Raw genomic sequence first — 1153433 nt, 5'->3', positions numbered from 1 at the left:
AAACAATAGTTAAATAAATTGTGAAATATCATAAAATGTAATATACTCCTGGTTTTAAGAATCGTGGAACAAAAGAGCTTTGTACAATTTTATTAAAGCATTCTACAACGCAGGATGTCTGCATTAGATGGAAACAACATTTAGGAAACCAATAGCAACTTTCATTGCTGTGAGGTGGGATTATGAGGGATTTTTATTTTTTATACTATCTGTATGTTCTCAATATTTGTCTAGAACATATACTTCTTAAGAAAAGAAAACCTGAAAAGTTAACAGATAAAATGTAACCGTTGCCTCTACCTCCTAAAATTAGACTGGATTTTTTTATCTTTATATAGTGAAATAATAGGATCCCTATATGTCAGAACTGGGCTCAAGATCATTTTAAAATAGTTTCTAACAACTTGGAGGGTCTGTATTTTTCTGTAAGAATTAAATGTAACTCACACATTAGTCAGCTGTGCGAGGATATTTTATTCATATTGATTTTCCCTTTTTTTTTGGACTATTTCAGATCTCTCAGTGCTCTACCTTATAGCAGAGAGGCAGGAAGCTGGCCTTTGGACTGAAACAAACTGGGCTGAAACCTTGTCCCTGCCAGGTACCATTTCATTGCCTATAGGAAAGTTACTTATTCTCACCAAGCTTTTGTTTTCTCATAAGAAGAATTGGGATAATAACACCTACCACATGGGATTATTTTAAGGATAACGTGAGATAATATATGTGAAGAACAGATTGCAAGTGTTCAACAAATATTAACCATCATTTTCACTTTTAAGGGTACTGTGAAAACTGAACAGCTCAGAACTGTGTAATTACACTACATTCAGCTTCGGTTATAATTACTACGTCATATAAATGTATTCATTGGGCCTTTGGCTGCGCCCCAGCGTTAGGTGCAGCAGCTGTTTGGGCTGCATGAGTTTCATAGTTTATGGCGCCACCTCAGGTGGAAACTTTTTTTGGTTTTTCTTCAAGATATTTGAAGTGAGCCCAGTCCAAGCTGGTGGGAATCATGGATGGGGCAGGGCACCTTATCCCGTAGACCACACATTGGATGTGGAATCTTGGGAACTTCATGTTGCATATGGGGTGCTGATGAGTTGAGTTGGGCCATCACTATTGGGAGGAAAAATACTGTAGTGAGCAATACGGTGTAAGATCAAGTACTTTTGAAAAAACAGCTTTGTTGAGGTATAATTGATATACAAAGAACTGCACACGTTTAATGTATACAATTTGATAAGTTTGGATACATGCAAACACCCATGATACCATCACCACAATCAAGGGAGTAGACATATCAAAAATAATTGAAATCAGGATCTAGAAGGAATAGCTGAACTCCCACGTTCAGTGCAGCATTATTCACAATAGCCAAGATATGGAAACAATCCAAGTGTCCATTGACAGATGAATGGATAAAGGATGGATAAATATATACATAATGGAATATTAAGCAGCCTTTAAAAAAAAAAGAAGGAAGTCCTGTCATTTGTGACAACATGATGGAAGCTGGAGGACGTAAAGCTGGTCGCAGAAGGATAAATGCTGCCTGATTCCACTTATATGAGGCATTTAAACCAGTCAGACTCACAGAAGCAGAGAATCCAAGAGTGGTTGCCAGGGCCTGGGAGATGAGAGAAATGTGGAGTTGTTCACTGGGTTTAAGGCTCCAGCTATGGTAGATGAGTAAGTTCTAGAGAGCTGCTGTACAACAGAGTACCTACATCTAACAACACCCTATCACGTGGTATGGTGATCTTCAAGATCAAGTACTTTCTAAGAGCAAAATTCCATTGCTTAAGGAAGAGGATTTCTTGGTGCACTTGAAGGCTGGGTTCAAAGGAAAACTCTAAGCGGGGAAGCAGCAGCACGTGTTCCCTCCACAGTGAGGCAGCCCGTAGAGCGCTGTGCTTGGGGCAGCAGAAGAGAGAAGGGGAAAAGGAACCTCAGGGAAAGAGGAGTTGCTGTCTTTCTTTAAGATGGAGTGTAACTGGAAACAGCCTCCAGCCAAGGTCAGGGTCAAGAGTAATTGAATCCTGGCAAAATGTGCTAGTTTATCTTCCCCCAATGAACGCCTGCCAAACAATATACACAGTGTCGCACAGCGCCGGAGAGTGTCTGATGCATCTCCAGAGTATTTATGGGGACTTCTGTTTTGAAGATAGTTTCTTAGGTAACAGAGTGAAAACATGTATGGATGAGCTCTCATTTATCAGTGCCGTGGCTTCCTGTAAAAATTAAACAGCAAGAATTGTGACATTTTCTCCTGAGCAAAGCAAGTGTTTCAAAGGGACGAATGGGTTGGGAGTCCTTTGAAGATGGTGTATGCCTGAACGACTCAGCAGAAAGCCTGGCATCTGCATAAGTTACTCAGAGGTCCCGACCCCATGCTTCTAAGAGAGAAGAGACAACAGTAGCTGTAGGCCTGGGTGAAGCTGCTTGCTGTGGTACTTGGAGCCCCTCTTGCTGGGGAGAACGCTGTCTTACTTTGCTTATTCCAGTCACCTTCCAATGTCCCTGTGTTTCTCAGACTCATTCAGCTGCTCTGATAGCTGGAAGCTGTTAGACTAGAAATTCTAGATGGTAGTGAGGCTTGAAATCATGTGCTTTTTACAACAGTCCCTTTAGTTCTATAGCATGAGAGCATGAGCTGGTCCTCTGTTTCCAGAGAATGATTTTTGTCAGCAGAGAACAATCAATAAATGACCTAGGAACCAAGGAGAATGCTGACGGAGAGCAATCCAGAACACAGGGGACTCTGACGTAGGCATACAGGAGGCAGAACCAGGAGGCAGAACCAGAACCAAAGGAGGCACTTCCTGGGTAATTTAAAATAATTATTTAATACAACAAAATGTTTTCTCTTCTATTAGAATGCCCCCCTCAAAATACTGATGAGCAATATTCCATTGTTTGGATATACAAGTAGTTTGTTATCCATTCACCATGAAGGACATTTGGGCTAGTTCCAGCTTTCTGGGATGATGAAGAGAGCTACTGTAAACATTATATGCAGGTCTCTGTGTGACATAAGTTGTCAGTTGTCCAGTGTGAATGCCCTGGATTAAGATTGCGAGTTTGTACAAGTGCCTGTTCATAAGAGACTGCCAAACTGTTGTCCAGAGTACATGAACAATTTTGTGTTCCCATGAGCAAGATATAAAATTCTAGCTGCTCCCATACTTGCCACCACTTTGGTGTGGTTGAGGTCTTTTTAATACTATTTCAGACACTCTCATAGATATGTTTCTCACCTCAGTTTTTTTTTTTTTTTTTAAAAATATGGAACGCTTCACGAATTTGCGTGTCATCCTTGCGCAGAGGCCATGCTAATCTTCTCTGTATCGTTCCAATTTTAGTATATGTGCTGCCGAAGCGAGCACTCACCTCAGTTTTAATTTGCATTTTATCAATACTAATGGCTGGTGATGATAAGTAGCATTTCATTCACATGTTTATTTCCCATTGATATAATCTACTTTGTGAAGTGTTTTGCCCATTTTTTAGTTGGATTGTTGGTTAGTATTGAGTTTTGAGAGTTCTTTATGTAATCTGGATATAAGTCATTGGTTGGATATATGATTTCCAAGTATTTTCTCCTAGTCTGTAGCTTCATATTTCATTCTAACAGTCTTTCCCAGAACAAAAGTTTTAATTTTTATGAAGTCCAATTTGATCAGTTGTCTATTTTCTAGATTTTTTTTTTTATCACGTCTAAAAGATCTTCACCCAACTCCAGGTCTCTAAAATTTTTGCTTATATTTTATCTAAAAGTTTCATAGCTGCATATTTTATATTTATCCATGGTTCATTTTGAGTTAATTTTTATATAAAAATGATGTTGAGGTATTTTTTTTTGTATATGGATGTTAATTGTTCCAACACCATTTGCTGAAAAGATAATCTTGTTCCATTTAATTGAGCTTTTATTGTTTTCTCTTGGGCAAAAATTGACTAAACATTATTGGTGTGGGTCTATTTCTGGACTCTTTATTCTATTCTATTGATTTATAAGTCTATACTTTTACAAGTTTAGATTATTATAGCATTAGAGTCAATCTTATAATTGAATAACGTGAATACTCCAACTTTCTTCTTTTTTTGTTTTGACTATTCTAATTATTGTGCCTTACCATATAAATTTTAGAATCAGCTTTTCTATACAAAAAAAAAAATCTTTCTCATTTGCTTGAAATAGTTGTAAAACTATTGCTAAATTTGACGAGAATTGACATCTTAACAATACTGAGTCTTCCAATCCATGAATACTTAAGTCTTACAATTATTTTGATCTTTGATTTCTTTCATCAGTGTTCTGCAGTTCTCAGCATGTACATCATATACATGTTAAAGTTCTTTTAAAGTTATACCTACTTTTTTTGGAGGGGGGCTGTTATAAATGGTATTATATTTTTGATGTTGAATCCCAATTATCCACTGCTAGTATATAGAAACAAGATCGATTTTTGTGTGCTGTCCTTTGCTCCGTGACTTGTCGTAGCAACCTGTTAGTTCTAGAAACCAGTATTTTTTGGGTATATTCCTTGGGTTTTTCTTTGTGGAAAATTGTATTTCTTTTTTCTTGACTTACTACACTAGCTAAGACTTCCAGGACTATTTTCAATACAAATGGTGAGAGTAAGCATCCTTGACTTGCTTCCTTTCAATTTTAGTGGGGAAATCTTTCAGTCTTTCACACTAAGTGAGTTTTGTTGCTAGCACCATTTTGTTATAAGGAGATTATATAAGAATTTCAAGCAACAACTAGGATTTTTATTTCTTCTGAATGTTGTCCTTAAATGGTTTCATGAGTAAAAAAATGAGGAGTGGCAGTTGTCCAGACATTTCAATAGGAGTAACAGCTAAGTTCATACGTGAGCCAGTAAGGACAGCTGCCATCACTGCTACCCAACCTACAACAAGTATAAGACACCATAAATTTTAAGATGCATTCTGATTTTACAAGTGTTAACAAATGTTAAAAGGTGAAAAATACGTATCTTGGAGCTGGTAACATGTAACTTTTTTTATAACAGGCTTTTACAAAAATAATCCTATTTCATGAGCAATTTCCCAGGTCATAAAAAATATTTATAGGCATATTATTTTAAAGGTGTCTAATATTTCATCATAAGGGTCTATCAAAACTTATTTAATCAGTATTGCCTATTAAAATTTTATTTTGTTTTCAATTTTTACTATTATATATGATACACTGATAAGCATTTTTAGCATTGGCTTTTGCATTTATAATTATATGCTTAGAAGTGGACTTGATCAAAAGATAATTTATCTAATTTTTAAGCTAATTGTCCTTCCAAAGGTATGATTTTATACCAGGAGAAAGCCAAATGATTCCTGAGAAAATGCATCAGTGCTGATAATATATACTTGTATTCTAAGGAGAACTTTGGTTACCAGATGATGAAATATGATTTAAATGATCAGATTTTTCTTGTTCATCTGCACAAGAGTAGAGTACAGGCAGGGGATTATTCTTTGTTTTCTCATAAAATTTACTGGTAAAATGAGAAAAAAATCAATTTCATAACAATCCTCTTTTAACATATTTCCATGGAGGAACTGTTGCTACAAATTGTAGGTTAAAAGGGAATGTTTACTGGATGAAGCATAAGGATTTTTATATCTGACACAGAGCAAAGTAATTTAATAGGAAAAAAATGCAAATTTTGAGTTGTAAAAAAATTGTAAAAATTTTATTTCTACTCAAATTTGTGAACCAAAATACTCCATTAACTCCATTCCATCACTATATGGGTAACTACGGGAAAGTTTGTTAACATGTCTTGGATAAGAATATCAGTTGTATTGGAGTTAAAACAAATATGTGTTGCAATACAATTTGCTCCAATGTTTAGCTTAGCTTAGAAACGGAAAATGTTAACACAGTAATTTCAAACTGTTGATACTGGTTTGTATTTTGGGGGCCAGCACTGAAATTGATATAAACAGAAAGTACTTACATTGGATTTTTAATTCATTCTATCTTGTGGTTCAAGCTGCTGGCTGTTTAAATGAGGAAGTAAGAGGGAAGAGATTAGGAATAAGTGACAGCCACATGTATGCATTTCTTAGTAAGTGTAATTATAAATTACATAGAAATCGAATAAAGAGAGGTACACAGTTTTAGAAAGGGAAACATATACAGATGCAACATGCTATTGTAGAGAAAACCTTGGATTGAGTTAGGAATCTGACAGTTACAAACTGTATGACCTCACATTATTTCATCTGTGATTCAGGGATCTCTGACTACAAATCGGTAGATAGTTGATGGGGAAGTATCTACTTTGAAATTTTTTATAACATCATAGACAAGTATTATTATTAATGAAGGGCAAAATACTCATCTTTACTACTTAACAATGTGACCTTGAGCAAATAATTTAACCTTTATAAGTTTTGTCCTTTTACCTGGAATATTAATATCTACCACCCTAAAGTTATTTTAAGGGTGAAATGAAATTATTTTGTGACAGGTGTGACATAAGGAAACAAGATTAGGACACTTTCAGACGCATTTTCATTATAGGTTCCCTTTATTTTGTTGACTTGCAAATGTTGGCCAAGCTCCTCTCCATAACATTCATCAGCTTAGATTTTCCAAAGATCACCAAAGGATGATTCACGAAGATCCAGAACCCTGTTGTGGAATGTGTCCCAAGAATCGTGGAAGCAATCTCTATAGGAAAAAAAGGTGTATATACCACACTTAGAGATATTATTCAGCTATCTCTAGGCCACGGGGTGATGTTAACAACCAACCCCTCACACCAAACAGAAATGAAGTTTTTAGGAAAAAAGGCTTCAGTTGTGTTAATGTCCTAATTCTCATGCCGATTTTCATTTTCTATTACTGAGTACTTCTTTAACACTTAGAGATATTAATACTTTTCCATGCTAGTTACTTTATTGTTCATGACTATTCCTATCAATCTGGATGATTTTATTTGAACTGATTGATCAATTAGCCGTTGTCCATAATTTTGTTTGTAATTGCGCCGCGTCGATTCTTTCAAGTGTAGCCTCATTACCTATATTTCTAAAAATTTTTTTCTTCCCTTTCTGGTACATCACCCTCATAGAACCTACAATGCAGGTTTGTGGTGCTAGGGTTAAGGTTACATTTAGGGTTATACTTCACTCATGCAGCAGTGCTGCAGCGGTATTTGAATGCGTAGCCTGGCTAATGGGGCCGGGGTTTTATTGGCCTCCATGCATTTTGATTAGAAGGAAAGAAGAGGTCTCAAGAACCCCTAGGACCCTCTCAACTCAAAAGCCTTCCATTCTAGAGTTACATCTAATGTCACAGAATCAGATGAATACTCCTTCCATTATATCTCCTTGTTGCCTCATTTAACCTTTTAACCTCCATGTGTACTTAGCCTTCAGAAGCACATTGTAAGTTAAAATTCAGTAGACAAGTATGAACTGCATTGTTAGTATAATTTAAAATTAGACCCTGTCTCTGTTGCAGCCAAGACCTTAAGACAAAAGGTGCCACCCCCATTCTGAAAGAAGGTGTGAAGCCACCTAAGCAGGACTCCCTGTGGGGTACATGAGTGTTACCCTGGCCTTGTCTTAAGTCCGCCCCAAGAGGCCACCTGGGGAGTGAAGAGGCTCAGCCCACAGAGACTGGAGGTTTTCTTACAGGTGCCCTCAGGCCGAAGGGCATTCTTAGTGACCAGCCAGAGTGAACGGCAAGGAGAGATCACCAGTGATGGGGGATGCTTCTCCAGGGAACCCACAGAAGCACCCAGAAGAGAAAGAACCAGAGAGTACTGACAGCGCCTGCACGAGGGCCAGTCAAATAAGGCCTGTCCCGCCATTTACCTCATGTCCCTCTCCACTCTCCATTTCTGAAGGGATCAAAAGCCTTGCTCAAGCTGGGGGAGGAACGGTGCAAACACAAAATAGAGAAGTAGAGGAGGAGCCCACCATACCTCCCTTTTTTCACTGCAAGGCCCAGCCTGGAACAGGCCCAAGCTGGGGAAGGGAGAGATTTAATTTTAAGTGAAATGAAAGGAAGAGTTGTTGGGTTTTTTTTTTTTTTTTTTTTTGCGGTACACGGGCCTCTCACTGTTGTGGCCTCTCCCGTTGTGGAGCACAGGCTCCGGACGCGCAGGCTCAGCAGCCATGGCTCACGGGCCCAGCCGCTCCGCGGCATGTGAGATCTTCCCAGACCGGGGCACGAACCTGCGTCCCCTGCATCAGCAGGCGGACTCTAAACCACTGTGCCACCAGGGAGGCCCAAAAGAAAGAGTTTTGACTACTATATATGATTGGACACTTTAATTAATGAAATATTACAGTTTTGTGACAAGCAGAAAACTAAGGAAATTTCACTCATAGCAAGTGACCAGAAAAGTCATGAGCTGTGTCATATTTCACAAATGTATGAAGAAGAATTAACCCTGCAGAGCAGGTGTGACAGGGCAGTGAGAAACAGGGTGGTTTTCTGATTGTACGCTGCCGTCCCACTGGTGCAAAGCAATGCTTTAAGCACCAAGGGCTGTAAATGGCGACCAGCACCAAGGATATTGACGCAAATGCTCCTGTCTTATTTCCCCCCCGTGGTGCAGCTCACACAACCTGAAGCACAGTGGTTAACAGCAAGCAAGATGGGTTAGCAGCATCGTGAAGAAGGTATCTGCTGACTGTCCTTCAGCAAATGCGGGGCAGGAAATAAACCCATCGCAGGCACCTTCAGGAATGCCTCCTTTACACGGCTGTTCTCATGTGATTTTTTTAAAAACTATGTGTTGGTCTCAGAGAAATGATTTCTTTTGAAATGATTTCACAAATACCAAGGGCAAGACCTCATTTAGACAGAGCAAAAACTTCCCAAAGCCCAACGGAACATTCTTCTCAGGGCTGTGATTTCTGCTGGAGAAAAGGAGGTGTCTGAGATAAGCAGAGCAGACTGTGCTGGAAGAAAACAAACGTGTTTGTTGCTCTCCTGGTGCATATATTTCCTAATATAGTCCTGGACCTTGAGAACTCTGGCTGCCCCTGCCCTGGCAGAGAAACTCAGAGTGCTGTCCTGTGGAACCCAGAGACCTGTGCCCAGTGAGAACTTTGTGCGGCCACAAGTCCTCCCTGAGAAGGATGCTCCCGGGTGGCCTGGAACAGAGGAGGCGCTTCTTGGGTTCTAGAGGGTGAGGGCTATACACTCTCACATCCCTGCAGAGGCTGAACTGAATCATCGAAGACCAACTCACTTCTGACCCCACCTCCTGGGCCTCTAAAGAGGAAAAGTTCACTGCATTGAGGTGCATTCCTAAAGACTGCTCTCCACTTAAATTCGCTGTAGGCAGTGGGATGTGTTCAGTATTCATGGACCACCTGCCAAATAGGAGGCTCTGCTGGGCACTGGGAATAAACGACAAGTCAAAAGGACCAGTGATGTAACAAGAGCAGGGAGGTGACGGCAATAAAAGCGGTCATTGTCTGTCGAGAATTTGTTTTTATTGAAATACACTTCCTTTACAATGTTGTGTTAGTTTCTGGTATATAGCAAACTGATTCAGTTATACATGTATATATATATACATATTCTTTTTATATTCCTTTCCATTAGAGTTTATTACACAATATTGAATACAGTTCCCTGTGCTATACAGCAGGACCTTGTTGCTTATCTATTGTAGAGAATTTAAATACGATAGTAAAATAGATTAAAATTGGGTCCACTATTTATTATCACCATGTACCAGTAATTCTAAGTAACATTGGTGACAAAATACCCTTCCCTGAAAAAAATCTTTTGTTGCTTTAAATTTCAAACAATTTTTGCAACTACTGTAGGATTTTAATTATATCTTTATATGGGACATATGAAAGTATATATTTATAGTGATTTATTATTCATTTATTCATAAATATATTATTGTATTTATATATTTATACAATTCTATATACTTATGTAACTTTACATTATATATAATATATAAGTAAATGTTTGTTATAACAAATTTTTAAGTATACAGTTAATATATAATATAAAATATTATATTTAATATATAAAATATATATAATTTGAAATCCCACATATGTGAGCTTCAGATGTGTACATTTTTATTACTTTTCCTTTATTAAACATTCTACATAGTTAATTCAGAGGAAACCCTTGACACACATACATTCACCTACACGTCTTTATTTTGAAAACACATGCTTAATGGTTCAGAATTGTTGGAGCTCATTTGTGTCCAGCCTCTGTGATAATAGATATTCTTGTGTTTAACAGTAGATTTGAAATAAACAATGATTACATCATGATTTTTGAAGACAAAGAAAGAATTTGAGTGATTTCTGTGACTCCAAGTTTTATTTATTTTAAAAATGTAAATCAGAATATCAGAGTGCAGACTATAAGGTGAGGTATGATCTTTTCATTAGTAAGTGCACATTTTGGTTCACTCAAACATTTTACTGAATCTGAATAATTCAGATTGAAATTTATTTTTTAAAATAGTTAAGTCTTTCAAAACTAAAGAATAAATCAATAAAATAAAACATTACAACAGTGGTATGACATAGTAATTATGCCTTTTGAGATCTTTTTTGTTAAAATTCATTTACTAGTTACTGGACAGTTATTTACACAAAATTGTTTTTCATGCTATAATCAAAGAATCAAAATTCAAATGGTTAGGTAAACTTAATAACTATTAAGTAGTTGCATTTTTTCATTTTTGAACTATATTATTAACTTTTTTTTTCTGAATATGATTATATACATGAATAAGATTTGTCACTGGTATTTTTCGGTCCTTATTATTATTTGTTTTATTATCTGGCTATAAATGAAAATAATTTTGTGATGTAGAGATAACGGGTGTAAAATGTTATCTTCTGTATCAAATACAGAAGGTATGCCACTGACCACAATATTCCTGACAATGACAAATGGTAAGCAGCTACTATGTGCCAGGCACTGTTTTAGGGCTACAGTATACAGCAGTGAGCAAAACAGACAAAATGTCTGTCTTACTTAAGCTTATTATTTAGCAAAGAAAAGTAAACAATAAATAAAATAGCAAAGCAAATTATATAATATGTTAGGAAGTGATAACTGCTCTGGAAAACGAATAAAGCAGAGAAAGTGAATCAGAAACTGCTTTGGGAGGGGCTATGATTTTAAATAAGGTGGTCAGAGTAGACCTCAATGAGAAGCTGTCATTTGAGCAAAGACTTGAAGGACGTGAAATACATTCTTACCCTCAAGGATTTCATAGGACAGAGTCATATGTCAGATCATTTAACAATCTCACCACTGTTTGCAGTGAAAACAAAATAATCGAGGTCCATGGAAATGACTTAGTTGAACAAAATTTAGTTCTATGTAGTATCATTTAGCTTTTTTTAAAAACATTTAAAAATGTTTATATTTGAGAAAGTTTCAATAATCTGGATCTGTAGTGATGAATAACAGTAGATATTTTATTAGAAAAATCTTCAGTGAATACCTACTCTATACAATACATTTGGATAAGTATTGTTTGCATCTAATATGAACAGAATTCAATCTTTATTTCCAAACAGTCAAGCAAAGGGATAAATTTATTATGCTGAGAAGGAAGTGCTATAAACTGTACAAAAGCGTTAAAGTACTGTGAGAAGTTGAGGGAAGGTGGGAAATCCTTGGCAGTTCAGTGGTTAGGACTCTGTGCTCTCACTGCTGAGGGCCCAGGTTCAATCCTTGATGGGGGAACTAAGATCCCACAAGCCATGTGGTGCAGCTAATATTAAAAAAAGAAGAAGAAGTTGAAGTTGAGGGAAGGCAAGGTTAAACCTGGCAGCATGATGTCAGAGAAGGCTTTACAAAGCAATGACATTTAAATTGATTTTGAAACACACATTGATCTCTTTCCCCCTTCTCCTGCATTAAGACATGTCACGTAAGTGTATTGTTCTCAGTAGAAGCAAAAATGGTTTTGGAAATCTAATAGGGTGCCTCAAAACCTTTTCAACATTTTTGCTCTTTGATGTTGGGATTAACACTCCAAATATCAGAGGTGTAACTTCTTCACTAATGCTAGTTCAGAATTCAGAACAGCAAGAACAAGTTCCCTAGAGAAGTCCTACAGATCCATTTTTGGAAGAGAATGTCTGTGTTTATATTTCCAGTTTATAAAACATGTACCAATCACTTGGCTTCAGGTCGTGTTTACAGAAGAGAAAAACACCCACAAAACAAATAAACTGCTGCTTGCAGTTTGGACTGACAATCCTTGGCTCTCCCCCTGCAGGGGCACTAGTTTTCCTTGCCTGATAGAAGCCCCCATCAAGGGGTTTCTGTGGAACATCCATTCTTATAACCAAAGTTTAGTTCAGATTCCCTCCTGTCTGATGTGCTGACAACTGGTTGAAATTAGACCAAAAGAAGGTTCTCACTGAGTAGGTCCACTCACTAACTAACAAACCCCAGGTACTTCACCCTGGGGCAGCATCTTGCATCCTGGGCAGTGAGAACAATTTCTTGAGTCTGTCCGCCAGAGGGAGGTTCAGATTAATGGAGACTTTAAATAGCAGTTCCTATTCTGATGCAGTTTCTCAAGAGGAGCGTGGCCTTTGGAAACCAGTTTGTCTATTTTGTCAATAAATCAAGTCTTGCTTTGTGAGTCCTAGGAAACAGATCATGGGGAGATGCATTAGCTGGTTCCTTTCAGCAGTTAGTTTGTTCATGAAAAACAAAACAAATTGAAGTCATGAATATTGGCATTAAATCTGGATAGAAAGAGATCAGGAGCTAATGATACTGAAAGTAGAAATGTAAGAAAGGAAGTCTGAAGGAAGAAGTGTGAGGACTAACTGCACAGGTCTCTGAGTCAGACACAGGAAAAGATGAGGAAGCCTGTTCTCTGGGTAGCTCCCGAGTCTTTACTGTCAGACCGAGCAGCTCTGACCTTTTCATTAACTAGAGTTAGCTTTTTAAGCTCCTAAAATGCAGCCATCAGCAACTCCCCAAATAAATTTCAAGGAGTCATGTTTTGTGAAACCCTGTCACTTTCATGAGTCATTACGAAAATGTTGTGTGTCGATTGTGCCAGCTGTAGGGTTTCATGTGAACCCACAGTTCTGCAGCATTCGAGAACCAATCTCTGCTCTAGTCATTGCTGCTGGGCATGTAGTTAATTTTGAGTAATGGCCATTTAGGACCATTCAGAATCAAGCACAAGTGATTCATATGTAGCAGGGACCCAAGAAGTATTAATTGAATGAATTCATCAATTAAAATAATTTTCTTGTGCTAGAAGAGGAGCCATGTGTATGTGTTGTAAGGTAGTCACTAGTGTCTTTATGTATTTTTCTTTCTATTTTCTTCCTATAATGGCCCTAAAATTGTTGGGCCTCCTACCCTCAGGTGTCTGTGAATTTATAATCATTTACTGACAACTTGGACTTGCATTATAGATGGTCCTCAACTTACAGGTTACCTACAGGAAGAAATTCTGGAAGTCTCTTCCTTTCCATTTCCATGGATGAGTCATCTTTCTAATTCAGATGGAAAAAGATTCTAAATCTTGGCCTCTAGGACTCTTCTCCCATTAGAATGTAAGGCCTATGAAAGCAAGAGTTATGTCTGTGTTTTCCATTATTCTGTCATGTACTTATCCTAGTGCTTTGCACCAAATAAGTACCTGATAATTTTTATAATTTAACAGCAATTAATATATATTTAATATAATTTGTTGAATGAATAAGGAATAAAAGAATCAACACCTTTGTCAAGCACATCTCAAGTGAGTATTTGAGACTACTTCCCTACACATTAAGAAATTGTCATCCTAAATCCTATGTTCATCATTTCCTTAATATATTTTTATGGTGTCTCTATATATTCTTTGAAAGTATTTATTTAGTTTAATAATTGTTAACTTTAAATAAATGTCTATAGTTTAAATAGTTTATAGTTTAAATAAGTGTGTATAGCACAGGGAACTATATTCAATATCTTGCAATAAACTACAATGGAAAAGAATATGAAAAAGAATATATATATAAATATAAAATAATATATATTTATAATCACTTTGCTGTATACCCCAACCTATATAACATTGTAAATTAGCTATACTTTATTTTTTTAACATCTTTACTGGAGTATAATTGCTTTACAATGGTGTGTTAGTTTCTGCTGTATCACAAAGTGAATCAGCTAACATATACATACATCCCCATAGCCCCTCCCTCTTGCGTCTGCCTCCCACCCTCTCTATCCCACCCCTCTAGGTGGTCACAAAGCACTGAGCTCATCTCCCTGTGCTATGTGGCTGCTTCCCACTAGCTATCTATTTTATATTTGGTAGTGTATATATAAAAAAAAAAAAATAAGTCCATGCTACTCTCTCACTTCATCCCAGCTTACCCTTCCCACTCCGTGTGTCCTCAAGTCCGTTCCCTATGTCTGCGTCTTTATTCCTGTCCTGCCCCTAGGTTCATCAGAACCATTTTTTTTTTTTAGATTCCATATATATGTGTCAGCATACGGTATTTGTTTTTCTCTTTTTGACTTACTTCACTCTGTGTGACAGACTCTAGGTCCATCCACCTCACTACAAATAACATTTCGTTACTTTTATGGCTAATATTCCATTGTATGTATGTGCCACATCTTCTTTATGGATTAATCTGTGTATGGAAACTTAGGTTGCTTCCATGTCTTGGCTATTGTAAATAGAGCTGCAATGAACATTGTGGTATATGACTCTTTCTGAATTATGGTTTTCTCAGGGTATATGCCCAGTAGTGGGATTGCTGGGTCATATGGTAGTTCTATTTTTAGTTTTTTAAGGGACCGCCAAATTGTTCTCCATAGTGGCTGTATCAATTTACATTCCCACCAACAGTGCAAGAGGGTTCCCTTTTCTCCACACCTTCTCCAGCATTTATTGTTTGTACATTTTTTGATGATGGCCATTCTGACCCGTCTGAGGTAATACCTCATTGTAGCTTTGATTTGCATTTCTCTAATGATTAGTGATGTTAAGTATCCTTTCATGTGTTTGTTGGCAGTCTGTATATCTTCTTTGGAGAAATGCAAATTTAGGTCTTCTGCCCATTTTTGGATTGGATCGTTTGTTTTTTTGATATTGACCTGCATGAGCTGCTTGTATATTATGGAGATTAATCCTTTGTCAGTTGCTTCATTTGCAAATATTTTCTCCCATTCTGAGGGCTTTTGGTCTTGTTTATGGTTTCTTTTGCTGTGCAAAAGCTTTGAAGTTTCATTAGGTCCCATTTGTTTATTTTTGTTTTTATTTCCATTTCTCTAGGAGATGGGTCAAAAAGGATCTTGCTGTAATTTATGTCATAGAGTGTTCTACCTATATTTGCCTTTAAGAGCTTTATAGTGTCTGGCCTTACATTTAGGTCTTTATTCTATTCTGAGTATACTTTTATATATGGTGTTAGGAAGTGCTCTAATTTCATTATTTTACATGTACCTGTCCAGTTTTCCCAGCACTACTTATTGAAGAGGCTGTCTTTTCTCCATTGTATACTCTTGCCTCCTTTATCAAAGATAAGGTGACCATATGTGCGTGGGTTTATCTCTGGGCTTTCTATCCTGTTGCATTGATCTATATCTGTTTTTGTGCCAGTACCATACTGTCTTGATTACTATAGCTTTGTAGTATAGTCTGAAGTCCAGGGGCCTGATTCCTCCAGCTCTGTTTTTCTTTCTCAAGATTGCTTTGGCTATTCGGGGTCTTTTGTGTTTCCATACAAATTGTGAAATTTTTTGTTCTAGTTCTGTGAAAAATGCCATTGGTAGTTTGATAGGGATTGCACTGAATCTGTAGATTGCTTTGGGCAGTATAGTCATTTTCACAATGTTGATTCTTCCAATTCAAGAACATGGTTTATCTCTCCATCTGTTTGTATCATCTGTAATTTCTTTCATCTGTGCCTTATAGTTTTCTGCATACAGTTCTTTTTTCTCCTTAGGTAGGCTTATTCCTAGTGATTTTATTCTTTGTGTTGAAATGGTAAATGGGAGTGTTTCCTTAATTTCACTTTCAGATTTTTCATCATTATTGTACAGGAATGCAAGAGATTACTGTGCATTCATTTTGTATCCTGCTACTTTAACAAATTTATTGATTAGCTCTAGTAGTTTTCTGGTAGTGTTATTAGGATTCTCTATGTATAGTACCATGTCATCAGCAAACAGTGACAGTTTTGCTTCCTTTCCAATTTGGACTCCTTTTATTTCTTTTTCTTCTCTGATTGCTGTGGCTAGAACTTCCAAAACTATGTTGAATAATAGTGGTGAGAGTGGACAACCTTGTCTTGTTCCTGATCTTAGTGGAAATGGTTTCAGTGTTTCACCATTGAGAATGATGTTGGCTGTGGGTTTGTCATATATGACCTTTATTATGTTGAGGTAAGTCCCCTCTATGCCTACTTTCTCAAGGGTTTTTATCATAAATGGGTGTTGAATTTTGTTGATAGCTTCTTCTGCACCTATTGAGATGATCATATAGTTTTTCTCTTTCAATTTGTTAATATGGTGTATCACATTGTTTGATTTGCGTATATTGAAGAATCCTTGCATTCCTGGGATAAACCCCACTTGATCATGGTGTATGATCCTTTTAATGTGCTGTTGGATTCTGTTTGCTAGTATTTTGTTGAGGATTTTTGCATCTATGTTCATCAGTGATATTGGCCTGTAGTTTTCTTTCTTTGTGACATCTTTGTCTGGTTTTGGTATCAGGGTGATGGTGGCCTCATAGAATGAGTGTGAGAATGTTCCTCCCTCTGCTATATTTTGGAAGAGTACGAGAAGGATAGGTGTTAGTTCTTCTCTAAATGTTTCATAGAATTTGCCTGTGAAGCCATCTGGTCCTGGGCTTTTGTTTGTTGGAAGATTTTTAATCACAGTTTCAATTTCAGTGCTGGTAACTGGTCTGTTTATATTTTCTATTTCTTCCTGGTTCAGTCTTGGAAGGTTGTGCTTTTTGGTATACAGTTGCTTGTAGTAATCTCTCATGATCCTTTGTATTTCTGCAGGGTCAGTTGTTACTTCTTCTTTTTCATTCCTAATTCTGTTGATTTGAGTTTTCTCCCTTTTTTCCTTCATCAGTCTGGCTAATGGTTTATTTTTTTATGTCAAAGAACCAGCTTTTAGTTTTATTGATCTTTGCTATAATTTTCTTCATTTCTTTTTCATTTATTTCTGATCTAATCTTTATGATTTTTTTCTTTCTGCTACCTTTGGGTTTTTTTTGTTCTTCTTTCTCTAACTGCTTTAGTGTAAGGTTAGGTTGGTTATTTGAGATTTTTCTTGTTTCTTGAGGTAGGATTGTATTGCTATAAACTTCCCTTTTAGAACTGCTTTTGCTGCATCCCATAGGTTTGGGTCATCATGTTTTCACTGTCATTTGTTTCTAGGTATTTTTTGATTTCCTCTTTGATTTCTACAGTGAGCTCTTGGTTATTTAGTAGTGTATTGTTCAGCCTCCATGTGTTTGTATTTTTTACAGTTTTTTTCTTGTAATTGATATCTAGTCTCATAGTGTTGTGGTCAGAAAAGATACTTGATATGATTTCAATTTTCTTAAATTTACCAAGGCTTGATTTGTGACCTAAGATATGGTCTATCCTCGAGAATATTTCAGGCATACTTGAGAAGAAAGTGCATTCTGTTGTTTTGGATGGAATGTCCTATAAATATCAATTAAGTCCTTCTTGTTTAATGTGTCTTTTAAAGCTCTGTTTCCTTATTTATTTTCATTTTGGATAATCTGTCCATTGGTGAAAATGGGGTGTTAAAGTCCCCTACTATTATTGTGTTACTTTCAATTTCCCCTTTTATGGTTGTTAGCATTTGCCTTATGTATTGAGGTGCTCCTATGTTGGGTGCATAAATATTTACAATTGTTATATCTTCTTCTTAGATTGATCCCTTGATCATTATGTAGAGTCCTTTGTCTATTTATTTTAAAGTGTATTTGGTCTGATATGATAATTGCTACTCCAGATTCTTTAAATTTCCATTCGCATGGAACATCTTTTTCCATCCCCTCACTTTCAGCCTGTATGTGTCCCTAGGTCTGAAGTGGGTCTCTTGTAGACAACATATATACGGATCTTGTTTTTGTATCCATTCAGACAGTCTATGTCTTTTGGTTGGAGCATTTAATCCATTTACATTTAAGGTAATTATCAATATGTATGTTCCTGTTACCATTTTCTTAGTTGTTTTGGGTTTGTTTTTGTAGGTCTTTTCCTTCTCTTGTGTTTTCTGCCTAGAGAAGTTCCTTTAGCATTTGTTGTAAAGCTGGTTTGGTGGTGCTGAATTCTCTTAGCTTTTGCTTGTCTGTAAAGGTTTTAGTTTCTCCATCGAATCTGAATGAGATCCTTGCTGGGTAGAGTAATCTTGGTTGTAGGTTTTTCTCTTTCATCACTTTAAATATGTCCTGCCACTCCCTTCTGGCTTGCAGGGTTTCTGCTGAAAGATCAGCTGTTAACCTTATGGGGATTCCCTTGTATGTTAGTTGTTATTTTTCCCTTGCAGCTTTTAATATTTTTTCTTTGTATTTAATTTTTGATAGTTTGATTAATATGTGTCTTGGAGTGTTTCTCCTTGGATTTATCCTGTATGGGACTCCCTGTGCTTCCTGGACTTGATTGACTATTTCCTTTCCCATATTAGGGAAGTTTTCAACTATTATCTCTTCAAATATTTTCTCAGTCCCTTTCTTTTTCTCTTCTTCTGGGACCCATATAATTCGAATGTTGGTGCATTTAATGTTGTCCCTGAGGTCTCTGAGACTGTCCTCAATTCTTTTCATTCTTTTTTCTTTATTGTGCTCTGCAGTAGTTATTTCCCGTATTTTATCTTCCACGGCACTTGTCCATTCTTCTGCCTCACTTATTCTGCTATTGATTCCTTCTAGAGAATTTTTAATTTCATTTATTGTGTTGTTCATCATTGTTTGCTCTTTAGTTTTTCTAGGTCCTTGTTAAATGTTTCTTGTATTTTCTGCATTCTATTTCCAAGATTTTGGATCATCTTTACTATCATTACTCTGATTTCTTTTTCAGGTAGACTGCCTATTTCCTCTTCATTTGTTTGGTCTGGTGGGATTTTACTTTGCTCCTTAATCTGCTGCATATCTCTCTGTCTTCTCATTTTGCTTAACTTACTATGTTTGGGGTCTCTTTCTTTCAGGCTGCAGGTTTGTAGTTCCTGTTGTTTTTGTTGTCTGCCCCCAGTGGGTAAGGTTGGTTCAGTGGGCTGTGTAGGCTTCCTGGTGTAGTGGACTGGTGCCTGTGTTCTGGTGGATGAGGCTGGACCTTGGCTTTCTGGTGGGCAGGATCACATCCAGTAGTGTGTTTTGGGGTGTCTGTGACCTTATTATGATTTCAGGCAGCCTCTCTGCTAATGGGTGATATTGTGTTCCTGTCTTGCTAGTTGTTTGGCATGGGGTGTCCAGCCCTGGAGCTTGCTGGTCATTGAGTGGAGCTGGGTCTTAGCATTGACACGAAGACCTCTGGGAGAGCTCTCACTGATTGATATTACATGGGGCCGGGAGGTCTCTGGTGGTCCAATGTCCTGAACTCAGTCTCCCACCTCAGGGGCTCAGGCCTGACACCCGGCCAGAGCACCAAGACCCTGTCGGCCACATGGCTTACATGTAAATGTGTTAAATTCTCCCATCCAAAGGCACAGGGTGGCTGGCCTTCTGTGCCCTGCTCAGTCTTCCAGCCGGGCATTGTCCCTGGGCCTTGTCGATATGGAGAGCCTGCTTTGGATCCAGGTCCAGCTGCATTCCCTAGCCTCTAGAAGAAACTAGCTATACTTTAATTTTAAAAAATGGTCAAGGGACTTGCCTGTTGGCACAGTGGTTAAGAATCTACCTGCCAACGCAGGGGACACAGGTTCGAGCCCTGGTCTGGGAAGACAAATGAACAAGCATTTGATGCCTTACATTTCTCACCTGTAAAATGGGCATGATAATAAAACAATCATAGTGTATATCCAATAGAATTTCTATAAGTTCTTTGTCTGCTTTGTCGTTTGCTTCTCAATGTCAGGTTCTTAGATTATGCTCCTCCCATCCCTGTGCCTGCCTCTAACGTGGTGTGTATCAAATTCATGCTGGCTTGCTATTTAATATTTTTGACTGTTAGAAAATAATTCTAATATTATGATAATGATAATAATACCTAACAATTACTAGACAGTGTGTCAAAGACTGTGATAAGCATGTTACAGATGTTACCTCATTTAATCCTCATAACCATTTTATGTAGTAGATACTATTATTATTTATGTGTGTCCTCTAGAAGAGTGATCAGCAAACTTTACCTGTAAAGAGCCAAACAGTAAATATTTTAGGTCTTAAGAATTATCAGTCTCTGCAATTACTCAACTCTTTGCCATTGTAGAGTGCAAGCAGAAAGAAAATGTGAGAATGAATAGTCCAGTAAAGCTATTTACAGAAACAGGTCATGGCACACATTTGGCTTGTGGGCTGTACAGTGCCTACCCTAGAGCATGGCCACATATGCAAGACTGGGAGCCACATCTCAAAATGCTATCATGTCTATAGGTTTACCATAAGAATTGACATGATTTTCTAGAACCTCTTACTGCAGCACATGCTCTTCATTTAAATTTAGCAAATATTTATTGAGTACCCAGGGTATGCTAAGCACTACCCCAGGGGCCAAGGACTCAAATAAATCAGGTCATATCCTCTGCCCTCTAGTCTCAAAGACTAGCAATAGGAAGATCAGGTAGACAAACAATGGAACTCAGCAAATGCTATGATAGAAATATACAGCCAGTGCCACGAGACACAGACAGGTGACTCCATCAGTTCACAGATCTCACCAGCACCAGGTACTTACTATGTTAGGCTCAGGGATGGATATACGATACAGCGGAACAGACACAACCCGCACCCTCATGTACTGACAGCCAAATGGGAAAACTCTCGTTTCAACTAATAATTTAGTAAATATTTACAGTTGTGCAAAATGCTGAGAAGTACCAAGTACGAGGAGAGCATATGAACATATGGAATCTGGGAACAGGGAATTTGACTTGATTATGAGGTGGGGGGACATGAACTGAAAGGTGAATTAAGGCCAGACCAGAAGAGCTTGAACACCAAGTTAAGGAATTTGGACTTTATTCTGGAGACACCTGGTAGGCATCAAAGATTATTGAACAGGTGAATGACAAGACTAGTCCTTTTGAAAGAAAACTCTGGCAACCATATGCAGAGTATATTGAAAGGAGAGAGAGCCGAGGCCAACAGCCTCAGCCTCATCATGGCCTTGTGGGAAACCATGTAATGAATGCATGAAGATGGCAGGAGGGAAGACTATTGAATAAACCCTACATGAGATGCAGATACTCCCTGTACAGGCTTTAAATATTTTTTAATTAATAGCATATTAACTTTCTGTATAATTTTTGATATGGCAGTGGGATGTCAGTTATCTGTAAATTATATCATCGTTTGCTAAAATGCACTGGGCTAAACCTTGAGTCTTTCAAGTATTTAAACACAATACCTGCTATTTATTTGCCTGTTAATTTTCTTAGAATCTGCTTTCTACATGTATAGTTCAAAAGCAAAATGATCATTATCAGTCAGTGTGATTACAGACTGCAAGGTCGTGGCATTCACGTATGTGAGATTTCTCCCATGACCTGCTTATTTGTTACTTTATAAAAAGTATTCCAATCATGTATTCCCCCTGCTCTGTAAGAATTCTAAAGGCAGTTTTCCCATTCAGTGGCTTCACCATAGAATGGATCCCTCAAATTCAACTCTAGGAGTTGACATTGGACCCTTCTCTTTCTATATCTAGTTACCAAGTCCAGTTGAGGCTCTGTTCAAACTTATCTCAGATTTAGTCTTTGTTTTCCATTGTCACTTCTGCCATGCTAAAGGATTAATAAATTTTGTTTGTCTGAAAAAAGAGATGGTGAGAGACAATGAGAGTGTTGACAAGGGCAGTGGATAAAAGGTCTTGGCCCAAGCAGTGCCAAAGCTGGCATCTTCCTGGTGGCACCAAAGGCTTCACTGCTGGTCTGTAGCAAAGCGGGAATCCCCTTTGGGAGTCAAAATATCTCAAAGACAGAAAAACAGACACAGGAGCTGTGAATAATGGAAAGTCTTGCAGGGCTGAATCCAGAAAAGAGATGATGCCTGTGAGTGAGGAAGGGGCTACAGGTCCCCTGGGGCTCTCTTCATGCGCACATACGTGAACTGGGCATCCGCAGAAGCACCCTCCTAACGGGAGGGCAGCTGATCACTTCTGCAGCAGTCGTTGGTTTTAATATCTATGTCCTAATTTATTGGACATCTGCAGAACCAGCAAAGAAAATATTCACGTACGGCATGGGCAATCTGGCTGCTTTCTGAGTTCATCAAATATCTCACACTCCTTTTTCAAATGTTTTCAGTTTTGCAAAACTCCAAATGCATTTTGCCAAACATGTTCTCTGTTAATGTTTATTTAGAAGGGAATTTAATCCGTATGCTGCTGATGCATTTACACTTAACTCATCAAAATGTTTTACTAGAGTCATTTGATGTCCAAGAAACCTTTTGAGTCTTTTTTATAAGCCTCTTCAAGCCCATTTTGCTTCGAAACAGGAAGTCGCCTGTTACTAACCATAAACGAATGCAATCCCCAGAGGATTTGGTTTCATTTAAGACACCGAGAGACCACAAGTTCTCAGCCTACCCTGAACTCCACAGAAAAGATTTTCTCCTGAATCTACTGAGAATGGGCCATGCACAGATGAGGTGCTGTTATTATTTTCCAAAACAAAATCCGTTATGAAGAGGCATCTTTCATACAACTCCTGGGAAAGACAGTTACCAAAGCAGAGTGCTAAATCATTGGCTTTGCGGGCTGCACCTGGTCAATGTAACTGTCTCCCACGATCCACTTACCATTCAGAGCTCGTTTGCTAGTATTAATAGAACAAATAAAATGGAATGGGAGATAAAGATACCAGGATAGTGATTTCTTGCTTCAGGAAAACCGTCCTGGGTTACAGACCAATACAATGTTCCCAGCCATGAGCCAGGGAACCAAAGCTGATATAAACACAGCATCCAAGCCACAGAACATGACTTGTTTAAGGCTTAATTCTGTGAAGTAAGGCAGGAAACAAGATTTATCCTTCTGGGAAACTTTTGGCATTTGCCTCGAGCTGGGCCTGATTACTCTCTGCCGTCCTCACCACCCATTACAGCTATCTGAAGGAAATCAATTTTTTTGCCCAAACTAAGGCAAAAGAGAAACATCTCCATCTGAGTCCCATAGAAGTCCTTCTGTTTGACGTGGCATTAAACAATGGGGAGCGAGCGGCCCTGTTCTGTGAGGATGGGCCGCTGCTATCTTAGGCCTTTTGGCTGTGAAGGGGAGTGAAACGAGTTGGGCGAAAGCCATTTTACAAACATAGTAAAAATAAATTTACTACACTCAATAATTGAATCTTAAACTTGTCACTATGGCAGACTCTAAATTATTCCAAGAGCCTTCACTGGGACTTGGCAAAAGCCGTGGGTGCTGGAGGTCAGTTTTCATGTATGAAATCCAGCTTAGGTTATAACTGCACAGGGCTACAGAGTAAACGTTCAAAGGATGAATGGGCCATTGAGAAGTAAATCTGACTCCCCAGACACTTAAATAAGTCCTGGAAGGGTTTAAGCCATCAGTTTGGTGGGCTACCAACAAAATTGGGCTATTAATACGAGAGAATTTGAGGTTGTTAATACCAGGCTTTTTTTTTTTTTTTTTTCTGTGTGTGTGTGTGTGTTTGTGTGTGTGTCTGTAAGAGTTTGTTTTTTAACGTGTCTTTATTTTCATGTCGCTTTAGTTGTATTAAGTGCACTCTGATTGGGCAGTGAAAGCTGTGTGACTTGGTCGTTGGCCCACGCTCTGACTCCTGGGCACAGGACTGGAGTGTTTACACTGGAGGGGAATGTTCAGACTCTGACCCAACCAGGAGACATTTCGGTTAACATCTGGCTTTGCTTACTTGTCCTAAATATTAAATTATTAATGGACAATTAATATTAGACCGTTTCATTGGTTCATTTTTTTTCCTCCTTATAATCATATTTAGAGACCACTTCCCTTAGAATAAGGTTTAAAACTCTCTCCTAGTTTCTTTCGGAATTTGGCATCTGTAAAAATCTTCAGGGGACTCAAGCAAAAGAATTACCAAAGTAACAAAGACCCAAAACTAACCCATTCTTTTTAAGTTAGTTTGGGAAAAATGAATTTGTTCATTACTCAAAGTGAAGTGGTAAAAAACTTTTGTATTCAAATACTAGCATTACTGCTGATCGTTCATAAGGCCCTGAGAAGCCACCTGCTTTGGTAGCATATGTACCTGAATATACTGCCCAGAAATAAATATTTTACGTTTTTATTCATTTTAGTATCATGAGTTATTTTTTGAATGAGGTCTAGACAGTCACAATTGCCTAATTAATTTAGGTGAGATCACCTGTGCTTCAGAGCGAGACATATATGTAGTCATTGATTCAATGCCAGTCTTCTCTTGCCAGAGTAGGTCATGGAAACATCATGCCTAATGATAGAAATGGCCTCAACTGGGAGACCATTTTACTGAATTTACCCAGTTCATCACCACACACATGCTTATAATATTTAAATGGAACAGTTTCAGAAAGTACCTAAGTGCTTTGTATCATGGCATATGTGGTATATATTTCACTACTTGGGTATAAATTCTTAGGAAATGGTCCCCTTAGTTTTGAAGTGCTTTCTGTTTTCCAGAGGAATCCACAGTCTCCCATGGGTTCCACTGGGAATTCAAACTTGAATGGGTCATTTTGTCCCCATATCCGCCGTTCCTCCTGAGTCCTCAGTTTTTTGTTAACGGTACAAAGATACTACTAACTTCCATATTTCCCAATTTGAAAGTGAATAAATTGTCTCTATTGCCTTGAATCCAAATATACTTTCAATATTCTGCTTTCCTTATTGGCTGGAACAACTCAGGAGGAATTAATCCCTCACTAGCATTGTGAGGTAGGCAATGCATGTGCAGGAACTTTAACATATATTATGATTGTATGTGTACATACAGAGATATACATGTATGGAATTCCATACTTTAACAATTGCTGTGAATTATAAACACGCTCATAAAAGCAAACCAAGATCATTATTAACAAAAAAAAAGTAAAAATAATGACTAAGTTGTATTTATTTAGGGCTTTGTGTTTTTACATATTTATTTCTAATCAGTTCTCATGAAATATTTATGATTATTCTCCTTTTTTCTTCCCTTCTCCTTCTCCTCCTTTTCTTCCTTTTTCTTCTCCTCTTTCTTCTCATTCTTATTATCTTACAATTTTGCCAAATAATATTTAGAGGTTAAAATTACTTAGGTGGTGAAGAGTGAATTTAGGCCTTGAATCAGGTAGGTCTGATTCACTCAAGCTCTTTTCACCAAAACCCTACCTCTCTGAGGTTTAACCCGTAATGTTTTTGTAGCTATTGTAGGGAAGGCATTCTGGTGGAATTAACCCCTTTGTATGCATACAAACATGTGGGTCCTGTTTATGAAGAGCTATGAGGAAAAAGAAAGTCAGTATCTACTTTTACTATATAAAGACAGATCCTGCAAAAATACTTCATTATACCATACAATCAGGGCAGCTTCTAGGGTGAGGCAAGAAAAGCATCTAGGGCACAAAGTTTAAGGAGGCATGCACTCTTGGGGTGCTACAAGTGCAAGACTCACACCTGAGAGCAAACGCCTCCTTAAAGATTTTCCCCCGGCACCTCACTTGCTCCCTCCTAGTCCTGGCCCTTCCTCTAGTTCCACAGAAATTAAAACCAATCAATGAGTGGTTTATTAAATATTTATTATGTGCTATAGGTTGAGGAAAAACTCAAAAACTTTTCCAATAATATTGCATCAGCTTGTACTGGAAGAAAATGTTATCCAACTGGAAAGATAAGACTTACACATGGGAAACAGTCAAATCAGATATATTGTTGACTCTGTAAAATACCGTGGTCCCGTGTGAGGTCACAGGTGTCAGATTCAGGACGGTGGAAAATGGGAGACGTTATTGACCATGCTCTCAAGGATAAGCCCTTGTGCTGTAACTCACATATGGGTGGGTGAGGCAGGACCCTGCTGGGGAGACTATGGAACTCCAAGAAAGGCTGACTGACGTTGGCCGTAGGAAGCCATTTGTGTTTGAACAGGGGAGCAGTGTGCAGAAAGCTCTGTGATGGATTATGCGTCCTTTTGCAGGAGTGGCCAGGGTGATGGACGGACGGTAGGTCCATCCAAAATAAGAATATTGTGTTAAAGTGGTTTAAATTTATTTTCAAGTGATTACTACTACAAAGAGGTTTTGATCTGTTGCAGGGAAACTGGAGTTGGAAGAAAGGAAACAGTAGAGGTTGAAATGTCCAAATCAGCCATCTTATTTATACTATTTTGTCACGTTCCCATTTCTCCTGAAGTTGGTTCCACAATGCACTTAGCCGTTGTTGTTGGCTCTGAACTCCTTATTGTCTGACCCACATGGCTGGCTGCTGGATCATGGGCTGCCTAATTCACGGAGCAGTTTCTGTGGGTGGCTCTGGTATTCCAGACTAGATCACCAAGCCCTTCAAGGTCAGGGCTCATTCTGGAATGTTCTATCTCTGTAGACTTTAGCAGCAACTGGGTCCATGAAAAACAGTTAATAAGGGTTTCACAGCTGTCTGCTTGGGAGAAAAGACATGGAGAGAAATTGAACTTGATTACCCAATGAGGAAAGGTCTGCGTTTGTTGTACTTTGCAATGTTTGGACTGATCTGAATGAAATTTCCAATGGCTAATTTCATTTCTAATCCTTACATGAGCCAGAAAACTCCACCTGCAAGGGAACCGTTTTTCATTGCCTTTCTTTTGAAAAGGCATTTCCTGTCAACAGGAGCTGCAGTAACAGGCAGGAACTGGTTACTTCTATGACACTGGTGGTTGCTTGGGAAGGAGGCCCAGGACTCAGGCTTCTGCAAAAGTTTTTGGCTTAGGGTCAAACCAGAATGAACAATTCAAGACCCACATGTCTCCTGATAGACAGATATCTGAGCTGGGGGCGCTGAGGCCCAAAACAGTTTACCAAGAAGGTAGAATTATGTAACCCTGTCACTCAACAGGGCTTCTTTCCAGTTCAAGGTATCCTGGGACTAAACAGTACACATAGCAACAGAACAAACTGAATGTGTACCCTCTTTGCATTGCTAAATGGAGCACACTCCCCGTGTCGATGCATAAATCAACAAAAGCGCAATGGAGCAATGCCTCATTTATTTACCAACGCTGGGGAATGGACTATTTATTATAGATAAATATTCCAAATAACTAAAGCCTATGACTTTAAGTGCCAAAACTTTTAAAAATGTTAACCAAGTATGATGAAAATCCTCTGAACATTCCCTACTGTCTTAAAGACTGTACTCAGAATATAGTTCGACCTTAGAAATGTTTGGAGAAAAAAAAATGGAAGAAGGAATGGACAGACGCACCATTAGACCCGATGTTTAATGCTGATGACTAATCAGGGAGAAACAAAGGCTTCTGTACTTAGTCTTTGCATTTTGAGAGGAGTCATTGGTGGACTGAAGGGGTAGTTTGGACACTGCTGGGGAGAAACTGCAGCCTTATTGTGGAGGGGGCAGCAGCAGGAGAATGCCGGCGCTGCTGAATATATACACACATCACCTCACCTGATTCAGATCGGTTATGTCTCCTAGTAATAAAACAATATGAAACTGAGATGTCTTTAAGGAGATTGTGGAAGTCAAGAGAAGTACCAAAATACTAGAAATAGAGCAAGTGAGCTAAATATCAATCTAAAGTAAAATTCTAGAAAAAGACATTTCTGGGCACGTGGATAAGGAATGTCATCCTCAAGGTCTCCTTGTCTCTCTGACCTCATGTCTGATATACTTACAAATCCTGTGAGCTTTATGTGCACAATTTATGCACAACTTGACCACTCCCCGCCTCTTCTCTGTTCCTTTCGTAGCCCAAGCCAAGTGATACAGTAGATGAAATCATTGGCCTTGTCATCACTTCTGTGTACACACTTTCGCCATGGTGTTCTGATGGGCAAAGTCTACTTCCCTGCCCCTTGACTTTGAGCTCCATTGTGTGCCCTCCAAGAAAGGAAGCACGAGCTTGAAATGCACCTGTCAGTGGGCTTTCTTTCTGGCCTTTGCTGCCACATCAAGAAGAGTTTCCTCAGGCTCATTGGTACACTCTTACCTGAGGTGCAGAACAGCATCATGGAGCAGACCTGAGGGAGATGCCCATCACAGTCAGACCCTGCAGCTTGAACGGGGCCCAGCCCAGCTTGGGTCAGCAAACCCCTAGATGACCCGCGGGTCCTTAAGAACCAAAGCTATTGTTTCAAGCCATTGCATTTTTGAATCGTTTCTTATACAGCCATAGCTTACTGACTCAAGGCGATTATTATTGCATTATCCCTCAGCATCTCACCTTCCTTGTCCTGCTCTGCTGCAGAGACCCTGGTCTCATTGCTCTTCCTCCAGCGTGCCAGGCTTTAGTAGAGATCATCTCCACCGTAATGCTATAAATCAGTTTTTCTAAACTATTGTTAGTGCAGCCAAATTGAAAAAACATAATTAAAAAGTATGGGATATTAACTTAGAACAAAGATTAAAAATATCTTAGACACATAAAGGCAATTTTAGTGACTCGTTAGAAGGGACAAATTCATCCTATGAAGGTTTTTGAGGCAGCTTAATGATCTTTAGAAGCAAGGGTTCTGAAGCTGTGTGGCCTGAGGTCAAAACATGGTTCCATCAACTTACTGCTGAGTGACCATGGGCAATTATGTAACTTTTCTTTGCCTCAACTGGATTCTTTGTAAAATGGCCATAAAAATAGCACATGCTTCATAAGGTTGTTATATGGATTAAATTAATGTGAACAGTAAATGCAAGACCTGGCAGATAGCAGGCACTTGAAGAGCTGTAAGTAGAGTTTTGTTTGTCATTAGGACCGCTACTGATGTTGTTACAACAATTATTCCAAACTTTGTGTATAGACTTTATACAGTCCTATGCAAAACGCTAGCAGGATTTTTCAAGAAATTTTACTGAAAATTTTATAAAATATCTACTTAAATTCTGAAATCATTGACTACATCATAATCGTTGACAAAAAGAGTAGATAATCAAACTATAAAAATTTAAATGAAAATGAGTTAAATAGTTTTCCCTGAAGATTAATAATTGTGTACTTAGGACACAGAATTTACAATAAATGTACAACTAGGAAAAATATTTGCAATCAAATATGACAGATAAATAATTAAATTTCTTTATAAAGAACTCATTCAGCTTATCTTAAAATGTAAAAAGATAATTCACAGAAGAAAAAATACCAACGACTGAAAAGTATTTTTAACTGTACCAGTTTTATGAACAAGCAAAGAAATGTAAATTAACAAATAATCCTATTTCCTTTCTTGCAAATCAAAATAATTGTAATAATAATAACAATAATAATAGTGAATAAGAGGAGAAAGATGAGGGGACTCAGTGTAGACGAGGGTGTGATAAATTAGAGGCACTCGTGTCCTGCTTCTACGAATAGATATTGGAGCAATACTAAATTTTTAACAACATATAATTTTTATACGTTTATTATTTTATATAATTTTTAAACAATTTAAAAATATTTTTAAATGTCCACTCTACTAATTTTACTTCTGAGACTCTAAGGGAAGAATCAGAAATGTAGATGACAAGGAATGTACAAAAATAGAAAAGAAAGCATTATTTACAGACATGAAAAGAATATGAATGAGGGATATTGTTAAATAAACTGTGGTTTTTTTATATAAATGGATCTTATGCAGCCTTTCAAATGGTATCGAGAGAGTTTTAGAAATACGTTTGTCATATTCTGTTGTAACAATAAGGTGTCATATCATTTAGACAGTACTGCGTATAAATATTATAGAAAAAAACAACTAAATGTGTTAACCTTAACACCTCTTCTACTGTTACATATATTCAAAATATCTGTTTCTGGAATTTTCTGGCAGTTCAGTGATTAGGACTCCACACTTCCACTTCAGGGGGCACGAGTTCATTGCCTGGTTGGGGAACTAAGATCCCTGCATGCCATGCAGCGTGGCCAAAATAATAAATAAATAAAAATTCTGTTTCTTTATGTATTTTTAAATTTTTAACTGTGACCAAAAAACCCATGTAATATGAAATTCATCAGCTTAAGCATTTTTACATGAACAGGTCAAAAATGTTAAGTATATTTACATTGTTGTGTAACAGATCACCAGAACTAATTCATTTTTCAAAACTGAAACGCTATACCCATTTAACAACTCCTCACTTCCCTCTCCGCCCAGCCTCTGATAACCAGCATTCTACTTTCTGTTTGACTACTTTAGATACCTCATTTTGGAATCATACAGTATTTGTCTTTTGGTGACTGACTTATTTCACTTATATAATGTCCTCAAGGTCCATCCATGTTGAGTATGTGACAGGATTTCCTTCATTTATAAGGTTGAATATTATTGCATTGTACATATAGACCATGTTTTATTTGTCCGCCCATCAAGGGACATTTGGGTTGCTTCCACTTATTGGCCACTGTGAATAATGCTTTCATGAACATGGGTGTTCAAGTGTCTCTTCAAGACTCTGCTTTCAATTCTTTTGGATATATACACCCAGAAGTGGGATTGATGGATCACATGGTAGTTCTATTTTGAATTTTTTTTAAGGTACCAGTTGTACCATTTCACAGCCCCACCAACAATGAACAAGGGTTCAAATTTCTCCACATCTTTGCCAGCACTTGTTCTTTTCTTTTCTCTCATCCTAACAGATGTGAGATGGTATCTCATTGTGGTCTTGATTTGCATTTCTCTAACAACTTCTGATGTTAAGTATCTTTTCATACACTTGTTGGCTCTTTATGTATTTTTGAACATGTTGAAGTGTTTATCGTTAACATGTATTACTTTTGTATCAAACAAACAAAACACTATGAACACAATTAGGATCAGTTTTGCCTCCAGTTTTGTGACATTAGCAAGAGCAAAAAAGCTTTCTTTTCCTAGGTCCCCAAATCCCCACTTGTGAAATAAGGAGACTAGACTAGCTAATCCCACATATGACTTCTTTTGTTGTTGTTGTTGTTGTACACAGGCCTCTCACTGTTGTGGCCTCTCCCGTTGCGGAGCACAGGCTCCGGACGCGCAGGCTCAGCGGCCATGGCTCATGGGCCTAGCCGCTCCGCGGCATGTGGGATCTTCCCGGATCGGGGCACGAACCCGTGTCCCCTGCATCGGCAGGCGGACTCTCAACCACTGCGCCACCAGGGAAGCCCATGACTTCTTTTTAATAAAGGAAATAATCTTTCCTCATTTTCTTCAGTGTTGTGAAAGTAGTTACATTTATAAATCTCCTAAATTTTGAAATGATTCTGAGAACAGGTGAATGGGTAAACTGATGATTTGGTCGTAGTTTTTTCAGAATTTCTTCTTCATTTAACATTTTCAGTGCTCCAGCTCTGTAGAAAGCGTTAGACCAGGGGCCAAGAATACAGAGATAATGCAGTCTGGACCCTGCCTTGTTAAGTTACAAGTCTATTTGGAGAGGCAAGCTTATAAGTAAATAATTACAATGCAACTTTTGAAGCTGATATAATACATGTAAAAATAAGGTTCACTGGTGTTACAAAGCAGACATCTGCTTCTAAGATGCTAAAAACGTGAAGACTCATCTCATAGTGGGAAAAAACTCGTAATAGCTGTCCCCCAGACCTTGGTGTTTACAAAATCCATGGCATTCAATTTAGTGAAAAGAAATGTAATATTTACCCAGCAAAGACAAAGCAGAATTTCCATGAGTATTTAACCATTACATTTTTTTTAAACTAACAAATGGCTAAAATGTTTTCCATTCAATCAAATGGTATTTTAGAAATTGTGGTCTACACAAAGGATGTCTCTTGCTGGGCAGAGTAATATAATACATTCTGTGTGGAGTAGGAAACTTTAATGATATATGCAGTTTTGTTATTAAAACTGAGTTATATATTTTGCTCTGCTCTGGAAAATTGTGACCCAGTATAACATATCTTCACATTGTTTATAACTTGAGGAAAATCAACATTTTGGGTTCCCAGTTCACACAGTAGGAATTACATTTGTTTTGGCCAAATATAATTTATATAACTGCAAGGAACAATAAAACATGAACTCTACAGTGTTTTCTTACCTAAAAATAATATAGACCTTGTAAAATTGAAGAGATTATTATTATAAAGGAAAAGACAGTAACTTAAAAGGCTGAAGCTCATTTTACAACACTCTTTAATGCCTGTGCAAATAGGCAGACACCTGTGTCCTCATTTTCCTTGACCCTAGCCACAGGACTGAGATTCCACATAGTAATAAATAACCTTGCAAATAAAACTTTGAAATATAATTTGCTTGAACAAGCCCAGTTCTTCTATGTTGAAAAGTCATTTTCAAAGTGACTTCTTAAAATGACTCAGTATTCTTTATTCCCATGCCTACAAAGATCTTTTGTATGTGATGAAACATCTGGTCCATCTTGTTAATAAGGCCTCAGGTAGTAAAGGGACTATTCTGAATTTGGAGTTGGGAATTGAATGAATGAATGAAAGAATTGATTAATCAATCATCATCCAATCAATAATTAGGCATTTATCTTTAAGGTCAACTAGCCTATGCAAAATTGACTCTCCTACTTCAGTACCATAATATAAAATGTGATCCTATTCTCAAAAATGTGGGAGTGATAAGGGAGAAGAGTGAAACTTCCTTTGAGGGGATATGTGCAAGAGTCATACTGAACACATATTGTAAAACTGCTGAATACAAAATCGATCAGACAACTAGAAAAAATATTGACATTTTGTTGGCAAGTACTGTGTTCAAGGAACTGGTCAGTGGTATCTTATTTAATATGTAAAGTCTAGACAATTCCATGAAGTTGGCAGAATTATCTTACATGTGAAGAAACTAGGGTCATAAATTTTAAGTGACGTCTTCCAAATCACATAGCCAAGTATGTGGTAGAGTTGACCCTGGACCACAAGTCTTCTGATTCTACATACTGCACTCCTGCCACTACAGCACTTGAGAATCTGCTGAGTGAAGACGATAGGCTAGTACAGTCACAGCATAATCAGATGGCAGATGGGCCTAGCATTCCTACTAGATGACACCTATCTATTCATGCAATTCTTACCTTTCCTCAGGCTCAAAACTTTTTCACTTACAGAGCAGATTTTTCTGCTCTGTGATTTATTTAGATTTCAAATTCTTCAGATTCCCAGTGTAATTTTTGACTTGGTCTTTTAAGTCTTAATGTCTATTTTAAACTGGGATTTGAATTATATTTAATAGTATTAGGGTTTCTAACTGCATTGATTTTCTTCTGAAGCAATCCATTCTTAATACTTATTTAGAGAGAGAATCCTAAGGAATCGTAAATGGTGCAGACTTGTTTTTCAGGAGCCAACATGAGAGTCCATTTTCCTTTAAAAAAAAAAAAAAGTTTGCAGCCTCTCCAGGCACTGAATCATCTGGCTTGGGGCCAGGCACTAGAGGGTGCTTTAGAAATATTATTTGATGATGAACTCGGATGTTGTCCACTTGCTTTTCAGAAATCATTCCTGTAAATCACGGCTTTGAAAACTTGTCAGCATTTTGCTCTTTCTTTTGTGGATTCCTTCAAAGGGAGAAGGAATGCCTGAAAAGTAAACATTAAACAGCCATAACTGCATCCCAAGGAGTGCGGAATAAAAAAAATTATAGATACTTATAGATATATAAATATTTCTGTGAGATAAAAAGAGAACCCTGTGGATAACTCACAAAGAGCCTACTGGAACTTTATCAGTCGACTGGGCTTTGTCAGCGTAAAGCAGGTTTGTGAGGGGGGCCAGGGCAACATGTGTTTCTCCCTATTCCATACCCTGCTTTTCTGGAAGCTTGCTGTAAGCATAACACCTCACATTTGTATGAGACTTCTTTTTTTGGTCACACTTTTACATATATTATCTCTCAAGTGATATTCACAAAACCTGTATAGTAAGCATTAGTATTCCTATTCTCTAGATGAAAAAAACAAAACAAAACTGAGGTTTAATGAGGATAACTACTTCACTCAGATCTATAAGGTTAAGTGGCAGAATCAGATTTTAATTATAAGACTTTTTCATAGGGCAGCAACCCCATTCTTCATTTTTTATACAGTTAACATAACCATATTTCTTCCCTTCTTCCTTCAGACTTTGTCACCATATGTATCTTTCCTTGTTAATGTCTTCAAATAAAATCCATAAACACCAAAAACCAGAGGGCATGAAATATAAAATAAGGAAACACACACCTCCTTTGCTGTTGGAAAAAGAAAAAGCATAACCTGGTAGGGGAGCTAAAAATGTCCTGTAGAGACGATAGTATGAAGCGCCACGAAGCAGAGCCGTGAGTAAGGCGTGGTGTGTGGAAGAACCTTTCCAATTAGGAAGGACTCTAATTGGAAAGATAAGGAAGGGTTTCTTAGGAGAACAATACCTTTCTTTAGGTCTTGAAAGACAGCAAGATTCCAAAAGAGCACCTAAGCTTTGGAAATAGTAAAGACAAAGTTGGCAAAGCTCAGGGCATTTGCAGAAAACAATATTCAGCTTATTGGAGGATCACTTCCTGAGAAGAGGCTGGCAAACAAGGTTTTAACCAGGTCTAGAGCAGCTCTGTCCGAGATCAGGGAAATGTTTTCTTTACTTTTTTTTTCTTTAAAGTCTTTATTGAATTTGTTACAATACTGCTTCTGTTTTATGTTTTGTCTTTTTGGCTGTAAGGCATGGGGGAGCTCAGCTCCCCGACCAGGGATTGAACCCGCACCTCCTGAACTGGAAGGCGAAGTCTTAACCACTGGACCTCCAAGGAAGTTCCAGGGAAATGTTTCCTAATAGGCACTGTCCGAAGCAGTAGCCATGGGCCACATGTGGCTACTGAGCGCTTGAAAAGTGGCTGGTGTGACTAAGAAACTGAAAACTTTGTTTAATTTACTTTTATTTTTAATATAAAATCACATGTGACTAGAGCCCACCATTTTAGACAGAGCCATTCTAGGGACCTTGGATGATTGATAGACTGAGGCAATCACAGAATTCTACGGTTACCCGGGGGGAAACAGATACTTGCTGACTGAGGAGAGAAATGAACTGAGAGACTTGGGAGAGGCTGGGATAAGAAAAATAAGGGCTGGAAGAATGGCAAGTTGGGATAAAAGGAGACATCCGGTTATAATCGCTGAGTCTGTGAACCACGGGATTCAAAATGCAAGTGCTTGCACTCATTTGTGTAAGAAAAGTTTGTTCTTCACCAAATTTATGAACTCCTCCAATGTCAGAATGATGTCCATTCTTTCATCTCTCAATATCTAGTAGCCAGCCCCATGTCTTCCACAAAATATGTTGTGCATATGACTGTTCTGACAAATTCAACCACAGTTGTGCATTTGTATGTTACAGTTAAATTAAAATGTCCATTATCTAAACCGGACGGAACTAATGAGTGGAGATAGTTAATTTTCAGTCATTTAAACACAACATATATAACCAGGTAAGTCTCAAAAAAATGTATTGGCTTGTGTGTGTGTTAGTTTCACCCAAATCTTTCTCTCTCTCTAAAGTACTTGGAATTTAAAAACTCCAATGTGGTTTATCAGACACATTATCTGTATTCTTTTAAACCCAGAAGAAATAATATTCTTGTTTCAGCTTTATCAGATTCTTAAATTATGGATAAGGTATTCTGTAAACTAGCTAGTGCCCACTCCTCATTCTAAGGCTGAAAGGATTATTAAAACCAAAACAGAAAGTTGGGTTCCCCCAGACCGTAAGGAATTGATCTCCCAAGATTTAAGATCATGGTATCAAAACCACCAGTAAACACTGGTACTGAACTCAGTAAATGGTTTTCCTGCAATACTTCGCAGAAAAGCATAAAGCCCCAGCAGTAACAGCAGTGCGACACCTTATCCCCACTCCCACAAGCTGAGCTGCTAATTATTTTTTTTTACCTGCAAATGGACTCATCATCTGGATTCCTTCTGAAATAAGTCTTAAACATCTTTGTACTGGTGAATTCTCACGTGTGGGTGTCTTGGGGATGAATGGGCACCAAGCAGCCTTCCATGAACTGTGTTACAGGCCAACGTTTACCAGATGACCTGGCCTCTCTTCTTTTACCTAAGGATATGAGAAAAATATGCAGGATTTAGGAAAGAAGGATTGGGACGTTTGTTAGTTTTTCCTTAACATTTATTCAAATTGTACCTTGGCTAACCACACCTAATGCAGATGGAGTGGGTTTATCCATTTCTCCAAGCAAAAGCTATCTGTGTTCTAACTCCCCAAAGGTCTTACTTTGGAGATATTTTTTGCAATTCATCAATAACCTCCGTGGCTCTTGCCAAAATCATCCCCTCTCCCCGTTTTTTAGACCTGAAGGGAAAGTGAAGATAAGCTCAACAGCCACTGGCGTATCTTGGAGATGGAACTCTAGAGATCTGTACTCCTATGTCTTCTTTGCTCACAACAGTGAAAATCTTCAAATTTCTAGAGATACTGTTTTCTAACATCTTAATCTCATCCAAATTGTATAACATTTCTTTGAAATAATGGCAGCAGGACTTTGAAGGGGTTTTAGTTCTGAATCCTCAGTTATGATTTTATTGTTTGAGTTTCCTCACCAAAAAAAATAAATAAAAGCCATGATGTGGAATTGTATCTTTTTCTATGTATTACCTGAATTCAGGCAACTGACTATATAAACCTAAGGAAAACAGTGAAGTTATCAATAGCAATGTTAGTCAATGCTGAAATTGTTCCTCCAGTCACAGAATCCTGAGATCTTAAAACTGAAAACTGTAAAGAAGCCACTTTAAATCATTCTTACAAATGACTGTACTATTGCAAGTATTAAATGCCTGGGAGCAGAAATGGGAAGAATGCTCGTTCATGTTCTGCTCTTCTTTTTTTCTTTCTTTCCAAATGTCCAAGTAGCCAAGTCTCTGGTATGTATCAGAGGAACAGGCAATTTTCAGAGTGAAGTCAACTGAAAAGTATGTAGATGGCAGTGTAAATGTTAGGAGAGTTTGGAGGAAAGTATGCCAACTATGTGCTGTTTTTTGCTACAGTAAGTATAGAACCATCTCTTCAATGCCATGGGGAAGATCCTTGCCAAGTGGAATACCCTATTTATAACCCTATCAAGAAGAGGAAATAGTGCCAGGAACAAGATAAAACTATTAGCTGTATTAACAAAAATACTTAAAAGCATGTTTGTATTTGAAAATAAATGTTAGTGGTTAAGCAAAAAAATATAAGTAGTTGTAGATCTGGGTGTTGAAACCTGTTGCAAGACCATTAATTAGTCATCATCTTATCTTCACTGCCATATCTCTGCCAACTTGCCTGTTTGAAGTCATAAAATGGAGCTCATAAATGGACTCTTTGGGAGATATGGGGAAATAAACAATTCCCCCTATTCGGTAAATAGTTAAGAAATCTCCCTGGGCTCACATGTTTTTTTCCCTCTTGTTGGCACTGTTGATTCAGTGCCCATCTGGGACGTCCTCCCAATCTGACTTGAAGCTGCCAATCTTTCCAATGCCAAGTATGTAGGCTGCAATCCCAGAAGTGGGAAAAACAGACCAAGTCCAAGGGCGTGCCATCGAGTGTGCAGACTCTGGTCACAAGGGTGTCACACTGGGAGGGGCCTGGCAGCTAGCCTGTGCCGGCCAGCATCAAGACACAGGCCAGGAGCTGCCACCCCATGTCCTTCCCTCCTCCCCATTACCCTGGGGAGCAGCGTGTTGAATAAGCAAGTGGCTGAGGGAATGGCTGGATTGGTGCCAGGGTCAGCTTCTTCGGCCTTCCTGTTGTATCAGTGAAACTTGGTATATGCCATACTGTCCTCCCCTATAAGGCAAGCATCAAGATACAGTTTCCTTTTCCTTCCTTTGTTCTTTCACTTTCTCTTCTCCACCTACTCATCTAACCTGGTAGAGTGCAAAGACCATAGGATATGGGATCAGACAAAATCAGGGTTATATCTAGCTCTTTTACTAGCTCTGTGTCTCTGAAGGTAAAACAAAACAAAACATTTAACTCATCTAAGCCTCAACTTATTTTCCACTAATGGTGCCTACCTTGCTGGTTTGCTGTGAGGTTTAGCAGAGGTGATGTAAGAGCCTAGCACCGGTTCTGAAACATGATAGGCAATAAATATTAACTTGCCATAGCTAGAGGCACTACATTAGACTACGGCTATGCCAATTGATTAATTTATTCATCTTGTTATTTACTAATCTAATTCATTTATCATTATATTAGATAGTGATACAGAATACTACCCTACATGTCTACTTATTAAAATAATTATTAACCCTCTATCGAGTTATATGATAATTTTATAAACAATTATATATACTTATTTAAGATATAATTGCCGGACTTCCCTGGTGGCGCAGCAGTTAAGTATCTGCCTGCCAATACAGGGGACACGGGTTCGAGCCCTGGTCCGGGAAGATCCCACATGCCGCAGGGAAACTAAGCCTGTGCGCGACAACTACTGAGCCTGCACTCTAGGGCCCATGCTCCGCAACAAGAGAAGCCACTGCAATGAGAAGCCCTCACACCGCAACGAAGAGCAGCCCCCGCTCGCTGCAACTAGAGAAAGCCCGCGCAGAGAGACAAGGACCCAACGCAGCCAAAAAAAAAGATATAATTGCCACACTTATGTATTATTATATTTTATATTATATATTATAATATATAATACATTATATATTATTATATGAGTCTGTATCATGTATATGCCCTATATCATTACATGATATATAAATTTATATAAACATTACATATATCACACATATTGTGTATTATGTTTTATAGATCATTACAATTATTATATTATGGTTCATATTATATGAGTGTATCATTTATATGCCCTGTATCATGTTTTATATATCATATTTATACATATTATGTTTATATAAATTGTATATATTTATAAGAATGATACAATAATTATATTAGTATATTATACATAGTATAATGTGTATTATGTTGTAATATAGATAATTTGATTATATGATTATTAACATTTAAAAATCAAATTTTAATAATATTCTATTTATGCTATTACATAAGCATAAATATAAACATACATACACGCATGTAATTATTTAATCATCCCTAGTGTACTTGAGCCACAGTTCTCATGGTTAAGAACCGCCACAAGGAGAGGTAGTAAAATACCAGGGAAAGACCATGTGTCTCAGACTAAAAAAAGCTTAAATCCAGTCCATACGAGGTGTGCGAATCTGGGCATGCCAGTTAACCTCCCTGAGTCCCTAGTTCCTTACTCTATTAGAAAGAAGGGGGCGGGAAACTTGCAGACTTAAATCGAAATAATATATGAACAGTGAACAACACAACTACCAGCACATAAGTAATCAATAAATGAAGGATATCATTATTCATATTATTGTTCAAGTTAATAATTATCATTGTTTTCAATGTAAGTCTTGGAAATACACTCAAGAAGCAGCCCTTTACCTATGGGGACTTCTTGCAGAGCTGGCTACTGCGATGTCTGTTTTGCTGGGGCCTCATTTGGAGAGCAGGGCCAGTTATCCTCACTTTCTAGTCGTTGGAGAATATTCAAACTGATATCCCTTGTGGGATAAGATCTTGGGGACAAATATTTCTTCTATTTCAAGGTTTCTTAAATTTCACATGTGATTTAAAAAGCAAATAAGCCCCTTAATTGCTTCGTTAAGCTAGTCAACACTAATTAAGAAAAGTCAGGAGGAAAAATATTAGAAACTGCTGTGCTTGATTTTTAGCCTTCTCTCCTTCTTCCAGAATATGTCTTGCTCTGCTGAGGAAGGGGAGTTGATGATTTTCCATGATAGGACCCACTCTGACCTCCTCAGTTCTGAGTTTGAAATTAAGCTCTAGTCTTTTGGGCTTCAACTCTGTTTATTACTGGTGAAACATGATTTCCCAACGCCATGAAAAAATGCCTAAAATGCCTTGCAAAGTAGCGCAGGGGGTAATCTGAACCATTTTGTTGAGCTAGACTTCAACAAGCTTGAAACATCAGTTTCTTCTCCTTCAGCACAGTCCAGGAGCTTAAGAACAGGGGCGCAGGGGTCACAGGAGGGGGCTTAGAGTGGGAGATGATTTGCATGTGAATGTGTGAGTGTGTGCACATGTGTCCTCACACGTGTGCATTCGCAAGCACTGTGCACCTTTGTGCACATATGTGGTGGGGATGGGTGGGAAGGAGATTTACTTGTCTGCAAGACAACTAGAACCTGAATTCTGCCTTTTGCTCTTGTTCAAACTTTGGGAGAGTTATTCCTCGTAGCTCTGCTGAAGTTTATGAGAAAAGTAAGTTTTTGTTGTAGCTTTTCCTAGAGCTAACTAGGCCATCTCCCTGGTTACATCAGCTCCCTTGGAATCTCTCAGATCCAGAGAGAATGATAAAGTAAATCCGGCAACCTGCCTTAACTCTCCTTTATGGTAGTGAATAGCTTCTATGTATTGAGCACTTCCTGTGTACCAGACTCGGTTTAGGTATGTTATAACCATGGCCATAATTCTCTCAGTAACTCCTTGAGGTACATCTGTTATTCCCATTTAATTGATGAAGCTACCAGGGGTAAGAGAAATAAAGAAAAGGGCTCATGGCCTCAGAGTTGGTAGGTGGCTGAGCAGGAATTAGAGCCCCAAGCTGCCTACTGCAAAACCAATGTGATTTACTCCTCACCCGGTCATTCAAAAGGCTCTATTATCGTGATCCTCTGAGTTAAACCAGCAATTCTTCTGGTCCCAAATGAGAAGAATCAGAGTCCCTCCTTACTCTGAAAATGCTACTTAGAACAGTGCCTCTGCTCAGTGTATGAACAACCCCTACAGCTCCAAAGCTGGCTTTCCCCAAAGCCTTCAGGACCTCGGTGCATGTGGAACCCTTCAGAGGAATTTGGGCTGCTTATGGGAATCTTCTAGAAGAGCAGAAAGTGTGAAGGACTCAAGGATTAGAAGCAGAAAGCATTTTGCCCACCTTCTCACTTGTATGAAGGAGATCAGGCCTGAATTATTTAGGGTTGTAGGTGATTTCCCCCAGATGCAGCAGCTCTCATGGACAGCCTCTCTCATTGGACTGTGAATGAATGGGAAGGCTGAGACCCTCACCTTGATCATAACAAACTCAACAAGAAACCCAAAACTGTCTCAATCAGCTATTTTTCAGCCATTGAAAGCATTCTAGGACACTGTTGCATGGGCCCACTGGAGGAACAAAAGCAGGGTGTGTCTTGAGTGAAGATATAATGTGGAGGCCCTCAATGGATGTGGTCCGGAGTCCGGTTCATAGGTTTCAAAGGGGTTCCATTAACTCAGTACTGACTAGTTCAGTGATATCAAGAGGATCCACTTTGCTTGGCAAGGCATGGCAGCTGGCCTCTGTCTGTGACTGGCACAGTTCTGGGGGTTGAAAGGCCTACCATTCAATAGACTCCTAGATACTTAAGATCTACTGCAGTTCCCTTGGGGCCCGGGACTTGTAGGCAAGGATAGATTCCAGGTTCCATGCATGGTGGGTCTGAGCCAGCTGACAGTTCCCTTGCCTTGGACTGAGAAGGACAAAGTCTGAAGGGTGTGGGGGGTTTGGGGGGGCAGGAAGGGCATAGCCTGTAGCTCTGATGCTTCAGACACGTGGACATTCTCTTTAGAAAACAAATTACCTCTGGCCAGGGACTGCATGTAGATAAACTAAGGCACAAAGTGTGCACAATTCAGAAGACTACATTTGTGCAAATACTGACTTTAATGAAAACAAGCATCTAAAGGGACAAACAAACCTTACATATTTCCTTTCATTTCTCAGTGTTCTGAAGATCCACAGCAACTGATTATAAGCCTAAGAAGTTTTATCAGGTTAGTTATCAAATATTTCCCATAAAGAATATGGGTTAGCATCAGAAGATTCTTTCTCAAGAAGATCTTTAATGAGAGTAAAATGAGGTCTTAATAATAACAAACAGTTTCTGGTGTTTCTGTGTGGCCACTATTGCTATAACCCTTTGCAAATCAAGGGCCAGAAATCAAGTTCAAGCAGGAAGAATGTGTGATGAATTCTGCGGGGGGAGGAGCCTGCACCATGAGCGGACCTAAGAAAATAGGTGTGAGAGGCTGTCCGAGAGCCCTGGTCGTCATTCAGAAGGTGATCTCTGCTACAGCATCTATCAGTCAGGCAGAGAATCCAGGCTCTGTATATGTAACGCAGGATACACTCAGATAAATGGGCTGAATTCTTCACAGAGCTGTGATCCTGGGGGTGCCCTGGACACTGAACAAAGTAGGGGTTCATGACTATGAAATATGTGAGGGTAGATCTCTGTCCTCTGAACAAGACCGGGGGGAGTAGAGATATCAGCAGGGTCACCTGGGGAGCACCAAGCGTCAGCCCTCCTTGTGGCCTAAGTGATTAGAAGCTAATGAGAGTGTCTGGCCATCAAACCCAGTCAATGCATCTCAACAAGGATGTGTGATATTCTAAGCTCCACTGGCCGGAAGACAGAAGTGGTTCAAGGCTCCTGATAACCTTTGTCATGAGCAGGACTGCTTTGGGTCCTGGGTACTCTTAGGCCCCCTAGAGGTTCAGAGGATTGAGCCCTAATGATCTGAAGAGGGTAGCCAACTAGAGGGTGAAAGACTTCCTACACCAGCGCCCTGGAAAGTCAGCAATCCCAGATCCTTTCATCGGAGGCTCTCCTGAAAGGAGAGGGACCCCATTCTGCAAGCAGAAGGTGAGCATCACACGGGCCTGTGAAGAAGCTAGAGTGAAAAGAACTAACGTAAGGACATGGGCCAATGGAGTGAGAGGGTCAAATCTCAGCTCTAATGCACTCATGGGCAGGCAAGACTGATGGGCCCCTCGTCAGAAAGGGTCTAGACCGGCCATGGATTTTGACCTTCCAAGTCCACAAAGGCTTCCACACACTACAGGGAAGCATGTCCCTGCAGTTGCCCCCAGAGACAGCCTCAGAAGACGCCTCCCTTCCCACACGAAGTCCTGGAAAAGCCACGGTGGTTCTCTTCTTGTGTTTCAGTCTGCTCCAACTACTTCACTCTCCCCACTGACTCAACTCAGTGGCCGTTCCTCCACACTCCAGGCCTTTACCCAGAGCCTTCTCTGCCTGAAATGCCCTCTTTCCTCTGTAGTCATTCTACTCCTCTTGGGGCTTTGAACTAAAGCCCACCTTCCTCCCTATCAGCCTTACTTTAGTTTACATTGACTTTTGCTGGCTCTAATATCTGAATTATGTATTAAGTCATCATTATTTAGTAGGTTTTCCTAGAAAGCCCATGGAAAAAGGTCAGATTCACATTAAACGATAGATTAAAGCGTAGGAAGAGCCCCTGCAGAGCACCTAGCCCCACCATTTCCCTGTTCAGGTGAGCAGGCAGAGGTCCAGAAGGGAGAAGTGACTTTCTCCAGGTCACAGGAGAATCAACAGCAGGGCAAAGAAAAATTCCTGTCCCCTGACTCTCAACCCAGGACGTCTTCCATGACTTTCTCCTGCCTCAGCAATTCAACTGGAGAGCCAGATTCAGCACATTTATAATTTATATTTCACGTTTTCAGAGAATGTATAAGGGATGGGTCAGAGCTCTCTCCTGATGTTCCAGTAGCTATGAGTTTTGTGAAGGTCCCTGCTTTTGCAGCTCTGGCTGAATCATGAGGTTCTTGAATAAGCAGGAAGAAGCCAGGCCTGGGTGAGGCCACCTCTAAGGTACTGCACCCCTCCCAGGAGGGAAGAGAAGGAGATCCATTACATTAGGCTTGAGATTTCCCCCTATGCTCCCTTTACGGCCTCCTCCTTCACCTCCCGTCAAGTTCTGGGATATGAATGTGCTCATGGGTAGGGAAGGCTGTAATCCCCAGGGGCCTTGCACTATAAACTTCACTTCCTCCCTTTATTGCAGTTAACTGCCCATGAACTCTATTAATATTTTGCAAATTGAGATCCCTAAAACACATGTTAGAGTTAATTTTAACTTCATGCTCACTAGGAGGTGGTCAAATTTTCACAACAAATTCCAAGGATATTTTGATAAGCCTTGGAGAAAAGCGTTTAAAGGTGGCTATGGGGTGTTTTGGTTTTTTTTTCTGAATCCACACATTTCCTTGCAACTCCTGTTTTTAAGGAGCAGGCAGGAGGAAACTGTTTTAGACGAGGCGGAGCCAAAATACTAAGTGCCTCAATTGTGATGCAAGAGTGGCAGAAGGAAGCATCCCCCCCCAGGCTCAGAGAGGCAGAGAATCCCCTTTTTCTGAACATGCCATAGTAGGTCTTATTCCCCTTAGTCAACAAATGCGTGCTTGCTTTTGCACATGGGATCATTTTTCCTTAGAAACACTTTACCATTCCATAAACACAACTCGTACGGTAAATGCTTTGGGTTTTATAAGCTTAGTGGGAAAAATAGATTTTTCTCCTCTCCAGTTAGGCCAAATGCTTGTTCATGGAATAGCATCACAAGTATAACTTCTAAAACCGATAAGTCAGGATGAAGAAATGCTTCCTTCCTCCCTTCCTTCCTTCTTTCCTTTCTTCCTTCCCTCCTTCCTTCCCTTCTTAACTGCTTTCCACTCTACAAGTATTTTCTGAGTACCTACATGTGCCAGGAATTGCTCTAGCCTTTGCAGATACGGTGGTAAATATATCCCTGAAAAACACTAACCACATGATTCCAAATTTAATCATTTAATTCTCCTTCTAAGTATGCAGCCATTGAGGTGGACACTCTTCCCCAAGATCACCAATCTATTCAAGGTATTCATCTCAACAGAAAGATTTGAGAAAATGTTCAGCTACAGAAAAAAAATTTCAAAACACCCCTTCTATTAATCAGTGGGTCAAATCACTTTTCTTAAAGGGTTTTTGTTTCCCCAAATGATTCCCTGTTTTCTCTCAACCGTGATCTTGCGTTGAGGTTCACCTAAATCTTGGTTACTTTAAAAGAGGAGATGGTGTGGTGTAGTGACAGCATTTTTCCCCCACAACTAATTCTGAGACAGATGAGGGGAGCAGGGCTATTCTGGACTAGAATGTCCAGCTTCCTCTGCTTCCTGCCCTTAGAGTAGCCAAGGTCACCCCTGAGCCGACAAGGGAGAGACCCTTCTTGTCCGTATGTAGCCCACTGAGTTCACTGTCCAACCTCTCCTCCTCTCACTCCTATTTTCCCCCAGTGTCTGATTCCAGTACAGCAGGTAGCATCCTTAACATGTACGTGCCAACTTCCCTTGATACCTTCAATAAGTATTTAGGGTATTTAGTCATTTAGTAAGTATTTAGTCATAAATAATAAGTATTTAGTAAGTATTTAGTCATAAATAAGTATTTAGTAAGTATTTAGTCATAAATAATAAGTATTTAGTCATTTAGGGAGGAGGGCATCTCCAGAGGCAAAAGGAAATATTATTTGTGAAGGACCAGTGACCAGTGAGATAATTAATAAACAGGACAAAACTGTAGTTACATTTGACGGAGCAGCAGTGAACATGCCACAGATTTTATTCATCAAATTTCATTTTGCCAAGATGAAAGCGTGGGAGGTATTCTGGATTAAAGAATGGAATCAGTTAAAGGTTCTCAAACTTTTTGGTGTCAGAACCCCTTTACACTCTTAGAACTATAGAGAAACTCAGAACTTTATGTACAGATTATATCTTTCAGTATTTAGCATATTAGAGCCTAAACTAAGGACAATTTTTAAATATTTATTAGTTCCTTTAAAAATAACAGGAATGAACTCATTACATTTTGATATAAATAACAATTTTATGAAAGTATAATTTTTTAAAAAGCATATATGTGGAATCTAAAAAAATGGGTACAAATGAACTTATCTACAAAACAGAAATAGAGTCACAGATGCAGAAAACAAACTTATGGTTACCAGGGGCTAAGAGGGGGAGAGGGATAAATTGGGAGATTGGGACTGACATATACACACTACTAAGTATAAAACAGATAACTAATAAGGACCTACTGTCAAGCACAGGGAACTCTACTCAATACTCTGTAATGGCCTATATGGGAAAAAAATCTAAAAAAGAGTGGATATAGGTATATGTATAACTGATTCACTTTGCTATACACCTGAAACTAACACAGCATGGTAAAGCAACTCTACTCCTATTCAAATTTTTAAAAAAACTAGAAAAAAAACTAACAGAAAAAATACAATTAAAAGTTAATAAAAAATAAAAAGCAGTTAGAAAAAATAAATTCATTTAATGTTTGGTTTAACGGAAGAAGGCTGATTCTCATGTCTGCTTCTGCATTCAATCTATTATAATATCACACATCATGTAGCCTCTGGAAAACTCTACTGTACATTCATGAAAGACCATGCATCACTTAACCTATCTGTGCCTCAGTTTCTTCACTGTTAAAATGGATATAATAATAGTAACTACATATCTGAGAGAAGAATTCAACGAGTTTGTCACGTAAGGTGCTTGGAACAATACCTGGCACACGGTAGTAAGAACGTTATTCTCATCAACACCATGGTTACTAGCATTTACTCTGCTGAGCCACTCCCTGAATGAGGCAGGACTTGTGGGGTCACCCTCCAAGTCTAGATGGAAGAACACTCAACACCTACAGGCACGGGCACCTAAAGGGAAGCCACATTCCTCTCCCTCTGTTTTCTGTGATCTCCCACTGAGACAGAGCACTTGGGGCCTTTCATTTGTAAACGCTGGCCTAGGTTTGGACAAGTGGTCCTGGGGTTACTCAGACTCAAGGCTGTCAGACCGATCCACATGGGATTAAGCAATACAGGCATAGCCATAGAGTTCCTTGCACGATCATCAAGGTGTTGGGTCGGAGAGAAACTCAAGGATCATTTTGTGCTACTCGCCTACAGCTGTAGGAACTTTCCGTGCTCCGTCTCGGTGTTTATGCTCCGGCCTCGGTGTGGGTACTTTCAGGGATTAGAAGTTTACCTAACTGAGATGTTCTCTTAATTGAGAGCATACCAGGGGTTTACAGACCTTAGTCTTGCCTCTCTGGAGCTTCTCCAGAGCCTTTTCTTCTCTAAATCTCCTTATCCAATTTCCTTATCCAGTCCATTCCCTCAGTGACAGGGTTTACTACTATTTCTATTTCTAGTTTATTCTACTATTTCTATTTCTTCTGCAGGAAAGAATAAGGGTGAGAGGCAGGGGCTTTGGCGATGGACTCAGACTTGAATATGAACTGTGCAACTTTAACCAAGTTACTTCACTACTCTGAGCCTTGGTTCCCTCAGCTTAATAATAAAGATAAAGGGAATATTATCTCACAGGTTTAACTGAAGACCGTGTGAGATAATGCACATAAAGGGCCTGGCAGGAAGCTCAGCCTGGCAAGGATGGGGTTGACCTAAGGCTGGTACCTAGAAACAGAGACAGAAATGGGGATTAGATTCCTTTTAGGAGAAAAGGAATGAGGTGAATGGGATCTGACAAGAGAGGAGCTGAGCCAGTCTGTGGTCTTCAGCCTGAGCCCACCTTCAGCCTGAGCCCACAGTGGACTCTGGAGCGTGAACCACACCCTTGATTCCTACCTTAACAGTGGAGCTTGATGCTTTTACAATTCTGCATCGGGGAGTCACTGACTGAGGTAGGACAAGTGGAGGAAAGGGCATGGGGTAGGGGAGAGGGGGGCTGGGGGAGGTGCATAACATCCCTGATGATGCGGTTCTCAATCAATAGAACATAATTCTCTAGAGAAGGGAGAAGCTGCGAGAAACGGGACAGGCCCAGCAAAGAGGATGCTGGGGGCACTAACAGCATCTGTAACCTGCACACTGCGTCCTGCTGAGACGCCCAGGCTTCTCACAAGGTCAGTTCATCCAGGCACAGCTTCTCCGAGATTCTGGTTGATCACAACTCCAGGGGAAACATGCTAGAGAGGTTTCGTGGGACTCACCCCAGGTCTGACACTGCAGTTGGTCCTGAAAGTATGAGACTCATCATCTCCTGGTCCTGCACGCTTCCAGACCCATCTCCCCCTTCTCTCGGTCGGCATCTCACTAGATGGCTTGCTTTGTGTGTTAACCCATCTCTGAGGGTCTGAGTCCCGGGTCACCACACCTTTAAGCCTGTACATTTAGTAAGTGCTGGGCAGACCAGAATAGGTGAGTGGATGACCTGAGGCCACACACACTCTGCTTCTTCGCTGGGAAAGAGCAGCCCTTCCTCCTTTACGATCAGAGTTAATTACAGCTGCTGGTGCGGCAACTCCTTTCTTTGCCTGACGGTCTGGTGGTGCAGTGGGCCCCAAGTGACCTGGGACCTGTCATAGCTTTAAGTTATTACAAGTCCTATGTTTCCTGGTGGAAACAGCACCCGGAATCTAAAGTTTCAGGGACTAGAAGCCTATATTCCCCAGGTAGTTCACTGGCAATCAGAGTAAGCAGGCACCCAAAGAAATTCACGACAGGGCTCAATACTCAGAGTTCCTTTCTCTTTTGAGAGACTGCACCTTCCAGTGCAGTCCAGTGATTTCCAGGGCTGCCTGGGCTGGTCGACAAGGTGCAGAAGGCTCTACTCCCAGCTGAGAGAGCCCGCGTCCGCGCTGGCATCTGGGCCCTGGGCCCCCTCAGCTCAAGTCAGCAGCCCCCGAGCGTCCCAAACCTGCTGCTGGCCTCAAAGTTCAACCCGCTTGGCTCAGGCCCTACATCACTGGAGGACACCCAGGGCTTCAAAGGAGGGCCCCTCAGAGCGGCCCCCTCCTCCAAACACTTCTTGCCAAAGCCCAGCTGAGGCAGGCTCGAAGCTAAATATTTGGATTGAATGGGAGGGAGAGTCCAGTCCCTCCGAGGGGTATTTTACCCAGGCCATGAGGAGAGAAGCAGCTCACAGCACAGGCATGCTGGGCCCTACGGCACTGGAAAGCAACGGGATTGCCGTGTGACCAGCTGGCTGGCAGAAGGGGCGGCCTCGCGTGTGCCCAGAGCTTCCCAGCCTGCCTCCCCATCTCAGTTCGTCCCCTTCACCAGCCTGTGAATCTCCAGGATGGGATGGCTCGCCCCTTGTGCGTGCCAAAGTGGAGCACCTCCCCCAAAAAGGGGAGACGGCCTTCTCGCGTTTGTACCCCACAGACAGCTTGAGCCTCTAACTCGGGCGGGTTCCACCCCCTTCCTTAGCAGTCGAGGGTTTCTGCCTAATAATGACCTTGCCCAGTGTAAGCACACGATGCTATGGGCGGGTAGGAAGAGCATGGATTTTGGAGACAAGAGAGCTTGCCCTGTCAGTTCTGTGACCTCAGACCTGTCACAGTCGGCCTTTTGGAAGCTCGGTGTCCTCTGAAAACCACAGGCAATAATGGAATCCCTCCCCCAGCCCCACCGCTGCACTACACTGAGGACTAACTGAGCCAGCGTGTATTTTAAGCTCTTTCCACGCTGCATGCACCCTGCAGCAGGCAGAGGACAGCGGTGACTGTGCTGAAGAGCTGAGCATCACAGCCTGGAAGAAATTGAAGGTGGCTGTGACCTTAGACCTCCTCTTGTCTGTCGCCTGCATTTTGTAACAAACTAGCTTGCTTAAGCTGACCTAGTAAAATGGTAGCAAAGCCAGGCTGAGGTCTCCCAGGCCTGAGCTGTTCCATTACCCAGCTCTTTCTCTGAATGTTCCCAAACGCTTAACAAGCGCAACATTTGTTCTCTGTGAAGTAGATGGGCTAGATTAGTTTTAGATGAAGAAATGTGACACAGGGTTACAGGAATTACCTCAAACAGCGTGGTGAGTAAGAGGTGGCCTGGGCTCTCACTATCCATTTGCCCAATTTCATTTTAAAATTTAAAGGAAAACAAAAGCTAAAACTGCTCACCCCAAGTACTTGCCATCCAAATGTTAGACGGTCCCTCTTTGCACAGATCTCCCATCCACTGCACATTCCCCTTTATAACATCCCTGTCTGGTAGGCGGCCCACCTCTGCCCGACGAGCTCCCGTGTAGCCCCCATCAGACAAATAATTCTGTTGTTAAACATCCCTGACTTTAACGTTTACGAACAGCCTACTGTGTGCAGGGCACTATGTGTATTGATGGTTGGGAAGCTCTCCCATGGGCTGGAACACGATCTGACACCCTGTGGCTGGCGGCCATCTTGCAGTCAGACTTGACTCCAACTGCCCAGTGTGATTTCTTTGCTAAGGAATTTGGCAAAGTTAACCATTCCCTTCTTCTTCTTGATACTCCGTCTTCCCTGTCTCCTGGCAGGCAGGCTCCAGGTTCTTCTCCTATACCTCTGGCTGATTCTTTTCAGTCTCTTTCACTGGCTAGTCTTCTACTTTCCCACCCCTTAAATATTACTGTTCAGGACAGTGTTGATTCACACCAGAGAAACGATTCCCAAATAATAAATCAGCCCAGGCCTCTCCACTGAGCTTCGCATCAAACAGCACAAAGACGTCTCCATTTGGATGTCCCACAGGCATCTCAAATTTGCCATATCTAAAGCTGAATTTCTCTTCTCTAATCCCCTGGAAACCTCCTCTCTCTCCTGTACGCTTATTGTTCTGCATCCAACCCCAAAACTTGGACATCATCTTCTCCCCGCTTTCATTTGTACATAGTCTAATTCCTCCCTTCTGCACCCACACAACCTTTTGAAGCTTCCCTTCCCCCCAGCCCCATTCCTACTGGTTTAGTTCTGACCCCATATTAGTTTCCCTAGAGTATGTACCAGGCTTCCAGCTTGCACCCTGGCCTCCTCATACTTAAGACAATAATACAGGAGTGATCTTTCTAAAATGTGATGAGTTTGGTCCCTCTTTCCCTGCTAAAACCATTCAGTGACTTGCATCTTCAAAGAATAATGTCCTGGGACTTCCCTGGCAGTCCATTGGTTAAGACTCTGGCTTCCACTGCAGGGGGCCTGGGTTCGATCCCTGGTCGAGACACTAAGATCCCAAGTGCCGCATGGTGCGGCCAAAAACAAAAAATGTCCAAATTTTACATCACGAGCTAAGGAGGCTTGTGACCTGGCCCCTGCCTGCTTCCAGACTCATTCTTATTTTCTCCGCCCAAGTCCTCTTACACTTAAGTCTGGTTGTTTCTTAAACATGCTGTGCTTTCTCTGGCTCTGGTCCTTATCAAACTCTGTTTTCATTTTCTGGGATGCTCTTCCTTTCAAAGGATATATTTGATGATCTCTTGATTCCTGAAGAAGCATCTCCTTTGTGAAGCCACCCGCAACCTCCCCAGGTAAAGCTGGTCTTCTCCCACGATACGCCTCAGCCATGGCACCCAACCCGTATCATATGGCCAGTCACCATGCACCTCCTCTACCTCACGGTGACATCCTGATGTCATATACTGATTTGTATTCATCTCTCTGCATTCTGTTGCTTAACACAGGCCTCAAACAACGTAGAGGCTCAAAAAGTATTTGCCACATGAATTAGTTAGTAAACTGAGTACATGAATGATTGTGTCTCATGCCTCTGCACTATTTCAGGCTCTCTAAGCTTAATGCAAAATGCTTAGACGTGACATTGTTCATAACTCCTCAGCCAATGGAACCATCTCTTTATCATTTAAATTTTTGGACTGAAAGCAAATTAACTAGAATGACCTTTCTATTTACAGCACACAGTTCAATGGAAACATGAGTGACATGGAGACAACATTTTAAAATAGACTTGCATCTCCTCTTCACTGACTCACAGCTCCCCAAGGCGTCGTGTGCAGAAGGAGTTGTCACTCCTGCTCTGTCCATCCCTACTGCAAACCTGGAAACTGGTGGCAGCATATTTCCCATCTCCTCCCTCTGCCTCCTGATGGCTGCTCCTCTGTGTTGCCCTAATTCATTATTAGCACATACTGCCTGCCTGCTTGAGCTGGTATTGTCCTTTCTTGCTATTGAAGGCTTCAGATTTATTCCCAACCTGGATAATGATCAGCTCCAGGTTAGGAAAATACGTCTTTCTACACTACTCTGCCCTCTGACCTACAGCAATTTTCAGAAGTTACGCTAAGAAAAAAAAAAAAAAGGGCTTGAATTAGATTTGATGTAGTTTGGGCTGATTTTCCAGTTGAATTCTTTTTATGTTGCCTCTGCTATACCTGCTGACTTATCCTAATGCAAGATATTCACCAACATATTTTTTCTTCCTATCCCCTCCTGCACCATCCACTTGCCCAGTTAAAGCTATTTGCCACAGGGACTATTTGTCAGACTAGAATCAGAGACTAGAGGAGCTAATTCTGAACAGTTAAATTTAACACTCTTGATGTTATGATTAAGACAGAAAGATTTAGAAACCAAATGTGTTTACAACTATTGGGATCTCCTCCACACTTAACCTCAGACAATCTGGAAGCCCACCAGTTGGGAGAGTAAAGGAGAGTTAGGGGAAGTCAACAGTTCAGATATTGGTCTATGGCTGGGCCCCGTCCACTCCCCGTGGGTTAGCTCTTAAGGGAGGATTATTAGGGAGACTAGAGCTTCCCATATAAGTCTGAGCATCAAAGCTGTCTTCTTCACCTTCCTCCCAGAGATGTGGGCATGCCTTGCTACCAAGAGGCTGACTGGGCTCAGGCTGCCTCTTAGTGGGCCTCCAGTGGGAAAGGTCTGTGCTGTGATGACTATTTGTACTAGTAATGCTTTTAGGCATTGGAAAAAATCCTGAAGATATTTATTTTTTAGATAATCCATAAAAAAAGTAAAGGAGAGCAACTTTTGAGAAATAGATGCAGGGAGAGAGACAGAGAGATAACTAACAAAGGACACAGATGGAGAGACAGAAAAAGAGATACGGGGGCAAAAAAGGGTGAGAGGGCTTCTCTGCAATTCAGGTTCCCCAGAAATACATCCTGAGCAGAATCCCTGGGTGAGTGATTTAATAAGGAAGGGCTCCTAGGGGGACTGGTAAAGGAGAAGGGGGACATTTTTACATTTACAAAAACCGTAAAGAGGAAATCTGAAGGGATTTGAATGCAGGGTTGCCAGATTTAGCAGCTAAACTACAAGATGCCCAGCTGACTCAGATTTTCAGATGAACAGGGAATAATTTTTTAATGTAAGTATATCCCATACCATATTTGTTGTTTATCTAAGCTTCGAATTTAACTGGGTGTCCTGTATTTTACCTGACAGTCCTATATGGGTGGAGCCCTGACACTGTCCACTAGAAGACAGAGTGCGGGGAAGGCCCTGCTGCTCTCACTCCCTGGGTGCTGAGTTCTGGAACGCAATTTGGGGGCCAAAGCATTGGGATCAAAATGGATGGTAGAAATACCCCATTTTAAGGCCATTGCCCTTCTCCCAAGTCTTCAAATCCAACTCTAGCTGGAGGTGATTCTTGGACACATTTGATCTTAAAAAAAAAAAATACACACACACACACACACACAGAGGATGACAATCTATAACCTCTGATTTCAACAGTAATGAACTCCCATTTTAGAAAATTTGGAAAATATATAGGGTATTTAGAAGAAGAGACGAAAGATAATCCATTATTAGTAGAATGGCACATTTCTTCCTGCTCTTTTTCTGGGTATACATAATTATGAGGTTTTGTTTTCTTCTCACATATTTTTTCAAAATTGAGACTATACTCTACTTTTTAAAAATGAGCATTATTAAATTAATGCACAGAAATCCCTTGCATTCCTATACACTAATCATGAAAAATCTTAAAGAGAAATTAAGAAAACACTTCCATTTACCATTGCAACAAAAAGAATAAAATACCTAGGAATAAACCTACCTAAGGAGACAAAAGACCTGTATGCAGAAAATTATAAGACACTGATGAAAGAAATTAAAGATGATACAAACAGATGGAGAGATATACAATATTTGTGGATTGGAAGAATCAACATTGTGAAAATAAGTATACTACCCAAAGCAATCTACAGATTCAATGCAATCTCTATCAAACTACCACTGGCATTTTTCACAGAACTAGAACAAAAAAATTCACAATTTGTATGGAAACACAAAAGACTCCAAATAGCCAAAGCAATATTGAGAAAGAAAAATGGAGCTGGAAGAATCAGGCTCCCGGACTTCAGACTATACTACAAAGCTACAGTAATCAAGATAGTATGGTACTGGCACAAAAACAGCAACAGAGATCAATGGAACAGGATAGAAAGCCCAGAGATAAACCCACGCACATATGGTCACCTTATCTTTGATAAAGGAGGCAAGAATATACAATGGAGAAAAGACAGCCTCTTCAGTAAGTGGTGCTGGGAAAACTGGACAGCTACATGTAAAAGAATGAAATTAGAACACTCCCTAACACCATACACAAAAATAAACTCAAAATGGATTAAAGACCTAAATGTAAGGCCAGACACTATCAAACTCTTAGAGGAAACATAGGCAGAACACTCTATGACATAAATCACAGCAAGATCCTTTTTGAACCACCTCCTAGAGAAATGGAAATAAAAACAAAAATAAACAAATGGGACCTAATGAAACTTAAAAGCTTTTGCACAGCAAAGGAAACCATAAACAAGACGAAAAGACAGCCCTCAGAATGGGAGAAAATATTTGCAAATGAAACAACTGACAAAGGATTAATCTCCAAAATTTACAAGCAGCTCATGCAGCTCAATAACAAAAAAAACAAACAACCCAGTCCAAAAATGGGCAGGAGACCTAAATAGACATTTCTCCAAAGAAGATATACAGATTGCCAACAAACACATGCAAGAATGCTCAACATCATTAATCATTAGAGAAATGCAAATCAAAACTACAATGCGATATCATCTCACACTGGTCAGAATGGCCATCTTCAAAATATCTAGAAACAATAAATGCTGGAGAGGGTGTGGAGAAAAGGGAACCCTCATACACTTTTGGTGGGAATGTAACTTGATACAGCCACTATGGAGAACAGTATGGAGGTTCCTTAAAAAACTAAAAATAGAACTAGCATAGACCCAGCAATCCCACTACTGGGCATATACCCTGAGAAAACCATAATTCAAAGAGAGTCATGTACCACAATGTTCATTGCAGCTCTATTTACAATAGCCAGGACATGGAAGCTACCTAGTGTCCATTGACAGATCAATGGATAAATAAGATGTGGCACGTATATACAATGGAATATTACTCAGCCATAAAAAGAAATGAAACTGAGTTATTTGTAGTGAGGTGGGTGGACCTAGAGTCTGTCACACAGAGTGAAGTAAGTCAGAAAGAGAAAAACAAATACCATATGCTAACACATATATATGGAATCTAAAAAAAAATGGTCATGAAGAACCTAGGGGCAAGATAGGAATAAAGATGCAGACCTACTACGGAATGGACTTGAGGATATGGGGAGGGGGAAGGGTAAGCTGGGACAAAGTGAGAGAGTGGTAGTGCATATATGGACATATATACACTACGAAGTGTAAAATCGATAGCTAGTGGGAAGCAGCCGCATAGCACAGGGAGATCAGCTCGGTGCTTTGTGACCACCTAGAAGGGTGGGATAGGGAGGGTGGGAGGGAGGGAGATGCAAGAGGGAAGAGATATGGGGATATATGTATATGTATAACTGATTCACTTTGTTATAAAGCAGAAACTAACACACCATTGTAAAGCATTTATACTCTGATAAAAATGTTAAAAAAAAAAACTAACTCAAACTATAAAAAATGTCAGTAAAGTAGCAGAATAAAAAGACTAAAATACAGAAATGAAAAGTCTTCATAAACACAGACATAACCAGTTAGAAGAAAAATCCCATTTTCAACACTAACGAACATACAATCCTTGGGAAAAATATAACAAATTTAACAAAACCTTAAAAAAAAAAAAGAGCATTATTATGAGTATTTCCTATCCTTATTATTTGAAAACATTACCTTTAATGAATGCATGTTATGTCACCTGGTTAATTTATACTTCATTAATTCCCTTATCTTAGACTCTTAGGTTATTTCTAATTTGCTGATACTATAAATGACATGGATAGCTACATAAATATACATATTTGTCAGCATATCTTACTATTCCCTTGAGATTGTTCCTAATGCTCTTTATACCCAACTTTAGACTTACTTATGCTTTCTACTAGAGCCTGGAGAGGTGGGGAGTTATTTAATTATCCAATGCTACAGTTTTTCTATTAGGATAGGATTGCTTCTGCTCACCATGAACATGATATTCAGGTGCAGTGGATAGGATCAATTGATGGCTTCAATTCTCTGGAGGCGATTAGGAGGAAAAAAGGATACAAAATCATGTTCTGGATGGCTCTGAAGGTGGAAAGAAGATTAAAGTAAGGAGTGAGGGACAGACAGATTCAGCTCCACGTGAGGAAAAGTGTCCTGAGGTCTAGGAGGAAACAGAAATAGCTCCCTCGAGTAACAGCGAGCGCTGGCTTGCCGAGGGCATTTGTGGGCAGCAGCATGAGCGCCTATCCTGGGAGAAGCGGCAGAGCACAGCAGCTGAGAGCGGGGGCTCTGCAGCCAGAGGGTTGCGGTTTTAATCCCAGCTTTGCCATGTTCTGGTTGTATGATCTGGGGCAAGTGGTACAACCTCTCTGTGCTACAGCATCCTCATCTGAAAAATGGACCAGGTCCTAATGGCTGTTGTGAGAATTAGATTAATAACTCACGTATAGCACTAGAATCATACTAAACATCTACTACATGTTCGATAAATGTTAGCACTTGTTTCCCCTGTTGTTACTTACTGTAGACAGGCTTGATTATGCAATATAATTGGCCAATAACTCTTAGCACTTGGGAATCTATACTTGGTCTCCGAAGGTCACTGTTCCATTACAGTGACACCAGTCCAATGGACGCCACTAGCATTCTGCAGGGTACACTCTGGTTCTGTTTGTTTTCATATCTGTGTGTCATTGATTACCTTTTTATGAGCAAAACTAACTTTAGCCCTCTGTCCCTTTGCAGCCATGATGGAGGCCAACTGCAGCTTTGTAGCTTATCCATTTTGGAATCAAATAGCTGCCTTGTAAAAGTAGTGTTGCAATCTTTAAATGCCCATAAAGAGGGATTTGAACATTTATCTCACATCATGTGATTTGGTAAAAGTAAACAGAAAGTCTTTCAGTTGAAGAGTGGAAGTGATGACTGAGTGAAATGATATAAAACAGGAGAGTTAGGTTGAGAAAGTGTGTTCACTGTAAATACATGAAGGGGCAAAGTGGGGCTGGTACAAGGAAAGTCAGGCTTTTGTATGGCAAGCAAGACAAGGAGAGGGGCAAGTAGGTGTTGCCAGCAGAAGGTGAGAACCCCTCCTCCCCGTTTATTTCTCATTTCTTGCCTCCCTCCCATAAATAATCTGGGAGGATACACTACCACAGAAGGTATCTTCTCCTTGGAAAACCAAAGCACCATCATTTCTAGGACTGAAGTCCATGAAATCCTGCAGACCACAGCGAGTATGATCACACGCTAACTCACTAAGGCTGGATTAGGGAAAGCCAAACACTACAACCAGTGATCCCTTTAAACTGCCTAAGACTGAAGCCAGCTAGAGGACCCACTTCGTATAGTAGAGAGTGAATGTTAGGAAACCATTTTAAAGGACAGCCCATTGTTAGAAGTAAAAATGAAATTGTTAAAATTAAAAGCTCAGAGGATGCATTAGACAGCAAATTATTGTAGCGGGAAAGGGATGAGAATTGGAGAGACTGAGGGAATGGGGGTGATAAAGACAGGGAGAAGACACATCGGTGTGACGGGGACTCTCCTCACGCACCATGTACCCAGTAACGCTTAGAATCAAGAAAAAAAGGATCAAATTGGCTTCCAATGACTCACAACCCACCGGAGCTTCTGGAATGCAGACCTCTTTTGTCCAAAATCCTAGAAATATCCAGCCCGATAACAAGGCATGTTCACAAGGAAACTTGTAGCCTCTCACTTTGTTAGTGTTTAAAATATTGAAATGTCTGAGGATTTACAGCTGCTTTGCCTTCTTTTCAGAATGTCCCCCATGGATAGACTGGCACGATGGCTAGAGAGGAGACACCATCCCTGGACGCTTAGACCATCGGCTCCCGTGACCTAGCACCAACTCACGACAAAGACTCTAAAAGCTTATCTTACCCTATATTGTGGTCACAAACATTTGTTATTTGAAAAGGCTTGTAAATTTTTTAAAAATGTCGACTCTGGAACAACATGGGAATTGTAAGCCTAAAATCCAAGCTGCTTTTAGAGAATGGCTCCTGGGGGACACCTAAGGGTTAGACTGTGGACTCTGATGTCTTCAGTTAAGGACAGTCCCCAATTCCAGGGGAGACAGAGAAAGCCCAGCGGGCATGGATACCCATGGAGAGACTGAGAGGTGGGCGGCAGGAAACCCCGCAGAGAGGGTCTTGGTGGAGGGGACCAGGTCAACCGAGTGGTTGAAGAGCTGTTTGCTGGGGGTGGTATAAATATAGGGAAGATGTAAGTGGTTTTCTTGGTGACATGTGAGCGTTCCCAGAGAAGAGGAGGAAAAAGTGGCAGTAGTAGCCGTGTGTTTGTTATCGGTGGGAGTGATGGTGGTGGTTTTAACCTCAGATTCCCAGCCTGCTGAGCCAGGCTTGTCTAAAGCACGTCAGTAACTGCACGCGCTCTCCTCTTCTTGATAAGGCTGATTTTACACCTCTGATAGGCCCTGTTAGCCTCCCTCCAACCCCCCAGAATATCAGGGACACATTTCGTGGATACCTTTCTTCTTTAGAGGTGACTCTGAGCACTTCACCCACCAGCTGGAGGATGTTGGCAATAAATGTTAGAGGGGACAGAGAAGGTTCCTAGAGGGTGAGGGTATTAGGCTTAAGACTGTGCCACTAGTATGAACTCTTTTCAATTTAATTCAACCAACACTCACTGCATACCCACCAGTATCCCCAGACCATGCCAGCCTCAAGATGATACTGACATGAGTAACAAGAACAGTCTTTCCTTCCGTGCCTCCATGCTCTGAAAGTTCCTGGAACACCTGTCCTTCCAAGTATGCCCACTTTCGAGAGGCATCAGGATGTGGCAGGAAGACCACGGGCTTCGGAGGCAAATCCGGATTCTGCTACTACCTAGCAGTATAACTGTGAGAAAGCTACCCCATCACTCTGAGCCTCAGTGTTTACATTTGCAAAATGTGGATGGGATCTATTTTAGATCACAACTGTGAAGGTTAACTATCGTGCAGATAAAGCAACTGGCAACCTGCCAGGTTCAGAGTAGGTGCTCAATCAATGGTGCCTATTACTGCCGTCAGTTTCCCTGTGGGGCCTCACCCCTGCTTCTCACTGCTCTCGCTGTCCCTGAAACTGTCCTTGTCATCAGGACTACCATTATTCCTGTTTCTTTTGCCACCATCCAAAGGTCCCCCAATTACGGGAACAGTTTCCCCAGTAATTATAGCTGTTCACAAGACTTTTCAAAAGCTAATCTGGACTTTGGGGTATTGTCATCCTGTAAGAGAAGAACTTGAAACGAGTTACGAGGAAGCTACTTGAAAGGCAGGCAAGTGAAATTGCTTTGTTTCATCTCAAGCATATTTCTTCCAAAAATTTGGCCTCTGGAACTTATTCTCTTCCTGTTCAAAGCCAGTATATTATTTACCCAAGATTTTTTCTCACTTTTTGTATTTCTTTTATTACTCCCAATAAGCCTAGTCCAATGCCAAGCACATAGTAAGCACTCAGGTACTTGATGGAACATGTAACAAACCTTACACACTGGACATGCTTAAGGTAAGATACAAAATGAAACTAAGAATGACATGTATTCATTTCTCTCTTATTTTCATATAGCACCCTGTTCAGATGCCCTTACAAGCCCTTAACCACACTTTATTTGGATTGCCAGTTGGGATTAGGCCTTTAATAGTTGTTCCAGGAACAAAATGATATATTGCAACTTAGAAAATGAAAAAAGTAAGATAAAATATGATGAAATATCTAAAAATGAAGACAGCTCTGACAAAATTTTGACAATTCACCAACATAAGGATATTTTTTTTATCATTTGCCTGGAAATGCAACTCAATATTATATTCAGTTTATTTTAGAATAGCTATCTTTACCTGAGAGTCAATACTCACATGTCACCAAATTATTGTTTTAAAATTAATTTTTTCTCAATCAAATTTGCATATATGAAGAGAAGTAACACACTGGACACCAAGTTATAGAATGTAGTCTGAGGCTTATGTGGAATTATAATTGCTTTCAACTATTACTGAAATCTCTTTTCAAAGACCCTAAAGCAGACTTTCTCTCTTTTACGTTTTAAGCGACCTCGATTTCCAACCTTTAATCCTCAGACACCTCCACTTCTTCCAGAATATTCCCTCTTCCCTGATACTATGACCCTCAGTGCTTGTGGGAGGTGCTAGACGTAGAAACACAAGTCTTCCTCAGGCTCTGTCCTTCTGCTCACTATTTGGTCGGGGCATCAAATACTCACCAAACTATACTACAATTGGCTGGTGACACGTACCATAGAACAGGTTATTACAGGTTCTCAAGAGGTACTGGGATGAGAAAGGCCAATCATGGTTCAGGAAAGACCTCACAGGATAGAAGACATTTGAGAAGGCTTCAGGTGAGATTTTGATTGGCCAAAGAGGTGTGCGGACATTTTCAGGCTTAGGGGTCCGCATGATGGAAACCGCAGTCTGTTCTAGGATGCGGCAAGTGGTCCTTATAATGAAAGAACACAGGATGTTTGCAGAGAAGTTAATGGGATAAGCCTACAAAGCATCACTGAAGACACACTGAAGAGCCTTGAAAGCCTTGGATGTATAATAATGAGGTAGTCTTTTTCTTATAAGCAGTAGGAAATTAATCAATAGGTTTTAAGCAAGACAGCGGACATAAGGAATATGTAATTGAGAAGGGCATTTTGTAGAGGCTAACGATTGTCGAGGATGAAATGAGAGAGCATTTGGATGGGACAAGTAGAAGAAAGATTCTTAGATAATGCAGTTTTGAGCTTGCTCTGGAAGGAAGATAAAAAGTTTGAATTCAAGAGAAAGGAGGGATCGGGGAAGGGAAGTTTTGCTGTGGCAGGAATAATAATCACAGCTAGCATTTTAAGTGACTACTCTGTGCCAGCACTCTGAGATCTCGATGCATGCCCTGTACAAGCCTAGGGCATGGGAGTGTGCACTCTGTGCCCCAAGTTCCCAGTTTGCACACCTGGCTCGTGGAGGTCCATACAGTTATCACAAGAAATTACCAAAGGAAATTCTCTTCCAGAATTGCGGGAGAAATCATCTTCAAAACCATCTTAAGAACCATCCAAGTCAGCACATAGCCTTCCTTCATAGTCATTCCTGGCTTTCGAGCACAACAAGCTATCTTGTATTTTATATCTTGACCATGGTGACAGAAGCAGATCGTGCATGTGATAAAATTGCAGAGAACCTAACACACACACACACACACGTGTAAACCTGAGAAATCTGAATAAGACCAGAGGATTGTACTAACATCTATAAAACCTAGTTGCGATGTTCTACGATGGTTTTGCAAGACATTGCCATTTGGGGAAACTGAGTAAAGAGTGCACAGGGTCTCTGTTTTATTGCTTACAACTGAATGTGGATCTACAATGATTTCAAAATGTTTCATTTTTTAAAAAAATGGGTCCATGGATCATGACTGAGAAATGTCTGAAAGCTATCTTTCTCATATGCTTTCCTATACAGTAGAGACTGGAGAGTGGAAGGCATAGTCCCTTGAGACTATAGATTGTAGATGCACTCCGGGGATGCTAAAAGGTATTGAATAGAATATGGTGAATATGGTTATGGAGGCATCTGCTTAGGCCCGCCCCCCTCCCCTCCCCCCCACCCCTGGTTAGGGCAGGTATTCCGGTACCCAATCACTAGCTTTGCAGTATCAAGAGGCACTGCATGAGCATCAGTCATTTTTGTCAGTGCACAGGGAGCACACATGGTGTCCCTCTAAACGCAGCAGTTCTGAAGATAGTTTCTGGATTCTTGAATTATGATTAAGACTAGGTGTTCCTAGGGCCATACTCCAGTGTATTTTGCCAATTCTCTGTTTTCTCGATGGTGAGAGAGGTGGCAATGACTCTGATGGCCCACTTCAGTGGTGGTGTTCTGGGATTCATGCCTGGAGACCTACCTGAAGGCTTCCAAGGGTTCCCTAAGCATGCACTTCTCTTCAGGACATCTTTTATGTATAGAGAAGCTAGAGGTGGGGTTTTGGTTTGCCTTTTTTGTTTTTGTTTTTTACCTTCAGCTGAACTCTGATGCTGATGCCCTGGGACTTTATAAGCCCAACCTTCTACCACTGGATTCCCTTCCAAATGAGATAGCCTCAGTCTACCAGTCTAAAAATGTATACAGACCGTTAGCTAAAGTCATAGAACAGTTAATGGGACTTTCTAACGGCTAGAATTCTCTGGGGTGTTATCTGAAAGTGAGAAGAAAAAGCAGGAGGAAACAATGGGGTCTTGGTTCTGGGGAATTTTTGATGTTTTCACCTCTACGGTGATGGGGGTATCGTGGATGGTAGCACAGGTGAAAAGTCCCAGAGAGACCTTAGGGAACACTGGATGCTGTTTCAATAAAATTACAATAATATAGAATGAATAAATCTTCATATCTAATGTACAGCATGATGACTACAGTTAGTAACACGGTATTATACACAGGGAATTTGCTTAGATAGATTTTTAGGTGCTCTTACCCACACACAAAAAAAAGATAAAAGTGAGAGGAGACAGATATGTTAATTAGCTTGACTGTAGCAATCATTTCACTGTGTATCTCAAACCATGATGCTTTACTACTTCAATATATAATACAATTATTATTAAAATTATAAATTAAAAAATTTTTGAATACATTCAAACTCTTCAGGGTTTTAGAAATTTGTTTGTTCTCTTGGTGAAAATCTTAGTGCGATTGTGTCGTGCATCCCACAGGAAATTAAAAGCAGCTGAGAGGGTTTTTAAGCTCCTATCTATGGCCCTCGTGATAGCCCTTCTCTCCATCCCTTAAAATTTTAAGAATCTCCGCTCCACAGTAAATAGAACAAAATGGACGTGTGCTTGCAGGCCAGGTGAATGGACCACCTGGAACGGATGAGATTGGGTGCTATTGCTGTGGCTTCAGTGGGGCTCTGTGGCTTTCATGTTTAGAAAGGGGAGGCTGGGAGCAGCTGGGCCCTGGAGGAGGGCCGCCTCCTCTATGGCCTTAGCTTCCCCGTGTGTTTCCTCCTTTCCCCTTTCTCCCCACCCACCTTTCATCATCCTCAGAAGCCCATGTGTGTGAAAAGCAACAGAGGAATGTGGGTGGGTTGACTTGTATAATTAAATCCATGTTGTATCGTGTTCTTTAGAATTAATAAGGAATTCATCCCATTGAAACTCACCATGACATCTTCCCTCTGACTCAGATTTCTTTTGCTTTTCTCTCCTTTCCTTGGCTAAAAGCATTAGACATGGGGCTATGGTTCAAATTAGTATCTTACATTTCTCTCCTCCTTTTTTTTTTTAATTGAACTTTTCTGTTCAGTGAAGAGTTTAGTTTAGATTTCATTTTTCTTCCATTCTACTCATCTGCCATTGTCTTCTTTTCTTCCTTCCCTTGGAAAACTTACTCAGCAAAGGAGCAAATGGGAGAGCTCTTCATTTCGCTTGTGACTGCAGAGCTGGAGAAAGTGCACTGCTGGCTAAAGCTTGATAATCCAGGCACTGTCATTTGAGGCTCTTCATTCCCTGGACTTTCATATCCTGACACCATGAAAAGCATGCTCTCACAGATGTCCACTGAGGCCAGAGGGAGCTGTTTCTGTGAGGCCATGAGACAGGGAGAAACAGGGAATAAGCCGTACTTCTAAATTCCTGGGTCATGTTGTGAAACACCTTTTTATTGGGGGTAGTAATCTGACTTCATTTCCTTATAAAAGTGGATTTATGTGATGGATACGTGATATATATTTTTCTGCCACTGTTCTTGTGGGATAGTGGTTGTATCAGTTAGGATTAGATTCAACTGTGAGTAACATAAACCTGAAATAACAGTGGCTTAAACCTGATAAAAGTTTTTCCTTGTTCATGTAGAAGACCGGCTGTAGCCGTCCGGGGCTGGGATGCTGGCTCAGTTCCATGAAGTCTTCCTCGTAATCCCTGCCCCTGTACAGCTGAGGGTGTGGCCCTCAGCTTCATGGTCCAAGTAGGTATACTGTCATCTCAAGAACATTCATATGAACCAACGAAAAGAGCTCATCTGCCTCCTTTATAAGCTTCTGATCACAACAGGGGGCCTCAGTTCAACTGCAGACAGGAGATTTGGGGCTCTGGGGTGAGACCAACACAGGCTTACGTCTGGCTGTGCTCGCCTACCGGATGTGCACGTGTGAACAAATCCCTTAACCTCTCTGAGGTTATGTATAATGTATGTATGTTTTCTCATACGCATAATGGAAATTATATATCTTAGAGCAGTGTGAGTATAAAAGAAGATAACGTATGTAAAAGAACTGGCCCACTGATTAGCACGATAACAGATACCATTTTACAGAGCTTTTAAATTTCTTGCTGAGAGGTTTTTCTGTTTTCGAAGAAAACTAATCCCCTGTTTAGAGACTGGTGATTCTGTCCTGGTGAGACCGTCCCCCAGAGTGGGCTGCACGTTCTTTACAAGCCCTTCTCCCGACTAGAGAAGAAAGCGACCTCGAGGTGGGCAACGCCACTGGCCATTCTACCTCCAGTGAACCAGGTTTCACTCCCCCTGTACTTTTCCTCTGCGGGGGATACTGTGGATTAGTGGTAAATATCCATTTCCCATTCCCTTCTATTGCCGTATGTTTTTAACCTGCAAGTTGAGAGATCCATTGGTGGGTTGTGAAATCAATTTAGTGGGTCATGACCAGCACATTTTAATGAAAGGATAAAAGAGAATAGGTTAGGGAAAATCAGGGTGCATCATAAATAATTAATATGTACTTTCATGAAATGGATTTCATATATGTGGGTGTGTTCATGTATGTGTATTCTATGTTATAACGTAAAAAGTATTTCTTAAAATGAGTTGTGAATCCTGAAAAGGAAGAATAATGTAGGAGGAATCACTCTACCTGACATCAAAGCTTACTATGTAGATACAGTAATTAACACAGCGTGGTATTTGCAGAGAGTTAGATGCATATATCAGTGGAACAAAACAGAGACTCCTGAAATGGACCTCCGTAAGTGTGCCCAACCGATTTTTTTACAAAAGTGGGGAAGCAATTCAAATGGAGGAAAATCCAATTGGCCTTTTAAATTCAAATGACCTTTTTAAAAAAGCCCAAGAAGCTTGTTATCACATCAACATTCGAAGCAGCAGCAAGAAGACACGAGAAGCTACCATGCGCGCCCACTGTCTTTGAAGAAAAATACCTAGGAGCTTCCCTTGGGTCTTCATCTATGCCCCACTGGCCAGAACTTAGCCACATGGCCATACCAACGGTAAGGAAACTCGAGAAATGCCATCTTCATTCTGAGCATCACACACCCAGTTAACATTTCTATTATTCTGTAGAAGTAGAGAAAAATAGATATTGGTCAGCAATTTACTATCTGTGCTACACAAAGACACAGTGCAAGTATGGAATTCGATCTCTCTTGGGCATCAAAATAAAATTTCCACAACACATATTTGACCTCTGATTAAAAACCTTAGATGTCTCCTTAACACACAAAGTCCAAACTCCTTCATAAGGATAGTTAGGTTCTTGAACGTTTGGCCCAAGCCCAGATTTCCATCCATTCTCTGCCCACCACATTCTCCCAAATGCTAAGACTCCACCACCTCAAGCCCAGATTTCCATCCATTCTCTGCCCACCACATTCTCCCAAATGCTAAGACTCTACCTCCTCAGTGTTCCTGCTCAAACTCTCCCCTCACCCAGATTGTACCCCTGCAGCCACTCCCTCCTGTATCTGACAAACAATGCCTCATCCTTGTAGACCTAGTGAAGTCGTCATTTCCTCTCGCTGATGCCCTTCCTGTGACTCCTCCGGCCCAGCCGAAGTAACTGTTCCCTTCTCTAAGCTTTCATTAACCTGCACGTATGTCGATCATGGCACTTAACCTCATGTCTTAACTGAGACTTATCTGGTTTTTGTTGTTGCTGTTTTGGTTTTGTTTTGCTAGGGACTGGAAGCCCCTCCAGTACAGGGCCTATTTTCCTGATATTCTGTTTTCACAGATCTTGGAATCTCTCCACAACCTTAAAATTATTTGTTGAATTATTGAGAGGTTTCTCAGGGCCAAAAAGTAGAAAGAAAGAAAAAGTATCTATATACAACAGGTGTGCTTTGAATGGACAAAGCTGGTATTTCACAGGTTCAGTTGTGAAGAAATAACCCGTGCTTAGAGAGTGGCATGGACATACGTACACTACCAAACGTAAAATAGATAGCTAGTGGGAAGCGGCCGCATAGCACAGGGAGGTCAGCTCGGTGCTTTGTGACCACCTAGAGGGGTGGGATAGGGAGGGTGGGAGGGAGACGCAAGAGGGAGGGGATATGGGGATATATGTAAATGTATAGCTGATTCACTATGTTATAAAGCAGAAACTAACACACCATTGTAAAGCAATTATACTCCAATTAAGATGTTAAGAAAAGAAAAAAGACTAAGGTGAAAAGGATGATTCTCTGACATCCTGAGACTCCTATTTTACTGCAGTGGGCAAGTCAAGTTCAAAGTGGATCACGGGCAAGTCCTCCTGGACCCCATGTTCCCTTCGTGGACACACTTGTCTGCTTGAGGGAGGGGTTTTCTTCAGATTCAGCATGTAAGGACAGAGCAGCAAGGACAGCTTCAAAAAGAATCATTTCTCTGGGCTTCCCTGGTGGCGCAGTGGTTGAGAGTCCGCCTGCCGATGCAGGGGACACGGGTTCGTGCCCCGGTCCAGGAAGATCCCACATGCCGCAGAGCGGCTGGGCCCGTGAGCCATGGCCGCTGAGCCTGCGCATCCGGAGCCTGTGCTCCGCATTGGGAGAGGCCACAGCAGTGAGAGGCCCGCGTACAGAAAAAAAAAAAAAAAAAAAAGAATCATTTCTCTAGGTACATATTTGGAAGAAAATCCTCTTCTCTCTAAGCGAAAACATAAGTTTTATTCTTGGCAGTCATGCTTTTTTGTATAGAAGAGTATTTTATTTGTAAATTTGTGCTTGACATCCTTTACATCAGTAAAATTAATTTTATGGTTTTTTTTGGGGGGGGCATTTAAATAGAAGAACTTTATACCCATTGAATAACACCTCCCGATATCCCCCTTCCCCCAGCCCCTGGCAACTACCATTCTACTCTCTTCTATGAGTCTATCTTAGATTCCTCAGGTAAGTGGAATCACGCACTATTTGTTCTACTGTGAGTGGCTTATTTCATGTAGCATGATGCCCTCTAGGTTCCTCCACGCAGTCACATATGGCAAGATTTCCTTTTATTTTTTTTAAGGCTGAGTAATATCCATTGTATGTATATACCACATTTTCTTCATTGAGGGACATTTAGGTTGTTGCCACATCTTGGCTGCTGTGAATAATGCATGCCTCCTTTTTCTGAATGAAATACCAGGTGACGTTCTTCACCAGTGACGTTCTTCAAATGCTCCCCCCCTGTTGCTTGGCCTTCAAGAGCCTCAGTCTCTTAAAGTTGTAACATTTAGATTCCCTACTACGGCAGAGAGTGTTTTATTTATTAGACCTGTGTGTGCTCCTTTACATTTCTGTCTTCTAATTAGATCAGCACCATGTGACTTATTTTAACCAACAGGCTCTGTACAGAAGTGACATGAGTCATCTCCTGTCATGATAGGTAAGATACAGTGTCTCATATCTTTGTCTTCCCATGAGGGACACCTGTTCCAGGTGACATAGTTACAAAATGGAGGAAGATTTTACATGAGTGTGAAATAAAGGGTTAAGCCACTGAGACTGAGGAGTTTGTTGTAGCCAGTAGGATTAATAACCATGTCTAATACGCTGACAGTGTAAGGCTACTAGGAGGATTAAACAGAACATTTAAACACAAGCTTGAGCACAGTGTTGGAGAGAAATATACATTAGCCATATGGTAAAGTGAGGTTGCCATTATGCAATAAAATAGTTACATTGAAAGAAAAGTCGCTGGAGGACAGGAAACCTTGGCTCCAGAGTTGTAGAACTTTAGACCTGGACTTAGAAGCCATTTAATTTAGTGCTTTTCAAACCTGTTTGATTATAAACCTCAGGTTCTTAGGAGAAATACAGATTTCTAGGTCTTGCCCCCGGTTATAATGAATCATAATCTCTAGGGGAGGTTTTGATCGCGATTGTTTTGTTGGTTTTTATACAGAAGGAAAGTGAGTCATAAGAGGTTAATGACATTCCTGAAGCCACAGCACTGATTATTCAGCGTGCTGGGACTAGAACCCAGCTTCCACAAAGCCGGATGCTTTACTTCTGGGCTCACATAATAATGTTCTAATAGAGTGAGGCCGAGACTGACCTCTCGTCCCCCTTTTTCTGATAAATCATGTCAAGACCTGCAAATGATTTTCCCCCTTAACAATGAAAAGAAGATGTAATTTTAAAATTACCTTGGATGTACAGTAAAAGCAGCATTCCCATAATCAATCATCTAAAATCATGGGGTTATTTGGAGCTATTTGAAGGAAAGTAAATTGAAAACATGTTTTTAAACAATGCACCAAAGAGTTATCAAATCATAAACATCTAGATTACTTTAACATGTTGATTATTCCACATTTAGGGTCTCCTTACAATGTAACTCTGGCCATGAAGAGACTTGGAAAATTCAATGAATCCCTTCCTAAGTTGTTAACTGTATTGGGTTCAATCACTTGGCATGTGGGAACATATGTTAAACGTAAAAAAATATATATATATATACACACACACACACACACACACACACACACACACACTCTCTCACATACATACGTACATACTTAATTTTTGGAGCTATTATTCACACTTTTCACTAAGCAGAAGACACAGAGGCCTGTTATTAGGACATGTCTCCGAGGATACAGAAATAGGTTAGGGAACGCAGTGGTATAACACTGAACACATTAAAACCTATCTGGAACTTTAGAAATCAAATACACAGACATTCCATAATAACCCTTGGGTTTTAGCATAATTCCTGAACCTGAAAATTCATAACTAAATAATGGCAGCACATTTACGGCATAAAATGCCTTAAACCATTTGTTTATTATTATATGTGGATTTTAAGTTTCATGTTTAAGAAAACTGAAAGCCTACACTTTTTCCCCCTTTGAGGGGTGATACACCAACTACCTTTGAGAGTCTTTGTTTTTCTCACTGGAAGAGAGCTAAACCAAGACTCAAATTTATGTTAAGACATCTGTTCGGTTATCAAATCTATGATCATACACTCTTGTTAAACCAAATTAAATTAATCTTTGTTGAAAAATAAATGATGTAATTCCTGGAAGATCTGTTTTACTCCCAGGATGGTGTCCTGGTTTTTCTAAGTAGCTTATAAGAAAGCAAGTCTGAAATTGTTCTTGAAACTGAAAAGAGGAAATTGCTTTGAGTGTGGCAGGTGTCTAGAAGGAGCCACTACCCATGAGTGATCTGTGATCTAAGGGGTCATCATTATAAGGCTAAATTATATGAGCATTCTTCCTGAGACCGGATTCAAAGGCTGAACTCTAAAATTAATCTAGATGTTATTTCTTCTTTGAGTTCTAAAACAAGCCCAGGGAAGATTAGAAGTCATTCATCTGACTGAGAATAACAGTGCATCCTCTGACTTTTCTTGGAATGGATTCCTTATGTGGATGCAATGTGAGTTGAATTGCATCTGGTTATTGTTTTTAGAGAACTTTGCTGAAATTCAAACTGAGCCTGTGTACTGTGAGCCGATTTAGCAGTGCCTGCCCATATGAGAACCAGGATGGAACTGGGAGCCGTGACAACTAAGAATTTGCGCCGCAGGCCAGGTACATATTAAAGTGGCATGGCTCCGGGGCCAGAAGGGGCGAATGCAGTGCACTCCTGGAAAGAGAAGCCTTCTCCTAGGGCCCTGACAACAGCCAGGAGGGAGACAGAACGATAGCAGCATGGTGGGAAGAAGACAGAATTTGAAATCATAGCTGAATCTTAATCATGGCTCCACTGTGGAGGAGACAGATGATTTCTGAGTAAGTTTTGTGACCACTCGGGGCCTCAGCGTTCCTCCTGGTGAAACAGTAACGATAGTGCTTGCGTTATGGAGTTGTGCGAAATAATGGGAGGCTTTACGCGTAGGACCTGGCATTTGGTAGGTCAACGAGAAGTAGAAAAATGGTAAGTCTTCAGTAACCTCAGCAGCCACTAACACATCCTGAACATTTACGATGCGTCCAGCGCTTTACCACCCCTGATGCCGAGCACACACCTGGCATCAGTGGATACGCAGTAACTCAGCTGTGGAATGACAAAATGAAGACTGAATCTCTCTCAATGTTGACTGTCCTTGGCCATGAAAAGAAAGACGGCAAGAACAGAGGGGAAGCGCCCACACGCTGGTGCTGGGGGTCCCCGGTGCAGGCCAAGCTGTGGGTTTCTAGGGGGGCCTCTCATCGCCTCGGCTCCCTGCCCTTCTGTGGATGGCCATACCCCGGCTGCTGGGGTGGTAGGCCTCATTGAGTGTTTTGTGGTCTTGCTTCTTCTGAGTCCAGAGGGTAAAAGCTGAAACACAAACTAAAAATGTCAAGTTCGATTCTGCTCCAAGAGCTCCCGAGGGCTGGGCAGAGGGTTTGCAGTTTCACCACAAGCATTTACAAGGGCCGCGCACTTTGGCAGGACTGAGTCTCCAGATAGCCTAACCTCTACAGACCCAGAGTGCCGCTGAATTTCAGGGGTCGTGAAAGGGGAAGGTTCTGGGGGGTCCTGGAAAAGACTCATTCCACCTCGGTTCATCATCCTGCTATACTCAAACCCCCGTAGCCAGGGCACACTTGGTTTCTGGTTTCAAAATGAAATTTTCACACGGCCCAAATCTCAACCCACCCTAATTTAAAGAAACAGGCACTTGGCATGTGATCCAGATAGATCAGCAGTTGCTCACATACAGCTGTGCACATCTGGCACACAGGTATGTGATTTTGCATGAAGATAAATTGTGTGGGGACCAAATGCACAGTTGTTAAACTAAAAATGAATCGCTTCTTGGAAGCAATCTTCCTGCACAGCAGGGCCTCTGCATAAGCTTGATCTTTTTCATTAGGCCCTTCTCAGAAACCATAGCTTTCCCCAGAAGGTCTGTGGGTGAAGGAAGGGCCATGCCCACACCTGCAGTTGGCTGTCTGCTGCTCTCTCAGATCAGAACTTGGGTACCACCTCTGACAGCCCTGGTCAGGCAGGCTTCCCAGGGGAGTTACTCCGAGCCCAGGATCCAGGAAGAGGCCAGGTCCTTCCCTGGTATTGCTTCGCTTTCCATAAATTATATATTGCCCAGGGGCTGCTTCTTCAGGGGCAGTCCTTTTGTGGACAGTTTCTGACAGACTAGGGTCCTTCACCAAACTCCATGGACCATGAAGTTCACCTCCCATGGGAACCTTATGGAGTTAATGGCATCCACCCCTGAGGGAGCATCTTGTAACTCTGGGAAAAACATGACGCTCAAATGCTCTTCAGATCAGAGGGCTACACTTCAAGATGCTTCACTGGCCTGGAGGCAATAAAAGAATGAATCCTGAGCTAAGCAGTGCTGGATTCCATAAAGCACTATTTTTCTGATTCAGTGGGCTCAGTGACTAAGGTGTGGCATAGAATGTTCCATTCCTGGCTCAATTTCACTGGTTATTGGCACAAATGAATCAATAATTTTGAAAAAGATTCTTCCCATCTTTTTTCCATGTGATGCTAACAGACGCAATGGTTTACCAAACTGACCTTTATTCTTGTTTCTCAATATCTTCCTCTCTCCCTCTCTCTCCCTCTCTCCCCACACACCCATATTTATTTATTTCTCTCTCTTAGAGGGAAATACAATCTACATCTTATTGTGTTTGAGTCAGAGTATCAGATTAGCCACAATATCCGTTTCTGCAATGTTGTATATGCTGTTTTTTTGTTTGTTTTTGCGGTACGCGGGCCTCTCACTGTTGTGGCCTCTCCCATTGCGGAGCACAGGCTCCGGACGTGCAGGCTCAGCGGCCATGGCTCACGGGCCCAGCCGCTCCGCGGCACATGGGATCTTCCCGGACTGGGGGCACGAACTCGCCTTCCCTGCATCGGCAGGCGGACTCTCAACCACTGTGCCACCAGGAAAGCCCCGTACGTGCTGTTTTTTGTCTAAAGTTTTGTATCCCTTTCCCATCTTGGTGAACCCTGGATCATTCTTTGTAGCTCAACTCAAGGTCTCACCTGTTTTATGACTCCTTCTCACACAGGAATGACTTTATCCTCTGTGCTACCATTATCTTCATGCTTCACTATCTATTAACACACATCAGCTTTATGGTTATCTGTTTATATGTCTGCTTTCCCACCACACTGTGGGCCTCTCTCCACAGCAAGGACTGTCTAGTTCTTTCTATTTCCAACACCTACCCCTATTCCAGTAAATAAATAGTTGGCCAATGAATACCAACACAGTTCCTCCTTTCCTCGACATGACTTTGTTAGAACCCAGGCATTCCCAGTTTGTGAACTCCACAATAGCCCAGGATGAAGAAGCAAAGTGTCCTCCATAAAGGTAACCCAGTTGTGACCCGGAAACCAAACAGAAAACAGCCACATTCTGAGGTAGGCTGCAATGGCCAGAACTAGCTGGACGCCTTGACAAGGGATCAAATAAGAAGGAACACGTGAGTGAGTGAGAGCAGGACAGGTTTTCTTTGTTCTGATTGCAGAGAGTCCTAGAAAATGTCAGTATTTTTAGACCTCACTGCTGGGACCAGGGTGAGTGCAGAGATGTAAGTCACTGTGGGAGCCGCTGAGGGTATTCAAGACCAACTGCTGCCAGAGCTCCCCAAAGGGCTTCCAACCCGAGAACCATCCACAGCAACGCCTCCCGACACACTGTCCGTATTAGCACATTCCATTTTGCCCCGTTTGTCCAGGCTGGCCTTGGATTGGTAGTTTATAGCTCTATTAAACCTCAGAGTGAGCAAAAGCCTTGAGGGGGAAGGTCTGTCTTTTGCAGATCTCAACATAAATTCTACACTGATGTGGGGACAGAAAACTGAGAAGAACTGGCAGCGTATATGAGTCTGCCGATTAAAAAAAAATCTAACTATCTATCTATCTGTCATCGATCTACCTATCTGCCGACTTACCAGCTGTTTTTCCATTCAGTTTTTAGAAATACAACCCAAAAGTACTCACCAAAATTAATGACTGATAAATTTGTCAATCGCGCCCTTCCTGATAGAAGAGTTTTTACTCAGGGTCCAACATGATAATAAAATCCCATGACTCTGACAGCTCAGGAAAGAGGGTTACGAAGAGGAGTTTCCCATGATTTCTCGGCCTGACACCGAAAAACCTGGCACAGCCCAAGGTTGCCCCTTTATCCCTGCCCTTCACCTTGCACTTCCTGGTCTCTTCTGCCAGGCCTCTCTCCCAGGATTCCCTGAGGCAGCATGGCCTCTCTGCCTGGGCGCCAGGTACCAGTACATCACAGGGTGCCCCGTTCCCTACGGCGTGTCAGGAGAGACGTAGCCACCTGGAGTGGGGGGAGATCAAACCGCAGCTCTCTTATTGCTTCTGCGGAACAATCCATGTTGGAAATGTAACCTTCAGAGGAGGTGACCAGATTCGACCAGAAGTTTTTAGTCATCTAGAAACTCTTTGTTCTTGCTATCATGCATGTCACCCAATCAATAACAGCCCGCGTTTCCAGCTGAGGGAATAAGAAGCCAGGTTGCCTGTGTGCAGCCAGATGATAACTTCCTATATGCTTTATCCTGGCCTCTTCAGAGGTTTTTCACAATAAATTAAAAATTGTTAAGGGTCGCTCTGGAAGGTGATGGGAAGGAAGTGAAGTTTGTAGGGGAAGGAAAGAAGCACTAGACTTAGAATTAAGAAGTTGGGAACTCACCCAATTTTTCACTCTGCTACTTCAAAAAAGTCCCTTACCTTCTCTGAGCCTACGTTTCTTTCATTACAAAATAAAGAAAATCGGGCATACAAATCCAGTTTGGTTTATTTTTTCTTTTCGCACCTTCTCGGATCTTTACAAAAATGATTTCTTTATAGAACCTAAAATTTTTGTTTCCATCACTCATATTCCGGCTTATTTCCTCTTATTTCTTTTCAGGGATTTTGTTCAGAAGGATACTGTTGTGCTGGATTTCCTTTCAGTCCAATTACCAGTTTTGCTCTCTAGAAGCCATTGAACCTGGGTGGGCCTGGCCCTCAAAGCGAAGTCTGTTTTCGTGTTTGGGTTACTGATCCGTTTAGAGTAGGTATTCATTAAACACTTGCTAACTAAAATAATCGCCCTTCTCTTAAAACCAACATTGAGCAGTGTTCTCTCCAAAAGTTCAGTCTATACCGAAAACCCCTCCGTATCTTGTGGTTAAACGCAACTGGTCCACTATGAACTGTTTTCTGAATTAGTTCCAGGAAGACCTCCACTGTTGATAAGGAGATACCAGTTATCAACGAGCTTTGCTGGGCTGGGAGATCTTTAGTATCGATGGTAAAAGTCTCATCTTCCATGTATTCCCGGCATTTGTGACATTCTTCAATCACATCTTTTCATCCAAACCACATCATTCCAGACCTCCAAGACCAGTCTCCTTCTTAGAAAATTGGGTAAATCTTGTAAGCTCCTTTCCTCTGTTTCTGGGAGTGCAGCGATCCCAGGAGTGTATCACGTACAGGGTATATTTGAAATCAAGGTATTGTGAAATCTAGCCTTAGATAGGAGGGGAGTCAGTTCCTAATGCCTTTGATTAGCAGCTAAAAGAGCAAGACACCTTCCCAGAGACGCCCATGTTGTGAAGTGCCACTGGCTTGCAGCACTCATTTCCAACTCCAGTCGTGTATGTGTGGGCCTAGTATCTTCTCACACCGGGAACTCAACTCCCAACAGACAAGTAGGGAGGCCTGTTTATAAATTTTAAAGTAGGCTGATGCAGAGAGATTTCTTCTTCATTTCCCATTGTTCTGCCTCACCTTGGCAGGATAACCTTCTCTCTCTTCTCATCAGCAAATACCCAAGATGATGCCCTACATAGCACTGTCAAAACTACTTTCTGGAAAACATTCTGTAAACCCAGTTATGAGAAATGATGGATGACTGAAGGCATCTTAAAATGAGATATGGGATTGGGTGGCACCAGAGTAGAGAAAACAGCCTTCAATTAAAGGGACCGTGAAGTTACAGACGGTGGCCTTCGGCAGAGGGAAGGGCAGAGAGCACGCAGCCTACAGTAACTCTGGGAGGACGTGAAACGCTGGGGGATCAGACTGTGCCAAGCCTGGCTGAGGAGAAGGGCCGGTGTACCTGAGCCATTCGGTTCTGTCAACAAGCCTCAGCAAAATCTCCATGTGTTCCTCCGGTGAGGTTACTCTCCTGTAACAGAGCGCAAAGAGCTCCCGCCTGTGCTGGCTTCCAGGGGACAATCCTTCCGGCAAAAGCAAGCCCACAGCCTTCACGAGGAGATGTGACGTGTTCCTCCTAGGGGAGGACTAGGGCCGCGGGTCCATCTGCCCCTGAGATACTCAGGCAGAAGGAGGCCCTCAGGGGTCTGCGTGCTGACCGGGGTGCCTGTCTGTAGATGTCTAAACAAACAGCACTGAGTGGAAAGGTCTTGGGGGGCGGGGCAGGGGGTGTTCCTTAAGAATCTGGCTACTCATGGGAGCACAATTCATCATCTCCTAAAACACAGTTTAAAGTACAGTGTGTGGTCCCGTCCCCTTGGGTCTTTCTTGGCCTAGAATTTAATCAAGGTCTTTAGGAAGAAAACCAGGAAGTGAAACAACTGGTGTGTCCCAAAGCATACGTTTTAAATGTTCATAACTGTACAATCCCAAGTTAGTTTTTATTTATGAAAAGCCCCAATGAACATAAACTGTGCAGAGGGCATAATAAATGGGAGCTTCATTTTAAGTAAACCAGGCCAACCGCACTGGCTCTTTGTTTCCTTCTGGGACCTTGGATGAGATGGCGTGTCTGCCGCTCTGATCCGATCAACCCCTGGACACCTTCCCATCAGAGTACATAGTTTTACCAATTGTCCCCAATTTTGATGAAGGCACTGTAACCCTAACCCATTTGCCCAATGATGAGCCCGATATTCCTAGGAAAGTCCGTACCTACACCCTGCCATCCTAAAAGTCAGAAACCCAGTGCTTCCTAAGTAGCAGCGGCCTCAGTTGAGGGTGCTGGGCAGAATCAGGGATCCTCATGTCGGATGGGGAGCCTTCACTTGAGAAATGGCAACAGCTTACCTTGATTTGGGGAATAGAGAAAGCATCTGAAGCTTTTTTTTTTTTCTTTTGCGGTACGCGGGCCTCTCGCTGCTGTGGCCTCTCCCGCTGTGGAGCGCAGGCTCCGGACACGCAGGCTCAGCGGCCATGGCTCACGGGCCCAGCCGCTCCGCGGCATGTGGGATCCTCCCGGACCGGGGCACGAACCCGTGTCCCCTGCATTGGCAGGCAGACTCTCAACCACTGCGCCACCAGGGAAGCCCTGAAGCAATATTTTTATTAAAGACATATCAATTTGAACTTATTTCATTTCTCAGGATTGCCAAACCAGGTAAATGCAGCAGAGGTGCTTCAATGGTCCATACTTTCGTGAGTGTGAGGGGGGCTCCTTGAAGCATCAAAATATTTCAAAGCTTACAACCTCAATCGCAGTTGTTGTACTTTTTGTGCTTTGCTTCAAATGAATGAATTTTAGATAAATTAGCATTTTGTTTAGCCCAACAGTGTCCACACATATTTTAAGGTGCTCGTACATACATGGAAAACATAATTTATTTAGTCTACAGATGATGTTTGGTTCGTGTGAGAATGCACAGACATCTGTGTTAATTCTACAGTTCCTAGTGGCCACTGGGAATCGTGAAGACCAGACGTTAGCTCTGGTCTTCAATCAGGCATAACAAGGTGTCTCATGATACACTGTAAAGACCGGAGAAATAAAGGTTGATTTTGACATGACAGGTGACTCTTAGGCGAACCACTGACTTCCAAAGGTGCTGATCATAACTGGGGCAAACGGGATAGGGTCTCTAATGAGTAACTGTAAGCTCTACCCTGGTTTCCTTCTCTTCCATCCTTGATCTGCCACTGACTCAAGGCATGACCAAGGAAATGTCTTTTTTTCCAGTTTTATTAAGAAATATTTGGCATACATCACTGTGTGAGTTTAGGAGGTACAGCATGATGGTTTGATCTATATTTATTGTGAAATGATTACCACAGTGTCTTCAGCTAACACGCATCTTCTCATACAGATACAATAAAAAAAGAAAGAAAGAAGAAAGGAAAAAAATTCTCCTTATGATGAGAGCTCTTAGGATTTATTCTCCTAAAAACTATCCTATGTATCATACAGCAGTGTTGGTTATAGTCATCATGTGGTACATTCCAACCCTTATTCGTACTTATTTGTCTTGTAACTGGAAATCTGTACATTTTGACCATCTTCCTCCAATTCCCTCTTCCTCTGCCCTCCACCTCTAGTAACCACAAGTCTGATCTCTTTTCCTGTGAGTTTGGGGGTTTTGTGTTGTTTGTTTTCGGTTTTGTTTTGCTCTTAGATTCCACATATGAGATCATACAGTATTTGTCTTGCTCTTATTTCACTTAGCATAAAATTCTCCTAGCATAATGCCTTCAAGGTCCATCCATGTGGTTGTAAATGGTAGGATTTCCTTGTTTTTTTATGGCTGAACAATATTCCATTTGTATATATACCACAACTGCTTTATCCATTCATCCACTGGACACTTAGGCTGTATCTATGTCTTGGCTATTATAAATAAAGCTGCTATGAACACGGGGGAGCAGATATCTTTTCAAGTTAGTGTTTTCATTTCCTTTGGATATGTTTCCAGAAGTGGAATTGCTGGATCATACGGTAGTTCTATTTTCAGTTTTTTGAGGCTCTTCCACTCTGCTTTCCACAGTGGCTGTATCAGTTTACAACCTCACCAGCAGGACAAGGGTTCACCTTTCTCCACATCCACACCAACTTTTGTTACCTCTTATTTTTTTGATGACAGCCTTTCTAACAGGTATGAGGCGATATCTTGTTGTGGCTTTAATTTGCATGGGAAATGCCACTTTTGCTCTCTGAGCGTCGGTTCTTCATATGGGACATGGTAGAGGAGATGTGAAATAGAATAGCAGTTCTGAATCCTTTTTGACTTATACATATCATTGAAATTTTTATGAACACTAAGAGCCGTCTTTCTGGAAGACACTTATATGCACAATGTTTACCTATAATTCAGGGGACACGTAGATCTTCTGGAGACTGGAATACACCCGCTCCGCAGGGACACTGCAGTTCTAGAGAGTCCTGGCTACACGGTCATGGAGCTGTGATGATCTCACTTTTATTTCAAGCACCTCCTTTGCAGAGATATAATAGGAACCGGTTCCAGGGAGGCATCTGGAAAGCATGTAGCATGACCTCCGGCTGTGTTTGGTTTCAGTTTGTTCCAACTGGTGACCCTGCAGTGCTCTTTTTTCTCCCTGACCCAGACATGCTCTGTCTCCATGGCTGCCCTGTACCTTCCCTGGCCTTATAAAAATGATTGTGCCAAAGGCAAAGATGACTCCACCCAGGAGAGGGGCCTTACAGCATTGTCTCCTACTAGGACAGCTCCTTCAGCTGACTCTAAGACGTCCCTTCCCTCCTCCTGGATTGGATCCTCTTCCTAAAGGACTCTCATATTTTTGAGAAAGGATTCTTTTTGCGGGCATGGGTCAACCACTCAGGTGGGGAGGCGAGTCAGAGAGAGAGCACATCGCGTATGGATGCCGTGCCTTCAAGCTTGCAAGCCGGTTATGGAACCATATGACCAACATTGCGTAACAGGAGATTGCGGGTATCGGGCAAGATGTCCTTTCTCATCCCAAGTCTCACTCCTTCAGGTTTATAGCAGCTCCCTCAGCATGGAACCTGAGAACTTTTTCTTAGAATCACTTGTGGCCATTCTCCCATCATTATGTGTATCTGCGCTGTCCAATGCAGCAGCCACTATTCACATTCACTGCTTAAATTAAAAAGTAGAGCTCCTCAGTGGCACTAGCCACCTTTCAAGTGCTCAGTCACTACATATGGCTCATAGCTATTGGACTGGGTGGCACAGACATAGAACATGTCCATCATCACGGTAAGTTCTATCGGACACCAGCCATCTATACAATGTGTTCAGGAGATACACACTCTGCGCCAGCACATGAGTAAGTTTTGAAAATCTAGAGATGAACAAGTTCTTGCTCTCAAGGGGCGCACAGGTTGTGGAAGAGGCAGGCATAGAATACCATCACAGTAGTCTGAGCTCATGAGGTGGAGACAGGGGGAGCTATTCCAAGCAGAGACAACAGCATGTAAAAAGGCAAAGAGACCTAAAAACACTGCACGTTCAGAGAAGGGGGAAACTTTATGTTTTTCACATATAGAGTAAATGTGTCCAGTGAGTAAAAACAAATGGTGAGAATGACTGATCAACTAAAGAGAGAAGACAGGCAAGGGCAAGAGTGGATGGGCTCTTGTATGCCATGCCTATTTGGTAGTTGTTTTAGAAAGGATAATTCTTCTACAACTTGATCTTTAACTAGTTTTGATTTCCTCAGATGTTTTTTCTTGAAATCAAGTACCATTTGCCCTATCTTTCTCAGAACCTTATTATACAGTCTTATTATAAAATTTAGAATCCAGAGTTGCCGTCCTCTCTGTAGCTTAGCTTGTCATTCTTCCAGGCACTTCCCCCGGGGGTTCACATCTCCCATCGGCACGTCGTCTGGTTGCTGGAAGACGCAATATATGGTTCATGTTTGGGTTTAGCTAAGCATCTGGTAGCTCAGAGATGCACCTTGAATTGACAATGAGGATGACGATCACAAGTGAGATGAAACAGGGCAATGTCCAAAGAGAAAGCCTTAGCTGGTCACGATAAGAGGATCAAGGAAAACCAGTGGGAGAGCAAGTAGAAGAATACACTTGGAGAGGACTCTGCAAGAGGTATTCCAGCTGCTCTTCATCTCAAAGACTGGGCACTTCCTTTCAAACTACTTAAATCCCCCCATTTGTGGTTGAGATGCATTTGTGTGTGCCTGTCCTACAGGCATCATGATGACCATTAGAGATGCACCCCATGAAACCATGGCTGCATTCCAGCAAACATTTATTGAGCACCTTGATGTGTCCAGACCTTGCTGCATTCAGTGGAGACAAACCTCATGGGTCCAGGGAGAGAAGAAGCCTCCTGTTATCATGATCCTGACATCTGGAATATTCATTACAGATTTCAAAACCCTTCCACTGCTGTCACCTCCTGCGCTTTCAAAATGTCTCTGCTAGGTAGATAAGATCAGGTTTGTTATCCCAGTTTTACAGATGGCAAAACTAAGGTCCAGAGATATGAAGTCACCTCCTGATATCACTTCAAACTAGGGAGTTAGAGCCAGTTCTCTTATTCCCAAACCTAAGCTTTGAAACTGTTCTCAGAAAGCAAGTTATGTAATTATAGCAAATCCCCCTAAAATCAAATTTTCGTAGTTCATTGGGATGAAACATCCAGTCTGAGGAAAGAATACCATGAGATCCTTGACAATTGCAGGTGGTTAAAAACAGACAGACATACACTGCAGCTCATAAGCCCTAAACATGCCTCTTAATTACCAACAGAATTTGGAAACTGATTTCTTCTGAAAGTCATCAAGATTAAAATGTTCAGGTGGCCATAACCATCACTGACCTTCCTGTTACATAAGAGTAAGGAAGAGTTTGCTGAGTTTAAAAATATTCTTTTAAAATAATGCAAATAAAAGTACATCTATATTCCTACTCACCATTTCAGGGAATCTGAAAAGTTCATGACAAAAATCAAAGTGGCCCACGTTGAGCTGGGGCTGCAGAGCAAACACTAAATAAAGAAGTCTGTTTTGAGCCTTCATCAAATTGCAACTTCATAATTGCAAATGAATCCCAACACATGCAGTTTTACTTAATGGAAAATAATATGATAACAGTCACAGGCATGAGGCTTAACCAACCATACAGTTAAGCATACATTTGTTTTCAATTACAGTTAAAATGTATTCAGCTGAATACAGCTTAAGTGGTAATTGCATTCTTTACAAGTTGCTAATAGCCTCTGGAATGGTCACTCTAATAAAAGTTTGCCTCTAATGGGTACATGTCCTGCTTACTCACATGTCAAGGCCAGTGAAGTCATTAGGAGCACTTGCAGTCCAATAGCCTATCTGAACTTTAGACTTCTGTCCAAAGCCCACACATAAACCACTCACTGTGTACCTAACATGGGACACGGTGTGGTCATTTGGTTGTGGTTTTATGCTCTTTCCCAGGAATGCTTCTCAGGGGCAATTCTTCTATTGCAGAGTGGCTGTTAATCATTTCCTATCAGATGAGGCCTCCAACAGATGCTATAGTAGGATGCAAAGGGCTTTGCTCAGCCATCCTGGCTACAGGGACTTCATTTTGAGATAGTCACTGACCTCCACCCAAATTTCCAGGACACTAATCTGTGTTCAGTGGGTGCGTGGCTGTAGGACTGGTCTTTTTGCCACAGCATTCCAATCCAGGGAGACATGTCTGGGGGTGCTCACACAGTTTGGTAAATTGTTTTAATGTTCTGAGTCAGGGAAAAATGTTAGGTCTGACATTATATGTTCCCTTTCTAGTCTCTTCTCCTGATACTTTTTTGTTATTTTTCTTGAAGTTTTATTGAGTTGTAATTGACATACTGCACTATATAAGTTTAAAGTGTACAACATAATGGTTTGACTTACATACATCATGAAAGGATTACCATAGTAAGTTTAGTGAACATTCATCATCTCATATAGATACAAAATTCAAGAAATCGAAAAAGCTTTTTCCTTGTGATGAGGACTCAGGATTTGCTCTCTTACTTTCATATGGAAACATTCAGCAGGTGCTAATTATATTTACCGTGTTGTGCATGACGTGCCTGGTATTTATCTTATACCTGGAAGTACGTACCTTCGGAATGCCTTCACCTCTTCCTTCTGTTGATTAATGTATGTTCCCTTTTATCAGGAAGAAGGAAATTAGAATGGAACAGGGTGCTAGGGTGGAAGCAGATGTCTCTCACCAGAGATGACTCTCCAAAACTAAAACTGAGGGGCTCAATACGTGTGGAAGTAAAACTACAAGCTATAGGTTCGATATTGTCTTTCTTTCATGTCTTTGTGAAAGCTTTCAACTATATTTGTGGATCTATAGTGCTATACCTAATGTCTGGCCCAACTTTTGCATCTTAGAGAGTAGAGTCAGTCACTAAATATAAAATTTTCATTCTTCTTCTACCAATACTTTTATCATCTGTGTCTCTCTTCCTCAGTGTCTCCTTTTCTATCCTGCTTCTCTTTCTTCTCTCCTCCTTCTTCCTTCCTCCCTGTTCTCCCTATGGAAGAATTTCAGAGCAAGTTACAGAGAGAGCTTGTCTTAGAGTTAGTGCCTATGTGTCACTTCCACAATTGCCATCTCAAATATTTGTCACTCTGGCAATACTGCTCTGCATTTCTGCCTCTGGAGAGCTATTATAATCCAGGTGCTTGGAAGATTATTGTTTCCAACATCTACTTGAACTCGAGAGGAAGACCACAGGAGCTGTGTGCGCTCAGAGAGAAGAGCAGGCTTGATGGAGAAAAAGGGGTGGCGCCTCCCAATCTTAACAGAGTCCAACCCCTAGAAGGAAATGTGAGCCTGTAGTTAGCAACGCTTTTCTAAAGGGAAAGGTACAAAGTTATGTAATAAACTCACATTCAACAAACAAATGGGAGCAGAAGTAGTCAAGCAGCAGAGACGGCAGATAAATGACTGTACGTACTATACGAGGAGGAATCTCTAGCAGCCGAGGCAATGCTTGGGCAATTATGAGGTTTGTTTATAAATTCAAAAGGCACTCAGCCACTCTACATTCCTAATAGTTGACACCTTTAAACGAATCCTTCCTCCTTTATTTGTCTGTCCCAGACCTAAGAGGCTGCAGTAGAAGGGGTGCAGGTCCTACCTGGCCTGTCATGGTGTGACTATGGGAGCTTGAACAGTTACCTTCCCATCATGGGGTCTTTGTTTTCTCATCTTTTAAAATGATAATTTTAAAGGTCCTTCTCATCTCTGACAATTGTGATCCCACGAAATTCCAGCTCATATTAAGAAAGTCTTCTCATGGTTGACAAGGTCTGAACATCCAGTCTTTCCATGGTAGTGAACCATCTACTAGTAGAGTTAGGAGAACGCACACTATTATCTCCTACTTCCAGGATTCCGTGGCAGTTCTGTCTCGTGCCTTCTAATAACACTTGCCCAGCCTTTAACAACTTTGATGGGAGTGGCGTAGCCCCAGAGGTAACCATCACAATAGCTGCAAACTGGCAGCCACACTTCTAGGCAAGTGCTAGAAAGATAGTATGGTGCTGATGGCTATGGTGCTGATTCTGTAGAGTCACTCCTTCTCTTAATCCCCAAACCACACCCCTGCCATTACCACAGAACACGGCAGCTCTTGTGGTGTCCCCCAATATTGTCCCACCCGCTGGAATTTTATTTAGTTCTAATATGAACTAGACTCCATTTATTACATAGATTTTACATTGGACTGGACTAAGTCGTCTCACCCCAAGCAATATTTCGAGCTTATCTCCCACTGACCTTCAACATGTACTCAGAGCTTCAGCCAGACTTGATAGCTTGTAGTATTACTTTTCTATTGCCGTGTAACAAATTACCACACACTGAGTAGCTTAAAAATCATCCCTTCATTATCTCATTGTTTTTGTTGGTCTGGAGTCCAGGCATGCTTTAGCTGGACCCTCTGCTCAGGGTCTCGTAAGACTACAGTGTGGGTGTCCTCCACATTACTCTCCTTTCTGGGTCCTTTCCCAGCTCACCTGTTTGTTGGTGGGATGCAGTCTCTTGCAATTGTAGGACCGAGGTCCTGGTTTCTTACTGGCTGTCAACTGGGGAATGCTCTCAGCTCCTAGAAGCCCCACAGTTCCTTGCCAAGTAGAAATGGCAACTCACTTCTAATGCACTGTTATCACGTTACCTTTACCATCTAACATAATCTAATCAGTGGAGTGGCATCCACCACCTCTGACATCGTCCATCAGCTAGAAAAAGTCACAGGTCCCACCTGCACTCAAGGAGGGGGAGTTATACAAGGGCGTGAATCACTGGGGATCATCTTAGAATTCTGCCTCCAAAATTATCATTCTCAGAGCACTCTTCTTACCCTTTTTTGACATTCCTCTGCCTGGTAAGGGTCATCATCTTTCTCTGCCTACCGCTAAAACCATCACATTCCTAGATGACTTTTTTTTTTTGCGGTACGCGGGGCTCTCACTGTTGTGGCCTCTCCCGTTGTGGAGCACAGGCTCCGGACGCGCAGGCTCAGCAGCCATGGCTCACGGGCCTAGCCGCTCCGTGGCATGTGGGATCTTCCCAGACCGGGGCACGAACCCGAGTCCCCTGCAACGGCAGGCGGACTCTCTACCACTGTGTCACCAGGGAAGCCCCCCTAGATGACTTTTAAGCATGCCCACCCTCCCTTCTAGGCTTCCATTGCACGTATAATTCTCTAAAGTCATTTACTCATTCTGGAATGCATTCGAATTTGCAAGATCTTCCTCCCAGAATGCACAGATCTTCAGAGCAGGGAACTAGATGATATCCAGATACACACCCCTTCCCACCCCCTCACTCCACCACAGCACCCTGCATCATGTTTTCTACATAGGTGGTAGTGGGCAAATAAATGCTTCTAGTGGAATTCAATACATTGAACCAGAGCAGAGAATTACAGAATCTGCAAGGTTGGAACAAAGCTTCGAAGGTCATCTAGAACAAACTTTCCCTTATTGCTCTTGGCTAGAGACTATTGGCATCTCTTCACATTTCTATGTCCCATCTGCTATCAAACATTTTTATGACATTTATTTCCTCATTATAGTCCTTATTGTGCTTTATTTATATATCTGTGAGGCACATGAGAGTTGGAAGTTCTCCCTTCCCTTGCAATCTTTTCTTCTCCAAAGCCCCAGCCAGCCAGACTCCCTGTGCCCGTGACAGGCCTCCAGGGCTCCCATGACAGCATTACTCCTCACTTCCCTGTATGTCTCTCTTGTCTCCTCCATGCCTCCACCATCAATTTCAAACTTCCTGTCCTGACATTCAAGGCCTCCTTACACTTTGAGTCTGTCTTTATCGCCTCCCTTATTTGCCCTGTGTCTCCCTCCCTAGCTCCCACTCCAAATTCTGGGCATTCCTCCAAGTTTCTCCATATTCCTGGAACCATCAGCCCTCACTCTCCCCTTCCCCCATTTCCCCCATCATCTGTCAAGCTTTCTCTTATTCCTCTTATCTTCTCTAACCCTAAAAAAAATTTGAAGAAACTCTCCTTTGACACAATCAACAGATGTATATTTAATCTTCTGTTAGCAAATGCTGGCCCATGGCTGTTTGACCAGTGAAATACACACAGGACAGATGTGCTAATACCTTGATCTTTACCGCAGCAAAAATCAAAGGCAGCTTCCATTGCTGGACATGGTGATGTGGGAAGGAAGCCTTCAGTGGAACAGAATTAAGTTGTCTTGATTTGCCCATGTGTAGAACTAAGTCAGGAGGATAAGAATTATTGGGGGCTTGCTCTAATCACCCTAATAGGCCTTCCATCATTTCAGGTAAAGGGCGGGCTAGGCAATGGAGATATTTTAGGGTTAGTTATCACAGTGGAGTGATTTTGGATAAATTATGTAAATTCTCTGACATTCAGTTTCTTCCAAATGGAGATGATCCTAATGATAATACCTAATAAATGTCAATTAAATAAGTTTTAAAAAATGCAAGTAAAAATGCAAACTAATTGTAAAATGGGTGCAAATGACACTTAGAATCTTTCCTAGCAACATTTCTGACTGCAGCTGTGTCAGATCAGTAGCTGTCACTAGCTGAGGGAGAGCTACTTCATTCGCGCAGGACCTCGAGTTCTTCACCTTTAACACCGGGTAATAAATTCCTGTCGTGTATATCCCAGCAAGCTGTTTAAAGATACCTTAAGAGATATGAACACTGTAACTATGAAATGTGTGAAAATGTAAGGTACCGTTTTCATTGTAGTTGGCAATATGGCCAACCGGGAAAGAAGTTACCGTGAGCTGTCAACAACCCCTCTCTGTTTTCTCTACCTGGAACGCTCTCTTCCCCCGCACCTTCCCACCTCACCTAACTCACTAGTATTCATATTTCAGGTCTCAGTTACTGCACTCACCCCCTCCCTGAGCCACTAGTCCATGTCAGCCTTCTCCCTCCTCTCATTCATTGTAAACCCCATGAATTGACATGAAACTGACACAGCCCACCTGGGGACGCCTAGCCAGAGATTTCCTTTAGGAGGAGTTTAGGAACAGTCACAACTTGACTCTGCCCAATAGCAGGGAACTTTGGGAAATTTTTGAACACAATCTTTCTGCTCTCTCACAGTCTGAGATTTTCAAGTCCCTGGTTTCTGATACGGCTTCTACTCTTATTGGTATTTGCTAGACATGGGCCACAGATATTGCTAGACTAGCACATTATTATATTTTTATTTCTATAAAAACAAGTTTGTTTACATAATGACAAGTTTGGATATGCAAGTGATATGCAATTCTGAGGCCTACAGAAATGAAGACACTTAGGTAAAGATCTCCAGATTTTGCTAAATTTAAACCTTGATTTCTGACATCTTTAGATTTTCTTTTTCACAGAAGATGCTTCCCGAATTGAACATTTTCAACTTTATTCATAAACAGGGATTTCGAACTTATATTTTATTGACTTCTTTTAAGGTGAAATCCCTTTTGAGAGTTTCAAAGCTTCGGAGCCATTGGCTGTGGAATTCTCTTACAACTATCTTTAATCTTATTTTTCTGTTAACTTGCATTTAATATTCAGATTCATATTATCAGAGTAAAAATACAATTTTTCTACAGTTCTACAGTTCCTTAGTTGATTCTTTACTTTGTAGTGAGGCAGAAAGAAAAGACACAACTAAGAAGAGGCCTGGAGTTTGCCCAAATATTTAATTTTTTTTCTTTCACACCCAATTTCCCTTACCTCTACAAGCAATGGTTATTTTGTAAGTAGTTTGATCAATTCTCAGAATCTACCCATCAACTTGTCTACAATATTTTTGATCCCATTCTACTCTAGTCTCTTTTTACCTTTGCAAATTGTTCTTACTCTTTTTTTATTTACTTTTAAAATCGCATTAACCCACGTTTGTCACATGATTGGTCCAACATCATTCACACCCACTTTCCATACTCCCCCCACTGCCCACCCCCTACTGTGTCATTGAATTGAGGGTATAATTTGCTAGTTCAGAGATTTCAGCTGCTGGTACCTAAGTAGGGGTGACTCTGCCAGGCTGTTCCCCGTTCTCTTCAAATAAAGCAATATTGCAATTCTAAATTAGATTTATTTAAAACATTAGCTGGAAGCTCCTCCTAACCTCAGTATCTGGGAGATCCTGTGATCCAAAAGCACTTTAACTCAATGAACCCAGAGATCCCCCTTCTGTAGGTACCGAATCCAGAGGCAGGAGGACAGAAGCACCAAAAGAGCACAACAGCTGGGACTATTAGTTGCTTACAGTTGTGTAACAAATCACCACAAACTTACCAGCCTGAAAGAACACTAAAGTATTATGTCACAGTTTCAGCAGGTCAGAGACCTGGGCCCCGTGTAACTGGGTTCTCTGCCTAGGATCCCACAGGACAAAGTCAAGGTGAGGCTCATATCTGCAGGCTCTGGGGAAGAATCTGAACTCATTCAGACTGTTGACTAAATTTACTTTCTCCTGACTGGTTGCTGCATGAAGGTCCCCACTTCCTTGCTGGCTGTTGGCCAGAGGTTGCTGTCTGTCCCATGGCCACCCTCATTCCTCCTCCTGCTTTCCAAACGGACCCCTCCATCTTCACAGCAGCAGCGGTGTGTCCAGTCCTCACGCTTCAAATCTCTCTGACTTTCCCTTTGGCTTTTACGTGATTATGTCAAGCCCACTTGGATTATCTTCCTATTTTAAGGGCAACTGTGCCATATAGCAAAACACAAAATCACAAGTGTGAGACATCATCATATTCACAAGTTTGGAGAATTAGGTCAGAACACCTCAAGGAGGAGGGGGTCATTTTAGAAATTCTGCTTACCACACCAAGGCATTTATTTTTCCATTTTATGAGGAAGCTTCAGAAACAAAGAGATATGATATAGACGATGACACCTCCTGAGAATAAGAAGACCTCGAGTAGGAAGGAAGTTTCCAGTAAACAAATGCGAAATTTTTAAACTGCATTGATAAATTCTCTGCAATTGCCAGCAGAATGAAACTGTGGGACAAATGATCTAACAAGGAGAGAAGGAAGAAAGGAAAAAATAAACAGAGTTTTGTTAGAAAGGATCCAGAAATACCAGGCCTGAGCTTAAATATACTGACATGAACAACATGAAACAAATGAAAAAAGATGAGCCATGAAGGGAAACCGTGCAATCGAATAATCAGCGAGGAGGCCGAGAACACAGAGACCAGGGAGCCAATGAACACAGAACAGAGAGTCCCAAGTGAGAACTCCCAGATGATGAAAAACACCAAGTAAACAGATACCCAGCTCAGAGCCAACAAGCTGCTTCAAGGCTGAGAATTTCCAAGATTTAGAAAACGGAGATGGTGGTGGTAGAGAGGAACCCGGACATTTCAGGGTAGGTGGATCCAGTAGATTGCAAGAAGGGGTTCATATATTAACTATGAGTAGTACAGCCAAACGATCCACTAAAGGGAAATAGAGGCAGCAGGCTGAACATTAGAAAATATGTAGACTAGGTATCTTTTACTCTTCAGAGATTCCGGTACTATTACAACAATTATATGTCTTTACCTTCTACCTAATTCTAGGAAAATGAATTGTAAACTATTAAAGATCACGCGAATCCTTAGGGATCGTACAGTCTAACCTTTTTTTACAACCTGGTAAATCTAGGACAAGAGAGGAAACTAACTAAACATGTCTGGGTGAAAGAATGAACCTCAAGAATAGTTGATTCTAGGGATACTAGCCCTCTGCTTCCCAGCCCATTGTTCTGGCGCAGGGAGCTGTTCTCTCTTTTAATAGATAAGCTAGCATCCAAAGATAAATATTATGCTGTTTAGTAAATAGCAGCTAAAATGTATGTTTTGCCCAAGGTTGGATACTCTAAATAATCATTGTGGGTCTCCTTTCAGGACTTTTTAAAAAGCCTTTATGTATTTCTTTGTTCCATGCAACCCCCATTTGTAGAATAGTTTTTTTGTTGTTTTTTTTTTGCGGTACGCGGGCCTCTCACTGTCGTGGCCTCTCCCGTTGCGGAGCACAGGCTCCGGACGCGCAGGCTCAGCGGCCATGGCTCACAGGCCCAGCCGCTCCGCGGCATGTGGAATCTTCCCAGACCGGGGCACGAACCCGTGTCCCCTGCATTGGCAGGCGGACTCTCAACCACTGCGCCACCAGGGAAGCCCAAGCATGTATTTTTTCATGCAAGGAATTGGGAAATTAAATTTTGGTTTTACTTCTACTGTCAATGGCTTTTTCTTTTTTAACATTTTTATTGGAGTATAATTGCTTTACAATGGTGTGTTAGTTTCTGCTTTATAACAAAGTGAATCAGTTATACATATACATATATCCCCATATCTCTTCCCTCTTGCGTCTCCCTCCCTCCCACCCTCGCAGCCTTCTAGCTGGACACAAAGCACCGAACTGACCTCCCTGTACCATGCGACTGCCTCCCACCAGCTATGCATCCCACATTTGGTAGTGTATATATGTCCATATATACACTACCACTCTCTCACTTTGTCCCAGCTTACCCTTCCCCCTCCCCGTGTCCTCAAGTCCATTCTCTAGCAGGTCTGCATCTTTATTCCCGTCTTGCCCCTAGGTTCTTTAATTGATGAAGATTTCTGTGTTGGTCAAGGTAGGTCTCATAATTTTATCAAACAAACAAAAGTACTTTATATAATTTTAAAGAAAAGTTTCTTTTCCATCAAGTGCTATTGGCATGAAATGTGGATAATAGGAAGGAGATGTGGGTTCTTTACGTGAATTCACACAGCCGCTCAATAAACACCTAGCCATATGAAAATACATAAGACCTTTCATTGTTGGACCTCAGTTCCTCATCTGTGAAAGGCAGAAGTAGGAGTAGATTATTTATACTCTCCCTTTTAGTGCGGACAGAAAATGAGTCTAAGCATCTAAGTGCCACATGGATGGTTGCTGGGCTGTGCGTGGCAGGCTTTAGGAAGTGCCAATCTCACCCCATTCTGTTTGACCGGCGCCCCCTGCAATTTCAGAAATCTGTGATGTTACAGAGGGTGCTATACAGGAAGAATGCATCTCAAAAGGAAACATTATAAAAAATGGAAGATAGTATTAGTATTAGTGCGCGCAGCCTGATAAAGAATCATCTCACTTTTGGCTACGACTCTCCATTAATCTCGTAGTGTTGGCTGAGAAGGCTAGAAGATACTCATTCTGTTCTGACTGAGAAGAACCCGCTTGCTATTGAGATACCATCTTAATTTAGTGAGAATACTGCTGGATAGCTGTCCAGCTTGCAGTCAGGGGCATGGGAAAGAGCCCAACAACAGTTGGGGAAAGCAGAATGTAGTGATGAGCTCAGATGTCTAAACATAGATAGAAGAGAAGCCAAAAACTGAGGAGGAGATTACGCAGGGAGCAGGCCGTGGAAAGGCTGTATATCCTGTAGGCATGGTGACAGAAACCAAGAATTAAAAATGCTCAAAATTAATCCTGCCAATTCTATGAAGAATAACATTTTCCAACTGAAAACGACTTGAGTTAAAGGCACATCCCCACATGTGCATGTCCTTTAATATTGATTCCTATAATGACTAACACTGCTTTGAGTTATGATCTCTGAGACAGATTTTTTTTTCACTTTTTGAACTTACCTTGGGCAATCAAACTAGTAGTGGCAGATATTTGAGGTCTCTATTTCAAGACAGGAAAGGATATTAATACAGGAAGTATGGATTAAGAGAAAGAAAGAGAAATCCAGATCAAACGTTTCAAGAATCCTTTTGCAGATTTATTTTTTTAACATTCTCTAGTTTTAGAAGAAGTAATCAAATAGGAAACTTTAGTAATTTTCAAGTTAGGGAATCAGCTTTAGCTTGACTCTCAGACCAAGATGATCCATACATTTCAGCCCCTATAGCTACACAGATGTCAAAAATCTGCCTAGACAAGTTCTAACCTGGGACACCAGAGGGGAAGGCATCATTCCCACTCTAAAACTACTGACCACTGACCAACAAAAATGGCCCCCGTTGCATTCCTGTACATGGGTGTAAAGGAGAACACAGCACAGCTGCCACATGTAAGTAGGAAGATCTTGCTTTGGTCTTGAGAAAGATCCTTTCTATGGCTCTTTGAGATCATAAAACCATTATCAGAAATTAAGCTGAATTTATACATTTTTCCTTCTAAGTTTCTCAGAATCTCTAAAGGGACAATGAGTCCTTCATTCATTATCATTTATTCATCCCAAAGTGCATATAATCAAAAATGCATATATTATGAGCCAGATGCTGGGAATAAACACAATATTAGACGATAGAACCATTCTGCTCATAAAAGTATTAAAACAAAGGATGAAATTTAGTGATGTTTTTAGGAACCTCAATAAATGAGAAACGATACAAGATCTCTGATGCCATGGATCCCTGCCTACTACAGTGGGAATGATGTTTTTGTGAAATAAGAGCTCCAAGGTGCAGAGCACCGTGGCTCTCGCTATCAAATGGATGTGCTTTGGCATACCACAAACGCCTGATGTCCATTAATTCATGGACTCACGTATTTCAATTGCCCGATCCCTTTCCTTTACGATAATATTATTCTTACATGAGTCATATTTGCTTATGTCAAGCTATGTATTTTGGGGATGCACATGAAATGTCCTGAAACAGATCTCATTTCATTGAGGATACCCCTTCCCCGCTTCAGCCACCAAGATCTAAATCCAGAAGATGATGCCTAAAGTCCCAATGCAGGGACCAAACAGCACCAGCATCCAAGCAACAAGTCAGTCATTAAGTGTCTGCTGTTGTTTTCTCACCCAGTTATCTTGCCTGTGCCTCCCTGCCCAAGTCCTCCACCACTGCCCCTACGTGGTTAAAAATGTCAGCGTTCGGGGGCATATTTACTTAGCCACATACTTCCTGGCTCTGGGATTCTGTTTTGTTAGCTTCTGTCGTCACTACCAGGCTAGAGGCCAATGTTTGTACTGGGTGGGAGTTACAGGGAGGCATAAACAGAATCAACCCTCTTGTGCTTTAAAAAATCAGGCTAGGATTATATACATATTTCATGTCAGAAAAATGAAATGTGTCTTGGCGGTGGATGGGAAGTTGGAGCGCTTGGAGGGGGAGTGGAGATCTGGCAGAATTGCTCCCCTGTTCCTTGGCCCCCTGCCTGACAATCATTCAACCTTTTACTCTTGGAGTCAGCTTCTTCCCTCTCTTCTGAGGCCTTCTAAGTGCTACAACTTCCTTGCCGTCACCCCTAGTATGTTGTCAGGACCCAGAATGGCTTGAAAAGGAAGAGCACTTTGACAAAAAGGGGCATATTCTCGAAATTAGGCAAGGCTTGGGTTCGAGTCGCTAGCGTGAACCTCCTCAGCTTTGCTTTGAGGTTCAGATGGCAGGACCGATTCACCCAAGGATTAATGATCTAAACGAGGACACATGTAAGAATCTACCTCTTCATCAGAAATGGAAATCTCACTTCTCGTGTTTGTACAGCACTAAGATTATTACCTGCTAAAAGTGTTTGCTAAATTTGTCTAAATCCCATTGTTTCTGTCCAGCTCCCATGGTTCTGCTTCTCTAATTCCTGGTGTTTTCTAGCACCACTCAGAGTTGCAGTCCCTTCTGAATTGTTATCTGCTCAGAATGTGGACCTTGCCATGCTCCTTTAGACTCACCCTTTCACTAACTAGCTCCCAATACCTCCCCCTGTGCTCCCAGGAAATACCACTCCATTTTATTCTGTCTTCCCCCGAAGTCCTCAAACTCCTCACAAAGTGTCCTTCCTGCCACCCGTGGTCTCAGAAACCCTGAAGACCCCTGGTGATGGTGCTGCTTGTGTGCATGTGGCCCCTCGATGCTGGTTCTAGGGGGTCTAGATACATTTTCATAGGCCTACACGACAGCTTTTAGGCCTCTGCTTTCCCCCACTCCTTGAGAAAACCCTCTCCTTTGAGACTCAGGCCACTAGCCTGCTCTCCTCACATGTCTGTCTGTCATCTGCCAGCCTCTGTGTAGGTCATTTCTTCATATTTATCACCTCTTTGTAACCAGGCAGGACATCTTCCTGTCCACCTTACATCCTGAAATGCAGTGATGACTTCACCAACCACACTTCTAAACCTTTGTTAATTTGAATGGCCTCGAACTGTCCTCACCATCTAACCAATTCACTGCAAATGCCACAAGCAAGACCCTGGAACTCTTCATCTTTTTAAGCGCCCTGACTCCCACCAAAATATCACCTTTGGAACCCGCCACCCTAGCTTTGTTCAAAGATACGGTTTAAAAGAGAACGAGATCTTCCAAATTCAGGTGGTATATCCAGACATCAAAATGGAAACAAAGACTGTAGTTAGCCCCAAACAAAACTTTCTGGGAAGGACAGAAGAAGAAAAAGAGTGTTGACGACCTTTCCTCTTATAAGAAATGCCTACATCCTCTGTACTGGGGAGACTAATTCAATAGCAAATAAATTGGATACATTTCACTTCTTCTTCAGGAGAAGACAGCATTTTTGCTAGCCCTCCATAAAGTTGCAAGGATGGAGAAAATGAAATATTCCTATGTCATGATTTCTTGGTTTGTTCGTGGTGAAGAATCCACCTTGTACCAGGCTGTCAGGGACTAGTCTACTCAGCCCCTGCTTTGTGGCCGCCCACCAAAGGCCAACTAAAGGTGAAGTGTTCCATCCTACTGAAAATGTGTGTGCACTGTTCCAGATTCTGACATGTCTAAAATAGGAGGCTGGGAAACTTGCCTTATCTAGAGTCGAGCCCCAGATCTTGGCATTGTCCAAAGCAATCCAGGAATTCAAGTTACACTAATGTAATCTTCCTTCCTGTGCCAAAAACAACTTTTGATTGGGTCTTCTACATGTACTTTGTAGGTCATACATTCTCCTCCAAATGTGAACACTGATGAACTAGCATCAACCGATTTCCGAGAATTTTCAAGGCGAGGGAATAACCCCCAAACACTTCTGAATTTTGCTGACTTTCTGTTGAATGGCTACGCCTCCCTCAACTCTGTGTTGTCAGCAGAATTAACCAGTCTATACCATTTTTTTTTTTTAGAGATTTTGAACAGGGAGGATCTCAAATCTGACCCCTGTCGGACCCCAGTAAATCTCACAGCACACAATTAAAGACACTCCTCGGGCTTTGTTTTCCTACCAGTCCATCATCTCCTCCCATGCACTCTGGATACTAGCAAAATTTCTTTTCATCTGAAATTCACAGTAGGATTTTTTTTAACATCTGCTCAAGATCCAAATAGGTTATTACATAGGGTCCAATTTGTCATGTGACCTCCAGGAACATCTCACGGTCCTCCATTAAAATAGGGTCCTTTTCTCATGTGAAAGACTCTCATTTCTTTCCTGCATATGCCCCTTAGCATCTTCCTTCTTAAACACTAATCCTCTGGGACTGCTTCTCCTAGAATACTTCTTTCCATGGAAAGTGCACATACTTCACTTGCTCTTTTATTTCAGTTTAAAATAAAGTCATTCAAGGTAGGAAATAATGCAATTGCCAGTTCTGCCTTTATTTGAGGACCGCTTAAGTTTGTTACCACTTGGGTTTAGAGACTCTCAGATTATTAACTTGGAAATCTTTTGAGATCTTTGTTTCTTAAAGTGGTCTGTTTCTGGGGTCTGCACAACAGTATTATTCTTATATTAAGACCAATATTAATCTTAGAGAATAGAATAAGTTCACGTTCATTTTGCAGCTAGGCCAAGACTTCAAAAATATCTTCGAGACATAGATTATCTACTTCAGTCTCTCACCCCAGCAGCTCTGGAGTTGTTTGCTCTGTCTTCTCTTTAGGAAACAAAGTATGAGAAGTGCCCTTTTCCAAGTCCCTCACAGCAAACATGTGGAAGCCAAGGAGACAGAAAGGGCCTTGGCAACAATCATACGGTAGTCTGGGGCCCCTTGGACTTAAGCTCAGAGCTCCTCCCCCTTATGGTAGAAAACACAACAGAGTGGAAAACATTAGAAAATATAGAGAAAATGATAATGGTAACTCATAATTCACACCATGGATAAGTATTGTTCATGTCTTGGGGAATGTCAATTTTTATTATGAAAACTGTATTTTACATAATTTGAATCATATATAATTTGGTATTGCTTCTTTTTTACACATAACGATAAAACACAAGTATTTTCCAGCATGAGTAAAAACTCTAGTATATTTTTGAAGATCATCTGATGTATTAACAAATATATCATATTTCAACTAACTGCCTAGATTTTCTAGAGTTTTTAATATTTTAAACAATGTAACAGTGAGTATCTCTCTACAAATGTTTTTCCCCTCTATTCCATGATTAACTCTTAGGATAAATTCCCAAAGGTCTGGATTAAGAGTACGGATATTCTAAGGCCTTGGTATTTATTGACAATTGTTTTACTGATAGCTTGTGCCAATTTATATTTCCTCCAGGGACACATGAAAGCACCTAGCTCATTAGACAGGCATGAGCATTAGTTATTCTAATTTTTTAGAATTTTCATTATGAAAAAATTCAGATCTACAGAAAAGATACAAGAATAGCACAATAAACTCCTATTTGTTCTTTGTCTATATTCACCAATTATTAATATTTTGTCATGTTTGCTTGCATGAATAATCTCACTAACTATATATTCTTATCATCAATACTAACTATACATTATTATTATTAATGCAATCATTATTATTTGCTGAATGACTTGAGAATAAGTTGCAGACCCTTTATCCCTAAATATTTCAATTTTTATACTCTAAGAACACTCTCTTATATTATATTTTCAAATTAAGCACATTTAACATTGATAAAACATTATTATTCAATGCACGGTCCTATACTTAAATTGTCCTAATACTGTCCTTTATAGCATTTTGTTTTCTGATCTAGAATCTAATCCAAGATGACATATTGTGTTTTGCTGTTATGTCTTTTTAATCTCTTTAATCTGGAACAGTTTCTCCATCTTTATTTTTCATGACATTGACACATTTAAAGAATACAGACAGGTTGTTTTGTAAAATGTCCCTCCATCTGGGTTTTTCTGAGTTTCTTCATAATTAGATTCAGGTTATACATTTTTGAAAAGAATGTCACAGAAGCGATGTTGTGTTGTTCTCAGTGGGTTACATCAGGATGTAATTTTGTCCTACTTTTGGTGACGTTAACTTTGATCACTTGGTTAAAGTGGTCCTACCATGTTTCTCTGCTGTGAAGGTAACTTTTCCCTTTTGTAATTAGTAAGTAATCTATGGGAAGATACTTGAGACTGTGTAAATACTCTGTCCCTCAAACAAACTATCCCTCTTGGGTTTTAGCATCCATTTTGATATGTGTCTGAAATCACTATTACTATGATTGTTGCAAAATAATGATTTTTCTAACTCTACAATTTCTTCTGCATTTATTGTCATTTTACTGTTACAGAAAGCTTTCTCTTTTTCTTGCTATTTTGTATGTATGAATGTATTTGTAACAGTTATTTGTTCATTTGTATTTATTAATAACAGTATAGATACATGGATTCTTTTTATATTCAGTATGTTATAATCCATTACAGATATTATTCATTTTGATACTGTAACAGTCCCTGATTTGGTTAATAGAATCTCATGAAAGATTGTCTCTGAATTCTTTAAACATATCTCCAACATATTCTTTTAGTCCTTCCTTATATTCTGTACCTCCTCCCCCCAAAAAGACATTCAAGAGTTGTTCTCACTGTTACCCTGCTCCCATTCTGGGACTGGCCATTTATACACTGGAACTCTTTCAGCGGAAAATAGAAATAATTCTACTTTTTTAATACAAATGTTTTGTTTTTAATTTATGCTTCTCTGGTTATTCATGAAGTCGTTTTTTCAAATATTTCTTTTTTGCTTTATGTTTCCTCTTTTGTTATGCTCTTTTTAATTTGTATAGTGTTTTCTTTAGGATACCTAGAATACACACTTAATTCTAACATTTAGAATTAAACCACTTGTTTCTAAGGGTAAAATACGTTTTTAATATTGTTTTAAATGGTGGTTGAAGCCCCCCAAAGACTTCATAAAACTATGACAGACAGGTTATAGAATTCAGTCATGCTTTAGAACACATCTCTATAGTCACATTCAGAACTTCAGCTTATGGGAGCTGAAACCAATCTCCTCTGCTTTCTGCATGACAGTGGCCACAGCAAGATTTCCTAGGTGGTGAGGTATGTAAAACCTTTATGGGTAAAAGCATCAAGGGAGTTTGGGAAGAGGAAAAGATGTTTGAAGACAAACAGTGGACAGTGGAAAGAGGCAGCTATGAAAAGGAAAAGGAAGAGTTATTCCAGGAGCAGTTTTATAGAGAAAGGAAATGTTTTCTCTCAAGTGGTACCAGTTAAAAAAGAAATCATGAAGCAGAGTGGAAATTTATTAAAAACTTTACTTTTATGAAGAACTACCATGAGGTTGAAACATTCTACAAACATATGGAAGGAGATTATCCCTCTGTTTGTTATAAAATAAGCAGACATGCCTAGAAATATCTAAATTACACAGTGATCACTCTTAAAATGAAACGATAATGAGAAAATTAAATAGCAGATTCTATTTTGGGCAAGTATATCAACCATAAATTCACATATTGAACTGTAGATGTCAGATCTGAGATGGTTTTGATGTCAGAAACTCTTTCATCTCATTCACAAACACTGCTGGCCTTTCAGGATGCCACTGCTTGCCCTGAGATGCAGAAGTGATAGGAAAACTCTGTGTTCCGTCTCAGTCAACCTGTCATCTGGGCTTTCCAGCGCCACTGGCCCTTCCATGGCTGCTGAAACGGCAGTCTCTTGACTTTCCGTTTCCTGTGAGATCACAGGATTTGTTGTCCATTTAGGCAGCCAGAGACACACATGCCATCCAAACACTCACCAAAGTTTTCAGAGGGGAAGGAAATTACTTGATGTTGTCACTGTCACTACCTTGCTTCTCATTTTCTCTCTGGCGCTTTTCCTTTCCTGACTAGAGTCACTTCCTATTGCTCACTGGAGCCTCCAGGGGCCTTTCTTCTCACAGCCTCCTCTGGAGGACATTTCCATGCTAGAGTCTCTTTTCAACAAAATGATAAAACTAATTTGGCTTTTTTCTTAATAGTACAATTATTTTAGAAACTTTGGAAGTACAAAAAAAGAAAAAAAGGGAACTAGAAGCTACATATAATTCCAGCATCCAGAACTGACCAGAACTGACCACTGTCCACTTGTTAATGTGCATCTTTCCATTCACTCTCTCTCAATCATGTGTCTTCTTTACATGTCTTTATATAATTCTCTCTCTCTGGGTCTCTCTCTGTCTCTCTGTATCTCTCTCTCAGTATACATATATATAATATATTATATATATATATATATATATATATATATATATAGATGGAGAGAGAGAGAGAGAGAACAAGAGAGACAGTGAGGTAGTCCCTCCAATGTGCACACACACACACACACACACACACACACACACAAACAAGAAATAAACTTATTTTTTTGTTAAGTCACTGAGATTTCAGGTTTATGAGATAAACAGAGATACCCTAACTAATGCAGATATTCCAGATAAGGTAGTTGATGACAGATGGGTGCAGGCAACTGTAAATGGAGGGATGGAGGGTGAAGGAGAAGACAATAAGATGTAATTAAATAAGAGGGGGCCATGGACACACCTGTGATAAGCAGGCGTGCTTCAGATCCAAATAGATTTAAAATAATTAGCTGAGGATTGAGAAATCTAGGTCAGCCTGTTGGTCCTTTCATTCATTCAGAAAGCATTTGTTAATTGCCTGCCAGGTGTTAGACGACAGGATGGGTACCAGAGATCTATCAGGGATTAAGATGCGGTCCCTTCTTTCAGGGTTGAAGTGTCAGGAGAAAGATCAGCTGCTTTATAACTTGGTCAGCAAAAAGAGCTATTTTCTATATAGACCTTCCGGGAAAAAGAAAGAATTAGATGACAGACTTGAATAGTCTCACATTTCATTAAAACCGAGTCTGGTTGTTTTTCTCTTTCCCTGATAAACCGAGATTTTAAATGGATTTTGGCCTCAGGCTTTTGCCATCTGTTTACTTCTGGCTTCTAAGAAGATTCTAAGATCCATAATCTGATCAAAGTTCTCAGGTAGGGGGAAAAAACGCAAGTTAAGAGCCCTGATAAAACAGTGATGGGAAAATCTACACTTGCTTGGCTCGTGTTGGCTAATTGTAGTTAATTAGATTCTTTAGAATTTGGAGGAAATTGGGATTTGAATCTCAGAAGCTCCAGGTCATTTACTGTGTGACTGGCCTCAGTTTGTCTCCCTGAGCTGCTGAGGCAGGCTAGTGTGTGTGGTGCAAAGACAAACGAGGACATCTGAGGAGGGAGCTCAGCATCTTATGAGAGACAGGACTGAAGGGGTTTACTCTGTGCTGCATCACAGAGGGAGGTAGAGCAGGGATGCAGAGCAGAGCCGCTTGCCTGAACAAGAGGAGGCATGTTCACTGGAGGACTGAACAAAGAGCAGTGATTGATGGATAATCTTCCTCTTCATGGTTCCTGGGAGTGTCTCCTCCATTTCCTATGTGATGGAAATGATCCTTCTGCATAAATTCAAGTATGTGGAACAGGAAACCCTGCTTCTTTTCTTAAAAATTTTTTAAAACTTATTTTCCATTACGGTTTATTACAGGGTATTGAATATATTTCCCTGTGCTATACAGTAGGACCTTGTTGTTTATCCATTCTATATATAATAGTTGGCCTATGCTAATGCCAATCTCCCAATCCATCCCTCCCCTGCCCCTCTCTACCTTGGCAACCACAAGTCTGTTCTCTATGTCTGTGAGTCTGTTTCTCTTTTGTAAATAAGTATATTTGTGTCATATTTTAGATTCCACATGTAAGTGATATATGGTATTTGACTTTTTCTGACTTACTTTGCTAAGTATGATAATCTTTAGATCCATCCATGTTGCTGCAAACGGCACTATTTCCTTCTTTCTTATGGCTGAGTAATATTCCATTGTATGTATGTACAATATCTTCTTTATCCATCTGTCGATGGACATTCAGGTTGTTCAGGAAACCCTGCTTCTGCCCCTCTAAAACAGGCCACATAACACACATCCCTGACCATGTCATCACTCAGAAAGCCTGACCCTTATGTCACTTTTTGCAGTTTTGGTCTCTTTTCTCTGGAATCTTGTATCATAACCGAGCACTTCCCAACTGTATCATTATCTTCCTATGATTCAACTTTCATCTGTATTGGAAAGTTAATGAAGATAAGATTCAGAAAATAATAATTTATTGCCTTCAAATCTAGAAAACTTTCAGATGGCTGTATCCTCAAAAGGAAAGTGATGTTTTAGAAAGAGGGGTGAAGTGTTGGTAATATTAAATGGTATCCTCCTGGGGATAGGGGGCCAGGAACATTTGAATCCTGCCCTAATCTCACAGCTCCTTCCCTTAAAGTCCCTAAAGGGATTATAAAAACAAGGGGCTAGAGCAAATGGGAAATTAAAGTACACTTTATTATTAGCCTGGCCAATGCCAAATAAACAAATGCAGAACTTTCTGGTAACATGTATAGGACACATGGCATACTCTCAGTTCCCAATTCAGATGCCCAAACTCTAAGCTGAATATTTTATCTTGGAATCTTAACATCCTTGGGCTGCTCCCATGGAACAGGAGACACAAGTCATAAATGAGGAAAGTACTGCATGGACAAGGAAATAAAATTAACCTGGAGAAGTTTCAGAAATTGAATCTTTTATTAAACAAAACAACAAACAAATGAAAAGTACTCAACCATTAAAAACAGCTCTGTCTTAAAAAGCAAGTTCTCATCATCAGGCAGATAGGTATCCTGGATCTAATTCGTAAGTTATAGACATAGAGGGATTGTGGGTCATTTCAACATCAACCCTGAAAATAAGAAAAAGAGAAGAGAAGGGTGACCTCAGCCCCCTTCACTAATCCCGCTATGTGACTGGAGGAGAAAGAAAATTGTAGTATATGATGATCTGTCCGCTAGTGAATGTGGCCCAAATAGCAGCAGGGCATCTGGCAGAGTTAGTTTAGTACCTTCTTCTGTTAGAAACAGTGAGAACTGGGACAAGAGAATGAAGGGACAGCTTTGCCAAGCACCCACAAATCTGGGATTGGTTGGGAAAGAAAGAAAGAAAGGCTGTTACTTACGTTAAGATTGTTGTTTTATTGTTATGGTCAACACTTCTATTATAAGCCTCTTGCTCTTTGCAGGGGGATTTATGTAGGAACTCCTGCAAACTCAGTTACCTACCGATGAAGCTAGATAATCCAATTCTCACTATGTAGTTGAGGAAAATGGGCCTCCGAAAGATTATTTTGGCCAAGATCTCATAGCTAGTGTGATATTTAGTTATCTGAATCCAGAGCCTATGCTATCGTTATTTTCTTTTCATCTGAGGTTATTATGCATGATTTGCAGTATTAACAGGTTTTGGAAATCACTTGATTTTTTTTTCTTATTAGTCATTGCAATTTGGCCTGTATGAAAATATTCCAAGTAGATACTGAGTTATATTTTCTGTGCACAAGGGATACAAAGCAGGCATTGCTCACCATGCCCTTTGCAGTGTTCTCTAAATGGGGTCTTGATATTGTCAAGAACAGACTGACAGAGCTTCTTCACACTGAGCACTTCTACATCCTTCAAAAGAAAACATTCTTTCTTCAAAGTATTCATAATCACTTATTCCTATGCTACTCACCCCCAAGTATCTAGAAACCTGAGTTAGAACAATTACTTAGTAGAAACAACTGTAGGAATATGTACACATATTTTGCATTAAATGTATAACATATTTACTTCCCACTAAGGGAGGTATGACTGGCTTCATTAACAGGTTGCAGAGACATGAGAGTTCTCCTGATCTATGCACAAATGTATATGAACGTGCTTTCTAGCTTTTACATAATTTCACCATCTAAATATTCACATATATAAGTGCATATATATACATCCACATTCACATAGCACACACTATATGGGTATTATTGTGTTTATTATTGAGAAACAGGTAGAGACATCCGGTTTCTGCTTGGAATGTAAAGAGCTGTAAGGAATGTCACTCCCATCTTTACAACAACAAAAAAAGCCAGACAATCGCCCTGTTCACAACTTTTCTTGACTGCATCAGAGAACTGAGGTTGCAGGGAGAGATGGGACAGGAACTGTGGCTTAGCTGGGGCAGATGCAGTCAGACCCCAGTTAGGAAATACCATACAGTATAGTCAGGGGATTGGTGGCAGCAAGTGTGAGATGGCAAGAGAGTGTGGCGCTTTTTAGACCTGCAGAGACACACAGGGTATTGGCCAAATGATTGGGCAGTATCCTGAGAAAGTACCCCTCATGGTGCAGCCTGGACCCTTTTCTCTTCCTGCTGACAAAGGGGCACAATCCTTAATCTGTAAGGCAGGAAGGGCAGTTCTGCAACAAACACTATCCCCCTTAGGGCACTGATGAAAACCCGTTGCACCTGGACAAAAGAACTCACAAGAAAACCTCTGCTCCTGGGGCAGGAACAAATATTACTTTCAGGACTCAGAACTACAGCTGAGGGAGGATCTGGGGCACCGACGTACAAACGATGACTGGCCCTCTCCACCAGGTGAGAACACAGCAAGGCGGCCATCTGCACGCCAGGAAGAGAGCTTTTATCAGAAACTGACCCCGATGGCCCCTTGATTTGGGAATTGCAGCCTCCACAACTGACCCTTTCCACGAGTCCACATTACAGTGGATCATCCTGTCCCCTTGGGCTTCTCTTGGCTGTGACAGTTTCTAAGGCTTTCCTTGTTTTTCGAGACCTTGACAATTTGGAGGACGACTGGTCAGAAATTCTACTTGACGAGCAACCAGAGACCACTACCAAGCACTTCAAACCCGCAGTTATTCGGGAACGCGTTAAAAAAAAAACAAAACGAACGCGAGACCTTCAACATGGCGGACGAGTAAGACGCGAAGATCACCTTCCTCCCCACAAATACATCAGAAATACATCTATATGTAGAACAACTCCTACAAAACACCTACTGAACACTGGCAGAACACCTCAGACCTCCCAAAAGGCAAGAAACCCCCACGTACCTGGGTAGGGCAAAAGAAAAAACAGAGACAAAAGAATAGGGACTGTACCTGCACCAGTGGGAGGGAGCCGTGGAGGAGGAAACGTTTCCACACACTAGGAGCCCCTTCGCGGGCGGAGACTGCGGCTGGCGGAGGCGGGAAGCTTCAGAGCCGCGGAGGAGAGCGCAGCAACAGGGGTGCGGAGGGCAAAGCGGAGAAATTCCCGCACAGAGGACCAGGGCCGACCAGCACTCACCAGCCCGAGAGCCTTCTCTGCTCCCACGCCGGGGTGGGCGGGACTGGGAGCTGAGGCTCGGGCTTCCGGCGGAGCGCAGGGAGAGGACTGGCGGCGGGAACACAGCCTGCAGGGGGTTGGTGCGCCACGGCTGGCCGGGAGGGAGTCCGGGAAAAAGTGTGGCGCCGCCAAAGAGGCAAGAGACCATTGTTTCGGGCTGCACGAGGAGAGGGGATACAGAGCACCGCCTAAAAGAGCTCCAGAAACGGGCGCAAGCCACGGCTATCAGCGCGGACCTCGGAGATGGGCATGAAATGCTAAGGCTGCTGCTGCGGCCACCAAGAAGCCTGTGTGCAAGCACGGGTTACTCTCTACACCTCCCCTCCCGGGAGCCTGTGCAGCCCGCCACTGCCAGGGTCCCGGGATCCAGGGACAACTTCCCCGGGAGAACGCACGGCGCGCCTCAGGCTGGGGCAACGTCACGCCGGCCTCTGCCGCCGCAGGCTCGCCCGGCACCCGTACCCCTCCCTATCCCCGGCCTGAGTGAGCTAGAGCCCCCGAAGCAGCTGCTCCTTTAACCCCGTCCTGTCTGGGCGGGGAACAGACGCCCTCAGGCGACCTATACGCTGAGGCGGGGCCAAATCCAAAGCTGAACCTCCGGAGCTGTGGGAACTAAGAAGAGAAGGGGAAATCTCTCCCAGCAGCCTCAGGAGCAGCGGATTAAAGCTCCACAATCAACTTGATGTACCTGCATCTGTGGAATACATGAATAGACAACGAACCATCCCAAATTGAGGTTGTGGACACTGGGGGCAACTGTAGACTTGGGGTTTGCTTTCTGCATCTAATTAGTTTCTAGTCTCGTGTTTAGCTTAGCTTAGCATTTAGACTTTATTATCATTGGTAGATTTGTTTATGCATTTGGTTGCTCTCTTCCTTTGTTTATATATATAGATACATATTTTTTTTCCTTTTTCTCTTTTTGTGAGTGTGTATGTGTATGTTTCTTTGTCTGATTTTGTCTGTATATCTTTGCTTTTACCACTTCTCCTACGGTCCTTTTTTTTTTTTTTTTTTTAGTACAATTTTTTGCACTTTTTATCATGGGAGAATTTGTTTGTTGGTTTGGTTGCTCTCTGCTTTCTTTCTTTTTCTAAATACTTTTTAGTTTTTTTATTCTTAATATTTTTTTTAATTTATTTTATTTTTTCTTTCTTTCTTTTCTTCTCCCTTTTCTTCTGAGCCATGTGGCTAACAGGGGCTTGGTGCTCCAGCCAGGTGTGAGGCCTATGCCTCTGAGTTGGGATAGCCAAGCTCAGGACATTGGTTCCCCAGAGATCTCCTGGCTCCATGTAATATCAAACAGCAAAAGCTCTCCCAGAGGTCTCTATCTCAACGCTAAGACCCAGCTCCACTTAATAACCAGCAAGCTGCAGTGCTGGACACGCTATGCAAAACAACTAGCAAGACAGGAACACAACCCCACCCATTAGCAGAGAGGCTGCATAAAATCATAATAAGGTCACAGACACCCCAAAACACACCACCAGACGTGGACCTGCCCACCAGAAAGACAAGATCCAGCCTCATCCACCAGAACACAGGCACTAGTACCCTCCACCAGGAAGCCTACACAACCCACTGAACCAACCTCAGCCACTGGAGACAGACATCAAAAACAGCAGGAACTACGAACCTGCAGCCTGTGAAAAGGAGACCCCGAACACAGTAAGTTAAGCAAAATGAGAAGACAGAGAAACACACAGCAGATGAAAGAGCAAGGTAAAAACCCACCAGGCCAAACAAATGAGGATATAGGCAGCCTTCCTGAAAAAGCATTCAGAGAAATGACAGTAAAGGTGATCCAAAATCTTGGAAATAGAATGGAGAAAATACAAGAAATGTTTAACAAGGACCTAGAAGAAATAAAGAGCAAACAAGCAATGATGAACAACACAATAAATGAAATTAAAAATTCTCTAGAAGGAATCAATAGCAGAACAACTGAGGCAGAAGAACGGATAGGTGACCTGAATGATAAAATAGTGGAAATAACTACTGCAGAGCAGAATAAAGAAAAAAGAATGAAAAGAATTGCGGACAGTCTCAGAGACCTCTGGGACAACATTAAACACACCAACATTCGAATTATAGTGGTCTCAGAAGAAGAAGAGTAAAAGAAAGGGACTGAGAAAATATTTGAAGAGATAATAGGTGAAAACTTCCCTAATATGGAAAAGGAAATAGTCAATCAAGTCCAGGAAGTGCAGAGAGTCCCACACAGGATAAATCCAAGGAGAAACACGCCAAGACACATATTAATCAAACTATCAAAAATTAAATACAAAGAAAACATATTAAAAGCTGCAAGGGAAAAATAACAACTAACATACAAGGGAATCCCCATAAGGTTAACAGCTGATTTTTCAGCAGAAACTCTGGAAGCCAGAAGGGAGTGGCAGGACATATTTAAAGTGATGAAAGGGAAAAGCCTAAAACCAAGATTACTGTTACGCAGCAAGGATCTTATTCAGATTCGATGGAGAAAGTAAAACCTCTACAAACAAGCAAAAGCTAAGAGAATTCAGCACCACAAAACCAGCTTTACAACAAATGCTAAAGGAACTTCTCTAGGCAGGAAACACAAGAGAAGGAAAAGACCTACAATAACAAACCCAAAACAATTAAGAAAATGGTAATAGGAACATACATATGGATAACTACCTTAAATGTAAATGGATTAAATGCTCCCACCAAAAGACATAGACTGGCTGAATGGATACAGAAACAAGACCCATATATATGCTGTCTACAAGAGACCCACTTCAGACCTAGGGACACATACAGACTGAAAGTGAGGGGATGGAAAAAGTTATTTCATGCAAATGGAAATCAAAAGAAAGCTGGCGTAGCAATTCTCATATTAGACAAAATAGACTTTAAACTAAATACTATTACAAGAGACAAAGAAGGACACTACATAATGATCAAGGGATCAATCCAAGAAGAAGATGTAACAATTTTAAATATTTATGCACCCAACATAGGAGCACCTCAATACATAAGGCAAATGCTAACAGCCAGAAACAGGGGAATCAAGAGTAACACAATCATAGTAGGGGATTTTAACACCCCACCTTCACCTATAGACAGATCATCCAAAATGAAAATAAGTACGGAAACACAAGCTTTAAATGATACATTAAAAAAGATAGACTTAATTGATATTTATAGGACATTCCATCCCAAAACAACAGAATACAATTTCTTCTCAAGGGCTCATGGAACATTCTCCAGGATAGATCATATCTTGGGTCACAGATCAAGCTTTGATAAATTTAAGAAAACTGAAATTGTATCACGTATCTTTTCCAACCACAACACTATGAGACTACATATCAATTACAGGAAGAAAATCTGGAAAAAATACAAACACATGGAGGCTAAACAATACACTACTAAATAACCAAGAGGAAATCAAAAAATACCTAGAATCTAATGACAATGAAACCATGATGACCCAAACCTATGGGATGCAGCAAAAGCAGTCTAAAAGGGAAGTTTATAGCATTACAATACTACCACAAGTAACAAGAAACTTCTCAAATAAACAACCTAACCTTACACCTAAAGCAATTAGAGAAAGAAGAACAACCCACCCCCAAAGTTAGCAGAAGGAAAGAAATCATAAAACTCAGATCGTAAATAAATGAAAAAGAAATGAAGGAAACAATAGCAAACATCAATAAAACTAAAAGCTGGGTCTTTGAGAGGATAAAAAAAATTGATAAACCACTAGCCAGACTCATCAAGAAAAAAAGGGAGAAGACTCAAATCAACAGAATTAGAAATGAAAAATGAGAAGTAACTACTGATACTGCAGAAATACAAAGGATCATGAGAGATTACTACAAGGAACTGTATGCCAATAAAATGGACAACCTGGAAGAAATGGACAAATTCTTCAAAAAGCACAACATTCTGAGGCTGAACCAGGAAGAAATGGAAAATATAAACAGACCAGTCACAAGCACTGAAATTGAAACTGTGATTAAAAATCTTCCACAAAACAAAAGCCCAGGATCAGATGGCTTCACAGGATCAAACATTTAGAGAAGAGCTAACACCTATCCTTCTCAAACTCTTCCAAAATATAGCAGAGGGAAGAACACTCCCAAACTCATTCTACAAGGCCACCATCACCCTGATACCAAAACCAGACAAAGATGTCACAAAGAAAGAAAACTACAGGCCAATATCACTGATGAACATAGATGCAAAAATCCTCAACAAAATACTAGCAAACAGAATCCAACAGCACATTGAAAGGATCATACACCATGATCAACTGGGGTTTATCCCAGGAATGCAAGGATTTTTCAGTATATGCAAATCAATCAATGTGATACACTGTATTAACAAATACAAGGAGAAAAACCACATGATCACCTCAATAGATGCAGAAAAAGCTTTTGACAAAATTCAACACCAATTTATGATAAAAAACTCTCCAGAAAGTAGGCATAGAGGGAACTTAACCTAACATAATAAAGGCCATATATGACAAACCCACAGTCAACATCATTCTCAATGGTGAACAACTGAAAACATTTCCTCTAAGATCAGGAACAAGACAAGGTTGTCCACTCTCACCACTATTATTCAACATAGTTTTGGAAGTTTTAGCCACAGCAGTCCGAGAAGAAAAAGAAATAAAAGGAATCCAACTTGGAAAAGATGAAGTAAAGCTGTCTCTCTTGCAGAATACATGATACTATACATAGAGAATCCTAAAGACGCTAACAGAAAACTAATAGAGCTAATCAATGAATTTGGTAAAGTACCAGGATACAAAATTAATGCACAGAAATCTCTTGTGTTCCTATACACTAATGATGAAAATTCTGAAAGAGAAATTAAGGAAACACTCCCATTTACCATTGAAACAAAAAGAATAAAATACCTAGGAATAAACCTACCTAGGGAGACAAAAGACCTGTATGCAGAGAACTATAAGACACTGATGAAAGAAATTAACGATGATACAAACAGATGGAGAGATATACAATATTTGTGAATTAGAAGAATCAACATTGTGAAAATGACTATACTACCCAAAGCAATCTACAGATTCAATACAATCCCTATCAAACTACCAATGGCATTTTTCACAGAACTAGAACAAAAAATTTCACAATTTGTATGGAAACACAAAAGTCCCCAAATAACCAAAGCAGTCCTGAAAAAGAAAAATGGAGCTGGAGGAATCAGGCTCTCTGACTTCAGACTATACTACAAAACTACAGTAATCAAGACAGTATGGTAGTGGTACAAAAACAGAAATATAGATAAATGGAACAGGATAGAAAGCCCAGAGATAAACCCATGCACATATGGTCACCTTATCTTTGATAAAGGAGGCAAGAATATACAATGGAGAAAAGACAGCCTCTTCAATAAGTGGTGCTGGGAAAACTGGACAGCTACATGTAAAAGAATGAAATTAGAACACTCCCTAGCACCATACGAAAAATAAACTCAAATTGGATTGAAGACCTAAATGTAAGGCCAGAAACTATCAAACTTTTAGAGGAAAATATAGGCAGAACATGCTATGACATAAATTACAGCAAGATCCTTTTGACCCACCTCCTAGAGAAATGGAAATAAAAACATAAACAAATGGGACCTAAGGAAAGTTAAAAGCTTTTGCACAGCAAAGGAAAACATAAACAAGATGAAAAGACAACCCTCAGAATGGGAGAAAATATTTGCAAATGAAGCAACTGACAAAGGATTAATCTCCAAAATTTACAAGCAGCTCATGCAGCTCAATATCAAAGAAACAAACAACCCAATCCAAAAATGGGCAGAACACCTAAATATGCATTTCTCCAAAGAAGATATACAGATTGCCAACAAGCACATGAAAGGATGCTCAACATCACTAATCATTAGAGAAATGCAAATCAAATCTACAATGAGGTATCACCTCACACCAGTCAGAATGGCCATCATAAAAAAAAACTACAAACAATAAATGCTGGAGAGGGTGTAGAGAAAAGGGAACCCTCTTGCACTGTTGGTGGGAATGTAGTTTGATACAGCTACTATGGAGAACAGTATGGAGGTTCCTTAAAAAACTAAAAATAGAACTACCATATGACCCAGCAATCCTACTACTAGGCATACACCCTGAGAAAACCATAATTCAAAAAGACTCATATACCACAATGTTCATTGCAGCTCTATTTACAATAGCCAGGACATGGAAACAACCTAAGTGTCCATTGACAGATCAATGGATAAAGAAGATGTGGCACATATATACAATGGAATATTACTCGCAATAAAAAGAAACGAAATTGAGTTATTTGTAGTGAGGTGGGTGGACATAGAGTCTGTCATGCCAAGTGAAGTAAGTCAGAAAGAGAAAAATAAATACCGTATGCTAACACATATACATGGAATCTAAAAAAAAAAAAAAAGGTTCTGACGAAACTCGGCCCAGGACAGGAATAAAGACGAAGACATACAGAATGGATTTGAGGACCCAGGGAGGGGAAGGGAAAGCTGGGATGAAGCGAGAGAGTGGCATGGACATATATACACTACCAATTGTAAAACAGATAGCTAGTGGGAAGCAGCCACATAGCACAGGGAGATCAGCTCGGTGCTTTGTGACCACATAGAGGGATGGGATAGGGAGGGTGGGAGGGAGATGCAAGAGGGAAGAAATATGAGGATATATGTATATGTATAGCTGATTCACTTTGTTATAAAGCAGAAACTAACATACCATTGTAAAGCAATTATACTCCAATAAAGATGTTAAAAAAAAAATGACAAGGAATTTGAAGTCTCTGGTGCACTGATGGTAACCATAGCAACAATAAATCTCAAACCCAGCCTTACTCCTGACTGGATTAACTCAAACTCTCACATTAAAAACATGGCACAGGGAGGGAAGGGTAAGCTGGAACAAAGTAAGAGAGTAGCAATGACATATATACATTACCAAATGTAAAACATATAGCTAGCGGGAAGCTGCTGCATAGCACAGGGAGATCAGCTCAGTGGTTTGTGATGACCTATAGGGGAGGGATAGGGAGGGTGGGAGGGAGACACCAGATGGAGGGGGTATGGGGATATATGTATGCATACAGCTGATTCATTTTGTTGTACAGCAGAAAGTAACACAACATTGTAAAGCAATTATACTCTAATAAAGATGTAAAAAATTTTTTAAAAAAAGCCTTTATTGAGATGACCAAAAAAGAAAAAAAAGCAGTGGAAAGAAATGTACATTCACTCCTATGATTAATAAAAAAATTAGTTACCTCAGCATCTACTGTCCTACACAAGGTGTTTGGCTTTAAACAAAAATTTACAGAGTATTTGAAAAAGTAAGAGAAAACAACATGATGCTAAGAGATAAATCAGTCAATAGAAGCAGACTCAGATATGACACAGATGTTGAGACCATCTGAAAGGGAATTTAAGAAATAGCTAGAGGTCCCTATTGATGATTTTCAAGCTGCCAAACTGTGATGTTTCTATAGGATATTGCAGTCTGTAAAACTAGGAAAGTACAAGTCAAACTAAAGCATCCTTTACTCAATAAAGTTCCTAAAAACTATTAAGGGTCTTCCAAGAATACCAGTATCCATTTCTTTCACATGTACTTATTCATTATTTATTGTAAACCCAATCCCAAGCATTTTCTTAAAGACAAGGACTGTCTTCTTAAAATGAATAAAGTTATACGTTAGATCCCACTATTCCAAACCCTTTTGGACCTCAGGATTATATTGAGTTATACCATAACTCTTCTTGGCTTCATAGCATCATTTGATGGCCTTTCTTGGCCATCTGCTCATGCACCTTGATTCCATTTAGTATGTGCAGTGGGACATGCTGTCACCACAGCATCATTTGCACACTTAGAAATGTGCATCTGGACCCATGAATGTTTCCTGATGAAACAACTCCTTTATGAGACCAATGTGAGGTGAAGACCATCACTGTCTGTTGACATTTAATTTGGTCTAGAGTTTAGTTGCTGAGTTATCATCTGTTCTGCTCTTACAATTCTGTATAAGCACAGATTTCAGTCATTCCCTCATTCATTCAATAAACCAGTCTCTAGGGCAAAAAAATGAACAAATGCCTGTATCATAAAATGTGCGAACAATCACTTTGCCAACATCCAATATTGTCAGGAACTGTTCCATCCATTTTCCCATGTATCGTGTACTACTCACAACAATGCTCTTAAGTATTATTAAACTCATTTTACACTTGAGGAAAATGGACAGAGTTTGAACAACATTACCCAAGTTGTTATGTCATTACACATGGCTAATGACAGAGCTGGCTTTTTAATAGCCTTTTCAAGTTAGTATCCAGTAGGTCACAGCTGAGTTCATATTGATTTTCAACAAATCTCTTTCATATTGGGATGACTTCTAAGGATGGTCATCTTATTCTTTTTGCCTCCTCTGTTGTACTTTTGGAAATGGATCATAACGTAAATGGAAAGTGCTACAAAATAAGAAGTTAGAATATCTGGTCTCAATAACAGCTTCCATCTGTGACAAACTTTTGAAAGCTCCTAAATTTAAGAAGCTTTACTTTTTATCATCGTAGTCAGGCATCCTGGCTCATGGAACACAAATCCATCTCTTAAATGAGCACAAAATCTCATGAGGCACTGAAAAAGAGACCAGTGGGAATAAGCCTGCATAGAATCACAACTTCTAAAAGCTGTGAAATTAAACACCAGAAGAAAATCTTCCTCCTTTACATTCCCATCGGTACCTTTCCTGTGATACTTGTTATTCTAATGTGTAATATCATCATCCTGCTAATCCAGGAAACATTATTCATCTTCCCCTGTCCTGTCAGGTGCTAGGCCCTGTATCTTTACCCATCAACCTTTTTCATTTTCTTCACAGCACTAATCATATTCCCTGATGTTTTCCCTTTGTTTCCTCATGGTTTTTCTTCCCCCACTAGAACATAAATTCCACAAGAGCAGAAAGGTTGTCTATCTCGTTCATTCTTGTCAGCATCCAATAAATATTTGCTGAATGCCTGAATCATGTCTAGTATGTGGTTAAGTATGCTTTTTGCAATGTCTATTCCATTAGGGTCAAACCATCGCTTGTGAGTGGGGAGCAGGGTTTCCCCTGGGGAAGCAGCCCTACAGCCAACCTGGAATAGGACTGAGAAGGAGGGTGGATGCTTCCATATAGGGCCAGGGAGGTGTTTGGCTTAGAGTCTTGGATGTGAAGATTCAATCCTGCCTCAGGTAGGCCTATCAGGGCAAGGTTTGTGTTTGGGCACAGACATTGCTCTGTGGGTTCCCCTCAGGCCTTTGGTAAAGTCTTGCTAACGTCTTAGCCTGCTATCAACTGCAAGGATCAGAGGAGGACTCATTCTCTGAGCCTGGAGTGGAGGAGGGGTCTGACCAGGGTGGACATGCAAGAAGACAACAGTGTCAGCAGAACAAAGATCTCATTGGGGGATTCCTAGCAGGAAAGACACTAAGAACCTACCAGCAAGACAGAGGGTTGGAGCAGAAGGAAGAAAAGTGTTTTAGAGAAGGTGAGAGTCTGAGAAATGCCTGGGGCTATGTGGAGGGGAGGGGGCAGTCTCTGACAGATGGGCCAGTCAGGGGGTCATGCTTTAATAACATGAGTATTGAGGAAATATTACCTTACTTTGCATCCACGTTTTGTGAGGCTGCTGCCATATGACCCACAGCACATCTGTTTAAATCCACCCTACAGTGTCTCCTCCATGTTAACAAGTGCCAACTACTAAACTTTTTTTTGCAATGGATAATCATTCCTTTCTTTTTTGAAGCACATGCTTTGAAAGTCCATGTCACATGGTTTCCTTGGATAGCTACATCACACACATATTCCCTCCATCAATAATGAACTGATTTTGGTAATTGCCTGGTGGTACACTTGTTAGAGCTCCACACTTCCACTGCCTGGGGCACGGGTTCGATCCGTGACCCCTGGTTGGAGCATAAGCTCCCACAAGCCTCTGATTTTTTTTTTTTTTTTTTTTTGTGGTACGCGGGCCTTTCACTGTTGTGGCCTCTCCCGTTGCGGAGCACAGGCTCCGGACGCGCAGGCTCAGCGGCCATGGCTCACAGGCCCAGCTGCTCCGCGGCATGTGGGATCTTCCCGGACGGGGGCACGAACCCACGTCCCCTGCATCAGCAGGCGGACTCTTAACCACTGCGCCACCAGGGAAGCCCAAGCCTCTGATTTTGATTCCTGATGAAGCACTTATTTGAGCTCTACAGACTCTACAATCTAAAATCCTTTCAGGTTTATTGCCATAAAATCAATTTTCATTCGAAAAGTACCATATAGTCAGGCATGGACTGGAGTCATCTTATGCAGCTCAGAACCATCTGGAGTGCCATTACTCTGGGCTGTTTCATGTATATTTCCAGTCTATCTTAAATTCTCCCCCATCAGTCAGACGTCCTACTCTCATGCCCTTTCCCTTCTTCCCATCTAAGGCTGCTTCAAAGCTGATTCCATAATCCAGCACCATATTAGTTTTCTGGGGCTGCGTAACAAAGTACTACAAACTGAGTGGGTCAAACAACAGAAATCTATTCTCTCCCAGTTCTGGAGGCCAGACATGTGAAATCAAGGTGTCAGCATATTTGGTTCTGAGGGCTGTGAAAGAGAATCTGTCCCATGCCTCTCTCCTAGCTTGTGGTGGTTGCTGGCAATCTTTGGCATTTTTTGGTTCGTAGACACATCACCCCAATCTCTGCCTTCATGTTCACATGGTGTTCTCACTGTGTGCATATCTGTTTAGAAATTTTCCCCTTTTATGTCAAGGTCATATTGGACTAGGGGACATCCTAACGACCTCATCTTAACTTGATCATCTGTAAAGACTCTACTTCCAAATACGGTCACATCCACAGGTTCTGGAAGTTAGGACTATAATACCTTTTGGAGGGATACAATTCAACCCATAAGAGGTGGAGTGAGGGGGATGAGTAGCATGGGGAGAAGATTATGCCTGAGTGTACCACTGCCCCTTCCTACCACCCTCTCATAACGTTTCTGAAGTTAATTTCTCAGGCTACTGGTCATGCCTGAGACGTCCTCCTTCCTTCTCAAACTCTCTCTCTCCTACCTCAAAACCCAGAATTTTAACTGTGTAGATAAAACACCTCAGATAATCTTAGTTTGACTTTCCTCTGAAAATGAAATCAATCTTCCCTCAACAAACATTTCGTTAGAAATTCTGGGTGACTTTGTCTCTTTCAAAAACTTTCAACAGGGCTTCCCTGGTGGCGCAGTGGTTGAGAGTCCGCCTGCCAATGCAGGGGACACGGGTTTGTGCCCCGGTCTGGGAAGATCCCACATGCCGCGGAGTGGCTGGACCCGTGAGCCATGGCCGCTGAGCCTGCGCGTCCAGAGCCTGTGCTCCGCAATGGGAGAGGCCACAACAGTGAGAGGCCTGTGTACCACAAAAAAAAAAAAAAAAAAAAAAAACTTTCAACAAAAGGCAGTGTTAAAGCACAGATGAAAGACTAAGGTGGGAATTTATTTTGTTTTCAATGTTGCTGCTTTGTTTTCTCTTTTACCAATTACAGTAAGTCCCCTACGTACGAACAAGTTCTGTTCCGAGAGCGTGTTTGTAGTCCAATTTGTTCATAAGTCCAACAAAGTTAGCCTAGGTACCCAACTAACACAATTGGCTATAGAGTACTGTACTGTAATAGGTTTATAATACCTTTCACACAAATAATGCATAAAAACAAACAAAACATAAAGAAAACATTTTTAATCTTATAGTCCAGTACCTTGAAAAGTACAGTAGTACAGTATAACAGCTGGCATACGGGGGCTGGCATCGAGTGAACAGGCAAGAAGAGTGACTGACTGGAGGAGGGAGAGGAGGTGGAAGATGGTAGAGCTGAAGGACCGTCAGCAATAGGGGACGGAGGGCAAGCTGCAATTTCACTCACGCCTGACGTTGATGGAAAGCACGTTCGCATCTTTGAAAGTTCAAAACTTAAAGGTTTGTATGTACAGGACTTATTCAATCTTTATAAAATTTACAATCATCCTATTCAACCTTCAGCCAGCATCCCTTGTAAGTCACGCTCAGCCACACAGAGCTACTCAGCAATTCTCCAACCAGGACATGCTTTGTCTTTTAACCTGCTGTTTCCTCTGCCTAGAGTAACCTGGCCTCACTTGCTCATCTGGAAAATGCCTACTGAACATTCAAGACCTGGATTAAGTGTCGTCTTCTCCAACTTCCTCAGGGATTTGAACTCTACCTATCTTTCCCCTTCTCGATAATTTATACAAGCTTCCATCCCCAGAGTTTGGCCATTTTTTGAGGTGAACTGTTGACATAACAGTCCTTCCTAATTACACCATACCGCTGCCAGTATGGTCACACTTGCCATTGTATCTGGACCCTGGCCGGCTCTTCATAAATATTTGAGAGACATATACAGAGAAGGGATGCATAAGTCACAGAAGAGCTCTTTACAGATCCTCACAAGCCTTGTGTGCAAGAATGGAGTGGATTCATTCTCTGAAACTTGCCCCCAATGCAGTCATTTTTGCTATGAGTGAGCTCCAGGGCGGAGGAAGACATTGCAGTTTAGTAAAATAAACACTGAAGACTCAGAAGAGCTAATGTTTTAAATGGATACACATTCAGAGAGGAGTTTGGGGAGAAACTGTTAAGGACACTGGTTACCCTCAAAGGTTTCTGGTCTTTTGTTCATGTGAACCAAGCTCTAAGCTGCAATTTAAAAGTCAACACCCAAGCAAAGTTATCTTGCTTTCTTGCAAAGCAAAGAACCCAGCTCATTTATCCATTTGGCCCTTCAGTATAATACTCTATTATGCCTCGTCATGTGACAAACGTGTCAGAAGTCTCAGCTGATCCATGGGCTGAGTCTTGAAGGGTGTTATGAGTCGGTGGTGCCTGTTCACTGGGCAGAGACTCACTCAGAATGGGCTTCATGCCTTCACAGTTCCCAGTCTGGGTGGCTGCTATCTCTTGCCTCAAACACTGACATCTAAACAACCAGCAACTTCTACCAATAACACTTTAACAAACTCCTTCCCATTCTAAATGTAGCATCTGAAACTCCATAAACAGGAGGGAACTAGTAGCAGTCTGAAGTTGTCATCATTGACAGCTGATGATTTATCTTAACTCTCCCTCGCCATTTGGCCACGACTTTAAGTAAACACTTTCTGTCTTCCTCATGTTCTCGTTACTGCCACCTCCCACTAATAAGAGAGACTGCCAAGAAAAGCATCCAGACAGTTCATTTACCTCCCAAACTTGCCTGAAAGTAGCCGCCCCAGTTTAGACAAGGGGCAAAGCAACTACTGCACATTTTCAACAGATGGAACAATGCTTCCCCAATTATTTACATTAACGTTATTGGCTTTCAGGATGTGTGTAACGAATGGGTCGTTGAATGAAATATTATGGCACAGACTGAAGACACCAGCCGTTCAGGCCAGCCATTTGTGGTGATAGATGGAGATGGGCGCTTTGCTTTCTAAGAAGCTAGGGAGCTTCACGCAGTCCATCTTTGCTAAGTTCTTCGCACCATCTTGTTCCATCGAGTGGCTGGAGGCTTGGTCTACATTCTCAGGGAAGTTCCTGTGTAAAGCATGATATGGCCAGAGGACCCCAAGACTGTCTTTGCCTCACTCATCAGGCAGGGAATGAGATTGGTCAAGTGAGTTGGTTGCTCTGCAGCTGATCCCAAGAATAAGTGTTCCCTGGATTTTCTCTGAGTGTCATGTAGCCATCCCTAGTAAATGAGAGACCTTTCCTCACCAAACCAATGGAGCCCACATGAGATTCAGCCTTCCTGAAATGTTTAATGGCCTGCCCACGCCAAATCCAAGGTGGCACTGGGTATCATAAGACCCTCACGAGGACCCTATGCCCAGCTGTATTCCCTTTATACCTTTTAAAACAAACTGAGAGTAGAATAGAATGGCCTTGGGCAGATCACCAACTACAGTATGGGAAAGGGTGAGCAGAGTCCCTCTGTTTCTTCAGGCACCCATTCCCTAAACACACACCCTGAAGCTTATATCAGGTACATTAGTGATGTGATAGTCAGAAGGATGCCAGCGTGAGGCCCCCTCCATGCCAGAGTCAATCTCGTGGCAAAACCTTCTGAGTTTTATTGGAGACTCACATAACAATTCCCCATGTGGAATGACTTAAGTGGCCAGGTACTTATTAAGTATTTATTGAGTACATTCAATATCCAAGGCTCTGTGTCTGGTAGGGAAACCCAGCAGGGGGACTCCTTCTCCAGAAGCTCTCTCAGCAGTGGCAAGTGAAATGCCAGCCAAATGCTAAGTGGTAGACCCGGAGGGCGTTTCTCAAATTTTCTTGACCTGGCGGCTAAGCTCATAGGCACAGGCCTGACACGGGTATTTGTCAGAGGACAACAGAGGGTGCGTGGGCGCAGGCTGGGGCTGCCCCATTATTGCATTTACGTTAGTGGGTTGTGTGCTATACAAGGGATGAGCCACCATGGGTTGTGCAAGCCGATTTTGTTAAGGAGCCCACAGAGCAACTTGAAATGTGAGGAGAAGCTCCAAGCATTGTCTCTGGATTTGTCATCAGGGTATTTATCTCCTGTTTTGTTCTCTCCCTCTCCCTCCCTCTTCTTTCTCTCCCTCTCCCTTTCTCTCTCTCTCTTCTCTTTAAGGAATCCTCACAAATATCTCATTTTCTCCTCTAGCGTCCTGTTAAATCCTCAGAGACTCCCAGCCTCAGAGCCCTGAGTTTCTCATTCACGGTTGAGTTGCTTCCTCTTAAATGGAATGTCCCCCTTTTCCAGACCAGTGATGGCTTAGCCCAACTGGATTCCCTTTGCAGCATCTCCGCCTGACTCCACGGCACCTTTAGTCCAAGCACCATGATCAGACACCAGCAATCATCACCTCAGGAGGAGGAGACCCCAGGTTGGGCTATGGTGACCATGGAGTCTGGATGGCTCTGGAGAAACGAAGCCAGAAAGTGGCATTTTGCCCTTATCATTTTGATAAATATTTTGAATTTTGAAATCATGAAGAAAAAGACACAAAGTTTCTGTATTTATCTGAGAGGTGAAATATTTGAAGAAAGCGGCAGGCCCTGCCGCACAACTCTTGTGCACCCCGCGCCTGCCCGACGCCGAGGTCTCAGGACACCACGCTGCAGGGACCACGGCGCCTCTGCGCCCGTCCCAGGTGCCCCACAAATACTCCTGGGCCGCAAGCTCGGCTCTCACGGGAAAGCGTGTTCTCCTGGCTGACCGCACACTCCCTGAGTTTAAAGGCTGGTTCCGTTCAGTGTCCTAAATCCCTTCAGCCCGTAGCACGAGGCCTTGCACATAAGGGGAATTTTTTAAACCCCTAAGGATCGCTGCTCTTTGACCAAACAAATTTTACAACGAAGTCAATTATGTTTTCATTTTCCAGGGACAACATCCCAAGACACACGAGCCAACAAAACACACAGGCATTAACACAGACATATACATAGGTACCCAGAACATAGTGCTCAGACAGTCACCGGGTAACACACCCAAGGCAGCTGATCACACTCAGATGCAGGGATGCAGGAGCAGATGCTGCCTGGGGCTGGGCCCACACCACACCCACCTCTGACGTCACTCCCTCGCTCAGAGGTCCTGGCTCTGCAGTTTGGGCTCAATTCCTTTGGGCTGGAACCCAATGGGGCCTTGCCTGGCTGGGCTGAGCCGGGCTGGACAAGGAAGGGCAGGGCCAGCCAGGGCGAAGCCTCAGGTGGGTTCAGGTGTCGGTCTCCACCTGAGAGGGAGCTCCCCGAGTTCAGGGTGACTCGGGCCCGGCCATACTTGGGTTACTTAAGCTTAACTGCCCTGAAGTGGCCTTGCACCCCTGCTGACCACACCAGCCTGCCCCCCTCCCCACCAGCAGGAGCAGGCATTGCGCTTCCCTCTGGGCTTCAGAGAAGGGGCCTCAGTGTTCCTGCCTTGGACAGAGGCTCCTGGGAATATACCTCAAGGTTCTGTCAGGCCTGACCCTGAGGGCAGGCTCCGTCTGTTTCACTTCCGGGAGTCCCGGAAGCTGGGGCTGCTCACTTCCGAGCCGGTGCTCCGGGGACGATTGTGGCTCCCGGTTACTTTAGCACCGTTTGTCTCCTCAGCAAACAGATCAGCTTCCACCCGTGTAAATCCCGGTAACACCCTCAGGCATCCGCGTCTTGGCTCCGGCGGGTTATTCATCAACGGTGTGAGCTATTTTCACAGGCTCACGTCACAAGCACTTAGAGGCCCCTTGCCACGTGGCTGGCTCCGTGCTAGGTGCCGGCGGCACCAGAAGAGTCAAACCGGGACTTCTTCCTGGGGTTCACGGTTGGCTTGGGGAGTCCAGAAGTGAGAGTAGTAAAACATCAAAATTAACAAGTAGTCCTAGTCTGGACTTCAGACTAGGCATCAACTTCTGCCTCCATCTCTGACTACATGAGGGACTTCGGAAAGTTACCCTAAGGCTCGTTAAGCCTCTATTTTTTTCACAGCTCTAAAACAGGAAAATCTATTTAACACAGGTTCTGTGAGAACTGTACTAGATTCTGTACATGACAGCAATATGGCTAATGACAAAAACAGTGCTGGTTACTTAGTGCTTAAAACGTAAAGAAACTTTAACCTCATTTAGGCTTTACAACTGCCTTCTTATTTTTATCCTGCTTTATTTACTATAGCTAAATTATAAAATTTGCCAATAAAGTGTAGGAAGATAAATACAGAACCCCCATGAGGTATTAAATTTTAAGAGGGTCTCTTGAACATGAAAATGCTTATAAATCCCAAGGAATGGATCTCATATGCTGGAATTTTACACAAGTGGCAGGAAGTAGGAAGGACAATTTTTGATAAGAGATCTTACTAGTTCTCATTATTTATAGCACAGAGGCAGTTTTCCCTAACACTTTTCTTTAACTTCGGCCAAGATCAAAGGATTAGATAATGTGATGGTTGACTGTATCTGTCAGATACAATGCTGCCCAAATATTTAATCAAACATTATTCTGGCTGTTACTGCAAGAGTAGTTTCTGGATGAGATTAACATTTAAATGGGTGGCCTTTGATTAAAGCAGATTACCCTCCATAATGTGGTGGGCCTCATCTAATCAGGTGAAGGCCTGACTAGAACAAAGACTGACCTAGCCTTGAGCAAGAAGGAATCCTGCTTGCAGACAGCCTTCAAACTTGAACTGCAACATGGACTAGTTCCTAAGTCACCATGTGGATGATCCAGCCTCCATAATCACGTGAGCCAATTCATTAAAATGAATCTCCTCTCTGTCTCTCTCTACACACACACACACGCACACACCCCATTGGTTCTGTTTCTCTGGAGAACATTGACTGATACAGACAAGGTGATTTTTGTTGGCTCTGTCCCCGACAGAACTCCAGAGCAAATGGGAAGTGTTTGGGGATCCTAGACTAGGACAGGGTTCTGCAGATTGACTTGAAGAGGAAGAGCCATTCTTATGGGTCCTGGCCAGAATACGCTTGGGAGTCCCAAGACCTGAAGGTGGCTAATCCCAGCCTGTCACTAGAAGTTTCACAGGGATTTAGTCACAGAAAGAAGGAATGGGGGCTTCAGCCATGATGGCTGCACTGTGTGCCCACCTTAATATCTATTGTCCTTCACTTCTTAATGCTCTGTACCTTTCTGTGAATCCCTCACACCCAGGTTCATTGGCTTTTCCACGGTGTTAAGCTCCTTTTCTGCTCTGCTGCGCCATCTTTTCAGGATCACAGTGTCCCTCCTTATCCAGCCATCTACTTCTGTCTCCCCACTTCCTTCCGGTCACCTCAGGAAGCTCCAACAGACTAGCTGTTTAACATTGCCCCGTTTTACCAAGCTTCCTCCCAGGGGAGAAAAGAGGGCACTAGATATGTGGTCAGAAGACTTAGCCCTGACCTAGCAGTCACTTACCATCTCCATGATATAGGACAAGATGCCTGGATTCACTCATTCACTCAAATTATTCACAGAGCATCACTTCCGTGTCATCACTGTGATTGTCACTGGGGGCACAATGGTGAGTAAAACAGACGATGCCATTGTGAGCCTCAGCTTTGCGTTGGCCACCCATTTTCAATTACAATTACAATCTGTGGTCAGGGATTTGAGAATATAGAGCAGAGGGAACTTACATATAGCAGGGCCTCAGGAAAGTCTTCCCCAAAAACATGACATATGAACTGATTCCTTACACTAACAGGAGAAAGCATGGGGAAATAGCATTTCAGATTGATCAAACAATAGCTTATTGAGGCCCAGAGAGAGAAGAGGTGCAGTTCATAGAAACTGGCCATGCATTAGCAGTGGGAGACAGGAAGCACAAGGGAGGTGTCAAGGATGACTCCTGGGTTTCAGGCTGTGGAAAGGATGGATCATGGAAAGGGAAAAGTGGGGAAAAGACCAGGCTTAGGAAGAACAGTGTGATTTTCTGTGGTGGTAACATGTTGCTTTACCATCCAGAGTCGATTCAACCTTCCTCTAGTAACACGATAACCTGCATTTTCTTTGGGGAAATGGATTTCTTCCCCTCCGGTGCATGTGTTTTGGGAAATGGCCTCAAATACTCCAGGGGCAGGTACCAATTGGTTGAAGCTGAGCAGAATAACTGATCTCACTGGGAAAAGTGACTGGTTCTGGACTTGGATGCATCCTCCTGCCTGGAAATTAGGTCCTGGACTATGGATGGTTATGAGGGACACTTTCTCCTTGTGCTGGACTTAAAAGTGAGAGTGTATACATTTAGAAGATACTGATCTTACAATCGCTAGAGGAGAGTCTAACCCATAGCTCACAGGGAGTTATGCTGAATGGGGCAAAAGAAACTTGAGTCATAGAGACATCAATCAAGCCCATGGTCCAACCGTGCCTGAAGTCGGACTTTTCAGTTACCTTAAGCAATAAATTCTCTTCGTGTATTTGGAGCAGGTTTTCTACTCCTTGAAACCCCAAATTTCCAACTGATACAATTCTTGGAGGTTTAACATGGACTAAAACTTATCTTGACTTGTCATACAGATTAGATGGATGGATGGATGAATAAAAAAGTGAATGAATGAATAGAAGGCAGGTATTTTTATTGAACACTTTCTATATGATAAGTGCCATGCTAGATCTTTTATATAAAATTGCCATTAGATCAAAAATATACCTAGATAGTTATTAGCATTATTATCAAGGATAAAGAAATTGCAGTTTGAAGAGGATGAAAGAAAAAGTCAAATGACCGGTGCATGGGCAACCTAAGATTGGTACAAGATCTGCCTCATTTTGAAGCCCATGAACTCCCTACAGTACTTCCTGCCTTCTCTGAGCCTCAGCTTTCAAATCTATAAAAATGGAAATAATAATACTTCTTTCCCAAGATTGTTGATTGAACAAAAGGAGGTGTGTGTGTGTGCGTGCACGTGGGTGCGGTATATGTCTCTCTAATTCCTTGGCCTGTGTCTCTAGCAATATCACGTGATGTGAACTTAGCATTCAAGACAGATGGTTTTGGTTTTTCTGTCCTTGAAAAACTGTTTTTTCAGTTTTCCTGATGTCACAAGATTATATGCACACTTAAATCTCATGTATCCAAAACTGATTTCACTTTTCACTTTGCATGTTAAATTTGCACCATTGTTCAAGACTTACTCACCTAGAAAATTAAAGAAAATCTGTTTTCAGTTAGCCTATGCTAACTGAAATTGTTGTCAAACTCTCCCTGGAAGTTTGGGGTTCCTCTATGTGTGACTTAGGGACTTCAAAACCACTACCGCTCTGCTAACACCACCACCTCGATCACTTTAACCGTCACTACCACGAACAAGTTCACCACCGACACCTCCACCCTCACCTCCACCACCACCATCACCTGCACCATCACCAATCCACCAACTCTAACTACCAATAATACCTCCATCTTCACTTCCTCCATCCCATCTTCACCATGCCCACAACCTCCACAATCACCATCACCACCAGTTACCAACAACTCCATTAACACCATCTCCAATGACAATTCCACCACCATAACCATCAGGGCTATGACTACAACAGCACCTACACTAAACAAGACACCTGACACTTACAACCCCTCATCTTCACTAGAACCCTATGAAGAAGGTATTTTAATCTTGTTTTGCCTATGTGGAGCCTAAGTCCCAGAAAAATTAAATCACCTCTCCAAAGTCTCACAACTTCTAATAGTTGGGCAAGGATTTGACACCAGAAACAGTTGAATGGGAAAACATGTCATCTTTTCACTGTAGTAATGTTTCCTTCTCCCATGCATTCATCTTCATTCTGAAAGGCCAGACTCTGTTTTTCTTTTCTGGAACATAGAATGGGATTTCCTCTTTCAGCCTTTGCTGAGTGCAGATATGGTGAAGTAATCTTGCCTGGGAGCAATTGTCTTAATTACCGAAATGATAACAGGAGGTCAAAGTCTACAGAAAGGTAGAGAAGGGAAGCTTGGGGCGGTGGGGGGCACGGGGAGGGTTGGTAAATGTGTAAGAATCATATGTGAGATTTAAAATGTCACAACCATGGGCTCTGACTATTGTCTGAAAGACAACAAAGTCTTTCCAGCTGGTGAGGAAAGTCCAGCTGAGGTGAGGGAGGAAGACGGACCTGGCGGTGAGGCCATCTCCCTGTCAAGACTGGGGTGTAGGGTTGCTGTCACATCGGAAATGAGGGCAGGCTGAAGACTGAGGTTAGCATTCGATGGGAGGATTGAAAGGAGACTTTGAAGTCTAGATAGCATTTCTAAAGAATGCCTGACGAGAATTCCAGACTTTTATAGAGGGATATGGAGATTGGATATGTTTTGCTTCTGAACGCTTTTTATTTGCAACTTTATAGTTCTTTCTGCCATAAATTTGAACCGAAATGGATATTAAATTGCAAAAACAACACTGTCCATGCCTATTTTTCACACACACACAAAAGAAGACTTGGAGTAAACTTTGTCTTGACGAGCATGTAGAAGGGAGTTTGGATAATGCCTTTACCCAGGTTTTACTACTCCACCGGAACTATTACCTCCTCAATCCCTTTAAAGAGAAAATTGATTTATTAACTGTTGATATTTGCACTTGGGAAATTCATCAGGCCCCTTGATCTGTAGAACTAGGAATCCTGGACAGCATCCCTATAGTACAGGAGAAGGTACCAATAAGATACAGGCAATGTACCTAAAGTTAAGAGTGTTTTAGTGCTTGAAATATTAACACCTCCACCTTGGTTGTTCATCATGGAAAGCATCTTATTTTCTAAACCAAGCATGAGCAGACTATTTCACTCTAAATATTGTAAGCCATATACTGGCATTTTTATCAGGGCTCCTATAAGACTGTTTTACAAGTGCCCTGCAAACTTACTGTCAGTGAAAAGACATGCAGCAAATGCAGATACTTGCATGTTGTTTCTATATGACTGTCCATAGAAAGGTGCTCATAAACTCTGTCCCATAAGAATAATTGGGTGAGAAATCCTGATTAGCTACCTCATTGGATCCACTAAGATAACAACAGGAATGGTGGGATTTGCACGCTCTTAAAACTCTTCCAAGCATTTGTTCTTCCTAACATTTTTTAAAATAAACAAATAAATAGCTTCATCAGAGAGTTAATAGACCTCTTTGAACCTATCATACAAATATGTCCTCTACAAGAGCTTCCATTTGAGTCTATTTAACATTTAAACTGTACATATATAGATAGGGCTCACGAACTAGTCCCTGGGAAATAGTTCTTGCGGCGCTGATAACTGCTAAGTCGGATGTTTTAGAAATCACATTCTGCTGATGAATGAGATAAACTGTCTTATGTGAATACTGCGAAGGCCCCGAAGTGCCGATAGGAAGCCTCCTGGCTGGGTGAGGGTCTCTAGGAAGGGAGAAGGCTGACCTTCCTCCATGGAACGCAAGCCTCCTGCTGCAGCCTGAGCTACACAGTGGGCATTTGTGGCTATACTGGCTGCTTTTAATCCCTCTGGGTAATAATCTGAAGGTTGCATTCATAGTGTTAATGATTATTAATGCCAGTGCCCACAGTTGGCACCAAATATGGCATGTTGATAATTATCTTTGGTCCTAAAGAATGAGGAGCACAGGAGGCCTGTGTCCCACTCTATATGAGGCCTTCTCTCCCCTGCAGAGTAAGTTGGCATCTTTCTTTGGCTTATTGCAGAGAACAGGTTTCCAAGCCAGCCATGAACAGCCTCTGGAGCATTTTCTGAGCCAGCTTCTGGTGGGGTATCGGGCTCTGGTGTATTCTGAAAAAAGCAGTTGGCACACTCAAAGAATGAGCATATTTGTAAATCACAATCACATCAATGTGAAGGGAAACACAATGTCTGCCAGCAGTGTCTCTGGCCTGTGTATGGCATAGACTAGTGAGCAGTGGAATAGACTAAGCTGTGGGTGTCAGAGCTGGAAGGGACTTCAGCATCACAAGGGCCAAAGTCACAAGGATGACAGAGAATAAGCAGCTTTTCCAAGACCACTCAACCATGAAGTGGCAGATCTGGGACTAAGGACCTGGCCTACTAGCTCTGGCCCAAGGGTTCTTCTATTGCACCAAGGTCCCTTGGCTCCCTCATTTATTAAAAAAAGGAACAGCAATACTTGTCCGGCCAAATACCTGTCATGATTAAATGGGTCAACATCTATGTAACAGAGATTGGCCAACAGAGATTGGCCCCCAATAAATGTTGAGTAATTTCGTTCTTACCAGGTTATTACCCCTTGGAGCCACATCTCTAAGCATCATTCATTCTTGCCATGCTCAATGCTGATGCTACACCACCTTCCCATATATGTAAAACCTGCTGCGGTGTTGAACCGTCACACATGCCAGGTATGAGTTTCTGCCACAAAACTTACCTCTTGGCAGTATAAAAGATGAATTAGGGCTTCCCTGGTGGCGCAGTGGTTGAGAGTCCACCTGCCAATGCAGGGGACACGGGTTCGTGCCCCAGTCCAGGAAGATCCCACATGCCGTGGAGCGGCTGGGCCCGTGAGCCATGGCCGCTGAGCCTGCGTGTCCGGAGCCTGTGCTCCGCAATGGGAGAGGCCACAACAGGGAGAGGTCCGCTTACAGCAAAACAAAAAAAAAAAAAAAGAAAAAAAAAGAAAATACCTGGGAAGAGGGATAAATTAGGAGCTCAGGATTAACAGATATACACTACTATATATAAAATAGATAAACAATGTGGTCCTACTGTACAGCACAGGGAACTATATCCAATACCTTATAATAAGCTATAATGGAAAAGAATCTGAATATATATATATATATATATATATATAAAAATATATAAATATACCTGAATCACTTTGCTGTACATCAGAAACTAACACAACATTGTAAACCAACTACACTTTAAAAAAGAAAAAAAGAAAGAATCTAGATCTGAGGAAACCTCTCAGAATGCCACCAAAAATCTACTAGAGCACATCAATAAATTGGGTAAAGTTGCAGGATACAAAACTAATATACAGAAATGTGTTGCATCTCTATACAGTAACAACAAACTAACAGGAATAAAAATTAGGAAAAGAATTCCATTTACCCATCACAGTGAGACACAAGAAGCAAAGGTGAGAAAAAATGAAAAAGTAATTCTCTCAATATTGTGTTAGGAACAAATCTAATTAAGGAGGTAAAGACCTGTACTTGGAAAATAAAGTTAACCATAAAATGTACAAATTAAAAAAAGAAAGAGTTAATAATACAATAGTTCTCTGAAACTAACCAATTAATTGTATAAACTTTCAGAAAATTAGGCAAATATGACAAAATTAGAGCTAAGATGGAGAGACAAAGGACGAAATTATAAAAAATAGTAAGTATATATACATATTTTTCTAATACATATGAAATCCTGATTAAAAAAAAAAACACTGTTTATTAACAAGATAAGATCAACTTGGAATAGACTGCCTAAGGAGAAAAATTTACACTATCCCAAAACATGCAAATAATCATAACAAACTCTAAGCTTGAATGGTTTTATTGGAAAAGTATTTCACTTATTTAGAGAGAAAGATTACGTCTCATACTGCATAAGCTATTCCAACAACATACTCCAAGCCTTTAGTCTAAACTATTATTTTATCTCCATACTTCATAGGTTGGAAAGAGACCTTGACGTCCTCTCAACTTGTGAGGAAACTCTTGCAGAGTGAAACAGAAGTCATGCCCAGCACCAGGGCTGGAAGACACCTCTCCTTTTCCAAACAGATTTGGGAAAACCAAACAGATTTTCCCTGCTCCAGCTTCAATATTGCTTTGTCCTTGAAAGGTCTTTTCCCAGTGTGATCCCTTTCCTCCACCCCCTGTCAGTACTGCCAGGCCAGCCCAACTCTGAGAATATGCGGACAATCTTTGTTTAAAGGAACTCTGTCCTTACGAGTGGGAGATAATGGACGTTTTACCAGAATGATTATTCAAAACAAAATCCAGGCTTCTGGTTTAAATGAAAAAACAAATTCACATTTATCTCTGCTGCATCTTGAAAATACATCTAAACCCAATACAAACTACAGAATGAGAATAAGTGCATAAATACACTGGCAATTTAGAAAAGGAAACAGCAGCAGATCAAAGATATTGTTCTTTCAGATTCTCCTCTATTTTCTCTGCACTGCAAAATAACACAAACTCATTGCAACTGACAGAAAAAAAAATGAGATAACCAGCTTCCTTCCTCCTCCTTAAATTTTTCTTATAAACTTAAGGTAACCAATATCAACCTGTTAGGTAGAATCGTTTTAGGATTATATACCTCTTAAATATAATCTTTTAGGTATAATGTCCATCCTTCCTTATGGACAAGGAAGACAAATATAGAACATTCATTCACACATAAAAGGATTCAGAATGGTCGTTACGGTGTCTTTGACTTTTATAAAAATATTTACGATATTACTGGGCAACTTCCTTATTTCATTAAACAATGCATTACAGGCATCCCTTCAGGACTATGGTATCTAACTCACTCTTTTGGATAACTGCATAATGTTCTACATGATCGGTATTACATAATTTGTGCAAGCGTAACTACTGATGGGTGTTCATTTCATTTCCAATATTTTGCTACTAAAACAATGCGGCAATGAACCTCCTTCAATATGATGCTTCTATTTTTATAAAAGACAGTGTCAATGTAGGGTTGCTAAATCAAAAAAATTTGATTTTTTAATAGCTGTTACCAGATTACTTTATAAAAAGCTACAGCAATTCACTTGCTGAGCAGCTACATATGAAAGTGTCCGTTTCTCATAAATACCACCACTGGGTATTATCACTTTAATTTGTGACAATCTAATGAGTGAAAAATATGATCTTTGTTACTGCATTCATCTGCCTTTCTCTGAATACTAGTGAGGTGGACATCGTTTAATATGAGTATGATCGGGCCTCCCTGGTGGCGCAGTGGTTGGGAGTCTGCCTGCCGAGGCAGGGGACTTGGGTTCGTGCCCCGGTCTGGGAAGATCCCACATACCGCGGAGCTGCTGGGCCCGTGAGCCATGGCCGCTGAGCCTGCGCGTCCGGAGCCTGTGCTCCGCAATGGGAGAGGCCACAGCGGTGAGAGGCCCGCGTACCGCAAAAAAAAAAAAATAATAATAATAATATGAGTATGATCTGCTTAGATTTCTCTTCTTTGACTTTTCTGTTCACATCTGCCCATTTTTCTGTGAGTTTGTGTCCTTTCCTGATCAATTTGTAAAACTCTAAGGACTGCAGGGGTATTAACTCCTCCCATTCTTGAGTTTGAGAAATCTTTTCCCTATCTATCATCTATCTATTTTTTAAACACACACATTCATATGTAAACTGTTATAAATATTATATATGTACATTAAGTTTATATATAACTAAGTATATATACTATATATATTATATACTATATAACATATTACATATATGTGTGTATACTTAATGTATACTGTCACCATATGGTAGTTATTGCACATATCTCTCATGATATATATTTAACCTATTGTGGTTAGAAGTATCTGCTATTGTTTTTACTTCTGAGTTTTTCTTTCCTTGAGTAAGGAAAGATATTTCCTTAAGGAAATAAGATATTTCCCCCAGCTTTTCTAAGCATCCTCTTGATTTCTTTCCTGATATACTTAATCTACCAGCTAAGGATATGTATGTGAGGTAAAGGGCCTAGATTTGCTTCAGTATTGCCTGTATATCAGAATCATTTCCAAAGTGCATGTTCTTTATCTACCGAAACAAAATACCATATTAACTTCTCATATTTACTTGGATCTATTTCCCAAGCCTTTTAATTCTGCTCCACTGATTCATTTTCCTATTTCTGGGTCAAGACCACATTCTTTTATTTAAGGATGACTTTTTTTTTTCAGTTTTACTATATGGGAAGATATTCTTTATTGTAATTTTCCTATTTTTAGACATTGATTCTTCCATGCAAGCTTTAAAAACATTTATTTAGTATGATTATTATGTTACATTATACGTTACTTTTAGACATACTGATATTTGATGCCATTCTTCCTTCTAGTATTCTTCACTGATTCCCTCCATATCTTTCTTGTTTAACTGATTCCTATGTAATTAAAATTTTTGTTGCTATTGTGAATACAATTTACCCTTATTTCTAATTGGTTATTGCTATTACAGAAAAAAATTTTTGTATATATGTACTTTATGTAAGAATGTGCAAGGTTTAGAGTATTTTTTAAATTGAGATAGAATTCATACAACGTAACACTTACCATTTTAAGATGTACAAACAATTCAGTGGTTTTTAAGCATTTTCACTACATTGTACCACCACCAATACTACTTCCAGAACATTCCCATCACCCCAAAAAGAAACTCCATACCTATTAGCAGTCAGGAAAGTTCGCCCTGTCCCTCTTGATGGCTAATATAGTTCCCATCTCTACAGGTTTGCCTATTCTGGACATTTCATAGAAATGGGCTCATCCAATATATGGCCTTTTGTGATTGGATTCTTAGCATAATGTTTTTAAGGTTCATTTGTGTATGTAACAGTATACTTCAAACTTTTTTAGGTTGAATACTATTTCAATTGTATAGACATACCATATTTTGTTTGTCTAATCATCAGTTAATGGACATTTCGGTATCTCCACATTTGGTCAATTTGAATAATGTTGCTGTGAATATTCACTTCCAAGTTTTTACCTGGATATATTTTTTCTTATGATAGACATAGCTGGCATCTCTGTTTTATTTTTGATTTTATGGAAAATAACTTTGGCATTTCAATATTTGATAAGTTATGACTAATTAACTAATATATAGTTTATATATAACTGTATATATTTATATATATAACTTTATCTGTAATTAATCTTCATCCTTTATTCCTACTTTACTTAGAATTCTTATTAGGAATTGCTCCCCGTAAATTTTACAAAGGACTTTTCTGCACCTATAGATATAATCATGGGCATTTTCTCTTGTAATTTTTTGATATGAGGTATTAATGCTAATAGACATCCTGATGTTGAACTATCCCTACATCTCTCTAGATGAACTCTACTTGGAAATGGTGCAAGATGTTTCTGATGCCCTGTTGATCTTGTCTTCCTAAAACTTATCAAAATCTGGACAGAGATTAAAATTACATCAACTTGAGAGTGTCTCCCTGATTCCCAATCTCTCCCACCATCCTCTCCGGAGGATGGAGGGACAGCTAAATGTAGAGGTTGCCAATTTCCCCGGGATGGGAGCAGGCCTGACTGGTCCTCCCTCCTCAGGAATGACTCTGTTGGTCTGAGACTGGCTTTCAGGAGCTTGCCCGGCATTGGCACAGGATTGAACACTATTGTGCCCTTCATCCCTCCCTTGCTCTCCGCTGTTCTACAGACCTTCTGCCTGACAGACACCTTTGCTGAAGTTACAGAAAAAGAAGAAGCAGGCAAAACACCTATAACAACACACTTCAGAATTCTCAGGGAGAAGGATATGCATCTCAAAGAAACAACTCCTGTTGTCTGAATAGATGAAAGAGCTCGAAGAGAACTATAAAAATAATAAATAATAAATATTATAGTAAGTCATTAAGAGACCAATAAAAGGCTTTCTGGAACTGAAAAAAAATACACGATTTAAGCTTTTGAGTAGCTATACTGAAAAGGACACAGGCATAGCTAAGTACCAGTTTAGATCTGAAAGATCCAATGGAAGAATTAGTCACAATACAGAGCAAACACTCAAAGAAATTGAAAACCTTAACTCCATTTGCCAATCTCTGTATTATTGCTGCTTGTAAAACTGAGGCAACCATGACTAAGACTCACAATCCCATGTCATGTCTCAAAGGATATCAAACCCCATGTAAGATTCTTCAGGTACATCCCAGCTTCAGATGCCTAATGAGGTATTCACAAATAACATACTTTAGTCAAATATTTTAAAATCCATTAATGTGATATAAAATGACAAAAATGAACATTGAAGTATGAGTTAGTAGTTTGTTGGTGGTTGTTTGTGTATAGATGTGTGTGTGTGTGTGTGTGTGTGTGTGTGTGTGTGTACGTGTGTGTGTGTGTGTGTGTGTGTTCCCCCGATTTTGGATTCCTCCTATTGGGAGAAATGACAACTGTCTTCTCCAAAGACTGTAAGCACAAACAGAACTTTCTGCCACTTCTTTGTTGTTCGTCATACAAAGGAGATGCTTTGGTATTTTTTGCAATTGAATTTTTAAGGCTGAATTTCCTTCAAAGTAAATATCTGACTCAAAGGAATGAATAGTTCCATGCTGTAAGCAGGGTTAAACCACTATTTTCAAAAGCTCTGGTCAACATAGAGGGGGAAGCTTGGAGGTCAGGCTAGCAAGGTAACCTAGGAATGCTTGGGGCAACCCCCCTGAGAGGATCATGACGGACAATGGCTTCAGGAGTTGGGGCAGAAGCCGCAGCAATGACACTGGAAGTCCGTCTTTCTGCTCCATCAAAGTGCGTCCTACATCTCTCCAGAGAGACTGTGAAGCAACTGGGCCGAGATACATGAAGACCATGGGAAGAAAGCAGAGAAACTGAAACAGGAAACCAGGGCCAACCAAGAAGCAGAAATAAACAAGGAGCCCAAGACTGAGCATCACGTGTGGCTCTGAGATTTCTGGCAATTCAAGTAAACAGTGAAACAGTGAATTATGTGGTTCTTATTATTTGAAAGGAACGAGTGGACCTATGTTTTGCTTGATACTTAACCATAATCAAAATCTCTCAAATGAGTCCTTACACAGGGGGCAATGAATAGCAAACATATCAACATGCAGAAATAAGTTATTTAAGGTGGTACTTCCGAAGAGCTGGAGTTACAGTCTTCGTCAGAGCTTTGAAGATTCTTCTATTCTTGAGTTTCTAAAGAAAATTCAATTTACAAGAACTCCTTTCCTCCTGGTTTTGGAAATCAGGTTGTTTTTGGTTAAACGGTACCCTCCCCTGCCAAATTCATGTATTGAAATGCTAATCCTCAGGGCTTCAGAATGTGACCTTATTTGGAGATAGGGTTTTTCCAGAGTTAATCGAGTTAACATAAGGTCATTAGTGTGGGCCTTAATCCAACATGACAGCATCCTGAGAAGGAGAAGAAATTGAACCTAGGCACACACAGGGAGAATGCCATGCGAAGATGAAGCCGGAGACCAGAATGATACTCCTATAAGCCAAGGAGTGGATGCCAAAGACGGCCAGCAAACCACCAGAAGAGAACAGATCCTCCCTGGTACCCCTCAGGAGGAACCAAGCCTAGTGACGCCTTGATCTCAGACTTCCAGCATCCAGACCTGTTAGATGATACATTTCTGTTGTTTAAGCCACTCGGCTTGTGGCACTTTGTTAAGGCAGCCCCAGCAAACTAATACACCTGTTGTTATATTTTTTCAGGCCAGGGGATCCTCCAATTCAACTTCACCCGGTGATGAACATTTCTGATCAGGGCCTGCATAGAAGATTCTAGTGATTTAATTAAAAATAAAATCATTGAGAGAAGAATGCAGTCAGGATAATTCCAAGCAGAGTCCATGACTGGGAACATTTTCTCAGTCACCAACTTCCCCAGCAGCAATGTGGGTCACATCAGGCCTCCTTCTCCCTTAAAAAGTCCACATGTTTTCTCTGGTCTTGTCCTACTTTATATTGGTTCCCCTTTATGACAAGAGTCCCAAGACCAGGAAGAACTGGCCTAGAACCAAATGTAAATAAAACTCGAAATCTCTGTCGCTTACCTGTTCCCTAATTAGGAGTGGTGAAGCGCTGCACCCTAGCTTTTGCCAGCACAGGTAACAGTGCTGCATGGTCCCAGCAACTCCGTTTATGATTTAGCTGAATTTTGCCAAGTATTTGCTTGGTGTCACATTTATGAGCTGACTTGAGAATCTTTCGTGCAAACTTTCTGAAGGCTTACTTTATAGACTTGCTCCGGAACTAGATTCCTGGGGCCCACTGCACAGTATTTCGAGGAGGCCAAAAGGTAAACTTTGCCTTCCGGTTATTTTCTCCTCTTTTCTCCTGCCCCTCCTCTGCCTGCTGAGATGTCTCCTTTCCTCCAGGGGTTCCCACTTTTCTAACACACAAGTCAGCTACTTACCTATAAGCAAAATTCTCTTGAGCGCCTACCATTGTCCTCTACTTTCTTGAGCACGGACCTGATCTCTATGGGGACGCTTGCAGTTTTAGAACACCTATGAATGCTTACGTGTCTGCGTGTGTGTGTGTGTGTGTGTGTGTGTGTGTGTGTGTGTGTGTGTGTGTGTGTGTGTGTGTGTGTGTGTGTGTGTTCAGGGAGAACTACTTCACTGGCCATGGATTTATAGAATCCAAATATCTTAGCATTGCAAGCAACTTTCTAAATGTCTGACCCAACTGTACTCCACCAATCTCTACCCCGATGAAAATTTACGTTTGCCAGCTGGTCATATAGTTCTGATTGAATTCTCCCAATGGAAAAGTGAGCTCTGCCTTTCATGTAGCCCATGAAGTTTCACAGAGTTCTCACTGTTGGTAGTTCTTTCACCTTCAAGATAAAGCTTCCTTCTTGGCTCTGTCCCACTGTATCTCCTCTCCTAGATGCTCTCACTCACATGGGCAGGCACTTACAACAAAGTGAAAGAGAGGGCCAGTAGAAATTCAGATATAAAACACTTTGTGATTCTCAGTCATTCAGACAGAAAACACTCCTGATTCTTTCGTCAGATGCACAGGCTATCTTGGTCAAAGTATACCCTCAAATACCTGTAGAACTTGTGGCAGGATGTCGTCTTCTCCTTTACTCTCCAGATTAGTATGAAATCCCCTGGCACAGAGCTGGACTGGGCTGGGCAGCTCCTACCCAGTCATATGGCTGTGAAGGGCAGAGTCAGAGGAAACAAAAAGTCTATCATCCTCGTGATAGAAACTATAAACACTACCCGCAGATCCCAGAAGTTCTAGATATGGTGTCCACTTGTGAGGCTGTGGAAGACCCAAGTCAGGATCACCAGGCATGAAGGCATGCCTCACAGGACGAGGAAAATCTTAGCGAAGAAGACTCCCGTGTCAACCCCGGGAGCGACACAGGAAGAGGGACCTTCAGAGACTGGTCTTTTGGTACATCGGGGGAATTTCATGGGACTTACTGACTATAACTATTCTGTATTCCATTTTCAGTTATTTTAACTTATGTACCCATAACATTCTGAGAGAGTTCCTGGTAAGAGGTGCCTGTTCCTTAAATGTGTCAGACATGGCAAGAGTGGTCGGGAGAGGAGCTGTGGATGGGGTTAAGAGAGCAAAGGTAGTGCTTTGTGATCCCAACTGCAGAGGAATTGTGGGAAAGGTCTGCTGACTCAGGGAGAGGTTCCAGAGACATCGGGCCCAGAGTCTAATGATGCTCTGCAGAACTCTGGTTGTCCACAGAACGCACACTGTTTTACACAATTCCATCACTCTGCAAAGTGTTTCACTGCTCCCTTCAACTTTAACAGAATCATTTTATTTGAAAAACTTGGAAGAAAACAATATTGGGTGTCCTAAGCTTTTTTTTTTTTTTTTGTCCTAAGCTTTTTGATAGGTGAGAGAATTGAGAAGTTAAGTGATTTCTTCCAAGCTACGTAGGGAGTTAATAGTGGAGGGAAGAATTTAACCCCTGATCCCTTGATCTTTCTGATTTTGCTTATACACGTGAATGAGGGTGGTAGTTTAACCTCCTGAATTGTCCTGGCAACTGTCCCATTTACCCCCTTTGCTCAATACCGTGTGGCTGTGACCAAGGGGACCGCATGTGACCTGCCAGTTCTTGTCCAAAGTGCCTTAGTTTCCCAGCTCCATCCTAGGCCTTTTGAAAGACTGAACCAGAGTTCCATTCATTGAATAATTTGGTCAGGATATTTTTATATTCTCTTCATGAGAGTGAAAATAGACTTTAGAGTTTAGAAAATAAAATAAAATTGACTTTAGACGTTAGAGAATAGTATCTTGTATTCATGCAAAGGTAAAGGCAGTGTCCAGAATAAGAGATGAGTCCTCCTTGTTCTATTTATATGGGTAAATTATTTAACCACACAGGTTACATTACCAGTTGGGAATGCCTCCACCTGACTAAATATATATTAGTACACGTTGGCATCAATCACCATCAACATAATATTAGCCATTATGGGAGCATTACAACATCATCCTACTCACAAATGTGACACAGCGCAGAGTGTCACAGACACCTCAATGCACTGGGCCCTTAAGTCAAAACGGAAAGTTAAAAACACCTTCTGCAGGCAGCCACTGGCATTACTTCATATTTACATTAGTTTTGCTAATCTAGTCGAATGAACTTTTTCCCTAAGAAAATGTAATAGGAATATTTTATTTGAAAATTTCATGTGGTCAGCAGCTGTCTAAAGTCTTAATTCCTGTTTTCAGTAGGGTAAGTGGCAAATGCAACCAGGAAGAAAAAAAAAAAGTTTCCCAAGTGCTAGTGAGGGCAGTAGGCAGTGGAAAAATCCGTGAAAACCCTTTCCAGGAGAACATTCCTACAGATCACTGTGTAAGTACTTAAAGGCTGGTGTAAAAAAATAGATCCATACATTTCTTAATGAGCTTGAGCAAAGGAGCTGGAAAAGCCTCCCAGAAATCAGGAAACAGAGGCAGAGAGACGGAAAGCAACTTGAGAAAGTTACACAGCAGGAGAGTGATGACATTCAAGGAGCCAGGTCCTGCATCCACTGTCTACTCACCGCCCTACCTTGTACTGCTCCCTGGGGGCCACTGCACCCATGGAGGTGGGGAGAGCTCCATTATTCCCCTGCTACCGCTACCCCCGCGGAGATTCATCACAAGCCGAACGTCATCCTCTGTTGACCTGCGGTTCCTCTCACCGATACCTGTCTGACCCATCACAAAAGCAAACGTAGGGCTGTGTCGCAGCTTCTGCCTTTTTTAGTCATAGAAATTCAAGCAGAAGCAGAAGCATAATTTGTATTTACATCCTCCATGATTTAGAGAAGGTGAACTGGCGTAGTAGAAAGAAAAAGTTTGGGGATGGTTGAATGAGGGTTCCTGTCTTCGTTCAGCTATAACTTGGAAAAATCACACAATCCTTGAGCCTCTTAAACCAGGATAATGATATTTTCCTGACAATTTTTGTAAGAACTAAATGGTAAACTGTATGGAAAGTTTATCCTGACAGAGTTACTCAGTAATTTGGAGCCAGCAGTATATATAGCAGTATAGCCACCACTATATAAGCAGTATATAACAATATGCAATAATTCCTTTGGTTGCAATGTTTTGAGGCAACATGCACTTTGAGCCAGAAGAAGTGATGGCTCCAGGAGCAGATACAGGACTTAAAAAGAAGTACAACATGCATAGAACACCCATGTCCTTGGTGGGCAGCAGTGCCCACCATCCATCTTTGTTGCAGCTGGGTAAAGGATCTAGCTGAGTCTGGTACAGAAGAGTCTAGAACCCCCTTCATTGGAGGGCTTTACTTTCCTGCTCCTAGTTTACTCCTTTTTAAAACTATGTGTAAGACCAACGCTTACCTCAAGGGAGCGTTTCCTGTATTAAACAGAATAACATACGTAGAAGTTCTCTAAATGTAAGGTAGCGCTATTCATAATAAACAGATGGTACGTGACTATCTGATGGATAAGATGGCACCTGAAGGTGTTGAAAGAGCAGTAAAAAGAGAATAATGTTGAGGAAGATGACTCTAGAGAGAATGTAATAATAAAATGGTTCCAGAAAATTACTAAAATCAAATCGTTGGAAAAGTATGACTGTGGAAGTCAGAAAATCAACTACAGGGGTGTGTTCTCAAAACTAGTCCAGCTCGGGCTTCCCTGGTGGCGCAGTGGTTGAGAGTCTGCCTGCCGATGCAGGGGACGTGGGTTCGTGCCCCGGTCCGGGAAGATCCCACGTGCCGCGGAGCAGCTGGGCCCGTGAGCCATGGCCGCTGAGCCTGTGTGTCCGGAGCCTGTGCTCCGCAACGGAAGAGGCCACAACGGTGAGACGCCCGCGTACCGCAAAAAAAAAAACCCAAAAAACTAGTCCAGCTGTCTGCCTGGAGCTGGATGGAAGGGATCGTAGAGGATGGCATGTGATGGGCTCCTCCCCCTGAACAGAGCAACTGGAAGATTCCCACATTGCCAGACTGACTTAGGGTGCCAGCATAAATTGGTGTTGGGAGGCTACATGGAGAACTGAGGTGAAGTGTGGGAATGCCCTGGCTTTCCCAGACCATGTCCCTACAGCACCACGCAGCAGAGAGAAAGTCGTCAGGAAGTCCCCCACCAGGCAGATCATGGTTTGGTTTTGTTTTGCAGGACAGTTTTTTGTTTGTTTTAAGATGCAAGCGTAGGTTAATCTCTTGGGAGGAGAGCAGTAAGAGAGGTCTAATATTTGGGGATGTTTTGTATTCTTCAAGAGGTGGTCGGTGAGCCGCAAGAGGGGTCGCAGGAGAGGCGCGTGAAAACGAAGTTCATCGTTACTCACGGGCCCTAGAGAGACAGAGTCACCGCAAGCCACGGGGGAAACAGACAGCAGGGAACATCAAGGGAGGGGCTTAGCCAAGCAGGTGGGGAGCTGAGAGAGAGAGTGAGGGCCATGGATCAGTGCCTTTATGGGGGTCAGGGTGGAGTACACCAGTAAAAGGCATGAGGGGACTTTACTTGTGTATACTAGGTCACAGTCAGGGGAGGGCAAGAAGGGGACCTTGTGGCAAGGACCAGCCTTATCACACTGGTGCACCTGGTCACCTGAGCAGGGTGCTCACAGCGTGTTTGTGGGGATATTAGGGTAGCAGTAAAATATGAAGCGGTAACATTTACGATGCAGGGGTCAGTGATTTAATCAACATTGTGGTTCTAGCAGCAAGAGAACTGTGCACAGCCTCCACTGAAACATCCAAGTTAGAGGACAGAAGAGGTGAGCCTGAAAGGAAAAGTCCTTCCCAGGTTAAACTGCATTGTGGGCAGATTATGGGAAAGTTGTAGAGAAATCTGGAACCAAAGATATCCTTAGGAAATGTTTTTCTTTTACACCTTTGTTTGGTCTAAGAGGCATCAAAACTGAGAATTTGTGTATATGAATTATAGTAGTGATATAGGTGGCTCAGTTCACAATAAGCATCCACATAATATCTGCACATACCCATCCCCGACACACACAAACACACACACACACACACACCCCACACATCCAAGCAGTGGGTCTTTTGCTTACTGATGAATCCCTAAGGGACTGCTACAGCACTTGGCACAGAACTGTACTCAATACATACTCAGAAAACTCATGGAATAAGTTAATAGATGAATGAATGGGAGAAAGAGAGACAGAGGGAAGGAGGAAAAGACAGAGAGAGACACACACACAGAGACACAGAGAGAGAAATATTAATCACTGACTCTAGAACTAGGAGGCAGAGGTGTGGGACGTGAGCCAAGCTTCCCCTTCAATGGGTCTTTAGTTTGGCTCAAGAGGAAACTTCAATTCTTTGGAGAGAGGGCGATGTGTATGTATGAAAGGAGCAACCTGGAGTCAGCATGACCTTAAACTAGCGACTCCAAGTAAAATCAAAAGGCTACAGAGCCAAAATGTCTATAACATCTTTGTGATGTATTCAATTTTCCTTTAAAAAAAAAAAAAAGCTCTCTTTTGCAAAACCTACATGTAACAAATGTACCAAGAAATCTGCCTGTGGAGCTATGGAATGTTGCATGTGGTTTTAAGCAAGTCGTTTTATGTCCCTATGACACAATTTAGCCATCTGTAAAATACAGTAAAATCCCCCACTCACACGCCTTACGCACATCCTTGAAATGTTGAGAAACGCAGGCAGTAGCTCTGAAGAAAACGTGCGTTGGGAGAAACCTGCAGGACTGTCACTGGGCTACACGTGGTAATAAGGGGCTTTCCCATCATAGACACAATCCAGGTACGCCAGTTAGTGGGCTGAAGCCACCTCTCCTCCGAGGAATATTTTAATGAGATAAACAAAAACCACCACCACCATCATTAAATCGGGGGCCCACCTATTAACCCCAAATGAGCTAAATGCCAATAACAAGGGGAGTGGGAAGTGTAGCTCGTTGGTAAAGTCTGTGACTGTGAGTCAGAAGACCTGGGTTTAAGTCCAAGTTGTGTCTCTTAGAAGTTGTACGATCCTGGTCAAGTTAATCTCACTTCCCAGTTAATCTGACAAGCACAGCGCGTCACATACTAGGCCGTTAATGAATGAGAAAATGAAGGGTATCAGATCAAAGAAGACAGTGCATGTGCATTTCTCTGTAACACTTAAAGCACCACATAAATGTATGACTATTACGATTACTAATATAGTAATCGTAATAAGTAATCAAGTTACGGGCATCCCATAACTTGATTTGTATCCTTGACGATGGATTGATTGTTTTAAGAGGGCCATGTGGGCAGGCACTGAAATTTAACTTGGGGTGCAAGTTGGCTTTTCCTGTTATGCAGATCTGCCCAGCTAGGAGCTCCAGCAATTGAAGCCAAAGGGACAATTGCTTGGAGTCCTTCTGTTGTACACCTGTGCGTGTGTCTGTGTGTGAGATGAATCTGAAGTGGGGTTATCAATCGGACATAATGGTAGCACAACTCTTCCCACTGCTCAAGTACATTAAAAAATGAAATCTTTCTTCTTAATGCCTGCTTGGTTTTAACTTTCCCCCCAACCAACTCACTGAGCCAAAAGAAAGGCAGGCATTTTCCACCTTGCTGCCTAACTGGCAGGCTCACATTGGCCTCTCGCAACTTCTCACAAGTTTGGCCACAATGACTAGCCTTCTTCATGCCAAGCAACATCAGTGCTGTTAACACCAGGCAGCAACACAAGCAAAAAGTCTTCTTGTGGTTACAATGTGACTTCATTTCGCTGACATCTGAGCAAAGAAAACACCAGAGAAGTCTGGACAGTTTCTTTATGAGCAAACAGGAAGCAAAGCGAGAGCTGTGGCATGGTCTAGTTTAAGAAGAAGTTGGTGAGTTGCTGTGGATGCCTCGCTGATAGAATTTGCAGAGACCATAAGGATGTACACAAGGTAAAAATATCAACAGAGCGCGTGTGGGAGGGGGCGTGTGGTGTTGGTTGATGGGGGAAAGATAAAGCCTGCAAAATAACGTACCACCCTTTCAACACTTTCCCTCCATGTCTCACAGTCTCGATTTCCACAGCTTTCACTAATGTCTTTTATTCTAGTCTAATAAAAAGCTGTCAGGCGAAGCTTTTGTTGAAAATTACTGAATATGCACCCCTTTTGGAGACTGTGCCTGGGGACATGGCTGCTCTCCACGCTTTGTCCACCGTCACTTTTTGGAGAGGCCTGTCTGTGAACTTATGAGGGTTTCGAATCTATCATCCACAAACCAGGAAGGAGAGGGACCAACTGCTTTCTGCTGGTTTGGAATTTCACATACAACTGACTCCATAATCCTGATAATTATGTCTGCCACGAAGACAGGAAACCCAACTGATCAGGGGAAGCTGCTTAGCGTGTCCATCTTTCTCCATGGAATCTGCCAGAGCCCCCCTGAGGTTGGTACAGGCTGTTCACCTGGGTCCCATGTTCTATCTTCTAGGGAGCCTCCTCTTTTCATGTTTTTTCCACCAACCAAGAGTAAGGCCTGAGGACACTCTACTTCTTTGTTGCATTTTATCCTTTCTGAGCTTTTAACAAAACAAAATTACTGGAAACCATGCTTTTCTAGCATTCAGGGCTAACCCTCAACAAAATAAGAAGGAGTTTTCCATTACATGGCCTTCTCTGTGCTTATGGTTCCTAACTTCCCACACAAGGGGCCAGATTGTCCACACTGCTTCCTCTCCCGCTTTAGTGAAGCCCCTTTTATTCACACCAAGACAGGGTTTCTCCATCTCGGCACTACTGACATTTGGGGCTGGATAATTCTTGTTGTGGGAGGTTGCCCTGGGCACTGTGAGATGCTTGGCAACATCCCTGGCCTCAACCCATTAGACGACAGAAGCACCTTCTCTTTCTATATAACAACTAAAAATATCTTCAGACTTTGACAAATGTCCCTTTGGAGACACCATCCCCCTAGGTTGATAACTGTTGCCTTAAGAGGGACTTCAGCAACGATCCCTTCCCAGAGATTGCCGATATGCTACAGAGACTGTCTAATAATGATGGAAGTTCAGGCATTCACCAGCTTAATGATCTTCTTGGTGGACCCTAAAGTCACTCAATGAAGGCAGCCCCTTCCTGCTATCAAAGTAGCCCATACAGTCATTAGCTAGTTAATCAGAATTATAGAATCGAGACCTGTAATAAACCAATCGCAAGCTTTTGGCCCCAAGCAGTAGCAGTTTCAGGTGTAAAACCTCCTATTCATTGGACTACTGAGCCAGTGCACTCCCTGAAGATTCTGGAATGACACTCAGCAAGGCAGACGGGATGCTCTCCATTCTTCAAATGATGTATTTTCAAGCTCAGAATATACAGCTATAAAACCCAGCACTTGGGAGCCAGTATCTGTATGCACAGTCTCACACAATTTACAGCCCTAAGCAGAAGGGGATGTCATCAACCGAGGCACATATTCCACACCTCATTTTCCTGTGGTAGGATTTACACTTTCTTGGAGAATGTTGAGTTGGCAACGAGTGTCAAAAGTAAAGCAACAAAGACCCTGGGCAGAGGCACAAACTATCCTTGAAGAGTAAAGCCCTATTCCTGTGTGGTTTGCGAATGCTTCAGCACATTCTGTGCAGTGTAAAATCATTTACCACAGTAGGAGGGAGGGTTGCTTTAAATAGAGGGAGAAAAAATTACTGTTGCAGTAGGGAAGCCGGCTAACGAGCGTTAGCTTGTAGCAGAGTCCTTTTGGCGATCTGGCAAACTCAGGCAACTGACTGAAACTTAATATTAGATCTACCGATTGGGTTGGGTGACTCCAATCACAGCAAACCAGCGAGGTGAGCACAGATCCTGCATCGAGGCACTCTTGTGGAGTTAAGTCAAAGATCCTAGGGCTTCCCTGGTGGCGCAGTGGTTGAGAGTCCGCCTGCCAATGCAGGGGACATGGGTTCGTGCCCCGATCCGGGAAGATCCCACATGTCGCGGAGCGGCTGGGCCCGTGAGCCATGGCCGCTGAGCCTGCACGTCCAGAGCCTGTGCTCCGCAACGGGAGAGGCCACAACAGTGAGAGGCCCGCGTACCGCAAAAAAAAAAAAAAAAAAAAAAATTGCCTTCTAATGAAAATGAGAAGGACTTTACCACAAATTTTTAAGGAGAATTAAATTTATATATTTGGCCAATTGTTTGTGTTAACAGAACATTTACAATCCATTCATCTGGAATTTTTAATTTCCAAGTCTATTAAATTTGTATAGCAAATCTCCTGATATTTACATTGGTTCCATTGCTAATGATGAAATTTAAAATGTTGAATGATGTGTCCTAAATCTTCAGAGGTTATTAATTTCCAATATGGATTTTAATTTTTTTTAACTCAACAGTACCCACCACCACTTATTAATATCTGTAAAGGCTCATTTTTTCCCCCACTTTGAGGACAGCTCATAGAATCACAAAACTAACCTTGAACCTGACAGTTGACAACGGCAAAGGCACTTCATTCTTCTGGCAACGTGATCTTCCTTCTAAAAATAATTAACTCGTGGTACAATTCTTGCAAATCTATGGCTTTGGGATTAGTGCCTAGGCAACTGAGGTAGAGGCAGCACATTCTTTCTTGGCCATGTGAGCTGCATATTAATCATACAGACTGGAGTTTACAAGACCCAAACACGATGCCAAAGCCCGACACTTCTTACCAAGAAGGAGAGAAGTACATCACGGAAGACGTAACATATGATGTTGCTTGAATTAAAAAAAAAAAAAAAGGTAATGTGTTACGTCTGAGAGGAAATGGGTCTCTAACTTGAGTCTCTGAGGCACGACCATCAGACAGTCCTGCATGTACCCAGCACACAGCACTATGCTTCCATTCGCTCTTCTCTCAGCAATCCAACTGTGTCAGAGCCTCAATGAATGCAAACGGAAGAAGGTTTGGTCCATAAAACTCCCTCTCAAAATTTCAACAAGTCATGTATTTAGGGCATTTTTTCTTTTGAAGTGTAATAACCAGCGTCATGAATTCTTAACTGGTTTGTGGGTGAGGTAGTCTGATCAACTTTGTTCTGAGCCTCTCAAATTTTCTTTGTTGCTCAAACATACCCTCCACTTTTGTTCACTACTATGTCATTAATATAGTTTTCTCTCCATTAGTAATCTCCTTCCATGCGAACTCCTTGAGGGATCCCTGTCAGGACTGGAATCAAGCATCAGCTCCACCGGGAATCCATCCATAGCTTCCCAGACAGTGATTATGGCTCTCCCTCCTCTTGCCCCACCACATTGAACATATCTCTGTTACAATGCTTCCCATGTTGTGCTGTGATTGCCTGTGGACATTTTTGTCTCCCCCTTTGATCCACAAATTCTTCTGGGGCAGCACTGTGTCTTACCCACCTCTGTGTCTGCAGGGCCAGGAACATAGTGATCATCTATACATTTCTAATAAAAGGATGAATGAATGAGTGACAAATGAATGGGCATAATTATCTCACTGACTACTTTCTGCCTGAAGTTGACAAGAATTCCAGGAACATTGGTAAGATTTTTCCACCTGTTACGTCAGAGGGCAACGGAAAGCACTTGGCTTTCTTTGTCTTGTGAAAAAAGGAGCATAATACGGAGAAGGATCTCAGTCAGTTAAGAAATGTAATATCTTGGAGCAGGACCTTATGTCCCCACCTCCGCAACTGTAGTTCAACTCTTTTATTTTTCTAGTTTTAAAAAGTTATTATTTTTGGTAATTTTCCAGGAACACTTTGAATCAAGCATCGCATATCAGAGAAATGATTATCTAACTAGGGAGACAATAGGCAAATACCCTCAGAAGGTCACAGAAATGAAAACTCAAGGCAAATACTAGACATGGTGCCTCTTGATTTAAAGCAGCCTATTTCATGACTGTCCTGACCATTTTATAGATGTCATGGGAATAGTAGTAATTAAATTACAGTGCTCTCTCTTTGAGAGAATCTCAGGAAGATGATTTGGTATCACACATGCATTTGGTTTTGCTTTTCTTGAAGACACAGTATATCATATAACCATCAGCTTTTCTTCTGCCATTGGCTCCTGTCAGGTTTGGAATCCAACAAGCACCTCATTTCCAGCAAGTCTTTTGACTAACAATTTACACTTCTGTTTTGGTCTCAGTCCTGCCCAAATTTATCTTTCTACCCTTGTATTCCTTTTCGCTTTTTTACCTACTTCTAATGTATGTTATTAGTTTGTGGCATTTTTTACAAACTGCCATACATGTTTTGAAGTAATGGGGAGAGACCTTCAAGATGACAGAGGAAGACATGGAGATCACCTTCCTCCCCACAAATACATCAGAAATACATCTACACGTGGAGCAACAGCTAGCCGGGAGGGAGTCCAGGAAAAAGTCTGGACCTTCCTAAGAGGCAAGAGACCGTTGTTTCCTGGTGTGCGAGGAGAGGGGATTCACAGCACCGCCTAACTGAGCTCCACAGAAGGGCTCGACCTGAGGCTATCAGCGCGGACCTCAGAGATGGCCATGAAATGCTAAGGCTGCTGCTGCAGCCACCAAGAAGCCTGTGTGCAAGCACGGGTCACTCTCCACACCTCCCCTCCCGGGAGCCTGTGCAGCCCGCCACTGCCAGGGTCCTGTGATCCAGGGACAACTTCCCCGGGAGAACACACGGCACGCATCAGGCTGTTGCAACATCACGCCGGCCTCTGCCGCCGCAGGCTTGCCCCGCATCCGTACCCCTCCCTCCCCCCCCCGGCCTGAGTGAGCTAGAGCCCCCGAAGCAGTGGCTCCTTTAACCCCGTCCTGTCTGAGCGAAGAACAGACGCCCTCAGGCGGCCTACACGCAGAGGCAGGGCCAAATCCAAAGCTGAGACCCTGGGAGCTGTGCGAACAAAGAAGAGAAAGGGAAATCTCCCCCAGCAGCCTCAGAAGCAGCGGATTAAATCTCCACAATCAACTTGATGTACCTGCATCGGTGGAACACATGAATAGACAACGAATCATCCCAAATTGGGGTGGTGGACATTGGGGGCAACTGTAGACTTGGGGTTTGCTTTCTGCATCTAATTTGTTTCTGGTTTTATGTTTATCTTAATTTAGTATTTAAAGTTTATTATCATTGGTAGATTTATTGATTTGCTGCTCTCTTCCTTTATAGGAAGATCTCCTGGCTCCACGTAATATCAAATGGCGAAGGCTCTCCTGAAGATCTCCATCTCAATGCTAAGACCCAGCTCCACTCAACGACCAGCAAGCTACAGTGCTGGATACCCTATGCCAAACAACTAGCAAGACAGGAACACAACCCCACCCATTAGCAAAGAGGCTGCCTAAAATCATAATAAGGTCACAGACACCAGACGTGATCCTGCCCACCAGAAAGACAAGATCCAGACTCATCTACCGGAACACAGGCACCAGTCCCCTCCACCAGGAAGCCTACACAACCCACTGAACCAACCTTAGCCATTGAGGTCAGACACCAAAAACAACAGGAACTACGAACCTGCAACCTGTGAAAAGAAGACCCCAAACACAGTAAGTTAAGCAAAATGAGAAGACAGAGAAACACGCAGCAGATGAAGGAGCAAGGTAAAAACCCACCAGGCCAAACAAATGAAGAGGAAATAGGCAGTCTACCTGAAAAAGAATTCAGAATAATGACAGTAAAGGTGATCCAAAATCTTGGAAATAGAATGGAGAAAATACAAGAAACGTTTAACAAGGACCTAGAAGAACTAAAGAGCAAACAAACAATGATGAACAACACAATAAATGAAATTAAAAATTCTCTAGAAGGAATCAATAGCAGAATAACTGAGGCAGAAGAACGGATAAGTGACCTGGAAGATAAAATAGTGGAAATAACTACTGCAGAGCAGAATAAAGAAAAAAGAATGAAAAGAATTGCAGACAGTCTCAGAGACCTCTGGGACAACATTAAACACACCAACATTTGAATTATAGGGGTCTCAGAAGAAGAGAAAAAGAAAGGGACTGAGAAAATATTTGAAGAGATTATAGTTGAAAACTTCCCTAATATAGAAAGGAAATAGTCAATCAAGTCCAGGAAGTGCAGAGAGTCCCATGCAGGATAAATCCAAGGAGAAATATGCCAAGACACATATTAATCAAACTATCAAAATTAAATACAAAGAAAACATGTTAAAAGCTGCAAGGGAAAAATAACAACCAACATACAAGGGAATCCCTGTAAGGTTAACAGGTGATCTTTCAGCAGAAACTCTGCAAGCCAGAAGGGAGTGGCAGGACATATTTAAAGGGATGGAAGGGAAAAACCGAGAACGATTACTTTACCCAGCAAGGATCTCATTCAGATTCGATGGAGAAAGTAAAACCTTTACAGACAAGCAAAAGCTAAGAGAATTCAGCACCACCGAACCAGCTTTACAACAAATGCTAAAGGAACTTCTCTAGGCAGGAAACACAAGAGAAGGAAAAGACCTACAATAACAAACCCAAAACAATTAAGAAAATGGTAATAGGAACATGCATATGGATAACTACCTTAAATGTAAATGGATTAAATGCTCCAACCAAAACACATAGACTGGCTGAATGGATACAAAAACAAAACCTGTATATATGCTGTCTACAAGAGACCCACTTCAGACCTAGGGACACATACAGACTGAAAGTGAGGGGATGGAAAAAGGTATTCCATGCAAATGGAAATCAAAAGAAAGCTGGAGTAGCAATTCTCGTATCAGACAAAGTAGACTTTAAAATAAATACTATTACAAGAGACCAAGGAGGACACTACATAACGATCAAGGGATCAATCCAAGAAGAAGATATAACAATTGTAAATATTTATGCACCCAACATAGGAGCACCTCAATACATAAGGAAAATGCTAACAGCCATAAAAGAGGAAGTCGACTGTAACACAATCATAGTAGGGGACTTTAACACCCCACTTTCACCAATGGACAGATCATCCAAAATGAAAATAAATGAAGTAATGTAGCAGCAATATTAAATATTTATATAAAAACAGCAGCAATAATCAAAATATTTAAAAACTACTAGGGCAGGGCCATTGACCAGTCAGAGAGGTGCTATCCATTAACAAAAAGAAATGCCAACCTGGCGCAAGCAGGTTTTATCACCTTTGTTGGCAAATAAATTAAAGAGCATAGGCTCAGGTGGAAGAGAGAGCACTTGACTGTGATTCAGGGAACCGGGAAAAGCAGCATTAATGAGGATAAGAAGTACTGAAACAAAAGTCAAAAAGATCCGACTTAGAAAGCTTGGCTCTGCCTCTTCTTCACTCTCTAAGTTTCAGGTTTCTCATATGCGAAAAAGTAAAACAATACTTGCCTCGTTCATGGGGCTGGTAGAAAAAAAGGCGGCATATGAGTTTTCTGCACAAAATCCGTTACTGTATTGAGGTGGAAATGCCGCACTTCATGTGATTATTTGGGCATTTCAGTGCAAATTTTCAGTGCGTCACACCATTTTCTTCCGGTTTTTTTCATAGCAAGGAAACATGGTCACACATTATAAATGTCTCTACCTTGGTCTCCTTGGATAATCTTGCAGATCGCTACTGAAATTGTTGAGTTCCTCCATGGAGCAAAGTAGATACACAGGGCTGCCAGGAGCTGCAACCCTGTGCACAGAAGCCTACTCTACAGCAGCCTTGGGATCAGGCCACATGGCCACAAGAGCAGCCAGAAAGGAGGAGAGGGTGGGTGAGGCCAAAATTCAAGCCAGGCATTTCAACTTCAGCCCTTAGCCGGTGAGGTCATTTTCCATTTATTCTTTGTTTCCACTAGATTCAATGTCTCAAAAATGTTGAACACACAAAATCTGAACCCATATGATGAGCCATCCAGGCCCATGCAATGGCGCTTGCCATCCTGACAGGGTCATCTGGAGCTGGGATTATTGTGTGCGCGTCCAAGAAGCAAGGCTGGCTTGAGATTATACTTTGTCCTCTACATCCGTGAGCTGTTTGTCCTCAGAGAGAGTAGCCCCCGTCTCCAGAGAGATCACTCTATCATGTCCGTGGTGGCTCAGAGACTATCTGGCCTCCAGTCCCAGGTCTGACCTGGACTATCTGTGTGCCTTTGGACTTCAGTTTCTTGATATATCAGCTGGGAATAATAAGAGTACCGAACTCAGAGCTGTAGCAAAGATTTAATGAGATCATTCACTAAAGCACTTAGCTGCTGCTCACAGAAGCTTCTACATGTGTAAAGTATAACTATTATCTGGGCTCCCACATGAGAATAATACAGTTTCAAACTTGTTAACATTTCAAAGCTGCTACTAGTTTTTCAGGCTTATTCCCACCTTCTCACAAAAATTCTTTGTTACAGGCACCCCTCACGCTTGTGTTTTCATACTTGCTCTGCTTTAATTGCTCCGTTTCCTCTGTGTGGAACGCTGTGATGTTGTGACATTAATAAGAAATAAGAAATAGACTTCATTCCCACTTCCTGGCGCAGAGCTTCCTAAACCCTAAGAATTTCCTGGGTTATAGGGGTGAGAGGAGTATCTTTTATTATTCATAAGTCGTTTTCAAACATACTATTTATACTATTGAGGTGATTTTTGGAAAGTTCCTAAGGATGAAGAGCTGGTTTCAAGGAAACCAACCACGTGATCAGAGGATTGTATCTTTCAGTCTCACCTCCCCCAACTTCCTCAGGCAAGGGAGAGGGTCTGGAAACTGGGTTCAATCACCACTGTATGGCCAATGACTTAATCAATCATGCCTATGTAATGAAGCCTCCATAAATACCCTGAACAACAGGGTCTGGAGAGGTTCTGGCTTGGTGACCACATCGAGGTGCTTGGAGGGTGGTGAGCCCAGAGAGGAAGTTCCGAGTCCCTTCCCACCTTGTCCTATGCATCTCTTCCAACTGGTTGTTCCTGAGTTGTATCCTTTTGTAATAAACTGGTAATCTAGTAAGTAAACTGTTTTCTTGAGTTTTATGACCTATTTTAGCAAATTATCCAACCAGACGATGGGTTGTGGGAACCCCCAATTTGTAGCCAGTCGGTCAGAAGTACAAGCAACAATCTAAGTCTTAAAATTGGCACCTGAAGTGGGGGGCGGACTCGTGGGACTGAGCCCTTAACCTGCATAGTCTGCACTAACCCAGGCAGTTAGTGTCAGAACTGAGTTAAACTGTAGGACACCCAGTTGCTCTCTGCTGAGAATTGAAGAATCACTTGCTGTGGAAAACCCCACACATCTCGTATCAGAAGTATTGGTGTGAGTGTACAGAAAAACAGTGTGTTTTCTTTGAAATGCCTTTACCAATTTTTACTTCTTACTAGATTCTTCAAGTACGAGTTCAAAGCCATCTCATTCAGGAAATCTTCTCAGGTGTATTTCTCAGAATGAGATAGGTGTCCATTCCTTCCTGTCTCATTTTTCACATGAAAATCAAGTCTGTCTCCCACCCGGACTGTGAGCCCTTTGAGGGTAGGGCCTAAGTTCCTCCACTTTACTATCTCCCCCAGCATAACCTAACAGAGAATTGGTGCTCAGTAATTACTGAATGAAATTATAGATAGAAAATGAACTTAACGTAGTGGGATACTGGCATTGTGCACAAGCTTATGAGGTGTCTGCTAACATGGTATGATTTCACAGATGCAAGGAAAAATGTCTGATATTCTCAAAAGCTCTTCCACCAGTGAGCTAATACCTAGAGCTCCACTCATCTATTTGTCTGTGTATGAGTCCAACTCTATGCTGGGTTCCAGGATTTTAAAACAAATCAGACCTGACCCCTTTAGGACTGTCAGCTTTCCTCTGGGCTGACAGTCCTAAACCCCTACTGAGTTCACATGGTGCCTGCACAGGAGACCCTTCTCTAAGTATCCTTTAAGCCTTTGTAACGTGAATGAAAGACCTCAGATACTTTTTGGCCGGGGAACTGAGGGAGAAAAGAGGAAAAACCGGGGGCATCTGTGGAGGGCAGAGGAAATGATACATCACCCATGAGGAAAGGAAACTGCTAGAGGAGGTCAAATCAGAATAAGACTGCCCAAGACACATGTCTCAAGGAGCTGACCAAAGGAAAAGGCTTATCAATAATTGGACTCAGTGGGAAAGGGATGTGAAAATAAGCATGTTCGAAAAGCAAGAGCCCAGCTTGGGGTCAAAGAGACATGAGTTTGAATCTCATCTCTCCACTTAGTAACTATAAAAACGTGGGCAAATCCTCACAGCCTCTGATCTTCAGTTTTCTCCTTTATACAATGGAGATGGCCTCACAGTATTTTTTGTGACGATTAAATGAAATGAAATATCAAATAACCAGTTAGATTGCATGTACTCGATAAATGTTGTCACCCTTCTCTCCTAAGGTACAAAGCAATCCCAGGGTTCAGATGCACTTCTAATCCACACCTCTCTGTAGGTGGATACTTGCTCAGGAAGCTATTCACACACAAATCAGGAGAACAGGAGCCACTGGCAAGGCAGAGTCGATCTGCACACCTGCCTCCGGGCAGGACATGACTGGGGCTACTTGGGTCTATACTAGGGAAAGCGGCCTCTTTTGTGAACCAGGATGCAGAGGAGACTTGGATGGATTCTTTTCAAGATGAGCCCAGCCTCTCCTTGCAGACAGAGCTCCTGGGAGCACCGGCCTGGGCAGCTGCGGGAGGACCAAATGGCAGGGCTGTGCCAGCCCCCTCACTCCGGCAACTACCACTTGGTAGCCAGAAGCTGGTACCGCTGCTCTCCTGGAGCCCGGGCTGATGCTGCGGGTAGGCACAGGGGGCAAGAGGTGTGCGTGGGGCAACTGTGCAACTTCAACGTCTCTGAGAATGTCGTTGGGCATAGAGGAGAGTCAGGGGCAACTGGAACTGTGGGATTTCCAGTTATAAATGGTCCCATTCAGAGCTGTGTGCCCTGTTGCACAACAAGGGAACAAGGAGACATTTGATGGCATTAAAAGGCCTTGAGCTCAGAACAAAGGGACACAACTTTTCCTGCCTTGTCTTCTAAACTTTAAGGCCTCTCCTGTGTGACGGCGGGTTATGAAAACACGCCACAGCTTATCCCACTCTGCCTTGGCAGAAGGCTTGCTTCTGGACACAGACCCGGAGGCAGTGGCCTCCGACCTGGGTTTACTTAAAGGCTCAAGCATACATTTAATCTGCACAGTGAAGGATCTGGATTAAAGAGCCAGTGGCCCTAGAGGGATGGGATCGGGAGGGTGGGAGGGAGGGAGATGCAAGAGGAAGGAAATATGGGGATATATGTATACGTATGGCTGATTCACTTTGTGATACAGCAGAAACTAACACACCCTTGTAAAGCAATTATACTCCAATAAAGATGTTAAAAAAAAAGAAAAGAAAAGAAATAAAAGACCCAGTGGCCCAACACAGACATAAGAACTTTCCGAGACTGATCTCTCTCCCTTGTTCTGATAACCAATCCATTAAAAAATCCCCAGTTACTTTGGTACGCAGGCCTTTCACTGCTGTGGCCTCTCCCATTGCGGAGCACAGGCTCCAGACACACAGGCTGAGCGGCCATGGCTCACGGGCCCAGCCGGACCGGGGCACGAACCCGCGTCCCCTGCATCGGCAGGCGGACTACCAACCACTGCGCCACCAGGGAAGCCCCCCAGTTACTTTTTACACCACTTCCATCTCCATCCCCACTGAGCTGTCTGTCAGTTTACTCCCTGGGTTCTGAAGGGACCTGAGAGGCACAGTCACTGAGACCGTGTCTGGAAGAATTTCACAATGGCCGAAATCAAAATGCCATCCTGAACTGAATTTATATTTAACAAGTTATTCCAAGAAGCTGGATGAGTAAGAGTATCTTATATGGACACCTTAGGATTTCTTTCTCAAACTTACCTGTCCAAGGAAACAGAAACTCAGAGAAGTTGTTTAAGGTCAAGTACCAGGAAGTGGCAGCGCTGTGGATTCTGGTCCATCAGCACCACCACGCTATCCTGCTTCAGCCCTTCCCATGGGGTGCTTGCCTTTGTGATAGCCTTTTGTGAACGTCCTCCTCCTCCAGTGGTGACCACGTGGAAGGCAGGAGCTGTGGTGGATATTGTTAGAATCTCCTGGCGTGGATTTAAAATATCTTAAAACAGAGCCTTTGAAAAACTGATTCTAAAAATAACTCATGTATTGATACCAAATATATACATATTGATCAATATATGAATGTGTTAATTTCTCCAGGCACCAGCTGCTCCATCTCCCATTTCTAACTGAGAAGTGTCATAAAGCTCAGTAAGTGCACACCTGCAGAAGCACAAGTCTAAGCTGCCACAAAACGCATTTTAAAGTGTGAAACATATAAGTTGCAGGAACACAGTATCCCTGTGCAGAGAGAAAAGGTAGTTACTCGAACGCCAACCCCAAACTGGGAAAATGAAATCTTCACAATGGAAATTTTGTGTTGCTGGTGCACATGTTTGGTCAGAGATATGAAATTTTAAGGAATCTTCGTCTACAGGAATGATGCCAGCTCCTCTCTCCTGTACATCCTCTCGGTGGATTAATCCGCAGGCCCCCGGGAACCACAACGTGACCACTATGTGAGGCGCCTTCTTCCCTGAAACAATGAAGTTCTGTCCGATCGTCTTTGGGAGGCGTTTACAGCTTCAGGACACTCCTCTGTTTTATTGAAAGTACTCAGCGCTGGCTTCTTGGGACATGGCTCAAAGGGGTGTTGAGCTGGATTGGGCAATAACAGATGTTCCAGCGGGCCACTGAGACATCCTGGGGGGCAGGATGTCAGCGTGAGGGGTACCCAGCAGGGACACATTTTGAAAGGTGAAGAAGGCATGAGTGTGTTTCACAAAGCCGAGGGTAAGTGAGCTGACCCATTGCTCTGAGGAAGCTGCGTGTCCCGATCTCAAGTTCTTAGTGGGGTCTTCCCCACCTACAGGTTACATGACAGAGAGGAACACAACTGCCAAAGCCGCGACTCTTTGTGTTCATAATGATGAGATGAAATCGTTTCTATTCGTCTGGCTGGGTAGAGCCTGGAATGCAGTAGCTGTGCCCGGGGCACCATGTGGAGAATACAGAGCAACGCTGTCATTCCCAGAAGAACGTGACAGCCGCCTTGCATAGTAGGCTGGCTCCTCTCCACCCCCAATGTCTAAGGGCAGCAACCAAGAGTTCTTAAAATAATAAACAGCTGGCCGTGGGCTCCCTACACAATCCCCAGAATTCCAGTACAATTAGACTTGATTGAACAGGTTTTAGACCGCAGCACCGGAAACCCAGAGTCTGAAGGTTTCCCACCCGCACCCACTGGCTTGGGCACCCACTTAGAATGATTGCCCTGAAGCTTTGTGTCTGGGAGAGGATCTCCTACGAAGCAGACAAGGGCAGGGGGGTTCAAAGGGCTTGAGTTGAGCAATCTTGTTTTCCATCTTTGGAATATGCAAATGCAAAGGTGACTGGGGCTCTGAATCCTGTGTGGACATGATTTCATTTCCCCATGTCGGAGGGGGCCCCTCTACCTAGGAGGTAACTCACCAACCCCGCTCCCCTACCTCAGACCTGGAAGTGGGGAGAGCATAGGGTGGAAGATGAGGAAAGGCAAGAATCTCGATGAGGTTCCTAACAAAGACATTTTTAGTAACCCCGTTCTGAACTTCCAGAGTGACTTTGGTGCAGTGGTGACAGTTGTAACTTATCTGTAGCCTGGAAAAGTGGATACAACTGAGGACTGGGAATCAAAGAGACCGAGTTTTGTTTCTGGTTCTGCTACCTGCAGGTCGTGTGACTCTGATATATTATTTAACTTTTCTGGGCCTCACTTTCCCCATCTCTAAAATGGGGAGAATAAGAAACCTGTCCTGGAGTCATGGCCATAGTAGGTAACTCATAATGACTAATTTTTAACTGACTACTGGTGCACGACTAGTACCTACCTCCAGGTTGCTGTGAGGATTCACTGAAATGATATCTGTGACCCTTGCCTCATAAACGATAAACATGCACAATTTATGGTGGTGGTGGGATGAATTGGGAGATTGGGATTGACATATATGCAATAATATGTATAAAATAATAAGAACCTGCTGTATAAAAATAAATTAAAAACAAACAAACAAAAATATTCAGTCTACACCTCTCCAAGAAGCCCTGAGAAGGCTCCACAAAAATGTGAGGTTTCACAGAACGCGAGGTGCGGAATACTGATTATGTGACATGGTAACAGGTATTCTGTGGGGAAAAGTTTTCATGCGGAAATATTCAGGAAATTGAGTTAAACTAATTTAAATAGGTTTCTGTCCTGTGGGATCTCTCAGGGTGTGTTGTAAATTTCCAAGAGACATAAAAGGCAGCTCTTTTTAAGCTCACCTGACCATTGAACCCCTTTTCACAAGGTTCTCCAAAGTCTTGAGTTCTCAAGTGATATATTAAGGAATGCAGTTGGGGAAACAGCTGCTTTAGACATGTCCCCAGGAAGAAGGAGATTTCATGGACCCCATTCCCCCTCACCCCCACCAAGAAATAAACTCTTTGGTTTCAGGAGCTGTACACATTTTCTTCCCTTTGCCAGGCATTTCAAAAGCCTGCAACCACTGCGAATTATTTTTATGCTGAATTGTTTTTTATCTGTAAAATGGAAATAAATATCTGTAAAGAGGACATACCAACCCAAGATTTGAGCTCCTAACTCACCAATATCTAGAGTAGCTTCTGGTGATGGAGATTAGCCATACACTTTACCCCAGAGTAGGAGCTATATCCACAGAGGTAAAGGGAAGGATCTGGGGATCTGGCGGGCAAAAACAGCCCCCCAACCTCCAGACCAAAAGGATGAGGGGAATGAGCCCTATCATTCTCTCAGGGTCTGAGAAACTCGGGGAGCCACCGAAGGCCCCGCAGGAGTCATGGTTATGGACCACAGCAGAAAACAGGAGAGTCCAGAAGACAAAGGACTATCTTCTCCGAAACAGCCCATACCTCCGGGTCAATCCAACGGTACCTAGAACCAGGAGCTGGTGAGAGAACTTCATTCCTGCTTATCTTCAATTTGAACGACCAGAGATTTACATTAGCCCAGAACAGAGTTTTGGGACCACTCTGTTAGTGCCAAATGATATCTGGTATTGGTGTTTCCTCAGCACCCTGGAAAATGAAAACTGGGGAGATGAACTGACTTGTCTGGGTGTTGGGGGGATGTCAGAAAACGAGTCCACTACCTCAAAGAGTGGAGCTTCTTTGCCAGGTTGCTAGGTCAACTCAGTGACAGGTTCATGGAAAACCCCAGAATATTCCCAGCCACACCTGCGTCTGCTCATCGTTCTGCAGCCACCTGACCTGGAAGAGATGCCAGGAAGTTGACCCATCTACACTTGGAGCAAAGAGAAGTCAAAAGATGATCCCCTTTCTTGCTGTCTTAAAAATCCTGTTCTAGGGCTTTCCTGGTGACGCAGTGGTTGAGAGTCCGCCTGCCGATGCAGGGGACGCAGGTTCGTGCCCCGGTCCGGGAAGCTCCCACATGCCGTGGAGCCGCTGGGCCCGTGAGCCATGGCCGCTGAGCCTGTGCGTCCGGAGCCTGTGCTCCACAATGGGAGAGGCCACAACAGTGAGAGGCCCGCGTACTGAAAAAAAAAAAAAAAATCCTGTTCTAAAAGTCCTCCGGTCTCTAGGATAAACGACCTCTTTCTGTATTATAATCCAGTTCATTTTTAATTACTCTCCCACCAAATTCATTTGAGTTAATTAAAATCCTACACAAATCATTAGAGTAAAAGTGAGAATAAATTAAAACTTAAGGTGCGAAACGAGACTGAGTTAGCAATTGTTTTCACTGGAAAGATGCCTAATTTCCATTGGTCATGGGAGAGGATTAAATGGGAGAGAGAAATAGCACGGCCTGGTGAGGAAACAGAAATAAAAACCCTTAAGTGAGGGTCTGAGACTTTGGATACAAAAGTTGGCCCCTACGTTATACAATCACTGTAAGTCCCTCTCTTTTCATTGGGTTGGGGCCCTTTGGGTTCAGCATTCCAGAACCAGGATGGGGGAGGATGTTTCCTAACAGTGATTTTTGGATGCGTTTTTCTTTCTGTTTCTGTAGGCCAGGAAGAAACCAGTGATGTGAACTCCCCAGTGAACTCCTGATAAATAGTGTCTGCATCTACACAAGTCTAAGATATAATCAGTACAGAACTTTCCACCTTTACTGACATTTCTTATCTTCTGTCATCTGCATGGTGACTGTGAAAAATGCTCTCAGTGGGTGTCTCTGATTCATTTTTGTGATGGTCCCACGATGTCTGAAGAAGTTAAAGTTTAAACTCTCTCCCTTCCCATTCTGCCAGTAACTGGGCTGATTCCTAAGGCTTGAGCTTTCTAGAAAGGAAAATGGCCTGACCAGGGTAAATGGCTGTATTTGCTGAGGAGAAAACTCACGGAGCTTTTAAATGGTTCTCTTCTACAGCAGCAATAAATGCGAACCAGTCTATCAATGCCTCCATTTTCAGAGGGTGTTATGAAGATCTCTATCTAAGAATAAACTTCCTCAAAGATAAAACAACAGGCTCAAGCTTCCGAGACAATAGTAATATTGTCTTGGGAGTTTGAGAAGCTGCTCCTTAAGGCACTTAGAGAACTCTTCCCATTGATCTGACAATTATTGTATTGTTCAGGAACTAGCCCCGAGCAAAGTCGGAGAAGAGTCAGTATTTGAGGGCCTTTAAAACATTAAAGTCGAACAGCAGCCTCCAGAGGATAGAGTGAATTTTTTTTTTTTTTTTAATGTGACGCGTTGTGACTGCCACACAGGCCAGGATGCAGGGTGCTTCCTGACTCTCAGTCCCAGTTTCAAAGGTATCTGGAGCGCATGCAAGTGTGTGTCTGTGTGCAGCACACGTGTACAGGCACTGTCCTGTAGTGGTTCATGTGTCTGTGCCGGTGTGTGTGTGTCTGTGTGCAGCGTGCCTGGCTGTGAGCATGGACTGGGGGGCGGGGGGCTGGCAGTGCTAGTTTTTGGTGCAAAAGAGGTGAATGTCAGCACTTAAGGGTACTGGGATGCACACACAGGCACAGCTGTGAGTGTGCAGGTACCTACGTGCAAGCTCACTTACAGCAAATGTGTCTTGTGGGTGATGAAGTGGGCTTTTGTGGAAATGTGTGACTGTGGCCTAGCCCACAGAGTCATCATCAGCCTTCACATTCAACTCAGTGAAGACACCTCTGGTCCAGCCCAAACCCCAGTGGCTCTCAGATTTGTCCATTCACTGCAGAGTTTTCCCAAATGCCTACTGTACGCCAAGTCCTACGTCAGACACTGTAATAAAGGTGAAAAAAAGGAGAGAACACGAGGCTTATGTCCTCAAAGAAGTCACCACATAATATGAAAGATGAGGTGTGTATACTTGAAAGGTAGAACACCCCTGAGCAGAAGGGAGCCTGGTCCAGCCAGTGTTACCTGACTGTGGTGCTCAAATACCTGTCTGTTACCTCATCCAAGGGTGTCTTTTTTTTTTTTTTAATTTTTATTGGAGTATAGCTGCTTTACAGTGTTGTGTTAGTTTTTACTCTACAGCAAAGTGAATCAGCTATACGTATACATATATCCCCCTTTTTTTTGGATTTCCTTCCCATCTAGGTCACCACAGAGCACTGAGTAGAGTTCCCTGTGCTATACAGCAGGTTCTCATTAGTTATCTATTCTATACATAGTATCAATAGTGTATGGATGTCAATCCCAATCTCCCAATTGTCTTTAACTATGAAATTTATGAAGGCAACAAACAGGAATATTTCCAACACACTGAGTGAATTCTCTGAAAGGTAACTGAGGTTCTTTTTTATATACAGTTACTTTAGACTTCGTCTTGTAAGACAAACTATAAATAATATGTTTACCAGTTAGAAGCGTGAGAGGGGCTTCTGATTTTTTCTCAGTAAGGAACTGACAAGGATGTTGTAAGAATTAAATAAATGATGACGGGGATAATGATGATGATGAGGTTAGTACAACAAGATTAATGATAGATGTTAAGTTCTTAAATAATCTGGGTGTTGTGGGAAGTGATTTATGTAGATTTACAAGATGAATTTGGATCACATCTAAGTGCCTTGGGGAGCTCTGACAAGAGCTCTGATGAAGGAGAAGTCTGAAAGGAGAGCCCGCGGAGAACTGGCAGAAGGAGCAGTGGGTGTGTGCACGCGGACGCGGCTTTTTCCCACAGGAACTTGGAGCCCTCCAGGGAGTCTAAGCCTTTCCTTGAGCCTTAGTGCTCTGTTCTTAATCGTGTGTGACTGAAGAGGAGGTCACTCCTCAAGGATTGTTAGTCATCCTCGTGGCCAAGATAGCTATTCAATCACCAGCCGTCCTACTCCCAGACCACTGCTTTAGAAAACCTTGTCCTGAAACACAAACCCCACTGTCTTATATAGGCTTCCCTAGGGGACAGCTTTCAGAGGAAGCACGGATTATAAGTTGGCCACAGCATCTCTATCAGTATCCACGCTGATAATCACACTAATAGCCACACTGTGTTTCCTCAGATTTGTAGGGGTCTCTCTAGTTGGTGTGGAGCATTTTCACATCCACAGTTTGATTAATCTGAACAACAATCACCCTTGGGAGTGGGCAGAATTAGTCGATCCAAGGGCATCACAGGGCAGATTAACCTAGGTGAAAAGGTGAAAAGAGTAAAATTACTTACTAGTAATTGCCAAAACATCTAGGTATTAGAAGTCATCTACTGTTTAGGACTGGCCCCAAAGCCAACACGTGATAACACATTGTTATCGTCTCCATTACAGAGCACTCAGCCCCCTGACAGTTGGGCACATAGCCTCCGGAGCAGACCACCACTCTGAACTGCCTTTGCTCGAGCAGAGAGTAGCTAAGCTGGGGGATAGAGATGCTTGTGCCAAGGCCATGGGAGGGCCTATTCTAATACTCAGTCAAGGGAGCGGTCACTAAGAACCGAACTGTAATAACAGTAACCTTCGGTTACTTTCATCAAGATATTTATATATCGTTAATGTCCTGAAATTACTAGACTTATTTTTATATCACTTCTGGATAAAATGAGGCGAAAAGAGTTGTGGTTTTTGTTGTTTGTTTTTAACAATTCCAGGCTTTCCTGTATCCCAGGGACATGTTTCTGAGTATGAGTGTGAATGCTCAAGGACCTAGACTTGTGACCTAGGAAGGAATTTAAGATGAATCCAGAGCGTCCCAGGTACACTAAGCTGCATTTCGGAGGTTGTCAATGATGCTGTGCGGGCCTCTGGACTGAAGGTGCTGCTGGCTGTTGTGTGTTATACGTAGTTGGTTTCTAGTGAGTTGAAATTGTGCTGGGCAAATAAATTAAATCAAGTTGATGCTCACTTCTTTGACTATCTAGATACTTTAAAAAAATGTAATCCTGGCTGATTTCTTAGGGAATGTCATATAGGGAAAAATAATTAAGCCGCTTCCATTTCTACCCACTAAATATTAATACATTTCCCTTCTTTCGGAGGTCATTTTTTTTTAAGAAAGCAGCCTATTTCTGCTTTGCAATCCTCTCACCATCTTCCTGGCACAAGCTGATTTTCAGCTTGTCCTTTGTTTTGGCCAACCAAGGACAAGATTACCCTCATCCCAAGTTGCTGGATCTCCTCTGCAGTGGAAAGCCACTGGATTTTCGTGAGCAAGGGAGGGGCATGGAGGAGGAGATATTTAACTCTGTAACTCTAAGCTGCTGGGTGCAGAATGAGAATATTACCTATTAAAAAATACCTCTAAATAATAATTATGGAGGAGGGAGGGTGATGTGTACAAAGAACTTTGGCTAAGAGTCAGCAGATAAAGAATATCTGACCTTCTAAATCTCATTTCTCTAGCACCGATTCACTGAGTTACTCTGGGCAGGTTACAACCTCTCTCTGGGCCTCTTAAGTTTTCCATTTATAAAATAAAGCTTTCTAAATATCCATCCAGGCTTGGAATACTGTGGTGTTCACATTCTATTCCCAATTTGTAGTGTATGATAAAATGACTTTTCTGTTTCGTGGTTTCGTCCACTGTCTATTGTCAAAGAAGAGACAAGGCATTGTGGGAAGCCCCAGGAAGCTCGTGGAACTTCTCGCTAAAAGAAGAAGCAACATCCAATGCAAACAGAAATCTGCATCTTAGGATCTTTCATGTTAAATGGGATGAGAGAACCTGACCAAAGTAGGAAGGGAGGTCATTGAGTCCATGGTCAGGAGGAAAACAATGAAGCAGTTCCAAATGTATCCACTCTCTACCACAACCCTCCCCCTAAAATCAATCATTGAACTAAAGCAATACACATGCAACTTTTAAAACTTAGGCACCATAAATGATGCCCATAACTTAAAGGATACATCATATATATTCCATTTGGGACATTAGAAATCATTAAGATAAATCTTCTTGTTTTATAAGGTTTTGAATATCCTTAAGGGAAAACTTCTTGTTTGCCTTGGTGAAGCACTGCTGAGGTTTATTCACGGCTCAGAGATGAGGAAGGATATCTCTATCCCATCCAATGATTTACAAGGCTGACTTGAACATTTCCAAATGAGATTTTTTTTTTTAAGAAATTTTGCCAGTTTATTTTTTTTCATCTCCCTCTTGGTAGCAACCGAGGTTCTGAATTCAGTGACTATATGTTAGACACTGTTTACTTGAACTTTCTAAAACAAACTGTTCATCTTGGGTGTAACAGAAATGCTCTCTTTTTTATATTACTGTTCCCATGCCTTTCTGCAGAGACTCGCCAATACAAACACCCACTTACAGGGCTGCGCTCCACCACTGTACGCTCTTTGGTGAGTCTGCCATTGGACTTCAGTCAATAAATTTGCATTTAGTGCTTAATTTGTTCAGTATGCCTTACTAATTTGGCAATATTTATTTTGGCCCAGAAAGCATAAGGCAGCTAAATTCTTTTGGTTTGTTTGGTGTGGAGTTTTTTTTCATTTTCATAAAAGGATTTGAGATATGAAAAAGTTCCAATGTCATGGACAGGACTGGTTTCCTGTTTATGAGTCACCATAAATATGAAAGGTGCTGGGTGACATTTCTCAGCTGAGAGAGTCCATACAGCCCTGTGTGGAGAGCAAATCCTCAAGCAGGGTGGTCTTGAGGTGACTTGCTGACCTTGTATAATGTCAAGAGGAATTATTGTTAAACTACAGTAGCCAGATCTCACACACACACACACACATACACAGAACTTTAATGGTTTTCTCACCCTTATTATTATAGGGACAAGAGTTTCATTGTAATATCTTGCGTTCTCAAAATCAACCTTCATCTTTCAGAAAAAAACTGGCAGAAAGTGCATTCATGTCTGTCTCTTTTTTGTTTGTTTGTTTGGCCTGTGTGTCCTTGCACAAGGCTCCTCCGCAGAAACAAATCCTCCTACACAGCACCGCGCCCAGAAAATTCTTCCATTAGTTATGGGACTGCAGCCCTGTGGCCCCTTCTTTTTCCCTCACAGGAATGCTGCAGCTTGCTGGGCCCTTACACAGGCCTTGAAGCGTCCATATTAAATAATCTCTGAGAACACAGTAGTTACCAGACTCTGACCTTCCTAAGATCAATGCGATCAGGGAAAACTGGCCCCCACGGTCTGAGTTTGACATTGTTTGCTGGAACATAGCGGGCAAATAGAATGCTCCCTAGAGAGGAGGCTGTTCTCACTCAAAGAGAGGTAGCTTTAATGACTGACATCTTGTGAAAGTCTCGGAAGAATTGGGCTTACGGCATCAGACTACGTATCCATCCATCTCAGCTCTGGTCTCTTCCGAGTCCCAACCCACAAACACTCAGAAGTTGGTCTGAGATATTAAGACTGTACTTTTTGCGAAATGAATCAACTTGAGTCATGAATAGCAGTGCTATCAAGGATGATATTTCTTTTCACACAAATAAGACACTGCCCATGAAATTCTGAAACCCTTTCCAGATCGTTCAACCCACTTCCTGAACACGTCATGGTTTTTGTTTTTAGTATAGCTGATACATTTGCCAAGCTATTCCATCAGCTCTGAATGCCCTCTCTAGCCTTCACATAAAAACTCATATGTACCCTCCAGGAGTCAGTTTCAATGTAACCACTTCAGTGATGTTTTTGCCAACTTCCCAGGCAGAAAGTTCTTTCCTCCGTTTCCCTTGGTCTTTGTACTTTCATTTGTTCTTTTTCTCCTGCATGCCTTATTTCATTTATTCAAATAGTATATATTTTAATGCCATCTGTATGCCAAACACCATGCAAGCCACTTTTCCCAGAATATTGCAATGTTCGTCTATGAAAATTGTCTCTCTAACAAAACAGTAGGGCTTATGAAGTCAGGAAATTTGTCATTTAGATCTTAAAACCCCAAATGCCCAAAGCAGGTTAAATGGTTACCTTACTCAGACACTGTATTTACAATGAACAAATTAATATACTGCACTCCGTAGGTTCAACCCAAACTGATCATTGTTTATTTGATAGTTGTTTACCTACCTACTAGATAACTAGCCATAGTAAGCCTGAGTAGTTGTGCTTCCAAGTACCAGCCTTGAATGCAGGAAGCATTGGATATTTCAAGTTATATGCCTGGGAAAAGTCAGTATCTCAGTTTCTTTATTTGTAAACAGAAAAAAAAAATGCTTACACTGTTACTATGAGAAGTAAATAAAATAAAATGTGAAATGTATTTTGCACTGATGCCAATGTTCTATGAGTAGTAGCCATCAGCCTTAATGATCAGGATAGTCAGGAATCATGTCAAAAATAGCATTATTAACTTTTAGAACAACACACAGGGAAAAATGTAGAAACACTGCCAAGGCTGAGTTGAGTGTCTCAAATGTAACACGTGACGTCCACCCTGTGTGTCAACAAAGACGACTGTAGAGTCAGCTCAAAGAATCAAGAGGATGTCACTATCATTCAGCTACTCAGATACAAAACCTCTTGCAAATGTGAGGCTGAAAAGTGACCAAGATACCCAAAAGGAGTTCTAGGGTATACAGTGCCCTAATCAACTCTAATTCACTCATGTCAATAACAAGCACATGTGAAGTGGCCAAGTCCTTGCAGTTTTTTTTCGTTTTTTTGGGGTTTTTTGCAGTACGCGGGCCTCTCACTGTTGTGGCCTCTCCCGTTGCGGAGCACAGGCTCCGGACGCGCAGGCTCAGCGGCCATGGCTCACGGGCCCAGCCGCTCCGCGGCATGTGGGATCTTCCCGGACGGGGCACGAACCCGTGTCCCCTGCATCAGCAGGCGGACTCTCAACCACTGCGCCACCAGGGAAGCCCCTTGCAGTTTTTAAGGCACTGTTTTAGGATGACTTCAAGGACTGGCCATCTTCCCCCAGAGGCATGGACTGGCATCTTGGCAGTAGGAGTGATATTTTTGCTGGGACAGTATACATAAATAGAACTGTCCTAGGCAAAGTGAAATGTATGTTTACCCCCTTATAAATTAATTTAAAGATATATATTTTATTAAAGAAGTATTTTAAACATAGTGGTGAAATGGTGTGGTGTAAGCTTCTAGAATTTCACTCTAACTGCTGTGTAGGGAATGGAGTGGAGGTTAGTGAAATCAGGATGCAGGGAAAGCACTAAGGAGCAGGTCTATCGCAATAGACCAGGTAAGCGAGGGTGATGCTGTAGTCTAGGATGACTGCGTCAGCTGAGAGATTCTATAGACTAGTGGGGAAAACAGAGCCACACTGACATTTTAAGTATAATTTAATGAAAGCTTTGCTTCATAGTAAATACTTATAAATGTTTATATATTCATCGATTTCTTTATTTAACAAATATTTGAGCTGTATTATGAACCAAGAACTGTCTTGAATACTAAAACACCTACCTTCCCCAATCTTCACACCTAACCATGAGCAGTATAATATAAAGAAGGCAGATATAAAGATTTACATATATATGGAGATATATATACACACACACACACACACACACACACACACACACACACACACACACACACAATATTGTGAGAGCTTATTATGGGAATATTTAATGAATGAACGAAGTAAGTATTAACCACAATAAATGAAAGAACTGTAAGATAATGCTGTTTGAGGAGTCAGGAATTACATGCGAAGATAACTGAAGAGGATCTTAAAGAATGCTTTAGAGCTTTTGAAGTGAGGAATGGAACTGGTAAGACAACACGCTTTCCATGCCAGAGGAGAGTATTAGCAAACAACAGAGGCATGGATAACCTGCTGTGTCTGCAGAATGAAAAAGAGTTTCCTCTGGCTAAGTTCTTAGATACTGAGTAGAAAAATTAAAATCAGTAGAGTAAAACATTGTTAGTCCGTCTTGTGGATGATGAAATCTTAAATGACCCTACTTTCCTAAGTCTTAAAGTTCACTACTTGAATTACACCATGTTTACAAATGTCAAGCTACTAACGAACACTGATCTGGATGCCTTGAAACCTACACAATTAGTAAAGATATAGTAGATCTGAAGAATCTGAAGAGCCTAATAATTAGTAAGTTTAATCAAACAGGGATATATAGAATACTGAACACACCAAACAGTAATATATATTCTTTTCAAGCACATATACTTAACAGGTATATGTGGCAGGCAGACTTTTAAGATGGCTCCCAAGAGCCTGGCACCTGGCATACACACTGCTTCTCCCAGTTATTCAATCAAACATTGATCGATGTACTACTGTAAAAGGATTTTACAGATGTAATTAAGATCTCAAATCAGTTGACCTTAAGATAGGGAAATTCTCCAGTTGGATTTAACCTAATTCCATGAGCCCTTTTAATCTGAGTCTAGAGGTCAGAGACAAAGAAGATCTAGAGGTTCAAAAGCATGAGGAAGATTTGATCCAAGAGATATTTTCTGTTGCTGGCTCTGAAGATGGGGGAAGTAACAAGTACAGGTGGCCTCTAGGAGCTGAGAACTGGCAAAGTAATGGGAACCTCAGTTCTATACCCACAAGAAACTGAATGCTACCAACAAGAAGAATGACCTCAGAAGCATATTCTGCCCCAGTTCCTCCAGACAAGAACTCAACTCAGCTATTTTGAGTTATTTCTACATTGTGAGAACCTGAGCAGAGTACCCAGACTTCTGAGCTAAAGAACTGTGGCTTTAGAACTGGCTTTAGGCTAAAGAACTGATGGCTGCCATTTTAAGTCTCTAAATTTGAGATGACTTGCTATGAAGCAATGGAAAACTAATACAGTATCAGTTCATCAGGAAATCCCAACAGATCTCAAATAATTTATAAAACATAGACCACTATCTCTGACTAAAATTTAATAAAATTAGAAATGATAAAACATGCTACTCAAAGTCCCATAAATCTGGAATTTTTTTAAAAAAGCAATTCTAAATAGTCCATGAATCAAAGGACAAGTCATAATAGATATCACAAATATTGAGAAATAAATAATAAAGCTATACTGTGTCCATGGATAAGAAAACTCAATAAAACATATGTCAATTCTCTGTAAATTGAATCCAATGATTACATACAATTCCTTTAATACATCCAAAAAAATTTTGGTGAAAAAAAGCAAGTGAACCCAAATATTCCCATAGAAAATTGGTTTTCAGGTTTCTTTTAAAAAACAAGTTGTAATAAACAATCTTGTCCACAGAAATTTTAGAACTTTTATGAGAACATTAAAAGACAAATGACAAGTGAGATGCTGGAGTAGGAGGACCCTGAGCTCACCCACTCCCATGGGCACAACAAAACTACAACTATTTACAGAGCAACTATCTATGAGAACCACCCGAAGACTAGCAGAGAAGATTTTTCACAACTAAGAGTATAAAGAAGGAACCACAGTGAGATGAGTTGGAGGAGCAGAGACACAATAGAGTGAAGACCCCCACCACCAAGTTGGTGACCCACAAACAGGAGGATAATCACAGTTCCAGAGGTCCTCCCTAAGGAGTGAAGGGTCCAAGCCCCACACAGGGCTCCCCAGCCCAGGGGTCCTGCACTAGGAACATGAGCCCCAGAACATCTGGCTTTGAAGGCCAATGAAGCTTGCTTGCATACAGTGGAGCTGGAGAGACTCTGCTCTCAGAGGGTGCACATAAAATTTCAGATTCTCCAAGACATTGCACAGAAACAGCCATTTGAAAGAAGCTTGGGTCACATCCACTTGATGATCTTGGACAGCCTCCTGGAGAGGCAAGAGGCAACCGGGACTCCACTGGGGACACAGACACTGGTGGCAGCCGTTTCGGGGAGCTCACTGCACCATGAGGCCACTAGTGCTGGCAAGTACCATTCTGGATCCTCCCTCTCACCTGTTAGTGTTAGAGGCTTATCAGCCCACCAGCAGGCAGGCACCCGTCCCAGGACCGCCCATCAGCTACCGCAGCACCTGGCCTTGCCCACCAGCAGGCCAGTGAGGCCAGACTCAGGCCCCCACAGGCCCTGCAGACAGGTGCCCTGGGACCTGGACCCGCCCATGAGTGGGCCAGCACCAGCCCCAGGCCACAGAACAAGTTTCAATACATTTAAGAAGACTGAAATTATATCAAGTATTTTTTCTGACAACAATTCTATGAGACTAGAAATCAACTACAAAAAGGAAACTGGAAAAAACACAAACAAGTGGAGGCTAAACAATATGCTACTGAACAACAGTTGTGTCACTGAAGAAATCAAAGAGGAAATAAAAAACACCCAGAGACATGAAAATGGAAGCACAACAATCGAAAATCTCTGGGACACAACAAAAGCAGCTCTAGGAGGGAAGTTAATAGTGATACAATCCTACATTAGGAAACAAACAAAAAATCTCAAATAAACAACTTAACTTTACACCTAAAGGAACTAGAAAAATAAGAACAAAACCTAAAATTAGTAGAAGGAAAGAAATAATAAAGATCAGACCAGAAATAAATGATATAGAGACTAAAAAAAAAAACAGTAGAAAAGATAAATGAAACTAAGAGCTGGTTCTTTGGAAAGATAAACAAAATCAATAAACCTTTAGCCAGACTCATCAAGAAAAAAAAAAAGAAGAGAGAGAGAGGGCCCAAGTTAATAAAATCAGAAATTCAGAAATGAAAGTGGAGAAGTTACAAATGACACATCAGAAATACAAAGAGTCGTAAACAATTACAAACAATTACACGTCAATAAAATGGACAACCTAGAAGAAATGAATAAACGAGAAACATAAATCTCCCATCACTGAATCAGGAAGAAATATAAAATATGAACAGACCAATTACCAGTAATGAAATTGAATCAGTTATTTAAAAAATCTCCCAACAAACAAAACTCCAGGACCAGATGCGGTGGGGGAGGTGCAAAATAGGTGAAGGGGATTAAGAGGTACAAACTTCCAGTTATATAATAAATAAGTCACAGGGATGTAACATACAGCATAAGGAATATGGTCAATAATAGTGTAATAACTTTTTAAGGGGACAGATAGTTACTAGACTTATCATAATGAACATTTCATAACGTCTGCAAATGTCAAATCTTTATGTGGTACACCTGAAACTAACATATTGTACATCAACTATTTTCAATAAAAAAAGTATGAGATTATTAATTCAGCCAACATGAAAAAGTTTTAAAATATCTACTTGGTAAATATATGGAGGAATAGAGTCTCATAAAAACTGTTGATGAGTGGGAATTCCCTTGAGGTCCAGTGGTTAGGACTCTGTGCTTTCATTGTGGAGGGCGCAGGTTCAATCCCTGATTGGGAACTAAGATCCCGCAAGCCAGGCGGCACGGCCCCCCCGACCCCGAAAAAAAAAAAAACACAACTGTTGATGAGTAATTTCTGTAACCATTATAATTTAAAATGGCATAACTTTTAACACAGCAAGTCAACTTCTAAAAATATGTATTATTTAATACATGATGAGAAATTTTCCCTTGATATTCCTCTACTTTTCTATATTTTCTTAATAATTTTGCCTGCTTATACTTTCAGGTAATTTAAAAAATATTTTCTCCTAATTTAGATTTATTTTATTATGATATATTTTAATTCTTCAATTCAAATTTTTATGTTCATCATTATTAACAATTATGAAAAATGAAACTTATGTAGTTTTCCATGAGTATAGATCTTGATATGTAATAATCTAAATTTCTTTATTTTCCAAAGTTATTTTAGAGTAAACTATTATCTGATAAGTGTTTTATTTTTGTTTTAATTGAAAAACTTATTTGCAATTAAATAATTGTAGGACAATGATAATTACAGTTTTATTGCACGGTCTGAGAATTACCCCTATAAAATTTCTTTTGTATGTTTTGGAATTTATTGAGATTTTTTTTTTTTGATTAGCTAGTTTATGATTACGTGTGTCCCTTTGCACTCCCATTTTTCTTTGTATTTCTAATTGATTTTCCTTTATATATCCAATATTGTATTATTGAATAAAGATTAACAACTATTACTACATATATTGTGGATTTTTTTTGTAAGGATATTATATTAGTCATGTTTCTTATTTTTTGTATATTATGATGTTTTGACAGCTTATGGCTGGGAAGAGACTGCCCTTCCTGGGTGCTAGCCAAATTTTTAAACATAGCAAAGAATTCAGCCAGAAACATGCCTTTTGTTTTTTTGTTTTTTCCCAAACACTAACCTTGGAGGTAATATAAAACATGATGACTATAGTTAACACTGCTGTACAGTATATTTGAAAGTCGTTAAGAGAGTAGATCCTAAGAGTTCTGTTCACAAGAAAAAAAATACATTTTTTCTATGTTTTTTGTATCTATATGAGATGATGGATATTAACTAAACTTATTGAGGGAAGCATTTTACAATATATTTGTCAAGTCACTATGCTGTACACCTTAAACTTAGTGCAGTCTGTCAATTACATCTCGATGAAACTGAAAGGAAAAAAAAAAATCCTGTAAAGCAAAGGAGCCTGAGTCCTCCTAAAAATCTGACAATTCTGAATTGGATTGGCAGACAGTGGAAGAAGGAAATACAATTTCTCCCTGATTTAGTGGGAGCAGGTTTCCGCTGTTCTTGGCGACATCACATGAGCAGGGCTAGATGAGGTTTCCCCATACAGACTAATGGTTTCGTGGTTGTTGAGTGACTCTCAGTTTTAGATAAAGTATGGATGTTAGTCCTAAATGTTGGTGGAGGTGTGAGATTTCATCTTCTATTGTGTCTCCGTGAGAATTTTAGAGGAAATTTGAAAGATCCAATTGGATCTTGATTTTCAGATGCTTGGCATTAAAAAAAAAAAAAAAGTTTCTAGCTAAATCCATTGAGTCAAATCTAGGCTCTGAGGTCATAAAACTTAAAAGGTTAAAATTATGTCAGTCACTTTTACAGAGGCAGAACGTTAATAGTCTAATAGCAAGAGCAAACGTATTGGCCCCCCAAATACATGGGTTTGAATGCTGGCTTCACCAACTAGTAAGTAGGAGGCCTTGGGCACTTCACTCAACCTTTCTGTACCTCACTTAACTCATCTGTAAAACGGGGACAAGTATAATAAAGATAATCAAAAGTTACCAGCACATTACAAATATCCAAAGAATGGTAGTTGCTACTGGGATAAGATATCGGTTTTTTTTGTTATCACTCTCATATGATTTGCTTTTCCTTCTGGGCAACTGTGGTGATTGGCTAGCAAAAGCAAACTTATATCAAGTCCCATGGCATTGGTCAGCATGAGCTCTGTTAACTGTATAAATAGATTATGAAGTACTTAGTTGATTTACACATTTCTGCAGCTGAAGAAAAATATTTACTGGGCAGATTCAACTGAATTTAAATAATCAGATTAAAAGCAGCCTGGAGGCTGCCCCTCAACTCAACAAGGGACAAGTTGCCTTGCTCTGGGTAGCAGACTAATGCCAGCTGCTTGTCTAATTTTAGCAGTAACCTGGGGAGGTGTGATTAGAACTGCAAAAGGGACAGAAATGCTTGAGAAGGAGGGCTTTTCTCTTCACACTATATCCACATCACAGCTCCGGGGATGGACTCTAATTCACTAATTCAAAGCAACACAGATAAGGACTGAAAAGTGAATGAGAGAACATGGGCTTAAACTTGGATGAGATAGGAAGTTTAAGTTTCCACGACAGGTTAGTGTCATCTAATAAATAAGTCATTTTTTCAAAGGCGAAGTGGTAAGTTAGCCCTTTATAATTCAGAGCAGATTTCCTTATAAATGTAAATTTATATTCAGTGATCAGGTGATCAGCTTCCCAGGGGGGCCACACAATATTTCTAATCCAAAGAGCATAGTGTGACAAGTGCCACAGGCAAACAACGTTAAACCCAATAAAGCCATGTTCTATAGCCTGACTGTTCTTTTTTTTTTTTTGCTTGCTTGCTTGCTTTTTAGATGGTCCATATAAAGTTGAATTCGCTTCAGGTACTGTTTTTAAAACAGTACTTAATGGCCATAAAGAATATTATTAAAACAACGTAGGTTGCTTCTATGGATCTTCTAGGTTATATTGGCTGCATTTGCTTAGTTGTATCACAGGAAATACTGCTTAACCCCAAATTTACCAAACTGTGTTCCATAGCTCCAAATTTACCAAACTGTGTTCCATAGCTCAGTGAATAGCAAACTAAAGAAAAGGTACTTTGTAAAATAAATCTGGGCAATGTAGTACACTAAAACCCCCTCTTGAAGATTCACCACGCACGTTCAGTTATTAAAGATTCTAAGCTAAGGAAACCTTTGAAACTTCATGTCATCAGCTGTCATTAAACTTAATTTCAATAAATAACAAGTTTTTGTTTTATATTACCCCAATTAAAATTCTGAGAATAGTGTTCAGTAAGACACTAGCTTGGAAAATACCAGTCTACTTATTTCCACCCAATAGTGTATGTGTTGCATAAAACTCACAGGAGAATAACAGCCCATTGCACACACAGTCCGTTACATTCAGTACTGTCATGATGAAAACAATATAGTCTAGCTGTATCACAGAGAACTTGAATTTTTACAGACTGTCTGTCTTTAGAAGGTAATGATTCCATCTAACAGAATATTCAGGGGAAAATAAAATTCACTGTTCTGTTGAAAGAGACCGTAACCCTTCTTCCTTCTATCTCTGAAGTTTAAACCGTGACTTTCAGGTTAACATCTTCCCCAAGGACTAGGTGCCCCCAGGAGAATTTGCTCACAGGGGAGCTTGGGCTCAGGGTTCGCTTGTAAGCAGGGGTGTTATCGATTTATACCGACAGTCTTGCTGCTGAAAAATACTTTCTCCAATACATAGATAAATTGTCTGCTTCCAGGGTTTTCAATGTTATTTTCTTCTTCTTTCCCCAAGGAAGTAATTGGTCTAGGCTCTTCACAGTCTTCCTTATTCTGAAAATGTATATGAAAAGCCCTGTCCTGGGCTTCCCTGGTGGCGCAGTGGTTGAGAGTCCGCCTGCCGATGCAGGGGACGCGGGTTCGTGTCCTGGTCCGGGAAGATCCCACATGCCGCGGAGCGGCTGGGCCCGTGAGCCACGGCCACTGGGCCTGCGCGTCCAGAGCCTGTGCTCCGCAACAGGAGAGGCCACAGCAGTGAGAGGCCCGCGTACCGCAAAAAAAAAAAAAAAAAAAAAAGGCCCTGTCCCTATGCAAGAGTATAAAAATAAACTTGAGTTAGGGTCCCAAGCTCTGAGGGAGAGGGTCCTGAATTGAGATTTCATAGTCTGCTGACGGTAAAACACATGAGGCAGTGAAAAGTCCAGTCCCTTCTGGTGCTAGAAATTTGTATTTCGGCTGAGCAAGGCCAGGAAATTTGGGGGGGCTTTCAGCAGAGGCATTGCTGATCTGACCCAGAAAGGCCCAGGCCCAGCTCCCATCTGCAGTTCCGGCAGCCCTGCTGGAGGCCAGCAGCTTGCTTTGGCTAATGTAACTACCTCCCTAGCTGGTGACATTCGTGCTGCTTTCTACGGCACTTGAGAACTGCCGACACCAAAGGGTTTGGTTTCATGTTCTTGAACTTGGGTGACACAAATATTTCAGTGGTGAATCAGTCCTGAAAATGGGAGGTGGGGTAAGGTAGGGAGTGTTTATAGAAGACATTTCATCACTACTAGTCAAACATGTCTCATTGTTGGTTCAGGAGGGCCTGGTATTTTCCTCTTTGAAGGGGATACTCAGGGAGCCAAGAGCTTCCAGCTTGGAGCTCAACTCCAGGGTAGGGTAATAGCCATTTGCACACAGGAAACCTGCAGGACTAGTTGCTTTGGAATGTTGACAGTCTTAGGGAAATGGTTTTATGTCTTTCCTCAGGGGAGAAAAAAATACTTCGTAGATCTATGTAAAGAAAGCCTGGGCTGCTGCAGAGAAACTGTCCTTCTGCCTGACATTTTTTTCTTTTTAATTGAAGTATTTCTTTTAAAGGTTTCCCGGTTGCAGAACCCCAAAGGTGAGGTCAAGAAACTTGTAATTTCAGAAAAGCAGTACTGCTGATATCAATGGTATAAGAGCTTGGTTGGAAGATGAAAATATGGGATTTCTTTGGCTTGGGTACATGACTTGGACTGTAAGTGATAGAAACCCACACCCTACACAGCAGTCTCACGAGCCCTCAGCCTTCAGGTGAATCAGAGCTGGCACCATGGTCCTGAGTGCCCTGCCAGCCTCGGGAGGTGGAGGTCACCTAAACAGCTTGCCGTCCTTCTGGGGATGTGGCACTGTGCGAGGCAAAGGGGTCTGAAGAGGACTGCGTTTAGAAAACCCATGACCAAGCCATGCCAAGAAACACAAACCAAAAGGAAATATTTTAAGAAAATAAACAAAGCTACTGAGTCAAACATACAAAGCAGGAAAGCGGAACAAAAGATTATTTGAGGCCTGAGTTTTGAACATTTTGAAGCCACACATGTAACGGGCCAGCCCAAGAACATGAGGAGCCTTACAGCTGTGTAAGCGTTGAGGCAGCCTGCTCCCACCAGGGGCTCCCCAGCCGGTGAGGCTCCGAGCAAGCCCACCAAGCTAGCCGACTGTGCACTTGAGCTCAGCCTTGAGCTATGCAGAAACAGAGCTCCACCATCGCGCGGGCCACACAGATACAGATATGGCTGACAGGACTGATCCCACGGACTGAGTAGCTCTTGTTATATACATTTAAGTGTCCTCCAGGTCTAAATTTGTTGTTCAGGAACCCCAAAGAATACCCGTGTTATAATATAAAACAGTACTAACGATGTATGCATGTTGAGTTTTACAAGTTTGGCTCTCAGAGTTTCTAACCAAGTACCTGTCACATCAATATGACACTGTCCTCAGAATCCCAAAATTCTGGAACTGAATTTGTTGGGCTGAATCATCTCACGGCCCAAGGATTTTAACTTTGTAAAATAAGCCACGCGTTGGATACGTATGTTCTAGTGAGTAGAATGAGGCTGCAGTGCCCAACAGCCTCTATCAGAGAGTAATGTCTCAGCGGTACTAAATTTGAATCCATGTTCACCTTCTTTGGTGTACCCAGAGGGCTTTTTGAACCAATTACCTTAAACACAACAGAATACCTTTCACTAAGATGTGCTATAATGCCATGCCTTTGGCTTTCATGAGGGGTTCAATAAAGCACAAGCTATACGAAAACCACTCTGAATTTGTTGTAAAACTATTGTCAAGAACATAACCATATCTGATTGCAAGTTATTTTTGTGAATAAAGGTCAGAATGAGTGTATTTCCTCTATTCTGTTGAGGGGTTATATCAGGTTTTCCTTACTGCTGTGGTTGCCAGGAAACTGACGTATAAATGTCATGATTGTAACTCCATAACTTCTCACAATCAGTATAGGAAAGAAAGAGGAGGTCAAAACTGTACCGATCATGAGAAATTATGGAGTTACGATTATGACATTTACCTTTACATATATATACATATATGTATAATACACGTATATGTATATACACACACGTGTGTATATACACACACACACACATACATATATATATATATATACACACACACCTGGAATTAGGACACGAAGATCAGGAAGTGTCGCTCCAGTATGCGAAGCAAGAAGTCTCTTAAGTATATGGTCCTGACCATCTGCAGATACTATTGCAGAAGGAACATCCACTTTCTGCCCATCTCCCAGTTTGGGAGAGAGACTCTGTTTTGCTAAAGGAGAAGCAGCATAATTCGTATTGTGGCGGCAATAACCCTTCTCTCTGGTCCTTGCCCCTGGGAGAGGTTGGTCAGGAAAGGAGAAAAAGCATAACCCTTACAGATGTAGAGCTGAGCACGTGAATGCTCAATACAGAGAGGTCAGGAACTGAGGCCAGGTGGCAGGGAGGGGAATGCCGAATGGGCCCTGAATGATGGAGGGGAAAGTGTCTGGAGAGGTGCTGGAGGGTTGTGATGGTGGGTAAGGGGTGGAGAAAGGACAGAAGAATTTAGCAGGAAGCTGGAGTCTAAGTTGGCAGAAAGGATCAAGGGAATTTTTTTGGAATAGGAACGTTTATATTCCTTTGAAATTATCTAATCAACGAAAGTGTAAGAAAATCTAGTTCATCATTATATTATTACCAAAATCATGTCTTTCAGTTTGTATATAAGGAGGATGCTGATGGAGAGGCAGACAGGTGACAGGATTTAGAGAATGTTATCAGGGGGAAAGGACTGGGGTCCCTGTTTAGTTGAATACTAACATGAAATAAAAAGAAAAAACCAGGGCAGAAAAGTAAAACATGGAAAAAGAGAATTGAGTATCAGCAGGTAACTGGAGTGAGAGGTCACTGGCAGAAACCCGAGGGCTTGAGCACCTGCAAACCCATGTGGACAGGCCACTCCCCATGGGACACGGACTGCAGGAAGAAGGCTCATAGCGACAGTGTCTAAGTCTCAGAGGCAGTAGGGAGAACTTGCTAGTCTATATTTGCAAATATATTGATATTTCAGGTCTCTCAGGAAGGCCTCAACCTGAGATTTTCAAGCTTCCTTTTTACCAGTCGATGTGGGTCACAGCACATGAGTGTGGAAATTGCCTAGTAACACAGGAAAGGGCATAGGATGGATGTGCTCAGTGCCCAAGGAGACACATCAGGTATCAAAAGAGAGGTTTCTGTCAGTTAGACTGTCCAGAACAGGCTTTATGTAGGATGCAGATTAGACACAGACCTTGAAGGATAACAACTGCTCTATGCTTATTTGTTGACCTACTGGATGAATGCATGAATATTTAGACTGCTGGTACTCTAAAAATGTACTTCGTACATCTCTTAATAAAAGCTATGAAGCCATGAGAAATGCCATCTGAAGTCCTTAATAACTTGGGCCCAGATCTAGGAACAGAGCAGAATAGATAGATATTTTATTTTATTCTATATATGTGATTTATTTGTGAGTTACTGTCAAGGAAGCAAATTACCAGTGTATTACTATATTGGAAATGGTAAGTCCACATCTGACTTTGGAGAGAATAAATTCTAAGCAACAAAAAAGACTAATTAGCTGTCATAACTTGGATCACCATGTGAAAGGAATTCAGTTTTAAGATGCTTTATCACTACAACTTTGAACTCAAGAAGCAAAGATAGTTATAATTTAGAATATGGTTAAAACACCTAATATCTGGTGATATGTTTCTCAGTTTAAGAAGAAAAATTTTTTAAGTCTACATTCCATTATTCTACGTGTATATATGTTGGGTTTTATTAAAAATTTTATGAATCATTTATAACCTGCCTATTTCCAAGGAAAACAATTATTTGATATAATAGTTAAAAAGACAATAAATTGAATACCAGAAAGCACATACAAAGAAGGGTGTGGTAGAGTCTTTAAAAAGTGGTGCCTTCAAACAATACTTAGATAGAAGGGATAAGATTGAAACTTCATAGCTGCCTTTCACTCACCAAGCTCTTTATTCCCTTCTACCTGAATGCATTCACAGGTATTTACCCTTTGTTGTCACCTAACTGAGTATTTGATTTGCTCAGCACATGGTACAAATGTGTTACTTTAGATTATAAAAGCCTAGAGGATTTATATAATTTTCCTATAAATAAGTACTTAAAAATAATAGTGATGTGTATGTAGTGCTGTAAGGTCTACAAAACACATTCACATACATCCCATGATATCAGTCTCCAAACACTTGGAAACTAGAACTTTCATATGCTGTGCTCTAACACCGTGTCTACTTTAAAGTGTTTCCCTCACTATTCTCATTTTACCCTCAGACTGTGAAGTAGTAAAGACTTTCTTATTCTGAGTTTATAGATGAAGAAACTAAAATGCTACCACCAAGTTGAATTATTACTTAGAATGAGCCTTAAGAAAACATATACATACCCCTGCTTATAAATTCATTTACTTTTACTCTTTGACTTACAGATCTTATTTTTACTTTTTCAGAAATTTCAATATTAGTGTTGCATTATTTCTCCCATCTTAGTAAAAAACAAAAAATCATTATCAGCTCCAAGAGGTATATTTGTCTTCCAATTCCAGCAACATGGTAGACTGACCTAAAGTGGAGTCCCTTTTTCCACAAATAAAATATTACCAACAGAAAACTGTTGAAAATACATAAAAGGGCTCACAAGAAAGAGAAATGCCCAGCTATCAGAAATAAAAAGCTAATTGAAAGACAGAGGCTGAAATAATAATGTATAAAACTTGCGGAAGGCAACTACACCAGTACTTACAGGGGTATATACATCGGCAAACATACATACATATGGAAACCTATAAGCTAAATGTGTAACTTAAGGTACTCTAAAGAAAGTTGGAGGAAGGAAATATTAAAAAGCAAGATAAAATAGAGAAAAACAACAAATTCAAAACTTATTCTTTGAAAGATAATAAAATAGTCCAATTCATCACAAAACTAGTCAAGAAAAAAATTTTAAATGGGATATAACTACAGGTACAGTGGAGACTTTTTCCATTCTTTACAGAATGTTGGAAATCGCTTTATGTCAGTAAATTTGAAAACAAGGATGAGAAAAAATTTTACAGAAAAAAAGTGGTAAATTATCAATACTGATCTAAGAAAAATAGATAAACTGAGTATCTATTAAAGAAATTAAATTGAGAGTTAAAAAAAATTCATCACATTACCCCCACCTTTTCATAACCCTTGCCTTCCCACAAACTCAAACATCAACACCATCAGACTCAGACAGTTTTACAGACAACTTTTACTAAACCTTCAAGGAACACAAAAGCTCTGTCTTATACAAACTGTTCCAGAGAATAATAAAAGAAAGAATTCTCCCAAACTCATTTTATGAGGCTAGGATGACCTTGACTCCAATACACGACAACTGAGGAAAATTGTAGACAGATTTCACGTACTAACATAAATGCTAATATCCTCCACATAGAATAAACAAAATCTTTCCACCTTCTTCTTCCCACAGTTATCAGAGACCAAGAGGAGATACTTAGAATAGCTGTAAACCAGCCTTCCCCAGTCATCCTTTATCATCAGTCAAGAATGTGGAGAACTGGCTGCGCTCCCCCGAAGAGATGAAGTGGGAGTCCCTCGCTGGATCTATGACCACACCCTCCACCCTCAGGGCTTCAACCTCCTCCTGTATGCTCAGGAATCAGGAGAGGGCTTACCAGCACTGAAGAAGGATTCCTAGTGGAACTAAGTCCATACCCCCCAGACCTTTGGGCCTCTTTGAATAGGGGTCAAAAGGGAACCCATAGGGTTCTACATGTAATAAGCTCGGAAGTCACCACTCCATCTCAACAACAAGTAAAAACTGAACAGACTGAATCAACATTTCTTGGATCCGTAAGAGAGAGAAGGACACGGGGCAGAGTATGGCCCCCCAAACTGGAGAGACAGACAGGAAAATGCAAGAGGTCATGGCTCACCAGAAGAGAGACTCATGAGCAGAAACTGCAGTGGGAACCAATGTAAGGTAGGAAAACTTGAACCGTAACTGATGACCCGCTGTAAGCTCAGTGTAGACAACTCTGAGAGTTAAAAACTCCACAGAGAACCACTCACTGGGGGGGGTTTCAAGAATTTTTGAGATTTACCTTCAGGAGCTCAACCAGGTTTTCCCAGTAAATGTTGGAGAAAAATCCCCTTGTGCTTCTGGCAGGAGAAGGGAAAAGAAACCATTTTGAAATACACCAGATCACTCTGTTCTTAATAAAACCTGTCCACAGGAAAAATCAGTTAACCAGAGGTAACCTGATGAGGTATTATCAGAGCCTAACTGATCTGGGGGAAGGGAAATACCCAACTCCAGTCCTCTTTAGCCTTCTACGTGGGAGAACTGAGCTACCCAACTCCAGTCACTCTAGCCATCCTGTACCACATAAGGGGGGAGAGGAAAACTGAGAGACAGTTGTGAAGTTCACAGCCCAGAGTCTTTTGTTAAAAGACTGAGACCTAATTGTAGGACTATGGAACACTTCCTCTCCTCCCACATCCTACCACCATATTGTTAAAGGCCTATTAACAGTAGTTCCTTTGACCTGGTATATCATGTCTGGTTATCAAGAAAAAAAAAAAAATTACATGGCATACCAAACAGCAAAAAAACACAATTTGAAGAGAGAGAACAAGTATCAGGAATAGACATGGTAGAAATGCTGAAACTGTCAGTCTGGGGATTTAAAAAGACTGATTAATATGCTAAGGGCTCTAATGAATAAACTAGACAACATGCAAGAACAGGTAGGCAATCTAAGTAGAGAAATGGAAATCCTAAGAAAGAAAGAAAGAAAGAAAGAAATGCTAGAGATCAAGAACAGTATATCATAAATGAAGAATGCCTTTGATGGGCTTATTAGTAGACTAGACAAGTCTGAGAAAAGAATTTCTAAGTTAGAGGCTATATCAATAGAAACCTTCAACTCTGAAAAGCAAAGAAACAAAGACTGAAAAAATAGAACAGAATATTCAAGGACTATGGGACAACTACAAAAAGTATAGCATATACATAATGGGAATGCCAGAAAGGAAAGAAAGAAAGGAACAGAAGAAATATTTGAAACAATAAAGACTAAGAATTTCCCCCCAAATAATGTCAGACATCAAGTCACAGATCTAGGAATCTCAGAAAACACCAAGCAGGATAAATGCCAAGAAAAAAATTCACCTAGGGACTTCCCTGGTGGTCCAGTAGTTAAGACTTCACCTTCCAATGCAGGGGGTGCAAGTTCAATCCCTGGTCGGGGAGCTAAGATCCCACATGCCTTAGGGCCAAAACACCAAAACACAAAACAGAAGCAATACTTTAACAAATTCAGTAAAGACTTTAAAAATGGTCCACATCAAAAAATAACTTAAAAAAAAATTCACCTAGTCATATCATTTTCAAATAACAAAAAAGCAAAGAGAAAGAAAAAGATGCTGAAAGAAGCCAGAGGAGGAAAACACCTTAGAGGTACAAAGATAAGAATCACATCTGCCTTCTCCTCAGAAACCACGCAAGCAAGAAGAGAGTGGTGTGGAATATTTAAAGTGTTGGAAAAAAAAACAACAAAAGAAAGCATCAACCTAGAATTCTGAGAAATTATCTTTTTAAAATAAAGGAGAAATACTTTCTCAGACAAACAAAGATTGAGGGAGTTTGCTTCTTGTAGACCTGTCTTGCAAGAAATGTTAAAAGAATATTTTTTAGAGAGAAGAAAATAACATGGATAAGCTACTCAGATCTACATAAAAAAGAAAAAGCATCAAAGAAGGAATAAGTGAACGTAAAATTAAAATGTTTTTCCTTATTCTTAATTGATCTAACAGATATAACAGATATTATTTGTTCCAAATAATAGAAACAATGTATTCAATTATATATGCTTAGGTATCAATATATATCATGCATCTATACGTATATGTACTTGTGTATATACATATGTATATGTATACATATGTATGCACATGCATACTAAATATATGTGCTTAGGTATGCTTATGTATATGTAAAACAAATGACAGCAATGACACAAGGGACAGAAGAGGGAGGAATTAGGATTATTTTGTTATTATAAGGCACTCACACTACCCATGAAGTAATATAGTATTACTTGAAAGTGGAAGTGGACTTGGATTTGTTGTAAATGTATATTATAAACTCTAGGGCAAACATTTAAAAAGTAATAAAAGAAGTATAACTGATATGCTAAGAGAGAAGATAGAATTATACAAAATGCTAAAGTAAAGCCACAAAAGGCAGAATAAGAGTGGAAGGCAAAAATACGACAAAAAACAAAGGCAACATAAAGAAAACGCTAACAAACATGGTACATAGTAATCTGATTATCAGTAATCACTTCGAATATCAATATTCTAATGGCACCAATTAAAACACAGAAATTGACAGAGGGAACCAAAAAATTAGGTCCAACTCTATGCTGTCCACAAGAATGTCATTTTAGATATAAAGGCGCATATACATTGGAAGTAAGAGGAAGGGGGCAGGATCAAGATGGCAGGGTAGGAAGACCCTGAGCTCACCTCCCCCCACAAACACATCAAAACTACAACTACACATAGAGCAGCTCTTACTGAGAACAACCTGAAGACTAGTAGAACGGCTTTTCTTCAACCAAGGCTATAAAGAACGAACCACATAGAGTCTGGTAGGAGGGGAGAAGAAGTAGGGATTCACACCCCTAGTGGGTCACTCAAAAGAGGATTAGGATACCACAGGCCTGGGAATACTTCCTAAGGAGAGAAGAGTTAAAGTCCCCCCCACACACACACACACATATGCACACACTGAAGAAAAAGAAGAGACAGCTCAAAAGTGTGGCTCCAACCCCTTGGGCCAGATCCTGCCTGTAACCAAGGCAGATACCATTCATAGAAGCATTATTTACAATAGCCAAGGTATGGAAGCAACCTAAGTGTCCACCAACAGATGAATGGATAAAGAAGATGTGGTATATATATATATATCATATATATATATATATATATATCATATATATATATATATCATATATATATATCATATATATAAATATAATTATATATATATATTTAATGGAATATCAACCATAAAAAGAATGAAATTTTGCCATTTGCAACAACATGGATGGACCTGGAGGGAATTATGCTTAGTGAAATAAGTCAGACAGAAAAAAACAAATACTGTATGCTTTTACTTATATGTGATATCTAAAAAATAAAACAAATTAATAAATCTAACAAAACAGAAACAGAGAACAAACTAGTGGTTACCAGTGGACAGCCAGGAAGTTCCTTAAACAACACACTTGTAAACAAGGAAGGAATCTTAAGATAAATTTTAAAACATTTTGAACTAAATAAAGGTGAAAGCACAACTTGTAAAAATCCGTGAGATAGAGCCAAAGCAGTGCTTAGCGGGAAACTTATAACGTTGGATGCATATATTAGAAACGAAAAAGATCTAAAATCACTAATCTAAGTTTTCACCTTGGGAAACTAAAAACAGAAGAGCAAATTAAATACAAAGTAAGTAGAAGAAAGGAAATAATAAGAATTAGAACAAAAATCAATAAAATTAAAAATAGGAAATCAATAAAGAAGCCAAAAGCTGGTTCTTTGGAAAAAAAATCAATAAAATTAATAAGTTCCTAGACAAGCTAAGAAAAAACAAGAGAGGACACAAGTTACTAATATCAGAAATGAAAGAGGGCATTTCACTACAGATACCAAGAACGTTGAAAGAATAATTAAGGAATACTATGAACAATTCCATGCCCACAAATTTGGTCACCTAAATGAAATGGACCAATTCTTTGAAGACACAATTTCCCAAAACTTACACAAGAAGAAATAGACAATGTGAATAAGTCTACATCTATTAAAGAAACGGAATCAGTAATTAATGGTCTTCTAAAACATAAAGCATCAGGCCCAGATGGGCTCACTGGTGAATTCTACCAAACATTAAAGGTATAAATTATGACAATTCTTTACAATCTCTTTCAGAGGAGAGAAGCAGAAGGAATACTTCTTAACTTGTTCTGTGAGGCCAATATTAACCTTTATACCAAAACCAAGCAAAGAGATTACAAGTAAAGAAAAATACAGATCAATCTTTCTTATGAACATAAATGTAAAACTCCTCAACAAAATATTAAAACATCAAATCCAACAATGTATAAAATGAATTATATACCATGACCAAGTGGGATATATCCCAGGTATAGAAGGCTGTTTCAACATTTGAAAATCAATTAATATAAGTCATCATATCAACAAGCTAAAAAAGAAAAATCTACATGATCGTATCAATAGATTAATAAAAAGGGATTTGGCAAAATCCAACATCCATTCATGATAAAAAGAAAAATTCTCAGTAAACTAGGAATAAAGGGAGACTGCCTCAAACTGATAAGACATATGTACCAAAAACCCCAAAACAAACAAACAAAAACCCCTACAGCTAACATCATAATTAATGACGTATGAAACTCTACTTTTCTAGTAGAGAACAAGAAGCTCTCCTACTAAGATCAGAAACAAGGCAAGGGTGACCCTCTCACCACTCATTTTCAACATCATACTGGAAGTACTAGCTAATGTAACAAGACAAATCAAGGAAATAAAAGGTATACAAATTGGGAAGGAAGAAATAAAACTGTCTTTTCACAGGTGAAATGGTCATCTATGTATAAAATCCAAAAGAAATGACAGAAAATCTCCTGGAACTAATAAGTGATTATCACAAGGTTGCAGGATACAAGATTAGTTTATAAAAATTAAGTGCTTTCTTACATTCAGCAATGAACAAAAGGGGATTTGAAATTAAAAACACAGTATTATTTATATTAGCACCTAGGTATAAATCTAACAAAATATGTACATGACCTATATGAAGAAAATTACAAGATTCTGATGAATGAAATTAAAGAAATAAATAGATGGAGAGAGATTTCATGTTCATGGATAAAAAGACTCAATATTGTCAAGATGTCATTTCTTCTCAACATGATCTATAGATTCAGTGAAATTCCAATCAAAATCTCAGCATGTTATTTGGTGGATATTGACAAACTGATTCTGAGGTTTATATGGCGAGGCAAAAGTTTCAAAATAGCTAAAATATTATTGCAAGTAGGAAAATAAAGTTGAATAACTGACATTACCAGACATCAAGACTTACTGTAAATCTCCAGTAATCAAGACAGTGCGGCATTGTCAAAATAACAAATAGATCAGTGGAACAGACTAGAGAGCCCAGAAATAGACCCATATAAATACAATCAACTGATCTTTGACAAAGGAGCAAAGGCAATACAATGGAGAAGCTGGTAATTCATATGCAAAACAAAAAAAAAGAATCTAGATACAGACCTTACACATTTCACAAAAATTAACTCAAAATGGACCATAGTTTTAAATGTAAAACACAAAACTATAAGACTCTTAGAAAATAACATAGGAGAAAACATAAACAACCTTGCATATGGCAATGACCTTTAGATGCAAAACAAAAGCACAATCCACTAAAAAAAAAATAATGGATAACCTGGACTTCATTAAAATTAGAAACTTCTGCTCTGTAAAAACAGTGCCAAGAGAATGAAAAGGCAAGCCACAGACTGGGAGAAAATATTTGCAAACAATACATCTGATAAAGGAATGTTATTCAAAATATACAAAGAACTTTTAAAACTCAACAGTAGAAAAGCAAACAACTCGATTTAAAAATGGGCACAAGAGGGCTTCCCTGGTGGCGCAGTGGATGAGAGTCCGCCTGCCGATGCAGGGGACACGGGTTCGTGCCCCGGTCCAGGAAGATCCCACGTGCCGCGGAGCGGCTGGGCCCGTGAGCCATGGCGGCTGAGCCTGCGCGTCCGGAGCCTGTGCTCCGCAACGGGAGAGGCCACAACAGTGAGAGGCCCGAGTACCGCAAAAAAAAAAAAAAAAAGGGCACAAGACCTTAACAGACACCTTAGCAAATAAGATATATAAATGGCAGATAGGATGTGAAAAAATGCTCCACATCACGTGTCATCAGGGCAATGCAAATTATAAAAACAATGAAATATCACTACACACCTGTTAGAATGGCCAAAATCCGACAACACCAAATTCTGGAGAGCATGTGGAGTAACTAGAACTCTTGCTCATCGCTGGTGGGAAGGCAAAATGGCACAGTCATTTTGGAAGACAGTATGATGGTTTCTTACAAAACTTGGTATTTATCCAAAGGAGCTGAAAACTTAGGTCCACGTAAAAATCTGCACACAGATGTTTATAGCAGCTTTCTTTTTCCATAATTGCCAAAACTTGGAAGCAACCAAGATTTCCTCCAGTAGGTGAATAAACTGTGGTATATACAGACAATGGAATATTAATCAGCAGTAAAAATAAATGATCTATCAAGCCACAGAAATACAAAGAGGAACTTTAATGCACATTACTAAGTGAAAGAAGTTAACCTGAAAAGGTTACACACTGTATGAGTCTAATTACACGACATTCTGCAAAAGGCAACACTAGGAAGACAGTAATAAGATCAATGGTTGCTAGGGGGCTGGACGGGGTGAAGAGGGAAAAATAGGTAGAGCACAGAGGACTTTAGGGCAGTGAAACTACTCTGTATGGTACTATAATGATGGAGACATGTCATTATACATCTGTCTAAACTCACAGAACGTACTACACCAAGAGTGAATCATAATGTGAAATATGGACTTTGGGTGATTATGGTATTTCAGTATAGGCTTATCAAATGTAACTAATATAGCACTCTGATGGCGGATGTTGATAATTAGGGAGGCTATGCATGTGTGGGGTCAGGAGGTATATAGGAAATCTGTACCTTCTTTCAATGTTGCCGTGTACCTAAAACTGCTCTAAAAAATTAACTCTTAAAAAAATAGAACCCAGACATCCCCTCCCTACCCCACTAGTTCACACAGCCTCATCCCTATTATCCACGCTGTTATCTATGGAGTCTAATTTTACTATGTTCATTATACCCAGTTATCACTGCAAGACACAGACTTTTGAGTTACCTCTCAACTCCATCATTCTAACCTTAAATTTCTATGAATATGCTTTATTCCATTCTCATCTCCTAACACCACCTCAATTTTTAAATTTGGTCTACCATGATCTCTGGGGCTCATTGTCAATTAATTGTAATATTTACTGTGTATTCAAAATCATCTCTAAACATCCTTTATCCTCTTGTTCTTACAGCTATGTGACTCTCCTCTGAAATGCTGCTTCTACACAGCTAGCGCTCTTAATTGCAAAAGGGGCAAGTATCCTCCGTGCCCCTAATTGCCGCTTCTAAATCATTCTCCCTTACTCCTCACTTAAAACCCCAGCTTTAAATTGCATGGCATCAGATTATATCTCTGCTACCACTGCTTGTTGGTATCATCCACCTGTTGCCCTTCAAGTCTCAATGTTCATAAATCTTGGCTCACTGCTGGTACCATTATTCCTATCTTCATTCTTGGTGATTTCACAGTGCATAAAGATCATTCTTCCAACACCTATTAATTTCTCAAACACCCCTCTTCAGATAATCTTGTTCTAGGCACTCATTCTCATGGTTATATACCAGAACTTACATTTCTATAACATTTCTATAACTGCAGTCTCTATATAATTTCAGTTGCATGCATTCCATTCTCTGACCATCATTTCTATTTTCCTAGTTCTTTCTTCCTAATACCGTGATTCCAACCATAGACATTCAACGTTTATGGACAATCTGAATGTAATTCATTTCATTATCAGGTAAAAATATTATTGATTACTGAAACACATGCAAAAAATAAGTATTTGAAAAGTTAACACCTGACTTTTAGTACAAATGTTTTAGCGAACTAGGAACAGAACAAATTACCTTCATTTGATCAGTGTTTCTAACAAAACCTATGAAACTAGTACATTTTAGAAGTACTCTTTTTTATCAAGAGAAAAAGGCTTGTTGTCACTCCTTCTATCCAACATTGTACTGGTGGTCCTAGCAAACACTACATTTAAAAAATAAAGATTATTGAATTAAAAACATCATTGTTGACCGATATTATGATTGCAAAGAGAAATGTAGAGTATTAGAACTCACTGATGAAAGCGTAAATCAAGTTAGCTAGTTATAAGAGAAATACATAAAAATTGATTTATTTCTTGTATGCCAGAAACAATTAATTTAGAAGTGACATTAAAAATATACTTGGGCTTCCCTGGTGGCACAGTGGTTGAGAGTCCGCCTGCCGATGCAGGGGACACGGGTTCGTGCCCCGGTACGGGAAGATCCCACATGCCACGGAACGGCTGGGCCCGTGAGCCATGGCCGCTGAGCCTGCGCGTCCGGAGCCTGTGCTCTGCAACGGGAGAGGCCACAACAGTAAGAGGCCCGCGTATCGCAAAAAAAATTTTTTAAATAAATAAATATATATATATATACACACACACATATATATATATATATATATACAGATACCATTCATAACAGCAACAAGCTTTATCAGATACCCAGGAATCGACTTAACAAAGTACATGCTAAATTTCACAGAAAGAAAAAAGAATTATTAAGGAATATTAAAATTTCAAAATATACGGGTAGATATACCAAATTTATCGGCAATAATATTCAAAATATAAAATATGGCAATTCTACCCAAATTAACTTATAGATTCAATGCAATTCTAAAAACATTCTAACATGATTTTTAATAGAATTTGATAAGCAAAAATCAATATGGGATTTTAAAATACCAAGAAGAGCTAAGACAAATTTGAAGAAAAATAAGTAGAAATTCACCCTACTAAGCTTTCAAAATTTGAACTTAATATAAACACAAGGTTAGTTTATTGGTGAAAGGATAGACAAATAGGCCAAAGAAACAGAAAAGAAATCCTAAACACATATAGAGGAACTTCATATACATCAGAGATGACAAAATAAATCAGTAAGAAAGTCAGGAACTAGGTAATAAATGCTTCGGGGACAAATGCTTACTCATATGGAAAAAAACTGAACTGTATCTCTGTCTCATATTTAGAAATAAATTTATGTGTAATAATATTCTAAATTTAAGTTCAAAAATTTTAATTTAGGAGATAATAGAATAAAATATATATATAAATATATATTTTTTCTCAAAATAGGAAAGAATTTTACAAACAAAATAAAAGTCTAACCATAATGGAAAAGATTGATAGTTTGTCAGCTCAAAAATTAAACTTCATTTTGTGTGTGTGTGTGCAGGGTTACCATGTTCAATAAACAATGTGAATGTCTGAAGTTATGTATATGAATAGTACTGTGGTAATGTATATATTCAATAAAGAAACCAAGAAAAAACTTCAAAGCAAGCCACAGACCATAGGTTGGGAGAATATATTTATAAAATATGTAACTGATAAAAGAACACTACTGAGAATATATCAAGAACTCTTTCATTCAACAATATGAAGTCAAATAACTCAAAAGAAAAATGGAAAACTGGATGGCTTTTTAAAATCACAGAGCAGAGACTTCCCTGGTGGTCCAGTGGTTAAGAATCTGCCTTCCAATGCAGGGGATGTGGGTTCAATCCCTGGTTGGGCAACTAAGATCCCACAAGAAGCAGGGCAACTAAGCCCACATGCTCTAGAGCCCATGCCACAACTAGAGAGAAGCCTGCATGATGCAATGAAAGATCCCACATGCCACAACAAAGATCCCGCGTGTGGCAACTGAGACCCAATGCAGCCAAATAAATAAATTTTAAAAAATCACAGAGCAAGAAAAGAATACATAAATCTAGACACACATCTTACACTTTACACAAAAATTAACTCAAAATTGATCATTGGCCAAATGTAAAAATGCAAAACTATAAAACTTCTAAAACATTTTAGAAAATCTATGTGCCTTTGGGATCAGTGATGAGATACAACACCAAAATCATAATTCATGAAAGAAAAAATAGATGTTCAACTTTATTAAAATTAAAACCTACTCTGCATAAGATGATGTTAAAAGAATCAAAAGCCACACACTGGAAGAAAGTATCACATATCTGATAAAAGACTTGCACCTAAAATATACAAAGAACACTTAAACTTCAACAATTAAAAAACAATTTTAATTTTTAAAAATAAGCAAAAGAGGGGCTTCCCTGGTGGTGCAATGGTTAAGAATCCACCTGCCAAAGCAGGGGACACGGGTTCAAGCCCTGGTCCAGGAAGATCCTACATGCTGTGGAGCAACTAAGCCCATTGCTCCACAACTACTGAGCCTGCACTCTAGAGCCCGTGTGCCACAACTAATGAGCCCATGTGTCACAACTAATGAGCCCATGTGTCACAACTACTGAAGCCTGTGCGCTAGAGCCTGTGGTCCGCAACAAGAGAAGCCACAGCAATGAGAAGCCCTCACACCACAACAAAGAGTAGCCCCTGCTCAAAGCAACTAAAGAAAGCCCATGTGCAGCACTGATGACCCAACGCAGCCAAAAAGAAATTAATTAATTATTTTTTAAAAATAAGCAAAAGATTTGAACAGACAGCTCACAGAAGAATATAGTATATATATCAAATAAACGTGAAAAGATGCTCAACATAATTTGTTATCAGTGAAATTGAAAAAAAATTAAAACAATGAGTAACTCTACACATCTATTGGATGACTACAATACAAAAAACTGACAACACTAATTTCTGGTGAGCATTCAGAGCAATACAAACTCTTATTCATTGCTAGCGGGAATGAAAATGATAAGACACTTTGGAAAATAGCTTGACAGTTTCTCACAAAGCTAAGCATAGTCTTTCCATACAATCCAGCAATCAAGGTACTAGGTATTTACCAAAGTGATTTAAAACTTATGTCTACACAAAAAAATCTTCATATAATTGGTTACAGCAGCTTTATGCATAATCATCAAACCTGGAAGTAACCAAGACGTCCTTCAATAGATGAATGGGCAAACCGCACATCTATGCAGTGGAATGCTCTTCAGCGATGAAAGAGAATGAGATATCAAGCAATGCAAAAGCACAGATGCATATTGCTACGTGAAAGAAACCAATCTAAAGATTACTTCCTGCATGATTCCAATTATATGACATTCTGGAAAAGACAAACCTATAAAGATGGTAAACAGATCAGTGGTGGCCAGGTGTTTGGGAAGGAACAACATAAGAGATTTTTTTAGAGCAGTGAAACTAATCTGTATGATAGTTGCAATGGTGGATACAGGACATTATGCATTTTTCAAAACCCACAGAAATTTACAGCACAAACAGTGAGCCTGAATGCATGTAAATTAAAAAACATGTATTGGGGGGTCAGAGGTGATACCAGGTCAGGATGCAGACTGAGACAAAAGATGTAACTTTATCTCACTGAAGAGAGTGTGAGAAAAAAAGGTGCTAACCTCAGTAACTATGGAAATGAGTGGCATCTATAGGATTAAAGCAAAAAGAACTGCACACAAGCACTGTACTCTAGCTGACAAAGTTGTTTCCCACAGGAATATGAGTTAAACAACTCTGACACCACTAGACATCTATACTGGAACTGAACAACTAAGGAATGGATGGCAATGGTGGGAACCAGACTTCTCACTTCTGGAGTGGGAGGTTACAGACAAGCAAGGGGAGAGGGCTGGAATGATTCACATAGTAATGGATTAGAGTTGGAAAGATCTTGGCTTAATATAGATGTAGATGGACACACATGGAAATATTTATAGATATGTTTATATATATGGGTTAGTAGTCCTTCATATATTTTCTTGCTCTGTCAGCTGAAAGGGCCTAGAAGCAATGACACCCTAGTAGCAATGAGCACATCCAGCACCTAGATCTTGGTTTCTAATACCCTTCTGCAATAAAAGGAACCAGGGCCCCTTGGAGAAATGGCTGGGCATTCCAGGGCAGGGATGGAGAAATATAAAATGAGCCTGGAACATCTTGTACTGTCAGAAAGTGAGGAAGTACTAAAAAACAAACAAACAAAAAGACCCATAATGATGAGAGTATGTCAAAGAGGCACAGGAGCTAACTGAAAGAGTCCCCAATGCCAAAGCTGGAAAAATTTGAGCAGCAAAAAAATAAAGTGGTTTTGGTTATAACCCAAAGTACAAAATTAGTAAATGAATAAATTAATAACTATAATAAATAGGGGGAATAGAAAAATATCCCATGAAGAAGAACTCCAAATAATGTATTTATGTAGATATTCTGTCTTCAAGGAGGTGAGGCATAACTCCTCACTCCTGCATCTAGTCACTTAATTCCAAAAAGTACAGAATGGAAAGAGGAAAAAAGAGTACAACGAAAGAACCTAACGAACACCACCTCAGCCAGGTGATCAACAGGAACCTCAACTGTGATGAGTCATGTTCGTAGCATGTGCCCTTGATCTGATGTGATGAGAATGGCAATTACCTCTGTGGGTCTTCCTCCTCAAAGTCCATAAACAGTCTAATCTTAAGAAAAAATTCAGCCAAATCCCAGTTGAGGACATTCCACAAAAACTTAACCAGGACTCCCTAAAACTCAAGGTTAATAAAAAATAAGTAAAACCTGAGGAAACTCTCATAGCCAAGAGGACCATAAGAAGACCTGATGGAAGTCTGATGTAGTCTCCTGGGTAGGATTCTAGAACAGGAGAAAAGTATATTAGGTAAAAAGGAAATCTGAATAAAGTGTGGACTTTAGTTAATAATAATGTATCAATACTGATTTATTTATTGTGACGTATGTACCATATTAATATAAAATGTTAATTATAGGGATACTGTATAGGGGTATATATGGGAACTCTCTGTACTACATTCATAAATGTTTTGCAAATTTAATACTACTCTAAAATTAATAGTTTATTTTTAAAATCAGAAAAGAAGTTAATAGATTTTCCAGTAAATTATTAATAAAAATTAATTCAACTTCACTAATAAACATGAATATAAATTTAAAAGGGAAAAGTGAAAAGACATGTTTCTGATGGATTATCTTGTATCAAATTAATCCTGCCAAGAACACCTATAAAAGATGAATCATTTTTTTTTTAATTGTTTAAACCTATTACAACAAGAGCATTCACTCTCCCTCTACCTATCTGAAGGCAGCCAAGGACTTGTGGAACTTTGGTCAACATCCCTGTTCAATAAATTTTGACAAAAGTATACAGTGGTGTGACTACCCACAAACTATATGGAACATTTCCATCAAGTCAGCAAGTTTTCTCAATCCCCTTGATAGGTAATCCTCCTTTCAAACCCAGAAAGGCAATTGCTGTCTTTCTGCCACTATACTTGCCTCTTCTGGCACTTCACACAAATAGACTACAGTACGCAGTATTTTGTGTCTGCCTTTTGTCACTAAGCTTAATGCTTCTGAGATTCAATCATGAATGCATGGAGCAACACTTTGCTCCTTTTCATTGATAAGTAGTTTTCCTTTATAGGTATATACCACAAAAATTTTAATCTATTCACCAGTTGATGGACATTTGGGTTGTTTCCCATTTAGTCTGATTATGAGTAAAGGTACTATGAGCATTCCCAAACCAAATTGTGTACGCATATGTTTTCATCTCTCTTGGATAAATTTTAGAGTAGGAATATTGGGACATATGGTAAGTGTATGATAACTTTATAAGAAAATACCAAAATGTTTTCCAAAGTGGCTACAACATTTTCATTTCCACTTGCAATATATGAGAGTTCCAGTTTCAATACCACTTGGTATTTTTTTTAATTTAGCCATTCTAATAGGTGTGCGGTATATCTCATTGTGGTTTTAATTTGCATTCCTTTGATAACAATGACATTGAACATGTTTTCAGGTGTTATTGGCCATTCATACATCTTCTTTGATGTAATGTCTGCTTAGAGTCTTTGTCCTTTTAAAAAAAATTGAGATTTTCTTTTCCTTTTTCTTTTTTTTGTTGTATGAGTTCTTTATATCTTACAGGTACAAGTTCTCTCTCAAATTTTTTCTCCCAGTCTGTGGCTTATCATTTAATTTTCTTAACAGTGTCTTTTCTTACAGTATATTTTGAAGAACAGAGGTTTTTATTTTATCTGTGCTTTTGGTGTATTAAGAAATGTTTGCCTAAGAAGGAGCAGTCCTAATGTTAATGAAATACACATCATCTCTTTTCAAAAGGAGACAGTCTGGGTGGCTGACTAGTAGGAAGGCAGCAAGTTAGGCTGGGTGATAAATGGAGTGTGTGGGTGTCTAGGGGTTCAGGACTTTTGGACAAATACACTGTTCTCACCATAGGCCCTTGCAGTGAAACCAGACCCATGTAACCTACACTGATCTGAGTCTTCATGTTCTCTGCTCTTCGGCTAGATAGAATCTTTTTTGTCCTTAAGTCCTCTATGGCCCTTTGGATATTTTAAAGTGTTTTAAAATATTTTAATGTATTTGATCACTACAGCCCTGTGAAGTAGGAACTAAACGTCTATTGCTCTGTTTTGCTTTGTTTTGTTTTGTTTTGTTTGACGCACAAACTTCTACTATCCCATATTCATAGTTGAGAATTTAAGTGACTTGCCTAACGCCACATAAATATTGAGCAACAAAGTTAGGACTGGAGCCCAAGTCTCCTGACACGAAACATGGTGTCTCCTGCTTTCCTTACTTAAATGCTTGAGCAACTACGGCTAAACCCAAGTCCTCTCTGTGGATATGGTAGAGCCAGGGTAGAGAGGTTGGGTTAGGGAGAGAGGCTATTCATAAAGAAGGTTTGGGAGAACCTGATAACACATTACCATCCCATGTCAAAACAAAAGGCATTGTGGTACAGTAGGAAATTAGATAAATGTGAGTTCTGAATCCAGTTTGGCTAGCTTTAAAAAATTTTGTCTTCTGAGTCAATGTGTTCCCCTAAAGTATTTGAGAAGACTAGTCTCTCACTCGTTAGCTATGTATTTCTTAACTCTGATTAATCAGTGTCCTTTTAATTATATGAGCTAAGGTTTTTTGAGCATCTATGTATCAGACCCTGCAATCCCTTTTATTTACTGCATTTAAACCTCAAAACATCTCTATGAAGTAATCTCATCCCAATTCATCAAAAAATGAAACAGAGATTATGTTTTGCCTGAGCCCCCATAGAGCATATGCTAGAGATTTAAGATTTTCTGACTCCAAACCCATGCTCTCAGGCACTTAATCTATAGTGCCTCTTGTATTTAAAATGAGCACATTCATTCTTACTGCATACAGTTGCTTTGCAAATTTGGAACAATTCATGTTAAAAGTAGATTGTAAATATTTGTCTTTATTCAATTTCCTCCCCTTCTCATTGTATGAGAGGATTAAATTTCCTAACCCAACTTGCAGTTGCGGGGTGGGGGGTGTCTTATGATTAGTCCTTTCTAATGGGTTATGGACAGAACAGGCTTGTGTCGCTTGGGGGATGGAAAATTTAATCGTCAGTATAAGATCATTCGGTTCTCATTCTGCCTGGGAGATTATAGAAGTGTGTGCATACAAGTGCCACGATTTTCGAGTACCCTGGAATGCTGAGCCGACACGTGGAGGACAGCTGCCTTGGCAAGTTTTGCAGAGTGAACTTTGTATGAGAGAGATAAACTTGTCTTCAACCACTGATACTTGGGGGCTGTTTGTTACCGTAGCAAAACCTAATGCATCCTCACCTACACAACATAGCATCTAGGGTTGTAGTGACAGTGGTCATATTTTAGTGGTGGTTGGTCTTGATGTTATTGTCCATAAAGACCATCAGGCCATTTCCAAAAACAACCCCTTTATGGTCCTTGGCCTCTCTTTCGTAGACAGGCAAAATATTTTCATTATCAAAGTAGCAAAATTAAAATGATGTCTTTGTAAAACATAATTCAATGACATAGACAAGGAATGGATATATTGTCTGGAGTGTTCAGCAGAAGTTTAAGCATCAGATAAACAGTCTTTTCCCTTGAGTTGATTCTCTCAATCTACTTACAAGTAATTATAAAGGCATTAAACTCATAAGCATGAATGGATTACAAACCATTCTACCACTAAGTAAATTTAAGCAGTCTTCTTGATCTCTATCAGGAAGACCTTCCCCCCTTAACAAGTTCCACATTGCAGACAAACCTTTCTGCCATCTGCTCGAAGGGAAACATGTGCCAGGATCTTGCACTTGAACATTTTGCCCTTGGTAAGGAAAAAGACCTTAGGGACTTTTTCTGGAAAACCACCCTCTTGGCACACAAGTTGTAGCCAAGGTTTGCCCTTTGTCCCTTGTGAGAAATGATCTATTTTGATATGAATGTCACTTTGAATAAATGTGTATGAGGTCATATTTACATATGCTAACCACTCGTGTGGTTTCTGGTGGTGATGGTGATGGTGGATCCCCATACTGCCAGACTGAGGATTTGAACTGGGTGATGATATCAATGTCTCCTAAGCCACAGAAGGAAACGAGCCATCTTTTAAAAGCTCCGTAGCCGTTCTCTCCACTGTAGTTGCTGCATGTTGCACTGCTTTCCTCCTCTTTCTTCTTCATCGAGCTCATGCTTACTGACTCTTCTTAGATGCTTTCTTTGGCCATGCCATGTGGGTTAAGTAACTCTTCTCTTTGTTCCTTTTACCCTGTTCTTATCCCTCTCCTAGTATAATATGAAGGATATTCGGATATGATGTGGCTAGAGCTTTCTTGCTGACTGGAGGAAGTGTAATGATGTTTCAAAGCTGTATCATCATGTGTATTTTTTCCCTGCCATGGGCATCAATTTTCATAGGAAACTTCAAGCAAGAATTGGAACATCCCGCGATAGGTGATTTGAAGCATTCTCCTCCCCAAGACAGCACACATGAGATCAATTCTCCAGAAGCCACCAAAAAGAATTCAAATAGTTTCAAGAACTCTGAGATTAGAGAGGAGAAAAGATAGAGAGGATCATAGTCATCGAACTAAGAAAGAAGGCAACTTGCATTTCACAGAGCATACTTGATGTAATCAAAGCCATCTGTATGGATGCCTGCTACATACTCAGACTCTACAATTTGATCAAGTGTATTGGCAAAACCTAAGGATTCAGTGTGACTAGTAACAAGGGTCCCAAGATGAGGCAAGAAGTAGACATCCAAACACACATTTAACTGGAACGAGAGCAAACATGGCAAATACCAAAGATGGTCCAGTTTGGATCATAATCAGTTGCAGCTTTGTATTAAAACATTGCAGTTTTATAATTCGCACTAGAATCTTAGTGGGAGGTAAGGGTGAGGATTTTCAAACTCACACACAAAAAACTGACACATAAAATTTGTTTTATAATCAGCCGTATATGACTCATTCTTAACAAATTCTTCTATGGTCTTCAAATATTCTTATAGATAAATGAGACTAGATGTTCCTGCCTGTTTCAATCAAGTTTTAAGGGTAGATGTGAACAAAATTATGTAAGTTTTCCACTTTACAGAATCCTGTCTTAAGGAAGTGTTTTTCTGCCCAAGTGTACTAAATGCTGTAGTAGCACTTACCATGTTCTACGTATCTGTCCATGGGCTTATTTCTCGTGAGAACTGTGTCTCACACATTTTTTTACGGCTCACGTGTGTAACATAACAATTAATGAATTAAGACATTAGTTAATATAACTGGCATGGCAGAAAACGATCATCCTAATCACTGGGTAGACAAGGATTTCTTGAAATGACAAAGGAACTAGGAATATAAAAACTGAAAACTTGTTCATACTAAAATCAAAATATCTGTTATGACAAAACACTCTTAAAAAATCAAATCGTTAAGGTAGAGGCTGTGTGATATGTTGTCACATGTGCAACTGACATCAGCAAAAGCATAAAAAATATAATACTTCTACAAATCAAAAAGAAGACAAATAGACAAAAGACATAAATAGGTATTTTATAAAAGAGGAATTATAGGGACTTCCCTGGTGGCCCAGTGGGTAAGACTCCACTCCCCCAATGCAGGGGGCCCGGGTTCCATCCCTGGTTGGGGAACTAGATCCCGCATGCATGCCGCAACTAAGAGTTCGCATGCTGCAACTAAAGATCCCGCATGCCGCAATGAAGATCCTGTGTGCTGCAATGAAGACCCAGCACAGACAAAATAAATAAATAAATAAATATTATAAATAAATAAAGAAAAGAAAAAAAGAGGAATTACATATGACCAATTAATATATGAAAAACCATTTGATTTCATTAGAGATGAAAGAAATGCAAATCAAGATCACAGTGAGGTAACATTTTAGAACCATTCGATGGCAAAAACCAATGGTAAGTTAGAAGGACCATGTTCTGCCTCTCAAAACTGGCATAATTTCACCGTGTGCAGTACAAACAGGAAGACTTACTTACACATGAAACTCATTATTAACTCTGTACTCTGTAACACTTGCTAGTTACCACATTTCTCGATGACAAATGACATAGTGTTCTTATTTGCCAGAAGGTTCCTCATGTAATATGTAGAACTGCTTTTAGAGTGTCATAAAATTTGATTTGTGCTATTCCTTGTCGAACATTAAATTGTAGTATTTAAACAAAAAAACAAGGACTAACATCTCCTCCAATCTGAGTTTTGTTTTACATTACATTGAATGTTTCTGAAAGTATCACCTGTTCCTAAGAGATAGAGACTGATTTCCTAACCTCTTTGTGTAAGTTCAAAAAAAATATGAAGGTTTAATAAATTTCTAGAAAAGGTATAGTAAACACAGTATTAAGGATGACTGCCACCTTAACTGGGGGGAGAAAAGGAGATATAATGGGAAAATCACATAGCATGCTTTTGTCAATATTCTAGTTTCCACATTGGATGATGGGTGCATTGGTAGAAAAAAATTCTAGTTTAATTCCTAAAAGGCTTCTCTAAAACCAAACTAAAATCCTTAAACTATGAAGTTGGAAAGTAATAAGATTTGTAAATGCTTCTCCAATTTGAAGAAACTGCTTTTTGATCATATAAAAACAGCTGTGAAAAATACATTTTAAAATTTTCTGGTATCACTCATCTTTTCAAAAAGAAGAACAAAAATACCCAAGGAGAAAAAAAATGTCCATTATAAAGGACTGAATCAGAAAAAATCAAAAATACGATGAGTAGTTTCTTAGGGATAAACATCAACACTTTGGGTCATGTTTTCATTTTATCACTGTAGCATGAGATAATGGGGATTATTCAGCCAATTTAGAAATATATCTTTTCAATCATGAACCTCATTTTTAGCGCAACCTATAGGAACTGGGTCAAGGATTTTAGTGTGCTTCTTTTCCCTGCCCGAAACCCACGCATATCCAACCACCATGAACCTGAACTTCGCAAACTGCCTTTACCATTTAAGGCACCTAAAGTACATCAGTCAATGTCCTGCCCCTTAATTATGAGCACTATTTACATAAGGTTACCGAAGGTCTAATTAATAAAATATATAAGAGCATAAAGTATGTATTAAGTGTGTACTCAAGGTCATTACTCACGGTTAAGGGCATAACATGGTATATTTCTTTCCTGGTTCTTCATCTCAAGTCCTTTCATGTGTGCCGCATCCAACCTCCAAGTGCCACCCTCTTCTGCTGTTCAGCAACTCAGCTCGAACAGGAACACCTATCATGCAAACATCCAGCGCATGTGAATGCCTGACCCGTCCCCTGCGAGATGGAAGGTACTTACCCTCAAACCCTGATGAGGAAGAAATTTGACCTGAGCTAATAGCTACTGTATTCACAGCATGGAAACTGAGATACATTTCTCCTCCTGAGTTCTATTAGGTTGGAAGCAAGAATCATCACAGAGGAACACCGTGGCTATATCAAGGACGTCCACGGATGTCAACTGGACTCATTATATTCCTGAAATGTCATCCTAAAATCTGTCTTAATAACAGAGCTGGTTAACGAGACTGATTTTTCAACCGGGGACTGCTTATATAAGTTAACTTCTAAGTCAAGTTATCAAGAGAAGACCTTTTCCCCAGATTATTACTACCTCTATCCCTCAACATAAGAAGATGAGTTCAGGGAAAAAGCAAATTTGACAAGTGTTTCTTACATGTTTACTCCGCTAAGCATTACCATAGAAGCTACAGAATAAAAGCCACAAACTATTGAATCCCAGCTACGTGCCAGATATTTTGCATCCATTTTCACTAAAGTTCACAACTCTCCACATTAGTTGTGAAATTCTACATTTTACAGATGAGGAAACTAAGTTGCCCAAGGTCACAAAACTAGTAAAACCTGAGGCTGGCATTTGAATCTAGATCTGTCTCAGTCTGAAGGCTGCAGGCTTTTATTATAAGATGGATGATTTTAAAGAAATTTACCAGCATACTGGATAGTTCAAAAAGCCACAAGTTCTCTACAACTAAAGGTACACTGCCTTTCATGAACATTTGGAAACTATAAAAGGTCAAATCAAGCCCCTCTTCACCCCCTTCTGTTTATTATAACAATGTTACATGACAAACTGAAATCCTCAACCAAGACCCCCCAATGGCTTGATAGGTTTGTTCATTTCTCCCATATTCCCCTTTTCCCAGTGTACAGACCAGCTCACCTCAGCCTACTGTATGTTACACTTTGCTCTGCAGGGGTCTGCAGGGGGGAGTGAGTGGAGGGGACTCCTATTCTAATCTTTTTGGTTACAAACTAACTCACCAACAGACCCATAGGTGTTTTGTGACCAGCCTAATATCACAAATATTAGCATTGATGGTGTTTGGGAAGGTGCTTTCTTAACATCAAAGATCAAAACTATAATTTCATCTAACACATTCAACTTCAAGAAGACATGCAAACGATTCTTTAACAACTTATAGCTTCAGGAAATCAGAAACTGACTGTCTTTAAGAAAATAAAAACAAGCCACGTGTATCCTATGTGGAATTAAGTGGACAGAGAAATTAAACTGACCTGAGGCTATTTCCTTTTTCCTCTCTCTTTGAATACACACGGCCTTGAAAGGCTCATCTCCAGGTAGTAAAGCAGCATCTGTCAGCAGCGGGCCTGGAAAAACCATCTCTCAGATGGAAAAAAAAAAGAAAGTTTGATGACCAGATGTAGGAACGTAATTTGAGACAGAATAGGCTGAATTTAGGAGACTAGAATGTCCCTTATAAAGAAGCAGACCAGTGAAGGGTGTTATAGGGCAGTGCTTCCAAATTGTAAAAGTGCATATAAATCACTGGGGAATCTTGTTAAATTCAAATTCTGACTTGTGAGTTCTGGATGAAGCCTGAGATTCCCAGGTGACGCCAGGCCGCTGGTCCTCAGACCACACTTGGAAAACCAAGGTTATAGGGCAGTGGGTTGTTTAATGGTGTCAACTGATATTCTGTGATGGTAAAAGACAATGCTTCAGGGAGAACAGTCATGCCAGATGAGACTAGCGCAGGATGGACAGGCTGGTAGGGTCTAAATGTGTATGGCCCACCTGCCAGGAGGCCACGGGAAGAACCCGAGTCCTGGGTCTCACCCTCGTGTGCTCCTGACTTGCAGTATACAGCGGATAGATATCCTCCAGGACTAACATTATGAATTCATTCTCGTATAGCCAAAGGGACAAACACATTTTGGAGTGCCATGATTTCTACCATCATTTATAAATTTACTCAAGAATAGTGTTGTGTTGCCATACATCCGTTCTGCTATGATCTGAATGTTTACGTTTCCCCAAAATGCATATGTTGAAATCCTAATCCCCAAGGTGACAGTATTAGGAGGTGGGGCCTCTGAGATGTGATTAGATCATGAAGGGAAAGCCCTCACACATGGAATCGGTACCCTTATAAAAGAGACCTGAGAAAGCTTCTTTGCCCTTTTCAACACGTGAGGACACAGCAAAAATACTACCATCTTAGCAGTGGGCCCTCCCCAGGTGCCATGGTCTTGGACTTCCCTGCCTCCAGAACTGTGAGAAATAAATTGATGTTGTTTATAAGCCACCAGTTTGTGGTATTTTATCATAGCAGCTCACACAGACTAAGACACTCTACGTCCCTCCTCCATCTCCCAAATCACTTTTCCCACCGCTTCTGGAAATATCTGAATATGGGATAGGAACACTGGAATCAAAAGTCTGCGAAAAGTTTTAAATGACAGTAAGCACAAACATCAGGCTCCTGATTGGACGCCACTTGTAAAAGTCATCCTCATTCACACCCGTCATTACGATATTTCTCTCAGGAGGGCATGTGTTGCTCACGCTTCTCTGTTCTGCTTTCTACCATCTCTCAGTTCTCCATTGTGTGCACTAAATTCAAAGGGACGGGAAATTCCATTTCTACTCTATGGTTATATCATCTCTCTAATCACTTTATTATGAAGCCTGGGGGTAATTGTGCCATTTGACATACTTTCCATCAAAGGCATGGAAATCCTGGAGGCAGGACAGGCATGGAATGTTCACTGTTGATCAAATGAGAGGAGCACTTGTCTCTTCTTGTAGGCAATTACCATCTAGCTGTCCCTTTGCCACCCCATGATCCCTTCTCAGAAAGACCTCCAAAGACTCCTCTTCTTCCCAGCTCTCAATGGCCCTCAACAGCTGGCCCCATATCCAAGTCTAATCGCATGTTGTACCAAAGCATAGAGCTACTTTAAAACACATCCCCATATAAAATATCCAATACAGAACAGCTCACTCTAATAATGTGTGTGTAAAGAAAGTTGAGCTCGTTGGTAATTCTATCAAATATCCCAACTCTCCATCGTCATCCCCACGCATCCATCCAACCTTCCACAGATACCAAATGAGCATGAGTCACGGGCACGAAGGAAACACAAGGGCAAGGATAGCACGTACTGTCCTCAAAATATTGACGGTCTCTTAAGGTAAAACACACCAATTTTCTTTCATTTAAACATTCATTGATTTACTGAATCCTCAGTGAGCCCTAATCATACGCCAGGCACTATGGCAAATTCTGGGAATAAGCCATAAACAAGATGGACATGAGTCGTACTTTCTCAAACCTCATGGTCTAGCAGAGGAGACAGAAGAGAGTGACAGAGCACATAATAAGCAGCTAAGGACAAAGCAGGAGATAAAGGCAGATGCTGCAACTGCAACTCAGTGAAATGAGACCCAGTGTCCTGCCTGCATGGGCAGAGGTGGTGCAAGGAAGCAGTGAAATTTGAATACAGCTGCAGTAAGTACAAGGACTTCAGCTACATAGGATCTTCTGAAAGATTAAGTAGTTCCTAGGGGCCAGAGAAAGTCGAGAAAAATTTCCTAACTTAAGTAGAAGGTTTCTGTTGTATATTTTTTCTTAAACTGAGGAATATTTACCCTTGGGAGTACGTGGTGGAGGTGCCAGGAGTATAAGAATCCATGGTAAAATAATAAAACATCTTCCTGGGGTAACAATTTTACTAAATGGTGATTTAAGACATACGCGTGTGTGTGTGTGTGTGTGTGTGTGTGTGTGTGTGTGTGTGTGGAATAGAAAGTAAAATTTATATGAATATTTTCTAACAGAAAACTTCAAAGCCATGCCTTGTTTGTGTCGGATCACTTAGGCCTCCAGAGCCACACCTTCTCCATGACTGCCAACACATCACATTCTCATTTCTGTATGTTGAAGAATGTGCTTACAGGAAGGAAGAAACCCTGCTCTGCCGAGAAAAAGAGATACGCATCAGGAAAGCTGGCGTGAGTCATTACATGAAAAATTAAATGCCGGACTGAGGATATTAGGTTTCATTGATGATACTGGAGGAGGAGGTATGGGACTGCGTAGCTGTGAGCTGAGCAGGGACTCATGGGACCAGGCAGACGGCTGCATTTCTGAGTCTCACGTGTGGATGATAGTATGTGGATCTTTACCTGAAGGCCAGGGGTGACTATGACAACAAAACAAAGGCCACCTTGGAACAGGTATGGGCAAGATATATGCACAGGGTGCTGTCCCTGTAGTCAGTCAGAGCTACCAGGTGTATTGTCTTGGAGACTGCACAGTAGAGGTGCTTGGAGAAAAAGGTCAAAAAATGTCAGAGTCCGAGGAGAGGTAGGAACAAGTTGGGGCTCAGGCTCAACTCCCCCTGAGCGGGGAGGGTTTCCTCTCTACACTGGTGTCAGTCTTGCATCAAGAGGACATGGTGATCACCTGTCACGGTTTTCTCGCTGCCACGTCACAGGGCAGGATGAGGTTGGGAGATGCTGTCCCCTGGGTCAGGTCCAGATTTAAATCGCTAATCATTGCTCGAAGGCAGAGGAAGAGAGAACCTATTAGGGATCACTCTGGTCTTGGGGAAGGAGCGATCCCCAATACCTGGTCTTCTCACATAGATATTATGATGAATTTCAAGCAGGGTTTTTGCTTGGATGTATCTCCCCAGGTTACACCCACAAGGGCTTGGTGTAAATGACTCCTAGAAAGACACAGGTTGTGTGGACATGACCCCAGGAATCTTGCCTGACTCCTATGCCTTGCTCTACCCCACTTGCGTCCTGGAGTGGGGCATGGATCTGTGTGGGCAGGGACTATTTTTTCGGTCAGGTTTAGATGGTTCTGAACACAAAGCATTCGGTGAAGCTCAAGACCAGCGCTGCCCAATAGATATACGTGAGCCACATATGAAATCTTAAATTTTCTAGTTGCCACATTAAAAAAATGTAAAATGAAACAGGTGAAATTCAAATACATAATCAGTATAAAAACTATTAATACTATTTTACACTTTTTATTTCCTAAGTCTTTTGTAGTCAATTTTACACAAACCGCACATCTCGGTTTGGGCTAATCACACTTCTAGTGGGTAACAGGCACAACTGCCGAATGGCTAACATATCGGACAGCACACTTCTGGACTGATCTCAAGCCTGTGCATCACAGTAATGCCTCCTGGGCATTCCTGCAGTAATCAAGGTCCAGAAATACCAAGCCACTTGCCAGAGGTCACAGGAAGTGCTGGAGTCAGAGCCAAGACGAAATCAGAGTCTCTCAGAGCTAATCAAGTCTTCTTTCCAGCACAATCGACACTGATTTCTCTCTTCATCGTCACAGCTACATCATCAGCGGGCTCTCTTCCTTCAGCGCACTCTCACACTCTTCCTCTCTGCTCTGGCTGCCACCACCCGACTCTGGCCTTGATTGCAGTAACCTCCTAATCAATGTGCTGGCTTTTGGTCTCCCCTTCCAGCCTCTGGCAAAACCTGAACTTAGCACAGCTCTGATTAAAACAAGTCCGCTGCTGAAAACAATGAGTCCCTATCTTTTTGAACAGATTTTAATTTTTAGACCAGTTGTAGGTTACAGAAAAAAATAAGTAGAAAGTACAAAGAGTTCCCATATACCCTCTCCACCCACCTCCTGGTTACCCCCGTTAACATCTTGCATTGGTGGGGCACAGCTGTTACAATTATGAGCCACTATTGATAGTACAATATTATATAGTTTACACAAGGGCTCACTCTTTGTGTTGTACAGTTCTACAGGTTTTGGCAAATGCATAATGCAATGTGTCTACCATTACGGTATCATAGAAAATAGTTTCACTACCCTAAAATCACTTGTTCTCTACCTATTTATTCCAACCTCTCTTTTCCTGAAACGCTTGGCAACCAGTCATCTTTTTACTGTCTCCATAGTTGTGCTTTTTCCAGAATGTCAAACGGTTGGATTCATACAGTATGCAGTGTTTTCACACTTGCTTCATTCACTTAATAATATGCATTTAAGGTTCTTCCATGTATTATTGGCTGGATAGCTAATTTCTTTTTATCATTAAATGGTATTTTGTTGTCTGCATGTACTTCAATTTGTTTATCCATATCCTTCAGATGTACTGAAGGATATCTTGGTTGCTTCCAAGGTTTGATAATTATGAATAAAGCTGCTACAAACATTTGTGTGCAAGTTTTTGTGTTGATTTCCTATTTTTAAATGATTCAAATACTTTCCACGGTCTGGTATTAACAAATATCTCTATTTTTTTTCTATAAAAAATGCTTTCTCCCTCAAACTTTGTTCTTCTTTTTCAAAACCCGTTTTGGCTATTTGAAGTCCTTTGCACTGTCACATAAATTTTAGAATCTACTTGTCAATTTCTATAGAAACACCTGATGTTTTGATTGAGATTGCATTAAATCAGTAGATCAATTCACAGATAATTTGTATCTTAACAATACCGAGTTTTCTGACCAATCAACAGATATTTCTATTTATTGAGGTCTTCTCTAATTTTTCTCGCAGTGTTTTATAGTTTTCAGTGTATAGATCTTGCACTTTTGTCAGATTTATCCCTATGCATTTCATATTTTTATGCTCTTATAGATTTTTAATTAAATTTATGATTGCTGCTAGGATATAGAAATACAACTGACTTTTGTATATTGATCTTTTCTCCTGCAAACTTAGTAAACTCAGTTCTACTAGCTTTTTTGTACATTACATCAAATTTTCTACATAGATGATCATGTCATCTGAGAATAATAACAGAATTGCTTTTTCCTTTCTAATCTGTATGACATACATACATACATTTATCTCTCTATATATTTATTTATGCCTTATTGCATTGACTAGAATCTCTAGTACAGAGTTTAATTGAAATGATTAGAGCAGTCACCCTTATTTTCTTCCTGATGTTAAAGAGAAAGCATTCAGTCTTTCACAAGTACGATGTTAGCTGTAGGTTATTTCATTAATGCCCTTTATCAAAATGAAAAAGTTCCTTCCTGTTCCTAGTTTACTAAGAGAGTTTTTAATCAGGAATGGAGTTTGAGTTTCATTTTTAAATGCTTTTTCGGTTTTTATTGAGATTATCATGTTTTTATCTTTTCTAGTTTGTTAATGAGATAAATTACACTGATTGATTTTTTTTTATTGTTAAGCCAACCCTACATTTCTTGGGTAAATTAATTTAGTCGTGATGTATTCAATCAATTATATTTTTGTTTAGAATTCTTACACGTGTTTATGATTGGTCTACAGTTTTATTTTCTTGTAATGTCTCTGTCTAGTTGTGATATCAAGGTAATGCTGGCTCATAGAATGAGTTGGGTAATAGTCTCACCTTTTCAATTTTCTAGAAGAGCATATGCCGAATTGGTAATAGTTTTTTCTCTAAATGTTTGGTAGAATTCACAAGTGAAACCAACCTGTCCTGGAGTTTTCTCTGAGGGAATATTTTTAACTATGAATTCAATTTTAAAAAATAGATATGGGGCTATTTAGGTATCAAATCTTCCTCGAGTGAGCTATGGTAGTTTGTGTCTTTATAAGAATTTGTTCATTTCATTGAAGTGGTTGAATTTATTGACATAAACCTGTTCATATTACTCCTTAATTATCTTTTTAATAACTGTAGAATCTATAGTGATACTTTTTTCATTCCTTATATTTGTAATTTGTGTCTTTTTTTCCTCCCTTATCAGTCTGACTAGAGGTTTATTTATTTAATTAACCTTCACAAAAAGAATCAATTTCTGGTCTTACTGATTTTCTCTATTTTTTTTCTGATATTAATATCATTGACTTCTGCTCTTTACTATTTCCTTTGTTCTACTTACTTGGACTTAATTTTTTCTTCTTTTTCTGGTTTCTTAGAAACTGAGGTCATTCAAGACCCTTCTTCTCTTTGATATAGGCACTTACTGCTATAAATTTTCCCCTAATTACTGCTTACACAGCCTCTCACAAATTTTAATATGTTTTATATACATTTTGATTCAGTTCAAAATACTTCCTTTTCCCTTTCGATTGCTTCTTTGATTCACAAGTTATTTATAAATCTGTTACGTAATTTCCAAATATTTTGGGATTTTCCTGAGATCTTTTCATTATTGATTTCTAATTTAGTTCCACTGTGGAATCATTTACTCTTGCTTTTTATTACCGACCCTGGCATTTATTTTTAAAAACTGTGATTTCTTACTTGCAACTTTATACCTCTTCCCACTTCTCTAGCCAGCAAACTCCTATGCATTCTTCAAGGTCCAACTCAGATATGATGTCCTCTGTAAAACCTTCCCAAATTCTCCAGCTTTTTCTCTCTTGCGCCTGCAAAGTCCTTTCTGTGAACTCACCTAAAAATTCTTGTCATACTGGGTTGCAATTATGAGTTAACAAATTTGTCTCTCTCCACCAGACTTCGAGGTCTTCAAGTACAGTGGTAAAGTTCTCTGCAGGTTTGTCTCCACAGATCCTGGCACACAGCAGTTTCTTGAATGAAGGAAGGAAGGAAGGAATGAAAGAAATCAGTGACAGAGCCACTAAGTTTTGAGCCCTCCTCAGCTCATGCCTTCAGTTTCCAGAATGACTCAGCTACTGAAAACAAAGAGAAGATGTGAATATCAAGAAAGAGAGAGGGAAGCATAAATAAGTATCTGTGTGAAAGAACCAGGGACACGAAACAGGCCCCTCAGGTATGGCAGGATGCCTGCTTTATGTCCAGGTTTACTCTATGCCTGCAGGAGCTGGGCTGGTGGCTCACGCTAGGCCGGCGCCTTACCTATGCAGATGGTAACCAGGCCTGCCTGTGAGTGAGTGCAACAGACACAAAGCAGAGCCACGCAGGTGCTCCCCACTCCAGCTGTGGGAAACCTCTGGGCTGGACACGGGGAAATAATGTCTGCACCAGGCTTGGGCCCAAGTGTGCACAGCAGTGTGTGTGCACATGTGTGTGTGGAGGCGGGGCGGGAGAAGGGGGAATGGAAGGAGGTGAATGACTACTAAATCTGTACTCACCAGGAAAGGAGAACAAGCAGAATCCTTATTTCCATCCCTGGCTGAACTCAAACCGTATACTTTCTCAGTGATCTCATCTAAAAATGTCTCACCTTCCCTAAAACCAATCTGTGCCTGTCAGTGACTAATACTGATCTAGAAATTGGTACTTTTATAGCATTCCATAGCAGCAAAGGAGGCTTCCCCTGTAATAGTACATGCCCGTCTAGGAAATTTTCTTTATAAAAAGAGATCAGAATACCAGTTTTCACTGGGAGATTTCAGACATCAGCCAGCATATAGGGCAGATACACAATAGCCTTTCCACAGAAATGAATAACTTGGCTGGAGAGTAACTTTTGTATGCCTCTCTCTGCAGCCCTGTGCCCCATTGTTTCTACATAAGCCCCCTACGTTCCTAAAATACTGGACCTCTTAGCAATCGGGAAAAACAGACAAACAAACAAAAAAACAAGCTCTCTATATTCCCAAGTCTTTGATCAATATGTAAGGCACTCAGGCAGCATTCTGCAAAAAGAGCTGCTTATGTGGCTTGGTCTCCTCAGTAAACTGATGGACTCCATTCAGTCCATATCTGGAAAAGCTTTTAGCTCTTTAATTCAAGGATCAGTTGAGAATAATTGGGCCTATGCTCTTGCATGAGAACTTGATAATTTACCCTGGGTCCTTATGGGTGACAGAGGGTGAAAGTCACACTGTACCTACAGCCTCAGTCCCTAGCAGCCCCTCTCTAAGGAACTGGTGAGGACTTTTAACCAGGGTGGCTGGAGGTCCAGGTGTGTGCAGTCCTCTTGTGTGTGGTCTGTGCTGGAGTTTCACAACGTCAGCCTGGAGTTGTTTGCTCCTTTCTCCGAGCTCAGTATTTGAAAACTCAGACCACATCTGTTGATTCCATAGGGGTATAGCTTTCCTCCAACGTGCTCTGCAAAGTTATGGCTGTAGTTCTAAGCCAGCACGCCAAGACCAGATCTGTTGCCTGCTCCTCTCCCAGAAAAAAATGAGACCTAGATTTGGAAACAGCCCTAACCCAGCCAGTGGGCAGCAGTCATTTACCCTCAGAGGTGGCTGTTAGTTTGCATTGAAAGAGCTCACTCTAGGCTCTGAAACATGAGAGAAGCCAGCCTTTTTGAGTCTGACCCTAGTGGACTGACTACCTGTTCTTTAAGATCCTAACCTTGAACTTGCACCCTCCTTCTGCATCACTATTCCCGAAGAGAACCTTCTGTTTTCTTCTGCTGATACTTTTATTTCTTGACTGTTTTACAAGAAAATGGATTTGACATCTACATCTAACGACAGATTCAAATCCTATTATGCGACACGTTTTTCCACACAGGGGCAGAAATTACCAGGAAAGCAACAATAAAGGGTCTTTGGCAAAGCAGCTCCTTCTTAAATGTTTGTTTCATTTACTTATTCATTTGTTCATCATACATTTCCTGTGTCCTTACTTTGTACCAGATACCATGCTAGGCACTGGGGATACAGAGATGAACAGACTCCTGCCTTCTTGGAGTTCACAGCCCAGTGGGGTGACAGACAGCTAAGCAAGGATTATGTACTGTCAGATGAGCTATGCCAATCGTCTGTGTAGGGTGCCCTGGGATCCTGGGAGAGTGGCCGGGTTAGAGCTGAGCCTGGGAGGGGGGAAGAAGGACTGAAGAGAACGCATTGTCATCAGATACAACTAAGCTTGAATCATAGCCCTGCCTCTGCCCTTTATTAGCTGTGAGATGTTAAGAAAATTACTTAACCTGTCTGAGCTTTAGCTTTATTATCTGTGAAATCAAAATAATTTTAATGGACTGTTTCAGAAGATGAAATAAGATCGTATTTATAAAGCACTTAGCGCAGTTGCTGGCATCTGGTAAGCGTTCAATAAATGTGACCTCTTCGTTCATTTCATCATTATTATTTTCTCTGCAGTCCGAGTCAACTTCTGACATACCAGGAGAGGATCGGTGCTAAAGACAAGATACGGGGAAATCAGACAGCGACTTCCTATCCAGTTCACAGAGAATACCTATGTTCTGTTTATTGGGAGCTGTCAGCCTGCCTCATTTTGCTATAAAACCCACTTCTTTTCCAGTTGCTGGTTGGGAAATTCTACCCCGAGTTATCAGTTTACGAGGTGTGTGGCAGAGGCAAGGTTGGGAATTGGTCCTGCCACCTTATCTGGTTCTCTGCCTTGGCAATGTCCTCTTCCTCTATCCCCTTTTCATTATGCATTCAGAGTTTAAAGCAGAGAGGACTGCATTTCCTCTTGTCACTGGCATGACTGTGTCTGTCTCCTGGACATGTGCCCGCTGTAAATGGCTCCTACTTTTCTCCCATTAATACTGCGTCTGCATGTATAGCTGTCTAGGCCTTTGTTTAAATATTAAGAATGAGTGCGTTCAGACAGTCAGCACACAGAAATGCAGACGCATGGCCAAGAAAAAGAGTGTGGCTGACATAAAATACAGTGGTGAATAAATACGCAGAATCTGAGAAACTGTAAAGATTCGATCAATTTTTTTCATCCACAGGTTTATTCAGTGTAATGGGGTGGGAAATGGCATGTGATGCCCAGACACAGAAGTAAGGAGAGGTTTTTTTAACATATATTCTGTTTATAAATTCATTCGACAAGCAAATTTGCCACCAACCTTTCTTTTACTTGACTAATCCTAGCAAGGATGGAGAGAATGGGAAGGCAGGTGCCTTTGCAGGTCTGCTCTGGGTCACCTGTGATGCTGGGAACCACCTGCAGTAATTGTCCCACAAGCACACCTTCCATCATCCCTAGATCCTGAGACAAAGTACCAGGGTTACAAAGGACAACAGTGCCCATTCATTCCTTCACCTAATGGCATTCCCACTGCCTAGAAAACCCTGTGTAAGATTCTATAAGAAATACAGAAATGAATAAAATCAATCTTTGTCTCCAGGGAGCTCATGATCTAAAGGGTGACACATATTACTCTAACATCAGCTACAAAGGGATGTAAAAGATGAGTCAAGGTTATTAAAAGAGCCCAATGTTTCCTATGTAATCTGTATTAAATGCACTATCAATGGGTCATTTCTGAAGGAGCAGCCAGAGTATTCATTATATAACTGTACCAATTATACAAAAACGGCAACTTGAATGAAAACCTGAAAGTTTAAATCAGATATTCTGCCTGCTGTTCAACAGAAATATTATCACATGACCATATATGCTCAGATCATCATAACTAATATTTCTAGAACATTTTGCAGTAAAGTGCTTTTTGTGTTAACTTCTGTGTATAGAGCTAGCATTAAACCCATGGTCCTATACATTAACATATATACTTAGATTTGGAGATGTATTGAATTATAAGGTCACCACTTCCAAATTATTCAGATATTGGAGTGTCAGTAAAACCCATTGTTGTCAAAATCAAACTTCAGAATGTTTCTCTTTTTCCTCAAATTAGAGGTACAACATATCTGAAGCACAGTATGTTAAAAGGACTGCTCAATATTGAGGGAAATAGAGATGCCTAATGCCAAAAAAAAAAAAAAATTAAAATGGCTGATGTATTAGGTTTGAATGTGAAAAATACGAAAATCCTCAAATTGATTGCCAGCTTACACCACACATCAAATCTGATCCTGAAAAGTGAAAAACGCCAATATCTGCGGCAAGAGTCAAAAGGAAAAAAAGCTTCAAACAACTTAGAAGCAGCATGTTTACTCAGTGTATAGTATTTGCATATCATTCTTCTTACTTCTGTTAAATCCTGAGGCTTCTACTGGCAGACATTTGATGTCATACCAGGAGCAAAAGAAGGGGGCATGAGGACTTGAAAGGTAACAGAATGATATTGCTTTCCTAAATGGAATGTAATTCTGATGGACTTTTCCAAAGTTATTTGGGATTTTTGAGGTTTGACACTGATTGAGCAGACATGTGTAAGACAAACACATGTTTTGTAAGCTAACTTGCCCCACTGCATTCTGTGTGATAAAAGTAGTTTTGGGGCTTCCCTGGTGGCGCAGTGGTTGAGAGTCTGCCTGCCGATGCAGGGGACACGGGTTCGTGCCCCGGTCCGGGAAGATCCCACATGCCGCAGAGCGGCTGTGCCCGTGAGCCATGGCCGCTGAGTCTGCGCGTCCGGAGCCTGTGCTCCGCAACAGGAGAGGCCACAACAGTGAGAGGCCCGCGTAACGCAAAAAAAAAAAAAAAAAAAAAAGTAGTTTTAAAAGGAATGTGTATATGTACAGCTGATGCATTTTGCTGTACAGTAGAAACTAACACAACATTGTAAAGCAACTATACTCCAATAAAAATTAATTTAAAAAAATAAAAGGAATATCAAGTACAAGTGTAAAATTCTGCACACTCCTCCAGAAATCAACCTTTTAACCTTATTTGATGTGATATATTTAAAACACCTGGTATAAAGTCAGTGGAGGAGAAAGAACAATTTTGATAAATTTAAATTAGCATTAACTGTTAAAAATACCAAAAAAATAATAATCTATTTGGGGAATTATTTAAAATCAAGTAGATTAAATGACTAAATACTGATAACAAGAAAGATGTTTAGAAGGAAGACAAGGATATTGGGCTGACATGGACTATGTTAACTGAAGCGTGAATGGTAAAAAAAAAAAAATTAGAGTAACCACTGAAAGAATAATGTATAATTTTCAACATACTAGAGGAAGAAATAGAAAAAAATAAAATAACCTATCCAATAAAAGGAGAAAAGGAAGAAAATGTGAACAGAAAATAGTATGGCAAATTGAAAACACAATATTGATGAAAAATATCAAATTAGAAATTTACATATTTAGGACCAAATTACAATAAAAGCAATTTATTTCTACACATACCACACATTGTAGTTATGGTTGTAGTCATGATTATATGACTGTTTCTATTGGACATTTGGCATCTAAAGAGTTCTCAAAGGAAAATTTAAGATCTTACATTTATACATCAGAAAAAACTAAAGATTGTAAATTAATAAAATAGGGTTTTTAAGCTGAAAAAGAAAGTAGTAAATCGAGAGATAGTGTTGGGAAGTCAATAATAGAGATAAGAGAAAAATTTATAAAATAAAACAAAGAAAATCATAGGGATGATAGACAAACCTAAAAGATAATTAATTGCAATAGCAGAAAGAAAGAAAGATAGAAAGAAGGAATGAGTGAATAAACAAATGAATGAACCCCTGGCATGGTTAAGAGTGTCCCAGGAAGGTTGAAAGTAGAGAGGATCTTGTTTCTCAGACAGGGAAAACACATGCCAACCGTGAATTTTCCTGCCACATCAGAGAAGAGACCCCTGACATGAAGACCGGAATCCTTCCACCCTGGATTCTTTCTCTAATTGGGACCCCAAGAAGTCCATCTGGAGGAAAACTGAATTAAGGCCAGATCCCTGAACATAACAGCTTCCTTCTTAACATATAATGGACGCATAGTCTCTGAATCAATTCAAAATTCTTTTGGACTCAGCTCTGTAACACCAGTTTTTCAAACTTTATTCCCCGTTATGTGAGGTAGTACCTCTTTGTCTGCCACAATACTCTCTTTGACCTTTAAACTTCAAGGTTTTCAAGCTCTGGGATATGCAAACTAGGTTGAACACAGAGCATCAAGGCTCCTAATTATTTGATCATCTCTTCCTACTTACAGGCCTGGTCTCTAAGTTCTAGCATGTTCCATGCCTAGGAATCCCATCATTCTATGGTACCCGCCTAATTGTGGCAGAGCATCCCAGCTGTAGCTGAGCACCTGTTTCTGAGGGTAAGCATAAGAGATAAGTCTCACTCTGTGACCTGGCAGCGCTAGGACACGTCCCATGGTTACTTTAGCTGGAAAAACATGAAGGAGGGGAGGGTTGGTGGAGATCTTGAACAAAGCCAGGATCCAAGCCTGTAGTTCCCGATTTCTTGCAGGTGTGTTTGATCACTTTGTACCTACTATCAGGAACTGTGAAACATGGCTACCAATTTGTTTTCATTCTTTGTTTGGCTGTGTCTAATGATGTCAAAACAACCTGTCAGCTCAACACAAAGATATGAGCTGGTTCATTGGAGACACTCACTTACTGCTTGACACTGTGGAGGTTGAAAAACTGGGAGCTGGACTGCCCTCTCCCATCCCTGGCCTCCCTCCAGCCACTTCTAATGCATTTGTTGTTCTATGTTACTTGATTGCAAGGTGTGAGAGATGTAGCCAATGTGAGACCTGATGAAAGTAGAGTGGCTTTATCCTTAATGGTTATTTGATCAGCATTATCACCCACAATGAGCCCTACTGCAGTTGAAGTACATACAATACTTCATGAAATTCAATGTACTCAAAGAGACCTACTGTTGGTTTATGGTTGGATGAGGATAATTATTAAAGTAATTATTAGATCATTTCCAATAATAGGAATTTGCTCATTGTCTTCACCTTTATCTTCAAAGCATTAGACAAACACTGACTTGATCCTTTAAACACCCTCTGCTTGGCCTATTTACATCAGCCAATTGCTATACATGTTAATCTTAGAACATAGCAAGGGAAATACCCCCTTCCTATAGGTATGATCAGTAACGACAATCTTCTGAGACTGTGGCTGCCCTTTATCTGCAGCTACCTTCCTTCCGGCATTCAGCGTACTGAATAACAATTTATAGCACTGCTGGGTGGTGAGAGATGCTGAAGGGTCGTATGCACAGAGCTTAACAAATCACCTTCCAATGCAAATTTTGTGCAAGTAAAAGTACCTTGCTGAGTGTATATTTTTTCATTTGGAACTCTGAATTACAGAGATCAGGGAAAAAGTGGTCGATACGTAACAAGCCACATAGCTGCAGAAATAAGAGAGGTCTCAGTGCATTAAGGTAGTCCAGCTGGAGCATGAAGAAAATCTAACATCATTATCAGCCTGCAGTGTGTTTGCTACGGCTACAGAGAAAAGTATTTTTAGCTACTTTTTTTAAGTAATCAAAAGGGAGAAAAATATCTACCTTCACATTTTAGTTTTTTAAATCTTGATTTATTTCAATGAGCAATTTGCTTTATAATTTTATCTTTACAGACTTTCAAGCAATTAAATAGTTTAGTCCGGTAGCCCTTAATTGCATAGTTATGCAATATTATGAGTAATGGATGTTTGATCAGGTGACAGTTCTCAGCAACCAGAAATTGTTAAAAATTGTTTTCTTGCACATCCACATACCACATGGAACATTTTTTCCTTAAGCTGAGTGACACTTCTTGACAATTGTATCAGACTTATTTGTACAACATACAATGGAATGTTTCCCTATTTCAAATTGAAAATCAACTTTCCTCCTTTATCTCTTCTCTATAAAGAAGCTACATTACCTCCAAGGGTAATGCTTCTAGAGCGTCAATTGTTGTGGTGAACATAAAGGTCATTGGCTGCATGTGGCACCATACACTGTGGGGTGAGGTGCTTCACTCAGACTGCGACAGCTTGCTGAAAGAAAGGATTTTGAATCAGACATGAATTTGGCAGGGCTGAAATCTGTTAAACATCTTCTACCTTATCAGGAAACATCAGGTGATTCTCCCCAGCAGCTGTCTCTGTCTCCTAGTTCATTCCTGCAAGAAAGCAGGAAGCAGCTCAATGCTGAGACCTGCCCTTCGGGTCAGTTTCTGAGCACCTGGGGACGATGAAAACTCCTAAGGCTTAGAGTCTGGAGACCTGAGTATCTGCTCAGGCTCTGGTATAAGCTCACTCTAAGGCCTTAGACAAGACACTTCCACTTTCTGAGCCTCAGCTCACCATTTATAAAATGAGAAGAGTTCTGGTAAAGATGACATGTTAAGTTTGTGTCTGGTACGCTCTGTCAGCTTTAAACATATAGCAATGATAAATTAAATATAAAAAGAGAAATCCAAAAGACAGAGTTGGGCACAAAGTCATAACAAATGTCACCATGGACTGAAATAGAAGTTAAATGCAAAGCAGTGAATAGAGCTGAAGCCGCAAGGCTCCTGGGTCACAGTCCAAACCAAAGCAGTGGTAGCCAGTAACCCAATTCCCATGGGGTAAAATGGACAAAAAGTCCTCCCTGAAAACTGGCAGATTAAAGCTAGATTCAGTACCTGAATTAAAGTGCTGTAGGGGAAATTCCCAGCTATGACACAAAGGCCAAAAGCAGCTGTTGTTGCTTCTAACTAGAGTTTTTGCTATGGGAGATTGTGGTCAAAGGGGAGCAGGAGAGCACAGAGGTCAGAAATAGAACCAAGCTACCTGCTGGCCTAATAACAGGATTTGACATTTCCACAAAACTGCCACAGGAAAGGAGAGCTAAAATGCCATTAGAAGATGTGGGCTAGGCTACAAGTTCAGGAGAGTTACAAGGTGGCATCTACAAACTTTATAAAATAAGAAGAATACATACAGAGGGGAAAATGTGGAAAAGAAACTTTAAAATCAATGAGAATAAAATTGAAAATGCACACCTAAGTCTTAGGGTAAAGAAGGCAGACAAAAATTGTTAATGATTGAAAAGCTGCTCTTTTAAGATGAAATTAATTTTACAGGACAGTGTGAGAAAAACTACAAAATAAATTTGTGTAGGAACATCTGAGAGATAAAGAATTTCTATGAAAATGAACAAAAAAATATGAAACAAAAGTTGGCAGAAATTGGACAAGAACAGGAATTGGAAAACAGAGTCATTAAAAGGAGAAAAAATATAAGAATATCCAGACAGGACACAGTAGAAGAGGAATTAGTGGATTGGAAAACAGTGCAGAGGAATTTAATTAGGATATCAGTTAAGAGATATAAAAGCTAGAGGTAGAAAAAAATGCATCAAGTATGTATTTTTAAATAAAGAGAATGGAAAAGTAAGAAAATGGAAAGAACCAACAATTTTACAGAATTGGAGGAAGACATGAGTTTGCAGGTAGAAATACACATCAACTACTGAATAATACAGTCATGTGTGAATATCACATAAAATAAGAATAAGGAGAAAAATTATAAAAACAGCTGGAGAAAGAAGATAGGCTACCACAAAGTTTTAACAATAGGACTTAAAGCAGACTTCTCAATAGAAAGCAGAAAATAATGGGTTAATATATTCAAAGTGCTGCAGGAAAATATCCAAAATCTACAATTTTACATACAGCTCAAAAATTGGGGGGAACAGGAACAAAATAAAGACATGTACACATATACCAAAAATAGAAGAGTTTAACATCCATAGGCCCTCACTATGAGAATTTTTGAAGGATTAAATTATACACAGAGAGAGAAAGCAAAAATAGATGAAATGTTAATGTCACAAAAACAAAGCAATGCAGATTATCAATGAAATTGAAATCTGCTTTGTTGAAATAATCAATGAAATTCAAAAATCTCTAGCCAGATTAAACAAGGAAAAAAACCAAATTACCAATGTCAGTAATGAAGAGAGACATCACTAAAGAGTCTATAGATTAAAAGGATAAAAAGATAATAATATAATTATATGTATGTATTATTTATATACATATAAATTCCACACATTATAGAAAGATTCCTTGAAAAATTCCTTGAAAAATATCTACTACTAGATAAAAAATAAATAATACTTAAAAATCACTTAGTAATATTATAGTAAGATTGATAAAACTAAAGAATATTAAAAAATACCTGGGTGAAAAAAATGCAATACAGTACAATAGTAATAAGAATGACAACAAGTTACACAACAGAAACCATGCAAGTCAAATGACAAAGTAACAATATCTTGAAAGTACTGAAATTTTTAAAAGATATCCTTTTAATCAACACATATATAATAAAAATATCCTTCCAAAATGAAAGTAGGGTTTTTGCTGTCAGTATAGTTTAGTATCTCCTAGTACACTGGTCTCTCATGCAAATAAAAACTACAAATTCTGGGCAACACACACAGCAACAATAACAACAACCACCTAACATTGCTGGAGCCAAGCAAAAGTAGCAAGATTCTGGAGACAGATTAACACTTAGAAGAAGGAATGACACTGTACACATTCCCTGTTACTACAGCTTTTAGCCACAGGGTAAACCCTAGTGAAAAATCTAAAGTCTTCCTGGCCTGAAGAACTAGAGGAAAGAATTTGGGCAACTATAGAGTTAAGAAGTAAAGGGAAATTTCCAAAAAGGAAATAACCAAAGAGGACGTATATTATCATTTTAACAAAGGATGAACAGGACAGCTACATTGAAAGCAGCAAAGAAAATGCTTAAATAAATTGAAGACAATCTAAATAAATGAAAAAGCATACCATATATGTCTCAGTCCATTTGGGCTGCTGTAACAAAATACCATAAACTGAGTAGCTTATAAACACCAGAAATTTCTTTCTCACAGCTCTGGAGGCTGGAAGTCCAAGATCAGGGTACCAGCATGGTCAGGAGAGGTTCCCTCCTCTGGATTGCATTTCTACTTCTGTCCTTACACAGTGGAAGGGGGCAAGCAAATTCTCTGGGGTCTGTTTCATAAAAGCACTAATCATATTCATGAGGGCTCCAATATTATAACCTAATCATTTCCCAAAGGCCCTATCTCTTAATAATATCACCTTGAGGGTTAGGATTTCAACATATGAATTTGAGGAGGATACAAATATTCAGCTCATAGCAATATTCATGGATTGAAAGACTCAATATTGTCAAAATATCAGTGTTTCCCAAACCTATCTATATATTTAATGCACTCCAATCAAAATCTCAAGAAATTGACTAGATGACTCTAAAACTTTTATTAAAGTGCAAAGAATTTTGAATATCCAAAGCAATCTTGAAACAAAGGCCAAAGGTTCAGTAATTGAGGTATGTGGTATTGACAAAGGAATCAAAAAATAGACCAGAATAGTTCCAGAAGAAAAATTCCCAATTACAGAGTTACTCGATTTTTGACAAAAGTGCCAAAACAATTGAACAGGAGAGGAGATCCTTTCAATAAATGATGCTGGAATAATTAAATATTCACACAGGGAAAAATTAACTTTGAACCCTACCTTACACTATAAACAAAAATTAATTTAATATAGATCATTGACCTCAATATAAAAGCTAAAACCATAAACTTTCAGAAAAAATCATAGAATATATTATTCACTTTGGGCTAGGCAAAGAGTTCTTAGGTCACAGAAAGCAGTAAACCATAAAGAAAAAAATAAATGATGATTTAACGACAAACAAACTTTAAAACTTCAGTTCATTGAAAGACACCACCATGAAGAAAATAAATAAGCAAGCACAGACTTGAAAAAATTTACAGAACTTACGTCTGACTAAAGACTGGTCTCCAGAATATATGAAGTTATCCAACAATTCAACAATGAAAAGAAACAACCCAAAGAAAAATAGGCAAAAGGTTGATAAAAACAAAATTTGGGGACGTTATAAAATTGAAATTCCCACGTTGTTAGTGAGAATATGAAATGGTTCAAACACTTTGGAAAAAAATCTTAGCAGTTTCTTTTAAAATTAAACATACACCATGCTATGAAACAGAAATTCCACTTCTAAGTATTTACCAAGATATCTGAAAACATAAATTCACAAAAAAATTTGTAAAATGTCAACATTATTATATTATTATATTCATAATAGTACAAACTGAATAAACGAAAGATTCATTAATAAAAGAATGGATGAACAAACTATTGTATATCCATACAATGGAATAGTATTCCACAAGAAAGCGACTGAACTACTGATACATGTAACAGCATGGATGAATCTGAAAAAATTTATACTAAGTAAAAAGCCTTACACAAAAGAATGCACAATGTATAATCCCATTTGTATGAATATTAAAACAAGCAAAATTACTCTGTGGTGGAAAAAAATGAGAATAGTGATTGCTTCTGGAAACTTTGGAAAAAGTTTGTATGTGAGGGAAACGAGGGAATTTTTTGGAATAATGATCATGTTTCATAACTTGATAGAGGTTTTGTTTATATAGGCTTGTGAATTAAACTCAAAAAATTTATTCTTATGATTTGTGCACTTTACTGAATTTACATTTCACATCAAAATAAAAGATTTTAAATAAACATTAACTTTAGTTAGGAACATGGAGGCTAAAGTATTTGGTGGGAGGTGTATTGATCTTTTTAACATCTTTATTGGGAGTATAATTGCATTACAATGTTGTGTTAGTTTTTGCTGTATAACAAAGTGAATCAGCTATATGCATACTTATATCCCCATATCCCCTCCCTCTTCCGTCTCCCTCCTCCTATCCCTCCCACCCTTCTAGGTGGTCACAAGGCACCTAGCTGACCTCCCTGCGAGATGCAGCTGCTTCCCATTAGCTATCTATTTTACATTTGGTAGTGTATATATGTCAATGCTACTTTCTCACTTCGTCCCAGCTTACCCTTCCTCATCCCCGTCTCCTCAAGTCCATTATCTATGATTGCAATGTTTGTTCCTGTCCTGCCCCCCTAGGATCATCAAAACCTTTTTTTTTTTTCACATTCCATATGTATGTGATAGCATATGGTATTTGTCTTTCTCTTTCTGACTTACTTCACTCTGTATGACAGACTCTAGGTCCATCAAACTCACTACAAATAGTTCAATTTCGTTCCTTTTTATGGCTGAGTAATACTCCACTGTATATATGTGCCACATCTTCTTTATCCATTCATCTGTCGATGGACAGTTAGCTTGCTTCCATGTCCTGGCTATTGTAACTAGTACTGCAGTGAACACTGTGATACATGACTCTTTTTGAATTATGGTTTTCTCAACATATATGCCCAGTAGGGGGATTGCTGGGTCACATGGTAGTTCTATTTTTAGTTTTAAGGAACCTCCATACAGTTCTCCATAGTGGCTGTATCAATTTACATTCCCACCAACAGTGCAAGAGGGTTCCCTTTTCTCCACACCCTCTCCAGCATTTATTGTTTGTAGATGTTTGATGATGCCCATTCTGACTGGTGTGACGTGATACCTCATTGTAGTTTTGACTTGCATTTCTCTGATAATTAGTGATGTTGAGCATCTTTTCATGTGTTTATTGGCAATCTATATATCTTCTATGGAGAAAAGTCTGTTTAGGTCTTCTGCCCACTTTTGGATTGGGTTGTTTGTTGTTTTGATATTGAGTTGCTTGTAGATTTTGCAGATTAATCCTTTGTAAGTTGCATCGTTTGCAAATATTTTCTCCCATTCAGGGGGCTGTTGTTTTGTCTTGTTTATGGTTTCATTTGCTGTGCAAGAGCTTTTAAGTTTCATTAGGTGCCATTTGTTTACTTTTGTTTTTATTTCTATTTCTCTAGGAGATGGGCCAAAAAGGATCTTGCTGTGATTTATGTCATAGCATGTTCTGCCTATGTTTTCCTCTAAGAGTTTTATAGTGTCTGGCCTTAGATTTAGGTCTTTAATCCATTCTGAGCTTACTTTTCTGCATGGTGTTAGGAAGTGTCTTAATTTCATGCTTTTACGTGTAGTTGGCTAGTTTTCCCAGCACCACTTATTGAAGAGGATGTCTTTTCTCCATTGTATACTCTTGCCTCCTTTATCAAAGATAAGGTGACCATATGTGCGTGGGTTTATATCTGGGCTTTCTATCCTGTTCCATTGACCTATATTTCTGTTTTTGTGCCAGTACTCTACTGTCTTGATTATAGTAGCATTGTAGTATAGTCCGAAGTCAGAGAGCCTGATTCCTCCAGCTCGGGTTTTCTTTCCCAAGATTGCTTTGGCTATTTGGGGTCATTTGTATTTCCATACAAATTGTGAAACTTTTTGTTCTAGGTCTGTGAAAAATGCCATTGGTAGTTTTATAGGGATTGCACTGAATCTGTAGATTGCTTTGGGTAGTATAGTCATTTTCACAATGTTGATTCTTCTAATCCAGGAACATGGTATATCTCTCCATCTGTTTGTATCATCTTTCATTTCTTTCATCAGTGTCTTATAGTTTCCTGCATACAGGTCTTTTGTCTCCTTAGGTAGGTTAATTCCTAGGTATTTTATCCTTTTTGTTGCTTGGGTAAATGGGACTGTGTCCTTAATTTCTCTTTCAGATTTTTCATCATCAGTGTATAGGAATGCAAGAGATTTCTGTCCATTAATTTTGTATCCTGCTACTCTACCAAATTCATTGATTAGCTCTAGTAGTTTTCTGGTAGCATCATTAGGATTCTCTTGTATAGTATCATGTCATCTGCAAACACTGACAGTTTTACTTCTTTTCCAACTTGGATTCCTTTTATTTCTTTTTCTTCTCTGATTGCTGTGGCTAAAACTTACAAAACTATGTTGAATAAGAGTGGTGAGAGTAGGCAACCTTGTCTTCTTCCTGATCTTAGAAGAAATGGTTTCAGTTTTTCACCATTGAGAACTATGTTGTCTGTGGGTTTGTCATATATGGCCTCTATTATGTTGAGGTAGGTTCACTCTATGCCTACTTTCTGGAGAGTTTTTATTATAAATGGGTGTTGAATTTTGTCAAAAGCTTTTTCTGCATCTATTGAGATGGTCATATGGATTTTATCCTTCCGTTTGTTCATGTGGTGTATCACACTGATTGATTTGCATATATTGAAGAATCCTTGCATTCCTGGGATAAACCCCACTTGATCATGGTGTATGATCCTTTTAATGTGCTGTTGTATTCTGTTTGCTAGTATTTTGTTGAGAATTTTTGCATCTATGTTCATCAGAGTTATTGGCCTGTAGCTTTCTTTTTTTGACATCTTTGCCTGGTTTCAGTATCAGGGTGATAATGGCCTCGTAGAATGAGTTTGGGAGCGTCCCTCCTTCTGCTATATTTTGGAAGAGTTTGAGAAGGATAGGCGTTAGCTCTTCTCTAAATGTTTGATAATTTGCCTGTGAAGCCATCTGGTCCTGGGCTTTTGTTTGTTGGAAGATTTTTAATCACGGTTTCAACTTCAGTGCTCGTGATTGGTCTGCTTATATTTTCTATATCTTCCTGGTTCAGTCTCAGAAGGTTGTGCTTTTCTAAGAATTTGTCCATTTCTTCCAGGTTGTCCATTTTATTGGCATATAGTTGCTTGTAGTAATCTCTCATAATCCTTTGTATTTCTGCAGTATCAGTGCTTCTTCTCCTCTTCCATTTCAAATTCTGTTGATTTGAGTCTTCTCCCTTTTTTTCTTGATGAGTCTGGCTAATAGTTTATCAATTTTGTTATCTTCTCAAAGAACCTGCTTTTAGCTTTATTAATCTTTGCTATCATTTCCTTCATTTCTTTTTCATTTATTTCTGATCTGATCTTTATGATTTCTTTCCTTCTGCCAACTTTGGGTTTTGTTTGTTTTTTCTCTAGTTCCTTTAGGTGTAAGGTTAGATTGTTTGAGATTTTTTTTGTTTCTTGAGGTAGGATTGTATTGCTATAAACTTCCCTCTTAGAACTGCTTTTGCTGCATCCTATAGGTTTCAGATCATCGTGTTTTCATTGTCATTTGTTTCTAGGTATTTTTTTATTTCCTCTTTGATTTCTTTGGTGATCTCTTGGTTCTTTAGTAGCGTATTGTTTAACCTCCATGTGTTTGTATTTTTTACTGTGTTTTTTCCCTGTAATTGATATCTAGTCTCATAACGCTGTGGTCAGAAAAGATACTTGACACAATTTCAATTTTCTTAAATTTACCAGAGCTTGATTTGTAAATGAAGATATGGTCTATCTTGGAGAATTCCATAAGCACTTGAGAAGAAAGTGTATTTTGTTTTTGGATGGAATGTCCTATAAATTTCAATGAAGTCCATCTTCTTTAATGTGTCATTTAAAGCTTGTGTTTCCTTATTTATTTTCATTTTGGATGATCTATCCATTGGTGAAAGTGGAGTGTTAAACTCCCCTACTGTTATTGTGTTACTGTCGATTTCCCCTTTTATGTCTGTTAGCATTTGCCTTACGTATTGAGGTGCTCCTGTGTTGGATGCATAAATATTTAAAATTGTTATATCTTCTTCTTGGATTGATTCCTTGATTGTTATGTAGTGTCCTGCTTTGTCTCTTGTAACAGTCTTTATTTAAAAGTGTATTTTGTCTGATATGAGAATTCCTACGCCAGGTTCTTCAGATTTCCATTCGCATGGAATATCTTTTTCCATCCCCTCACTTTCAGTCTGTATGTGTCCCTAGGTCTGAAGTAGATGTCTTGTAGACAGAATATATGTGGGTCTTGTTTCTGTACCCATTCAGCCAGTCTAAGTCTTTTGGTTGGAGCATTTAATCCATTTACATTTAAGGTGATTATCGATATGTATGTTCCTATTACTATTGTCTTAACTGTTTTGGGTTTGTTACTGTAGGTCTTTTCCTTCTCTTGTGTTTCGTGCCTAGAGAAGTTCCTTTAGAATTTGTTGTAAAGCTGGTTTGGTGGTGCTGAATTCCCTTAACTTTTGCTTTGTAAAGATTTTAATTTCTCTGTCAAATCTGAATGCGATCCTTGCTGGGTAGAGTAATTTTGGTTACAGATTTTTCCCTTTCATCACTTTAAATATGTCCTGCCACTCCCTTCTGGCTTGCAGGGTTTCTGCTGAAAGATCAGCTGTTAACTTTATGGGTATTCCCTTTTATGTTATTTGTTGCTTTTCCCTTGCTGCTTTTAATATTTTTTCTTTGTATTTAATTTTTGATAGTTTGATTAATATGGGTCTCGGCATGTTGGGTTTACCCTGTATGGGACTCTCTGTGCTTCCTAGACTTGATTGACCATTTCATTTCCCACGTTAGGGAAGTTTTTGACTATAATCCCTTCAAATATTTTCTCAGACTGTTTCTTTTTCTCGTCTTCTTCTGGGGCCCCTATAATTCGAATGTTGGTGTGTTTAATGTTGTCCCAGAGGTCTCTGAGACTGTCCTCAATTCTTTTCTTTTTTCTTTATTCTGCTCCCTTGTAGTTATTTTCACCTTTTTATCTTCCAGCTCACTTATATGTTCTTCTTCCTCAGTTATTCTGCTATTGATTCCTTCTGGAGTATTTTTAATTTCAGTTATTATGTTGACATCACTGTTTGTTTGCTCTTTAGTTCTCCTAGATCCTTGTTAAATGTTTCTTGTATATTTTTCATTCTGTTTCTGAGATCTTGGATCATCTTTACTATCATTACTCTGAATTCTTTTTCAGGTAGGTTGCCTATTCGTCTTCATTTACTTGGTCTTGTAGGTTTTTACCTTGCTTCTTCATCTGTAACATTTTTTTGTCATTTCATTTTTTTTTTTTTTTTTGACAGGTGAAGCTATATTCCTGTCTTACTAGTTGTTTGGCCTGAGGCGCCCAGCACTGGAGTTTGCAGGCCGTTGGATAGAACTGGGTCTTGGTGCTGGGATTAGGACCTCTGGGAGGACTGACTCCAATTAATATTCCCTGGGGTCTGAGGTTCTCTGTTAGCCCAGTGGTTTGGACTCAGAGCTCCCACCACAGGAACTTGGGCCTGCCCCAGCCTGGGAACCCGCAAGCTGCATGGCATGGCAAAAAAAAAAAAGAAAAGAAGAAGAAAAGGAGCAGTACAATATCAAAGAATAAAAAACAAAATACAATTAGAAAGATAAAAACTTGGGCTTCCCTGGTGGTGCAATAGTTGAGAATCTGCCTGCCAACGCAGGGGACAAGGGTTCGAGCTCTGGTCTGGGAAGATCCCACATGCTGTGGAGCAACTAGGCCCGTGAGCCACAACTACTGAGCCTGCACGTCTGGAGCCTGTGCTCCCAGCAAGAGAGGCCGTGACAGTGAGACGCCTGCACACCGCGATGAAGAGTGGCCCCCGCTTGCCGCAACTAGAGAAAGTCCTTGCACAGAAACGAAGACCCAACACAGCCAAAAATTAATTAATTAAAAATAAAAAGAAAAAAAAGAAACTGCCAAAGTGTAAAAAAAAAGAAAAAGAAAAAGAAAGAAAGATAAAAAATGTACTAGGAAAAATAAAAATATAATTGAAACAATTGGTCACTGGGGGTTCCTCCCTTCCCCTTAGGTGTCCGTGGTCCCCCACTGGTGCCTGGTAGGTGCCCTGGTTGTGTGGAGAACGAATTCCATGTCCTCCCAGTCCACCATCTTGACTCTGCCCACTGTATTAGTCTTGATATCTGTAATTTACCTTGCTTTTCATTAAACAAGTGGGATAGCTCACAAATGGATACAGATAGATGTACAGATAATAAAGCCAGAATAGTAAAATGTGAATAATAAAATCTAGTTAGTGAGTATATTGGTAGGTGTAGACTGATTTATAACCCTCAGATTCCTTGGAGTTTCACTATGGAACATGATGAAGCAGAGAAAGTCAGTCCCTGGCTCTAGACGTGCATCCCATGGATCCCATGCCCCCTTCTACAACCCCTTCTTGTTTCACACACAGATTTATATCACATTCTCCTTCTTGTTTCACACCCTTTCTTATCCCACAGAGAAGATCTTCATGTTGATAGACATCCAAGCTATGTCCAATACCCCACCATTCCGTCACATCTCCAGCTTAGGGATGTACAGTCTAGTGTGCATGTACCTGTGGTGCCATCCAACCCACAAGAGACCTGACTCAGGGAACAGTCCCACACTATCTTTGGATGTAGGTTCATTACTATCTTTTTGAATAGGTAATCTGAGTTCTGAGTACTAAGCATATGCTCTAGAAGTGGAGGTAGAGAGACCACATGTTCTAGGCTGCACACTCTTCACATTGTGGTAAGGAACATGGCAGCAGTAAGCCCAGAGCAGGGCTCTCTAGAAACATGGGACTGAGGACAGGGACTTTGTAACAGATTGTACATATATATTTTAAGAAGCTACAATAATATCTCCCATCCACATATTTTTATTATGTGACTGACAATTGTCCCATCTTTCACTGGGGTTTATATTCCCTTCCCTTGAAATTGGGAAGGTCCTCTGATAGCTTTGATTAATAAAGTACAGTGGAAGAAATTATGCAACTCGCAAGGCTAGGTCATAAAAATGTCCTTCACTTTTGCCTTATTCTCTGGGAAACCATGCTTGAAACCCAGCAACCATGCTGTAAGGAAGCCCAAGCAGCCTGTGGAGAGGTCCACAGTGAGGAACCAAGGATCCCAGCTTACAGCCATGGCTGAGCTCTTAACCAACAGTCACCACCAAACTGTCATCCATTTGGGTGAACCATCTTGGAAATGGATCCTCCAGCTCCTAGTTGAACTTTCCCAGCTGATGGCATATGGAACAGAGATGAGCCACCCCTGCTGAGTCCTGTCCAATTTGCAGATTCGTTATCAAAATAAATGATTACTGTTGTTTTCAGAAGAATTAAACCATTAAGTTTGAGGGTGGCTGGATTACTGATACTCAGTAATAGCATCTGAGACAGGCTCTGCATGCCCAGAACTCTGGACAGTACACTTTACTCATTTTCCTTCCTGACCACTGTAAATTTTTCCTTTAACACCTTATCCTTTGTGAAGTTGTACCAAAACCCCATTTGGTTTAACTATATTCTGTGCTTCCATAACACAGAATATTGTGTATTCTCTATCCTAGCATACACGACACATATTCAATTTATACATTTACGTATTTGTCCTACTAGACTGTTAGGACAAAGACTACACCTTATCCCCTCTGCAGCTTCAGTATCTGGCACTAGACCTTACATACAGGAAGGATTCCAAAATATTCACTGAAGTAAAATTAAAGTTACAGCCTGCTTCAGAGTTTTCCATTAATGATTTAACTAAGGGTATTGTAGATATGGCCATAAACAAAAACTGATTGCTAACAGAGAGCAATGTCAGGGAGAAGGAAAGTCAAAGTCTGCCACTCAAGGGAAGACCAAGGAGGGCCAAGAAGATTTAGTGCTAGTGTTACCTGCTGCCTGCAAAGGAGTAAACATTACCCTCAGATGTGGTAATGGTGCTTTTATAGGACAAGCACAAAAGGTTTTCTTTCAATATATTTGCCTCCTTTCTTGAGAGCTGAGTCCATTGTGAGCATTTTCACTCCTCAAGAAATTTCGGGATTCCCTGGTGGCGCAGTGGTTAAGAATCCGCCAGCCAATGCAGGGGACACGGGTTTGAGCCCTGGCCCAGGAAGATCCCATATGCCACGGAGCAACTAAGCCCATGCGCCACAACTACTGAACTGCACTCTAGAGCCCATGAGCCACAACTACTGAAGCCCACTCGCCTAGAGCCTGTGCTCCAAAACGAGAAGCCACCGCAATGAGAAGCCCACACACCATAATCAAGAGTAGCCCCTGTTCACCGCAACTAGAGAAAACCCGCACACAACTACGAAGACCCAACGCAGTCAAAATTAAATAAATAAATTTATTTTTAAAAAAATGAAAGAAAGAAATTTGGATGGGCTAGAATGAGTCCAGAATAACCCATTACTCTGAAAATCAGAAGTTTCAAGAGTGCATTTTCTTTGACAATTGTAAAGAAAATGGACACAATGAAGTATTCCAGTCTTTGGTATTTTGAGAACTACTCCAAACAAAGAAAGGAAATGATCAACTATCACCATTACTATAAGAGGAGAATGTGAGAAAAATAAACTGTACCATGGTCTATTTCAACCCAGATAAGATTTACAATTTTGAAAATACATTAAGGTTTCAGCACTATGGAAGTTTTTTGATTGGTTTCCTCTTACAAGAAAATTCTTTTCTATTTCCTAGGAGACTGCTCAGGAGAATTCTAGACAGGAGTTTAAAAAGAATTTTGTCTGGGGGAGACAACCTTTTTTTTTTCTTTTAATGATTCTGGGCCTCTCATTCCCATTCCCAGGTTAAAACCTGATTTGTACTGCATTTGACATTATTCCCAGCCCTAATATCTCTGTCTGGGCATAGGCTGGAAGTGTCAACAATCTGTGAGATACCCCAATTCTCACAGTACTCAAAAGGCTCACCTTAGAACTTGAACTTACCAAGGGAAAATAAATTAACCCAGTCCCTCTAGGAGGTAACCAAAAACCAATTCATTTTTCACCCCAGTTCTCCCTTCCAAAGATTGAGTTTTATCTTAAGGCTGGTTCCTTTTGCCATCATAGGATACCTACCAATAGGTATCTTTCTTCATTCTTGCCAACAGGTGAGATAGACCATCTCTTGAGGTTTTTCTTCTAATCAAAAAAATTTTACCAAAAACCTGTAAAAAAAAAGAACTGGAACTCCTGGCTCGGGGTCCCTCCCCTCCGCCATCACCAAGCTGCCCTGGAGATTCAGGGCAGAGCAGCCCCACACCTGGCACCCAGAACAGAGCCCACTTTTGGGCAGAGCTGGAACTCCTGGCTTGGGGTCCCTCCCATCCACCGTCACCGAGCTGTCCTGCAGCCCCAGGGCAGGGCGGCCTCACTGAGCTGCCAGCTCTGGAGGGGCCCCACCAGCTGAAGCCGTGACCCTCTTGGGGACCACAGGCCAGTTGTTTCAATAAGTAGCTTAAAGACAAAACAGAAACACAAGGTTTGTGCCTGAGATCATGTTGATGTGAAACCAGGGATGGCCACCTTGGGCCAGCTTGCGGGATCTTGGTTCCCAAGCTGGAGGTTGGGTCTGAGCTCCTGTGGTGGGAACTCCGAGTCCAAACCGCTGGACTAACAGAGAATCTCAGACCCCAGGGAATATCAGTTGCCCACCAGAGGGCCACATCTCAGCACCAAGACACAGCTCTATCCAACTACCTGCAAACTTAAGTGTTGGCAAACTCAGGCTGAACAACCAGTAAGACAGGAATATAGCACCACCAATCAAAAAAAAAGAAACGACAAAGAAATATGTTACAGATGAAGGAACAAGGTAAAAACCTAAAAGACCAAATAAATGAAGACGAAATAGGCAATCTACCTGAAAAAGAATTCAGAGTAATGATAGTAAAGATGACCCAAACTCTTGGAAACAGAATGGCGAAAATACAAGAAACATTTAACAAGGACCTAGAAGAACTAAAGAGCAAACAAAAAGTGATGAACAACACAATAACTGAAATTAAAAATAGTCTAGAAGGAATCAATAGCAGAATAACTGAGGAAGAAGAACGTATAAGTGAGCTGGAAGATAAAAAGGTGGAAATAACTGCGAGGGAGCAGAATAAAGAAAAATGAATGAAAAGAATTGAGGACAGTCTCAGAGACCACTGAGATACCATTAAACACACCAGCATTCGAATTATAGGGGTTCCAGAAGAAGAAGAGAAAAAGAAACGGTCTGAGAAAATATTTGAAGAGATTATAGCCAAAAACTTCTCTAACATGGGAAAGGAAATAGTCAATTAAGTCCAGTAAGCACAGAGAGTACCATAAAGGATAAACCCAAAGACAAACATGCCAAGACATATATTAATCAAACTTTCAGAAATTAAATACAAACAAAAAATATTAAAAGCAGCAAGGGAAAAATAACAACTAACATACAAAGGAATGCCCATAAGGTTAACAGCTGATCTTTCAGCAGAAACTCTGCAAGCCAGAAGGGAGTGGCAGGACATATTTAAAGGGATGAAAGGGAATAACCTACAACCAAGATTACTTTACCCAGCAAGGATCTCATTCAGATTCGACAGAGAAGTTAAAACCTTTACAGACAAGCAAAAGTTAAGGGAATTCAGCACCACCAAACCAGCTTTACAACAAATGCTAAAGGAACTTCTCTAGGCAGGAAACACAAGAGAAGGAAAAGACCTACAATAACAAACCCAAAACAATTAGGACAATGGTAATAGGAACATACATATCAATAATTACCTTAAATGTAAATGGGTTAAATGCTCCAACTAAAAGACATAGACTGGCTGAATGGATACAAACACAAGACCTGTACATATTCTGTCTACAAGAAACCCACTTCAGACCTAGGGACACATACAGATTAAAAGTGAGGGCATGGAAAAAGAGATTCCATGCAAATGGAAATCAAAAGAAAGCTGGAGTAGCAATTCTCATATCAGACAAAATAGATAGAAATAAAGACTATTACAAGAGACAAAGAGGATACTACATAATGATCAAGGGATCAATCCAAGAAGAAGATATAACAACTTTAAATATTTATGCACCCAACATAGGAGCACCTCAATACATAAGGCAAGTGCTAACAGCCATAAAAGGGGAAATCGACAGTAACACAATAATAGTAGGGGAGTTTAACACCCCACTTTCGCCAATGGATGGATCATCCAAAGTGAAAATAAATAAGGAAACACAAGCTTTAAATGACACATTAAACAAGACGGACTTCACTGATATTTATAGGACATCCCATCCAAAAGCAACAGAATACAATTTCTTCTCAAGTGCTCATGGAACATTCTCCAGGATAGACCATATCTTGGGTCACAAATCAAGCCTCGGTAAATTTAAGAAAATTGAAAACATATCAAGTATCTTTTCCAACTACAACGCTATGAGACTACGTATCAATTACAGGAAAAAAAACTGTAAGAAATACAAAAACATGGAGGCTAAACAATACACTACTAAATAACCCAGAGATCACTGAAGAAATCAAAGAGGAAATAAAAAAATACCTAGAAACAAATGACAATGAAAACACGACGACCCCAAACCTATGGGATGCAGCAAAAGTAGTTCTAAGTGGGAAGTATATAGCAATACAATCTTACCTCAACACAAGAAAAAATCTCAAATAAACAACCTAACCTTACACCTAAAGCAATTAGTGAAAGAAGAATTAAAAAAACCCCAATGTTAGCAGGAGGAAAGAAATCATAAAGGTCAGATCAGAAATAACTGAAGGAAATGATGGCAAAAATCAATAAAACTAAAATCTGGTTCTTTGAGAAGATAAAATTGATAAACCATTAGCCAGACTCATCACGAAAAAATGGGAGATGACTCAAATCAACAGAATTAGAAATGAAAAAGGAGAAGTAACAACTGACACTGCAGAAATACAAAGAATCATGAGAGATTACTACAAGTAACTCTATGCCAATAAAATGGACAATCTGGAAGAAATGGACAAATTCTTAGAAAAGCACAACCTTCTGAGACTGAACCAGGAAGATATAGAAAATATAAACAGAACAATCACAAGCACTGAAATTGAAACCATGATTAAAACCTTCCAACAAACAAAAGCCCAGGACCAGATGGCTTCACAGGCGAATTCTATCGAACATTTAGAGAAGACATAACACCTATCCTTCTCTAACTCTTCTAAAACATAGCAGAGGGAAGAACACTTCCAAACTCATTCTAGGAGGCCACCACCAACCTGATACCAAAACCAGACAAAGTTGTCATAAAAAAAGAAAACTACAGGGCAATATCTCTCATGAACATATATGCAAAAATCTTCAACAAAATACTAGCAAACAGAATCCAACAGCACATTAAAAGGATCATACATCATGATCAAGTGGGTTTTATCCCAGGAACGCAAGGATTCTTCAATATATGCAAATCAATCAATGTGATACACCATATTAACAAACTGAAGGATAAAAACCATATGATCCTCTCAATAGATGCAGAAAAAGCTTCTGACAAAATTCAACACCGATTTATGATTAAATTCTCTCCAGAAAGTAGGCACAGAGTGAACCTACCTCAACATAATAAAGGCCATATATGACAAACCCACAGCCAACATCGCTCTCAACGGTGAAACACTGAAACCATTTCCTCTAAGATCAGGAAGAAGACAAGGTTGCCCACTCTCACCACTATTATTCAACATAGTTTTGGAAGTTTTAGCCACAGTAATCAGAGAAGAAAAAGAAATAAAAGGAATCCAAATTGGAAAAGAAGTAAAACTGTCACTGTTTGCAGGTGACATGATACTATACACAGAAAATCCTAATGATGCTACCAGAAAACTACTAGAGCTAATCAATGAATCTGGTAGAGTAGCAGGATACAAAATTAATGGACAGAAATCTCTTGCATTCCTATACACTAATGATGAAAAATCTGAAAGAGAAATTAAGGACACAGTCCCATTTACCCAAGCAACAAAAAGGATAAAAAATATAGGAATAAACCTACCTAAGGTGACAAAAGACCTGTATGCAGAACACTGTAAGACACTGATGAAAGAAATGAAAGATGATACAAACAGATGGAGAGGTATACCATGTTCCTGGATTAGAAGAATCAACATTGTGAAAATGACTATACTACCCAAAGCAATCTACAGATTCAGTGCAATCCCTATCAAACTACCAATGGCATTTTTCACAGAACTAGAACAAAAAATTTCACAATTTGTATGGAAACACAAAAGACCCCAAGTAGCCAAAGCAATCTTGAGAAAGAAAAACGGAGCTGGAGGAATCAGGCTCTCTGACTTCAGACTATACTACAAAGCTACAGTAATCAAGACAGTAGGGTACTGGCACAAGAACAGAAATATAGATCAATGGAACAGGATAGAAAGCCCAGAGATAAACCCATGCACATATGGTCACCTTATCTTTGATAAAGGAGGCAAGAGTATACAATGGAGAAAAGACAGCCTCTTCAATAAGTGGTGCTGGGAAAAATGGTCAACTACATGTAAACGAATGAAATTAGAACACTACCTAATACCATGCATAAAACTAAACTCAGAATTGATTAAAGACCTAAATCTAAGGCCAGACACTATAAATCTCTTAGAGGAAAACATAGGCAGAACATGCTATGACATAAATCACAGCAAGATCCTTTTTGACCCATCTCCTAGAGAAATAGAAATAAAAACAAAAATAAACAAATGGCACCTAATGAAACTTAAAAGCTTTTTGCACAGCAAAGGAAACCATAAACAAGACGAAAAGACAACCCTCAGAATGGGAGAAAACTTTTGCTAATGAAGCAACTGACAAAGGATTAATCTCCAAAATATACAAGCAGCTCGTGCAGCTCAATATCAAAAAACAAATAACCCAACCCAAAAATGGGCAGAGGACCTAAATAGACATTTCTCCAAAGATATACAGATTGCCAACAAACATATGAAAAGATGCTCAACATCACTAATTATCAGAGAAATGCAAGTCAAAACTACAATGAGGTATCACGTCACACCAGTCAGAATGGCCATCATCAAAAATCTACAAACAATAAATGCTGGAGAGGGTGTGGAGAAAAGGGAACCCTCTTGCACTGCTGGTGGGAATGTAAATTGATACAGCCACTATGGAGAACTGTATGGAGGTTCCTAAAAAACTAAAAGTAGAACTACCATATGACCTAGCAATCCCCCTACTGGGGATATATGTTGAGAAAACCATAATTCAAAAAGAGTCATGTATCACAGTGTTCACTGCAGTACTAGTTACAATAGGCAGGACATGGAAGCAACGTAAATGTCCGTCGAAGATGAATGTATCAAGAAGATGTGGCACATATATGCAATGGCATATTACCCAGTCATAAAAAGAAATGAAACTGAACTATTTGTAGTGAGTTTGATGGACCTAGAGTCTGTCATACAGAGTGAAGTAAGGCAGAAAGAGAAAAACAAACACTGTATGCTAACATATATATATGGAATCTAAAAAAAAAAAAAAGTTTCTGATGAACCTATGGACAGGACAGGAATAAAGACACAGATGTAGAGAATGGACTTGAGGACACAGGGATGGGGAGGGTAAGCTGGGACAAAGTGAGAGAGTAACACTGACATATATACACTACCAAATGTAAAATAGCTAGCTAGTGGGAAGCAGCCACATAGCACAGGGAGATCAGCTTGGTGCTTTGTGTACACCTAGAGGGCTGGGATAGGGAGGGTGGGAGGGAGACACAAGAGGGAGGGGATATGGGGATATATGAATATGTATAGCTGATTCACTTTGTTATACAGCAGAAACTAACACACCATTGTAAAGCAATTATACTCCAATAAAGATGTTAAAAAAAAACCCTAAAAAATATCATCTTATATTTCATTGCTTGAATGTATAATTCCTGCTCATTTATAAACAGTTTTTTTTCCCAGCAGGGAATGCCACATGGTGATTAGCTTAGGCCTGAGCTCCTACATTATTCTTTGGCAACTAGAGAAGGAATGGCCATGACTGATTTGATGTCACCAAGAGCCCAAACCTGGAGCAGAGAAGCTCCACAAAGGAAGCGCTAGGATGCTTGCTGGAGAAACAAACAGTGCTCACAGAGTATTGCTGTCTACTCTAAAAGAAATGCTGTCAAGCATTTGCTGGGCTGGTTAGTTTTTTGATGTGTGCCTTCCATTTTATATTTTGTTTTCCACTGGTGTCTTGCAAGGATTTTTTTAGTAGCAACAAAACTAACCAAAAGCAGAAAGTGGCACTGGCCTATTCTGCCTTTCAAGGGAAGACAACCTGGCAGGGACATTTGCTTGTGAAGGTGAATAAATGAAGCATGGTGCTTCAGAATCTGAGAGGAAATTCCAGATTCAGATCTTCTTAAGGAATGAGATACCTCAGAATCTGTCAGATTCTCTGAGGGGTGGGGAAAGAGCCCTGGGGACTTTTGGGCCCTTGTTGCCCTTGGCTAAGATCAGGAGGATCCTGGTGTTTGAAGAGCTGGGGAGGAAGGTTGTGTGGCACTGACTGACTCAGCAAAAGGACTTCTAAAGACATGTTCTCAGCTTTATCCTCTCAGTACAGGTTACACAGCACTTTAAAAACTTCTGCCTCTGTGGCCCGATGAGATTGGGAAATACATTTTCTGTTCCAGATATTTATTTAAAAGTTTCACTTTCACTTAATAAATCCATAGCCATGGCATACATGAAAGGTTTCCCCAAATGGTAATTTATGCTTATTGAAGAATTACTTTTCAAAGTGCATGGGCCACCTGTCACTGAGGGCAATTGCGGCCACTCAGTTTTTAGACTTATTGGCTGTTATAGATTTGGGAGTTGATACATTTTTGAAATGTTTATGCTTTCTTTTTCTTGTTAATTATCGATCTAAAACTTTATGGATTCTGAGAGATTTGTGAACAAGGCTTTCATTAATCCCCAAGGCCGCTGAGGAGTCCAGGCAATAGAATTCCCAGGTCACAGATATGCAGGAAACTTGGGAACCAACAGGCTAATTCCCAGGGTCACACAGTGGGTCAGTGCTGGCCAAACTCACAGAGTTTATAACAGGGATACCAGCCATCCTGCTGCTCACCAAAGACGACCCTTTAGCTGTACCTAGAGCGCATGGTCAAGGGTGGCCCAGAAGCAATGGGACGTAGACACATCCCTTCCCAACCCTCGGGGGACCTCCTCTACAACCGGGACGCCTATCCTGTGCCGTGTGCCTACCCCTGCCTGAGTGTACACCACCTTCCAGTGGATTTGTCCCCTTAGCCTAAAGCGTGCATGGAAGACTTCCAGACGCTAAATCCCTCCTCTTATCTAACACTCTCTCCCTTCTCTTCCCTCCTATCTCCTACCTTCCCACCATCTAAGGCAACGGAAGGTCTTAAAAATAGAAACATTGGCTAGAGTCTCTCAGAACACGATGCTCCCCAGAGCATCAGAGTGTGGGGAGTCCAAGGTGACGGGCTTTCTTGATTCTCCTCATTGGTGCGAGCCAGTGGGGGGCCTTAGACCAGCCACAAGCCCTGCCACAGACGGGGCAGGTACAGGAGCCACAGAGCCCACACAAGGATGCCACCTGCTCAGGCCCACAGAAGGAAGAAGGGAGGAGGGTGGCGCTTGGTTTTCCCACTGTGTGTCCTTAAGGGACCTGAGGAGAGCCTCCAGGGCCTCGCTCGCTCCCAGTGATTTCCTCAGAGGATATCTGCTAAAGAGAAAACTCAGAGCCGTTTTCCGTTCTGTATAGAAGCCTGCCTTCACCTGTCCAGCCTTCCAGAAGTATTTTAGTATTGATAGCTCTGAGCCGCCCTGGCACTTCCTTACCTCTTACTTCCTTGGAAGTTCTGGCTTTGAAGTAAACACAATGCAGTTTGATGGGGATAATGCAAAAGCAGATCCTGGAGACCTTAAACGCTAAGGTGAAGGTAGACGTTACCCAGCGGGCTGTAGAGAGCCCTTCTTCAAAGTGTCCGCTTCCCCCTTTGGGAGCTAGAGAAGACCCAGCCTCCTTCCTTCTTGGGCCGGAGACACCACGAGTCCTACTCCGTTCCAAGCCTGCATGAGAACGGGCGGGCTCTCACAGCTAGACCGCCGACCCTGTCGCTGCTGGACACAGGATGTCCGTGCTGGGGAGGCCCTGAGAACCCTCCCTGCCCAAGCCCCTCATATGTCAGAAACGAGGACATGACACGGAGGCCCTCTGGGTAGATATAAAGGCACCAATCCTTCCATCACATGCTCCTGATTACAAATTCAGCCATGAGGGGGCCCGGATGGGGTGCCTGCCTCCAGGAGGCCTGTGGTTTTACGTGTGTGCGCAAACACATTTTGTTTAAGTAGACCTTCTTCCTGCTCTCCGCCTCCAGCCCCGCCTCCGACACCCCGTCTTTATTCATTGCTAACAGATGCGGCCAGGATACAGCCAGGCAAAGCAGGAGCACACGGGCTCCCTCGCGGGTGAGAAGAGGGAAAACTGATGAGCTGCCACAGAGCAGTGTGTGTAGGGCCTTGGCTTTGAATTTTGATTCCTCCCCACCTCCTCCCCCCACCGCCCAGCCCCCAGCTCACCAGGCTTTCCAACGATTTCTGTTCTGTGTCCTTCACATCTGACGATGGCCAGATGAAAGGAGCCTATGCGAGCAGCTAAGGAGTGGGTGCTCATCCTGACAACCGCATTGAGGCCCAGGATCTGGTCGACAGCCTCCTCCCAAGGTGCCCAGCTGGAAGGCTCGTGCTGAGAGCCCTGGAAGGAGAAGTTCCCTGTGGAGCCCACAGCCACCTCCCCTGGCGCTGCAAATGTGCCTGGTCCGCAGCACAAACCACCTCGAGCCAGAGACAGAGAAGGTCAAGGCTGAGAAGGAGGCTGAGAAGGGGGCCAAGAAGGGGCAGGGGTGAGACTTGAGTAAGAGCCCATGACCACAGCTCTCTCGAACCTCCTCATCCATTTGAACGTCTTAGCCTGCCGGCAACTTACAGCGTCACATGCAAGATTCCCCTGTAGTAACGAGCTTGCCTAAATGTCCTGCTAGGTAATAACCACTATGACCATCCTCAGGGCGTGGGTCCAGGGACGCCTCTCCTTGGAAGCCTACTCTGATACCCACTGCAAGGTGGTCACCGCTGCCTCTGGGCTCCACAGCTGGGCTTGCACGCATGGTACTCTGTGCCTGAGGAACTCGTGAATGCCCCTGCCTCCCTCTCAGGGATCCTCTCTCCCGTGCCCCAACCCAGGGCCCACGGCACAGCCGTTGCTCAATAAATGTGAGTCTGATCAATTACAAGCTAGAAGCATTAACGGGCTTGGTGTCAGAGACCTGAATTGGAACCCTGGCTCTGCCGTTCACACCAGCTGTGTGACCCTGACTGTGTCCCACAGCCCCAGGAAAACTTGGCCTCGTCACTGAAAAATGGAATCGCTGGTCTCATTCCTGCCCTCCACACCATCCCTTTTATGGGCTCAAATAAGAAATCAGATGTTAAAGGGCTGTATCAGTTGTACAACACAGCACACAAGTACACTGACATTACAATCGCTGTGCTTTTACTACTGCCATCATTATTACTCCAAGGTTTATTACTATTAATAATGGATACTGGAAGGAGGACCCTTCTGAAGAAGTTCATTTCAATTACTCAATAATTTTTTCTAAAAGGAATTAATTTCATTTATTCTCCTCGAGGTCAGTTTCAGCACAGAGTAGAGGAAGGGACAGGAGACCCCTCAGGTGGAAAACTGAAGAGTTTGGGTCAACCCCTCCCACCCATCCACCCCAAATGTACTGACCCACTGGTCCAATCTGTGTGCTCTCATAACCTCAGGAGCTCCTGATCTCTCAAAGTGGGCAGAGACCACCTTCCTGGGACCTAACATGGTACGCACAGAAGTTTAAAAACTGAATGTGGGGCTTCCCTGGTGGCGCAGTGGTTGAGAGTCTGCCTGCTGATCCAGGGGACACGGGTTCGTTCCCCGATCAAGGAAGATCCCACATGCCACGGAGCAGCTAGGCCCGTGAGCCATGGCCGCTGAGCCTGCGTGTCTGGAGACTGTGCTCCGCAACGGGAGAGGACACAACAGTGAGAGGCCCGCGTACCACACACACACACACAAAAAGAATCTGCCTGCCAATGCAGGGGACACGGGTTTGAGTCCTGGTCCGGGAAGATCCCAAATGCCATGGAGCAACTAAGCCCATGTGACACAACTACTGAGCCTGTGCTCTAGAGCCCATGAGCCACGACTGCTGAGCCTATGCGCCACATCTACTGATGCCCGCGCGCCTAGAGCCCGTGCTCTGCAACAAGAGAAGCCACCGCAATGAGAAGCCCGCACACAGCAACGAAGAGCAGCCCCCGCTCACTGCAACTAGAGAAAAGCCCGCGAGCAGCAACAAAGACCCAACACAGCCAAAAATAATAAATAAAAAAATATAAATTTATAGAAAAAGATGTAAACCTAAATTTAAAGAAAAAACTGAATGTGCCATGAAAAGACATGGGGGAGACATGAACGCATATTATCACCAAGTGAAGGAAGCCAGCCTGAAAAGGCAACATACTCTATGAGCCCAACATTATGACATTCTGGAAAAGGCAGAACTATGGAGACAGTAAAAAGATCAGCGGCTGCCAGGGCTTAAGGGGGAGGGATGAATGGCCAGAGCCCAGGGGATTTTTAGAGCAGTGGAAAGACTGTGTATGATATAATGATAGAGACATGTCATTACACATATGTCCAGATCCATAGACTGTACACCACCACGAGTGAACGGTAATGCAGACTGTGAATTTTGGGTGATTATGATGTGTCAACATAGGTTTATCCACTGTACAAATGGACCACTCTGGTGTGGGATGTTGACAATGAGAGAGGCTGTGCCTGTGTGGGGACAAGGGATTTAAGGGGAAATTCTGTACATTTCAATTTTGCTGTGAACCTAAAACTGCTCTAAAAGAATCTTTTTGAAAAAGGGAATATGTGCCTCATAAAAGAAACTGCTATTTGCTTCTTTGGGAATCCTGAAAGCTGACCTAGCTTTTTGGCTAGGTCATACGATTTGGCTTTTCATAAGATTTGGGGCCACTTTCAGGGCTTCCTGAGGGAGAGCAAAGTGGGACAGGAAATTAACAAGGACGTTAAGGACCAGAGGAGGACACACTAGGAGGGAATGGACATGAGAAATACAGCCCAGGGCATGCCCAGATCCCAGCTCAGCCACAGGCCCTCCAGTAATGGAGGACCATGGACTTTCTGTATCTTTGGTTATCACTTCCTGCCCAGTGCTTCATGAACTTTCTTGCCCTCATCACCTTTGGCATGAGACTTGCCGTTTTGTCTCTCCATGGCTGGAAGCAAGAGCAGCAGATGGACATTAGGGAGGAGGGTGGTCTTGGGCTCTTTCCCTTGTGAGTCTTCCTGTGAGCACTGTCTCTGCATTTATGATGTGCTTCCTGGCCCTGCCTGGCTAGGTTTTCCTCAAGCCACTCTGGGGACACCACTGTTGGGCGGGCGGGGGGCGACAGGGGAGACCTACTACAGAAAACCCTGCGGAGGCCGTGGGAACAGGCACAGGTGCTCAGAAAGTGCCGCTCTGGGGTCAAGGGGAGAAAGAAGGTTCTGCTTCTGCCCCCGGGGATGAAACTCCCCCAGAAGTCCCAACCCACTGTGCTGCCTTTCAAGCGGGTCTAGTGGCAGAATTTAGACGTTCTGGTTACTAGCTGTGGGCCGTGACGCTTCAAGGACACAGATGTGAGTAGTAATTCTCAGGTCGTGAGAACTGGGGACACTTGTCCTTCAACATGCAGTTGCTGAGCTGCCCCTGCCATGGTCCCTGGCCACCCTCTCACCAGCCCCACAGCAGGGCACATGGCCTACTCCCACTCCAGGTTGACCTCTGCCCCTGTGTTTAGTACACGATATTGAAATGATGTGCCTACTTCTCTGGCTTCCTCAACAAACCATACACTGTTAGAGGCCAGGGATGCTGCCTGTACGACCAGTTTTGGTGACCCAACCTGCCTTTGTGACCCACGGACTTGGCAAACTATCTGGCAATTAGCAGGTGCTCAGTAAATGTTTCTGGAATGAATGAAGGGATAGCCAAACTTCAAGGATCCAGGAGGTCACAACAGAAGTGGAGAGGGGCCACTGGATTTCCAGAATCCAAGAGGTTTCAAGCCAAGAAAATAAACAGTAATGACAAAATAAATTCATAGATAGATATCGATAGATAGATGATAGATAGTAGATAGATAGATAATAACATTGCATGACATATATGAGTCAATAAATATGTGTTAAGCATTTTTCAGACATTATTTCATTTAATTCCCCTATGACCATATGAAGTCCACAGTATAACCCAGCTGCTTCAATGCAGGAATGTGGTCCTGAGAAGGAAATCTTCATCAAAGATGCTCTCTACAGATCTCCTGCCCCTGCCTGGAGTGATTCCCGGACTGGTGTTTCTGATCACTTGGAGAAACGGGAGGAGGACAAGACACTGCATTCACTGAGCGCCCACCACATACCAGGCCACAGGCTAGGTACGCTACACAAACATTCTTATTTAAGCTCACAGGAATCCACAGGGAATGGTATAATCATCTATAACAATTTAACAAATGAAGAAACCAGGACTTAGAAAGGGGATGAGAAAAGGTAGAAATGAGCCCAGGCTCCGGGGGGGGGGTCCACAGAACCTGGTTTATAATTGACATTCAATGACTATGTATTGAATTAAATGGAATTCAGTTGAATACCGTCTATCCACAAAGGCAAATTTTATTTTAGGGTGCCTCCTTTCAGCAGACCGGGCAGACTGCCACCCTCACTCCCTCCTTAAAAGGCTGCAGTGAGGCCCCTGGAGCCATTTGGAAGAGTGAGAGCAAGGAGTGGCACCTCCCACATTCACAAAAGTGTGCGACGGATTTGAGCTGAGGCTGTGGCTTGTGGGCCACACAATCTCATCAGCCTCGTAAACGGAGGTGTAGTTACGCAGAAGCCTTGCCAGTTGGACTGCACGGGGCTCCTTCTCCCAGAATACCTTAGGAAGGCAGCTCTGGTGGTAGCAAGGGTGGCTGTGAGCCAAGTTGGAGCTGTGTGCAGCCCTCCTAGAACACAATTACAATGCTATTTATTATATTTGACATAGAAGCCTATGGCGCTTGGATGCCTGTGTCTCCAGCAGCGATCCAGAGAGGAACAGGGTAATCATTTTAAATAACTGCAAATAATTTGCTTTAAAAAATGTGTGTATTGGTTGTCTCTTACCTAGAAATATCTCTCGGTGAGGGAATGTTAATTTCACTTCTGCAGCTCGCTTGAAAACTAGTACTTACAACATATTCAGCTGGTGGCACCAAAAGTCTATGTAGTTTAATATCACCAGATTTAATATTTTAATTGGAATGTGAGCTAGACATTCCAGCACACGAATCCTCCTGAGAACCTCACCATCCCCTTGTTCACACAAGTCATCCAGTCATGGAGTTGGTTGATGGTCAACAAGAAGGTCAGCTGGAGGCCCCACCCTTTGGACTGCTTTTTTCTTTTCTCTTGAATATGTCAAAATATTAGAAATGTCAGTTACTCCCAGCCTCGTGGCTCAGACGGGCTCAATAATCAGTTACTTCCCCAGCTGCGCAACAAAGGCTGGGGGAGGGGGATGCAGGGAAAAAGGAGAGCTGAAGAATTTGAAAGCAATGACAGTCAAAACAGGTCATCTCTTTTGTTTCTGCAACTCTAGTGCAAAAAGTCCTTCCCTGCTACTGTTCCTCGGGCGCCAGAGTCTGTTTCCCCCTTAGAAAGCAAGCAACAGCTTGCAGCAAGCTTTTGTTGACATGAATTCCATGTTGCCTGGTGCTTTTGTTTGTTTCACACATAATTCACATTTTTCTATCTTACATGCATTTTTCATAGTCTGTACTAAAGCAATGTCCTGACTTCCATCCGGGACTCCCCGTCTGGGGTCAAAGTCCCTGCAGATAACTGGGTTAAGGGTGTTGATAGAACACTCTGCGGGATGGAGCTGACATATTAGGAAGTAAATTCCTACAATACAGAGATTAAAAATCACTTTGGATCAGATCCTAAACCAAGCACGAAAATGAGCAATGGCTCAGGTACCACAGTCTTAAGGACAAAGAGTTAAATTTACTTCTATTCTTTTCTGAAGGAGTTTTCACAAAAATTCACGTGGGGAGCAGGAGAAAAGGGTCAGCTTTGAAAGAGTCTCATGTGGGGCCCCAAAGGGAGAAGAAAGGGGGGACAGAGAGCAGAAGTAGGGGACGCACTGGGTATCATCAGTACGACCAATGGCATTCATAAGCTCTGTGACTTGTCACAACTCCTTAAACCTTCAAGGAAATGTCCTGAAAGTGAAGATCACTTTTCTATCTCCCAGCTCCAGGACATGAGTATGGAGCTTCTAAACATGACTTCTCTACTTATGGCAAATTCCATGGTAAGCACTGACTTTATGGAACTTTAAAAGACCAAGACTAGAAGAGTCCTCAGAAGCTACCGTTCCAACTTCCTACATAATGCGGGACGCTGCTCTGCGGTATCTCCAACAACCTAGGCACCGATTAATTGGGTGCCCACTGTCTGACAAGGTTACCCATTTCCTTATTCAAAACTCCTCTATGACCAAGCTCCTCCTTCCACTGAGATGAAGCACAACGCCCTCTGTCTTCCACTGACACGTGTCAATTCTGCCTCAGAGTCATAAAGAACAATTCCCTTCCTTTGCCCATGGCTGGATTACATGATGGTTCTATCAGCGTGGGTTTTGCACTCACCTGAGGCAGTTCCACCTCCACCACTTACTTAACTTTGGGTAAGTTACGTAAGTTCTCCAGCCCTCAATTCATCTGCAATATGAGCACGGTAGCAGGTTCTCTCCCAAAAGTCAGGTTTGCCTTTAGGAGGTACAGTGGTGGTGGGGTCACACGGCAGAGAAGGAGTGCTGAGCCATGCGTCAGAAGACTCAGTGCTTTGTCCTGGCTTTGCCATCGCGAGTGTGAATCATATAAGTCACTAAACCTCCCTGCAGCTCACTCCTCCCTCTGGTAAACGTCACAGCACATGCCCTGCCTATTAGCATCCAGGTGCTGTTGTAGAGATCAAATGCCAACACGTGACTTTCACATCTGTGCAGCTGTAGGTCTATGGCGCAGTCCCAGTGCAGGCCTAGGCAAACACTCGGTGCTCAGTAAAAGCCTGTGGACTAAACTGCGTCTGTGCTTTCTGAGAGGAAGATTAGGAATTGTGGGCTGAGAAGGGAAGCGGCTTATTAGATGAGGTTTACAATTTGGCAGGCTCCCTGGGAGGAGAAAGTCCACAGAAAGCAGAAGGTGTGTGTTTGGGCTACCGCAGAAAGATCTGGGATCTAGGAAGGGCTTTAGGTGTTACCTGCTGCAAAAGAACTGGAAGAGCAGGAGTGATGAAAAAAGCAGACCTCTGGGCTCCAGAAGATGCTCAGTGGTTGTCTCTGCGGTGCCGATGAAAGGGAGCTTCAAGGAGAGGTGAGCAAAGAGGGGCCTGATGTGCAGAGGGGATTGTGAGAGGATACCAGCTGGGCTGACAAGGGCCCAGAGGGTGGGGAGACGGGTACGGTCCCCACCCAGGAGGTTTCTCAGCTGAGCAGCTGTCAATGGAAACTCCGTGCTGCAGCGTTTAGGAAAACAAGCCCCGGGGAGGGGGTTGCCTGAGGGTGGAATGCAGCGCCTGGCAGCCAGCTTTCTCTCTAATTCTCCAAGTCTCACTCCTCTTTCAAGACCAAGTTCAAATTTAACCTTTCCCGGAAAGCCTTCCCTCAACTCTGGAACAATGAGAAACCTACCCCCTTTCTAAAATTTCTATAAGAATTTTGGTCTGTATAAATCATATAGTAATTATGAGTATAAAAATACAACTTCCGGATGATTTATCTATTGCTGTCTTAAAATAAGGTTACTTAACATTTTACAAGTAAAATATATTACGTTCTCCATTCAGCCACCTAGCATCCCCCTGGAACATACATCAAGCATGACACAGAAGGGATTTCTAGCTCATTTCATCCTCGCCTTCGCGCTCCGGAGCTTGTTGCCAGCTCCTCCTGTCTTGGTCTTGCTTCCATGTCTGAAACAGTGGCCAGCATTCTTTTTCTGGCCATGACTTCGCCTCTTCTCTTGTTTTCTTTTCCAGTTTCCTCCTTGGTAGTCCCTCTGCCCTGACTCCACCTCATGGAACAACGTGTTTCCACGAAGCTGGCTCAGAAAGGGCCCGGACACCTGCAGGGAGACCACGGGGTCCCGTGGAGGAAGCTGAGCCCAGCTCGGGGCCTCCTCTTCACCCCGACCCTGCTGATAGCAGAGCTGTCCACAAGCTGGCCACGTAATAAAAGAGGGTAAGACTAATTAGCCTTTAAAGAAAGTGGCAAAATGATCAGCGGAAGCAGCAGCGTGTGTGAGAACCGGTATCAGAAATGAACAATGGATGGATTTCCCTCAGTTAGAACAATGGGTCTTGCACACAGAAGGTGGTCAATAAATACCTGTTGAATAAAATCTATAGACCCGAGGCAAAAGGAATAAATATTGAACCCCCCAAATGGAAAAGCGGGTAGGGCGGAACCAAGAAAAGAAGCACTTACTGACAAGGGAAAGGTTGGCATGAGGCAGAGCCCCTGCTCTTAAATATCGGCCTCAGCTCACAGGGCAACACAGAGCGGGTGCTGCCGTCCTCTGACCCCCGTGGGCCTCAGTCGTACAGGACAAAGGTGCTCCTGGCACTGTGCTGCGCATGGCACGTTAGGAAGGTTACTAACGGGAGGCCAAGAAGGGAGACCGTGGCTGCCCATCACATCCACCGCACCTTTCCACATTCCCTTTGCCTATGTCCAGATACCCCCATGAGAATACGTTCAAAACGGACTCCAACCCCACTGACAAGTCGTTCTGCTTGAACTCAGGTATGTGCTGGCTTTGGAAGCCGCCTACGCAATGAGGTGGGGTGAGTCATCTGTTTATCACAATGCGGACTGGGATGGAGAACAGCCCATAAGGACAAGATGACAGGAGAAGTGGTTATAATCTCCACCCTCAAAAACTACAGCCCTAGGGCTTCCCTGGTGGCGCAGTGGTTGAGAGTCCGCCTGCCGATGCAGGGGACGCGGGATCGTGCCCCGGTCCGGGAAGATCCCACATGCCGCGGGACGGCTGGGCCCGTGAGCCATGGCCACTGAGCCTGTGTGTCCGGAGCCTGTGCTCCGCAACGGGTGAGGCCACAGCAGTGAGAGGCCCGCGTACCGCAAAAACAAAACAAAAAAAACCTACAGCCCTAGCAATTATACTCCAATAAAGATGTAAATAAATAAATAAATAAAAACTACAGCCCTTCTGAGAAGCCAAGTGCCTCGTTTACCTTCAGCCATCATTGTGCCCACATCCCCAACCCTAACATGCCTCTTTCAAATCTGTTCTTTTATCATTTGTGTGTACGTAGCACATAGATACCTCATATGTAAATGCCAAGTTCATGTTGTTGTTCCTTCATATAACAATCATTTATTAAGTGCCTTCTATGTGCCTGGCACGGTGCTAAATGCTTTCTCATATTCTGTACCATTTAGCACTATCCTTATCTTTATAAAGATAACTATCTTTATCTCCATTTTACCCTGAAGAAACTTAAACACAGAGAAGTTAAGTCACTTACCCAAGTCACACAGCAAGTAACGAAGTTAGATTAAAATCCATATTTACTGAAGCTAAGACCAGTGTTCCTTTCATTGGACCACACTTGCCTTTAAAAAGTGTATAATAATGCTTATGAATTCAAAATTATGAATAATACTTATGAACTATAAATCCCATGGGAGGGAAGACCTCTATGGTTTTATGTATTACATTTAATTTATTAATATACATGTAATGACTTTAGTGTTTAGAGTATATATGGAACTTTGTTGTTGTTTCCGTTTTGTACTTTGCCAGTTACTCATTTGTCCTAGCAGCATCTCTGACACTGCTTCTTCTTAGACATCTAGAGTCAGGTGCTTTCCATGAGTTGTAACCCCTCCTCCCACGGCAGGTATGGACCCTACCATTTCCTCCTCCCAGGTGCAGCCCACAGGACAGGTTTGCAGCCTCAGTAGTGGTGAGCCACACATATTTGGGGTGCAGTGGGATGTCTTTAAGTTCTAAATAACACAAATTTGGGACATAGTCAAAATGGAGCCTACAGTCATAAGCAACCATCATCATCTTGGGACAGAGTGGAGTTTCTGGGGAGTTAAGAGTGAAGATGATGCAGGTGGAATGTCTGGATCTCCACTTCAATCAGTTTTGACATAAATCTGAGAAGAAGTGGCTATTCCCTGGACCAGTCATCTCGCCTACAATCTAGTGGGTTTTGGACATGTGCAATTTGGGCTGAAAAATCCAGTGTCCAATAAAAACAAAAGCTTAAAATGGGAGACATTGACATAAAGTAGTGTGAAAACATGCTCTGTTCCAATAAAGACAGCTGAAAGAATTCCCCCTTTTGTAACACTGAGGAAAAGTGATGACATATTTGGTCTCACGCTGAATTCATGAAAACAGAGACTTTTTTTGCAGAGGGTGAAAACATATTATTTGGTGTCCTTTTCCCACAATAAATTCTAGCATTTCACAACAGGTGAACTTTGGAAATCGGAGAAAGAAGCCGGAAAGGGCAGCCTTTCTAAGAACAGGGCTTTGGGTTCCTTCTCGATGTTCACACCAGAAATTTCTGGAGGCCAGTTTATTCTTCTACATTGTTTCTGCCTGTTGTGAATTAAGTTTGAAATACCTTCTCCTGACATGTGGCATTTCACCTTGGTGCTCTTTCTTCATGGAAAATCTTGCCCATCTGTTTTGAGGCAACTTGGCATCAGAATCTGATTCCTCTTGGAAACTTTAGGATAGGACTGGTCATCAAAGCACATTAATCTCAACTAAACCTGCAGCTGGACACATGCATCAAAAGCCCCACTGCCTGGTGTGCAAGTGTTCTCACCCTGCACACTGCAATCCTACAACTTACTCCACTCCACGGGGCTCCCCCTTTCCTGCACACCCCAAGCTCCCCATCCTGCTGCTGGGATAAGATCCCTAGGCTTGTTTGCATATTTCAGCCTGCTCAGGCTTCTGTTTAGCTTTTGTTTTTCTTGGCATTTCAAAGCATTATGTCCATTTTTATTATACCCTTGACAGACCACAATGAAACAAACACTTATAATTTATAGAAAAAATTCAGAATATATTTTCCATGGAGCCTAGAAGTTTCGTCACCTGGTAAAATACTGCAGGCAGGACAGTGGGCTTCTACTGCACTTCTGTGAACTTCAGAACTGCCTCTGATATTTGAATCTCTCTCTCTCCCCCCCACACACAACTAATTAAATTCTGGTATAGATGTCTATTAACTTTCATAATGCTGCCACAGCCTAGCTGAACTTTTTAGCATGGAAAAACAGCTGTTATTTTAAAACTATGAAAGACTCAGAGTCCCAATTATTTCAACTCTGTCTATATGAGATAGAGAGCTTAAGCTGGCTACTCTCAGCTCTTTCTTTACCGATCAACAATTTTTCCCTAAAGACTAAAGGCTACAAGGAAGGCTTGGGCTCCACTAGTCATGTACTTTCTCATCCAAACATCTTACCTCTTGACAAGTTCCATCTGAGTATTGAGGCTGCTCCTATTGTCTACTTGTCAAATAGCCAGAAGTGGGTACCACCATAGCAACTATGAGGTGATCGTTCCTGGGCTTAAAGCTATGAGTCCCCAAGAGGAGTGTAAGACAAGACCCCTGCTCTTAAGAGAATTAATCTAGTTGAGAAGGAAAATCTTAATATACCTTGAGCAATCAGTACATATTCTGTGTTCCGCTGATATATTCATAAGTTTAGTTAACATTTTCCAAATTTCTTTAATTATGGAATATATAATAAAAACTTATGGAGGATAGAGAGTTATGACCCAGTGGGGCCCCACTGGGATTTCAGGGACACCAGTATTGTGCTCTTTTGTAATCTAGGTGGGCACCACATGGGTATTTGCTCTCTAACAATTGGTTACAATGTACATGTAATTAACTGTTCCCAAATCCTCAAAATTATCTACCACAGCTGGAGAGCTGAGATCTAACTAAATTTATGACTGAGAGGAGAACTGAGTGACCTGAATCTTGTCACTCCTCAGATAGTGTCCAACAGGGCTGGGGAGACTCTTCTTAGAGTAGCCATAGGACCATAGCTCCTCAAATGCTAGGGTCAGAGGCTTCACCCCACCATGCCAGACTTTCCCAAAATGCTATTTCTTTCATACTACATCCTGCTAAAGAGCTCTCTCTTGCCCACGATATTGATTCTAACTTTTCTAAAAGGCATCTTTAAGATGTGGCTTCACATCTGTGATGGTTAATTTTCTGTGTCAACTTAAGAGTGTTTTTAGATGAGATTACCATTTAAATCAGTGAACTCTGAATCAGCAGACTATCCTCCATCATGTGGGTGGGCCTCATCCAATCAGTTGAAGACCTGAATAGAACAAACAGACTAGCCTTCCCAACAGGAGGAAATTCTCTAGCAGACAGTCTTCAGACTTCATCTGAACCATCCGTTCTCTTGGGTCTCTATCCGCCAGCCTTTGGAGTAGAACTGCGTCACTGACTCTCCTGAGTCTCCAGCCTACTGGCCCACTGAAGAGTTTGGACTCACCAGCTTCCATAATCATGTGAATAGTCAAGAGAGACAGATAGATAGGTAGGTAGGTAGGTAGATAGATAGACAGACAGATAGACATACAGATAGACAGATAGATAAATGATATAGATATATAAATAGGTTCTGTTTCTCTGGAGAACCCTAACTAATACAACATCTATTGCTGCATAACAAGTTACACCAAACCTCAGAGGCTTAAGAAACAATACACATTTAACCTCTCACAGTTTCTATGGGTCAGAAATCTGGGCACAGTTTATCTGGGTCTTCTGCTTCAGAGTCTCTCATAGGCTTAAATCAAGGCATCTGCTGAGGCTGCAGTCTCATCTGAAGGCCTGCATGGGGAAGGATCTGCTTCCAAGTTCATTTATATGCTTGTCTGTAGAATGTGGCAGGGGGTGGGGTGGGGAGGGTTTGTGCCCTGTGGTGATGAAAGACTCAGTTATTCACTGGCTATTGGATAGAGACAGCCCTCATTTCCTAGCCATATAGTCCTTTCTATAGGGCAGGCCGTGACATGGCAGCTTGCTTCATCAGAACAAGAAAAGCCAGGGAAAGAGGGCTAGCAAAAAGGAAGTCACACTCTCTTACAGCCTAATCATGAATGTGATATCCCATCACTTTCGCCATATTCTATTGTCTAAAAGCAAGTCACCAGGTTCAATTCAGCCCAGCCTCAAGGGCAGGGGACTGCACAAAGGCACTAATACCAGAAGCTGGGGACCACTGGGAGCCACGGAGAAGCTGCCTACCCCACCCATCCAACCTGCCTTCTCTGTTTTTCCAACATGAACACTCAGTGCAGCCCTGAGATCTCTTAACTGGCACCCAGCATAACTTGTACCTCTGCCAGACTGTTTGTCCTACCTACAGGGATCTTCCTTGTTTCTGCTTCCTGTCAAATTCTACCCACAACTCTGGATGTGTGTTTCAAAAGCCGTCAGTTATCGTATACATGTAAACACTTTAACTTGGAGTGGGGGGTAGAATTTATATCTAGAGTTGTGCTATTTAACCTCAGGAGATGTACAGGTTCAGTCTGAACAAGCCATCATTTGTGTCGCTAGAAGAAATGAACCTAATTTTATTAGAGAATTACTACTCAGAACTTGGGCAGTTTGCTTGGGAAGCATCCCGGTCTATCTGGAAATAGAGAAATGGCCATCCTTATCAAGTTTCCATTGCTAAAAACCATAATGGTAGAAACACAAGTCTAATTTAATTTGAAGGGAAACAGTTTCAACCCTCAAGAGAATGACTGGTTTTAGATCCTCGGTTCTGTTTCAGGGAGGCATTTTTTGTTTTCTTATTGCCTTCCTTCTACTCCATGGAGGTCTGTTCCATTTCAAAGAGAATAGTATTTAAGGTTGGTTTTCTGTCTGGTGAAGGATTTGCATGCCACCTCATCACAAAGGTATTTATCTTTCTGAGTAAAAAATAAAATGATACCAACGTACAGTTGCCAAACAAAGCTTAAAAATCCAAATGAAGGGTCAGATATATATGATTGCTATAATCAACAGGTTTCTCTCAATCCAATAGAGAGACAGAGAGAGAGAGAGCGAGCGAGCGAGCGAGCGCGAGCGAGAGAAGAATATACAGAGAGAGGTAAATTTTTACCTTCCCAATCATGGGTTTTTAAAATTAGTCCAGGGATTAAACAGTTTAATATGGGAAAGTTAATTTTATTACTGTTATACATAACATCCTCCTTCCCTTTGTTTTCTCAGGTGTATCTATTGGTCTACTGTTACTTCATTTTTCCAGACCAACAGTGGTTACAAAAAATAGCATTAGCAATCACTTTGAATAAAAAGCGTGAACACCAGATTCCAAATGAAAATGAGAATGAAATGGCACACGTGTGGGTACACACTCAGAATTTTTCAACATGAAGGTATAAAGGTATGTATGGAGGAGTGAGAAGGATTCATGAATGCTGACAGAATTAAGAAAGCTGCTGAGGTGGTTTCTTTGGCTTCAGCAAAGCCTAAGACGAATTTTTTTGGCAAGAATTACATCTTTAGGGACGCTAAGAAAACAATAAGATCGCTACAGAAAGAATTAACTCTTCCAGTGCTTTGGAAGCTCCTCTGAGTGGTGGACTAATACGGCACATCCCAGGATTAGGAATGGGGGGAGACTGCAGAGGTGAGGAATCCAGCTCCTCCAGTCGATGTGGAGAAAGGCACAGTCATCAGTGTAAATAAGGCCCCATGATGACCGTTTGCAGCAGTGACAATAGTGACAATTGTTCTTTATTCTCTCTCTCAAATGGAGGTCTGTGGCATTTCCTACTCAACCCAGTGGTGGAAAGGGGTGTGTGCAAAAAACAACGTTTTTAAAAAATACTAAACCAACCATCCAGCAATCAACCGTCTTATACCGAGTACTTACTAGGAGCCTGGCGTAGCATCAAGCACTTTACAATTTCATTTAAGACTCGCAAAAATATAATGAAAAGTGTTACTACTATGTCATTTTACAGACGGGAAACTCAAGTTTGGCCAAGTAAATGGTTTAATCAAGGATTCCCAGCTGGTGACTTCAGTGCCAAGGTAAGAGCCATGTCCCCTGAGGGTCAACTCCTCCTACCCGCAGTCCAGATAAGACCAGAGCCAGGTCACTAAGCCTCGATGTTACGCCACTGAACTAGAGATGCATGCAGTCTTTGATATTTTAACAAATTAAATACGGGACCCACTGGGGCCAGATCTTTCAGATAATATTTCACTGCTTTACTTCAACTCACCTGCAGGTAAGATGTGTCTGGAAAGCAGATTCACACTGAAGGCTATGTAAAGCCATAAACGAGGAGCTGTTTCCCACCCTGCCACTAGCGTAAACCCTCTCCAGGCCAGAGGTTCCTGAATCCCACCACAGGGAGCACTGCCCCTCTTGATGAAGTCTTCATCAGCCAGCGGCAATGTAAGAACCAGTACAAAAAATCAGGCACATAGAATAGCAGCATAAGATGGCCATTCCTTTAGTCTGAGATTTTTATTCTTCCTATACTTTTTGGTGGTAAACCATGCTATTTATATATACAGAATAATGAGGATAGCATTTGGTTTTAAACGTTCTTACTTATTACAAGCAAAAATTGCCAATTTTTGGATATTTATGCGTACTTTCCAAACTATTTAATATTACTTTTTTAACTGGTTCATGAAATCCAAAAGTCTTAGCATCACTGATTCATGGAGCACATAGTGTTCTAACTAACAAGAGTTAAGCACTATAGCAGATTGCAAAAATGGCTAAAATTCTCCATTCATCTCTGCATCCATGTCACTTTGACTTTGCACTGTGATTTTGCAACTCCTCCCACAGAGGGACAGAGGCTATTGCCCCTCCCCCATGAATCTGCTTGGCCTTATGACTTGGCAACACAATGCCATGGAAATGATGGTGTGCCAGTTCCAAGTCTAAGCCTCAAGGGATTTGATCACTTCTACTCAGTCTCCTGGAACCTGCAACCACCATACGAACAATCCCAGGCTAGCCTGCAGGGAAAGAGGAACGATGTACCCCGATGTTCCTAGCACCCCAGCAACCAGCAGCCAGTTAATCCCCGAAAGCAGTCATCCAGCACACATGTAAGGGGGCCCAGCCCAAATCACCAACCCAAAGAGTCTCTGGCTAGATAGATGCCTATTGCTTTAAGCCTCTACGTTTTGGGGTGGTTTGTTACACAGGAAGACCTAACTAATACAGTCACATCTATAGGCATTGGATAGAATTTGGAACAGATATTGGCAAATCTTGTCACTTAAAGCTCTGAAACCAACCTCGGAATAATTCCTTAACATATTCTTTTATCTAAAAGGAAGCTTCGATATCACAGTTTCTGATTTTATTTTAAAGTTGAAGAGGTTACAAAGACATAGCTGTTGTGAGAATACGCAAGCTCATATATCTAATTACTAGAAGAAATAAATCTAGAAACCTAGAATGGTAGAATTATTTCTCTATGTGCCCTGAGTGCACCAAAATTACCTTTGTTTACTATTTCATAGAGATTAAGTGGTGTTTTTATGACACCGTGTGTGGCGCTATCAATTACCTCTGTGGAATAAATGAGACTCTAGGAGATGTTTTTTGATGAACTGATTAAAGGAACAGAAACCCCACTCCTCACATACCAAGCTGCCCCTATTTTAAGTTAGAAATATATTCAATGCTTGTCAATCTACTGGAGTAGGTAGGAGTCAGGAGACCTAAGTCTAGCAGACGTGGGTCCCAGTGCTGTCTGTGCTGGTTACTGGCCCTTGGACAAGTCCCCATCCCATTCTTCTCTTCAGATTCTTCTTCTGTGAGGTAAGGGGGCTGGACTCAGTGAACTTTATGGTCCTCACCATTCCCACAGCATCTCAAGGCCTTAATCTGGTCACTCATATTCTTGGAAACAAGGTCCCAAAGATAAATGCATGAAAACTCTCTGGAGACTGAAAACCTGGCATCTACTTTAGTAGAGTCTACCCTGCTGATTTTCCAAAATCCAAACAAAAGAAAATTTGGTTTACAGGTGTTATCGTTATGGGTGATTGTAGGGTTTTTTTCCAAAGGTTGCTTTTGTGCACATTAAGATTGTGCTTTTCCATGGTCATTAACCGTACTCTGTGACTTGAGTTAAAGTATATGCAAGGATCCACATGAAAATAAAACCAGGCACATTGCAGCTTCTCTTGTGATATTTATCACTGATGGCGCTCATGTGACTGCAGAGCTCCATAAAACTCTGGAGGGGTTACCTTCCCTTAATGGCGTCCTTCCCTTTCACTCACCAGCCACGTCTTATTGCAAACAGCTGCTTGGAAACGAAAAAACATTTTCTATTTCCAAGGGACATTGCTGGCTCTCAAAGTACTTTGCCCATTTTATTTAACAAATGTTTAAGTTTAATCAAATTTCTAATTCCAAAAAAGAGCCAACCTTGCATTTTGAATCACTAGCTTGTGAGACTTCTACATTTAAAAGAATGTAGAAGGAATCAAATTCAAGAGCCAGAAAAAGAGTGAAGTATGTGGCTCCCATGGCTTCAGCTTACTCCTATGATGTTCTGCCACCCCCTGACCAGCTGGCTTCTGCCCATGCCATGATTCTAAGGGGACCGACCATCTCAGCTTATAATGAAGGCTTCCTTGAGTTCTGATAGAAAGCTCATTCCCAATAACCCAGTGAAACTGCATCAGCACCAAAGTAAGGGGGGAAAACAAGCATCATATAAACTTTATTAGGACTTTATTATGAAATAAACTAGGCTTACACTTCTTTTGGAGGGGAAAAGGATGAATACAAAAAAATACCGTATTTTTACTTACTAACGTGCACTTGTAAAATGCATGGCGTGCTGTTTTATAGGCAGTAGCATATAAAATACTTTTTCCAGATGTGGATTCATAATTCTCGAAAGGCTATAATAGTTATCATAAGATTTATGGAGGATAACTTATTAATCACATTTTTTTTCTTTTAGAGATCTGTTTAGTAAGATGAAAGAGAACTTTAAAATGTCATTTTAACCAAATGTAGATGGCCTAATATCAAGTTACTCCTTTTGTTCACATTATTTTTAATGACTTTATTTGTTTTATTGCCTCCACAAGTCAGTGCCAACTTGGTGGTAATGATCTATTTAGGAAATCTCTTAAGATTTTTAAAGTAAAACAGAGTGGAGCTCTTTTAAAAACTAAATGAACTGAACTATGTGAGTTGATTAGTGCTCATTTGAGAGACACAGGAGCTACTAAAGCTTATTTTTGATAAGATTTGGAGGAGACAAATCTTGTGAAAACTGTTGCTCCCTGAACATTCGTGTGGCTTCTTCAACAGAAACTTAGAAGCCCACGTGTGTCTGAAGTGCTACAAGTAACACACTGTTAAATAACACACATTTTGAACATGGATCACTTTAATCTGGCTTAGATCATTAAAAACACAGCTGTGTCAAATCCATATTGTGGACCCAAGTCACATGATGAGTAAAAAAGCCCAAATGACCCTCTTTTTGTCAGTCACTTGATTTGAAGTAAGTTTTGTCTAAAGCGTAACACTGACAAAGTAAAAAAAAGATAACTTTGCAATTCAGGGGGACTCATCAGTCCTAAGATTACTGTCTTCTCACACTCACACACCATCCCCTCTTCTCCAATCCATGGCTTCACGGGCAGAGGAGTTAACACTGTACTATGGGTAGAGATCGTTACTGAATTAAAGGTCAGCACAGAGACTCACCATCCGTCTTCCCTCCAGACTCTTACAACAGTCATCAGAGTTCCCTCATCTCTAACACAAGCATAACAACATTTACTTTGCAAAGTTATCACGAGGATTAAAATAAAGTGGTGCATACAAATCATCTACAGCCTGGTGCACAGCCCGTACTCAATAAATAGAAGCACTATAGTTACCATGTGCACAAGTGCATGAGAAATTTTTTTTTTACTTTTGAAAGAGCAATACAGTCAAGTAGTATTTACTGACAGATTTGAAAATAAAAGTATGAAAGACAGAAACATACTGAATAACTACCATGTATAATCCACTATTCTAGGTTTTGTAAGGGACAACTGAGGGAATCTAGGATCCAAAGCATTTATAATCAATGAGGGAGCTCCAAAGCATGTGTTAACAATCCCAGCATCATTTTAAATCAATGGCCATGTGAAAGCACAACACCGGAGCTACACCTGGAGTACAAGTGGCAGTTTCCACGTGAAGGGTGTTGGCAGTGATTCCTGAAAGTCAAGAAAAGGTTGAGAATGGTTGCGTAGGTTATGAAGACTTCATGCAAGTTGGGCTTGAGTGACTATAAGAAAGTGGGGTGGGAGGGTCGGGAGAAGGAAACTCAGGAGCATCTGATATTTAAGTCAACCAGGTAGTTGACGCGACTGAACAGCTTGAGCAATGAGGCCATGATGCCAGAAGAAAGGACCTGAGAAATTGAGAACCAGGTTCAGTTTCTGTATAGAGACACAAGGCCTCTCCAAAGCTCTCTGGACGTCTGAGAGAATGCTGTGATTAATACCAGTATTAGTCCCCGAAGGAGAAAATGTTCTACCTGTGATGAGATCTGTGCTCAACGTGGCCCTGACCATGGCTGTTTTCTATGAGAAAGGAAGAATGCACGAAGTAGCGATCAAGGACACAGCCCTCCAGCCGCACACCTCACAGATCCCTTCACGGCCACAGTCTCTGCACTCCTGGCAATTCTCTCTCGATCTACAGACCCGCTGCCCCAAGGCTATGAGCTCCTTGAGCACAGGAATTATTTTCTCTCTGTTTCCCTAAGGTCATGGACAGAGTCAGCAGTCCAGGGATGTCTGTTGAATGGTCTGTTCTTGGCTGCGAGGCCGGTGGTAATGACAATTGTCAAAATGAAGTGTTTACAAGATTCTCATCTGTGTTGAAACTGCCATAAGAAAAGAGGAAAAGAAAGAGGACAGAAGGGGAGTCCTAAAGGCCACTTGGGATGATGAAGTCTCCCACACTTCCTTCAATAGTCTAAGAGCGCAGCCTGGTTTTTTTTTTCCCCAAAAGATTTTCTTTAATTTCATAAAATATTTTCATGGACACATGAGCTAGCAAATACACATGCATCTGTGTGTATTTTGACAAGATTATCCCCTGTCCCTACCCCCCTACTCCCACAGCAAGGTGGACATAAGACTGGAGAAATGAATACAGAAGATGGAACAGATAGAAAAAAAAGGATTAGAAGGATGGAATATAATATTGTGCTTGGTTATTTTCCTATGTCACAACCGAACAAAACATTTTGGTGCAAATAGTTGATGTTTCCTCTTTTCCATTTAAGTCTGGTGGAGAAAAAAATACTTTTTATATAAGAAAATATGTGGGGTTTTGTTTTCTCTAGGGATACTTTTAACCAGTAGCCAACTAGCGATCTACTTAATATCAAACCAGACTCCATCTGGATCCTTTCTCCTCTAAAGGAGGGACCGGACAGGACCAGGTCATGAGGAAGAGGCAAAGGGTCTTGAGCACCCCACCCAGGAGCCCCATGCCCTGACAGTGAGTGGAGGCCTGATCTCTGCCTGAACCTCAAAGCCCCACAGCAGGAAACAAAGCAGCATCCTTGGACCATGGGGAAATATGCTTACCTGCTAGCTCAGCTGTCACCAATCTGGGAAGCAAAGGGGTGTTCTGTCCACGTGAGATAACACACCTTGCCTTGCCTGTATGGGGAAGCTCTCCCCAGGTCTACTGTTCTACGCACCTAGCCAGTGTTCTGCTCACCTGGAAGGCACTGTCTAAAGTCTGGGGGAGACGCCCTGGAATGAACTCCACATCTCTTCCAAGCCATGGTGACTCTTAACCTTTACTAATGCTTCTTGGCTGGGACCGTGAATACAAACCAGAGGTTGACAGATGTGCACAACAACAGAGAAGCCATGTGGGTAGCAGTAAAGAGAGCCTCATAGAATAAGTCCAAAACACACCACCTTTGTCATCAGTCAGGACCAAGTTCCATAGCCCAGAATACATGCATTGGAGCATTTCAGAGAGAGCAGAGCGAGCAATGATTAGGTAGATCTTCTCTTGGAAGTGGCTTTTCCAGAGTAAAGTAGCCAAGAATGAGAACCACTGGATATATCTCCTTTTGCTAAGTTGGGGCCGGATCAGGGTGGGCCTTGAAGGGCTGCCAGAGGAGTTTATACTAGACGGTAGGTGGTTATTGACTGAAAAGTCAGCATGTAGACTCACTTTCCCTTTTCCAGCCTCCTCCATATCTGTTTCTTCAGGGAAACAAGAGCTCACACATCTATAACAATTTGTCTCAGGCAATATTCTTAGTGCTTTGCTCATAGTAACTCAATTATTGCTCACAACCACCCTATGAGTTACATACTGTCTTTATCCCCACTGTTACAAGTGGAAGCACAAGTGGAAGGTTGACAGACACCCTGGTAGGGAAGATGGAATCTCAAATGGTGTTTAATCTTCTAATGGGCAAATGTTTTTCAGGGCCCAGAGTCTATAAAAAAGTAAAGTCTCCTCTCCTCTCTGTTGAAATCCAGAAGTCGGTAAAGTCTGAGAGAATAAGTGGCATTTAACTCATTAGTCTGCAAATAACACCACTGTATGTTCTCTTCACCGGTTTAGAGAACAGAAGTCAAACCAAAGGTGGGAGCTCAGGGCATAAATTTACCATCTGCGACGAAACGTAATCAGATCCGAAGAGTTTCCACTTTGAAGTCTTCCTGAATCTGTGTGGGTTACAGGTCTGAACACATCACCAGCTTTGACAGGTGGCTTTATTTTTCATTTCAAAGAGGGAGAAAGCAAGCCGGGAAACCAAGCGAACACGTGCACAGCGGAGCTTTGAACGCTGCCCCCCGAGCATTCACAGAGGCGCTTTTCTAAGTTCGGGGTCACACGTTCAGAGGAGTGAAAGCAGCTGGGCTCTGGTCCGCCCTGGACTCCGTCCTTCCAGTCACAGCTCTGTGAAAGCTGCCTTTCTCCAGCTTCGGTGTCCACCGTCTTCTCAGCCCCCACACTAGCTGCAAACTGGGCCTGAGCTTCAACCAGTGCTGCTGAGGCCGGGTGACGACTCCAGGCAAGAAAGGGCTCAACTAGGGGAGCAGCAGTTGCCATGTCATAGTGGAATGACAGCACTTCTAAAGGCTGAAACCCAGCTGCCCTTCAGAATTATTCAGCCCCTAGCCTGCTTGGCAACGCTGAACCCGTCTAACGGATACCTTTAACATCCTGAGCAAAGCAGGGCAGAGAGCCGTGAGGTGGCCGACAGCTCACGCAAGGTATGAGGTCATTAACGTGTGATTTGAATCCAAAAGCATCACCTGCTATTTATTCATGAAAATGGCGCAGTTTGTGCCTGGTGTTACCCAGCACAAACCCAGACAAGTGCAAGCATGTCACGGCCTGCTGGGAGCCTCCTGCATGAGGTCCCAAGGAAGAAGCCCCTGGAAAGGCCAGTGCTGACATTCACCACACCCCACTGCAGGAGAGCCCCTCAGCCTGGACACCCCTCCAGAAGGCAGTACACTGGGTGGGGGAAGAACTTTCTTCAGGAGGAAGGAAGGGGGCTGGTGTGTGAGATCAGGTCAGGTGCTTGGCCTCGTAAGGAAGAGTAACTACACGTATCCTGGCGAGGTGACACTCATTGTTTTCCAGCCCAGCTTCCTCTGGGCCAGTACGAGTGTCCTCGGGAGAGGGGCTGAGAGTTAGTCCCTTAAACAGGTGTATGGCCAGAGCTCCTGGATGAGACTGAGGGCACAAAAGCAGCATAACTCATGGGCATCCTGGGCTGAGTACTGGACGGCAGGATTTGTCTTTTTATTTTTAATAAATAACATTTATTAGACTTTTTTTTTCTGATTATAAAAGTAATACAGGCTCATTATAGAATGACTAGAAAAACTGGGGAAGCACAAAGAGGAAAACAAACATTACCTGTAATCCCACCATTCTGGTCACTGTGAACATTTTCTTTACTCAAGTCTTTTTCATACTGTGAATATACTTTTTAAAAATAAATACTGCTTTGTAAGCTGCCTTTTCCCTTAGTAATACTGCAAGAAACCTTTCCCCCATCAGTATATATTCTTCCACCACACAGATTTAGTGGCTAAGGTCCTGTAATCTACTCAAACTTCTTGTAGACCATTAGTTTAATGCCATCATTTTTATATAATATATAACACTAAAGTGAAATCTTGCAGGTACAACTTTGTGTACATCTCTGACTGTATCCCTAGGATACATTTTAAAAAATATGACCATGGAAATGAAAGGTTTGTATTTCCTATTATTAAGATTTTTGTTATGTATGTATGTATGCTAAGGGACTGCAAAATCCATTCAGATTGTTCAGTGGATGCCCTTGGCTTCGTGCTTACTGGAGGTGGCTCTGTCCCCTGTGTTCTGATGGCAGCACTTCAGGTTGTTCTTCAGTCGCTGTCATGAAGTAAATGATGGATGATGCCATCACTGGGAGTAGCCCCTTATCACATAATTGACCTTCACCAATGCTCTTCTCCACTTAATAGTATTGCAAAGTGTTTCCAAGATTGGATTTGGGGGTCAGGTAAGCCTGGGTTTGGATCTCTGCTTCTCTTCTTATTATTTTGTGACCTTGGCCAAGTTAACTTAATCGCTTTCAGTTTCCTCTTAAACTTGCTGCTATTGCTATGGCCACCTACCCCCTACAACCATTCCAAACCCTGCCCCGGATTTAGCTTATGATGATGGTCTCATTTTCTGACTGAGTTAAAAGATGTGAGAAAATTTTACTATATCAGAATTTTCTGGGTGTCAATAAAGCAGAAACCAATTAAAAGTCATGAAGAGTTACAGAAAGCATCTTAGGAATCAATTAACCCCGCTCTCCCATGCCGCTTTTCAATGAGAAAAGGCAAGGGAGGAAAGGGGAGGATCAGCCCTGCTTGCGAGTTTCCAGTATAGTCTTTGTACTCCAGCTTTTTTCTCACTGCCTCCCTCTCCACTGTCACATAAGTCTCTGAAGCAACAGAGGGGAACAGAGAAGGTAAATCGCATTTCCTGCAGAACTTTTGGCATGGAAGAATTGGAGGTATTTGACCTGCCAAAGGTCTTATAGAAATGGTGGGAGAATGTGAACTCTCCCCCGGGACAAGAGGGATGCAGTCCAAGTCCTGCCACTGGCTGGAACTGGCATTCTGTGAACCCTACCTTCAAACAAAGGCAGAGATGGGGTTCCAGTAATAAATGGTGAGCATGAGCTAGACAGCGACTCTTTGGTATCTCTTGCTTCAACTTTACTAGTCACTACAGGCTTGTGCGTCCTGGGAATTGGCAAATAAATTAAAACTAGTTAAACCTGGTTTAACTCTGTGAAATTTGTGAACAATCATATTTCCATTGGAGGAAAAATCTATGCCCTCTCTCCTCAGAAATCGAAATACAAAGAAATTGTTGACAATATATAGAAGTTTCATGAAAAACTGTCCTATGATCCCAAGACAGAGAAAGTTAGAACAAGAATGGAATTACGAGGCACTGAGGTGGGTGTAGCAAAAAGGTTGGACTCTATTTAACTTTTAAGCACTCTGATTGCCAAGAGTAAAGGGGAAGTACGTTGATTTAATAATGGTTATTAGTTACAAAGCCAAAGCGTTTAAATCCATCTTTAGAGACACATTTATTTCTAAACTTAAATTCAAGGGAAAAATTACCACATGGATCTCGATAGCACACAACCCAAAGTCTTTAACTTTGATCCCCTTCAAGGATCTAGGAAACTGAGATCATCCTCACAATAATCTAATTAACTACCTTTCAAGGGTAAGTAAGGACCCATGGTGCCCACAACCCCTTCTCCCGGGGTAACAAGGACCCTGTGGCTCGTCATCATTAACAATCCCTTTCCTAGGACACCATGGCTAGGACATGCCTCAAGGCCCAGTATACTTACCCATTCATTCATTCACAGACATTTTTTCTAAGGGCCTGTTTTATGCCCGAAGTTGGATTAGGCACTGGCCAACAGGAACTAATACATAACAGATGAGAGAATGAGCTATGGCCAGAAAGAGGCAATTTAATGAGATGTAATCATTTTCACCTGTGCATCTCCATATGCCTAGCAGCAATTCTGCGTTATAGAAATGAGTTCCCCTCTCCTGTATGCAATACTGTCTTTTACACCAGCCAGAAGCTCCCTTAGGGTCAGGGGCTCTACGTTGCGTCTGTGTCACCTGCAGTTTTGATGGTGCCACTGGGTGTTTAGTAAATACTAGCAGAGAGGTGGGCTCATATCCTCTCCTGCGCCCTTAGGACTCTCCCTAAGCCTATGGATGTCTGCCTCATCAGGTTTTCGCTAAGCCTGCGTATAATCTGTCTGACCCCATCTGGGGCCTGGAAAGTTGTCCTTCCCTTAGTACCAAACCTGTTCCTCCTAGTGGGGCTAAGACAACACTTCCTTTCCAAGCCGGACTCTCAGGACCCCACGTGGCTTTCCTGTCCTTGTGCACCATCCGTGTCCTTCATAAAAGACTCCCAGACCAGCCCCATTCATGCCTCAAGCTTCCGGCACTGGAAGCAAGAAAGACGCAGCAAAATTTGCCTTTCTTTTTTTTACTTTTAGCTTCACAAGAGAGTTACAAAAGTCATCTTTGGTCACACTGAACAAAGCAGAAAGCTGGCCTGTGGTCGTCAGGAGTCAGGTCATGGTGATGCCACACTCTTAGTGCTTTTTAAAATAAATACTGAAATTACCAATTTAAAATAATATTTAAGATGGCGGAAGAGTAAGACGCGGAGATCACCTTCCTCCCCACAGATGCACCAGAAATACATCTACACGTGGAACAACTCCTACAGAACACCTACTGAACGCTGGCAGGAGACCTCAGACCTCCCAAAAGGCAAGAAAACCCCAAGTACCTGGGTAGGGCAAAAGAAAAAAGAATAAACAGAGACAAAAGGATAGGGACGGTACCTGCACCAGTGGGAGGGAGCCGTGAAGGAGGAAACGTTTCCACACACTAGGAGCCCCTTCGCGGGCGGAGACTGCGGCTGGCGGAGGCGAGAAGCTTCGGAGCCCCGGAGGAGAGCGCAGCAACAGAGGTGCGGAGGGAAAAGCGGAGAGATTCCCGCACAGAGGATCGGTGCCGACCGGCACTCACCAGCCCGAGAGGCTTGTCTGCTCACCCGCCGGGGCGGGCGGGGCTGGGAGCTGAGGCTCGGGCTTCGGTCGGAGCGCAGGGAGAGGACGGGGGTTGGCGGCGTTAACACAGCCTGCAGGGGGTTGGTGCGCCACGGCTGGCCAGGAGGGAGTCCAGGAAATGGTCTGCAGCTGCCGAAGAGACGAGACTTTTTCTTGCCCCTTTGTTTCCTGGTGCGCGAGAAGAGGGGATTAAGACCGCCTCTTAAAGGAGCCCCAGAGACGGGCGCAAGCCGCGGCTAAAAGCGCTGACCCCAGAGACGGGCATGAGACCCTAAGGCTGCTGCTGCCGCCGCCAAGAAGCCTATGCGCGAGCACCCCCCTTCCGGGGAGCCTGTGCAGCCCGCCACTGCCAGGGTCCCGGGATGCAGGGTCAACTCCTCCAGGAAAACGCACGGCGCGCCTCAGGCTGATGTAACGTCACGCCGGCCTCTGCCGCCCGCAGGCCCGCCCCTCACGCCGTGCACCTCCCTCCGCCCACCCCCACCCCGGCCTGAGTGAGCCAGAGCCCTCGAATCAGCGGCTCCTTTAACCCCGTCCTGTCTGAGCGAAGAACAGACGCCCTCCGGCAACCTACACGCAGACGCCGGGCCAAATCCAAAGCTGAGCCCCTGGGAGCTGTGAGAACAAAGAAGAGAAAGGGAAATCTCCCCCAGCAGCCTCAGAAGCAGCGGATTAAAGCTCCACAATCAACTTGATGTACCCTGCACCTGTGGAATACATGAACGGACAACGCATCATCCCAAATTAAGGAGGTGGACTTTGAGAGCAAGATTTATGATTTTTTTCCCTTTTCCTCTTTTTGTGTGTGTATGTGTATGCTTCTGTGTGAGATTTTGTCTGTATAGCTTTGTTTCCACCATTTGTTCTAGGGTTCTATACGCCCGTTTTGTTTAGTTTTCATTTTTTTTCGTAATTATTTTTTATTTTAATTATTTTATTTTACTTTTTCTTTCTTTTTTTCCTTCCTTCCCTCCTTCCTTCCTTCCTCCCTCCCTCCCTCCTTTCTTTCTTTCTACTTATACTAATGCTTTCTTTCTACTTTTCCTCCCTTTTATTCTGAGCCATGTGGATGAAAGGCTCTTGGTGCTGCAGCCAGGATTCAGTGCTGTGCCTCTGAGGTGGGAGAGCCAACTTCAGGACACTGGTCCACAAGAGACCTCCCAGCTCCACATAATATCAAACAGCGAAAATCTCCAAGAGATCTCCATCTCAACACCAGCACCCAGCTTCACTCAACGACCAGCAAGCTACAGTGCTGGACATCCTATGCCAAAAAACTAGCAAGACAGGAACACAACACCACCCATTAGCAGAGAGGCTGCCTAAAATCATAACAAGTCCACAGACACCCCAAAACACACCAGCAGACGTGGACCTGCCCACCAGAAAGACAAGATCCAGCCTCATCCACCAGAACACAGGCAACAGTCCCCTCCACCAGGAAGCCTACAGAACCCACTGAACCAACCTTAGCCACTGGGGACAGATACCAAAAACAACGGGAACTACGAACCCTCAGCCTGCAAAAAGGAGACCCCAAACACAGTAAGATAAGCAAAATCAGAAGACAGAAAAACACAAAGCAGATGAAGGAGCAAAACCCACCCACCAGACCTGAAGAGGAAATAGGCAGTCTACCTGAAAAAGAATTCAGAATAATGAGAGTAAGGATGATCCAAAATCTTGGAAACAGAATAGACAAAATGCAAGAAACATTTCACAAGGACCTAGAAGAACTAAAGATGAAACAAACAATGATGAACAACACAATAAATGAAATGAAAAATACTCTAGATGGGATCAATAGCAGAATAACTGAGGCAGAAGAACGGATAAGTGGCCTGAAAGATAAAAGAGTGGAAATAACTACTGCAGAGCAGAATAAAGAAAAAAGAATGAAAAGAACTGAGGACAGTCTCAGAGACCTCTGGGACAACATTAAACGCACCAACATTCGAATTATAGGGGTTCCAGAAGAAGAAGAGAAAAAGAAAGGAATTGAGAAAATCTCTGAAGAGATTATAGTTGAAAACTCACCTAATATGGGAAAGGAAATAGTTAATCAAGTCCAGGAAGCACAGAGAGCCCCATACAGGATAAATCCAAGGAGAAACACGCCAAGACACATATTGATCAAACTATCAAAAATTAAATACAAAGAAAACATATTAAAAGCAGCAAGGGAAAAACAACAAATAACACACAAGGGAATCCCCATAAGGTTAACAGCTAATCTTTCAGCAGAAACTCTGCAAGCCAGAAGGGAGTGGCAGGACATATTTAAAGTGCTGAAGGAGAAAAACCTGCAACCAAGATTACTCTACCCAGCAAGGATCTCATTCAGATTTGATGGAGAAATTAAAACCTTTACAGACAAGCAAAAGCTGAGAGAGTTCAACACCACCAAACCAGCTTTACAACAACTTTCTCTAGGCAAGAAACACAAGAGAAGGAAAAGACCTACAATAATGAACCCAAAACAATTAAGAAAATGGGAATAGGAACATACATATTGATAATTACCTTAAATGTAAATGGACTAAATGCTCCCACCAGACACAGATTGGCTGAATGGATACAAAAACAAGACCCATATATTTGCTGTCTACAACAGACCCACTTCAGACCTAGAGACACATACAGACTGAAAGTAAGGGGATGGAAAAAGGTATTTCATGCAAATGGAAACCAAAAGAAAGCTGGAGTAGCAATTCTCATATCAGACAAAATAAACTTTAAAATAAAGACTATTCGAAGAGACAAAGAAGGACACTACATAATGATCAAGGGATCAATCCAAGAAGAAGATATAACAATTGTAAATATTTATGCACCCAACATAGGAGCACCTCAATACATAAGGCAAATACTAACAGCCATAAAAGAGGAAATCGACAGTAACACATTCATAGTAGGAGACTTTAACACCCCACTTTCACCAATGGACAGATCATCCAAAATGAAAATAAATAAGGAAACACAAGCTTTAAATGATACATTAAACAAGATGGATGTAATTGATATTTATAGGACATTCCATCCATAAACAACAGAATACACATTTTTCTCAAGTGCTCATGGAACATTCTCCAGGATAGATCATATCTTGGGTCACAAATCAAGCCTTGGTAAATTTAAGAAAATTGAAATTGTATCAAGTATCTTCCGACCACAACACTATGAGACTAGATATCAATTACAGGAATAGATCTGTAAAAAATACAAACACATGGAGGCTAAACAATACACTAAAAAGTGACCTCTGAAGAAATCAAAGAGGAAATAAAAGAATACCTAGAAACAAATGACAATGGAGACACGATGACCCAAAAATCTATGGGATGCAGCAAAAGCAGTTCTAAGAGGGAAGTTTATAGCAATACAATCCTACCTTAAGAAACAGGAAACATCTCGAATAAACAACCTAACCTTGCACCTAAAGCAATTAGAGAAAGTAGAACAAAAAAACCCCAAAGTTAGCAGAAGGAAAGAAATCATAAAACTCAGATCAGAAATAAATGAAAAAGAAATGAAGGAAACGACTACAAAGATCAATAAAACTAAAAGCTGGTTCTTTGAGAAGATAAAATTGATAAACCATTAGCCAGACTCATCAAGAAAAAAAGGGAGAAGACTCAAATCAATACAATTAGAAACGAAAAAGGAGAAGTAACAACTGACACTGCAGAAATACAAAAGATTATGAGAGATTACTACAAGCAACTCTATGCCAATAAAATGGACAACCTGGAAGAAGTGGACAAATTCTTAGAAATGCACAACCTGCCAAGACTGAATCAGGAAGAAATAGAAAATATGAGCACACCAATCACAAGCACTGAAGTTGAAACTGTGAATAAAAATCTTCCAACAAACAAAAGCCCAGGACCAGATAGCTTCACAGGCGAATTCTATCAAACATTTAGAGAAGAGCTAACACCTATCCTTCTCAAACTCTTCCAAAATATAGCAGAAGGAGGAACACTCCCAAACTCATTCTACGAGGCCACCATCACCCTGATACCAAAACCAGACAAGGATGTCACAAAGAAAGAAAACTACAGGCCAATATCACTGGTGAACACAGATGCAAAAATCCTCAACAAAATATTAGCAAACAGAATCCAACAGCACATTAAATGGATCATACACCATGATCAAGTGGGGTTTATTCCAGGAATGCAAGGATTCTTCAAAAACGCAAATCAATCAATGTGATACACCATATTAACAAACTGAAGGAGAAAAACCATATGATCATCTCAATAGATGCAGAGAAAGCTTTCGACAAAATTCAACACCCATTTATGATAAAAACCCTGCAGAAGGTAGGCAAAGAGGGAACTTTCCTCAACATAATAAAGGCCATATATAACAAACCCACAGCCAACATCGTCCTCAATGGTGAAAAACTGAAAGCATTTCCACTAAGATCAGGAACAAGACAAGGTTGCCCACTCTCACCACTCTTATTCAACATAGTTTTGGAAGTTTTAGCCACAGCAATCAGAGAAGAAAAGGAAATAAAAGGAATCCAAATCGGAAAAGAAGAAGTAAAGCTGTCACTGTTTGCAGAAGACATGATACTATACATAGAAAATCCTAAAGATGCTACCAGAAAACTACTAGAGCTAATCAATGAATTTGGTAAAGTAGCAGGATACAAAATTAATGCACAGAAATCTCTGGCATTCCTATACACTAATGATGAAAAATCTGAAAGTGAAATCAAGAAAACACTCCCATTTACCATTGCAACAAAAAGAATAAAATACCTAGGAATAAACCTACCTAAGGAGACAAAAGACCTGTATGCAGAAAATTATAAGACACTGATGAAAGAAATTAAAGATGATACAAATAGATGGAGAGATATACCATGTACTTGGATTGGAAGAATCAACATTGTGAAAATGACTCTACTACGCAAAGCAATCTACAGACTCAATGCAATCCCTATCAAACTACCACTGGCATTTTTCACAGAACTAGAACAAAAAATTTCACAATTTACATGGAAACACAAAAGACCCCGAATAGCCAAAGCAATCTTGAGAACGAAAAACGGAGCTAGAGGAATCAGACTCCCTGACTTCAGACTATACTACAAAGCTACAGTAATCAAGAAAGTATGGTACTGGCACAAAAACAGAACGATAAATCAATGGAACAGGATAGAAAGCCCAGAGATAAACCCATGCACATACGGTCACCTTATCTTTGATAAAGGAGGCAGGAATGTACAGTGAAGAAAGGACAGCCTCTTCAATAAGGGGTGCTGGGAAAACTGGACAGGTACATGTAAAAGTATGAGATTAGATCACTCCCTAACACCATACACAAAAATAAGCTCAAAATGGATTAAAGACCTAAATTTAAGGCCAGAAACTATCAAATTCTTAGAGGAAAACATAGGCAGAACACTCTATGACATAAATCACAGCAAGATCCTTTTTGACCCACCTCCTAGAGAAATGGAAATAAAAACAAAAATAAACAAATGGGATCTAATGAAACTTAAAAGCTTTTGCACAGCAACAGAAACCATAAACAAGACCAAAAGACAGCCCTCCGAATGGGAGAAAATATTTGCTAATGAAGCAACTGACAAAGGATTAATCTCCAAAACTTATAAGCAGCTCATGCAGCTCAATAACAAAAAAACAAACAACCCAATCCAAAAATGGGCAGAAGACCTAAGTAGACATTTCTCCAAAGAAGATATACAGACTGCCAACAAACACATGAAAGAATGCTCAACATCACTAATCATTAGAGAAATGCAAATCAAAACTACAATGAGATATCATCTCACACCAGTCAGAATGGCCATCATCAAAAAATCTAGAAACAATAAATGCTGAAGAGGGTGTGGGGAAAAGGGAACCCTCTTGCACTGTTGGTGGGAATGTAAATTGATACAGCCACTGTGGAGAACAGTATGGAGGTTCCTTAAAAAACTACAAATAGAACTACCATATGACTCAGCAATCCCACTACTGGGCATATACCCTGAGAAAACCATAATTCAAAAAGAGTCATGTACCAAAATGTTCATTGCAGCTCTATTTACAATAGCCCGGAGATGGAAACAACCTAAGTGTCCATCATCGGATGAATGTATCAAGAAGATGTGGCACATATATACAATGGAATATTACTCAGCCATAAAAAGAAACGAAATTGAGCTATTTGTAATGAGGTGGATGGACCTAGAGTCTGTCATACAGAGTGAAGTATGTCAGAAAGAGAAAGACAAATACCGTATGCTAACACATATATATGGAATTTAAGAAAAAAATGTCATGAAGAACCTAAGGGTAAGACAGGAATAAAGACACAGACCTACTAGAGAATGGAATTGAGGATATGAGAAGGGGGAAGGGTAAGCTGTGACAAAGCGAGAGAGAGGCATGGACATGTATACACTACCAATCGTAAGGTAGATAGCTAGTGGGAAGCAGCCACATAGCACAGGGAGATCAGCTCGGTGCTTTGTGTCCGCCTGGAGGGGTGGGATAGGGAGGGTGGGAGGGAGGGAGACACAAGAGGGAACAGATATGGGAACATATGTATATGTATAACTGATTCACTTTGTTATAAAGCAGAAACTAACACACCATTGTAAAGCAATTATACTCCAATAAAGATGTAAAAAAAAATAATAATAAAATAAAATAATATTTAAGGTAGACAGTGAAATCACTAAAATAAGAAGATAAAACCCTGACTCCATTAATGTTCTAGGTCCTAATTTTAAGAAAAAGTTCAAATCTTTAGTTTCGGGCACTTGACACCATAGCTATAATTCTCGATAAACTTAGGAAAGAAGGAAACAATGTTTAGTGTCATTATTTCTAAAAGTAAGCCTGTAGGAAAAGACCTCCCTGTGATTTCGAGTTGTGTAATATGATCTCAGCTAAGAAAACTGGAAAAGGCGAAGTATCGCAGGAGAAACTCTGGTCTGTAGCATCAACCGTTCTGCTGCTGCCCCCATGTAACAAAAGCAGCTCACCTCTACGCCATGTTCTCTAAGTGCCTGCAATATGATGAGTGTGTTACACACATTATCTCATTTAATCCTCAATAACAACCCTATGAATCCGTTATTATTATTCCCTTTTTACAAATAAGGAAACTGAGACTTCAGAGGTGAGCTTAGACATTTGCAGGTGACAGCTGGGATTAAAATCCAAGTGTGTCTGAGTCCACAGTATCTTGCTATACTTAACTACTGTATTATATTTAAGCGCTGCCTCTTATAAAGCATAGGACCAGATCGTTTGATTTCTATATTCCACTTCCAATACAATGTATTGCATTTACCACAAATTCTGTTTTGATTATGGTAATTAGTAATGTCACTGTGGTTAATGAGAAAGGTCATAAACAATTGTTATTATTGCTACTGATAAAACCAACATGTATTTATATGTCATTTATAGCTTATAAGGCACTTTTGCAATTATATTAATTTTGATTAATTTTTCAACAACTCTATGAGGTGGGCATGTCCCTGTTTTACAGACAGGAAACTGAAGCTCAGAGAGTTTAAATGATTGGTACAAATCTGTTAACCTGTCGATGTTACATAGACCCCACTGGCACAACCCTGAGAGGGATGCCTCCTTAAATCCTGTGCCCCAGGCATCCCCCTAGGTCCCGTCCTGAGACCAAGCCTCAACTTGAACTCAATTCTCCTAGTTATGCCTGTGATCAGTTTCTGTCAGCTTGTAAGATACTGATGTTCCTGATCTACTGGAAAAGACAGACGCGGTAAGTTAACGATGAGTAAGGCAGACTAAATACAAATGAATCAAGATTTCTAAGACTCTTGGCGAGATGCAGCTTCTTCTTGGGCCCTTTGACTGGGGAGCCTCTGGGAGACTGCAATTATGAATCATTTATCTCTGCACCTGCAGCCTTGGCCTTGGGCTTGATGCACAGTGGGTACTTAATACTTCTGGAATGATGAAAGAATGAGTGAACCAGTCAACAGATACTTCTGAGTTTGAAGTTCTCCAGTATCTTCTTAACCTAGTGCTTCCTCTTTTGACTTGTTCTTAGGATTTGGAGAAGATAGAAGGAAAAGCAGGGAGCCTTGCTGAGCCTCAGGCAAGGTAGGACATAAGGGAAGGGGGTCGTGCAGTACAAGCCTGTTGTGTCTTCCCGCTTCTCACTGACTCAGATCCCTGACCCCCAGATATCTCCCTCTGTGGTCTTGGAGGTGGCAGGGGAGTCCTTACCCTTATGGGAGGAGACATTTCACCTCAACGTCCCTGTTCCAGATTATTCTCTAGGAAAACTGGGCTCTTTTCATATGCAATCCAGAAGCCGCCACCACTTTGTAGAATGTTGCAATTTTATATTAAGATTCTTTCTTTCTATTTTAGCAAGAAAGAGAAGCAAGACATCCCAGTTTTTAACATGGATTGAAAATGGAGTTTTGCCAGCTTTCTGGGTTTTACCCTGCCATGCCCTGTCAGCCACGGTAGGAGAGGAAGAAGCAGTCTGTGTTCCTAGAGCATTTTTTTCAGAATAGGAAAATGTCAGTGATTTAGATAATTGAGTGTCTGGATGAAAATTTACCTGTGCCATAACTTTAAATAAAAAGGGTTTTGATTAAATAATATCAGCAAAACAAACAGGATGAGGAAGTAGAATTTCTGTCTGATTTAATGAAATACCTATTTCTATTGACTGTGTATATAAGTAATGGTAATTGTGATCCAATTCCATCTACTTATTAAAACATACGGCCTTCTACTAATCAGGAAACATTTATTAGTCTAGTTTGGTTACATAAATGCCTTTCTTGGGTTTTGTTACTGTTGACAACAGATTTTAGCCTCCCTCTTGACAGAGATTATCTGTGTCCATGAGGTTTTACCTGGGAAAATGTCTCAGGGGAAGGGCCTGCTGGAGAAGTGTTTGTCAAGACCAACCCTGGCCTGAGAAAGGTGATAAAACTGTGCAAGGAAAAACAAAACAAAAAAAACTGTGCAAGGAAATGGAATGTATACAGAAAGGTCTTTGGATGCAATTCCAAAAGCGGATGAACCTCCACTCTGGTCCTACGATATTCAGTAGCGTTGAGATCTTTCAGCATGCTCCTTTACATGATAAAACTGTTAAAAGAGGTGAAGAAATTGGCCTGTGAGGCAGTAATTCCATCCGTGCCCAAATATCTTGTAAATAAGGAAAGGTTTTAAGTGCAGAGTGACTCCCTGCTTTCAGGAGCTTCCAGGGTGAGGCGGTGCTGAAGGAAGATGTTGACAAAGAGCAAAGGGAAGCTGACAAGGGCCCTTTTCCTTCCTGGCCTGGGAAACAAGCCTGGTCTCAGAGCTGAAAGGACCTCCAGACGTTACCTGGGCAACGACAGTACCACTGGCGTAAATATAAATATCTGCCTAATAAGAGTTCACTGATGAGACCAGCAGAAAGTTAGTGATGCTGGGAAGGTGAGAACTCAGGTTTTCTGCCACTTCAGCTGAAGGAATCTGTGTAACTCTGCTCTGCTTTCCCTGGCCTGGCCAGCCCTCCATGTTTGTGGAAGAAACATCAGCACAGAACATCACAATCTATCATGCATCTTTACACATCACAAATAGGAGTTGTACCATGATGTAGCAAAGCACCAGCCTCCGAGTGCCTGGGGGACTCTCCTCTCATCTCCTCTCTCCTCCTTACACACACACACACACACACACACACACACACACACACACACATGCAGGTTTGTATTGTCCGAACTCTTCTTCAAAACCTTCCTGGACCAAGCCCACCATAGCGGTCCCTCCATCAACTAAAATACCAAGGAACTCATTATCAACTACAATACCAGGGAACTCATTATTTCCTCTGCCAGAGATTTCTTGTCACTCCCAAAAGAATTAGCAGCTCTCAATCAAACATTTCACTGTCTTTCACAATGCCTGTACTTAGTCGGCACTTAGTTAAGATTTTCTGGTCAAGTGAATAACTTCAGTTCAATAAATAAACACCCAGAAGTTACTCCTCCTTCCCTCTCATCTCCACGTTTGTCCCCCATCCCGTAGCCCTTCAGGACCCCTGGGTAGCACGAGGCCTGCTGGGTCAGTCGTGTGATTAGGGGTCAGTCCCCTCCCTGTAAGCTGAAGGGGCTGGGCTTACAGTCTGTAGGGGCCTTTCTGGTTTAACCTGATGGACTGATGTGATGCCAGACTTTTCAAACGGTCATTCGTTCGTGCCTCAGGCAGCAGTTTCATAGTTTCACTTTCAACCTTTGAATAAAGATTTAAAATTAAATTTTTTCGGTCTCAGTCTCTGTGGCTCCTTGTTTTCCTCTTGATTCTCCAAGTTCATTTCTGCCCCTGGAAAAAATGGAGACTACTGTCCTAAGTGCTATCCTGTGGCCACTCGGAAGCACTCCCCAATCCCCATCCTGCCCCAACCCTTTCCGCCATGATTCATGCAGAGCTCCCCTCTCCCTGGACTGTCACCCCCAGCCAAGCCCTCTGCCCTTCGCCTTACCTGACCTTCTCCGGGGCACCCTCCCCCACATCTCCCCCAACTACCGTGCTGACAGCTGTGGGATGAAGGCTCTGAGCGCCCTCCTACCAAATAGGCCCTGCTGTCCCATCCCCTCAAGACTGGGACCTTTCGTTTGAAAGTCTTACGGTCCTTGTTATTTGATTTTGTTTGTTTGTTTTCTATTGGTGGGCTTCTATTACCTTCCTCTCCACACACTACCCACCCAACCCCTGCTCTCCCTGACATGCCCCGCTGGCTCCCCCTCGTCCTCCAGATCTTGGGAGACCCTCGTGTAGAGACGAGGAACCACAGCTGCCTTCCAGGCTTCCACTCACCCACAAACGCAAACAATCAAGTGTGCAATTATAACTGCATCCTCCCTCCTAAATCAAATTTCCTTCCGACTGGGAGCTGGAAAGGCAGCTGGCGTAGCAGCTAGAGCCCCATCAACCTAGCCAAGAAGGCCCGGTGTCCTCCCAAGGGGAGTAGCACCTGCCCAGACACACCTGCCCCGGGCTCCGACCCCAGGCCACGCCCTCTGTGTTACCAAGCCCAGAGCGTTACCATTCCGTGCCCGGGCTTCCTAGACTACAGCTCTCAGAAAATCAAAACTATATCTCAGTCACTTTACGGCCCCCCCGCACATTCAGGCCTGGCACATAGCTGTGGTCAGCAAGTCTTGTTGAATGAACAAATGAATGAGTAGCCATCTGGCCACGCTCCTTCCTCTACACGCAGATTTCTCATGCTGGTGAGCCCTCCAAGCTCACGCTCTGCGTCCCATGACTGGCTCTGTGTCTCCTCCTCTACGCTCTGTTCTCACTACCTACTGTACCAATGCTTGTGAACTGCAAGTTACCCCCCTAGGATTTAAACTAAGCGGGACCAATTCTTTTGCCTTTCTTCACAAAACTTGCCTTTTCACCATTATCTTCCTTGGATTTGGACTCTCTCCAGATGGTCCGCCTCCCTCCTGAGTTGTCAAGCTGAGAAAGAGGTTAGGTTTGTAAGACCAAACCCTTAGGTTTTATCTATTCAGATGGGAGTCTCTGAGAAGTTTGGCTTTTTGCTCTCGGAGAGGATCCTAAGTTTCAATGAGCCAGAATGACAAAATGACGCCAAAAGCAGCCACTTCCCCTATGCACTGGTCATAGCTGCAGTGGGGTGTGACCACTGCTCGTCACCCTATGAGCACATTTTAGGAGGTCTGTACTGCAGAGAAGACAGTCTTTACAATCAAGGTGGGAATTAATTGGCAAGAGCATGGTGGTCCAGGATACTACTGTGGTCTCTGCACTTCCACTGGGAGGCCCATCATCCTCTTCTGTTTACCAAGGTCTTTTAAAAATTATTATTGCTGAACACCTAGGATTGTAGGGTTCATGAGCTGCATGATAGGAAGGCTTAAGCTCAAGTCGTCTGAGTCCTGGAAGAGGATCAAAACCCAAGCTGAAGCTCCTTCCCGCCTGACTCCCAAGGCCATTGTTATTGTGTTTAGCTTTGGATAAACTTTCCTATGGAACGGGACTGCTCACAGCAGTTCATTTTAAACGTGCTGGCTTAGCTCTGGCTTCATGTGTGAGCGCAGGCCTGTCATCATGCATTCCAGGTCACTCTCTGAAATGAATTTGTCTTTCCTCAGTGTTTCTCTGAGCCGGGGAGCAGACATTCCTCCAGCTCTGCATTAATCCAATTACTAAACACCTGCAGACATGCAATAACAGTTTGGGTGCCAAGAACCTTAGAAATGGTTTTAGAGCCGAATGTAATCTGCTGTCCTGCTATCAGGAGTCACGTTACACACCTGCCAAGACCCAAGCCAAAAAAATAACATTCCCGGTTCTCACTCCAGGCAGGAATGCTCCGTGCACGTTACAGAGACAGAGTGACAGGCACTTTAGCTTGACTACCACAGAGCCCATTAAACATTTTGAACTGCTCAGTAATTGTATCCAAAGTCACTTTAGCACTAAAATATTTACAAGGAAAGTGTGACAAAACAGGATTTTTCTTCCAGGGACAGGTAAGGCAAAATCCTCCCCCACCAAAACCAACTCAGTGAACGTGATGACGCGTGCTGATTCCCTGTGCTTCCGAACATGTCAGAGGGGGCTTCTTACAGGATAATCTCCAGGATGTCTCATGGCCACAAGGATGCCCGAAGGGAGAAAATAATCCCAGCCCATCGTCTCATTCTACCTCACTGCAGAGCGTCTGAGTAATTTAGAAATTCAGAAGCCAAAGACACTTAATGTTCCTGAAGATCCTGCACTCGAGCCTAAGACCAGTGATGCGTGGAGGACAGTAATGATACCTTTTTCCAACACAGCCACCTCTAAAAGAAATGAAAGAAGGCCTCGGCGAGTTTGTCGAACAACCCAAAACAAGCCTCGATTGAGAACTGTTCTTTTTTTTTTTCTAGGCTGGTTTTGGAAAAATTCTACTGCTGCCTATGGTAAGAGTTAAATAAATCATTCACAGAAATCCCTTACTTCCATGCTTTTTACAAGAAGTTTCTCTACAACCGGAGATGCCATGTTATTTCATCTTCACCGACTTAAGCTCTTAAGGCTGGGGACAGTGTCTGCTCATTTCCACAGACTCGGGACCTGCAGAGAGCGGGCGTGGATTACAGTGGCAAGTGTTCGCTGAATGTATTCTTGGGTCAAGGGTCCTTTCCCATGATATGCACCACCCTGGGCTAAGCAGGCATCCAAGTGAACACGAGGACGTCCTTTCCTTCCCTCGGTCACTTAGTCTACATAAAGAAACCACTGGAAAGATCAGCGACCAGGCTATGAGAGTAGCAAGTATCCAGGGGAAGGAGGCGGAAAAGGGCGCATCCTGTACACGGCCTCCTTTGAATTAGCCGCCCTCGCCTCTGAACAAACCTCACTCTGAACCGAGATTTGCAGACTCCCCCAGGCAGCCTGCCACCTCCCACCTCAGAGCACTTAGAGTCCACACCCCTCATCTGGCACTCCTGCAGCACTAAAATAGGACATGTGATTGGTCGCTGCATGTGTGAGTCTTGTCTTCCCAATGCGGGCCTGAGCCCCCAGGGGCAGGAAGGGACATGTTTCTCACCTCTCTGGTTTGGCCTCTCCTAGCTCCTATAGTCCAGGCACTTAACAAAGAGAGGGCCCCTCACGGTTTACTCTCCTTGGATTTTCTTTCTACAAAAATACACAGCTGAGACCCTCAGCTAACTTGGTTTCCAGCTGTAGTCTAAGTCTTTGCCAGTCAAAGTGTGGTCCATGGGCCAGTAGCATCGGAACCACCTGGAAGCTTGTTAAAAATGCAGAATCTTAAGCCCCACACTAAACCCACTGTATCAGTCTCTGCATTTCAGCAAGATTCTCAGGAGATTCATATGCATGTGAAAGGCTGGGGAGCCTAGTGAAGCTATCACCCCCTCTCAGAATGGGACCCTGCTGAACCCTGGGAATTCATTATCTCTGGCAGAGTTGTCTGTGTGCTCCACGAGCTGCACGGCTCGATACGGCTCCCATGGTGGAGAAAGACACTGAGAATCCAAGGGGTCTGAGTTGGAAGAGAAGCAGCAAACAACAGCATCTCCATCGTGGGCCTGAGAGGACCATTCGGTGTCCAGAGAGCACGAGTGCACAGCCAGAGGCAAGGAGGCCAGAAGCTGGCTCCCGAGGAGCATTCTGAGACGAGACGGGGGGCTCGATCTGCCAGCCCCTCCCATGCAGCCCAGCGCTCCCAGCCCACATGTAACCTTCAGCCCCTGCCCAGAGCAGTCAGCGTGACAGTAATAATAGTAGTCACGAGAAAATGCAACCTCGATCATGCTAACAACTTTTGAAAAGTAAAATGCTCGGGATATGATTTCAATTAAAACTCACATTGTCTGACTTGTCTCTCTGCATAGCAAGAGTTCACCTCCTCTTGCCCCCTTACCTCCTCTTTTCAAAACGAAGGCGGACAGGAGGAACTGTGTTGACGCCTGCTCCCACCTTGAGGTGTGGGGCTCCGGATGCCCGACATCACTTCCTACGCCCTGTCTGCTGAGCCCCCATAGCAAAAAAAAAAATGGCCTTCATGCTGACCTCACCCCAAATAAATCCCCCAAGTTGTGGGCAGAGTCAGAGTCCCTTTCTCTCTACCCCGCCCCACTCCCCTTTGTGTGTGTGTGTGTGTGTGTGTGTGTGTGTGTGTGTGTGTGTCTCAGTTTATGAATAAACAATTCTGAACTTAAAAGGAACTGCTCTTGCACAAATGGAAAGAGCCTAAATTCCTTGCCAGGGCTTGTCTCATGCAGAGCCCCAGTGAGCTCCAGTGATCTACCTCATTTGTGTTGAAGGTGGCTTTTTCTAAGTCAATTCTGATCACCCAGCAGGTGAGTGCCAGACAGCCAGACGTGGATGGGGAGGCAAAGGCCTCGTCAGAACCCTGGTACATACCCTCCCCGAGGAAACACACTTGCTGTCACCCTGGAGATCTCTAATGCCCCCTTTCAACAAGATGCTAAACAGAATACAATATACAAGGCCGGCATCAGAGCCATTAGGTTATGTGTAAACAATCATCTTATGCTTCTTAAGAAATTTATGAACTAATGCCGCAGACACTTGTTGAGTGTTTGACCCTCTTTCTGAATCTTCTCATCCTTTCTTACCCAAGTAATACCTATTCGTTCTTTACAATCAGCTCAAATGTTATCTACAACAAAACTTTTCTACATTTGGTAGTATACAATAAAGATGTTAAAAAATAAATAAATAAATATTATTGTTTAAGTGGGAAATTCCAAAAAAAAAAAACTTTTCTAAATGCTCCCAAATTTCCCAAATGCTCTCCCATTCTGCTTGGGGTAAGTATCCTCCTTTGATGGGGGTTTTCAGGAAAAACAAAATTAGCAATTGTTGCTCAGATGGTTTCTGTCTATTACTGTGAGGGGAATTAACGGTGACTTTGAAATTCAAATGAAGTAACTTCTGTTATAATGCCATATATATGTTCCTGATAAACTTCACATTTTGTAAAACCACACATTAAAAGCAGCAGGGCTTTGGGGAAAATAAAGTTAAGAACAGACCCCCTCAAAATTTTAACCAAAGCACTAACAAAAATAGTAACAATTAGTAATACAAATAACAAAGTAGTTAAATCACCACGGATCTTTACTCCCGGCATCAAAGCCACCCCATTCTTTACATCTTTAAGTTCTTTAATTTTTAATTTAATTCCTTTAATTTCTGCCTTTGAGACACATGTCCTATAGGGCGTTTCATCTAATAGAAATCAGTTTCATCAAGATGAAACATAAAATCCAAGGTGTAAACCCTCTTCAGCAGTTAATTTTTTTTAACGCTAAGGGAAATGTATTTGCAGCACCTCCCTTTGCATTTATAGCTTCCCCAAACAGTTTAAAACAGAAGAACGTGTACTGGTACTTAAACCCACCACATTAGTCACTTCTCGCTCTAAAGTAAAGTACGTGCAGGATTTTCAGCTTTTTTCTTAAGGTCTTTATATATCACAAAGGCTTTCTCTTTACTTGAGAACAAATGGGCCCTCCTTTCTAAAAACATTACAATGTTTCATGAAAAATCACCATTATACTGATACCATTTTTCCTATTAAAAGAAACATGTAACAGAATGGACTGTATAGGCACTTGCAACTAATACTATGTGAGTGTTTCAAATATCAATTGTGTGGTAGACATAATAGGAAAGAGCAAAAGGGACTTAACCTTGAAGAGGTGATTAAGCTAAGGATATTAAGATGGGAAGACTATCTTGGATTATCTATGTGGGTTCAACCTAATCACAAGGGTCCTTATAAGAGGGAGACAGAGTGCCAGAGTCATAGAGAGAGACACGGTGACAGCATCAGATGTGGGAGTCACGTGGGACCACAAACCAAGGGATGCAGTCAGTCTCTACCAGCTGAAAAAGCCAAAGAAACGGATTCTTCTCAAGGGTCTCCAATGGAAAGCTGGAACGCAACTGCTGGCCCACTTTAGACATCTGACCTCCAGAACTGTACGAGAATAAATCTGTGTTGTTTTAAGCCATGAACTTAGTGGTAATTTGTTACAGAAGCAATAGGAAACTAATACAGACAGTAAAACCACCACAGTAAGGTCAACATCAATCTTTATTACCTCATCTATCCTATTTACCATCACCACCTCCCAGTTTTCAACTGAAGAAGCATAAAACTTTTTCACTGTGGGCATGCCACCTTAAGGGTTTTGCCAGGATGGTCTCATAGCAGATGCTCATGTACTCAAAGACTGAGACAATAGAGTGATAAATACAATCAAAAAGGACTTTGTTAAATATTTAACATAAACTGAATAAATCCTTATACTTACTATATAAAGCCCCAAGTGAAATAATTCCTCAAGGTACGGCACTGAGTAGTATTTAGATCAAAGGAGTCCATCTAGATACTGACTTCAGGTCTTAGCATCAATTATGTGCATAATAGGTATAACGGGGCCCCAAACTCAGTTTTATCCAATCTGGGAGAACTACTCATTACACTTGCAAAACTGTGCATTGCTACTACCACCAAAGACTGCCAAGCAGGCAGCAAATAGAGCCTCGTCCCCAGACTGAGTAAACAGGGAGAACCCATGTCTGGAGCCACCAGCCAGTGGGCAGGGCCTCAACCTCACCTCCTTACTCCAAGCTAAGCCCACAGCTTCAGATGCCTTTTCTTTCCAGGATCAGAAGCAAGCAGCTAGAAGAAGTATGTACAACACAATACACACGACAAAGTATTACTCTCAAGCCAACTCTATCAACTTCCTACTGAACCTCTTTCCAACGAAAAACAGAAAACAGAAAGAGAAATGGCCAGAGACCTTTAGCACCTCCTCAGGGAAGCTGCCGAGGCCATTCTGACTGATCTCAGACTTCACGTAATTCGCTGTCACGCCGCTGCAGGGGTGTTTTAATGCGGGGTTTCCTCTCCTATCTTTCTACCACTCTTACCAGTTAAAGTATCATGTCCATATTCTCGCCTTTCAGTATGAGACAGCAAAGCCTCAATGATTCACTTCTGTGTTGGGTAACCAACACATTTCCAGATCAAAAACAGATTTAGTGAGGTGATGTAAAGTAGTCACTCGACAAACATAAAAAGCAGCCCTGGAGGGTTTATGCAAAGTCCAAACAGAAACAGGAACTTGGCTTACTTGATAGATCTGAGCTGTGGTTGGCAGAGCTCAAAATACACAGCCCTTTCTTATCTCACTCCGATTTCTCACCATGACTGCTCCTCTCACGCCCTAATATTTTCAGATGAGTCTAAGAGGGAAATTCAATTCTTTCCTCAAAGGTAGGAAAAGTGAGTTCTTTTCTCTTGGGAATCAAGAGCACCCCAACCATGCCGCCAATGCTTTGGGTCACTCAGTGTTGCGGGGGCCCAACTGCAGCTCTCTGAAAAACATGGGGTGTGGTGGAACGTCTGCAAAGATGGTTGAAGAACATGGAGTGTGGTGGATCGTCTGCAAAGATGGTGCCAAAAGTCCCTCCCAGTCCTGGGAGCTCACGTCTTCCCTCTACTTCCTCTCCTCTAAATGCCGGGCTGCCCTGTGACTTACTTTGACCAATGGAATGTGGTGGACACCAGTTCTGGGCCAGGCCCTAGGAGGCCAGGTAGCTTCTGCTTTCTACCTCTCGGAAGCCAATTTCCGAGTGAAGACACTCAGGTTGACAACTGAATGATGAACGGCTGCATGGAGAGAAAATGGCCACACAGAGGAGAACCAGAAAGAGATGACTCTGCCAGCTCCCGCATCATGACACCATCGCCGAGTCAGAAGCAAAGAATTGGTGGTGGTTGTTTAGCCAGTACATTTTGGGGAGATTTGTCATGTGACAATAGAAAAACGAAACAGAGAGGCTGTAGTGGGTGATTGCTGAGACCACTTCTTGTCCTAAAATTCTTTTTTTTTTAATTTATTTTTTTAATTTATTTATTTTTGGCTCTGTTGGTTCTTCGTTGCTGTGCATGGGCTTTCTCTAGTTGCGGCGAGCAGGGGCTACGCTTCGTTGTGGCGCGCAGGCTTCTCATTGTGGTGGCTTCTCTTGTTGCAGAGCACAGGCTCTAGGCACACGGGCTTCAGTAGCTGTGGCATGTGGGCTCTAGAGCGCAGGCTCTGTAGTTGTGGTGCACTGGCTTAGTTGCTCCGCGGCATGTGGGATCTTCCTGGACCAGGGCTCAAACCCGTGTCCCCTGCATTGGCAGGTGGATTCTTAACCTCTGCGCCACCAAGGAAGCCCTTGCCCTAAAATTCGTGGCTTCTCATTGTTTCTCAGCACAAAGTGCTCATCTGAAAGTGCAAAACTAAGATGTGATAAGTTGAGAGGACAATATTTCCAGAGACACCCTCCTACCTCCCCCCAGAGGGGCTCTGCCCTTATCCCACCAGGCATGACGGAGAGTTCAGTGGCTGAGCCGGCTTCCACCAAGCTTCGGCCCCTGGCATCCTCCCAGGAAGAGAGGGTCAGGAGGTGGGTATCCTAAACCTCAATGCCCAGAGCCCCAGACAGGGAAAGGAAGGAAGAAAGTAAAATGGTTACAGAGAAATTGGGTGGATAACTGAAAGCGGATTACGCTGTAATAACAATGAGGATTGGATTTCATAAAATCTTCGGTTCATAAGTTCATGGCCGGAAACAAGGTCCCCCCGAAGCAGCAAGTTCAGCAGTCTTGAAAAGCCAGCGCAACTTTCACATCTCTGCTTTCTCCGCCCTGTGAATAAGACCTGATGTGTGACTGCAGCTCAGCCGGACGACAGTCAAGAACACAAAACTTGGCCCAGCGATGTGGGAAAGCAGTGCCCACCTGGTGTGACTCAGAGACACCATCCAAAGAAAGGAGGCACAGGGTGTGCCCCATCCCGGGCGCCAGGGATGGAGGAGAGATGGGGGGAGACCAGCCACATCCCAGGGAAAAATAAAAACAAAATGAGCCTCGACAAAAAGAGGTCAGAAGGGCGTTCCAGAAAACACCCCCCAGCACACGTTTACAGTTTAGTGATTTCAGCGTTTAATGATGTCAGAGGTTGTTTCACAGGTTACCTGGCAGAGGTGGAAAGCCCGTCATTTGGGTAATAACAACCACATTGCCCAGGCTCTCCTTGTAGAGGAGCAGACTCTGGCTGCCAAGGAGTCCCTGGAGAGCAGCCAGCCTCTGCTCTGCCAGGCAAATGAGCCCACCGCAATCTTTCAAATCTGGACACCAGCTCGTGATCCAAATGTGCAATGTAGGCACCGGTTCTTGATTCGGGATAAAGTCCTAGAGCAGCGGAAAGGCATGGAACTGGGACCCCACCAGGAGACGCGGGCACCAGCCAGATTTTGTCTGCTACATGACCTGGGACAAATCCTCTCTCCTCCATTGGTCTTCATCCCTTCCTCTGTAAGATGAGAGCGTCGGGCAGGATGACGGCTTAAGGAACCTTTCTAACACCATAATTCTGTTTCTTTAAAATCATTTGATATATTTCTTTCTTTTTAAAAACTAACATGAGGTTGCCTGCAGTAAATTTCTGTGCTCCCCTCCTGGGGGAGATTATTTCATACTGTTCCCCTTGTTGTGAACATTGTAACAGCAAAGAGTACAAAATACCTGTCCTTAAAGGCAGAACTGTGATGGTCGAAACAGAGGGACCAGGAATTCATGTAGGGCCTCACTAATGACTGAATGCGTTAGTAGTTACTTTGTATTAAGGCTTTTTGGTCAGACACTGTGGTCAATGCACTTTCTTTTCGGGACCTGAGAGGTGTTTTTTATTGAGATGTTCCTTGTGGCATAGAATATGAATAATTCAATGTTGTAAGTGTCCCAAGGACACTTGAAAAGAAGGAAGCTTATCCGTAAGGACATATAGTGGATCACTAATGTAAAAATTCAAGCTTGTTTACCCCAGAACTCTAGGTCCTTATTCATGTTTTTCCTGTTTCATTCTTATTATCGCCTACTTAAACTATTATACATTATATAGTATTAGAATTCAACTATGTTAAAATTTAGCACGATGGTACTGTTGATGATTTTTCCTCAGACTCCTAAGTTTTAGCACTACCTGTGGAGACGCTGTATTATGCTTAACATACAAATTTATCCCATATTTTCATTATTAATCCATTCTTTGATCAATATGGAACGACCCTTTGAGCCCCCTTATTGCATTAATTTCTGCTTTATCTGATATCAGTGTCAGCCACCTGATTTCTTCTGTTTTTTCCTTCCCCCTAATACACTATTGCTCATCATTTTATCTGTAATCCTTTGGTGTTATTTTGCCTCGACTGGTCTCTTACTACCCTTCAATTTAATTTAAACCAATCTGAGTGCTTTTTTTTCCTTGCAATATCAATCTTATATTTGATCTTGCTTCTGTCATGTAACTTATTTTGTACTTTTTTTTTTTCTGTTTTCTTGCCATTTCTTTCAACCAGGGAGTTTCTTCTGTTGGTCGTTTATTTTTATCTTGCTGCGTCTTTACTGTTTCCTCTTTTAGAAATTCTCACTGTGTGTTGTTTGGTCTCCAAGATCTATTTCCCACACCTCTTCATCAATCTCTTGTCATTTTCCTTTTAGTTTTTCCTTAGAGTTCAGGAAGACTTTTTCACGCTCCTGTCTCCTCATTTCTTCTACAATATCCAGCCAGCCATTCACTGTTCCAAACATGATTTTAAATTTTTTAATAAAATACTTCTTCCGGATGAGGTATGGACTCACCTTAATTTTCTCCTTGTCAATGACGTGGTCCACAGGCCCTGCTCCCTACGGAGTTTATGAATATGCATCAAATACTTCCTCAAATGCTCTTGTGTTCTGACAGTAAAGTGATTCCAGAGAAGTGGTTCTGAATTGTCAGGGTCTTTGGCAGCCAAGCCGCTTCCTGACACGGAGGACGCTCTCGGGGGCCTGCAGTGCTGCCCTGTCCGGTTGCCTCACAGAACCTCCCCTCTTCCTGTAGTGAGCGCTCAGTCTCCTACGTAAGTACTCGCAGAGGTCTTCTAGGGTCTCCTCCTACTCACTCCTTAGTCAAGACTTCTTGGTTGAAAGTGGAAAGTGGCCAAAAATCCACCTCAAACCAGATTAAGGAGGGTCATGGGGGATGCAGCAGAATGACCAGGTTAGAACGGAGACTTCTGGGATCACTGAGCTCCAGAACCAGGGCTCTCCGGGGACCACAGTCTAGTCCCTTATTCATAGGGTGGCACACAGTTAGGAGTCAGACTGCCTGGGTTCAAATTATTTCTCCACCACTTGTTAGCTCTGTGACCTTTGCTTACCTTGGTTTCTCTACCTATAGAATAGTTGGAATACAGTACCTCATAAAACTGTTGTATGGATTTAATGAGGCAACGTAAGCCCATTACAGCATCTAGCACAGAATAAGCGTGATAATGTCACCTCACATTGGCTCACATTCAGGTAGGATTGAAGGTGGCATTTGGGAGAACCCCGCATGCATCCTCGTGGCGGAAACTTTAACAAAAGAAGCTCCATGCACATTAAAGACACCATAACAGGGAAAACAACTCAACCCAGCAATGGAGTGACGATTGGGAGAACTAGCATCCCGAGCAGATGGTGTCAGGAAGCAGAAAGCGTCACACCCGAGTGACAGTTGGGAGCTTCATCTCAGCACAGACACGGACACAGGATCCCTTGGCTGGGACCCAGGTGGGTGTTACCACTTCTACCAGGAACGAAGCTCTGGGCCTCCTTCTGTCGCTGATGGGGACAGCACTGCTGTGCCCCCTCCACCTGGATTAGCTCTCATTTACATCTTGTCTTAATCAAGGCTCTTTGGTTGAAAGTAACAATAATCCAACTCACACTCTATGAAGGGGACAGTAAAGAGTGGAAAGGATGGGAATAGACTGCGGGCTTCATAAGCAATTAGACCTCGGGACTCAGTATCCTGAGGACTTCCGCAGCATCTCTCTCTGCCCCTCTTGAGTGTGCCTTTCTTTTTTAGACAAGCTCCCCCAGGTGGCAGAGGCATTGTTGTGGCAACATCCTCTACTCTGTAACCTAAGAGTGGCAGCTCCCATTAACAAATAATAAACAGACCTTTTTTTTTAAACTTTTTGGCCACGCCACGCGGCAGGTGGGATCTTAGTTCCCCAACCAGGGATCGAATCCGTGCCCCCTGCAGTGGAAGGGTGGAGTCTTACCCACTGGACCGCCCGGGAAGACCATTTTCTTTTTTTCCTTTTTTTTTTTTTTTTTTACTTAGAAGGACCTACTATATAACACAGCCAACTCTGCTCAATATTATGTAACAACCTAAATGGGAAAAGAATTTGAAAAAGAATAGATACATGTATATGCATAACTGAATCACTTTGCTGTACACCTGAAACTATCGCAACATCGTTAATCAACTATTCTCCAATATAAAATAAAAAGTTAAAAGAAAATAAAAATGGTAACAATAAACAGAAGAGCCTTCTGTGCTGGCCCTTCCCGCGTCCTGCGGGCCCATGCCTGGAGACCAGGCCTCCAAATATGGGTGCCTCAAGTGCTCCCAACCTGGCTGACTGGTGCTGCTACTAAGCTGGGACAGTCGTCTTCCCACCCACTCTCTCTGTCTGCTCCCTCTAGGGCTTGTCACCATTCTCCCAGGGTGCTTGGACAGAGCCCTGGGGCCTGCCTGCAGTGACAGCAGGGTCCTGGTCTCCCCAGTCCCTTCTGATCTGATGCCTGGCTCATCTGCCTCCTGCATTTATTATAAAAATAATAATAACAAACAGAGGAAATAAGAGGTACTAACTACCAGTTATAAAATAAATAACAGGAATGTAATATACAGCACAGGGAATATAGTCAATATTTCATAATAACTTTATATGGTATATAATCTATAAAAATATCAAATCGTCATGTTGTATACCTAAAACTAATATTGTAAGTCAACTATATGTCAATAAATTTAAAAAATAATAAAGATGATAATAATAAACAAATGAGCTGACTGACCTTGAACCAACCACAATAGCCAAGGCAATGGGGAGCTGTGTTTGTCATCCCCCCTTCAGGACCACAGGTTTGGTGTAAGGAAGAAGCAGTTCCCACAAAGAAGGGGATGCTCTTTTAAGAGGATAAACAGTAAACAGCAATACCTCCCTCATACTCCAGTTCAGCAGGTGAGTCAACAGCACTAACGTTCAAAACATTTAACGAGTAATACAGCTTGGCCAATCACAGTGGCCACTGACACCAGATTCTGGAGACCTCTCTATACTGTATCACGTATTATCCTGTTATTTGCTGGACTGCAGGGAGACTAAAGGGTTTCCAGAGGAGGGAACCATCTAGATGACAAGGACAGCACGAGAGCACTCAAGAGGCTCCGGGAAGTGGCTGTCTACAAGTCAATATGAAAGTATTTCAACATTTCACCATCAGTGGTCATTTCACCATATACTGGCCACAGCTGGTCCCACAGACATCGCCTCTAACCAAATTCCCCCGAGCGTCTAGCAGGTGGATGGCACGAGTCACTGTTCACTCACGTCGATAAAGATTTCTTTTCCCTTTTTGGCACATTCTGTTGATTGTTCCAAGGTGAATCTGAGAGGGAATAAACATTGGCTTCTCATATTAACAGCTTGCCTGGAAATCTCTGGAATTTTTTTTTTTTTTTTTTTTTTTTGCGGTACGCGGGCCTCTCACTGTTGTGGCCTCTCCCATTGCAGAGCACAGGCTCCGGACGCGCAGGCTCAGCGGCCATGGCTCACGGGCCGAGCCGCTCCGCGGCACGTGGGATCTTCCCAGACCGGGGCACGAACCCGCGTCCCCTGCATCGGCAGGCGGACTCTCAACCACTGCGCCACCAGGGAAGCCCTGGAATTTTTAAGATAAACTTTTTCATTAAAAACCAAACTTCATGGATGCCTAGAAACTCAGGAGCTGGTCTGGTCCCTGAATCTGAACGTGTATCTGCTCTCAGGATGCCCAGGGACACCGGGAAGAAATCTGAAGTCAGTATTTCAGGGCGAGTGTCCTTTGCATCATTGCCCATCCAGAGAAGTGAGTCCCAACCACCTGAGGTCACTGCCTCTAAAATCTAGGGAAAACACAGATCTGGGTCTTTTAAGGATTTGCTATGTTTATTTTGTCATTATTAATTCATTATTTTGCTTGAGATTTACCAAAACTAAAAAGCAGAACTGAGTATTCCTCATAACCCACTAATTGTTCTACAGACAAACCTTTCTGTTCCTTCTTAATCTCAGCTGGACTCAGCCCAACTGGAATGAAGTAATGAACTTTATCAAGCTGATTAAACTTTCCTGCCACACACATCCATTCCCTCCTCATTCCCCAAATGACCACATACTTTACAGAAAAAAAGGCCACAACTGATATCTCTAAGATATTTCAACTCATTTAAAAAAATATAATGTCTTTCCAGGGGCCATTATTTCTCTGTTTTTCTGTCTCTTTCAGAACTCTCAGAATTCTCTGAATTTTTTCCCATAAAGACACCTTCAGCATGAATGGGCTATTTTATTTTCACTGTGTTATAGGCTATAGAATCAGTTTTAAAAACAATAAAAAGTTTTATTTGTTAGCAAAACATTGAAGTGCTTGGAGGTTATTTCAGGCATGTATAAAATTCCTATTTAAAAATAGAGGAGGGCACGAATAAAGTGGGAAAGAATACCACATCTTCTGAGAAGCATTACCCAGCTTTTCCCTTGTCCGTGATGCACTGGCCATCCTCTGTCAATGATGTCCGCTGGGCCCTCGCCAAATCCATCTTTCCTGTAGCCATCAAAAGCCTGGGTTCAAGGTCTTTCCCTCAGAAACCTCAGATGAAAGTTCTGCTGCAGACCATGCAATTCCAGAGAGCATTTTCCAGGGTTTTGGAGGACAGATGCACACACCACAAGACCATCCTGCTTAGCCTACTGGGGTCAGCTTCCCACACAAGTATCCAGAGGAAGCTAGGTATGACTCATGTAATTCACAGTATTAGGAGCTTTTTGCTGATCTGGTCACTATTCCTCTTCCAATCTTATTTCATCTTACACCCTCCATGTTGGACCTTGAACACATCAAATGTCTATTTCACACACCCCAACATACCACATGTTTCTCCTCGTTCTCTTTTGTCTTCTGAAATCCCCTTCTTCCACTTTACCTTTTGAAACATTAACACAGAATCCGTCCAGTAAATAATATAGAGCTGGGTAAACGCTTACCATCCAGCTGATTAGCAGGTGCTCTCTTCGGCCTCATCACCACCACCACGACCCACCATAATGCTCACAATCATTATCCTCAAAGGTGCAGTTCAAATGCCCCACCTTCTGCGAAGACTTTCCTGATCTTCTAGCCAGAATTAAGTGTACCACCCACCCATACCCAGTGCTTCTTTGTCTCATGGCATCAGTGACTTCACTTGCATTTTAGTCATTTTATTGTTGTCATTGCAATTGTTGTTATCGTTGTTATAAATAAGCTCCCCCACTTGTGTCTACTCTCCCTGAGAACAGGAAGCACATCTGACGTTTTAGAATGCCCACCCACATCCTGCTCACGCTTTATTCTTTCCCCTAACAGGCACCTGATAAACATCAGTTGAATCAGATTGGTTGTCAATAAGACTTTCTCACTTTGTTGATGCTTTAATACTTGATCTGGGCTCTTGGTTTTGCTGTACTGCATCTCATATTCTGTGACTACTTTTGCAAAGTTAAACATGCTTATCCTTTCTTTTTATTTCAGAAATTTTCATTTTGTTTTATTTCAGGAATTTTTATTTCAGATTTTTATTTCAGAAATTGATTCTGATGTTGATACATTAATGTTCTCCATCCACAGCAGAATGTGGCCAGTCTGAAATGAACTGCTTGCTGTTCAAATGTGCTTTTCTTTTGGATCCACATAGAAATAAAAGGCTAGGTTGCTCTTGATACTGTCACCGGATATCCTCTGACCCCTAAATTAATTTAAGTTTACTGTAGGAAGCAGTGGAAGGTTTGTTTGGGCTTCAAGTCCCAAAACCTGACCCCCTAACTCTCAGCCCCAAACTACACCGGAAATTTCTAACAGTGAATCAAGAGGCAAAAGTACATTTATGACAGAGCCAAAGACAAGACAAGACTGGGAATGACCAATAGGATCATTTTTATTATAACTTAAAGATAATCTGTCAACACAGCAAAAACCTAGTTATTGGCTGCACACTGTAGTGGTGTAATTCTTTACAAGAAAACTCAGTTGTCCCATCTTTACTCTCAGCTACTTCAGCAAGAGCTATACTCCCTGGAAATGGAGGTACAGAGAACACACAGACCTCCCTGGGCCAATTTCTAAACCATAGGATTCATCACCCAAGGTTCAGCTTAAATCATTTGCCTTTATCTACTCTCTACCAATCCTCACGCTCAGATCTTACCTCTATACAGTTGACTCAAATTTGTAATTTAAATCCAGCTTCATGAAGCTCAAGACCATATACCAACTCAACATCTCCAACTGCACAATCCACAAGGACTCACAATCAATGTCCAAAACCACGTCCAAAACTCAGTCTTCAAAGTAGTTCCCCCACACCAGACTGACCTTATTATGATTATTCCAAGTCTCCCAGGCCGGAAGTCTCAGAGGCCCTCTCGAGACTTTGTTTTTTTTCTTCACATCCAGTCAACTGTCATAGTTTATAATTCCTGAACCATACTTTTCATTCAAACTATGCAGCAGTTCCCTAACTATCTCTTCAAATTACTACTTGTATGGCTACTCTTAAAAGATAGCTCTGGTCGTGTTAGTCCCCTGCTCAAAAACTTTCCATGGCTCCCCATTACCCCCTCAGTTTAGCATCCAAGGCTGGCCAAATCACCCTAATCTCCCATTGCTTCTACGCTAATCACAGATGCCTTGTATTACACAGTTACACATATTCTCTATGAAGGCTTGGTCTATGTTTTCTTCATTTCTGCACCCCCCCCATAGGCTGACACTGAGCTATCAGTAAGCATTTGATTTGAATCTCATATGCTTATCTTGATTCCAGAGCCCTATGTCTGGACCCACTCAAATGAAACGCTCCTTTCTTCATACACCATATTGTACTCGATCCAGATTCCCCTAACAGGAATTTCTGATAATCTGGGCAGAAGCCAGCCTAGAGTTTATCTTTAAATTAGCTACCTGTAAAGTAAATTAATAGTATAAGTTAGCTAGCAGGACATACGTTTTATCTACTTAAAAATAAACGTTTTAAAGCAATGAGAAGGACTTTTCACACTCAATTAGTTTACTTTTTAATATATACTTTTCTTATACCTATCCAACCCTGAATGCACCTTAAGTGAATCAAGATGCACTTCTTGTTAGACATTTTATAATCAGACCGATCCCGCTCTATGGATTCAAATCACTGAGCTTTACTGTGTGTATAATGGTTATCTAACGATTCCTCTTTCTTTGACCTTCTACTTTTCAGTGATAAATGCAAAGTGAGTCTCCTCTGCTTGACATCGAAATCGACTACGCTTTTCTACTTTAAATCCATGTAAAACTATCACTGCACAACTGAGATATCCTCCTAGAGGCAAGAGCAGCAGCTGCAGGATCTTGGCCCCAGCGCTTAGACAGCTGGTATCATGTCCCCGTGCCTTGTGGGTTCCTGGTCTCTGGAAGAGAAGTGATTGATGATTGGTGCTGTTGGCTCTAGGCTCCCACACCGCCCGGCCATATGAACCCAGAAGCATTCGTTTGTCCAAGCCATGAGGACCGGTTAGCTGAGTTGCAAACAGTAAATTCTTACTCCCTGGTTATTGCCAGGTGGGCTCTGCAACCAGCCTGGGATCAGAGTTTACCTTTTTACCTCAATCTGCTGTCCACATCCCCTCAGCTGACTGATGAGGTTCCTATTACCCCAACTGCCCCCAGGAGATAGTCCTCAATCTAGCACAACATGGGAGTAATTTGGAGAATTCTAGGCTACAATGCCTACAGACATCATCGAACTGGGGGTGAATGCTGTGGGCAGATGCTTGATGTGGCGTTAATTAAAAACAACCTGCGCTTTTACAAATGCAGCTGTTCCGCCCCCTTACACTCCTCTACATTTCCAGTTAACAACCATGAATAACAGTCTCTGTCCCTTTAACTTCATAGAAACCACCCATAATTCACTCTAAGGCACAGGATTCCAAAGGATTGGTTCTTAATTAATCTGTGCAGGGGAGACATTTTCCCATGCAAGTTACCAAGTGAGTGATAACCCAGTGTTGCAATATCCACTCAATTTGCCTTAATATTCACACAAGTAAGGAACTTGAGACCTAGGGAAACCAGCAACTCCTTGGAAGACTGCCATCTGCTATCGAGTTACTTCAGCCTGGAGGCTGCCCTTCAGGATATATCATATTAGGAAGTACTTCTTGGGAAGGGGGTGCTTCAGGACAAATTATTCAGCCAGTGAATCATGCCTACAACTGATATATAGGCAAGACCTTGATGTGTCCATTTAACCCTCTAAGCCTCTCTTTTCTCATCTGTTCAAGATGGATAATGATCTCTACTCACTGTACAAGATAGTTGTAAAATAAACGGACATCATTGGCAAATAGCAACTCAATATGTGATACAAGGGAAGCAAATGTAATGCCTTCTTTGCAAAAATGAGCACCACACTGATCATATCTCCCATCAGACCCAAATGCCCCTTTCTCCCTTCCTCAGACACAAGCACGCAACATAAAATGATAGGTGAAGACCACTGCCATAAAAAGAAGAAAAAATAATTAAAAGTGATTGTTAGCCATGTACCCAATATGCTTGGCATCTTTTAAGAGAGGGATAAAGTGGGTCAACCCATGGATGGCAAGCATATTGCCCTAAATCATACCACTGAGAGGGAAATGATATTATATTTGAACAAACAATTCAACATTGCCTAGGAAAAAGAGATATAGAGATAGGAAGACACATACACGCACAATGGTAAATTGTTATTACTAAGAAAAGATTGGCTGTAGTAAAGACCCTTGGAAACTAAAACAATCAGAAAATGGAAACCTGAAGGCTGGGCATGAAAGAGCATGGCACAACTCAGTCTTTATGGTTTGGCATGGGAGTTATCAGAGGATATAGGATTATTGTAGGGATAGAGTTTTTGTTATTTTTAGTACCTTAATTACAGGGCCACCTCTCTGGCTTCCAATCAGAAGCCTCTCTGTGTCCTGTCCAGAATCCTGACTGTCACTTTTGGTGGCTTGGGCATTAGTGGTTTCATGATTAAAATGATCCTTGACTGATCCAAATGAGGGAAGGGAACACAGTCAAACAAGGTTATGTCTTGGGGAAGTATTTTGGGATCTATGGTGCACAGTTGTATTTGAACTCAGAAATGGTAAGAATTAGAAGAGTCCCGCAGAATGCACGGTGCAAATCCTTCATTCCTAATTGTTAGATAGAGGCATTAGAGTTCAGAAAGCCCCAGGTCAAAGTAAGTGAAGGAGAAAGCTGGTAGGAGTTCACTGAGTCAGGCTGGCCTTACATCTCATGTGAACAGAAGGAATCACAGCTATTTTCCCAAAGACTGACTGGGGCGTAGGAAGTGTAACATCACTGTTACTCCCTTGAGTGGTTACTCAGCAGTTCCACTGAAAATTACTAATAATTTCATTGAAAATAAGTAGTTCAAAAGGAAAATTGGTAGAAAATAATCCTTATCACTAGTTTTTCCCTTCTTGGAAGTTTTTGTACATCATATAGGCAATTTCCCCAAATTTCAACTTTTGAACACAGTATTATATATTTTACATGTAATATATTTGGTTTGAGGTGATAAGGTTGTCCTACTTTTTTCCTTTTATTTTCTAAATTTTTTAAACATTTATTCCTACTCTTCTTGCTTAGCATTGTTTGCACACTTTTAAATTTAGCTTCCCTCTCCAAATGCATCATCTGAAACAAATTTGTCAAAATGAATGTTTGCAATCATCACTTCACGTTCTTTAAACCTGTGTGAAATCAAGAGTAAAGTGCCAATTCTGTCATAAATATCTGGCAACTTTACTTACTCCCTCAGTAACTTTGCCTTTTTCCTAAATTTACTTCTATCAGTACTGCCTACTCTCTATCTTTAGCTATCTTACCACCCTTTCAATTGCACATTGCCTTTATGCTTTAGAAACTCTGTGTAACCGCTCTACAACATTATATTGCAATCATTTAATGATATACGGGTGTTTTGTTTTTTTTTCCTGAAACTCAAGGCTATGGCGAAAAGTATGAAAAGCATCAGTAAAGATTTAGGGACAATCTATGCCTGAGCTTTTAGATTTTGGCATTCAGGGCACAAATGCAGAGTAGTGAGATGTGATGTAAGGTGTGGCCTGTGGCCTGTCCCTGAGGGAAGGACAGGCCAACAGCTGGGTACCCTAGAGATGGCATTGCTGCCAGCCTGGGCACAGATACCTAAATCAGACATTTGTGGAAGAGTCAGGAGTTGAAATTTGAATATAAATCATGATCTATATCAATCCTGGGATGGCAGAGGTAAATTCCATATATGTAAATTCCAGTATATGTTTAATGTAATAAAAAAATAAGCTTCTCTATACAAAAACGAGCACACAGATGTTTATAGCATCTTTATGCATAATTGTCAAAACATGGAAGAAACCAAGATGTCTGCCAGTAAGTGAATGGATAAATAAACTGTGGTACATACAGACAATGGAATATAATTTAGCAATAAAAAGAAATGAGCTATCAAGCCATGGAAGGACATGGAGGAAACTTAAATGCATTTACTACATGTGAAAAGCCAATATGAAAAGGCTATATATACACTGTTTGATTCTAACTATATGACATCCTGGAAAAGGCAAGTAACATGGATACAGTAAAAGGATGGGTAGTTGCCAGGGGTTAGGGGAAAGGAGAGGGGCTTCCCTGGAGGTACAATGGTTAAGACTCCGCACTTCCACTGCAGGGGGCGCAGGTTTGATCCCTGGTCATGGAACTAAGAGGTCCTTGTATGCTGTGCAGGGCGGCAAAAAAAAACTAATGCTGAGGGGAAAGGAGAGATGAGTAGGCGAAGCACAGAGGATTTTTAGGGCAGTGAAACTACTCTGTATGATACTGTAAGCGTGGATAGCTGTCATTACACATTTGTCCAAATCCACAGAATATACAATGCCAAGAGTGAACCCTAACGTAAAGTATAGACTGGGTGACAACGGTGTGTCAGTGCAACTTCATCGGTCATTAACAGAAGCACCACTGTGTTGTGGGACGTTGATTGGAGGAGGCTGTGCATGGGTGGAGTCACAGGTATGTGAGAAATCTCTGTACCTCCCGCTCAATTCTCCTGTGAACCTAAAACTTCTCTTAAAAAAAACCTAAAACCTAGTAAAAAGATCTTGAACATCTTTATTAATAATAATAACAGCCAATGCTGAGTGTTTAATCAGTGCCAGACCTTACTCTAAGTCCTTTATATGTATCGATTCACTTAACCCTCAAAAGAGCCCTATACGGTAAGCACTGGTGTGACCTGCACTTCACCGTTGAAGAGGTGAAGATGCAGAGCAGCTTAGTGACAGGCATAAAGTCACGTGGCTGGAGCTTCCACATGCAGGCAGTCAGGCTCCACACTTCAGTTCCTTCCACTGTCTCCAAGGCTCTACGCTGAACCCTCACATCTGAACTGCAGTCCTAATATGAAAGGGAAGGAGGGAATCATTCGAAGCCCGGATCGTCAAGAGTGTTTCCTCAGCAAAGATGAGCAGACCTCCCAGTTGTAGCTGCACTTTGACCTGCGCTGGGGCCCTGACCCCTCACCCCACATCAGCACGGCCACGGCAGGGGGCCTGTGCGAGTGCCATGCCCGTGGGGCTCTGCCCCGCTGCCCAGGCTGTGCTCGGGATGGGTGTGCGGGTCCTCACCCCGCAGAAGGATCTGATTGAAGCCGTGCCGCGCAGGGGAAGCTCACGGGGATTTCACAGCCTCCTCTTCCGACTTGGGCAAAGGGCACCATTGTTTGTTTTTATGAGAACTGAGCTGGAGAAGCAGGAGGTGTTTCCAATGAAGGCCCACCTGTATCATGTTAAGGACACACAGGAACCATGGCTTTGAACTTCAGCACTAATGACTGTCTTTCATGCAATAATGGAAAAGCAGCCTGCGAGTATCTGTAGGGCTCACAGCGGGCTGAGGATCGCTGCCCTGCCCCGCAGACACCGCAGACACCCACCGCGCTGGCTCTGGGCTGAACTTGCCACGCCGAGGGTCCGTCACTGCAGCACGGAAGGCTGCCCTATTTCCAAAATCAAAAGCCCATGACTGCTTCCCACAAAGTAACCATGCACCATGCCGCCCAGCTTCCTTCTCTCCAGAACACGCCCAGGCTGGACGCTCTCGCCTGCCTGACGCCCTCCTCACCCTTCTCAGGAGGGTTAACAGGAAGGAGGTCCCTGCTTTGCTTCCTCCCAGGGCAGCCTCAGAAATGTGCAGGTGATGTCTGAGGGATGCCCCGAGGAACAGCTGCCCAGGACCAGATGGAATTCACACGTCCTGGCCAGGAGCGCAAGGATCTAAGAGGGAGAAGCTCCTCTGTGCTCTCCCCAGTACCTTCTCCCCACAGTGTGGCCCACTGATCTACTCTGCTGAATCACACAGTAGGCTCCAAAGTCTTCCTAAAACAAGCAAGCAAACACAACAAATTTATATCACTTTAGGGTTGGGTCCTTTCCCAAGTAATGGATAACCCAAGTAATTGATAACCCAGCCGACACTGCAGTGATATTCACTGATGGCTTCAACCTCGTATCTTCCTCTCCTACAGGCATCTCTGGTTTACACCAGAAGACTGAGGCGAGCCACGTTTAACCCAACAGACGGCTTTGCTAATAGTGGGATTTCTGGCACTGTGACCCCAGACTGGTATGCGGTGTCAGAGCCATCCGTCCCTTCCAGGTCTCCTCAAACTGCAGTGAAGCCTAGCTCCCCGGAGATGACAGGCTGAGTCCTACAAGTTTAAGGGGCTCTGTACCAAATCAGGGCCATGAGAGATGCCTCAATCTCTGGGCCACCTCTGTGTAAGTTAGCAAGTCACAGTGGGCAGAACAAGCTTGAGTCCTCGGTCCTTCCAGGGGCAGCTTTGCTGTCTCGAAGAATTAAAAGCTTAAACTTCAGGTGTGTCTGCACTAATGTAAAACTGGATTACTAACAAAGACGTCTGCCTCCAAGTTCATTCTGAAGATCCAGTGAAGTACTGGACAATGTTTTGTGAACTACAAATACTGCACAAATGTAGGCATTTTTGTTATTAGAAGCTAGGATGTTAAAATACATTTAAAAGCTCACTGGAGACGTAGTTTCATGTGTAAGTGTTCATTCACAATTTTATTTTTACTCCTCTGGTCCCGCAGCACTGCATTTACATGAATGCCTCCGAGGCCTGAGTGTGGAGCAGGGTGTGAGCTGCTCCAAAGGCTGTCCTGCCTGTCCCCAGGCAGTTTCCAGGTCCCAGCCCACGGCCCTGGTGGCTCAGCGGACAGGTGCTGGGTGGCGGTCCTCCCACCAGCGCCCCCGACAAAACCTAGGATCCCGCCTCCACCCCACTGCCCAGACCGTCCACCAGATGTTCACTGAGTGCCTACCGCATGCCAGACATGTTCCAGGTGCTGGGAAGCCAGCAGTGACAAGATAGACAAAACCCTGTCCACAGAAAGTTTACACGTGGAAGGGGAAGACAGCTCATGTATGAGTAGAATGTATAGTGTTTCAGATTGTGAGAAATGCTACAGAGAAAACTAGAGGATAAGGGGGATTGAGAGGGCAGAGTAGGGGGCACACTTTTTGAGAGGACGTCCTGGGACAGCCTCTCTGAGGAGGTGACATTTGAGTACAGACCAAATCTGGCTCACCACCTCTTAGCCAAATAGATTCTGCAGAAGAGCATTTGCAATCATTTCCAAGATAGGGAACACTAATTTTGACGTTATCCCCCTAAAAGAATTCCATTCTTCTCAGTAGACCTGTACTACCCAAAACCAAAACCAAAATCACAGTACTCAATAACATTTCGTGGTAATTCATTTTCTATCTTGTTATAAAAACAAATAAAGTAAAATAAAAATAAATTAATGCCTCCGTGACCAGCCTTGTGTTCTGTGCACAGGTAAAGCATAAGAAATGTGAGACACTGTTGTGCTCTCTGTGCATTTATAGGCTGGTTGGAAGGCCAGGTCACACGTGGTAAGTAACCACACGAGCAAGGCGTCATCCTTATTACCGGTGCCTCAGTTACAAATACAGACTTGTAGACAACTCACATGCAACAGCCGTTGCGCATCCAACCAACCTCTTTCACCTCCACAGCTGTCCAAGATCCCCTGGGCAGGACCTCCTCCATTGCCCCGCCCACTGCAGGAGAGCCCCACTATTTCTGTCCCCGCTCCCCCTGCCCCCGTGCCAGAGCTCCTTCCCACCCCAAGCTGGGTTTTGAATCATCCCAAAGTGGGATATAGAACATGCTCTCCCAGACACGCAGTGAGCCCAGGGGTCTTCACAGGGTCTGCTCCCTCCAGGCTATTCTAGATGCCCCTCTCTGTTCTCCTCTAATAGCACTAACTCCCTGAGGTCAGGGTCTGTATCCAGTTCACGTTTCTATCTGCAATGCCCAGCACAGGACTTCGCATAGCATTACCCCCCCCCCAAAAAAAAACAAAAAAAGAAAACAAAGAGAAACACGATTGTGGGAAAAACAAATGAAGAAATAAACCATATCATAGGCTACCTGTGTTTGAGGAGGCTACCCTGGGAACTACTGTTAAACCAGAAGTAGAAAGAAAGGAGGGTTAAAAATGACACCAAAAAATGAAAATATGTATGTGTTTGTATATAAGTACGCAAGCATGCAGGAAAAAAGGAAAGAAAACATGCCAGGTTGTTAACACAGATTGGTGGGGGGCAAAGGGTGAGGGGCAGAGAAGAGAAAAGAAGAGAAAGCCAAAGAGAAAAAGGGAGAATGACAAGAAAAAACTCTATTATTTATAATAGAACCACGTATATGTATCTAAGTAAAACTAGAAAAGGGGAATGATAATTCTTTGAAATAATCCTAATAAGAAACCAGGTCTAACCCAAGTGAGGAGCTGAATGTTCCCAAACACACATGCAAAGAAATGAGGGCTGAGGCCAGGAACCCAAACGGCACCTTCATAGCAGCAATTCCTGGGCCTGGGTGCTCCCTAAACAATCCGGGGCCCCCAGACTGTGGGTTCTCCAGACTCCAGGCTTCCCACCAGCATGTCCAACTCCAGCCGAGGATGGGTCCAAATAAAATGGTTCACACAGTTCTGCCTGCATCATATGAGCTGAACTAACATCAACAATTACATCAGGAAAAATGTGTTTACCTTGGTTTCCCGCCACAGAAAACGGGTCCAAAATGATGTTGAACATACGCCTTTCATTCCCGCTTCTATTAGAAGGACAAATAATTTAACAGGTGGAACTCAGAATTCCACGATTCTTTTTCTTTTCTTTTTTTTAAATTTTACTGTGGAGTATGAAACATTCCACTTTTGGTCAACAGAATCTGGAACCCTTCTTAGCAGACCTCAGAGAGCTCTATTTATTTTGCAAAAGCCCTTCTAACGCTCACAAGAGCAGTGAGTTGGAAAGACCTGGGGAGCCCAATCAGACTGTGCTCTCGCCTGTTATCAGTACAATATGTTGCTTCAACTGAGAGACCAAATCCTCTGACTAACTCCTCCAAGAATTGATCCAGACAGCAAAAAGAGGAAATCCATTCGACTTTAGCAAGGCAATTGGTCCAGACTTCATACAATATCGTTTCAGTCTAGAATTTTCATCATCACTGCCAAAAACATCAAACAGAAACATTACAGGACTTGCACTCAGTTTTCACTCTCCAAAGAATAGCCATCTTGTTCCAGGCCTGAGCAGCAAGAAAGGAACTAAAGGGAGCCGGGGCGGGGGATCGTCACATGGAGCATTTAACTGTTTCTCACTGTCTCATTTCTAAGCTTCGTGACAATTATTAATGAAAAGTTAATGAAGTTTTGAAATTAAGGACAATCGGAAGTTTCCCTATAGGTCAAATGCTCCACCTCGCAAAGACTCTCCAACCATAATCATCAGCTTGTGGCACTTACCTCTTCTCTTCTACTTATTTGTCCTGTGTAATCACTAATGTTTATGCTAGATATTGATTGAAAAGTATCTCAATGATCTATGTGAATTAGAGTGCATTAGTACAGGTAACTCTAACTACTACTATGAACAAGCCCCATAACGTATTATGTGTCAAACACCATAAATAAATAACTTGCTCACATAAAGTCCGAAACAGATGGTACAGACTGGGGGCAGGCCTTCCACGTGAGGTTCAGGGGCCCATGATCTCTCTGTCATATGCTCAGCCCTCTGCTAGGACCATGGAATCCCCTGCGTTCAGCCAGCAGACAGAGCATCAGAGTGTGGAAAAGCTAAATCCACTTCTTAAAAACCTCAACCCAGAATGACACAGGTGATTCCCACTCCTGATACACTAATCACCTAACTGCAAAGAAGGCAGTCAGAGCACTGTCTAGCTGTGTCTTAAGAAGAAGAGAAAGCACTTCTGATAAAAAGCTAGCCACTGTCTGCCATAGACAGCCAACTGGAACAACCCGTACTTAATAACCCACACTTTACTGTACTGCATTTGTGTTATATTATACATATATTGTATTCTAATTACCATGGTAACTTGGGAATTATATTTTGGCTCAGGGTGTGTGTGTGTGTGTGTGTGTGTGTGCGTGCGCGCACACACGTGTGTGACCCAGATAACTGGACTATGATGGCCTAGAGCCAAATTCAAAACCTGACACTTGCCACAGACAAACATTCAGGGAATCCTAAAATGGTTCCCTACTGAAAACTTGGAGTCCAAAGGGATTCAGATACACTTACGATGATCCAAACTCTAAGGTAGAGAGCTTGTCTACGTAAGAATTTGGGGAGCGATACAAAAGTTTGCCGACGGGGGCACAGTCAAGATGGAGTACTAGGAGGTCGCGTAATTCGCCGCTCTGCACAACTAGGGCACCTACCTGGCACCCGTGGGGGGACCACGGACACCTAAGGGGATGGGAGGAACCTCCAGCGACGGGGTAGGATGTGGGGCGTGGGGGGAGTGAAGGGGGAGGAGAAGTGGAGGTGGGACGGGACTGGCGCCCCCCAGGGGCAGCTGGGGGAGGGGAAGGGATCCCACACCTGAAGGGTTGGAAATTGGGGAACCACTGGGAGGGCAGAGAATCAAAAGGGAGCGTAGCCAGGTTTCCCCTGCCCACTTGGGCCCCCAGCAACCTGCTGACATCCCGGGTCTAATCCTCTGCCCACCAAGGCCCCCTCCAGCCATGAGGGTCCTGAGGGACTGGGAGGGAAGGGGGAGCAAAAGTAAAGGCCGGACCTAGGGGACCAGCACCCCTGAGGGGCGGCTGGGGGAGGGGAGGAGTTCCTACATCCAGTGGGACCCACCCACGGTTAGGGATCCAGCGGGGACAGGAGAGGCCCTGGGGGAGATGGTGGGGGAGGGGCGCACAGGAACGGAAGGGAAGGTGGCCAGCCTTTCCCTGTCCACTTAGGCACCAGGAAGCCTGTTGGGCTCCCCTGTCTAATCCTCTGCCCTCAGAGCCTTCCTCCTGCCGCGTAGAGGCCAAGCCCCACCCCTACACCCCTACCCAGGGCCCCGCCTCTACACTCGGAGACCCCCTCCAACTTGCCGGGCCTAAACCCCATCCACACGCCCTCACGCAGGGCCCTACCTCCCAACTCTGGAACTCCATGCTCCAGAAGGCTCCCTTTCCACGTGCTGCCTCCCCGCTTCTGCGCAGGACCTAAGCAGAGGCCCTGCCCCACGCTTGAACGTCCGCCTAGGCCCACCCCGCCAGGGCCTTTTCCGGCTACATGGGTTCGAAGCCTAGGCCCCGCCCCACGCTCAAACGTCACGCCCACCACCGCCTAGGCTCCACCCCACCCTAAAGCCCACCCCTGCCTAAGTTCCACCTGTGCCTAAACTCCGCCCCCATAGCCAAGGCTTTTTTTTTTTTCTTTTTTCCTCTTTTAGATTGGGATTCTGTTTTACCTTCTTGATTCGTTGTGAATTCTTTTATATTTGTACTTTTCCTAATAAATCTTTTCTTTTCTAATTTTATTCTTTATACTTTGTTATTGTTCTCTTCTTTTGGCTTGTTGCCCATCCCCCCCTGTTTTTTTTCTTTTTTCTGTTGTGGTTTTATTTTACCTTGCTGCAGTTGTTTCAATTATAGTTTTATTTTTCATAATACATTTTTTTATCTTTCGGATTTTATTCTGTTTTTTATTCTTTGATATTGTACTGCTCCTTTTTTTCTTTCTTTTTTCCTTTCATTCTCTTTTTTTTTTTTTAACCATGCCACGAAGCTTTCAGGATTTGGTTCCCAGGCCAGAATCCAGCCTAAGCTCCTATGGTGGGAGCTCCAAGTCCAAACCACTGGACTGACAGAGAACCTCAGACCCCAGGTAATATTAATCAGAGTGAGGCATCCCGGAGGTCCTCATCTCAGCACCAAGACCCGGCCCTATCCAACTGCCTGCAAATTCCAGTGCTGGATGCCACAGGCCAAACAACCTATGAGACAGGAATACAGCACCATGCATCAAAAAAAATAAATAAAAACTGAACTGACAAAAAAATGTTACAGATGAAGGAGCAAGGTAAACACCTACAAGACCAAATAAATGAAGACGAAATAGGCAACCTACCTGAAAACAATTCAGAGTAATGATAGTAAAGATGATCCAAAATCTCAGAAACAGAATGGAGAAAACACAAGAAACATTTAACAAGGATCTAGAAGAAGTAAAGAGCAAACAAAAAGTGATGAACAACACAATAATTCAAATTAAAAATACTCTAGAGGAATCAGTAGCAGAATAACTGAGGCAGAAGAACAGATAAGTGAGCTGGAAGATAAAATGGTGGAAATAACTGCCGGGGAGCAGAATAAAGAAAAAAGAATGAAAAGAACTGAGGACAGTCTCAGAGACCTCTGGGAAAACACTAAATGCACCAACATTCAAATTATAGGGGTCTCAGAAGAAGAAGAGAAAAAGAAAGGGTCTGAGACAATATTTGAAGAGATTATCGTCGAAAACTTCCCTAACATGAGAAAGGAAATAGTCAATCAAGTCCAGGAAGCACAGAGAGTACCATACAGTATAAACCCAAAGAGAAAATGCCAAGATACATATTAATCAAACTATCAAAAATTAAATACAATGAAAAAAAATTAAAAGCAGCAAGGGAAAAGCAACAAACATAAAAGGGAATCCCCATAAGGTTAACAGCTATCTTTCAGCAGAAACTCTGCAAGCCAGAAGGGAGTGGCAGGACATATTTAAAGGGATGAAAGGGAATAACCTACAACCAAGATTACTCTCCACAGCAAGGATCTCATTCAGATTCCATGGAGAAATTAAAACCTTTACAGATAAGCAAAAGATAAGAGAATTCAGCACCACAAAACCAGCTTTACAACAAATGCTAAAGGAACTTCTCTAGGCAGGAAACACAAGAGAAGGAAAAGACCTACAATAACAAACCCAAAACAATTAGGACAATGGTAATAGGAACATACATATTGATAATTACCTTGAATGTAAATGGATTAAATGCTCCAACCAAAAGACACAGACTGGCTGAATGGATACAAAAACAAGACCTGTACATATGCTGTCTACAAGAGACCCACTTAGACCTAGGGACACATACAGATTGAAAGTGAGGGGATGGAAAAAGATACTCTATGCAAATGGAAATCAAAAGAAAGCTGGAGTAGCAATTCTCATATCAGACAAAATAGACTTCAAAATAAAGACTATTAAAGAGACAAAGAGGGACACTACATAACGATCAAGGGATCAATCCAAGAAGAAGATATAACAATTGTAAACATTTATGCACCCAACACAGGAGCAACTCAATACATAAGGCAAATGCTAACAGCCATAAAAGGGGAAATTGACAGAAACACAATAATAGTAGAGGACTTTAACACCCCACTTTCACCAATGAACAGATCATCCAAAATGAAAATAAATAAGGAAACACAAGCTTTAAATGACATATTAAACAAGATGGACTTAATTGAAATTTATAGGACATTCCATCCAAAAACAACAGAATACATTTTCTTCTCAAGTGTTCATAGAACATTCTCCAGGATAGACCATATCTTGGGTCACAAATCAAGCTTTGGTAAATTTAAGAAAATTGAAATTGTAACATATATCTTTTCTGACCACAATGCTAAGAGACTAGATATCAATTACAGGAAAACAACTGTAGAAAACTACAAACACACAGAGGCTAAACAATACGCTACTAACTAACCAAGAGATCACTGAGGAAATCAAAAAATACCTAGAAATAAAAGACAATGAAAACATGACAACTCAAAAGCTATGGTACGAAGCAAAAGCATTTCTAACAGGGAAGTTTATAGCAATATAATCCTACCTCAAGAAAAAAGAAAAATCCCAAATAAACAACCTTACCTTACACCTAAAGCAATTAGAGAAAGAAGAATAAAAAAAAACCCCAAAGTTAGCAGAAGGAAAGAAATCATAAAGATCAGATCAGAATAAAGGAAAAAGAAATGAAGGAAACAAAAAAAAAAACCTAAAACCTCGTTCTTTGAGAATATAACAAAATTGACAAACCATTAGCCAGACTCATCAAGAACAAAAGGGAGAAGACTCAAATATCAGCATTAGAAATGAAAAAGGAGAAGTAACAACTGACACCACAGAAATACAAATCTCATGAGAGAATACTACAAGCAGCTATATGCCAAAAAAATGGACAACCTGGAAGAAATGGACAAATTCTTCCAAAGCACAACCTTCCAAGGCTGAACCAGGAAGAAATGGAAAATATAAACAGACCAGTCACAAGCAATGAAATTGAAACTGTGATTAAAAATCTTCCAACAGGGCTTCCCTGGTGGCACAGTGGTTGAGAGTCCGCCTGCCGATGTAGGGGACACGGGTTCGTGCCCCGGTCCGGGAAGATCCCACGTGCCGCGGAGCGGCTGGGCCCGTGAGCCATGGCCGCTGAGCCTGCGCGTCCGGAGCCTGTGCTCCGCAACGGGAGAGGCCACAGCGGTGAGAGGCCTGCGTACCGCAAAAAAAAAAAAAAAAAAATCTTCCAACAAACAAAAGCCCAGTACCTGATGGCTTCACAGGATCAAACATTTAGAGAAAAGCTAACACCTATCCTTCTCAAACTCTTCCAAAATATAGCAGAGGGAGGAACACTCCCAAACTCATTCCACAAGGCCACCATCACTCTGATACCAAAACCAGACAAAGATGTCACAAAGAAAGAAAACTATAGGCCAATATCACTGATGAACATAGATGCAAAAATCCTCAACAAAATACTAGCAAACAGAATCCAACAGCACATTAAAAGGATCATACACCATGATCAACTGGGGTTTATCCCAGGAATGCAAGTTTTCTTCAATATACGCAAATCAATGTGATACACCATATTAACAAATTGAAGGATTAAAACCATATGATCCTCTCAATAGATGCAGAAAAAGCTTTCAACAAAATTCAACACCCATTTATGATAAAAACTCTCCAGAGGGTAGGCATAGAGGGAACTTTCCTCAACATAATAAAGGCCATATATGACAAACCCACAGCCAACATCATTCTCAGTGGTGAAAAACTGAAACCATTTCCTCTAAGACCAGGAACAAGACAGGGTTGCCCACTCTCACCATTATTTTTTTTTCACCATTATTATTCAACATAGTTTTGTAAGTTTTAGCCACAGCAATCAGAGAAGAAAAAGAAAAAAAAAGAATCCAAATCGGAAAAGAAGTAAAGCTGTCACTGTTTGCAGAAGACTTGATGCTACACATAGAGAATCCTAAAGATGCTACCAGAAAACTACTAGAGATAATCAATGAATTTGGTAGAGTAGAGGGATACAAAATTAATGCACAGAAATCTTTTGCATTCCTATACACTAATGATGAAAAATCTGAAAGAGAAATCAAGGAAACACTCCCATTTACCACTGCAACAAAAAGAATAAAATACCTAGGAATAAACATACCTAAGGAGACAAAAGACCTGTATGCAGAAAATTATAAGACACTGATGAAAGAAATTAAAGATGATACAAACAGATGGAGAGATACACCATGTTCTTGAATTGGAAGAATCAACATTGTGGAAATGACTATACTACCCAAAGCAATCTACATATTCAGTGCAATCCCTATCAAACTACCAATGGCATTTTTCACAGACCTAGAACAAAAAATTTCACAATTTGTATGGAAACACAAAAGACCCCAAGTAGCCAAAGCAATCTTGAGAAAGAAAAACGGAGCTGGAGGAGTCAGGCTCTCTGATTAAGACTATACTACAAAGCTACAGTAATCAAGACAGTGTGGTACTGACCCCAAAACAGAAATATAGATCAATGGAACAGGATAGAAAGCCCAGAGATAATCCCATGCACATATGGTCACCTTATCTTTGATAAAGGAGGCAAGAGTATACAATGGAGAAAAGACAGCCTCTTCAATAAGTGGTGCTGGGAAAACTGGACAGCTACATGTAAAAGAATGAAATTAGAACACTTCCTAACACCATACAGAAAAATAAACTCAAAATGGATTAAAGACCTAAATATAAGGCCAGACACTATCAAACTCTTAGAGGAAAACATAGGCAGAACATGCTACGACATAAATCACAGCAAGATCTTTTTTGACCAACCTCCTAGAGAAAGGGAAACAAAAATAAACAAATGGGACCTAATGAAACTTAAAAGCTTTTGCACAGGAAAGGAAACCATAAAAAAAGACGAAAAGACAGCCCTCAGAATGGGAGAAAATATTTGCAAATGAAGCAACTGACAGAGGATTAATCTCCAAAATATACAAGCAGCTCATGTAGCTCAATATCAAAAAAACAAACAACCCAACCCAAAAATGGGCAGAAGACCTAAAAAGACATTTCTCCAAAGAAGGAATACAGATTGCCAAGAAACACATGAAAGGATGCTCAACATCACTAATCATTAGAGAAATGCAAATCAAAAGTACAATGAGGTATCACCTCACACTGTTCAGAATGGCCATTATCAAAATATCTACAAATAATAAATGCTGGAGAGGGTGTGGAGAAAAGGGAACCCTCTTGCACTGCTGGTGGGAATGTAAATTGATACAGCCACTATGGAGAACAGTATGGAGGTTCCTTAAAAAACTAAAAATAGAACTACCATACCACCCAGCAATCCCACTACTGGGCATATACTCTGAGAAAACCATAATTCAAAGAGTCAGGTACCACAGTGTTCACTGCAGTACTAGTTACAATAGCCAGGACATGGAAGCAACCTAAGTTTCCATTGACAGATGAATGGGTAAAGAAGTTATGGCATATGTATACAATAGAATATTACTCAGGCATAAAAAGAAATGAAATTGAGTTATTTGTAGTGAGGTGGATGGACCTAGAGTCTGTCATACAGAGTGAAGTAAGTCAGAAAGATTAACACATATATATGGAATCTTAAAAAAGAAAAATTGTTCTGACGAACCTAGGGGCAGGACAGGAATAAAGACACAGACGTAGAGAATGGACTTGAGGACACGGGGAGGGGGAAGGGTAAGCTGGGAGGAAGTGAGAGTGTAACACTGACATATATACACTACCAAATGTAAAATGGATAGCTAGTGGGAAGCAGCTGCATAGCACAGGGAGATCAGCTCGGTGCTTTGAGACCACCTAGAGGGGTGGGATAGGGAGGATGGAGGGAGATGCAAGAGGGAGGAGATATGGGGATATACGTATGTATATAGCTGATTCACTTTGTTATACAGCAGAAACTAACACAACATTGTAAAGCAATTATACTCCAATAAAGATGTTAAAAAAAAAAAAAAAAAAAGCTTTGCCAAGCACTCTGCCTTCACTGTAGACACTGTCCAGACTAGATGCTCATGTGCTCCCAGAGGCTGTGCCTGGACAGGTACAATGCCTACTACGTTCTAGCTTGTTACAGGTCACAAAGCATATCAATATTTCTCCTTTGAACTTCAAAACAGCTCTGTATAATAATCTGAGCAGGGATTACTGTCTTTTTTAATTCTCAGTGTAGAATCAGAAAGCCAACTGGCCTACATGTAAGTAGAGGTGGGCCTTAAAGGCCAACCTCCCACCACATCAGCACCCATCACCTCCCTAGAAAGGCTATGACGCCAATCATTTCCACAATTACAGTTGCCTTCTTTCCACACTGATCATTTTCATTAGATCATTCCTAGTGCTTTTATTTAACAAAAGAAAAACCTACCACACATTGTTCCTTGAGTATGATGGACTCTTACCCCACCCAAAAAAACCCTCATAAACCTGAAGACTTTGTTACTCAAAGTATGGTATGTAGACCAGCAGCATTGGAAGCCCCTGGGAGTTTGTTAGGAATGCACGTTCTCAGGCCAATTCACTGACCCTCTGAATCAGACTCAATTTAAGCAAGATCCCCAAGTGATGCTTCAGCACACTAAACTTTGAGCAACATTGCTCTAGAATACACTTTAACATGTTAACTTGAGTGCTTAGTAGGGGAAAAAAAGACCTAATATAAAGAGTTCCTACAAATCAATATGAAAAAGAAAAACAGGTAAAAAAAAAAGACAAAATATAAGAACAGTGAATTCACAGATGAAATGCAAATAAACATAAACATAAAATGCTCATCTTCTCCAGCAATTTAGGAAATGCAAATTAAAACAGTAACATATTATTATTGTTCATCTATCCGATTGTTGAAATTTGTAACGTGTGATAATCTTCAAATCGAGAACACTTTGGAAAAGGGGCATTTTCTTACCCTATGGGAGCTTAAATTGTAATACAGGCACACCTCGTTTTATTGCATTTTGCTTTACTGCATTTCTCAAATACTACATTTTTTTACAAATTGAAGGTTTGTGGCAACCCTGAATCGAACAAGTCTATAGGTGCCATTTTTCCAAACAGCATTTGCTCGCTTCATGTCTCTGTGTCACATTTTGGTAATTCTCACAATATTTCAAACTTTTTCATTATTATAATTGTTATGGTGACTTGTGATCACTGATCTTTGATGTTATTATTGCAAAAAGATTGCAATTCACTGAAGGTTAAGATGATGGTTAGTATTTTTTAGAAATAAAGTATTTTTTAATTAATATATGTACTTTTTTCGACATAATGCTATAGTCTACTTAATAGACTATATTTTAAACATAACTTTTATATGCACTAGGAAGCCAAAAACTTTGTGTGACTCACTTTATTGCAATATTTGCTATAGTGCAGTGGTCTGGAACTGAACCCTCAATATCTCCAAGGATGCTTGCGATCTCTCTCTCTTTTTTTTTTTCAGTTTTAAAGGTTTTGCCCCAAAATTTCCACTTCTAGGAATCCGGTCTATAGAAATACCTGTTAATGTATCAAAGACAAGTGTAAAAAGATCTCATTACTCCATTTGAATTGTGAAATATGAAGGAAATATAAATATCAATCTCTAAGGAAATAGTTCAATAAATTAAAGGTATCCATACCAGAGGACTGTGCAATAATTTAAAAAGAAGTCAGTGTCATGAAGAAAATGTTCATGACACTGCCGAACGCCTCAACAAGTTGCAGGAGAGTATGTACAGTATGATCTCATTCATATAGAAGAGAGGTATATATATTTGTTAAAACTCATAAGAAACACTAAACTTAAATTTGGTACATTTTATTTTATGGAAATTATACCTCAATAAAATTTATTAAAAGGACTATATGTGTATATGATAGTGGATGCTATGTACTTTCAGGCCAACGAAATGGTCCATAAGGAAGACAAGAAGGCTTTCAAAGTGGCAGAAGCCTAGAAGAAGAGAGCATGAGTGGGAACTTTCTGTAGTGTTAGTATTTTTTTCAACCAGCATGTACACTTCTCGTATTCTAGAAAGCAAGATAAAAATCTAAATGAAATAAACGGAGTCATTTGCAGTGAGCCCGAATCAATGTGGAAACGCAAATCCAACTTGGCCTCTTAGTTCCTTCCATTGGCTGAGTTCAGTCATTTGGTGTCTGGTGTGAAGGTCTACATTTGAAAGGGTTGTCAACATCACACACATCTTTGCCAGACTGACTTTCCATAGACACCTGTTTATTACTTCACAGATAACTACTGAGCATCCTTAAACATCAAGCCCTTTGCTAAACATTTTATGGAAATTTGATACAAAAAAGAAGACAGTTCCAGCCTCCAGTCCTAATCACTCTTCTACTGAAAAAGCTTACAGCATTCTGTGCCAGGTAGTGTAATAGACCTAAATGTGTTAACTTCTCTTGCTGCCTCACCCACTGAGCACTGTTTATCATTATTTTCCTTATTTCCTATCTAGTCTGTTCAGGGTAGTCTTTATGCTGTCCTGCAAACATCCCAGCCTTTCCTTCTGCTGTCCCTCTCACCTGGAATCCCTGTCTCCCTCATTATTCCATGCTCTCATCCACCCAACAAGATCCACCTCCACCTTGTCCATGAAGTTCTTGCTAAGCCCAGAAACCCTCAATCACCTCCCCTCCCCACACCTTGCCTTATTTGTTGGATAGTCTTGTCTCTCTAAGGAGAAAGGGGACCATGTCGCCCTCTTTCCTACCCCTCCTATTGTCTTGTACAATGTCAAGTACCTAGGAATAATTAACTGGCAACTATCAGTGATTTGTCACTTCATAGTTTTTAAATGTTAGACAAAGGAGAGGAAATTCATAGGAAATATGTGCTTTTCCAAAAGCCTAATGAGGTAGGTATTTTCCCCATTTTATAGATGGATAAACTGAGGCTTAGTGAGGTTGGGTGATTTGGTCTGGCTTATATAGCTCATAAAATACAGGGCCAGTCTTCAGACCTACTTCTGAATTTCTCTAAAGCCCATGTCTTTGCTCTGTACAATGCTACCCTCCTAACTTGTCACTTAGGTGATCTCATTGAATTCTCACATTGCTGTCTCAAGAAATATTTGTTGATTGATTGATGACACGTTCAGTAGCAATGTGGTCCAGTTCAAGGGTTTCCTGCAGCTGAATTTGATGAAAAGCTCCTGCTGTGCTCAGAGAGGTTTAACCTGCTTCAAACTCTGGCTTTCCCACAATATCATTAGTCTCAGTCCCAAGACCTGTGCAATACATAGCACAATGTTTTATGTACTTACAGAGCTTAAAAGCAACGTCTGAGATGACAGAGTTCAAACTTAAGCCCTGGCATCTGGCGCCAGGGTTCAATGCTGGGGACCCCCATCCTCTGCTTCCCAAGGTTCTCCCTGATGGTCGCTTGGCCATGTGTGGGCTGGGCTTAGACAAGCTGCTTTGACTTTACCTCCTGAGAAATGTACTGTTGGCACATCAATATAGAACACTTGGAGTCCCCAGGAGCCCGGCCATAGTGATGGCACAAAGCCAGAAATGTACACTCAAAGAGTCAACAAGGTGGGTACAGTTCTCCATTAACTTGGGAAAAATACTCAACATTTCTAAGCCTGTTCTCTCAGTTATACTATGGGAATTATAGAACCTTTCCTGCCTACCCTTCAGGAGATTAAGAGAATCAGAGAGATCCTGTTTATGGAAAAACTGTATATACCACAAATCCCTGCCTGTACTATATTGCCATATGGTGAACAGTCATTGTCACTAGAGGAGGTGGCAGCCGCCATGGACAGAGCACTGGGAAAAAGTCAGGAGACCTGGGGTCCACTCCTGGTTGAGCTGCCAAACCTCTTCATGTCATAACAGCCAAGAGGCTCTGGACTCACAGTTCTGTGGGTCAGAAAGACAGATTTCCAAGTCTGCTTCGTCTGAAAATAACATACACTTACTAGCAGAATGCTCTGCAGGAGAAACTTAAGAAGCCGGGATGTATGCAGATAAGCTACAGTCTCTTGAGTTAATTTCAGCAGCAACATCCTTGGATTATGGGACTCCAGACATAACATTGACCCTCAGGGACTCACTCAGTCTTGGTGCCTGAAGCAACTCTTTTGCATCGCTTTTTATTATTTTCAATTCTCTTGTTATTTTTAACCATCCTGGTTTAAGTGCATTTTAATCCTATAAGCCACCTCAACTCCTTTTTTGAACCATGTCATCTATAAAACACATCAATTAACAAGCAACTTGCTTTGATCTTAGTAAGTCATAGAATTTCAGAAATGGAAAAGAACTCAGAAATCATATTTAGCCTCATATATAATAAGTGGTAAGAGGAGACCCAGAGAGAGAAAAGGACATGTCCAAAGTCACACATCAAGGTGGAGGCAGAGTCAAGAAGGGACCTGGGGGCTCGCAGTGCATTGCTGTCCATATCATTGTAGAATGAGCCTGGGTCTCTGTTTCTCCAGCTATAAAATGTAAATAAGAACACTGTGGTCTTGCAACATTGTACATTAATGCTGTGTGAGAAAAAACTTTGCTATAATTATTATCTGTGGTTTTTCAAAACTTTAATAATAACAAAATAATGTTCTTCCTAAAAACTCATGGAAAGATTCTTGGAAATCTAAGAACACTGAGTAATCTTTACTTGTGCCACTGAACCAGAATACTTTGAACTGGGCTGTTCAGACACACAGTTTGTTCCCGCATAAGGCTGTCCAGTTCGGGGGTCAGAGAAAGCCGGTATATTGGCTTGGAAGCCTTTTAGGTAGAGACTGCTGTGGCATCATGAATACTCAGTCATAAGTAATGCAACAACTTATTCCGGTTGTTTTTTGAAGCAGGCAGAAATACTTGAGGCTCTGCAATGGAAGGTCCTCAGAAAACAAACCACATCTCATGGATGTAGCAGTGGTGATATTAAAAAAGAAAGGCTCTATAGCTCCCTGGTCAAGAATACGGGCAGAGCGGTCAAAACACTGAGATTTAAATTCTGTTGTGGCCACTGACTGACTCTGACCTTGAGCGAGTCACATGACCTCTGAGCTCCGCCTCCTTATCTAAAAATAGGAATAGAAAGAGTATCTACCTCATGGGATCTTCGTAAAAACTAAATTAGTTAATAATGTAAATTGCTTAAAACAATGACCCGTTCGTGGTAAGTACCCACTAAATGTTAGCTCTTATTTCAGTGTTGCAAGCAAAGAATCCTAGTTTGGTGGCAGAGTTCATAAATCTCGCAGCAGCATGACTAACTAGGCATGAATCTCAGGCCCTCGTGTCCCAAGCTCTGCACATTTTAAGGGTTTAAAAACTGTATCATTTTCCAACACCGATTTCTACACTATATGAGAGAAGCTTTCTGTTCTTTCTGAGTATTCACAGAGAAGGATACAGGCAAAGGAAAGCCTCAAAACCTGTGAGAATAGCACAAGCAACTGCTTTGGCTGCTTGCGTTAGGGAAGCCTCACCTGCCAGTGAGAATGTCCCAGGAAGCGGGGCAGGAGCCCCCAAGAGGATGCTGCTGAGCCTTTGGCCATGGCCCGCCTGCTTCTCAGCTGCGCCTGACCCACCCCCTTGTATCCCTGGCTCTGTCCCTGTCTTCATGGTATGACCCTGAGTACATCCCCAGCCCTCTGGGGTCCTCAGTTTCTCCACCTATAAAAAGAGAGAGTGGTTGAAATAATCCCTTTGTCTCTTCCAGCTTAACCTTTTTTTTTTGATTATCCTACTTGGCTAATCTCTCTCCAATGTGAAGAAATCTTCACCAATTACTACAGAAACTTATGCACAGCACTGGAGAAATGTTAAGCAGTTTCTGTGAAATACCCAGTAACTGCATCAAAATTATTTAACCTAAAATGACAAACACCCAAAGCAGACACACAATATGGGACATGGAATCTTCAAAATTCTCAGTCAGTTCCTTGGAGCTGGTCAAGCAGCCCCACCCAGGCCACGGGTGGGCTTAGAAACATTCTAGCAAGACCTTTCCCTAGCTCTCCACTCACCCAATTTTGTGTCACAGAAATTACACATGATTCCCCAGTTAGAGAATAGAGGTCTCTACAGATGACCAAAGACTGGCCCAACTGAGTGCAAATCCAGCCAGTACTCAAGACCCGGTTGGATGTAGCAAGACTTCGGTCACTCACCAAAACAACGCTCAGATCTGGCCCAAGCTGAGGTGTAGGAAGAAGTTAAAAAACAGTCCTCAAACCTGGGGCCAGACTTTTTAAAAGAAATCCCAGAAGACTCACTGACTGTTATTTTTGTCAATTATCCAGGGTGGCTCTATAGGGAAGTACCTCGCTTGAGGAAAACTCAAAGTAAAATCGCCAGCACCAAATCTAGAGCTTAACCACAGAGGACATTTGATGCCTGTTTCCTGAAAGAAGACATTTATCTATTTAGATATTTGGGACTCTTCACTTTAGAAAGGAACTCACTGCCAGATTCTGGGAAGAAGAACCTTCTGGGTATGTTTATGTCTGTTCATGTTCTATGCTGATGAGCCTGTTTGCCACCATCTTCCAAGAGTCTCCTGCCCTTCCCTCTCCTCTATGCCTCAGAGCTTCCATTTTATTTTGGTCAATGGGAGGCACCAGCAGGAAAGCAAAGGGCAGGAAGAAAGAGAGGTTGGGGTGTGTACTTACTCCCCATCAGATTCCCAGCTGCATCCCATCTCAGTTCTGGCTTTAGCTGCTTTCTAGTTAGTCCCAGCTGCTGTGCTGCAGGCTGACTCTCAGGGACCCAGGTCTCACCAGGGTCCAGTAACACTCTTGGCCCCTTCCCTTGCCTTGCCCCTCAGGCCTAACGGCTTCTCATGGTGGCTAGACCCTGGGTGCACAGTCCCTTTGCTCACCTCTCCCTGCCCCTGCATCTGGGACTGATGCGTAAGCCATCAGCTATTTGGCCAGACGGAAGTGGAGTCAATATTAGGCTCTAGTATCTGACTTTAAGAGTCATTAGGGCCAGAGAAAATGCATGTCTGGCATTTTTGAATAAAAACGTCAGTAGAAAAATGAGGATTCAGTTAACAGGTGTTGCAGGAATACGGTTGTTATAAAAGGCATGTACAGTCTGAATCTGGTGCTCTCAACAAGAGTATGTGCAACCAACTTTCTCAGAGCAGTAAAGATGCCCAATGCTTCCTCTTCTTATCTCATCACTACTTGACAATTTAGGAGGAGTCAGAGATCATAAATGGCCTCAGGAGTTCTTCAGAAAATCTTTTCTCAAGGGAAACATAGAAGAGACAGGAGCAGCTACTGTGAATGATCACGGAAATGAGCTTAATTGGGGTGCATTTTATGAAGCCACATTGACCCAATACATCATGCATTTTACAGTGTGGCAGAGTAGCCGAGGGGGTGTCAAACCTCAGAACATACCAGGAGCCCAAAGCAGACGTCTATCCTATGACCAAGATCATAAAGGCTTCCGCATCTGGGGCAGAAACGTGGAGGCGACGTATCCCTTCTTGCTATTCCTGGGCATCTCTGAGTCGGCCACTGCCTCTCTTCTCTGCAGAAACCAGAAGGGGCACAGACACTCATTCCATCCTTCCCAAATAATGGGAGGCATGTCCAGTTTCCCAGCCTCAGAGGACTTTGCCGCCCAGAAGGTGACCTCTTCCTTTCCTCACCCACAGAATCGGCCCCGTCCCTTAGGGCGTCTCTTGGATTCTGTGAGGCAGGCTGCTGCTAATTCTGTCTTCAGACGCGTTTAATCATCTGCTGTTTACTCATCCTTTGAAAAAATATTTATTGTGTCTAGTTTGCGCCAACTATATGTATCAACACTGAAGACAGAGTAGTTAAGAATTTAATTTAAATTAAAAGTTAAATTTTAAAGTGGACAAAGAATTACAGATAGTGAGAACTGCTCTGAAGAAAAGAAAGCAGAGAAGTGGGCTAGAGAGTGGCTGAGGGCAGGACCACAGCACTATTTCAGAAAAGCCAGTCGTGAGAGAGGCCACTAAGAAGACACTCATTCCATCCAAAGTGTCAGACCTGCCTCCATGGTGTGGATCTCGTCGGCACGCTCTCTCCGCTCAGCCAGCCCACCCCCGGCGCAGGCCACAGGCTTCAGTCCCACCCAGTCGTGACTCCCAGCCCGTGGGCCGCCTCCACATTTCCGTGCCCTCGCTCAGACAGAATCGTCTATTTAAGGCTGCCCTTGCCCCACCCACTCATGCTTCCCTGGCTCCCACCCTCCAGTCTCAGGTCAAATATCCAGTCACACAGCACTTCCTGACCCATTACCTCTGCCTCCACCGCCCTTTTCTCTCAGCCTTCACTGACCTCTGCACACACATTCACCTATTACATCACTTTTAACACGCTGTCACACTTTTCATGTCATATTAGAATTATTGCTTTGATCATCTGTCTTCGCATTAAGCTGCAAGCCTTACGTTATACGCCCAGCATCTCTCACTGCACTCGGCCTGCAATACTCTCCCATAAAGCAAATAAGCCTCCCCAAACCTATGTGATTTTAGAATGGAATTGTCCTGATTTTACAAATAAGGCTCAGAGAGGTGAACTCACTTACCTAAGGTCACACAGCCAGTAAATGGTTGAAGCTGGAATTTAAAACTCAGTGTCCTGAAGCCAAATCCTACACATAGAGGGTTAGCATCCAGATAATTAGGGGAAAAGAAGGAAATCTGGGCCTGAAATACCAGAGTCACTGGCAGCCCCTGCACAGGTGTCATTTTGAGCCTCCACAGATCTCTGCATGAGCCCCTTTCCTCCTAGCCAGAAACTGAAGCTTATCTGTGGTATTTAAAGGTCCAAGAAATTGGGCAAAATTTCATGGTGGGGATGGAAAACGTCATCTGCTTCTGTCAAATTTCAAAATCTTGCAGTAGTTGTCTTATTTTTTTAAATGCCCTTCATTCTAAAAATATCTCCCCACTCCCCCTCCAAGAAATTCCCTTTTGTCACTTAAATGGTCAAAAAAACCCTGAGGAGATCAAAAAGTGGCCATTCAGGGCGAGCAGCCCAGAGTGGCCCCTGTGTCTTAGATCTCTGAGAATCCTCCAGGCCCAGAGGCAGAGCACCCAGCTGAAGCAGCGGACGTTTACTTTAAACTCTATCCTTCTGCCACTGCAGGGAGGTAGCCTTGAGCTGAACACTCTCCCTGGAAATCTGGTTGCCTGTGGGGATTTCAGGTGAGAACCCCAGCCCCCCTCCATGTCCCTTCATCACCTGTCCACACGGGAAGGCGGGAACCACCACCCTTATTTCGTATCTTTACCACCCGCAGACCCAGTTTCCGCCTGAAACCTCCTCTGACAACTGCTGTCTCCACTGATCCATCCCGTCAGTCGCCACATCACTGCTTCACTTGTGTCCTCTCCAGACTGATCCATTGGAGGGCAGACCCGGGCCTCACACCGATGTGCCCCCCACAGTGTTTCACCCACTGCTCTGTGTACAGCAGGTGATGAATAAGCGAGGTCACTGAGGTCATCCTCCACGCCTGCAAGTCCAGAGCGATGAGTACTTTCCACACAGCACACACTGCTCTGATCCCAAGAGGCTCAACTGTGCAGATGCAGCGCCTTCTGCTTCCTAACGTCCTAGTCCGAGGGAAGAGAAGACGTACTTTCCCAAAACTCCTGCTGGGGTCAGGAGTGAGGAAGGGTCCAGTTATTTGGAACGTGAGTCCACAAGGCATCCCCCGTGCACGTGTGTGTGGGTGTGTGTTAACACTGACACAGCCACAGCCTTCGCTCCTGCCCCCCCTTTCAACCAGTGCACACGGTAGACTCAGCTCTGGTGGAATGGGTAGGGCAGGGCTGGGCCCCATGAGAACTGGGCCCCATTTCTCCCCCACGGGCACCTGGGCAGAAGACGGGCAAGGAGGGTGCTTTTCCTAAGCACAACTTTGTTCAAATAAGAAGTTGACCTATAATTTGGAGGTTGACTTCCTGAAGCTCGGCCTGTGTTGCAGGCAGTATCTGTTCAAAAGGGACAGAACACTTGAACAATGAACGAGGCAACCATGCTGGAAGAGCTTGCCCATGATATATGCAAAAAGATTCTTTCAAGAAAAACTAGAAACTATACACTGGGCCACTGGCAGTCTCTAGTGGGTCTTAATCATGCCAACTGTGACAGCAAATGCAGAATGGAGAGGTTCCAGAACTGCAATTAAACTATAAAAGTGGCCTTTCCACTTAACCCTCTGGGGTCTTCCTACGTAATATGCCCAAGAAGGTCACAGGTAGGTCAGGAAAGAAGGGGGAAAAGAGTTAGTTCACACACCTGTGTCATCCAAAGTGGCCTAGTGTCCACTGGTCCCTTCTCATTCTCCCCAGTGGATTACAAAGGACCGTGGACATAAAAGTCGAGAAGCCCAGGCCTCCTAATACTAAGATAACACTACACCCTTCCCATTGCCTTTAGAGTGAGCACTGAGAGCTATGTCTTCAGGCCCGGGGTTCATCACACTGGTTCACCATGCTTCTTCAGGGACTTCCTGCCTAGCCAGCACTGCCTGCTGAGTCCCAGCTGAGGAGCTAAGTAAGTGACCTACTGGACCCCAGGTGAACACAATTGTACTAATGAGGCAGGTTAACTGGGACTCAAGAGTTAAAGGCAACATGTGTCCTCAGGGTGACAAGAAACTTTCAGACCTTCTTTTTGGGCTACCTAGTGATGGACGCCCCAAGAGTGCACACTGATGACATCCATGCATGTGTATGTGCACAGATGCCCAGGAGACAAACTGGGGTTGCCTGTGAGGCCAAGCTCTTCCAGACAATGCCTTACCTCTGCTCCCTCATAATGTTCTTCCCTTCTCCTGTGGCCTCAGCTAAGCCAGATGGTAAAGCTACTTAAAAACACACACAAACACAGACATAGAGAGCGAGCGCGAGAGTAAACATACATCTGGTACAAGCAAATCCCGAGAGTCTTCATTCTGAATGTGTGTGATTTACAGGCCTGTCGCTGAGACAGATGAGGAGGAGAAGGCAATGGATTCACAGCAGGATCTATGAGGTCATATCAGAAAGAATGAGCCCAGAGCCTTCAGGGGATTCCCCTGTGCTAAGATTCTGGGCAATGGGAACACCAATTAATGAGGAGGCTTCCACATGCCAAGTGTAATTCTTAAGTAATACCACTGTCAATGTGGCTATGCACCCTGGTCTCAAAAGGATGTGGGCATGATTGTTATTTTTTAGAAGATGATAAAAATTTATAATCAGCTACAGAAGAATGGCTGCAAAGTAAGTCATACTGAAAAGGTCTGAGCTAAGGACATTGACTCTTTAGTGCACAGCATGTGATTTAGTTTGGAAAAATGAGGCAAGTTTATTATACATATGTATCAAGCCATTATAGTGAGGCATGGCCGGCACTATTCCATCATCCACTGTGCCCCTAGAAGGCCTGGCCCATGCCAAGTCAATGCATATTCCATGATCGTGAGCCACCCTTCAACCTCTTCTCCAGGGCACCCAGCTTTGGACCGTAGAACTGCCTTGACTAGGGACACATGCCATGCCAACTTCTCATCTGTCCCCTATTCCTTCTTCAGTGCCAACAGCCAACTGCATCCTTTTGCAGATCTCTACTATCTATCAGTTCTTTCCACCGACCTCAATTCAGTGCAGCCGTTAGACCACCACCCTCTTGTCTCCTGGAAAAATCGGACCTTCAGTGACTGCTCCATCAACAAGAAATGTTTCATCTTTAAAATGCTGCTTTGTGGTGCATTTTGTGAAAGATTTTGGCAAGAAGCTGGTTGTGGTTGGGTGATGTCATTTTCTCAACCCAAGATGATGCCTGAGAGCATGTCCACAATGCTGAGTAACATTTGGAAAAGCAGAAGCCAGAGGCCTGCTTCTTAGGCAGACTTCCATTCTGTCCTCCACATAAAGAGGTCTAATTCACGCAGGACACCTAGGAGACTCAAACGCTAACTAGCACCATATCCTGCTGAAGACTGAACTAGTTCTGGCAGTATGAGAACTAAGGCCTCTCATCTCAGGAAAAACCAAGGCAAAGTTAGACCCTGGAAGCAGACTTGCTCGCTTCACTGATAGAAGTTTCCAACGGACCTGGGCTCCATTTTGGTAGGTATTAATCTGCAGTGCTTGCCAAAACCTTAGCAACTGGACTGATAAAGTCATGTATGTTGAGTTATTCCTTTGGGAGATGTGATTGGAGAGACTAAGTCTTCACACCCTCCCCGTATCTTCTAATAATCATATGATTAGCGTTGGCAGCTGGCATTATGTGGCAGCCACAGGCAAAGAAGAATCCCCTTTTCTTTCCTGTGAAGGTGATTGATGTCTAACTGGGAATCAGAACAGCAACCCAGTCCCATTGGCCCTAGACTCCCATCAACTGAGTTAATTTCTCCAGATCCATTGGCAACCCTACTACAGAATGAAGTGTAACCACTTTGTTTTATCTTGCCAAAAGAATGCTATGATAAGTGCTGTTGCCAGTGGTGGAATCTGCAATATTATAGTAAAATAAAAATCAGTGCCTCTTGGTCCTAGACACAACCACAATACCTTTATGGGTCCAAATTCTGAAAGCTATGAGAGTGAACATCTCGTTCGTGTTGATTTTAGCAACTTCCAAAGATGTTATGTGGATCTCTCTGCCACCCACTAAATCTCCCACTCTTGCCACTTCATCAATGACTACAAATTTATAAAGAAAATCTGCCTAAGAAAAATCCCCACTCCTCATAAAACTATGATCTCTACACACAAGAATCCTTTATGGAAAAAGCACTTTCAAATTAAAGTTCTAAAACGTATTTAAACAAGGATTGTCTCATTGTTTGCGTACCACATAAAGAATAAAGGTGTATCACAGTGAATAATTTTCAAGCTCTGTGCTCCACATACTGCAGTGAAAGAGTTCCAACTCCAAAGTGAGCACCTTGAGGGAACAGGGTTTAATTAACTGTGTACCCCCAGAAACTATCAGAGTTCCTGGAACATGGGAGATAATAAATACTTGTTGAAAGACTAAATGTCAGACTTAGCCAACACTGGGGGCTACATAATAAATCCTGGGTGCCAACTTTCGAATAGAAGTAAACCCCATACCCCATGCTCTCGCCCCCTCTCTCAATATCCATACACACACAAACACACACACATACACTTAGACACACTCGTGATCAGCTCATCTAGGCTAATATATGCAAAGATAAAGAAATAAAAGATGTGGTATTATATCTGGAAATTATAATTTAGTAAGGTCAGGAAAGACCCAAGTTCTGATTCTGTTTTTCACTCCTCCTGAGAGATTATACCTCTGGGATAGGTAAAAGTGAAAGTACACAGTGCTATGATTCATCCTTTGGTTACAAATTCAAATAAACTTTAAAAATTGGGGATTGGAGGGCTTCCCTGGTGGCGCAGTGGTTGACAGTCCGCCTGCCGATGCAGGGGACACGGGTTCGTGCCCTGGTCCGGGAAGATCCCACATGCCGCTCCGCGGCTGGGCCCGTGAGCCATGGCTGCTGAGCCTGCGCATCCGGAGCCTGTGCTCCGCAAGGGGAGAGGCCACAACAGTGAGAGGCCCGCGTATCGCAAAAAAACAAAACAAAACAAAACAAAAAAAATTGGGGATTGGAAACATACATTCAATTCTCTGCTTTTGCTCTACCTAGTTTTTGTTTGCTTGTTTACTGGCTGTAGTTGTTGTTCAGCATATGAAAACATAAAATAAACCTGTTGAAACACTCATGTTCTTCCATAGAGAAAGCATACAGAAAGACAAGATGCCTTCAGGAGAAATCCCGCTCACCCCCCGCACCACACTCTCAGCTCGAAAGCCCTGGTTGCTCATATGTGTTTCCCAAACTGATTAGCAGACACTGGCTTGTTGAAGACTGGACCCAGGGATCATTTTCGAATATATGGCTCGTTGGTTTTATGAGTTCTTGGTAACCATAAAGGTCTTGAATTCCTTTGCAAACAGCAAAAACATATTTCCTCTTTGTGGGGTACCAAGAGTTCATACCAAAGGCTACAGTGACATCTTCTTGGTCTGTGCCTCTGAGTAACCAAAGGCCACCACTCCACTGACATGAGGACAGTCAGGCATTAATAAAGGTAGTTTCTCCTTTAAAGAGAGAGACACGTGGTTTGAACCTGGCTGATCTTGGATAGCACTGTTTGCTAATGAATCACCTCAGTGACCAAACATGCCAGTCAGTATCACTAAAGATTCAACACATTTACCTGAAAGGATCGAAACATGATTTATCTACTCATTTGGATTTTCTGATTTACATTAAAAAGGATCATGTTAAGAGTAACGCCTAACATTTCTACAGGATATAGTTTGCAAAGCTTCTTTCTTTCCGTGACCACTTTTGAAATCCCTCAAACCTGCCCTCAAGGCAGACAAGGCAGGCTCCAGTGTGATTTGCCTGCACCTCAGGTGGAAGGGTAACAGGAGTTAAAATGAGATTCTTCCTAATAACACATTATAAGATGAGATGCTAACCCACTAATGCAGGACTTGCAAAGGAAATGTTTCAGAAATCACATTTGCAACCATTAGTCCAAAATCCACTCTGAAAAACTTTGAGGTTGAAGAGACCAAGAAGAAAGGATTTTTTTGGCAAGAATGCTAAGAATTACACCACCCCTACACACATTCCACAAGGAAAAGAAAGGGAAGGCATCACTTTTACCTGTGGGAGCCTTCAGGATTACAGTTTGGAGAGCTCGACCTGGGGTCTAAAGGCACAGAGACTAGTGCTGGATCCAAGCTTGGAGAAAGCCACAAGGCGGGGCAGTGATGGGCCACCCTAAAAGCAGAGGGAGGAGACAGGCTGCACTGGAAACAGCCTGGGTTTGGAGTTTCCCCTGGGTTCCATAAGGATCCTGTATAAAGATACCAGAATATATCATGCTATGAAAAATTCTGCCCAGGAATCCTCCTGGGAGCTGGGCAGCTAGATAACCCCAAGCAAGGCTAGATAGTGATATCTAGAGTCGGAAGTGGCCAGTCTGAAGGGGCATTGACTGTGTTAAAGGAGCAGCAGTTGATCCCCAGTATGAGGGTGGAGCTACCACCAAACCCACAGGGCAACAATAACTGATCATGATAGTCCCCATCAAGCCGCACCTTTCTTGCTCCCTAACTCTCTCCCACAAACCCTCTGCAGCCCTAAAGGCCCTGAGCTGACTAGGGACAGGTATTAGGGGGGGAGAGACGTTTCCCACCTCCAATGGAAGGCTTCCCTGCCTGAGGTATCAGTGAGTTGAGGAAGGGGAGAAGCTTCAGTGTAAAGTGAAATTTAAAGCATCAAAAATTCAAAATTATCTAATGGCTACCCCGTAGAAGCTCGACTGCCCGGTAACTGTTGATTACATTTCATAGGAAGTCTGAATCTGGGACTCTCGGGCTGGGGCTGGCCTACCCCACAATCCATTATGAATAACAGAATCTGGGGTGAAAGGAAGGGCAATCAATAGAAAATTGTCCCACCTCTGCTCTTCAGAGGCCTTGCTATTGTGGAAAAAGACATAATATGTACACTAGCCCTCCTGGGCTAGGACCCTCACCTAGAAAGCCGGTCCTTCCTCGTGTGCTGACCTGACCTCAGTCATACTCCCTTCTCCCAAACAAAGAGGTAAGACATGCACCTGTCTACAAGTGACCAGGTGACCAGCTGTGTGCTGACAGTCCCCAAACCTTACAGTCACGTGTGAGTTTAGAAGATGGAAAAAGGAAACGTGAAGAGTGTTATTCCCTAAGGGGACAGAGCTTATAATGATCTGGAGACAAAGCCACGAAAGGCAGCATGGCCTCACCATTGCTTCTCTTGACACCCCACCTGATTCTCCTTGAATTTCATTGCTTCATAACACCCAAAGTTGTTTCATTTGAACGTAACCATTATTGATTATGTGCCTTCTCTAGAAGAGACGCTGCTTTTAAAGGAGCATCTAAAGGGAAACAGATCTCCTAGCTCCAGCTTCAGCCCTGGCACTAACATACCATATTATGTGGGGAGCAAGTCCCTTCCTCTCTGCCTCTCTCCTTCAGTTTCCTATATGTAAAATCAGAGCACTCAAGGAGCTGACCTCTAAGACCATCATTGCTCTAACACATTATACCACATCTGGAGTCTGGAAGGATTTAAATGTGGCTAAATTATGCAGAATGAATTAGCCCTTGAATTTGTACAGCATATTGTAATCTCTGCAAAATTCTTGTACAATTCATTATCTAGATGGTTTATATCTTCTTCACCTTTGATTCTATGGAATTGGTGTTATTAGCCTTACAAAACAAATGAGGAACCAGACTGAGAGAATTATCCCAAGTCACACAAGTAGCAGGACCAGGAGCTCGGCATCCTGATCCCCAGTCTGGTCTCCTTTCTTTGCCCTACGAACGCTGGTGTTTGCAGTTAACAACAACACGGGCAGCTCCTGGGACCCAGTGGGGGTCCTTTCTCACTCATGTCAGGTAACAACATTACACTGGTCTTTCTCAGAGTCCCAAAGGCTGGTCTGTTTAAGTGGGCTCTTCCCAGAGGGTCTTGTGAACCTTAAATAACCTTCTTTCTAAGTTTCTTTCAGTAACTCTGACCATTTGGAGAGAAAACAAACCCATACACAGAGGAATTTAAGGTGTTATTTTAACTTTGTATACCATGCATAAAAAGTTACCCTTTCACTTGAATTTTTGAATATAAGTTGGGAAAAAGAAAAGTTTTGGCACATGTTCTCCAGGTGAATGCCCCAGGGCCTGAAGTTTAACTCCAGGACAGCCAACAAAACACCAGGGTAACCGGTTCCCTACTCCCTCCCCCTCTCCCACAAACTCCCCTCCCCTTCACTGTATCTCACCAGCCACCTGTGAGGTTCCAGACTTTCTTCAGGCACTCTGCATTTAAAGCAAGAACTTGGCCCCGACACTCAGAATCTCTCCTGACTTACTGTCTTTGTCTCGTTCACTGAAAAAAGAGAATTATTATTATATTATTTAAGGAGAAATAAAAATCAAGAACATATTCAGTCATTACAAGAGCACAGAACATCCTTATGATACAAAGACCCAACACACACACACACACAAGTGGCCATAAACATGAATTACTGGATAGCTATTCAGAATGTCAGGAATCCCAAACCATCCAGGGCACAGCTATTGATCTAACAGAGGAAAATTCTCCTGAAAAAGGACTTAAAATATCAAATGCCCAGTTGCACCAGGCATTTTTCTGGGTGCCTAACCTGCAAAATATAGACCTCACAAAACTTTCGTTATACTCATTGTTATTCCTACTTTACAGAATAGAAATGTAAGCTCGGGAATGTTAAGTAATACTGCCGGGGGACACATAACTTATAAAGGATGGACCTAGGATTTGAACTCAGGATTCTCTGGATAAAAATTCCACGCTCTTTTCTCTGTTTCATGCAATGTCTCCAGTGATAGGTAGCGGTCTAAAATCTGTATAAATCACTCTGATTGGAGTCCTCAACTCTTCCCCTAAATTATGTAGCATAAAATAAACAAGCAGCTGGGCTTCCCTGGTGGCGCAGTGGTTGAGAGTCCGCCTGCCGATGCAGGGGACGCGGGTTCGTGCCCCGGTCCGGGAAGATCCCACATGCCGCGGAGCGGCTGGGCCCGTGAGCCATGGCCGCTGAGCCTGCGCGTCCGGAGCCTGTGCTCCGCAACGGGAGAGGCCACAACAGTGAGAGGCCCGCCTACAGCCAAAAAAAAAAAAAAAAGCAAGCAGCTACGGGCAGCAGCCAAAGCATCTGCATAGAAGCAACTAAAATACACAAGACAGAAAAAATATAGATAGCTAGTATTGCATATTCTATTCTTTAATTTCTTTTCACATGTATCGTGTCTGTTAATCATCATGACACCACAAAGCAGTTATAACTGCCCCAGCTTTGCATTTAAGAGATGAAGCGATTGTCATGATGTTTCAGTGCATGGGCACAAGAGCCAGGAGTCTTTCAGTAATTTCTGCGTGTTTCGGTGTATTACAGCATGGCATCATCAGGACTGATCAGGCATAGGCAATCTGTATTCAATATCTGCGGATGCATAAGAACAAGTTTTAAAGATTTCTACCAAAAATGTTTAAAATATAAAAAATTTTTTTGAGAAATAATCAACAATATATGGGAAAAGTCACTTTTGAGGAAGAGTTCACTCCTTGACAATGTGTATCTCCCCAGATTTCTTTCCTTCCATACACAGATTCAACTCTCATGTTTGTTCATTAATCTTTTACATGGATACTTCTACCTATTCCACTTGACATAAAATAACTGGCTATAATCACATAAAGAGAGAGAAGAATTATCCAGAAGCATTAAGACGATCATGTTTCCTAAACAGTTATTAAGAAAACTAATTTAAGGACTCCAGAATGTATTGTCACAATGACCCACTGGCTCCCTGCTCAGAATTCTCTTCTACTTTGCCTAGTCCTGGAACCCTGCTACCTAGAAACAAATGCAGGTCTTCTGGGAGCTTTGACTACCACCCCAAGTAACCCTTGGATGGCCTGTAAATGGTACTGATAACATCCGATAATTCTTTCACTCATCAATCCCCTAAATTTGCCACTGCAGAAAGACGGAGTGTTACTGGCAAGTAAGTAGCATCCCACAGGGCGGAGGGTGTGCCCTGCTCAACGTCAGGCTTTTCAGCTGAGTGGACAATGTGGTGTAACAGTGGGATGCTGGGAGCAGGGACACCGGACACCAAAGCTCTCCTGGTCCTGTTGGTAACTTCATTTCCCAAACGTTCATAATTAAACAGCTTTTATTGAAGTAATCAGCATGAGCTCCTTAGCTTTGTTTTTGCAACCGGTATCGTGTTTATGGAGCCAAATATTAGAGACTTTGATACTGAATACCTCCTCGGATGTGTTAACGTTGGCAGGGTCTCTAGATTCTGAAGATGCCGGGCTGCCTCAGCACAGCCTCCGCTCCAGCCTCCAGCTCATCACCCCCCCTCCCAGACCACAGAGCAGCAGTTCTCCTGTAAGACTCACTTACAGTATTTCTCCTGAAAGTCCCAGGGAATGGTGTGCAATTGAAACAGGGTGAAATATGATCTCAAAGTGTCTGTCCGACCAGAAGTTTTCAAAGAAAACATTTCTTAAATCTTGTGTTCACTGCTGTTTCAGCAGGCCAATTAGATTGGATGGGACTTGGGGGGGAGCTGTCGCCAGTCACTGCAGCAGGAATAGCAAACAAGACTTAGAGCAAATAAACGAGCCCCAAACTGGCATCCCAGGGGCCCCTGGCCAATGACCTCCTTCATTCCCCAGGCGGGATGACCAGCCCACCCTCTGGGACCCCGGGCCACACTACAGGTTAATCAGATGAGACATTAGTTAGCAGCCTCGATTACTAGAAAGTAATTAATCAGGGAAAGTCTCCAAACAGGAGGAGGATAAATAAACAGCGGGCGCATGCGGTCCCATTTGGGCTCTAGATAAGGCTGCCATCCAGGTGTCCCGCTGGGCAGAGCCCATCTATCTTGTTCCATTCCTCTTAGGAAATGTGGTGACATTTCTCACATCTGCCTAGAAAATGCAAAGCCAAGAGGGCTCTGAATGGGAAGAAGATGAGGGACTTTGGAAAAACTATTAGAGGAAAGGCTCCCGGGGGACGGGGCGGGGGACAGGGGTGGTTGTGGGGAGCTTTGCCCTCCCTGTACATCCTTTTTCATTGTATGTAAATTCCACCTTATTTCCACATTTAAAAAAAAAAAGAAGAAAAGGTTCTCTGGGGGTTTCCAAACTCCTATTCATTTGGAGAAAACCAGGGGCTCAAGTGCCTTTCTTATGTCTGGGCATAAGAAGCCCACAGGGTCATTAGCCCCCGAGACTCTGTTCAGCTTCAGGGACTCTCAGTACAAGCCATGAAGGATTCAGACCATCGGAAATTACTGGTTTCTTCTTCAATATTGATTTGGGGATGAGGAAGATTTGAAAGTATGGGAAGAAAATGTAGTTAAATAAATGCAAGTGGAAAGTATCAACCATTGGTCCAGCATGACCCGATGCATTACATCAAATAAGGTCATTTGTTTATGCTGCATCTTTTTTCTTCTGGAGGAACAAAAAATGTCAGCAACTAGAGAATGTGTGTAATGTAAACACGGCTGTGTTAGCTCAGCTTCAGGGAAAGCACACCCAAACGTAAGCCAGTGCAGGACATCCTCCGCTCAGAGGACAGGCACAATGATTTTAACCTAATGACCCACTCTTAAACGGCTCTACAGCAAATCGCAATTAAATAAATACCACTTAACAGAAGAGATTTGTTTTACAGCTAGACTATTTGTGGGGAGAGAAAGAGAAGGCTGAATGAGCCACTTAATCTTTAATTATAAAATTAAGGTAGTTTCCAAATATTTTTATGAATTCAACCTCAAGCTAAATTTATAAAATGTCACAGCGATGAGTTATAGGCATTCCGGAACAAAACAGAGAGATGGGAGGTGTGGAGGTCGACCAAAAACTGAGGTTGCTTTAGTTTGTTGTCTTAAACTGAAGTTGAGTCTAGTGGCCTTTCTTTGGCCCAATGATTAGGAAGACCTGATTAGAGCTGTATAAAATCATGGCATAGACACCAGTGAATGAGTGAAAACTGTGGCCACGCGTGTTGCTGTGGGAAACTACAGGACTGAGGGTCAGGAGAGCTGAAGTCCAGGCCTGGCTCTGCTGGTGTCTGGAGCACCAGGGAGGAATTGGCTGGAATGGAGGAGGGAGAGCTATTACAGCTTGTAGCTGACACTGAGAAATCATGACAGCACTTGCGGGATCCAGTGACCTGGTCAGCCTTCCCCAAGGAGGGCCGGCAGGCAGCGCTGACGCCTCCTTCACTCAAGGGCTGATCTTCCCTCCCTCCTTCCTCCCTTCTCTGCAAAGTCTCAGCCTCTATGCTTCTCCTGTCTCATTATTTCATTCTGATATTTTTGATGTGTTTTAGTTTTTCACGCGTTTTTAATTTTTTCAAGTAGGCGCCCACACAGATATCTTTGAGCAGGTGACCTGGACCAGGCTTTGTGGCCTCCAAGAAAGACCAACCACACTTTCCTCTTGCCCCCCACAGACCTTTACAACCTCAAAAAACTGATACTGGTGTCCCTAGGAATACTGGGGCTCAATCAGAAGCTGAGTCCTGCCAAGTCTTTTCCTCTTACAGCCTCGAATGATCCCTAAAAATCCAGACTTGCCAGGAACAGCTACAAGGTTGCCTCCCCTGCTTGTGTGTCATTGTTGAGATCAAAAAGGGCACTCATGCTGCTGAGAAGCCAAAGCCTTCCACTGGGGCACAGCAAAGCCCATGAGACGGTGAGCCGACTCAGAGCACGGTCTCCCGCAAAGGCAGCTCCGCAAAAGGCACCGCTTAGTCGGCCACTGATGATGTCGAACCCTCTGTGAGACCAGAAGCCATGCTTTCTCTGTCAGGACACCTAGCATGAGGCCTGAACACAGCAGCTGTCACCTGTTCCACTCTACCAAGCAGCTGCCTGGGCCCAGCACTCTGCTGTCCCTAAAGATGCAGAACAATAAAATGTAGCCCCTCCTATAAAGAAACTAATAAGGGAGACAAATATATGAAGAGATAATTAAAATCCTAATTTGTAGGATTTTAATGGCACGTGTTAATGCTCGATGTGGAGGAAAAATAGATATATCTCTTTCTTTCATCCATGTCAAATGATCTCTAAGTCTTACTGACCTCTAGAAATCACTCGCTAAAGCAAAACCTTAAACAAATAGTTCTTCCTGAGTTCAAAGTCCAAACTGCAGGTGATAGTCCTACAACACTCTGATACGATCAGGCTATACTTGGAGGCCCCGCACTAGCAGAAGGACCCTGACAGATGAGAACGTATTCAGGAGACGAAGAACAAGGTGGCAGATAAACTCAAAGTCATGATTAAGAGGGAAGCATTGAAAGAAAGCCAAGGAGGGTCATCTGGGCAAAGAGGACTTGGCAGACCCCTGTGAGGGTCTCAAGGGCAAGAAGCATGCAGTGGCCATGCAGGACAGCCCCCTATGACCGTGCAGGTGATGGTGGACTGCGTGCATGGAGCTCCCTGGAGCTGCGCGGGTCACGGCTGCACAATCGCACATGGAAGCCCTGTGCTCATCTCTCCTCTACGGTGCCCAGAAGAGCAGCCTCTTGATAAATGTTTGGTGAATGAGACCCATTGCTATCTACAGAAGTAGCATTTTTGGGCGAAAAACTGCTGTCTAAAAGACGAAGCAGATGTTTTTACTAATTTAGTTGTTGCCCCAAATGGCAGATCAATGGATGCAAAAAATAAGAGGTTCGGTGAAACGTTTTTTAAGTTTTGAAGATCTTTCTATGAAGCAAAGTGGTCAAACTATGATAGGGGTGATAGGAGGCAGCCGTGGGGCCCCCTGCCTCACAGACACTCTACTAGCAAGAGGGCAGATGAGCGGCTTTCAGGACTTGGGGAGAATGTTCCATTCTTGGAAGAGAAAGTGGAGTTTGGGCTCAAGCTGGGGGCTGCCGCAGGGTCCTGGTAAAGAGCAAACCGCGGTGAGCGGACCCCTGGGAGATCCCAGAGCCTGGCAGGAGGTTGCACCAGTGGGGCCCCAAAGAGTTAAATTTCTCTTCAGCTCCCGAACATTTTTAAAGTTATTTCTTGTCAAATCAAAACGTTTCCAAATGACACCTCAGGTCGGAAAATGCCAAGCATTACCGTGTAGGTTTGCTCGGCAGGCAGAGGGGCCTGCAATGCCGTCCAACCGCATTCTGCACGCAGTGGGTGAAGTCCCGTGTCCCCGTCCCTCCTAATCTGATGAATACTTGTCATAAATTCTGCCCAGGCCGTCGGCAGGGCGGCCGCTGGCACGGGGCGAAGGGGAGGGGGCTGCTTTATGAGGGCCAGAGGAGACAGCAGGCCGCCAAGCCCTCTGCAAGAAGCTAGTAAATCAGCAGCCAGGAGAGGCTCTGCGCACAAGGGACTGCCCCGCCCCCCAGAGTCTCAGGGAACCGGGAGGGAGAGGAGGGAGGGCTCCGAGTCGCTTGTAGCTGTGGGATCCTGAGGACCAAGGTAACGAGGTGCAGTGAAGCAGGATTCCACCAACTTCCCAGAGCCTCCAGCGGGCCGCGCTTTCCCTCAATAAGCACCAGACCGGATGCTGGGAATACAGGGACACTGACAGAGAGGACCCCTGCCAATTAGTAGCTTGCTTTCCAGAAGGGAGACCCAATCAGGGAAGAAAGCTTCTATTAGTTTGCTCGAGGTACCATAACAAAATACCTACCATACACTGGAGGCTTAAACAACAGAAATGAATTTCCCCACAGTTCTGGAGGCTGGAAGGCTCAGATCAAGATCCCACAGGGGCACTTTCTTACAAGGGCTCTTGTGGAGAACTGAGCTAAGTTACTCCATGGAACTGCTGCCTCGGCATCCGTTTCGCTTGGCCAAGCAGACCTCGGGGACCTTAAACTGACACTAGCCCTCTCATGCAAGCACATGCCCTAGATAGCAGCCCAGAGTCACAAGCAAATGTAAGTTCCCAGTAGGACTTCCCCAGCAACCCTTGTGATCTACAGTCCCCCTGCCTTCCAGTGCCTGTTTGCCTTATTGCACCCCCGTGGGGCTCACCCAAACCTTGCTCTTTCCATTTGAATCAGCCAATCCAGCCCTAGCTTGGGAATCCCAAAGCCCTGTGCCCCACAGTCCCTAATAAAGGATTTGCCCAAGGTGGTCCTCCCCCCACCCTCTGTCTGCATTCTGCTTCACCTCCCCATATGGCCACTTGAGGTGTGCTGGGTAATTCCTCCAGGACCGATAAGGAATAAATTTCTCCATTTCACTTTCCCTTGTGGATGACTGTTGAACTGTGGCTCACCACCCAGGACTCTGTGCTCCACTTAAGAAAAGTTAATTTAACAAAGTCATAACAATTCTCATCCTGGCTTGCAGATGGCTGCCTTCTCATTGTATCCTCACATGGCAGAGAAAAAGAGAGTGACCTCTCTGGTGTCTCTTCTTATAAGGACACTAATCCTATTGGATCAGGGCCCCACTCTTATGATCTCATTTAAGCTTAATTACCTCCATAAAGGCCCTATCTCCAAATACAGTCACATTGAGGGTTGGGGCTTCAATGTATGAATTTTGGGAGGGACACAAACATTCAGTCCATCACAGAGCTCTAAAAAATAACTCTAATAAGAGGTGATAAATGCTGTTATAGAACTGTGGAGTGACTCATCTGACAGAGGGGGTTTGGGGTGAGGGAGTGATAAAGGAAAATGCCATAGAAGAGGCATCTGATCTGATCCAGGTAGAATAAGAAATAATCCACCCAGTGAAAAAATAGAGGAGGGAGACCATATAAGATGGTGGGAAGAGTACAATCTGCCAGATTGAAATCCTGCTTCTGATCCTACTAGTTCTATGACCCTGGACAAGCATTTTAACCTCTCTGAATCTGTTTACTCATCTATAGAATGGAATTAAGAGTCTACTTGACAGGGTTGCCGTGGAGGTTAACAAATGAGTTCCTGTTAAGGAGCTTAGCAGACAATGCTAGCTAGTAAGAGATGGCATTCCAGGCAGAACAGGGGTGAGAGCCTGTCAATCACATGGAGTCTTCAAAACAGATGGGCTGTTTAGAGAAGGGTGAGCAGTTCAATGTAGCAGCTTCAGGAACATCAAGAAGAGGACAAGGATGTGGGATGAGTCCAGACTGGGAGTTTACAGAATGAGGGACTAAGGAGTTGAACTTTGTTCTGAGAGCTCCATGGAGCCATTGGAGGATGTAGAGCAAAAAAATGACGTGAAGAGGCCTAGATTTTAGGAAGATCACTCTGGTGTCCACGTGAAGCAGGAGCTAAAGAGAAAAGGAAAGCAGGACCGAGGAACAAGGCTTGGGTATCCAAGATGGAAGACAAGAAAATGTCCCAATAACCATTCTGCCTGGCAGTTAAGTCCCTTTCCACTTCAAAGAGCATCTGCTGAACTTCCGCAACATGCAAGCCCCAGGCCAACGGCTGCAACTGAGACTCTGGTCCCGACCCCCATCTACTCAGTATTCAGGACCCGCCACAGTCTTTTCACAACACACCTTTCCAGTCTTTCCCCAACACTCCCCTGCAGGCACGCTGAACTCCAGCCAAACAGACTGAAGGGCCTTTCCTGACAGAATGAGCTTAAACTATTTCTTACCCTTGTGCCCTTGTTCTTGTTGTGGGAACCTCCATGCCTGGGTCTGAATCACCCCTTTTCCAATGCTTTTACGAGCACTGTATGACCTACAGTAGATTACTTAAACTGTCCGCACATCTGTTCTTAATATGTGTAATTTAAATAGTGATAGTACTCGTAGGAACACCGTAAAGACTAACTAAAGCATTTAGCACCAGACCTGGCATATTTGCTACCATTTGCCTGCACGACTCCCGAAGTCCTCACCCAGGATCACTTTTCTCACCACTGACCTCTACAGCCTGTCCCCTCACTCTGCTCTCAGAAGCTGACATACATTACAGTCTTCTGGGCACTTTAGTTTTCTTCACCCCAAACCACGCCCCAGTGGAGAGATCTCACAAGGACTATATATTCCTCATCTGTGTGTCCTCTCAGCACTGGGCATATGAGATTGTGTATAGATCTGAACGGGACAGATATCTGTACAGAGTTAGGCTCTGCAGGATAAACAGCACAACGCCAAGACCCACCCACCCAACATGCCATGTCCATACTCCCTTCTGAGTATGTTTTCTTCCTGCCAGGAGTCCCTGATGATTGGACCAGAAGAGGACACAGACTTAATGGAAGCCTGCTAATAAAATGGCCAGGCACACATGACATGGCCCAACCGAAAAACAGGAGCTAAGACAGTCAGAGTCTCTGTTAAGAACATTGTTGGAAACAAGAAAATCCAGCAAGGCCAATAAGAGGAGAAACTGAAAGGAGTTTGAAAGTCCTGAAATCAAGACAGAGTGATTGAAGGGAGTATAGAATTGGAGCACGGGAGCCCACAGCACGTAAGAGTTCTGAGAAGCCAGAAATTATCCGTGATCATAAAAATTACATATAGTGAAGATCTACTAAGTGCCACCCACTGAGCTAAGCAATACATGGATTATCTAATTTATGTTTTTACAAAAACCCAATGAGTGGTCACTATTATTAGTCCCATTAGAAGAAATTGAGTCACAGAACGGTTAAATGCTATAAGCTCCCATTGCCTCTTGGCCCCTCAATCCCTTATAAGAAACCCTCACTCTAACCCCTATGCCCACCGCCCATTACTTGAAGTAACACGGGTAGATCTCCTCTCTGTGTAAGTACAGGAGCAGAAAGTACTGTGGCGACAAAGACTGCACATGAGACATGGAAAAGGAGAGGATATGAGGAAGCATCCCGTCAAACGTGGCCCAGTTCAGCCTAGTCCCAGGTGGCTGCCTAGACCCCTGGGTTGTCCGAATCACTCATTCTCCCAGACCCTGAAGGTTTGTGTCATGCATGACTACATGCTATTAATATCTTTAATGACTTTGTACATATCATGCCTTTTCTTCCCAGCCAGCTTATGAGCTCCTTGAAAACAAAGATCATGCCTTCCCATGCTGTTTGCCCTTTGGCAAATGAGGGTGTCCTGAACGTTTTCAGAAATCATCCCTCTGGCTCTGTTCAAAGTGCCAATGCTCCCACCCACGTACACAGGATCCTTCAGTGCTCTCTAAAGGCATCGGAGCCCTTGGGTGTAATCTGAGAACCACCAGCAGAATAAATAAATCCCTGCCCTGGTGGCAAATACTTCCCTTTACTTCTTCCCCTATAAAACCAAACTTCTCCAACCCAATCTCACGAGTGCTCCTAATGGGTTCTTTGTTTTGTTTATTCCACTTAGTTCAAGCCAGAAGCAAACAAGAGAAAATGCACAAGGAACCGCCTAGCATATCGCATGGCATGGACTCAGGAACTCTGTGTTTCCTCCAATACTGCTTAATTGGAAGAGTGCAAACTTTTGGGTTTTAAATGGCCCCCGAAATGATTGGGCAGTGAGTGGTAGGTCCCATTGCCAAGAATCCTGCTTCTCATCCCATGTGCAGACTTGCCGTGTGGGCAGGAACAATGTAAACTTCAGGCTCTCATCTCTGGGACTCCCAGATGGCCCCTCTGATAGTAATGAGCAGAGAGCTAGACAAGTCTACACCTCCAAATGGGGGGCCAGCTCAGGACCCATGTGTAGGAATCAGCCTCGGACGAAGCTGCTTCTGCAGGGCTGGACTGAAAAGCAGAGTCCCGACCTGAGAAAATGGCAGATGCTGAGCCTTGCAAAGTTGAAAACCTCATGCAAGTTTCAAAATAGCAAGAAGGGAATCAAAGAAATCCCCAAACCCAGGGCTCAAAGCTAAACTATGAAGACTGGAGCACACACAAGCAGGTAGGGGGTGTGTACAAAGATGGGCTTAGTGAAGTGAAGTAGAAATGAGGGCTAGCAGAGCAACTGTCTATGCAGTGGTTTTCAAACATTTTTAACGGATGAACTCTCTTTTTAAAATGAAAGCTATGCAACCCTAACACATAAACCATTTTTTAAAAACCAGTTAGTAAATTAATACATTTACTAACTATAAGAACAATGGAATTAATTTTATTGGAATGGAAATTTGAAACAGAGGATGACAGTGGCAGTTTTATTTCACCTGCAGCATCTAATTTATTTCAGTATTTTGTCTTGGTTCTACAGTTTCCAAGGAAAATATAATTCCCTGTCACAGAGACAAGTTGCTGGAAATGATAAATAATTGCATTGCAACAGGATAATCTTCAATTAGGCAGAAAAAGGAAAAGCTTTATTCTGGAATTTGCAAAAAATGCCCAAACATCTTGAAGAACAATTCAAATTTGCATAATCACTAAAGGTGAGATTCCGTTGGTTTAAAAATCCCCAGCCAAGAATATCTACTAACATTGGCCCCTTGATTTCATGGACTGGAAACAGGGCCCGGTTGGCCTGGTTTAAAAGTGTCTTTCTGTGTGGAGTGGACATAGAAGCCAAAGAGGCCCCTGGTGGGGAACTGATGAACAACCCAAGAATGCAAGAAGGAAACTACCTATAGTCCATAGCATCAAATAGCTTAGAAGCAGAAAAAAAAAAAAAGTAGAGTTTGACAGGCTCAAGACAAAACCCCAGATGTATCATTTATTAGCTGTGTGACTTTGGGGAAATTATTTAAAATTTCTGAGCCTAAATGTTCTTATCTATAAAACTGGGATACTAATTATCTTTCACTGGATTGTTACAAATATTAAATGAGATGCCGTGTGTACAAGCCTGGCCGTTTAGTCACTCAGTAACTAGGAACAAGAATGGAGCAAGAATGACCTGAGGCAGGGGGACACAGAAGCCTGGTGGTTGTCTTGGGAACCTGATCCAGACCTGGGAGGGTCTCAGGAGCAGGCCTTCATCAGGTGGAGAGGGGAGGGAGGGAAGGGGGGCTCACTTGCTTCCTCCCGCCTCCATGGGGATTGTTACAGGGGACAGAATAGAGCCCAAATGAAGAACCATAGAAGGTAAAGGCTGAGGGCCACAAAGACCAGGAGATGCTAACTATAAACACGGCCAATGCAAGGAGGACCCTTGTGCCCCAGTGATCACTCTTCTGGGATTCCTCTGCATGCAGACTTCTGCAAATAGACATCCCCTATTCACTTTCCTCCCAAAAGTCTGTAGAGGAGAGATGGCAGCACCCATGCCAGACTCTACAGCAGATCAAGCAGAAAGGGGGCACACCAGGGCAATGCTACTTGGAGATGCCAACGCCAACCCTGTGCCCTGAATACACATATACCGTGAGCTCACCACTTCATTAATGGAAGCTCTGGGCATCAAAGGCCCGAGTTCTTTGATCCCTTCCCAAAATAGCTGCCTGCCCCCATTCACAAATATAATTTCTAGAGAACTTTCTTCCTATATTCAACCCCACTGGGGTCTCTTTAAACAGAATCCTAATGTTTCCTTTGCCCTGGGTGATTTACCACCACCATAGCTAGCCAACTCCCTTAGTCACCCTCCAGCTCTATCAGTCTATCTAATCCCTGATTAGATAGGGGCCAAGATGAGATAAGAGGGTAGATTCTTCAGGAAGACGAAGAAAGTAAAGCCCCAAACACTGCAGCCTTCCCTACAATGTGCAAGAAAGCAATATCCTTAAACGTAGGCTGATACCTTCTCTTAGGCAGAATTTGTTGAATCCCAAAGGTCCTCTTAATTCCCACACTGCCAATCTATGACTCAAAGGTTCAAGTCCTGTGAGTGAAGTGCCTCCCAGGCATGTGGCTTCTTGTTGGAACAATATATCAAAGAGGAGAGAGAGTCCACACCCCCTCCTAATGGATCTCTTAACAAGCATAGGTAAAGATCACCGATTCACAGAGATCATTGTCCTGGTGACAGGGAACGGTAACTGATTATTGTGACTTAGATGCTTAGAGAGTGATTCATTAGCGCCCCATCATCTCTGTCATTTTTAATGGGAAGGGTTGGGTGGTACGTAAACATGGTTATGACAGGCAAGGAGAGAACAAACAGACCAGAGAGAAAAAGAACCACAGAGGTCTCTGCGAGGTGAAGCCTTTCTTTCCCAGAAGGTTAAGATAATTCTGTCAGAGATGCTCTTCCAACAACTGCCCTGACCCAGTGCTACAGCAGGACCTAAGCAGTGCCCGTCCACATGACCTTCCTAGGCATCTCAGAACGTCAAGCACAGAGCTCCACAACAGCCACAATTAAATGAGAGGCTGGGGTATAATGGCTGTGCTATTTCTAAAGTGTTCTTGATTTGCCTATAGGATATCCACAGCGCAATGCATGGTCATGCTAACCCCTCTTGAGGGTCAGGAAACTACAGGTAAATACACTCCTTATCCTTACTTGGCAAATAACATCACAATGAACCCCAAGGAGCTTGACTGCTTGCTATATGAAAAAAAATCATTTCATTATGATCTCAAGGAAAGTCATGTGTGAGTCATAGTGAATCCATCTCATTTTCTAGGATGAAGCCTCGCACGTAATGGGTATTCTAAATTGTTTACTGAAGTACTAGAACCTGGTTGTGAAACTGGCATTACCCACTTCACCAAAACACTGTCACCTTTCTTCCTAACATTCAAATTAACCATTTACATTTCTATCCAAATTATCAGGATATCCAGTTTCTCTACCTTGGCCTAGAATTGCCTATGAGTCCAATGTTTATTCAAACCAAAGGGGCTAGTCTAACTTTCAAACTCCAAGTAAAGTGAGAAGTAGAGAATCAGGTTTGTCCAAAACTAAAACCCCAGGTCTTTGCCACATCGATTTCTGTCAGAAATAGATATATTTGGGTACACAGCGGTGATAACACACTTCCTGGTCCGGAACCCTGGTCCGGAAAACAGTAGCATTTTCTTCCAGAGAAACAACCCCACATAACGTACTCAAGAATTGGGTTTGGCCAAGGATGTCCCCAGCCTGACTTCCCAAGGTCTCTGCTTTCCCCTCACATGCTCAGCTATTGTTCCCTGGACAGAAGCGGCTGGTTAAGGGAAGGAGCTCCTAGCCTTATCCACGAGTTCCGGGAGAGACTGACTTGGTGAAGCCACGAGGTTGGCCTCACATTTACGTAAAGTCGTCACTCAAATGTTGTTTTTTATTGTGGTGTTTTTTCTGAAAAGAATAAGATCTGCTCCAAACTGTTTTCTTGATATCACCTAGAAAGACAGAAAAGCAGAGAAGTTGGCATCTTTAAATGGAAACTTTTTTACTTTTTCCTTCTTCATTTTTTAAGATTGAAACTTTTAAATTAATCATGCTTCTCAGTGTAGGGCACATTATCATCATTATTCTGTACACCCTTTCCTTTTATTGTTTCTCCCCTTTAAAGCCCATTTCTGACTCACTGCCCTTCTAATGCTCACCCTAACCCTAATCATGCTCGTGTGTTTAATCAACATCTTTTTGTTTCTCTCTGTCCCTATAAAATATGCATTGCTTTGTGTAATCGCATTCTATTTCCTGATTTTTAATTATGCACTATATCTTAAGGTCCATCATATGTAGTCCATTGCTTCTGACTTATAGCACAGTACCCCATAAAATGCTGCCCCACGTTTTAAGGATCCACTCCCCAAGGGATGGACACTGGCTCGCATCCAATGCCTTCGACCACAAACAGCATTGTAATGTCCACCCTCATTCAGGTTGCCTATGGACCTATGTGAGCATTTTTGTGCTGAATCATAGAGTATGAGTATACTTAATTTAGCCAAATACTACCAGATTGCCCTCCAGAATGTCTGCGCCAGTCTACACTACCCCAGCAGAGCATGAGACTTACACAAATATCACTCTTTGTAACATGTCTTAATAGCTGGCAAGAAAAATATTCCCTCTTTATTTTTTTAAAATTCACTTAGCTATTCGTGGATCTTAATCCTTCCATATATTTTTAGAATATCTTTATCAAGTCCTTCAAGATATCTCACTGGAATTTTAAATGAAATTGTATTGAATTTGTAAATTAATTTGGGTAGAAAGAGCTTGATAAGATTGACTCATTCCATACAAGAACAAGGAATGTCTCTCCATTTAAATAAACCATCTTCCATGTACTCCAATAAAATTTAACATTTTCCCATAGAAATCTTGTGCACTCTTAAGTTAACTCCTAGATACCTTATAGGTTTTATTGATATTATGAAGGTTACCTTCTTTTCTTACTATGTTTTTAGTTGATAGGTGATTATTGCTGATGAAAAATAGTGTTATATATATGTAAGCTGATCTGACAGCAAACTTACTGAACTTTCTTATTGCTTCTAATGGTTTTCTTTTTTTCTTTTTACAGAAGCTTCTTTTAATTTTATATTACCAATTACCTCACTGAGCTACAGTTACAGCAAATATTCCTGCTTGGAATCTTTTTGTTTGTTTGTTTTAGCTATATGGAGACTATAGATTTAAAAAGCTGAGCAAGTTACTTTTTTAAAGAAATAACAACACGGTGAATAATGGGAACCAAGAAGGAAGATCTAACTCTATTTTAATATGGAACATGTTCTACATAAAAGTTAGAACTGGAAGTAAATACTCCTCTTGGTTCTTAGAAGATTTGAGAATACTGTTTAGTGTAAACTTTTTTTTTTTAACAGTTGTATAGATAATGTGATAAATTAAGACATAAAGGTTATACGAGGGTTTATAAAAACACATCTTTCAACAGCTGTGTTAAGAAAGTGTCTTGTGAAAAGAAACGGAAGAACATTTGTTACATAGCAACACTGACAGCTATAAGCACAAGGATAGTCACTTAGCCTGAGTTACCGGGGCAGGAAGCTAACTACTGCATGTGGTCTTCCCAAGAAATGTCCGTTTCCTCTTCCTAGGTCTCCAGTTCTACATCCTTCGTCCCCTGTCCTCTTTACACCTTTGGCTACAGTATGAGGAGGTTAAAGTTATCCCAACTGGAAACAATCGTGAAGAATGCTCCCAGTTCATTGAACTTTTGTCAGTTTTGCTGGGTACATTTCAAGCAGTGGCAGATGCTTTCCCTGTGTTATTCATAGCCTTCTTCATGTTTCCACAAGCAGGAAGAACCTGAAGCAAATGAGAGCTATCTCTAATTAAAAGCAGGAACACTATATGCTAAAAGCAAATTCAGTTTGGAAGGAATATGTCACAAGTTTCAAAATCTTTCTGTGGATTTTAAAATGAGGGAAGTGATCATTTGGAAGCGTCATATTCCTTCATGCCATCAAAGCCTTTTCCTGATTCTTTGCTTACAGCCTATCAAAGAGCAGCTGGAAGGCCTCTGGGGCTCCACCCAACATCAAACATGAGATTCCACTTCCATCTTGGACAAGGGGCTGAGAACCACCCCACTTTGCAGTGCGCAGAGAGATCTGCCATCACCAAAGCCAGCTCCCTGAGGAACGAGTGACTAAGACTGGGACATGAATCTCGCTCAGCTCTTTTAAGGCAGATACATGCTGCCACCTGGTTCCCATTACGGCCTCAATACAGTGAGACTCGCCTACTGAGGCACCCAGGTGGAAGAACGAAGCTGAGGCCCTGTGTGCCTGGAGCCCGGAGAATGTTCCCAGCATATCACAATTACAGAAACATCTGTGCCCAACAGCTTCCAGCTGAACTGCTGTGAAAATTTACAGTGTTCGATGCTTTCAGAATTTCTCACTTCTCAGCCTGAGGCAGGGTGGTCTCAGGGCTGCCAGTGAGTTGCTGCAGGAAGTGAGAGAGATCACAATTTCCAGGGTCTGCATGAAATGCAGTATAAGCGTGTGAGGGGTGAGCCTGGAGCCCTGCGTGCTGTGGACCTCCATCAACTGATCATTTCCTCCTTCTCTTTCAATTCAATCAACATATACCTGTTGAGCGCGGTATGAACTGACTTTACGATGGATCAAAATCTGAGTAAGACGTGGTCTTCAAAGAGTCAACGACTTAGTGAGAAGTAACCAATGATTAAAAATGATTCAAATAATAAAAAATGATGTATTTGGAAACCAAAAGACACCAATGAAATGGCTATCATGCATTACACTAAATGTAAACAATTTTGCTGGTTTTGCAAGTACCATCTGGAACAGCACCACCATAATTAAGGTCCTCAAACCAGCAACAATAGCATTACCTGGTATCTTGCTAGAAATGTCAATTCTATGACCCCTGCGCCTGATCTATCATCTGGGAATAGGGCCCAGGAGTCCGTGTATTAAAAGCTTTCCAGGTGGTACGTTAAGAAGCAATGATCTAGCATATAGACAAAACCAAAAACCAATTCTAGGCAAATAAATTCCCCAAAACAACTCAACCTGATTTTTCCATGGGGCCAGGGAAGAAAGGCAAAAAGGACAGACTTGCCAGTGCAGTGTAGCAAAGGGTCATGACATTCAGCGGTAGAAGTGGGGTAGGATTTGCGAGTAGCAGTTAAGAACCAGCAAAGGGAAGAATTGATATAAAGTCTTGGAAAATCACAGAGATTATGCGTGAGGATATTTTCCTAAAACATTAGACATTGTTAATATATAAAGTTATGCAAAGACCTCTCACCAATTAGAGGGTAAACTATCACTGTGTGGTTGGGAAAACTGGCCAACAAGGCCTCGGTCACAATTTACACAACACCCACACAACCTTCACTACCATCTGACTATGCTGCGAACCATGGATTTTCACTTTTTCCTGCTTTTAAATGTTGGAACGCTTTTGTGACGTTTAATTTTACATGGCAGCTTGATTGCATTACAGGGCACCCAGATATTTGGTTAAACATTATTCTAGATATATCTATAAGGGTATTTCTGGATATTTCTGGAGAAGATTAACAGTTGGATTGGTAGGCTGAGTAAAGCATACGGCCCTCCCCAATGTGGCTGAGTCTCATCCAATCTGTTGAAGACCTGAACAGAAAAAAAAGGCAGAGTAAGATACAATTCTCTCTGCTCGTCTTTGAGCTAGAATATCAGTGTCTTCTGCTGCTTTCAGACTCAGACTCAGAACTTAAACCATCAGTTCTCCTGGGTCTCCAGCTTGCAGACTGCAAATCTTGGGACTTCTCAGCCTCCATAATCACTTAAGCCAATTACCTATAGTAAATCTCTTTTTATATGTAAATACACACACACACACACACACACACACACACATCCTATTGGTTCTGCGTCTCTGGAGAACCCAGACTAACATAATTTTGTTAAGAAAAATGCATAGTAGACAGGTAAGCAAGCTGCTTGAGAAATGCCCTAGGCCTCCAAACCCTTCTATTTCCAGATTTGACAGGATTCAACAAAACTTTCAGGGATTTTAAACAATGAAGTTAATGAAACCTGTGCATGCTCTTCAAACATTCTAGTTCACTGTCTTCAACCAACGGACACATACTCCCTGCCCATCCCAGCTCCATGCTGCTCAGCCCTGTGGAAATAAAATAGAGGCTACTAGTTCCCAAGTCATTTTAACCATCTCTTATAACTTCCTTAGGAAAGCCAGGTACCCTCACAAGTACTGCCATCATTTTCAGTGCATTCACATCCCTCCTTGGGACAGAGAGTTCAATAATCCAGTCATCTGAAGATTGGGCCCAATTTTCTGCTCTGATCCTGAGCTCTGTTCCAAGGCTTACAAGAGGCAGAGGCAAGACACTCCGCACCATGGACCTGATGTCTGATGGGAACTCCAGGAAGGCAACATGATTTCAAGAGACTTCTATAACTACCACCACCTGCCACCCAATCAGGCAATATTCTCTATTATTCACCTATGATGCAAAAGTTCTCATCCCAGCCACTTGGCAATTTTATACTGAGTTGAGCCTCTGATAATATGAGAGCAATGCTGATGCTTAATAAGTGGCCAAATGTTGAACCTTCTGATTTCCCATTACATCACATTTTTCCTTCTTGGTTTTTTTCCCCAGCTCTATGGAGGTATAATTATTATAATGTAAAATAATTTTATTTTACAAATAAAATTGTATATATTTAAAGTGCACAATGTATTATACAGAAGACTTATTGGGCTATTCTACAGAAGACTTATTCTATACTGTCCTTGACCTAGGAGACAGGGCCATGAGCTGGTATCAATCCCTAAGACATACAATACAAGCATGTTTCAAAGAGGAGAGTGCAACATGTGAAAACAGAGAGTTAGCAGCAACAAACTATCAGTCTTTGAATCACAGCAGAGAGCTGTAAGGGCTATTAAAGAGCTTCCAGAATAGTCCTCCCATTACATAAATGGGGAAGATGAGACTAAGAGGAGAAATGGGCAAAAAGCACAAACAAACAAGCAAACATAAACAGGCACTTGACCTAAGAGAAAATGCAAATAATTATAAATATATGTAAAGTTGCTCCATTTCATTGGAAATAAAAGTTGCTAATGTTAAAACAACATTAAGATATATTTTGCACTCACCATATTGGCAAAAGATTTAAAATCTTACAATACCAAGGGCTGGTGAAGAAGTAGAGAAATGGAAAATCTCCACTCTGAGAGTCAGTAAATGGCTTTAGAACAAATGTAGAAAGCAGTTGAGCATAACGTTGAACATACATGACTTTGGTCACCCCATTCTTAGGTTTACTCCCTAAAGAGACTTCAGCAGATGTGTCCCAGAAAAAAAAGTCTAATAATGTGTGTAACAGACTTGTCTGTTAATACCGAAAAGCTGCAACAACCCAAATACCCACTGAGAAGAGAATGACTAAATAGAGATGAAGTCGTATAACGGCTTTCCACATAGGACTGAAAATAAATGAACTATAACTACATGATTAAATCTCATAAATATAGTTAAAAGTGTAAAAAGCAAGTCAAAGAAAAATACATCACAGTATTTCTCAGTTTAATGAAGTACAAAAACAAGCAACACTAATCAATATATTGTTTATTGATTGGGGCATGTGTGTGTGTATATATATAGTACCTGTAGAGAAAAACAAAAGTAAAATCCAAGATCATGGTTAGCTCTGGAGGTTAAGTGAGGATGCGGGTTGCACAGGGGACGAACACATGGAAGACTTCAAAAGTATGGATGATGCTCTATTTCTTAATCTAGTTGAAAGGTATCCAGGTATTTGTTTTATTAGCCTATAAACTATACATATGCCCTTTTGTATGTTTAACTGTCATCATTAAAAATAAAATTAAACTTGTAAATTTAAGACAATCAACATAAATTGGTAGTTAAAAGGTTAAGTAATTTTCCCAAGTAACTACAAATAAACAGCCAAGCCTGGACTTGAACCCGGAGGATCTAGTTTCAGTATCCGAGCTTGTAATGACTATGTTATTCAGCCTATCATCCTACTACACCATGTATTCCAGACTCCTTACTTAACCTTGCTGAGTCTCAGTTTCTTCATCTGTAAAATAGAAATTGAATATATATTTGTAAAGCTCTAAGCATATTGCTTAGCCCATGCTAAGTGTTCAATCAAAGATAACTCTAAGGAGGAGGAGAAGGAGCAGAAGGGAGAGAGGAAGGAAGGAAGGAAGGATGGGAAGAGAAAAAAGAAGATAGAGAGAGAGAAATGGAGACAGGGGGAAAGTGAGAAAGAAAGAAAGAAAAAGAAGGAAAAAAGAATGAAAAAAAGAAAGAAAGAAAGAAAGAAAGAAAGAAAGAAAGAAAGAAAGAAAAAGAAAGAAAGAAAAGAAAAGAAAGAAAGAAAGAAAGAAAAGAAAGAAAGAAAGAAGGCCCAGTGAGGAGGGGCACCCTTAAGGGAACTGTACATGCCCAATTTAGAAAAGCTCAGAGTGGAAGTGTAAACTAGAAAGTGTGTTTTCTCTTCATGGCTGCAGGCCCCAGAGCATCTGGTCTCATTAAAGGTGCGAAAGTCAAATATCCTATTGAAAATTCTCTTTGGTGTAGGAAATTAAGTTAAATTAAAAACATGACCTTTCTCTCAAACTGGCACAAGTGATCTCCTTTTCTGAGCATGATCATATCCATCAGCAACACATCAAAACCAGACGTCGCTGGGGGACTTCTACGGCTGAGCCATCAATCTCCTTGGAGACGCCCGTTTATTTGGCTCCATCCAGGCAAAGAGGATCAGGTTCTTCACAAAATCCAAAGGAAGAAGGTGATATCCACCCAGGGAGGAGGGTTTCAGGTATTCTCTAACATTTCACAAGCCATTCGCTCAAAGGCAGAGCTGCTAGCAGCCTGGAGGCTTTTCCCCACGCCCCTCACTGTGGATACCACATTGTGAGGGTGAGGGGTTGCTGCAGACAGCATTGCTCTCTCTGGCAGAGACTGAGCTGTGAATTCAGTTGTAATCCTATAAAGCCCAGCTGGGAGAGCATTGGGGACCCAACAGGGGCTCTAGGCAGGAACATGCACCCAGGGCCTGACCTGATGTGCCCTCGCTCTCCTTGTTCTCTGCGGTGCCCACCCTGTCTCCAGGCAGAGCCTACTCTTTCCCAGCACCAAGATCCCCCAGCGTAAAGGAACATCATTAGTCCAGCCTCGGCATCCAACAAACAACCACAGAGCCCATCCTTTAGCAACCCTACTCTTGTCCAGGCCTTTCTGGAGTCGCTCCTAGGATCCAGAGAGAACACAAGGGAAAGGGAACTCTCCAAAGAGCAGAGCAGCAGTGTTGACAAGACAGAAGACCAGAGCAATGGCGGCCCTGCGAGAAAGTGACTGGCCTTCTGGAGCCGAACTCCAAAGCAATATTCAAAAGTGGAGATAAATAATTTGTGCATAAGCATGGCAAATGTAGTGTTCTTTATAGGCCCAAATAGTATGAAACAATTTAATTGCCCAATTTAGAAGATGGTTATGTAAAGTGTGGTCTAACTATACCATACCACTTAAAATAGTCTGTGTCATGGTAAAAAAAAAAACCTCTAGTCTTCAACTCTAGTCCCTAATTTTTTCCAATTAAATTATTACTATAACTAATTTATATATTAATATTAAATAGAACTTCACAGTTTACAATGAGCTTTTCTCCTGTCAAATTTATCCCATTTGATCAGCACCAATATATGAGGGAGATATTATTATCCCTATTTTATAGATAAGGAAATAGATGCTCAGAAAGATTAAATGATTTACCCAAGTTCAAATACCTAATAAGTAGCAGAGAAGAGATTCAAATCCACGTTCCTAATGGGAATTGGGCAGGGAGACACACAGACATGCACACACACACACACACACACACACACACACACACACACAGAATAGTAAGCCTTACTTGAAGGGGCTTCAGATAGTTGTGAAATGCAGTGGAAAATGTGTTTGATCAATATCAAGGGCCAAAAAACACTTCTGACACTAACCTGCTGAAAGAGCGAAGACATTCACAACTCTGGAGAGACTTTCACCCAAGACCCTTTGAAGTCAGAGGCCTGCTAAATAAATCTTAAAAAGTGGGATAGCTGTATCTAAAATAAGTTAATTAAATAATAATGATGATGCCAATGATGAAGAGGAGGAGGAAGAGAGGAAAAGGAAAAGAAGAGGAGGAAAGAATGAGGAGTAGAAAATAATGGTGCTAAAATAAAATGTATTTCATAATTTTCATAACAAACATCTAACAACCCCTGAAAATCCCTTAAGGATTACATAATGGGGAACCAGAATCACACACAGCTTGTTTATTTCCTTGATGCTTTTCATTGTTTTAATCTCCAAAAACTTCAAAGTGAAAGAAAGTAAACAAAATCCTCCTTAAATATCTTACTTAACTTCCGATTTGTTCCTATGGGGTTAGTAAGGGTTGTGAAGTCTGAGAAGACCATTTGGAGGAGTGTTAACACACAGTAGCATTCATTATTCACAACAGCCAAGATATGCAAACAGTCTAAGTGTCCATAAAGAGATGAATGGATAAAGAATGTGGTATGTGTGAAATGTGATGTGTGTGACAACATACATATATATACACACAATACACGTATATATATATACACACACTACGCACACATACAATGGAATATTATTCAGCCATAAAAAGAAGGAAATCCTACCATTTGCAACAACATGGATGAAACTGTAATACATTATACTGAAATAAGCCAGACACAGAAAGACAAACACTGTTTGATATCACTTATATATGGAATCTAAAAAAGTCGAACTCATAGAAGCAGAGGGTAGAATGGTGGTTACCAGAGGCTGGGGGGTGGGTAAATGGGGAGATGTTAGTCAAAGGGTACAAACTTTCAGTTATAAGATGAATAAATCCTGGAGATCTAATGTACAGCATGACTATAGTTATTGCATACTTGAAATCTGCTAAAAGAGTAGATCTTAAGTGTTCTTACAGCAAAAAAACAAAAACGTAACTAAGTGAGGTAATGGATGTGTTAATTAGCTGGAATGTGATAATCATTTCACAATGTATGTGTATATCAAATCATCACACTGTACACTTTAAATATATACACTTAGCTATACCTCAGTAAAGCTGGGGAAAAATGCACAATATCTACAAATGCATTTCCATTAATAATAATATAATATTATTATTAATATATAAAATTATGTATTAATAATACATTCATATATAATTATAATATAAATATATTATTATTATTGCAGGATAAAATCATGCAAACAAAAACATACATTGAAATACGAGTAAAGAGAAAATTATACTTTGGGAATACAATATGAAATTGTGTAATTGTGTGTGCAAGTAAACTAAGGAGGAAGAGGTAGTAAAAAAGAAAAAGGAAAAACTGAGTACTTAATTCTATCCAAGGAGAAAAAGATTAAAGCTACTGTACAAAACTCTGCTACACTAATAGGTTCCAAACAGACTCCTAATTTCTGGAGGTCATGGTCAATTCGTATTTGTTCATGGAAACCTACAGGTGCTGTTAATGAATCTAATGTTCTCTAAGTTTTTCATAAAAGGTTCTTTTAAATAAATGGAACTTGAGTAGCTACACTGTTTTTAAAAAAATAGACCATAGATTGTGCAATGTTACTCTCCCCACACTCCACCATGCACTGAAATCTTAATTAGAGCCATAGCTATCTGAACTATTTTGGCCTTTAATTTTATAGCACAACATTTAATTCCTATCGGTATAGTAAACCAGTAACTTCAGTATTTGTTAAAACTAAATAAAGTTTATAAGCCTATCAAAATACCTCTTGTTTCTTGTAAATGTTTAGGAAACATTTCTGAAATGTTTCTGAAAGTTAAGGTCTTAGGAGTTAGCGGGAACCAGTGACCTCACTTTGCACTCTGCTTCCTTCTGAGTGAAGCAAACCCCTCACTCTACATGGGGCGAGAAGAGGCACAGGCATCAGAAAGGGGGAATCAGAGAGGAGATGGACCAGAGCAAGAAGGACAGGCCGCTTTCACAGTCACACAAGGCCCCTGAAGACGGCACGTTTTGTCTATTAATGGCCGGGCAGCATCCATTAAAAAAGGCACCTTTATTTCCAAAAGACGTGAGTAAGAAATGAAGTAGGAATCCACATAGTAGTCTTTGAGGAATACCATCTTTACTTATTCCCTACATCGCTTCTGAAAAAGTCATTTCACATCATTGCTCTTTGGCAAAGTCTTGCAATAATGCCTATATTTTAAAAAGTAATAAAAATCAGGGTCTTACTAAATATTCCAAAGGACTACAGCTCTGCCTATAAGCCACTAAGTCTGTGAGAGAGAAATAACAGCAATACCGACCTCACTGGGTTGTGAGCATTAAACAAGATAATCCATGACACATACTTAGTATTATGCTTAGCACAGAATAAGAACTCTAATGTACTATTACAAGTTGTTGCTATTATTATTATTTTTATTTTTTGCGGTACGCGGGCCTCTCACTTTTGTGGCCTCTCCCGTTGAGGAGCACAGGCTCCGGACGCGCAGGCTCAGCGGCCACGGCTCACGGGCCCAGCCGCTCCGCGGCATGTGGGATCTTCCCGGACCAGGGCACGAACCCGTGTCCCCTGCATCGGCTGGCGGACTTTCAACCACTGCGCCACCAGGGAAACCCAAGTTGTTGCTATTATTGCTGGTGCTGTTGTTATTGCTTTAAGTGACTCTGTATGACAAGGCTTGAGTGACTTCTAGAGAAGGTATAGGTGGTGCGGCCTTTTGCTGACTCAGCACTTTCCCAGCTATTTTTCAGAGATACTCACAGCTTGATGCCTCCTCACTTTAGACCAATGCAGTATTTGGAAACGTTAGTACAACACAGCAACGACAAAGCTACTCAAGGTTTATTCGTGTTTAGCCCTCTGAAAATCATGAGATACCTTGACATATTTCAAGTTATTTTAAGAGTTGTCATTACTTTTTCTCATGTCCTCTCTTCTTATTCTCTTGTGAACACAACTTAGTCAGGCTTTGTTCTCCACTATTCCGCCAAAACAGCTCTTATCAAGACCTCCTGTGATTTCCAGAAGTCAATGTTTAGCCCTCACCCCACCCTCCTTATTGAAGTATATTTTCCCTTGATACAACTCACTTCCAAATTGAGTTTCCTTCCAAATTCTTCACCTTTCCCTACTCAGTCTCCATCCTGTCTCTCCTCATCTTCCCACCTTCTAAATGATGAGTGCTCCAGAACTCAGTCCTGTGAACTTTTCTCTGTACTGTGAGTCTCACGTAGACTTGTGCCTTTAAATGCCCTTTACATGCTAATGACTCCAGAATATGTATCTCCAGCTTGAACTCCATCCATGCTCGTTCTCCATTTAAACGTCAAATAGGTACATCAAACTTCCCGTGTCCAAACCATGACTTGGAATTTTCACTTGCAAATCTGCTCCTGTCACTCTTCTCTAGCTCAGTAACGGGTAGCTCTCTCTTCCCATTTGCTAAGGATGGAGATGTTCTTAACTTCACTCTTCAGCTCATACCCAATTTCTGATCTGTCAGTGAGTCCTATAGGCTCTGCCTTCAAAACAGAGAGAGAGAATACAAATTCTTCTCATCACCTCTACCACTACCCCCCAGCTAAACGAGATGAGAAGCTATTGGGAGACTCTGAGCAGAGAAACGATGACAAAAGTTAGTTTTAAAAGGACCTCTGGCTGTACTGACAGTGAACTGCAGGAGGTTGATGGCAAAAATGGACTCAATCAAAAGCCCATTTCAGTAATCCAGTCCTTGGATCGCACTATTTTTTGCTGTATCCCCACTACCTAGAACAGTAGCTAGCTAATAATAAGTGCTTAGTGAGTGTTGTTGAATGAAAGAATAAACACAGTACCAGTGGATTCTGGAGGGGCTGGGTCCAAGGTCAGGGTTTGCCATGATAACAAGCAGATTAGTTGAGCTACTTTCTTGGTGCAAAATACACAACAAAGCACCAGCATATGTAACATGCGGTAGATGTTCAACAGTTGCATATCTTACTATCTGGAAGTGGATGAATGGATGAAAGGATAAATTGACTAGCGGGTAGACATTAGGAGGCAGGTTAACTGTTGACTGTTGTGAGAAGCGGAGGGAAATGGAAAAAGAGGCCCCAGAGAAAACAATACACCCAGAATCATCACCAGAGTACCCCAGGGAAGGAATGTGAGGGAGACACCTGCCCTTCAAAACTTCCCATTCTCCAAGAAAATGTACTACACCCAGAAGCATGCTTAAATTTTCAACATTACATGAAATTGACAAGGTACATTATAAAATATTGGTTTTATTTGTTCTGTGACATTGTGAAAATTACAAATATTTTACTGAGCCAAAATTTTTAAATGTCTGTTAAAATGTTGTTTTAACGCAGTTGTTAACGATGCCTCACTTAAACAATCTCCACCCCTCTCGGATTCTGCTAACTACCCAAACTCACTGTTCACATTAACACGTGCACAGCTTTCCATCACATAGTACGCATGTCTTACTAGTAGCAGCATTTTCGGCTATGTCAGTTTAGGGTGATGGGTTTTTCTTTTTTTTGGTCATATAAGTACCTAAAAGGGATTAAAATGTCTCTTTTTCTCTCCATAGAAATTTCTCAGTGACTTATCCAAAAGCCACTGCTAGTTTGCTTCTCTACCATCTGGGTCTCTTCATTCAGCGTTACTGGCTCAGAATTCCTGGGAGAGACTATGCAGCATCCACAGTGGCCTGGGGTTGGGAGCCACAGCCATGCCCTAGGCAAGGATGGTTCAGCACTATGGACAGCAATGTGTCTGCCTGTGCCCACACCCCCACCGAAACGACTGTTAAGTCTGCTCTAACGATACCCAGAATGTACCCATATTATAGCACCGTGTACCCCCCAAAATAGCAATAGCAACAGGTGAGATTTACTGAGTACCTAATATGTGCCACGCATTGTACTAACCTATTTGATTTGTTACTATATTTAGTCCTCTCAAGAGCTCGTCAAGATAGGTATTATTATTTCCATTTACTGAAGAAGAATCTAAGATTCAGAAGGCTTAGGTAACTTTCCAGATGTCAACAATAGGTCTCCAGAGTGGGTCCTTCATCCCTTTGTTTTACACACACACACACACACACACACACACACACACACACACACACACACAGAGATTTCCTCCTGAGAGTCTGATGAAGCCCGAGTTTAGTGGGTTATCAGTTCACTTCCTGGTAACAATCAGTGAGAGGAAGGTCCTACCTCAGAAAAGAAACTATGATAGACGTTCAGGTGCCATCCAAGGAGAGCCATCAGTGTACAAGGGAGAAAGAGGGGGCCTCCGCAGACATGTCTTCCCCAGCGGCATCTACAGGTTGCTCACCAGGTCTTTGGGTGCGTAAACCACAAAGATAGGCACATTCCATTTGCAACTGCTTGTATGTTTTCATTTTCATGTCTCTGACGTCTACATTTTTTTTCCCGAGCACAGCAGTTTTCTAATCAGTCCCGCATGTCTGTTCTCAACCATGTTACTGAGAGCCAGCCAGACAAGCTGCAGAGTCCTTGGCCACAGAAGCACCTGGCTCCCCAAGGATGTGTGCCTCATTGCCTTAAATCTAGTAAAGGCCCTTTGATCTCCCTGCTTAGACAAGACTGCAGCCAGGCCTTTTTACAGCATCCTTCCAGACCTAGCACTCCCTCTTCTCCCGGAGCCCTTTGACGCTCACTGACACTAAACTCTCTCCCTCTCCTTCCTCATCTCCCATAGCTCTGAGGAGCCATGGGTCCCTCTGGGTCCTCCTCTTGCCTCTATGACACATCTCACCGAGCTGCACTCCCTTTTATCCAGGGATGTGCAGGTGACTGTCTCTCTAACTAGACTGTATATTTATTGAGAACAAGAACTACCTCTTAAGGAGGCAGCCTTATTCTGGGACTACTTCAACGTTAAGCCTTATTCCTTTGACTTTCTATGGACCTATGTTCTTATCAGACGATGGATCCTAATTGTGATGTATAAAACATGGTCCCCACACTCACAACTTTGAATCTCTCACATTGAGTGCTTCCCCTTACTTTAGAACACTACCTCCCAAAATACTCACCACACACACACACACACACACACACACACACACAAGCACATATATATATGTATGCATGAATGTGTGTCTGTGTGTGTATCTGTCTGTATAGTACTCTCTCTGCTACTTAATCATTGACTTCCTAAGGGCAGGGGCTATCTAGTTCTTCCCTGAATTTGCAAACTCTGGTACTGTTCCAGGTGCACAGAATGTGACCAGGTATTTGAAAGGCAGATTTAAAGGCAGGGCGTATGTATTACAGAGCTCAAATATGGAGACAGGAATAACTCTCCCATGAGCTTTACCTGGAAAGAGCCTAACCAGCTACGTCTAACCTGTCTGTGTGGGCTGCTCAAGAGCTGGGAGACAGAACCGCATCTCCAAACCCTCCCCTATTGCTGCCAACAAGGGACCTGGACAGGAAACACCTTTACACCAAATACCACAAACAACTCGCCCCACAAACTCCCACTGATCCCTTCTGTGTGTCAGATCCTCCAGCTAGGAATAAGAAATTAATGTGGGTTAATTTATAACTGCTTTGAAAAAATACACAAGAAAACTGAATTCATAAAGCAGAAGATTACAAAAAAGGAGAGTAAACTGTGTTTGCTGAATGCCCACAGTGGATGAGGTTTATTGTACATACTATCTCATATAAGCATCACAACCAACCTGAGAGACAGACGTCACTTTCTCCCTCTCAGGGGGCTCTAGAAAGACCTGAGCCCTGCTCTGTGGGCCCGACATGCGTGCTGCAGACCTATAACCCTTGTGGGAGGCAACCCTTGTGGGTTGATCATGCAAGCATCTCCTCTCCACTCACTATCTGTTTCCACTTTGTCTACAGTTCACTAGAGATGGCAAGCCAGTTTGAGCACATAATACAGTATAGTCTAGTAATGTTTCTTTATCATAGAAAAACAGTAAAGATTTCCTGCTGTAATATTAAATGCTACTTAAAGGAATACAGATGCTGAACCTGAGCAGATTAGCTAAATTATAGTATAAACTCCAACTCTCAGAGTTGTATCCCCAAGGCAAAGTAAAATGTCCGGTAGTGGTTACCCCATTCCTCAACAAAAAACAGCTTTTTAAAATGTGATGCATATAAAATATTACATTTCTTAAACTGTGTTAGCTTTGGGCGGGTTGCATGTTTTCTACTGGAGTTAATACCACATACTGAGGTGTAGGAATTTAAGACAGGCATCTAATAATACAGTGGGCCACTTAGGCAAAACAAAATGTAAGACCAGCAATGCACTCTACACAATGTGACTGCTGTCGCATCGCTTTTGGTCCTCACTGATTCTCCCTTTGCAGCGTGGAATCCTTCACCTCTGGCCACAGCTCTGAGCAACTGGGGTGGAGAAGCATATGTTGAATGAGTAGATGAACTTGGTGCATGTCTCCCAAACCTTGCTCTTTGGGAGGCCCTGCCACTGCCGTCAAGACAACACTGTATTCCAGCTTCGTGTTTCAATCCTAGATCTGGAAAAGGTGTGCTTTCCGAGGATGCAAACTTCCACCTTCCCCCAGATTACTCAGTGTGCCCACACCACGTGCGCTGAAGTTCCCAAAGAGTCAAGACTCAGACCCACCTCCCACTGTGTGTGATCTCTGTATAAATAGCTGACACTTACTGAAAATTATGATGTGCCTGGCACTGGGATAAACTCATTACATGAATGATTTTCTTCACAACTTAAGTAGGCATATAATTGTTTTTACCCCCACTTTCCAAATAATGAAACTGATGCAATTCTAGAAGACAAACTCCTCAAGCGTTTTATCTTATGTTGCTATAATTCCAGGGCCTAGAATACAGCCTGGCATATAAGTGCTCAAGAAATAAATGTTAAAAGAGTGACAGCATCAGCACAGTGGAATAAGAGTTTTCTACCACCTTCCTCTCAGAGAATTCTATTTAAATCATCACCTACAGATGAGGGTGCCTTTGTGGAAGTCCAGAAGTCTAGTAGAGAAGTTCTACCACGTGGCTGGAGGAAAAAAATATTCCAAGATTGGATGCAATCAAGAGGGTAAGGGGATCAGTTTCATTTTACCGACATCACCCCTCCCCAAGACAGCACAGCTCAGTGCCAAGAGAGACCTCCTCAGCCTGTGATTCTTCTGATGAGGGAAAATGGGAACATGTGAGTGAGCACCCAGCTTCCCCAGCTATGCGCAACACCACCAAAGACACCCAATTCTTTCCCACCCCACCCAGAATACTGAGGCGTGCTGCATGACTGGGGAGTGGGCTTGGAGAACAGCAGCTAGGGGTCTAGGGCAGCATCAAGAGAACGTGGATCTTGGGCTTCCCTGGTGGCGCAGTGGTTGAGAGTCCGCCTGCCAATGCAGGGGACACGGGTTCGTGCCCCGTTCCAGGAAGATCCCACATGCCGCCGAGCGGCTGGGCCCGTGAGCCACGGCCGCTGGGCCTGCGCGTCCGGAGCCTGTGCTCTGCAACGGGAGAGGCTACGGCAGTGAGAGGCCCGCGTACGGGAAAATAAATAAATAAATAAATAACATGGATCCTACCAACTGTGTTGTACGTTCCATCAGGAAGCCCACCAATGAGCCACTGGGCTCACCCACAGATCCCCCCAACTGGTACAGACACCCCCAGTGCTCCACAGCCTCGCCCCACCCTGTGGTCAGCTCCCCCTATGGCAGCAAGAGCAAGCCCTTGCAGAAAGCCAGCCCAAATCTTCACAACTGTGAGGAAACACACAACTGTGAGCACTCAGTAGGGTCCTACGGAAAGCAAAATGGAGTGCGCTAACACCAAGTGTGGCTTTTCAGGATTGAGAGAAGGTGTGCAATCTTCAGAATTCCCCCACCAAGAGGGAACAAGAACTGTGGAACAGGAGTTCCATCAGAAAAGATGGAGAAAAGCTCAGAATTCCTAACACAGATGATATTTAGAGAAACGGAAGGTATTTCTCTCTGAAAGTCAGTTAGTAAAGACTGGAGGAGGTGACTGCTTCTTCAAATATATACAAAACCTCAAGGAAAATTTTAAATTAAGGGAACATGACACCACCAAAGAAACACAATAATTTTCCAGTAACCAACCTCAAAGAAATGAAGATCTGAGATCTGCCCAATAAAAAATATGAAATAGTCATTTTAAGGAAGCTCAGTGACTACAAGAAAACACAGACAGTTCAATGAAATCAGGAAAACAATTAAAAAATGAGAAGTTTATCAGGGAGACAGAAACCATTATCAAAAACAACAACAACACAGAAATTCTGGAGTTGAAGAATACAATGAATGAAATGAAAAATGTAATAGACAGCATCAACGTCAGAGTGGATCAAGTAGAAGAAAGAATCTGTGAGGTAGAAGACAGATTTTTTTACATTATCCAGTAAGAGGAGAACAAAGAAAACAGAATGAAAAGATTGAAGAAAGCCTATATGAACTATAAGATAAAAAATCATGTATTATTGGAGTCCCAGAAGTAGAAGAGAGGGAGAAAGGGGCAAAAGCTTATTTAAAGAAATAATGGCTGAAACTTCCCAACACTGCGGAGAGATTTGGACATCCAAGTTCATGAAGTTCGCACATCTCCAAATAATTTCAACCCCAAAGACCTTCTCTAAGACACATTATAATGAAACTGTCTAAAATCAAAGACAAAGAAAGAATTTTAAAAGAAGCAAGAGAAAAAAATTCTTCACATACAAGGGAACCCCCATAAGGCTAATCAGAGGATTTCTCAGCAGAAACTTTGCACGTCAGGAGAGAGTGAGATGATTGCTAAAATAATTTGTTAATGGACACACGGTATAAAAAGACATAAATCGTGACATCAAAAAGAAAAAATGTCAGGGATGAAGGGGAGTAACTCATACAACTCAATAGCAGAAAAACAAATAGTCTGATTAAAAATATGGGCAGAGGACCTGAATAGACATTTTTCCAAAGAAGACATACAAATTGTCAACAAGTTCATGAAAAGGCGCTCAACATCACTAATCAACAGAGAAATGCAAATCAAAACCACAATGAGATATCACCTCACACCTGTTAGAACAACTATTATCAAAAGACAAGAGATAACAATTGTAGGTTAGGATGTGGAGAAAAGGGAACCCTTGTGCACTGTTAGTGAAAATGTAAATTGGTACAACCACTATGGAAAACAATAGTAGTTTCCTTGAAAAATTAAAAATAGAACTACCATATGATCCAGCAATCCCACTTCTGGATATGTATCTGAAGGAAATGAAAGTAGTATCTTGAAGAGGTACCTACACTTCCATGTTCACTGCAACATTATGCACAATAATCAAATATGGAAACAACCAAAGTGATCATCAATGGACAAATGGATAAATAAAATGTCACTTTATATATACCTACATTAGATAGATAGATAAAAATGTAAATATATGAATATTATTTAGCCATTAAAAAAAGGAAATCTTGGGACTTCCCCGGTGGTGCAGTGGTTGGGAATCCGCCTGCCGATGCAGGGGACACGGACTCAAGCCCTGGTCTGGGAAGATCCCACATGCCGCGGAGCAACTAAGCCCGTGTGCCACAACTGCTGAGCCTGTGCTCCGTAGCCTGTGAGCCACAACTACTGAGCCCGTGTGCCACGGCTGCTGAGGCCCGTGCACCTAGAGCCCGTGCTCCACCGCCAGAGAGGCCACCGCAATGAGAAGCCTGCACACCGCAACCAAGAGTAGCCCCCGCTCACCACAGCTGGGGAAGGCCCGCGTGCAGCAACGAAGACCCAACGCAGCCAAAAATAAATAAATAATCAAATTTATAAATTTAAAAAAAAAAAAGGAAATCTTGCCATTTGTGAAAACGTAGATGGAACTTGAGAGCATTACGCTAAGTGAAATAAGCAAAGAAATTATACAAAGAAAGGAATAGCGTATGATCCCACTTACTTGTGGGATGTAAAAAAGCTGAACTCGTAGAAGCAGAGTAGAATGGTTAGGCGCTGGCGGTGGGGGAAGTGGGGAGATGTTGGTCAAAGGTACAAACTTTAGTTCTATGATAAGTTCTGGGGGTCTAATGCACAGCATGGTGACTATAGTTAACAATATTGTGTTGTATAGTCGAAAGATGCTAAAAGAGTAAGTTAAATCTTCTCACCACACACACACAAAAGCTAATTATGCCAGTTGATGGAGGTGTTAACCAATCTTTCTGTAGTAATCATTTTCACGATACATACATGTGTCAAATAATCACATTGCACACCTTAAACTTACAAAATGTTATATTTCAATTTTATCTCAATAAAGCTGGGAAAAAAAAAAAGAAACGGTAAGAAAAAATTGTTGAATGAATGAAGCCAAGGAAAATTAACCTAAGCTTCCAAGGTCACACAGTGTTGAGTCTAGAGAATACTTTTGAAAGTGGGACTTCTGGCATCCCTGTGCTATGCTGGTGCTGACATTCTCTAGGCAGGTCCAAGTTAGTGGTCAGCTTGGTAGCACAGTGTGGGGACAATGCACAAGCCTAGGAAGGACACAGACATGAGTCCCGGTCCCAGTTCTACAGCTTACAAGTGCCACGAGACAAGTCCCTTAACCTTTCTTAGCTTCTCATCTGTAAAATTAAACAGCAATATCTACTTTTCATTGTGTTGGCAGTTATCGTATAATTTCACTACTTAATTTCACTATACCTAAAAAGAAATAGTCATTTCAACTTCACAGGGTGGATGTGAAAATTACAAAAGATAATAAACTGTGAAATCACATTCCAAACTAAAAAGATCTGTGCAAACTTAAGTCAACAGCAAAAGCAAAAGAGAGGTGGAAATACATTTTCCAACATTATACATAGTCACTGCTTCCAGGACCATTTCTCAGAGAAGCCTTAGCTGTATCTGCCCTTTGTCTACAGCGCTCAGCTCACTGAACCTCGGGGCCACTAGTCAAAACTTGGGCAAAGGATTTTACAACAGGAAATTTCAGGCATGGCCTTAACCCCAGGATATTGATATCACTATATTCCTATCTGCAGGAATTAGTAGTCAAACCTGGCCCAGCACCACCTGCTAGCATGCTACCCCACAGCCTAGCCAGCTTACCCAATCTTTGCTGCAATAACTACACCTGTGGCATCTGCTTCTGATTCAAGACCTACCACTCGAGGTGTCCATTCAGTTTCTAGTAAGCTAGTCACCTAACATTCTATACCAATTGTTAAATGTTGAATTGTATCCACCCCCCAAAATATACTGAAGTCCTAATACCCAAAGCTCAGAATGTGAGCTTTTCTTAAAATGGGATTGTTTACAGATGTAATTAGTTAAGTTAAAATGAAATTATACTGGGGTAGGGTGGGCCCCTAATCCAATGTGACTGGTGTCCCTCTATGAAGATGTCCACGTGGAGACACAGACTCACAGAAACAATGGCACTGATGGGGGAGGCAGACACTGCAGTTATGCAGCTACAAAGCAAGGAAACCCAAGGATTGCCGGCTAACTACCAGGGACCAAGAAGAGGCAAGAAGGAATTCTTCTGCAGATTTCAGAGAGACTATAGCTCTACTGACGCCTTGACTTCAGGCTTCTAGCCTCCAGAACTGTGAAACAATAAACTTCTACTGTTTTAAGCCACTCAGTTCATGATACTTCGTTACGGCGATCCTAGAAAACTAATACACCAACTGTACAGCAAAAGACTGCAATAGCCCCACTCTCACACCTGATTCACCAAAAGCAGGATTCCCAAACAAAGCTCCAAAGAGGCAATGTATCTCATTTCTTATCCAGGAAGCAGTGCTTTGGCAGACGTAACTATGAAATTGTGGCCATATGACTCAGTTTTTTAAAACAGGGAGACTATTAAGTAAATTATAATATTGTGGTAGTAGAGATATATGCCCTGCATAATCCTGGCAATTATCAATATGATGAAGTTGACTCCCCTGATTAGGTCTTGTTATAGGACACAGTCAACCTTGAGACAGAGTATTCCGGTGGGCCTGACCTAATCAGATGGGTCCTTGAAAAGCAAAGCGTTTTCTCAGTTGATCAGAGAAGAAGCCAGAGATGCAAAACACAATATGGAGTCAATGCACCATTGCTGGCTTGCAGATCAAGGGAGCCGCATGTCAAAGGAAGACAGGGGCTTCCCTGGTGGCGCAGTGGTTGAGAATCTGCCTGCTAATGCAGGGGACACGGGTTTGAGCCCTGGTCTGGGAGGATCCCACATGCCGCAGAGCAACTAGGCCCGTGAGCCACAACTACTGAGCCTGTGCGTCTGGAGCCGGTGCTCCGCAACAAGAGAGGCCGCGACAGTGAGAGGCCCGTGCACCGTGATGAAGAGTGGCCCCCGCTTGCCACAACTAGAGAAAGCCCTCGCACAGAAATAAAGACCCAACATGGCAAAAATTAATTAATTAATAAACTCCTACCCCCAACATCTTCTTAAAAAAAAAAAAAAAAAAAAGACAGGTGGCCTCCAGCTGCTAAGAGCAGTCCCCAGCTAACAACCAGCAAGGACATGAGGACTTCAGCCGTACCATCTCGAAGAACTGAAACCTGATGACAAGAATGAGCTTGTAAGTGATTCTCCCCAGAGCCTCCAGAGGAGAACTTAGCCCAGCTGACACTTTGATTTTGACCTTCTGAGACCTGTGCAGAGACCCCAACTTCTGATCTACAGAACTGTGTGCTAATAAATGGGTATTACTTTAAGTTGCTGAGTGTGTGGTAATTTGTTACACATCAATAGAGAACTGCAAATATATTCACATAAAATATTTCACAGGCGTTTTCATTAAAAGTGGAAGAAAACTGGCAGAAGTTGATGATATAATATTTGTTTTTTTGAAACAGGAAACCAAATCCAATATACAATATAATTGCAATTTTGATTAATATCTATGCATAGATGAAAAACTTCATGAAGACACAAGATGGCATCAGAGGTAATATCTGGTGAAAGGACTGAATACTTTAAATGTCTCCCTTATACTTTTCTGATCCAATTTTTCCACAATGAGGGTATATTACTTTGACAAGCAAAAATAACATCAGTCATACTTCAATCCCTACCAAGAACAAAGCATCTGGTTTTGCGGGGCTGCTGAAGTATTTCAGCTGGCTTATCGGTAAGAAGGAAAAGAAATCTCAGATAGCATTCTATGCTAATATTATAAATTAAACTGTGTTGTGGAATGAAAATACAGAGACGCTGAGCAGGCCAGTCTCAGAGGCTGTGAATGAACTTTAGAAAGGCTGGAATACTCGCCTTCACCGCTAATCCTGCTAGTGCACTCACAATCTATTTGACAGGCTGCCCATCACATCCCCTCTGTCAGGGTGAGCAGCCTTTGGAGGTGCGGTGACATGGGGATTACTGAGAGGACAGACAGGCCTCCCTCCCCTGCATTCTGACTAGCTTTGTAGACAGGCTGCGTGCCTCGGAGGGCACCGGACAGAGGCTTGTCTTCAGGACGGACCCCTTGGCTCAGAGAGGCCAGAGGGAGACATTCACCAACCCAGAGGGATGAGGGTTTTCTGACAGCCATGTCACTCCTCCCATCTCATCGTGGAGAGACAAAACAAGGCAAGTGGAAGGGAAAATTCACAGGGCTGAGGTTTCTGGATGGTTCCTTCATAGCAGAGCTCCCCACGCCCCCTTCAGAGACCCTACGTGCTAAAAGGAAACTAGAGAAAGCCCTGGCCTCGTGGGATGAGTCACAGCACACCCGTGCCCCTCCTTCCCTCTGGCCGCCAGGCTCCTCAGTGAGCGGTTGACACTCTTACAGCTTCATCTTCATTAAACTGGCAGGATTGCTTTACTTGCCTTCTGAATTTTCAAGGGTTTCTTTTTAAATACCAGGTAAAATGGAAATAATAGGTACAGCCTTCATGCTAGCAGATTACACTTACCTGAGAAAGCACTATAGGGGGCTTCCCTGCTGGCGCAGTGGTTGAGAGTCCGCCTGCCGATGCAGGGGACGCGGGTTCGTGCCCGGTCCGGGAAGATCCCACATGCCGTGGAGCGGCTGGGCCCGTGAGCCATGGCCGCTGAGCCTGCACGTCCGGAGCCTGTGCTCCGCAACTGGAGAGGCCACAGCAGTGAGAGGCCCGCGTACCGCAAAAAAAAAAAAAAAAAAAAAAAAAAAAAAAAAATACTATGGACAAATGTATATTTAAAATTATGATCTGAAATCCAGACAAGGGAGTAGGGCAAAAAACAAATCCATGTTCCCAGCCACTATATACATTAGATTTTTTTTTTCATAAACAATGTAATAAAACACAGTCTTACTGGATCAAAACTCAAGAGGTTACAACTAATCTAAAAATATCAATTGTTCTTTTTATCCACAGAGACCCTACATACCAACATTTGAGAGCAGGCAAAGTTTTGTAATTTTATAATAAAGTACCACTCCAGAGCATTTTATGTCAAAACATAGGGTGATAATTTTGCATTAGGAAGTGTAAAACACCACAATATATTAGAGTGGCAACCCAGGATCACCTTAGAACAATAAATGGAGAAGCAATCCCAGGAAGTGGAAATTTGTGAAGAAATCTGTCACTTAGTGTATACTTCTGTAAGGCCAATATTGGTTCACTTAAGCAACAAGATAGCCAAAAAGCCACCGATTACCAGGCAGCAAAGACTGAGTGGGGAGCCTGGACTTCCGTCTTTGCCTGGCTGTAAAAAGGTGCTCCCCCCTGCCCCACCCGGGTGTATCAGAGAAGGCTGAGAGGGAAGCCAAACTTACACATTACCCAGAGGTAACGAGGCCTTCTACCTACCCCCAGCAGAAGCAACAAGAAGGGACTTGGGCCTCGCTCCCCCCAGCCTAGGAGGCGTCAGCGGAGGCCTAGCAGGGAGCCTGAAATCCCACCTCCACCAAGTCGTAAGGACCTTCACCCCCACGGGATGGTAGCAAAGCATAACCTCCCTCTTCCCGAACCAGCGCAGCAAGTCAGAGGAGACTTGCTGAAATAGATTTTGATAAGATCCAGAGTCTCATGACATAATACCAGAAATTTCAAGGGTACAATTGGAAATTACATGTCAGACCAAGAACCAGGAAAATCTTCACTTGAAAGAGAAAAGATAATCGACAGACATCAACCTCAAGGTGACACAGATGCTGGAATTAGGCAAGAATTTTAAAGCAGCCATCATAAAAATACTTCAGTGGGCAATTATGAACCCCTGAAACAACTGAAAGTCTCAGTAAAATAATAGAATAGATGAAGAAAACCCATATGGAAACTTTAGAATTTTTTAAAATATAATCATTGAACGTTTTAAAAACAGCAGAACAGCGGGGACACAGGAATCAGTGAAGTGGAAGAGACGATAGGAGCTACCTGAGCTGAACAACAGAGAGAAAATGGCTGAAAAAAAGTGAACAGAACCACAAAAAGCTGTGAGATGATAACAAAAGACGTATATTTGTGTCATTGGAGTCTAAGAAATAGAGGAGAAAGAGAACGGTGTTGAAAAAAGTATCTGGAGAAATTATGGCTGAACATTTTTCAAATATGGAAAAGAAAGAATAACTGAAATTCTTTCAAATATGGAAAAAGCTGTAAACCTGTAGATTTAAAAATCTGGGCAAAACCCCGAATGGATAAACCCAAAGAAATCCATACCATGAACCATCATAATCAAACTTCAGACAATTAAAAAATTAAAGACCAAGAAAATCTCTTGAAAGCAGCAAGAGAGAAATGGCACCTTACATAAAGGGCAGAAATAATTCAACCGACAGCAGATTTCTCATCAGAACCATGGAAGCTGAGCGGTTCTAGCACAACCTTTTGCAAGTGCTGAAAAGAAAGACGTGTTAACCCAGAATTCTGTACCTTGCGAAATTATTTTTCAGGAATGAAGGAGAAATTAAAAAGTTCTCAGATACAGGAAAAGTAAGAGGATTTTCCACACCAGACCTACTCTAAAATAATGGCTTTAAAACGTTCTCAAAACAGAATGGAAATGATTTTTTAAAAAAAGGAAACTTGGAACATCAGGAAGAAAGAAAGAACAATGGTAAAAGCAAAAACGTGGCTACATAGGATAAACCTTCCCTCTCCTCTTGAGTTGTCTAAGTTACGCTTGATGGCCGAAGCAAAAAGCATAGCATTGTTTGGCCTGCATCTCAATGTAGATAGAGTAAATATTTAAGACTATTATGACATAAACAGGGAGCCTAAAAGGAGGTGTCTTAGTTAGTTTGGGCTGCTATAACAGAATACCATCGACTTGTTGGCTTAAACAACAGGCTGGAGGTCCAAGATCAAGGAGCCAGCAAATCCAGTGTCTGGTGACAGTTATCTTCCTGTTTTACAGATGGCCGTCTTGTCTTCTTGCTGTGTCATCACACGGTGGAGAACAGGCAGGAAGGAAGCAAGCTCTCTCATGACTCTTCTTGAAAGGGCACCAATACCATCCATGAGGGCTCTAGCCTCATGACCTAATTACCTCCCAAAGGCCCCATTTCCTAATACCATCTCACTGGGGATTAGGATTTCAACCCAGGGATTTGGGGGTGACACATTCAGTCCATAACAGGGGGTAAGGTTTCTACATTCACTCAAAGTGGTAAAATGATGACACCAGTAGATCTTTGTGGTGATGATATAAATCTATATCTTGATTGTGGTGGTGGTTGCAGGAATCGACCCATTACTATTGCTATGTCTGTGAAAAAACAGCATAAGAATATACACACATTGTACCAACATTGATTTTTCTGGTTATGATACTGCATTAATCATTACATAAGACATAACCATTGAGAGAAAATGGGTGAAGGATGCATGGAACCTCTCTGTACTATCTTTGCAATACCTGTATATCTATAATTATTTCAAAATAAAAAGGTTTTTTAAAATGGGAAATGGTTCTAGATTAAAAGATGCTACAGACATATATGCAACAAAATCTACTTTGATCGGATTATGATTTTTTTTTAATTCAAAAGGTTGGAAAGTTTGGGGAAATTTTAACATAGATGGGATATTTTTGATGATTTTTAGATAAAATTATTGTTAGTTTTCTTCAGTGTGATAGCAATGTTGTGGTTATACAGAATAATGCCTTTATTCCTAAAAGATGTGTGCTGAAGTATTTAGGGATGAAATATAATCAAACTAACTTTCAAATGGTTCAAGGAGAAAGACAGCGAGAAACAAATAAAACATTGTCAATTGTTGACCCTATGAGGAAGGTATGAGGTGCTCCTTGTACTCTTCTTTCAATTATTTGGTATGTTTGTAGATTTTCATTTTTAAGAAGTTGGAGGGATGGATTGATGGATAGATATGTGAAAGAGCAAGTATAGTAAAATGTTAATTGTGAAATTTAGGTGATGAGTAACTGGGTGTTCATTATAAATTTATTTCAATTTCTCTGTATGCCTGGAAATGTTTAACTTAAAATGCTGGGAGGGGGAAGCTGAGGGAACATATCAAAACCCAATGCCCTCCCCCAGCACGCCCAATCCTCCCTGGCCCAGTTAAATACATACTTATCATAATTAAACTAAAACTTATCATTTGTCATGGGAAAAAGCTTGCCTGGCTTCCTGGTTGGAGAAACCCTACCAATGCCTTACACTTTTCCCATAGTGGTAAAGCCCCAGGCAGTGCCATTGTCCACACCATCAAACTGAGAAGTCTCCTCTGAGTATTGCTGATTGTCAAGGAGAGACAAACCTGGACAAGACCAGCCTGGGCTTATAGATAATCTGGTTTTCCCAGAAGGTACCCCAAATTTAAAGGAGTTAATGCCCCTTATGTGAGCAGCTGAGGAGTACTGTGAAGCATATTGGTGGTGGTGAAGACCCAAACAAATTTTGGGTTATATATGTATGTTGAAAATATACTTATATTGGGGGTATATTTACTTTTAGGAGAAATATATATATTAGAACTACAATAAGAAAACAACTCCCATCATGGTGGGAGTTTATAACACATTAAGTACCAGAGTTAGGAATTAATAGACAAGAAATGGAAAAATTAAAAAGAATATAGAAGATATGAACCTTATCATTAAAAAAGATGGATTTTATGATACATAGATCGCTATAACAGTTGACAAGAACTCTTCAAGCCGTCCCACCCGCCTTAGAGTAACTGCTCAAGTATTTCAGTGTCACCTGAAACTAACACAACATTGTAAATACCCCAATAAAAATTAAAAACAAAAATTTCAGTGTCAGTTGATCTCTCCAAATGACAAGACCATGGAGACTGTTCCTGACAGCGACAGCATCACACCTGCTCTGGTTCTTGGCCTACTGCAGACCTACAGGAGGAGCTACGTACGCTGTGACATACTGAAGATATTCTGAACTCTGACTGCACAAAGACGCTCAGCTTCTGACCCAGGTCAATAAGAAGTGAACCAATCTTCCAAGTAAATCTCATTATTTAAGGCAAGGCTCGTATTCTCTGGAAGCTCATTTTCCCTCTCTGGTCCTTGGAGTGGCAAAGAATCTAGCCATTCCTACCCCATTTCCTCTAGTTTTCTTTCATGTCCCCTGTAAAGTTTCTCATCTCATGCCACCACCTACCTACAGGCTCCAAGTGGTACCCACTGCTGTGAATGACAAAAAGCAATCCATCCCTGCACCTGTCATGACAAAACTCCTTATCTTATCTCCCCAGCAAAAGAGTTCAATCAAACCCATCATTAAAAATAAATTAATTATGCTTTATACCTCCCCAGAGATTGCTGAGCTAAATGAGCCAGCTAAGTGTTTGGAAAGGAAAAACAAAACTCTCAGCCAATTCATCCCATCTTTCATCCATCTCAAACCATCCCACTTTCCTGGGTTAGTCCTTCTATATTCTTATTGCTGGAGCTGGAACCAGCACTGGCCAGGAAAAATGGCCAAGAATGGAAGAACAGATGAATGGATGAAGAAGATGTGGCACATATATACAACGGAATACTACTCAGCCATAAAAAAGAAAGAAAAAATGCCATTTGCAGCAACATGGATGCAACTAGAGATTGTCATACTATGTGAAGTAAGTCAGAAAGAGAAAGGCAAATACCATATGATAACAAGCATATGTGGAATCTAAAATATGACACAAAACGAACCTATCTATGAAAGAGAAACAGACTCACATATACAGAGAACAGACTTGTGGTTGCCAAGGGGGAGAGGGTTGGGGGAGGGATGGAGTGGGAGCGTGGGGGTAGCAGATGTAAGCTATTATATACAGGATGGATAAACAACAGGGTCCTATTGTATAGCACAGGGAACTAACTATATCAATATCCTATGACAAACCATAGTGGAAAAGAATATTTTTTAAAATGTATACATATGTATAACTGAATCACTTTGCTGTACAGCAGAAATTAACACAACATTGTAAATCAACTATAGTTCAGTTTTTTAAAATGTAAAAAAAAAAAAAGGCAGCAGATGCCAGGGCTTAGGCGGCTGGGGGGTGACACAAACATTCCTGCAAATATGTCCACGTGATAGTATTGTGTGACCAGCTTTTCTGTGGGCTAGGACACTCTACCACAAGTCAGAGGAAGCAGAGATCCAAAGGAGACTACAGAGGGAGGTGTCTGCAGAGTGAAAGACCCCCTGCTACTTATTCAGTGACACCTGCCACATACATAGGCCCCTGCCCTGCCCCACACCTCAGTCTGCCCCCGGGGTGATTTTTTTCTCCCTAAGCACATGCCTCAAAGGAGTGGTGTGAATGGGGCACTTACATTTTGTCACCAGACTTCCTCTCTCAACCAAACATAATGATAATCTGTGAACTGATTAATCCATTTGTCTCCATGGAGTTAAAAAAAAAAGTCTCCTTTCCAGTTTTCCAGAAGGTCTCAAGACCACCAGTCCAGGTCAGATACCCTTCTTCCATCCCACTTCAGGATCCCTGGGCTATGATAAAGTGAAGATGAAGATTCTCCTAGGAATAAGGCAGCTTGGGAGGCAGGTTACTTCAGGAGGCTGAGAGAAGCTTTTCTAATAATACTTTTACACGGTGCTTCCAAAATGCCCAAGTTGTTCTGCAACACATTAGGGTCCAGTTTTTAGTTCAAGCAGTTAATAAATGACTGAGAAAACATGTATGACTTTGACCTTTACATTAACTGAATGAGGTAAGTGGGAAGAGTATTATCACCATTAAGAAAAGTGTAGTTACTTTGCCCAAAGCTTGGGAGCAGCAGGAAAACCTAGAACTGGATCTTCAGGTCTCAAAGGAAACACAGCTTCTAATTCCTCCTGTGCCACTGACATGAGGTTTGATCCCCATGAGATATGAATCTCATGTCCCTTGTGAATTTTTCATCTGAAACACACAAACTGGGCCCAACCATCAGTGTGGCCCTAGAGGCGGCCCCAAAAGCCGGGCTGGACGCGTAGGGTGGGTGACCAAGCCTGCGCCTCTAGGAGCTCCGCCCCGCCGGGGGCTCGAGACCTCTGCCTCAGAGACCCTGCCCGAAAAGGCTGGCTACGCACGGGACTTTCTGATCTAGGGCAGGGTCCGGCCGCACCATCCCTGACAGGTCGAATCCCAGGGATCTCCGTCGGACCACGGCTGCGCTGGATTCGAGACGCCAAAGGAACTCCAAGGGTCTCCAGCCCGCATTAAACCCGGAGCTGCCCTCTTCTCGTCGGCATCTCTGGCGCTCACATACGCCAACAGCTGGATGTGCCCGCCGGGCCACTGTTACCCCGAGTTTGTGATCCCTGAAAGTGGGAAACAGAAGTCGGAAGCGACAGCCCGCGACCGCCTGGAGACACCGCGCCCGCGCGCCCACTGCTCGGGCTGCTGAGCTCCGGCTGCGCCTGCGCGCCGGGCCTGCGCAATGGGCGGGGAGGCGGACGGGTGGGGCCAGGTGGGCGGGGCGAGTACCCAACGGCAGCTGGTGCTTTGAAACCCTAGGGCATGGAGACTGTTCTAAACCACCAGATCCCGGAGGCGGAAGCTGCTGGGCACCCTCCTTCACTAACGGCATCTGCCAAAGCTTCGGTTCTGCGGATTCTGTCGGTGGGGACGAACCGGTTCTTGGCTCACCTGTGGGCAGGATTTGAGGGGCGGGACCGGGAAATGTGGGAGCAATAGTGTCACTGCTCCAGGTGTGGCCCATCTGTGACGTCATGGAAGTACGTAAATGAGATACCGATGTAGACGTCGCGGATCCCTTGCGCTCTTGCCAGAGGCCTGTGTGACATCACTGTGTCACCGGGAGGATGCCCTGACGTCACAGTGCCATAATGTTCTGGGAGGTGGGATGGGACGCCTTTGAGCCCGTTCTACGGACGCCAAGGTTCCAGGGGAGGGGGTGGGGATGATATCACAGGTCCCACGTTCTTGCAGATGAGGTGCCGTCCGGGAGCCCTAGACCATCTTACTGCGTTTCTCCCTCCCCCCAGGACCCTATACTAGCCCTGAATCCCGAGACAAGGAAGTAAGCGGGGGGAAAGGCCCTTCGTGCGCCCCAAACCCCTAGCTACATTCCGGAAGGACGGGGTAGAACCTGAACTCTTCCTCTAGGAAGAGGCCCCTGCGGGCTGTTCTTTCCCCCAGGGCGCTCCTGTTCTCCTCCCAGAGCGAGCGCTAGGAAGCTCCAGGTTGCGCCGAGGGTCTCTCGCGCCTTCTACCCGCCTATTAGAGAAGTCCAGCCGGGTAGCTGACCCACCTCCTGCGCTACAGACGAATCGCAGGCCTAGCAACTTTGGGAAGGGCCCCAGCCGGACTCTCATCTCCTTTCCTCTCGAAAACCGGCCTGAGCCACGCTGGGCATGTGAGGCCAAAGGAAACTTAATGTCTGAAAACGGGGGTTGCGGGGTGGTTCAGAATCTTCCAGAGGTGTAGCAGGAAAAAATTGGCCACCTATATAGAGTGGACAGGCAATAAAACACACCCAGCATTTCTGACCATCTCGTTGCCTTTTCATGCGACCCACAGAGTAGGATCAGGGAATTGTAGCCTGTGTGGGGTCTGGTGGTCCGTGACCCAGGCTTGCCCTTCCATTTGCAGTCGCTGTGACTGCAGTCTATGAAATCACTGCCATGAGGATAGACTGCAGCCAGCTACGCTGCTAAGTGGTTTCTGCATCCACCAAGATGATAGAGGCATTGAGAACAGGCTGGAGGTCTCTGGGCAGCAAGCACCCTGTCTCACTCCCACCCCATCCCCCAAACCTCTGCGCTTAGGAATTCATTCTTCCAAGGACGCACACTCGGTACTGAAAGTCTCTCCGTGGCAGGGCCTGGGGATGGAGGGGCGGGGATTCATGGTATCAGAGGTGGGTGGGCCAGAAAGGAAAACCCTCCTTGGCAAACCTACCCATTTCACAGTCCTTACTAAGTCCTTGAGTTGGGGCAGAGGTTCTTTGTGTCCTGGGGAGGTGGGAGGTGGTGCAATGTGAGGGACACGGGGCAGCAGCAATCCCTGAGAGAAATGGACTCCCTCCAAGAGTAAAGGAACCGAGTGAGGCACTCTCTCAGGTCCTCAGAGGTGATCAAAGCTCTCGGTAGTGGAGTGTGTGTGTGTGTGTGTGTGTGTGTGTGTGTGTGTACCCACGTCCTGTCCTCATCTTGGAACAATCACTTAACCGGGCGAGTAAAGGAACAGATGTGGCTTCTCCCCTGGGGTGCTAACACAAGTCGCGGCGAAGCGCGACATACCACAGCCTGCGCTGCCTGGGCCCAAGCCGTCGAAGCCCAAAACTCACTGACTAACCCTCCCTCCAGATGCCCAGAGGTCACAGTTCTCTGGGATACGGGCTCCGCTCTCTCCTGGGGCGAGTCCTTTTGGACCCGAGGAGTAAGAAGGCTTGGGCTCTTGCTTGACTAGCGGAGATCCCATAGGCCGGTCCAGAACCGGCAGCGCCCCGCCCCTCGCTCTCAGTGGGTCCTGGGACCGGTCAAGAAGGTTTGGAGGGCAAGACCAGATGCAGACAGGACCTGCGGCGGAAGTTACTCGGGGTTGCGGGCAGGACACAGCGAGGTGCCCCGATTCCTGGGCCGCCCCTCCAGGCCTGTCCAGCAGGGGGCAGCGTGGCTCCGAATGCTGAGGGCAGGACTCGTCCACGCCGTCCCGGCCAAGGCCACAGAGGTAAGTTGGGTTCCCGCACCGCCGAGTTCAAGCCCGCCGAGAGCGGGGAGGCATTCCCAGAGGAGGTGAGGATGGCGCAGCGAAAGGCTAGAGCGTTTTAACTCCTGCAACCCCGGCACACTTTTTCAGACCGAGCATTGGGGGTCCCTGTTGCAGGTAAGCTCGGCCCAGCTGTCTCCGCGGTCGCTGAGCGCCGGACACAGAAGCCCGAGAGGCTGCGCTCGGCTCGGGAAGGGCCGCGGGCGCCACCGCCTGAGCCGCCGCGCGGTCAGGATGCTGGAGCTGGGGGAGCCCCGCCCCGCCCCAAGCTGGAGAGCCCCCTGCTGCCTGGCCTCTAATTGTGGGAAAACTAGGCGCCCCAGGGAAGGTTCAACTTGTGGAGGGCGGACTCAGATTTCTCCTCCGAAACTCCCCGGGCCTCCCAGGGCGCCCGCCCCCGCCATTCCTGACAAGGCTTTAAAACGGCAGGAATCTTTGCGGGCGTGGAGCCGGGATCCGGGCAGGGGACAGGCCCCAGCCAGAGAATTGTGTCGGGGGCTCCTAACAGAGGGAGGGATGTAGTTTGGGGGCTTTGGGGAGGCAGCGGTGATTATGTATTTGTAGCCGCGTATGGGGGCCCGGGGGACGGTACTGGCGTGAGGCAGTCCGTGAGGGCGCTTCCTTCCCTCCCCAGTTCAGCAGCAAGAGACCAGGAGGGAGGCTTTTCGTTGGGGAGGTGGGTGACGTTCTCTTCCCTTGGTGGACCCTAAGCGACCCCGACACCCGGAGATGTTGGGATTTCTCACGGCCGATGTACTGGCCGCAGGCTCGGCTTCTTTGTAAACTCGGAGCCCTTCGGAGATGAGGACTGGGGATACTGAGACCCTAAGGCCAAAGTGGAGGAGAAAAGTAAGAAAATATATGCGGGCGGGGTCCGCGGTTGCCCAGCACCGGGAGAGAGGAGCGCTGCTCCACCCATCCCAAACCGCTGACGCTAATTAGGGGAAAGTTGCTGAAGTGGGACAGGTCGGCTTGGGCAGCGAAACCCCGCTCCTCTCAAAGAAAGCAGCCGCCCAGTTTCCTACATTTGGGAGGGAAATTACCCATCCTTCAATGCCTGTAAAATAACCGTTTATTTAATATTTTTAAAAACTCCAGTGATAAATGTCCGTTACCGATGGTCAGCATAAAGTGCCAATCGCAATACATCGTCCTGCTCCTAGCCTTCTGCTCGCTCGCGGTGATGGGGCAGCGGAGCCGGGGAGCCGGAGGCCGGGCCCCCTCCAGCCCCAGGGCCCGAGGCCCTCGCCCCGCCGTCGGAGTCCGGGAGCCCACGACCCGCTGCGCGGCAGGAGCTGGGAGGGGCGCTCCCCGGCCCCGCGATCCTGGGGCCCGGCGGCTGAAGCAGATACAGGGATTACACTTTTGCAGGCTCCCAGGGGTGGGGTTGGATGCGGGAGGAGGGGTTGGAGGCTGCGAGAGAGCACAGAACTTCTTTTCCTCTCCCCTCTCTCTCCGCAGTCAGAGTTACAAGCTTATATGTTCAAAGAAAAAAAAAATAAAGAATAAAGAAAACGTATAAAATAACAATAGAAAAAGTAATACTTCTGGGAGAGGCGCCGCTGCGGCTCCGCGAAGCTTTCGTTCTTTTTTTTTTAATGCAGTTTCCCTTCCGCCACGTGAGTACCTCCTTTTGGCCAAGAGTTTAGCCGCGTCCTGGGGGAGCCGCCCGGGCGGCCGGGGTCACGGCCCGGGGCGGGGCTCTGGAGTTCCGCGTGCGCCCGGGCCCCGGGGGACGCGTTTGGGATGGGGGAAGGTCCCGGGAGGCCCTCCCGCTGCCCGCCAGAGTCGCCTTCGGCTTCTGGTCCCTCTGGAAGAGGGGGCGGCGTGACCCAGGGTCCGGGTGCCCCGGAGGCTCTGTTTAGCATTTGATCTTGGAGGTTTTGAGCTCCTTCACCTGTGAGTGTAGCGTCTTGTGGACAGCGAGAGTCCTGGACTGGCAGAATCCTTTCCCGCACTCTTGACACTTGAAAGGCTTCTCTTTGGAGTGAATATATCTGAGGGCAAAAACAGACCGAGAATTAATCCTTGCAAAATGACACAATGTTATAAATATTATAAATAGTTATCCAAGATCCCCTCCCACTGCAATGAGGAGCTTGCCCTCAGAAGAAAGGAGGTTTGGGAGTACCTAGTGTGGAGCAGGGCAGTGCCGAGTTTGGGGATGGAGTAGGGAGGTGAAGGAGACACCTCCGTCTGAGCCGTGCACAGATCCAGCTAGGCCGACCCCTGCCTTCCTAACCAGGGCCCAGCACGGCCTCCTTATAAGGCCTGAGTCAACACCGAAGGTGAGTGAAGGGACCTGGGTGGGAATATTTGCTGGAGCTGTGCTGTCCCAAACAGTAATCACGAGCCACATGTGGTTATTAAAATTCAAATTAGGTGAAGCTGCAAAGTTAGCTTCTCAGCTACACTAAGTTGCCCATTTCGAGCGCTTGATTGTCATTTGTGCCACGTATCACTTTTCATCATCGCAGAAACGTCTACTGCACAGCGCTGCAGATGGAGGAAGCTGTGCATGCCTGTCTGGAGCCTGGGTCCTATTCCTCGCATGTTCTCTCCACCCATGCTCCAGGAACCCATCCCTGAGCTTTGTTGGTTTCCTTCCCCATCTGGGGGAATCCCAGAAACTTAGGAGGCTTGGACTTGGTAGGGGGTGGGTCTCGTGAAACTCGGCATTAGGGAGGAGGCTGGTGGGACAGAAGCAGACAGCCAGCTCTCTGCTGGGCCACCCTCAGTACCGCACCTGTGGTCTCGTAGGTGGTCTTGCCTCCGGAAGGCTTTGTGGCAGATGTCGCAGGTGTAGGGCCGCTCGTCCGTGTGCGTCCGCTCATGGATGAGGAGGTTGTAGGACTTAGTGAAGTGGCGGCCACAGAATTTGCAGACGAACTCCTTCTTGGTTTTGGAAGGCAGGCGTCCCCTCGTGGGCTTCTTTTCTGGGGACAGCTTGGTCACATCCAGGAGGGCGCCCAGCCCACTGGCAGGGGACCCGGGACCCTCTCCCCGGCCAAGCTTGGACGGATCTTCTTGCGTGGCCGCCAAGGCCAGGTTGGCAAAATCAAAGCGCGGCTTGGTCTTGAGCGCCGCGGGGCCGCTGCCTCCAGCGGTGATCTCAGGCTTGGGCTGGATGACGTGAGGGAACCAGGGGAAGGCAGGCAGCTGGAAGCGCGCGTCCACCAGGCTGGACACGGCGCCGGGCACTTTGGAGAAAGAGGACCGCGGCAAATGCATCGCGGGGTAGCCCAGCGTCCACTGGTGCAGGTGCACGGCATGCAGCGCACTGAAACCATACAGATTGGGCAGGTGGTCCGAGGGCACTGTGGGCAGGCCATTCACTGCCTGAAGAAAGGAGTAGTTGGTGAGCTGCAGAGATGGGTGGATGGGCACCGGTGCTGGCAAGGTTTTGCTGCCCATGGCCGTAGTTGCAGTATGTTCTCAATCTCGATCTGCAAGGAAAAGAAGAGGGGAGGGGAGAGGAACAGACAAGTTCAAGGTAAGTGCCCTCCTTCTGAGTTCCAGCCCAGCCACACCTTCTCTGTCCCCCAGAGCCAGAGCTGGGAACCTAAGACCCCACCCATGGAGCTCACTGCCCTCACCGAGAAGACAGGAACCCTCAAAATTGCAGGACTCCTTCCCAATGGCCTCCAGCAGAGACACACAACTTGATACAGAAACCAAACTAAATCCTATGCAATGCGACCAACTTAAAATGAGTCCACAGTGTACATGACACTGAGAAAGGCATAAGCACAGGGAAACTGTCCTGTAAAGACTTACATCCAGGCAAGCCTGAGTCAACAGAGAATTACACTCTCCTGTAAAGATAACAGAAACTTGGAAGCACACTTACACATTCATGTGCAGATAAACAAATACAGAAATGCATGCTGACAGATAAACACAGACTCACACATTCTGAAGCAGAGTTGACAACAAGGTGCAAAGATAAACTGCGACAAGCAGTACTGTGCTACTAAACAAAATACAGGGAGGAGCGCTCACGCACACACACACACACGGGATCACACCGCACCTACAAAGAGCTCCACAGACAGCACACGTACAAACGCCCACGAATCTGCACATCTCCCAGCTCCTGTGCATTAAGCTGTACCAGCTGACCATCAACTTGGCTTCTAGAAGCCATGTCATGTTTCTCCTTACAACTCTCAACGTTGACCTCAAATTTGCTTTTCTGTATCGCTATTAACGAGCCCTTTTGACACCACCCTCTCTGCAGCTCCTTGCGGACTGACTCCCTTCCGCAGCCCTTGGGGATCACCTTTGTTTCAGCAAGGACGCTAACAGCCACATTTATTTACTCACTCAAACATCTGCAGTCATGTACAAGGGGGCTTCAGTGCCCTCCCTACCCCATAGGAAAGGGGGGCAGGGTCTTGGGGCTCTCGGGATGTTTGTGCGTGTGGTGAGCACCCCCTCCCCAGCGGATGGGTTTGCCTATGAGTAAGAGCATTGAGGCTGGGCCTCAGCTGCTGTGGCCTACGCACCCTCCAAATGCAAGGCCAGGGAGCTTGAGCAAAGCCAAAGGGGAGTCATGCTGATGTGACAAGCAGTCACCTAGCCTTCTTGACTCTTGGTCAGGGTCCCTAGCCTCCGTGGACAGGTCTAGACTCGGCAGACAGACCTTTTAGGTCTGTGCCTCCCAGACACTCCTAACTCGGGTCTGTCCAGTGGAGGCAAAAACAGGGAGAAAAAAAGGTGGAATTACACAGAAGACCCTGGGAGGCTCAAGTGCCGAAGTCCATCTCAAGAAGTCACTGGGGAGCAGGTGCTTGGGACCCGCTTCTCCTTGCCTGTCTCAGTCCCCTGCCTCCCCCTTCTCCCTTTACTCCTTATGTCCCCTCTCCTCTTCCTCAGGTCTTTCCAACCTGCAGCAGGTCCGCATCCCTGGTCTTCCCAGGCCCCTGCTCTGTTCCCTCCTTCACAGCACACACTGACACCACCCAGACAGCTTCTGAAGCCTAGCTTACCCTCAGCCCAGGCCCCTCAGGCTCAGGCTGCCTTTCACTACAGGGAAGCTTTTAATGTGAGGGCAGTGCCGTGCTGTTCCCAGGAGAACTGAGGACAATATTGACCTAGAAGCCCTTCCCCCCTCGAAGCTGTTGGGGAAGGTCACTCTCGGTGTGGTGGGCCCTAAGGAAAGAAGCTCTGCTGGGGGTGGAGGGAGCAAAACACCGAGAGCCAGCAGCGATGTCCTCGCGCAGGTTAAATCGAATGAAAACCAAGTCGGACCGCAGCAATTTATTTGGCCTGGAGCTCAGGGAGGCACAAATCTGGGTGGGAGTGCGGAGCGAGGACCCCGGCGGCGGAGCCCTGGCCTCCGCAGCAGTGTTCTCCATTGCGTCGATCACGGGTCGCGCCAGGGACAACCCGAGACCCTCCTACAGCGTTGAGACACGGCGAAGCAAAATACGAATTGGGCCAGAGAGAAAGCTGGAGCCTGTTTGGGTTGGGAAGGGGGAGGGGGGAGAGAGGAGACGACTCGCCGACTTCAAAGGTCTGCCCAGAGTTAGGCGAGGTGAGCGCTCTTTGATTTGCTGTCACCTCTCCTTCCCCTCCCTGCGCTGGAAATCAGATCCTTATCTCTGGCTCCCCGGGGCCCGCAGGGCGCCGCCCCGGCCTCCACTTGCTCCCCTAGTGCTCGGCCTACCCCCGGCGATGGCGACAGAGCGCTGGGCTGCACCCGAGCCCGGACCGGCTCCGTGCAGGGTCGGGGATCCCACCAATCCCTCGCGTACTAACCTGGCCTCTCCTCGCCCACCCCCAGGAGCAGAGCCCTTGGGCTCGGTAAGGGGAGCGGGCGCCTGCAGCCGACACTGCTCTTGGGAGCCAACCTTAACGGGCTATCTGCCCAATCTCGCTTCCCCCGACACTCAATTTCTTTTTCTCAGGGGCGCAGTCAGTTTATTTTCTGCCACATTCCGAGGGCAGGGTTCCCCAGGCCCTCGTCAACGATTTTCCCGGGGACGAAATTCGTTCGAAACGTGGCTCTCTACACTAGTAGTCCCAAGAATGGGCCGAATTCACTATTCGGTTTCAGGCAGTCAGCTAAGAGAAAAACACAGTCTCACACTCCCCTGTCCCGCCAGAGAGGATGAGCAAACGCCCGGCCCCGCTGGCTCCCGTTGCCCTGACACCGGAACCCCAGCGTGAAGGCTTTAGATCTTTAAAAGCGAGAGAAAACACCTCTCCCCAGGCCCGAGGCCAGGCATCCACTCGGCAAGGAGCTAGGACCTCGGGACCTTGGAGGTGCGGGTAAGGGTGCTGACCACGCGCATCAAACGCCATTCGCGCTTCCCAGCCCGGATCCCCGCGCTGTGCAGACACTGTTTCCCCCGTGCGACAGAGCGCCAGTCCCGGGTCTGCAGCCAACCCTATGCTGGGCATTAATGAAGTGTGCAGAGTCTATTAAAGTAGTTTATTCGGGGCTAATTGAGCGTGAGCAAGTTAACTGCTTGCATTAATGAGGACAGAGCGAGCTCCATGAGCTTGCGCCTGGAGGAGTCTAGCATCAGCCCCAGAAAATCATCCTTGACACAGAATCCCCATCACGTGTGGTGACCGGCGTCCGGACCCCTGGCGAAAGGACTGACCAGCACGGGACACTTCTGTTTAATTCTCGCAACGAACGAGATCGAACGAACCCTTCGGCTACGCGGCCATCACCCCTGCATTTAAACGCCTGCTGCATCCTCAGCGATCTGCTCCCCAGTCTTATTGAAATCGCAATTACTTCTTGGAACCTCGGATAGAACATCTACTCACTGGTCGCCCTCCATCCGTTCCCCCCGCCCCCCGCGTCCTTGCCAGCCCCTCTCTTCTCTAGGAGGCCATGAACCTGAGAGATTAACTAGCCTTGCACGTGGTTTCTGTTCCCAAGAGCCAGCGCGCAGCTCTTAACCCGGGTGAAATTTACCAAATTGTGGCAACAAAGAAACCCTCAGAAGCTACACTATACTCCAAGAGCCTACCCCGCTACTGGCCGAGATGCTGAAAAACGACTGGATGTGGGTTTTCATTCCTCTTATCAGATAAATTTTGGGGGAGAAATTAGTTCAGCAGGCAGTCCGTCACATCTTTCCCTCTCTTCTCCGGCTCCCACCTTCTCTCCTGAAGGGAGACAGGCACGGGAGCAAACGAATCCTTCCCTTCCAAGCCCGAAACTGAGGACACCCGCGGCTCCACAGTGTTTCCGCTACTGCGGCGTGCGGGTCTCTGATTGGGAAGTAGTGTTCGCGCCCCCTGCGTGCTCCCCTGCACGGGGACAGTCGCGGGTTACGCTCCAGGCCTTGACCACACAGAGCAATCATCGGATAGAGAACACCCCGAAAGCAGAGCGCAAGTGCGAGGCGGCGTCAGGCACGCGGCCCTGCGCTCCCGGGTCGGGCCGGCCTCGTACCTGAGCGCAACTCGGCAAAAGACAAATGCTCACGAAAGCGCGACCCGGCGGGGGCATGCACCTGTCCCTGGCGCGGGCGCCTGCGGCTGTAGCCATCCATCCGCTCCCTCTTCCTTCTTCGTCAGCTAAGGTAGGTCAGGTTGGGCTCGGCGCGCGTCTCGGGAGAGTCTGTGCCCGCTTTAGTTGCTTCGGTTTCTTAGAGGGGGGGCCACAGGCTGACTTCCGAAGTCCGCGAGCACCTCGCCTGGGATTCCGCGAAGCCCGGCCGCGCTGGGGGCAGTAGTGGGGACCCGCCCCCTCATTTCCCCGGGGTCAGAGGCCGAGGACCTCTCACGCGAAGCCCCTGAGCCAGCACCCACAACCGCCCAGGACTGCAGCTGCTCTCTCGCTTTCACAATGGTCCTGCAGCCTTCGCTTGGCGAGAGGAGCTTCTTTCTGGGACATAGAGAGAGAGGAGACACCCGCAGATCGGTGACAGGGGACCCGGGAGTCCTGCCCGCATTCCCCTCGCCGAGCCCGGGCGCCCAGGGCTGCAGTTACCTTATTCCGCTGCGGTCCCGGCGCTGCGCGCGTCTCTGGGGCTCCCGCTGCGGGGGACCCGGGAAGCCAGAAGCGCTAGATTCCACAGCGTCCTGGCCCCTCTCCGGCTGCGGGGACTCCGAGCGCCCGACACGCGGGAGCGCTCAGCGGCCCCGGAGTCCTGTCCGCCCAGGGATGGTGAACTTCTCTCGGGGCTCCTACGTTGGGTCTGAACCCGGTGCGGCTGAGAACGTACTGGGGAGAGACCGAGCTCCGACTCACTCACCCCTTAGCACCGAGCCGCCTACTTATTTTAATCCACCACCCTCCCTCCTCCCTCCCTCCCCCCTCCTCCTCCCCTCTCCCCCTCCCCCCTCCCCTTGCCTCAGGATTCCTCCCCTCCCTCCCCTGCCCCCTAACCATCCTGCCCTGCGCATGCGCACTGAGAGAGAAAGTTTTGCTGACCCGGGCAGCCGACTGTGGCAGAGGCGCTCGCTTGGCCCCGGCCTCCCGGGAGCTGCGTCCCCCGTTCTTCAGTCCTGTGCGACCCTTTCTGCGTTGTTAGGCCCACGAGATCCCCCCCCAGGCGCGCTAGAGGAAAAACAACCTCTAGCTGATGAAACCGGGCTGAAACCGCGCATTTCGCAGTCCCCTGCCTTGGAGCCTAGGACACAGCCTGTGCAAGGTCGGGGTAGGCGGGGGCGGTGCGTCGGGATCCTGGCGCCTTTGTTTGGGCTCCAGCGCACCTCGGCCCCTGCTGACTAGCCTCTTCTCCCAGAAGCCCTTCTGGCGTGGAGCATCTCCTGGACATCCGAGAGTGCTCAGCGCCAGAGCGGTAACCCGGACCCCAATGCCTATGGGTGACCCCAAACCCTGTGTTACGGAGGCGGAGGATGGGAAAAGGAGTCAAAAAAGTTATTTCCCGAGGACCCCAAACCTTCCGGGATTCACACCCTCTAATCATGTATGCATTTATTTTAGGAGGATGGGTGAGAGTTTGGAGGATGAGCTGCACAGGCACGCAATTCAAGCTGAAAAGTTCTTCAGCTCCAGGACCTTTGAGTCCAAGGAATTGGTTCAGGTGGAGTTTGTGATCTAAGTGAGGGTCAGGGTTCTGGCTGCAAGAAATTCTGTCTTCACTGCTTATGCTTTAAGAAGGAGAGTACTTGTACCTTCTTCACTGCCTGGCTCTAAGAGCTGACCTCCAGCTGACCCCAGCCCAGATCCCTCCCCGCCATCTCTCTAGAACAGCCAGCCCTGGGTCCGGAGGAGGGGCTGATTTCTGGGGCTTGGGTGAGTCCAGATTCACACCCCTACACTCCTGGGGTTTGCCCCAAGACTGCTGCTGAATGACCCCTCTGAGGTCTGGAGACTGGATCCTGGCCTCAGTGGGTCTCTAGCATATTGGTATTGTGTGTCTGGAAGAAGCTGCCACTCTGTCCAGATTCAGTCTGCAAGTCTGAGCTGACTTTTTTTTTAAGACTCTTGGTTCCCTGACCTAGGAAAACGGTAGTGGAAATGCTCCCCAAAAAGGAATAATTGGAGGACACCCTGGTCTTACCCCCAGGCCTTTAGAACAGAACCTGGCCTCCAGCCCCTAGGTAACTTTGTCTTGGGCAGGGAGGAGGAAAAAGGGATGCAGTCTTTGCCCCAGGGGACTGCATTCACCCCCTGCAGGTTAGTGCTAGAGTAAGGGACCCATGTAAGTTTGTCTGTGCAGCTGGAATCCTAGCAACTTCCAGCATGGAGCGACATTCTGGCACTTGGGGGGCCCCCTGGGAGGCCCCTTGGGAACAGAAGGAGCTGAGATCACTCCCTCCCCTGAGATTCCAAGGCAGCAAGTGCCAAGAGCAAGGAAGGCTGGGAGGGCAAGTCCAGCAGGGCATTCCTGGACTGTACCGGCTTCCACCTCGGGCCAGGGAATCTGTGTGCGCAAGGCTCAGGCTCTCCTAGGAGACCAAGCTTGGCACCTTTTATTACCAGCAGTGAAAGAATCCACAGAGGCCTCCGCAGCGGGCCATCTGGCTGCCCAGACCACTTAGGAAACGGCCCCTAGGAAGAGGACATTCAGGTAGGATGGAGCCTCCTGGGGTGTACCTCTCTTGCTCAGAACTCCACCCAGTGCAACTGTGCTTCCTCCATCTTTCACTTGCCTTTTTCTCCTGAATCAGGGCCCCTGGCCAACCTGCCTCAAAGACTTCTAGAAAATCTCCAGGTAGTAGGATCCCTAAAGAGCTCTTGGAGAAAGTTTTTAGGAATCCTAAAGAAAGGGCCATGCAACCCGGTTGTTTAATGCTGCTTTTGCCAGGTTATCTGGAAAACTGACCCCACTCAGGTCAAATCCTGTAACTTAGCTGGTGTGGGGCAAGATGGAGCTGCCCAGCATCTCAGGTTTTGCCTCTCCAGCTGCTTCCTAGGACAGGACAAGGCGCGAGAGAGGTGCAGGACACTGGCACTGCCCAGCCTCAGATCTGTTTCAGACACCTGGCTTCAACGCCATTCTTTCTAGGTCTTGGCCAATGAACACCCCCAGAAAGCTGGAATAATGAAATTCAAGATTTGCTAGCTGCCGCTGAGTCCTCCAAGTCAATCTGAGCACCCAAGGGGATGACCCCCAAACCCTGGCCTCAGTCTCCAGTGGAGACCAACCAGATCCTAGTTCCCTCTGGACCCACCGCAGGAAGAAACCCTGGAAGCTAAGAACCCCTCGGCTTCTCTATGCAACGGGAACAAAGGGGGCTCCCCCCGCCCCATTTAAGAGAAATTGATCCCACTAAGCTAGGTCTAGGTCGCCACGCTGCGCCTGGACTGCAGCTTGGATAGACTGAGCAGAGCAGGACTCAGGACACGTAAGGGGTACCAAGTTACTTTACGGCGAAGCCAAATTCGTTTAAAACTTGTAAGGACATCATGGTTCAAACATGGTCAACGGCCTCACTATAGGGTACCCAACCACCCTATGGCCCCAGAGCTCAGCGAAGGTGGAGAAACTCCTGTCTGGACACCCATGCCATTCCTGGGCGTCCCGCACACTCCGCCCCCGTGTCTGCAAGCTTTGATCGCTTAGAGCCTGCGGGCACCAGCGGGGGACCAGACCCCGCGCAAACCCCGCCGCTGGTCCTTCTGGTTCGCCCACCCACCGCCCGCCCGGCGCAACCGCGGGCACCCGAGTCTGGGACGGAGCAGTCTCGGGGAAATGGTCCCACAGTAGCGACCAGGCCTCCAGGTCCGGGTTACTCCCCGCCAGTGCCGCTGGGGTCCAGCAGGAAGCGATACCCAAGGCAGCCCGTGGCGCCGGGTCGTAGACCGCCCTGAGCCCAGTCCCGCAGAGAGCCCCCGCCCGCCCTCCGCCGCCTTTCCTGGGCACGATGGGGTGGTGACAGCCTCTGCTGGTCTCCCCACCCCATCCGCAGACCCTCTCCGGACCCCTGCTCACTCGGAAGGAACAGTGCCCCAGCCTGCCTTCGGAGTGAAAATTGAGCAGCTTCCAGAAAATTAACTAGAACGTGGCTTACTTTGCTTTGGGGGGTTTTGGATAAAAAATGAACCCCACCTCTCCTCACTTCCCAACCACACAAAAGTGACCTCATTTTTTTAGAAAATGAAATTTACTTAGTACTAGGTGAGCTTTTGCTTCCAACGCAAGCTTTCCTGTAACTACTTTGTGGACAATTGGGGGTCTGCTCATTTGACCCCCCTTTAAGCATGTACAGAGCTTTCAAATAACCGGGAGATTTAGGTATCCCTCTGTAATCATTTAGATGATGGATTGTAATGGCTCAATAGTTCCTCTGGAACCATTACGATCAATCAGGTCAAAATCCAGCTTTGGGGAAAAGTTTTTAAGCACGGGAGGTAGGCAACACGACATCCACACACATTGCGCAGATAACAGGCTCTGATAAGGTACAAGCAACGCCAGGGTCTTAGGAGAATAGATCACAGGTGAACCCAAGAGCCGGTGTTTATTGTGACAGCGACAGGCAAGTTACAGTATCAAAACTGAAAGGGAAACTGAACTGTTTTTCCAGGCAGTTCCCGTTTCCTAAGTGCTTTATGAGCACATAAGTATCTTGTAACTTTCTGTCACCTTAATAAACAAAACAATTCATGCATGCATATATCTAGCCTTGGTTTATGAGATGTGTGAAGCACGAATATCATGTGGAATTGCATAAACTCCGGGCAAACTAGCACCGGCAAAACGGAACGAAAATCGCGTCTTAAATTGTGAAGATAAAATGTAAAATGTGCGCAGAAATTGTGGGGAGTTTTTACTTTTTGTACAACTATGAGTTGTCAAAATTATTTTCGACGGATCTACGTTCTAAGATTACTGAATTTTCCTTTTATTCAAAGGTGGAAATAAATGTATTAGAAACGACGCAGTGTCTAATCAAACTGTGGATGGTGAAAAAAAAAAGTTATTTTAACTGAATCGCGTATAGTCAGGGGGAAGCCCTGCGGACAGAATTACCTTACTACACCCGCGGCGCTACGTCGTTGACGGGCTACACAGGCGGCGGTCGGCGCTGGAGGAATGAGCGTTGGAGGTAATTAATTTCCAGACACTGGAGGGTTATTATCTGCATAGCGATTTCCGGCGAGGGAACTCGGAGCAAGTCTGGCTGCGATGTTTTATCGACAGGCTTGGGGACGCAATCCTAAAGAAAACGCGCCACCTGCTGGTGAGCAAGTGACATCTCCCGGTGCCCCTTCCTCGAAAAGTCTCACATCCAGTTGTCTCCGGGGAGGGTTTTTTTTTTTTTTTTTTCCTTTAAATGTTCTTTTCTGAGTCACGAAATTCGCCTTTACTCATGTAAAACTACACACTGCCCTTCCAAAGAACAAACACGGATTCTGTTTTCCCTGCTCCAGATTTGTGAGGGTAGTTTTGGTTTTGTTTTGTTTTTCAGAATCCGAAATCCTTGGCAACTTTCTACCACCATTAGTTTCTGGTCCTGGGAAAAAACAATGAACCAGGATCTACTGCGAACGTTTTCTGCGTTCTCCGAGCTGGGTTAGCGCTACCTCCTAGGTAGCTCCTTGGAGATGAGGATGCTCTGGCTCTTGCGTCCACTTCCTCCCTCCCTCCCCAGCTTGGAGGAGCATCTGGACCCGGGCCCCTCCCAGGATTCCCAGTCGGGCTTTCTGAAGAACCAAAGGAATGGAGAGGGAGAGCCTGCTTCTTCGAATCGGATTCTCTGAAACACGCCATGCCTCCTCCTACCCTCACCTTCCTCCCAGGCAGGCCACTGGATTCCAGGTCCTTTGCTGCTCCCTTCCCTTCCTGGAATTCCCTACAGGATATTTTAGCTGGACCCTCTCTACTCCTTGGCATCAAAGCTGCAACTTAAAAAAGAAAAAAAAAAGTTGCTTTAAATTTTATTGAGATGTAATTGACATTGGTTTGATACATTTATATATTGCAATATGATTACCACCGCCATAGTGCTAGCTAGCTCACACCTCTGTCACTTCACATGATTATAATTGCTTTTTTTGTGGTGAGAACAATCATCATCTAGTTTCTTAGCAACTTTGAAGTTTATAATACAGTATTGCTGACTATAATCACGATGCTGTGCATCCAGAACTTACCTACGAGTTGCAAGTGTGTGCCCTCACCATCTCCACAACTCCCCCAATCCCCCGCGCCCAGCCCCTGGTGACTACCATTCTACTTTCTGTTTTACAGGTTCAGCAAAGCTGGGTCTTTGATGCTCTCTCTTCCTTGTTATCAAAGCTCTGGCTTTTGGGATAGAGACCTGAAGGGAGAAGTCCTAAAAATATACCTGTTAACATGCTCTTTGGTCTGTCTTTTGCAGACAGAAGAAAACAGGGTGTAGGAGATCCTTGGGGGCTTCGGCTGTGCTGCTCTCACAGGCCTCTATCCAACTTCCTTACAAAACTCCTTGCAGGCACCCTGGGAAGTTTAGAGCTGCAATTGCACAATTTCTAATAAGGAAGAAAACAGAGGCTGAAATTGCTTTCCAAGACCAATTATTCCAAGACTCTTACAGCACTCTTTGCAGCAAAGGCTTGAGATCATGTGCAGAGGAAACAAGCTAGGGCCCAGGGAAAGACAGGCTCCCTGCCCGTGCTCCAGGCTGTCGGAGGAGGGCTCTGCTTCCTGCCACCCATCACTCTCTGCTCCAGCAAGAGGTAGGGTTTCCCAGTTCCTTATTCTGCGCTTGCAATGAGGAGTGGAAAAGGGAAGGGACCTGACTTAGACATTCCAAAGAACTACTAAGGCCACCAAAGCTCCCTATGTGATGTGAAGCCCTGGGGTGCCTCCCGCATGCATGAACAACGATACTGACTGGATGGAAGGGGATGGGGGCTTCTGCCTCTTTAGTGTTTATGATTGGGGTCTTCCTGCATTCAGACTGTCACACTGAAGAAGTCCTGGGTCCCCAAAGTGGTGGCCCAACCGGGAGAGAAGCAACCACCCGTGGAACTTGGAAGGCATCCAGATGCAGCTCTAAGAGTGGTGTCCATCCAGCAGATGTGACTGCAACCCAAGCACTGGCACTGAGGAGGTAGGTGTGAGGTGGGCGGAGAGATTGGAATTGAAGATGCTCCATAATATTTGCCCCTTGGGAAAATCCAGAGTAACCAGCAAGCTAGGAGAGGACCAACCCCTCTGCTAGAAGAACCTTCATTCCTGTGATTTCTGTGAAGTTCGGCTCAGGAGGAGGAGTGGTATTCGTGGATCTGAGCCATGTCATAGTATAGCTGAACATCTGCACAGAGCAGGAAACCACACTCCCTATTTCAGCCGCCATCAAGGGCCAGGTGCCCTTCCTCCCTGGTCTCAGCTGGCACTTAAAATGCGAGTCTCACCATAGCTCCCTTATTCCCAGGTGACTCCAGGCAAATCCATTTGCTGGTCATGTCTCCAATCCCCCACATGAGAACCTCTCCTCTGAAGAGAAAAGCATTTGCTGAAACACTCTGAGCAAATACAAAATTAAAAAAAGGGACATATATTAGCACAGGATTTTTCACTTCAAAATGACTAATGGTTGGGTCCTTTCGGTATATTTGGGTATTCGTTTGCATATCACATGTCAACGATAAGGGAATGGAGAGAAAACTTAAAACTAGAGCATGATTATCAATGTCTTCCAGATAAAGAATTTCTGGAATCATGGCTTGGTTTGCCAAAAATTCTGTCTGTCACAAACATTTCAGGAGATTTATCTTAAAAAGGATAAGCCATGTAGGGTAGAGGGGCTTGTGCTTTCTTAATATTGTGAGAAGATAGCCAGGGGGAGCTGCAGAAGGCCACGGGGCCCATATGAATGGAAAAAGCTGGGTTCTCAATGCCCAGGGTCCTGCATGGGCAGCAAAGTGCAGGGGATCGTGGAGAACCTCAGGGCATTTCCATCTCAAGCCACTGGGTACAAAGGCCACCCACTGAGGAAAGGGAGGGCCCACAAACACCCCTCAGCTCAGCTTAAGAGCTGGTCCTCAGCTAATTCTTGCTGGAGTGGTAACTGACAGTTAGCAGGTTAATGGTTTAAGAAAGTGCTTTCCAAAATCCCAGCCACAGCATCACCCCGAGGGTTTTCACAATGCAGATTCCCAGGCCCTGTCCTCAGAGTTTCTGATTTAGGAGGTTGGCAGGGGGCCCTGAGAGTCTGCTTGTTTTAAAAGCTCCACAGATGATTCAGATGCCGGTGGTCTTTCGAGCCCATGCAGAGTGAGAGCTGTTGGTAAAGAATGATTCTGCCCCGTGGTATCTGGGTTTTGCTAAGGAGGATTCTGAGGATTGAAAATTTATCCAAAGTCAAAGAAAAGGCTCTTCATTAAAGCAGTTTATACCCTCGAGTAGGTGTTTTATCTTTTCCTTTTCTGTAAGAGAAGAGGTCTGGACTGGATAATCATCAAAAGCCTCTCAGTTCCAGAACTGTAGGATCCACCTTGTGCCATGGGACGATGAGTGACATGGGGGCGGGGCTTGGGTTTCCCTCCACCCACATCACGTAGGAGCCTGCCGGCAGAGGAAAAAAAGTCATTTCTGCAGAACTCCCTTGGGAATACAGAGGCCCTGGAGGGAACCAGCCAGCAAAGCTGCCCTCGGAAGTTAGGTCACACAGAGGCCACAGGGATGTGTAGGTTCAGGCACGTGGAAATTAGCTTCTGTGTTGGGAAGCTGATCCCATTTGGGGTAAAGGGAGGGAACAGAGGCCTCTAACATCACCTGGTGGACCTCTCTTGTCTTTCAATCCATAGTTCATTATATGAGTGTCACTGGAAGCTTCGAGAAGGAGGAAGGTGCTAAATGGGCTACACGGTGAGACTGGGTTTGCCCACACACCCTGCGCATTCCGGATCTTTAATAGGTTGGCCGGGTGGTTATTCACGCAGAAGCAGTGTAGACAGCTGACCGGAAACCCCAGGATGGCTGATTATTCCCCGAGTTACTGGGGTCATGACATTTGGTGCCGGCCAACAGGGAATTTTTTATGTTTTTACTTTGACAGCACTTTCCAATTTTGTTTTGGTAAAAACATGTCTATTTACATGCCTCTTAATAAACATGCCACTTTACATGTCTTACTAATTTTAAAAGCAGTGTAAAGGGTTCCAGCTGAGTACAATCAATTTTAGTCACCTATGGTGTACAGATGAGGGAACGTAAACGTCTCTTTGAAAGTGTCTATACTGATTTCCTTGCGTCAGGTGCACCCAGAGCCCCTGGCTTGATGGAAAGGACAGTGATTTCAATCACTAACACCCTCCGAGTGATTTAAGGAGCTGTTGTGTGACGCCTCCAGGAGAGCGGCATTATTCCTGTCACCCCTGTTTTATTAACAGAGACGTGAGGTCAGGGGCCTCCCTGTGGCTGGGCCGAGGCTCACGAGTGCAGTCCTGGAAGTGGAAATGGGCTGAAACCTCTGAGGGCAGAGCCACACACAGTTCTTCCCAGGGTCCCCTCGTCTCCTGAGCGCGCGGGCCCTGCACTCCTGCGTGATCGGCCTGAATGCTCACACCAAACCCAAGAGGTCAGCAAGATGATGACCACTTTCTGTCTGAGCAGATGTGGCTTAGAAATATCACGTTACTTGTCCCAAAGTCACGTAGCTAGGTAAGTCTGGAGCCACGACTTAACCCCACATGCATCTGATTCCAAAGCCCAAGTTCATAATGAAGGCAGCCTCCCTCGGCAGTACTCAAAGTGTGTCTGCTGGTGGCATCGGCCTCACCTGGAACTTGTTAGAAATGCAGAAGCTCAGGCCCTGCCTCAGACCTACTGACTTGGAAGCTGCAGACCCCATTCTGATCCCCAGGCCCAGGCTCTAGCCCTGCTCAGGGTCTTAGCCCTAAACATAGGATTTAATCTCAGCTTCTAGAAGAGACATCTAGAAGCTGCTAGATGTACAAAATCAAAGGCCCACAGACTAAAGCCTAGAAAAACCGCATCACCCAACTCTAATGAGCCCCAGGGACCCACAAACTCTGCTTTGGCCCAAGAGTGAGCACTGTGGACTGGCCAGCAACCTGACCCTGGCCTTTCCTTTCTTCTCCTCTCCTGGCTCCAGAGGTGAGACTGACTGAGCAGAGAATCCACTGAGAAGAGTACGCAGGGCACAGCCGCTCCATAAGAAAGGGTAGGCTTCAGAGTCTGCTTTAGGAGATGGGGGATGAGCGATGTACAAGAGCCTAACGGTGTTTGGGGAGCAGTAGTACCTGCCTCCCTCCTCCTAGTAGAAGAGAAAATAAGAAGGGGCTCCTGGGATCTTCTCTGGTGAGGCACGAGCTTACACAGTGACGTACATATTAATCGGGATATTTGTACATTAATAGTGCATTGCTCTTGGGTCAGTCTGGCACAGGTAACATTTTTGAATTCAAAAGGCATCCGTGATAAGTGACTGACTGCATGTTAAAGTTATGTAAAGGGCTGACCGCTCACCAATCACCAAGTTCTTAAATATGCCTTCTTGTTTGATTATCCCAATCTCTGCCAAACTCAGTGTAGTTATTGTACCATCCTCATCAACACTCTGCCAACAAAAAGGAACCTGGTCTCAGCAAGTGTGCTTCATCTTCTCTTCAACTCCCCTCTTTGAAATCCAACACAGAGGACGCCGGAGTTGAGGCGCGGTGGCCCGGGGCCAGCTGCGCTGGGAGCATGCGCAGGGCCACATGCGGACGTCGGGCCGTGCTGGCGGTCTGGTCTCCCACTCCACGTGCTGTCTTCTTCCCCAGGAGCCCAGGGCTTTCACACTGGCCCTGTTCGACTTTCTCTCTTCTTCTGAGATTGGAGGGGTTGCAAGCATCACCACATCAAGGGAACTGTGCATTTTAAGAGCAGGGTCTGGAAAGAATCATGTTTAACCTACGGGATTGGCATAGAAATGGTAGAATTGCCTCTATTCCAAAAAGCACAGAGTATAAACTCTTGGAGGAACCTTAAACATATCATCTTTGACACCTCCATTTCACAGACGAGAAATCTGAACCTCCAAATACGATTTACCCAGTGACACAACTGCAACCCGGAGCTAGATTTCCTGACATCTGGAGGGGGGCTCCTTACACTTTGCTCCCTGCTCCCCCTTCCTGTGAGTTAAGTCTTGAAAGGAAGGGGTCTTACGAGGGTCTCCCTTTGTCCTACGTCTTCAGAGGACAAAGCCCGTATGAGGGAATGATGTTCTGGGTAAGAGGCCCTCTACAAACCCCGCAGGCACACTGCGGTATAAAGATGCCCCCGTGGATGCCTGGGCCTGGGGTTTGGATGACTGCTGCTCATGATGTAGCAGCCTTATGAAAACATTAAATGTCATTACTTATTTCTTCATGTCCAAAATGTATACTTCAACATTTTCTCTCTGTAGACAAGTGTCACTTTTACTGCAATCTTCAGGCCAGATGTTCCTGGTATAAGTGGTAACAGCTGCCATGCTGGCAGACGTGTGGCTCCAGCTAAGTCACTTTCCAAAAGACCCCAAAGCTCTCTCTGCAAAAACACTGGCGTGACAGGAGAAACCCATACCTGGCCCTCCTGAGCTGCTCAGGAAAGCACAGTGGAGGCTGGCACCGGGGCGTTTGGGCAGGCAGGATGCCAAACCGCCGCCGCACCTCCCTCCTCCTCGGGGATGAGCTGGAATCCCTGGGTGGGGAGAGCTGACTCTGCCTCCTTCCCTTCCGGCTTCCTTTCAAAGCAGCGTTTGTAGTGCCATCACCCATTATCCACGTCCTCGTTTGTCTCAGGACCAAGTCGTTTCCCCTGTTTTCTGTCACCCTCGCCATAGCCTTCTATGATCTTAAGTTGACATGCTATTGTTTTTGAACTTCGCTCAAGTTGCAGCCGCCTGGTAGCATTTATCTTCTCAGTTCCCTTGGGCCTTGGTGAATTCCTCAACAAGGTCCCATCTCGGCATCAGCGTTTCCAGAAAATACAGGCCCAATTTGCTTCCATCTTGAGCGAAGACTGGGGACTTGACTCAGCCAGAAAAATAACGCTTGCCTTTGCAATTTTTGGCTCTCGAGCTGAACAGCCTATTATCCAAGAATGTCATCCTGTTGGGTAAAGTTGAATTTATATGACAGGCACATACGTGGACAGGCACACAGACACTCTCCGGGCATCACACAAGGGAGCTAAGGGTGGCTGCAACGTGAGGCTTCCTCCAAGAGGTGGCGAGCTCATTCAGAGTTCTGGCTCCTCCAGATGGGAGTGAGGCCAGCTCTGGGCAAGAGGAAATCATGTTGGTGTTGCTAGAATCCGGCGAGATGTGCACTCAAAGGATGGACGACCTCCTGGGCCTGAGCTTTCAGGAGGTCAGTGGTGGCAGAGTTCATTTGGTCCACAGTCTCCAGGAGTGGTCCAGCCACTGGCCCCCAGCCAGGATCCTGGGCCTAAGCCCTGTGAAGGAACAGCTCCCACCACAGAAAGAACTGGGCTTTGGGATCACACAGAACTGATTTCTAGTCCTGACCTTGCCTCTTACAAGTTATTTGCTCTGGGCAAAGCTGCTTAATCGCTTGACACTTCATCTGTAAAAACAGGATGAACACCTGTTCTATGGGATTGCTGTGATTAATGAACCAATATTTGCAAAGCTCCTGGTACAAAGGGAATAACAATTGTTCTCTCCTTCTTCTGCTGGGACCAGATTATGATTTCATCACTTCTTGAGCTGAGATGTCTTTTAGGAGAATTCCCACCTCAAAAATCAGGACTGTTTCCAAGCCTGTGCCAGTTATTACACCACTTGTGCTCAGTTCCAGCCCACCTTTCCACGCTCTGCTCTGTGAAGCTGGGGCTGGGACCCTGTGAACTACATCTTCCCTCTCCCAGCTGTTCGATGCTGTGAATAGGTAGGGGCGGGGCGAGGGTGGGTACTGGAAGGCAGTTTGCTCACTGCTTTCAGTGTTGCTCTAGGGCTGCACCTCACTCAGCATCACGGGTGGTTCCGGTTTCCAGCTTCGTCCAGCGCTCCCAGCACCAGCCCCGTTGGGCCCCGTGGAGTGCCCTCCCCTCAGATAGCTGAGCCCCTGCCCCATGGACTTCCTCTTCTGAGCTCCTGAGCCTTCCAGAAGCAGGAGGGAAGTGCTGCTTCCCCAGAGGGCTGAGCCCCAGCTCTACAGGGTCCGTCCTCCTGAGAACCCCAACCTTTGCCTTTGTATCCTCCCCCTTTTCCCTTGGCGTCCCTGCGCTGCTCCCACTGTGCTTTCTTAGACACCCCTGCCCACTGAACCCATTTTCTCTATTAAATTCTCTCTGTTGAAATGCCTCACAGGATTTCTGTTTTCCCTGCAAGACTGATCGTTACAGGGACCCCATGTCCCAGTTTGCCTAGATTATCCTGATTTATACTAGTTTCCCTGCCATCTTGTCTTGTTTAGCATTTGTCCCAAACACAACTGTCTTGGTTTCCGTGAGATCACTGGAGACATAGTTGTCCCCTTTCACAGGCCACATGGCAAGGGCTTGAAGCACATGCATATATTAGGCTTCTAATGCAGATTTCTATTGTTTCTCTTTGATCTAGAGCCATATTTGTCATCTCTACTTTGGAACAGAGCATTCCCATTGACTTTAAAAAGGGGGCTTCCGGAACACAGCTTAGTATTGGAGCTACAAAAGCATTGCTCATGCTACCTCTATCTTGTAATTCTACGAATTAGCCCATGAGTGACTGTCTCCGTGCGCCCTTCCTAGCCCAATCTAGGGAAGTGACCTGTCCCACTTAAAAGGCTTTACATACAAAGACTTCATTTTGAAATTTTTTTCACACCGTGGTCTCATTTCCTATGCAATCCTAAAATGACTGGAATCAGCGCTGTTTCTGAGTCTGATGAAGGTATTCTCTTCGCTTGGAATAACATTCTCCTTCTTTTCAAACTCCTCATGGATTATCCTCTCTTGCTCAAGTATCACCATCTCCTTGAACCCTTCCCCCACAGCGGGTGTCTCTGCTCTCTTACAAACCCATTCCACGTAATTCTCTGACTCACTTTTGGCACTTGATCCCTTCTTATTGGGCTTGGTATCTCTTACATTGGGATCTTATATTGCTATAACTTTAAATGCATCCTTAACATGTCAATTTGATCAAATGCTAAGTTCCTTGATAGAACTGCCTATACTTCATCTTTGAATCCCTCACAGCACAGATCAGTCTTTTTATTTCCACTCTAGTAACATGAAACTTCTTCTACCGAGTCCCTTTACATCCATCCCTCGCGCCTTCCAAACTCAGACATGTCACCGGATATTTCTGTTCACGTTTTCCTCTGCTTGGAGTTCTTGCCCCCTTCACCCAACTTATCCCTCCAGCCTCCTCCTGCAGAAGCTTCCTCTAACACTGCAGGCTGAGCTAAGTCCCCTCCTTCTCTACTACCATCGTGCCCTGTCCCAGCCCCTAGCGCTGCACCTACCACATTATACTGAAATCACTTCTTAGATGCCTGTCTCTTCTGATGGTCTTCTCTATAAGCTCCAAGGATAAATGATGTGTCTTGTGCACCTCTGTACTCACAGGACGTAACATAATGCCTGTCACATAGGAGGGACTTGATAAATGTGTGTTGACCTAAACTTAATACATTTTTGCTGAATGATTGAATGACATCGATGCAGCAAATCCGTGAGCTGCCATTTTTCTCCCCTGGACACATGTTTATCTCCTTCTTCCCCTGCCAAAACCCCAACGATTGCTTCACTGTGCTGTATAATCTTTCTGTCAGGTCTCTGACACACAAAACACATGTAATCATTCCATTATGAGGCCTGGCACTAAGTTTAAGCTGAGTGTACAGATTTATTAGATCTTGTACCAGGAAACCAGTGAGGCAGAGAGTTTAGGAGGATTTCCAAAGGGGATGTAAAATGTTCATGAGCCCTTGTACTTCGAGGCAATTCTATGCTCCCGTGGGGGCCTCAACTGTCCTTGCAGATTGTGTTTCTCCATCTTCCTTTAAAACATGCAGGCAGGCGACTGCTGTGGACTGACATGTAAAGGAAAGCGAGGGTCAAGGGCAACGAGCAACCTGCATATTCATCGCTCGTCATAGCCCCACTTCATGACTAGCATGCCCTGCACTATTACTCACTGTTTCTGTGCAAAGACAAGTCACACACAGTTCAGACAACCTGTTACTCCAAAGTGCACTTTGCATACTGGCTAGTCTGCTCTGCTGATATGATTGTGAGCACTGGGTGCAGACGACACCCAGTGGGCGCTCTGACGGTCCCCAAGTGTTTGCTGTCCCTGCTTCCCCAGGAATGTGTCCCTCTCTAAATTTTAAGGCTCAATTTAAATCCCACCTCCTCTAAAAAGCTTCATCAACCATTCTGGCTTCTAGGACTCTCTCTTAAAGCTCCAAAGACGAATGGCTCCCAGTGTAGTGCTTCATGGCATTGTCTTAAAAAAGAGTTTAGTGTCAAGAGCCCTGGACTGGGGTTTACAAAGCTCACATACCGGTTCCAGGTCCCTTTGTGACGTTGGCTAAATCACTTCACAGTTCTGAGTTTTTCTCCCCTAACCTCCCCTCGTCTCCCTCCTCCCCCGCTTCTCCTTCTTCTTCCTCCTCCTTCTATATTTTCTTTCCCTCATCCTTTTCCTTCTCCCCTTTATTCTTTTCCTCCTCCTGCTTCCTCCTTTTCTAGGAGATGGGACAGAATAACACCTGTCATGGGGAGGATCTCTTTGACATGTATGTGAAAACATGGTGGAGACTACAGAGTGTATGAGAGCTAAGGTGGTGACTGGAAAGGAAGGGATGTAGATGCCTTTATTTCATAGACCCTGGCTGCCTTCAGGAGGAAGGTGGCAGCAGGAGGCAAAGTCCGGTTGCAAAAGGCCAAACAAATTTGGGAAGAATGAATTCCAGAGATGGAGGCCAAGTTTGAATTGAATGAGTATCACTGATAAAGCATTCATTAAGGGGGCCTGAAACCAAAGGACGGATCATCCGTACGGTGGCCAAACCCTAGGAACAACCACAGCAATTGCTGATTCCAATACCGTTAACTTAACAAGCATCACTGAGTACCATATACTGGGAAAGGCACCAGAGAGGCAGTGGTGGAGAAGGCACAGTCCTTGTCCTTACTAGAGTTTCCAATCTACCGGGGAAGACAGACAGGTGGACAGGCATGGAAATGCAGAGTGGAAGGTATTATAAAAAGGGGGAGTACAGGGTGCTATTGGAGGATACAGGGGAGCACCAGGCTTGGTCTTGGGAGTTCAAGGAGGTGACATCAGACTCAGGGATGCAGATGGCAAATAAGGAATAAATAATAAGAAGCCTGAGAGCAAGGACCTGAGGCCTCACTTCACTGGAGGGCTTTGCTGTGAAACTGACAAAGCTAAGCTTCAGATCCCCTTACTTGTCCGGGTCCTTTCCAAGACCCTGGCAGGCCTCTAACAATGCAAAATATTGTTATGTGATTTTGTACATTTTGAAAAAGTAAGATATTAACTGAGATTACTTAAGACTGCCTTTTCTTTCTACTCTGACTTTCCTTCATGCAAGCATGGCTTCCAGGAAGACTCCCACACTCACCTTGCAAAATGACCTTGAAGGTGAAGACCGGAGGCGATACAGGGATATGCATGTGTTCCGAGATGCCCCCACCAGAAGTATGTGAGTAGAGGGGGGGGAAAAAAAAACATGGATGGAGCTAGCAGGTAGTCTATAGGAAATTCTTTCAACTTTACTCACTCTTATATGAGACACCTGATAGAGGTTTTCCTAAATCTTAAAAAATTTACATTACCAATAACAAATTACAAAATTGAAATAAAGTTCCCAAAACTAAAAATGGTAAAAAATAAATTTCGATCAATCATACTGGAGGAAAGACTAAGTTATCTTTTAAATCTCTCTATACCAAATTTTATTTTTACATGAAATGGTCATCAAAGAGATTATAGCCAAAAGTGTAGGGACAATCCATTACAGAGGTGTATTAGGCAATTAATTATTAAAAATATTAAGTTAGGATTTAGGATTTTGTGATGTACACGATATTTGTCAGTTCTTTAAAATATATGATTTTTTATGATTTCTTTTCTCTTTCTAAACAGATATTCACTTTCATACCTAATTTTGTTTTTGTAATTTTGAATTCTTCCTTTTAAGGAGGGCAACCCAAATCCCATAAGCTTCAGGCTTTTCCAAACCTAGATCCACCCTGGTTGACCAGGTATATTCTTGGAACTGGTGGGGACTCAGTTCTGTTGTCATTGACAGTTTCTCCATAAGCGGTTGTACTTCTTGATCGTTGTGCAAAACCAGTGCCCGAGGCTCGCATCTCTTCTGGAGGCTGTACCCCACTGGCTGAGAGCCCCTGGCTTCCTGAACCCATGAACTGAGCCCTGAGGGAAATCCTCAAAGGCCTGAGGAGCCTAGGGTCCCCAGGAAGGATGTTATCTACTGGAAGGGGTTTGTTGGTGAAGATACCAAAAGGCTGGTTGGGGTGCCAGCTGGCGTAGCCAGGAGAACTGTTTGGGCAAAGTGTCTCAAGTGACATGGAGAACATAGAGGGAACCTAGGATAGAATGGGGACAGTATGGGACCTCAAAGGGTGGGAGAAGAGCAAATGCTTGTCAAAATCAGGCAGAGGATGCCTTTGAAGAACTTCAGACCACTCCCAGATGGCAGAGAAATGGGGTCTGCGCAGCATTTGGAGAGGGTGCAGACAACACCTGACACCAGCCTGTGCGCTCACAAAGGGAGGAACAGTCACATTCTCTAGGAGATTAGAGTTGGAGACCCAGGGTAGCAACAGCTCAGGAAAGAATGAGGGAGACAGAGCCGGTAAAGCTCAGTTCACACTGGGATTGGCTGGCTGTTTGCAGAGAAAGATACTCTTCTGTCGCTCTAATTTTGTTCTTTTTGGGCAAATACCTAAAATGAGCTTTGGACATTAATAAACTTAACCCCTGTGTTAGGGTTCTCCAGACTATCTATCTCTATGTATCTATGTACGTATCCACCTATCTACCTAGCTGTTTATCATCATCATCATCATCTTTATCATCTATTTATCTGAAAAGAGGTTTATTATAAGAAATTGACTCACAGGATTATGGAGGCTGAGAAGTCCCAAGATCTGCAGTTGGCAAGCTGAAGGCTCAAGACACCTGATGTATAGTTTTAGTCTGAGAACCAGAGCACACGTGGCATAAGTGCCAGTCTGAAAGCTGGCAGGCTGGAGACCCAAGAAGAGTCAATGTTTCAGTTCAAGTTTGAAGGCAGGAAAAGACCAATGTCCCAACTCAAATAGTCAAAGCAGGAGGAGTTCCCTCTTACTCAGCCTTTCTCTTCTAGTCAAGTCTTCACCTAACCGGATGAGGCCTACCCACACTGGGGAGGGCACTCTGCTTTACTCAGCCTAAGGATTCAAACGTTAATCTCATCCAGAAACAGCCTCACAGATACACCAGAATATTGTTTGGTCAAATGTCTGGGCATCCTGCAGCCCAGTCACATTCACACATAAAATTAACTGTCACAACTCCAGCCCCTGTTTGTTTTATCTCCTGGAAAGTGTGAACAGGTAGAAGAAAAGGAGGGAAAATGTAAAACTGGTCTTTTAGGGCCTGGAGAAACAGAGAATACCCTGTCTCACCCTTTAACAAGAATGATATCAATCAGTGTAGGTATAGTGAAGACTGGGTAGGAGCAGGGGTTACTTCTGGGGATGTTTTGTATCCCAAACACAAGTAATTCTTCTAATTTTTACTATTTCTTGATTGATTCTTATTTTCTCAATTGGACTTAAAGTTCTCTTAGGGCAAGAACTGCCCCCCGCAACCATACCTTCCCCGCCCCACCCCCCCGAACGCACACACCCCATCCACCCAAGGCTGAGCTGACTAAATGCTGAATAATTCACAGACAATGCCCCTAGGTCTCAAGAGCGTTGTTACCTGAAACATCTGTTGTGCTCTTTAAGGAAGAATAGTTTCCTTCTTTTAGAATAGTCTAGAACTCTATTCTATCGAGGGTGTATAAAATATTTAAAGACCCTAAAACAGCTAATTTCTAAAATAAGGAATAAAATTAAATCCACAAATGCATCGCAAAAGCAATCCTTCCTTAAATGAGGTCTCACATCTCATCACAGTGATTCATACAGAATAGTATCTAAACCTGGATCGCTACACCAGGAGCAGAAATTCAAACAAGCTCATAAGAAATTCAAATACATAATTTGTGAGATAAGTATTACCTATTTTAGCAAAGGAAGAAGAGTTTAACCAAAATACATGATTACACTTGATTATATTGAATATTAATCTAAACAAACCCTAATTTTAATAATTTTACATTTTTCTTGCTGAAGTAAGGAAAAATGTGTAGATACATGGCATATATGCCATTTTAAAAATTATCATGACCATATATCTTTAATTTTTTCATCTTATTTTTGACATGGCTATATTTTTAAATCCCTAATCAAAACAAGGACATTGAGATGACACTTCTATTCCATGCCTTTTAGATATTATACATTGAAAAAGTTAAGTATTGAAGCTACTCTACAGGTGACTCTGCTCTGTATTTAGCAGAAGAAAAATTATTTGGAAAAATGAAGTTGAGGGCCCTCAGCTTGGGAAGTTACCAAGTGAAATCTTTATGTTCATGTTCAAAAACAGAAAATCAAAGACTTTGGATTCTGTGTGAAGCATAAGTCTCAGAGTAACTCAGTGCCTCCAAAATCACATCTGGGCACTTAAATTTTAAGAGCTTAAAGGGAAGTCATGTGGAAATTCTTCTGAATGGAGTCATAGACACTTGGTTTCCGAGGAGTGATCTTTGATCAGCGCAGGTAGACGTTACTAAGAACTTGGAACGATGGGGTATAAACATCATGTTCTGACCCCCTTCTGGGAGCAGGATCATGTCTACACTGTATCACTGGGCAGTGGGATGACATGCATGGGGAAGAATGGGACTCTGATCCCAAATGGCCAATGTTAGAAAGTGTCCCTCTATTCTGACTCAGGCTGTCCCTTGACCATCAGCCCTGACTGGTCTCCTACAGTCCTGACCTCACTCTCTATTGGCCGCCCTCTGTCCACCCAGAGCTGACCTCAGTGAGTCCATCCTGAAGCTGGCCTGCATACACTCTTCTTGCTGGACAGTCTGCTCTTAGGAGGCTCTGATGACCTCAGCAGCAGTCCTCTGCTGGAGGGTCCTAGCCCTTCCTGACAGTGCAGTGCCCCACTATGGATGGGAATTTGGAGTACTGTTTTGTCAAGAAAAAGGCTGAATTAAAGGCCTTCCTTGCTTCCCTATTTTCCCCACATAATGACATGGATACTGCCCCACAGCAGCCTGAGAGTGCCCACATCAGTGCACTTGGGCATTTCCTGGCCCCTTCTTGATGTGGCTGAGTTTGTGGTCACAGGAAAACAAAAAGAAATGAAATAACACTCTACAGCACTCCCTGTGGTTGGTTCCCTTCTTGCTGCTCGCATCCAAAGAGCTTTGCTAAATGAAAAATCCCAGAACATTAGGCTTTGATGGGACTCTTGAGATTTTATTAACTCTCTAAGTTTATAATTTAGAATACTGAAACCAAGAGAGAGAAATTTTCTAAAGTTGGAATGCTAGCGACCGGCTGAGCTGGCCCTGGAATCCTGGTCTGGGTGATTCCCTGCCCAGTGTTCCCTCTACTCCAAAGGCTGCACCTTCAAAGAGTTGTTGCCTTAAAAGCATCATCAAACCAACTTTGAACATTCACATTCTTAATGAGCAAGGTACTGGCCGAAATGTCCCTTTGCTCAAGGACTTGAGAACTGTTCTGTGGTCTCTCCACTAGGTAATTTGCTCAGAGGAATGCTTTGTCTTCCAACAGATGGAGAGATGGATGACTGATGTCCAGGCTGGGGGCGAAGCATCTACAGGTACTGCTTATGCAAAACCACAGTAGGCAGAAACCTCTAGCTTATTTTTCACCTCCTCCCCCTTTCAAATAACTATATTTGTATTTCTAATACATGAAACAGTTAACTCTGTAGAAGGAGAGTTAGAGACGGTACCTAATCCCAGCTTGATGCAATTACTTTAACATGAATTTAAAATAAAATTAAAGTTAACAGTTTAAACTGATGTTTGAGGGTTTTAAAAAGATTTAGTTTCCTTTGGAACCACTGTGTTATTTGATCCAGTACAATCTTTTTGAGCATAACATCTTTACCCAAGTACCATTACTACTAGATTATGCCCATAGGTTGAGTTACAAATGTCTAAAAATCTTAAAATTATTAAGCTCAGATTAGAGTGTTCAAAGACTACAGTGTTATTTTAGTCTCCTGCCATATCCTCCATTTACTATAAACTTGTTATATTGGCATTCAAATAAAATGTCATAAAGCAAGTATGTAAGGAGGTGTTTGGGGTTTGTTTCAGGCTTCTGCGAGCCAAGTTTGCATGGCAACCAAGATGTATAACAGAAACATTCAAATGGTCTTCATAAAAAGAAATGCTGAGCAGAGCTCAAGAGTGGGGCAACTTCTAAGTTGGGGCAGACTATCAAAGCTGGTCAGAGCAATGACTGAGGGTCTAGGTAGGGACAGCATGTCACCCAATATTGTCTCAACAGTAGGTATCCCAAGTCCCTCTTTGCTGTGGCTGCCAAGTGCTAATGCATTGGAGGCAAGCCTCTAGAGATGCAGCTGCATGGAATTTGCCGATGTTACAGTTGAAAGGACCCTTAGACGCCATGTTAACCAAACGCCTTGCTTTACAGGAGATAAAATGGAGATCCACAGCTGTGATTTGTTCCCAATCACAGAGGTCTGCTTGCTACTCGTAGCAGAGGCGCATAAATATGCTCTTACCCATTTTCTCTGTTTTAGTGGATTCTCTTTTGTTTTCCTTATAACTGAATTTGCATTAAAAAGGCAAGTATGGGGACTTCCCTGCTGGCGCAGTGGTTAAGAATCCGCCTGCCAATGCAGGGGACACAGGTTCACGCCCTGGTCCGGGAAGATCCCACGTGCTGCGGAGCGACTAAGCCCGTGCACCACAACTACTGAGCCTGTGCTCTAGAGCCCGTGAGCCACAACTACTGAAGCCCGCGTGCCTAGAGCCCGTGCTCTGCAACAAGAGAAGCCACCGCAATGAGAAGCCCGCGCACCGCAACGAAGAGTAGCCCCCGCTCGCCGCAACTAGAGAAAAGCCCGCGAGCAGCAACGAAGACCCAACGCAGCCAAAAATAAACAAAAACTTAAAAAGCCAGTGTGGATGCAAAAGGCTTGCATTTGGACATTGCCTAGATGGTTTTGGTGACAGAGCCAGCAGGATCTCTTCTACCCACCAAACTGGCCTGCTCCTTCTTCAACTGCAGACACTGATATCCACCACCCTAGTTTCTATTCCAGTAATCAAAAGTACATATTGGCGTCCCTCTTTACTCTTAGCTTGTTAAGAACCCTGGCAAAGTATATTTGTCATGAAGCTGCAAATCCAGATGGCTCTGCAGTACAATGGAGTAGAAGGTCTCGTAACTGACGTCCTTTTAACCACTTGACCAGTTTAATGAACACCCTTCATTTCCTGTTTTCATTTGTAATTTTCACCAATCTTTAATTACGGAAAATGTTAAAGGCATTCAAAAGCAAACCGAAAAGTATAACGAACTCCCAAGTGTCCCTAGAAGTAGGATTGCTGAATCAAAGGTTTCATGCACATGTAATCATGCTGGATATCACCAATTCCTCCTCTCCGTGGGGCTAATTTATATCCCCATCAACAACGACATGAGAGTGCCAATCTCCCCAGCCTCAACAACTGCGTATGTTGTCAGTAATTGGGATTTTGGCCAATATAATACGTGAGAAATGGCATATTTCCCTGTAGCTTGAGTATGCATTTTCTTACAATGAGTGAGGTTAAACATTTTTCCGTATGGGTTACGAACCATTTGTATTTCTTTTCTGTGAACTGTGTGCTCATACTTCTAGACGATTTTTCTATAGGGTTGTTAAAATTTTTATTTTCTCTTTCAGCTGTTCTTTCTATATTATGTTAATCAATATAAAATTGCTATTTTTGAACACTGACAAGTGAAGATTTTTGCGTGGTTGAACCCTAGCATTAGGTATATAATCCTTGTGTGATATGTGGCCAATATTTGTTTACTGTCTTTTTTACTTTTCTTATTATTGTCAAGCAAATTATTTTTAAAAATTTTAAGTAATCAAACTAATTTTTTTTCCTTGTTGCTTATTGCTGTTGGATTTTGAGTCATCTCTAGCAAAGTTTTCCCCATGGACATAATATAAGGAATTTACCCTCTCTCCTTTTAGTGCTTATCATGGTTTCATTTTTAAAATTTTTACATTTTAAATACCTGGTCATTTTAAATATTATCCTGATAATTTATCCTAGCATACGGGGTAAGGAATATATCCAATTTTATCTCTAACCATGTCACTATCCAGTTATCTCACCACCACTTATTAAAGAGTCCATCCTTCCCCTCCCCAATTTGAGATGCCACCTCTATCATATACTAAATTAAAAAAAAATATTTCTGGAGTTTTAATGTCTTTCTACTGGTCTGCCTATTCATGCACCAGTGTTATACTGCATAATATGTTTCAAATATTTAGTAGGCTAACTTCCTGCATTGCTTCTTTTTTTTAGGGGTTTCCTTACATTCTTCCTTATTTATTCCCCCAAATGAATTTTATAATCAACTCATCTAGTTCTAGGAAAAAATTTAGTGATTCTCATTTTTCCAGGTTTATTGAGGAATAATTGACAAATAAAATTGTATAAAGTGTATAACAGGATGATGTGATATACACATACATTGTGAAATGATTTCCACAATCAAGCTAATTGACACATCCATCACCTAACACAGTTAACTCTTTTGTCTAAGTTGAAATCTTAGGCCATGCATTGGCATGGTTTATCTAAGTGAAACAATAGGAATTCCAATTAGTGAACCCATATTTTAACTAAAAAGATTTGGCCCTCTATTAAAAGACTGATGACTAAATATATTGTGTCAGCTTGTGTTTTCCAAAGATGGCCACAAAAATATCTCCCAGCCCACACGCTCTTTTGTACAATAGGACCTTGTCACTTCTCCATCAAGAAGTGGAGCCTGTGTCCCCTCCCACTGAACTTGGGTGGACCTTTGCAACTGCCTCATGGACCTCCACTGAAGGATTTTCATTCTGTAATTGAAGTATCACTGCAATTGTTCCCTACTTCATACATAAAGATTGCTAATTTGGGGACTTCTCCGGCGGCGCAGTGGTTAAGAATCTGCCTGCCAATGCAAGGGACATGGGCTCTACCCCTGGTTTGGAAGGATCCCACATGCCACAGAGCAACTAGGCCCGTGCGCCACAATTACTGAGCCTGCGTCCTAGAGCCTGTGAGCCACAACTACTGAGCCCATGTGCCGCAACTACTGAAGCCTACGCGCCGCAACAAAGAGTAGCCCCCGCTCGCCGCAACTAGAGAAAGCCCATGCGCAGCAACGAAGACCCAACGCAGCCAAAAATAAATAAATAAATAAATTTATTTTTTAAAAAAAAGATTGCTAATTTTATAGAAAGGAAGTTTTCTTGAGAAAATATTCTGATTGATAGTAACTAGTCACTTTTTGTAAGTTAACTGCACATTTTCTCTAACATAATTTTTTTCAGCCCTACATACAGTAACACTGAGGAATATGGAGATGCAGAAAAAAGATGAGTATGCTTAAACCAGATATTTTCAGAGAATTACAACAATCATAGAAAGGAAGACTAGAGGCCACTGAAAGATTAAGACGTAAGTTTCCAAGCATCTACATGGTTTTGTTTGGTGCAGCTAAGAGCCTGACATTTAAAAAAAAAACATAAAAACTAAATAAAACATTTTCTGGGGTTTGCCATTGTGGTGATCCTTACCTGAAGTGGAGAGGAAAGCAAGGACATCATCATCTACAATAGGCTTGCCACAGAAAATACAGGACACCAGTTAAATGGGAATTTCAGATAAACACAAAATGTTTTTAGTGTATTCCAAATCTTATATAGGACATACTAAAAATATTTTGTGTTTATCTGAAATTCAAATTTAACTAGGTGCCTTAAATGTTTTTATTTTTTTATTGAGTAATAATTCATATGACATGAAATTCACCAATTAAAGTATAAAATTTAAGGGTTTTTAGTATATTCACAGAGTTATACAATTATTACCATAGTCCCTGTTTTGACCACTGTCATCGCTCCAAAAGGAAACGAGTACCTATTAGCAGTTACCTGACATCCGTGCACGCAGCCCGAGGCAAAAACTCATCTACGTTTTGTACCATTGATCTATGTTTTGTCTCTATACACTTGCCTAGCTGGACATTTCATATAATTGAATCATATAATCCACGGTGCATCCTGTATTTTTATTTTCTACATCTGACAGCCCTCGCCCAGATCCAACTGCCTAGAGCAATGAAGAGTAATTTTAACCAAAGAGAATATAAAGGGAAAGTAGATTCGTGGCAGCCGATAGGGAAAGTGGGACATGGAGAACCTGGAGGTGCTTCTCCTCACCACACTGGGTCTCTTATCATAGGCACCAAAGCCAAGTGCAGCCAGTCACTCTGGCTAGTTTAAGGACAAACATTCTTTCCTAAAGGAAACCCATAGCAACTCTAGGAGAGCCAGAGAATCAGACCAGCTGCTTTGTAGCCTAGAACGACACCCAGGCACATCACAGAACAGCTTGCGATGGGAATCTCATCACCTCTGTGTCCAGGTGCTGTGGGGCACCCCACAGACCCTGTACCAGGGATGCTGTTGCTAGGACCTCTGCCATCACTGCATCTGAAAGCCTTGTGTCTCCACTGGGCTCTACTAGCCTCCCAGTCCAGGAAGAGATTCCACACTGGACTTCCTCTTCATCAGCATGCAAAAGATGGGGCAAAAACGGATTTCAAGAACAAGTCCATCTCTAATTCTTGCAGCCTGGGTGGTGAGTACAATCGACGGCAACTGGGGTCCCATTCCTGTGCCCTGGCTGCATGAAGACTAGAAAAATTAGTTTTTAGCTCCTACCTTGGGGAGGCAGGACCCATAATGTGGGAAAAATACCAAACTACGAGAGAGACTTTCTAAAGATTCAGGGCCACCATAAATATGACATGGATCCACCACAACCACATTGACCATCTCTTTTCCCTGCTTTGCTTGGGAAGATGTTGAAATGACTGCTGGCACCAGAAAGGTGAAGTTGGGTAAGAGAATGATGCCAGGCAACTCTCTGAAGCAGAGGATCCAGGGCCCTTGGAAGTGAGAAAACATCTGCGGCCCAAGAATACTGGGACATTTATGATGCCTATAGGTCCTAGACGCTCTTATTTTTGGAATCTCCACCTCAGTATAACAAATGTATTAAAATTCACCCACATGCCCTATTAAATAAATGTTGCCCATACATTTTTTGGAAATTCCTTCATAATTTTCCTTTTAAAACTGTTTTTGTTTCAGGTAGTTTATTACATTTAAAAATTATAATGATTAATTCACAAGCATCACACAAGCTCAGGAATTCTTACAAAATAAGAAAATTGAACATACAATTCCTTTCAAGGATTATTTTTACTAATATCAAATTTAACAATGAAAACATTTGCCATCATGTGACATTTTCCAGACATCCATTAACAAACCATTACTTTTGATCTTTCAGTTTTCTATTTGTCCTTTGGATACAAATAATAATTTCATGCTTCAACCTTTTACAAGGAGCATTGAAACGCCTAATGGCTAAAACAACACTGGGAGGATATTCCTATATAAAATTATCTGTGGGATGTGTTGGATAGTTTAACAAAATCCAAGATGAGAGAATAGCATCAACTGCAAACCAAGGCTACAGATAGTCCTGGATGAGGCGTTTCTCAAACGGCTGACCCCCTTTCTCCCTCCTCTGGTCTTTGGATACAGGAAACCCCATCTGGACTGTACCTTCAAGGGCAAAGACAATTCTCAACCAAGATGGAAAGGGACTTGAATAGAGTTTACTCACATTGAATCAATAAAAAGGGAAAAAAGGGCTAGAAAGAGATGCCCACTTTAAGCCTGAGAAAGGTTGGAAGAAGCTTGCAAATACACTGTAGAAATAGATGAGGATAAGTTGATGATAATAGATGAGAGGAAAAAGGGACACCACACACAAAAGAAAGACAAAAGATACAGTCAAGATGATCTCAGAGATGAGATGTTCAAACAACAGAATGAGATGAAAAGGGAGTTTTTAGAGCTAAAACAAACCAAGGACCAAAACATCACTTAACACTAATTAATTATATAGTCTATATCACAGAAAATATAATTAATTAGAAACAGATTGTAACAGAGTTGACTACTTAAAACTGAATTGCTGGCACACAGGAAAGGATTGAAATAATCTTAATGAATATGGAGGGGGAAAAGGATTAAGATACTAAAGCAATTAGTAATGGGGTGGTACGGTCTGACCTAAAGATGACTGGAGTCTCTGAAGTGAAGAATCCCATAAATAAAACAATATACTGAAGTCCTAATACATAAAAAATTCAAAGGATTGAGGAAATATTGAGTCTATGGACTGGAAGTCACATTATCTGTGAAGAAAAACAAATACAGAACAACTGAATCTATGCCATTGCCAACTGAGGTAATGGATTTCATGGAAGCATCAAAAACTAGAAACATAAGATAACAGAATTCAAACAAACAAATATATGTGTGTGTATGTATATTATATTTATATTATACTAATACATGTAAATAAAACAATCTATTAAAGTTTTATAGATTGGGTCACAAAAACTAAACCCAAACATACATTGCATACAAAAGAAGCCTCTAAAACAGATTACAGAAATATTAAAAGTAAAAGGATAAACGAAAGCCCAGTATGGAAACACTACACCCAAGTTATAAAGGAATTCTCCCATGTTTTTGTCTATACTTGTATAGTTTCATTTTTTTACATTTAGATTTCTGATTCATTTGAAACTACTCGTGTATATGGTGAAAATGGATCTGGTTTTATGTTTTTATAAATGACTCTCCAATTTTCCCAACAACATGATATAAAAAGTTCACCTTTGCCCCAGTGATCCCAGGAACCACCATTATCATATTCTAGATTACAATACGTAGCATACGTGGTTCTATTTATTTCTGGACTTTCTATTCTTGCCATTGATTTTTATGTCTATTCATGCACAATTACCATACTGCTTTAATTATCAAGGTTTTGTAATATGTTTAGATATCTGGAGGGCTAGTCCCCTCTCATAGCTCTTCCTTTTCACTGCTTTCCTAGGTGTTTTGCATGTGTGTTTTTTCACACAAATTTTGGTATCAACTTGCCTAGTTCTAGACAAGGCTGATTGGGATTACATCCATTTTATAGATTAATTTAGAAAGAACTAAAATCTTGATGCCATTGAGATGTTCTGAGCAAAAACAAGCAATATCTTTCGATTTACTCAAGACTACTTTTGTACCTTTCAGGCGCTATTACAGCTTTTTAAATACATGATTTGAACACTTCTTCCCAAATCTATTTCTAAGTATTTCATAATTTTTGCTGTTATTATAGATGGGTTTTCTCCTTCATTATATCTTGTAGCTGGTTATTATTTATACGTGTGAAATTTACTGAATTCTTTAGATAACAAAGCATCTCAGAACACAGTGTGCTGAGTTCTATCCTACACCTACACCATCCCCATTACTTCATGAGTTGGTAATTATCATCACTGAGTCCACGTGGGGAAAGAGTTGATTGAGCTAGAGTTCCAGGTTAGGGCACAGGACTGGCTCAGCACTCATTTATTTGTCCTGGTCACATCAATCTCTACAACCCAGAGGAAGGCACATGTGGCGATGGTAAGCTATGATCTTTGATTGTATACTATCTGACCTGCTTCTCAGAGGATATGAAGTCCAAGAGTATTCTTCTCAGTGCATCAGTACTAAAATGTCATTAGCATAAACTTAGCCTGGACTTTGTTCTATGGAACTCTTTGACATTTTAACATCAGTGAAGTTTCCTGTGTTGGCTTCCTATTGCTGGTGTAACTACCATCAATTTAGAGGTTTACAGCCACACACATTCATTCCTGTATTCTATATATAGATTAGAAAGTTCAACATGGGTCTCACTGGCCTAAGATCAAAGTGTCCATAGGGCTGCATTCCTTCTGGAGGTTTCAGGAGAGAACCCACTTCTTTCCCTTTTTCAGATCCTAGAGGCCACCTATATTCCTTAGCTCATGGCCCCTTCCTCTGTCTTCAAAGCCATCACTCCAGCCGTTGGTTTTGTGTTTACATTTCCTATTTCTGACTTTGAAGCTTTTGCTTCCCTGTTATAAAGACCCTGGTAATTACACTGGGTCCACCCAGATAATACAGCATAATCTCCTCATATCAAGATCCTTAATTTAGTTACACCTGCAAAGTTCCTTTTGCCACGTAAGGAAGCATATTCACAGGTTCTGGGAATTAGAATGTGGATATCTTTGGGGACCATCATTCTGTCCACCATATTTTTTGTATGAATTTTTTCTATAATTTCATGGTTGTTGGACTATCTAGGTAAACTGTTTAGATCCCTACTGGGAAGCAAAGGAGTGTAGGAAAGAACCCAGACTTGAGTCTGATAGACCTAGATTTGAGCCCTGACTCTGCCTGACTAGCTGTGTGACCTTGTGGAAGTTAATTTTTTTAAGCCTCATTTTCTTCATCTACAAAATTAAATACATAATAACAGTGTCTACTTCTTAAGGTTGATGAAAGAAATAAATGAATTGAAAATGTAAAATATTTAACTCAATGCCTGGCACATAGTAAGCACTCAAAATCTGTTAGCTGTGGCCTACTGACACTTCAAGAAACAAAATGACTTTTAATGGTGCTGCACTGATAGCCTATTTAACTTATTTGGCCTTTTTTGGATTTCAAATAAGTAAACCAATTTTTCGATAACCCAAACTGGTCCCTGGCTTTACCAGTCAAAAAAGGGCATACCATCCAAGAATCGGTTTATCGACACCGGCACACACGCATCCCCCCACCTCCCTGCCCTCAGGAGTGTCATAAATTATTCCAGCAGGTTGGTGAGCTCTGCTGTCCTAAGGCAGCACATGAATAACTAAGCTGCATGGCACTGACTTATTGAAATTGCTGTACTCAGCATTTCAAGTATTTGTTATGCACTCCTTTAACTATACAAGGAATCATTTAATCGTTACATCTAACCATATTCTAATCTGTTCTAGACCCTGTCCACCTCCCAATAACTATTCTCCTGGGGCAGCACGCTATCAAATAGAGAGACTTTTCATGGTGTGGTCCCAGCTTTTGTTACTCTGTTTTGCAAGTTGAGCTTAGCAAGTCTGTCTGCCAAGGTACCGGCTCCTACATCTGCAATTATAATTGAATCCACACAGTTAGATTTAATCACACAACCTCATATAATACATTGGTTGTCATAGCTTTCCGCTACTTTAAGCATATTTAGTTTACAAGCTACTGTATTTCTAGTGACTATTTGGGGCAGAGGATTTTATTGGTATCTACTACAATGTCTTCCTTCCAATTTGATTTAGTTGATGTGTATGCACATTTGCAAACCCAAGCAAAAGAGACAAGTTAGAGTGGTTTTATCTTCATAGCATTTAAACTCTTCCTGGTTCATTTTTTTTAATTCAGTAAGAGACTTTGAAGGGATTAGTCATAACCTAATCCCTTCTTGACTTACACATAAGACAGACTTGTCCATTATCCGACTCTTAGTGATTCCAGAATTAAATTAGAATGTGGATATCTATTATCTATTAATACAGATGAACTCTATTAATACAGATGACATATCAGATAGAAGATCTGTTAATTCTGTGTACCATCATAATTATTATAAATTCTTTTTAGACATATATTTTTGTCCTGATCAGCATTCTCCCAGGATATTTTATTTGGTTAGAACTTAGTAATGGAGTAAAACTCAATTAAGCAAATAGTTATTGAAGGCCATTTCATGGTACCATGATCCTCTAGTTTGCCTAAGGATTCCCAACAAACCATCCTGATAATTTTTCTCATTGAGTTGGGTTGGCATACAGTGAAGATGCTAGCTTGGTACAATGGACTCAGTTGGTCAGAAGACCATTTCAGTGTAGCAGCAGAGCTAATTCCTAGCCTGCCTCACTCGTCTTCCTAAGCCATAGCCCCCACTGTATATCTCATCTCCCTTTTCATCTTCCGTAAGCCACTCAGTTTAGTGGTTTGGACCTGCTTCCTGGATGAGCCTCCATTTCTGCCTCCTGCTCCCATTCGAATCCAATGTCCACTTGTCCAGTAAGGGCTTTCCTCCACTGGAACAGGAACTCCCAGCTCAGAGATGTTACTATTTGCTCCCTCTTCCTCATTTGGATTGTTTTCCATGCATCTAGTCAGCAAGTTTGACAGCGGCATTTATTTTGATGTCCCCAGAAACCCAATAAAACTCAGATAACATCCTGTGCAGACTGCAAACCTGGTCTTATTTCCAGTGAGGATAGATGAACCCTGCAGAGACTCTTATGAGCAGTAGGGACTTAAAGTGACCCCAGAGCCTCCAAAGGCTCAGTACAGACCTTGAATATATTCTTTTATTTTCATCTTGGTTTTTTCTACATTCTGTATCCTGACTTGGAGGCAAGCAAGGTGCTATACATCCCCTTAATAGCACTTCAAAACTGACTTAACCTTTCAGTATGACTCAATAGAAGAAATGCTTAAAGCATCTGTGTTAAAGTGTTAATGCTAAAGATATTTTAAAAATACAAAAATAAAGGAAGGTCATATTCATACCTGATTTCAATTGAACTGGAAAGTGTAAAAGTTACTATGGATACTATTTAGGTAAAAAGAGAAATATAATAATCATGCCATACACAAATACAGAACATTGAAAGATGAAAACCATCATTCAAATTCAATAGCAAATATAATTGGGACAAGACTTCTGTAAGAAAAAGGAAGTTGCTGGTTGTATTTAAAACGCACAAGCAACTATCTATTGCTTATGTGAGATACAGTTAAAGTTCTGGGACCTACAAAGAATCCAAGTGAATGTGTGGCCAGAGATCAGTTATAACTGTGTGCATGTAGACGATGTCGATCTGGTAGATGTGGAAGTAGATACAGTTACACATAAAGATCCAGCTATTCACATAGACAGAGAAGCTGATGGTTTTCTCTGGGAATGAATAAAATCCATAGCAAAATACTTGCAGAGAGACAATCATGGCCAAAGACATGCTAAGAACATGCGCACTCAGTGTTTGTCCTCTTACTGCCACAAGGAAATGAAACTGAGGAGGAATGTGACAAGTAAGCCTTCCTGAAGTTTGTTGTCAGGCAAGAGTGATGCCTGTTCACCAGTAACTACGGTACTAATCTATGCACTTTGGGTTAACATAGGTAACAAGAAGCAGAGACCTGCTAGTAATTTCCCAGTGGTTCAGATTCCAGGATTTTCTGTGATGGAAAGAGATGTTTGGTGATCCGGGGTATCAAGCAAAGATACACAAACAGCCTCTGACGGCAGATATAGCCACCAGAACTTCCCTAAATCGTTACTAAACAGTATTTTAAAGATTTCACAGAAAACATTGTAAACGCTATTACTAACTTCTATAACACTGACTACATTGTCAAAAATACAGGATTGTTTTTCCACCAGGTAATAAATCACACAACAAAATTATAAAACTTCACTGTCTAAAAACTTCATTTTGGTTTGACAAAGCAATTAGTATTCTTTCTGAAGTTGAGGTCAACATGTGAAAATGTTGTCTGATTCTGTAAACCAAGATGACAGACTGAATATACTGTGCATACCTTACAAAAACCTAGAAGAGAGAGAGGGCACATCACGTGGAGTTGCTCAGAGGTTGTTCAGAACGGACTGCCAGCCTCTATTGTAGTCATAGGTGGGGATCCGTTTTCAAAGGAAGTAAAGGATGGTCTGCTGACATGACTATCTTCAATATTTTAACTGGAGACGCGTTCGTATGGGTCTAGACATGTAACTATGTCTTCATTGTCTACTAAAGCCAGTTTTGCTTTAGTGCAGCTAGGATATTGAAGAGATGTCTTTGAATCAATAAAAGTGTCTAAAGGTGAGCATGGGGAAAATGAAACCATTTGCACCAGTTAACAAAAATACTTGATCCAACTGCCAACCTCTCACTTAGCATTAAGCATTTGGACCACGAAGCCTTTGCCCATTGTTTCTTTTTCCGGCATTCTTCCCCAAGGTTTGCACAGGCTCTCTGATATATCATATGCATGTCTACACAGGTCCCTGGGTGAGCTATCATGAGGAATTTGGGGTATGGGTACAAAGTGGACAAATTCTGCCTGTCCATCAGCTGAGACCAAATGTGATGGTTTGCCATTTTCACACGTGTTGAACTTAGCATTTCTGACAGCTGAAGAAACCTTGGTACCTGTGCAACTGTAATATCCTAGCAATTCCATAATGAAATTCACATGGAATCTCCCAACCCAGCCAGATTTGTGTCAGCTTTCTTAACATGTTCCAGTTGCATGAAATACTAATTAAAGGCACTCATTGTTAACTGATATAAATAGTCCCCACTTAGCCCATTATAGGTATGGGCTGTAAAACAAACAATTACGTGACAGATGATACATGTGAACATACAGAAATTCTGTAATGACATTTCTATAACACTGTAACCTCTTCAACCACCAGATGGTCCACATTAGAAGCTAAAAGGGTGCTGATTGCGAAGGTGACGCACCCTCCAGCTTGAGACTTTTCTTCTAAGAATAGAAAGCACCTCTGAAGGATTTACATTACAAATGGAGTTGAGGCAATGAAATCATTAATGGGAGTTAGTTTTTAACTGTTCCATGTGTTTGGGATTCTGTACCCTGGTGCCAAGCGATAGCATCAGGCTACTTACAAAACTGTGATCTGAGGAGGGGACAAAGCAAGGGAAGCAATTGTGTACCGCAGAGCATGTCTCTCTTCAGAAGTAGATAATTTGTCCCTGTGCACCCAGGTTTGAAAGAGGTTTTGACACAGTGGGAAATTAAGTTTGAAATGTATTCTTTTTCTCCAAAAGGTAAGTCAACTACGTGTCAAAATAATCAATTAATACAATCAGTGATGAATGGCCATGAAAACAATGCTCCTGGCAATCAAATAAATACACAAATTAATTAAATTGTGCCATGGAAAACCATCTCCTACTCTCCTGTCTCTATCTTATTCTCCTAACACAAATTACAGGTATTTCTTCTGAAACACTGACCAAAGAAAGAGTGTGTGACAGCTGAGCCTATCAAACAAAAGACACTGAAATACACATTTTAGTTGAAGGGAAACTTTGAGTAAGAGATTGTAAACATTCTATTAAATTACAAATTGTTCATGTACACAAGGAAATGATATCTACATATTCAACCTCTAGTAATTCTGAAAAATGGCATTTTTTCAGAATTACTAAATTCATTATCATGAATTTCTGTTCCTTGCCTCTTTTGATTTGCCAGGTACTGAGTTAAAGGCTTTACAGGATTTATCTTACTTGTTGCTTAAAAGCCTGTAATGCAAATATTGTTATTATTATTCACGTTTTACAGGCAAAGTAACTTAGGCATAGAGAGAGTAAAAACTTGCTCGTATTTTTGATTAGCTACTACGAGCTAAGCTCAGTGATGAATGTTGAGGTTACAAAGGTAATGAGCTAGGAATAGCCCTGGTCGCATATACAGTCTGGTGAGGGAGATAGTCGTGAAATCATTAGTAACATAAAATTAAATGAAACTGGGCTAAGTGCCACTGAGGGAAACTTCTGAGATTTCTAAGAACACGTAAAAAGGAAGGTGTATCCTCATCTGGTGGGTCAAAACGGATTTGTCTGAAGAAGTACTATTTAATTTGGGACCCAAAGTATGAATAGAATCCAAGCAGGTAAAAGGTGGTAAGAGTTTTCTAGGCAGAGAAATGAGGTTTGGTTTAGTGAGGATGGAAGGACATGCACATTTGCCAAAAAAGAGAGAGGAAGCCAGAGGGCCTGGAAAAGAATAAACAGGAAGAGAGGGGAACAAGGCCAGGGTGGGGGTTGGGATGGGGGAGGAAGAAGGCCTGAGCCAGGTCACTGTGGGTTCTGCAGACTTCACCAAGTTTGAGGACTTCCTCTTGAGAGAAATTGGGAACCACTGGAGCGAGAGTGCTGCAGATGGAATTTGCATTAAAAAATCATCCCCATGAGGAAACAGGAAAATCTAGAATGTGGAACATTATACTACACAACTGGTCTATTTTCTTTAGAAATTCAACATCACAGAAAAGGTGTATGTGGGGTGTGGGGGGGAAATGGGGGAAAGCATTCTAGATTGTTTTAGAATGTTAAGAGACATAATAATCAAATGCAAAGTATGAGCCTTGATCTGTTCCTTGGCTTCATAAGGAGCAGCTATAACAGAAATTTTAGAGACCATATGGGAAATTTTACTATAGACTTGTGACTAAATTATATTAGGGTATTATTTTTCATCTTCTTAGGTATGAAAATAGCATTGTGGTTATGTAAGAGCATATCCTTATTTTTTTGGAGATGTTATGTGGAGATGTAATTAGAGACCAAACAGCATGATGTCTGTAATTTTTCTTCTGGAAATTTCAAAGTATGACATACATATACACCTGTGTGTTGTATATATGGTTTTAATTTTATTTTCTTATTCTGTTTGATTTTCTCCATATTTAATTTTTTGGTAATAAGAAGTTAAGGAAAACCACCTAGGTTCTGGGTAAATAGTAGTTGCAGTTGGGTGGCAAGAGGAGATACTGAGATACGAAATAGTGGCTACAGCAGAAACATGGGCAAAGGATGTGGAAATCTTTGACTAAAGGTTTTGCAATAAGGAGGGGGATATATGGATACGTGCAAAAGATAATTAGAAAGTAGAATCAACAGCATTTGGTGAACTGATTAGTTATGAAGGAAAAGGGAGGTGTCAAGGTAACTAACTCCCAGGTGTCTAGATAAACAATTGGGTGGACTGTTGTACCGGTTACTAATATAGGAAACAATAGCAGAGAAGCAGGTCTGTGGGATACATATTCAAATTCAATTTGGGCATTTTGAGTATGAGTTACCTGGAGACATCGAAGTGGAGATGTTACAGTGGTAGATAGATACGCAGCTCGGGACCACAGAAATGGGCACACACACAAACACACACACACACACACACACACACACACACACCCCACACCCCGATCTGTTAAGGTATGATTTTTTTCTCTAGCTACGTTCTGGAGCCCCAGATCAAACAGGGAAGTTTGGACTCAGCAATGGTTGGGGTTTTACCAAGGAATAACAAAGAAAATAATGGCAAAAAGTTAAGATATTGTGAGGCGGTTAAGAAGTCTGTATGTTGAAGTAAAGCTGTATAGAAAGGGAAGTAAAGAAAGAACAGGCCTGTGGATGGGGGAAAAGTTAATTATTCAGTGGACTGGAAGTCACACTGCAGTTGAATAACAGGTGTAGTGTCATAAGTTGAATAGACAAAACTGGAATAACACGAGAGTGCACGGAGAGTGCAATTTTTGAGAGTTTGAATGGAAGATGATGCTAAGTCTCAGAGCATGACTGTAGAGTCGGTGATACAGTGGGTTGGATTGGAGAAGGAGGCCACTGTTCAGTTAGGATTAGCTTTAGTTGTTTGACACAGAGTATCCTAAATGCCAGTGGCTCAAAACAGTTAGAAGATGATTTCTCTCTCCTGTAAAAGAAGTCCAGGGTTAGGTGGTCTAGGGAAGACTGTCCTCAGGGTCCTGGGCTCCTATCTTACTGCAATGGACTCTTATTGCTGCCCTAACAAATTATCAAAAACTTAGTGGCATAGAAGAGTACAGTTCTTATTCTACAGTGCTTGCTGTATCTTGGAAGTCCAGCAAGGGCTCACTGGGATAAAAGCGAGGTGTCAGCAGGGCTGTGTTCCTTTCTGAAGGATTTAGGGAAGAATCTGTTTCTTCCAGAGGCCACCTGCATTTCTTTTTTTTTTTTTTTTTTTTTTTGCGGTATGCGGGCCTCTCACTGCTGCGGCCACCCCACCGCGGAGCACAGGCTCCGGACGCGCAGGCTCAGCGGCCATGGCTCACGGGCCCAGCTGCTCCGCGGCACGTGGGACCCTCCCGGACCAGGGCACGAACCTGCGTCCCCTGCATCGGCAGGTGGACTCCCACCACTGCGCCACCAGGGAAGCCCGCCACCTGCATTTCTTAGCTCATGGCCGTCTTCCTCATCTTCAAAGCCAACAATGGTGGGTTGAGTATGTCTCAGATCTTATCACCCCGACCTCCTCTTCTGCCTCCCTCTTCCACGATTAAGGATACTTGTGATTACATTGGACCCACTCAAGTAATCTAGAATAATCTCCCATCTCAAGGTACTTAATCACATCTGCAAAATCTCTTGCCATGTAACTTAATGTGTACACAGGTTGCAGGGATAGGGATAACGGTTTTGCTTATGGGGAGGGGTGACACTCTTTTGCCTCCCACACTTTCTATTTTTCCAAGCTCATCATACGATTTCCACTCTCGAAGCCACTTAAAATGCAAGACAGGGGGCTTGCACTTTAGGTTAGTATGTAGAAAGCAGTGACAAATCATTGCTCACCTCATAAAAGCAAGGACAATCACATAAATTACAAAAGTGACATCCTTAAAAGACATAAAAGAGGGATTTCCCTGGTGGCCTAGTGGCCTGGGTTCAATTCCTGGTCAGAAAACTGAGATCCCACAAGCTGCGTGGCATGGCCAAAAAAAAAAAAAAAAAAAGAGTTGTGAAAGCAAAGACGTTTACAAAAATTAAATTCCAGTGAGGGTTTCTTAGGTGAGCAGAGATTGGGGGATGTTTTCCACGTTGAGGAAATTTACTGAGTCAGAGCACAGGGTGAAGATCACGCTTGATAGAAGAATTCTGCTGGATAAAAAGAGACCAGCAGAGCTTCTTATGTCTGCATGGGCTGGACATATGAGCTGGAATCTGCAGGAGTTTCAAACATAGAGCCACTTTCACCCATGAAAATCTTTCTAAGGGCTAGGCTAGTGAGGAAGATTGAAGGACTGAACTGAAAAGGCAAAATAAAATTTTCTATAGTCTCTTGAAGCTTAGAAGCCCAAATCATGGAAGATGCCCAAAGTAAACTCTGACACGTCTAACACTCATGAAATTTGAAATGAAAAAAAAAAAAATCGATAGTAATTAAAACTCCAAACCAGCCCTGACCCAGATCAATTATTTATTGAATAATCAGTCCCCCACTTTATCTGCATAACAAAGAATGGGTAAGCCCCCTCTGAGACAAAAATAACACTAACTCAGGTTTCATAGTTCTTTCACACACCTGTCCAAAATATGCTTAAAAATTGAGAGATATGAAGGATCAAAATGTGACAAATAAAAATGTGACTGATAATCAAGGAAAAAAACTAAAAGAAGTAGACCTACAGATGATTCACTTGTTGGAAGTAGCAGACATGGATTTGAAAATAACTGCTATAAACATGCATATAAATTAGAGGATTAATAATAAATTAGCAGACAGTGAAATAATGTAAAGAGCTAAAAGATTGCCAACCTAGAATCCAACAATTAGCAGGAAAAAATCCTTCAAAAATAAATGAGGGGAATCGAGGAGAAGACGGCGGAAGAGTAAGACACAGAGATCACCTTCCTCCCCACAGATACATCAGAAATACATCTACACGTGGAACTGCTCCTATAGAACACCCATTGAACGCTGGCAGAAGACCTCAGACCTCACAAAAGGCAAGAAACTCCCCACATACCTGGGTAGGGCAAAAGAAAAAAGTAAAAACAGAGACAAAAGAATAGGGACGGGACCTGCACCAGTGGGAGGGAGCCGTGAAGGAGGAAAGGTTTATACACACTAGAAGCCCCTTCACGGGCAGAGACTGCGTGTGGCGGAGGCGGGAAGCTTCGGAGCCGCGGAGGAGATCACAGCAACAGGGGTGCAGAGGGAAAAGCGGAGAGATTCCCGCACAGAGGATCGGTGTCGATCGACACTGACCAGCCCGAGAGGCTTGTCTGCTCACCCGCCGGGGCGGGCGGGGCTGGGAGCTGAGGCTCGGGCTTCGGTCGGAGCGCCGGGAGAGGACTGGGGTTGGCGGCGTGAACACAGCCTGCAGGGGGTTGGTGCGCGACGGCTAGCCAGGAGGGAGTCCAGGGAAAAGGTCTGCAGCTGCCGAAGAGGCAAGAGACTTTTTCTTCCCTCTTTATTTCCTGGTGCGCGAGGAGAGGGGATTAAGAACGCTGCTCAAAGGAGCTCCAGAAACGGGCGCGAGCCGCGGCTAACGGCGCGGACCCCAGAGACGGGCATGAGACCCTAAGGCTGCTGCTGCGGCCACCAAGAAGCCTCTGTGCGAGCACAGGTCACTATCCACACCTCCCCTCCCGTGACTCTGTGCAGCCCGCCACTGCCAGGGTCCTGTGATCCAGGGACAACTTCCCCGGGAGAATGCACGGCACGCCTCAGGCTGGTGCAACGTCACGGTGGCCTCTGCCGCCGCAGGCTCGCCCCGCACTCCGTGCCCCTCCCCCTCCCCGGCCTGAGTGAGCCAGAGGCAACGAATCAGCTGCTCCTTTAACCCCGTCCTGTCTGAGTGAAGAACAGGGGCCCTCCAGCGACCTACACGCAGAGGCGGGGCCAAATCCAAAGCTGAACCCTAGGAGCTGTGCGAACAAAGAAGAGAAAGAGAAATTTCTCCCAGCAGCCTCAGGAGCAGCAGATTAAATCTCCACAATCAACTGGATGTACCCTGCATCTGTGGAATACATGAATAGACAACGAATCATCCCAAATTAAGGAGGTGGACTTTGGGAGCAAGATATATTATTTTTTCCCCTTTTCCTCTTTTTGTGAGTGTGTATATGTATGCTTCTATGTGAGATTTTGTCTGTATAGCTTTGCTTTCACCATTTGTCCTACGGTTCTGTCTGTCCATTTTTTTTTTAACTTTAAAAAATATTTTTCTTAATAATTATTTTTTATTTTAATTATTTTATTTTATCCTCTTCCTTTCTTTCTATTTTTTCTCCCTTTTATTCTGAACCATGTGGATGAAAGGCTCTTGGTGCTCCAGCCAGGCATCAGGGCTGTGCCTCTGAGGTGGGAGAGCAAACTTCAGGACACTGGTCCACAAGAGACCTCCCAGCTCCATGTAATATCAAACGGCGAACATCTACCAGAGATCTCCATCTCAACACCAAGACCAAACTTCACTCAACAACCAGCAAGCTACAGTGCTGGACACCCTATGCCAAACAATTAGCAAGACAGGAACACAGCCCCATGCATTAGCAGAGAGGCTGCCTAAAATCATAATAAGGCCACAGACACCCCAAAACACACCACCAGACGTGGACCTGCCCACCAGAAAGACAAGATCCAGCCTCATCCACCAGAACACAGGAACTAGTCCCCTCCACCAGGAAGCCTACACAACCCACTGAACCAACCTTAGCCACTGAGGACAGACACCAAAAACAACGGGAACTACGAACCTGCAGCCTGTGAAAAGGAGACCCCAAATACAGTAAGATAAGCAAAATAAGAAGACAGAAAAACACACAGCAGATGAAGGAGCAAGATAAAAATTCACCAGACCTAACAAATGAAGAGGAAATAGGCAGTCTACGTGAAAAAGAATTCAGAATAATGATAGTAACGATGATCCAAAATCTTGGAAATAGAATAGAGAAAATGCAAGAAACATTTAACAAGGACCTAGAAGAACTAAAGAGGAAACAAGCAATGATGAACAACACAATAAATGAAATTAAAAATACTCTAGAAGGGATCAATAGCAGAATAACTGAGGCAGAAGAACAGATAAGTGACCTGGAAGATAAAATAGTGGAAATAACTACTGCAGAGCAGAATAAAGAAAAAAGGATGAAAAGAACTGAGGACAGTCTCAGCGACCTCTGGGACAACATAAACGCACCAACATTCGAATTATAGGGGTCCCAGAAGAAGAAGATAAAAAGAAAGGGACTGAGAAAATATTTGAAGAGATTATAGTTGAAAATTTCCCTAATATGGGAAAGGAAATAGTTAATCAAGTCCAGAAAGCACAGAGTCCCATACAGGATAAATCCAAGGAGAAACACGCCAAGACACATATTAACCAACTATCAAAAATTAAATACAAAGAAAACATATTAAAAGCAGCAAGGGAAAAACTACAAATAACACACAAGGGAATCCCCATAAGGTTAACAGCTGATCTTTCAGCAGAAACTCTGCAAGCCAGAAGGGAGTGGCAGGACATATTTAAAGTGATGAAGGAGAAAAACCTACAACCAAGACTACTCTACCCGGCAAGGATCTCACTCAGATTTGATGGAGAAAGTAAAACCTTTACAAACAAGCAAAAGCTGAGACAATTCAGCACCACCAAACCAGCTTTACAACAAATGCTGAAGGAACTTCCCTAGGCAAGAAACACAAGAGAAGGAAAAGACCTACAATAACAAACCCAAAACAATTAAGAAAATGGGTATAGGAACATACATATCGATAATTACCTTAAATGTAAATGGAATAAATGCTCCCACCAAAAGACACAGACTGGCTAAATGGATACAAAAACAAGACCCGTATATAAGTTCTCTACAAGAGACCCACTTCAGACCTAGGGACACATACAGACTGAAAGAGAGCGGATGGAAAAAGATATTCCATGCAAATGGAAATCAGCAGAAAGTTGGAGTAGCAATTCTCATATCAGACAAAATAGACTTTAAAATAAAAACTATTGGGCTTCCCTGGTGGTGCAGTGGTTGAGAGTCCGCCTGCCGATACAGGGGGCACGGATTCGTGCCCTGGACTGGGAAGATCCCACATGCCGCGGAGCGGCTGGGCCCATGAGCCATGGCCGCTAAGCCTGCACGTCCGGAGCCTGTGCTCCGCAACAGTAGAGGCCACAACAGTGAGAGGCCCGCGTACCACAAAAAAAAAAAACACATGGAGGCTAAACAATACACTACTTAATAACGAAGTGATCACTGAAGAACTCAAAGAGGAACACGTAGAAACAAATGACAATGGAGACACGACGACCCAAAACCTATGGGATGCAGCAAAAGCAGTTCTAAGAGGGAAGTTTTTAGCAATACAATCCTACCTTAAGAAACAGGAAATATCTCAAATAAACAACCTAACCTTGCACCTAAAGCATTTAGAGAAAGAACAACAAAAAAACCCCAAAGTTAGCAGAAGGAAAGAAATCATAAAGCTCAGATCAGAAATAAATGAAAAAGAAATGAAGGCAACGATAGCAAAGATCAATAAAACTAAAAGCTGGTTCTTTGAGAAGATAAACAAAACTGATAAACCATTAGTCAGACTCATTGAGAAACAAAGGGAGAAGACTCAAATCAATAGAATTAGAAATGAAAAAGGAGAAGTAACAACTGACACTGCAGAAATACAAAGGATCATGAGAGATTACTACAAGCAACTCTATGCCAATAAAATGGACAACCTGGAAGAAATGGACAAATTCTTAGAAATGCACAACCTGCCGAGACTGAACCAGGAAAAAATAGAAAATGTGAACAGACCAATTACAAGCACTGAAATTGAAACTGTGATTTAAAATCTTCCAAAAAACAAAAGCCCAGGACCAGATGGGTTTACAGGCGAATTCTACCACACATTTAGAGAAGAGCTAACACCTATCCTTCTCAAACTCTTCCAAAATATAGCAGAGGGAGGAACACTCCCAAACTCATTCTACGAGGCCACCATCACCCTGATACCAAAACCAGACAAAGATGTCACAAAGAAAGAAAACTATAGGCCAATATCACTGATGAACATAGATGCAAAAATCCTCAACAAAATACTAGCAAACAGAATCCAACAGCATATTAAAAGGATCATATACCATGATCAAAAGGGGTTTATCCCAGGAATGCAAGTATTCTTCAATATATGCAAATCAATCAAAGTGATATACCATATTAACAAATTGAAGGAGAAAAACCATATGATCATCTCAATAGATGCAGAGAAAGCTTCTGACAAAATTCAACACCCACTTATGATAAAAACCCTGTAGAAAGTAGGCAAAGAAGGAACTTTCCTCAACATAATAAAGGCCATATATGACAAACCCACAGCCAACATCATCCTCAATGGTGAAAAACAGAAACCATTTCCTCTAAGATCAGGAACAATACAAGGTTGTCCACTCTCACCACTATTATTCAACATAGTTTTGGAAGTTTTAGCCACAACAATCAGAGAAGAAAAAGAAATAAAAGGAATCCAAATCGGAAAAGAAGAAGTAAAGCTGTCACTGTTTGCAGATGACATGATACTATACATAGAGAATCCTAAAAATGCCACCAGAAAACTACTAGAGCTTATCAATGAATTTGGTAAAGTAGCAGGATACAAAATTAATGCACAGAAATCTCTGGCATTCCTGTACACTAATGATGAAAAGTCTGAAAGTGAAATTCAGAGAACACTCCCATTTACCATTGCAAGAAGAAGAATAAAATATCTAGGAATAAACCTACCCAAGGAGACAAAAGACCTGTATGCAGAAAATTATAAGACACTGATGAAAGAAATTAAAGATGATACAAATAGATAGAGAGATATACCATGTTCTTGGATTGGAAGAATCAATATTGTGAACATGACTATACTACCCAAAGCAATCTACAGATTCAATGTAATCCCTATCAAACTACCACTGGCATTTTTCACAGAACTAGAACAAAAAATTTCACAATCTGTATGGAAACACAAAAGACCCCGAATAGCCAAAGCAATCTTGAGAACAAAAAATCAAGCTGGAGTAAGCAGGCTCCCTGACTTCAGACTATACTACAAAGCTACAGTAATCCAGACAGTAGGGTACTGGCACGAAAACAGAAATATATATCAATGCAACAGGATAGAAAGCCCAGAGATAAACCCACGCACATATGGTCACCTTATCTTTGATAAAGGAGGCAGGAATGTACAGTGGAGAAAGGACAGCCTCTTCAATAAGTGGTGCTGGGAAAACTGGACAGCTACATGTAAAAGAATGAAATTAGAACACTCCCTAACACCATACACAAAAATAAACTCAAAATGGATTAAAGACCTAAATGTAAGGCCAGACACTATAAAACTCTTAGAGGAAAACATAGGCAGAACACTCTATGACATAAATCACAGCAAGATTCTTTTTGACCCACCTCCTACAGAAATGGAAATAAAAACAAAAATAAACAAATGGGACCTAATGAAACTTAAAAGCTTTTGCACAGCAAAGGAAACCATAAACAAGACCAAAAGACAACCCTCAGAATGGGAGAAAATATTTGCAAATGAAGCAACTGACAAAGGATTAATCTCCAAAATTTACAAGTAGCTCATGTAGCTCAATAACAAAAAAAACAAACAACCCAATCCAAAAATGGGCAGAATACCTAAATAGACATTTCTCCAAAGAAGATATACAGATTGCCAACAAACACATGAATGAATGCTCAACATCACTAATCATTAGAGAAATGCAAATCAAAACTACAATGAGATATCATCTCCCACCAGTCAGAATGGCCATCATCAAATAATCTAGAAACAATTAATGCTGGAGAGGGTGTGGAGAAAAGGGAACCCTCTTGCACTGTTGGTGGGAATGCAATTTGATACAGCAACTATGGAGGACAGTATCAAGGTTCCTTAAAAAACTACAACTAGAACTAGCATACGACCCAGCAATTCCACTACTGGGCATATACCCTGAGAAAACCATAATTCAAAAAGAGTCATGTACCACAATGTTCATTGCAGCTCTATTTACAATAGCCAGGACATGGAAGCTACCTAAGTGTCCATCAACAGATGAATGGATAAAGAAGATGTGGCACATACATACTATGGAATACTACTCAGCCATAAAAAGAAACGAAATTGAGTTATTTGTAGTGAAGTGGATGGACCTAGAGTCTGTCATACAGAGTGAAGTAAGTCAGAAAGAGAAATACAAATACCATATGCTAACACATATATATGGAATCTAAGAAATAATAATAAAAAAAAAGGTCATGAAGAACTTAGGGGTAAGACGGGAATAAAGACGGAGACCTACTAGAGAACGGACTTGAGGATATGGGGACGGAGAAGGGTAAGCTGTGACAAAGTGAGAGACTGGCATGGACATATATACACTACCAAAATTAAAATAGATAGCTAGTGGGAAGCAGCCGCATAGCACAGGGAGATCAGCTCGGTGGTTTTTGACCACCCAGAGGGGTGGGATAGGGAGGGTGGGAGGGAAGGAGACGCAAGAGGCAAGAGATATGGGAACATATGTATATGTATAACTGATTCACTTTGTTATAAAGCAGAAACTAACACACCATTTAAAGCAATTATACTCCAATAAAGATGTTTAAAAAAAAAATCATTGCCATACCCAAGGTCAATAAATAAATAAATAAATGAGAAATCAGATATTTTCAGTCAAACGGAGGTCACAAAATTTTCTGCCAACAGATCCAAAGTATACGACATTAAAGGAAGCTTTTATGGCAGCAGGAAAAATGATCCTAGAAGGTAGCACAGAATGGTAAGAAGCAGTGAAAATCTCCACAAGGGGTCCCAACCTGGGTATAAATAAAGGACTTTTAACTCTTCAATGCCACAAGGTTAACAATGTCTTGCGGTTTTTAAAATATATGTAGAAATACAGTATTTGACCACCACAGGACAAAAGTGAAGAAAGGGGTAAGTAGAGTTGCACTGTTGTAAAGTTTTTGTGTTGTGTAGGAAGCAATAAAGAACAAATTTAAATTATAATGGATTAAGTTAGGGAGGTAAATTGTAAACTCCAAAGTTGCTATTAAATAACACAGTGACACAATGAAAGTGTTAATAAAGGAAATAAAGTGGAACATCAGGCAAAAAAATAGGAACAAAGAACAAAGATGGAAAAAGGGGGAAAATGGCAAGGTGGCAGACTTGAACCCAAATATATCAGTAGTTACATTAAAAGTAAATGTATTAAACACTCTAATTCAATGGCAATATTGTCATACTGAATAAAAATTTAAAAGACCCAAGTTATATACTGTTACATATATATGGAGACATACTGTAGATATAAGAATACAGATAGGTTGAACACAAAAGAATGGAAAAAGATGTTCTCTGCAGACACTAGGCGAAAGCAAGCTAGAATGACTAAAATGATTTAAAGGCAAGAAGCATTAATAGGGCTACAAATGGCTTTTATATAATGATTAAAGGGTTGATTTAAGACAGAGACCTAACTATTCTAAATATACATTCATTTAACATATGGCTTAATACTATATAAGACAAAATTGCCAGAATGAAAAAGAAAAAATTCACAATCATAATTTCAGATGTAAACATACTTCTCTAAGTAAATGATAGAATAAGCCCACAAAAATAAGTGAGTATGGAAGATTTGAACAACACTACTAATCAGTATGACCCAAGTGACATTTATAGAACACTGCACTCAAGCACTATGAAATAAACATTCTCCAAACTATGCAAGTCTCACCAAAAAATACACAGTATGCACTCTCACACTGAAATTAAATTAGAAATAAATAACCAAAAAAATCTAGAAAATATACAAACGTTTGTAAATTAATTAAGACAATTCTAAGCAGTCCATGGGTTGAAGAAGGTTAGGAAATATGTTGACACAGTAATGTTGAAAATACAATATATTCAAATTTGTGGGACACACCTAAGGCAGTGCTTAGGAAGAGTTATAGTTTTAAAGCATATATTAGAAAAGGAGAAAGGTTTATAATTAATGATCTAATATTTCATCTCAAGAAGCTAGAAAGAGGTGAACAAATTTAATCCCCAAAAGTATAAAAAGTGAAATGATAAAGATAAGTGCAGAAATTGATGAAATAGAAAATAATGGAGAAAATCAACCAATCAAGAAATCAGGTCTTTTGAAAAGACTGATAAAATTGGAAAACCCTAGCAAGACATTTTAAAAAGATAAAATGTGAATACTCTATGTCAGAAATGAAAAGGGAAATATTAGTACAGATCCTAAGTTATTAAAAGGATAATCAGAGGATACTATGAAAAACTTCATACTTTAAAATAGCTTCAATAGCCCCAAACATCATTAGTTCATTGCAGGATAGCAGAAGTAGGAGGGAAAGAAAGGTGTACTTCTCCATTTCATGGAGACTTTCTGGCTGACCACACGTGTACTTCTGCTCACCATTTTTTGGACAGAATGCAGTCAAATGGCACATGTTTTCTGCTATTCTTCACAAAAATGGAGAGGATACACTGGTCCAGCATAGCCCGTGACTGGATGGGTAAATCATTAGTAAATCCAATGGAGTCTCACACTAAATCATATCTTTCCACTTAATTTCTCTTTTTTTTTTAAATAGATCTTTATTGGAGTATAATTGCTTCACAATACCGTGTTAGTTTCCGTTTTACAACAAAGTGAATCAGCCATATGCATACATATGTCCCCATATCCCCTCCCTCTTGAGCCTCCCTCCCATCCTCCTTATCCCACCCCTCTAGGTCATCGCAAAGCACAGAGCTCATCTCCCTGTGCTATGCTGCTGTTTCCCACTAGCGAACTATTTTACATTTGGTGATGTATTTATGTCGACGCTACTCTCACTTCGCCCCAGCTTCCCCCTCCCAGCCCTGCCCTCAAGTCCATTTTCTATGTCTACCTCCTTATTCCTGCCCTGCAACTAGGTTCATCAGTACCACTTTTTTTTTTTTTTTAGATTCCATACATATGCGCTATTTGTTTTTTAGATTCCATACATATGCGCTATTTGTTTTTCTCTTTCTGACTTACTTCACTCTGTATGACAGACTCTAGGTCCATCCATGTCCACTTAATCTTTATTAGTTTTACAGGTAATGTTTTGTTTCTATAGCTGCTGATTCTTTTTGTTTCACTTTGTTTTCTTGATTCTTTTGTTTCACTTAAATCCGGACATGGAAGAAAGGTGTCTACTGGTTGCCCCCACAGAGGACTCCACATCTGTATGCCAGAGAATACATTCAGAGGCCATTCAATCTAAGCCTTGCATCTGGTCCTCAGCCACCAAGTTCATACACTGAGACTGACAAAACTAGAGTCAAAATCGAACTCAGGCTACCTAATGCCACATGTCGTGCTTTATCCAGTACCTATTCCTGGCTCTTTGGCACTTTTATGAGAAGGAGAGGAGAAGAAAACAAAAGCGAAGGGGAAGAGGAAGGGAAGAGGGTTAGGGAAGAAGAAAGCTGAAACCAAGGCACAGAGAGGTTAATTAATTTTCCCAAGGCCACACAGAGCCAGAAATTGCCAACATTTGGCAGTTAGTCTCCAAAGCTCATACTTATGCCCAAAATGCTATGTTCTGAACAGCTATACCAAGAATCATCTCTCAGTGGAAATTCATTGGAATTTTTAATAGGTGCTTCTATTTCTTAACCATAAAGAAGTATTTTTTTAACTTTATATTACGGAAATTTTCAAACAGAAACAAAAGTACAGAGAATTAGTATACTGGATTTTCTGTAATCATCATCCAGCTTAGACAATTACCAACATTTTTCTAAGGGAGAAAATAAGAGAGTCTAATGGAGCAACTTCAGTATAAGGAAGATATTACTGAGAAGGAAAATTGAATTTTTTCACATAGAAGTAGTGTCTTCTGCCGAGGACTGTCACCTCTAAGTCCCATATTGAAGGGTCACAAATAAATCCTCTTGATAAATCACAAAAGCAGTGAACTGACATGGGGACAGTCTTTTCTTCCACTCAGTTAGGTATGACAGTGAAGTGTTTGGAGGTATCCTCTGCAAGTTAAAATGACTTAGGTGTCACCTCTCTGGTGCATAATTGACATTTAGAAGTTGAATGTCATAAGCTGAATTTCCAAAAATTGAAAGCAAATCTGCCTTTGTGTATGAACTCCTTCATGATTTTAAAGAAAGTCTCTTGGGCTTATTTGAGGAAAAGTTTTTGACATTTGGAGAATGTAGTTTACCTTAAAGTTGGTTTTGACATAAATACTAGAAAGTCCTGTATAATCTTCAATGATGATAGCAACACAAATGGCTTTTTAAAATTATAACTACACACAAACACACACGCAGTGGAGTCATATCATAAACCTATCTAATTGACATGAATTTGATTATATCTACTTAGAGGGGAAATTCCTCTTACCATCTCCCTATGAATGTATAGCCTTAGGGGAGCCCAAGATGAGAGCTGTAAATATGTTCTACTTTCACATGATCTCAAAGTTGCATGCCATTCAAAATATAAGCATCATGTTTAAAATCTAACATACAAGGAACCAAAAAAAATGGAATACATTCTCAAGAGAAAAGAAAATCAATTGAGTTCTACTCTGAGATAAACCAGATGTTGGAACTAACAAACAAGGATTTTAATGTCGTTATTATAACTATGCTCAATGAAAAAAAAAAAAGCTTTCCTTGAATAAAAATCTCAGCAGAGAAATAATCACAAAACAAAAAAGGAAATTCTAGGCCTGAAAAGTACGGTTTCAGAAATTAAGAAAAAAAATCACTAGATGGATTTAACAGCTGAAAGGACAGGGCAAGGAAGTGTAAGTAAAGTTGAAGACAGAGCAATAGAAATTATCCAAGGTGAAGAACAGAGAGAAAAAAGAAATTTAAAGAACAGAACCCTGGGGACCTCCTAGATAATATGAAACAGTGCAACATACAAACTTGATGAAAGACAGAAATTTGCAGAAACAAGAGGCTAAATGAACACCAAGAATCATAAACCTGAAGAAGCCCATGTTAAGGCACACCAATGTCAAACCATCTAAATTGTTCAGAACAGCTGATTTTAACATATCTCTTTCAGACTCAGACAAATCAATTGGATACAAGATTAGTGAAAACATAGGAAATGTAAACAATAAAATGAAAAACTTCATCTGATAGATACATATAGAATCCTGCCTACCAGCAAATAAAGAATAGACATTCTTATTGTCTTCATCTTTCTTTCTCAATATCTAGCATAATGCCTAGCTCATACTAAGTAATTTATCTTTCTCAAGAAGAGTAAGAGAAAGAACTTGCACAGAAATAATGTTTTCTAGAGAAACAGAATAGACATTATTTTTATGTACACTCAAAATATTTATAAAGATTGAGCACATAGTATGCCAAAAGGACTCCAAATACATAAAAATTTAAGATCATAAAGGATCACATTCTCTATTCATAATTCTGTTGAATTTGAAACTATTTAAAAGATAATTCTAAAATTTATACGCATTAAAATTTTAAAAACACACTATTAAATAATTCATGGGTTTAAGGGGAAAATAATAGTGTAAATAATGAAATATTTAGAACTAAATAACTAAATATCAAAACTTGTGGGTTGCAGTAAAGTTTTACTTAGATGTAAATTTATACAGTCAAATGAGTTATTAAAACAAAATAAAAATTATAGATGCTCAAAAGTGGAATCTATAAAAAAGAACAGGAAACTCAAAGAAACTAGAAATAAAGCAATATTAAAATAAGAGAGAATTTAACAAATAGAAAGCAAATTCAGTATAACAGAAATAATCAACAAGAGAAAATGCTTTCATCTTTAAAAGACAAAGATGGCACGTGCTAACAAAATGGAATATGGAAAAAAGAAAGAAGGGACAAATAAACAGCATTTAGAACAACAAAAAAACATTTCTACAGAATCAGGGGAGATATAATAGTCTTAGAGAATTTGTAGGAATAACTTTGTAACATTAATTTGAAAATTTAGATGAAATTAACAACTTTCAAAAAATATGAATGAAAATAATTTACTAAAGACACAACAAACATTTCAACAGACTAATAACTTACTAAAGAAAATGAACAGTAGTAAGAAATCTCTCTTCCATTGAAACATCAAGCTAAGGCTATTTTAAAAGTAAGACCACCAAATATTCAAGAAAAGGATAATTATTATATTATACAAATTGTTTCAGAATATAGAAAAAGAAAGATATTTCTCCAAGACCTGTTTTGAGCCTAGCATAACCAAGACACAAAACTCTGACAAGAACAGTACCAGAAAATGAAATTATAGACCAGTCTAACTTATGAATTTGAACATAACGGTCCTGAATTAAATATTAAGTCAAATGCACCAATATGAAAAAATAATACATTATAAACAAATAGAGTTTTTCCCAGAAATACAAGATGATTCAGCGTTAGAAAATCCACTGATATAAATGATCCCATTAAGGGATTAAAGAGAAAAATTACATGACCGTCTCATAAGTATAGACAAATCATTTGATAAAGTTTAATATTCAAGAAAATGTTGGTCTAACAGAATGTGAAATTAGATCTTTCCTCTTGTCCCTGGATTAGGGATGAGGTCTTAAAGGCATAGAAAAGAGCTATGTTTTAAGTATCTTCACATCCTAAAGCAAGCTGCTCAATCAACCACTCACAAAGGACTTAGAAAGGGGATAGTCGAATTCCTATTCTGTCAGCATTAGCATCATCCATCTCAAGGCAATATAAAAGAACATTAAAACCGGAGCCTGTGCTCCGCAACGGGAGAGGCCACAACAGTGAGAGGCCTGCGTACCACAAAAAAAAAAAAAAAAAAAAAAAAAAGAACATTAAAATGTCACTGAGAAGGCTGAAAAGTCAGAGAGTTGTACTGGGCAAAATCTCATACACATGCACTTGGGAGAAATGAAGGTGCTCATCTCCACCTCAACCCAAATGAGAGGGCCTTCAAAAGAGCCACTTGGAAATTCTAATGTGTCCCTAGATTTGGGGAGTTAGGATTGGTACCTGTCTTGGGAGCTTGTCTTGGGAAATCTAAAAGCAAGAAGCTTTATCTGGAGGCATCTTGGGGAGGCAGAGACAGTGCTCCATAGGGGGAGGTCCCGCTCCCCCAGTTTGGTGAGAGCAGGGATGAGTGTGTGCTTCTTATAGGCCATCTCACAGTTCCACAGAAGGGAACGCAGCATGGGCCACCTTAAAAGGAACCCTGTCCAGAAGGACCAATGGAAGTGATGAGGATACCTCTCCTGAGTGGTGGGTCACTGTAAGCCAGCATCCTGAGGGTGGAGTCATAAAAGACTGGGTGGAGAAGGCCTTGCCTGAGTGAAGGAAACTAAACGCAAGAAATCCCACTGACAGTGCCACGTCAAAGAGTCACAAAAGCACCGCAAGAAAGTGGAGTCAGCTTTTCAACATCCATCGTATCCACAGATTAGCAATGACAGGGAAGACATTTCCTACCATTACGTCTTCTTTCTCCCACCCTACACTAATCCTGGAAAGGCTAAAACACCAACTAGCGGGTCTGAGGAAAGGAGCAATGAGGAAATAGTGAGGAAGCAGCTATGCCCCTTTCTCTCACTGCAATGTCTGCAGCCTGAGATGGTCCCCATGTGAAGCAGGAGAGTTTTAAGTCTGGAGTTTTATTATGGAACTGGACTTGAATATTTATAACCTTAAAGTAGCTGCAGAACATTTTATTACTTGAGGCAACTGGCAAAACTAAGGATTCTGACCATGAATTCATCCCAGGTAGGAAAGAACTATTTAACAGAGCTAAATTAATCAAGAGTGATGAGGGGAGAAAAAAGAAAATTTATTTCTGCCTGCAGAGTACTGAATCCAGCCTGTTCAGTAAACTGGTTACCCTAGGAAAAGAAAGTAACTGCCTCAACTTGATGAAAAGTATCTATTCCAAAGCACAGTGAACACATTTAATGTGAGACTTTAGAATTGCCCTTATGAAAGCCAAAGAAAAGATCGAGATGATCACCTTCACTGGTTGTATTCATCACTGCCCTGGAACATGTAGCGAATGCAATAAGGCTAGAAACTTTTTTACATAAGGAATAATAAGTGGAAAGGAAGAGAGAAAGTGTTATTTTCAGACGATGTGATGGTCCATTTAAAAAGCTAACAGAAATACAAACTAAAGTTTAATAAGAGAGGCTAACATACAGAAATAAATAATAATCTTTGTTATGGGCTGATTCCATGTTTATATAACAGTCATTAGGTGTATATCTTTTTCTCTACTACTAGAAAGTACTGTTATAGCTGAATTGTATCTACCTACCCCCCAACTCAGGCATTGAAGCTTGAACCTCCAGTAACCCAGAATGTGACTGTATTTGGAGGTAGGACCTTTAAAGAGGCAATCAAGTTAAAATGAGGCTGTTATAATGCGCCCTACTCCAATAGGACCAGTGTCCTAAGAAAAAGAGGAGATTAGGACACACACAAAGAGACACCGGGGAGATGCACACACAGATCAAAGACCACATGAGGACACAGGGAAAGGTGACCATCTCTAAGCCAGGGAGAGAGGCCTCAGAAGAAACCAACCCTGCCAACGCTTTGTTCTTGGACTTCCAGCCTCCAGAACTGTGAGAAAATAAATTTCTGTTGCTTAATCCACCCAGTATGTGGTTTTTTGTTATGGCAGTCCTAGCAAACTCATAGAGTTTTATATATTAGCACTGCCTAATTAAAATATAACAGGAAATAAAATACCCCATTTAGAGTTGCAACAAAATTACAAAGCACTTAGGAATAAATCTTACAGTACATGTTTAAGAAATTTATGGGGGAAATTGCAAAGCTTCTTGAAAGAAATAAATACCTCAGTAAATGGGAAAATATATAATTTCAGTCATAGGAAGATAATGTAAATATTTCCATTCTTCCCCAAATTAGTCTATACATTTAGTGCAATAACATCAAATTCAACTCAAATAGAGTTTTCATGAAAGAGGAAAGACAATAATAACCAAAAAAAAAGCATGGAGAAAGAACACAGAAGAAAGTACATGACTTACTAAATAACTATAATTTAAATGCCTTAGTAATTAAGACATGGTGGTAATTATGAGTTTAAGATGCATTATTTTAATGTTCATTATAAAATATAGTAATTCCTATTGCTTTTAGACTTTTAAAAATCGTGTTAAGGAAGCACTCTACCATTCATTTCTCTAAAAGATTTCTTTTTATGGAAATAGAAATTTTGACAAATGCCTTTTCAACATCTCAAGAAATGATCACATGGCTTTTCTTCTTTCACCTGATAACACATTGTATTATATCAATTGATTTCTTATGTGCAAACATCCTTTCATTTCTGGAATAAATTTAACCTAGTGATGGTAGGTAGTTCTTTTAACATGTAGTTGAATTTAATTAGCTAATATTGTATTTGTTATTTGTGAGTCTACATTCACAAGTAAGGTTGATCTATAGCTTTTTTTTTCTATTTAGATTTTAGTATCAAGGTTTTCTGGCTTTAAAAATGTGTTAAGAACTTCATTTTTATCCTTTGGAACAGTTTAGATAGGCTATGAAAAATCTATTCTTGAAGGTTTGATATTAGAATTCACTCGGGGCCTCTGGCCATTTTCCTTTTAGGTGGTATAGTTTGTTAACAACTTTTTATGTTAATTACAATGCTACTGCCTATTTCAGTTTTCTACTTCACCTGGAGTTAGTTTTAATAAATTAATTTTAAAATAGTTTCAAGTTTTTTTGCAAGGAGCTATATATTAAAACACCAAGAACAACAAAACGACTCTGTATATCAGGTTCAGGTAGGGGAGGAACAGCTGCCCCTTAAATCATTAGCACAGACCTCAGTCTCTGAGTTTGGGAACAGAGCAAGGTTGTAATAGAAAATCTCTCTTTAACTTTCATCTGTAAATTTTTTCATGAAGTGAACTGAGAATGTCATATGCTGAAGACTAAGCACATTTTCTCTGTCTAGTTTAGGAGGATACAGGGGAACTACAGCTCTAACCCTTTCTCCGAAAGGGCTCATCTTCTGGTTACAATTTTCTTATATAATGAAGAACACAATGCCCGAAAGTATCCAACAACTGAGTAGCGAGTACTGTGGGTACAGAGAATGCCCCTAGCAGGATGAATTCTTCATCATCTCTCTCCACTAATGCAGCATATCAGCCACACCAGACCAGTCAGACCTCTGGCTAATACTGGTACATTCAACTCGGTTTCAGGAAGCTCTAGTTAATTTCCATCTCTCTGCACACCTGTCACCACAACCCCTGCCACCCCATGCCATCTCCAACCTACCATCGACATCAGAAATGTGTGTGTTTTAAATTCCCAGCTCTAGATCCCCAAAGAGAATTCTGTTTCTGCTCCTGAGGAACAGCACAGAAGCTGCTGCCAGGTTTAAATTATGGCAGGGCCCTTAGTTTGGGTGCAGACACTGTTGGGTCAATGTCACTATTAGGACACTCAGCAGCTAAGAACCTGGGCTTCTTGGGAGGCTGGCATCTCAGGACCAAGATCTGAATGCAGTGCTTTTTTTTTTTTAATCAACTTTGCACCCTCTTTCCATTCCTTCTTTAAAGAATTTCACATCCCCGAATGCAGGTAACGCTTGAGGGAGAGAAAAGAGAGAGGCAGAAATAAAGAGGATAGAGATACAGGACAGGGGAGGAGAAATTATATGCATGAAAACCTTTTTCGCTTCTAAGTGGAAAAAAATGGTTTGCAATTTTTTTAGCCTTTGAATTTAAAAACAGAGCAGAGGAGGATACCTTTGAAGCCCATGGGAAAAGTTCCAAAGCAGAACTGCTAGGAAACAGCAGTTGTGAGAGGAAAGTTCAAGGGCCATCTGTATGTCACCAGTGCCCTCTGAAGGCCCTAGGAGGGGCTGAAGGGAGGTGGCATCCTGAGGCAGTTTATTTTATGGTGAGTCTAAAAATGTCAGAGAGAGGACCCTGGAGACCACATTTCATCACAGCCTTAAGCGGCCCTGCAGTCTGCTGGCTGCTGGCCACCAGGAGGTGGAAGGCCAGTGAACAACTGTGGCTGCTCTGGCCTGTGCCTGGTGTTTTGGGTATTACAGTAACTTTATTTTTGGAAACAGCCCCAGAAGTGGAAGAGGCTTTGCCTGTGGGACCCTCATTTCCTCCTTCAGTACAAATAGAAGTCATACAGGAAGTTGGTCAGTGGCCATCGAGGTGGACGCAGCCAAGATTGGACGAAGCCAAACACGAGCCTTGAGGGGTTAGTGCGCAAAGGTAGACACGGGCAGCACCCCATCCCTGGGGGGGAGACAGGTCCCAGCCCCTCCCTGTTGACAGAGGAAGAGAAAAGCAACTTTCTAAGTCAAGAAATTTGCTGACTAGCTTAAAAAGTAGCCAACTGACTATGCTTCCTCAACTGTCCATCTCGAGGATTGGAGACTGAAAGGCCAGGACTAGCATTGCCAGAGGAGTAGGTGGGATTACAGGGCGTCACACATTTGTTTTCCCTTTTGTAATGGAGAGCTCAGTGGAGGATCCACTAGCACACTCCAGAGCCTCATCTGAGACGGCAGAGAAAGCAGAACATACAAGGTAAAGAGGATGTCAATCGGAGGGTAAAAGTAGGATGAGGGCTTGGAAGAGTCACTGGGATCTGATTTTGAGATCTATAAGGCAGGACTGACAGAACTAACACGGAGAGAGAAAGGATTCTTAGAGATTATTTGGGTTTAAAAAAAAAAGCTCAAAAAATGAGAAGACTGCCGGAGCTCACTCGAAGTTAGTGGCCCAGATGGCAGTGAAGGCAGGTCCTCTTATTCTTGGTTTAGTATCCCTCTGGTCTCATCACGCCATCTCTAAATAGTCCCTCGGCACCCACACTTTTATTGAGCATCCTCTCTGTGCCTAGTGCCATCATGGGTGTGGGGGAATGCACAGGGGTGAGGGGAAAATGCTGTCGGGGGATGCAGAAAATAATAATATCTTACACTTTCATAATCCTTTACAGATTGTCAAAGCACTGAGCATATACTAGCTCATTTAAATTTAGGTCCCCAAACAAATCTGAGAAGTATACATCCTCAGTATATATGTGAGAAAACCAAACATTGCTCAAGGGGACACAGGAGTGACAAAGCCAGGATACAACCCAGGTATGTGACTTCGAAATTTTTCAGTGTAGCTAGAGAGACAAAACATAAACATGTGAAACAATTAGTAAATTATATGAAATAGCACTGTAGTTAATGTAATTCATTCTTGCATGGTTTAATGTGTTCCATCCATTTGAAATGCTCTTTAGCAAAGATGTCCAAGAGATACTTGAATCTGGGTGGTAAGAATACAAGATTTGGGAACCATCACATATAGATGACAACAGAGGTCAGAGGAGTGGAAGTATTTGAAATTGGCCCTTTCACCAATGGTCGCCATTTTATTAACAGTATACAAGAACAAAGGAGAGGTAGTGGAACCTTTGTAATTATGCAAGTTGTAAGTGTAAGCTACTTTATATAAAGTTATTATTCATGAAACAAAAATGTACTGAGGAGTTGGGTTATCAGTCTGATCTCTCCTCTCTGGCTGGTTGAAACTTGAAATTCTCCCAAATCCAAATCCATGTGAGCTCTGGGAATTATTCAACTGACACCTCTCCAACAGTTGTTCTTTGCCTGTCCTCATGGCATCTTACTCTATCTATGCAGCTTAGTATGTTGAGGAAAATATTTAAGAGAACCCCTATGCAGATTTATGCAACTCTTCCCATCTGTGGTTTCATCTTTTGCTGTACTCTTCCCATCAAATTCCAGCTGCATCACCTTCCAGTACTCCAGTCCCCATGTCCTCGATTCAGTAAAACCACCATGCTCTGCTTGGGTTCCTCTCCTGTGCTTCAGGAGAGAAAATGTCTCCAGGGAGAGGGCCAAGATGCTCATTGCTTTCATTTTGTTTCTTTCGTTTCTCTCAGGGAACACAGTCCTGTTCTGAAAGCAGTTATTTCATGTAGGTTATCCAGTTTTCTAGTTGTTTATGATGTGAAGGAAAGTTTGCTACCACTTAAGCTTCCAACATGGCTGGAGGGGTAAGTGTTCCCATGTATCTTTGAAGTGATGCAAATCTTCTATGGATGTAGAGATGACACTACTTGGATTTCAAAATTAATCATGTATGTTAAAAATTTAAGTATAACCATCTCAAAAATAAAAATGTAATATAAAACTTCCAACCCAAGGGAGCATGAGACACTGTTAAAGAAAACTTGATCATTCCAATAGTAGATGGGAAGGGAGGAAAAATGAAGAAAAGTATATGAGGATTCCAGTGCCAAGAAAGGAAGTCAAGAGAACCAACAGATGGGACTGTTTACTCCTGACAATATAGAGATGATTGAGGTATTTGGAAAAGACTTTAAAATAAATACTGGATGTTTAAAATTCTCAAAGAGCCAAAGGAGGAACTAACAGCATGGAAGAATTAGAAGCATCGAAAGATTAAAGGTAGACATTAAAAACCATTAGAAAATTAGAACTGAAATAAAAGCATTAGAAAAATAATAGGATATTCTGAAGAAAGAATAGTTTCTTGGAAGATAGAACTGAGAAAATCTACCAGGGCATAACACAGAGGGATAAAGAAATGCACAATTATGAACTAATATATTCCTATCCAAAGGTCTCCAAAATATATAAAACTCAATATGACCTAATTATAAAGAATACCAAAAACACTATCAGAGAGGGTGGTTTTAATATACTTCTCTCAGAAACTATTTTGATCAAAAAAGCAAGCATCTAGGATTCTTGAATAACATGATTTCCGAGCTTGATCTAACAAACACATTTAGAATCTTGGATAGAACAAAAAAAACGGGTTATGTATCAGGTGACCATATGTAAAAATCTAGAATATTCTAGAATATTCTCCAGTCTGTTTCATTGTTGAATGTGAAAGACAAAAGGTTAATATGTAGCTTCTTTCCCCCACTCTATGCTTCAAAATTTTACAAATATATTGAAGCGTGATGAACCATGTGCTGAAAGCTCGTCTCCAAATTTTGACACTCCAACAGCAGGTGACCACCAAAAGCTTTGTTGCCTTTTCTGTCCCCTGTAGCAGGTTTCTGCCAGAAGCCAAGCCTGGATTTCAAACCTCTCTTTAGGCCCAGAATTGACGAAAGTTACCAAAGAGAAAAGCACCTATGGATACTTAATTTACTGCTCCTTCTAGGGGGTTCACTCTTGCTGATTTTGTTTTCCAGCGAACTCCGTTTAATAGCTCTTTGCTTTTAAGAACTAGAGATTGCAATTCATTTCTTTCTAATTTCCAGAATCTTTAAAAATTGAAAAAAAAACTTTCCACATGGCCTGAAATTCATCCAGTGTGTTATGGGGGAAAATGGCCATATATTTAAAGCCTCTAAAGATGTCACTTTAGCCCTATGAGACCACTAAAAGCTATGCTGGTTTTTCTTTGCCCCAGAAGTGGTACCCTGATCCTTAGCCTCTAGCCAACACCAAGAATGGATACATTCTCCATGGGAACAAAGCAACCACTGAACCTCAGCTCCCCCTGAATGGTTCTCCACTGCCTGAAAATTCAGTCCATCTAGTCCTCATTGCTTCCAGAGCTTTCCAATGTCTTTAAAATATGATGCTTGTATTTTATCTGGCTTTTCTCAGTGTTGTCAGTCAGAGCATAGGCCTGCCATGACCGATTACATCCCCCTTCAAATGACAGTTTGTGAAAAAGTATCATAATAGAAGAAAACATAGTGACATTTAGTAGTTACTAATTTGGGGTTGAACGGAGTTGCCAGTCTTTTTATTTTTCTGATTTTGTAAATTCCTAAAAAGGAATGAACTAAAGATAAAAAAATAAATCAATGAAATTGTTAAAAATCAAAGCAACCTGAGCCATTTAAGTTCATTAAGGACAACAAGAGACAATGCGAGGAGTCAATATGCGTATAAGACTAGAATCTACTTATCACAAGAGACAAGCAAGGAGTCAGATATGCGTAGAAGACTAGAAACTACTTATCACAAGAGACAACGCAAGGAGTCAATATGCGTATAAGACTAGAATCTACTTATCACAAGAAAAAAGTGGCATTTTTCACTCGGATTAAAAAAGTGGAAGTAGGTTTGCGAAGACCTACCATATCTTAAAAAGAAAAATGAGAAAAACTGTATGGTACTTCTACGTGACTAGATTGTGAGTTACATGGTGTGACTGGAGAAACCCAAGGAGTTTCTGACCCTGATACCCTTCTCCCCTTGTCTGCCATGAGAGTGATCTCTTTTACTACTTCCAAATCTTTTACCTATAGAGTCAGTACTCTGGGTTATGGACCATAAGCATGTTAATTGGCTCTGATAAAACAGGGAGACCTCAACTAAAACACCCATCACTTCCTTGGTTTAGCACAAAGGCCTCAGTTGGTAGGGAAAGCAGCCTTTTCCAGTTTGACCTAATTAACACAGGATATAAAACATTGGCAATATCATCTACTACACTGTGAAAAACATGAGAAGTCTATTAACAAGGATCATAGACTAGAAGTTTACACATGTAAGTGCGTGTGGGATACACTCAGTTAATAAGTCGCTACCAGTCTCTGTGTATCCAGTCTTATGGAACAAACTGGATACATGGTAGACATGTCTAGTAGCCTACTGAGTATTCATTCTCCTCCTTATTTACAGAACCCGACTTTTGTTTGGGGAGGTGGCAAACAATAAACACAGAAAAAATGCTTTGTTTCTCAGGCTCACTTGCAGCTAGGGGTCGACCAAGTGACACAACTGTGGTTGAAATTTACGGGGAAGAGATAGCCACAGCTGACATATGCCTTTTTTCCTTCCCGCTTTACCCTTCTTCCACCTAGAACACAGTTCTGATGTCTGGAGGTGAAATAGCCATTTTGAAAAAATACTGTAAGGATGGGAAAGACAGGGATATTTCCTTGAGAAGCTGCACTATCCCCAAACCATCAATCTTCAGACTGCCTGTTATGTGGGGAAAAAATAAACCCACTGAAGATTATTATCAAGCAGTTATCATGATTATCATTATTACATGCAGCCAAATGCAATCCTAATTGATGAGAATGGGAAATTGTTACAGATTTTCATGAACTTGCAATCAGAGTTTCTGGAAATCCAAGGACAGATAATTCAAAAATGAGGACTGATCAATGATGCCATAGGAAAACATGGAAAGAAAAGGGTTTCATAAGAAAAACAAGAAAGAATAGTGCTTCGTTATTGGGGGTTCACTGGAAGCACTGAGTGAGTCTTTCTAAAACCAATTTATAACACACTACGGAATTATTTGTAATTCCCTTGGCTATCTATACCTCAAGGTCTTTCTCATCCTAGCATGACTTCTTCCAGTCTTTCTCCTTCTCTTTCAAAATACACCCCCAAAACTGTCCCAAAATTTGTCCTGAGCTAGACCTTGTCATTCTTGCCCACCTCCTCATACCTTCCTAATCTATTCATTTTCGCAAGTCCTTCTTTGTCCTTTCCAAAGCAAATCAGACAAATCGGTTTGGTCCTTTCACTTCTCCTTCTCACCCATTTATCCATATCTGTGCCAGGAACAGTACTGGCAAAGACAAAATTATCCTTAGTGTGAAAAGGAAGATGGAAGCCATTAACATCACCTTCTATTATTTTTTAATTACACACAGATATGCATGATAAAAATACACTCATAGACACATACTTGCATCCATCTGCCTTCATTAACACCCAGAATCCAGAAGAATCTTGTTCAAACAACGCTTGTTATAATAAGGACCAATGTCAACTGCCACCTTGGCCCACCATTTAACTTGGCTAAACTACTGCTTGTGTCATTCAGTCCCCTAAACAGGAGCTTAATCAGTACCTTTCATGACATTCAAGGCAATTCAGAAAACTACTTTTGAAAAGTAACATAAAGCACCACACATGCCATAAAGCATCTCTCCTCCCTGCAAATCCGGAAGATGGGAATGCCTTTTCCTCGCCCTGGCATGTCCAGCTCTCTGACACAGGAAGTCCCAGTCTCTATCTCCTCCAAGCTTTGAAGCCCACATCCCAAGAAACATTTCTGTCTTATAAATAGTGCCCTTGCTTCTCCAGCCACATCTCACATTTTATTTTTGGTTTTTGATGCTCTTTTTATTGTCATCTGTCTTTCATCAATCTCCCATGGAGAATTCCAGCTACCAGTACTAACGACATTATACACAGTACCACCATTGATGCCAACATGAAATGGAAATACATATTTTTTTTGTTAGGGTGTATAAACTTCCTGGTTTAATAAAGCAGAACTACACTGAAAGTTTATCTAACTCACTTTATAATAAGAAAAGGCCTTGGTGAGTGTGTTTGCATTATAAAGAAAAGCTAAAATTAACACTTTTAAGACCACCTCCAACACAGAGTAAACCTTGTTATAAGCACAAAAGAAAATCAAGGTAAAAGTTGATTAAAACACTGAACCAAATTAAATTTGATCTAATGGTGTTTACTTGTCTTAACATCTGGAAAAGTTTGGGCATACACTGCAAACATTTTTAACCTAATTTTAAAATATATTATGCTTAGTTTCCACAGATGTATTTAAGTTGGGTCCTTTTAAAGAAACAATTCTTTCGGTTTTTTTTTTGTATTTAACAGGCAAGAATTTGGATCATAAGGTGCCAGTGGAAAGAATATCTAAATATCTCCCCTATTGGGTCCTCAAAAAGACACCCTAGTATTTAAAAAACACAATTTAAAAAGATCTTGTATCCTTCATGGGTGAAAAACAAATACGGAGGAACTCCTAAATAGGGGTTGCATGGGAGTGTTTTCACCTGCAGAGAAAAGCAAGCGAGGTAGCTGAAGGGGACCAGTCCCAATTCCACGGACATGCAGTAAACTCCAAGAAAGTCAGACTCTTGCACGGTTGAGGGATTTAGTTATACTCATAACTACTCTAAGCTAAATTCTGCTTCTCCTGTAGTCCTTATGGGCTCTGCCCTTCCCCTCCCCACCCAACATACATTTTTTTTCCAGTGGCTGCATGGGTGGGGCTGGCTAAGGTGTAGAAACCATTCTCCCAAACAAAGTCCACGGCTGCTTGGTGTTAAAGCTTGAAGCCCTTTTCCACCCCATCTTATGCTACCACTGGGTAGGAAAGGGTGGGATAGATATTTATGGGGATCAGCTTGGGAAGAAAAAAACAGGAAAGGGAATTGAAGACTCAGTCCAACCTTGTAAAATCCTGAGATTTTACAAGAACTCTAGAGTTACTAGAACTCTCAAGATTTATCTGATTTTCTGGTTGGTGTCAACTTAACTGTTTACTCTGCACAGGAATCAGATTCCCCAACACCCTACTTCTCTCTCCTCCTCTCCCTTAGTGTTGTATTAGCATTTGGTTTGTCAGCTCTGTCTTTCCTGAATTCACAAAATAGTCTGTAGCTTCTTGATGGATAGGGTCAACTCTTGGACATATTTTTTATTTTCTCCATCACAGCCTAACACAGGATTTCCTGAGTACACAGCAGGTGTTGAGTTCTGCGGGGGTATTGAGAAAACACAGGGTTGATTAATCTTTTGTCTTTGGGCTTTTTCAGTATCCATTTAATATCCTAAAAGAGAGTTATGACTTGATACAAACAGCAGATAAAAATGTAAATTTTAAATCAGAGAAACAACAACTTATTTTTTTCTTCTCTGTTCTCCCTTCTTATCACTGTACTGATCCTTCTAGAGGCAGTTAAAAGCTTGCCCTGCTAGAGATTCAGGCAAAGGCTGTGAGCTTTGTGTGTTTGGCAAGTGTCATGGTCAGCAAAGTTGCTTTTCTTGTTAGAATAGTCTATTTTCTACTGTGATAGAGCTTCACACTTATGATTTAAAAAAAAAAAAAAAATTTCTGTGGCAGAGACATAACCTCCCTCTAAATTCTCATCTTATGGTGTAACTTCATCCACATACTCATAACTCAGAGCAGCCTGTTATTGAAATTATGTACACATTTCCTCCTTATTTCTTGTTGCTAGAGGATAACATAGGTTAGCCACAGGATAATACTTAAAACATCAAGAATCACAGCCATTCCCCTCTCTTCTTGGCCTTTATAAAATAATTTATAACCTTAATCCGTACCACTTGAAAAACCTAATCAATTCTATTTTTTTCAACTCCCTTTATGATTACCTTTTTGGTTGTCTACCTAGAACAGTGGTTCTCAAAGTATGGTCCCCAGACCAGAAGCACTGCTAGCACCTGGGAATTTAGGAGTGTTAATTCTACAGGTTTTATCCCAAACCCACTGAATCAGAAACTCTGGGGGTGGAGCCCAGTAATGTGTGTTTTAACAAGCCCTCCAGGTGATTCTGCTCAAATCTGAGAACCACTGACCTAGTACCGGCAGCCTCACTTTTCAGGAACTAAGCAACCTGGCGTCTCAGAGAAACAGCTCTCACCTTAGCCATTACACTTGTAAAGACAGGACAGGGAGCAACTCAGGAGAGCCTGGGGCGTGCCTCCAGAGAACACCATTGCATAAAAGGGGTAGCCTGGCCAATCCACATGTTAGCACCTCAGACCTGATTGAGGCAAACACCCCCAGGAGACGACTGACTTGGAATTTGAGAGGAAGTGATTGCACATCATAATCAGTAAATTGCACGGAGGGATAAACAGAAGCATCTGCTACTAACATTTTCAAAGCTACATTTTTCACAGGTACATTCCAGAGTGTAACAAACCATTTCCACATGTGGGGCTGACCTCTCAACTATATATCTTACCTGCCTTTTGTGTCATCGCAGATTTCTTTTGGAAGTTAAAGTTCACTTCAAAGTCATAGTGAAGCCAAAAATTTTTCCAGGTGCACTGATGAGCCTTCAGAGATGTTGGTGATCTAGGCGAAACTGTGGATTAGGGAGGGCTGCCCTGCCTTCTGTGATACTCCTGCCCACATCAGTTACACGGATGCAGCTTAGAAGAGCTGAAGGAATGCTCAATGTCGCTAATTATCAGAGAAATGCAAATCAAAACTACAGTGAGGTACCACCTCACAGTGGTCAGAATGGCCATCATTGAAAAATCTACAAATAACAAATGCTAGAGACAGTGTGGAGAAAAGGGAACCCTCCTACACTGTTGGTGGGAATGCAAATGGATGCAGCCACTATGGAGAACAGTATGGAGGTTCCTTAAATAAACTAAAAATAGAGTTGTCATAGATCCAGCAAACCCACTCCTGGGCATAAATCCAGACAAAACTATAATTCAAAAAGATACATGCACCCCTATGTGCACAGCAGCACTATTTACAATAGCCAAGACATGGAAACAACCTAGATGTCTATAGACAGATGAATGGATAAAGAAGATGTGGTACATATATACAGTGGAATACTATTCAGGCATAAAAAGAATGAAATAATGTCATTTGCAGCAACATGGATAGACCTAGAGATTATCATACTAAGTGAAGTAAGTCAGAAAGAGAAAGACAAATACCATATGATATCACTTATATGTGGAATCTAAAATATGGCACAAGTGAATTTATCTATGAAACAGAACCAGACTCAGACATAGAGAACAGACTTGTGGTTGCCAAGGGGGGGTGAGAGGAGGGATGGATTGGGAGTTTGGGATTAGCAGATGCAAACTATTATATATAGAGAATGGATAAACAACAAAGTCCTACTGTATAGCACAGGGAACTATATTCAATATCCTGTAATAAACCATAATGGAAAAGAATATGAAAAAGACTGTGTATATATGTATATATATATATATATATATATAAAACTGAATCACTTTGCTGTACAGCAGAAATTAACACATTGTAAATCAACTACACTTCAATGTAATAAATTTTTTAGAAAAAGAATAGCTGGAAGAAACTTATTAGCATATCAGTGCTTGGACCCCACTCCTCAAAGTTCTGATTTCATTACTCTGGGTGGGGTCTATGAATTTTTTAAAAACACCCCATGTTCTTCTGTGCATTCCAATTCTAGAACCACGGAGTTAAACAAATGTTTCTTGAGTACTTACATGTGTGAGTCTTTTGGTAAGGCAACGGAAGATTCAAAAGAGCAAAGGTAGAAGGGTATGTCTTCAAGAAGCATGGAATGAGGAGCAAGACATACACACCTAGCTGGAGCCCGCAGCAGACTATAGGTGCCACGTTAGGGCTACACACAATTTATCTTTGCCAAAAACAGGGTAGAGTTAATTCCAAATAGGTACAAATGGATGTACCTCTACAGAGGAAATTGGCTTTGAATTTGGTTTTGGAGGATTTTTAACAGACAAGTGAGAAAGAATGTTTGGGACAGAGAAAATAAAGATGAACAAACGTGTAGAGGCAAGAAAGTTCTAGCATGGTGGAGGGGTCAGTAAATACTGTATAGTCACTGTATATAGGAAATGATGTTGGCAAGGTCATCAGGGCTAAATGTTAAAGGATTTTTGAATGCCCTGGTAACAATTTGGATCTATTCTCAATGAAAAGTAACATTATGATACATATTTAGAAAGATGTACCATTTGGAAGCTAGCTACTATTTCTACTAAGGAAAGTGTTGTGAACTGTATTTAGCCAATTAAATAAACAGTTATTGATCATTTAATTTACTTTGGTATACATTCCTGTGTTAGACACCATGAGGAATTTTAAAATACCCAAGGCAACAATTTATAATGAACAGATTGTTGAACCTTACACTACTCTCTTGTAATTCTATTAAATGAAATAGAATTCTGTGGGTTAAGTGACCAATTTCTGTTGTTACTGTTAATAATTTTTGTTTTTGTTTTTCTTTTTAAAGTAGTTTATATATGGTAAAAGTAGCTTACTGGAGCCACTTAGAACATTAGCCCAGCAGCTGGCTATATGAAACATGCACTAACACACTCTGGACTTGGAGGAGATGCTTATGCCCTGAAGACCATTCAGAAGCAGGGCTGCAACCCAGGGCAAGTGCCCTACTCAGAAGGGCTTCTGCCTTTCAGGCATCTTCCAGTGACAGTAAATGGGATGCATGTCACCATGTGTGAGTGTTTTGTATGCAGGCATATTTGTTTGGTTTTCTTTTATCCAGGAAAGAAGGCTCATTCTCTCTTCCTGTGCCATTAACAAAAGCAATAACTCTACCTCTCTCCAAAATGCACTGAATTTTCTAATAGTTGACATCTCTTATGGTGGTGAAGGGAAGCCCTGGCACTGACATGACTCTGAGATCTGAGAGCACCACTCAGGCAAGCCTCAGCACCACTAATTGCTTGCACAGTGACCTTGGGTAGGTCATTTTCCCTCTCTAAGTCTAAATTTCTTCATTTGTGAAGCAGAAAAAGTAATAGTGCCTAAGACACAGGAATTTGGGGGGATTAAATGAAATGACATGCTAAAAACGTGAGCTACAATTACTAAAATAGCATGCAGGGCCTTGTGCCAGATGCTGGGGATGGAGAGGCAAATGAGGCAGGACATCTGCTCTCTTTGGCAAACCAGCAGCATACTGTGTCAGTACTTGCCTTCCCCAACCTTGTCCATGTAGGAGACCTCCAACCTGCAGGCTCGGATCTGCTGAGTCCTGAACCAAAGGGTATGAACCAAACTTGCCCCTTCCCAGCAGCAAGTTTTGTCTTGATGTGGTCTTGCCAGAGACTCAGGGCATCCATGCAACCCCTGAGCTGGAGGAAGGGGCCACAAGCCAAGGAATATATGGGGCCTCTAGAAGCTGGAAAAGCAAGGAAACAGATTCTTCCCTAGAGAACCCAGCCCCGCTGACACCTTGACAATAGCCCAGTGAAACTGATTTTAGACTTCAGACTTCCAGAACCATAAGAGAATAAATCTGTACTGTTTTAAGCAACCAAGTTTGTGGTAATTTGCTATAGCAGCCATAGGGAATGAACACAAGAAGATTAGAAAAAGAAATTAGAACTAGTCCTTGAATACCCAGTTGGGAACATTGTCTGTATTCCCTGTGTCCTCTGAAAAGATGTAACAGAGATGGGTGGGTTCCTGCTTCAACCTGGACAGTCACCTCCAAGCAAGGCAGTCATCATAATTAAAAACTCCCTCTTCCATACTCCTGCTGCCATACCATTCCTACATGCCACCACCTTCCTTCCCCAGAGGGAACCCCTTGCAATATGGATATCAGACCAGATGGGATTCATGTTCATTACACCCATTCAGATCCTGTGATGGGCTACTGGCTGCCTCTGGGCAGCCCCACAGCCAGGAAGTTTGACTTATCCTCTTCTTCCTGCTCCTCTGATACACCTGGTGGCCAAGACCAAGGCTGTTGTAACTGCAGGGTTATGCAGTCAGCTTCCTGGGCTTCACACATGTAAGCGTAAGAAGGTAACATGCCCCCGAGGATGACTGAACCCATCTCCGCCTCCCCAGCGACCCTTAAACAAAGTCACTGCCAATTTGGAATGGCTCTGGAGAAGCCAACAATGCTACCAAAAATCCAGGGCAGGAACATTTCTGATATTTGAGCTAACTTCAAAGATGAGAACTAATTCATTTAAAGAAATGAAACCCTTTAGGCTGAAACATCCTCACCTGAAAGAATCAAAACAAGTAGCTCATTACCTTTCTTGGATACTTCTAACACAATCTGATCTTATGAGGATGCCAGTCTAACTTTGGAGAGAGAAGACTGTGTCTGCCAAAGGAGTAAGGAGACTGTGATAGACATTTCACATGGAGAGCTGCAGTTACCTGTACTCTATATCACCGCAGTCACTTTCTGCATCACAATTGGCTCACAGAGAGCAAAAGCAGGATCCAAAGTACGAATAATTCATCTTAACTAAGTTCTTTTCCTTTTTCCCATTTAATTTTAATTATATGTGTAATAAACGAATACATGTGCTTTATTTGCAAAACAAATAACTACGTATAATAATAGTGAAGGGCTTCCCTGGTGGTGCAGTGGTTGAGAGTCCGCCTGCCGATGCAGGGGACACGGGTTGGTGCCCCGGTCCGGGAAGATCCCACATGCCGCAGAGCGGCTGGGCCCGTGAGCCATGGCCGCTGAGCCTGCGCATCTGGAGCCTGTGCTCCGCAACGGGAGAGGCCACAACAGTGAGAGACCCGCGTACCACAAAAAAAAAAAAAAAAGTGAAAAACCCATTAGTTGTTCCTCTCCAAAATCTCATTCCCCTCCTCTAGAACTAACCTAGACAATAATTTAATGTTCATTTTTCAAATGTTTCTAAATGTCTATATCAACATGTATTATATACAGTATGTGCAGAGTTTGAAATTAGTTTAACATAAGGGCAGGAACAATAAATCTTTTTCTGTGACTTGCTTTTTTAAAAAATATATATACTTTTTACTTTAAAACACTTTTAGATTTACAGGAAAACTGAAAAAATGGTAATAGAGTTCCCATATACCCCACATCCAGTTTTCTTATTAACATCTTACATTACTATGGTACATTTGCTACAATTAATGAACCAATACTGATAAATCATTATAAACTAAAGTCTATACTTTATTCATATCTCCTTAGTTTTCACCTACTGCCCTTTTTCTGTTCCAGGACCCCAACAAGGACACTACATTGTATTCAGTTGTCATGTCTCCTTAGGCTCCTCTTGGTTGTGACAGTTCCTCAGACTTTCCTTGTTCTGATGATACTGGTTAGATACTTTGTAAGAGGTCCCTCTATGGGGATTTGTCTGATGTCCTTTTCCAAGATTAAACTGAGTTCTGGGTTGTTGGGAGGAAGATCACAGAAGTAAAGTGCCAATTTCACCATGTCATATCAAGGGCATATACTATAACATGCTTTATGACTGTCGATGTTGACCGTGACCACCTGGCTGAGGCAGTGTTTGTCAGGTCTCTCCACTATAAAGTTATCCTTTTTCCTCCCTTTCTATTCTATGCTCTTTGAAAGGAAGTTACTATACATACCCCCTTGAGGGCAGAGTATCTACATAAATTATTTGGAATTCTTCATGGGAGGTTTGTCTACTCTCCCCTATGTGTTTTACTCAATCATTAATTTCTATCTGTATAAACTCATGGATATTTATTTTATACTTTGCATTAGAATCTAATACTACATTATTGTGACTTGCTTTTTTTTACTTATCTGGGCAATTTTCCATTCCTTTAAACCATAATTCTGAAACCATGGTTGTATAATTATGTACTTAGAATGTTATTTTTTAATTGAGCTCTTGCTACATGAACTATGGTGTAGAGATATCTGTGATTGCCAAGAACATAGCTGACATCATTTCCATACTTCAAAACTGATTTGGGTGGGAGGGAGCAGTTAAATAGGGCACTAATGCCTGCCATTACAAGCAGTTGTTTGGAAATCCAGGAGAATCTGGACATGCTAGAAAATTAGACATTCAGAAAATGATCCTCTTCACCCATTCCACTCCACCTCACAAATGTTCTTGGGATGCCTTTAACAAGAAAAGAGCACCCAATTCTCTCTCCTTTTGCCATTGATATAAAACATTAATTACACCCTCCTCTAAAGTATGTGGAATATTTAAATTGTTAATAACTCACGATTACAAGGGGAGTCCTGTCACTGACGTGGTGAAATCTGAGATGTTGGGCAGGATAAGTTCTAGGGTTTCAGGCTAAGTTTTGGGAGGGATCACAGGTAAATGCAGGTATCTGGTCTACCAAGTGCAACCAGAAGTTTCTTCCTTGATTTTCAGCAGACCTCTGCAAAGAAAGCAACTTGCTCAAAGCTGTAGTCTGAGAAGATGAAAAATAATACAACTCTTGGGACTTCCCTGGTGGCACAGTGGTTAAGAGTCTGCCTGCCAGCACAGGGGACACGGGTTCAATCCCTGGCCCGGAGAGATCCCACATGCCACAGAGCACCTAAGACTGTGTGCCACAACTACTGAGCCTGCTCTCCAGAGCCCACAAGCCACAACTACTGAGCCCACCTGCCACAACTACTGAAGCCCGCGTGCCTAGAGCCCGTGCTCCACAACAAGAGAAGCCACCGCAACGAGAGGCCCACGCACCGCAACGAAGAGTAGCCCCTGCTCGCCACAACTAGGGAAAGCTCACGTGCAGCAACAAAGACCCAAAGCAGCCCAAAATTAATTAATTAATTTTTTAAAAAACCCAAAACTCTTAAGGCATATACTGCCAAACTATCATCATACCAACAACTCAGTGAGGGCACAGAAGAGCATCTCATCCTCTCTGACCGACACCTGTACTGCTCATTGATCTTCTTTCAGTCCTACTAGGCTTCCCTTCACTCAGTCTCTCCGGAGCCCACAAAGGGCCCCTCTGCTCACCTCCAGTAGGAGTCCCCACACGTCACTGGATTTTCCTGACAAGTGACCTTTCTCTCCTGGGATAAATAAGCCCATGACAATGAACCCACCTCAGTCCATCCAGAAAGGCCAGCAGGAAGTAACAGCAGCTGGGGCAACTGCTTCTTCTTGACTCCAGGCTTTTGACGGAATTACTGAAATCTCCCAACTTCTGGAGTTGAAGCAGTGAGAAAATGTAAGTGGCTCCTTCACCTCCTTACCAAACTGAAAAGACCACGCCTCTAAACTTAAGTCTATACTTGCTCTTCTGGCATAAAAGCTTCTTTGCCATCTGTTTCAAATTGCTCTTTTTCTTGTCTTATCTCCCAAGCAGGCTCACAAGAGACCTCTGCTCTAGCCAGGCTGACCTCCGCCCTACTTCTCTATTGTCGTGTGAATTCTTGCCCCAAGTGTTTGCTGAGCTCTCCTACCCCTTACAATACTCTACTCACCTCTTCACCTACAAACCCCATCTTTAACTTCAGGCTATGTCTCAAAATCTATCTACTCTGTGACCCCTCATCACCTCTCTTCCTAGAACTTTCCCCTCTCCTGCCCATGTGGTGTGTCTGCTATTCTTCTGTTCCGCAAGAGTGGTCCTGCAGGTCTGATCTTCCTCCACCGAGGGCAGAAGCTGGGTCCTATACATCCTTTACAACACCCAAAGCTCTGAACATCAGGGATCATTTTCCAATGAACACGTGCATGAGTCACCACAGTGAGGCACAGAAATGATCCCCCATGGGCAATGGGGCTGACATTTTCAGCCATTTTAGACGTAGCAACAAGTGGATGAAGAGATTTGCTAAAAGTCAAGTAGGTACTTATCTTCATTCCCTCATCCAACATCATTAAAATAAAGGACTATAAAAGATAGGAACCCCAAATGACAAGGAGAGGATTACAGCAGATGAGAGATGCTCAACGAAATTTAGGAAACAAAAAGCAGACAAAAAGCAGACTGTTAACCACTGTGCCGCCAGGGAAGCCCCCAGAAAATATTATTTTAAAGAATGAATGCTCTCAGATATAAGAAAAGATATTAAGAGATATCAAATCTAGGGTCTTCCCTGGTGGAGCAGTGGTCAAGAATCCACCTGCTAATGCAGGAGACACAGGTTCGAGCCCTGGTCCAGGAAGATCCCATATGCCGCGGAGCAACTAAGTCCATGTGCCACAACTACTGAGCCTGTGCTCTAGAGCCCGTGAGCCACAACTACTGAGCCCACGTGCTGCAACTACTGAAGCCTGTGCTTCTAGAGCCTGTGCTCCGCAAGCCCCCGCTTGCCACAACTAGAGAAAGCCCACACACAGCAACGAAGACCCAATGCAGCCAAAAAATTAATAAATAAATATAAAAAAAGAGAGATATCAAATCTATGCAGAAAAGAATAAGTGCTAATAAAAACAGTGAACAAGAAAAACCCTTAAACACTGAAAATATTACAGCACTTAAAATTAGCATTTAAAAATTCAGTAGATGACTAAATTGAAGGAACTCTCCTAGAAAGTATAACAAAAAAATGGATAGAAAGGGAAAACAATAAAATTAGAAAATTAAAAGATAAATTCATGAAAACTGGCATTCAACTGATGAGATGACCTGAAGAAATGATCAGAGAAAGAAACTGTAAAAAAAATAATAATATAAGAAAATATTTTTGAGCCAAGGGATATGGCTTTCTAGATCAAAAGAGAATATTGCATGCCCAGCATGCTGAATTCAGAGAAGACCCATCATGGCTTATCATCGTGAAATCTGGGATAAAGAGAAGCTCCTAAAAGTTTCCCGAGAGAAAAATCATCGAATTTTTCTCATGAAAAGAATTAGGAATATAAAGAATTGCTTCATACTCTTCAAAACGTAGCATTGGGAGCCACCTGACCATAGAGAAACGCCTTAAAATTCTAACAGAAAACTATGACTACAAATCTATACCCAAACTACTATCCAATACGAGAGGAGAATAAAGATATTTTCAGACATGCTAGGTCTTATAAACTTTTTCTTCTTTGTATTTTTTCTCAGGAAGCTTTTGGAAAATATGATCTCCCAATATGAGGGTCTAAACTCAGAAAGAAGACATGAGGTCCAGGAAACCAGGGATCTAACTTAGGAGACAGATGAAGGAAATTCCCAGGAGGATGATCAAGACAAATCCTAGGATACCAGGATGCATCAGCCCGAGATCATCAACCATCTTGACTGGCGGAGAAGGACAGGACAGATGGCTCTAGGAGGAATAACTCTAAGAAAAAAACAAAACCTGAAAGATTGCCTGAAGTTTCCGTTCATATTGAGAAGTGCTTTATAGCTCTGTTAGAAGAGCTGGCGAAGAATTAGTTATACAAATAACAGTATGAAACGAAAGAAGGAATATTGACTACAAAAAGTTGTAGAGAAAGAGAGTAATGGTATAATTGCATGGCTCATCTTTGAATAATATTTACATAATTATACAATGCTTGACACTAAATATCGATTTGAGTAGAAAAGGCACCGTAACTATAAAGTGGGGATGGGGAGAAGAGCTGTGTATGTGTTTGGGGCAGCGGCAGAGGGGTGGTATAAAGAGAATGAAATCCACATTTTCCATAGAATAAAGTCAATAGATAATGTCTAAAATTGAAAAGTGGAGAAAAAGTATAAACATGATACTTAGAAATATAGAAGTAAATGCCAGAGGAAACAACAATAAGGATTAAAAGCGGCTACTTCTGAAGAATAAAAATCAGGGATAGAAGAGGGTAGAACAAGAAACTGCTGTTTTATATCATACGATTTATGATGTCATTTGACTTTTGCTTTTCAGAGAAGCAGTGTGGTACAGTGCTCACAAGCCCAGACCTGGGTTTGGATTTCAGCTCTGACACTTGCTGTGTAAACTTGGACAAGATCCTTAAGCTCTCTGTGCCTCGATGACCCCTTTCAAATTGGAATAATAATGCTTGCCTCATGTTATTGTAAGGCTTGAGTCAGTTCATAAAGCACTTAGAAAAGTAGTACTTAGTGTTTTCAACCATTTACTATTACTGTTATTACTAGATTATATATATATATATAATTTTTTAAATTAAAATTAAAATAGAAAAAAGGAAGGAGTATGCAATTATGCCTTAAGCTCTGCTTCTGAAGGCTCTGTCCTTTCTTTCTTCATAGACAGTAATGGTCAGCATTTTATATTCAGTTTTGCCCTAAATATACCAATTTCTGTCCCCTCCTTTCCCTACAGAAAATGTCAGTGAACACAGGAACTCCTGAGAGGGCGTGCGACCTCAGCACTCCTCCCCATGCCCCCGAGTGGGTGTCTAGGGAGTGGTCTACACCAGCGGTCCCCAGCCTTTTTGGCACCAGGGAGCGGTTTCAGGGAAGACAATTTTTCCACGGCCGGGGGGTATGGTTCAGGGGGTAATGCGAGCGATGGGCAGCGGCAGATGAAGCTTTGCTCCCTTGTCTGCCGCTCACCTCCTGCCGTGCGGCCCACTTCCTAACAGGTACCCGGGGACCCCAGGTCTACACCATCGCTTAAGCCCTCCCTAGGATGGAGACCACGTTATCAGAGTCCAGAATGCACCCAGCCTGACTCTGTGCGTGTGCTTTTCAAGGCAACAGGTCGTAAAGCATCCTAGATCACTGTGGTTATTGTGAAAAGACTTGCTGTCCTACCAGGGTCCCAGACAGAGCTCTCTGTGATTCAAAAGTGAATGAAAGAAGCGTGCAGACACATCCTAGGAATCAACACTTCACTGGCTCTTCAAGGGCAAAAGAAGACTCCCTCTTATGGTCCCCTCTGCTCTGCCCTGTGCCTTCTTCTCCTGACCATAACCCTGTGATACAGTACACGGTGGAAAACGCTAGAAGGCTGCTGCTTTATTCCCCAGTACTTCTCTGTCCTGTTCAGCTACACCCCGGCCTCAACTCAGCATCCTCATGAGAGGGGAAACCATGGTGACCTGTGACCCGGGTGTGACCACTCCCACTGCCCCACGGCAGAGCGCACCTGCAGGCCGTGGTGGACTGAAGTGCTTTCATTACAAAATGTGGGGAATGAGCTTGCTCACAGCTCTGACACCTACTGACCGTGAGACCTGTATTGTCAGTTCTCCAGGCCTCGCGTTGTAAAATCTGAGAGTCAGGATGCCTGGCAGGATCAGCGCCCTCATCTCACCCAGGGTGAGCAAAAGGCCCGAGGAAGTGAAGGGATCTGAACGAGGTAACACACTGAATTAGAACAGGGGCTCGAACCCCAGCCTACCGAGCCCGGGACGGTGCTCTTTCCACGGTGCCTGATCACTGCCAGCTGTCTAAATCATCACCTCCCAATCACAGACTCCTCCACGTGAAGCCCCAGAACACCGTCCAGAAATCCACAGGAAGACAGCATCATTCTTTCACAATACGGTCATTCCCTTCCAAGGCTTCAGCGCTGGATATTCATCTTACCAAGAAATTCCCAACTAAAATAACAAATGGAAGATGAAAAGCTCCAAATCAGTTTAAACAACCTTTACCTGCATAGGCAGTCAAATCGGCATATCTGACAGCAAGTTCTCATACAGAGTCAAAGACTCACCCTGCTGTATGTAGACCAGCGGTAACGGAGCCTCGGGGGAAGGGAGCTGCTTCCGAACCAGTCGTTAAGATGAGCCAACTGCTCCCTTCCCTTCCCCCTCCCCTGCCCACACCCACCCAAAGGCCAGTCTCTCCCAAGCTGTTTGGCAACTCTGTTGAAGACAGCTTAAGGTCCAGGAGTGGATTGGGAACAGCTAACACTCTGGCAATCATTTCCTTTTCCTTGAGCCCAGACTTCAGTGGGCGTACGATGTGGCATTTTGCTTCTGATTTCAATCATTTCCCCAGCAATTCAGCATGAGAAAAATAAGAGCTTGCACCAGCTCAGGAGCGGCCAGCCCCCAGGTTCCCTGCCTCCTTGGAGTGGACTTGGTGACCTAAGAAGCCGGCCACACATTGCCTGTAGGACAACGCAGGAAGGTTCATCGTGCATTGCTCTCTTCTCTTTAAGTCAAAGAAGCAGATGGGCCTCCAATCCTGCCGAAACAAGCCTGGAAACTACGAGGATGGACAAGCGATTTCACTTTTAAGCTGTTTATGGCAGTTGTTGGAAATTAACATAACTGATTCTGGTGTCTATGTCATTGCTAGGGATGTCTAGAATACGAGCTAAGGAAACGCTGGGGCATATTTTCTTCATCCTCTGGTTCCCCCTGGTTTTTTGGGCTAGCCTCCTTCACCCATCCTCCACTTGACTGACAAGTGATATAAAACATGTCTCGGAGCCTATCATGCCCTTACAAAGAATTATCCAGGGCTCCTGGGAATCTTCAGCATAAAGGTCCCCACGGACTTTCAGAAGGCCCCACCAGCTTCTTCCTGCCCCTTCCCCACTCCATCCTCTGCTTCAGCCGTGCAAAGCCATGCACAACCCAGGTTCTCTCTCACCTCTGTATTATTGAACATGCATTTCCCTGTTCTCAGAAAACCTCTTCCCCCTTTCAAATAGCCTACGTCTCAGCAGAAATGCTATGTCCTTCAGAAAACCCTCCTAGGCCCCTCCAAACCCTGAGTATTGAATGTCCCTCCATGGAAGATTCACTGGGTTCTTAAAATGACCTCTAGCAACATACTTTTTTTTTTTTAATCTGTCTCTCCGGCTAGTTAGTGAGCAGTTTATCAGGAACAGTAACTTTCCACTCTGAGTCCCGCCACCCTGCACCTAGTGAATAGAATGTGTTCAGTGACGCAATGTATTCAATTGATTCAATGGTTCTTACAGGCAGGAAATATGCTATATTCTTTTTTTCAATCCTCCAGGTAACAGATGCTCAAAAGCAGTTTGTGAAGGAAAGAATAAATTTAAAAAGCTGTATTTCCCCAACTCACAGAACCTGTACTTTGTCCCCAGACATATGCGCATCTGAAGAACAATGATGTCAACCTGGGCTTTGGTCTTCAAGTCGTTCATCACGCCCTGCGTCCCAGGCGGCATCTGCTACTTGAGTGCCCTCCCTCCTGGCCTAAGGCACTGCTGCCACCTGTTCCACCTCCTCCATCCGTCCCACCTTGCTTGCTCCAAGTGCCTGACACTGCCTCTCCTCCCCGGGGACCTACAGATTGGAGGCACTCGCTTACGGTTTCAGCTGGACAGCTGCGCCCGCGACCCACGGACAGAAAGTGTAGGCCTCTGGAGGCCCTGCATGTTTTTCACACAGTTCTGTGAAAACCGTCCTCGTTACTCTGATCAAGGTGGCCCCAGCAGTGAGGGGGAGAAAACGAGGTCTGACGGTGGGGTTTATAAAGAATTGTTACTTCACTGTCTTATTCCAGTTTCGCCTCCTCCGACCCAGAACATTCACTCTGCAATAGACAGGATAGGCTGACATGCATGTAAGCTTGGGGATCGGAGCCTGAGGCTTCTCTGAAATGATCAATAATCACCTTCCAGAAGGCAGCGGGCTCTGGCCAGATGTGACATGGCCTCCACATTCTGGATGAGCCGTTTCCAAGGAAGTCTGTTTTTGTCAAGGAGCCACTGGTACACCCAGTAGACACTCTCTGGCAAGTCCGTGAATTGCTACAACATGAAAAGGCAGGCCCGGTTTGAATTACCAGGCTCCGATTCCTCCGTGGAGCTCTGGTCACACTCAGTACACGAACCACCTGGAGCCTCACTCTGGCACTCCGTTATTTACTCACAGTCCCAGGTGCAGTTAGAGCCCATAACTCAGGCACGTCCGGCCCTCTTCTCCATGGACAGCATCATACCTCATCTCAGCAGTCGCTCCCTCACCATCCATCAGCCATTTCAATTTGGGAATCACGTGCCAAAGTGGATGTTGTCCTTCGGGGATTATCATTATAAATTAACGTTTTCAATTTGGGGGTCTAGTCAACCATTTTGCAGAGCGTTTTGCCTTTTTTTCTCTTAATCTCACATGCCTCAAATGTCCAAAGGGCCCACTAATTCCTCCCCAGTTTTTCCTTCCTCCTTTTGTAAAGAATTCTGGTAACCAACAGACCACATGCTCTATCTAACCCCTCTTATTTCTCTGGGGAGTCATCGCCAAACCAACCAACCGACATTGGAAAACTCCCAACAGCTCAAGGTCTTCAGTGAGAAAGGCCACCTCCCATCAGTTAGGAGCGAGCGTGCTACTGAATCTCTGTGCGCTTCAGTTTATCAGAGGATGAGGCATGAAGAAGCTTAGCCATAAAACACGGGCTGGGAGACACTGGGCTGTTGCAAAGGAAGGACCCTCTAGGTGCACAAGGATCAAAAGAGAGGGAGAGGTATGATGTGTCAGAGAAGAACTATAAGGAATCCGCCTCTGGATAAAATCTAGGGAACACGTGGAAGAGCAGAAAAGGATGAAACTGAACAGGCACGAAGAGTCATGACCAGAGCCTGTGAATACCACGTAAAAGAAGTTTGGATATTTTTTTCAAAGTAATAGGAAGTCATTGAAGGTTTTCAGAAGGGAAGTCACGTGTTTAGGTCTTCTTTTTAGAGAGATCATTGTCAGAAATGTGGAGATTGGTTTGAAGAGATGCAGAACTAAAGAGGAAGAATCCAGTTGGGGACTGCATCCTTAGGGCAGCTAAGAATGTATGCTAAGGCAGCAAAGTGGAGAGAGGAGAGGAGAGGAGAGGAGAGGATAGATTAAGGGATTTTTAACACCATCACAGGATGTGAGGGAAGCAATGGCCAGAGTAAACCCTCAGGATTCTGGCTCAGACAACTGGATGAATGGCAATCCTGTTCACCAAGGTAGGGACTAGAGGGAGTTTTACAGAGAAGTGGAATGAGAGAAAAGAAATTAGTCTGGGGATACTTTGAGTGAGTGCCTGTGGGACAGTTGTAGGAGTTTCTAGTAGGCAGGAGAATTTTCAGGAAAAAGAAGAGCCACTGGTATACACAGTGTGTGGAAACTGAAGACACAGGGAAGGTGAGATCATGCAGGGAGCAGGGCTAGGATGAGCGGACAGCAGGGTCGGCCGTGAGACCCTAGGGACTCACCAACCAAAGGAGGACAGAGCTTCACGGGGAGAAAGTGGTCAGCTGTGTCAGCTATGCCACAGAGCGTGGCATCCTGTAGAGAGAAGCAGAAAGAAGAGGGTTGGGGAGGGACAGTACATGTGAATGTGGTATTTCAGGAGGCTCAGCTAGGAAAGGAGAGAGAGAGGGCCAAAAGACATTATTGGCTGGTGGGTGGGTTATTGTTTTATTTTTAATAACCTTATTGTTTTGCAATAATTTTAGAATTACAGAGAAGTTGCAAAACCAGTCCAGTTCTCCACATGGCTAACATCTTCCGTTACCATGGTACGTTCCTCAAAACTCAGAAACCAACATTGGTGTACTACTATTACCTAGCTTCCAGAATTTATTTGGACTTCATCAGCTTTTCCACCAAAGTCCTTTTCAATCCCAAGATTCAACCCTGGGTAACACATTGCATTTAGTTGCCATATCTTCCCGATATATTATGGTCAGTCTTTGTTTTTTGTTTTTGTTTTTTTTTGCGGTGCGCGGGCCTCTCACTGTTGTGGCCTCTCCCGTCGCGGAGCACAGGCTCCGGACGCGCAGGCTCAGCGGCCATGGCTCACGGGCCCAGCCGCTCCGTGGCACGTGGGATCCTCCCGGACTGGGGCACGAACCCGCGCCCCCTGCATCGGCAGGCGGACGCTCAACCGCTGCGCCACCAGAGAAGCCCCAGTCTTTGTTTTTTTTAATGACCTTGCCACTGTTGAGGAGTAGGCCAGGTAACCTGTAGAACGTCTGCCAGTCTGAGTTTTTCTCATGCTTAGACTGGGGTTATGTAATTTGGGGAAATAATACCACAGAGGTACTTTCCTCATCACTTCATATCGGGGGGTACATGAAATCCATATGGCAACACTGATGATATTAACCTTGATCACCTGGTTAGTGTAGCGTCTCCACTGCAAAGCTTCTGCTTTCCCCTTACCTGACTCTATTCTTTGGAAGTGACTCACTAAGTCCAGCCCACACTGGGGTGTGAGGGTGGGAGTGGAGGGTGGGAATTAAGCCCCATCTCTTGTTTTCCTTCTACAGTGAGAAAGACCTTTCCAGTTCAGCCTCTAATCTTTATTATCTCCTTTATCTTAAAACTACAACATTTCTAGTCTCTGGCACACAATAGAGCACTTAATCCTATGAGATTTTATTTTGTTCACTTGTTATTTCAGACGTCTTACTCAAGACTTAGGCAAAAGGGCTCAATGTCTAATCTGGGATGCACACTGTACTTCTCCCTTTCCTCAACTCACTCAATTACTATGTCCTGTCATCTTTACCTACTAAACATCTCTTAAATTCGGTCACAGGTGATCACTGACAAAACTCTGTCAGATCAACTGACTCCTAAGTTCCGTATCTTTCCCTCCAGGTAGAAACCTATCCTCATCCCTGACACCTGATATAAACAGAAGGGCAGCAAAGGGAACAAAACTTTCTCTGTACCACTGCCAGATTCTAGAGTGTTCAACAGGAATGTGGGGTGAAAGCACAGTGCAGCACGTGGACCTACGGTATGCCTTCCTCAACTGCTGCTCAACCTTGGAGCCCAGAAGCCTCTGCTTTGGCTTGAAAGCTTAGAGCTCAGCCTGAAGAAACGGCTCATAAAAAGTCCCTTTCCTGGCATTTATCCAGAAACTCCCCCCAGGAAGATGTGTTCAAACAAGAATCCTCTCTTTCCTCTATGACTCTGCTTGTAGGAGGCTTGCAGGATGGGTCCAGTCTCAGGAAAGGACAAGCAAGAGATCTGGACTTTGGGATCTGTTCCACCACTAATGGAGTGAACCGTTCTGACTTCCATACCCTGAGTTCACATTGGTGAAATGAAGGGCTTGGGCTGATGAGAATGGATTCAGTTCAACCCCAGCAGCCCTAGGAAGCAGCTACCACTTGATCTCATTTCTGGGGCTTCTCTGTTACGGTCACAGAACAGTGTGACTGGCTTTGGGAATGTTATGTGGGAGCCCTATCTCCAAAGAGTCACATGGAAAAGGAATTAGGACAGCACAGGTCAAATTCTAGCTTGGTGAGTAAAGCCCAGTGGAAAGAAGAGGCTCCCAACCTCTCTAGAGACAGTGCATACTTTCTCCCCAGGGGACTGGAGGCTTGGCTGTCCTCAGTGGCCTCCAGCCCCATCCTATCAAGTGGAGCTGGCTTGCTGTTGAGCTCACATGACAGATGGCTCTTTGGGCCTCCAGAGGGCTCTCCAGCTGTCACTGGGCTGTCAACTGCAAACAGAAGCCATTCTTTGTCCTCACCTCCTCTCCAGAATTTTTCCTGGCTTCGTAACCTCCAAGGCACAAGATGTGCCCTTAACCAACCGAGGGCTCCCCACTCCCTATGTATGGGAATCATCTTTTTTGGAAACCGAAACAATCAGGGCACATAACCTGACATAGAGTATTTTTGCTATTCCTGACTGTAAAGACAGTTCAGGAAATGCAGTTTTGGTACTAAGATATTATCATTTCTACAGTGTTATATCTCCTGATACTTAAAATCCAGCCAGCAGAAATTCATAACTTGGACTCAAATTTATATCCATAATTAAAGGAAATCCCCAAGAGTGTCTAGACACAATCGTTGCTGTTTTCAATCACTGACACCTTTAGGAGAAGGGTTTGATGTCAGGAGAGAGCTTGCTGGAAGGTGGCAAATCATCATGCAGCTGAGATGAGACAGTGGGTATAGGACCCTTGCTTGCTGCCTGCCACACGTTCTTTAAGAAATGGCCAGATGGGCTCTCCTGGTGGCGCAGTGGTTGAGAGTCCGCCTGCCGATGCAGGGGACACGGGTTCGTGCCCCGGTCCGGGAAGATCCCATATGCCGCGGAGCGGCTGGGCCCGTGAGCCATGGCCGCTGAGCCTGCGCGTCCAGAGCCTGTGCTCCGCGACGGGAGAGGCCACGGCAGTGAGAGGCCCGCGTACCGTGAAAAAAAAAGAAATGGCCAGCTGCTCCCTAGTGGAGCCTTGGAATGTAAGAGCCTCTGGCTTCCCACGATCCCAGACAGAGAGCAAGGGACACGAGGGGAACATGGCCAGTGTCAGGGTGGGAGCATCCTTGTCCACAGCAGTGGGAGTAATTGGGCACCTCCACCACTATTCAGAAGATCCTGGCCTGGGAATCCAGGGACCTGAGTTCTAAGCTTGGAATTTCCCAATGTAACATTAGAAGGCAGAGAGCATCATCTCTAACACCCTGCCCAGCTTGAAGGGCCTATGGTTAGTTTAGATTAGGCAAATATTTCTCCAGAGTGACAGGAAACATAGGACAGACATGGTAGCATGAGTGTCTGGGATGTGAGAAAAATGAGGAGAAAAAAGGAATCGAAGACATGTAGGTCTGGTGAGACTCTCCATATGCGATCCGTACAACTTCTCGAAATGGTTTCAGGAAAAATCTCTTTCCTCTGGGCCTTATACTTCTGATACAGTAGCGCATGTTTTACGTCATCTTAGACCCTCTGAATGGCTTTAATTTAATAGCAGGATAATTTAAAATTCATCATTTTATTTGATTCCCCACTTCCATCAAACAAACAAACAAAACCTCTGAACCTGGCAGGAATTCCCATCCCTATTTCCCCAGAAAAAATCCTGGGGCTCAGGAACTTACAAAAGGTTCACACACAAAAACCTTTACAGGGTCAGCTGGGACCAGAACCCCAGTCTCCACCAGTTCTTTGGAGCTTAAAGCTTTCTTGAAGGTTATCTTCAAGCAAAGCCTGCTAAACACTTATTTTACCTCCTGTGATCAACTGGCCAAACTTCTGCTCCGAAAAATGAACATATCAAAATAAAGCTTAGAGTTAGGTTACCTGCTATTATCATTGGCAGGACAGCAGGGTTCCAACTATGCTTCTCACAGCCTTTGAGATTCCACCAGGCCTCTCCCAGGCTTCTGAGTATCTTTGAGCTGAGTCAGGTGGACGCTCTAGGCTCTCCCAGTAATTCAATCTGAGCAGCTCCACTTCTATCTGCTTTATTTATTGGTCTCTCTGTAGGTATTAAAAAGTGTTTGGAAACCATGGTAGGGCAAGTTCTAGTCTGTAGTGTCATTCCCAGCCTGAAGCCAAGTTCCAGTTTCTTTACAGGACATGCAAATAAATCTCTGCTTCAGCCTCCCAATAGAAGAAGAGGAACAGAAAGCAGCCCATTGGTTTTCAAGACACACTGTCATGTGTCACATGAGGACACCTCCAGGTGGTCTTAAATCCAGAGAAACACGAGAGCAGTCATTTCAGTTCTTAAGGCCCCTCTGATGAGAGAAGCCTCATTACCACGCATGCACGGTAGCTAGTATTTCACGTGGACTAACTGGCCTGTTGTCATTCCTTTTAAATACCCAAAGGTATCCTACCTACATGAGGAGCTGAAGGTCTACAAACCATGATCGTAAAGCTGTTTGCACACTACGCAAGTGCTAAAGAGCACCTGAAACCACTTTGCTTCTATTTGTTTTGCCCCCTAACATGCGCACTGGTATATTAGTGTTTCTGTTGAATGCCCCTGGGTTTGGATATTAGACACCCACGTTTCAGTTCAAATTGAGTTTTCACAGCTGGATTATAAACCAATGGAAATGTTGACCCAGCACCAACTATATCATTCCAAACAGGTGTTGCTTTAATTAGCCTTATCATAAAACAAAAATTAAAGGAAAACATTTTAATGGATCCGAAGAGTTTCTTAAGGTCTTAAAGGGAGCAGGCAAATTGGTGGAGACTTTTAAGCCTTATCTCCTTTTCTGAGATGTTCTCTTAAAAATTCAGCCACACTTCCAAAACTGCAATAATACTCCAATGTCTTAAGAGGAAAAGGAAAGCTGGCTTCCCCGGCATGTTTGCCAGTGAAGGAGAGAATTTTTAAGTGTCGGGAGAGAGGCCTCCAAGGTCCATTCACTAAGGGCTTAGATGTCCACATCTCAGGCAGGAAGAAGATGAAAGGCCAGTCTTATCTTGGGATGTTACTCCTGACTTTAAAGGGGATTATCGTTGTTTGCAAAGATAAAGGAGTTTTGTGTGATTTCAATTCAGTGCAGAAAATGACTGTATATTTACTAAAGGGGTGGAAGCGAGGTTTCAAAACTCCTACCCTCAAGGGACATTCCCGCTCATTGTCTCACGTGCATGAAACCATTTAGAGAACAACTTAAAACTGGATATGAATTAGCTTAGGTGTGTTGATATTTCCACAAGACAGCACAACTTCCTTGGCCTTTGGGAAGTTTAGGATGACTTCCTAGAGAAAGCAGAGTGAGAGGCTGGCTTCAGACATTGAATATGGAGAGAGAAGCCAGTGGAGCATCTCAAGCTGGGGAAATTGCATTAGTAAAGGGATAGAGCAGTGGTTCCCCAGTCTGAGTGTACACCAGTGACCTGCAGGGCTGGTTAAAACTGATTCCTGGGCTGCCAGGGATGCTAATTCAGTGAGTCTGGGATGAGGTTCCAAGAATTTCCATCTCTGACAAGTTCCCAGTTGATGTACATCCTGCTGGTCCACGGACCACACTTTGAGAACCACTGACGTAGAGGAAGGATTGTGCGAGGCTATTAGGAGTCCAGTGCAGGCGCTGACTTAGCTGTAATAGAGGATTTGTACCAAAGAGTGGAGAATGCAGTTCCTTAAAAAGATGCCCGTTTTTTGACTGTGTGAACTGTATCACTTTTTAAGCTAGAAAATAAATATTATTCATTCTCAATTTAACCCTTTCTAGCCAACTTATGAGTCTTGTTCACCTTCTTTCTCAAAGGAAAGAGGAAAAGAAATCTCCAGTGAATATCATGAATAGTGCTGTACCTGTGTTAACTCATTCAGTCCTCATAAAAAATAAACGCAATAAAAGTATTAAAACAATACAGGGACTTCCCTGGTGGCGCAGTGGATAAGACTCTGTGCTCCCAGTGCAGGGGGCCCGGGTTCAATCCCTGGTCAGGGAACTAGATCCCACATGCATGCCACAACTAAGAGTTTGCAGGCCCCAACTAAGGAGTCTGCGTGACGCAACTAAGGAGCTCACAGGCTGCAACTAAAGAGCCAGCATGCCACAACTAAGAATTCCTGGAGCCGCAACTAAGGAGCCTGCTTGCTACAACTAAAGAGCCCACCTGCCACAACGAAGACCTGGTGCAACAAACAAACAAACAAACAAACAAACAAATATTTTTTTTAAAAAAACAGTACAGATGATGATGGCCACTATGTACTTTGTATTAACTCACATGCCTCTGAAGGTACCCGCCCAGGCATGGGCGGCATTCTTAATGTGACAGAGAGGCTCTGCTGATCTTAAAACCTCCATCTTCTCAGAGAGATAGAATCTTCTTTCCTCCTCCTTCCCAGGAAAATACCAACTTCACTAGTCCTTTCCATTACTTGGCTTAAGGGTTAAGCTCTTTTGAGTTTCAGTGGTTATTTTGAAGACTACAATGCACATTCTTAATTTATTAGAAACGAATACAAATTTGTACATTTACAATCTCCCTACCATTGAAAGAGCCTTGGAAATCTTGAAACTTTGAACCTTGAAGGTTAATAGATCCTCTGTCTGGGGTCCCTAAGGCCATCCTCAGTTTTAGTGATTCACCAGGAGGACTCACAGGACCCCACATATTGTTATACTCATAGCTTTGATTGACAGAGCGAAAGGATACAAAACAAAATCAGCAAGGGAAAAGGCACATGTCGCAGAGTCTGGAAGGAACCAGGTGCAAACTTCCAAGAGTCCTCTCCTAGTGGAATCACACAGGATGTGCTGAATTCCCACAGCAACGAGTTGTGACAACATGTATCAAACGCTTGTCTACTAGGGAAGTTCATTAGAGACTCAGCATCCATGATATTGATTGGGTACTAGTCATATAGACACCCTCTGTCTCATACATACCAACAATCCAGACTTCCAGAAGGAAAGCAGGTGTTCAGCACAAACCATATTGCTTTGCGCACACAATCTGGGCACAGAGAGCCACTCTTCTCAGTTCAGGGAATGGGGGGAAAGTTCAGGAAATTCAATTTCCCAGATGGGTGGTCAACCTTGCAAGCAGGCCTTTCTAATGAGAGCAGTTTCAGGCCTCCTCTGTTAGTTCTCTCCTGTACAACTCCTCCTTACCTTGAGTTACTGTTACCATAGATATTTATTTATACATAACCTTTAAATCTCATAAGAAATAATTGTTAGTTCTTTAGAGTCAATATTCATTTAGATTTACCCACTGTTCTTTCTTGCTTCCTACATTTCCCTTTAGTATTTTCTGTCAGTTATTCTCTGCTGGAAATGAGATCTCTTAGCTTTTGTCAGAAATGTCTTTATTTCTTCTTCATTTTTGAATGATATTTTTGCTGACTATAGAATTCAAAGTTGACATGTTTTTTTTTTTCAGCACTTTAGAGATACCATGCTGTTGTCACATAGTTTTCTTCATTTCTTTTGAGCAGTGAGCTGATAGTCTTAAAGTTACTCTTTCAAAAGTAATGGATCTTTTTTCCTCTGGCTACTTTTATGATTTTCTCCTTATTTTTGGTTGTGAGCAGTTTTACTGTGATATGCCTAGGTGTTTGATTTGTAGCACTTCTTCAATTAATTCTCTGCCATTTCTCTCCAAGTATTGCCTCTGCCTCATTCTCTCTCTGACATTATACTTACGTTAGACCAGTGACTCTCAACTGGGGATGATTTACTTATTTGCCCCAAGGCAAATGTGCCCCACAACAAGTAATTATTTGACTCAAAATGTCAATCGTGCAGAAGTTTAGAAACCCTGAATTGGACTTTTTACCGTATCTGTGTCTTCTATATTCTTCCCTATAATTCTTACCTCGTTTTGTCTCCATGCCTCACTCTAAATATTTTTTTACTAACTACCTTCAAGCTTACTGAGCTCTTCTTCAGCTCTGCCTAGTCTGCTGCTAAATTCATCTATTCACTTTTTAATATCAGATATTAGAATTTCCAGTTCTAGATTTTCCATTTGATTATTTTATATGGATCCAAGTTCTATGATAAAATTCTCTACCTTGCCATCTATTGTTTTGAACGTATTAATCACAATTATTTTAAAACCATATCTAATAATTCTAATATCTGGGTTACCTGTTTCTCTTGTCTATTTATTTACTGATTCTGTTTCTCTACATGCTTGATCATTTTTAACTGAATGTCAGTTATTGTGTATTAAAAATGTTCATGCTTTGGATGATGTAATCTTTCAGAGAGGATTCAACCTCTCTTTTGGAAAGCAGGAGACAGATGGCCTCAATCCAATCTGAGACTGAAATGATTTGAGACTGGATTGTATCATTGAAAGGCTTGGTCTATCTCTGGTTGGCCTCCACTTGTAGAATATCACCCTCCAGTGGTCCCGACTGAGAGCAATGGGTCCCTCCTCTCTTCCAAGTTCTAAACTCTATTCTTTTATTTCTTGGCATCACATAATCTGTTCTTCTTTTCAGTTGCTTTCTGTTTAGCCTCGCAGTCTCTTGCCTCACACGGCTTAATTGTCAAATGCCTGGAGGAAAAACTGGAAGTTTTTCAGTGAGCCAGACATCAGGCTCACTTCTCTGCACCTTCCCTCTCTTCTTGGCCCTCAAGCTGTAGCTTCCTTAAAGGTCCAGAGTTCCAATTTTTTGCTCTCTATACCTTAATATTTCCTAACACTCTATCACCTCCCTATCCATGAGAACTGGTTCTCTGACTGGCTTCTCAAGCTCTTACCCCACACCCAAGACTGCCAAGTGCCCTGAGTAGGAAATCAGTGTGTTCACCTCACTGAACTTCCTTCCCCTCGAGGATCTGTTCCCTCAACTCCTTGTTGTGTCAGAAGCTCCCTCATGCCTTTGGAGACGTTTTTAAAATCAAGCTTCTAGTTGTTCTCACAGGAGGTTAAGTCCATCACAAGCTACAGCATCACAGCCAGAAGCGGGAATCTGTACTTAGAAATTAGGCTAGACGTAAGGAAGATACTTCTGTATCTTTCTGTATTATTGGATTCTCTCCTGGGTTATCAAAAGCAAGAGTAGTCTCCTGTCCCCTGTAAAAGCCAGAAGAAATTTCCAAGGACCTTCAATAATTGAAGAGGCATAACAGGGACGGGGTGCAGGAGGAGAGGCGATTATACAAAATGACTTTTCATGATTTCCTGCGACTCCCTCAACCTCTAATTCCTGCCAGTACTCAAACACTCAGAACTTGAACAAAGCCATGCATTTTCTTCCCACAGTCCTCACTTTGGTTTACACATAACTCAGAGATGGAAGATTGCAATTTAAACCAGAAGAACTAAAATATAAGAGCTACATGTTTACATGATGTTATTACCAGTTTGATTATAGTCAGGAAATATAGTATATTTGTACTTTTTCTTTCAAATTCCATGAGTGAAGCTCTTCTCACTGAACCTAGAAAACAAATGTTTAGGAATAGGAAGAAGATTTTAAAAAGATTTCACGTAGTCTAAGAATTTCGAGCTACGGTTTTCCAGCCACATTACGTTCATGTCATCTCAAGCCTTTGCCAATCTGTTATAAGAAGGAAAATGGAATCCCATGTGTCATCACATGTAGTCACTGAAAGAGCCTTAAGCCTACTTCCTGCCTAATGCTGAGTGTGCATATGAAGCAGAAGTGAACGCTACAGGTGTGAAATCTCAGTTTAACAGCCAGGGAGATTATGCACATAATTGTGCAGGCCCCTTGTAGGACAGTCAGGGATGGCCATCTCCAAAAGACGGATTCATCAAGCGGAGGAAGCCTTCCCAGCAGGAGGCCCATGCGCTGCATCCTGAAGCAAGTGCTTACTGCTGCTGGCGCAGGGGAGGGTCCCGGTGGACAACACAGCAGGCACTTCTGTCACGTGGTTCCAGTGTGTGGCAAGACTATTTTCTCTCCGTCACCCAGCCCTCTGGGGCATCTCTTTGAGAAGAGTCCTGAGCCTGTGTATCTTTATGACGATCCTTTGCAGGAAAGCATGATGTGGTCCCAAGAACACTGAACTGTGGGATCAGATGCCTCCAGCTAATCATCTGTCCTTGGGTCAGTCCTTCAAAGCCAGTTTATGCATGAATGTTCTCTATATGAAATGAGGAGATAGGAGCAGATGATCCCAACAATCTCATCCAGTTGGAAGAGACCAGGGGTTCAGGACTCCCTGTAGACGGTTAAAGATGCAGCGCAGCAGAAAAGGTGTCTGATTACTTGTGTAGAGGGTCTGCACTGTGATGAGGAACTTAGTGAAGTAAGTCAGAAAGAGAAAAACAAATACCGTATGCTAACACATATATATGGAACCAAAAAAAAAACCGTACTGATGAACCTAGTGGCAGGGCCGGAATAAAGATGCAGAGGTAGAGAATGGACTTGAGGACACGGGGAGGGGGAAGGGTAAGCTGGGACAAAGTGAGAGAGTGTCATGGACACATATATACTACCAAATGTAAAATAGCTAGCTAGTGGGAAGCAGCCACATAGCACAGGGAGATCAGCTGGGTGCTTTGTGACCACCTAGAGGGATGGGATAGGGAGAGTGGGAGGGAGGCTCAAGAGGGAGAGAATATGGGGATATACGTATGCATATGGCTGATTCACTTTGTTGTACAGCAGAAGTAACACAGCATTGTAAAGCAATTATACTCCAATAAAGATATTTTAAAAAATAAAGATGTATGTATCCCTCTAAAAAAAATTTTTTTAAGTCTATTGCCATCTAATATATGAGGCACAAGGGTAAGAAAAAAACAAAAGAACTTCTCAATAGAGTTTTTGGCTTTCTCTCATTCTTCTGTCATTCCACATTTTGCTATGAAGATACAGATAGATTCATACATGTCTTGTGCATTTGTTTTTCCTCACTTTACCACATATTCCTCAACAAAATATGCCAGCATCTTTTCGTAACTGAAAATATAACTTATAATCTATTCAGCATCAAAATAAATGTTAAAATTCTTATAATGGTCATTTTAAAATTATCCTTATGTAACCCACATAAAGCTGAGCTACCTAGTGTTCCAGCTCAACATACAATTGAATTCAGAAGAGATCTAAGACTGGCATTCAAGAGAAATTGCAAAGAACTTTATTTCCTGAAGTCTGAGAAAAGGGCAAAGTGGGGGGCGGCAATGCATACTGTACAGGAAAAAAAAATCTTCAAAACCGTTTCTTTAAACCGTTATCTTTCCAAACTATCACTCATCACAGCAAGGCAGTCTTCGCGAAATCCCTTTTCTTACTATCTCAAAACTGCCCCAAGTGTTCCAAAACTCAACTCCCAAAGGCTCTCACCTTTTTCTAATGTCACCTTCCTCCCACGTTTCTAGATCTCTGCCTTTCCTCTGGCTTTTCTATAAGGCAAGTCAGGTCAGCTTTCTGGCTCATTTCGGTCCTCTTCTCACCAGTTATCCCGATCAGCACCATGAACCCCAGGGCCCAGGGGAGACCATAGAACCCCCCTTTAGAAGTCTGCACTTGTCAGCAGCAGTGGAAAGGGGGGTAGAGGCAGAAAAGGGGTGCAAACACTAATATTTTAAAACTCTTTAAAGATAATATGTCATATCTGTACTAAAAAAGCTAAGTTTAAAAAACAATGTACAAGCACATATTCCATCAATTTACCTTTGATTCTCCAACTCTCAAAAGAAATTTAAATGTCTGCAGTGCCTTTACTAGGAGAAAACCCAAAAGAGGTTACCTAAAGGTGAAGTGTTCTGCTCAGATTCCAATCTCCAGATATGTGTGAACCCTATTTATGTTGACACATCTGATAGAGTTATACTCATGTGTGAGACTTTTAGCAGCAAGAAATTCTTTCTAATAATAATGACCCATATTTAGTTAGCGATATACCATATTCAAGGCTTTCTCACACAAAGTACCTCATTTGATCCTGACAGCTACCTGTGGGATAAGTATGGCTTTAAGCATCATCCCTATTTTACACATGAGGGAACAGAGGCTCAGAAAGGTGAAGTGACTTGCCCAGGTACTTACAGGGTTAGGGTGGTAACTGACTCTAGGTATTGTGATTTCAACTTCCACCTCATTGAACTTTTCCTAACTTTATTTTTTTGTTGGTTTTCACATGCATGTGCATGCACAAATACATACACACAGAAGCTAATTGAAACACGGCCAAATATTACATATGTGCAGAATGTTCTATATATATATATATATATATATATATATATATATATATATATATACACACACACACACAATCGTATTAAATCAACAAGATCCACATAGCCACTCAGTTTCTGTTTCCAGAAGAAGCCCTGACCTTGTAACAGAATAAACACTACTGCTGGGCCAGAGCTATGGGGCCAGTTCCATGCTTCCTCCTGCACTGACGTGCTTTGTTTTCAAAAGCACTTGCCATTTACATTACTATTATTTTCATTTTCTTGATCATCCAAACCTCAAAGGAAAGAGGCTAATGATATTCCCCAAGCCTCTCCCTCACCACACTCATGCTGGGAATGGAAGCAGCTCAGATTGATTGAATGGCCTCTGCAAACCCTTCAGGAACATTGATGGAGTTGCTACTATAAGCAGCTGGAGTTGCCATTTGCATCTCACCCTGTCTTACTTTTTTTCCTCAAAAAAAAAATAAAAATAAAAAAGCATCCACAATGCCCTGGGGGAATTTTCCGGGACAAGCTGCAGGTGCTATGGATATTTTCATTTAATAATCATTCTTGCAATTCAGCACATTTGTAATCCATGTGGTAAACTATGACTTACATTTCTCCCAGTGGACGCTGGCCAGATGCAGAAACCAAAGAGCTCGGTGCCGGCACTGCCTCTTCCTTCTTTTATAGTTCATGCATTTGGATGTGTTTAGCCTGATCTGCTAGTGCAGGGGAAGGAATGTGCTGTGTTTAAAAGACCCTTTTGTTGACATTAAGTAATCATAAATATACTCAGAAATTATACTCCTTGCATTTATTGTCGAGTGCTTTAATTGGATGGTCTCCTCATGTGATATCATAAAGAACATATGCATATTTTTGGCAATCCCATCGGATCGTGAAGTGGAGAGGCACATACAAAGCAGCACATTCCTAACATCTATGGATTGTCTCATATATGTCACCACATCTTCCCACCAGGATTGTTTTCCCCACACACTCCAAGATGGTAACTTCCCAATCTGTCCAAATTCTATTTGGAATTCTCCTGGATTGTGTAAATGTCAAGGCCGGTTTCCTCTCCATGTGAAGAGCTTTGAAAGGAGAACAGCATGCCTAACTCCCTCATAAATACAAGCCAGAGCGTCATCTTTTTTTTTTTTTTTTAGGTGTGTGTATTGGAGGGGAGGGAGGGAAGGAATGCTTGGCCCAAAGTAAAAAAAGAAATCCCTTTTCAAGAATGACGTTCTCCTTATTTTCATCACATAAACAAAATGTTTAAGCCTGCACAGAGCCAGGTTCCAGAAGGTGGATTCTTCTGGCTCAGACTTTGTGCTGCTGCACGGAGACACAGTCTCTTAAGCAGCAAACTACATCAGGGGCAAACACCACCACCTGCAGGCCTGGGAGAGGGCAGCACGCAGGGCCCTGGAGGAAAACCAACGGCACCCTTAAAGGAGTAGCTCAGAAGATTGTAACAAAGGGACTGTGTTCTTATACCTTTGAACACAGTATGAGCAGAGGTAAAGGAACCCGCCAAGAATGGGAGCTCTCAGGGACTAAATGTAGTAGGAAGCCATTACGACTTCTAGACCACAAGGGATCCAGCCGTAGCTGAAGGGGAAGGATTCCAGGGGAATAAGAACCCAAACTTCCGTTTCCTCCCTGACCCCAATCCCTCACTTCGGCGGAAACCAACCTGCAGCTAGAGGTCAAGGAAGATAGCCTGGGTGATGCAGAACGAAGAAGTCAAAACTTCTGGGAGGTGCAGTGGGTGGAGAAGGGGGGAGGGTCTAGAGCAGGAAACAGGGACAAGCCAGAAACAAGAGTGTGGCCCACCCAAAGTCCTGAGGACGCTTGAGCTTCTACATACAATCAATCCCATGTATCCCTCACAACTCGGATGCACGCAGCTACAATTCCATCCTACAGAAAGGGCAACTAAGGGTTGGGAAAGCACAGTAACTTACTCCAAGTTGCATGGTTAGACCACGGAGCTTTCCAGTTACAGAACTGCCAGTCTCCTTTATTGGAAGGTGATGGGTAGAGCTTAAATAAGCACAGACCTAAACAGAAGCTTGGCAATTCTGTCACTGGGAAGTTCCATTTAGGTTTGGAAATTTTTAATCTCATTGTGAAACTCAGTATCTAAATCAGAGTGTTCCTGGGTCTCTGATAGACAGGAATTAGAGTTGAGATATTAAGAGATGTCGAACCATCTCAAAAAAAAAAAAAAAGTATATGCATCTATCCAGTCCCTGTGTTTAGACAGCAAGAGTTCAGATAATGAGAATTTGGGCAGCAAAGGCCATCAGACAACCTAAAACAAAGAAATATCATTCAGGGACTTCCCTGGTGGTCCAGTGGTAAAGAATCCACCTTCCAATGCAGGGGACACGGGTTCGATCCCTGGTCCGGGAACTAAGATCCCACATGCTGCACCACAACTACTGAGCCCAAGCTCAGGCGCCTCAACTAGAGAGCCCACATGCCGCAACTACACAGCCCACGTGCTCTGGAGCCCGCACACCACAACTAGAGAGAGAAAAACCCGCACGCCAAAACTAGAGAGAGAAAAACCCGCATGCCACAACTAGAGAGAAGCCCTCACGCCACAATGAAGATCCCACGTGCCGCAGCTAAAACCCAACACAGCCAAAAATAAAAAAATAAATAAATACTTTAAAAAAGAAAATATCATTCAGGAAAAAAGCAGAGCCTCTGTAAACAGTCTCAAACACAATAATTACAAGTTTAGATATTCATGAAAATCCCTGGGACAGAAATCACCTGTTAAATTCATGCCTCCATTACCACATCCTGGGAAACTACATGTGGTAATTAGTTGTAGATTTCAATGCTAGCTTAGGAAAATTTACTTATTTCTTGAGGAGTAGAGGAAAAATACTGCCAATTAAAAATCACAGCAGAAAATCATATGTCTGCAAAAAGACTTGGATGAGAATATTCATTGTGGCCTTATTCATGATAGCAACAGAGAGAAAACAACCCAAACGCTCATCAATAGGAGAAAAGAAACAAATAGTGCTATATTCATGGAACAGAACCATACTCGGCAATAAAAATGAATGAACTACTAATACGTGCCAGACAGGAATGAATTTCAAAAGCACGTTAAGCAAAAGGGTTCAGACACAAAAGACCACACAATGATTCCACTTATGTGAAGTTCAATATTAGACAAAATTAATCTATGGTGATAGAAATCAGGAAGTGGTTACTGGCAGGGAGGAGGGCTGTTAATTAACTGGAAAGGGACACAGGGGACTTTCTGAGTGATGGAACTACTCTAAATTTTGTTTAATGTGGTTGTCACATGACTATACACAATTGTCAAAAACTTAAGATTTGTGCCTTTTACTGTCTATTATACCAAACAAACAACAACAACAAACACAAGGGAATGTGCCTCCTTTTGCCTCCAAGGGGGAGTACCATAATTTCTTTTTGGGGCAAATATATTGACAAGCTGCTTTAGATTTTAAAAAAGCATAAACTCCCTGAAGCAGACAGGGAGTTAAAGAGAGAGCAAGATTGGAGGGTGTATAAGAACGGAGGAGAGGAGAGGAGCTGAAGAGAAAATGGAACTAATGGATGAGGGATAAAATAAGGAAATATCAGCTGGAAGGAAATTCTTTGTGTTACGAGACAAAAGACTTTGCAGTTCTGCACTATTCACCACCTCTGTTGCCACAAACCTCCAATAAAATTGGATACACACAAATAAAATGCAAGAAACATTTTAAAATATGGAGGAAAAGAGGCCATGGTCAGTTTGGGACACAGAAAAGAGAATAGCTATGGGGCATGAGATGCAAATGGGAAGCAGAAGAACAGGGTGGGCAGTTAGCATGGGGATGGAAGTACCCCTGAAGTCCCAGAAATTTGGAGGAGAACATTAAACATCCTGGCCCTTACCCATACCCCCATATTTGGAGTATGAGTGAATGTATTATAAACTTAAAGGGCAGCGTGATTTCAGCAGACCTCAGGTGGTTACCACGCTTTGCAATATGTTTTTTTTTTAAGTTCGATCATTATTTTAAGTGATGTCATTTTCGTGTTTATATATCTCATGTCATTCACTTTAAGACAAAACATTTTTTTGACTTTTGAACTACTCTGTAATTTAAGGCATCTTACAGTTGATAGTGTGTTTTTAGAGTTTGTCAGTATTTAATCTTTTTTATTGGTATATAAAATAATATTGTGTGTTCCAATTGATGGTGTCCTAGATTTGATGGAATATGGTATTATTGGTGCAAGTTAACTAACTAGAGCTCTGCTCCCCTTTGCAATGAAATCCTGGTGAATTGAACCAATGGGGCAGTGTCTGCACTGGGGCTCACTCCAGTTTCCTCTCCCCCACTCAGGCAGACCCAGAGCTCTAGCCTAGCCTGGGGTTCAGTAAGTTGGAGTTGGCTGTGGGAGCAGCTGGAATTGGCTCACAGCTATGATGTCAGGGGAAGGTCGGCTGGGGGATCAAAGGGACATTGTGAAACACAAGATATGGTGGAGGTGGAAACAGGCAGTGATTGAATAGGGCAGAGTGATAAAAGCTAAATGCAGGATGAAGGGACCACATCTAAGGTCAAGTGGTGGTGCGTTAGAGCAAGAACACTGATTGAGGGACCCCTCCCCAGAATGCAAGCACGGGGGAGGAGCCACAGTCTGCTACGACCTGGATGAGTCTTCCTTTTTAACAATCTCCATTCCATCTCAACTTTGATACAAGTGTTCAAATGGAAAGAGACTGAAAACATCTTCTCCTTTGGGTCTTTTCAACCTCTAGTGTATCACCATTGACCCCTCTGATAAAAGTGAGATAGACCCTGGAAATCCCTATGCCTGTAGGTTTTCGCTGGTGGGTCTGGGATGCTGTCAGCGATGAAGGTGGTAGCTCCATTCACACCACAAGTACTACTACTTAGGTCCTGTGCTGCAGATGGTGGTATGAGACCTGCCTGAGCCCTTAGACTTCCCCTTGGCCTGGAGCACTGGACTAGACTGCTAGGGCTGCCCTAATAAAGTACCACAGAATGGGAGGCTTACACAACAGAAATCACAATTATCACAATTCTGGAGGCTGGAAGTCCAAGACCAAGGTGTCGGCAGGTTTGATTTCCCCTGAGATCTCTCTCCTTGGCCTGCAGACGGCCACCTTCTCCCTGTGTCCTCTCATGGTCATTCCTCTCTCTGCATGCATCCCTGGTGTTTCTCTGTGTGTCTACATTTCTTCTTCTTATACATTCTTCTTCTATTATATTGGATTATAACCTATCCAAACAGACTCACTTTAACTTAATCACATCTGTAAAGGTCCTACCTCCCATATACAGTTATATTCTGAGGTACTGGGGGCGAGAGTTTCAACATATGAATTTTGGGGAAACACAGTTCAGCCCGTAACAGGCACCGTAGAGATCATAGTAGGTAAATTTAAGTTCTTCTCAAGATTAATTTGCATTTTAGTCTTTTTTTCTTTTCTTGGTTAAGTTTAATGTGAATTTATTAAACCAATACATTTTTGAGACAGATAATCATTTTTCTTCCTCTGATGTTTTTCATTTAAAAGGACACAATAGCACAGGGAGATCAGCTCAGTGCTTTGTGACCGCCTGGAGGGGTGGGATAGGGAGGGTAGGAGGGAGGGAGACGCAAGAGGGAAGAGATATGGGAACATATGTATATGTATAACTGATTCACTTTATTATAAAGCAGAAACTAACACACCATTGTAAAGCAACTATACCCCAATAAAGATGTTAAAAAAAAAAAGGACACAGCATTTCTTTTCTCTTCTTTTAATTTATGTCCCTTTATACAGAAGAGCTAAGAATACCTGTTTCTACCTATGCAAGGATTCACATGAAAGGCCAGTAACATGCCAAACATTTGAGCCTTTTCCTAAATAGGGACAATGTGTTCAAAAGCGAGGTGATTCCAACGAGAAGTCACGAGGCTTCTTCTCGCTCCTCTAAAGGGACTCCTTTGTGAGATCTGGAGACCTGGATAATCAGAGTCCATTAAGTCTATGAGAATAGGCTGTGGGGCAGTGGGAAGGGTCTGCACAGAAAAGATTATCAGAGAGGAAATGTATCAGAAAAGCATTCCCTGACTTCTCAAGAGAATCAAGGAACAGAATCCAAAGTTTCAGAAACTGGAGCTCCAATCAATAATCAAAAAGTTTAAAGTAATTACTATAAGCCTGCTTTCATGCAGTGTACTGGGCAGATACAAAAATTCAACAGCTTCCACCGTTCCTGGCAAAGAATCAGTTGCATCCAGAGTTGAGACACTCTTAAGCATCCTGCGGTCCAGAGGCCTCAACGGTCCTAACGTACTTTTTTTCTTAAAATAATGGCAGCAAATACTATCCCATACATTGAAACACAATGTATTTTAACCAAAAGGCAAAAACTTGGGTCAGGAGTGTTGAAGGGTTTACTGAGACTGTCTTCAGTGGGAGGCAAGGTCAAAGTAAGACACATTACAAGAACTAAAGTAAAACAGACAAGAGTGAGTGAGATTAGAAGTTCACCCATGCTTTCCTTTCCAGCCCTGCCGTAGCTACTCCTAAAGTTTATGCTTTAATTACTTTGTAATTAAATTACAGAAATGGGAAATTATAGGTAGCACCTAATTACTTTCTCTGCCTCTGATCTCTTCCTTCCCAATCCATATTCTACACACCACAGATCACTGTTCTTGAAGCACCGCAATGATCTGTTACTTCATTACTCAAGGGTCTCTCCTGGCATCCCACTAACTAATGAATAAAGCCCACATGCATTCTGGAAGTCAATGCCCTTCGGTATTTGGCACCAACCAACGTTCGCAACTTCATCTCCAACATTCCCCATTGTGAACCCTGCGCTTCAGCCCAGAGATCCCCAAATCCAGCCACAAAGAGAGTCCCAAGAGGAGCCTGTTAAAAACATGACTGCCCAGGTCTGCCCCTATGGAGGTTGGGTCTCTAAGTCTGGTGAAAGGTCCAGGGATCTCCTCTTTTAGAAGATCAACTGGTATATGTCTAGTTTGGGTGCTCTAGCCAAACTGAAGCTTCACTGTTCACTCGAACAAATCCTTTGTGGGCTTTTAAAGCCTACCTCCACCATGAAACCACCTTTCTCTGCCTCCTCTTTCCCTTACCCCACCATCCTGCTTCCTCACCACCAACTGCAAGACTTCTCTCCCTCTTCCTAACTCTCAGTATGTCTCTGCCTTCCATACGGTCCATCTCACTTTCTACCTTATATTTTAATTGTTTTTTAAAAAGAGCCACCTCCCTATTAGACTGTAAGCTTTTTGAAGGCACATTCCATGTCTAATTAACTTGACTTTGTCTCTCCAGAACCAATCAAAAGCCTAGCAAAAAATGACATACAGTAAGTATTTTCTGAATCCATAGGGTTTTGCCAGTGATTCGGTAACCCTAAATCTCTTTGGGAGGAGAGACGCTGATAAAGATTTTTTATTCCTATAAATATTTGGAATCCTCTTTTTATAACAAGCACAAACTGGAAACAATATTCTTTCAAATGAAAAATGTCACATCAGATGAGTGAGCCATGGAACTTCAGAATCTCTTTCACACCTTTTATAAACTACATAAGCATGGTTTTACCTTTCTGCCGTTCATTTGGAGGAAAGACATCTATTTTCCTTACAAGGAAATTTTGTTCTCACCTGATGAAAATAATTGATATGATGGTTGCAGGATACGCTGTCATTCATCATAAGGATAGAAGGTAATAAATTAACAATCACGTGGAATTAACATATTTTAGAAAATCGCTTAATCTTTGGGGGTTAATCTTCCATTTCTGAATTTCTAAGATTAACTACTCCATAGAGCCTAAGATCTATTTTAAGACAAAAACAGAGCTGACTGAAGAGCGAGCCCTCAGAGAAGGAATCCTCAGATTTCTCGCACCTGTGGTTTTTCATTGCTCCTATGGAGAGCTTAGGCTGGTGGACACTGGGAGCTTGAAGTGCTCCTTGGGGAGGTTTCGTTGGAACAGCAGAGTTCTTAAATAGCTAAAATGTCATGGGTAATAGATCTAGGTTACAGAGACAATACAAAGAGAGGTTTCCAAAATAACGTCCCCACCTGTAACTGAATGCAGCAGTGCTGAATATAATCCTAAACAGCAGGCAATATGAATAAAGTTGCTGAGCTCTGGAATGTATTATAAGTAGTCTTTGAATTCCTATTCAGCCTATTCAAAACTTTCTCTTCATTTTACAAAATCCTGAAACTTATTATTCTTGTAATGAGCTCATGCCTCATCCTCTATGGTTTTTTTTTTAATCAAAGAGAAAAGAAAATAGTTTAAAATTCCACAAAAGCTTTTAAGAGAATTACGGATATACGGAGTACTGTACCCATCTACTGTCCATCATAATCTGATCTCCTGCTCCTCACATACACACACACACACAATTCTTTTAACTTCCAAGATGGCAAATTGCTTCTTCTAAGGATCTTGAAATGTTTAGGGAAGACGACCGCCAAAATAATTAAAGTTTAAACTGTTGAGTTAATGCTTATTCCAGTTACTAATGACTTTATAACAAATTAGTCCAAAGCATAGTGATCTAAAACAACCATTTGTTATGTTCATGGATTCTGCGGGTCAGGAATTTAGACTGAGCAGAGCAAGGTTGGCCTTTCTGCTTCACACTGACAGAGGCCTCCGCGGAAAGGTTCCAAGGCCAGGGGCTGGAATCTATCACTCACGAGTCTTGTGGTTGATGTTAGCTATTGGCTGAGGGCCTCATCCTCTTCAGTGGGCCTCTCCACATAGGCTAGTTTGGTCTTCCTCACAGCATGATGGCAGGGTTCTCAGGGCAAGAACCCAGAGAAAGGGCCAGGCAGAAGCTGTACCACCTTTTACGACCTAGCCTAAAAAATCATACAGCACAGTCCATTTATTGAAGGAGTCACAAAATCTCACCCAGTCTCAAGAAGAGGAGAACTAGATACTGCCTGTTAGTGGGGAGTTGCAAGGTTCTGGGATTGCCTGTGGGACTGGGAATCTTGTTGGAGCCGTTTGTGAAGAGGCTTTATGACTCTGAGCTTCCATGTAGGGCGATCGGCTTGGCTGTATTGTGGGGAAGCCTTGGCTTTGGTCTTTCCATTTGGGATAATCAGATTCCTTAACGTATATTCTTTGGATTTCCTGTTTGGGACAATTGTATTCGAAGGGACTAGGTCTGGAGGTTAATAGGACTGGAGAACCCAGCATTGGACATTTAATACATACAGAGTTTGATTATCTCCTTGTTTTCAGCAGGATACCTTCATCTTCAATTACACCAACATCTGTGCCAGCCAACACCCAACCCAAAGTTCTGTTTTACTCTCTTTAGAGAATAAACCTCTAGTCCTATGTGGAGTTGGGAGGGTCAGTTACCCAGTGGCATAGATATTGGGAGATCCAGAGCTCTGACTGCTTTGCCAGCAGCTTTTACCCTATTTATTTTTGTTGCCACCTCTGTGACCAGTTTTGAGAGAAACTAGTTCTGTCCACCTGTGCGTTCTGAGGAGTCTGCGATGGGTAACATGTTGACACCCTGCTTTCTTGCTCCCCTTTGGTTTTGGATTCAGCTGTTTGGTTTCCACTAACTCATTTACCATTGGTCTGCAGGCTTTCCAGCTTCGCAATAGGACTGCTGTCTTCCCTCTTTATTTCCCGGTCCTTTGAAACTCTTTCCCATGGCTTTCATGGGGCTTTGACAGGGAGTGAGTTGAGATGTGTGTATTTGAGCTGCCATCTTAGCCTGGGAGGCTCTCTAGTCTCTTTCAACCATTGTTCAGGTGAGACGATTGCAAACCCATAAAGGCCCTATCTGCTTTTCCTTCAACATGCTCTAGGTTTTTCAGCAACTCTCTTAAACTGTAATAGCACTTCAAGCTGAATTTCAGGTGTGTTCTAATCAGTACAGATTATAATTGTTACTTCTTTTTTGTAGACACTCAACTCAGCACTTTCCAAACGGGGTTAGACAGGGAGTAGTGTCTCTCAGGTGATCAACAGATATTCTGAAAAAATAGTTGGAAAATACCACGTATCCTCCTCTCAAACATTTATACTGCTATAAATCAAAAATGAAATGTGCTTTTTTTTTTTTTTTTCGCGGTACGTGGGCCTCTCACTGTTGTGGCCTCTCCCGTTGCGGAGCACAGGCTCCGGACTCGCAGGCTCAGCAGCCATGGCTCACGGGCCCAGCCGCTCCCCGGCATGTGGGATCTTCCCGGACCGGGGCACGAACTCGTGTCCCCTGCATCGGCAGGCGGACTCTCAACCACTGCGCCACCAGGGAAGCCCGAAATGTGCTTCATTTTTAAAACCCAGTTTTTCCAAAACATTTGACTACTTAATGCCTTTTTTGGAGAACATCTTACAAGACTTTAGTACAGTGTTATGACTCAAAGTGGGGTTCATGCGCCAGAATCATTTGGGGTTCTTTTATGTATTTGGATACCTCTGACCCAATCCCAGACCTTGAATCAGACTGAGCCTTGGGAATCTGCATTTTAAAACAAACAACTAATTCTCATGCAACCTAACATTACTGGAGAGCCTATTCCCCACAATTTGAACTTCCATACAGAGGAACTGTTCTCTTGGTCCCTCCTCCCATGCCTTATACATTTACTTTGTAAGGAGGAATGACTTTCCTGAGTGATGGACTTGGAAAAGTAACATAGGTGTGTTTGCCTCAGACCCTGCATCTCTCTCTTCTCTTTGGGAACTGCCTGCCTGCCAAGAGAGTCCATTTGACTCTGTCCAGTGGGCTCTACCCTGAGGAAGGAAGCTTGTGATTATCCAACTCCTCCACAGACTGGGTGGAAAGAGTATCTAGTATAGGATTAAAACAACAGAAAACCCCCTTACTCAAAGGGTTAAAGGTGATGGTTTATTCTTCACGTACCTATGCCCTTTCTCAACTGGTTCTAAATTCAGGCTTGTTACATATTGAAAGGAGTATTATATATTGAGCCACCTCAAATCCCAAGTTCATATTTAAGGATAACTGACTTAGAGGCAAGCTTCAAAAAAAATAGGGTATAAGTATATCATACAAAGCAGTAGAAAACACATGGCTATTCATTTTACCTTTTTTTTTTTTTTTTAATTTGCAATCGTGGGAAGAGCAGATGAGGTAAAGAGGCAGTAACTGCAATTCATGCATTAGGAAGTAATTCCCAAGGATTTGAAAATAGCCAGAGCCATCCTTCATATTTCTTTTAAGATCCCTCTTAAGACAAGCAGGGAGATAGGAGATCAGCATCGTAACATCTGGTTTGTTTAGGGATAGAAGGGGTGTAGAGTAGAGGAGTTCTGGGAAACATTCTTAAAAGATTTGGTAGGAGAACACCTGGGAAAGCCCACTTTATTGAAGGAAGGCTGCAAGGACCCAGGCCGAGGAAGTCATGTTCAACAAATCGGATGGAGTTCTTGAAGATATCCCTGTCATGAAAGATGAAGGAGATTTAGTGGCTGTACAAAGAGGACTTTGATTTTAAATAAGATTTGACAAGATTCCACATCTGAGATTAATGGTCAAGGAGAAGAGCCATTGAATGTGGGTGATGTAGCACAGAAGATAAAAAAACTGGCTCGAGAAAGGGAGATGGATGAAAGGCAGGGAAGGGATCTGCGACTTGGAAAGGGATTACCTGAATGGACGAGGGGACAGTAGTAAGAGAAAATGGTCAGCCAACTTTGGGATAGTTTTTTTTTTTTTTTTTTTTGCAGTACACGGGCCTCTCACTGTTGTGGCCTCTCCCATCACGGAGCACAGGCTCCGGACGTGCAGGCTCAGCAGCCATGGCTCACGGGCGCAGCCGCTCCGCGGCATGTGGGATCTTCCCGGACCAGGGCACGAACCCGTGTCCCCTGTATCGGCAGGCGGATTCTCAACCACTGAGCCACCAGGGAAGCCCTGGGATAGTTTGTTTTTTTTTTAAATAATAAGTACTGAAGTGGAGCCAAACAACAGAACACATGCACCAAGTCTTGAGATGATTCAGAAACTTGGACGCAGCAATCCTAGCAAATCATATTGCCCAGGGGGTACACGTGCTTGGCTATGACATGGTGGATTGAGCAGAGAGATGGAAACCAACAATACAAACCAAAGAGACCAGGATTAATAAACCAAAGAATGGAACAGGTAGCCCAGTGATACTTCCTGAGGCCAGAGCTATAGATGATTGTGAAGTCAGCCAATCATGTCTTTGGTGTTTCTAGCCCTTCTTTTTGAGTCTTCTCCCTCAAATCTTCCCTTCCCCACCACCAAAAACTAGCTGCAACATCAACCCTAGCTTCCTGAGTTTCAGGCATCCCAGTGATCTCACTCTCCCTCCTACACAAACCTCAGGTCAGTTAAGTGTCTATCTCCCCCTAAGGGACAAATACTTAGAGTTTAGGGCACTACTCTTCCTCTGGGCATTTACTTTTAATGGGAGACAAAAACGTTAAATCTAAGTATTGTAACTGTTGTGATGGAATTTCAAGGAAGGGTTTGGGGAGGATGCAGCAGCGTTATTATGTGTCCCAGAGGTCACTGGTGGTGGCTGTCGCCTGCACCTGGTGGTAAAATCAATGTTGGTCCTGACAAACAGTATTCTGGTCTGGTGTTTCCGAAAAAATAAAATCAGTGGAAACACAGCTTTAAAACCTAGGTTTGTCCAGGAAAAAAACCCCAGTATTGACAAGCTCTGGCCAAAGGACCCCACAGTATGACAACATAGTACAAGAATATGAGGGAGAAAAGCACGACAAAGAAGTAACCAAGGCCCAGAAACATTCAGGATCAGACTAGGGGTTGTGTGCCTTTAGCCTTTAACACCTTGCTCATCATCCTGATTGAAAACCTGCCCTGTTCAAATGTTAACTTCTTCCATAGAGATAGGAGCGGAAGTGATTTTGTTCGTCTTCTTGTCACCAACAACAGTAGAAGGAGTAGAGAGAAAAGATGCTATCTATAACTAATTCTCATATGAACTCACGGAGAAAAAGAGGAGAGGCAAGTCGAAAAACATGGACTGGCCAGTGTTAGGCCATAGCAAAGGAAGAGTGACATGGACATTAAATTCTGCATTCGGTCACCACCGTCTTTCCTGCTGATTTGGAATTCTGGAAAGGCAAAATTATTAGAAAGTGACCAGTATTTTCCTTTAGAAACCTACTAGATTTCTTTCTAAAGATACAGGATGTGGAGATAAGATGATAAAGGAAGGAGACTCTTCCTAGAGCATCTCCACTCTCTTCCAGAAGTCGGCCATGAAGCTGCCTCCACTAGCAAGACACAGCTGAGAGTTCAGTATGAAAAAGGCATGTGAGCTTTTAAAAGGCTATAAAACAGCCCATGCATTTTATCACAGAAGAGTCTTTTGTGTCCTCATTTGGCATTCAACTTGATCGTATACATTAAGTTTTTTTTTTCTTTTTTTACAATGCTAAGTCTTCCAGTCCATGAACACAGATGTCTTTCTAATTGATGTTTTTTTTTTGGTCGTGCTGCCCAGTTTGTGGGATCTTAGTTCCCCAACCAAGGATTGTACCTGAGCCCCCGTAGTAAAAGCGTAGAGTCCTAACTACTGGACCGCCAGGGAATTCCCTACATTAAATTTTAATAAGAGTAATTATCTAGTTTCTCATCCCAGAGATTAGAAGCAGAGCATTAAAAGAGTGGGCAAAAGCTAAGAAAACTTAAGAGAAAAGGAAAGGACAAAATCATGTTAAAATGGGACCTAGTTAAACTTAAAAGCTTTTGCACAGCAAAGGAAACCATAAACAAGATGAAAAGACAACCCTCAGAATGGGAGAAAATATTTGCAAATGAAGCAACTGACAAAGGATTAATCTCCAAGATATACAAACAGCTCTTGGAGCTCAATATCAAAAAAACAAACAACCCTATCAAAAAATGGGCAGAAGACCTAAATAGACACTTCTCCAAAGAAGACACACAGATGGCCAAGAGGCACATGAAATGATGCTCAACATCAGTAATTATCAGAGAAATGCAATCAAAACTACAATGAGGTATCACCTCACACCAGTCAGAACAGCCATCATTAAAAAATCTACAAACAGTAAATGCTGGAGAGGGTGTGGAGAAAAGGGAACACTCTTGCACTGTTGGTAGGAATGTAAATTGATACAGCCACTATGGAGGACAGTATGGAGGTTCCTTAAAAAACTAAAAATAGAACTACTATATGACCCAGCAATCCCACTACTGGGCATATACCCTGAGAAAACCATAATTCAAAAAGACACATGTACCCCAGTGTTCACTGCAGCACTATTCATAACAGCCAGGACATGGAAACAACCTAAATGTCCAGCAACAGATGAATGGATAAAGAAGATGTGATACATATATACAATGGAATATTACTTAGCCATAAAAAAGAAAGGATTTGGGTCATTTGTAGAGATGTGGATGGACCTAGAGTCTTTCATTACAGAGTGAAGTAAGTCAAAGAGAAAAATAAATATCATATATTAACGCATATATGTGGAAGCTAGAAAAAAAGTGCAGTTGAACCTATTTTCAGGGCAGGAATAGAGACACAGACATAGAGAACGGACGTGTTGACACAGCGTGGGAAGGGGAGGGTGGGATGAATTGCGAGATTAGGTTTGACATAAATACACTACTGCGTGTAAAATAGATAGCTAGTGGGAAGCTGCTGTACAGCACTGGGAGCTCAGCTCGGTGCTCTGTGATGACCTAGATGGGTGGGATGGGGGAGGGGGGTGGGAGGGAGGTCAAAGAGGGAGGGGATATATGTATACATATAGCTGATTCACTTCGCTGTACAGCAGAAACTAACACAACATTGTAAAGCATTATACTCCAACTTAAAAAAAAAAATAAAAAAGACATGAGAACTTTAAAGAGTGCGGCAGTGTGAGGCTATTTGGATCTGGGACAAAGAGTCTTATACTCCTCAGTGTGTCCCAGGCCCTCACTGTCTCCTAGAGGATCTCCAACCTCATTTTCTACTGCTCCCCACCCCTGCCCCCAGTTCATTCCACCCCGGCCCCACTGGCCTTGCTGTAGTGTGACCACACCAAGTCCGTTCTCACCGCAGAGCTTCTCCCTCGCTCTAGCCTCTGCCTGTAATACTCAAGGCAGCTCATCACACACCCCTTCTCTGTTCAAATCCCTTCTCCATTTCTTAAATAGCCACCCTCAATCTGCATCCCATTACCCTGTTTTATTTTCTTTATAAATGATAATTACTATTTGAGACGATATGATTTATATACCTTTCTACTTGTTTATTTTCTGTCTTCTCCCCCTTAAATGAAAGCTCCATGAGGAAAGGAATCTTGCCTTGCCTGGTTACCATTCTACCTTCAGTCCTTGAAAGGTGCAAAACAGCCACTCTGTAAATACTACTGCATAGCACAGGGAACTCTGCTCAATAATCTGTAATCACTGAAATGGGAAAAGAATTTGAAAAAGAATAGATACGTGTATACGTATAACTGAATCACTTTGCTGTACGCCTGAAACTAACACAATATTGTTAATCAACTGTACTCCAGTATAAAATAAAAATTTAAAAAAAAAAAAGAAAAAAAAGGAACTAACAGGAGAGGGGTCCCCAGTGATACCACTGAGTCCTCACTAGGAAGCTGCAGTATCGTCAGTTTCCTCCTTATGAAAGAAAGACAGGACTGATTACGTACATTTAGTGTATCTCCTACCCACCATGGATTGTTTGTATTTGCTGGAAATTCTCAGTCATCTAGAAAGATCTGATATTGTGAAAGAGCCCTTTCTCCAACAGGGCTACCGAGAAGGTTGTGGAAAGAGAGGTGGTTGCTTGCCCTCGTTGGATGAAAGGGGGCCACGAGTCTTTTTGCAGTTCCATTAAAGAGCCAATAAAATAGAAACAAGACACACATGTGCCAAGAGCCAAACAACAAGGCGGAAGTGGCTTAGGTTTGTGGTCTGTTACCACATGACAACACTGAGTTGAAGCCAAGGCATTTTCTCTTCTCTCCAGTCTCTGGATGCTGGAAGGCTCTACTTTGGAACAGACGGGATCCGCGTGTCAGAGAAGAGGAACTCTGTGCCCGGCGCACAGGTGTGAAAGTACCAGGGAATATAAGTTTTAGAAAATTTAAAGTTTCCTCTATGTAAAGGTAAGCAAATTATGGCCCAGGGCTAAATCCAGCCTGTGGTCTTTTTTGAGGGGTGGGGGTGGGGAGCAGTTTTTAAAGTTTTTATTTTCCCAAACGGACTTTTTTTCTAATTAAAAAGAAAAAAGAAAAAAACTTCTACTATGCACTTAGAGACTTCCCAGTGACTAGGAAATAAAATTAGCATGGCAAAGAGGAAAGGACATTAGTTTGGAAGTCAGGGTACTTGAATTATTGCCCTGAGTCTGCTACTAACATGTCTGCTGCCTATTTTTGTAAATAAAGTTTTATTTAAACACTCATTTGTTTACATATTTTCTATAAATGTTTGCCCACTACAATAGCAGAGTTGAGTAGCTATGAAGGAGACCACATAGCCCACAAAGCCTAAAACATTTACCATCTGGCTCTTTATAGAAAAATATGCCAGCCCCTGCCCTATACCAGAAGTCGGAAAAGAAACAGGTTGTTATACAACATGAAATTGCTGACATTTGACTGTTTTGATTTTAAAAATCACAATTTCATAATTCAATTTAAATAGTTCAGTTTTTGAAGTCTTCAATATCCATCTCAAAACCATTTCATCATAAAGGTTTCCCCAGTTCTTGCAAACAGACGTAAATGTTACTCTCTTCTCTCAGACCTGATTCCTGGAACTTTGCTCCTACATTTGGCTGATTCTATGTTTGTATAAGAGTCATTATGTGTATATAGCTTCTCTACTATTGAAAAGTACTGTTATAGGCTAAACTGTGTCCCCTCCCAAAAGCCATATGTTGAAGCCTGACCCCCAGTACCTCAGAATGTGACTGTATTTGGAGACAGGGCATTTAAAGAGGTAAGTCAGTCCACTGGGTGGGCCCTCATCCAACATGACTGGTGTCTTTATAAGAGGAGGTGATGGGGACAAACAGAGGGACACCAGAGACATACCCACACAAAGGAAAGACCAGAGGACACAGCAAGAAGTGATCTGCAAGCCAAGGAAAGAGGCTTAGAAAAAAACTAACCAACCCAGCCAACACCTTGATCTTGGACTTGTAGCCTCCAAAACTGCAAGAAAATAAATTTCTGTTGTTTAAGCCACCCAATCTGTGGTATTTTCTTATGGCAGCCCTAGCAAATATTACAGTCACTCAAGTAGAAGGTATTCCTTCTTTTTCTTTGTATTCTCAATAGCATCTGGAGACATATGTAGTATTGGTTGATTAAACTTCACAGAATTGAGTGCAACAAGGTACATAACATGATGTGTTTGGGGTTTAGAGTGTTTGATTCTCCAAAATTCCTAGAGTGTGATAAGAATTTTTTCTACAAAGGTATGTTCTAGAAGACTCTAGAATGGCTCATTCAACAAACATTTATGAACTGCTCAGCACAAATATCAACGTACACAGCTCTGATGATTTACTGTTTTCAAGGAAAATTGAAAAAGTGCACTATCCCTTTCTTGGTCTACTTAGGGAGAGAGAGGAGTAACAAGAATGCTGGATTAGAACCCTGTCAAATAGAATAGCAGACCCTGGGCAGCCAATTCTGAATAACAATCTTCAGGGAAGACCGATAATGAACGTTAAACAGGAATATTAAATGTGTAATTCTAATTTACCTTCCAGATGTCAGAATCTGCAGGACTGGGCAATGCAACAAAGATCAAACAATTTGAGGAGCGCAGCTCTCTTGGTTTACTCAAAATCTTTTGAGTAAGAAGTGTGACTGCTTCACACGGGACCGTAGCCAAACCCAACCTGAAAGAACTTGTTTTGCAAACATCCCCCAAATGCAGAAGTCTTCCTGATTGTTCATTTCTAATGAGCAAATAAAAGGTTTCAGTATGAACGATGTCCAGATGCCCCAGAAGCCTGCTCTGTTTGCCAATTCCATTGACCAAATACACATTCTATTCCTTTCAGATTTCAATGACAGCCCATAGTGAGAAGCACTGATTTATCTACTAAGAACTTTACCAACTTAAAGCTTAATGAGGAGCTATCCAGCACAGACCACTGGGCATTCTGATGGGTTAGAAAATCAGAAGTCATTGAGCATTGTCATTTCTGATCTTTTCCAGACCCATACATTTCACCCAGGGCATTTTCATACAATTATGGGAAAACCTGAACTGCATTATCCCTAACCAAGTCCTAGCCTTAGTGGCATAAGGAAATCTCCTTCCTGAATAAAGTAAAGGCTTATAAAACACGTGGCTGCTGTGGTCTAAATTCTCAATAGAAGGCTGATTAATTTTTAAATGATAAGTTTCTTAATCATCTCTGGAAAATAATGTCTGGTCACCAATTTGCCCTTGGCCACTGGATCAAGAAAAAGAAGTGTTCCTAATCAATACCATAAGCCCTTTTTCTCTCTGTGTGGTAGGACTGTTCCGAAGAAGTTGAAATTCCTATTGTTAGTTCCTGATGTTTCATAGAAACATGACTTGGTAACTCCAAGAAAACAAATCATAAATCATTTCATTAAATCCACATCAACTGCCCCATATATAAATGTCATGCAGGTGGACGTACAAAGCTACATGTACATGTACGAACTAGACAGAGACTAACACAATATGATGTGCTACTTAATTAAATAATCTGGATTTGAGGGGATTTTTTTTTATCCAGACTTATCACCATTATACGAATAAACAATTGTCCTGGTAATTTCCAATCCTCCTCATGGTGTGTAGATCTTTGGAAATGAAAACTCATGCTCCATCCTTTCTGTGGCCTGAATCTTGAGTGCACCAAACCCACACCCGTTAAAGACAATGTTCGTCATATCACACACCCTTACATCCCCAACCCCTACTGCTGCCCCACCCAAAATTTCCCATGGCCCTTAAATCTCAATCCGATTGAAACTAAACTCCTTTGTCTAGTCGTCACAGTCTTCCACATTTCTGCTCTAGTCCAATTCCCCAGTTCTCTCCAAAATACACGTGCCATTCAAGTCAAGCAAGACCCCTCCGTGTCTACAAAATAACCATGTTTACTCTTGAGTCTTTTCCTTTTATTTCTTCCTTGCCTACCATTTGATGGATTTCTTCCAAACTTCAAGCTTCAGCTCAAAATGTAATTCCTTGAAGTTTGCATTCTGCAAACAACACACCGACATTCATTCCTACAGCATTAATCCTCTGGACCACATGACCTAGCAATTAATTATATTGCAAAATACTCTTGTTTTATGCATTTTGGTAAAGTTTCACTGGAATGCAAGCCCCAGTTGTTTGTTTGTTTGTTTGTTTGTTCAGTGCTATAATCTTAGCACTTAGCATAGTGCCTGGCACGTGAGAGGACTGGATCAATATTTGTTAGATGAATAAATGTTGAACAATGTTCAACAAAATTGAACAATGTTTCTCCAGTAGAACTTGGAATCTCTCAAGGCCAGGGACTATATTATTATCCTTTTCTTTCACTCGCCACAAACCACTGTGGGGTACATACTATTTACCAAGTACTCACACTTCTCCAATGCCCAGTGACTGGTAAGTCACCCCAAAGTCCAACCACAGACTACAGTTCTGTGTGGAATTTGGAGGCAAATACAGTGAAATGACTATGCTACAGTAGGCACTGCCTAAATTCTTCCTGGGAAAAGAGGGAAAGGAAGAAAGAGAAAGGAAGAGATCTATTATTAAGTTTGGAAAGAATATAACTATCCTTAAATTTGAAAATGAGATCACCTATCACTTAAGGAACATGGGTCTTCCTTAATCATCATGTTTTATACAACCATTGTTAGGCATAGTTATGTCTGCTCTACAGAGAATAAAGCTTATTAAAAAATAATGTCTCTTGTTAAAAAATTTTTAAAAATGGGGAAAAAAATGTCTCTTCAGATTTCTATGTGGACACATACCTCTAAGTAGACAAGGCAGGCATTATTATACTTAGTTCATGGATGAAGAAACCAGTAAGTTCGTCTTGTCAAGTGTTATATGGCTACTAAATGGTAGAGTTCAGACTAAAAGGAATTTATTCTTTAGTTTTCCTCCCATTTTTTTTCATAATGCCTTTTACAAAGGTGCATAGTGGTAAAGATAAATTCAATGTCTTCTCGCTTTTCATTTTCTGGAACATTCCTTTTTTGTCTCCTTGGTACTCCTAATGGGCTCTACCTTCTCTCTCCCGATTGTCATATGAATCTGATCATTGCAAAATGGGCAAAGCACATTGTAATAATTCTGTGTATAGCAGGGTAATTCTCTGAAATAACAATTAATGCACTGTTTTATGTTTCTTCATAGCACTGTTGCCTAAAAACCTATATTTTTGTTTTTGGACTGGGCTTACCACTTTAGGGAAAGGATAGAATGCAGAGAGTAGAAGAACCAAATCTTGACTTTTTATTTCTAAAATATACTCTAGAAATGCAGAGCATACCTTCAGGAGCCAAGGCTTTCATGGTGAGAGCCAGGCTTTTATTATAGAGAAAAGGATTTTTGAGTCTCCAACAACTTGGATGGAATCAGAACACAAATCTTATACTATAAATAGTAGTGTTAGGCAGAAAGCAGATTTTCCTCCAAAAATTACACAAATTCAATCTGCTGGAGAAAGAAGAGAGCTGAGATGGAAAAGGGGGCAAGATTTAGCAGTTGCTACATAGGTCCCAGAGAAGGGACCTCACGCCCCCATCTTCCCTGCTTCTACAGTCAGGCCCAGCCCGAGAGGAAGGTGACACAAACTGTAGTGGGGGGAATCAGTTCCTGGAAGAAAGAGGGCTGGCATCTCACTTCCTGTCCAGCAGGCGAGTCGAGAGCCTCTCAGATGTGCTCTGCACCTCAGCACAGTGAACTGGGAGAGAAAGCTGGGACGGATTAGGAAGAAAGAGACTGAGACAATCTTCTGAGTGTCCTACAGCCCTAGGGATACAGGAGCGCATCCAAACATACCCTACAGCCTTGAGGAAGGTTTTGGATCAGAAGAGGCCTGACAAGAGGCTACTATCAGCAGTGACAGCACAGGTGGGACTAACCTGAGGCCATAAATGGACCTGGACACCAGCAGGAGAGACACAGGTCAGTGTCACTGTGAATGAGGTAAACCCCATTGGGGGCAAGGAAAACGACACCAGTCCCTTGCCCTAAAGCCATCACATGCATACCACCCCCCCAAAAAAAACATTTAGATGCCACTCTGGGCTGAAGAAGGGTGAGGGGAAGAACACTGATCGACTGGGTTTCCATTTAAGCCTGCCTAGAAGTAGCTAAAGTTCCTGCTATCAGGCAGAAAGGGGCTCAAGAGAGTAAGTGTTTAGTTATAGAAAACTAGAGAACATCACAGCTTTGCATACCTGCGTTTCTCCAAGTGAAAGCTGTAGACAATACACATGCAAAAGGTGACGGGCTGCGAAGCATGCATACTACTGTAGGACGCCGAGCCAGCAGGGGGATGCCAGATCCATTTCAGAAGCTGGGTCTGTCTTCAAAGGGTTTTGACTCGCCGACCTCTGGCTGGCCTACGCCCTCTTCTCAGACACACCAGGCAGACGAGTAAACACAGATCACAAGTGGACCACATGTTCTTATTCTTCTTCCAAGTGCTCTGTGGCTGCGGGCCTCCCCCATTCCAGACTTTTCAAATAGGCCCTCCTGACGGATGCTCAGGCCCCATAGAAGCTTCCTCCCTCTTCTCTCAGCCAAGCAATGGCTTACAAGACGATGATCAAACTGATGGGTGAGTCCCAACATTGGCGGACATCTTCACCTGCAGCTTTTCTCAGGTTCATGGGCTGCAGCGCCTAAAACCCTGATTTTATTTACTCCCTTGAACAAAACATTTCTCTCACTGGTTTATCCCTTTAAAAGCCGATGTTTCTGGGTAAGGACCCTGGTAAGCCCCTAACACTTCACTATGAAGAAATTGTTGTATTCTTCCCCTCTACGACATGGGTGACCTTGAGAAGCTGAAAAACAGCGAGGTAAGAAAGAAGGTGAGGACCCTAAAAGGAGGAAAGAGGGTTCAGAAGGGGGAGTTTGGAGGAGCTGAAGAAAATTTTTCCCATCGTATTTCTTGAGGGGAGGCCCAAGTGTGCAGTGAACTATCTTTCCATGCTGCTAAAAGAAATGGAAATCCATGTCACAGACAAGGATGCCTGACAGAGGCCAGAGGAAGGGGAATGCTGACATAAATGCTTTCTGATACACTGGCATTCCATGGTTCCAAGTCATCCAAGCTACGCATCCATTGTTTTGAAATGACAGCCCAGCAATCTCCATCTTACATTGAGTTTTCTAGCTTTCAGCTCTTTAGCTGAAGCTTAAACTCTTCTGCAAATACGGAACTGACGCCCTTACACCAGTGCAGCACAGAAGCTAACACAGAACTCTCATAACTATCTCTTCTGATATTTTCTGCATCACAACCCAATAAAGGAGCCCACGTATCCCAGTCTCAGAAGTTTTTATTTTTACTTATGGCGGAGAAAGAGAGGGTGGGGACAGTGAAGGGGATCCCTGAAAAATCCCCAGAAGCAACATCAGATGCAATGGTGAGGATGGGCAGCAACTGACGTGAGTGCCCCGGGGCTGGGAGCTGCTGATGAAGAAAGCTCAGCCTCCTTCCTGAGAACATCCTTGGGGACCATCTTAGCTCTCCTTTCACACCTGGCGTGTATTTATATGGCACCAGAGAAGGAATTTTTATTTTTAAATTATGCACGTGGATTTGCACCTTTATTCCATGAGAATCAAGCTAAATGTTATTCCACAGCACTCCATAAGTTGATGATACACTGTGACTAGAGCTCTTTCCTGAAATAGGACATTCTTCAGGGACCCTGACAGTATTAAAGGGACTGGATGTCAGAGCCAAATCATACCCCTGGAGTGACAGAGAAGCTCCACAAGCACTTATGTACCATGATGTCTATATTCCTGGGTTTCTGTGAATTCAATCAGAAGGTTTATATGCAAAGCCTCTGCAAAACCAGAGGTACCATGGCACAGGGTCTGGGAGCCGCCCAGATCCGGGCAGAGCAGTCCAGAACCACACCTGACTGCAGGGAACTGATGACCTGGTCAAAGAAGAGAGAAAAAGGAAAGACTTAAAATGAGAAGGGAAGTTAAACTTCTACCACTGTGATTCCAAAATGCGGCACAATTTATGAAATTTAAAAATCTATTTTGTGTTGCTCTCAAGGAATATTTTAAATTCACTATTGATCAACAGCTATTTTTAAAAATGAATTGTATCTTCTTGACCCAGTGTAAGAGATCTGCAAAAGTAACAATTCAGAATTGTGAAAATTACAAATATTTTCTCTTCATTTCCCAGATATAATTCACATTCGGTCTGATCATGATACAACTGCGTTCATTTGGGGCGTAACACTCTAAACAGAAACAGTAAATATGTCTGTATTTCCACGTGTATCTGTAGAATATTTTGGAGAAGACATTGAAATAGAATTCTATAGGCCTGGCTGGCTCTACCACTTATGATGGCAGGCTAGCTGCCACTGGTAGTCTGTGTGGCCTTGGATAAATTATCCAGCCTCTCTGGGCCTCACCTTATAAATTTATTAAATAGGCATACTCCACTCTCTCAGTATAATGGTAAGCAGTAAATGACACAGCAAATATGAGAGCAGTTCATTCTTACACACTTATTTATTTTATATATTTGATAACACAGAGGCATATATCCTGCTTGTTTGCCTTTTTTTAAAATTTTTTTTAAATAATCTGAGTCCTTCAGAGCTGGGATGGCTTCTATGTGATTTAGTTACTCAAACTTTTGGGGGCTCCTATGGAAAATCAGCAACTAGCACCTGGCAGAAGTTCACCACATTCAATCCTTACTTAATAAACATTTCTAATGGTCCAGCAGCACTGTTCCTTAGCACTTTCTGTGATGATGGAAAGGTTCTCTATTTTTCACTCACCAAAATGGTAGCCACTAGACACAAGGGTCTATTGAGCTTCTGAAATGAGACTGGTGCAACTAACAAATGAATTTTCAATTTTATTTCATTTTAATTAATTCAAATTTAAATAGCCACATGTGGGTAGTGGCTACCACAATGAACAGTGCCAGCAGGCAGGCTAGAATTTTGGAAGAGGTGTATTTTAGAGCTTATATTTCCCTAAGTACCTCACGGCAGCAGGAACATGCAGTGTCTGTCTCCACAGTGACTTCCAACCCTATAAAGGAGGGAAGTATGTAATGATCTAAAGAACACCGAGACATCACAAACATCCAGTGCAGCCCCGCACGGCAGCCTCTCACTCCCAAAGAGGAGCCTTGAGAAGGCAACCTTAATCAAAAAGAAGGAGGCCAGTGGTGGCAATTCCAGAACTGAGGCAAGAGTATGGTATTAGCAAAAGGATCCTCCTCTAAGGACTCCCTACAGACTACTGCCCTCTCCACCTGCCTTCATGGCTCTGACATCCTCCTACCTCCCACCCCTCCCACTCACCACATACCCAACGTCCTGCTTACACAGGGCAGGAGAGGCACCGCCGTGACAGAGATCTGGGCCACTTTGAAGATGTGGATTTCTCCAAAGAAGGAGCAGAAATCGCAGTAGCTGCAGAATATTCTGGGGTGTGTGTGTGTGTGTGTGTGTGTGTGTGTGTGTGTGTGTTTCTTCCCCCCCTTTTTTAACAACTCTAATTCCAGCATTGAACTTGAGACTGATCATTATTTCCTCCTCTCATCATCTCACAATATAATCATACCAGCACAGACAAGACTCCCAATGTCAACATTGTTTGCTTTCCTTTCAGGGCAAGACACGTTCAGTCCTACACTATCACACATTTAGAGCAGATGTTCCTAAAAAGGATAAACCAGGTGCTTAACATATTTTATTCCAAGGGGTAATTTTAGAAATTATTGCAATCAATGAGCTAATAATAATGGTGGTAATGATGAGGCCAAGTTATTATTACCTATTACCTTTAATCATCGACAGCAATTCAATTGGACATAATTAGAGGCATCATCATAAATAACGTGGAGCAGATGGAAGATGCTGGGCTTTGCGTTTCCAGGACTGAGTGGGAGGGTTAATGATGGAGCAATGGGCATTAAAAATCGGCCACTTATGTCCAAAATTCACCGTGCACTTGAATCTTCCCTGTCCAATACCCACAAAAACAGAGCTGCAATTGACAGAAGATATGAGGAGCCAACCCCATCGCTTTCAAAGTCTACTCACTAATTGTGCAACAGCCTTCTCCCTATCGCTCATGGCAAGGCCCCAGTTCTGCCCCATTTCCATCCTTATGGGTTAAACAGTGGCCTTGTTTTTGTTTTTGTTTTCTCCTTTCAATTTCACTGGCACAAGAAAAATAGAGCAATAGTCTGTCTTGACCTTCTCCCAACCTCCCTCGTCCCAGAAGAGCATGCCTCCAGGGTGATTTTTACCTTTTGAAAACATGCAAATGCTTTAGTGAGTCATTTAGCATTAATTTAATATTTGGCATGAAATACAATGAGAAACGACATCACCTCCTATTCAGTAACACCACAGAACAACCATTTCCTATGTGGTGATGACTGCCTTATATGGGCACAGTACAAAAACATGTAAGACACAGATGTGTAAAGGGTTATAAGCTGATATAAAGAAAGAAGCCTGGGACCTGGGGTCTTAGAATTGGGGTTCAATTCCTGCAATGGCCATTTATTGCGCCGTTACATGGGGCAAGTTACTCTGTGAGGCTCTGTTCCACGAACTATAAACAGTCAGCTTGTTTTAGCAGCCTCCTTTCTGCAAGCCAATGACACGCTACGCTTTTCTCCATAAAAGCACTCTTCCCACCCCACCCCCAGACTGCAGGTACGGATTTACCTTCCTGTGTTGGCCACAGACTTTGAGAAGGTACTGTACTGGATTATTCCTTTCTCTAACCCTGGTACCTGGCACATACTAAGTGCTCAATAAACGTGAGTTTTCATACCCCTAAAGAACTTGCAGTCTAGATAGATAGGCAAGACGAACACCCACAAAACAGACAGTGACACAGAGCCATAGATGCAGTACAGTTTAGAGGATCAATGTGGCTCAGAATGGCCAGACTAACACATTGGGAGGCTGAAGTAGGCTTTGAAGGCTGTGCTAAAATCTTTACAAAGACAGTCCCCCAGACTACCTGAATCAATTAGCTTCACTTCTTCATCCTTTGGAATCATATAAGTTAAGTGGCAATAACATCCATCCTCAAGAACCATGTAGAGATGAAAGGCTTCTTTTGTATTTTTCTAATAGATACACTAATTGCTGCTCAAAGACAAACACCATATAAATATTATAACGATAATCATACTGAGAAGTAAAATAGTAATGATGCAAATATTCATGTAATGTATCATGTCTGTGGTCTTTGAGGGGAGTTTTTACTCAAATATCCCTGAATGAATAAATACATATGGTCCATAAAGATGTCCAAAAGCACTTTTTTCTACTTGTATCCACACAGACCTCACTATAGAACTAAAAACAAATTCACTTAGAACTTTTATGGAATCATAGTCCTTAAGAAAAAAAAAATCAGAGTTCTCATGAAAGCCAATAGGAATTTGTTATAAAAATTAATAACAGGATATAGGGGCTTCCTGGTGGCGCAGTGGTTGAGAATCCCCCTGCCAATGCAGGGGACACGGGTTCGAGCCCTGGTCTGGGAAGATCTCACATGCCGTGGAGCAACTAGGCCCGTGAGCCACAACTACTGAGCCTGCACGTCTGGAGCCTGTGCTCCGCAAAGAGAGAGGCCGCGATAGTGAGAGGCCCACGCACTGCGATGAACAGTGGCCCCCGCTTGCCGCAACTAGCGAAAGCCCTAGCACAGAAACGAAGACCCAACACAGCCAAAAATAAATGAAAAAATAAATAAATATTTTTAAAAAATTAATAACAGGATATAAGCTTATAGGATCTTATCAATAATATCTTTACAATCTGTTGGTCTCTTTGAGATGTGCCAAACATAACCAAGGTTTATTGACGGAATCGATGTTTGAGGGCACAAAACTTTACATGTGTTTTCCTTTGCTCAATCAGTAAATCTCATCTAAGTTAATACTGTCATGAGATTTCACTGAGCCATGGCCACATATCATGCTCAAAGTAGATATTTTCATTTGGATTATCTGCCTAAATGTCCTAATTCTTCACTTTACTTCATGTAATTAGGGAAATTCAGCCAAAGTAAAAATCTTTAACTTGAAAAAATTTACTTTGTAACTACAATGGACGATGATATGTGAGGTATGAAAGGGGATTAAAAACACGAATAAGAGAATCTCAGATTATATCTTAGTCGATAAAGGAAGTGGAAGGGAGGGAAGACCAGCAAACAAATACAAAGGACTATTGAAATAAGGGAAATGAAAGAAATAAACTGAGGGTCCTTTGAAATCTCTGAGAGGGGAGAGACTCGATTCAATCGGAGAGATGACAAAGGAGCATGGATTCGTTGGCCCATTGGCTTTGGACCAGAAGAGTTCAAAGGGTTGTCAGCGCAGAGAGAAAAGCTTGAGCCATGACAGGGAATCAAGAAGACACAGGGAAAGCAATTAGCATTCCTCTACTTTTTCTCCCAACAGAGGAATATTGGGAAATCAAGTCAGAAAGATAGATTGGATCCAAATTCTTGAGGGTATTGAATATCAGACTGAAAATTTTCAGCTTAATTTGGTAAGTCATGAAGAGACCACTGTAGTGGTTTTTTTTTTTTAAGCAAGTTAATGGCCTACATTAATTTATTGTTGATCGTTATTCATCCTCTCACATCCATGGCTCTCCAATCCCCATCAGCTCTACCTTGTACTCTCACTGCAGCACTCTCTTCCCAGAGTCCATGTTACTGTCTATCCATTCCAGGACAGCCCCCATCGTGCTCCCCTACCCTCAAGTCATCCTTCCTAAGGAGAAGTATGACTGCATCATCCCCCAGCTTAAAATCTATCAGTAGGCTCCTCTTTCCTGGAGGATGACATCCAAACCTTCAGCATGGTATATAAGGCCTGTCGTCCTCTAAACTTCACCTACCTGTCTATCTAGTAACCCCCTCAAACACACATGTCCCATGCCCCCCATGCTTTGGCCTGGAATTTGTCACTGTTCCATTAAACACCATGATTTCTCACACCTCCATACCTCTGTGTGAGTAACCTCCCTGTCTGTCTGGGAAAATACTACTGATCCTTGAAAATTCAGCTCAGATGTTACCTCCTCCAAGAAGCCTTCCCTGATAATCCCCAGCCTCGCCCCTTCTTTTCTTCTTCTCCATAGCACCATGTAAGAGCTCTGTGACTCCACTTCTCACATTTCACTGTATTCATTTACATGACCATCGTCCCGCTACACCGGGCACCACCATTTCTTATTGCTCTCTGCAGTCTTAAGGCAGGCATTCAATACATAATGGTTGGATAAACTAATTCATATATTTTTATCACACCAACTTCCTAAAAATATCTAAGGCAGTCGAGAGTAAAGAGCTTTAGAAGAATGACTATGACGGTGATGTATTAGGTAAATTGGATGAGAGACTACAGGTTTGGAAGGACGGGGAGAAGATGATGGATTCTTCTTTGAACATGGAAAATATGCCTTTGGCGTCCACCGCAATCAGGACCTGCTTTTGAGGCAGAGAGTGATCCTGATTAGACAGGAACAGAGAATTAAGTTGTTCTGTTCACTTCCCAAGCCTAACACTACCATCTCTTTTGATAACTTCCTCCAAGATGATCTGAATTTCTTTAGTCCTGTCTCTCTTATCCAACTATTTCCTTGAACAAGAACTCACATGGGCACGTTTTCAGATCCTGTGTCTCTGAATGTGTGTGAGCTCAGGGAGAAGGAAACAGAAAGTGATTTGCAACCTGGCTCTGGAAGGAGAGCAACTGTCAAGGGAGCCGGGATTGTTTTTGTTATTACTGCCTCGCTTTCAACCCATGTCTGTTTATTGTTATTGTCTTGTCCCATTACTGATGCTCAATCCATTTCCTCATCGCAAGTGTGAAAGGGAACCTGGCAAAAGTTACCATAGCGAGAGTTCCGAATCAATAATGGATTCGTCCTGAGATACAGCACGACATCTGTTAGATATTTGGAGACGCTGTCCATCCTGCCTTGAGGGATACTTAAGCAGTCAGGCTCCTTTCTCCCTGGAAGGCTATAAAACATGGAGAGTTGAGAAGTGGCGGGAAAGCGCTAGTGACGCCTGCTTACAAGAGCAAGTGTTGGGATACATAGTTTGCAAAGGGGAGACTGGCGTTTAAATTTAGCACATGTGCTTGAATTCACATTTACACAGAACTTGAATCAACAACAGAGAGAAGTAACATGTATTACACTGAAATTAGTTGTGTAATGGAAACTTTCATTTGCATAAGCAATTTTTACATGCTTCTGTTAAGAATTTCAGATACTTCTCTTTTATTGTAAGGGGTTTTTTTTTTAAGTCATATTAAATGAATTTTAAAAGAAGCTTCCTAGAAACCCTTATTGCTTCTAGAAATAGCTGGTCTAATGGAGGTTCCAATGAAATATCAGAACCTTTTTTTCCTCCCATAATATTAAAACTTACCAATGAGAAAATCAACACCGGAGAGAGAGGAAGGGAAATTGGAGAGAAACAGAAGAGAAGGGAGGGCAGGGGAAGCTGCTGGATAAATGAGATGTAGTACAGAGAAAGGGGTGAGAGAAGTGATAAGAAAGCTTAGGAAAGGAAAAAAGGATGAATAAGAAGGAGCAAATGGATTTTAAAAACAGCCTCAAAGAAAAAAATTATAAAGTATAAAATCCCCTTTAACTCGATGATAAAAGAAATCCTGAAGCAAAGCCACAACAGTTGCAACCAAGACAAGTCATTTTTTTAAAAAAATCCCATTTGGAAATTCTAAGAGGTTATCGAAGTAGGAATTAGCAAGCTGTATACTTGGAACAACATTTTAAAAATCAAAACCAAACTTAGAACTATGCAGGGAGTTTGAGAAAAGACAGATCCAAGAAGAGGAGAAAGAAAAATTAGGAGAAAGAAAAAGAGAAGGGATGAGAGTAAGAGAAAGCCAGGAAATTAAACAAAAGTTGGAATATTTGTTTTATGAAGTATTAATAACTTGCAAAGGGTTATTTGTCATTGCTGAATTTAGAAATTTATTATCCTATATGAACAAGAGACCAAATCGTCTAGAGTCACTGGCTCGGAGTGTTTTTAAAATGCACCTTCATCCAGAGGACAGTGACCCAAGTTGACAGGCGGTCTCATTCTGAAAGGGGAGAGGACAGGACCCTGAGTCGGCCAGTTCCCAGACTCACTTCCCTGCTCACGGCCAGAGAACTCCTCTGGGGGCCGAGGGAGACTTTGAAGTCCAGAGGAGTTTGGGATGGGGAAAGGGGATGACTGTGGAAAAGAGAATGAGAATTTATTATCAGGACCTTTGGGGGGTTTCATATAAAAGCCCTAAATTAACTCTTAATACTTATGAAATTCTGTGCTGTCACCCACTTTCTTAACTTTATTGCTTTGGTGTTTGTGGAGTCCTTTCCATATCATGAGGGACTAATCTTTGATCTTTGCAATTTCATTAAAATAACATGGGGCGGTAGCAGGTGGCGGTGGGAATATGTGCTTCAAACTTCAGGATGAGTCTTAAGGAGGCAGGAAAGAGGGCACCCATCACCCACTCTCCATGCAGTGAAGAGAGAGAGAATACAGAATTGTTTGGGAATTTTGTGAACCATCTACAATGCCCACCGTTAAGGAAGTTCCCTACCTTCAGAGATGTCCCTCCCAAATGTCCTCTACCTAGTCTTGGCGCCACAGTGAGCTCCCCTGCCCTGCCCGTTCTATGCCCCCAGCTGGCACCATCAGCCATGCCTCCCAATGCACCCCAGTCTCACTGAACTGCTCTTCAACTGACCTCCTCCACTGGGTCTCAGTTTAACCCTCACTTCCCCAGGAAGCCTTCCGGACCACCCAGATGAGGTTAGGTATCATTCCAACACTGTATCCCCAGAGCACCCCTTGCTTACCCTTCTCATAACACATGTCCAGTGTTTTACAACTGCCTGCTCACCTGTTCCTCCCTCACCAGAATATCAAGTTCTTGAAGACAGAAACAATTTGAGACAGTCTGCTGCTGTCTCTTTAGCATCCAGTATAGTGTCTGGCACTCAAAATACTTTTTGAATGAATAAATGAATGGGATTTAAAATCAGGTCTTGACTCCAAGACACACGTTCTCTCCACTTTACCATGGCACCCAAGGTACTGTCTGCCAGCATGGTCCAAAATGTAATGTTAAAAAGGCAGATTCCTAGACTCCAAACTCAAACTCTCTCCCAGTCATCTCTTTGAGCACTAATATCTGAGTTGCTCCAGGTTCCAGGAGTAAAATATACTATTTAAGAAACCTATGAGCTTTTCATTCACTATGGAGTATACAAATCATAGCATTTGTCACAGGGGATACAATGGTGAAAATGACAGAAAAGAAACTTCCAGCCTTCAAGGAGCTTACCTTCCAGCAGGTGGGCAAACATTAAACCATTAATTACACAGGTGCTATGAGAGTGTGCAGTGGGGGAATAAGGGCAGTTGGAGCTGAACTTTAGAAAATTAATAGAAATTAGTAAGGCAAAGAGCAAAGGTGAGAAGGAATTTAGGGAGAGAGGAGAGGGAGAAGCATGTGCAAGAGCCCTGGGGCAGCAAGGAATGTGACATGTTTGAGGGACTGGAAGAATGTCAGTGTGACTGAAGTCCAAAGAGAGGGGAAGAGAATGGCATTCGATGAGGCTGGGAAGAAGTGCTGAGGATTCTATGCTCAGGCCTCCCATGCCCACTGCTTTAAGACACCCACAGAATGGTTTTCCTTATGTCTAGTTAAGAAATATACATAAAGCTATGTCTTTATTTTCAACAGGAGTATAGTAGACATAATGTGCATATACTTTTATTTATTTAAGATTATGTAATGGGTTTTGTTTGTGTGGTTTTGGTTTTGCTATTATTTTAAAAAATGCTGTAATGCTCTTCTTTATCAACAGTGGTACATCCTTGAGTTGTTGGCTGAATTTAACTGGAGGGTAGCAAATCACTGGGGTAAAGAAATCAGCATAACATAGAAATAAACAATAAGCTGATGGTAAAGGGGGAAAGTACCTTATGAGATGAATGAATTAGAACAATTAAGGATTTATGAATAATGTGTGTTTGTACTACAGATTGGTGTTTGCTACTTTCTAAATCATATTTTCCAGCCCTAGTCTACGGGGTGGATTTCAAATTACAGCAGGTCTCCTTCTCCAACCCTGGATATAGCCCTGTGTTCTACCTTGATATGGCAGTTGGAAGGAGGAAGCAGTTGATGGAGGTTGAAAACTCCTACTCTGATGTCCAGAGAGTGGCTTTAGTTTCCAGATCTGCCACTTACTGGCCATATGCTTTGGAGCCAGTTTCTTAAGCCTTGGTCTCCTTGTCTACGAAAGAGATAAAAATATTACCTCCCATGCAGGGTTGTAAGGGTTGATTGAGATGATGCAGTAACGCATGTAGTACCTGCCTAGACGGGGGGCACTCAGTAAACTTTAGCTGTTGTTGTTGTCAGAGTGAAGAGAAGGCTGATATGCAATACTAGCTTTCATATTTAATGCTTTCTACGTCCCACACCCGGATCTCAGTGTTTCGTCTGTGTTAACTTATTTAAGCTCATAACTCTATGAGGTAGGTTCTATTATTGCATTTTTATATATAAAGAAACTGAGGCCAATGAGACTAAATCATTTAGAGCCCATAGGTGGCAGAGCCAGAGCCGGAAACCAGGCAGTCTCATTGTGCTTGTGTGCCAGAAATAGCCACAAGGCCAGAACCACATAATGTCATGGTGAGGAACGAACACAGAGATGATCTAGTAAACCCCAGTCTATAGATGAGAACACTGAGGCCCAGAGAATTAAAACAACTTGCTTCCAGATCACACATTTAATTTGAGAAAGTCCATGATCATTAAGAATTTACATAGTGCTTAAACATTCTGGAGTTGTGTCTTACAAGTGAACTTTCATTTAGAAGACCAAAGGCATGCAGACACTTGGACATCAAGTAGCTCTTATGCAATGCTGTTTTCTGATTTAAACGTTGTTAATCTCAAAGCACATAGATTAGATTTTTCTTTAAATGTTCATAAGTTTAGAAATGAAGGGAATAGAGAAGAATCCTGCAGAAGGAAGTCTGAGGTTTTTGGAAATCCAAAAGGATTTCTTTATTTTATTTTATTTACTTTTTTATACAGTAGGTTCTTATTAGTCATCAATTTTATACACATCAGTGTATACATGTCAATCCCAATCACCCAATTCATCACACCACCATCCCCACCACCCCGCGGCTTTCCCCCCTTGGTGTCCATACGTTTGTTCTCTACATTTGTGTCTTAACTTCTGCCCTGCAAACCGGTTCATCTGTAGCATTTTTCTAGGTTCCACATATATGCGTTAATATACGATATTTCTTTTTCTCTTTCTGACTTACTTCACTCTGTATGACAGTCTCTAGATCCATCCACGTCTCAACAAATGACCCAATTTCGTTCCTTTTTTATGGCTGAGTAATATTCCATTGTATTTATGTACCACATCTTCTTTATCCATTCACATCTGTTAATGGGCATTTAGGTTGCTTCCATGACCTGGCTATTGTAAATAGTGCTGCAATGAACATTGGGGTGCATGTGTCTTTTTGAATTATGGTTTTCTCTGGGTATATGTCCTGTAGTGGGATTCCTGGATCATATGGTAATTCTATTTTTAGTTTTTTAAGGAACTTCCATACTGTTCTCCATAGTGGCTGTATCAATTTACATTCCCACCAACAGTGCAAGAGGATTCCCTTTTCTCCACACCCTCTCCAGCAATTGTTGTTTGTAGATTTTCTGATGATGCCCATTCTAACCAGTGTGAGGTGATACCTCACTGTACTTTTGATTTGCATTTCTCTAATAATTAGTGATGCTGAGCAGCTTTCATGTGCTTCTTGGACATCTGTATGTCTTCTTTGGAGAAATGCCTATTTAGGTCTTCTGCCCATTTTTGGATTGGGTTGTTTGTTTGTTTAATATTGACCTGCATGAGCTGTTTATATATTTTGGAGATTAATCCTTTGTACGTTGATTCGTTTGCAAATATTTTCTCCCATTCTGAGGGTTGTCTTTTCGTCTTATTTAGGGTTCCCTTTGCTGTGCAAAAGCTATGAAGTTTCATTAGGTCCCATTTGTTTATTTTTGGGTTTATTTCCATTACTCTAGGAGGTGGATCAAAAAAGATTTTGCTGTGATTTATGTCAAAGAGTGTTCTTCCTATGTTTTATAGTGTCTGGTCTTACATTTAGGTCTCTAATCCATTTTGAGTTTATTTTTGTGTTTGGTGTTAGGGAGTGTTCTAATTTCATTCTTTTACATGTAGCTGCCCAGTTTTCCCAGCACCACTTAGTGAAGAGACTGTCTTTTCTCCATTGTATATCCTTGCCTGCTTTGTCATAGATTAGTTCACCATAGGTGCGTGGGTTTATCTCTGGGCTTTCTATCTTGTTCCACTGATCTGTTTCTGGTTTTGTGCCAGTACCATACTGTCCTGATTACTGTAGCTTTGTAGTATAGTCTGAAGTCAGGGAGTCTGATCCCTCCAGCTCCATTTTTTTCCCTCAAGACCGCTTTGGCTATTTGGGGTCTTTTGTGTCTCCATACAAATTTTAAGATTTTTTGTTCTAGTTCCTTAAAAAAATGCCATTGGTAATTTGATAGGGATTGCATTGAATCTGTAGATTGCTTTGGGTACTATACTCCTTTTCACAATATTGATTCTTCCAATCCAAGAACATGGTATATCTCTCCATCTGTTTGTATCATCTTTAATTTCTTTCATCAGTGTCTTATAGTTTTCTGCATGCAGGTCTTCTGTCTCCCTAAGTAGGTTTATTCCCAGGTATTTTACTCTTTTTGTTGCAGTGGTAAATGGGAGTGTTTCCTTAATTTCTCTTTCAGATTTTTCATGATTAGTGTATAGGAATGCAAGAGATTTCTGTGCATTAATTTTGTATCCTGCTACTTTACCAAATTCATTGATTAGCTCTAGTAGTTTTCTGGTGGCATTTTTAGGATTCTCTATGTATAGCATCATGTCATCTGCAGTGACAGTTTTACTTCTTCTTTTCCCATTTGTATTCCTTTTATTTCTTTTTCTTCTCTGATTGCCATGGCTAGGACTTCCAAAACTATGTTGAATAATAGTGGTGAGAGTGGACATCCTTGTCTTGTTCCTGATCTTAGAGGAAATGCTTTCAGTTTTTCACCATTGAAAATGATGTTTGCTGTGAGTTTGCCATATATGGACTTTATTATGTTGAGGTAAGTTCCCTCTATGCCCACTTTCTGGAGAGTTTTTATCATAAATGGGAGTTGAATTTTGTCAAAAGCTTTTTCTGCATCTATTGAGATGATCATATGGTTTTTATTCTTCAATTTGTTAATATGGTGTATCACACTGATTGATTTGCACATACTGAAGAATCCTTGCATCCCTGGGATACACCCCACTTGATCATGGTGTATGATCCTTTTAATGTGTTGCTGGATTCTGTTTGCTAGTATTTTGTTGAGGATTTTTGCATCTATGTTCATGAGTGATATTGGCCTGTAATTTTCTTTTCTTGTAGTATCTTTATCTGGTTTTGGCATCAGGGGGATGGTGGCCTCATAAAATGAGTTTGGGAGTGTTCCTTCCTCTGCAATTTTTTGGAAGAGTTTGAGAAGTATGGGTGTTAGCTCTTCTCTAAATGTTTGATAGAATTCACCTGTGAAGCCATCTGGTCCTGGACTTTTGTTTGTTGGAAGATTTTTAATCACTGTTTCAATTTCATTACTTGTGATTGGTCTGTTCATATTTTCTATTTCTTCCTGGTTGAGTCTTGGAAGGTTATACCTTTCTAAGAATTTGTCCATTTCCTCCAGGTTGTCCATTTTATTGGCATAGAGTTGCTTGTAGTAGTCTCTTAGGATGCTTTGTATTTCTGCAGTGTCTGTTGTAACTTCTCCTTTTTCATATCTAATTTTTTTGATTTGAGTCCTCTCCCTCTTTTTCTTGATGATCTGGCTAATGGTTTATCAATTTTGTTTATCTTCTCAAACAACCAGCTTTTAGTTTTATTGATCTTTGCGACTGTTTTCTTTGTTTCTATTTCATCTATTTCTGATCTGATCTTTATGATTTCTTTCCTTCTGCTAACCTTGGGTTTTGTTTGTTCTTCTTTCTCTAGTTCCTTTATGTGTAAGGTTAGATTGTTTATCTGAGATTTTTCTTCTTTCTTGAGGTAGGCTTGTATAGCTATAAAATTCCCTCTTAGAACTGCTTTTGCAGGTTTTGGATCGTCGTGTTTTCATTGTCATTTTTCTCTAGGTATTTTTTTATTTCCTCTTTGATTTCTTCAGTGATCTCTTGGTTATTTAGTAACGAATTGTTTAGCCTCCTTGTGTTTGTGTTTTTTATGTTTTTTCCCCTGTGATTCATTTCTAATCTCATAGCGTTGTGGTCAGAAAAGATGCTTGATATGATTTCAATTTTCTTAAATTTACTGAGGCTTGATTTGTGACCCAAGATGTGATCTACCCTGGAGAATGTTCCATGCACACTTGAGAACAAAGTGTAATCTGCTGTTTTTGGATGGAATGTCCTATAAATATCAATTAAATCTATCTGGTCTATTGTGTCATTTAAAGCTTCTGTTTCCTTATTTATTTTCATTTTGGATTATCTGTCCATTGGTGTAAGTGAGATGTTAAAGTCCCCCACTATTATTGTGTTACTGTCAGTTTCCTTTTTTATGGCTGTTAGCAGTTGCCTTATGTATTGAGGTGCTCCTATGTTGGGCGCATATATATTTATAATTGTATCTTCTTCTTGGATTGATCCCTTGATCATTATGTAGTGTCCTTCCTTGCCTCTTGTAACATTCTTTATTTTAAAGTCTATTTTATCTGATATGAGTATAGCTACTCCAGCTTTCTTTTGATTTCCATTTGCATGTAATATCTTTTACCATCCCCTCACTTTAGTCTGTATGTGTCCCTAAGTCTGAAGTGGGTCTCTTGTAGACAGCATATATATGGGTCTTGTTTTTCTATCCATTCAGCAAGCCTGTGTCTTCTGGTTGGAGCTTTTAATCCATTTACAGTCAATGTAATTATCGGTATGTATGTTCCTATGACCATTTTCTTAATTGTTTTGGGTTTGTTTGTGTAAGTCCGTTTCTCTTCTTGTGTTTCCCACTTAGAGAAGTTCCTTTAGCATTTGTTGTAGAGCTGGTTTGGTGGTGCTGAATTCTCTTAGCTTTCGCTTGTCTGCAAAGCTTTTGATTTCTCCATTGAATCTGAATGAGATCCTTGCCGGGTAGAGTAATCTTGGTTGTAGGTTCTTCCCTTTCATCACTTTAAGTATATCATGTCACTCTCTTCTGGCTTGTAGAGTTTCTGCTGAGATATCAGCTGTTAACCTTATGAGAGTTCTCTTATATGTTATTTGTCATTTTTCCCTTGCTGCTTTCAATAACTTTTCTTTGTCTTTAATTTTTGCCAATTTGATTACTATGTTTCTCGGTGTGTTTCTCCTTGGGTTTATCCTGTATGGCACTCACTGTGCTTCCTGGACTTGGGTGGCTATTTCCTTTCCCATGTTAGGGAAGTTTTCGACTATAATCTCTTCAAATATTTTCTCTGGTCCTTTCTCTCTCTCTTCTCCTTCTGGGACCCCTGTAATGCGAATGTTGCTGTATTTAATGTTGTCCCAGAGGCCTCTTAGGCTGTCTTCATTTCTTTTCATTCTTTCTTCTTTATTCTGTTCCACAGCAGTGAATTCCACCATTCTGTCTTCCAGGTCACGTATCCATTCTTCTGCCTCAGTTATTCTGCTATTGATTCCTTCTAGTGTAGTTTTCATTTCAGTTATTGTACTGTTCACCTCTGTTTGTTTGTTCTTTAATTCTTCTAGGTCTTTGTTAAACATTTCTTGCATCTTCTTGATCTTTGCCTCCATTCTTTTTCTGAGGTCCTGGATCATCTTCACTATCATTATTCTGAATTCTTTTTCTGGAAAGTTGCCTATCTCCACTTCATTTAGTTGTTTTTCTGGGGTTTTATCTTGTTCCTTTATCTGGTACATAGCCCTCTGCCTTTTCATCTTGTCTATCTTTCTGTGAATGTGCTTCTTGTTCCACAGGCTGCAGGACTGTAGTTATTCTTGTTTCTCAACTGAATCTCTTTTAAGGCTAAATGCGCATATGCCAACATTAGCAGCCTGAATCTTACAATACCTGCTAGTGTTGGGGGGTCTCCTGCAGAGGCTGGGGGGTGGGTGGGTGGCTGTGGCTCACCGTGGGGACAAGGACACTGGCAGCAGAAGTTCTGAGAAGTACTCCTTGGCGTGAGCCCTCCCAGAGTGTGCCATTAGCCCCACCAAAAGGGGATTTCTTTTTCTTAAGTGTCAAATATTGGACAACAGTTGGTAGATTCAGATCTGCTCTCTATACCCACTCAGCTTGTTAATGTCACTGTGAACTGAACTCTTTTGTCTTTACTACCCTTGAGGTCTACATTGTAAGCAATGGATTCCATTTTTTTGTAAATAAAACACCAGCTACCAAATAAATCTCTCCATTCCAAACTCTGATAAACAGTTCATTTTTCTACCCAGTTTATAATGACTTCCAGAAACTCCTTCAGATTCACTGTTAGGTACACTCAAAGGAACCATTTGGGATGCAGAGTTGAAGTTTTCCCACTAGCACATAAAGCAGTGTGTTCTAGTGTAAAGAGCGAAAAAAAAAAAAAAGTTAAGAGAATTCTAATTCTGCCTTTCCCTCCAACCTGTGTGTGACTTTAGTCAAGTCCTTTTAGTCATTTGGGGTTTGGTTTCCTGATATATGAATGTGGCCCTAAGGATTACCCTGTTCACATCTGAATTTCTGTGAGAATTGAGACAATGGATGCCAAAGCACCTTGAAATAGTTAAGCATCTTCAGCATGTAACATTACAGACTCTTCCAAACCATCATTTCCTCTGTTCTTCCCCTGGCCTCATTCTCCTTCAAGATGCAGTTCAAGTGTCATCTTCCCAAAGAAGCCTTCTCTGAAGCCTCTATTCTCACACGTACCATATCACTTAGTAATGATCTGGTCACAGCTCTGTCACTCTGCAAAACCACAAACCTTGTCTTAGCCATCATTTTCTTTTCTTTTTCATTTTAGTCCTCCAAATAGTCACAAAAGCTTTTTTTTTTCCCCCCTCTTTTCTGAGCACATACTCTGCACTTGCAGGTCTCAAGATCTGGAAATTAAAAGATGACTAAAAGTCATCCCTGCCCTCAAGGAATTCGCAGCCAATTAGGAGGAGCAGAAAAGGAAGCCAACCATCACAATAAAGAATGGCAAAGTCAGGCCTGCATGGGTGCTTTGGGAGTGGAGTAGTCCCTTTGCTGCAGGCTGTGAGTCGTTTTTCTCCACGGCTGTTGAATGCATGCTGTAACTTTCACTCATTCACTTTCAGTAGGTTCTCTGATAGATATTAGCATCAAATCTACCCTCCTAGTCCTTCAGAAGGAAGTTTACTGTCACCATCCACCAAGCACTAGTGATATGCTCCAGGCATTTCTCTGAAATTCCTGTGACCAAATAACTTTGGCACCGCTGACCACACACCCAGGTGGTGCTACGTATATAGGCCTCACAGCTACAACTCATGAATCATTCCGTTTGGCTACATAAAGAGCAAAGCCAAAGTCGCCTCTGGCACCCACTGTGAGTTACAGGTCCAGCTCAGAGGAGCTGCAACTTAAAATCTTAGCTACTTCAGCCCGTGTTTCTTTGCATATTCGTATTTAGACATCTGTAGAATACTTTACATTATACCAAATACTTCCACACCTGTTTGATTTTAGCAAATACTCATTGCAATGGATAAACAGGGATTATTTTCTACGTTTTATAAATGGGCAAACTGAAACTAGGTGACTCAGACTAAAACCCGAGTTTGCTGACCCATGGTCCAGCAAATACTCTGGCAAGTATTGCTCTGGCAAATACACCGCACTGTACACGTGTACAGACCAGGTGAAGAGGAAAACTCCAGCCCTTACTTTGCCCCTACTTTTCATGAGTCAGTTGAAGTCAGCAAACATTACATTAGACTGGGCCACCACAAGGCACTGTGCTGGGTGCCGGAAGAGTGCAAGAGTAAGACCACCCATCTTCTCAGAAACACCTGTCTAGTAAGAGACAGGCATACAATTAACCACAAGGAAGGTAAAAATGATGCAAGAGCCATAAAAACACCTGAATGTTGTGTGTGTGTGTTTGTATAAATAAATTGACATATGGATAAAGTACAGGTAGAAGTCAAAGGCTCAGGGAGCACAGAGCAATGGGAGATTACATCTCTCCAGCAGAGTACGAAACGCTTTCAGAGGACAAGGGCTCTAAAGCTGACAGTTCATTGCCACCACTTGGCTTGCCTTCAAGGCACTAGTCAGCTAAGATACAGCTCATGCACTCATGGCATGTGTAGTAAGCTGGAGCAGGGATTACCAAGGCAACACCAGAGAGCTGACCATCAATGAAGGTCCTAGGAGCTTAGAGGAGAATAAGAGCCTTACACTCTGGTTATCAACAGAGATGACTTCGGCTAGGAGGAGGAATCACACTGGTCCTTTGTGGCTGACTGCATTACCTAGAGAGGTTCAAGACCAGATTCAACTGTGGTTGTATAAGAATGTCTTAGTATCCCTGAATTTCCTCTTATACTATACATTTTACAGTCATTCATTCATTCATTCATTTCTCAAATATTTATTGATTGCTCAATATATGTCAGTCATGGGGTTAAGTAATAGGAATCTAGTAATGAACAAAAAAAGACACAATCAGGTACCTCCATGAAGCTTACAGTCTGGTCAAAGAGATAGATGTGATCTAAATAGCTTCTTCCCAGTAAACACCAAATCACAATTATAATAAAGTCTGTAAAGGAGGGGTGCTTATTGCTATAAAAAAGTAAAACAGGGATATTCAAACTAGTCATGGGTTCAGGGTAATATGAAGTTGTGATCTGCATGTTGAGTTGAATTAAATTAAATCAGGTAAAGGGAAGGGAGGGATATGGGAAGACATTAGAGGCAGAGAAAACAGCATGCAAAAAGCCTTGTGGTGAACAAGGGCATGGAACATTAAAGAAGTGCAAGGCAGTGTGAGAGAAGAGGCTGATAGACTTGTGGAGATCAGTATGAGGGGTTTTTAAAGGGTGGGCAGAGTGGCAAGATTAGACCTAGAATTGTCCCCAGATTAGACCCCACAGTGGCTAAAATATGTAGAAAAGATTAGAAAGGGACAGGTGTGGATGTGGGGAGTACAGTTTGGAGTTTATTGCATAATCTAGTCAAGAGTTAATAGGAAACTAGACTAGAGTGGTGAAGGGAGATAGGAAAACAGGTGGATGAATTGGAGAAATTTAGGGTGTATGCTCAACAGAGTTTTGCCATATATCCGGGGGGTGAGGTGAGGGTGCCATTAAGGATGGTTTTTATTATATTCACTCACTCACTATATATACAGTGAGCTTCTGATAAGTTTCCATCAAAAGCTCACTATATATAGATCACTTTATACAGATCACTAGCTACAACTCTTATTACATTCACTCAATAAAGTGAGTGTAACTAGATGGATGCTGAAGACAATCCCCGAGGCAGAGGACACTGAAGGAAGACTTGGTCAGTCTGGACCTGTTGAGTGTGCGATGCATTTGAGATCTCCAAGTGGAGACATAAAGTAAACAAACCCAGGGGAGAGATCTGACTGGGAATGATGACTAGGCTTTTTTTAATACAGAGCCATGGAATAACTTAAATAAAGACAGAATCCATTTATTTGATATGTATTGTGCCAACCCAAATAATGTATGCAGAAAACATAAAAATGGTGTGGCGTTCTGTCAATTATGTTAAAGCACGGCCTCTAATCACTCTTGGAAGAAAACGTATATCACTTCTGCAGCCTTTATTACACACTATGGTTATTTTCATGCCTGCCTCATCCACTAGAGAGAAAGCTACCTGAGGTAGATGTTGTATATTTTAAATCAGTCCAGCATCTCCTATAATGCCTAAAGAGTCTTTCTGGTTTGGGGTCCAAGCTCTTCTGTAGTTCATTTCCATGCCTGGATTTTCAAGACCTGATGTGGTTCAGTGACTCACAGCTGACAGAGGCCTTAAAGATCTTATCATCCAATCACCTTACTTTAAAAGTGCATAAGCGTAGCAAATAATAATTACTTTCCCCACTGCCGCACAACTAGTTAATGGAAAAATTGGAATGCCTAACCTCACCACTCCTCCAATGACCACTGCCCAAGATTATCCCACTACTCTGGGATATTTGGGTCCAGCACCATATTTCTCCATACGTAATGTGGAAAATGTTGAAGGAAGAATAATAGGACTAAAACCTCCAAGTAAATGTTATACTTTAAAAAATACTATATATTTAGCTATTTCACTCTGCATAATTATGTTCTGCTTCATTTACATTGTTGTGTGTTTCAATGGTTCATTATTATTGTTAAATAGTATTCCATTATATAGATATACTACAATTTATTTACTCATATCACCTATTGATGGACACTTGGTATGTTTCCAGTTTTCAGATATTTTTATTATTCAATTCTATTTCCTTTGTTAGTTCATTAGCTATAACTTTTTTTTTTCCTAATTTCGTTGGTTGCTTTAGGTTTTAAAGCATGCATATCAGGGCTTCCCTGGTGGCGCAGTGGTTGAGAGTCCGCCTGCCGATGCAGGGGACGCAGGTTCGTGTCCCGGTCCGGGAAGATCCCACATGCCGTGAAGTGGCTGGGCCCGTGAGCCATGGCTGCTGAGCCTGCGCGTCCGGAGCCTGTGCTGCGCAATGGGAGAGGCCACAACGGTGAGAGGCCCACGTACCGCAAAAAAAAAAAAAAAAAAAACCATGCATATCATCTTATCACAGTTTATCTTCAAGAGTTTTGATACCATTTCACATATGCTATAAGAACCTTATGATAGTATTCTTCCATTTCTGCCTTCCTGGTCTCTGTGCTATTGTTGTCATGCATTTTATTTTTACACATATTATAAATGCCACATTAAATTTTTATTATTTTTTAACAGTTATCATTTAAAGATATTTAAATAATAGGAAAATTTTTAGTTATTATTTTATAGGCTTTTCATTCCTTTGTGCAGTCTCCTACTTCTATCTAGTACCACTTTCCTTAGGTCTGAATTATTTTGTTCAACATTTCTTGTAGTGCAAATCTTCTGATAATTAAGTGTTTTGGCTTTTGTGTATTTGAAAAAGGGTGTTTTTGCCTTTATTTTTAAAGATATTTTTACTAGATATAAAATTCTAGGTTGAGAGTTTTTTTTTCCTTCTATATTGCTTTCAATATGTTTCTCCATTGACTTCTTTCTTGTATAGTTTCTGATGAGAAATCTGCTGTCATCTTTGACTTTGTTCTTATGTTTCTCCTTTTCTCTGGATGACTTTAAAATTTTTTCTTTATCATTGCTTTTGAAAAATACTATTATAGTGTGCCTTCCTATAGTTTTCTTTATGCTTCTCATGCTTGGAGTTTTTTGAGCTTCTTAGATCTATAGCTTTAAAGTTTGCATCAAGTTTGGGAATTATTTAGCCATTATTTTTTCAAATATGTGTATGCTCCCTTCTACTTCAGAGCTCCTATTACATTTATTACGTTAAGTTGCTTGAAGTTGTCTCACAGCTCACTGATAATCCTTTTTTTTGCTGTTTGTTTCCTGTGTGTTTGATTTTGATCATTTCTATGACTATGTCTTTGAGTTCATCAATCTATTTTTCTGCAATTCTAATCTGACATTAACTAAATACAGTGTATTTTTATCACAGACATTACAGTTTTAACTTCTAAAAGTCTGTTTTTTTTTTTAATAATTTTCATGTCCAAGTAACATGAGTTATCTAGCCTCTAGCTTTTTTGAGCACATGAAATACAACTATAATAACTTTTTAATGTGTTTGGTGATTCTAACATCTGTGTCAGTCAGGGTCAATTTCAATTGATTTATTTTTCTCCTCATTATGAGTGCTATTTATATGGTTTTGGTTTTTTCTGTTTGTCTCACTGTGTTTTTTACTAGATGACACACATTGTGACTTTTACTTTGTTAGGTGCTGGATTATTCCTATAAATATTTTGATCATTGTTCTGAGATTCGGTTGATTATTTGTAAACACCATGAGTCTTCTAGGTCTGCTTTTGAGGTTGTTAGGTGGGACCAGAGCTGCATCTAACTTAAGGCTAATTGATCCCCACTTCTGAGGCAAGACTCTTCTGAGAATTTTAGTTAATCCCCTATGAATTATTAGGATTTTCCAGTCTTGCTGATGAGAACAGGCTCAGTACTCTGCTTAATATTCAAGGAGCACCCTCTGCAAATCGGTCGGTTCTCTCTCCACGCAGTTCTCCTTTCCTTGGTACTCTGCTCTGTGAACTCTAATTGCACTGGTGTCTCGCCTCTGTCTCTTCAACTCGGGGAGACCAACAAACTGTGCCTGGGTCCTGCCTCCCTTCACTGTGGCTAATCATAAGGCTTACCCCCGCTTATTTCCCATATCTAAGAGATCACTGTCTTTCATTACCTGGTACCTAATTTCTTGAAAACTGTTGTCTCCTTTATTTGGTCTGTTTTTTAAATTTTTTTAAAACATTTTTGGTTGTTTCAAGTGGAATGGCAAATCCACTCCTTGTTTTTCCACCTTACCCAGAAACAGATGACCTTTGGTAGATGTTTAAGTCTATTCCTTTCCGTTGTTTTGGATCAATCCAGCATTGAAAATCCTAGTTTATACACTGTATGTCATTGTGATTGTGAATGGTAATTATAAATATATACTTTTTCTATTAAGCAATAGAAATTCTCCTGTAATTGTAACCAACAATAATGGTAAATTCTATGTTATAAATAGTCTTTGGTATAAATGAAGAGTTGAGATACAATAAAAGTTTTTGGTTGACCAAGTTTAAATAAATCATCAATTCAAGATTTGCAAAGAAAACATTTTTCTTTAATGTTTTAAATTTCTCTTCTGGAAAGTAATGATTAAAAGTTTGAGACACAGAAGTAAAAAGTAACAATACCTCTAAATTTATTTCATTCATATTGGCTTCTTTTCAATATGTTACAGCAATGTTGGGAAAACATAGCAACTACAGTGACTATTTTTGAGTTTTGCTTGCCATAACAACATCTTTTGGAATGTCTCAGATACATTTGACATGTTGAAATACAGCATTGGTTTTCCATGCAGTTTTAAATTAAATTTGTTAAGAATGCTAAAAATATCAGTTAAGTAGCCAAACTTGTTACCCATATGACATCTGTAGAAATATTTTCCAAGAGAGATTCTTTTATAACTGAAAATGTGAATCTCATTTGTGAGTTTCTCTGCCCTGCTTAGTACTTTCTATTACAAAATCTAGGAATTTCAGAATGATATAGTAAATGTCAATGGTTAACTACAATTTCTGAACAAAATATGTCCCAAAACCAGTTACCTAGTAAAATTATTTCAATAAATTAAAAATAATTCAAAGTATTTTAAAATATATTCATGATAATTAGCAGAAATTATTGAGATTCCCAAGATTTATGCATTTTAAGTGTTTTTAAATGGAACCATTATTAATAGACTGTAACCATTTTATTAACTCCTATATACTTTCCAATATATTTTCAGCTTTATCACCTGCAATTATTTTTTATAACTTTTTCATATTAATTTACATTGACTAACAACTTTTCTTCCTGAGTCTAGAAAGAAATTAAAATCTAGGTTAAATTAATCTAATCTAGGTAAAATTAATACAAATGAACAAATCAAATCATCTATAAAATTGTCTTGCCACAATTATCTCACATAAATTGTAAGTGTTACAAATATCAGGACATTCATCAGATTGGATTGCAGAATCCAAACTTGAGTATAATAATGTAATAAACATTGCTGTGGAATATTCATCAACAATAAAGTTTATATAAGATAAAATAAAGGTACACACATCATCAATATATAATGGAAAAAACTATTTTTCTAGCAACTATATGAGCAATTTTCTCTTTGCCACACTACATATCAATACTATAGACTATTAAATATAATAATAACAAGGCTTACTCAATGGTTGCAGAATGTTGTAGAAATGTTGCAATAACTTTGTTTCTTTTTCTTTTTCCAATGAAAATATTTGAGAATTTTTATCAACAAATTTGGCAGGCATACTATGTTGCCAAGTAGATTTTTATCTCTTAATTTTGAAGGTTTGAAATGTCATTAAAAACTACACCAGATTCTGTTATTCTCATGGTATTTTCAGCATTTGATAAAACTATATTTTTAATAAACTTCACTATAGAATAGGGTGAATGATTTTCTCAATATCATTACAATTTACAACCAGGAGTTAAAACTGCACATGCATATTATTTTTTTCTCCTGATGAGAAACCAATATATTTTATTGAGCAATCTACACTAGTTGGAATTAAATACCACAATTGTTGCAAACTCAGAAACTGTCATATTCTAAACTTCCTTTCTGAAAAATGCACTGAAAGTTCATAACTGAAATTTGGCAGTAAGTCCCACACTCTTGCTAAGAGCAGAGAAAAAAATTTCTCATTTTGCTTCAAAACTATGGACTATAGTAATAAAAAGATTAAACAATACACTTTAACCTTCCTGTTACATTGATAATCAAACTGGCTGTCTTATATTACAAAATCAAATGAGAAAACAGTAAGCAATAAATTTAAAACTCATTTCTACCCAATGTGTATATTTGTCATGTCTCCTTCAAACAAATGTGTCTCCCACATGGCTCAAAGCAGCTGGCTTAATATTCCTTGCTATATGTGCAGTTCCTACTTAGAATCCTTGCAGTGCGCTCATATTTTCTATCTTATTCTTTTCTGTTATACATTTCCCTGTAAGTACTGCCATAGCTGCATCACACACATTTTTATATACTGTTTTCATTTTCATTTAATTCAAAATATTTTCTAATTTCCCTTGTGATTTCTTGACACACTGATTGCTTGGAGGTATGTTATTTAAGTTTAGAATGTTTGAGTATTTTACAATACTCTCTCCAATAACTTTCTGTTATTGATTCTAGTTTAAATCCATTCTTTTCAAAAGAACATACTCTGAATAATTTCAGTTCTTTGAAATTTGTTTTGTTTTATGGCCCAGAAGGTAGTGCATCTTAGTGAATGTTCCACGTGCACTTGAAAAGAATGTGTATTCTGTTACTGGTGGGTGAAGTGTTGTAAGCGTCAGTCTGCTGAAGCTGGTTGATGATATAGTTCAGGTCTTCTATATCCTCACTAATTGAGAGTATTAAGTTCTCCACCTATAACTGTGGACTTGTTTATTTCTCCATTAAGTTCCATAAGTTCTTGCTTCATGTACTTCAAAATTCTGCTAAGTGTATACACATTATGAATTATTACATCTTTCTGATAAACTGACTACCTTATAATAATGTAATATCTCTCTGAAGTCAATTTTTTTTTTTTTTTTTTTTTACGCAGGTCTCTCACTGTTGTGGCCTCTCCCGTTGCAGAGCACAGGCTCCGGATGCGCAGGCTCAGCGGCCATGGCTCATGCGCCCAGCCGCTCCATGCATGTGGGATCTTCCCGGACCAGGGCACGAACCCGCGTCCCCTGCATTAGCAGGAGGACTCTCAACCACTGCACCACGGGGGAAGACCTGAAGTCAATTTTATCTGATATAAATAAAGCTACTCTGTCTTTCTTTTGATTAAAGTTTGAATAGTATATCTTTTTCCACCCTTACACTCTTACCTAACTATATCTCTATTTAAAGTAGATTTCTTATAAACAGTATATAGATTTATCTTGCTTTTTATCCAAACTGACAATCGCTGCTTTTCTTTTTATTCCCCCAGCGTTATTGAAATATAATTGATATAGAACATTGTGTAAGTTTACGGTATACAACACGATGATTTGGCATACGTATATATTGAACCATTGCTTTTCACCTGGAGTGTGTAGACCATTTATATTTGATCTAATTATTCTCATGGTTGGACACAAATCTATCATCGTGCTAGTTGTTTCCTATTTGTCTCCTCTGTTCTTTTTTTTGTGTGTGCGGGGAGGGGGGCCTGTGCTGCACGGCTTGTGGGATACTAGTTCCCCAACCAGGGATTGAACCCAGGCCCTTGGCAGTGAAAGCATGGAGTCCTAACCACTGGACCACCAGGGAGTTCCCAGTCTCCTCTGTTCTTGTTCGCTTTTCTCCCTCTTTTCTTGGTTCCTTTTTGATCAATTATTTTTGTGCTCATTTTATCTCCACTACTGAGTCATTAGTTATACCTCTGTTTTAATTTTACTTTTAGTGGTTGTTTTATGGCTTATGACATCTTCAACTTATAAAAGTGTATTCTTTCTCTAGCTGCCTACAAGATATTCTCTTCATCTTTTGTTTTCAGCAATTTGAATACGATGTGTCTAGATGTGTTAGGGAGGGATTAATCCTGCTTAGGGATTTGCTAATTAAGCTTTTGGGATCTTTGGTTTATTACGTTTTCATTAATCTTAAAAAGTTTGGGCCATGATCTTCTCAAATATTTCATCCGCTCTGTTCATTTCTTCTCCATCTGGGTCTCCAGTTATACATATGTCAGACTTTTGATACTATCCCACGATTCTCAGATGCTCTGTTCTCCCACTTCTGCCCCTGCTTGTTTTCCTTCTTTGTGTTTCAGTTTGGATGATTTCTATTGTCCAAATCTCAAGTTCACTCATTTTATTTCTTTAGCTATATCCAATCTGCTTATAAACTCCTTTTTTTATATAGTTTTCAACACTTTACTCAAAGTCTCAATCTATTCTTGCATATTGTCTACATTCTCCAGTGGCTAATATAATTAATAAATATTAACCACAGCTATTTTAAAATACACGTTTGATGGTTCCAACATCTAATAAATATTAACCACAGCTATTTTAAAATACACATTTGATGGTTCCAACATCTAAATCATCTCTATTGATTGTTCCATCTCCTCACAACAAGTTATTTTTTTCCCTGCTTTTTGGGGTCTTCAAAATTTTTTATTATTTACAACAATATAGGTGGAGTTTTAAAATATCTGCATGCAGAAATGGGCATGTTTCTTCTTCCATCAGGCTGTTAGGATGGGGAGTTGATTCAATCTAATTGATTTGGGTTATCTTACTGCATAGTTACCTCTGGTGTGCCACAGACTCAAATCCTTCTGGCGATGGGCTGCTGTTACCTTGTGCTTAGTGTGGGTATGGAGTACTGAGGAGTTTTCCTCAATGTACTTGCTCCACTCTCAGCTTCCAGCAGCCCCTGCCACTCTACACCACAGAAGCATCTGTCATGCTCCTGACCAACTCCAGCAGAAGACAGCTATTGCTGTCTTATTTGGGGCTAGACTCATAGTGGGGGTTCCTGGTTCTCCTGATCTAGACTCAGTCTTAGACAGATCCTGTGCGCCAGAGCCTTGGGGACTGAGCATTTTTGGTGCTCCTTCCCTTCTCCTCACCATGGTAGCCAAACTCTGCCTTGCATCCATGTAGCGGTGGTGAGAGGCAGGGCACTGGTGGTAGAGAGTTTCTTGTCTCCCTCTCAGTGATAGAAGACATCTGCTTTGTATCAGTGCCGAATCCCGGATCCAAGAAGGTTTCAAGCCCTCTGTCCAACATCTTGAGACCTTTGCTTAGGTATGAGGAAGATCTAGGGGGCTTCCCTGGTAGCACAGTGGTTAAGAATCCGCCTGCCAATGCAGGGGACACAGGTTCGAGCCCTGGTCTGGGAAGATGCTAAATGCTGCGGAGCAACTAATTCCGGGTACCACAACTACTGAGCTTGCACTCTACAGCCTGCGAGTCACAACTACTGAAGTCCGCGAGCCACAACTACTGAAGCCCGCACACCTAAAGCTCGTGCTCTGCCACAAGAGAAGCCACCGCAATGAGAAGCCTGCACACCGCAAGGAAGAGTAGCCCCCACGCACGCAACTAGAGAAAGCCCCCAAGCAGCAACAAACACCCAACGCAGCCAAAAATAATAAATAAATAAATTTATTAAAAAAAGATCTAGGGAAGTTAGCAGTGCTTTATTTCTGTGTACCAGCAGCAACTGATCCCTACCACTTAGCACCCATCCCCTGGCTCCTGCCCTGTCCCCAGTCTTTCTTTTGAGGACCCACTGGAGACCAGCAGAAAAGTGCAAATTCTCTTGTGTCCGGGGCTCCCAGTTATTCTAAGCTATCACAGGAATCCATGCTTAGCCTATAAAAATCCATCAAAATGTTAGCTGCCTTCATCTTCTCGCCTTTTACGGCAACCACTTCTTCCCATGTTATGCCAGAGACGGAACAGTCCATGTGCTGCTGCTTCTCCTTGGAGAGACCAGCACTTCTGAAATTCAGGTTACCTAGTTCCTTTGTTACCTCAATTCTGTTATGGATCTAAGAAAATTGTTACTTTGTTGATTATTCAGTCATTAATAGAGTAGGAGCAATGTTATCTTGTAGCTTTCATCATCCTAAGCAGAAGCAGAATCCTATTGTATTCAATACTATTCTACTCTCTTCTATTTCAATTATATCTCAGTAATGCTAGAAAAAATATTATGTACATTCTCTTCTATTTTACTCCATGCCATTTAAAACAAACAATCACAGAAAGTGACCACCAAATTTAAAATTTCACAATCCATGAATTAGTCCTGACCTGACAAAATCCATGAAAATGGATATAATGGATTGTTAGAATCAAGGAACCAAAAATTTCCTCCACACCAAGCATTTATTTCAATAACAGTATCTGTGTATCATTCATCTCAACAGCAACTCTTCTGTAGTTCTGAAAACCAAGTAGCCACTCAATTATACAAAGGAACAAACTGCATAAGAAAATAAATTTTAGCTGGACAGAAGTAAGATTTGTATAAGGGCTAGAACTATCTAAATCTGTAAGGGCTAATTTACCACCAGATTTACTGAATCTAAACCAGATAACTTTGACTCTTTTAAAAAATCAGGTTCCAGAGTCAAAGGACAAATTTACGACCAATGAGGCCTACACACAGAAGTTCCAAAAGTGTTTTGAGAAATACATGCAAAATGAGTATTTCCCCAAAGTTTCTATTTTGATTGGAATGACACTTTACAGAGATTGTTTTATGGAACAATCTCTCTATTTTGCAACCAGGTCTCATAACACAGGAATTTCTGCTAAAGACTAAACTTACAGTGTAACTGTAACCATAAAGAAGAAAGCAACCAGACACAGGGCAAAGAGTTAGGATAAAAGTTAGGGTGGGATCTATAGATTCGGAAATCACCTGTACACAGAACCAATCAGTGTAGCTGACCTCCCTAAGAAAATGGCTGCTTAGGGAAGCAAGCAGAGGATCCAGTGAGAAGCTTAAAGGGAGGAGCCCAAACTACTCTGTTCGTGGATGGAGTCAAAACTAACAAAGAAGGGGAGGAAAACGGAAAGATAACGAGAAGACTAAAAAGAAAAAGGAAGAAAGGAAATACATGAGATCTGAGGAGAAGGTTCCTATAAACTAGTGTGAGTTCTTGCAAGGCTCTGATAATTTTTGTATTATCCGTAGCCTTATATTTTAAACACTCTCCGGCTCTACAAAAGTCACAGATCATGGAGTGGGGCTGACAAATATTCCAGGTATCAGGGGTTATGTAAACAATCTTTGGTGCATTCCATAGCCTAATTTACTGTCATAAACACTGTGGGAAGCAGGAATTGCAATGGCAGCTGGGTGTGGACATTCTCACTGTCAGCAGGGAAGATTCATTGCCTCCTCACGATGCTGGGACCCCAATAGCATTTACCAAGACAGATGACTTGGTGACAGACACTTCAGGCTGAAAGTTAATATTCAGCCCAGGAAGATGAAACTTGAGAACATCAGAAATGAGCCTCTGGGCCAGTCCCTTGGTTCCTGCAGTCTGGGAGAGTGTCTGTAATGACGACTCCAAGAGTGAGTCCTGGAGGGTTGTGGTGTCACATTCGACAACAGCCTGGTCGGTCAGGGAAGGGACCAGTCACCCTGGCCTCCCTGAATAATTGTACTATACCTGTCATTCATGAATGAACCGAACCTCTTGGCAGTCTACTTGTACTTTTGCCAGTACCACCTCTTAGGCTAATGGGTTCCAGAAATGTATTCACTTCCCTCTGTTGAAATTATAATTCCCTTTTATTTATTCTAAATGTACCACTTTTGAATATCTAGTATTTGTGTTTGTTAAACAAGCTTCAGCTTATCCTCTCTAGCCCATCACGACTTAACTGTGATTTTATCCAAACACAGCCTTACCTTTCCAAATGAAAGGTCTTTTTGTTTGAGACTGAGTTTTTACAGCTATCTCTTCTCCCACCACTTCCTCAACCTGTTAAACTGTCTGTCTGGATTAAAAAAAAAAGGGTGGGGGGGCAGATTTTAATGACATAAGCTAATACTCTCTTGACAGCCACAGCTACCCCACCCTTTTCTATTTCTCTCTGGAATTGAACTGTGCTCACCTTCAGAACAGAAGGTATCTGATTACAACAATGACTTTCTCCTAAACTGAGAGGGAGAAAAACTGTTACTCTCTCATCAAATTAAATCCTCCTTTAATCTCGAATAACGAGATTCAGATTGAACCAATGCCTTCAGTGTGATCTAGTGCTTTAAGAAAGTAGTATTACCTCAGGATATTTAGGTAACAAAACTAGCAGGTCCAATGAGTATTATCTTTCAGAGTGGTCCCTCTGAAGGAGGCTACATGCTTACGCCAAGTGACCTTGCCTTAGTACAGAACACATTTGTAATCACACTTTTGGAAATCCCTTTAGAGCCATTGTGTAAATTAAGCTAGCAGGAAATCTCACTGCCCCATCATTGTACTTCACTTTTGACTAAGAAGTAGAAAGCACTTAGATTTCAGAATTCATTTTTCATCTGGTTTCCAAATGAATTGGACATTTTTTAAAAAATCCATCTTCAGAGTAGGTCACCACGGAGGACTAGCCCTTCTTAGCAAGCTTACCACCACTATGTCCATCAGCAGCCACCCCTGGGAACCTACAGTAAATAGGCTCTGCACTGCCAGGGATGCAGTGATCTGTAGGATACGGTCCCTACTCTTAAAGAGCTTGTAGTCCAAGTAGAAGCAAAACCCAGGTACAATATGAAAAGTGCTGGATGAAGAATAAGATATATGTGAGTCGGGATGAGTCTGGGCTGAAGCTGTCTGAGAAGTTGTAACAAAAAGAATGGGACTTATGCTCAGCCCAGAGGAAGTGGCAGAGCTGGACGTGTGTGCATATTCTTCACAGGCTAAGTACTTGCACAAAGCGCAAAGACCATTTTGGCTAAAAGTAATGGGAGTGGGAGACAGGTTCCACTACTGACATCCATTGCTTTTGAAAAGTCATTTAACCTCTTGATTTAAACTTTTGATCATAGTACCTATGCTTCCGGTTCAAAATGGCAGCCTAAACACATGGGCTTACTGCCTTCTTTCCTCTAACCCCGCGAGATGACATAAAACACTGGCATGCATAGTGTTATTTGACACCTGGAATGGGTTGTCTTTTCATACTCCCTTTTCCTTTATGACAAAATTACTTTCAGCAACAATCACTATTTCCTTGGCTTGTTCCATAGCTTAAAACAAAGAATTAATTTATAAACAAGAAACTTCCATTTCAAGATACTATTGTAATTTCATAAAAGATTTCATGCATAAACTACAACTTGCACTTACCATCAAAGATGTTATGCCTCACAGTTTGTGTATCATTGTTTTATTATTAAGCACAGGTAAAACTCTGAATGGTCACATAGAATGAGACAATGGAGGTTACTCAAGTTCTGTTTCTTTATCTTCACAATACTGTCCTGTCAATGCTTATTTCCAATTTACTGTTTAAATGCAGGAATATGTAGTACCACAGGAATTGGAAACACAAATGACGCCAAAATCAAGCCTGAATGATTCCAAAACTTTACAAACTTAGTCTTGAAACAAACATGTGTAGCAGAGTCCATTTGTGTTGGAACCAACTGTATAATTGGGAGGTTTCCAAATTAACTTCCCTGTAGAATCTAATGTCTGTTAGACAATAGTAGTAAAAATGTGCTTATTTGAAACATACATATATTTTATTAAAACTCTACAGTAACCAAAGCAATTGTTTAGAACTTATATTTTTTTAAAAGATACTTTTGGGGGAGGGGGGGAGGGAGAACATTTTATCATTGATCTTGGTGATAATAAAAACCAGACTTTCTTTTGGTTGGTTTTATTACTGTTTATAAATTCTCTACGGCAATGTACCCACTACTGCCTACACCCTGAATGGAGCTTTCCAACTGCCCCATCTTTAGTGTGCCACTGCAGTAAATTACAAAAGGGAAAAAGTCATTGAAAGCACTGATAATGGAGTAACAGTCATTAAAAAAAAAAATCCTAGACAATAGGATCATACTGCCCAACAAACTAGGAGGTAGGAGCACACAGCTCAGAGCACGTATCAGAGGAAGGCTGCCGCATGGGTAATTCTTCACTGCAGTGTTCTGGAATGAACAAGTGTGGAGGGAATGAAAGGGGGGGAGAAGGCAGTGAATGAAGAACCTGTGGGATTCTGCTGAGTCAGTCGGATCCCACCCCCTCTCCAATCACCCTGCCCCACACGGCAACAGTGTCTTCCCCTGGGACAAAGACCTAAGGAAAGTTCCCAAAGGAATTCAGCCATCTGCCTGGGAGGACTTTGTGTGCCCACATAAGAGTGGGTACCCCAGAGCTGACTCTCTTCATCTAGGTCCAGCAGAGGTGGAGGTAAGAAGCCTGACAGTCAACACCCCCAGAATTTGAATTGCCATCTCCTTCTGCAGGGGGGCCCAAAGCCACAGAGGAAACCACAGATCTCCTTTTATTAACCAGCCCGGTTATGCCTTCTTAAATATGAACTGCAGTCAAGGCTTCTGGGAAACTTGCAAAGATCCAGCTCTTCAAAAGACAAGGAATAGAATGGAAGCAAAAACTGAGAAACAAACAGAAGGTAATCTAGAAAAGAGAAACAGACACCCAAAGAACTCTAATGAATCAAATCAGAGAGGCTCAAGGAAAGGGAGCATTCATAAAACAAGAGCAGTTATTATTTTTTAAAAAAGACATCATCAGAGAACAAGAACGAGTTCTTGGAAATAAAAACATTATTTAACACACAGCTGAAAGTTCAAGAAAACTTTCAGAACATAAGTTTTTTAAAAAGATGGAGAAAATATAAATGAAAATTGTATGTTTAACATGTCAGTGTTCCATTTTTCTCAAAATAGTTGCTATTGAACCAGTGAAAATATTAATTTTGATGAATGGCATGTAAGAACTTAAGAAATAAGGCATTGCAATACGATTCTCTAGATGGCTGTACTTTATCATAGAATCAGAGAAGATAAATCCTACAAAAAAAACCGTGAAAATCACCTAGGTCAGTAGTTTCTAAACAGTATTCCACTGCGGACTAGAATTTGACAGCGTTTTCTCAGCAGGTTTAAAGGGAAGCTGAGTGAACGAAGGGCCATGTCCTTACATCTAATTTAAACAGGGTGGGTTTTCTTTCATCTTCTTTCCATGTACTGGGGTTCTATGTAAAATTTCATTCGTAAAGGAGTTATTTGCTGCAGAGCTAGGTAAGGCATGCAGCATTAATACTTGTGTGTCCCACTCAGGCTATATTTTTAAAATATCTGTTCATTTATGTAGAAATACTAAACACTGCGTGAGGGGGGCAGGAAAACAGCACTACTGGTGGTGAGGTTCAACCTCCTCTGTCATGCCAGGCATCTTGGATGGGGCCCAAGCTTGCAGTGTAACAGAACAAAAGCCCTGTGGCAAACCAGATTCCCCCTCATTACAAGGGTTTATCCTCTGTTGTTTCTTAAGCACGCTCCTTGGGAATCTCACCCAATATCCCAAATGGCTTAGTCTAAGATCGCATATGGTACTCTTCCCGAGAGGAGCTCTGATCATTCCGTTTTCTCCATTCTATTTTATTTCCATTGCTGTTTTAACACCTCATATAGATGGATATCCTGGGCAGCTACTCAGCTGGCCAGCTCTATTATGTGGCTCAGTGCATTTAACATAAATGTTTGATAACCACTAATCACAATCACACCTCTCATTTGCAACTGAGGAGACTGAGACCTGGAAGAGACAGAATCACTGAATCAAGGTTACATGTGTCCCCGTTATAGTCAACATCACTGTCAGGATTTTTAAGAGTTTTGTGCAGGTATGTTTTTTCTTCTTAAATGGATGTCAGCTACCTTGGTTAAAGATCATAGCTTAGATTCTTTTTCTAACTCCTTCAGCACAATGTTAAGAATAAAACAGGTGTCCAATAAGTACTTGTCGGCAATTTTTAAAATAGCTTTTAGAGAGAAAACAGACTTCCACTTTCAAGTAGCGTACAGCAGGATGTGGTAGCCCAACATTTTTGTTACAACAAGTAGGGAAAAAATAGAAAAATAATTTAAAATAATGTTTTTGAAGACATCAGATAACGAAGAACCAAAAATGGCTAAATCATCTAAATTTCCAGAGAAGAAAATGTCCTTTCTGGGGCTAGCTGACAAATGCTGGCTATTTTCTATGCTGGTGGCATTTGCCAATCCTGTATTCTAGGAGAGGCAGAGGTATTTTACTATGGGAAAGACAAACCAGATGAATTTTGATAGTCAGGCAGACTATGCTGAAGGACTGAAATCCAGTCAAGCCCCAAATTTCCCACCACTTTTCCCAATAAGACATCTGACAAGGTTTGGGGAAGCACAAAGGCTGGTAACAGAAATCAAAAAGTAGTCACCTCTGCTGGCAGGTATTGAGGGAGGGGGTTGGTTGAAAACAGACTTAAGGGAACTTTTGGGGGTGAAGAATATATTCTAGAACTCGTTTTGAGGGTGATTACACAGATGTGTCTGTGCAGATGAAGCCAGCAGTTCTCCTCCTGTAATGGGAAAGACCCAGGTCTTTCCTCCTGCTGTGAGTATTTCCTCTGCAAGTCTCCTTTATCTCTCTCAAAAAACACTCACATGGGACACTTCACTTCCGACACAGAAGACAGAGTAATGAGGGGCAGAGGGGCCAGAGGAGCTTACTCTGGGCATGTGGCATTTGAGTCGAGTCATTAAAGATAAGAGTGGAGAAGCTGGGACTTCCTTGGCGGTCCAGTGGTTAAGAATCCACCTTCCAATGTAGGAGACACGGGTTCAATCCCTGATCAGGCAGACAAAGACGTCACAAAGAAAGAAAACTACAGGCCAATATCACTGATGAACATAGATGCAACAATCCTCAACAAAATACTAGCAAACAGAATCCAACAGCACATTAAAAGGATCATACACCATGATCAAGTGGGGTTTATCCAAGGAATGCAAGGTTTCTTCAATATATGCAAATCAATCAATGTGATAAACCATATGAACAAATTGAAGGATAAAAACCATATGATCATCTCACTAGATGCAGAAAAAGCTTTCAACAAAATTCAACACCCATTTATGATAAAAACCCTCCAGAAAGTAGGCAGAGAGCGAACTTACATCAACATAATAAAGGCCATATATGACAAACCCACAGCCAACATCATTCTCAACGGTGAAAAACTAAAACCATTTCCTCTAAGATCAGGAACAAGAGAAGGTTTTTCACTCTCACCACTACTATTCAACACAGTTTTGGAAGTTTTAGCCACAGCAATCAGAGAAGAAAAAGAAATAAAAGGAATCCAAATCGGAAAAGAAGAAGTAAAACTGTCGCTGTTTGCAGATGACATGATACTATACATAGAGAATCCTAAAGATGCTACCAGAAAACTACTAGAGCTAATCAATGAATTTGGTAAAGTAGCAGGATACAAAATTAATGCACAGAAATCTCTTGCATTCCTATACACTAATCATGAAAAATCTTAAAGAGAAATTAACGAAACACTCCCATTTACCATTGCAACAAAAATAACAAAATATCTAGGAATAAACCTACCTAAGGAGACAAAAGACCTGTATGCAAAAAACTATGACACTGATGAAAGAAATTAAACATGATACAAATAGATGGAGAGATATACCATGTTCTTGGACTGGAAGAACCAACATTGTGAAAATAACTATACTACCCAAAGCAATCTGCAGATTCAGTGCAATTCCTATCAAACTACCAATGGCATTTTTCACAGACCTAGAACAAAAAATTTCAAAATTTGTATGGAAACACAAAAGACCCCGAGTAGCCAAAGCAATCTTGAGAAAGAAAAACAGATCTGGAGGAATAAGGCTCCCAGACCTCAGACTATACTACAAAGCTACAGTAATCAAGACAGTATGGTGCTGGCACAAAAACAGAAATATAGATCAATGCAACAGGATAGAAAGCCCAGAGATAAACCCATGCACACATGGTCACCTTATCTTTGATAAAGGAGGCAAGAGTACACAATGGAGAAAAGACAGCCTCTTCAATAAGTGGTGCTGGGAAAACTGGACAGTTACATGTAAAAGAATGAAATTAGAACACTTCCTAACACCATACAGAAAAATAAACTCAAAATGGATTAAAGACCTAAATGTAAGGCCAGGTACTATAACACTCTAAGAGGAAAACATAGGCAGAACACTCTATGACATAAATCACAGCAAGATCCTTTTTGACCCACCTCCTAGAGAAATGGAAATAAAAACAAAAATAAACAAATGGGACCTAATGAAACTTAAAAGCTTTTGCACAGCAAAAGAAGCCATAAACAAGACAAAAAGACAACCCTCAGAATGGGAGAAAATATTTGCAAATGAAGCAACTGACAAAGGATTAATCTCCAAAACACACAAGCAGCTCATGCAGCTCAATATCAAAAAAACAAACAACCCAATCAAAAAATGGGCAGAAGACCTAAATAGACATTTCTCCAAGGAAGATATACAGATTGCCAACAAACACATGAAAGGATGGTCAACATCACTAATCATTAGAGAAATGCAAATCAAAACTACAATGAGGTATCACCTCACACCGGTCAGAATGGCCATCATCAAAAAATCTACAAACAGGGCTTCCCTGGTGGCGCAGTGGTTAAGAATCCGCCTGCCAATGCAGGAGACATGGGTTCAAGCCCTGGTCCAGGAAGATCCCACATGCCGTGGAGCAACTAAGCCCATGCGCCACAACTACCGAAGCCTGCACTCTAGAGCCCGCGAGCTACAACTACTGAGCTTGTGTGCCACAACTACGGAAGCCCATGTGCCTAGAGCCCGTGCTCTGCAACAAGAGATGCCACCACAACGAGAAGCCCGCACACTGCAACAAAGAGTAGCCCCAACTCACCGCAACTAGAGAAAGCCCACATGCAGCAACGAAGACCCAACGCAGCCATAAATAAATAAATTTATTTTTAAAAAGAACTACAAACAACAAATGCTGGAGAGGGTGTGGAGAAAAGGGAACCCTCATGCACTGTTGGTGGGAATGTCAATTGATACAGCCACTATGGAGAACAGTATGGAGGTTCCTTAAAAAACTAAAAATAGAACTACCATATGACCCAGCAATCCCACTACTGGGCATATACCCTGAGAAAACCATAATTCAAAAAGAGTCATGTACCAAAATGTTCATTGCAGCTCTATTTACAATAGCCCGGAGATGGAAACAACCTAAGTGTCCATTATTGGATGAATGTATCAAGAAGATGTGGCACATATATACAATGGAATATTACTCAGCCATAAAAAGAAACGAAATTGAGCTATTTGTAATGAGGTGGATGGAGCTAGAGACTGTCATACAGACTGAAGTAAGTCAGAAAGAGAAAAACAAATACCATATGCTAACACATATATACGGAACCTAAAAAAAAAAAAGGTTCTGAAGAACCTAGGGGCAGGACAGGAATAAAGACGCAGAGATAGAGAAGGGACTTGAGGGAATGGGGAGGGGGAAGGGTAAGCTGGGACAAAGTGAGAGAGTGGCATGGACATATATACACTACCAAATGTAAAATAGATAGCTAGTGGGAAGCGGCCACATAGCACAGGGAGATCAGCTCGGTGCTCTGTGACCACCTAGAGGGGTGGCATAGTGAGGGTGAGGTGGTAGATGCAAGAGGGAGGAGATATGGGGATATATATATATGTAGAGTTAATTCATTTTGTTATAAAGCAGAAACTAGCACACCATTGTAAAGCAATTATACTCCAATAAGATGTTAAAAAAAATGAATGAAGTAAAAATTATAAAACTGAAAACCAAAAAAAAATCCCTGGTCAGGGAACTAAGATCCCACGTGCCGTGGGGCCCATTCTAGAGCCCGCGCACCACAGCTAGAAAGCAGCCTGCGTGCCGCAACAAAAGATCTCGCGTGATCCCGCACGTCACAACTAAGACCTGATGCAGCCAAATAAATAAATAAATATATTTTGTAAAAAACTGTTTTAAAAAAAATAGAATGGAGAAGCCGCACTAACCTCTGGGGAAAGAAAAGGCGGAGGGCCAGGGATTTGTTGTCTCTTAGGAACAGAATAGAGATCAATGGAGGGAGGTCAAGGGAGGAAGCAGCAGAAGATGGGCTGGAGACACCAGCAGGGGGCAGATTTTGCAGGTGCTTGTAGTCCATGGTAAAGTACGAATTTCTTTTCTATTTATAAGGGGAAGTGATTGAAGGTTTATAAGCAGAGAAGCGACATGATATAATTTATGTTTTAAATAAAGTACTCTGGTTAAATGTAAGATTAGAGTGGAGGCGAGGGAACAGTTATGAGGGGATCACAGTGGAGAACTGATGGTGGCATGGTCTTGGTTGACAGTGATGGCGCTGGGGAACAGTGGAGATGTGAGCGCCAGGAATGTCATCCGCAGGGCTTGCTAATGGAAAGATATGCATAACACAAGAAAGCCTTTCCCTCTTCATTCATCAAGTACTCAATTCCCTAGACTTCCAATACACCACCTTCTCCTAGTTTTCCTTATATTTTGCAGATTTCTTCTCTTCCTCTCATTCTTCTTTTATATCCTAAATACCTTCTTTTACTCCTTCTTTCCTCTACACATTCCCTCCCTCCCTCCCTCCAAAATGTTTGGTCCTTTTTTCTCTTCCTTCTACATTTTTCCCCTGAGTTTCTGAAACAGGGGCAGCAGCTCTTCCACTGCCTCAATTCCCAAATTTGTATCTCTAGCTGAGATCACTTTCCTGAAAACAGATCTAATTACCTACTAGATATCACTGCTTGAATGGCTCCACAAGTGCTTCAAATTCAACATGTACTAAGCTGAACTAAGTCTACTCCTCCATTGTCTCCTAAATTCCCTCCTTTGTTTAACAACATGACTTTTCATCCAATCATCCAAGCCAGAAACTTGGGGGCTAATCTAAATTTTTTTTCTCTCACCTCATAATATCTAGTCAGCCACAATGTCTTATCATTTTTCCCCCTTAATACCTTCCAACATCTTTTCCTAGCATCCATCCTCACTGTCCCTTCCTTAATTCAGACACTTGTCTTCTCTTATATAGGTTGCTTCAAATATTCCACCTAATTTTTCTCTCTCAGTTCTATCTCTTCAAACCAGTCTGTACCCTGCCTCTTGAGTGGTCTATTACTCAATCCATTCTTTTCTTTTCTCTGCTTAAAAGTTCCATTAGTTCCATTTCCTCTGGGATCAAATACAAGTTGCTTACATGGTGTACCAGACCATATGTGATCTCCACCCTGCTTGTAGCACTCACCTCACCTCCCGCAACTTTTCAATGCATATTGTATGCTACAGTTACGCTGAATTATTGACCTTCTCCAAACTGTCCATATTGTTCTATGCCTGAAGAGCCAGCCCAAGTATTTCCTTCTCTGAGAAGTCTCCATCCATCCTCACAGATTTGATCAATTTCTTCATTTCAAAATTTTACTTTGGACATTTCTCCTACATACCACTAGCTTTACACTTCACAATAACTAATTGTTGATTGTTGTCTTTATTCTCTTTTATTCCCATTTCCCAGTTCCTAACCTTGCATGCCTCCCATAGACAACCATGTGTTAACTCTATGTCTTTACAACACATCCATGTCGCTGTGTTGCAGTGAGCATGTTGCTTCTAACAGTTTACTCATCGTATGCCAAGGCGAACACACCCACCACATTTTATCCATGTACTCTCCAAGTGATGCACAACCAGAATGCCTTCAGCTCTTCGCTACCATACTAAGGCAGCAATGAATATACCTGTCAATGTTTTTCTCTTCTGTAAATTGACTGTAATTTGGCCTGCTAAGGATACATACACCCCAGAGAGACTGATTTTTTAGAAATCTCATTTTTCAAATCAGACGTGCCACCTTTTTCTTCATTCTGATTAATAAATCGTTATCTGCTTGATGCACCCATCTTTTTTAGGTTTGTTATTATGCTAAATCTCCCAAGCTGATTAACTGGTTAACTCAAGTTTTTGCACCTGCAGAGCAGTGACCCCTGCAAGATATCTGTTCTCTGTTTGACATCTTTTTAATTTTATTAGTGGCTTATGGACAAAATCACTTGGCTGAAACTTTTTTCAAGTTTAAGTTATTTGGATTCACAAGAGCATTTTTCCCCCTGTTATAAATCAGTGAACCCAGTCAAGATTAACTGCCTACACGTGAGCTTCAAAAGATCTCTGTGGCCAGACAGAGTTGAAAGAAACACATAATTCCATAACACACTAAATATAAGCTGATCAAAGTTATTGGACCTGGTTACTTAGTGCTGTACTTCCTCATTGTCATACAATCTGATTTCAAGTAGTTTGAATATAAAACATGTATTACTAGATCTCAAAAACTCTTCCTTTGGAAAAAAATCATCATTTCTGTATCCTGACTGGTCAACATGTGTATTTAGACAACTCAAAACTAAACTCTGGGCTAAAAATTTCTAAACCTAATTTGTAAAACTCCATATGTTTTAGGAATTAAAGCAAAAAGAAAAGAAACATAGCTGACGAACCATTTCAAACAAGAACAATTTATATACAGCATAATCATGGAATCCTGGAAGCAAAAGGAGCCATAAATCCTTAGATATTATGGAGTGAGGAGGGGGTGCTGAAGCTCTTGGAATTCAGAGGAGATGCCAAGGGCCAGTTATGTTGAGGAGACCGAGAGGGTGGGACTCACCGAAGCAGCCCTCTTACTTCGTTGTTTATTTTTAAATTTTCTGCTTTTATGTAAGAGATGATTTGGAAAAAAGTTCCAATCCTTAAAAAGACGTTGAAAGTCGCTGATCTAGCCCAGTCTTTCACACAAATCAGTTCCTTCTACGACATCCTTGACAGGCAGTAATCCAATACCCGCTTGAACACTGCTGCCATTGTGAGTTCACTAACCTGAAGCCGCTCATTTCCATGTTAGATTGCTCAAGTTCTTGAGAAGTTCCTCCCTTGTGGAGTGCCAAGTTTTACCTCTCTATAAATTCTAAGCCTGGGTTATGTCCTCCGGGATAACACAGAATTCCTATTGGCTACCTTCACCACCCACGTTCCTTCAGAACTTGAAGTATGCTATTTTCTTTTCACATTACACATTTTATTTATTTAAGACTCACTTCAATCTCAGAATCACATATCCATGCATCTATTTCCTTTTTGTTGATTTCACTTCATCTTAAATGCCTGTTTCATTAAACATAGACTGTAAACAAATATTTACTATGTATGTTACACATGTAACACACATGAACAGCTTTCAACAGAAATTCATCCACCCCTGCCTCCAGGTATTTATTATAAATACAGGCATCGGTATAAGCGAAAATCATCTGAAAAAGTATATATATATGTCTGTATATTTATAAATGAATCGCTGTACCGTACACCTGAAACTAACACAATATTGTAAATCAACTATACTCCAATTTTAAAATATCTTTAAAAAAAAACCCTAGTTTTTGGAACAACAACCACAAAAAGTACAGGTATCAAAAACAATCCTGGATATATTTTGATACTACTTGTAGCTGGCATTCACACTATTTTAACAATTAACACCATCTGTGACAGCATTTGCTGTACCTGCTACTTTAGACAACTTACGCTGCAGCTCTTCCACTAAGCAAATGGATAGAGCAAAGCCATCTCGGCTTTTCCTTCTTGAGATTTCTACTTTTCAGAGAGACACATTTTCCACAGCCACCTGACATTTCTCTCCATGCTTTCATCTTGTAAACCTAAACTCTATTTCAAGTACTCCAGGTTTAAGCTTAAATGACAGTGCCTTAACAAGAGGAAAAAACTGTAGTGCATTTTTCTCCTGTTATCTGAAAACATAATGGGTGTACAAATATTGAGTATATTCTTACAAATATCTGGGTCATGTTTACCAGCTAGGATTTTTCTATTTAATGTAGGGGTAAATTTCGTTATGATATTTAATGAAGACATGAACATGAGTAAAAGGTTGTTAATTTAAGACAGGTCTGAGATCCACTAAAATTAATTGTTGTATGTTTGTCCTCTGGTAGCTGTGGAAGCCTCATATTTTCTTTAGATATTAATCATTAGACAGCTCTGGAAGTCCAGCTTCAACGCTGCACTAATTTTGCTAACACTGGTGTGCTCTGTGCAGCCATCATCCTCTGGAATTACTTATTCCATTAATATTAATTTTTGTTACAAATCTAACTGGCAAAGAAGCTTCTGCATATTTAAGTCCACATTCTACCTTCACGATATATAAATATTCTGTTTTCATAATTTGTCTGGGGAGACTGCCATCTTTTCCTGTGAGATGAACTATTAATATGCCTGTCTTTTGCAGGCTAACCAGATCCACTTCCTTTAAACATATAGCTTTTAAAATCACCAGTGGAATGTTTTATTCTCTCCATGTTAGTTGCTTTGTCATCATAACCAGCTTTTAGAGTTTGGTCATTTTCGGTCTGTCCCCTCTACTATACAAATATGCATCTTGAGAGTGTGGATTATGGCTTATCTTTCTTATTTTGGTATCCCCAGGGCATGAGTCCAGCAGATTATACTACACACTCACCCCGAATTCATCGGCAATTAAATTCAAAGCAAGAGATATGTTTTTCCACACTAGAACTAAAAGATGATAGGCCACAAAAACAGACTATAAAATCTTAGCCTTACATAAGCCTATGAGCCACAAGCAGAAACCCTCGCCTTTCCAAAATGCACACTCTGGCCCCTTCAAAACTACCTTTTCTTCAAGACATGTAGAACAGTCAGGAAGGCCACCCGATTGTTTTTCAAATGTGTTCCCCATCAATACAAACCCAACCGAGGAACTAAAGGTCAATGAAAATCCGGCCATACAATTCCATTGGCAAGATCGAGACCTCTGACAGAACCCTCTCAGAGGAACGGAATGTTTGGGCACCTGTGGGGATGGAAAGCCAGCACCACGTAGTGCTGTAACCAGTAGATTCATTTGAGGAATTAGGTTCAGATGCCAAGACAGGTGGGAAAATAAAGAGGAGGTGTTCGACTCCTAGTAAACCTTGCTGGATGAAGGAAAATATAGCTATCCAGTTAATTGTGGGTGGTGAAATTATGAGAAAATTAGAAACCAGATCAGACTGTTTAAAGTCTCAAGCAGTAGGGAATCTTGGAGAAAGAAGGTGTGAGCTTCATAAAAAGCCAAAGGTAAACGAAATAAATTATACCCCGGAAAACGCCACTCTACTCCTTCCATTTTGCAAACATTGGCAGACTAGAGTGTTAGAGAATGAAACTCAAACACAGTCCATGGTGACTTTCCAACCCCAGATCCACAGAATAAACCTTCACCTACACACACACACACACACACACACTCTCTCTCTCTCTCTCTCTCTCTCTCTCTCTCTCCTGTTTAATTTGAAGAGAAGCCTGCCGAGACTGGATGAAAAGCATCCTCAATAGCCTCGAGGAGGCAGTGATGCGGACCTAGCACTTGGTAGCAGGTGTTGAGCAGGACCATCGACAGCAACATCATCCTTCACTTCACTGACTGTCATTCGTGTCTATGGCTTCAGTTCCCACCGGTGTAGCAATGACTGTCAAGGTCACATGTTCAGCCATGACCTCTCCTGTGAGCTTTAGTCTCATGTATCCAAATGCCTACTCTATGTCCCCACAGAAATGGCACAACGGTATCTCAATATCCACATGTGCAAAGCGGGCCTGTAATCTTTCCTTACACCTGGTCCTCTTCCAGGAGTCCTTATCTCAGGAAATGGTACCCACGTCTGTTCGACTGTACAAGCAGAAAAATCCAAGAGTTACTTGGGATGCATCTATTATCACACAAATATCGAATCTAGCGTCAAGCATGGTTAGTCCTCACTGAGTTCTCCATTCTGTCCACTTATCTTCATTCTTTTTCCACCACCACCTTAGTCTCTCTCAGCTCCCATCTTGTTTCATCTTGACTACTATTCTAGCCTCCTAACAGGTGTCCCACACTCACTCTTACCACTCCGAACTGTCCCTTAAACTGAGCTTTTCAAATCCTTTCATGATTTCCCATGGTTTTTAGGCTGAGGATCAGAATTCTTATCCTGACCACAAAGCCTGTAATAGTCTGGTCCCTACTACCCAACAGCAGCAGGTAACACTCTACTTCTTAGTCTAAATCCACACCGCATAATTTCCATCAACTCTCAGAAAACACTGCATTCCTCCTGGAAATCAGAATCTTTGCTGGAGCAACTGCTGCTTCTTGGAATTATTTCCTGAGCCGACTCAATCTCACTCTTCAAACATCACCTCAACTATCACTTCCTTAGGGAAGCCTTCGTGATACTCAGACTGGATTGGATCCCCCTTTTTATACCGTCATAGCACTTGGTATATTTCCTTCCTTGCACTTATCACAGCGGGGGTTTTAGATTGGAACATGTGTCCTTCTGTCTCAAGTTTATCTCCCCTTCCAGACAGACTATAACAAGTTCCATAGGTGCACAAACCATTGTGCTTCTGTCCCCATTGTGTCCCCAAGACCCAGATACTGCCCAAGTCACAGGCATTCAATCAACATTTTTCTACTGTGTTAAGGAATAAATGGCAACTGATAGCCAAGGGCTCAGTGTGTAAGAAAGCCAGTGGGTTGCTATCCCCTCGTTCATTCATGTAGCAGCTCCTGTCTGAATACTGAACACTGACAGACTACTTGATTATTTGTAGACTGAGACTATACTTGGTGGACTGAGCGGCCGTTTGATCTGTGCACATCAATTCTATATGCCACCCATTTAGGCCAGGGGTTACACCAGCTAGGTAGTTAATAACCTAACTTTCTTCAGCTTACTCTTCTTAAAAGCATCTGCGTCAATGCAGTCAAGCTGCAGAGTGAAACAGACTGACCCAGCTCCTCATGCCTGGGCTCAGGGAGGTCATGGTGGCCTTGGCCTGGAGGAGAGGAAGGGGGACTCGAACTCCACACCTGCCTCAACAGCCAGGTTGATCGCACCTGAGCCTTGGAGTGTCCTTGCTTGCAAAGACGTGAGGGAGAGACCTGGTCATGTGAGTCAGAAATCAGCCTTGAGCGGGCACAAGAGCTAGTTGAGCCAATAAGGGCAGGACTCATGACTGCTCGCTTGGAGTCTCACATGATGAGCCACCTCCCCAGTGAGGTTTTCTCCCTTCCACACCATGATAGGAAGCTACCTGAACAACTCTGGCCACCACCTTTCCATTATAAAGGAGTTTGGACTAGTACAGACTCAAGAAACTTCTTAAGCTGGATATAAAGTCGGTTCCCCTGATAACTACATCATCTTGTACATGAGGAATATCTAAAGACTCAAGTGTCTAGGCTGGGCTGAGATAAGAACCCACAAAATGCATGAAAAGATCCAAGTGACTAGTGTCTGCAAATGAATCCCAAAAATATTTTTTACACTCTTTTGGTATGTCTAGGTCTGATTGAATCAGGGAAACCAGATGTTAAGAGAGAGAAAAAAAGAAAGAAACACAAAACAAATTGTCTGACGATTTTACAAAAACAAAAATGAAATTAGATCATTCATTTTTCAAAATTCCAGAGTGCCAATTCTGATCTAAGTGAGGCTGCTTATCTGAAATTATACAATGATCATGGTTAATGCCAAATCCCCTTTCTGCAGAAGATATGGAGAACTTTGTTTCATCTTTGCTATAATAACAACTAATATACTGGAGCACTTTAGAATTTATAAATCATGGTCACATGCATTATATCACTGGAGTCATTCAAAATCCTGAGAGGTTGTGGGGGTATAATTTATTGCCATATTAATAGGGCAACTGAGGAAACTAGGACTCAGAGAAGTTTACAAAGGATAGTGTATTATTTTCATACCTGAGACTTAAAAGCCAAATCCAGTCCTCTTTCCATTACTCTGCACCACTGTTTTCTATCTTTTTTTGTACCATTTAAAAATAGTAATATCCTGATACAAAAAAGATTTGTCAAATATGTACATTTGTGTTGTGAAGATAAATAATGGTTTATCAATGTCATCCCCAAATAAAGGTTATTAATTTTCTGCATTTTTCACTGTTTTACAATTTAGTGTTGATCTGGTCTACATAGAGCTTATAATAAAAACAACAACTCTTGATAAAGAAATGTGAACTATGAAACCTAAATCTGGTATGTTTCTACTTCTGTGTGTTTGGGAGATAAGTTAATAGTTCCTGGCCAGTAAGTTTCCATTTTGGTACGTTCAAAAAGGTTACATCACTGTTTTCTTTTTAAGCTGAGTTTTTGCATTTTCATTTTTTAAAATATTTTTATTTATCAAGCAACTGATCAAAAAATATTTACTATCAGTCCTATGCTGGTATCTGAGGCAGACATGGGTGGGTAAGATCCATTGTACTCACCAGTTGTTTAGAATGGCATGGGAGGCTGGGTACACCAGAAGCCAGCAGCACAAAGCAGGTCCCGGGTACCAACATTTCAGGCCATCAGTGCTGAGTACAGGGAAGGGAGAAAAGAGTGGAGAGTCAGCAAAAGCTGCAGGAGAGAGGAACTAAGGGCTATTTATGGAAGTCAGAATCTCAGCCACTTGCTGACAGAGAACAGAAGTACACAGCAAGTACATAACCCCGACACTGGAACTTGGGCCATCAGGGCAGTTTTGTCCTTGTTGTTACTTCTGTTGTTTTCCTTTCCTATCTGGAGGACTGCTGTGGGCTAATGTCCTTGGACATGATTCTTTTTAATTGGCTGATTATAAAACATCTTATTTTACAACACCTCTATTTCCAAAATACATAGATATTTATCTTCTCATTCATTCTCCCCATCATGCCCAAAAGGTGAGGCAAAGCAGGCTGAATGCTCCCTCTCCTCATATGGGGAAACTGACCTCCTGGGGGGTATGCACCTGCATGCTGTCACTGAGGGAACAAGTCCCCTTTTTGCTTTCTTTCTACTCTGGGCTTCTGCTCCATTGCCCAGTGTATGTGTGTGTGTGTGTGTGAGTGTGTGTGTGTGTGTGTGTGTGTGTGTATGCACGCATACGCATGTGCACACACCTGTGTGTTTTGTTTTGGCTTATTTTGTTAAAATGTTGTTATTCATTATAATGTTCTTTTACACACTTTTAAATGGTGGAAATAGAACACAGGGACCTGGACAAACATCACAGAAAACTGACCGTAGAATCTTGAGATTCAGTGCAAAAAGCCTAGCGGTTTCTCCCAGATTCATGTGCAAAACCAAAAATCTTTTGTTCTTAACTACGTGACACCTTATCCAAAATCTTAATTCCAGAGCAGTTTCAACACAGCTGGACTGTTTCAAGACTGCAAAGAATTACTAATAGCACCTCTCATTGCTAGATTTGGGTCATCTCTCAGGGGTAAGGTAAGTGCAAGTTGATATGTGAAGGGGAGACCTTCCCTCAGAGCCACCCAGTTTCATAGGCTATCTGGATCCCAATTTAGCTTAAGGCTAAATCCCTGCAATATCTTTTATTCTCCTCTTTTCTCCAGCAAACATCTTCCAGGGTCATGCCTGGGGGAGAAAATTATGAACCTAGCTCATCAGGGATTCCACCCCAAGAAACAACCCCTGGTTAAAGGCCAGCCTGAGTGGGAGGGCACTATTTTCTATCTGGATCCCCTTTATTTCCACCGAACCCATTAATCTGAATCTTTTTCCACCACCAGAAGTTTGGCTTTCCAGTAAATGGTCCCATATACCCCAGGCAATTGTCTTCACTTAGTTGGCCTCTTAGCTGGTTACTCAATGACTTCCGCCTCTAACCAGCACAAACCCTCTCCTCTACCCCACGAAATTCTGCCCACCTCCCACTAGGGAACTAATGAAGGTCTCTACAACATTGCCTTGCTTCCCCTTGCCTAAGCATTTGGGGGAAATCACTCTAAGAGTTTTGCATTTCTTGCTCCACAGTAATGTACCGCTGCTGATTCCTCTCTGCTTTCTGCCCTCTTAGCTCCCGAGGCTTACTAGATGAGACAGCAACGCTCCATGTGCAGATTTCACTTACTTCCACAGGGAATATGACACACACACCCCCGCCCCACCAAAGGAACCTGCTGTGGGAATTGGCAATGACACCAACCGGGTATCATTTTCCTCATTTTAAGCCTAGACTAGCACTCTTCATCTTCTCTTCTAAGAACTGCCCTCTAGGTCAAGGAAATCACCACCACAATCTAGAATACTCACTCTCCTTTTAAAGGAGATCCTGATTCCATGTTTTCTCAACCAGCTCCTGAAGTACATGTGTAAATAACCTCCCATTACCCTTTCCTCCCAGATGGCAGAGTCAAACACACAATTTAAACTTAATGTGCATAATGAGTTTTGTGTGCTCAAGGGACCATCAAACTGTGCCTTTATAATGGGTAAAACAACTTCCCTGAATCTATGTATCTATAAGTGTGTGTGTGTGGGGGGGGTGTATGTGTATACGTGCACTCATGTGTAAGACAGGCTCTTAACTGGCTCAGTCCTCCCTATTGCTAAAGTCCAAATATCTTATCAGAGTTAACAGGTCCGGGCTTCCCTGGTGGCGCAGTGGTTGAGAGTCTGCCTGCTGATGCAGGGGGCGCGGGTTCGTGCCCCGGTCCGGGAGGATCCCATGTGCTGCGGAGCAGCTGGGCCCGTGAGCCATGGCCGCTGAGCCTGCGCGTCCGGAGCCTGTGCTCCGCAACGGGAGAGGCCACAGCAGTGAGAGGCCCGCGTACCGCAAAAAAAAAAAACCAGAGTTAACAGGTCCTACAGGATCCAGTTTCTGCTTATCATCTCCATACTCAAATTCCCACTCTCCCTCCCCAACTGTGATTCTCAATCCCAACCATATTGAACAACCAATCATTTCCTGATACCCTCAATACCTGGATCGTTGCACATGCTATTTATCCACCCAGAATGCTCCCCACCCCCATCCCACCCAACCGCCTCTGCCTCATCTGCCTTTTAATCATCCCTTAGGTCTCAGCTGGAAATAACAGATCTCTGATCTCTGGATCAGCCACTGGCCTCTCCTCTGTTCTCTTGTAACTCCTGGACTGAGCCCCAGAGAAGTACTTATCACGTTCTATTAACACAGTGTGTTTACTTACCTGTCTCTCCTTGGGGGAAGGAACTATGACTTGCTATTACTATATCTGCAGTGTCTTGCACAGTTCCTGCCTGGCACACAACAAAAATTCAATAAATGTTTATTGAATGAAGGAATAACTGAATTGAATAATTAACCAACAGGTTTTACGCAGAGAACCCGAATAGAGAGCACTGTTCTTACTCTTCTATTGTAATGTCTATACTACATTTTAATCCCTGCTGGGATCATGCTATTTTTGCAAAGAATGAAGATCAGAAGTGCTCACCTAAGCATTGTCCGTTTCCTTAGGAGCAGTACAACAATCTTCCTTTTATTTCTCTCATCTTCAACTGTAAAACTTTTTGAATTTAACATGTATAGCATGTAATGAGCATGAGAATAAAGGCTGACCCCAAAGCCACAGACTTGCCCTTTCAAGTACTCCAAGTTTTCCACTGCACTTTCCTCCATTCTTCTTTTTCCCAGGATGAAAACCAGACTGTCATCTTCACTCCTTCACCCAGTTCAGCTATGTTTCTCCTCTTCAGATATCTAGTAACCTCTCCTCCCTGCGTTTTTCTAAAGCCACCATTCTAGATAGATTCCTAATAGGTTTTTTTTTTTTTTTTTTTTTGTAGTATGCGGGCCTCTCACTGTTGTGGCCTCTCCCGTTGTGGAGCACAGGCTCCGGACGCGCAGGCTCAGCGGCCATGGCCCACGGGCCCAGCCGCTCCGCGGCATGTGGGATCTTCCCGGACTGGGGCACGAACCCGCGTCCCCTGCATCGGCAGGCGGACTCGCCAACCACTGCGCCACCAGGGAAGCCCCCTAATAGGTTTTTAACTGGATATCCACAATTAATTAATTGATTCAGTCATTCCTTCTTTAAATAAATATTTACTGAATATCTGCTATATCCCAGGAAGTCACTGCGCAAGCACTCCACTTGTTTCCAATCTTGGTCCTTCCACACTTCTGACACACACTATGAGACCAAGCTACCAAAATGCCAATTTCATAATATCCAACCCCTTCTAAAGAGCTTAAGTTGCCCACAATTAATATAATAATATGAATTATCCTATATAATTAATTATGTAGGATAATAATTATAAGCCAAAATAAAAGTTTGATTAATTACTTAAAAGAAACCAGAAAGGGGTAATTAGTTAAATGGTATGGGCTGCTTTTTGAGGTGATTAAATGTTCTAAAACTGACTGTGGTGATGGTTGTACACATATATGAATATATTAAAAATTACTGAACTGCACAGTTTAAATGGGTAAATTGAATGGCATGTGAACTGTATCTCAATAAAACTTTAAATAATGAAGAAGAAATTAAGACATTCCCAGGTAAATGAAACTTGAGAGGTTTCATTTTCAGTAGATGTGCTCTACAAGAAATGCTGAAGGGAGTCCTTCAGGCTGAAATGAAAAGACAATAGACAGTAACTTGAATTCTTATGGAGAAATAAAGAACAGAACAGTAGTAAAATAACTACACAGGAAAATATAAAAGTTAGTACTAATGTACTTTTGGTACTCTTTTTTTTTGCAGTACGCGGGCCTCTCACTGTTGTGGCCTCTCCCGTTGCGGAGCACAGGCTCCGGACACACAGGCTCAGCGGCCATGGCCCACGGGCCCAGCCGCTCCGCAGCATGTGGGATCTTCCCGGACCGGGGCACAAACCCGCGTCCCCTGCATCAGCAGGCGGACTCCCAACCACTGCACCACCAGGGAAGCCCTGGTACCCTTTTTTACTTGTGTGATTTAAAATACAATTGCATAAGACAATAATTATAAATCTACGTTGGTGGGCACACAGTGTACACAGATGTAATTAAATAGGGGGAACCAAGTGACATGAGAGCAGTTTTTATATACTATTGAAATTACATTGGTACTTATTTGAACTAGATTGCTATAAATTAAGATATTAATTGTAATCCTGGTGACAACCACTGAGACAACAACAATACATAGTAAAAGACATAAAGAGGCAATCAAAATGGTATGCTGGTAAATATCAATTTAACACAAAAGAAGGCAGGAGGACTTAAGAAACAAATAAGATAAATGATCTAAAGAAAAAATACAGTGACTTGGCTGAAATCCTACATTTACAATAATCACATTAAATGTAAATGATTCAAATCCTCTTATTAAAAGGCAGAGATTGGCAGGATGGATTTTAAAAACATTATCCAACATTATGCTATCTCCAAGAACCTCACTTTAGATCCAAAGCACAAATAATTTGAAAGTAAAAGGGCAGGAAAAGATATTTCATGCAAACAAGAACTAAAAGAAACCCTGAGAGGCCATATGAATATCAAACAAAATAGACTTCAAGCCAAAAATTAGAAAGACATTAGATAATAACAAAAGGGTCAGTATACTATGAAGATATAAAAATAATAAACACATACACACCTAACTACAGAGCCCCAAAATATATAAAGCGTACATTCAGAGAATTGAAGAAGAAAAATAGACAATCCTACAATGATAGTTGGAAACTTCAGTACCGTGTTTTCAATAATAAATAAAACAACTAGACAGAAAATCTGTTAATGAATAGAGGACTTGAACTACATTGTAAATGAACTAGATCTAACAGATATGTACAGAACACTCGACCCAACCACAATAGAATACACATTTTATTAAATGCACATGAAATATTCTCCAGGATAGACCATATATTTAGTCACAAAACAAGTCTCAATAAACTTAAAATACTGGAATCATACAAACTGTCTTCTCTGGCTGCACTGGAATGAAACTAGAAATCAGTAACAGAAGGAAAACTGTAAATTCCAAAAAAATGTGGCAATTAAACAACATATCTTTAAACAACCAATGGACCAAAAAAGAAATCACAAGGGAAATTATAAAATACTTTCATACAAATGTATATGAAAATGCAACGTATCAAAACTGATGGGATACAGAAAATGTATTGTGGAGAGGGAAATTTATACCTGCAAATGTCTACATTTAAAAAGAAAGAAGATCTGAAGTCAATGACCTAACTTTACACCTTACAAAACTAGAGAAAAAAAAAAGAGCAATCTAAACCCAAAGCTAGCAAAAGGAAGGAAATTATAAAGACAAGGGTGAAGATATATGAAATAAAGAATAGAAAAAAAAAGGAATTGATGAAAACAGAAGTTGGTTCTTAAAAACAAAATGACAAACCTTTAGTTTGATAAACCAAGAAAAAAGAGAGAAGACTCAAATTATTAAAATCAGGAGTGAAAGTAGGGACTTTACTACCAACCATATAGAAATAAGAATTATGAGAAAATACTAGGAACAGTTGTATGACAGCAAATAAAATAACCTAGATGAAGTGAATAAATTCCTAGAAACACACAAATTACCAAAACTGACCCAAGAAGACATAGAAAATTTCAACAGACTTAAAGAGATTGCATCAGCAATCAAAAAACTTTCAAAAAGAAAATCCCAGGACCAAATGGTTTCATTGGTGGATTCTACCAAAGATTTAAAAAAGAATGAACACCAATCCTACTCAAAGTCTTCCAAAAATTAGAAGAGGATGGAACACTTCTTAACTCATTCTATGAGGCCAGTATTACCCTGATACCAAAACCAAACAAAGACATGACAAGAAGAGAAAACTACAGACCAAAATCCTTTATGAATATAGGTGCAAAAACCCTCAGCAAATGCTAGCAAACTGAACCCACTGAAAGGATTTTATACCATGACCAAGTAGTATTTATTCTAGGAATGCAAGGCTGGTTCAACATATGAAAAGCAATTAAGTTACTCCACCATATTAATAGAAAGAAGCAGCAGGGAAACCCACATGATTATCCTAAGGATGCAGGAAAAGCATTCTATGAAATCCAGCACCCTTCCATGATAAAAATCACTCAACAAACTAGGAGGAATACAAGGGAACTTCACCAACATAATAAGAGGCATTGATCAAAAACCCACAGCTAACACCATGTTTAATAGTAAAAGAGTAGAAGCCTTTCCTCTAAGATTAGAAACAACAAAAGGATTTCTGCCTTCACAACTTCTATTCAACATTATACTGGAGGTTCTAGCAGGGGTAATTAGGTAAGAAAAAGAAAAGTCATCCCAACTGAAAAGACAAATGTAAAACTGTCTCTATTCACAGATAACATGACTTTATATATAGAACATCCTAAAAATACACACACACACACACACACACAATCAGGCCTAATAAATAAGTTCAGCACAGTTGTAGAATATATAATCAGCATACAAAAATCAGTTGTATTTCTATATACCAGAAATGAACAATCCAAAATTGAAATGAAGAAAACAATCCCATTTACAATATTATAAAAAATAATAAAATGTCCACGAATAAATTTAACCAAGGAGGTACAAGACTTGTACACTGAAAAAAATTGAAACATTGTTGAAAGAAATTTATTTAAAAGACCTAAAAATAAATGGAAAGACATCCTGTGTTCGTGGATTAAAAGACTTGATATTGTTAAGATGGCAATATTTCCCAAATCTATCTACAGATTCAGTGCAATCTCTACCAAAATTCCAATGACCTTTCATGCAGAAATGGACAAGCTGATTCCAAAATTCACAGAAGTTGCAAGAGACCCTGAATAGCCAAAATGATCTTAAGAAAAGAAGGATAAAGTTAGAGGACTCACACTTTTCAATTTCAAAATTACTATCAAGCTTTAGTAATTAAACAATGTGGCACTGGAATAAGGGATACAGATCAACAGAACAGAATTGAGAGTCCAGAAGTAAACTCATAAACCTATGATTAATTAATTTTTGACAAATGTAAGAAAAAATACCAACATTCAGTGGTGAAAGTATAGTGTTTTCAACAAATGGTGCAGGGACAACTGGCCACATGGAAAAGAATGAATTTGGACCACTATCTTACACCATATGTAAAAAATTTATTCAAAGTGAACGGAAGGCCCAAAACTAAGAGCTAAAGCTATTAATATCTTAGAAGAATATATAGCTGTAAATCTTTATGACCTTGGATTAGACAATAGTTTCTTAAATATAACACCAAAATCACAAGGAACGAAAGAAAAAAATAAACTGAACTTACAATTTAAAACTTTTGTGCAAAGGACACTATCAGGAAAGTGAAAAGACATCCCACAGAACAGGAGGAAATATTTGCAAATAACATATCTGGTAAGGGTCTAGCATCCAGAACATATAAAGAAATCTTACAACTGAACAACAAAAAGAAAACAATCCAATCAAGAAATGGTCAAATGGTTTGAATAGACATTTCTCTAAAGAAGGTATAAAAATGACCAATAAGCAAATGAAAAGATGCTCAACATCGTTAGGGAAATACAAATCAAAACCACAATGAGATACTACTTTACACCCACTAGAATGGATCTAATAAAAAAACAAACAAACAAAAAACAGAAATTACCAAGTGCCTATGCGAATGTGGAGAAACTGGAACCTTCATACATTGCTGGTAAGAATGTAAAATGGTGCAGCAGCTCTGGAAAACAGTTTGGTGGATCCTCAAAAAGTGAAACATAAAATTTCTATATGATCCAGAGATTCTACTCCTGCGTAAATCCAAGAGAACTGAAAACAAACGAACAAAAATTCAAACAAAAACTTGTACATGAGTGTTCATAGCAGCATTATTCATTAATAGCCAAAAACTGGAAACCCCAATATCCATCAACTGACAGAATAAAACATAGTGTATACATACAATGGGATACTATTCAAACATAAAAAGGAATTAAGTACTGATACATACTATAACGTGGATGAGCTTTGAAAACAACATGCTAAGTAAAAGCAGCCGGTCACAAAAGACCTCACTGCGTAAGATTTGTTGATATGAAATATCTACAACAGACACATCCGAAGAGACAGAAAGTAGATTACTGGTTGCCAGGGACTCAGAAAAGAAGAGACTAGGGAGTGAATGCTTGATGGGTACAGGGTTTCTTTTCAAGGTGACAAAAATGTTCTGGAATTAAATAGTGGTCACAGTACACAACACCATAAATGTATTAAAAGCCACTGAATTGTACACTTTACAATGGTTAAAATGGCGTATTTTATCTAATCTCAATAAATGTTTTTTTAAAGAAAGAATCCCAAAGGAGTACAATAAAAATCAGATAGACTAAAAGTGCTTACTCATTCTCCTACTTGTTTTCATAGAAACCACCATATGTAGGGAAAACTATGCTTTGACTGCAAATTCAGGCATGTGATGAGCTAAAAAAAAAAACCCCAGAGATTTCAGAGTTAGGTCTAGCTGTGGATATTTAAGAGCCGTATCACCCCGGGGAAGTCTCTTCATCTCTCTGGGCTCTGGTTACCTCAGATGACATGCTGGTATCCACCTGCCCAACGTACGGGTGAGGCCTCGTCTGGATCCAAGGACTACATAGAAAGGCCATGAGTCAGTTCCGAGCCTGACTCATCACAAGATGGGTTAATGGTAAAGTGTGAGGAGAGGGGAAACAATCCACAGTTTTTCCTAAGATTTCCCCTGAATGATCCTCATTTGTGGGCAAAATGCTCAAGAATGCTATTTTTAAAGGGTGACGATATTTGGTTAAAATGTCCTCAGAGAAAGGGGAGGTAAGGAGTGGGAGAAGTTTGCCCAAACCACAGGGCCTCTGAACTACAGTGCACATCAGCAGCAACAGCTCTAATGAGCTCCGCGCTGGACTCTCCAAATTGAATTACATAATACATTTCCGTTTCATTTCATGAATCACAACTTGGGATACAATGTTCCTGGGTTGCAGTTGATATATTTCAGAGATTACCAAAGATTTCAAAAAGAAAAATCTATTTTATTAAATTCATATGTAAAATGTCTGTATGTCAGCCAACTTATTTATTTCAAATTTGGGATTTTCTTAAATGCCGTAGTTAGAGCTCAATGTCAAGAGAGTTCCCGATAAACTCACTTATGAATGGTAAGGCGGCAGTTGCCCCTGGATTTTTCATTTCTTTTGACAGCTCAGTTCCTCGCTGATGATGATAGGTTTCACTTCAGCTGCCCCTGTTGGAGTCCCTTTGTGGTTGAGAGTGAGAATGAACAGTTAAAGCCTCAGAACATGGACGAGGGGAAGTGAAACTCATATGGAGAACTAGGTTAACAGTGAGTTTAGTTCACTATGACCCTAAGCCCCATATTCAAACATTAACTCCTTTGTGAGTGGCAGTGTCGATGGCAGCGTCATTGGCATCTGTGGTGCTTACTCCCCTTTGCTCAGTACAACATAGGAGTTAGAGCACAGGTTCTGGAATCAGAAAGACACGTCCAAATCCTAACTTAGCCATCATTAGCTCTGCAGCCTTGGAAATGTTATTTAATCTCTCCAAGCTTCAGTGTATTAAGCTGTAACATGGGAAAAATAACAGCACATATGTCGTAGAGCTGTTACAAGGACTAATGATATAAGGAACGTGGAGCGATTAGCACAGTGCCCAGCACACAGTAAGTAGTCAATAAACATCAGTCGTGTATTAATGTTATTTTCCAACCTTAGAAGCAGCAATTTTGAATTATAAATTGAGTTTTGGCTCATCCAGCATCTCCTGAGTCGCCACTCGTTTTCAAAACTTATGATCAAGTTCACTTTTGCAAAAGCTCATACAAACTCTTTGAGCTGTGACCTGCTGTACATCATTAATTCATGTATTCATTCATCATTTATTTAATATTTACTGACTATCTTCCATATGCCAGACAGAAAGTTATACATTAGGGGAACAAGGCTGAGAAGAACAAAAGTTTCTTCCCTCTAGGTTCTAACTGAGGAGAAAGGATTGAGATGAACACAAGCTGGTTTGGAGAGTGCTGAATGTGATGAAGTTGCTGCAGAGCAGAGGGGAAGGCCATCTGAGACAGAGCGGGTGCTGGGCGAGCAACGTCTTCCCTACCAGGCTGCTGTGTGGGTGAAACAAGAGCCAGGGGGAAACGGAAAAGGACTGTGAGTGGGGGAGATAGACTCATTGGGCAGATGGAGACTAATTACCATGAAACAGCTGATCGGGTGGAGAGAACTTCAGTTTTAAACGTCACTCCAACAATTGTAACCCCATTTTACAGATGAGGAAACAGAGGCCCAGAAAGATTTTGTACCTGGTCCAAGGCCATACAGCCAGTAGTTAATGGCAGAGACATGACTCAAGCCCAAAGCTGTCTGACTCTTTCCACAGGACCACACCCCACCCTTCTCTATCACACATTCTATAAAGAATCCTAAGTGACTGGTATTGATTAGGAGTCCAAAGAGGCTTCTTGGTCTTCTGGACTAACATACATTACACCAACCATCATTGAATAGTATATGGATGCTCTAATCCCAATTTCTTCCAGAGCAATAATGAGCAGGTGATAAGTCACTTGAACTGTACCGGCAATTCCTTTTGGCCTACGTTCTCACACCCCAGCTTGATTTTCTCTAACACAATGCAGGTGTGGTGGGCTCGTTGCCAACTCTTACTATGAGAGACAAAAAGCAATCCTTAGTTTATGAAAATAATCCTATAGCTCTATTAGAATGCTTGGTTTTTTCTCTGCTTAACCCCTAAACACCTACCAACAGAGTAAGATCTTTTATTTATCCACACACACTGTTATTAACAACCATGATGATGGATCTTGCCAAAGACAGAGTTCACAGTGCTGAGGGGTTGGTGTGCGTATGCCTTGCAGTCTCTGCCCCTCAGGCTGACACCCTGCTTTACACTGGCACTGCATTTGTAGTTTATAAAGCCCTGTGCTTCCGCTTCTTTCTTTGACGCTCACAGCAACTCTGGAAGGAAAACAGGATCAATTTTTTCCACCTCCACTGCGTTGAGTGCTTAAGGGACATTCACAGTGAGACAAGGGCCGGCACTGACCCCATGGCGTGCATTCCAGCCCAGGTCTGCTCCCTACACCACGCTCTCTCCTAATTGCTCTGTTCATTTTGTATCTGTGAGGGTTAACTGGGAACACAGGAGTTCTGTTAAATATCACAGTAGTTAGTACATTTTAATCCTGATCCCCTAGCCTACTGTAGCTGCTATAAAATATATGGCAATAATTTCCTGAGGCAGGGTAATGTATAAGGAATGTCAGGCCAGCCTCTGGGCATATTTGCCTTAGCTCAGTTTTATTAAAGTGAAACTTTTATTAAGGCATGTGGTGAATTGAGCAATCGGCAATGATTCATGCTGTTATAAACCCATTGCTACACTCACAATAAATCAATGAGCCATTGTCGTACATTTGCTGTGGAGTTTGTAGAAACGAGGAAAAAATCAATATGGGGATATTATTCAGACCATATGAAAGTATTAAAGTGTATTCTGTGTGTATTAAACCTGGCCAAACCATATTTCATGTGTACTTTTTTTTTCTGTAAATATCTCTGTTAGTATCCTCTACCTTATACTATTTGCTAATCCACGTACTATTGTGAAACAATTATAAGAAATATTTAAAATTCCACAGAAGTCTTTATGATTTTTAAAGTGCATTTCATAATGATTAATTTGCACAATAAAACTGTCCTGAGGACAAAGCATTCACAATATTAACAATGAGACTCGTCCTTTACAAACACACTATAGCCATAACTGTATAATTTAAAAAAAAGAAAAAATCAACCAACAGGAGGAAGTGATTTGAGCCAGAGAAAGGGCACTTTTCATGATCTCCTAGCTTGATGGGGACAATCACGGAGCCAGCAGAAATCTCCACGTATCTGGAAACGATTACTGTATCTCCGTTTACGTGGAACCTTCTCCGATTGTTGAAATACGTATTGGTGACGGACATCTCCCTTTAGGGCTGCAGTGTGTGATCACCTGCATTTCTGCATTAGGAAGTTTCAGGTTCCTCTGGAGGCTGAGGTGAGTTGGTCACAAAAAAAGGTGTAGCCACATCTGGCTTCAAACTCAAGCTGCAATACCACTGAGATCATTCTGTGGTCTAGGTGGTGAGGAGTTGGGTTATTCAGGGCCATCTTACTTACTTACAGCAGTCTCTGTGGTGCGCTAACGCTCTCTGAAGCAAAGGTTGGATTTCACAAAACACCTATGCCAGTACCCATGGGGTTCAAGGCCCTCTCTTAGGAGCGAAGGGAAAGGCATGTGAGTGGCGCTCTGTTCAGTGGGTCTGGGCCATCTCTGACAAGTGCTCTAAGTAGAGAGGACCGTGAGAACCGAGGGGAGACAGAGACAGTTCCAAGTGGAGAGTCTGAGGTTCTGAAGGATGCTTTTAACTTCAATAGGCTTAACATGTGAACCAATAAGAGTTTCCTTGTCCTGGAGTTGTTGGCTGTCGGCAGCTTGCTACCCAAGGGCTATCTTTCGGAGAAAGAAAATCAGTGACTCTACGTAGTGGCAAGTCAGTTGGGAATCTCCTTACTGACATCACTGTACATTTTCCAGCAGAAGAAGAGATCCAAATGCATAATCCAGGCATCAGGGACATCAAGGGAATTTGGTGACAAGCCTCATGATCTAAAGGTTTATGCTCATTCTCTGGTGGAAACGTTTCTGCCCCACTTTGTTCTGTTTTGCTTTTTATGTATGACAGGTTTAATAAAAATAATATTCCTTACTTAACTAAAACTCCTTAAGACTAAGTGATTTAATTTTGCTTGATTTCAAAGGAAATAGGAGATAGAGCAAAACTAAGCAGGAAAGCTGAGTGAGTCAGTCAACCCCACAGAAAGCACAGGTCAAGGAGGTGGGAACTAAGCATTCCTTTGCCAACTCACTCCTGGCCCTGCTGACTAGCGCAGTAACTCCACTGCTCCCAGTATAGAGGCTGAACATGCTGGTTTTCTGCTGCCTTCCATGCTTTCATCTGGAGCCCAAGCTATTGATGACAGGAACTCCAATGGAGAGACCAGAGAGCATGTGACATAATCTTTGGCTTTACTATGGTATGTGTGTCTTTCAGGGCATATGGTCTGAGATGATCCATCACGGCCTATGATGTCAGATTATCCACTGAGACTGAGGTCTCTCTGCAGAAATGCAATTATATGCAGATAATGGTATTTCCAGTTGTCATGACAGACCAGACTGATGCTGAGAAGGAGTGACGGGTTGCACGCTGGATGATGTATGTTCGGGCAAGCACAAGAGTGAGGCACCACGAATGCAGCGGTCAGTGAGTTTTTCAGTTCTTTCCTTCCCTATATGTTTTTCAGCAGTCAGCACTGGTCACCATCCAAAAGCCTACGGTCAGCCACTCCGCAGAGCTCAGCTCCGTAGCCCGGTGAGTCCCAGGCCACCACAGTGATTCCCGGGGCCTCCACCAGCTCCTCCAGCCGTGCATCCTCTTCTTGCTACACCCCTGCTCTCTCCATAAACCAAAGGACCATTTAGAGGGCTGCCTTCAGCTCTGTTGTCTCCATGTTAATTCCCCCAATCATTTTACTCTTCCTCTAAATCTTTCTTTCGTTTCACTTTTTCTACCTTTCATTCATTCTCCTTTGTTTTTCAATTTTTTTTTTTCCCCAGACTCTTCCTCTGAATCATCTATATTCTGCTTGGACTCTTCTGGCCTCCAGCACTGGGTTGAGAACACACAGGAACCTAACACTGCGGGAAATTCCCTCAGTCATTTAACCAGCATTTGCTGAGTATCCACATGCTCCTGACCCTGGCTAGGTACTGGGTGTACAAAGAAGCAGTACGGCACAATAGAAAGACGGTCTTCAAAACCAATCGGATGTGAGTTCAAATAGCTGCTTTGCCACTTACTAAGCTGTGTGGCCTCTGTTTCTCCATCTGCACTAAAACCAAGTATAAAGCACTTAGCACAGCGCCTGACACATAGGCACCCAATGCATGGAGCGCATCGTATCGACTATTATTTCTAAGCTGTAATCAAGACCCTCACAGAGTACATGTTTCTTGGCCTCATGATCTTTCTGTGAATACTGGCTCCACATTGCTGAATTATCTTGAAATTTGTTTAAATAATTGAAAGAAGATTTTTGAAGGGATTTTGAGAGCCCAAAGCCATGGGTACAACAGACTCAGTGTTGATTAACAATCAGTGAAGTTCTCTTCTTGTCCTTAGACCTTGTCTCTCAGAGACCACCCCGACCTTGATCTTTATTCCCAGTCCCACCCCAGTTCCCCTTCTCTGCCCTGCGCCAGCGGTGAAGGACTAAAGGCTGAGGGTGTTGGTCAGTAAGCCTTGTTTGAATGGACATTCTCCTCCCAATTGCGTGCGTATTTTAATAGAGGACATTATAAGACCACACTGCACTTCAGACACTAAGGAAGGAAGGTTGTGGCCCACCCTAGGCCAAGTGAATCAGAATCTCCAGGGAGAGGCACAGGAATCTGCTGTTAAACAAGTCATCAGGCAAGTTGTAAATCTGATCTAAATCATTTACAAAACAATGACTGTGCATCCCCATGTCTTTAAAAAGTGTTGTTTGGGGCAAAAGAAATGTGAAGTGGGATACATGCCCTCAGGGAGTTTATAACTCTATTTGCACATTATACCTAATATATGCTTGTAATGTATACATATGTGTGTGTATATATGCACATGGGTGCGTACACACACGTACATAAAAAGATGTCACCAAGCAAGGTTGTCATTAAAAGTGAGATCAGCGTGAGTAAAATGCACAGAAACAATATGCCCAAAAAGACAGGACTAGGGTAGCGTCCTGAAAGAAGGATATGCAGGAATTTTCCGCTCTTGTTATCATGGAAATAGTCAAATACCCACCCAGGTAAAATAAATATAGTGCGGTGAACCCCTCTGGACTTATCACTTGACTTTCAATCCTTTTGTTTTTGTTTTGCGGTACGCGGGCCTCTCACTGTTGTGGCCTCTCCTGTTGCGGAGCACAGGCTCCGGACACGCAGGTTCAGCGGCCATGGCTCACGGGCCCAGCCGCTCCTCCGCATGTGGGATCTTCCCGGACTGGGTCACGAACCCGTGTCCCCTGCATCGGCAGGCGGACTCTCAACCACTGCACCACAAGGGAAGCCCTGACTTTCAGTCATTTTGCCCAACTTTTGGTCTATCTTCCTCACCGTTTCTCCCCAGTCTCCTTCCCCCGCAGAGCACTCAAGCCCTGTCCTGGGCCCTGAACTGACTCTCCCCATGGTGACAAGATCACAGTAATGTTTACTCTATTGCTACACCTCTTCTGCGGAGAACAAGTCCGCAGACCACTCTTGGAGCCGCAGTGCTTTAAAGCACACGCCAGACATCAGCTCACACGACCTCACAAAGAGAAGAGCGCAAGGATTCCAGGCAACGGTAGTTTGCAGATGGGACTGAACCATAACATTTATCATTATGCAAGATTAAATTTTTAGATATTAGGAAAATAATGTACGGCTGTTGCACAAATTTTGGATAACAGAAAAAGAATCCCGTATAACAGTTATTTGAATTTTGTTAGCGTCTTTTTCCCCCATGTGTATTTCTCAGATTGTTGTCACCACACTCTACATATATTTTTATATCCTCCTTTTTTATTTAACATTATATCTTATGTCTCATGTTATTTCACAGTTTTTATTTCATAACTTATAACATTTACTAAATATATCACGATTTATTCAAAAACCCCTTTAATGGTAAACATTTAGGTCCTCTCCGGTTTTGTGTTATTATAAATAATGCTGCGATGAATACCTTTAGGCGTACAGGTTTTTCTGTACTAAGTGATATTCCCTTAGGAAGGGGTATAGAAATAGAATTACCAGCCAACGAGCATGTTTATGCTTCTTGATGTATACTGCTAACTGCTTTCCAAAAGGTTTATGCCAATTTACATTATCACCAGCAATGCAGGAGAGTGCCAGCCACCGGGGGATTCTGAGTGGGGAAAGAGGGTCATGTTGTGGACGACTGCTATACACATAAGAAATTTAACCTTCCTCTTAGGGTAGTAGGGAGCCACTGAAGGTTCCTGGATAGGAGAGTGAAGTGGGAAAAGCTTTATAAGATTCACCTGAGGTTAGCACTTGTGATACCTAAGGAGTACACTGGATGAGTAGTCAGGGGCCTGGTTCTTGTCTTTCTACTGTTAAAACCAACCATGGCCCCTTGAACAAGTGACTTGTCTTTAGGCCTTGGTTTTTGCTAAGTTAAATGAGGGTATGTAGTAGATGATTCTCTATAGTTTCATAGCACTAAAGTTGTAATGACTCATCTGAATTCTGAACATTTATTTATAGAAACAAATTCCACTTTAATTGTTCATTCCTCCAAGTTACAGTGTCTAGTAAAATCCTAGTTCTTTGGGGAATAAATAATGCCTGGCACCTATGCCACTATTTCCTCTCCTGAAGTCATGGCGCATACAGCCCACTGATCATGCCTCTCTTTCTGGCTCAGAATCACCACCCTCCACAGTGCTCAGGCAGCCCCTCACGAATGATCAGTGGTAAGTGACACACAGGGGAGAGCCATCCACCATCCAGGTCCTGGGCTGATCTCATCCCTGACTCCTCAGTGTCTAAAAGGGCCGGAGAACAGATGTAGAGAAAGAAAAGTGAGAAGGAACAAAGAGACATGTGATGTGAACACTCAGATCGTGCTCACTCGGACCCATTACTGTTCTAAGAGCTTCACAGACAGCCACCTCATTTCACCCTCAAGCAACTCTATTAGGAGGTTACTACACCCACATCACAATGAGGACGCCAAGGTGCAGAGGCTCGGGGGCAACCCCCAGGTGCACAGTGCGGGGAGATGCCAGAGCCTGGGTTCAAACCCTGGCAGCCTGGCTTCAAAGACTATGGACTCTGCTCTCTCCACCCTGTCCTGCATGAGGGGAGGAAGGAGGCTTGTGGGAGGAGCAGGCAGGAAGGATAAGGAGACAAAAAGAGGAGGCCAGGATGCTGGAAGACAGACTACTGGTTCTATAATTTCGCCACAGGAGTGCCCTACACTTACTATGCATTTATTCCTTCAGTTGTTAATCTATAAAAACCAGGTGACTTTAAATACAAGGAGTTGGGTTGGGGGACCACTCAGAGCCATGGTGCCATGGGGATAACAAAGGGAAAAGAAACGTGGTCTCCCCCACTTCCCAAGAACTATTATAAGTTAGCAGGGAAATGAGATACATAAACCACTGACTGAAGTACACAGCGAAGAGAGATGAGCGGAACAAGAGAGGAACAGATAAAGGATCTGAGGCCCAAGTGAGGGAGCTCCCCCTGCGGTGGCCAAGGGAAGCTGAATGGAGCGGGGGCATTTCACCTGCATCCTGAGCCATGGGCAGGATGACACGTGGATCCAGACAGGTGAGGATAAAGGCACCCAAGCAGAGAAGGCAGGTGCGCACAGGTGCATATGAGGAACGGCAAGTTTGGTCTCAAGATGAGGGGATAAATGAGAGTAACGGAAAATCAAGCTGGAAAGGCGATCAAAGCCTGTAATAGTCAAGAGAGCATTAGCTGAAACAAAAATAAACCCCAAACATCCAATGGCTTACGACAACATGTGGCTACCTTTACCCCACAAAACAGACAAAATGGTTGACTCCAAACAGCGTTTCTGGGACCCACACTCCTTCCATCGTGTGGTTTCTCGACCCCCAAGGGCATAAAATCCTGTTTCTACTGAGAACGAGAAAGCGAGGGTAGGAAAGGAGCACCCTCTTCTGAACAACCTGGGCCCTGAAGTGACACACACATCACTTCTGCTTACGTTTCATTTGAAAAAGTAAATTCAGGGCGGGGGGGGGGGGGCGGGGAGCAGTGGTGGGAGCGGGTGGGAAATGTCACCACAGTCTGGGCAGCCAATTCCCAGAAGCATCTGCACACCAGGCGTGGGGAGCTTAAGTTTTAGTGACTGACTCAGCCACAGGGCCTTGAGCAGCGGCGGCCTTAACGCCAGGATAATGTATCAGGGCATCAAGGGGTAGGGGAGCTGGCCTCAGAAGGGTTTTGAGCAGGGGCATTATGTCACTGAAGGTTTATACTTTGGAAAGAAAAATTTGGCAACATCACGCTTCTGAAGGAGGGGAACAGTAGGGGACTATTGGAATAACGCAGCAAGAAGTGGGGACCTGAAGGAAGGTGACAGCAGTGGGATGACAAGACGGCAGGTTCAGATACAGAGAGGACAGGGAGACTGGTAAGATGGAGGAGTGAGGGGGAGGGGCCGCACTCTGAACACGGGGTCCCCATACGGGAAGAAGTGGAGACTGAGAAGCCCCATGAGGCCCTGCAGCTAGGAGAGCCTTTCTCTTACTGCATGATTGCAGAGCTATGAGCCTGTACCTGCAATAAAGGGACAGGCCGGGGCGCAGATATTCAGCTCCATTTGGTTTGGATGGAGCCAGAAGAAAAACACTGAGTCCACAAGTTCCCGGGCAGATCTTTCCTGGATGCGTCTCAAAGACAGTGTCCATCCAGGCTTCGTGTGCATCTGGAGTGGAGAGCGTCTGGGACTCCAGAGCCTGCTGATGGACCGTGGACCGTGGACGTGGGGAGCTGCCAAATGTGGCCGAGGCTGCCACCAGAGATCTGTTTTCACAGGTTTTGTTTGGAAACTCAGTGTGGGGCTTGGGAGCAGCTGGGAGTTTCTGAGTAATTGCGTACCCTGGGGGTGGAGGGAGGCCAAGTACAACAGCTTTTCCCAGGGACCCAAGTAAGGGCAAGGCAGGAAGTCAGGTGAGGCCACCCGAGGCCCGGTCCAAGGCCCGAGGTCAGCTCCAGCGCCTGAGGACGAAGCTCCACCCAGACACAGACCCGGCAGCTCTGATACAAAGAAGCTGGGCATCCCTGATCCCCGCTCTCAACCCCAGGGGTCATTTTCCCTATCAGGGAAGTTTGGGTGCTTTGCGTACAAACTAGCCCCTCGCCACCCACCCGCCAAAGTACCAGATCTATACCCTGAAACTTAAACAGATTAAGTGGACGATCATTTGCTCTGCAATGTTTTTCCTTTAAGGCTCAGATCAAATGATCAAATATCCGCTTTGAAGCTTTTCTCGAACTTGCTCTTTTCCACACCCCAGGAAGATTGATCGCCCCCTCTTTTCCACACTCAGGGCAATCCCACCACCGACTTAACATTTAACCATCCACATTCAATCACCGAATGTTGTGTAAATACCTCCTGGGTGTTAGGGACCGTGGATATAAAGATGAGCTGCTCCAATCCTTGCCATCTCTTTGGATCATGAGCCGCCTGGGATCATGTCCCTCACTTGTGAACATCTGTCTGCTTCAGTGGTGCTTGTTTAAAGCTGGCAGGATCGAACTGTATTCACCCAAGTATTCTGCATGCCCCAGTGAAATCGCCAAGAGTTGGCTCAAAATGCAAGCTCTACTAGTGCCTTTGAAAATCCGTGATTCGATTCACCTGCCCAGGAGAAGGCCCTGGAACACAGATCTCAACTTCAGTCGGGTGCCCTTGGAAGGTGGCTATGCCTGCCTGCTTCCCTGCATGAGTGAGGTGTCACTGCCCAATCACTGAATTACTCAGAGTCATTACTGCCACGAGTGTGGGAATACTGGACTCAGGGTAGCCTTAAGACGATATCTTTGGTATCAAGGAACGATTTGTTCTCAAACAAGATAGGAGGATTCTTGGTGTCAGAAAGTCCTGTGTTCTAGTCTAGCCTTGAGGACAGAAGCCCTATAACCTGGGGTAAGCTACACAACCCTCCCCGATCTTAATTTTGTCACTTCCTCCCCAGCAAAATGAACTCTTGCCTTTCAGTTCAAAAGCTCTCCTAGGAATTCCTTAGTATTACTAGGAGAATAGTATTCCTATTCCTATTAGGGCATACTAAGATCTTATCCCTGGGTCTGACTTTTTAGTTTGATTTAACATTAAGCTCTTCCACAATTTAGACCCTCTGTGCTTATTTTTTTTTATCATATTTTTAAATTAAGGAACAAAAAAGACAGCCTTTTTGACCAGACAGCCAACAGTCCTAGGTGGGCCCCTCTCCGAGAGAGGCACATATGTCTTGTCAAGATTCTGAAAAATGTATCCTCTTCAATTCTTGTGTTTTTCTTTAAGAGAAAATATAGAGAAACCACAAACATATTTGTATCGTTCCCATATGATGCCTTCATACTTGAAGGAAGTGTTGGATTTTCTTGTTCTTTGGCTCAAAAAGCAATGGGTGACATCAGTGAGCTAAAACTGCAAGTTCTACTGCCCTTTCCCTATTAAACTTGAATGTTTACTTCTCAGGGGATTGGCCAAGAAAAGTCCATTTAGGCTGGAACGCAGCATATTTAGTCTCAGAATTAAGGTAATTTCTTTGGAAGAGTTTCAACCAAATCAATTTATTTCAGAGATGTTGGTGTTGGTTCACTTTTAAAAATTCCAAAGCCCCAGGCTTTTTAACTGTACCTGCTCTGCTAACACAATTCCAAGCTGGCTCTCACTCTGAAAGCCACATACTCTAGGTGTATGGGATTCCATGATGCAGGCCTTGGGTGCACTAGGAAAAGAATGCGGTTTTATAGGGTGAGGGCAGATGCACAGCTACACGGTTCTCCGGAAACGAAAGGCCCAAGGGCTTGGTCCAGACAAGAACCACGCCTCATCTCTATAAATTTCCTTCAATAGTAAAACACATTCATAATTTTTTTTTACTTGATTCTTACAACAACTCTGTGATGCAGAGAGAGTAGGTATCATTGTATCTATTTTCATAAAAACATACAAGGGTAGGTGCTATTAACTGCCTTGGTCAAGGCCCCCTGGCTGGTGGGTGGCAGACCTGAAATGTGGTCTTCTCCTAAGTAGTGCTCCATCCACAAGGCTATCCTGTCTACCAATCAGGAAGAATTGTGAGTGAACAGCCGTTATAAGATAACTAGCCTTCAAAACACCCCAGTGAGAAGCCAGAAGAGAGATGTGTAAGTATGAACTGAAGACCATCTAGAAGGCTTCTGCCTAAAATTATTTCTTCCACTTGCTTGTCCACAGTGCCAAAAATTCTACCATTAAAGAGCCACTTCTGTCAGAAAAGAACCGGGGCTCTCATAATTCCCTGAGTTTAAAAGGGCCCCCAAAACAAGAGACCTCCAAGAGCTAATGGCATCGTCGGGTACTTCTAGAGCAACAGTTAATCATGGCGACATGAGTGAGCATTCTGCCTCTGTTCCTGATAGGCATATTTTATCATGTTAAAAAAGTAACTGTTATCTCTATTTTACTCAAAAGTTGCCAACGTTAAGTCATTCGTCTTAGTCAAACTGGCCTCTTTGCTGTCCCCAAAACAGCTAATAACCATTACTCGAAGCGTTACTCCATTATTCCAACCATCACTCCCTCATTACTGCAAATCTGTGCTCAGTCTGGTCACTGCACCAAGATCTTGTCTTCCCAGCTCTAGAGATGGAAAGTCTATAAATTTGCTCAGAGATTACCTATTCTTGTTTTTTGTTTAACAAATGAGCAAGGAGGTTACATGAGTTGCCAAGACCATATAACGGACTTATGTCTGAACGCTAGAGCCCAAGACTCAATCTGTCAAACACTATTTTTCTGATGCCACTTCCAGGTGTGATATTGAAGTAGGAGTAGCAGCAACAAGAACAACAGCAACTAGACTATTCCATGGCTTCCTCCCTGGTTCTTATTCCATCCTCTTTGTATCAAAAACCCTCCAGTGCCTTAGAAAAGATTTATGAGAATTTATGCGGCTGGAAAGTGTCCAGTTCTGTGTAGATCAATTTCTCAGGAAGAGGAAATAATATCTGGCTCAAACTTTGCTTGTTTAAAGATCTAGTGATTTAAATTTGAATCCCAACTCTGCCACTAACTCGTTGTATAACAAGACAAGCCATCACTTCTTTCTGGGTCTTAGTTTTTCACCAACGAAATGAGAAGTATCAACAGCACTTCCGTGGACCACTTCGGTTTTCAAATACTACTCCTCAACAGTCTTAGAATCTTAGACTCTCTGAGTAGGTATTAAGAGCAGAAAGTAGCAGGCATGATTCAAGGGGCCTTGGGAATGTTTTTATAACCTACTTGCTGATGACCAGGATCCCTTTTTCCGTGAATGAAGCTTTTCTTTTTCTAGAAAAAGATCAGACTTGCCCAATAACTGACATTCACACTGAAATGTAAATAACTGGTAGCTGGTTCTTTCTTGAAAGTCAGGTATGGAAGGGAACAGCTGATGACAAGTGGGCAGCAGGTACCTGAAGAGAGGGGAAGAGCAGAACTAAGGTCCAAGAAGAAGAAGTGGAGAACTCTAAAGGTGGTCTTTGCTAGGGGGTGGCCCTGGCAGGTTAGAGGGCAAAGGCAAGCCTAAGTTTAAACTTTCAAAGCTTAAAATGAAACACCAGGGTGTTTGGCCTTCCTCTCTATGTCAAAACAGCCTCCCCTCTGGAGTGCAGTGCTGCTTGAGATCCATCAGTCTCCGAGGTCAGGAGGTTAATGAACCACCCTGACTTAGGTCACCCCTCTACTCCCCTCTCTGAAACTCCAGCTCTACATTTTTAAGATGCAGATAATAAAACTTGACCCTGAGGTCCACCCCATTAAAGGATAAAACAGTAATCCAGATACATACAACATTTCAGATACATGGAAACTCCATTTGCCTCTGTTCTGAAATGGAATGCCGACAGATTTACGATAATTTGGATATTGTCTTTCTTCATGTATTAAACTTACTGTGGAGGAGACTGTGGAAAGTGGAAAAGCACCTCAACTGTCCCAGTAAAAATATATGGTAATGCTATTGAACTCAAGATAAGAGGGGGCTTTAATTTCCACCCATGACACACATTCTTATAGAGCCTTTAGGAACAGGTTACGGCCCTATTTAAAACGTGGTCAGTTAACCCCTCTCGCATGTCACGCGAGGCATAGGTTATAGATTACTTGAAGGAAAAGGGATAATTTCTTAGTCATCTTTCAATCCACCAAAATGCCCAGCACAGTTCCTGGCATGTAGTACATGCCCAGTAATACTGTGGTTGATGAATGAACTTGGAAATAGCCAATGGGAAGCAACGTGTTACAGAATGAACATAGCACAAAATGAGGGGAATTAAGATACTTGCGTTTATCAATGCATGGAAGGCGACCTTATCAATGGAAGTGTGAGTCTAGTCCTTCAGAAGCCTTCCCCCTCTGAGGACACTGCCCTAAGGTTTCCCTATAAGGAAGCTGGTCTCATCTTCTAGAGGATAAGAGGTCACTTGGAAAACAAGGACCCCCAAGCAACACCCAACACCAACTTCCAGACATGTGAATGAGGCCATCTTGGACCTGCCAGCCCAGCTGACCTGCCAGCTGAAAGCAGTCATGAGTGAGCCCCGAGAAAGCAGAAGAGAGACTGCTTGGCCACCCCACAGGATGATGAGAAACAATACATTTTTGTCTGTTTGAAGCCACAAAATTTTTGCATGGTTTGGTACACAGCAAAGGCTGACTGAGCCAGGAAGTTAGACAAGATGACTTCTAAGGTGCTTTCAGCTTTATGATTCCAAAACCTTAGTATAGAACTAATCATAGTGAGAATACAATGATATTGCTAGAAGCATCTCTATTCTACGCCATTGATTTTGCAGAGGAAACCGACACACAAAAGGTGATTGCCCCCGGTTTGTCTTTAAAAAATGCTTGATTGGGCTTCCCTGGTGGCGCAGTGGTTGGGAGTCCGCCTGCCGATGCAGGGGACGCGGGTTCGTGCCCCGGTCCGGGAAGATTCCATATGCCGCGGAGCGGCTGGGCCCGTGAGCCATGGCCGCTGAGCCTGCGCGTCCGGAGCCTGTGCTCCGCAACGGGAGAGGCCACAGCAGTGAGAGGCCCGCGTACCGCAAAAAAAAAAATGCTTGATTGTGCCACATAGTTTCTTACAGGAAAGAAATCAAAGGCTGGCGCATGGTCCATGCCTTCATCAATCGTCCCCCACATACTTAGGAAGATGGTGCTTCTGCTCTGTTTCGCAGATCAAGGAACACTCCTATCTGAAGAGCAGCCAGTCCATTAATGGACAAAGCCCCCTGAAACAGCCCAACCAGTAGACCATCCTTTGCTTTGAAAGACCCTGAATCTTTCTATCTTTATCTTAAGACTAAATTCAAATGCAATTACAGAGTTCAGCTTAAATTTGGAGATGCTCAGGCTTTCTAACACAAACTTCTAATATTCATTTTGTATTCGAATAATGAATTGCTCCTCTCTCCACCATATCTTTCCTACCTGCCTTAAGCAATGATCACTATAGCCCAAGTGTGGGCTTTCTGCTGCTTTTATCTGCATCTCTGAAAATACTCATGAAAATGCTTCTCCCTGAAGTATGAGCCATTACTAACATACTGTAGAGTCTGGCATTGATTTAGGGCCAACCTGGGAATTTCAGGGTTGGGCTTGGATTTATCTGAGAGGAGTTAAATATTTGGGGCAGGGGTGGAGTCCTGTTCCAAAAAAATGGCAAAGTAAGCTTCAAGATGAGTGTCAGCATAGAAAATTAGAAGAGACGATTAAATAAATACCTGGATGGAAATTCTGGGTCTAGTGCCATCAGCAGAGCACACAACACCCATTTCAGACACATTCTAAAGACAATTTCAATAAGTCATCTGAGAAGATGAATCAAATAAATCCAAAATCTTAAGAACAGATTGGTTGCTATGTGGCTTCTTGCAAGTGGACCATTAAATCAACTTTTTAAAAAACTAACAGTTTCTCCTGTCATCACCAAGTGAAGAAGTGGAAGGAAAAAAAATTGGTTAGCCAAAGGAATGACATTCAGATGTTGAAAGGGTGAAACCTGAGGAATACTACCAAACCGTTGCTAAAAAACAACAAGAAGCTGGTGTTGAAAATGAAGACACAAAGGAAAGCGTTCTCCAAGGCTTAGCACATAGCCTGTGCCCACACGTGCTGATCGGCATCAGTGATTTGCCTAAGAAAACACAGTAGCTGTATTCCCTCTAGCACCTTCTCACCTAGGGCTCTAACTCCAAGTGACAAGGGTGAAGTTGGAAGGGGGATGACGGCCTGCACCTTCTCACACATTGCTGCCTCGCATTTCTGGAACCACCAGTCATCTGAACCTCTAGTTTTTTTCCCCAACCTGTTGCCCTCTTATCATACAATGCTGTTGACTCTCACACCTTGGCACACAGGTTCATTGGTCCAGGAGGTCCCACACACACCAAAGATGATGCAACTAATGAGAGTAAATGCCAGCATCCCCAATGGGTCCAAGCACATAGATTTGACAGCTAAGGGTACTTAGTCCCAGGATAAGTCATGTGACTGTAGCCAGTGTCAGAATTATGGAGAGAGCATTGGAATAAGAAGGAGACTTGGAGATTAGCCCAGCTGTGCTAATAACTGCCCGAGAGACCGTGGGTGTCACTTAACTACTCTGGGCTCAGTTTCCTGATTCTGAAACAAGATGGTTAGACGAGATTATCTTTCAGAAATCCTTAACAGATCTACCGAAGGTGAAATAGAAGCCTTCTCTCACCCAAAACCACAATTCCTCATCTGTGAAATAATAGGGTTGTGAGAATAAAATGAGTTTAGTTTAAATATGCTGAGAGTGTAGGACACTATCTGGCACGTATAAATTGTGTTCAATGTGCGTTAGCACAAAATAATTAATTAATTAAAACTCTACTGTTCTGGTAACTTAGAAGAAAAGGAAGCACAAACTAGCCCTCTGACAGCATGAATGCCCTTGAGGTGGTACTAAGAAGCTGCCATACTTCCCCGTTTTCCCCATAGTGTGTCTGCTCATCTTTCAAGTGCTTTGTCGCTTTTATAGAATATTTTTATTATAGATTAGTTTTTTTCTATTAATCTTTATTGCAGAGTAATAAAAATCAGTATAAATATTTTTTACTTCATTAGAGAAAAATTAAGTTTTGCTTGCTTGTGTTTTATAGACTGAAATGGTGTCTTCTGACCTTTGACTAAGTTTTACTACTACCCAGACATTGAAAGTCATGCTCATCAAAGATGTGTTAAAACACATGAACACCAACTTCTTAATGTTTATCTGCTTAGGAAAAGTGAGCGAGAGCAAGAAATAATTTAGAAATTAGTGTCTCTCACACTGAAAAAACATCATCAGAAACTAAGTAATTTGGGGACTTCCCTGGTGGTCCAGTGGTTAAGAATCCACCTTCCAATGCAGGGGACGCAGGTTTGATCCCTGGTCGGGGAACTAAGATCCCACATGCTGTGGGGCAACTAAGCCCGCATGCTGCAACTTCTGAGCCCACGCGCCACAACTAGAGAGCCCGCATGCCACAACCACAGAGCCCACGTGCTCTGGAGCCCACGAGCCACAACTAGAGAGAAGCCCATGCGCCGCAACGAAAGATCCCACATGCCGCAACTAAGACCCGCTGCAGCCAAAAATAAATGAAACTAAGTAATTTCTTCAATTTCCTTTTATCCTGATAAATTCAAAGAAAATTTAAATTCTCTAATGTAAAATAGTGCTTCGGTAGGAAGATTAAGGAAGGGTTTTTTTTAAAAATTTCTTTCTTTATAATATTTTGTAGTTTCCAAATTTCCTAATATAGGCTTGTGTTACTTTTATGATAAGAAAAAATAACGTGATTTTTTTAAAGTACTCGTTGGTCCAACAGTCAGCCAGACCTGTTCCAGTTGCTCCATCCATTAAGCTTTAAGGCATGTCTTCAGGGGTCAGGAAAACTGCCAAGATAGAAGGTAGTGTCCCCTCCCTCGGGACCTCACAGTTTATGGAAGAGACAAGACATACAGATAAAGTGAATGGAAATACTTTTAACACCAAATGGGATTTTCAGAGTAAATAAACTTAGAGCAAGAGAAGGAGCTGGGGCTTCAGATCTTCTTTGTAATAGCATCACCTCTATCCTGCATTGACTAATTTTACAACCATGACCTTGGAGCCTACTACTTGCCAGGCCCTAACATAGGCTCCAGGGGTACAATGATGAATAAGTTGCCCTCCCTGCCCTCATCAAAATAATAGGATAGCAGGAGATACAGAGACACAAAAAAATCATTTAAAATGAGGCATTTAGGGCTTGTAGTGCTCTTTCATAAGCCCATTCAGTCACTCAACAAAAATCCAGTGAACAGCTGTATGTCAAGCACAGAGAGGGATAAGTAAGAATTGAACCACGCCCTCAGCAAAGCTTCTATATGAATTGTCAAGTACACCTTACACCCCCATTGAAATCAACTTGATAAATATTAATTGCATTCTACATAAAACTGAAGCTTGAGCTAATACACCCAAATTCACACAACTGGTAGGGGTGAATGAGGGCTGGAGCTCAGAATTTCTGATGCGCAGTCTCTGTTGAGCTTACACCCCTGCATCTTTGGTTTTCACAGGAGAAGTTTGTTTTTGTTTTTGTTTTAACCTACTCTCATCATCATAGGAGATGTAAGACTTCTCTTATAACTGAATGAGAATAAAAAACTGAGTCTGCTGAGGAATCAAGACAGGTTTTTGTGCAGCTGTGGACTCCTTCATTCGTCTACCCAGACATTCACCTGTCGACGTTTCCTGATGCCTCCTGGCTGCTGTGGGCCAGACCCATCCAGAGAAGTTCACCTCCACATCAGCACACTTCCTGCCTCGCTGGGCAGGGGGAGATTGTCAGCCACCAAAGTGGGAAAAATAATACGATTCGTTTATGTGAAGGAAGGGTACTCAACACTCTGAGTTAAGACTCACAGATTTAATTGCACCATATTCTTCAAGCTTGAACTTCGGTCTTGGTGATGAAAGGTTCGAGCCATCCCTGCCGGGAGAACAAACCTACAGCACCTGCCACCTTGGGGAGGCCACCATGCAGACGGGGCTTTGTGTTCTGCATACCAGCCTCTGCTTCCTGCTGCAGGTTGGCTGCAAGTGGAGAAGACTGGGTGGGGGTCCGTGCAGCACTCTCTCCCATCTGCTCATTAGCTGTGCCCACTAAGGTGTAAGGTGCTAGAAGATTCTGCTCCCCAAGTCACTCTGAGAGTCAGGGCTGTGGTCAGGAAGCATGAGTGCTCATCCTTGGGCTTATAGGCAGTTTAGCTTGTGCTGGACATCAAATCTATTTCTGTTATTTGTTTTTCATGTTTCAATTCTAACAAGTCCAGGTTTAAGCGGCAGGGTGGTGGAGTGAGAAATGTACTGAACGGACTCCCAAAGCCAGAGTCAACATCCATTAACTCAGGTGCTCTGGTTCAAGTCCACACTCTCTCTGAGCCACTTCTTCATGTGTACATGAGCGAGAATTTCAGAAAGCTGACTTCTGCAAGTGCTAACTAATGGACCTTGCACTCTGCTCAGCATCTCCTATGCATCACCTCGCTTAATCCTCACATCCCATGAGGTCGATAGTATCACTATCCCCATTCTAGAGCTGAGAAAACAGGACAGAGGAGCACTGTGCCAGTGATTAAATAGCTAGTCAGTGGAGGAATGAAGGCCACCACCCAGGGCCTCTGAACTCCAGGACCTGAGCGTGGAGCTAGGCTGTCAAAGTTACACTGTAATGATGACTGTGGCCATCTTTGTCTTGTTACTGATTTTATTGGTGGTGATTCTCTTGTTTCTCTTTTAAGAAAGTTGTTAGATATGGATGATATTTGAATCCTTTTTTTCTAAGAAAGGACCCTTCTAGTTAATTTTAATGTTATTGTTTGCTTTGACTTGGGATGAACCTATGATTCCATGCTACAAATGTTTTAATAAGCACATCAAATTTACTAAATAAAGCCAAATGATAAGGTCTAAAAGTCCCAATGCTGAAACTGTAGTGTTTCTCAAATTTCTTTAATAACAATAATCACCTTGGATATTTGTTTTCGAAAGAATCACCAGGCTTCTCCCCTGGAAATTCTGGCTCAGCAGTATAGAGGAGTGAGGCTCAGGAAGGTGTATTTTTAGTACAGTTACTTAGGTTCTTCTAAGGAAGAAGATATATGTGCACAAGTCATATGAACAAAACAAATTTTGAAGGATATTTGAAAATTTTAATAAGCTAAATAGACTAAAATCTGTATCTTTCTTATCCTCATTTTTATTTTTTTTAAGTAAATTTATTTATCTTGTTTATTTATTTTTGGCTGCATTGGGTCTTCACTGCTGTGCGCGGGCTTTCCCTAGTTGTGACGAGCGGGGACTACTCTTCGTTGCAGCGTGCAGGCTTCTCGTTGCAGTGGCTTCTCTTGTTGCGGAGCACGGGCTCTAGGCACGCGGGCTTCAGTAGTTGTGGTACGCAGGCTCAGCAGCTGTGGCTCGCAGGCTCTAAAGCACAGGCTCAGTAGTTGTGGTGCATGGGCTTAGTTGCTCTGTGTCATGTGGGATCTTCCTGGACCAGGGATCAAACCTGTGTCCCCTGCACTAGCAGGTGGATTCTTAACCACTGTGCCACCAGAGAAGCCCTTATCTTCATTTTTAAAAAGTTTTCTCAGTAATGAGTGCTGAATGGATACTTTTCTGAGCCTCTATTGATATGATAAGTAATAGTAAAAGTACTGAATATGTGCCAGACACTGTGTTAAGAACATTAGAGTTATTATCTCACTTAGTCCTCATTAAAGCTCTAATAAGTGAAAGCATAGCAGATTAATGGAATAAAAGCAATTTATATCAGTAAACATAAGTAGGCTAAACTGTCTTAGTAAAAAGAAACAGAAAACTTGGAAAGTTAAGTTAGAAAACATAATGATTTATTGCCTATTAGTGAAACAAAGTAAATCACATAGAAAGGTTAAAAGCAAATGATTTAAATTAGATGTATCCGGCAAATGCAAATAAAATTACAGAAGGAATAGAAATAACATCAGAAAAAGGTAAAAAAATTAAATGAATAAAGCAATACTTTTTATATTGATAATAATAGTGTAAGTCATAAGTACTTAAGTGATAAATACTTTAATATTTGGTAAAATAAATTTTAATGATTTTAATTGCAAAAAATAGAAATGAAACTAAGAAAACTTAATAAGGCACTAACTATTCATCTATGACAAATCAAAAAGAAAGTTACAGAAGATTTGAATCATGTAATTAATTAATAAGGTTATAATAAGAGATATATAGATGTGAAACAGGAAGGAAGGGAGGGAGGGAGGGGAAGAGAGAAAGGGGAAGAGATAGAGATTTAACTTGGCATTCAACCAAGAATATATCAATATATGCCTACGAAGTATTTCATACTAGACAATAAACAAACCTTTAATAAATTGAAAATTCATAAACTCTATAGCCACATTGCCCGACCACAACTCACTAAAAATAGGAATAACGATATTATTCCTAAATTGTTAGAGTTAGGAAGGAAAGCTAGAAGAAGTTAAAAAAAAATGTCACTGAAATAACCTTAGGGTCTATGAGTGAATCAAACTGACAATTGTAAAGGCAAAAAAAATTAGGGGAAAAATACTGAAATAATAAGGATAAAGCCAACATGGCGCTCAAAGGTAAATTCTTAGCCACAAACACTGATCTATGAAACACCAGTGAAATCAATCCCACCCTACCAAACAGCATATCTGTCTCCTCTGGCTATAACTCTGGCATCAAGATGAATTCTCCATAATAGCATGTCTGTGCTTGGTGCTACTGCCTGTTTCAGGAGTAAACTCTAGAATTTACCATGCAATTTTGGGGGAACTAAGCCTATACTTTCACAGAAGAGCAATTCAAATCACATGCACTGAAGACCTCTGCAGCCTGATTTCACCTCCAACCTTCATCTCTCCAGGTCAGCATTGTCACTGAGATCCTGCCCATGTCGCCTCAATATAATTCCCTAGACTCTGCTTTCTCTGAGACAGGATTCTCCACATAGCTTTTTTTTTTCAGTTCAAACCCCGTCATCTCTATTTCAGAAATTCTTTGGTGTTGCAGCACGTGATTGGCATCAATCCTTGGTTTCTAGTATGAATACAGGTTTTTACAAATGTGTATATTTCATTGGTCAGTTCAATGGAAATGGGGGACTCAAATACCTTACCATCTCGTCCAGAAGGCTCTGTCTGAAGTACTCTATAAACATCATGAGTAAAATATTTTTAAATAAAATCAAAAGAAATAGCTTCTCTGACGCCTGCTTGCTGCAGACAGAGAAAAGGTCAAGGCTGAACTCAGTACAGACTCCAGATACAGAGGGCAGACTACATTATTTAATGTCTAAGAGGACATGGCTATTTCAGATGGCTGTGTGTGTGATATTTAGAAAAGCAATCATCAGCTTGATACCACCTGCTCCATGAATATTAAACTGAGCTGGTGACATGACCCCCTAGGTCATTACCACTATGTGAAACAGTAGCTCCATTCCCAACAGCACTTTGCTCACCTACAATGAGGAGGAGCCAGGTCCTGTCCGCCTTTCCTATGTTCCACTGGGATTAGGGTCCTAGCACTGGCTGGGCACTCTTCTTGGTGACCCTGTGAAAGCCTCTTCCTTTCCAAGTTAAGTTCAGGAGGCTGGCAGGGATGATCTCCAACACTAACCCTCCAGGACCACTGTTCTTTCCCATTGTGACGGTCACCGTATTGTGAAGCTAAATTCCCAGAGGCAGGGGAAGAACCACGTCAGTAAGAAGGAGCCATATCGCTGGCACTCAATGGGCCTCTCAGTCCACAAGTCTGCACATTTCTATTTCCTTCCCCTTGTCCACCTCCCCCTTATCCTCAAATGTTGTTCGATTAGATGAATCACAAATAAGTGCATTTGGAGAATCTCAGTACAGTTCCTTGAGAACACTGAAGACAAACTAGGGCATTTAAAGGCAAGGGTGCAACTTGCTGCCAACAAAAAAATCACAAGAGAAACTGTTATGATATTAGAGATGTCCAAGGGTAAGGTACAGGTGACTACTGAGGCTGGAGACGCAGGCTCTGAGGTCTGTCCTGACCAGGGGCAGAACAGCAGACACCCCTGTACAGTGAGCTGTGAAACAACTAAAACCGACAAGATGTTCTCAGGTCGGGAGAGGGAAATTTTGAACAGCAGCTGAAGTGTCCAAAAATTATTGAGCTCTCCAAAACAAATCAGCTCACTTCAGTTCCGTTTGACCAGAAGTTCGTAAATAACACTGTCTATAAATTGGAGCTGAGTGAATATTACAGCTCTCCTTTCCATGTCTCCCTCCTTGGGAGAGCTGGAGGAACCCCAGGAAAACAGCCTGGTCCAGTAACTGTGCTAGAAATTAATTTTAGAGACTGAAAGGTTGTCGTGACTTCAGTGGAGACACCAATCTAAAAGGCTGGGGGTGAGGGGGTGGCTAAGAAGTAGGTGAAATGCTCAAGGCCACAGGTTCATTCATTCATCCATCCATCCAGAAACACATGCTGAGTTGACTACTGGACGCCAGGCACAGGGGTGGAGGGCAGCATGAGAGAGGAGGCAAAGTGCAAACCACAGAGCCAGGAGAGAGGAACCAGCGGTGCTTTGAGGGAGCATCAAGGGTGAGGGCATTTCTGGCTAGTGGCGTCATCCTAAGAGCTGGGCTTGGGAAAGTGAACAATGTTTTGATGAGCAGAGAAGAGGAAAAACCAGTCCTGCTGGACCATCCAGGCTGAGCAGGCCTTCTGGGGGGGGAACCATCAAGGGCCAATGCACTGGGCTTGTTGACGGCTGTTCGGGAGGCCAGAACCCAGGTTTCCTAAATGGCCCTCAGTCTCCTTTCACCATTTCAGATGCTGGCGGTTAATGGTTTCTGAACTTGACTACACAATGGAATCACCTGAGGAGCTTTACAAATTACCGGTGCCCAAGTCCCACCCGAGTCAAGTTAAATGACTGGACTGGGGGTGTGGCTGAGGCATCAGGCTGTTTACGAGCTACCCAGGACCTTCTTATTTCAACCAGGGATGAGAACACTTGCTCTAGGTGATCCTCATGGTTCCAGGGACCAACAGAAAGCACGTGGGCTTCACTCAGCCTCCTTTGCACACCTGAGCAGTCCAATAGGTGACAAGCGTTTCTAGGGAATGTGAAGACTTGTCTCCCACAGTGGAGGGGCAGGATGGTGTGGCGGCTCACAGCCCTCACTCAGCCTGTCTTGGTTTGCCTCCAGATCACATTACTTAGTGACTTTAGAAAGTACATAACCTAAAGTACATAAGCTTCAGCTTCCTCCCAGTACCAACAGCATTGCTACAGATAACCACACAGAAAGATTTGTGATGGTGGATTTTAACCCCTTTTGGGCCCCAGATCTCTTAGAGAATTTCATAAAACTTCAGATCCTATCAGCCAAAGGATATACATGCCCATACACAAATCTGAATCACATTTTGGGGGTCAACAGACTCCACAAAGATTGTACACAGATTGAGGTTAGGAACGCCTCCATCAAAAGGGTTTGACAGACTCCCGTCTCCCTGGTTACAGAAATTTTGCTTTGGATAAGGCTTAATTCATACTCAAGCTTTTCTCAACCTGTCCAACTCTCTTCAGATTCCCTATGGATGCTACTTTTATTACAGGGGGCAAGACCAGTCAGGAGCTCTGAGTTTCAAACCAGCAGTGTAATATATACGAAAACAGAGCAAGGTGAAAGTGGAGACCAGTGCATCAAGAGGAGAATGAGAACCAGATGCCTCCGCTCAGGGAAGAGTGGAAAGAAAGGCAGCTGCCCGAGGGGACTGCTCTGTGGCTTACCTCTAATCAAGGCTCACGAGGAACAAAACCAGAGGAAGGCGAGACGGGAAATTGCAGCCTCAGAACGACTTGGAGTGGGCAGGTGGAGGTGAGGGAGCGCTGAGGTCAGAAAGAGAAGAAGGGCGGTCTTTTCAGAAGCCTTAAAGAAGGCCTTGGGGAAGAGGAAAAAACCTGTCAGTCAATAGGTATTACTGATTTCCTAGCGGAGCATCAGGCACTGTGGATCAACTGAGCAGAAAAGCACCCTCCCCGAGGAGTCATTTTATAAACTCCTGTTGTGTCCATAAACGCAGGGGATGGGGCACTAATTCAAAAAGAAAATATGTCTTATGAATTTACCAGCAGTGGTGGCAAGGTTATTGTCTCTCCTCCAGGTTCTAGTGATAGCCTGGTACCCAGGGCTCTCCACCCCGGCTGGGCTCAAGCCCTATGGGTCCTCAACTACATCCTGTTCTTGCTGCCCCCATGTCCACCTCCCGAGCTCTCGCTCATCTTGTTCACCCTAGAGCTGACCACCTCAAAGTTTAGTTTCACCGTCTCTCAGCAAGCTGTCTCAGATTCTTTTCACGCACTCTGGGAACACAATGGTTTCTCCATCCTCTGAACTCTTATGATATTGACTTGTCCATAACGCTCCTTTGATATTATTCATACACTTCTTTGTCTTATGAATACAACAAAATGAAGGGGGGGTCATTAACCACAGCTGAGTTTTATAGAAGGAACACTATGGAACTAAAGTCTTTGGCTCTGCTGAACACCTCTGGATATGCCCGTTTGAGAACAAGACATGAGGCAAATTATGCTGCCTTATATCAGTGTTTGCAAAGGTGTGATCCACAGATACCAACGTAAGAATCACCTTAATGGCTTATTAAAACAATGCAGAGCAAAGTTTTCATACAAGGAAGCAGAAGTCCAGAAAGTAGAAGAAGCCCAATGTCCTTGGGAGCTCACAGAAATGCTGGAGAAGTGTTTGGACTTTCACAAGCGAGAATTCCCAAAATGGGAGTGGGCGGCTGTATCAAGCTGCGATCTCAAGGGGCACAAACCTTCCAGCTGACCCCCAAGTGTGCCCTGCATTTCCCACCCTGGGAGGCAAGCGTGTAGGGGTCTACAACTTCTGTAGTACACACAGCGAACCCCTAGGTCCAAGCCTTTTGCCTGAAAGGTGAAGCTATGGGAATTGACAAACAGCTCAAGAGTGTAAAATAATAGAGAACTGGTTCAAATACAAGCTCTGCAGAACCCAACATGTTGGAAGAGAAAGAAAGAAGAAAAAAGCAAAATATTCTAAGGCTATTGACTGAATTTTAGGAATCAGTATCTCAGCTTTAAAAAGTTATCTATCGAATATCAGCATATAGATAGATAGACATAGATCAGCTTTTTATATCTATATATATCCCCAGAGCACAAGTGAAAGTGACCTACTAGAGTATCTCAAAAGTTAATTTCCTATAGATTTTTTAAGTTCCTTTTTTGATTTCCGTGACCCATCTTTCTGTAAACACTTCAATTTGGAAGTGCTTACTCATCCCTAAATTTGGAGGTGATTAATTTACTACTGGATACTTTATCAAGTGTCTCAAAGTGCTATCCAATATTTATGTGGTCTCAGATCACAGTGAACCAAAATCTGCTGTTGTAAGGTCTGGGCTACATTCTAGACATGGCAGAAGATCAACCCCGGTCAATTCCAGAATTTTCATCATGGTCAAGGGCCTGTGAGTGTTGGTGCGCTGGAAGAGTTGAGTTTTCCACTGATGAGTCAGTGCTGGGTAGTGAAGCTGCTACACTCCATGGAGACGCTCCAGCTTTCAGTACACAGTGCAGGGTTCCCGGCATGACCAGGTGAACCAAATTCAAAGAACCCCCTTTGAAGTCCCACCATACTACCTCCCCCATCCCCGTGACCTACTTCCTGAAAGGATACTGTCAAACCACTGGTTGAAGTCTCTGATACTGTTTGCGTATCAACCACCCCTTCATCTGTCACTTCACAGGTTGGTTTGGATGTCATATTAACGCTCCAACTCTTTTAATTCAGAAAAAAAAAAACCCGCAGGACTAGAATTGAATTTTGTCATGAAAATACTCTCAACTGCCTAAATGAAATGAAATAGACACAAAAGGCATAGTCATAATTCCTTAAACCCTACTTTGAGGTAATACCAACATGTTTCTATATAATTCAACTTTCCCAGTTTATTGTCTAAACACCTATAATGAAAAGCGCTTTTGAGCCATCAAGAGGATAGGATTCCATACATGGAAAATTCACTCTGAACTTCTTACCCCCAGGCAGCACTGCAATCTGGCTCCCAAGCCTTTCACTGAAGAGCTTGGGCCATCCACTCCAGTGCCTCTGTGATCATCTCCTGTAAGCCCTCGGAGTGACTCCTTCATGCCACCCGGGCCTTGGTGACCACGGTGTTCATGAGGATTCTGTCATCAATCACGGGGGTGCTATTCATTTGTTCAACTAGAGATCCCGTCCCTAAGATATTCCAGGTATGCATGGTACTGTGCGTTGACGTCTCGGACAAAAACCCGTAACACAAGGGGTTAAATGCTACAACGGATAAAAGCACAAGATGCCATGGCTCTCACTCTGCCTCAGCAAAAGGAGTGAAGTCAGGCTGGGTGTCGAAGAATGGGTGACGGAGGCACAGCACATGCAGGGGATGAGAGGCACAGGGTGTCACTGAAAAGCACAGAGAGAGGAAGAGGGAAGAGACGGAGGAACGCTGGGGCGTGAAGCTGGAGAGATTAAGCCCTAGATACTAAGGACCTCAAATGCTAGGCTAACTGATTTGGGCTTAACTTGGAAACAGCGGGGATACAATGAAGGGTTTTGAGTTAGGAAGTTACACGGTCCAACATGGGTTTTAAAAAGATAACACTGATCTCACTAAGGGGGTGGGTAGATTGGGGAGGTACACAATTAGAGGTAAGAAGGTCTGTAAGGGGGTTTTATTTAAACAGGCCAGGAGAAAAGCTATGAGAACAGTTTGGTTTTGAAAAATATGTACAAGTCAATTAAATTCTGTTGACTAATTGAATTGTGAGTGTGAGTGTGTGTGTGTGCGTGTGTGCGCGCGCGTGTATGTATGTGGAGAGAGTCAGACAGACAGACAGACGGGGAAGACAAAGATTCTAAAGGTTCAATGTTTGTGATCTTACTCAACTGAAAACACATGGTGTCCAAGAGAGCAGTGAAGAATAGAAACGGAGTGGACACGGGCTGGGAGCTTCCGGCAGCCCTGTGGATGCCATGGGTGAGGATGAGATCAGCCTTGCAAACAGAGACGAATATCACAGACAGCGACCATGATCTTCAACAGAGGAGCTGAAGACCCTCTGTGGGGGACATGGCCCTGGGAGGAGGCGCTGGGAGAGGGTCAGAGAAGTAGAAGGTGACCCGGGAGAGCAGAGGAGTAGAAACCCAGGGTGAAGGAGGAGGCGACAATGTGAAAGGCACTGAGGTCACCACTGTAGGCCACGTCTGCCCTCAGGCTGGACAATGACATTTACTTCACTTTGGATGATGACTCTGCATGTCCCCAAGGCAGAAAAGAAACAAACTTTCTTTAACAAGTAATCTATGTCAACCACAGCACTAAGCTTTTAAAACAGTATCTCTAAGAGGCAAGAATTACTATCCGCATTTGACAGACAAGGAAGCTGAGATGTGAAAAGGTTAAATACCTCCCACGGGTGAAATTGTAGTTGATCATGAATCCAGAACTAGAGGCACTCTTAGCCTTGGTGCTGTGTTCTTCCCCTTGTGCCAGGCTGCCCTCCTGGCTTCCTAGGCAGGTCGCCGGTAACCACCCCCTGGGCATTCTGGGGAACAAGGCTGTGGGGGCAAAGGGAGGGCTCAGGCTTTGGAGGTTAAGGTATCTGTACTTCCTTGGCACAGGGAGGGCATGAACACCCTGAAGCAAGACTCAACTGTCATGATCTGCCAGCAGTGTGGCAGGTCTTCCAGGTGTCAGGGCTGCCCAAGAAGCCAGCTCTAAACAGGTTCTCAGCTGTGGCAGCCCCAGGAGTGAGCGGGAAGGTGACCACCACCTCTCTAATAAGGTAGATTGACATAAAGCCAGGAACATGCTTCAACTAGGATGACCAACTGTCCCAGCTCACCCAGGACCCAGGAACCAGGACAGTCCAGAAGGAGCAGCTCTTTCTGAGCCAATGGTGAGCCCAGGTAACTATGGAAACCAGAGCCCAAGGACTGATGGAGGATCAGCTACCACATGTCGTCTGGATGCCATGTAGGGGGAGCCTGATTTTTCTGGGATGACAGGACCTCTTAATTTGAAGGATCCTGATTCTGACTTTCCCAAGGTCAAGCAAGGACTCTTCAGGAATTCCCTGGGGCACATGCTGGGAGCTGACACCTCTCCCAGCAGTGGAGATGGGGGGGCGATGGCCTCTGCCGTTTTCACATCAGCCTCCTGATGTCCCCCTGCACTGTGTGGGCAACACAGCCTGCGGGTAGTGGGGACATTCCTGCTGTTCCCTCCCAGCTGCACAAAGGAGTTGGGGAGGCTCCCAGGGAGCAGCAAGCACACCACAGTGCCTTCCAGGCTCAGGCCTCACCTCTCCCCTGCAGAACCTCCATCCCGCTCAGAGCAAGTGCTTAGCAGATGCTGGCTGAGCTGATGTGGACTCAAAGAAGAGGGCTGGGACTTCCCTGGTGGCGCAGTGGTTAAGAATCCACCTGCCAATGCAGGGGACACGGGTTAGAGCCCTGGTCCAGGAAGATCCCACATGCCATGGAGCAACTAAGCCCGTGAGCCACAACTACTGAGGCTCCGCTCCAGAGCCCGTGCTCCACAACAAGAGAAGCCACTGCAATGAGAAGCCCGTGCACCGCAAACGAAGAGTAGCCCCCGCTCGCCGTAACTAGAGAAAGCCCACGCACAGCAACGAAGACCCAATGCAGCCAAAAATACATACATACATACATACGTAAATTTATAGGGAAAAAAAAAAGAAATCTCTTCTCTGAATCACTAAAAGGGAAAAGTGTTAACATTTCAATCTTCAGCAGGCTTAATAAGAACAAAGTTGAAAAGGCAGAAACAGCTCTACTCATACTCAACAAAACAAAAACAACAACAAAAAAAGAAGAGGGCTGCTCTCCCCAATTCCAGTCAGCAACCTTATATGACTTTTCCTCAAAGACAGAGTTCCTCACATCACTACTCCCAAGCCTACAAGAGCAACTGCATTCCTCTGCGTGATGCTCCCCAACCTGTATCCCCTCATACAGGTCTCATGCAGCCCACCTCCCACTGGTCCCCACCTCTGTGCCGTTCCAGCCAGTCTAGACCCATCACCATCACCCATTTGCACTCCATCATGCCTACTCCCATCCTTTCCTTGGGCTTTTTTCCTTGCCAGTATGCGTTCCCCACTCCCCCAAAGTAACCTGTAACACACAAGATTGCTTCAACAAAGATTTTTTTTTTTTTGGCTGCGCTAGGTCTTTGTTGCTGCGTGCCAGCTTTCTCTAGTTGCAGTGAGCGGGGGTTACTCTTCGTTGTGCTGCGCGGGCTTCTCATCGCGGTGGCTTCTCTGGTTGCGGAGCATGGGCTCTAGGCGAGCGGGCCTCAGTAGTTGTGGCACGTGGGCTCAGTAGTTGTGACGCACGGGCTTAGGTGCTCCACAGTATGTGGGATCTTCCTGGCCCAGGGCTCGAACCCATTTCCCCTGCACGGGCAGGCGGATTTTTAACCACTGCACCACCAGGGAAGCCCTCAACAAAGATTTTTGTTCAGAGGAGGTTCTCATCACGTCTGGTTTCCTTGTTAAAGAGGTGGATCCCCATTCACCTGTCTCCCCATGTGATGAAAAGAGCTCAGGTTGTAAAACCCCGTGGCTCCCTGAAGCATTGCTCATTTCCATTCTGCCCCATGACCACATCTTCCCTTCTCCCCCTCTTCCTCATCGCCATCCTCTGCCCTGGTCCTGAGAAGGAGACCTGTCACTAGCCAGGACTCGCAAGAAGCTGGTTCTATGAATAGAGGCCCATCTCCTGTCTGAACTGCTATGGGCTGTTACATCTCCCTGGGCTGGGTGCTATAGGAAGGGCCCAGGTCTAGAAGGTGAGAGGGAAGGAGGGCAGGAAGAAGAGAAAGATCAAGGAGTAGGGACCTGGAACCCGTGCTTTCCTAAATTTCTCTCAGGTTGAGGAGCACTTGCAGTTTGAAAGAAGAAGAGCCTGCCTCATGTTGGCTGGTCTCCTGTCTCGCACTCCACCCAGTACCCGGCAGCCAGCCGGGATTGAGGGGGGAGAGGCAGCGGAATTCGCTTCTCTGTAGAGTATAGCCTGGGAACGGGAAACAGGGCAGCCCTCTCCTGATGCAAGCAATGCTTCCAGGGCTCAGTCTCCCAATGTTTATTCTTCTTTCTGACCCAACAGAGAAAAAAAAATCAATTTTAAAATACCAATTAAAAATCCCTTCTCCCGGTGCATATTTGGTTACAGTAGTCTACATCATACTCCCCTCCTTACAGATGTGTAATTGCCCTGAAAGCAGAGTTGTCCAGAAGTGAAATATTAAACAATTCAAACCTAAAATGTTCCAGAGGTAGAGCAAAGAGAGCTGGGCATGTCTAAGTAACATACTACGTAGAACCAGGAAACACACACACACACACACACACCCTCACTGTGTGTAGTGCACTTTTGTGACTGCTAAAACCATAACATCTGGAATGCCATTCTGGAAAACTTCCAGATGTTTTCCATGAGGAACACTTTGTAAAAATTGTTAGCCTTCTAGGCATTTGTGAATTTTGTAAGGAGAGTACACTCCCAAGCCCACATAGGAGCAAATATGGGATTATAAAGTGCTAAATGCTTTTCACAACTGCATAAGCAATAATGCTCTTTGGGTAAATATTCAGGGAAAATTATTTTTACAGATTAAGCAAATGGATGTGTTCCAATCTGCAATTAGATTTGTATTTCAGAGAAATCAAGGAATGCAGGTCAGCTAGTCTTAGGGCAGCTTGCCTGGGAGCCAAAGCCCCTAACCTGGGCAACATCACACATCCTGGTCATTAATTTCCTCGTCTGTAGTTATTCCAACACTGGAAGAGACTAACGTAGTTTCATAGCTTGTTATATTTATCTTCCTTCCTGAGGATTTTTATATTGCATTTTATAAATCCAGCTTCAATTTATGTGTAAGCCCCGTAATCATTAGCATTATGTTAAAGAAGAAAGGAAGGGGGGGGAGGGAGGGAGGGAGGAAGGAAGGAAGGAAGGAAGGAAGGAAGGAAGGAAGGAAGGAAGGAAGGAAGGCAAAGCTTGGGAAGAAAAAAAACCACTCCAACAACAATGCCGGGGAAGCCCTTGGAAGAATTGCTAGTTTTTAAGATGCATAATATATAAACATCTTAAAGGAATACCCAGAGTCTCTTTTGAAATCAGAAATTATGTGCAGCAAGGAAAGAATCATAAAAGCTTATTGATTTCCCGAACCCACTGAGTAAAAGTATTTTTAAACCATGATTCACATAAGGGATACATTTGACACATCAAGAGAAACTGGAAACCAGGCTCCGTGCAGCCACATCAGATACTGCTCTATGTCGAGTTTGTTTACCATTACAAAGTGAAAAGAAATTTGCTTTTCCTCCCCTGCTCCCTTTCCCTTGAGGATGGCGATTTTTTATTGATTTTGTCCTTCTTTATACAAAAGTCGAACTTAAAATGTCCATGATAAACTAATCAGAAGTCTTGGCATTTTCATTAGGCCCATCACTGCCCTCCTTCCTATGTGGGGCTTGACCCCCAATCTGGCGAGAGCCAGGGCTCTTGAAGCATTTTTGTTTTGAGGCTCTAAGGCTCTCTACTTCCTTAAAAAAAAAATCCTTCAACTGGGATCTGCAGGATACTTCCAGGCAAGATCTGGAAAGGCAGAGCACCTGGAGCCTTCTTGGTAAATAGGTGAGATGCCCAACCTGGAGGCCACGCTGGACCCCCCCCAAGGAGCCAGGCCCTTAGGCTGCTGAGGGCTGTGGGAACCTTAGCCAGATGACCGGCATCCTTTTCCTGCCTGTTACTTCCTTATCACTTTCTTCCTCTGCACTCAGCACCATCACCCTCATGCCATCTCCACCAGCAGGGCTTTCCTTGGGTGACGGAAGAGAAGTCTGAGACTCTCCCTTCTTTTATTCCCTAGAGTCCTGGTGAGCCAGCGCTGGGATCTCAGTGACTCACTGGGACTCCCTTGTTTCTAAGACCATTGAAACTCAATGAAGAAAGAGACACACTATTCGTAACGTTTGGCTGTGGTGTTCCTGGCCCACCAGCTACACAGACATTTCCTCAGGTGGTTGGTTTCCAAATACCACGCCTAGCACAGGTTTCTCTAAGCTCTTGGTTGTTAAGGCATGAAAAGAACAGAAAGCTAAGGATATCCCAATTCTACCCCAGGGCTGCTTCAAAGACAAAGGGAAAGAAATGGGGAATAGGCAAATGCCCAAGGAATCAGAAAATATCGCAAGGTCAACCCACCTGGTATAAATCAGTGTGCACAGTTCCAGAGGGTCTCATGGAAACCTCACGCTCAGGTGTAATTTGCCCATCCCAAAGTATTTTTCCTAGTAGTGCCAAATGCCATAATGCTCTCTGTCAGTGATTTGAAATTATTCTATAAGCTACATATCGGGTACACTATTGTTAATGAAATGCACACAAGATGATGAACAACTTCCTTTTCCTGCTGGAGCCCCAGCTGCAACCAGTGCCTGGATCCTTCGTGCTGTAAATCAGCCCTTTGTACTCCAGGAGGATTCAATGAGCTGCAGGTGTGGGCTTGTGGAAGGCCGCCTGGGATTAGGTAGCAGCATTTGATATGAGATCCCAAACAGCACTAGCAATCTACACGCCACATGCGGCCACGGGCTTTGGAGAAAGCAAAGGAAAAACGCTGATGAAATGTGGCACGGGACCATGGAATGCAATGTCAAACTTTCACATCTGCAGGAAAAGAAGGAGAGTTCCTAATTTTACAGTGATGATGTCATGGAGAATTCATGACAGTGGAAATGATGGGCCAAGGTTTGCAAACTTAACCACTTAGGAGGTTGCTAACCGAAGGCTAAGATTTTCAAGGGACAGTGCAGGTTTAAATGTGATGCTGATTTGTCTTCTCGGCCTGAGACATCCGTGTGTGTGTGTGTGTGTGTGTGTGTGTGTGTGTGTGTGTGTACACATATTTGCACACAAGCTCTGGAGAGAGACACGGACGAGAAAAGAAGTTGTATTTGAGAGGTTATGCTTTTGCACAGGCGTATAAAGCTGATACTTTGCATGCCAAAAGTGTCCTTAAAAACATACCGTCTCTGTGTAATTCAGCACAGAACATTGCTAACTGTCCTCAACAACAGTATGTTTTTTAAAGACTGATTTCAGACACTCTAAAAATTCACCAGCCAAGAGAAACTATCATAGTTGTTCACTTTCTCCTCAATGTTAACCACTGAGAAGAGCTTCTTTTTTAAATATTTTTTTTCTTCCTCGGGGCTGAAGAGACATGAAAACAAGTCTGGTTTTGTTATTAGCATACTGATACAATATATATTGAAGAAAACATATCTGTAATTTTTTAAGAGTCTGTTTTTCATTAGCTTATCTTGATACTTTAAGTTAATCATTATTTTCAACCATATATGATTTAGATATTATGTCATTAATTCATGTACAGTCCATCTGAGTAATGATTGTGGTTTTCTACTTTACAAATTCATCTACTTCACCAAGAAACCAAGAGTCGAATTCCATGCAACATCTGGTTTCCATTGAATGTAATTGCCATTTGCAGAGTTATAATCATGTGTTATTGTAAGGACCACGGTGTCAATCACTTCCCTAATGGGGAAAATTCAATGCCTAAATACCTGCGAGAACAAGAAGCTGACTTCAACAGGTGCATTCAGACACTGGGTTTTAAGCATAATTCTAGCCTACCCATTTAAATAAATCATTTTAAGGAGAAACAATATTCTTTCCATCCCCTGTAGCAAGGGAAAGCATAATACCCAGGGCCTCAATCTCCCATGCTCAGTTCCAGTACTATATCACGTTTAATCTTTTAAAAAATGTATGAATGTGCCTATATCACACTGATTCTTTATATTGCCTACACTCGTGGGAACCCCCAAAGGCCAGGCAGGATTTTTGCAGACTTTCTGGGGAAGAGGCCATCTTCTGATTCTTCCCGGCTTCCATGAAGTCAGTCATCTCCTTCATAATGAAAATAGGCCAAACTTGAAGTAAAGAAAATATTAAACAGCTCAAAACTACCAAGGTCATTATAGTCCTTTCTACCCCGTGGGGTTTTGCGGGGGATAATCACTTAAGAGTTTGAAAAACAATCATGAAGCACTGTGTTTTAGTGTTCACTAGGTAAGCACTTTATGGCCAAAGGGAACCACATTCCCCTGACCTCAATCCCTCCTGTGTTTACAAGCCAAAACCTGTTTGAACTGGTAAATGTTTGGCCACTCATTCAGAAAACACTTCCTAAGGCAAAAATAATACACCAGGAATTGCACTGGACATTCAGGATGCAGAGATGAATAAGACAGAATCTAGAGGGGGAGAGCGCCGGCATGATACGCGCAGTAGAAGTAAGCCCAGGTGTTTCAGCAGCAGAGAAGGGCCATTTTATCCAGCCTGGTTGAGGAGGATGGATGAGTCCAAAAAGGCCTCCTGGAGGAGGTGACTGCTGAGCTGAGTTTTAATGATGAGTAGGAATGGAATGTTAGTCTAAAAGTCTTGTCATTTTAGTCCCCTCCAAGGAAATGTTTACGGAAGTAAACTTTTTGATTCATTAGAAATACTGTAAAAGGGTAATTTACAATTCCTGTCAGTTCATTCATTCACATATTTATACATAGGCTATTTACCATTCCATTCATGGAACTCATTCTTCTCATCTATGAGGGTCTTAGGACGCATGACAGAAGTAGCAATTCCCCAGAAGCGGTTTTTATTATCTTTGGCATTATCATTACCATAACACCATCTTACATTTGAGGAACACTCTGCAATCCAGAAAAGGCTTTCACACATATTTTATTTTCTTGTCATAATAAGGTGGAAAGTGCAAGTATTAGATTAGCCCTTTTGCAATTCACAGATCCTAAAAGGTCACAGTGAAGAAAGGCCTAGAATTCAAGTCTGTAACCTCCATCCTAAGACTGACTGACCTAAAACATGCAGCCTCTGGCCTTGATGAGGAGGGAGGAAGGGAAACCTTAGCACTTGGTCCATAGTTGATGCTCACCGTAACTGAAGGAATGAACATATTTTCAGCTGTTAATTAGAAATGCATACGGAAAAGACTTTTCTCCAGAAAATTTAAAGCAGAGTTAACATTTAGCACTGTTGGGCTTTATCATGCATTTTGTGATCATATTGGTAGCACATTTATTCTCACAATTTTCCTTCTTTTCAAGCAAGTGGTTAAGGGATTCCACATCCCAGGAGCACTTCCAGACTCACAGCTGGTGAGATAACCCAGAAATGCTTGAAAGGATGGCTGGATGAGGCAGGGTGGGTTGAATAAGTGGGAAATAAACATGTGGATAATTAATAAGTAGCAATGTCAAAAAAATAAAATAACCTCCAAAATAGGAAGGTAAGAATTGGAGAGACAGTGTAAGTAAGCAGCCCTGGATCAAGACCCAGGGGTCCTGGCTCACGGGTTGTTTGTTTAGCCTCTAGAAGCCCCTAGTTTTATCATCTACTCAATAGAAACTGCAGCCTCTACGCCACCCACCCCATCACTTGTTGAGAGAATCGATAGAAATATCTAGCACAAAGCTGCAGAGCCGTGCAAATCGTAAAGCAGTGAGCAAATGCAGGGAAGCTATTATCATCCCTGACAAATTGAGAGATGCTTCCCTTTCCACCCGAGGCTGCCAGAGATCGGTTTATAGTAATAACATCTGTCGGGTTGAGGCCCCATTGAAGATCATAAGACCCACGGAGGCAGGAATCCAGTTTCTGGGTTCTCTGAAGTGCAGATGAGGCTGTTTCTCAGAAAACTTCTGTTGCTTTTTTGTTTTTAGTTTTTTTGTTTTTCGTTTTTTTTAAGAGACGATGATTGAATTCTAAGGGACTTTAAGGCTCCTTCCAAACAGAACCTACGGTTTCCAGAATGCCCAGGTGCTGGCTACAAGCACATACTGGGACAGGGGCAGAGCGTGTGGCATTCAGACGAAGATTCCCCCGACATTGTATCCCAAGCCCCTCAGAAGGTAGCATGCATGTCCCCCTGCCTGAGGGAGGGAGGTCCTTTCTCATCCTCAGGATTAGCGACTAGCTGCCCCTTTCTTGGAATCTGGTTCAAGGAACCAGTCGGTAATTGCTGGGAGATCCATGCTCCCACTCACATACACACGATGGTGTTTGACAGTGGATAATGACACGGATGATGGAAGTCCCCTTGCGTGCACTTTGTCCCAGGAAATTCCTCACTCACAGAGTACAAAAGAGGGCAAAGTGACAATAGTGACATTGGTAGCACCTGCAGAAAAGAATTTCCGCTAGTTGTCAGGACACCTGGGACCAGCGCCTGATCGTGCCAATTATCAGCTGAGGGGGTCTTAGGTAAGTTTCTTGGCTTCTCTTGGCCTCAGTTTACAGATCTATACAATGAGGTCAATAGCTCTTGCTGTTCCTTTATGGGATTGTTGTAATAATTAAATATGTGAGTTATTTAAAAACACTAAAGTGCTATGTTCCTATGGTCAGTAGGTCAGCTGATGTGTATGTACTACATGTCCTATAACTAAATACTCATTAGTGATAACATACGGCTCCACACTGTAGAATAAGAGCTGCCATCACTGCACATTTGGCATGGTGCCATGTGCTTGCACGGTTCTAAGCTTGTCACAAGTTATAACTGATTTAATTCAACCAACCAACTAATGTAGACACCGTTACCATCCCACATGACTCAGGCTCAGATTGCCGAAGTAAAAAGTAACACAGCTCACAAGCGGTACCACCAGGATTTGAACCCAGGAACTCCTACTCCAGAGCCTGCATCCTTAACCACTCTGCTATCCTGCTTCTCATACATGCGTGAAGATACACACCTACATACGTATTTTTAAACTCTTTATTTTGAAACAGACTTAGAAGAGCTGCAAAAATAGTACAAAGAATTCCTGTATATTTTCACGTAGAGTCCCCAAACGTTATCACTTTAGCACATTTGCTTTATCATTCCCTCCTCTCTCTCTACACACACACTCATATTTGTGTATTTCTGAACCCTTTGAGAGTAAGTTGCTGATATGAGGCCCCATCATAAAATTTGGCCCCATCATAAAATTTAGCCCCATCAGGTCCAAATACCTCTGTACATTTCCTTTAAACAAGGACATTCTCTTATAAAACCACAGTACAATTACTAAAAATCAGAAATTAACATAGATATATATCAGTATTATCTAATCTACAGGTTATATTCACATTTGGCTAATTATCTCAGTAGTATCCTTTACAGCAACAGTTTTGCGGTTGTTTGTTTGGTTTTTTTTCCCCCCCGGATGCCATCCAGGATCACATGTGCCATGACCTTAACATTTCCGAAGACAAACTGAGTTTGGGCTTTTCTGACATTTTCACCTGATGAGATTCAGGTTACGTACTTTTGGCCAGCATGCCACAGAAGTGATGATGTGTCCTTCTCAGTGCATCGTATCAGGAAGCGTATGATATCTATTTATGCCGTTGCTGGTGATGTAAATAAAAACACACATATATTTAAACCATGCTGCTTGTTGACCATGTAACACGCCTCCCCAGCTGCCCGGGGCAGCTCCCGAAGGGTGGGGCGGGGCCCAATTGGTGCCTACAGCCTCCACCATGGCTGGCAAGGAAGGGCTGGGCACTCAGTCTGTGCTCTCTGGCCGCTCTTTGCTCTGTTCTCTCCTTCTTGACCCAGTCTCTCCTGGTAATCCTTCCATGGTCACTCCCTATAATGACAGCATCAAGGACAAACCCTCCTGTTTCCTCTTTCATTCATTCTATAGGTAGAAAACCTACTTGGTTTTTGGAGCACCTTTTCCACATCAGCCCCTGAACCAGATGCTGGGGAACGTGGAGGTAAACAAAATACAGCCCGACTGTCTTCAGGGAGGCGGCACTGCCCAGGTCAACCCACACAGCAGACAGGCAACAAAACATTCACCCCTCCTCTACTGTCAACCCACTTCCTCTCTCCCACCTTGTTTCTCAGCAACCAGAATCCTGTTCTCTGTGTCACAAACCACCCAGTGTCGTGTCAGAGGCTTCTAGTAAGTTCATGTGTTGCCTTCTTGATGGCACGATTTTGTTACTATTAGCAGTTTCCTAGAAGCAGGACCTCCACCAAAGGAGTGAGTGTCACGGGAGGAAGTCCAGGAAGGAGGAAGGTTTCTGGGCAGCAGTGTCGTTTCAGGAGCCCCCGCACCACACCCCACCAGGGGTGTCCCCTGCCCTGCCGTGTTGTGAAGGGGACCCCTATGAAGGGCTCGGCTCACTGCTCACGCCACAGGAGGCAAACGTCCCAAAGCAGACATCATCCCTGCACTCTCTAAAGGGCAGTTTAACGAGGCAGAAGAAGAGAAAGTGTGATTGACACCATCTTTAGGCCACCAAAAAAGTCTTTGGTTTGTCCCTTTGACCTAATTAGAAAATGCAAAATCAAATCACATTTTCAATTATGGAAAGCCTGGCTCTGTGAGGTGCCCAGCTCAAGAAGATCCAGAAAAAAAACAAGGAAAACGTGCCCCTGCCCTCCTGGAGCTTATGGTCCCTACCCCGCCCTCCCCAGACAGCAAAGGCCATGGGCATTCGGCGAACTTGTCAGCGTGTCATCACCGGCTGATAGGTCCTAATAGCCTTTGACAAGTGCACATGTTACCGTCCACTCGGTGCCGATGATTAAAGAGAAGCAGCAACACAAACTGCTGCTTTCAAAGAAAGTGGTCTCACTCTTTGGGGACGGGGCCTATGCTGGGCCCCCAGTGGCAGCGCAAACAGACAGGAGGCCAGCCAAGCAGGATTAGGGGAACATTAGGGGACCTGGAGCTCAAGGGCCTGGACTGCAGTGACAGCTCTCACACCTGCAAGCTCGGGGCCTCAGATTAAATTACTTAACTGAGCTAGCCAACCCGCCTTACCTGTGAAACTGGAATATTAAGAGAACCTACCTCATGATGCTATGAGGACTAAAGGAGATAGTTCCCTGAATGTTGTCTAGCTCCGCTGCCAGGCAATTAATAAGTCCTCAAGAACTTGTTAAGATTGCCTGGTCTTTTGGGGGCTGGGGGCTAAGTACAACATGTCTACCCCTACCTCCAGGGTCGGGGGGCAGTTTCTATACAGAAGGGCTTCATGGGGCAATCTTCTGTGAAACTCATACTCCTGCCGTGTTCTTACTAAAGCCTAAGAAAATTTGAAATTTTTGTAGCAAAAATGGGGTCAAACCTCTCTGATTCCAAAGATCCCAAAGGAATCATATATATGAACCCCCTTTACAAGGTGCTACAAATTTCCATAAGATAACTACCCAGGACTCTGCTGAAATTTGTGGGCCCTTCGCCATTAAAAATGAATCCCTTTGTTTGCCTCTGTGTTTGAGTTTAAGAAATTTAGGTGAGTTTGTCATTTTTTTTCCCATTTGAAGCATTTGGCACTTTTTTTTAAAGTTAATATTTTGCCTCCTTTTCACTTGTTTCTAGGTAACTTTACTTTCAATCATTAGAGTACTGTCTGGTTTTTGAGAGTTCTTTATATGTTTTAACTTTTACCTATCTAAACTTTTACTTTTACTTTTACCTATCTAAAAGTTTACTTTTACTAACCTTTCTGATTTTCCATATTCTTTTTTTTTTTTGCCCCTCAGCTCTTTAGTTTTACGTTGTTGTTTCTCTAAATCTCTTAATACTTGTTTACTTCTCTTTTTGTTTTGTTTTGCCAAAATTTCTTTTTAACTTCTAAATTATTATCTTTAACTTTTTAAACCTATTTTATCTCTTGTCTTTGTATAATAATGCTATTTCAAAGTATTCCAACATTTCGTTTCTTATCATTTTATATTTAAAGCCTTTCCTCCCTCTATTCACTCGATTCTTTAAGCCTTTCATTTCTAAGATTCCTGTTTTTTATCATTTGTCTTGTGGTTTTATCTGCTTGAAACATTTTTATGTGAGCACTGGCCTAGAATGTCAGGCAGAAATCTTCACCTTGTTGGAGGGGTCACAGTCATGGAGTGACATATTCAGGGAGCCATTCAATACCTTTGCTCTGCCTGCCCCTCCACAGCTGTCCCTCTGGAGCCCCTTAATTGGACTCCCATTAATTTCTAAGTCAGTCCCCAATAGTCATAACCTAAGTAATGTGTGAAACCCTCAAGTTTAAATTCCTTTCTCAAGACAATAGTGATTCTACCCATGCATGCATCACATACAATTCATTCCTCTTAAGTTAGAGAAGGTCATGGCCTAGCCTGGGGTCACCCCTAGCCACCCCTGGGAAATCGAGCAAGCCAGGTGTGCAGTGAGCTACCCGCTGGGCAGGAGGGTTGAGAGGCAAGTAGTTTCAAAATCCTTTTGCCCCTGTCACCCGACCAAGAGCCCCAGTCAGAGGACTCTGGCAGCTCTGCAGAGCCTCTGGCACAGCCTCAACCCCAGAGGAGAATTCACTGGCCTGGAGGAAGGCCATGCTGGCTGAGTTTAGAAGTTTGTCTCTGTCTCAAAATAAAAGCACCAATTCCAGTATGGAGTGAAACTGGGCAGGAGAGGATAAGCCTTGTTCTAAGTCACTGCTTGGAGTATCCAAATGATTGATCTTAGTAGCCAATGCAACTGAAATAATCATTTTAATCTAAACAATACTTTAACCTTTTCAATGCCCTTTCACAGTCCCTATTTCATGTGATACCCATCTGTAAGCAATGAGGAATGGGCTCAAACGATCCATGAATAGACCCAGGGACTCAGAGTAAGTGGCAGACCCAGAACTGGAGTCCAGGTCCCCTGCCCTTTCCCAGCATCCTTCCTTCCTGTATCAGGGAACCTCTTCATGTTAATCCACAGCAAGAACCCCAAACCAAGAGGAAGAATGTGTCAGGGGCCACAGCGTTACCTCAGGGGCCACAACCCACCTGCTGACTGGGTCCTGAAATTATTTTCTATCTTACGGAGAGATTGGGGCGGGGGGTCATGGACACAGTGACTTAAATCCATTCTCAAAGGCAAATGACTAATGGCAGATTCCTTCTGGAGAGCAAAACTGACAAGGGCAAGGGAGAATAAGGGCTATCACCAGGGTGATATGGAGCTATCTTGAGAAGAAGCAGCGAGCTGGGAATATGGAAGCCAAACAATGGCCCTCCCCTCTCGCCCAAACCCCGCCAAGTTCTGCCCCATCAGATTCTGCCTCCAGTTAATCATGCTGAGACACAGCTTCTATATGTTGGTGTTAAGAAGTTGCCACGGAGGTCCTAATTTTCCAAACTGGGTCTTTAAACAATATATCTGTGTCCAGTATCTGGGACAAAAATTAGCCTCAGGGCTCCAGGTCACTGAACATGTATAACATTGATTGAAACATTTTGTGGAACAAACAAATTAACTTCCTGAATGAAAAATATGACCTTGCCTATTATAGAAGAGTAAATCCCAAATGTGAAATTTATCTCTAATAGCCTATCAGGAAAAATATCTGAACCCAATACACCTTTGCCTATTGAATAACACTAATCCCAGGCAATCACTCTTCAGGAACCCTGCCTGTCTCTAGTTTGCCTCGAGCTTGTTAAAACGAACCCATTTTTCTTCTATGAGAGATGTAATCAGTAGTAAGGAAACTAGAACTTTGGTGATCCTGCTAATCAATCTATGTTCCACAAATGAAAACACTCCCCAATTGGTAATTAGTTTTCGATGATGAAGTAATTAAATATTTCACTCTGAATTCCCTCTGCCCTGCATCTGGGGCTTTGTCAATGTTGCATTTTCCAAGTCCCTGTGTGTGCAATCTTGTTTTATTTATGGCTGGGCCTTTACAAGCTTTCTGAAACCGTCTAAACCACACAAAGGCGAGGGGAAACCTGACAGTTACGTGTTGAACTTGATTATTACAGTCAGCCAGGCCAGGCAAAGCAGGGACACCTGGACCACACTTTGCCCAGCGTTATCAAGAAAACATGATTACATAGTTCAGGAGAGTTCTAGGAGTTCAAGATAGAAAAGTGGAAGCCGGGACTTCCTGGTGGCACAGTGGTTAAGAATCTACCTGCCAATTCAGGGGACACGGGTTCGATCCCTGGTCTAGGAAGATCCCACATGCCGAGGAACAACTAAGCCCGTGTGCCACAACTACTGAGCCTGAGCTCTAGAGACCGTGAAACACAACTACTGAGCCCACGTGCCACAGCTACTGAAGCCCACATGCCTAGAGCCCGTGCTCCGCAATCAGAGAAGCCACCACGATGAGAAGCCCGCACACGACATCGAAGAGTAGCCCCCCGCTCGCCGCAACTAGAGAAAGCCCGCACGCAGCCAAAAGTAAGTAAATAAATAAATAAAATTTAAAAGAATAAAGTGGAAGCCAAATGTTTTCTTGTTTAATCTTGGTGAGGCACTCGGGAAATGAGACATGACCTGAGACTTCTAAACAGATGTCTGTCTTGGTTTGATCCCATCATGATGGCTCTTTTCCTAGTGTTCTATCACTGAAATGCAGCATCCATATCTAATGGAGGAATGGAAAATGCCAATGCTGTACTGATTCAAAAATGCACTTTTAGGGCTTCCCTGGTGGCACAGTGGTTGAGAGTCCGCCTGCCAATGCAGGGGACACGGGTTCGTGCCCCGGTCTGGGAGGATCCCACATGCCGCGGAGCGGCTGGGCCCGTGAGCCATGGCCGCAGAGCCTGCGCATCCGGAGCCTGTGCTCCGCAACGGGAGAGGCACAACAGTGAGGGCCCGCGTACCGCCCCCAAAAAAAAAAAAAAAAGGCATTTTTAGTTGCCTGACCAAGGTGGAGTAAGACTTGTTACCAAAATCCATTTCTTAAAATTGAACACTGTAAATATACATGTCAGAAGTTTTTGTTAAGAAATCTTTCATCCTTCTCTTCACATGCATGGTCAACCGGTTATTATAAGGAGGTGTGAAAGACTCCAGAATGAGCAGCGCTCCCCTCACCATCCTCAAGGCCAGAGGCACTGGTTATGGGAAATTCCTGGTCCTGTCTCAAATTCACTCCCCTCCCATTTACCTCTGGAAAATTGCTGTTAGCAAAAGGTAATCGTGCATTTTTAAGACCCCCTTCACGGTTCAAACTCTTCAAGCTTTATCATTCTAAAATAGCGGTCACACTTTCCTGCCACTGAAGAATTCTTAGCTCAGCAGGGTGGGAAGAAGGATGCACAGCCCAAATGGACGTGCCCTTTCAGAAGTTCAGGGAGACCTTAAGTAATGGGCTTTGTCCCAGCGGAAATTCTAACTAATCAGGCATAGAATAGAACAAAATGAGAATGGGCAATGAGTAGCACATCTCCATAAAGAACAAGCCAGTAGCAAGACTTAGTGGAAAGAATCCTAGACTAGATATCAGAAGGCCTGGATTTTAATCCTGGACCTAGCACCCAATTGCCACATACCCTGACATCTCCAAGGGGACTGGGCTGATGTTCCCCAGGTCCTTCCCACACTGAGAAGCTGTATTTCCAGGAAAGCTCAGCTATTCTTGCTCTTGCAAGGAATCACTAGCGGTATTCACCACCCAAGTCCACTGTCAGCCTACAGTTTAAAAAGTCCATTGAAATTCTTCCCCTCAATAAAAGGGTGACCTAGCATGGGTCCCTTGACCCATCAGAACCAGTTTCTTCATCTGCAAGTAAGATGTGAGAGCTTCATGACATTTTCTTAGGATCAGTGAGATAAAGGATGTGCAACCACTCTACACGCAGTAAAGACCAATATAAATACCTGTCTATTTTTTTTCTATCTTATCAAATGTAACTGTCAGGAAACCCACTGTCTACGAGGCTAACCGCCTCTCCAGCCAGTGAGCCTGTGTCAATGCGAGGAGACTGGATGAACCCCAAGATCTGATTTGGGGTGACCTCGTGTGGCATGTGAAGATAAGTATGGTTTCTAAATGATGTGAGAAAACACAGACCACGATGTCTCTCATTTGTGGGTATTCATTTAACTTCCAAAAATGAGACCAGCACCTCTGGAATCAAGGTTCAGAAAACTGCACTTAACCCATGCTTCCATCTGCAAAGGAAAGTGGAGATCGGCAGGATTTAAAGATTTTTTAAACAATTCATGATGAAATTCTATTGCATGATTTTCAAATTCTCTGAAAATTTTCTTCAAAGTCTTGGATTACATCAAACATCCTTGAAATCTTTGCTTTGTCTTGCATAGATTTACAAAAACAGCGGTAGAAATCTTGCTGCTGTCACCAGAAGTAATCACTATCCCTAACAGATTGTAGGCGCATAAAATGCTCACATACTCCCAAAAAGAAAAGAGAGAGAAGCGCTATCCACAAAGCAGAAAGGCAGCTTAAGCTCACAGGTGAAAAGTGCACTAGTGACAGTAGCAGTATTAGTAGCGGCAGCAGGAGAAATAACGGCTGCCACTTATTGAATGAATGTCGACTTGTCACCAGGTGCTGGACCAAGCATCAACATATATAAATTATCTTATTCAATCCTCACAGCTCTATGAAGTTGGCACTGTTATTCACCTTTTACAGATGAGGCACCAAAACCTAAGCAGTCAGGTAGTTTGCCTAAAGTGACAGGGCTAACGAGTGGCAACACCTGAATCTGAACTTGCACCAGTCTGACTCCAAAGCCAATCCTCTGAATTGTGATACTCATCTACCTTCATACAAACCCATAAAAGCCTGTGCTCCAAAATCTGCAGCTTGGTTATTAGCAGGCTTTGTAATCATGCCTTTGCACCATAAAAATCATGCACCTTCAGGGGAACGTTTCTTCTTGTTCACCTTGGTTACACAGAAGCAAAGAGGATGTCCAAGCTCCAAGAACACAGTTGGCTTCACACACATTCTGTTATTTTTGTCACCTCCCCAATCCTGCTGATGCTTGGAGCTGAGGTCTGCTACTTGGTAAGAGTCCTGGCAATTGGGCTTCCCCTCCTGGGTGGTGTCTTAGTTCAGGCTGCTATAACAAAAATACCACAGCCTGGGCAGCGTAAACAATAGATATTTATTTCTCACAGTTCCGCAAGGCTGGGAAGTCCAAGATCAGTGTGCTGGCAGATCCACTATCTGGTGAAGTTCCACCTCCTAGTTTGCAGAGGGCCATCTCCTCCTTGTACCCTCACACGGTGGACAGCAGAGAGACAGAAAGCAAGCTCTCTGTGTCTTTTTATATGGGCACTAATCCCATTCATGAGGGCTCCCTCCTCATTACCTAATTACCTCCCAAAGGCCCCACCTCCTAATACTGTCACAGTAGAGGTTAGGATATCAAACTATGAAGGGGATAGGGCACAAACATTCAGTCCATAGCAGGTGGCACTGGTGCACTTCACCTGGAATGGTGTATTTTTGATGGGAATAAAAATCATGGCCAGCGGATGGGTGAGCATGGGTTTCCCACACCTGCAGGAGGTGCTAGTAACCACCTCTGCTACACAGAGAGGATCTCCATCATCAGCACAGCCACTCTCTCCTATTCAACACCCACTGAATACGCAGTCAGCACCCACTCTCTTAGCTTCCGACAACATAGGGATAAGTTGGGTATTACATAATGACAAATGACCCCACAGACATTCCAAATGTAAAGTACATACTGTGCTCCCTACTGTGGTGGCTGCTATACTAGTAGGACTGTAGTAGCACCTGCCTCTGATTTTCCTACTGAATCACCTCAATTAACCTAAACAGTGCCTCTCAGTTACAATCTATCAGCAGTGAAATTCTTTGTTTTATGTACATGTGTAAAAAAATTAGTTTCCTGTCAATTCAGTTTTCTCTAACATATCACAACTTTGTCTACTAACATAAGACATTGATGAATTATGATAATGATCTGATACTAAGAATTCCTAAATAGAAAATGATAGATAAATAAATAGATAGATAGATGGATAGACAGATAAATAGATGGAGAGATAGAAATTACCACAGTCTGATTCCTGGTGGAATTTCATAATAAACTATTGTGTGCTTTTAGATTTAAAAAATAATATTTATTTCTAAAATCAAATAATATTGAATATAATATCATTAAACCAATTCATTAATGTTATTCAACTTATTAATTTGTTATATATATTTATACCTTCTGGACATGAGTTTTTCAAGACTTTTCTCATATATGAGTACTATGTATATTTTGAAATCATTTTGGAATTTTAGTTGTTAAATCAAATAAAATTAATATTAAAACATTTCTACTTTGCTATCATATGCTTAATTTTCAGTGTTTTTGTTCAACTTAATTTAATAAGGCAGATGGTTTTCTGAAACTATAAAATCCTACAGTTGGGCTTCCCTGGTGGCACAGTGGTCGGGAGTCCGCCTGCCAATGCAGGGGACACGGGTTCAAGCCCTGCTCCAGGAGGATCCCACATGCCGCAGAGCAACTAGGCCCTGTGCACCACAACTGTTGAGCCTGTGCTCTGGAGCCCATGAGCCACAACTACTGAGACTGTGTGCCGCAACTGCTGAGGCCCGCACGCCTAGAGCTTGTGCTCCACAATGGGAGAGGCCACTGCAATGAGAAGCCTGTGCTCACCACAACTGGAGAAAAGCCTGTGCACAACAACGGAGACCCAATGCAGCCAAAAAAAATCCTACAGTCCCCTTAAATACTTCATCTATAAATAGATATTCATATGCTTACCATAAAGGGCCACTCTTTGATTTAAGCTAGGAAATTAGCAGATTTATACATGATAAGCAGAGTAGTCTAAATATGTCACCAATTTGGCAATATACTGAAGAATATCTTAAATTAGATTTGTCTATCCCCCAAATTCTTCTTTTCCTCAGCCTAAATGTCTCCTTTGCTTGGAAAGTATACTAAATGGAGCAATGATGTCAACAAAAAAAGATGACCGACATTACTCCAAAACATCTCTCTTACGAAGAAAAAGATTTGAACACGCTCATGCAACCGTAAGTTCAAAATAAAGAATCAAAATTCTTGCATAAACCTGGTCATAGCAGCATCAGTTCAGCTCAAGAATTTAGTTACAAGGTCAGTAGGTCGGGGCAAAATGCCTCACTCAATTGTAGAATTGGCCATTCTGCCAGTCGAAGAGAAGATTATCAGCCCTGTGTTGGGGCAAAAAAGCCAAGAAACAGGACAGGTTCTGCTTTACAACAATACTATTAATAGATATTCAACAGCATGTCAAGTAACCCAGACACTATCTAGATCATTAAATTTTTAAATGTTTTCACTTTAGGTTCATGAATCTACAGATGTTAGTAACTACACTCAGTTAATGACACTAGTTAGTATCAATGAGGAAGAAATAGTTGGGAAAATTACCATTTGTTCTGCAAAAAAGTACCAAAATAAATTATCCAAGGTAAAATAACATAATTAAAGTGATAAAGTCTATACTTTGTACGTTTGTAACAAGTATGAAATTAAAGAAATACACTGTTAGTTTGTGATCTGCAGTGGTGTTGCCACAAGGATAGGACAATAGAACAATAGGCTTTACATCTTCCTCAACATCATGGGATTCAGATAACGGCTTACTCACACAGAGGTTTCCTTTACAAACATCTGAATTTCACACTAAATCATGTTATCAGGCTGGTGATACTAATAAAACCCACACACTGCAGTTTCTGCGAAGAAACTGGATGAGAATACAACTCTATGTTATTTTAAATAAACTTATCTTGGCTCTCTAAAGGAAGAATTTTAAAGAGGTTACGATCTAATCAAAAAAGACCTGAAAAATTTGGGGGTAAGGGGGAGAGGAATAAGTTCCATTTCGCAGATCTGCATTAAGATAATTATTAGCTTCAGAAAGTTACTCAATTAACTTGAATTAACAATCTAAAATTGCAAGGTCCCCATGAAAATACACTAATGTGCACTTGAAATGTTTATGGATTCAAAGCAAAAATTCAACTTTGGAAAGCTGAAGTTAAAAATGGTTCAGTGATAATGTTCAATTAATATTTTAGTTTGAATATGAAAGACTAAAAGTCACTATGATTAGAGTAACATTTGTGAAAATCATCACTTTGATATAATGTATATGAAATGTTCAACTGGATTTGAAATCCAACTACATTACCATAAGAAATTTCAACATTTCATCTACCATTGAAAAAAGCAAAGGGAAATCTGTTAGATTTAAAAATTGGATCATACCCTTGATGTGTAATTTAACTTTTTCTTTTTCTGAATTTTTATTTGTTTATTTTTTATACAGCAGGTTCTTATTAGGATGAACTGGCAGATTGGGATTGACATACATACACTAATATGTATAAAATAGGTAACTAATAATTTAACTTTTAAAGAGACTGAATCATCTGTATTACAGTTAAGGGAAAGAAAGGGTTTCTATCCACTGGAGGACAATAAATGGATATGTAAGGTCTTTTGCCATTTGCTACAACACCATGCAAGTGTTATTTCTTTAAGAATTTGTGTGAACATCATTTATATTAAAGAGTGACTATTAAGAATTTGAAGGCATCACAATAAAAAACATTGTTGATGCCATTTCAAACATAAAAACTTGTGTGCAGCCATTTCAAGCATAAAAATATTTTTAAAAAATTATATTCAAAGAAGTGAATTAAAAAATAATAAAAATATATTTGTTATCTTTTCCCTAATGACTCTGTCAACTGAAAAAAATGCACAACATGAGAGTTGTGAGTTAAGTTTTATCTTGGGCAAAACGAGGACTATAGCCCGGGAGATAGCTATGAGAACTTATTCCAAAGAGGCAAGAGCATGCATGTGATTTTGGTGAAGGAGGACTACACACAATCAGGCACATATTTTTTGCAGAACGTTGCTGCTAGTCACGAGGAGCAGACGTCACCCTGAAGGATTTTAGTACTTTTCTAGATATGAGGAGGTGCAAAAATTGGGCTCATAAAATCAGCTCCTGAAAATACCTAACTATCTGCAGACCTGTTCTGCCAGTTTTTCCCAGAGCACAGAGTGCCTCATTCCTGCTCTCCACCCTGAACTCCTTTTAGCGGGTGTTGAAGGCCAGCAGCTGCAGCAGCTTGTGATTCAATCCTTGTAGAGGTAAACTGTAAGTACCAATGGCAGGTGCCAATTTGTAGGTGACAATTTACATACTGATTTTTTTGCCATAGTTATATAATGCCATAAATGTTTTCGCCAAGCCCTTTAGAGATGCTTCCAAATTCTGAGTTATTCTGTACACACATTTTCATTTCCTAAGTGTTCCATACTGTGATGGTCAATTTTATGTGTCAACTTGACTATACCTGGGATGCCATCCATTATTTCTGGCAGTGTCTGTAAAAATGTTTCTGGAAGAGATTAGCATTTGAATCAGTGGGTGCAGTAAAGTAGACTGTCCTCCTCTGTGTTGGTGGTCACCACTCAATCCATTAAGGACCTGAACAGAACAAGAACCAAAAGAAGAGGAAGGGAAGATCTGTTTCCTTACTGCCTGAGTGCTGAGCTAGGATATCAGTTTCTCCTGCCCTTAAACTGGTTAAATAAAGCTCCTCTGGTTTTCAAGCCATCGATCTGGGACTGGAATTACAGCATCGGCTTTCCTGGGTCTCCAGCTTGCAGATGACAGATCGTGGGACTTCTCAGCCTCCATAATCACACGAGCCAATTCCTCATAATAAATCTTTTGTAAATATTATTGGTTATGTGTATTAGAACCCTGATACACATGCCTTAAAAATATATGCAAAGCACTGATTTCATCCAAAATTCTTGTTTTATAGGTGGGAAAAAAGAACATCCAAAGAGGTTTTGTTTCACCAACTAATTACTGTTAAAACTAAAACCCGAATACAGAACTCCCTACTCTCCATCCAGCCAGCATTGCTCTGATGGGTGAGTCAGGTAGTAAAGCAGCGTTTGTGTTCAACAATCATGAATGCTTTTCTCCATCCTCCCAAGTCAGTCCTCCATCCTCTTCCTCCAAGTCTCTGGTTGTGCTACACACCCAAACACCCTCCGGTTCCCGTGTCCATTTACTAGAGTCTTTCTCATCCTTCAAAGAACCACTTAAACACCACTTCGCTAACCATGCTGAGCCCCACGGGTCTCTCCATATGAGTTTTTTGGGTGCCTACTGTCTCAGTCACTCACGCCCACATCATGTTCTTTTCCTCATAACACAATGATTAAATCAGTCCACCCATCTACTCCAATCCTATAACTAGGTTGAGTCAAGGACCGCTTCTAAACTTTCTGCGAATCCTTAGTGTCTCTAAAAAGGGCCTTATAAGTGCGCATCAAATGATGAGCTAGTTGATTGATTACAGACTTTGAATACTTTCCATGAAGACCTAGTGTGCTAGACCAGCAGCCAGATGGAGCTGCAACACCCAAGCAGGATCGTCTATCCAACATCTCATTCTAGAGCTGAGAACTTGGGGGGTCACGTGACCAGAGGTGGGTCACATGACCAGAGGTGGGCCATGTGAACAGAAAGTGGTAGCCCTGAGACCAAGCTAGGTGTGACTGACTGCACACAAAGCCCATACTGCTCTGTCTTAATTTTTTAAAGTTCATTGCAAACATGCTTACTTCACAACCAAAAGAAAAGTAATACTACGAAGGCTCCACAATTCCAACCTTTTTCTTTAATGATCTCAGTAACAACTCTAAAATAATTCTTAAAAAATGCATCGCCCAGCTTTGAACGGAGATGGCCTCATATTTAATAAGCTGTTATACATGTGTTTAAAAAGGATCTTAAATCTGACATCTCTTTTCAGGCTTCATTCAATTCAGCAAGTCTTTTCTAAATCCCTACTGTGTGATACTGTGTGAGGTGCTGGTATCTGTGCTAAACACTAATAAGGCCCAAACTTGAACGAATGCTCACCATATTTAGAAAGATAGAAGATGTGGGTTCAAACACTGACTTCACCACATATTAGCTAAGTGATCTTGAATACGGTACTGTGCCTGTCTGTGCCTCAGTTTCCACATTTGTAAAACACGGATAATATGATCCCTACCTTGTGTGGTTGTTAGCAGAGTTAAATAAGTCCATGCTTGTTATACAGAAGTACTTGTAAATGCTCAAAAAATATTGTTACTCCCTCTTTCTCCAGGGCTAACAGTTTAACTTTCGGTTATTGGGTCATGAATGAACAAAAGGCAAAGATCCCAAGCACCTGCTGCAGGAATTGATCTCCTGAAAACCGTATCCTGAGGCTTCTTTGTCTTCTTTGTAAAACTGCAAGCCTGGAAGGACTGAGGACTTTAGCCAGAAAAGCCATTAAGGCTAGAGGAACTGAGAAACGCCAGAGTCTCACAGCTGGTTATGACTGTATGGCACTCTGTGATTTAAAATCTTAGGAAAGGGGTGATCTGGGATCCAGTGGTGCCCCCCAGAGCACTCCACAGGACGGACACAGCAGAGGAGAAAGCAATGCCACAGAGGATCCGGCCTGGAGTGAAACACTCCCTTTACTCTCTAGCACAATGACTTTCTAATATGACAGACAGATTAATATTATTAACTTTGGCAAATCCACAGCCCTCCAACCTCTCAAGGGTAGAGAAGGGACGTGTTGATTTGGAGCGTCTCCAAAAATAATTTCACACGAGAAATATTTCTCTTGGATGGTCCCTGCAGAGGAAGTATGCTAAATTAGACACCGTGGCGTGGAGGGATCGTGTAACGGCACCGATGCTTTCGTTGGTTGAAAGGTTAGCAGGCCATGTCCTGAGACGTGGACTTGTTCAGGATGCCAGAGTGAGAGGTCATGAAATTTCATTGTGGAGAGACTACGCCTTGAGCAGGAAGATCAAAAGCAGTGACAGACCACACCAACCTGGATGGGGAGCAAGACTTCAGTGGCAAAAAACTTCACCCACACACCTTACGGAGGGGGGGTACAGAGAGAGCTTCTGTGTGTCTTTAAAAAGAGAAGCTTCAAGTGGGGGCGGAGTCAAGATGGCGTACTAAGAGGACGTGGAATTCGCATCTCCTCACAACTAGGGCACCTGCCAGGTACTGCTGGGGGACCACGGACACCTAAGGGGATGGGAGGAACCCAGAGCGACCAGCGATCTCTCCCTTTGGCTTCTTCCCCCACTTCTTTTTTTTTTTTTTCTTTTTTCTGTTGGGGTTTTATTTTACCTTGTTGCAGTTGTTTCAACTGTAGTTTTATTTTTCCTAATATATTTTTTATCTTTCTAACTTTATTTTGTCTTTTATTCTTTGATATTGTACTGCTCCTTTTTTTTCTTTCTTCCTTCTTTTTTTTTTTTAACCACACCACAAAGCTTGCAGAATCTTGGTTCCCAAGCCAGAGGTTGGGCCTGAGCTCCTGTGGTGGGAGCTCCAAGTCCAAACCGCTGGATTGAGAGAACCTCAGACTCCAGGGAATATCAATCCGAGTGAGGCCTCCAGGAGGTCCTCGTCTCAGCACCAAGACCCAGCTCTATCCAACTGCCTGCAAACTCCAGTGCTGGACACCTCAGGCCAAGCAAGCAGTAAGACAGGAATACAGCACCACCCATCAAAACAAAACAAGTGAAATGACAAAAAATTATGTTACAGATGAAGGAGCAAGGTAAAAACCTACAAGACCAAATAAATGAAGACGAAATAGGCAACCTACCTGAAAAAGAATTCAGAGTAGTGGTAGTAAAGATGATCCAAAATCTTGGAAACAGAATGGAGAAAATACAAGAAACATTTAACAAGGATCTAGAAGAACTAAAGAGCAAACAAACAGTGATGAACAACATGATTACTGAAATTAAAAATATTCTAGAAGGAATCAGTAGCAGAATAACTGAGGCAGAAGAATGGATAACTGAGCAGGAAGATAAAATAGTGGAAATAACTGCCGGAGAGCAGAATAAATAAAAAAGAATGAAAAGAATTGAGGAGAGTCTCAGAGACCTCTGGGAAAACACTAAACGCACCAACATTCAAATTATAGGCATCCCAGAAGAAGAAGAGAAAAAGAAAGGGTCTGAGAAAATATTTGAAGAGATTATAGTTGAAAACTTCCCTAACATGGGAAAGAAAACAGTCAGTCAAGTCCAGGAAGCACAGAGAGTACCATACAGGATAAACCCCAAGAGAAACACACTGAGACACATATTAATCAAACTATCAAAAATTAAATACAAGAAAAAATATTAAAAGCAGCAAGGGAAAAGCAACAAATAACACACAAGGGAATCCCCATAAGGTTAACAGCTTATTTTTCAGCAGAAACTCTGCAAGCCAGAAGGGAGTGGCAGGACATATTTAAAGGGATGGAAGGGAAAAACCTACAACCAAGATTACTCTACCCAGCAAGGATCTCATTCAGATTCAATGGAAATTAAAACCTTTACAGATAAGCAAAAGTTAAGAGAATTCAGCACCACCAAACCAGCTTTACAACAAATGCTAAAGGAACTTCTTTAGGCAGGAAACACAAAAGAAAAGGACCTACAAAAACAAACCCAAAACAATTAAGAAAATGGTAATAGGAACATACATATCGATAACTACATTGAATGTAAATGGATTAAATGCTCCAACCAAAAGACACAGACCGGCTGAATGGATACAAAAACAGGACCCGTACATATGTTGTCTACAAGAGACCCACTTCAGACCTAGGGACACATACAGACTGAAAGTGAGGGGATGGAAAAAGATATTCCTTGCAAATGGAACTCAAAAGAAAGCTGGAGTAGCAATTCTCATATCAAACAAAATAGACTAAAGACTATTACAAGAGACAAAGGACACTACATAATGATCAAGAGATCAATCCAAGAAGACGATATAACAATTGTAAACATTTATGCACCCGACACAGGAGCACCTCCATACATAAGGCAAATGCTAAGAGCCATAAAAGGGGAAATCGACAGTAACACAATCATAGTAGGCGAGTTTAACACCCCACTTTCACCAATGGACGGATCATCCAAAATGAAATTAAATAAGGAAACACAAGCTTTAAATGATACATTAAACAAGATGAACTTCACTGATATTTATAGGACATTCCATCCAAAAGCAACAGAATACACTATATTCGCAAGTGCTCATGGAACATTCTTCAGGATAGACCATATCTTAGGTCACAAATCAAGCCTTGGTAAATTTAAGAAAATTGAAATTGTATCAAGTATCTTTTCTGACCACAATGCTTTGAGAATAGATATTAATTACAGGAAAAAAACTGTAAAAACTACAAACCCGGGCTTCCCTGGCGGCGCAGTGGTTGAGAGTCTGCCTGCCAATGCAGGGGACACAAGTTCGTGCCCCAGTCCGGGAAGATCCCACATGCCGTGGAGCAGCTAGGCCCGTGAGCCATGGTCGCTGAGCCCGCACGTCCGGAGCCTGTGCTCCGCAGCGGGAGAGGCCACAACAGTGAGAGGCACGCGTACCACAAAAAAAAAAAAATAAATACAAACACTTGGAGGCTAAACAATACACTACTAAATAACAAAGAGATCATGGAAGAAATCAAAGAGGAAATCAAAAAATACCTAGAAACAAATTACAAACAAATGACAATGAAAACACGACAACCCAAAACCTATGGCATACAGCAAAAACAGTTCTAAGAGGAAAGTTTATACAGCCCTATATTGTATAAGCAATACAACCCTACCTCAAGAAACAAGAAACATCTCAAATAAAAATCCTAAACTTACACTTAAAGCAATTAGAGAAAGAAGTACCAAAAAAAACCCCAAAGTTAGCAGAAGGAAAGAAATCATAAAGATCAGATCAGAAATAAATGAAAAAGAAATGAAGGACACAATAGCAAAGATCAATAAAATTAAAAGCTGGTTCTTTGAGAAAATAAACAAAATTGATAAACCATTAGCCAGACTCATCAAGAAAAGAATGAAGCAGACTCAAATCAACAGAATTAGAAGTAAAAAAGGAGAAGAAACAACTGACACTCCAAATATTCAAAGGATCATGAGAGATTACTACAAGCAACTCTATGCCAATAAAATGGACAACCTGGAAGAAATGGACAAATTCTTCAAAAAGCACAACCTTCCAAGACTGAACCAGAAGAAACAGAAAATATAAACGGACGAAGCACAAGCACTGAAATTGAAACTGTGATTAAAAATCTTCCAACAAACAAAATCCCAGGACCAGATGGCTTCACAGGCGAATTCTATCAAACATTTGGAGAAGGGATAACACCTATCCTTCTCAAACTCTTCCAAAATATAGCAGAGGGAGGAACACTCCCAGACTCATTCTACGAGGCCACCATCACCCTGATACCAAAACCAGACAAAGATGTCACAAAAAAAGAAAACTACAGGCCAATATCTCTGATGAACATAGATGCAAAAATCCTCAACAAAATACTAGCAAACAGAATCCAACAGCACATTAAAAGGATCATACACCATGATCAAGTGGGGTTTATCCCAGGAATGCAAGGATTCTTGAATATACACAAATCAATCAATGTGATACACCATATTAACAAATTGAAGGAGAAAAACCATAAGATCATCTCAATAGATGTAGAGAAAGCTTTCGACAAAATTCAACACCCATTTATGATAAAAACCCTCCAGAAAGTACGCATAGAGGGAAATTTCCTCAACATAATAAAGGCCATATATGACAAACCCAGAGCCAACATCGTCCTCAATGGTGAAAAACTGAAACCATTTCCACTAAGATCAGGAACAAGACAAGGTTGCCCACTCTCACCACTATTATTCAACATAGTTTTGGAAGTTTTAGCCACAGCAATCAGAGAAGAAAAAGAAATAAAAGGAATCCAAACCAGAAAAGAAGTAAAGCTGTCACTGTTTGAAGATGACATGATACTATACATAGAGAATCCTAAAGATGCTACCAGAAAACTGCTAGAGCTAATCAATGAATTTGGTAAAGTAGCAGGATACAAAATTAATGCACAGAAATCTCTTGCACCCTACATACTAATGATGAAAAATCTGAAAGAGAAATTAAGGAAACACTCCCACTTACCATTGCAACAAAAAGAATAAAATACCTAGGAATAAAACTACCTAAGGAGACAAAAGACCTGTATGCAGAAAACTATAAGACACTGATGAAAGAAATTAAAAATGATACAAACAGATGGAGAGATATACCATGTTCTTAGATTGGAAGAATCAACATTGTGAAAATGAGTATACTACCCAAAGCAATCTACACATTCAATGCGAGCCCTACCAAACTACCACTGGCATTTTTCACAGAACTAGAACAAAAAATTTCAAAATCTGTATGGAAACAGAAAAGATCCCAAATAGCCAAAACAGTCTTGAGACAGAAAAACGGAGCTGGAGGAATCAGACTCCCTGACTTCAGACTATACTACAAAGCTACAGTAATCAAGGCACAGTATGGTACTGACACAAAAACAGAAATATAGATCAATGCAACAGGATAGAAAGCCCAGAGATAAACCCATGCATATATGGTCACCTTATCTTTGATAAAGGAGGCAAGAGTATATAATGGAGAAAAGACAGCCTCTTCATTAAGTGGTGCTGGGAAAACTGGACAGTTACATGTAAAAGAATGAAATTAGAACACTTCCTAACACCATACACAAAAATAAGCTCAAAATGGATTAAAGGCCTAAATGTAAGGCCAGGTACTATAAAACTCTTAGAGGAAAACATAGGCAGAACACTCTATGACATAAATCACAGCAAGATGCTTTTTGACCCACCTCCTAGAGAAATGGAAATAAAAATAAACAAATGGGACCTAATGAAACTTAAAAACTTTTTCACAGCAAAGGAAACCATAAAAAGAGACAAAAAGAGAACCTTCAGAATGGGAGAAAATATTTGCAAACGAAGCAACTGACAAAGGATTAATCTCCAAAATACACAAGCAGCTCATGCAGCTCAATATCAAAAAAACAAACAATCTAAATCCAAAAATGGGCAGGAGACCTAAACAGACATTTCTCCAAAGAAGATATACAGATTGCCAACAAACACATGAAAGGATGGTCAACATCACTAATCATTAGAGAAATGCAAATCAAAACTACAATGAGGTATCACCTCACACCAGTCAGAATGGCCTTCAACAAAAAATCTACAAACAATAAATGCTGAAGACGGTGTGGAGAAAAGGGAACCCTCTTGCACTGTTGGTGGGAATGTAAATTGATACAGCCACTATGGAGAACAGTATGCAGGTTCCTTAAAAAACTAAAAACAGATCTACCATACGACCCAGCAATCCCACTAGTGGGCATATACCCTGAGAAAACCATAATTCAAAAAGACTCATGTACCACAATGTTCACTGCAGCTCTATTTACAATAGCCAGGACATGGAAGCAACCTAAGTGTCCACTGACAGATGAATGGATAAAGACGACGTGGCACATATATACAATGGAATATTACTCAGCCATAAAAAGAAACAAAATTGATTATTTGTAGTGAGGTGGATGGACCCAGAGCCTGTCATACAGACTGAAGTAAGTCAGAAAGAGAAAAACAAATACCGTATACTAACAGGTATATATGAAATCTAAAAAAAAAAAAAAATGGTTCTCATGAACCTAGGGGCAGGACAGGAATAAAGACACAGATGCAGAGAATCGACTTAAGGACACGGGGAGGGGGAAGGGTAAGCTGGGACGAAGTGACAGAGTTGCATTGACATATATACACTACCAAATGTAAAACAGATAGCTAGTGGGAAGCAGCTGCATGGCAGGGAGATCAGCTCGGTGCTTTGTGACCACTCGGAGGGGTGGGATAGGGAAGGTGGGAGGGAGACGCAAGAGGGAGAGGATATGGGGATATAAGTATGCATACAGCTGATTCACTTTGTTATACAGCAGAAACTAACACAACATTGTAAAGCATTTATACTCCAATAAAGATTTTTTTTAAAAAAAAAAAAGGAGAAGCTTCGAGAGAAGTGAGGGGGAGTTCTGAAGTCTGTGGGTAAGATGTCAGAGTTTGCTCCTAAACCGCACATGGAGACCAGAGGACAGACACCAGCCCCCCGCCTAAGAAAATGCAGGCCTTCAGTACAGCCAAGCAAGGTTGGAATAAGCTCTCTATCCTCCTCAGAAGCAGCTGCTCATGTCTGACAAACTCTGAAGGGCCAGAGAGGTTAGGGAATCTTAGAAATAAGAGACGGAAAGCATCCAGGAGATCACCTGATTTATCCTCCTGACAGTTGGATTGCTCTGTCCAATCCTCCTCATTGCGTTTGATCTACCTGCCGGCTAGGAGTCCTCGGGAAGAGCCACACTCCCCCTGCAGACTTATGCCCTCAGGAAGCATTTCATGATTTCTGGCCTATTTTCTTCTCCCCTGACTTTCAACACTACAGGCCTAGTCTGGTGAGGCCAGATGTTTGCTTGAAGACTTAGGATTGAACCAAGGAAGAGAAGGTCAGGAAGAGCCACGGAGCTGTGCACATTTCAGCAGGTGCCAACAAAGAAGAGGGCTGGAGAGAGGCACAATCTGGGCAGGGAAGGGCGTGGGGAAGGCCCCGAGGAGCAGGGCTTGTGCCATGCGCTGGAGGAGCTGGCTCCCAGGAGCTCCGTGAAATTTTAGGTCTTTGGAAGACGCTTTCTGCCTGTCAGCTCCCTCACGCTCTTAGTCCCTCTCTTCCTGTTACAATCCTACCTCCAAGTACTAAAGTCCTTTATCTCATAGTGAAAGCTAACCCTTAAAAAGGGAGCCGCGGGGCTTCCCTGGTGGCGCAGTGGTTGAGAGCCCGCCTGCCGATGCAGGGGACGTGGGTTCGTGCCCCGGTCCGGGAAGATCCCACATGCCGCGGAGCGGCTGGGCCCGTGAGCCATGGCCGCTGAGCCTGCGCATCCGGAGCCTGTGCTCCGCAACGGGAGAGGCCCGCGTACCGCAAAAAAAAAAAAAAAAAAAAAAGAGCCGCGGAGGCCGATACTGTCAGCCAGGGAGAAACAGCTGATACCAGCTTCCTTCCGAACCCAATTCTTGACAGAAGTACATGCTGTAAACTCTGAGATGAAGAGATTGTGCCTGTCTTGGTTATCATGATATAGTACACAGCAGAGCACCGAGCACCTAGCAGATCTCCAAAATACGTATCTGGTCGGATGGAAGTGAAGCAGGGGGCACAGGACATCGAAGAGCGAAGGAGACACTTCATAAATCAGGTTGTAGAAACCCAATAGCCAAAATGTGTGGCTGAGGTCTTTGAAGAGCCTCTTCATCAGCTTCCCCTTTTACTTGCACCAATGGTCCGGCCGAAAGGTGTCTTTGCTTTTCATTTTAGGGACGACACCAACATGTAATTGCCTACTGGACACTCGGTTAATGCACAGCCCAACATGAACCCATCACCTCTAAGGAGGGACAGTATCAGCCCAGGAGACAAACTACTCTGCCACTTACTATGTAACCTTGGTAAAGTTACTTAACTTCTCTGAGCCTCAGTTTCTCCATCTGTCAAATGGGGATAACTGTACTTCCTTTATGGAGTCATAAGATTCAGTGTTAGGCCTGTGGTTCCATAAGTGCTAAAGAAATGTCAGCTCTGTTATTGCCCCCGCTCTCCTATCCCCAAATCTGCATCTCTTCTGGTCCTCCCTATTCCTGTTCTGGGAAATACCATCACCATCCACGCAGGCACCGAGCCAGAAAATCCAGTGTCACCCGTCTCCTCCTGTTCACTCTCTATCACCCACCTCCAGCCCCTAGTCTTCAATCTTCCAAAGTCTACCTTATTCATATCTCTTGACATTTTTCATCACTGGCTCTTAGTTCAGACCCCACACTTCTCTTGCTAGATTATATGACACTATCCTCTAGGCTCCTGGCCTTTCCCCCTTCAACCCATCTTCCATGGTGGTTCGAGTGGAACCTTTCATGAAGATCTGATGATGTGATTCTCCTCTTAAATCCATCAGCAGTTTCCACTCACCGTAACTTTCCTATTTGCCTGCAAAATCTCTTCTCACTGCCCCCAGGCTAATTTACACACTTCTCTGCCTGCTAATACAGTGCTTTATAGCACTTAGGACACTGTTCTCTGCCTCCCCGCTAGGCTGTCAGCTCAAGGGCAGCACCATGTCTTTCACTTTGATTCTCTAAAACTGAGAACAGGACCTGGCACATCACAGGTGCTCAAAGATGTTTGTCAGATGGTCGGAATGATGAATGGAGGGCAGAGCGGCAGAAGACACTCCTCCAAAACACTCATCAGACAACAGGGAGAAAGGCAAAGCCAAGATTTCTGCAGCCAAAAGAAGACAGACCATGGATCCGACAGGAAAAAATGACTTTGTCAGCATCATCTCATTGGGCAGGTGAATATTGAGGAAAAGCTTTCAGACTTGGTTTCAAATAGGAGACGCTGGCCAAAAAAATCCCAGCAACTAATACAAATAGAAGTGAAACCAGCAAAGAGACCCAAATGATCATTATTAATTACCCTGTCACTTTAATTCATTGTATCCTAGCATAAGCCAAACTAATGAGGTCTTATTTTGCAAACAAAATTTTCATGGCCTGCTACATGAAATTCTTCTTTAATAGGTAGCATCTGCTGTATGTATTTCATCTGTTAATTCTGTAACCTCCGAAACAAACAGTAGGCTCATGTGATGTAGAGATGAGCTTGCAGCCTGGGGTGCATGTGCAGTTTTAGTCCCCACGTCAGCCACTCTTCCCAGACGTACCTTCCCACAGAGTCTAGACGAATGACGGCCAGTGAGCCCAGTCCCTGGTAAGCTGTGCTTACACAGAAGAGAAGCCCAATCACCCGCTCAGCAACTGTGCATTTAGAGCTCCCCCACCTACTGCTAGGTATGAGGATCTGGCTTTTCACGCAGTAGGAGCCTAGAGAAAGGAGCGGTACCTGTGGCACCTGTTCTAATCAGAGGCAGCTTCCTGGATAAGAGGGCTGGAACAGGGCCTTGAAAGATGGTAGCACGAGAACAGCAAGGAGCCTTTGGGAGGGAGGACCTATAATAAAATCAAGGGGCAACATGGAGAGTGGGAGCCATGACTCTTTCTACATTCCCATTTCTGGTCTCTCCAAGACAGAAGGCCTTAGCCCCTACGCCGTGAACAAACCTGAGGAGCAACAATGGTCACCACTGTCACCGAGTGCCCTGCGCCCCTCACCCCCCCCATATGACAAGGGAGCAGGCAACAAGGCTGCCAGAGCGCTACTGTGGCAGACCTCCCTGACGGCACTTGGCATGCCCAGCCCTGTGCTGATCAAGCCGCAGGGATACAGACAGGCAGACAGCCTGGTCCTTGGCCTTGGCAAAGAGACGAGTCTCAGATACAAAATAAAAGGTCAAAAGGAATGGACTCTACCAGCTGTAATGTGGGTCTCATGGAATGGACTCCACTGGCTGTAACGTGGGTCTCACCAGCGTTGTGTGTCCTTCTGGCTTACCAGGAGACGCGGCCATACAGCACAGAAGCTTTGCCTTTGCCCCACGTGCCTCCAGCCTTGGTCTTTCTCCTGAATGTGGGAAGGTGATGCCCTCTGGGGGACCTGCCAGCCCTCGTTTCTTCTCCCGGTTGGCAGCGTTTTCCTTGGTGAAAGATGTGAGAAGGCTCCCTCCCAGTGCCTTCACTCGGCACAGCAGGAGTCCTGCTTTCTAGGAGGTGGTGCCCTTTGCCCGTGGGGCTCCTGGCTCACATCTTTTGGGCTACTGCAGACGCTCCGTGCCTGCTGGCTCACCTCGCGCTGATCGCTGCTGCCTCTAGCTCCTACCGCAGTTCCTTTGCTCTCTGCCCTGGCACTTCTTTGCCCTGCATCCCTCAGGAGCCCAGGAGACAAGCACGCCTGCGCAGCCAAAATTCGGCAAGTTCCGGACCAGGGGGACCTCAAGCAATGAACAAGAGGAGCCCATGATCCTCTCCAGGCCAGTTCTTGGAGCAGTCAGGAGAGCACTCTTTATCACCAAGTTCCAGCTGCCCTCAGGGGTGCCCTCGGTAATGGAGCCTTGTGTTGGTTTTCCCTCTGCCCTCACTCCGTCCAGCCCTCACTCCTATTTCCTAGAATGACCATCCAAGTCAACTACCCTGCAAATCCTTGTTGCAGGCTCTGATTTCGGAGCAGAACCAACCCACACTGAGACCACGCCTCTGCTGCCGTTTGAAATAACTTCACAGATGCAACACTGCCCACCCCTCCACGGAAGGATCAGTCCCTGAGTGACAGACCCAAACTAGCCCAATCCTGCCTGGGAGAAAGCGCCAGGGATCCCTCCCAGATGGTCAACCTCTAGGGCTCGCCAGTTCTTTTGTTCTTCTCAAATAATAGCTTACATTTTTAAAAAGATTAAAAGAAGAGAAAGAAAACCTTCCTGTGATTTTTGCTTTGTTTTGATGTCCAAAGCAGTAGGAGTTGTATTAAAAAAAAATCTTTTGTAAATATACAGCTAACAAATGGATAGTATTATTGGGCAAACTACTATAATAATGATAGTTGTGTCTGTGATAAAAACCGAAAAAGTTGACCTCAAGTTTTATTTCAGAACCAGAAGGCAGTCTGCGTGTCAGGAGGTCTGGATTCTATGTCCAGATGGATTTTCACTCTTTGTGTGACCCTGGGCTGGTTCCATTACGATTTCTGGTCGCTTGGTTTCCTACTGGTAATCTGAGAATAAAAGTGCATGAAGTGATATATGTGAGGACATATAAGTGATTCTGAAGCAGCACAATTCATTTTCATTGTCTTTGTTAGAATTCCATGACTTGGGAGTTAAAGTACAGCAACAGATGCATTAACAATGGAAATTTATCCACTCGTTCATTCTGTCAGCAAGTATGAGGTAAGAGCCAGCTCTGTGTTAGGCCCTCTTCTCCGTGCTGGGGGTCAGGGGTGAACAGGATGGACATGGGTACGGCTGCACGCTCACAGCCGGGGGTTCGCTCACTAGCTGGAAACTGAGTCAGGCAGCAGACATCCAGAAGGAGTACTTTCTGAATGACATTTCTGCAAGAGCCCCCCTACAGGCTGCTACATTTCCTGGGGACGATCTCCGGCCACACACGCCCACACTTTCACATATTCTTCCCCTGCAAACTCCTTGTCCTCTGATCAGTCGGTCTGTCTTACCTACTTAAACAGAAACCCTGTGAAAACAGGAGCTACATCTATGCATCAAATACATAGAATGAAGAGTAAACAGCGTATCTCACAGCCCGAGGGTAGGAGTGTGTGTGAAATGTGAAGTAATTGTAAGAAGCCCCACCTGAATAGAGGAAGAAGCCTCAAGAAAAGCAGGGCATCTTTCATACTGACAACGCTGTGATCCGGTTCACAGTTTGAGCAAGTATGGTTAGTCTGTCCTTTTTAAAAATCAGAAACATTTGTAAGCGCTGGAAAAGAGAGAGAGAGCGGGAGAGAGAGAGGTGAAGGTAGACAGAGGCAGAGAGAGAGACTCGGACGGTGTGGGGGCAGGGGATAAGGCTGTTGCTACTAGAACCTAACTCCATCTATATCATCCATCAAGTCTTCTCATTCAGAAAAGAAAACACTATATCCATTGAGTATTTAGTATAAATAAATACCCTTGACCCTTGAACAACATGGGTACAAACTGCACAGTCCACTTATACGTGGAGTTTTTTCAATAGATATATTACGAAAATTTTTTGAGATTGTGACAATTTGAAAAAATTTGCAGATGAACTGTACAGCCTAGAAATATTGAAAAAATTAAAAAGTTAGGTATGCCATGAATGCATAAAAGATATGTAGACATACATATAACATACAAAATATGTGTTAATCAACTATTTATGTTATCAGTAAGTTTTAGGAAAGTCAAAAGTTCTATGAGATTTCTGACTGCACGGGGGTCAGCTCACCTAATCCCCACGTTGTTCAAGGGTCAACTGTACTCAATACGTGTTTAAGGGACTTTGATTGCAGGGTAACCAGAGGGAGACTAGGTGAAGATTCTAGAATCCATGTCATATGAAGAGTGGGTTCAGGGAAAGGTGGTTTACCTGAGGAAAAGAAAATTTAAAGTACACACGACACCTGCTATGACATTTCTGGCAGGCTATCATATACAGCAGGAAGAAATTTATTTGTTGTACTTCAAAAGCAAAGAATTAGAACCAATGGATAAGAGGTACAGAATACAGATTTTCTAGCAACTGGAACAATCTAACAATGGGAGTGGCTGCCCCGCAGGTAGGACAGGTAGGTCAACCCCATGCTGCTCGAGGTAAACCCGTGACTGGTTGTTGAACTGCTGTTACTGCCCTGTGATGAGGTACTTAACAGAAACAGTGAGAGCATTTAGAAACATTTACGGTAATCGCCGTTGCTGTGACATCCAAGCATGGACGCATCTAGTTGAACAGGGCAGAGACTAGTTCTTGTCAAACTCCCCTGGTGAGTCAAATGTGGCCTGAGCTGGGTACTAGTCATGCACAGCTAGGACCATGTTACAACGTGGCTATCTTACCATTAGTTTGTCAACCAGAAAGTACTATAAAATCTAGAATCTACTCTTTTCATCAATTAAAGATTACTTAATTTACCTATCACTTTCAGCATAAAATTGTTGCAAACGGCTATTGATGAGAAGTTGAAAATGAATTTTTCAAACACAGTATTACTGGTTTCATTTTGAGTAAAAGTTAAAAAATTAAATGTCATTAATCTGCTGAAACTGCTTTTCTTTTTTGCGCTATGCGTGCCTCTCACTGCTGTGGCCTCTCTCGTTGCGGAGCACAGGCTCCGGACGCGCAGGCTCAGCGGCCATGGCTCACGGGCCCAGCCGCTCCGCGGCAAGTGGGATCCTCCCGGACCGGGGCACGAACCCGTGTCCCCTGCATCGGCAGGCGGACTCTCAACCACTGCGCCACCAGGGAAGCCCTGAAACTGCTTTAAAAACCACTTCTGTTCCCACTAACCTAGCTCTGGTTTGTCTACTATGACGAATATTTAAACAAAACATAGAAACAATTTAGAGATACATTCCTAAGTGTATCAATCCAACCTTACTTAGATGAATTAGTAAGCAAGAAACTAACTTATCTGTCACACTAAAATGTTTATACCTGGTGTCCATTCAAACTACATGTATAGGTATTTAATATGTGAACTCCCTATTTTTTATTATTATTTTTTTTTGTGGTACGCGGGCCTCTCACTGTTGGGGCCTCTCCCGTTGCGGAGCACAGGCTCTGGATGCGCAGGCTCAGCAGCCATGGCTCACGGGCCCGGCCGCTCCGCAGCATGTGAGATCTTCCCGGACCGGGGCACGAACCCGTGTCCCCTGCATCAGCAGGCAGACTCTCAACCACTGCGCCACCAGGGAAGCCCTGAACGTCCCTATTGTACTCACAACCTGCTATACTACTACAGAATGGCAAATATTTACCAGCATAACAGTGATCCTTTCTATTAATCACCTAAATGCACACCTGTAATAAACATATAGTTTTTATAATTGACTTTTCTCCTATGCTATATTTGTTTTGATGACAGTTATTGAAATATAATTTTATGTCTGTGAATTTAATAGTAAAATATTATGGCTTCTATTTTATGTGGTTTTTATTTATTTTTCCAGTAATTCATCCTTACTGTATTTTACAAGTCTCGGTTTGCATTGGGTTACAGATTTTAAAAACTCTTTATGTGGTCCTTAGCCACATAAAGAGAAGCACTGGTGGCAATGTCCAACCAGAGCTGGAGGACCCACCACTACAAAGCAAACTGGGAAGAGCAGCTTCAGGAGGTAAGTGACAGTAACTAACATAACCCCTCCAGTGCAGTGTGTCACGTTGATACAATAGGTCCTCAGGGTTAAACAGTAACCCTGAACCCTTGAATCCATGAACACTTTGTAAAGTGTACACAGTTGCAAATACCAAACCTATGACTAGTATAAGTTACAAATTTAAAAAAAAATCCCTGTGTAGTCCAGGGAAGGCAAGAGAGGTTGCTGGAGCCTCAAAACATGTCAGATGAATAAGGCTGAACAGAAACAGAGCTTTTTACTTGGATTGGAAGAATTAGTATCGTTAAAATGGCCATACTACCTGAAGCAATCTATAGATTTAATGCGATGTCTATGAAATTATCCATGACATTTTTCACAGAACTAGAACAACAATCCTAAAATTTATATGGATCCATAAAAGACCCAGAATTGCCAAAGCAATCCTGAGGAAAAAGAACAAACTGGACTTTGTTCACCTTTAACCCTCCCAGACTTCAGACAACACTACAAAGCTACAGTAATCACAACAGCATGGTACTGGCACAAAAGCAGACATAAGGATCAATGCAACAGAATAGAGAGCCCAGAAATAAACCCACACATGTACGGTCAATTAATCATCAAAAAAGAAGACAAGGATATACAATGGAGAAAAGACAGCCTCTTCAGCAAGTGGTGTTGGGAAAGCTGGACAGCCGCATGTAAATGAATGAAGTTAGAACACACCCTCACACCATATACAAAAATAAACTCAAAATGGCTTAAAGATTTAAGTATAAGACATGAACCACAAAACTCCTAGAAGAGAACACAGGCAAAACATTCTCTGACATAAATCGAAGCAATGTTTTCTTCAGTCAGTTTCCCAAAGCAATAGAAATAAAAACACAAATAAACAAATGGGACCTAATCAAGCTTGTAAGCTTTTGTACAGCAAAGAAAACCATAAACAAAATGAAAAGACTACCTAGGGGCTGGGAGAAAATATTTGCAAACAATGCGACCGACAAGGGCTTAATTTCCAAAACATACAAACAGCTCGTACAACTCAATAACAAAAAAACAACCCAATCCAAAAATGAGCAGAAGACTTAAATAGACATTTCTCCAAAGAAGACACACAGATGGCCAATAGGCACATGAAAAGATGCTCAACTTTGCTAATTATTACAGAAATGCAAATCAAAACTGCAATGAGGTATCACCTTACACTGGTCAGAATGTCCATCATTAAAAAGTCTGCAAGTAATAAATGCTGTAGAGGGTGTGGAGAAAAGGGAACCCTCCTACTCTGTTGGTGGGAATCTAAATTGGTGCAGCCACTATGGAGAACAGTATGGAGGTTCCATAAAAAACTAAAACTAGAGTTACCATATGACCCAGCAATCCCACTCCTGGGCATATATATGGAGATACCTCTAATTCGAAAAGATACATGCACCCCTATGTTCATAGCAGCACTATTTACAATAGCCAAGACATGGAAGCAGCCTAAATGTCTGTGGACAGATGAATGTATAAAGAAAATGTGGTATATATTTATATATATTACATATATATATAATACACACACACACACACACACACACACACACACACTGGAATATTACTCAGCCATAAAAAAGAATGAAATCATGCTATTTGCAACAACGTGGATGGACCTAGAGATTATCATACCAAATGAAGTAACTCAGACAGAGAAAGACAAATATCATATGATATCACTTATATGTGGAATCTAAAATATGATACACCCGCGCCACAACTCAAGAGAAGCCCGTGCGCTGCAACGAAGAGCCCGCTCACCACAACAAAAGATCCCACATGCCGCAGCTAAGACCCAACGGAGCCAAATAAATAAATTTTCTAAATAAGTAAAAAATTTTAAAAATAAAATATGATACAAATGAACTTATTTACAAAACAGAAACAGACCCACAGACATAGAAAAAAAACTTATGGTTACCAAAGGAGGAAGGGGGGGCATAAATTAGGAGTTTGGGATTAGAAAATGCAAACTACTATATATAAAATAGATAAACAACAAGGTCCTACTGTATAGCACAAGGAACTACATTCAATATCTTATAAAAAATTATAATGGAAAAGAATATGAAATATATATATACATATATATATAACTGAAACACTTTGCTATACACCAGAAACTAAACAACATTGAAAATCAACTACACGTCAATAAAAGAAATAGAGCTTTTTAGCCTTGAAAAGTTAAAAACTCAAGAATACATCATCACTGTCTTCAAAAAAAAATGTTACAATTATCATGGCAGAAATAAGGGAATTCTAAGAGGTATACTGAAAGTTTTATCAAGCAGTAAAACTACAATTTACAGGTAGAAGGTACAGAAAGGAAGGTACTGATTCAAAAAAGAATTTCCCAACACTCATAACTGCCCAGAAAAGAAGAGAGCTGCCTCCGGCAGGAATGAGTTCCCTGTCACTGTCACTCTAATTCTCTAACAGACCAGGGGAGTCGGGAGCCGAAGAGGGGATTACTGCACAATAGGGAAGAGCTTGCATTTTATTGGGTTCTAGGTAAATTTTCCAGGGACTGTGCTAAACCTTTTACTATGTAGTATTTTTATTCTAACTTCATGGAAAATCTGGGAAATTGGTATCACTATCCCCGCTTTATAAAGAAATCAGAAGCTCAGAGTGCTTAAATAATATGATCATAGACACACAGAAATGGTAAGCAAGAGCTTCCATCTCTGGCTGCTGACTCCATGCTTAACCCAGAACATGATACTGTCACCAACTCTGAAAGTCCATGATTCTATGTACCCAAAAATGCTGACATGCAGTAAGAAACCTAAAAAGAGAAGAAATATCTCCAAGAAAAAAGTGACCACAATTTTTTTTATTCCACATGTCATAAAGTACCATTTGGAGTTACTTTGTAAGTTTGGGGCTTTGAATTCTCTGAGGACTTCCAGAAGGCAGCATCCAAGTACCACCCTCTTCCTTTCCATATGCTTCTTCCCCTTCCATAACCTTCCTCCTCTCACCTCCAAGTAACCAGAACACTCATGCTGCCCAGGACAGAAGAGATCTCATTTGTATCCTGCAGCCATTCTGATGTCACCTCTTTTCCAGGTGACAGTGGGGTGGCTAGAGACAGTGGCGCTTAGCCCATAGGAATGAACTGCAATAGTGGGATTTCTGGCACCATGAGCAAGATTCTTGTATAGAGACCGTTCGAGCACCCCCAAGCATACCACGGAGAGTACCACTGAGCTCCCTGGGGCAAAGCTGGCCCTGCTCTTAAGTCATATAAGTATATTTCCTTCCAGCAGTAACTTTCCTGGAAAATACACAGATTCGTTTACTCATGCTTTGGAGAAAGATTTACAAGTCCCCTTTTGTAAAGAGAAGTCTGTTAAGTGGCTTAGTAAGAAAGATGATCACTTCTTTGATCCTTGGAAACAGGAAGAGAGGTCCCAAGATTCTGAATCACTACCCAATGCCCTGACCCTGAGCAACCCAGCGCAGTCGTGGTCCGAGAGTGAGCTGGCGCCCTTCCGTCTGCTCTCTCTCCATTGCTTTTGATTTTACACGCTCTGAGTCATCTCTGCAGATTCTATGCGACCAGCTGGGTGACCAGCATCCAGCTCTGGGTCACCTGCCTTGATGGATGTGAGTCCTTCTAAGCATCTGCTCTGGGCACCTGTCTCTCCACCCTGATGAGTGACTCATCTTCCCTTACCTGTCTTCAGCCCTTGGCCCGTTGGGATGTTACTAGCAAAGCTTTCCTTTTCTCAGAATGGATCTGATTGTGTAACTGTATCCATTTACTTCTGACAGCATTCTCAGCTTTGTGTAATCTCCAAGCAGATGAATAATTTTCATTTGTGCATTTCAATGAGCTTGGGAAACGTTCAGGGTTCAGAGGTACAGCTAGAAATATTTCCAGAAAGGTGAGTCAAATAATGTCAGAGGTGACTGGGAAAGAGAAGAAAGTGTCCTGTCACACCTCTCTCGTGAGCCAACAACAGTCCTGATGTGCAATCTGGGGTCACTGTTTCCAGTTTGCAAATCCCTGGCTGTTGAAATGAAATGTCTGTCTCTTTGTTCTGCCTCCCACTTTCTCCTCCTTCTCTTCCTCCTACTTCTGTCTCTTCCAGTTTCCCACCTCCATTGCCTAATCCTCACTGATAACCCACTAAGCCTGGCTTAGTCCATTAGGAGATTCCCTTTCTGTAAGCATTCAGAATCCCGTACTTTTGCCAGCAGTGTGATTGCTTTCTAAGTAAGGATGAATGTCCCGTTCCCAAGAATGCAACAGCGAAAATGTCCAGAGGGAATCCTTCACCCTTCTTCTCAGGGCTGGAAGGGTGTCTTAAAAGAAGGCAAACTTGACAAAATATTCAAAAATACTCGCAATACACCTCTCATAACAATACCATCCCAGAGTGTAGTCCAAAATAAGATGAGGACTTGCCTGTACAACATCTTGTGGACATCTTGAAGGTGTCAAAAATGGCTGAAGGAATTGACACTCCTCCAGGCATTCTGTTAACCAAACCCAAAGCCTCAGGCTTTAAAAACTACAAGAACAGAGGCAAACAGTTCGGTTGACTTTGACTCCAAAGGTGTTGATGATGAGCAAGGGCAGAAGCCCCTCCCAGACACAGTCATGTACGTGCAGCTCCAAAGAACAGCATTAGCCTTGGACTGGTGCTTTGCATGGTGTTGATGACCTGCATCATCCAGGTGCTTTGCAGAGATTTAGCAAAAGGATTTTGACAGTGAACAAACAGTAGGAACTACACTTGGAACAAGCTGGACAGAGTTCACCGGTCTGTGGGGAGCAGGGAAGGTTGGCTCTGGGATCCAGCCTGCTCTCTGCTCCTGGTAGGACTCTTTCGTGCAGCCTTTGCTCCTTGGCATTCGAAGCAGCTTCCGCCGTAAGGGCCAGTTCAGCCAACTGAACAGAAGGCTCAAGCTCTGAAAGCCAAGATGCCCGAGCCCTTCCCATCTCTACGGCCCGCACACATTCCACCCACTCTCCTTCCTCTCTCTCTTCCCACCAGTCTGGCCGCTCTTTCCCAGCCCCGCCCCCTCCCTGGACTCCTCCCCTTCTGCCCAGCCCTTACCTTTCCATACTTTTCAAACGTCTTTGACCCACTGCTCTTATCACTCTTTACACTTCACCTCCATTCTCCTGGCTTCAACCCACACACTGAGGTCTCCCAAATCCACAGCCCCAGCTAAGAGCTCTCTCACTACTTCTTCAGTATTTCAGGATCCCTCCCACCCCACACATCCTGATTTCCTGTTGTTTTAGTGGAATACTCCACTGCCCCTTCAACCTCTGACCCGGAAATTTTGCCTAATCAAGAAGGGAGCACAGGGAGGTGAAAAATCCATGAACCTTGAAGGCAGGCAGGGTTTAGGTCCTCCCTCTACCATTTAAGAGCTGTGTGTCTCTTGTTCACTGTCTCCGCTCTCAATTTCCTCATGTGGACAATGAGACCAAAGCTGCAGGGCTGGTGTGAAGATTAGGTAAGATAATGCATATGACGGACTCTGCAAAAGGCTTTACTCATCAGCAGCCATAAGTAAGTGGTACTAATTTAATAATAATATGATAATAATAATACAATAGCTGTAGGAGCAGCAACCATGAAAACAGATAAGAACTGGAGATTGCCATGCCCCTCTGACAGTGCCCTGCTGCTTCCAGCCCGAGTGGGACACACACTGTCAGCCATCCCCAAAGCCTCTGCAGCCTCCTACTCTTGTCCCATGCAGGCCTCTCTCCAGCTCACGTGTGCTCTCATAATTAAAGTACATCTCTTTACCTACCCTCAAGGAACTCAAATATGAGGCAGGAAGTTCCAATAATAATCAAAAGTATCAGAACTTCAATAGGCAACAAACCTATTTCTCCACTGGCTTCTCAAAAAGCTCATTTCCGAACGCTCCTCTGCTCTCAGCTTCTTGGGTAGATCAGCACAGCTGCACTGGCTCCAGGGCCCTGGGGATGGCTAGTGAAGCAAGGGGCTTCAGTGGGGCTCAAAAGGGAAAACAGGACACGCAACAGAACTGAAGACAGCAGACATGGCCCCAAAGGCCACATAATGTATCCCTGATGACAGAGGCAAGGACTCTTAAATGGACCTTGTTGTCCACCTGATATCAACCTCAAAGGGTAAGGATGTCCTCCAAGCACCCTAATGTCCCTAAGAGACACAAAAGTCGATTGTGACCTTAGAGAAAATCTTTGGTTCTTTATCTTTCAGTTTGAAGATATTTTCATTTCTTAATTTTTTTTTTTTTTGCGGTACGCGGGCCTCTCACTGTTGTGGCCTCTCCCGTTGCTGAGCACAGGCTCTGGACGCGCAGGCTCAGCGGCCATGGCTCACGGGCCCAGCCGCTCCGCAGCATGGGGGATCCTCCCGGACCGGGGCACGAACCCGTGTCCCCTGCATCGGCAGGCGGACTCTCAACCACTGCGCCACCAGGGAAGCCCCATTTCTTAATTTTTAATACCATTGAATGAACTGGATTTCATAACTTTTCACGAGCTTCTCTTTCTCGGCTTCAGGGAATGCCCCCCTTCACTCCAGAATTCCATGACTTGGTGAACAAAAACATGTTAATGTCATCCACGCCCCTCATGCCTTCTCAGAGACTCGTACCACTCTCCACCACTCCTCATCTTCTTAGTCAGAAGGGCTGTACCCCAAGAAAGCCCTCTGGTCCTAATTTAACTGGAGCTTACCATAGTGTCAGGCAACTGGTGCTAATCAACTTCCCAATATGGTACCTGACTCTTTAGACATCACCTAAAACAGTGTCCCCAACCTTTTTCTCTTCTTGGTACACATAGAAAATACCTTTTGCATGGCTCCCTAGGGGTAAATAGATGAGACTGCTCACAGCTGGAGGTAACTAAGCCACAGCTCTGGAGGGCCCCAGGACCTGCGTGGCTACCCCCAAGAATTAAGGGGCTCCACACCTGTAATCCATTTGTAGCAACTCAGCATGCCCTGGCACCCCCGTGGAGAAGCACTACCTAAAAAATTGTCTTGCCTCAGAGACCAACAGAATGTTCATGCCTTTAAGTAAGATCTCCCCTTCAGAAAGTCCCAGATGTATTTTTCACCTCACTGTTAGCCTCTCTGAAATATGTTTCCCATTCAGTAGTCAGTGTTTTGTCATGCTCAGCAAGGAAGATGGCCTGGTGGCCGTCGTAAAGAATCAGGAGCCGTGTGGACTCTGAATTTACGATTCAGCAGCCACAGCTTCTGACTCACTCGCACTAGATGACCTGTGGAAAACCACTGGACTTTGACAGGCACTAATCAGACGAGCCAGAAAATGATATCAGAATAGGTTTCTACTGGAAACCAAACACTGTGTGAAAATTGAGACTTCCTGAGCAGGTAAATTAAAAGCAAGCTCTACAGGAGCAGCATGACAAAAGCCGTATGTTGAACTTCAGCAAATGCAAGACAGAAAATAATCACAGCCTAATAATACCACACAGTGTCGCAGGCTTCCACTCTATAAACTGCTGAACTGTGTCAACAAAGGCACCTGGCAACTGTCCTTTCTGTGTCACAAGCATTAAGCTGTGAAGTCTGCGGCCTCTGAAGCCAGGCAGACCTGGGGTAGAATCCTGGCTCTAATACATCCTGGCTACGTGATGTAGGGCATGTTATTCTACTTCTCTGACGGGAATGAATGCATCCTCCTAATTATCTCCACAGATACCAAAACAAGAAAGTTTTGACAAAAATTCAGTGGTGATTCTTGACTTTAAAAAAAAGTACCAATAAAAAAGGAAAAGATGCCACTTCTTCATAAAAGCTCAACTGGTAAATACTAGAGACAATCCCTCTGAAGCCAAGAGTAGTACACATTACCACAGTGTCATGCTGTAACAAAAGTATTCACAGAAAAAAATATATATACAAAAATTGGAAGGGAGAAGTTCTATTTTCAGACCAACATGGAGTAGAAGCACTTTTCCTATTCCTTTTTTTAAAAAAATATATCTTTTATAAATTTTTTTTTATTTATTTATTTTATTTATTTATTTTTGGCTGTATTGGGTCTTCATTGCTGTGCACAGGCTTTCCCTAGTTGTGGTGAGCGGGAGCTACTCTTCGTTGCGGTGCGCGGGCTTCTCATTGAGGTGGCTTCCCTTGTTGTGAAGCACGAGCTCTAGCATGCGGGCTCAGTAGTTGTGGCTCGTGGGCTCTAGAGCACAGGCTCAGTAGTTGTGGTGCACAGGCTTAGTTACTCCTTGGCATGTGGGATCTTCCCAGACCAGGGCTCGAACCCGTGTCCCCTGCATTGGCAGGCAGATTCTTAACCACTGCACCACCACAGAAGCCCCCTATTCCTCTTATTAAAAAACTTTTCACTCCTGTTAAAATGTTTCTCCTATGCCTCCTGATAAAAACCCTGAGCATTATATATAAAATAAACAAAAGAACTCCGAAAGATAGAAAGAAGAACTCAGACTGGCTAGGGACCTTGAAACCCAAGAAACATCATGGTAGTGAGTTTTCTGCTGTTCTTTTTGCCTCATAAATCCCAGACTGGATGCTGGAGAAGCCAACAATCCATAAACATCAATGGGAACAGACAAAAAATAAAGCCCCCAAAGTCAACTCTCTCTGGAGAAAGGAAGAGGAAAACAACCAGCAAGACACAAGTGTTCAGACAATAACCTCCCCACCCTAGAGAAACACTATGGGGAAAAAAAAAACAAAACCATGACCCTCACCCCAGTCAGCAAAGGCTGAGTGGGGAGCCTAGACCTTTACCTTCATCTGGCTGTAATGTGGAGCCCCGACCCACACACCAAACACATCGCCACTGCAAGTGTGCTATCAGAGAAGATCAAGTGGGAAGCAGGATTTTCATCCATGGCTGGGTATAACAAGGTCCTTCCCCACTGAGTCAGTTAAGGTCATGTGAGAATCTTGAACTTCTACTCCCAACAAAAGGTAACAAGGTGTCCCTTCCCATCGAGCCTACTGGAGAGTCAGGACTTTCATCACCATCCTGTGGGAACAAGGACTCCTCACCAGTGTGGGGGTCTACAGAGGCCACATGGGGAGCAGAAACAAGGACCCCTTTCTTCCCAACCAGGGTGGTATTAACAGAGGCCTAGTGGGCAACCTGAATTTCTACTCCTACCCAAGGAGGAACAAGCTGCCCTTTCCTCATCTTCCAAACCCCGCTCCACAGTGCCCACACATTGTAGACAACTAGGACTTCCACATCGCCTGGGACCCTAACTCTCCTTGCAGTGTGATGTCAAACAAGGCTTTCTAAAATAGACTTAAATAAAATATAGAGCCTCATAACATAAAACCAAAAACGTCCAAGATATGATCAAAAATCATTCAGCATACTCAAAACCAGAAAAATCTCAACTTGAGTAAGTAAAGACAATCAACAGATGCCAAAACCAAGTTGACACAGATGTTGGAATTATCTGAAAAATATTTCAAAGTAGCCATCATGAAAATACTTCAACGAGTAATTATGAGCACACTTGTAACAAATGAAAAAACAGTAAGTCTCACCAAGAAATAAAACATATAAAGTAGAACCAAATGGATATTTTAGAACTGAAGAATATGAGCGCCAAAATAAAAACTCAATGAGATGGGTTCAACAGCAGAATGGCAAAAAACAGAGGGAAGGGTCGGTGAACTTAGAACAGTAGAAATTACCCAATCTGAACAACACAGAGAAGTTAGACTAAAAAAATTAACAGAGCCTCAGGGGCATGTGGACAACAACAAAAGGTCTAATATTTGTATTTTCAGAATCCCAGAAGGATATGAAAAAGGATTTGTTAAAAAATACTCAAAGAAATAAAGCTGAACGTTTCCCCAATTTGGCAAAAGATGTAAACTTCCAAATTCCAGATTTTGAGAGACTCCAAACAGGATAAACCCAAAGCAATCCACACCAAGACACATTATAATGAAACTTCTCAAATTAAAGACAAAGAATATGTTTCAAAAGCAATGAGAAAAAAGCACACCTTATCTATATGGTAAAATAATTTAAATGACAGTGGATTTCTCATCAGAAACCATGAAGGCCAGAAGGAAGTAAAAAACATTTTTCAACTGCTGAAAGAAAAGAACTGTCAACCCCAAATTCTACAGCCAGCCAATTTCTCTTTCAGAAACAAAAGGTAAATAAAGACATTCTCAGGTGAGGGAAAACTAAGAAAGTCTGTTACCAGCAGATCTATCCTAAAAGAATGATTAAGAGAATTTCTCTAAACAGAAAGAAAATTATTTTTAAAAAGTAATCTTAGAACATCAGGAAGGAAGGCAATAAGAACAATGGAAAGAGCAAAAATATGGGTAAATACCACAGACTGTCCTTCTCTTGAGTTATCTAAACATTGTTTGATGTGGCTCTCAAAGTACATAGAAGAAATATTTAAGGCAGTTTTACGTGGGCATGGGTAAAGAGACTTAAAAAGAGATAAGGTGTCTATACTTCACTCAAACTAGTAAATTGTGATAAGTTACTTACATATATTTTAATGCCATAAGCAACCACTAAAAATTTTATTCAAAAAGGTATACTCACACAAACCATAGGTAAATCAAAATAAAATTCTAAAAATAAGTTTAACCCACAAGAAGGTGAAAAAAAAAGAAAACAAAGAAATGAAATATAGAGGAACAAACAGAAATCAAAAATATAAAATGTCAGACTTAAGCCTTAACATACAGTCACATTAAGTGTAAATGGTCTAAATACATCAACTAACAAAGATCAGCAGAGTGGCTGAAAAAAATATAATCTAACTAGGTGCTATCTAAAATAAACTCAATTCACATATAATCATAGACGTAAGTTGAAAGTAAAACAATGGAAAAAGATACACCATGCAAATCCTAGTCAAAAGAAAGCAGGAGGGGCTTCCCTGGTGGCGCAGTGGTTGAGAGTCCACCTGCCAATGCAGGGGACACGGGTTTGTGCCCCGGTTTGGGAAGATCCCACATGCCGTGGAGTGGCTGGGCCCGTGAGCCATGGCTGCTGAGCCTGCGCGTCCGGAGCCTGTGCTCCGCAACGGGAGAGGCCACAACAGTGAGAGGCCCGCGTACCGCAAAAAAAAAAAGAAAGAAAGCAGGAGTGGCTATATTATCATCAGGTAAAAGCAAATGTTAGAGCAAAGATAACTGCCAGGGACAGAAAAGGACAGTGTATAATAATAAAGGGGTCCATCCACCAAGAAGACATAGCAATCCTATTTATGAATAACTGACATCTTTGTAATTTTGTATATCTTTCCATTTGCTCGAGCCTCCTTTCATGTCCTTTTGTAATTTCATAAATTTTTTCATCTAGGCTATGCTCATTTCCTGATTTGTGAGCACCACAGTAAATAAATATTTTGAGACATAATTTGAGGCTATGAAATATCCTGTTTCTCCTTAAAGTTTCATCCACTAATGTTAGCACTGATCTGTATCTTTCCTGCAGCAACTATTACTGTGATGTTCTAATGGATATGTTCTCTTTCCCTTATTCCTTCTACATTTATTAATTGAAATTCTCCTGATGATTCTTTTTTATAGCTACATAGTAGGCAGTTGTAAAGCGGAAATCTAGTTTCTAGGAACAGTCCCCTATTAATGGGCACTTAAGTTGTTTTTGCTATAATAGGCACTATAATAAACCAACTGTATCTTTGCATAACAAAGAATTTGTTATGGAAATTGGAAAAGTATATCAGCATTTACCTTATATCTGCAACTGAAAATACTGAAATAATGAGAAAATGCATTTGTAATTTTGTTACATAATGCCAAATTGCCCTCCATAAGGACATACCATGAGAAATTTGATCTGACAGATGACTATAGAACATTAAATCCAAGTACTAGGGAATACACATTATTTCTAAGTACATGTACAAGGAACACTTATGAAAATTGACACATATTTGGCCATAAAATAAACCACAATATACTTCTCAGTATTGGTGTCATACAGATCACATTCTCTGATCTGCTCAGATCACAATGCAATAAAATTTAAAATTCAATAAAAAGATAACTAGAAACACCCATAGGTTTGGGAATTAAGAAATGTGTATCTAATTAACTGAGGGGTCAAAAACAAAATTAGAATATATATAGAATTGCATGATTAAAAAGCAACTAACATCTCATGTGGGACATACAGCATGTAAGATGAAGATAATTCTATTTTAATAGGAAAATTTCTAGGCCAAAATGCCTTTAAAAGAAAAGAAAAAAGGCTGGATATGAATGAGCTAACCACTCAGTTTAAAAACTAAAGAGAAAATGACAGAATAAATCTAAAGAAAGTAGGAGGAAGAAAATAATAAAGATTATAAACAGAAATTAATAAAATATAAAACAAAGCCAGTAGTTAGCTCTTTAAGCTCAATGAAATCAACAAACTTCTGGTAAGAATGCTTCCAAAAAATGAAGGGATCTGGCATGAGTAAACATGTAGGAAAGAAAAAAATGCAGCATATATTCATGTGAATACCTTCATGTCAATAAATTTGATAACAGAGAAAACAAATTCCTAAAAAAACACAGCTTGCCAAAATTGACTTAAGAAAAAACTAAACTCTAATGGTCCAAAAACTGATAAATATATGGAATCTGAATTTTAAATACCTCACACTACGTATACACTCACAAAACATAACCCATCAAACCAGGCCCAGATGATTTACAATCAAGATCTACCAAATATTTATGGAACAAAGAATTGCAGTCTTAGATAAAACATTCCAGGGAACAGTAGAAAAGAGAACCCCCCCCCCCAATCATTTCACAAGGTCTGGCTGACTTTAATTACAAAATTTAATAAGGATATTACTGAAAAATTAATATACTAACAAACTGAATCCAGCAATGTATAAAATATAATATATAATGATCAATATTTCAACAAATGTACAAAAAGCATTTAATAGACTTTAATACCCACCCATAATAATACAATTAAGTTGGCAAGCTAATAACAGAAGATTAATTTCTTTGACTTTCTATTTAAAAAAATCTACCGGAGACATCTTTCCCTTTAAAATCCAGGCAAGACAAGAATGTCTATTCTCACATCTTCAATTGACTAATGTCCTATAAATCATAGCCAGTGCTGTAAGGCAAGAAAAAGAAATAGTAGATATAAAGTTGAGAGTCAGAAACAAAAATGTCATCATCCAAATGTGGTATGATTCCCAAGCAGAAAGCCCAAAAGAAGTTAAAGACAACCATTAGAATTAATAAGTTAACTTAACAAGGCTGTTGTATACAAAATCAATATTTAAAGGTCAATTATATTTCCAAACAATCCAGGAAGAGTTTTAAAATAAAATTTTAAAATAGATATCATTTACTACACCATCAAAAATATAAAATATTTAGGAATCAATCTAACATAAGATATGAAAACCCTTTTATGGAGGAAATTATAAAAACTTCACTGAAGATAGTAAACAATGCCTTGATAAATACTTAGGGTTAGAGGGCTCAGTTTTGTAAAAATATCAATTTTCTTGCAAATTTATATATAGATTTAATGCCATTCCAACCAAAATTCCAACTTTTTGTGTGAAATTTAACAAACTGAGTCTAAAAGTTATATCAAAGAGTAATGGGCCAAAAACAGTGAAGACTGTACTGAAAAAGAACAAATAGGGAACATGCCCTACCAGATGTCAAGACAGCATGCTACAACACAGAGAGACAAACTGATTTAAATAGTTTTTTAAATGGAGATCCCAGGAGCAAACACATGCAACCACTGATCTCCTCCCTTTGTCATGCCACCAATCACAAAGAAAAAATAAACAAATAAACACAAAAGTAACATCTTTAAAAACAGAGGAAGGGACAAAGTATTGAAAAGCAGGCACACAGTGATGATGATGATGATGATGATAACAATAGCTAACATCTACTGAACACCAAATCTGTGCCAGATATTCTGCTAACTAAATATGTGGAATTATCATATATAATCCTCACAATAACAAAATAGGGAAATTCTATATTATTAGCCTCTTTTATAGATGAGTAACTAGCCCAATTCACCAAGTTAGCAGGAGCCCAAGCAGTCTGCAACGGGGACCTAACTCTGAGTAATGACGGGCAGGGTCAGCCTGGTGACAGGTTTCCTCCCTACCCCAAACCATTTCACCTTAGATCTGACATCTTGCATGTGTATTTATTAAGCAGTTTGAAAAACCACTATTTAAAAAGTCATGGGTTAACTAACCCGTACTTTAAAATGCAAATAACTTCCAGGATTATCATGGGCCTGTCAGTCATTCAAGCATTAATGAGAATTCACTCAGTAGAATGCTTTCTTTCTAGCAAAGTCATTTCCATGGAAGGACTGAGAAATGTGGGGAGAGGCCAGAAGCTGGGAGAGCTTCCTGAAGTGTCTGATAAAATGAACAGATATTAGGGATATTACAGAGGTTAACCGAACAGGATTTTGCAACTGCTTTTGTAATATTCAGTAAACTCAGGCAGAAAAAATGTCAGGCAGATCATACCCATCTCAGATAACTGTACATCGTCATATATGAAGGAGCAGACATGTCAAAAAGACTCACTGACAATACCTCACCTGTCATTCCTGGAAGGAGCTAAACTTTTAACCTTATGCAGAAACATGTATACAAAAATAGAGATATCATCCTGTTTCTACACCCTGTAGTAGCTTCTACAGCACGGTATATGCAAACTCCTGTCCGGTGTAACTAAGGAGCGAAGCCCCCTGTCGGTCTCCCCTGGATTCTGCTTTTTTTTTTCAAATTCCTCTTCCTGTCCCACGGGGTATCTGGTCATCACACGTCCACCATCATGTCGGGCACTGTACACTCAGCGTCGCTCTAAATGAAACCTGCCTGTTCCAGAGCCACCATCAGAGTTGTCCTTGCATTCTCTGCTCTGCTGCTCCCTCGACACACAAGGTAGCTACTGTGTCAGCCAGGAGTAGAGATGGGCTCCTCCTTCACCCCTCGTCCCACTCTTGCACCCTGCAGGGAGAGTCTAGTCTGGCACTGGGGTAACACCTCCCCTCACTTCCCTGGCCTGGCTTGGGGGAGGGGGCAGGACAGTTAACTGCCCATGGTTACAGGCTCATGACTAGGGGTTCTGGCTTCATCTGTTGCTAACCCAGACTAGTTGTTGATGCCCTCTGTGTTGCTAAGAGAGACCAGCCAGGATCGCACCGCAATTCCCACAAAGACAGTGTCCCTGCTTATGAAGTCTGGGGGTAGGGCAGGTGGTCGGTGTTGGTGATGGAAGTGGAGATAGTTTTGCCATCTGTTAGTAAGCTCTGGTCAGGGAGGGGACGGCGGGTGGGCAGCAGTCTCACTGCTTGCTGACAGCTGCCTTTGGAACACAGACTCGACAGTGCCTGAGGGTTTCTGCTGGGGGCCCTAGTGCCAACTGCAGGCTCAGAGATAAAGCCCTGCAGCTTATGTACCCAGGAGTCAGAGGGTAGAGTCATCTCTCTCCAAGGAGTTAAATCTAAAGAGTCATATTTTCTGCCACGTGGGCCATGCTGGGCACGCAGGGTGAACGCTCTGTGCAGCCCCCAGGGCCCCAAGATCCCAAGGGGACCCCACGCCTGGGGGTTAATGCTAGGCAGTTGCCATTTTGAAATTCTTTAATTGTTGTATCTTTGAGTTTCGGTTTTCTAAGTGGTCTGGGTTGAGCTCCGTCCCCCCGCAAATTTCTATGTTGATGTCCTAACTCTCAGCATCTCAGAATGTGCCCTTATTTGGAAATAAGGCTGTTGCAGATGTAATTAGTTAAATTAAGATGAGGTCATACTGGAATGAGGTGGGACTTAATCCAACATGTCTGGCGTCCTTATAAAAAGGAAATTTGAACACAGAGACAGACACACACAAAAAGAGGATGATGTGAAGGCACAAGGAGATCACCTTCTACAAATCAAAGACCGTCTAAGACCACCAGGAGCTGAGCGACGGGCGTAGAACAGCTTCTTCCCCACAGCCCTCAAAAGGAACTAACCCTGCAGATATCCAGCCTCCAGAACTGTGAGACAGTAAATTCTGTGGTCTAAGCCACACGGATGTGGTACTTGTTACAGCACCTCTAGGAAACTTATACAGTAATGGAGTCTGATGGGACAACGGATCATGCAGCAGAGGCTCAGAGACTCCTGCCACCTCCCCGCCTTCCCTGAATGGATTCTGGGCTGTCCCCTCTCCTGTCCCTAGTCAGTGACCCCCTGTTACCCTCCTCCCCACGCAGGGAGGGTGGGAGGGGTACATACATCTCACACACTGAGTCACAGTGCCCACACTAAATGAGGGTCGCGTCGCACTTGCCCTGCAAGTATCCCCGTGCCCTGGAGACAGCAGAATTAAATAGCAAATAAAAAACCCATAATAGGTTTAAAGAAAGGCTATGGACATCCCTGGGCACTTTTACTCCCAGTTCTCTGCAAGCAGTGTTCTTACTTTTTCTGTGGTAGGTAAAAAGCAGGTATTTCCTGCAAAGGGGTGCATAGATTGACCAGTAAGCCTTTTTGGAAAAGTTAAGATCCTTGAGAGGAGAAATGAATTCAACCTCTTAACAACGTCCTCATATTAAGGTGGACCTGGAAGGTTTAAAGCAAAGTAGGATGGGCAACTCCCAATGCTGAAGATAGCAGGGCCTACGAATGTCTTCATCGCTCCGATCTGTAACCTGAAATTGGATGACACCTCCTTCTAGACCCTCACTGGACTGCGAGCTACATGAGACGTAAGACACGGCCCATGTCCCCTCCCTGTGGTAACCACCCGCCCCCACCCCCACCCCCCTGCTACCTAGCACGAAATCTGGCACAGAGCTTATTATTAAATGTTTGTGGAATTTATTTTTTAAAAAAAGGCTATGTAAATAAGGAAAATCTTTTTTCTGCTCTTTGAACAAAGGGACCCACACTTCACTTTGCACAGGACCCCACAAATGGTGTAGCCAGCTTTGTAGAAACGAAAGAAAAAACTGAAGGAACAAGCACTGACAGCTTGGAAGGCCCAGGTTCCAACTGTTCCTGAGGCCCAGGTACAGGGCCCCGAGGCTTCTCTGAGATACACTGGTATCCTGACAATACAATCCCTCATTTATTTAAGAGATTTTGAGTTAGCTGTTCCATAATCTACAACCAAAAGAATCCTAGCTGATACTAGCATGAATGCTCTGTGAATCTGAATCCTCAAAATTTGAAATAGCACAAAATTTTAAAAATTAACTTTGTATACAAAGTTTGAAACAATGTGAGTCCTCAAACTGTTTTTGAAAATTCCTCTGGGATCACATCATTTCCAAGCTATCTGGCTGAAGGGATTATAAACTATGTTTCACATTAAGATCACATGTTAGAACCATTTTAGCTATTAAGCAGAACAGCCCACCATCTTTTAACAATATCCCGTAAATCGTGCTGTTGTATTTGCGCTCACGACTTGTGTGGGTTCGTCAACGTTTACTATTATTATAACTGAAAATCTTTTTTATATCTTAGAACAATATCATCCAGGCATTCATTAAGTGATAAGCAGCAATAATACCTTGGAACAGAAATGAGATGTGATAACATCCTATGAAGAAAACCAGACAAGCACCACTGTTCATTTAGCAGGCAGCACTAAGACAATGACCACAGAGAGTGCTAGAAAAGGAAAGGCAGCACTAAGGCAGTTGCACCTTTAAGCTTGCAAAAAATTAGTCATATATATTCAGGGATAATGGAAATTTTTCTGCTGACATGGCCGCCCAAGAATGTCATATAATATGCCCCAGACTCCAAAAGTAGAAATTTACACACTTCAAGAATGCATTCTCTCCACTTTATACACTCTAATAATTTTATTTATCAAAGAGTTATTTATAAGGAAATTAGTCTTGAATTATGTAAGATTTGAATTAGGCAAGGCCTTCAGGAATGTGCCCCTCACATACAATGTGGCCACTCTGAATCGCCTCCTTCTTGGCTTGGGGGCCAAGCACGAGGACACGCCGGGAGAGTATGTCTGGGACACGCTCTCCTAGCTTCTTGGCTTGTCATCAAAGCCTGTCAAAGGGCAGCCTCCTGTCACCAGACTCGAAAAGGCAAAGCTGAGAAAACATCCTCCCAGGAGCTGAGTGGTAGCCAGCACGCCTACCCCCATCTCACACCAGAACAGTTTCCAAGGAGTGAGAGGCCGGCCCTGCACAGGAGGACCGGCTCTCAGCATCCTCACACTCACACTCACTCACACTCACACACACACACACACACACACACACACACACACACACACACACACACACACACACACACTGAGGATGCCTGGACTCCAGGTCCAATATGGGGTGGGCCCAGCTAGCTCCTCCTGCTTTCCTTCCTCATCGTAAGAAAGCAGCAACGCCATCACATGAAAAGCCTCGTGGAAGGAACCCATTTTCCTCCTACGATGAGCAGATGCCCCACAGACTTGGTGCATCATTTGTAAACGATTTCAAAGTTTATTTGTCTACTCCAAGGAGATTACTGGAATTTCCAACTGCATTTTAATGTAATTGTTTCCATGCTGCATAGGAAGTTTTTGCAGCCATAGTAATCACCTCTGATGTACAATTAGAGGCTGAGAATCTGCATCCCTGTGGAACACAGCCTCTGTGTTAGGGCTGCTACCCTTCAAGGCTTCAGACTTCTGCTGCGACTCCATTCAACAGAGGTTTACTGAGAGTCTGCTGGGTGCAAAGCAGGGGCTCTGCCTTCAACAAGCTGATGCTCTGTCACTGCAGCTCTCATGCTTCTGTGGCTGCAGAATTCTACCTTCAAATGACTCAACATAATCCCCCACGGATTGCCGTATAAAACAGCAAAACGTACAACTGTGTTGTTGAAATGAGGGTGCAGGGTTCCAGTAATCTCTTCCCCGACCCCTCAAACTCCCCCATCGAAGCAGGACCTGCAAAGGACCCCTCCGTGAGAACAGTATGCACATCCATAGTTCCTAAATTTTGAAAAACTCCTAAAAGATGCAAAACCACGGCAAGCTTAACAAAAATAAAATACCCCCGAAGAGCTGGGCCAAAGATCAATTAACCGATAAAATTAATGCCTGAGAAAATTAAGCATGATTGTTCAAAGCTGAACGGTTCAGCTTCAGGAACATTCAGGTAGCCTAGTGAAGGTGAGCCGCCAGGAGGACCAAAGGAACTCTTTCCCTTCTCTTTTTGACTGAGCCTCCCTTAGAGAATTTTGCACCAAAGATGCCTTACCTTTCTCAGAAAAGGGGGTGAACAGTATTCTTTAATTCTGCCCGCATTCCCTCCCCCCTCCTTCCCAGCTCTGCCCTGGCTCCATCTTCTCTCCATCTTCACGCATTCCCACGATGATCTCATCCTGCCCAGTTTTAACATCATCTACCTCCTGATGACTCCATTCCCAGCCCTGCCCTCTCCCCTGGATTCCCGAGGCGCGCTTCTAAGTGCCTACTCGCTCTCTCCACCTGGTTACCGCCTAGAATCCGTAAACTCAGCAAACCTAACACAGAACTCTAGATTTTCTTTCCCTTTCCCCCCTCCAATCTTCACCTTCCTTTTAAAGGACACCACTGTCCACCCAGCTCAAAACAGAAGCCCAGACGTCATCCTTGAATCCCTCCTCAATCCACCTGCCAGTCCTGCCTTCCCTGCTTCCAATCGTATCTGGACCCATCCCCACCTGCTGGCTGCCACGCTGCCCCTGCCTCACCTGGACACTGCGGCAGCCTCCCGACTCCTCCCCTGCTTTCACGCCTACCTCCCTTCTCGGCAGCCAGAAAGCTCTTCGGACAACGTCAGTTTCTTAAGAGCAGCAGTGAATTCTCCCTGGCTGTGTCTCTCCATTCCACCTGGCTGCATACCCCTCTCCCTCGCCTTAGCGAGCTCCAGCCACTCTTTCTGCCTCTGTCATTCTCAAACACCCAGAGCTCGTCCCTGCCTTGGGGACACTGAACTAGCTTGCTCCATGTGCCTGGAATGCATGCAGATCTACACATGGTGGCTCCTTCCTGGTACGCAGGTCTCAGCTTTAAGGTGGCCTAGTCAGAGACGCCTTTCCTGACCAGCCCTGAGTCACCCTCCCAGACATCTCCTTATTTTATATTAAACACGGCATTTATCACATCCAATATTTCCTTTCATTCACTGGTATGCCACGTGACCCCTCGTTCTATCAGCAGAATGTAAGTTCCATGTAGGCAGAGAACTCTTCTTTCTTGCCACTGCTGTAACCCCAAGGCTAGAACGGAACCTGGCGCCTAACAGACAAGTAACCAACATTCAACGAGTAAATGGATGAGTGAATAGTAAAATGCCTCCCGCCTCTTTGGGGAGCTGTTGGTCCCCAAGTCCCTGTAATTATGGTGGACCTGTCAATCACAGTAACCCTCAACCCTGGCCAAGGCAATGGGTCCCAGGTCTGGGCATGTGAACCAAGAAAAGCAAATGAGATTCCCCCAGAGACCTGTGTACGTGGATGCTGACAAAAGAAAACTTCTTTCCTCTGGGCTGCGATGATGTAAGTCCACAACCATCTAAGGCCATGTCCTCTTCCCCAATCTGTAGAGAGAAAACAACAACAACATCAAGGGCAAGTCTCACACAGTGCTTACGGTGGGCCAGGCACTGCCCTGAAGGTTAACACACACTCGCCAATGTAAGCTTCTCAACAACTCATGAGTGGATTCCCATTATTATCATGATATTTCTCTAGACGATGAAACAGAGGCCCAGAGAGGTTAGTTAACTTGCTCAAGGTCACACAGCAGTCAGCCTCCAGAGCTTGCTCTTAACCATTGTGCTCTACTGTCTCCAAGAGCAGAAAGGAATGAAGCCAGCTAGCAGGAAAGCAGAGTCAGGGAACGGAGGAGAGGTCGCTGGTGGCTGGCTTGGTCCCACATCCAGGTGGCCTGTTTCACCTCTGGATCCTCTAGTCGCTGAAGTCAATCAATTCTCCTGGGTGCCTGTCACTTGCAACTGGAAGGATCCCGACAAAAACACAGGACACCACAGAAGGGGCTGGCACTTTAGAGAAGCACCACAGAACCGGCCACACACTGTGTGCCGGCATCGATTTATTGCAAAGAGAAATTAAGCCTTTTGTTTTCAAATGGGCAAGTCATCTGGATTTTCAATCAGTCGAAAAAGATCTAAATAGCTATTGTTCCCTGCCCTGTTCTAGGTCCTGTAAGGCATGCAGAGACATTTAAGGCGTAATATCAAGAGTACTTCCAAGATGCCATGCAGTTGAATTCCTCCTTCACCCAACTGCCTTCTGTAATGACGAAACCAGCATTATGAGGAAGGTCTACACTAGAGATGGGTGCCACACATTGACCTGAATCCTTCAGGCATTTGTGCAGATTGCTGTGCAGGCAAGAGCAGAGTCAGGGCATCAGGGAAGTGCCTTCCTATCTGCCACCAACCACCACCTGGGTGCAAAGTCCTGCAATGGAGCAGGCGGGCTGTCTCGCTGCCCCTGCCTCCTCCCTGCCTCCAGATGCCCAAAAGTCCCCTTGACCAGAGCAAGGACTAGAGATGCAAAAAAAGCAACCAAACAGCTGGGAAGGAGGAGGACTCCTCAGGCTCTGGCCGCTCAGGCTGCCCACACAGCCCGCTACGTACAGCAGGAGCTGGACCCAGGACACACTGACCAGCTGCAGAGGGATCTGCTAAAGCAGCCAGCTCTAGACTTCCAAGACAGCAGGCTCTCAACCTGCTCCTGAGCAGAAGTGAAATTCCCACACGGATGGCCACATCTGAGTCTTCAGTCCCCTCTTACACTAATTATTGGAACTCTCAGCAGACAAGGAGAAACTTCAATAATGTCCTTCTCTCAGGCTGAGTGGAACATGACCTCTACCTGAGAATAATTTCCAGACATATGAAAACATTCAGTAACTCAAAGGGGAAGACCCATTCAGTCAAAGTGGCAGTAATTTCAAAGCCTACATACCCTCTCTGTCCACAATACAGAGAAAATGCAAAATGGGGAACAAAAAGGCAGAGTCACTATGGAAACCAAGACATATTCGTGAGGGACTAGGAGGGGAACAGAAACATCCAGGGACAAGCTGGCTGAGCCTCAGGCTTGTGGAAGCAGAGATGTCAGGACAGGGGTTACAGGCAGGGTCTCTGCTTAAAGGCAGGACTGGGGTAAGGTTCCACACCATCCTCACAGAGTTAAACCTGTTCCTCCCCAACTACCTGGGACTACCGTTTCATAGGAGCAAGATCCAGGATTGCTAAAGAAGGGAGACGATGCCTCAGTCACTAGGAACAGAACCAAACTGCCCACGGGCCTGGTGCCTGGGTGTGGAACGTCCCCACGCCACCCTGGAGCAGAAACCCTGAACTCCCATTAGATCTGATTCTGGACTGGGGACAACTGAGGGAAATCTCCTGGGTGAGCACAGAATGAGAGAGAGACAGAGAGAGAGAGAGACAGAGAGAGAAAATAATAAACAAAAACATCACACGTAAAGTGAGACTGCAAATCCCAATTCCAAAACACAGGAAGAAACTTAACGCTCCAAAGACAGCCAATAATATCAGAGCAGGAATTCATACCAGATGAAATTAATCCCATGTAATAGTCTTTTAGAAGACTTCAAAATAATTGCGTTTAGAATATTCAAAGAGGTAAGCAAGCAAATAACTTCCATTTTTAAAAATGCAAGAAATTTTGAAACACAAGCAGCCGTCAAGCGAGAATAAGGGACGGGAGCTTGAGCACAGTAATCAATGATGAAACCATTTGCCAGAAGAATGCAAAGCAACACATTAAATGGAAAAGTTGTAACACGTCCCAGGCACAAAGACTTAAGAACACATATATATTCAGTAGCTCAGACTGACTTTGAGTTGAGGGCAGGGAGAAGGGACCAGAGAGAAACCTGAACGGTTTGATCTGGCCCTTCACAGAAGACCCCAAATCTGCTTGGTGCCTTCCCGCTGTGCCCCACCTCCTCTCCCGTGCAGGCTGCTTTGACCTTTCTTGAGCTCCCCTGGATGTCCCTTCTCCTAGAACATTTTGTAACCATTTCTATCTAAAATTGACAAAACAAAGAGAAGCTGAGACTTCGATGGCCAGTGTACTTGGGGTCGATTGACTCCACCACCACTGGCCAGGCCAGCTGCTCCGTGTCACCAGACAGCCCCGCCCTTCACACCGGGAACTCCCAGCATCACATCATGAGGGGCGTGCCTAGCGGTTGTTCTCAAGCTCCAAGGAAACCACTTTCTGGAGAGTGTGTTTTTGTCTTCTTGCCTGTGTCCAAACTCAGGACTGCTGGTTCAAGTGAATCTGAATGTTTTCTCTCTTATGCTGCACTTTTAATATTTATACCAACAGACAATGAAGAAAATTAATTATACATATATCTATGAATATATAAATATATGTGTAAGGGGGTATTATCTACACAACATGTGTATGAATACTGCTCTTTGGGGGATACATTGAATATTTGCCAAATTCTTAATTCTAACGTTAAAAAAGATTCCTATTGTCTTATTTACTAAAAAAGAAAATATAAACAAATAGGGACTAGGGCAAAATTTTCATAAGACCCCAGCACATTAGAGATGTTTAAAGATAATTTATTGGTTTTGGCCACCACCATTTTGGAATGCTGAACAAATGATGCTGGTGAGGCACCTAAATACCTGCCTGAAATCATCCAGTGTGTCTGGTTTTTTTCTGTCATCTTACGAACTAAAGTTTCATTTCCTTGCTGAAGGCTTCCTCACCACTCAGCTTGCAGTGATTCAAGAAAGCCTGACCCCCAGTAGCCTAGCTAGAGCTATTCACCCAGCCTTCTCCGAGTGCCTTACAGAGATTTGTTCCTCTCCTACTAAATTGCCAAAACCCTGAGGAAAGTGCATTGTTTTTTTAAAAAAGGAAATACCTTTCAGTTTGCTCTTGTATTTTAATTTCTGATTACAAAAACAATAATACTCAAAGAAAATAATTACAAATCAGTCGCCATTTTATTAACCAGAGATAACGCCATACATTTTGTGAATATCCTTTTCAGCCTCTTTTCTGTGCATATGGACTTTCCTTTTCCAAAAATGTAATCATACTAGACACAACACTGTAGAGCTTCCTTTTTACTTAAAGGTATATCAGGGTATTTTTGCCAACAAATGGAGATCTACCTCCTCCTATAGATACTATTATCATCCTCATTTCACAAATCAGAAACTAAGGGTCAGGAAGGTAAATCTCTCTGCCCAAGGTCACGTGGTTACTACTGAAGGGCAGAGCTGAGAGCTGAATCCAGATCTCCCAAGGTCAAGTCCAGTTCTCCTTCTAATTCTACAACATCACTAGGCTAATTCTCAGTCAGAAGGCCAAGAATGCCATGGACAGGAGATTAGCAGCTCAGAGTCTTCAGGACCGACATGATTCTGTCAGAACACAAAAGTTTAAGAGCCAGCACAATTGCTGGGCAACTTGCTGGGACACTGGCTAAGTTCTTCAAGGGTTCAAGCTGCCAAAAGACATGGGGAACCAGGACCTAGGAGAAGAAAGTGGAGACCTTTTCAAATTAAGCTGGGATTTAAGTTCATGAAAGAAGCCCCTTCTGCTGTCTTGAGGGGAAGAGAAAAGCTCGTGCGCTGTGGTGCGAGGGGAGTGTGTATTCTGCACAGCCTCTCCCAGGGAGCCAGAGCCAGCATCTTTGGTTTCCCCTTAGCCCAGCACCAGAAATTGCAGAGATGAGGTGTTCTTGGAGTTTGATTCTGAGGCAGAGAAGCCACGAGGGGCTAGAGGAGGCACGATGTGAAGTTGGAAACTAGGGCTACGCTTAGCAAGCTGAAGTGGCTGTGTCTCTATTCCTGACATCAGAGCATCAAGAAAGGCCCCTGGGCCCCAGAATCTATCATCAGCCTTGAAGGAACCCTCCTTTAATTCTCATCTCGATACTCAATGGTAATAGTGATAAATAAGATAGCATGTTAAGTGCTGTCGTGTGCTAAGAACTTTACCTATTCAATCCTCAAAACAACCAGAGATGAGAATTATTTTTATTCTCATTTTACAGAGGAGGAAACCAAGGCTCAGAGAGATATGCCCAAGGTCACACACTTGGTGGCTACAATTAGAATGCACACGGAGGTTTGCTTTCTTACCACTATTCGAGAGAGGGACCACCCACCAGCGCCACCCTAGCCTTGAATTGTTCCATTTCCCCCTGACGTGCACGGGAACACATGCGAAAGTGTTGCCCCCTGCCTCTGTAGTGACTTAATCAGCTGTGATACATCAGAAGATAGATGTTGTGATTATTTCATAGACTGGCTTTTGTACCAGGAAATTGATGGGCTGTTGAAGGCTCAAATTCAGGGACTTCTGGCATATGCTTCCTTAGGATTTTCCATTCAGGGACCTTAAAACATTTTTAAGAGATTTTTATGCATGGTATCATTCAAGATGTTTCTTAAAATTAAAATTCCAGAGCTAGAAGTACCCTTAAAAATCCTCTAGTCCAACCCTTTTAATTAAACAAATGAGGAGCAGAGCCCCTGTGTGAGAGCACTGGAGTGTCAGGGGCTGTGCTTCTAACACACGACACCCCCATAAGGATGAGACTGAGAGAAACAATCTAAATTGTACCCAGGTTCAGCAGACTTCTATCATCCATCACTGGGGGAGTAGATATTATATCTGGCAAAATGCCCTCTGAATTTCTGTTTTCACAAAACATTACCAAAACACTAATTAATCCCATGTTTGCTCTTTTCTGGAAGAAGGAATAAAAGCTCTGAGAACTTTAAGGGGAGGGCAACTGTGAGTACTTAGCAATTAGGAGTGACCCAGAAGTAGGCAGGATGGACAATAATTTATACCACCAGAGTTCAGAGATACAGCGAACGTTCTTCCCACTTTTGCAGAGACTCAGAAAAGCTTTAACTTCCAGAGATTAGTGAATTTAAGAGACTGCAGCAAGGTCATCTCTGAAACAAACACTGGTGTCCTCACAACGGTCAGCATCAGTGCTGGGAGCCATGAGCCACCTTCAGGTGGTCCTGAAAGCAACAAAGGATAGAAGAAAAGAACTTGCAGATGTCACTGGAGATTGTTGCTGAGACAAACTGACATGATCTGAGGGGATTTCGTCCCTGATTAACAAACTCTGGGAAGGGGGTGAGGGTTAGAACTATTCTGATTTGGGCTTAAACGGTAGAATGGGACTCTATTTTAATCCATCTCTTACTGAAAATAACATGTCACTTACCCAGCTACACTGTAGCTTCTCCAGAGCACAGCAGAAGGGTGTGGCTTTATATAGGAACAGGAACACAACCATTTTTTTCTATATGATACAAAGCCAGTTCATCGGCTTAAAGAGAGTGTCTTTTGGAGATTTTTAGGGGTAAGAGAAAGTATGAAATTTGAGGTCTGTGGTCATTAATTTAAAGAGAATCCAACCAGTACAGTTATGATGTGATTTTTTTTTTCTCCAGCAGTGTCCAGATGCTCAGGTATGACTCAGTGTAAGTGGACAGCTGGGTCTAACTAGGTTGGGGGTCTCTGGGCAAGTATGATATGGAGGAAAAATGGCTAAGGGTAGGTAAGAACTTTGCAAGGGATTGGAGACGGTGCTGATGAGGAACCAGAGCTTGGTCAGGAGGGAACTGAAGCCATGGGGAAGCTGGGAGTAGTGAGAAAGTAGGAGGGTCGATGGACTGGGCATCTCAGCGAGGTCAGAGAGTCACTCAAGTCAGCAGAGGTGGAATAAACTAAGCGGAAGTCTGATCACTGGGTCCCTTATCTGGAGCCAGATTTAAGAGCAAGTAGTGTGGAGCGTCAAGCTCAGAACGATGGTCCACAGAAAGCAGAGACCCCACAAAGTGAAGCACTGAAAGAAAAATCTCTGAGGATGAAACCTTCTTCATGGACTTAAAGGTCGGCGCTCCCTGCACTCTGCTCTGCGCTCTGCCAGACCAGGCTGTACCTCAGGTCATTTCTCCCTCCCTGCTCTGATCAGCAGAACCAAAGGTAACACGTCCCCTAGTGCCATAACATCTCCCAGTGCCCTTCGGTCATAATCAGTGGGAATAAGCCAGCAGAAGGGACAAAGGCTCATTTTCCATCATAAGCTCCAGAAAATCCTTCTGTTTCTTTTATAGCCCAACTACAGAAATAACAAAAGAGCAGAATTCTATAGTGCAGAAATCAAAGGATGCCTGTTAAATACCTTCCATATTCCAGCAGCTATACTAGAGGTTTTCCCACCGGGAACTACTGTAATATTCATAATGACTTTGAAAGGTGGGAATAATTTGCCCTACTTTACAAATGATCAAACCGAAACTTGGAAACCAAGTCACTTACCCAGGACCTCACAGTTAGGGTACAAAGGAGCCAAGACTTGAACCTCAGACACTGATTTCCCCAAGCCCATACTCCTGCTATCATCATAGCATGCTGCCTTTGGTGAAATGGTGGGCGGGGGGCGGGGGGGGGGGGAGAAGAGAAACTGTGGTTTCTTTGAACACAGAACACATAATTGGGGATGTTCACCAGTCTGTTCTGCCTGAATCCACATCAGGCAGCTTCGAATGCTCGCAGTCTCTGGATTATCCTTGGGCCCTTTCTGATTTGTCCTGCCACAGAGGAGGCGGGGCAGGAGGAATATTGGTTTAAATGAATGCCAGACCAGGCTGTAACTCAAAGAAATGCATGAAGAATATCAGTTTCGCTTTCTGTCTTATGTTTAAAACAGGCTTTTCCCCCAACAAATATTTGCTGCTGAAGATGTCCTTAGTAAGCCCCCAGTCATGATTTTGCAACTCAAGAAAACATGTGGTCTGAGGAATTTTAACCTTCACAAACCTACAAATTGCACAGCGTCTTGGCCTAAAACGGGTGAAAATTAAATATTCACTTTGAAATCTGCCAACTCTTTGTGGATTTTCCCCCTTCTTTTAACTCTCTTCAAAATTTTAAAAATTTGAATTAAATTTCAGAAGGTTAATAACCATTAGCCGAGGTATTTTTACTCCGAGTTTTAAGCACTAGCCTTATATTATTTCCATAATACTGTTTTCCTCCAAAAACCTTTTGTATTACGGTTAAATGATTTAGCAATTCTCATGCAACGCACTCGGGGTCATCTGTTTCGAAGGTTTCTCCTTACCAGCATTGCCGGGGTGGGAAAGCGAGGTTGGAGAAGCCTGGAGCTGGGAGGCAGGCAGTCCAAACCTGAGGCCTGAGAACTGCAGAAGCCCCAGCCGTGAAGGACTTCTGTTTCGGGGTGATGGTAGTTATCGGAGGCTGAGTGACTTTCCGGTTCCGGGTTTTTCCTTCCTTTTTCTCTCGAGCAGCTTGCCGAGGCCATCTGCTCTCGTGAGGGGTGAGGGTGCCTTAGAATGGCGGAGAGATGGCGTCCGTCTCAGGGACTGACGCTCTAGCCTGCGTCACAGATTCGGGTAGGAGCCCTATGTAGAGAAGGTCCACAGGCCGAAGCTAGAGGTGCCGTCTGCACAAACTTGGGCTCTTGGGAACACGAGCTCCCGCAGGGGTCCATGGGAGATGCGCAGTAGGAGATGCGCAGTGGGAGGTAAACAAGGAGATGCGCAGTGGGAGGTGCGCAGAGGGAGAAGCACGGTGGGAGGTGCGCAGAGGGAGAAGCGCCGTGGGAGGGAACCCTGCGAGCGTTTGTATCTGTGGTGGAGCCGGGGGCGGCCGCCTTTGCATCGACGTCCACGGCCTCTTAGTGACTGCAGTTATAGTTCCCCCATCCTCATCTTTCCTCGCCCCTCCCTCCGCAGCCCCTCACTCCTAAAGAAGGTTCTTCGTTCATAGGCCATGAGAGCGCCATTCATGAGTTCATGTGTGACTTCCCTGGGATCTCCCAGAAATACCTGGGGAAGTGAAAGGGGTCCTAGGTTATAAGAGCAAAAGCCAGTGAAATTTGGATGGCGGGGGAGTTGCAACTTATTCAGACGTTAGGCTCTAAAGTTGGACCCTAAGGGGACAATCAGGTATAGCCCAAATTACTCTTGAACATCCCTTAAATTGCCCATAAGTATTCTACAGTATATAAAGGCATTTGTTTACAAAAATTTCGAATAGCAAATATACATATATAGAGTTTTTACAGTTGCATTCACCATATAATAATATGCGTGCAAAATATAATTTTGCCAAACTTTTAATTGTACAAAAGGAAGCACATAATTGGATGAAAATGAGATGCATGCATGAAATAGCTGCCGTGGTCCTGATGTGGTGACCCCCATTCAACCACAATCTGGTGAGCGGTGGAAATGCAGATTTCGGGAGAGGCAGATCTAGGACTGGAAACCAAGTCCTCTTGCTGTCCTAAATTTTAAACATGAAAATCCCAACCTGAAAGTTCTTCTGTTTCAAAGATTTAGTGCACAAAGTCAAGTTCACTGTCTCTTTATCTTCCTTCATGACTTTAGAGCCTCTGATGAGGGCGGTGGGGACAGCCGTGGGCATGTGGTTGCGACCTGAGAGTGGGGTTGAGGTTTGTCAAGCATCAACACAGTCCTTCTGGCGGTGGAGACCAGAAATGAAGTGTGAGGACATCCACCCAGAGCCCTCTCTGTTAGCCCAGGTGTCGAACCTTTTTCTGGACTCCCTCACCTCACGTGCCTTCCTCTGTGTCTGTACATCTGCCCTGATTCCCATCTTGGACTCCAGCCCGACTGAGGAGAGACAGAGGTGGCAAGTGAACTGGGTCCTAAAGAAAGGGTGCGATGTGCGTGTGCAGAGGTGGAGGCCTGCACATTGTGAGGCGTGGAGCAGACACCCCACAGGGAGTGTCATGAAATGTTAGCACCCGCACCTTGAAATGAAGCTAAAACCGCAGGAACCTTCAATTTATGCCATGTGTGAGTACAAAGCCTCTCCCAAATTCCTGCAAATTGGGGGAGTGGGTGGAGTAAGGGGGGCCATATCCTCATGGTGGGTTCTGACATGTCAAGTCTGATGGAGACTCAAGCAAGCAAAAGGCTTTATTCACTTCCAGATTCTAATTTCCCTCCAGAGCCCAATTCATTTCTCACCCTTTGGTTTCCTTAGACTGTAAGTCCATGGGTGGTGTGGGGGAGAAGTAGAAAAGAGAGGAAGAGAAATTGAAGAGAAGTGAAAGGCAGAAAAGACAGATTTCTCATTCAGTGTGGGCTCAGCACTTTACTTCGGTGGTGCTCTTTCCAAAACCCTAATCTAATTGGGAGAAAAACATCAGACAAATCTAAGGTGAGGAACAGCCTACAAAGTGCTTAGCCAAGACTCCTCAAAATTTTCAGAGTCATGGAAAACAAAGAAAGACTGAGAAACTGTCACAGATGGGATGAGACTAAAGAGATGGTCCGGTGGGATCCAGTCGGGGATCCTATGGGATCCAGTATGGAATCCTGGAAGAGAAAAAGGATGTAAGTGGGAAAACTGGTGAAATCCAAAATAAAATCTGTCGTTTAGTCAACAGTCATGTGTAACGTTAATTTCTTAGTTTTGACAAATGCGCCATAGTTATATAAGATGTTATCATTAGGGGAGGCTGGGGAAGGGTAAGCAAGAATGCTCTATACTATCTTGGTAACTTTTCTGTAAATCTAAAATTAGTCCAAAATAAAAAGTTTACAAAAAGAATGTAGCCTTAGGAGAATCAAAGGAAAAGCAAACATGAGCTTTTCCAAAATCAAAATATAAAAACAAAATCAAATATATCCCTTGATTTCTCAGGTAAGAAAGAGATCTGTATAAGACTTGTGTAAGAGGGACCAGCAGTATATGTTTTGCAGTCCATTGACCAAGTTACATATAAGCTGTGATGTCCTGGCAAAGAGATCTGAATAGTGTAAATAAAAGTAACCCAGAGTATCTCACACGTGAATATTATTCTATATCCATGGGTCATCGGTGGCCCTTGAAGGTGGGGTAACAGTAGCTCATGGTTATTGTAAGGTTCTACGCTTCAGGAACTGCGCTGAGAGCTTTAGGTACATGACCTCTTTTAAACTTCACCACCACCCTGAGAGGTAAAGAGGCTCTTATTGTCCTCAGAAAGGGGTACTGGTTCACAGACAGTTTAAGTACTTACTCAAGGTCTACACAGCTAGGAGGAGATGGAGCTGAGATTTGAACTAAGCCAGTTGGTACTGGAGTCATATATACCATGATGCTCTTCTGTCTCTCAAAGGGCCATCAACTTCTCCAAGTATCTGAGCCCCTTCCTACGTCTCAGGCCCTCAGCAAGACCCTATGAATACAATGAGAAGGGAAACAGACAAGGTATGTTAGGTATTATAAGAAGACAGTCTTTGTTTCATTTAATCTTCATAACAATTCTAAGATACAAGCAAAATGCTATTTTTACTCCCATGTTGCAAGCAGAAAAGTGAGACTCAGAAGTTAAGCAACGTGCCAGAGGCTAATGATAGGGAAATGGGTGGGGCTGAAGATGGGGAAATGGGTGGGGCCGGGACAACCACTGAATTCCCTTAGCTCCCAGCCCTCTGCGTTTTCCACTCCTTTAGTCTGGTTTGTTACTAATGTGTTCCACCCGTGCCTGCCAAGCACAAGCCCACTCTGGCTTTAATCCTTAGATATCTCCTAACGAAGAGTTTTAAGCAGGACTTGGACCTACAGAAGGAACCATTCATAAAAGAGTGAGAGACTAATTGCAGAGGCAAGTCTGGGGAACAAGGAGACAGCTATTGGGAACTTCGAAGTGCTTCCTCGGAGAAGACTGAGGTCCTGAGATATGAGTTCCTGGTGGGACTTTTAGATCCCTCCAGTCTCCACAGATGGACATAAACCTAATTCCTGAATTATGGTCATCAAAAGCCTTCCCCACCCAAACAAAGGAGACACTGTACCCCCAATGCCTCCCCTCGGCATTTTTAAAGTCTTGTTTGGCAAAGAGTCCGTATTGATTTCCAGAGGCAAGTGAGCTGACAGTCAAACGCAGCAATCGTTCGGCGTATCTGATCAACATCCACGGTCAACGTCAGAAAGTCCAGGTAGGTGTAGCACACAGGTCAGGGAGTTCTAGTATAGGGGGTGTTTATTATTCCACTTGGTTATTAACCATACAGTTGTATGCTCTCCCTTTTACTCCCGGGATACAAAAATTAATTAATAGGATAATATGAAAAAATCTTTTGAATAATTCTACTACTTCAATTACATTTGCTTACTTGTGGGTAAAGTACATTTTTTCATTCATCCTTGCAACCAATTAGGACTTAGATGAGTGAATGCCATCCATTCATTCATTCAAGACATTTGCTAAACAGCTCTTACGTGCTAGGTACTAAAATGTAGGAAGAGTCAGCGTAATTAAGGCAGTTTCTGCCCTCAAGGAGTTTAGCTGTAGAAGAGCTCCCAGACCTGTAGAGAACAAAAGCACAATACAGAGAAATAAGGGCAATAATTGTTATGTACCCACAAGGTAGAGGGGACCTCAAAAGAGAGAAGAAACAGCTTAGCTTGGGGAGATCCGGTAGAGTTTCATAGAGAATAAGGTGCTTGGGCCAATTTTGAAAGAAGAGTGAGTTTTCCAGATGGACTGGGGAGAAAGGACATTCCACATAACATCTTTGTTGAGGACAAAAGGTGCTGCAGAAATACAAGAATTACCTGTGGATTAAAACACTTGTTCACTAATCTCAAATTGAAGGACAGAGGAAAGTGGGGTATACAGCTGTGTATGCTGAGCAAGGCGGATGCCCCAGAGAAGACAAGCATGGCAAATACGTATTAGGAGGCAGAGGATGGCACGGCCCGGTGTATTTCTGGAAACATTAGAGTCTTGGCTGACTGAGCACCTGTTAAGCATCATGTAACCTGCTGATGCAAGGTCTGGACTATGACCTGAGCCCTTGACCTCTTACCCCTAAAGGACACTGGGCTTCCCATCTGCCCTTCCCCTTCTTCTTTCACACCCTTCTTGCCTTCCTTTCCTCAGGTTTTAATGTCTGACCGTCCTCAACTTTTTTTCTCTAGTAACTATTTTCTCAGGAGAGAAGACAAAGCACTCACCTCTTCACTGACTTCTCTCTGTCAGTCTGAAATTCCTGGGACTGAAACTTGGCATGATGCTTCTGCCTCCCTGCGAAATGCACCCACCCCTGCAGACAAAGGGAGGCCAGAAGCCTGTCGACTCTTAGCCCACTCCTCCAAGCTTCCCCTCTCTAGAAGCACTGGAAAATTCATATCCCCATCCTCCTCCAGTACTGCAAACCTGGAGTCGCAGAATAAGCATCCTCTATTAGAGAAGGAAAAAAATGCATTCCTAGCGGCAGTCGGCAGGAGGCAGGGGCTCTTCCAGCTTAATGACTTGCAAATCAAAAGCATAGAAACCAGAGCGCACCTTTTGACCCTCTTTCCCACTCTGCCTAGATGTCCTCATAATTTTCTCCCGTAGCGTTCCTGTTATTTTTGCTACCAGCTCAATAACCTTCCTTGTGCATTTTTAAAATGTTGGAGGAGGAGCTGTCCAGTGATCTCAAAGCATGTGTTTTTGATTCTCATAAGATTATGGATACCAAAGGAATAAAAATGGAAATCACTACTGCCAAGATATGAAAGAAAGTTTGCATAGTAAAATAATTTAAACCTAACATTTGGACCCAATAAGGCAAATGGAACGTTTTTTCCATATTTTTGGAAAATGTGCATTTTCTTCACATTAAGTGGTACCAATAAAAAATAATGATTCTCACTCAGTTTATTTCTATAAATTAGATTGGCTTATAGTTTTCCAGGACATGGTTTTGTATCAAGCTATATGGCAAACACCTGGGCATAAAATATACCCAGGCTCTTTGCTTCCATGTGGGAGAAACAGGTCACCATTCCTCTCATCTAAATCTAGATCAAAGGTCGGCTGAAGCCTGTTAATATATTGAGTCCTCTCTATCTTCCGAGAGCTAGTGTTACGTCAACAACTCGTGGAAGTTTGTGAAGTTCCTCCCAGAAGCAGGGCGACTGTTTCCCGATTAGAAACTGGTTGATTCAGCAATACACGCCGGTAAAGGCATTTGACTAATCCTGGAATTAGATAAAGAATGAGAGAAGACCAAATAATGAAGAAGGGTTCAAAAATACTCTTACGTGGAATTCATGCATGACTATGCTAATCTAGGGGGAAGTCTACAAATGAGAGCATTGCCTGGAAATGGTAAGTGGTGGATGGATGCAGACGAGGACACCGGGATAAGGAAAAGAGGTATGGACAAGGGGGAAAGGAGAGAGAAGAAAGGGAAGAGACAGAAAAAAATAGGGGAGAGGGAAGAGATTAAACACTGGGGATCTGGAACTCGTGTTGTTTATTTTTAAAAAAAAAGAAAACATTAAGTCAGAAGATCTCAGTCCAGTTCCGAAGCAGTTGGAAGACCCACTCTCCCGGAACGGTGGCCTGAGCACCCAGTTAGGACCAGAAGTGATGGTTCAAAGCTAGTGATGCTTCAAGCCCCACCACTGCACACGAGCTACAGCTGCTGAGGCCCCTCTTCCTCAGCAATCAGCTGTGATTCCTTCCTTCCCCATCTCCCAGGCCTGCTGGAAGGCTCAGAGAGAGATGAATGTGAATGAACTGTGATCGCTATAAAATATTCCACACGTGGAGTGTGTGAGGTGGAAAGAGGGAAGGTGGTGCATTATTTATTATCCTCTGGCTCAAGTGTCAGCTGTTTGTAAGTCTTCGTGTCCTCCAGCAGCTGAGGCACCATCCACTGAGATTTAAATAAAATTACCTTGAAGCCCTATTCCACAAACGGTAGGAAACCAAGCATCCCCCCCAATATCCCAGAGGGGGGTGGGGTTACGTTTGTCCTCCCTCTAGCTCGATTTCCTACTCTGGCTGAATTTTCAATCCTGGCTCCCATTTGCATCTCCTGCAGGTGTTGGACTTTCTTTGTCCATCACCGGGGCAGCCTAGGTTGCAGCACTTCTGCCACAGGTTTGTAGACACGAGATTGGGCATATAGAGACTTTCACCGAGGATTTGAAACTCTAGGGCGGTGTTATAGTGTAGCACAGCGAACAACCTAAAGTTAAACGCCAGTGATTCCTTTGCTAACAGTCCCTGGCTCCTCTGGGCACCAGCAACACCTCACTGGTCATCTCTGCACAGACAGCACCTGCCCACCACCATCCAGATCAGCTCCCCTTTCCCTCTCATCTCCCACCAAGCTACCAGCCCCCCAATTCTATCACTATTCTCCCTGCCCCCTTCTTGTTTGGATCAGGTGCTGGGGAATCTCAATCCTGGCTTCACGAGAGAATCTCCTGGGGAGTCTTAAAAATAGCGTTCCCCAGACCCTACCCCAGACCAATTACATCAGAGACTCTGGAGCTGGGTACATGCACACATCATTTTCCAAAGCTCTATCTGTGCAGCCGAGGTTGAAAACCACCTTCAGCCTAGCTCATCTAAGGCATGTCCTGGGGCGAGCTCACCTTTCATACTCAAACAAGCCATCGAGGTATTCAGCTGAACAAAAGACAATTCTCTCCCTGAAGAAACCACTGGCAGTTTTTGAACTGAACATTATTTTTCCTGCCACCATTATTATCTTGAGAATTTTGCCAACAATCCACACTTCATTATCCGGAGGTCGGGATCTTTCCCCAACACCAGCATTTCTGGATGAGTCTCTTGTTCTCTCCTGCCTGGCTCAGGTTCCCAGGTCACAGAGTAGAAGGGTGGGCAGAGAAGAAACCAAGGAAGCCACTCAAAGAGGAACCTGGCTTCTTCACAGAGAGATGTTATGGCAGGTAGAGATTCAGAGCTACAATAGGAAGCTGACATTATTTTGGAATCCCATTGAGAGAGACATTCTCAATCTTAGTGAGAAAAAAAAGTAGCCCCATGGTGGTATTATGTTTTGTTTTGTTTTGTTTTGTTTTGTTATTACAGAAATAGACTCCACAGGCATAGAAAACTTACAGTTACCAAAGGGGTGGGGAGGGTTAAATTGGGAGGTTAGGACTAACAGATACACACTACTATATATAAAATAGATAACCAGCAAGGATCTATTGTATAGCACAGGGAACTACACTTAATATTTTGTAATAACCTATATGGGAAAAGAATCTGAAAAAAATATATATGTATAACTGAATCACTGTGCTGTACACCTGAAACTAACACAACGTTGGAAATTGACTATACTTCAGTAAAAAAAACTTAAAGTGGAAATAAAAAAACAATAACAGAAAGAATCCATTGTCAAATCTGGAAATAAATCAATAACAAACACAGAAATTTTTTTCTGAATATTTCAGGAAATATATAGTCTATGAAACAATGTTCCATGTATATCCTCTCCTTTGGTGTTCCTAACAACACTGTGAAAAGGGTAAGCAGAGCAGGAATTATATCCATTTTTCCAGCAGAATAAATTCACATGCAGGGAAGGTAAGTGACTTACCCAAAACCACGCCACTAGGACATGACAGAGCTGTTGCTCAAAACATAGCACTTATCTTAGTTCTGACTACGGTAAGTAAGTACTGTAGACTGCTTATAAACAACGGATTTATTTCTCACAGTTCTGGAGACTGAAAGTCCCAGATCAGGGTGCCAGCAGGGTTGAGTCCTGGTGAGAGCCCTTTTCTGTGTTGCAGACTGCTGCCCTCTCATATCCTCACGTGGCAGACAGCAGAGAGCAGCCAGCTGTCTTGTGACTCATATGAGGGCACTAATCCCATTCATGAGGGCTCTGTCCTCAGGACCTCATCTCATCCTAATCACCTCCCAAAGGCCCCACCTCCTAGTCCCATCACAGCGGAGGTCTGACTCATCTCCCAGCTCTCAGACAGGTGAGACCTGTTAGGAGGCAAGCAGCAGGTAGGAGATGGAATGGTCAGTACCGCTGGGCAGCCACCACCTGACCTGTGCACACATCAGGCCCTGTGTCCTGCTGTAGGATCTCCTGAAACTTGTCCAGATGTGAAGACATCCAGTTCCCAACTCCCAAAGGAAGCTGAGCTCCATTCTCTTTGAAGCACGGACTTGCCACCATGAGGATAAGTGTTCTTGGAGCTGCCAGGCTAAGGAGGTGACCTTGAGGTGTCAGTCTCCTCGTGTGGAATGTGTTTGTGGGTTTGAATTATTTCTGCAAGTTCCTTCAGCTCAAGGCTGTACAGACAACCTTGGGTGAGAGAGAGAAGGAAGAAGATGAGATGTCCTAAAAGTGCCTCTAAAAACTGTTGTTTGACAGGCCCTATATCACCACCTATTGCCAGGAACATAATAACAATCTCTCCTCCTCCACCCTCCGTCCTCCCCCTCATGCTCTCTGAAACCCAGGCTTGGGGACTGAACACATATGGGTCTAGTTGGTCGATCCTGCTTTCCTCCGAGGCCGTAAATTCAGACAGCCACAAATCAGCTTCGGAGAAACTTCAGCCCCAGACACGCACGCTCTCCCATTCAAGTCTTGGTATCCGGGCTGAAATATGGCCGCATGTGTTCCCTCCGGCACTGCCGGCCTGCTGGAGATGCCCCTCTGTCAGAGATGGTTTATGGGTCAGCCACCACCCCAGCCGCGGCGCCCCGAGGCTTTGATCTCCTGCTGGCAGCCCCGTGTCACCAAGGTCCCTGCCTGTTCCCACACAGGCCTGAAATACAACTCTCCAAAACACCCGGACAGGGAAGGGGGGCTCTGGGTTCCTCCTGCACCCCGACACAGCATTGCCAGAGCTGACTGCTTTTCTTCCCCAAATAGCCCTTCGTGACATGTCATTGTCACCAGCTAAATACAGAGCACTCCTGGCCCTTTGCCTTTCCTCGTGCTGACAGCTGACATAGAGCCTGCCCACCCTTTGCATGAAACTGCTTCTTCTCAGAGGCCCTTCTCCAAGAATCTGAGCTTGGGTCTGGGCAGGACATTAACTCAAAGCAAATGTCAAACACTGGGTTTCCAGAGTCCTAGGAGGTGTGTTGGCCTAGTGGATCAAGAACAAATGTACACCTGTCTACAAAGTGGCTTGCGCCATCATCGTGCCTTCCTGGCCCCAAGGTAAGTCCAAAGACTGGTGTGGGTGAGGTCTCACTTGGATAAAGCTCAGAGCATGAACCTGCAGCCTGGGGCTCTCCCACTGCCTGAGCCTGGGTTCTCAACCTCCAGGGTGTGGTGAACTCACTGCAGGGCTTTAAAAGAGACCCACTGGGAATTCCCTGGCAGTCCAGCGGTTAGGACTCAGCGCTTTCACTGCCGAGGGCCCAGGTTCAAGCCCTGGTCGAGGAACTAAGATCCTGCAAGCCGTGTGACTCAGCCAAAAATAAAAATAAAAAATAAAAGAAGCGTTGATGCCTGGTCCCCTCCCTAGAAGTTCACAGTGAGTTGGCGTCAGGTACGGGAATTTTCAAAGCTCTTCAAGTGCTTCTCCACGTGTGGCTGAGGTTGAGGACGATTGAGTGAAGATTGGTATCACTTTGCCCCCGAGTTTCTCTTTGAGGCATCTCCTGGCAGGCCCATGAGGAGAGTTTGGGAGTCATCCCAAGTGCTCAGTTACCATTCATTCACTCCCTCATTCATCCTCAGCCTTTTGTTGAGCCCTCACATTCTGTGTTAGTCTGGGCTCTCCGGAGAAATAGAACCAATAGGATTTTATGTATATCTAAATATAGATACATATAAATATACATAAAGATATTTATTATAAGGAATTGATTCACACAATTATGGAGGCTAAGAGGCCCCAGGATCTGCAGTCACCAAGCTGGAGACCCAGGAGAGCTGATGATGGTGTTAAATTCCAGCCCGAGTCCAAGTCCAAAGTCAGGAGAAGACTGATGTTCCAGCTTGAAGAACAGCGTGAATTCTCCTTTGCTCAGCCTTTTGTTCTGTTCTGGCCACCAAGGGATTGGATGAAGCCCACCCACATTCCAATCTGCTTTACTCAGTCTACTAATTCAGATGTTAATCTCATCTAAAAACATCCACAGGGACTCACTCAGATTAATGTTTAACCAAATATCTGGGCACCTTGTGACCCAGTCAAGTTGACAAATAACATTAGTCATCACGCACTGCTCTAGGCACTACAGGGAATATGGAAAAGTTCTGGACTCTTGCCCTCAAGGAGCTCCCAGTCTCATGATGACATAAGACATGCAAGGAAGGCTAAAGCCTCCACCATGTGGTGCAGCTGCACAGAGAGTCAAGAAAGCAGGAGCTCAGAGGAGAAACAGATCAGACCTGGGATGGTCACCAAAGGTCTGCAGGAGAAACCAGGCTTAATCTGGGCTGGGAGGCTCTTATGAGATGAATTATGTCCCCCAAAAGGTATGTTTAAGGCCTAACCTCCAGGAATGTGATCAGAATGTGAAAATAAGGTAGTTGCAGATGTCATTAGCTAAGGTGGGGTCATGCTAAAGTAGGGTGAACCCTTAATCCAAAATGACTAGTGTCCTTAGAAGAAGAGGAGAGAGACACAGAGAGCTGATGGCCATGTGAAGACAGAGACACAAGGAAACCCCATGTGAAGATGGAGGCAGAGAATGGAGTGATGAGTCTACAAGCCAAGGATTGCCAGCTGCCACCAGAAGCGAGGCGAGAGGCATGGCCCATTTTTTTCCCCTCAGAGCCCTCAGGGGAATTAACCCTGCTGACACCCTGACATCAGACTTCTAGCCTCCAGAATATGAGAGAATAAATTTCTATTATTTCAAGCCATCTGCTTGTGGTACTTGGTTACGGCAGCCCTAAGAAACTTAATACAGAGGCTGAGTTCCAATGGACAAGCAGAGTGGGGAGGGAACCCTAGGAGGCCCAGAGGCTGGAATGAATAATGCATGAGAGGGACAAGGAAAACCCAACTAAAACAAAGAATTTCAGAAAGGAATGCTAGGGAACACGAATCAGAGCTGCCACCTCACACCTCATTTCCCCAGGGACCCCATGGTACTTCCTTGTCTTGAGGGAAACTTTCTACCCCTCACCACACTCTTCCACCCACATGGTGCAAATCAGAGCTGCCTTCCTTTTCCCTCATCCCTCCTCCCTGGGCACTTGTGAGGTGGGCGTGTGACCCAGACATCCTACCCCACCCTCTTGGCCACAGTAATTGGCCCAAAGATGGGCACTGAGCCAAGGCATGCCAATTAGGGACTTTCCCTGAGATTTTTTATTATTATTATTATTAAAGCTGGTAGAATCTTAAGAGCCCTTTTCTCTCTGGTACAGGCTGTGAAATATGAACTTGAAGTTGCCCCCAGCCATGTCCCTGTAATGTAAATAAATAAAGAGAGAAAATGATCCTTATATTAGAATGGATAAACAGCAAGGTCCTACTCTATAGCACAGGGAAGTATATTCAATATCCTGTAATAAACCATAATGGAAAAGAATATGAGAAAGAATATATATATATATATGTATAACTGAGTCACTTTGCTGTATAGCAGAAATTAACACAGCATTGTAAATCAACTATAGTTCAATAAAATAAACTTTTTTAAAAAAAGATCTTTATATCATTCAAGCCCCTGGTTCTAGACACTAAAGTTTTGGGCACTGCACATGAATTTTTACTTTGCTCCTTTCTAATTCTCCCATTTATTCTGTGAGCCATCCCAGGAACCTTCCCCTTATCAATAAAAATGAAAATAACTTTGTTTAAACTAATTCAGATGGATTTCTCTTACTTGCTCCTGAAGGAGCCCCAACTAGTACATCATAGGAGAAAGCATATTTCCTCCATGCTAGAGCTTTGATGCCAGGCTGCAGGGTTTATGTTTAACCCTAGTAGCTAAAGACTGTTAACTGGAGTCTATAGAACCTGACTTTACGGTTCCCCGTGAAACTCCAGAAATTATGTGCAACATACACAGAATGCGTACCCTTCTGGGAAGAGGCAGCATAGATGCCATCACATTCTCAGTGGAGTTTTTGACCCCAAATAAGATTAAGAACCACTGATGGAAGCAATGAGGAGCCATTACAAACATAAGAATCACAGAACATATTATTTTCCACTAACAATTATTAAACACCCTCAGATATCCAGTCATTTATTCAACAAGCATACTGTCAATCCCAGGGTCAAGAGCTGTTGGGGATGTGATGACATATGTGGTGTAATTTTAGCCTCAGAGAGTTTTAGTTGGCCTAGGGTGGTAATGGACTTATACATAATATTGATAGAAGGCGAGCAAGGGTAAATAATACAATGGCAACTCAGAGGCCAGTGTGTAGAACTTTTCCCACAGCCTTAAATGAGCAGTAAGTAGAGCCCTGGATGGATTCCCCTCTTGTCAGTGGACCACAGATTAGTCAGTGTCTCAGAATCTCAAGGTCATCATTTTCTAAATGGATACAAGGATCCCACCAGACCACCTTACAGGATGTTGTGCAATGCTAACAAGAGCGAAAATATCTGTCAACTTCCTTAGCGCCTGGAAACCCTTAGACAAGATATACAACACCTTCCTAGGAGAAGCCTGCCTCTGGACCTAGCTCACGCAACTCAAGATGTGGCCCCCGGACTAAGCTGATCAGCAGCGTGGACATCTCCTCAGAGTTTATGAGAAACGCAGATCTCAAACCTCATCCCAGACTTTCTGAATCTGCAAGGTCCCCCAGATGATTTGTATGCAAATTAAAGTTTGAGACACACTCAACTAGGTAGTTCTTAGCATGGTGTAATTATAACCTGACAAAGAACAAAATCCACCCTAGGGCACGTTACCACAGGGGACAGAGGCAGGTACCAGAGCTGCCCAGGAGAGCTGTGGGCTTACTGCCACACAGATGGATCCGGGCCTCCTTAGAATAGGAATGTGCACGGGTTATTAGCTGCCTGGAGCACAGGATGCAGTGAGCCACAGTGTGGGAGCCAACCCCAGAATCAGCCTTTGATCCTGCCCATTGCTGCTCCTGCGCCATAGACATATGGTCTCCTTGAATCTCCCGTCAGAGTGACACCAGCATGCTTTGCATACATCAGCGCGCTCAGAGGGGATTAGCAAACATCTGGGGAGCACAGCCTGCTGCAGACCGCTGGTTTGAGGTGCTGGGGGGCATGAGAAAGCTCTTGGAGTACCGAGCACAAGCCCAACCCACCAAGGTGCCAGTGGGGTCGGGGGCTTCCTCTCTGTCAGCAGCCCCATCTCTAGGCTCCAGATGACCACAGCAGACAAATAGACAGCAGAGCTGAGGGTCTTGGGCAGTAAGAACTCAGGGTCTAGAGCACAGTAACAGCGATTAGGCCAAAAGGATTCTCCTGGTTCAGTTAGTTTTAGAAACACCACGTGAAACAAAGTTGAATTTGTTCCTTTACAGGAGCACCTTTAATCTGCTATGTGCACTGTGACTCTTCAAGAATAGCACACAGTAGGCTTTAGTTGCCAAGCACTTTTGATCACAGAACTCTTCCTATCTGTGTCAGTCAGCCCAGGCTGCCATAATAAAATACCATAGACTAGATGGCCTGAACAACAGGAATTTATTTCTCACAGTTTTGAAGCCTGGGAAGTCCAAGATCAGGGTGCCAGCTGATTTGCTTTCTGCTGAGGGCTCTCTTCCTGGTTTGCAGAGGGCTGCCTCCCATGGCAGAAAGGAAGAGAGGAAGTAAGTTCTCTGGTGTCTCTTCTTGTAAGGGTACAAATGCCATCATGAGGGCCCCACCTTCATGACCTCATCTAACCCTAATTACACCCCCTCCCAGAGGACCCGTTTCCAATGACCATCACATTGGAGGTTAGGGTCTCAACTTTTGAATGGGGTGGGGGGGGTGTGCTGGGATAGTCTATTCAGTCCCTAGCACTATCCTACCTTAGGCAGGAAGTCTTCAACGCCGACTTTGGAAAACACTGGCAAAGATGGAGGTGAGAGAGATCCATTTGGAGTAAGAAGATAGTCCATGGATGTCTGCAGTAGGAGTTCTAAGACTTCCCTTGTTCAGGGCTATTGGCAATCAAGCATGTAGGAATTTGCTTCAAACGTGTTAAGTTCACATTAATAATAATTACCACCACTACTTCTGAGTACTCAGTATGAGCTATAGGCCCATGATGAGCTAGGCTTTATAGACATCATCTCAACTAATGCTCTGAACTACTGTTTGAGGAACTACTATTCTCATCTCCATTTTCAGATGATGAAACTAAGGCTTAAAAAAGCCATTGTATCGCCTTAAGTCTTACAGCTAGTTAGTGGTAAAGCTACCCTAAATTTGACTTCAGGCACCTATTAAAATGCTGTAAAAATCCCCAAATCTTTGGCACACGGAAAACATTGTGCCCCAGGACTTACACTTAGACTTGTAGGGTCATCTTTCAGGTAGGGAGTCATTCCTGGTGACTCTGGAGAGGACACAGATTAAGAAAAAGTCCAGCTTGATGTGCAGGGTCCATCTCTCAGTAGTTTCACGTTTTCGATTTATCACCTTTGTCTTGTCACCATATAGTGAATTTAAAGATGAGGAAATTCTGGAAGTAGGCATGGAGCTTGTGTTGATTCCCTGACATTAATCCCCTCCCCTCTACCTCTGTAATTAGCTCTTTAGTTGGGTAAAATGAATAACTTCCGTGCCTTACAAGTCCATCTGTCAAGGCAGTATCTTCATAATTACAAATTTCAAAGAGGAAAACAACTTGTCACTCACTCTCAATCAATAAACCTGGCTTTTTGCAAAGGGACTGCTAAAAAGTGTACCTCTGCACAAAAGAGTGCCAAGGATTTGCCTCAAGCAAATGAGACAGTGTACTTTGTCATGAATGAATCCATGGATTTCCTGCCCTGGCTCTGCTCCTAACAAGCTGGCTGACCTCCCCACCATCCACACGCCCCTTCCTCCACCTCCTCATCTGTAAAGTGAGGCGCTGCACCGCTAACACCATAGACCCGCAGCTCCTGATCCCATGGGTGATGAATCTCCTAGTGGTCTTTGTACATCAGTCCCAGTTCAGATTCCTGGGAAATGCAGAACCTGCCTAATTCACTCCAGGGGAGCTCCACAGTTTCAATCAGAAGAATCTCAAAATAAGAAGCTTTAAGCTAAACCATTCCAGACAGATAGAAATTCACTCTCTCTTTCAAGTTCTTTTAAAAGGATATACAGAACACTGCACAGTAGTCAGCGTCAGTGTCTAAACAGCTTTCATGATCCATAAGTTCTTCCTTATCTCTGGCCTAAATTGTCTCTACTAAAATAAAAAATTCAGGCCAGCTTTCCATCATACTCCAGGTTATGAAATTATTTCTTTGGTGATAGCAATTAAATTGTTTTCCAATCTGTTCCTTTCTTATTTTATTTTTATTATTAATTTTAAAGTAATTCATTACTTAAACATGTACAAAACTGTTTTAAAATAATTTAACAGCAACCTTTGCTTTTTGCTGAAGTTAAAAAAGCAATTGTTTTTAAAATATATAAGCCACTACAGTTACGGTCAGTCACCTCCCTACTCCCTCTCCACTGCTTTTCCTCTGCAAGTGTAACCACCATTAGACATTTTTTTTAAATTTTATTTTATTTATTTATTTTTGGCTTCACTGGGTCTTCGTTGCTGTGCACGGGCTTTCTCTAGTTGCGGGGAGCGGGGCCTACTCTTCGTTGCGGTGTGCGGGCTTCTCATTGTGGTGGCTTCCCTTGTTGCGGAGCATGGGCTCTAGGCACACGGGCTTCAGTAGCTGTGACACACAGACTCAGTAGTTGTGGTGCACAGGCTTTGTTGCTCCGAGGCGTGTGGGATCTTCCCGGACTAGGGCTCGAACCCGTGTCCCCTGCACTGGCAGGCGAATTCTTAACCACTGTGCCACCAGGGAAGTCCAATATATGATTATTACATGAGATTTAGGAAAAACAGAAAGAAAACAAATCAGTACATTACTAGGTCACTTTAAAAATAATTCTTATCCTTTAAGGAATCAGGGTAACCCTATTTATAGCCCTTTTCTACATCACTGAAAGGAATATGTTACATAGGGGACAGGGCTGAGCTTTGGAGAAAGATCTGGATTTGAATCTTATCTCTATAACCTTCTGGCTTACTTTTCTTGCACATGATATTTATTTCCTCTGAACTTCCATTTTCTCATCTATAAGGACAACAACTCCTCCACTGGTTGTTACATCTATCTATTTATTATATCTGTATCTATCTATTTATACCTGATTTCACATGTCAGACCCACAGTTGGCAACATCTTTTTGGAAAGAATCCTGTGAGCCTCTGTCCTATAATATACCAGTGTACAAAGGTCACTGGAGAAAAGTAAGAACAGAGCCATGGACGTACTTATTGGCTCAACTCTGAGTGATGGGTAAGATCCCAGGAAAGACAAATTCCATGGGGTCAGTGAAGCTGCTACCAAGCCATGGCAGTATCCATTTCAGGGTCTGTTCCAATAGTCACTAGACTCCTTCTTCCATTTCTGAAAACGTACTACACAGTGCCTAAAACGGCATGGAAACTAGCCGGAGAACAAAAGCCACGAGGTGATCTCATCCTCAAGTACTTCCCTGCTCAAAGGAGTTAATTAGCAAAGGGAAAAACAATTGACTTTTTCGGTATTATATAATTCCATTGTATTTTTGCCAGGTATCGGATTTCACCACCCACTGCCATGATGTCGCGTCATGAAAGAACTTATTGTTACATACACAAAACAAGACGAGCTCATAACTTTGCAAGAAGTGTAATTCTACATTCTTTGTCTCATTGCAATTGAAATCTTCAGGTTAATAGGTAATTACTTTTATGAAACACGCTGTGCCTCGAATGAACACAGCTCATGTTGCGATGGCCCCTGCCTGAAGAAAGACTATTTTTAGGAAGCTTGACAAAGGAAATTAATGTTTTCAACCCAAGCATGTACTGCCAAATAACTAACTCCACCAAATTCTTTATTACCGAAAGGAAAAAAAAAAGTAACAAAATAATGAAATCTTTCTTTCACCATTTTGGGAATCAACTTTCCATGTCTAACTCCCTTCAGCTTTCAGAATCTCCTTCGCAGATTTGTGAGAATAGCTTCCCAGCAGAGTGGTTGTGTTTGAAAATCAAGCTGGAGGTCATCTGATTAGAATCTCTTGTCTTTCCATGTCTTGGAGGAATCATGGAGCCTTTTTGTTTAAAGTGAAAATCTGATTCAAGCAAGACCAGGTTCACTTTCAAGGACCCCAAGGCTGTGGACTTCAGATGAAAAAGAATCTCATACCATTCTCTGAAACAGTAAAAATCTCTTAAAATATAAAACTGAATTCCTACATGTATTCTTCATAGTTGTATAAATCCAAATTACTTTATTTTCTAATAAAGACTGAGCTTTAAAGAAAACATATGCTTGTTGGGCCAGGATTCTCCCTACTGGAGACAATGGAGTAAGAGTCTGGAGATATGGGTTCCAGTCTTGGCACTGAGACCGCTCTGAGCAGCAGTTTCTCCGCACAGTTACACCAGCATCTTTTCTGATGTGGACCATTGCCCCCTGACTGGTCTCCCTATCTCCAGTTTTCACCTCTTCTAATCCACCCTCTACATCAGAGGGTCTCAAAGCATGGTCTCCAGACCAGCAACATCAGTACCACCTAAGCCCTTATTAGAAATGCAAGTTCTTGGGCCCCACTCTAGACCTACGAAATCACGAACTCCGGAGTGGGGCTCAGCTTTGTTTGTTTGTCTTTTGCGGTACGCGGGCCTCTCACTGTTGCGGCCTCTCCCGTTGCGGAGCACAGGCTCCGGACGCACAGGCTCAGCGGCCATGGCTCACGGGCCCAGCCACTCCCCGGCATGTGGGATCTTCCAGGACCGGGGCACGAACCCGTGTCCCCTGCATCGGCAGGCGGACTCTCAACCACTGCGCCACCAGGGAAGCCCTCAGCATCTGTATTAAGAAGCCCTCCAGGTGATGCTGTTGCCCACCAACACTGGAGAGCCACTGATCTACATGGTTTCCATTCTGTATAAGTCAAAGCTCATTAGCACAGCTCAAAAGACCATCACGATCCGGCCCCTTAGGCCTCCAAGTTCACCCTGATTCTCCCTCTATCTCCCCACTCCACTCTTGCAATGGACTGTACCACAGAGCAGCACTCCCTTACAGAGGTGCCGTCTCCTCCATTAAGCTTTTCCTTCTTTTATTCCCATCCAGCTAGTCACTTTGTCTTCTGTTTCTGCACATGTCCATTTTGACGAATACCTTATGAAATATTTGTACACAGTGATCTACCACACCAGCCTGTGAGGTCTTTGCAGACATGCAATCATTCACCCTTTCAACTGTTTATTGAGCACCAGCACATAGGTGGTGCTCAGGATACAGCGGCACAAATGCAACTTCCATCCTCTGATCTTTGAATCCTTATCACCTAGCACAGTAATGTTGTGATAATTTCTTTTTTTTAATAAGCGTGAGGAGACTAGAGTTTAGCAGACATCTACTCCAAACTCTTCAAACTCCTTAGGTTGCCATTCAAGAACCTCCATAATTTGACCCTGCCCTATTTTTCCATATTTAAGCTCCAGGAGTCTCCTATATGATCTGCAGGGCCCTCAGTGGCCTTTCCCGTTTCTTCTGCCCAGCCAGAGCATATTAATCTTTCAAAATCTAGATCAAATCCCAGGTCATCCAGTAAACCATCTCTGACAACCTTAGCTTCTTTGTTTATCATCAGCACTTATTAACTATGTTATTCTATCAACGATTACCTTGTATTATTTAGTCATCATATATGCATTTCTGTTTTATATCCCCAAGATTTTAAATTCCATCTCGAGGAGGACTATACCTGATTCTCCTCCCTTCCCTGATGGCAGGATAGCATAATGGTTAACAGCAAGGACTCTGGAGTCAGAAATCCTGTGTTCTAATCTTGGCTCGAAAGAAACAACGTTGAGTCCCTAAAGTCCTCAACGTCTAAACATTGTGGAATCACATAATGCAGGCTAAATCCTTCTTGCCTCAGTTTCCCCAAGAACACCTTTGTGGTATGCTCCCCATAGCTGCCCCGTATGATAAGGGGTGATCTAATGAGATTCCTGAGTGAGTTTCCACGAAGAAAATGGCCACAGGGGTAAAAATAAACGGCGATACTTAAAGGATCCCTTATTTGTAAACTTATTTTATGTGAAGCATAAATGTTGTTATTCTACATGAATGCAAGCAACTGCCCAATCTTCAAACTTAACAACTATAAAAATGGTTCATATCTTTCCTAATAGAGGAAGCAAGCAATTAACCTTTAAATATTTATCCTGATTTCCATTAGAAAGCCAGACATTTGAGAACAGTCAATGACTTTTAGTTTTAGATTTGGATTTTGGCTTGATTGATTTATTCAACTTTAGGAAGCGAAGTGAAAAATCTTGCCATTAATATTTTGAGTCGCTAACACCTAATGAAAGATTTTGAAAGAACATGATTTCTAGGCAGGTGTGATACCCGTGGGCAGGTCTTCCCCTGGTGTCTTTCTATCCAGGAGAGTTGTCCTGGAAGCTGCTCCCAAGGATCTAGCAGAGGTTCCAGAGAGGTCGTGGCGGTAGGAACTCTGTAGTGTCAGGAGGGGGGACAAGGGGGTTGATACTTGTGTGGGATTTTCCCACCTCACGTTTGTTTTCTTAGCTGCTCAGAGGTGTGTTTGGAGACCTGGGATGGGGAGAGGAGGCCTGTTCGGTGCACTCCAACTGAAAAGTCTGATTAGTAACGGCCGGGGCTGGGAGCTTTCCGCGGGAAGTCCGCTTTGCTTCGGCGCTAGAAATCAGTGTGACGTCTAGCATAGCCAAGTGTCCCTGCAGGACCCCAGTGGGAAATCACTAGAGTTTTACGAGGTTAGCTGCAGTTTTTGTGTAAACAGCATAATGTTTTATGATGGGAAACTTAGCCCTTTGCATTTTATGTAAAAGCATCAGTTAAGCCTTTTTTAATGTTTGAGATGTAAAGAAGGGTGAAAAACTAATGTTTCAGAAATGGGCCAAGGAAAAAGATAACGCAGTAGCTGCTCGTTTAATGAACCTCCTCATAAAATTATGTAGCGGATTTGTGATAAGTGCGGACATAAAAATGGTTTTGTTGCCTCTAATTTTGCCAGCTATGGGTTAAATGTTTTGTAATGGATAATACCACTACTGTCCATCTTCCTTATTTATTCCATCACTGATTTAATATGTTTTCAAGAGGAATGTCACGAAACTCACATATTACATTCTTTAATTAAAATATTTTAAATGGCAAGATTTCTTGATTTTTGTGATTTTTTTTTTTTTTGCCAGGGTGGGGCAGGGAGAGAGTTTTGCCAGAATTACCTCTTACAAGATAATAACCAAATTTAAGTAATAACTAAATTCAAATGGTAGATACATGTCCTTATACATTTGTCAAAACCCATAGAATAAACACCAAGAGTGAACCATAATATAAACTATGGACTTTCGGTGATAATAATGTGTCCATGTGTATTCAGTGATTCTAACAAACATACCAGTTTGTAACAAATGTATAGGGGAAGAGGCAGGTTGAGGGAACATTTTGCTGTGAACCTAAAACTGCTCTAAAAAAATAACGTCTATTTAAAAAATTCTCCGGTGCGTGCGTGTGCTTGTGTGGGTGTGAGTGTGTGCGTGTGTGTGTGAGTGTGTGCGTGTGTGTGTGCACGCGTGTGTGAGTGTGCACGTGTGTGTGTGTGTGAGTGTTAGGACTAGGGGCTAATTTCATTTTCTGGCTATTTGTGGTCTAAGCCTAAACCTCCCTCCCTTTCACCACTTCACCACATGCTGGAAATCTTTCTAAAATGCACCAGCGCTGGTTGGCACTGAGCGTGTGGCAGCTCCCATACTTGCTTGGTTGCAGGACATTCATCTCTCCAGAGTCCCACACACAAGACTGGAAGCAAAGAAGGAGACTGGCCTGACTGAGCTGCTCCTAAAGTGTCCGCTGGAACTTGCTCTCTGGACTGCATCTTCGGCATGAGAGTACGTACCATGTTGCTCTTTCCCTTTTTCTTGTCAAGTAGAGGTTGGAGGAAAAAGGAGAAACCCGAGCACTGATCTTTTCTGAGAGCTGATCCTCAGGTAATCAAGGCCAGAGAAAATGACATGCTGGGAGGAGGTACCCAACAGGGAAGAGCATCACACAAAGAACATGCCTATTTCTTCCAAAGTGGGCAGAGAGCACAGGGAAAAGCCAGGAATAAGACAGGTGAGGATGGACCTTGATAGGGCCACCCAAGCCCTCCACTTCTCCCACACCCCCTACACACACACACACTGGCACGCATCCTCTTTCCCCAAGGAGTGCTCAGGGTTCAGCCCGTGGTTCACAGAAACTTCCTGATTTGTGCTTTTCCATGACCGGATGGAGATATCAGAGCAGTGAGGTGATGCTCTAACCCTGGCTATAGAAATTCATGAATTCATTCATTTTTTTCCACGTGCCCGTGGTGAGTTAGGCTGGGGGTACAAATGCACATAGGGCACAGAACCTGAGCTCCGTCAGCTTCTAATCTTTGTACATCATCCCCCTTGAGAGAAGCAGAACGAAAGCAGACCGATCTCCCTGTTGTTCGTGGCCTGATAAGTCAACCCAGCCCTTCACCAGGGCCTGTCCCCCCGTGCTCGGTCAGAACTCACCGCTGCCGCCCGTCTGCCCCTAATGCCCAGCCGTCAACCTGGGGCGGACCCGCACAGACCATACTTATTAAAGGAGGGAGGTCATTTACTCCTGTTCTTGCCGACGTTGGCCTGTTACAGGCCGAAACTGTGGAATTACATGTAGTGTTTTACCAGACCATCAAGTGACAAGGAGCAATGGGGTGACAGTTGCCAAATGTTAGTCCTTGTGTTTTTACTGTGCTCTCCGCAGAATTTTACCCCCCTAGGAGAACAATTCAATTTCTCTGTTTTTCACTTTTTCTTTCATTAAAGGAAAATCTCTTCCCTAGAAAAATACAAACTGAAAATCTTAAATTGCCTCTTTACATAAAAGGGGAGACTTTTTTCAAATAAAAGGGGGAGGGGTGATGTGGAGAGAGAGATAGCGACAGAGACAGAGAGATACCCTCTTACATCTTAAGCTAAGAGTCAGATCTGGGACTTCCAAAAAGGTATGACTCTTAGAAACTGATTAATTTTTAGTCCTTAAAAAGCCATACCATCTCTTTAAAGAGCAATGAAAGCCTGATTCAAGTTGTTAAATTTTATGTTGTGTGTAATGTTGTAATTGATGTCAAACCTTTCACATTTTCTTACCACTGACATTGGACAGTCTACGCCACTCAAGGACTCAGTTACCAGAGTCGAGATTTAAGTAACCTAACCAGGAAATAAGGGCAGAATGGAATTTTATTACATGGAATTGAGAAGTTCAAATGCAAAATAATTAAGTCTAAGCCAAATATAGCCATTCTCTCTCCCATCAGTTTATTTTGGTGGATAATTGTCTGTATTAGGTATTTCACTGAGCTGCATATAAAACTTTATTGCCCTTGTAAAGTGCACGCTGTGAATTCTGATGCTTCTGTGTGTTTGGGGGAACATAATGGTTCCTTTTGCAGAATAGCACTGCTTACCTAGATCCTGAAACCAAACTAAGGTTTCAGGACGCCTGTGTGGAAAGGCCCCAGTGCCGGGATGTATGTGAGGAGCTCAGATGGAAGCTGAGGAAAGGTCGCCAGGGAGTAATTAGGAAAAGAGCCCCCGATCTCAGAGTACCGGAAATGAAAAGAACAAGACACCTGCCCTCTTTGATACGGGCTTCCCATGTTTGTGTTTGGGTGCTGAGGAATTAAGAAGGCAGCACTGAGTGTGGCTCCCCAGGTAGCAGGGCTTGTGACAAAGGGGTCTTTCCCGAGGTGGCCTCGCCGCCCCTCCTCCAGCCTTCTCAGAACTGCAGGCCGTTCGTGTACTGCCGAGGGACCCCTTTTACTGTGCATCCAATACTAGAAGAACAATATGGAATTGACCTAATTAGAATCCTTTCCTGGGAAAAACAATATGTGGCTACATGCGGTTTCAGTTAGGTTCCAGAAGCTTTCCCATTCTTCTGACTCCAACAATATGCCTGAATCCCCATCTCCGATTGTTTTCACAAGCAGATTTCACAATGTATTCCCCCAGGTAACCCACATGGCCTTGCTCCTCTGCCTGCACCCTTCCTTGCCTTGCCAGCTCTTTCTCAGCGTAGTTTACGAGACCTCTGTGCCCTGAACATAAGAACCCTTGGGCCTCAGGGCTCACCAGTGCGGTAGAGCTGAGTCACCTGAGGAAAACTGTTCCTTCGTTTTGCAACTTACAATGCAGTGCAGCATTTCACATCCTGGTTCTGTGGACCCCAGGAGTCTCTGAACTTGCAAAAGTTATATATTTTTATGTTTATGTACGTTTCTAGGCAAAGGGTCTAGAACTTTCACCAGACTCTCCAAGGGTTCTGTGGCCCTTGCAAAAAAAGAAACCGCTGGTCAAACAGGAGACGCAGCCTAGTCAATAATTATAATGTCGTTTATAAAGAGCTTTATAAGAGAAGTGTGGACCTAGCACAGTTCCAAGCTCCCGCATCAACAGTGGGTGAATGTGTGCCAAGTGCGATGGGAGCTGGGAAAGTGAGAACAATTATTTATGCCAGGGACAGGGTGGGGCAGGAGTTTTCCTGTTTTTAAAGGAGGTCACACTTGAACGAGTTTTACAGAGATGAGTGAGAGTGTGCCAGGAGTGGAAGGTGCTCTTGACAAAAGCGATCCTACATGGGAGAGAGGGTGAGGGGTTCCAGGAAGGGGCAAAGTGCAAGGTCCAGGGCATGAGATGAGAGTGTACGGGAAGGTGGGCCCCAGATCACAAAAGGAGCCAGCCTCCCCTGAGGACCCGTACGAGGTTCATGCGCTACCAGAACTAAGGAAGCTGTTCAGCAGGGATCCGATGTCTTTCCTTAGGGGGGTAACTGGTGGCAGTCAGTACTGAGTCCAGGTAAATAATCCTGGCACCGTAGAGGCTGAGAAGCGTTGGGAAGGTCCATGCCTTACAGGTTGCCTGGGATAGATCTGGTCTTCCCACTGCAAATCGTGCGTCCCAGGGCAGTCCTGGGCAAGCCAGGAGGTGGGTCATTCTATCTCCAGCAAGATCCTAGGAAGCAGGCAGTCATGGGTGTTCCCAGGACTAGAAACACACATTTCAACCTGTGAGGACAGAGTCAGAGGGGAGACTTGTGAGGGCCCGGGCTTGGGATCTGAACCTTTGAGGAGGATTCTTGTGGAAGGATTTCTCAGGAGGATATCACAAGCCACGTCCCACATGTGTCTTCAAGGCGGAAAATGTCCTGAGAGCTGCTGGCAAGGGGAGCTGATATGTTCCTCCCAATACATTGTGGCTGGCGGCAGGGAGAGTGGTCAGAGGCTGCGGCTGTGACGTCCCAGACGGGGAAGGGGAGGGTGCCAGGGTGGGTGGTGGCACTGATGGTGCAGGCTTAGGCCGTGTGCAGCTCAAAGACCACGGAGCCTCCAGGCCTGTAGCTGGCCGAGTCCACCCCCAACATTGCAAGGCCTGAGGCTAGAATACAAAAGGAGGCCCACTGACCACGGTGCACATAGTTAATGGCTGTGAATCACGCCAATACACTGTTGAATAACTCACTTCTCTCCTCCTCCTTAACAAGAATTCCCTCAAAACAACCTGGATGGCCAGGTTCCAGCTGGAATTCTCAGACTCCTCAGACCTCTGCCCCAGAACATGGCAGCGCGAGGAAAGCTGACGACCCCTGGCCGCCTTGCTTCCTGACTCTGCTCAGTCCCCGTGGTCACTGGCCCACACGTTCAAGCTCGTGTGCTCCCCACAAGCAGCCACCCCTCCCTGGAGTCTAGGGGTACGTATCTCAGCAGCCAGGCCTGCTTCCCCAAAGAGAGGCCCGCACAGGCCCTGGAGACAGGATCAAGGCCATTGGGACAGGGAGTTCTGACGTCTTAGGAAGCCGAAGCATGGAAGGGGATGCAGGACACAGGCTAGGGATGGACGTGTGCAATCCATGAAACTGACGTGGACAGGAGGCGCAGAGGCCAAGGCCAAGTGGAGTCCGCTAAAATGCACCGCCCAGGACACGGTGGCACTGGCTGGAGCTGCCCTGGTTTGGGTCACCCTGGGCTCCTTTCAAGGCCCCAAACGTGGGATCCTGGCTTTGAGCCTTGGGCCTGTTGCTCGCCAGCTGTGTGGCCTTGGGTAAAGCGTTTGTCTTCTCTGAGCCTCTTTCCTTATCTGTGAGAGCATTTAACCACCCACCTCGTAGAGACCGCAAGAGGCTCACAGGAGGGAACAATGCGGCGGAGTCATCAGATGTGATGCTTTCTGCCTGGTTGGATAGATTGAGCACGGGGAACACAACCATCCCTTTCTCACCTGTACCTTGGCCACCATGGGATGGGGGAGGGGAAAATCAAGTTGTACTGAGCTGCAACCTGAGCTTGTGGCTGCAAAAGTCCCAAGAGAATGTACCATGTTGAGTCTTTGCTTATTTGCCAGGCACCTGTCATCCCTCCAACGCAACCCCTAGCGGAGCTTTTCTCCACCCCAGTTAGGGCCGCAGGGCGATGAGCGCAGGTTTTCCCTCAGGAACTGATGTGGCACATGCCCCAGGCTGAGCGGGGCTCAACTCTAATTTGCCATCTGCAAACCACTCTAAGGCAGCAGGACCAGCTCTTCTCCTTTATACCTTGAATTTCACCCTGGGTGGATCCTCTGCTACAGGAAATAACCCTCCGGTTTAGCTGTTTGCAGGGAGGAGCCAGTGGTCCCAGTGGGGGAAGTAAACCCTGGGCTGCAGGTCTCCTGGGGGCTGTCGGCCCCGGCGGGAGCGCAAATGCTAAGAAGGGGTCCGCACAGGCCATGCTGCCAGAGTTCTCTCTGAGGCACTCAGTGGAGATGGGGCCGTTTATCAATGTCAGAGCCCAACCCCAGGAGCTGGGTACCTGGAGACAGTGAGAGAGGTGAGGGATTCCAGGAGGCAGCCTCACGAAGAAACTGGGGACAGCAAAGCACAGTAAGGCCCTGACATCTAGCCAGAAAATCCGACGCCGGCAGAGAGTGTAGAGCAGACAGTGGAAGAGAGTCCACGCTCCCCACCATGGACACTTCAGAGGTCACAGGAGGCCACGGAATTACACAGAACTATGCTTTCTGTCCCGTTCTACCGTGCCAGGGTCGAAGTGTCAGTAAATTATTTAACCTTCTGTGACCCGCCTGGGAATGCCACCATCGGAGTGAAGGTGCAGGCCCTTTTATACAGAGCCTCCTGGCAGTGGCAACTCTGAACCCCTTACAACAGGGCTTCCCAGTCTCAGTACTATGTTTGGGGCTGATAATTTTTTTTTTTTTTTAACGTTGCTAGCATCTTTTTTTATTACATGTTATTTTTAAAAAAATCAACAAAGAAATATAATCTTCTCCAACTAGGGGACTGATAATTCTTTGTTGTCGGGCTGTCCTGTGCATTGTAGGATATCCAGCAGCATCTCTGGTCGATACCCACTAGCTGCTCACAATCAGCTGTGACAACCAGAAATGTCTCCAGACATGGCCAGATGTCCCCTGGGGGACAAAATAGTCCCTGGATGAGAGCCACCTCCTTAGACAAGAGCAGGTAGAAATGGGGGATGACACCCAAAATGGGGACTTGTGACCTCAGCATCTCCTCTGACCGCGGCAAGTTTGCTCAGGGACTCAACCAACAGCTGCTCACGACAATGAGCTCTAAGACCAAGGGGAAGTGGCGTGGCGGCGGGAGGAGGGCCAGGGGCTCATCCACGGACAACAGTGCGACTAACACTCCCTGCGGGCGCGTGTGCTCCCCCCGGGGTGCTGGGTTCTTTGCCTGGATCATCTCAGGGCGCTCACAAGCATTCTATGACGTAGGGATGAAGGTCACCCTCATCTTGGAGGAGGGGAACCTGAGACTTAGACCAACAACTTCCTTAAGATCGGACAGCTGGCACTGCAGCCAAGACCGGCGCTCAAGCCAGCTCAATCCAGAGCCTGCGCATTTAAGCATCAATGCAACAGCCATCTTAATAGGAAAGATGATCATCTCCTGGCCGTGAGCTTAGGGAAGACGTTGAACAGAATGTAGGTGATTTCATCTGATCCTCACTACACCTCTGTAAGGTAGCCAGGGTGAGATGGAGGCCCTAGGAGAGACAGAGCCCAGTTCTTCCTTGACTTTCGCCAGCCCTTGTGGGGAAAGCACAAGGCAGAATGCAGGTTTCACTCAATCAACCTCACCGAGAGTCACAGCTTCATCCGAGAACCCAGCCTTTGGACTTGTGGGCAGAGAGCAGCTTGCTCAGAAAGTCTTTGTCCGGGTGTCTGAACAGGAGATCCGGTCTAGGAGGAGCTCCCTAGCCCCCTCCTAGCCCAACATCCCCTTGGTACCTGGATATTCCATGCCAGGGAAGCAAATACTGAGTGTGTTTGGGGGGTGGGGGGAGCGGGCATTCTGTCTTTGAAAAACAAAATGTCAGCAGCTCAGCCCTGGCTCCCAGGAAGGCTTCAATCACATTCCAGGGCTCGATTGGTTCATCACACTGCTTGGGGACAGGATTTGTGGAGGAAACTGTTTTTCCTTTCCCCTTGCTTAAAGGATCTGAAGAGTCATTAAAAACAAAAGACCATGAAGTTTCAAAAGCACATCGAGACTGTCCCTTTAAAAACACACCCAAGCCCGAGATGAATACTCGAAGGACAAGATACTGTACTGATTAATTATTAAGAACACATTTTGTGCGGTTTGACGGCTATGCCAGAGCAATCTGCTTCAGAGTGATTAAACCTCAATAAATGTGGTTTTAATAACGAGCTGGTATTGAATTATCAGACAATGGCAGCCTTAGTAAATCTTAATTAGTTTTGTCTTTTGAGAACTTCATTTAAATTCTGAGTAATACAAATGCCGTCCGGAGCCCTGCGAGGGAGGCATGGCTGCCCTCCTGGGGGCGCTGCCCTAGGCTTGTGACCCCCAGCTCCAGCCTATGGGACCGCTGGGGAGGAACCAAGGACAGAATGGGGGTGGAGGGGGAGGGCACAGATTTGGGGGACAGTTTGCCTTCCAACAGAGAAAGACAGCCCTTTTGCGAACACCTCTGAGGAAGGAGAGCTTCATTAGGCCAAACAGCAAGACTTTTGGGTGAAAGCAATCTTTTCTAAAATGTGGAGCTCTGAACACAGAAAAAAAAAAAAAGGAGAGAAGGAGGCAGGGGGAGGAGGAAAGGGGTTCCTGTGAGTCTGAAGCTAGGAATAAGAGCTGGAAGAGCGGGCAGATGGATGACCTGGTGACGGGCTAGCCACTGGTCCCACGGAAGGCCTTTCAGGGTAAACAAACTGGCCAGGGTGCACAGCCTTGCTTCAAAAGGCCCACGATTACTCGTTTTATTGCTCAGAGTTACAAGATGATGGTATCTCGAAAGAAGGTGACAGCAAGTTAACAGATCCGTCCCTGAGGGTGCCTGGCCCAGACGCAGAGACTCCCTTCTCCAAACAGAGATGCAGGCACAATTAGACACTTTCAAAATGAGACAGTTCTCTGTTTCAGGAACCCACTGGAAGGCCAGTCAGTGCCCTCCCCCGCCTCCATGCACATTTTGGTACTAATTAACTCCTAATTTGGAAAGGGGGAGAAAGGGGTGTCTCTTTCAAGAATTCCTCCCTCCGGAGATGGCATCTCCGGGCAGCAGCATTTGGCAGTAAAAGCACAACAAATGTCAGAGCGGAGTGGCCGCAGGGCTGGGGATTTACGACTCGGTTCCGGAATGCTGTCAGAGGCACGGCCAGACACTCTCATTCCAGATTGGGACGGATTTGTGTAATTAGGCAAAGTCAGCCAGCCCTGTCCCAGGAGGTGAGAGGCCTGAGTCCCATCTCTGCTGTTAACTTGTTGTGTGAACTTGGGCAAGTTCCTTTTCCTCCCTGGGCCTCAAGTCACCATCTAAAATAGAAGGGTAGGATCTGTCATCTCTAAGGATACTTCCACAGCCCCCAAAGTCTACGATTCTAAGATTCTAAAACTTAGCAGGCTTTTCTCCAGTATACACACACACTCCAAAATCAGTGGGAGCCAGAAGGCTGGCGGTGAGGGAGAGAGTGGATCATCGTAGATGGATGAATTCCAGCTTACAAGGCACGAGGGTAACCAAGTGGCCCTGCTTTCATCAGCACCTTTTGGCATCATCAAGAACTCGGTCTTTCTCACTGTAGGCCTTTCTCAGCATGGAAGAAGCGTCACCATCCATCCTCAGAGTGGCCTGGGGCTCCTCCCCACTTCTTAGCCGATACAAAGGTCACTCTTCCATTCTTTGGAGAAAGGTCCTCGGAACCTTTCTGTCTGGTCTACTATTATCCTGAATGGTGAAGTACAGGCTGCAGACATGAGCCACATGTCTTGCTGAGTCTGGAAGATGCAGCAAGTCTTGCTACTTTGCTTCTGTTTAGCACAGCATTGGACCGGCACCCTGGCATCCTGGCCCCAACAGGCTTGTGTTCGTTCAGTACCACTTTACAAGTGCATTAGCTCTTGGGAAGTCCTGGGTATCTGCTCCGAAAGTTGCCACAGAATCAAAGAAAGAACTGCACTTCCACCAGGAGCCTACATCTGCAAATCTGAAAACGCTGAACTGACTTGGAAAAAATGACACTGCTTTCACAGATGTGTAATTCAGAGTTTTCTACTCTTCCCCACTTTTGTTGTTATAAAGAGTAACACTTGTCCCTCCTATAACAGTTCCTGTCCCCTGAAAATTACTGCACAAACACTATGCAGATACAAATACCCTTCACTTCTCCACCTGTACTTTTTAAAATTGTTATTGAATATCTCTGTCCCACACAGCAGCAGGAAGCATGTCTATCTCGGTTAATGCCCTCTCCTCCAGCCCTAGCTCAGCTCCAGGTACATAATGGTGCTTACAGAAGAGAGCTGGATGAATTGTCAAGTTCCAGGATCCAGGCTGTGGGTGCTAAGTTCTGAGAAGCTATGGTGAGAACGTAGAAGGCAGGGAAAGCATCCTGGGATGTGGCCTGGGGTGGAACTTTAAAAACCAGCAGCATTTAGAGAGGCAAAGGAAGACCTCAGGTACCCCTTGGCTTCCTCCCCTCCACACCCCGCCCCCATGCCTCTCTCCTGTTGATGCCAGTAATGATTGCCATGCCCATAGGGCAATCAGCAGGAAGACGCCACCTACAGGTGAGTGCGGAGAGAGCACCGGGACAGAGCAGGTCTGCCCCAGCCAGCTTGAAAAAAGTTTAGTCCTTCTTTGACTGAAATAGTGCTCACTGTTGGATCTCCTTGGGCCCTGGTTTCCCATTTCTACTCAGATCTGCCACATACATCCCCCTTTATCTTTCCTGGCCACACCAGCTCACTCTTTACTAAGCAGCTTCTTTTCCCCCCAAATCTCTAAATAAAACTTGCAATCTTGCCAAATATTTCTCCATCAAGTAGTATTTAGCAACAAGAGTGCCACAAATGGATCACGAACAGATCAAATATCATACGTTTGTTTTCAAATCCTGGAAATACTTTCCAAATCATGTCTCTTTTTTTTGTTTTGTTTTCCTTTTCAGACACGTCATCAACCTCCTGACAATTTTGGCCGGGCCTGCCAGCAGGCAGCCTTAACGGCCCGACTCTGGCAGAAGGCTGGGCATGCATGGCTGAGGGAGGGTGGCTGCTGGTGGAGACCACCTGTAAGCAGCTTGGTGACGTAGTCCCTCTCTGTGTGATGCCCTGAGGGAGCCATGTGTGTGGTCGCGTGAGGACCTATGGGTGGGGTGCATGTCAGGTGGAATTGAAGAAACTGAGGCATGAGACTTCATGGGTAAACGGGAGCCCATGATGTAGAGGGTATGTGAAGGACAGAGGACATGGGTTATGTGTGATGCGGGGGTATCTGAGACTTTGGGTGAGGTCTGTGTGTGCTCTGTGATCTGTGCGATATGAAGGATCGTGCAGTGTGTGAGTGTGGTGTGTGGTGACTGTGGGGCATATTAGGTGAGATCTGTTAGTGTGGTGTGGTGGGTGACCTGAGGCTTGGTGTGCTCTGGGCACTGGGGAGGGTGAGGAGGATGCTGGGAGGGTGTGTATCCAAATGACATCTTGGCCACCAGAAAGCAGCCCTGGGATTGGCCAGATCTGGGCTCTGAGACCCTCTCCAGGAGCAGGAGAGCTGCTCCTGCTGGGGAAGCCACTGGCAGAGTGGACTCCATGCAGAGGCTCAGGTCCAGCCTTGAATCTACAGACCTGGAACCCATGGCTGGAGAAGCTAGGTGGCTGTCACCTGATGCCTGTGCCCAAGGTGACTGAAGCAAAGCAAATGAGGCAAAATGGTAAGCAACTCCAATTATGGATCAAGGGCCTGGGGAAGACACTGGAGCCCTTGGCCCAAGGGAAGTTTGTGGCTGAAACAAACGTAGCTTCAGTCCCTGGGGCCACATTATCACTAATAATGACCTCAGCCCAAGGGAGACATAGTCTACTTTCCCAAGTGACAGATGGCCCTTCCATGAGGCCAGAGGAGGCACCGAGGCAGGATGCCCAGGGTCTCGTGCAAAGGCCACAGGGCTGTCCCAGAGGAGGAGCCAGGCTCCGGTCGCGTCTCTTCCCTCCTAGACAGGCAACTCCCATCATCTTAAGATTCAAATCTCGTGGCCCAGCCTCCAAGGCCCTCGGCTCTCTGGTCCCGCTCTCGTGGCTAACCTGTGTCCTCTGTGTGTTCCCCCCACTCCAGCCAACCTAAGGCAAGCAAGCAACCCTCAGTGTTCGCGGCTCAAGACGCTGTTCAGAGAGTCCTTGCTTGGGAGTGGGGGGAGGGAGAGGCCTCTGGAGGCTGAGCCCAGGGGGTGATGGGCAGGACGCAGAGAGTCACAAAGAACTTCTGAGGTGACCCTGATCCAACATTTTCAAATGCTTGAGAAAGCTGTTCATAATTGGCTTTTGAAGAAGGAATGCCTTCCTCTTGTCATTTAAAACTGCAACATGACAAATTGCTTCTTCAAAACAGCTTGCAAACCAAGACAGCTTCAGATGTGGAGTCATGTAGAGGAGAAAACGTCTGAAAAATTACTGCCAGGAGCGAATAACCCAAGAAACTTATGCCAGCAAGAGACTGGAGGGTCAGAGAGAGCTGTCAGCCCCACGAGGGGCAAGCTGCCTGCACCCTTCTGCGTGGAGCAACAGTGAAACGCATGGAAAAGCCCGTAATGACACAGCTGAGTTGTGCTCATGTCTTCGACAGCCTCTCTTCTCTCCCCTACCTCAAATCCATTGTTCTTTGTGCTTGTTTTTCTGCTGGGGGCCTTAAGTCCCATCCGGGAGGCAAGATGAGAAGAAAAGTCCACTCTTGTACCCCTCTTCTCGTCTCTTCTCTCTTTCTCTGAAAGTGGACACCCACCCTTTCGTACTGAATGCAGAGTTAGTCCACTTCTCAGCAGGCAACTAGAGTTAATCCATTTTTTTTTCATTGATTTAATCTTTTTTGTTTAGTGCAGGCATGAGAATAAAAAGAGAAGAAATTTCACATTAACTAATTTCCTAAAAACGAATTTCAAAGAACAATTGAATCCATTTTGTAAATCCAGTGGGAATACTCAGGCTTGGAATTTACCCCCAAATCAGCTGAGACAGGCACAGAGCGTCAAAATATTCCCAGCCTGAGAGATGAGCCCTCCCAGCTGTCCTTAGAGACTATTGCAACAGCCTCCTACCCAATCTCCATGCCTTCAGCATGGCCCCCAACCCCATCGCTCCCCACACTGAAGCCCAAGTGATCTTTCTGAAACAGTGTTTTTCCCCCAAACCCTCAAATGGCGCCCAAGTCCCAGCTCCTTAACATGGCGCCCCAAGTTCTCCAAGTCTTAGACCTGCCACTCCCACTCATTATACCCACCAGAAATCCATGTCCTAAGGAAATCTTTTTGCTTTCTCAATTACATCATGCTTTTTCTTGTTTCTGACCAATTTGCACATGGGGTTCCTTCTGTATAGAAAGCCCTCGCCTGTCTTATCTGCCTAGTTGACTACTATGTCTGCTCCTTCCAGAGTCTACTCAACCATCACCTCCTTTGGGGACATTCTGTCTGCCCCGAAACATCAATTCCCCTGGAATCCTCTCAACTAGAAACAGTTTTTTCTCTCACGGGACTGTGGGGTCTGGAAGAGAGGTAGGTGTCCTCTTCGCCCCTCATTGCTTCTTCCAAGTCCTTTCTTCTTCCTCCTTCAAAGCCCTTGCTTCTTTACAGCGCAAGTCATGAGACCTCAGCGCCCAGCACTCCATCTGGCGTCAGCCTCCTCCTTTACTGACGACTTCAGCACTTGTCCTGGCTTACGGCCTTCCCCTCCACCGCCACTCCTGTCGTTCTTGGCAGCTTTAACATCCACAGGGATGGTCTGTCCCTGGCACTCTGGTCTCCCTTTTCCTTGGTCCCAACAGATTCAATAACGTCTTCTTCCATCCCACCTCAGCCATCACCTCCCATGGTTGTACTTTACAGCTTTTCAAACAGTTACTTCAACCAATAACTGCATCACCTCTGAAATGTCAAGCAGCTCCACTCTTTGGCTACCTCTTCCCTTTATCCAGAGCAACCGCTCCAGCAACACTGATCTCACTGAGATGCTCAATCCAGTCTCTTACCCTCCCTCCCGAGAACACACACACACATTCTCACCCTCCTCCTTACCCAGCTCAGCTTCTTTGATCAGCACTGTATCCACTCTCTTGCACATGTTTCCTTCTTCTGCCCATTTTTCTCTATATATCACACCAGCCTGGAGAGACGTGAACCTCAATAAACCTGCTTAGTCTGTGTCTGTACCCAACCAGCCACCACTGCAGGAAAAATCACATCAGAGTCATGCTAACTGGATTTGCTTTAGATGTGTAAGTACAAATCTCCACAGTGCCAATAATCTGACTTTCTTGCCTACTCAATTCACTTTCCAAGTCCCCAAGATAACTGTTTCATATCTTCTCTATTCCCCTCAAAAGTCTAAAATCCCCTCACTCTCAGAAGGTGGCCCTCTTCATCCTCTTGCCATAGGGATATGGACAAAGTATGTTATTTCTTCTCCAAGCACAGCAAACCATTCTCTTTTCTCTGACTCGACTGCCTCTCAGCCTCTCAGGACCTTGCCCCTGTAATGATCGCCATATCTCCCATTATCTCTTCAACTCACCCTGGCTGGGCTTCCATCACTACCACCTAACAAAAATGGCTCTTATCAAGGTTACCCACGACCTGTGTTTTACTAGGATCACCGGTAAGTCTTCTCTCCTCGTGATAATGAACCTCTCAGTAGCAGGAAATTGAAATGCATTCTTTTCTAGATTCCTGGGCTGTTACTCTTGTCTGGTCTTCCATCTACCTCACTGACTGCTCCTTTTCCTTTGCCATAACCTCCTGCTGTGCCCAACCTAGAGCTCTGTCTGCAGCCATCATCTCTTCCCAACTACTGGGTGATCTCAAACGCTCTCATGGTCCTAAACAGCATCATTGTTTTGATGACCCCAAAGCTCCACGATTACAGGCATTTCAAATCTAACCTGGCACCAAAAGATCTACTCATCTTTTTCCTCTCTCTCTCTTTCTCCCTCTTTCACAGAGACACACACACACACACACTCATCAAGTCTGCTGTTCCCCAAGTCCTAATCTTAGTCAACAGCAGAATCATTTACACAGATGCTGAGACCAGTGACCTTAAATCACCTTTGATTACTCTCCTTCGTATTCCGTATTTAATTCATCAGCAAGTTCTGGGAACATTACCTCCAAATATATCCCAAATTTGACTTCTTCCCTGTGTATCATCAAAATATCAGTCTAAACCACTGACACCTCTTACCCAGTTTACTGTAAATTCTTTCTAACTTGCTTCCCTTGCTCCTCTCTTGATGTCACATAATCCACTCTTCACACAACGACTAGAGTGGTCTTTTTTTTTTTTTAACAGACTTTATGTTTTAAAAAAGTTTAAGTTCATAGGAAAACTGAGCAGAAAGTTTCTGTGTACCCCTGCCCCCATGCTCACCTAGCATCCCCCACTGTAAACATCTCGCACCACCGTTGTATGTTTGTTACAACTGATGAACCTGCATTGACATGTCATTATCACCCACAGTCCATAGTTTATATTAGTGTTCGCTCTTGTTGTTGTAAGAGAGCATAGTTTACATTAGGATTCACTTTGGGTTTTGAAAAATGTAAAATGACATCTATCCATCATTATAGTATCACACAGAATAGTTTTACTGCCGTAAAGATCCTCTGTGCTCCACCTATTCCTCCTTTCCTCCCCCAACCCCTGACCTTTTTGCTGTCTCCATGGTTTTACCTTTTCCAGAATATCATATAGTTGGAATCATACAGCATGTAGCCTTTTCAGACTGGCTTCTTCCACTTATCAATATGCATTTATGTTTCTTCCATGTCTTGTCAAGTCTTGATTGCTCATTTCTTTTGCTGAATAACATCTCATTTTCTGGATGTACCAAAGTTTATTTAGCTACTTACCTACTGAAGGACATCTTGGTTGCTTCCAAGTTTTTAGCGATTGCTGTCGACATCTGTGTGCAGGTTTTTGTGTGGATGTAAGTTTTCAACTCATTTGGGTAAATATCAGGAATTCTAGTTGCTGGATCATAGGGTGAGAGTATGTACAGTTTTGTAAGAAACTACCAGACTGTCTTACACACCGTTTCGCGTTCCCACCAGTAATGAATAAGAGTTCCTGTTACTCGCCAGCATTTGGTGGTGTCAGTGTTTTGGATTTTAGCCATTCTAATAGGTGTAGTGGTATCTTGTTGTTTTATAGAGTTCTATTTATTTTCTTTTTAAATAATTTTTTAAAATGTATTTATTGCCGTGCCACATGGCATGTGGGATCTTAGTTCCCCAGCCAGGGATCAAACTCATGCCCTCTGCAGTGGAAGCGTGAGTCTTAACCACTGGACCGCCAGGGAAGTCCTCTAGCGTTGTCTTTTAAAATCCTACATTTGATCGTATTGCTCCTCTTTTTAAAGCTATCCAAAGATTTCCCATTACAACAACTGTCAGGTCCAAAGTCCTTATGATGACCCACAAGGCCCTGCATAATTTGGCCCCTACCCAGCCATTCCTTTCTGATCGGTCTACACCTATGTCATGCTGGTTGTGCACTTTGATTTCCACCCACTTCTTCACCTCATCGGATACCATTCTCCTCATGGCCACCAGCCAGCTTGGCCCTCTTTCATTCTTCAAACATACCACGCTTGTTTCTGTCTTAGGGCTTTGCACTTGCCATTCTTTTTCTTGAGGTGTTTTTCTGCCAGATCTGCCCATGACTGCCTCCTTCTCATCAGTCAGGTCTTGGCTTAAACACTAATCTCTAGGAGAGGACTTGCCTAACTCCAGGCACTTCTGGATGGATGGATGGATGGATGTAGATCCTGAATGGAGTGAAAGAAAACTTGGTTGCTGTGAGGTAGAACGCCACTATATCAAAGGAAGGAGAATTCCAGGAGTCAGTGGGAGCAACCATTCCATGCCCCTGTCAGAGAAAAAAGACTAAAACAGAAGAGAGAGTACAGGATGGAATAGGGCAAACCTTAGGGAGCTGGCCATATCAAATGAATTAGAACAAGCTTGTGGAGGCGTACTAGAGAGTCCAGTGCCTACAATCACGTTCCTAAGAACATACGAAGCACCAGACCTTAATTACACACCAGCATATGAAATTGAGTGTCTGATGTACACACGTCGGTAAATTCCTAGAGCCTTAAGCTAGATGCAAGATGCCTAGGTTAGGGAGATGCCAGCTCAGAGCCTACTGCCTTGCAGTGTAACAACCACTGTCATCTGCATCTTTAGCTACATCCAGTTAGTTCAGAAATCCAGGCAGAGAATAAAACGCAGCATCACACATTACCAGGAGCATCACAGATCAGCTGTGGGCTGGAGAGAATCCAAGCCTGTGCCATTTGATTTTTTCTCATGTATGTAATTTCTTTTTTGATGCTGTGAAACTCAAAGCTTACTATTTTAACATTTATGACCAAAGATAATTGGCAGCTTTACGTCACTTCTGTAATGACTTTTTTCTCAAACCATGTCTGATCAAGACACTGTTTAGGTTATGGTGTCTCAAACTGGGGGTCGTGAACCATTAATTTGTCATGAAATTGATTTAGACAGTTCACAACCAGCATATTTTTACCAAAATAGAGTAGATGAGAATAGAAAATCAAAGTGTATCACGCGTAGTAAGGGTAAGTATTACTTGAGAAAACATATGTTTCAGTTATACATATAATGTATATATACACGTACATATGTGTATAATGAGATACAATGTAAAATGTAGGGTCATGGCCAAAAAAGCAGAAGCTATGCTCTAGGTTTCACTTGGCTATATAAATATGCTATGAATAATGTATAAATACATTCTAAAAGAACATTAAAATTCATGTAGAATTTATTCATGTCAATGTAGAGCTGTCAGAGATAATAACCATCAAAAATGGTACACAACAGGTGTGGCAATCTAGAGCGTTCTGTATTAAGGCTGGGATCCTGACATTCCACTAAACCACAAGTCTAGAGAACTAGGTTCTGATTTCTTTCCTTTTACTCTCTGGCATGATAGCTTTAGGAAATTCCCCCTCCCTCTTCTGGGCCTCAGATTCCTTACCTCTCTCTAAACTGAGGGACAAATTCATTTGTTTCCGAGAAGCCCTCCATGGAACTCATGCATTCGGAGTCTACTAGAGACTGCGTGAAATGCTCATGAACTTCAAAATCAAATAAACCGGACTCAAATCCCAGGTACTTACTTACCACTGAGTAACGCTGCCACTGTCCTTCATCAGAAATTGGGAATGATGCTGCATCCTCCATGAGCAGTGATCGTGCAACGCTCCCGGCATAGGAGAGGGTCTCCATAAAAATGTCCATTGTTGTGATGCCCGACTCTGCTTCTCCATGTCTGTACCGATGTCTGTGCACCTTTAACCACGGCCCAGCATTCCTCGCCTCAGTATAGCTCTAGTCTTACTCTAAAGGGTCCCTTTCTTTGCATGGTTGGCATTTCTCACAAATATCCATCAGCAGCATTCCCGGTTTCCATGACCGTGGTCTCTTCCCATCTCAGAAGCATGCCCCGCTGAGCCTCGGCCGCCTACGACTCCCCTCCTCCAGCCCTGTGGGTGCCAGGGTCCAGGTCTGAACTCTAGGTCAGCCCTAAGCCCATCAGAGAAAGTCACTCTTTACCCATCAGCTAAATGCCTTCCTTTATGTCCGTCAATGCTGCATCAGAAAGTAGGAGAAAATGCTCCTCAGACTGTCACCTAAAAAATATATATATATAAATGTTAGAACAGAGTAGCAAGTGCACATGAAGTCAAGTACATAAATTGTGAAATATGGCCTGAGCCTTCATTCTTTTTTTTATCTGTGACAGTATAAAAATCATACAAGTCTCTCAAACAGAAAAGGGAAATGTATAGCGATATCTCAGGCCATTTAACAATGTGAAAGGCACTGGACCACACGAACACTCTAACCCTTCTCTGCTTGTGCTTCTGTCCCATCCACATCCCTCATCTCTCACCCCTCTGCCCCTCACTGGCCTGTGATAGTCATTTGAAGGAGAGCACTCCATGAGGTGTGAAGAGGCCTAGATCCTGGGCCACCCTGTGCCACAGGCATAGCCCCTGCTGTCCCTGTGCCACCCCACTGTTCTCTGGGTTATATAAGTTCTTCCAGAACCTTCTAAGCCAGCTCAGCCCATCTCAGTAGCTGACAAGACCATAGCTCTCAGGGAAATGAGGCTGCAAAGTCACTGGGGCCTGAGCTACTCCCTCCTTGCCCTGTCTTCTCAGTTACAGGCCCTGCACAGCCGATGGGCCTCTGCCTGGAGCTAGGGCATGCTGGCTTCCGGAAAGGTCCACTGTGTTCTGAGCTGCAGGGTGTGGGATGTTGAAGCCAGAACCTAGGGGAGGGGCAGATCCTATGAATCCAGGTTCATTTCCATGCCAGAGAGTCCTGGATTTCTTTCTGCTGTGCCGTGGCCCCTGCACCCTGATCTCTTCCTTAGGCTGCACTTCTCCAGGGTCCAGCCCCCTCGCTGTGCTCTGTAAAGGCCAGGAGGCCCAAACGGCAGGAAAAATCCCCACCAGGCATGGCACGGCCTTGCCAGAGCCCGGAGTCCCCTGAGCCCCTGGCTGGGGGACTCCACTCTGTCCTAGAGAGGGGCAGCAAGGGGCAGGAGGGAGGGAGATGTGGGGTAGAGGAGAAAATGACAGGGTAAGATCTCCCTTGTAGGAAACATCAAGACAAATGGAAATTGCATGTGAGTAGAAGTGGGGAAACTTCCTCTGGCCTCAGCTTTCAGAGGCGCTGATTGAGGGGACAGAGAATCCTGATCTAGACTGTTTCAGCTGAGCAGACCACCTGCTCCCCAGAGGGAACTGGACCAACCCAGCAGGCAGGGGCCATCTGCCCCAAATGCCCGGCTCTCTCCCCACCCCCGGGCTGCCCACCTCTGCACTCCATCTCCCTGAAGCCACACTGGAAGGCGGGGCAGGTGGGTTTGCTGCATTAGCTACAGTCCCACAGCAAGAGCCCCTGGAGAAGGTCACAGCCCAGGGTGTTGCCGCCCGGGAGAGCAGATCTACAGGCTGCTAGTGGGGGCTATGGCCAGACTTGAGGCCTGGGCTTGGTGGGGGGTGGGAGGACCCCTGAAAACAGCTGGAGACACTGATCTCAAACCAACTGTACCTTGCAGTTATGCCCGTCTGCAGCTCTGTCTCAGAGTTCTGTCCCCACAGCAAGGAAGGAGCAAAGAAGGAAGGACAGCAAAGAAGAAAGGCAAGGACGGAGGGAGAGAGGGAGGGAGGAAGGGAGGAAGGATCCCCAGCTGCTGTGCTCCAGGCTAAACACAAAATCTCAGGGGGAAACTCAAAGGTAGAGGTACGACCAGCAGTCGGTCACCTGCACACAATGCCAGCCGAGTGGTCAGCCAGCCTCTGACCGCCCAGCTCCCCACCCATAGTGGAAAGCTCTGCACCGGCAAGTCAGTCCTTCCAGAGGGCGGAAATGGGCCACACCACGATGGCCACCCATAGATCCTAGTTCCACCCACTGGAGCCACACAGAGGTGGCCACAAGATGGCCCCTGAGATACTGAAGATGCTTTTCTGCCACCCCAGGATTCTCCGGGCTACACCCATCTGAGAGCCTTCATCTGGCCCTAGGCTGCCATGATTTCAGGAGAACTCACTATCCCATCAGCCGTATCTGAAAGAGCTGTAGAAAAGCACAGGTCTCACCACTGACGCCCACCCTCTCCCAGGTCCAGGCTTGCTATTGGCTTCTGTTCCTCCCATCAAGACAGACAAAGTGTTCATTCCACTAAATTTGGTTGGAGTGAGGGTGGGTGGACATTTTGGTGACTTTTTTTTTCCCTGAAGAGAACACTAATACTTATGGTTCCTTAAATAAATGTACACTTACCCTCAAACACACCACCCTTGCAAAGGGCTAGAGGAGAGGAAGCAAGTTAATATTGTTGCCTGAATCTAGAAATCACACAGCAGGAGAGAAGAAGAATGTTCAAACAAATCTTTGTAAAAGCCAAACAAATGTTTTGGGCTGTTTGATTCCCGTTCACACCCAAGCCCTCTTGCTGATGGATGGGGGTTACAGGAACTCCCCCAGCTGGGGGTCAGTCTTCATTCAAACCGCCACTGCCGCCAAAGCCGTCTCCGTACAGTGAAAAAGATAAATGACCCTCCGCCCTCACCCACAGATGATGTCACCTAGGCACCACCAAAGCACACAGGCTTTGCACCCAGGCAAGACACATCAAGGCAGGGACCCTTCCTCTGGGTTCATGTCCCCTGCTCTATGGGGCTAAGAGGGAAGGAGCCATGTCTATGCTCCAGTAGCCGAGGCCAGTGAGCACACAGCAAGGTGGAAAAGAGGCAGGGGCTGCCAACAGGGCTGAACATTGCCCACTTTCCTGAGATGGAGTTTGGATGAACTTGGCAGCTACCAACCTGCTAGTCTGCAGGGTCTTGTACGTGGGGAGCACGATTCCAACAGAAACAATAGGACAAGATCCAGGTCTAGATATGCCCTCCACCTGGGCAGCTGCCTGGACAGCTTTGTGCCTCGACTCATCTGAAAGGGGGCCAGGAATGCAGGAACACAGACCCTTCCCTGGAGTTGGAGGGGGTGGACCTCAGTACAGATAGCTGAAGCACCGCTTCCCTGGCACAGGCAGAGGCCAGAAGTGGGCAATGGGCACCGGTTGACCTGAGAACAGCCTGCTTCCCAGGCCCATGTCTGGGAATTTTCTCTCTCCAAATATGAAAGAAATAAAAATAGGGAGGCAGGAAGGCCAAAATATGTTTGCAAAAACCTAAGTCTGGTTTTGAAACGCTTGCTCCCACCATTTCAAGGCTAAGAATAATGGAAGGAGCCGGGAATCCTGGCCGGGTCCCAAGGTGTGAGAGCACTTGGATTCGAGAGCACACGAGTATCTGCGCCACACCAAGTGCTCTGGAGCTAGTCAGAAGTGTCAAGAGCCTTTAGAGAAATGAATGAGCAGCTGAGTAAGAAATGTGACTGCTGACAAGCAGGAATTACCTCTACAAAACACTGCGAAGTATCAGTGATAGAAACACAGTCTACGGCCGCGCAGTACAGAGGGCAGAGCTGCCCACACATGGCTGAGCTCCGGCAGTGGCCCGGGCCCAGGCGGACAGATTCCACCCAGCTGGACCTTGGGACAAGACCACAGGGAAACTTAACAAACAGCAAACAAAAAAGGATCGGGTTCAGCTTGTCACTTCAACTCAGCTTTCAAACATCTGGGTGTTCCCGTGACATCTCGTTATGGGCTACATTGTCTCCCCCACTCCCCAAATTCACAGGTTAAAGTCTTAACCATTACTACCTTCCAATGTGACTGTATTTAGAGATAGGGTCTTTCAAGAGGTAATTAATTTAAAATGAGGTCATTAGAGTCCAATATGACTGGTGTCCTTATAAGGAGAGGAAATTAGGACACAGAAAAGTAGAGGAAAGACCACGTACAGAGGCAGGGAGACGATGGTCACCTACAAGCAGAGAAGAGAGGTCTCGGAAGAAACTAACCCTGATGACAACTCGATCTTGGACTTCCAGCCTCGGGAGCTGTGAGAAAATAAACTTCTATTGTTCAAGCCACGCAGTCTTGGTACTTTGTTACGGCAGCCCGAGCATACAAATACACACCTGGTTTGCTTGTTCTGGGTGTTTAATGAAAGTGGACTGAAGTTTTCATTTGTTGTAAGGAAACAGAGGGGATGTGAGAGCTTTCACACATCCGAATCCCAGCCTCACAGACAGGGAAGCTATTTGGTTCTCTGGAGCCCAAGAGGACGGAGGAAAGGGACAGATACTGAGTGAGTCAGGCCTTAGGATAAGCTCTTTACACTCACTGGAATCCCCACAACTCTGAGAAGCAGGCACAGATATCCCCATTTCACAGAGGGGGAAGGTGGTTCTTAGAGGTGGTCACGTGCATTCAATGGCAGAAGGGAGATAAAAATCTGGGTTTGTCTGACTGTATAGCTTATTCTCCTCCCTCCAGCCAGAACCAATGATATAAATTCTGGGAGGCAGTTGTCCCCTCTAACGACTGAGCCCTCTACAAACGAGAACGGATACCACACGTGGCAGGAAGTTCCCTAACTGGAGGCATCCAGGCAGGGGCTGGGAGACAGGGGATGTTGAGGCCATGGTTTCCAGTCACGTGTCCCCTCCCACATCACACTCTTACACCTCCCGCCCACCACCCCGACAGGCACACGCACACCCAGGGAGACGGTCTGAATCACTGAGGGGTGTAATTTGAAACTGCACCCCCAAGCGATTCTAGTCTGTCATTGTGGGAGGTGTCCCTGTTGGGAATCCTCACAGAAGGGAGTTGGGTTGGATGCTCCCAAAGACTCTTCTAAGCCCTAAAAGTCCACAGCTCTTGAACATCTATGGAGCCTTGACAGGACACACAGCCCTCTGGCCCGGCGCCTCCAGAACATTCCCCAGAGCCATGGTCAGGGTATCCACACCGGATCTTCAATGACCTCAACCTCTTTTTGCAAAACATAGCAGTCTGGCTAAAAAGAGCAGCGGAGGGTGCCCAGGAATTCCCTGGGTAGGTCAACACCAAGGCTCCACAAGGCTGGACTAAAAGTGTGCTGTATTTATTCTCACTTGATCAGATCCAGGGAGGAAAGTGGAGAGCAGCGGCTGGGCTGGCAGGTCGGCACCGCCCCACCCTCCCAAAGTGTTCCAGCTGAGACAGGACAAGCTGTTCTGCTATCATGACCCTGCCAAGGAGCTGATGACAAAGGCCAGGCTCATGGCTCCAAGCCCTGCAGCCTCTGGTTCCAGCTGGGGTCACTGAGGCCCCCATGGAAGCCCAGCCTCATCCTGAGGCGAAGGAAGGAAGGGTGGGCACCCAGCCAGCAGCACACGGGCTCAGAGCCCGGTCAGCGGGGCCACTTGTCCCCTTCTGACCTGGGCCCTGGTGCTGGTAACTGCACTTAGCCCTCCATCGGCCTCCCTTTCCTGCTTCCTCCGAGCCTGGGGTCCTTCGTCCTCCCTGCTTCTCTCTAGCACTTGCTCCAGGGAAAGAAGACTTGAGTCTGGACTGGCACCCCCTTGGCAGAGAAATTTCACTACAGGTCTCAGCTGTAACTTCCTCAGGGAAGCATTTCCTGACCCGCCAACACGGGGTTACAGGCTTTACTGCTGTTCTCCTAAAACCTCCTAGGTAATATTTATGACATCATTTATGACATTGTCTTAAATTTATCTGTTCACTTGCCCTCTGCCCTACTAGAATATAAGCACCTAGAGGGTAGGAACTGCCTCTTATACCCTTCTATTCTTAATGCCTTGCGCAACATAGAAACTCAGACAGGGGTGGTTGAATAAATGGATGGAGACAGAAGGAAATTTTAAGGGATATGGAAGACCTCTCCACCCAAGCCAAAGCCCGTCCGCATTAAGTCTTACCTCAGGGCGCTCGCTTCAGGAGGCCTCTGGGAAAGTTCAGGAAGATCCTGATGCAGGATCCTGGTAGGAGTGAATTCATCCACGGATCCAACGATGCCCTCCCTGGCCTACAGAGAAGAGAGAGGACGGAGGAGCTCCGGGGTCTCCTGCCTGACAGGGAAAAGCCAGCAGCTCCAGGCACCTGACGATGAGAGAGAGGAAAGTGGGGGCACAAGAAAGGATGAAGGGAGGAAGGTAAGGTCCGTAAGCCCAGGGGTCGAGAGCAGCCCCAAAGCCAGACTCTCCAGCAAATACCTCAGCCCCCTGGCCCCAACTTCTGCCCACACGAAGCTCCCAGGAGCACAGACGAATCTTGATCAGGAACGTTTGAGGCTGCTGCAGTCCCCCCGGAGCCAGGACCCACAGGCCTGGGAGGTAGAAAACAGGGATGTGGGGCCGTTAGCGCAAGTCCAGGTGCCTGATGCACAGTGAGGCCAAACAAACCGAAACGTCGGAGTTTGGAGCAGAGAAAGGTTTAGCACAGGGCTGTGCGAGCAAGGAGACGGGTGGGTCATGGCCTAAAAAGCCTTGAGCTCCCCGAAGGGTTTGGGCAAAGCATTTTTGAAAGCCAGGTGAGGGAGGGGGCGGGTCACAGGGTACGTGATCAGATCGTGCACAGTTCTTTTATTGGCTGATGGCGAGGGATCAGGGTGGTGTCACAGGTGTTAACTTTATCCGTCCTGCGGTTCCGGGAGGCCTGGGGCTCTGTGTTCAGGGTCATCAAGTAGTTAACATCTTCCATTTGGTGGGGGGTTTTTACATCTGTAAAACAACTCAGGAAATGTGCGTCAAATACTATTATCTAGGTACATCCTGAGGGGAACTAAAGCAGAGGATATGGGGGAAGGTCAGTCCCGGGAGGGCGCATACGGTCCTCTGCTCCTTTACAGTTCCCCCGTTTTCTTTGATACTCCTCAATCTTGAGGAGAACAAGTTTTGAACAAGGAAAAGACTAAAGGTTCAGACAAGGAGGTTAATCATAAACTTGACGGAGGTACACACGGGGTCCTGCTCGGTTACAGGACTACCTTGTCCGGCTCCGTCTTCCCTCAGGGAGCTCCCAATCTAAGCTCTACAAGAGCCTAAACTACACGGGGTAACTGGTAAGATACAGACAGACAGCACTAGGGAGGCCCAGACAACCATGTGTCTGGGGGCCAGGTGAAGCTCCCTCAAAGATGGTCCTGGGCCTCGACTTTGATGGGGGAGTGCGGGTGGGCAATGGGGGTCGGGGAGGGGGCAACATCGGGCGGGGTTGAGAATATGATGGGTGTGGTGTGCTCAGGAGAAGCAGGGAGATGCCGGAAGACCCCTGTGTTGACTTAAAAAAAATATATGCGCGACGCGCGAGTTGCGAGTTCAGTTTTATTCCGTGCACAGTGAGGACTGCAGCCCGGGAGACAGATAACTCAGAGAAACTGCTTGAGGAGGCATTGGGAGGAGCCAGGATAAATAGGGGTTTTGCAACAAACAGCAGGTAATTGGGACCGTCAAAAGATTATTGTTAAATAAAGAAAACCAGGTATCTCAAGTTAAGGCATTTAGCCGCTTTTCTATGCACGGGAAGAGGCAAGAGTCTGGGCTCAGGGCAATCACTCCTTTGATCTGCACCTCAGCTATCTGGGGCCTGTATTTTCACAACCTGAGTTTCCTCAGGGCTCACTGCGGGGGAGTGGCTGCAGTCTGATGGCTGCTAGATGGCGGGCATTCTTTTCAGCCCCGAGTTTCCTCAGGGCTCACCAGCTCACTTTGGAGGGCTGCAATCGTTGGTGACTGTGACATCGTTTATTGATATGGCAGGAAATATTCCGTTTATAAACATTCCATTCCATTTATAAATATTCCATTTATCACCTGAAACACCTGGAAGGATGGTGGTCTCGAGCTGGCAGCCGGTGTGCGATGACCAGGCTCTGGGACAGCTCTGAATACCGGGGCGCATCAAATCCTGGGGCCTGTGTTCACATCCTGAAACTTGCTTGTACTTGCTTCTTCAGACTTAGGTTCACTACCGCCTTTTCCTGACCGTTCCTGACCCCATTTAGGTGCCATGGTGACGTCTGAATTAGCTTGGCCTGACCAGCTGAAGGCTAGCCCACCCCTACTCTCCCAGGGCTAGTCATGGGCACAGAAGGCCCTAGAAAGTGGGTTATGCTGGACCAAGGCAGGTCAACCAGACCGGCAACTTTATTCACCAAGCTGCATCTCTAGGAGACGTACATACGTCTGTGGACAATTCAAAAACAACGTAAAATCGACTCTTGGTGGGCTCTCCTTTTCTTATTACCTTGCTCTCAGCAACGTCGGTGATAAGCCCCCTCCCTGCCCAGACAGACTGCTACCACCACCACCCCCATCCGTGGTCTGCCGCCGGGTGTGGACACTCGTACTGTGCAAGGACACAGTGACCCGAGTTAGGTCTCACCCTCTCTGCCAGCAGGCCTGGGGAATCCAGTTCTCTCACTGCCCCACCCCAGTGAACCCTCCCTGCTGCAGCTGGAGGTTCTCCATTACCCACACGTGGCCCCGTCACAACCCTGCTCAAGAGTCGTAGCGTGGTCCTGTCCCAACCGCTTAGCAGGGCTTGCAAGACTCTTCTTCATTCTCCCAAACCCGTTTGCCTGGCCTTTTCCCCACGCCTCCTCCGAGTCAAGCCCCCATGCCATTGAATGAGTCTTTGCCTGGGCCTCATCTTAACCGCTGACTTCCACCCTCTCATCAAGGCTCAGCGGTAACCTCTCGTCCCCCTCCTCCTGGAAGCTTTCCTAACCATGATTCCTTTTGACAGCGGCTGAGCGGTGCCACCTCTCCTTCCCACACAGTTAGTCTCATCCTCCTTGTCTATGAAGATGTCTTCTCACCTTTCCGCTGAGGCCATAGATAACTAGAGGGCAAAGTGTAAGCCTAGCTCCCGTCCTGCCGGACAACCTCCTCCTAGCATTGTGCCCTGAACCCAGCAGGTGCACTTGAGTTGGACTTTGGTGCCAGGACTACCAGAGGGCCTAGGATATACTTAACTGGTGAACAAGGCCCTCAGGTTATACCCTCTTGGAGAGAATACCCCTCCACCAGAACAATCCTGCTATGCCACGTGGTCCTGGCTGAGGAAGGCCCCAGGGAAAATATGACAACCTCAGAAAACCCCACTTTGTCTGCAGGACCAGTGACAGCTTTGCTGCCTGGCACCAAGACCATCTACCTAATTTGTGGGACCCAGTGCAAAATAAAAATGCAAGTCCCTTTTCAAAAAGCACGAAAAATGTGCTATTAAAAGTGCTAAAATACAAAGCTTTTGACTTTCTTCTGCAGTCTCTTTCTTGACCTGTTACGGTGCCTTGTTTTGCTTATTAATAAACTTTTTTTTTATAATAGTCATTGATTTGCAGAAAACATGGTGAAGATAGTACAGAGTTCCCAGTTTCCCTTATTATTAACATCTTACGCTAACACGGTGCAATCGTTACAAGTAATGAACCAATATTGATATCCTACTGTTAACTAAAGTCCACACTTGATGCAGATTTCCTTAGTTTTCACCCAATAACTCTTTCTGTGCCAGGATCCCATCCAGGACACCATGTCACATTTAGTCGTCATATCTCCTTAGGCAACTCTTGCTGTGACAGTTTCTCAGACTTTCCTTGTTTGGATGACCTTAACAGATTTGAGGAGTGCTGGTTAGGTATTTGGTCAAATGTCCTCTATTGTGATTCTGTTTGATGTTTTTCTCATGATTAAACTGGGGTTATGGGTTACTGAAAGGAAGACTATAGAGGTAAGACGTCGTTTTCATCACATCATCTGAAAGGGACACGCTATGCGCAAGACTTATCGCGGTAGATGTTGACCTTGATCACCTGGCTAATGCCGTGCTTGCCAGGTTTCTCCACTGGGAAGTGACTCTACTTTCTCCCCTTTCCATTTGTTACTCTTTGGAGGGAAGTCATCATGTACAACCCATACTTAAGGGTTGTAGAGTTGTGTATCACCTCCTTCGGGGTGTGGTATCTATGTAAATTATTTGGAATTCTTCTGCACAGAAGATTTGTCTGTTCTTCCCCATTTATTTTTGTATTTAATCATGTATTTATATCAGTATGAATTCATAGATATTTATTTTATACTCTGGGTTATAATCCAATACCACTCTATTTTCTTGCTCAAACGTTCCAGGTTTGGGACATTTGGGACCTCTTTCAGTTATTTCCCGTGTTCCTTTGATATATCAATACTAAACAACAGTCTCCTGCCCCCTGAGTCCTTTTCCCTCTGGGTATATTGACAGGAAAAGATAGGACACTTGACACTGAGATTGAGCAACAGGCATTGAAACCCTGGCCCCCTCAGCTATGTGGCCTCTACAAGTCATTTTGTTTCTGAGGCCTCGGTTCCTCATCTATAGAATGGGGATCTGATGCTCGCCCCAGAGACCTGCTGTGAGTATTCACTGAAGCGCTTAGCACAGCTCCCTGCTCATAGGAAGTTTTCTGTAAACGGGGGCTGCAGTATCACTGACAGCTTCACTCTCTGAGACCTGGCCCTGAGTTCCAAGGACATCAGAGAGAAAACCTGTTTCTCTAAGCCTTAGAAGTCAGCTTGGGCAAGCTCTGTGTCCCTTATGCCAGAAAAGATTCCCAGGTGAAAATTACATTTGTGACATCTATACCTCAATAAAAGTCATTTCCAAATATTCACCTCATAAATGAACTGTCCAAACAACAGCTAATTGAAGCCACTTAGCTCTGCAGATTTGTCTGCCAGCGGGCCAGGGTGGGTAGATGCATGTTGACCTGCAGCGACGCACAGACATCCACTGGGCAGATGTCTGAGCACGGCGATTCTGGACCAAGAAACTGGTCACACAGCACACCACCTGTGACCTTGCAGACAAAAGGGTGTTCCTTGGCCTCCACTTGCCTCCACCTCTTTCTTTTAGCTCTTTGGAAATCCTAGCCCTGAGAATAGCAACTTCCTGGCCATGGAAGGACTCTGAATCAAGGTCAGGTGCCACCCTCAGGCCCGTACACCTGCCCACACCTTCTGAGACAGGGCTCAGCCCAGCACACCAGAGCCTGGCCTTTTCCAGGAGCGACATGAAGGACATCTTTCTACAGAGAGGGATGGGGGTTTCCCCCACTTGCCCCTTCCCCCTGCCCTGTGATGGGGCTGCTCTGGATTCTGGAAACCCACTTGCTGGCAGGACTAACTGGGACAAAGAAGCCTTGCTGGTGGTCCCCGGGGGGAGGTGGGGGTCTTTTCATCCTGGCCCAGCTGATGGGAGACTTTACTCAGGTGGGTTATCTGGGGATACAGGTCCATTTGCAGAGACTGGTCAGGGACTGCACTTGGTGCTCCACTGGGAAACCTTGCTTAGCCTCACTGACTTCCACTCACCCACCAAGTGTTTACTGAGTACCTACTACATGCCGGATCTTGAGCTGGGTGCTGGGTGCTGGGCTCTTGGGAAGCACCAAGTCTCATGTATATGAGCATTAAGTAGCTGTAACTAATACTTTTGTCTGAGTGCTTATTATGTGGCAGAAAGGAAACTAAGCACTTAACGTGTAATTAACATGTAACGAAGCCTCACTATTAAACTATGAAACCATTACTGTTACTATGCCCATTTTACAAATAAGGAAACTGAGGCACAGACCATTTAAGAAGCTTGTCTACGGTCACAGAGTGTGTCAGGTGGTTCTCTGGGAAGCAGACGCCAAGATAAGTCAGAAATGCCAGAGATTTACTGGAATAACGCCTGTGAAAGATAAACAGGGCCGGGGGCAGGAGCACGAGGGGAGTCTTCACACTGCAGTGCAGTCCTGACACCTGTGAAAGGAGAACAGAGAGGAAGGGAGATTGAGTAGAAGAGCGTCATACCGGGGTACATATCTGAGAAAATCTCAATAGCCCAACAGGTAACTCCAGCAAAGGCTGCACACAGAGGGCCTCGCACTGAGCAGAGATGTCCAGGCCCCAGCATCCCCACTGCACTCAGTCATTGGCTGGGGGATGCCCAGGCTGAGAGCAGCCTGGCCTCAAACACTGTGAAGGGCGCCAAGGGTGCTGCGGCGCGAGGCCATCAGCTAAGTGCCCTCCCCACAGCTCCGTGACAAGTTCTTTCTTGGCCGGAAGTCTGAGCAGCCGACCCCCGTGACTGTCACAGCAAGAAGCCGTGGCTCAAAGCAGGTCTTTTGCTGACTCCAGAGCCCACATCCTTGTCCATTACGCTACACTGAGAAGCTCATGCATGATTAGGTCAAGCTTTACAGAGCCCTAATGTGTGCTCATCCCCATGAAGTGTGAAGACAAAGCCTGGCCCTGCGTAAAGGAAATCCTCGGCCGAGGAGGGTCACAAACTGACAAAAACAGGTTCTGAGATGAACCAAACACAGTCACCACTTTCAGAGAGGCCACCTTCTAGATGGAACCAGCAACCGGACAATTCTAAGAGCAAAACAATGTGTGAGGAGGGGAGGCACAAGCAAGGGAGAACCCTAGCCCAGTCCCAGAAGCAGCATGGAAGGCTTCCTGGAGGAAGTGGCTTCTTAATGGGAATCTGGGAGGTGGCTAGGCATGGGCGGGATACAGAGGGGAAGTTGTGGGGGAGGAGTGTTGTGTGTTTCCCAGTGAGGTGGTGGTGGGGAGGGAGGGAGGGAGGAGCAGGGAAGAGAGCAGGAGAAATAACATTTCTGAAAGAATTAGCAGCATCTGCAAGGGCCCAAGAAAAGGGACAGTACTTTCACATAGCTGTCAGTTCTTCTGGAAGGCTGCGGATAAGGAATGCAGCCAGGAGAAGGGAGGTGAGCTAGTGAGCAGCCCAGTCAGGCTTTTGTCCTGAGGGCAGCAGAGGGAAAAGCTGCAGTGAAGGGCTAAGCCCTGTGGGATGGATGCTAACTGCAGTGAGAGTGACCAGTGAGAACCGGGTGATTCGGGAAGGTTTGGGGGGGGTTGGGGAGACCTGACAGATTTTCAGCAAAAATGACTCAAGTCATGAGAACTGACAGAGCTCCCATTAGGGTTCACACGCCATACTCCCCACCAGCCAGACTTTGCCCCAAGCAGAAGGAGACGTGGGAAACAGAACTGGCAATTCTATTTCTTCATCTCCACCCCCCGAAGGGAAGTTTCTGAGGAATATTGGCTCTTCCTGGCAATGTTGTTAATAATACTGTTAGCCAAGATGTCCCACTGCCTCTGTTCTCCCACCCCAAAAGTTCAACCATCTGTTTAATGCCTACATTGACTTCCCTAATTAACTCCACACTCCAGGCAGCTCCTTCCAACCCAAATTGTTGTTCTTAAAATGTATTTTAGAGCTTAAGTAGCCGTGGCTCAAGCTCATCTCCAGGTTGTAGACGGTTAAGACTTCCCTGTGACCTTCATATCGAGCATCCTCATTATTCATTGTTGTGTAAAAAACACTCCAAACTTTGTGACATGAAACATGTATTATTATTATTACTATTATTATTATTACTATTATTATTATTACTATTACTGCTACTACTACTATTATTATTATCACCTACAGTTTGGGAGGTTGGCAGGCTCGGCAAGGTGGTTCTTTCACACAGTTTTAGTAAGAGGGGGGCTGGGCTGGAGCCTTCCTCACTCAGGTGTCTGGCGACTGATGCCAGGGCTACTAGCCAAAACACCTGCGTGGAGCCTCTTCACACAGCCTGGGCTTCCCCGCAGCAAGTGTCCTAAAAGAGGAAGAACCAGTCTGAATCTTTATCAACCACTATGATCTAGCCTTGGAAGCCCAGAGCCCCACGTCCCCACACTCTGCTCACTGAAGCAGTTGCAAAGCCCACCCAGGTTCAGGGAAGGAGGACAAAGACCTGCCCCTTCCTGGTGGGCCGTGACGTCACGTTGCAAAAGGAACATGTGGATGGGAGATATCATCATGGGCATCTTTTTTTTTCTTTATATTTTTAGTAGATCTTTATTGGAGTATAATTGCTTCACAATACTGTGTTAGTTTCTGTTGCACAACAAAGCGAATCAGCCACATGCATACACATGTCCCCATATCCCCTCCCTTGTGAGCCTCCCTCCCACCCTCCCTATCCCACCCCTCTAGGTCATCGCAAAGCACCGAGCTGATCTCCCTGTGCTATGCGGCTGCTTCCCACCAGATGGGTGTCTTTTTTTTTTTTAACATCTTTATTGGGGTATAATTGCTTTACAATGGTGTGTTAGTTTCTGCTTTCTAACAAAGTGAATCAGTTATACATAAACATATGTTCCCATATCTCCTCCCTCTTGCGTCTCCCTCCCTCCCACCCTCCCCATCCCACCCCTCCAGGCGGTCACAAAGCACCAAGCTGATATCCCTGTGTATTCACCCTGCCTAGTGGGAAGCAGCCGCATAGCACAATTCTCAGCTACATGGACAAATGATCTAAAATGTAAAAATTTGCATTTATTCCTATAAGTTTTCTCCTTTTCATTCTAAGCCCAAATGATTAGCCCTTGGCCCTGGGGAGTGCTAAATGGAAGAGAGATGGGCCCCTGGAGAGGGCAAAGGAAGAAGCTGAGTATTTTCTTGGCTCCCATTGGGGGCACTCGTCTCCACGCGGTCATGGAGCTCTATCAGCAGGCATGTCCTCAAGACCACGCTCTCCTGGCCCAGCCCACTGGCAAATGACCACGCAACGCCAGTCTTACGTCTTCTCTAAATAAGCTGGGACATAGAAGTCGCTTTGATCAAATGCTGGTGCCAAGCGGGGAGCATATGAGTCTAAGGCTGTCAGCAGCCATCTTCTGCAGCCCAAGGCGAAAGCTATCTGCAGAGCAAAGCCAGTGGTAGTGGGGAGCAGAGCCAAGGACTTGAGCAAACAGAGCCCCGATGATGCCATTTGAGCCAGACCTCTACCCCAGGACCTTCAGCCAATAATAAATTCCCTACTTTGCTTAAGATATTTTGGGTTACATTTTTATCACTTGCATCTGACAGTATCCTAATACACACCCATTTTTTCCCCAAGTTCTTTGTTTTCAGCTAAGGCCTGACCTCCCGGGGGTTCTCTTCCTCCTTCTATAAGAAGGAGGCCCCCTGAAGTGTATACATCCATCCTCTAGTCGTGGGGGCGTTCCCATGAAGGGAGGAAAGCCTGCTCTCTCCTTCCTGGATCCTCCAGTTTTTCCAAGCTCTGGAAATAATTGGAAGGTAACCATACCTCACACAAGACAACTGTCTCTACTCAAACTCAAGCCTGCCCTGCCACCTACATTGACCATGACGGTGAACGCACGCACTACAGAGGAAAGTGCTAGGATGGTCTCACAAGAGAGCTGCACGCTTGGTGCAGACCACCCCGGACGCTGCCCCAGCGAGGACCAGCCACTCTCCCAGGGCTCTACATGTCAGCTCCTCTTCTATATGACTTGGAAGCTGCTAGCACCAACGTGTCAGCAGGAAATGCCTCTTTAATCACTGCAAAGTCCCTCCTGATTGTAAAGATTAGCTCAACCTCGGGCCTCGGGCCAGATGAACCTGCTTTGGTGACAAATTCAGAAGCCAGAGGCAGGGAGTCTAGAGGGAGCTTGCCTGAGCGTCGTGGCCCCCCAGGGGCACTGAGAGCCCGTGTGTGAACACCACTGGCCTCGGGTCCCTTGTCTCCAGCCCCAGATTCCCTCCAGGCACTACCAATCACCTGAGCTTGGTTTGGTTTTGCAGTGAGGAAGCTGTTTTGGGGGTTTGGGGAGGAAGAGGCATTAAACGCACCCCGCTCTTGACTCTTCCGCAATCCTGAGCAGGCTGCGGCTGAAGGCGCTGCTGGCGGGGTTCTGGAGACAATAGGAAAGGTCTCAGCAGCTGAAGTCCTCCGTGCCTGGTGCCCCTGCATGGACTCCAGAGGAAAACGGCCTAAAAATGGAGTCTTCTGTTATTGTGCAATACAAATTTGTAGCTCGATTTAATTTGGAAACGGGAAGAAAAATGGGATGACATACTTGATGCGCAGACACTGATGTTATCACCTCACAATAAACCTGTGCCAAGAGGTGTAAAGTTATGAACTAACAGGGAAAACAAAGAAACTCGTCTTGCTTAATCCTAATGAGAAGGATGACACGTCTCACACTCAGACTGTATTCAGGGCCCTGCCCTGTCACACACAGGCATGCCAATCACATGGACACCCCCTCTTGGTCACGTGGGCACCCCTCTTGATCACGTGCACACCCCCTTCCAAAATAACTGGGATTGTGTGTGAGAGCGATTAGCCAGGCTGAACAGCAACCCCACTCACAGCTAGGTCACATTACACACATTCTATGCCTGTGTAGAACCCAGGGCCTCGGATAACAGGGGTCTGAGAAAGAGCGACAGGGTGGGGGGCAAAGGAGGGTCAAAGGTGCCAGAGGCAGCCAAAAAGCCTGAGTCATAAGCAGTTTGGTGACATGCCCTCTGATGCCCACCAGACTCCATGGCTCTCCCATTCTGCACTTTGAACCCAGAGCAGCCTACACAGGAGGCATGACCCAGGGGAGGGCAAGATGTTTTCTTTCAGACCCTAAACATATGTCATTCATTTGCATGGACACTCCAGTGGGCTACAGGCTACAGCAAGGCTGGGATTCACTAGGGCCATACCACCTCCCACCATGTAGCTGTACCTCCATCCCCACCCTTCTGCCCAAGAAAGTATTGTCCACTTCAGCAGGTTAACTACTGTCATTAACAAGCCACCCGTGGCTCAGCTCACAATAGTTTCTGATGCCCAATATGGCAGACATCACCATTTGAGTGGCTGATTCCACCAGCCGATGGCACAGGCCTATTTCGCATGTTTATTCCACCAAGACTTCCCCTCCGGTCCTGCGTTCAGAGCCTCTTCAACCTCACTCCCCCCGTGGTAGGTCCTCAGCCTTTGAGCGTGAACTTGAAAAACAGTGGATCCTCATTTATTGGAAAGCATGTTTCCAAACAATACCCAGTAGATTCTCCAGCGCCCCATGAGGTGGGGTTAACTACCATCCAATCCTCTTAAGACAGATTCGTTTATTTTTTGATCACCTACTATGTACCAGGCACGCTTCTGGTAGTGACCAGAACAAAGGTCCTCCTCAGGGAACTTACATTCTGGTGGAGAAAGAAAGACATTAAAAAATAAGCCTAATAAATATGTACATTAAAACAGTACATTATAAGGTAATAAGTACTGTGGACAAAAGACAGAAGGGGCAGGTAAGAGCATTCAGTTTGCAGAATTGAATAGGGTGGTCGGGTTTTGCTTCATTTGTTTGAGCAAATACTCGAAGAGAGTGAAGAGTTTTAGACGAGTGGGCAGAGAGGGAACAGTGTTCCAGGCAAAGGGAACAACCAGAGCAAAGGCCCTGAGGCAGGACACGTGTGGTACCTGTGGGGAGCGGCAGGCACCACTGTGACTGGGACAGAATGAGCCGGGGGGAGGTCAGTGGAGAGGAGACGGAGGGGAATAAATTGTTCCAACTAGAGGGAGCGAGTTCCACCCAAGGCCCGAGAGGCAGGACCTCACATAAGTCGGGTGGAACACAGGCCCCTCGCTTAGAGCCCCAGGTGCTTCCCCTGCCGGTTCAAGGCGCGTAGACCTTCGGTTTCCGGTAGCCCTCCTCCCGCCTTCGGTCCCCACCACTTGGCCAGCAGACCCAGGACCCGGCCACCACACAACACAACAGGCTGCATTCTCTGGACCCCCAAAGAAACCATCCCGCCTCACCCCTGCCCCTGGCCCTGTGCTGGCAGGAGGGCTGACAATGTGAAGAACTGAATTATAAAACTCACCATGTTGAAGTTCTTCCCTTCGATCCAGGCCCAGAAACCTCGGATTACAGATCCAAGCTCCTGGGATCTCCCAATCAAAAGCTGGCGCCCACGAGGCAGGGGCCAGCCAGGCCCGGGAGGTGGAGTTCTCACTTCCCAAGCAGCCAGGACCCAGCGGCCGTCTGGCTAGGCTCTGCATGGCCAATCAGACAGCAGGCAGGCTGACACCAGGACTGCCAGGGCATAGGGGCTGCAGGAGGCATCTGAGGCAATGCTCCCCAAGTGCTCACGCGTAACTGAATCAGGCCTTCACAAAGACGGAAAAGAGTGCATTACCAGGCCCTAGACGTGCCAAGAGCTCCTTGGATCCATCTTCTTCCCAAGCCTCACCCTCTCCTTGGGCTCAGCCTGTTATAGCTAAATGGTTCTATTTATTTCCATCCAAGATTTCTGCTTGGCGGGGCCAAGTGGTGGCTGACCTAAACCAGCAGTGACAAGTGGCCACACTCAGCCTGCAGGCGCCCAGCTCGGCGCCATGTTTCAGCGTCCCCACTTTCTCCTCTTTCTCACAAATAAACGTCTTCCATGCCATGGGCAAACTGGAGCCTCGAAACCACTCTCAGAGGCAAAAGGACTAGTAGAAGATGCTTAGATGAGTCACTGGGATTATGGCAAAGTCACTGATTCTCTCTGGACCTCAGTTCCCCTTCTTATAAAATGATACGGTCCAAAAGTCACCATTGGAAGGGCTGTTACAGCTATGAGATTATAGAGACAGTTCAGTGCCCTGCTTTGAGAACAGGAGGAGACTTTGAACCTCGGGGAAGAACTGAGGGGTTCAGAGGCCTGGATCTGAATTGCTTCTCAGAGGTTGCTGCAAGAAATAAGAGGAGCTGAGAAAGAGAAAGGGAAAGCCTCCCTAGAATTACCTTTTGGTACAGACTCCCAGTGGATGCAGAGTATGGGACCGAAGTAAAGTTCTGACATTGAGTTTGGTAACAGAATGGCACACACCCCATTCACTGGGGTCAACTACAGCAGAGTCGGGGACTTAGAGCTCTGATCGCTAGGAGCACAGCTGTGAGCAGAGAGGGTGAAATCCAGGAGTCTACTTCCAGTGGCAGAAGGCTGATGGGAAGGCAGCTGCAGCAGAGAGACTAGTCTGGGCCTCCAGCATCTCTGAAGTAGGAAAAGAGGTGGAAGGGACTGACTTTGGATGAGACAGATGAAGTGTATGATTTCGTGCATGTCTAGTTAATACCGGAAGTCAGGAAAGAGGTCAGGGTGGAGATACGTATTTGGGAAATGTTTGCAAAGAAAGATAGAAAATGGAATGGCATGGATGAAGGAGAAAAGCATCTAGAGAGCATATTGGAATATATTGGAGAAGGTTGCATTTAAGAGTTGAGAGAAGGCCGAGTAAGTCAGGAAAGGAGGCGAAGAAGGGGCATCCAGAGAGGTAGGAAGACCCAGGGTGATGCTGAGCTAGGCCAGTCGTGGGTGCTGGTCATCAGCCAGTCCTGCCTCCCTTCTGGGAGCCTGGTGGGATGGGCATTCCTGACTCCTGTGTGTAGCTAGTGGACACACATGACTGTTTTTGGCCAATGAGCTGTAAGTGAAAGCAATATGTCGCTTTCAGCCAGACATTTAAAACTGATGTGAGGCACTCGAGAGCTCCTTTTCCTCTGCTGCAGTGACCACAGTTCCAGTAGGGGCTGCTCTGCGGGTCCATTAGTGAGAGGATATGGCGCAGAATCAGAGATCATCAAGAGTGAGAAACCAACCTCTTTGCTTTAAGCCACTGGGATTTTTGGTAACCGCAGCACAGCCTAGCCTTTCCTGACCGATACGCTAATGGAGGAGTTTCTAGAAGGAAGATGGTGACCAGCAGTGCTGAATGGAGCTGCAGTATGGGGACTAGGAAAAGTTGTTGAGTCTGGCAAACAAGTGGTCATCAGTGACCCTCACGCTTGGGTCGTGGGCGCAATAACCAGACTGCAAGGCATTAAGGCAGGAAACGTAAACTTTTTAAATATTTGGGGGAATGTCAGAAAAGAAATGGGGTAGCATGAGGGCCAGCTGGGTAGGGGAAAGGCTTAAGTTTTTATTTTTAAGAGAACCCAGTGAAGAAGCAAAGGGATAATATGAATGATGGTGTGATTGCCCAAGCTCATAACTTCTGTGCCTGTCCGGGAAGCAGAAGAAACAAGGAACTAGATCTCCTGGCCCTGCAATGTTTTCCTTTCCTGGTTGCACACTCACTCCAGGAGCTGACCAAGTGTCAAGGGGACTGAGCTGAAATTGGCAGAGGTGGGGGAGCACGGAACAAGAGAGGAGTCTCCTGGAAAGAGCCTGGTAGTAGAAGGATGGAGGGGAGAGGGAGGAAATTGGTGGAAAGGCGATCATCTCAAGGAAACTGGCAAGTTCAGGAGCCCCTAAGGATTGACCTCCAGGACGCGAGTTCCCACGTCTATAAAATGGGGCTAACCCTTGTGACACAAGGTCATGGGAAAGATAAGAGAGGATGATGCATACATACCAGCCCGTTACAAACTGTAACGCTACATGCACATGGGATGGAATCATGGCTGGAAGCCACCGTTTTAGGTATCTTTACCAGAGAATCCATCCCTCTGGTTGCTGCCAATGAGGCTGAACTCCCAAATCAGCCACGATGGCTTGCCGAAGGGACAACCTCAGGTCTACACTGGCTGCACACAGAGTTCTCGCACACTCCGGGGTAGGGAGAGGAGGAAGACCCGAGTTCCATCTGTAGCCTCACTCTATGATCCTGGGCTAGTCAGCTCACCTTTCTAGGCCCCAATTCCTGATACATCGAATGGGGGAAATGGGACCAGACAACTTCTGAGAGGCCTCCCAGCTCTGACATTTTAAGATGCAGTGTTTCCATTAGCCCTCTAGCTGTACTTCTTCGATAAACAGAACATAAAACTATTTGCAATCAATTAAACCTGAAACAGTGACTATATTATTAAGTAGACGAACGGACACACAAAAATAACAAAAGAACTAATAACCGTCAGGTGATATTTTTGATCTTTAATCCCTTCGACTCAGTCCTCAGCCCAATGACACACATACTTTGGCCACACTAAAAGCCCTTTACTGCCAAGGAAGGCTCCAGCTGGGCCAGCCAGCCAGCTCGGAGCGCCCCTGTCTCGCGTTGCCTCCAACAAATGGGCTCCAGCTGTCAGATGCCTGCGACAGGCAGTGCACATGTGTCCGAGCCCACCTGTGACTGCAGCCCACCCCATGATGGAGAGAGTGTGTCACTGAAACAAAACACATAAAATTAGCACTTGGGTCTGTGCTTACCCTGAGCTTCCTAATTGTTACCAAAGACACGTGCTAAGATGCAGGAAGAGGAATCCTAAACTCTGACCTTCCTTAGCCCTTAACGCAGTCCCTGTCAATCGGCTCAGTGGAAAGTCAATCCTGAGACACCCCGGGGAGGCTGATACCCAGGAAAACTTCCCCCAACCTCTCCCATCGGTGTGTGAGCCAATCAACCTCTCTCTCTCTCTCTCTCTCTCTCTCTCGCACGCGCGCGTGCGCGTGCGCGCGCGCACACACACACACACACACACTCACACACACACACACACACACACTTCAGCAAAGGCCACCGGGAAGTGTTGGCCACGGTACTTGGAGCTGATCCCCTGCCTGGGTTTGATTATTCCTCCTCTCTCAGTGGCTTATGTGGGGTGAGACAGGCTTGAAAACTTGGTCATAAATTAGCCGATGCCCACGATAGTGGAACCAGTTTGCACTGAAGGCAGCATCCAGGCCCCGCTGCCTGTTGCAGACCAGCTCAGCTTCGCAGGCAGGATGACGTGTGTGTTCTCAGGCAGCTGCGTCTCATTTCCACATCCAGATCAAGTTGGCTGCGGTCTTCTGGGAAAAGCAGAATTCTGGACCGAGCACACCCCATCACCCCAGGCGCCAGCTCCCGTCCCCTGCAGTTGGCAGACCCTCCCCTGCAGTTGTGAGACCCCAACGGCATTGAGGTGAGCCTCACTGAATCCTTGGGTGGGACAAGCGAGGCCCGGGGACAGGCAGGGGTCCTTGAGAAGTCACCAGGCCTAAGGCAGCCCTGCCTGTGCTGATAGGTGTGCTCCTCAGCGGCTGCCCTGAGAGGCTGGGGCCGAGCCGCTCTGCCTGCATTTACTGAGGACGTACGCGGCCGGCAGCACACACAGGCTCTGCAGACTGAAATCCACGGGTCTGCTGCCTGGTGTTCCACCTTCAACAGCGCGAGAACACCGCACAGTCCGGACTGAGGAGAGCATCGTGATTCAGCCTTCCACAGCCCCGCCTGCGTCCCCCAGGTCCTGCCTTAGCCGGGCCTGCCTCTGCTCCCAACACTGTGCCCTTAGGACAGCAGTGCAGAAGCCACGCGCTAGGGGTCCGGAGGCCTGGTTCTCATCTTACTTCCTTCACATCTGCACAACCTAAATGTAGGAGGAAAGGTTTAGTTCTCTGAACATCACTTTTCACCTCTCTAAGATGAGACGTTTGGACTGGACCATCTCTAGGGTCCCGGCTTCCATACCTACACTTTCCTGTATAAACTCACTTCAGGGGCCAAATCTTACAAACAGTCGTAGAGAGAAGACTGTAAAAGCAGGGGGACTTCAAGAGCACTGTGGAAGCTCCTGGCCTTCATTGTTGCCCTGGTCCCCCACTAGGGTTCTAGAAATTCCACTGGAAGAGACTCAAGTCCCGGCACAGGGCACTCACCCAGACTATGGCTTCTCCACCAGAAAAGGAAACACCGGGGCAACTTTTATTCATTCATCTCTCTGTCTCCTATTGAAGAAAGCTACACTCTTTCACCTACAATTTAAGGGCTTCAGAACAATCTGGCCTCATTTTGCTTTTCCTCCTTCCACCCCAACCTGCCCTTGGTGCATCTTCAGCCCAGACTCAGGGGCAGACTCTCTATTCCCTGAGCTTCCCTTCCATCACCCCACCTTCTCTTTTCAAAGAAAGAATATCATATGCCCTTCACAGCTCAATCTACCTCTTCAATGAAGAAGGTCCTTAAGGGCTCCCACAGGGCACTCCCTCCCCTGGGTGTGAGAGGTTGTTCTCACCGACAGGGAGAGGGGTGTCCTCACCCTTAAGACCAGAAGGAAAGGAAGGAGGGCCAGGGAGAGGCTCTGAGTACCCCTGGCAAACGTGGCCTTGGCCACAAGAATGTGAAGATGTCCAGGAAGGAATTCCTCTATTAAGATAGAATCTTCTGGTTAGAGTCCACCTAGAACTAGAAACTGAAGAACCCAGGCAAGGTGTCTGAGAAACTGCCACCTCTTTAGGACCAGAAGGCAGATGACAGAGATCAGAAGCCATGAACTTGGAGGACGTGCTGTAAGAGCCATGGCTTCTGGAATCCTCCGTGCCATTTTTCCTTGTTCTTTTCTTACTGATGAGTAATCAGTCACTGTCTTCTGAAATGTCTAGTCTTCCCCAGCTGCTCCAGGGAAAATCTGGGTAAACTGATTTTCAGGGTAAATCCAGGACCAGGGTGCTCAGTCAGAACAGCTATGTTTATTAGAATGAATCTCTTGATGAGATAGACAATTTTTTAGGAATATAAAAGTTACTAAGATTGACCCAAGAAGACTATTCTCTGAATAGACCATCAACCATGAAAGAAGTTGAAAAAAATTTTGGAAGAATTATCTCCATAAAAGGCGATGAGTTCAGTTTTATGGATGAGTTCTTTCAGATTGCTCTAGAGCAGAGAAAAAAATGGAAAACTTCCTAATTCCTTCTATAAGGCTAACAAAATTTTATGAGAAACCTGTCAAAGATAATATACAAATACATGGATAATGTTATACATGTAATACTGTATGTGTAGACACACATACACCTATAGACACACACATACAAATACAGACCAATTTTACTTATGAGTATAGATTCAAAAATCCTAAGTAAGAAAAACCAATAAATCAAATCCAAGGGCTATTAAAAAAATAACTCAATATGACTAATGCTATATTTGTTCCTGGAATGTAATGATGATTTAACATTTGGAAGCATATTCTAGTTCACATCAATTAGTCACAGAAAAAAAAAAGGTCATAAGAGATTCTAAGGATGTATTTTTTAATGTAATACTTTTTGTGAATTAAAAAAGAAAAAAACTTAGCAAACTAGAAGCCTTGAACTTATACCTGTAATCAACATCCCACTTATGGTGAAACAATGGTTGCATTCCCATTAAAAATAGAAAAAAGGTGAGGGTGGCTACTATCGCTTTCATGATTAATTTCTAACTAATAACATGAAACAGAAACATGATATTTTTTAAAATCCAGGAGATCTAATTATCATTATTTGCAGAAGATACTATATTCTACCAAAAAAAAAAAAAAAAGTAAAATAAATCCTAGGAGAAAATCTACCAAAACTAATAACATTTAGTAAGGTGAATAATTACAAGTTAAAAATACACAAATCCACAGGTTACCTGTATGCCAGAAACAGCTAGTCAAAAGTTAATAGACAATATAATGCGGGGGGTGGGGGGTGGGGGAGGATTCTATTTAAATGAGCAGAGAAATAATAATAATAAACCTAAAAGTAATCTTAATGAGAAGACATGCAAGGTCTATTAAAAATATTTTTAAAAACTTTACTCTGATACTTCAATTAAGATGTTTCAAACAAACAAACAAACAAACAAAACTTTACTGTGAAACAAAAAGCAGATTTGAAGAAAAACCATGTTTCCAGGGGGAAAACTGAATTTTTTTTTTCAAATTCTTTCCCAGCCATTTTTCAAGAAGAGTTACACACAGCAGGAGGGGAAGAGTGAGTCTTGCAGACCGTGTTCTCACAGGGACTCACATCCTCACGCTGGCACAGGAGAACAGGCCCCACTAGCCACGTCCATGTGTAAAGATTTAGTGTCCCTGAGAGAGGAAAGTTCGTAAGCTTTAGAAACATGATAGAACATGAAACACGATGATAATACTTGAAATCAGCCTTGGAAATTGTGAACCATAAGTTCTCTTTGCTCTGTGACTGTTCGAAAATCACTAGTGATTCATTAAGGTAGGAAATTAAATGAGTAAGGCTGTGAGTGCCATCTCATGGAGAAAGCAACTGATAGTGGTGCCCAAGTTATCGCTGTCACAATCTTTCCCCACCGTGTAAAGGCTATACCATCTGATGTGGCATAAAGCCACAGTGATAAAAGTAGTGTGGGGCTGCTATAACAGCTGTTAGATAAATCACTCAGACAGAAGGTATAACCCCAAACATAAGACTATATGAGGACTTCCCTGGTGGCACAATGGTTAAGAATCCACCTGCCAGTGCAGGGGACACGGGTTCCATCGCTGGTCCGGGAAGATTCCACATGCCGCGGAGCAACTAAGCCCGTGTGCCACAACTACTGAGCCTGCGCTCCAGAGGCCACGAGCCACAACTACTGAGCCCGCGTGCCACAACTACTGAAGCCCGTGCACCTACAGCCCATGTTCCTCAACAAGAGAAGCCACTGCAATGAGAAGCCCACGCACCACAACGAAGAGTAGCCCCCACTCGCCGCAACTAGAGAAAGCCCACGTGCAGCAACGAAGACCCAACGCAGCCAAAAAAAAAAAAGAAGACTATATCAATGTATTACTTGATAAAAGGGGCGTCATGCATCCATCAGTGAGGAGAGGAAGGGTTAATTAATTAGTAGTAAGGGCTAGTGGTCTACTTTTGAGGGGGAGATAAATTCTCAATTCACTCTTATGTGAAAATAATTCCAGATGAATAAAGAGTTTAGCTGGAATTAAATGAATGAAAATCTTATTAGAAGAGGATATAGAAAGATAGCAGAAAGCACGGAAACTCCACGAGAGCAGGGATGTTTGTTTTCTTTGCTGCCGTATCTCCAGCATCTGGAATAGTGTGTGCCACATAGTAAGTACTCTATACATTTATTGGAAGGATGAATGAATGAATAAATGAATGAATGAATGAATCTTTTTTCCTTCATAAATTTTCTGGTTACATACTTCATCGCTTTTTCTGCTAGGGCGTTTTTTTTCTTAGTTACTATAATTTGTCTTTTTAACTTCTTATGTCTCCTTACATATTAAAGATAATAACTGTCTGGACATGACATTTATTGCAAATAATTTCCCAAATTTGTCTTTTACCTTTTCATTTATTTGAGTTGTTTATATCCCCCGCAAAAAAACTTATTTATATGAGATCTGTTAATTCAGTCACATTTCTTTTTTAACCTCTTTTGATTATTATTATCTATAGAAAATCCTTCCCAGTCCCAAACTGCTGAGGGGACTGAGGCCACCCTGAGTGGTCTGGTCCAAGTTACTTCAACAGTGGGGCTATTCCATCCTTTTCCGGGGCCTGGGGACCTGTTTCAGAGGCATCTGATCCAGAGGGTTTCCTATCCCAACCAGACCCATCCAACCCCCAAAGCTCCCTTTCCAGCTCACTCTTTTGCATAACCACACAGTGAGGTCATGTGTTTAGGACACCATTGTTCCATCACCATGGAGATGGTGAGATGTCAAAGCACTGGCAAGAAGCCTCCCGTGCAGGATGAAGCCAAGGAAGAAGATGGAGAGAAGAGAGGAAGCCAGAGAACCCAAAACATCCCAAGTAGCTCATGAGGTCATCCTCACACACAGTTTCCCAGGTGTCAGATTTGTTTGGAAAGCACACAACCTCCAGCCCAGCCCGGCATGTAGTGACAGCTCACAGGCAGCACCTAACCTCCAAAGAAGAGGTTCCCGTCCCTTTTAACCTCTGGGGCTTCCAGCCTGACTGAGCTGACTGATGGCCTCCTTTGGAATTCTCAGCTTAGCTCTCCTGTTTTTCTCAGAATATAACTCCGTGCTCCCAGTCACTTTGCTATGTCATCCTCCCTGCTCCTTTCAGATTCAACTCCTGACGTACTCTCCCCTCTGCTTCCAGGACAACCATTCTAATGCAAGAATCTGATTGTCTTACTCATCTTCTAAAATTAATTCAGTGATTAACCATCGCCCTAAGGGAAAAAAATCTGAATTCCTTAGGAGGCTATTCAGACCCTTTTCAATCTGGCTTCTGCCCCTACTCCAGCCAGCCTCTTACCACACCCTTCTTCATACTCTGCTCCAATTGTATTCTGCCTGGCATCTGAAAATGCTGTTTTTTCCATGTAAATAACTACCTCTCACTGAAACCTACGGGATAGGCAGAGTCCTCTGAAGGTGGCATATATGTCCTCATGTTTGAGATAATGAAATTAGGGTCCAGAGTGGTTAAATAATTAACCCAGGGTAACACAGCTTTTAAGTAGCAGAGCTGGGATTCAGATTAAGATCTTTCCAACTTTAAAAGTCTTGGTCTCTCCGGGACTTGCCTGGAGGTCCAGTGGTTAAGACTCCATGCTTCGACAGCAGGGGGTGTGGGTTTGATCCCTGGTCGAGGAACTGAGATCCCACATGCCGTGAACTATTTCCATTTTTAGCACTGAAAAGTCCCATGTCCTGGGAAACCCCTCATTCCCCAGCAAACTGGGATAGCTGACTACCCTGCCGCTGCCTTTTGCTATTGATGCCAATTCATCTTTCACTCATGAGTTCTTCCTCCGCCTCCTCCAGGAAGCCTTCCAAGACCACCTCACACCCCCAGAAGTATATTTCCCCTCTCCTGTCACATTCCTGGACCTACCTCTAGCCTGAAAAATCACCTGTGTCAAAATAACGTGTCTGCTTATTAGTCTGTCTTGTTACAGGATGAATTTCTGACTGTTGGAACCCAGGCCTGTTCATGTCTGTGGCCCCAGGGTATGACAAGGAGTAGGGGCTCAGTTCAATTCGTGTTTGTGCGATAAATGGGCAAATCTGACCAGGGCTGTGCTATGGGTAACCAGGAGGCCAGGATCTCCTGAGAAAAGTGGTTTCCAGAAATAATTCTGCAGTTAAAAAATTCCAGAGTGGGTCCTGTCTGGAGTTCCCTGGTCAGCAAGCGTGACCAAAGCATTTGCTCTGCTTGACACTCACAGGCCCTATCAGATCTATAAGTACAAATCTGACCCAACCCCTCTGCTGCTGGCTTTTAAGCCCATTGGCATGTCCAATGCCCTCCTTACAAACTTCTGGGAATGTTGGGTTGTGGACGCATTTATACAACTGTCCCGGGAGAGGAAGAGGATGGGAAGGAAATATGCAGCGTTTACAACTCTCTGCGCTGAAGTCTCGGAAATGATAGTGCTTGATCTCAGCACCCCCTGGAGGAAACTGTTTCTCCACCCCGCACCTTTCACCCCCACTTCCCCTCCGAGGAGACCCGCTGCCCAGAGAGGAGAATGAAGGTAGCTTTGCTCTAACCTGGATGTTCCGGCCCTGGTGAGCAGGCAGACGTGAAACAAGAATGACAGAAGAAGAGATGCCCCATTGTTCGGTGTAAGAAACAGTTCAGATTCAGACTTGTTCTGATTTATCCAAACACGTCCCACTGCTCTGACGTGCACCTTCCGGAATCAAAACCTGACATGTGTCAAAACACCAGCACCACCGCCCCCCAGTAGCACTTGACATCTCTCTCCCTGCAGAGGGGACCGATACTCCATCCAGCCACCACCTCTCCTTTCTGCCTTTGCCCCATGATGAAAGCTCTCCTCCCACAGAGACACTCTGGAAGCGCTTGAGGAAGTAATAGTGAATAATAGTAATTTTAGCTCTCGGGACAAATACAGAAGAGGAAAGTTCAGGGATGAGAAGAGATGATGGAAGTGGGGAAAACTGGTGCCCAGAAAACTCAGGAGTGAGGCCCACAGCTTCCTGGGCCAACCATATATTTGAATTGACAATCATCAGAAGGAGAGTAGGTTTATTATTCCTCAGTATGCATAGCATTTGAGTCACAAATGTTCATTAGGTCCTGTTGAGCTCAGTACCCAGATTTGGGGTAGGAAGGGTCGTGATTATTCGTCCCACCACGTAGATGGCAAATTCGAGGTGCAGGAGGGGTATGCAATGTACCAGGTCCACAGCTGGTGAGAAACGGAGCTCACACTTAAACCCAGCTCTGTCTCACTCCAGATCTCTATTGTAGGGCAACACTCTTGTAACCCTTACTGCGCTGCAGGCATTGTTCTCCTGTTCTCTCATTGAATCTTTCTCATGGCCCTGGGTTCCCCTCTTTGCTCCACTGGCATCTCCTTCAGCCCCTTCCCGCATTGCCAAACGTCCTGACAGGCATCTGTGACAAGTGAGCATTACCCAACTTACCGCACAGCCTCCCTGAGAACCAGGTGGATGTGGGAGACTTCGTATCTCCTAATTGGGTTTCTCCACCCACTTGAGCTGGTACATATTCTGAACATCCTCTGTGTGCCAGGCCTGGAGCCAGGGACCATGGAGCTCAAGTCCAGACACACCCCCAGCCCCACGACCTTGGCCAGTTCACCCCCACGTGCCATCTGAATCCCAGCAATCCAGTGAGCCGAGCTGGAACCTCCCAGGAGGGAAATGTGGGAAAGTTCAGGCTGCTGGGAAAGCCTGAGGGGGAAGCAGGGGGATGCTGAGGTCAAACACGAGATAGGCTCAGAGGATCGTATCCAGTGGCCCGGCTGGCGGAGAATTTAGGTGCCCGCCAGCCAAGGAAGTGGTTTGGGCATTTGTGACGGCGCTGCCTGTTCACACCACAAGATGTAAACATCCATTCGGCAAGATGGACAGCCTCTCACCACATTTGGAAGACTTCTTTTCACTGAATCCCATTGGCTTTTAAAACTTTTTAAAATACGTTATGACTTTGCAGGGCATTTGAAAGAGTTTAAAGCAGATGGGCCCACAGACAGGACAATGGTCTCTCTTCTGTAAGGGCAGAGCAAGGAAACTCCTACAGGGACCCTTGCCCACCTGTGGGGACTGAACCGCCTCATTGCCAGGACTCTGCCAATCTCCCTCCCTCCTTTAAAGTCTTCCTCGGAAAAGCCAGCACTCAGCCAGGCACTGGAATGGCAGAGTCAGTGGTTGCTACGAGGCTGACTCTGCAGGTGCAAGGTCAGCTCTCGTTGGGAGGGCAGCCACCCTCCAGTCCGGTCCCAGGATTCGGCTCACCGTGGAAACTCTGCTGCGCAAGCCTCATGGTCTCCCCAGTTTCCTTGGTTCAAAGAGATACAATCTCCCTTGCTCCAGGAGAAACCTCTGCTCAAAGAGGAGAAGAGTTTGGTCATGGGTGTGAGAAGCTCACCAGGCTTCATTTCTTCTCCACACCCTGCCCACATAGCCACCCTCCCCCAGGGAAGCCCAGATGGAGGGGCTGGACCTTTCAAAAGGACTCTCAGGTTGTCCAGAGTCTGAGGAACATTCTGCTGCTCTTCTGGCCCTGGCCTTACCCCTTTCTGGTTTCTCCAGCTGCTGGAGATGGGGATATAATGATTACCCCTCCCTCAACAGTCAGGATCTAGGAGATCATGATTCCACTCACTCTCCAAGCACTCCAGCCTTAGAGAGCGTCATGTTTAAAAACTAAAAATCCTGTAGAGAAAGTACTATCTGCAATTACACAATCACCCAATTCCACAGGTGGGCATTTGCCTGGCTTGTGGGTTACCCACAGGCTTGTAAGGGAGCCCGGAGCCTGCCCTGTCCCGGCATCATAAGGGGAAGGGTAGGAAATGAGTCTGGTTGGTGTCAGAAGGCTGCTCATTTATCTGGAGCCTCCCTCCTGGGTGGCTGGAGAGCGAGTTCTTGGAAATGGAGGACCACACCCTGTTGGGAAGAAACAGCAGAGCACCGAGGGGGATGCTGCAGGGAGGGGCACCCTCTGACTCCGGGGCGGGGGGCGGGGGGAGGAAAGCTGTTGTCTGTACAAACTGGGCCTCTGACGTGCTGACTGCCAGGACACTGATGTGATTTCTGAGGCAAGAGAGAGGCCCTGAAAAAACCCACCACGCCCACCCGCCTTGGTGATGGAGAATTCCCCAAGGAGGGCTGCCGCTTCACGCCTACAGGAGAGAGGAGCACAGCCACTTAACGCTTTTCCTAAGGAGAGTGAGCAACTTCTGAAAGCAGATCTTATTCATTAGAAAGAGGTAAACTCCAGAATAATGTCAAAGAGGACCAGAAAGGTATACAAAAGTTGAGACACAACCACTTTATCCATGGGATGTCCAGTGTGTCCCTTACCTAGAAGTAAGGACTGGAATGGCTACAAAGTGGGGGCAGGGTGGGTCTCTGTCCCAAGAACAGTCTCTGGCATTTTGTAGGCAAGGCACAGAGATCCAGAGAAAGCTAGCTCTAACTGAGAGAAGAGAGGAGGGGAGAATTTTAAGAATTTCTTGAAAACCCTAATGCCTCCTACCACCGGTACCTACTTATCCATGAAATGCCGCCATTGGCAGTACAATTCTTTGAGATATAACAAGACTGGGCCCCCAAACCCAACAACACTACCCCAGTTGGCACCCAGTGGTATTATTCCCAAATTCCCAGCCCCCAGAACCTTGGAATTAAGATAAAAGCCACTGATAATACCATTATACATTGTTTCCCTCTGCTGCATTTCCTTAGCAAATCATTCCTTCTTGGTGTGTAACCGACTTAAAAATCTTTGATTAGGGCTTCCCTGGTGGCGCAGTGGTTGAGAGTCTGCCTGCCGATGCAGGGGATGCGGGTTCGTGCCCCGGTCCGGGAAGATCCCACATGGCGCGGAGCGGCTGGGCCCGTGGGCCGTGGGCGCTGAGCCTGCACGTCCGGCGCCTGTGCTCCACAACGGGAGAGGCCACAGCAGTGAGAGGCCCGCGTACCGCAAAAAAAAAAAAACAAAAAACAAAACAATAGTGTAGCCTTGGGACAGGGTCCTGGTTCCACCTCAGGGATACACATAACAATATCTTTGAGCTCTTTACAGAACTAAAAAACCCCCAACAATTGAAAGGTGTTAGTATTCTTCATTCCAGATTAAAGGAACCAGAGAAGCCCATCAAGATTAGGAGACCACCTGAGGCCAGAATAAAGGAGCGCGGTCCCTGCACACACCGTAATCTCATCAGCAGCCCCACCCTTAAATATTGCTATAAAACTGCTCACCAAGTCCTCCCAGGTTGGGACACACAGTTTTCAAGGGCAGGAACTTGCTGTGTGCCCCTTTATCTGGCAAAGCAATAAAGCTATTCTTTTCTACTTCACCCAAAACTCTGTCTCCGAGATTCAATTCAGCACCAGTGCACAGGGGCAGAGTTTTCGGCATCAGTTCCAAGAAAAAGGAGCACAACTCAGGCTAAGTCTTGGGATAAATGAAGCCGCACCCTGGGAGGAAAGTCACATATTCTCCTGGCGTTGATTCAACCGGTCCGGAGCCCCAACACAAGCTGGGCATTCAGGGTAAAACGAACAAGACAGGTGCTGTTCCCGCCTTCTCGGACCCATATTCCAGACATCCCCCAAAATATTTCCACCAGTCCATGAGACAAATTACACAGGATGGCTGGCAGAGAACCTCTGGGAATTATTCATGCATAAGACTAAATCTGCCACATAAGGGACAGCAGTTCTGACTTTTATGGTTCAAAACCGATTGACCAGGACTTGTTGGAAGAGGGTGGATAAAGCATTACCAATATGTATGGGTGATGCGGTGGGGCGGAGGTCAGATGGAGAACAGAGTGTCTGACTACCGAGCAGACTGGACCATGCTCATTAGCAGATCCATTGTTTGTATGCACGCGGACAGATTCTTCCAAAGTGTATCCTTATTCATCCAAAGTTAGATCAGAATCCAAACTTTGCACAGTGGGCACAGAAATGACTTCATGTGCTATTTATTTTTAATGTGTGAATAAGCCAGCAGACAATAAAATAACACAGAAAATGTTCAAGCCTGCACAAACATAAGCAAAGTATAGACTTTAAATTTTTTTCAGGTCATGAGGGCAAAGCCCCTGCTCAGTCAACCTCCTCCCATGTTTAGGAAGCACCCCTCAGACCCACACCAAGTGGCAAAATGTTCAAATCCAAACTGCATGCTCCTCAGTCATTCGGTCCCAGTGAATGTTACGCGAAGATCCTTTGGTATCTCACAGCCCCTTCCTGTCATCCCAGCTCCGCCATCACGTGAACCCAGCTTAGTCTAGTGTCTCTGCCACTTGACATGACATCACTAGAAGAGCATGTCATCTGCGCCTTCACGGCCACCCGGTGCTCTGAGATGCCCCAGGGCTCCAGCTTCGGGTGGAGCCAGGTTGCGGAAAGAGTGAGTGATTATGAGTGGCTGGTTGAACCCAATGTAACGGATGAAGGGGATCCAGAACCCCTAGGGCTTTGGCCAGGGAATACTCCACCTCAGCTCAAGGTCACTGGTTAGCTGCCCTGTAGCTGTTCGCTGGATTCAAGTGCAGGGGTGGCAGGGAGAGAGTCTTGCCCAGGAGCCTGTTGGGGGTTTTACACAGCAAGTGCTCGCCTGGTGGATAGCGCAGGCGGCAGCCTCGCTGGTGGCAGGCAAAGTCCCGGAGCTTGGGCTGGGCCCGCAGTGCTGAGTCTTCTTCATCATCCTCCTCGCCCCAGGCGACCAGCATAAGAGACCGCATGCTGAAGAGCGGCCAGCAGGGCCAGAGGAAGGCACATGCCACCAAGAATGAAGCCAGGCATACGCCAGACTGCTTTCCCCGCCCCAGCCCCGTCCCCTCTGCGCCGCCGACTCAGGGCTCATCCGCAGCCCCGAATCCCACTCTCGCTGACTGGGGAACTCTTCTGGGCCGCGGCATTCCCAGCAACTAGAGCTCACCTTCCCTACAAGGCCGCTGCGTGTGCCAGTGGGTAGGAAGCCTCTCACCCAGAAAACACAAGGGCACCCGCTTTGAGGCTCATTTGGGGGCTGCTTGGAACAAGTTGCAGGGGAAATCTCGATATCTGAGTCTCCATCAGGCACCCTTGGGGTACACGAATCAGGGCCAGATGGATTAAATTACCCTTGAAATGTGAGCAAGATGACGGTCCAGTCTGGGAAGGAGGGCATAGGCATTTGGGGTGGAGATGCCTAGGCGTGTGATGCTGGGCACAGCCTGAGAGAGAACTGCTGAACGTGGTGACAAAGCTCCCAGCTGAGCCAGGTTTGGGAGTTAGCACACGGCTTTGGGCTGGAGACGCAGGGACGCGATTACCAGGAGGCATGGCCCGAGTTGGGGATCAGAGCATCCGAAGGTCTGGTGCCCAGGCCATAGCCTCCACTTCAGGCGCGGCGGGCGAGTGGGTCCATGTGCCTTGTGTAGAACCCTTAGCCAGAAGGTGGACGTGCATGCTGCAAGAGAGGCAGTGACAAGGGGTGGATGGCGGCGGGGGGCAGCAGCAGCAGAGCCCAGCTGCAAGGAGGGCGCTGGGCTCTTAGCCAGATGACAGTGAGCAATCTGTCCTTCCTCTGGCCCAGCCCCACGCTTTCCCCACTTGCCTTTGTCCCCCTGGTTCACTCACATTTCCATGTCTGCCCCACCAGACAGTGTGTGTGCATCCCTGGAAGAGAGCAAACCTGAAGTGGAGCTGGTACTCAGTAAGAGGGTGTTGAGTGAAGGAATCCATCAGACTGAGAGCCTCCGGCCCCATCTCAGGGCTGAGGCCTGGAGCATCTGAAACTGGAGTGTGGGTTCTTAGAGCTTCCCTCCCGAACCCCCGCCAGTGATCCCAGGACTAACACAACCTCTCCAGCCGCCATCTCTGGCAGAGCTCGGCAGACACACGGGGCCCAGGGGCTGAAGCCACACAGCCTCCGCTGGCCAGGCAGGTGGGCCTGGGACACTATGCTCCTGATAAGAAGGTTGCCCACAAGAACTTTTCCTTCTAGCTTCCTTCCTCAGTGACTTCCTTCCTGCTAGCTTTAAATGCCATCTCTGAGGGACTTCCCTGGTGGCACAGTGGTTAAAAATCTGCCTGCCAATGCAGGGGACACGGGTTCGAGCCCTAGTCCGGGAAGATCCCACATGCCGCGGAGCAACTAAGTTCATGTGCCACAACTACTGAGCCTGTGCTCTAGAGCCCACGAGCCGCAACTACTAAGCCCACGTGCCACAACTACTGAAGCCCGCACGCCTACAGCCCGTGCTCCGCAACAAGAGAAGCCACCGCAATGAGAAGCCCACGCACTGCAACGAAGAGTAACCCCCGCTCGCTGCAACTAAAGAAAGCCCGCGCACAGCAACGAAGACCCAGTGCAGCCAAAAATAAATAAATGGATTAATTAATTAATTAATTAGTTAGTTAAATGCCATCTCTGAGAGTTGATGACTTACAAATACCTATCCTCTGCCTGGTCCTCTTTGCTGAAATCCAGACCCAACTAACCAGCTGCCTACTTGGACGCCTGGGAGTCTAATGGCATCTTAATCTTAACATGTCCCTGCCTAGCCAACCACATCTGTGCTCCTGAAGCCTTACCTTCTCAGTAAACAGCAACACCACTCTTCTAGCTGCCAAGCTAGGAGGGTTAATTTTATGTGTCAACTTGGCTGGACCACAGCGCCCAGTTATAGGCTCAAACATTATTCTGCGTGTTCCTGTGAAGGTGTGTTTTGGGTGAGATTAGCCTTTAAGTCAGTGGACGTTGAGTGAAGCAGATTGCCCTCCCTAATGGGGGTGGGCCTCAGCTGAATGCCTGAACAGAATAAAAACAGACCTGCCCCAAGCAAGAGAAAATTCTGCCAGCAGGTGACCTTCAGGCTTGAACTGCATCATCAGTTCTTCCCTAGGCCGTTAGCTTGATGGCCTACCTGCAGATTTTGGATTTGCCAGCCTCCATAATCCTGTGAGCCAATTCCTTCACGTCTTAATGGTTCTGTTTCTTAGAACCCTAGTACACAAGTCACAAGTCCTGAGGTCAGCCTTGACCCCTCTCTCCCACACCCGAGATCTAATCCAACAACAAATGGTATCAACTCAACCTTCCAACTGTGCCCAGACTGACAGCTTTGTGTGACCTCCACTGCTCACCACCGCAGAGCGGGCCACCGTCATCTCCCACCTGGATTACCACACCTGTTGCCGGGGGCCCCTGTTTCTGCCAAAGTGATTTTTTAAAAACCCAAGGCAGATCATGTCACCCTCTCGTCAGAGACCTCCATTTCATTCACTCAAAGCTGACCTCCTTACACAGCCCTAGACAATCTGCCCGCCACCCCACCTAGCACCTAGCACCGCTCTGAACTCACCTCCTGCTCGTGCCCTTCTAGCTACATCCACTTCTTTGCTGTTCCTTCAACACACCAGGCGTGTCCTGCCTTACGGCTCTCTCTTCCTGGTACTCTCTTTCCTCGGAGACTCCGAGACTCACACACTCTTTTCCTTTAGATCTTGACTCAAATGTCAACTTCTCAGTGAGGCTGTCTCTGGCCATCCCACCTGAAACCGAACCCCATACACACACCAACACTCCGCAGTCACCACCTTGTTTTATTTTCCATCAGCGTCCGTACTGATATTTAATAGACCGTACACACTGAATTTATATCCTACTATCCGCCCAAGTAAAACAAAGGCCCCGCGGAGGACTGGGAGCTGTGGCTGCGTTGCTTACTGCTCTATGCTCAGGGCCTGAGCAGCACCCAGCAGGTAGTAGACATGCAATAGGTATTTGTTTAACAAGTGAATAAATGAACAAATGAACCAGCTACCTCGGACCAGCATTTCAGTTTATTTTTTCATTAATTTATTTTATTTGTTTATTTTTGGCTGCATTGGGTCTTCGTTGCTGTGCACGGGCTTTCTCTAGTTGCGGCGAGCGGGGGCCACTCTTCATTGTGGTGCGCGGGCTTCTCATTGCAGTGGCCTCTCTTGTTGCAGAGCATGGGCTCTAGGCGCACAGGCTTCAGTAGTTGTGGCACATGAGCTTAGCTGCTCTGCGGCATGTGGGATCTTCCCAGACCAGGGATCGAACCCGTGTCCCCTGCATTGGCAGGCGGATTCTTAACCACTGCGCCACCAGGGAAGTCCCAGCATTTCACTTTCTGAACGTGTGTGGCCACATTATCTTTCTCCCAAGCCACAGAGGACGGGCGAGCTCCAGGGCTGGACTGAGCCTTCCATTCTGAGTTTCGTGCTTGGCTGTGAGCACAATCAAAGTTCCGAGTGTCGCACGCAGCAATAATTAGCATCTTGGAAAAACCTCTTCCTTAGGCCTCCTTCCTCATCTCTGGGACGTTCTGAACGCTCAGCTGGCAACGTTGTACACTGGAGGGTCTTGATTGGGGTTTTAAAAACAAAGCGATGATGACAACATGTGCTCTTCACAGCCCTTCCCCCTCCAGGCCCTGCGTGAGCAGCGGCTGGGTTGCAAGGCCCTCTGACCCCTCAACTCCCAGGAGAACGGGTCTTCCCTCAACATGCGATCTATGTGGGAAACAGAAATCATAAGTTTTTCTAAAGCTGGGGGGCAAGTTTATTTTTAAGTTACCTTATTCTATGAGGCAAGAAACACAGAGATGCCCCGAGGCTGAAGAAAAGAGCCAGGACCTGAGAGAAACACCAGAGACAGAAGTTTAATTAATTTTAAACCAAAGTCCAAATTATTCCATTTTATTCTGTTGATAATTAACTTTTTCTGTCTTCCCCTGTTACCATGATAACCCGTCAACAAACAAGCGCTACGGGAGGAATGGGATGGGCTCGCAGTGGAGGCTGGGCCTTCAGGCCAAGGAGAGCCGGTCCCCCAGTCCAACCAGCCTGTCCTTCACCTGCTCCGTGGGCCCCTGCATCAGGGACTCAGACAGCAGCTTCCTGCCTGTATTCTGGACACTGTCTCTGTGCCCCCTGGCCTGTGTACTGTGACTTCTCCCTCTGACTGGTATGACCATGCCCACAGACCTTCACTTCCCCTCAGTCTCAGTTCCCGTAGCCCATCCTCAGGGAGGCCCCCCTGACCATACTCTAGACATTTCTACTCCACCTGCCCACCCACTGGATTGTCTGCACTTACTATCGCTTATTCTTTGTTGTAATCATCACTATCTGATATGGTCTTGCTTATTCATTTGCTTACATACTGTCAGGCCCCTCCAGTGTTTCAGTGAACTCAGACTCTTCTGTTTAACCCAGCGAAATACCTAGTACCTAATCTTATGAATGTGTGAATTAATGATTGCACACAAGAGAATGAAGGCCCCAGGAACAGGACTCTGGCCTGCTAGCAACACAGAGAGCACTGGGCAGTAAGGCACAAACTCAGAATCACCGTTGCAGCTACACCAAGGAGTAGAAGGAGGGCTCTGTGTAGCCCTTCCCACAGCTGGCCTCTTCCAGCCCCAAATCATATGTTTGCTTTGGTGCCTATAGCGTGATGTCCTAGATCTGTACCACCCAGTCCAGCTACCAGCCACATGTGGCTAGGAAGCACTTGAATGGCTGCTGTGATTGGGGAGCTGGACTTCTCATTTTATTTTAATTAATTCAAAATTAAAAACTGATACTCGAGTCATCAGAAAACGTTTAGCTATATTTGGAACAATTGGGGTATGTGAATCTCCTTCTTCAACACTCAATTGTATGACCTCTACCTACAGATCAGGTATTGACAAGAAAAATTTTACATTTGAGTTGAAAAGTGCTCTAAGTATAAAACACACACTGGATTTTGAAGGCTGAGTACCAGAAAAGAATATAAAATATCTTGTTAACGTTTGGTACAGATTACATGTCAACTTGATAATATTTTGGATATATTGGGTTAAATAAAATATATTGTTAAAATTGATTTCACCTGTTTCTTTTTAATGGGGCTACTAGAAAATTTTAAATTGCATCTGTGGCTCCCATTATATGTCTGTTGGACAGGGCTGCTGTCCTATAGAACTGAACTTCTGACTTAAAAACAGGCCCCATTAGAAATTTAGCAGGAGCAAAACCGCAGACCCGTTAGAAAGGAGAGCCTTGTACTTATCAGGCTTGACCCTGGGATAGTGGGGAGAAAGCAGGGGTGTGAAGGGCAGTGGGGTGTCCTTGGCCCACCAACCACACCATGGACACAGCCCACACCGGCAAACTGACCAGAAGACTCAAGTTCAAAGCTCAGAGTCCCCCAGGATCAGGTCATGAGTCTGTCCCACTGTCTCCCACAATCAGACCGTTTCATTTCTTCTCCTGAAAAGAAATATTCTTCCCCACTGCAATATGACATGCTGGATTTTTTATTTAGGTTAAAAAGAAACTCTCAAATTAATCTAGCTGTGTAATGATGGGCTTCCACTTACAGCCGAGAGTCCTGCAGAGGCTGTTTGACCATTTTACCGAAAGCACCATCTAAAACCCGTGGAAAAGAAAGGCAGCCTTTTGAGCTAGAGCCCCGCCTTAGTGGGGAGACTTGGTGACCACCTCCTCCCACGTCCACTGATGGGTGACATTCCTACTCCTCTCACTGGCTCAGGACATCTGGACATGAGAGAAATAAACCACCAATCCCTTAGGAACATCTGATGCTTTTATTAGGGGAAGAGAAAACCTAATTTAAAAATTTAAAAAAAAGAGAGAGAAAGCCAAATTACTGTACAAACTCCTTGACGCTCCTATTTATATGAAGCTCTTTTTATACCACAAAGCTCCAAAAATAATTAGCCATGCAGAAGAAAAAGCAAACAAATGAAACCTGAAAGCAAAATTCTTATGGAAAGGACTAGAAAAGAGGCTTGAGAGGCAAGAGGGGTCCAGAGTCTGGGAAACCTTTTATGGCATCTCTCAGACAATAAATTCTGCTGAGGAAACCCCCCTGGTGCGCAAATCATGACCCCTTGTTTTGAGATGTTGATGTTTTAAAGGCAGTTAAGCCTCACCCAGCAAGGAAAGAGTTAACGGACTTCACTGGGTCCATCACGAGCCTGTCTCTGTGGAATGAATGAACTGGGTTCACCTGCAGTTTGGACCTCTCCACCTCTGCCTCCTCACCAGCACCCCCACACCCCCCAAAAAGGTAATGGCTGAATCAAAACTCTCCTTCAGCCTGGGACAGTTTGTTTTCCAGACATCAACAGGCCTGGGCACCCATGCCTCTTGTTTCACACTTACCTCCCACCCACCGGTGAAACCGAGGGAGAGGGAAGCGTTATGAGCAAAGAGAAAAAAATACACAATTCCATTTTCTCTACTGAATGGTGGAGGCCAGGAGCCAGCCTTTCCCAGCTGGTCCTTAGGTGTATACTCATCCCCCTCCTGGCTTCTACAGGTGAGGCTGTAAGGCCTTGAAATGGCAGGAACTTCCTCAAGGTCCCAGAGCCAGTTGATGGCAGAGCTCAGTTAGCACTCCAGGCCCTGGACTCCCAGGCCAAGGCTTTACATACCCCTGTTCTGTTCTCAATCGGTCTTCAAACCAAAGATTTCTGGAAACTTCCAAGCCCTACAACACAGGGGAATGGCTCACAAGGTTAATGTTCCCCTTGCCCTTCCCATCTCCTTCACCTGTTCACCCTTCCCCCAGGGCTCCCACCACTGCGGGTCATCTGGCTTCAGTCCCTCCCCCACGGTTCAGGGCCTGAGGCTGTCTGGGCTTAAGCAGGACCCGCAAAGGGCTTAGGACACATTAGCTCCTGGCAAGACAGAGCTGTCGTAACCACACCCTTCAAGAAAACTCAGTTTTCCGGCCTCCTGTCTCCCACCCTTGCAGCTGGTCCAGCAGAGACCTTAAACCCTCAGCGGCCCCGTGCCCTGACCCCCTTCGGGATCCTGGTCAGGGCTGAGCAAACCCTGCCTCTCTTCCCATGCCACTGGGGCCCTGCCACCTCCCACCATCAGTGAATTTCCTTTAAACATCATCATCATATCATCAGAGGCCTTGGGAGGCTCATCCCATCTTGCTGCAGATGGAAGATTCCAGTCTGCAGCCTGAGCTCGGAAGCAAAGCTCATTCTTCTTTCAAAATTAAACCTGCCTTAGGGCAAGTGGGGCAGCAATCCTTTGAAGACGCCCAAATTCACCTAAGGCAGGACTGCTTCCTCCTCTCCAAGCCAGCAATGGAGGCTTCCCCCTGCCAGCCCCGTGCCCGGAGCTGAATATTCGAGGCCACTGTTGCCGGGTGTTCTGAGACAGAAGTGTTGGAGTTATTTGCATCTGACCTTCCCTCTGCCTGCTCCCCACCAAGGCTGCTCCCCCTTCCTCTTAATTATGCAGTAACGAACAACAGTGCTAACCGAAATTGGGGCGGCTACTTGCCTCTAAAAGTCAATAATTAGCCCCACGGGAACAACAAATACTTGCAGAGCTGCCCCTCCTTCCCATGGCTGCCGCTGGAAGCAGGCGGCCACTCCAAGCCCCGCTCTGGCGGGTCCAATCTGGAATGCATATGTTTCCCTTCCATCACTCACTCCATCAAACGCAGGGCAGGCCCGAGGGTGCGGGGAGGCCGCTCGACTTCCCTGAGAGTCTCCCTCAGCCTGAGCAACCTCCTTATAAAGGGATGTTGTGTTCCCAGGTAACCAACAGCCCCCTGAGCATCTGGGAACACTTTGAATGATTGCTGGGGAGAGAAGAAATTTGGGTCATAACTAATGATCAACATCCCCTTTTAATCAAATGAAGCCGTCATAATGTGTCTATCCTCCAGGGGAACAAGGCCCTTTCACCTCTTGGAGGTCTGCGGTAGCATTAACCTCTTCGGGTAAGACTCTTGCCCAGGTAGGAGGGAAGATGGACAGCTGTCAGACACTGAGCGCCGACTGTGTACGGCCTCTGTGCTGAGCAGCCTCCCGTGGATTCTCTCCTTTCTCCCTGGGCCCGTATCAGATCCGTGGCTCCAGGCCTTAAATCACCTGGAGGGCTCATCAAAGCCTAGGGTGCTGGCTCCACCCCGGATTTTAGCTTCTGTAGGTGGGGGATGGAGCCTGAATATCTGCACAACAGGTAAATTCCTGCATGATGCTGGTACTGCCAGCTTGGGGACCATACATTGAGAACCAGTGTCAGAGGATAAAAAAATATCTCTATTTAGGGTCTTCTATGCAAAACAGCCTTTACAAATATCGTGTCATTTAATCCTTACAGAAACCCTATGAAGTATGTGTTGTTGTTCCCGTTTTTACTGAAGAAAAAAACTGAGGATCAAAGAAACGTGAGCACTTGCCTGAGACCCTGTGATCGCACCGCTGGGGCGAAAGAGCCATGATTTAGAACCCAGCTCCCTCTGACGTCAAACCCTTGGTCCTGCCACAGAGGCAAGAGAGATTGCAAGTGTCAGAAGGGTTGAGAGGGGCAAGCTCGTCTCTCCCCAGGGGATCGGGGACACCGTGCCTGGCCTGTTTTCCCATCTGCTTGTGGAATACTGCCGCTGCAGCCCTGAATCCTTCAGGAAACACCCCCTAATCTTCCCTCTGATCCCCTGCTGCCGAGAGTCAGGGCCCCCTCTCCATCCTCCGCGCTCAGTCGCCTGTCTTCACTTGCCCTCACTCGGCTTACGTGGGAGCACCCCCAGCCCTCGCAGCGCTATTTCTCCTCCCTATGTAGTTCAAGAAGGAGCTCCTCCAATAACCCAAGGATGCAACCAGCACCCCACCTCAGGGTCTCCAGGAAATGGCCTTGGATTCTCCGTCATGGCCAAGCTCAGAGCTGCTTGCCCAAAGCATGCACTGGCTTCTCAGGGGCGGTTTCTGAAAAAGCTGCTGTCCTCACGCCCCTGTGTTCCCAGGTCCCCAGACAACCCCTCAGGCACATCGCTCACCACTCCTGATGCTTCTCCCCAGTAAGAATTGATGAGAACCTGCTGAGAAAAGGTGCAGGAGGCAGAGGAGAAGGAAGGAGAATTAAAGGGGCACCCCATGGAGCTCTTGCTGTGTGCCAGCTGTTGTTCCCAGTCTGTTCAATGTGTAGTAACTCGCTCCATGCTCACGGCAACCCTGTGAGGCAGACATGCCAGTATGACCACCATTTACAGGGAGGAAATGGAGACACAGAAAGAGTAAGTAACCTGCCCCGTGTTGCACAGCTAGTGAGTGACAGAGCCAGGAACCTGGCTCCAGAGCCCACGCCTGCAACCATGCTCTCTCGGCAGAGGGAAAGAATGGGAACGAAGGATGAATTCCTTGATCCTTGCCCTCCAAGAGGCCCTAGCCCAGCCAGGGGGAAGTGAGAGCAGTCGTCCTGGCTGTGGGTCCTGTAGCAGCAGCAGTAGTCGTGGCCATAGCAGGAAGTAGTAGCATACCATTGGCATCAATATTGAAATCATTACAATAACAACAGTTACGGTAAAACAACTGCCATTTGTGGGGTGCCTCTAGCTACAGCGCGACACAGGATTGCACGGTGGGTGGGCGTGAAAATCCCAGAGCCAGGCTGGGTTCACATCCCAGCTCCTTTTCATAATAGACTGCATGACATGAGGCAAATCGGTCAACCTCTCAGCCTCAGATTTCTTGTTTATGAAATAGGGCTGAAAATACTACCTACCTCCTGCATGTCTCGTAAAGACTGAATGAGAAAATCCATGTCAAGTACTTAGTACAGTACCTGGAACACAGTAGATTCTCCCTCCATGCTGCTAGGTAGGAGGGTGATAGAGGCAGAAGTGCGTTAGATAGGACATCTGCCTCTGAGTCCTGGCATTTGGTGAGGGTGACAGGCACCATGTGAATGCAAGGAAAAGCCCAGAGAGGACAGCATGACTCAGGGCAAACGCCTCTGAGTGAAGGGTCTGGGAAGGCTTGGAGGGGGGCATTGAGATTGGATTTGAATAGGACCTTCAACGTGACACCTGGTGAGGGACCGCCTAGCTCGTCAGAACGAGACTGTGCAGACAAGGTGCAGGTCACTCCCCCAGCTCTTTTCCCCACTGTCCGCCCACCAGAGCCACAGCCCAGCCACCAACCCTGGCCGCCCAGCCTCCTTGTGCCTTCCTGCCCTTGACTCCATTCTCCCTCGTCTCTTAAATGTCCTGCTACCCGCCCCTTTGCAAAGAGCTGAAGTCCCTCATACAACCCTAGTACTCTTAGATGGTTTTATGCGGGCAAGACTGTTAGATCAGCTGGTTAAGAGGGTCCCAGCTAGGCTCACTGCTACCATGTTTTTGAGCCCCCAGGGCTAGGCCATGCTTTGGAGCCAGCTTCTTCCCTACTGTCAGTCCTGCGGGGGCTCTGAGGGCCCTGGCTGCCATCCAGGGAAGAGAGGCGAGAGGCTTCAGTCAGCTCTATTGACACAAGGCCTGAGTGCACTGGCTTAGCCTCCATGGGCCTGGCTGTGATGTGTCAGCCTCCTGGGCCCTGCACCTGGAAGCCCGTCAGGCTTCCTTCCATGCAATCGTTCACCCACTCAGGAACTTGAGCTGAGTGTCTCTCGATCCACCCTGTGCGAGGCACTGTGGAGGATATGAGATGAGTCCCCACCTGCCAAGAGCAAGAAGCCTACGAGCAGAGGCATGGCAGGGCCTCAGATAAATGTAACTACTTGAAGGTAGTAAGTGCCACATAATTATTTGAAGGTGGGAGAGAAACATTCTGAGTGTACCTGCCAGGTGCCAGATGTTGTGCTAATAGGTTTCGTCTGCATTGTCTCATGAACCTGAACAGCCAACTTGTAAGGTAGGTATGTATGTCCCCATTGTACAGATGAGGAAACTGAGAATCAGAGAGGTTAAGAATGTCACCTGAGGTCACACAGCAAGCTTCAAACCCAGGGCTGTGTGACTCTTCCCAATACTCCGATTGCCTCTCTGTAATATCAGCGTAAAATCAGGAAGGAGGAAGGGAAACACATGGGGCTGAGATGATCAGAGAAGGCGAGAGGGGTGAGACTTGTTCTGGACAAGGGAGTGAGCTGGATGAAAATGGGTGGAGGTGAGGGCATGGCGGAGGAGAAATGCTGGGAAAGGTAACAGCAGGAACAGAGATGAGAGGGCTGAGAAGCACCCGGTGTGTTAGGGGGACAATAAAGAGACCCCTGGGGCTGCAGGAGGCTCCCCACCTGGTAGATGGGGTTGGAAGTGCTCACGGGGCTGGTCAGGAGGGTCTGCCTGATTTGACTAATGGTACTTTCTTCTGGATGCAGTGGGGAGCCACTGAAGCCCTTTGACCAGAACTATGCGATGGGAAGTAGCCCCCAGGAAAATCTCGTTGGCTGGGCTGCGCTGGCCGGATGGGTGAGCAAAGACCAAGGAAGAGATGCTACTTCAAATGTTACAATCACCCTGAAGGAACAGCGGTTTTGTTTAACAAATTTCAAAGTTATGAACAGACAATGTTTGGGTGAGGTCTTTTTTAATCCAAACTACATTTCATTAAGATACGATTTTCTAAATGTCAGGAAAAACTGTCCATGTTAACCTCCAACTGTGAACCCATGACACGGGCTGCAAAGCATCTTACTGCTGCCCAAACTGCAATAAAATAGAGCTCTGGGTTCAAGAAGTCAGGGCAAGGAGTGCCTTCTGAACAGCCTTCCACTTAGCGATGCAGCGTTCTGCTCGAGAAATCCTTCGCTGGATCTATTTTAATAACATAATGAAGGCCCTGCAACCCTGTCCTTCAACCTTCCCTGAGAATGCACCCCTAAGTGCCTCAAGATGTCCAAGGAACATCAAAGGAAAGGAGAATTATTCTTTGGATATACCGTAGGATACAAATCCTGATATCCCACTGCTGGAAACAAAAAGCCAGGGCAGCTCCCGCGGTGCCCATAAAAATTATGGACTCAGAAGATTAACTGGCTCCAATGCTACAACGCTTTAGCCAACCGTAACCTGGCATTTTACATTGAAGAAAGGAAAAAAAAAAGATGCCTTTATTAATACTGCTTGCCAACTTTCCCATGAGACCTGAGGAAGGACTCCCTTTGGCCTCCCTCTGCTTGGAGCCCTGCGCTAGAAACTGTTGCACCCTCATTAAAGTGGGGCCAACCGGAGGTGTCTGGAGAAGGTTCCCCGCGGAAAATGAAGGGCCTGCTTTCTGCCAAAACATTTACCTCTTTGTAACTCGCATGCCGCACGCCAGGTCGAGTGCACAGGCTGGACCTCATACCTTCTCAGAGCGCATCCCACGAGGTCATCTGGTCCCCACACGGTGCCTGTGAGGCAGGGGAAAGGCAGGTGTGACAGGGATGGTTTTATAGCCGTGGCGGCCCAGTCTCGGGATTGCCGCTGTTGAGATGTACATAGAAACAGCTAGAAGAACAATATTCCTGGCACGAGCTAGAAAGAGGACAAGCAGCTCTGGCCTCAGCTGTCAGGTGGCTCTCAGGGTCCCAGTTAGAGAAGGAGACTGACGAGTCTGAGACAAGATGAACGCTCTGCTGCTCCTGCCGCCGCTGACAAAGCTGGTTAATCCTGGAACTCCTGTTCCTGCCTCTGTGCTGAGATCCCAGCAGCTGGGAAAACACAACTGGCCTCATCTAGGCAGCAAATCTTTCTGAGTAGCCACCGTGCACCAAGTTCCCCAGAACATGCATTGTGGGCAAAAGGATGTTCCCGAGTCAAAGGGAGGGATAATTTTCTTCAAAAGAATATACACTATAAGAAAAGAAAGTACGTGAGACAAGTAATATAGAATCTCCTTTAATGCCAACCACTTTTCTTCCAAATTCTCAAGTGCTGCCTTGAGGCCCCAAGCCTTCCCACTTGCTACGCACATGTACACACACACACAGACACACAGACACACACACACACCCCTGAATGCCCGCCCCTTTCAAGGGCACACAACACAACGGTGGCCGCACCTCGTACCACGAATGCGGGCACTGCTGGAAGGAGGACAGAAAAGTCACTAGTGCCTTTGAACCCAGCAGCCTCCTGCCGCCACTGCGTCTCCATTGCCTCCTTGGAATCCCACTCCTTCCCAGCTCTCTCTCTCCCTCCGGGCCTGCGGCATTCCGATCGCTTTCCGCTCCAGGTTACACGTGGAGCTATACTTCTGTTCCATCGCCCTCATGGCCTGCACCACTTCCAGCAGCATTCTTTCATTGGCTCGCTCTGAGCTCAAGGGCAGAGACTGTTTCGTCCCTCTTTATATCTCTAGTGAGAGAAAGACACAAGAAAATGCTCCAGAAGAGCCTGCTAAATAAAGGGATGCAGGGGTGGAATGGGGCGGGGGGGGTGGATGGATCAATCGATCAACCCATGGGTGGATGAATGAATGCATGAATTAATTCCCGTGGCAGCACCGAAGCCCTGGTGGTCAGAAAGTTAATCTCCCTGGGGCTTGTTCGTTGCCATACATGCTGTCTGAATCAAAAGGCCTTCCCTGGAATGCCACAACTACCTCATTACATTGTCGTGGCAGCAGCTCAAGGAGGGGATCAGCTGGTGCTGCCTCTGGCACCCCGGCCTGGCACAGGTTTGACTCTGCTCTCGGAAGCAAATGCGGTCTTTCTGTTTGGGGGCTGCAGTCTCCTTAAGGGTCATCTTCGGAGATTTGGGACCTTTTCCACCTCCTTTGCATCAGGATCCAGAACTCAGTTTCTCAAGGAGGTCAGTGTTCACCTCAACTGTGGACACCAAACAGGGGCCTTGAACTGGGCCTGCCCCTAACCAAGCCCACCCTCGCCCCCAGCGCTTCCAAGAGGAAGAGAATTTGATTTTGGAGGTAGTGAATTTTTCCCAAGTGTGGGATGGAAGTTTTCCCATAAAAGCAGCCTGTGAAACAGAGCTGCTCTCAAGAGCTGGCACACGCCCCCAGTGATGGATATGAACCTAGAAGACACACCTCACAATGCTCTTCTAGGGGACAGCAAACCTGTCCCCCCAGCCAACTCAACCTGCACCTCCCTGAACTTCCCCAAATCCCTGGAGCAAGGCATAGCAGTGCCAAAGACACGGTTCTCCATCTGGGCCTCTCCAAACCCAAGAGTTACAAAACTAAAGAATGGCAGTGTCATGAGGATATCACAACATTTGTCACTATCTCCCAACCCACACTCCCATTGTACAGATGGGGAAACTGAGACCCGGAGAGCATGAAATCTCCTGCCACCGAGCCCAGGCTCTCTGCCCCTGGCTGACGGCTGAGGCTAGACGTGGTTCACAGCATGGGGGGTCACCAATGGTCAGGGGCTGGGGCTAGGAGGCCTAGAAATTTCAGAAGGCCACCATTCCCCAGCATGGGCTTCCTGCTGAGGCCACTGAGTGGAGGAAATAATAATGGAGATTGAAAGGCATTCTGTATTTGACCTTCTGCAACCCACCGTTTTTCAGTAGAACCCGATAGGAATCAGTCACATCTGCTCTCAATAGCAAATGTAAAAAATGACCTGCAGCTTTAAGGTCTGAAAAACATAAACTTGTGTTAAAAGACTGACAAAAAAAATTCCTGCACTCCCTAGCATGATGTCATTCAAGTGCACACACATTGCAATAACAATCGTCCGTCAGGGCCCAGGCCCTGGACCTGAGCTCTCTCCTCCTGGGAATCACAAGCTGCTCTGGTCCCCCTGCATGTCAGCCGTGTGGCTGGTCACATAGTGGGCCTGTGTAATCAGGGCCCGGCCGCGAGGCCCCACTAGGCCCTGAGCTACAGCGGGTATCAGCTTAACTCGCTCCCCACTTCAAATGTTCTTGTGAGCTGTGGGAAGGCTGATGGGAGGCGCATTCTAGAAAGCCCAGAACAAACTCAGCTCTGCCAGAGATCTGGGGAGCAGCCTGAGCTGGCCAGAGGTCAGTGGGTCTCTAGAAGTCAGGAAGCTCCTTGTCGGCCACGTGGGCGAGGCCCTCCAGGCCACTGCTCCGTATGCAGTGCCACCGCTCCGTGGAAGTACAGTGATGCCGCAGCATCCCCACACTCTCCGGTCAACCCCACTTATGTCATCTGGAGTGTGGGAAGCTCCTGACTGAGGGAAACTCGGGAAGACAAACTTAGGGGACACGAGATAGCCCACTAGATCAGCGCCGGTGACCTTCACCCCACACTTGTCCAAGACACTGTCCTGGGCCAGGCACTGTGCCCGGGGCCCTGGAAATTGGCAAGGGTCTCGGCCTTCAGGAACTCACAGCCCAGACAGAGAGGCAAGATTCGCCCAGACCACACATGTCCAGGGCTTAAGCGGGACATCCAAGGACCAGAGAAGGGAGAATGCAGAGCGACCAAAAAAGGAAATCCACAAACTCCAGACGCCAGCAAACACCGTGATGAGATCAGTTTGCTAAGCTAGACGACACTTCACTGCTTGCCTCGACGTTAAATCATAACCCACAGGGGCCAATGGCTGCATGTTCTCATTTGTTGCCCTCAAGATGGAGACAAAGGCAGCCAGCCTTCATTTAGCACCTACCGTGGGTCACCAGGCTGGGCACCTGCATACCCCTCTCCTCCTTCAGTGCTTCCGACAGCCCAGGCAGCAAGGTGGGACGTGGATGCCTTGGAAGGCTCATGAGGCAGATTTTGGGGGTACATTTGTTTCTGTTCCACCTGGAAGAGCTCACTTGTGCTTCCCAGAAGGAGCAGAGCTCAGCCAGGCCCTAAGAGGCAGGAGAGCAAATTCCACACCACCTACTGGTCCAGCCAGTGGAGTCTGTTTGGTGACACAGCTGACTGGGCTCAGAATGATGTGTTGGCCTGGGAGTTCCTCTACTGAAACAGAACTTCAGTGGCCTGGTGGTTCCCATGCTTGTGGAATATGGTTTGATCTGTCAGTTCATAAAAAATACAGGGATGCTAAGATGATTTAGAATGCAGTCTCTGTCCTCAAATGCTTCATAAATTGTTAGAAGGAGAGAAACCTGTAAACAGACAAGTGCCCTGGTGTATGAGCACTAGGGAGACATCTACACAGCGAAGCAGATACAAAGGGCAGAGTGATAAATTTGAACTGGAAGCAACAGGAACTTTTATAGTGGGGGTGGCCCTTGGACCGTCCATAAGCTCCTGTGAGGTGCTAAGTGCCCGGGATGATCAGCGCTGAATGAGGCACGGTCTCTGCCCCCTCAGGCCCCACTCTCACTGGAGAGACAACACTCACTCATCAGAGTAAAGTAAAAGATCGGCTGGGGAATCCAAATGGCAGATATTGCTGGAGGCCAAAGGAGGGAGAGGAGTAGGATGACATATAATAAGGCCACGATATGATTGCAGAATTGAATTACACTGGGTAGAGGGAGTCAGGGAAAACTTTCTAGAAGAGGTCACACAGGCCATGTCTCCATGAGTGAGGTCTGAATGTTAAAAAGGGCTGAGAGAGAAAGCATTCCAGCAGACATGCCAACAGAGCCCAAGTTGGATGCTGACGCATGGACCAGCCCAGTGGATGAGTCAAACCGGCTTCCAGAGGGCAGGCCGTGGAGCCAAGCTCTGTTCTCAGGCCAGGCCCCGGTCACCTCGGCCAGCACCTCAGAGCTCACCCTCCTGTCCCGAGCCTCCCCAGTGGCGAGTAGCCTCTAGCGATGGACAGGAGCTGAGCTCTGTCCCGGCCCCCCAGAGAGCTGGGGGCCATGGAGACTTCCCCAAATTTGGATTAAAAAAACAGCCCTTCTCTCCCTTCTCCACAGGATACATAGCTTCTCTCTAAGTCAGCAGGAACCCATCACTAAGGCTATGAGAAAATAAACAAAGAGAATCTAATTTCAAGGGACACGCAGCCTCCAAGAAGAAGAACAGAGTGCTCAGACGGGTCCTTTTTCTCCAGGGCACGCTGAGTTGTGGGAATCTCACAGCTCCGGTGCCAGCAGATTCAGGAGCACTGCTGCCAATGATAAAGTGATAAGAGTCACACTCAGGCCTGCCCCCGGACACTCTGGCACTAGGGGCTCTGGGGCGTGGCCACAAAAACCCAAAAGAGAAGCCAGAGGACTCCAGCCTTGCACTGAGCCAAGAGTTCAATTCAGCAAAAGCTGCCCCCGTCTCTCCTCGACCTGGGCCCCCTCTATCGGGCTCATCAGCGTCGGCTGACACCCGAATACCAACTGCCCTGCTTATAAAACACCTGTGCTCTCCTTGGACAAACCGGCTTCCCTTTACTGATTGTTGGCAGGGTCTACTTTGTAGGAGGGAACCCCCAGCGTTCCATCAGGATCCAACAAAGTTGCGCCTCAAACAAGGTTGTGTGGCACGCGCGTCAGTAACAAAGCATGGATCTCGGGGCTGGGAGCTGAATGGGTTCTTAAAAAGAAAACATGAATACAGAAAGCATCAAAGCCACTAGAAAAGCAGAAGTTCTTTAACCTGAGAAGTTTGTTTAGCAGAGCTGTTGGCCAGACTTAGAGTGATGTGTTGGCCTGAGTGTTTCCTTATTGAAGCAGAATTTCAGCAACGTGCTGGTTCTGCAGCAGGTGGAGAATGGCTTGAGCTGTCGGTTCATGAAATTCAGGGAGGCCGAGGTCACTAAAACACAGCTCCTGTCCTCAAACAACTCATGAGTTATTAGAAGGAGGGAAGAGAGAGGCTCTGACGGCTTAATGATTTCAATAATCTATAGAGGGAGATTAGCAAGGGCTGATGCCCCATTACTCTAACCCCACAGAGGACTCACAAATGGCAACAGCATCAAAAAGCATTGCAAGACCCCTGAAACGCAGAGGGAGGGAGGGCTTCCTGGCTCTAAGGGAGTGGGAGGCAGCAAATGGAGAGAGCTCAGGTCCGGAACCCGGCAAGGTGGGCTGTGCTCCTGGCTCGGCCAGTAACCTGGGGACATGGGACAAGTCTCTTCCCCTTTATGGGCCTGTCGCCCATATCTGTATAATGATAGGCTTCGCCTGGCTGATTTCAGAGGACCTGCTCAGTGCCGACCTATAGGTCTACAGCTTAGATAAGAAGAGTGCTGACAAATCTGCCAGCAGCTTGGAAGAACTGTCCCTTGCCCGGCCCTATCGAAGCGCTCAGGTTGTACCGTCAAGCTCTGTGAAAGCTTGAATCTGTTAGTAACTCCTAAGCCCAGAGATTTCTGGGACAGATATGTAAATAGATGAGAGAGAGAGGGAGGGAGGGAGAGAGGGAAAAGAGAGACTTAAAAATAGATATAGATTATAGATTCAGATATAGAAATAAAGATTTTGCTTTAGAGCTTGAGTTAGGTTTAGATACAGATTTTTATTAGATGTAGCTATTTAGATTCAGTGTAGACATAGCTACAGATATAGATATGTGTGTATAGACATATATACGCACATATATATGTATGTGTGTGTAGATGTGCGTGTGCATGTGTGCATCTGTATCCCACTGAGGACAGAGGTACAGTACTGCTGATGTTATCTGAGTTCATTTCCTACATTTATCACACCAAAATCCTCTCCATTCTTCAAAGCCCATCTCAAGAGCCTCCTCCAAAGAGCCTTCCTTGACCCTCAGGAAAGGCTCTCCCTCATGCAAATTCCTTCAAGTTGCCATTTGAGCCATCCATGACCACAGGATAATGACTATTTAATTATCACCACTGGAAGTGCACCCACAAGGTAGAAATTATCATACACCTGCAGAGGCTGCCAAGGACCGCTGCACTTCGGGCTGCCCTCGGTGAAGGAGCCAGTGACCAGCCCGCTTCCTCAACAGAAGAGGTGCCCAGCAAATGCTCATGTGCAGAATTCCTCCATCGTGAAGTGAACTTTGACAGATGCCTCAGACCATACACCAAAATTAACTCAAGAGTTTTTTACAAACTTAAATGTAAGAGCTAAAACCATAAAGAGAAAAAGAAAACCTAAGAGGCTGGAGTTAGAACTGGGAGGTAGGCAAAATTTTCCTAGACGGAGTACAAAAAGCACTAAGCATAGAAAAAGCAATCATGGACTTCTGCTCATTGAGACATATAAAACACGAAAAAATATTCACAGTATGTGTGTCCAACAAAGAACTGGAATTCAGATTACATTTTAAAATTCCTGTAAATCAATTTTTTAAATAAATTTATTTATTTTATTTATTTATTTTTGGCTGTGTTGGGTCTTCATTGCTGAAGTTGCCGAATGCGGGCTTTCTCTAGTTGCAGAGAGCGGTGGCTTCTCTTGTTGCGGAGCACGGGCTCTAGGCACACGGGCTCAGTAGTTGCGGCGCACGGGCTTAGTCGCTCCGCAGCATGTGGGATCTTCCCGGACCAGGGCTCGAACCTGTGTCCCCTGCATTGGCAAGTGGATTCTTAACCCCTGCGCCACCAGGGAAGCCCCATAAATCAATTTTTAAAAGACAGCCTAAAAATAGGAAAAGACAGATGCTTAACGAAAAAGAAATCCACGTGACTAATAAACATATAAAAGGTGTTCAACATCATCAGTGATCAGAGAAATGCAAATTAAATCTACAACGAGTTACAACTACACACCCAGTAGAATGGCTAAAATTAACAAGACTCTCAATACCAAATATTGGAAAGGACACAGAACAGCTGGGTCTCTCATACTTCTCTGGTGGAAGTGTAAAATGGTACAACCATTTTGGAAAACTCTTTTTTTTTTATATTTACTTATTTAAGCTGCACGGGGTCTCAGTTGCGGCACGCAGGATCTTCGTGGTCGCATGCAGGATTTTTAGTTGCAGCATGCAGACTTATTAGTTGTGGCATGCATGCGGGATCTAGTTCCCCGACCAGGGATCGAACCCAGGCTCCCTGCATCGGGAGCGCGAAGTCTTACCCACTGGGCCACCGGGGAAGTCCCGGCAATTTCTTACAAGGTTAAACATACACCTACCTGATGATACAGCAATTTCTCACTCCTATGAAATTACTCAAAGGAAATAAAAACTTGGGTCCACAAAGAGATTATTTGTGAATACGCCTAGCAGAATTATTCATAAAAGCTCCAAACTCAAAACAACCCAAAGGTCCTTTAAAAGGAAAATGGATAAACAAATGTGAGGTAGACTCAGACGACGGAATAGTACACAATGATAAAAAGAAATAGATGCTGATACAATGTGAATAAACCTCAAAAATAGTATGCTCAGCTAAAGGAGCCAGGAAAAAAAAAGAGTTCATATTGTTTGATCCAATTTTTCTACCAATTCCAAGAACAGGCAGGATGAACCTATGAAGATAGTACTCAGAACTGTGGTTTTTCCCATGGGGCGGGAGGACATAAAGGAAAGGGCCACAGGAAGCTCTCTCTCGTGATGAAAATGCGTTGCACCTTGATGGGGGTGTTTGTCACACGGGCACAGACATTTGCTAAAATTTGTTGAATTGTACACTTAAGTTCTGTATATTTTATATTATGTCATTTTACATCAGTTTAAAAAAAACAGATTCATTCACTTAATAATAATTTATCAAATGCCTTCTATGTATCAGACGTCAGTCTATGGGCTAAGGATGTGGCCATAGCAGGATGCATCTCCTCTCTCAAGAATGAAGGTGTGGAAAAAGCACCCTGTGAAATTTCCACATGCCTAGCTTCCCAGTGATCAACACCACTTCTAGGCCTTGTCAATCACATTTTGCATGCAAGCGCACACACATATGTGTGCACACACACATACACACACACACACAGAGGGAGGGGCTCCTCCCCTGCTGTTCTGGGTCTCCGATGTGTGGCAGTGCATATACGTTTGGTTGCAAGGAACCCACCAGAACGGTGGGTCCAAAGTGGCCTGGACAAGAAGCTTCCAGAATCAGTCTTCCCGAAGGAGCCAAACTCCAGCACAAAGCCCGGAGTCCTCAAGCAAGCAGCCCTCCTCCTCTGGCCTGAACTCCCAGGGAAGGCACTAGCTCTTCTCCTGGGGCCTCGTCTACAGAGCCACAGAGGGAGGCCTCGGGAGGAGAGGAGGGGGAGCCCTTGACCTGCTGGCTCCCAGCTTCCCCACCTACCCCCCCAGGGAGAGAGAAATCCAAACAAAAGCCCATTCTCACAGGCAACCCTTCCAACAAAAACCAAGTCCTAGAGATGCCGGGTCTGGTGTGAATAAGGAAAAAATGCTGAATTCCAAAAGACAAGGTCCAAAAAACATTTCTCCCGCTGAGTGTGCTATGAAAAGAAAGAGGACAAGGAAGTGGACGGGAAGGAACCCCGAGATCCCCACAGCCATCGAGGGGGTTGCCCCCCAGCCGTCACTAATGCTCCTGGACACAGTCTGATTTTCAGTGAGCCACAGGCACCCCGTTACTTTCAAAACGTTCAATCCTACATGAGAGAAACTCTTACTTCTGAGCCGGGCTTCCTCGCCTGTGAAATGGGAATGGCACCCCCAGCCCTGCCCGCTTAACAGGGGTGATATGGGGCTTCACAGAGAACATGAGTGTGAAAGGACTTTGTAGGCTCCGAGATGCCCTGCACCCCAGCCGTGATCAGCGCGTATGCCATCTCAAGGTCTTTGGATATTGGTATTTTATAAAAAGAAGAAGAGCCTGGGTGGCAATTTCGGCTCCAACACATTCTAACTGTGTGAATTGGGAAACTGACTCTCTCTAAGCCAGCTTCCACATCTGTGGAATGGGAATGTTAAGGTCTCTCTCGAAGTCTGCAGCAAAGATTAGAAAGATGCCTCTGAAGCTTTTAAGAGAATATCTGGTACAGAGTTGGCCTTCAGTAACTGGGAGCTGTTACGATCCTTACTGTGGAAAGGGGTTCACCCACTCTTGCCTTCGGTAGCCTTTCGAGGGGGAAAGTGGCAGAATGCTTGGGTTGGCCAGATAAAATCCATACACATAGATGCGGATTTTTCTGGAAGAGTTCGCTAAGCATCCTGCAAACATTACGAGCAAGTGCTATACACTGAACCCCTCCTCCGGGCCAGACACTGTGCTCAGAGATGTAGCCTGCGCGAGGGCGTTCGTGAAAAGCGAAGGAGGCAGGGGACGTCCGCTCCGGTGTCCAGAGCAAGGGTGCTGAAACCCAGTGCTCGGGTTCGCACAGTCAGAGTGGCAGAACACACACATGCAGGACTGTCGGAGTCCAAAGCCTATGCCCCAGGGCCGTGGTGCGCTGGCATTCTGACCACGTGTGACCCTACAATCCACTTAGAAACCCCAGCCAACCTCAGGGACACTGCAGTCTCAGAAGCTGGGCAAAGTCTGCAGCCTGGGGGACCCTTGATCAGCGACCTGCATCCCCCATGTTCTCCACCAACCTCTGGGAACCATGTCATCTTTCTCTCTCACCTTCCAGTCTGTAAGAGACGTCAGTGAGGGCACAGCCAAGCAAAGGCAGCCAAGGTCCATCCACGTACCACCGGATGGGCCAGAAGGAGCCTAGGACAGTCCCTGATGTTTGGGCTACTTGCTCAGTCTGGTGGAAGCGGTATAGGTGGGGTGGACAGGGGGTGTGGGGCAGCGGGGAGGACAGGTGGTGCATTACATCCCAAATAACCAGTCAGTCTTTGGAACTGCGGCCCAGAATGGCATCCAAGGGCACAGACCAGCGCAACTCTGTCTCCTGGGCAAGAGTCACAGCGGGAAAGGGGAGGAAAACAGAAGAGGAAACGGTGGGCTGTCAGTCAAAAGGCATGACCCCCTCCTTTCCTAGCAAAGTGATGCCATCAGGAGAGGAGACCCCCCAGGAATCCAGAAACATCCCTGCTTTGCATCCAGCTGCTTCCCAAGACATACGTTGCTGAGGAAGCCCAGTCCTTCCATGTAATGATTCAGCCAACGCTCGCTGAGCACCCAGTGTGTGCAGGATGCTGAGGCATGTGCAGGGGCCCAGCCACAGGCAGAAGAAGACAGCTCTCACCTCCAGCAGGTCGCCATCCGGGAGGGGAGGAGAGCGCTAAGGATACAGGTGACTATACTGGGGGTGGGAGGGGCCCCAGCAGTTGCTGTGGGAGAACAAAGCTGGCCCCACGTCAGCCTCGGGGAAGAGGGCAGCTGCCCAGGGTGGGCGAGGCTTGCACAGAGGATGCATTCAAGGGAGCGTTTCCAGGCAGAGGAAACATCGTGAGTCTAAACAGTGTGCAGAAGAACAGCACCCAGGTTCAGGAAGCTTCCAGGCGTCCAGTAGGTTGAAACACAGAAAGCAAAGGGCCAGCTGCACAGCATGAGACTGGACACGTGGGCAGGGCCACGTACGTGGTACTGTGAAGGCTAAATTTTCCTCACAGAGCAACGGGAGGGCATGGTGGCAGAGGCATGGTCAGGTACACGCTTTCCAATGTGGTAGCCTCTAGCTTCACAGGACTGTTTAAATTAATTAAAATTAAATAAAATGTAATGTACAGCATGGTGACTATAGTTAATAATACTGTACTGCATGTTTGAAATTGCTAAGAAGGTAGATCTTAAAAGTCCTCATGGGGCTTCCCTGGTGGTACGGTGGTTGAGGGTCCGCCTGCCAATGCAGGGGACACGGGTTCGTGCCCCGGTCCGGGAAGATCCCACATGCCGCGGAGCGGCTGGGCCCATGAGCCGTGGCCACTTAGCCTGCACGGAGCCTGTGCTCCACAACGGGAGAGGCCACAACAGTGAGAAGCCCGCGTACCGCAAAAAAAAAAAAAAAAAAAGTCCTCATGATAAGAAAACAAATTTTTGTAACTGCATGGTGACGGGTGTTACCTAGATTTATTGTGGTAATCATTTCACAATGATTCTGAATCATTGGGGTGTACACCTGAAACTAAAATAGTGTTGTATGTCAATTATATTTCAACAAAAAATTTTAATTAAAAAAATTAAATTTAATGTAATGCAGTGTCTCAGACGCTCTGGCCACATTTCAAGCACCCGACAGCCTCCTTGGCTAGGGGCTACAGTACTGATCAGTGCAGACCTAGGACGTTTTCATCATCCCAGAAGGTTCTGTTCTAGAACAGTCCCTCTGCTTCCATGGTACAGAAAGTGAATGGGAAGCAAGAAGGCCATGGAAGAGGAGCAAATGGTGCCACCCGGGCACTAAGGTAGAGACTGGAGAGAATCAGATGGGAGAGACATTTAAGGAGAGATGGGCTAGGGCTTGGTAACCAATGGATTTGGGGTCGGGGTGGGAGAAGGATCTGGTGGGGGGCGGTCAGGAGCAACGGCCTGGTCAGCTGGGGGCTGAAGGGGGCGGTACTCACTCACAGAAGGAGAGAAACAGAGGAGCAGGTGGGAGAAAAGCGATGATGCGCTCAGTCTGGGACCCGCTCGGCGTCAGGTGCCAGCGGGACTGCCCGCCTCGAGCTGGTGTCCAGAGACAGGGGCTTCTGCAGGGCTGCAGCTTGGGCTGTGAGCTGTGGGCTGGTGGGTGGAGGGGAGAGGCTGGGCCCTGGTGCTTGAGACCGTGCACTTCGGGGCTGGCAGCACCGAGAGTTGTGAGCTGCGGGCCGGGGGCTGGGGGTCGAGGGCTGTCCTGTCGTGCTGGGTGCCGAAGGGGCCGAGGGTTGTGGGGCGAGGAGCGCAGCAGTGGCACTGCGTGCTCTGGGGCCGCGGGGCTGTAATCTGGGGGCTGGCATGAGCTGGGCGTCCAAGGCAGCGGGGCAGGGGGAAAAGGGGCGCAGGACTGTAGGATTGCGTGCTGGGACCGCGGACACGGGCAGTCCAGGGACCATGGACGGTCTTGGAAGAGCCCCCGTCTTTCCCCCAGGGTGTCTTTGGGGCACCTGGGCACCTCGGTAAGCCCACAGGAGGCGCTCTCGCTGGAGGCAGCCCGGGAGGGGCACAGGCGGCCGGGGAGGGGAGAGGGGGAGGGGGCGAGAGGGGCAGCGGCAGGCACCCTCGGGCGCGTCCCCACCTCGTCCCTAGGACCCGGGCGGGGGGCACAGGAATGTTGTTCTCCAAAACCACAGGGACACTTCCTGTCGGTCCACGTAACTGAGTATTACAGTATTTAAATCACAAATTGAAGATTATTTTTACAGGTGTCATTTTAAATATAACGCGAAATTTCTTGACATTACATCAGCCTCAACACACAAACAGCTGCACCGGGCCCGCCTGCATGTGTCAGGCACATGGCTGACACTGGCCACGCGGGGAGAGCGTGCATGTGTGTGAGTCACCCACCGGGGCGTGCGTGAAATGGGTGTGAGCGTGCACATGACAGCAAGAACGGGTGAGGGCGTGTGTGGCTGGGAGTGCGTCTGTGTGTGGGTGTGCACGTGTATATGGATGTGTACTTGGTGCGTTATGAGTGAGTGACAGTGAACACGTGGGTCCGTCCCTGTGAACGAAGATGTGGGATGCGTGTGAGAGAGCCAGCGCGCGCGCTGCCGGATGCTCAGGCCCCGCAGGTGATGCCCCCAAGCCTGGCCGATCTCTGTCTCCCTCTAGAGCCACCAGGAATGCCAGGAAGTGGACAAGCTCCGCCCCTGGGGCCGGGGGGCTGCACAGGCGCCCAAGGTGGTGCTGCAGTGCCCTCCAGTGGACACTGCCCCCACCCCATCCCCAAGCCGACCCACGAGCTGGCCGTGCCCTTCCTGTGCCCGAGACCCCAGGTCCCAATGCCTCGCCGCCCACCCGCCTTGAGTGGGGCGGGAAGAGCCTGCCCTGAGGCTCCCTTAGCCTCCAGGGGCAAAGGCTTAGGGGACTTTAGCCACACCTCCACGTCTCCATCTGGGGCTCTCAGCCTTTCTGCCTGCTCGGCCAGGCACACCCAACACACCCCTCTACTTCCCGCCCTGGTGACGCCCTCACCACAAGGACCCGCGCCAGGTTGCCCCTTCCAGCAAGTCCCCCCTGAAAGCGCCAGCAAGAGGAGCCCTTTCCCCAAGGCATCTCCTCAAGACACTACAGCCTCCCCACACAGCGGGCACAGCACGGGCAGGACGGAGAGGAGATGATTGACAAAGCAGAACTTACCGAGGTGCCGAGGTGCCCCAAAGACACAGTTTCCACCCTGGGGGGAAGACGGGGGCTCTTCCAAGACCGTTCATGGTCCCCGGACTGCCCGTGTCCGCGGTCCCAGTGCGCAATCCCACAGTCCTGCACCCCTTTTCCCCCTGCCCCGCTGCCTTGGACGCCCAGCACATGCCAGCACTACTCATTGGCTGCCTCCAGTTAGAAATGGCAGGGGTCTGCGGAGAGAGATGGAGAGAATGAGAAAACCCAGGACCGGTTTCCACCTGGTGAAGTTAGTGCTGCTCCGGACGCTTGTCTGCAGAGCAGGGCGCTGCACTTGAGCAGTGAACGAGCAACTGTTCTAGGAGGATTTCGTCAGAGTGGCAAAGAGGGAGATCTCAGGCAAATACTTAAACCTCACAAAAGAAAAACCCCCTGGGCTTCCGCATTGCACCATGTTACTCGTACCGTCAGGGCCTGCAGGTCGGCTGGGCGCTGGGGACGAGCGGCACGATGCGATGTCCAGCCAGCTGCGCAGACACCGGCCCAGCCACGGCCGGTCTCCCAGCCCAGAGGGAGCTGTCAGCGTGATGCCCCGGAGGATGGAAAAGCAGGGCCACCGAACCCCAGGGAGCAGGAGAACCATGGGACGGTTACCTGTGCCCTGACTGCCCTCTCAGAATCGCTGGCTACATTCGTACAGGTGGTCCCGGACTGACGATGGCTCGACTTAAAGATTTTCCCAGGCAGCCGTGCGATCATGAGGGTAGACAACCAATAAGCTTACAACCCTTCTGTACCCAAACAACCCTTCTGTTCTTCACTTTCAGTACACTTTCAATAAATACCTTTGATGAGATATTCAACACTTTATTATAAAATAGGCTTTACGTCATATGACTTTGTCCAACTGAAGGCTGACGTTAAGTGTTCAGAGCACATTGAAGGCAGTCAAGGCCAAGTGATGTTTGCTGGGTTAGGTGGATTAAACGCATCTTCGACTTATGACACTTTCAACTTATGATGCGTTTATCGGGACATGACCCATCGTAAACCGAGGAAGATCTGTACCAGTACTGAGCTGGGTACCCTCCGGACTCACTCCCAGCAGCTTACCGGGCCAGGTCTGAAGGCCTAGTCCACGCAGAGGCCCAGACCTCTCCTTGCCTGGCCCCCTTCTCTCCAGCTCAGCTGGCCTTGCTCCACTCCCACATCAACACCCCAGGCTCACTTTAGGGAAAAGAGCGAAGTCAGAAGCATCTGCGCAACATGGAACAGAAGAGGGGACAAGACAGAGGAGCCAGTTGTCCTGACAACGCGTAAAATCCACAACATGTGACTGAACGTGCGAACCAAAGGACTCCAGGGAGGAGTTCTCTTGGCTGTGTCCAGGATGGCTGTGGACGCTCAGCCCTGAGCCAGGTACCAGCCTCTCTCCTGCAGGCCTGAGGGGTCCCTTTCCAGGCAGCGGGCCTGGGCTTCTCCACTTCCGGCCACTGCACAGGACCGGGCACTCCCGAAGTGTACCCTTCCCTTGCCCTCTCCTCCCCTCCCATGAGAGCCGCAGGATGTCAGAGCTGAGAGAGACAGGTCCGGGGTGGAGAGGGGAGACCCAGAGTGCCCCATTGCACAAAAGAACCCGAAAATGAGCATGAAAAAAGATTTGCCCAAAACACGCAGCAATCCGGTGGCTACCACCTGCTCCGACTTCCGCTCCCCCATTACTTTCCAGGTGGCCTCTTCCAAGTGTAGGCCATTTCTGACTACAGTCTTTTCTGCCTCTCTATGTTGCTATCTCTTGTCTCCATCCACGTATCTATTATGGGAAGTGCACGAGAACCTTCCCATGCTGCAAATACATCAGACGACATCACAGTCTCAACCTTGGCCTCCTTGCAAAGCTCCGATTCCACACCTGCCATTTTTCAATGTGCATCTCACTGCTTTGAGGAGCTGCAGCTTTTAAATCGGTGTAAAAGTTGCTGACGGCCTTAACACCAGCAGAGATGGCTGTAAGAAAGGAGGCTAGAGCCACACAGGACGGCAGTGTGCACATACAGTCTAGGAAGACAGAAATCAATATCATCATCTTCATCGTCATTGTTATCTCTCATGGTTATCGATGTTCCTGTATGTCAAGCCCTGTGCTAAGCACCTTACACAGATTATCTCATTTAAACTTTACAGCAAACCAACGAGGAGGGTCTGACTATTTTCCCACTGAGCAGATGAGCGAGAAAGGCCGTGCCACAGCCTTGCCTGCTCCCCATTCCAACTTTTTCACGCCCACAAGTGTCTGACCCACATTTTTTAAACTGTGAGAAGCAACTCATTAGCGGACTTATGAAATAAATATAGTGGGTCACAAGAAGCACTTTTAAATGCAAGAATAGAATAGAATGTTCCAAGTGCATCCTACATAGTAGGGGTAAGCATTGTCTCATGACACTTTTGCTTCAGTTATACATGTGTAGACATCGATGTATATGCATGCTCACATAGGATGCAATGGGATATGATTTTAAGCATACTTCTTAATGTGAGTCACAGTCAAAAACCTCTAAAAGCCGTTGTGTTAGACTCTCCACCCGGCGTCTGAGTTTTCTATCCGGGTCTCCCCACTCTGCACGCTCTGGGTGTTACCTCGCCACCCTGCATGGTACCCTGCTGCCCTGGTTTGCTGAGGAACAGCTGCTAAGTTCCACAGACGCTGCAAGCCTGTCCTGGGGGCAGACTAACGGGCGGGCTGCTGGGACAGAGTCCTAAGGATGTCTTCACCATCTGTCTCCTGCCTCAGTGAGGTGCTTCTGTCTGCCCTGCAGGATTGATGTTTCCCAAAAGAGACTTAATGGCCCCTTGCTCTCTGAGCTGTCAGGTAAGTGCCTTTGTCAGAATTAGCACAGGTGCACCTGCAGGTGGACGTCCTCATTAAACTATCTTCTGCGTCTTGATCCCATAAGGATGGTTCCAGGGGACCTTTCCGAATAAGCACTTCATTTGCAAAGCCCTCTCCAGATTGCAAAGGGTGATCCCAGTTCCATCAGCAGAGGCGGAGGGAGGCCTGGTCCCCTCTGAATTTTCCCTGCCAGCCAACTGCAGTTGGACCAGCTCACAGAAGTGGAGAAGTCAGGAGAGGGAGGTCTCTCTGTGCCTTCTCTTTTCGTTGCAACTCCTAACCTGTTACCTGCTAGCATAGCAGGGGTTCTCCTAGCCATAGACAAGCCCCAAAGAATAGCAGGACCCTCTATTTTAGGCTACTCCTCCTTGTCGGTGGGAAGAAAGATTCACTGATGGTGACACTCCAGATGGGGTATATGGTATTGGATGGAAGGTTCCTAAAATCACCCCATATCAGTGCCCACCTACTCCACTTCTGGGAACCCCCATTCCTGTTCTCTGTGCAGCTCTGGGCCCAACTTTCCCCGAGCAGCCTCTCATGATGACCAGTCCAAGGAAGAAAAGACTCCAAATATCCCCTAAGCACTTGCCAGGAAACAGGTTGAGGAGTCAGGGGGACACACTTGGGTCTTGGACTAGCGATTCACTTGCTGTTCTCCTGGGGATACAGGACCCCAAGGGGGGACATCTGTCAATGACAAATTGGGAATGTTAAGAGACAGTATGGAAGGTCAGAGTTAGAACCACCAAAATTCAGAGGCGAAGGCAACTTTCAGGCAGAGGAGCTGTAGAAATGCAGAATTTCTAGAAATAGGGGCTGGACTAAGTTCTTAAAAAGAAGGACATGAAGAGGGTCTGCAAGCAGTGAATTGGAGTATAACATGGAGATCATACCCCATTCCCTACAGCTGCCCCCCAAAATCAATAAATCAGTCACCCGCACTCTCTAACATACACAAAAATATTTACTAAGTACCCAGTCTACTGGTATTGTGCTGAGATTTGGAATTCAGCGATGAATCAGACGCCACCTCTGTACTCAAGGATCTAGTAAAGAAGACAAGCAATACAAATTCCATTTCAATAGAACACAATCAGAGGTAGGACGGGGGTATGTACAGGACATGATGGAAGCTCAGAGGAGGCATCTAACTCAACCTGGGGGCCAAGGAAGTGTTCCCCAAAAGCTGCTAACTGAATTGAGTCTTAAAGGGAGAGGGGAAGTCAGCTGGGGAACAGGGAGAAAAGGACATTCCAGGTCAAGGGAACAGTATGTGCAAAGGCAAGGTGTCCAGGAACCATGAGAAGTGCAGAATGACCTAGAGACAGGTCAGGGCTGCTGGAGGGAAGCCAATGCTGAGGGCTGCCCTGCTGAACAGTAGAGATACGTTGGAAGGAGGGAGATGGGGGAGCAAGGGAGTCTTCCCCAGTGCCGGATCTATTCCTAAGGAAGAGAAGCCCGCACCTGAGCCAAAGGAAGGTGGGCATCCCTTAATGGGGGAGGGGAGCCAGGTGGAGTGGCATTGGGCCCCCAAAGGCTGGATTTGCTGCTCCCACCCCAGCTCCCCTGGAGGGTGCAGTCCCCACTGAAGGGCTCAGGCCCAAGCACGCAAGAATCCTTCCAGAAAGCTTATTCTTAGCAAAGGTTTTCCTATGACCTTTCTTGGAGAGGAAAAGACAAACACTCTTCACCAAACTGTTCCCTGCCCAGATTTCCAAAGAACTACTCCCCCGCTGGCCTTACGAGGGGGTGAAACCCCCAGGGATCAGGGTTAGGAGAAGTAACTGCAGGAAGATTTCCAGGGAACATAGAGGAGGGATCTGATTAAAGTCTATCAACTACGAGGTTGTCCTCAGGGCCAGTGCACTTGGCAGGAACATTTCAGTTCATTTAGGTTGTTCCACTGGCAGACCCTTTTTTTAAAACAGGGAAAAAAATATCCAGAGATGGTGAAATGTAATTCATTAAGACCACCGTAGAGCATGTATTGAATTTAGAGGGAAAGTGAAGAAACCCCACCAATTTCACACACGGAAAAGCAAAAGCAGGTTTATCTGTATCTCTGATACCTAAGTATTTATAAAATCTAATATTTGGGGGGATAACCTTATTTTTTGACGGAAGGTATAAAATATGGGCAAAATACGAATAATTAGGAGAAATGAAAGAACAGCAGATATACAACCAAGACTAACTCACCAGGGAAAGTGGACGCCGCAAGGGCGTGTGGTTGCCAGGTCCCGGCTCAGCTCCGTCATCAGCTCCAGCAGATGCCGTGACAAGCAGCTCCGATGGGATCCGAAAGAATCAGCCCCTTGTCTGAGCTCCAAAAGTCCCACTCGCTGTGACACCCCAGCCTGTGTGGCTCCTTCTCTGGTCACACATCTGTGCCCTGCTTCCCAGAGGGACAGTAAGTACTTTGAGAGCAGGGGTCATGTGGAAAAATGAGTCAATGTGGGTTTCCAGCCATCTAGTCCCGACCTGGAAGCTCAGATAGACGCATCACACAGACACACTCGACAAGCCCTGCTTCTTCTGCCAGGCCTTCTGCCTGGCCCCCAGGTCTTCCTCCCGGTGCCAACATCCTGGTGCCTGTGGAGACGGTTGTATTTTCAGGTGGGATGGCATGTGTTTGCAGAGAGGAGGAACTGCAATTCCTGCACCAGGAGGGAACTGGGCCAGCAGCGGACCCCTAAGCCTCTTCATTCCAACCTCCTGCAGTGGACCTTTTGATCGGAGACCTCAGTTTTTCTCAGGATATTCCTGAAAGCTTAAACAACTCCTGCAAATTAGACCTACTACTTCTGATTTTTCATTATTTTTCCCTCCCTTATTTTATTCCACAGCCCTTTCTTAAATTCAGTGTGGGAACAGAATCATGGACACCTGCCTCCTTCATAAGTTTACCCCAGTAAGGAAACAGACAAGGAATTGAACCCAGGTATGGACTGGGTCTCCTTCCTTGTAAATCGAAGTAAAGTGGGCACACACCCAACTGATCCACACGTTCTGTAAAGTTCAGTGGCTTCTCTGAAGTTCCTGTGTATTCCGAGGAAAACGAACACCCTCGCGTTAGTTCATCTACCTGTGACGTCCTCCCTCCTCTGAATTCTTGTTCTTTCCTCTGTGTGTTATGGCTGTTCGTTTATTTCCACCATGGAAGAGACCCAGACACGAACCCACCTCCACCTCTGGATTTAAACCACACACCCACCCAAGTGCTTAGCGCGTAGGGTACATTTTACAGGAGGTCTGGGGAGGCGAGGGAGGCTTATATCTCAGAAATGCCTATAACTTTGATGGAACATGAGTTACGCTGGTCTTGAAAATTCCTGGCCAGGCCATCACGCTGATCATCCACCCTCTCCCGCCTGATTCCCCCAAACTGACACCTGTATTGACACCTGTATTCTCACACGGTTCTTATACACAACAGTTTAGCGATCTCTTCCGTATCCTTGCCTCCTGCTCATCCAGGTCCCCAGAGTTCCACCTTCTAAACCAAGTGTCTTGTCAAGATATTTTCCTAAACAAATTCAATTCCTTCCCCGAGAGAAATTCTGTACCGTTTATGAAGAAAAAATGCCTTCCCCTGCACAGATATGCATTCACTACGGAGTGTGATCAGACGACGGTGTGGGAACGTACTGAATGCTATGAGGGTGCAGAGGAGGACAGGCCTAGATTGAGGACACGGAAAAGATATCCCAAGGGAAGCGACATCTAAGCCGAGACCAGGAAAAAGGGTAGAATTAGCCAAGAGAAGAGGGCAAGGGGCAGAAGCAGAGGCAAAGCACACACCACGTCCTAGAAGCAAGAGAGAGCTTGGCACGTTCCGGGCGTCACAAGAGGTTCCCAGTGGCTGTTATGGACAGGGCAGGCTGGATGGGGCAGGAAAGCCAGTCGGGAGGCTGGGCCAGGCCCACCTTATCTGTCAGGCAAAGAGGTCTGGACCTGATCCAGGAGACGGTGGGGAACCATCGAAGGCTTCAAGCAGGATACTGACAAGGCCAGATTTGCACTTTAGAAAGATGAGCTATGGCTGAAGGATAAGTCAATGATTAAGAGGCAAGACTGGAAGGAGAGGCCAGTGGGAGTTTATGACTGTGGTCCATGTGGGAAAGATGATGGTGGCCTGGATAAGGGAGATTCTGGTGGGAAAGAAGAGGTGGACACGACTTCAAGAGATATGAAAGAGGAAAGGAGTTGCCATCTCCTGATGCGGAGCGGAAAGGTGCGTGTATTGGGCAACTCCAAGTTCTCCGAATTGGGAAGCCAGGGGGCAGGTGGTGGCATTTGCCAAGGTGGGGAACACAGAGGAAGAGCAGGCGAATTTGGGAGAGATGCACCTGTCTCTCTCCCCTGAAGGTTATGCAAGGCGCATGTGTTCCCATCTTGGCACCGCACCCAGCCCTCGGAAGACACTGGACAGAAGGGGACCAGCGAGGTCTAAAGCAGCTACGTATTTTTCTCAAATGCTATGAGAAAACAATGGAGGAATCTGGCGGCCATGGAGTGGGCCCACCGAGTCCCAACACTTCCCTGGTGACCCTCTCTGGCCCCGATCCTGCAGCCTCCCTCAGAGGGGAGTTCCGGGTCCAGCCACAGCTGCCCCAAACCGGGTCTCGTGAGTTCAAAATCGCACACCGCTGCTCTCCCCTGGCCTGAGAGGAGACGCCTTGTTTGTTCCCTTCCACACACACAGCCATTCATCAAGTCCAGGAAAGCCAAGCACAAAGGTAACATCACTTAGCCAGGCGGCAATTAGCAGATTAGCGGCTTGTTGCTCTTGTCCTGTGTCCCACACTATGACCTCACAAAGGCCCAGAGCGTCTCAACACTGGGCTGCTCCAGGAAAGGGCCCATCGACTTCTCTGGCAAAAAAATCCCCCAGCCTGTCACCGTGAGTTTCCCCGTTGTAGAGCTAAACTACAATTGATGTTCTGTCTCTATCAATTTCTCAGGAATGCTGGGACGTGAGCCCAGTATTAATGAAGACAGCAGAGAGGAAGGCATGAGACTGGCTCCGCTCCAGAGCTGACGGAGAGCGTGGATCCTGAGTAATTCCTGGAGACCCGGAGAGGCCCGAACGAGGCAAAACAAGCGGGCCCTGGGGTCACACACAAGGCTCGGTGGGGCAGACAGATGCCAAAAAGGCTCGAGAGAATTTCTGCTGGGAAAAAATAGCCTCAACCTCGTCCCTTTTATCACCACGTATCATTTGCATCATCTGAGAAAGGCAATTTTACTCCAGATTAAAAGGACATCCTCCTAGGTAAACACATATGGTAGTACATGATCACACACACACACACACTCACACACACTCACACTCACGTTCACACACTCTCACACACGGTTTATACAACCCGTTAGAGGACCAGGGCAAAGCCAGAACTACCTTTCTCAAGAAAGGGGCTGATGCTATAACCCCGTATGTTTGACCAAATCCCTCAGCACCGCTCAGAATTGCCTCTCCAATCAGAAGCCCTCCCAGGTCACGAGCAGGGAAGCCTTGATTGGCATGGGAGACCACAGTGGTATCAAATTAAAAGCCAGTATAAGTCTTGTCTTCATCTCAGTTTGGAAAATGAATAGAAACTGGTCGTTGGCTCCCGTTTCTCAGACAGTGTCATTTGGGGGCTTCTGGTTTCAGAACCTTTTTTTAATCACATATAATTCCTTAATCCTTCCAAACTGACCAGCTCCTTTTAAGGTTTAACTGGCTCCAGTGAAGCTGGAACAATTCAGCTAAACCATAAACCCTGTCAAACCATCTAGGATGTGGCTCTCTGAGGATGTGGAAAATACAACAAGCTCCATGGGTGCCCAAAGTAACCCAACGGTGATGGTGGGACAGCTAGAGCATTGCAGAGAAACACACCCGCCTCACAAATTCTCAGGAGAATCAAAATAAATAAATGGAAAGCACTGCCTGTGTTTAATAAAGGAGCTCAGTAAAGGAGAGCTGATGTTATTATTATAGGGATAGGATCATTTTAAGACTGCCCTGAAGTGGTTGGGGGAACGGAACGTATTCATGTGCCCCAAAGTCCTCAACCCCTCCTGGAACGTATAAGCTGTGATAGAACAAAGTGCAACCACTTTTCCTACTGCAGCCCCTCCTGAACCACTCACCAGCAATGTGCAATAGACACTACATGTTCATAATAATGCAACACTTCTTATGTGTGCTCTTAAGGAATGTTCATGGGAATTTAACTCATAGCAGTTACAATAGCTGTCACACTGGTGTTGTTAGAAAGGGAAGATAGAAGGAAGAAGGACCAGAGATACAAATAAAAGAGGGGAAAGGAGGAGAATGCAGAAGAGAACGTAAGTCCTTACATGTAGTAAGTGCTCATCAAATATTTGAGAAGGCAAGTTAGATGAACAAACACCGTGTCAGGAAAATGCACTAGACTTAGATAGAAATGGATTTTTATTCCTAGCTTGGCCTTTTCTACTAAACTTGCAACCTTGGAGAATACTTATGTCTTAGTCAATTTGGGCTGCTATAACAAAATACCATAAACTATGTGACTTATAAACAACAGAAATGAATTTTCTCATAGCTCTGGAAGCTGGAAGTCTGAGATCAGGGGCCCTCATGGTCAGGTTCTGGTGAGAGCTTTCTTCCTGGTTTGCACAGGGCCACCTTCTCACTGTGTGCTCTCATGGCCTTTCCTGAGTGCATGCACACAGAGAGAGAAAACTCAAGCTCTCTCGTGTCTCTTCCCATAGGGGCACTAATCCCATCAGACAAGGGCCCTGCCCTCATGACCTAATCACCTCCCAAAGGCCCTATCTCCCTATACCATCAAGTTGGGATTGGAGCTTCAGTGAATTTGGGGAGGGGGACAATTCAGTCCAATACAACTTCTTTAAGCTTCCATTACCTCATTTACAAAACGAAGCTAAAAATAATTCTTACATTTGTTTAATGTATTTCCTTCCACTCCATAATCTCTCTTGTCTAGAAGCTATACATTCTGGGACGTTGCTGACAACAAATTCTGAAACTTCCTGATGGGTAAGATACCTGGATGGTATGTGCCTTCTCTGAGCATGTGTGTTCAGAAGATGCAGGTCCGCAATGGGGCTGCCAAAAGCCAGGGTGAAGCCAGCCGAGGAGGCACTGCTGCAACAAGGCTCTTCAGGCACAAGCCCCTGTGAATACACCCTAAAGTCTTATGAGTGTCCAAGAATCTCTTAAGATGATTTCAAAGAGCAGAAGTGGAAATGCTGAAGAGAATGACAGGTAGCACTTAGTTATGGGAGATCACAGACTTATATTCCAGTTCCTGAGAGGAGATTTAAAAAAGCAATCTTATGTTAAAGAGATACGTAATGCCTGAAGGGACCCAGGACTATTTTCTGAGGAGCGGGGACTTGAGACGGAGAGTGGGACCACACAACGAATTCCTGCCCTGAGCTCTCCAGGGGGCCACTTCACATGATGTTCCCATAAGTTAGAGCTCTGTTCATCTGTGAACACTGAACCTGGGGGAGTCTGGGGTGTCTTCGTTGCCCAAAATGCTGCTCAGGCGGAAAGTTCAGGACAGTATGTGGCCTTTCCTAGGGGAGCTCTGTGGAAAGACCACTCCCACCAGGACCCAGACCTCTGATGCCCCACTCCTCCCTCTTTCTGTTCAAAGCACGCTCACCATCATGGGGTGGATCAGGTGAATGAGGTGGCACAGGGCACCCCCTGGGCAACACTGTCAGGGAGCCTGTGGCTCTGACTACACTTTTTTTTTAATACATTTATTTATTTTTATTTATTTATTATTTTTGGCTCTGTTGGGTCTTCGTTGCTGCGCGCGGGCTTTCTCTAGTTGCGGCGAACCGGAGCTACTCTTCATTGCGGTGCGCGGGCTTCTCATTGTGGTGGTTTCTCTTGTTGCGGCATGGGCTCTAGGTGTGTGAGCTTCAGCAGATGTGGCACATGGGCTCAGTAGTTGTGGCGCACGGGCTTAGTTGCTCCACGGCATGTGGGATCATCCCGGACCAGGGCCCAAACCTGTGTCCCCTGCATTGGCAGGCGGATTCTTAACCACTGCGCCACCAGGGAAGCCCTGGCTACACTTTTCAGTGCTCACTCTGGGCAGTGAGCTCTCCCCACCACCGTGATGAATTCCAAAGCACCTTTGCCAGCCTCAGCTACACTGTATTCAGGGTCTTTTGCTGCCTAAGGCCCTGGGTGCACTTTTCCTCTAACCCCTTCCTGAAAGAACACTGGTCGCTAGTGTGTGTAAATGCTGAAGGATGAATCCTAGTGTCTTTAATGCTTGAACTGGGGCTGGAACTGGGCGTTTCCCACATCAGGTGTATTGGTGCTATTTCTTCAGACTCCACACTGTGCCTCAGTGTGTTCCCTACTCTCATCTTGTTGGGCTTTTTTAAATATGTCTCTTTGTCCCCACAAAACCTTGGGCAATTGCATGGCAGAGATCAGGTCTCTCACATCCGTATTCCATTAGGTACTATTTTCACCTTGAAAGAGTCACAATTTTGTTAAGAAAACAAAATATGCATTAACAGGATGGGGTGTGGGACTTCACCTGCTGTCTCAGGATTGTGGCTAAGGCCCAAAGTGATGGACGAAAGGTACTGAGCGTCCCGTATTCTGAATTCAGAGACGCACCATCTCCCCTCACTGTTTGCTTCAAGGTACCAGAACCAGTTTTACCACCACAAACCACCAGCCTCAGTCAACACAAAGAGAATTGGAGAGACAAATGGGGTGGCCTACATATTTAAAGTGCAGTGCTCAGGGAGAAATGCCATGCCCTCCTGCCAAAGCAAGGGAAGAGAAAGTCTCCAAGAATCACTTGTAAAGGTTGGAAGTTGTTAAGGGTTGAATTGTGTCCCCAAACCCCCAAAACTTCATATGTTGAAGTACTAACGCCCAGTACCTCAAAATGTGACCTTCTTAGGAAATAGGGTCATTGCAGATAAAATTAGTTACAATGAGGTCATACTGGAGTAGGATGGTTCCTAGTTGAATGTGACTGGTATCTTCATATAAGGAACACAACGTGAAGAGAAACAGACACACACAGGGAGAATGCCACGTGGAGGCTGGAGTTATACTGCCACAAGCCAGGGAATTACCAGAAGGTAGGAGAGACGCCCGGAACGTATCCTTCCCTGACACCTTCAGAAGGAGCGTACTGCCAGCACCCTGATTTTGGATTTCTGGCCTCCAGAGCTGTGAGACGAAATACTTCTGATGTTCTGAGACAGCTGGTTTGTGGTGTTTTGTTAGGGCCACCCTGGGAATCTAGTGCAGAGGTGTCTGCAAGAACAGGAGACTTGCATCTCATTCATTTGTTTAATTCACTTTGGCATTAGACTTATTGACCTACCCCTTTGCTACCTAAGCAGGAGAAAGAAAACTGGAGAGAGCTGTATGGCAGGAAGATGGCAGGAGGAGAGGAGAGCGGCAGAAGTGTCTGTCTGATTTCCCAGGTTCCAAGGGGTACAGAAGATGCCTGCTGCCCTGGGGTTGGCTGCAGGAGGTAGATGAGTTTGAGAAACATCCAATGTAGGAAGAAGAAAAATACACAATCGATGGCATGTAGCCTAAATACTGCCACCTGGGGATGGACCAGAAGTGCGGGGCCAAATCTCAAAGGGACCTCCAGGGCCTCATAGGGTCTCATAGGAATGAGCCTTTGTCAGCAGGGCTCACTGGAGCCACTCACAGTTCATGAGCTAGAAGAGCAGTTACAGCCGACCTAGAAGACCACACCTCCCCCAGGTAGGGGTCCTCCCAGGGTCTCTTCATCCCCTCCCAAGACATCCAAGGGACTAAATGTTAGCTATGTGTGCGTGCGCGAGCACACACACATGCACACACGCACGTGCTCACACACATTCACATTCTCTTTCACTGGAGCCAGATGGTGGGACTAAACACCGCTGGGTAGAAAGGGAAGAGCTGTGAGTCAAGTTTGAGACTGAAGGGTTTCCTTTTTCTTATTAATTATTAGGAATAAATCTTAACTCACAAAATGAGATTCTTCTGATAACCAAGTGTAACTGAAAAGTTATGGCATCTGGGCTAGATCTTGTTAAAGGAGCCACAACCTTGTGCGAAAAGGAGATTCCAGATGGTTCCATTGAAAGTCATGACTAGAAAACATAAAATAAAAACCGTTATTGAAGGAAAGCTGAATGAGTGGAGACTTTTCAGTAAACCAGGTACTTGTATATAAGGTGATGAAAAACAATATCAAGTGGTCTTGTGAGAAGGCGATGGAGCAGGGGTCAGAGCAGGCCTCTCTGGGCGGGAGAGCCGGGAGAAACATGGCCAGGCACAGCTGGAGCTGAGCCTTATCCAACAGAAGGACGGGACTTGGATAAGTGGAGAAGGAAGGGGGAGGATGGATTGACATCTTTCTTAATGAAGTAACTAGCAAAGGCCTGGCGCTGGATGGGTGCTTGGAAAGGACTGGTGACTCCATGTTCTAGGGATGGGGATGGTGTGTGCAAAGACCCAGAGTGGGCTGGTATCAGATATGTGCTGGGGCGAGGGGGTCAGATATTTTGAATAAGGGAACCACGAGGAAAAGTGGCGAGAAGGGAGAAGGGACCTCCCAGGGGAGGTTGTCAGGGCCAAGCTAAGTGGGATGGATCTAAGTCTGAGGCTCTGTCCTCAGAAAACCAATTGCCTGCCTGGGCTTCCGGCATCTGAGGGCTGCCCTGTCCTCGCTCTGTTTGCTTCCCTTGCCCAGGTCTGACCACTGGTACTTTGGAGTGTCCCTGGACTGTGATGTGCTGGGTGTAGAGATACCCAGAAGGGACAGCTGGCCAGGTCTCAGGGAGCAGCCAGAAGCCCCAGCTTGGCTTTGCCAAGCACGTCAACTGCCGGAGCCCTCAGGAGGAGACACAGAGCCGGCAGGGTGCCCACGGCCCCCACTCAGCTTGGAGGGGCAGAGTAGGCTGTTGAAGCTGATGAGACAGTGTGTTTTCTCTGGCTTCTGGCCACCAGAGAACAACGCAACAAAGGAAAGAGAAGAAGATATGGATTATTGGCGTGGAAGGCCTAATGACAAACACATTTGCATGTATTTCCACGAAGAGACCCTGCCCTCTCTGTGGCCTATGTGGGTTTTCTCCTGTGCTCCAAAGGGCAAAGCCAGGTGCTAGTTCCAGAGAGAATGTCTCTCCTCCCAGGGCCCTTGGTTTAACATAGTTCCAGGTCTAACATAGTTCCAGGTCCCAGAATTAGGACTGCTGCCCCTCATGCCTGACCAACCGTCTCCTACATGTGGGTTCTCTGTCCACACGGAGATAGGCTGGGCTTCCCCAGAGAGCATGGATCATACTTAATTCTGGGGTGAAAGGCACAAAAGACATATCCTTTGTTAGCACCCATGAGCCGTGTACCATGTTAAACACTTCATGCATACTGTTTCATTTGATCCTCACAAACCCCTACAAAGTAATGGATCTTATCCCCATTTTAAAGATGAGAAAACTGAGGCTCAGAGAACATACTCTTTCTCCTCCCCCACGCTGCCTTCCAGTGTGAGAGGAGAGCGATGGAGATTATTAAAGGTAACGAAAATTAGGATCCGTATGTCAGAGCTGAAATAAATAACCTTTCCCAATCTCCTTACCACACAGTTCATGAACCTGAGGTCAAAGGGGGAAAACTGACTTACCCAAGGCTGCACAAAGCTTGGAAGAGAATGCTGTGTGTGCACTCCAGCCCCCAGCCCCATCACAGTTTGGAGACATTGTAAACAAAGGCAAGATTAAGGATAAAAGAAGGGGCTGTTCATCATCAGGGGTCTGTGCATGACTGTGTGGGGAAAATCGCCCAGCTCGCTAATCCCGCATGCCCCAAACCCCTGGGCACGGGAATTTCCAGAACATCATGAAGCTGTTGCTACTTGCGGTGACGAGTAAACATCCTCACATGGTGTCCACACATCTGTCACATTCAGACGCTGGTTTCGTCAGCATCCTGGCAACTGAAGGCCTGACCTTTGCCCTCCTCACTCTACAATCCAACGCCAAGCACGCAGAGAGAACACACTGGCCACAGTCAAGAAATGGAAGGACCTTGCGAAAGTTGGAATGTAAATTATAAATTAGAAACAGAGCGTCAACTTGGATAAACCCTTTTAACTTACCAGTGGACCTTGTCCACGAAGCTAATTAGGAGGAAAATAAAAGATGGCCACAGGAGAAACAGTGAGAAAAAAGGAATAGAGAAGCAGAGGGAGGAAAGATAGCATCTAAAAGACTTCAGAAACTGTCACACAGTGATAACCTGGGTGTCTGAAGTTCAGCCAGTGGCTCTCTCCAGTGAAATCCCAAACCCACCCCATCCCAGTTGGACCAGTAAACCTGGAGGGAGGGCCTTGGTGAGAAGCGGGCCCAGCAGCAGTGTTTCAAGACCAGCAACATCAGATCCACCAACCCCCATCTCCCCCACTTAGACCCTATAAGTCCACTGGCACCTGTCCTTAGATTCAGCCGCTTCTGGTTGACCATGCCCAGGCCCGGAATTGATGAGAAACAGACTGGGCATGTATGAGGTCCCTCTACCCCACAGAAGGTGAGGCCATTCTGTCCTATGCCCGGTATCCAATTGGTCTGGTCAAATGTGCACCAGGATCCAAATAATGTATATACAGGGGCCAGCACAGTGCTTGGCACACAGTGGGGCTCACGGTGTGATAGTTGTGCCTGTTTACAGTCTATGCCAGGCATGGCAGAGATTGACGTACTAAAACCTGTTCCTTTTCCCCTAGGCGCACAGACTCTACTCCCCAGACTCCTCTGCAGTTAGGCGTGGCCACGTTTGAGTTCTGGCCTGTGGAACGTGGGCAGAAGTGCTCTGCTCCACTTCTAGGCCTGGCACGTTAAAACCTTCCGTGTGTAATCCTCCCTCTTTCCCCCATCTGTCCACCAGATACAGAAAACCCAGCAGAGCCATCCACAGTCCTCGGGGAAGACAAAATCACAGGACAGGGGAAGTAATGTCTCTAAATGAACATATCTGATGCCACTTTGGAGAGATCCCAGGAACATCGTGTTGGACTTTTGTGTGATGAGAAATAAGCCTTCTACTATAGTAAGTCACTGAGATTTGGGGATGTGTTTGTTACAAGCGTTAATATTACTTACGCTAACTAACATGCCTAGGCCTTACTCCTGGTTTCCTGAGAAGACTTCACAAGGACTGGAGTCCTGTTCTGTCTGACTCCCAGTTCTGATGGAGCTTTGACTTTCTGTCTAGCTCCTGGAAACGTCTCTGTGAGGTCTGGAGAGACCACTGCCAACAGTCCTTTTGCCATTGGGACAGACCCTCCTGACATGACATCTTATCTCCTGCTAACCCAAGAGCAGTGTGCCCAAGGACAAGCTGCTGTATTGCCACCGCCCCCCCACCCCAGCTCCACACATTGTGGGCTTAGCTGACTCCTGGGTTACAGTGACAATCTGTGCCTTTGCTCATAAGAGGCAGCAGGAAGTAATGAAAAGAAAGCTAGATCCCAAATCAGTCCAAGTCAAAAGGAAAAAACGCCAAGGCCACATGTTATAATATTAGATCGTGGAAGCACAGGTTGTGATCCTGAAGCAGAGGCGTGGACACATCCATCGCACACACAGGAACGCAGCAACACCATGGAGTCGGTGCACATCGCCAGGGGGCGTGGTTAATTGAGTCCCAGGTGTGTTTCACTGTAAGTTTATACACTTCCTTCCTTCCCTTCTCTCTCCAGCACAAGTGTTTTTAAAGCTCTTTTTTATTACTTCTAATGAGCCTTAGTTGTTCATATATGGTTGGTCTGAGGACCAGCATGAATTGGAGAATGCAGCAAGTGGGAAACCTTAGGACACGTGGATTCTTCTTTAAAATCCTTGTCCGCCCTTGTACCTCACACTTTATATGCGCCCAATGACTGGATCTTCTACTCCTGTGACTTTTCCCTGCCCCGCGGATGCTGGCGAGTGTTTGAACGGCTACAGTGTACAGCACTGTGCAAAGGCCATCTCAAATGGCGCTTGTGTCCTTCTAAAGGACTCTGTTGATTCATCACACATCAAACTAGCATGGTCCTCAGCCCCTCCCGGGGCTTCACCAACAGCATCCATGGGCACAGCATCCTGAGTCCATGTGGAGCAAACAGTTGCAAGCAAAGCACTGGCCTTCGAAAATCAATCTTAACTCGGTACAGCCACCAGCAATCCCTGTATGGTGGCAGGAAGTCTCGGTTCTCGTTCAAGTAGCGGCTCTTTCACTTACGAGTTGGGGATCATGGCCAATCAGCTAACCTATCTGAGCTTTCATTTTTGTGATGTGTTACGTTATGCTTTCATTTGTAAAATGGGGACACGAGTGTATCCCTTGTATGCTTAGTGGTGTTGTCTGGCGATCAGAGTAGATGAAGAGGACGTTCTCTGTAAACTCTGAAGCAGACATGCTGGGACAGTGTAGGGGTCTCATTAGGCCACTCCCAGTCTTGGTGTGCCCCTATCCACGTCCTCACAGCTACTTCCGTCTCCCATCTCTTCTTCAAGGCCCAGCACAGACTAATTTCTCCCTCTTCTGTGTAACTGTTGTCCTAATGGTCCATTTGTTTACTTCTCTCTCTAGCTTATTGGCATTGCACAGCTGGATCTCTCAAACCCTGTTGGCTAACTGAGGTGTGTGTGTGTGTGTGTGTGTGTGTGTGTGTGTGTGTGTGTGGCTTGCCTTCCACACCAGCTGGCAAGAACTATGTCACACTCATCTTAGTGATTTCCCCTAGAAACTAGCGTGCACAGCCTGTAACAGGGGTTCACAGAGAAAGGGCATCTACAAACACCTTTGGAGTGGGGGAAACTAGGAGACTTCAGGAAGGATGTGTTGCTTGACTTGAGTCTCAAAAGGTGTAGAGACATTAAGCAAACAAGTGATCAGCACATGCAAAGGCCCGGAAACTCAGAGGATAACACTTGGCGAGGGTGGGAAGGACCAGGGTAGGCTGATAGTAGGGAAGGGTGGATCCCCCAGGTGGACAGGTGCAGGGGGGCAAGCGCTGCAGCTGCCCTTGACTCATAATGGAGACAAGAGCCTGGAGACAAGATCTTCAGCATGGGCTGTGGCTTTTTTGCCACCTCTAAATCCTGTGTCTTTTTGTCCCCAGGACAGTGACTCAGAAAGCCCTTAAAAACCATCCTAAGTTTTTCGCATCCTGGCTCAGACACAGAAGTGAGACGAGCATGGGCCCGGGCAGAGGTAGGCTGCCCAGGCTGTCCAGCGTGTGCTGTCTCCCTGCCAGCCAGGGGACGGGCCCACATCATTTCAGCCCTGCCTCCTTTGTGTTCCATATTCATATTTTCTTGACACAAACCATACAAAGTTTCAACACTTGGAGACTGCAAAGTAAACCATTTGTACATACCAGGTCTGGTAACACTTTAAATAATAGGCCAGTTAGTTAATGCTGCACTACAATAAAAATTCCCCTCCAAGTACACATTACGTCCTCATTAATGCCAAGTGAGTTCAGCATGATTAATGTTATGACAATAAATAACTGGGAGATCGTGATGACCTCCAGGCTGCTGCACCACAGTGAGGCCTCGGGCGGCCTAGGCTCCTACCATCCTCTGAGTACACTGGGCGCTGCCTGCCCCTCCATCGCACGCACCCCAGCCTGTCCAAAGCACAGCTCCAGCGGGGACGGGCCGTGCAAGGTAGCCCGCGCCTAGCCAGTCCCACACGCAGGGCCAGTCTGGTGACAGCTGGGAAGAGGGGCAAGGAGTTCATCAGAACATGGCTTTTCCTCCCAAGAAAAGATTCCTTCTGGGAGCTGGAAACCAGGCCCTCAGGTCCACGGGTAGAAAGAAGCCCTCCTTACACTACTGCCCAGGAGAGCTGGGCAGCTCTAATTGTTTCAGGCACCACCATGAGAGGCTCAGGGAAATGAGTGGCTCTCTCATGGTGACAGTGAAGGCTGTGCTTAGGGAAGGGGGACTTGGTCATCACCACTCAGTGCCTGAGAGGCCCAGGAGAAAATGTGGGTCCCCCACCCTCAGGATGCCTCCATCAGAGCTGAAGAGGGAAACCCACACCATGGTCGATGAAAGAAAGGGGATGCTGTGTCCTTTCTTGGCAATTCTATGCCACGAGGGGCCTGGCCACAGGATGGGAGATCAGGGGAGGGACCGTTTTGAAGGTGGAGATGCCAGGTTAGCAAATGAGATGTTGACAGCAAGGGAATGAGAGCCACTTTAGGAGGCAAGAGACCTTGACACACCATGGAAGCTGCCCTCTCAGCCCTTGGAGAATGGAGAAGACTTGGTAACCCCAAAGGGCAACCCAAAGCTCCTCCTCTCGTGCTCTGGAGTTGAAGTGGCTCAGGCCACAAGCCCAACAGCCCACACCTCACAGCCATCGCCCAAATGGTTGTGGATTCTGCTGCGGCCTGTGGAAGGCCCTAGGCTGCTGGCCCACACCAGACCTTACTCACGTGCTGGCTTCTGGCTTGCATCCTCCTTGGCTTTGCTGGGGTGGGTCTGGCCTGGCTTGCTATGAAATCTCCTAGGCTTTAGAGCCTCTGTGCTCAACAAAGTACTTGGCATATAATAGATGCTCAGGACATGGTGGAACTGACGCTGCATGGGTGGCCACAACTCTCCATCCTTTCTTCCATGGCAGCAGCTACCACCTCCAACATCACTGGCCCTATAGTCACATCTACCCAGTGTTTTCTCAAAGCACAGGCCCTCAGGGGTGGGCATCCGGGCTGAGACTGGAGGCCTAGGTAGACATGGAGGTGAGGAAGGGTGAGCTGCCATTCCAAGTTAGGAACGACCAGCTCAGACTTTCCACTCAGGCATTAAAAGCCAATGCCATTGATTAATGGGATGCTGGATTGACCAAGAAGTAAGGACAAGAGTGGCTAGAAGTGGGTGTTGACTTTTCAAACAATCATAAATTCCATGAGGGTGACAAAAGGGCCTGTTCTATAATTATGTTCATTATTTACACTAAAACCTAATTAAAGTCATTATGCTTTTTGTGCATTGAACAAATGACTGGCGTAGACACCAAGCCAGCGTAAGTGCTGCTGGAATCACTGTGGAAGTGGAGGGGCTTCAGGTCTAGCCAGAGGCCAGCACCCAACCATTCTGAGTCACATTTCTCTGGAAAGGAAGGCTCTGACAGGAGAAACAGAACAGGACAGGGAAAGGGGACAAGGAGACCATTACAAGGCTCTCCTGCAGCCTCTGTCCCGCTTCCTCTTATGATGCAAGACCAAGATTCCTTCCTGAAGCTCCATGGCCCTGCAAGGAAACTGTGTCCAGGCCAATATGGGGGCAAAGCCAGGCACTGCCAAGTATCCGGGGAAGACCAAGCCCCAAGGATGAGGATGAGTCTGTTTACCTGGTCAACATTTCCAGATGCCTCCCAGAAACAGGGCTCGGTGGGAGGCTCTGGAAAAAAAATGAGAGCTATCTATAAAGTCACTGACATCCTACTAGAGATCATGAGAATGTCATCTATCTATAATGCAAATTGAAAATCCTTAGAAAAATACAAGGAGATGTCACTAGAGGACCAGAGGAAGGTTGAAAGTTTCTCTGGTTGCGTTCAGAACAGCTTCATAAAGAAAGTGGTTAGTGACATAAGCAACATGGCAGAGTAGCAGGCTCCCAACACCTGTCTCTTCACAGAAACATTGAAAAGTCAGCCAGAACCTGTTAGGACCAACTTTGTCAGAACTCTGAGAAATAGTCAAAGCCTTATGGCAATGAAGCAAACACTGAAACAGGAAAAAGGCAACTTGAAAATGGTAAGAAAATCCCTACCTTACTCCACACCAAAAACTCAACTCAAAATGGATTAAAGGCTTAAACTTAAGATTTGAAACTCTGAAGCTTCTAGAAGAAAACATAGGGGAAAATCTCCTTGACATTGGTCTTGGGAATGATTCTTTGGCTCTGACACCAAAAGCACAGGAAACAAAAGTGGGACTACATCAAAGTAAAAAATTTTTGCAGAGCAAATAAAACAATCCAAAAAATATACAGGAAACCTATGGAATGAAAGAAAATATTTGCAGACCATTTATCAGGTAAGAGAATATTATTCAAAATATATAAGGAACTCTTACAACTAAATAGTAATAATAATAATAATAATCGCCCAATTTTTAAATGGGTAAAGGACCTGAATAGACATTTTTCCAAAGAAGACATACATATGGCTAACAGGAATATGAAAAAAAAAGTTGACTAGCAAGGGTGAACGTGGGCATCCTTCTCTTGCTGATCAAAGGGGGAAGCTTTCAGTCTTTTGCCACTGAGTATGATGTTAGCAGTGGATTTTTCACAAGTGCCCTTTATCATGTTGAGGAAGTTCCCTTCTAGTTTTAGTTCTCTGAGTGTTTTTCAGCATTAAAGGGTGTTAGACTTTATCAAATGCTGTTTCTTCATCAATTGAGATGACTCTGTGTTTTTTTTCCCTTTTGTTCTGTTAACGTGGTGTATCACATTGATTTTCTTATGTTGAACCACTTTTGCTTTCCTGGGATAAATCTCACTTGGTCATGGTGTATAATCCTTTTAATATGCTGTTGTGTTCAGTTCACTAGCATTTTGTTGAGGTTTTTGCATCTTTTTTCATAAAGGATATTGGCCTGTAATTTTCTTTTCTTGTGATGTCTTTCTCTGGCATTGGTATCAGGTAATGCTGGCCTCATAGAATGAGTTAGGAAGTATTCCATCCTCTTCTATTTTTGGAAAAGTCTGAGAAGGATTGATGTTAATTTCACTTTAAATGTTTGGTAGAATTCACCAGTGAATCCATCTGGTCCTAGAATTTTCTTTGTTGGATGATTTTTAATTACTGATTAAATCTCCCCTTGTTATAGGTCTGTTCAGATTTTCCATTTTTTCTTAAGTCAATTTCGGTAATTTGTGTGTTTCTAGAGACTCGTCCATTTCATCTAGGTTATCTAACTTGTTGACATGAAATCGTTCATTGTATTCTCTTATAAATCCTTTTCATTTTGTTAAGGTCGGTAGTAATGTCCTCACATCCATTTCCGACTTCATTTATTTGCATCTTCTCTCTTTTTTTTATCGGTCTGTCAATTTGTTGGTATTTTCAAAGAAACAACTTTTGCTTTAATTGATTCTATTGTTTCTCTGTTTTATGTTTCCCTTATATCTGCTCTAATCTTTATTGTTTCTTTCCTTCCAATAGCTTTGCTTTTAGTTTGTTCTTCTTCTTCTATTTCCTTGAGGTTAGATTATTCATCCAGGACATTTTTTCTTTCTTAATGTAGGTATCTGCTGCTATGAATTTCCCTCTAAGCGATGCCTTCATAGTATCCCATAAGGCTTGTTATATTATGGTTTTGTACTTACTGGAAGTTCTATCTAGAGCAATTAGGCATGAAAAAGAAAGAAAAGGCATCCAAACTGGGAAGAAGTAAAACTATCTTTAATCACAAATTGCAAGATCTTATATGTAGAAAGTCCCAAAGATTTCACAAAAAAAGCTATTAGGGCTAATAAATAAATTCAGCAAAGTTGCAGAAAACAAGATCAGCATACGCAAAAAACAGTTGGTTCCAACACACCAGCAACGAACAATAAAAAAGAAAATTAAGAAAACAATTCCATTTACAATATCATCCAAAAGAATAAAATACCTAGGAGTAAAGTTAACAAAGGAAGTAAAAGACTTGAACACAGGAAACTATAAAACTTTGCTGAAGGAAACGAAAGGAGACAAATAAATGTTAAGACATCTGCGTTCATGAATTGGAAGACTTAATATTGTTTCGATGTCATTGTTACCCAGTGCAATCTACCGTCACATTCCTACAGGTCACTGGAATTTGTATAGTGAGCATCTGCTTTTCTAAATGGTTCCTGACATTCTGTCCCTATAGGAAGCTTCTAACAAGAACCTTGATGGGCATCAATAGATTTGTTTGTGTGGTAAAGTCTGAAGGCAACAGTGAAGTTGCATCTTAAGATTAATTTCTAAAGTCAGTGTGTACCATACATGCATACAAAAGGAGAGTTCTCCACATACAATTTGAGACCAAGTGAATTTGTTCCTATCTCATGTCTGTACATATCATACACAGTAGGACTTTGTCAATAAATTACAATACGCTCCCAGAGACCTTCAGCAACCCACGAATACGTGACAGCAGACACGTTTGAACAGGCTCCTGGCTCTCGCCTGGGTTACGTTTCTGAGAAGAGCCCATAACCTTGATGCCCTCTCTTCAAATCCTGGTGAACAGCCTTTTCGACTTTCACTGGAGTTTTCATCTCTCACTTGATGAGAGACAGATTTGCACACCAGTTGGAGAACTACTTGCAAGAGCCTCCCAAATTCCTTCTCCATCGGCCCAGCTCAAGTGTGTGATGGACCCTTCCACATCACAGAGCTGAGCCAGTGCTAAGCTCAACAGTCTACTCTGCAACTTTTTCAAGATTCCGCTTTGTGGCTAAGCCAGAGCTGATGCGCTCAGCTGGGCAGGTTTTTGCACTGCACAGTTCCACGGGGGCCGCGCAGTTCGAATGCAACATGAGTGACCTTTGTCTCTTTGTCACTATCTCTGTCTGTCTCTCTCTCATACACACACACACATTTTTATACTCTTCCTCCAGGGTCACAGTGTTGTGAGAGCAGAGTCCGCACTGCATGGAGATGTGGATGACTGTGTCCGACCGTATGGTTCCAATGGCTCAAGGTCCACTCCAGCCTCGCGGTGAGTCCCATTCAAACTCTTGTCTCCAAAAGATTATAAATGACCACATGCCTTGGACCTCTAGTCAACACTGTAACTGTTAAATCTACAAGGGCATGCTGTAATCCCAGCTGGTTCTGGCATCAATCACCAACCCCCCCTCCCTAGGGCACAAGTAAAAGCCAAGGCCAGTGAGGGCGGAGGTGCCCCCCTGTGTCTCCCCAGCCTGCTGCTCCTCCGCCATCTTTGGCCTCCCCTATGCCCTCTGCTGCCACGCAGGTCCCGGTGCCTCTCTGCTCTGTCTCATGCTGGTCTGCATGTCTGGCTGCACAAACCCAGTCTGGTCCCTTCGCTGTATCACGACTGATATAATTATTGGACTGAATCCTCAGCCCATCTGTCACTGAACTGAGTTCGGTTTTGAAAGTGCAGAACCTTTTGGCCCCACCTACCCCGCCTGATGTACTGCGTCTCGATGGGTCCAGGAGTCTGCAGCCAGGTACTGACCACTGCTGACCCCGTCCGCACCAAGTGAGGAATCTGCAGGCGTGGCTCTCCTCCGGCGCAGACTCGCTCTACTCGTGCCCCTGCAAGAAAAGCTTCTGGGGATCCCATGGCCTAAAACACCCTCTCACACCATCCGGAATCCCATTTCTCCAGAATTGTTTTCCTCCTCTCTCACCGAGACATCCCTTCTCCTATTAAGAGATGCCTCATCAGGGTTTTTCTATATAATCATGCCATTTACACAATTACATAATTCTCCCTTCCCTTATAGGGGAGGAAAGCTGAAAAGGAGGAAAACACCACCTGTAAATGTCACAGAGCAACCCTCCCACTTCAGAAGCCTGATAACAGGGTGTGCACTGCAGGCTGCCCTTGAGGGCCAGGCGGGTGGTCCCAGCCATATGCACTGGGTCAGCTCAGAAAACCCCCTTGAGAGGACCCACCAGAGCATGAGGCCGTGCTCACAGGCCCTCTGAGTGTCGTCTGTACCAAACAGCCTCACCTGAAGGCCAACACTCCTGTCCCCAGCAGCCCTCACCTCCTAGCCCCAGAGGAGCCTACCTGGGCATTGGCAGCCCTGGTTTTGTGGCCAAGCTAAGCCATGAGCAGGAAAGAAAGAGTCCCTCTGGAGACTGGTCCCTCTGGCAACCCTGGCTGCCTTGGTCCAAAGCAGAACGGACTGGCTCTGATGAGGTCTTCAGTGAAGAATCTGAGGGCTCTGAGCGTACCAAGAGCCATGATGGGGCCCAAGTGTCCTCTGCGGCCATGAAAAGAGCCAACTCAGTCCCTACTTCCTGGTATGGCCTCTTCCAGGAAAACATCTGTGTACTGTTTTCCCATCACAACCACCTGAGAAGGAGGCCATGCATCCCCTAAGCCCTCCAGAGAAGAACTGAAAGCAGATCGGGAGACTTCATCTGCAAAACTATCTGTTGCTTCAGCCTAGTTGGTGGAGCCTGAGACCATGGCCTGATCCCTGGGAAGAGCATTTGGGGGGTGAGGACAGTTTTAGCTCAGGATTTTGGATTGCTGGACCCAGCCCTGCCACCTGCTAAGGGTCTAGCAATAAGGGACTAGCAATAAGACATGGTGGGGAGGAGGGTATTTGTACATTTGTACAAGTGGATCCACTACTTCCATCGGAATCTCAGTCAATTTATGGTCCCACAAAAGTGGATAGACACTGTCTACCGTGCCGCCAGCATGATTTTTCTGCACCACCACTCTGCGTTCTGACCAAGACGACCTTGTGGGCAGGAACCCTGTCTGAACAACCTCTGTTTCCCCATCATTTTCTTTGGAGTCCGGCACAGAGGAGGAAGTTCCATGCATATTGAATTGCATTACTAGCCGCAGCCCAGTATGATCTCAACAGCATGGGAGCGACGCCTTGAAGAGCTCCCCCTCATGAGCTAGAAACCCAGAGAGAACTCTTGGCTCTCTCCTGGCGAGATAACAGCCTTTAACTCTGAAAAAAACATTCCACGTGCATCAGCTTGGCCATTGAAAGCGAGCCAAGCAAAGGTGCCCCCAGCCTATGGGAGGGACTGGGGGACACAGTGCCAGCTGCAGCAGGTGGTTCACCCTCAGGCATGACCGCACACCTAGTCACGGCCAAGCCACCGCCTAGTGAACCAACTACAGAAACGAAGTCTCCCCATTTGACTCAAGCAACCAGATCCCCACATTTCCACCAACCCCAAAGCTTTATGCCAATCATGACTCCAGTCTTGGGCTCCCCTACAGATGTCGAGCTGTATGCGTCTTGTGCAGAGATGTTTATAACTCAAGTTCCAGAGACAGCTTGGAGGGCTCTCAGGCTGTAATCTACTTAAGATGAAAATCCATGACATCTCCTTGGAATCCTGCAGCTTCCAGGGGGCACTGCAACCTGAACTTTGGGTGTTTGATTTTCCTGCACGTTGTGTGTCCAGGTGAGAAATCCGTGAGGTAAGCCACAAGGCGACCGGACCTGCAAAAATGCAGAACATCTATTTGCAAAGGGAAGAAACAAGGATTGTGGAATCCCACTCCTCAGAAAGGGTTCCAGCAGCACAAGCCAAGTGCAGAGAGATTTACAGAGGAGCCAGTGTTTGCCTCGTCCACCTGGTGTCTTTCCCCCAGACGGCAGGCAAGCGGGACCAGTTTCTTGGCCTATAGCACGGATATTGCTTTCAGTGCCCCGGGATCCCTGAGTTCAGCTCCTCCCAGACCACAGTGGTAAATAGCAGGGGTCCCAGCTCAAGCCTACTGGGGATCCAGACACGCTTGGGGCAAACTTCCCAGAAATCTAAGAGCATAAGAGACTGAACCGCTTTAAGGTAGAGAGTTTGTCCTAAAGCAAAACTCAACAATGTAGACCTGGATGTAAGGACTCCACACCTTAGCAAAGGAGGGGTCTGCATGGTTGTGTCCCTCCCCTGTCTAGTCCTGTGGATTCATGTCTATAGTCTTTAAATGCTTTAGGACAAGCTGTTGGCCAAAAAGGGCACAGACCAGGGCTCGGCTTCCACACCGTGAGGACCCTGCCCGCCAATGCCCTGCGTGGCTGGTGGGAACACAGTTCCTGATGGGAGAGGCCAGGGCAGCAGGAGTGACCAGCAGCAGGCTGTGGTGACCCACAGGTGACAGGAGTCAGAAGCCACACTCAGGCAGCATGCCAGGGCCCTGTGGTGAGAGGGACACACAGGGAGAGGGGCCTCAGTTCCTAGAAGAAGTAGAGGCACAAAGTAGCAGCCAGACAGGCTCATGAGCACACGCCAGACATGCCGGAAGATCCAGAAATATTTGGTGGGAACCTCGCAAGGGAGTTGCGACCCTATAAACTGTCGCGGGAGAGGAGTAACACCTTCAGATTATCGCTCTTAATGTGACCTTGTTTGTGTGCATGGGTTGCGAAGCTGACAGAATCTCAAGTTATAAGAGAAAGAAAAAGCCTAGGCGATGGGCTACTCCTTTTGCAGTCCCGGATCAGCCTCCTGTGACCTTATTTTCTGACCCAAAGACGGGAATTGCTGTTTGAAAACCCATGAGCCCTGGTGGATCCACTTCTCCGTAAGACACTAGGAGTGAACCTCTGAGTCACTCAGGGGATTTGGGGGATGAGGAGGGTTTGGGGTGAAAGTCCCTGGCTACTGGCTCCATCCCAGGTCACCAGTGGGGTCTCCAGGGGCCTGTGTGGGTCACAGCCCCAGCCCTACCTGCAGAGCAGGGGCCAGGCACTTGTGAGCACTGTCCCCGGAGCCCTTGGTTCCTCCTTGCCCTGCCCACAAATTTCTGGAAGATGAGGGAAGGAGAGCGTGATCACAGACCAAGAGCAGAGCAGGGATCCTTTATTTTGTTCTTCTATTCCCACGCGGCATGCGGGATCTTAGTTCCCGACCAGGGATCGAACCCGTGTAGCGGAAGCATGGAGTCTTAACCACTGGACCGCCAGGGAAGCCCCAGGGATCCTTTATTCAGTCCTTCAACAGTCATCAGACACCTCCACACGTCAGGTACTTTGTCAGGCACTGAGCACAGTCAGGCGAGCAAGACACACGCAGCCCCTGCCCTCAGGGAGCTTACACGCTAGTGGGGCCGACAGGCAGCAAACAAGGAAGCCGTAGGAATTACAAGGCGTGGTGAGGACGTCCAAGGGAAAGAGAGGCCTCTGCGGGGAGGGCAGGGGCGGGGGCGGGGAGAGGCTGCCCTGCACTGGAGGGTCGTGGGTGCACCCGGCGGAAACGTACCTGACCTGACGTGGAAGGTAAGCAGGGCCGGTGTGGGAGAAAGGGTGGTCGGGCAAAGGCCTTGGACAAGGCGGCGGGGCGCCAAGCCCCAGCAGGACGCGCGGTGAGCAGAGGCACAGCAGCCGGGGTGAGGTTGAGGGGGACGCAGGCGGGCCTGTACGAGGCCTTGGAGGCCCCCAAAGGACTGCACATCCTGTCTCAGTGCAAAGGGAAGCCAACGAGGGGCCGTGCACAGCGAGGCACCACGCTCCGATTAATTTTGATGAAGAGCAGTCTGGCTGCCTGGGGACAGTGGATTGGACGAGGCTCTGGCAACAATGGGATCCGTGAACTGCAGAGAAGTTCAAGGGAGAGATGATGGCAGCTAGACTAGGACAGAGTCCACAGTGAAGAAATGGATAAGTTTGAAAAAGATCTGAAGATAGAACCTACGGAACTGGAGATGAGTGAGGGGATGAGCAAGGGGGCGGGGAAGGAGGACGCCTTGTCTTCCAAGTGGAGTAACTGGGTAGTTGGAGGGGCCATTTATTGAGGCCATGTATTGAGGTGGAGCAGGAGTGAGAGAGAATATTCGAGTTCTCTGCCTGGGATGCGTTTTAAGTCAGAGTCTGTGGGACTTCCAAGTGGAGATACCAAGGAGGCAATTGTGTGTGAGGCTCGAGTTGAGAAAACTGATAAGATTTGGGGAGTTGCCGGCACATGGTTGGACTGGGGCAGGAGTGGTCAAACTTTCTGGGCACCTGCCCACCTCACAGCACCTGAGCCTCACAGCGACCCCTGGAGGTAAGAAGGCACAGTGCCCTTGCTTTCAGCCAACATCCTTTTCTTTCCTCACATTATTCCCTGCTTAAAGGCCTCCATGGGCTAAAATGGGGAGCCCAGGGCCTGGACAGCAGCAGCTCGCCTCTCTGACTCGGTCTCCTGTCATGCCCCCTTAGTGCCAACCGTGGCAGCCCTGTCCCCTGCCTTCTCTGCCCACCCACCACCTGCCTTTCTCCCTGCCCACAGCCCTCCTGGAAATGCTCCCCCAACCTCCAGCTGAGACACAGCTCTGGCCACTGGCCTCCCCAGGAAGCCTTCCCTGACCACTGCCCTCCGAGCACACACATGCACACATACACGCACTAGAGATGAACACCCCACACGCACTATACACACAACACACACCATATACACACTACAACACACCATACGTTAAAGACACCATACATAATACACACACACACACACACACACACACACACACTCACTCACTTCCCGCCATCCAGGCAGCACCGATTTCCCCTTTCCCTGAAATTGCTCGGCACTGACTCTGCTGCCATCTAAATAAAAGGATACGTGCAAAACACCTGGGCGGGAACCTGGCACACAGGGTCCTTCCTTCTCCCCACCAAGGCCCTGAACACACCTGGTCTGGCACCGATCGGCCAGAGGAACAAGTGCCTGCAGGGCTTTGGGCAGAGAATGAATAAACAGCCACCTTCGGGGGAGCTGAGAAAACTCCCAGGAACAAGCTGCCTGAACGCGGGGGTGGCTTGCGGACAGTGCGCGGACACCGCCACCCGCCCCTGCGTCCATGCTTCCCACACCAGAGCCAGCACGGCCCCAACTGCTCAACAGTATTTTACGGAAGCAACAGAGAGGCAGATTCCCTAACAAAACACACAACGAAACAAACTCCGGGGCCGGGAGTACGAGATTGGCTCTAAGCTGGCTCTGCCGTTAACTCCCTGAATGACCCTGGACAAATCACTTAGTGTTCCAGCCCTCAGCTGCCCCATCTGTCAAATGTGGATCATCTTTCCCCAGAGCCCCTCACAGGATGGGTGTGAATCAACAGCTAAGGGCTTGCAAATGAAAGTACCAGACAAATAGCAGTCTAGGAGAGACGTTGCCCTTTCCTCAACCCCTGAGAGTTGACAGTGTGGATGCCACCAACTGGACCTACTTCCCCATCTAATTCCAGGGATACGGTTCCCCCAGTGCCGCAAAGAGACGGAAGGAAAGGAAATGACTTTCCCCCTCAGGACTCTGAGCTAGGCATGCAGCCAAATATTTTTACTTAATGTCAGAGGAAAAAATTCAAAGACCTCCACACTCTTCACAACAGTGTCAAAACTAGAACAGTCTTGGCGCACAAATCACTTTTACTTCCACCGTCCCTGGACATAGCCCTGCATGGGGCGTGAGGCACGTGCACGTCCAGAAACCAGAATCACAGAGCTCCTGCTTTGCCGGGGCCCTCGCAGAGATCCGGGGCCCCTAAGAGTCCTAAACACCGTCCCAGCTCCCAGCGGCACAGCAGGGACTGACCACAGCCTCTGTACTCGGGGGCTGCATTGAGTGACATCTACGTCAGAGTGTCTGAGACCACAACGGCCCCTGGACGTGAGGCTGATTAAGGAGGGTTACGTGAATTGCCGAATTAAGTCGTCCAAAATTGGATAAAGCGATTGTGAAATCTGTTTTGAGTCAACCTATACATGTCTCATTGCAGGAAAATGTCTCAGTAAGAGTTCATGGAGGGGAAAAAAAAAAAAAACCTAGCAACTCATTGTTGGCTGACCTTCCTGGGCTCCTAATATTCAGCTCCCCAAAAGGCATCTTCGCCATGTAATTTCCAATATGGGAACAATTTGAGTTGCAATTAGGCAAATCTCAGAAGGTTCTGCCACTGATTTGTTCGTTCTCTCAATATTATTCTACAGGACACACTAAAACGCTGTGCCAGGTTCACACAGAGGGCAGCTGGGAACAGCACATGTGGGTTACGGAGGCTGGGTAAACACATCCCTGCTCAGTAATGGTACCGTCAGGCCTCTGGAGCTGGGCTCCTGGCCCTCCACCCCCAAGGGCATCTACTAATGGCCCTGCTGGGGGCAGGGCTATTAGCAACTCAGAGCTTTGCGCTGGGGTGATAGTCTGTCCAGGCTCTAAGCAGTGAGCGGGGAAGTGGTCAGGGTAGCTACCAGCTGCAGTGCAGCTCCCGGGGGCTGCAGGTGAAGGAAGAGGTAACAGACTCTGGCAGTTAACAGGAGATTTTGCTACAGGCCACATCTTTCACCGAGGACCTCTGCTGTGCCAAGCCCGAGCTAGGCCCTAGGGACACAGAGATGAGAAAGACACAGCCAGCCTTGACCTCAAGGAGACTGGTGGGAGGACATACCAGCAAGCAAACCCAATTGTTTTATAAGACAAAGAGTTACAATGAAGGTATTATTTTCAGAAGTGCTGTGAAAGCACAGAAATGGAAGAGATTCAGTCTACCTGTGGAGTGAAAATAAGCTTCATAGAGAAGGGCGTATTTGAGTGGGCCGAGACGCATGGGTAAGAGTTTGGCAGAGAGGCAAGAGGCACTTCCTCCCTTGGTCGGGATGGGTTGGTACTTCCTGAGCTGGGAGTGCCTCTCATGGGCTGAGTCACAATGATCTTTCTCACCAAGCAAAATAAGCTGGTCTTCAGTGTTAAACTGATGTCTTCTTCCTTTGTCCCTGGTCTCCAAGGACAAGGAAAGGTCATTCCAGCCCTCTGGGGCACTTCTGCCCTGCCCAGGATTCCTATTATGACCTGTCCTTTATCCCGAGCGGCTGGTTTGCTCCCAGTGACAAGGAACACCTTCATCTTCCTCGAAGTTCTGCAGTGGCCGTCTCGCCCCCTTCCTGACCAGACCAGAGCTCACGCCTGAGACCACATCCTGGAGGAACTCACGCTTAGGTGCAGGCAAAATCAGCCTTGACTGGGAGGCCCTGGAGGGCAAGGACTGTGTCAGCCTGATCCTTGATTCCCCTCTTTCCCCAAACCTGCTCAGGGTACAGCTCTCAAGAATGGATGAATGAGTGTGTGTGTGTGTGTGTGTGTGCACGCACGCACATGTGTGTGTCCGTGTCAACGTGCACAGGCGTGTGTGTGTGTCTGTGTGCAGGAGTGAGTGAGTGAGAAAACACAACCGATAGGCAGGGCAGTGCTTGCATATCTGAGGTAGAGCTTAAGTCTGACCCTTAAGGGCCGGGTCTGTTAGCAGGACAGGTGGGGAAGGTAGGACAAGAGTCACAGAGCAGGAGGTGACAGGTGAGTTATGACAAGGCCACGTGCACAGTGAGATTTGGGGTCAACGTGGGATCCGGAAGTCAGGAAGGAGAGTGGGTTACAACCGGGCTAACGCAGCTTCCCAGAGTGAGAAAACCCTTGGGAGCATCCGGGGAGAGCGAGGGGCCAGAATTGGGCCTCCCGCAGTCCTCTGTAAGTGCCGGCCCGCCCACTGGTGATGTCAGAGCCCAGGAAAGCAGCCCCCATGGTCCCCAGGACTTGGTGGGCAGAGTGCCCCTCGCTCCAAACACAAAGGCAGATTTAGGCAAACCCAAGCAGAGCTCCCAGAAACTGGAGTTTCCCATCCTGCACTTGAGTAAAAGAGCCTCAGGGAATCTGGGCTCTGTGTCTGGAGAGAGGCCTCCTGGCAACTCACTGTACTGGGTAAGTTTCCTCCCCCGGGCCTCAATTTCCTATTCTCTAAAATGGGAATAATATCCCAGCCTGCCTGCCTCACAGATCTGAGGGAAAAAGCAGATGAGATGAAATATGAAAGTATGTGGGAATATTAAAATATTGAACAAACACAGGAGATGTTGATGATGATGACGATGAAGTTGATTGAGAGTAGGCTATGACCCACCCCAAAACTATTTACACAGCTCATGGGTGGATCCTCCCTTCTCTGTTCCAAACCTCTGAGGCATCTTTCCAGCTCCTGAAGGAGAAAGTCACCCACCAGTGCAGCCCCTCTTTCACCCTGTGCCACCACCGGAGCCACTGCTGCATCTCCAGCAAAGAGCAGGCCGGATTACCTGCGCCTCAGAGTCCAGGCCTGGCCTTGCAGTTTAAACGATCATTGCTCAGCTTTCTGGGTAGTTGTCTTGTCTCTGCGATCAAACTTGAGCTCTGAGAAGGCAAGAGGTGTACATATACACACACACACTCGCATGTGTACATACACACACACACACACACACACACACACACACAATGCCAGAATCAAGGCCCCTGAAACTCAGCCTCTGTGACCATTTAATTTCTCCCCCCTCACACCCGCAACCCTAGCCTAGCCTAGCCAGGCCTGGAGTGGCAGACCCCACTCATTGCCGACCCAATATCCATTCTCCCCTCTTCCTTACCTAAGAAACTCTGTGGTGCTCAGCGTAGGGAGCCTGCCTTCCCAGCCTCCCCTACTGCTCAGGGGCCATGGGACGTAGCTCTGGCCAGGAGACCTTAGTGGAGGCCATTTGCCATCTGTGCACAAAGTTTCCTTTCCTGAGCTTCCCTGGTGGCGCAGTGGTTGAGAGTCCACCTGCTGATGCAGGGGACACGGGTTCGTGCCCCGGTCCGGGAAGATCCCACATGCCGCGGAGTGGCTGCTGAGCCTGCGCGTCCGGAGCCTGTGCTCCGCAGCGGGAGAGGCCACAACAGTGAGAGGCCCATGTACCGCAAAAAAAAAGTTTCCTTTCCTGACACACGAGCTGCCTGCTTCTCCACAAGCTTCCTTAGGCATCTTCCTGCCTATGACATGGATGGGAGGTCGGGCTGCAGCTGCCACTTTCTGACCGTGAAAGAACCCTGAGGATGAAAGTCACGCTCTATGTACGCGGGGCAGGTGCCTGGAACACGGGTGGTATCAACACCCCTGCAGCGGCCCTGGACTCTGCCTCTGGGCTTCTTGTTTAACTGAGAAAAATAAGGCCCATTTCCATAAATCAATCATCCCCTTCCTGTTACACCTGGCACACAGCGGGCACTCAGTAAATGCTCCTTGGTTCTCCCAAGGAATGAATGACGCCCACATGGTGCCATTCAATCCTCAAAACGTCCCAGAGGGACCCCTTCTTCTCTCCCTCCTCTTCCTTCACACACTCATGTCTCCTCTGAGAGCAGAGGAGCTTCAATGCCTGCTATAGAATCCACCCTCTAATCCCAAGGGTACTTGTCAGGGTACCACTTAGGCCAGGATTACTTCTCCTGGGAAGGAGATTACTTCTCCTTCCAGGATTACTTCTCCTTCCCTTACTGGGAAGGACAGATCCAGGGTCTCTCAGTCACCTATGATTCCCTGGGCAAGACCTTGTACACCTCCCAGCCTCAGTCTCCTCATCTGGGAAATGGGCTGAAAGTGCTCTTCCTGCCATAGACGGGAAGGAACGCTCCGATGAGAAGCAAGGGTTTATCTCTGCTGTGGTTAGTGTTGTTTGTTTCTGGCTGAATGAAGGCCTGCTGCTTCTTAAGGATACTCCCAGCTTATGAAATTCTGCCAAGATAGTCATGGCTCTGTTTGGGGGCACAGCTCCCCTGAGGCAGACAGTCTGTTGTCTGCTGTCTCCTGAGCCATAGCCTAACCCCATCCAGTCGGTGACTGGACCCGCCCCTTCTTAACCTGAGTGCGGACTCTCAGGGTTGGCTGAGGTCAGGACAGGAGCCTGGACCTTCTTACAGGTCTCACTGGCCAGTGCATGAACTCTCCGGGGCCTCCATAGGATGGGCCTCATAAGGAAAACACATAACAATGGACAGAGCACAAAACTCCTCTCAAGCCACCCAGATGGTGTTGGCCATTTTCAAAGGCCCACATTTGACAAGGCTGTACCCCCAGAAAGCCTAAGTATTTCAAGAAGTACCACTGCAGGATTGATAAGATCTGATTCCCTCAGGACCCACTGCCCCTAAGCTGAGTGTCCAGCCTGTGTCGATGCCTGGATTTGGGCTCAGTCCTGCCCGCAAGGAGTCCCTGTGCAGAGGGGAAGCTAGTACATAAAGGACTGGGTGCAAGGAAGAGCCTGGAAATTAGGACCAACCGTGCAGGGGAGGGGCCTAGAGCAGGGAGGCAGCATTTCTTGCAAGGAAGCAAGGAGGGCAGCCTGAATATTTCTCCAGCAAAGGTGATTCTGTAAGAGGCACCAGCATTAGCAAGAGTGGGAGACCAGGAAGGCAAGCAAGGCGGGGTGAGCCTGGCTTGTGAGAGGAGGTGGGGAAAGGGGGCTGGAGGCTGGAGGCTGGAGGCCAAGGGGTCCAGAGGTTGGCTTTCATCTGGAGGATGCCAACAAAGAGTTATTGATCAAAGCCAAAGTCAAAGGTGGTCCTTGAGAAGACAAATCTGGTAGAGGATGGGTAGAAGGGAGGAAGCCAGAGGCAGGGAGAGCTTTGGGGTGGTCCTGGTGGGGTCTGAGCTAGGATGGCAGCAGCAGAAACAGGTAGGAGAGAGAACTTGTGGTGGTAGAATTGATCAGCTAGAGCTGCATTCTAGAAAAGGGGAGCAATGGAGAGAAGGCAGCCAAAGACAATGCCCGGGATTTAGCTTGGATGCCTAGGGGCACAGCGGTTCGGTGAAGAGAAATCAAGAAGAGAGAATCTCAGATGGGGAGAAGATGGTGAGAGCAGCCAGAGGAAGTAGCCCCCTCCCCTGCCTCCCGTAGCGCTGTGCTCCCCCTGACTGTGTAGAGCACCTCCTAAATGTAGGAGCTATCTGAACCCAGTCTCCTCCAGCTCTTACTCAGGGCAGCTCCCCAGTTCTGGCCCAATCCTGGCACATCCTTTGACAGGCAGTCAACTCAGGGATGCTTGATCCTCAATGGGTTGAGGTCCATGGAATCACTGTACTTGACGGCAGCACAGATATTTGTCCCCCTCTGGCAACCAGAGCCCAACCCCCTCTCCAGGTGGGATAATGAAACACTTCTCAATGGCAGGGGGCCACTGAGCTCCACGCAATCAACCATGCTTCAAGGTCACTACCAGCTGGCGCAGGAAACTATCTGAGAGTCTGTTTACTTACAGGCATTTGCCACAGGGATTGCTTTTGGGTCAAGAACCCAGAAACCCACGCCAGTATGATTTCCAGCTTCTTCCCACTGACGAACAAGCCCCAGGGGAGGTCATGGATGAAGTGAATGCTACCGCAGGCCCGTTAATCACAGCTTCCTCTAAGTCAAATCAGTGGCAGGTAGGGTGACCGACCATCCCGGTTTGCCCGGGACTCTCTGGTTTTAATACTGAAAGTCTCATGTCCCAGGAAAACACTTACGCCCAAGCAAACGGGGATGGTTGGTCACCCTGGCCACAGAAGGGTCCTCTGACATTCAGACATGGAGCAACCCTCAGGGCTGCCGTGGAAACACACGCCAGAGCCGGCAGAGGCACTGCTCTCTGGGCCGCCCAGTCTCCCAACACCCCCCGGCCACCTCGGCCTCGTCATGGGGCACCACGACTTGTCCCCAACCCATGAGGTCTGGCCCGTCTTCGGCTGCCTGCCAGAGGGCTGGGCGCGCAGCATATGGTCCCTAAAGAAATGCCGAATTGTCCTATGAAGTCTGTCCCTCAGCCTCTCTGATCTTTGCTCTTCTCTTCTTCAGGCCAGGCTGAAGGGACTCGGGTGGGCATTTAATCCCGACAACCAAGAATTCCCAGGACAAATTCAAGTTTCTGTTTCTGATTCACTGACCCTCAGCCCACCCAAAACCAGTTTGGTCAAACATTTAATTATGAGGTCTGTATAGGAGAGTTTTCTAAAAGGGACGTTTTACATCCATTTTCTAAGATGTCCTCCTGCCGTTTCCGAGTTTATCTAAGAAAATTCTGTGTTGTCACACTCCACCTCCCACAGGTGGAGGGGACCTCAGAGCTCACCTAATCCAACTACCTCATGATACAAATGTGAAAACGGAAGCCTGTTCCGATGAGACGCATCCAAGGTCACAGAGCAAGTGAGTGACGGTGGGACAGGAACCCAGGAGTCTGGACCTCTGCTCTAGCAATCTTTCCACTATGTCATAGCTGATGGCATCATGGAGAGAACACTGATCTTTCTGTTACAAGTAGGTTAGAACATAAAATTCCCACACAGGCACTTTTCCCGTACAAATAGTACCATGAACTGTTTCTGATTTAATCACCACGCATCTCAGAATTTAACCAAACCAAACAAAACCCAGGTTGGAATAAGCACCACGTTGAACGTCATACCCAGACCATCCACGGCTCCCCCTTCTCCGTGCACAGCCCAAGGCCAGACGTGGGCCTGGAATCCGTAAGATAAACCTTACACGTTGGGATTATGGTTCAGTGGTATAACTGCTATTGATGTGGGAATGCAAATGACGCGTCTGCAGAGTGCTTGCGGCCTGGAGTGAAGGGGTTGCAGCCCACTGACTTAGTCTCACAACAAGCAGCCCCTGAGCTTTTGGGACCAGGGGCGGGGTCAGCAGGGTCACTGGCAGAGGAGGCGGCATCCCTCCGGGGACGTCGCATGGGCCCCAGGGGTCCTTCAGGCAGCTGAAGCCGAGAGGCTCTCCCGTGAGTCTCCAGATGGCCAGCACATCTGTCTGTCTGTCCTACAAGCCTTTCTGCTACTTCCTGCATTCACCCAACTATGATGGAAGAGCAAGACTAGAGAAGATGCAGAGAAAAGTAGATGAGGTCAGTGAATGACTCCAGCCAGTGGTGTGGCAGACTCACACTCCAAGATGTGGCAAGTCTGGAAGAGAGCACGCAAGCAAAGGTGGAGGCTCAGCTCCCAGACCCCCTAGGCTGGGAGGGTTTGCAGCCACCTCTGTGTTACACACAGTACCTGCACATCGTGGGAAACTACAAAGATGATAACGTCATCGTTGAATGACTCTGAATACGTTCCACCCACGGGACTGGCTTGGTCTGGCTACTAGCTCATCCTTTGGGGAGCTTGCCGGAAGTCACACAGTGAAGAATACCATTCAGATGTTGTCACGGTAGGAACTCCTCAATGCAGGAGGACTCAGCAGACCACGTGGGCCCCACCTCGGTCCCAGCAGGGACCCTTAATGCTGAGTCTGGCAGGACTGATGTGCACTTTTTTTTTTTTTTTTGCGGTACGCGGGCCTCGCACTGTTGTGGCCTCTCCCGTTGCGGAGCACAGGCTCCGGACGCGCAGGCTCAGCGGCCATGGCTCATGGGCCCAGCTGCTCCGCGGCACGTGGGATCTTCCCGGACCGGGGCACCAACCCGTGTCCCCTGCATCGGCAGGCGGACTCTCAACCACTGCGCCACCAGGGAAGCCCCTGATGTGCACTTTGTTCTCCACATCCTGACAGACAGCTAAGCCGCACGGCAACAGCTTCTAAAAACAGCCAACAATTTTCCTCTCAAAGCACAGACTCCTACAAAATGCTAAAGGCTCTCCGTCACCATTACAGATAGCACGTACGTTCCTTTGTAAATCTTTCTACGATCTCAGCTCAACTCACTTTTGCAGCCTGTGTCCTGTCTGCTCCCCGTCATTTACTCTGCGCTACAGTCACACCAGGCTTTCCTCCCTTGCTCTTCTGCCAGGAGTTTTCTTCCTCCATCGCAAGCATCTCCCTTAGCTGATGGCTGAGCTCTCACTCATCCTCCAGGCTCATCAGAAGCTTCCTCTAGGAAGTCTTCTGCGTCTTCCGATGAGTGATTATTGTCTTCTCAAAACTCCCAAAGAATGTCTTCTGAATCTATCTTATGGCTCTGATGTTCAATAAACATCAAGTTGTATTAACATCAGCAATTTCCCTAGTTAGGATCTAAGCTCCAGCTTCCAGCCACATAGCCAGCAGAATAGAAAGATCTGAGTCCTCAAGACCATAAGGATAAAAGACTCTCACACGCTTTTATTCACACTGTTATAATTCAGCTCCATTTTTAGTCTTAATAAAAAGCATTTGCAATGTTGCTATTGTTCCTCTGGGCCTGTAAACATTTTTGCTCCAAACACATAAGCTGCAAAATGTTGGAGCCCCACTCGCACTCCAAGAGCAAGAAGCCCACATATGCTTTAAGCTGACAGCCAGGAGGTCGGAGCGGAGACCCCACTCTGAGCAAGCTAGCTACCCAGCTCCTGGGTGGGCATGTGAAACTCACAGGCAAAATCAAACTAGTAAAATGAGGGGGGAGGAGGGGATTGTTTTATTCTTTTTAAAAAAGTACCCCCAATGTTAACTATAAAGCCTCATGAAATATTTCACTGCTCAAATCAAGAAGTGGAAAGCACTGAGATGTTTGGATACTTCCCGGCTACCACAGCCCAAAGCAGGTCACTCCTCCAGCACGCAAGGCCAAAAGTGAAACTTGGATGCCTTTCCCCATCTTAGCTGCCTGGCAGGGGAACAACTAAATTAAAAATATAATGACTTTACATCGGGAGGACGTTTACCCACGCCACACGTGAAAAGCAGAATCGTGATTTCACAGTCACACCTCTGGACTCCATGGGGAAGGACCCAACGCTAGCAGTTGTGTAAAGTAGGGAAGAGCCACGAGCAGATTCGTGAACTGGGGTTTCTGTGTCCCAGCAGTCTTTTCCCCATTGTAAGAAGGCCTACCTTTTCTGAAGACGTTAGTATGTGAGACCCATGAGGATTTGTGTAGATTTCAGGCATACTTTACAGCAGGAACCCTCAACTACATAGGTCTCGCAAAAGTGAAAAATCGTTCGCTTTGACAATCGACCTATAAACAGAAGACAGGGGAGTCGTGAATATGCTAATGGATTTTCCCTGCTATGGCCTTGCAGTATTGAGGTTTCAGCCCCAACTTGTACTTCAGTTGGTGCCAAATCTAACCCGCTTTCAATCTTCAGCAGGAATCCCTGCTTTACATGAAATAAGCAGTATGAATCGCAGATGTTATGGGAGTATTTCTGAATAAGAAAAGTGTCCCTGCAGAGTTTTGCTGATTTTGTAGTTGGGGAAATGTTTTCCCTAAAAATGGAGCAGTAACCTGATAGCTGAAAGATTATGAGTACAATAGAGCTTTAAATATTTTCTAAATTAACACGTTACAGAAGGATACATCAGCCAGCAGATATTTATGGACACTTGGAGCTGCTCGACAGGTCCTAACTTTACTGGAATGTAAGCTCCAAGAGGACAGGGATGTGGTTTTGTCCACTGCTCTATCTGCTAAGCCTAAAAAGAGGGATGGGCATGTGGTGCATGTCAATAAATATCTATTGGATGATTAATTAATTAAACTTCATTACTGAAAAAGAGTATCACCTTAGGGGGACCCCAGCTGTTCTAGGAAATCTGAGTCCAACAAGATACTTAGAACTTGGCTGTGCAGAAAGCCAGCAGAAATAAGACTTGTCTATCTGGTGCAGAAAACATCTACCATTGTGCATATCTTATGTATTTCCAGTACAATAACTCTGCTGAAAGCAGCAATTGTGGACAGTCAAGGTACCCCATCATTCATTCACCCACTTATCAACTGAGCACATACTGCGTTCCCAGCCTTGGGTCAGGATGGGAACCATAGAAATGACGAGAACACCCCTGAGAGAAGTGGCATCTTGAACCCATCCACATGCAATGATCTATAGAGCGCTGAGTAGATCTCCAACCTGGCTGAAGGCTAGGGAGCTGGCAAAGAAGCACAGAGCCCAGCCGTCCTGCAGGAGCTGAACGTCCAGCCAAAACACAATGCAGGGACAATGCAGGGACATGTGTCCCTTTGATGCCTGCTCTTTCTCACGTCCATGTGTTTTGCCCCAGGGATGTGCAGAAACCTGAAGAGAGGGTCACAATGCAGTCCAAGAACAGAGTGTGTACGCAGCAAAGCAAAGGAAGGCGTCTTAGAAAGCTGGCGAGGAACAGGTTTCAAAGGTCCTTGGACATAGGAAGAGAAAAAGAAGGAGGCGTTGTAAAACTACAAAGGACTTTAAGCAGAACGGTTAAGAAGATAGACTTGGATCAAATCAACCTGGGTAAGAATCCAAGTTTTGCCGATTAGCGGTCGTGGGATGTTGAGCAAGTTAAGCTAGTTGAACCTCAGTTTCCTTGTCCGCAGAATAGAGGTAATGCTACGAATACCCCATGGAGTGTCGTGAGAAGCCACTGAGATAATGTTGAGCCCGTTCCTCGGTCCCAGGAAGCGCGAAATAAACTGCAGCTACTTTATAAACGGTAGCTTGAGATCAGGGAGCTGAAGGGGCATCCACACCCTGTCTCACCCCACACACACATGATCCAATCCTACTTACGTTCATGCAGGACACTCTACCTAAACCACAGGCCCTCTGTCTACTGGAATCAAGCCGTCTTCTGATGCCTTCTGCCATGCGAAGGCTTCCTTGGTTAGCAGGGCAAGGTGTGGTCGCCTCCCCTCTCTGAGAATCCATAATGCCACCTTCCTACCCCTAAAGCAATTCTGCCTCGTGCCCCAGAAACCAGTGTCCTCTTTAAATCCACCCCATCAGACCAAAAGCTCTCTGAGGGCAGAGGCAGCCCCTTTTCCCATCATGGCCCCGTCCAGGGGCCAGCCTGCCCCGTAACTGAATCCAGAACTGAGTTTCATAGGTAAGGAAACTGGACTTGAGGTCTTTCGGTCCATTGGGGTAAAAGTGGATCTGGGATCTGTCACTGGCCACTCGCTCCCTATGCGGAAACTCTGTTCCCAGGACACCGCTGTCCTCTCTGGGGGCCAGGGTGGCGCTCCATGCCTATCTCTTGGTGGAATGGAGCAATCACTGCAGACCAAGCTCCGTCCAGGCAGGAAAGGAGGCTGTGGGAAAGGCCGACAGCCCCGCTGAGGTCCAAGGACAACAATGCCAAGATCCCAGCTGGTAACAGCATGTTGGCCTTGGCTGTGCCTTGGCTCTGGAAACCAGGCCAAGGAAGTCCCTCCCTGATGGCCAGCGCAGGCCGGTCTGGCTGAGCCTCTCACCACCCGGGGAGCTGGCCAGCAGCACCCAGACAGCGCTTGAGCAACCAACCCAGCTGTATCTTCCCCACCAGAGCCCCTCCCTCCGCACTGCTCCAACCACCGGCTCCGTGTGGGCGATGCTTCTCAAACACAAGTCCAGCCACTTGTCTTTACTTCCCTGGCTCCATGCTCCTGCCCTGCCCCCCTTCATAGTTCCTGGAACCAAAGTAAAACACTGTGAGGATAGAAAACGGGGGTCCCCATCTGTGGTCAACGGGGATCGCTCTGTCTCTCCACACCTGGGCCTGCTTGACTCCCAGCCTGTGTCACCTGGAAACCCCTCATGCATCTGTCCACCCGGACGTCGACCCATCAAACCCAGACTCGCTAGGAAGGGAACCTCAGGGATGAACGGGTGGGAGAAACGAAGAGATGATAGATAGTATTTGAGCTGGACAACAGGAACCTGGAGTCTAGCCCTGGCTCTGTGCTAATTTTCCATGAATTTTCTCATACTGGTTCCATCTCTTTCTGACTTGTGGTTTCATGGATCTCTGCCTTCAAACGGTCACCTGGAGCCTCAACTCCCAGTACAAACCAGAGGTGTCCTCTTTGAAACAGGGGTTGGGGGAGGGCTGGTGACCACACCACACAGCCCCCTCCCTTCCTCTGAAGGTTCTAAGGACAAAGGACCAGCCAGCTTCTGCTCTGCCCATGACGGCTGTGATCATACATGACCCAGGCGCTGGTCATCAGCTCAGCTCCAAGGAGGAGGTATTTTCACAGCAGAGTAGGGGCTGTCGACTGGGCCTCTTTGACCCACCCAGCTAACCCCAACTGGCACGAATGAAGTCCTACACCCTCCCAGAAAATGCATAAGGTATGCAAAATTGCAGATGTTTTCTGCACCAAGCAAGGTTGCCACCTGCACCCAGCCCAGGACATCTACCCGGAAAGCAGCCCTTCTAACCTGGGCAAACCCTCTACGCGGCTCAGCCAGCTGCTTCAGCACGTCCCGCAGGCCGGGCCCGAGGTCAGGGGTTTCCCCACAGCAGGGGGAGGACAAGACGGGGAAGACCTGGCCCGGCCCCCTTGGAGCTCGCGGGCTGAGGAGGCGAGCAGACAAGACCCAAGAAGCCCAGCAGAGCGTGGCGCATGCCGTGACGGAAGGGAACAGTGGTGCTAGGGACAAGGGAGCAGACAGGCAAACTGCCGCAGAGGAGCCGGGGCAGGAACTACAAGGCGGAAGCGGCACCCACGGCTGAAATCCACCCCTGGGGCCACGGCTCCCCTGGGGCCACGGCTCCCCTGAGAACCACAGTGCCCTCTGCCTGTGATGGGCTGCACAGGGGACATGCCTGCCAGAGAGGCCAAGGGCCCAGCAAACCCGCAAAGAACCCGCACCCTGAGCTTAAAATGATCAACTAATTAAAACACAATGGAAAGAGGAGACTGGTGTTTGGGTCCTGGTCATACTAGCTGTGTGACCTCAGGCAAGGCACTTGACCTCTCTGATCCTTCCTTTCCATGTCTAATAATACGTAGTAACATTCTCTGTTTTTTAAATGTGTAGATCACAACATACCTTTACATCAACTATCTTGATTTAATTCTCACAAATCCCTGTGAGACAGGAACTGTCTCTTCATTTCGCAGATGAGGAGAAATAGGATCAGAGGTAAATCTTTCTTCAAGTAAGGGCTGGAGTCTGGTCTGGAACCAGATCTCCTAAATGGACCTTGCCGTCCTGGCTCCATCCACCTCCCCGGGACAAGCTTCCGGTCAAGGCTGCCCAAACCTCTCGTTACCCGTGGAGGCTTTCTGCCTCTTGTGACTTAAATGTCTGGTTTCCTGCGTCCTGATCTTCTGCAGCCTGGATCCCTCTGGGGCAGCTGGAGGGGACAGTCCTCTAGCTCCAGAGAAACTCACTGTTCAAAGCCCCCCACATAGAACATTGCCTTCTAGCTCAGCCAGACCAACCACTCCAGCAGCAGATTCCCCGGAGAGGAACAGGGGGAGCGGGACAAGAAGGTTGAAGCGTTCATCTAGAAGCAGATAAACTTTACAGGAAAAAAGGGGAGAGGGGCGCGACCACGTCAGCAAACTCCCAAGCGGGCCGTAGCTGACAACACCAGCAGCAGAAGGCGTTCTGCGAGGTGCAGGGGCGGCTCCCAGGAGGACGAGGTCACACCTGGCTCTGCGGCCTGCTGGGCCCACTGCCCGCCTGGCCTCGCAGGCAGCACTGACTCACGGGGGTGCCTGAGGGGCCCAGCTCTCAGCACATCTGACTCACCATCTCCTGCCTGAGCCACTGTAAGACATTCCTTCTCCCAGAAATAACAACCATCTTTTTTTTTTTTTTTTAAACTGGCAAAGGAGCTTTTTCATGTTCTTGGGACTGTAAACTGAGCATCGAATTTTCCTCAACTTTTCCTAAGAAGCATGCCTTGTGGGAAAGTGAAAAACAAGTCCATCTTAGGGCCTGAACATTTTCATAACTTTTGAGTTGCCTTTGTTTCTTCCAACGTCGTTCATCCAGGGGACGTGCAAGGTGAAAATGTTTCCAAGGGGCCACGGACCAAAGTAAGGACAAGGTCCGGTGGCCAGATGCACTCTGATGAGTACTTAATACACAGTAAGCTTAAAAAGTCAGAATTATTACCCACATTTTACAGTCATGGAAACTGAGGCTCAGAGAGGTTAAGCAACTACCCTAAAGTTAAGTGTTAGAGCCAGAATTCAGGCTCAGTTCCCAAAGCTTCCACGCCTTGACTACACCACACTCTGTGTCCAGGTAGAGAGCAGCCCGTTCTCCGGCAGTTCACACACGCCTACAGGTGTGCCAAGGTGTTCCACTAGGCAGAATCCCTGGCCTCCTCCATCTCTGTGGCCAGGCTGTCTGCTCGCACCACTCCTGCCCTTCCCAACCCCTGAGGTCAAAGCCCCCAGCTGCATCTACTGGGAAAAGGCAGAAGGTGAAAGAGGCACTGCCATCCGGTCAGGCGTCGCGTCCTCCTGGGAAATTACTGACCTCTACTGAACTCTACAAGACTCCACTCCTCAGATCGCTACACGAACCCCCCTGGGCACAAAGCAAAGCCTTCTGCAGAAAGCGCCTGCAGGGACACAGCTGGCCCTTGGGAGTACACCTGCGCATCGGCAGACGGGCCTACCAACGTGCAGGTGGCCAGGTGGGTGCTGCCCAGATGCAGCGAGCCCATGCTGGGTATTGGGTTTGCCCCTCCAGACCCACCCGACACCCTGCTCTGCGCCCTGGAGGCTGGCCTGAGGCTGCAAAAACGGGCTCCCTTTTCCTCTGGCTTCCAGCTGGGTTTGGCCTGTGGAAGGTGCTAGCACCGGAGCAGAGGGCAGGTCTATAGCTTCAGCTGCTCCCCCCTGCTCCTTGCTCCCCACTGCCCCTTGCCCAGGCCACTTTGTCACCCCTTTTGTGGACCTTGTCCTTCTCACACTTTTTCAGTAGTCCCTTCATTAAACTCTCCCCTGCTACCTCCCTCTGTTTCCTGCCAGGACCCCAACTCATTCAAAGCCATGTAGGGCAGAGGTGCTGACCTCAGTAGAAGGAAGTGCGGGGTAAGCGAGGGCTACTTCTGTGGCTTTTCTCACCATCAGAGCCTGGACTTTTTTTTTTTTTTTTGCGATACGCGGGCCTCTCACTGCTGTGGCCTCTCCCGTCGCAGAGCACAGGCTACGGACGCACAGGCTCAGCGGCCGTGGCTTACGGGCCCAGCCGCTCCGCGGCATGTGGGATCTTCCCGGACCGGGGCACGAACCCGTGTCCCCTGCATCGGCAGGCGGACTCTCAACCACTGCGCCACCAGGGAAGCCTGAGCCTGGGCATTTTACGTGCTGCTCTTAGTACTGTTCATTTAAATAATTGGACACAATCTATAAGTACCCGCATTCCTGCGAGCCACAGCCTCACTCCCCTGGCAGCAAATTCCTTGAGGACTAAAGAGAGAGAGACCTTGGCCTTGGAGCCTTCCCAAGAGCCACAGGTGAGCACCCTCACACTCACTACACATGCCAGGTAACGTCATGACCCAGGGTGACATACTGCACACGGCATGGTTTGGGATTTAAATGTAACATTTTTACTGAAACCTGTTATCTTCTCTGTCTCCAATAGGATTGACTTGTTTTTAGTCGGTACAGGTTGATTCTTGGTGGGAGAGATAAAGATGCCCAAGTCCCACTTCCTACCCTCAAGGAGCTCGTAGATAAGAGAATGTAACGTGTTAGGAGCTATAAGCACACAAAGGTGACCCTAACACTGTCTGGAGGTAGCAGGGAAAGATGCACATTGGAGGTGGGACCCAGATGATTTTTGAAAGGTGGTAAAGGAACTCCTCAGGTGAATCAGATGAATGAGGGCCCTCCAGGCAGCAGGAACAGCATGCGTAAAGGTATGGAAGCAAGGAAGAGGAGGTCGGGTTCTGTGCACCATAACCAGGGCATAATGACCAACGCTTGGCATGTGTGTAGGGAACTGATAGCCATCAAACTGGAGAGTGAGGCCAAGGCCTTGCAACCACGCTCATAATTCAGAAAGAAGTAAAAAAAACACCAGTAAACCAAACAAGAAATGACTCTGTCAGCAGAGACCCATGTGTGAGGCACTGCTAAAAGACAAAATGGTCTTCTTAACTACAAAGCACTCCATGGTCAACTCATTTCTGGGTTCAAATGTACGCTCCAGAAAAATGAGACCTGAGAAGTAAGAAAATGCAGGTCACATTTTGGAAGCTGTTTAAATACTAGCCATTGTTGAGTACATGTAGTTCATGAACTAGAGTGTATCTGTACCAGCTGGTCTTAAAGATGGAGATGTGGATGGATGGATGGATGGATGGATAGATGGAAGGAAGGAAGGAAGGAAGGGAGGGAGAGGGGAAGGGGGAAACATGGATGAGATAGAATTAATTCATACATAAATGATATAAATACATAAATGACAAAGAGACAGGTTAAAAATAAATAGATGTTCCCCAAACACTCATCAGCTCTCCCTCCCCCGCCATCAAGCTTCATCCTAACTCAGTGAATGAGCTCTGCCTGCTGCCACAAAAACAAAAATAATTTGGGAATGATGGGCTGAATTGGAAGGCAAGTTCAAAACTTCCAGAGCCTTGAGAACACACAGTGCTGACCCCTACACAATCCCACAGGAAACTGGGGAGAGGACCAGAGTGCCCATCTTTGCCTCTTATTGGCCCTGCTCCCCTGGTCTATGTGGGGATCACATGTGGGGATCCTGCGAGAGAACAGTGCTCTGGGGAACATCCCAGACTGTAAATTCCAAGGAACATTTCAACCAATTGAAGGAAACTCTTGCAATTTTGTGAGCCACAAATGGCTCCAAGGAAAGTCTGGTTCAACTTTCAGACCTGGCAACACCTTCCTTCATGGCAGAAGGACAGTGGCCATGAAACGACCAGTTTTTCCTTCCCCATTTTCCCAAAGGAAAGGGCCCTGAGCTGGGAAGGTTGTATTTTCCCCACCTGCGGTTTTATGTTCAAGCCAAGTCAATAAACTGAAATATAGCTTGGGTTCAGATGATTCTCAAAGAGGAAAACAGCAATTTTGCCTTCAAAGGGACAGAGCTTGGAGCCAGGAAACAAGAGTTATGTTTCCGGCTGAGCTGGGGGAAATCTGGGCTGCAGGCTTTGAGAGGCCAAGCTCCCCCCAAGTCCAGGGGTGGCTGGGGATGACCCAGGCTCTGGTGACGGTGGGCATCTGTCACATAAGGAAGACAAGAGTTCATTCGTGGGCAGAGCAGACACTGAGCAGAGAGCGGTTCCTGCTGGGAAAGTCAACGGAACCAGGACACAGCTGTCCGCTGGTGCCTCTAGAAGAGCAGAGAAAATGGGGCAGAGCACCGAGGAAGGAATGGTCAGTCATACAGATAAGAGGTAGTGGAATGAAAGGGTGGCCACATGAGAAGCATGGAAGGCTGCCCTCAGAATCATGAGGCTCCCATTCAAATCTCTGCTTGACCGCAAAATTCCTACGTGGCTTTACGCAAGTCATTCTCCATTTTCTCATCCATAAAATGGACATAAGCGTATCTGCCCTGCTTATCTCAGCAGCAGGAAAGAATGTGAGACAGCCTCAAGGTTTCAGCAAAAACCACTTGATAGCACGTCCCGGAACAGGAGAACTGTCCCCAAGGGATCTTGTTATCATTGACATTCCTGAGTCTTCTCTGGCATATAGCAAGCCAGATCACCGTCTTCCTGCTCCAATAAATGCAGCTGCGCTCCTGGCCTTGCCTGATTCCCCCGTAACCAGCTCCGAATGTGGGCCTTCAGCTGTCCCAGCGTCCAACCCCGGAGGACTGTATACAGTGTCAACACACCCCAACACCCAGCCGCAACTGAAACATGACAACGTGTAACACGGACCCTGTCCAATTCATCACGCCTGTATCTTCCTAGGCACAATGCTACATAGAGAGACATTTAACAGCTTTCAATACACATGGGAACCCGCATTGCTCTCCACCCGGGAAAAATCTGCCAGATGCCAAGAGGTTTATTTTTCTAGGATTAACACAATGACAGGGAATCAGCCATATATATTGTTGAATATGACGAGCCAAATATTTTTCTGTAATTTCTACAATAATATGAGGAAAGCTGAAAAAGAAAAAAAAAAGCAGTCGCCGGTGTTAGGCTGGTCTTTGCAGGCGCCAGGCTCCAAAAATAACAGCCATTCCTACGAATTACCAACAAGGCTGTTTGCAAGACTGTTGCTTGATACAAGAAATGGAACGTATTAATAGGAGCTTCCCGGGAAGAAGGGGCTTAGGGAGGACAGACTGACCCAAGACAGAGGACTCTGGGGAGGGCGGGAGCTCTCAGCCACCAGTCCCCGGGATGTGACTTCCCCGGGGCTCCGGCAAGGTCACAGAAGATGCCGCCCTACATGCACACTGATTTAAGTACAGGCCGGGAGGAGAGCCTGGGGCTGCAGCCACGGCGCGTCCTACAGCACTTTCAAACAACCTAGTAACTGAGTTTCACTCTGCAACTTTGAAACCTGATGGAGTGGTGCTGGAGGGGCAAACAGGAAACCAAAATTAAAAGAGGATCAGAAAGGAAGCTCAGTGAGAAGAGAAGCCGAGGGTGAAAGCAGACGCGTCTGCCTTGTTCACGTAGACATGTGGTCAGGGAAGGGCCCTCACCCCAGGCTGGCAGCAAGGGCTTCTAGGGCCTCCAGGGGTGAGAAACCGGGGCAGGGGAGTAAGTGAGGTCATCGCGGGAAGGAAGAAAGAAAGCACCTCAGGCTGGGAATCCAGGGAGCAGAGGTCCACTCTCTCTGCCTCTGTGGTCTCCTCTGTGGTCTTAGACCGACCGTCCCTGCCCTGGGCCGAGGTGTCCTCAGTTCATAAGACTGTTATACAAATGAGGTGGGAGGGAGAGAAGGATGAACAGCGGTGAGAGGCTGGAAGCTGGGGTCTGGGGCTAGGCCCCTCGGTCTTCAAACCCTACTCTCCGGAAGATCACCTGGGCAGCAAGAAGAGAGCCCTGCCTGGGCCCAGCCAGGAGGCGCTCCCGCTCTGGAGGCCGCGTCCAATCGCACTCAGAGGGGTTATCTGCCACCGGCCCAGGAAGGCAGTTCCGGAGCTTACACGTTCCCAGCTTACAAAACAAGCAGATCCCAAGCTGGTAAGAAACCAAGAAGCGGAGGCTGCGTCAGCCCCAGACCCCCAAGAGCAAAGTGATCATACTGGCCGCACCCCCTCCCTGGGAACTGGAGCCCCGGCCGACGGTTGCTTGGGTAAAGTGATGGATGGTACCTGTTCAGAGCCTCACAGGACAGAGCCAGTGGGTGCTTCCTGCAGTCAGACATCTGCGAAGTAAAAGGAAGAACTTTCTACCTGTCAGAGTCACCAACATAGCAGGTGGCTTCCTTCCCCGCCCCCTCGCTGGTCCACCCAACTTTGTCCTCACCTCATAACCGCCTTTCTCCCCAGGGCCTTATTTAGCAAAAAGGGGTCTGAAATAAAGGAAAAATCTTGCAGAGGGAGCGGTTGGGGAGAGAGGAGTTGATGGCCCTGCGCTGGAGGAGCGCTCAGACTAGTGGGGGAGTTGAAGCAGATGCCCAAGACGGGCTCAGATTCTGAGAGCAGCACAGACCCAGTAACCAGAGGACCCTGTGGCTGCTGGGGTTAAACCAGTGAGAGAGAAGGAAGGGCCAGCCAAGCAGGCTCCCCGCAGGAGGCCAGCAGCAAGCCCGGCGCTGACTTCAGCTGCTCTCTTCTCCCAGGTTTTGGGAACCCAATGAGATGTCGTGCAGAGAAGATGGCAAACACTCCAGGGACAGGAGACGGGGTCCTGGTATTCCCTGGATCCCCTGCATCCTCTGTTTTCTCCGCCCCCGGGCAACCCCCTCCCCCATTCTGCTCTCCTTTGCCCCACACCTGCCTGAGAAACTTGTCTGCTTTGTCCTTCCTCCGGGGTCCAGCCAGGAGGATATGGGAGGAGCTCTGGGGCTCACTCGGCCATGCCCTGACTCTTCTCTGTTAAAGTCCCATCTGGTCACTGAGCACCTCGTGGGTGCCGCGACCCGGAGATGAGTGGGACCCTGCCAGCCCTTGGGGAACTCCTAGTCTGGGGTGGTGGGAGAGTCAGGGAAGGGAATGCAGCATGCTATCCACCCCACACCTGGCCAGCAGAAAACCGTTTCCACCGGTGAGCCAGGGATTTGAGGGAACCATGAGACCAACACCAAATGCTTTACCACTGGAATAAAATTGAAAATGTCCCTGGAACCCACTTTATCCAGAATTTCCAGGGGAGTTTGGTGCAAGTGAGTCACCAAGGACACAACGGCAGGTTCCGAGTGTCAGGAAGCTGAGCTTGGTGGATATTTAAACAGAGCTTGTGGAAAAGATGGTCCAAAACACTCAGGCTGTGCCTGCCCCAAAGCCAAAAGGGTTGCCTCCGTCCTTTCCAACCCAGCCAGCTGTGGGCAGCTCTGCAGCCCCGCGCTCCTCTCCGAGGCTGGCTGAGGACAGGAGGAAACCCAGAAAGCAGAGAGGGCAATGAATCTCCGCCTGCCGTGACAGTGCTCCGGCTTGCCCAGCGTTCTTTCCCTCCGTGAGGGAAAAAAAGAGGCATAATGGGTAACAATCTCCACGATCGATCTGAAGATTATTAGGGAAGTTTGGTGCTACTCGCCACTCTCCTTCCCACAGATGAAACGCAGGCTTTCCGACAAGGCCTCCAGCCACTGCCTTGGGAAGCCCCCTTCTCCTTCGTGAAATGAGCACAGGACACAGGCCGGGGGGCAGAAATCATCCTGTTCTGTTCCCCACGTGTCCGTGCCGCTGGGAAAGAAAATCCAGACCCCACGTGGGAGAAGGTGGCTTGACTTCTAAGGACAATTTCCCCGTAACAGCCCAAGAAACTGTTCCAGAAAGTGAGAATGATGATAACTGTAAGTTACCACTAAACATCACTCATGTGCCACCACTTAAGTCTGACAATAACCCCTCCAGGAAGAATTCCCATTTAACAGATGAGAACACTGAGGTTCTGTCAGACTGAGTGCCCAGTCCCAGGCAGCATCCGCAGTGAGATGGTGAGTGGCAGATTCACGCATCCAAATCCACTTCTAAAGGCCACACTCCTGTCATTTTCCTGCCCCTCATTCTTCTTGACCTCAATAAATACCTGATACCTAACAGGAGTGAGCTCCCAAAGTGCAGAGACTGTGGAAATGGCTCTAACTTTCGGGAATCACCAGAATAACATCTGTACAGCCTGGGTACACCTGGAAGTGGGGCTAATTCAGGCCCAGCGGCCACTGCAAAGGTAAGGATCATGATAATATAATAATACTAATATTATGCTATCGTTACTATGAAGTCTTCCTTGGTGCAGCAAAAACACTGGGCTTTTGGATATTCCCCTGTAGACAGAATCCAAAACCTGATACTGAGGTCCCAACTCACACTGAGGGGAAGGCAGGATGCTTCATTCTAGTGAGGACTTCCCCGGTGAGATGCTCTGAACAGGTAGAGAGCTCTCAGCTCCCCACAGGCCCAGGACACAGATCCACACAAGGCCTGGCCTCCTGCCCTCAGCCCCTGGCCCCGGCCAGAGCCCCCCTCCTCCGGGCTCCTCCAACTGTCCCCCTGGGAGCCGAGCAACCCCCCGGAACCCACGTAAGCGGCAGCTTCCCTGCTCAAAGGGCAGGTGCTGGGCTCAGAGGTACCCCGATGCCGAGCACACCCACGGCAGGCCTCCCTCTGAAGGGTGATGCGCAGGGTGGTCAAGAGCTCAGACAGAGTCACAGATGGGAGTCTGAGTCCTTGCTGTGTAACTCTGAACCTCAGTCTCTTCTCCTGTAAGTTGGGAACAGTATTAGGCACCACCACAAGAACTGTTGTGAAGATGCAAACATATAAATGCCTCAAAACTCTCAACATGGGGTCGGGTCCACAGCTGGTGCTCATTAAAGTCTACCTATTCGTATGAGTATGATTAGATCCAAAGATTCAATACACTAGAAGGCTAAGGCACGTCTGCCCCAGTCCATACCATTTTCTGCCATTTTGTCCCCAACTGTCCTGAAACCCTGTCCAGGCCTCAGCCTGGCCCTCAGGTCCTCAACACATGCAGCTCCACTCAGAACGGAGCCACTCGTTCAGCCCGCCTCGGACACGGACAGGGCCTGGGGCAAGGGAACAAGTGAAAGCCTGTGGCCCACGCTCCTCCCCCATCCCGGCTCCGCTCCATCCTACAGCGAGGGACTTCGTGAGGCCCCAGGCCCAGGGCTGCCCATACTGGGGCTTGGGAGCAGGTCTCAGGGCCGTTTGGTCAGAGGTTGCAGGGTCCCTGGCATCAGTGGCTGGGGGGAAGGGTTCCTGGCACCAGGCTCCTGTTGGGAGCATTGCTTTGAACCCTTGTCTTCTGGGGAAGGACATGGCCAGAAGAAGACCAAAGCCGGGACACAGGGCACGTGGCCAGGACAGTTGCACTCACTTGTTTATCCAGTACATTCACGGGGCACCCTGTGCACCCCAGGAATAGAGAGTCAAATAAGACCCAGGGCCTGCCTGCAAGGCCCTCACAGTCTAAGAAGAGACTCTTCCTCGTACCTGCAGGAAGGTGAGCCCTGGGGGAGAGGTGTCGAAGCTGGCGGTGGGGCAGCCCCAGAGAGCGGCAAACCTGGGAGCAGAGGATGAAGGGGTGTCCCAGGGACCAAGGGAGGCCAGGGCACACCAGGAGGCGGAAGCAGGCATGAGGCTGAGAGGAGGGGAAGCACGGGCTGTGGGGACTGGCACAGTTTGGGGTGCAGATGAGGAAGAGAGGGAGATGAAGCACAGAAAGCAGAAAGGGGTGACCCATACTCTAAACCCCAGCGCCCACTCTACTGCCACCCGCAGTGTGACCTTCGCTTATCCCCGTCCCCTGGGTCTCAGCTCCCCCATCTACAAGGTTCGGTTGTGGGGGGCTGAGAATTTAGGACCCTGATGCTGGCATGGGGCTGGCTATTATATTACCCCCAGTCCCCCCTTTCAAGCCTCTAAGAGAAGCCAATTAGAGCACATTTCCAGACGGATCTCCAGCAACCCCAGATCCACAAAGGAACAAGTGTGTAGAGCAGTTCCAGCTCTTTCCTTCCTATAACAACCAGAGGAAAGTCACTGGCCTCCCTGTACCCCATGGCCGGTAACCTGGCCAAATCCTCCGCCTCCTGCTCTGGTCCCAGCTCCTCCAAGGAGCTTTTTCAGCCTGCTTCACCCACCCCTCCTGGTGCTGGGCCCCACCTATGCTCAGAGCCCAACTCAACTCAGTCCTAGGCCGTGGGGAGAGTGGCTGGTCTGCCCCACCTCAGTACACAACCTTGTCCCCGCTCGGCATGGCTGGCACAGAACTGGACACACAAGGGGCATGAGCAAACGAACATGTGCTAAAGAGAGGCACACGGTGCCCCAGAGAAGGGCAACGTCCACGGAGCGCCCTGCCCAGTGTTCTCAGGCCCTGAGACTGTGGGCCCACCAGCTACTAGACAGGGCACTTCCAGAGGCTGAACACAGCGGTAACAGCCAGCCCTTCTAACCCTTTTAACCTCTCCATGTCTTATCGTTGTCCCTGAATCGGCCCTGGTACCATGTGCGGACCATCCCCTTCCTACAGCCAAGCAACAGCGGAGCTGGGAAGATGCTCAGAGAGCAGCTGGTTCCACTTGTCACTTTGCAGCCAGGAGAACAGAGGCCCCAGGTGGTGAGGGCCTCACCCAGTTTACTCCAGGTACTAACAGAAAACGTCCCCTTGTACCTTCTGCCCCCATGGCTCTGTCCTGCCTCCCTGCTCAGTGCCTGTGTGGCAACAAGAACATCCACGTCAGCTTCAGCCACTGCGCACCTGCAGCTCCGGACGGCACCCAGCCCCTGCCAGCCTGGGGCTCAGGCTTGCTGAGCCGGAAGGGGCCGGGCCCAGGGCTGATCACCCAGCCCCTGCCAGCCTGGGGCTCAGGCTTGCTGAGCCGGAAGGGGCCGGGCCCGGGGCTGATCGTTGCAGCCCGGCTGGCCGCACAGCCCTCCAGAGCCAATGCCCACCTCCTCCAGGGGCACAGTCCCATGCTACCAAGGAATTAGCTCAATCCATTAGCACCCCCTCAGAACCATTAGCACCTACTTCCCCTAGCTCAGGGAGTAACACTGTGAAACAGCAAAAGCAATTCCTCCAAAACTTGGGGAAATATCAGAACTACAGATTCAGAAATCCCTAGAATGTGGAAGGCAGAGGACACATGACCTTTTCAGGCCTAGCTTCCTGTAGCTGACGATTCCCTCAACTGGGTGAAGGGACGTCAAGACTAGGGTATAAGGAGGTGGGTAACATACTGACCACCCTCTTCCCCGAATCCATCAGCCCCAGTCCTGTTTCATATTTTTCCAAAACACCACCCTCTTCTCAGCGTACACCTACCCCCCAAATCTCCCAACCCTGTAGCACACGGCTCCTCTGACACACACTGCGACACTCAGAGGGGTCTCCTCGCTACTCAATGCCCTGCTCATACCTTCATAAATTCAACACATTCACTGAGGCCCCCGGGAAGGCAGTACCCTAGGTCTCAAAAAGAATCTGGTAAAGGAAGGCAACCCAAGAAGACAGACCAACATGGTCACAGGTGAGGAGATGCTCAGGGAACAGCAAGACTTGGCCCAGTGTGGCAGGGTACGGGGGTGAAGCAGAAATGAAATGAAAATAGTATTTTGAAGTCAGGTCACCAAGAGTCCCCAATACCAGGCTGAGAATCACCCACCCCAACCCTTGCAAACCATAGGTTTGGGTTAGAATTCAAGATATACTCAGAGAGGGTAGGGGTTACCCGAGGGTATCCTCTGGAGTCCTCGGTCATGATCGTGGCCCAAGGACCAAGGCTGTCTAGGCCTAGATGACAAACATACCCTCAGCTTCCAGACCCCAGCTTAGGGGTCACCTGCTCTCTGAAGATTTTGCCCACTAACTAGATCCTTCCTTGACCCAGTGGACCTATGTAGAGTCTGTTATAGCACCTGTGACACTTCACTGTGCTTGATGGTTGATATTTCTATCTCCTCCCACAGTTTAAGTCTTTCAAGTGAAAAGACCATGTCTTATTTATCTCTGTATCTCTAGAGCCCAGCAAAATGACTGGCATGACATACTTGGTCAAAGGATGAATGGATGGATGGATGAATGGATGGCTGGACGGATGGATGATAGAGCCTGACCTGAAGAGTCAGAATTCATGGAAAAGACCTTTATTTCCCAGCAGACATAGACTCCATGAACATATCCTAAAATTACTGCTTGCCAAAACTCTACAATGGATAAAAGTATTTGACCCAATTTTCTTGGTTTTCCCAGGTCCTCTTCCCTCTGTCTATCTATCCCATTGGTGCCCAAAACCCTTGGCAGGCTCCTCACTAGAGCTGAGCTGGGGCGTCAGGCCCAGCCTCCCAAAGACATCATGGGAGAGGAAGAGCCACGACTGGATCCTGGCACCAGAACATCCCTTTAGTAATTACATGGTTCCAGACAGACATAAATAGACAGATTAGCCTTTCTGCATTTTTCTCATAAAAATAACAACAGTTCCTAAGCACACTGGCATGAGTGTGGACATTAAGCATTGCAACCTGCTGTTCTTGGCAGTCGAGGGCTGGCCTTCCTTGCTGTTCCCCCCACCACCTCCTCCTCCTCGGGGCTCTTGGAGGACTCCTCACGCCTGGCTCTGTCCACCCCTATTGCCCCAGAGCAGGTTGGCAGCCAAGCCCTGAGACTGGCTAAGGACTTTTATGAGCATCTTGTCCATGGTTTGCTGTTCTCTTGGCTGAATCTTTATCTGCTTTTAGTCATTATGTAACTAGAAATCCTGTACACACGGTGAAATGATTACATGCCCCGTTCTGTACTAGAGGAACTAAGGAGAATATTCGCTCTATTTCTGCCCTGACCTAGAAGAAGCACAGTTTCGAAGGTGAGCCCCCTTGCTTTACACACACAGTTGATCTCTCCCCCTTCCCCCCTTCCTCCTCTTCCTCTCCCTTCTTCTCCTTCCTCTTCTTCTTCCTCCTCTTCTCCTTCTTCTCCTTCTTCTCCTTCTTCTTCTCCTTCTTCTCCTTCTTCTCCTTCTTCTTCTTCTTCTTCTTCTCCTTCTACTTCTCCTTCTCCTTCTCCTTCTCCTCCTTCTCCTTCTCCTTCTCCTTCTCCTTCTCCTCCTTCTCCTTCTCCTTCTCCTTCTCCTTCTCCTTCTCCTTCTCCTTCTCCTTCTTCTTCTCTCTCCCCCTCTCTTCTTCCCTCCCTCCCCATCTTGAGCTCACACCTCCTCATTATTTTTTACTTCCCCTCAGGTGCCCATGCTGACCTTGGATCATGACTATGACCCAAGGACCAAAGCACCTATGTCTCTGGCTTCTCTCCATCTTCCTCTCTCTTCTACACCTGACCTTGCCTCCCTCAGGCTCAGGGTTCCAGAATCAGAGACAGGATATTGGGGGCTGAAGTACTGATTCCTGGACCCTCCTCTCTAAGGTCCATGAATTCCCCAGGTGGAAAGTAGCCCCAGCCTCATTCTCCTGGCAGATACCAATCCAGCCAGGCTTCTGGCCACAGGTCAAGCATCTGGATCTGCTATCAGATGACCATGACTCCTTCTGGAAGATAAAATATGACCGAGACTGCTTGCAGGCCACAGAGGACCTCATTTACTTTTCAGTGTGATGCTACTCCTCCTCCAGAAAGATCCAGAACAAGGTATCCGAGGTTGATCAGGCTACGTTCCGCACACACCCAATCAACGATGCAAGGCATCTCTCACGAGGGTCATGCCACTAAATGAGAAGAAAGGGGGATTTGAAGTCAGAGTCCTTAGGTTCAAGCTGCAGCTCCACCACTCACCAGCCATGATATTTGGGAAAGTCTCAAAAACACAATATGCAATATAAGGTTTTGATCATTGCCAAATGCTGGTGAAAAATAGTATCTTAGTATGATTTGCATTACTCTTGCTTTTAGTGGATATGAGAATCTTTTCATATTTTTGCGGCCATGCGTATTTCCTTTTCTATCTGTTTGGAATCTTTGCCCATTGTTTTATTGAGTCACTGGATTGAGTCACAGGAGCTTTAACCTGGAAATTTGGAGGGTCCATAAACCTCCAAAAATTGAGTGTAAGTGTTGGATAAGTAAGTGTGCATTCATCTTTATTGAGAATGTGCTCATTGCTTTTATCAAATGCCCAAAGGGTCTGTGAAGTTTCAGAGTTAACAACCTGTGGATGAGATTGCCACCAAGAAGCTTCCAGGAGTTAACAACAGTTCTCATGGATCCGTAAATGCATCAAAGTTTAGGTCCCGAGCATCAGTAAACACTCATCTGTGCCCAGCACTGGCTCTACGGGGTCAGAGGATACTCTAAAGGATGAGCTTTGCAAATCTAAAATGAGTCAGCTACCCATGTTCAACTGGCAGTTGAGGTGTTACATTCCTAGGTGGGAGGGTGGTGCCCAAGTTATATCATTACCAATCACTTAAAAAACGATAGTTCCCATAGGTCTGGAAATTGACTGAGAGACGATGACTTTCCATTTGTGATGCCCCAATTTGGGACTTTGTTCACTAGATCTAAAATCCCTTCCAATTACACAGATCAAGTAAAGCTCTCATTGGCTACGCACCTATTCACCCCTAGGGAGACCATGATCATTAGACAACAGTGGGATTCTGATTACCACTCCAGTTCTGCTGTGGGTTTCATTAACCACAACTGCCTTGTTTCTAGAGGTTAAATACTGACCATTGACATTTGCCACTCTGGAATTCCATTACCCCCAGTGAAATGACGAAAATATTTGCAATGGCAATCTCTGCCCCATCAACCCCTGCCTGCGGAGAATAGTCATCACCGAGCTTTTCAAGGCTCCTGATGCTTCCATCGCCAAGGTATTTCTCAATGACTTTGTGAAAAGAGTAGTGTATGGGTGACCTCTCCTATAAGGGTGGTGGTGGGGGGGGCGGCAGTGTGACTAGGTTGCATATGATAAACCCATTCCAACATTCCAGTCTCTTTAAGCCTTTGGATTTCTTTGTAGAAAGGAAGTTCTGATATTTCAGTTTCATTTAGTGCAGGCCACCACTGAGTCCAGGTTGAAGTCAAAAACAAAGCAAATGGCTGGAATCACTCCGAGCCGCTCAAGCTAACACATTAAATCAAGAATCTCTAGTTAGTACATACATCTTGATAAATCTGGCCCAATCCAACACCACATAGCCTCCTCCCTTGCCCGTCACCTTGTAATTCTTCTGGTGTGTATGCTTTCTCCTCCTGGATCATACTTCATTCTCATCCCTCTTAGGCATGCTAGGATCTGCCTCAGTCGTGGATATGGAGGCAATGAGGGGCAATGAGGGGTGGTGGAAATATGTCTTAACGAGATTTAGCACCACGTGGTCTTCAATCAAGTAGAAAGAAGCCCCCTCAGCCAGTGATGGAGAAGGCTGCGTCTAATGGCAGAGTAGGCACAGAGAGCCTGGGGGAGTGGGTCAAGGTCCTCTGAGCTGAATGCCCAAATGTCCCCATCTCAGTTCTCAGATCTCACTCTTTTTTGAACCACGTCCTCACTTTCCCATGAGAAACCTGCTGCAGCTGTGGATCCTATTGTACTATCATCTACAACCTCATGATCACTTTAGGATACATTAAGCTACAAGGCAGTTAAAAAGCAATACTTTTAGGGCATTACAGAAGCACTCTGATTCTCTGGCCATAAACTGCTCTGAGAAGGTAAAACCCTGAGATGATTCGTTTCTTTCTTTCCAGTGCAATCAGAAAGAGCCCACCCACCCCCATCCCAGCAGCCCTCACACTCTGTGTTTCCACCATAACATTCTGTAGCAGCGGCCATTTAATCTGCCAAAGCTTTGCCCTCCATAATACTTTAATTCCGGGCAACTTTAGATGATGAATTTTAAAACCATTTGTCAACATCAGCCTTGCATTATCTGTATTCCAGTTTCTATTGACAAGAAAGTCATCACCAGCTCCAAACCTAACCTGAACAGGTAACCAACCATTCTTCCCATCTTCAAAGGTCTGTTTGCTGTAAAGCTCTTGTGATGTCAGTGCTGAATCAGGCAGGAGCCAATCACGAAAACAGAAATCGCTCTAGGTATATCAAGCAGGATGCAATTTCATACAAAAATGTAGATGTTTATAAAAACTGTTAGAAATACTGAAAGGAATAGGATCAGGGAAAACCACCATCAGCTCTTAGGCATACCACTAGTTTTCAGAGAATCTGGAAGTTGTAGGAATCACAGGAAACCACAAAAGACGATCTGGGTAGGAAAATGTCCCCCAGATCTCCCTTCTACCTAGGTTCAGTGGAGTGAAAGATGAATAAACTTTCCATTCTCTGTTATGATTTTTCAACTGAAAAGTTAAAATACAATTAGGAATCTGGGCAAAGATACTAAGCTGTTTTCACATTACATACTTAAAAGGACGATATTATATATAATACTTTAGAAAAGCAAAGACGAAAATGAATTGACATGGTTATCTCAGGTTACTTTGGGCCTCAGAGCTAGGAAGCACTCAACCTTCTAAAATCTTGAAGCGCTGTTCGCTTGTCACCTACTTTGACTTTGGACTTTGGTTTTTGTTTTCATTGTTTTCACTTGGACCCTCAACTGGCTTGTCCATGGTTCTGGGATTTCCAGCAGTTTCTCAGTCTTTCTTCCACCAAGGCCATCACTTTCCTAGAGAAAAGCTTTTCTCTTTGACAATCACTTCCACTAATTCCTGAAAAAAAGTCTTTGATCTCTCTTCATAAACCCCAAATTGGGTCCATACACCAGAATGTTCTATCCTCTTGTGCATACATTGCTCTGCATAGCAATTCACAGAAACTAGTAATGACTCCTCCCAAAGTATCCTCAAGCATTGATACCTGCAGTCAGGTTTCTCCAGAAAAGCAGAACCAGCAGGATATGTGTATATGTAGAGAGAGATTTATTTTAAGGAATTGGCTCACACAATTGTGGAGGCTTGGCAAGTCTGAGATCTACAGGGTAGGCCAGCAACTGGAGACCCAGGGAACAGTTACAGTCTGTGGCCAAAGACTGTCTGCTGAAAGAATTCCTTCTTGCTTCAGGGAGGTCAATCTTTTTCTATTAAGCCCTTCAAATGACTGGATGAGGCCCACCCACATCCTGGAAAGAATCTACTTTCCTCAAAATCTTCTGATTTAAATGTTAATCTCATCCAAAACTACCTTCACAGAAACATCTAAAATAATGTTTGACCAAACATCCGAGTACCATGGTCTAGCCGAGTTCACACATAAAATTAACCATCACAACACCTCCTCCAGGAAGCCTTTCTAGGTGCTGACCCACTGAAATGCCTCAGGATGTATCCTTCCTCCCTTGCAGCATCCCCAGGCCTCCTGGGTGTTAGGGTATTTTAGAAACATGTCACATCTCACCCACTTTGAGCCTCTGAGCACTTCAAAGGCAGAATCACTTCTGTTTCATCTTTGCAGCCTACTGCCCAGCCCAAAATGAGCAGAGGTCACTCGGTAAGTGTGAAATGAAAGAGTGAATGATCATTGCAAGAGCTGGGAGCTTACAGCCCAGTGACTGGTCCTAGCTCCTCTTTCCATAGGGTTTTGCCCTCTCAAAACATCTTTTCAACAGACATTTGAATGTATGAAGCAGAATTTCAAGGTAGACCCAGTGTGATTTCTTCGTCAGAGGTGAGACATACATGAGACCAACTGAAGATCACAGAGCACCAAACTCACTTAATATCAAGCCGGTACCACAATCGGTGCCTTGAGAAAACCTCTGCGGGTCTTCCTGCTGATTGTCACTCAGTGGGTCACCGCAAAGGGACAGGTATGCTGGCTAAAACCTCCTGTAAGTCCGAGTGCAGACACTGTGATTGGAGTCCTTGTGCTTCTCACTCTCGTCCAGGTTCTGAGGATAGAAACTGACTTCTTCCTGCGAAGTAAACGCATCAGGCCCCCAAATCACACCCCTGCCGTCAGAAGGGGCTCGTGCAGGGAGGCATTCGCCTCGGAGCTCCGATGGTTCCAGCCCTGCCAAGTCACTGAATGGCTTCCCCAGACACTGCTCATCCCGCCAGCAGGTCCTGCTGTGAGCCGAGTCTCCTCATATCCTGAGCCTCAGACAGACGCAGGGAGGAGAGCGTGAGCTTGACACATGCATCCATGTGGCCATCAGCCAGGGACATCCAGGGCCCAGCCTGCTCTTTTAGGGGGTGAAGACAGACATGGCGTTCATGGCAGCGGGATGCTAGATTTCCCCAGCCAAGTCCAGACCTCTTTGCTGGGAGCCTTGAAATCTCCAGGCTCCAGGGTTACTTGACAGATGTTAGGGGTAGGACCAAGAAGCCGCAAAGCCAGGAAGGAGAGAAGGAAAGGGAGCTGGTGAGGGAATGGCCTGAGGGGGAAGGGACATCCCCCCAGATCCTGGGCTCTGATGACGGAAGGAGCAAGCATCGCCCCTCACTGGTGTGGGAGAACCAGCGCATATCTGGAGTCAGACCTGCCTCTGATCAGCTGGGAGACTCTCAGCAAGGTCTCTGGGTATCCTGGTCTGTGTCATGATGGAGAGAAGGCAGTCTGGCAATTAAATGGTGCCTGCGTCTCTACTTCCAGGATCACGGCTCTAATTCTCATCAGAGAACTGGGTGCTACCTCTCACTCCGCACCCCAACAGTGCAAACCACGCCCAGGGCCAGGCACCCAGATCTCACCGTCAATTGCTCTTGGATGGACCAACTAAGAACAGTCTTCCAAAGGGAAAACATGGTTTTTCATTGGCCGGTGGGTTAGTAACCTAAGGAAATCCCAGGCCCCTAAACTCTAAACCGCATCTGAAATGGGTCAGGCGCTTTCCTCAATCGTGTTCTGCTGGTAGGTTTTCTCTGGACCAGAGAACAGGGCCTATTCCGTCCTCTGCCCCACCCTCCTAGCCAAGAACAGGACCAGACACCAGCTGGGTGCTCTGTGAAGGATGGGCAGACACAGACAAATGGATGGAAAGGGAGTCCAGTCTCTGCAGTTCCCGCCTCGGCCCAGACTGGAATTTTCTTTCCCAATCTCCATTGTTGAGCTTCGTTTCGCAGGGAAATATATTGGTGAGCTCAGAGCTCATACTTCCCCAGTGAGCTGCAGCTCACTCCTTCACCATTAATCTCTAGGAGGTTGGCTCCCCAAGTGGCTCCATTTCCAGTTTTATCTAAAACAAAAATAGACTCTTGCAAACATTCCAGCCTCTGGGTCATCAGTTCACAGGCTTCGTCCAGCCCTGGCTGGGGTTCCTCTCTCTGAGCTCACTCGGAGCACCAGGCCTGCCTGGGCACAGACGGCTAGTTTACGCTGTAGGTTGATTCCACACAGCGCGTTCTTCCTCCAGACCTTTCCAACGGTCCTTGGATACGAAGCTATTCAGAGATACTGATGTCAACCAGCCAGACACCACCACCAAGGGGCAGGCCCCTGGGACCAATTACGTCCCTCTTGGGGCATGACTCAGTCATCACTTAGGAGAGAGGCCACCCTTTCTGGGGGCCATCAGGGCATGCTATTTGTGGTCCTCCTGCATTTAACTCACTCTACTCTGTGGGTGTTTGTTTATTTATATATCTTGCCCTGTGATGGGAGTGGAAGCTTCTGGTGGGTAAGAGCCAGAACCTATTCTGCTCTAGGACCTTTGCCAGAAAATATAACCAATATCCCTCCTATACAATTTTCATTCAAAGAGACCTCAAGGGACTTCCCTGGTGGTCTAGTGGTTAAGACTTCGCCTTCCAATGCCACGGGTGTGTGTTCGACCCCTGGTCAGGGAGCTAAGATCCCACATGCCTCGCGGCCAGAAAACCAAAACGTAAACAGAAGCAATATTGTAACAAATTCAATAAAGACTTTAAAAAAATGGTCCACATCAGAAAACAAACAAACAAACAAAAAACCAAAGAGACTTCAAGACAAGAGAAATATTTCTTGAAGGATTAACCAAAGAATAGGCACTGGTGCTAGAGATTCTATAAAGCTCATGCTGGGTTAGACCCAGTGATCAAGAGCTACTTACCCAGGGTGCTTTTCTTAACCGTCACCCTTCCCATCAACTCCCATTAAATTTTCCTGAATTGAACAATTGCCATTATGTCCTCTGCTTGCATTGAGAACTAAGATAAGAAAGAGCCATGTGAAGCACTCTGATTTATTTATAGACGGAAAGTTGTCTAATACTGTATGTGACATGCTGTCCCATTTTTACCTAAGGTTTTCCCCAAGCATCTTATAGGTACTGTTATACATGTAACATCACATAATACATATAGATATAAAACACTGTAATGTTTGTTGCTATAGTATATGTGCTGTTACTGGTCAAATTTCCCTAGTTACCTTGGCCACTAAGATCACAGACTAAATGCCCACCCACCACTAGGAAATACACAGAAGTTCATTTCGAGTAACTTTCTCTCTGACTTTATTTTTATACTCCTACTTTCCCTTTACTCAATCCCTATCTTTTAATTTTATCCTGCTGTTTATAAACTGCCCTAAGTTCTTTTAGGACAAATAGAGATATAAATCAATTAAGCAATAGATTAACTTATTTCATAGCTTTATCAATTAAGGTAGGTTAAGTTTTGCTACAATAATAAATAACCCCCCAGATATCAGTGACTTAATACCACAAAGATCTATGTCGTATGTATGTGTGTATTTATTTCTCACACTCCCATCATTTATTTCTCACACAGCATCACTGGGAGCTGTGCTCCAGGCCATCATTGTTCAAAGTTGCAACCTGACCCAAGTTCCTCCTTGACATATGCTTCCGTGATGACTACAGTGGGAGAAAGAGGAGAAATTGTGTATTGGGTTGAGGTAACAACATCTCACCTCACTTCTGCTCACATTTCACTGGCCAAAATAAGTCACATGGTCATAATTTGTAATTTTGACTAATTACAAAAAGAGCTGGGACAGACAAAACTACCACTGGTCTGAAAGACGAAAAACCAGAATATAAATTATAAACCAGAGATAAATTTGAGAGTGAAAGAAGGAACTAAAAATAATAACATTTACATAATTTGTAAAATATTTATATATTAAATAACAAATTGATTTTATCTTATTGATGGGCCACAAAGTTATTTTACTCTAAAACTAATTTCAAAAATAAAATGCTTTCCCTCCCCACACATCCATCCCCAGAAAATAAAATAAAATAAAATGCTTTCTAAAACTGTAATATATATAGCTGCATACATCAAATTTAAAAACCTTTATGTTGATAATCTGAGCATTAAAAAATAATGTAAGCAAAATAATTTATTCTTGGTCTATATCCACACAGTTTCTTAGACATACCACTCTTTAATATTGTATCTCTGAATTTCTCTGAAGAATGTAATTTTTTCAATATGATCTTATCATTTTCGATTTTTCCATAAAATTGTCTGCAGTTTCCTTCAGTGTTGCATGTTATGATTAATAAATCTGAAATTATTGACTCTCTCGATTGACCCTTCTTTGTAGACTACAGTTTTTTAATTGAGACAGCATTCTGTCTCCTGGTGCAGAGATATCTGGTAAGTTTGGAGAAAATTTGGCCAAATGGAGGATATTGTCAATTTCAATTATTTTTCAAATGGAAAAGAGTAAATATTTCACTTTGAATAATTTCACAGATGCTGTCCTTTTGCCTCAGAGTAGTTTTCCTTGACAAAACATGTCAAATAAGTTGTCTCTATTTATGACTCTTTTGAATGGTTCACCAGTTTTAAATGCTGCAAAATTATAGGCCTGCTCAATTTCACTCCATTGCAGAGGAGAGTAGAAATTCACTTTACTACTCTCTGAGCACCACCACAAGACTATTCCGTGAACCAAGATATCCCAGACACCCTTACAGAATTTGAATAGTAGATGCTGTGCATCATTTCAGTTCTCATTATTTCATGTTTTTCATCTCCTCCTTCTCTTTCATAGAGAGAAATCTCCCTCCCTTTGGTAGAGATAAAGCACGCAGGTTTTGTTTTCAATCATTGCAATTCACTAAAAGATTGAAAACCTGATGTCATGGGGTGAACCCTTCATTTAATTTTGATTAAATATTTCCAGCTGGTTTTGAACAAAATGAACCAAAACTTAGAGGGTTTGTTTACACAAAACCTCAGCAAATTTTAGGACCCTCAAGTTGGTTCGCAAAGGAGTTCTTTAAAAGTTCAGATACTCAAAATCTGATTAATGATAGGCAGCAAAAGGAGAAAGTCTATACTGCCATGCTGAAGTAATATTTTGTACTCAAAATCAGTTTTGTCACAAAATTTTTGTAGTTCCGTTTCTCTGAGCATGTATAAAATGATTTCATTTTTTACAACTACAGCTTATAATTCAATTGATAGAACAACACGGTTATTAATTATGTGTACACCCAACCAATTCCAAGAACATTCCTAGTCTATAAACATCTTAATTTAGTAAGAACATCATTTGCTCTACAATATTGTGTTCCATCAAAATTTGTATTTTTATTATCACTGAAGAAAAAAACCCTTCAATGTTCAACTTCTTGACAAATTCAATTGTATTCATTTCAGCTATTTCATCTTTGACAGAATTAACTTCCAAAAGCTTTACTTTGATTCCACAAATTGGGTGAAAAGTTGAACCAGTGTTAAAAATTAACTTGGTGGAGATTTTATTTGAAGCATCTGATGACACTGATATAATGCTGGCTTCATACAACTCTTGGAAAAGTTATTCTTCTGCTAGTACAGCCAACACGTCCACTACTATCACTTCACTTTCCATCCATGCCCAGGAAAACTTGGAGTTGAAACTGAGTAAAATTAACTTAGTAAAACAGGCATTTGGTCTAAATGAGTCATGAAATGATATGTAAACACACCTTTTGTAGTTATTTATCCTAATTGTCTTTGAGCACAGACTTGACTACAAACTTTTCAGAGGCATTAGTCCCTTCAACAGACTCATTTGTGTCTTCTAGTTTCCATGTGGTCAGTGGGATAACTACACCGATGGTATCAACAAACTTTTTGCAAGTTATACATTAACATTCACTTTCCTGAAAGAAAAAAAATTGTTCTTTATTTTGTATTAAGCATGTATTTGGGGTTTTTGAACTCATTGTTACAGAGATTATGTTCCCCCCTCCAAATTTCTAAATACCAAATGATAGAGTAAATACTTAATCATTGACACCAAAAATAAATGACAAAACCATTCTAGAAAGAATATCCAAATTTCTTATTCACTCTACCACAGAACTTCTCAGCCTCGATTTTCTACACATTTCACATGTAGCTAACGTATAATTTTCCTCATTTTCCAGTGACCCCACTTTGTGACCTGGCGGTCTTTGTGTACTTGCCATATCATAACTGGCTGGTATACCAGGTGAATTTCCCCCATCACCACCCAAGACCAGGATTCCAATCATGCTTAGTTGTATCAGGAAGCAAGAGTATCCTGCACGCTGCCCTTAAAAGGTAGATGTTACTTATGCTCTGTCTGGAAAGGGAGCTGGATAAATAGAAGTTTGCTATAGCAAGGGACCTACCTTTTATGTGAAATCATACATTATTAACTCGACCACTAAAGCAATAAAGCTAAAAATGCAACCCCTAAAATAATATTGCAAAGTATACAGCTAAAAATTCAATAGGAAATAAAAATAGAATGCTAAAATATATTCAGTTAACCCAAAAGAAGGAAAGAAAGGGAGAAAAGTGGAACTTAAAACAGATGTGACAAATACAAAACAAATGGCAAAATGACATACCTAAATCCAACTATATCAATCATTACACAGAATACCAATGTATTAAACACTACAATTAAAAGGTCAAGAGAGAGTGAATTTTTTAAGTAAGTCTTAATTATATGCTATATACAGGAGACACACTTGAAGCAATTTATTTTTAAATAGTTGAAATTAAAAGAAAAGAAAAGACAAACTACGCAAACATATATTATGAGGACCTCTAAAAGAGTTGCATTTCCAAAATCACAGGGCTAAAACACAGGAGACACACTTGGTACTTGCTCCCACCATGGATGAACTAGGTCAAGGGCCAGAGTTTCCTCACACCACTCACCTTCCTCTGAACTTCACCTTCTACAGGTATACCAAAGCCAGCAACCCTTCTCTCCCTGGATCTCTGAGAACATACTCTTCCTAAAAATGCCACTAACCGGCTGCTCTCCTGCACCATGGCATCCCAGGATGGTTTCGGGAGCCAATGGGTGGGCCCACACTGGAGCAGGATCCACCTAGAAGAGTAGTTACATAATCGAGGTGGTTTTGTTTTGTTTTATTTTTTTCACTCAAAAATATATTATGAATATCTTTTTTTCCAATTGATTTGAAGATACTTTACCTTTTTGTAATGACTGCATCATGTTCCTTTGTAGTATGAGCCATACTTCCGTTAACTGGTCCCTTAATAACGGCTGTTAAGAGGCTTTTCCAGTTTTCCATTAATCAGAAATTAATGAATATTCCAGTTCATTCTAATACAACTTTCCTCACTGGAACCATCTCCTTCTTATGGTAAATTTTCCAAGCAGGGTTGCTGGGTCAAAGGATATGGGCATTTTATGTTCTGGTATTTGTCACACTGCCTTATAAACGGGTTCTACTAACTTATACTCTTCTGAACTAAGTATCTCTCAAAACCTCAACTAATACTGTTACTTTTTTCCATGCAATCTGTTCACCTTCACTAATAGGCAAAACATGATATCTCAATCATTAATTAGCTTTTTTTCATCATTATGAGGGTTGAACATCTTTTTATATGTTCTGACCACTTTATTTCTTCTTTTTGTAAATTGCCTATTCAATCTATTTGTCCATTTGTCTATGTGGGTTTTATTTTTCTTTCTCTTTTTATTTTTTAAGGGTCTTGTAGATACTGAGCCTATTAACCCTACTGGAAATGCTGCAAATATCTTTCCCAGTTTGTCATCTGGCTTTAAATCTTTAATCTGATTTTCACAGGGCAGATGCTTTTGTTAAATGTTAGATGTTAAATAAAACTTACATATTAGGAGCCTATAGGGTTTTCTGATTACATGATTAAATATTTACATTAACTCAGATCCATGTCCTCCTAAATAGCCCACAGATAATGCAACCTTCCCTCCAGGAGCAATGATCTAAGCTCTGGGGCCAGTAAGATGTTGATTAAATGTCTTCTGATGACACTGTGCTTCTTGCCTCTATACTTTTCCCTTCCCAGCCTCTTCCCCTTGACTTCCAAAGCTCTCACTGAGGCATAATAGAAGCCATCTGCATCATCATCCCCTTCCAAGGCTCCTGTTTTTTTTTCTTTTTTTTGCGGTACGCGGGCCTCTCACTGCTGTGGCCTCTCCCGTTGCGGAGCACAGGCTCCGGACGCGCAGACTCAGCGGCCATGACTCACGGGCTCAGCCGCTCTGCGGCATGTGGGATCCTCCCGGACCAGGGCACGAACCCGTGTCCCCTGCATCGGCAGGCGGACTCTCAACCACTGCGCCACCAGGGAAGCCCGGATCCTGCTTTTTAAAGATGATGTACCTTCAGAAGTTTAGTCTTAGCATTGGAATCTAGCCCTCTGCCTTTGTGCATTCGTTCAAATAATCCTTAGGAATCACAGCATATGTTTGGCCTGTGTTGGATGGCAAACCCTTTGAAGTGCCTCTCCGGTCGCTAGTGGACTTGCTCGGTTCCATCCCAAAAAGGAAGGAAAGACAGGAAGATCAGCAAGGGGAAAGCCCATGGCAGGACTCTGCAGCTCAAGGTCTTACCCCAGCCTCCTTGTCATGGCTGTGGTTGAAATAGAGGTTGTCATCTGTGAACAGGCCCAGCCTTTTGTCGACAAAGCCCAGTCGTTGCCAAACCTCAACCGCCTCCAAGTGCACCGTGGCAAGGGTTTGCTCAAAGAGATGACTTCACCAGCCCAGGGTAGAGCCAAGAACCGAAATACTTTGTCTTCTGCTGTTTATTTTTAAATCATGATTATGTGTTCCCTCTTCTTTCAAGGACATCAAACATGTAGGAACATTGTGCAGGGACTTCTGGGGGGCCTGGCCACTGGCAAGAGCACAGAGGAGATGTCAGACAGGTGCAGGGAACACTGTATCCATGGAGGATGTTCAAAGGGCTGACCACACTTGGCTAGACTTGCTATTCCATAAGTGTGTCTGGTCCCAAGGCTGTGGTCATCTGGGAACAGTCACGGTGCACAGGGTTCTCCTCTAAGAATAATACTTCTCCCGCTGCATCTCCCAAAGGAAGCTGCTTATCTTCAAGATCAGGAGGTGAAGCTGACATCTTCCTTGGTCTCAGGCTCTTCCAAAGCGACATTTCTTCACTCTGTGCAAATCCCAGCTCTCTGGAGGCTCATATCTTCAAGTAATCTACCCGTTACCACTCCCTATCACTGTTCATTCATCAGAGACCCCAGTGTCAGGTGAACAATTACCTCCACCAACCAAAGTCCCTAGTTGACCTCAACATCTGCACCCAGCACCTGGGCTGCTTTTTTTTTTTTTTTTTTAAGTTTGTCTGTTTTATTTCCAGTCCAGTACCACACACACTCACACGCACACACATACCGCATCCACTTGAACTTGGCCTGGGCTGCTTCTAACTCTCTTGACCTTCCAATCAACAGTGGCCTTTACCTCCACCCACCTTAACCATCATTCCTTTTGTGACTCCCTAGACCTTGTCTTCATATGTACTCCTTCACCTCTGAAATCTTGAATTCAGTCACCCTGATTTCCGACCACAGGCTTGAATTCTTTCAGCTCACTCATTTTTATGCACTATTGCTATACAAATACGTTCCTCCTACTTTGCGCATTCTTCAGCCATATAGGGACCTTCTGCCCTCATTTCTTTGGCCTCTTCTCCCTCTCTCCCTTCCTTCCTTCTACTCTTCACTTCCTCCCCCACCCACCTGAAATTTCATGGTTTGACATCAAAATCCCTCTTTTGTCAATACCCTCAAATCAAACCCTTGTCCCTTTGATGTTTCACCACATCCACGCAACAGAACTGCAACCCTTGGGTCATTTTGACCGATTCACTCCCTGTGCCTAAATGTAGGCAGCTAAACCCTACTGATGAAATTAGCTCAACCCTAGGCTTGGAGTCATTATAAATGTCTGGCCACCAACTAACCCAACACTGCTCTCATCTTCCCAGAGAGCTGGTTCAGATCTTCTACACTCTCAAAGCTCTGCCTCTGCCTCCGCACTCTTTCACCTCTCACTCCAGGGAGATGACTCCCTCGCCTCCTTCACGGAAGAGACAGCTGCCAGTGGGCAGGAATTTTGCCAGATATTTACCATCAAACCTACCAATTGTCCTCTCTGCCTCCTACCCTCCTCCCTCTCAACTAAAATGCAAGATTTCCTTCTTTTGCTCAAATCTAAGCCTTCCACTCTTCTTCCTCTGATCTGTTTCCACCTCAGATGTCTCCTTCTATGGACTGTCCACTCTCGCTCTCATCTCCAAATCCTCTGTCTTGCTATTAATTCCTTGCCTTCAATACTTAAACATGCTCAAGTCTGCCTAACGTTAAACAAAGATAAAACAACCTTCCTCAACCCCAAGTACCACCTCAACCCTTCTCAGACTCTCTTCCCCGGTCATAGTCAGTCATGTTTAACCTTCTTTATTATAAAATAAAACACAGATACAGAAACACAATGTAAATGCATAATGTAATGAATTATTACAAAGTAAATAAGTTTGCCAAGATGTTCAAGAAATGGTATTTTTCTAGCCATCCCAGAAGCCATCCAGGCGCTCCATGTCAGTCATAATTTCCCCTTTCCCAAAACGTAATCACCATTTTGACTTTCACAGTCAAACACACTTTATGGCATGTTTTTATAGTTGTATCACCATAGTTGTGTCCCTAGACACTGTAGTTTAGTTTTGCCCGTGGTTTCTTTGATACCTCTTTTGAATATCTATTATCTACATGTTCCCCCTTGATCCCTTTCTTTTCCTTTTCTTCACAATGTTTCAGTTGAAGAACCTTGGTCATTTGACCTGCAGAGTTTCTCCCAGTCTGGATTTTGCTGATTGCATACTCTTGGTGAAGTTCTACATGGTCCTCTGTCCTCTGTTTTCCTGTACATTGGCCCCTGGATCTGGAGGTTTGCTCAGGCTCAATTTTGATCCGTTCAACAAGACTATAGGTTGTGGTGTTTCTTTCATCAGGAAGTGTTTAACGTCTGGTTGTCTTTCTTTTTAAATGTTAGCAATCATTGAGGCACAATGTCTAGACCCTAATTCTATCATTTCCTTTTGTAGCTGAAATTCTTCTGTAAAAGATGTGTCTCCTCTTTTCCAACTTGGTTACATGGTGGTATCGCTGATATGGGACAGACAGGATAAATGTTTGATTCTTTCCTTACCCAGTTGTTAAGATAATAAATTTGTTCCATAACATCCTCTTAAGAAGACAAGTAGTTTTGGGGTTTTTTTAAGTATTATTATGAACTCATGGATTCCTCTCTTTTGCCAGTGGAATCCTCTTCAAAATGGCTCCTTTGTCCCTTTGACATAGCTTTAGCAGTCTTTGATAGCTCCCTTGCTATCTGGTATGACAAGATGTTCCAGGCTTATCTTTTATATTTTCTATCCCAGACGCAGAATTAGCCATTTATCCAAGAAGCCTTGATTTGTTTTAATGGGAAACGATTTTTCAAGGTCACAGTCTTGGTGATAAGGATGCTCACGGATACGTAGGCAGACTTCTTAAGAGCATGATCTTCATTCTTCTGTCCCCGTTTACTCCTTAGCCCATCCAACTTAATTTCTGCCACCACCACTTCCTCAAAAACATTCTTACTAGTTGCTAAATGCAACTGGCACTTCTGAGACTTTATTCATATTGACAGAATTGACCACTCCTTTCTTCTTGAAATACTCAGTAACATTGATATCCATGACACCACCTCCTTTTCCTCCTACCTTTTCAAGTGCTTCTTCCCATTCTCCATGGTGACCCTTGCCCAGCCCTTAAATTCTGTGGCCCTGAAAGGACTGAAAACATCGTAAAACTCTTCTCTTTTCACTGGACCTCTCTCTCTGACCTATACCAGCCATCCCATGGCTGAAATTAATTTACATGTTGATAATTCTCAAATCTCCTATCATGATCTCTCTCCAGAATATAAGGCTACACTAGCCAACTCTTCACTTGGGTGTCCCACCCAGATACTTGTCATGTCTCCATTCCTCAGCATGGTCCTGCTGTGATGATTCTTATCTCAGTGATTAGGGGCTGCGCGTACCTAGTTCCCTGAATCAGAATCCAAGCATCCACTTTTGACTCATCTCTAACCCAATCAAAACCTGAAACTGACTCAGTCCATGCTCCCACCTAACTGTCCAGCATCTATACACTTCTCTCCACCAACACTACCCTTACTTCAGCTCATGCTGCCATCACCCAGCAGCATCTAAGCAAAAGCCTCCCTACCTGATCTCCTGCCTCTGGTGTGGCCCCTCCAGTCCATGTCCAATCCTTCTAAAACACAAACTGGATCACGTCATTCTACCATTTAAATGTCTTCACATCAGTCTTGAAATAAAGTCCAAAATTTTTCTTAAGATTTTTTTTTTACAAGACCTCTGCTCTTTTCAGAGAAGTGAGCTGATAAGTTCCTTTTCTGCTTAAGGTAGCTTGGATTGGGATTTCTGTCCCTGGTAAACAAAAGCACGAAATGGATATAATCCTATTGTAACTCAACCCACCTCAGGTCTCACCAGTCCATGACAGACGTCTGGTCACATTAACAACAGTACGATGGCTCTTAGTTTCCACCTACTGTACAGGGACTCAGCCCCACCTCCCAAGACTCCCTCAGTTATTTCATGGCAGCAGTTTCCCCAATGGGTGCCTCAACATGTGTTCAGGAACAGTTCTGGTCATGTTCTATTATAACACACTCTTGTCAAATGACTGAGGCCAGAAGAGTGAGATACATCAACTGACTCCATGATAATCATGGGCAGAGGTGGGAGGAGAGTGAGTGTGGTTGGCAGCCTCCACTAAAACCACTCGATTAGCATGGAGGAGAAGCCACCCCATAGAGAAGGGAGAGTTGTTATCAAAGAACAGGGGAAGGAGAGCTGAGCAGACAAGACAACGGGGACCACCAAGGGCAAGGAGGGCCATCATCAACCACTGATGACAAAATGAAGGCCTAGGGAAGGGAAGAGATGTGCCCATGGTCATGGTCACTGGGAGAGAGAGTTGCAGAGCTCAAACTTGAGCCCTGGGATCCAGGGTGCTTCCCCTGCACACCCATTTCCTTTACAGGAGAGCTGGACACAACTTAGAAGAGCCAGGAATGTTCACGACTTCTCAGGCCAGTTCTTTCCAATCCACTGTCAAGTTTGAGCACATCCCTGAACAGTGGGGCAAAGGCATGATCTGTTTAACAGCCCAATATCTCCCCAACATGAACACCGGGCTCCCAGGCTCCCCATGATGGAAACTGCCACGGAACAGAGGCCCAGACCACTGTAGCCTTCCTCAACTCAGGAAATGGCCATGTTATGGAGTTGAAGCTTGGCCCTTTTGCCCCAGGCTTGATCCAAATACCTCCTGACTCACACCCACTTCAGCCAACCCTGTGACTCTAAGATCCTGAAATTCTCTCACGTCTCATTAAGCAAATGAACCTGGTCCTTTAGACTTTTCTCTCTCCATCCTTCCAGAATTCCCTTTCCCAATTCTATAACCTAAGAGCTCTCCTTTCACTTCTTTCTCTAAGATTTTTCGCCTTTAAACCAAGCCCCAACCCAACCTCCAAATCCCAGACTCCTCAACAGAAAGAAGCCTGAATTGAGAGCAGGAACCCGGAGGGTGGAGCATGCTGGGACTGCTTCCCTGGATGAAGCCAAGCCAGTTCCTCCTCCTCTTGGACTTCAGTGTGCCCTTCCCAATGCCAAGCACACACATGCCAGGCTTTCCCCCATCTTCTGACCCACTATAAGCGTGAAAGATACCCTCTCTTCCCCCTCCCCCAACCACAATCCTCATGACACCAAATTCTCCAGCACTCACACTGGGGCTGCATTCTGCTCCCAGACTAGACCTGAATGGTGGGAAGAGATGGTCTTGGCCCTGGAGACACAGGGGTCCAGGGCTGTTTTTGTTTTAAAAATAAACCACATGACTCTTTCAGATTTTGGGAATGAAGAGCAAAGGGAAAGGGGATATAAGAGAAGCTTCAGGGCTGATTGCCAAAAATGTTTCCCAGCCCCCAATTTCTTTAACTGGGAGAATCTCACGGGGGAGCCAGCCACATGGTCTTGATTTATTACAACTTCACTCATCAGGCTGGTATCCTTTCAGGCGTATTGAACGGCCAACAGGCAAGAGTCTTTTCAAAGCCCCTTCCCCTCCGTCCTGGGGCTGGCCGGTGGCCAGGAGAGAGGCCCTGAAGCAGGAGCCTTGCGCAGCCTCCCAGGAAGCTACTTCTGCTGGATAACATCCCCCCACGGAGCCAGAAGAAAGCTCTGCAGAGGATCACATGTGACAGAGATCACACAGGGACAAATGGTTCAAGGAGTCAAAGTCAGAATGGACGCCTTGGGACTGGACATAGGTGTGATGGACACATGTGACCATGGGTATGAACGACAGCGTGGACAGTACCGCACACAACCAGCCTCCTGTGGGCGTCAGCCCCTCGCCCCGCACTGGTTCACACTCACATACAAGGGCCACCGTTCCTGCCTGCTGGCGAGACACGCCCAGCGAGCTCTGTCCCTGCCTGTGGCTGGGACACCACTGACTCCCAAGCTCCCTGTGAACTGGTTGTTGAACCCGTGCACACACTCTTGCTACAGACATACACACACACACAGACTCCCAAAGAGTCCGTCTTCAGGAAAAGCCATCTTAGCTATGCCAGGAGTTCACTCCCCGATCTGGGTGAAGAGTGGGAATAAGTGCGTCTGCTCTCCACAGCCGCCTGCAGGACACAGTCTCTTTGTCGAGGCCCTGCGCTGCGATGGATCCTTGCAGCTGGTACCTGTGCCCCAGGTGTGTGTCTGTGGCAACAAACATGTGCAAACACGTACAAACACCAAAGCCCTCAGACACACAGAGACGAAGAGCAAGTTCCTTCTGGAGCTGGCCGTTGGAGGTCACGGGTGACCTCTGGGAAGTCAAAGAAGGGGCACCACACAGCTCACCTGGTGGCTTTTTCTAAGCATCATCCTAAAGCCGGAAAAGGCATAAACCCAGCCACAGTCCAGCACCAAGACGCATTTTCCCACCAAAGGATCCTTACTAGACGGTCCTTTCCCGAGAGCCAATCAGGGGCCATGTTTCCTGACTTCTGAGCAGAGCTGGGCCTCAGCGTGTCTCCTTTCCCAGCCAGGGGTGCCTGTACCCCAGATGCCCAGCCTTCACACGCTTTTTTTTTTTTTTTTTTTTGGCGGTACGCGGGCCTCTCATTGCCGTGGCCTCTCGCGCCACGGAGCACAGGCTCCGGATGCGCAGGCTCAGTGGCCATGGCTCACGGGCCCAGCCGCTCCGCGGCATGTGGGATCTTCCCAGACCGGGGCACGAACCGGTGTCCCCCGCATCGGCAGGCGGACTCTCAACCACTGCGCTACCAGGGAAGCCCCCCTTCACACGCTTTTATTCACAGGCTGCAGATAAGCCCATCAGATCTGTCCTGGGGCCCAGCCTGGCTGGTGGAGGACTTCCGAGCTCTCTGGGGCTCAGTTTACAACCAACCAGGAGACCCACTGTGTGCGCAAAGGACGAGCCAGCCTGGGTATTCCCAAAGGACAAGGTCCCCTACCCCCAGCTTAGGGAGGGGGTGCGTTTTATGATTGGGAAACACACTGATGGTGACGGAGGAAAGAGTCAAACTCAGCAACTGGCTGTTCTATTCCCCGGACCAGGAAGTTCTAGAACATGATGCTGTCCAGTCAGGTGGCTTTGATGCTTCCCTAAACACCTCCCAGCTACGCTCAGTTTTGGGAAGACTCCAGGGTTGTTGGTCTTCACAGAGGATCACAGATGATGGCTCTGGAAGAGGATATAAACCAATACCTCATCTTCCGAATGGGAAACTGAGGCCAGAGGAGAAGACGGTCCTGTCCAAAGCAGTGCAGAGCTGGGCCGTGAAACCAGCCTGGTCCAGCAACTGAGAACACAGGCTTTGGAGACAGGAGGTCCTGAGTTCAACCCAAACCCCACTGTGGCCAAGGGCCAACACCAGCTTCTCCAGAACGAGCATCCTTGCTGGTGAAATAAGAACCCCACTAGCCCACGGAGTTAGGTGAGCTCTAAACAGGACGCTAAACGGAAGACTCCAGCATGGAGTAGATGCTTCATAAATGCAGAGTCTGCCCCTTCCTGCTTCCTCATTCCTCCACCACTCCGAGCACAGCCTTGGCTGCCTCCTGACCATTTGATCAGATGATGCTTTGGAGACCTGGCCCAACCTGAGACGACTGACCCAGTGGATGCGAGCACATCAGCTCAGCCCCTCCCAGGGTCAAGGCCAGCTGGAGCTCAAGATTCCAGGAAGACCCCCTCCTTCCAGTTAGAGCCCAAAGCCTGCATCACCCTTCCCCTTGTGCTCCAATCCATCACAATAGTAGTACCAAGCGGGGAGACCCCTCCTCGTTTGGTGGCCCTCCCTGAGAAGGAGAGGATCCTGATTCATAGGGTCGCACAGCCCCACGTGTGGCTGAGGACCTGGGCGGTGCCCTTGCCGTCCATGGACCCTGCAGGGCTTCCCTGAGCTGGAGGAGCACACAACCTTCGTGGCCCCAGAAGGCAGAGCCAGGACCCACGGCAGCGACAGGCTGCTGGGAGGTCGGGGGAGTATCGTGCCTGCCACGCCTATACCACTTTCCAATATAAAAAGCATTACAACATGCTTCCTATCTATCTTCTCAACTCTCAAAACATGATGACTCTTGGGCTTCCCTGGTGGCGCAGTGGTTGAGAGTCCGCCTGCCGATGCAGGGGACGCGGGTTCGTGCCCCAGTCCGGGAAGATCCCACGTGCCGCGGAGCAGCTGGGCCCGTGAGCCATGGCCGCTGAGCCTGCGCGTCCGGAGCCTGTGCTCCGCAACGGGAGAGGCCACAACAGTGAGAGGCCCGCGTACCGCAAAAAACAAACAAACAAACAAAAAACCATGATGACTCCAAGATGAATCTTAGCAGAGGAGGACCATCTGCCAAAGACTATGCTAGGAATTTCTCCAATGGGTAAGAGAGGAAGGAGGTGGCTTTGAGGTCCTCCCCAGAGAGGCCTTCCAGGCATCAGAGGATTCGAGTCCAGCTCCATCAGAGTTTCAGGACACTGATGGACAACCCCAAACATCACACAGTGAGAAGCTGGTTGCTTTTATGGGGCTCAGAAGGATACCTCCTAGGCCAGGTATGTCCAACAACTTAGCTGCAACTCCCCAGCCTGGAAAGGCCAAGCTAAAACGCCAGGCCTCCCTCCCCAACCCAGAAATTGGAAACTCACCTGCCACGTGAGTCTAGCAGAGCAGGACCTACTGCATTGACCCACTGAGAGAACTAGGCCACCCACTGGGGGGCTCCCTGTGATTGGTGCCTGCAGTGAAGCATTCCAGGCTGAGCCTCCCAAGACACACACTCTGTCTGTTCAGTCTCCACGCCATTAGCAAGCAGAGATTTCCCTAGGCTGGTCCTCAGCAGGCTAAATGGGGAGGAGAAAGGCAGATTTCCCAGGACAAAGAAAGTCACTTTGTCCAGGAACTTGTCATAGCCAGAGTGGGCCATCTCTCCTCTCTGGATTCTAAGACCGGCCACTAAGATGTGCTAGGGGTGGTGAGAGAGAAGGAGCACCGGGGTCCAGTATAGTCCAAGCCCAGGGAGTGGAGGGAGCCCGGTGGTCCACAAAGAGTGCTTCAAACCGCAGAGGAGAAAGAGGAAGCTCTCATGAAGACAAAGGACCCCTCAGTTCTGCCTTAATTCTTGGGGCTTATGAACACTCTGCAGCCATTTGGTTTTATTTTGTTTTGTCAAGGTAGGGATGGGGTAAGAATCAGAATGTCATCTATCACCGTGTCCTTACAGGTGACCCAGCCTGGTGGTTTTCAAACTATGCTTGAAGGAGCCCCAGGGTGCACAGGTCCTTTAAGGGGCGCTGGGGAGCAGCCTGAAGGGGCAAGGCAGGGCCCTGCTACCCCCCACCCCACCTTACAAGAGTCATTCCGAGCTTATCTATTCTATGTGCGGGGCTTTTCGTTTGACAAAAGGCTCTCACGGATCCTTAAAAAAAATTTTTTTTTGGATACTTCTTGCTTTTTACAAGAGAAAATAAAACCAAGACCCAAAGAGAGAATGGAATTGGCAAAGGCCACCGAATGGGATGTGATGATCTCCTGAGTGTCCAGCCAAAGTTCTTTTCATGCAATTCACCCAAACTTTAGCGCTACTTTAAGGGAAAAGGCACCACATAGGAATATTGAAAATGAGAGGTGAGGGGCAATTACTCTCTAATTGTGGAGCATAAGAAGTGCACATGGATGGGTTTTTTTCCCTGGACAGAAACCACACACAATCCAGGCTTGGACAGAGCACCTGGGACCTGGGCAGGTACCCGTGCTAGATTGTTCCCAGGTCAGATTGATGGCGTCCACATCGTCAGGCGCAGTTTCAGGGCCATCACAAAGCCCGGTAAATGCTTCACTTTCCTGAGCCTGTCCGTGAACTTGAGCACAGAGACAATCCTAGGGGATTTACCTGGCTCAGGTACGGAATCTTTCAAAGCCCCAGACGAGAAGGCCCCAGGCAGGGCCCCAGCGGGGCTGAGTCAGTGTCAGGAGGAGACATGGTGTCAGCGTCTAGCTAATGCGCAAATAGATCATGAATAATTTGCTGGAAGCAGCTGAAGGCCATACGCATTCTACAGCCATCAAATGTAGACTGTACATTGTTTTTAAACTTATTTCATTTTCTCTTTTGCCAAAAAAGGGGGGAAAAAAAGACACAAGTTTTGGGCCATGAGATCAACCCACTTCATCTGCTCTATGTCCCTGTGTTTCTCCAGGCCTGGACTTTTATTGGTGTTTTGTCTGAAATGGGCTTTGGCCATGTAAATGCAAACAAAATGAGGTAACTCACACTTAAATCTTCTGGCTATATCGTGGCTGAAGGCTAGTGCCTCTGAGTGTCGGCAGAGATAGACAGGCAGGCAGGGACCCCAATCAAGTGGTGGCCATCAGGCCGGGAGCCAGCACGTTGCACAGATTAGGGGTTCAGACCAGTGGTCTGGGATGGGGAGGCTCGGGAAGGCAGGACAGGATGAACTTAGCTACAGCCTGCGGGGTCTGCTTCACGACACCGGGCACTGAGAGTCGCTACGTCCTGAGCTACAGTGGGGCCCCCATTCTGAGTGTAGCACCAGGGGAATTCACTGCCCTGAATGGACCACACAACCCCTGGTAAGGAGAAATGGCCAAAAGGAGACCACAGCCCGTCCTCGCTCATCCTTGCAGAAGTGAAGGAAGAGAAAAGAGCAGGAGGGGGTCGGGCATGGGGGCGGGGGCAGTGGGACACAAATAAGGAGAGAGATGGGACGGCCAGCGGCCAGGAGGCTGGGGACTGAGCCAAACTTGATTTAGAAAAATAAATGTGACATTTCTTATGCCCAAATGACACAGATCAAATTCACACCGGTTATATTTGTTTTAAGTGTATCAAACTTAAAGTTTGCCAGCTGTCCACACCCACAGATACTCAGCACCCGTTTTTCTATCAGCTCTTCTGCTGTGACTCTGCTCAGCCCCAGCAGATGCCCGACACACCCAGGCTCACTGACACTCCAGGTCCTGCAACAGGGGATGGGCAGATTCTTTCTGCCACAAGGGAAATTTGGGGCCTGGCTGAGGCCTTTGCATTTAGAAAGCCATTGGTAAACACCTGAAGTGCTCCCAGGTAACGAGGAAACAGAACCCTCCCGTCGGGGGCAGTGGCTTTTTCCCTCCTTCCGTGTATTCACCTATTCAACCAAAGTTTCTGGGGTCACTTCACTAGACACATTCAGTGCTCACCAGTGTCTGTTTCTTTTCTTCTTCCTGGAAGTAGAAGACCCTCTCACAGTTAGAGGGGACCCCGCGATTAATTCTAGCCAATGGGCTGTAAACAGAGGTGATGAGTGTCACTTCCGGGCTGGAGCGGTTGGGGGACCCTCCTTCGTCCCCTTCTACCACAGCATCAAGAGAGACCATGCCCCAGACGATCTAATGCAAGTGACGGAGCTTCCGGCAGCTCAGGACTTCGAATGACTGCACGGAACAGAGTCTCTGTCCCTGATCTGTGGTGGACAGGAAGCATGAGCAAGAAATAAAACACTGTATTAAACCCCTGAGATTTCCAGGTTAATTTGCAAGCTAACCTAACCTAGCCTGACTACTACAGTGGCCAACCCCATAAAACCTGTCCCCAAAACAGGAGTTTGGGGGGGAGGGTCAGAAATCAGCAGGATGGAGAGAGAATGGAGAACATAGGGAGAAAAGCCACAGAGAGCAGGGCCTGGGGGCTGCCAAGGGGAACTTTGCCAAGTTCATGGTCTCTGGAGGTCAATCCCGCCCTGTCCCATCTCAGCCAGCAGCTATCCCCCACCACCTGGAAATGCCCTCTGCTCTGCCCCCTCCCCAGCCCTCCCGGGTCATCCGTCAGAGCTGTGTGAGGGGTGGGAGAGACCACCTGAGGGTGGAGACGTGAGCAGCTGCATAATTCAGGGGGCCCAGTGGGAACTGAAACATGAGTCCTCTTGTTCAAAAGTTAGGAAGAGTTTCAGGATGGTGATGGTGTGAGGCCCTTCTAAGCACGGACACCCACGGAGTGGGGAGGTCCCAAGACAGAGGTACAGGCAGGGGCGAGAGCCTCACACGGGGTCTCCGAGCCCCTGCAGCTGAGTCACAGCACCCTGTTCCTAAAACACCCCCGGAAAAGCAGCAGCTCCTGGAGAAGCCCAATGGGACACACAGCCAGGGCATAGCACACTGCACCCCCCAAGCCCAGGCCTCCCCCTGCACCCCGTGTCAGATGGGATGCTGGGGGAGGTGAAGCCGTGAGCTCAGCCCCGTGGAGGCCCTGGAGGTGCAGGCGTGAGGTTCAGACCCGCCACCTCCCTGGGGCTGCCGCCATCAACAGAGTGAAGGAGGATGAGTCACTGTCACGTGGCCAGGCCAGGAAAGAGGCCGCCAGGGCTGAGCTCTCTGGCAATCCCTGGGCGGCACTGGGCAGCCTCAGGTGAGGCACTAGGATATCTCAGCAGCAGCGGGCTCAATGCCAGGGGTGGGGGGAGGAAGTTACAGGCTGGGACGGTACCCAAGGGCTCAGGAACCTTGCCCACCCAGGAGGACCACATCCCCACAAGCTCAGGGCACATTCCCACCCCTCGCTCCCCCTCTCTTTGGTCCAAAGCTGCAACCTGAGGTGGGGAAGGAGGTCTGGTCTCAGCCCCAAAGCCGACCTACTTCATGACCCTCAGCACGGCTCCCCTCTCTCTCCCAGCTTATTTCTTCCGCAGTAAAATCCAAAATTGGGTTATATGATCTCAGAGGCACTGCTGTCTCCAAAATCATGATTGTTCCTGAGAGGACTCTTCCTCGAGTGGGACAAGTCACGCTAGCCTTGGGGACTGAGTTCCAAGTCCCCCTAAGAGCAGACGGGGAGACAGGGCTGACAGGGCTGCATGACTTTACCTCCCTCCCAGCTTTTCTGGAGCCAACCTCCTTGTGGGGTCCCGGGGCCCCTCTGCTCAGCCACAGGTCGTGTGGTGCGATTTCACACCATGGGCGCACCCCAGGCTGGGGCTTTGCCATGGAATCAGCCAGAAACTGTCGTCCAGCTGGCAATGTGTGGGATCTCGAACAAAGGCCATGTGTAAATCACCCATAAAATCTCTCTCTTGCTCCCCACCGAGCTCTGATGGACCCCACAGAATAATTTACGAAGCCCAAGTGGGGAAGACTTCAGCCCTCACCCAGGGCCATAAAGCATAGGGTCTTCTGGTCCTTCCCCAACAGTTCCACGGGCCCCAGGCTGGAACAGGGGACCTCCCCTCATGCACGTGCTTCCAGTCCCAACCCAGGGGTCTATTTCGGTCCTGCGAAGGCCCGGGTGTCACGGCCTCAGAATAAGGACGTGGGCAGACGCACAGGGACCCCAGGGCTACTTATCACCATCGCTGCCCCCAGGATCTACAGCAAACTCATGTGGAATTCCAGAAAGTTTTTCCAGATATCTAGTTCATGATTAAAATCAAGGCGATGACTGTATAGAGTTAAAAAGTCAAATAGCGTAGAAACTTACACGATGAAAAGAAAACCCCCCACCTGACATTGAAATAATCATCTCATGAGTAGAATCTAGTCCCCTCTACAGATACAGACACTGCAGGAAGAGAGATCAAGCGGCTAGTCCAGGGTCACTCCGCTGGTCTGTAATGGAGCCCAGGCCCTCCGACCACCTGAGGTGACCGGTCCCTCGGGATGGCATTTGCTACCCCTTCTGGAGCTGGGAGGTTCAAGGTGCCTCCTGTCTAATTCCTGAGCCCCACACAGACCCGGATGCACGGGCTACCCTAAAGAAAGATGGGACTGAAGCTGGTTTCTGGTCCCTCTTGTGCCCGTGTGGAGTCCCCAGCTCCTCGTGAAGCTGGTTCTGTCACGTCCCCGTGCACGGCTCACACTGAGAGGGTCTGAGCTAGGGCTGGAGAGACATGGGAAGCAAGAGGGAGGAACTGTCCCACCTGGCACCCGGGGGATGGGGGTCCTAACCTTCAGAGCAGACTCCAGGGGAGGGTGAAACACAGACCGGTGGCTTGAATGAAGAATAAATGAATGAGTATCTCATTTGGGGACAAATAAACTTGCAGTACCATTGGGCCCTGAGGCAAAAGTCCTGCAGGCCATGAGGAAGGCAGCCAAAGACCACCATGGCCAGACCACCTGCTGGACGCGCAGGGTTCACCCCAGCTGTGGCAGGATGACAGTGTCCGGGGGCGCTCACATTCTGAGCAAGAAACCTGCGCCACCTGGGCCTGGCCCAGCCAGAGCTGTGTGATCTGGGACGAGTGCCAGAATCATCCGAACCCCCAAAAGCACCCAGAAGTCTAGGGAACTGAATGTTAGGAGAGCCCAGGATAGAACGTTTTATGTCCTTAAACAGAATCGCAGAGAGGAGGAGAAAGTCATCTGTGATGGTAAACTTCTCCCCACCCCAGGACAGGGTCCTCTCAGCAGCCATCCTCACTCACCTTAACTACTTCCACCAAGGGCATTCACACCCCTAGAAGTCTGCTCATTCCTTGGTTCAAATTTGTATTTTTTGAAAGTTTTTTTTTTTTAATTTGACTAGAAACTGCCTTTTTGTAATTTCTGCTAACCAGCTCACGTCTAATCTCTTATAGCATATTTTTGCCACATTTTCTTCCTCCATAACATGTAACTGCCGGCCTCCAAATGTGCCTCATGGGCATTCACGCATGCGTTCATGCAACACATTTTACTGAGCATCTACTAGGTGCCAGGCACTGGAGCAGAAGAGAGCATGAAAAAGACAAAAACTCCTGCCTCACAGACCCTATATTTATTACAGTATTGCTTATAATAATAATAAATAAAATACACGTACGTCAAATGGAGATACGGAGAAAAATAAACAAAGCACGGAAGGGGGGTTAGTACTCAGGGTAAGGTTTTAGATAGAATGGTCAAGAAAGCCGCATGGAGTAAGGACCTAAAAGGGGGGAGGGAGCAAGCAAGTCATTCACGGGGAGTGATAGGTGCAAAGGCCCTGAGGCAGCAAAGGCTGGGGCACAGATGGGCTTCAGGACAGGCACGATTCTACGGAGTCTGGGGAAAACTCCACCCTTAGCGTTTCACTCAACAAGGAAACGGGAACGCAGGGGAATGAGAAGGACGTCTCGGAGATGAACCTTGAATTCGCTCTCATTTCTTTTATAACCTACGTTAGTACTTTATTATCTGCAACAGATTATGCTGGCAACACACCTCACAATGAAGACGACTCCCCAGGGCAGTGCCACACCGTGCTGAGAACACTCTCCTAGTGACCAGCACAACCAACACAGCCCTCTCCTTGGAGAAGAGAAGGGAACTCACATCCCTCACTGTCTTGTCACCCTCCTGGACCCCCTCCAGCCTGTCTAGGTCAATCAATCAGTCTCCATCCTTCTTTAAATCATGATGTGCAGCTCACAACATGAAAGATGGAGAAAAATACACACTGCGTATCCGTTCACACGCAACTCAGGTTGCCTTAACCCAGACGCGTGACCTCCATGTTGGGGAGTCCGCACGCGGGCCCGCCCTCCCCCCCGCAACCACGTCACCTCCAATACCAGAAACATGAATCACTCGGATCCTTTCCCTTTTTTTAAGATGTTCCCAGGAAAATCTGTATTTAATTTATGGGCAATTTATAATGGAAATAGACCATATAAAATGTATACAAATGTGTAGGACTGTATATAGGGCTTGGAAGGAGACAGTTGAGCTTAGCAATAATTAACGTGAAGGGTCTCTTCCCCGCTGCCAGGTAGACGTTTGGATTGCCTGTACTTTCATTAAACTTAAACCAGAAAGGGCTCAGGGGCCGAGGTCCAAACATTCCTCAACTCTACAGAGGACGTCAGGACACAGAGCCGACGACAATACATTTCACCAGGATTGCCAAGGCCCTGTTTAAGTTTAGAAGATGCCTGTATTGCATTACTTGGACAGAGAGAGCCAGCCTGTGCACCACAATCAATTTTCCGGAGAAACAAAACCATCTCCAACGAAACCAACCCCAAACCAATGTGAGGCCGCAAGGGTTTGCAAGGCAGTCAGCAGACACACAGCACACCTGTCTTCTGTCCCCACTCTGGGCTCCTTGGCCTCCAAAGGCAAGACAGCTGCTGCTCCCCGCCTAGGGCCGCCCTGCTCAAGTCAAAGAAGAGTTACAGAGAACTTCAGAGTTGCCAAGAGTTATTTCCAGGGGACTTTGATCAACTGATGCTGTAATCTCTGAAAGGAAACATACTTCATTTAGAAGGTATTCTTTGGTGTCATTCCCAAGGAGAAGGCATACTTGTTTTTGGAAGAACAGAGCACTTTCTCTCTCTCTCTCTCTCTCTCTCCTTCTTCTTCTTCTCTCTCTCCCTCTCCCTCTCTCTCCCAGCCGTAAGCCCTCTAATTATGATGGTGCACAAACAACCTTGCTGAACACAGGGAAAGATCATAGAACATGCTGTCAGCCAGAAAAACATGTTTTCAACAATGCCCCATTAGGAGCCAAAATCCTAGATGGCGACAACACCATAGCCTAAGGGCCAAATCCCAGGCTCCAGCCTTTCCCGCCCACCCCCCTCACGGGTCTCCTGCAGTCCCCACCCCCTGAGGATTCCTCCTTTCTGACCCCACTCAGGGTGAGACCCGAGTGTAACAGAGGCAGGCCCCCCCAGAACACATATGGGTCCCTCGAAGCCCTTGGATGCCATGGTGAAGGGTGGTACATTTAAATAAGTTTTTCCTGGCATATTCTGACATGGCTTAGATCAACTACCTCATTTTTCAACAATGAAAAGATTAAACAGTTGTTAAGAGTTATAATATGATTTAATATGCTATTAAGCAGAGATGTAAACTATCAACGTTTAAGTTTCCAGAGAGAGACTTAAATATCAATTATATTCGAATCCAGTTTGTATCCAGCTGCCCCCACGTCCCCATCCAGAAGCCCACATCAGGGGCAGCTCCCTGCCACTCATGGGCACACACAGCCCCTCCGAAAACAGCTTTGGAAATCCAGTTCCCGTGCGCTGGTTTCAGGAGAATTTGTCGCGGCCAGGGAAACCAGGCTCAGGCTGTTCGCGACACTTCTTTTCCTTTAAATGGAGAACGATACCAAGTTTTGGAGACATTCTGGGGATATGTCTCTGTGCTGAATGATGGGAAAGGACCGTTAAGTACCTGATTTGAAACGAGAGTAGGACTCTAACTTCTGAACTCTCACTGGTTCAGTGCTGGCAACTTTTCAAAGTGTTTTTGTTTGTTTGTTTGTTTTTTCCAAATTAACTTGTAAGGCAAAATGCAAAAAAAAAAAAAAAAATTCTTTTCTTTATCTGTTTCCTCTCCTTGCATTCACATTTAAAAATATGGGTTCTTGTCTCACTTTACTCCCCAAACCATTCAGCCTGAAAACCCGCATCTTCCCGATTCGCAGAGCCCCGTTTACATAACGCATCGACAGCCGTGCATCCTGCCTCAGTTCACCTCCAGGCCCCTGGACAGGTTCCGACACCGTGGGCCTCACCAGGAGGATGACTCCGTAACCCATTTTATCAATGGCAACTGCAGGACGGAAGGGAAGGCAGACCCCACTGCGGGAGGAGCGCTGGTCGGCTTTCACAGAACACAGATGTGCCCTCACCTCCTGACTGTCTCTCTCCCTGTTCACTCCAACTAGAGCAGATCATAGCGGAACGGCACCAGCAAGGCAGGCTCTTGACACTGCCTTGTGGTCCAGCCAAGACCCCTGTCCCGGCCAGACCCACAGGCCCCCATCTCCCTCCATCGGACCCCGGGTAGCTTTAAAGATGATAAAGAAATCTGTGTGTGGGGAGCATCACCGTCCTGCTCTTGACAAGCGTCCGGGGGAAGCGGCTGAAAGAACATGTGAGAAAATGTTTTGCAGGGTGACTATCTCCTGACCCCAAACTACGGCTGCCCAATATCCAGGAAACCAGAAAGTCCTTATCAGGGCAAGATTGTGGTTGCAATTATTTAAAAATGCACATTCCATGTTTTTCAAGAGGAAGCCAGACTCCCCAAAGTAACAGTAAATCAAAACAGAAAACCACGCCCGGGCATGAGGCAAGCACGTAGCCGCTGATGCGTCTTAGAGGAGAGACCTTCCATGGCTGCTGTGTGTGCGCTTCTGCCGTCAGTGCAGCGACTCTTCTCCAGTCGCCAGGTGTGAGGCCCTTGGGGCTGGTGAGATGCAGCCCGGTGACCTGGAAGTTTCCCGCCTCTCTGCCTGCTACTCTCTCCAGCCTGCTGCAGAAGAAGAGACTCGGGGTCCACTTCCTTTATGACTTGTTTGGCTTTCCAGTTGTGCTCCTGGACAGCTTGTGATGAGCAGGGAGGGGTCTCTGACCCTTTTCCTCACGTACCCCAGCTGGCTGCACCTGTCGGGCCTCTGGCTCCAAAGGATGGGCCTGTATCTGGGTGCGAGGGAACCTCGGTGTATCAGTCACCGCGTCCCGAGCACTGTTGCCAGAGGCCAAGATGGGGTCTCGCCCTGAGTAGGTCTCCCTACATGTGTGTGTGCACACCACACTCTCACACACGCACACAGCCACACACCTCCCAACAGGCACACTCACACACCTGTCGGCATGCGTGTGCAGGGCTCTCTGAGTGACAGACCCTGGCACGGCTGGCGGCAGGTCACCCGCAGCCTCGGCCTCCGGAAGAACCAGGGCTCCCTCCATGCTTCCTGGGCCGGGCGTGTGTGTGGGAGTGTAAGGGCTGGATTTGGGATCTGGATAATATAAATAACGGACCACCACACTCAGATCGTCTTGTTTCCATGCAACCACAATCCCATGACCCTCCATTACTCTCCAAGCCACTCTTGTCATATAATATATGAACTATGCATAAACATTTCTGGGTTATGATGGGTTTCCTAAAACTAAGAGAATTTCAGCCATAACACTGACATTTTTTTTCTGGAAATTAAAGCCTGGGAACAGTGGAAATAAAGTCCATCGATTTATGAATCGTGTTTCCGCACACAGCTCAGTTCCCAGCGCCTGTGGGGAAACAGAAACGCGATCTCGTTTCTGATGGCGTGGCCACTGAGGCCAGCAGACCTGACCCTGCTCGGTTTTCCACTTCATACCAGGAAGCCAGACTCTCCAAATAAGGGCCCTGCTGAAACCCAAGTGAACTAATACTTCAGGAAAGGACAAGGACACATCCAAGTAAGAGGGGCCTGTTCATTGCTCCTGGGACACGGGCGTCCCCTACCACTGCCCGGCTGTGGCACGAGGGGGACAACACTTCAGAGATGCTGGGACAGGAGGCTGGGGCCGTTCATCTGGGCCATTCCTCAGACACCAGGTCTGCACCCCGCTGTGAACCAGGCCTGGTGACATGGTGCGGGGACTGGTTGGTGTGTCAGCCTGTCCCCTGACTGTGACCTTCTGCTGATGGCGGACACGGACCCCCGACACCCAGCAAGCTGGAGGCCCGACCAATGTTTGCAGAATGATCACTAAGGGAGGTTTGAAAATGGCTTCAGGGAGGTAAAGAGGGAGTGGTGCCAGGCATGGAGGGAGGGCTGAGAGAAACCGGGGAAGCTTAACACACAAGGTGGGATCTGGGTATGGACACGAGGGTAGGATCTCAGCAATGCCGGCGGGAGAACAGACTAGGTGGAGGGAACACAGGGCAAAGCTAAGGGGTGGGGCCGGGGGGTAAAGGAAGAGTGGGAACGTCGCTTCGATGAGTGCTTTGGAGATGAGAAAGGAATCAGGGATGCAGCAGTTGGGATAAAGACATCCCTGGCAATATCTAATAAACGTCCTTTATAAGATTAAGGAAGTTCTGTTATATTCCTTGTATGCTCAGGGATTTTTTATAATCATCATAAATGGTCATTTAATTGTATTATATTTTTATTAATTTATCAACATTGTACTGAAGGTACTAGCTAATGCATTTAAGAAGAATAAATAAAATATGTAAGCATTAGGGGCTTCCCTGGTGGCGCAGTGGTTGAGAGTCCACCTGCCGATGCAGGGGACACGGGTTCGTGCCCCGGTCTGGGAAGATCCCACATGCCGCAGAGCGGCTGGGCCCGTGAGCCATGGCCGCTGAGCCTGCGCGTCCGGAGCCTGTGCTCCGCAACGGGAGAGGCCACAGCAGTGAGAGGCCCGCCTAGTGCAAAAAAAAAAAAAAAAATTTAAGCATTAAAAAACAGAGAGAGAGAGAGACCCATGGTGATGCTTCTGTGCTAGAAGGGCTCTGGGACGGCCTGGAGGGGCAGCCTGCCACCTGCACGTCTCACTCCCCCTCCTTCCCGGATGCTTCTGTCTGCAGGGTTTCCTCAGCCCGGATGGCCTCTCCACCCCTTCCTCTAGGATAAACCTATCCATCCCTCAAGGCCCTGCTCAAACTCCACCTCTTCCAGGAAGCTTTCCCTGAACTCCTCAAAAGGCAATAATGCTCCTCTTCCTCCCCTGTTCCTATTTCTACTGAGCACAGTCTGTTCTGCCCAAGCCAGCCATCAGTTTAGGGCCGTGACAAGGCGGAGGAAGCATTTCAGGGACAGTACTGCCGCAGCGGACAGTGCTCTACTGGAAGAAGGGCCACTTCCTACACCATCAGTTGCCCCCGTGGTGTGACTTAACCCAGGCTGAGCACACAGGACTGCAGAGAGCGACCTACCAATCCTGAGGGAGACTGGCTTGGGAGGGGGTGATCCAGCCAACCTAGCCCCTCCCCACTTCCCCACCCTGCAGGGACCCTGCCTGCCTTCCCAGCCCTTGACCCAGGAACCAGCACTTCAAGGCTCCTGTAGAAAGAGACTCCTGCACCCAGTTCAGGGGGCAGCCCTGCCTTCTGCACCTCCCCACAGAACACCCAGCCACCGGACCTCACCAGCACTCCACAGCTAGAGACCATAGTCAGCACTCACTAAAGCCAGACAGCGTGGCCTGCCCAGTGCCAACACTTTCTGGCCACCATCATGTCCAGCCAGCCCAACTCCCAGGAGGCCAACTAGGCCTGCCGGCTGGCACCATCCACCCCCAGGGGCAACCTGTCTGGTCAGAGCATCTGAAAACTTCCCTAGCTCTGTGAGCAAACCCACTTTTACAAGCTGGGGGAGGGGATGGGGGAGGGGAGGGGGAGGGGAGGGAGGGAGGGGGAGGGAAGGGGGGAGAAGAGGCAGGAGGGCGGCAAGAGCTCTGGTCTTGGTCCTTCCCACTGAGGAGGAAGGTGGGAGACTGTCCCTTGCCTCTCCTGGTGGGGTGAGGCGTGGGCCTACAACAAGGCCCCCCACCTGCGAAGAAGCCAGAGCCCACCCCAGGCCTCTGGGTCCGCAGCACAGACACAGGCCCCAGGACTCTACCCTGGTCATAAGGAAGACACAGAACATGTTTCATGGATTATTTACGGGGCAAACACTCACATGACAAATTTTTTTTATTCGTTTTATTCAGTATGGTTGTTTCACAGTGCTGTGTTAGCCTCCACTGCACAACAGAATGAATCAGTCATTGATGAGGATGATTATAATTTTTGTGACTTTCTGTTTGAATGAATAAAAAAAAAAAACTTCAATTTTCTGCCTGGCAAACCTTCCCAAGTACCTAAATAATTCTAAAAAGTCTAGTAAATTACCGAAAATGTCCTGATGAGATTACACACACATATGTAAATATGCATATACATAAACATCTACTATATATATATAACACATAGAAACGTGAAAAAAAAAATGAATCAGCCATACACATACAGATATCCCCTCCCTTTTGGACCTCTCTCCCATTAGGTTGCCACAGTGCACTAGGCAGAGTTCCCCGTGCTATGCAGTATGTTCCCATCAGTTGTCTATTTTATACATAGTATCAATAATGTCTATGTGTCAATCCCAGTCTCCCAATTTCTCCCACCCCACCTCTTTTCCCCTTGGTATCCATACATTTGTTCTCTATGTCACATGACAAAATTATTCTTCATTCAACAAAGGGTCCTCTTAGGGAATTAACAAATTTTTCTCCAACACCTAAGTGCCCCTGGGAGAGCTAAGTAAGGCCTTACCCCAAATTCACACCACTGAGTATGAATCTTCTGCCTCTGGTAGAATTCAACTTCCTGAAAGAATGGATTCAGTGGAGGACTGATACAGGCTGGTCATTTTGGAGCAAGGGTCACAGTATGAGGCTGGGGAGAGCAGAGGAGAGAAAGGGGACTTGTTCAGCCAGAGCGTCGAATAAGGAGATAAAAGAAGAGCCGGCATCAGTCGGAGGCCCAGGAGGAAGAAATGAGGGTCTGAAACAGCCTCTTAGGTTTGGGCACTGAATTAGTGTGCTGGAGCGGCTGTGACAAAGTACCACACACTGGGGGGCTTAAACAACAGAAGTTTATCATCTGCCTGTTCTGGAGGCCAGAGCCCAAGATCAAGGTGTCTGCAGGGTTGGTTCTTTCTGGGGACTGTCAGGGAGAAGCTGTTAGCCGCTGGCGGTTCGCTGGGCATTTTCGGTGTCACTGGCGTGTGGAAGCATCACCCTGACCTCCGCCTTCACCTTCACGTGGCCTTCTTCCTGAGTGCTTGTCTGTGTCCACATTTCCCCCTTTTATAAAGGACACCATCGTATTGGATCAGGGCCCCTCTAGTCCAGTACGGCCTCATCTTAAGTAATGACATCTGTAACAGCATATTTCTAAATAAGGTCGCATTCTGAAGTTTCTGGGGGTTAGGAATTCAACACGTGAATTTGGGGGCACACGATTCAACCCATAAGAGGCACCTCTACCATATGACCAAGCAATCCCACTATTGGACATATACCCAGAGAAAACCGTAGTTCAAAAAGACACATGCATCCCAATATTCACTGCAACACTATTTACAATAGCCAGGTCATGGAAGCAACCTAAATGTCCATCAACAGACAAATGGATAAAGAAGATGTGGCACATATATACAGTGGAATATTACTCAGCCATAAAAAGGAATGAAATTGGGTCATTTTTAGAGACGTGGATGGACCTAGAGACTGTCATACAGAGTGAAGTAAGTCAAAGAGAAAAACAAATATCGCATATTAACGCATATATGTGGAATCTAGAAAAATGGTACAGATGGACTGGTTTGCAAGGCAGAAATAGAGACAAGATGTAGAGAACAAACGTATGGACACCAAGGGGAGAAATGAAGGTGGTGGGATGAATTGGGAGACTGGGACTCACGTATATACACTAATATGTATAAAATAGATAACTAATGAGAACTGCTGTATAGCACAGGCAACTCCACTTCACTGTACAGTGGAAACTAACACAACATTGTAAAACAACTATACCCCAATTAAAAAAAAAAAAAAAAGAGGCACCTCTTCGAGGATGGAGCTGTGGTAGAAGGGAACTCAGCCGCGACCAGCTAAGAGAACTTGAACAAGGCACTCCCCTGCCTGACCCTCAGTCTATGGTATGTGGATGGTGGGTCCCTCCCACCTGCCTCCCAGCATGTTGAGAGGGTCCATGAGGATGGGCCTGTGCTCTGCAGGTACCAGGGCAGTGTCAAGGTCTCAGCAGAGCCTCGCCTGCCTAGATCTTCGAGGCCCTTCCATCCCTCAAAGAAGGTCATGGGCCTAGCTTCCAAGATTCCCAAGCCCCTGGGATGAGGGAGCTGGGACACTGCAGGTGCAAAAGTACGGCCTGACACCAAGTGCCCTGGAGACTTCTTAAATGGGTAAGCCTCAAGGACCACACGGCAGAGACTTCCACAGAAAAGCGTTCTATGAACAATCCCAGTAAATTCCTGATGTTGCCTGCAAACAGCTTGTGCGACCAGGAAGGAATAGCACTATCTCTGCCCAAGTCAGGCCCACCCACTGCCTTCAGAACAGAGCCAGATAAGGGAACACACCGCCCCAGCCCCTATCACTGGCCAGCACCTGGTAAGCCCTTAAGGAACCTTAGACTGCAGGAGGGAAGACCCACTTGCGGAGCGAGGGCGACACCCAGTGGTCATTTAGAAAATGGCATGCTCAGGCCCAGTGGCCGGACAGGAGAGAGGGAAGCCGCCCCACCATGTTTACCCAAGCGGCTCTGCCAGATTTGCGTCCCACATCCTCCGGACTCCACGTTGAGACGCCAAGTCCTAGGAGGGGCAGCAAGGTCTCCTTCACCTTCACAGGGCCATCTGACCGCCTACACAAATATTTAAAAGAACAAAACCAGGCACGAGAGTGGGGCAGCTGAGCCCTCCTATTCAGACCACTCGTGCCAGCTGTGGACAGTCGAGCTGACCCTCTAACAGGGTTCTGTTCCCCAAGGGACACCCGCAGCAGGGCTCCCAGGCACCTCCCAGCAGGCCTGGAGTAAGGGAGCAGGGGGAACTCAGCGGTGACCGAGGCTCCAGGCCTGGCTCTGCACCAGGACCCGGGAAGCCCTCACCCCCACCGGGACTCGCACATCCCATCCCTGAAGTGTGGGCGCAATGGGGATACAGCAAAGCACCTCTGAGGGCATTTGCAGCTCATATGCCCTCTGGGTCGTTGCGAGCCACTTACTTTCAAGACCCTGAGCCTTGTTGGCGCCAGGCAGAGCTGGGTTCAAATCCTGCCTCTGCCCTTAACCAGCTCTGTGGTCTTGGGCAAGTCCCTTAGCTCCTAAAAGCCCTTTTCCTCTGATCTAAAATAGGCTTTTAAAAGAACTTGCCTCACAGGGTTACCAAGAAGATTCGATGATACAGTATATGGAAAGCACCCCACACTGTACCTTTCCCATAACAGGTGCTCTTATTATTTAAAATAAGGGTTCTTTTAAAAATATATATAACATGAAAATAAAATAAGGGTTCTTCTTTTAGCCTCAGCTCTATGGCACGTGTCGAAGACAGCTCAGTATGGAATTAAGTAATGGAAGATCAGAGAAGGCATCTATTTCCTCTGCCCTTCCGCAGAGCCTCTCAGCCACAGACCCCACCCAGCCCTGATCCACGCATTCCCACCCAACACGAGGCCCAAGACCACTCCCTGACTGCCTCAGGGTCAAGTCCACATTGATCCCGCCCTGCATTCCATCCGGGAACCCCCTTCTGATGGGGGTGGGAGAGGGGTATTCCTGTTGGGCTGGGGGTTCTACCCCTGTCCAAGTCCAGCCTCCCTGTGTGACTGGAGACCACCCCACACCCACACCAAATGTCAGCAACAGCCCTCCGACCTCAGAGCTGGCCGCAGCCTGGGGTGAGCACAGAGGGTCTTTCAACTCAGTGATTTTAGATAAAGGAAAACAGTAAGTGGCAGAAGCAGGTGTAATTAAATTTAAGTGTATTTAACTTGACCTAATCTATCCAAATATGTTATCTTTTCGACCCACAGTCAACATGAAATATAATTCATGAGATGTTTTACATTATTTTATTGGTACTAAGTTTTCAAAATCTGGTATATATTTAACACAGCACATTTCAATTTGGACACTAAATTTTCATCAAAAGTACTTGATCTGTGAATCTGTTGTTCTAAACATCTTTTACATTTTTCCAATAACTGAACTGAGTATTTTAAAAATTTAACTTAATTCAAAGAAAATTAAATAAACAGTTCCTCAGCAGCAGCAGTGACACTTCAGGTGTTCAGCCACACATGCCAGTCTACCAAGTTGGACAACACAGCTCTAGATCCTTTGAGTAATTCTTTTTTCTTTTTCTTTTTGGCCACGCAGCTTGAGGGATCTTAGTTCCCCGACCAGAGATCGAACCTGTGCCCCCTGCACTGGAAGCGTGGAGTCCTAACCACTGGACCACCAGGGAATTCCCAAGTAATTCTTAAATGAATCCACACCCAGAGACACAGCCCTTCGAAGTCCACGTCTTTTCTTCTTGCTCTGCCCGGGAACTCAGTGTTTTTGACCTTCATATGTTATTGGGCTGGCTGTGTGTCCCAAATCCCTCCTGACGATCCATGGGTATGTGTAACAGTCAAAGCATCAAGATCGGTATCCATAGAGTAGAAAGGAACATGGCGCAACTTCTGAGAAAGTAGCCGGTGCCCCAAAGAGTCCACGCTTGTAAAGAATCAGAGGGATAGTCCAGTCTGCACATCTCACAGACTCGAGGGACCCAAGAGGAGATGCCATCCAGCGGCCACGCTGCTACTCAGACAGCTGTGCAGCAACGGAGGACCACACAGAAGAGTGACTGGTCCAGACCACAGAGGCAGTAAGTGGCAGAGCCAGCACTGGAGCCCAGGTCCTCGAATGCTCAATTCTGCGCTAATAGGTGAGACAACTTCACCAACTCCATTTCCTGCAACCTTAGGTTTCCCTAGGAAGGCCGAGTCCTCCACCACGGGGGCACCTGGGGGCAAACGTCCCACGTGGTCTCTAGCCTGGGAGACAGGATCCCGACCCTCGGCAAGCCCTGTCCCCACTCTCACTCATCATCTGTGAAAGGAGGGGTGTGTTCGTTTCCTGGGGCTGCTGGAACAAAGGACCACACACTTGGTGGCTTAAAACAACAGAAATTTATTCAGAAGTCAGAAATCAAGGTGTCAGTAGGGACCATACTTTCTCCAGTGGCTCTAGGAGAGGTTCCTCCCTTGCCTCTTCCAGCTTTGGGGGTTCCAGAAGCTCCTCAGTTTGTAGCTTCATGACCCAAATCTCAGCCTCCATCCACACGGTCTCCTCTCCTCTTCCGTCTCAAATCTCTCTCTGCTCTTCTCTTAAAAGGACACTTGTCATTGCATTTAGGGTCCACTCAAATGATCCAGGATGCTCTCTTCATTTCAAGAGCCTTAACTTAGTCACGCCTGCCAAGATTCTTTTCCAAATAAGGTCATATTCACAGGTGCTGAGAGTTAGGTCTTAGGCATATTTGCAGCAGGGGGGCTCCGGACCAAATGAACTCCAGGTCTCACTCAGTTCTAAAACTCTGACACAAAAATGTCACAGGGCAACTATTTCAATATCTCTAATGCATCCAGGTAGGCTAAAAAAAAAAATCAACATCGCAAGAGGTAAATGGACAATTTTTCCATACAATTTGGAAGATACTCCAATTAGTAAGCAGACATACGTGGATGCCCTGCCTTCCTAATGTCAGAGAGATGCAAACCAAGACGAGTCTTAGACGTGTTTATTCTAAGAAAATGCAAACCCAGCGCTGGCAAGGACGTGATGAAACTGGGACTTACACATGGACCCGCCATTTCTTCCCAGGGAAAGAAAGGGAGGCACGAATTAAATTGAATTGAATTGTACATGGGTATGTAAATTAGCAAAACTCCTTGTGGGAAAAAGCGTGGCAACATATTCCAAGAACCTTGAAAATAAAGATGTCCATCGGCTGAAAATTCCACAGCTGAGAATTCACCCTAAGGAAATCATCCTTGGAAACAAATGTCTGTCTCACATTATTTACAAAATCTGAATATTGCAAACAACATACACTTTCAAGAGGATGGGAAGAGTTTTGCGTGGACACTCTGCAGCCACAAACGCAACTTTAAAACCAGGAAAGCAGCTAAGGTGAATAGATCGGGATCGCCGAGGATGAGGGAAGGGAGTCTTCAGAGATGCGAGCCGTGTTTAGTGGTGGGTGAGCAAGAGCGTGATGTGTCTGCCTTATAATTATGTCATAAACTGCATCTGTTTTCAGCATTTTTATACTTCAATCGCATTTTAGGATGGATGGATGGATAGACAGATATATAGTTGTTTGGGGTTTTTTCATTTTGTTTTGTTTTGTTTTTCCTTTTTAAGAGGTACCAAGAACCGTTAGGACACCAACTGCCCCAGAAGCGGAACTCCATCTGGGACAGAGCCTTGAAGGGCTCCCAGAACTGGAAGATGAATCAGCAGCGATTTCTTTGTACTTCCATGAAGTCCACATCTGTTGACACACACGGTCCTGAGCGAGGATGAATGGAAGGAGGTCCCTAGGTTTTAGGTCCCAAGAGGTGAAAATGTCATGACCGTGACTCCCGGGCCACGCCCTTGCCTCCTAGGACGCGCCCCTCACCCTCCCGTGGGAAGCCAGGCGCGGGGAGCGGGCGTCGCTCTGCAGCCGAGGAGCCTCCCCCCACGCATCACCCCGGGGGTGGCCGCCCGGAGCTGCAAGGCCAGTGGCACGCGACACACACCTGCCCCTCCGGGCCACCCCTCCTCTCCCCGGCGATCGCCCTGCGCAGCCCACCTGGCTCACCCCAGCTGAGCGCGCAGCCCCTGCCTGCGCGGCCCTCCCACCCAGGTCAGCGTGCTCCCAGGATAGGTGGCCCCAGTTCCCCTGCCCCTTGCTCCTCGCCGCCCTCCCCACCTGCCCGCTTCTCTGCCACAGGCTGTCCTTGCTGTTCCGGACCTTCTCCCCACGGCCGGGCCCGGGGGGCGCCCAAACCGACCTCTCGCTGCCCCCGGGTCAGTGAAGGATCGAATGGAAGTGCTCGCGGGGAGTTCCTGTAGGGGCAGCCGCCAGGCCCGCCTTTTCCAGCTGACCCTGCACCGGGTCTTCCCAAGCTGCTTGCCCAGAATCTTCTGGATGAGAATGGCCTGGGCTTTCTGAAAAACAAAGCCTACCGCTTAGAACTTATTGCTGGGGACTTCCCTGATGGCGCAGTGGTTAAGAATCCACCTGCCAATGCAGGAGCCACGGGTTCGAGCCCTGGTCCGGGAAGATTCCACCTGCCGCGGAATAACTAAGCCTGTGCGCCACAACTACTGAGCCTGTGCTCTAGAGCCCGTGAGCCACAACTGCTGAGCCCAGTGCGCCACAGCTACTGAGCTGCACGCCTAGAGCCCTGTGCTCTGCAACAAGAGAAGCCACGCAATGAGAAGCCCGCGCACCGCAACGAAGAGTAGCCTGTGCTCACCCCAACTAGAGAAAGCTGGCGCGAAGCAACGAAGACCCAACGCAGCCAAAAATAAATAAAATTAAATAAGTTAATTTTTTTAAAAAAGCACTTATTGGTGGGAGGGGAAGAGCTCTTGCGGCTTCTTATGGCCCCATGTCCCCAGAGTAACCTCCTGTCCCTCACTCCACACCCCTGACCAACAGGGTAAGACTGGCCTGGCCGGGGGCAGGGGAGGTAGTGAATTGAGGGGCCTCCGGCATCGCCTGTCCTTCCATCTGTGGGCCCTGCCCGCCCCCCCGACATGGAGGTGAGCCACCAGGGCCTGGGAAGCGTGAGGAACGCCAGTCAGAATGCGTGTCTCCAGGCCTGAAACTACTTCATTCATTCCTTCACCCTGTGAATGTAAGCCAAACTCGGTATTTACATGGAACACAGTCCCTTCGTATTTAAGCCTTATTAGCCATGAACTAGATCCTTTCCTGGAAGCAAGCTCTGATGAGGTCAGTCTTGGGTCCTCCCTCCAGGAGGGCGGCCAGTGCACCCACAGCCACTGCTCAGGGGCCTGGGCTTCAGAGACCGTGGGCGAGTTTCTCTTCATGGACACCTGTCAACAAGTAGGCTTCTTTATGTGGCAGGTACACTCAAAGGGGAGCAAGGCTCTGCATCTCATGGGCCCTCCTGGCCCACAGTCACGCATCACCTTCACTGGAGGGACTGTGCGGTCCACACACATTCCCAGGACCCAGCCCAGCCAATATCCACACCCAGTTACATCTTCCAGAGCAGGGCATCTGCCCAAGGCCACGGGTCCACCATAGGAATGGCCTTTCTTGTTGGGACCTAGATTCTCTTGAGACATCCTCAGGTCTAAGGGCCTGGTTGGGGCACCGGCTTTGACCCCACCTCTGTGCCCCAGGCAACAGCAGGGCACCACCTGGCGGTAGTGACTGCATACAGCCTACCAACCTGCAGGCCTGGGTTCCTGCCATCTAACCCCTAGACCTAGACAGAAGTGGCTTCCAGATCCCAGGCCCCCAGGCTAGCAGACAACTCTCGAGGTCCAGGGCCCAACATGCACGTGTTGCCAAATCTGCCTCTTCCCTTGAGGAAGCTGAACCCAGCCGTGGGGTGAGTCCCAGAACCCTTCCCTGCAGAGGATGCAAGCCCAGTTTGAGGTGGCTCTGAAGAAGGCTCCAGAAACCTCTCACAGAGTGTGTTCACCCCTCTTCAGGCTTCATTCGTGAGCAGCCAGGCCTCTGGGCTCTCCAGTCACGTGGCCCCCTGCTCGGTGCTTCAGTCACGTCCCCTGCTCGGTGCTTCAGTCACGTGGCCCCCTGCTCGGTGCTTCAGTCACGTCCCCTGCTCGGTGCTTCAGTCACGTGTGGCCCCCTGCTCGGTGCTTCAGTCACGTGGCCCCCTGCTCGGTGCTTCAGTCACCTGTGGCCCCCTGCTTGGTGCTTCAGTCACGTGGCCCCCTGCTCGGTGCTTCAGTCACGTGTGGCCCCTGCTCGGTGCTTCAGTCACGTGTGGCCCCCTGCTCGGTGCTTCAGTCACGTGTGGCCCCCTGCTCGGTGCTTCAGTCACGTGGCCCCCTGCTTGGTGCTTCAGTCACGTGGCCCCCTGCTCGGTGCTTCAGTCACGTGTGGCCCCCTGGTGCTTCAGTCACGTGGCCCCCTGCTCGGTGCTTCAGTCACGTGTGGCCCCCTGCTCGGTGCTTCAGTCACGTGTGGCCCCCTGCTCGGTGCTTCAGTCACGTGTGGCCCCCTGCTCGGTGCTTCAGTCACGTGGCCCCCTGCTCGGTGCTTCAGGAGGGCTCCTTGGCCTCCAGCAGCCTTGTGTCCTGTCTTCCCCGTGATCTCTGCCTGCCTCATTCCGCCTTCCAGCCCCGTCTTAGGCCTCCTGCTGGCTCGAATCTGAAGCCACAGCATCTGCTTCCGTCCTGAGTAAAGAAGACCTTGAGCGTCTGCCTTGGTGGAATCCCTTTCCAGACTCACTGATTTTTCACTTCCTCTGTGGAAGATGACTGAGACGGTCACAGCTCAAACTCACCTCCTGTCACTTCCACACCTTCGTGAAAATTATCCCATCTCTTCCTATGTGAATTCTCAGGCTTCAGAGCGCATTTCAAATGCTGCCTCTTCCACAAAGCCTTTCTGGTTCTCCCTTCCCTCTCCCCCAACCCTCCTTCTTTTAAATTCTTATGATCAGAGTCATAACTATATTCTGCCGTGTATGGTCATTTGTCCCTTATTGTTTGTCCTTATTTTCCTTTCTAAATGGATTTCCTTGAAGGCAAGACCCATGATCTTTGCCTCTGGTAGCATTCAGGCTTGACATTCAACTCCTAAAATGTATGTGAAAATGAGTAAATTCTAATATTTGTCCACTCATCCTAGGTCAATGCTATTCTGCTGCTACTTGGGTAAAGAAACACTAACCCAAGTGGGCAGGCATGGGGACAGGCCAAGGAGAAAGCTGTTCTGCCACCAGGAGATGGCTCAGTGGTGTTGCAGACCCAGATTAGAGGTCAGTGGGGGACCGAGGGAGAACTTACCTTAAGTATTTCTACCTGGTTGCTCTAGGCTTGGCATTCTCACTCAGTAGGGCCTATGAGGGGGCAGACAGACGCTGGAGATGCAGACAAGGATGGCTAAAGGTGAGGCTATTCCAGGGTGTATTCTGGGGGAAGGAGGGCAGAGGAGAAAATTCTCCCTGAGTTCACCAAATGCTTCCCCTCTTAAGATGAATCCTTCACTGAGCTCTACGTTGGGAAAATGACCACCGTGAGTCAGACGTCAGAGTCGGGGTCCTTTGAGATGGAACGGATGTGCTTGGTGGATATCACAGCAGAATTACTCCCGGGCAAGTGCTGGGTGTCAGTGTCAGCAGGATTTGACACTGGAACACAGTGAAACATCACTGTGAATGGTAAGTGCTCTCAGACGGCTTCTGCCCATGAACAGCTTCATCTTCTAAAGACTCTGGCCCAAGCCACCTGGCCCTCACCCATCAGGCTTTTCTAGTGTCTGGTTATGCTCATTTTCAGGCATTTTATGAGACATTTAACAAGTCTGGTTATCCTTCTAGAAGAAGGTAGTCCTGGAACAAAGTCCACATGAGCCAAGAAACCTTAGTTTTCCTTGCCTCGGTGATGTCCCCTCTCTGCACGCACCTTGAACTTGGGCCAGGAAAGTGTACTTAACCTTATGGCCTGGATTCTCAGTCAGGATCTTCCACTGACTTCCTAGCTGTTCCCTCCAGCCCCACGCAGGCTTCCTCATGTGTAACAAGGGGCCGGAAAGGGCTGTAGGCAGGTGTTGATGGACGCAAGTTTCTATGGGGCCAGAAAGTCACGATCTGAGAGGGAACCTCGGAACACATGTCACCTGCGACCCTACCTTCTTCCTCCTCAGAGGGTGGCACCCAAAGTTCCCGGCCGTGGTTCTGCCCGGCTGTCTGCTTCCTCGTCACAGAGGTAGCCACCGCGTCCACACTATCCAGGATGACCTGTAAGTCATTCCATAAATGTCAGCAGGTTTCAAATTCCAAACGCCCTTAACCAAGGGCGTGTCAGCCCCGCTGCCCTGACACTGGTGTTCCAGTTCGGGGATCTTGCACCCTTCCTTAAAACAGGGAGAATTCTCCGCGCGCCACGGCAGGGGCCCTCCAAGTTTGTTACCTTAGAACGTGTTTTATGACATGAGATGAATGACCTCATCCTGGTTGTCTGGCTTCCTGTCGGCAAAGAAAAAACATTAGAGACAAGGATAATCACCACCTGCAGAGTCCTTTTGTGGAGTAGAAAAGCTGCTCAGTAACTAAGTTCTCCACAAGCATTTTCAACAGCTCCAGTCGGTCTGTCCCCACTTTCTCACATGTCCTAACCTGTCAGGAGCAGTTGTGGTCTCCATCACAGCACGTGTGAGGCCCAGTTGCCCACTTCTCCAGGTAAGAGTGTTTTCCAGTGATGACCACGTGACTGTCTTCACCCCCAGGGACCAATATGAACCCCACTGTGGGAGTTCACGGAACGCAGTCTGACTTTGGAGGTCATCTTTGGCATGGCTCCTTCCTCCTCCACGTGTGATCTAATGGCCTCAGATGCAGGCCTACAGTTGTGGAGCCCTTCCTGGCCAGTCCTGCAGCAGTCTCTGAGGAGGGCGGCAAGAATGTTTCCCCTGGGCCCAGTTATGGAGCTTGTCTCCTTTCCAGAACATGCCGTAACAGACTGAGCCCTCAGCTTGGCCCATTCTCCCCTTCCTGGCCCCCGTAATGGTCTCAGGTGGGCAATGTTTCTCACTGTAGAAATGGGAGGTCCGTCCTGTTAACCTAGCTGAATGTTATGGCTTGGCTAGCTATAACGGCCAGGGTGGTGTGAGTGGAGTGTAGTTCTTGGCTTTGGTGATAAACGGCCCTGGCCGCAGAGCCCCTGCTGGTGGCCGGACCCCTGCTGGGCCACAGGCGCCGATTCAAGATGCTGGCTTCTCCCCACTGAGGAGCTCAGGCCCCCAATTCATTATGAGGATTTTAGAAACACCAAGAGCATCAAAGAAGAGGAAGGACACAGTTTAAGTGTAAGTATTGGCTCACATAAAGGAGACCTTTAAAGGGCCCCTAAGAAGACAGGATTTGCATGTAACCACTGACTAAAACTTGAAGTGCTTTAGAAAGCAAAAGCCCCTAAGTAGTGTGTATAAACTGACGGGCGTAAGTATTCAGAGAAGGGACAACAGCTCCGAGGAGAGTGAGAAAGTCTTCAGGAAGGAAGTGGCAACCCAGAGCCTTCTTGGAAGGGGAAGGGGCTCTGAACTTGAAGAGCAGAGGGTGTAATGTGCCCGTAGGGTGGATGGTGGCTGTGAGCCAAGGCTGTTGCATTGCATCTGGACTATTGGGAGAGAGACGAAAGGCTTATTCCCCACTCCTGATGCCTCCTTCCGTGTGGGAAGAGCTCTAATAGCAGTGACACACAACATTTCTCCACCCCCTTACCCCCTCCTCCCCAACCTGGGGTTCTTAGTGGGATAAAGAACCAAACTGCACAGCTGGGACATGGCCTCCCTTCCCTTCCTTCCTCTCCTGGGAGTAGCCTGGGTTTCAGAGTCTGTGTTTCTCTGGTTTCCTCCTGGCCATAAAGTCTTCCCTGGGCCGCAGCAGCAACCTACATCTTCCCCAACGATGTGGCAGAGCAGCGGAGGGTTGAATAAATTGTCCTAATTCTAAGTCACTGGTTGGAGGACACAGCCTACACTCTCTGTAAGCCCTATATACTGGGCTTCCCAGAGAAGCCCAGCATCCCCCCTAAATGTGCCTGTCTGCACTACCAGTTGGTTCAAAGCCCAGTGCTATTTCCTTGGGCCCTCAAGACTGGGGGCAGCTGGCAAGGGGTGGCCACTCCCATCCTCCCTCCTCCCCAAGAGCGCATATGAAGCTCATTCTTGGATCCCATGAAACTTGTACTCTTAAAATAAAGTCCCTTTTGACATGAGTTGAATCTGAATAAGTGTTTGATCCTTGCACCTAAATTTGTCCCCAGGTGGAAATGGCAGGGATTGGCTTCCTCGGTGGCTGAGCCACTAGTCTCCCTGTTTGTCATCCTCTCAGTCTGGGCTGATGCAGAACCAGGTGGATAGCGCCTCCTGCTGGCCAGTGCTCCACAGTGAACTGCAGCCTGACAGGGGTTGGCGGAGAAGCAGCCAGGTTGGGGCCATGGACCCTCTCCCACCTCCACCCCAAAGCAGGGATCTTCTTGCCCAGCTGATGGGCGCCTGGCAGGACAGGACAGGCTCAGGCCCTGTGGTGCCAGGATGGCTCCTGCCAAGATGCCTGTTGCCTGGGGACAAAAAGAGGGAGAGGGCTTCCCTGGTGGCGCAGTGGTTGAGAGTCCGCCTGCCGATGCTGCCGATGCAGGGGACGCGGGTTCGTGCCCCGGTCCGGGAAGATCCCACATGCCGTGGAGCAGCTGGGCCCGTGAGCCATGGCCGCTGAGCCTGCGCGTCCGGAGCCTGTGCTCCGCGACGGGAAAGGCCACAACAGTGAGAGGCCCGCATACCGCAAAAAAAAAAAAAAAAAAAAAAAAAAAAGGCCCATTAGGCAATTCAAAAGGAATTATGTCTAGAAATTTGAAAGCCAGCAGCCAGCCTGAGGAGGAAGAGCACTTAAGGAAACATTCTGGGACATTCTGCTCCCACCCGGGACTGCTGGCTGTGGTGGTAATTGACGGTGATGGGACACAGCAGTGTTTTATGAGAGCCCAGGAGTAGGGAGCCCAAGAAGGCTATACATTAGTCATGTCTGAAAATCCTTCTCGCTGATACTGTGTGCCAGAAGAGCTAGCCACCGCCACTTGCCCAGATGAGGGACTTAATTGATCCAGGGAAAGGAGCCTTCAGCCAGCATTGTTCTACTTGCTCAATGGCAATGACTTTTTCCAGGGAGGAAAACCCACATAAAACTGTTGGAAGTAGAATTCTGGATCCAGTCAGGCCCTGATGTGTTATTAACCCATTATGCACAATTACATGGTATCCATTTGGTCTCCAATTTGAGAGAAGAAGCTTAATGCCCTCCCCCCGCAAACTAAAATCCTAGAGAAACTCAGGAAAACAAAGGGAAATCTCCCTGCATCTTCCCTTTCACCCTCTGGCCTCCTCTCCAGTCCCCACATGCTTGAATAGAGACACTGGTCGGTTACTCTGGACATCAGTCATCCCATGCTTAGACCTGGGCTAAGTGCCAGAGAGACGTACAAACACTGCTCCTGTCCTGAGTGTCCCCAGCTTGAGGGGAAGGACAAACACACAGGAAGGGAAAGAGCATAATTAGATGCTGGACTGAATGATACAGACGAGCAGTTCGCAAATTCGAGTGTGCATCAGAGCCCCCTGGAGAAGGCTGGGCCCTACTCCCAGGGAGTCAGGTTCAGCGGGTCTGGGCTGGGGCCCAGATGTTACGTACTGACAAGTTCTTAGGTTATGCTGGCACTGCTGGTCCAGAAACCACACTCTGAGAACCAGCGAAACAGACCACTTTACACCTTGCTCCCTACACCTTAGTGTCCAGCTGAAGCACGTGGGGAGCTCTTGAAAATGTAAAGTCTGAGTCCGTAGGTCTAGCATAAGGCCTGGAATCTGCACTACTAACAAGCTTCTAGGTGATGCCAATGCTGCTGGCCTGTGGACCACATCCAGTGGCAAAGGTGCTCTGTCTAGACCATCACGGAAAATGGGAGAACAAGGAGATGAGTTTGGGTTGATCTTGGCAGGGAAGGGTTAATGGTATTTGCTGGGACTTGAAGGAGGGACAGGATTTAAATAAATGAGGGCAAGAGGGCATTCTGGGAGAGAATGCCAGAGTAGAAGCAGGGAGGTGGGAGTGAGAATAACCAGGGTAGATAAGTGGCCCCTGGCCACTGTCACGTGCTGGCATCAGTGACAGATGGAGGCTTCGGGCTCCGCAAGAAGGCGCCTCGCTCCATTCACCCTCCACCCCACCCTCCACATCCAAGAGGCTGTTCCTATTGCAATAAGTCTACCAGCAGCTGGTCTTCATAATGGAAATGATTATTGTTCTGCAGGCCCCACTGACAGCTCCCAGTCCTGCCACCTTGGCCAACTTGGATGCCTGTCACCTGGCTTGTAATGGCTTGTTGTTTGGCAGCCTGAAGGAACTCCCACTTTTCTTTTCCCTTCTCGAGCCAGAGGAGGCTCTGTCCTCCAAGAGCCGAGTGTCTCAAAGGCACAGCGGGTGGTTAGGAACTTCTCAGCAGGCAGCCGGAGCAAACCAGCCTGTTTTTGTAGGGAGCTTACTCCTGGGTCCCTCTCCTGATTCAGTCAAGGTCATGACCAAATAAGGAAATAAGAGCCCTCTCTTTCCTCCCCTCCCTTGTTCTAACAAAATGTTCACCCTGTTCCCACAGAGCTGCATTTTGTGGGTGCAGGAACACGAAGGCATACGTGTAGAAAGTTTGGAAATGGAGCTAATGTTTACTGGGTAGTCTTTTAATTTTCCCAGGGCTGCCACAACCAAGTACCACAAACCGGATGGCTTATAAGAAATGTTTTCTCTTACCGTTCTGGACACTAAAAGTCTGAAATCCAGATGTCGGCAGGGCCATGCTCCCTCCAAAGCCTCCTGGGGCGGATCCTTCCTTGCCTCTTCCGGTTCTGGTAGCTGCAGGACATCCTTGACTTGTGGCGGCATCACTCCCGTCTCCGTCTCCGTCTTCACACGGCCCTCTCCTCTGTGTCTGTCTGTATCCAAATTTCCTTCTTACAAGGACACCAGTCGTACTGGATTAAGGGCCCACCCCTCTCCAATACGACCTCATCTTAACTAATTACATTGCAAAACCCCAAATGGGGTCATATTCTGAGGTGCCAGTGCTTAAGACTTCAACATATCTTGGGGGCGGGGGGGACACAATTCAGCCCATAACAAGAAGCCCCTGTTACGAAGCCATATGAAAACATAAAGTCCTTGCAGAATTTGACCTTGTCTTTTAGAGAGCTTCCATCCTCTAAATTAAACTAGAACTATAAGCTGTTTTAAATGAAAACAACTATAAATCAGGCCCTTTCTCAAGAACAACGTTGAAACAAGAGGTCAAACCCCATACCTAATAGCCAGGGATGAATCTGCAAGATCTAAACAGCAAGTCCACTGGCAGACTAGGATCACGAATTCATCTATCCATTCAACATATTTGAGGCCCTTCTGTGTGCCAGGCACTGTTCTAGGTGCTGATGATACAGCAGTCAACGAAACAGACAAAAACCTCTGCCCTGGTACAGCTTACCTGCCGGGGGGCGAGAAGACAAGCAGACCAAATCAATAAAAATGCGGTATGGGTTGAGAGGGGAAAATAAGTGAAATGAGGATTGGGATTTGCATTTTAAGCAGGGTGGTCAGGGGAGGCGACAAGCAAGCAAAGGCCTGAAGGACACGAGGCTCTGGCCTTGGGGCGAGAGGTGCAGACAGGATACAGCAAGCACAAAGTTCCTCAACAGAAGATTTTGTGAGAACTCTGCTTCTTACTCTGTGATGAGCCACTGCATGCTTTCAAACACTCACATGACAAGTGTTTACTTAACTGAAGAACCAGAGACCCACCAGGATGAGAGCCTTTGAGGCACTGAGTAGTTATAGTCATTGAGGAAGGTCCCAATTTTACCTGGGCATAAAGTTACTGGGTTAAAATCAAAACGGGTTAATGTCCTCTGGGCCATAAAATTTGGGGTTATCATTTCCACCAGGCTAAAATCATTTGCATCTCCTCTGGACAAAAATCTTCAAGTTAGGGCTTCCCTGGTGGCGCAGTGGTTGAGAGTCCGCCTGCCAATGCAGGAGACACGGGTTCGTGCCCCGGTCCGGGAGGATCCCACATGCCGCGGAGCGGCTGGTCCCGTGAGCCATGGTTGTTGAGCCTGCGCGTCCGGAGCCTGTGCTCTGCAACGGGAGAGGCCACGACAGTGAGAGGCCCGCGTACCGCAAAAAAACAAAACGAAACAAAACAAAACTTCAAGTTATGTGTAATCTCACAGGGTCCAGGCCCTAATCAAGAGTAAATAGGAAATAAAAGAAAGACGCAACCCTGGAGAATTTAAACAGATCGTGGGTAGGCCTGTTAGGCTGTGCTCAGTATGATACTGAAAGGCTATGCAATCCTCCTTTTGCCTTCTTCATAAATGTTGGACCCTTTTTCTTAACATAAGACACAAATTTACATATTGGCAGCTGTGGCTTTCAATTTTCCAAATGCAGTGTGCTATTAATATTAATCTGCTTTTCACCATCTTCTGTGTCTGTTTTCAGTCAGGCAGGAAAATTAACAACAAGCAATTCTAGAATGACAATAATGCTCCATTATAAAAACTAAGTATATTTTAATACTCTTTTGATACTCACCTTTATGGATACTAAAACATTTTATGAGCGATTTAAATTTTGTATCAGGACCAAAGAAATATACACATATCTGCTTTGAGTTGAAGCCAGCAACAAAAAAACTAATTGACACTAAGTGAACTGTGGTTTTGAATTTTATATGGATTTGGGGCATAACTTTGGGCAAGTTACTGAATTTCTTAGCCTCAGCTTCCTCCTCTGAAAAATAAAACCTTCGTCACTTCACTGTTGTACATGTGGTTGTGCTGACAGACACAGAGCTGGGATTACGCCGCTGTGCTCATTTTCACTCTGTTAAATGCATATTCACAGGTCATAATTTCTGCTTTTTGGGCTTTATTGTAGGTTTCTTCTTTTTATCATGTCTTTTGCTACATGGATGTGTCCTTTCATCTTGTGATTGTAAAAATTAAAATTCAGGTTTTTTAATCTTACCAATTGCTTTTTTTTTCCCAAGGGGAAAAAAAGTTTTACTCGTATTTCTCATCCTTCTTTCCTTTTGTAAAGAATGAAATGGTGTTTTCTGAAGTACCCTTAGCATTAGATATGAAATTCAACAAATCTCAATCTCTCTCAATCTCCTCTCTGTCTCTCTCTAAATGCCATTTTTAACTGGAATCCCTTTCCCATAATTTAGTGTCCCATTTTTGAGAAATATAGAAAACAACACAATGTGCATTTATCTAGAAGCTGTTAAAATTACACACTTAGCTCATGTACCAACTGTTCTGTTAACTCTTCACTAGGTTCTTGGAAAGTTACACCATATGTTTGTCAATAATTAGTTTTTTAAAATCACAACCTGTTCACCCAAACACATTAAATAAATATGCCATAAGAAGTGAAACACATTAAATAAATATGCCATAAGAAGTGAAAGGTCCACATCACGGCTTCAGGCAGAGATGCACCTCCCGTTTACTCCACACAAGTTTCTTGTCAGAGAACATCACATGAGCCAAATTGGAATCATGCTACTTATTTGGATGGAAGCAGAAGAGGCAGCAGTTTTTAGGACTCTTGCATCTGTGTTGTGTGTGTGCTACTAGGTGTTTTGAAACACTCTCATGTTTAGCCTTTAATTTGCCCAAAAGTGCTTTTCTGTGTTATAACTTCGTTAAGTGCATTTTGCATGCCAGAAGACCATGAGACCCGAAAAGCTTGAAAAAGTTGAGAATGGTACAGAAACTCTGAATATACTTAAAACCCACTGAATTGTACACTCTGTATCTCAATAAAACTGATGGTACAGAAAAAATAATGAGTAAAGGAAGCATTCATGCCATTACAGTTTATGTAACTGTTGTAATTATGTAATTCCAAATTATTACTTATATAAACTTGCCTTTATCAGTCAATTGATATATATATATTTTAATTTTTATTGGAGTATAGTTGATTTACAATGTTGTGTTAGTTTCAAGTGTACAGCAAAGTGAATCATTTATACATATACTTATATCCACTATTTTTTAGATTCCTTTCCCATATAGGCCATTACAGAGTAGAGTTCCTTGTGCTATACAGTAGGTCCTTATTAGTTATCTATTTTATATGTAGTAGTGTGTATATGTCAATCCCAATCTCCTAATTTATCCCTTCCTCCTCTTACACCCTGGTAATCATAAGTTTGTTTTTACATCTGTAACTCTATTTCCGTTTTGTAAATAAGTTCATTTGTACCCTTTTTTAAGATTCCACATATAAGCGATTTCATATATTTGTCTTTCTCTGTCTGACTTACTTCACTCAGTGTGACAATCTCTAGGTCCATCCAGGTTGCTGCAAATGGCATTATTTCGTGATATATTTTTCTATCTGCAAAAAGTATTTGGGTATCTTGGGCTAAGATGGAATTTGTAATTTTTCCAATTAAAATGAATGTAAAATGTTTTCATTTTATGGCTTTTCACTTAGCAGAAGCATTTTCAAGGATAAATTAAAGTTGTTAAGCAAGATAGGGGTTTAATTATTTGAAGCTTAGAGTTAGATGTTTAAGGGGGATTAGACTTGGCAGAGATGGAGATATTGAGATGTGTTGCTGTGTGCTGAATTGATCTGTGCTGAGTGGCAGGGCAGAAATATATTCTGCCCATTGAGAAAGACGAAGACCTGCAAAACAGCGGAAGGCTAAGACTATATAGTGTTGTGGGGGGAAGGGGTAGAGAGGCCAGTGAAAGGCAGAAAAACCAGAAAAAATCTAGAAAAGGGCAAACAGATAATGATTAAAAGCTGACTTGGAAATTTCATTTGCTCATCCAGCAGCTGGGCTTGGTTTGTTATCATAAAGGAAGTCCACATGCTTCATTCAGTTCCAGATTTCAGACCAAAAAAAAAAAAAAAGCTCCGTGCTTAAGAGTTAAAAGTTATTTTCTAAGCTCAAAAGTAATTTATATCCATTTACTCTCTCTTACCTTACTTTGTAAAGGACAAACCTTAAAACAAACCACAATTTTCTGCCTTGTTTGTAGAGAGAAAAAAACTGGAAAACAATATAGTTTGGGCACTTTTCTAGTAGAAAAAGAGCTCAACAAATACTGAAATGTGGGAAATATAAACAACAGCAAACATAAAATAACGTCTTTTTTAAAAGGTACATAGCAGGACTTCCCTGGTGGTCCAGTGGTTAAGACTTCGCCTTCCAATGCAGGGGTTGCGGGTTTGATCCCTGGTCGGGGAGCTCAGATCCCACATGCCTCGCCGCCAAAAAACCAAAACATAAAACAGAAGCAATACTGTAACAAATTCAATAAAGACTTTAAAAATGGTCCACATCAAAAAAATCTTAAAAAAATTTTTTTAAAAAGGCAGATAGCAAAGGTATTAGTCAATCAGAAATTTAGAATCTGAATGTGTAATGTCGGAAGTTTTGAAGAAAATACATGAGGAAAATATATTATTCTTTAGTTATTTCCGGTAACTTGAGAAAAGTAACTAAGTGTCTGGGTTCCAAATCAGCAACTGCTGATTCTGAACTTAAGTGACTTTTTTCTGATAAAGGATGAAGAAACGTTGAATAATAAAACCCTACAAAACCAAATTAAATTTTTAATAAGCTTTTTTTCATATTACATCTGATCCCAGTCAACAGTAAAGAAAAGAGAACATAAGCCAAGAGAAAATAAAGTTATCGAAGCATTTTTTAAGTATTTGATTTTCAGGATAGACTGGCTTTAAACCTTCCCAAGGTCTACGGACTTTGCTTTTTATTTTATTTTTTTAATAAGTTGTAAAATAAGTTTTTAAAAGAAGTTATCTTAAGAGGAATTTTTCTACATTTTAAGGCAACTTTATAAATTCTTTCAAAGACATTTCCAACATAAGATAAGTCATATTGGAAAATGTGAATCATTCCAGAAATAGAGATTTTCGTTTCCTTTCAAACTTCATTTCCTTTTAATATTCATTCACCTGCAGCCCAAATTCTTCATGTATTTTGCCAGATATTATTTATGAACTACAAACGAGGCAATTACGTCCTCTGCTTTATGAGATCACTTAAACTCAAACAAAACAAAACGGAACAAAACACCCTTTTAAGGGTGATGATGGTGATTGCATCTGAGAAGGTCACAGTAGTTACGCTGAGCCCTCCTCTGGAGACACTGGGCAAACATACTCTTTTCTCCTGATTAGGGCAATTTCCACCCCAGAACAGTTTTTTTCCACAGCAATAATAAACTAGTTTGGGAGATCCCCAGATACAGGCTCTGAATCTTTGAAAGCCAAACCTCAACAATAAAAACACACACACAAAAATGTAGGTGAGACATGGTGTCTCTGGCTCGTTTTCCCTTCAAATCCTTCCCAGCTCTCGAAAGCTTCATCATAGCCTAATCGAGCGTTGCAGCACCCAAATAAAATAGATTTTTTAAAAGCCTTCTATTTACTAAGTGCTTTTTGTCAGTTTCTCACCTCTCTAATCACCCCCATTCCACTCACAATTTATTATATAGAGTGTGAACAGTTCTTGGCTTATCGTGAGTATTCAGTAAATGCTGATGATGGGATTATTAGTGTCATTATCCAGAGACAAAAAACGATGCTCGATATTTAAATCTTAACTACCTTATCAACGATTACTAGAGAAAATCAAGTGTAAGTTGAATTCTTTCAAATTGCTCTCATGCAAGACATGTGTTTATTTTTAAGCCCAAATGTTATGTCTCTCTAGCCTAGCTATATAAAATAGCTTTGCTCTCAAAGTGAATACCATGGGGAGAAAATGGGCAGGGGACTATTGTAGATTAAAAGAACACAAAGAGGCTTAACAACAAAATGCAGTGTAACTTGATTGACTCCAGATCCAGAAATAAAAATCTACACAAGACATTTTGGAAACAATTGGGGAATTCAAATATGGGCTGGGTATGGATGATATTATAGAATTATTAGTTTTATTAGGTATTATAACGGTATTGTGGCTATAAAGAAGGCTGTCTCTATTCTTAGAAAATGCAGGCTGAAATATTTAGGAGTAAAGTATTGTGATATCTGCGCAACTTATTTTCAAGTGGCTCAGTAAAAAGTTATATATTTAAGTATAGAGAAAAAGCAAATGTGACACAATGTTAACAACTGGTGAACCTCAGTGAAAAGTTTACAAGTGTTTATTGTACGATACTTCCAATTTTCTGTAGAGGTAAGATTTTTTTAATAAAAAGTTGGGAATAAAAAATAGCAAAATAAATAGTTTTACTGAAGAAAACACCACACATTTCTTTAAATATTTTACTGTAATAATATACAATGATACATTCTTTTTACTTATTTACACTTCATAAAAGCATACCCACTCAACATAGTTACTCAATCTGAAATTAACTACCTTAAGTACATCATTTAACTTTCAGTGCTGATGCATGAATCTCTTTATCTTAAATATAAATCAAAATAGCTTAACACCAGCTTTAAATTAAAGACAATGAGATGCCAGGTGGATCATGAGTTAGTATTTCAACTAAGTTAAAATTCTCAATAATTTCTTTTTTGCTTTTCTTTTTTGTCTAGAATAGTCTGTTTTAAGCTCAAAACAGCATCTTGAAATCCAGGATTTAAGTCTAATACTTTCTTGAAATCTTCCAAAGCATCATCAAAGTATCCTGTACCAGAACCCAAAAAAATGGAAAAGAAAAAACACTGAGTATTTCTATATATTATTCATAGCAAAGTTTGGATACATATACTTTTGCTTTTATATTTACAAGCTTTCAACCACTCCTACTAAAGGAATATTTTCCTCTTGATAATGATGTAGGGATGTTTGAATCACAGTAACTTTGTGTACCCTTACAGATTAATACACTTAAAATTAGTTATGGGTTTACGTACTGGGATTTAACAGGTACATAGCCTAAATCATCACAAAATTTCAACAAAATCATATCACCTATTTTATATAATTACAGTAAAATTAAGAAACAGGAAATTAATATTCTTTTTAACACTTTAATGAGAAACGATCCTAACAGTCCCTTCAGTCCAAGAATCTAAAACCCCTTCACTTTATATTGTCTTGTATGCCTTCAAAGATTTTAACTCAGAAAAGTTTCCCAGGGGATCAGAAGCATTACCCTCATTTCGCAGCTGGGGATGCAGAGGCACGAAGTAATGGGATCACTCTCACTCCGGTGCCCAGGTCCAATTCCCACCCCAGTGCCCCGCTGTGGTCTGTAACACCTACTGAAAGCCTAAAATAAATTCAGGTGGCTTCCTTTGCTCCAGGCTCTAAACCTAAATTTCACATCACTTTCACACTGGATGATTGCTACTTAGTTTTACAACATTTGAGAGCTCTGAATTCACAGAATACAGTCAAAGACAAAAGGGGGGAAAAAGATTCTTACCCAGCCTATATAATATCAACCCTCTGTTGTAATATGGAACTTCAAAATTGGGTTGGACTTCTATGGCAGATGTGTAGTCATCCATGGCTTCATAAAAATCCACCCTGAAGTACTTGATTTGCCCCCTGTTGTTATATGCAGTAGCCAAATCCTCAGGGCTGCATTTGCTTTAAACAAAAAGTTCACATTAAAAACACAGTGTTGCCAAATTCCTCTTGCTTCCCCTTGCACTCTCTTTTGGGTGTTGTCAAACTCATAGCCTATAACATGCAGTATCTACACTAAAAAACCAAGCGGAAGAAACAAAGTGCAAGGAAATAAAGCAGTGGAGTCAATTTTTGTTTAGTCCTGGTGTTTACGTTTGCAAGGTTATATAGCACTGCAATGTCAATCTGAAAAGCACATTCATTTTACTGTGTGTTCAAAGCCCCTGTTCATTGTCAACTTGTTTTGTTGAATATAATATGAAAATGTTTATTTTCTAAAGCACATGCCAGTGAGGCAAAGGAGACAGCTCAGAATTGAATGAAGCAAGGAGGGAAAGCCAGCCCAAAGTTCAAGTGTGCTACGGACATGTCATAAAGTGAATCAGTTTTATCCTCAAATTTTTAAATGATCTCAAAACACTGAGATTTTAACTCATTTTCCACCAGTAAAGAAACAGAGGTTAACTCTAAGTGAAAAGTCAACATGCTGATCCCTAGGGAGTGCTCTCTGGGGACAGAATCACCCTCCCTCCAGCCTCAGCAGGTATCCTTCCCAAGGCCAGACTGGCTTCCTGCTAGTGGGACATCATGGCTCTGGTCCACACTGGGGGTCCTGTGTGCAGAAACGGCGCTGCATCTGAGGCCTCCAGAGGTGGTCCAAGGAGCTTTGAGTGAGCAGCCTCCTGTGAGTGGTTAGACATCCAGGCAGCTCTGACCAGCCACCAGCTCAACAGGACACACACACACACACACACACACACACACACACACACACACACCCACCCCAGCCTCTGCTGGACAAATCTTCTACACAGAGAATATCAGTGGGCTCTGCTCCATGTCAGAGATGATTCTGTTTTCCTTTCTTTTTTTCAAAGAGGATTCTCAAATTTGAACCAAACAGGGAAGATGCAGGCTGAACTCAGCTGTCATTCTTTGTTATACTCCACAGTTCAAAGTCTAGTTCTCAGAAAATATTTGTGACCGCAGTCAGTGTTATTAAAAGTTACTTCTCTTAACATCTTGATCCTTGAGATCTCAGACAGGGACTGTAATTACTGCTGTTAGGAGCGGTACTCACAGCCTAGGGGTCTCCTTCAAGTTTAAGTTTCCTAACAATGGAAAGGAATCACTGAAACTTTAGAAAATGTCTGTTTCTGTGAGCTAGGACTGAGAGAGACTGGGTACATGGACACTTCTAGATGCCGCCAGCACCACCGTTAAATCCTAGTGAACAAGAAGGGACACTCCGTTTATCTCTCTCTCTGTTATGATATAGCTGGACTGCTGCCCAGTAAAGAGTATTAAGAAAAATGCAGCCTCAGGACTCGGTAAGGCTTTAGTCATTAAATTTCTAAGCTTCAAAACTTTGTTATAAGTGTCTTATTATCAGAGGATCATCAAATGTTTGATTTAGAATCAGATCTCATTACAACAAATTCTAAAAGCCTACTCTCCCTATGGAAATCGTTTCATATTTTAAAGACATGGGCTAACAGTTAAAGCTGAATTTTTTTAATACTGAGAATTTTGTAATGATAGTGTTTACTTGGATGGAATATAACCAAGTCACCTAATCCAAAAGTAGATTTTTTTTTTCTTTGCACTTGCTAACTTTAGCAAAGAAAAAAAAATTTGGAAATTACGTTTATGGCTAAGGCTGCACTTTTGGATATTAAAAGAAAACGTTATAAACCATTCAGAGTGGCAGGCATACAAAGACTGTGAATACTGTTTCAAAATGATTCACTGACCCATTGTTTTAAAAATAAACGAACCCTAAAAGATATATTTAAGGAAGAAAGTTGAAATGACAGAATTCAGTTTAACCATGAGTTCCTAGAAGAATTTCAGAACTATAAGGAAATTAGAAGGCTCATGCAGGCATGCTGAGCAACCTTCTGCTAAACCTCCACAGATTTTCTTTCCTATGCTGGTAAGGGGCAGAAATTACATTTGCCACACAAAAAATTTGTGCTCTCAGGCTGAGATGAAAAAAGGAGGAGGAGTAACAAGACTAGAGGCATCGATGCCTGTTGCTGATGAATCCTTTTTGAAACCTACTAGATAAGTCTAAAAAATATAACAAACTAGTGAATGTAACAAACAAGAAGCAGACTCACAGATATAGAGAACAAACTAGTGGTTACCAGTGGGGAAGGGGGAAGGGACAATACAGGGGTGGGGGATTAAGAGGTACAAAATATTAGGTATAAAATAAGCTACAAGGGGGCTTCCCTGGTGGCGCAGTGGTTGAGAGTCCGCCTGCCGATGATGCAGGGGACACGGGTTCGTGCCCCCGTCTGGTAGGATCCCACATGCCGCGGAGCAGCTGGGCCCGTGAGCCATGGCCGCTGAGCCTGCGCGTCCGGAGCCTGTGCTCCGCAACGGGAGAGGCCACAACAGTGAGAGGCCCGCGTACCGAGAAAAAAAAAAAAAAAAAAAAAGCTACAAGGATATATTGTACAACACAGGGTATATAACCAATATTTTATAATAGCTATAAATGGAGTATAACCTTTAAAAATTGTGAATCACTATATTGTATACCTGTAACATATAATATTGTACAGCAACTATACTTCAATAAAAATTAAAAAATAAAAAAAAATTTAACCTACTAGATAAGTCTATGCTTAGAGCTTGAAACAAGAATAGAAAACTACATTTTCTATGATAACTAACTTTGGGGGGGGTGGGTACCATCTTATTGCTTGTCCCAAAACTTCTATTAACTATTAGTCTGGTGTATGACTGAAATAAGAAAGCCACTAAATGTTTCTGATTTAATTCCATGTGAGTTTAACAAACAGGAGAAGAATCATAAGCCTCATACAAATAATAGCTGGCATCCTGTCAAGAAAAATCAAATCCTTGAGGGGAGAGGAGGGTGATAGGGCAGACAACTCAGAACTGTCAGAAAACCTGCTCATCCAGCTGCCCTTTCTTTTTTCATCCTGGACCACCCAACACAATCAACAAGAACAACAAAGGCAAAACCTGGAGTACAACACATGCTACACACTCAAGAATAAATCCAAGATCCTTTGAGAAAGTAGGTATTAGCAGGTGAGGTTGAGACAAGCTGGGACCTGGGACCCTTTGCTGCAGTGCTTGCACCTGGACAAACATCTCCTTGAGCAACAAAATACAAAGAAACTATACGGGACTAAAAAGTTGGTGCAAATTATGGACAAGATGCAAGACCAAAAACAAAAACAAACGCCAACTGCCATTTCTGAAGAGCCGGGAGCAAAAACAAGGTGTCGGGAGCAAAAGCAGGGTACCGCGCATGCCCCCTGCACTCAACGCCCCCAAAGGGGTGGGCAGACCGCCTAAGCCACCCCTCCGGCCAGCCGGACCCCGGACACACCCCCTCCCCTCACCCCTTATAAGGAACCAGCTCGCCCCTCCTCAGGGAGCAAGGGAATCTGTTACTTGTGTTTGCTCCATCCGGCTGCAGCAGGGGCCCCAAGAAAGCCTTGCCGGAATTTCTTCTCTACTCTCATCAGTTTCTATTGATTGGGGAAGGCCAAGAACCCTAGTCGGTATCAAGGTTGCTAACATCACAAAAAAAAAAGACATTACATGTTCTCTGACAGAAAGACACAACACCACCTACAACAGTGTTCTCACCATAATTCTGGATCTGAATTGGATCAAACCTCAAGATTTAACTACCAACTCACAAGAAATGTAGGAGACAGAGGACCATATTAAATGACATCAGGGGGTTGAATTCAGCAAATCCAAAATACGGGAAACTCTCAGGACACATGACCCGGTTTCCTCACCAAATAAACTGCAAGGCAAAAAAATGAAGGGGAGCCTTAAAGGCTAAAAGACTTGACGTGCAACCCGACTTTAACCAACTGCTAAAAACCAACCAAACAAGCAAACAAAACAAAACCACCTTTATTGATCAACCAGGAAAATTCCAAAACTTGACATTAGCAATTATGTGCTAATGATATTGTGGTTACACCTTTTTAAATCCTTAATATCTAGAAATGCACTCTGAAACATCAATGGATGAATAATATGATGCCCTGGATGAACTGATAATGCTTAAGCCCTGTGATGGTTACCTGGAGGTTCATTACACCATTTCCATATATTTAAATTTTTCACAGTGAAAAACAAAACACCTGCTGTGATGTCGTGGAGTTGCGGTACTGTGTGCTAGCGTGGCCCCCACGGCACCTCGCCCTCACCAGGTCTCGCTCTAAGACTCTGGATCAGAGTAACATAGAATGGGGACACTCGAGGTGAAAGGCAGCCGGCGCCCCGGTGTCCGGACACCTTCATGGGTGTCCCAGAGGAACGCGCCGAGGGCTGCGCTCTAGGATGCTCCCTCACTGCCTTTCTGGAAAGACAAACGTCTGCCCGCTGCGCCGGTGAGTTCGGGTAGCCGAAAACCAGACTAGACGGACCCTGCCGCCCACCTTGCAGAGGTCCCGCTGTGCCCACTTCTCGCGATACTTACCTCCCGGACGCCTCTCCCTCGGAGGCCGCACAGGCGTACTGGCGAACGTAAGCGGAGTACAGCGCTTCGGCCTCCGCGTACTCGCCCTTCTGGAAATGAGCTTGGGCAAGCGCTAGGGTCGCGAGCTTTTCTTGCCCTTGCTGCCCTTCCATAGCGGTCGGAGGCCTAGCTTTCCCCGTAGAACTGGGGTTGATTTCTGAGCGATTAGAGGCGGCACGACAGAGCTACTTCCGCACCCCGGAATTTAACTTGACGGCAAAAACCTGGGCTCTGGAAAAGGGGGAATTTTGTGCCTTCCGCGGACCCGTCGTCTCGCGGGATTAATGACGCTGCTGGTGGCGAGCGCAGGTGTTTCAGGAAAGCTTGGGCAGACAGACCCCTGTGAAGTGCAGTTCTCTTGTTACTGCTGGTCTCGCCTACCTGTCTCCAGAAAAGCAGTAGATCGATAGTCCCAAACTGGTTTCCAAGTCCGTGGTTACATGTTGCAAGGAGTTTGCCCTTTGTTACAGTGAATGGTGGGGGCAGGGGGGCGGTGCCGGAAGCGGAAAAGATGTAGGTTTGTTTTATGAATGGCTAAAGGACCCACGGATTTGTTGTAGCACTTTTCCTGTTCCTGCGTCCACCTGCTAGAGGTTGTTCTAAGTAGGCTGTGGTTACACTGAGACATTTTATGTCGAAATCCCATGAGCTTAGTTGTCACATGGACCTGAGTCCAGTTTCAAACACTACCATTTATTAACTCCAAGGCTCTAGACTGCAAACTTCTCAACCTTTTTGAACTTCTAGAATAGTGTAAGGATTAATTGAATAGTATTTTGTGTTAATAGTCTGGGGTCGAGGATGTCAGTTTGCATTGCCAAGGCCCTTTATGCCAAAGGGAAACCCATGTAGTAATGTATTAAACACAATATGTTTAATCCAAGTAAAAATTACGTAAAATGAACAGTCCTGAGAGAACAATTCCATTTAACATAGTGTTAAAAAGAATAAAATACTTAGGAATTAACCAAGGAGATGAAAGACTTGGTTAGATGAAAACTACAAACATTGATGAAAGAAAGCCATAAATAGACAAACCATGTTCGTACTAAAGCAATCTACAGATTCAATGGAATCCCTATCAAAATCCCAATGATGTTTTTACAGAAATATAAAACTCCATCCTAGAAATCATAAGAAATTTCAAGGGATTCCAAATAGCCAAAACTATCTTGAAAAATAACAAAGCTGGAGGACTTACACATCCTGATTTCAAAACTTACTAAAGCACAGTAATCGAAAGAGTGTGGTATTGGCATAAAGACAGTCTTTTCCATAAATGGTGGTAGGAAAACTGGATATCCACATGCAAAAGAACGAAGTGGGACCTAAATAGCATATTAGAAAATTCACTCAAAATGGACTAAAGACGTAAACGTAAGAGCTAAAGATTAAAAATTCTTAGAAGAAAACATAAAGCAAAAGCTTCATGACATTGGATTTGGCAATGATTTCTTGGCTATGACACCAAAAAGACAGGCAACAAAAGAAAAAATAAACTGGACTTTATGAAAAGTAAAACCTTTTGTGCATTAAAAGACTATCAACAAAGTAAATAACCCAGAGAGTAAGAGAAAATATCTGCAAATCATGTATCTGATACGGGTGTGAAATGCAAAGATGGAGGTTCTGTGGAGCAGGTTTGGGCTGGTGTGTCCATCTACTCACAGGACGAAGGGATCTGACATGGCATCTTCATCACACTTGGGAAGCGCTGGTCTACAGGACACTGGAGGGCCCTGCCCCGTGACTGAGCTGCTGGGCCCAGGCTCAGTTGCTGTCCCTCTCCGACTCTCTTGCCCGGCTTCCACACAGTCCACCTGCACTCGGTGCTTTGCCTGCAGGGTGGCATCATCAAGACTTCCCTCAGCCAGCTCAGCCAGCAATACAACTATAAGATGATCTGCTGAAAGCGTCATGCTTGCCTTTAACCCCACACCGTCATCTGCCTCAAGAAGTGTGGCCACAACAACAGCCTGTGCCCTGAGAAGAAAGTCAAATAAGACTCCTCCACGAGGTCCTCCTTCCTCTGCAGGGCAGCCCCCTGCCTGAGCCCCATGGCTAGGGGCCTCAGTAAGGTTTCCCTGTCACTGACTGGGATAGTAAAAATAAATAATAAATAAATAAAATTTAAAAATACGTGTATACACACACATATACTATACATATATATTTCCAGAATATATACAGAACTTCTAAAACTCAACTTTTCCAGAGTGGGTGTACTACTCTGCATTTCCCCCAGCAATGTATGAGGGTTTCAATTACTCCATATCTTCACCAACATTTGTCAGTTTCAATTCTAGCTATTATAGTGGGTATGTAGAGGTTTCTCATTTTTCTCTAAATTCCTCTATATTTTACTAACTAGAAGTTTAAACTGTGCCAAATAAGAAATGAGTAAATAAAATAGAAACTCTAATGTCTACTTTTTCTTTTAATTTTTGAGAAATCTCTTAAAAACAAAGAGCTCTTATTATGAAGAAAACTTACAGAACAGCAATTTCTTCAGTTTCACCTCTTTTTTTTTTTTTTCTGGCCACACATTGGGGCTTGCGGGATTTTAGTTCCCCTACCAGGGATCGAACCTGCACCCTTGACAGTGAAAGCGTGGAGTCCTAACCACTGGACCACAAGGGAATTCCCATTTCACCTCATTTTTTTCTTCCCCTAAATTCAACTGAAATATAAATTAATGCCTTTTATTTTTAAAAAGGTTATTAAGACTATTTTTACTTTCTCATCTATACTCTTTATGTACTTTTGAAATTTTCTCACATGAACATATGTTAGTTTTATACTCAAAAACCAGTAAGTGGGACTTCCCTCGTGGCACAGTGGTTAAGAATCCACCTGCCAATGCAGGGGACACGGGTTCCAGCCCTGGTCCACGAAGATCCCACATGCTGCGGAGCAACTAAGCCCGTGCGCCACAACTACTGAGCTGCGCTCTAGAGCCTGTGAGCCACAACTACTGAGCCCACGTACCACAACTACTGAAGCCCGCAAGCCTAGAGCCCATGCTCCACAACAAGAGAAGCCACCGCAATGAGAAGCCCATGCACCGCAACGACGAGTAGCCCCCGCTCGCTGCAACTAGAGAAAGCCTGCGTGCAGCAATGAAGGCCCAATGCAGCCAATAAATAAATAAATAAATTTATTATTTTTTAAAAAACAGTGTTAATTTCTTTTATAAAACGAACTGAGAAAATGATAAGAATAGGCAGTAGGGGGCAACGTAATATTGCGATTTTCATTTTAGAAACTCCGTAGCAATATTTTGGAGCTATAACATCATCAAATTAGGTATTCTTGATTTTCCATTAAAAATCTGGGAACAATGTTTCCCCATTTCTAAATGTGAACTCTGTATGATCTCTAAGGAGTAATTCACTGCAACCTCCAGTCATCAGACATTTGCCTAGTATCTTTAATAAATTGTTGTTGTTTTCCTGTAGGTAGCAAAAGTGATATTGTACAACTACTGTACCTCCTGTCCCTATCTCCCCTTATCCACTCTGGAGCCCAATACCCTTCGACCCAACCCCCATCAAAATATTTACATCAAAACAAGACAAATACCATGTTAGCATGAGTTATAGATAAAGAAAACAGGATAAATACAATTTTTACCTCAACATTTATTATTTTTATGTTTTTTCACTAATGCCACATAAAACCTAAGATCTCAGCTCTTAGAATACAAAAAGATAATTTCAAAGTGTATGTTAGCAAAAACATGTATGTAATATATATATAATACATATATAAAATAAAATTAGCATTTGTGCATGACAGCAGGTCAACAATGCTATGCTGCTTGTTAGCACACTGTTTATTTGTATGGCTTTATCAATCAGTTCGATCATCTCAATAGTTCGGCCTACCATGCTACTTTGAAACTTAACATAATTCAGGCCAAATTTTACGATAAAGAAAAGCATTACTTAAAGGGAGTCAGCTCATGTTTATTACAAGAAGAGAACAACCTTTATTATAATGTCTTCAATATACTGCCTCATTCTGTCTATCCGAATTCTCTCCAAGTATTTGTTGTATATAGACAATTTTGCTTCTCACTGCCCCTTTAATCAGGGGAGAATTTGTTGGTGTCGTTATCTTGAAATTTCCTTCATGTTGAATAAAACCAGTTTTCAAGCAGGACAAAGGTCTGTCCCCAAGACATTACGGCAGATCCCTAAAACATTCACAGATATAAATCCCAAATAGTCATAAGCTTTTACAGTAGTTGGAAAGATATGTCTGTGTGTGTACATATATATATATACACACACATATATATATGTGTATATGCATGTGTATATATGTACGTGTATAAGTATATATACATACATACATACATATACATATGTGATAATCTAGGTCTACAAGGTATGAGAGGTTGTTTTTAGAGATTTTGGTTTCTTGATTAAACTGAACAAGAAGTAGTGACAACAACTCGGGATCTATCTGAAATAATTAGTTGGAGGAAAAATTCTAGCGCTCAGGTAGCAAGGAATCAGTGGCAAATGAGAAGCCTCCAGAAGAGAGTTCCCATAAGATATGTTAGGAAAAGTCTGAGGAGTCAACAGCTGATTTTGGAATTGAAGCAAATGGGAGTGTAATCAATAAGTAACAGTAAGGGCTAGAGAATGACAATCTAACTTTGAGTTCTCAGCTGATTTCTGGGATGAGAAAGGGAAAGAAGAGATATTCAGGCATTAGACCATGGACCAAGAATCACAACTCTGAACATGCAGTCCTGCAGGAATTCCTAAACCTACATCCCTGAAAACCTCTCTCTCATTGATGAAGCAGAGAATAGTTTCATTCCGGAAAAGAGAAAGTCTTGTGGGAAGATGTAATTAAGTTCAACAGGAGATATATTCCCTAGGGCTGAGACCTTAGTTAGGATGTTGTTTTCTGATTTGGGGGAATACTGCATTCTGTTACAGACAAAAACAAATGAGATAGATGAAATTCACTGTCTTAAACTTAGATAAGTTAGAAACTTATGAGACATGTTAGACAAAGTAAATAGAGCATATATGTGTGACTATACCTAATATTGACAAGGCACTAAAAATACAAGAGGCAACCAAGGCACTAAATATTCACGGCACACTAGGTATGCATAAGACTTAGCAAGTGCTCAGTATGCGGGAGGTCTTAATTCAATTACCCACTGATGACTCTTATTCTGGTCTGTCCTCTGCCCAGGAAATACAACTGAATCCACAACTGCTCAGCAGGCTCACTGGCACCTACAGCTATGACCAGGTAAAACTGCCTTTTCTATTGAGCAAATGTGCCTCACTGGCCTCGGGCACACTCCATTCGATCGGGTCCCCTGGCTCAAATCTCAGCTCTGGTCCTCTTCCTAGCCACACTATCAGGGGGAAGGCAATGAGGCAGAGTAAGAGTCAGGGCATAAGAACAGATTACATCTCAGGAATCAGGAACTGTGCTCTCTCTACCTGCCTGGCATCCTATACTAATAGTGTTAATCTATCCCATCACTTTCTCCTTGTTCTTCACTGTATATTTCTAGTTGATTCAATAAACCATGTGATTTGAGCTTGTAACCCTTTCTGTTCCGTGACCTCTGGAATGGCTTGCTTGGTAGTGTATTTGGAGGCTACCATTATATCAAGGCAACTTCCCACAGGGCACGTGAACACAGTCAGAGACTTCAAAGATTTCTGGTCTTCTCATTTTATTTAGTGACAGGAGCCTGCTATCTATTATGAGCTCATTTAAGCTCTACACTTCTTCTCATAGCTCACTATTCTCCATCTGCATCAGGCCTAACTTGGCTCTAAAGGACCAGAAACATATCACATTGAGAGAGTTAACTAACCTAAGTATTGAAGCTGCAATAACAACCTTGCATATTTCTCTTTGTTGCCTCTGCTAAATATCAACCAAACTTCAGCAAATAATCTTGACGGAATAGTGCTTAAGTCTGGCCTGAAACCACAAAATGCGAGGAAGTCAGATCGTGAGAAATGGAGAATATTATTAGCTATATAAAATAGGTAAGAAATTACCCATTACTGATTACAATTTTTTTTTTAATTAATGACAGTAAGTCAAAACAGATGCATATTGAGAATCACTCCCCACAACCCAAGAGTTGTTTAAAGAAAGGATCCAGCTTGGTGACAATGTTTCAAGTAAAACTACAGCTACAAACTAGATGTTTTTGTATAAATGTATATCATTATAAATTCAGCTAAGTGTTTGGCACAATAATATGAAGAGTAAAGTACCAAATGTCATCTCTTAGATGAAACTAAAAGGGTAGATTAAAAAGGACAAGCTATGTAAAAATTAAGCTATTAGAAACAATTCAAATTGTAAAAATCTATGTCTTAAAATGCCTTCTCTTCACTTCTGAAAATAAAATAGAGAAGACTTTCAATGCTTATTTAATTAAACACAGCTAGAGACAGTGCTCATTTTGGTATTACAACTGTTTAACCTCCGTCTAATACAGGTTATGTCAGTTCCCTAAATTCAACTTTGCCCCATTCCCATGTTTCCCCCATCCCTCCCTGCTAGTAACCGTGACACTGTGAGAAAAATTTTCTTATTTGGAATATTTCCATAGTATCATATAACCAATCACAAGATAGATAAATAGATAGATAGATAGATAGATAAATAAGACAGACAGGCAGATAATATGGTCCATTGCCATACATTTATATGACAATCAGCATCATTATTTCATGGTTGTATTTTTACACAAAATTTTATATATGTATATATTATGTACTTTATATATATATATAATTTTTTATAAAAATACAACTGAAATAATGATGCTTATTTACATAAATTCAACATTGTTATATAAACACTCCTATTATATATGCAGTTTGTCATTTCTTCATCCCACTGCACTATGGCATAAGGGACAGAAGTTATAGTTACTTATTTCCTGAGCCAGGACACAGTGCTTGCACACACTGCATGTCCAGAATTGATATTCAGTGACCGGGTTTCCTGTGGCAACACATGTCGGCAGCTTCCCTTCCCCTCTGTAAAATAAGAGGGGACAATTATACTTTGAAACTTCTAATTCCTCAAAACTTCATTACACTACAAAAACTGAAGAATGAAAAGCATTTCAAGATAAGTTTCAAATAAAAAACTTTCCTTACAATGAGAAAATCAAGTGTGAATACACTTATAAGACTAAATTAAATAGGTATAATGTTAAGGTAGATTACTTCAAAATTTAGTGCTTTAATTATTATATTACACTATTTAGATATAAAAATCCAAGCTTCTAGTAAGGTGTTATAGAATGACATCTACTAGTTACATTTAGCCTACCCTTCAAGAAAGCTGTCCAATTCAGATTTTCTGTTATCTTTTGGAGTATGTTTGGTGAAGATTTCCAGAGCAAGATTTTCATATTGCTGTTTCTGTTCCGAACTGAGCGTCTCTAAAGATTCAAGTTTAATAAAAGCTTTTGAACAAGTGCCAAAAGCCCTACTGGCACATGCACAGAGTGCTAACAGAGAGTAGATCTCAACGGCAGGGATAATGTCTTCATAGTCTCTCAGGTGAAGAGCTAGGAAAGAGAAGACAATTTGGATTTTTTAAAGCAATCGTGATATCTTGAACGTGCATGGGAAAAAATCTACGTTAAGCTGTTTCAGTTTAACCTACATGAACTTTAGCAAGCTTAAAGAAAACAATGGTAGGTGCCCAGAGAACAAGTAGGAGGAAGGAGGCTCCATGATCTCCACATTCTGTAACTCCAGCTAACAGCTCAGGGCCTATAAAAATAACCATCATCGAATGATGCACATGACTGTGCCACTTAGAAATATATATACAGACCAAAAATAATTGGTGTCAAAACACCCATCTTTTGTTGCATATGTTAGAATTTCTGTGGATTCTCAAGATATCATGTTTCTTTTTGTTAAAAAAGCAAAGCATGAAATCATATGTTTTCTCTTTGTGTTTCTTTGAACAGATTATTGCTTTTGTTTGTCTTACTGAAACAATAGAACTTTGAGAAAAAAAGAAGTGAAAATGAGACTGTAAGTTGTCAGTTCAGACAATTTATTTTGCCAGCTACCATACCTTATTTTCAATTTTTCTATGCTGGAGATATAATCTCTTTCTTAAAAATGCACTGCACAATTAATATCAGATTGGTAACCAAATTGTATCTTTTTATTCTCTAGACCTTGCAATCTTAAAAATATCTTGTTATAGTATGATATTGGAAATTTCACAAAACAATTTAAAACAACATAATCATGTATTTTACAACTAGATTCCTATAAACTGGTGCTGGGGTCAAGTGTTTACAACAAAGTTCAGTGGAAGAAATTTACAAAAAGGAAATTCATTGAGTTACAATAAAACATACCCTCTAATTTCACAGGTTCACAGGCAATAATTTACAGAGTACACATTGTTTCAGATCATTTTATCACTGAACGACAACCATATTAAAGCATATGGATATCTTCACCCAGTAGGTAAAGAATCTCAAGTTAAAAGTCCAACTGATCTTGTAATATAGTAAGTCTAGATACTGTGCATAAATTATAAAAAATACAACTATTTTAAACAGTGCATAACTTATATCACATATTAATCAGTTAAAATTCAATGAAGGTAAGTTATAAACATACAAAAATAAAAATGATTCCTATGTATAGCTGATAATCAATTAGAAAAAAAAGGTACATTCCCCAGTGCTAACAATGACAAAAACAGGAATCAGCTACAAAAGAAATGTACATAACATACAATAAAACTACAGAACTTTAGAGAGAAACACAGATATACAAAACGTTTTTAAAAATTGATGTTTCTGGATGAGAAAACTCAATATTATAAATATATCAATGATCCCAATATTAATACATTAAATTAATGCAATTCTAATTCAAAATCCACTAGGACTTCACTGAAACTCTTCCCACCTTCAAAAAGATTCTAAAGTTAATCTGAATGAACAAATGCAAGCAAATACCCAAAATGTTTTTCATAAAAGAAGAGGAATGAAGGATAACAGAAATTCCAGATATTAAAATGTAAAAGTAAGGTAAATAAGAGGAAGTACAGACACAGAGGTCCATGTCTAGAAAATAACAGCCTAGGAAGAGATTAACAAAATGTGTGAATTTAGTTTCATAAAGGTAGAATTTCAAATCCGTGAGGGATGAATAAGTTTTTAATAAATGGTTTTGGAATAACTAAGAAGTTAAAATAAAATACAATATTTAATAACCTTGACGTGAAGGACTTCCTGAGCATGACCCCTATCAAGACTGATTGATAGGACTATGTAAAAAGCCACTGTCAATATCATCATCATTACTACCACTTCTCGAGGGCTCACAATATCCAGGCACTATAATATGTAAATTTTCTTTTCATAAATTTCTCACTTAATCCTCAAAACAACCCTATGAAGAAGATCCTATTATCCCTACTTTTCACAAAAAGAAACTGAAGCTTAGAGAGGTTAAGTAATTGTAACTTACAAATGCCAGGGAAAATCAACAGATATGACAGAGGGTTGCTATATATAATTTCTAAAGAGCTCTTACAAAAATAATGAATAAAGAAAAAGAAAAGTCATCACTATAGAATTCCAGAAACATTCAAATAAAAGAATTTCTCTAAGAAGGTTTCTTTTAAAGATGATGCCATTGTACTATAGATTGATGATGTATTGGGGTATGATGTGTGCTGGTGATGGCTATTTCACAGTGGCCCAACCAATGTGACCCAGGGTGGGTGGTGACAGTGCCGGCAATGCTGTCATGGCCCATCTGAAAGCGCTGTAACGATTTAGTCATTCATATGCTTTGGTTTATAACATAATTCTCATAACTATGCTCTTTTGGAGTTAACCTATCTAAACTTGAAGATATTGTTAATCCAGAAATGAAGATCCTGATACTACATGTAAATAACCTTCTATAAATTATAGTACATAAATACGATGGCACATTATATAGGTATTAAAAATGACAACATAGATCTACATTTATCAACGTAGAAAGATAACTGCAATATACTGTTGAGGGTAAAAATCAAACTCAGGAGCAACATACATTGTGTGATATTATTTTAAATAAAACTGTATACAATTTTATAGGCTTGGAAAAAATGTCTAAAAGGAGGTTCACCCAAATGTTAGCAATGATTATCTCTGAATTATAAGATTATTTTACCTTTTTTGTATTTTTTTCTGTTTTGGTTGAAATTGTTATGTAAGTATCAATTTTATAAAAAACATCTAACATACAGTTAAATGCTATAGAAATCTATCTACTAATATCAAAATATTTTACAACATATCATTATGTTTTTTTAAAAGTACACAAAAGTATGGTTTGTTATACTCCCAATATTTTAAAAAAACAAATTATTTCTAAATATATATACTTATTTTTATTTAAATATATATTTTATATAATTATTATACATAATATAATACATATTACAGATATTAAATATGTAAATATTTATAGTTTATATTTTATATATATATATATATACACATACACACACACACACACACACAAGGATATGAACTGGGCTATTAAGTGTTTAAGTGATAGTGAATGCTATAAATGTTCTTTTTGCTTATCTCAAACTTCTGGTTTTTCTGTGAACCGTATATATTGCTTTCCAAAAGGGAATGTGAAAAACAGATCATAAACAGCAAATCTCAAATATATGAAAATAAATCCACAGAAAAAAAGTGTTATTGAAATCAATATAAGGGCACCTTGAAGGAGCTAGCCCTTCATCTACAATTTATGATTTTTTAGACATGTTATATACATTAGGTAATATGCCCACCTGTCTTCAATGCATTGTCAACATAGCCCTCGTAGAGCTGCCTCTGCGCCAGTATGAAGAAGTGGTAAGCCTCAGCCCCTCTCCAAGCATTATCTGTGAAACGACTAGTTGTAGACAGAACTTCTTCTTCCAGCAAACCAGCCAAAGCAGAAGTGGCCTACAAGTAAAGCAGACCCACTTTTTCTGTCAGCACAACCCTAACAATGGTCCTTCCAATAGAGATGATTTCTGAAACTGGTATATCAATACATTAAAATAGCTCAGTTAGCAGATTTTATCATTATAAAACTGTCACTACAGACTTAATGTCTCCATTATAATTCACATTTTGTTAAATTGATATGATCAAATTTTTTCTTCAGTTTTATTGGGGTATAATTGACAAATCAAATTGTAAGATACTTAAAGTGTACTTCATGGTGATTTGTATACGGGTACATTGTGAAAGAACTCTCCTCCCCATAGTAACATCAAATTTTTAAATAGAATTGATTAAACTTTAAGTTAATGTAAGGCTTATCTGCACATTAAAATAATATATATATTCTAGGAAAGTTTTTAAAACTCACTGATTAGAAAGGATTTACCAAGTAAGGAATTTAAGCAAAGATTACAGATTAGTAAAAAAATATAATTTTCAATATTTCCAAGTTGAAATGTCTAAATGTGAGCAGTAATTCCAAATCAGGCATTCCTTTTCCTCATATCATTTAAGAAAATAAATGCAAACAAGTAAATTAAATGGCCTGTCCATAAAGAGAAGTTTGATAGTTCTTTTTTCCTTAAACACTTCAGATGACTTAATGTTACTTAATGTTCTACCTTACCTCTGAGCTCTTTCCTTTAACTTTTCCTCGCTGGGCATTTTTCATTTGCTCATGGTACTGCTCTATAAGTAAAGCTGATAGTACATAGAGCTTCTTAACACGTAAAGGTTTAGTTCTTTTCTTTGCCTCTTCATCTGCAATCTTTAAACATTTAAAGAATTGGGGGAAAATATTTCTCAATCTATACTTGTACAAATATTATCATTTCTGAAATACGATTCTCTAAAAACAGGAGGAAAGTCAGTAGGGTGGAATATAAATACCACCCATTTTCTTTTCCATAGTACTGATAAGTACTTAGTTCTTTCCTTAGTATTTAGCCATTAGAGTTATAACTCAAAACAATTTAAGAAAATAACAGATGCTGATAAATAATTAAATCAAAATGAAGAAAGCTTTCATAGTATTTTATATAACAAAGAGATTTTTAAAATAATGTTCCAAGTACCCAGAGATAAGATGGCTTTAACATGGTACATCCTTCAGAAATTTAAATTTTTTTAAATGATTCGGAGGGAAATTTTTCCTTTGTCATTAAATCAAATGGGAAAAGTATAGACTAGAATGTAAAATTTGCATACATTAATACTGTTACTAGTCACGTTCCCTCCAAATGCATACTATGAAAAGTGTAACGTCGAGATTGGGATTGACATATATACACTAATATGTATAAAATAGATAACTAATAAGAACCTGTTGTATAAAAAAAAAGTGATATATAATAAAATCTTTCTTAAATAAAAAAATGTGTAATGTCTTTAAAACTTGCACATTTAAAAGGACTTAAAGTTTTGTTATCATCAGGATTTAAATTCCAGTTAAGGGAATTTGTACTTTATGGTCCCTGAAAATTCTATAATTCCCTGTTAACTTCGGTATTAAGTAAAAATAAAACTGCTTAAGCATCAATAAGGTGCTAAAAGTAATAAACAGCCTTTTTAGTAAAATGTAATAATACTAAGATAACACATAGTTATAGCAGTAATAAATGAGAGGGATTTTGCTATAACAAATATTTGTTTCCAAAAAACGGAAAATGTATCCTTGAGTTATAAGAAAACATTGGTAACTAGAACAAGCCAAATACTCACCAAGATTATTACATTACCTTAAACATCAGCTTAGCAGCATCATAAAAGTAACTGGCTTTCCGATAGAGTTCTATGGCATCAAGAATTTTATTCTTTTCCAATAAATGAGATGCATACCTCGCTAACAGGGAACCAATTTCTTTCATATTATGACTTTTAGCCAATTCAACAGCTTTGTTCCACTGGGGAAAAAATATATATAGCATACAATTACCCAAGCATTTATAGTCAGATATGTCTTAAAATACATACAATAAAGCTTTAAGTTTATAATAATAAATAACACTATATCAAAATAAAAAACTGGTCTATGTTTTTAAAAATCACTTAAAATCAGAGCAATTATAAATTTTAGGAGTCAAACATGTCAAAATAATCAAATGATCTAAGACTGATTTGCTTAAGAAGTACATCTGAAAAAGAAAGCGTCAAAGTTTATAATCACATTAATCTTATAATTCTAATTTTGCACAAACTATGAGCAAGAAAAAGATATATTTGTTTATAGAAAAAAAATACACAATTTCAGTTAAGAAAATGTCCTATCAGATTTAACATTTAAAAGTTATTTTTATAAAGCAAATGGAGCTTTATAAAATACTTCAGGAAAATACTTAAAAGAATACATTGATAGTCAACAATTTCAACAATTCTGCATTTTAATTTTAGTTAAATTCCAGCTCTTAAAAGTATCAAATATGTGTTTTCTATAAGGGGAAAGGAAAATAGATTTGCCAAAATAAATACTGATAAAGTAACTCAATTCCTTCCTCTTGCAATGACCATTAACTGGTCCTTCTTTGGAAACAAAACCCAAGCCTAATAAAATGCAGAAAATTATGAAATTACTTCCAGACCAAAACTTGCCAGACTAAAAGCACAGGGTTTGTTCAGGTTCCCATACTGAGTTAGTTATGAGCGGGTCTCCCTTAATGGTAGCATTTCAAGAGGTAAATTCAAATTCCAACATTTTCTCAGTCCTCAACTAAGTAAGAGACTATCTGGCTCCCTTCACAAAATCCATCTCAAGCTCTCCAACCCTTACAGGCAACAGTCTTTAAAGCATCACTATGGTGACTTTAATTTTCAGTTCCTTACTCGGTTGAGATGTACACAGGTATCCACTGCTGCCTTTGGTTGATTACATTTCAAAAACGCAGTCACTGCTTGTTCACACATTCCAGCTCTCACAAACATTTGTGCTATTTCCTGTGGACAAAATAATACTATCGATCTCATAGAACAAGGAAATCACTTATATTTTAACTTATAAAACTCCATAGGGACATAAGAATATTAAATTTTCTGGTGGCTACAGTAATTTTTCTTTTAAATGGACGTAGGGGCAGGGGCTACAAACCAGAAGAGATGCTAAAACATCACTTTTTATAAAATCTGGGCTTCACTGGCTCACAGCACAGATCTTATTTTCAACCAGGTTCTGAAGATACTGCCCTCTTACCTTCTCTCAGTGCAGTAGCTAGCTTACAGAAATACCAAGCTCCAAAACAAACCCCACGCTAGCAAGTAAAAAAAACCCTTTAAGGCAATTGATGTTATACTCAATGTCGATCATTAATTAGAGGTTTAAGGGAAACCTGACACTCAGAGGGCTCTCAAATCCCTCTATAAAGCAATGCCCCAGACAAGTTGGCCATTCATCAGTTCGGGAAGCTGGACCAAAAACAGAGGAGGAGAACCACAACAACCACTGATCACACCCCTTGGGCTGTACTTCCCATCTTCAGAATATCACTTTTTTTTCTTTCTTAATATCTAATTGGTCAGCGTTTTCTCTCCCCATCCCTACTCCTAAAATATTTTGGGATATATCATAAAAGTACAATTTTGTACCCAACTATCTTTTTCAAAGTAATGCTTATATTTTCCTGATTATAAAGTAATACATTCTTATGGTAAAAAAAATTAGAAAATATGAAAAAATAAAGGTACACATAATCTTATTCCCATAAGAAACCTCTCTCTCTATTCTGGTGTAATTTCCTAATATCTGTATCCTGTGAATATATATGTATATGTGTGTTTGTGAATATATCGTAATCATATTATATATAGTTTTGTATCCTGTGTTCCTCACTTAAATATTCTGTACATTTTCCCATATTATTAAAAAATCCTCCAAAACTTGATTTAAAATTTGCAGTACTACTGAAATTTTTTAATTATTTTAAATATTTAATTATTATAGCTATAATTACTTAGTACTTAATCAGTAATATTACTGCTCTGGATACCATACAGCAACATTTTTTTCTGCATCATCAGACACACCTAACAGATGACAGTATAATGTCAGATACACAGTCCCTAATCCCAGGGTTGTAAGTAATTTCAGTTTTCCTACTCAAATGAACATATAAGATTGAGAATAAGGGTGTGTAAAAATGCCATTATTACAGGGATAATTGCTCTAATTCACAATAGAGAAAAGAACTGAATTAACAGAATTCTATACTCATCTATTAAGTAACCGACAAAATTTTGTAGCAGAATCCACAACTGATATACGTCCAGACCCTGCAGTTGAGAGCTACTACCTCTCCAGGTCTTGTACAACTCAGTGATTTACCTTTCTAATAAAACAAATAAAATACAAGCTCACTTACATTATTCAACGATTAATTTAAAGAGCCTTAAAAAGAAAATTTAGAACAAAGTTATAGAGAGCTCTGCTTTTAGTTTCTTTTTTTCAACATTAAATCCTTTATTATTAATATAACCTAATAAAAGTCAAGCTATCTTGACTTTTATTGCTAATATAACCTAATAAAAGTTTATTGTGAACCTAATAAAAGTTTAAGCTATCTTAAACTTTTCTTATAGCAAATTTCAAACATACATACGCACACACTACTCCCCAGATCATTTTGAAGCGAATCTCTGACATGTCATTTCATCTGTAAATATTTCACGTGTTCCGCTAATTTTTTAAAGCCAAAACTGACGAGCCTACACAAGACTGTGATCATGTTAAAATAGTAGGAATATGACTGATTTCTTCCTCTCCAGTTTCAAGCATTCTGTAATACTGGTAAATTGTTTTAATAACTAAAGCATCATTCCATGCCTAAGAAACTGTAAAGTTTTAGTTAATTTTTAATTTTCTATATTGCAGTGGACATTTCCAGACTACGACATAAAAACCTTATAAAGTAACCTAACAACTCCAAAAACTGAAATTTATAATACCTACTGGAAGCAACTTGTGGTTTTCTGGAAGTGAATTGGCAAGATTCTCCAATCCCTCATAATCCTCTAACATATAATAACACTCAGCTAAGCGTTCCTGGTTCCGGCCTTGTACATAATATTGTACAGCATTCAACCTATGGAAAGAAAAAAAAACCTTTTAAAACTAATGTGAATCTCCTCATAAATAAGCACTTTTACTAAAAATGTTCTTTCATTAGAATACCAGCACTAGTATTATTCCAATCATCTTTAGTTACAGCATGTCTTTGAAGCACATAAATTGAACAAAAAGCAAAACTAAAGACTGCATAGCATATTTTAGTTACAACATTCTTTGAATGTTCTTAAGAAATATGTTTTAATCTGATATACAGCTGTATTTCCAAACACTGACATAAATAAATAAGCATACTGATCAAAATAACTTAAGAATAAAAGTCAATGATTTCTGAAAATAATCTATAATAACAAAAGAAAATATAAACTGTGGCCTCAAACAGTAGAAAGCTACCTGGAACTACAGTATAAGTCTTCTGGGTTTTGAAACTCCAAAGTCTTGCAGTGCTTACCTGACAGCTTGAAGGATCTCTTGCTCCTCAATGTGAATCCAGAGCTATGTGAATTTTGGGATCTGGAAGGATGGTCTTCATTTCCCTAGCATTATTTCATAGGGAAGTACTCAGGCAGTTACAATTTTAAGTGCCAAATGAACGGATAAGGGGGTCCAGATAGGTTACCTACCACTTTTGCCGATCAGCAAAGTAGTCTCCGATGGCATTGTGGGCTTGTTCAAGGAGACTGTCATCCGCATCACCAGATCCAGTTTTCAGGAGTTGGAGTACTCGAAACCAATCTCCCAACTTCAGCCGGAGGCCAATAGCCAGATCTCTACAAAAATTGACATTCATTCATTCATTCATCACGTATCTATCAAGCGCCTACTATGTGCTAGGTTCAGTTCTAGGGCACTGAGAATACACAACAATGAAGAGACAGATGAGGTACCTCCAAACATTTTAGAAATTTAGCACCAGGTAAGAGGCAATGGAGAGAACCTGCAAAAGGAAAGAGGAAACAATTTCCTGCCTCTTATTATCCTAGACTTTCAATTTACTTGGCAAAATAATGACTTAAATAATAATCACTTCTTTTCATCAATTTCTTAAGACATAATCAGACTTATTTCATGTTTACATGTTTGGTTTTATATTTCTTTTCAGGGCTTGAGTTGTATTAGCAACCGCCTGAAAGTACAAATAATAAAAATTAGATATAATGTTCACAGCTGAAATGAAGTTCATACAGTATTTTATATAAATAAAAATATAAAGAATAAAACTCAATCCCTAAATACCTTTGATTTTTATTTCATGCCCCTTGACAAGTGAAAATTAAATAATGGCCTAAACCAAAAAAGAGAACCCAAATAATGAGTGGTATAATAAATGATAAAGCCTCCAGTCTCTGCAGTCATATGAATGTTTTTCCTACCAAGTGAAAAAAGTCTCCCATGGCCAGTCATTAATATTACATAAAAACAGAGAAGAAAGTTGTCCCAAATTACAAAGCATAAATTAATGAAGGTCATGTAGACTATCTAGGTTGTAATCCAAACAAATTATTTTCTGAGAGAGATGGTATGATACATTTAGTCTATTTTACAATCCTCATTTGTGAAAAAAAAAAAAGTCACAAATTCTGGAATTAGTCCGGATGCCCGCACCTTTATCACTTACCTTCTGTCCATATCAAGATACATCCTTTCAGCCTCTTCGAACCTGCCGAAGTAGGCAGCCACTTCCGCCTGCTTCATGGACTCACTCTGCAGGTTACCCAGGCGCTTCACAAACTTAATGCCTTGGTAATCTTTGCAACGCACAAACGCTTGCTCTGCAGTGTGCAAATCCAGTTTCTGAAGAGCTGCTTCAGCCAGTAGGAGCCTTTATTAAAAAGAGAAACAGAAAAGCCAATGGCAAATTAAGGATAAACAAGTCTTGAATCAGAATTCAATTATTACACCTACTGTTTCTAGTGAAACATGGTGGAAAGTGATTATTGTAACACATTTATACGTTTCATATAATATTATGCTTATGTTGAATACTTCCGAATCTAAAATAAATTTCTATATTTTAAATCTAAAAAGAATAAGAACAGAAGCCTATTCCCATCAGGAGCCTCGTATGAGAGCAGGGGACGACAGAGCTGAGACTTTACACCTGAAAACTTGAGAGGTTTTATTTATTTATTTTTAAATACCAAAGTCGGGGGTGTGGATTATCCTCTATGAACTGAGATGCATCCTCAATTCCAACCTTCTCAATCAGTGCTCGGCTATCTCTCAGGGACCGAATCTCAAAGTTAATGATATAATCCTTGTCTGGATATTCTGGATTCTAAAAGTAAAGATGAAAAGAAAGAAATTCAAATAGTTGCCTTTAGAGTATGTTTTTTTTTTTTTTGCGATACGCGGGCTTCTCACTGTTGTGGCCTCTCCCGTTGGCAGAGCACAGGCTCCGGACGCGCAGGCTCAGCGGCCATGGCTCACGGGCCCAGCCGCTGCGCGGCATGTGGGATCTTCCCGGACCGGGGCACGAACCCGCATCCCCTGCATCAGCAGGCGGACTCTCAACCACTGCGCCACCAGGGAAGCCCTGTATTTTTTTTTTTTTTTTACAGTAAAAACAGCAAACAAATAAACAACTGTATCATATTATCAGCAAAACTTGGAAAAAGAGAAGTTGCCATGTGTGGGTCGTTTGAATTATCTGGAAAACACCCACAGTCCACAAGTGAAGTCCCTCCTGAGGCAATCAGGGAAAAGGGGACAGTCGTCAAAGGGGTCCCTTACAATCATGCAGCCTTGTCTCCCTCGGCTCAAAATGTCTTTCCCCAGGAGCTACTCTCTTCCCGTCCCAAGTGCTGCCAGCCTCCACTGGAGCAGAAAACACCATGTGCAGGGCCTCTACCCCTCACTCCTTAGTCTACTCTTTTTTTCTATTATTGAAAAAAAAATTATAAATAGCAGTTGCTCTGAGGGTGGGTATGGACAGATTTACTGGGAAGAGGCATAAGGGAACTTTCTAGCATGATAGTAATGTTCTGTATCTTGACAGGGGTTTGAATTGCACAACCGTATGCATTTGTCATAACTCACTGACTGGTACGCTTAAGATCTGTGCATTTCATTGTATGCAAATTTTATTTCAAGTGAAAGAAAACTATAAGCAAATACTGAACTTGAATTAGTGAACTTTAATTAATGATATGCATGCTAAAGTATATATGTACTAACTCTGAACTATATTAAAAAACAGGACTGATTAATGGGCAGATAGACAGATGGACAGAAATATGACACAGCAAGTATAGTAAAATGCTAAATAGAATTTAAGTGCTGCCCACATGCTGTTGGGCAGCAGACAAACAAATTTTTTTTTAAAAAAAAGAAAAAGGGCTGGTTTTCATCACTACTTTCCTTTTATAATTTAGCAGCCTGACAAAGAAAAAAAAATTTAAAGGCCAGTCTTGCAGCAAAGAACTAGCTAACAGCCAGAGAAAGAAAACAGTTATAACGAACTCACCAATATTCTACATATTCTAAGTAATGAAAAAGTGAAGCATACAAGAAAATTAGAGGCCCCGTGTGTAAAAGAGTAATGGCTCCCATGGACCAGAGTTCTCTGAAAAGGTTAACTGAGCCACACATACCCTTTCCCCACCCTGCAACTGAACCCCTGTATCTAGAAACTGAAAAGTTCTTAGGGAACTACCGTGCAAAGTAGGATGGAAAGAGCATGAGGTTTGGACTCAAACAGTCCTTAGCTCAAATCCTAATTCCATCCCTTGCTGGTTACGTGGCAGCTCTTTCTAGAACCTGCCCTACCCCACTCCCTACCCACCCAGGAAGCCAGGGCCATCTTCCCCAAATATAAACCTAATCATATCATTCTCCTGCATTACTCCGCCACTGACTCCAGGATCAAGTCTAAACTCCACAGCAAGGCATATGAGGTCACTTATGACCTGGGCCCCCTACCCCATTACCTCTCCCCAGCCTCATTTCTGCCAGCACTACAGTTACACACACCAGCTTTGAAGCCAGAAAGCTTGGAGTCAAACCATGCTTTTGCCTACTGCTAACCGGGTATCACTGGCAAATCAGCTTATTTCTCCAAGCCTCAGATTCTTCCTCTGAAAAAATGGAATAGTAATCAAACTTACTTCCTAGCATTGGGAGGATTAAGTGAGATAACACGTATCATACACTGAGCACAATGCCTAGCTGTGTTATTCACATTATTCACAGTCTCAGAACTGACCCAATGCTCTCTTGCTTCAGACCTTTGAAGAGATACACCTACTGACTGAACCACAGCACCCCTGCCCCTCTTCTAGTTGCTGAAGTTCTTGTCTATCTCCCCAACTCCTCTACTTTAGAGAACTGTTAATTCCCATCCTTTTCCTTCTGCACTCCTTCTTCTCTAGTCCTCCAAGAAATTTCTCATGTTATTTATTTTTCCTATTTTATTGAAATATAATTGGCATGTAACATTGTATTAGTTTTAGGTGTACAACACTCATGTTGTTTCTTAAAACTGTATGCTTGAAGGAATCCACAGTTCAGCTAAATATTTCCTGGGTCAACAAGACCTCAGAGGGAACTAAGGTATGACAATATTCTTTTCTTTACGGCTTTTTATGTAGTAAGTCAGACAGATAACAAAATTGTCACACAGAACCTGGTTTTCCCTCACAGTTTAACAATGCCTGCCACTAAACCGGGCAATAGTACTGTAGTTATTCTTTTTTTTTTTTAACATCTTTATTGGAGTATAATTGCTTTACAATGGTATGTTAGTTTCTGCTTTATAACAAAGTGAATCAGTTATACATATACATATGTTCCCATATCTCTTCCCTCTTGCGTCTCCCTCCCTCCCACCCTCCCTATCCCCCCCACTCCACAGGTGGTCACAAAGCACCGAGCTGATCTCCCTGTGCTATGCGGCTGCTTCCCACTAGCTATCTACCTTACGTTTGGCAGTGTATATATGTCCATGCCACTCTCTCGCTTTGTCACAGCTTACCCTTCCCCCTCCCCATATCCTCAAGTCCATTCTCTAGTAGGTCTGTGTCTTTATTCCCGTCTTACCCCTAGGTTCTTCATGACATTTTTTTTTCTTAGATTCCATATATATGTGTTAGCATACGGTATTTGTCTTTCTCTTTCTGACTTTCTTTATCCTACTATTAGATATGCATAAAATGTGTATCAAGAATTTTAAAGTACATCTAACCAGTTTAAATATGTGTTTTAAAAAATTCTTCATAAAAGTCAATATAATCATCAGAGCAACACATCACAGGCATTTTTAAGCACTCCAGAATTTAAGGCAATCAGCAACTATGAGCCTTTCTTGAAAAGAATTATAACGAAGAAATCCAGCCAACTAAAAGATTAATCAAAATTAAGAACTCATGTACAGAGAAAATGTAGAAAAAGACTGGTAATAGCTTCCATTTAAATATAAGACTACATATGTGGAAAATCAGGGTTACAAAATAAAATGTAAATGTTCTAAATCTTGACAACATAAAAATAACAATGTGCCTAACAAAAAGAAGAGAGAAAGAGGGAGAAAATGTAAAAACACCGTCTTTTAGAGTGACAATCAATACTATTAAAACTTAAGATGTAGTTTAAAAGCAATAACCTCTTAGTTCTTCAGTATTTTTCTTAACCCAGAAAAGCTGTAATCATTTGTGGTGAAAAAAAATTAATGTTCTACAATTCCTTCAGATTCACTGTCACATTACTGAATTAAAATTAAACACTAAACAAGTAGATTGTACAGTGATGTCATTTTTATAAAATTACTTCTGTTTATTTATCTAATCTATCAAATCTATCTTTCCACATACTGGTTACAGCTATACAGAATAATGTTCTGATGTTTATCTAATGTTAATCATTAAGAGACCTAGATTGTAACAGAACTTCAGACCTTCCTTTTTGACTTTGACTGCTGATAGCTTTTAAGCCTCACCCTTCCCCCTTCCCCTTCTGCCTCACATCTGGACATGATAAGAAAGCATAAGTGTTCCATCCTTTGGTGACGCAGGAGTTTCAAACCACACATATCTCTACCTACCCATGGGAACCCTCACCCTAGGCCCACCCTCTAACTGCCCAAAAAACCCAAGCCAGTCTCCTTTCCCTGCTCTCAAACCAATTTTGGAGCAGCTTGGGAAGCCTATCCTTTCTCCCCTAAAAACTCATTAAGTTTGTAAGACCGTTTTACACCCTTTTGGTGTATCTGTGGTGTCATCACTCTTTACACGCAAACCAAATTTTGGGTGGGGGCCATTCCTGCTGCGGCAGGGTGGTCATGACATAGAAAACAACTGGTTCCCAATAAAAGAGTTGCAATTTACATGTCAAACCAAAATATGAAAACATGTTACAAAATGCAACTAACTTCTGGAAATTTAAAATCCACTATTCCAAAACACATATGTAGTACATAGAAAAATAAATATTTTGGATAAAAGGAAGGTAAACTTTCAATACATTCTTAGAGTAAAATATTTTCAAAGAACATTCAATGAAGGCCAAAGTAGGGATTCAAAAATTATCTGGAATTCTTTATCTGGAATTAGAATTATTTTATAAAACCTGAAAAATAAAATAGGAGAACAGTGGTCCTCCAAATAAAAAAGTTACTCAAATATCCTAGAACAAGCAAAAGACTAAAGAAAATTATCAAATATTTCTTCAGTATCTCTGTTAATATAAAAATAATGAAAACAACTAACTACCATTTATGAGCTCTTGATCATAGCACTGTGCTGTTTTTCACTCATTATCTTATAAAATAACAATCCGGTAAGACAGGTACTATTACTATCCACATTTTATAGAGGTAAAAACAGGCTCATAAACAGGAAGGGAAAAATGAAACTTTAAAAGATGAAGGAACCTGTCTAAAGGTTGTATAAGTGACAGGGAAGGGCTGGAACTCCTCACTGCATACTCCTAACCAGGACACTACACTGCCTGGTACAAAAATGAGTCCCAGTCAAGCCAGCAACAGAAATATAATTGTTTTTTAATAAGAATTACCTTTAATATCTCATCCAAAAGAACAGATTTAATTTCTAAATCCTCAAAATTACAAATATATCCAGAAGTCTGAATGGGTTCCTTTAAAGACAAAAACAAATGTTATGTTTAACTGTACAAAAGTTTCCTTCTTTACCATATCATGATTTTAACTTTTATTATCAAAATTTTCAAAACAACAAAAAAGGAGAGAGAATGTCATTAACACCCATATACACATCATCTAAATAATTATTCACATTTTAGAAATATGCTTCAGTCAATTTTTTGGCTAAGGTATTTTAAAGTAAAGTAAATTTAGACATGACATTTCACCCCTAACTATTTCATATCTCTAAAACATAAGGATGTTCTCTTACATGGCCACATTACTATTATCACACCTTAACATAATCAGTATTAATTCCCTAATAGGATCCAGTATCAGTTCAAATTTTCTGAATTAATCCAAAAATGGTTTATACAGTTTGATAATTCTTATTCATGCCATGCAACATTAAATTTAATTCTTAATGAACTGACAAACACTATATTTGTATCTAAGCACATATATCAAAGTCCCATACCATACTGAAAAGTAAGTCCTCTGTAACATTAGCCAGAGGGCATCCTTGATAGATTCATTTCCTATATAACAAGATTTAATTTGCCAACATGGAAACACATGAGCCTGCTATATGTCTGTTTCTTGTCCTAGCGTTATACAGGCTTGTAGAAATAAAGTATGGTAAATGCATATTATAATGTAAAGTAGTTGTCCTAAATCCCTAGTAAAAGAAATACACTCCCAATATACTTAATACCTCCAAGAACACTGTAAAAAGAATAGGATAACGTTGTCTGATAATGAACATAACTCCAGAATGCAATTTTTTAAAATATGTGTGTGATGTCATAGTGAAATAGAAAGTAACCTAAATCCAAATGAAATAACATATCAAATTTATAACTCTGAAAGTTAGTGCTTCATATATAATAGAAACTACAAAAATTATTATCATGGTAAGACACTAAAAAGATGAAAATAAGAAGTAAATATTGAATCATATTTAGTTTGCATTTAATATGTCTAAGTTTAATAATGAGGCTCTTGTAGGCACATTATATGTGTTTATTGGGTTTTTAAATGTATATTTTCTTTAAAAAGTAGAAATTGACTAAAATTATATGAGAAAATTTTATAAAATCCCTAAATTTCCTCAAAAAAATTATATTACATATAGGCAAACAGTATGCTTTTATGAACCGAAAAAATCAGAATAAAATTTAATTCACAAAAAAAGCACATGTAACAAAATATTTCTTATAAATTATAGGGGCCTTTCATATACTTTATTTTGGTACTACATGTAAACTAAGTGTACCCTTATAAAAAGGTTAATCACTAGAAAATTTTTTATTTTTAGCTAGATAATTTAACAAAGCAAGAGGGTCAAAAGATAAAGTCATAAAAGATGATCTGTGGATAAAAAATAATACCAAAAACAAAGAGAAAAGGAGAAATAGAAGGATAAGGAGAGAAATCGGGCAGCACCAAGATGGCACAGGGAGACCCTGAGCTCAATTCCTCCCACAAACACACCAAAACTACACCTACATATAGAACAGCTCTCTGTGAGGATGACTTGAAGACTAGCAGAATGGCTCTTCTACAACCAAGGCTGCAGAAAGATAAAACACACCGAGTCTGGTAGGAGGGGAGGGGAAGTGATCTAGCCGAGACCCACACCCCTAGCAGGCAACCTAGAGACGGAAGGGCTTATCACAAGCATGGGGATCTTCCCTAAGGAGCAAGGGGTTCACACCCCACACTGAGCACCCCAGCCCTGGGGTCCAGCACTGGGAAGACAAGCTCCCTTGGCTGATTTTTAAAACCAGTGGGGCTTACCAGAGGGCTGTAAGAAACTGAGACTCTGCTCTTAAAGGGTGCAAGCACAGTCTTGCTTGCAGAGGCAGCAGATTGAAAAGTGCCTGGAACCCTGACCTGCCTGCCAAGACTGCACCAGCACAGTCTCCCAGCCTGCACTGGGCTGCAGCTCTAGCATCCCCCACAGAGGTGGCAACCACCACTGCACCATGGGAGAAGACGCAGCATGCGCTGGGCCCTGGCTGTAGCCCTTCCGGCTCCAGCCCCACCTTCTGCCGAGACAGCAGCCCCAGAAAGCCCCGGGAGAAGCCCCCACCTGTGCTGGGTTCTATAATAAAAGACAAGGAAGGGCATTATATAATGATAAAAGGGTCAATCCAAGAAGAGGATATAACATTCATAAACATATATGCACCTAATATAGGATCACCTAAATATATAAAGCAAGTATTAACAGACATAAAGGGAGAAATTGACAGTAATACAATAATATTAGGGAACTTTATTCCCTACTTACATCAATGGAAAGATCATCCAGACAGAAAATCAATTAGAAAACAGTGGCCTTAAATGACATATTAGACCAAATGGACTTAAAAGCTATCTACAGGACACAAACACAGCAGAATATACATTCTTTTCAAGTGCTCATGGAACATTCTCCAGGATAGATCACATGCCAGGCCATAAGACAAATCTCAATAAATTTTAAAAGACTGAAAAGATATCAAGCATCTTTTCTGACCACAACAGTATAAAACTAGAAATCAATTATAGTAAGAAAACTGGAAATAAAACAAACACATGGAAACTAAACAACATCTAAACTAAACTAAAAAAATCAATGGGTCAACAAAGAAATCAAAGAATCAGTACCTTCAGAGGGTCACTGGAGATGAAAATGATCAAGCAGGGAATATCAACATTAAATACTCACTTCCCAATTCTCAAGGAAAATATGCTTTATCAATGAATTAGAATTTTGCACACAAATGCCACCCTTTTCTCACACATAATCTGAAGAAAGGTCTACAATTTAAGGAAAGGTATGAAACTAGAATTCATAATATCACTCAAACGTATAAAAATGTATTCGGTATTAACCATCAAACAACAGTTTATCTCCCTAATAATAACACAGAATACTATGTCCTAAAGGAGTTCTAGTAAGTTCAGTTTTGAAGAGTATGACCTCACATGCTAGAGGAGTGACTAGCAGAGTAACTAACCAAACAGGGACCACAGGCAGGGTCCTCATGAATGAAAAGAACAGCACACCATGGTTTGTAAAGAAATCCAGTCAATGGTAATGTTATACGAAATTCACCTGCCTCTAGATCTAATAGAAATTGAAGTACTTGCCAAGCCAGACAACAAACTCCAAAAATAAATAAATAAAAGGTTGTTCTTTTAAAACTACTTAAGAAACACTTTCCACCAGGCAAAGATTTCCCTTGGTGCTAGACTGACCATGTGTGACCATTATGCCAGGCATAATCCTCTCACTTCTCCAGGCATATGATTTTGGAATTAATACAAGTAGGGCCAAGGATGGAAAAAGGACCCTAACACTCAAAACGTATTTTACTTCCATCCTCAAGTTTATCCCATGGTTACCTGTCAAATTTCCACACTTGTTTTGTACCAAGGGTCAAATTTTCTTTGAACCCTTGAAAGAAGTCCATGCTTATATAGGTCAAATGCAGCAGCCCTGAATGCCCTTCCTTTGAGCCATTACTCAGGGCCTGAAAATTATAAAGATCCTTAAGACTCCTAAAAGCTTTAACAAAGCCTTTGAGAACAATTTACATCAGGTCATTGACCAACCCAAAGATCCTGAGTAGGGCTCAAACGGGGAAATGTAAAAATAATTTAGGGTATTAAAGATGTTTAGTTTACCACTAAATAATTACAGAAGATCTTCAGTAGCTCAGGGTACCCAGCATGTAATTTCTTCCCAAGAAGGAAACTACAGGTCCAAACAAACATCAATTAATGACATAAAGCACTTATCAAGTCATCTCTTATTATTTCCACTAGTGGAGTATAACAGGAGTATTGAAAATTCCAAATTGAAAATCCACTGATAATTCGAAAATTGTTTAAAAGATTTATCTTCTTAATGATGCTTTGATTAGGCTACCACTCAAATTATTTTGAATTCCCAAACACAACAGCTAACAGTTGATACACAGCAGACTGACAGGAAAATTCTGAGCCTAAAAATTAGCTGATGTGAGCCACAAGTAGAAAATAAAAATATAACTTTAAAATCAGTGAGAAAGCAGCTTTCTGACACCCCAGAGAGAGCAGATTATTAATCACAGTCCACATTTGCCTGCTCGTAAGATTATCAGGATGATAAAGAACATGGATTACTAGGTGACAAAGTTCATGTAAATATACACAAGACAAAGGTAAGCACAGAATAAGCGCAGAACAGGCAAAAGAGAACGAAAGGGCGAGGCAACTCCAAAACCACATTTTTTTGGCTGGTGGTTTTAAGCAATTTTGGTAATAAGACTACTTTATTTGTTTTAAACTTTGACAAGGAAAGAAATAAAGACTATATAGTTAGTGAGCATGGTTCCATCTTTTAAAAAGAATAGATAAATGCTTAGAAAGTGCCTTTCAGTGAAAGTGGAGAATATTTAAAGGATAAATATTAATCCCACTTAAGACCAAATATTTTTAAATTCCACAGAAATGTTTCTATTTATTTTCAGAATTCATGCAGCCAACACCAACAAACTTCTTGAAGAAACAAAGGGGAAATGTCCAGGTTTTGGTATTTGGCTCATTATTTATGTACTGTTAATGCTTATTTCTTGTTTTTACCTCAGGATCCAAGTTTCTGAAAACATACATTCTTGTCTTCTCCATCATTGCAAACAAATCAGGATTATCTTTGGCCCACTTCATATCCCAGACATCTTTTCGCTCCAATTTTAACAACTCGCCAATAACTTGCTGTCCTATGCTGTCTGTTACCCGAGCATCCAAGTCAAAGAAGGTCAGAACTCCTGAGATGTCTATGATAGCAAGACGACTACAAATAATGAAATTGGAGAAGGGGAAAAAAAGCTGTAAAAGTACTATCTGTGTTCATGAACATAATTACTTATCACCATTCTTCAAAATAAGTTCATCAGAACCCGGGAATGAGGTAGAAATGGCTTTAAATAAATAACTGGCTTTAAACTAACATTTATAAATTTGATAGAAGACATGGGCTGCTTTCCATTTTGCTTCCTTGTGAAAAAAGTATCCAAAGGATTAAAGCAACTGGTATGCAAATAATTTTTTTTTAATTACACTAGAGTTTCTATATTTTGCCCAATGAGAGAAAACATCTAGACACAGTAAATATAATATTTAAATACAAATATACTACAGTAAAACCACACTGAACTGTAAGACAAGTTTAAAACAAACACAAGTCTTTGCATTTATTACATAAATACAACAATCCCAATGGATGACTTCTAAGTCTAACATGTACGCGAGGAAAGTTTTCAGACTTACCTGGAGTTGCAGTTCAAGGATAACTGGTAGGCTCGACAATCAAGGGAGTATTTTTGAATCAAACCAACATTAGGAAGACTGTATCTCTGAATGGTGCCAGATTCACGACTCTACAGAAAGTATTTTTGATTACTAAAGCATATTTACCATAATAATATTAAATCACAACTACAGGTCTCTCTATATGTTCATACATTTGTTTCAAAACCAAAGTGATGGTGTCATAGTGAATTCTCAGTCCTGATCCTGATCGTGTTCTGAGTACAAATTTACCTCATAATTTAATTAAAACCTTTTTAAAGTGGCTGAAGGTGATCTAATTTTTTTCATGTAATATTCAAGAAAGAAGTCAGAAACCTAGCTCTTTAATAATACATAAAGATATATCTAGGGTTATTTACAGTTGTCTAGGTTAACATTCGGGGTACATTAAAGGCTAAACTATAAAGCACTTATTGAACTAAATTTCATATACGTGAAAAATCAATATAAGATCACCATAGGAAACAGTTGTTACTGAAAGTCTATGTTTTTATCCTATAGCCATCTATGTGATACCAGTTTGTGGCAAAGGGAGATGATCAGAAAGCAGTGATACAATGAGTATTAGTTTAAATGTGCTTAAAAATAAAACAGAATATAAGTTTCTATGCAACTCTGTGCAAGCCTTAAGGCTGACAGATCAACAGTTAGAGCAACAGACAGGAGAGAGCTGTGATTTTCAAACCCTGCTGTGCCTCCGGCCACAGCCACGGGGAAAAAAGCAGAAGGCTGCACTCAGCCCATCACTCCCTGTCCCCTTTCTAATGGCAGCAGCTCTGCCCTCCCAGCATGCTTCTCCACAGAGGCCTATCAGAAAGGCTGGGGAGGGCAAGAGAGTGGTGAGGAGGGCAGATATTTTTTAATGTACAAAAAGGAGGTATAGGCTTTAAAAGATGACACTGAAGTACACAATAAGATTTTGTTTTTGAAAAAGTGGGTCCTGTGGCTTTAAAAGTTTGAAAAAGGCAAGGTTCTAAAAGCTGTTTATATTTCAACAGTGGAAAGTTTTAAACGCAGAAGATACCTTTTCCATTAAAATTTTTGGCTGATATTAAAACTATTTGAGTGTAGAGGTAGACTCTCATTTAGGAATTAAGTCAATTTTTGTGACTGATCTGACTTGCATGTTTTTTTTATTTTTCCTGCAAATGTCAGAAACACAACTAACACAACCAAAAACCTGCTGTATAGCAAAGAATCTAAAAAGAAAACCTGACCTGACTGTAAGACAAACTGCCTTAAAACATATACCAAATTTATTTGGTGAGGAAAAATGAATACTATGTTCTTAAGATCTTTTCCCCCATAAACTTAGCTAATGTCTAAAGAATGTAACTAGAACTGGAAATATACACACACAAGGATCTATTTACATAATTCGAATTTAATGACTCTACCAGCATTACTATATTAAACACTTATTTCTAAAATTAATATTTTCAAATGTCAGAGCTCAAGAAAAGGCACAACAACATTGATACATTGATTTTATTTGAAAAATTCAGCAAAATTTTGCCACAGGCTTCTTTATTTTACTGGCTACCAAGCACACTACCTCTTCATTCTAATTCTTATGGAAGCAGCTGAGCCGAAGCACTTTCTCCAATATGAAAAAGCAGGCCACACAGAGGAGGAAACTTTCCAAGACCTGCTACCACCGTCCATCTGCTCCACATCTGCCAACCTTTATTGGGCTCGTTCAACCCAGCCTCAGACTCTCCCCAGCTGGCCATGATTCTACCGCTTTCACAAAGTTATTTTTGGCAAATGATTAACAATTTGTGAGGCAATCTTTAAATCTTTCTTATTTCTTTTGTTGGACCTAGTAAAACTTGAGGCGCCCGCAAGATGATATTCAAATCCAAAACATGTTGCTTTATTCTATTTTTAACAAGTTAAATGATTATTATTCATAGAATAAGTTTTTCTTTTAACAACTTACCACAATCAATGTCTTATCAGATGCAGTTATGGCACAAATTGGATCCCTTGTGCCCTAAAATAAATCAGCATTACTCTTTAACAAATATTCATTGACTGGCTAATCTGGTACAAGGTAGTATACAATTCACTAAGAAGAATACCGTAACTCTATATTTATTAACTTAACCAACATTTACTTACTGAGCACCTACTATATGCCAGACATTGAACTAAGCACTGGAGATACTCGGATAAAATCTTTGCCCTCGGGGATTACTCAGAAGTCTACTGGGAAAGGCAGTGGAACCAACATCTAATGACAGTACAGTATGATCACAGTAGAGGTAAACCACAGGAGTTATAAGTGCACAGAGGGAAGAGCATAAACTTATACCAAAATGGGAAGAGAGACAAAAACTTGAGCTTAGCTGTAGAAGATGAACATTCAGCAAAAGGACCAGCACATGCCAAAATAAAGAAGGGGGCAAATGGCATGGCACTGCTACAACCTGGATGGATTATTTTTTTAAGCCAGTCTCAAAAGATGATATGCTATTACATGCTGTATGACTCCATTCGTAAAACATTCTCAGAGTGACAAAACTATAGAGATGGAAACAGATGAGTGATTGCCAGAGGACAAGGATGGGGGTGGAGAGTGGGTGTGAAAATGAAGAAGTAGCACGAGGCAATTCCTTTATGGTGATGAAGTTACATAAAACTACATGTAAAAACTAGTGAAAACTGAATAGGAATTGGGTCATAGTCTAGTTCACAGCATCATTACCAATGTCAATTCCCTGATTTTGATATTACACTATAGTTATGTAAGATGTCACCATTGAGGGAAGCTGGGTAAAGAGGCTCTATGTGCTATTTTTTGCAACTTCCTGTGGGCCTATGATCATGTCAAAATAAACTTTTTTTCAAAATCAAAAGAAGAAAAAACAAATCTAGAAAAATTTGAATTAGAATAGAAATTTTTAAAAGAATTACTAGAATAAAATGCTATTCGTTGGAAACAAATTATTTTCAGGTCTCAAAATAAAATTACAGTATTTCCAAATCTATGGATATTAACATTTGCTGGCGATAATAAAATCACTTACTTGAATGGCTTTGCTATAATCAAGCACACCATCCACTGATCCAGAAGGAGTATCATCAACATGATAAATCCTGAAAAAAAAAAAATTTTAATTTCAATGATAGTATAAGTAAGGTTTATACTATTTCATGATCTCTAGAACAATTAAAGGATTGGATGACACCGATGAATACTGTTTTTTAATATTACTGTCCTGATTATTTTAAAGAGTTCTTGACACAGCTCAATCTTACAAAGGCAGAAACTACCTACCATGTGTTTACTAGTTATGCAAGTGCCATGCTCCTGAGAGCTATGCCAACAATATATTTGGACACTGAATCATATATTTCCAGTGAATGTCGGTAAAGCCCCAAGAGATATCTTCCCTTACTCCCCCAATGAACATCTGTCAGGAACAACTTCTAAAGCATCAAGTTTCTCTGTTGTTTCTCCATAATTTCCCTTCTAACGATATGCTTAATAAAGGTAAAACGTAAGTGCATTTGGGAAGCTCTAATGAATGGAATTCTTGTTCTGAAGTAAAGAACCCTCCCCTATGCCTATTGTGTTATGAAGATGCACCACTTCTGGTGTACCATCTCTCGGATACCTTTACTGTAACACTTATTCACACCACAGTATTGCTGCTAGTTTCCTTGTCTCTCCCACTAGACGGTGATTTTCCTAGAGACAAAGACTACATCTCCAGTGCCTGCCACACGTTGTCAGGCGCTCTATAATGTCTGCTGAAGAAAACATTGAAATGAACGGAGGTGAACAGAGAAGACACATCATTGAGTAGCTATGAGGCCCTGGGCAAGTTATTTAACTTCTCTGAGCCTCAATTTCTTCATTTGTAAAAGAAGGCTAACAATTCCCCCTTTGCAGGATTTCTGAGAGGCATAAATAAAACGATGCTGGTAAAGCACACATGCACAGAGCCTGATACATAAAAGGAGGTCAAGACATTGCAGCTGCAATATAATCACAGGAAAATTAAGCCATTTTCCATCTTTAAAATATCATGAAAGTTTATCATTGTTAAATTAAAGTCATATTTGTACTTTCACCAATATAATAAGGAGATCAAGTGTTAAATAAATTTTAAAGAAATGTATTAAAAACAGAAAGGTATACTAATTTAGAGGTACCATGTTTCTGCTTTCTAATACATTTTTATTAAGTACATACAGTCAATATTTCTACTTAGTTATCACAAAATATAAGTCAAAGGTTAGAATAGGAGGTCTCTCAAGAGATCATTTGACCCAAATCCCTTTCTTAAAACAAGTAGGGTACTACAAGGAAGGCCAATCTGAGGAAAGTGGCTCAGAGCCAGATAAACCTGGCATTGTGTCCCATCTCCTCTTATCAGCTGGGAACCTCTGGCAAATAATTTACGCTGTGTGTCTCAGTTTCCTCTCTGTGAAATAGGAATAATACGAGTACTGACTAGACTTCCCAGTGTCTGGCACACAAGAAGTAGTACTCCATCGATGCTGGTTCCTATCAGCATCACCAACGGTATTTTACAGATGACGAGACTGAAGTTCAGAGAGAACTGGCCCAAAGTCACTAAAACTAGGAAGTATACCCCAGACAGAAATATAAGGAAATGATGCCTTCTTTATTTAAACAGAAGCCAGAATCTCTTTAGCTGGTTCACAGAGCACAGTCACTCCATGGAGAGGCTAGACTATTCTGCTCCAACCTTGTCCTAAGATCCACCTTCTCCCCACAGACTGCAGGTCTCTTGTTACTAGTGCTAGTAACAAAGAGGCCAAAGGTTCTTCCCACTGGGTCTTTCAGAACTACAGAGAATACAAGATATAGTATTTTTCCACTTCTTTTTTTTCCTGCTTCCACATGAATTCAGGTATCCATAATACTTTTACTGGGGTTATATCACCTACCTTAGTACACGAGTGAGTCTTAAAGGGAAGGGAAGATTGCATTAAGATCTCAAGTATGTGTGAAGGAAAATGATTTGAAAAAAGCAACCTGAGATTTCTGACATGACTTCCCGCTGCCCACCACCACCAACACAGGCCTGTGCCCTCATTAACAATCATTAGGTTAAAATTACTCAACCAAATGCTTTGCTTAAAGCCTTAGGATAACAACAAAAGGGCAGCAAACATGGAATATCACTAACAGAGACAATATAACTTACAAAACACAGTAAATGCACTGCTATACTTATTAGAAAGAATCCCTCCATCCTGGCTTCTAATTTCTCCACATGGTAGAGTCATCTTTACACCCAGTTATCAGAAATAGTTCCAACCCCAAAACCCCTGGAATCCAGGGCAAGAGAAAGAAGGCAAGTGACCAATTCTCCCCACCTAGAGACCTCCTCCATATCTGTGTCTACGGACCTGCCTCTCCTGTGATGATTATGATACTAGAATCACCCCACCGTCCTGGAAAGACCTCTACCTCTAACCCATAGGAATGAAGTTTTGGTTAGACAATCGTATGTCAGTGTAGCATTATAACTCTAATACGGCGAGAGTAGATAAGTGAGAATAGCCATCCCTTATAAAAACACAGGTTTCCAGTCTTTAACGCTAAAGGCTTTTCTTTTGTTACACCATGCTACCTCTCTTTTATTTTGATAATTTTAAACACATAAATCTGAAAGATATTCAAATTAATGGAAAATTATTTCTAGTAATCAAAACAATTTACAGTTCTCAAGCATGACAATTTGTAAATAGCTATGTCCGATTTAAATGTGATATGGTTGAGCTACTAAAAAATGTTCATCAAAAGTTATACCTTTCTCTCCCTTCCTTTCGAGACCGGGTGATCTGATTAATTTCCAATGCTGTGAGCTTCTTTGCCACACGATACTGCCAGGTATAAAATGCTTCTTTTGAAGCTGCTATCACATGGGTTTTGGTCATTGTAACAAACAATGGTACTATTAAAAAGAACATTAAGGCAATTAGGTTACAATTAGAATCACAAAATGTGCTGCAAAAGACTTCAGTGATCACTGAGTCCAACCTAGCATCTTATAGACAATATACCCTAAAAACAGTCTGAGAACTCAGAAGAGTCAAAAGTTTGTAGGACCATACAGAAATATCAACTCAAAATGAATCAGACATAAGTATAGAACTCTTAGAAGAAAACTTATGTGTAAATCTATGGGACATTGGGTTAGGCAATGATTTCTTAAATATGACACCAAAACCACAAGCAAGAAAAGAAAAAGTAGGGCTTCCCTGGTGGCGCAGTGGTTGAGAGTCCGCCTGCCGATGCAGGCGACACGGGTTCGTGCCCCAGTCCGAGAAGATCCCACATGCCATGGAGCGGCTGGGCCCGTGGGCCATGGCCGCTGAGCCTGTGCGTCCAGAGCCTGTGCTCCGCAATGGGAGAGGCCACAACAGTGAGAGGCCCGTGTACCGCAAAAAAAAAAAGAAAAGAAAAGAAAAGAAAAAGTAGATAAACTGGACTTCATCAAAATTAAAAATGTTTGTGCTTCAAAGGACACAAGCAAAAAAGTGAAAAAACAATCCACAAATGGAAGAAAATATTTGAAAATCATATACATGATAGGGAATTACATCTAGAATGTATAAAGAACTCTTGTAACTCAATAATAAAAAGACAAATAGCACAATTTAAAATTGGGCAAAGCATCTGAGCAGACATTTTTCCAATGAAGATATACAAATGGCTACTAAGCAAATGAAAAGATGCTCAACATTATTAGCCACCAGGCAAATCAAAATCACAATGAGATAACATTTCACACTTACTAGCATGGCTAGAATCAAGAAGTCAGACAATAATGAGTATTTGCAAAAAATGTGGAGAAATGGTAGGAATGTAAGTGGTGCATCCACTTTGAAAAATAGCTCGGTAGTTCTTCAAAATGTTAAATATATCAGTAGAATTACCACATGCCCTAGCAATTCCATGCCTAGGTATATATCCAAGAGAAATGAAAACATATGTCTACACAAAAACTCATACACAGGGGTCTCCCTGGTGGCGCAGTGGTTGGGAGTCCGCCTGCTGATGCAGGGGACACGGGTTCGTGCCCCGGTCCAGGAAGATCCCACATGCTGCAGAGCAGCTAGGCCCGTGAGCCATGGCCGCTGAGCCTGCGCGTCCGGAGCCTGTGCTCCGCAACCGGAGAGGCAGCGGCAGTGAGAGGCCCGCGTACAGCAAAAACAAACAAACAAACAAAAAAACTCATACACAAATATTAATAACAGCATTCATAACAGTCAAAAAAATAGAAACAGCCCAAATGTCCAAATGGATAAATAAAATCCCACTCCTTCCTCCCATCCCCACTACCATTACTGCTTGGTTCAGGCCTTTATCCTTCCCTCTGATCTCATATGTGTTATATTTCCTCATTAATTTAGTAAATGAAATTCTCCAAATTTAGGAATATAGTCTCTTAAACATTTTTTTCATCTGTTCCATTTCTTAGAGAATATTTAATTAAATTCCTACTGTGTACCCTTTGATGAAGTAGTCTCATCAAATCCATCTTACAGATACAGAGGATTAAAGATGTAAAATAACTTGCCCAAGGTCACAAACAAACAATACAAAATTAAACACACACATTCACAAAAGTATAGAAAAACAAAAAACTCTTTCATAAAAGATCATTTTAGTAGCTAATTTCTAAATTCACAATTAAAATGGTACAAAACATATTGCTCTATTCAAAACTATTGTACAAAGTAATCATTAATACAGTCAGAATAAAGGAACAGTGTTAATAACAGCTACCATTTATGGAGTTCTTGCCACAGCCCAAATAAAGGACATTTAGGGCAGTAGGAGACTTAGGAACTAAACAAAGAATTAGAAACTAGATTGATGGTATAGTGTTAACTGAACAGATTAACAAGTCGAGATTCAAACGCAAGAATTTTTATATGCTAAATAAATAACTCAGTATAGTTGAATCATATTAAAAAGTTGTTTTTAATTACAGTTGTCAAGATTTCTCTATTCAAAATGTGTACCACTACCAAACTCTAGAGGGAGTGAGAAGCCTTCCTGTAGCGAACAGCTGGTTGGAAGGCAATCCTGAGAATGGTGGCAGAGCCCGATTCAGGGGCAGCCCTGAGTGGGACAAATGAGCAGGCCAGGCCTAGGCTTTGCTGAGCTTTTGCTGATCCCATCTGCACTAAATCATAAGACATTTGCTAAATGTTCAGTAAATTCTACCACAGGTAGTCTGATGCCGGTAACTATTATGCCTTTAGTGTGATGTGAAGTAAGTTCACAAACCTTAACTGCTTTCTAATAAAATAGTTTTTCCTAAGCATATAAAAGCATTTTTCTAACCAATGTTTAGCTACAATTATAAATTATACTCATGTTTCCTTTTTTTTTGATACATCCTAAATAATCACAAGTTTATTATCAGCCTAATTAATTCAAAATTAAAAAGTGGTTCATAGCAAGTCAGACTTCTTGGATTTATATCACAGGCACTTGCTAACTCCGTGGCCTTAGATAAATGACGTATTCTCTCTGAACCTCTGTTTGCTTACTGTAAATTGAAGATAATAATAATATTACCAACCTTATAGAGCTACTTTAAGGATTAAGAGAGAGAACAAATATAAACCATAGTACAGTGCCTGGCATAGAATAAATGCTTAATAATAATAATTTTAAATGCCAATTTTTATTGAATTTTAAAAATTATATGTCAGGCATTTTTATATAATTATATAGTTATGATATATAATATTAATATATAATTAATGTATTACATACATAACTCACACCTACCTTTTAAGGCAGGCACTATTATTACCCCCATTGAGCAGATGAAGAAACTGAAGGATGGAATGGTTAAATAACTCACTGAAGTTGCACAGCTAGAAAGTGGTAGAAGCTGGGACACAAACACAGTCAATCTGGTTCCAGAATCTGTGCTCTTAACCACTATGGCAGACTGCTTCTCATTAAGGGTTAATAACTGTTAGGTGAGGCTGCTATTATTTTTTGCTTTTTATAATAAAACGATATATAAATTCACTAGTCAATACAAAAAACAAATACAATATATATGAAACATGTTCTTTTGAATCAGCATGGCAGTAATTTTGGCAAATTCATATGGGCAGATAATCCTATCCAAATAAATTATGCTAGATCATCATTTATTATCTATCCCATCCAGGTGGTTTAGTTCTTAGTTTGCTAGAACTAAGCCTCTAGGAAAAAGTTAGAAGACCAAATTTTAACACACTGAATATTTTAGGAAAAAAATACAACCAGGAAAAAAGCAGTCCATGTCCTTCTCAACTATTCAGTATCCAGAAAGAAAAAATTTGAAATATCTAGAAAGATCATTGGGAAAAAATTGTAAAGAAAGTAATTATGCTTCCATTAATTGAAATTTGTAACACTAATAGGTAATAGTTACTAGCTAAGCAAGGATGTAAAATAATTTAGGACAATCTAGGAATTCACATATAAGTAAAACCTGCTTGTAATATTTTAATGCTGAGGCCTGAAATAAATGTCTACATCTGTAATGTTCCCCCACTTTTCTACCTATTTCTCAGCCCTTTAAAGAGCTGCTAAACTGAAATTGCACTGAACTGTTTTCATCAAATCACCTCTCTCTGGCCTATATAGAAGACTTAGTGCAAATGCTACCGGCCACCATTAGAAAGCTCCTACGTGCTCCCCACAAAATGGCTGCAGCACAGGCACCTGGTACTTTTCAGGCACTTTTCATGCCTTCATTCCTCTGCAAATGCTGTTTCCTCTCCTTATAAGTGTTACCTGAAGAAATACTTACCCTTCAGAACTCAGCTCAAATGAAACCTTCTCTAAGTAGAAAAAATGTCCCTGACATCCTTATGCACCGACATCTACTTATCTAGCACCTAGCACCAAAACCTAGCACACAGCAGGGGAGCAAATGTCATTGTTCAATAGACTAACTATATTTTAATTATCTGTTTAGACATTCTACAGGAAATGTCAGAGTTAATTTCTTATCACTCCCAGTACCCAGTACAGTACCTGAAACAGTATATACTCATTGATGGTTTGCTACATAAATAGATTTTATTTTAAATATTTTCATACATTCAATAAACATTTGTTATGGGGCAAGCACAGCGTTAGGCAGTGGGGATACAGAAATGAATAAACATGGTTAGATCTTTAAGAAGCTCAAAATCTTGGAGGGAAGGTAGATAAGAAAATCAATAATCACAGTGCAGAGTAAGTACTTTGGACCAAAGGTATACTGAGGGCTCAAAGGAAGAGGCCCCAAAAATGGTACCTAACTCTTACACGTACAGTACAACAGAGCCTCACGAACTAAACTTCTGTAATAATACATAATGTTCTTTTTAAAAGTTTCTCTAGAGATTTTCAGGAAGAGCAGATGACAAATCACATTTCCTAGAACAATATCAGTTATACACTTTTTTTGCTTTAGCCTCCAGTCCTCATGAAAATTTGGCATAGAAACTTAAAAAAGGAATTTCACAGGATATGTGTGAAGCAAAAATGTTGAATTTTTGGCTGAGTTTACTGCAGACCAGTGAAAGAACTGTTTGTTAAAATTTCAGCCAGTGAGACCACAAAAAAAAAAGTTTCAAGACTCAAAAATACAAATAATCATGCCCTCAAGCATTTGCCATTTTATGAAGGTAAAGGATTTACATCTGGCTTTATTAAAACATAGACTGCATGTGATTAAAATACTTTGAGGCTAACCCTATCATCATTATGATATTACGTTAAAACTTTTGATATTAAAAGAAAAAGCATATAATCTGAAGACTGACAGAATTCATCCCTTAGATTTAAGACTATTCTATTTCCAATAAAAAGAAGATATTCATGTGATAAGTATAATAATTTTAAGCTAAGGAATATTAACATTAACAAAGAACACTAACATTTATGTACATATATAAATATATTGCGAGAAACATATAAACATACCTAACACTGAACATAAGACAAGAAGTTGAAAAGTTTCAATGTTTAAAAGTGAGTTACCAAGACCCTAAACATACAGTTTAAAATCTTTGAGGCCAGTAAGTATTCTTCACATTTGCTTGTATCACCCAAATACCTTTGCAAAATACTTAGAAGGCACACCTTAACATTTAATTGTTAAGGCTGAATGTGAAATCTAAAAACAAAAAAGACTAGTCCTCAGATTCAGAAGATAATTCAATGGGTTTTCAATTTTTGAAACCTACTATTTTTTCTAACACCATATCCAATAAACTAATATACACTTTAAAAGAAAATCATTATTTTGGAAGTTATAGTGAAATTGGCAACAAAATATTTGGTAACAATTTTTGACAAAATACTAAGAATAAGATTTGGAATTTTTTATGGTTACTTTCATAGCTACTGGATAGAGGGAAGGGTAAATCTAAAGAAACAAATGTCTTCTGAAAACAAAAAAGTCAGGAATTTTTTTAAGTTGTCCCTATTAATAAACTAATTTCATCAGAAAAATCTGGACAGGGCAAACTCACTTTAACAAGCAGCTAAAGTGTTTTTTATGGAAGAGAGGTACTTGGCAGTTTATTAATAATAAAAGTGGTTTCATGGCAGAATTCTTTCTATAATCCTCAGTGTATTACATACTAATCATTACACTGGATACCAATTCTCATACAATTATATTTCCCATTTAAAGCAAATGATGGCAGTACAGCAGTCGTGAGATTCTTGTGAATTTTAGACAGAGTGAACTTAAAAGTTATTGTATGAAGCAGGATCCTTCTGAGAGTGAAATGGGGCATTACTAATAATTTTACCATGACAACAGGCATAGACTGGTACTGAACCTGAACCTGGCAAACCAGGAAGTATGTTCATCCTTGTTTTAGAGAATACCGTTCTAATTAATAATAATACCATTGTTACATTTTAAAATTAGTTTACAAATAAGACTTGATTAAAGAGGGAGTAAATGTTAACATTTCCTTACCAAGATCAATGTATTTGGGATCCAGAGGCGTGCCAATAGAATTACAAAGAACTAGCACAAACTGTGAACAAATAAAACAGAAAGTATCAAAACTCCTGCTTATGTATTGTAAAAGAAATAATGCTTAACATACCATGCTTATCTCTTTTTCAAGTATCACTAACATGGAAAGAATTGATAAAATTAAATACAAAGAACAGCAAAGATAATCTACAGCACAAAACTAAAGAAATATGCACTAAAATTAAACTAAGGCTGATTTCTCAATATAGAGGAACACTGGTTTTTAAGAGACCATTTAAGAAACACAAGTACACTGGCTACTTTTCATTTTTATACTTCTAAAATTCCTGGTCAGCTATAACCTCAAAACTCATTTTTATCCTATAACCAGCTATGTAAGAGCTAACAATTTGTTACCGTTGCACCAAATGTTTCCATCTCGTTCTCCTCCTTTGAAGCAATATATAAATGACATGAGAAATTCAGAAAAATTCAGTTAATTCAGAAAAAAACATAACCCAACCCAATGAAAATAACTTAAAATGCTCAGTGGTTAACACATACACAATTATCAATGATTAATATTAGGAAAAATAATCGAACATAATGCACACTTTACATCAGATTATTCTAATGGTAATTTCAATTTTTTTGCTGTTAGTCACCTTCTCTATATCTAGTACTAAGAATAATATTTTACATAGATGTTTTCTTGATTAGAATAATAATTTCAAATAAACCAATTCTCAATGTACTATTTACACAGACTTCTTTTCTCAGTATCTCAAGTAAAACTTGTTTAATTTCATAAACGTAAACTAAATGATAAAAAAATACAGTAAAATATCATAATTTACTCTTCCACTACTTAAAACAAGCTTATTTACTGCCACAAAATATAAATGTTTTACATACTTATTATTCACATGCTCATAGCTTAAAGAATCAAATGAGACATCTTACTAAAAACAGAAGTCCCCCAACTTCCCATTTCTTGCTCCCTAGAGTAATTACTTTCAGCTCCTGTAATTCATTCTTTTGCTATTTACCTCCACAAATGTAAGTAACATATTTACAATGCTACTTCTTGTTCTATTTTGTTTCAATTCAGGACATCATATAACCATTACTTTCACCCCTCCTTCCCAGCCTCCCATTACACAGGAGCACACTCCCATCACTTCATCTTTCCACTACAGTCTTGTTAAATCAGAATTTAAGTTTTAAAATGTTATTATAGTTCAATTTTTAAACAATTTTAATTTTTTAAAAAATCTAGTGAATACATCATTTTGACTCTAAATGCTATTCAGTGAAGCTGAGGCAAGTATAACATGATTTGTTTTCCTTTCAAGCATGTTTTAAAGCTTTCCCTGGCGTGGATAATTGCCTTTATTTTTTTCTCTTTGCTTAGTTTTCTCTGTGTTTATTACTAACTCAAGTCCCCAGTTGTCCCCCAGTTATCTATGTGTCCCCTCAGGAGGTCAACCACATTAACTGTTCTACTAATTTCATCTTGAATTTCTTTTGGAGCCACCTGGGCTGCTCTCATTTGATGACTCACTCCCTAGGCGTGTGCACAACTGCCAGCTGGTACCACTCCACGCCACTGTTGTCAGGTTACCTGGTTTCTTCCTCTTTCTTAGTTTATTCTTCGTTTTGGTAAACCATATCCCAAAGTAACCTCCTAAGTTAAGAAAGCTCGGAAGGTAAATTTTTGGTGATCTCGTACATCTAAAAATGTCTTTATTCTACCCTCATATTTAATGAGTAGTTTTGCTTAAGGTATGGAATTCAAGGTGGGAAATCATTTTCCCTCAGAATTCTGAAAGCAATTCTCCAAAGTATTGAGGTTGACAAGTCAAATGCCATTATGATACCTGATCCCATGAAATCTGTTCTGGAACCAAGTGGGAAATGAAGACTGCGGTAACATTAATCTAACTGCCCTGTTTTCAGCAAGAGTTCCACCACCCTTCCCTGTGCTTGGTGCCCTTCAGTGCAGGGACTCCGTATCCTCTCTGGAGGGTAAACCAGTCTCCCTCGTGGTTAGAAGGGCAGCTGTCCACAGACTCAGTAGTGGGAAGGGATCTAGAAATCTGCTCCTTTATATGACCCTTTTTCTTTTTCCCAAAGTATTCTCCTGCCTGCATAATCTCTGGTACTTCCAAATCCCTTTTCTGTTCAATTCTTTCTCCTACCAGGTACCACCACCAAGTCCTATGTTTCTGGGATTCTGTGATGTAAACTCGTTGCTTCTTTCCTTTCTCCACTGATGGCTGAGGGTTCCATTTTCTTGGGTCTGCTAAGGTAATTACCACTAACCTCCTTACTCTCTAAACTCCAAAATTATGTTGCTTTTTCCTCTCCCTTTCTGATCCCTATGGGCTTATAGCTTTTTAAAAAATACCTTTCCTGTTGTTTCAGTCAGTTTCAGGAGAGAACAGAGCCAAATGTGGCTGTTCAATGGCCACCTTAAACTAAAAATTCTATACTTTTTAATGGGATGAAATAATTTATAACACAGCCAAAGACATTGGTAGTCCTTTCTTGAAAAATTTGCATACTTCTGCAAATATTTAAATTGTTAACAGACTTTTTAAAAGGGCATTATTTATTTATTGTATGTTATGAGACACTGTCTTTTAAAGTAATATAAGTCCACATAAAAGTACATTTCTGAATGTCAAAGCTACCCAAATTGTTATAAATGGCCATTGTTACATAATTTCTTGAGCATTTGTACTAGACATCTGGTTATTCATTTCTACTTATGGAATTTTAAATTGGAAAAGAATTGTGGTATTTTAAATATATTTCAGAGACAAAAAGCTTCAGTACAGGTCAATATAAACTGCCAATGGATTAACTAATTGGAGAAAAAAATCAGGGGACACAGAACCAATAGAGTCATATAACTTTCCAAACAGAGGTCTAGACAGACATGGCCAATAGACCCAATACTTTGCTATACCTGCCAGTACAGAGGCCATGCTTGAAAAGACAGAGAACTATAGCCCAATTCTGCCAAGTAGTTAACCCTTCTAAGTTTTAAGATATCAAGGAACACCTACCTGAGGATGATTTTCATCAGCTTTTGTAGCCAAAACGCAGAAATCTCCACAAGTAGTAATAGAAATGAGACTCTTCACATACTTAACATATTTCTCATTGTTTTTTGTATCCCAAAATATAACACAGTACTCTGGACGATCAGGTCTGGTATAAGCATAAACTACAGTGTTTGAGCAATAACCCCACTAGGAAGAAAGGAAGAAGGAAAGGGAGGGAACAGAAGGAGGGAGGGAAGAGAGAGACAGGAAGGAAGGAAGCAAGGAAGGAAGGAAGGGAGGGAGGGAGGAAGTAAGTTAGGAAGGAAGGAAGGAAGGAAGGGAGAAAGAAAGAAAGAAAGGAAGGAAGGAAGGAAGGAAGGAGAAAGAAAAAGCAAGCAATTAACATTGGGAAAGTCATATTATTATATTTTTATATTTTTCCTCTAGAAATACTGCAGATACGTGGTTTATCGGTGCTGACAAAATAAATTCTTTAGAAATGGAAGAGAGAAGGACTGAATATTCAGCTTAATCTCTTTTCTCACTAAAATAACAAATCTAAAAGTAATAAAGACAGTTTAAAAAAACGTACCACAAAAATAAATTTGGTTTAACTTTCCTTATTTTAGTTTGTAAGATTTAAGCTTCAGTGGTGAAAATTTCAGATTTTTCAATAGCCAATAACAGTTGCTTGGGGGACAACAGCAAGAGAGATCCCTGCCAAAGTTCAATTCTGAGTCCTGAAGCCAAAATTCAGAAATAGCGGCTTTGCCTTTTTTCTCCCATCCACGTTTTTTTATATTTGTTTTTATCAGAGTAACATATGCACATAGTTTAGAGTCAAATAATTCTACATGGCTTATCTAACACAAAAACAAAATGCAGGAGCCCCCTGCCTAATTTCCTCCTTGGGGTAGCCATTTACAACTATTTTAGCTGTAACTGTTTTGGTATTGATTTCCATATCACATGTGGATTGATTACAGAACTTAGAGCTTTCCCTCTCCCAACAAATTTATACGTAATTTTGAATAAATCAATATTCAGTGTCTACATTATTAACACTGTGTTTACTCTTCTTTTTTGCGGGGGGCAGGGGCCGTGCTGTGGGGCATGTGAGATCCCAGTTCCCCGACCAGGGATCGAACCCACGCCCTGCCACAGTGGAAGCAGAGTCCCAACCATTGGACCACCAGGGAAGTCTCCAGTGTTTACTATTCAAAGTAATATGGTGATTACTTTCTAAAATAAACTTTTTAACTCTAAAATAATTTTAGATTTATACAAAAGTTGCAAAACTAATACAGTGTACCCTAACCCTTTACTCATTTTCCCCTGTTGTTAACATCTTACATTACCACAGTACATTTGTCACAACTAAGAAACCAACACTGATACATTACTATTAACAGAACTCCAAACTCAATTTGGACTTCATTCGCTTTTCCCTAATGTCCTTTTTCTAATCCAGAATCCCCTTTGGAACACATTATATATTTAGTCGTCACGTCTCCTTAGGCTCCTCTGGGCTATGATGGTTTCTCAGTCTCTCCAGGTTTTTGATGATATTGACAGTGTTGAGGAGTCCTGGTCATGTAGTATGTAGAATGTGCCTCAATTCATGTTAGTCTGATGTTTTTCTCAGGCTTAGACTGGGGTTACCAGTTTTTAGGAAGATCACCCCACAGGTGAAGACCTCTTCTCATCACATCACATCAGGGGGTAGTGATAGCCATGTGACGTCACTAATGATGCTAACCTCGATCGCCTGGACAAGGTGGTGTTCTCCAGGTTTCTCCACTGTAAAGTCACTTTCTTTTTTCCCCCTTTTTTTCCATACTCCACTCTTTGGAAGTAAGTCACTAAATGCAGCTCACACTCAAGTTGGGGGAACGAGGTAGGGGACTTTGCTCCACCTGCTGGCAGGGTGGTGTCTAGTAAATTAGAATAATTCTGTAAGGAAGATTTGTTTCTTCTCCCCCATTTGTTTATTTAAACAATTTATTGATATCAGTTTGTACTCATGGACATTTGTTGTATAATTTGGGTTACAATCCAATGTTACATCATTTATTTTGTTGCTCCAATTGTTCCAGGCTTGGCCACCGTGAGCTCTTTCAGGCTGGCTCCCTTGTCCCTTTGGCGTACCCCATCCTTTTGTTTTTTGAGCACTTCCTTACTTTCTGGCACTATAAGATGCTCCAGGCTTATCTTGCATTTTCCCTGCCCTAGTCCTAGAATCAGTCATTTCTCCAAGATGCTTGACCTTTAAAAATTAGATACATAAGTCTTCTCACAACAACTATCCTTAGTAGTTTACCAGTTCAGTCTCATACTTCACAGCTTGTTATGGGTCAAATGCTAAATTTAAGGTAAAATATTGATTAGTTATTATGCTGCTTAGTCTCATTTTCCCCTTCTGATCCATTCTCCGCCATTCTCTGGCCTGCTCCGTGCCCTGGAGGCTGACTTCTATGAAATCCATTACCAGGACTACCTTGCCTTCTGCTTTCCAGTTGGGCTTGGCCAACAGAAGGCACCAGCAGGTGGTGAGATGGGCTGAATTATTTACTCCCCAAGGCTGTCTCTGCCCAGCCAGCTAGCAGTGGCTGTGCCCCTATGGAGTAGACCCTCTTGCGTAGCCACAGAGCTGGTGGGTTCCAGGAACAATACTTCCTTCTCTTGCTCACTGTTGCTAGTCTCTGGGTGCTTGCTTTGTCATCCCTTTCTGGTCCCCTTAACTCTGCTCATCCCTCTGTAATAAACCCTTCATCAATCTCTCTTCAATTACTCCTTTCTGCCATCTGTTTCCTGCTGAGACCCTGACACTGTTGGAGTAATTTTACTAATTAAATATAGTATTCCAGGAACATTTACCAGTTCTAAGGCCTTCACACTGAAAAAAGCCTCCTTTCAACTGGTTTATAAAACAATGTGGCTATGAATATATGCAAGAAACACACATTATACTTTCAGCTATAACAAAATTATATCATAAAAAACATTTTTTTTTTACATTTGCTCTTAATACTCACCTTATAATCAGGTCGAATATTTGCAAAATATATAAAAGAATCAACAGCTAGTGCAATTTTCAGTCCACCTCCTTCCCAAGATAGTGCAGACATCTGCTTTCCAGGAATCTTCAAAGTACCCAGATGCTGAAAAAAGTAATTATATTTAACCTAAAGTATCACAATTAAATAAAATACCACCAATCACTTCACAGAGATCAAAAGTGGTACAAAAATTATTTTATGAAAGGTTGCTACAAACTTCAAATCATTTCCCTTCAATTTTTATAATGTAAAGCAAACATATGAGAGGAGAAATTTACAAACTATAGCCTAAGAATTCAATATCAAATTTCATCAAATCTAAGATGCCAGAGATTTAAATACGCATCTTTATTTTTATGTACAACTTAGGAAAGAAAAACACACTGCTAGCTAAAAATAGGACAACTTTGATTTTAAGATGCATCCCAATTTAGAGTTGTAAAGAACTGTGCTTCTTAGAATCAATGAAATATTGGAGTAATAAACTCAATCCTTAAAGTCTTTCCTCTCGTTCAGGCCCCATCCCACCCCCAACAGCCAACCAGATGCCAAGCATTTTGCTTTCACTCCTTTCTATCCTCCACTACAACTGCCTTCTTTCTTGACTGAACTATGGTGACAGCCTCCTAACTGCAATTTTTCCCTTTTGTCTCTTTTCTCATTCCTGCCCTTCCAATTCAATCTCCACTCTACTGCCATGATTATCATTCTAGAAGACATATCTAATCATGTCCTACTCTGCTTTTAAAAAATGCTTAATAATTTTTAAAAATCAATAGCTCCCCACCAGTACATTCTCTAGAATAGTATACAGTGACTTTCCCCACTTGCCCAAAACTCTGTGGCTCAACACCTTACGAGTTAGCTGGAATTACTGTGCTCTCCTCATGAGGGAATTACTGTGCCTCCGTTCCTTGGGCCCATATAATATCTCTTCTGCCTGAAATCCTCCTTTCCTTTTCCCCAAGACTCCCTCATCCTACTACTCCTTGTCCTGCAGGAGTATTCCTATTCATCCATCAAGAAACAACTTAAATATTACTTCCTGCCTTCTCCCCTTCCTCTACGGTTCCGGAGAATTTAGACAATGAGCTACTTGACAGCACTAACTTTATCACATTCACATTTATTACCCTATCCCTTAATAGATTCCTTGGTAAACAAGTACCCAAAAAAATATCAAGTAAATAAATGTATCATGCCTTCAAGTGAATTTCTTCATATACTAACAGTATATTTAAGGGCTAAATTAGCAAATGAATAAATGAATACAAAGACTTTTTTAATGTGGACAAAGAAAGAAAACATTTTTAATCTATGTTTTATTTGACAAAACAGTATAATCCCAAGAATTTTAATAAATTATACTGGTATCCCTCGTTCTTAAGCAGTTATGCTCTAAAATCAAATTTAATATATTAAACTCCACTTTGCCAGGGAAACCAATGGGGAAAAAAAAAGTTGTAACCTAGGAGGGTCCACTCTATCTGTCCTGCTGCCTGTACAAAACCAGAAGGAAAAAGCAGGGTCTCACAACATCACTCTTGGTACTGACAACCCATACTAGGAGGAGAATAAGGCCATCTTCTAACTCTGAGAAACATGCCAGGCGGTGGCAGCAGCGGGGAAAGAACACTGTAGACATGTCCCCAGAGTGATCTCCTTTGATTTTTACAACAGTGCCATGAGATGTTACCTTTATTTCAGGAAATACGTTAACCGAGTCTCAGAGGTTAAATAACTTCTCTAAGTGAAACCACACTGTAGAAACGGAATTCAAAGCCAAAGTCAGGTCAGCCAGACTACAAACCCCATGCTCTGTCATCCCCTCCCATGGCTAAGACCACACTGAGAAAACTAGAAGACCCCAGCCCTCAGAACCGAAAGTAAATTCTTCCCTGAGGTTTTCCTTAAGTTTCAATCTTTAGTTAATTTCTTCCCAAGTTCTTTCTAATAACATAGATCCAAAAATAAATACCCCATATATTCACTCATTCAAAAAATACTATGACTAAATACCCTGAGGACCTATGCTAGATACCTTTAATTACAACTATACCAAAAACCACTTACAGTTTTCAATTTGACACATAACAGTTGATTTGCAAGATAAAGCAAATAGGCCTTTGAATGCATGTTTTTATACTTGGAGAAGACTGAACTAACAAAAATAAGCTGATAAGATAATATAATGATAAATAAGCCAATGGCGACAAACAAAAATAACGAATAAAGAACATGAATTTAAAAGAAAGCTATAAACACTGAGATAACTAGAATTCAAATTTTTAATTATTTAGGAATCTTGAGAATATACTTTTGTTTTTTCTTAGCTTTTACATCTACCAGAAATATTATTAGTTGACAAAGTACAGAGACTACATACTCTCCAGAGCACATTCTGCTGGGTAACTTTCAGCATCAGCTGACACCATTACTTACCCTAACAGAATTTATTAAAATATATTAAAAAGTATTAACATAGTGAAACTGGTATAGGTTTTTGTGTAGCCAAAAATAAATATTATTGAAGTCTAAGGTGAATTTATAAAAACCAACAGGATACTCAAAAGAGACTGAATATAGTCTAAAGTAAGAAAATAAAATAGGTAAAAATTATTAAGCTTAGTTACTAATAAGTTCTCATTTTCTAAATTTTTAAAATGCACAACATGTTAATTCTCCTATTTTATATTTTCCACTGCTGCTTCAAGAAAATTCTCTTCAAAAATTAAATTTATTAATAATACTATTGAGAAGGATACCATAAGTTATTTATGAAAAAATGTTTATATTTTAATGTAGCATCACCTAAGATTAATTACAAAGAGATTTTCTTAAAATGATCTATTATTCCACAACAAATTGAAACAATTAGAAGTTTGGGAAAAGGATAGACAGCACATTTAATTTATCATATTAAACCCCCCCCAGATTAATCTGAAACAGCTAAATTACACTAAAAACAACTCAAAAATCAGCTGTAAAGAGATGCATATTCAGATCACAGAGAAAATACTCTCAATAACTACTCCCTAATGATTTCTTATATGAAACATCTGGTTTTCTAAATGTAAAGATTATAAAATAAATTCCACGATAAAATGAAGGCTTATAACATAAGGATATTATTCAAAGACATACACCTGATAGTTCATCATTTTTACTTAAAATGTCCGTTTTAAAAAATGTGACAGGTTTATACCCGCTTCCTCCATTCTTCTTTCCCCTACCTTATTCACTGCATATTTAAATGGAAAGAAAGAAAGACAAAACCTTGAATACATTTACCTCACCAAATGGAGTGTAAAACTGCACAGTGTTTACATCTTTGTCCTGGGTGATGGCCTTCTGGGAGCCTGCCACAGCTAACACGCTGCCAGTGTGGTTCCACTGGATACTTACTACATACATGCCACTATCAATTAAAACAGGATCTAGTCAACAAAAAGAAAGCAACTGTGGTAAAATATTTAGTCTAGAGAACTTTATAATCTTAAGAATAATTTTAAAATTTTTTTTAATTCTCCACATTAAAGAAAGAAAAATTACATACTTTGGTCATTCTCATGTCTCATTATTTGGCATCTGCCATTGTCAAAACAAATCGCAAGGCAGGGGCAGTGTGGCTCCACATAGCCTTCTGTGCCATGGTACCAGTGAATTCCAGCGATACTGACTGCTCCAGTGACATTCACCAAACAATTCAGTTTCATTTTCATCTAAATAAAATCAGTTAGTTAGTATTGTATATTTTAAAACAGGGATTAGTATGAACAGAGTATTATGGAAAGACACTGAAAATAGGATTTAAAAATCTGGTTTTGAATACAAGCTCCATCACTTACTGCTTTACCAACCATGGACAAATCACCTGAGTTTCAGTTTTCCCCATTTGTAAAATGAGGATTTCAAAAAAGCTCATAGAGTTTTTATGAGACTCAAATGATCAAAGGTATACAAAATTACTCTGAAAATAGCAAAGTGTCATGTAAAAGTTGGTTACTATCACTTCCACCAACGAATGGGTTCATGTGACGTCTTAACCCTCACTAAAAATAAAACCGGCCCATAAGTAAGATCAGAGATCTATCATAGCTAGATCTCACAAAGCTAGAGTTTTTCTTGAGATTCTGCTACCTAAGCCTATTCTATTTTGCCTTCTTTCCAGGACCTGATTTTTGTCCCTTACTGTTTAAATCTTCCATCCTTTTTATAATCTAGTACCTTGCTACAAAAATATCTTTGGTATCTCATGTCACCTTTAGCTTCAGGTATTTGAAGACACAAAGATCAAACTGCACATCATCCTACCCATCATCCCTCAGCTTCAATACACTGAAGCCTTGTATTGAAAAGCCTTGTCCTTCCCAGCTACCAGGAAATCAGAACTAAGAGCATTAATTTACCTTGAAGCAACCCAGAAGGTTTTTTTAATAAAATGAATTTTTAGACAACTGGAAAAAAAACCCTGAATTGAAGACTTTCTTGATTACGCAAACTATCATAATAAATGAATGTGTATACATATATGAATGATATATAAAATAATCATACAAAGTTGTGTAAATAAAAGTAAGGAATATATGTACTTACTATAAAATTCCCTTGATTATCATAAATGTGTATTTCTCCATTTGCCATTCCAAAAAGTAAGATTTTACTATCTGCAGACCATGCTACATGACATAACTGTATACCCTTCAGGTCTTTTCCCCAAATGCGATTCCCTAAAACAAACATAAAACATAATTATTTCCTTAAAAGTTCAAGGTCATGATTCTCTAACAACTGTTCTAGAAATCTCTGTTTCCCTAAAGAGCTCTCACATTCTTCACAGTATTCATGCATTTGTTCAATTTATTCAGTCATTAAATATTTACTGAGCACCTACTATGTGCCAAACACACACTAAGCATTTGAAATAGCAGCTGTTTCCAACTTTCTCCCTTCTCTTCTAAATTCTCACTCAGGACCTCACTCCCAAATAGCAGATGAATTCGTCTTTTACTTTGGAAAGAAAATAAAAGCTTTCAAAAAAGAAATCCCCCATTCTCACTTTCAAACATTCAGAACATAACTGAACCCACACTTATCCTTTCTGCTTTGCCCCCTAATACAAAGGAAGAGGTATGTCCCCAACCAGACACCAATCTAAAGCTAATCCCTCTACCTATTCTCTGATCTAATCCCTTCTGAGCTTTGCAAAGATCTCCCTCTACTGATTATTCACATTTTCTCTCTCTCTCTGTATTTTTTTGGTTTTGGTTTTGGTTTTTTTTTGGCCTCGCAGCGCGGCTTGTGGGATCTTAGTTCCCCGACCAGGGATTGAATCCAGGCCTGGCAGTGAAAGCACCCGGTCCTAACCGCTGGACCACCAGGGAATTCCCCTTCTCTCTCTCTTTAAACTCTTCTCTCCAGGCCCTTTCTTATAAGCATTTAAACATACTCAGGTCTATTCCTCTTCAAAACTACCACCTCAGATAAAAACAAACAAACAAAAAACTCTTCCTTCAACCTTAAGTTCCCTTCTAACTACCGCCCTATTTCTACCATTCCTTTCCCAGCCAAACTTCTTGAAAGAGTTATCCACACTGTAATCTTTGCTCCCTCACCTCGCACTCAACCCTCAACCTAACACAGTCTGGCTTCTGCCCCATAACTCCACTGTGGGGAAGGTGAAACTGCCCTCGTGGAGATCACTGATGGCCTCTTGATAAATCCAATGGATGCTTTCTTCTTTTTCTTTCCTTTTTTTTTAAGTACTTAAATTATTTTATTTCATGTTTTTACTTTTTTTGTTGGAGTCTAATTGCTTTACAATGTTGTGTTAGTTTCTGCTGTAGAACAAAGTAAATCGGCTATATGTGTACATATATCCCCTCTCTCTTGAGCCTCCCTCCCAACCCCTCCCTGTCTTGTTTATTGTTTTGACCACCTCTTCCTTCCTTCTTGGTTTCTGTGACATCTCCAAGACTTCTACTTTTCAGTATCCTTTATGGAATTCTCTTCTCCTATCCATCCATTAAATGTGCTGGTTCTCACTCTACAGATGGCCCCTGGGTTTTTCATCTATTCCAATGGTTTAAATTACCATCCCTATGCTGGTGATTCCCAAAATTATGCCTTCAATCCAGATATTTCTAAGCTGCAGGCGTATATATCTAATTGTGGTCTAGACATATGTACTTGGATGTCCTATGGGATGACAAAATCAACATGTTGAAAACTGAAATCTCCCCTCAAAACCAGTCTTTTCCCACATCCCTTATTTCAATGAAAGGTACCACCACCCATCCAGTGGCAAAGCTAAGAACCTGGATATCACTCTAGACACTTCCATCCTCTCATCCCCAACCCAATCAATAACAAGGTCCTATCTGTTCTACTACCTAAGTATCTCTAGAATATGTCTAGTTACTTCCATCTTCTTTGTCATCACCCTGGTTCAGGCTACCATCCACCACGATCTATTACCTGAATTACCATAGTAATTTCCTAACTGGTACACCTGCCCCCATCTTTCTTACCTTTCTCCTTTCTTCATATTGCAAACACAGAGATGTTCCTAAAGAACAAATCTGACCACATTGCTCCCATTCTTAAAACCTTTCATTGGACAAAAAACAAAACAAAAAAACCCCTTTCATTGGCTTCCCAATGCTCTTAGAGTTAAGTCCAAACTCCTTGTATAACTTATAATCTGCATGATCTGCCTTCTGCTAATCTTTCTAATTTCATCACATACAGCTCTTCTTCCTTTAGCATTATACTATACTGATTCTCAAAATTGTTTCAATATCCCAAAACATGGCTAAGTTCAACTCCTCTGGACCTCCTCAAATGCTATCTCTTAGGCCTAGGACATTCTACACACCAACCTTCTTTGTGGCTAATGCCTCAGCACAGATATCATTTCCTTTACGATGCCTTCCCTGGTCCCTCTAAGTCTAGGTTACATAATTCTTCTACATGTTGCTGTCTTTTCCCTGTCTTAGTACCTATCACAACGCATTGTAATTGCTTGGTTAATTATCCATCTCTCCCGATCTAGATCTGGAATATTTTTTTGTTGTATCTAGTGCCTAGAACTACAGCTGTCACTTTGCAGACTCTCAGAAACAGAATTTTTTCATACCAAAAAAAATTTTTTAATAAATTATTTCTTTAATAGAGAGAACTTCACACTAAAACAAAGGTACAGACTCTCAGAAGGCCCAGTGTTATCTACGAACTAGAATTTTAAAGACATAGGTTTGAAGGTTACAAAACACAACAAACAATGACATGCTCAGTTCTATTAAAAAAAGACTAGATCATTTCACAATATGAAATGAAATAATATTTCATTTCACAATAAAAATACTGAATCATTATGTTGTACACCTGAAACTAATGTTATATGTCAATTTTATCTCAATTTTTAAAAAGTGATAGATCTCTATATACTTTTTTTTTTTTTTTTTGCTGTACACGGGCCTCTCACTGTTGTGGCCTCTCCCGTTGTGGAGCACAGGCTCCGGACATGCAGACTCAGCGGCCATGGCTCACGGGCCCAGCCGGTCCACGGCACATGGGATCTTCCCGGACCGGGACACGAACTCGTGTCTCGAACCCGTGTCCCCTGCATCGGCAGGCGGACTCTCAACCACTGCACCACCAGGGACGCCCTCTATATACTTTTTGAAACTAAAATCTACAGATTTACAATACAGTCTAACAAGTGTAAAGATAAATCATATAATTAGGTAGACATATTTAAAATAACTCTGAGAAATTAATTCATTTTTTTCCAGTCCTACTGTAGAAAAAAAATTTTTAACAGATTTTTTACTTGAATATACTTAAAAATAAGTAATTCTTAAATGTCATCAAATTGTACAGTAACTATTTTCTCTTTTGATGTTTATTTTTCTGTCAGAATGCTAACATGATAATTAATTTAAACCTCTAAAGATTAAAAATGTCAGCTAAATCTTGATCTTGGCTCTGGGTGCAAAAATGCATTACCATCCACTGAACCAACTATCACAGCCCCATCCTCGTATACAATGCATATCTTCTGTCCATCAGCATTCCAGCTCATGCTTCGAACCACTGATTTATTTCTATTGTTGATCATCTCCTCATACCAAGAGCCTGTTTTCACAAAGAAAAACAAATGACAAGTCAAAACTTTCACATCTAATAAATGGTACTTCAGAGTTGAAACATTCCATAAAATACACTGTGGGATAAATAACTGCAAAGCTTTCTACAACCTGAGACATTTAACTATGAAATCTTCAAATCCAACAGAACAAGATGAAAAAAAAACTTGGGCCTTGACTAATAATTGCTTCAAAGATTATCACAGAAAACACAATAAATGCCCATCTTTTTTTTTTCTCTCTCTCTCTTTCTTGCTTTCTTTCTTTCTTCCTTCTTTTCTGTCAATTAAAAAACAAAACTTCATTTGCTTCTGAAGGCCGAAACAATTGATTTTTCTCAAAGTCTGACTTTTCCCACTTGAGTACACCTCAGATAATAACCAAGGAAAGAACAAAATAACCACAATTACTTCATAAGTATGCACAAACTCTCCAATGATTAATTATAGGCATATTAAATATAAGCATATTATGTAAAAGCTCTAAAACTGCTTGAAAAAAATTTAAACAGTTCATATCACATTAGTGATATCACATCACTAATGCTGAGTGACAAAAACGTTCTTGTACATGGGGTTGGAGTGAGATGTGACTTGTCTCAAGGTGTAACCAAATACGAGGCAAATCACAGAGCTATTCTGTTTTCTTTTTGTTTTTTAAAAGGCTTTACTACATTCTGGTACAGGGAATTCTAGTCTGAAGCCAAGCAAGTAATCATGTAACATGGAATAACTAGTCAGAGCAGGGTATTATCCATCAAGACTGAGGCTCAGAGAAGACCTACTTTGGAAAAAGACAAAGTTTAATCTCCTATATTTTCACATTCTACTCACTACACACATATACACAGACATAAACTTTAAAAATAAATGAGTTTGTGTACTACAGCATGTTTTAATTAAGAATTTTTAAAAGGTATACACCGTAAATGTTTTTAAAACAAAACACATAAACTAAGGTACACTGTTCTTTTAAAGATGATGGCTACAGGCCCCAAGAGAACATGTTTCATGAGTTATTTTTCTGGTAATAGTGATGCACCTAAATTAATCCCTCTCTTGTTCTCTCTTGTGGGCAAAAGACACAAATTGTGAGCCAGTAGTCAGAGCTGAGATAAAATCTATATCCAAGAAGGAAAAGGAAGTTAACTGACTCATTAAAGGAAATTAATTATTGCCTTTGACACCTTCATAAATGTGTTTTTATCTGCTGAACTAACTCCAGCCACTGACCACAGAGAAACTAATCTTACTGGAAACCTGAAAAAAAGAGCTATCTCAAGCAGAAACGATTCTGCCAAGAGCCTAAGTTCAGTTTGAAGATAACCAACAGTCACATAATTCACTTTCTTAACGCAAGGTCACCGTTCAAAAGAAGTAAGGTTAAAGGGAGAAGTAGGAAGCCATAAACCCAGAAATATCACCCCTGTGAACTCCTACTGCCAGCTAAAAAGGGTCTATTTCAAAGATGTTATTTCCCCATTCAAATACTGTAATCCAGACTCCAATTTGGGAAAGATTAAATAAGCTCTCCTAAGATACCTTTATATAACATCCAAACAATGATAAGACCATTTTGATCACTGGTAGTCAACTTCTGATATTGTTCATTCCATGTTACAACTTGAACAGAACCTAAAAAATTATAAGACAATTTAGAAACTAAAAAAGAGCTACAATTAATTTCAAATTTATATTTTTATAATAAACACCAAGAGCATGTTAAAATCAATACTGTTCCTGGGCAACAAACAGCAATTAAGAGTCTTTAATATTACTCAAAAATGTTCATAGGATGCAGTTACTATTATCACTCATTTCTAAAATAATGCATAATACTAATTTTCATGTTTATTCCTATTTCATGCCAGCTAAGGTACCAATTATGATCAGCTGCAAGAGCTGCCATGTATCTGATGACCGAAACAAATGTAAGTAAGATTTACCCAATTTGCCTGACTCCCCAAGATTATTATGCCCAAAGGACATCATACTAAGTACTTGTTTTTGGGGGGAGGTGGTATTTGTTTGTCATTAATATGTCCCCTAATCTCTCTGCCTGCACCACACCTTGTTTTCCATTCTAGTAGTAACACACTCTTGAGCAGCTCTTAAACCTCTGGGTTATAGGAACAAATGTGTTTTTTTTAGTTTTTTTAATCCTTAAATACTTTATTGTATATTTCCTAAGAACAAGGACATTCTCTTTCAAAACTATTTTACAAATTAGAAATTTTAACACTGATACAATATTATCTCCAACCCACAGTCCACATTTAAGTTTTATCAATTGTCCAAATAATGTCCTTTATAGATACTTGTTTTTCTCATTTCAAGATCCAGTCTAGGATCATCTAGTACATTCAGTTGTCAGGTCTCTTTAGTCTACTTTTATCTGGGACTATAAAACAGACTCTAAAAAAGGATTATATCCTATCCATAGACAGATAACAGTATTTTTAATATTTAAAATTACAGCTACTTTCTTTCATAACTATTGAAGATGTTACTTAATCATGTGAAAGTTGTTGAATGATTCTAGGCTGTGTTAATTATGGCTAAATAGAAATGATTACTTTAAATATTACCATCATTTAAAATGATGACATTTTTGCATTAAGTAGATGGTTTCTAAATACCTAAAGATAATACTATTCAAATATGATTTAAAAATTTACATGACTCACCACTATGGCCTTCAAGAGTCTGATTCATAGAAAGGTTACTAGGGGCTGCAAGACCCCTCAATTTTGCATCATCTAGAACAAAAACAAAAACAAAAAATACTATGGAAAATATATAAAAGTGACAGATTATAAGATTTTGATATTTCTTGCTTTTTTTGAAAGGAGTTCCTATTCCTGGACAATATTAGAAAGTTTTTTTTTTTTTCTGTACACGGGCCTCTCACTGCTGTGGCCTCTCCCGTTGTGGAGCACAGGCTCCGGACGCGCAGGCTCAGCCAGGGCTCACGGGCCCAACCGCTCCGCGGCATGTGGGATCTTCCTGGACCGGGGCATGAACCCGTGTCCCCTGCATTGGCAGGCGGACTCTCTCAACCACTGCACCACCAGAGAAGCCCCTAGAAAGATTTTTTTTAAAGCATGCTTTATCCTGATCTGTTTTTCTCAACATGGACAATAACACCTACCCCCTTGCAAAGATGTTATTCTGGCAAAATAAAGCAAAATGTATAAAAGAACACTGTTTATTCAGTATACTGAATATATTGGTAATTATTATTGCTACTTATTCCTTGCCAAAAGATAACAAATAGAAGTATTTATGACATATAGATTGAGAATTTTAAAGCATAAGAGGGATCAAAAAGCAAAGACTTTGGGGCTTCCCTGGTGGCGCAGTGGTTGAGAGTCCACCTGCCGATGCAGGGGATACGGGTTCGTGCCCCGGTCCGGGAAGATCCGCGGCTGGGCCCGTGAGCCATGGCCGCTGAGCCTGTGCGTCCGAAGCCTGGAAACTAGTTTTTACTAGATTTTGCAGAATCTTATATTCATTCATTCATTCATTCATTCAACAAATATTTATTGAATGTCTACACTCTTCTATGCACTGTGGAAGACTCTGAAAATAAATGATGAACAAAAGCCCTCTGCCCTCAGAGAGCTTGTAGTCTACTAAGGGGACAGATATTAAATACACACACACCCACAAAAATATATATGCATATATATAAAATTATAAACTGGGGAAGTAAAGGCATAATAGGAGACAGTAACAGAAGGGGATTAATTTAGACTGAAGGGAGAACCAGGGAAGGATTTCTGAAGAAACGATATCTAAACTGAGACTGAAGGAGAAACTGGGAAAAGCCAAGCCAGGTAGGGGGGAAAGTATTCCAGGCTAGGAAACAGCAAGTGCAAAGGCCCCTGGGTAGAAGTATAGAGCCTTTGGCAAACTGAAAGAAGGCCTATGTGGTTGAATTAGTGGAGAATGGCACAAGATAAGGCAGAAGTGATAGGCACAGAAAAAATGATAAAGTCTTTGCAGGAAGTGATAAAAATTTTAGATTTTATCCAAAATGCAATGTAAGCCTTTAAAGACTGTTTTTTATTTCAAGTGACTTATTCTCCTTGATTACTAATCATACTATAGAGAAGAATACAATAATATAAAATGTCATCTCAGTAAATGAATCTTCACTTAGAAAATCTGATTGTTACATGTAAAATATAACATTTAAAACATTCATTTAAAAATACAAATTTATGAAAATCTTAAGAATTTGTGAGAGTGGGAATTATAAAAGTTGATGCTGAAGAAAATTCTCCTTTCAGATAACATGTATCTTAAAAAATTATGAAAAATATTCTTTATTCTGAAAACAATCTCAGGGAAAAAAAATACCTGAGTTCCTCTAAAACCATTAGTTCTAATTATCCAGTTACTGTCTTGGTAACATTAACAATAATACACATATATAACATCACAATCATCTGTCAAACAATTAGGATAAAATAAATGTTGTTGACATACATGTTAGGTTGAACATTATTCTTTTAACAGAGGGTTCTTTCACTCATTGACTCTTTTAAAGATTGTACTACACACTTAAGCCTTATTCTACTCTTCTAAAAAAAATTTGATACAAACATTCTTCTTAACTTATAGCACTGAAAATCCATTCTAATGCCTATAGTCATAGTCACTGTAACCAAGTAAAATTAGTGATATGTGATTCCAAGGGTTTGCAGGACCTAACATATTTGAAAGTGTGAGGAAGTAGGTCCATCTTTCCATTTGTTTATATGGTCTGAATTCACAATTCTGCATAGCGGGTATGTTTTCTCTTTGTGAAACCACAAAGTACAGGACTCCTGACAAAATATATTCTGACAGATGACAATAAGTTTTTGAAATTCTACTTGACATGGTGAACAAACGGCATCCACATCTGAACACTGTCTTTTGCTGGCAGCAACTCCAGAACTTGATCGTGCAGAAAATACCTGCAAAACCTACCTGAAAGTTCTGATGTCCAAAAAAAAAAAGTCAAAAGTTTTCAATGAGGTGGAGTAAAGCCACCAAGATCCCAAGACTCTACTGAGTTACATTAAACTCCCCATGGCCAATAAACAAACCAAACTGGCATGGTATGTGCTTCTAAAAGCACATACCAATAACCCTTGGAATTAAAAGGCATGATGAAAGGAGGCACCAAAAAAAGAAGGCATTTGAAACCCATGAAGAGGGATTTCAGAATGAAATCAGTAATTCCAACCATCTAAAGTATCCCCCAGAAGCTCAAAAAGTCCAAAGGATTTAAAAAGATTAAACTGGGGGCTTCCCTGGTGGCGCAGTGGTTGAGAGTCCGCCTGCCGATGCAGGGGACACGGGTTCGTGCCCCGGTCCGGGAAGATCCCACATGCCGCGGAGCGGCTGGGCCCGTGAGCCATGGCCGCTGAGCCTGCGCGTCCGGAGCTGGTGCTCCGCAACGGGAGAGGCCACAGCAGTGAGAGGCCCGCGTATCGAAAAAAAAAAAAAAAAAAGATTAAATTGTCATAAAGTGACTGAGAATGAGAGATACAACAAAGGAGAACAGAAGACCCTGCTCAGAACACCAGTAACCAAGCACACTAAATCTCTGAGCACCTTTATCTTAGGAAAACCCGGCTGACGTTCATAAATATCTGTTTTTACACTTTGCATTCATAAAACTTGTTAGCTTTTATTTGCCTCCATAAAAGTTGTTAGCAGCCCAACTCCAAGAGAAATTCCTGTTATGTGCTGCATAGTAAGTTTGACAAGCAGGATCAAAATATATGGAAGACATTTTGGTAACACTTGAAGAGAGGGTGGGGTTCTGAGAAGGAGCTGCTATGGGTTCTCCAGACTCCCTGGCAGGATCACCTGACTGCCTTGCTTCTCTGCGTGATGGGCTACAAGTGACTATGTGCACATCCATGGGTACAGCTATGGACACCTGACCTGGTATTTCTGGAGCTTTCTTTAGGTACGGAGTTGGTGTGGATTATGGACATCTCTAGAACAAAGGCAAGAAGCTTCGCGCGTCCGTCTCGTTACATGGGCACTCGTTACATGGGTCGGAAGGTCGAGGCACTCCCACTGCCTGCAGTTCCTGAAGGACTATGCAGGTGGCTACAGTTGGCTTGTATGGTCTTGGAACACTTTTTCTCTGACCCGAATGTTTGCTTTAGGGTGATACCTCCTCTAATGAAGATGAGTAGACTGCACCCTCTGCAGCAGTGGCAGGAAGAGCAAGAGATGCCATCTCTAGTCAGGGCCATTGCCCTCAAACCCCACCACAAGCAACTCTGGCCCAAGCTGGCAGCCCTTTAGAGACTTTTAGCAGGGACATAACATGATCTGGTTCCTTTTTTTTTTTTTAAGATCACAATAGCTGGAGTGTGAAGAATAGACTAGAAAGAGGCAAGAAACAATGAAGGGAGGGAGGCTGATTCTCACAGCAGTCTAGGTGAGAGCTGATAGTGGCTGGGACTAGAGAGGTAGCATGGGACAAAGGAAAAGGATTCAGATACTCTTTGGAGATAGAAGCATAGGGTTGTTGATGAAGGTGATGTTAAGTGAGAAGAAGGGGGCTTCTAGCTTGAGCAAATGGGTGACATTTAAGATATTTACTGAAATGGAGAGAAATGAAAGAAGATATATGGGAGAAGGTCAAGAGTTCAGTTTTAAACAAAGTAAGTATGAGATGCCTGTGAAAGATTCTTGCGGAGATGTCCAAGTCTGAAAAATCAGAACTGGGCTACAGATATATATTTAGGAATCGTCACCCCATAGATGGCAGTTAAAGCTAAGGGAATGAAAGAACAAGTCTAAAGAGAAAGTAAAACGAAGACAGCCCAGAACCAAGTTCTCAGGAATTCGTACAGTTACAGGAGAATCTAGTAAAGAGACTGAGAACTTACCAGAAAGGAAAGGAGGGGAAAGCCATATGTATAAATATAACAATAATTTAAAACATTTCTATTCTCCTTTTGTCTTGAAAAATAATGGTTCAAGACAGAAGGAAAGGTCAAATGCTGATAAGAACCCAAAAAAGCTGTCCATGAGATTTGGAAAATGAAGGTCACTGGTGAGGGAGAAAAAAGAGGGAGAAAGCAGACTGATACTCCAAGAATAGAGAGAGGATAAAAAAGTGATGAGGTCCCTGAGAAGGTGAGAGGAGGTGGGCTCCAGCAAAACCTGTGGAAGTTGGCCTGTGAGAGAAGAAGGATACTGCCTCCTCATCTTAACCTGATGTAAGAAGCTGGGGCAAATGCTGATTCTAGTTCCTTTCCTTCTAAGGCAAGGGAGTGAAAACTGGGAATGCCACCATTGGCATTCAAATGTACTCGGTATATGCAGTATCTGGTGATTGTTACTGGAGGGATCTGTTGCATCACAACTATTATTACTAAATACAATAGACTGACCTTTTAAGAATCATCCAACAATATTTCTCATATTTATCTCTTTCAACATGACTTACACTCATTAAATACCAAAACAAATAATTTACTCCATATTCCAAGGCTCTCAAGAAACTATTTTCCATCTTGCTCACTAATTGCAAAGAATATTCTAACCACACTTCATCAAAAATGCAGAACAGGGACTTCCCTGGTGGCGCGGTGGATAAGACTATGTGTTCCCAGTGCACGGGGCCAGGGTTCGATCCCTGGTCAGGGAACTAGATCCCACATGCATGCCGCAACAAAGAGTTTGCGTGCCACAACTAAGGAGCCCGCATGCTGCAACTAAGGGTCTGGCGAGCCACAACTAAGGAGCCTGCGAGCCACAACTAAGAAGCCCGCCTGCTGCGACTAAGACCTGGTGCAACCAAATAAATAAATAAATAAAATACCAATTTAAAAAGCACATATATATATATTTTTAAGTGCAGAACAGGAAATGAAGTAATTTTTTTCTTGAAAAGCCTTCAATATTAAACATAATGCATTTCTTAACGTAACTAAAACTTCCCACATATTTTAAGGCCAAAAAAAGTATATGTACATATACTTACATATATTTGAGAAATATAACAGAGACAAAAATTTTCTTTCAACACAGTTAAGAAAACTAAAGTGTTGAGAGATTAAATTACTAAACATCAGAAGCCAAACTCTGATTGGTACATAAGTATCTATCTTCCAAATTTGCCTTTTATTTCATATAGTTAATCTAGCACATCAAAACAATTATTCTCTCTTTGCTTAGGCTGCCATGAGCCCTCCACATAGTGGGTAAAAACGAGGCTTTGAAAGTGAAACAAACTAAGTTTTGATGGAAGAAATGTTCACATATTGAGGTATGGGGAAGTCATTCTGGCTTACATATTATTTAGCTTAAACTTTATGCTAATTAGAACAGTCTGTTTTTTAGCCTATCACACATATCTTGTATATGTGCTTTAACCATTAAAGAAAAGCGTGCATTGTCCAGAAGTAAAGAATGTCCATTCTGGAGACAGAGATCAATGCCTCCCTTCCTGGGACCTCAATGCTTGTACTCCTTCGATGATAAGGCTCCCTTCCCAGGTGCCAAAGCCATACTGACTTGCTGTGTAGGAAGCAAATATATGCCTTGAAGGAGTGTACCCCTGTCGTGTTTGATGTTCTTTGCTCTGACAAGAGATAAAAACATGCTGAAAACCATCTTCTTCGGAATAGTTCCTCAGAGCTGTCTGAGAGGCTGCCTCCCCAGCTATAGTCCTCAGTTTGGCTCAAATAAAATTCTTTTCTATTCCTATTACTTCAAATCTTAGCTGTGTCACTTATTTCCTGTGTGACCTTGGGCAAGTTATTAACTGATCAGCACCTAGTTTTCTCATCTGGAATACCTACCTCTCAAGATTATTGTGAAGTCAAATTAGATAGTGAAGGTTAAACACCCCAGACATAGAAAGTGCTCAATAAATATTTATAACTACCACTTCAAAGCTGTAGAGCAGTGCGGTCTGAGATTCAGCAACACCAGCATCACTAGAAATGCAAATTCTCAGACCGAATTCCAGATCTACTCTGGGGCTTGGGTCCAGAAATCTGTTTCAACAAACTCTTCAGATGATTCTTATGCCTGATAAAGCTTGAGAAGCAATGCTGTAAGGAATCCAAAATGTAATTTAGTTCAACCCTTCATTTTACAAAAGACTGAACTAAAACCCAGATATACTCAGCAACTTGCTGAAAGACATTCAGAAGTCTTATGGCAGAGCTGAGGTTCCAACTCCAATCTCCTTATCTAAATCTCCAATTTAGACTGGAAATTGTCTAGCTCTCCGACCTAGAGCAATACTAGATAATAAAGAAATGTGAAACTGTTTGCTATGATTCCAGAGAACTAGAAAAAGAGAAATCAAGCTGTAAAACACAAGAGACTTATTACTAAAAATGGTTTTTTTAATCCCATTTTCTGTTTTTAGGAACTAGGTGCATAATTATTAATACATCTTAAAAGTGGAAAGGACAACATAGGCCTGTAAATAATCTACCAAAACGTGAGACTTTTGTGACCTTACTGAAATGCTGATTCACATCACTTTTATTTTACTTTATTTATTTTAGACTCCTATTTATATAGCACAACCAATACACATAGCATAAAACAACATAATGACTTAGTTTTCATTCTTCATTCATTTTCATTTGCCATCAATAATTTCAGCAAAAGCCATCTGATGTTTACATTCAATATTTTCTGAACTTTGTTACAAAAATACTCTAGAAGAACACCCCAAAATGTTTGGGGTTTTGTTCTTTTTCCTTTTGAAAGAATTAGAGTTGCATACTGACAAATACCATGGGCAAATCTCTCTGACCAAATGATTTTCCATCAAGTTCAAACATTTGGGCTTGCATTCATTTACCTGTCTGTGTCTCTAATTTCAAAACCTTCAGTAATCCATCTTCACCACCACATGCTATGAATCCTTGGTCCTTGTTCCAAGATATACATTTCAGCTTCACATTATTGGGAATGGCAATCTGAAAAGCAACCACACCCACTCTCACAGCTTTTCACCAAGGGGTTGGGAATGAGTCTACAGGACACAAAGCCTGAAGAAGAAAAACGGCCAGCCTTGCAGAAATGTGAGCCGTTATGAAAATGAGCATAGTCCCCTGAACTGCCCTGGGCCCATTTGGGAAAGAAGGAAAGGACTGCCCACAAAGAGAAGGGCAGTGACTGCAAAGGAACCCAACGGGGAGTGACCTGATGGATTTTTAAAAGGGGGGAGGAGGACTTCCCTGGTGATCCAGTGGTTAAGACTCCCCGCTCCCAATTCAGGGGACCTGAGTTCAATCCCTGGACAAGGAACTAGATCCCACATGCCACACTAAAGATCCCGCATGCCGCAACCAAAAGATGCCGCAGGCATCAATGAAGATCCCGCGTGCTGCAACTGAGACCCTGTGCAGCCAAATAAATATTTTTAAAAAAAATAAATAAAAGGGGGTAGGGATAACGGAAGTATAAATCTATTATCATCAATTCATATTCCCTTTCTGCATACACTTTGGCTACCTTTTTATTACTTTTCTCCTGCCCAGAGGCCTGTGATGATCCAAAGAGTTTAAATCACCTGGATAAGCAACAGGTGAAGGAGGAAAGATAGGGAAGCACGAAGTGATCAGCCCTGCAGGCCCCCCAAAAGGACCTAACCAGGGGCAGGAATGGGAAAGAATCATGCGAGAGGGCTGCTGTCTCCGCCAAGGATTATTTGGGTCTTGGAGACCATCAGGCGGAGGTTCGAGGCTGGACCATGCAGGAAGGTGGGCGGAGGGACGTCGAAGCCGGGATCACCACTCATGGCCCTTCCGGCAGGATGCGGGAATCGCCCGCAGGTCGAGAGACCAGAGGAGGAGCGACGGCTCCGGGAAACCCGGGAAACTCACTTTCTTGCTCAAGTAAAAGAACATTCTGGGAACCCCGAGAGGACGACGCCAGCAGATAAAGCCCGACACAGGAAACTTCTTCTAAGCCGCCAATCGCTAGTACCCGCGGCTCTTGGAAGCTCCGGTCGCCCTGGCAACCGCCGCCGCTGGGTCGCATCCGGGGCGCCGAGGGACACTTCCGGCGTCGTCCTCGTCTCGCCGGGCGTCCTACGCCTGCGCGGACGTCGCGGGGCTGGTAGACCCGCTGTCGCGGATAGGACCTGGTCGCTCTGCTTCTGGGCTTTTCTGCCCAGCGCCCTGGCTCGTAGCCTCAGCTGCCCTCCGACTGGGCGGGCTTCGAGGACCGGCCACACCTCGGATGGTCGCGGCGGAACTCGACTGAGGTGTCAGTACCAAGTCAGTAAGGGCGCCCATTAAAATGAGGTCGTAAAGATGAGGTGTTCTGTAAGCCCCGAAGTCCCAATATTGTGAAAGGAAAAAGTTATTTACTGTATTTGGTAGACTGGCGCCGTTGGCCAAATGAAGGTACAAACGTGCATTTTCAGAGCGTGCAAACCTTCCTTTGTGCCTTTGGGGATGGGAGAGCCCCCTGGAGCAATTTGGGGGTAGGAGATTTTGTTAATTCTGTTTGTTTTAGTACTTTTTAACAACTTGTTTAAGCTGTTACTGCAGCCCAAGGGTCCTTCTAAAAAGAATAAGTGTGTACACTTGAAACTAACACAACATTGTAAATTACCTACACTTCAATTTTTTTTTTAATTTTTAAAAAGGAAAAAATATGTGTGAGCTGTGGGCTGTTACAGCATATAATTGCCATTGGGGCATAGCCTCCCATTTTTAAGTACTTGAGGTGTTTAGTATTTTCTTGCCTGTGGTCCACTGTATTCTTTTTCTACCTTATTTCTTTCTTCAATTCTCCTTGTCCTTTCTGAATGCTTGGAGAGTTACACACCACCACAATTTTAGACATAGCGCAGAAACTCCTATGAAATTATTCAGTCTCATCTGTTTTTTTAATTTGTCTCTGGTTTTACCTTTTACCATATTTGCGGCTACGCCTGTTGATTTGTATAATCTAGTGTGTACTTTATGCAACGGTAGCTAATTTCCCCACCTAGAGTCTTTCCCCATCTCAGGCAAATAACGTTCAAATCCTTTGACCCAAGTCTCTTGCCTCACCCAGCATACTCGAAAATTGACAATGGTACTAGCCTTTCCTATTAAATCTAAACCCAAGATAAAATCAGATCTTCCTTCGGTCTTAAAATGTTTTTACTTTGGTGCCCCCACTTTAAGCAAGCCAGTATGCTTTTTTTAATCCCACTATTCCTGTGTGCTTCCAAGGTCATTTTATATATCCTATGATGTTCCTGCTTCCTTGGCCAATTGCGCCTAGCCAAACGCACACATCAGGTCTCTCTGAGAAATCCTTCCCAAACTTAAGCCCGATCCCATTCAGATAATTTGTTTGTTTTCAAATGAATGTGTATCTTTTTCAGCACCAACTACATCCCTAAGATATGTTTGTTGGCACCGGATCACGGGCTCCCTATACTGGACTCAAGAAAAAAATCAATTATCTAAGCCAGGGGATTCCAGTCAACTGGTTAAGCTTAAGACATGATTAGTTCAAGCTATTGATGGTCACACTCTTGAAAATTTGTCTCTCTTTAAATACCTTTCCCTAGTTCTTGCACATGAGCTCTCATTTATTCCTCCTATAACACCATTTATTTGTGATATATTAATATAACTAATTTGTGCTCAAATAAGTTTGGAAAATAATACTTGCTGTATGTCAGGTGCTTTCAAAAATGTTGAGCAATAACAATAAATGTTTCATATAATATTTACTGCCTTTGATGTGTTCATTTTTCATGTCTTCCCTTTACAGTTTATATTTTAGATTTTTTACTGTTTCTGGGTTTGCATCTGTAGGTTATATTTTCTTTTCAAGTGCATATATTAATGTACCCTCATCATTATTTTATCTGAATTTATGTAATTTTGTTTTATTCCCTCTCCCACAACAATCTTGATTAAAGCCTTTCTGTTTAACCTGAGCTTAAATTTTTAATTTTAAGAGCATGAGATTAAATTATAGGAGGAGTCACAGTATTGTGTCCTTTGACAAGAAACTGTTTCATTCAAAATAATTGTAATTCAGCTTAATTTAAGAAAATATGTTAATAGGCAAAGTTGATATAAGAGTTACCAAAAAAAAGCATGACAATAATATATAAAGATATTGACATTTTTATTATACTAAACACAACATAAACCAAGAAAAGAATGAGTAGTATACAATTTAAAGAACTATTTTTTCTAAGTTATAAGCATAAAAGCTGAAAAAAATTTATCAAATATGTAAGTGAAAAAAAAGAGTTAGTCTTATCATTAACATTTTAAAAGACATTAGGTTTTGTTACTTATTATACCAGTATTTATAAATATATAATTTTATTGACTGGATCCTAGAGTAAAACAGCAAAGTAAATTTAGGGTTTTTTGTCCTTGGTAAAAAGTTTAACACTTAATTCACAACTAGTTGAGTGTTTCTTTCTAACATCAGAATGAATTAAAAATGACATATAACAGTTCACTTAATCTGTATTAACTATATTTAGGTATGTGTATTACAATTTCCTGATCACAGCTTCAACAATACTCTGGCAAAAATGAGAAAAAAACAAAAAGTGATAAAGATATAGTTCTAAATTGTAGTCATCTCAATTTAATTATATGAACTTTTTATGTGTAAATACCCTGTACGATTTACACTCTAAGTAACAAGACTGGTTTACACTATAAATACTATCAAGAAAACATCAAAAGTTTGCATTTTAAGCCTGGTTATCTTACTAATATAAACATTTAAAAATTAAATGGCTCAATTAGTAAAGAAAGAAAGAAATTATGAAACTTTTCACTCTGTTTCCTACCATTTCACAGTAATAGCTTAGAGACACTAAAATTTGCTCTTAATAAGGGACATTTATTTCCTTAGAGAAATGATACAGATTCTCCAGAAGATCCTCATACTACTTATCCAGTAACATTAAAGCATTGGTAATGGCAGATTACTAGCAGGAACACTGGAGTATGCCGAAGTATTAAATACACCAAATGCTTCATATTTCCAGGTAAAAAAATTGAGGAATTTAACGATGTATTTGTCCATATTCATTTGCTTGCAACTTCTCCAAAATGTCATCAAGTGGCTAAGTTGTTAAGGCTAACACCGTATATTTTTAGACATTAGAAAATGCAAACACACTTTCAAACACTTCAATACAAGATTATATATATATATATTTAAGTTCTATTTTGAACAAAAAGAGTGAAATTGTTTTCTCACCAAAAATCTAATCTATCTAAAACTCAGATATTCTGTTCTTTAGCGAGCATGATATAAAGCAGTGGTCTTCAAACATTTTTCGTTCATATGTCCCCTAAAATAATTTTGACAAATAAGTGAATCTTGTGCATATTTAGGTTACATGAAAATTTTCATCATAAGTTTTAGTTGCAAATATGCAATTTCTGCTATATTATAAATATTGATGCTTTAAAACAAAATTTAAATCAGTCTTTTAAATGTATCCCATGTAATATTAATACTGTACTGAATTGTTACTACTGTTGTTCTTCTAAAATAAAATATTTCCTTGAATTTGTATTTCCTTTCTACTTCCTCCACAATTTTATTCTATTTTGAATCTTGGAAATCTGTTCTTTATCACTCTATTATACTTCTCTGATGTAAACTTTATACAAACAACAAGCACATACACATTTATATTGAAATTACCTTTGAATTAATTTTCTTTGACCATAAGGTGCTAAATTTTTTTAATCGTCTCAGTTGAGCTACCATTACAACTATTATGGGGACACAATTGATCCAAACAACGAGTAAGTCACAATTTTGACATAAAATCATTAAAAATAAAAGGTGAATTGTAATTAGAAAGGTATCTCCTAATGGGATGAATTGGGGGAGATGTGTTTATGAAGCTTAATTTAAAAGCTCTCTGGAGAGTTTACCTTTCCAAGATATTCACCTTAGTAAAGTTCAGGGTAAGTAAGAGGTATGCCTTTCTTGTATAAATTTAGGAGAATGGTGACACTGAAGTGAGAGATGGGAAAAGAGAATGCCAACTGACCCCAAGTTGCATTGTAGGCAGATCGATTTAAGGAAGTGAAGGATTTGGAAATTGATTCCTTTAAAATTTTCTGTGTCCCCACATACCCCTGGAAAGTCTCTGCATACCCCTAGGGTATCCCTATCACAGTCTGAATACCATGCCTCTAAGATCCCTAGGAAAGGTGTTGTTAACTTGAACTACGCTAAGAAAAAGTACTTTTCCTGAATTACTCCTTTGGCTAAAAAACTGATTTTGAAAGTTTCTGAGGTAGTACCGTGTTACATTTTGAAATCTGCTTTTTGACCACTTGGCTAGACAAAGCACACAGCTATGTGTCGTCTGAACTATCACACTCCATTAATCAGCTGACTCGTTTTGTACATGTACAAATTCTGAATAAGAAAATCATATTAAGGAATCAGGATAATAGCACTGTCAAATAGAGCACAATTAGGAGCTTATATTGCTATGGAAAAGCACTAGAAAAATAAATAATTACACAGCTCTTACATGTAAATAAGAATGGGTATAACAGTCTTAAAACATTTTAAAAGAACTCAAGTAAAAAAATTAAAGCTGTGTATTACTGTGGCTCATCTTAAAACTTAATAAGGCACTTATCCTGTGCAATGTCCTAAAATGTCAACTCAATTGTAGTACCTAAGCTGGCTTCAAGCAGAAGCAGAAAACCTTCCAGAAAGGATATGCTTGGTGTTCAGTCTCTGCAGATATGAGCTGACCTTATCCTGGAATGCCAGCGTGGCTTCACATGCACAAGCATCTTCTGTGGAGATGAGTCTTCGTGCTTCTGCAATGGCTGAAGACAATGACAATACACAAAATGTTATAGCTAATTAGAAATCATAGCAAATCAGGAAATCTGTGATTCAATACTTCCTTATATATATATATATATATATTTTTTTTTTTTTTTTGCGGTATGCGGGCCTCTCACTGTTGTGGCCTCTCCGCTCCGGAGGCGCAGGCTCAGCGGCCATGGCTCACGGGCCCAGCCGCTCCGCGGCATGTGGGATCCTCCCAGACCGGGGCACGAACCCGTGTCCCCTGCATCAGCAGGCGGACTCTCAACCACTGCGCCACCAGGGAAGCCCAATACTTCCATTTTTAATTCTTACCTAAATGCATTTTCTAGGAGATAAAAGAATATAAGAGCACATGGAAAGAGGAAGTACTGTGGACTTTGTCACCAAAGAAACTGAGTTAGAGATGTTGAGGAAAAGTTTACAATTGTCAAAGCTGGGTGATGGTTATATGAGAGTTCATTCTATTGTTCTCTATACTTTTGTAATTGTCTGAAATTTTCCATGATATAAAGTAAATATTTAAGTTAATGCAGGGAGAAGCCAAGAATGCAGAGATAAGACAATCCCTTGTGATACTGTGTACTCATTACGAAATGAAAATGTTCACTATGGAGAACAGTGTGAGGTTCCTTTAAAAACCAAAAATAGACCTACCATATGATCCTGCAATCCCACTTCTGGGCAAATATCTGGAGAAAACCCTAATCTGAAAAGACACATGCACCCCAATGTTCATAGCAGCACTATTCACAATAGCCAAGACATAGAAACAACCTAAATGTCCATCAACAGATGAATGGATAAAGAAGATGTGGTACATATATACAATGGAATACTATTCAGCCATAAAAAGAATGAAATAATGCCATTTGCAGCAACATGGATGGACCTAGAGATTGTCATACTAAGTAAAGTAAGTCAGACAGAGAAAGACAAATATCATATATCACTTACATGTAGAATCTAAAAAAGTGATACAAATGAACTTATTTACAAAACAGAAATAGACTCACAGACATAGAAAACAGACTTATGGTTACCAAAGGGGATTGGGGGAAGGCGGAAGATAAATTAGGAGTTTGGGATTAAGATATATCCCTACTATATATAAAATAGTTAAACAACAAGGACCTACTGTATAGTACAGGGAACTATGCTCAGTATCTTGTAATAACCTATAATGTAAGAGAATCTGAAAAGTTATATATATATATATATATAATATATATGTATATATTACTGAATCACTTTGCTGTATACGTGACACTAACACAACATTGTAAATTAACTATACTTCAATTTTAAAAAATGAAAATGAGGAAAACAGTCCTCTATTTGTGTGGCCAAAACATTTCAAGGTTTAAAACTAGATAATTCCTGAATTCCTATACAGACTATTATTCTACTGAATGGTTTGAACTGAGAATTCTAGTTCTTACCCATAAATACTTTGGAACTAAAAATTCAGGTTTGTATTGACATTTAAGCAAAGAACGTGGGAGAATGATAATTCTAACTCCAATTGCTTCTGTAATTCAGTGAGGCGGCTATTCCTACTCAATATCATAGCCCCTAAAGTTGCCTAACAGAAATAAGAGTAACTTCCAGATCTGAAGACTGATGAATAATCTTCCAACTGAATAGTAGTACTGCTTGGGGAAAAGAGTAGTCCTTTGCTCTTGCATTTTCTCCCACATTCTATCCGTAAAATGTTATACAAAAATCCGAACGAACTTTTTGGTCAACCCAATACAAAGATAAGATACAGGGCTGGAGGACCATAAATTCACTTGATTAATCTATCTAGCTGTCTAAATCCTATTGAAACTTTTAGGGACAGCCAGCTCAAATCCCCATCTCGATCAGTAAATTAATAGTAAGCCAAAAAGTATCTACTGAATATCAAGTACATGCCCATCATCCCTGTACAGAGTATAAAATTGGTACCTATGATACTTTTCCAGTATATCTTGCCTGATAGCCTATAAGCTCTGTGAGGGTAGGGGCTCAGTGTAATATTCTCATTAAAACACCCCATAGAAAACTGGAAAACTGCGATGTCGCACAATTGAAAGTTGAGAGATGGATCCATTCACACTAGCAGCAAAAAGAATAAAATATTTAGGAATAAATTTAACAAAAGTAGTGCAAGACTTGTACAGTGCAAACCACAAAACATTAATCTGTCTCCAGTTCCTTCCTCGGGACCTAACAGAGTACTAGATATAGAACAGAAGTTCCATGAATACTTGCTGAACAAATAAGTGAATGGCTAAAGAAATGAGGTCAGAGCCTAAGCCGTTATAAACCATTCTGGAATCCTCACCTTCCAGGAGAAGAAAAAATTCCCAAGACTGATTTTTCTGAAGATTAAACACTTAAGACAGGAAGACAGCACCTAGAAATACTCAAATTGTAAAAGCAAGCTGCTCCTTATTAACCCTCACCCTCCCCAAGAAACTGATCCACACTTTACTTCAAATGAAGAAGCATCTGCTGAGTAACTGTCACGTGTTACGGTAGATGCTAAGAGTACAGACAAAATCTACTACCCGTGGTGGTTGGGGTCTATAGGAGCATAAAACCACAAGTCCAAAACTTGCATTTTCTTTCCCAAATCTGCTTCACTCTCAGTCCCCTTAGTAAAGATACCCCATCCTTCCAGCTGCTCAAGTGGAATAGGAAAGCCATCCTACTCCGCCCCCATCCTATCCCCACATCCAGTTTATCACCAAGCCCTGTCCATCCTACCTTCAAAACATGTCTGGAATCAGTCTATTTCTATCACCTTGTCACCATCCTAGCCCAACTGCAATAGCCCCCGAACTGGTTGGTCTTCTTCTGCTCTTCATCCTCTTCAATCCGCTGTTCACACAGCAGCTAGAGTGAGTTTTGTTTTTTTTTTTTTTTTTTTTTTTGCGGTACGCGGGCCTCTCACTGTTGTGGCCCCTCCCGCTGCGGAGCACAGGCTCCGGACGCGCAGGCTCAGCGGCCATGGCTCACGGGCCCAGCCGCTCCGCGGCACGTGGGATCTTCCCAGACCGGGATACGAACCCATGTCCCCTGCATCGGCAGGCGGACTCTCAACCACTGCGCCACCAGGGAAGCCCTAGAGTAACTTTTAAAAATATAAACAGCATGGTGCTGCTCCACTGCTAAAAACCCTCCATGACTTCCCATTTCTCATAGAATTTCCCATGCCCCAGAGCAGCAGCATAGTTTGACCCCGTCTAACTCTCCAAACTGCCTTACCCCACACTTATCCCTGGCTGGTCATGCTTCCGTCAGACGGGTGGCCTTTCACCTCCTCTCCCCACTAAAGCCACCACTCAGGACCTGGCGTTGCTCTCCCTCCTTCCGCCAGCACTCCAGTCTCAACCTACCTCAGAGAGACCCTCCCAACCTGAAATAGGGTCCCCAACCGCCATTCTGTTCTCTTCCATCGCTGCTCTTAATTTATAAATGTGTTATGCACTCGTCTTTTCCCCCTAGACTGTTACCCAAGACCATACTTGTTTTGTTCATGATTGTATACCTAGTGCCTAGAACATAGCAGATGCTATATTTATTGATTGGATGAAGGAATGACTGAAGGAACACACAAGTAACCACAACACAAGGCATCCAGTGCTGAAAAAGAGGACACAGTTCAATGGAAGAATAAGGGGAATGCTGGTAGAGGGGGTAAAAACTGAACTAGTCCTGGAAATTAAACAAACAGACATTATTTTGTAACATTTGATTCACAAAAAGTAATTTATAGGACACTGATGTAAGTTATGATGCATAATAAAGACAAATGCCTCATAATGCATAAAAACGAATGCATGATAAACCCACTGCACAACTTAAGAATTAAAACATAACGAATGCTGTTGCAGAGACGTCATTTAAGAAGTGGAAATATAAATACAATCTAGGAGAAGATATTTGCAACACATAAAAACAACAACGAATTTATATCCAGACATGTGAAGAGTTGTTATGATAAGAAAAATATAAATAACCCAATAGAAAAATAAAGGCATAAATAGATAAGATCTTATTTTCCAGATAAGAGACTGAAGTGACAAATAAATATAAGAAGAGAAGCTTAGCCTCTTTAGTAACCAGGAAGTGGGGAAAAGAAAGACTACAGGGAGATACTTCTTTACATCTACCAGACTGACAAAAGTTTAATCCAACAAAACCAAACGTTGGCGAGGATGTGGTTCTTGGATTTTGACAAGCAGAAGAGGCAAGGGAAGCAGATTACAGTAAAGGATGGAGACAGGTGAGTACAGGGCATGCTCCAGGAATATCAAACAGTCCATGTGGCTGGATCACAGGTCTTGGAGAGAAGGAGTGAATCTGGGGCCAAATGTAGTGACAAAATGAAAAAGAGTGGTTACCAGGGGTAGGGAGAGTGGAATGGGGAGTTTTTGTTTAATGGGTACAGAGCTTTAGTTTGGGATGATAAAAAAAGTTCTGGAGATGGACAGTGGGATAGTTGCACAACAATGTGAATGTACTTAACACCACTGGACTACACTTAAAATGGTTAACATGCTAGATTTTATGTCATGTATATTTTACTGTAATTAAAGAAAAACCTGGACTTAGGGAGAGACTTTAATTAGGAAAAAAAAATGGAATAAGACCATGGAGGGAAGGATGCCTGGTGGAAAGGTAGAATTATTGCATTCTGAAGACATTTGGGAACCACTGGAGAATTCTGACCCAGGAGCAAGACGCAGAAGCGTGCTTCAGACTTGGAGACAGGAAAGCTCACTCCTAAGACTGTCCTAGCACATGAATTAGGCTTAAAGGGACAGTCTTTACCTGAACATGTCTTCTTGTCTTCATTCAAGGTGTAGCCAGTATAACAATCGCAGTGGTAAGACGCGGCCCCGTCATTCACACAGATGTGCTGGCACCCATGAGAGCCCAGTTCACACTGGTTACGAACTGACCAGGAATGGGTCAGGAAAGAGAATATTCACAAATTACAACTGGAAACTAAACACAGACTTCTGGGAGAAAGAAGCTTTGGTTTGGTGCCAACAAGTGCAGCAAATGAATCCTACAGTCGTCAGCAACGCATCTCCCATGTTTCAGAAGGAGAGAGCCTCTTTTCCTGTTCCCTATCCCACACCCCTTTCCTTGTTATCTCTTGCAGCTATCTTGGTGCCTTCTCTTTTTTTGCTATCTGCAGTCCTGGGGCTGCACTGAGTCTTGATTCTATCCAGAACTTATCTCCAGCCTTTCCTGATGACCATGAATACCTCCAACCTCTCCAGCTATACACAGATCATCTTCACCGTCACCAAAAATAAATTATTAGGGACCTACCTGCACATGGAGTTACATTTGATGCTGCACAAAAACTATGTTGACCAAGGGCCTGCCCTTGATGCTTAAAGTGGGACAGAAAACACTGGCCTGCACACACACACGCACACACACACACACACACACACACACGCAGAGAAAAAATAATAACAATGATGATGATGATGATGGTGATGGTGTGTATGACTGGATAGGGAAGTATTTGTGTCTGTCACAAGTAAATACATTACAAGGAACAAGGGCTTCCTGGGATACATAGGTTCTTCCTCGGCCATTGCAGAAGCCAAACTACTTTATTTGTTCTCCTCTAACTCTCCTCTTAAGTGTCATTTTATGCTCACAAACCTTCCATGGCTCACTATTGCCTATAAAACAGCTGTTCATGAAGCGTAAGGCCCTCGGTAATCTATCCATAGTGTCTTTCCAACTTTCACACTGATATTCCCCTTCACTACTACAATTCAGATGTTTCCAGCAAAATGCCTACTAGCAGAACATTTTGTTTTCCCCTCAGCCCAGCTTAGCAGCGACTCTGGCGATAACAAGTGGATATGCCTGCAGCCCCTGGCCTGTGATCTGAGGCTCCACATTTAATTTACAGGCCTTGCCACTGCCCAGCAAGGGGAAGGCAGGCCATTGGAGGGGATCTGACCCAGTTTTAGAATGGCATCCATTATTGCTGTAAAATATATAAATACCAACTTCTCACCATCTCGTCTTTTTCTTCTATCTCCTTTTGCTGTCCTGTGCTTTGCACCATGAGACGTGTAGCTTAGTGTTTGAGAGCATATGTAACCACCAGAGCAAGTGCCTGGGTTCAGATCCTGGCTCTGCTACTCACTAGGCAAGTGACCATAGGCAAGTTACTTTGTCTGTGCCTCAGTTTCCTTGTAAAGTTGCTGTGAGTAAAGTTGCTGTGAGCAGTAAATGTGTGACTGTGCCTAAAATGCCTAGAACCGTGCATGGTACCCAGTAGGCACTGAAGAATGTTGGCAAACCGTTATCTGGAAGTGTTGCCTGGAGTAGTCTGCCTTAACTGAAAATCTCCTTTGATTTCTTTCTTTAATAAAATGGTCCATTTTATGCCATAATATCTGTTAGTTTACATGTAAATGTGTTTTCGTTTCCTTTTCCCAGGTCTTCAGATTAAAGGTCCTGCTTAAAGTACCAAGAGGGATACTTGTAACGGTTTGAGAAGTGCAGCCTTGAGTCCTTTCCATCCAACTGACTTAGTCCCACCCCCTGAACAAACCAGTGCAAGCCACTCGCCTTGCCCTTGCCCTCTCCACTCCTCCATCTAAGCCTTATCCGCCCTCCTGCCGAGGCCCACCTCCAGTCCCAGCCCTCTGTGTCCATCCCAGACCTCCTGCCTCCCAGCCCCTCCCGCCCTTAGTCACTGTCGGTCCCTCTCCCTGGCTAAGAGTCCCTGCTTTCTTAAGGTGCTGTTTCTCCTTGCACCCAGCCTGTACGTAGCTCAGAGGCAGAAGCTGACGCTTCCTTACCTCCCCACAGTGCTTAGCAGAGTCCTGGGAACAAAATAGGTGCTCAGAACTCTTTTATTGATCTCATTTTTTAAAAAAAAGGGGAATTAGTGATATGCCACTTCCTTTAATCTCTCTTGAAAAGGTCACACATTACATCTCAAGGAAGAGGAAAGCATACATAAAATCTAAAAAAATATTGAATATGCCAAAACTAAACACCACCCTGAGAGCTAGGAATTTCTCTTAGGAGTGGTTTTACATTACAAATGCCACTCTGTTCTGCCAGTGAGTTTAAATCAAATTAATGAGGATTAGCAGTTCTGGCACGGGCTTCCTCGCCAAGTTATAAGTCTCACATTCACCCAAGACTGATCATCTAGAAACTGTCAGGGAAGGACTTGCTTCAAACTTACTGGAAGATCTGTGTGGGTCTAATTCAGTCATTTACAAAGCCTCCTTTACTAAAACGATCTGGCTTTAAGATTAACGCTACAGAAAAGTTCCAGGCCAAGTTTTAATTGGAAAAAGATCAGTTCAGCCTATCACACCAAATACTTACTGTCCAGCTGACTTCCTCTAAAGTTTCCTATTTGCTTTACAGAGCTATAAAATTTTCCTGGATTAGGACCGTACATTCAATTAGCTTTTCTTATATCCCCCACTCCCTACCCATTACCCAGTAATTTTCTGAAGTGAGCTATGTTTGGAAAACCTAGTGAGCTCACTGCCTCCTGAGCAATGTTTACCTTGGTCTGAAAAGCATGGTAGAATGTCTGAAGCCCGATTCCTTACATTACCTTTAAGAATCTCTCTCTTGGTGAAATGCAAGTTGGTTTCACTGCAGTAGAAAGAGCCCCGGATGAAAGAATTTACTGAGTGGACCTTACCTGAACACGTTTTTTTATCTTCATTCAGAGTGTAGCCCTCGTAGCATTCACAGTGATGAGACCCAGCTCTGTCATTCACACAAATGTGCTGACAGTCGTGTGTGCCCAAAGCACACTGATCTTGAGCTGCCCAACAAAAGTCCAGAAGAAAAGATGTTAAACGTGGAAAAGTCTTTTATCAGCCATATATAGAAATCTTCTTATTTGCAGCTAGCGATGCAGAGAGGAAAACTTATTAGAAACCACTCAAAGCCATCAGTAATATCTGTTCTCACTAGGAATTAGCTGAGTAAAACAAACTCCTACACACACAATACTTATGCTTCTATTTTTCCCCACCCCTTTTCAGAATCATCTACACTGAGCTCTTTTTTTTTTGCGGTACGCGGGCCTCGCACTGTTGTGGCCTCTTCCGTTGCGGAGCACAGGCTCCGGACGCGCAGGCTCAGCGGCAATGGCTCATGGGCCCAGCCGCTCCGCGGCATGTGGGATCTTCCCAGACCGGGGCACGAACCCGTGTCTCCTGCATCGGGAGGTGGACTCTCAACCACTGCGCCACCAGGGAAGCCCTATACTGAGCTCTTATAATCGAAGTATCTCATGAATACTTTCTAAAGCGTTCCTTTTAGAGTTGTTGTATTTATGCTGAATCAGAGGGATTCTAACAGCTGGGGGACGAATTATACTAGAATCAGAAAGACATAGAATTAGAGTTTGAAGAAACTGTAGCTCGACCCTCTCCTGTAATAAATGAGGAAACTGAGTCCAAAGGAGACCAAATGACTCACAACAGCATCAGAACTCAAGACCCAAATTGCTACTCAATGTATTTTTCTCTGTACTGACATGATATTTTTTAACTTTTTTTTTTTATCTTTGAGCTTTTTGTTTTGAAATCACTTCAGGCTTATGAAAAAGTTTCAAAAATAGTGAAAAAAATCCAGTACTTCACCCCGTTTCCCCAAATGTTAACATCCTATATAAGCACAGTGTAATTACCAAAACCAGGAAACTAATACTGATACAATGCCATTAACTAACCTACAGACCTTATTCAAATTTTGCCAATGGTTCCACCACTAATGTCCTTTTTCTGGTCCAGGATCCAATCCAGGATCACACATTGCATTAAGCTGTCACATCTCCTTAGTTTCCGCCAATCTGGGACATTTCTTTAGTCTGTCTTTGCCTTTCATGACTGTGACACTTTTGAAAATTACTGAAAAATTAGTTTGTAGAATGTCTCTCAATTTGGGTTTGTCTGAGATTTCCTCATGATTCTGAATTTTTAGCAAGAATACCACAGAAGTGCTATTGTGCCCTCAGAACATCATGTCAGGAGATGCATGACGTCACTGTGTGTTATTGCTGGTGATGTTAACTCTGATGTCTTGGCTGAAGTGGTGTCTGCCAGGTTTCTCCACTATGGAATGACTGCTTTTCTTTCTGTAAGTAGTAAGTTCCTTGTGGGCTGTTATTTGATTTTCACATACTAAATTGTCTTTAGATTCTGGAAAGGACTCTTAGGGCTGGGTACAGAGAAGGAAATAACACACTCACACGTGTGGGTCATGAGACACACATGCTGCCATTTGTAACTTTTCTAATAAGAAAGGGGAAAAGCCCAAGATGGCAAGAGAGGAAAAGAGACCGAGCTCCCCGTCGATGTGACCCCCGCCAAACACTGACTAGGGAGATAGGTAAACAGGGAGGCAACAGTAAAGCCTCTGCCCCCACTTACCCGAACACGTTTTCCTGTCTTCATTTAAGGTATAACCTTCATAGCACTCACAATGATAAGAGCCATTTCTGTCGTTCACACAGATGTGTTCACAGCCGTGAGTGTTAAGAGCACACTTATTAATAACTATCAAAAGATGATCAGGACAAATGTCAACACATGGAAAACATGGCAAATAAATAACTACGGGCCACACACACACACACACACACACACACACACACACAGTGCTAATGAAATGGGACAGCTTGGCACGAGAGGAAGCCTGCTGGACTGGGTGGGAACCCACTTCGTCTTGACTCCTTCACTAACAGACCCCATGACATGGGTAGGTAAGTCTTCTCCCTTCTTGTGGAGGTCTCAATTTCATTTTCTATAAAATGAGCAGGTTGAATTAAATGATCTCTAAGTTTTCTTCCTCTCAAAAGCTTTTTTCCAGGATTTAACAAATTGGACCTAATTCCCACTCTTCATCGATTGTACGTGAGTATTCATAGAGCAGATGAGTGAGAACCTCCCTAGATTTTCTTCCACTTCTAGATTCCATGAATCTTCTACGGTCACAGACAGGTAAGAGGAGCTTGTATTTAATGAAATAAAACCCAGGAAAAAAAAAATTCAAAACCTCAAAAGGACAAAGAGTTTTGGCCCCCTTCCTCACTAGCCCTTTTCCCTACTAGCCCTTCTCTCTAAACCTAGTAATAAGTACTGTAATAGGTACTTATACTATTACATTACTTATAGTATTACATACTGTTTTAGGTATTACGTCACTTTTCTCCTCATGTTCCTTTTCAAGAAAAGTCATTGATAACAGTAAATCCCCCACAGGGCAGTTAGGAGAAAAGCATAATGCCAGTCCAAAGCCTGGGGTGAGTGCCCAGATAAGTTTCCATCAGCCACCACCCCTTAAGCAGCCTCACCTGAACACGTCTTCTTATCGGCATTCAAGGAATATCCTTGGCTGCACTCACAGTGGTGCTTGCCTTCCCCGTCACTGACACACACATGCTGGCACTGGTGTGTGCCCAGCGCGCATGGGTCCAGAGCTGTGCAAAGGAAATTTACAACAGTCAGCGTCGACAGGTAAGAAGCATTTCAGATACTTCCTCCTGTGTCAAAACAACATCACTCTCCAGGTTCGTCTCTGATTCTATCTTTAGTTCACTCTAAAAATTGGCTACTTGTTTCCTGCCCCTGGTTTATTATAAATACCACTCTCAGTAATGTTTAAATTGTAACTAATTTAAAATCATAGATCTTGTGGTTGACTTTCTCAAAAAAGAAAGGGAATTTTGAATTTGGAGCTGAAGCCAAACACTTTACATGAATCAGGCAATTCGATATTTTATTCAATGTATCCACCTAGCCAGAAAAAAAGACTTTTGCTTCCCAACAGAAAGAAGGGAACAGTAATGTACTTCCTGAAGTTCTATGAGCTAGTGGTCCCACTGCCACCAGAACCCAGTTTCCAACGGTTCTATAGTTTGTGTCTAAACAGAATTCACACCCAGGCTTTCCTCTAGGCCTGGAACCCACTCACTCTTGGGCAGCAATACATGTTTGAAATTGCAAATGGTGGACGGCAACGTAGGTAACTGCCTTCCGAATATGCGGCATGGGTTCCTAAGCCCAAATGTATACGCATGCGACTCTCATATCTGCCAGCAGAATAAACTTACATGCTATATACAAACCAGTAAAAAGAAAAGGAAGAAAACAACAAAGTAGATTACATTAGCTAAACTGCATCCTCATCTTTTTGCTCCTGGAGCCATTTTTAACCTCAGATTTTTTTCCCCCAGTGACATGTTTTGATAAAAGAATCAATGAATTAAGTCATTTCTGAGAAACCAAGGAGGCCTGTTGCAGGAGGCTGGCACCCCTGTGGCAGGTCACCCAGCCTCCACTATTTTGGCAACAGGACAGGTTAATATTTTCCCAAGAAGGGCCTTCTCATGGAATAATCTTTCCAGCTTGTTGACTACAACAGCTACCTCTCAGTCTTTTTTCCATAGAGAGGATATTTTCCCCCCAGAACAAGCAGATCTTTCGTACCAGAATGAAAAGATGACCACTCACCACTTGTTACTTTATGTCCTTCAAGCCCGACCCCAGGTGCTATCTTTGAGACCCAGCCTTGCCATAGACCAGCATCTTTATGGAAAAGTTCTCACCCACAAACACAGGGGGGTTTTCTGGGAGAAAGAAAGCTATTTTCTTTTGGGAAACCAATGAATGCTGAGTCAGTGCCACCAAAGCCAAGGACAGCTTGTGAAGACCCAGTGTCCTAGGGCAGGAAAGATAAAGGGTCCCTGGCCAGGTCTGGTTGAGATGAGGCCAGACTTTGCTCCAGACCGAGACTTCGTCTCTCATTTCCTGACAAATTGTTGACTGCTGCGTTTCACATTCGTTTATATATAAAGTCTCCTTGAAATTTACAATTGTAATGATTGGTTCACTTGTTTGTCTCACCCCCAGCCGCAGACTGTTGCTTGATGGTAGGGAGGGACTACCTTATCTTTGTATCATCAGTGATCAATAAACACATGTTGAAAAAACAAATGTGAAATAGATTATATAGCAAAAGGTATCTACATTTCAAAATTCACCTGAACTAGAAATTTGTCCACACCTGCTTAGATAATTCCACAGAGGGCTTTGAAAGATTATCTCCAAATGATAAAAAATAAAGCATGACCATAGAAAGAAAGAAACAAAGAAACAAAGGAAGACAGAAATTTTTAAAAGAAAAACAAAAATAAATTTAAAAGTAAAAATTAAAAAGTTTGAGTCCCACAAATTCATAATCCTGGTCAGTGATAAACCCGAGCCTTGAATGGATTCTTATTCATGGGTTTGGCTGATTCGTGCTAAAGATTCTAATTAAATCAGCATGTTTGGATTTAAGCTCCATCCTAAAGGAAGAAAGGAGAAGAACAGTAACAGAACAATTAAAAAATTAAAATAAGAAATACCCTGCTTCTTGCTATCTCACAAGTGAGCTGAAATCCTAACCTTCCTGGTCCCTAAGCCTCTCCCTCCACAGGGAATCATCAGACACCGAGCTGAATCTGAAAACTGGAGTATTCACTAAGTGTACACACTGACTGACAGTTACACTGGGATATAAGCCGGCTGATCTTTCCACAGACAGACACAGTCCCCGTCTTCTGCCCCAAAACAAGCAGAGTTCTGTTAAATCTAGAGATGGAAAAACTAAAGAAAATATCTGGAAAAAATGTGGTGGGCAGAGGGGAGAAGAGAGGTGTCTGGAGATTTTTTTATTTGTGTTTTTTTCTGATCCCATCAGGGAATAGCAGGATCATGTACCCTGGATATTTCCAGAATTTCACATTTCTAATGCAAACACAAAGATTTTTATGAGCAAACCAAGTTATATATAAGGCAGCTCTATATTTCTAAACCAACAAAGTATGTTTAAGTTGCTAAAAAAAAAAAAACAAAACAGGGCTTCCCTGGTGGCGCAGTGGTTGGGAGTCCGCCTGCCGATGCAGGGGACGTGGGTTCGTGCCCCGGTCCGGGAGGATCCCTCATGCCGCAGAGTGGCTGGGCCCGTGAGCCATGGCCGCTGGGCCTGCGCGTCCGAGGCCTGTGCTCCGCGACGGGAGAGGCCCACGTACCGCAAAAAAAAAAAAAAAAAAAAAAAAAAGAAAAAAAAAAGAAATACACACATACGAAAAAGTATTGCTTATATTTAAGTTTTCCATAAATTTCCACCAAAAAAGAATAAATCTCTTTTTTTTGGATACACAATGTCTGACTATATAACATCTTTTCTAGTTGGAAGCAAAGACTTACCACAAAAGGTTTCCTGGAATCTAGAGGAAAGTTTCTCAATGACCCCATAGGTCTCCACATAGAAAACGTGCTCGTCCAGGGGCTCACTGGCCATCATCCTGAGGGACTCCATGTCTGCCCGGTCCACGCCCACGGCGTACAGCTCAATACCGGATGCCTGGGCCCGAGCCGCCACTTCATTCACCTGATCCTGGGGCCGCCCATCTGTCACAATGATGGCCACCTTAGGGATGTTGGAAGCGGGTCCCCGAGCTCCTGCCTCCACTGTGAAAGCTTCGTCCATCGCTGTCTGGATGGCCAGGCCCGACATGGTCCCTGTGGACAAGGGTGTGATCCGCGCCACGGCCTGTTTCAGGGACTGCTTATCCGAGTGGGTCTGGAGATGGAACTCGATCTTCACGGTGCTGGCGTAGTTCACCACTGCCACCCGCGTGTCTGCCGGCCCGATGTCCAGAGTGTCAATTACCCGTGAGACAAAGGTTTTTACTTTGGTGAACTCCAGAGGCCGTACACTACGAGAACTATCAATGATAAACACCAAGTCCAAGGGCATGCTCTTGCAAACACCTGCAAAGAAGGGTGTGAGAAACAGACATGACTAAGCGATGAGCAGACCTAACAGTCAAAAATGGGGCAGTTCTGGGACTTCCTTGACAGTCCAGTGGTTAGGACTCCACGCTTCCACTGCACGGGGCGAGGGTTGATCCCTGGTCTGGGAACTAAGATCCCACATGCCTGTGCTGCCAGGCCAACACAAACAAAAAAAAAAAAAACAAGAAAGAAATGGGGTCAGTTCTCCCACCCAGAGAGCTCTGGCCAGCATCCCTTGATCCCAAATACCCCACTGTCTGCTGTCTTCCCCAAGACCACCCTCCCTTTGGATGTTGAAAGCACTGAGGCTTTCAGGATTCCCTAGTGAGAATTCACATAGAGGTGTGACATTTCCCCAAATATCTCCCCTACAGGCTGGCTGAGTCTTGAAATTTCACTGGGAACCTTATCCTCCTGCTTAAAGTTTTGTTCAAAGGTTCCTCTAGACTCCCAGGAATGAATGGATTCCAGACCTCTCTTGGGCTTCTTGGCCATCAGAGGCAATGGGACAGTGACCCTGAATCGTGTGAAAGGTGAACTCAGGGCACCCTCACTGCACCCTCCCCTGCCTGCCCAGGCCTCAGAGCCCCTTGGGCAATGGCAGAGTGTGAGGTAAGGCACACTGGTGCTCTCGTGCTGGCCTCCTTCTTTTACTCCACTTCCAAGGCGGTGAAAACTGCTCCAGAGTAGCCCTAAATTCTCCCTCCATCTGGTCATTCACTCACGTTTAGTGAACTGTGAGGTCCAACTAGCCCTGAGTTACAGTTTGAAAGTGGAAAGAAGGATGATAACAACTTAATCTGGTCCCTGTTGACTTCCATCTTTGTCAGCATGTCTTGTTTTAAGAAGCAGAGATTTTGACCTAGTATCTGTCCTACTGCCCCCACCAAAGTGTCTTAGTCACCTCTCTTTCATTTTTTCATTCACCAAATATATATTTTTGAGAGCCTACCATGTATTAAGCCATGGGGCTACAAAAGCAAATAAGCCAGATTCCCTGCCCTCAAGAAACTTGCATCGTTCCCACACAAAAGTACCTGGCACATTGCAGCAACACAATACATTTTTGTTTTCAGCACATCCTTCTTATCCTTTTTTCCTCTAATCTCGTTCTATACTCCTCCCTCTCCTAGCCACCCAAATCAAATCCAAAAGACAGGACTAGCTAAGAAAGAAGCCATTCCTCTTCTTTCAACACACACACACACACACACACACACACGCACATGCACACACACACCAAGCCCTGAATGGAAATGAGATCCTTGGGCATGAAGTGTCATTCAGGGTTCTTTTCTTTTCTAATAGGGGGCTGGAAATTGATGCAACTCTAAGAAGGCAATTTACTCAGTGTGTAGGGGGAAAAGGTGTAGGTATTTATTCATTCAAAATAAATTCCTAGGCTAAGCAGTTGATGACAGAAAAAGCCCAGTCTGGAGCAGGAATTATGCCTCTGTATAGTTTTCTTTCAAAAACTGAAAAGTATCCTCTTGGTTTTAGCCTGATTCCTAGAGGTATTAACTAAAACAATAAATAATATCCTACTTTCAATAACACTGAGGGATCACAGGATTCCAACACAACAACCCTGTGAAGTTAGAGATGCAGAGGTTGTTTTTATACCCATTTTACAGGCGAGAAAACTGAGTCTCAGGAAGCTGTAAGACCTAGAAAGTGGTAGAAAATAGCGGTAGATTGCACTCCAGGTTTCCTGACTCCCAGCCCAAAGGGACCTTTCATTTCATGGTTGCCTCTCTCTGAAGGAACATTTTCTACTACCAAAATTAACATTACCTCATGTACCTAGTAAACATCCTGCTTGGTGACTTTGAGCCACCAGCCTGAAATATGCTGTGCATCGTGTATTTAGCTAGGTCAAAAGGAATTAATTCTTTAAAAAAAAAAAACCCTCCAGAATTTCATTTCGTCTCTAATTACCATGCATCGAAAGCAAAGAAGAAGAAAATCCTTCCAGGAGTTGGATCTGGATGTTTTTGCATAATTTGAGTAAAGGGAAAACTACATGTGATACAAACCCATATCTGACAATGCTGTCACTAACACCCAAGTGGTGTCCTTACTAATAGCGAGGCTATGTTCTTGTAAGTAAACATGCAGGATTCCTTGCTTCTTCACTTAATTTTTCACATGGAATCATCTATGGGAGGTCACAGGGGTGTGGTGGGCAGGAATAATGCCCCCCAAAGACGTCCATGTCCTAATCCCCAGAACCTGTAATTATGTTAATTTACATGGTAAAGGAGACTTTGCATGTGTGATTAAGTTAAAGGCTTGAGATTGAGGATGTTGTCCTGGATTATTCTGGTGGGTCCAATGTAATTACAACAGCTCCCAGAGTGGAAGAGAGAGGCAGAAGAGGAGATCTGAGAGATGACATGTGAGGACTCATCCTGCCTTTGGCGGCTTTGAAAATGGAGGGAAAAGGCCACGAGCCAAGGAATGAGGGCGGCCTCTACAAGCTGAAAAAGGCAAAGAAACGGATTCTCCTCTAAGGTCTTTCCAAAAGGAACATGTCCCTGCTGACACCTTAATTTTAGTCCAGTGAGACTAGTGTCAGACTTCTGAGCCACAGAACTCTTAGATAATAAATGTGTGTTGTTTTAAGCCACTAAGTTCATGGTTATTTATTACAGCAGGAATAGAAAATACAGGGGGCTTGACTCAGATGGCAGGACATTCTGTGAGCATCTGCTTACTTCCTGATTCAGACCCCCTCATCATTAATTGTTTTTGAATCTCACTCCCCTTTACTAGATAACAGCACTTTGATTCTCAGAAACCAAGAAAATGAGAATCTGAATTTCCTAAAATGTTTCCTTACTCACAATAATTGTCCATTTCTGATAGCTCTGCTAGAAATAAAAGCCCATAGCAAAGCTTAGCAGTTTCTGGGTGCAAAAAGAAGTGAATTTGAAAAAGGGTGGAATGTTGTGTTTATTAAAGAATTATCATTCAATATTGGTTTGGGTTTCAGGTAATAAAGGACCAGTACTGCATAGGAGGAACATTGACCACCCCACGCAGAATCCCTCCTCTCCCTCCCAGATGCTTCCCCAAGGGAGGTGGATCAGGACAAGAGGTAAAATTAACTTCTGGGAGAAAGTCTTCTCCCCTACCCCCATTCCTGGCCTGGAGCAACCAACTGGTTACTAACTGAATTGAACGGTAGTGAACCCTGGCACTCCCTGTCTCAATGACAATGCTCTCGCCATATCAAATCCAGCCCACTGGAGCTGATGCAGGAAAGAATCCTTTGTGCTCTTCCTCAACATTATCCAGAAAGGTGCAGGAGGGGTAGACAACACAAATCAACCTGGGCCATGAAGCATCACTGGCCAGATGAGACTGGACATCCAGAAAATGGTTTGATGTAGCCTCTCTTTAAAGCAGGACTTTAACAAGTCTGATGCTGGACTTTTTGGTAATGAAGATAAAATCTTATGTAAACCATATTGAGAGCTTGGTAGCTTGAAGCAGTGGAAAGTTCCATGCTTGGGTTATCTGAGCCCTGAGTTTTATTCTGGGCTCTGACACTGATTTGCTGGGTCTCTTGACGAGCCTCAGTTTCCCTATATGTGCTGTCAGGGGCTGTGTCAGATGATCTTCCCTCTCTGCTGCTCTAGGATTTTTGCTCAACCAGAGAACTAAAAGCAGAATCTCAGGAAAGGTTTACTGAGCTGAACCAGAGGTGGGTCTAGGACAGAGAGCTGAGAGGCGCCTGGTGTTCCCACGACTGCCCCATCCTCCCTGCCCAAATCTCAGGGGGCAGTTGCTGGAGTTTGACCTTCAGGAGACCCAAAGTCTAGCCCTGACTATGAGTGACCTTGGGCATCTCTCTCTTCCCTTCTCTGGACCTCAGTATCCCCACAAGATTCATCGGGGAGGGGATCTTTCTCCTGCACCACAGTCTGGCTCCGGCTGGGATGGAGGGAATACCTGGTGGATGACGGAGGCTCTTCCTCCTCATTCAACGCCTGATGCCCCTGCCCACCCAACATCCCGCCCGGCCCCGGCCGGGGATCTCCCTCCTTCCTGGAGGGTGTCCCTCCCTGAGGGCCTCTCAGGTCCCTCTCGGCCTGGGGTCCCTCTCCCGTCCCCGCCCAGGCCGTGTACCTGCGCCGCGGGCCCCGCCGTGCTGGCCGGCCCCAGAATAGGGCGTGCCGGTGGGGGCGGCCGGAGCGGGACGGCGTCCGGGGCTGCCCCCTGGGCCGCGGGTCCCCAGCCTCAGGAAGCCGGGGCGGTCCAGGGGGCCGGGGACGGCGGGGGGTGGCAGCAGCAGCAGCTGCCAGAGCAGCAGAAGCAGTCCCGGCAGATGTCGCAGCATCGTGGGCTTGGCGCTGCTGCCCGTGTCCGTCGGGGGTCGTCGCTCCCTCGCTGGCTGGGTCAGTCGTGGACCCGTGCGCCGCTCCCGGGCGGCCAATTTAAAGGTCCCGCGGCCGTGGGCCCCGCCCCGCAGCCTTCGGTCCCGCCCCTCGGCCGTAGGCCCCGCCCAGCGAACCCGTCCGGGGCCGCGCGCCGCCTGCTCAGTGCATTCCCGCGGCTGGCGTGGAATGTCTGGGGCCTCTCGGCCGGCGGCGCGGTGCCCGACTCCGGCCCGCCGCCGCCGCCGCCCCTCCCGCCCCTGCCCTGCGCCGGCCCGGTCTCGTCTGGGTGGTCTCGGCCCGGTGCCTCCCGGCCGGGCTCTGCCTCCCTCCAAACTTCTGCCTCGCTGTACACCCGGGGCCTGGTCGACCCCACTCGTCTGGCCAGGGCCCCAGGCTCCCGGTTCAGGAGGCCCGAGCTCTGCCGTCCAGCTCCGTTCAGGTTTGCCTGCCTCAAGGTTTCACCTCCATCCTCACACCACATTCCTTTCCCCTACCAAGTAACCCAGGTTTTTCTGTGGGCTCTCTGTAAAAAAAATTAAAACTAAAAAAGGCTCATAGATTCTACCAGCATGAATAGACATGCTTTCATCGCAGCTTCAAAAATCCATAAACATTTGAACTTACATTACCAGGACTAGAAAGTCAAACATACATTCCCCAGAGAGCCCCCTGTGAGCTGGAAGGACAGCCTGTACCACAGGCTTCGAAGGCTCTCCCTTTATCCCACTTCCTCCCCAGAAGAGTGATGGTGGCAGCACAGGACTGGAGGCTGCCCAGGGGACCCTCCAGGAACTCACAGTCTCCTGGCAGAGAAAGATGCATAAATGATGTACCTGTCTAAGGGAACAAAACACACTGAATTCAAGGAGAGACTGGCTCTGCCTGAGGAAACCAGTAAGGCTTCTGAAGTAGCTTTTAAAAGCTACACTCCACACAGTAACCTTAAAATCACTTCTCTTCTTAAACCTTGCAACTTCACTTCCAGTAAAATCCGAGCTCCTTTTCATGGCCACCTCGTCTACTGAACTGACCACATCTGGAACTGTACTCTGCTCTCCATGCGTCAACCACACTACCCTTCCCTCTGTCCTGGAGGACACCAAGCTTGTTCCTACCTTGTGGCCTTGGCACCTGGTTGTCCCACTTCCCATCTGCCATCTTCTCCCCCCACCCTAACACACCCGTCTCCCTCTCATCACCTCAGAGCAGTGGTCCACCCTAACACACCCGTCTCCCTCTCATCACCTCAGAGCAGTGGTTCTCAAACAATTTCTCATCTCATCAAACCTCACAGAATCTACACACTCCATCAGTATCCATGGGAGCAGCTTATTAGGACATTGAGAGTCATAAGGAGGGAAAACATCTCTCAGCTCCCAGTGAGAATTCACCAATTTCAAAGAATCTTAGAAGAAGCTAGAATGTTATCATAATGGGAAAGGGACACTAAGAAGATTGAAAGAAGTTATGCCAAGGTGAGAAGGGCTTGCCAAACACAATGTCTGCCAGCTCTATGGACATATGTCATTTGTCAGTCATCATACTCTTTGGATGATTCTCAAAGCCTTTGAACACTCTTACTAAACTTGAGGATTCCAACTTTATGAGTCAGCACCTCCCCAAGTAGAATCCAGCAACTTGCTTCCCAGCATCTCTTGCAGCTATATATGCAAGGGACCCAGACTTCACTGACCAGATGAGCTCAGCCATTCTGTTTCAGCAGCTAGTGGTGAAAAGAAGCAAGCACTCTGTAGACTTCACTCTGACAAGGGTGGGGAGACAGCTAGCTTTCAAAGCAGCCATGGAGAGGGTAGAGCTGGATTAAGTGCCTGGGGAAAGCAGGGTGAGCTCTGTTGTCTGTGCCCAGCAGCAGTAGCTTTAGATGTCCCCTAGAACTGACCTGCAATATCATCTCGGAGTGTTTCATGACTGTGTGATCATGATTCTATTAAGTCTTTGAGAATAAGCAGAAAATGTGGGAATTAAGTTTAAACTTTATGTTCTAATGTCTGTGCAGTTTTTAATGCCAGCTTCCTTGCTACATGAGAGTTGGTTGAAGGCCATGTTGGCTGCTCTGGAAAAGAAGAGGACTACTTTTGAAACTTAGGTAGCACATTTGTATCATTGCCAATAAGTTCTGAAGAGGTCTTTTAATGACCTACTGCTATTAATTAACATTTAGAACTCAAGATGTATTTCTATTCAAAACAATTGAATTAATATTTGAAAAGAGCAACTCACAGCAATTTTGATTCCTTTAATAAAAGATTGGCATTGATTTTTGTTTTTTGTTGTTGTTTTGTTTTGTTTTTTTTGCAGTACGCGGGCCTCTCACCGTTGTGGCCTCTCCCGTTGCAGAGCACAGGCTCTGGACGCGCAGGCTCAGCGGCCATGGCTCACGGGCCCAGCCGCTCCGCGGCATGTGGGATCTTCCCGGATCGGGGCACGAACCCGCATCCCCTGCATCGGCAGGTGGACTCTCAACCACTGCGCCACCAGGGAAGCCCTACTGTTTCATTTTATAGATATAAGCATGAGTATTAAGTTTCATTACTTAATAAAAAAAAATGTCAACCAATTCATTAGTCATCAATGTAATGTCTTCCTCTTCAGAGCAGTCTTTCCTGAGGCCATATCTTAGTTTTTTCAAGCTTATTTTTACCACTATCTACTATAACAACTGCATTTTATATCATGAATCAGGTGCTACATAAATATACGATAGGGATATATACAACAGAAGTAGTAATTTCCTGAAACAAGTTACCCTTACCACATGTGACATACTCTAATGTCTTCTGTTTTATTCATGTCCATTCGGTTCTATTTCATTTTTTAAAAAAAATCTGCTCATCAACATCTAAACAGAGTTCATGATTCACTAATGTTTCTCAGCAGTTTGAAAACTGTTTTAAATATTCCTTCCTAGTGTCTCTTCCTTTCCAATCTATTACAGTATCCTGTGTGTTTCTTTTATATATTTTTTAAAAAGATTAAATGTATTTATTTCTATACCCCACTAGACTGAAGGCTCTGGGAGCGCAGAGCTGACGCCTGTGTTGTCCGCTGCTGAATTCCTGTAAATTCTCCCTCACTGCGTGCAGGTTCATGGTCTATGGTGGGACCAGGACTTCAGGAAATGAAAGCTCATAGAACAGGGCTGATATTTAGCTGTGCCTTGGCAGGACAGTAAACAGGCATGACAGATTGTTTGTAGAAGAAATTAATTGGCATTACTTTTCCAAGAGTCAAATGGTGCTGAGGAAATGGCTTTTCTCAGATTCACTCCACTGCCTGACAAGAGCCGGCTCTGTGCTGGGCATGGGCCCCGCAGACAGGCCCTTCCTCTGGCCTCCTCTAGCGGGGGGAGTTGGTGCTCCTCTACCACAGGCTCTTTCTCTGAAGAAATGCAGGGGGAGACGCAACATGAAGCATAATGGTCTGTTTCAGCACATTCGCATGTAGGCACATGTAGAAATCAAGACCATTTCGGTTTTGATAAAGAGGTCTAAACTGTTTCGGCTAGTGAATAAATTATGGGTAACTGTTTAAAAATTCGTCAATACTGCTATGTTGTTTGTACAATTCTAAAAGACTGTTTCTTTATCATTCAGCTCTAGCTAGGTTATGCTCTGATAACTAATGACTCCAAAATCTCGGGGTCTTATAGCAACAAAGATTTACTTCTTGCTCTGTTATGTGTCTTTCATATGGCTACATCTTCATCCTGGCACACAGACTTAAGGGGCAGCCTCAATCTGGAATATGCTGGTCTTGTGACAAAGGGAAGAAATGAGAGATGGCAGAACCAGATGACAGATCTTGACGTTTTTGCAAGGAAGTGGCTTCTGTTAATTCCACTCACATGTTATGCCAAGTTAATGAACCCCAAACCAAAACCCCATCACGTGGGCAATCCTGATGTCAGCGGGTGGGGAATATAAGCCTTTTACAAGAGGTATACCAAATTGCTAAAAGCCATAATGCGATCTGGCACAATGTCTTTATACATCTTTTATAATGCGATGGATGGGTACCCCCTGGGGTTTCCTCTCTTGGTTCAGTAAGAACTTTGGGGTTTTTTATCCAGATCAGTCTCTCACCAAGAGGCCCCTGGCTTGGTCTGATCAAACCACTTTCTAACAGCTTTTCGGCTCCAGAGTGAGAGCGCCTCCATGGGTTGGTCTCCATGTTCTTGCTGCTTGGTGACTGGTCAGTAAGGGAGCTGCACCTGCTCCCCCGCCCAGGCCAGTTGGCAAATCAACTGAAAGCCTTGTCATCACTCCCAGGAGCCAAGCCCTCTCCTTCTGGTCACGTGCTGCTGCCCAGCTTCAAAGGCTCCCAGGACACAGGCAAGGCTGTGGTGGCGGTTGGACTCCGATATTTTCTCCATATTCTGGACTTAGTGATTTATGACAAAAATGCCCAGTTGTGCTATTTAGAGAAATTCTCAGGTTCAGTCCTCTCTGACTCTGCTGGAAACCTAGAGAAGTAGGCCTGTTGAACACACAACCTAACCCATGCATAAGAATCACTTGGGAGACTTTTAAAGGCAGAGTCCTGGGTCCCCACCCCAGATATTCTGATTCAGATGGTTTGGGAATTAGCCAGGAATCTGCATTTAACAACCTCTGGAGGCAACTGCCACACTGAGGGAGTCTGCAACATGGTGGTTCTAAAGATCTTGGCAACAAGCCTGGACGGAGACCCACTGCAGGGGCAGGGGCAAGAAAATAGCCACCCAGCATGGAGGGTGCATGGTGGGACCACGTTCCCACACCAAATGGGCCTTGCCGAGGGACCAGCTCTGTGGTCATGAGACATCTTGGACCAGGGAGTGACTGCCCTCTCTCCACACTTCTCAAGAGCAGTCACTGATGACTTGGATCACCAAATGCAAAGGCCCCTTGGGACAGTTCAGACAGTTCCACTTTGGCCGATGCTCCAGTTTCAGCCCCTTCCTGCCGGGCTGGGGTATGACCCCGATTCTGTACCAAGTGTCTATTTCCTTTGCCACTTCCTTTTCTGCCTTCCACACTCTATACAGTCTGGAAATCCACAGGCTTTTTTCTAGGTACTTTTAAAAAATTATAATAGGTGGTTTTCCTTGTTGTAAAAGTAATATAACACTGTATAGAATCTAGGAAATGTAGGTAAGCAAAAATAAGAAAAAAAAAATCCATGACACTACCACCCCAAAGATACACTATGGGGTATTATCTCTTTTTCTCTGCTTATATATTCATCTATTTTATTTAAAATGAGATCATACTGTATATTGTGGTCTTGTAACTTGCTTTCTGTACTTAATGCATTGCGAACAATGTTCCATTACAAGTATTCTTCTAAGACAACATTTTTAATGGCTATACTGTATTCCATCCTATATTCCATTTATTTAACCAATTCTCCATTGTGGGACATTTAGTTTCCACTTGTTTTTAAATTATAAACGGTGCTTCAATGAATCTCCTTTTATGAATTGTTGTGAATTACTGTTCCTTCCTTAGAATAAATTGCTGGAAGTGGAAAGTCTGAATGACCAGGGCTTCTTTGGTTCTTTGTGTACCATCTCTGTCAGGAATTTCATCTGATGTGGTTTCAGCTACCACTCCTCTGCTGGTAATTACAAAATCTGGGTCTCTTGTCGCAATCCTGCTCCTGGACAGTAGACCTCCATTAATAACCCTGCCGGTTGTACTCTCTATTCACAGGTCACAAAAGCACTCCAAGCTCAAGCATTTCCAAGGGTGAACTCAACCTCTTCCTCTTTAATGAACTCCCTCTCCTTTATTCTCATTTCTGCCAGTGGTACCGGTATTCTCCCAGCCACACAGGCATGAAGTCGGTGTCCTCTTTCCTCTCTCGAGCCCTTTATATTAAATAACTTACCAATGGGAATTCCCTGGCGGTCCAGTGGTTAGGACTCCATGCTTTCACTGCCGAAGGCCTGGGTTCAATCCCTGGTCAAGGAGCTAAGATCCCACAAGCTGTTTAGCGCGGCCAAAAAATTTTAATAAATAAATAAAGTTACCAAGTCTTCTACCCACATCTTCACCTGTTCAGATCTGTCCAATTCTCAAGGCTTATCTCTAATCACCTAACTGTAGGAAGTATAGTCTTATCTTTCCAGCCAGACATGAGCCCCAAAGGAGAGGAAGGGGAAGACAAGAAGACATATTTGAAGAAATAATGGCTGAAAACATTTCTAAACCTGATGAAACCTATAAATCCACAGATCCAAGATCAATGAACCCCAGCCACAAGAAACACACAAACACAGAACATAAAAAATGCACATAATGTAAAAACTGTACAAATCAAAATGTACAATCAAGGAACATCATAAAAAACTGCTTGAAACCAGTGATAGAGAAAAACTTTTAATCACCTAGAAGAAAAAAAACAAAAACAATTTCCATACAGAAGAACAAAATTAAGCAAGACAGCAAATTTCTCAATGTAAACAATGTGTGCAGAAAAACAGTGCAGCAACGTCTTTAAAGTACTGAATGAAGAAAAACCTGACAACCTAGAATACCATATCCTGGGAAAATATCTTTTGAAAACAAAGGTAAATTAAAGACAGTTTCAGACATGCAAAAGCCAAAAGAATCCAGTAACAGCAGAACCACACTGCAAAAAAAATGTTAAAACACGTCCTCTGCCTTAAAAAACTAAAAATAGAATTACCATATGACCCAGCAATCCTACTGGGCCATGTACCCAGAGAAAACCATAATTCAAAAAGACACATGCACCCCAATGTTCATTGCAGCACTATTTACAATAGCCAGGTCACGGAAGCAAACTAAATGCCCATCGACAGACAAATGGATAAAGAAGATGTGGCACATATATACAATGGAATATTACTCAGTCATAAAAAGGAATGAAATTGGGTCATTTGTAGAGACGTGGATGGATCTAGAGACTGTCATACAGAGTGAAGTAAGTCAGAAAGAGAAAAACAAATATCGTATATTAACACATATATGTAGAACCTAGAAAAATGGTACAGATGAACCAGTGTGCAGGGCAGAAATTGACACAGATGTAGAGAACAAACATATGGACACCAAGGGGGGAAAGTGGCAGTGGTGGTGGTGATGTGATGAATTGGGAGATTGGGATTGACATGTATACACTGATATGTATAAAACGGATGACTAATAAGAACCTGCTGTAAAAAAAATAAAATAAAATTCAAAAAAACCCCAAAAAACCGTCCTCTGGCTGAAGAATGTTAACAGATGGAAATGTGGATCTACAAAAGGAATGAAAGCACCAGAAATCGTAGCTAAATGGGTATATATGTAGGTTTTTATAAATTTATTTATTATTTATTATTGGCTACATTGGGTCTTCACTGATGCGTGTGGCTCTCTCCAGTTGTGGTGAGCGGGAGCCACTCCTCGTTGCGGTGCGTGGGCCTCTCATTGCGGCGGCCTCTCCCGTTGCGGAGCTCGGGCTCTAGGTGCGCGGGCTTCAGTAGTTGTGGCACGCAGGCTCAGTAGTTGTGGCTCATGGGATCTAGAGCGCAGGCACAGTAGTTGTGGCGCATGGGCTTAGTTGCTCCACGGCATGTGGGATCTTCCCAGACGGACACGAGCCCGTGTCCCCTGCATTGGCAGGTGGATTCTTAACCACTGCGCCACCAGGGAAGCCCTAGGTTTTTAAATTATTTTTCTCTTTAAAAGATAATTAACTGTTTAACCAAAAATAAGAGTCACAGAAGGTCAGAGGAAGAAGGAATCTTGGCAGTCACTTGTTTGCAGAGTTATTTACTAATATCATTCAACTGATAGGAGGGCCAGGAATATAAATCAGGTTTCCTAATGCCTTGTCCAGATTTTCAGCTACCTAACTGAATGATGACAGATACAAAGCTCCTTTCCAACAGACCAGAAAACAGTTACTCTTTTTCTGGCTTCCAGGTCAAATACTTTTCTTCTTCCTTTTCAGACCTTCCTCTAGCCATTCTCGCTCACACGCCCCCTCATGATAATATTTGCATAGGGCTTTATAGCTGCCAACCCTCCCACGTCTGCTCCCTCACTTGAGCCTAAGAACAACTCCAAGAAGTCTGTAGGCCAGGAATTTGCATCTTCTGGATTTTACAGATGAAGAAACTGAAGCTCAGACCCCAGTGAAATTTCCCAAGATGAGGGAATAATATCTTGGTGAAATTAGGAATTGAATTTCAATCTTCTGTCTCCAGATCTTGTGCTCATTCCACCAGCGCCATTCTGCCTCCCTCATGTGCCCGAATTTCATGTTATTTGGCAACATTCACCTTGCTCTTAATTTCTCATACTTGAAGTCATGACTTTTCTAGAAAAACAAAGCAACCTCAGAAAAGCAAAGGCACAACTTTTTCTTTCAGTCAACTCTTGAGCTTATTTATAACATATGCCTTCTCTGAAAGCAAAAGGAGACCTGAAAATGGCACACATAGCATTTGCCTACAAGGAACACTGGAACAAACGGACTTAGAACTAAGTTCCACAATGACTGAACAAATTAGCCTGGAAAACAGAGCGATTAGTACACCATCAAACAGAAGGAACAAAATGCATAGTTTAACAATGGAAAGTCTCTTGGTTTCATATTGTAAGACCCTTTAAATGTAGGTGTGCTGTACCCCACATTTAGATAACCCAACTTATACTGAAAATAATCTATTAGCAGTGAAAATTTTGTGGCGACTAATTGTTACATTCAGTAAACATTTACTACTCCCGACCCCCCGCCCCCGGTTTGCATAGGTCATTGAACTAAATGCTGTGGATGGAAAAAAAAGAGGCCCTTATTTCCAAGTTGTCCACTAACAGGGACACAGATACAATATAACATGAGCTATAATGGAGGTAGGTGCTGGAGAGGAAAGGAAGCAGCCCAATTCACCAAATCATTCTCCAAAGCCAATTCATTGAAAGTCCATTTGTCAAATGATCAGAGGAGAGAATGACCAATGTACAGAATTTACCACTTAGTAAAATCTTCTTTTAAGTAGTATTTTTAAAATATTTCAGTATATAAAAATGTATTCTTCTGAGTACTTACTACAAGTCTGCACTTGTGCTAAACACTGTACACACTGGCTTCATCTTAGGAAGTTATTGTATGAATTAAAGCTCACAGAAGTTAAGTAACTTGGCCACACTTACATGGTAAATCAGTGGCAAAACTGGGGTTTAAAACCAAGTTTATCTGAATCCATCATGTGATTTCTCAGCAACTCCCTATACAGTCTGTCTTACAGCAGCTACTGATTTTCGGTTATGTACTAGGCACTGTACTAGGGTAGGTACATGAATTACAGCATTTATTTACAACTCTGTGAGTTATGAGTCCTTTTCCAGATGAGAGACTCCAAGAAGCTGTATAATTCATTTCAGGACTCTCATCTGTTTGAAACCCGTAGCTTCCTGTCCACTAAAAGACAGTCATCAGGGACTTCCCTGGTGCCGCAGTGGTTAAAAATCCACCTGCCAATGCAGGGGACACGGGTTCCATTCCTGGTACGGGAAGATCCCACATGCCGTGGAGCAACTAAACCCGTGCATCACAGCTCCTGAGCCTGCGCTCTAGAGCCCACGAGCCACAACCACTGAGCCTGCACACCTAGAGCCCGTGCTCCGCAACGAGAAGCCACCGCGATGAGAAGCCCGCGCACCGCAACGAAGGGTAGCCCCCGCTCACAGAAACTAGAGAAAGCCCGCGCACAGCAACGAAGACCCAACACAAAAATAAATAAATAAATAAAGACAGTCATCATAATGACCTGCAATGGCCAATTCAAAACCTCTCTGCACTGTCTCCCATCATTCCCCACTCTCCTCCCTCTCCACTCACCAAGCTACTTTTTGAACATACCTGGCGTGCTCCTGCAGGTCCCTTGGCCTGGGATATTCCTCCTTCCTCATTCTCCAGGTCTTACTCACATGTCACCTTCAAAGTGTGGCCTTTCCTGACACCGTTTAAAACTGCACTCTCCTCCCCCCAACCTTTCCTTGTTTCTTTTTTTTTTCCTCCATAGCTCTATCACTAACTTACTATACAGGTTATTTTAAATCATCTGCCTCTCCCCACTAAAATAAGACCAGGGAATTTTTCTTTTTTTACATTTTGCCCATCCCTACATTTCTTGAACCTGGAACAAAGTACATGCTCAAAACTTACTGAATTGCATTAAACTTCTGCTCAAGATTAAATAGAAGTGAGAATTGGGTATTGAACCCAATAGAGGATGCCAGAGAGAATGTATATTCTGGTGAGCTCAATTTTGGGAACAAGGGCCTCATGGGACCCTTGAGTTGACAGATCTCGGAAACACTTGGAACTTTACAGAGCTTTTGCAGCTACACAGTGTTAAGTAAAAATTGAGAAAGTGAAGCAAGATAGCCAAAACCACAATACAGAGTGGCATGGACAAGCGTAGATGTGGGTGAAGACAGCTAGAGAAGGAAACTGAGTAATTAAAAAGATAGGCAAACCTCAATACAATATTTTGAAGGCCAAGAGAAGAGTGACTTTGAAGGTTAGGTAGTTGGTAACACTGAATGATTAAAAAAAAATGAAGTTAGAAAGGATAACAGAACTTTGTGATTTAGGAGGGCATCAGCATCTCACGAGACATTTTTGTGGGAATGCGAAGAGAGTATCAAACTTATGAGTCAGAATGGTGAAATGTATGAGCTACTCATGGTGAAGTTGCTTATTTTAAAAAACAGGACTAAGCATTTATCTTTCAGTGTTACCTCTATCTGAATTTCAAAATCAAATATACTAAGTAACCTAGTGTTTCTCTAGCACTAGCAGAAGGAAAAAAATGAACTTTTAAAGGCAAACAGTTTGGGTATATTTACTGGGATATTTAACTGTTACGTGACAACAGATTTCCCTCTGATGGAAAATGATCCCTTAACAATAACAACATTTTCCCCTTCCTTGGTGGAAATAATTGGGATTAATATATTATGACTGTTCTCCAGTTAAAAAGTGTAAGGCCTGTGTCCTTTCCCAGAAGACAAACCTGCTGCGAATGAAGTAGTGATCAGAAGCTGTGATGGTCCACACATCCACTCCAGGGACAGGAACAAGCCCAGCTGGGTCCACCGAGCTTGGCTATGGCTATTCTCAAAGTACTAAAAAACCCTGGCAGTCTGAGTTTATTGTAATAGAAAATGTTGGGTTTCACCTATCAAAAAAGGATAACAGATTTAAAAAAAAAACAATAAATATTTCAGAGATTTATTAAAGCATCTTATCACAAAGATGGAAACACATACAAAATTAGAAACATGCAACCATCATCTTCCACAGTCAAGTTAAAATGTTATATATTTTTCCTGTTTTCAGAGCTGAAAATCTCAGATCTTAAACCGAACTCGCTCACCCTGAATATTTCATTCATTCTTCCTGGAAGTATCCAGGGCAGCAAATAACCAAAATGCAAACTATTATATAAAGAAAGTGCAGTTAAAAAAGAATATGTGTAGAGAATGCCCGCTTCCCACCCACCCCCCAATCAAAGGCAAACAATGGCACTTTGCTCTTGCTTAACCTAGATTGTCTTCAAAAACTATTAAAATGTAATACACTTAACAACAACAAAATCTGACTTTTAATAGCTATCCAAAAAGCTTGTTAGTGTTTAAACAAAGGAAAATGTACTTTATATCCAACAAGTTTGAAGAGCCCTGTGTTGCAGCATTTTGTAAAATAAACAAGACAAAAAGCTGGTATAGGGTTTATTGACAAAGGCAGAATTTCTTCAGGCAGGTATGTAAGGAGGTGGTGGTTCCTTCTCAGGCATCTTCACTGCCATTTCATAGGTTGGCAAAACATACTGAAGAGAGACAAAAAATTATATTAGACTTAATTCTCCTTTAAAATTCTATCTGAATAATTCAGCTTTCAGAATTAATACCTTTAACAGGGGTATATAAACCTACGGAAGAGCTGAAGAAACCATTAGCTAAGTACACTTCACCCTTGAGTACACTTGACCCTTAAGCAATGTGGGCATTAGGGGCGCCGACACTCTGCACAGTTGAAAATCCACATATAACTTATAGATGGCCCTCCGTATCTGCAGTGCCACATCTGCAGATTCAACGCAGACTGTATAGTACTGTAGTATTTACTACTGAAAAACATCTACATATTAGTGGACCCTCGCAGTTCAAACCCATGTTGTCTGAGGGTCAATTATAGCTCCTGAGAGTAGAGATGACTAATAACCTGGAGCTTTTACACGCAGGTGAGATGTCTGATCCAAGATCACTAGAGATGGATGATGGAAGGAGGGAGGGCAGACAAAATTTTGCTTCTGAACTGACCCTGAGGCCACCAGGACGCCTTGACAGGCGGTATGTGCCGCCACCCTCCCCTCGCTCCACTGTGACTGATAAAGCAGCAGTGCCAAGTACACCTCAGGAACTTAGGATCTCGGTGAAGGGTCTCGCTGAACCACGCTAAAGGAATGCTCCATTATGAGGCTGTATTTCATCAGAATCTGTAGGCAAAGGATCAAGTACTTGTGTCTTCTGCTCTAAGGTAAAGGGCACATCTGTGTAGAAGAGTGGCATTTTTAATCTAAGTGACTCCAATGTGACAGGCTGGCCCTACATGGGTCACATATACTCTACATGCTGGAAACCTGGGAAAACAGTACAGCAGCAACTAGAGGGCCTGAGAGGTAGGCCTCCCAACAGACTCATGGAATCCACTGCATTCATCTCCCCACAGGAAAATCAGCTTCCCCTCTGGATCATATTTTCGGAAAGCAACACAAGCTTCAGTTGATGGTACCCTATCCTTAGAAGTTCCAGAAGCCAAGAGCCTGGCTCGCCCACACTGCAGTTCCCTGTCTGATCTCCCCCTCAAAATGTAACACTTGGAGACCGATTACAAATCAAACCTATTGGCCAAACAGAATGAGATGAGCAGTGCAGGGTGCCTCTAGCCCATGTACCCAGGATTCCAAGTGGGAAAGGCTGAAACTTGTAGATACAAGCTATCCACAAGTTTCGGATTATCCCTAAACCACAGTTATGGCATTGAAGAGAAAGTCAAGATCCAGGGTCTTCTCTTTGGAATAACTGATAAAGGCTACTGAAGATTTAATACTGTAAAGGATCATTCACCTGTGGAGGTGCTTCAAAGGCAGGGTACACAGCAATCTCTGGCATGTTTCTGTTGTTGATATATTTATAACAGTTCCAAACACAGTTGATTAGATAAGCCTAAAAGAATACAAACAAAATTTACATATGCTCGAAACTCAATAGACCACCTGCTCTAAAATGAAGGTGACTTATAATGCTCTCCCCACTTTTCTCCACAGAGAAGGAAACTGGCATCCACTTGGACCTAGCACAGGCCAGGTGCTTTCCCTACCTGCCCTCACTTAAATGTCACAGGTTTTATTACCACTGTTTTACAGAGAAACCAGAGTTTGGGATTCCAATTCAAGTGTGACAACCATTGTGCTGCAGAAGAAATTCTATTTCTGAACCTTTGGAATTTTAACAGATTTTCAATCCAAATCATGAACCACATCCAAAAACACAATGATGTTCCTTAGGAAGAATCCTGGCGCTTCCAACCACTGCCTGGAAACAAGAAGGAGGACGTTCCCTGGAAGCTGTCTCTACCACTACATCAGAATAGGAGAACTGTAAGGAGACACAGCAACAAGAAGGTTTAGATGGACAGTGTCACAGTCCAAATGGCCCCCCAAATATTTAGTGAGCAACTCACCTTAAAAATGATGAACAAGGCAAAGAATACAAGAACAATGAACAGGAGGCAGCTGGAGTCCAAAGCCAGGAGGTCATCTTTATAGGGAAAATCAGGCTGTAAAAAAAAGGGGGGGTGGGGGATGAATAGGCAGAGCAGAAAGGATTTTTAGAGCAGGGAAACTATTCTGTTATGATATCACAATGGTGAGTACATGTCATTACACACTTGTCCAAATCCCCAGAATGCACAACACCAAAAGTGACCTCTAATGTAAACCACGGACTTTGAGTGATAATGATGTATCAGTGCAGGTGCATCAACTGGAACAAGTATCCACTGTGGCTCAGAATATGGACTGTGAGGGAGGCTGGGTGGGCAGGAGTGGGTATATGGGAACTCTGTACTTTCTGTTCAATTTTTCTATGAACCTAAAACTGCTCTAAAACTGAAGTTTATTAATTAAACATATACACACACACTTATAATTCAGCCATGGCACCTGTATTTTGTGATAACCTAGAAAGCATCTTAAGAATACAAAAGGCACCCAAATCAGAACTGATATTCTAATAAAAATTTACAAACAGAATTTAACTCAAAGTGCTTTTTAAGCCTCAGCATCACTAATGCATGCTACTGATCACTTAAAATATATAAATTATACTCCTAAGAGTCTACACTGAGCTCATTTTACATCTTCCTGGCCTTTGGGAACACACTGTCTCCTGTACATGACCCCAGATTTGTCCCTGGGTCACTAAGTCAGGAGGTGCTGAGATTTACCTAAGTTTCATGGGCCATTCAGTCCTACGTGGGGAAAATGATTTTTTAAAAGCCAAGTGTCAGCAATTCCCTGGTGGTCCACTGGTTAGAACTCCGTGCTTCCACTGCGGTAGCCGGGGTTCCATTCCTGGTCGGAGAACTAAGATCCCACAAGCCTCACGGCATGGCCCAAAAAAAAAAAAAAAAGCCAATTGTCAGTCTCAATGCTCATCAGAAAGGGGCCAAAAGAAGGCACGTCCCTGGTTATGAAGCCAGGCAAGCTTATACTATTTACTGGACACATAAAATGTTCTGAGAAAGATCAGCTGTATTTTTTTTTTAATTTATTTATTTATTTTTGGCTGTGTTGGGTCTTCGTTTCCGTGCGAGGGCTTTCTCTAGTTGTGGCGAGTAGGGGCCACTCTTCACCGCAGTGCGCGGGCCTCTCACTGTCGCGGCCTCTCTTGTTGCAGAGCCCAGGCTCCAGACGCGCAGGCTCAGTAGTTGTGGCTCACGGGCCTAGTTGCTCCGCGGCATGTGGGATCTTCCCAGACCAGGGCTCGAACCCGTGTCCCCTGCATTGGCAGGCAGATTCTCAACCACTGTGCCACCAGGGAAGCCCAGATCAGCTGTATTCACTCAAATATTTCTTTAGCATTTACTGTGTGCAAGGCAATGAGCTAGGTTCAGGGAGAAAGGCATTACAAACTAATTTAGGATTTACAAGCTGGCCAACAGAGAAAGCATCTTCCAGTCTGGGACACCAAGTGAATAACAGAACAGAGAAACCACTGGGGTTCTGCCAAAGGAATAGTAAATTCCTTTTGATGTTCTTCTATAAAGTTCATTTAATCTTTTAAAACTTCTAACTGTTTTTAATGGAAACATCAACACAAAGGCCCAAATAATTTTACATTTTCATAAAAAAAGCACACAGAAATCCCAAGGACCAGAAGAAAATCGTATCCACACACCAACCCCAAACCCTAGCTACGAAGTGTCTCCTTGGAACAAAAGTGTTCTTTAAGCCTTCATCTATAAATAAGAAAAGGACAAAAACTCAAGGGGACCGGCTCCAGGGGGGACGCTATAAATTTTATTCAGAAGCCTTGCAAATTTTCAGCCAAGGACTACGTGATCAGGGAGAACAATGCTCAGGAAGCTGCTGACCAGGCCAGCAGGCCCTGCCCCGGGGCCACCTCTCTCCAGCCCCATCACAGGCTGCTCCCACCACGTCTGCCAGGCCACCGCGGTCACCTCTGAGTTCCCTGACTATGCCACGTTCCTTCCTGCATCTCTTTTACCTGGAACTTTCTTCTGTACTTTTCCTATCTCAAGTCCTACTCAGACTCTTGAGTGCAATTCAAAGTTCACTTCCCACCCCAGGTGTGGTATCTGTGTGATACCCACTCACAAAGCAACCGACACTTTTACTTCACCGTTTTTATCACAATGTTAATTCAATAACCGTCAACTTCCCAATTCTTTCACTAGAAAGTAAGTTTTAACTGATGTAGCCCTAGGACTGAGCAGAGTGCCTTGCACACAGGAAGCCATCAACAAATGTTTTTTGAATGAATGAATAATAAATTTGTGGTATGCAAAATGGACTATCTGAAGTGGGTTTCAAGAAAATTCCCCAAAAGACAGCATTTGTGAAATAAACTTCCATTCATCTGGATCCTACACCTCCATCCAGACCTTACTTCAGCCCAGTGTTCCCTGCCTCTCCATCCCATGTCATTAACTTATGCTCATTTACTGCTGTCATGGGACAGCCCTAGCTTATTATCACAAATGAGATCTTCATGTCTTGACTCCCCAAACACATGCTTTGCTCCTCGAAGAGAAGGAAGTTATGTTTCTATTTATACCATTCACTAACAGTTTGCCTAGAATAGAGTGAAGGCTATAGAAGGCATCAAATATTTGCTACAGATGCTTGCAAAGACAGAAAGCTACAACTCCAATAAGTGCCAAATACAGTCAAATTATTATATTTTTCATATACCCAAAACAAAAGATGAACTACTCCTGAAGTTCTATGATATCCATCTTTAGGGACTTTTAATATTGGATTGTCCACGTGGTATGGCAAGAAGATATTCTATTTTCATCTTTTTGGTTTCAACATGGTCACTAAGAGTAGTAATGATAATTGCTTTAAAACATTTTAAAAAAGAAACAGGGGAGGTTAAAATAAAAATAGTGCCCAAAAGCTGACTCTGAATTTCAATGAATGAAAAAAAAAGTTTAATTAGCATACACACTTACTAACTGATCCAGATATTCTTTGATTCTTGGCAAGTAAGTGAGAGAACTGATAGCAACCAGGCAGCTGAGAACGAAGTCAAAAAGCCGGTAACAGAAGAACGGAATCAGCCAACCCACTTGATACTGAAGGAAAGAAACAGCAACCACAACATCACATCACGTATATGCAATGACTGGGTACCATTCAGTAAAACTCAGAACTAACACACCATTGTAAAGCAACTATACTCCAATAAAGATGTTAAAAAAAAAAAGATGTGGCACATATATACAATGGAATATTACTCAGCCATAAAAAGAAACGAAATTGAGCTATTTGTAATGAGGTGGGTAGACCTAGAGTCTGTCATACAGAGTGAAGTAAGTCAGAAAGAGAAAGTCTAGTACCGTATGCTGAAATATATATATGGAATTTAAGAAAAAAAATGTCATGAAGAACCTAGGGGTAAGACAGGAATAAAGACAGACCTACTAAAGAATGGACTTGAGGTTATGGGGAGGGGGAAGGGTGAGCTGTGACAAAGCAAGAGAGTGGCATGGACATATGTACACTACCAAATGTAAAATAGATAGCTAGTGGGAAGAAGCCGCATAGCACAGGGAGATCAACTCGGTGCTTTCTGACTACCTAGAGGGGTGGGTTAGGGAGGGTGGGAGGGAGGGAGACGCAAGAGGGAAGAGATATGGGAACATATGTATATGTATAACTGATTCACTTTGTTATAAACCAGAAACTAACACACCATTGTAAAGCAATTATACTCCAATAAAGATGTAAAAAACAATACAAAATAAATTTTTTTAAAAAATTAAAGAAAATAAAAAAAATAAATAAACAGCAAAAAAAAAGTTAAAATCATAGAATACTTACAGAAATTGCTCCGTATACCAGCATTGAACTGATGATAAACATAAGAACAGAGACGGCAAAAAGAACACAGGCATTATCTAAGAAAACAAAAAGAAGAATCTAATTAAGCTACTTATGTAACAAAAAGAATAAAACTCTTTATGACAAAATAATGTTATTAAGTAATGAAGTTTGAGAAATCCGTGCCTTTTTCTTGTTTGTTAAACGGCCACAACTCACTGCCACTTATTTAGGATGGCACATGAAGCAGGTACTCTGCCAGCGACAGATCTCTGCTCAGAGTCTAACTTCTGAAGATGTGAAATAGATAATTATAATTCAGTGTGGCAAGTGCTACAACAGAAGCAGAAACGATTAGTTTTGCCTGTAGAATCAGGGAAAAAATATGAAAGAAATGGTACAAGTTGGGTCTTGTGAGATAAGCAGGGTTTGACTGGAGCAAAAGGCTGGTATTTGCTTAAGAGACAGATGTATTAAACACAGAGTTATACAGATGCCCCCAACTGCCTTAGATAAAATACACAGTCTGAAATTCAAGGTTCTCCCTTAATCCCCCACCCCCATTTCAACACCCAAAATCCCTGCTCCGCATCCCTTCAACCATGGCTTCTCTGCTACATCCTGGTCTATTTTCTTCTTTGTTCCTCAACCCTTCCTCAGATTGCTGCCTTTCTCTACATTAATCCATGTTCACTAAATTTTCTCACAAAGCACTCATGTAATCTCAAACAAAACAAAAACAAACCAAAAGAGCCCCCACACTTGACTTGATGAGCTTCTCAGCACAAATCTAAAGCTGATTCTCTGACTCTGGCTAGTTAAGAACCTGAAAGGCACTAATAATGATGAACGATTAGACTAACTGCTGAATGTTCACACTACTGGATAAACGTTATGTATCATCTTGTCACTTGGCAATGCACACAGCATCAATATCTGGCACTAAACTAAGTAAGAACAGCCCTCTTTAAATTTTCCTAGAGGACGCAGGATAGCTAAACATCAAGGACTTAAAGAACCTCCCTGCTGCAGCACGCAAAATGGCACTCAAAGGGAAGAGTTCAAATATAAACAAACTTGAAAGCAAAATTTATCATTCAAACAATCAGCTTTCAAAAATCTGTTACTGGAAGACTAGGAGTGGATTTTGACTTCTTAAAGTATCGGAATAATTAAAGTGAAGTTCAAGGTCTTTCGCTGGAGCAACAAAAAGCAAAACAGGAGAGATGGGGTGGTGGGTGGGAAACACATTTCATGCCTGGAACAAGGGACACTCCAGTATGTGTGAATCAATAAGGCAAACAAAATATGAGAGGCTAGATGCCAGAGAAGAACCTCAGGTTCCCAGCCACCACTACATTCAGCACCTCCTTTGGAGGCCCCAAGTGTCCACCCATCTCCAAAGTGAGTATAAATAAGGATAAATTCATATTTGAAAAACAGCCTGTATATGCTGCAGAAGTATTTCCTATAAACTGAGTGTCACATCCTATTTGGCTGATTAAAAATAACTAATCACAAACCTCATTTTAAAAAATCAGTTATCAGGCCAATGATTAGAAATTAACTTACCTTTGCAATACTGGGTCTGTAGGAAAGTAAAATCTTACCTTCCAAAGAAACACCAACTACCATATGACCAAGAACTATGTATTTTTTTTTTATATTTGCTCAATAACAGGGCTTCGGTAGAATATAATCAACAAACATATGATAATGAATAGATCTGATTTTCTCTATAGCAGCGACAACACTCACACAACATGCAATGAATCTGTGACTTCTTCCCGCAGCTCTAACAAGAGTCAGTTGAACAGACCTACGAGAATCTCAATAACCATAAATCTTTTTCTACATCTCAATTTTAAGAGAAACACACATGACAAGGGAAAATGCTGACATTAGCAGGTTCAGTAAAATTTTACAGCCTAAAGTAAAATTGTATAAATGCCAAAAAACCGTCACTGGAAGCTAAAGTTTTATTTATTGTTCTATTCTGGCTTTTAAATAAAAACAGATTACTCAGAAGAAAAAAAATCAAATGCCAGAAAGTATGTTTCTGTATGTTCTTGGTATTTCTGCTATCAATTTGACAACAAAATTAAAGGATTATATATACTGTATTTGGAAATACAATCAGGAAACTCATTTAAAAAAAAAAAAACACTTTAAAAACACAGTATGAACAACTGTTAGTGTTATCATACTACAATGTATAACAGATGGCCAGAAAACTCTACTTGGCTCCTAAAATAGGTTAGCCCTGAGGACAATGAATCATTTGAATTAATAACCAAAATTTTTTTTAAAACTTCATTAATGGATCAGAGAAGATCATAATGTACAGAAGTACAGAACTTTATGATAAAAGCTAATCTAAAAAGAGCCTACAATATAAATACAACACACATGTGAACTGGGAACATTTTTCTGAAATGAAATTTTTCTGAAGAAGAAATTGTTCACACTAAAAAGTCTGAAGCATAATTTTCTGTTCAAATATTAAATGTTTAACATAATTTTAATATAAAGTTAAACCTGTATGTTAGAGAAAGATAAATAATGAAAAATACTGCTATCAGGGAATAAATAGGTTTAAAAAGGTAATTTCCATGAACATTCATTCCATGAATGTTCTAGGAGTACTCTATTTTTAACGCCAATGTCAAATCTTCATCTAAACAATAAAAATATATTAAGAATTGAGGCCCTGGGCAAAAGATACCACCAAATATTCAAATAATTCACATTTTATACTTTACTGTAAGATTTTTGCTCCATGAGCAAATCCATCCTCTACTACAACTTGTCAGCTAACCCTCAAAGGCTCAGTCTTTTTTGTAATTCCTTCTCTCCTCCTCTCTCCACAGTACCCAAATGTATACAATACACATTTCTCAAAAATCTTCTAGCAGTCTATTACATTTTCTGGCTACAAATGCTCAATTATAATGCTCAATTATAATTTTTAAAAAACCTACAAAAACATTTTGTGCCTCGGCAAATATAATAACAAACATAATTTAATCAATCCTCCTCCAAGTTAACTGTATGTGCGTAATCAGCAGGAGATATTTTCAACTAAAAACATACCAGCCATTCTCTCGGACGAATAGTAATTGCCAATGACTTCATACTGAATGTTGACAGCGGGCATTGAGTTTGGATGTGTTACTTCCACAGTCAGCAAAATTGCCATCAACAGGTTGACCACCTGTGAAAGATAACATTTTACCAATTATACTACTAGCCAGGGAGTGAGCGGTCCTTAGCACAATCTTTAGATGTCTTCCCCTATTTAACACTGTTTTCCCTGAAGTAACAGAGACACGAAAAGGGGACTACCTGTGAGACAAAATACACAATACCATTTTAAGAATACTTTAAAGTTGGGGGCTCCCCTGGTGGCGCAGTGGTTGAGAGTCCGCCTGCTGATGCAGGGGACACGGGTTCGTGCCCCGGTCCGGGAGGATCCCACATGCCGCGGAGCGGCTGGGCCCATGAGCCACGGCCGCTGAGCCTGCGCATCTGGAGCCTGTGCTCCGCAACAGGAGAGGCCACAACAGTGAGAGGCCCGTGTACGCAAAAAAAGAATACTTTAAATATTTCATAAAGTGAAAGGACAAACTTAATCATTTCAGAGAAAAGATGTTTGACTGATCCTGTGTCAATATAACAGAATAAGAAGGCACAACAATGAAAAATGAGAGATCATCACAAATTGTTCATTTGAATCACATATTTATTCATATCCCAGTCTCAGAATTTCCAGATTTGAAGAAGCTAATCTATCAGATAAATATAATTTCAAGGGGCTAAGTATGTAATGATGCATCAGATAAGCCTAAAGCCCCTCCACAGTTATCTCCTGTCCAGCGATAGGTAACTATAAACTCTTGAGCTACACTCAAATGCTTAAAAAGATTCTGACTGTGCCATGTAACTTTCACCTATTGGTCTTAATTCTACAGTTTGAGATAATTTGCTACCCCTTCTGAATAAGTGCTCCTCTGACACGTAAGGGCAGCCAACATATGCCTCCAAATATTGTCTTTTCTAGAATAAACGCTCAGGTACTTAAACCAGTTTTCTAACCAGCATATTTTCCAGCTGGCTCACTAGTTCCTCTTTGCTCCCCTCCATACACACATTCCAGTTTGTTCAACATACTATTAAAATGAGAGAAGATCAGCCTGATCACAACACATCTGGATCTCAGTTCCCATATCCTGGGCTAACAAATTTCAATTAACGCAGCCTGAAACGGCACTGGCTGCATAAATCTTTTAAATGTCACATGAGTGACTCCCTAAAACTCCCAGTTCTTTTTCACATTTGATCCTGCTAAGCTATCACCTATATCTACATGTAGAGTTGGATTCAGAGGCCCAAGCATAAGCGCTTATATATATTTGCAATCAAATGTCATTAACATTCTTGCCTATCAAGATTTTCTCCATCTAGATTCTGACACCCTGCGGATAGACTTACTCTCAGCTGCCTGCATTTGAAAATATGATCATCATATAATGAGAATCTCCAACTAAGTCATAAGCAAAAGAACAGGGCTGATGACAAAGCCGCCAGACAGAGGCTGTTCTCTTCCCATCAGCCAGCAACCTCTAAATAAAAGTCTTTATCTAGTCCAGAGAAACATCTTGAGACTTTGTCAAACATCTTGCTGAAATCCCATCACTGGTATCTGGTGAATTTTCTTAGTCTACCAGGGTGTAACTCCAATTCAAAAAGGAAATTCTCTAGGCCTCTAGTTGTTAGTGAATTGTACAGTTATCCCAGGAGGCACCACTTCCTTTAAGTGATCAAAACAACACTAATGATTTGAGGATTGGAGTAGGCTTCCCTATCTAGAGTTCACAGAACCTGTCTTCCTTCCCTTTGTGAACATTTGATACTTTCAAGGGATATGGGAGCTTTACCAACAGTGTTTTAAACAATCTCTATTATGTAGCTCTCTCCTGTCCACCCTGAATAACACAGCTTATCAGCTGAAGGCATTTCACATTCTATAAGACATGCAGCCCAAGTTTTATCTTTAAATAAGATAAACAATGTCACAATACCTAATTCAGAATCAATTGATATTTCTGACTATACACTATAAATAAGTAAATTCATCTATATTACTTCACTTATTCCTCACAACAATCTTGTGAAGTAAATATTACTTACGCCCATTTGCAGATGGGTAAACTAAGGTTCAGCAAAGTGAAATAACTTGTGTTAAGTTCACTGAGCTGAAGAGCTAGGATACAAATCTGGTTCTTTTTTAGGCATCCTTCTTCCTACCACTATAGGATTACTTATAACCATTCCTAAGCAACCCTTGTTTTGAGATCTTTCCAAAATAAACCATTATTTAAGGCTATAAAATGTTTATACTTTACCCTCTAAATAAATATGTTCAGTAACGTGCCTTTTTTCTTGCACTGCTCTAAAGCAAGGTATTTTATCCTTCAACGCTTGAAAGGTCTTACAAGGGACAATCATATTTGCAAGGTGACTCTCCAGTTGAAGGCTGACTTTTTTTTTTTTTTTTTTTGCCCATTTTTATTGCAATGGCTTTTGGACAGTATATGTGGTGTATGAGTATGAGTTAATACAATCACGTGAATTAATTATTGAACAATCAGATATATCTACTAAAACACTGTATATTCTGTGTATGGAAATGAGTTAGAAATCAATTCACCAAACTCTTCTTTGCTAAGCACAATACAGTCATAGTTTAAAAGCTCTGCACTGCACAGAAAAACACTTTCATGTCAAGAAAAACATGCAAACTCAATTACTAAGTGAAGGAAATGACACAACAAAAATATTCAGGAGTTTAATTTTCCCTTCTTAAATATTTGTATCACATGTAGGATTTATAAAAATCTCTTTTCTTCTCTTCCATGGGTAAGTCACAAACTCACCCATTATTATCTTCTAGTATTAGTGACACTTCAAATTTCTTTTCACTGTGAGTCATACCCCCGAATATTAAACAAAATAAATATAGGTCTAATCAAAAGGACCAAGAAATGGTAAAATAAATTCAGCACTATTTCATTAAATGCTCAATTTTTCAAATCTTCATTGAATTAACTATATTTCATTAGCACCCCAACTTAACATTTTAAAGTACTAATCTGGAAAACCCATCCTTGTGATCTTAAAAGATACATCACTGAGCACCTATCCTGTGCTCATATGCAGGCCCTATCCTATTTACTTTTGATTACAGTTGATATTTCTACTAAGTTCCATGTAGCGTTTTTCAAAACACACATAAAACTTTATAGTTTTGTAATATAAAATTTCTATGAAGAGAGCAACTATATACAAACAATTCCAGAATATTTATTCCTGATTCATTTTTCCCTTTTACTGCATTCATGAAAGAAAATTAGTAAAAATGTAATTAAAATAATGGTCAACTTCTAAACCTAGTAATATGGAGAGGTATAGAATGCAGCAAATATGTCAACAGCATGGGCAATGGACACACCAATGTAGGAGCAGTACTGTATTTAGTGAGATAAACAATGTGGTTTGGGTTATAAGCCTAGTGCACACTTTATATAAGTAAACATACAGCAACTGAAGACCAGATGTGTTAGATTTCACTTGTTTCAAAGGAATAGTATCAGATCCTTGGAAGCACTCAGCCTGGGGAGAGTAATTCCTCTTTGCTTCTCATTTCATCGCCACACCCATCCCAGAAGACGCTTGAGGACCGGTTTTGTTTCTGTTTTATTTTTTAATCATTATTCTTTAGTTTTCCCACAGCGTATTTTGCCACAACCTAGTATCTGCGAAGACTATAATTAGAACAGTGTTTTAGGGCAACCTGATGGGGTCTCAAGCAAGTCAGAGAGCCGTCATCAGATAGAGACCAAAATGGACTATCTTTAAAAATGTTGTTAAATGTATATATAGTTAAATGTATGTATACAGTTGTTGTTTACCATTACGTGCAGTTACAAATGAGTTATTCCTACTATTTTTGGAGAAGATAATTCATTTAATAAATGTCTAATAAGTACTTCAAATGCTCTTAATAAGTTACTATTAAACACACAGTTTATAGAGAAAGGCATACCATCTTCCTCCCTCAAGGAGGACATCTTGCTGTAGGGGGTAAAAATTTTTAAAAAGATAATCATACTAATGTGTAATTAGTACTATTTAGTAAGTACATACAAGAGGTATGCAGTAACTTTTCCAGGTACACAGTGAGGAAACCAGATCCCTCTGGCTGGGAGTCAAGGAAGCTTCATCAAGAAAACAACTGAACTATTAAAAAACTAACTGTATAGGAAAACATAGGAAGAACACTCTGACATAAATCACAGCAAGATCTTTTCTGACCCACCTCCTAGAGTAACGGAAATAAAAACAAACAAATGGGACCTAATGAAACTTAGAAGGTTTTGCAGAGCAAAGGAAACTAAAAACAAGATGAAAAGACAACCCTCAGAATGGGAGAAAATATTTGCAAACGAATCAACAGACAAAGGATTAATCTCCAAAATATATAAACAGCTCATGCAGCTCAATATTAAAAAAAAAAAACCCAATCCAAAAATGAGCAAAAGACCTAAATAGACATTTCTCCAAAGAAAACATACAGATGGCCAAGAGACACATGAAAAGATGTTCAACATCACTAATTATGAGAGAAATGCAATCAAAACTACAATGAGGTATCACCTCACATTGGTTAGAATGGGCATCATCAGAAAATCTACAAACAATAAATGCTGGAGAGGGTGTGAAGAAAAGGGAACCCTCTTGCACTGTTGGCGGGAATGTAAATTGGTACAGCCACTATGGAGAACAGTATGGAGGTTCCTCAAAAAACTAAAAATAGAATTACCATATGACCCAGCAATCCCACTACTAGGCATATACCCTGAGAAAACTATAATTCAAAATGACACATGCACCCCCAATGTTCATTGCAGCACTATTTACAATAGCCAGGTCATAGAAGCAACCTAAACGCCCATTGACAGACAAATGGATAAAGAAGATGTGGTACATATATACAATGGAGTATTACTCGGCCATAAAAAGGACTGAAATTGGGTCATTTGTGGAGACACGGATGGACCTAGAGATTGTCATACAGAGTGAAGTAAGTCAGAAAGAGAAAAACAAATATATTAACGCATGTATGTGGAATCTAGAAAAATGGCACAGATGAACCAGTCTACAAGGCAGAAATGGAGACACAGGTGTAGAAAACAAATATATGAACACCAAGGGGGGAAAGTGGGGGGTTGGGGGTGGGATGAATCAGGAGATTGGGATTGACATATATACACTAATGTGTATAAAATAGATAACTAATAAGAACATGCTGTATAGCACAGGGAACTCCACTGTACTGTAGAAACTAACACAACATTGTAAAACAACTATACCCCAATTAAAAAAATAATAAATAAATAACTGGAATTGGCAAAATGGTTGTTAATGGTTGAAGCTGTATGATAAGTAAATGAAAGGTTTTTATACTATTTCATTATTTTTGTGAATTTGAGATTTTTCTCAATAAAGTTTTTAAAAAGTGACTTGGGGGAGAGCATTTTGGAGAGCATATTCAAAGGCACTGAGGCAAAAAAAAAAAGGTATTTGAGGAAAGATACTAACTTTGAAATATACACAAGCTATCCTTATTTAAAGGAGTCGGGGGTGAGGATTGGAAAGGAACACAGCTTGAGGGAGCCTGTCTTCACTTCTACCTCAGCTACCTACCTTTTAGACTGTTTATGGTGAAGACACTCATGACAAATTAGCCATATATTAAATCTTTCCAAGACCTAAAATTATAACAAATGCTCAAAATGTCTTCTTGTAGTACACCATTAACCATGAAAGAGGACACCCCTGCAGCAGACTTTTAAGCTCATTTTCAATCGTTCAATAAGCATCTGAACTTATACCACATAAGAAACTGTCGTTTAAAATCACATGGCTTCAAATTTTTCAATAAATGATAGAAAAAACAATTTATGAACGTCAGAGTTTAAACTGGAGCTCATTCTGAAATTTCATATTACTTAAACCAGGTATTAAGCCAGGCATGCTTCTTTCAACTGGCTCTGGCGTCTCTGTGTCCTACTGCACTACTTAATACCATACAATTAATCCTTTACTATACAGTGTGCAATCGCCTAACATGCGACCAGTAGAGGCAGTTCTAGAAGGCAATGACACTATATCAGATACAAAGTCGTTGCTACAGTGTCTGCACCCGGCAGGAGGGAGAACTGAACCCCTAGGTTCCAAACAGCACAGGGCAATCTAAAGAGAATCATATTCTCCCACCTGGAACAGAAGAGGAAGAGTATCCCGACAAGGTACTTGGAGAGGGAAGTGACATTCCAGTTCACCCACCCACTCCCATATTATTTCTCTTAGTAAAGAAGTTTCTGGCAAAAAAATGCACTGTTCAGACAACTCCTCTTCGTTTTGTGTCTTGGTGATCTTGTTTTCTGAATGTTACATGTCTCCCCAACTAGACAGATATTGTGTCTTTGTATTGCCAGGATCCTGAAGCCACACTTTTTAAAGTCACCAATACAATTACAATACTGTAATCCACAAAACCAATGGCCTTTTCCAGTTCTTAACGTAATTTGAATCTGATATTACTGATCACCTTCTCCTTCTCCCTTGACACTGTACCGTTAAGTTTCATTTTTGTATCTTTGCTCCAAAGTTCTTTGCAATACCATCAGTATCTTAATGGCAGATGCCATGGCCAAGACAAGAAACACTTCAGAGCCTCTGTGTGGCAGCTAATAGGAACACAAAAGACAAATAACACGTCTCTGTGATTTACTCTTTTTGTATGTGCACCACAGCCATTTACACTGTAGATAATCAATATATGTCTTAAAACAGATTAACTGATGTAAGCAGCTTATAATATTCTACTAACCAGAGAAATCCATGCAAAGAAAGAACAGCTACAGAATCTTTTTATAAAACTAAAGCACGCAAAAAGGATGCTATGCAAAATGTTTTCACATCAAGTCCTTCCAGTGGGAAACAGATTTACAACTCCCTGTTCCCTATGTTGGGAGAATAAATGCCCTTACTAAAGTTCTTCTCTCTGCATTTTGAGTTTCATGGTTTATAACTCCTAATTTTCCTTGCTATTCCCTTAATTTTTGTGAGCTGAGCCCATAGCATCAAAAAAACATCTGCCTTGGAAAGAAATACAGCCAATTACATTCGGATGGTTGAAACTGAGATGGTGCTTATTTTCTTCTTGAGGAGTTAGAAATCCTTTGTTCTGTGAATGGAGGGAAGGATATGAGAAGAAACAGGAAGAGTAAGTTTGCAGGTTGAGTTCCAGGCTGCTGAGCTCTTTCTCAATTAAGTAGGAGGGAAGGTCATCTTCTAGGGATGAGGGAAGCAGGGTTGACTAAGAGGCCTGAGGACCCAAAGAGTTGAATTATTCATTTAGGGAAGGCAGAGCTAAGGACAAACAAAAGAAACTGACCCTTAGCAAAATGAAGAAATAAAAAGTTAGAAATACAATGCTGCTGTTGCCCTGATCTGATCAATGTCCAGTTTTACAAATCAGTTAAAATACAAAGGGGGGGGTGGTCTTCGTGGGGAAATGTGATATAATTATAGCAATGATGTTTCTGAATATAAAAATAATGGAAATATTAAAATAAGCTTAGAAACAACCCAATAAGACTACACATTCAAGTTTTGTTGTTTTTAATGTGCATTCATGAAGCAAGACTGTAAATAACAACATGGCAATTAGGAATAAAGTAGAGTTCCAATAGTCCTCTGCGGCTGGGGCATGAAACTGTATCTGCCTAACTGAAGATGATTCTCATCTGGTGTTTGCCAAATGGTGATGATTTCGATCAAACCTCTGGGTTGGGAAGAAATGAGAACAGAGAAAGGCAAAAAGATATGCCTGTGATAAAGCTTTTCCTTTTTCGCAGTTCACAGATGTTATCAGAAACTACAGTATCACTAATGCCACAACCTCCCAAACCAAAAACAAAAACCAAAAAAATCACAAAGTCATTAGCGAACATGACCGAGTCGGCAATATGAGAACTTAGTCAAATCTTCTGTAAAGTCATCATAACCTAAAACTACCTAAACAGAAGCACATATTTACAAGTCACAAATTAGATTCAATGTATATGGATACTGGAGATGGTGGTAAGAAATCACAAAGGTATTACTAGTGAACCACCAATCAATAACACTGTCAACTTGGTTCTGACATAGAATTACATAGATCTTGGCCCCCAGGGAATGCCAGCATTTGTGACCAAAACGGAGTAAGCCCTCAACAAAGGTCTCAAAACCGGAATAGGTCTTTTATGAAAAGCGTCTCATGAGCACGGGATGGGGGAGTGAGGGGATCTACTGCATTAGGAAAAGGCAAATCGAGTGTATGTAAATCCTGGCAAATGGTATTACCTCCAAGCGTACTTACAGACTCACAACAGAGGCCTTTCTGCCTACATCACAAACACACTGTAACATCACAAACACACTGTAACAAATAAGGTCCAGGAACCACAGACAACTGCGTTAAAAATGGATATGTCGCCTTCCCTTCAAGCAAGAAGTAATGTTAAAACTAGGCTGCATCTATCAAGGTGCATTCCTAATTGTTTCGCTGGGGAAAAAAAAAAAAATTCCAGGAAGCACTGGGGGAAGGGAGAGTTCTTTCAGGTCACGAAAGCACACAAAAAGATCCCGAAACCTGGTCATTTCCAGAACTCCCCAAACCAAAACCTAGCACCCTCATCCCGCCCCCCAAGCCCCCCTACTTTTCCCAGTCCCGCTTTCCTCCTCTTACTCTCGCCCAAAAACCATCTCCTTATTCCCACCTACCACCACTCCGATTCCGGGACACAAGTCAGCCCCCTCAAAGTTAGAGGCCCCTAAAAAGGTCCCCCACGCCTTCCCGCCCCACCCCCTCCCAGTGGATCCTCCCTTTCGGACCACCCCCCACTTCCCGCTCCTGGCGCATTCCCCCCAGCGCCGTACCCTCCCGCCTCGCCAGCCCTTACCATGTACCAGGTCCCCAGAATGATCGTCCCGGTGCGGACATGGCAACAGCCGCAGCACCGGGTGCTGTAGAACCGGTCGCTGCGGCTCCGCTTGAAAGTCATGGACACCATTGGGAATCTGGCGGGCCTCGTTCTTGGCCGGGGCCCTGACAAACGCCTTCTGCCCAGCGGTTGAACCCAGATAACTCCGTCACCGTCCAAAATCAAACGACGCGTTTTCTAGCCCGCCCCCGGCCCGGGCCCCAGCCAGACTCTTCGCACCTGCGCACTGAAGACCCAGCGCTGCTCTCGCGCGAGCTCGGTTTACCTCCACCTTCCCCGCACACAGGCCAATGGAAGAGCGGAAAGCTAGGTGGACCCGGCCCTTGATTGGAAAAACTTGGAGATTGACAAGATCTCACGCCCAATCAGAACCGCAACTCGCCTTAGCGCTAATGGATCCCTGCCTCTTACTTGAGGGAGATGGGTGGCTTATAGGCCTAGGGTAGTTCGGGTTGAGGGGAGGCGGGTGGTTCAGCATCCCCGAGATGAGAGCGGCAAGAAGAGAGGCATTTAATGGGGAAAAAAAGAGGGTCGAGATGGAGTAGGTGGCAGAAACCGGGAACGAAGGACTTTCCTGAGTGACGTCTGCCACGTACTACTTCGGAGGCGACACGGGACCACGACTGCTTACGTGAGTTTTGCGCGTAGCTCAATTATGGGGCTGGCCAGGGGCGGTGCCCGAGGGAAAGGGGGCGGGGCTAATTCCTGCTCTGGGGCCTTCCCGGCTAAGGGAATCGGGGATTTACTGGAGGGAGAAAGGGTTAGCTTTCCACTCTCACTCACTTTGACGCCTCTTTGGTGGGAGCAAAGAAATACCATCCAGCCCTGCCAAAGGCAAGTATGAAGCAAAAGGGTTGACGAAAATGGAAGCAAAAGGGTTGACGAAAATGAAAGCAAAGTAAAGCGGAAGAACTGCTTAGCTGCTGAGTGTTTACAGGTAGAGTGATTCTTATAGGGAAAAATTGTGAAACACGATGCAATGGACTAAAAGATTCCCGGGTGTTTTCAATGAAAAACCAGCCATAGTCTGGCTCACCTTTCAGGGTATTCTGAATCTATAGGAGCTCTCCATCTTTCTTTGTGGAGCTAGGTGTGGACAAAGAATGTAACCTGCTATTTCAGTAAACAAAGGCTATTGTGACCATGGAGCCAATCAGCCTCTGCAGCCACCACAAGTGGCGCATCCTGAGGGGATTCAGGATGGAGAAAAATAGGTTACTGGCCCTAGATGGTTATGGTGCATATCAAAGGAATAATTTTAATAAGCCCAGACTCTTGCATCTTCTCATATGTGGAAAAACACTAAATTCATTGACCTGAGATATCTGGTTTTCTTTAATTAACAGTAATCATTTGATGTTATGACTACCTGGAATTTTTTTTTGAAAAAAACTCCTGTATCTCCTGGCTCCTCTGTTACCTTTTTGGAACAGGCCTTCAGAGCTATCTGAGAGGATGTCTCCTGGGTTTAAACCCTCAGTAAGTACAACAAATAAAACATAATTCTCAACTTACAGCTTGTGTGTATTTTTTTCAGTCAACATCTGTTCAACTCTAAATGTAGGTAACAGATAGCAAGAAGTACTCGTGTCCATTGAACTTCATATTGAATCCCCCTCCTTGGAAAACGCCATTTTGCAGCTATTTGTAAATTCATTTCCCAATCCTGATTTGAACAATGTAAGTGGGTACATTACAATGTGCTTTAAACCAGTTCTAAGATTTTACTGGTCCCGTCATTAATTAATGAGTAAACAAAATCTTTGACACATGTTCATTTTGTATTTGTATGAGACATGACTTTTACCTTTTTAAGAAAATATATCGTTTCACTCTTTGGAGAGTACTCTTCCTTTTAGGGAACAGAAGTGACTTCCCCTTTGCCATTCTTAGCTGAAAACCACAGTGAATTCAGTGTAAAGTTTATTTCATTGGCATGGCTTCAGTGAACACTGCCTGAAATTATATATTGATTTGTTGATTATTTATCTCCCCCACTAAAGTATAAATTCTAGAAGAGCAGAGACTCTGTTTATTTCTGCAACACTGAAGGAATTGTCTGTGGACAATTATCCTGGTTTGGATAATACTCTCAAACTATCTAGGAGGCCATAGTTAAGCCAAGCTACACTGAAGAATGGAATGGGGTGGTAGAAGTTTAACTCAGAATGAATTATGATGTTTCTCCACTTGGTAGGGAGACGACTAATAATGCCCACACACACACCAAAAAAAAAAAAAAAAAAATTCCATAGCCTTTACTGTGTTCTATGCATGGACCCCATCACTTTATTTTGAATCATTTCATCCTTAACACAACTCTATAAGGCAGCCACTTATACATAATTTAACTCCACAAAGAAGTTAAATTACATGTCCAAAGTTAGAAGGCCAGTATGTGTCAGAACTTAGATTAAAACCTACCACACCGGTGGTTTCCAATCTTGTGGCACACTAGAATCACCTAAGGATCTTTAGAAACCACTGCTACCTAGCTACTACCCCCAGACATTATGATTTAATTGTTATGGGGTCAGACCTGGGCATTCAAACTCTCCAGGTGATTTTTTTTTTTCCACTGAAGAATTTACTGGGGCTCGTTGACCTGTGAATATAAGTCTGAGCTTACAGAGCAATGTGGGGTTTCCTAGCTCACTGAGCGTGCGCTTTCCTACACAGTCATCAGGATGTACAGGACTGGGGGTGATGACCAACACTGGACAGATGTGGACCCCCCTGCCCAGGTGCAGTTGCCTCTCCCTGCTCTCTCTGCCCAACCAGCTATCCCTGGGGCAGAAGACAGCTCTGTGTGCCTCCAGTCATTCTGGAGGCTAACTCTGGGTCTGTCCAGGTATGTCTGTGTGTCCTCTGGGACCTGCCAATTGGTAATAACATCTTCCCTGTCCATGCCTTGTTTGCAGTCACCAGCCCTACCTTGGGGTAGCACAAGAATGGACTTGCCTTTCAGAGTGAAGATGACAGAACCAGCTAAAAGTTCTGTTTTTAAATTTTTTTTTAAATTGAGGTATAGTTGTTTCACAATGTTGTGTTAGTTTCTACTGTACAGTGAAGTGAATCAGCTATATGTATACATATATCCCCTCTTTTTTGGATTTCCTTCCCATTTAGGTCACCACAAAAGCTCTCCTGGGGATTCTAATGACCAGCATTATGTTATTCTGTCTTGATATAAAATGTGGCAGACAAAAATAAATACAATACAAGATGGGGGAAAGTTACCTGTTTTATCTAGATGAGCCAAAATCAATCCATATTCCAAATTAAATATATTTAACATGGCATCACATCAGCTCTTAAGGTCTGCTTTCCCTGTGCTAGGACTCTGTGTAATGGACCATGAGATGGTAGCTAAGTGTCAATCACCAGAGAACATACATACTGTTGATTAAGGGGGAAAAATATGATTATGGAAGTTTTGTCTGAATAATTTTTAATATGCACACCATTTTGGAGGAGAAAATAATTTTAAGGTATTATTAGCAGCTTATCTTTTTTTTGGTTATTTCTGGGAGAAAATCATATAGAAACATCCACAATATAAGAAATTAGGGCAAATTTGGAGCTCTTCAAATAGCAAAGTTTAACCTACTTTTCTCTTTTAAATAATGGCTTCAGCTTATTCACATATTTTTTTTTGAGTTTTGCAATTTATTGAAACCATACATACGTTGTTTGGCTGTAGAATTCTAAAATCATATTTTTTTCCAAAAACGTTTTTATCCCATATCACAGAGTAATGATTTATAGCAAAGGAATACACAAGTCACTCAATTTGCTTCTCAGTGTGTTATACAGAATTATTTGCTCATTTGGTAAACATTACCTCATCTACTTCTCTTCTTCATCATAATCATCATCATCTTCTTCAATAGCTTCTCCAGTAAAGTATAACACTGATTTTAGGATTATATGCTCACGTAAAAAGTGACCAATTTCAAAGTCTGCAGCAAGGATAGCTTCAGCAGCATCATCCAGGTCTCCACTCTCAGGAACTTCAGGAGGAGCAAAAAAATTAAAGAGTCATTAGAAACTGTTTTGGTCACAGTACGAACTGTTCCACGTCCCTTGTGTTTCTGCTGCTTCTTAATGGTTTTCAAAGTGACATTCTTCCCTTTTTTCCTATCTGTCTGGCACCCTGTACAACCCATCATTTCTGGTCCATCAAAAGAAAAAGGATGAGAATCCTCTGGTTCTGACCTCATCCTATATGTCTTTGTCAACGCTTCATTTGTGAGTTACTCATTGGGTTCAAAGTGAAATTCTAAGACAAAACTCATAGGCTGACCAGCATCTGAGAACTTCACTTTAATATCTTTCAAGTGCTTCAGAATAGGTTCATCATGTTCCTGAACCATATCGCTGAGCAATTCTTAAAAACCATCAACCAAAAGTCAGGAATTCCCTTGGGGTCTTCTTTTTCTTTATCCTTTTTCTCATCTTCAATCTTGGCCTTTTCTTTTAGCTTCTCTGAAATTTCATCTTCCTCATCTGGTTTCCATTCACGTTCTTCTTCTTTAGGTTCATAAATGGCATTAATGATCTCAAATCTCTTATCAAATAGAGGCTGATAGAGAACAGCATACTTTTTTTTAACATCTTTATTGGAGTATAATTGCTTTACAATGGTGTGTTAGTTTCTGCTGTATAACAAAGTGAATCAGCTATACATTTACATATATCCCCATATCTCCTCCCTCTTGCGTCTCCCTCCCACCCTCCCTATCCCACCCCTCTAGGGGTTCACAAAGCACCGAGCTGATCTCCCTGTGCTATGCGGCTGCTTCTCACTAGCTAGCTATTTTACATTTGACAGTGTATATATGTCCATGAGAACCGCATACTTTCTTTCAAGATCATGAACTTCCTCATAGAACTTTGCTTCTATCTGTGCCCATTTAACTTGAAGGTTTTTGAGAGCATTCACGCATCTATTAACTACCCTAGGCAAACTTTCAATGTATCCTGTTGGTGTTTCTACCAGACCATCAGGTCTTTCTTGAAGGGCTGCAAGAATCTGAGGATTTTGCATCATCTGAACAGTCAGCTGATGCGCTTTGATTTTTGTTTCTTCACCAGTTTCTTCTACTTCTTCAACGTCATCCAAATCTTGACCAAGTTCAGGCTGTGCTTTGTTGTCGATGTCTGCCATGTTGTATGAACGCCAAAAATCTCGTCCCTCTTGCGTGGTACCGGGAAGGGTGAGGGCGGCGGGGTGGGGGGGCCAGCCATCTGGTCCCGGCTCTCAGCATCCTGACGGCGAGCGCTCCTTAGTCCCCGACCCTGTCACGGCCTGATTCCTGCAGCTCTCCGGTCCCCGGTAACCATTTTCTCTCCCCGCCCATTTTTTCCCCCTCAGAACAACAGTTCTTTCCTCTGACGTGACTTTAGCACATCTTGATTGATATACCATGTGACGAGGATACGAGAATGAACAAGACAAACAATGTGCCTTCCCCCGTAGTTTTTTACAGTCTGGAGGGGAAAGGATAGAAGATAGTCGTCCATCATGGTCATTATGGTAGACACGCTATCTGCTATCGCAGGGTAATAAAGGGTGTTATGGGAGCACGGAACAAGAATACCTAACCTATCAGGATAGGTTTCCCAGGGGAAGTGATACCTAAGCTGATAGTGGAAGGAAACTAGGCTGGGGACAGAGAAAGCCTGAACCAAGTCAGAGGCAATACTATGGAAAAAGTGTAGTGGAGAGAGAGGGAGGACAGAGTAGGGGATGTTTGTGCAGCAGAAATGGTGTCTGCCCTGCCAGGGGCTACATTACCTAGCATCCGTTTTCCAGCATCCCTTCTGTCAAGGTGGCTGACTGAATAGTTATTACCAACGGAATATGAGCAGAAATGACGTGAGTCAAGCAGGACCAGGGCTTTTAAGGAGGGTGGGGTAGTTCCCCCCATAATATCTTTGCTATCCTTTTCCCTCTTTCTCCGCTGGCTGAATTCAGAGAACTCTGAGGCCCTGGGGCACGGCAGTGTCACCAGATAGAGCCTGCGCACTTGAATCGCCAAATAAGGGGAAGCCACAAGATGACACTGGATGGTAACACAAATAAGAAGTAAATGTTAATGGGATAAATCAATACTGTTTGGGGGTTTGTTTTTTATAGTAGCTAGCATATCCCAATCTGAAAGAAATTTAGTACAATTAGAGAAATGTGGGGTTGGGAGAGGAATGGGAAGAGAAGGGTAAGAGCTTGGGTCAGACAGGAAAGTTTGAACCAGATCAAGAAGACCTGAAAAGTGTAGGGGAAAGTTGGGAAAGGTTTTGGCATGGACCCAAAAGCCAACTGGGTACACTGTCTAACTCACCTTTCTGGATTATCTGATTCTAAAGTCTCTGTGCTTTTCTTTGTCTTTGGAGCTATTTAAAACTCATAAATTATAGATAACTGTTAGTTATTTTTATTCAGTAGATATGATTGACAGAGTTGATGACAGAAGGGTTGAGACTGGGAAACACAGAGAGGAGTCAAAAATGGCTTCTAGAGTTCTGGCTTGAGCAACTGATTAGGTGCATACTAGCTGGGGTCTGGGAGTGGAAGACAAGATGTAACTAAGGAATGGACATGTTGAATTTGTTATGGTTAAAGGCTCTCCAAGAGTCTTGTCAACTTAGCAACAGGGTAAGTGGGCTTAAAGCTCAAGAGTGAGATCTGAGCTGGTGATACTTATGGGAGAGTCATTTTGTAAATGTCACAATTGGGAGAAGGTAAAATGAGAAAAGAAAAGGGTCTGTCACAGAACCCTGAGAAACACCAACATTTATGAGATGGACAGTGGCAGAGAGAACTTCAGAGGAGAATGAGGTGGAGCTGCTAGAGAATACACAGAAAACAAGAGGAGGTGGTTAATTGGAAGCCAGGAAAGAATTTCTAGCACTAAGAACAATTAATGTATAAAATGCTGTAAGAGGTGAGATGGAGGCGGAAAATGTTCGTTGAAATGAACAAGATCTTGGATATCTAGTTAAGAGCAATTTTAGTGGAGAGGTAAGGACTGAAGCCAAGCTGCAGTTGACTGAAGAGTAAGTAGTTAGTGGAGACAACGAGGAGAGACCACATTCTCAGGACGTTTTGTCAAGGAAGGGGGTAAAGGATGAGAGCTGGAGGGAATTCGAGTCCAGAAAGTTTGTTTTATTTTTCTTTTCCTTTAACATGATGGAAACTTGACTATAGTATATGCTGATGGGAAGGTGCCAGTAGAGAGGGAGAGTTTACAGACAGAAAAGAGAGAGAATACTTTCAAAAGAGTTTAAAGGAAACCTACATCAATGGGAAGACATCCTTGTTAGTGGATTAGAAAACAATATTGTTGAAATGGAAATACTCCCCAAATTGATGTACAGATTCAGTGCCATTCCAATCTAAATCTCACCTGTGTTTTTTAGAGAAATTGGCAGGCTAATTCTAAAATGCATATAGAAGTGCAAAGGGGGAGGGGTAATTGGGAGATTGGGATTGACATATACATACTACTCTATATAAAATAGATTACCAATAAGGACCTACTCTATAGCACAGGGAACTCTACTCAGTGTTCTATAATGGCCTATATGGGAAAGGAATCTAAAAAAGAGTGGATATAGGTATATGTATAACTGATTCACTTTGCTGTACACCTGAAACTAACACAATATTGTAAATCAACTATACTCCAATAAAAATTATTTTTAAAAAAAAGAAAGAATAAAAATGCCAGGGACTCAGAATAGCCAAAACATTCTTGCAAAATAGCAGGGTTAGTGGAGTTCCAGTTTTCACATTTTACTACAAAGCTATATAGTCAGAAGGGTATGGCACTGGTATAAGGCTAGACATGTGGATCAATAGAATAGAATTGCGAGTTCAGAAGTAAACCTTTATATTTATGGTCAACTGATCTTTGATAAAGAAGCCAAGATGTTTTATTTATTTATTTTTTTGGCCGCGCCGTGCAGCTTGTGGGGACCCCGACCAGGGATTGAACCTGCACCCTCAGCAGTGAAAGCAAAGAGCAGAGTCCTAACCACTGGACCTCCAGGGAACTCCCAAGAAGCCAAGATATTTCAATGGGTTAAAAGAGTTTTTTGACCAAGTAGTACAGGAACAACTGGACATCTACATGCAAAACTATGAATTTGGACTTCTGCCTCATACCATACACAGAAATTAAATCAAAATTGATAAACTCTTGAGTCTTTTAAAGAGAAAACTGGCAAATTAGAAGACTGCAATGATAAATTGAACCAGTACCCAGCACAAAAGAGAGAAAAAATAAGCATTGATGACATGGAAGGCAGATTAACAAGATATAGGAGCAGATTCCAATTCCTATAAAATGGACTATAAAACAGAGATGATAATAATACTTTTCTGGTGGGTACTGTGAGGATTTCATGAGTTTATTCACATGAAGGCTTTCAACAGGGCCTAGTGTCAGCATTCAATAAATATTAGCTATAATTGATTTGAAATTTATTTGTGTAAGTAGTATGAGGTAGAAAGCTAATGATATTTTTAATATAGACTGTTTAAATTATATTAGCGCCTGGAAAAAGATTTCTTACATCTGTTCTAAGCTTCCCGGCAGATTTTTTTTTCCTTGTTTTAATATTTCCCTGCAGATTTTTATAATCCCATTTCTACCTCCTCCCTACTCCCACCCCAACTAATATTATTTCATTACATGCTATTTTTTTAACATCTTTATTGGAGTATAATTGCTTTACAATGTTGTGTTAGTTTCTGCTGTATAACAAAATGAATCAGCTGTATGCATACATATATCCCCACATCCCTTGCCTCTTGCATCTCCCTCCCACCCTCCATATACCACCCCTCTAGGTGGTCACAAAGCACGGAGCTGATCTCCCTGTGCTACACAGCTGCTTCCCACTAGCTATCTATTTTACATTTGGTGGTGTATATGTGACAATGTTACTCTCTCACTTCGTCCAAGCTTACCCTTCCACCTCCCCATGTCCTCAAGTCCATTCTCTATGTCTGTGTCTTTATTCCTGTCCTGCCACTAGGTTCATCAGAACCATTTGTCTTTTTTAAGATTCCACATATATGTGTTAGCATACGGTGTTTGTTTTTCTCTTTCTGACTTACTTCACTCTGTATGACAGATTCTAGGTCCATCCACCTCACTACAAATAACTCAATTTCGTTTCTTTTTAGAGCTGAGTAATATTCCATTGTATATATATGCCACATCTTCTTTATCCATTCATCTGTCGATGGACACTTAGGTTGCTTCCATATCCTGACTATTATAAATAGTGCTGCAGTGAACATTGTGGTACATGTCTGTTTTTGAATTATGGTTTGCTCAGAATATATGCCCAGTAGTGGGATTGCTGGGTCATATGGTAGTTCTATTTTTAGTATTTTAAGGGACCTCCATACTGTTCTCCATAGTGGCTGTATCAATTTACATTCCCATGAACAGTGCAAGAGGGTTCCCCTTTCTCCACACCCACTCCAGCATTTACTGTTTGTAGATATTTTGATGATGGCCATTCTGACCGGTGTGAGGTGATACCTCATTGTAGTTTTGATTTGCATTTCTCTAATGATTAGTGATGTTGAGCATCCTTTCATGTATTTGTTGGCCATCTGTATATCTTCTTTGGAGAAATGTCTTTTTAGGTCTTCTGACCATTTTTCGATTGGGTTGTTTGTTTTTTTGATGTTGAGCTGCATGAGCTGCTTGTGTATTTTGGAGATTAATCCTTTGTCAGTTGCTTCGTTTGCAAAAATTTTCTCCCATTCTGAGGGTTGTCTTTTTGTCTTGTTTATGGCTTCTTTTGCTGTACAAAAGCTTTTAAGTTTCATTAGGTCCCATTTGTTTATTTTTGTTTTTATTTCCATTTCTCTAGGAGGTGGGTCAAAAAGGATCTTGCTGTGATTTATGTCATAGAGTGTTCTGCCTATGTTTTCCTCTGAGAGTTTTATAGTGTCTGGCCTTACATTTAGGTCTCTAATCTATTTTGAGTTTATTTTTGTGTATGGTGTTAGGAAGTGTTCTAATTTCATTCTTCTACATGTAGCTGTCCAGTTTCCCCAGCACCACTTATTGAAGAGGCTGTCTTTTCTCCATTGTATATTCTTGCCTCCTTTATCAAAGATAAGGTGACCATATGTGTGTGGGTTTACTTCTGAGCTTTCTATCCTGTTCCATTGATCTGTATTTCCATTTTTGTGCCAGTAACATACTATCTTGATTACTGTAGCTTTGTAGTATAGTCTGAAGTCAGGGAGCCTGACTCAAGATTGCTTTGGCTATTCTGGGTCTTCTGTGTTTCCATACAAATTGTGAAATTTATTGTTCTAGTTCTGTGAAAAATGCCATTGGTAGTTTGATAGGGATTGCATTGAATCTGTAGATTGCTTTAGGTAGTATAGTCATTTTCACAATGTCGATTCTTCCAATCCAAGAACATGGTATATCTCTCCATCTGTTTGTATCATCTTTAATTTTTTTCATCAGTGTCTTAGTTTTCTGCATATAGATCTTTTGTCTCCTTAGGTAGGTTTATTCCTAGGTATTTTATTCCTTTTGTTGCAATGGTAAATGGGAGTGTTTCCTTAATTTCTCTTTCAGATTTTTCGTCCTTAATGTATAGGAATGCAAAGATTTCTGTGCATTAATTTTGTATCCTGCTACTTTACCAAATTCACTGATTAGCTTTAGTAGTTTTCTGGTAGCATCTTTAGGATTCTCTGTGTATAGTATCACGTCATCTGCAAACAGTGACAGTTTTATTTCTTCTTTTCCAATTTGGGTTCCTTTTATTTCTTTTTCTTCTCTGATTGCTGTGGCTTAAACTTCCAAAACTATGTTGAATAATAGTGGTGAGAGTGGGCAACCTTGTCTTGTTCCTGATCTTAGAGGAAATGGTTTCAGTTTTTCAGCATTGAGAACGATGTTGGCTGTGGGTTTGTCATATATGGCCTTTATTATGTTGAGGTAGGTTCTGTGCCCACTTTCTGGAGAGTTTTTATCATAAATGGGTGTTGAATTTTGTCAAAAGCTTTTTCTGCATCTATTGAGATGATCATATGGTTTTTATCCTTCAGTTGGGTAATATGGTGTATCACATTGATTGGGTTGCATACATCCAAGAATCCTTGCATTCCTGGGATAAACCCCACTTGATCATGGTGTATGATCCTTTTAATGTGCTGTTAGAGTCTGTTTGCTAGTATTTTGTTGAGGATTTTTGCATCTATGTTCATCAGTGATATTGGCCTGTAGTTTTCTTTTTTTGTGACATCTTTGTCTGGTTTTGGTATCAGGGTGATGGTAGCCTCGTAGAATGATTTTGGGAGTGTTCCTCCCTCTGCTATATTTTGGAAGAGTATGAGAAGGATAGGTGTTAGCTCTTCTCTAAATGTTTGATAGAATTCGCCTGTGAAACCATCTGGTCCTGGGCTTTTGTTTGTTAGAAGATTTTTAATCACAGTTGTGATTGGTCTGTTTATATTTTCTGTTTCTTCCTGGTTCAGTCTTGAAGGTTGTGCTTTTCTAAGAATTTATCCATGTCTTCCAGGTTGTCCATTTTATTGGCATATAGTTGTTTGTAGTAGTCTTTTATAATCCTTTGGGTTTCTGCAGTGTCAGTCATTACTTCTCCTTTTTCATTTCTACTTCTGTTGACTTGAGTCTTCTCCCTTTTTTTCTTGATGAGTCTGGCTAATGGTTTATCAATTTTGTTTATCTTCTCCGAGAGCCAGCTTTTAGTTTTATTGATCTTTGCTATTGTTTCCTTCATTTCTTTTTCATTGATTTCTGATCTGATCTTTATGATTTCTTTCCTTCTGCTAACTTTAGGGTATTTTCTTCTTTCTCTAATTGCTTTAGGTATAAGGTTAGGTTGTTTATTTGAGATTTTTCTTGTTTCTTGAGGTAGGATTGTATTGCTATAAACTTCCCTCTTAGAACTTTTAACTTTTGCTTGTCTGTAAAGGTTTTAATTTCTCCCTCGAATCTGAATGAGATCCTTTCTGGGTAGAGTAATCTTGGCTGTAGGTTTTTCCCTTTCATCCCTTTAAATATGTCCTGCCACTCCCTTCTGGCTTGCAGAGTTTCTGCTGAAAGATCAGCTGTTAACCTTATGGAGATTCCCTTGTATGTTTTTTGTTGCTTTTCCCTTGCTGTTTTTAATATTTTTTGTTTGTATTTAATTTTTGATAGTTTGATTAATATGTGTCTTGGCATGTATCTCCTTGGATTTATCCTGTATGGGACTCTCTGTGCTTCCTGGACTTGACTATTTCCTTTCCCATGTTAGGGAAGTTTTCAACTATAATCTCTTCAAATATTTTCTCAGACCCTTTCTTTTTCTCTTTTTCTTCTGGGACCCCTATAATTCGAATATTGGTACGTTTAATGTTGTCCCAGAGGTCTCTGAGACTGTCCTCAATTCTTTTCTTTTTGGCGGTACACGGGCCTCTCATTGCTGTGGCCTCTCCCATTGCAGAGCACAGGCTCCAGACATGCAGGCCCAGCGGCCATGGCTCACAGGCCCAGCCGCTCTGCAGCATGTGGGATCCTCCCGGACTGGGGCACAAACCCACGTCCCCTGCATTGGCAGGCAGACTCACAACCACTGCGCCACCAGGGAAGCCCTGTCCTCAATTCTTTTCATTCTTTTTTCTTTATTCTGCTCTGCAGTAGTTATTTCCACTATTTTATCTTCCAGGTCACTTATCCATTCTTCTGCCTCAGTTATTCTGCTATTGATTCCTTCTAGAGAATTTTTAATTTCATTTATTGTGTTGTTCATCATTGTTTTTTGTTCTTTAGTTCTTCTAGGTCCTTGTTAAACGTTTCTTGTATTTTCTCCGTTCTATTTCCAAGATTTGGGATCATCTTTACTATCATTACTCTGAATTCTTTTTCAGGTAGACTGCCTATTTCCTCTTCATTTGTTTGGTCTGGTGGATTTTTACCTTGCTCCTTCATCTGTTGCATATTTCTCTGTCTTCTCATTTTGTTTAACTTGCTGTGTTTGGGGTCTCCTTTTCGCAGGCTGCAGGTTCATCGTTCCCATTGTTTTTGGTGTCTGCCACCAGTGGGTGATGTTGGTTCAGTGGCTTGTGTAGGCTTCCTGGTGGAGGGGACTGGTGCCTGTGTTCCGGTAGATGAGTCTGGATCTTGTCTTTCTGGTGGGCCACACCACATCTGGTGGTGTATTTTGGGGTGTCTGTGAACTTAGTATGATTTTAGGCAGCCTCTCTGCTAATGCGTGGGGTTGTGTTCCTGTCTTGCTAGTTGTTTGGCATGGGGTGTCCAGCACTGTAGCTTGCTGACCGTTGGATGGAGCTGGGTCTCAGTGTTGAGCTGGAGATCTCTGGGAGAGCTCTCGCCGATTGATATTACATGGGGCTGGGAGGTCTGCGGTGGTCCGATGTCCTGAACTTGGCTCTCCCACCTTGCAGGCTCATGCCTGATGCCAGGCCTGAGCACCAAGACCCTGTCAGCCACATGGCTCAGAAGAAAAAGGAGAAAAAAAGAAAGAAAAAAAATTTTTAATCAAAAATTTAAAATAAAATAAATTATTAAGATAAAAATTAAATAAAATAAAAAAAGAAGGGAACAACCAAACCAATAAAAAAATCCACCAGTGATAACAAGTGCTAAAAACTGAACTGAGATAAACATAAAAATCATTACATGTTATTTTAATTTGACCTTTCACACCATAATTTATGGTTAAAATGTGGTCTTCTATATTATACTTCTTTATCAACTTTAACCATAGCATTCTTGAAGGGAATAATTTTTAAAGACTTCTACCAAGGAAAATCTGACTGTCAATAAAAGCATTTAGGGCTTCCCTGGTGGCGCAGTGGTTGAGTCTGCCTGCCGATGCAGGGGACGCGGGTTCGTGCCCCGATCCGGGAAGATCCCACATGCCGCGGAGCGGCTAGGCCCATGAGCCATAACTGCTGAGCCTGCGTGTCCGGAGCCTGTGCTCTGCAACGGGAGAGGCCACAACAGTGAGAGGCCCGCGTACCGCAAAAAAAAAAAAAAAAAAAAAAAAAAAAGCATTTAGAGCAGATGAATGAATCTGTAATATGATGTATTCATTACTTCCCAGAAATAAAAGGATTAGTGAAACATCAATTCAAATCCTTACTAGACTCCTCATTAGACTATCTTATCAGTTCTGAGACATCTGGAAAATATAGCTGGAATATTCAAGATAGTCTGTCCACACATCCTCTTCATAAAGCAAACATTGTTTTGGCTGGAAATACTCCGTAATAAAATAGAAACCAGCTGCTTTCCTTTAATATTCTATTGAAATATTTCAAAAAGAACTTCATTTCATTTTCTCAAATCATTCCCATAACCATCGCCTCAAATTTTTTTTTCTTATAAATTCTTGATGGCATGTGAATCTTTAAAAAGTCCCACTTGGCACATTTTGTGGTTTTGTTGAAATGTTTGCCTTTTAATCACACAGGATGGAGGCTTCAAAACAACACAACTACTTTATAGAAATAATTAGTGGTCTGCCCAAAGCCTGCAGTGCCATAGAATTGCTATTCCCTTAATATGTATAGTACTTAAGGAATTTATTATATACCTGAAAGAAGTTTAATGGAGATAAAGAAATTTGGAAATTTGTTTTTGTTTTTTGGCCATACTGTGCAGCTTGTGGGATCTTAGTTCCCCAACCAGGGGCTGAACCCAGGCCCCGGCAGTGAAAGCACCAAGTCCTAACCACTGGACCACCAGGGAATTCCCAGAAATCTGGAAATTTGAATTCTGCTTCATAGAGTAGTTTATTAGTAAAAGTCAGTAGAACATTTAAGCTATGTTATAAATTAATTTCTTTTCCCCTCCTCCCCAAAATTGTGCTTTGGAATAAGGAAAAATACGAAAGAAAATGCACTAAGGGCAAACAATAGTGGGAAATAATCTATCACAAACTGAATGATATCTTTGCTATCAAAATGTATCACAGAAATTCAGGGACTTCCCTGACGGTCCAGTGGTTAAGACTCTGCACTTCCCCTGCAGGGGACACTGGTTCGATCTCTGGTTGGGGAGCTAAGACCCTGCATACCCTGCATGCCTCCCCCCCAAAAAAAGGAAAATCACAGAAATTCATAAGTAAATGTAAAACAATGCCAATCTTCTTGATAATTTTTTATTTTGAAAAATATAGTTATTTTTCATAAAATTATGTTGTCTGTGTTAACATCTAATGGATTTATTATTGTTATTTTTAAATCAATGTATAAATATTTTAATTTTTAAAATAAATTTATTTATTTTTATTTAGCTATTTTTTGCTGCATTGGGTCTTTGTTGCTGCACGCGGGCTTTCTCTAGTTGTGGCAAGCGGGGGCTACTCTTCATTGCAGTGCACGGGCTTCTCATTGAGTTGGCTTCTCACTGCAGTGGCTTCTCTTGTTGTGGGCACAGGTTCTAGGTGCACAGGTTCTAGGTGCACAGGCTCAGTAGTTGTGGTGCCCGGGCTTTGTTACTCTGTGGCATGTGGGATCTTCCCGTACCAGGGCTTGAACCCTTGTCCCCTGCATTGGCAGGCGGATTCTCAACCACTGGGCGACCAGGGAAGTCCCCCTAATGAAGCTTCAATCTCTTTACTCTCATGAAAACAGAAGGCAATCAGGCCTTGAAATATTTCTACCGCAATTTAATTATTCACCTCCAGTCCCTCAAGGTATTCCTTGTCTCCTAATATTGGTAATTATCTCCTTTAGCCAAATAAAAATGTGTGATTTTTATTTGTAATTGCTCCAGGTATTAGAAGGAGTAATTGTTAAGTGTTGCCCAAGTACCGTGAAGATGAAAAATGCTATGTAATTATCACCGTGGGAAAATGACTTTCCATGCACTTAGCTGAAATCACTACCTGGGCTTATGGAGTTAAATCTGAACCTTCAGGACTTCTGGGATGAACGCAGTGACGTAGGTTTAGCATCTGTCTGGTTTTTCTCAAGTCATGCAAAAGCATCAAGAAGGATGGCCAAATCAATGAACTTTTGTTCAGCAAAATTGGGAGCAGATCCACAGCCTTCAAAATATGAATCGGAGCTGCTAAGAGCAGCTGAGATCAGACAGAAGCCAGAACGAAGGAGGTGGTGATGCGATGGGAGGCCCAATCCGCAGCAGCATAGTCCAGGAAGCATCAGCAAACATAAGCCTCCGAAGATGAGGGTGTCGCCTTGAAGAGAAGGTGTGCGTCTCCTCTTATCCATGGACTTGGGTAGCAGGACTGGAGGTAGGAGTCCTCCCGGAACCTGATTTATTTCAGAGTAGAAGAGGAAGGGGTCTACACAAATAATTAAACAGGGAAGCCATAGGCATTAGTCTGCTAGGGCTGCCGTAACAAAGTACCACAGACTGAGTGGCTTAAACAACAGAAATTTATTGTCTCATGGGTCTGGTGGCCAGAGGTCTGAAATCGGAGGTGTTTGGAGGGCTGGTTCCTTCCGAGGGCTACGAGGGAGAATCTGTTCCGTGCCTCTTGCCTAGTTGCTGGTGATTGCTGGTGATCTTTTGGACACAGGGCAGTGGGCTTCTCAGGAGATACACTTTCCAGCAGAGCACAGAGCAGGCAGACCCAAGGAGGGGACCACTGGCCCTTCCTGGAGACCCAGTTTCTACTGATGCAGCAAAGCTGAACAAACAATTCACACCAAGGTAATAGCAACTAAGTACCCTCACCTCCTTGTTGGCCTTTCAAAAAAAGGGAGCCAGGGTGGGTGCTACTTAACTCCATTGGAATTAAGCTACCATGGTAAAATTTTAGTACAATTTTTAGATAAATCTTCCCCTCTGGAAAGGCATGAGGGGAGGTACTTGGAAAAGCTGTCACTACTTTGGTCCCTTACATCACATAATTGGTTAGAGAAATGGGAAGTGGCCCCGGTAAGCATGGTGGAGAGCTGGCTCCAGTACGCCTGCTGGACGGCACTTGCGAGGGGCCAGCCGGCCATGACGGAGTGATGCCGCGGAAGATGCCAAGGAAATCTGCATGAATGCTGAACGTGGCTTTCCTGTCATGCTGGCGCCCTCCTTCTTCAGGCGCTTCACCAGGCCCGTCACCAGCCTTCCTACCCTCCGTCATTGGCAACAGACCCAGCCAGTGACTGCCAGCAGTAGAGAGGAAGGGGAGGGATATGGGCATTGAACAGCCATCCTCCCCGGCCGGCCCAGCCCACTGGGATCTACTCCTCCTCTGAGCTCCCCTGCCTTGACCACCGTGGCCAGGGCTTCCATGACGCACAACTCCAGAGGACGCCACTCACTTGCAGACCCAGGCTGGTTTTGTTCAGTATCTGTGTATGAGTTTGTCTTACCACCTCGGCTAGACAGCTCCTGGTGGGCCAGGACAGATTTGTAAATCTTTTTATACACCAAACCACCTAGCGCTAAGCCCAGCCCGATAAATATTTGCTGATGGATGGGCAATCCAGAAAAGGGGTCATTGACCCTGAATCGCAGATAAATGCACGGTTTAGTCTTGTAAGAGCATCTATTTTAGAGCTCTGCAAACCCGATTCTGCCCAGCTTTGGCATCTGGTACAGCTATTAGTCATTCAGAAATGTGACCTTTCCTGACACAGGGTGTCTCCGAGCAGGAGTGTGACTTGACGCACAGCGGCTTTCTGCCCGTGCTAAGGTCAGTTTCCTCTTCCCTAAAAGGGTTCAGTTTTGAGCAGGGATTTCACGAGCCACGGGGAGAGCTGACGCACTCTGCAAAGCTCTGAGTGGGGTTTGGATTAGTCATGGTCGTAACCGCTGTTTATGCAACCTTGGAGCGGGCCCAGGCTCACATTTCCCCCAGAGGCCCATGGTGCTTCTCCCTGTGATTTTTTTCTCTATTTTTTTGAAGCATGGGACCTCAAAACCATACTTGAATACTTGTCCTCTAATGTAAGAGTTGGAGCAGCTACATGATACCTTATTGGGCCCTTTCAAGCCTGCCCACCTTCCATCGGGCAACGAACACGCAGTAAAAACACTTTCAGACACTTTCACAGCACTGTCTGTGTGCTGGGCTGCCCTGCTGGAATCAATTGTAAGTGGGTGAAAAACAAAGGGAAAAAAACAAACAAACAAAAGCAAAGATGCTGAACTGAGAATTAGAGGGCCGGTGTTTTAGTCAGTAGCTTGTTGCATGGCCTTGAGCCGATTACTCCTCTGTGCTCCATGTTTCCATCTGCACGGTGGAGCACAGAGGAGCGTGCTCCGCCCCTGCCATCCACAGGGCACCTGTTCTGAGCCATGTGTCCCTCTGGGAATGAGAAGCAGGAGGGTGGGACGGGGCAGGCCAGCACCAAGCCCCCTAGCCCTTCCCTGGTGCCCTTGGCATGCATGACTGGGGGTGGGGATGTCATCTGTGGCCACAGGACAGAGGTGGCTATGTTTTTCCAGGTCAGAGACTGAGTTTGGAATTGTTCTCACGACACAGTCCCCAAGCTCTCTGGTTCCTAAACTAATTATTAAGACCAATAAATTGATTCTTCTTTTCTAAGAATGCCGGTCTCCAAGTGCCCAAGGGTGAGAGGGCAGCCTTTAGTGACTCCAGCTGCCTGGGAGGGCAGCGGGGACCCAGCACCATCCCAGGAGACATGGGCTTGGCTTGGGTTCCAGTTATACCCTCAACTCACAGAGTGACCTTGAGGGAGTTCCTTCCCCTCCTAGGGCCTCAGTTTTCCCATCAGTGCAATGAGGGGGTGGACTGTGGGAACCCCAGGGTTTCTTTTGACTCAGAGGTTTAAGGATCTGTTTGCCTTTCCTTCTCCATCAGGCCTTTTTGCTTCCTTGCTTCTCCACCCTCTCAGTCTTCTAATTCCTTTCCCCATGCTTGCTGGAGATCTTCTTCTGGCTGATCTTAGCTGTTTCACTGAGACGGGCCCCAGTTTTCTCAGTGGGCAAGTGAGAGTTTGACTAAGAAGCTCTAAAGGCTCACCCAGCTCTGATGCTCTGGTCATCCTGGGATCCCATGGTGTAAAGTCCCATCTGGTGCACAGCCGGGGTGGTGCTGGATAATCTGTGCTGGGCCCCTCCATTCACCCACCGCAGGAGGACTCATCCCTCAGATGCCCCAGCTGCTACCTCACCTACTGGTCCAGACTTCTCAGGAGGACTCCATGGACATGTCTTAGACTGAGGCCAACAGGCAGACTCTGTTGTGATTACTTTTTTACCTGTCAGCTTGATTTATAGTCTCCACTTATTCAGTCAAACACTAACCTAGGTGTTGCAGTGAAGACATTTTATAGATGTGATTAAAGTCCATAATCAGTGGACTTTAAGTACGATAGATTATCCTAGATAATCTGGGTGGGCCTGAGTCAATTGCTCGAAAAGCCTCAAATGCAGAGCTGAGGCTTCCTGGGGAAGAAGGAATTCTACCTGTAGACAGTAGCTTCCATCCATGCCCCTGAATTCCACCTGCCCTTCTTAATGACCTTCTGTATAGATTTCAGTTTTGCCCAGCGGTGGCTTCTCTTGTTGCGGAGCACAGGCTCTAGGTATGCGAGCTTCAGTAGTTGCAGCACGTGAGCTCAGTAGTTGCAGCACTCAGGCCCCAGAGTGCGCGGGCTTCAGTAGTTGTGGCACACAGGCTCAGTAGTTGTGTCTCGTGAGCTCTAGAGTCCAGGCTCAGTAGTTGTGGCGCACGGGCTTAACTGCTCCACGGTATGTGGGATCTTCCCAGAGCAGGGATCGAATCCGTGTTCCCTGCATTGGCAGGCGGATTCTTAACCACTGCACCACAAGGGAAGTCCCTGCTGTGACTTTTAATGGTAGGACCTTCTAAATATATCTTGCTGAGAATGGAATATTCTACCACCCTCACTACTCAATTTAACAGCTATTCTTGAATATCTAAAATGAAGGCAAACAGCCAAGCATAACCAAGCATGTGAGGCTCCAGGGAATACAAGGATCCTGGGTCTGTGAGCGAAAACAATCCTGCACATTAGGAGAATCTGTGGAATCAGGGGCTGGACAGGGATCTTGGGCAATTGAAACTCAAGTACCCAGAGTTCTTTGCCTTTTTGTGTTCAAGATCTGAGCTTTTAAGCATCTCTCTCTTTATCCTACAAACACAAACTTACCAAATACCTGAAGTATAATTTTTAAAAGTAATAAACGATGCAGATTCCATTAATGTTTGTCCCTGTTGGGTGAGCAGGACAGGTCGACCTTTTTTTGTACAGTTTATAAAATGGAGAATATTGTCCTCTGAAGTCCAAGAGAAACACAATGCACCTAGCGGATCCTTCCGTCAGGGGCTGAGGGGCTAGGAGTGGGCTGGGATGGGGAGTGACGGGGTCCCTACGACAACAATGGATGTCAGTGAAAATTACGTAGAAGACAAGCCAAGTTTCCCAGAATCTTCTTCTGCTCTCAGACAATCCCAGGCCATGGGGTTGAGGGCTTGCTGAGCTACAGTGAGCAGAAGACTTTGAAAAGGCTCCTGGCCCTCCCTGGTGTGCAGCCTTGAAGCAGGGCGGGACAGCTAGTGTCGAACCTTCTCAGCCCTCACCTGGAGCATGCCGCTCTTCCTCCTTCACTCGTGCATCCATTTTCTTCTTGCTTCGGGCCAGTGCCGACACGCAGAAGGGACTGGCTGCTTCATAACCGGAGCTTCCGATTGCTCAGCCGGCACCCCGCCCTATATCTGGGGCAGCTGCTGAGGGCTTGTCTGGGCCAGGCAGGTGGGCATCAGCACAGGCTGCCAAGCATGAGGCGTGCCCCAGCTGCTCAGCTGGCCTCTTGCAGGCTGCGATGGGGGCACTGACTCATCTTTCTCCTCCCACAGCTTGCAGCCAGGCAAGGAGAGCTCAACTCAGAGCAAGGAGGGGCATCAGCCCCTTGGGCCTCCTTTCTGCCTTCAAGGCTGGCAGTGAGCTCCTGCTGTGAACACTTCGCAGCTGGTCTCAGCTTTGCTCTCTCGACAAGTCACAGTGACCTCAGCTGGTGGATCTGGGGAGCCGGAGGTTCAGTGTGGTGCAGCTTACCTGGCCTTTTGGGTGTGCTGGGAGATGAGCAGGGGGTGGCATAGGGGGCATACTCGCAATTTAAACGTGTAACTCACTGGGGGTGATATTTCGGAAAAATATTAATGTGCTTTTCCCTTTCTGAGTATGTATATTTTCTAATTTTCCTGAGGCATTCATTTACATGGATGAGATGAAGATTGTTCTAGAAGGAATGCAGAAAGGAAGAAAGCATTAATATTTACTTTTTGACACTCAGGATCTTCATAGCCTTGTTAAAATATTGAAATACAATAACTGTACATATTCAAAGTGTACAATTTGATGAGTTTTGACCTACATATACATCTGTGAAATGGTCATCACAATCAAGGTAGCGAACCGATTCATCACCCCCAAAAGTTTCCTTGCTCTCCCACCAGTTCCCCAGGCAACCACCAATTTTCTTTCTGTCACTATAGATTAATTTGCATTTTCTAGAAATTTATATACATGGAGTCGTAGTACTTACACCTGTTTTGTCTGTTTTCTTTCATTCTGCATAATTCTTCTGGCACTCATCCCTGTCATTGTATGAATTGGTAGGTCATTCTTCTTTACTGCTGAGTAGTATTCCATTGTATGACTATCCCACAATATGTTTATTTACCCCTTGATGAACATTTGATTGTTTCCAGTGTGTGGCTATTATAAATAAAGCTCCCGTGAACGTGTGTGTATAAGTCCTTGTGGGCTATATGCTTGCATTCCTCTTGGGAAAGTTCCTATGAATGGAATGGCTGGGTCGCATCATCAGTCAGTGTATTTTCATCTCTTTAAGAAACTGCCAAGCTGTTTTACGAGGTAGTTGTAATTTTTTCTACTCCTGCCAACAAGGTAGAAGAGGTCCAGTGCTTCACATTCTCACCAAGTCTTACGCTGCTCAGTCTTTATCATTTTGGCTATCCTAGTCCATGCTAATGGGTGCAAAGGGGTATTTAATTATGCTTGCAATTTGCACTACCCTAATGACTAATGACATTCAGAGTAAGATTTGTAGCGAGACATTACCCCAGCTAGCCTGGCTATTGCTTGGGAGGATTTTCTACATTCCTTTATACTGAAGCAAAAGACCACTGGTGGCTAAAACATGGGTGTGGCGTGTGCATAATGACATACATACACGGATATTCATTGCAGCATTCTTTGTAATAGCAGAACAATGAAAAAGCTAAGTGTCCATTAATAGAGGCCTGGTTAAATAGATTATAGTATTAGGTTCTCCAGAGAATTAGAACCATAGGATGTGGGTATATATAGAAAGAGATTTATTTTAAGGAATTGGCTCACATGATTGTGGAGGTTTGGTGAGTCCAAAATCTGATGAAGGAGGCTGGCAAGCTGGAAACCCAGGAAAGTTGCAGTTCAAGTCCGAAGGCCGTCAGGCTGGAAACACAGGAAGGAGTCAATGTTGCAGTTCAAGTTCGAAAGCAGTCTGCTTGTAGATTCTCTCTTGCTCAGGAGAGGTCAGCTTTTTGTTCTTTTCAGGCCTTCAACCAACTGGATGAGGCCCACCCACATTATGGAAGGCAATCTGCTTACGCAAAGTATACCACTTTAAATGTAAATCCCATCCAAAACCACCCTCAGGGAAACATCCAGAATAATGTTTGACCAAATATCAGGTCGCCCCATGGCCCACCCAAGTTGACACATAAAATTAACCATCACAGGTATGAATGGAATACTATGTAGCCATTAAAAAGGAAAGGTAGGGCTTCCCTGGTGGCGCAGTGGTTGAGAGTCCACCTGCCGATGCCGGGGATATGGGTTCGTGCCCCAGTCTGGGAAGATCCCACATGCCGCGGAGCGGCTGGGCCCGTGAGCCATGGCCGCTGAGCCTGCGCGTCCAGAGCCTGTGCTCCACAACGGGAGAGGCCACAACAGTGAGAGGCCCGCGTACCGCAAAAAAAAAAAAAAAAAAAGGAATGAGTATATCTCCAAGATAAATTACTAAGTGAAAAAAGAAAACAGCTGCAGACAGTAAGTAAAATATGCTACTATTATTTAAAAAATTTTAAATAATGTGTGTGGTTATGATTGTAGATGCATAGTACATATCTTAAAGGACATACAAGACATTATTATGGGGGAGAAGGCAGTTGCCTCCAAAGAGAGGAACTGAGTGGTTAGGGAATAGGAAAGAAATAGACTAATTTTTTAAATTTCATCTACATCTTTTGTAGTTTTGAAATTTTATGGCATGTACAGAAGCCTTTGCTTTAAAGCCCAGCTCCATAGATCAGAGATGTGTCTCAGCCTTTCCTCCCAGAGGGCTGCAGGCACAGGGGCAGCCACTTTAGAGCAAAAGTGATAACAAGGCGGGATGGGTGGGGATGGAGACCAGAGTATGCTCCGGAGCAGCATGGACAGGATTCAAGAGTACAGCTCACCCGTTTGCTCTGGGGTGGACAGCCCAGGCCAGGGGCTGGGGAAGGCAGGCCTGGAGCTTGGAACAGGGGGGACAGGACGCTACAAGAGCTGGGATGAGGTTGAGTTGGCCAAGGAGCACAATGGCTCCACCAAGCATTACTTTTTGCTTTGCAGTGAAGTCTGGCCTGTTCACTTCTCGGTCCAAGGATGGGAAAGATGACATAGGTCCCACAGGCCTTTAAACCCACCCAGAGGAAATCTCTTTCTAAACTAGACTCTCCCCGACATTTTGGGTTTGTAAATCTATGTAGAGACCCTCCCTCCTGACAAGGGGCCTGCAGAGGAAATCCCTGAACAGGGTGGACTGGTGAACCCTCTGCTTTATAAGGTCTTTAAGGTTTGGACTCCACAATAATAGGGCTTTGCTCAAAAAACAAACAAACAAAAAAAGCCAGCCTGTGTTGCAACTTGATGGTCAGCATATGGTAGTGGTTAATGGTGTGCTGTCAGTGTGCTGTGCGATTCCAAATTCCTCCAGCCCTCTTCCCGCTTTCCCATGCTCCTCCCTCCCTATTCCCTTCTCCCATGTCCCCTAATTTCCCCCAAACCCTGGACTGACTTGATTCCCTACTTCCCCATCTCATCTTGACCACCCCACACCCTCCTTTGTCAGATGTTTTCAAAGCAGTGAACAGAACCCCAGTCCCACTGCCACTCACTCAACCAACACCCACCCCCACACACACATTTTAAAGCAGACCTTTAGTGTTTCTGCTGTTTTGTTGGAGTTTCTTCAGGGAGGAGGGGGAAGGGAGTTCCTTTTTTTTTTTTTTTTTGGCTGCGTTGGGTCTTCGTTGCTGTGCACAGGCTTCTCATTGCATTGGCTTCTCTTGTTGTGGAGCACGGGCTCTAGGTGCATGGGCTTCAGTAATTGTGGCTCGTGGGCTCTAGAGCGCAGGCTCAGTAGTTGTGGCACACGGACTTAGTTGCTCCACAGCATGTGGGATCTTCCCAGACCAGGGATCAAGCCCGTGTCCCCTGAATTGGCAGGCAGACTCTTTTTGTGTGTGTGTGTGTGTTACGCAGGCCTCTCACTGCTGCGGCCTCTCCCGTTGCGGAGCACAGGCTCCGGACGCACAGGCTCAGCGGCCATGGCTCACGGGCCCAGACGCTCTGCGGCATGTGGGATCCTCCTAGACCGGGGCACAAACCCGTGTCCCCTGCATCGGCAGGTGGACTCTTAACCACTGTGCCACCAGGGAAGCCCTAGCAGGCAGATTCTTAACCACTGCACCACCAGGGAAGTCCCGGGAATTCTTTAATAGATTTTTCTTTTCTTCTTTTCCTTTCCCTCTTTCCAGAAGACCAGCATTTCATGGCTCAGGACTCAGTAAAGAACCAACTGCTAAGTCCGACTAAATCAGAAGGAAAAAGTTAAAAACAGAGTTTTCCCACTGGTCTAGCTGTATTTAAAAATGTTTCTCTTTTCTTTGTAACGTGTAATTAAAATTTTGTTTATTTCCTGAACTCTTTTAAGAGGTTTGAGTGCATTTGGTGCATTTTTGAGAAAAGTACAGCTTGTATCTTCACTATCTTGCATCATGTGTCCAGTGCTGCATTCCACAAGACAAATATAACCAAGGCCTCTTAGAGCTTCCAAGATATGAAACTGCCAGTGGCAGCTCATTCACGTTGCTGTAACCGCCACCCTCATGTGACAGAGCTGTCCCTTGGATGGACAGCCCAGTTCCACACCCCCTGCCAGAGCTTTCGCATTCGAGGCAGAAATACAGGACCTGCTATACATTCTTGTCTGGTGTGTGGTCACATGCCCCGAGTCTCCAAATCAGAAGTTATTTATACCAAATGCTCAAACCAAAAGGATTACTTAAGCCGTGATCCTTGAGTCCTTCTGTCCTCTCATCTCCCACCTCCAGTAGTATGTACCATTGGTCCTATCACCAAAATATGTTTTACAAGCGTCCCTTTCTCTCCATCCCCACTGCCATCATTCTAATCCAAGCTACCATCTCTGTCTCCTAGAATATACCATAGCCTCCTAACTTGTCTCTCTGCTTTCACTCATGGCAGAAAAAGTTTACTGAAAAGTCCTCTATTTTTCCCTTCTTTGCTTCATTCCCCTGCCCTGCATTTCATTTTTCAAGCAGATAGACAGACTTCATAATCCCATGGTCCTGGAATCATAGGAAAGCTGTAAAGCAACCTAACGATGTCTGTACTTGTGGGCGCCTGAATCACAGATGCTTCTTTGCTAGAGGTTCTGGAGGATAGAGAGTGTGTCTGGATCCAGCAACAGAGCCAGAGGTGAGATTTTCTCAGACTGGGAAGGGAGACAGTTGATTGGCATCTGAGAGCAGTGAGGAGCCCAGCCAAGGCTCCAGGGAACGAGATCACCAGATCAGATAACTTGGCAGCCTGGGGTGCCAAGGGGGACTTGTGGGGCAGAGGCATTGAAGGGACTACCCTTGTCTTGAACAGTCAGGGTACCTGCTGTAACCATGACAACTAGAGGCCCTCGCCCAGTTTTCTGAGCACCTAATAAGGATTCCCTCTTGGTCCTGAAAGGGGAAGAAATCTCAATAATGACCTGTCCGGAAGGAATGGCCTTAAGGCAGAATAAGGCAAGATCTGGATGTGAACCAAGATTTGCATCTACTATACACTTACCATGACCAGTCTTCCCAGTTTTCTCTGTCCTGACGGATTTCCTAGGACATGGGACTTTTAATCCTAAAAGGCAGTCTAGGATGAGTTGTTTACCTTGTTCAAAGTTCCTTCTACAAAATGGTAGATTTTTTAAAGATAAAATCATGTTACGTCTCTTATTCAAATCCAGGTTCCTTACCATGGCCTCCAAGCCCTTTGTGAGCTGGATCCCACCTCCTTCCGAAGTTATCTCCAAGTGCGCCTAGACTACTCCTGGCCTCACTCCTTTCCATCAGCCACCCTACCTCTGTTCTGTCTTCGACAGCCCAAGTTAATTTTTTTGTTCCTTTTTTTTTTTGGCTGCGCCATGCACATACAGGATCATAGTTTCCTGGAATCTCACTTCCCTGACCAGGGATCCAACCCATGCCCCCTGCAGTGGAAGTGCAGAGTCTTAACCTCTGGATCGCCAGGGAAGTCCCAGGCCGAGTTTATTTTTATCTCAGTCTGTGACCTACTGTTCCCACTGCCGGGACCACCTTCACCTCTTCCTCCTTACCCTTTCCAAGGCTGTCTCCTCCTCTCCTGCACATCTCAGCCCAGAGGAACTGTCTCTTGCCATCCCCTTTAAAGTAGTTTCCCCCCAACCCGGTCCCAGTGCCTCTCGCTAAAGCACTGTCTTTAATGTGCTGCTGATCACATGTGGAAATGGTGGGTCTGTGTCTTTGTCTGTTGTCTGTCTCCCCCCTTAGCTTGGAAGCCCCAAACTCTGGCTCAGAGCTTTACACAAAGCTGGTGCTTAATGAATAGCTGTCGCCTGGCTGACTGCAAGTTTTTGCAATTTTAATTTTTTCACTTCTCTTTTCTTTTTCGTATTTTACTAAACAAGAGCAGTGAATAAGCAGATGTCAGTGTTTTGAGACTAACATGTATTTGGGTGGATCAAATGAAAATCAGTCACTCAGCCTGCTTAGTGTTGGGGTTTATTAGAATAAGCGTTGTTTTCTCTGGCGAACATTGTAGGCTATTTCCCTTTCTTCAGTCCTCCTTGGGGATTTTCTTTCTAATCTCTATGACGTATCTAAAGAAGCCATCAAAGGTAATACAGGAAGGGGGAAAAAAACAGAACAATGGGGCACAAAGTGAGATGGTTAAAAACAAATGCATCAAAAAGCACAATAAATTTATTTGTTCTTAATTTTCCATTTAAAAGACTGTGATTATCAACTTGGATTAAAAAATTCAGCTATATGCTTTTTACATGGGACCCACCTGGGAATAAGGGTACAAAAAAGTTGAAAATCAAAGAATGGGAAAATAGGTCAGGCAAATAGTAACCAAAAGAAAGTTGACAGTGGCCAAAAATGATTTTCAAACCAAAAACATTAGCAGGGAAAAAGAAGATCATGACATAGCGGCAAAATGTTCAATTTACCAGGAAGATACAGCAGTTCTAAACCCGTATACCAGTATTTAAGTAGCCTCAAAATACATATTTAAAAAAACGATAGAATTACAGGGAGAAATGAACAAACTCGCCATAATGATGAGCGATTTTGACACACTGCCATCAGGTATTGATATGTCAAGCACAAAGAATGTTAGAGATTTGAAAAAGTAATTAACAAGTGTGACTTAATATACTTACTAGTATTTGGGAAACGATTCTCCATTGGTCTCTCATGCTTCTCCAAGTCTTGTGAGTGCAGATTTTGTTCTGCACATCTGTTCAAGGATGGCTGTGTAGTGGACGGCCTTGGAGTACAGAGACAGTGTCTCCCTCCAGAGCAGTTCACTGTCTAGTGTAATAAAGGTTAATGTCTCCCTCCAGGACAAGATTTGAGCTGGTTTGCTTGCAGCCCATAATAAAAAATTGGAGCTTTCTAAACTTGTGGTTCCTCAGCTGTGAAACAAACCCACTGCATGTCCAGCATCCACAGGATTGCCTCATATTGCCCTCGAGGGGTAAGAAGAATCGGCATAAGCAAGAAACTCAGGCTGCCTGCTCTGCCCTGACTAATAATGTCTTTGTCTCTGATTCAGGAGTCTCGTGTCTCCTGTCAGCATCCGTGACCCTGTAGCAGGCTAAGTTACTGGACTGCAAGTAAGATAAAATAAATATGAGACCCTTCACAGTTCTTGATATGTGGACCCCTTGCACCCAACCGTGGACAGTACACCATCTTCCTTGAACAATACACATGGAACGTGGACAATCTACCTAGCACAGTGCCTGCCGCCCGAAAGACAGTCAATGAATGTTAGTTCTCACTCGCCTCTAGCACTACTGTTCCTCTCACTTCCTTAAGCAGTCAACAGCCAAAGGGAAGAAATGAATTATGTGAACAGAAATCATAGAGTGTTAAAACCGTCTGAGAGATGGAGATAAGTGGGCACACAGGGTAGAACAACCCCTTCTGCGTTGGCCTACATTGTGACTTCATTATTTGATTTGAGGCAAGACCATTCCCAGGAACACAAATATTGGATTTCTTTTTTTTAGGCCGCACCGCGCAGCTGATGGGATCTTTAGTTCCCCAACCAGGGATTGAACCCAGGCCATGGCAGTGAAAGCGCTGAGTCCTAATCACTGGACTGCCAGGGAATTCCCAGATATTGGGTATTTATATTCAATTGTCAAGACACTTTCCCAAGGTCCTATGGAAATTAAATCTATATTAGCCATTTTCTTATCACTCAGATCAGCAATAACCTAGCTTATTAAACCATTATGAGCTCATGCTTTTAAGGGCCTTCTGAGAATGTGAATTTCTTTCTTTCTTTCCTTTTTTTTTTTTTTTCTGGCCATGCCATGGCTTGCAGGACCTTAGTTCCCCAACCAGGGATCGAACCCAGGCCCTCAGCAATGAGAGCTCAGAGTCCTAACCACTGGACAGCCAGGGAATTCCCAGAAAGGGAATTTCTTCATCCTGCCTCCTCCTAGAGCTACAAATGCTTAACTCATCTTGGATGAGCTTTTTTTTTTTTTCTGAAACTGGCTTCTTTTCTTTCTGTAGCAATTTTTGCCACCTACACTCAGATACGGAGGAATTGCACATGTTAAGTCTCAATCCTATACCTAGAAGCTCACTCTTAACTGACTGGGCAGAATCTCCCGTGTATAAGAGTCTAGGTGTCTGCAAGGAAACTCGAGGTCCGACCCCTACTCTGTAGCCATGCTCCAGGGAGGAGGGGTGTCGAATGGTCCAGGCTTTGAATCCATGGCAGGAGGGCTGTTACGCTTCTCTGTTACATGCCTGCTATACTCCTTTCCAAATCATCCCAGCCCCATGTAGTCCAATGTGACTAGGGCTTTGGGGACAGTCGTGATCTTCATCACATTTCCCTTGTGGCCAGTCTCAGCTCGTCACTGTAGCCCCTTAAATAGCATATCGACTGCCAAGACACTGGCGCCTAGGGTAAGTCTTACTGAGGATCTCCTGGCAAAGAGGAGATGTTATTCTGCATGTACTCTGAGACACCTGCTATAAATCTATTCTTCCCCCAAGTTCTTCTCCCCAGAGCAGCTCCTCCTTCCTTCTCTCTCTCTGCCTCCCAAATCTCCTCCTTTTTCCTCTCCAACCAATCTGCTCCAGCGAGCACTCTGTACAATTCCTCCTTCTCTAAACCTGGGGCTGTCTGTGTACTCCACTCAGCAAATCCAAAGCCCAATGAAATAGTCCATCTACCATTTTGCCAGACACCTTCCTGGGGGGCCGCCACTCCCTTCTATCTGTGTGCGGGATTTGTAACACTAGGACACACCTAGCTGGACTCCCGCCATTATCACGTTTCCTTATGGGGCCAGGTTCTCCACATCCGTTCTTGTATTCAGTTCTTCTTGCAGATGAAGAGACTGAGAGGCGAGAGCTGAAGTCAGTTGCTGAGGGTTACCCAGGGACAAGCAGTGGAGCCTGGATTTCAGTCAACGCCCCCTGACTCGAGGCCAGATGCTTCTTCCACTTATTAACCTCAGCAAAGGAGACACCTGTGAAGTGAGCTCATTTTCCAACCATTGAAAATCCTAGGGGGATTTCTCTGGCGGTCCAGTGGTTAGGACTCTGCACTTCCACCGCAGGGGGTGAGGGTTTGATTCCTGGTCAGGGAGCTAAGATCTAAGATGTTTCTGTTTTTCTGTTTCCCACTGGTCTTCAGGGAAGGCAAATGAAACTGTCTGGATGAATTTCTTGGATTTGATCCTGTGCAAATTAAATTTGAGGCATGTTTTGTGATACATACTCAGTGAACATCTAGAAAATGTTGACTTGCCTGATCCATGTCCTGACTGAGCGGACGGAGGGCAGCAGGCAAACCAGTAACTAACACAATGTGATGTGTCCCCACACACTGCGGGGCACAATCCAGAATTGATTGTGCTGAGGAAAGGAGACCTCGCAGGGGAGGTGACATTAGAGAACTCGGCTGGGTCTAGAATAATTCTGTCAGGTGGAAAGTGAGCAAACTCTCAGCTTCCAGTTTGCAGGTGTCTAAGGTGTAAAGTTCCCTTCGTTGTTCTGGAGCCCTGATTACCCAAGCCTCTGCCACATGTGACCCAAATTTGACCTCAGTGCTATTCTGGTCATGTTTTTGAGGTAGTGACTACGATGGTGATGGTCAAGGCGGTGTCACATCTTCCCAGGGTCCTCAGATAGATCCAGCGGGTTGGTCTCCTAGAAAGCTTACAATGATTTTGCCAAAGGATCCAGTGACTAGAAAAGTCTTAGAATTAGAGGGAAGGTGATCGCTGTGTGCAGACAGGCCCAGGCAGAGGTAGCAGCTTCCAAACCTTCTCAGATAATCAGACTGCAGAGGTCCGGGGGGAGGGGAATCTGAGAAACGCAGTAGATAACATCAACATTGCCCAACAGCTGAGACCCAGTCTTTAGCCTGGGGCTTTTCCTAAACGATTGTAGAGGCCCTGGGGTGTCCAGTGTCTTAGAAGAGCAGTGAGGGCCTCTCTGAGGCTGCCTTCCTGGCAGGAACTCGCAAAGGTTTAACTGCAGAGAATTAGAGGACCCGTCAGAGGTGTGGGCGGAGTTAAGAGAGCCAAAGGGATGTTAAAGCCCCTAGAGCCATACACACTACTATACACAAAATAGATAACAAGGACCTACTGTAGAGCTCAGGGAGCTCTACTCAATATTCTGCAATAACCTAAATGGGAAAAGAACCTGAAAAAGAACAGATATATGTATATGTATAACTGAATCACTTTGTTATGCACCTGAAACTAACACAACATTGTAAATCAACTATACTCCAAAAAAAAAAAAAAAAAAAAGCCCCTAGAACCAGCATAAGAGGAAGCATGAATGGTTCTAGGCTGAAGGGACCAGGGGAGGGAACTGTGTCACCTGCAAAGAGGGTGTGTGTGTGTGTGTGTGTGTGTGTGTGTGAGGTGGGGATGAATACCTAGTTCTTTCTCTCCTCCTGCCCTGCTATCTTATGTTAGTACCTCCCTAACGTGAGCAGAAGCGAGGGAGCAGGGGCACATGGGTGATGCAGTCCTATCTGTCAGCCTCCCAGGGGAGATCAGGCAAAGAAGGGGTGGCAAGTGGAATATGTAAAAAAGTAATAAACAGAAATCTCAACTAATAGAGTTGGGAGAACGGAAGGGGGAGCTCTCACATCCTGAGACTGTAGCAGAGCCCAACAGGAAGAAGAAAGATTCCTCCTCTTTCCTGGCAAGGTCTCAGCCAATGAAAAGCCATGGATTCTTTGCTTACTAGAGCCCTCCCACCTTCCTTTCCCCTCTATAAAAGCGTTCTCCTTCCCTTGCTGTGCAGGGACTTGCACATGGCTGGCCTGGTTGCAGATCCCGAGTTGCAATTCTCTGCTGATCCTGAATAAACCCATTTTTGCTGACAGTCTATTTCTTTCAGGTCATCAAATATAACCAGCACCACCGATGCAAGAGAATGGGGAGGGTAGGAGGAACAGCCACTGCTGAGTGAGAGAGCTCCTAAATTGGCAGGGGAGAGGCAGACTGCATGATCTCCAAGGGCTATGCGAGGGTCCTTGCCATCCTTTGAAAAAGGATGAAACGTGTCACTCGAAGATCCCACCAGACACCCAAATGGGTCCAGGATGACGCATTTCAGGGAGAGGGTTGGGTGTGGGGGGCTATTTCAACCGTGGTCAGCAGAACCCCCTCCAGCCCTCCAGCAGGTCTATAACCACACACAGCTGCCCTCAGAGCTGTGGCCACCTGAAGTCACACCCTGAGCTCAGGTCCTCTGGCCCCTGACATGTGGCCACAGAGAGACAACTTGTTGCTAAAACGACCAAACAAAGAGAACTCAAAAGATCTCTATGTCATGGCTCAAGTCCACTTTACAACAGATGTAAAAGTATGCTGCCCTGGACACCAGCCTGGGAAGTGTCCTCAGAACACCCTTGGTTCCCTCAGTGCCTATATGAGTGTAATTCTTGACTTTATCCAAACACTTTCTCCATTTGCCACAGGGTCCCAAATTGATCCACACCACATCTCAGACTTGCAAAGAAAACAGGTTTTTAAATTTCGTAGAGGGTAGATTCAATCTTCCCAATAAGCTGCCACGCACGGGATAGAAAGAAAAGCAAAACATCTTCAGTCCATTCTAGAGACTTCGTCTGATGCATAAGTTTAAATGGCTCCTCCAGGTGATGGCACCTGGGCAGCTTATTCTCGGCTTTCCATCCCCTCCTCCTGCCTCCCTGAAGAAGGGCATCTGGGATGCGGATGGGGGTGGGGCTCGGGCTTGTGGCCCCGTAGCAGAGGGATGGGCCCTCCAATCTTCCAGGTGGTTCCGATTCTCCCTGGTCTCCACTGGTTTGCCTCTGTCCTGGCCTGACGTGGCCCCAAGCATTGAATTTAGTGAGATGTGGGCCTGGGGAGCCCCGGAGGTCTGAGGCCAGGAGGGGTCTGGCCTTGTGTGGCCAGGTGTTGCCGACTGTGTTTATTTTGCAAAGACCAGATGAAGCCTGTGCTGGGTGGCCCGTGATGGAGCCCACACCCAGCCTGACGTCAAACCAGGAGTCAGCTGGCCCAGCGGTAGAACTAGGGTCCTCAGAAGCCCCATTGTCACCTAAAAGTAGGGGTGTCTGTGCTGTACCTCCGGGCTCCGTAAATGGACCTCTTTCACCTTATATAATCTACCTCCTGGGCTCCTGGCCCAGGGCATCCGAGAACTGGTGAGCAGGCTGTGAGCCAGGGGAAACCAGCCGCGATCAGGCTGGTCCTGCCAAGCTGCGGCCCTGGAGGGGAGTCCTGGCTCTCGCGAGGAGCGGAAGGTCCCAGGCTACGCGAGGGCCTGACTGCTGTCTGGCAGGAGGTCTCCTGCCCCAGAAATGCCCTGCCCCAGTCCCAGCTCCCACTACCAGATCACGTAATACGTAGCTAAAGCTTACACTTAATGCAGCCGCAAAGCTGGATCACATGCACAAAAAAGCTGGGGGAGGGGGTACTGACAGCTGGAAAAAAATCATGCAAATGATCGCGCTAACTCTGTTCTTCACGCTTAGGGTTCAGGGCCTCGAAAAGTCTGGATCTGGCCCTGATAATGCGCTCTCCCTCCCAGAAGCTTAACTCAGAGAAAGAGCATTCTCTTGCTCATTCTGCGACCTTTGTCAGAGGGTGAACGCAGCCCAACTCCTGCTTCTTTGACATTTCCAAGCCCTGCCCTCGGCTGGGCCCTGGGCAGACACTGAGAAGACACGGTTCCGGGCCTTGAGTGCTCACAGCCTCACAGGGGAGACAGACCTATAGGATGAACGATATTTACAAAGAATTTCTAGTTTTGAAATGCCCTCCACATGCCAAGATTTTTACATATACATTCGTCCCGACGACCCTAGGGGTGAGTATATCTCCAAGTTACCGATGGGGAAACACACTCAGAGCAGCGGTCAGGGCCACCCAGCCCAAGATTTGCATCTATGGGTTCAGGGCTGCTCCGCTGCCTTGTGCCACCTTCAGCCATGATGCTTCGGGCACCCTGAGGGTCTCCTTCCAGACATCCAGGACTGCAGGGCAGGCTAAGTCTGTTCAGCTGTCCTTCTCAGGCGCAGGCAGATCGGGCTTGGCCCCATGAAGGGAGCCCCGCCTCTTGATTGACATGAGGGTCCCTCAGGGCCTCCACACATCATGCATTGTGAGAGGAGGGAGTGTGTGCTCGCTGACCTGGGCTCGGGGGCTGGGACTGGCAGAGCCCCACCGTCAGTGAGGGCAGGACCGGCTGCTGCTGCAGCAACACCCAGAGCCTCAGTGGAAAGCGGACGGCTGTGTGTGAGTCAGAAATGGCAGGAAACGGAAGACCTCAACAAAGGTTTAATGAAGGGTCCAGTACAGCCTGTGGGCGGGATCAGGGGGACTCCAATGCCAGATTTAGCACATAAAAATACAGGATGTCCGGTTGAATTTGATTTTCATCTAAACAGCAAATGATTTTTTTTTAGGATGAATACTTGTATCTCTAATGTTGGGGACACACACTAAAAAATTATTTGCTATGTAAGCAGATAGGGTAGGGGGTCTCCCCCAAAAGAGAACTAAGCGTCACTTTCTTGACATAAGAGAAGCCATTTTAGCCTAAGGCATTTTGTGAGCTAAGCCTGGCCACAATGCTTGTCCTGGAACAGGTCTCAGTAATAATGATCTTAAGAAAACAAAAGGACAAACTTATCAGGTGAGAGGAGTAACCATAGCAAAGATAACACATCAGTTGTAAAGACTCCCAGTCCTATTTCAATGGTAAAGACTAGCCTGAAGCCTGTCTTGAGCTGTTTTGCAGAATTTAAATCCCCCCTGGGCGCTCAACCACCAGATCAATAGGACCTAAGGGATAATAATGTCCACCTTTTCTGACCCTCAGGACTTCAATCAACTAAAGCTTGGACTCTGCCCACTGCCCAAGCTCCTTCATGAATATACATGTACTCTTAGTTTAAAACTGCCCCAATTTTGCTGTTCGGGGAGACACTGCTTTGGGAAAGATCTCCGCGTTCTCCTTGCTTTGCTGCCAAGTAATAATAAATCTTTCCTTCTCCCGATCTTTGGCTCAGTTGTGTCTTTTGACTCAACACCCACCAAGAGGCAAACCACAGTTTTCGGGTAATAGTTATTTCTCTGAAATTCAAATCTAATGGGGAATCCTGTTTTTTTGTTTTGTTTTGTTTTGGGTTTTTTTTGGCAATACAAAGTTAAGGACATCCAAGGAATAGCTACAGCAGGCAGCTGGGCGGGGAGGGTGATGGGAGAGACGGTGGGAGGGAAATGCCCCCCAGGAACCTGGTGGAGCTGGAGGTCCCCAGGGCCAGAGCTCAGCAAGGCAGGAGGGAATGGGCAGAGGGGGTGGCAAGAGGAGGAGTAATTAAATGTATGACTGCCTCCCTCCTCTAGGACCTACAATTACTACTCTCACTGCCTACAGCACCAAGTTCCATGCTTTAGCATTAGGGAGTCTTTCCCCTCTACTCTCCTGAGACACATCCACTGCTCTGAGCAGGCAGTACTCCTGGGTGAACCGTCAATTCACTGTGGCTCAGTCCAGCCTCAGGGCCTTTGCTTATGCTGTCCCCTTGGGCAGTCTTGGACTTTAGAGTTGGAACAGTCCTCAGAGGAATCTGTTCTCACCCCCTTATGGGCCAGAGAGGAAACATCAGGCTTGGCACGTTGAAAGGACACACGTAAAGTCACTTCTTTTCCAGCCAACCAGCTCTCCTTGGCCTTTAAGGTCCCACCCCCGTCTCTGCCAGGGAGCCATCAAGGTTCTGCCGGGCCTGCCCTTAGACAAGTAGCTATGGCTCTCTCCCTTTCATCACAGGCTGTTCTGTCCTACTTGCTGCCTGTCTCTGTGTCCCTTTTCCCTGACCAGAGTATAAAGTTCTTTTTCTAAGCCTTTCCTCAGCACAGTGCTGGGAATGTAAATGCAATGATTTTCTTTTTAAATTATACCCTTTGATTATAGTTCAACAATGTAATCATAGTTATTAAATCATTAAAGATCTGCCTAATTTGGTACTTGTGGTAAATGGGGAAAAAAAAATCAGGGTTTGGAATCAGATAACCTGGGTTTGTTTACTTTTTTTTTTTTTTTTTGATAAATCTTTGCTGAATCTACTCTGGTGAAAGAAATTCTTATTGCAACTGGCATTGTCACACAGGATGGGGGAATCCCATGTCCTGTCCTGGTAGAATGAGGACCTTTCTGATGGATGTTTAAACTCCTGCTTTCTTCACCATTTCTAGGACGTGACAGCATTTGAACAAGATTAACGTTTCGACATAAAGTTTAATTTTTAAATTAAAACCAAGAGTACCAAACATTGTTTTCATTTATTTTCTTACAAGGATTGTTGATGCAAATGATTTGTGATGATTTTTCCATGGAGAAAGAATTTACTCTGGCTTTTTCTTTTCTTTCTTTTTTTTAGATGTGCTGATTTTTTTAAAATTATTTTATGGAAGTTAGTTGACTTACAATGTTGTGTTAATTTTTGCTGTGTAGCAAAGTGATTCAGTTATACATATATACACATTCTTTTTCATATTCTTTTCCATTATGGTTTATCACAGGATATTGAATATAGTTCCCTATGCTATACAGTAGGACCTTGTTGTTTATCTGTTCTATCAATATATATAGTAGTTTGCATCTGCTAATCCCAAACTCCCAATCCATCCCTTCCCCACTGCCCTCCCCTTGGCAGCCACAAGTCCGTTCTCTATGTCTGTTTCTGTTTCATAGATAAGTTCCTTTGTGTGTCATATTTTAGATTCCACATGTAAGTGATATCATATGATATTTGTCTTTGTCTGACTTACTTCACTTAGTATGATAATCTCTCGGTCCATCCATGTTGCCGCAAATGGCATTATTTCATTCTTTTTTATGGCTGAGTAGTATTCCATTGTATATATGTACCACATCTTCTTTATCCATTCATCTGTTGATGGACATTTAGGTTGTTTCCATGTCTTGGCTATTGTGAATAGTGCTGCTGTGAACATTGGGGTGCATGTATCTTTTTGAATTAGAGTTGTGCCAGATATATGCCCAGGAGCGGGATTGCAGGATCACATGGTAACTCTAGTTTTAGTTTTTTGGTTTTTTGCCCACACTGTGCAGCATGCAACATCTTAGTTCCCTGACCAGGGATGGAACCTGTGCTCGCTGCAGTGGAAGTGCAGAGTCCTAACCACTGGACCACCAGGGAATTTCCTAGCTTTCGTTTTTTGAGGAACTTTCATGCTGTTTTCCATAGTGGCTGCACCAACGTACATTCCCACCAACAGTGCAAGAGGGTTCCCTTTTCTGCACACCCTCTCCAGCATTTGTTATTTGTAGACTTTTTAATGATGGACATTCTGACCGGTGTGAGGTGGTACCTCGTTGTAGTTTTGATTTTTCTAATAATTAGCAATGTTGAGCATCTTTTCATGTGCCTACTGGCCGTCTGTATGTCTTCTTTGGAGAAATGTCTATTAAGATCTTCTGCCCATTTTTATTTTTTTTTTGGCTGCACCATGAGGCTTGCAGAATCTCAGTTCCCCAAACAGGGATTGAACCCAGGCCATGACAGTGAAAGCCCAGAATCCTAACCACTAGGCCACCGGGGAACTCCCGTCTTCTGCGCATTTTTCGATTGGGTTGTTTTTTGTTGTTGTTGTTGAGTTGTATGAGCTGTTTGTATGTTTTCTTTTGGTTTTTGGCCACAACACACAGCTTGTGGGGTCTTAGTTCCCCGACCAGGGATCGAACGCTTGCCCCTGCCGTGGAAGTGGGGATTCTTAATCACTGGACCGCCAGGGAAGTCCCAGAGCTGTTTGTATAGTTTGGAAATTAAGCCCTTGTAGGTCACATGATTTGCAAATATTTTCTCCCAATCCGTAGGTTGTCCTTTTGTTTTGTTTATGGTTTCCTTTGCTGTACAAAAGCTTGTAAGTTTGATTAGGTCCCATTTGTTTATTTTTGCTTTTATTTCCATTGCCTTGGGAGACTGACCTAAGAAAACATTGGTATGACTTATGTCAGAGCATGTTTTGCCTATGCTCTCTTCTAGGAATTTTATGGTGCCGTGTCTTATATTTAAGTCTTTAAGCCATTTTGAGTTTATTTTTGTGTTAGCTTTTGCTTTTCTTAACTTGGGGGTTCCCTGGATGAGTTTCAAGGAGTCTAGGAACTCTTTTAAATAGTGTAGAGAACGCTGTTCTTTGGTGTTCCCAGCAGCCCCCTCGGCCTCTTCCCGCTTCTCATCCTGCATGCCCTTGGGAGCCCTCTCCACGTAGGGTGGCCAGCTGTCACCACACACGTGCAGAGCACCGGCCTGGGAGGAGTTAAATGCACAGTGTTTATTGACAATATATCCTTACACATATCAACTATTAATTCATGCTTGCTGATAGAGCAACTTGTATAATATTTTTATTTTCCAGAAACAGTTCTTTTAATTCAAAACAATGTTATGCAATTATCTGTCAGCAAGGATGTGGCTTTTGGTTTTTGGGGTTTTTTTAATTAATTAATTTATTTTTTGGCTGCGTTGGGTCTTCGTTGCTGCATGCGGGCTTTCTCTAGTTGTGACGAGCTACTCCTTGCGGTGCGCGGGCTTCTCATTGCGGTGGCTTCTCTTCATTGCGGAGCACGGGCTCTAGGCACACGGGCTTCAGTAGTTGTGGCTCACAGGCTCTAGAGCGCAGGTTCAGTAGTTGTGGTGCATGGGCTTAGTTTCTCCGCGGCATGTGGGATCTTCCCGGACCAGGGCTCGAACCCATGTCCCCTGCATTGGCGGGCGGATTCTTAACCACTGCGCCACCAGGGAAGCCCAAGGATGTGTTTTTTATGTATTTTGAATTTCCACATTCCTGAAGAAAAAGCTTTTTAAAAAAATCACAGAGGTCCGCTGCAATATTTCCTATTGCAGCAATCACCCTTTTCCTCAGGAACAAGCGACAATTAAGGTGCAGTGTTGTCATCTATGCTACAAGCTTCCAGAGCTCTTCTCTCCCCTTCCTTCTGTGACCATCCCTGACCCTCACACACATTGCCAGAGCTTTGGTGACACAGTGCAGCACATCCATACACAGTCCTTTATGAGTTAATAACTTTACAGTTTTCCCCAAGAATAATGGTCATATCTGTGGGACTCAAGGGCCATCTCTGGTGATGAAGGAAAGAAGGAAGGGAGGTAGGAAAGAGGGGAAGGAAAGAAAGAAAGGGAGAGAGAAAGAAAGAAAGAAAGAAAGAGAGGGAGAGGGAGGGAGGGAAGGAAGGAAGGAAGGGGGCTGACAGTGTTGAAAGGCTGCACGAGGCTCCCTTGGCCAGTCCCCAGGGTCCATCTGCTCTGCTCTCGCTGAAATATCCTCCCTCTGCCATTTCCACCTCTTGAGAACCTCACAGTCCTTCAAATACACCTCCTCCTTGTGTGGCACTTCCTTCCTTCTACTGTGATCACTTTCTGTCATCGGCTGGGACCTTTAAGGTGACGGCAGGACCTAGTCCTGAGCCAGAAGAAAGGATATTGCAAAAGGTAGGTGGAAGGGAAGGGGTATCATGGGACTGTATCGGGAATGACCGCCAGGGAGAAACAGCATAGAACAGATCTAACATTGTTACTCATGGTCGGAGCCTTGCTGGTGAGGGAGCAGCTGGGTCCCCCATCTAGCAAAGGCCCTGGTTTGGCCAGTGAGACTCAACATCACTGTCCAAAGGAAGGGCATTAAAGGACCCTCTGGATCTGATTTCTCTCTGTATCACATTTTCTAAGGCTTGAACATCAAATACTGAGGATATGAGCATCTCAGTTTTCTTCTTTATATTTTCCTAGATTTTAAAAATGTTTTGCTCTGATCAGAGTGCTTCGCCATGACGTCCCCATTCTCTTCCCCCATTCCTGCACATTTGGTTCTCCAACGGTGTTTCACTCCCGTCCAGGGTCATTGTCCAACAGAGCCTGGTCTCGGAGCAAGGCTGAAATTCAGCCTGGGCCCCATCGGTCAAGCCCTGCTTCAGAACAGAGGAGGGGTGCCTTTTCATGGTTCATCTGCCCAGATGGGGCACCTGTTTCTAATCCTCTCAAAGGTACCGTATGTGTTGGCCGAGGCTGGGCTGACATTCCCTGGGGATCGAGTCTAAATGAAGGTACCTCTCTGCCACCATCACCCACCTGGGATGTGCTGCTGGATCCCAGTGGACTCGGCCACGTTTGCCAGGCACCCCTGCCATCGCTAGAGGCACAGCCTTCAGCCCAGGACACCACCATGATTGTGAGCAGGTGCTCGTGAGGTGCACAGTGGCTCTGCTTTCTCTGAGATCCTCAAAACCACATTATGCCAGGAAAAGTGCTACACATTGTCAGGTGGCTTCAAAGCCCCAGTCACACAGAGCTGTAGTGAAGCCCTGCATTCTATGTTAACTTCACTCTGGGATTAACTTAACTGAGGACGAGGGGGTGCTGGGAGAGGGAATACATCTGAGTGACAGGTGATCTTCACTGCTGACCTTCAATTATCCCTCCACTGTGGGGGCTGAGGGGTCCTTACTGAGTCTAGCTTGTCGTGTCTGGGCTGTCGTCTGGAGGATACACTCTGCCTCACATTTTAATGTTTTCTGGAGACTCCCCTGTCCCCCAGGCAGACAGATATCTGGTGGCTGGTCCCACCAGTGACCCAGACAGGCCCACACCTGGCTGCTCCCCGCTTAGGGACAGCCATGCTCCTCCCGCCTCCTCTTGTTACTTCTATAATCAGAAAGAACAGGTTCGTCCATCTTCTTTCCTTCCTTTCAGGTTAAATGACAGCTACCACACAGTTCAGAAATGCTCAGGGTGGAACCCAGGGGAACAGGTGTGAACAGACACTGGTGGCTTCCTACCCTACAGCGCCTCCTTTCTGTCTTGGTCAGTAGCAGGCGGCCATAAATTCAAGGACCCCTTTCCAGCCTCAAGAGATGAATATTAATTCGTTGAAAGCAGTGGTCTTGGGGGAGTTCCCTGGCTGTCCAGTGCTTAGGCCTCATGCTTCCACTGCCAGGGACCGGGGTTCAATCCCTGGTCAGAAAACTAAGATCCACAAGCCATGCAGCACAGCCGAAAAAAGAAAGGAAGGAAGGAAGGGAGGAAGGGAGGAAGGGAGGAAGAGAGGAAGAGAGGAAGAAAGGAAGAAAGAAAGAAAGAAAGAAGAAAGAAAGAAAGAAAGAAAGAAAGAAAGAAAGAAAGAAAGAAAGAAAGAAAGAAAGAAAGAAAGAAAGAAAGGAAGGAAGAAAGGAAGAAAGGAAGAAAGGAAGAAAGAGAAGAAAGCAGTGGTCTTGGCACCCAGGCACCCAGTCTCTGCTCTGGGCTGGGCATCCTGTTCGGCGAGGCCACCCCAGGAGGGAGTCTCCCCCTGTCCCCAAGCCTGGCCTCTGCTCAGATCCAGGCACATCCTGGGATCCACATAAAGTGTGAGGCTCTTCTGTCTCACAGCTTTACCCCCAGCCCCCTTACACCCCTGCCAGGACTGTGTGGAAACTTCAGAGACCTTCCCTCTCTCATCCATCACTGGCCTGCACTGTTTACCACTGGGACACCCGCTCCCTTAGGCAGTGACCCTTCAGGCCAGGTGGTGCTGCGCTTTCTGTACAATGTTCCCAGTTCAGGAGTATGTGGCAAGGCAGGAAAGCCCCGGGCTCCAGGAGCACCTGGTGCACCTCGGGGCCGGCCTAGGGTTCACAGGCCTGTCTGTATCTCCCCCAGGCTGGGGGGGAAGAAAATCTCTCTTCCGTACTACTGTCAAAGGCACCCCCTGCCGGACACCAGCAAAGCTCTTCCTTGACCTTGGGCATTTGTTAAAGGCACATCAGGCCTGCTTTGTAAAATTCCCTGAGGCTTGGGCTTCCCTGTGGCGCAGTGGTTGAGAGTCCGCCTGCCGATGCAGGGGACACGGGATCGTGCCCCGGTCCGGGAAGATCCCACGTGCCGCGGAGCGGCTGGGCCCGTGAGCCATGGCCGCTGAGCCTGCGCGTCCGGAGCCTGTGCTCCGCAACGGGAGAGGCCACAACAGTGAGAGGCCCGCGTACCACAAACAAACAAAATTCCCTGAGGCTCGTAACAGGGAGGAGAAAGCACTGGGAGAACACATGTTAGTGTCTCAGGGAATTGTCCCTCTGCCTTTTCCGAGGAAATCTGCCTCTTCCTGTACCAACCTGCCTTAGGTTTGTGCCTAGTGGGAAGGGCTGTCTCTGATCATAGGGGCACAGGGACTGGGCTGTGAGCGGGAGTGTTGGGATTGGCCAGTGGGTGGGGGCGGAGCTTGCTGACCAGTCCAGCAGTGGGAGGAGGGGCAGGAGGTCACAGTCAGCTACCCGCCAAGGCCAGGGTTTGGCTTTCCGGAGCTCCTGGGACCACCATGTATATATGCGTCTGGCTCTGATGCAGAGAGCTGAGATCCAACAAGTCCCGCGGGGGCCAGACGCAGTGTGCTGGGCCCTGTAGGAGAGATTGACGAGGCTCTGGCTCGTTCAGGATCCCGCGGCCTGGTGGGGAGGCAGCCTCAGGCACTGACACACAGACTGTGGAGAGAGAGGCCTGACCTCGGTGCACCTGAAAAGTTGATTCCTGTTTGGGGGGCGGGGGTGGGGTCTATGGAATCTTAAAAGGCTTCTCAGATGGATGAGGTTGGGCTTAAGGCGACCTTTGTTAGGGAGCTGACAGGAGTCCGAAGGGGGCTGGGGTGGGGGGAATGGGGGAGTGCATTTTAGACAGAGGTGACCGCTTCTGGGTGGCAGATATAATCAGGCTGAAACATCATTGGTATGTGGGGAGGGGGAGGGCCATGGAAATAAGCTTGTGGCCAAATCACAAAGAGGACTGAATGGGGAAGGGGGGGCGGCAGGGGGTGTATTTAACTTCAGTTTAAATTGTTATCACCCTCACGGTTTAAAGGCCCTTGTCCCCAGGCCCAGCTCTCACCTTTTCCTCCCCTCCAAGTTTTTAGCCAGTTCTTTCAGTATTTACCACCATAGGTCTAAATATTACACATATATTACTCCTGCTTGATTTTCCGATTTTAAATGCCATTCACTGTAAAAGATGATTTCACTCCTTCCCACTATACAGAAACATATTTCCTATCCCTTCAAGTATAGTTACACTATAATTCTAGTTAGAAACATATTTTGTGTTTATGTTATTACTGTATCAGTGATATTCAAGCTGAATTACACAGTGTACCGTGGTAAGTTTTCCTTTCTCGCTTATTTTTATGCTTTTCCTGAAATTCATCAGTCTTTGTTTTGTGTTGTTTAAATTTCTAAGTACTCATCACTAATTAAACTCCAAACTTTGTGTCAAGTATATAAATCTCTGTTCAAGATGTTCAGAAGCCTGTGGTGACCTACCAATTCAGTCTTCCTGGGAAGCCCCTGCTCCCGTCTGTAAAGCTCCCCCAGAAGCCCATGCACAGCCATCACTGGGAGATTACCGTCACCTCTCTCCTGGGTCAATGTCCCCTGGTCTTCTTCTTTCTTGTTTGACCCCATATTTTGGTGGGGCACATCCCCCAATAGCTTCCTGAGACAAGGTGCATTAGAGGTAAATTTTTTGACACTTGGAGATCTGGAAAACTCTTCATTCTATCCCTGCACTTGATTGTTTGGCTGGATAAGGAATTCTTGATTGAAAAGCGTTTTCCTTTAGAATTTTGAAAATATTGCTCCACTGCCTTAAAAAAAGTTGCTATTGAAAAACTGGGAAACATTTTGATCTCTATTTCCTTTGTCTGCAACAGAATTTTTCTTTTAAATCTTTTCTCTTTGTCCCCATTGTTTTGAAATTTCACAATGACCTGCCTTGATGTGGGTATCTTTTCATCTACTTTGTTGCAATGGTCCCTTGCAATATGGAAACTTTCCCCTCAGGTCTGGGAAAGTTTCTTGAAATATTTCATTGATGATTTCCTCTGACAATAGGGTTTTGTTTTGTTTTGTTTTCCTTTTTCCAGTTTTATTGACATACAGCACTATATAAGTGTCAGGTGACTTACATACATCATGAAATGATTACCATAGTAAGTTTAGTGAGCACCCGTCATCTCGTATGGATACAAAATAAAAGAAATAGAAAAAAAATGTTTTTTCCATACAGCAGTGTTAAAAAAATATTTATCATATCATATATTACATCCCTAGTACTAATTTATAACTGGAAATAAGTACCTTTTGACTGCTTCCGTCCAATTCCTCCACCCCATGCCTCACCTCTGGTAACCACAAATCTGATCTCTTTTTCTGTGAGTTTGTTTTTTTTGTTTGTTTGTTTGTTTGTTTGTTTGTTTTCGGTAAGCAGGCCTCTCTCACTGTTGTGGCCTCTCCCGTTGTGGAGCACAGGCTCCGGACGCGCAGGCTCAGCGGCCATGGCTCACGGGCCCAGCCGCTCCGCGGCATGTGGGATCTTCCCGGACCGGGGCACGAACCCATGTCCCCTGCATCGGCAGGCGGACTCTCAACCACTGCACCACCAGGGAAGCCCTGTTTGTTTGTTTTTGAAGTATAACTGACCTACAACACTATGTTAGTTCCCGGTGCACAATATTATGATTCAATATTTCTGTACATTTCAAAATGATCACTCCCATACTAATACCATCTTTGTTTTTGAAGTTTTGAATTTTATTTTATTTATTTTTTTATACAGCAGGTTCTTATTAGTTATCTATATTATACATATCAGAGTATACATGTCAATCCCAATCTCCCAATTCATCTCACCACCACCACCACCCCGCCACTTTCCCCTCTTGGTGTCCATACGTTTGTTCTCTACATCTGTGTCACAATTTCTCCCCTGCAAACTGGTTCATCTGTACCATTTTTCTAGGTTCCACATATATGCGTTAATATACGATATTTGTTTTTCTCTTTCTGACTTACTTCACTTTGTATGACAGTCTCTAGATCCATCCACGTCTCTACAAATGAGGGATTTTGGTTTTTTTTTTTACACCCTCTGACTATAGGTGGAAATACCGTTTCTCCCAGAATGTAACCAGATCTTGTGGTCCTAGAATATAATCAGGGAAGTAAGTACTGGGAGAAAAATAATCAAAGACATCCCGTTAAGTCTGTCTGGAGTAGGAATCAAGGCGTCCACTGACTTTAGAAAGGGAGTTCTGTGGTCCCCTTTCAGTCCTTCCTGAGGTCCTTCATGTCAGCCCGATGCCTGGAAGGTAGGGAGTCCCACCTTGCAAGACTTTCTCTGGGCAGCCCATCTAGGATGACACCTTGTCTTAGTCTCTTCAGGTTGCTATAACAAAATACATAAACTGGCTGGCTTATACACAACATTTATTTCTCACAGGCTGAAAGTCCAAGATCACGATGCCGGTGGGTTCTGGTGGGAGCCTTCTGGTGGGGTTCCGGGTTGCATACTGCTGCCTTCTCCCTATGTCCTCACATGGAAGGAGGAGCCAGAGTGCTCTCTGAGGTCCCTTTTATAAGAGCATTAATCCCATTCATGAGGCCTCCACTCTCATGACTCCAGCACCTCCCAAAGACCCCACCTTCTAATACCATCACATTGGGGGTTAGGATTTCAACGTATGCATCTGGGGAGAAACACCAATATTTAGACCATAGCACATGCCATCCATCAATCCTTGGCATCTTACTTTGCTTGATTCTATTAACTGCATGGTAGGTGCTCAATGTCTGTTGAATTAGGTTAAGTTGGATTATCTGGGCTACAATTTCTCCATCTTTTTTTTTCTTTATTTTTTGGGCTGCGTCAGGTCTTAGTGGCAGCATGCAGGCTCTCTAGTTGAGGTGCACGAGCTCAGTAGTTGTGACGAGCAGGCTTAGTTGCCCCTTGGCATGTGGGATCTTAGTTCCTTGACCAGGGATCGAACCCACGTCCCCTGCATTGGAAGGCTGATTCTGTACTACTGGTACCACCAGGGAAGTCCCAATTTCTCTATCTTTAAAATGAGGGGTTAGACTAGAATTCTTAGGGTCCTACCTACTCTAATGTCCCTGGGTTGTCCCTATGGGAACAAGATAGTATCTGTAAATGTGTTTGTCTGCTTACATTTAATGAATTATTTAGCCCGATGTTTATGGGAGCGTGTGTCCATCACATAAAGCCACAAAGCCTGCACCACCTTCAGCAGCGGGGCAAACCCAGAGAGGCTGGAGCCAGTGAGAAAAATGACCTCCATCTCCAAGAACATGTTACTCCTTCCCCTTCAGACACCCTGGGAGTTGTCCCAGGTTATTCCTGTTCGGAACTCCTTCCCCGCTACCATCTAATCAGTTACCAGGCCTCCTCCATTCTGCTTCTGACGTTTCTCACCCTCCTGCCCCCCTGCCCTCCATCCCTGGTACCTGCTTAGGATGGCTTTCATCACCTCTCACCTGGCCACTAATAACTGCTTCTTAACTCATGTCCCTCCACTTGTGCTGTTCTCCAAAAGAACCTCCCACCAGCTACCAGAGAAATCTAAGCCACAAGACAGGCTATGCCCTTTCCCTACTAAGAACTCGTCATGCCCACCACCTCCCACCACAAAGTGGGAGAGATAAGAGAATTCCATAAATACCCACTCTTTATACATTAGTATCTTTTTTTTTTTTTTTGGCCGCACTGCGCAGCTTGCGGGATCTTGGTTCCCTGACCAGGTATTGAACCCAGGCCATGGCAATGATAGCCCGGAATCCTAACCACTAGGCCACCAGGGAACTCCCATATATATTAGTAGCTTAAGGTTGACGACGCCCATTGCACTGTTGTGCCATCTGATTCCCATACGGCCCTCTGACCCCAGCAGGAGGAACCCTTTGAAAAGTGAAAACCTGTGACCCAGGGCACTCCAGAAGGCATGTCTGGACGCTAGATCCCTGACCCCAGCCAGTCCTCTTTCTGATGCTGCTTCCCTCCAAAGACTAGGTCTAATTAGTTGCTATGAACCAGTCTCACATGTGGATATATCCACAAGGATAGGACAGAGGCAAACCCCACGGAAAACAGCCTGTGACATCACAAAGCTAAGTGCTGGATGTCACCCTGACAGGGGTGGCCCACCACAGCACTGTGGCTTCTAGGGGACTTCCTGTAGTAGAAGTGTCCTTCCGTCCTCACCAGGACTCCAGGGGAGACTGGAGTTTCAGCAGCCACTTCAGGAGGTACAGAGTCAGATGCATGATGTCGTGCCTCCCTGACTAGTAATCCCAGCAACATGTAAACCCAGTGCAACATGAAATCTGCTGGCTGGTAAGGGCGCCCTCATGTGCTACTATGGGGTAATGTCAACTTGGTCTTCGCAGCGGCAACACGATTCCCCTTGGCATCTCTCGCCTTCCTGCATCTGTCTCCTCCCTGTGTTTCTCTCCTCCCTGCATTTGTCTCTTTCTCGCTTGCCTGTCAGACCACTTCATGTGCTCGGAGAAGAAACACAGGCCGGGCTTCTGAGTGTGACCCCTCTAGCCAGACTGAACGTTTCGTCCCTTTATACTCTACACATATGTACGTAAAAATGATTGAGGATCCTAGTATGTGTATGTGAGTTTTTATTTAATGATTTATACTGTATGAGAAACTAAAACTTAAAATTATTTATTAATTCATTTAAAATAGCAACAACAGGGCTTCCCTGGTGGCGCAGTGGTTGAGAGTCCGCCTGCCGATGCAGGGGACACAGGTTCGTGCCCCGGTTTGGGAGGATCCCACATGCCGCGGAGCAGCTGGGCCTATGAGCCATGGCCCCTGAGCCTGCGCGTCCGGAGCCTGTTCTCCGCAACGGGAGAGGCCACAATAGTGAGAGGCCCGCGTACAGCAAAAAAAAAAAAAAATAATAAAAATTAAAAAAAAAATAAAATAAAATAAAATAAAATAAAATAGCAACAACAAACCCATATTAACACGACATTTTAGTGAAAAATAACTAGGCTTTGAAAAGCAAACACAAAAGAGTGCAAAGCATGGCACTGTTTGATACTTTTGCAAATCTCTCGAATGTCTGGCTTAGTAGAAGATAGCCAGGTTCCTATATCTGCTTCTGCGTTCAGTCTGTAGCCACGGCACACGTCATGTAGCCTCTGGAAAACTCCACTGTACACTCGTGAGAGAATGAGTGAAAAGGGCAACTAACGTGTTAGTATTTTTACGAAAACAATTTTGACCTCAGCACCCCCTGAGAGGGTCTTGGGAACCCCGAAGGGGCCCCAGACCACTTTGAGAACTGATGAATTAGGAATATGGTCACATGAGCCACAGGCCTGGGTATGGATCCGGAATCCAAAAAAAAATTTATGGCTATATATTTTTGTTATTTTGCGGTACGCGGGCCTCTCACTGTTGTGGCCTCTCCTGTTGCGGAGCACAGGCTCCGGACATGCAGGCTCAGCGGCCATGGCTCACGGGCCCAGCTGCTCCACGGCACGTGGGATCTTCCCGGACCGGGGCACGAACCCGCGTCCCCTGCATCGGCAGGCGGACTCTCAACCACTGCGCCACCAGGGAAGCCCCTATGGCTATTTTTGACGTTCAGGTTCCCTTTGCTTTGCTATCTGAATAACCTAGGTTGCACTGAGAAGGGCGAGGTTCATCATGCTCCTGTGATGTTCTGGATTCTTTCTGCTTCCCTGGGCTGCCTAGTCAAGGCCTTGAACCCTAAACTTCATCAGGATTTAATCACTCTTTTCACATAATGGCCTGCAATGCCCTACCCCTCAGAGAATCTCTAGTGATGGGGATTTCAGACACGTGCAGGAGCCACCAAAGGGGACTTTTTAGGGCAGGAGATCTGGGGCGTGTTCACAGCAGTCTTTGCCCCCTGGGGCTGGCCCCGTGACAGTGTCAACTGAGATTTCTGGGGAGGAGGTGGTCGGTAGTGATACGCAGGGCCTTGGCACGGGGGCTCTGGAGCATGGCTGGTGTGGTTCTGAGACAAACGCTTACTAGCTGGGTGATCTTGGGAAGGTCTCTTTGTCTTTCTCCACTTTGGTTTCTTCATCTATGAAACAGGACTCTTTTTACCCACCTCCCTGGTTGTGGTAAGACCTACAGATAACGTATGCAAAGCACTGCGGTGTTGGCCAGGAAATCAGTAGCCGTGGAGCCCCAGCCATATCATTTCCTAATTGCTTTCAGGAGGACTCGACCTTCAAAACGTTTCTAGTCTCTGAGCGCTTCTCACGTCTGTTCTGTTATCGCCCTTGCCCCAGCCATCATCATCTTTTGTCTGGATTAATGCAGGAGCCTCTTAACCCATCTCTCTGCTTCCACTCCAGCCCTCAACCGTGATCTACTGTCCACGTAGTGACCAGAATGAATTTCTCAGTCAGATTATGTGATGGCTCTGCTTAAAACCCTCTAATGGCTTCCCCTCTCACTCAGAACCAAACTCAAGTCTTACAGGGGCCTTCTAGGCTCTACAGAGTCTGCCCTGTCCCCTCCCTGACCTCACCTCCTACCTCTCACCACTGTATGTCTCAGCCACACTGGTCGCTTCCTGTTTCTTCAACATGCCAGACATCCCCTGACCTCAGGACATTTGCACTCACTTCCCTCTGGCTGGAATCTCTCCCCCAAATATCACATGATTTTTTTCTCATTTCCTTCAGACCTTTGCTCTAAAGTCCCCTTTCAGAGAGGCTTCCTCTGGACACCCTATTTAAAATAACACCCCATCCATCAGTCCCTGGCATCTTACTCAGCTTGATTTTACTCACCACATGGTAGGTGCTCAATGTTTGTTGAATTGGGTTGAATTGGATTATCTGGGCTATAACTTCTCCATCTTTATTTTTACTTTATTTTTTATTTCTTAGCCGCGCCACATGGCGTGTGGGATCCTAGTTTCCCCACCAGGGATTGAACCCGTGCCCCCTGCACTGGAAGTGTGAAATCCTAAACACTGGACCGCCAGGGAATTCCCCACTTCTCCATCTTTAAAATGAGAGGGTTGGACTAGAATTCTCAGGGTCCTACTAACTCTAACATCCCATACTTTTGTTTATATCCCTGTGTTGGAAAATGACTTGTGAGTGAGAACCAAATTGTATCTATAAATACGTTTTTCTGGTTACATTTAATGAATTATTTAACATGGTGAGTAACAGGCCTGTTACAGTCTCCTGATTCAGCAGACATCACAGGAACAGAACCCCTGCCCATCTCAGTGCAGGGTAAGTTCTTTGGGTGAACAGACAAAAGGGAACCTGAACTCCAGTATAAACATCACAATTTTTTTTTTTGGGGGGGGGTTCTAGATCTGTTCCCAGGCCTGTGGCTCACATGACCATATTCTTAATTCAGCAGTTCTTGAAGTGGTCTGGGCCCTCTTGGTGTTTTCAAGACCTTTTCAGGGAGCCCCAAGGTCAAAACAGAGGACCTGGCAGCAGCCCAGTTCCTTTCCTGGACTCCTGGCTCTTCTCTTCCATTGGAGCAGCCAGAGTGACCTGTATCCAGTGCCACCTGACCTCCTCCCTTCCAGGTACTTCCCAGGGCTTTTCCAGCATTTCTACAGACATACTCTCAGGGCAGGTGGACAGAATGGTGTCCTCATACCTGGGGGCACATCCTGAAGCAGCCCATCACAGCTCAAATGCAATGGAAGCCTCCTGTTTCTGCTTTAAATGCACGGGGATTTTGCATTATTGGTTCCATAAGATAACCATTTTTAAACAGATAAATTTATGTATTTAATTATGTGACTCTCAAGCAAACTCAAGAACGGCAAGTCCCATTTATCTTGCGACTTCGGGATTTCCTTGCATCTTATCAAATGCCTCCTGAAGCAGGGGTGCCGCCCCTCTTTCGTTTGAGAAAGGCTAATATCCAGGAAAAGTCCTCAGTGGGGCGCTGGCGGGCCTCCCTGCACACACACACACACACACACACACACACACACACACACACACACACCCGCTGGTGACCCTGCCCTGGAGCCTGGGGCCTCGCCCCTCCGACCTTTGCCACATTCTGCCTCGTCTCTCCCCCTGCAAGTCCCCTGTCCCCAGGGATAGGTCCTCCTGGGTCTCTGGTGTCATTCCCTCCCGAATACTCCTCTCCTGCCCCTGCCTCTATTTGGCATCGGTCGCTCCACTGTCCATTCTGTCACTTCGCTCGGGGTTTGCGCCCTTCAGGGAGGGCGCACCGCGTAAAGTAAGCGGATTCTTTCCACCCGTGAAGATCAGGCCTGTGGAGTCGGGAGGTCCGCGGTCGGGGGCGCCGCCGGGCCTGGCGGGGCGGGTGAGGGACAAGGGTCCGGTCGCCCCGTGCCCGCAGTTCCCGCTCGGGCCGCACGGTGGAGCGCGCTGGGCGGGAACGCGTGGCCCGCGCCACCTCTGCACCCCGGACCGCCGGGTGCTCCGCGCTTTCCCGCCTCTCTCTGGGCGCCTCCCTCCGGGAAGGGCCGGCTTGGGCGAGCAGGATACCGGGAGGAGGCAGAGCCTATGGGGTGGGACCCAGCTGGGGACGTGCGGGTTGACCGGGGGCCCTCACATCTTGTTGACGCCTTCTGGAATGCAAACAGTGACAGTTGCCATCGCTGTCCCCTGACGGCCTCCGCATGTCATCTTGGGCCTGAAAGCTGCAGTGAGTGTGCTTTGCCACTTATCAGCTGTGCGACCCCGAAGGAGTGACTGCACGGGTCTAGGCCTGGGTGGCCTCGTGTGAACAAAGTAGAGATGCGACTGTCTACCAAGAGGACTTAATAGAAGGCCAAGGGTGTTCTGGGTGCCATGTGGGCACACCGTTCCTCCTGTTCTACTCCTGGGGTCTCTGGAACAACAGCCAGAACTCCACGTGGACGCTACCCTCGCCAGAACCCCCATGGGGACCAGGCCCCTGCAAGTGCTCTGTCTTTCCTCTTAGGCCCGCAGAGCACTGTGGGCCGGGAACCAGGCACGCGGGGCGAGGCCAGGCCTCCTGGGCATGGATGGTGCACTGATCATCTGAGTTCCAACAACGTCAGGGGAAGCACAAGGAACGTCCTGCAAACTTTCCAGAGCCTTCCTTGGGACCTCTGAGCACCTGGGTCGTTTCTGACCTGTAACCAGTGTGCTTTGTTGGGGGAGGGCGGGTCACGGAGTGGGGAGGAGGACCTGCCTCCCAGCTCTCCCTGTGCGTGTGCCAGGGTGCTCACTACCGCCTGTAAATTTGCAAAAGGGAACTCTCATTTGTTGAGCAGTGTGGGAGGTGTGGGAGGGAGGAAGTGTTAATACTGTTTGAAACCAATTTGGATGTGATTGAATGAGAGGCTTCCTGTTTCCATTTCTCTTTGATAATTGCCTATTAACAACAGGCTGGAGTGACCGGGCGCCCCAGCCAGAGCCTTAGCTGTTGGCAGGTTCCCCTAGCTTTGAACTAGCTCTGTCTGAGCTCAGCCTGGGATGCTGGGGGAGCTCCGGCACCCCTCCTGCGGCGGGCAGGTGACATCTCGGCCCCCTCCTGACCTCCCGTGCTGCCTTCACGCATGGCTCCCCCAGCCTGGACTTTGACTTCCTGTCTCCCGCCCTTCCTCGCCCTGCCTCTGTTCAGATGCCTTCTGCTCATGTTTGTTTCCTGGTTTTCTCCCCATCCCAACCGCAACCCCAGATCTCCCAGAGGCAGGCCCCCAAGTTCTCCATCAGCCAGTCCTGAGGGGCTCCAACCATGCTTCCTGACCTATCCACCCCTCACTTCTCTCAGGGAACCCTGACCACACTGCAGACCTGCCAGCATTCTCTGGAACCTGAGCACTGGTCGGGATTAGCTGTCCTTCCAGCACGTGGTATCGCAGGCCTCCCCACAGCCTTCCTTGAAAGTCCCAGCAGCCTTCCTCCTGACTGCCTATGGCACTAACCCACCCACCGCATGGGGCCACAGCCAGCCAGTCTCTACTTCTGGCCTTCCTGTGTGTTCCCTAACTGGTTCCGTGTGTGGACCTTGGTTCCTCAGCCAGACAGAGAGCTCCTGGAAGGCAGGCCATGGCTCAAGCTGCTCCAACACTCCCACTGAGTGCCTGGCTGGGTGCTGGGCATAGAGGGGCACTTAGAAGACCTTGCCAGGTATAACCTAAGGAGGCTGGGTCAAGGTTGGGGAGGGAGGCATGGACTGAGGCTGCGGGACTGAAGGAGTAGTGGTGGCCCTGAAGTTTTTGTAAATCACAACAAACACCAATTGCAGGAAGGAAGAGAAAGAGTTCTATATTTTAAAAAATAATAATAATAATAGAGAACTAAATCAAAGAGAATCACTGACAGGTCACTAGCTACAGTAACACCTCGCTGACCTGGAGCATCTGGAGCCGTTGAAATTCACAAAGGGAGCATCAAGTGTCTCAGAATAGTCAAGATTGACGTCATCAACTCCCGTGCGCTAATGCCCACACACTTTACCCTGAGTTGAACCCCTCGGTACCCTGCACTTAGGAATCCCTGCTTTTATGAACATTTGTAATAAATGTGGGCATCTGGTTTGTAAATCACAACAGATTAGGAGCACAAGTCAAAGTGTCATTAACCGGCTTTGGGCCGACATTCTGACAGCACGGAGAGGTGACAGCTGATGGCCATAGTAAGGGATGAGGCTGATGACCTATCCAGGGCTATCAGCAGAACTCCAAAAGCCCAGCAGCCCAGGGCCATCCGGCAGGGGCCCAGAGCCACACCCAGACAGGACGCACCCTCTAAGCCCGGCATCACTGTGCAGCTCAATATGGAAACGGTGTTCATAATGATTAAACTTGAGTCACGAAGAAAAGTTAAATGATATTCAAATGACTCGTTTAAGAAGTTTAAAAAAAAAAAAAAGAAGTTAAGGAAGCACCTTATTCATTTTAAGTTAGTTGTCCTCCAAAACAGATAAAATTTATTTTAGGAAGCTTAAAAGAAGACACCTTTTGCTAACTAGAATACCAAGTGGTAGCTTCCATTTCCAGTTTCCTGAACATTTTGTACACATGCTCTCATTTGGGAGCTGCAAAATTTATCAACACTTTAGAGATGAGGGCAGGTGACTCACTGAGGGTCCCACGGCCTAAGTAAAAGGGCCAGTCTCAATGTCAGGTGTCCTTGACACGTCCACCAGCCTCACTTCCTCAGTCTCTCCAGGATGACTCCGCCCCCTCTTCCCCACCTTCACGGCACCCTGACTGCCCGGCGAGGGCTCCAGATGGATGTTTCTGTCCTGATACTGAAAATGTCCTCTTCCTCAGCTGTTCCCTTCTCTCCTGGTCTGTCACCCCACCAACCCCAGCAGCCCAGGGCCACCGGGCGTGACTTTCACCCACACCGTGTCTTCCCTATTAGCACACCCCAGCGCTGGGCATCTCACCATTGATATCACTTTGGTTCAAGCACTGGATCTCTTCAGACGGGTTCTTCAGGAAGACGATGGGCTGGACACTTATGCCATCAGCACCTCTAACCCAGAGTTAACCATTTACCGAGAGACAGTGTGGTCTAGTCAGCTCTAGGGTCAAACTTCCTGGGTTCAAATTCCAGCTCTGCTACCTACTGTGTGGGAGAGTTACGTAATCTCTCTGTGCCTTGGTTTCCCCCATCCGTAAAACGCAGATAATAGTGATACTTAACTCACGACGTTATTGTGACTATCAAAAAAGTTAACATGAGCAAAGCGCTTACCATTTTTCCTGACAGGAAGCATTTGACGAACATCATTTGTTATCGCTCACACAAGGCAATTTACATAGACCATCCCCAGAATCTGCCTCACATCCTTTTTGTAGGGTGAGACTGGTTTAAAGAATCTCGGATTGTCATGCCAATCCACTAGGGTAGGTATGAGCTTTCCCATTTTGTAGCGGAGGCTCCTGAAACACAGAGAAGTAAAGGGACTGACTCTAGGACAAGAGTGCCGGGAGGTGCAGAATTGAAACTTGCACCTGGGTGCCATGGTCTGGATGTTTACGTCCCCCCAGGGTAGGGTATTAGGAAATGGAGTCTCAGGGAAATCATTAGGTCATGAGGACAGAGCCTTGTGACAGGGTTAGTGCCCTGATGAAACCTGTCCCTTCCACCATGTGAGATTACAAATAGAAGGCACTGGCTGTGAACCAGAGGCGGGCCGTCACCAGGCAACACATCTGCCAGGGACATGGTCTTGGACTTCCCAGCCTCCAGAACGGTGAGAAATAAATGTTTGTTGTTAATAAGCCACTCAATCTCTGGTACTTTTATATGGGATCCCGAGCAGACTAAGACACTGGGTCTACCTGACATTTAACTCATGATCTTTCCACGACGTCATAACTACCTCTCTCAGTAGAAACGTTCGAGAGAAGAACTTCCTTGGGAACGTAAGAGAGCAGTCTTCCCACTTCTGAAAACTGGAGTTCCCACTATCAAATCCTGCTTCGAGAGATTCAACCACCCAGATGTTACATTTTCAGAACCTGAGAAGGAAAGTTTGGGAGGAGGCAGCACTTCCATCTTTCAATAGCAGAGAAGCCCAAGACCATCCTCATTGCCCCTGGGTGTTCTGCTGATCCATCACTGTGTAACCATGGCCTCAACTCGTAGTGGCTGGAAACAATGCTAATCACTTTATTATTCTCTCTTGCACTTCTCAGGGTTGGCCAGGCTCAGCCAGGTGGTTCTCATCAGGGTCCTCCATGTAGCTGCCGTCAGATGTTGGCTGGGCCTAGAGTCATCTGGAAAGTCTCCTCACTCACATGCATGGTGGTTGATGCTGCTGGTTGGCTGGGACCTAGTGGGAGCAGAGGCTGGTGGTTAGTATAGGACCAGAACACCTACACACAGCCTTTCCATGTGGCCTGGGCTTCCTCACAGCATGGCGGCTGGATCCCAACAGCAGGAGTCCCTAGAAAATAAAGCGGCAGGCCCATGGCGTTCTTCTGACCTAGCTTCAGAAGTCACATACGTGTCACATCTGCGGTGACGTCTACTCGTCAAGGCAGTCACAAAGTCCCACCCAGGTTCAAGGAGAGGGCACAGAGACCACTACTCATGGGAGGAGTGTCAAGAGGAGTACGTAACGTAGGATATACCGCGAAGGCCGTCTTTGAAAATTAGTGTGCCACGAGGCAGGCTTTCCTGGAAGAACTTTCCATTTGAAGGAAAAATGTGATGAGTGGCAAATTGAAGCTCTAACAAGGACCCCTCCCTGTAGTCACGTCTGATGAGAGCTCCTTCAGGGAACCAGCCACAAGAGACATGGTTGGCAGCAAGACTTACTGCTCTGCCAAAGCTGTCGTTGAAATAAATAGGATTAGGGCTGCAGTGACTTCACCATCCGGACTGTGCTAATAACATGCAATTTGCAGCCATGCTGTAACCAGCAAGGCTGAGGGGGCATGTGAGTGAGATGGCCTGGTCACCTTCTGTACGAGTCCGTTTGCTGGAAACCTGGCAGGTCCTAGACCTTGTCCCAGAAGACACGTCTTAAATCCGCCCCTTACCAGCTTCTTTTGTTTCTTTGTTTTTTGGGGGTATTTTTTTGCGGTACGCGGGCCTCTCACTGTTGTGGCCCCTCCTGCTGCAGAGCACAGGCTCCGGACGTGCAGGTTCAGTGGCCATGGCTCACGGGCCTAGCTGCTCTGCGGCATGTGGGATCTTCCCGGACCGGGGCACGAACCCGTGTCCCCTGCATCGGCAGGCGGACTCTCAACCACTGCGCCACCGGGGAAGCCCTACTAGCTTCTTTTTATGAAGACAAATGCTGGAGGTGATTGAGATTTTGAAGTTCCTGAGTCAGCCAGAGCCCCAGGAAATGTCCTCCATCCTCCCCCAGCCCCTTTCTGAGGTCTCAGTCCCAAGCCTGGGAGCTCTGGAAACCCAGTCAAAGCAGTTGAGAGCTTTCCCGCTGGAGAGCACGGGTGCTGGGGCCTGGCTCCCAGGGGACCTTTGTTCAGCCTCCAGGCGTGCTCAGTATCCATCCTCGACCCGCTGTGGCAGGCCCTGCTGAGGGGCGGCTCCTAAGATGTGGAGCACAAGATGGTGGAAAGACCGCTACCCCGGCCAGTCCCACCCCTTTCCCCGTGGCTTGACCCAGCCCGCTGCTGGCTTCCTTCTGGTCTCTCCCCTCCAGCTCCCTGGCCCTGCTGCGGGAAGCACGGCCTCCTAAGCACAGCATCTGTGGCCCTCCCATGCAGACCAACCTGATGTTGTCCCAGGCCCTGCCCCTTCCGGCCTGAGCAGTGAGTGGTAGGGCTGGCCTTCCAGAAGGGCCGCAGGGCAGAGCGTGCCGTCATCGCACCCTTGAGGCTCACACTCCTGTGAGGACTTTCTGCTCATGGGGGCCACGAGTGAGGCTGCAAGTGAGCAGAGGGGCCAAGGAGGCTCAAGTCCCTCGGGTAGGTGGGCTGCTCTACTGGCCTGGGATGTGATGTCACTGCCTCTGGGTTGCCTCTCTTGCCCCTGCAGAAGCTCATCCCACTGTGGGCCTTCCTGATCCCACAGGGGGTTCCCTTAGTGAGTGAATTGCCCCTGATCTCAGCTCCTCACCTGGGAATTCTCAATACAGAGCAGCAATGAAATCCGGAAGTTTCCTAAAGTCCTATAGGTAAATGACACCACCCAGATTCTGCAGATCTAGAGAAATGTCATAACAATCGTCACCGTTTTTTGAGCCCCTACTATGTGCCAAGCACGACACCAGTGCCCTATTCTCAGTATTAACTCCTTGCCATAACCATTTTACAGGTGAGACCACCAAGGCTCAGAGATGTTAACCAGATTTCTCATCGTGTCATACCAGTAAATGTTGGAGTCACTACACGAATCCAGATGTGTATGTTTGCAAAGTCCTCAGGAGAAGCCGTGAAGTATTTCTGACCTATGCTAGGCCTTGGCAGGTAGCGAGTCCGTGGAATAACCCAGTCTGGAGCCTCCCGTTTCATCCTCGGTCCCCACCGGAACCAGTGGGTCTGGGCGCGGGGAGGACAGTAAGAGTGGCAGGCAGGCTGGCAGGCTGGGGCTGGTCTGGGGATGGGCTTGCCCACCATGGGGTCCAGCTCATGCTGTTGTGGAGGGAAGTCAGGTCTTAGATGCTAAAGTTCCAAAGATAAAGGGATTTCTGAAGATGACTCCACAAGGCTGGGGTGCTGCTGCCTGTTTTGACAGCTTAGCCATTACCCAGGGGAAGGCCCCTCCCCATGACTGCCCCTGAGATGGTTCCTCGTCTTCCCCTTCCCCCACAAGAAGTACTTTCGGTAGAAGGTGCATGGACTTGAGGTTCAAGTCCCTGATAGGCCACTTACTAGCTGTGTGACCTCAGGAAAGTCACTCAACTTCTCTGAGCCTCAGTTTCCTCCTCTGTGACTGTGGATAATAATACCCATCTGGGGGCTTCCCTGGTGGCGCAGTGGTTGAGAGTCCGCCTGCCGATGCAGGGGACACGGGGTCGTGCCCCCGTCCAGGAAGATCCCACATGCCGCGGAGCGGCTGGGCCCGTGAGCCATGGCCGCTGAGCCTGCGCGTCCGGAGCCTGTGTTCCACAACGGGAGAGGCCACAACAGTGAGAGGCCCGCGTACCGCAAAAAAAAAAACCTATCTGCCTGTTGTTGGGAGGATTTGAGATCTTAGTCATGAAGTCCTCAGCCCTCGGCACACGGGAGACGTGATGAGCTGGCATTATTGTCCTGGACCCCTGAGAGGGCAGGACACTGAGGACAGGTTGACCAAGTCCCTGCCAGAGTGTGGAGGATCCTGCACAGTCAGCAAAATTTCCAGTGCGAGCTTGGATGGGTCTCTGGACCCCCAGGCTGCCTGGCTCATAGGGCAGGCCTCCCTCAGCCCACTGAGAGCACCTGCCATGGAGGGCGGCGGTTTCCCTAAGGAAATCTGGTTCAGTGAAGAGGAAATAAGAAACGGCTTTGCGCCGGGCCCCAATCAGGAAGGGCCAAAACAGGGATCTGAACCCAAGACTATCAACTACTTTTCCTTGCCCCAGACAGGAGAGAAGAAGGAAAACGCAAGCTGGCCTGAAGGGGCCAGACCTGTGTTTGCTGGGAGCCCAACCCAACAGAGCTTTGTGTGAGGACTGGAGAGAGTGCCCTGCCCTCACCCAGGGTGCCTGACAAGGGCTAGGAGCGCTGGACAGGAAAGGCAGGTTTCCTGCTGGCCTTGGGCTCTGGAGAGGCCAGACCAAGAATTTCCGGCAGAACAGGCCCACTTGCTGCTGCTGCCCCCGGCCGGGGCTGCCGCTCGCAGCCCTTAGACGCGAGCACCCAGCCCAGGACTCCCGCCCCACGGTCACAGTCCCCGAGGGGTCAAAACACGGGAAACTTCCTTCTCCCAAAGAGCGGGAGGGAGGAGACGATGGGCCTGTTGGACCCAGGGCTCTCCGACCTCCCGTCCTTCGCAGGCCTTGCTCCACTTCAGCAGCCGGCGCTTCTCCAGGTGGGCCAGGAGTGGCCCCTGGGAGGGGTGGTGGCACAGCCCGTGTCCACTCATGGGGACGAGGGACAGAGTCCTGGAAGCCCCGGTAGAGAGGGACACATGACAGGAGAAGTGGCTGCTGTGGACGACTGGAGGCCTGGCTGGCCCAGAAATGTCCTTCAGAGGCCACCCTGGCATTGGGCCCTGGATGGCTCCCGCCGCACACCCAGCTCCCCCCACGCGGGGCCCAGCTGGGGCTAAAGGCCACGTTCCCACGCCGCTCCCCCTGGAGCTGGGCCAGGCCCCAGGCAGCGCCTTTCCCTGCCGCCCCAGCTCAGAGCCCGGAGAGCCTCAGGGTCTGGCCTGGGGGGAACCAGGCGGTTTCAGGTACCTGCTGACGGGGCCCAGGCAATCAATGCCTCTCTATGTCCTGAGAGGTCCCACGCTCACAGCCGTGGGCCCAGGACAGACTTGCAGTATCTTCCCATCCGGGCAAACCCCTGGGCTCCTGGTGGAAATAGAGAGGTGTCCCCCCGACACCAGCAGCGATGAACTGAATCCCAAGTCCTTGAACATGGCCTCTGGTTGTGGGGTGGGGTGTACTTAAACTACCTGAGGACCTGAATTTGTTTATTCATTCAACGGTTGCACTTCTGCTCGAATGTCAGGACGCTGTGGTTGCCTTAGGGCACAGCGGCCGTCCACGCAAACCCTGCAGAGCCCCGGGAGCTGACAGGAGACAGTGAGTTCTCTGTCAGTGAGAGGACTAGATAGAGTGGTCCTGAGGGGGCCATCCAGCTGGCAGTGTGCAGTCCTTGGTCACTAAGTCCTGGTCTGTGCTAGGAGGAGCCTTAATCCCTGGGGCTGATTAGGAGGAGAGATTGCAGGTAGCCTCAGCCATTCTGGCTGCCATGGGGGCTGTGCCCGTATGGTCATTGACCGGCTGGCATGATCAGACCCCAAGTTGCCAGAGGACACTCTCTAGGGCCCCTGCTCCAGGCCCTTAAGTTGTTGCTTGGCTGGAAGAACCTGACAGTCAAAGATGAGCAGCTCTCCGGGCCCCAGTCCTCCCCCCAGGGACCCCTTACCCACCACGGCCAGGTCAAGGAAGGACTTGCCCTCTGGCCTCCCATCCACCATGGCCATGGAAGCACACACAGGAGAGCCTGAGCTCCTTGGAAGTGTCTAGATGAAGCTTTCCAACAGGAAACCCCACCAAGGCCTTGGCCGGTGGGGTAAGGACGGCTGGTCAAGGCTCTCTGACCAGGTGGGACCAGGCAGAGCCACTTCAAAGAAGAGCTTCCAATGGCCATCATCAGAAAATCTACAAACATTAAATGCTGGAGAGGGTGTGGAGCACAGGGAACCCTCGTGCACTGTTGGTGGGAATGTAAGTTGATACAGCCACTATGGAGAACAGTATGGAGGTTCCTTAAAGAATAGAACTACCATACAACCCAGCAATCCCACTACTGGGCATATACCCTGAGAAAACCATAATTCAAAAAGAGTCATGTACCACAATGTTCATTGCAGCTCTATTTACAATAGCCAGGACATGGAAGCAACCTAAATGCCCATCGACAGACGAATGGATAAAGAAGATGTGGCACATATATACAATGGAATATTACTCAGCCATAAAAAGTAACAAAATTGAGTTATTTGTAGTGAGGTGGATGGACCTAGAGTCTGTCATACAGAGTGAAGTAAGTCAGAAAGAGAAAAACAAATACTGTATGCTAACATATATATATGGAATCTAAAAAAAAATGGTCATGAAGAACCTGGGGCAGGACGGGAATAAAGACGCAGACCTACTAGAGAATGGACTTGAGGATATGGGGAGGGGGAAGGGTAAGCTGGGACGAAGTGAGAGAGTGGCATGGACATATATACACTACCAAATGTAAAATAGATAGCTAGTGGGAAGCATCCGCATAGCACAGGGAGATCAGCTCGGTGCTTTGTGACCACCTAGAGGGGTGGGATAGGGAGGGTGGGAGGGAGACGCAAGAGGGAGGAGATATGGGGATATATGTATACATATAGCTGATTCACTTTGTTATAAAGCAGAAATTAACACACCATTGTAAAGCAATTATACTCCAATAAAGATGTTAAAAATTTATAAAAATTAAAAAAACAACAACAAAGAAGAGCTTCCATGGCCTCCATAGAAACTGGCTGGCGTCCTGGAGACTGGGCATTCTGGCCTCCTGGCATCCGTCCATGCCCTCCCCCTTACCTGCCACAGCTGCCATTCCTCCTCAGGAGGCTCCTGGGAAGCTGAGCTCCTCTCAACCGAGAGGTGGGGCCCCAGCAGCACAAGGTTCACTGGCACGGGAGGGGCAAAGGCCCCCGGAGAGCAGGGCCAGAGGCTCTTCAGGGTGCAGCCGAGGCCGGATGTTCTGGGCCAGCTCAGGTCCAGAAGCCTGCACAGGGCCTCCGGGGGAGGTGGGCCCCATGGGGACAGAGCCCTGCCCTCTGGGTCCAAGGACCTGTCAGATCCTGGCAAATCATTGAGCTTGTCAGAGCCTAAAAATCAAGTGAGTCAGGGAGATAAGACACGCAATTAGCCAGAAAACTGGGCGCCTCATGTATCACTTCGTGTCCAGGCAGCAGATTGCCACCTACATCCCATAGGTGGAGAACTCGCAGCTGACTGGTGGGCGTTCTTCCAGAGGTGAGGGGTGAGATCCTGGGACACGACCTTACTGGAAAGAATGGGGCAGGGAACACCCCAGACACCAAGGCGGCCTGGATAGAGGTTCTAGGGCTGCCCCTCGTCTGCTGTGTGACCTGGACAACTTCCTTCAGCTCATCTGTAAAATGGGCCTATAATGCCTGTCCTTCTTTGAGGCTCTGGGGAATATCAAGTGAGCCAAGGGAAGCAGACCTGTTGAGTGAATAGCGGGCTGCTGTGTACATATGCATGTGTGAGTACACACACAGACACACATGCAGACACACACACACACACACACACACACACACACACACACGGGAGGAACTGTCCCTCCTGCTGTTGGCATTGTTATTATCTGGGTCCAGCAGTGCGTTTCCCTATAACATGCACAGTCAGGGACCATAGTCGCTGTTAGGGACTAAACTGTGTCTCCTAAAATGGGTATGTTGAAGGCCTAACCCCCAGTTCCTCAGAATGTGACTGTTTTTGGAGATAGGGTCTTTGAAGAGGTGATTAAGGTGAAATGAGGCCGACCCTAATACAATCTGACTGGTGCCCTTATAAGAGGGAGAGGACTTCCTTGGTGGCACAGTGGTTGAGAGTCCGCCTGCCGATGCAGGGGACGCGGGTTCGTGCCCCGGTCCGGGAAGATCCCACATGCCGCGGAGAGGGTGGGCCCATGAGCCATGGCCGCTGAGCCTGCGCGTCCGGAGCCTGTGCTCCGCAGCGGGAGAGGCCACAACAGTGAGAGGCCCACGTACCGCAAAAAAAAAAAAGGAAGAAGAGGAAGAGACACCAGGAAAGGCCATGTAAGGATGCAGTGAGAAGGTGGCCAAAGAGAGAGGCCTCAAGGAAACCACCCCTCCTGACACCTTGATCTTGAGCTTCCAGCCTCCAGCACTGTGAGAAAATAAATTTTTGTTGTTCAAGTCCCCCAGGCTGTGGTGCTTCGTTACAGCGCCCCCAGGACACTGATACCAATAACTCACCTCGCTTGTCCTGGAAACTCCTCTCAAAGCCTCCTCACGGGTGGTACTTCCTTGGACCTGGGCCCTGCTAGGCAGGGGCAAGCTCCTCTCCAGCCCTCACATTTGGGGTGGGGTCACCCTCACCGTCTCCTGTAGGGCGGCTCCTTCCCAGCCAGACCAACGGCCCTCTCAGGGGTCCCTGGCACTTAGACCCCTCTCTGGCCAGCAGCCTGCCAGCTGGGCCTGCACCTGCGCAGCAGGGCTTGGTTAGCCCCTCAGCGGGGGCCTGGGGCCAGGTGTGGGTGCCCCCAGCTGTACTGCTTCTGGACCCTCAGCCCACGTGGCCTTATTCTTTCTTCTGGCTCCTGGCCAGATTGAGAACCCCTTCAGGAAGGCTCAGCAAGTATTCCCTGAGGCTGGCATCTCCAAATTCTTCCAGAAATCCAGCTATGGTTTCCATTCCTCGTCTAGCTGACCAGGGCATTCAGGAGGATCCTGGAGGCAAAGGAGAGGTGGGAACAGATGCAGAATCCAGTGGACAGGTGTGAGGGCCCATCTGCCTGCAGGCCCGGGCCCCCAGGGCCAGGTCTTCATCGGTACAGCCTTCAGCCCAAACCAGGCCGTGAGCCTGGCTGGAAGCAGCAATGCCTTCTCGGCATGACCCCTGACTGGCTGACCTCTGATGCTGCAGTCGCTGAGGTGGCCGTTCTGCTAGGGGGGTCCTAGTCTGAGGTCGAGAGCCTCACCACTGCTGGCGAGGAGCAGAGGCCAGGGTTCCGGAGGCTACTCTGGCCATCGAGGGGTCATGACCAGGAGGTCATGAGAGAAGGTGGTCAAGCTGGTGCCCACCACAGTGTCCAGAACTGAATTAACACCAGGCCCTTTGTACCAGGCTCAAGGAAGGAAAGGGCCTGCGTTCTCTCCTCAGTCCCCGAGGACACTGTCTGCCCTCCCTGCCCTTCCAGGAAAAACTTCCCTTGTACCGGGAGACCTTCCGGCTCTGCCAGAGCCGCTTTTGATCACCCCGGCTGCGCTGCCGGGAGGCAATGACGGAGGGGCTGGTCAGTCTAGCCAGGTCTGAGCGAGGGTTTTCATCCCTTGACGGATGGTTGCCCTGATGTGTCCACTCATTCATTTATTCAATCAGAAACTACGAAGCATCTTTCTGACCCAGGCTCTGTGCTAGGCTCTGGCCCAGGGTGGGTGGGAAAGCTGTGGAAAGGCCCCATGGTCTGCACAGGGATTTATGACTAACGTGAGGGATGAGTAGCCCTTTCTCCAGAGGCGGGAGGGTGCCTGACAAGGAAGGAGACACGCACGCGCCCCAATAGAATTCCTCTGAGAAGCTCTCTGTGGCCGGGCTGTTTGTCTTCCAAGCACATTGGGGGCCAGGGCCTAGCCCCACCCCGTGTTATCTTTGTGTTCCCAGGTCCTCCACGTGGGAGTGGTTACTCTAGGCTGTGCTGGGGGGGAGTGAAGAGGGTTGGGTGAGCAGAGGTGAGCATTCGATACAACGACCTTACCCTTCTAGCCCATCCCCAGGTTGTCCCCCCAGACAACGAAGGGGCTGGTGTTCCTTGAGCGCTGAACACGCCAGGGGCTGGCAGTGGTGGGACAGAGCTCTCGGCTGACGGCGGCCAAGGTCGTCAGGGGCATCGGGACATTTCATCCTCTTGCTCAGGCCCCAGCCCTGGGTTACCCAAAGGCCATGTATCTTAACTCTCTGCCTCGTCTGTGCCTACAGCCACGTGGCTGAATATGGCCTCTCACCATCATCCCAAAGTCCTGTGAACTCATCTCAATACATCCCGATCCCTCTTTTCTGCTCCATCTCCATTACTGCCGCAGTCTCACCCACATGGCTGTTGGGGTCTCCCAATCCTCTTGTCCCCTACAATCTAGCCTACCATCACAGCCAGAGTGATTTTTAGAGTAAATGAGATCATGTCACTTCCCTGTGGTTACTGGAATAAAATCTGGATTCCTTACCGTGGCCTGTAGTTCTGTACAAAATAGGGCCCCTCCCGGCCTCTCTCACCACCCCTTCTCTACATCAGCCATCAGCCTATTGTTCAAACTCAGGGAGCAGGACATCATTCCACCTTACGGGGAGCTCTGCAGCTCTTCCCCTCCTTAGAATATTCTCCCCCCAGATTTCGCCTGTCTCAGCACAAGCACCACCTCCTTAAAGCAGCACTCTCTGACCGCTCCGGGCTCTCTCGCGGCATCACCCTGATTTGTTCTTTTTTTTTTTTTTTGTGGTACGCGAGCCTCTCACTGTTGTGGTCTCTCCTGTTGCGGAGCATAGGCTCCGAACGCGCAGGCTCAGCGGCCATGCGCGGCATGTGGGATCTTCCCGGACCAGGACACGAACCCGCGTCCCCTGCATCGGCAGGCGGACTCTCAACCACTGCGCCACCAGGGAAGCCCTGATTTGTTCTGTTTATAACACTTACTGTCACTGAAATTATCTGTTTTGAGTATTTTTTTACTTGTTTTCTCTCCCCCACTAAGATAGAAGCTCCAGGAGGGCAGGAAATTTCTCTATCACTGTTGCTGCCATAGCTCCTGCATCTGGAAAAGTGCCTGGCACACTCGTGGGTATTCAATACATTGCTGTTGAATAAATGAACAAACGGAGACCAGGAAGTGGGAATAAAACCAAAACAGAATCTGACATGGTCCCAGCCCTGGGGGCTCCAATATGGGGGCATGGTGGTGAGAAATGGGCATTTAAAATGCAACGTGATAAGCATTTCTGTAAATGCCAGGACCACTGCTGTGGCGCTCCTGGAAGAGGCACCTACCCAGAGTGTGTGTGCGCATGTGCAGGGCAGGCTTCCTGGGGAAGCCATGGCCAAGTTGAGATTTAACAGATTGTAAGCTGGTGCAGGGGAGGGAGCGGCGCTTGTCTCAGGCAGGGACACCTGAACCTACAAAGAGCCAGAGGGAGAGAGAGCACAGGGAGGGGGTTCTGAAAACAGCACCTGCAGAGCATCTGACGTGCCCAACTGGAGAAGGGCTGTCTTCACTTCCTCCCTGGGCTACTTGCGGGAGGGGATCCAGATCACTCATTTATTCCTTGAACTCTAACCACTGGGCTCTGACAACAGGCCAGGGCCGGGCTAGGCACTGGGGAGGCAGAAAGGAAGGGGCTTAATCCTCTGTGGGTAAAGAGAACGCTGAGCTATAATGATAAAGCAAGTCCCAGCCCAAGACCACAGCGCTAGGCCCCAGCCCCTGGGTGCAGAAGGTACTGCTGGGTCCTCCTGCCACACATGTGCCTGGGCTTCGAGGCTAAGGCAGGGACACTCCTGCCAGCCCTGCAGGGACTTGTCCCTGAACTGGTGCTGCTGCCTAAGGAGGCTGCATTTCTGCTCCTTCCTGCGCACGCTCGCTCACCACACACTCAGGCACACACATCACCTCTGCTCTGACCTCACACAGGCCCCCACGTCTTCACACATTCACTCACTCCATCCCAGTGTGCAGAAACCGCTCACACATCACACTCCCGCCCACCGGAAGGAAGAAGCTCCTTCGCTACTTGGGAGGACCCAACACATTTATAATATTACAGACAAAACCAGCACTAGGTAATGTAATCTGAATGATATATATCACACGATGGGGTGATTCAAGAAGGCTTCCTGGAAGAGGAGAATTTGAGCCAGGGTTTGAAGAAAGTCATGGACTGGTGAAAAAGAAGAGAAAAGAGTTTGTTTTAAAGACACAATTAAGCAAGCTCTTCAGGCTACAAAAAAAAACGATAATATATCAACCCATGGAACTGATAACTCAGGGTTGGTGTGGTTTCAGACAGTCTTGGATCCAGAGGCTGGAATGATTCCAACAGAGCTCTGTCTCTGTCTCTCTCACTCTCCTTTTTTTTTTTTTTTTTTGGGCCAAGCCATGTGGCTTGTGGGATCTTAGTTCCCCAACCAGGGATTGAACCACTGGACTGCCAAGGGATTCCCTCTCCCCCTCTCTCTCTCTCTCTCTCTCTCTCTCTCTCTCTGTATTTCCCAACAGGGTTCTCACCACATGGGAGGCCAGACCTACCTTAGCAATTCAAGTGGACAGAAACTGTCCCTCCCAAGAGCTCTAGCAGAAAAAGGCTTGGAGGACTCTGGCTGGTCTCATCTGAGGTCGCATGCCCATTTCTGAAACAATCCTTGTGGTCAGAGATATGGAGGTCTCTGATTGGCTAAGCCTGAGGCATGTTCTTACTTCTCTAGCAGGCCTGCCCCATCCAAACCACATGGAATGAGTTTCCTAAAGGAAAAGAAGGGCTCTGTAATCAGAAATGGGGTATGGGTACTAGAGAAGTAAATTAACAGAGGTCAAATACCCCTTCCTTAAATATCAGCCCCTCCCTTGGTTATAGCACTTACTTGTTTTCTAATGCTTCCACGTAATTTACCCAGTTTGTTTATCAGGAGATAATCTTGAGCTGGGTATGGTTATTGCCCTTGTTCCACTAATGAACGAGCACTTTCAGACGCTGAACTTGATTTTTCCGTTCTACTATCATAGAATAGGCCAGAGAATCACCTTGGAGTCCGTTGAAATCATCTTCTCTAGAAGCACAAAAGACCTTGGAGCTCTGGGCTAAAACCTCCTCAGAAGAGGGAAGTTGGGGGCGGGACACGGGGGATTGGCTCTTGACACACTAAGTTTGAGGTGTCTTTGGGGCATCCAAGTGGAACAGCCCAAGAGCCAGTTGGGTATATGAGCCTGGAGCCTCCCCCTACAATGACCAGACATCACTGCCATGGTCAGAGCTTCTTTTCCCCGTGTGTTAAAGTAGACAGTCAAGGAGCATCCATTCAGAGCACAGGGGCTGAAGCCCTGAGCACAGGCAGCACGTGGGGATGGGGTGAGGGGATTGCTGTACACGAGGAGATCTGCCTGGGTTTGTTCCCTCTGTGCCAGGGAGAGCCAAGGGCAGCCCAGGACGCCCAGCCCAGCTGTAGGACCTCTAGACCAGGATCTATCACTGACCACTGACCACGTCTCTCCTTGGTGCCTCAGCTATCACCACTTATACTGCAGGGCTGTGTAAGCTGGTCTCCAAAGATGGTCCCCAATGATGCACACCTCCCAGCATTCATGCCACAGTGCAGTCCCCTCCCCACTGCATGTAGGCAAGCTGGTGACACACACTGTTCAACAGAAGTGACTCCATGACAGTTTCAGCCTTAGTCCTTATGAAGAATGGCAGCTTCTGCTTCCTCTTTCTTGGGAGGTTCGCTTTTGAGATCCCTGAGTCACCACGTAAGATGGCTGGCTACATGGCTGAAGGGACCATGTGGAGAGGCCACATGGAGAAGAAAAGAGGCCCAGATGACCCAGCATCTTCGTTCAGCCTCTAGATGACTCCAGCCCCTGCCTTTACCTGAATGGCCCTCATGAGAGACCACCAAGCAAGACCAGCATCTGAACCCAATCAACCACAGAACCACGAGAGATAATAAAATAGTTGTGCACTTCTCTGGTGGCACAGTGGTTAAGAATCCGGCTGCCAATGCAGGGATATGGGTTTGAGCCCTGGTCCAGGAAGATCCCACATGCCTCTGAACAATTAAGCCCGTGCGCCACAATTACTGAGCCTGCGCTCTAGAGCCCACGTGCCACAACTACTGAAGCCCACGCGCCTAGAGCCCGTGCTCCGCAACGAAGAGTAACCCCTGCTCGCCACAACTAGAGAAAGTCCACACGAAGCAACGAAGACCCAACGCAGCCAAAAATAAATAAATAAATAATTTAAAAAATCTATCTCTCTCTATATATATAAATAAAATAGTGGTTGTTTTCAAGCCACTGAGTTTTGGAGTGGTTTGTTATGCAGTGATAGACAACAAAAACAATCTCCCTGTTGGAGAGATAGGCTGGTATTCCTAAGTCTTGTGCTGCCTTCCTTCCAGCCCCCGAGACCTAACGTGGTTAAGTCAGGACCGTGTGAATAATCATGTTAATAACCATTCTGAGCAGGCTGGCTAGTTTTTAGGATAAGTACAGGAAGGGGTGCACACATGTTGTCAGATTCTAGGACTGAGGTTCCAAAAGACACACAAAACCCAGTTCCCACAGGGCTAGAGACAAAAGTAGGGGACTGGCTGGCTCCCCGGCTCCGTCTCTGAGTGCTGGCCCGGAGGAGCAGATGGCAAGGCTCAGATGCCATTCCGATGCCCTTGCACAGCTCTGAGATTGGAGGCTGTGGTATAGTGGGATAGGATGGGTGAGCCACTTCCCACCCTAGTTCACAGGGAAGCGAGCCATCTGAGCGTAGCTCTGCCATCTTGGTGCCGCCTGGGTCCCTATTATATTCCCCCAGCACACGAGACCCAAACCCTCTGCTGCGATCTCCATGCTTCATCTGTCCTGGACCAGCTTTTTCCTGATTCCCATCCTTTATAAGCCCAAGCATCATCCTGCAACTATAATCCCTTCTCTGCTCTGGAGAATCTTTCCTTCTGTTTTCCCCACATCTCCAGGATCACGGGGTCATTGTCGTATGTGGCCTGTATTCACTGAAATGTGTCATGTGTGACTCTTGTCCCACTACCAGACCATGAGCTTCTAAAGAACAGGGACTACGGCTTCATTTTCCCTCTAACACATTCATTAGTGAATTTGTTCGGTCTCTCAGCAATCCACCAGGTGCCGGAGCCTCTGTTCTGTGCTGGGACATAAAGCAAAAGAGTATTGTCCCTGCCCTTGAATCATATTTGATCTATTGTCCAGTTGGACAGTCAGGTGTGGAAACAATTATTGCAATAAAGTATATTATCTGCGATAATACGATGCTGGAATGGAGGCGTGCACACAATGCAGCAGGAACACAGGTGAGTCCCCAAGGCAGCCTTGGGCGAGATAAATTCACCAGGGATTGTTGCATGCCAGGCTTTGTGCTAAGTGCTTCATTTATTTTATGTTTTCATTATTCTGAAGTGCTTAAAAGTGTGAACTATCATTATTTTAGAATAGATAAATATTAGACAAACTACAGAATTCAGAAGGTGCAAATGCCACCCTTTGAGCCTTTCCAGAGGAGCACACCTTTGCCCAGATTTTGTGCCTTCCAGATATACTACATTTTATGCAGAAGTCTGAATGTGCACCCACGCACACACACTCACAGTTTTTACGTAAATGATCACACAGTATTCTGCATCTTGGATTGTTTTTTTTTATGTGAAAATCTTGAAACTCATTTCATATCACTGTAGAAATTCCTCATTCTTGGCTAATATCTGCACAGTGTCAGTATTCCATCATATGAAGATATATCATTTGTTTAACCATTTGCCTATCAATGGCTATCCATCCTTATTCTAACTGTTCACAATTACAACTAATGCTACAGTGAATAACCTTGTGCAGGTATTATTTTGAACAAGTGTCATATATTTCCAGGATAAATTTATAGAAGTGCAATTGTTGGGTCAAGGGTAGCTAAACGTTTAAGAACATTTAGTTCTTAAAAACGTACCACTAAGCCCCATAAAGATTTTCCTCTAATCTCCTAATAGAACCCCTTCTGCCATCGCCTAAGGAGCCTAGTGGGCAGAGGAGAGGAGGAAAAAGACAACACTTTCTTTTAAAATGCTTCTCTCTTTCCTTCTTTATCTTTTAAATATAAATGTAAATTTCATATACAAATATGAAATATAAATTTCATGTACAAATGTATATTATATATAAAGTATAAATAAAATTTAATACAATACCATTTAATAATACAAATATGAAATTTATAGATTTATGTGAATAACAAATTTAAATATAAAATTCAACAAGGGGGCACGTGGTCTGGGAGCCACTTGCAGCCGCCTTGGGACCGCAGGGCAGAGTCTGCCCGAGGAGGAGGAAAGGAAACCTGGCCCAGGTTCCCCGGGTCAGAGTCCTGGGTGGTGTCTCGTCTGCAGCAAGTTCAGGCTCGTAAGCCAACCTGTGGCATTTTTGTTTATGCCGGTTTGGTTGGGCTTTTCTGTCGCTGCCTCCAGAGCAGCCTGCCCGATGGGCGACCCGGATCCAGCACCGGTGGAGCGGCTTCCCTGGGGGAGAGGATGTTTATGGCCGTGACACCTGGCGGGTCAGGAGGGGCTAAGCAGGCAGGCCAGGAGCAGGGAGGTGCCCAGACAGAGGAAGGGACAGCTGCCTGCAGAGGTGGGGAAGCAGCAGGCATTCTGAGAGCTGGCGTGGTTCCGAGCGCTGCGGCTTCCCTTGTGAGGATGGGTGGATGCAGGCTGGGACGGGTTGGGCGGTGCGCACCACAGGCCCTTTGTAATTGATTTGATTCATCTTCATCTTTCGCACGAAGTGACCAGAGTTTCACCTGCAGTGATCACAGGTGTGACTGAAAAATCGGTTTCCTGCGCCCTCTATGCAGCCCCACCCAGGGTTCAGACCTCTGAGACCCACCTCCTGACTCCTCGGCCTGGTGGCCACAAAAGGCAGCCACCTGTGGAGACCTGGCATCAGACAGCCCCCACGGGGCCACACTGGGGCGTCCATGCTGGCCCCCGAGGGAGAGGGCTGGCAAGGAGAAAGGCCATGGGCGTGCCAGCCTCTGCCCCACCGTGGGTGGGTGTGCATGTGTGTGCACACAGGCCATGTGCACACAGGAAGCCAATTACCCTCTCCCCATCGAGCCCTCAGGAATATTCTCCATATTTACTATTCCTCCTTATCTCAGGGGGCCCTCCGGAGCCTTTGACCCCATACCCGGATGAGGCAGGAAGGGAATCGACAGGGGCTGCGGGAAGAGGAATTTGCCCTCCTCTGTGTCTCGGGACTCCAGGCATTCAGGGGAGCAGGCTCTGCCGCCCCAAATTGCCACTAGCTGGGCCCAAGCCCTGTCGTCATCCCCGCACCTACAGCAGGCGCCCGGTCACTGCCTCCGGTCACTTCCCACTAGCCCATCTTCCACATCGGGATCCTCCTGAAATGTTACTCCCCTTCGCATCACTCTGCTGGGCCACCTTCAGATGAAGCCACATTCTCTTCTATGACTCAGAAGGCCCTTGGTCATCCCGGCCTACCTGTCTGCCCTCATCTGTCCCTGTTCCCACCTCATTCTGGGCCCCAGGCACGATGTCCCACAGCCGTTCCCCAAAAGCACCATGGCTCCTGTATTAGTCCCTACAGATGCTGTAACCAATGACCACAGACTAGTGGCTCCAAACAACACCGGTTGATCATCTTCTGGTTCTAGAAGTCAAGAGTCCAAAGATGGGTCTTAGGGGCCAAAATCAAGGTGCCAGCAGGTCTATGTCCTTCTGGAAGTTCTAGGAAGGAATCCATTTCCTTACCTTTTCCAGCTTCAGAAATGCCACCTGATTCCTTGGTTCGTGACCCCTTCCTCCATCTTCAAAGACAGCAGTGTGGCATCTTCCAATCTCTTTCTTTCTGACCTCTGTTTCTGTGTTGCCTCTTTTCAACCTGACACTCCTGCCTCCCTCTCATAAAGACCCTCGTGATAGCATTTAGGGCCAACGCAGATAATCCAGGCTAATCTCCCATCTCAAGAGTCTTAATTTAATTACATCAGCAAAGTCTCATATTCACAGGTTCTGGGGATCCGGACATGGACATCTTCGGCGGCCAATATTCTGCCTGTCCCAGATCGCTCGGAGCTCTGGCGCGTTCCGGTCCCTCTGCACTGTGGTAGGCAGAATAATGGCCGGCAGAGGGGCTGTACAGTGCTGGGGTTCTGAGGCAGGCCAGGCTCTGCTCACCAAGCTGTGTGCACAGGCCGGGGCTGCATAATCCCAGAGGTGCACCTTTGTCTAATTCGCACAAAGGCACCATATGGGCCAGGAAATGCCCTGCCTGCAACACCCACCCCTCCCACCCGTCCCTCCACCCGTCCGCAAGCTACTCGTGCCTCAGGACTCAGCTCAGTCGGGACATTTCCCTAACTCTCCTCTGTTCTCCACCCACACTCCCAGCTAAGTCAGTCACATCCTCTCGGGGCTCCCACTTCATCCTGTACTTTCCCTATCCTAGCACCTACCACAGGACACTGGGAGTGTCTGTCTGTGAATCTGCCTGGGCGAGATCGGAGCCAGGGCCAGAGCCATGTCTTCTTCCCCAGGCCCTGCCATCTCTATTCCCAAGGCAGAAGCCCCCTCTGGGGTCTTCCAGCTCCTGCCTTCCTTGTCCCCAACTATGTGCAGCCTCAGGTAGGGCTACAGAGGCCCCTTGAAGGAGGCAGAAAGGAAACAGAGGTGGTCCTCACCTCACCCGGAGGGGGTGGGCGGCGGGCCCCTATGCAAGGAACTGCAGAGCAGACAGAGAGCAAGCTGAGGACCTGCTGCCAGGGGAGCCCAGCCTGTGGCAGGGAAAGTGGAAAGCGTTCAGAGCAGAAAGTCCTTTGCTTTATAAAGATCCAGGCTTCTTTTCTACTCCACAAACTTCCCCAAATCTGGAGTGTCACGTGGCCACTTGATCCAATTGGGTAAGGGGAAACGGCAGGGGACCGCCAGTCGGGGGCAAGAGAGCAGCTGGGAGCCTGTGGCTGTCATTCACAAGACAGTGAACACCGAACCAGGAGGTGTGGCTGGCAAGGAGGGAGCTGGCGGCACTGGGTGACGGACGGGAGGAAGACGGGATGAAGGTGAAGGGTGAGTGGACGTCTGTGACCCAGGACATGGGCTTACACACCCATATACAAGGCTACGCACCGCGTCCCCAGCGCAGCCGTCTTAGTTTGGGAAACCCCATAAGCAAAGCCTAAGACAAGGACTTGGGTTCAACTGGCTTGTCTGGACTATGATTCAGGAAGGGGCCAGTTACTGCCCTAGGCGCCTGGGACTCAGTTTCTCGGGGACCCTCGTCCTGGTGGAGGAGGAGAGTCGGGGGCATCTCTCCACGAGCTCCCTGACCCCCAGTGTTGAGGGTGGCCCCTGAGACCATTAACCACCCTCCACTTCTGGGTGCTGCCTAGTTTTCCGTAGCTTCAGAGAAAACCTTGAAGCCAAACAGCAGAGACCAGCTGCAGCAGCTTAGGAGGGACCTGAGTAATGTGCCCGGAGGTGTCCGCCACATCTGTGCAAAAGCTGGGCAGGTCGGGGTGCCGTGGCCAGGCTCCCAGAGCGTCTGCTCCATCCACACACCTCGATCCCCCTCAGCGCACACCCGCTGCTCCTCTGAAGGGGCAACAGAGCCAGGAGCTCCCTGCTGCCCTACGCCACAGGCCAACCTGGTGTCGGGGAGAAATGTGTCGTCTGGTCTGGTGCAGCACATCTTTGAGTGGACAAGAGGGGCCCAGGACCTGGTGTGGATGGAGAGGTGGGGAGAGTGGGAAGCCTCAGTGGCTCAGACCAGGAAACTGAGAAGCCTCTGGGGTGTTGCCTGGACCCCATGGCAGCATGAGGGCTTGGAGAGGGGAGTGGGTGGTGGAGCAGAGAACTGAGAAGGGCACTGAGTGGGAGGCATCCAAGCAACAAGGAGGGAAGCTGGCTGTGGGAAGAGGAGGCCACCGAGAATTCCCACACCGAGGAGGACGTGCCTGGGGGGCTTGAAGAAGAGGGTTTTGGGTTAAACGGCAGCTTACACACATGTAGTTTCACTTTTCCCCACCATCTCACTAAAACAATAGAGAGGAAGGATGAAGAAAACAGAAGAAAAGATAACAGCAACGAAACTTGGGAAGCTTACGCAGCTTCCAGAAATGGAAGGTAGGAGAGGAAAGGTTTAAACTGTCAGAGGATTAGTCAAGGAGAGTCAATATTGAACTAACTGAAATTACAGAGAGAAGAGCCTGGGTAAGGTATGAAAATAGACCCATGCCAAGCACACCAGGGGCAAAGATAGAATTCTGCAAGCTTAAGAGGTGGCAGAAAACAGGTCATGTGCCTAGGATGAGGGATCAGAACAGCTTTGATGGTTTCATCAGCAATGCTGGCATGTAAGAAGACAGGAAGGACACCCAAACAGTAGAGGGAAATGCCCTCCAATCTAGAATCCTCCATCTGGCCAAATGACCAATTATGTGTAAGAATAGACACTTTTAAATTTTATTTATTTATTTAGGCGGCACCACGGCTTGCAGGATCTTAGTTCTCTGACCAGGGATTGAACCTGGACGCCAGCAGTGAAAGCGCTGAGTCCTAAACACTGGACCGCCAGGGAATTCCTTAGACCTTTTTTTTTTTTGGTCGTGCCATGTGGCATGTAGGATCTTAGTTTCCCAACCAGAGATCGAACCTGTGCCCCCTGCAGTGGAAGCACAGAGTCTTAACCACTGGACCTCCAGGGAAGTCCCCCTAGACGCTTTTAGATATGTGACATCACAAGAAAACTCCCTCCCAGGCAACCTTTCTCAGGAAACGACCGGAGAGGGTGCTCCCCAAACTGAGAGTGAACTAAGGGAAGAGAAAGGACACAGGAGCCAGGAGGACCAACCCAGAAAGGAGGAAGGGCCACCACTGGAGGAGGTGCCAGGAGACATGGCTGCAGAGCAGAGAAGGCAGTCAGTCCCCACCGGGGTGGGGAAACTCACCAACCTGAGGACAGAGACCTGGGCGAGCCTGGCCCAGATCTGCTCTGCCCCGGGCTTGCCTCCACCGTGTGCTTGTGAAATGCATGCCCTCCCCTTGTGGCCGGAGGCCGCCCCACAGGAGTTTCTGATTTGTCCTGAGAACAGGATATAATGATCTTCAAAGGGTCCACAGCCCTGCCAGGTGCCCCACTATGGGGAGCCGTGCCTCCCTTTGCTCCCCCATTGGCTTGTCCAGCTGTGTCCCCAGAAGAGGCTTTAGGAGATTGTCCAGGCGCTGAAGCCACGCCACGGCCCAGGGACTCTGTCCAGCTCATCTCCTCTAAGTCTTCAGCTAACACTAGGAGCATTTTAATTAGATGTAAGACTGGTGTTTGCCCCTCGGGGTTTCAATTCTGGCTCTGTCTGCCCCCTCTCCGTCCCCTAATCCTTTCTTTACCCTCTCCACCCTGCTCCAAGCCCAGGAGGCTGACCTCTACAAGCGGCTGATGGGCTCCTTTGTGCACTGGGCCCTCTGGTGTCCGCTTGGGTCCGGACAATGGAAGTACCAGCAGGACATGGAAGGAAGGAGGATAGTAAGGTCAGGCAGTACTGGCTCTGACCCCTTCCTGTCCCATCACAGGAGGTTGTTTTCCCTCTCTTCAAGACCAGTGCAGGGGTATCTCCTAGGACCACGGCCCTCCCTCTGGGTTCTGCCAACCGCTCCTCCTCTTGGCCCCTCCGGCCTAAGCGTGCAAGCGGCTCCCCACTGCTACCAGCCCTGGGCCCCCCACCATCCTGCCTGAGTTTCCCTTAACTCTGCTCACAATTTGTAAACGGTCCCTTCAACAGTCTCTCCGAGGTTCCTGTTTTGTGCTGTCTATCTCCTGCCAGGGTGCTGACAGATACACACACTAAACAGTATGCTATTTGCAGGGGAAAGTATATGCGTAGAAAATCTAAGGAAAAGGAAGTCAAGTTGGGGGGAGGGAGGAAGGTATGATCAGGGAGTGGCTCCCAAAAGACCTGTAAGTTACAAGTAATACTCAGTTTGATGGGCTCACAAGTGTTCACCTTATGATTGTTCTTCAAATTGCTCTGTCTTATACACTCTCCTGAACGTATAAAATATTTCACAATAATGATTGTTTACAAGGGGGACATGGGATGCTTCTGGAGGGCTGGAAATACCCTATTTCTTGACCTGGTAGATTGTTACGTAAGTGTTCACTTTATGATAATTTATTATAGTGTACATTTATGTTTTATGTATTTTTCTATGTGTTATATATTTCACAATACAAATTTTTTAAGCAAAAGAAGATGGTCTACCACGTTGTTTTGTGATGTCATCTATCCTTTCTTGCTCCCAAATTTCAGTAAATTCTGCTACATAGCCTTGCGTTGGTGATCTCAGCCTTGTGTTGGTGGTCCTTTGGGAAATAGAATCCCCCCAGGGCGAGAGGGATTCTGGGCAGGGGTGATGCGGCACAGAAAGAGAGGAAAGGAGAACAGTAGAGACTTCAAGCAAAAGCAGAACCTTGGAGACAGAAGATACCAGAGTAAACTTAACTGTCCCCAAGACACTGGGAGGGAAGACATCTTGGGATCCTCGCCTTATGTGTGATAGGGACTCAAGTCAAGCGTTTAAATATTACAGAAAAAGGTAATCCCCTAATTCTGGAGAATTTGGAGGTATCCTTACAACTCAAAGATGGTTTACATGGGAGCAAATAAAACAGTGGTTGTGGACATGTCTTAGGAGTGCCAGGTAGTTGGAAGCCTTAATAACTGTTAGTATTGTCTGGGATTCTTTCTCTGTCCCCTTCTGGGATGAGTTTTACTAAGAGTGGTAGGGTCTTTGCAGGAGGGCAGGTAAACCAGTCAGGGATTCTAGTTGCAAACAATACGATTTACTCCAGCTAGATAACACAGAAAAGTGTTATTAAAAGGTATCATGAGGGGCTTCCCTGGTGGCGCAGTGGTTGAGAGTCCACCTGCCGATGCAGGGGACACGGGTTCGTGCCCCGGTCCGGGAAGATCCCACATGCCATGGAGTGGCTGGGCCCGTGAGCCATGGTCCAGAGCCTGTGCTCCGCAGCGGGAGAGGCCACAACAGTGAGAGGCCCGCGTACCGCAAAAAAAAAAAAAAAAAGGTATCATGAGGCTCACAGAGCCTCCAGGAAGCCAAAGAGTCAGACTTGGAGCCAAGAACGATACCTAAGCCACGCAACAGGGGCTGCCCAGAGAAGATAAAATGATGCCAGCACACCGCAGACAGCCCTGCTCTAGTGACGGCCCCCAAGCTGCCACTGCTGCCCTGAGGGGCTGGATGTCCCCACTGCCGTGCTTTCCAGTGGTGGACCCTTACCAGTCCCATGCAGGGACATGTGAACAGCAGATCCTGGTCACAGTGACTGCCCTTCAGGAGGCACGGAAGTGAGCTCTGGCCTGTACCTTGACTGGGAGGGACTCACATGTGGAAAATTCTCCAGACATAGGAATTGACTGCAAAAGATACAGTAAGGCACATGCCAAATACCTACCGTTGGAAGGGTAGAGTGGGCGATTGGGTGGAGGGAGTTACTTTTGAGTCCAAGACAGCAGGCAGGAAAGCAGGACTGAAGGGAGCTGGCTTCCCAGGGACTCTCGTCCTGGTTGGGCAGGGCAGACGGGGGCTGGGCCCCACTCCCTATCCTCAGGTCCTGCCTGGACCGTGGCTGCAAGACCACCCTAGCTGCTCTCCATGTCTGAAGCCCTGCCACCCTCATTCAACCGGCCACCACTCACCCCCAGGAACCGGGACCGCAACCCTGGTCCTACCATCTTGTCTTACTGTGCTGTCCATGACCCACTCCCAGGTCCTGACTGAGGGACCAGAGGCTGAGGACGGTCACATAGGAGCAGCTGATGGAGGCTGGGTTGCAGCTCCCAGGAAGGTTCTCTGTGTGTCGCAGAGCATTTGGGGGTCTGAGGACAAGGTTCCGGAGAGGAGGAGGGCTGGGGGCGAATGCAGACAGAGTTGAGGGAGCACCTGGGGCCTGATCGAGCAGGCGGCAACCCTAAATGACAACGAAAGGGCATCGCTAGGCCAGGATGTGCACAGAGCTTCCAGGAAGTGGGCCCTGCAGCCCCCAACCTCCAAGTCTACCTGTCCTGTGCATCACTGTGCTACTGGACTGGGGGCTTTGGTGCAATGACGGGAGTCAGGGCCCAGAGACAGAGGAGACTTGGTAGGGAGAGAAGCAGGGGAGGGAAGGCGGCCTTCTAGGATGTGGAAGTGTTGAAGGACTTCCAGGACGCTCCAGAAAGCCAGGAGAGGTAGGAATCATCTGTGGCCAATTTCCAGCTAAGCCCAATCTGTGTAAGAGAGGACCTTGACGCTGAGGCTCTCAGACCCGCCGGAAATGGCCTTGCTCCCGAGATGCTCCGGGGCTGGGCTTCCCATGGGAAAGGCAGTAACTTGGCCGTGGAGTGAGGGGGCCCTGCAGGGTCAGCTCACGTCTCCCTAGTCCTGGGACAACCAGGCATTCCCTTCCCTGTTGCCCCAACTCAGAGCTCAACTCAGACACCCCAGGGCCGTCGGGAGACCACCACCTCGCCCTCGGGAGACAGGACAGCGTCCCAGCCTCCTCTGCAGGTCTTGGAGGCAGACAGGCTTCCCATCTCCCAGGTTACCCCCGAGTCTGCAAAGGGCCTTTGCGTGACACTTGGTCCACGTGAGGTTAGATGGAGGAGGGAAGAGGTCAGGGTCAGGGTCAGGGACGGGTCAAGGCTGGGGAGGGGCTGCAGGGAGGATGATCCTTTGGAGCTGTTAATTCTTCCTCCTGGTCTCCATGTTCGTGAGGCCCCAGAGCAGGAGAAAACTCCAGACACCCTCTGTCCTCCTCCCAGACCCCCGCACCCCCAGAGGCATCATTCATGGAGGCGGGGATCGGGGGCCGGGGGCCGAGATGGAGCCCTGGTTAGCACCAGCCTGGCTGATGCCAGTTAAGACCCAGGAATTCCCTGCCCCTAACTCTAGGCTCAGATCCAAAGACCTTGGCCCTTAGATGTGGGGCTCCAGACCGTAAGTCAGGAGCCCAGCCCCCAGCTAACGAGCTGCCCTGCCTCCGACCAGAGCGGGATCCCGGATCCTGTTTCACTCCGGGGAGCAGCCAGCCCAGAGTGAGGGGCCGGGGAGGCTCTGGACCCCAGAGCACCTGTCCTCACACAGCACCCAGCTTTGCTCAGGAAATCCTGGGGTCAGTATCTGGGGGAACGTGAGGAATCACACTTGGTGCCCTGGGCAGCTCCCGCCCCTCCGGGCTCCAAGAGCGGCTCTCAGTGCCCACCGTCTGGCCCCAGAAGAATTTTAACCTCCAACATCTGGGTTCAGGAGACTCGGAAGAGCAAATGTCTTCACCTCCTTGGATTCCCTTCACACAGCGGGTTTTTTAAATTTTAATTTGAGGTGACCTCTGACCTGAGTTCCTATTCCCATAGATTCCAGATATTTCCTGTGCCCTCAGATAACCTCCCAGGCCAGTCTGCACCTGACCAGAAGCTCCTGCTGAGGGAACACTCCATCTCTAACACGGCCTGAGCTGGGCCGGGAGCCCCTGGCCTCAGGTTCCTTCCCAATACGCCCCTCTCCTCTCCCAAGGGCCAAGGATGCCTGCATGCCCATCCAACATCTCCCCAGGGCTCTGGGCCCAGCTCATCCCAGCTCCCAGGAAGCCAGGGCTACAGGCACCCTTGGTCCTCTGCTCCTGGGATTTCCAATGATAAGAACAACAACAGAGTATTGGTGGAGCACCTATCTGCGTCAGGTAACCTGGTCGCTCAAGATAATTGCTCCTAATTCACCGATGAGAAGCCAGCCCTGGATGAGGAAGGGGATATCTAGAGCTCACAGCTAGCCATGGCAGACCCAGATCATAAGCAGGGTGCCCTCTCCCAACGAGAGGCGTAAGCCATGGACGCAGATCATAAGCAAGGTGCCCTCTCCCAACGAGAGGCGTAAGCCATGGGCACAGGCTGCTTGGTCTTGGAGCTGCGGGAACAGGGGTGAGTCCACCTGGTTTGTGAGCCTGGGAGGCTGGGGTCCTTTCACCCGGATGTGGCCTGCCCATCTCAGCATGGTGACCAGTGTAGCGACGCACCAGGGGTCTCAGCAAAAGCCACGGAGGGCAGAGAAGGGACAAGTGGGAGGGGGATGGGAGGAAGCGGGCTCAGTCAGACCCTCAGCCTCCACCTCCCACTCTTTCCAAGCAGCCTTTGGACTAAATGGAGGAGTTGCCTCTCTGTGGGTCCGCACTGTGTGCCCAGTACTGTGCTAAGCTAAGCTGTGAGGTGGGGTACGAAAGGGGCGACATCCTGATCCCTGCCTTTGAGGCACTAAGAGACTGGCAGAAGAGCAGGGACACACACGTGTGAAGTGGCCCCAGGACTGGAGCCAGAACTCGGAGGGTCAGAGTGGGGCAGGGCTGGGCAGGCTCCTTGCAGGTGGGAATTTTCCATCAGCGCCTGGTTACACAGAGGCCTCCCGAAGTCACCCACACGGTCAGGGTCGGGGCCTACAGCCATCACTGCACTGCAGCCACTCCCATCAAGTGCCTGTGGTTCTCCAAAGCCCAGAGCCTGGAAGATCCAGCCAGAGCTCTGGGGTGACCCACTGCCCCCTCCCCCAGACCAGAGACTAAATGACAGCACAGGGCAAACTCGCTGGCCCCAAACCCCAGCTCCACTGCCAGCCCCAGCCTTCTCACCAGTGTTTCGACCACATGACTCCCCGTGAAAGCCTTCCCCCGCTCCCACCCTGTCCCCGTCATGCCCAGTGACTCACGCTGCCTTCCCCAGCCCAGCTCACCACAGCTGACATCACCCTCCCTGACCCCTGCCCAGCAAATCCTCATGGGCCTTCTCTCCCCTCTGATCCCTCTTCCTCATCAGAGTCAAGAAGGCCGGAGCTGGAAAGGATCTTAGGGAGTATCTGGGGCAGCCTCACTTTGAGCTGGGGACACAGAGACCCTAAGGAGTGGGTTCCAGTCCATAGGCTGCTGCCTTTAGAACTTGGCGTTCTAAGTTCTGAAAGGGACTGATTTAGAGCTCCGTCGGGATGTCGGGGGGACAATCACTGCTCTGTCAGTAACTAAGTTCTTATCCCTAACACCTGCCTTGCGGGCCCCAGAAGCCAGGGCCCAGGCTCCCTGGGGGCCATGGCTGCCTGAGCACTGAAGATCGCCCAGCCCCTTCCCACTGCCCAGGTGGGGAGTGGCCAATCCTTCCTCACAAAGATCAGTCCTTTCAGAGAAAGTCAAGAATAGAAGGGCAGAAGCAGGTAAAATGCTGCCAGCCTCAGGGATCGGGGGTGAGGAGATCCTCCAAGGACCCAGAGGTGGCAAGGAGAAGCAGACAGGAGCCTCTGTTGGCCAGTCCTCGGAGAACGCTTGTGCTTCAGGAGGTAAGAACATCTACGGAGCAGTGGTTTCCAAAGAGGGATTGCTGGTCCAACAGCATTGGCATCGCCTGGGAACTTGTTAGAAATAAATATTTCCAGCCTTCCGGTTCCACCCCAGACACTTTGAGACGCAGCCCAGCAAGCCCTCCAGATGATGTGAACGCCTGCTCAAGTTTGGAAAACACTGCCGTAAAGAACAGCCAAAGCGATGAGCAAGTCTGGTACCTGGTCAGCACCTGCCAGACCTGGCCCCAGTGGGACTCACCAAGGGTCCCACGAGCCCATTCTGCCTGCCCTTGCTGTGATCCCCTCCCGCCAAGCCTGGCCGGGCTTCTGCAGGCGGGACGTGCCCCAAAGGCACGGCTCTCATCCTTTTGCCTCTGTCCATTTACAATGTTGCCTCTGTCCGTACAAATAGGATTTGACTTCAGTCTCCCTGCCTCACACCCAGCTCACCATTAGCCTTAGAACTCTGTCCTGGACCTCGGTCGACTCCGCTGGGCCCTGTACCATGCCAGGCACAGGACTGGTCTCCTCACTGGAGTAACACCTGCTGATACCCGCAGGGCTGGCTGGGGTCTTTTGTGGACAGTCATCCCCAACGGCACTGCAGCCACGCAGGGCCTCCGTGGACAAACGTGTGGGCTGTTAACTGAACAGCTGGATGAAGCAGCCAATGAAAGGATGAAATCCAGCTCACATTCCCCTCACCCATGTCCCCTAGTGCAAGGTGGCATCCACCCAGCTGGGGCATAGTTTTTCTAATTTGCATAAATGCATTATATGGGCTAGTGCTTGAGTATCACACCCCCTTCATCAAGGTTCCTCTGTTTCTGAGCTGGATCTTCCCTTGCCTTCCCCACATCCACAGTGGCTGGACCTCCCCTGTCTCCTCATGTCTACACCACTGGGGACCCCACCCTCCCACAGTGGCCATCCCTGTTGGCATCACACCTACCCTAATTGTCTCCTTTCTCTGGAGTCTCTAGGCTGGATCAATTGTCCCAATTTTTCTATTTACTGCTCAGGCCCACTGACCCTCCTGTCATATTTTAAGATGACATAATAACCAGCAGACAAAACATCTTTGTCCATTGAAGTTTGAGGTCATTTCATTACCACATCTCCTAAGACATTCCATTCATAGATGTGCTGGGAAGGCCTTCCTTATATGGCCTGCCTGATGTTTCAGCCCTGGTACCTTCTGCACATTAGGAGCCGGGCTCCCTCTGCCCCAGGGCAGCCCTCAGAGACTTGGAAACCATGTTCCACGCTACCTGGATCTTTTCTTCCCCTTTCCACTTTTGGCTTGGTCTCTCCCATCACTGCAAGTCAAGCTCTGCTATGTTGATTCTGCTAATTGATTTTTTCCAGACAATTGAACACACATCAGTAGGCACCTAACTTTTCTATTTTAACCAGTTGGGATTAAGAAAAATCTTTCTAGAGCATAAAGTATTCTTCTCCACCTCCTGTAACAGATGAAAGAAGACATCTCGCAGCCTTTTCTTGGGGTCTCTAGATGATAATTACTTTGTGAGCCACTGTAAAGCATTTACAACAACTCAAGTAATTACATAATCGCCGTGGGAAAAAAAGGAAAATAGAGATGAATGAAAAGAAAAAAGAATGGTATCACCTGATATCTTACCAACCAGAGACAATGAGTAATGACTTTTTGTTGTATAACTTTCTGGACTTTTTCCTAAGCAAACACACTTCGCCAGTCTGAGGCATACATTCAGTCACTTTTATTTATTCAATAATTGCTTGAGTTCCATATGCCCATACAAACAGGAAGCCTCATTCCACACCCATTATTCCACACCCACCCCCCAAACAAATCGGGGGCATACTCAGTCCTGCCAATAATTCTGATTGCAAATGGCAAATGCAGAGAAACTGGAAAATCAAGAGGTCCTGATTTCCATGGCTTCCGGCACAACACTGAGGTGTCTCTATGAAAAATTGTCTTGCAAAGTCTGCTGGGATCATACCTCCCTGGGTCTGCTCCTTGCCGGGTCTGCAGAGGTGTCCAATGTCGGGCTCCAAGGTTATCACTCTCGTAGCTCACATTTCCAAGTTCAGCCATGTTCCCAAGCAGAGGGTGAACAGGCAGAGGCCGCTGAGTCCAGGGGAGCTTCCATCCTCAGCCACACTCCAGGCCCAGGCACATCAAGACCCCGAGGTTAAGCCAGGTCACCAATTCTGACCCGTCCTTTCTTCCTAGTGTCATTCCCTTGCTGGTAGTGGGCCTCTCCTGCTGGGGCACTTCAGCAGAGGAATTCCAGCTTCAACGTGGAAGGGCCCTTTGTCTTCATCCTTTTCTTCCCAGGTTTTCCTCAGCCCCAAAAACCTGCTCCTCCATGAGGGCACTTAGATGGTTCCACCTTTGTCAGGCCACCCAGGAAGCTGTTCCAACCTTTCCCCCCTGGGAAATCAAGGTCCGCTAGCCTAACCTTTGCATAACCAAGAGGGGCCACTCAAGGGACAGTTCCCTGAAGAAAGAAGTCAGTTCTTACCCAGTTGTCTAGGTAAAGAAGGAGCTGAAAGCAACTCGCATTAAAAGAAAGAGGTCTCATCTACTAGGCTACAGGAACCTGCGAATTTGCCATACGCCCATTCTCCAGATGAGGACACTGAGGTCATCCACTGACTACTTAGGAGACTGAAGCGTCAGCCTCCAGCACTGAGATTTCATCACAAGCAGTTTCCTTGATGCCCTGATACATCAGGGATCCCTGTCTTGCTGGGAAGCACTGAGCACACCCTCTTGCCCCCCGCCCCTGGGGCATAATGGAACCTGGTGCTGACCTGACAGCACTACTTACTGGGCTCCAGGTGAGCCACGGTCACCTCCACGGTCAGCTCAGCTCCTAGGACAGGGAGGACTTTGCTTCCAGGCCAGAGGCAGCCATACTCTGTGAGCTACTGCCTGGGCCAGGGAGGTGTCTCCTTGTCAGCTCAGGAGTGTGGCGGGAGCTGCCCCGGGACGCTCCCTGTAGTCATTGCCTCCTCAGGCAGTGACGCCATGCATACAGGGGGTGGGCACTTTGATATGAGCTTTGTGTCGATGTACTGAGATGATCTGAGATAATTAAATGTTTTTCCCAGGTTGAGAGAAGGGGAGAATGAAGGGGGCCAGAGTGCTTAGGGTGCTGCAGAAGCCCCCGCTGGTCCCCACTTATTTATTTATTTTTTTTTTGCGGTACTCGGGCCTCTCACTGTTGTGGCCTCTCCCGTTGCAGAGCACAGGCTCGGGATGCGCAGGCTCAGCAGCCATGGCCCACGGGCCCAGCCGCTCCGCGGCATGTGGGATCTTCCCGGACTGGGGCACGAACCCGTGTCCCCTGCATCGGCAGGCGGACTCTCAACCACTGCACCACCAGGGAAGCCCTAGCCCCAACTTCTTACCCGTGGCTGGTACAGAATTTTCAAGTTGGAGGGGGAGGAGGAAATGACTGGAGGCAAAGGATTTGCCTGGAAGCAGCCCCTGCGCAGCAAGTGCACCGTTGTTATCTGAAGTGGTCGGGGAGGAGTGTTTCTCATGTTACACTTCATCTGCCTTCTCGTTTCCCCAGTTCAGTCCTCCCCTGATTCTTCTGCCTTCCTGCCTCCAGCCTCTCCTTCCAATCTATCCCAGCTAGCTGCTTCCTTCATCTTCTTAGAACACCAATTCTATTGGGTGTCAGTGTTCTGCTCCAGAACCTTCAATGGCTCCCACTGTGATGAGGTGAAGTTCAAATCCCTTAGCCTGCATTCAAGGTCTTCTGGCGTTAGGGTGGTCACACAGCCCAGTTTGTCTGGGGCAGTCTAGGTTATACCAGCTGTCCTGGAGTAATGATTAATAACACGTCCTCTCATGCAAAAGATGTCCCAGTTTGGACAGTGAGTGATGTGGTCAGCTTGCCTACAGCTCAGTCCCCACCTAATGCTCCAGGCTAACGTCCAACCATCTCGCCTTGAGTCTTCAAGTCAGTGTTTTTTTTTTTTTAGCAGCCATGGCTCACGGGCCCAGCTGCTCCGCGGCATGTGGGATCCTCCCGCACCAGGGCACGAACCCGTGTCCCCTGCATCGGCAGGCGGACTCTCAACCACTGCGCCACCAGGGAAGCCCCCGAGTCAGTGGTTTTTAACTCTGGCAGCTCGTTAGAATCACTTGGGAAGCTTTTAATAAACACTGCCTGTGCTCACCCCAAAAGCAATTTAATTGAAACAGAATCTCTAGGGGTGGGGCCCAGGCTTTGGTATTTTTTTTTTAAGCCCTCAGGTGACTCTGATGTGTAGTCAGGGTTGAAAACAAATGACCTGAGTAAACAGGTGTCCCGGAACTCTGTCCCTGAGTCCATCTCTGTCCCTGACTTTTCCCTCCCATTGTCTATCACCCATGTAAGCCCCGCCCAAGCGGCCAAGCCCAGCTCCAGCGCCGCCTCCTCCTTCACCTTTCCCAGCCCCTGAGCCAGAAGTGCCTCCCCCTCCGCCCTTGCCTGCCTGCTCCCTCCACAGCTACCCTGTATTATGCTGTTATCTGGGTCCAGGTTTTGCCTCCTTCATAGTCTATGAGCTCTGTGGGTTGGATCATGACTGATTCATCTCTGGGACCCCAGGGCCTAGACCCAACTTGCAGCAAAGGCCCCCTCCCTTGGCTGACTGACTGTCAGTGTTGATCCTGAACTTGGGCAGCCCCTCCACCACACGGCTGGGCACCATGCTGCCTCTCCAAGTTAACTTTCTTTTCCTGTGTGTGGTCTCTCATTCATTCATTCATTCTGCTTTGTGACAGATGCTATGTTCCCCATCCCCTCTTCCTGATTCCCTGCGCTACTAGAGAACTCATCTCCATTCCCTGGGCAGCCCAACAGACTGTCCGGCACATAAATGGCAGACATTGATTAATAATCAATTGATCAATGGATGAACAAAATGTGATATATCATATGGTGGCGTATTACTCAGCAACAAACAGGAATGAAGTACTAACACATGCTACAACATGAATAAATCTCGAAAACGTTGTGCTAAGTGAAACAGCCAGACACTAAAGGTCATAAATTATATATCATTTATTTGAAATGCCCAGAATAGGCAAATTCATAGAAACAGAAAATAGATGAGTGGTTGCCGGAGGCTGGGGTAGGAGGAAATTGGGACCAACTGCTAAGAGGTATGGGGTTTCTTTGGGGGAGGTTAGAAATGCTCTGAAATTGGATAGTGGTGACGGTTGCACAACCTTGTGACTATACTAAAAACCACTGAGTCATACACTTTCAAATGGTGAATTTTATGGCATTTGAATTATATCACAATTAAAAAGAAATACTGCTGATGGATTTTTCCTCCTTTACCCTGTTCTCAAACAGAAGAAGAATCACTTGGAATATTTGCTAAAAGTGCAGGTTCCTAAGCCTCACCTTGAAACTTCAGATGCCGTAGATGAGGGCAGAGCCTAGGAATCTGCATTTGACGGTGGTACCCTAAATGCCACTTCTCTTTGCCCCAAAGGACTTGGGTCAGAGCATTTCTGAGCCAACCTCAGAACCTCAGAAGACAAATAAAAATTTTAACCTGTTCTTTCAAGAAAAAAGCTGAAGATTTCAAACACAACCGACACTTTGTTTTTAGTCTGCTCCTTATTAAAAACAGACTGGGACCCGAAGAAACCCCATCAGGGGTAGGTAATGAAATAATCGTGATCATAATAAAAGAACAGAATGGAAAAACTGCCTGGCCTCGAGCAAACCACAAAAAAGTTGTCTTCTGCCGCCAGTGCTCCACTGAGGCATTCAGTTGAAAATATCCCACTAGCCACACGGAGAGCTTAATTTGGGGAAGAATTAAACATTAGAAAACCACTGCTCACTGCCTCTATACAAATACATGCTTAGAGACACCCACGCCTACACAGCCAAAATTCTAATTTTTGGTATGTGCTCCACGATTAGGGCTTGCTTTGGAGTTACAAGGAAGCAGAGTTGTAAATCGGTATTAGAATGTGATCAAAAGGAATGTCTGTATGCAATTATTTTGTTTTGAGACCAGCTTTCAGAGGCGCGGGCTTTAAAGCGCTGGCTCGGTCACATGACGTGCTCTCACATACACACACACACACACGAGACTTTGGTCCCCATGAAAGAGGGACAAAGGCCTGGGTTTTATCGTTGTTGCTTCTTTGTTACAGGATAGAGTCTCACCCCTAATAACTCAAAAAGGACCCTCTTCATATTCCCCGGCTGGTCCTGAACCATCGCAAGAGGAAGTCTTGCTAATAACCTCTTGCCCCGGAAAGTAGCAGTTACTGTAATTTGAGAACAGACATCCCTTGCTTAACAAAAATTCAGTTAACAAAACTCCAAATTGAATAAGGAATAAATGAGAGGAAATAGCATTTGTGATGCATGTCTACTGAGTTCCGGGTACTGCGCTGGGTAATTTTACGTGGATTTTCGAATTTCATTCAATGCGTCATCACAACCACCCCACAGTGGAGGTACTATTATCCCCCAGAAGACAGTGAGGAATCTGAGGCTCAGAGTGGTTGTGTAACTTCCTCATGGTCACAAGGTTAGTGAGTGGGATTGTTATATCAAGTAAAAGATCTCAAAGGAACAACACAGAAAAAGCATGGAGGGAATTTGGGTGTCAATGAGTCCATGTTGGGGTGGCTGGCTTGCTAAGGCTGCTGCCATTGGTCATACATGCACATGGGAAAGCAAAACCCAATAACACCTGAGGCCATCAGCACTTTGCCAAGCCCAGCAAGCCACCATCACCAATGGGCATGAAAGCAACGGGCTGTATTTGGGAAGGAAATTGTTAACACAGACGTGAGCCAATGATTGCATTACTGGCATCCTAAGTCATAGGCTGTGGTCTGAGACCCTGTCAACCAGTCCAGCCCTCATCTGTATCTGCCCTTCTCTTCCTCTCTGGGCTCCAGCCACACAGGGTATGGTTGTCCCCTGAGAGTTCCATGTTCCTTTCTGCCTCAGGCCCCTGGCTCCTGCTTTCCCTCTGACCACCTCTCTCATGACCCCAACTTCACTCATTAACTGTGACCAGAGGGAAGCTCACGAGAGCAGGGACTTGGGACGGCTGGCTCCCCACCGTACCCCCAAAGCCTAGAACAGTGCCTGGAGCATAGTCAACACTCAATAAATACCTGTCAAGAGAATGAATGAATAAATTAATGAGTGAATATTTCATACCTCAGCTCACACCTTACTTCCGCAGTTCAGCCCTCTCTGGGTCACATTCCCCCTTGTTAAATGGTCCAATTACTGATCTACTTTTTTCTTTTATACATATATTATTTGTCTAACATCCAGCTCTCCCACAGACTATAAGTCCATGAAGGCCAGGACTGTACTGGTTCTGCTGCCCATGATACTCTTAGTGACAGTTATATTGTAGGTATTTAATAAACGTGTGACGGATGAATAAATGACTAAGCAAGTCGTAGAGAAGTCAAGTCTTTCTGAGCTGCTATTTTCATTATAAAGTACTCAGGGGAACCGAGGAAAAAAGTGAGTCAGGAATCATCAGAAGAAATCTGATTTTAAAATGGGCAAAGGACCTGAATAGACATTTTTCCAAAGAAAACACACAAATGGCCAACATCACTAACCATCAGGGAAATGCAAATCAAAACTACAATGAAATCTCACTTTAAACATGTCAGGTGGCTGTTACCAAAAAAACAGGAGATGAATGTTGGAGAGGGTATGGAGAAAAGGGAACCCTGGAACACAGTTGGTGGGAATGTAAATTGGTACAGCCACTATGGAAAACAGTATGGAAGTCCCTCAAAAAATTAGCAGTAGGACTTCTGGGTAAATATCCAAAGGAAATAAAATCAATATCTCAGAATTTCGGGCTTCCCTGGTGGCGCAGTGGTTGAGAGTCTGCCTGCCGATGCAGGGGACACAGGTTTGTGCCCTGGTCTGGGTAGATCCCACGTGCCGCGGAGCGGCTGCGCCCGTGAGCCATGGCCGCTGAGCCTGTGTGTCCAGAGCCTGTGCTCCGCAATGGGAGAGGCCACGGCAGTGAGAGGCCCGCATACCGAAAAAAAAAAAAAAAATCTCAGAAAGATATCTGCACTCCTATGTTCATTGCAGCCTTATTTACAATAGCCAAGAAATGGAAACAACCTGAGTATCTGGTGACAGATGAATGGATAAAGAAAATGTGATACACATACACACACACGCACACGCACACACGCACGCACACACGCACACACACACGCGCGCACACACACACACACACACACACACACACGCGCACACAGAGGAATATTATTCAGCCATAAAAAAGAGGAAATCCTGCCATTTGCGAACACATGAATGAGGCTGGAGGGTATTCTGCTAAGTGACAAGAAGCAAGACAGGGAAAGACAAAACTTATGGCATCACTTATATGTAGAATCAAAAAAAAAAAAAGATTGAACTCATGGAACCAGAGAGTAGAATGGTGGTTGCCAGGGGCTGGGAGTGAGCGGGAGATATAGGTCAAAGGTTATAAACTTCCAGTTATAAGATGAAGAATTCTGAGGCTCTAATGCACAGTGTAGTGATTGTAGTTAATAATACACTACTGTATACTTGAAATTGCTAAGAGAATAGATTTTAAGTGTTCTCACTGCAAAAAAGGTAATTATGTGAGGTGATGTGTTAATTAACTTGATTGTGGTAATCATTTCACAATGTGTGTTTATATCAAATCACCATGTTGTACACTTTAAAAATATACAATTTTATTTGTTAATTATACCTTAATAAAACTGGGGGGAAAATCATATTTAAATGGCCAATTATTTTTTCTCCAGGAGAACACAGTTCTGATTTTAGAATGAAAATCAGTGGGGAAATGAGGTTAACTTAAAAGTCTACCACCTTGGGCTTCCCTGGTGGCGCAGTGGTTGAGAGTCCGCCTGCCGATGCAGGAGGCGTGGTTTCGTGCCCCGGTCCGGGAGGATCCCACATGCCGCGGAGCGGCCGGGCCCGTGAGCCATGGCCGCTGAGCCTGCGCGTCCGGAGCCTGTGCTCCGCGACGGGAGAGGCCGCAGCAGTGAGGGGCCCGCGTACAGCAAAAAAAAAAAGTCTACCTCCTTGTGGCCATTTTTGATGGAGTACATGTGCTCCATTAAGTGAGGGGAACTTCATGAGATCAATTTGATTTACTGCTCTTGCATTTCCTAAAGCATATGGTGGCGGGCAGAAGATGTGGGTTGTGAAATTCTGAGGGGATGTATAAAATCTTCTTAGGAGCCAAAGGCCGTTTAGTTTTCATGGCTTAGTTTGCAGGGGCTGCCTGGTAGATCCTGATGCAAACCTCAGTTGTATGGGGCAGGCTGAAAAGCTGGACATGTGGAGGCCAGAGACTGGGCTGGGACAAACCATCGATTGACAGATTCCCCGTAGACCACCCTGCTACTTCCTATTTCCTGGCAAGTTTGGTCATCTGTGCCTACGCAGGGACTATCCTGTTGTTGGTGTGCTGATGGGCATGGGAGACCTGGGTCCTCTGTGGCTCCAAATACCGCAGAACTCCTGGAAATGGGCAGAAATCACTGGAGCACAGAGCGTGCAGAATCCAGGGTGAAGGAACTGGCCGCTGATGCCCTCTGAGGACCCAGTTATCCAACACAGCTACCTGCTCCTAGGTCCAGACGTCTTATTTCTCACCTGTATTTTAGAGCGGACCAGGGGAGGGGATGTCTTTGGAAACAAGGTAGATTTTTTTTAACCTGTCCTAATGGGCAGGGTGGGTCCTGCTGTATAGCAGGAAGAAAGGCTCATAATAAATCCCCTCACTTTTTGCGTCTGTGAGGTGGTAAAGCACACATTACATTCACCATTTGAACCCTTTTTAATTTGACAATCGAGTGACATTAGATCTATTCACAGTGTCGTACAAGCATCATCACTACCCATTTCCAGAACTTTTCATCATCCCAAACCAATATTCTGCACCCATTAAATAATAACTCCTCAGGAATCCCCTGGCGGTCCAGTGGTTAGGACTCCATGCTTTCACTGCCAAGGGGAGACCCAAGGTCCTGCAAGCTGTGAGGTGCAGCCAAAGATTAAAAATTAATTAATTAAATAAATAAAATTTAAAAAAATTTAAAAATCCTCCCCCCCGGTAACCTCTATTCTACTTTCTGTCTTTACAAATTCACCTATTCTACATACCTCATATAAGTGGAATCATACAGTATTTGTCCTTCTGTGTCTGGCTTATTTGACTTAGCGTAATATTTTCAAATTTCATTCATGTTGTAGCATGTATCCGAATTTCCTTCCTTTTTAAGGCTGAATAATATTTCATTATATAGATGAACCACATTTTGTTTATCCATTCATCTGTTGGTGGACATGTGTTTCCACCTTTTGGCTATTGTGAATAATGCTGCTGTGAACATGGGTGTGCAAATATCCCTTTGAGATCTTACTTTCAATTCTTTTGGATATATAAACTGAAGTGGAATTGCTGGCTCCCGTGGTAATTCTATTTTCAATTGTTTTTCTTTGTTGAGTATTAAGCAAGGTCATCAGCTGGCTGTGAAGCTGGGAGGGGGTGTGGGAAATGTGAGGAGAGAGATGATACAAAATAGTCATTTTAGAAAAAGAAAATAAACTTAGGAGAGAAACGTTTTAGGATTACCAGGTTGTGTTGCATGATCATTTGAGGTTTGTGGTCATGAACATAAAATGAAAATTACCTCCAGAAACTGCGTATATGTTTACATGAATGGTATCTATCATTCTCTCTGTATTATTTAGTAACTTGCTTTTACTACTTCCAATGTGCTCTACACACAGTATTCCAAAGAATCGAGGCACCAGGGTTTATGTAACCATCCCCTCCGTGACAGACAGCTAGGTCACTGCCAGTTCTTCACTATGATGAGGAAAGCTGCAGGAAGGACCGTTTACCTGCTGCTTCAGGCACACAGCACTGTTCCAGGGATGAACCAAGAAGCAGATTTACTGGGTCATAAGGTAAGTGCATCTTAAAGTTTAACAGATTCTTCAGTTGCCCTCCAAAGTGATTCTACAAACTTATACTCCCACCAACAAAATATGAGAATACCCCCCATCTTCACCAGCCCTAGATCCATCAACTTTTCTCTTTTATTTGTCTGATAGAATAAAAGGTTTTGTTTTAATTTACATTTATTTGATTATTGGATATATTACATGTCATAGGTTTCTTGATTGTTTGAATTTCTCCTTTTGTGAATTGTCCTTTCATATCCTTTAACCTATTTCCTTGTGCCTTGTTTACTTTTTCATATTGATTTAAAACCGATACTTACATAATTCTAATATTAATTATGTGTATACTGTACCTGTTGCAAATATTTTTCTTAGTTGGTTGATTGCTTTCCATTTTGTTTATGGTGTCTTTTGATGTGGTTGAATTTATTGATATCTTCTTTATTGGCTTTTGTGTTGAGTGTCTTATTTTACAAGCTTTCGCTGTCATAACTCCATGAAAATAATATCTTATATTTTCTTCTAATTCTTTTGTAGTTGTTTTAACTGAACTTTTTATCTTGAGATAATTGTAGATTCACATTCAGTTCAAAGAAATAATACAGAGAGATCTCGTGTACTTTTTTTAAAAAATTTATTTAACTTATTTATTTTTGGCTGCGTTGGGTCTTCATTGCTGTGCGCGGGCTTTCTCTAGTTGTGGCGAGTGGGGGCTACTCTTCGTTGCAGTGCACGGGCTTCTCATTGCAGTGGCTTCTCTTGTCGTGGAGCACAGGCTCTAGGCGCAAGGGCTCAGTAGTTGTGGCACACGGGCTCAGTAGTTGTGGTTTGCGGGCCCTAGAGTGCAGGCTCAGTAGTTGTGGCACACGGGCTTAGTTGCTCCACGGCATGTGGGATCTTCCCGGACCAGGGATCAAACCCGTGTTCCCTGCATTGACAGGCGGATTCTTAACCACTGCGCCACCAGGGAAGTCCCCACCCCCCTTTGTTTAACCATTCGTCTGTTGAAGGACATCTGGGTTGTTTCCAGTTTGGAGCTATTACAAATAAAATTGTTCTGAACATTTGTGTACAGATTGTTCAAAAATGCAATTAGTTCGAATGACCGTTGCATGTTTAGTTTTTAAAGAAACTGCCATACTGTTTTCTAACGGCTGTACCATTTTATATTCCCACCCGCAAGGCTTAAGTGATCCAACTTCTTCACATCCTGGTGAGCAGTTGATGTTGTCACTATTTTTCATTGTGACTGTTTTGATAGGTGTGTAGTGATATCTTGTGTGGTTTTAATCGGCGTTTCCCAATTAAACATATAGCTAAGTATGTTGAACATCTTTTCACGTGCTTATATTCTCTTCAGTGAAATGTCTGTTTATGTATTTTGCCCAGTTTTGAATTTCATTGTTTTTTTACTGCTCAGTTTTGAGAGGTCTTTATATATTCTACATACTAGTCCTTTGTGAGATACGTGTTTTACAGATATTTACTCCCAGTCTTTAGCTTATCAGCTTATCCTTTCATCCCCTTTACTGGATCTCTCACAAAGCAAGATTCTTAATTTTGCGACTTCCCTGGTTGCGCAGTGGTTAAGAATCCACCTGCCAATGCAGGGGACGTGGGTTCAAGCCCTGGTCTGGGAAGATCCCACATGCGGCAGAGCAACTAAGCCTGTGCACCACGACTACTGAGCTCTGTGTTCTAGAGCCGGCGAGCCACAACTGCTGAGCTCGCGTGCTGCAACTACTGAAGCCCGTGCCTAGAGCCCATGCTCCACAACAAGAGAAGCCACCGCAATGAGAAGCCTGCGCACCGCAACAAAGAGTAGCCCCCACTCGCCACAACTAGAGAAAGCCTGTGAGCAGCAACAAAGACCCGACATAGCCAAAAATAAATAAAATTTTAAAAAAATTCTTAATATTGATGAAGTTCAGTTTATCACTTTTTCCTTTTATGGATAATGCTTTTGGTGTCAAGGCTAAGAACTCTGCTTAGCCCAAGATCCCAAAGACTCTTCTCCCAGTTTTTTTCCTAAAAGTTTTATAGTTTTATGTCTCACGTTTAAGTTTGTGATCCATTTTGAGTTAACTTTTGGATAAGGTGTGGGGACTGGGTCAAGGTTCAATTTTTTGCCTATGTATGTCCAGTTCCTCCAGCACCATTTGTTTCAAAGGCTATCCTCCTCCACTGGATTGCTGTTACACCTTTGTCAAAATCAGTTGGGCATATTTGTGTAGGTCTGTTTCTGGCTTCTGTGCTCTGTTCCATTAATCCATGTGTCTATCCCTTTGCCAATACCACACAGCCTCAATTACTATAGCAGTATAACGTCTCGAAAATTGGGTAGACTAATTCTCACTTAATTTTTTTAAATAAAATTGTTTTAGCTATTCTAGTTCCTTTATGTGTCCACATAAATATTAGAATAATTTATTTATATCTATCAAAAATTTTTATTTCACAAGCTTTCTCTATCACAAAACCACAAAAATAATCTCATATTTTTTCTAATTCTTTTGTAGTTTTAAAAAATGTTTTGTGGGACTTCCCTGGTGGCACAGTGGTTAAGCATCTGCCTGCCAATGCAGGGGACATGGGTTCGAGCCCTGGTCCGGGAAGATCCCACATGCCGCGGAGCAGCTAAGCCCGTGAGCCACAACTGCTGAGCCTGCACTCTAGAGCCCGTGAGCCACAACTACTGAGCCCACATGCCACAACTACTGAAGCCCATGTGCCTAGAGCCCGTGCTCCACAACAAGAGAAGCCACTGCAGAAACCTGCGCACCACAACAAAGAGAAGCCCCTGTTCGCCACAACTAGAGAGAGCCCGTGCGCAGCAACGAAGACTCAATGCAACCAAAAATAAATAAATAAAAATAAAATTTTAAAAATATATATTTTGTTCTGTAAGTGATCTAGAGTTTTTATTATGAATGGTGCAAAGTAGGGATCAACCTTGATTTTCATTTTTTGCAGTCATTTCTCCCAACATTTTTTTTTTTTGCAGTACGCGGGCCTCTCACTGTTGTGGCCTCTCCCGTTGCGGAGCACAGGCTCCGGACGCGCAGGCTCAGTGGCCATGGCTCACGGGCCCGGCCGCTCCGCGGCACGTGGAATCTTCCCGGACCGGGGCACGAACCCGTGTCCCCTGAATCGGCAGGCGGATTCTCAACCACTGCGCCACCAGGGAAGCCCTCCCCCAACATTTTTAATTGAACTTTTTTCATTCATTTGAAATACCAGCTTTATCATACACTAAATTCTTATGTATTCAAGACTCTGTTTCTGCACTCACTGTTCTATTCCATTTGTCTATTTGTCTATTCCTATATTGTTTTAATTCTATAAGTTCATAACATGTTTTGATATCTGGAAGAGTAAGTTTCCCTTCACTGTTCTTCCTTTTCAAAATAGTCTTTTCTTATGCATTTTTTCTTCCGTAGGAATAAGAATAATAACACTGTAATTTTAATTAGAAATCTTAGTGAGATGGTTATTGGGGCTGTGCTGAATTTTATAGATAATTCCCACAATAGGTAGCTTCATAATATTGAGATTTCCTTATATACCAATAGTATCTATTGCTCTTTCATGGGTCCTCTTTTATATCCGGTATTATGTTTGTTTGTTTATTTATTTATTTCTGGCCATGCCGTGTGGCTTGCAGGATCTTGGTTCCCAACCAGAGATCGAACCCATGCCCCTTGCGATGGAAGTACAGAGTCCTAACCACGGGACCGCCAGGGATTTCCCCATGGTTTTCTTCTAGTAAGCCTCTCGTTTCTTTTTAGGACTGGTCTTAAATTTTTTCTGAGTTTTAATTGTGTTGTGAAGAGGATCTTTTTCACATATATTTTCAAATTTGTGGCTATTGTATAGAAACAAAGCCTTTTGACGTGAATGTTCCCATAGGATATGTATAGGAACCTTTTTATGAAAGAAGAGGCTTGGAGCTTAGAGAGCGAAGCTTGGGGCCAAATGCAAGTCCTCCGTCCCCTAAGTGCCAGGCACTTCCCAGAGGACTCTGGAATGTGGGGGAGGGACAGCCGCAGGGTCTCCCTTTCACTTGCTGAGTGGGCACCCAGCAGATAGCAGATCCCAAAAGACAGCACGTAGCCTCCTCTCCACCAACCCCTACTTCCCTCTTGCCCTGTTGCTTCGCAACTTGTCTCTCAGAGGCCAGGCCTGCACTTCTACCTGGATCTGTGACCAAGGCCATGATCATTAAAAGCTTAAAGGGTCATTACTCGATGGGATGGATAATGCGGGCCTGGCAGCTGACTGGCCCCTGAGGACAAGATGAAAGGTTCAAGGTGAGTATGGAGGAACCTGATGGGCAGGGTTAGAACCAAATCCTCTGGCTTGGGCAGCAACGGGTCCAGGAAGAAGGAGACCAGCCTGCACATACCAGGGCACAGGATGGCATCGTCTATGGGGAGGCAGGCCTGCAGCAGGAATTGAGGGGGAGGCCTGGCCAGAGGCTTGTGAAGTAGCCACCATGCTCCAAGGGAAGGAGCATCTAAGAGGATGCAGGATCAGTATCCTGGGGGCCAGTGGAGAGGGGGTCAGTAGAATGCAAAAAGAGAATCCTACAGAGGGAAGGAAGGCTCTGGGCCAGAATCCACCTGCTCTTCCTCCCCTGAAATACTTGGTTTCAGTGGCACCATGCAAATTCAGGGCTTCATTAGGAAGTGAAGAAGCTTATTCAGCTTCTTAGCTATGTCACCATAGTTATTTTCTCATCTGAAAAATAGGGGTAATAATTCTACAGAGTTTCCTAAATTGTAGAATGCTTATCACTGGAGATTTTAAACGGTCTAATAGATTATTTTATGTAGTATGTTGATATACTTTTAAATGATGATGAATTACATGGTGGGGAATTTATTCCTTTTTCTTCCTTCCCCTGCAAATCTTCTGATTATATAAGAAGAAAGTCTCTGATACTTGTACAAGTTGGGATGCTTTGAGTGCAATAACAGTACACTCAAGGGGCTTCCCTGGTGGCGCCGTGGTTGAGAATCTGCCTGCTAATGCAGGGGACACGGGTTTGAGCCCTGGTCTGGGAGGATCCCACATGCCGCAGAGCAACTAGGCCCGTGAGCCACAACTACTGAGCCTGCGCGTCTGGAGCCTGTGCTCCGCAACAAGACAGGCCGCGACAGTGAGAGGCCCGCGCACTGCGATGAAGAGTGGCCCCCGCTTGCCACAACTAGAGAAAGCCCTCGCACAGAAGCGAAGACCCAGCACAGCAAAAATAAATAAATTAATTAATAAACTCCTACCCCCAACATCTTCTTTAAAAAAAAAACAACAGTACACTCAAAAGTGAATAAAAAATGAGGAAAATGTATTATTTCACATAACTTTTCAGGGGAAGGCACTTTCAAGGAAGTTCAACAGCTCAAAGAAGTCATGAAAGACCCAGGTCCTTTCCATCTTTCCTTGTCCTTTTCATCTTATTGGCTTGGTTCTTAGGCATGTTCCCTCATAGTTACAAAATAGCTGCACCCGCACCAGGATTCATATGCATCTATGACCTTATTTAAAGACATTAAGAGTAGCTTAAATCAGGATTTGTTCATTTAAGATAAACACAAGATAAATTTTACTTAAGTGAAATTCACATACAATAACCATCTTAGAGTGAACCATTCAGCAGTTCACAATATTGTACAGTCATCACCACTATTTAATTGCAAAACTTTTTTACTATGGTAAAAAATATATAACATAAAATTTATCGTCTTAAGCATTCTGGGGTGCACAATACAATAGTAACTATGTATTACTGTCTCTAGAACTTTTAAAATTTTTTTGCAAAACTGAAACACTGTACCCAATGAACAACTACCCATTTTCCCCTTTCCCCAGCCCCTGACACCCACCACTCTACTTTCTGTTTCTAAGAGTTTGTTTTAGATACTTCATATAAAAATAAATGAAACTATGCAGTATTTGTCTTTTTGTGACTGCTTATTTCACTTAGCATGATGTCATCCATATTGTAGCATATGACAAGATTTCCTTCTTTTTTAAGGCTGAATAATATTCCATCGTATGTATACACCACATCTTTAGCCATTCATCCTTCGGTAAGCATTTCGGTTGCTTCCAGCATTTGTTTCATATAAAAGGGAAGCAAATCTTCCTTAGACGTTTCCAGCGGACTTCACTCAGGTCACAGGGGCCACAGATGGGCCATAATCCCATGTCCTGGCTGAAGGGAGGCTGGGGAAGGGGGCATAGCATTTCTAGCCTCTTTAGGAGGGGGTAGGCTCTTCCTTCCAGCCAGGAAGAAGGTGTAAGAGTGCTGATAAGAGCGCTGAAGATAACAGTGTAGCCACAGTGGGAGCCTGGAACCTCCCATAAGTGGTTAAAATACCTCCCCAGTCACCTCAGCCTACAGCAGGGAATACAATAATAACATTGTATTTAATTTTGCATCTATTTATGACAGGTGATAGTGGATGTAAATTTTCCTTTAAAAATAAATGGATTTAAGGGAGTTTTTTAAAGTAAATTACTAAAGAAAAGAATTAAATTAAAAAAATAGTACAGGTACTATAAATCAACTATGCTCCAATAAAAATTAAAAAAAAATAGTACAGGTGTACAGATGTGCAAAAGGTATGGCAAACATCTTAAAGGTATTAGGAGAATCATCCCAGTTTGGGATACGGGGTAATGGGAAGGTTTAAATGAAAGGACACATTCAAAGGCTCAGCCCAGTGTCTGGAACACAGAAAAGACTCTCTCAATGACTTTCGACAATAGCTGTGGTTCCCTTCAAGTTAAGGTTGCCAGATTCAACAAATAAAATCATAGGATGCCAAGTTAAATCTGAATTTCAGATAAACAATGAGTGATTTTTTTTTTTTTAGTATAAGTATGCCCTGTGCAATATTTGGGACATAATTATACTAAAACAATTACCCTTTGCTTAAGAGAAATTCAAATTTAACGGAGCCACCTGTGTTTGATCTGGCAACCCTACTTTACACATACTTTCCCTGGAATGAGGAAGAGCTGGGACATAGCTTGGAGATGCTGGGACCCTCCACCACCAGGGAGTTGGGCAGAAGCTAATCAGGGAAGGTGGCAGTTCCTGCCCAGTAGCCGCCTCCACTCTTCCCCCAACCCTGAGACAGCCACCTGGACTCTCCAGACGCCTCCCCACCCCCATCTCCTTCATCCTCCCATCCCCCCCTCGCACCCCGACTTCCCCATCTCACAGTGGCTGTGACGTGGGCGGGGACCAGCAAGTGTTGCTGAGGCAACATATTACAGACAGAAAGGAACTTATGAACACGCAGGAGTCTGCTATGTGACTTTAAAGGCTTACCGCAGGGACCTGGGCCCATAAACACTCAGATGAAGAGGTTTTATGAGCGTTGGGGCTACACCCATCCCTCCCTCCCTCCCCCTCCCCTCCCCTCCCCCTCCCCCTCCCTCTCCTCGACTCTCCCTGTCTGCACTGAGCCGGGCCAGGGAACCTCTTCCGTCCAGAGAAGGGCAGGAGCCTGGTCCATGTGCTCTGGAAGCACAGGGGCCTCGGGATGTGTCCCATCCTTTCTCCATCCTTTCTGGCCACAGGATCCCTACACACACACACACACACACACACACAACATGCCTCCTCACCTCAATTTGCTGACTCAGCTCTTTTGGGGCAGCTGTGTGTGTGTGTGGGGGGGGGGTGTCCTTCAACCCAAGACTTTCAAGCAATCGTCTACATCTCTGGGTTGACAGGCCAGCTCATTGGTCATTCCCAGAAATATACCCAGCAGCGGGGCAGGGAGATGTCAACTACAAAAGCCTGGATACGTGAGTCCAGTGCCTCTGCATTTCATAGCAAACCCCACTTGAACTCTCCAGATCTCCTGATGCCGTCTGCCAGTTACGGTGAGGGCGAGTGGGATTTAAGTGGGATTCACTCCAGATGGCAGGAGAATATCACAATCTCTAGGGAGAAGAGCCTCAAAACTCCGTGGATGCTCGCGCCTGGCAAATGGCAGCTGTGATTCACACCAAGCCAAGAAGAGAGAGATTCATGAGCCCGGGATGTCTTCTGCGTGTCCCATGGCATTGCTTAGCCCCATTACTCACACCGCAGACCAGGGTGACACAGCCACTGTCTAGTGCTTACTCACACTCTGATTATCCCTTCGGTGTCTGGGGTCGGGGTGCGGGCAGGGTGTGTCTTTCCGACAGATTGGAACCCCTCTCCGGCAGAGAGGTCCTCTTCTTCCTTTGCGGCTCCGTGGAGACACAGTAAGTGCACAGCGCTAGCTGCCTGCCCTGCTGGGAGCTTCTGTCTGAGCATACCTCGTTCCTGCAAGGGTGCGTGTGCGTGCACAAGTGCACATGCACAGACGTACACACACACACACCCCTGTCTAGTCCACACATCTGCTGTTAGCAGTCTTATTATTATTGCACACCTTACTCTCTGTGCATCAGGTTCATACAGGGAGCCCCGGAGCAAACCCAAGCAGTCCTTTATTTCAAGGTCACGTCTACCAGCCCAGGCAGAGGCCCCGCAGGAAAGGAGGTTCTGCTGGGGCACCTCTGCTCCATTTCATTCACCCCTTGTCCTTGGGGGCGCCTCACAGGACCCTACTCTTGCAGGTCACAGGGAGCAAGCCCCTCCCTCTTGGCCTCTGTCTTCTGTCCCCCCCCGAAGCCACTAAGGTCCTTCTCCCTTCTCCTTTCTGGCTGGACGCTGACCCTTTGTCCCCCAACCAATGGCTTGTGTTGTCAGCTATTCTGCTCCATCTGTTCTCGCTCGAAATGTGCCCAGAGGGAGGGACTTGACTTCAGATCCCAGATGCAGGTCTCCAAGATAAATGGTCCACTCACCTTGCCCCCGTGGGCCACCTATCCGCGTGCAGCCAGTGTGGAATTATGCTCAGTCGCTCTCTCTTCGTCTTGAGTTCAATGCTCTATTCATTACCCTGGCATTGCTATGTGCCAGGGATACAGGTGTTTGCCAGGCCCAGAACAGGGGATGTGGGCAATGTGGGAAGAAAGAAAAAATCCCATCTCATGACGTGGGGACAGGTGGGCACAGTGGCCCCCAGAAGCCTGCCTGGCTCGTCTTGCTGGGTCTCCTGGGTCTGAGTGTGAGTTACTGTTCCAGCTGATGGGGGGTGGGGGCTGCTCTGAGAGCACTTGTGCCCCAGCACTGCGGGGGGAGGAGGGAGGCAGGAGCGCTGTGCTTTGTGGCCGGCATTAGACTGAGAGCTAAAGCCCTTCCCAGCTTACAAAGCCCCCTCACACCCCTGAAAGCTCTGTGGCAATTCCAAGCAGCAGGTGGGCCAGGAGCAGAGGGTCCGGAGGAACCAAGAAAGCCCCCTAGGGAGCTGTTCTCCTGAGATGACCCCTGTTCCCACCGTCGAGTCCACGCCCCACGGGGGCGCCAGGGCGGAGATGCTCACCATCTATGAGCACCCCTGCTGTGAAGGACGCCCTGGGAGCGCTCTCAGCCACACGGCCAGGGGACGTCATCCTCCTTGCTCCCTCACTTCCTTTGCAACTAAAAGATCCCAGAGTGAAGGTTGATTTCTGGCAATCAACTTGCACTTGGGCTGCACCAGTTACGGGCCACACCCTGTCCCACACACAGGGACAGAAGCAGTCCCTGTCTCAGGAGCACAGGGTTCCAGGGCCCTACCAGCGTAGGAGTGGACACTGAGACGCGGCTGTGGCACACAGCACAAGGCTGACCTGTCTTTCCACCAGGGTAGCTCCGTGGTGTCAGGGGTCGAGACATCTTCTGGGGTCAGGAATTGGGGGGTTAAAGAAAGAGAGGGTGTGTGTCATGGCCTCCATGGTAGGGACTGTGCCAGCTGCTGGGCGCCCCTCCATCAGCCCAGCCCTAGGTCTGACAGGCTGTTTTATGTTGATAGTTAATGTTTTATAGATATTTCTCCAGCAGCAAGTTAAATCGCATATGCTCGGGCAGACATCCAGGCCCGGGGCAGGCAGGCGGATGGAGCAGCTGGGCCCTGAGGCTCTGGTGGGCAGGCCTTCCTGCTGTAGAGCTCTGTGTCTAATAGGAAACGCAGGCTGGAGGTGGGGCTCAGGGCAGCCTGGGTTGCTTCCTTTATGGTCTCAGAGCCTCGGAGGACTCAGCCTTTTTTTTTTTTTTTTGCAGTACGCGGGCCTCTCACTGTCGTGGCCTCTCCTGTTGCGGAGCACAGGCTCCGGACGCGCAGGCTCAGCGGCCATGGCTCATGGGCCCAGCTGCTCCGCGGCATGTGGGATCTTCCCGGACCGGGGCACGAACCCGTGTCCCCTGCATCGGCAGGCGGACTTTCAACCACTGTGCCACCAGGGAAGCCCCGGACTCAGCCTTTTCTTGGAAGGGGTCTTCACGTGGATTTTAAGTTCTGGGTCTGGGCAAACCCTCTTCTAGGAAATCAACAGTCAGAGCTGATATCAGACTGTGGCTCGTACGACCAGTTGGGCAGGGAGACGGAGAGCCTCCCCCATCAGCTGTGACCGGGTATGGGCTGGAGGAGGCTAACCGCCGAGCAGGCAGTGCGCGGGGAGGTGGCGGGAACTCCAGCCATGGGACCCCATCCTAGGGGACTGGCACGACTGGGCAGGTTATTGCCAGGGGATTGGCCATGGAACGTGGGGCACAAAGCAGGACAGGGCCTCCAAACTTGGCCTGAAGGGAGGGTGCTGCCCCCCTCCCCTGGCCTCTTCTCCCAGCAGGGAGGTCGGGGGGAAGGGGGGTGATCCCACTCTGGTCCTTCAGCCACCAGCACAGCAAGCGTTCGGGGAGGCACTTCAGCTTATGGCCACCCCCTGCCCTGGTTCTGCCTACTCAGCGAGATGCTCAGAGACCTTCAGCACACATTTATTGGCCACTTAACTCGTGCCAGCCTGTGTATTGAGTTCTGGGGTAACAAAATAAAGTACAAGGCCTTCCCTGAAGGACTTCCTGGTTGTGAGAGAACGGGAGCAGCGAATAGATGTGTGACGGTACAGGCGTAACAGAACGCACAGCCGGAGCACAGAGGAGAGGCCCCCGGGCTCGGGGTGAGGGCACAGAGCCCAAATGGTGAAGGGCAGGCTGTGCATCCCACAGGGACCACCATCCCCGAGCCCAGCCTCAGCATGTTGCTCCCAGGCCCTCCTCACTGTCCCCACCCCTTCCTGGGAACTGCGTGGTGGCCAACAGCCAACAGGAAAAAGAACAGCCTCCCTCTGTGTGCTTTCCCCATAGCGCCTGTGTCTGGTCCAGACGCACACACACCACCCCCTCCCCCAAGGAACCAGCTGATTGGCTGGCCTGGGGTGACTAAGCCTTTGCACCTCTAGAAACCCCGAGTGACTTAGCTTAGTTAAACAGCTGTGGTAGTGACCAGATTCTTCTGCAACATGACCGACAGTTGCTCACACTGGCCCGATTTTAGGTCACATGTATTCGGTTTGATTGGGTACCTTCCATGTGGAGGGTATCCTGCTAGGTGATGCTTACGACTCCCTTTGAAGGTAGGCAGGGTGTTGGGTTATCAGCTAATGCTATGTAACTAACCACCCCAAAACTTAGTGGCTGAAAACAACGGCAACATGTATTTTGCTTGTGAATGTGCGAAGTGAGCAGGGCTCAGCAAGGCCAGCTTGTCTCTGCTCCACTCGGCATCAGCTGGGACAGCTCCAGGGCTGCGGGCAGCAGTCATCTGAAGCCACTCGCTCACCTGCCTGGCTTCCGGCCCGGGAATACCTGGTAGCTGGGGCTCCTCCTCTCAGCCCAGAGTCATGCCTCCTATCTCGCCAGCATGGCCACTTCTGGGCAGCCAGACTTCTGACACGCGGGCTCAGGACTCCTGTATCCTGGGTGAGAGAAAGCCAGGCAGACGCTATGCCCCCTTTTCAAACCTAGCATCTGGAGTTAACACAGCCTCATTCCTGCCTCTATTCACTAGAAGCATCTGAGCAAAGCCGGCCCATACTGAAGGGGAAGACAGATTCCACCTGTTGATGGGAAGCATGTCAAAGATGGGTGAACATGACTGTGAATGTGTTTTTAACTCACCACACAAGACAAAGGCTATTGTCCCATTTTAGAGAGGGCCTAGGATAAAGCGGCTCATGAAGTAATCTGGAACCAGGTGAGGATTCTAAGCCACATCCCCTGGCTCCGAGCCCAAGCCCTTCTTCTCTCCACCACCTGGCTCTGGGACAAAGGGCTCAGAGCACCCTGGAGCATCTGACGAAATCTGTAGACACTATTCCCAGAAAAAAACAATGCACGTACATAAAAAAGTGTGCCTATAAATTTGTGGGGTCCCCTCCTGTTTTCCATCCAGCACACAAGAATCTAAACAAGTTGCCACTTCATCCTAACAAGTGAAAATCAACCCTTCTTAGATTTTTCAGAGCAGTGGGGTCACTGAACAAGCCACCTTCCCCAAAGTTGGAGAGACTGACAAGCAAATCCAGGAATCACTCCAAATGTGGGACCAGGAGCAGAAACCTCCCCTGGGCTGGAAGCAGTGCTGAGTAGGGAAATCGAACTGTAATTGACAAATTGCTAGAGGCTCAGTAGAAAATCTGCAGTGGGACCAGTCAGGGGGGCAGGGCCACACTTCTGTGAGATTTATCTCCAAGAGCTCTCCAGTAAATAGCAGAGAAAAATCCCCTCCGGCTTCCGGCAGGAGGAGGGTAAAGGAACCATTCTAAAGGTTCTCTTGCCCTCAGGGGAAACTGGTTAACCAGAGCCTAACTTGCTGGGGTTTAAATCGGAACCTAACTGATCTGGGGGAAGGGAAACACCCATCTCCAGTCCACTGTAGCCGTCCTGCCCCACTTAAGAGAGGAGAAAAAGACTAAGAAACAGAGTCCAGAGGCCTAGGCTCTCTCAAAACACTGACACCTAGTCACAGGCTATAGAACACTTTCCCATCCCCACACCTCACTGCCACATCACTAAACACCCATTTACAGCAATACTTTTTGCCCAGTACATCATGCCTGGCTAGCAAGAAAAATTATAAAACATACTAAAGGGCAAAAAAACCCACAATCTGACGAGCCAGAGCCAGAGCGTCAGAACCAGACACAGATGGGATGTTGGAATTTTCAGAGCAGGCATTTAAAACAGCTATGATTAAGATGCTAAGGCTCTAATGGATAAAGTAGACAACATTCAAGAACAGATGGGCGATGTAAGCAGAGAAATGGAAATTCTAAGAAAGAACCAAAAGAAATATGCTAGAGATCAAAAGCACTAACAGAAATGAAGAATGCCTTTGATGGGCTTATGAAGAGACTGGACGCGGCTGAGGGAAGAATCTCCGAGCTTGAGTTTATCTCAGGAAACTTGTGGGGTTGCAGAACAGTGTCCAAAAATACAAGGCTGGACAAAACAGTTCTGGCCTCAGCCTGCTTCCAGTACAGCCGCCACACCCAGGGCAGTCAGCGCCAGGAGCAGGTTTCTGTCCCTACACCTGTCTGGCAGACTGGAGGCCTCTCCCAGCGCCCAGCCTTGGGGTCTGGGGAAGGCCTTGCTTGTGGTCGTGCCCTGAGGCTTGCTGTGCAAGTGCCGCTGTAGTGCTGTGTCAGCCGAGACCTCCTTCCCATACACCTCATGGAGGAAAACCAGAAGTCCCTTCCTGCTTCTATGTGGGTGTGTTAGGGGAACCACTGACTGAAACTGCCCGCCCTGGCCAGGCATGATAGTCACCACCTGCATGAGTTATCTTACAGCAGGAGGTCCTGGTAAGAAACACAGAACTGACAAGCTACCACCAACCGGAAGAATTGGAGAAAGGTCAAAAGGAGAGAGGAGGGGCTTCCCTGGTGGTGCAGTGGTTAAGAATCCGCCTGCCAATGCAGGGGGCATGAGTTCGAGCCCTGGTCCTGGAAAATCCTACATGCCGCGGAGCAACTAAGCCCGTGTGCCACAACTACTGAGCCTGCGCTCTAGAGGCCACGAGCCACAACTACTGAGCCCTTGAGCCACAACTACTGAAGCCCGCGCACCTAGAGCCCATGCTCCACAACAAGAGAGGCCACCGCAATGAGAAACCCGCGCACCGCAACGAAGAGTAGCCCCCACTCGCCGCAACTAGAGAAAGCCTGCGTGCAGCAACAGAGACCCAACGCAGCCAAAAATAAATAAAACTATTAAAAAAAAAAAAAAAGGAGGGAGGAGATGCCAGTCCCTATGTCCTACCAACCTCCTAGAATCCTTCTTGCTAGAATCAATCTTGTCTGAGCAATGCACTTGCCTCCAGGAAGGACCCTGAGCCAGAATGATTAGCCAGAGACAACCCGGAAACTAACTGTATTACCATAAAACCCAAGACTGCGAGCCAGGTGGCAGAGCAGTTCTCCTGGTTTCCCTTACCCTGCTGCTCTCCACCCAGGCGCCCCCTCCCAATAAAGCCTCTTGCTTTGTCAGTGCGTGTGTCTCCTCAGGGCACGACCACAAGCAAGGCCTTCCCCAGACCCCAAGGCTGGGCGCTGGGAGAGGCCTCCAGTCTGCCAGACAGGTGTAGGGACATTTCTCTGATACTCTCGAGCCCCGAAGGAGTCCCCATTCCTGCAACAGGTGGACTCCAGCGGCCTGGAAGGAGGAAACCAGAACCCAGACTCCCCCCATGGCAGCCCCAGGGCAGCCACACAACAGAACAAGAGGCGTCCTAGGGGAGGTTTCAAGTTCTGCATCTGACATGATGAGGGGTAGCACAGTGGGTCCCCACCCTCCTTTCCTTCTGTTTACACCTGAGGGAGGAACAGGTGCCTCAGACTCTGCAGGAGGGAGGGGGGTTGAAAAGTCCTTTGGGTGATTGGCATAAATGACGCCCACCCATCCTTGAGGTAGAGAGAGCATGTGAGAGGAAGACATAGAGGCTTTATACGTGGAAAAGTGGGGTACACTCCCTGGCACTGACCACTGACCTTCAACAAGCCCCCCTCTGGCAATGTTCCCCTGATCTGTACTTAGAGTTGGAGTGACATGGGACCCACATGTGCAGCATGGGGAAGGGAAGGGCCCACCTAAGCAGATGTGCTGGTCAGATTGACAAGGAGTTTCCTGGGGACCCTTTTAGGCAAGTAGATTTACCCATGGGTTTTCTTTCACCCTTTCATTTATTTTGGGGAGGGGGTGGTGATGAAAAAGAAAGGAAATTTCGGGGGCAAGAGACATTTGTCTAAAGAACGGGGGGAGCATATGTGACTGAGCAGGACCTATGGGGCCTTCTGGGGACAGACTCCTCCCCCATATCCTCTGCCCTAGCTCCTCTCTGAAGTACCCAGATAATAGTATCTCATGCATATTTCCTGAGTTTTTCAGATGCTAAAAACCACCACCAAATGGAAGAAATTAACTACCTGATGATCATGAGCCTATCCCCCAGACCTACTGGTGACTGAGGATTGATAACGTTAACCACCCTGTTACCTCACCATCAACCAATCAGAAAGAATTGTGCACGAGCTGATCACACACCATGGGACGCCCCGCTCTCACCTGGCCTTTAAAAATCCTTCGCTGAAACCCGTCGAGGAGTTCGGGGTTCTTTGAGCGTGAGCCACCCGTTCTCCTTGCCTGGCCCTGCAATAAACCTTCCCCTGCTCCAAACGCTGACGTTTCAGTTTGTTTGGCCTCACTGTGTCGTGCACACAAACTTGTGTTCGAAAACGCATAGGACCATGGAGGGATGTGACCACATCTGGTCCCCTGCCCACCCCTTGGGCTAGTTTTTGAGGCTGTATGGAGAGAGGGGTTATAGACAAAAACTGAAAATAGTTTTGTTTCCTTTCATTTTCTTGAAATAAAGAGCTTTCTGAGAGCCTGGACATCAGCAGCTTACTACCTTAAGGCCCAGGTGACAAAATGTGACACAGGTTGGAAGGAGAGCAGACCTGGAGGTGTGGCCCATCCCAAGGGGGCCTGAAGGGACCGCTGCCCTGGGTTGGTGGTGCAAGCATTTGATGCTTTGGAACGAGAAGCAGCAAAAGTGGAAGGAGCTGGGGACAAAGGTTTCAGTGGGCAGGTAAATGCCCCCAGGCCTGGGGGGAGAGAAAGCTGCAGCGCCCAGCAGGTGTGGCTCGTTCTTGAACAGACCTGAGCCATAGTGGGGTGGAGTGACTCCGCACTGCCCTGCAGCCCTACAGTGGAAGGGGGAGCCATGCTCACGTGGCCTCCTTTGTGCCCACAGGATGGTGGGAGCTGAGAAGTTTCATCTCACTGGGGTCTTTGACAGAAGTTTAATAGAGGGATATACAGGGAGCAAGTGAAGTTGGGAAGATCGAAGTAGTAACACATCACATTCAGTTGGGAAAGTAACATTGAACTTGGCCTTGAAGGACCAGAAGGGCTGAGACACACAGAGATAGAAGTCAGGTCATTCCAGGAGAAGGAAACACCTGATTCGGGGAAATTAAAATGCACCATTCTGAGCGTGGTCGTGGTAAAGTTCCTACAGGAAGGGTACAGATCTCTGAAAGGACGTTTTGTAGGGCTTCTCTGCAGTTGCTGTGGTGTCACTGTCAGATTGAGGTGCTGGATTACTGTTGGCCTTCTTCTGAGCATAGGAAATGCACCTAAACATTTCCTGGCTGACCTGGACATCCTCCGAAGTGTGACTTTATTCCTGGTGTCAGAAATGGGGAAGTTTGTCCTTGGATCCAACGTAGCCCAGAAAGGTTCAAGTGAGCAGAAAGCGAGTCAGCCTCAGCGTGGGCTGAGGGGCTACAAAGGCCCATGGAAGAGAGGCCGGGGCTTGGGAGGGCATGCAACCCTCTGAGGGAGAGTGGGTCCATGTCAGACCGGGTATGGCCTGGGCTGACCCGGGAGCCCTGGGCACCGGTTCGAGCAGTGAGAGCTCACCTGTGCATACCTGTGCACCTGTCTTCAATGTACTGTGTCCCTGGGGTTCTCCCTTGGGGCTCAGAGAGGGCCTGGGAGCCTCAGCCTGACACTGCTACTAAGAAGAGCCCGAGGAAAGCCTACCTCGACTTCCTCATGACACTAAAGAATTGGCGGAGTGCCGAGGCACTGCTGCCAGACAGTCCCACATCAGCACAACATTGCTGGAAGCACCAGAACCGTAGCTCTGCCTCCCCTCTGCTTTCCAGATCTTTTGTGAGTGCATCTATATGGGGGAACCAGTTCACCCCCAGGACCCTAGCTGCAAGGGAACGGATAAATGTAGTTTTATCTTTCTCACCTCTAGTGAACGGGACGGCACGTTAGGAAGGGAAAATGGATGCCGACAGTCCAGCAAGCTGTTGGCATATTTGACAGTTAAATTTCCATTTTACAGATGGTGACACTGGGGCTTAGAGAGGAGAAGCATTTGAATTAGTCACCCTGCTAGCAACCGGCAAAACCAGGACTTAAAGGACGTAAGCCAGTAGAGAGCTGGCAAAGTTTTGAAAACCAGTTCTCCACGTGTCACTCCAACAGGAATGCTGGTTGATATTTCTCTTTCTGGTAATGAATAAAACAGAAGTGAAACGACAAAGACGTATATTGGAGCTTCACTCTTTCCTCACTGACACAAGTGCCTTCTTTGCTAAATTGGATATTTCCTTAGTTTCTTATGCTATTCACAAGGTAATAACTATAGACACGACACACATTTTACCTGCATTATTAACATTTTCTCCAGGGCTTTCTTACATCTGGACAACCAACTAAACAATCAATCAAGCCATGATTTATAGTTTTTGCCACTTTCCACGGTGTAAATATTCTCACTGGCTGATTTCAAGCTACCGAAGTGACGTTATGGGAAAAGAGTTGGTAGGAGATGTAAAGCGGGACTCTGGCTGTTTTGTAGGATTTCCATCTGCAGACACAATAGTTGTAAATGACCTCAGAGTGTAGACAATAGTAAAATAATTGGGGAGTGGTGAGTTTGTTATCTTTGTTTTTCATATGATTTATTCAAGTTTAAGTTAATTATTAACAATGGCCACGTTTATTAACTGGCTTGCAAAATCTCCAAAAATTTCACAATCATTCTCGTAAAGTGTCCAAGCCGGGTACAGCACACACTGATTTAAACCCAGGACCTCTGACACAGAAGCCCACGCTCTGAATCCTACTTGACACAGCTAAACGTACTAGAGGTCCACAGGTAGTAAGTAGCGGAGTTGAGATTTGAAACCAGTCTGGCTCCAAAGGCACGTTCTTAACCACTACCACTGGGGTAATTGTCTCCAATATTTTCCTTTGGCTCTGGAAAGCCATCCCATTAGCCACTGGTGTGCCTGATGGGGAAGAGGGAGAGAAACAAGGAAGGATGTCTAGCTGAACTGTACCTCTCTGGACCCCAGGCCACGGGAGAGCCGTGGAACTCAGGCACCATCAAGCCCTGTTCTGCCACGGTGGAGAGGCAGAGAAGCCCAGGGCACCACAAAGTCTGCAGTGAGTTGGGACCAGAACCCAGGTCTCCTGCATCATCCCCAGGCTGAGGCACGTCCACAGCCCCTGAGACCTGGGCCCAGTGGGGACTGGGCAACAGGAACCACCACTGCAGACAGGCGTGAACTGGGAAGAAGCTGCGTGACACACACAGAGGAGAGTCAGCCTGAGGCCTGCGGTGTGCCCAGGCCTGTGCCAGGCCCTCTGTGTAGACAGCACGTGAGAGGAGAGCAACCATGGGCCAAAGGAGGCCCTGCTCACGGTGGCACCATCCAGTTCCACTGCCACTAGCCACATTTCACAAGTTATATTTAAATTAATTAAAATTAAGTAAAACTTAAAATTCAGTTCCTTAGGTCCAAGAGCCACATTTGGTTAGAGGTTATTGGATTGGATACTCAGATATAGGACATTTCCACTGTCACAGAAAATTCTGGGCTTCCCTGGTGGTGCAGTGGTTAAGAATCTGCCTGTCAATGCAGGGGACATGGATTCGATCCCTGGCCCGAGAAGATCCCACATGCCGCGGAGCAACTAAGCCCATGTGCCACAACTACTGAGCCTGTGCTCTAGAGCCTGCGAGCCACAACTACTGAGCCCGCGTGCCACAACTACTGAAGCCCACACGCCTAGAGCCCGTGCTCCGCAACAAGAGAAGCCACTGCAATGAGAAGCCTGTGCACCACAATGAAGAGTAGCCCCCGCTCACCACAACTAGAGAAAGCCCACGTGCAGCAACGAAGACCCAACGCAGCCATAAATAAATAAATAAATAAATAAAAGAAATTTATTGAAAAAAAGAAAATTCTACTGACAGCACTGACCCTAGAAGGAAGCCAGGTGAAATGAAAAACGCTGGAATTAAGCCAGATGTGGAGGTGTGTTTCTTGGAGGGAGAAGACCTTGAAGGACCAGCTAGCTGGGGAAGGGCCCCACCCAGGGCCCAGGCCTGAGCCCCTCTCTTGGGCTGCCTAACCTGACCGGATGCCTGTCTGCTGCTGCCCACACCCACCCAGGGGCCAGGAATGCAGCTTGTGGGAACCTGCCGGCAGCTGACCAGGAGGCAGCAGTCATGGGAGCAGCTGAGCCTCCTGCGGCCCAGGGGGCTGGGGCCTGCGAGGGCCGACGCCCACCTGCCTGCATCCCGAGCTCTGGCGTCCGGAAGCCCAGCACTGGGAAGACAGCTGATTCTGTGTGCCTTTTGGAAGCCACTCGCCTTGGTCCTAACGAGAGGCCCCAGGAGGGGGCGGGCACTGAGTGTTTGTTTTGCGGCATCTTTGATGCTCCTCGGAGCGTTTGATGTCGGAGGATGTCCCTAGCCAAGCAGCCATGTGCTGTTTGCTCTGGGGTTTTCCTTTTATTCGTTTATAAACTCATCTTGATTGGTTCGGTAAAGGGCAAAAGAAGGAACCCAGCGGAAAAGGAATGCTATATAATTTATAGGGGAAGGGGAGGTGGGAGGCCATTTGCGGTGGGCCGGGTGCAGCCAAAGCAGGATGTTCAACCAGCTCACACTTCAGGGCTTCAACGCTCGACACAGCGAGATCTCTTAGAATCCTTACCGATCCGTGTAGACTTCTTGTGGGTGAACCTAAAACCCTTATGAGATCTTAATGGAGTCCACGTAGAAGATTCATAGAGTCCTTTCAGAAGCCACATAAAATTCACATAGAATTCACCAGACTGTTTCTAGTAGCCTAAATCCCCACTGCCCCCCCCACACACACACACTCCTGTCCTCGCCAAGGGAAAGAGCAGGTCCCTACCTTGAGCTGCACTTTCTTTCCTCAGAGAGAGGCCACTTGACAGATCTATCTGTTATGTAAAGGTAGGGGCTGGAGTCCCCCAGTGTCCAGGGTAAGGGGGTAATGCGACCTTTTGTGGCCTGACCAGGGTAGGCCTCTCTTCAGGGCCTTTGACCTGCAAACCTGGTCCCTCGGGAAGAGGGGAATCATTTGCATAAGAATCCCAGGGCTTCCCAAAAAAGAAGGGACCCCAACCCCTGTATGAACACTCATCATGGTGACCTGGGTGCAAATGGCCCCTGGAGTAAGAGCCCCACAATGCAGGTTTGGTTTGTATTTGCGTCAATGCGTTCAGCACCTAGTCCTGTGCCTGCCACCTGGTAGGTCCTCAGTATTCGTTTCATGAATAAATGAATGAAGCTGTGCTGGCAGGAAAGGACTCTAAGGGCCCAGAAGGGTGCCCACCAGGAAGACGGGGCAAACATGAGGCCAACTCAAGGCCTGGGCGAGGCACTGGGTCCTAGAGTGGACTGGCTAGAGATCTGGACAAACGAGGCCTCCCTACTGGGCAGGCAGAGGGAGACCTGTCTAGGGTGGGGACAGCCAAGGAGCGGGGTTCTGCAAGCACCAGGGCAAGGTCTGTCTTGATGGCGTCCTGGCGGTAGGTGGCCAGGACCTGAACAGGCCAGTCTCCAGCCTGTCCTTGGGCATGTGGGGTGAGACAGAGCCTTGTGGGATCTGGGACAATTTTCTGGTTATTTTTAAATTTCATCTCAGGCAGTATGGCTTGCTTTCATTCTTCAGAGTTGTGGCTCGGCGAGAAGCCCCCCCGATCAGGAGGTTTGTAGAGACGTGCAGAGATAGAAGCCCCCCCAGCAAGCCTGGCTGGGTGGAGCTGGGGTTGCCAAAGAGGAAAGAGATTCTGCCTTTTCCAGGCAGAGAGGGCAAGACTCCTTTACGGGAGCCCTGGGCTCTGAGGAGACCCTCCTGGGAAGCAGCAGTACTGACTCTGGACAAAAGGTTGAGGTCTGTGTATGTCTGTCTGTCCATCTGTGCGGGGGCGATGGCACCCCCACTGTTGGCAGCTCTGGCTACACACCTCGGCCAAGCCCCAGCCCTGCACCCTTCCCCGGGCGTGGCTGAGGATGCATGAGAGCCTGCATTTGGGAGTAAGTGTTTTCAGTCCTGCAAAAGCAAAGTAGGTTCTGGATATGTGTTTGAAAAAAAAAGAAAGGAGGGAAGAAAATGAAATTTTTTAATAAATAAGATAAAATAAAAAATAATGGGAATTCCCTGGCAGTCCAGTGGTTAGGACTTGGTGCTTTCGGTGCCTGGGCCCAGCTTCCATCCCTGGTTCGGGAGCTAAGATCCTGCAAGCTGAGCAGCGTGGCCAAAAAGTTAAAAAAAAAAGAAAGAAAGAAAGAAAGAAACAAGGGAGGGAGGAAAGGGAAAAAAAAAACCTTCAGACCAGGCTGAGGCCTCACTAGCCCAGAGCATGTCTTTCACAGCAAACACCAAACATCCTACTTCTGCCAGCAGTCAAATTCATGTGCCTGGAAGGGAGAGCTAGAACTTAAGTGAATGAAGAAACCACGTCCAGGGCGCTCCCAGTGCCTCGCTGCACGTGCACATCCCCTGCCCCATGTGCCAGCATGGTCTTTGGGCAGCAGGAAGCAGGCGGATGGCCTCCTTGGGAGATTTGGTCACCAGATGTAACCTCAGCAGCGGCAGGAGAGGGAACATCAGAGGATAAGGCAGAAGCAAGTGGAACCACATCACAGGGGGCCTCGAGGGTCAGCTTGAGTTGGGATTTTGTACTTTGGCACCGGGGAGCCTTTGGAGGTTTTTGAGCTGAGGAATGACCCTTAGGACATATGCGTTAGGAGGGTTCTGTTTAGGGAAACCAAATGTTCCAGTGCGCCTGGCTCGGTCCTGGTTCTCCTGGACAGTCCTGATTTATACCCGCCACCCCCGTCCACTCCCCGTGACACTCTCAAAAGTATCCTGGTTTTACTTACTGGATATTTTATGATATTAAGGAATTAGTTTTAATGTGTGTGTGTGTGTGTGTGTGTGTGTGTGTGTGTGTGTGTTATGCGGGCCTCTCCCTGCTGTGGCCTCTCCCGTTGCGGAGCACAGGCTCCAGACACGCAGGCTCAGTGGCCATGGCTCATGGGCCCAACAACTCCGCGGCATGCAGGATCCTCCCGGACCGGGGCACAAACCCGTGTCCCCTGCATCGGCAGGCAGACTCTCAACCACTGCACCACCAGGGAAGCCCCTAGTTTTAATTTTTAAAGATAGGATAAGAGCCTTGTGGTTATGTTTAAAAAAAGAGTTCTTGTCTTTTAGAGATATATACCTCAATATTTATAGATGAATGTTGTCTGAGATTTGCTTCCAAAAAATCGGAGGGGAGGGCTGGTGGGAGGGTATGGGTGGGAGCAGAAAGAAAACTGGCTGAGTTAATCATTGCTGGGGTTGGGTGTGGATACATGGGTGTTCGTTAGCTCGTCTCTATTTTTATATTTGTTTGAAGTTTTCTGATATAAAAAGTTTTTAAAAAGTGTCCCAGATTGAACAGAAATACGGTCACTCTAGTTCACTCATAAGAAGGAATTTTGCCCCCAGGGGACAGTTGGCAGCGTCTTGAGACGTTTTGGGTCATTCTGTCACAGCTGGGGTGGGGTGTGATTGTCACCTCGTGGTACAGGCCTGGGATGCTGCCAGGTGCTCAGGCAGCCCCACAGCAAAGCATTAACTCGGCCCAAAGTATCAGTCACGCTGAGACTGAGGAACCTAGGCGTGTGGAATTTACCTTAAAGCAATTTACCTTAAAGCATTGCTGTATGAACAGGAGGAATGTGTATCCATGTGTGCGTTCACAGTAATTTATGCTCTAGGGATGATTAGTTAACACTGAAAGGAATTCACACTCTAGAAGTGGCTAGCCAGGGCTTCCAATATAGTCATCTACATCTGCTCCCCAGAATTCATTAGTTAGCATAAAAGGTGTTCTAGGGAATTCCCTGGCAGTCCAGTGGTTGGGACTCTGCGCTTCCACTGCTGGGGGCCTGGTCGGGGAAATACGATACTGCAAGCCACACACAGCACGGCCAAAACAAAAACAAAAACAAAAGGTGTTCTAGATAATTTGTTATTGAAGAAACAAGTGATGTTCAAGAAACATGTTTGGGGACTTCCCTGGCGGTCCAGTGGTTAAAACTCCATGCTTCCAAGGCAGGGGGCAGGGGTTCAATCCCTGGTCGAGGAACTAGGATCCCACATGCCACACGGCATGGGCAGAAAGGAAAAAAAAAAGAAAAGAAATGTGTTTGGCCGAAATGATTGTGCAGGCAACTTTGTCTTTGCTTAAAAGAGACAGAAGGATCCAGCAAACCCGTTGCCTCACGCCCGTGGACCCGTGCTCCGGGTCTATTCCCATGCGGTTCCGGGCTCTCCTCCGGGCCCAGCCATCCCCAATTCTGATAGACGTCTCTGTCTCCTGGTGCAGCTAGAAGGTGGGTTGGTCCTGATGACAGAACATAGGCTTATTTGGGGGGCACTGAACTTTTCATGCAAGCGCTTGACAAAGAGAGGGGACGCCCCAAGCTTAGTGAGGGGGTCAAATGACTGTTTCGGTGCTTACTTGCTATTAAAAATATGTCCCTGTGGCAGAATCTGGTCTGAAATGTGCTTTTATGTAACATTTGCTCCTTTAGGGCATCGCCTAAAGACTCAAGAGTCCCAGCGTAATCCTTGGGGACAGCAGCGTTCACTTAAGCCCCTGATAGCCTGAGATCAGGAGGATAATGGTGGTGGTGTGTGGAGGGGGTAGATCAGAGGGGAGATTAGACCTCTGTCACTTCCTTCAGGAAGTTTCTAACATCTTTCACGTACCTCCTTGGCACCAGCACCATGTATCACACCTCTTCCCACCCCGCCAGGGTCTCGCGCATGCTCCCAACACCTACATCTGTGGCTTCAGCCACGGCCAGGAAAGGTCTCTGTGCTCAAGGCCTCCGAGGCACGACAGCAAACGTGCACGAGAGCTCCGTGGCCAGAACCTGGCCTCTGGGCCTGGGATCCATCGTGGTGGCCAAGACTGGTTTTCGGCTTCCTTTCATCTGCTTCCAGCTGTAGCCCGGCAGCCTGTCCCTGGTCACAGGTAGTAGCCACGCATTTAGAGGCAGGGCGACAGTCGTGGATGGCTGGAGGGGCTGGGAGGGGCCCCTCAGGAAGCCTTATTCTCAGCCATCAGCAGCTCAGGGGAAGTGAGTTTACCAGAGCATATTCTGAGGGCCTGCTTGGCTGGAGAGAGGGGCAGCTGGTTGAGGGCACTGCGTGTTTGAAGGCGGTGGGGGAGGGAGGAAAGGGGTGGGCGTCCATGCCAACACATGGACGCAGGGAGGGTGGCAGAAGGATCGAGAGGGAGCTTTCTAGAGCTGCCATGAAATGAACTGCAGCATTCTGAGGAGGGGCACTGACTCCCTAGCCAGCTCTCAGCACAGGCACGCACGCACGCGCGCACACACACACACACACACACACACACACACACACACACAGACACACACACCCCTGAGGTCTCCGGGCTGCATTAGTTGCCCTCACGGCCCTTTCTTTCCCAAGGTCTCAGATCACATGTCAGACAGGGATTTTCCTAGCTGCTAATCCCACGGTGTGCTGGCTCCCATGGGGCCCCCAAATGCTCCCCCTGGCCCGGGGGGCAGGCTACCCGAGTCCCAGGACTCTCCCTCAAGGTATGCCTCTGAAATAGCAGAGGAGCCCCTGCAGGGGGCAGAGTCCCTCCCTGGAGGTGTGTGCTCCTCTGCCGGGGTCATTCAGCTGGAATCTCTGGTACAATCCCACTGCCACTGTCTTTGCCTCCTGCTGCACCGTGGGGAGGCTTGGGGTGGGCTGGAGAAGGGGTTCTAGGCCTCTCACGGCTCCCCTTCCCCAAGCCATGCCACGTCAACACAGACTGCCGAAATGCCCCAGCGTGCCTCAAGGCCCTTGTCCCTCCCGCTACGACCCAAGCCTTGCCTGTCTTGGGGTCCTGGGGCCCCCAGATCCCAGCCCACAGTGGTGCTGGGGTTCTGCAGGCCTGTGCACGGCTCTTCCTGTCTCCTCGTCTGTCTGGGGTTCTCTGAGCATACGAACTGGGCTGGGCCTTTTTCATCTTTGTCTTTCTCATGGCAGAACCCAGCCCGGAACCCCTCGCCCCATTCCCACCCCCGCCCCCATGCTCCAAGGATGTCAGTGAGTGTGGGCAGAATTTCAGCGCCTGATAACTTCAGATTCACATCTTTGATCTGCAAACCTGGCAGCGCTGGGTAGCGGAGAGAACTCGGGATTCGGGCACCTGGGCTTGAATCCTGGCTTTGTCACTTACACCATGTGACCATGGGCAGTCACTTCACTCCCAGAGCTAGGTGTCCTCATCAGGGAAATGGGGACAGTTGTACCTGACTCACAATGAACCACATGAGGGGTGATTACACAGCATGCCCCAACGGCCCAGCCCAGCACCTTGGCTTCCTCTTGGGAGTTAGCAGAGCCCAGTGATGAGTTGTTTTAGGCCTGGTTCTGGGCACTGGGGTTTCTGTGTTGTTGACACAGTACAAGCACTTTGTATATAATATTTGCATTATATTATATTATATTTGCAAATATTTGCATATTTGTATATCGTAATCCTCACAATGGTCCTTTGAGGAAAGTAGCAGCAGCAGAGCAACAGCTTTTTATAGCCCAGGAAACTGAAGCACAGAGAGACTGATTCTTGGCCAACGTCACACAGCTGGTAAGTGGCAGAGCTGTGGTTTGAACCAAAGCCTCTTGGCTTTGGGGCCGCCCTCCTAGCCCTGCCACTGAACCGCTCTGGGTTCACCCTAAGAGAGGAAACCGACGAAGGGACGCTCTTTGATGGGATCGAAGATGTTTGCCGAGTTCCTACGAAAGAATTAGTAGAGGTGGTCCCAGCCCCATTGTAGGATGTGGGGTCCTGGGGAGTGGCTTGAGCTTTGCTGAGAGCTGGGGCGGTGGTGGGGGGGGGGCCTGCCCTTCCTCTGTAGCCCGCTCGCCTGCCAGGGTGTTTGAACAATGATTAACTGCAGCGGGCAGGCCAGTGCAGGCCAGGGCGGGCATGGCGGTTTAGCTCACCCCTTGCACAACGGCTGCCGCACCCGCCTGCCCAGCTCGGGGGTGACCCAGGGGGCAGGACCGGGCAGGCTCCCAGAAGCTGGGGAAACGGCCCTGGGAAGGACAAGGGACACCCTGGCTGGACCTGCAGACGTGATCACCACCACATTCCGCCCCTCCCAAGCCCCGAGCTCGTGGAGCCTCTTCTGGGGGCTCCTGTGCACCACGGGAGCAGACTCCAGCCCCAGTGCTCATGGGGTCCGCCTTGATGAAGATGTTCCTCAAACGATGTCACCTGAAACGGCCCTCTTGGCTCCAGCGACAGAGCAGCACACACCAGATTGGACCAGAGGAGGCAGGAACTCACCCTGGGCCCTCCACCCTCCAGGCCCGGGATGGCGAGGGAGCCCCGCACACTGCTCCTCTGCACCTCCCTCCCTGCCCCTTGCTAGTCGAAGAACACAGGCGCACACGCGTCCCAGGCCTGGTGCACCCACACACGTGCCAGCCCCCGGGGCCCCTTCCCCGGGAGCACCTTGTTCCCAGAGTGCTGGTGGGAGTGCACTCACACTCAGATTGGCCAAAATCCGCCTGGAGACTCACTGCACACCCATACACTAGCACCCCAGCCTCGCCTGAAGCTGGGCCTCCGTTTGTTTGTTGAACGAAGCACTGAAGTCCTTTGTCCTCAATAAACTCTGTGCCCGTTTCAGGTCCAGCTCCGCCACTCCAGAGCCTGGAGGAGGTTGGGATGTGTGGGTAGGTGGGTGGGGAGTGGGCAGTGAGAGAGAATTTTCTCTGAAGGTGGGAGGGGGTGGAGGCCGCCTCGGACGAGGTTGCCCCTCTCCCCAGCCCCACTTGGGTTCCTCGATATTCCGGAAAGGCCCCTCAGCAGACCATCCCCCAGGCCCAATGGTGCCCAGGAGTCTGACTGGGCTGCCTGGCCCTTCCTCACAACCCAGGGACATTGTGACCTCGAGGATTTCCAAAAACTTTGCAGCAACACAGGGTGGGCTCCTGCTGACCAACAGGTTGGGGCCCTGTTTTGCCCCAGATTCACCTGCCCAGCCTCCGGGACCCCAAGTTCTGGGCTATGTACTCAGGGGTACCATACGCTGTTTATTCCCTCATAGGAGGACCCCCTCTTCAACCTGGACTGGGAAGACCTGGGTCTCACCTTCTCAGGGCCATGCGAGAACCCTGCCCTGACCCCGCCCACCTGCCTCCTTATGGGAAATCTGTGTGTTTACTGAACACCTGCTCTGGTGAAGAGAACAGAATATGCTGACTGCCCTCAGGGCACGTGAACAAATGAGAAGTTCCATGACGGAGGCCAGTCCGGCTGCTGTGACGATTGACGAGCTGCGATTCCTAAGCAGCACCTTCTGTATACCAGGCCCTGTTCTAAGCAGGTCACAGGTATTTACCTGTTTTCATCACATGAGCTTCACGGCGAGATGTGAAGGAGGTAAATTCATGACCCTCACTGCAGGCTAAGGGAAAACCAAGGTACGGAGAAGCCGAGCAACTTGCCCAAGGACGTAAGTAGCAGGACCAGGATTCAAACCCGGGTGCCTGTGCCCTTAGCCACCACGCCACGCTGCCTACAAAGCAAGGTAGAGAAGAAAGGGAGGGCCGGGGAAGCTTCCCAGACGGGATGGCGGCAGAGCTAGGCCTGGATTACAGGTGCAACATAAACACACACGCAAACACAATGAAGACAGTAGCACATCAAAAAGCGCCACTCTGAAGTAGGAGTTGGCCAACTTTTCCCGTAAAGGGCCGGACGGTAAATAGTTGAGGCTTTGCAGGTCATGCCTTTCCTGTCACAACTACTCAGCTCAGCCCGTGGAACCCCAGAGCAGTCCCAGCTAGTATAGGAACAAATGGGCCAATAATACTTTATTAACAGACGTTGGGTATCACGTGATCCTCACATGCCACAAAATATTTTTCTTGTACATTTCTCCATCGCTTAAAACGTAGAAAGTGTTTTTAGGTCTCAGACGGCACAGAAGCAGGCCCGGAGGAGTGATAGGGCCACGGGCCACAGTTTGCTGACTCCCGTCCTACAGGCTTGGAGAAGTGAGAGTGTATGGAGGCTTCAGAGAACTAGTTACGCAGATTGACCAGAGCCCAGGAGCCCCAGGAGTGAGGAGCGGGGCTGGCCAAGATGGGAGGGGGCCTTGAGGACCCAGGGAGGAGGTGTTATCACAGCAGGGTCAGCCCAGCCTCAGGCTCCAGTGTCACCAGGCCCTGGCTGTGAGACTCAGGCGTCTGTTTCTCTGAGCTTCCGCTATAAAATGGGAACCTGGCATTGACCTTGAAAGTCCTGTGAAAGGGGCCACTTAGGGTGAGAAGGTGTCTGTTATTCATTCATGTGCCTCATAGGCAGGAACCTGCTCAGGTATGTGTTTCGGCAGCACTGCCCTGGTGGCTGCGTGGAGGACGGTTGGGCATCTGTGTGAACACCTGCTTGCCCTCCAGATCCCTCCTCCACCATCCTCCCCGCTGCCCTGTGCTGAGAAGACCAACCTGTGTGGACAGAGTCATGGGCTCCTCCGCTCTCCTACTGCTTGATGGGCTCAGGCAACGGGGAGCCCAGCAGGAAGTGGGAGAGAGAGGGGAGCGAGGCGAACTCCCCAACCCCTCCCTGCGGGCTGTCTGCAAGCTGGCTGCCTCCCTCAGGGAGAAAGCCACAGCCTGAGGCCTGACTTACATCACCAGTGCTAGGGCTCTCACTACCCTTGCCCACAGCTTTGCCAACTCTTCTCAATTTATCCTGAGTGCAACGTGGCTGATTGATTCAAAGAGAGTGAGACTGGAGAGAGACACCAGTTAGGAGACCATTGCTGCGATTTTGATAAAGGAAGATGCAGCAGCAAAATGGGACAGTGGTGGTGAGGGCAAGGAGACACATTTAGAAGCTAAACAGGCCAAAGGAGGAACATGAGAGAACGGGAAGAAGCTCCAGCTCCAATGAGTGGCATTGCTGGCAGGGGTAGCTGGAGGACAGAGGTGCTGAGAGAGGATCCCCAGGGAGAGAGTCAGGGATTTGGAATGGAAACGATGAGTTTGTGGTGGTGCCTGAAGGATATCCAGGTGGCTAAATGCACCGGTGTACCCCACCTTCCTACAGCCCTGATTCTCTTCCCGACCTTTAGCCATGACCCATTCAGTTCTCCCAGATGAGCCACCACACTGGGAATGACCTGGGAGCCTTGGAGAACAGTCCGTGAATAAATATTTGCTGGACTTTTCCTTCTCTTTCTGATGCAGGGAAAAGGCTCTCAGATGGGTGAACTTAGCTGGGAGGAGTGATGGGGAGATGCTGGGGTCTCCGGGAGAGGTCTAAGGGGACTCCATCCCCAGAGGGGCTGAGGGCTAAATAAAGCCGGAGCAGCCAGCTGACAGGATGCTCTTGCCCACCAGCCAGGGGTGCGGAACGCCATGAGGCACCTCCACTGGGGGGATATTTGGTTGAAATCTTCCCTTTAACCACTCATCTTTTGTGGCTTGCGGGAGGCAGGAGGTCAGGTCCAGGCTTTCCTCCAGGGTGGGTCCTTGTGTTAGGACAACACTACATGGGGTGAAGGGGGCGTGGGGATAACTCTATTAGACCTCTCCAGGGCTTCATCCCCTTCATAGCTGGACTGCCTTCTGATTACATCGTCCTTCCAAAAACAAACACTTGATTGAATATTTCTCAACTGAGTCACTGTTCAGTTTGCCTTCTCCCAGGAAGTCAAACACACTCTGGTTCTGCCTCTCCATCGTGCTGACCACACTCATGCTTTACCCTCTCCTGGGACCACTTCCAGGCTTCTCTGCTGGTTCTCACCCCCCGAACACCAGGCACTTAGAGTCTTTATCTCACACTCAATGCCTCTGAGGGGGCGGTAGTTTGCACAACGTTTCTCTCCCTTTGCCCACGGTGAATTACCACATTGCCTCCTCCTGAGAGGCGCCCTCAAGCCCCCGCCACCACGGCTTCGAGCCCCAGTCCTTTAATGTCTACTCAAGGCCTGATTCAGCCACACCGCTTCACAGGCAGCCCAGTGAACAGACAGCTGATGCTGTGGGCAACCCAGGTCTGACTGACTGCTGGTCTACGCAGCTCACAGGAACAGCTGGGTGTACTTCAGCCTTGGGAGGCTAAGACAGGGCCCACGGAACAGCCCCTTGCCCTGGCTCACCAGGTGATGCCTTGAAACCTTGAAAAACTCAGGAAGGGCTTTTTTCCCAGAGAGCCTTCCCGGCTCTGCCACCAGGCCAGGGACCTCTCCTTAGGGTAGCCCAGCAATTGCTCCCGGTCAGTGCGCGGTATAGGGTGTGTCAGTCGGCTAAGCACACTGCTCTCTGGATCTTTCTTCTCTGACATCCCAGAGCCTGCTGAGGACTCAGTCTTTTCCAAAAGACCCATTAGGTGATCAGCTAGTGAACCTACACCTTACTGGGCATGAAGGAATTAAACCGTAACTCTAGGGTTCCAGTTGTGAGGGTGGAGGATGGAATGTGACGACGTCCTCTTCCTCCTGGGATTCCCCTGGTGACTTTCTGAGCCTCAAGGCCTCTGTGGCAGCAGCTCAGATGAGCCTGTGGGGATAGAGGAGCCTGGATTCCGCTGCCCAGGGCAGGCCCAGCCTGTAAGCATCTCTGCTTAGAGAAGCGTGACTCTCGGGGCTCGTTCTAACTGTGCACGGGACACTTTCTGAGGTCAGGAGCCCCAGGGGTCATTTGAACAGGAAGTTCTCAGGTCACATCAGATGTTCCATGTCACAAACCCCCTCCATTTAACCCCTTTTCAGGAAGTCATCTGTCTCCCTGGCAGGGTGGAGGAGGGGCATGGTATTGTAACTGTCACGAGTCCAGCGTCCAGCCGCCGTCGGGGCACCTGGCTGAAGCACGGGCTCTCTGCGCTGGGCACCCAGGCTGGATTCCACAGCAATTTGCACAACAGCACAGCACAGGGAGAAGGGCCTCTCTGGGGACGGGCACCATGGAACCAACCTAAAATCACCAGGGGCTCCAGGGGAAAGCCGAGGAGGCGCTGCTGCCTGGCAACAGAGACGCCAGGACGCTGATGTGAGAGTCAGGAACGCTCCTGTGTTCAGGATGTAGGGGCACTGAGGAGAGACAGCCTCACCCGCTTCCCTCTCTCTCTGGGTTCTAAATCCTGCTGTGTCCACAGGCAGTCCCGGACCTGGAGACCCCACCAGACAGACAAAATTCTTTGTCCCGTACCCTGAGAACTCCTCAGTCTAGTCCTACCATCTTCCCATTGCTCAACGCCCTGCTCCCACTTGTGCCGGAAGAGGATCTGTCGGTCAGAGTGAGGGTGGGGAATGAGGGGCCCAGCTGCTTCCCTTCACAGTCTCGGCCCTCCCCTGGAAGCTCCTAGAAACTCCCAGAAGTTTCTAAAGTCACAGACAGATTGTCCTTGGGCTCAAGGACCCAGCTGAGTGAACATTCCCTGGAAGTCCTCCCTGTGAGTGCGGATGGCCTTAGAATCAGAGCAGCTGCTGAGAAAGTAATAAGGAGAAGAGGCCAGGGGAGTACACTGGGTGGGAGAGGGGGCGAGGAGGGAGGAGGGGGAGGGGGAAGAAGGAGGAAGGAGAGGGAGAAGATGCCACCCAGCATCCTGGGTTCTTGCTCCCCGGGAGGCTGGCTCCGTGGGTTTGGGGACCCAGCTACCGAAGACCCCTCCTCCAGGTGGCCGCCCATGGCACAAGGGGAGCTATGCGGAGAGGCAGCAGTGAGAGGGAAGCTCTCTGGACAGGACAAAGGGAGCGTCCAGGAGGCCCAAGAGAAGCCCCTGCCCCCCACAAAAAGGAGGTGCTGGGCGGATGGGGGACACACTTATTAACTGCGCTGTCTGAGCTCCCCGCCTGGGGGCACCCACAGAGCTGACTAACCGGCACAGGAAGTGGTCCTCAAGCAGCGAGGGAGTGCTGGGAATCAGGGGTCAGGGGGTGGCCCCTGACTCACTGGAGCCCATGTCATCACAGTTCCACGGGACATCGTGCCCCTTGGGGGTGGCCTGCTCTGACCACTGCCGTGGCTGCTGCAGGGAGCTGCTCCCAGAGAGCCAGTGCCCCCACCAGCCCCACCCAGGGAGGCTGGGGTCCAGGCCAACTTACTTCCCCAGCCTGGACTTTAGTTTCCGATTTTTTCATATCTCTAGACTTTTCCCATGGGGAATTCCTACCCATCCTTGCAGGCCAGGCCGAGGACCCCTCCTTGACAACCCCCCTCCCCCCTCTCCCACCCTCAGCAGGCTTCTCCCTCCTTCCGGCACTTCTGCAGGACTTAGGGTCCAGCTCAGAGTTTGCCAAGTCCCCTGATGTGTGTTTTCCCAGCAGGATCATGGGGTCCCTAAGGGCAGGGTACCTATCCCCGAGGGGAGCCCGGGCTGGGCCTCTGTGGGCACTCAGCGGGGACTCTGATGGACCGATTCCCCAGGTCCAGCCCCTTCTGCTCTACACCCTCTCGCCACTCTCCGAGGCCAGCGCCGGCCCGCCTGTAAGAGCCACCGGAATTCCTGCCTGCAGGCTCAGCCCTGCTCCAGGAATGCGGACAGCAGCCCAGCTTCTTGCAGCCTGCACAGACCCGGGGCCTGGTCTCAGCAACTGACCGCCCAGGGAGCTCTCAACAACTTCGTTCCGCCGGTCACTGGCCTCTGCTCCTCGCCCTTGGAGGCACTAAGTGCTGTCTGTGAGTCAGTAACTGGAAGCAGAGGCGGAGGGTGGTCTCATGTGACAGCTACAGTCACAGAGGGAGGCGCATCGCTTCTGCTTCTCCCGGGGGCGGCTCCTCCCGTTGGAAGGAGGCCCCCAGGCACATGGGCTCGATGTACCTGCAGCCTAACCAGCATGGGTTTCTAGAGCCCACCCGGAGCAGCGCAAAGAGAACTGGGCTGGGAGCAAGGAGACCTTGGTTCCCCCTCTGCCTGGCAAATCACTTCCCTTCTCTGAACCTCAATTTCAAGGGTGTGGCTGCAAGAGCCCTAAGAATCTTCCCAACTCTGTGACTTCCAGAAGTCCACATCTGAGAAGAAGCGCTGAGGAGCGGGCCGTGCCCTAAAGGAGCCCGTGAGGGGCATGTCCCAGCTGGTCCCGTCAGCCCCGCTGGCAGAGCGGCCCTGTGGTGACGCAAGGAAGCTCTGAAGCCAGCAGCTGTGGGTTCTGATCCCAGCTCTGTCTCTCACTTGCACATTATGTAACTTTCTGACCTTGTTTTACAGATGGGAGACCGGAGGGTCCCCCAACACACACACGAGGGAAGAAGGTGCCCACGATCTAGGGCCGGTCCCTGGGTCTGCCAGCTTGCAGCTCTGTGTCCTTCCCCTCTTTTCCCAGAGGATTTGCCCTAAAGGGTGGACGGTCGGAAGAGGGCCCGCGTGTTGGGAAGGGTGTTCAACTTGCAAGGGCTGAGATGAAGGAGCCAACTCTCCGAGCCCAGCCGGCAAGACCAACTCCTCTGCCCTGGAGGGTCTGTGCCTCCGCCCCCCACGCCGCCTGTCTGGAGGTGGGGTGGGGGCCAGATGGGACCACAGGGCACCGGAGGGAAGCCCTGGAGGGGTGGCGGCGCTGCAGCTGGTCCTGTGCCTTTCATCTCCAGACGCCTGGGCCTCCCTCCCCACCTGGTGCCCAGAAGGAGTGCGGGCCTTCCTCTCCTGGAAGCGGCCGCAGCAGGCCTGGCAGCAGGGGGTGGGTGGTCCGAGTGGGGTGCAAAGAGGGTGACGCTTTCTGCATTCAGGGCACCCCTCCCCACCCTCCAGGTCCCTCCAATCCTTTGCAGGGCTGTTTATGACAAGGGTTGGGGTGGCCCGTGGTTGGGGGCAGGGCAGGGCGGGCATGACAGCCCTAGGTGTGTGTGTGCACACGGAGCCTCTCCTCCAGCCGCTGGAGGGTGTGCTCGGGGCCACCGTGTGCCCGCTGGTCACCTCGGAAGGGCTGCGTCTGCTTGAAGAAAGTATCCTCCTTCCTAGTTGCGATCAAGGCCATGTCTCCTCACCAAGCCATGTGCCCAGAGGGCTGGGGCTCCCCGGAGGGGGTGCTGTTTCTAACGTACACAGAGGTGATCTGTGTGCCCCTGAGGCCCTGGGACGGTGCCTGGGAGTCACTCATCCCTGGGCAGAATATGGGTGGGGAGGAGGGCTCTGAAGGTGCATAACTGGTGGGAACTCAGTTCCCAAGCTGGCATCCCCCAGTGCCAGCACAGCCTTTTTCCAATTCCTGACCCACCCGGTTGTTGACCACTGCCACTTCCAGCTGGGAGCCTCAGCTCTGCCAGTGGGCACGGGGACTGGGAGCCCCATGAATGCTTCTGCGCCAGCCCTGGACGGTCTTGAGAAGCCAAGAGAAATGCTGCCCAGTCGGAAGTGCCCTCCTACCCAAGGCAAGTCTTGCCCTGTCAGCACCTCCTTCAAGGGAAGGGTGGGTGGAGGACTGGGGCCCGGGCTCCCCAGTGGCCGCCTTGGTTCTCCAGGCACCAAAGTCCATGGGGCAGTTCAGATATGAAGGCCAGGCTAGGCCAGGCCAAGCCCCAGTGGGCTTGGGGATCAGCCCAGTCTCCCCTTTGGGGTCTCAGACACTCGCTGCCCCGTGCATCCCGGGCAGTGGGGGACAGGGTGGTGGGGGAACGGGGGAGTGACGCTCAGCCTGCATCCTTCCTGCGTTCTCACCGATCAACCCCTTAGCCCCACACAGGACTCTCTGGGGAAGTCGTGGGAGATCCGGGACCCTGCCTGTTGCAGCTCTGACACGCTGTGACCTTGACCAGAAGCTTCCGTAGAATCAGCACCCACACAATCAGCACCTCGTCTCAGATGATCCCCGGGGGCCCGTGTGCAGTGATCCCATCACTGACTTCTTTTGCTCCTCTTCCCCCAGCACCCCATTCTCCTCCCCCAGGCCCAGGCCCCGGGAGCTGATGAACCAGCAAGTGAATGCATGGAGTACAAGGTCCTTCTCCACCTCACTACCAATCCCCTAATCCCCTCCGGTCCCAGCTCACAGCCTGGGCTGGGGCAGAGCCCAGGTGTTTCTCGTTAAGCGTTTTATTGCAGATTCTCAGGCGCCGGCTGAGGAAGGCTGAGGGGTTACCCAAGCCTCCTCCCCCACCCCCAGGCTGCACCGACACAGCGGAGTCAGGTGACCCATGGGCCAGTCCTCTCCACTCCCTCCCTACCCCTTACCCTTCCCGGGAGGTCACCCAAGGCCAAGCTCCAGTCTCCAAGTGCGTTGCTTTCCGCCCATCCTTCACACCAGACAGAGCATCCTTCTGAGGAATAAAGTTAGTCATCCTGTGCCCTGACTTTTAAATCCGCCAAAGTCTGCCCTTTTTTATTTTTTAAACGTCTGGCTCTGATTTGTAGCACTTGCCAATGCCCACCATCGCCAATTTCAAACCACCAGCGTGAGGTCACTGAACTCGAGCTCCCGCAAGCCAGGAGGAGCCGGCTCCGCACACCTCTTCCCTTTACCCCGGCCTAGGGTGCAAGCCCTCCTTTACCGGCCCCTGTTGTCCCTCCTGCCTCATCTCCCACTGCTTTCCCGCCTGCCCCCCTACAGATACCGCCCACTAGATAGGACCTGCAGGTCCCTGAGTGCACCTAGCACGTGCCCCAAACACCCCTCTCCTGCTTGGCCTGGCCAGCTCCTTTAATAATACCCCATTCAGATGTTTCCCCCTCCAGGCTGTTTCTCAGACTCCCCAGGCTGGACTAGGTGCCCTTCATCTGTGTCCCTAGGATACTGCCCTGGACATCTATATTGTTCAATAATGCGGGTCTGTCCGTACCACGAAACTGTGGGCTCTCCAGGAAAGGCCTCAGTGATTGTGCTGAGGGCATGAGATGCATGAAGTTTCATGCTCAGGGCCCCAGGGGGAGAGCCGCCCCAGGGGCCCAAGTCGAGATCTTGGATGTTTCCTGGCAGACCCCAGAGCCACCTTCTTGGCTAGCTTCCTAGGAGAGCTGCAGGGCAGGGATTGGGGGACGGGGGCCATCCCTCAGCTCCTGGATCTGAGATAGGCCAGGTGTCACCCCCAGCCCACCCCCAGGGGCACAGAGCTGGCAGGGGCTGGGCAGAAGGGAGCTGTTGTTTGTGTCCTTGTGACCGTGGTGTCCTGCAGGGCAGGTTATCGTTGTTGACTTTGGCACCAGCACCCAGGCATTTTGGGGGTGGAGGAGCATCTTATCCTGTGCCTGGGAATAGCCTCAGGGCTTGCTGGGGCAGCCCCAGCCTAGAAGAACCTCCTGCATGTCCCGTCCAGGTGGTCCTGTGTGACCAAAATGGATGAAACAGGAAGCAGCAGTGTTCAAGGGAGTGCCATGTGCTTCCGAGTGAAAAAGACCTGGGTTTACAAGTCAGCTTGGTCACTCAGCAGCTGTATGAAGTCATGGCTTGGGACCTCAGTTTCCTCATCTGTAAAATGGGGTAGTCATGCCTGTCTCTCAGGGTTCTCGTCAACATAAGAGTAATGGCCACTATTTATGGAGTGCTTACAAAGTGCCACAGCAAACTTCAGTTTTTGTGATGCGGTTTACCTCACATTATCCTATTTAATCCCCGCACTGCCCTATGAGATAAGAGCTGTTAGTCCCATTTCACGGACGAGAAAACCGAGGTTCTAAGGGAGTCACGCAGCAAGTAAAGTGGGGTCAAGGTGCAGAGCCCCTGAATTTGGAGGGTAGGTGTGTGTCAGGCTGTTATTAGTAATTATCGCAAATCTTGCTGGCTGGCATGTGTCAGGACATGGAATTTTTAAAAAATCTCTTCTAGGGAACTCCCTGGTGGTCCAGTGGTTAAGACTCCACGCTTGCACTGCAGGGGGCCCGGGTTCGATCCCTGGCCAGGGAACTAAGATCCCGCGAGCCTCGCGGTGTGGCCAAAAAAAAAAAAAATCTCTTCCAAAGTCTCTGAACCTGAACCTAAAGGTAGGCAGCAGCTTTCCTAGCTTTCAAACGAGGAAAATGAGGCCTAAGGAGGTTCAGGCTTTGGTCCCACATATAGTCCTGGCAGACCCTGGCTGAGCACCGGGTCCAGGCTCCCAGGCTGCCCTCTGTGGGGTGAGCAGCTTCTCCTGGCTCATCGGAGAAACCTGCTCTGTCTGTGGGTGCAGTGAGGACGGGGGCTGGAAAGACAGAGAAGGGCTGACCGTTGGGTCTGGACCGGGCGTGTCTGGGCAGAGAGACCCTCCGCTCCCCACTAGGCCCCTCCTCTGCCCCCCACCATGGGCCACAGAACTGAGTTGGGGGAGGGGTGACCTTCAACAAATCTTTCTCCTCTGCAGACCTCTGTTTCCTCATCTGTAGAATGGGAACAATACCAATACCTGCACCACTGTGAGGCCCCAGGAGTTTGTGAGAACGAGAGGAGCTGATGATTGAATACACCCCGTAAACCTTGTAGCGAGGGAAGGAGCCCTGTCTGGGGAAGGGTGTCCTATGAGCCTTGGGTAGCCAACCTCACACTGAGCTGTAGCTGAAAAGCACATCTCAGGGACAGCTAAGCTCACCGTGGGAACAGTGATTTTGTGGGCACTTAGGTGCACAGAGCATAACGAGGTCCCTGTGATGGAAGGAAGGAGGCTTTGCTTCCTGTCTGCATTCTCAGGCCTGAAAGTCACTTGTCTGTCACACCAGGAAAGACTTTTCATAGTTTCGAGTGGTAGCACATCTGATATGGCAAAACGTCTTAAGAAGAGAAAACAGATACATATTTTATGTGGCCTTGAGAACCTGGTGGTATAGAGAAAAGTGGTTGGTGAAATTCTTCCTCCTTCTGTGGACTATGGCTAGGCAGCCCTCAGCTGGAACTTGGACGAGCCCACGCAGGTTCTGTCGTGGCTCAGAGCCGCCAGGCTGGACCCGTCGGGGAGGCTCAGGCCGCTTCTGCACTGGGAAGCCTGGAGCCCTGTGTGGACCCTCAGGCTGCAGGAACGCCCCCCAGAAGGCTGGGTGCTGGGATGGCAGCACTGAAGCCCCTGGACCTGGTCCTCACGGGGTCTGGTCAACCTGCTCTGGCAGAATCCTGAAAGGTGGGAGCGGTCATCTCACCTACAGGCACATCCCACCAGGGAACAGGGCTGAGGGAGAGAACCCTAGCAAGAGAATGTCCACCTGGGGCTCCTGACATCTTGTCAGCAGGTGCTGCTGTCACTGGTTTAACCCCAAAGTCTGCCATTTGCTGAGAGGAAGCAATGATCAAATGCTGTCTGTATGATACCCAGGAGTCCTCAGGACACCCCGTGAGGGCGGTCATGTGATTGGCAGAGGGAGCAACCAGGATCTGAGCACAGGCCACTCGCTCTGGGCTTTTTCTTAACCACTGTGCTAACCTGCCTTCCCCACGAGCTCTGAAGAGGTGACCACACCTCCTGCTCTCGCACACCACCTTCACTTTGGGGGCTAACGTGGGGGCCAAGAGCCCCCGTCGGGGGAAGCCCTTAGATCTGGGGCTGCTGGAACAGGTGTGCCAAGGGGAGGCCAATGTGGGTCCTGACAGGTTAGGCTCCTGACAGGTCAAGATGCTCCCCTGGCAAGGTCTCTGGGATCCCGACTGCCCACTGAGACCCTGAGGCAACGTGGGGAACACCACACAGGCCAGCTCTGAGGCTCACACAGGGTCTCATGCTTGCTTGCCTCCTGGGTCTGCAGTCTCAGCACTTTGCAGCCTTTGAGGGTGGGAGGTCCCAATCTGGGCTGCCTGTGAGCTTTGTCTGGGTCAAGGAGCAAGTTGGGGCTGAAATCCTGTTGTCCTGCTGTGAGGCTCACCGGCCTAGAGGGAACGGTGCCTTTCTCTTAACGGATAAAGGCACCGTCCGCCAAATGAGCTGGGCCCCAAATGGGGAACATTTTCCGATTCACCAGACACGCTGTGCAGGCTGGGGGTGGGCCTGCCCCTAAGGAGGTAGGGCAGTCGGTCCCACAGACCTGGAGCAGGTGTCCCGTCCTCTGGCCCTGGTCCCCCTCTTCACAAGGGGCCTGTTAACCTCTGCAGGGTCTTGAAATTAACTTCTCACCCTCAGGCAATAGGCACCATGCTTTCTGCATACTAAATCAGGATTTGTACTTGGACAAAGGAAGTGTTCTGACTTACGAATCTAGAAATAAGGAGATCCCTATAGTTGAAGAGCAGTTGGGTTTTTCTAGTTTGGGGTGATTATCGGTACCATGGAACACTGTTCAGCGACACAAAGGAGCAGATCCTGATGCAAGAGCTCGGATGAAGCTCAGATGGAGTCTTCTAAGTGAAAAAAGCCAGACTCAGAAGGCTCCGTGCTATATGATTCCATTTATAGGACATCTGGAAAAGGCAGTACTACCGGCACAGAAACAGATCCGTGGCTGCCGGGTCTGGGGAGTGGCGTGGGAGGTTCGACTACAAAGGGATGGGAGGGAGTTTTAGGGGAGCTGACACTGTTGTATATCATAATTGTGGTGAGTTACACAACTGTATGTGTTTGTTGAAGAACTGCACAACGGTAAGAATGAATTACTGATTGTAAATCAACTATACTTAAATTTAAAAAAACAAAAAATACTGGATTTTGATTTTTTTTTTTTTAGGAAGACGTTTGGGGTAGGAGTTTATCAATTAATTTATTTCTTTTTGCTGTGTTGGGTCTTCGTTTCTGTGTGAGGGCTTTCTCCAGTTGTGTCAAGCGGGGGCCACTCTTCATCGCGGTGCGCGGGTCCCCTCACTGTCGCGGCCTCTCTTGTTGCGGAGCACAGGCTCCGGACGCGCAGGCTCAGCAGTTGTGGCTCACGGGCTCAGTTGCTCCGCGGCATGTGGGATCCTCCCAGACCAGGGCTCGAACCTGTGTCCCCTGCATTGGCAGGCAGATTCTCAACCACTGCGCCACCAGGGAAGCCCTGGATTTTGATTTTTTTAATTAAAAAAAGCATGAATTACTGTACATAAAACAGAACTTAATTTTTTAAAAACAGAAAAGAACTACATTTCCTTTTCAGTCCCTTTCCCATTCATTTTGACCTTAACCTAAATTTGAATATTAGCGAATTTCACTTAGTGGATGTTTCTGAAGCGCCTCCTGCGTGCCAAGCCCTCTGCTCTGCACGGAGGTGGGAGTGGGACTCCCGCCCCTCCTCAGCTGTGTCGTCAGCCCGCACCTCCCCCTGCACCTCCCAACACACGGGCTCAGGCCCAGGGCACCCTCATTTCCCTTTTGGGGGACTCTGGATCACTTCTGCCTAATGTGGGTCAATCGATATCTATGTGCTGAAACGCTGGAATTTCTGAGACATTTCCATGGTTTATGGGACCACAATATTTGAAGTGGGAACCTGGGAACCGTCCTCGACACCTCCGTCCTCCCTGTCACCTCACCCCTCTGGTGCCCACACAGTCGGGGAAGATGAGGAGGGGGTGGCATAAACTACCAGGCAGGAGCTCTGGCCCAACTGTGTCCGATCAATACGAATCCAGTGTTACTACATTTGGGGAGGGCAGCTGGCAATGTTTTTTTTTCACTGACCCACGAGTGCCTGGACTATTGTGCAAAAAATCAATCCCCTGGCGAGTCCTGTTGGTGCTGCTTCCTGAATGTTTTCACAGCTCCCGTCCCCAAGGCCCCGCTTGCTCCAGAGCCCCCGTCCCCAAGGCCCCGCTTGCTCCAGGCCAGGCACTTCTCACAGGGACCCCTGCACAGGCCTCCCAGCAGACCAGTCCCCCATTCCCCTCACGTCGCAGCCAGAGGGATATTTTCAAGACCAAAACTTGACAGGCTGGTCTCGCTCAAAATCATTAGCACGCAAGAAACCCATGCCAATCGATGAGGAAGAGACAAGGGGCCCGTTAGAAAAATGGGCCAAATAATATGAAGAAGCAGTTCGCCTATGGAAAAAAAATGCAAATGGCAAAAACATATGAAGAGATTCCTAACTTCATTTATAGTTAAATAAATGAAAATCAAAACCACCATGGGATACCACCTCCATCCCCCATCCCAGAGGAGAAAAGAAAATGGAAACATTTGATGATATGTGTGGTGACGTGGGAGGGGGTGGTCTCAGGGCCTCTCCCACACAGGCTGGGTGTAGTGACAGGTGTGGCAAACTGGTGGAACTTTTGGAGGATGATCATAAAGAACGGCCCCTTCCATCCAGAACCCACTGCAAGAGAAGTGCCCGTGGTATATCCTCCCAGCAGTTGCCTGTGTCTGGACCACGTGATACTCTGACGGCTGTCAGGGCAGGTTTCCTCCAGCAAGGTTTATAACAGCAAACACCTGGAAGTAAGATGCCTACCCAGCGGGAAGAGTCGGTACTGTTCATCTGCTGCATCTGTACAACCAAATGCTCTGCAGATGTTAAGAACAATGGGGTAGAGACTTCCCTGGCAGTCCAGGGGTTAGGACTCCACACTCCCAATGCAGGGAGCATGGGTTCGATCCCTGGTCGGGGAACTAAGATCCCACAGGCCGAGCCATGAGGCTCAGCGCCCTCCCTCCCCAAAAAAAAGAGAACAACGGGGTAGGACCGAATGCATGTGCTGAAATGAAACCAGGTCAGAAAAGGGAGCTGCAGTCTCGGCATATAGCACCATCCCTTTGGTGTACCTCTGCGAAAGTGCAGACTTATCCTAACAAGTATATATGCATGGAAAAAATGTCTGGAAGCACACACCAAAAATCTGTTAAGTGAAATTGCCTTTGGAGAGAGAGACAGGTGGGGAGAAGGAGGCTTTAACTTTTCATGGTGTACTTTTCTGTTCTGCTTGGATTTCGAATCGTGTGCACAGAGTATTTTAATGTTTAAAATGTCATCAGGAAAGATCTGGGGCAGTGGGGGATTTGAGGCCAATTTCGGTTTCTTCTTTATACTTTGCTGTATCAAAAAGAATCGAAATCAATGTGTTTAAATGTTGCAAAACAAACAAAAACTTTCACTGCCCTGGGATAAAGTCCACGTTCCTGAACTCACGCTGGGAGGTCCCACGGCGCCAGGGGCAGCTTCCGCCTTCGGTCTCCTGACGCCTGGGTCTCAGCCACGGCCGACCCTGCCCCCGTCCACACTCCAAAGCCCCTTGCTCTCTCTCGCCTCTGGGCCTCTGACCGTGCTGCCCCGTCTGATCGCCCCTAATCTCTGCCTCCTCACCCCTCAGCCTGACGCCAGGTGCCCGCCCATCCTCCCCCGACTGCCAGCCTTGCCTGCCTACCCTGGCCCCAACTCCATCACTCCACAGCTGCCCCTAGGCTGTCACGGCCTCCCCACCGGCCAGCCTGCCTCACTAGCTCGCAAGAGCCTGGAGGTAAGGGCAGGGCCTGGTTCACCGACAGCGTCCAGGGCCCTGCACTGTGCCAGGCACATAGTAGGTTTCGTAACCGTCTGCTGACTAGGCTGACAGATGACTGCCGGAACGGAATGAGGAATGCAGGAGTAGCTGGCACCCCAGGCCCGTCTGTGGAGTGGGATTCCTGGGCCTGGCCCCGGGACGGCGGGCCTGAGAGCCTGCGAGGCAACCTGGAGGGGCAGACAAAGCAACCGCAGCAGCGCAGCCCGCTCGACTCCAAGGTGGCTTTTATTTCCTCCTCTACGGGTGCCAAGTCCCTGAACAAATATTTTCCTGGAGTGGAGGAGCGGCTGAGCTCCCAGCCTTAAGTGCTGGAAACACCGCTGGGTCGGGCAGGTTCCAGGAACCCGAGGAAGAGCGGGGTCTGGCTGCAGCCGGGGGAGGAGGGGGTCATCAGGGCTGCCCTCGGCGGTGCCCACCCTCCCGGCAGGGAAGCAGCCTCCACCCAGCAGCAGCCCTGCAAGGCTTTTGCCCTGGCCTCTGCGCCCGTAAATTCGAATCCTCTGGGATCCGGAAGAAAACGTGGGTCAGGCGGGCCTCCTTCATTTTTGCTGAAAAAGCTACAGTGGGTTTAAAGGAACTAATTAGAATCTCAGAAGCCCTTTTATAAGCTTTTTCCCGTCCTTTTAACTTCCTTATTGCAGAATAAAACAGAGTACACGCATCTTAAGTGTATAGATTGATGATTTATTTACAGATACATACACGCTTGTAATCACCACCTACAAGAAGCCAGGGAAACTTTCAGAGAAGGGTCCTTCGTGCCCCCGCCTTGTCAATACCACAGCCCCAGCAGAAGTACCACAGGCTTCTATCACCAATTAGTTTTGCCTGTTCCTGAACTTTATATAAATGGAATCACGCAGTCTGGGCTCTTTCGTGTCTGGCTTCTCGTGCTTAATATATAGCCTGTGATGTCATCTATGCTGGATGCGTAGCAGTCGTTGGTCCTTTTTCATCACTGAGTAGTACTCCATTATAGGGCCGTAGCACGATTTATTTATCTGTTCTCCTGTTGGTGGACACTTGGGTTGTTTCCACGTCTGGGCTGTGATGCGTGAGGCTGCTGTGGACCTTTTCACACACACCTTTCCGCAGACACGTGCTCTCCTTCTGCCTGGAGCATAGCATAGGCATAGGTTTGGCTTTAGTTTCCCAAGTGCTCGTACAATTGGCACATTTTCCAGCAGCACAGCAGCTTCCCAGTGGCTCCACGTGCCCTTCAACAATCGTCCAATTTTAACATCAGCCTTTCTGGGGGCGGGGGGTGGTAGTGTCTTGCACCGTTAATAAGCTTCTAACAACCACCTGACTTGCAGAACAGGACAGCAGCACCAGGAGTCCACAAGGAACCCCGAAGGCAGAGGCTCCCATATCTGCAGCGAGCTCCCCCACGCCATGCCTCATGCTTGGCTCATAATAAAGCATCTACCCTCAAGCAGCACCCGAGGTAACAGGAAGCCAGTGTGGAAACGGACACCTGCGGTGATGGGGCGAGAGGTGCCGCGAGCAGTGACCCAGAAGTTATGCGGGCACAGAGGATGCAGCGCCTCTCCCTGGAGGAGCTTTGAGCTGAGCCTTGAAGTCGAGCAGGCACTGGGGTAGCACAGCCGAGGGCCTGATTTGGGGGCACCCTCACACTCACTCTTACACCTGCACACCATGAGTGGGTGCAAAGCTCGTGTGGGTGCAAAGCTCGCGTGGCTCAAGGATCGGTACCGGGGGTGAGGGGGTGCAGCTGTTAGGGAGGGGGGAGCGAGGCGAGGGCTGTGCCTGCGGCCCAGCAGAGCTGGCAGGATCCCAAGCCCCTCTAGGCTCCCGGGGCTGGGCCTCCCCAGCCCCTGTAGCTCCAGGAACCAGGAGCCCCCCTCCTCCCAAGGTCAACTCAGCCTGACTTTCTCTTCTGCCAGGCTCCAGGGACAGGGGGTGGGTGGGGTTGATGGGGAGAGGGGTGGGAGCGTGGCCACGGGGCGCCTCTCCATGCAGGAGTTCCCTGCACCTGTTCAAAACTGCCTTCTCTCCCAGATGCTGTTTTGAGGTCTGCCTACCAGCAGTGTCTAACCTAGGAGGGGTGAGACCAGCCTCCTCGAGGCCCAGCTCTGGGACTACTGTCCCTTCTGCCCTTGTTAGACCCCACCCTTGACCACCAGCTCCGAGGACAACCTCATCACAGGTGCCTTTTCCCTTGGGCTCTGTGTGAAAGTGGAAGAGCAAGGTGACGCCCGGCGAGGTGGAGACATGCCTCGCAGGTCCTGCCAGTTCTACTTCTTAACAAGCTCTCCAGTCCAGCCCCTCCTCCCCAGCCCTCCCCACCTCAGCCCTCCTCTGTTCCCGGGCTTCCGTCCCCACCCAACCCCCATCCCTCCGCAATTCCTAATCTTTCCTGCATCCGCTTTGAGACTCTCCTGCGGCCCTCGGAGAGGTAACTGCCACCTTCTCACCACATTCCAGCCCCCTCTCTTCTCACACCTGCTTTCAATCCACATCCAGCAGAAAGCCTCTTGTGTCCTTATTTTTGCTGAAGCTGTGCCTTCTGCCTGGAATGCCTTCTCCCCATTGTCCGAGAGGCTGATTTCAATCTGTCCTTCAAGACTCAGATCAAGTGCCACCTCTGGGAACCGAGGTGCCCTGACGCCCCCTCCGGCCCGCACCGAGCTCTACCACTGAAACCACTCTCTCGGAGTCCGTCTCCCCCTGGACCCCAACCTCCCTGAGAGCAGGGCTGCGCACCTTTGTTCTATAAGTGAAAACACAGTGCTTGCTCTCCAGAGCAAAACCCAAGAGGCAAGCAAGGCAGAAAACGCCATTTCAAGCAGAAACTGGCTGCAAATAAGAAGGCAACACAATCAGTCTGAGAAGATGGCTCATTCGTTTAGAAAATAACTGGAGGGCTTCCCTGGTGGCGCAGTGGTTGAGAGTCCTCCTGCCGATGCAGGGGACACGGGTTCGTGCCCCGGTCCGGGAAGATCCCACATGCCGCGGAGCGGCTGGGCCCACGAGCCATGGCCGCTGAGCCTGCGTGTCCGGAGCCTGTGCTCCGCAACAGGAGAGGCCACAGCAGTGAGGGCCCGCGTACCGCAAAAAGAAAAATGTAAAAAAAAAAAGAACTTGAAAGAACTCAGTGGAAATGAAGCAGGCCCCCCATCCCCATACAATGTACAAACTGGCATACGCGGACTTGGATACACACACAGGCCACATGGGCGTGATCTGAAGGTGAGGGGAAAATGAAATAGTGCTCAATTGCTCCATTCTCAGGCATGGGCGGGGCGGGGGGCGGGAGGGCAGAATCTTGGGAAAGCAGAAAAGAGAGAAGGAGAAGGGGGTCAAGGTCGTGGGAAGTAGGGCAGCAAGCTGACATCTGAGGATAGATGGGCAGAGAGAAATTGCTTGAGGCCAGGACGCTGGAGGAACCCTTCACATTTTCACTTCTTCACTGTTCGTCTCAAACACTCAGGAAAGCCTGTTTTACAGCACCACCCTGTGCTGGCGGTGCCCTGGGATGGGGGTGATGGGGGCAAGCACAGAGTAGTAGGAGTACCAGCAGAGTGAGAGGAGAGTGGTAGGCGGGGCGCGGTTTAGCCCATTTGAATACGAGAAAAGCAAGTGGCCCAGGAGGCTGGGGTCTTGGGACTGTGCAGGTCAGTCTCCCCAGTCCTACTGTCACCCAGGGCCACCACTGTGGGCTCCACTGCTCACTGGCATGCAAGCATGGGCAGGGTACTTACCCTCCATACTGCAGGTTTTGCCTGCAAAGCGAGGATAAGTCACACAAGTGTGTCTCCAACGCGGCCGAAGTTTTTCCTAGTGAATGAAATCAGCCAGGTGCTGTCTAGCAGCGTCCAGCCCACAGTGAAAGTATTAATATTCAGGCGGCCATTTCTGCAACTGTGCCCTCACCGTCCGGTCCAGGGGCAGGCAGGAAATAGACACAGTGTTTGTTGAATGAATGATCTGAGGACTCCGTCTCTGCCCCTGAACCCTTCAAGCACAACGTGTCGGGGAGAACAGAACTCACTCTGCAAAGCCGCCCTGAATCCGCAGTGCCCAACCCACCAGCAGGTGCAGGGCCCTGGGAGCAACAGTCCCTCCTGCTCTGTGTTCCCAGGACACACTCGGGCTCTGGTGTTAGGGGCTGGCCGGCACCCAGGGCCAGAGAGCAGGTCTGGTGCCAAGGGTCCCAGGTGGGGAGACCTGCCGTGGAGGGGCACCCGAGGGGCTGGGAGGGGGTCAGCAGCCTGGACGAGACTTAAGGGGAGGGTGGCTAGATGCCCTTAGAAAACTAGGGCTCCTGCAGTGCACTGTGTTTTCTCAACCCCCCAAATTTTCATTACAGTTTTCTCCTAACGTGCAGACTTTTTTAGACCTTTGGCACTGAGACCATTTGCTCGTGAGTTTCCAGGAGTTGTATGACAATGAGCAAACAGAATAGGTAGCAAACTTTGAGTCAGCAGGGAGCCTTGTGTCCTTGGGGAAGGGAATGATCTAGAAGGAGAGGCTGGGCAGGACAGAGTAAGGCAGAAAGTAAGACCTAGGAGGAGGTGAGACGAAGGCCTGACACAGGGCTTGGGGGAGGGGGGCAGAGGTGGACACGGATTCCCTTACAGCAAACGGGACTGGCCCCCATCCTGCCACAGCACAGAGCCAGGCTCCCCACAAGAAGGTGACAGGCAAGGACATCACCAGGCCAAGAGGAGATTCAACCACCACCACAGCCCGAATGACAAGTACCGTTTATTAGCTACATGAATGGGCCCAGCCATGGGTTGAGAGCCGTCCCATGGACCGGCAGAGATGAGCACAGTCACAGCCCCTTCTCCACCCGGGAGTTGTGTCCAGTCATACACTCCGGCAGAAAGTCTCTGTATGGAATACAGGGCACAAGTTCCCTTCGTTGGGCAGGGCGTCTCTCCGAATCACAGATGGTCCCCTCTCGGAGCGGCCAACAGAGCAGCTGGAACGTTGTCAAATTAAATAAGCAACCACAGGAATTCCCAGGAGCCCGGGCTGGGGGTCTCTGGTCCCAGCAAAGGTGTCTGAGAGGCAGGCCTTGGCTCCAGGCCTCCATGGGGCACATGGCCTCGGATCAAACTGGACTGGGGCCGACACAGCTTCATCACCATTTAGGAGACTGTCCTTTGAACTTGGCAACATGGAAATTTACATCAGGCCTTGTATATAACCTTGAATGAACCTACCGATCTCCAGAATAATTTCGGCAAAGACAAAAAACAAACAAACCAGAGGGACTCTGGCCCCAGAATCCCTCCCCACGGGAAAGATGAAGGGCACAGAGCTTTTAGCCAAGTTTCCCAATATCATTGGCGTTTAGCGAAAAGGCTGGTCACGGCCACAAGACCAGCGCAGAAAGAAGCAAAGGCAGTAGAGTTCACGTGACTACTTTATATTAAAGTTTATTACATTTGGGAAATCTACTGTACAGGGAAAAACCCATTGGATTAAGCAGAGTTTTGCCAAAAGCAAAAGACTATCAACTCTTTGGAACATTCCTGATTCCAGCCCAGAGTCGGGCCACAGGAGCCAATCAAAGCAAACCTGGTCCTTCGTGGGGCAGCTCAGTGGCAGGTAGGGCCAAGACCCCTCTCGTCACCTTCCAGGAGAAAGTGTCCCCCAGAGATGGCATCAAAGGAAGGGCTTGGTCCACTCTCCTCGATCCCCAAGCCTGAGGCTCCAGGATTCAAATCTCACACAGGCTCCCCAGCATCGCAGCCGCTTGGGCCCTGGCCCTGGCCCCGAGTTCATGGACACAGGCACGACTGCTCAAAGAGGTGACCACCCGCGGCAGCCAGGATGGGACAGCCCACCAACAGGGCCGCCCAACAGACATTCCATACCCTGTTGCACACGTGAGGGACAAACTCAACAGACAACACACGAACTAAGCCTACATGTTGGCTTCTGGATTTGGTTCTCCTAGTCCCCAAAAAAAAAAAAAAAAAAAAAAGTCTTCTTAACTCTGATGCTGTCTCCTGACCATAGATTAGGGAAGCAGGATGGGGGATAACCAAATCAACTTACTTAACTTACCTCCGAAGTAACGAAGTCTACTGGGCTATAAACAAAGAAACTAGAGGAAACATGTGCAAAAACAAATTGACACCTAAATTAGACCTCTCCACAAAACAAAGTGAATTCTGACAGAGCCCTGGCCTCCTGTCCCCACCACTCAGCGGGACACACCCCCAGCCAGGCCCGCTGGTCTCTACCAGTAAGTGCTACAGACGTGTCAGCCCTCAGCCACAGCATCTTCCAGCCATCCGGGTCCCGAGCAGCGGGGTCCCCTTCTCTCCAGTTAGGCCTGGGGATGGGCTGCTCCGGTTTGGAGAAACTGGGTCAGCGTGGTGGGCTGCCAGGTGCCGGCTGTGATGGAAAGGTCGGTCATATGCGAGAAAGCCCTTGTGCCCAAGTCTCCAGGCAGAAGTCAGAGAAGCAGAGATGAGCCCTCTCCCCGGCACGCCCAGGACTCCGCGGGGAGGGGGCCGCCGGTGGGGCTGGGTGCGCCAGGAAGGTGGCGCGGTGGAGGAGGGCAGGGTCTGCAGTTCTTCACAGAAAAGGCAAGTGGGGGCCTAGCGAGTGGCAGGGGGAGGGGAGGGGCACCCTCCCCATCAGGCGTAGAACTCCTCCTGTTTGCTGGGCTTCTGGTAGGCCCCGCCATTGGCTTGCTTCGGCTCCTCCAAGGAGTAGCTACCCTCGTCCTTCTTCTTCATCCGGTACAGCATGAAACCCACCAGGCACACAGCAAAGATGAGTCCCACGAGGCCTCCGGCAATGACCCCTGGGGCGGGTGGGGAGGACAGAGGCCAGTTGAGCTCGGCTGCTCCTTGGGCTGAGTGGCGGCCCCGCCAGAGCTAAAGACAGCCCCCCGCCCCCCATCCTACCCACCAGAGAGAAAACTCACCTCCCAGCACTTCCTTCCTGTCCAGGAAGCCCTGCGAGGCCCCCGTGGCCCCGGGATCCCCTGGGGGCACGTTCCGCTGGCCAGGTTCCACAGTGGCCCCGGCTGAGTTCTCCGCCGACACGTCAAAGGTGAAGTCCTAGGGGAGGGCAGGTATGGGATCAGGTTTGGGCGACCACAACGAAGGCTGCGTCCAGGTCCGCTCCCAGCTTACCTGGTCACCTCTGCCATCAGCTCAGACACACCCCGACCCAGGCCCCTCTCGCCACATCACACTGGACCCTGCTGGACTGTGGCAAAGGTATCCCATCAAGTGATATAAAGCCCACGTTTTTATGTGAAAATAAACAGGCTCATTTTAGTGCAAAGTGTAACATTACCACGATGCTATAAGACAGAAAATAAGACCTGGTGGAACTTCCACACTCGCCGCAGAGGCGTGCGTTTTAGGAAGCCCTCTCTTCGGGGATCCTGAACAACTCTCTTGCACTGGTCTCGTACTTAGTCTGTCCCACCCTGGGCTCAGCCCTGGGGGTGGGAGAGGATGGGACCTCGGGACACTGCCTTCACTGAGGTGATTACGATGTGCTCACAGGGTGTAGGGGGTTGGGTGTGCCGCGTGTCCAGGCCAGTGCCCCCCACCCAGTGCACTGTGCCCCACCAGGCACTAAGGGCCACCCTACCCACTGGCCACCCGGCGTCCCTGGAAATGCAGAGGATGACAGCGGGCCGACACCCACCTGCTCGCCAGAGCCCTCTCCTTCTGGGAGCTGGGTGGGGGCTTCACCCTCAGCAGCCTTCTCGGTGGTAGCAGAAGCTCCATCCTCCACGCTGGGAGCCTGAGGCTCGAGCTGACTGTGACCTGTGGGAGCTGAGGTCTCGTGGTGGTCAGGCTGCACGTCCCTGTGGGGATGGGAGGTGGCAGCAGGCCCCTGGGCCGTGGTAGCTCTGGCTGTCGATGCCCGGTGGGTGGTTGGGTGCAGCGTGGTCCCACTGGGTGGGTGGGTGGCCTCCTTCTCTTGGGCAGTGAGGCCAGGTTCCAGCTCTCCTAGGAGCACCAGCCCGCCCCCCTCAGGCTGCTCTCCAGTCGGCAGGATGGAGGTGGAGGTGACCGTGGTATCCGGGCGGCTGGGCTCTGGAGCCGTGGGCGTGGCCGTCAGGAGCCCCTTGTCCTTCCAGGTGGAGGGGGTCTGCTGTGACACGGTGATATCTGGCAGAGCGCCTGCAGGGCCAGAAGCACAGCGTGTGGGGTGAGGGAGGCCCCTGAACATCAAGGCCAGCCAAGCTCAGGCCATGAGGAAGGCCTGGCCGAGGACCCGAGGCTTTGACTTCCAGGCCAGCACAGCAAACCCTTCCTCTCGTGAGAAGCTGTGTTTCCTGGGGCAGAGCTAGCTAAGGCGAAACTCAACTTTGGAAAATGAACCAGCAAAGCTGCCCTTTTCTGCTGCACGTGCCTGGGGACAGCCCGGTCTCTGGAGCCATCTGGGAAGGGATCTTTCCTGCGACCGCTGAAGCCCGCTCCCTGGGGGATGGGGGCATCCTTAGGGGCTGAACGCCATATCCCCATACACACACCTCTCTGGCCCCCTCCCTGATCCACCTGCCCTCTCCCCAGCCTCCCAAGTACAGAGGCCTGTGTCTCACGTCCTAGCTCCCGGGCCCCTGCCTAGGCCACTTTCCCCAGGGATGACTGTAGCCCTCTTCTGAGGTCTAGTTCAAGAGCACCTCCTCAGAGAGCCTCCCTGACCACCTCTAGGCTCAAGGATTTCATTCCCCCAGGGAAAGGGGAAATAGGGAAGATAAAGGCACATTTATACCCCACTAGGCTCTGTGCAGCCTAATACCTCCCAATAGCCTTATGAAGTCAAGAGGTTATTCCCATTGTACAGATGAGGAAATAGAGGCTTGGAGAAGTCAAATCACCTTCCAAAGATTCCCCAGTGAGTTAAAAAGGAGAACATGAGCCCAAGTCTGTCTGCAGCAGGCAGCCCCCAGGACCTCGTGGAATCCACACCCTTCCCACCTCAACCCACACATGTTTTCTCCTTGCAGCACGGTCCCCATTCTCTTCCCTAGCATCACCCTTCTGGCCCAGCTAGGGGGGCTCTCTGACCGCCACCCCCAGCCCACTCACCTGCGCCCGAGCCAGAGAAGCTGTCGGAGTCATCTCCAGAGCCATCCTGATCCTCGGGGGGCACGTTTACAGCCACAGTTTGCTGGAAAATGAACAGAAAAGGATATGAGTGGAGGTTTGGCTTGGGCCCTGCTACTGTGGGGTCCCCATCCTAGGTAGCTGGGTAAATCAGGCACCCCCCTGCTCCCCAAACACACACACCACTCCACACAGCACAGGAAGGAAGCCCTCGTGTGTGGCTCTGGAACCCTCGGTTCCCCGCCAACACACACACCCCCTAGAAGCTCAGTCTGCTCGGGGCGCCCCAGACCTCTCAGAGGAGCAGACAGACAACACCATTGGCAGGAACAGAGACTGTGGCCCCCCTGGAACCAAAGCCCACCCTACACTGAGAATCAGGTCCCGGAGGCCACTGACCAGGGAGCTTCAGGGTCCAAGAGTGGGGCTTTCAAGGGCCCCCCGGAACAACATCACGACCACGTGGCTCCAGGGAGGCCGCCTCCAGGCATGCTGAGCGCCAGGGTGCGGACACCCAGGGCCCCATGGCAGGGAGGGGCAGGGATGAGCCCAGGGTGAGTTGTCTGTGCTGAGGCAGGCCTGGCCACAGTGCTCCTTCCCACACTCAGCCTGTTTTCTCATCCACTGGAAAAACTGGGTCCAGACCCACTTGGGGAAGGAAGGACAGGACATCCATCAGCCTGGGGATAGATGAGGCTGATCCAGAAGGGACCCTGCACTAAGGAGGCAAAGGGTCTGTGAGCCTGGGATGGGCCCTGTGTGCGAAGAGCTGCCCCAGGAATGCTGCCTGCCTGGCCGAGCCTAAGAGGCTGCAGGTGCCGGACTGCAAACACATACCCAGGCCCTGAAGCAGGGGCTGTGCCAGCAGGGCCAGGGAGTGGGACCAGGCGGAGGCAGGACACACCACACACAGCCGAGCTGGCCTGCGCGGGGAACCACCCCCCACCCCTAACACTGGCTCCAGGACAGCAGATGGGGAAGGGAGGACCCAGCAGCCAGGTGGCAGGAAGAGTAGCCGTAAGTATCCTGCTCAGCAACAAGACTTTGACCCAAATGACCCTGTGCTGCAGTCCCAGCGTCAAGGGCCAGAACAAAGAACGAATGAAAAAGCAGGACAGCATAGTTCAGAGCACATGGGCTCTGCAAGCCCCCCTGACCTCTGCCACTTACTAGCTGAATGGCCCTGAGGACATCATTAAACCTCCTACGACCTCAGTCTTCCCATCTGTAAAATGGGGACGGCAGTAATATCTACATCCCAGGACTGTTGCAGAAGTTTAAAGAGGTTATGCATGAAAAGAACCTAATAGAGCCTGGTTCGCAGTAAGGGACCCACCACCAGTGGTGGCTGCTCTAAGCTGGGGAAGTAAGAGCCACTCAGCCTGAGGAAGAGGATTCTGGGGCCTGTCTAGGAGGAGGGGGCGTGGAGGTTGGTAGGGTTTCAGGAGAAGAGGGGGCAGAAGGGAGCCAGTTTACGGGCAGCTCTGTGCAGGCTTGTCAGAGGGCAGGCCCTGCCCAAGGCTGGGCTCCAGGGAATGGGCCTCCTCAGCCCAAGAGGCCTCGCCAGGTCCTGGCCACGGGCCATGGGGCCTCCCTCTTGAGCGCAGCAGGGCAGGGAGGGACAGGCAAGACCTTTGGCCTCCTGAGGCAGAGCTGGATCAGGTGGGGGCTCCCTCCAAGGGCCCAGGTCAGAGGGAAGCTTCAGAAACGTGTAGAAACCGTGAGGCTAGAAATACCACTGAGCTTCCTTTGAAAACACAAAACCCACACTACACCTCCTCCCCTCTCCACCGGCCCCCCGCCCCCCAAGAGAAAAGTTTTGGCCGCAGCAGGGCCTGTATGAGCTGCCACGGCCCGTCTACAATGCACAGTCATAGTCCCTGGCCTCCACCTGCGCCTCAGGCCACGTCCTGTCTGTACTGTCCCCAGGTGGCCCTTCAAACACCTGTCCTGCCTCCACGGAGCTTCGGTGGAAGCTGACCCTCGCCTCCCCAAAGCTTACCCCCTCCAGTAACAAAGAACACTGTCCCCCAGGCAGGCGCAGAGTGGGTACCCACACCCTAACATACCCCTGCCCCAGGCCCACAGCAGATGCTCCCAACAGGGCAGCTTGAGGGGGACAAGCATTCAGGGGACACGCCCCACCCACACTCATCAAGACCCCCCTTCACTTCGCCCAACACCCTCGCAGCTCTGGAGGAGACCCTAGGCGGCAGTGCTCCAATTCCCAGCCTTGGACAGAAAGCTGGACCTGGAGCAGGGGGCCAGGCCCTGTTTCACAGACGGGGGCACTGAGTTCTGCAGAGAACACAGTGCACCAGGACCCCGTCCACCTCGGAGGCATCGCCCAAGATGCAGGCAAAACCAGGGAGGCCCAGCCTCTCACCTACACAGAGAGGCCCCAACAGGTTAGCAGTTTCCCAAGAGAAGGGCTTTTCTCAGGACTAGGTAAGACTTTGAATCTGCCCAGTCCCTGAAAACAATTTGTTCCCTCATCTTATCGCAATCTTGTTTATACAACAAGCTCTTAAGCAAACACTTTCTCCCCTGAAACCAGCTCCCAGGCCTCAGGGCAGCCTCTCCCCTTTGGGGCTGGGTCTCCACCAAGGGGATAGGCTGTAGTGATCTCCCAGACCTCCAGCTTGAACCTCCAGTGACAGCCTCAGCCCTCCAGGGAGGAAGTTAGCAGAAACTGCTGAGGTTGAACTTGGCTCACCAGGTGCCAGCTGACTCTGGAGTTTGGGGTGAGACTTCCGGTTTCACCAGCAGGCCTGCTGTGCTAAGAGCCTGTGGTCAGCTGCCTCCTAGGCCCCATATGGGGCTCTCCTCGGCACAGCCTCTGACACTGTTCTGAGACCACACTGGCCACAACTCAGGGATGCCAGGGGTGGGTTGGCCCAGTTTGGAACCCACTTCAAACAGCCTGGGAAGACAAAGGCAAGCCAGCTGTACCTTTAATGGGGCCCTTTAACCTCTGTAAGGCCCAGGAAAATCAGTTTTTTGTACAACAAATCAAAAGCCATATGAGGGGGTCTAGATGTTCCCACCTTTGGTCTGCTCAGGGCAAAGGCCAGGTTGGTCCTTCCCACACACAGCGCAGATCCTGGAAGCCCAGGGCCTGAAAGGCCAAAGCCAAACTGTCCCACATTGTTTTCAGGGACTGGGCAGATTCAAGGTCTTACCTAGTCCTGAGAGAAGCCCTTCTCCTGGGAAACTGCTAACCTGTTGGGGCCTCTCTGTGTAGGTGAGAGCCTGGGCCTCCCCGGTTTTGCCAGCATCTTTCGCTCAGGTCGGGGGGCAGACACGTGGAGGCTGGGGGACAAGGAACACGAGAGGAACGGCCAGCCCAGCTCATCTCAGCCACACTGGTCTCCGGGCCACACCTGGGGCGGTGTGAGGAGGACACCCCGAGAGAGGACCTGGGCTCAGGGGTCAGGCGGAGCAGGAAAGGGAGTGTGAGAGGAGGGAGGCCTGCTCTGACACTGGAAGCATTTTCCATCCCTTTCCTACCATTATCCTTTGATTTGAGGCAGGCAGGGCTGAGATCAGCATCTCCCAGGGATAAGGGTGAGGGTCTTGCCAGTGGTCACCGGGCAGTGAAGTATCTGCAGACGTGCAGGCAGTGTTTGCTCCCTTCACCTGCCATTTCTCTCCCTCCCCTGCCCCGAAGGACCACCTTCCCTGATGGTCCAGCTGTTTTACGGGAAACTTGCCTAAATCTCCTCAATGCACCACAGGCCCCAGGAGCCATGGGATGAGCATGTCATCCTCACCAAGTAAGAGTTCCTGGGCTTCCCTGGTGGTTAAGAATACGCCTGCCAATGCAGGGGACGTGGGTTCGAGCCCCGGACTGGGAAGATCCCATATGCCGTGGAGCAACTAAGCCCGTGCACCACAACTACTGAGTCTGTGCTCTAGAGCCCGCAAGCCACAACTACTGAAGCCTGTGCGCCTAGAGCCCGTGCTCTACAACGAGAAGCCACCCACGCACCACAATGAAGGGTGGCCCCCACTCAGCGCAACTCGAGAAAGGCCCACGCACAGCAACGAAGACCCAATGAAGCCCTAAATAAATAAATAAAATAAATTTTTTAAAAAGGCAAACCATTAAAAAAAAAAAAAAAGAGTTCCTGACCCCTGCCAGCAGGGGAGACCAAGATGCCAGCCCAGCTTCAGAGGTGGAGACAGGATGGCATGGACAAGCAGGGTCAGGGCTACCAGGGGCTAAAGGTCTCCATCACCAGGCTGTCAGCCATCCCCAAGAGCATGTCGGTAGTCTGTGGGCAGAGGGCTGGCACAGAAAGCTTCAAGAAGGCAGCCAGCCTCAAGCCCACTCCTGCCATCTCTCACCCCACACTGGCCATAGGAGGGCGACCTCCATCTGAGCAGACCTCTGCCCAGGCTGGCCCAGGGGGCCTGGGGCTGTGTTGCAGCATCCCTCCAAGACACCTTGGGCATGAGCATGAAAGTTCCCTGGGAGGGTCACAAGTCAGGATACCAAGTGGGCATCTCAGAGATGTTCAGGTGAAGGGCTTCTAATTCCAGGCTGACTGAAGAGGTTGCCTGTCTGACCCCTGACCCCAGCACCCCATCAACCCGCAGCCATCAGATCCAAAGACCTCTGGTTTCCAACCCACACCCTGAATCACTGGTGTGTTACCCGCTGCTTGATCTAAGTGATGGATAAACACAAATCCTTTAAAAAGCATTACTGAAGGGACTTCCCTGGTGGCGAAGTGGTTAACAGTCCGCGCTTCCAATGCAGGGGGCCCGGGATCGATCTCTGGTCAGGGAACTAGATCCCACATGCATGTCACAACTAACAGTTCACATGCCACAACTAAGGAGACCACTTGACACGACTAAGACCTGGCATGACCAAATAAATAAATTTAAAAAAGAAAAAAGCATTACTGAGGTCACATGCCTAAGTACAATATCACGCAAGGTCCTTCGACAGTAAAGAGGGTAAGAAATGGTCTTCAAAGCTCAGGGGCCGTCATCCAAGGGTTTCAGGGAGAAGAGAGGGTAAGAAACGGTCTCGTCTTGGCCTTGGTGAGCTCCCAGGTATATAGCTCCCACTCCAGGACGCTTCTGGAAGGGGGAGCTGCACAGGATGGGGTACAGAGGGTCACCCCACTGGGGACGCTAGGGCCGGCAGATGAAGCCTCCAGCCAGACCCCGGAGAGGTTAGGAGAACGCTCGGCCCTGAGTCACAACTTCGGCGACGCTGGGGCCTCACTGGTGTGGCAGCCTCCGCAGCCAAGTGGGAAAGGGAGGTTTAGGTATCTGTTGGTTGTAAGGCTTGGGTGTAGCGATAGAAGCCCTGGCTGCCGTGGTGGGAGCTCAGTCACTGAATCCACAAGGATAAAGAGCTGCCCCTTGTCACAATGCCCAGGTCACAGCCTTTCCCTGTGAAAGGAGCCAGCCTTGGCGCCCGTGCTGGGGCTGAAGGCAGCGGGTGGAGGGTAGGGGCCCAATTTGTTCCATGAGCCCAGGCTGAGGAGTATAAAGGCAGGAGGGCCACACAATCACACCAGGATAAACACCCCTCGTTCCCATCCCACCAAAATCCCACCCAACAGCAGGCATCCTCGGGAGGCTTAAATGAGATTCATGGTTTTTAAAAATCTTTTTTACCCCCCTCAGTTTCCTGGTCAGATCTACGGATCTAAGGGAAAAGAGCTGATTCCCCCAACCCCACACAACTCTCGGGGGCTGAGGTGTCTGGGCTACAGAACCTCAGCCTTTGCCCCGACCTGTGTATCAAGATGCCAAACTGGCCAAGGTGACATTCACACCATCACCTGCCTCCAGGCCAGGGGCTCTCTTCTTTGGGGTCCCTAAGCGTCACCAGGAGACTGTTGGAGATGAAGTCTTCCAAGCTCCATCCCTGAGGCTGATTCAGGGGGTTTGGGGCAAAGGCCTTGGACTCTGCATGTTGCAAACTCCATATCCTGTAGGTGGTCTGCAGACTGCACGTGGGGAACGACAGTCTGGACAGGAGAAGGCCTCACCCAGAGTGGCCTGGGGGCTGGGGGAGGCAAGACTCCCCCCGCCAGCCCCACTCAGGTCCAGTGCTCAAAGAAGAGGTACCAGGTAGCCCCGAAAACAAGTCCTAGGGCCAAAGTGATCCGAGAAAGTTCTAGAACATTCTCTCTACATTTCTGATACATCCATTCTCTATAGTCAGTACACTGTGGTGCCTGCCCGGTCTGAGGAAGAGGCCTCGCCGCAGAGCTGGGAGAACCCCTCAATTCCCAGTAGTGCTAGAAACAGGAAACAAAGAAAAGCAACACTCGACTGTCCTGAAGCTGAGCTGAGCTTCCATCCTGCCTGCCCGGGGCCGAGCAGGACCTCCTCGATTCTCCGGGCAACTCTCACCCCGTCAGCTGGCCTGATGCAGTGACCAGGCTGAAACCAACGGGAGCTGCGCAGAGCCGCTGATGCCCTCTCTGGGGTGGGGGTGGGGGTGGGGGGCACCACCAACGAGGCCAAGGAGCTGAGAGGGGATGGGGAGCTGCAGAGCCTCGGGGCCATCGGCCCGGGGCACCTGCCCGCCTAGGGGTGGCGGGGGAAGAGAATGTTACAAATACCCAGCCCCTCCCGCGGCCCGCCAAACGCCCTGGTGCCCGGCAGCACCTGGTGCACCTGGTGCTTTCCCTCCTCGGGGGGATCACTTGCACTCCCTCCCTCAGCCCTTGCTAACACGGCCTAAGCACAGACCTGAGGGGCCAAGCGGGCCAAAGCATCTTGGATCAAGGGTCTCCAGGAAGGGACCAGAGCTAAGGATGCCGGGGGAAGACAGCCCTGACCGGGGGGGCCACCCCAGGCGGAGGCCCTGCTCTACTGTTCCCTTGCTGGGGGACCTGGGCAGCTCTCTGCCTCTCACTGGACCTGGTTCCCGCCTGGACAACACAAGGGGCTGGCTGAAGAGCCCTAAACCCTCTCAGGGTTCTGACAGGCTAGGCTGGGCCCTGCGGCCCCAATTCCTTACCAGTGAGGCCAGAGTGGTGTGGGGGTGATAAACTGGCCACAGACGGCCATGGCGGGGTGGGTGGGAGGGCAGGACCGCAGCCCAGGGCCCAGGAAGACGCTGGGCTCCCCCTAGCCCAGGAGATCACGGTGGTGGCAGAGAAATCACTTCCTCTCTGAACGCCGCTTTCCTCACTTGGGAGCTGCCAGGGAGGCCACTGCGGAGGCCCGGAACTCCCGGCTTTGGCCTCAAGACCCTGAAATCTTCCCCCCACCCCCTCTACTTCCAGGAGGGAGGGGCCCCACCGGTGCCTCGGGGCAGCATCAGCATTTCCTGGCCTGACAGGCATGATGATTTATCAGCTCACCAAGAACTAAGTCAGGCTGGGACCTGCAGAGGGGTGATGGGTACAGCTCAAGGCGGGAGGGGCCCGGGAACAGACAGGCAGGGAAGAGGGGGCTTCTTCTGCCCTCACCTTGAGAACGTGCATCGGTGAGGGCACCCGCAGGGCCCCCTGAGGAGGAAGGCCTTTCAGGGGACCTCCTGGGCATGCACCCTTCCCCCCCCCCCTACACACACACAACCCCACCTCAGCTGTTCCCACCCTGCCCCTAGGAGACAGACTTCACTGCTCTGGGGGATTCCAGGACAGGGCAGGGTGCAGGGCGCCATCCACACTTGCTTAAAGACCCTTCGCAGTAGCATTTCCCAGGGCACTGCACGTCAGGGCTTTCACAAGGGAAACCCGAGGTCAAGGTCATGGAGCCCTTCTCCCTTGGAGCACCCCAGGGGTCACGCTTGTGTTGAAGGAGGGGGGATCCTGGCAGCCAGCTCCAGCCCCGATGCCCAAGCCAGGCCAGAGCTGCCACCAGCACCCCCGTACCCACCCCTCCGGAGAGCTGGCGCCTGCCTCACTGCCCGCGTGCCGAGGCTCGTCTTAGAACAGGCCCAGCTGAGGGCTGGGTGTGAGGCCAGGAGCTGGAAGACCAGTTCCTCTGCTTTTCCCCACCTGCCAGAACCTGGGCCGGGCAGGGTAGGATTCCACTTGGGCGTTGAGCAAGGCCGCCTGGCCCGGCCCAGCCAGCCTCTGTGCCCAGCACTGTCCTGGGAGCCAGACAAGGGCTGGCCAGGGTAGAGTGACCAGACCTGGTACTGGAAAACCTGGGCTCTATTTCCAACTTACTGGGTGACCTTGAAGAGACCTTGCCTCAGGCTGCCCTTCTGCACGACAGGGGCTTGACCAAGAGGTCGCAAGGGGGGTCCGAGTCCCGAGTCTGTGGATGGCGACTCAAGGCCCACCCTGGAGGGGCAGCCAGCCACCAACATGGCACTCAGCAGGGGGAGGACCCTCAATGGCAAGTGGGGGGAGGGGTACTTGATCACAGTGACTCAGGGTCACCGCTCTCCGCTTCCCAAGGGCATGATGGCCTAGGCAGGATGCTGGAGATGTCCCACATCAAAGTGCCTCTGGAGATGGCAACTGTCAACCCACGGGGACAGAACGAGCAGCCAAAGCCCCCAGAGCCTCGCCCCCACCCCAGCCCTGGCTGTCCCAACGAGACAGCTAAGGCCAGAAGCTCAGGCAGGATCCCCGAGTCGGACCCCACGAGGGCCCCCGGAGCTGCTCTCTAGCTGATTAATCCCCAAACTCCGCCTGGCTTGGGGGCCTGACACGTCTGGCATATGGGCTTCTAGAGACATCCTCCCCCTGATCTGGCTAAATAAAGCGTCTTCAAGTTTCAAGGAGGCAGAAACTTGCAGCTTTTGACACACCTGCAGCTGCTGGTCAGGGCGCCAGCTGTGTGTATGTGGAGGGAGGGGGAGAACTTTATCCTCCAAATCTCCCCAGCAGTGTCCGTGCAGTTAGAGTATCCCTTTTAAGATGAAAATGCCGCTGGGAGGGCTAAGGGGTGCTAGTCACTCACACTAGAGCAGAAACTAGCTCTATGGGGGACGGGTAGTTTTGGAACTGGGGCACTGGGGATGGGTAGGGGCTTTGGAAGATGGGAAAGGATTGCTAAAAGGAGGCTGAAAGATGCCAAGAGCAAATTTTTTAACCTGTGTCACAATGTGGCTGCCAGCCAACCCCATACCCAAGAAAGAACGACGAAATTCCCTTTGCTCCTGCCTAAGCCACAGGTGTACATGGCTTCTCCTCCCACGTCCAGAAGAATAATGGGCTAGTCTGGGAACCTGCCTCTGGGATAAAGTACGATTCAGACCAGGTAGGCACTGAGGCTGCTGGAGCCCAGGCAAAGACAAAGAAAGGTCAGTGTGTCCTTGAAGGGGTCCAGTGGCAGAGCAGAGCTGGTACTTTCCGGCCTGAGTGATGGAAGGCAGAATTTCCTGTGAAGGCCAGATCTGAATAGGCTGGATTCCCAGATTACTGGTGGGACCCCCGCCAATAAGAAGCAAAGCAGCCTGGGCCCCTTCACTGTCAGACTGCCCTCCTCCAGTGGCTTCCTGATGGCTAGAAGGTTCGCACAGCTTCAAATGCCCGGCACTGTTCCCAGGCCCTGGCAGCCTCTGCACACAGTAGGTGCTAAGGCAGTTAAGAGGAGGACCGTGGATGCAGCCCCAGTCTTATGAACTCAGAGAAACCCCAGAAAGGGGAAGAAGCCCTAACACCTGCCCAGGACTCAGGACAGTCATGGGGCGGAAGGAAAAACCCAAGGACCTGACCTGGGCTGGAGGCGGGGCGGTCACTTGAACAATAGAAATCTCGGAATTAGGTCTTGGGGGGAAAATAGTAATCACGGCTAATACGTCTTGAGTACTACGTGTCCGGTACTAGTCTAGGCACTTTACCTGAATGAATTCATTTACACCTCATGATAACCTTAGATTCTAGTGCAAACCCATCCTACAGATGAGAAAATTGAGGCAAAGGGGACGAGTCATCTGTCCCAGGGCACATAGCCACTGAAGTGCTTAGAGAGGGGGTCTGGGGCCAGGCAGTCTTGCTCCAGCAGGTATGCAGTTAGCCACCCCATCACAGGGAGGACTGCGGGCTCTCTGACCCTCAGGGAGAAAACAGCCATCATTTCCACTGGAGGCGGCACAAGAGAAAGTGCAGAAGGAAGGAGGACCCAGGGGTGGGGCCCTCCCCCTCCCCCCTGCAGCCTAGCCCCGCTCCCACTCCAGGGCACCCCTCAGTCTGCAGTTCTGGGCACAGACCATGGGTCCCCCACAGCCAGGGGGCCCTGCTCAGCTGGCCTGAGACCACCCCCCCAAGGTACCCCGGCATCTAGCTTCACCGGGCCTCTTGCCACTGCTTACCAGCCTAGCCCACACCTCCTCGGGGCAGGAGCCGGCCCCTGGCAAAGGCTCAGGCAGAGGCGAGCAAAGCCCGGCCTGACAGGGAAGGCTCATATTTCTGAGAAGGGGCCAAAGCCGTGTTTGTAGGTCCTGCTACATCAGCACCCTGGGGTAAGACCAGCTGGCCATTCACACTGAGTGACGACTACACAGGTCAGGTCAGACTGTGCCCCTCCCCCCAGCCACAGCCACAGGGGGCTCTCCCCAGGGGACTCCCTAAGCAGCGTCAGCCCCAAAGCTCTCCCAGACTTGCTCCTCTGAGCCCAGACAAGGAAGAGGCTCCCAATCACACCATACAGGTTATTTCACAGGATCTTTTCCAAAGCCCTCCGAAGCAGGACTTTAAAAATCCCATCATACGTGTAAAGAAACTGAAGCTTCGAGGCAGGTGCCGAAACCTGCCCAGGATGCTCCGGGGAGGAAGCGGTGGAGCCTGGTAATGATGTGGGCTGGGCAGACTCCGCGCCCTGTGCTCTCCCGGCCTCCGCACAGCACCCCTCTCTGCGCCAGCCCTGGGTGGGACTAACCAAGGCAGACCGACCTGCCAGTTCTGGGTCCCACCTCGCCTGCCCAGGCCCAAGGTTTCAGGACCCCAGACGGGGCCCCAAATCCACTCCACAGGCAGGCAGACTCAGACATCCAGGCTCGGGCTGCCGCCACTGCCCTGGGAGGAGAGCTGGACCAGGGAATCCACTGGACGCCCAGCCCCTAGATGAGGCTCTGGAAGGACGATCTTGTCCCACAGAGGGGTGGAAGGGAGGGGGGGTTAGGCTGGGGGCCTTCTGCTCTTCACACAGCTCACAGAACCCAGGTGGCCTCAGCCGCTCCTTCAGAGTCACCATGGAGACCTCAGGGCCGACTTCCTGGCCGGAGCCCTCCCAGGACTTTACAACAAGCAGGCCTGCCCCAGGGACACTCTGCACCTATGCTCACCCTCCGACCCCTGTCCCCTGCTCCCCAGAGCCTGTGGGGGGCAGGGAGGAGAGGCAGGGCAGCACCCGAGGATCTCAGCTCAGCCCCAGCGGGCCCGTTCTCCCAGCCCGGCAGGCCCTGGCCAGCCTGGAGGTCGTGCTGCCCAGGCCCTCCCCCCACGGCATCCTGGAGGAGTGTGGGCACCAGGGACAGCAGTATGGCCCCCAGCGGTTTTCTCCGGGAGAAGCTGGAGTGACCTCAGCCTCTACTATAGTCTCAGAGGTTCCTGAAACACCCTGCAAGCCCAAACCTGACCACATGTCCATCCGGGACACTCCCCAGAGATGGGACTCCAAGGCCCCGGACAGTGTTGTGGGCAGCAGGGGTGTTGAGGAGCTCCTGGAAAGAAGAGCCCCTGCCACGGGACTGACACAGTCAAGTCCCCAAACAGGTCAGACGCGGCCCGGGCATGAGCCGTGACATGGGAACAGCAGTGCAAGTCCTCAGGTCCTCCTGAGGCCTCCCGGGGCCCAGCACGTGCTAGGAGCTGGGGTGGACAAGCCACCTCGGCCCTCCAGAAGTTCCCCCCCACCTCCCCACGCCCCACCCACCCTGGGCCAGGCCCCAGAACCCCGTCACCTAAGCCTGCTGGGGGCAGAAGGCACCCAACGAGGGCCAGCATGGCCACAGGAAGCGTCAGGTAGCCCAAGCGGGAAAGGTTGTGAATTCAACGTCCCGTGGTGGGACAAGTCCCTGCACTGCTCCGGAGACGAAGGGAGCCCAAGAGGGGTCCCAGAGCAGGACTGGTAGTCTCCGCCACTCCCGCTGCCTCCATCGGGGGGCCCCCTGCCCTAACACAGAAAATGCCCTGCCTTACGGCCTGAGTTCCTGATGGGAGGGGCTCTGGGATGAACCCTTTCTCAGGCTGGATGACCTTTGGTTGTCACTGCCCCCCTGGCCTGTCTGCGCAGACCGACCCTGCCGTCTGGTCCCAGTAATGGCCACCCTCTCTTACACGCGGCCCCGGACCAGGCGTCGACCCTTCCCCACCTGCTCAGGGCTGTGCGCACGGCAGGCAGCCAGGCTCTGGGCTTTAGATCTGGTCAAGCCAGGTAGGCTTCCCAACCCCCACGCTTGTGGCAGAACTCTCCTGAGGCAGCAGGAGCAGAGGCAGGCCCCACCCAGACGCCACCAGCCCTGTGACACAGCCGCGAGACGTCACCAACATCCAAAGGCGTGACCTCGCCTCTGCCTCTCAGCCGCACTCCCATTTCACACGTGGACTCACTGAGCCCAAGAGAGGCCCGTGCCCAGAGTCACTCAGCGGTAAAAAGGGTCGGGCTGGCAGCCAGGCCCCCGAGCCCTAGTCTTGCCTCACACACAGTGGGCTCAGGGACAAGCTGGTTGGATGAGTCTCAGGGGAGGATCTGTGGGCCTGGCACCATGATTCAGCCGATGAGTGGAGCGATAAGCGCGCCTGCCTGCCCCACTGCCACAACCTGCCCGCTGCGGCTTCCGTTCCTGCGGATGAGCGGACCTGGGGCAGGTGGCCAGGAGGCCTGGGCGTGTGCAGAGAACATCACCCGGCCCTCACCCCCAGCCTGACCTTGCCCAGGGGCCTCCATACACCTCTGGTTCCCATACTGACCCTAAGTCCACCTCTTCCAAGAGCAGCCTGCCGTGACTCCCATCCCACAGACGAGCCCTCAGGCAGGCAGTGCCCCCTCGAGTCCCCAGAGGAATAATGTTGGAGGGTTCTGAGCCCCCGCTAGGTCCCCCCAGTGCCACCTCCACCCTCCCCAGGACAAGGTCTCTTTGCAACCACATGGCTGTCGGAGCTGAAGCAGGTAAGGGGGGCCCCTTGAGTGCACAGGGGAACTGAGACGCAGAGGGGCGCAGACCTGCCCAAGTCACACCACGGAGGATTAAACTGAGACTAAGTGGGACACGGGTCCTGGCCACCCTCGTCTGTAGGAATAACTTCCGCAGACTCTTCTAAAGCCCGGGATAGAGGAAGAGCTGCAGTTAAAAAGGGAGGGAGGGAGGAAGACAGCTTCCTGGTTTCTGAGGAGGAAGTGGCAGACAGGTGGTGACCAGGTTTCCCAAAATCTCAGACTGCAGCCTAACCTGTGGGGAAGCCCAGTGGGGAAATCGACGGGCCAAGCAAAGCCCAGTCATAGCTGCAACCCCTGCAGCGTGCGCACGCACACACGGCCTCTCATGGGGTTGCAACCCTCACGTGAGTCACTGGGCAGAGGAGTTTCTTCCCAGGGCTGAAGGCCAGAGGAAGAGCAGCCTCTCCTTATAATTAGGCAGCACCACAGAGCCATAAACGCAGGAGAGAGACCCTCAAACCTTCCCCCTCCTGATCCGACAGCCCCGAGCCCCACAACTGCCCAGTGCCTCCACAGCCTTGAGGCCCTGCCAGAACCCCTGGCTCCCCAAACCCACAACGGCATGACAGGCAGCAGGACCCTTTCCAGAAAAAGCTTAGACCACTCTGGCCCGTGCCACCCCTCCTCTGCACCGCTCCCCCGCAGGGTACCAAGCCCCAGGGAGCTGACCAGGTGCCCCTGCCTTGGACCTGGAAATGCAGGGGACTTTCTAGTGCTGACTCCCCACCCAATGTCAGCATCCCAAGGACAGGCAGAGGTGGTAACACCACACAGATAAAGCTAGCCCTTCTGGGGGGCAGTGGAGGGGGCTCCCCACATCCACCTGGAGTTGGAAGTTGCGTAGTTGCTGAAGTGACCCCGAGTGCAGGGTCGTGCCTCCGTGGGTGAGGGGATGCCCACACGCCTGCCCTCTCTCCGCACCGCCAGGGCACTCATGGCCGTTCAGAGGGAGGTTCCAGGATACACACCCAACCTCTGCCGGAACAGCTGAGAGGGAAATGACACCGCACTGAATCTGTTCCAGGGTGCAGGATCCTGGCGCCAAAAGCCCTCTTTCCACAGACTCCGTTAATCCCCTTCCCTCTCTCTAGACACACTTACGCAGGCCCTCAAGGGGCGGCTTTCAACCCAAGACTCCAAAATTCGTTGTTGAAAAGAAGGAGGAAATCAGGAAATTGTTTGTTCTGTAGAAATCCCAGGGTTCCAGCACTTAATGACAGTTCCTCATGGGGCTGCTCTTGAAGCGGCAGCGGGACCTGGCATTGAAGGGGCCGGGAGGTGAGCCCAGCACAGGGGCCACGAGTCCTGGGTTCTGGTCGCCCCACTGGGGCCACGGTGCCCGGCTTCGAGGCTTAAAAAAAGATCTACTAATTCCACAAATGTCTCCCCAGCATCCATGATGAAAGTCAGTGCAGGCTGGTTGTTGCCCTGGGGACAAGCACAAGGGCAAACCTTGCTGGTTTCAGCCAGTCTCCTATGCTGGGTTTGTGGGGGAGACTTGCCAGTCCTTCAATTTCTTCACGCCACACACATATGCACACACGTACGTACAAATCCTGGTTCTCCCACGTCGGCCCCTTGTAGGGGCTCACCTCTGCAGGCCTCATCCACAAAATGGGTACAATGACATACATGGTAAAGGTTTGGGGTAAATATGAAATAGGGATGCAGGAAAAGCATCGAGCACCCAACAGCAGGCACTCAGTGAAAGGTGATCCTAATTCTATGAACAGCTAACTTTCCTCTGGCGTTTTCATTACCAAACACTTTCACACCTTCGTTATGAAATGAATACGCAAATGAAAGAATCAGGACGAGGAGAACAGGTATGATGTTCTCTTTACACAGGACATCAAGACTTGGCTGTGAAGTGACTCGCCTGAGACTACGTGGTACATTAGTGGCGGAGCAGAGACCCAATACCGGGGGCTCTACCTCACCCAAAGCTGTTTCTGGCCAGCCGAACAGTATGGGTGCACTGCCACCCGAATAAAACACAGTGTGAAAAATAGAGACAGGGCCCAAGCTAAGAAAGAGGGCCCTTCGCAGCGGTTGAGAATCCGCCTGCCAATGCAGGGGACACAGGTTCGAGCCCGGGTCCGGGAAGATCCCACATGCCGTGGAGCAACTAAGCCCGTGTGCCACAACTACTGAGCCTGCTCTCTAAAGCCCACGAGCCACAACTACTGAGCCCACATGCCACAACTACTGAAGCCTGCGTGCCTAGAGCCCGTGTTCCGCAACAAGAGAAGCCACTGCAATGAGAAGCCCGCGCACCGCAATGAAGAGTAGCTACCGTTCGCCACAACTAGAGAAAGCCCACGCGCAGCAACAAAGACCCAACGCAGCCAAAAATAAAGAAATTAAATTAATTAATTAAAAAAAAAGGAATGAGGGTCCTTGCCAACCAGGATTTAGACGGAGTTAGCCTTTCTGGGTCCAGGCTACCCATGACTGACAAGTCATTTACACCTTCAGCCAGGGGGAAGAACTTGGAACACGGGGTCATCATCAGATGCTTACTCCAAAGGTCACTGACATCTGTTCCCCTAGGGAGCCCATAAGCACCTCCCTTGACAGCCTCTGTTATTCTAGGTACTATCAGGACACCACAGAGGTCATTGCTCACAGGTGAGACCCTTACTCAGTGCTGAAAACTCTTGTCTTAGAAATAATTCTAACAAATCTGACTAGCTTCTTAGTACTGCTGGAGAAAAGTGCCAGTTAGAACTGAACTGAAAAGCCGCTTGCTATACTCAGGCCCACAAATGTCACTTTTGGCTGCTATCAGACAGGGATGGAAGAGGAAAAAACGCAAACCAGAATCCCAAGTGCACCAACAGAAGGGCACCAGGCCAGGGGCAAAGTTCTCTTCAGAGCTCAATAAACCCGGGAGACAAACGCCATAACCTAACATGGTGACAGCTATGAGGACCCTGGCATCCAGAGATTTAACTATGCTTAGCAGTCTTTCGTTAATAAAGGAAGGGAAATAAATATTTCAGAGTCCCGCCCAAAGTAAGAATATTTTTGAGGGTAATAAGGATTCTTAGCTTTCTGAAAAAACCTGGATACCAAGGATACCTCATTCTCAAGAGACTTCAGAATCCAAAATTCTGCGGCAATAAAAAAGATTCCTCTATAAACTACTCCAAAATTCAAGCTTTTCATTAATTCTTTCCAGGCTCCTCTCCCTCTCTTTCTTATTTCTCTTCCCACGAATCTGGGTTAATGAGGTTTTATTGGAACCCACTATGAGCCACAGGTAGAGACTTAAACCAGCCCCACCCTCCCTGTGGAGCTCAAGCCAGGAGTGACATCACCTCCAGAAGGCTCCGAGCCCAGGCAGAGGAAGTTAATGCCTCCCCCAGCCCCACCCACTCCACCAGGCCGTCGGGAAATGTCTCTACTAGCCCCCATAATTAAGGCAAAAAGGGATTTTCTGCCTTTCAAGAAAGAGAAGAGAGAAAGAGAGGAAACAGCAAATAACTTTCCAGAACAAGCAATTTTTCTTGCATGGCAGAAACAAAAGACCATGGGAATCTCACACACACACAACCACGCGGAAACCTTTTTAGACAAACCTGTTCTCGTCTCTTGGGAGTGGTTTTGAGCAACCTCCTGCCCTAGCAGCCTTCCCTTGTCCAAAGTCAGGCGCCCAGGATCATACCCTACCTCACTGATCCCCAGGGGATTCTGACCTGCTTCCCACTGGGGCCAAAGTGAACCCTGGGAGAAGCCAGATTTCTGCAACCAGTGGACACCTCCTATTTCAGCAAATCCCACTGCCTTATTTCTTTTAGTAAGAGAGTAGAAGAGGGCTCTGGGAAGGTACTTTGTGCCCCCACTTTGAACCAAATATGGACAGCCACTATAAAAGGGAGAGGACAGGGCTGGGAAAGAGAAAACAAACTAAACTTAATAAACAAACAAACAAAAACCTAAGTTCTGAGCCAGTGTCTGACCCCAAAGCTTAGTGCTTTCAGGCTTAGCTCAAACACCCCCTCCAGGAAGCCCTCCTACCACCACAGCTCTAATGAGCCTCCCTCCCTTCCCCGTTTCCCCCTTGAAACTCAACTGCCCTGCCTTTCCATAATGTATCACATTTTCTAGGGTAGAAAAAAAAAATGCAGCATCTGCTTCTTCCCAGCACACAGAAAACGTCTGGGAAACGTGGCCCACAGAGAATTTCTAATCCCATCTGCCTCCCCGTGTTAAAAGGTGCTCTGGGATCCCCGCTCAGGAATGCCAGCCTCACCTAAGGCAAGCAAAGGAACCACCACCAGCACTCCTGATTCTGGCTGGAAGTAGGCGGAGTGCTGCTAAGGCCCCATCTTGTGCCTGGAGAGAGTGGGGCAGCCAGGAAAGGCCAGGTGGGCCAGGGAGGTAAGCCAAACACCTTCACCCTCTTCTCCAGAGTATTAACTATTGGTTCAAGGTGCAGTCTGAATGCCACAGAAGCCATACTCTTCAAGAGTGAAGGGGAAGCCAGATGCCAACTTCTTGGACCTAAAAGCCAGGCGTGCTGTGGAGACCCAGCTCAGAAATCCTGTCCTTCGCCATGGCTCCCCCAGATAGGGCACCCCACATGAACACTCCAACTCATCAGCAATTCAAGTGGCATTAGGGACCCCTTCCTGGATTCCAAAATGTTTCCAAGCATTAACAGTCACCTGGGAAGCAAGGAGGGCACTTCACAGATCAGCCTGAAAAGCACCTCACCTGAGCCAGACCCTGCAAAACACCGCAAGGCTCTCAATAATCGGGAGCTACTATTATTATGGAGGGACCCGCTTTCAGAGGGTTGGCGTTGCTGAGGGACTTGTCCAGATAATACATTATAAGTGAAGGACCGGAGTACCCACGCCCGGCAGCCGCTCGTCCCCTCCCACGTGCCTCCTTTTGCCAGAGCTAGGGAAGTCGAGCCGTCCAGATGTGCTGGCCAGAGACTGCCACTTCCGGCACGGGAAGAGCCCCTCGGTCCGCACCTCCCTTCTTCATCCCGGGGGATGGCAGACCCGGCCCGCGGGGAGGACCCCGGGACTCCAGCAATGGGTGTGGGGACTGGGGGGGATGGACATGACCACCCGGCGGCCAGGGCTGACACCTGGCGGCAGCCCAGGTCCCAGCCCATATTAGGGACGGCGCTGCGGGGCGGTTCCCAGGAAAGGGTTACAGGGGCCGAGAACAAAGCGCCCCCTTTGGGGAAGGCGGGCCAGCGGACTGCGGCTGAGGCGGGAGATCACTTTCTGGGGACCCTCGGGATGCTCTTTGTCGGCCAGGTCCCTCTTCAGAGGGGACTCACCCCTCGCCAAAGGTGGATGCTGGAGTCCTACCCAAAGGCCTCCCCCCAGCCTCGGGCTCCACATTTGTCCCCCTTTTCCTCCAGCTCCACTGGGCGGGCCAAGGGACCCGCCTTCCCTCGGCGCGGCTCCAGCACAAAGCCAGGCCGGGGGAGGGGAAGAGCCATTCGCGGGTCCACTCTTGGGGAAGCTGCCCGCGCGCCGCGGCGGTGCCCAGCGCCGGCTCGCGTCCCTCCCCGGGCAGCACAACTTCAGCAGCCCAGAAGTTGGGTTCTTGCGGGTCTCTAGCATTCTGGGGCCAACTTCCCGGAACCTCCTTCTACCAGCTCGGCCCGGCTCGTCTCGGGCAGCCAACGGACAGCCGAGGACCCCGCCTCCGCCCGCCCGCCCGCCCCAGTCCCCCTCGCAGCCCTGGCTGGGGCTCCTTAGCGAACACGCCCGCCTGCTCCAGCGCCGACACCGCTGCGCCCAAACTTGCCTCCGCCCGAGGGGCCAGAAGCCGAGGCTCGGAGAGTCTGGTTTGAATTAGGGTCCGCGGACGGGGCGTAGTTGCCGCGATCACCGCATCCTCCCGGGTCACAGGCAGGGGAGCCGGCGCCGCGGCGCCCGGGGTGACCGGGTGGGAGCCGGCGACCCCAGGCGCCGCCGCAGGCTGGCGGGCTTCTTCGCCTGTGGAACCGTTTTACCTAATTGAGCGCGGAGCCCCGGCGCAGGTTCCGCTCCGCTGGGCGCCGCGGGCCCCGGGTCTCCGCCCTGAGCGGCGGAACCCGTGCGGCGCCCCCCGACGGCGGAGGTAATTGAGGCGGGCGCCTTGATTTCGGGTCTCCGGGTACCGGGGCCCGCCGGGCTAGCGCGGGAAGAAGGGAAGTCCCCGCTTCCCCTCCCCCTCCACGTGCAGCCGCCGACATCGGCGGCTCTGCCAACCCCGGCTTCCCGCCGCCTCCCAGCCCGGCCCCGGGCCACACTCACCGGGAGGGCCGGCTGCAGGCGCAGCGCCAGCGCGCAGAGCCAGAGCCAGAGCGCCGGGCGCCTCATGCTGCCCGGACCGGCGGCTGGAGCGCGGCGAGCTGCGCAGGTCAGGGCTGCGCTGCGCTGCCCAGACTGCACGGGGCTCCGGGTCGGCTCCGCGGGTTGCGCTGCGCGCAGCTCCCTCGAGCGATGTCCAGCGCGCGGCTGGCTGTCCTAGGCGAGGGCTGCGGGGTCCGCCGGCTGCAGTCCGCTTTCTACGGCTGGATTCCTCCCCACTCAGCTCGGCTCCCGCCTGCACCTCTCCCGCCGAGCTCCGCCTTATAATAAAGCCGCAAGCCCTTAGCCGTTGCAAAAACTAGCCCCCCACCCCCAGCTCTCCAGGTCCTGGGGCCAGCCCCAGTCCCCACCCCCTAAGACCACGCCCCCTGAGTGGCCCGGCCCCTCAGGATTGCCCCGCCCCCGGCCTGCGGTGCGTGGGCAGAGCCTCGCCTACCTCCGGAGCCACCTTCCCACCTGGCTGTGGTTCCGCCGTTGCAGCTCAGCTGCTCCTAGGTTCCCGGGTGGTGGGGGCCGAGCGCACTCCTTTGCGCCCCGGCCCAGGGTATTGAGGCTCTGCCTGGGAGAGTGGCGGGAGGGACGGCAGTTGGTTGTCGACTGTGGGCGACGGTCTGCAGCGCCCTCTGGGAGTGGACACCGAGCGCCCTCCAGGTGCGTGGGACTCCCAGATCCGGGCAGGAACACTTCGAGGCTGTGCGGGGCCCCGAGGTGATGGGGCCTTAAACGGATGGACCCTTCCCTGGCTGCGGATGGGGCTGTCAGCTCCCCCCCTCCCTCCCCCCAGCACAGGTTCCCACATGCGCTCGCCTTCTGCCAGTATTGGGAACGCGGGGCCTTACTTTAAACAGCTGGACACGCTCAGGAGGGGCTGTTAAAAAATTAAAAAATTTAAGAATCTCCGGTCACCTCCGCCTGCCGAGGCGAGGTGGGGAATTAAGAAAGGACTTTTCGGTGTCTCTGTAGAAAACAGTGCCCTCTCTCTTCATCCTCCGAGCTAAAAGGAAAAATAAACGGCCTTGTGTCCAGGTGATCTCCGGCCTGCAGGTCTGAGAAGCACCACTGAGGTTTCTGCTCCTTCATGATTCCCGCAGAGGCCCCAGACCTCAGTCTTTCCATCACCAATCTGGAACCTCGGTGCAAAAAGACTATGGAAGACCTGCGGGTGTACTGCAAAAGGTCCCGAAAGAAAAGGGGGGGGAGACTTCCCTGGCGGTCCAGTGGTTAAGACTCCATGCTTCCATTGCAGGGAAAGAAAAGGGGAAGAACCGGCGGAGCCCTGCCGGCAATCTGGTAGGCGGGAGAGATGGTGCCAAACGACCTTGGACCTGGAGACCAAAGATGGCGTCTTCCCCACCCGCCCTCCCCAGGCAGAGGACAAGGCCCGCCCGGTTGGCCGGAACTAGGAACCAAAAAGCCTCCTGAGGCGTCTTGGCCTCTTGGGCAGTCTCCCGTGTTTCTCTTTAAACGGATTAAACGTTCCCGGGTCCTGGGTTTTGCAAGTAGGGACAGTTAGCTGTGGGCCCCTGGATTCTTCTCCACCCACCCTGCAGGTTTGCGGTGAGCTAAGCAACCTCCTGCGCCCCCATCTTAGCCGCTCCTCCCATCAGGCCACTAAAAAGTGATGCCCCACCCCCACGCCCACACAGCACTCAGCCCTGGTTTTGCCTCTGCTCCTGTATACTTGTTTGACCTCAGGAAGCTCTCCCTTCCGGGGTCTCAGTGTCCCCGGATCTGTCTATGAGGGACGACAGATCCTCATCCGGGTTCTTGAGGCCTGATGCAGGGTCTCTTAGTGCCTCGGTTTCAAGGATCGTCCAACAGCATGGTACCAGGCGGGGCTCCTCCAAGGAGCTCAGGGGGTCCGGGGTAAAATGCCCTTTTGGTAGAAGACCATGAAAATAAAAAAAGAAGACCATGTGTGTGTCCGCCAGGGTGTGGCTCATGGTCTGAAGTCAGCTCTCTAGCCCTTTCAACCCAATATGGAGGAAAAGTAGGTACGTTTGAAATCTTGCCTCTCTCTAATGCACAAAATAAAGAAGATTGAGGTCAGGGAGCATGTGATGGAGTCTTTTTATATTATAAAAATGACCAGTTCACTGTTTCTTTCAAACTGAGTAAATTTGCCCCAGATCAATGTATATTTCTCTGGGCAGGTTAGGAAGAGGAGGGGACTCAAGGAGGACACTTAAACAGAGAAAGGAAGTAGAGGGTCAGGGCTTGCCTTGACCCAGCTGATTCCTGGCCTGCTTGCTTCTCCTCCCAACCCAAATTCTGCAAGAAAATCTTCCTCCCAGAAGCTCTCTCAGAGTCCCATAGTAGCCAGGACATGTGCCTCCTCAGATCCCCTACGACCCCTTGGAATGCCACAGGGACGTAAGCCCATATGCACTGCTGTGGCCACCCTGTCCGCACTCTCATCAGCCCCTTCCTTGGGATTCCCCCAGACCTTCATAGATCTGACAACTAAAGGGTTAATGTCTGGCTGAGCAGAGGGCCTGTAGCCTCCCATCTGGAGGCACTAAGTCTAGGCCTCCTCCTGATTCGTGTTCCTAATGGGGGTATTAAATATTTTTAATATCATCCCTGTTGAGTCACTAACTGCCTTCAGTGTTGCTTCCTTCTCCCATGAGAGAAAAGAAGTTCCTGGAAGGCAGGGCCAGTGTCCCCGCCCCTCATTTCTGGCACTTTTCCCACGTACACACAGGGCTTCCTTCTGGGAGAAAGGCTTGCTGTTGCCACTGGGGTGGCAGCTGAAGGAGAGAGGGTAGGAAGAGGCCGGCAGCTGTGTGTGTGGGCGGGGGGAGGGTGAAACTTGGGCATGGGGGCTGCCCCTTTGTTGCATTAGGCACCTACATTGGCACAAGCATTCTCTGGGCAAGATGACATCTATCAAAACTTAAAATGCACTTATCCATTAACTCAGGAATTCTGCTTCAGTGAATTCACTCTTCGTAAGTATTTTCACCAGTGCCCAAAGAGGCATGTGTAATGTTCACTGATAAAGGAACAGTGAAATAAATGTGGGTATTCCCACACCATGGAATACTATACAACACTTTTTTAAATTAAGAAAATGGTATGGAACATTTTTCAAGACCTATTTTTAGGTTAAAAAAGCAATGTAAAGAATGATCTATATGTAGTATAGCCAACATTTTCTTAAAACAAAAACGTGTGTAAACATAGACTGCATGTGTATATAGTAAAAAAGGTCTAGGGAAGGAAAATGGGATGGGGAAAGTGAAGGAGAACTTTAAAATTTTCTCAGTATTATTAAGTGTTTATAATTAGAATATATATATTACTTATCTAATTTTTTAAATTAGAAGTTATTTACTCAATCAGTGAAGATGCTTTCAACCTCAACTAATAGCTTCCACTCAAGTCGCTTGAATAATAGGACATTTATTGCATGTACCTATGCCTGTATTACCCACTCAACAGCCAAAAACTCCACAACACTGGAACTTAAGCCCCTCCTACCCTTCAGCTCTGCCTTCTCCTCTGTGGCTCCACCTTCAAGATGGTGACAGAATGGCAGCGTTACAGCCACGCCCAGGACCAAGGCCACCTTCTCCTAGTGTCTTTCTTAGGAGTAAGGAAATAGTTCCTGAAGTTCACTCCCCACCACACACACACTTCTCTTCCCATCTCACTGACCTGAAGTGTGTCCCGTGCCTTCATGAAGGCAGCACTAGCAAGGGGAGCTTGAATACCAGTGTGGGTGTAGCTTAACCTTCTAGGGGCTTTGATTTGGGGGAGCCAATGCCACATCCACTAAATATTTCGAGTTCTTAAAGAGTATTAGACGCATGTAAGGGCATTCTTCCAGACGATGCGTTTTCAGAGTAACTTCTTGCCATTATGAAGCATTTTAAAATACCGTTAATCGTTTTACTGTGAACCATTTCAAACATATAATAAAAAATAAGGTTCCCTTATATGTGGAATCTAAAAAAATGGTACAAATGAACTTATTTACAAAACAGAAATAGAGTCACAGATGCAGAAAACAAACTTATGGTTACCAAAGGGGGAGAGGGGTGAGGAGGGATAAACTGGGAGATTGCGATTGACATATACACACTACTATATATGGAATAGATAACTAATAAGGACCTACTGTATAACACAGGGAACTCTACTCAATACTCTGTAATGACCTATATGGGAAAAGTATCTGAAAAAGAGTGGATACGTGTATATGTACAACTGATTCACTTTGCTGTACAGCAGAAACTAACACAACATTGTAAATCAACTATACTGCAATAAAAATTTTAAAAAAAGAAAAATAATAATGTTCCTCAGAAAATTAAAAATAGAATTACCATATGATCTAGAAATTCCACTTCCGGATATACACCCAAAAGAATTAAAAGCAGGGACTAGAACAGATATTTGTACACCCACGTTCATGGCAGCATTATTCCCAATAGCCAAAAGGTGGAAGCAACCCAAGTGCCCACTGACAGATGTATGGATAAATAAAAGGTGGTATATAAGTACAAAGGAGTATTATTCAGCCCTAAAAGGGAAGGAAAATCTGGTACATGCCATAACACTGATGAACCTGGAAGATTTTCTGCTCAGTTAAATAAACCAGTCACAAAAGGACAAATACTGTATGATGCCACTTACGTGAGGTTCCTAGGGTAGCCAGACTCATAGAGACAGAGGAGAGAGCAGTGGTTGCCAGGGGTTGGAGAGAGGGGAGAATGAGGCATTATTGTTGTTGTATTTTGTTTTATTTTCTTGGCCGTACCGTGCGGCATGTAGGATGTTAGTTCCCTGAACAGGGATCAAACCCATGCCCCCTGCGGTGGAAGCACGGAGTCTTAACCACTGGACCGCCAGGGAAGTTCCCATTTTAACCATTTTAAGTGTACAGTTCAGTGGCATTAAGCACATTCACATTGTTGTGCAACCATCACCGTCTATCTACAGTATAGATCTTCTTTCATCTTCCCAAAATGAAACTCCATATCTATTAAACAATAATGCCTTGGACTTCCCTGGCGGTCCAGTGGTTAAGACTCTGAGCTTCCCTGGGACGAAGTTAGAGAGTGGCATGGACATATATACACCACCAAATGTAAAATAGATAGCTAGTGGGAAGCAGCCGCATAGCACAGGGAGATCACCTCGGTGCTTTGTGACCACCTAGAGGGGTGGGATAGGGAGGGTGGGAGGGAGATGCAAGAGGGAGGGGGTATGGGGATATATGTATATGTATAACTGATTCACTTTGTTATAAAGTGAATATAGTTTCTATAGTTAGTTTCTAACACACCATTGTAAAGCAATTATACTCCATGGACATGCAGGCAGACACACTTATTCAGGACCTCAGCCCAATAGGAGCCAGGCAGTGAGGCCAGGCGAGTTCAGAGGAGGCCCGTGAGATGGTGGGAGCTTCTAATGACAAGTAGGCCTTGTCTCTGCAGAGCAGAAAGGGAAGGGCCCTCCAGGCAGAGGACACAGAGTGAGCAAAGTGGGAGGGGCTGGAAAGTGCCTTGTTTTACTGGAAACCAGATCACTGGGCTTATGCTGGGAAGGTGCAGTGGGCTGGGGTCGTGGAGGGCTGTGAACGCCAATGCTGGGTGGTGGTCCTGCACCCGCAGATGGTGGAGAGCTCTCTGATGAGAAGGCAATTTTCCCACATTTCTCCTGGCCTGAGGGGGAGGGTCTGGGCCACCCTCCAGTCCTCTAGACGAGCCCTCTTTGGGGAGGAGACAGGCTAGGAGTGAGAGCTTCAACTTCCTGCCAAAGGGTCTCTTAATTTACCCATCTTGATCCATTCAACCGTTCAGTTATTCATTCATCAAACCCTTCCTTAGAAAATGGGCTTTATTGTTATTTTAAAGTTTGCTGGTCATAATAAATTCAAACAGTGTCAAAGCAAACAACAGAACTTGAAAAGTTCCTTTAGCCCACTCCTCGAGGTAACCACTGTTAAAAGTTTGTTATGAGTCCTTCCAGTTTTTTTCCTATGTATACACAGTTGCATGTGTGTGTGAATATTTAGGTTAACTATATATATTGGGCCTATTTCCAAGTCAACATATATAGATCCATCCCATTTTTTAAAAATACAAGTAACCCAAGTATATATTCAGGCTATCAAAAATTCAAACAAATTCAAATGCTACGAGAAGGGCGGGGTTTATTCAGACCTTTTCCTCTGCATTTACACACATAAATGGTACTTATACAGACATCTGCAACTCGCCTTTTTGACTTAACATGTCTTAGACATGTCGGTATCTATAACCAGACTCAGTCTTGCGGCGATTCCCTGGTTTGGCTCTATGTTGGTCTTTCACCATCTCCCTTCTGATGGGTGGTGGTGTTAAGACTTTGCTATCAAAAAATGCTGCCTAATATCCTCACATGGGCTTCTTCATGCAGGGAGTCAACCTTCCCAGGATGGCAGTGGATGGGCTGCATGGAAGGAGATTCTGAGAACTCTGCTGAATTGGTCCCCCTGCAGGCTGGGCTTCCGCATCCCTTCCCAGGGCTGTTAAAATGGCATCGAACACCTGTCCTGACCCAGGTCCTGGCACAGCTCTTGGCAGGGATACAGTCTTAGGGTCCTATGATGGGGTGATTCAGGGGTCATGGGGGCCCAGAACTGAACAGGGAAGGCTTCCCAAGAGTAGAGTTTTGCCGGGCAGAGCAGCAAGTGGGAAGGTCTGTTCCAGGTGGACAAGGGCTTGCCTGCCAGGCCTGGAAGGGCCAGGGCCATCCGTGCCCTGGTGAGTATCGCTGTCCCCTTAGTGTTCAGGACCACGGAGGAGGGGAGGGGCAGAGGTGGAGCCAAGCTAGGGAGTGTGAAGGTCACCGAGGAAGGTCACAGAGGGGCAGAGACACTTCATCCCCCTTTCTCCCCCACCCACGCCTTTCACGCCCAAGCACATGGTCAAGCCCGACCCAGGAGAGTGGGAAGGGAAAGAGGCAGGAAACTCCCGTCTGCTAAGAGCCCACAGTGAAGCAGGCCCTGTGTGAAGAGGGGTTTTCTTTTGTCCCCCCTCCCTCCTTCCTTCTTTCCTGCCCTCCTTCTTTTCTTTTGTCTAATTAATAGACTTTTTAAGAGCAGTTTTAGGTTTACAGAAAAATTGAGGAGAGAGTACAGAGAGTTCCCATATACAAGCCCCCCATAGTTTCCCCATTACTAACACCCTGCATTACTGGGCGGGGGGGGGGGTTACATCTGTTACAATTGATGAACCAATATTGATACATTATTATTAACTAAAGTTCACAGTTTACATTAGGATTCATTCTTGGTGGTGTACATTCTATGAGTTCTGACAAATATATACGGTCATGTACCCACCATTTTCATATCACACAGGGTAGTTTCACTGCCCTAAAAATCCCCTCTGCCCCACCTATTCATCCCTCCCCACCACACAACCCCTAGTAAACCCTGAGCTTCTTACTGTCTCCATAGATTGAGCTTTTCTAGAACGTCATATTGTTGGAATCACACAGCACGTAGCCTTTTTTTTTTTTCATAGCAGCATTATTTACAATAGCCAAGACATGGAAGCAACCTAAATGTCCATCGACAGATGAATGGACAAAGAAGATGTGGTACATCTATACAATGGAATATTACTCAAGCCACTGAAAAGCATGAAATAATGCCATTTGCAGCAACATGGATGGACCTAGAGATTATCATACTAAGTGAAGTCATGATAACATTCCTACGTGGAATCTTAAAAAATGATACAAATGAACTTATTTACAAAACAGAAACAGACTCACAGACGTAGAAAACAAACTTATGGTTACCAAAGGGGAACAGGGGATAGAGGGATAAATTAGGAATTTGGGATTAACAGACATACATTACTGTATATAAAATGGATAAACAACAAAGGTCTAATGTATAGCACAGGGAACTATATCTAATATCTTGTAATAATCTACAATGGAAAAGAATATGAAAAAGAATAACTGAGTCAGTCTTTGCTGTACACCTGAGACGTTGTAAATCAACTGTACTTCAATTTTTAAAAAATTAAAAATAAAATAAAATAAAATTTTAAAAATTTGTGGTAGAACCACAAGGGATTTCTTTGTGAAATAAGGTGATCAGACACTTTATCTGGTCTTCCCACTTATTCTATAATAAATGTCATAAATGAACAAAGGGATGGATGAATGAATGATGTCCATCGTGATGGATTTGGCCAATGCTTGGAGAAATGTGCACGTCGAGATTGTTCTTTGGCGGGTAACTCCAGGCCTAGCCCCTTTAGCCACTCACCCACACCCAGATGAAGGCAAATATTCTCTTCCTTGTTGGAAAAGACCAGAACCCACCCCCAAGTCCACCCTAGGACCACTTGTGCACTTACCAGCATCAAATATTCTCATCCTGGCTCCACACATGACTCTGGGTTTCCACATTTTCTACCAAAGGCAGGATTCTCCCCGCACCACCCTGCCCTGCTGCTCTGGCTTGAGAATCTTTGCAGAAGAGAACCAGAATCGCCCACAAATGGCTTTGTCTTTTCTTCCCAAATCCCAGAATTGTTAGAGATTTGCCCCGGGCTACACTTGTTTGTGAAAGATTAATGAATAAGCGAAATCTCCAAAATTAACACCAAGTCACCCCATTCCGCTTTTCTCATTAGACAGCACACTTTTTTTTTAGAAAATAAAGTGAATATAAAGATGAGGGTGGAAAAATTCCTTCTCTGTTTTCTGTCCCAACCCAACTGGGTCTCATCTGAAAACTCACGCGTCTCCTGGAGATACCCTTGGCCTCCTTTGTAAGTGAATTGATGCTCATACACCTGCAGAGACCTGTGTCTTTGCATTTGCTAAGGGTCTCCTATAGGCCTGGCTCTGTTCTTGCAGTTTTACTGCCTTAATTTGTTTAACCCACAATCATCTTGCAAAAAAGGGACGGTTACCGTCTGTGTTTTACCAATGAGGGCACTGAGCTCACAGCACTTTGGGACTAACTTGCGCACAGTGCTGGGAGGGGCGAGGCCAGGGCTCATGACAGGTAACCGGGCCGAATGTCGCAAACAAGGGAATGCACGAGTGCACGCGTGAAGGCCTGGATGCACACACGGCAGCCGCCGGCTGAGTGCCCGCGCACACCAGGTGCTGAGAATCCACGAAAGGCGCCACGGGCCCTGCATCCCACCTCAAGTCCTGGATGTCACAGCTGCTGCTTCTCCTGGAGCCGCTGGGATGTTGTGAGGTCTGCTGAACTCTGCCTCCACAAAAACCCAGCGCTCCCAGGGACATCCTGATGCCATCCAGGCGTCTGAACGCCCTGATCCCCTGGAGCAGCCAGTGCCCGTCGAGCGCATCCACGCTCCAACGTTCCGGAAAGGGAAGCCAAATTCGGTTGTGAATGATGTGGGCTTTGTCGTGTGGACCTTCGTGGTTTTCTAGCTTACTTTCCACTCAATGAAGGAGCCGGGGCACCGGTGCGTTGCCCCTTGCTCACGGCCGTCTCCGCAGAACCATGGTAGATGTTTAGTGCAAAGCTTTTTCCCCCTTTCTGCTTCGTCCGGTGTCACTGGCTCACACAGTGCCGCACGCAGAGGACGTAGCCTTTTCATATTGGCTTCTTTCACCAAGTAACATGCATTTCAGGTTCCTCCCTGTCTTTTCATAACTTGATGGCTCATTTCTCTTTATCTCAATAATATTCCATTGTCTGGATGCATTCATTTGTGTATCCATTCACCTACTGAAGGATATCTTTGTTGCTTCCAAGTTTTAGCAATTATGAGGTCAAGCTGCTATCAACATCTGTGTGCAGTTTTTTGCATGGACATAAATTTTCAGCTCATTTGGGTAAATACTTAGGAGCACCATTGCTGGGTCATGTGGTAAGACTTTATTTTCATAATAACAAATACAGTCACATAATAAAAAAATCATAAAAAAATCGAACAATACTATATATAACATGAAGGTTGCACCTTGGCCCCAGCCCTAATCCTGTGCTTACCTTATTTTACAAATGAGGAAAGCGTGTCCCTGGGATGTAAGTGACTTGTTCTGGAGTCCACACCAGTAAGCTGTGGAACAAACATTGCCCTGCAGACCGTTGGAAGAGAGTCAAGGGTGCTGGCCTGACTGCAGGTGTGAGGGTGATGGAGGTGGGGGGCTTTGCTTACCCCCTTCCCCTCCCCTTCAGAACCCA

At 44.4% G+C, this 1153433-nt stretch overlaps 7 protein-coding genes, 5 long non-coding RNA genes, 2 other non-coding genes and 2 pseudogenes across 18 annotated transcripts; 4 read left to right on the top strand and 12 right to left on the bottom strand.

Annotated features, from left to right (window-relative positions):
* Positions 1-3285: 3285 nt before the first annotated feature.
* Positions 3286-3392, bottom strand: LOC117203289 (U6 spliceosomal RNA). Its single transcript, XR_004485988.1, has one exon. It is a non-coding gene; the product is annotated as a U6 spliceosomal RNA (small nuclear RNA).
* Positions 3393-25837: 22445 nt separating this feature from the next.
* LOC117203246 (uncharacterized) lies at positions 25838-38331 on the bottom strand. Its single transcript, XR_007470790.1, has 3 exons — positions 38320-38331; positions 36187-36355; positions 25838-28676 (listed from the first exon to the last, which is right to left on the bottom strand). It is a non-coding gene; the product is annotated as an uncharacterized LOC117203246 (long non-coding RNA).
* A 334122-nt stretch (positions 38332-372453) lies between these two features.
* Positions 372454-384664, bottom strand: OSR1 (odd-skipped related transcription factor 1). Its single transcript, XM_033437408.2, is given in 4 exon segments — positions 372454-373283; positions 373285-373396; positions 374146-374845; positions 383816-384664. Coding segments are annotated over 3 exon segments (981 nt in total). The 5' UTR covers positions 374814-374845; positions 383816-384664; the 3' UTR covers positions 372454-373082.
* A 76235-nt stretch (positions 384665-460899) lies between these two features.
* On the top strand, positions 460900-944279 carry LOC125960770 (uncharacterized). Its single transcript, XR_007470779.1, has 2 exons — positions 460900-461041; positions 944203-944279. It is a non-coding gene; the product is annotated as an uncharacterized LOC125960770 (long non-coding RNA).
* LOC125960769 (uncharacterized) lies at positions 749975-751098 on the top strand. Its single transcript, XR_007470778.1, has 2 exons — positions 749975-750408; positions 750915-751098. It is a non-coding gene; the product is annotated as an uncharacterized LOC125960769 (long non-coding RNA).
* LOC125960768 (uncharacterized) lies at positions 841679-849410 on the bottom strand. Of its 2 annotated transcripts, XM_049695763.1 has the most exons (5): positions 848635-849409; positions 848088-848269; positions 843700-843755; positions 843419-843527; positions 841679-841959 (listed from the first exon to the last, which is right to left on the bottom strand). In XM_049695763.1, exons 2-5 carry the CDS (start codon positions 848131-848133, stop codon positions 841679-841681), a joined length of 492 nt encoding a protein of 163 aa, XP_049551720.1. In that variant the 5' UTR covers positions 848134-848269; positions 848635-849409. The 2 variants fall into 2 exon arrangements, with proteins under 2 accessions (XP_049551720.1, XP_049551721.1); XM_049695764.1 differs by having other exon boundaries at positions 848088-849410.
* TTC32 (tetratricopeptide repeat domain 32) lies at positions 854641-860873 on the bottom strand. Its single transcript, XM_004274857.3, has 3 exons — positions 860462-860873; positions 855770-855936; positions 854641-855025 (listed from the first exon to the last, which is right to left on the bottom strand). Exons 1-3 carry the CDS (start codon positions 860611-860613, stop codon positions 854898-854900), a joined length of 447 nt encoding a protein of 148 aa, XP_004274905.1. The 5' UTR covers positions 860614-860873; the 3' UTR covers positions 854641-854897.
* Positions 864122-926331, bottom strand: WDR35 (WD repeat domain 35). Of its 4 annotated transcripts, XM_012534852.3 has the most exons (28): positions 926177-926331; positions 925150-925267; positions 917987-918058; positions 916842-916934; positions 915161-915289; positions 911747-911880; positions 910707-910872; positions 910442-910587; positions 907127-907252; positions 904113-904298; positions 901456-901488; positions 901036-901096; positions 894843-894987; positions 892081-892150; positions 890991-891044; positions 889007-889116; positions 888320-888530; positions 883615-883695; positions 878748-878884; positions 878225-878428; positions 877230-877376; positions 876490-876622; positions 874374-874484; positions 873293-873457; positions 872182-872322; positions 871355-871511; positions 867845-868085; positions 864122-867546 (listed from the first exon to the last, which is right to left on the bottom strand). In XM_012534852.3, the coding sequence occupies exons 1-28, from the start codon at positions 926198-926200 to the stop codon at positions 867396-867398; spliced, it is 3546 nt and encodes a 1181-aa protein (XP_012390306.1). In that variant the 5' UTR covers positions 926201-926331; the 3' UTR covers positions 864122-867395. The 4 variants fall into 4 exon arrangements, with proteins under 4 accessions (XP_012390306.1, XP_033293297.1, XP_004274904.1 ...); XM_033437406.2 differs by lacking the exon at positions 874374-874484; XM_004274856.4 differs by lacking the exon at positions 901456-901488.
* Positions 918707-922565, bottom strand: LOC105748240 (E3 ubiquitin-protein ligase RNFT1-like; annotated as a pseudogene).
* On the bottom strand, positions 928556-949400 carry MATN3 (matrilin 3). The gene is made up of 8 exons (XM_004274927.3): positions 949139-949400; positions 944414-944980; positions 941515-941640; positions 940592-940717; positions 938851-938976; positions 935970-936095; positions 931031-931141; positions 928556-929393 (listed from the first exon to the last, which is right to left on the bottom strand). Exons 1-8 carry the CDS (start codon positions 949347-949349, stop codon positions 929338-929340), a joined length of 1449 nt encoding a protein of 482 aa, XP_004274975.1. The 5' UTR covers positions 949350-949400; the 3' UTR covers positions 928556-929337.
* Positions 949401-960631: 11231 nt separating this feature from the next.
* Positions 960632-979500, bottom strand: LAPTM4A (lysosomal protein transmembrane 4 alpha). The gene is made up of 7 exons (XM_004274855.3): positions 979123-979500; positions 970142-970262; positions 967049-967125; positions 966178-966300; positions 963160-963255; positions 962544-962642; positions 960632-961243 (listed from the first exon to the last, which is right to left on the bottom strand). The coding sequence occupies exons 1-7, from the start codon at positions 979231-979233 to the stop codon at positions 961169-961171; spliced, it is 702 nt and encodes a 233-aa protein (XP_004274903.1). The 5' UTR covers positions 979234-979500; the 3' UTR covers positions 960632-961168.
* A 2923-nt stretch (positions 979501-982423) lies between these two features.
* On the bottom strand, positions 982424-984334 carry LOC125960789 (nucleosome assembly protein 1-like 1; annotated as a pseudogene).
* A 48039-nt stretch (positions 984335-1032373) lies between these two features.
* LOC117203243 (uncharacterized) lies at positions 1032374-1041047 on the bottom strand. Its single transcript, XR_004485933.2, has 2 exons — positions 1040804-1041047; positions 1032374-1034923 (listed from the first exon to the last, which is right to left on the bottom strand). It is a non-coding gene; the product is annotated as an uncharacterized LOC117203243 (long non-coding RNA).
* A 68172-nt stretch (positions 1041048-1109219) lies between these two features.
* Positions 1109220-1109292, top strand: TRNAC-GCA (transfer RNA cysteine (anticodon GCA)). Its single transcript has one exon. It is a non-coding gene; the product is annotated as a tRNA-Cys (tRNA).
* A 10173-nt stretch (positions 1109293-1119465) lies between these two features.
* SDC1 (syndecan 1) lies at positions 1119466-1143505 on the bottom strand. Its single transcript, XM_012534866.3, has 5 exons — positions 1143191-1143505; positions 1123800-1123881; positions 1122406-1122887; positions 1121669-1121804; positions 1119466-1121545 (listed from the first exon to the last, which is right to left on the bottom strand). Exons 1-5 carry the CDS (start codon positions 1143254-1143256, stop codon positions 1121376-1121378), a joined length of 936 nt encoding a protein of 311 aa, XP_012390320.1. The 5' UTR covers positions 1143257-1143505; the 3' UTR covers positions 1119466-1121375.
* A 121-nt stretch (positions 1143506-1143626) lies between these two features.
* Positions 1143627-1145300, top strand: LOC117203242 (uncharacterized). The gene is made up of 2 exons (XR_004485932.2): positions 1143627-1143898; positions 1144494-1145300. It is a non-coding gene; the product is annotated as an uncharacterized LOC117203242 (long non-coding RNA).
* Positions 1145301-1153433: the final 8133 nt, after the last annotated feature.

The sequence above is a fragment of the Orcinus orca genome, chromosome 13 (assembly GCF_937001465.1).
Source record: "Orcinus orca chromosome 13, mOrcOrc1.1, whole genome shotgun sequence".
Taxonomy (NCBI): Eukaryota; Metazoa; Chordata; class Mammalia; order Artiodactyla; family Delphinidae; genus Orcinus; species Orcinus orca.
Note: the sequence above shows the minus strand (reverse complement) of the source record. Positions and strands in the feature narration are given on the sequence as shown.

Bases quoted from the DNA above. Each gene is read 5' to 3' on its own strand.
- TTC32 (XM_004274857.3), bottom strand. From the start codon at position 860,613: ATGGAAGGGCAGCAAGGGCAAGAAAAGCTCGCGACCCTAGCGCTTGCC. The intron at 855,937-860,461 runs GTAAGTATCGCG...TTTTGTTTAAAG, and splicing joins GAGGGAGAGGCGTCCGGGAG to CAAATGCAGCCCTGAGGATT. The intron at 855,026-855,769 runs GTAAGAATCTTT...GTTCTGGTACAG, and splicing joins GTTGATATTATATAGGCTGG to GATACTTTGATGATGCTTTG.
- LAPTM4A (XM_004274855.3), bottom strand. From the start codon at position 979,233: ATGGTGTCCATGACTTTCAAGCGGAGCCGCAGCGACCGGTTCTACAGC. The intron at 966,301-967,048 runs GTAAGTATTCTA...TCTTTCCTTCAG, and splicing joins TGGTATACGGAGCAATTTCT to TATCAAGTGGGTTGGCTGAT. The intron at 962,643-963,159 runs GTGAGTTGCTCA...GTATTCTTTTAG, and splicing joins CCTTGTTCATCATTTTTAAG to GCTTATCTAATCAACTGTGT.
- SDC1 (XM_012534866.3), bottom strand. From the start codon at position 1,143,256: ATGAGGCGCCCGGCGCTCTGGCTCTGGCTCTGCGCGCTGGCGCTGCGC. The intron at 1,123,882-1,143,190 runs GTGAGTGTGGCC...TTCATTTTCCAG, and splicing joins GCCTGCAGCCGGCCCTCCCG to CAAACTGTGGCTGTAAACGT. The intron at 1,121,546-1,121,668 runs GTGAGTTTTCTC...CACCCGCCCCAG, and splicing joins CAGGAAGGAAGTGCTGGGAG to GGGTCATTGCCGGAGGCCTC.
- WDR35 (XM_012534852.3), bottom strand. From the start codon at position 926,200: ATGTTCTTTTACTTGAGCAAGAAA. The intron at 901,097-901,455 runs GTAACAAATTGT...ATTTGTTCACAG, and splicing joins TGGAAACATTTGGTGCAACG to TTTGTGCTAGTTCTTTGTAA. The intron at 873,458-874,373 runs GTAAGGAACTGA...TTTTTTCCCCAG, and splicing joins CCTGTGTACATCTCAACCGA to TGGAACAAAGCTGTTGAATT.
- MATN3 (XM_004274927.3), bottom strand. From the start codon at position 949,349: ATGCTGCGACATCTGCCGGGACTGCTTCTGCTGCTCTGGCAGCTGCTG. The intron at 944,981-949,138 runs GTACACGGCCTG...CCTTCTTTGCAG, and splicing joins CGGCGGGGCCCGCGGCGCAG to GTGTTTGCAAGAGCATGCCC. The intron at 941,641-944,413 runs GTAAGTCTTTGC...TCCTTTGCACAG, and splicing joins ATTCCAGGAAACCTTTTGTG to CTCTGGACCCATGCGCGCTG.
- LOC125960768 (XM_049695764.1), bottom strand. From the start codon at position 848,133: ATGGCCCTGCCGACATCTGGATTTCAGACTTTTAGTGTCCAGAACG. The intron at 843,756-848,087 runs GTAAGAGAAAAC...CTTTGCCGACAG, and splicing joins GACTTTTAGTGTCCAGAACG to GAAGCCAGACAACCAGGATG. The intron at 843,528-843,699 runs GTAACAAACTTG...AATGACTTACAG, and splicing joins GTCATAAAACACGTTCTAAG to GTCATCCTGGATAGTGTGGA.